This window comes from Felis catus, chromosome C2, assembly GCF_018350175.1.
Source record: "Felis catus isolate Fca126 chromosome C2, F.catus_Fca126_mat1.0, whole genome shotgun sequence".
Classification (NCBI taxonomy): Eukaryota; Metazoa; Chordata; class Mammalia; order Carnivora; family Felidae; genus Felis; species Felis catus.
This window is the reverse complement of record NC_058376.1, coordinates 78,720,840-79,821,792: the sequence shown is the minus strand read 5'-3', so window position 1 is coordinate 79,821,792 and position 1,100,953 is coordinate 78,720,840. Positions and strand designations below refer to the sequence as shown.

The 1,100,953-nt window shown below is 43.0% G+C and overlaps 1 protein-coding gene and 10 long non-coding RNA genes across 27 annotated transcripts; 5 read left to right on the top strand and 6 right to left on the bottom strand.

The window, feature by feature from the left end:
* The first annotated feature begins 124,959 nt into the window (after positions 1–124,959).
* On the top strand, positions 124,960–132,116 carry LOC109503522. Of its 2 annotated transcripts, XR_006585170.1 has the most exons (4): positions 124,960–125,592; positions 126,407–126,513; positions 128,341–128,461; positions 129,908–132,116. It is a non-coding gene; the product is annotated as an uncharacterized LOC109503522 (long non-coding RNA). The 2 variants fall into 2 exon arrangements; XR_006585169.1 differs by having other exon boundaries at positions 124,960–126,513.
* Positions 132,117–151,701: 19,585 nt separating this feature from the next.
* LOC109503521 lies at positions 151,702–156,869 on the bottom strand. The gene is made up of 3 exons (XR_002745312.2): positions 156,782–156,869; positions 155,937–156,123; positions 151,702–152,155 (listed from the first exon to the last, which is right to left on the bottom strand). It is a non-coding gene; the product is annotated as an uncharacterized LOC109503521 (long non-coding RNA).
* A 137,224-nt stretch (positions 156,870–294,093) lies between these two features.
* Positions 294,094–986,802, top strand: LOC101096257 (LIM domain containing preferred translocation partner in lipoma). 11 transcript variants are annotated; one of them, XM_045036386.1, is made up of 15 exons: positions 294,094–294,226; positions 363,319–363,441; positions 373,803–374,332; positions 379,202–379,269; positions 459,317–459,447; positions 468,110–468,173; positions 522,796–523,000; positions 593,803–593,915; positions 628,475–628,600; positions 717,922–718,611; positions 810,614–810,740; positions 860,965–861,134; positions 961,392–961,570; positions 967,238–967,358; positions 970,464–973,457. In XM_045036386.1, exons 7-15 carry the CDS (start codon positions 522,811–522,813, stop codon positions 970,590–970,592), a joined length of 1,845 nt encoding a protein of 614 aa, XP_044892321.1. In that variant the 5' UTR covers positions 294,094–294,226; positions 363,319–363,441; positions 373,803–374,332; positions 379,202–379,269; positions 459,317–459,447; positions 468,110–468,173; positions 522,796–522,810; the 3' UTR covers positions 970,593–973,457. The 11 variants fall into 11 exon arrangements, 8 of the variants coding, with proteins under 8 accessions (XP_044892321.1, XP_044892323.1, XP_023116077.1 ...); XM_045036389.1 differs by lacking the exon at positions 294,094–294,226 and adding an exon at positions 350,925–351,077; XM_045036388.1 differs by lacking the exon at positions 379,202–379,269.
* LOC109503515 lies at positions 313,380–319,659 on the bottom strand. 3 transcript variants are annotated; one of them, XR_002745308.2, is made up of 3 exons: positions 319,509–319,659; positions 317,925–318,306; positions 313,380–317,708 (listed from the first exon to the last, which is right to left on the bottom strand). It is a non-coding gene; the product is annotated as an uncharacterized LOC109503515 (long non-coding RNA). The 3 variants fall into 3 exon arrangements; XR_002162535.3 differs by having other exon boundaries at positions 319,397–319,654; XR_002162536.3 differs by having other exon boundaries at positions 313,380–317,690; positions 319,397–319,653.
* Positions 346,911–359,317, bottom strand: LOC111562254. 2 transcript variants are annotated; one of them, XR_002745310.2, is made up of 3 exons: positions 357,493–359,317; positions 351,078–351,241; positions 346,911–350,046 (listed from the first exon to the last, which is right to left on the bottom strand). It is a non-coding gene; the product is annotated as an uncharacterized LOC111562254 (long non-coding RNA). The 2 variants fall into 2 exon arrangements; XR_002745311.2 differs by lacking the exon at positions 351,078–351,241.
* Positions 652,051–657,379, bottom strand: LOC109503516. Of its 2 annotated transcripts, none has more exons than XR_002162539.3 (3): positions 657,244–657,379; positions 655,592–656,357; positions 652,051–653,433 (listed from the first exon to the last, which is right to left on the bottom strand). It is a non-coding gene; the product is annotated as an uncharacterized LOC109503516 (long non-coding RNA). The 2 variants fall into 2 exon arrangements; XR_002162538.3 differs by having other exon boundaries at positions 657,102–657,300.
* Positions 657,329–666,374, top strand: LOC123379755. Its single transcript, XR_006584635.1, has 2 exons — positions 657,329–657,418; positions 665,950–666,374. It is a non-coding gene; the product is annotated as an uncharacterized LOC123379755 (long non-coding RNA).
* LOC102901680 lies at positions 699,489–702,929 on the bottom strand. Its single transcript, XR_441135.4, has 2 exons — positions 702,025–702,929; positions 699,489–701,729 (listed from the first exon to the last, which is right to left on the bottom strand). It is a non-coding gene; the product is annotated as an uncharacterized LOC102901680 (long non-coding RNA).
* Positions 777,101–791,499, top strand: LOC123379754. The gene is made up of 2 exons (XR_006584634.1): positions 777,101–781,833; positions 783,356–791,499. It is a non-coding gene; the product is annotated as an uncharacterized LOC123379754 (long non-coding RNA).
* LOC123379756 lies at positions 917,804–935,015 on the bottom strand. The gene is made up of 2 exons (XR_006584636.1): positions 934,726–935,015; positions 917,804–919,166 (listed from the first exon to the last, which is right to left on the bottom strand). It is a non-coding gene; the product is annotated as an uncharacterized LOC123379756 (long non-coding RNA).
* Positions 986,803–1,016,416: 29,614 nt separating the features above from the next.
* On the top strand, positions 1,016,417–1,097,867 carry LOC109503518. 2 transcript variants are annotated; one of them, XR_002162541.2, is made up of 3 exons: positions 1,016,417–1,017,152; positions 1,095,111–1,095,334; positions 1,096,805–1,097,867. It is a non-coding gene; the product is annotated as an uncharacterized LOC109503518 (long non-coding RNA). The 2 variants fall into 2 exon arrangements; XR_006585168.1 differs by lacking the exon at positions 1,016,417–1,017,152 and adding an exon at positions 1,094,834–1,094,975.
* Positions 1,097,868–1,100,953: the final 3,086 nt, after the last annotated feature.

Here is a 1,100,953-nt window from a genome sequence, read left to right as displayed (position 1 = left end):
ACATGTGGACTAGATTGCTCCTCAAAACACACATAAGCCTAAAAGCAAAGGAAGCGACGGCAAAGCAAGAACGCACCTCACATTCGGTTGGCTCCACAAGCGTCTCTGCGTTCTCCCATCCTCAGCTTGACTAATCAGATAAAATTCAGCAGAGCCATCCGAACTTTTGCGGTTCTTTTCCAAAACAAGCTTCGGAGCCTGAAGAACTTTGCCCATCTTTGTTTGCATGTCCGCTGCTCAAAACGGTTCCGCTGGGGCTTGCCTGTTGCAAAGCTCAAGCCAGCGAAATGTTAACTCTTTCATCCACAGATGAATCCCCAAGCCTTCTAAAATCAGGGTGAACTCATTAGGCTTATTTTTACAAGAAGTCCATGTGAATGTATCAACTTGTGCCTGTCTTCACACATGAAGGATTCCTTGCGGGAACATACTCAACTGAGGTTACCCAGAGGCAATGTCATTCACAAGGTGTTGTGAATTCAGCAGTTCCGGGGGATCAGAGTTATGGCCTCTTGTGCGTAGCAGAATTTCAAGGGAAAGCCCAGCCCTCCTCTTCTTCCAACCCCCCTCCACTCTCACCCTACCATTAATGCATTAAAAAAAATTTCTTAATGTTTATTTATTTTGAGAAAGAGGGAGAGAGAGCAAGAGAGCACCAGTTGGCAGAGAGAGGGGGAGATGCAGAATCTGAAACAGGCTCCAGGCTCTGAGCGGTCAGCACAGAGTCCAACTCGGGGCTTGAACTCATGAACCGTGAGATCATGACCTGAGCCGAAGTCAGACGTTTAGCCAACTGAGCCACCCAGGCGCCCCCACCATTAATGCATTTTTAATGGCAGCTTCTCAAGGAATGCCTTTGGCTTTTTTTATTGTAAGCTTTTAAAAAATTATTGGAACGCAAATACTCATTGCAAAGAAACCGATTTCAGTTATGAATGGACTCAACACAGTCTCTGTGCTGGAGTCCTGGAAGAAGATGACATGGGCATCTCTGGGCTGTGAGGCAAAGCCTGGTTAAGGATGCTTGGTTCCAGGACTCTTCTCTGAAGACTCAAGTAAGCCAAGCAGTAGAATGTTAGCCCTAAAATGAGCTTTAAAGAGCATCTGACCCAACCCCTTTCTCTTCCAGAGGAGAACACGGAGGCTCAAAGTGGGACAAGGCCGAGGCTTGCAAAGCCAGCAAGTGACAGGCCCCCAGCTCTTGCCAGGGCTCAGAGCTCTCCGCCATGTTGTATTTCATCCTGACAGCGAGTGAGATGAAATAAAGACAAGAACCTGGTCCTCCTCCTGGCCTGGGTCTACTTCCCCTGACTTTTCATCACTGCTTGTCAATAGGCGATATATGTCCATAGATTGAGTCCGTGGAAAGATGATTACCCCGAGAAAGAAGGGAGTCAGGAAACCTCGGATACTTCTGAAACATTGATTGGCAATCTTATTCGAGGTTAAGAGAACTTAGTGTATCCTTGCACAGTTGTGATTATAGACCAGAGACACAATGCTTAAAAGGAAATCCATGTGCCTTCTCTACTTTAGTTTCATTCTCATTGGCTGTTTTGCTTTTGATTTTCTAGCTAGTGATTCTAAGTTGGTGTGGGTCCCTGTCATTGGGAAGTAGAGTCAGTCAGCCTCCGATTGGGTCCTACATTGAAATAACTGATGGAATGTCACACTGTTAGGGCAAGAAGTGACACTCCGGACCTGATGAGTATGCTGGGGCTGAGGGAAGGCAAGGGACTTATCCGGGGTCACTCAGCACATTAATGGACTACAACCGTCCCTCCGTCTGACAACTACGAAGCAACTTCCTTTGTAACACTCACATGTCTTTTGTGAACCAGTGGTGGATTGTGCTAACTCCAGGGAGTTGAACGCTCATTGTAGCCTGGGTCCGACTAATTTATACGCATCCCTATAAGGCATGGATCATGAGTTATCCTTGCCATCTTTGTTTCATGGAAAGACTGGTACACAGAAAACAAGGGAATTTTCCAAGACTGCAAGGTGAATCAGCAAAGGCTCTGAGGCAACATGCTGTTACAGGATGAGGAATCAGAAGACATAAATTCCAGTGCTCACACTATCTCTACCCACGTGAGACATCTTGGGCAACTCATTTCCCTTTCTGAGTCTCTTAGTTTCTCCATTCATGGAAGGGCTTTGCTGGACGACCTCTAAGAACATTTATCTCTCCTGGTCTATGGGTCTAGAAAACAAGGCTCAGAGCTATTTCATGCCTGTGAAAGCCAGAAACTGACTGTCACAATGACATATTCCCAGGATTCTCAAACTGTCAGGGATACATGGGTTCTGCCTCCGAAACAGAATTATAGCATCTTTTTGCAACTGGTATGCAAAAAAAAAAAAAAATAATAAGTTCGGTTTTATTTTTTTTCCCATGACTTGTTTTTTTCTCAAGCCCTTCATGCCCATCATCGCTTATCTGATTTCAAGGGCAAGCATGTAACACAACAAAGAAACTAATGGCAGACAAACAGCATAAGGAAAACTCAGAAATATGTACTTATCATTTTATTTTGCGAGGCCTGGTAAGGAAAATAAATAATATTTATTGAACACTTACCATAATTTATGCATGCCGCCTTATTTAAGATCTTGAAGCAATCAGTATTATCATGCCCCCTTTACAGAAGAAGGTGCTGAGGCTCGGGCAAGAAATAACTTGCCTGATATACACCTGTTAAGAAGTAGAACCCAGATTTGCCGATTCCAAAGTCCGCATTTTCCCAAATTCCCAAGTTGTGAACATAAAACCCAGCCATGTTATTTGTTAGCAAAATTGGTTTTCCATTAGAGAGGGGAATTAACTATACCAAGATTTTATCGCATTTCACGAAGAACATACTCACCATATTCACCATATTCAACAACCTCATAGCTTCCCTGGGCTCCACCTTCTGAACATCTTTGAGAACAGGCCAAAACTGTGAGGCATTCATCTGACGTCCCTCAAATTTTTGGAGAGAGCGGATACCTATGACTAGAAATGGTCCGGTCAGAAGTATTTATTAATACACTCACAGAATTAAAGACTGGGTGGCTGTTTCTTTGCTTAGAATTCACATTACCTCAGACAGGCAGTGTCCTGACACTCTCCCTCATTATTCAATCCTGTAATCAGATCCTCCCAGGGATACAGGGCGCGAATGGAGTGGATTTGAGGAACCTGTTTCTGATTCAGCCTTCCCTGAGAGGGAGCCCATATAGTGTCTCCCGAAAGTGGCCCATAGGCCAGTGTGAAACCTATGGAGCCACCAGGACCGGATGTCACAAATTCATTCACCCACTATTTATTGATAGCCGCGGATGTTTCTGACACAGTGCAAGGGCAGTGCTACCAAGACAAAGGCAGTTGAGCCTTAACTTGGCCCGGGACACCTAACTCAGCCCAGGTCTAGACCTCAAGAATATCCACGGGAGGCTGCATTGTCCTGTGGCTGCTTCCAGGATCCAGAGATCAAAGCCAAGTGATGTGACCCAGGGCCCTGGTGTTTTCTGTTTCGGCTTTCACAGGGATGAAAACTGCTGTGCCCCTTTTGTCTCCTGCCATTGGCTAGAAAATGTTCAAGTCTGATGTGATTCTAGAGATTTGGTTATGACTTCAGTTCAAATCCCTGCTTTTAGAGAAGAACTTCCAGAGGGTAAAAAGTACTGCCCAAGGCCACCCCCATTGAGAGTGGGGTACTGGGGGCTGGGGCACTGACAGTCTCCTGGCTCCGGGCTTAATGCCCCTTTCACTGCCGCTAAGTGCCTTGGTGGTGGGAAAGACGTCAGCCTGGAAGCAACAGAAGTTGGTCTTTGTTTAAAAGAAGGATTATGGCCCAATGGATAGATAAATCTGCACTTCCTCAGCTACCATGGCTTATGGTGATGTTGGGTTGATTCTGTGGCCCCATAAGAAGAGCACCTTATGCTGAGGCCACTCTGAGCATCCTATACGCGGGACCTTTTCCTGACCTGCACATCATTTCTTGGTTCTGGAATATCCTTCTCCTTTCCCTTCACTGCGGACGCTAACGCTTTCAGACCCAATTCCATCCCTTTCTCCGTGGAGCTGTGGTGGATTTGCTCTGGGCCAACTTAGGTAAGCTGGGACTGTGTTTCCCAGACCTCCTATCCCTGCATAGTTCGATAGCGGCATCGGCCACAGATGACGTTTGCACAGCATTTGGGATACAGAAGCGGAACTACCATGCTTTAATATTCGGTGGGTTGGTACGAGGCACCGTTCCCTGCATTCTCACACGTGTCGTCCTTGATCTGCCGGCTCACCTGTTGTGACGGGGCAGCGGCTGCGCCCTCAGCATCTCCGGGTCTCACCAGACCTCCCCCTGGAGCTCCTCTGAGCCCTGGCCCAACCTCTGGGGCAACATGGGGACAGCCGGTGTGTCTGTCTTGCCGCCCGTCAGCATCATCACCCGGAAGCAGTGAGAGGCAGAAACGAGCTCTGGTCTGTCTTTGCAGGTCGCAGTCTGTCCTTGCCTTCCCCACTCTGTGACCATTTCTCTTTCCCTACTGCCTGCCCTGCTGACCCCAAGTCCAGCATCGACTGGGAAGCAACAGCCTCACATTGACGGATTAACCTAACCGGTCCCCCCAGTTGGCAGGATGGAGCCCCGATAACAAATCCCTGATTCTGTATCACATGGAGTGGTTCTGCTTCTCTGATGGAGCCCTAACTGATGAAGATTCTTCTGTGAATCTCCCAGAATCAATCATTTCCCAGCTGGGCACTTCTATTAAAGCATACAACACGCTTTGCTGTGCTTTAATGATTGACAAGTCTGTCTCTCATTAACGGGGAGAGTTGACATGTATCACGTGCTTACTTTGTGCCTGGCACTATTTCGAGCCCTCATTTAATCCCTACAACAACCTAACGAGGTAAGTGTTGCTATCATTGTTTCCATCTTATAGACGAGACGACTGGGGACAGAAAAGTGAAGTGAGCTGCCTATGCTTTCCCAACTAGGGAGAGGAAAACCCACGACTCCAAACCAGGCCGTCTGGGCCAGAGCTAGCTCTCCTACCTTCCCCCCCTCCCCGGGAAGCTCTTCAAGAAACATTTCCCATCCTAAACCAAACCCTGGCACCAGAATAAACACACGAATGAATGATCTACCTACTTCATCTGAGGAGAAAACGACTTTGCTGCAAAGTCGCCGGAAGGATGATGGAAATGGAAGCTTTGGCGTCCAGGATCCTACGGTACCTTGGATGCCATCCTTCCGGGACTGGAAGATGAGATTATGAATGGTCCACAGTCAAGGTCTTGTTAGTGGACAAGGGACCTAATTACATACCAAGTACGTATCACCCGAAAGCCACCGGCATGCTTTCTGGGAGCAGTAAATCCTGGCAGTGGACTACACCACCAGATGAGCCTGCTTTTCTCCCCCGTCCGGACAGATGCCTCGCCCAGGGTGGAGTCGCCTCTACCCTCTGAGTTTCCCTGAGCGGAGGGCTGAGCCCGGCTGCAGGGAAGGATTCCCCCACAGGTGCCAGGCACACAATGAGTGTTGAGCCCTTCACTTTTTATATGTAACGATAAAATGTGGCCTCAAAACTCTCCTTTCATATGTAGTGAACATGGACTGGGGCTCATATTTGATTTTTAAGGTGGTTGTCAATTTCCAGATATAAAACTAGAATAAGAACTCAGGTTTGGATTTCACACCGGAGAATCTTGGGCAATAGAGCCTCCGTCGTTCAATATGAAATTGAGTGTTGCCTGGTGCCCTGTGCAGAAGAGATACAGGGAAACTTAGGGCCTCTATCTTCTGTATGACACGCCAAAAAGTTAAAAAGAGAAGAAGGAGAAGGAGAAGGAGGAGGAGGAGGGGGAGGAGGAGAAAAAGAAGAAATAAAGAAAGAACGAAAGAAAGAGAAAATAAATTGAAATATGTGGGAAAAAGGTAAGAAACAAAAACCGGTTGCTACAATAGTTCTGTCAAATGCCTATATTGCCCTTCTGGGACACAGAAGGAAGGCAGGTAAGGGTCTAGAAGCTTTGTGCCCCTGGAAGTCTTCCACTGTCCACACAAGAAGAGCAAACAGGACAATCAGTGCATCGTTAGTTCCAGTGTCAACACTGGGTACATATTCTGCATAAACCAAACCCCAAGAAGGGTCTGTGATATGCAGGCTTTTAGTCAGGACCAGACTTGGAGAGGACCTCTGAATGTATCTAGTCCAAACTTTCACTTCACAGATGAGGAAACTGAGGCTCTGAAAATATAGAGCCTCTACCTCTCAACTAATACTCGCCAACTACGCAAGAGACCCAGAGCAATGTTTCCCTGCAGGGAAGCAGGGGAGTCCGCTGAGACCCACTGCTCCCACCCCAGCACAGCACCCACTGTCCTTGCACAGACTTTCGCCTCCTCCCGGAAGCCCCACAGCATCCCTGTGTGTCCTCTGTGGGATTCCAAAGCGAGAGACTCAGAGTGTGCAAACCTGAGGCCATGCTAGATCTCAGATCCTGCGGCCCAGCCCATGTCATGTCCTAAACTTCCTGACATTTGAGCGCATGCTCATACAGTCCCTTCATTCTCCCTATTTCTCCTGAGAGCTAGCCTTCCAAAACAGCCGCTGCCACATCCCCAAGTCCTCAGACCAGAGCCTCACAAGAGTTCCTTTTTCATTTCAAATCCAAAAAGGAAAAGAGGCCCAAAGGTTGGGAACAGGATTGCTAAGGAGATTTATTTTCCTTTTCCTTACAAATCTTCCCCTCCAGGAACGGTTTTCCCTATAATAAAATACCACCAACATAGAGGGCCACTAGAGACATTCTAGGCCAGTTTCACTGCGTTATTGGATGAAACTGAGGCCCAAAAAAGGGGCGTACCCTGCCTAAGGCCACACAGAGTGAGGATGGCTGGGGCTGGAGGAGGCCTCCTGGTGGCTGGGTGCTGCTCCTCCCGCCAGGTGCTACCGGACTGGTGCGTGTGCGCATGCGCAGGTATGTGTACGCGTTATGTGAGCTCACACATGTGCACATGCATTTGGTGCCAGGAACTGGGAACGCACTGAGAAATTTTTCTATATATCGTGGTAGGGTATGGGGTGGAGGAGAGAAGAGACTATGTTTGCAGACAGAGTCAAAGCAATTTGCATATGGTGGCTAAAATGTGTATCATCAACTGAACTGAAAAGGAACAGTTGGCCTCACCATTTTGCCTGCTGTGTGTTTTGAACCGTCATTAGCTTAAAATCAATAGATGTTTATTATAGAAAATTTAGACATTAAGAGAAATGTAAGAGAATTAAAACTACCCATAATTCCAACAACCTTTGTCAATGTTTCGATTTATATTCTTCAAGGTCTTTTTAAGATCAATGTAATTATATGGCATGTTCTATTCGGTAATCTAATAATTGTGTGTTCTAGTGAAGCTTTTCCTCGCCTAATACTAAATACAATTCCATGGGATGTTTCGAATGGCTGCCTGACTATTCCATTCTACTGGTATATCCCTTCAACTCATTTCTTACTGTTGGACATTTTTGTAACTTCTTTTCTTTCACGTCACAAATAATGGTGAGTAAATGTCTCCGGGTCTCTTGTTATTTCTAGATGAAATTCTTAAAATAGAATAGGTAGAACCAAGATAATGACATTTTAAAAATTTATGGGGCTCCTAGGTGGCTCAGTCGGTTAAGCATCGGACTTGGGTTCAGGTCATGATCTCATGGTTTGTGGGTTCGACCCCGAGTCAGGGCTCTTTGCTGACAGCTCAGAGGCTGGAGCCTGCTTCGGATTCTGTGTTTTCCTCTCTCTCTGCCCTCCCCTGCTCGCACTGTCTCTTTCTCTCAAAAATAAATAAACATTAGAAAAAAATTTAAAAGTATTAACATATATATTTCCAATTCATGCTTCAAGAAACTCAGGACTATTTACATTCCTTTCTTAAGATGTTTATTTATTTTTGAGAGAGAGAGAGAGAGAGGGACAGAGCATGATTCAGGGAGGGGCAGAGAGAGAGGGAGACACATAATACAAAGCAGGCTCCAGGCTCTGAGCTGTCAGCACAGAGCCCAACACAGGGCTCGAACTCGTGAACCGTGAGCTCATGACCTGAGCCAAAGTCATACGCTCAACCGACTGAGCCACCCAGGCGCCCAGGTCTATTTATACTCCTAACAACAGCAAAGTATATGAACATTTGTTTCTCTCTTATTTTTTGCTTATAATTTTCTGGAATTCCAAGGAAATTTAGAAATTATTTTAATTACTAGTGTGTAGTCATTCACTGTTTTCCACTCATTTCTTACAAAAATCACGAAACTAAGCAACACTATAAAATAAGGGACTGACCTAGTTCTATGTTACATTGTTTGAATTTGGTCTTTCTTCCAAAAATGAGTTTTCACAGAATTGTAAGTATATATAGGCAACTTTGCATCCTTTCATATAAATGTTTCTATAAAATGTTATAATGTGCCTACTTGACATTTTAAAGCTATAAAATATCCTTAAAGCGCCGTAATGATTCAAAGTGTATATACCCTGTGGTTCGGTGAGCAGGGACTCTATTTTGAGTATTTGAGTTGTTTTCAACTTGATCAGAATTAACAGGTAGGCAGTATGAAGACTTTCCTCCTTCCTGCCGTGTGTTAGTGTTTCACACTGAACTGTGCTTTGCGCATCACTGGGAACAAAACCAGCCTCCATTATTGCTTCTGGATGCCAATTTTTGCAAAATTTTTCTTTGTATATGAATTAACATTTTACTCCCCCAGCTCTGTTTGGCAGTTTACTGTGATTACCTAAAAGGAGATAAAAAAACAACACAAAACATAAGGAGATATTGAAAATATAGTTATGTATTTGTATGCACATTTTAAACTTCTTAAATTATACAAACAGTACATGTTATATGCAGCAAGTTATGGAATAAAAATTACAAAAAATTAAAGGAACTTGTAATCACATCATGCAAAGATAATGCTGTTAGTATAAGAATGTTAATATCTTTCCAGCTTTTTTCCTTTGAACATATACATACATTGTTCATATTACTTGCTTTTGTAACCCACAATATATATTGTGAATGTATTATCATGCCAATCTGCCAACCGGTACATACTTTTAGACAACTTCCTAGTATGTGACAGACACAGTGAGATTCAAGTATAAGCAAAATACGATCGGGTCGTCAGGGAGCTTACAGGCCAAATTGGGGAGAGTGGGGAAAAACATAGGCTTCCTGAGCTCAATCTAGCACCCTTTCTTCGGGTTTATTCTCATTGCTAGGTTAAGCTTGCCACCTTAGCACTCTTTTATTTCTTTACTTTTTTTTTTTTTTTAAATAATCCTAGCAATTTTAAATCACAGTTTTCTTTAGATTATCTTCAGGTCACAGTGTCTTACTTGTTTACTTTTGACCCCCTACACAATGAAAAGTTGTGGTCACGATGCCTTTTATATTCAGTGAGCCCCAGTAGGACCCGGAAGACCACAGTTCCCAGAAGTTGTGGAAACAAGTCTTTCGTGGCAGGTGCTGTCAGCACAATGACAGCAGAAATGAAGCCTTTTGGGGCGCCAGGTGGCTCAGTCGGTTGAGCGTCTGACTTCAGCTCAGGTCATGATCTCAGGGTCCCTGAGTTCAAGCCCCACGTCAGGGTCTGTGCTGACAGCTCGGAGCCTGGAACCTGCTTCAGATTCTGTGTCTCCCTCTCTCTCTGCCCCTTCCTCACTCATGTCTCTGTCTCTCCCTCTCTTTCTCTCTCTTGCTCTCAAAAATAAACATTAGCGGCGCCTGGGTGGCGCAGTCGGTTAAGCGTCCGACTTCAGCCAGGTCACGATCTCGCGGTTCGTGAGTTGTGAGTTCGAGCCCCGCGTCGAGCTCTGGGCTGATGGCTCAGAGCCTAGAGCCTGTTACCGATTCTGTGTCTCCCTCTCTCTCTGCCCCTCCCCCGTTCATGCTCTGTCTCTCTCTGTCCCAAAAATAAATAAACGTTGAAAAAAAATAATAAACATTAAAAAGAAGAAGAAGAAATGGAACTGTTTTTTTCGCAGCACGCCGGGAGCAAGACAGGGACTCTCTTGCCTTCACACAGGGCTTTCTGCTCCTTGTGCCATGACATGCGCAGACTTCCATGAGGTGGGTGGCGCCCTCCAGGGAGGGAAGCTGAGGCTCAGAGAGGGAGTGATGTGACTGAGGCCCCGCCTACCAGAGACAGAGCAGGGCCAAGGTGAAGCCCCGGCTTTGTGATGCCAGCACAGTGCTCCTACGACTTACTCTTCCCTACTTCTATTGAAGGCATGTCTGACTTGGCTGAAAAATGAACAAGTCATAGATAGGCTGCTATTGTCTGTTCATCTCAAACACACACACACACACACACCACTGAGACACACAGCTGAACACACATAAAAACAGGCAATCCCAACCAAAATGCTCCTGGGCATTCTGTAAGTGCTCCCACCCTGGAAGGATCTGCCTTGTCTTGTGGTCCTCGCACCATTGCTGGAGGCTGATTCATACTTAACTATTGTTTTGACCAGACCACCCACAGCAAAAGGCCATCTCCAGACAAGCCAGGATCTCTTCCACTGGGAGTTTCCAGCCCTGCATCACACACACACACACACACACACACACACACACACACACACACCCTGCAGGGGCGTGTTCTCCCCAGCAGGTGAGGGAGTCCCAGACAGCAGACTCCCAACGAGCACCTCTGAAGAACAGGATCCAGAGCTAGGCTGTGAAGACAACCCTGGGTTGCTATAACACTCTAGAAAGCATTCCACATACACTAGAATAATATTAACACACTATATATATGTATTGTGCTTTGTGATTCCTGGGTTGTCTCCCCTGCATGAGCCCTGCATGAAGGATGTATTATTGATTACATTCAACAGGTGAAGATACTGGCCGGGGCCAGATTAGACACTAAGCAGCATAGCTTGGACCTAAACCCTGGTTCTTCTGACTCCACAACCCGTGTCTCCCCCACATCATTCAGACATTGACCTCAATTTGTTACGTGATTCTTAATTCTCTCTGTGACTCAGGACATCAGTTTGGTGAGGCTCTCTATCCTTATTTACCAGGTGAGGAAATAGGCTCTAAGCAGTGAAGGCAGTTAGCCGTGGTCACTAGGAGACTTCTGGCTTCATGTCGGGTGCTCTCTCCTCATGTGGCCCTTGCTGTGGAGTAGCTCCGCGGAGGGCAGGAGATTGTGGACAGAGCAGCAAAAGCACAGATTCAGAGCAGACTGTGAGCTCCCTTGGAAGGTTGCAGGCAAATGTTTGGGGCACATTTGTGGAGAGCCGCCCCGGGGGGAGCCCAGCACCTGCACAGCAGGCAGGTGTAATATATTTTGAGGTCAAGTCTGCCTCCTTTTAGGGGCTGTTGCCTGTGATCTTACCTCTGATCTAGGCCAGGATGCCACTTTCTATTGACCAGGCATAGAGTCCTACTTTAGAATGCCCAACTGTTGTTCAGCAGTGTGGTTCCTTCTTTGAAGGAAATGTGAATAGAGCAAGATGGGGAGGAAGTTGGCTCGGGAGGGCAAACACACAATGGCATTGTCCACTGTCTGTTCCTGGAAAGGGTTATAGGGTGTTTTACATTGGCTCTGGCCTTTTCCTTTCACGAAGTATAGAGCACAGTCAGACATCACACACTTCCTTTTATAGAGGCAGGGGTAGAAGGGAACAGTTGGGAGACTGTTGCAGAAACCCAGCGGGACCTGATGGGGACTTAAAAGTGGCACTACCATCAGGAAGTAGATACAGATTGAAGAAAGTCTTCAGAGGAGGAATTAACTTCTAGTCTTAAGGACTAGATGGTGGAGAAAGGAAAGTGAAGGAGAGGAGTGTAGGATGACTTCTGGGCTACTAATTTGGGCATCTAGGCAGGAGAGCATGTTATGAACAGGGCTGAGGACCACAGAAGAAGGAGACACTTTGGGGGAAATATGATGAGCTCATTTGTTATATGCTGAGGGTACATGTCTGGAGAACATTCTCATAAAGGTGACAAGAAGGGATGGTGCTCAGGAGAGAGGTCCTGTGACTCTACCCTACGAACTCACAGAGATTGCTACAACCAACACTGGCCACTGCAGATCTAATAAGGAGGAATTAAAAGAGGGGCCTGGTATAGAGTGAGCTATGTTCATGGAATTCATCACGAATACAGGAAAGATCCTGAGTAGAAGCAGGTAGGTTTCCCTGATTCCCTACAGCCCATCATTTTCACGGATTGTTTGGTAGATAGTACCAATGTCACAATGGAAGTGCCATAATGGAGTGCCATGAGCATATTGAGCTAGAAGGCCTGACTCCGGTGTTACAAATTATTAGTTGTGTGAACTGGGAAAAGCACTTACCTCTACCGATCTTCCTTCCTTCTCTCCAAAAGGGTGGTTTGGTGAAAACGCCGTGTAAATTATGAGACTATTCATTGGTACATTATCAGTTTAATGTGTCATACCAATAAGCAACTAATTTTGTAACCGAAATTCAATGCTTACCAATTTGAGAAGCTAAAAAGTTAAGGAGGAAGTACTACCAGGCTGGAAAAACCCAGTGAATTTTTCAGACCAAATTATAGGAAACCATCAGAGCTCCAGTATCTTATAGTGATGTCTTTAGGGAAAGGAAGACACTGGACTGGAAGCCAGGGGATGTCCCACCATTCTTCTCTTCCCAACCCCCACATCACCAGCTATATGTAACTCTGTATACCCTTACGTCTCCCACGGGGTTTAGTTTGCCACCTTCTTGGGCACCAGCTGCTTAGCTTAGCATCACTCAATAAGTAATCACTTCAGCATTAACTCTTGAAGCTATAAAAGGGATATAGGGCATGGACTTCAATTTAATTACACAAAATTGTTTATTGAGCTCCTTGGACTTTCCAGGCCCTGTGCTAAGTGATGGAGATAGAATGTTGAACCACACAGGCAAGGTCTCACCTTCCTAAAGCTTTTATTCTACCAAGTGTCAGGGCTAGAAGAGATCTCAGAGGTTGTCTGGGTGGATATGAGGGGAGAAGAAAGCCAGGCTGGCAAATAGAAGCCAGAATTTGGAGTGATGATTCAGTCAGTCACACACAACCTGTGCAACCTTGGACAAGCTTATGTCACTGCAAGGTGAAAATGGTGATAAAAATAAGAACCACTTTCTTAATAGAATAGTGTAGAGTGGAAAAAATGGCAATGCATGTTATAATTGGCGAAGTACCGCACGAATAGAAATGATCATTGAGATGATTTACTTACAAAGAAAGGAAGGAAGAAAGAAGGCAAAAGGAGGGAAGGAAGAAAGGAAGGAAGGAGGGAAAGAAGGAAAGAAAGAAGGGATGCAAGGAGGAAGGAAGGGAGGAAAGAAGGAATACATTCAATGCGGACGTGAATATCTTGGAAAAATACTAAATGCCTATCAAATTCTTTCTTGGTTTCTCTACCCCCTCTCTATTCACACTGGTATCCTGTTACCAGATGGTGAAGCAGGGTAGATGGTAATATTGTTTTGTGTAATATAAGCCAACATTGCCATGAAAAAAGAAGGGATGTATTTTCTGCAGGCACATACATTACGAAAAAAATTCCAAGACAAAGAACAACACAGAGGCACTGGAAGTTGTTGTTCTCATTCTTGTTTTCATTAACAGAGTAGTACCTGAGTGGGTTTCCTGCAGTCTGATGCTTTAGAAAGCTTCTGCAGCCCAGTCTCCAGGGCTGAGAATTCTGATGTGAACAGCCTAGAAGGATCAAAGAGTGAGAGGTGTGTGAAGATAATTAGAAGGTATAGAACAAACAATAACATTTGTGTGAGGTGAGCGCAATAACCACTACACTACGGAAACTACAGTAACATTTGAGTTCACTCAAGTCAGCAGGTAGTAAATTCCTCACGCGGAAAAGGAAGAGTGATTGTTTCATGTGGCAACAAAAAAACCCAAACACACATGGATATACTGACAACAATTTTCTCCCATGCATCTGAAAAATAAAACGCATGCTTTTCCAATAAATAACTATGCCTTGTTTAGAATACTTTAGATCTAGAGAACATGGGCGCCAGCAACTTTAGAGTCCTATAACTCGATGTGCTTACATCTCTGGTCTCGAATTTCAGGAAAGAAAATATATAGGTGTGTTATTAAAAGAAAAAAGCAAGTGACATTTATTGAGTATATACTATGGGCCAGGCACTACATGATGCATTTTCCATATACACGGTCTCATTATCCCCTTAATTCTCACCCACATACTCTCTCCCATCTAGGCCTTTGGACATGGGAATCCCCACGCCCAGCACATTTTTCTGGATCCCTGTTGCTCCCTCACTGTCACTACCTCTCACCCCACTCTTCACCTGGATGCATCTTCCCCTTTGAGATTCAGCTTGGGCCCCAGTCTGCCTAGGTTTTCCCATGGCACGTTTCCTCAGTCTCCAGTACTTGCTCTGTCATGCATGACCGCAGACTGCAACAATGACTGCGATCTGCTTTCCTCGTTCAAGGGTAAGCTGTAAGAGGACCGGGGCCATGGCTTTTTCACTGCAATGAGGTGAGTGCATAGGGAGCTTCCTACCACACAGACTGCCTGGTTGAAAGACAAATGAATGAGTTATTGAGTGAGCTAAGTGTTATTAGCCCCCAGTTGTCAGGGAAGAAACATGAGGCTCAGAGAGGGTAAGTGGTCACACTGTAGCAGATGTTTGATCCAGCAGGTCCAGGATTTGAAACACGTTATCTGGCTTGCTCTCACGGTTCTTATCAACCGGAGTGGGAGGACCCTAAAGTCTTGGTCCAGGTCTCTCTAGGCTTACTGTGTTGGTCTGTCGCAAGAAAGCACTACTGAAAGACAAAGGCCTTCAAGTGGGTAAGGCCAAGCCATGGTTCAAGGATTAGAAATTAGCCTTGAGCCCAGGAGCACCTAGAACCTCTGCTAAGGACAGAGTGTGAAGTGGAGAACATTCAGCATGGATTCCCTGAGTGTCTGCTGTGGTTTTCACCCATGTTCTAGGCTATGGGGAATTTGGAAGGTGGCACCAGATACATCCAGACCCTCAGGCTGCTTACCAGCTCTCCAAGGGTGCTGAAATTGCACACACACACACACACACACACACACACACAGACATACACACACATATGGGTAAAATAACCTCCCATCAGAGGAGGCAGGTAAGTGGAAGAGACTGGCCCCGGCAGGAATCGCAAGGCCTACCTCTGCCGTTCTCTCCCCATGACCTTCGGAGAGTCACCTATTTCCCTCTTAGAATTTTAGTTGCCACATCTGCAAAATTTAGCAAATGGACCAGAATCGGAGAAGTTAGCAGGTCAGATGTGATTCTCAGGTTTGTTTTTGTCCTGCTTGCGTGTTAAGGACTGAATGGTGTCCTCCCCCAAAACTTGTATGTTGAAGTCCTAATCCTTTATATCTCAGGACGTGACTTTATCTGGAGATGGGGTCTTTATGAAGACAATCGAGTTAAAATGAAATCATTAGGGTGGGTTCCAATGCGATATGCCTGGTGTCTGTATAAAACAGACACCCACACGGGGAGAACACCACGTGAGCTTGAAGATCACCATCTCTAAGCCAAAGAGGGAGGCCTGGGGCAGATCCCTCCCTCACAGCCCTCAAAACAAGCACCTCTGCCAGGACGGGTTGTTCAAGCTGTTGGTATGGCAGGTCTGGCAAACTAACATGTTGTTCTTGTTGTTGTTGTTGTTGTTGTTACTGGGATGCCTTTGGGTTTTTTGCTACATATTCCTCATCATTCTCTGTGTCCTCTCACCCAGCTGCTTGGCGCATTCATTCACTTTATCAACTGGTTGTTTAGACACTTAGGTCCGACTTCCCTGGATGAGACCATCCCAAAGTTCTCTTTGAGGGTTCACATTTCATGACTATTGCCTGAAATCTTTAAAGACTGAAAAGCAAGGGTCACATTCCACAAGAAGCTTCTATTTCAGGACCTGGTAGACCAGTCTGCCTACGTACGCCCCAGCCTGTGGTATCTAATAATCCGTTCTCACGGGGAAAGGGGAAACCCTAATTTGTAGTATTTGCCAGTTTCCCACCATGGCCAGTGTCAAGCTTTCAACATGGACTCACTGAAAGCAGAGTTGAGAGGTGTGTGCCCTTGGCCTTGGGTGCTGGTAGGGGGACTCCCACATGCCACTGCCACAGCTCTCCCACCACTGCAGTCAAGGCACGGAGCCCGTTGTACCTATGACCTAATGTCTGAGCCTTGTAAACCTCCTGAGCTGAACACCAGGAACCAAGGTCCTAATCTTCTTTTGATTCACTGGAGGATTTGGGATAAGCCTCTAGGCCTCAACAGCTATCATTTCTCAAATGAAAATGAACAAATTAGGGGCTTACAGGTGTGGTGGCTTGGCCTCTGCACCACTGAGCGTTGGGGGACAGGGGGGCAAGTAAACTAGGCCCCCGCACCCCTCTTCAACCAAAGGCACTTTGACTTTATATACTGTATATGTTGGGGATCGAGATCAGGTGTGTTTGGCAGGTAAAGGGGGGAGAGTTTTACGGCTTAGAAAAAAGAGGTGACTTTTGAGTTCCCTCCCGTTGAAATGTTTTGTGCCCCTCCATGCTTCCAGACCAAAACTCTCAGCCCCAGATTTTGAAAAAGAAGTGTTGAAAGGGGCAGTTAAGGGGAGAAGAACCAACAGGGTGACCAGTTTCAAAGAATAAGGCACTGATAGCGGGGGAGATGGGAGGGGGGCAGGCCATCTGGTGATGGGCCATGGTGGTGCTGTCTACTTCCTGGCCATGTTTCTTTCACAAGGCTCCTCTGACAAGTTATAGGAAGGGAGGAATATTTTTACCTGCCCTTGGATGGCATCCAGGTCTGGGGTGGAAGGTGGCAGCTGTTTAACAGCCCACGGTAACACTGCACAGCAATCAGGGCAGGAAGTGAAGAAGGCTGCACCGCCGAGGTGGAATTGAGGTCAAGAGAATGCCATGGCTCAAAATTGAATTCAGTCTCCTGCCCCAACCGGATGTCCTCTATCACTGACTGGGGCATCTGGGAGAGCAGGGGTGGTTTTCTAAGGAGGAGAGTCCTTCGGAAAGCTGTGGCCTGTGTGCCAGAACAGGTCAAGAGCAAGACAGTGCCATCCTCGCTGTGCTTGGGGACTGCATGTCTGTTTTTGGAAGAGTTTTTGTTTGTTTGTTTGTTCGGTTGTTTACGTAGACTTCACACCCAGCCCAGGGCCCAGTGTGGGGCTGGAACTTAGGACCCTGAGATCATGATCTGAGCTGAAATCAAGAGTCCGATGCCTCACCGACTGGGCCACCCAAGGAAACTGCATTTCTGGTGGCAAAGTGGAGGGAAGGCTGAGGGGAGGATCGCTGGGTCAGGGGGCCCAGGTAGCCAGTTACAGGGATTGTCCAGGGGATAGATCATACACACTTGCCTTAGTCAGAAACAGTGACACGAATGGAGTTTGTTCTCAGGGGAACACTTCATATGGGAGTATACCTTCTTCCTCAGGTATCCCTGAATATACCCTCTTCTCTTTTGTTCATACTTCTAGCCTCTCTACTGTCCCTGTGAGATGGCCTCTGGGCTTGGCAGGGCTGATGGAGGGAAAGATAGCTTTTTCTTTCTCATTTCTTTCATGCTGTATTTATACTTGGGCATGGAAGAGGGCTGAGTCAACATCACCGCCAGAAACCTTGGGCCATGGAACGGAAGTCACAGCTTCCACGTGGGCTTAACATTCATGTCAAGAAATAGAGCCATTCAGAGAATTTCCATTTCTATTAAAAAGTACGCCGGTGGTTTGTGAAGGCGACGCCGGGATTCAAGTGCAGTCAGAGGATCTTAGGGCTGGAAGGAGACTTGGAGCGTGAATCTGGGTTACGGAAACTGTGTTGGCTCCACTGTTAAAATACATATCCAGAATCTAATCCTTTTGCCTCGATCCCTTCCTGAATTGTTGCAATCGCCTTCTACCTGGCCTCCTCAGCTTCTTCCCTTGAACTTCTCAGTATATTCGAAACTCCAAGGTGAGAATGACCTTTTTGAAATGTGCATGGAATCATTTTATTCCTCTGGTGAAATCCCTGCCTTGGTGTCCATTTCTCTCAGGGAGAAATTCCAGTCCTCAAAATAGCGTCCAAGGCCCGGCAGGACCTGGCTCTGATCGTGCTCCTATCCCTCTCCCCGGCCCCCGCCGGTCACGGTGCCTGGCTTCCAGGCTGTTCCTAGAGTAACTCGCTTGCTCTTCCCCGGCACACTGTTCTCACCTAGCTGCTCCCTTACCCCCGGCTCTCCTTCGGGTCTGCTCACCTTCTCAAGAAGCCCTTCTTTGACCACTGATACGTCAACCTTCAAGTCCCTCTTCCTCACCCCAAACCTGCAACATCTACCTCCTTTCTGCCGCTCTATGTGGTTCCGCATTAGATTTATAACACCTTCTAACTCCAAAGACACTCTTCATGTTTCTTGCATTCTTTAATATCTGTTTCTTCCTGGAAGGACATGAGCTCTGCAAAGGCAGAAATCTTCCTCTCTTGTTCACTGAAGTATGTCTGCCTCATGGCAAACCTGGCTGAATCAAAGATGTGACTTTTCTTTTAAAATATCTTATTTGGCAGTCATTTCTAATTTATAAAAGGGCGACCACAATCGTGCAAAGGATTCAAACATCCGCTTCAGGGAGACAGGTTAACATTTTACCGTCATGTTTTCTGTAAGAATGCCCAATGATATCAATATTACCATTAAAAATGGTAATAGTACCAAAATTCATATGTTGCAATCATATCCCCCAAGGTGAGGCCATTGGGAGGCGGGGCCTTTGGGAGGGGGTTAGGTCATGAGAGAGAAGCTCCCATCAATGACTGGCTTAGTGGTCTTGCAAAAGAGGCTCCAGAGAGACCCACTGGGCCTTCCACTATGTGAGGACACAGCAAGAAGGCCATTAGCTGTCGACCAGAAAGTGGGCTCTCACCAGAACGTAGCCATGCTGGTGCCTTGATCTTGGACTTCCCAGCTGCCAGAACTGTGAGAAATGCAATTTTGTCCCTTTTAAGTCACCCAGTCTGTGGTATTTCGTTATGGAAGCCGAAACAGACTAAATCACATGTGTAGAATTCTCTAGGTCTGCAAAACTCTTTCTTTTTTCTTTCTTTCTTTCTTTTTTTTTTTTAATGCATTGGCCTACTGGCCAAACTGCCCATCTCTAAGACCTGGAGCCCATAAACAGATGAGAAGAGTGAGGCTCATCAGGTTCAGGTGAGATCATGCTCAAGGTCACAGCAGTGGACAGGGCAACAGCAGAGCCCAGAGGAGAGCCGTTTTCTATCTTCCTAGCGGACAGCATCTCTTGTGCCCAGTGCCTCCCGGGGACACCACATCTCACTCTCCTCTGCGCTTACTGTGCCGGCTGCTGGTCAAGAGTGACTCTCCTGAAGTGAAGATAGCAGCTGCCTCCTCCAGGCTGGGATACCCCCCGGACAGCTGAGAACAATGCCACAATGGGAGCGTGAGTCACTGCATTCTTGTCCTCTCCACCGCACGTGCTGCCTTCACTCAGTCCCTCTGCCCTGTGCCCACGGTGCCCATGTGGGGGTTGGGCTGCCAGCCTGGCGCTGACCGCGGGGTCCTCAGGCGCCCTCCAGCCTGGTGACTGAGATGCCATGTGGCACCCAACACAGCTGCGAGGCCTCTGCTCTGGCCCTAGGAAGCAGGACTACAGGAGCATGATGGAGGTCTGGGGAAGACTTCCTCCTTCTGGTCTAGCTTCTGTTGCTTCCTAGAGGGGACAGGGTCATGGTCCTCTCCAGGCCTCAGCTTCCCTGGCTGTAAAATGGAGAGAATAAATAGGCCGGAGACTATCACGATTTCTTGATCCTGAGCTGTCTCCACCCTAGCAAAGAGATTGGGTTCTGGGGTCAGAAAACCTAAGTTTAAGGAGCTGTGTGACCTTGGATGAGTTGTAGAACCTCTCAGGCCTTCAGCTTTCTGATCTGGAAGTGAGAATTTAATAACGGCACCTCTTGTAGGCATGGTTGTGGGGATAAAAGAAGTATGGCGAGCAATTGATGTATAGTGGATATTCAATAAATGTTTCTTATTATTTTATTCTTACACTGAACATGGCTTCTCTACCCCACGTCCCTTGTCTGTTAACATCTTCCTGCCTGCCTGACAAAACCCTCCCCATTCCTCTTCTTCACTCACCTGAGGCACCCTCCTCTTGCCTTTCACAAGGTAAGGACCCGATTAGGCTTAGTTTTCCTCCCTGGGAAGTCCTTGAGGGCAGAGAAGAGCCTGTCTCTCAGAAGTCTCTGGATCTCAGGATTTCAGAGAGTGCCCAGCATCTAGAAGCTCTCAGTAAGGCTATGTTGGGTGAAAGAATAAAGGAATGCAATCATGGAAGGCTCACTGAAGACTGAAGGCACGAACGGGTGAAGTCTGGGGAAGTTCGCATCCTGATGTGCTGGGGGTATGATACAACTTCCAAACTGGGGACACAGGCTGGCTGGGCACGGGCTCTGAGTTCGGAATGCTCCCCTTTGATCACTGTCCCAGGGGTAAAGCTGCTTGAGAGCCCATGTCAGAGCGGCCTTCTCTACCCAGGGCCCTGTTGTGCGAGAGCAGGTGTGCTGGACAAGCCCTGGAAGAGGCAGTGTGGGGGTGAGCAGTGGGGAAGGCGCTGTCAGAGACAGAGGCTGTACTGTAGCTCATCTCTAACTTGCTAAGCCACCTTGGAGGGATCTCCTCTCCTGGCTCTGAGGGGAGATTTGGGCTAGATCCTGGTTCTTAAGGTTCATCCCCTATAATGGCAAAATTGGGGTCCCCTGGGAGCTTATTAGAAATACAAAAGAGGGGCACCTGTGTGGCTCAGTCGGTTAAGTGTCCGACTTCGGCTCAGGTCATGATCTCACAGTTCATGGGTTTGAGCCCTGCATCGGGCTCTGTGCTGAGAGCTCGGAGCCTGGAGCCTGCTTCCAATTCTGTGTCTCCCTCTCTCTCTGCCCCTCCCCTGCTTACGCTGTGTCTCTCTGTCTCTCAAAAAGAAATAAATGTAAAAGAAAAAAAGAAAGAAAGAAAGAAATACAAAAGAATATCAGCCTCACCCCAAAATTCTGAGTCAGCAACCCTGCGGAGGGGCCCAGCCACATCCAGCCCTCCGGGAGATCTGAGCTGCGTTCCAGCCTGGGAAACACTGGGTGAGACCGGTGGGGGCTTTCAAGGTTGTCCACTATTTTTTGTTTGTAGTTATAGCGGATCCCGGTTTTGTTTGTTTGTTTGTTTGTTTGTTTGTTTTTCCTAATGAAATCTCAGGCAGATACCTAATATGTCAAGTGGATTAAATCAGAGCCTCCCTCTGACTCTCCCCCTGACTCTCCCTCATCACGCACACTGGCCTAGCAGGCCTGTGGCCCGCTGAAGAGTACAGAATTTGGGGTTTGTTAAACTCAGTGCTGCCAGGGGGCTGTGCGTCCCGAGAAGGCGCCCCGTTGGCTCCCTGCTCAGCGCCTCCAGTAAACACTGCTGTGTATCCAGGGGGGCTGATGTGGAGTGGGGACCCAGGCTTTGGGGAGGGTGGCACTGAGGTGCGGGAGGGACGGCTGAAGCTCACTGGTCCTGACAATATAGGCGTCTGTCCCAAGGCTGCCCAGCCAGCTGCAGAGTCACATTTGAGCACCTGAGGCAGGATCCACCCTGAGTTTTGGGTGGCGGGGGGGGGGGGGGGCAGAAGTCATCCCCCATTTTCACGCTGGTTGCTTTCGGAGACGACACGGCACCACTCAGATGTTTCTATCTTCCCTCTCATGAAGCTCAGCAGATCACAGGAAGCAGTCAAGAAGTCCGCAGAAATACTCATCATTCTATGACGGCTTCTGCACTTTCTGCTTCTCCGCTCCTGCTATGTGGCTAGACGCGTCACTCGAATTTCTTTATTTCATTTTCTGAGGTAAAGATGATGGTCGGCGGGGGTGGGGGGGGGGTTGGGGGGGGCGTGGAGGAGGCCCAGGATTAGAGAACTTCACCGAAGAGGCGGCGCTGGGAGAGAAGCAGAAGGGAGAATGGACTGTTGTAAAGGGTAGGTGATGGCTGGGACAGTCTTTAAGGACAGAGAACCGGAGAGAGGCCAGAGATGATTCCCCTGATGTAAGGTAGCATCGAAGGTCGTGAGCTTTGCCCAGCAGCGGAGATCATGCCAGCAGCAGGGAGTGAGGAGTGGGGGTGCGCAGCAGAGGTGGAGAGAAGAAAGGTACGCGTCGGAGTTCCCCAGTTGACATGAAAGTGACCGTCTCCCTGAGTCCATCCCAGGATGTGTGTGCCTGGAGTAGCCGGGCAGAAGGAAATCTCTGTGGCCTGAGGCATTGCCCTGCGCTGTTATCTAATGGTGCTGTTCTCAGGAGGAGAGAAAGTACCACGCTGTGGGCAGGCACCCAAGTCCTCTCAACGCAGGGAGCCCTTTTCTCTTGGTCCCAGCACTATGGAACAGGACCCTTGTCCCTTTCACATCACTGTGCTTTGGTTTCCGCTTCTGGAAATAGAGAATAAATCTAACATCCACTCGCTTCTGAAAACGCGCCTGATCGTCCTAGCATCTCCCGCTTGTGCGGTATTACCAGATACAACGTGCTTTGTGTCCATGATCTCATCTGGTCCTTCCCATCCATCCTGGGCAAAAATGTCACCCTTGTGAGGAAAGTGAGACTCAGAGAGGTTGCTTATTCTCCCGAGATCGCACAGCAAGTCAGTGGTGGCACAGGCTTTCTGCTAGGTCCGCGCTTTCTCCTAAGGCAGGCTGTTTCCCCCTCTGTGAAATGCAAAGACCTTTCAAGGGAAGGATTACTCCTAGTTGTACCATCACTGTTTTCGGTTGCTCTAAATCTCTGCAACCTTCACAAACTGTATTACATTTCCCAATCCTGGAACTCAACCTTTTCCCTCTATAAAGACCGGCCCCATGCTTCCTTGGGACGAGCTGGCAGAGGACGTGGCTGTGACTTTTGCCCTATTTGCCCCTGTGTCCAGACAGAATTCCCTAGGATTCCATGGGGCTCATTCCATTTTCTAGTTTTCAACTAGAGCCAGCGGGAGGCATTACTTTCCTGTAAACGCCGTAATTTCAAAGACGATTTAAACATCGAGACTGTCTGACTTTATAACCTAGGAGGGAAAAACAAAGGTGTTCCCAGGGGTGGTGGGATTATTGCACGTGGCTGCAAATCACCGAGTTCAGATGCAGTTGAGAAGTGTGTAGGCTCGGGCGCTGGGCAGCTTTGGTGCTGGGGGCCTCTTCCGACCTGCTCACATGGGGGCAGGCCCCTCACCTGTCTCTGAATTCCCCTTTCACCACACTTCTGAAATAGGGGTGGTAACAGCTGTCTATGAAATGCTTTGTGACCAGGCAGCAGGCGTTGTGCTGTGGCCAAGTATTAAGGAACAGATGAGCTCTGTCTGAACCTATCTCCCAAGGCATTCAAGTGTGGAATATCTGGAGGAACACGAAATGCCGTTGCTGGAGGGTATTTTAGCAGTGATCTAGCCAAACCATTGACTCTCTAAATATATACTGTCTACACCACTCTCAAGGAAGGATGCTGCAGCCTCTGCTTGAATGCTTCTTATAACACCAAGCACACTATTCCATTTCTCTGTTGTCCACCTCTGTTAGGAAGACGAGCAGAAAGCCGGGTGCTTTCTATTTCACTCCTTCCCTCTAGGCCTGTCCTCTAGGGATGCCCCAAATGAAATCTAGTTTCTACCTCCCCTTCTACCTTTTTCATATACGTGATGTACTTGAGGATGGCTTCAGCGGCCTTTCCTTTAAGGGAGCCCACGGTTGCCATGTGGACGCCGCGTTCGGGGGAGGTGGAAAAGGTGGCACTGAGGTGTTGGGGTCTGCCTTTGCCTCTTCTAGCCCCTTCAGGACCAGGAACCAGCCTCACATCCGTGACTCCAGTGGGAACGGGGCAGCCGGTCCATTTTGCTATGCACCTTATCAGTCAGAATGCTGTTTCTTGCCTCTCTGCATAAGGACACAGTCAAACGTTAATAAGAAAATTCAAAAAGGAAGGATGGATTAATTGAGCGAGTGAAGGATGAAATGCTTCTATGATGATTTCTGCACTGAGGCGGAAAAGAAAGGCGCTTGCTCTGTCGTGTGCACCTGTGGCCCTTGGAAGCGATATTTATCACAGATGGACTGGGCTTCTGTTTAGTCATCTAGGGATTAGAAGCCACTAGTCCCTCCCTGCTATGCACAGTCCTAAGACCGAGACTTACACAGAACAGCATTTCAAAAAAACACTGAAAAGGAGATGATTTATTCTATGCCCATGGCAAAGAGTTTCTGAGAGCTCAAATGTCTGACATTCTAGGGTTCGTTTTGTGTTTTAGGAGCAGAGTAGGGAAAGATTAAGGGATTTGAGTCCAAAAGCCTGGGTTTGGGTATGGGCTCTATCACTGCTTGGCTATGTCACTTCGCCATTATAAGTCTCAGCTTTTGAATCAGTAAAAGGGAGAAAGAAAAATTCCTGAACTGTGGGGAGTGTGTATGTGTGTGTACGTGTGTGTGCATGCACATGTTATTTTCAGGATTAAATGAGCTAAAGTTTCTTCTGTAAACTGCATTAACTATTGTCAACTTTAGAATGGTCTGTTCCAGGGGCTCCTGGGTGGCTCGGTCGGTTGTCTGATCTCAATTTCGGCTCAGGTCATGATCTCACAGTTTGTGAGATCAAGCCCCGTGTTGGGCTCTGCGCTGACAGGGTGGAGCCTGCTTGGGATTCTCTCGCTCTTTCTCTCTCTGCTCCTCCCTGGCCCTTTCTCTCCCCTGCTCCCCCCTCCCAAATAAATAAATAAACATTTTTAAAAATGATCTGCTCAAAAGTCTTTTTTCCAGTTGTCCAAGATATCAAGTGCTAGTTTGTAAGGTGACAGCTGTTACTACACTCAGTGGTTTGGAAAGTTCGATTACATAAAGACAAGTTTAAGTCTTTGTCTTCCAGTCAACATGCATTAAAGAATAAAACATAATTCTTACCTGCTGTGATAAATGTTAGGACATGGGAGTCTTGGTTTCCATTTTGAAATATTTGTAATCGTGTTATAGAGTGTTATAGACCCACACTCACATACCTTTATAGTTTGTACCTCAGGAGAATATCAAGTTACAGTCTAAAGAAATCATACCCAACATAGGACCTTTGTTTGCTTGTTTTCCACCCATGCATTTTTTTCTTCCATTCATCCATTCATTCAATGACCACTTTTACTGTCTCTGCTATGTGCTGGGAAGGATCCAGTGTGGCTCTTGTCCAAAGAGCTCACAGTATATGAGGGGATATGAGAGGTGTGCCCACATAACAGTGATATATGGCATGATATTTGTAAACAGGCTGCTGTGGAAACTTGGAGAGGCAGCAGCTAATTCCATCTCCCCGTGAGTCAAAAGAAGGTGAGGGTGTAATGTAAGGTTTACCTGTTTGAACGAGTAAAATGAAGTTAAAACATATATGCAGTGACAGAGTGTGGGAATCTGGAGTCCTCATGGGTCTGGCTTCTGGCTCTCTCCTTTCCTAGCTGTGTGGCCTCGAGCAGTTCTCTGTCTCTGAACTTTCTCATAACAGTACCCATCTCCTGGAATTGCCGGGAAGGTTAATGAGATAAAACATTGTCCAGCATGGAGTAGGGGGTCAAGAAATGTTAGTTGATATCGTTATTATTTCACACAGAAGATGGAGGTCAAGGTGAGCCTCTATAGATGAGTAAAATTTGAAAGACAGTAGTGGAAAGCAAGGCGTTCCAAACAGAGGGAACAGTCAGAGCAAATGCCCAGGGGAAGAAGGTTTTCAGAGGAAGATGACCAGTGCCAGCGGTCGGGCCAGTGAGTGGGCAATCATAGGAATGGGTGGGATGGGTGACGGTTGGAGTAGGTCACCAACTTTGGAAGGCCAACAAATCTGATCTTGGTAAGATGAGGGGTTTCCAAAGAGGAGCGCGTGCTCCCAGGGGAATATGCAAATCATACTGAAATCTGCATTTATATTTACTTTTATTTGCATAAACTAAGTGCAAAAATCCTATTATTTTCTATGTAGACTGACTATGGGACCCTTGTTGAATCTCTGCATCATCTGAGTCATGTCACATCTCTAACTAGGGTTACTGCGAAGGATGGGAGCACGTTCTGTGTCCCAGAGGGTCCGTACGATGTTAGTACTGCCGTTTTCATTTAGTTGATTTCTGACATTTATGGATTCCTTACCTGGACGTAACTAAATAAAACCTGACAAAAAATGGACAACTGGTTTTTAAAAATTCCTGCAAAGCATGAAGCAAACGACAAGAAAATGGCAAAGCTGACTTTTGTCCTATTTCTGGCTTCCCACTGGCCACATTTCAGGGGTTAAAGCCAATGATGACCTAATCAGATATAGCAGGCAGTTGGCAAAAAAAAAAAAAAAAAAAAAAAAGAAAAGAAAGAAAGAAAATTCTCAGGAAGGGTGCTTGAAATATGGGTTCACAGTCACTGTTATTAACGATGAACTCTGCCTAGAGTGTTGATTATGTCTTGTGATGGTAGAAAAGATAGTATGATGCTATAAAGATTAGCATACATTGTATTCTTTATTTTATATTTATCTCTTTTATAATTTCTGTTTTGCTTTATTTTTATAACGCGCATAATATATTGGCATGGTTTTACACACATGCATGCACACATATTATAAATCCATTTGGATGCACAAACAAGTCTTTTTTTACAAGTGGGACTTAAACCAAGTTCGGAGGCTTGCTGATTGTGGCCCTTATCGGAGGCTCTCCGATAATGGCAGAAAGTATGATCAGAGCTGTGTTTGGGATGATAAACTTCATCACATTTGCTCAAGGAGAAAAGTGTTGCGCAAGGAATATGGGGAGGTGGAATCTGAAGGGAGTCACTAAACAACTTGGTTCTTCCTCTTCCAAAAATGTTGTTCTCCCTTCCGTGCTAAGGTACACCAGGGACCACCCCAAAGCACCAGCAGGAGCTATGCAGGACGTGTTCCCCGAGCCAGGCTTTGCCTGGCTGCCTGCACAGAAAGAAGTCTGCCTAGAACACCCGTCAGCCAATTTCCACTCCTTCCTAGCTCCTGCTTTACCAGAAGCCTATCCTCAGCCAGGCCTCAGCTTTGACTCACAATTGAGGTGACTGAGCTTGTTACGTGACATGGAGGTTCCAGGCTTTCCTACCTGAACGAGGCGGAGTTCCAGAACGGTCAGAGGCACGAGCTCTGGAGTTCGACAACCTGTGTCCAGTCCTGCTAGGTATTCCTGGACTCACCATCGCTCATCTTACTTTCTTTATGCCCCAGTTTCCTCATCTGTGGAGCAGGGTTAACCATCCTACCTGTGCCGTAGTGATGAGGAATAAATAAGATAATGAGTGTCAAAGACAAAACAATTCCTGGCGTAGGATAAATTCCCAAGGAATGTGAGTTCTCATTACAAAGGAATGAACTGGAGCATGGTCTGAAGGGCCCCCAGGGAAGAAACAGGGAAGGAGGCTTCCAGGAATACAGATCCTTTAATCTCCTTAAAGCAATATCCAAACAAAAGTATAAATCTCTGTAGAAGCCAGCGAGCTCAGGGAGGCCAGTTAAGGGGGTGCTGAGATGGTTCCCTTTGAGTCAACCTCTCTCCTTGACTCATCTGTCACTTCTGTCATCTCGAGCTATTGCCACACTTTCTTGGGAGAAATTGTGAAATAAATGGCCCGCGCAGTAATGCCTAGGTGAATGGGTGAAGCCTAGGTCTGTGGCCAGCTCTCCATGCACTTTAAACATCCTGAGGTTTCATGTATGCTACGTGATTTAACTTCCTTAAAGAAAAAAAAAATGCTAATAATCATGTGCAAGTGAATATTCTGAGACCTTGCAGGGTGGGGTCTACGGGAAGAAAAACAGTGGGGTGGGTGGCAGAAATAAAGCCTGCTCATTCATAGCCACGCCCTTTTGTTTCCAGATGTAAGCAAGAGCCCAGAGACAGGAACAGGTAATTGTGGGAATAATTTAGTTACCACACCAATAACTTTGCCTCTGTGTGCTGGGCCAGAGAATTCCCAAAACGCTTTCATATGCGATGATACCAATGAGGGTGATGATGATGATAGCAGTAATAATAAATTCTTTTACTTGGCCCTTTATCACCTCCTCTCTCTTTCAATCACCTGGCAGTTCCCGCAGAAGGATTCGGATCCTCATTTTACACGTGACAAAACTGAGGCCCAGAGACTTTGAGGACCCTGATCATAACAATCACATAGATCCCAAGTAGGAGTAGAGTCAGGTAAAAACCCAGGTCTTTAGGCTAAAGCAGTCTTCTTCCTACTCTACACTGCTGCCTCCCCATTTTGCTCATGTGATCTTCACAAAATAGTCCAGATCCCTTTGGTCTGGAGGGAAGTTTTCTGTTCTATGGGGCGTTTTGTCTTTTACAGGCCGATCTGACCATTGAATCGTTTTGTCAATTCCTCCACGACAGCATGCATTATACCATACTGTGGTGATCTTGTGAGCGTCTCTCCCACAGGACTGAGATCTCCTAAAGAACTGGGATGCCGCCTAACTCCACCGTGGATGCCCAGAACCTAGCTGAGAGCCTGGAATGAGGTAGATGCTTTATGGACTGAATGATGAAAAAATGAACGCCTCCAAACTGAATCTCCTCTCTACTCCTTTCTGCCTCTTCTCTTCCTGTCTGTCCTTCCAGCCCCAGCTTAGAGCCTATGATGTTACCCATAGCTTCTGAACCTCTACAGAATCATAGACTCTCAGCTATATTCTTAGAGCGTATGTATCTTATCTCTTCAGCCTACAGAGTTCTTGGGGGTAAAGATTACATCTGAGTGTCCAATGGGTCCCTTGTGGGATCTAGGCCAGTTCAAGGCAGAGTGGGTGTATGGTAAGTGCCCGTGCCCACGTTCACGTGGTTGCCTGCACTTTGGCAAGAGCTGGTGGGACAAGTTGGTGGCGGAGCCCACGGTGCCTTGGCGGAGACCTAATTGTTAAGAGATAGAAAGAACAGATGGCCAGGAGCCCAGTCTTTACCTGACTTATCAGTACGCTTCTTTCGCAATCACTGAAACTGTGTCTCATGGACACTTTTGCAGATGGGGAATTCCTTGAAGCCAGACAATAGATCGCTGAAGCGATCAAGCTTCAGGGCAAAAAGTTATCACTGCAACTTATTTGTGTAAAGAAGATGTGTGAACCAGAGGTTCATTGTCAGGAAGGAACAAATATAAGGGACTCTGTGAACCAGTTGCATGTGAACAGAAACAAACCAGGAAACTGGGACACTGAACTAGATAATTAGTGAGTTGGTGAACTAGTAAGTTAGTTTGCTTAAATGAGGGAGGGAGATTGTGATTATAAATAAATTAAAGGAGGGTAACAATCAACAATTCCATCAAGCTCCCATTCCTTTTGACCCAACAACTCCACTATTGGAGATTTATTTTAAGAAAATAATCCAAGACTAGGAAAAGGGATGGTGGAAAAGTGGCCCAAGAGGTATTATTAATAATAGAAGTGAATTGAAAGTGATGTCAGTGTCCCAAAATAATTTTGGAATGCTGATATAAATGACAATACATTCACTAAAGTAACACTTTGGAGCCATCCAAAGAGGTCAATCTAAAGACCGCACTGGTATTGTTCATTGTGGGATGCTTACGGAAAAGACTAGAACACAAAATTATATTTGTGCTGCGTGTCCAACACTGTGAAAAAATACGCTTTTTTTGGGAAAAGAAAGGAAAGAATGAAAAGAGGCAATTTTAAAGATAGTAAGCTTGTGGGTGGCTTTTTATTTCCATAATCATGGTATTATGTTTTTGTATGATATAAAAAAAAATCATGTTAATCAGATACTTAAAAGAAAAACACCTTAACAAAAGGTGTGTCGGACCCAGCAGTCATTTCAGAGAAGCCAAACATGAGACACTGCTCCTTTTCATTCCCTTGTCGTCAAACACGGGTCCAGCTTAGACGCCTTTCACTGGTGACACGTTTGAAATTGCGTGCTTAAAAATCAGAAAGACGTTGGACACGTAGCTATGGATATGAATATGGAGATGGTGATGGAGACAGATATGGATATAGATCTAATTTTCCCCTGAGAGATAAACCTCACGAGGCCCCTCACATATCACATGCCTCATGCATGCTTTTGAAGAGTGGAAAGATTCCGATGTGCAGATTTGACGCCCTTCAAAATGAGTAAGAGCTTACAAATCAGGGAGACCGTGTTTAAGGAATCCAAGTGAGGAAAAGTTCTAGTCTTGTTTTCAGATGTTTGCCAGACCCCAGACACCACCTGTCTTTCCCAGGTAGGTCTCCTTGTCAGTTCGTTCTGGGAGTTAGTCTTGCCAAGAATCTCAGCAAATGGAAGACCCAGACATCTTTGAGCTCACAGATGATCAGCAGTCTGGGTTCTTAGCATCAAAGTCAACAAGAAGGGGCAAATCACCATGATGAAACCAAAAATTCTTCTTCCTCATCCTTAAAGACTTGGATGCGTGTCTTTCAGGAATCCTGTTTTTTTAGCTCTCAGAAAGAAATTCCAGGTCTTTCCTGGGGGGCTTAACACCAGATTATCCGATTCACCCACCTGCCTCAGACGGTAGCAACTGGCACTGTTAATAAAATTATTAAAGCAATACTTAGATTAGAAATGAACCAGTAAGTTTTATATACTGCTTTTAAGCATTGTTATGGATCATATATTATACAGAAAATTGTTATACATCTCTCTTATCCACATCACGATTTTCACAGGTCTTTAAAGTTCTAGTGCCCACAGTATTTCTTAAGTTTTTCTCCAGTGTTTTTTTAATGCTGGAACATGATAGCAAAACATGAAAATAGCAGTATGTTGCTCAATTTATTGTGAGTTTTATTTAATAGAAACCATACCTTGATCTATTATAGACAGAGAATGGATTTTAGATTTTGGGGATTATTTATATATGTATCCTCTCTCATAATTTTTTCCTCTGGTTTTACTACATTTTATTGGAATATAACTCATATTGCATATTGACATAGTAGTTTTCAATTTAGAAAAACCATTTTCTTTAGATAAATACACCTTTAAAGGTAAAAAAGTCAAACATTGATCCATTTTGTTGTAATAGTTTGCTAACAGTATTAACAGCAAGGAATAATTCACACCAAATAACAGGAGATGGGCTAAATTCAAAATTAACTTTATTTCCTCCAAATTAATTTTACTTATATATGTCTAAAGAAGTCATACAAGTGACAGTCTTTTAAATAAATGCCAAGTGCTGAAAGTTGCTTTCTTAGTTTTTTGCTTAAACCCAAACCTGTTCTTTTTCATGAGACACGTAAAACCAATGACGTTAATTTCAACGTCCTTACTTTCCTATCTAGTTGTAGTTCAGTGACATACATAATAATTGTTAGTTGTTCAATATGTCTCTGGAGTAATCTAGTCTTACCGGAAATTATTTGTTTTTTAAAACTTTACACATTTCTGGGGCGCCTGGGTGGCGCAGTCGGTTAAGCGACCGACTTCAGCCAGGTCACGATCTCGCGGTCCGTGAGTTCGAGCCCCGCGTCAGGCTCTGGGCTGATGGCTCAGAGCCTGGAGCCTGTTTCCGATTCTGTGTCTCCCTCTGTCTCTGCCCCTCCCCCGTTCATGCTCTTTTTTTTCTCTCTGTCCCAAAAATAAATAAACGTTAAAAAAAAAAAAAAACTTTACACATTTTTTTTACATATTTATTACCCATTTAGTTAATAGTCTCATTTTGAAATTGCCACCCCAAATAATACAAATCTATTTTGTTACTTTTTATCTGTCTCCGTGTTCAGAACGTTACAATACCTTATTCCAGATAATTTCTATGAGATCCAGAAATTTTACCGAAAACTTTGCTCCAGTTTGTGCCATGAAAAGCATCATTACGTTTGGCTAAGAATTGGCAAAATCATGCAGTTCTCAAAACTTCGTACTAACATTCAAGCATTTGTTTAGTCTTTGTTGTACCTTATCATTGTTTTTCCAGCTTTTCTTTGCAATTCACATAATCATACACAGGCATTTCTGTGTGCGAGTCAATTTGTTCACTTTTACTGTTTCTGTCTTAAAGAATTAGGCAGACCACTCTTAATTTCTCTCTCTCTTCAAACTTTCTTATTTTCTTAGATCTTCCTGTGCCTTTTTTTTCTTTTATCACCTAGATTTATTTTCATTTTCAATGACCTAAAAATGTGCTGTCCAAATTAAAAGCCACCAGCCACATGTGGATATTTAAATTTAAATCAATGAAAATTTGGGGCGCCTGGGTGGCTCAGTCGGTTAAGCGTCCGACTTCAGCTCAGGTCACGATCTCGCGGTCCGTGGGTTCGAGCCCCGCGTCGGGCTCTGGGCTGATGGCTCAGAGCCTGGAGCCTGCTTCCGATTCTGTGTCTCCCTCTCTCTCTGCCCCTCCCCCATTCATGCTCTGTCTCTCTCTGTCTCAAAAATAAATAAAAACATTAAATCAATGAAAATTTAATAGAAATAAAATTAGTGTTAAAATTCCTCAGTTGCACGAGCCACATTTCACATGCTCAATAGCCACATGCATCTAGTGACCACCATTTACACAGCATACGTGGAACATTTCCATCATAGCAGGAAGTTCCACTGGGCAGTGCTGATCTAAGGAATTATAAAACAAACTGTTCGTTTGCATTCAAAGTGTATAAAATTTGAATATATTTTCATTAAAAATATAAATAAAAGTAAATGTAAAAAATTTAACAATTAAAAATACTTTCTAAATACATTTTCAAAAATATGTCTTACAAAATATCTTAAATGTCAAAAATTATTAATTAAAATGTAAAAAGAAGCTACAAATAAGTTGTAAGGTACCAACACTTTAGATGAAAAATTATTTAAGTAAAGCTGATTATTTATTTATTTATTTATTTATGTTTATTTATTTTTGAGAGAGAGAGAGAGAAGGAGCATGAGCGGGGGAAGGGCAGAGAGAGAGGGAGACACAGAATCCGAAGCAGGCTCCAGGCTCTGAGCTGTCAGCACAGATCCCTAGGCGGGGCTTAAACTCACAGACTGCGAGGTCATGACCTGAGCCGAAGTTGGCCGCTCAACCGACTGAGCCACCCAGGCGCCCCTAAAGCTGATTTTTTAATTTACTTCTGAAAACTTTAATTAAATCTTATTTCTTTGACAAATTAAACTATTTTACGCCAGCTTTGAATGCCTACTTAGTTGAAAATGTGTCTGTCTCGCCCTTGTCATATGGATTATATATCAGTCTACACATATACAAATTGAGGAGAGATATGAATGGTTTAATTTTGCAAAATAGCCTCAGCCACCATTAAAGCAGTTGGAAATCCATGCTAATTGAGCACTACCTACAGAGTCATGACTTAGACCACGATGAGAAGCAAGCAAATGAACACTAAGCGTTGCTTTCTTATCAAGAATCTATTCTACTCACACTATCTGCGAGGAAGGATTTTACAAGGTAATTAATTGTTTAATTTCTCTTAACCTAAGTCCTCCCTGCTCTCCAAAGCAGGACCCAACTGCACTGTCAGTGGAGGAATATCCCCAAACCTGTATGGCATCCAGAGTAGTTGCCTTCTGTTTCAAGGACATAGGGCAGAAGATTGGAAGACCTAGGGGCCTAAATGGCGTTTGTCACGAGAGTGGATGTTTTGGGTGACAGGTCTTGCCGTGCCTGTCTGAGTACCAGATCCTGAATGACGGAAGGGCCCATGTTTTCTTTTTCAGACTTCTTTGTTCTCATGTTTATGGTATGCATGGGTGTCCATCCTGAAAGGAAAAGCCAGGCGCCCTCTTGCCTGGGCCTCGGGGCCGTGCTGTTGAGAGTCCCGTGGGTGTATTCGGTGACAGGGCTAGGAAACGCCAGCGGGGCGGGGCCACAGTGGACACAAGTGGTGAAGCACTTCCAGGTGCTACTGTGAGGAAGCCCAACGAGCGAGGCATTATTACCCTTCAAGCCCATTTTACAAAGGGCAAACTGAGGCTTTGGGAGAGGGAAGTCACTTGCTCAAGATAAAAGAGCTGATAAGGGGTAGAGCCAAGGTTCAAAACCAGGACTATCTGAAGGCAATGCTCTTTGCCTAACCCCTCCACTGTCCCTCTTGATGTGGATGGCCCGCCGAGATGTGGGAGGGAGAATCTTGGCTCCCTGGAGTCGGTCATCCGAGTGGAAGTCAAGAGCTTGGGGCCGAAACTGCCTTACTTCCCGGCTGAGGAGAGAACTGAAGGCTGCTGAGATGAAATCTGAGAGCGTGGATCCCTGGCGGGAAGGTGCTTGGGCCAGAGTTGCTACCACCAACACATGGGCCGGCTCACATCTCTGTTCTGCCCAGAGCTCGTGATTAGACAGGCCACACTCCTTGGCATCTTGTTAAGAACATTCCCAGTCTTGCCCAACCAACTTATTCAATGATCTCCCCTCCATCCCCGCTGACCCTCAGCACAGTGCCGACTTCAGTCTCCATGAACTCTTGTGTCCCTTCGCCTGTTTTTGAATGTGTTACTCCTCTGCCTAGAATGCCCTGTTTCCTCTCACTTGTCTGGAGAAACCTTACACATCCGTCAGTTTATAAGTCAAATGTCACCTCCTCGGTCACTTGTTCCTAGAGACTCACAGGAAGTTGGTCACACCCTCTTCTGAGGCCTCTGGAACTTCATTCCGACCTAAGAGCCCCATCCATCATCACAGCAGACTATGATATTTGCCTGTATGTCCAGTAGACAGCGAGCTTCTGGGTGACAGAGGCCACGTCATACTGACGTCTGCATTCTCTTCACCCCCATCCCACGCTCCAAGCACAATCTCTAAGATAGATCAGGCTCTTAATGAGTGGTGAGTGTTAAATGAATGAACAAATAAGAGTCAAGAGAAGGTGACCTTGAAGGCTTGGTTTCCTGGGAGGAGACTTTGCCCTCGGCACCCACAGCCCCCTTTGAGCAATGTCCCATCCATGGCATTGAGCCACTATCTGGGGCCATTGCACCAGCAGGAGCTTAGGGTGGGGCGGGTGTGAAAACAAACAGGGAAGATAAAAACAAGGGGTGTGTTGAAACCTTGAAAATGTTCTATTCCTTGGTGTTCAAATTTGCCACACCTTCTAAGTCAGGTGAGTTCTTAGTCCCGTTCCCTGAGAGGATCCATTGTAGTTATGGGACGTTGAGATCAGAGCCAAGGGGCGAAGGAGAGACAAGGCAGTGTGAAATGGGTTTCCTTGTTTAGCCTGTATGAGTGTTTGTCTTTCCAGACAGAAGAAACCCTGACCTTCCCCAGCTTCAATTACCTAATTATTTTGACACCTTGGCCTGTTGCTTCACCATAACACACTGCTTTGTCAGGGACACTACACTGGGGTGTATCTAAGCTTAGGGGGACGCAACTGACAGGAAACGAGTTCTGACAGTCACGGGAAATGTTGGGCAGATGAAGAGTTCTGGGTGGGTGAGGGGAGCAGAGGAAGAATTGGGGAGGCAGTAAAAGGAAGAAAGAGGAAATGTTTGGTAAGGTGGGAAAAGAATATCTAGGGAAAGGGGGCAGCAAGGTTTGCAAAACTGGGTGTCTCTGGATGATTTTTCGGGTGGGGCTTCAGGGAGATTGTGCCCAAGCAAGGCAAACTGGTGTGCTACAGGTCCCTGAAAGGATCAAAATTAGAGAATTCACGTTCTCATGCGTGGAGCTACCCTCCGGCTGAGTTTTCTCCACTCTGGGCCTCAGTTTCCTCTCCTAAGAAACAAGGCCAGATCTGGATTTTTTTTTTTTTCTCACAAGCCCCAGAATGTTTCTTACTTAAATATTGTTGGGACAGAAACGGAAGAAATAAGCAAAACAAAGAACTTCACAACTAGTACTCTTCAAGCCGTTCTTACTGAGCATTCTGAAAACAAACATGGTCAGAGTATTTGTCAAAATTATGAAACACGGTCCCAGCAAAGGTCAGACCCAGCAAAGTTTAACTCTAGTCTCTAAGCATTGTATATGGAGGAACCAAAGGAACACATGTTGTCAAGAAGCTAAAAGCTGGAAGATCCTGAAACTTGAGGTCAAAGCTGTGCATTTCAGGGGGAGGAGCCTGGGATGGGAATCAGAAGACCTAGGACTACTTTACGTATGCAGATCTAGATTTCTCAACTCTAAATTCAGGGATGAATCTCTATGGGGTTCATCTTCCTCGGGGTGGGGGTTCAGGGTCATGTAGTAAGGTACCGGAGGCCAGTTAAGTATGCCACATCTTCCTGGAACAACGATTTCACCTGAGGGCAAACACTTGAAAACAATGTTTTTCACTCAAAAATCATTATATGTGTTCAACAAATATTTATTGAGCATTTGCTATATGCCAGGTACTGTTTTAAGCACTGTTTTACTATCAAAGTAAATACGGGTGCATTATGGGGAAATGTGCGTAATTTACATGACCAGGTATTTTTCACATGCAGGGACACTTCTGGTTATGCCCATCCACTTGTAGACCCAGGCAAATGATACATATTTGTTCTGTGCCCCGGCACACTGAAATGGATAGGCAGGGCAGTGATCATTGACTCCTGTCCAACAGATATGGCCTATACTGTCCTGACCACTTGAAAATAACAAAATCTTTCTGTTGACAACCGGCCTGATATGCATAGCCACCAGACACAAGTAAGGAGAAGAAAGCAGCTTTTAATAAGTACCATTGCCTGCCTACAGGGAATAAGCGTCTCACCCTTTTTAAAACAATTTCAGGTGAACTTCATAATCATCCACCTGCAGTCAGTGTCATTGCCCCCATTTGATATCTTAGGCGATGAAGCAGAGGCTCAAAGATGGCCAGCAACTTGTTCAGAGTCTCAGCACTAATCAAGGGAAGACACAAGATTTCATCCTGCTTTGGAGAAATAAGGAGCATGCGGAAGACTGTTGTAAAGCCTGTATAAAATCGCGTACACGCACGTAAGCCCCCAGGGCCATGTACAGATGTATTTGCCTCACCCGATTCTCCCAGCACAGACCCAGTGCTCAGACACAGGCATCCTGACGCCCGGTTAAAAATTCTTCCCACTGCCCCACAGTGCTGGAGACCTTCAGCGTTTGTTGCCGAAAGGCTGCAGCCACCCCAGTAACCTTCCAAACAGGCTCACAATCCTTTGCAAAAGAGGGATGAGCCCACACTTTTCTAACCTGAGAGAACGGAGCCAGCAGCCCACGGTCGGTCCCTACCCTGCAGTGCTCCTTGTGGGAGAGAAACACACAACACGAACAGCATGGTCAAGTGCCTGGAGTGAGCTGGCCACTGTACCCAGAGCAGCCGAGGTCCCTAAGCTCCAGGAGCAAGTCCCAGGAAGGGAGTTTCCTCAGAGGAAATGACTCAACCAGGGAGTGTGCCTTTGATACGGCCTGTGCCCGGCCAAATCTGTTTTGATTACTAGAACATCAGGTAATGGTGATGTCCCCCTACCACCCACCACCTCCACCGCCACCCCCAGTTTCTCTCCAGGCCGTCTCTTCTGATTCCGCAAGGTAAATTTATGGGCAGAACATTCTGCAGGGTCATGCTAAACCTACAGGCGTGCCTCCAGCTCCTCCTGGGTGCCTTCTTTAAACTTTTCCTGCCATCACCGCACCAGCCCTGAGAGGAGATACGTGGAAAACATTCACCCCTTCATGATATCATCGGGGAAATTAGAGCCCAGAACAGATTCATTGTCTGTCTGTGGGTCAGTATTATGAAACACCACAGCCCAGAAATCGATCCTGGCTCCTACTATTCAAGCTCAGCCACCAGGCCCTTCCCACTGGGTGCTTTATGGCCTCCCGGGGAGCAGAGCAGGGTCTTCGTTGGCTGTGGTAGCCCTGGCAGCCTCCCGCCACCGTGAACACTGTGGCACATAATGGGTACTCGCTCAGTGCCTGAGACACCAACTCGCTTCTCCCTGAGGCTTCCTGTTTGCTCGTCTGTAAAATGTCAGGGTTAAATTAGATGATCTCTGAGCTGCTTTCCATTTCTAACTGGTCTCTTTAGTCCAGCTGAATACCTCAGTTTGGCAACTGGGAGTCATGCAAAGTGTCAGAATCAGGAAAGGAGGTTGGGGTCCCAAGGACTGAGGGAGGACCTCCCACTGGTCGCACAAGGGTTAAAAATGAGGGCGAGGTGTGAGATGCAAGCCCTGCCCTCACAGGGTCCACAGCCTGGGGCAAGATGACATCCTTGCCAATAATGGAATTGGCAGGCAGGGCTGTTCAGTGGGAAGAACCTCCCTAAACTCAGGAGTCAGGAGACCCAGGTTTCTGTGCAGAGCCTGACTCTGTTTAGTCAGCAGACCCTGGGAAAATTACTTCCTTTCTCCGGACCTCGATGGTTTCAAGTCATAACTGCTCATTCTTCCACAACGTCATGAGAGGAAGATCCCCTCTCCTGTTGCCTGGGATTCTTTCTTCAACACAGGGGTCACGTGACTAACATTGCTCATTTTTACGTCGAGATTCTTTGGAGCAGGCCATGCCTTGGTCCCGACCTTATGGGTAGAGAACTCGGTAGAAATCTGAGTGTGCTATGGACCTTGATCTTGAATTCCTTCCAACATAATCCCTTTGTCTCCCGTTTGTCAACATTCTAGCTCAGACACTCTGCAGAGGAAATTATACACTCACTCTTCTGGGCCGGAAGAGACCTTAGGGTCTCTACATCTCGATCTTCTTCCGTCTTGACAACTACACGTCCAGGCTCTGTCCGAACATCCCTTGAAGCAAGAGTCTCACTGTGTCCCAAGGCAGCCCGTTGCAACGGGGACATTTTTATCAGAAATTTTTTCGAAGCAAAGCTGACAGCTTCCTTATTGAACATAAACCTCAGTGCTGTCGGTGGTCAGCTCACCAGCTGGTTCCTTGGGATCTGTCTCCTACAACATGGCTGGGTTTTCCCAGGAGGATTATCCTTGCACACGGATCATAGCTGCGGAGGTGTGGCACTGGCAGCTGTCCCCCCCCCCCCCCCCCCCCCGTCCTAAATCTTTGCCTTTACACGTCAGGCTCATCTTGATCATTCACAAATCCCACAGTAGCTTCTTGCTTGCTAAATAATGTCTACCTTTAGGGAATTTTTTTTCCCCACCCCGTTTTCTTTAAGGGAATGTAACACAGTGGTTAATTCTATGAGCTAATTTCATACAACAGATCAGATTTAAGTTGACCCCCCACCACAGTCTTAGCCCTGGTGTCCTCAGTAGGGTTGTGACCTGGTCATGTTACCTACTCTCTCTCAGTGTCCTACTCTGTAAAAATCAGTAGTCCTTACTTCATGGATTGTTAAAGGAATGGAATTAAGCAGCACAGATGAGCTGTTTGCCTTAGTAAGATGTTAGTGCTAAGGAGAGTTAATTTTCCTTATTGCTCATCTTCACGTAGAGTCTAAACCCATCTCTCTGTAGCAATTACCACCTTCTTGGGCCTAGTTTTGTCCTCTGGGGTGATGCAGAATAGACCCAAATCTCTCTTCCCTGTGGCAACGCTTCAAATATTTCCATTTCACCACAACCCCTTTCTATGGCAAAGGGCCTCACCAGAGAAACTGAGGTGGGGTAAAGCGTATCCGGGGCCTCACCACAATCTGGAAGGAGAACCAAGAAATGCTGACTTCCCAGGCCCAGAGTGACCACTCCAGTATCTGCCTCCAGGAAGAATGGGGTGAGCCAGGGCTCCGGGAACATTCGAGTCTGGCAACACATGATGCTGAAGTGTTGAAACAGGCTACTTTGATGTGGCATTAGCTCATGATATTGCTTGATTTTCTTAATTTAGAAAAAAAAGCACAGCTGCTAGAATTTTTAATATAATAATAAGTATGGCGGGGCACCGAAGATTTTCAGGAATTTTTCCACAAGAGCACTGAGCCCAGTTGTGTAATTTTTTTCATATCCATGCAACTCCACTCTTTTCTCCTATGCAAAGACCGTCATTAAACTGTTTTCTAACCTTCCAACCTTTAAGCTATTGAATCCTTGAGTGACTAATGTAGCCTGTCCAGCTGAAACCATTTCTAGAACAAGCCAGGGTTTAAGCAAACAAATAGTTAGACTGACTTTCTCCATTTGTTAAATGGAGATCCTAAAAAATCTATTTGATTTCTATTTACCTGTTTGGTAGCTAAGCACGATTTGATCCCATGATTTGAATTTGCTGAAAGGAGACCACTAGATAAATGGAAAATATTATTCTCATCAGCCAGTCCCGTAACATATTGCGCAGGTAAATTTCCTGTCTCTGGATGCTTTTTTTTTTTTTTTCCCAACATTTATTTATTTTGGGGACAAAGAGAGACAGAGCATGAATGGGGGAGGGGCAGAGAGAGAGGGAGACACAGAATCCGAAACAGGCTCCCGGCTCTGAGCCATCAGCCCAGAGCCTGACGCGGGGCTCGAACTCACAGACCGCGAGATCGTGACCTGGCTGAAGGACGCTTAACCGACTGCGCCACCCAGGCGCCCCTCTGGATGCTTTTTAAACTTGGACTGGCATGACCACAATTCTCGGGTTCTCTTATGTTATTATCTGAATAATACTGGAAATTTCGCTATCCCATGGTAGCCTGGTCAAGGTAGAGCCAATCAAAACCATCATCATTTTTACTCTTTTTTTTTTCTTTCCTAATCTCAAAACCCAACTCACTGATTACTTATCATGCAGAATAAGTCTGGTAACTATTTTTATAAATCATCTCTATCTGTCAAGCTTCTCACGTGGTGTTTGCCTAAGGGGTTCCAAGGATGCCCAGAAGTTGATCCTTCAGCCTTCTGACCTGGAGCAGCTAGGGTGTTCTGGACCAGACTCCTCCAGTAGCAAGCAGTCTTATCTGTTTACCCCAGTTGACAAAGAAATACTATCAGCTTCTTCGTGTGCCCAGTCATGGAAAGGATTGAGAAGCACTGAGCTTTACTGTAAATTTTAGGTCTTTCAATACGCACAATATAATGTTATCATGGTTGATCATCCCTGTTTGACTCCATTTGCCATCTGGAAAAGGGTAGCTATAACTTAGAAGACTTAGTTAAAATCTCCAGAGCTCCATCACATAAAATGGGCAAAACGTTCTCACCGACGCACTTCCCTCTTTGTCCTGAAATAGGCTCCTGCCTTAGATTCTATTCACGCAGCTCGGGTGCAGTGTTCTCCAAGAAGCCTTCTCTGACTCTTCACATTTCAAAGCTTAAGTTAGAAATACTCTCTCTCTTCTCTGAATCCCCACAGCTCCTGTTCTATCCTTTTCTGACAACATTTAGCAATTTTTGAATCTGTTATATGATAATAGCTCCTCTGGAACGTAAACTTTCAGGAAGTAATATCAGTGTTTTATTTTCAATTTTCAATATCCCTTAAAACATTCCTGACAGGACTTGAATTACACATGAAAGACATTCAACCAGCTAAACAGAAGACAAATGAACTTGACACTTCTCTCTGCTTTGGCCCTGAGCACTTACATCTGATTAGTTTGGAAATTTGAGTTTCTTAGGAAATATCTGGGTGGGTGGGGCATTTTGGGGGGACACTTTCAAAAAATTCTGAAAGCTAATGGCAGCTTATTTTTTTAACTCTAACAACATGATCTGGACAAAAACAAAAACACATGGAAAATATTAAACTTGGCTATTAAGCGGAGAAGTACAAATGAAAACAAATTTGAGGCACTGTTTTTTATATATTAAAGTGTAAAAAGAAACTTCAAACAGTCAATACTTGGAAGAATGGTGGTTAAATTGGCTAGTGGCATTTTACATTAAAACTTTTATTTTAAAAGAGTAAGCAAGAGTCATAGAGAAGCCTGGGTGTATTTCCCCAGTCATGCCACCCATTGGAATTTTAGAATTCACGCAAAGGCAAACATTCAACAACAACGAATAAGCAAAATATGCAAAATGCACAGATATGCTCCCGACAGCATTCACCATGAGAACAAACAAACAAGCAAACAGCAACTTTGAAGACAATGCAAATATCGCCAAGTTGGAGAATCTTTTTAATCCCACGGCCCTGGGAGGGCGACCTGAGCCGAAACCGAGAGTCTGACGCTCAACCAACTGAGCCACCCCGGCGCCCCCAAATGCAAACTTTAAAAGGAAAATGCTTATTATCTAACGGTGAGCGAAAAAAAATCAGGCCCTAGAATGAAATGTGCATTATGCATGCATGATGATGGCAGCAGAAACAGGCAAGGATGTGCAACAGCACAAGCAGTTGAATGTGGTGTAAGATTCTGGCTTGTTTTCTGTTTGAAAGCCATTACATCATCTTCTCAATGACAGACCGCATTTTAAGTAATTGAAAACAAAGTCTCATTAGCCTTGTCCTTGTACAAATTCCCAGAGAGAACACATTATTCTTACTTGTTTCCACCTCCACTACTTGTCTTCGATTGGGACCTGCTCCATTCTCCTCACTCACATCTCAGTCCCCCTAACTGGGCCAGGAAAAGCCCCTCACCAAACAAGGAAGTAAAAGGCACCAGGCTTAGCAGAAGAGAAGCAGTGTAACCAAGTCAGCAAGCATCAGAGGACAGGATCTGATAACTCTTCCCCAACATTGCAAAGGCAGACCTAGAGTCTTCAATGACCACAAGTGGCCTTGGTTTCATAAGCCTTGCCAGTAAGGCACAATGTCCCCGTCCTCAGAAATAGTCTGGGCAGATCTTCCAGGGGCCCATAAAAGTCTGCTCTCCTGGAGGAATGTGACAGATCTGGCATGAAACACAGATTTGTCATTTTCTATAATAAGACAATGTCCAGTTGTATCAGGCCTTTGCAGCAGGGCCAACACTTAGTAAAATTTCGAGGCCGGCAAAGTGAATCTTCCCCCCACCCAACACTCCTTTCCCTGCCTTCAGCTGATGAATCAAATCACCTCCGCTACAGTTTACAGAGCCCTTTCACATCCATCCAGGTTTTCACTGGAGTCTTGCGTCAGCCCAGTGAGGTCAACGTTCTCACTAACTTCACTTTTCAGAAGAGGACACTGAAGCTCAGAGAAGCGAAACGACCTGTTGAGCATTCACAGGAAGTCCAGGACTGAGCGCGAACACGAGCCCCTCCCTGACTCTGGCTCAGCGTTCCCCCGTGTCCATTCCCGTTGCCTTGGGAGCTTAGACCCCTTGCACAAGTACCCCTCAGGTGTGAGCCCAGGACCATACTGACGCCCTGTGCCTGAGTAGTGAGGACAACACCTGCAGACCGACTGGGCTCATGAGTGTGGTGACTTTTCTCTCCTTTGAAACTCCCAGGGCTGATGGAGTGTAATCTCCTCTTCTACATAGTAATTCTTCCTGAAGTAAAGAGCACATCTGAGAAGCTATTTGGTGGGTGATGAGTGATTAGCTGTAGTTTTCTGAGGCCTGGAACCTGCTAGTCTCGGTTCATCCCCCACTTTGAACACACAGTTGCCAACACAGATGGGAGTGTGGCCTTCTGCCCTTCTGCCATCGGTGCCGCTGACAGAGTAGTCCATAACCCCAGAGGACCGGAAGCTCATGGAAGAGGGAAGCACTCACATTTCCAAAGAAAAACCACAAACCGAGTTACAGATTCCAAAGGAATCAGAGGTATTAGAACTGACAAACTAGGGGCGTCTGGGTGGCTCAGTCAGTTAAACATCCCACTCTTGAATTCAGTCCAGGTCACGATCTCAGGGTTCGTGAGTTCGAGGCCCACGTCAGCTCTGCACCAAAAGTGCAGAGACTGCTTGGGTTTCTCTCCCTCTCTCTCTCTCTGCCCCTCCCCCACTTGTGTGCGCATTCTCTCTCTCTCTCTCACTCTCAAATAAATAAACTTTTATTTATTTATTTATTTATTTATTTTTTAATTTTTTTTTTAACGTTTATTTATTTTTGGGACAGAGAGAGACAGAGCATGAACGGGGGAGGGGCAGAGAGAGAGGGAGACACAGAATCGGAAACAGGCTCCAGGCTCTGAGCCATCAGCCCAGAGCCCGACGCGGGGCTCGAACTCACGGTCGGCGAGATCGTGACCTGGCTGAAGTCGGACGCTTAACCGACTGCGCCACCCAGGCGCCCCTCAAATAAATAAACTTTTAAAAAAGGAAAAGAACGGACAAATCAGGAATTTACATGTATCTTAAAGATTGTTTTTATATTTAAAGAAATAAAGGATGATATCAACCATATATTGTGAGAACAAACAAAAACAAAACCCTACAAAAAGCACCAAGTATAAATGTTAAGTATGGAAATATAATAGTTGAGATAATGAATAGTATAGAGGGTAATTTGCAGAGTGGATTTGCGTAAAAAAGGAAGCAGTGAACTTGGAGGTCAGATGAGGAATTCTCCCAGCAGAAAAGTAATTTGAAAATAGAAAATATAAAAGTTAAGGTATAAAAGGCAAATGTAGTGCCAGATAGAAGAAAGAATAGATACGAAGGGGGGGGAGGAAATAATTGAAGGGGCAATGCCCCCAGAATTAGTGAAAAATAAAAGACCCAGATTGAAAGGAAGCCCAGAGAGCAAACGAGGAACATAAGGAAAATCGTGCTCTTAGACATAAATTATGTTTGGATTTAAGAGTATCAGAGATAAGGTGAAATTGTAAAAACTTCCAGAAAGAACGAGACAAAGACGGTCCCTTACGATGTTATAATACTGATACCAGATTTTTCAGCGGGACGACAAGGGTACAAGGAAGCAAGGAAGTCTTTTCAAAATTTTGAAAGTACAGAATTTCATATCCAGCTAATCCTTCACTCAAATCATGTGAGGGCATGATAAAAAATAATCTATGACATCGAGATCTCAGAATGTTTGCCATGCAAAAAACCCCACATGTAAAAAAGTTTTTAATGGAACGCTTAACAACTTCAAAGCGATACACAAAAGAATAAAAACCGGAAAATAAAAGCAACCAATTGAAATAAAAAGCTTTATTAGTAGAAGAAAGTCCTAATAGATGGATGATTAACTACTATGGATGAAAATGAGCTAACTTGCCAAATTAAAATGCATATCCAGTGTATTTGCTGGACGCATTCTAAGGTAACATACATGCACAAGATGAAAACTGAGAATGAAAATGATTGATTGGGCAAGTAGAACAAAATTAAGTTGATGCCAATGCAATATTATCACATAATATGAAGGTCACAAACTTTACGCCAAGGTCTGCAACAAAGGACAATTCCATAGCTTTGCCACCTATCGCTATGGACGTAAAACTCCTGAAGAAATTTTTAGTAAATCAAATCCAACGGTTCGTTAAAATTGTCATGTACCACGGTGAACTTTTCCCACGTATATGAAGATAGCTTTCCGATTAGAAAAATCCACGAACGTAATTCACCATATCATCTAAGTATTGCTAGCACAGTAAGACAAGAAATTGGATGGGTAAGAATTGAAGAAGAGGAAACAAAATCAGCATTGTTTTCAAATCACGTGATTTTTGGGGACCGACTTTCGTAGTTTTTGATGAGAGGGGTAGTCATGGCTGGAACTGAAAATTTGTAAAACTGTTTAGAAGAACAGCTTGATCCTGTCTCATAAAATTGAACTTTCTGGACCCTAAACCCGGCCAGTCTCCTCCTAGCACTGTGCTTAGAAGTGGCCTTGGCATAGAGTCTACTAAAAATACAGATAAGAATGCTCACAGCACTATGGTACCTGTTGACAAACAAACGAAATTCTCATCAACAGAGGAGTTGATGCCTAAGCTCCAGTTTATTCAAATTAAGTGAACTCCAACAGCAAGCAACGATATGGACGAGTCTTTACACTATCATATTAATGAAAAATTGAAAATATCAAAACTATTTGTGCATGATGTCCTTCTTACAATATTAAGAGAACATCAGTAAGATATGCTTTCAAAGGAATATGTACAGAGGAGAGAAAATGACTGAAAAAAGAAAGGAAAGGAATCACGAATACAAGATTCGTGATGCTGGTTCACTTTGGGTGGGGTCTCAAGGGTGGAGTAGGGAAGACCACAGAGCCACACGTGGCCAAGCAACTGTCAGAGGCCCACTTCCCACCTCGAAGGGCCATTTGTGAATTTTGTTACGTCTGATTGCCTAGGCAAATAAATGCGATCGTGTCATACATGAAACTAGGATTATGATTAATCCAGTTCTAAGTCCCTGAGATCGAAAAGAAATGTTTCAGATGGGAGACTTCAGGCACTGAGGCCCCGGAGGCGATTTCTTTGAACAGGAGAGCTGCCTGACTCATGCATTTGAGCGGCCATTTGTTCCATTAGCCCTGGAGCACTGCCTAGCTCCTTAAATATTGGTATCAAGACTGCTTTAAAGATCATAGGCAAAGACTCTCCATTACCACGCTCAAGATACCCTGACATTAGCCAGAAGCAGGCGTTTGTTTCTCCAAAGTGGTGGTATCTTAATCTCCTCCTCACCGAAGCCCCACCCTCCCTTCCCTTCTGCGTGTTGCCTCCAGAGAGTCACTGCTATAAATTGCAAAGCTGACCAGACTTCTTTTCCTCCCTCACTAACTCTGGAATCAAGTCTGTGCCTGGGTCTTGTAGGACTTCCATGATTTTTTTCCCCCGGCAAAATAGCACTGCCTAACTCACCCTGATACTTCCCGTAGCTCACACCATCGCTACCTTTGCTCATGCTGTTCAATCCACCTGAGAGTCCCTTGCCTTATCTGTTGACATTCCACTCATTTCCAAATCTCACTTCTCTTCTTATCCTATGCAGACCTAGAGAGAAAGGGCAGTGGAGAGGAGAGGTATAGTCATACGGAGTGTAAACATACGGAGTTTAGCCAGCGATAGAGCCTGTAAATCACATCCAGGTTGCAACTGAGGCCCCACTCGGGTGCTCCCTATCTGTGCAGTAGGGTCTGAAACTCTGTTCTCTTTCCCAGTCTCTCAGAGGTGGTTTCTAGACAGCAGTATGGAAAGAACATGGGCTCTGGAGTCAGACTAACTTGAGTCATTCTGGATCTACCCTTTAAAATGCATTGACTCTGTGGGAATTTAAGCCCCAACACTCTGAAAAAGAGAGAACAAGTTAAATAGCGTGTACGATTCTGTCCATGATTTCACTAAGTTTGCGATGTACCCCGGTGAGTATGAGATGGCACACTAGGATCTGTTGCTCATGTAAAACCACATATTTTGTACTTTGCTCACAAATGACAGGATTTCCAAAGTAGTTTTGACTATGAGCAATGTTTACCTTACTCCCTGAGTTTGAAATCCTAACCCCCCTGGGTGAGAGGCTATACTCTACTGTAGAAGCTTTGTGACTTTGAACCGGTCTCTCGATTGCCCTGAACTTTGACTTCACCATTCTTAAATTCTTCTGGGAGCGTGGCAGGTATATTTTCCAAACATCTGCCGTCCCTCCTGAGCTCTCTTCCCACAAAAAGTGGGATCTATGTTCCTGCCCCTCGGATATGGGTAGGCTAGTGACTTGCTTATTACCAAACAGAGTAAAGGGATACAATGTGAATTCAGAGCTAAGTCACAAAAGGTGACCCAGCCTCCACTTTTTTTTTTTTTCCTGGAACAGCTGCTTTTGCTACCGAACCTCCACGTAAAACATTCATTTGCCCTGAGACCACCGTGCTCTGAGGAAGTGCAGGCCACAGAGAGAGGCCACGTGTAGGTGTTTCCATCCCCCGTAGACGAATAGTAGCAACTGCCAGCCGTATGATTTGTGATGCCTCCAGATGATTTCGACTCGTCGCTGTTGAGCCCCCGAGCCTTTGCGTCTTCCAGCAGAAGGTCCCGGACATCATGGAACAGAAACAACCGGTCCCTTTGGTGACCTTTCTGAAATCCTGACCCATAGAATCCATGCTCTTCATAGAATGGTGGTTTCATGCCACTCTGCTTTGGGGTCGTCTTGAAAGTAGCAACAGAAACTGAATCAAAGATTTTTCTGACGACTGAATAAACTAATTGACTAAAATACCTGGCACAAAGCATGTGCTCAGAAAATGGTGGCTGATGACCATCATTGTGTCAGCACTCTGGTTTTCTGAACTGAGGCTTCTCGTTAGGAATATCTGCCTGAGTAACTCGAAAGTTCGTTGTGTGCATTAAATAGGAGGGCGGATATGAAAGCGTTTTGGAAACTGCAAGTTTGTGCGCCAGTCAAAGGAGTTCTTACAGTTATATAGTATATCTGTCCACTAAGAGCTAAGAATAGGAGAGCGCTCTCCTAATCTTTCAGTGGCAGTCAGTATCTGAAATTGTGAGATCAAAGGACCTTGGCCTGAGGCCCCACATTTGCTCCCTGTTAGAGATCATTAATTTCAACCATTCATCTAAGAAACTGGGGAAGGAGGTTGTATCGTGTTCATGAGCTTCTAACAGTTCAAATGTGACATGTATAAGACATACACAAGATGCTGAATTCAGCAACCCTGATGCAGAATTAAGCCCATCGACCACAGGACCTTGCAATGGTCTATGGGGCCAGTTCCAGGGACAGCAGAGCAAAGGAGGTCTTAGAAAACACCCACGAGTTGTAACAGATTGCTAGAGCTTGATAGATGCCACCTGTCTACATTGACAGGGCTTCACATCCGTGTAAATCGGTAGGATAAGTATCATGTTCAACGTGACCTCTGAGATTCTAACATATAGGTACGTCACACAGTGTATTGCCAATTCGGAGGGAAAGGTGCCGCATAATACAATTTATTTATTCATTAAACGAGTTTTGAGAGATGATTATGTGTTACTGATGAAAAGGATACAAAGATGAATTGAACAAAAATTTTCGCTCTAGAAGAACTGACATACCAGCCAGGGGGATACGGCACATAAGTATGATTGGTCTTCTTTCCCACTACTTTACTTCCCAGTCTTGTGCTCTAGCCGACCACACTTCACATGGTTTCCCTGCCTCCATGTTCACAGTCTTTACTCCGACGGGCTTCCTCTTATCGCTCATGACCATTTGTTTTCCCAAACGAAGCTCGGATGCAAACCCCTCAGTGAAGACTTTCCCAATATCCCTAAACAGCAAGTGATCTCTCTCTCCTCTAAGGTTCTTTGTGTTAGCTTTAAAATGTGATGCTTTGTGGGGTACGTATGGGCTTAGTGGGTAGAGCATGCGACTCTTGATCTCAGGGTCTTGGGTTCAAGCCCCACATTGGGCATGGAGCCTACTTAAAATAAAAAATAAATAAAATGTGATACTTTTTATCTGAGTTATTTATAGCCATGTCTGAACTCCTTGGTAGATGTGAGCTCCAAAAGCATGATCTGTGTCTAGGAAACTGATGATCCTATCATGTCCCACAGTAGATAAAATCAAATGCAGTAATATTTTGGGGCACCTGGGTGGCTCAGTCGGTTGAGCCTCTGGCTTCAGCTCAGGTCAAGATCTCACAGTTCATGGGTTCGAACCCCGCATCGGGCTCTGTGCTGACAGCTCAGAGCCTGGAGCCTGCTTCGGATCCTACGTCTCTGTCTCTCTCTGCCCCTGCCCCCCATTCATGCTCTGTCTCTCCCTCAAGAATAAATATTTTAAAAAATGCAGTCATATTTTGATGTAGCATGATTAACTTCCACAGCAAGTGTTACTTCTTTTATTTTTTATTTTTTTTATTGTTTATTTACTTACTTACTTCGAGAGAGAGAGTGTACACTCACGGGGTGGGAGGGGCAGAGAGAGAGAAAGAGAGAGAGAATCCCAAGCAGGCTGCTCGCTGTCAATGCAGAGTGTCACGCGGGGCTGGATCTCAACAAACCATGGGATCATGACCTGAGCCGAAATCAAGAGTCAGCCGCTTGACCGACTGAGCCAGCCAGGCGCCCCGCAAACCTAACTCCTATCTCCCCGCCCTTCCTCTCCGCATGTGAAAATTAAGATGTGCTTACGCTGTGAATATTTGAGATGGGTCTTAGAAAATATGGGCCCAAAGTACAAGACAGCATAACGTTTCTTATATTTCTTTTCTAATATTTGTTTTTATGAGCTGAAGACCGGCAAGTATTCCCGGACTTCCCGTGGCAAAGATCATCCTCCTAGTTTCTAAGCAAAATCCCCAAAGGAATAGAAAGATTGGGCAATATTCTGCTATGAAATGTCAGAGCTTGAAGGTACCTTAGGGATTATCTAGTTTAATCAACTCATTTTAAATATGGGGTAACTGAAGTTTGGAAAAGGGATGGGGCTAGTCCACGGTCACAAAGTGATTCAGGGGCCAAGCTGGACCTAGAACATGCATCTCTGAGCGGTTACTGCAATGCCCCTGTCTACATAGAAGGCCAAGTTGCCCAGCTGATGCTGCCCTTGTTTAAACCTGTCTGAAAACTCTGCCCCCAAAGAGCCTAGAACATTACAAGCATTACAACAAGGCTGCCAGAGGCTTTGCTGAGCAGATCATTTGCCCAGCCTTATATGAAACTAAAGAACTTGGAACACGCGGGACGCAACGTGTCACCAAGAGTCCCAAAGGAACCATGTGCTGACCAACACAAGCCTAAGCCAGAGCTTATAGGGGACTATGTCTTTAGAGTGACAGACTCCCAGAGCTGAGACTTGGAGATCATCCGGAAGAGGAAGAATCACTGCAACGTGAGACAGGAGTCTTGTCTTCCAGAAACGACCCTGTCATTGACCTGTCATGTAACATTCAAGTCACCGTCCCTCTCTAGACCTCAGTTTCTAAGGGTATAAAATAAACAGGCTGGGTTAGGTGACACCAGACATACTTTTCAAATCTGATGCTTTTTCTATTCTACAAAACATCCCATTTCCTAGTTTGACAAGTGGGGAAAAGGGGGCTTACAGAGGTTCGACAACTTGCTTAAGGTCACACAGTGTGTTGGTGGCTCAACGCTGACCAGAGCCCAGACCTGCTGCATTTTTCTCCTGCCCCACGTAGCTAGAATCATCCTTTCCAAGCTGCCCTGTGGCCTTCAGGGGAATTGCATAATTGCTGTCCCAGGCCTGTTGCGATTGCCCTCTCGTCTATCCCCTTGAGACCGCTGGCCATATGCAGAGAGGGCTGAGGGATCGGGGTCCGAGCCTTCTTTGCCCTGGAAGTAGAGCAAGGATCCAAGCAGTTCTTTCCTCCCTTTCAGTAGAATGAAACTGAAACTAATCTCCTTAACTTTGAGGGCAGAGAGGCTCCAGAAGAGGTGGCCCTCAGCCTCTGCTGATGCAGGGCCCCAGAACCACTGGTCTCTGAGTGTGAGGGCTGTTCTGGGACACGTGGAGCTCCTACCCGTCTCTGCAGAGTGAAGCCAGAATGAGTGAGAGCCAGAGCAAGGCACTTGACCCAGGAGAAGCAACACTGGGATCAGGGTGCACGAGGCTCCATCCAGCGTGGCTCAGAGACTTATTTCTGAGTGGCTCTGAGTCACTCCGACTCCCATCTGGAAACGGGGAAGGGGGTAGGCAGAAGGAAGAACTACGCTTTCAACCTTATATGACCTTTGAGACGCACTACTTGGAGCCGGAAGCAGAAAGCGTTTTCCTCACCTATTTCCTCTGCAATACAGCAGAAAAGAAAAGGGCGATTGAAGTGGGCCAGAGATAATCAGACATTATTAGTAGAAAATCCGATAGGTTTCTTATCTTAAAGGCACATAGCGGCTGGGTCTCCTACTCCTTCCTCAAGAGGAAGCCACATGGCTTCACAGACCCTCAAGCCAGGAGAAATTGAGTTGATAATCCTGCTTTTGAAGCGACTTGCTCAAGGTCACAAGAAAGGCGGTAGCCGAGGCAAAAATTACACACGGATTGCCTGTCTCCCAGTCCCCGGTTCCTGTTGTTGGAGGCACATAATGAAAGCAAGAAAGGACGCAGGTCTCCAGAGAGACATCATGCCTGCTCCCAAGTATTTTTTAAAAATAAGCTTCAGATAACCAGAAGTTGGAGGTCAGAGGATAACTTAAGGCCATCAGAAGTTGGCCAGATTGGACTCAGGGCCTCTAGAGAATTCTGTCCTTTTGGCAGTCAGATACAGTGATGAACGCCAAGCCAGGCCTGTGATTAGGGCCCAGCCCCAGGCTCTAGCCCCTCCAAGCCTGGGCTTCAATACGCACGGGGAGCTCAGAAGCAAGCTGGGTCCATCGCTGAACATACGCTTTTAATCAGAGACGCCGGGACCTGGATGGGACTTTTGTCATGATTTCATGCCTCTCACTTCGCAGATGCAGAAATGGAAGGCCAGGCCCCGGGGGCAGGACATGGAATGCTTGCCCAAGGTCACATGGCCATTTAGGAAACAGCACAGTAGGGTGGAAAAGGGTAGCTTTGGGGTGCTGACCTGGTTCTAAATCTCAGCGCTGCCACTTAAGGGCTAAGAGACCCCGGCCAAATCACTTGACCTCCTTGAATATCAATGTCCTAATCTGTAAAATTGAAGGGGGCACGGGTGCATTGTCTAAATTATCGGACTGTCCTGATAATGAAATGAAATGAAACACATCAAAGTGATTCGTAAACAGGAAATCGTTATTCATACTTTAATGTTGGTATTAAATTACAATAAAACACAACCTAACAACAGTCGTGTACTCTTCTGAATGCCCACCAAGTGCCAAGTACTTCACATACATCATTTCTTTTCATTCCTGGAAAGGCCCAAGAAAGACTCACCAATACTGATATACTTGGAGGAGGGTTTCAGCCAGGTCATTTAAACATAATCTCTCGGGGCGCTGAGGTGGCTCAGTCGGTTAAGCAACAGACTTCTGCTCAGGTCATGGTCACACAGCTCCTGGGTTTGAGCCGACAGCTCAGAGCCCGGAGCTTGCTTCAGATTCCGTGTCTCCCTCTCTCTCTCTGCCCCTTCCCCACTCAAGCTAGCGCTCTCTCTCTCTCTCTCTCTCTCTCAAAAATAAACATTAAAACAAATTTTAAAAACACATAATCTCTCACACAGTACCTTCAACCCCAGGCTGTATCTGGCTCCCTTTCTCATACTCACCGCCCCCCCCCTTTCTATTGAATTAGTGGTTCTTTGGTGTTGAGGGAAAGTTCCTCCTCATGTTTGCTGGCCCCAGGAGATACCCCAATACTTTGTACAAGGTAAATGTCAGTTACAAATAAATAAAAATAAATAAACTAAAGAGCAACCTGAGAGATAAATCAAGATTTCATTTTTAAAAAGAATTTTATTAAAAATATACATAAAAAGAAAATAAAGATAAATACCTTCACGGAGGGATAATGGAATTTCAAAGGATCTTTGGTTTTTATCCAGAATCTACCAGTGTTCAACCGAGCAAGGTGGAAGATTGAGATGTTCCAAGATAACTTAGCCGTATAGAAAACCTGAGCTTGTAAACGTTTTCGAACAAGAAGATGAGTCTGTAAGATATAATCTGGTAATTTGCATAGAGTGCTTTCCTGTTGGCTTCCAATAAACATCTTCTCTGCTAGCTTTTCTCCAAACTGATTGGGCTGCCCAGATACAACTTTAGGACTTCCCTGATATGCCCCATCCTTGGTTAAGTGACAAGACTTGGCTGGTATTTTTTCAGCCTCTTCCCAAGGGACTTGTGTGTCAGCCAGAGACTGTGTTGTTGTTTTTTTTTTTTAATTTGTTAATGTTTATTTATTTTTGAGAGAGAGAGGGAGAGAGAGAGAGAGAGAAAGCGGGGGAGGGGCAGAGAGAGAGGGAGACACAGAATCCGAAGCAGGCTCCAGGCTCTGAGCTTCCAGCAAAGAGCCCGAGGCGGGGCTTGAACCCACGAACCGCGAGATCATGACCCCAGCCCAAGTCGGACGCTTAACTGGCTGAGCCACCCAGGCACCCCAAGGCTGTGCTTTCTAACAAACAACCTTGGTGCAGAAATAACTGCCCCCTCTTTCCCAGGGTCTGAGACCTCTTCATTCGGACAGAGTTGCAACCTTTCCGTCTTTGGCAGACTGCACTCTTGGAAGACGGCTGCAGTAATCTCTCCAGTGCAGAGCTCTTCCAGAAACTTGCCGCCGTCCCCATCACAGTGAGAGCTCCGAGTCTCCTTTTGAATTCGGGTGGGGTCGTGACTCACTTGTAATCATTTCAGTACCGTGTAAGTGATGCTGCATGATTTCTGAAGCCGCATCATAAAAAGCGGCGATGCTGATTCCCCCTCGTTCACATGGAGTCCCGAGCTGCCAAGTGAGCAGCCCAGCCGTCCTGAGGCTGCCATGCTGTGAGGAAGCCCAAAGTGCGCCACACAGAGGGATGCCGGGAAGGAGCCCCGAGAGATGCCTGGCTCCATCTGCGCCAGTACCCTCTCCCCAGCTCAGCCAGCTCCAGCCACTGTCTGCAACTACATGAGAGCCACTGAGCCAGAGAGGCTCAGCCAAGCTCTCTCAAACTCCTAACCCACAGTTTAAACCACCGTGTTTTGGGTGTTTTATTTGCAGCCCCAAGCAACCGGAACAAAACCTTTTCTCTACCCCACTGGTCAATCTGAATCAGGGAAAACACTCAGTCATGGTCCTTTCATCTGCTTTCTTCTTCTTCTTCTTCTTCTTCTTCTTCTTCTTCTTCTTCTTTTAACGTTTATTCATTTTTAAGAGACAGAGAGAGACAGAGCACAAGTGGAGGAGGGGCAGAGAGAGAGGGAGACACAGAATCCGAAGCAGACTCCAGGCTCTGAGCTGTCCGCACAGAGCCTGATGCAGGGCTCGAACTCACCAACTGAGAGATCAGAACCTGAGCCCAAGTTGGACGCTTAACTGACTGAGCCAACCAGGTGTCCCTCATCTGCTGTTTGTTAATAGTAATGCATCCTGGCTCTGTCACCTACCACATGACCGTTCTTAAGACATCTCATGCCATCTCAAACCTGGCTTCCCTCAATATGAAAAAGGGAATAAGAATTGTTACCCATGAGGGCAATCTGAGAGCTCCACAGATGATGAATTTTTATTACATCCTACAACACTCTACATTTTCCTGAGAATGTTCACATTCTAATCTTTATAACAACTTTGTGAGATCACTGGGACGATGTCATTATCCCTTTGGTCTAGTTAAGGAAAATGACATTCAGAAGGGCTGGATGACTTACATAGTTTCCAGGAGCAGCTGGTTCAGTTGGAAGCAGAGTCCACATCTTCTGCGCTCTGGAACCTGGCTCTGGTCTGCACAATCTCACGAAGGATCAAGGTTCCTAGACACTTTAGTTTCTTCTCCACTTGTATCCTTTCTTGTTTCCCTAAGACTCCGCTCCATTTTGCCTGCTGCCCCTAGCCAATCCTCTCTTCATCTTTAGCGCTCCCAGTTTGGTAGAGATTCAGTCTTTCATAGCCCTATAGTGTCCCCTTGAATCATCACTCTCAAAGGAACATAAGATGCACCCTATTGGGAAGGGGGGCTGGATTGCTTAGAATTCTCCACCAATGAGCAAGAGTTTAGCTTTCAGGCAGCCAAAGCCCAAATGCGTTCAGAGTTTCCTTCATTAACTTCACATATTTGGGATTTAAATCAACCCCATCAAACAGATCTCCTGGAAGTGAGAAATGCAACCCTGGAAGGTTTTCTAGTCCCACTCCTGACTTGCCCACAATTGTATAGTAAGATCAAGCAAATCCTCTAGTCTTAATCTCCAATGGGTCTTAACCTCCAGCATCGTGGCCCTGAAGCCCTGAAGCCAAAACTTGTTTTACACCTTGCATTGGGCACAGGGAAAAATTTTGCAAAAACTCTGTTCACCACTTCCAGTAGGTGCTGGTCATCGTATAACAGAACATGGCAAAGAGTCAAGGAGGGGGTTGCAGCCTCCCATGGGAAAGCCACGGGTCTCCATATGCTCAGAATCCCAGGTAATATACCTGAGAAGTACCAAATTGAGGGTCCAAGGGAAAAGGCCCTGGAGTGCTATTTGGGTCTCTGGGGTTTGCAAGGACTTAGAGAGTTCCAGAGTAACTTCAAAGGGGAGGGTCAAGACCAATTTATTAAGTGAACATAAACTGTAGAAGTTGTAGGTGCACTAAGCAAATGCATGACTCTGGGCCACTCAATTCCTCTCGCTTTCCTTCCTTTGTAAAGGGACGAATTACAAGTGGCCTGGAAAGCCAACTCTACCACATTCTACTGTGATGCTCATCATTCTGACCCCCAGCTTCCACGCGGGTAAAATGGGGGAAAACAGCTATATAACGAGTTTGTAGTGAGAATTAAACTGGATCGTGTGTACAGAAAAGCATAGTCTTGCCTCTCAAACTAAGTGGGTGGTCAATGTCATTTCCCTCCCACCAACTCCTTCCCCTTGCATTCTAATATTCTTTGCTCTTTTGACCAAATTTACCAGACGGTTGCTTGATTTTTTCTGATCTTAATCAAGTCAGGGAAGGTTAGTGAGGTCATGGTGCATAAACCATTCTGAGGGTCGAGAGTGAGTTTTAGGTAAATTGTGGTTTTAATGTTTGAGAATGAGCCTGTAACTGGTGGGGGTTTCCATTTTTCAGTGGTAAGATGCTGCAAGCATTGGTTTGCAGGAACGCAGAGCTCCTCTGCTCTTGGCAATTTTGTGGCCGAAAGATGTTTTAAAAGACCCTGTGTTCAGATGACCCTGTTACTGATTAGTAACGTGTCATTTCTATTTTTAGTTCCGTAAAGAGAAACGCAAGTGAAATTTGCCCCACCTCACTATCTCCAAATGGGCCATATTACTGAACAATTATTTAATGTCCTCACAACACCTGTTTTTAAAAATATGTTTAGGTCCGTATTCAAAGTGCAGGTTCATGGATAGTCCAAATATCCGAAATCCAAGGCCCGACTGGATATTCTCCACACAAAAACGTTTTTCCCTCGTCTAGAGTTAGTGTTTGTCACTTACCGCACACATGTGCTGAGTGAGGAAGAGATTAAGCTGGAAAATTCTACGCTTCTGAAATAATATTGATGATGGCCACAGGAGTTCACACTCACAGAGCATTTTATAGGTGGCAAAGAACTTTCATTGCTATCATTTCTCTGGAGTCTCCCCACCGCTCTGTGAGGCACACATGGAAAGAAATTTTATCCCCAATGACAGAGGAGAAAATAGAAATTCTGGGGGTTGAAGTGACTCATCCAAAGTCAAGCTGCATTTCCTGAGCTGGAGTGCCCCAGAAAGACCTCTGGTCAACTCAAGGCACAGGGCCAATGAGTTCATCGGTTATAAATCCCAGTAACGCATGAGCTCCTTGCTGGCCCGCAAAAGAAGGGGAGCAGGTGGAGGGAAACTTGGGCACAAACCATTAGTCTACAGAGAAGTTGAGTACACGTTAGGAAGAAGAAAACGGACTGGGGAGTGGGGAGTACACAGGACTGGGGAGCTCAAGGTAGAGGTGGTGTATGAGTTTCCTGTTGCTGTCCTAACAAATTACCACAAACTGGATGGCTGAACACAACACAAAGTTATTCTCTTTGGAATAGCCACCAGAAATCCCAAGTTAGTTCTTCTGGGCTTTTAAAGTCAAGGTGTCAGCAAGGAGGGTTTCTTCGGGGGTGGGGGGCTCTGAAGGAGAATTTGTTTCCTTGCCTTTCTGAGCTTCTAGGGGGTCACTTGTGTTCTTTGACTTGTGGCCCCTTCCTCCGTCTTCAAAGAGCATCACTCCTATCTCTGCTTCCACTGCCATACGGTCATCTCTCTGGCTCTAATTCTCCCACGTCTTTCTTAAAAAGACCTTTGTGGTTACAGGGGTCCCAACCAGATATTCTCCCCATCTCAAGAGGCTTAATTACATCCACAGAGTATCTTTACATGTAAGGTAAAATATTCAAAATATTCACAGATTCCTGGGTTTAGGATACGGGCATCTTTGGAGTCATTACTCAGCCTCCTATAGGTGACAAAGTGACAGGTGGATGGTGGCAGCCTTTTTTTTTTTTTTTAACTGGTAAATGCATCTCTCGCATGGCTGTGTTTGCCTGTCTGTCTGTAAGCCACGCTCCGCGCTGCCACCTGATGTGTGAGGGCCAATAGAGAACACATATCTTCTGATTCCAATTAAAGTGCTCTTTCAGCCACATCATACCCGCCATCTCAAAACTATATTTACATTCATTTTTGCAAATAGTTCACCCTTGTATAGATGGTAATTAATATTTGCATAATGCTTTAGAGTTTATAATGTCCTTTTTTATTTACATGAAGTCATTTAAATCCCTACAATAACCCTCCGAGACAGTTATTATTAACGTATTTTACATATGAAGAAGCTAAGGCTGGGAGGGGTGAAGTGATTTGTCCAAGGTCACCCAGCTGGAAAGGGCAAGACCGGAATGCAAATCTCAAAAGTTTCATCGCGCGCAGCTCTGCAGCTCGAACTAATGAGTCTATACTTAAGTCCACTTTACTAGAGGTGGTAGTTTATCTTTTGGGGATACTATAAAGGTGACTGGGATCTCCAGTGGGTTTTTGAGAGCAAATGAGTCAATAAATGTGAAAGTGCTTTGTAGTAGTATGACTCACTACTACGAAAGGTATTGATGGCATTATCATCATCATCATCATCTGCCCTGGAGACCAAGAGAATTCAAACAGCTCAACCCTGCTAATTGCTGTGTTTAAAACACTGACCCCAACTGCCTCGCAGTCCCTCGGGACGGTGTCGTAATAACACATGTCAGGGTTCTGTGGTTTCTTGGCCACTGTGCAGGTGTAGCTGGTGGAAGCAGAGCCCTGAATGGATACGCCAAATTCTTGTGCCCCTGCCAATAACAAGGCGGCCCCACTGCCCTACGGAGCAGGAGTTCCCAGAAAAATCCACTTTGTGAGAAAGGACACTAACCCTTCCAGGTGCGTCGTGATATTTCATAGCTTTTATTGCCTCCCTGCCGCCCCCCCCCCCCCGCCCCGTCCCCCATCTTTCTTCTTTTGTTCTGATGAGGCCATTTGCTCTCATTCAAATATGTCTAATTTGGTGGGGAGGAGGGGTTAGGGGGTAACTGGTAGGGACCAGAGAGTGAGAGCAGAGCCACTGCCTACACCTGGTGAGTCTCTGGAGGCTGGAGCTCCGCTTCTCCCCTCTCTGCCCTCCCTTCACCTTTTTTTGACGACCGACTTTGAAACCAGACCAGCGGACTACTGAGAAGGACTAACCAAGGTGTCCTCCAAGAGTGGCTGAGCAGTCAGCCGGGCCTCCACCTCATTTGAGTGAGACCGCCAAGAGCCTTCACGTGGGGCCTGGGCCACAGGACCACAATTAGGAAGCGCTCCCTGGCCCCTCACAACGGCCACCCTCGCCAGGCAGGGGGAACGGAAGAGAGGCAGGTGCATTCAAATCGTCCTGGTTTGACCAAGGGAAATGAAGCACTAAAACAGTTTGGTCCCACAATGAGTCAGGATGGAGGCAGGGAGGGACACCCAGAGCAATCTGACCCTTCTTGGGAACTAGCCCTGATTAATGGTCACCCAGCCCCAGCAATCGGGCTTTTGATGGGAATCTCGGTTCTTGCACTCCATGGCTATTGGGCAAGAGGCACTAAACTGCCCGGGGTCTCTCTTCACAGTTGCTTCCACCCGTAAACACACTTGCTTCTCAGACAAGTTGTCCCCATCTGAAATGCGTCCCTGTCCCCAACAACCACCTCTGCCTGCTCAAACACTACTCATGCTTCATGCCTAGATTCTACCTCTTCCAAGAAGCTCCAGCTAAATCTAGAAATCTCCTCTTCCCGAGAACCATTGTTATCCTTTCTTCCAGACACTTACGTATGTCATTTTTTAAATGAAAATAATTTCTCGCCTGTTAAATTTCACACCCTGCTAGGCACTCTCGCACTTGCTGTTTAATTTACCATTTAGATGCCCTTAATATTAGACAGAAACTCCCTGAAGACAGAGATCAGGTCTGACTCATCTCTCGATCCGACCCCCCCTCCCCACACTATGCTTTCCATCAATAGTTATCGGGTTCATAATTTTAGAAAATTATTTGAAAAAGTTGTAAATTAATAGAGACTTTGAAGTATGCATGGAATGACCTATTTGCCCATGTTCCACTCAAGGCAGACAGGGTGATCAGTGAGAGGCTGCCATAAGGGACCCCCGGGCTGCCTAGGCGACTTGGGGTCTGAGCAAGGCCCACAGAGAACACTCACGGGCCACATCAGATCTTCATCTGTCCCCCCCCCCCCCCCCCCCGCCAACCATCCCACAGAGCTCCCTGGGGACACTCACTTGGTTCTAGAGTTTTAGGTACCTTTGATATTTTGAGGTCTCCTGATTCTCTACCTCCAGCCCCTATTCTCTTCAACCACCACATTTGTCTTCCGAAATGCACCCCACATCTCCAATGGAGTATGTTTGCCAAGGCTTAAAACAGCACGTTCAGAAAAGAACTCACTTCCTCCACCTCGCACCCTCGCTTTACTAAACCTGGTCCGTGTGCTTTGTGTTCAGCCCCATTAATAGCACATGTATCCCCTCCGCCTCGAAAGCTGGAAATCACTGGGTCATCCGCAAACCCTTCCTTCCCTCACCCTCCACATGCCAGTCATCAAGTCCTTGGAGCTTAATTTCAGAAACCGATACCCCTCATCTATCCTGCCTCTCCATCCACAATGCTGAAGCTCTCATTAGCTTTTTTGCAGGACCACAGCGACATCTGCTCTCTGTCCTCCTTGTCTCCTTAGGCTTCCCTCTTGGAAAGCAAATCCAACCAAGTCGTGCTCTTGCTTAGGAATTTCGGCCAGTGGTCCACTGCCTGGAGAATGGAGACAAAATTCCTCGATGGAGATGTGTAACATCTTTCACTGTCTGATCCTAATCTTCATCTCCTGCCTCCTCAGTCCACATAGTCACCCTGAACTTCTCACCCCAACATCCTGATGTCTTTCACAATTTGGGGCTTTTGCACATGCTGTTCCCCTTTTCTGGAATGTACCTCTTCCCTTCTTTGGTTGGAAAACTCAGTCATAATGCATGACCCAGCACATTTCGCCATCTCTGTGAGGTCACCCCTTACTTCTTCCAGGAAGAACTATTTGCTCTATCCTGGTCTCCCACAGCACTTGTTTATATCTCTGTAATAACACGGACCACACTCTACTGTAATTTTCCTTTTCAGGTGTAGTCACTCCATTATCCTTTAAGATCCAGGAGGTTAAGAACCTGTACTTATCAATTTTTTATATCCTCAGGGTCTCGCCCAAGATCTGCTCAGAGTGGGCCCCCAGAAAGTCATGCATCAAATAAATCATTGAGCACACTCCAAGGTTCCCTACTCTAAGCATTACACTGAGGTGAACTTGGCTCTGGACGCCAGGCCCAGCTCTGCTGTTACTGGTCGAAACGAAGACGGACTTGGCAGTCAAGGGTACTGGTGTTCAAATCCCGCCTCTACGACTCACTAGCTGTGTGATCTCAGACAAGCAACTGCCAGGTATTCTCATTTCCACATGGGGATCATAACTACCTCAGAGCATTGCACTGCGTTACAGAAGAAGTTGAATGTGGAGTGTGTGGCACAGGGTCTGGTACCTAACAAATAGCCATGGTTATTACCATAAAGTGATAGTTGCATTGCCCTGGGCCAGCCTTTTCCTCCTCCCGGGCCTTCTTGGAAACTCACTGTATGAGATGAAGTTTAGAAGGACATATCGGAGTTTCCCCAAGAGCCATCACTGTAAGGTTTATAGCGGCCTAAATATGTAACCATCTGCATTCGGCCCTGAAACTCCCCTGCCTGGTAAGAAGGACTCTAATCATTTTGGGGGCATAAGCTTTCTCACTGCACACATCGTCAAAGTCATCAACCATTCTGGAGATCCTTAAGGGCATAAACTAGTGTCTTTGCTCTCCTGTAGAATCTGGCTCAGATTTGGGCTGAGGAAAGCTACTCCAGTCTACTCAGGAGAAGAAGCAATGACCAGAGGGAGGTCTTGTCTCTGTGAGGCCAGCACTGATAATAGGGACAGGGTAGTGCAGATTTCGCATCACATAGCATGTTCCTCACTTAAATGACTTGGTGAACTTATTTCCCAACCCTGTGTTTATCCCCAGTTCATTCTTATTAATGCCCTATTAACATATTAATTTGAATTGTGGCCACTGCCTTTCACACCAAGCACACACATGAGTCTATTTAAGATTTTTTTGGATCCTCCCAGACAGGAGGTGTCTTTCTCCCACATTTGCACATGTAAATTTTATTTTTGACATCTTAATATGATTATTTTTGTTCTTGTAATGTCATGGAGTAAGAAAGAAAAATAGCTGGTTGTGTTTCTTTCCCCAACATTAAAAGCAGGGAAAATAGCCAATTCTTTGGAAGCCAGTTGTTTGGAGTAAGATTTGAGGTCTTGCTGAGTGAAATAATTAGGCACTTCTGAAGAATAAAGTAGCAAAGCATTGTGGGAAAACAGCACACTCAGGCCATTCAGCAGACCACGGGCAGCTTTCCCGCTCCAGGGCAATAAATATCTCCAGAGAGCCACCCAATGTAGAGGAAGGAACACGCGCATTGGGGTCAGTCAGACCTGGATTTAACCTCCTCCTTCCCACCTACCAGTTGTGAGATGCAAGCAGTGTCTTCAATTCTAAGAGACTCCGTTTCCCCGGGTAAAATGAAGGTCATAATGGTACATACCTCGTGGTGGTGTCGAGAGAACTGAAAGGAATGGATGTGAGCACGCAATCAATATCAGTTCTCTTCTATGCCGAGAGTGTCGTACAAGTGGGATGAAACTACTCATCTTTTTACCATACCTTGTTCCCCAAAGGAATCAAGACCATTTGTATGGCTACCTCTAATAGACCAAAGTGAAATTAATGTGCAAAAATGACAAAGAAAATTAGGCAAAGGAAAGTATGGCAGTAGAGTAAGTTGTACTCAAAAAACCAGGTTGATTTGCAAAATGCTCACAGAATCCTGACGCCGTGACATAGGTGTGTGACACAGTTGGGCAGTTACAGTGTAACCTGTCGTTCAAGAAAAGCCCAGTCCTTCCTGATGGAAACACCAAAGATTTCTTTTCTCCCTTAAGGCAAAAGAGCACTAGGAGAAGACAAAAGACCTCATTTCCCTGTCTCTTCTCAGCAGTTATTTTACTCTGTGACCCAATACAAACCACACTACTGATCTGGGTCCCCATCTCCTTGTCTGCGCACATAGCAGGTTGGACGAGGTGAACTCCAAAGCCCTTTCTCGCCCCTACATTTTATGACTTGATTCTATTCTCAAAAAGCCTACAGCTTTTTCGTCTGAACACTTGCAACTCATGTGACGTGCCCTTTGAAATTCATCAGTATACTTTAACAATACTCATTCTTCATTTGGAACTTTAGGCTTATTTCTCTTCAGTCCTGTCATGGGCCTCCTGACAGAACTCGGGGAACCAACACTCTCAGCGTAATAACCACTCGTTACTTCAATAAACCTAACAATGGAGCTATTAAAAACAGTTCACGCTAACTTGGGCAGATCGGGGTTTATTCAGAGTAAAAGTATCTTATTCTCAGCCTTCTCGTCTTCGTTTTCGGTTCCTAATTCTGTCAACCTTTCATCCTATATTTGGTATGAATTTTTTTTGTTTTTGATAATTGCTTTTGTTCCCATTGGGAATCTCTAAGGATCTGATAACAGAAAGCACAGAAAGCCACTGATGAGGAGGCTACTATATATACTCCGCTCGTGAACTTCGGTTGCTCAGAGGATGACTCTGGTTGGGCCCTTTAGCCATAGCTTCCTGATCTGTATTCTAGATCATAACAGGAACTCAATAGGACTGGGCAAGGAGGGCTGGATGGAGAGGAGAGAGATTTTGTACATTAGGAAATGTCTGTACTCTATAACATCTACCTTATCCAACATCGCTTTCTCTCCTCTGAGACTGACCTCTTGCAAATCCCCACCTTCTCTCAGCAGGAAACACTACTTCCCCTACCCACTGCCCACCTTTCCTGCCACTACTTTCATGGGCTTTACATTCATTCCACCAGATTCCATGTGCTGTTGCTCAGGCTGTCCCTCAGAGAGCGTAAGAAACTTACCCAAGAACGTACAGACACTATGAGACAAAGCTGAGGTTCAAATTCCAGTCTGCGTAACCCCAAAGCCAGTAACTTAATCTTCACTGTTAAACTGAATCTCCAATAGAATTTTATTCTAAATTCTTCCATGAAAACCTTCTCAACTTCTCCATTAAAATATGTTTGTTTTCGGGCACCTGGGTGGCTCAGTCGGTTAAGCCTCCGACTTCGGCTCAGGTCATGATCTTGAGGCTCGTGAGTTTGAGCCCCGCGTCCATCTCTGTGCTGACAGCTTGGAGCCTGGAGCCTGCTTCAGATTCTCTCTCTCTCTCTCTCTCTCTCTCTCTCTCCCCCTTGCCTACTCACACTCTCTCTCTCAAAAATAAACAAACATTAAAAAAAGGTGTTTGTTCATTTATGTGTGTGTGTGTGTGTCTCTTAGTCCTTTGACTGGAACATTCTAATGTGGTTTGCCCATTACAATCACCTGAGAATTTTTTAAAACTTCCAAAGCCTATGATATGCCTCAAAAAATTAAGTCAAAATCTCTGGGGGGATGGGATACAGTTTCTTAAGCTCCCCAGAAGAGTCAATGTACAGACAAGTTTATACTCCTATTATAACTCAACAGAACTCAGCTCTGTGTTATAATTATTATGATTATAAAATGTAAGCTACTTGAGAGCAGAAATCTTATTGTAGTCAAACTTGTGCCCCCATAGCACCAAGAAAAAAAAAAAGTAGTACCTCAGTAATATTATTAAGTAGTCACGTTTGTCCAATGTAGGTTCTATCAATTTAAACAACCATGGGAAGATTAACAAGAAACCCAAATGACAGGATTAGAAATATCTGATGTTTTGGAGTGTTTCCTGAGGTGGGAAAGGCCAAAGAATTGTGACTGCTTAGGGTAAAATTAGAGGACATTGAGAAGGTCCTTAACAATTTTCTCCAATCACAAGAAAGGTAGAAAAAGACTGATGTGTCTTTGTTTTTAATCTCTGCTAAAGGAATGGGTCTTGGCTGCCACAGAAGTTGATTGGGTTAGACCTTATGAACTGACTCTTGGTGATCCAAAATGGAAAATTCTAGAATGGTGATCAAAGACGTTCACAGAATTGTCTTCTCAAGAGAGATTCAAGTAAGGATGAGACCACATATTGCTTTCAAGTTCTTCACTGAAGAGTCTGGATCAAACCTCCACCACGAACTACAAAGAGAATGTTATTTTTTCAAGCTGACAATGTGGTGAATTCCTGATTCTTTCTGGGGATTACAAAACAGTCCATTGTATGGGGTCCAGGCTATAAATTCAGGCTCGCAGATTGCTCAGAAGACAGTTCGAGAAAGCAAAAGGCAGATTGTCCAATCTGGCTGCTCTGTGTGCCAGGAGTTATTAATTATGTCTCTTCTAATAACAAGAGCTGGGAAGCAGCAAACTCAAAACATGCAGGGAAAACAAAACAAAATAAGATGGTAGTTTGCCTTAATGAGAGGAAGTGAGAGGCAGCAGCTACAGCAGCAGGCTTGGTAAACTGGGTACAAACCCTGCCAGCAACAGATTTTAGCTGCAGTTGGACGTGATCGCTATAGTAGCTGCAGAGGTCATGGAATCCCAACGGACTCTCTGACATCTGCCCAGTGACCGATGAGGTCACTTTATGTGTGTGCTTTTCTGGGATGGGTGGGGGATGACAGGAGAAGTCATTGAGAGAGACAAGGCAGGATCTGCTGTTCTGTGGATCATAAATTGTCAAAGTTGGCAAGGACACTACAGATCGGGTAGTAGTTCAACCCTACCCATTTCTAGACATGAAGAAACTGAGTTCCAGAGAATTTAAGTGAAATCATCCAGGTCACCCAACAATGGAAGACCAGGACCAGACTTCTCACTCCTCGCCTTGCTGGTTAATAGTAGGCTCCTTTTCTTCCTACCTGAGAAATTGGCTTTCTTAGACTCCTATGAACTCCTTAAATAGCCAACAGCCTCAAAAGCACATGCGCCTGAGTGTTTTAGCTTCCAACGACGGTGTAGTCCTGGGTCAACTCTGCTCAGTTCTTAGAACTTTTCTCATGATCTAAATCTCAGAAATTCAGGCTCTGGGATGCTTTGACATTTCTACCAAAAGTTATTTGGTAGCTTCTGCTTGGTAAGATGGTCATCATTTTACCAATGAAGTATATGTAGGGTTTGTTATACAAAAAGCCATCAGATTTTCCTGAGGGTGTCATCCCTTGACCTACCCACCAGCATGCTGCCTGAGAGTTCTCTAGGATTCAAACCTGGGAGGGCTGTGCTCCTCTCTGATCCGCTGGACTCTAAGCATATTAAGGGCAGAAACTTGGTTTTACTCATCTTCATATGCTGCTTGTCATTTGGAAGATACTCAGTAAATTAGAAAAAAAAAAATTTTAATGTTTATTTATTTTTGAGAGAGAGAGCACGAGCAGGGGAGGGGCAGAGAGAGGGGGAGACACAGAATCTGAAGCAGGCTCCAGGCTCTGAGCTGTCAGCACAGAGCCCGACGCGGGGCTCTAACCCACAGACTGTGAAATCACAACTGAGCCACCCAGGTGCCCCTCAGTAAATTTTAATAAATGGATAGATCCAACACTTAAAGGGAGACCTTTACAAACTAGAGCTCAGAGGACTGCAACTAGGACTGTGAAATTTTGAACAGGATAAGGGATAGCTTAAAAAATGAAATATGCAACTTGGAGAAGAAAATACACACTGGGCAATTAATCACCATCTTCAAGCAGCCAACAGGCTATCTTGGGGAAGACACATAATAGGAGAAACTCCCTAAGTGGAGAAGGACTTCAAATGAACATACGCAGCAGTTTTAGGGAGGACAGTCAGCGTCCCATCTCTCGTGAGGACCATATCTTGATAGAAAATTGAAGGGAGGTGAGAATCCATAGGGTAGGGAGCTTGGCCCGTGACTTTTAAGCCTAAGGAAACGTGGACACCTTGGAAGAGAGAACGTTTGGGGGCACTTCCATTAGAGGGGCATTGAAGGCGAGGGGTAAGCATCTGTAGTAAACTGAACTGGAGACAGCGGTAGAAAAAGTTGAGCTCAAGGGTAAGACGAGCACACTTGGCCCTCCTAAGATCCCTCGTTTTCTAATAATAACGATACTGGTTCCTGAGTGCTTCTATTCACCAAGCGCCGTATTATAACATTAAACTGATGATAATTCTGGTACAGCAACAATCAGGAAGCCCCATTTTGCACAAGTTCAACCTGAAAAAAAAATAAAGGAAATTGATTTTTAAAAACATGCTGGCAAGGTTTCTGTGAAACTGGCACACTCAGTGGGAGAAACACAAATTGAATACAAATTGAAACAATCCTTTCGGAGAGCCATTTGGCATTTCTTCTCGAGAGCCAGAAACTCATCTAATAATCCCGCTCCGAGGGATTTACCCTAAGGAAAATCACTCTGAAAAAGAAAAAAAACAAAACAAAACAACAACAAAAAACCAAACCTGGATGCTCAGAGCTCTCTAAAATATCAAAAGCTGGAAAGAATCCAAAGTCCCAATAATTCAGGAATGGTTAAATAATTTATGATATGTTAACTCCGTGAAAAATTATGGAGCCATTAAAATGATAAATGGGAAGACTTCGCGGCAACATGAAAAGCGTATAACAAATAATGTTCAAGGATAAGAGTGGAACGCAAATTGTACATGTACTCTGATTATAACTCCATAAAAATACTTGTGACTAGAAATTGAAAGGGACAACAGAGAAAGGTAGAGACTATTGTGTTTTATGAGATTTTGTATATAATTATTACATACTTAAATTTTTTTAAATTTTAAAATAAAATTTATTTTTGAAGGAGAGACAGACAGAGTGTGAGCAAGGGAGAGGCAGAAGAGAGAGACACAGAATCCAAAACAGGCTCCAGGCTCTGAGTTCTCAGCACAGAGCCTGATGCGGGGCTCGAACTCACGAGCTATGAGGTCATGACCTGAGCCAAAGTCAGACGCTTAACTGACTGAGCCACCCAGGCGCCCCATAATCATCATATACTTTTAAAAAATGAAAACAGAGGGGCGCCTGGGTGGCACAGTCGGTTAAGCGTCCGACTTCAACCAGGTCACAATCTCGCGGTCCATGAGTTCAAGCCCTGTGTCAGGCTCTGGGCTGATGGCTCAGAGCCTGGAGCCTGTTTCCGATTCTGTGTCTCCCTCTCTCTCTGCCCCTCCCCCGTTCATGCTCTGTCTCTCTCTGTCCCAAAAATAAATAAACGTTGAAAAAAAATTATAAAAAAAAATAAATAAAAAATGAAAACAGAGAAGAGTTCTTGCTTTCTCTAGAGAAATCTGAGACTAACAGCATGTTAGTTAGAAAGCATCTTATAGGTCCTTGCCTAACACCCTCATTTTTACAATTAGGGAAAGTGAAGCCCTGAGAAAGTACCCTGTCTGTCCTATGACATTAGTGGTAGAGTTGGGACTAGAACAAGGAAGTGTAAGGGAGAGGATCCCTGGATGGTTACATTTCAGAGACTAATTTGTGGAAACACATGGAGTGAAGAGGGCACGAGGGAAAATAGGGTCACCTGTCATAAAAATTCTCAGATGTGGGTAGTAAATTGAGTCCATTGAGAATGTAGCATCCTCTGTCTGCTGAAGACCAGCTACCATCCCCTCATGAAGCACATAATGGATCTGGAACGGGAGGGTGTTTTTCTGCCTTTAAAGGCCATCTCCTCTCCTCTCCTCATCATTTCCCGTGTCCCAAGGTCAAGGGCTCATCAATCATTCTGTAAACACTTTGTCGGCACCTGTTATGTCCCAGGAGCTGTACTGGCCTGGAGAAAGACACTCAGAGAAAGAGCTCTGATAGCACTCCCACTTTAGAACTGGACACAGACAATTTGCATACAAACAAATAAATAAGATGATTGAACAATGTGGTGAGCACTATTACACAACACGACAGGAATTTGTGATGGGACTAATTGGCGGGGGATGAGCGTGGGGTGTGGAGGACCCTGAGTGAGGAGGTGATGTGATCCGATCTATAGACTTGAACCCTCACCGGCTGCCTTTATTATTTGAGGACGGTCGTGACCGCCTCTCGGCAACAGTCTCTGTCTCTCGTTACTGTGGCCAGAGGTCTCTCGATAAAATATGAATTTGATGTGATACTGGTCCACCAGCAAACTTTCCGAAGCTCCTTGTCACCCCCAAGCTAAAGCTCTAACACTCGGCACAGCTCTCGAGATCTCCACAGTAGCTTCCCAAGTCACGTTGGGCCAGTGGTAGCACATGTCCTGCTCCCCGGTGCCCCACCGCACACAGCCCCCCTGGGAGCCCCACTGGGCACTCCCTTGGTCGCTTGGTGTGCTGCCACTCTCCTGAGGCTGGGCACTTGCACAAGCTGCCCTCTCTCTGTGATCCCTCTTCTCCCTCTTTCTTTATAGAAAGCTTCCCTTTCCTTTATTTATTTATTTATTTATTTATTTATTTATTTATTTTTAATGTCTATTTATTTTTGAGACAGAGAGAGACAGAGCACAAACGGGGGAGAGTCAGAGAGAGGGAGACACAGAATCTGAAACAGGCTCCAGGCTCCAAGCTGTCAGCACAGAGCCCGACGTGGGGCTCCAACTCACGGACCGCGAGATCGTGACCTGAGCCGAAGTCGGTCCCTTAACCGACTGAGCCACCCAGGTGCCCCAGCTTCCCTTTCCTTTAAAGGTTTTGTCTCAATGCCTCCTCTTCTTAAAAGTCTTCCCTCACTCTTCCAGGTAGAGCAGATGAGCCAATGCCTTCTATGTGCTCATAACACGCTTTGTTCACACTTGCATTATAACACCTCACACTGAATCATAACTATTTGTGTATGTATGTACGGTGAGCAGGGACCACATCTTAGTCACGTTTTTATATCCAGAGCCAAGCACAGTCTGGACACCTAAGTGTTAGTGGATATTTAGCAACTGGGTTGGTCGACAGATCATGGGACAGAAGGATGGGTAAGTGGATGAATGAATAGAGCCTGTCTCCCTGGTTCTAAAAGCAAGGCGACTCTGATCTGACTCATCAACTGTGAGATAAAGAATCAGAATAGGTGATTTTTAAGGTTACCTCCTGCTCTGATGTTCCAGGTTTTGAGAGTCCATAAATCATGACTGGTTATTGCCATTGGAATCAGAGCGCCTTCTTTGGCTGCTTGAGAAAACTCAAAGGACTCCCAGGTTTGTGATTAAAGATCAAAAAGCCCATGGAAGCCTGCTGCACTGGGATAAATAAAACCCGGGCACGGGCTGGGTGTCCTCCTGTCCCAGTTGGCAACACTCAACCATTACCCCAACATACCTGCTGAGGGAAGAAGCCTCGAGCAAAACCAGTTTCGAGCCGGCTCAGCAACAGCATAGCTATACATTCCTGTAAATTTCAGTGCCATGCAAGGGCCTGGACAGGCGAGTCCGTGCCGCTATGTTACATAGCTCGGTGGCTACCTTTGCTTGCTGCATAATCTGCGGGTGTGGTTTTCAGAATAGACTTGTGCCGATTTAGGTCGGAGGTGAGGACCAAAATAATCCCTAGTTCAGCTTTCGATGGAGAAAAGAGTGGAGTATACCCCGTTCCCTCTCTACAGGGCTAGAGAAGGTGACATTCGGTTCAGGCCACAAGGCCTGCCTTCATGCTAGCCACACACTTCAGCCTTACGTGCAGATCACACGTTAGGTGCAGTGAGGAATACGCAGAGGGGTGAAGTGGGTCCTGTCCTCAAGGAGTCTACGTTCTAGCGAGGGAGATCAAGAATGTACTGAAGATAGCATGGGTACGTTCTCTGCGGAGCGGACAGCAAACAGAGCCCATGTGGATACAGGCTGCAGGAGGAAGTAGGGAATGCCTCGCAAAGGAGCAAATGTATTCAACAGACAGAAATGTCATTGACCGGCTCAGTCAGGAAAAGTGCTTGGGCAAGGGTACGGTGCAGTCTGAGTAGGGGGCAGTGAAGGAAGGTGGGTGACATGTTTGGCTACAGCAGAGAGTGTAGATGAGAAAGACAGGGGATTTTTCACCATCCTGGGGAGGTGGGACAGAAGGGGTCAGCCAGGTCTTGGAGACCTGTCTCATTATTCACTCAAACAGTTATTTACCCAGTGCCTATTTTTGCTGTGTTTTGTTTCTACCTTTGGGCGACAGTCTCCAAGGTTTAGAATACATCCCGTAGGCAATGGGGGTGATCACTGGAAGATCCTGAGAGGTGATGAGGGTAGGCAGGTGGAAAGCCTTACCTTACTGCTTCCCTTTCTTACTTACATGATCTCTGGCAGGAGAAATTTTGTGATGACATCACTCAGGCTTCATGGAATTGGACACATGACCTTACAATCCCTTCCTAGGAGATTCTGTGATCAATTATCTATTTGTAATCAATACAAAGCTCTTATAGAAAACACCAGGATAACCTGTGTTGCACGCAAGCACACAGCACACAGAGAGATCACTCTGAGAAACTCCTGGAACTAACGAGATGTCATATAGAAGGTCACATATCAAAAGCACCTTTCTGGCAACACTCATAGCAGGAGTTGGGGTACTTGGACCCCAGGATATGTCTCACGCGAGATCCCCCCCTTCACTCCGGGAGGCCGCAGAAACCTCAGCCCTCTGTGGCTTCTCTTGGGCTAACAGCAGATTTGCAGGCCCGTGATCCAAAGGCAGGGGTGAGAGCACAGGGCATGGTGAGAGGAAAAGAGACAAGTCAGAATTTGAAACTACAGGAAAGAAAACACTTCTTAACCAACAGAGCAGCTCATTTTAAAGAGATCGAGCCCTGCCTTTCAAAAAATGCAATCAGTATTAAGATCGTTGATTTCCTTCTTCCCCTTCCTACACAGGGAGGGGTTTATTGTAAATTATTTTGGAAGATAAGTAAGTACAAACTTACCTTTGAAAGCACCCAAGAGGCAGAGAGGGGAGTGAATCAAGCTTAAAACATAAGCAATGCAAAGAAAGATGGTAGGAATTAAAACCCGTCTGGTGGCTTTTTATAAATGTATTCTTGCAGAAGTAGGGGGTTCTATGGCTCTTTGCTGTTTTTGAAACATTTTTATTTTGACTGGATCCTGGGGGGACTTCATTTGTCCATTACCCTATGAACTGTCTCAGAGCCTGAGTCAGGGCTTTTATACAGAAGGGGACCTTCAAACACCATTTGATGACTTCAAGCAATATTGATCATTGTGGGTTCCTGTAGACCCTGCACAAAGGACACATTTCTTCTCCATCTCTGTTCCTTGCCATGTGGAAACTGCATATTGCAGGAGTCAGATTGTTTAAATGAGTTCAGGTCTGGGGCGCCTGGGGGGATCAGTCGCTTGAGCATTTTAGGCTCTTGCTTTCGTCTCAGGTCATGAGCTCACAGATCGTGAGAGAGAGTCCCGAGTCGGGCTCAGCACTGACAGTGTGGAGCCCGCTTGGGATTCTCTTTCTCTCTCCCTCTTTCTCTGAACCTCCCCCATTCATTCCTCCCCACTCCCCCTCTCCCCCCCCCCCCCAAAATAAATAAACTTAAAAAAAAAAGCTCACAGGGCACCTGGGTGGTGCAGCCAGTTGAGCGTCTGACTCTTACTTTTGGCTCAGGTCATGATCTCACAGTTTGTGGCTCAAGCCCCCCCTCAGGCTCTGCGCCGACAGCATGGAGCCGGCTTGGGATTCTCTCTTTTCCTGTCTCTCTGCCCCTCCCCTGCTCGTGTTCTCACTCCAAACAAATAAATAAACTTAAGCAAAAGAAAAAAAAAAAAGAGCTCAGGCATGAGCCCCAGGAGATGAGGATACAACCACCAACTCTAACCCTTAACATCCAAGAGACCATGGTGGCAGGGTCACACGCCCCCTCTGGGCCTTAGTTTTCTTTTATGAGAGTCAATAGAACTAGGCATGTAATTCTGTGGTCACTAATGAATTGAACCATGAATTGAATTTGTTCAGATGCGAAACTGGCCAATTAAATAAACAACCTTCTTCTTTTCGTGATGTCCTTGATGGGGGAAATGCTAACACAGTAACTTCCGCTACACCAGGTACAATGCCAATATGCTTGCTTATTTCACTTCCAACACATGAATATCGAGGATGGAGCGATTCAACTAAACCACCACAACTCCGGTGTCCTGGTTGGGAGTCACTACTACCGATGCAGCCCAACTTCCCACGCCTTAGGCACTCCCACCCGGGATCCCCGGGTTACAGTCTTAATGATGGTATTGAATGCCAATAGATCCCGAAGTATCTCACGAATTATCAGAAGGGCTTAAATCATGCCAGTGTATGATTTTAGCGTTCAGCAAAGTGTGTTGTAATCTACTTATTTGGGAACCACGAATCAGTAAATGATATAAATGGTAACCAGATGAACCAGAATTTTCCATTGCCCAGAATACCCCAGTCCCTAGCCATCTTAGGTAAACAGGAATTTACTATGGCATTAAAATAATAATAGCCTCCAAGGACTAGATTCTCGTAGTCTCAGGCTTGCCAACTGTCCAGCAATGTGGCAACTGCAGAGAACACTGTCCACTCCAGCTGGGCATTACCGGGACCCAATCAGACTCCATTTCAGAAATCATGGGCGGTGTTTCCATGGAGCTCTGCCCGAAAAGAGGTGATCTAAATCTTGCATGAGAGATGTACATCAACAGGGAGCTTTGCCTAGAACACTGTGACCTAAAAAATCATATTAAGGAACTCAGAATGCAGAGTCAGTCTCAGAGACACCAAGTGACCTTGTGCAAGGCACCTTGCAGACTGCCTTGCCTACTTGACTCCCCTAATGAATGGTGACTGCCTCGGTGAGTACCTGGGCCAGCAGCACGCCCCAGCCTGGGGCAAACATTCTGATTTTCACTGCCCTATTTTTTAAAGGCAACCTGCTCCTTCTATTAATCATCTTGCTGTTTGTTTGTTCTGGGAGGCAAACACTGATTCAGAGGAAAATATCACTTAGTGTGGTTAGACTGGAACAGTATCTTTGCCGCACTTCCTTTTCAAGATCCTGCACATTTTATTTTTTTTATATCCCTTGAACAAAGATGCCCACGATACGCATAGAGCTCAGGGCCTGGAAGTTTGAGTTCCTCCCCGCCCTCCCCCAGCCCCATTCATCCACAGCTGTCCTTCCTTGACTAGATGAAGAGGACTGGGTAATACAAGGCATTTCCCTTTTCGTCTAAGCTGCTGGGAAGCTCAAAATCATGCTATATGCCTCATTAAAATTCTCCTGCTTCTGAGTCTCCTTCCCCCTCACTGTTCTCTTCTTTCATGACCACATCTTTATGCTTTGTCTGTGTTTTGATGAAACTCCTGTCTTTATAGCTCGTAAGTAACTTTAACTACTTTTTGGAGGTGGCATGCCAATAAATCAATAACGTGGACTTACATGCTTCATAAGTGCTTTCCAGATGGGAAAATTTGGAAGATTAATGCTTATTCTATGATGAAGTCTGGAATCTCCCTTCTAACACAAATTAATCATTAATATTTAAGAGCTTATATATAGTAACGGTTATGAGCCTTTGCGTTGTCCTCACCATTTATAAGGTAGGTGCTCTCAAGCACGTGCTCACATTTTGTAATTAGTGTGTACACTTTACAAACGGGAAAAGTGGGGTTGAGAGGGATTGAGTGGCCCGCCGGAGGCCACAGAGTTAGTCAATTCACATCTTCTGACCCTAGGCCGAGTCTTTTGCTACAGCACATCCCCAACATCATCTTGTCCCAATGACTTCTGATTTAAACCGGTGTTCTCCTTATTGTCCTCAAACACGTCATTTGCTTGGGTTTTCTTTTTTTTTTTTTCAATGTGCTGATCAGACTGGAATAAAGGGCCATCTTAGTGGTTGTTTCTCTTGCTGAGATGGTCTGCAGAAAGTCTGCAAACTGCTGACTTAAGGTCTTGAAGGGTCAAACTGGAAATGGTCCCTTCTAGAAGAGTTGAGTCTCCTCCCATCATCCGGGGTTCCATGCCTCAGTTTATGTGTCACGTCACGTGTGGCTCTATTTGAGGTATAAAGGGACAATGGGGAAAGTATGAGCTCTAATCTGTTTTTCTTTTTAAATGATTTATTTGAAACACCTCTCCTTGGCCTCCCTGATACCTGAGTGGCAGGCAGAACACCAAATCCACAGATTGTTGGGACAGTGAAGGAAGAAGAATAGTTCATTGCTTCTTAGGGCTTGTTGGTGTGAACGCACATGTTACCCTTTACGCACAGCCTCAAGGTCATGTTATTCCCCCAACTGGGTCGGTCAGCCAACCTGCTTGAATGTGACTCTGAAAATAAGGTAACCACTGCGACTGTATTTTGGTTTTCTCCCGTTTCAGGCCACCCGCCTCCCCTCAACTGCAATTGTACTAAAAAGCTTCCAGAAGGCCCACTACCTACAGAAACTTCTGGAAGGCCAAGTACCCTAATACAGCTGTGCATCCAACAACCTTCTCCAGGTTCGGTCAGACTCAATTCTGGTTCCCCATTAGGCCTCAGGTCCTACCCACAGTCTGGGGGCTGGAGAGGCTAATCTCAAAGGGCTAGAAATGAGTCAGTTTCCACACTCACCTTCAGGTGTGTGGCTTCCTGAAGCACAGACGAGGAAGCTCTAAATTTCAGAGTGATTTTTTTTCTTTGCATACCATATCCGGAACTGAAACCACCAATTCATTTCACTTAAGCCCTCACACACTACACTCAGATCATCAATAACATTCCAGAGATAAGATACCAAGACTTCATCAACCATTCCTTCTGTCTCTTCTCCTCTTTTTTTCTTTCGGTGGTGATGTTGTTAGCATCTTTTCTTCTTCCTCTTCTTCTTCTTCTTCTTCTCCTCCTCCTGACAACACAGGATTTGGAGGTCTTTGTTTTCTTCACAAAGAATTGTTTATGAGAATTGGGAGCCAAATATCTAAAGCTCTGCTAAGAGTTTGGCCTTACTCATAACTTTCTGCTTTCCCTTGCTAGTCAACTTGGCTGCGTGTGAGTGTAAAGTCATTGACTCAGGGTCCCATTCCAGAGGGTAACTGACTTTGCCACGAGCTTCCACACATGGGTCACCTCACTAACCCATGAAAGTGGATAAAAGATGGGGTCTGGGGAGAGATTCATGCAAAGCGTGTTCACAGAACAGGAGAGCAGTGGAAAACACGAGTACCCTACTAATGCCAGCCAAAGCATCAACACATTAGAAGAAGGAAGGGCCCCTACCATTTATATAGTACCTTACAATTTATAAACCACTTTCACATCCTTTCTCTCTCCTGATTCTCACCAGAACTTGTGAAATCAGCCAGACAAGCATTATCCTCCCCAGTTTAGAGAGGAGAGCACCCAGTGCTAATAAAAGTGGAATGGTGGGCCCCAGCAGTGACAGGGGAAAAGCGAGAAATCTCTGATTAGAAGCCAGTCCCAAGTCCAGTATTCTTGTAACTTCCATCTAACCTCATATATAATAGAATATTACATCAAAATCCATGACTTCATGTTACACAGTCATTTGTTGACGTTTTTAAACTTCAGGTCTTTTGTCGGTCAGGGTTAATGGCTGTTGGTCATTCGTTTTGTATACCTCCCTGGGCCTCGGCTTTCTTTATTCAAAAAACAGAGGAATGACCTTACATTCCGAGTTCCTTTCAGTTCTGACCATCTGTGGGTCCTTGTGTCAGTGACTACCAAATCCACGGGATGACCCAGAAATGTTACAGAGCACCCGTCCCCAGGATGATAGTAGTTATCAGGTTAAAATGGTTGCCATGGCCAAATATGTTAGAGAAAAGCAGGATGAGTCAAAATGAAACAGGTTGCTTTGCTCCAGCCCTTCTCAGAGCCTTTGCATGCAAATCTACAGGGGAGGGGGCTATGGATCTGCAACATTCCTCTAAGTTGGCCCTAGAACATGGATCTCATGGAATTTGTATTCTGTGGAACATTTTTGTTTCACAGGGGGACACCCTCCAAGGATCCCACTGGTCTCTCAAAGCAGCGGCAAATATCAAGTAAACTTTTCCAGCCGCCCCGGCACCATCCCCCTCCAACTCAGCCCACACCCCCGCTGCACTTGTTGGGCTGTGAAGGGTAGTCCTCGGAGCCCTGAACCACCTAGCGTCGGGCAGCCCAGCTGCACAGTCTGGATCACATCACTTCAGCCACGGAAGCCTTTGTGCTGAAAAAAAAAAAAAAAAAAAAGCAAAACCAAACGCATAATTCGTCTGAAAGCAAGAACTTTCACGTGTTGCCTGAATGTAGGACTAGAGGCAACTCTTTTTATTGCCTTGGAAAGTTGTCGCCCTTTCATTCCCCTGAGAGTAGGGTCCCATCATTCTCCTATGAATGGAAAGAAAGGTGAGGCCGCTCAAGGATTTTCCATTCTGCCTATAGTCCTTTTGCCTCCCATGGCTCGCCCAGCATCATTCCTCTATAGAGAAAGGAATTCTAGACCCTCAGAGGGATTTTTGGGGTGCGACAGACCACAAGAGGCTCTGTCCGGTCTAAAGCCCCTCTCAGCTGGACTCTGCCCTTCACCACCCTTCAAACATGTCTGATCCTGCCTCATCTCCTCAGAGGCAACCCGGTTCCGTGTTTGAACGGTTTAGATTGCTCGAAAGTTCGGAACCACACTCTTTTCGTGGGAACTTCTTCCTGTGGTTGGCTCCAAACATGTCTGATCCTGCTTCTACAAGCATGAAATGTGTCTCTGCCCATCTTACAGGTGACTCCACTCGTCTGATATCCAGATTTCAAAAGCTCCAAGAGCAGCGCATAATTCCATTCCTGGGCCTGACATATCTCGCAGATTAACCTTCAACCACCTCTCCCAGTCCCCCTTGCTCTGGAGGGGAAGTCTCTGTGGTGCCAAGGAAAATTATCGACCTGTCTGGGGATCCTGCACTCAGAGTGTAGACTTCCTGCCCTGGGTTTAGGTCAGCAAATGCCACCTTCAAGTTTACTGTAGTGCTTCTGCTTTTGATCTTAGCCACACTTGTGCTCGTTTGAAAATGGTTAGCTGTAGGATAGACTGAGAAAAATTACCTCTAGTTCTAGAATGACACGAAACTTCCTAGTATTGGGCTATGCAAAACAAACAAACAAACAAGCAAGCAAACAAACCAGAAAACAAAAAAAAAAAAACTTCAGGTTGCAAGAAGACAGCAAGGCACACAGGCAGTTGAAAGGGCCCTGGGCTTTCTGTTTTATTTGCAAAAAGAAAGTAATTCTTATTTTTCCCTTGACTGGGCAAGATGTTGTGCAGTCTTTATCAACCATCTAGTTAGTGCTTTAAGATCCTACGTGAATATTTCCCATTCATTTTCTTATTTTTCTCCATAACAACCGTTTCAGGCCAGGTATTATTGCATTGTGTTATTACACTTCATGAGAGCACTGGTGTTTCTGAGGCTGTGGTTATGCGCTAGCCTTTTAATCTTTTGTTCTGTTGCTAGAATCCTGGACTGCAGTTCAGAAGTCCTGGGTTCTGACCCCTGCGTGACCTCAGACAAGTCACTTTCTCTCTTTGACCCTCAGTTTCTCCAGTTGTAAAACGGACGTGTGGGCGGGGTGAACCAGATGAGCTCCAAGAACCCTAATCCTGTTCAGCTTCTTACATGTTCTTATCCCTGTTTGCAGTGTGAACAGAGAGAAGCTGCAACCACAGCTGAGTCCAGGAAGGCAAACCTTTGCCCCCAATCTGCCACACTCGCGGCAAGTGACAAATAACGCCTCCTTATCTATACATCTAAAAGGACAACATGCCCATAATCCTTAATTACAACAGGCACAGTGGCGGTTATGTCCTAATGGAGAAATCCTGCTTGGTTGAAATAAGGACATTTTTGAGAGAAAGTTTAAGTTTTGAAACTGCTAATGCCTTCCTGTGATGGTATGTAGGACACAGTGGGGGTGGGAAGCAGTACACCAGACAGTTCATCTTAGGGATAACCTCTTTGGTTTATGTAAAATATATGAGTCAAAGCAAATTCATTCTTGTAGGCTGCCATGCCTGAAAGAGAACGAAGCCTCACTCAGAAAAGACTGAACCCTTCATACAATTAATCAGCTACATCTCTGTGCTGTTTCTTGCGATGTCTACTTTCCAGAGGAAAGATTCTTTTCAAACCACATAAATGATGATGCTTTTGGAAAAAAAAAGAAAAAAGGCAACAAAAAGGACAACCCACCTCTCCTCAATGTAAAGATTTCGATATGAACTTGCCTATTGTTTTTATTTCACACCCACCGTCTTGATGCCTATTATCTCTAAAATCATTTCAGTTTCCAAAAATCATTTGAAACACTCCTACACCCGGGGCTTTTGATAAACAGTCCAGCTTCAACAGAAAGAAACAGAGGTGTGCGTGTGTGTGTGTGTGTGTGTGTGTGTGAGATTGACAGCCAAAGAGAGATTAGCAGAGGAGGACAGGGAGAAGAAATAAGGGCATACTTAAAAGCCAGGCAGCCTGGATACCTATGAATACCCAAGTTGGCTTTCCCGTAGCAACAAAGGCATTCTGTGAGCCTGGGGCTTCCCTCCACTGATCTCTCTTTAACGACAGTGAGAAACGTTTGGGTAATTTCACTCTGATGTGAAGAGTGAAAATAATGATTAATGTTTTTGAGCAACTAACAATGTCCCAGGAGCCTCTCTGAGAGTTTTAATACTTATGAACTCATAGAGTACCTACAATAAGTCTGTGAGGTTGATACTGTTATTATCCCATTCTACAGATGAAACAACCAGAAAGAAAGAAAGAAAGAAAGAAAGAAAGAAAGAAAGAAGAGAAATCCACAGGATTACTGAGAAGTAACCTTCCCAGTCTCTGGTTCATTAACATTGAAGTTCTGCCCGACCACCATTAGGACTGCAAATGTCACTTTCTCTGGGAAGTGCTTTAGGTAAGATGGAATCTTATTCTCCTTTGAGCAGCCAGAGTTTTCTCGTGGCATTGAAGCCACTGCCTTAAACTACAAGAATCTGTGCACTTGCCAAATTAACTCTGTAAGACTCCCAGTTCCTTATGATCAGAGCGATATTAAAATCATCCCTGTTTTCCCACAGCCAGAGCAAAGTACCTGGCACTGCAGAGGCACTTAGGAAATACCAGTTGAGTAAATGAAGGAAGAGACCCAAGTTTTAGTCCTGAGTTCTCACAGTCATGTTAGAAAAATCATTACAGCCCGATCCCCAGGGCCAAAGCCAGCTGAACCTTGAGACAACTATCCGTGACTTTTAAAATAAAACACTCGGTTCGTTTTTGCCACTCTGGAGGGGTTTTGCTTTTGTTTGTTTGTTTGTTTGTTTGTTTTCTGGAATCGTCCTCACCTCTTGGAAGGTCATGGCATGTGGCCTGTCCATCTGGCCTGGCAATAGATTTCAAAAATATATATATTGTAAGGAGAGAGAGAAAGCTCGAGTCACGTCAAGTTCTGAAGCTTGTTGTACTCTCATGGCTGACCCTGAAGGTAACTTCATACAGGTAAAATTGATATAGCTCATCTTTGCCTTCAAGGAGTCCCTCATCCTTTTAGAGACAGAGCAGAACCCTCGGAGAACACAGGCCAAACCTTATTTCCAAAGTGTAGCCAGACCGTATAGAAAAACAGATGCAGCAGGATGGCTCTGATAAAAGGATAATCTTACAAGGAGTTCACTAAAATAGATAATCACCCAGAGGTCACCTACGTTAAACTTCTCATTTGGCAGATGGAGGTAGTGTGGCTCACAGAGGAAAAAAAATGAGTTGCCAAAGTTGACAGATCAATTTAATAAAAGCAATAGGGATAGACTCGGGACAGACAATTCCTAAATGAGGCCACCGTCCTTATTCTATTTTGCCTGCCTTCGTGACGCGGTTTACAAGTAAGCAATTCTTAAAATAAGCCTCTCTGGTTGCATTCGAGGCAAAAGTTTGATTTGGGTTTGAGAAAGTCCTCAGGCTCAGGCAAGACCAATTTTAAAGGACTGGGTGAGAGGGGGGTCTCTATTTTTGATCACATACTAAACATTTGGACCTACCAAGCCGTGGCATGATAAATTAGTTGGTTGGCGTCACAAGTGCATGAGTCATTGTTTTCACCAGCAATAAATCCAATTGCTGGCACTGAGAGGATGAAATGCAAAATGACAGCTGAGATTGGAGCACCTTGGCCTCCCTCCATCCAGGGTTCTTCACTCCCTGTCCATGCTGGTAGAAAATGTTACATTGTCCTCACACTGATAGTCAAGGATTTTAAAGTAGTTGTGACCTCTTAACGTCGCCGGTGGCTAGAAAGTCAGCAAAAGTAGACAACGCCGGAGCAAATGGCAACGACAAGAGGTGAAATCCCAGCTTTGATCCTGACCCTGTACACGAGCCTGGACATGCCATGTGCCTCTGTAAGCCGCATTTCCCCCATCTGAAAATCGAAGAGGTGGCCCAAGCGATGTGTGGGGTCCCCTCCACGTCTAGGATTCAATGACGTGTGATCGTCTAGTGTGATGCTGTGAGTCCTCGGGTGAGCAGCAGCTCAGAAACTCGTCATTTCAGCTACCAGTAAAGGACATGTGGGCGCTAGAAAAACAAACCAATCTAAGAGTCAAAAAGAATGGGCTGAGTCTCAGCTCTACACCTGGGTGATCTTGAGCACTATCAGTTCCCTTTGTGAATCTCTAATTCTTTTGAGAAGTCCAAGTAATAACGCCTATTTCGCAAAATTGTTCTATGTGTTAAATGAAATTATGGATGTCAAAGTGCTCATAACCCGAAGAGCAAATGGAGTTGTGTGGGTGCGGATGAGGACGAAGATACTGATGAAGAGTTAAGAACACGTTTTGATTTTCCATGAAGATATAAAGGTACAATAGGTTTAGGTTTAGGGTCAACAGAGAAGGGTAAGGGAAGGGGACATTCTCCCTGAGCACTTGTGCTCTGCCCACCCCCAGAATTACATGTTTCTGTCCTTCCTCCCTTCCTCCTTTCCTCCCTTCTTCCCTTCCTTTCTTCCTTCCTCCCTCCATCCCTCCCTCCCTTCCTCCCTCCATTCTTGCCTTCTTCCTCCTTCCTCCCCTTTCTCCCCCCTCCCTTCCATCTGTTCCTCCCTCCCTCCTTCCTTTCCTCCTTTCCTCCTTCCTTCTCTCCTCCCCTCCCACCTCCCTTCCGTCCTTCCCTCCCACCATCCCTCCTCATCTTCCCAGTCCAATAGAAATTATTACCTGTCTTACATCTCAGCCTTCACTTCCCCCTACCCTCCTCACTGAAGACCCAGCTGGAGTGTCAAATCAACACCTCTGTATAGATATTTTATCCTCACTTCTTCAGTCTTCTAGACCATCTCAAAGAAAACAACAGAGGCAATCCCTGCACCCACGCATTTCCCTGTGGTTTGAGGGCTGATACAGCCTGGCCTCCTTGTGGCAGTTCGAGCTCCTGTTCCATCTCCAAGTCCTCCCGGCACCAGAGTTCCGGGTGCTCAGCAGGTGACCTGGCATTTTTCTAGTGGTGAAGCACGCTGGTATTTGATAGGAATGACACATTAGGTTGAAAACACGGTGTCAAAAGTACACGGATCCACCCTCTTATAGAGCTGCAAAGGACACTGGTAACTCCCTGGTTCAACCCCCCCCCCCCCATCCATATATTGGAATTCCCATTTCCCTCCTCAAGAGCTATATCATACAATCTCGTGTATGGGATGTGATAAAGATAATAATTAAATTTGCAGGGCGCCTGGGTGGCTCAGTCAGTTGGGCATCCAACTTTGGCTCAGGTCACGACCCCTGCATCAGGCTCTGTGCTGACAGCTCAGAGCCTGGAGCCTGCTTCTGATTCTGTGTCCTTCTCTCTCTCTGCCCCTCCCCTACTCTCTCTCTCTCTCTCTCAAAAATAAGTAAGCATTAAAAACTTATTAAAAAATAATAGTTAAATTTGCAGTAAGGTTTACGATATACGGGTATAGGCATAAGACAACTTCTAAAAATTATCTTCACTCCAATCCTGAAACCCAAAGGAGCATAATAAGTCAATTTCCTGTTGTCAGCAAGCAGCTTACCTGCAATGATCCAAAGCTGGGCCCTACTGGGTGAAAGCTCAATCTGGAAACAGCAGCAGCACACCATTACAGAATCTTTCGAACATACAGATACCGGAAATATTAATAACCTCAGGAACACATGTATAATCAATTGTCATGAAATAAATAGGAAGCTGTGAATTTTGAGTATTCATTACCCTTGTTTGTAATATAATTCATTTGCATGTGTACTTGATTTAGTATTTAGCAATGGCTGTGCCTTTCAACCAATTCACAAAATTCCTGATAATTTAAGATCAGCTTTATAAGCTGGAACAAGTCAGCTCCCAGTGGACCACCGGGCCCTACAGATCTAAGGGTGAATCCCGGCCCATTGTTCTGCCAGCTGTGTGATGTTGGCTGAGGTTTTGAATTGCTTTGAGCTGTAGTTTTTCAGCTCTGGAAGGTGACACAGTAGTAGCAATTTCGTGGGTTCATTGCTGATGCTTAAATGAGGCAATGCTTACCAGAGTGGCCACATACACTAAATGCTCGACAATCACTCTTAGAGCTTCCCAACGCCAGCCTCTCTCACTCAATACACATTCTGCAGGCATGTATTTTATAGGTGCTTTCCATTGTATGTGGTCTCCAATAATAGGTACGATACCTAAGACTGATCGACAGTGTCTCAATCATTATTCTTGCCCTGCCCTCAAAGAGTTCACGGTCTAGCAGAACGGGATATAAGACATGAACGCCAGTAGGCCTAGTCCAGAGCAAGCTATGATCAGCTCACGAGGAAGCAAAGAGCTCGGGAAGGGCAGAAAAGGAAGATTCACGGAGGCCATTGTATAGGAGCTACAGACTTCGGAACAGACTTGGGCATAGAGAGATGTCCAGGAAAGGGTGTCCCAAGAAGAGAGAGTAAAGGGATCAAGGCAAAAGTAAAGGAACACGGAGGCACAGACTTGTAAGATCTGGTGGGATAAAGTATATAAAAGGGGGTGTTGAGGGGATTGTTAGAAAGGTAGGCAATTTCCAGGTCACGTGGCCTCGAATGCTGAGGAATTGAGTTCATGTTCACGTGAGTAATGGTGGGCCTGGGGAAATGTTTTCCTCGGGTAAGTGACACACAGCAGATCTTTTGAGTAGCTATCATATTATTTTCAATATTTTTTCCATTGAATGCACTTTTATGGTAACGGTTCTTTCCTTTAACAGGAATGGTTAAGAGTTAACTAGATAGCGCGATACATTTTTAAGCGAAGTAAATTTCCCCTGTGGAAAGAAAATTCCTGTGCTCAGGGATAGAAGGGGGCATGATAATTCCCAGGGGAAAACAAAGTCATTATTTAAAGCTTTTGATAAATATTAGGAGGGCTCAAGCCAGTGGCCGTATTTCATGAGTTTTGAATTGTCTACTGCATCCCTTTTGCATTATGCTTCGCACACAAAAAAAAGTCATATGACCTACATCTTTATCTGTTCCAGTCTTAAGCTTCTATATATAGGCTTCAGTTATGAATGTTTTTTCCTATGAAAAGGTCAGACCTTGCACATGTACCATCAGTGCAAAGCCCTGCTTATTAAAAAGCAGGCAGGCGAGTTTGCAAAAGTCATTGAAATATTATCAATGTGGGGAGCGGGGAGAGCTTGGCAGCTTGTTGAAAAAGAAATGGCCTCCAAACAGTCTGAGGCAGAAGATGGGGAAGCCTCTTTCTGGTGATTACAGAAGCATTCTCCTTCTGCCTAAAGCGACCTGTAGCTGTCTGCGGCACACGTTTACAAAAGCAGGCTGGGACGTTCCCACCCCCAGCTCTCTCGTGCGTGCGGGCGCACACACTCGCCTCTGTCAGAGAGACACCAAGCTCTGTTAACTTCTCCACCACACCTCAAACCCCCATGGAACATCTGGAGGTGGAGCTGGGGAAGGTACCTCGGCCAGATAGATGCAAACCCAATTTGGGGTTTCCGGTCGTACGCAGAGTGCAGCAGCCACCCTTGGCCAATATTGCAACACCAGAGAGAAGCTGGGGGAGAGTTGAACTCTTACTTTTAAGCCAAAAGTTCACAGGTTCACATACCCCTCTATGTCAGCTGCTCCCTAGGGCTAACCTTTGCGTCTGAATGCTCTGAAAAGAGCAAGCTGCTTTAGGAAAGAGGCCTGCCGAGTTAATTCGGATCCTTTCCCCACGGGATCAAGTTCTTTCTCAGCAAGAGATTATTTAACAGTCGCATGAACTAGGCATGCTACTCCCTTGCCTTGAGAGACAAGACACTGAAGTTTTAAAGAGGTTAAGCGACTTGTTCAAGTTCACTCAACAGGTCAGGCTCCTGTTGATTCAACATGTGGTCAAGGAGTCAGTTCTGGGATGGGCAGTGTTGTCACATGAAGCAGTAGATGCCATTGTGCCTGGTCTCAGTTGATTAATATCCACCTGCTAAGACAAGACTCACAGGGGACCTTGTAAACTAAGGATCACCAGGTTATAGTGAGTGAAGTACTAAGTTGATGGTCAGAAGAACCTTGTTACGGTTTTAGATCAGATGTTATCAGACACTTATTCATACACTCACTCCTTTATTCATTCAATGAATATTTATTGAGAATATGCCAGGCTTCATTCTAGGCACTGGGGATACAGTGTTGTCAACAAAACCATGAAGCTTAGGCTGGGGGCCTCCTATGTATATACTGCAGATTATTTACACTTTTTTTTTGCTCACCCCCTTCATCTGTCCTCCAGAGTGTGAGCCCCTCCAAGGCAGGAGCTGTGTCTTATCTACTTGTGTATCTCATTGCCTGGTACCCAGCTGCACCAGTGACAGGGATGATCCCCCACTCATTCATGGATCCAGTCCCTTCAGACCCCCAACAAAGTTCCCTTGTTGACAACTAGGACAGGTTTGAGGCTGTGGGGGTTACCAAGATGGTGATATGAGATAAAGACATGCTTAGATTAGAATAAAACAGGGTTGAGCCCTTGTAGTTAAATGAGAAGAGAAAGAAGAGAAGAGAAGAGAAGAGAAGAGAAGAGAAGAGAAGAAGGGAAGGGAAGAGAAGGAAAGGAAAGGGAAGGGAAGGGAAGGGAAGGGAAGGGAAGGGAAGAATAGGAAAGAAAAGAAAAGAAAGAAAAGGAAAGAAAAGGAAAGAAAAGAAAAGAAAAGAAAAGAAAAAAGAAAAGAAAAGAAAATACATTCGAGCAGCAGGAGCTGTCCAAGAATAGCCGGCTGCTTCGTGGAGTGAAGATTCCCCATTACTGGAGAGATCCATCAGAAGCAAGGACACCACTCCAACAAGGAAGGGAAGACAGTCAAGCATGGGATGGGAACACACTACTCCTGGCTGGGACTACCTCTCCATTCTTGACCATTTTCAGTATCTGTGTTATACTAAATCCCTGAAATTTCATCGCCTTTTCCCAAAGAGGTTCAACTTGAAAAATTTTTGATTTTTGATCTAACTTCATCTTTACCAGTCCACAGATTATGGCAATAGTGCCGGTCCAAGAAAAGTGGCTTTCTTCTGATTTATTAGCTTAACTCTCTTGAAACTCCACTTTCGATGCCCTGCTCACTTGCTCTGAAACCCTTCACAGTTCCCTATTGACTTAAGGTTAAAGCCCAGTCACTTCATCCTGGCATTCAAGATTCTCCACCACGAGGCTCTGACACCTCTCTTTCTTAGCCTTAACTTGAACTTCTCTTTACCACCACCTAAGTCCTTAGTCTGTTAGATGCAGAGCCTCTGGAACACTCCTCCTCTTTTCCATCTCCACATTTTTCTTTACATTATTCCAATACCAGTCATATTTGTGGTATCTATTTTCTTGTTCCTTGGAGTCTCTCCTTATTTGCTTATGGTCCCTATGTCTTCATCATCATGTGCCCAGTGCCCAGTCTGGCTCTCAGGCCAAGTTTATTGGCTGGTATTGACTTGGATCAGAAAACATTTTTCCATGCGGGGTGGCAGAAGGGCACTTTGGTGAAGACCACAGATTCTGTAGCCAAGCCTCCCTTGGTGTGAGTCCTAGCTTTGCCACTTACTGGTAGGGTGACCCCGATCAAGGTACTTAAACTTCCAGGGACTCAGTTTTTTCGTCTGTAGAAGGGGAAAAATAAGGGCCCCTACCTCTTGTCATGAGGGCGAAGTGATTGATTTTTATGAAGTCTGGCACGTCGCTGTTTGCTTGGGCGACGCCTCTTCATTCTTTAAGGTGCCCTTTTATTTCTTCCTCTTTCATGAATATTAATTCTATTTTCCATGTATAAAGCACTTCAGAGTTTACAAAGACTTTTCATATGTGTTTTCACATTTAATCATCACAGTAATATGCGAGGTAGGTGTTGGCATCCCCGGAGAGTTTGGGTGACACAGGTAAAAGCAGGGGTGTGCGGGTGGTGACGGGAACTCGGAGATTCTGGTTCTCTGTCCCGAGTGTGTTCAGCCACGACGTCGTGCTCCCAGTCTGGAGCAGCGTGATTTATTGGCTTCACACCTTCCCAGGAGGCTTGGCGGCTGCAGTTCACCTTTGCTGCGTAGTGTCCTGAGACCTTTGCTCCATCTCTGAATGCAAACCTTTCTCATCGCAGGACTCCAAATAATGTAACAGCAGAATAAAACACCCAAGTTAGAAGGGATCGCAGACTTCATTAAGTCTGATCCCCCCCCCCCCGCAACCCCCCCCGGAAACCATGTTACAAATGAGAACACGTGAGTTCCAGGAAAGAAAATGATTGTTTTAAAGACCCACTAGTTTACATTCTCCTCAAGGCAGGACCATGTTCAGCACTGGAGAAATAAGGGCAAGACTGGCTCTTGGGAAAAGCAGTCTACCCATCTTATTATCTCAGATGTCTAACCCAGTACCTGATACACACAGTAGGTGCACCATAAGTATTTCCTGAATCAATGAAACAATGAATAAATGCATGTCACTACCCGGTCACTGGCTGAGCTGTCTCTAGACCCTGGGCTCCAGATTACCAACATGGGCTCCCCTCTGCTCCCACTTTCTGCCTTCCCCATCCAGGTTCACTTCATAGTGAGGTTTGAGAAATAGCTAACAAACATGACCAAAACGTGTTGCTCATCATGTTTGTTCAGGACTTAGAAGTCATCTTGTAGAAGAGTTTGCTCTCTGTCTCTCCCACAGGGACGGAAGCTGAGCGGAGAGCCCGCAGAGGACCGGTACCAGCAGACCCAAGACCTGTCCTATGGGATACCAGTGCTGCCCAAATGTGCCTGTGTCTTTGCTGTACAAACAGGAACCAGCATGTGATGCATATTGGCTTATGATGGATACCTTAACATGCTTCACATTTTTCCCGATTTCGTTCATGTTATAGAATGTCCACGCTGGCAGGTGCCTTGAAGATAATTGGGCTTAATAACTCTTTACGGGAGAAGTAGAAAATCAAGAGTCAGAGGGGGGAGATTGAAGAGCTCATAGTTCCACGGCGTGTCCACAGCCCACACTAACCTTGCACGCAGGTTTCCTGGCTTTCAATTAAGAGATTCTTCCCATGCCCCATATCGCTGGACTTGGCATTAAGACAGCAGACAACACTGGCTCAAACTTCTCGAGAGCACAGGTTCTGTATGACTTACCTTTGTATCTTGCACTGTTGGCATAGTGCATGGCACGTCACAGAGGCCCTCCCCTGCTCAGCACTGTGGAGCCCCTTCCCTGCTCAGCATTGTGGAGCTCTCGAAGAGCTTTCATGCTCATCATGAGTCCCATTTTATAGACCAGTGGACCTCAGGTGACCCGAAGGGACAAAAAGACTCATGGCCTCAGAAAAATGGTAGCAGAACTTGAACTTCAGTCTTCTAACTAGCATTCCACACCCTACCTCAACACTGCATAACAATCCAATAACTGATGACCAAGTGAATGAATGACGACGGAATGGATGAATGAGTGCAAGACTGACAGGCATAGAAATCAGTCGCTCACTTTTGAGAGACAGATTTTAGGAAAATAATCAACTCCGGCCCCCTACTCTGCCTGGACCCATGGTGGCCTGCTTCAGCTCTGTCACCTGTGGTTTCCTTTCACTGGACACCTCACATCTGTGTTTAAGGGAAGAGAGAAAACTAAGAAATCCAAAGCGCTGTGTTCTTTAAGAGGACCATGTATCTGATGTTATTATGTCCAGGTTTGATGATTAAAAGAATGCATGAAGAAACCACTTTAAGCCACCCAAATATCACCATCCAGAGATTATACCAATAGTTAATATCTTACCGAACATCCATCCTTTTTTAGTCTTTTTTTTTTTTTTTTTTTTGGTCAAAGCCTATATATAATTCTTTTAATAGATTCATATGGAGTAAGCTGCTTAGTAATCTGTTTTTGGCATTTAATAATAAATCACAAATATCTAGTTGGGCCATAAGTGCATCAAGTGGGAGAATGAACATAATATTTTGACAACATTCGATCTGTTGAGTAACACATAGATGTCGAGATCCCCAAACACAGCTTTCTAATGACGGCGTCGAGACCCTAGTGAAACTGTTTTACCAGGCTCTGCGTGAGCTTTTCGGTTTCTAAGATGGCCATGGCTGTAACATTTTTAAGACACGAGTAATTAAAATAGCTTGGAATAACAGCTTTCCATTTGCTAAGCTCTTTTACACACACACACACACACACACACACTCACACTCATGCAGACTGGAACACGCTATTACATGTCAATCAGCGAATTTGGTAGACAGAAAAGGAGATATCACACATTCCATATATTCTTCTTACAACCCTCGAAGATAAGTGGGGCTCATGTCTTTTTAAAGATGAAGAAATTGAGGAGCAGGGGCATTATGTGTACATGCCTGGGATTTTGTGTATTTTTTAAAAAATAATATCTTAAGAAATAAAATAAGCGGACAAAAATGAGCCGGTGTTCAAAGGGGAGTTCTGGTGGTCGAAGACTGGCAGAAGATTTTGCTCGCTGAGAGCACAGGGGAGACTTGAACCCATTTTGAGCATCCATTCCAGCCTACTCTATCACGCTGCACTGCGCTCCTGACTTAAAACCCATTTGAACGTGTTGGTGATTTTAGTTCATTTCATGGAAGAGACATACATACATGAACCCGCCCCAGCTCTAGCAGCCCAAGTGCTGACGGTGCATTCTGTGGCCTCTCCAGATGGGCTGACTGCCTGTCAGGTCTGTAAATGAGGTTTAATTTGATTAATGTGGGCCACTGGTCAGGACAACCTCCCCCGCTCAGTGAGGCGCGGGCCACCGGGCACGGCTGGCTGGAGACTCAGAGAGAGGTTGTGATTCATTTCTGCCCCAGGCACCCACCTGGCCGGCCTGGTGCAAGGGCTATGGGACCAGGGGAAAGTGAGAGGCTGCAGGCACCTTGCCTGTGAGCTGGGCCTCTGGAGTAATAGCGAGAAGAGGGGTGAGAGTAGCAGCTGCTGAGGTTGATATTTATATAATGACTCTCTGTGTTCAAGGCAGGAAGTGAAACTGAGGTTCTGCTGAGACACTTTCCTTCCCCCACGCCGCTGCCCACGGGTGGTTCCACAGGGGTGACATGGGGAGAACCTGAGTGGGGTATGCCCAAGTGTGTGTGGAGACGTGCCAGGCCCGAGGCTGGTCACTGAGATGTCACTGCCGAGGCTCTGCTGCGGGACCCCGGGGGCTCCCCTCTCTCTGCGTTCTCAGCCTCCAGCCCTTCCCTCCCTCCGAGCTCCCCTTCAGGATGCGGAGAGCCCTACGGTTCCCCTGCAAGCTTCGCAGGAATGCTGTGAGGGTGCACGAGATAGTATCTATAAAACGCAGGGCCAACCATGCATCTCTGCAGAATTAGCTTTAAGCTCTTTGTTACTTTCCTATCGCTGTTTCCAACACCATCGTCTGTGGTTTTTGTGGACCGTTGTTCCCTGACTTTTCCACCTGCCTCAAGTCAACTCTCTGCCTCGCTCCTCTCCTTTCCTTTCAAGCATCAATATCTTGTCAGATTGCCTCAAGCTTCAGAGCAACTATCCCCACCCGTGCCCACCTTCTCTCTTGCCTGTCTACAACAAAAACGTATTTTAATATAGATGGCGTGCCATCTAGAGAGCTCTTCCTAAACTGCTTCCCACCCTAGTGTTGGCATCATGGAGTGTTCACAGCCAAAAAAGGACCTTAAAAATGATCTCAGGGTGCCTGGGTGGCTCAGTCAGTTAAGCGTCCGACTTCGGCTCAGGTCATGATCTCACGGTCGGTGAGTTCGAGCCCCGCGTCGGGCTCTGGGCTGACAGCTCAGAGCCTGGAGCCTGCTTCCAATTCTGTGTCTCCCTCTCTCTCTGCGCCACTCCTGCTCACACCCTGTCTCTCTCTCAAAAATAAATAAACATTAAAGAAAATGGTCTAGCCCATGCTTCCCCTGAGTGAAAGGCTAGCAGCAGCAACAAGAGTGTTGAAGAGCCTGTTTGAATTGAGGAGGCTGAGGCCCCAGCCCAGACCTACAGAATCAGAATCTGCATTTTAGCAAGATGTCTAGATGATTCATGCGTAGGGCACACTTTGAGAATCACTGCCTTCGTCCAAGATGCTCAGTCGTAGATGGAGGAAATAAGGGCTCAAAGAGGGAGCTAGACCAGTCCAAGGTCACACAACAAGAGAAGACTGTCAGGATGGACCTCGGTAGGTTCTGTGGTTCCGGTCTCTTCTGCATGAGGCCCCCGTGACGATCTAGTCTCAGGGCCGGCCCCGTGAAACAAGCGGGGCCATGTCTTCCCCCTTTTCATTTTCACTCTAAATTTCATTAGTGGGTATTTTTGCAGCTTACTTGACTAATAGAAAATGGATAAAAATGATTTTCCTGCACCTCCTTTGGGCTCTCGTCTGATCTAAGGTGCCATTCTAGTTGCGGAGTTCCACAGAGTCTAACGTGCTTAACTAGGGTTGTTCACCCAGAGTTTATTCGGAGGTAGCCTCTGGATGCTTGTAAGGGAGATGTGTTATCAGATGTTTCAGGGACCTCAACCTTACCTCTCAAGGGCCTTACCAGGAAGAACTATGCATGACAGGCTGTTTTGAATCACAAAATGACAAAACTGGAAGGGACGTTAGACGTCATCTCATCCAACCCTTTCAAGGCTCTGGGCCATAGAGAAAAATGACTTTCTCAGGTTTCTCCAGCAAACTGGTTGCATATTTGGGGCAAGCGTGCAACTCTCTTGCCTTTCAAGTCAGGGCTCCATGCTGTATAGTTCCTCCCTACCTGCCTCCAACTAAGTGGGTCAACCTAAGAAAATCACCTGGGCCAGATGGCATTTACCCCAGAATTCTGAAGGAAGTCATGGATAGAAACGTGGAGCTATTGTTCAGAATGCACATCCTCTCGTAAATGGCCACTGACCCAGAGGGAATGTCATACTGCCAATGGGATTTCCACCGACGTGAAGGGTTGCCCAGAAATTACAAGATGCTGAATCTGACTGCCGTGTCTTGAACTCAGGATTCTAGGATCATGGATATGTAATCAGCGTAAACTATCATAGGGAAGAAAACAGAAGGACTTTAACAAACCAAAGTTCTCTTAAGAGATTAGGGCTAGGATCTACGTAGGGGGCTATTGAAACACACTGCTTTCCATTTTCATGGATGCAAGACATCCGTGGCCACACTTTCACAGCGAAGATCAGCTTGATCCCACAATTGGGACTGTGTCATTTTTGACAAGGATCATAGGAAATAATATGGTGCTATTCTTGCAACCTCCTTGACTAAAGAAAATTAACAAAAGGCTCTCTACAAACCAGAAACCACTCTGAATTGGGTTTTACTTCATTCACATTTCAACAGAAGACATGGAAGAAAGAATACAAGGTAGTGAAACCACCAGTTTTGTAAATGTTGCTGAACATTTCTAGTCATCATGGTGCCTCCTTTTCAGACCCTGCTGGTTTCACCATTAGTGTTTCATCAGATGCTCAAGTGCCCCTGTGAGGGGCTCAGAGAGAGATCTGTCCTCCCTATATCATCCCTATTTGGGACCAGGAACCCAAGCCTCAGGGAGCAGAATGTTTTTCCAAAGCTTTCATCACTTCAATCCCAGTTGTACTTTATTTAAAACAATTTTTTTTAATTTTTTTTTCAGCGTTTTTATTTATTTTTGGGACAGAGAGAGACAGAGCATGAACGGGGGAGGGGCAGAGAGAGAGGGAGACACAGAATCGGAAACAGGCTCCAGGCTCCAAGCCATCAGCCCAGAGCCTGACGCGGGGCTCGAACTCACGGACCGCGAGATCATGACCTGGCTGAAGTCGGACGCTTAACCGACTGCGCCACCCAGGCGCCCCTAAAACAAATTTTTAATGTGTATTTTTGAAAGGGTGGGAGGGGCAGAGAGAGAAGGAGGGAGAGAGGATCCGAAGCTGGCTTCCTGCTGACAGCAGACAACCTGATGCAGGGCTCGAACTCACAAACCCTGAGATCATGAGCTGAGCCGAAGTCCCACACTTAACACACTGAGCCACCCAGATGCCCCTTCCAGTTGGACTTTAAATCCAGTGCCATTTCCACTACATAATGTCGCTTTTAGGTAAAGAAATACCACAACAAACAATAACCTCTACTATCTGCCCTCTCCTTTAAAAGTTACAAAACATTTGGACAACTCTGTGATTTGGGCAGGACTGCGACTAATTGTTAAGAACCAGCTGTATGACCCCAGGGGCTATAGTAGGTGTCGTACATGGTTGTCTCATTGAACTCTGGCAGTGATTTTTCTGAAGTGGGTGTTAGTTTTTCTATCTGCATATTAGGAAACCAAGCAAGGTTGAGCCACTCATCCGTGGTCAAAGAGCCAGAAATTGATGAAGCTAGGATTAGAATCTTGAGTGGATGTGAGTTCAAAGCCTGTGTTTCCAGGTCAAGTATTTCTATTATCTCAATGTTACAGTGGAGGAAATGGACTTAGAGATGTTAATGACCCCAAATCATAGAGCTAATAAATCACAGAGAAAGAATACAAACTCAAGTCCCCTGCTTTTAAATCTCAGGGCATAAAGAACTCAGGAGACTAAAAACAAACAAACAAACAAACAAAAAAAAAAAAAAAACAGAGCTTCAGTTTGGGCAAATATAAAGCAGTGCTCTTAAGCAAAATATACCCCAGTCTCTATAGAATGGTGGACTCTAATGTATCACAATTCAGGAAATGCCTTTAGGTTTTATTTCATTTCACTTCCATAATCAGGTTTTGAGCATAGACTTTGTACTAGGTACAGTGCAGGCTATTTACATGGATCTTCTCTTTCCCGAGTCTCTTAGCAATTTTTTGAAGTATTGTTTTCCTCTTTTTCCAAAGGAAAATTGGTAACTTGTCCAGGGTCACACAGTAATAAGTGCCAGGGCAGAAATTGAGACCGGCTCTGTCTGAACTCTAGTAGCTGCCTAAGTTGAGGTGCTCGTGGGAATGTTGCGTTTCACCAGAATGAGTAGTTATAGAAGTCAAATAGAAAGGTGTTATCCCCTGTTCAAATGAAAGCAGTGTGTGGGCTCAGGACAAATGTAGTGGTTCTATTCACGGACCTTCAAGAAAAATTCAGTGGAGTTGAGGGAAGTGGGGGGTGGGGGGAAAGAAAGAGTTATTCAAATTACCGATATAATAGAACTAGTTGGAATAAAAATAGACAACACAATTAGATTTTCTCAAATAAAAAAAAAAAAAAAAAGAGAGAAGACTTGCTTGATAGAATGGAACTATGTGCTTAACCAGCAAATCTCAGAAAAACACATTTCAGGGCCCCTGGGTGGCTCGGTTGGTTAAGCGTCCGACTTAGGCTCAGGTCATGATCTCACAGTCCGTGAGTTCGAGCCCCGCGTCGGGCTCTGTGCTGACAGCTCGGAGCCTGGAGCCTGCTTCGGATTCTGTGTCTCCCTCTCTCTCTGCCCCTCCCATGCTCACACTGTCTCTTTCTCTCTCTCAAAAAATAAATAAACATTAAAAAAAAATTAAAAGAAAAACAGAACTTTCCCAGCCTCCCCTTACCCCAGGGTTTAAAGGAAATAAAAGGAAGTGCTGCTTTACATAGTGGACAACAAACTCATGAACCCAAGCGATAATAACTGGCTGGGGGTGCAGATACACAAACGGGTTTAAGAAGGAATTATTTAGATTAAATGCTTATAAATGCCTTATGGCGTTATTAAAGATGTGTGAGATCTTAAAGGTCACCTGGCCCAAACTACCATCTCGTGGGCATCCACCTGCTCACGTCCAATGGTGAAGAGCTCCCTCCCCCTCAGGACAAATCTGCTATTGGCTCTGCATGTCAAAAAGGTCTTTCTTAGGTTTAAATAAAACGTCCCTCTGTTTATTATATCCATGCGGGCTCTATCTCTGCCTTTGAGATTTCACACAATAAACCCGAAGAGGCTTCCTTTTTACATCCCCTTCAGGTATTTAAATGGGGCTCTGAATTCCTAGAGGGAAGACCCCGATTTAAACCCCTCAACTAGGGGTTGAAGTCAGCGAACAGAGATCGTATGTAGCCAACAATTGTTTAGGACGATTTTTAAAAGAAGAGTATAATGTGGTGTGTCCGGCGGTGAGAAGGCTAAAGGAAAAAGTATTGGCTGGAAATCAGGAGACCTACGTTCTGGTCAGGTTCTGTGACTATCCTCCACTTGTTAGTAGATGGGTATTAGAGGGCAGAGACCTCACATTTCTGGACTACAATTGCTCTCTCTCTCTCTCTCTCTCTCTCTCTCTCTCTCTCAATACATCCCTCTCTCCTTCAGAATTATTTTTAATCGCCTTTTAGATATCTTTATTTTCATGCCCAACAGACAATTTATACTCACTATATCCAATACCAAATTCTCCCCCTTCCACCCCCATATGTACCCTTTTCCCCAACTTTGTTGAGATATAATTGAACATATAGTCATGTAAGGTTAAGGTGTTGATTTGATGCACTTACATATGGCAAAGTAACTACCACCGTAGCGTAAGTTAACACGTATATCACGTCACATAATTATCATTTCTTTTTTTGTGGTGAGGACATCTACTCTCTTAGCAACTTTCAAGTATATAATACGGTATTAACTGTAATCACTATGCTGTACAGTAGATCTTCAGAACTTACTTATCTTATAACTAGAAGTTTGTACTCTTTGACCGACATCTCCCCTTTTCTCCCCCCGCACCCCCCCCCCCGCGCCAGATAATTACCACTCTAGTCTCTGTTTCTATGAATTTGGCTCTTTTAAATTCTACATATAAGTGAGATCATACAGTATTTGTCCTTCTGTGTCTGACTTTTTTTACTTAGCATAATTAATGCCCTCAAGGTTCATCCATGTTGTCACGAATGGCAAGATTTCTTCCTTTCTCATGGCTGAAAAATATTCCATTGCGTGTAAATACTACATTGTCTTTATTCATCTTTGATGGACACTTAGGATGCTTCCATGTCTTGGCTGCCATAGATAATGGACCACAGTTCCCTTAACCATAAGATAAAGAGGTTGAGCAAAATACTGTTTATTCTCCCTTCCGTCTACAATTCTCTGCCTTGAACTTAATTAAACTGTAGTGGTTCTGAGACCCAAACCCACTTTTGAAACTCCCTCCAATATGCCATCACTGGAAAGGAGTTTTACCAGTTCCATAAGATGAACCAACACAATTGGGTAGAAATTTCACTGACCATGATTATTGGTCACCACCACCCCCATCCCTGATGCTTTGTGAAAGCAGATTCATCTAAGGATAGAGCGGATTTCATCAGAATTTTGTTCATCTTCGGCTAAGCAGCTTACTAATAACCAGAGACAAGCCAATGAGGAGAACGCAAGCAAGAGGCAGAAAGAACAGTTTGAAATTTAGTTTCAGATCTTGAACCTGATCCACGGGACGAGGACCACTCAATAGCCAGTTTTAGGGCCCGTGACCCTGGTCTTGTCCCTACATGAACGGGAATTGCATGAGCAAAGAAGATTCTTGTCTATGAAAACCCTAGGGGAACGGTGGAGCAGAGCAGGGTCCCCGAGCATTTGCGCTGAAGAAGGTCACACTAGCCAAGGAGCAGCACTGGAAGGCACTTAGGTTTCCAGAGATTCCCAAGGTGTCCCAGCTGGTTGATAGCACCACTAAAACTGGAACAGCTGCCCTAGCAGCTGATGTTGTGAGAGTTCTAACGACACGATTTGTTAAGCAGCTACTACCTTCCAGGGACTGTGTGCAGCTTATTAACACATGTTATCCCATTCGATCTTTATTATAGTTTATATAATAACATAAACTCTGAGGGAGCGGAGATTTCAGCCATGTTGTACACGATTTTCTATCCCTCTCAAGAACATCACCTGGCAATTAATAGGAGCTCAAAAAATCTGTCGAATGAATTCAATAAGCAAATTAATAAAGTAGATATTATTAATATCCCCATCTTAAAGATAAAAAAAAATTGAGGCTCAGAGAGATAAACTGACCTGATGAAAATTAAAAAAGAGGTTTGGAAACAGCAGAGCTGACGACCGAGCCCAGGTTTACTGATGTCAAGGTTAGCGTTCTTAGCAGAGCGTAACTGTCTCTCAGCTTAAAAACCTAAAATAAAACCCGGGTGAATCTCTCCGAAACATAAAGTAAAATTTGTAGAACAAACATCAATGTCTTCCTGCTCATCTTTTTGCCATTCAAATCCTTCCCACATAATGGATGCCTGTAAATCTTCTGCCCACAAAAACAACGTGAGAGAGATTTAAAAGGTCCCACTAAACTCAGGGGAAAAAAAACCCCAACACACACACAAAAACAGCCTGCCCATTTCATGGAAACTGTGAATGTCTCTCTTATGGAAGTCATAGCCCCCCCCCCCCCCCCCCCCCAGCCTCCTGTGGCCCTGGGAGCATGGCTGCTTGGACAGGGAAAGGAATAAAGACAGAAGCTGACCTGAGAGTAGAGCCGGTCAGGAGTGAGTGCCAGCGTGTGCCATGGGGCACCTGGGGGCTCTTCACCCCACGTGACCTCCCGTACCTGTCTCTCTCCTCCACCCCAGTCTTGCCAGGGGACAGGATGCGGCACTGAGCCTCAAGTCGGGAGACGTGGGTTCTAGTCCATGTCCCAATAGTCGCTGACTGTGGGACCTCGGACAAGCCCCGGGGCCTCTCTTGACTTTCGTTTCCCCACATGTAACATGTAAGAGAGAGGAGTTAGCCGACGTGATGGCAGGTCCCTTTCCTCTCTGACAGTCTGCCATTACAGTATTCCCTCTTTTCTCCCACCCAGCCACAAACAGCGGCACCGGTAGCCCGGAGTGGCTTCGGGGACTCCCCACCACTGTCGCCGCCGGAGTCTCTCCAGGCAGCTGCACAGCGACAGCTGCCTCGTCCTGCACTGCTGACCGCTCCGATTTACCTATGCAGATGAGGCTATGAATAAACAAGGTCTGCACAGAGGGAAAAGGCCCTCGTTTTTCACGTTCTCTTCGGCCTTTCCCTTTCCCTGGGCCAAGAGTGGCTGAGGTGGGACTCCTTTTCCAACCCCTCCCCCACTTAGGGACTCAGTCCTGCGTTCCACCTACACAGGTAAGACCAGGTTTGGAGAAGAAGGAAGGACCTTTCATTTTCTGGCAGGCTTTTCCATTTCGGTGTTATTTAGTTCACCGCACACGCACGGGCATACACACACACGTAGACACATGCAAGACTGTGGACTCTTTGTACTCATTCTAAGACCCAAACGCTGGTCAGCCAGTAGGTCCCCTGGTCCCCGACCCGGTCAGGTTTGCCTTCCTTGCACCACCTCCCGACTGGAACTCCTACAATGACACCTTCTCGCACACAGCCTCCGGAGACTGGTGAGGCTCTGGCCCATTCTTGAAGCCTCTGCTCCTCAGACATGGTCTCCAAAGCATCTTCCCCATCCTTGTTCTTGCTTTCCCCCTCCCTTACTTAAAATTACCCGTTGCCTCCTCTGTAGCCCCAGGGCACGTGTTGTAGGCATTCTTATACACACTTGACCCTGTGCTCTGTCAGGATTATTCTCTGCCGTGTCGTCTTGTACCAAGTAGACTGTGAACTTTTGGGGAGCCAGGATGGTGTCTTGCCCATATCTATAGTCTTCGCTGGACTGACTCAAGGTAAATACTAAAATGTGGATGAATTCAACAACTCTTGAGGGCCACGAATGCGTTAGGCGTTCTCCTTTCCAACGTTTCCACCGTGGAGAAGACATGCGCGTCCCTGTAAGGGTTAATTGGAAGCCTTATGATTCATCCGGTCCCACCCCGAGATGCTTCTTCCAGCTTCTGTTGACTTCTGTTACCAGGCATAGAGCAAACACTGTTGTTTCCTTCACTCTCATTTTCCTGGTCCCCTGGGTCGTACTCCTATGCTAGACTCTCCTCTTTCTGATCCACCTTCCTTTGAATGCATTTATTTGCATTTCCCTCAACACGTGCCTCAAAACACCATCATCAGTTTAATCTGGGTTTTATGGCTGACTTTATTTGAAGCTTAGAAGCTAGAGCTCTTCTGTCTCTTGTCTCAACAAGCAGCCATTCACTTATGTTTTTATTAATTCATCAAATAACTAAAAAGCAGCCGAGACGCTGAGGAACGCAAACTTGAAAGCGATCCCTTTCCCTGACTGCAAGGTGATCCCAATCTAGCAGGGGAGATAAGACACGCACGGAGGTCATTACACTACCAGGGAGATGGCCGTAACAGAGGAGCCCAAACCATCAGGTGTGACATACACTCAGGTGTGAGGGGTCACTCCCATGGGAGAGGGGAGAGGGCAAGACCAGGAAAGATGTCACAGGGGAGGTGGCATTGAAGTGGTCCTGAAAGAATGAAGTTGGATTTGCCCTCGCAGGGGGGGTTGAGCGGAAGGAAAAACACACCGGCAGAGCCCTGGCGATGGAAAAGTACAGGAACAAGCAGAGTGAGTAGTTCACTCATCTGCAGCGCTACATGCTCGGGCAGAGCACTGAGGAATATGGCTCAACAGGTAGGTTGGGATCCATGTGGAGGTGGAACAGAGCAGGAGGAGACTGGAGCAGGGAGAACGGTTGAGAGGCATTTGCAACCTTCTGGGTGAGAAGGGAGAGGGTGGTGACAGTGAACACGGAGGGAAGCAATGGGAGTGAGAAATGTTTCAACAGAGATGCTTAAATGCCTCCAAAGCTCCTTGACTAATTCTCCTCAATAACTCATACACCCATTGTCATGGCAGGCGTCATACTACCTTCCCCGCCTCCTCTTTGGAAGCTTATCTTTTTATCACCCAGGCGCATGACTTTCTGCCCAATTACTTGTCTTCAACCCATCAGAGCAGGTCAACCGTGCAGCCCAGTAGTCTCACTGTCACACTTGGCCTAGGTTGTTCCTGTGCATGGCTCCGTCCACTGCATACTCTGAGAATAATCGAGCTGAGTCTCCGGTGGCCTCACGTGGATGCCCCATCAGGCGGTGAGACCCAAACAAGGACTGTTGCACGGGATGGAGGAGGATGTGCAGAGGGGTAACATGCAGCCCTCAGCGCACTTCATCTAGAGTACTCACCTTGGACTTGGCTTCTCCACATCCCTCTCTTACTGGGAGGCCAAGCGTGGGCAGGGAAGGGAGATTAAGCAGAACCAAGAGGGACTCATTTTGGCCCAGGGAACCAACCCCGCCGTATATCTATTCCCAGTCCCGGGAGTCACTGGCAGAGAAAATCAAAACTGGAAAGGTAAAGGCACTGCTTTGCCTCTGTGAGCAAAGCAACCTCAGGTCTCTTTCTCTCTCTGAGCCTCAGTTTTGTTGTCAATAAAATAGGAGTTATGACATTCACCCTATCCTCCCCTGGTGAGCTGTTTGTGAAGCTAGAATAAGGTAAGTGACCACTTTGAATATGTAAAACATGATCTCACTGGCTTATTCTCATTCAACTCAGACCCCATTCATTAGGACAGGTAGAGATGGAAGAAAAAAGAGAAATATAGTGCCCACAGAGCACGGCTTCAGAGGTCTCTGTTGTCCACAATAGATGTAAGGTGATTGGCTATATGAAGCACCTACACCAGTCTCCTCCTTGGACAGGTGAAGAGACCAAAGTGCAAAGGGAAAGACTGAATGGTCTATGGTCTCAAGGTGAATGAGAAGACAAATCCAGGTCCTGCGGATCTCAAGCCAGGCCTCCTTCTACCCCACGTCCCTGACTCTCCCAAATGAAGTCAGAAGGGAAACCACTGGCCCAGAGACTGGGTTGGTTTCACTACTGCATTACTGGTGAATAGTGACGTGATTGGAACCAAGGAAAAACTCAGCGTGGACTGGGTCAGATCCCATTTCTTCTACACATTACGTTTAAAATGATCCAGAGCATTCATGCCATCAAGAGAAAGACTCAGTTCCAAATGTGGGATTGCCTGCCACCCTTCTTCCTTTTCCTCAGGCATCGGTGGACTCCGTAGGAGGAGAAAGGATGATTCCCTCTACTAGCTCGCAGCTGACAAGTATCAAGGGCTTTGAGGGGCAGATTCTCCAGTAAACATTTTACATGTACCTCACTGTATTTCATCTTCGTCACGACCCTAGGTGGTAAATAATCTCAGTATCCTCATTTTCAGGTCAAATAAAAAACCAAAAACCCTGAGATCAGATAAGTCAAGTATCTTGAGTCACAAGCTCGTGCCACGTCCATGCCTCGGATCTCTCTAAACCACAGAGAGCCTGTTCATGAGAGAACCGTGGCTTCTGCCCCAAATCTTTCTGCATGGCACCTGCTATCCCAACTGTGCAAGGCTCCTTTCACCTGGGATAGTCTATGAAATACACACACACTCTCTCTCTCTCTGATATGAGAGGGACTAGAGTGTAAGCCAGAAAGTCTGGGACTGGTGTTCAAAGTTTTTCCTTCCAAGAATTTTCCAGTTCCAGATCAGCCCAGATGTAGATGGCACCCGTGTGGGGGGAACCTCAGTTTCCCCTTCTGTAAAATGGAAGTCATGAGTGTTGCCTATACGTGACTCATGTGAGGGCGAGGCAAGGGGAAGCAATAGCAGAATGCATTGACATCCTCTAGGGTAGGATGGAAAGGAAATGCAAATCACAGATATTTATAATTGCAGCAAACTGAAACCCAGAAGATATTGTTGCGGGCGGCCAAGCACTCCCGCTGGCAATCCTGAAAACCTGCTACCTTGAGGCTGTGCCCAGATCCCAGCTGGAAGCAGACTTATCTCTTCTCAGCTTCTGCCAGGCTGTTCCTCATACAACAAACACAAAGTTCCCCGCATGATTCTACCTGCAGAGGAGGGAGCACCCCACCCTCTGTCTTCTCCTTTCAAAGAACCAAGCTGAGCCTTATACGCCCAGGTCATGGCAAGCTACTTTTTTGTCATCAGCACCTCACCAGCCAGCCCTGTAAAGCCTAGACCCCCGGAGCCGAGACCGCCATGACTTGGGAAATACCGTGAAGTCCCACTAGTCTCCTGAGAGAGCCCCTGATTTATGGAGCCTCCCCTGTGCTAGGCTTGTGTTAGACCTCTGAGGAGTTCAGGGGAAAGGCGGGAGAGGGAGAGACAGGGAGTAGGGTCCTCACATCAGCAGAATTTCTGCTTCTACCAAAGGGAGGGAAAGACTTTTCTTCTTTTTAGAATGTAAAATGGACCCCCTTTACACATGTTCTCTTTTTGGGGACTCCACATATATATAGCTGGGGAGGACCTACAGGTCGCCTCCTCAGGTGTTTCAGAGGGATTCTAAAATACTGCTTCTTAGACTTCAATGTCCATATGAATCTATAGTGGATCTGGCTAAAATGCAGATTCTGATTTAGGGGTCTGGGGTGGGATCTGAAATTCTGCTCTTCTCACAAGCTCCCAGTCGATGCCGATGCTGGTGATTCAGGGACTACATTGGGAATAGCAAAGGATCTAGAGTTCTAAGAATTGGCTTGAAAACCACTGATCTTTAGGATGGAGAGACAATGAGCCTCCCCTCCCCCACTCCAGGAACTATTAAACCAAAGCTGCTGCGTTTGATTCTCCTTCTCTGGATTGAACTCAGCTCCAAACCGAGATCCTGGGATCACCTCCTTCTTACCTCCCTCTGCTTGCCAGTGGCTACTGTCTCTACAAGGCCATCTGGGAGCACTCCTGAGAGGCGTGGCCATGAGGAAGAGTTCTAAGCCATATCCTTCACTCGAACAGAAAAGTGCAAAAGGTTAAGGTACAATCTTCTCCAGCCCACCCACCACCCTAACACACAGAGAGGTCAAGCCAAATGTTCCCACTGGCTCTTGAAAAGGACGGCCTCGTGGCAGCCACCTTCTCCTTGCCCTCTGGTAACCCTAGCAGATGAATGACAGAAGTCATTTCCCTCACATAGTCCTTGTCCCTCAGGCCCAGCCCCCTTGGGACTGAGATGCTCCCACTAAAGTCAAAGGTATTTTTAGCTCCACTCATGTGAGACCATGCTTGGCCAATCCTCCCTGGACATCAGTCTTGTATTCTGCAAATGCCAGCTCTTCTAATCCAGGAGGCACAGAGGCGACACAGAAATCCGAGTGCATTGGAAAATGAAGCACACGGCCTTTTGAGGATTTCATCCATATGCTGCGTGTGATGAACGCAACAACAGAAACACCTAATTCTCAGAAAATGCTTTAGCATTTATAGAGTACTTCCAGGGGCATTGCCTCCTTTGGTCTTTCCGAGAGACCTGTGGGAAATATAAGGCAAACATGATTCATATTTTATTTAATGGAAGGACCAAGTGACTTGGCAAAAGGCCAGAGCTAGTAAGTAGTGAACGTGGGGCTTCTGCCTCCAGGTCCGAACTCGGTTCCCTTTACAACACCCCCACACGACTCCAACCTTTTGCTGCCTCTCCCAGCTTGGTTTTGTTTTCCGGTTAAATATTACGAGGAGCAGTCTCTGCAGACCTTCGTGTCAGAAGCCGGTGGTCATAAACGCTGTTAAGAAATAGAAGACTAGAGACGAGGAAGAATGAGGGGCGTTACATCAGTCACAGTCCTGGGACAAAGCAGAAAGGACACGCTCAAGGGAGGCTGACCAAAGAGAGACTAACGAAAGCGTAATTTACAGAGGTGTGGGCAGGGTTAGGGAAAATCAAGAAATGGTGATGCGGCCTGGGGCTGACAACATCTGGGAGCCATGACCAGTCCTCCATCTGCAAAGGGTAAAGGAGAGAGGCAGTTACCAGAATCCGGCAACTGTGCGGGAAGCCGCAGGAGAAGGTTGTGATAGGAGCCAGGGTCTTTGACAGCAACAAAGCAGCCACGGCCAACCTACAGCCATCAGAAGTGGGTGGGGGGGGGTATGGGAAGAACATAGCCTCACCTCTCCCTCTTCCCACCGTCCGGACACCTAGTGGGTGAGTCCAACCAGAAGCCAGAGGACATGGGAGCCTACTGATCTCCACCAAGTGAGCCTCCCGGAGAGGTGGGAAGAGAAGGAGGAATAGAGAAGACCAGGCACAGCTGCCACAGCCAGGAAATTGGTTGCAGTGGGGGTGGAGGGAGGGCAGGCATGCCACAGAGTCTGAGGGGCTGGGTTTTGTGGAAGAAGCAGTAGCCAGATCATCCCAGAGTGGAGTTACCCCAGAGCCCGGCTGTCACTCTCTAGGGCCAATCTGGCCATGAGTCTCAAGGGTGCACACACAGACACACACACACGCACACACACACACAACACAACACAGACCGATAGCTCCCAAGAGGCCCCATCAACCCCACAGACAGTGTTGGCCATTCTGCGGCATGGGTTTACATCCCAGTTCCTCCATTTTGCTTTGTGTGACTTAGGCAGTGCATTTAATCTCTCTGGGTCTCTGGGTCTTGTCTGTGAAATGAGCATAATAATAACCCCTGTGCTGTCTGTCTCAGGACCGATCGGCACCTCGCGCACTGGGAAGCCACGGAAGGCAAGGATATAAGAATGTGGTAAGAATGCCACCTAAGGAAGTCATGTCAGAATGCCGCAGGTTCCAAATGGCTGGGACCACCTATGCCTCATTGGCTCTCTGTAAAACCCTGCTCCTAATACCTAGATGTGAGGAAGGTTGAAGCCAAAGTAGTTCCATAATCACCTCATCAACCTTCTCTCATATGAAAAGAAGAAGTGAGACAGAGGCCGCATAGTTAGTGGCAGAGAAGAGACCACAAGGTCTCCTCTCACAGTGTCATGGTGTGCCCCCACTGCCCTTGCACATGACAATCAGTGAGGTAAAGGATGAAGAAGTGTTTTGTCAATTGTATCAGTGGTTGTTATCATCGCAATGAATAACAGTCTTTCTCTCACAAACCTATCCCAGGGCTGAAAAGTCGCATCATTAACCATGTCTTCAAGGCCACGGTAAAATGTGATTATCTGATCAGGGCGAAGCACACTAATACCCAAGAGCACACCGTCAGGAGTGCTCCTCTGAATAAAGAGAAGTGTCACCTAGCAGACGACGGGATCCAGAGGGCACAGCTAAGTTGCGATGGACAGTGGGTGGCACAAAAGACCAGAGCTTGATATGCCCCCTATAAAAGAAGGAAAGCTCGGGTGGGGACAGAAAACGGAACATAAGAGTCCCAACCCCAACTGGCTAGAGGAAAAGTTAGGTAGAGGATGAAAGCCCAGCCCTGAGCAGCTGGCAGGCTCCCCAACCTTCCTGAGAGCAGGTAGAATTGAACCCCGCTCTCAAAGCTCTCCTTTAGCAGGCCGACTCCATGGGGCAGGCTTCAGCAGATGCTCCCATCTCTGGGTTCTTCAGTGGAGAGTTTGTTACAAGGGCCTCCCATGCCACACTGCTTTCAATCTAAAAGCCAAAATCTCATCTCCTAGAGAAATTCTCCAGCTTTCAGAACATCTGGGCCAGCTCACAACCCATGGAGTGGATTCTGTTCTGCCTCCCTCATTTTGCCCGTCGCTTCCACTGCTCCTCTGCTCCACAAGGTTTCATTGTTGTTCTGTACATCCATTTGACAAATACTCATAGAGCACCTACTGTGGGTCAGGCGCAGTGCTTATCACGAGGAATACAGTGAGGGAGCCCTGCCTGCACAAAGCGGACCGTCCAGACTTCACTGAAACAAACGTGGAGGCAACGACTGCCTCAGTCCAGAGCCGAGAACTGAGCAAATCCATTTTCTGCTCCAGGAAGGACCATCTTCAGCACAAATATCCTAAATAGAATTGTTCATAGTATATCCAGACAGCCCGACCCTCTCTCTGTTAGGGCATGAGCAGTATAGGTTTGTGTCTCAGAACATAGGATGTAGTTGGACTCCCCACAGACAATTCTCAGCTCCATGGGCCAGTATAAGACCTTAGGTAAGTTCCTTGTCTGAGTCTCCTTTTCCTCCTCTGGGTAATGGCAATAATCATATTCATCCCTCATGAAGCCGCTATGAGAATTAGATAGGATAATATGTCTCCAGCTCTGAGAACAGTTCCTGGCATGGCAGGTACTCAATAAATAGTCACCGTTACAGGTGAACGGAGGCCAAGGGGGGCCATGACTCACCTAACGTCTCTCACCTCGTTGGGAGGAGATGTAGGGCTAGAACCACATGCCCCAACACCAAGCCAGTATACTTTCCATTACTTCTACTACCTTCCCGCCAGGGAATCCACAACGTGAATTTCTCTCTACCCCATCTGAATGTTTAAACAAACTAGGGAATTTGAGATTGTATTTCCATACAGAGTCTTTCTTATTTGGGCCACTAGAAAGATTATATTTCTTCCACTCAAGTAACCCCATTGCCAACAGCCAATCATCTGTCTCACCCTCCTTGCTAAGGAAACCGAAGCCTCTGACTCCATGGCCAGCAGTCAGGGACAAGTGTTCCCGCCCAGTCACATCTTGCTGAATCACTGCACCCCTGCAGCCCAGACCTTCATGGCCACTTCCCCATCTCACCTCTTTGCTTAGATTGAGCCCTGTTCTCACAATCCCATCGGGTAGGGGTTTGCAAACAGGTGCAATATCTGTGAGTCCCTATGTGAAGATCTGGGGCCCTGCAGTGGGTCAGTGGATCCACCCAATTCACAGTCAGGGCAGTGGCAAGCCAGTGCCAGAACTCGGTGAAATTAACAGACGTAGGGTACTTGTGTCATACCAAAGCATATTTAACAGCCCACTGATAACGCACAGCCAAAGCCCTAACCACTTGCTGATTCCACTGAATCACCAAGTGTTAGAGTTTGGTGCAACTTCAGAAATGATTCGCTCTGATCTCCCTTTCTCTTGTAGGCGTGCCAGAGTCTTAGCTTGGAAATTAGCACAAAGAGTCGTCGAATGTCAGGGTTCAGAGTTTGGGCCCTGTAGCCAAACGACCTAGGCTCAGTTCTGGTTCTAGCCATTACCGTGAGGGCTTGGCCAGCTCTCTTCACATCGCTATGCTGCAGTTTTCTCATCAGTGAAATGGAGTAAAGGTACTTACCTTCTAGGACTGCTATGAGAATTGAAGAACTTAATAACTTACAATGTGCTTAGGACAACGTGTGGCACATCACGAAGCACTATGTGTTTATAATAAATAAACTAAGGGGCGCTTGAGTGGCTCAGTCAGTTAAGCATCTGACTTCGACTCAGGTCAGAGTCTTGTGGTTTCGGGGGGTCAAGCCTTGCATCGGGCTCTGCGCTCACAGTGAGGAGCCTGCTTGGGATTCTCTTTCTCTCCCTTTCTCTCTGCCTCTCCCCAACTTGTCTCTCCCTCTCTCGCAAATAAACATTTAAAAACAAACAAACAACACAGACAGGAGTCTGTGTGAGTCTCAGTTATATGCCCATTCTGGGCACTCTCAGTTTGGCTTAAATGGTTTCTAGGGCCCCTTTCTCTCTCTATGGTGGTGACGGCATTCCTATGGGATAGGTGGGGCTGGAAATCCCACCCCATGCTGCCCTCTGAGATGACAAAGAAGCCGTGTAGAAGCACCAAGAAGTGAGGCACCTGGGTGGCTCAGTCGGTTAAGCGACTGACTTTGGCTCAGGTCATGATCTTGCGATTTGTGAGTTCGAGCCCTGTGTCAGGCTCTGTGCTGACAGCTTGGAGACTGATTCCAATTCTGTGTCTCCCTCCCTCTCTGCCCCCCTCCCCCGCTCACTCTCCATCTCTCAATAATAAATAAACGTTAAAAAAAATTAAAAAAAAAAAAAGGAAGCGCCAAGAAGAACATAGCTGCAGAGGTTCAACTCATCTGGCTGAGGCAAAGACTTCTATGGCTTTGATTTTTGCCTTAGCCACAGCCTTGCAGGAGCTCCTCAGGAACTTGGGCTGGAGAGTGAGCCCACTGGCAGTCTCATGGGGCTCCTGTCAGACATCCCTGCCGGGCACTCTTCACTGCCCACCCTCTCGCCGTGTCTCTCTCTGACCCACCTCCTGTTTGGTCTGTTGATGGTGGCTGGGGATACACGGTCCTCCCATTGGTTCTACCCAGGCCTTCTCCTTGGGAGCCCGATTCCATTAAAAGGACTCTGTTTCATTTGGTTCTGCTGCTTTGCAGGGTTTAGGAGAGGGGACAAAAGAGTGATGGAGAAGGGTACGAGTTGGATGTGCACAAAGGTCCTGAATTCAGAGGATGCTCTGCTCACTGTGGATGAGGAAAGAGTGTCAGCCACCACCCTGGGGCCTGACATGCACCTGACTGATAGGAAAGCCCCCCAAACACCTGCAGAACCTCAGTGGAACACAGGCTGTCTTAAGACACCTCATTCTCTGTTTGCTATGCCGTTGATGGTGACAAGAGGGAGATGATGGACAGGCGTTTGGACTCTGATTGCTCCTCTCCTTCTCCTTCTCCTCTCCTAACTCCTGTCCTGCAGTCCAGCCTTCCAGCCCACCACCGACTGGCAATCTTCCTGTCCTCACTGTTAAGTTGGAACTACCTTCTCACCATGCTATTGTCCCACTGAAATTCTCAATCTCCCCACAGCCTCTAGGGCAAGGTCAAGCTCCTCATGGGTCCTCAAGTCCCCCTCATCTTAACCCCCACAGCTGCCCTGCCTCAACAAAATTATGCCATGCATTGCCACCCCAAGCTGTCGTTCTTTATTCTATATGGGAATACCTCATCTCCATACTTGCATGGAAACCATGGGTTCTAATCATCTACTGGCTGAGTGGCCTTGGGAAAGTTATTCAACCTCTCTGAGCCTCATGTTCTTTATCTGCAAAATGATGCTATCTAAGAGGAAAGGGCTTTTGTGAAGATAAATAAGGTAGCATACGAGGGTTTAGCACAGTACCTCAAACATAGTAAGAGTTTGGTAGAAGTTGGCTATAATAATAACCATAATAATAAATATGATGTGCATGATTGCTCTATCTCATCACAGACTTCTATGGGCTGCCAACTGAGCGTTACTTCTCCTTCATTTGAAGTCTTCCTGAATTTGTGTCTATCCTCGTATTCTACATGGTATCATAGTGGCTTTCTGGCTTACCCTGTCTCTCCGTTTGGAAGCAGGAGCTATGACTGACCTCTGGATCCTTTGTCTTGTCTCAAAATGGATCATGGTATTTAGTAGGTGCTCAGTAAAGGTTTCTTTCATTTGGATGTTCCCCTGGACCCTGGAGGGAGGACCAGAGAAAGTCGATGGTGCTCGTAAGTGGTTCATGAATAATGGTCCCTCTTTAGGAATGAGCTCACCATGGGACGCTGCCTGCACAGACACGTGGCACAGCCCGGGCAGCCACAGGGACCAGCTTGTGAACTTTGCCCCCATGCCCCACACCCTACTTCCCAAAGCCTGGACCAGTGCTGTGGCTGGTCACCAGAAAGAACAGGGGAAGTATGTGCAAGAGAGCAAGTGCGTTTATCACTGAGCATCTGCTTGGAAAGTGGGAGAAGTGGAGGGGAGGAGTTCCTAGCTTATGAGACTTGGAGAAGGAAAATGGGAGCGGGAGGGAAATGAGTTATGCTGTCCCAGGCTCCAAAGGAAGAATAGATCAGGGAAATTGTCCTCCTAGTTACGCAGAGCTCCACAGCATGATGAGGGGGAATTCAGAGGGCTCCCAGCTCTCTGATGCATCTGAACCTCAAGCCTTGGTTGGCAGGCACACGGTTGCCTCTGCCCCAAGCTGACCTTGTTTGAAACTCCCCATGTTGCCATCATGGCCTGAGCTAAAGCCTGATCACAGGACTCAATCACCCTGGGCTGTAGGTCAGTTCACTCACTGTAGCTGTCCTTTCTGAATTTCAATTTGGAAGGCTAGGCTGGCCTGTCCCCTGCCCCTCTCAGGAGTCTGAATCCAAAGAGAGTCCCAGGGATCATGCAGTCTCGTCTGAGCCCAGCCCCAAGAGAAAGGCTCACACCACGGGGCAGGGTTGGAGCCAGGGCTTGAACGCAGAGCTCCCGCACCCAGTCCAGTGTACTTTCCACTCCCCCAAGATGCCCCCACTGGCTGGCTCACTCCAAGGACATAACGCATGAAGAAAGAAGGGGGTTGTGAAATACTTCCACTGGAAGCCCAGGGCTGGCTGAAAGCCCAGATGGCTGTGTCTCACCCCTCCTAACCTAGTCTCGATTCTGCAGTTTTCATTTCACTCGTTTGTGTTAACCCTTCTTGTCCATGAGGCCGAGGCCTCCCTTCCAGTGAGCAGCCCCTGAGAACAGCTGGGCTGACTTCTGCTTGCACCTTCCCGGACACCTCCGCCGGTCCAGTAGCAAGACCTTTGCGTTGAGCAATCACCTTGTGCAAACTGACTCTTCCTTGCCCTTCATAATTACTCGGCAACTCTGCAAAACAGTAACTCAACTGTTTATTTGTATTTCCGGATCAAGATTGAAAAGCTAGCTTTGTATTTCTTTCATTCCCTTGAGGAAGTTACTAGGGACCTAAGGGATTTCTGGTCTTTGACTCCTAAGCAGGAGCTCGACACACCTTAATCTTCTGCTAGCCTCCAGTCTGTGCCAGGTGACTCAGGAGGTGCCAGCAAGGAAACATGATATCCCTCCAGAGGGAGACTTAGCATTCACTCAGTATGGCCCCAAACCACCCACCCCCATGGCCACCAACAACTCACGTTTCCATCGCATCAAGTCAACCTGGGGCATTATCTCCCATGTCTGTTCTGTAGTTTTATAGTTTACAAATCATTTTCACTTCATTGCATGTGATGTCCAGGACCTCTCTGAAGGATAGGCAGGACAGGTTTTCACATCAGAGAAGGAAGTACTCCTGTATATTTATGCATCTATCTGGGACTGATTTGACCAAGTTTACATGGTCAGCCTCTTGACACGGCCCCTGTGACCTTTCTTTTCGTGACACAGTACATGGCCCCTGTGGCCTTTCTTTTCTCAGCTGCTCTCCTTATTACCCATCTTGCATACAACTAAAAGGAGCTTTCTAGAACACCAGTTTTCTCACACTACTCTCGCATTCACGAGGCTTCCGAGACTCCTAAATGCCTGCAGAATAAAATTACAGTGATTCAGCTGGTCTTTCAAAGCCCTCCACGTTATGACTCCAAAGTGTCTCCTTAACGTGAATTTCATGGCTTCAACGTGGTGGGTCTTTTTGAAATTTCTACAATGCCCAATGTACTTTAAACCTTGGGGCTTTTATCCTGTTGCTTCTCTAGAACTCCCCATGCTTCAACCCATATTTATCCTTTCATATGCTGCCTCAGTAGGGCTTCCTCCAGCTAGCAGTCTCTCCTGGATCCCCTCAGCCCACAATGAACACTACCTTGTGAAATTCCACAGCCTGTGTCAACCACACTGTTCTCTGGACCTACGGAGCAAATTTGCTTCAGACAGACATCGAAGCTCCACTCTACCATCTGTCTCCCACCTCAGCCCAAGCTGGCTGGGCTTTGCTAGTTAAAGGCCGTCACATGCATGTGTTGGTGGTTATCTACTAAATATCAGGTTCAAGAAGAGTCTGGGGTAGGATTTGCCTTCTCTTGACTAAACAAGAAACACAATAGAAAAAATATTGGATCAAAAGTTAAAGAAAGCAACCTTCTATTCCATCACTGAAGTATTAAATGTGCCCTTCTTTGTCAAAGGAGGAGAAGGGAGAGAGGGAGGAGGAAGGAGGTGTGGAGACAGCTAGCTCAAGTTCAGACCAAAGGGATCTGATTCCCATCTCTGACTCCTCAGGGCCCTATAATGAGCATATATCACTTGGAGTAGAGCCCTTGTACCATTTCACACGGGAGCCTCAGCTGTCTCAACTGGAAAATATGTATGATTGCCCTGGCTCAGTCCATCTCACTGGATAGGAAATGTAATTGTGCTTTGTAAGTATCAGACCTATATGAAGGGTGGTTAATTTCTAAAGCCCAGGCAACCCCCCTCTCCCCAGCCCTGCCCAGTGTCTTTCCTCTGCTAAAATCCATGAGACAATTTGGGTCCATAGTGGAGCGAATGCTCCCCTTTGTACCTATGCTGTTGACTGATGGCCGTCTGATGCTGGAAATGTCCCCATGACCCTTGAGCTATTATTAGGGCTGGTTAAATTGGCAGAGGGAGAACATAAACAGGCAGCAGGGCCATCACCAAACTTCTGGTTTCCCATTTCAGGAACCAGTTTCAAAATACAACCTTTCCTTTAAAAGAGAGTTTGTTTCTGTAGCCCTTCCCAACAGAATGAAAGGAAAGGGAATTGGACTTCTCAAGATTAGGGGATTTATCTTCCCTGAGTTTGCTCAGCCTCAATCCTTAACCCTGGAACGTTTGTTCCAAACTGCTACTTGAGCTTTGAAGTTCAGAAGTTCAGCCAAGTTGGGTGGAATTCTGGGTGCCTTCACTGCTGGCTTGTCTGAGCCTCAATGCCCTGCCTTGGGACAAGTGTCCATGACTCCAAATGGTGCAGATTCTCAGGGAACAGCAATGAGGTTAAGGAGGAAGGAGTTTGGGGGTGAAGGTCTCCAGGGTTCTTGTTCCTGAGTCCCTGCCTACCTCTGAGTTACCCATGAGAATCTATACCTCCCACATTTTCATCTGAATACCCTTGGGCTTCAGGCTTCCATGGCCTGGTAGGCTGCAGTGAACCATCCATACAACCTCCCCACCTCCCCCCCCAACCCCAACACCCATTTGCAACCTCGCTTCATTTACCACCCCCACCTCCTCTAAAGCAGCCAAGATATTTTAAAACCCTTGTTTTGATCTTCTTTGCATATCAGTTACACTATTTCTGAGCGTGTTTATTTTTATTTTTTTTTTCCGGTGGTGAGCCCGTTGCTTTGAGCCCTCCACTCGCACGTTTCCACTTCCTCTCACGTTCCTGTGCACTGCTGTGACCTCCGGGCGTGTGGCTCAGGCTAAGCTGGATGGTTCTCATGGGTCTGTGGCCTTTGGTGGAGCCAGGGGAGGTAGGTTCTCCTACTACAGGTACTCCCTTGCTCCTGACATCTGTAGAGGCAGGATGAAATTTCAGTTATGTTTGCCCTGCCTCATTTCCAAAGGATGTGGTTCTGACTACCAGTCTGATAAGAAGGGAGCCTGGACAGGGCATGAGGGAGAGCAGAGTTTTCATTCCAACTTTGAACGGACCTTGAGAAAATCCTCTGCCTTCTTCAGGTTAACATTTCTAAAGCTCCTTCTGGCTCTAACTTCATAGGATTCTAACCAACATAAGGATCCTGCTCTATCAGCTAACAAAATGCGTTCTTAACTGAAGAAGATCAGCTGAGGGCCAGGTCCAAGATGGACCTGTTGGACATATGGGGATTACTGACATGTCCCACTCTCAGGGAGTGATGATTGACATTTGTAGGATAGAGCATCCCCTCATGATAGGATCTTGTGAAATGCGTGTGATATGACTTGTGAGAAGCCCAAGCTAAACCTTGCCGGTGAGTCATTACATATGCCTAAGCCCACATGCTTCCCAGAATTTGTCATATCACAGCATACTTCGAAAATGGTATTATTTTCACAGCACACTAGCCAAATGAATAAGGCTGTTTTTGCCAGGTGGCAACCAACCCATGAATCCTGGCTGTACTGGGCCTTTCCTGGCCTTCTGAAGTCTGGGGAAACCATATTCGGGCCCAGATTTTGGAAGTTTTCGTTGAAAGCATTAAGACAACTGTTTTTTTAACCAGGAAAACAATGGTGCTCTGGCAGATAGAAGAAAAACACAAAATTATAGAGAAGGGAGAACAGGTAAGGAAGATGAGTTCTGAAACCAGACCGTGCGATTCCGGCAGGGAATCCAACATTTGCTAACTTTGTTCCCTTGCGAAACACTAAAGCTCAGTCTTTCTGCCTTGGAAATGGAAATAACAATATTCCCCACCTCTATAGGACTAAATAAGGCAACGTACCTCAGCACATTCTGAAGATTCGATAAATGTTAGCTATGATTATTACGGCTAGCACAAGACAGGAAATTAAAGGTCAGCTGGTCCAATCCTCTCATTTGAGAGAGGAGGAAACGTTGACCTGACAAAAATCATGCAGCTTGTTAGTAGCTGAGCTGAGACTAGAGTCCAAGTCTTCTGATGTCAGTCCTGTGCTTTTATGCAATAAAGGGAATGATACATCCCTCGGTATCAAAAATATCCAAATCCCTAAGTATTTACGGCGGTTTCTCCCTCCCTGATGACATTTTGAAGATTGGACTGTTTGTATTTGTTTTAAATTCATTTACCAATGACCCTGTCCTAGGGGTGAGCATGAATAAGACGACCTTCTCAAGGTTTGCCCCATATTGCACGTCGGTAGCCAAGGGCCAGCTTCCTGGACTTCAGAAGGAATGGCAGTGGGAGGGGCTGCACATCTGGTCTCCAGATGCCAAAGACACCCAGTCATCAATCCAACAGCCCCTGTTTTACTCGTGAATATATTGAATCTTGGTTCACTCAGAGCCACACGTCATGTCCAACAGCAAAACGAAGACCAGAACTTGGATCTCAGACTTGCTGCAGGTGCTTTTTCCACAGAGCTCTCATGGGGAAATAGGATTTAAGACTCTTTGTCTGCATACCCTGATCATGTCACCCAAGCCTATAAACATGCTAACTCCTCCTACAGAGTCACTTACTCATTTCAATGTGTTTTCTCCCTTTCTTTTTTTCCTACCAGCCACAAAGGACTGAGGCAACTTATTGGAAATACAATCATGAATAATGAAGTGTGCATAAAAACACACTCTAGTATCTTAGACCAGGGTATCCGGACCTGTGCTGTCCAATGTAGCCACCAGGCCTGTGTGACTATTTAAATTTAAATCAATAAAAGTTAAATACAAGAAAAATTTAGTTCCTCAGTTTCACTGGACACATGTCAAGTGCTTGGTAGCCACACGTGGTTAGCAGCTACTTATTGGACATTGCAGATCCAGAATATTTCCATGATTGTAGAAAGTTCTACTGGACAAAACTGTCTAGACAAGTAACCAGGTCCTATAGTTCTACATATCTGCAATAATTAAGCTAAAATTTTGGTTAAATAATTAAGCTAAATTATCTGCAATAATTAAGCTAAAATTTTGTGTTATTAAGGCAAAACAAAACAAAACAGAGAGAGGAGAGAGAGAAAAACCAATGCGAAGTCAGTTGTGTCATTATCAGTTTCTCAAGGGAAACAAAGCTTTTCTAGCTCTTAGTCCTAAAAGAATTCCTCATACAGGGTTTTATAGAAAAGATTACTGAGTGACAGAGCAAATAATGTCTTCAGAAACCCCCAGGGACAATGTAGTCACAAATTTCAATGTCAGGTTTTATACAGACTCACCACTAAAGTTGAGGGTATAATTCACTAGAATTTAACTAAAGGAGAACACTCCTCCTCGCAGGGGGGCAGGGACAACGGTGGAATACTTATTTTTGGTTCTAGGGGAGAATACTTTAGTGACGTTGGTCAGGTGAATCTGTCTAAGGGAATGACATTTGTTCTGAGACCAGAATGACAAAACGAAGCAGCCACTGGAGGTCTGGAAGAAGGACATCCAAATAAAAGGAAAAGCAAGTGTAAAGTTCTCAGATTGGAAAGTATTGGCAGGTTTGAGGGAGGAAGAAAAGAAACAGTGAACATTGCAGATGAGGCTGAGAAAGGGAGATGATGCTAGACAAGTAGCCAGGGACCAGGTTCTGTAGAGTTTTATAATCATGGTAAGAGAGTTTAGCCGAGAGGTGACTTTATAACTTCGGGTCTTGGAAACATTGTTCTGGCTACTGTGCAAAAGGTGAGTATAGGGACCAAAAATCTGGACGTGGACAATGTGATGACAGTTTGGACTAAGGTGGCTAATAGCAGAGGTGATGAAAAATATCCTAGATTGACATATATTTTAAGTATAAGGTCAATAGGGCTTGCTGATTGGCTAGCTATGGGGATTAAGGGAAATAAAACACAATCAGAATGGCTCATGTATATTCTCTGAACAAATATCTCGGTGGCTCAGGACAACTTACTCTGACAAGGGAAGACTTGGAGTGGAGGACTTGGATGTGGGGAGAGGTAAGTCAATAGTTTGGCTTGGGTGGTGGTTTGTGTGAAATGCCTATTAGATATACAATTATAGTTATCAAGTCTGGAGCTCAAGGGAGAAGTCAGGTGGAGATAAAGATTTGGAGTTATCTGCATATAGATGGTGTATTAAAGCCATGAGACCCAATGAGATCATCCGGGAAGAGTGTCTACAGAACAGAGACAAGAACCTCAGAGCTCTCCAAAATTTGATGTGGAGGAGAAAGAGCCAGACAAGGAGACAGGAAGGTAAGGGCAAACCAGGTGAGAGTGGCATCACAGAAGTACAGGGAGGGGAATGTTCAAAAAAGTATGAGGGCTCGACCGTGTCGAATTCTACTGAAGAGTCCAGAAAGTTGAGTCCGTGTGGGCTTTGGAAATATGTAGATCATTAGCAACCTTGAAAAGGGCTGCTTAGGTAGAGTGACAGGATCCCAAAGAAATGGGAACAGAGTTGAGGAGCTGAAGAAGAGGAGACCAGAAAAGCAGATCTTATTTTTGAAGATTTTGGGGAAGGCATCAAAGAAAGGGGTGGACACAGGAGGGCCGAGGGAGACGAGCACGATCAAGGGAGAGTTGTTGTTTAATGGTTATCATGCAGGCGTCTTTGTATGTTGATAGGATTGATGTAACGGAACGGGAGAAAATGATATTGCCAGAGAGAAATAAGTAAAAGGAGGTAGAATCCAGGAGACAAACGGAGGGGTGACCTTTAGAAACAGCAACACTGCCTGTGGGAGGTAGTGTTTGCAGGTGCAGATGTGGGTGAGTAAAGAAGCTGGTGGTGGAAAGACAGAATAACTCTCCTTGAATAATAAGGAAGGTCGTCATCCTGGAAGATGGAAAGAATAACGCCTGGTGGAGATTTAGGGAGGAAGGTGAAGGTGTGAAAGAGTTGATCCAGGGAGTGAAAGGGCAAATTTGCTGGAAGTGTTATAGGCCCCCTTGGCCATCATAAATTTAAAGTGAGCTGCTTCTAGCATGGTGTGCGATGTTCTTAACAGCATTTTGCTGCTTAGGGATAAGCAAAGGAGGTGAGGATGGTTACGTTTCCCCAGGACTGGGGTTTTGCCCAATGAAGGGGAAAGCAACAAGGGAATTTAGTGTGTTGGCAAGAGAATAATTATAGTAGAGCCGAGGGAGGTAGGGTCGGAATAGGGGCTAAGGCTGGTGGGTCACACAACCTCACCGGACTCCAGGTCTGCTCCAAACCGTCTGCTGACAATCTGGATGACGAGTTTCCCTTCTTCCTTAAAGGGAGCTTGTCAGTGATTTGTGTTTGCTACATCTAGTATCCCCCCCCATTCGTGTTATGCGACCAATTAGAAACCGAGCGTTGGGCGCCACATTGGATGGCAGAGTCAGTCCTGAGCACAGAGGAAGACATCTTCCCTGGGAACATATGCTGTGCGGCCAAGTTTCACCATGTTGCTTAGACCTAGGGGACAGTGTGGCCCGCGGGAAAACAGCCCAGACCTCCAGAGTGACGATCTGCATGTTGGTCAGTGTCTGTTGCCCTTACCAGGTGAAAAGTTTCCCCCACATCCTGAGCCTCTGACCTCTCTCATCGAAACTCTGACCCTGTCTGAATTACAGCCTGTTACAGAGATCGGATGAGATGGCGAGTGTGAGACCCTCCCGAGGGTAAGGGATTCTGGAGACGTGAACTATCACGTTGTTACTAAGACTCTGTAAATTGGTCTGCAAATATAGGTCACCAAGGCTTGTAAGCAATTTGCCTTAGAATGGGAAACTGATGAAATGCTTACAAGGAAAGGCAAGTGCATTTCAAAACAGAAGCAATGGGAAGCAACTCTCTTTCTTTTTTGTGCAACATCCTTTGAACTCGTGTCTCTCCACGGCTCAGGATGTTGCTGCAGCCCGCAGCCCCGTGTGTCTGGAACTGCACCAGATTAATTCCTGAGTCAGTCTGTGATCCCAACTTAGTGACTTTACCCTTCGATAACTCGGTCATCCGGGTAAAGTGGGAATATTAATACCACTCCCTTCTCTGCTCACAGGGACATCAGGAAGATTAGATTTTTTTAAAACACAGCAAACAAATAACTGGAAAGTACTCTCGGTTACTTTGAGAAGAGGTTCGTGTAAATGTGAAGTGTCACTATTATTAAGTGTGAGGCAATCCTTCCCACCCCCAGCATGTCCCAGGGCTACAATGTGAGCTGTGGGACAGGCTATTTTTAAATCCTCATCTTTGGAAGCATATGGTCTTGCTCAGTGCCAAAAAGAGAAAACTGACCTGCTTCATGTTTGTTTGCTTGTGTGTTTTGATACGATTTTCTATGTTCTGGTAAAGGTTATCTTTTCTACTCTAAACTTTTTTTTTAAGTTTATGTATTTATTTGGAGACAGAGAAAGAGAGAGAGAGAGAGAGAGAGAGAGAGAGAGAGAGAGAGAGAGAATGAGCAGGGCAGGGGCAGAGAGAGAGGGAGACAGAGAATCCCACACAGTCTCCTCGCTGTCAGGGCAGAGCTCGACACAGGGCTCGATCTCACCAGCCGTGAGATCATGACCGGAGGCCCCTACTCTACACTTTTAATATGAGTGCTAAGGTTTTCCCGGAGCACGGTCCGAAACAGAGCATGGCAATATAACTTGCTAAGGCAACGAGAAAGACCGTCCTCAGGCAACAATGTGTATATTACAGATCTCCTTCCCTCCGTATCAGTTCAAAAGTTTCAGTGTTGGCCTGGCTGTTTATTACTACTATTATTTTGTTTTTGTTTTTGTATTTGATTAATATCAACTACTACTGACTTATGTGCCTCAAATATACACCCTGTCCATTGTGAGTTTCATTTTTGTGACCCTCTGTAACTGACCTGACTCCACACCCTCTGTTTGCAATTTGACGAGGCTGTTCTGAATCTGGTCAAACTTCTCACTCACCAGACTTGATTTCTGACACCAAATCCCTGGAAGATATCCAGCTGATCAGTTCAAAAAAGAAAGAGATGAAGGCACCTATTTCATGAGATCACAGGACGTGACTTTTGTGCAAAGCCAAAAACAGCAACAACAAAAGCCCCCATTTACGCTCTTAAAGAAAGAAGGATATGAAGGTTCCCATAACTGAGTTTTTCTTTCTTTCTTTCTTTCTTTCTTTCTTTCTTTCTTTCTTTCTTTCTTTTTTTCTCTTCCTTTCAATTAATTTCTTTTCCTGTAAGATTCAGAATCCAACTCTGTTGTCTTTGGTTAAAGTGATAAATAAAAATAGAAAAGAGGGGTGCCCAGGTGGCTCAGTCAGTTAAGGGTTGGACTTCGGCTCAGGTCATGATCTCACAGCTCTTGAGTTCGAGCCCTGCATCAGGCTCTGTGCTAACAGCTCAGAGCCTGGAGCCTGCTTCTGATTCTGGGTCTCTCTCCCTCTCTCTCTGCCCCTTCCCCACTCACTGTCCCTCTCTCTCAAAAATACATAAACATAAAATAAATTTAAAAAATAGAAATGATGAGATTTTATTTTTTAAATAAAAAATTACTTTTTTATTTAAAAAAGTACTTAAATAAAAAATCACGTTACTTATCCAATAGAAAAGGTCATTTTTATATCGATGAGGTTGATGGGGAGCATCCAGGAAGACAAGGCCTGCATCTTCAATTAAATGGCTGAATCCAGAAGATGTGAAAGTGTTCTGTGTGACCCTGGGAGGGGGGGCAATAGGAGAACCAGTTAGGAAAATTCATTAGAATTCAAAATAAAAGTATTGCGAAGCTTTAGACACATCCGGTCCTGGGAAGGTCTTCTTCAAGTAGTAGTGAACTGCCTTGATTAAAGAGGTTTGAGAAGAGGGATGAGCATTTGCTGGGATACTGGAACAGAAATTCTGACATTGGCCACTATGTGACCAGGTAATCTGCAAGGTCCTGCCTAACTCTGAAGAGCTGTTATCCTGTGGATTAGCCAGCAACTTCAAATCCTTTTTCATGGGTAGACAAATAGATACTGTGAGACCAGCTTGTGTTTTCAAAACTCTTCCAAGTGTACATATAAAGTCACTCCCATTTTTTGCCCCTCCTTGCCCACTTTAACTCAAATCCCAACATTTAGACACCAGGAGAGGAGCCAGGGTGAATAGCTTGACTTGTCCTCCACCTACAAACAGAATTCTCTCACTGACATGCATTGTTTTTCTCTTACCATTTTCATCGGTCTGGTCCAGAAGCATGCCGTCCCCCTGCTGTAGCCCCCTTCCCTCCTCTGTCTCCTCACAAACCCATCTGTCACATGTGACGCCTCCCTAGTCACCATCACATTATAGCCCATCATTGGTCTAAAAACGTCTCTGACTTTCCCTTTCCTATAGCTCCCCTCAAATTTTAAATCCATAACTCCAGCTTGGTTGGGAGTTCTGACTCCAAGTAGATTGATTTACCAAGAAAAGCCTCCACTCGCTGACTCGGTGATGCCACACCCACAAAGACCTTCTCCATCTTCTCTGTCTCCTTTGTCACCCAACTCAAGCCTCACGTCCTCCAAGAGGCTGTCCCAACATCTGCAGCCTGTTCATGAGCTCCTCCTTCTCTGCCCTCGGATAGGTCTCAGAGCTACCACTGGAATAGCAAATACAGCCTTCCATCTCTGTTTTGTTTGGGTGTGCCTCAGTTTCCCAACGCGGGGTTGTAAGTTCCTGGAAGGTAGGGACCATCTCTTACATGTCTTCTGTAACCTACCTGGTGCCCAGCACGCTGTTGGCCACAGAGTGATAGCAACAACCTTTCACCTACGTGGCGGGCTTGAGAGTCGAAACAGCAGTTCCACACGTCATTCATGGGATGTTCCCAGCAACAAGGTGCGATCCGCAAGGCAGGCAATGAATAGTCTCGTTCGGGGGAGAAAATTGAGGTGCAGAGAGCCCATTATACCTGCACAGGTTTTCTAGTTCAGTGCGCCCTTAATAATAACTATTAGGCGAGTAAATAAATGAACAGCTCTTGCCGTTCAAAAATTTGTGGGGAACCAAAGGCAAGTGACCGTGTATTTGGCAAATGTCCCATCCTGTTGATGTAGGCTGACCTCCAAAATAGGCCACAGTCCACTTTGTATGGATAGACTCAGGTGGAGAGACAAATGGCCCATGTCTCTTCGACTTTGGTCATGTTCCGCTAATGAGAAGAGATCCCAGTGAGAACCACGAGTGTTTTGGTGTGTGTTTGCCTGGAAGCCTGAATGGAAACCAGCAACCTCAGACATTGCTCTGGGAAACCTCTGGGCCTGCCCACCTTGAGGCTCCTAGAGCTTTGTGACCAAGGCAAACAGAAGAGACCTGTCTGAAAGAGGCCTTAGGCACCAAACGATCCTCAGTGCCCTTCACTTCTTTAACTACTAAATTCACCCAATCCCATGGATATACATTTCAGAAGCCTTTGGAAATGTGTTCCTGTTCCTCCAGAAATTGCCTCCGAATTTTCTAATAAAATGTCCTCCAGCTTTGTTCAGCCGAGTTCCTTTTCCCCTTCTTCTCTTTGACGATAAAAGCAACTTAGGCACCAACGCTCAGATCTAGCAGGTGTTTGATGACACGTCTTCTATGATAAGTGCGCATTACATAAGTTCATCGAAGCTGGCTACCATAGCTTTTGAGGCATTGTTACTGCCAGTCATAAAACTATCCTTGAAAACCAGTAACCCAGGGCACCTGGGTGGCTCAGTCGGTTGAGCGTACGACTTCGGTTCAGGTCATGATCTCACAGTCTGTGAGTTCAAGCCCCGCATCGGGCTCTGTGCTGATGGCTCAGAGCCTGGAGCCTGCTTCTGATTCTGTGTCTCCCTCTCTCTCTCTGCCCCTTCTTTGCGCATGCTCTCTCTCTGTCTCAAAAATAAAATAAAAAAACATTAAGAAAAATAATTAAAAAAGAAAAGAAAAAAGAAAGCCAGTAACCCAAGATATTCCAATGAAGTTCTATTTTTTTTTCTCTTTTCTTTTAGAGTCACCACTTACATGTGGGGTACTGGAGATAGGAGACAGGAGAAGTCAGGAGATGGGTGCTTGAATCCTGATTCAGCCCCAAAAGCTGGCTTTGTGACCCTGATGAAGTCACCTCTAGGCTCTAAGCCTTAGGTTGCTCTTAAGTACAACGAAGAGGTGAGAACAGGGACTGCAAAGGGCTCGGTAAGTTCTGACATGTCCTGACAAGAGGACAAACTGGTGGGAAAAAAAGCGATTTCAATCAAGTCAAAACACATACTTGCCTTTCCTCACCCAGGCTGTGTTTCACGTAACTGAATTTGCTTCCTTTTTATTTATTTACATTTTAAGATTTTATTATTTCTTTTAAGCGATCTCTACATCCAACGCAGGGCTCGAACTCTCAACTCCATGATCAAGAGGGGCACGCCAGCCAGGTGCCCCTGCTTCCTTTTTTTACCGGCACATTCACCAGTCAGCAGCAGGGGAGCAACGCTGCCCACACAGCTGCGAGAGGGAGAATGTGCGGGAATGCATGTGGAGAAGGGCTATGCTGCAGAGTCCAGGAGGCACAGACGTCACGGATACTTCCACGACATCACACCTCTTAGTTCTGGCATTACATTATATTAGAATTACAGGACCTTCAGGTACTTTAAAGTATAACAACCTATAGGAGAACTAGTACGAAAGAAATTTCCAGTCCCACGGTTGCCCCCGAAAAGGCATTCGGAAACCAATTCTGCAAGTCAGATTACTCTCTGGGGAAAAACAGGAAAAAAAAAAAAGGTGAGAACAAATTTTCATATCAAGAAGAAAACAAACGTCCCCTTGATATTCATTCCCTCAAAACGTTCAACTAGCCCATGTAGAACCATGCCGTAGCTGCCCCACGCATTTCGGTTTGTACCAGGAAAAGTTCACGTGCGTCAGGGACTTGACTTTTGAGGCAGCCCTCTGAAAGAAAGCGTTCGTCACCGTCTCCGTGTTACACGTGAGGAAACCGAGGTCCTGACACAGGTCTAGCAATTGGTCGGTGTATTCAAATCGCAGGTGGCAGAGTTGAGAGTTAACCCAGATCCCTTGCCTCCTGATCTGGATTTCTCTCTGCTACTGTGTCCTAAGGCACTCTTCCATACGGTCTCACACGGAGCTCTTTCTGGCTTTGAGCACAGATATGAGTAAGTATCTCCAAGACTGGCTCAGGGGTTTGGTTTTGTTCTCCAAAGGGCTGGTGTAGAATCCCAGCTATCAGCGCTCCCTCACCTATGCCCCAAGCCTTCTTCTTCAGCTGAGGACCTCTCCGGTACTCCAGTACTCTAATACTCTGGGGCAAGTTGGTGGCCAATTCAGCACTGAAATCCTCTCATTCCCCTCTTATATTCTTTGGTATGAAAAACCAAAGTGATTCAGCAGATTAATCACCAAATAAAAGATCAAGAATTATGTCTTCAAGTCACTTAATGGTCCCGCTGGTCAGGGTTGGACAGTCAACTTTGACCTCGGGTTCTCCAGTGACTTCTATTAACCAACTTCACCAATATAATCCAGAGAGGCTGAGGCAGAAACAAGTGTGACTGCCCATGAGTCATTAATTTTTGACCTTCAGCATGTTTTGAAAATGTGTTGTGAAATGCTTACCAATCAATAATTCCATCACCGGGCAGTAGAGAAGCTGAGAGTTGTGCAAGAGGGGAAGCAGGGCATTAATGCCAGTCACTTAGGAGGCTCCAAATTCCTGCTGAGGGCAGGACTTACAGCAGGGCCCAGAGACGCTAGGCTCCCATAAAAGTTTTTAAAGGAATCAACGGCGGAACCAAGGACAAAGGCAGAGTGAAAGTAGACTCCTTTCCTTGCACAGGATCAGTAAAGTGGGGTTAGCAATTTTTGCAGGTACTCCTAAGCCAGTGTGTCTGTCCTTTTCTGTTCGGGGCCGGGACAAATGTTATACCCCAGGCTGCTACAGGGCATCCCTTCTCCTTGCCCCAGACGGTAGCCTGAGCTGCCAGCATTGCAAGTCTCACGAGTGAAGGAGGGGCCTCGTACAAGGGGCAGGGTCACAAACCAAGGAGGTGGAAAACCCAGTTCAAGCCCCCCCTGCCCCTTGCTAGGCCAATGACTCTGGGAGTGGTCACATCATTTGTCAGATCTTCAGGCTCTTCCTCTCTAACGAGAGGAGAAGGCATCTGTCCCATAGAGCACACGAGGCTCAGAAGTCATGAGGGATATGAAAACGCTTTGCAAACTATACAAATATGAGAACCTATTAGTAGAAAACCCACCCGTCTGATTTTGCAAGCTCGGACAGAAAGAGCCTCCTATTTAAGGAATGGCATGATCCCATGAATGGGGTATGACTTGTGGTTAGAAGAAAAATCAACACTGAAGATGGTCCCATGCAGATGACAGAGGAGAACTTTCGAACTTCTAGTTTGAGTCAGTCCCTGGTAGCTGTGAGCAGCGACGTGCTGGTAAATGTTTAATGCCTGGTTCCCTGGGATGGAAAAGCCCTGAATTGTAGCATTTGCTGATTTCCATGGGGTACATTCTTGCACCATGGCTGATTTCAAGCTAGCAATGTGACATCACTAAACCATGAAGTAAAAAAAAAAGTTGCTCACGATTGGCTTTCACTAGTGGGGACAAGCCAGCTGCGGCACACCACGGAAACTTTGCTGACAGCTTAGAGGAGGAGGATGAACTTCAGAAGCCTTCTTGACACATGGGGCTAGCGTTTTAACAGAGCCACAGTGTCTCCTCCTCCAATCATCCAAAAAATGGAAATTCTTATTTTTGTATTTGGCATTTTTAGAGCAAATCATAACTGCGAATCTCTTGATGGACACTGTTGAGCTCTCAAATATAGTGCTATCATTCTTAGCAATGTTCCTCAACTTTCAAATCTGATAACGTAAGAGATCAGCAGGCACGCTGGAATGGAACATAGCATGAATGGAGCCAGAAAACCTGAGACCCAGCGGTAGCAAGCCCATCTGTGTGACCTTGGACATAACAGGTCACCTCACTGCCCTCTCTGAGTCTCAGTTTCTGCATCACAGGACTATTGTGAGGTCACAGGAAATCATGCAAATCTGAGAGCTTTGAGAACCGCAAAATCCTATTTGGCCATGGATTATTATTATTTATTTCAAACAGTGATTGCGAGACGTTACCTTTCCTAATAATTATCAACCTATGCTGTGCTGGCCAGATCCTGCACCGGAACGAGCACCCTCCACCTAGACACCCTCCAGTGTCCCTGCCAAGAAGAGTCACTCTCAGGTGGGGCCTGTGTGGCACGAGAATGCCCCCCCAGGGGTCTGTGGGGTAGCTCAGCTCTATTGTACCAGGCCCAGGAGCATTGGAAACTGCTTGTGCCCACAAAGCTCCACATCAAACAGCACGTGGAGGTTAAAAGCAAGACTGAGCCCAAGTTCTGCGCATGTAGAGCTGTAACAGTACCACGAAAGAGCTAGGCAATGGGGACTGCTGGAAAAATTTCCCCAGCCAACTTAGACCATCTTTGAGGCAGGGTGTTTTCGGGGTGACGGCAGGGGGAAAACTGAGGAATATGCATTTTAAACAAGTGCCAGTTAAATCAGATGCACCGGACAAAAACTCTATGATGGGAAACTTGATGGAGGGAAGCAAAGAAAGGGTTCTCCATGGATGGGGTGCCAGGTGCTTGATAGAAAGCAATACCTCTTAAAGGAAACCATGGTTGTGCAAGAGACCCATTTCTTGGTTGGGCTTCTTCCTTCCCTTAATATAATATCACTGTCCCCATCCACCCACACACGCCCCGGGGGATCAAGGTACGCTGGTCAGGCACACAGTAGGTGGTCCGCTGAGGGCTTTGCAACAGCGAAAGCATTCATTGTCTGCCTCCAGCTCCTACCAAAGCTTAGCGCGGAGAGATGATCTCAGAGAGATTTATCTAAAACACAGTCTGTCTACCCACTCCAGATATCTTAAAGGAAAAGTCCATTGATCCCTGTGTCACTAGTCAACACACCCTAGATTCAACCTCAGCATTCTATTTTTTTCCCTCCACCTATTGGGTCAACAAAAACTCATCAGACTCCATCTATGTCAGGCACGTGCACAGAGCTGGAAATGTAGGATGCGTGGGATTGCATTTCTGTCTTAAAGGAGTTGATATTCTTGGAGAATTCAGAAACTAAGCAGTCACAGCAGCACACGGTAAGTATAAGTGAGATACTCCAGGTACTGAGGGATACAGGGGAAGCAGAACCGAATTGTGGTGAGCATTGAAAGGAGATCAGAAAAACTTGCCAGAATGGAGGACACCAGGCTTCCAAAGAAAGGGGGATTTCTAGGAAGAAGGAATTGCTTGTGCAAAGCACAGAGACGTGAGCAGGGGGGTGTCCTGAGAGAACAAGTGTCTTGTGTTAGAGACTATATGAGGTGTGGCAGCAGCTGGGGCTGGGAAGTGAGCACGTGAAGAGCCTCATCGGCCATGTCAGGAGTTTAGACTTCACCTTGAAGACAAGGTGCAGCCTTGGCAAGGTTTTGAGAAAGACTAGGTTTGCATTTCTTATAGATCAGTCTCTAGACAGGCAGTATGAAGAACGGGTTGGAGTAATAAGAAGGCAAGTTAAGGAGCCATTGCAGTAGCCCAGGTGAGAAACGGGGCAGCTTTGGCCCAAGGTAATGGCGTTGGAAGTGGAAAGGAGAGGAGGCATTTAAAGAAAATCAAAGACACAGAGTCCCCATGATTGCCTAGGCATATAGGCTGGAGGTTGGGGGACGAGTCATCTAAACAAGCTGACATTTGTCTGGCAAGGGCAGCTTGTATATGTGATGCTTTAACAGAGATAATGAATACAGAGGGATGAACTAATTTCAGAAAGAAGTTAACAAGTTCAGTCTGGAATATGTTCAGGTGGCTTTGGAATAGGTAGGTAAAGAAATTTTATCAGTAGTTATTATGAGCCTGGAGTTCAACAAGGGAAACGAGATGGAAATGTCAGAACTTTCCTGCATTAGATGTAAAACTCTTGCTATAGACATGTTCATCATCCCTGAGGATTACCCAGTATTAAATTCCTTTTCAAAACTGGTGCCAGAAAATAATTCCAACAATCAGGACACCTCCTTCAATCAGAAAAGGAAAATTATGTCAGTCATCACGTTTACCTTTTTTCGCCTTGCCTACCAGGAAGCTCAGAGTTATATGTAACGCTCAATTGCAATAACTCTACTAAGTCCTATAATTAACATATTTTCTTTCTTACCATTTTCAGGGCTTTAGGTTTTTATTTACAATATGACATCCTTAGTGTATGTCCCATATTAGAAGTTGCCTCTGCCTCCGTTTGGAAATAGAAAGTATGTTTTCACTGAGGTTGGGCCCTACCCACCTCGAACATGTTTTAAACTCCTGAGAAGGAGTTTTTCTTTACAGTCTATGAGAGTAACTATTTTTCCCCGGGGTACAAGAGAGAAAACAAAAACAAAAGCAGCCCTCTTCAGAAAGGGAATTGATCCTCTGGGACCAGTTAGAGCCAAGGGGGCCAGAAGCTTACAGGTCATTACAGAAAGCTAGAGCCATTGATTCAAAAAGAGAATCCAAAAGGTATGAGGAGCAAAATGTGACCAGCCCTTTCCACCCGCTCAGCTGAGCGGCACCATTTACTCCCAACATGAGGCAGGGCTACAGCGTAAATTCATCATAGAGGGTTTGGACAGAAGTCCTTTCAGGTTATTAAGGGCTACCTTTAGCCTTTGAGGGAAAAGAATATGTCACAATACGAGCAACTGTTGTATTTTCTAAATGCTCTTACATCACTATCTAACTTAATCCCTTTCAGTGTTCTGACAGGCAGGTAGGGCAGGAACTGTGGTTATTCACACTTTAACAGCTATGTGTCCTCTTGCCTAATGTTTCTTGGAGCCACTTTTAGGAAAAGAACGCCGGGCTGGGCTTACTTCCCTCCACTGAGACCTTTCATAGTTAAGAAAGTATAATAACAAGACCAAACGTGATGCTCTCTGATTTTCACCCAGAACATTCAGCTTCTGGAGCACCGCTGCCCCCAGCACAGTATGTCACCCCCAAGGTCAACTGGGGAAGGTTTCTTGTCTCCGCTTCATAGCTACCAATGCTGAGTCTCGGAGAGGCGCATTAGTAAGTAGTGTTCCCTCTGAGCAGGAGTTGTAGCAATCAGCACTAAGACCCAGTGCTCTTGGGATGCTTCCCCACCGTGGGTCCTCTGCAGCTTTCAGAGCGAGGCCCCGCTTCAGGCTGCAACACCTCATTCACTGGCATAGTAAGATGCTAATGACAGAAACCCCCAAATGGACAGTTCTAGCTAATTTGAATTCCCTCTTCACTAACGAGTGCGGCCGCTTGGTCCCACGCCATTAGTAGTGGGTGAGGACCCCTTCTTTCCTTCGGATAGAATCACCTGCCTCTGGGGCGCCTGGGTGGCTCAGTCGGTTAAGCGTCCGACTTCCATTTAGGTCATGATCTCGCGGTTGGTGAGTTCAAGCCCCGCATCGGGCTCTGTGCTGACGGCTCAGAGCCTGGAGCCATATAAAAAAATAAAATAAAAAAGAATCACCTGCCTCTGGTTTCTCCAGGGAACAGGGCTCAGAGCAGTCAGGCAACCCGGGAGCAATCGGAACAATCTTCAGAGGAGTCGATGAAAATTAGGACAGTGGAAAATCAATAGGTCTCACTAGGCCAGGCTCAGAAGGTCTTCTTAGCCATGTGGCCTTAGGCAAGTCACTTCATCTCTTTGAATCTCAGTTCTGTCTGCAACATGAGTCAATAATAACCTCTGTCCTTCCTCAGCTCATAGGCTGCTTATGAAGATCATAACTGTGCATTATTAGCACCTGGTAAATAGGGATATGAGGAGTACTGAGTCCCATCCGTGCAGGAAGCTCCAAAACTATAACTCAAGGGGCAGAGAGGTGGCATGGGAAGTGGGTAGCACTCGGGGGTCAGGTGCTACTGAGCTGGGCACACACAACGTGGCTAGGTTAGTGATACGAGAGACACTGCAGCGACATACACAGCCACACAGTGACCCCTTTCCACATACACCCAGGCGGACAACGGTCGTTAGAAAATACAGCCAGAAATTCCTTTTAAAGAACCAATTACTTCAACAATTGTAGTCGGCAAGGGAGATACAAGTTATATGCTTCCTACAATCAATCAATCCCATAAACCTTTTGAAACTTGAGTCAGAGAATTTGTAAGATGCTAAATAACACACATGTTGAAACCATGACAGCTGAGAGGTGGGGAAGACACGCTAGTCCCTTAAACACATATAAATGAAAATATCACCCCGGTTTTTGCAGAGTTATGAGGAACTGTCAGTTTTCCACTAGGAGACCAGAGTCTAAAAATCATAGACAATAAAGCCAGAAAACCTCTGAGAGGCCACTTTTCTAATTTATCCTCCTCTCACCCATTTTACAGAGAAGGAAAGTAAGACTCAGAGAGCTGGGGCCTGCTTCCAGTCATACTACGGGGTAGAACCAGATGGCAGCATGAGTTGTGTCCCTTGATGCATTTAATCCAAAACACATTTATGACGACCTGCTAATTTTTTTCTAGGGAAACAAGGATGAATAAGCCAGAGTATCCACTTCCAAGAAATTGAGTCCATTAGGGGAGATGAGCATTACGCAGCTGACTCTGGTACAAAAATGATATGTGTGATATTAACAATGATCCAGAGTGCAATGGGGACACAGAGTTCAGAGCGGTCCGTTCTGCCAGAGAAGGCCCCACCCAGGAGTTGGTATTTGAGTGCATTGAGTGGAAGAGTATCCTGGGCAGAGGGAACAGAGCGAGCTAAAGCGAGGGGCCGCAGGAAGAATATAACGTGTTCTAAGAGCCACGCACACAGGGTTTGAAACCGCTGGAGGGTTTATAGAAAGTGCTTCAGCCTAATCTTGGGGGATGTCAACAGCTCTCAGCTGCCACCCTCCACCTCATTTGGCACGCTCCCCGAGGCTGTGGCCTGTGTCCACCTAATGGGCCAGTACAACACCTGGCCAAGTGCCGGTGGCATTGTGGGGCTTAATGAATTCCCTTTGAAGATGAGAGGACTGTGAGGGAGAGAAGAATTTGCCACTCAAGTGAGTCAACTGGAACGGAAGGTGTGTCCGGCCACTCAGGCCCAGCTCTCTGGCTAGTCGACCAGACAGCCCGGGCCACCTCCCCTGGGTCCATGGGGTTCTACTAGGGAACATCAAGTCTTTTTTCAGCAAGTAGTTCCTAAGCCGCAGCACTTCTGGCTCATCCTTGTATTTGTAGTTTTACCAACATAATTGATCCCAGAGCTAGGTCTCCGCCATACCCATTGGTTTCCTAGGGAGTGATGGTATATTTAGGCTGCTTTTAGAGCACCAACACAGCCCAGCCTCCTGGGGATAGCATGGAAGGACATGTAAGAGGCAGACTTAAATAGTCCTGAGCTGTGTAGTCATCCTTTTGGGTTCTCTGAGCTTCCTGTCCTGAGCTACGGTTTTTCTCCTGGGGTTAGCCGAGGCACCAAGAGATAAACAAAGCTTTAAAGGGACTCTCCCCTTTGGAAAGCTGCACTGGAACCCAAGATGCTGCTTCGCTCTACCTTCTGATGAGTGCGTCCAGCCTTCCAATGAGTACACCCCTGTGTAGACTCTCTGAGGTGTGTGTGGGGCGGGGGGGAGAAAAGACCACGCGAGCTTGAAACTTCTCTAAAATGCCCTTCTTCATACGTTGGGTCTACAAAATGTCAAAACAGCCAGGTAAATCATGCTAGGATTCATCATGGCAGTGGGCAACCAGTCAACCCTGATATTTAACTCTGAGCCACCCAAACAACTCTTGGTGACTAAGGTTTTTTCCACTTACACCGGATTCTTCTGCTTTCACCACACAATTATATTAGCAAATGAGATCCCTGAGTAAGCAAAATAGGCCCTTCACACACACATTCCTTAGCCTACTACAGAGAATTCAGAGTCAGGGAACATTCATTCACATAAGCTTTTCAAAATACACCTCCAAGCCATTTTCACCATGGAATTGCTGTGATCTCAAAAATCAAGCGTGTGCAAAAGCAGGCAGCCAGTGGTTTGCAAGAGAATGAGAACTGAGCAATGAACAAAATTAACACTTACAACTTATGTAACCGGCAAAAGATTAACACCCAGAATATAGGGGAAGGAGGAGGCCCCTGCACATCCATAAGAAGGAAGGACAACAGAAATAAATTGGCAGCCTTGATGAACACGCACATGGCAGAAAAGGAAACGATCCTTAGGGCACGGAAAGATGTTCGACTTCGCTAATAATCAAAGAAATGCAAGTCTGAAAATTAAGAGATGCCATTTCACACCCATCACATTGGCCAAAATTTTTGAAGTCTGATGATGCGAAGTGTTTATATGAAGAATATGAAACAACAGCAAAGCACAAACGCACTGATGATAGAACTGGAGAGAAATTTGGTTAATATCCACCAAATTTGAGACTACCTATATCTTATCTCACAGGTATTCCACTCTCAGATGTACAACTGAGAGAAACTGTCTGTATGCAAAGAACTTTACACAAGGATGTTCACTGCATCATTGTTTACAGGCGAGAAAAGAACTTTAAAGCTCCATTAGTAGAGAAATGCCCAATATATTGTAACCCATTCATAAAAAAGGAATATGATATGGAAGCTAAAGTGAATGGAATGAAACCAACGTACCAATACAATTATATCTAAAATAATAATACTGAGTGAAAAAAGTAATTTGCAGAATAAATCGGTATTGTGCCGCTTACGCAAATATGAGATGCGAAACCGTACTCTCTATTGTCTTGGCCACATACTTACGTACCAGCCATGGACAGGACACAGATATACCATCTTTGGAGTGGTAGTTGCTCTGGGCGGGGAAAAGGAAAAGGCCTGGGGAAAGATGATCTCCAAAAGGACTCCGTTGTCTTTGATAATGTTTGTTCCTTTAGCAAGCTGACCGTGTAAGGAAATGTTAGAATTCTTAAAAGTCAGGGTGATGGGAATATGATTGTAAAGGTCAGGATAGGTTCGGTCTTGCCTCAGTAACAAAAGTCCTGAACCTCCGTGACCTGAAACAAAGTTTCTTTTTTCCCTCGTAGATGGTGGCTTGGCAGAGGGGTTCTGTTTACTGTTGCCACTCAGGGATCGAGACTGAGAGTGGCCACGACCTCCTTGCTATTGGCTGTACCAGAGGGAAACAAAGAGCAATTGCATGGTCCAGCCTGGACGTAGCCCAAGTCGCCTCCTCTCACAACTAATTGGCCAGGACTAGTTACGTGGTCCTGCCCTGCCCAAGGGGGGCCAGGAAGTATAATCCCACAACGAACCCGGAAGTGGGAAGAATTGGAATTTTTTGGCTGACGTCAGGAAAGTTTACCATAACGGGTGTTTGTTACAGTCCTCATCAGTTCGTTTTACATGTTTGAATTATGTTTCCTATTTTGCCACACTGGGGTTGGGGGAGGCCCCGGTCTGGGAATCAGGAGGCTTGGGCTTTACTGTGAGGAAAAGAAGGTGAAAGAGGCGAGGGTAGAGACGGCATGGCTCTCGGCTCCATAGGTCTGTTCTCAGACCACTCAATGGGATTGTCATACCCACACTGATGCTGCAACTATCCCTTATTCAGAAAGGGATCTCCATGTGAATGACTCTGAGCAGGCTGACCTTCCTGGCTTTTGTTGATCTCCAAGGAAGCCGGGGAGGCAACAGGAAGCCTGATACAAAGAGATGTAGTGCATCGAGTGTGGGTCGTAAAGTCCAAAGTCTTAACTACATGCCAGGTCTGCCACTCGCACACTTCCTGCCACCTTGGGCAAGTTACCATACTTCCAGGGTCTATTTTCCTCATCGGTGAAACGGGCATAACAATAACACTTCCATCTTTGAAGAGCTGTGACAAACAAATGAGGTATGTAAAGTGTGCTGTAACTGTAACGTGCTGTACAGACGTTCACTATTATTAATGACCTAAATTTTGCTGCAAGGGAAGCCTCAGGCCAGATTTACATTTCTGGCCGACAATGACTCATACAACTTCCCTCACTAGAGCCACCTGGTTGACAAAATGGGCCCAGGCATCATCCTGTGGTCCAACCGCTTGAAGAATCTATTGATTTCCTCTTGTGAAAGTGAGTGTGGGAGCAGGGACTGAGCATTATTGCAGATTCCCTGGGGAATTTGAGGGGGAGGGTATGATTCCCAGGAGCATGGCCAGGATGGGGAGGGGTTCTTGGCTGAGAAGGAAGCCTGGGTCCCTGGGACTCATTGAATATTCGAGCCAGGAGAGGAGAGGAAGGAGAAAACAGCTCTTTCAGTCCCCTCATTTTCCAAAAGAGGAAACTGAGGCCAGGAGAGGCAAAAAGGATGGCCCTTTTCCAACAGCAATAGCGAGTCAAGAGAGTTGGCGTTCACCTGAGGTCTTCAATTCACTCAGAGTAACCAGGGCAAGCTCCTGCCAAATACCTTAGTTTCCTCATGTGCAAACCGAGGGGATTGAACTCTATCCCCAACAGTTATTTCTAATGTGTTATTTTAAGAACACCCAGTTCTATCACATATGAAATGCAGTAAAACCTTCCCTAAAGGTGAGCTTTCTGATCCCGGTTATTGATTTTGCAGGTCTGACTCACAGGAGTTATCTCCTGGCTCCAGGAGTTGTCCTTCCCACACACCCTGAATGCTACCTGTTAGCCCTCCTCCCTATCTTGCTAAAGAGCCCCTTCTCACCTGTTTTCTGTTAACCCTTAGAGCGCTGATGCTCTTGTCTCTACCCATAGCTAACAAATATCCCTACCTACTTGTGTTACTGGCCCGGGGGATGGGGCCAGAAAAACCTTCATTAAGCTGCAGAGAACACAGGACACCACTCAGGAAAGAGCTCGTGGGCACCTGAGTCCGGTCCCAGAAGTCACTCCCAGAGGATGCTTTGCACACCAATATTGCTGTTGATAACACTTCCCCAGAGATCTCAGGAAACTACACAGCCAGATGCAAGGGCAAGCCTGACCTTACAGCAGGTGCATCCTGCTCTGACGATGCAGCAAACTCCGCAGGAGGACCTCTCAGGCCACGTTACCTGGGGCCTTGCCACTGAGGCCATCACAGGCCCCTCCCCACAGCTGCTAAGTCATTCTGCCAGCAACTCGCAGCAGCAGAGAAAAGACTACTGTCCCCATCTGTAGGAATAAGAGATGGGCCATTACACCTGCAAGACGCTTCACCTGGGGGGCACTCAGTCTACAGAGCACTTTCCTACCCATTACCTCATTTGATTTTTATGAAGAACTGAGAGCCAACCAGAGAAAGGATTATTCTTCTGTGTTCTAGATAAGGGGGTTTGCGTGAAGCCCAGAGAGGTTGAAGGACTTAAGTTCAGATCTGTTGACTCTAATTCTGATTCTTTCTCTGTAGTACGCTTAAAGTATTATCGTTTAATTATAAAATTCTATTCGTGACCGAGCCAGAGGGCCACTATTTAAATCACTTTCAAATATAAAGGCACTCATCGGCTCGCTTCTGCCCTTCAATAAACAGCTCAGGGGGAGAAACCATTTGTGAAACCAAAACGGCATTTACATTGTGGTTTGTGCCGTATCTGGTTTCTAGAAGCCAGGTCTTTAGTATCTTTCTGTCCCTTGTCCACTTTCACCTTCTACCTGGATTTTTATTTGAGTCAGTACAACTGAGGAAAGGATGATACAAGCAAAGGCTCACATGAGTCCTGCTTGCCGTACGTGTGTGTGTGTGTGTGTGTGTGTGTGCAACCTCAGAATGTCAAAGGGAATGTAAGGCTGGGTATAGCAGGAGCTCCTTCCTTACTGCTTAAAATCCTCAACAATTCCGCATTGTTTGGAGTGGTCCAGAAATCAGCAGTGTTACCATCACCTCAGTTTATTAGAAATGCATCATTTCAGGCTCCCACCCCCGACTCACTGTATCAGAAACTATATTCTGATAAGATCCCCAGAGGTCTGCATGCAAAGGTTGAGAAACACTGATGTAGAGAGCGTGACCCAGATCACTGACCCCAGGGGTGAAGTCCTTACTTATCCTGGCTGCCTAAAGACAACACTCACCAGTCCACACATTCCCACACTTCCCCCTCTCACCTTGGCTCCTGCAATGATCTCTTCCTCTGGTGTTCCCCTAAACCAAATCCTTCCCGTTCTTTGAAGTCTGGCTCAACATCCACCTCTTCCAAGAAGCCAAGCCCGATCTTCCTACCAGGGAGTGATTGTTCCTCTTTCTGAATGCCAGTACCCCAGGCCACGCACTTTCCATCTTGGATTATAATTTTTATGAGCACAATTCCTCTCGAAATTGTGTGCCCTTCACGGTCAGGGTCTGGTCTGATTCATGTCTATATCTCCCAAAGCCACGCAATACTTTGCAAAGTTTCTACCATAAACGGATTCCTCAAGACCTTTATCCTTAATGTTTCTTTCTGTCTGTAATTGAGGTGTTCCGCACGATTAAGAAATTCACATTATCATTCTTGTTATTTAGACAACCATTACCACATATGATTAGGATCTAGACTTGGAAGTGTTTAGCTAAAATATTCAGTCACTATCATCAAGCATTTACACAGACTCTCCCCCTACCCCCCCGCCAAAATGCACACATACTTTGTTTATTTCCTTACTGTTAGAAGGGCAATTGCCCAGAATTTACTGAGGTAGAGGGGAAATGACCTCTCTACACCTGATGTGCCAATTCCAGACTGATTTAGCGTCTTACCAAGGAAGAAGAAAGAACTTGGTCCTATTACAGAATAGAACGTAGTACCCAGATCCCAAAGTCTCTATCAGGACCGCATTTGGGACAAACAAAGGTCCCCTGGCCCTCGTTCAGTCACTTAATGGAGAAGACTCCAAAGACAGAATGCCACTGGTGTTCTTCCAATTATAGAGTCATCTGATTAGAATTACAGTAAATGCATAGCTCAGTTTGCATTGTCCTGAGGTGAACCGGGAACCGGGCTGCTACGGTTGGAGCATCTGAGGGTACTGAACTCTGCAAGTCCACTGCCTCATCACAGTGGGACACTCACGCAAGAGCTACCCTGGAAAGGGGACAGACACGAGTTAGGACGCTCCATTTCTGGGGACCCAGGAGTCCCAGAGGCCAGAGCAGGATATATAATTTCGTTGTTTGAAAGAAAAAACTGAGCACATACTCCAGACATGAAACCAACCTGGACCTTTGGAAAAAAGGTTTGCCTTTGGGATAATTTTAGAATTAATTGTTCCAGTTTATGTCTAGCCTGTTAGCACTGAGCCTTGAGAGGTGGTCTACAAAGCGCAAGCTTTCCGAATCATAACGTTGTACTTTGGTCCATGGCTAAGTGAGTTTTCTTGTTCTGTCTGGCTGTAGAAGACAAGGCAGGAACCCTATAGAAGAATCACAAACCTATCCATCCCTTTTCACCTATTCCACTTACAGCGTGAGGGTTGGGGATCGTCAGGGTATCTGACCAAACCTGCTGGTCATGTTATTGTTGTTTCTAATTTAACTACCAGATTGTTAAGCATTACTGCCCCAAACCCAGCCGGGGGGCGGGCACCACACTTTGAAGCCACCAAGTCAGAGTGCTATTGGAGGAAACTCTGCTCTACTGGACCATGAAATGAGTTTTCAAAGGGACAGAGAATGACAGTCGTGCAAGCCGTGACTAAAACGGTCTCACCAGAGCGGTAACGCTCATAATGGAGCAAAATGAAACCCCACCATGTGATGGGACTGTGCCCAAGCCCTCAGTAGAGCCAGGCCAAATCACAGCCCAGAGAACCTGGAGATTAGCTCTGGAACCTCTGTTTCCTCCTCCACAAAACTGGATTCATATGAGCATCATGAGAGACTTGGGTAATTGCATATTACTCTTTTTTTTTTTTTTTTTTTTAAGACGGCGGCTGAGTTTAAGCGCCAAAACTCACTGGCTCGGTGACTTTCTGTGACTCTCTCATCCAGGCCTACCCACCTCCCAGGGTTATCATCCTCACCCAAAGAAAATGATAGGAGTTGGGGGTGGCCATGACTCAAGTTGGGAGAATGAAGTCTATTTTCTTATTTTCCAAATGTCCTTCCTAGAGGAGAGTTTAGAAAGCTCCCCAGTCTAGAATTTCCTATGGCATTCAGGCTTTGCCACTTTCCTTTCTTGATCTTCACGAATCCCAGGAATCGAAGATGCATCAAAATCAAGGAATACGCAGCACCCAAATCACAGAATATACACATGCGCACACATACCGTTGCAAATATATTTTTAAAAAACTTACCGCATTTAACAGGCAAACTTTGACCTCTCAGGGAAATTCATGTTCAGTCAGGAGATGGGAAGGAGAGCACTGGATAGTGGGGGTGAAGGTGAAAGCTTTAATTGCTGGTTGTTTGGAGAAAACCAATCTGCCCATCCCTACCCTGGCAATTCCTGATCATGCTATCCATCACCCTCCATTTGGCCTACGCTGATTGATCACTACACGGCCTGTATTATAAATCAAACTTAATTTGGTATCAGTTCAGAGTCACCGGGCCCTCGTCAACAGCAAATCTTGGAATCACGTAGAAGCCAGCCGTGAAATGCTGGTTCTGAATGCGTCGTGAAGAAAACTTATTTGCAGCTTGGGGTTAGGTGATAGGACAACAGCAAGAGGGAGGGCCCTCCCAGACAACAAACACAGGCAAAGGGTCATCCGAAACCAGGTTGAATACGACCCAGGGTCTTCCTGTGAGGGCTTTGAGTCCTACAGGCACAGCACGTCAGGCTGCAAAGACCCAGAAATCTTGGACCAATCACCTTGTTTTGGAGGTGAGGAAATTGGGCCTCAGCTTGGGGAAGGAACTGTGCCCAAAGTCACAGACACACAGCCAATATGTGGCAGAACTGAGGCTAGAGGCCAAAATGCCCCCGGACATTCTGGGGACTGTTCTGTCCTTCAAGGTCTCAAAGACGGGAACTTATCACATAGCATAGACACATTTTCTAATTTACCTCTGGAGGTCACAGAGTCGAAAGCATTCTTGGCCTCTTGTTCAGCAAACCAGAGAACTCTGCCAGGGTATCAGCTCATGGAAAGTTCAGTGCCGTGGAAATCTGGATTCTACTTCCAACTTAGACATTGATTCTTGTGTCAGATGTGCTTTGGCTCCAGACTGAAGCCCCTTTGTAGCTCAGGGAGAGAAAGGGGGCTAGAAGTGAGGGAAATGAAGGCAGCTCTCTCTCTTTTCAGGGGCACCCCAAGGAGCACACTGCTCGTGTCAGTCCCCTGTGTCTATTTCAGAGCCCGCCTCTTCATTTAGAGATAGGTAGATGTGGGAATGGAAACCCACAGCCGTCTACTAGAGGCTGACACTGCTAAATCCTGGGCTGTGTGTGTGTCTCTGTGTGTGTAATGAACACTCCAAAGCTCTTTCGCACTTTTGACATCAATTCCAAACTGTTAGTTTTTGAGAGAATGTCTTCAGATGACTCATATTTTGCCATTTCTTGTTAGTATCAGTCTTCTGACAGGTGCATAGGGGTGCGCTCCCCCACGTCACAGATGAAGATGTTGAGACACAAAGGTCTTAGTTACACAGAGCGAACTCACAAGTGGAAGTCACTGAAAGACCCAAGTCCACGCTGAGCTGCCGTTTCCCAGGGTGTGCGCACGGGCGTGGGTTCAAGAACACCAACCGGCTGCCACCAGCTTCCAGACCATCCTGCACTGTGATTTTGCTAGAATGCTTGTTAGAACATCTGTCTTCTCTTTATTAATGCTTCCTTCTGGGACAACGTTCCCTGCTCCCTACCTGTGTCTCCCCCATGCCCTCAACACCCCCCCCCCGCCCACACACAATCTAATTGTTCTATTCATTTTTTTCAGATTCAGCATAAGTGATATTTCTTCAGTGAGGTCCATCCCTACCACCCCCCCCCAAAACATGTCCCCCTCTTCTGTGGTCTCTCACACCATCTTCCTTTCATTTTTAACACTCTTCAAACATCAATAGGACTGTGACCATCTAACCTGAGTCTCTAACCTTGATGTCAGGCACTATCCTACATTTTACTCTCCATTGTACCCTCACAGGCTTAGCCCAGCATCTGGTACCAAGGAAGCAATACAAGGGGCAAATGCAATAAAGAGCTGATGGGTCAAAACAGAAGAGTATAGAAATAGCCAAGTCTTCAGTAATTCATCTCTTGTTAGCAGTGCTTCAAAAACTTGTCACAACGACCCAACAACCACCCAACGCATGCCAACCCACGCTGCTCTCGCTTTATACCTGCCGTTTCTTGCACTTGCTCCCACAGTGTGCTTACGGTTCCTACAGAGCTGGATCCCCTTCATTGAGCTCCCCTGAGCTCCCTTGGCTCAGCCGTCAATGTCAACCTAAAAGTAGCTCTGAGAAATCTTCCTTGAACTCTTGATAGAACACGAAATACCCATTCCACTGTTTCATCCCTGCATCCTGTCATCAGTGTTACAGGGTGCCAGGCTGAGATCCTGAGCTGCCTGTCTCCACAGCCCCTATGCGGGCTCTGCTCAGAGGTGCTACTCGGATAATAGTGGATGAAGAAATGACAGATCAAGGGTTTCCAACATGAGATGTTGAGTTTCTGAGAGAGGATCATCTCTATTAGCCACTTCTTGCACAGCGTCTTTCACATAGTAGGCACTCGCCAGTGAGGTTACTTTAATGCCATCTTCAGCCAAAGACACTACAGAGAGCAGAGCAATGTATAGAAATAGTGTAACCTTTGGAATAATTCAGATATACCTTCTCTGTGACCTTGGAGAAACGGCTTAACCTCACGAGCGTCAGGTTGATCGGATGCTGCTGCTGCTCCCAGTTGTGATGGAGAGAGGATGTTAACACATCCGGCATTAGCTTGGCACCTTGGAACTGCTCCCCACCCCCTGCTTCCTTCCTGGGAGTCACTGAGACTGGCCAGCCTCGCTCCTCCCTCTGTCTCCTGGGAAGAAACAGTGGTTAAAGGATTGGAACCCAGAGTCTGAGACCCTTCCTCTTGTCCCCATTGGTCCCCCCGCTGCCCCAGGGGGACCTTACTGAGCAAATGTCGGGCATCTTTCTGCCCTCTGGAGACTTTCAGCCCTAGTGCCAAGACACCTCCGAATACCACCCTGGATGCCTTGGTTTTTAGATAGTGTTCCAATCTCACTGACATCAATCTGCTTAGGTTCTAGTCCTGACAGCTACCTGACTTCCAACCTCGGTGTCTCTCCTGGGCTCCAGACGATTTCCTCCACCACCACTTTCACATCCCCAAGCAATGAACAAAAAACAAGTTGGAAACTGTACATCCCCACCTGTAATGGCGTCCCCTTCTGCCTCCCTCAGCTCCTCTCCTGCTTGGCTGTACCCCCTTCTCCCCATTCGCCAGCCTAGGCGCTGAGACACCTTGTGCCCCTCCTCCAGCCACACTCCTCATCGCTCCAATACTCATGTCCCTGCCAGGTCCTGAATTTCTCACATCCATTGCCTCTTTTCCTTCCCCACTGCAGGCCTTCATCATCATTCACTATGACTCTTTCTGGCATCTTCCAACTGGTCTCCCTGCCTCCAGTCTCTCTTCAGTCCATTTTCCAAACTATCTGCAGAACGATACGTTTAAGCCTTCGAATCTCTTTATTACCCTGCTTACCACCCTTCAGTGCTTTTCCACTTCCTGCAGGAAATAGTCCAGACTCCTGAGTCTGGCATATAAGGCCCTTCATGATCCAGCACCCCCCCGTTTTTGCTTGCTGACCCCACCCTAAAAACTCCTTTGTACACAGACACACCCTAGATTCCAGCCAGCCCTGACTCCTGTCTCACACACAAAAGACCTCTGGGTCTTTGAACATGTTGTCGGTAAGCACTTCTGTGCCTTCGGCAAAATGTTTTTGGCTCAAATGTCATCTCTGATGTGTGGCCCTCTTAGAGACCCAGAAATGAGCTGGTAGCTCCTTCTGTGAGCTCCCTCCAAACATAGTCACTTATATTAAGCCCCTGTTGGCATTGTGACTTCTTGTTTGTATGTGTCTGTCTCCACTAGACTGGGAAATCCTCAGAGGTGAGTCCTTCCACAGAATGCCCACTCAACAAACGTTTCTTGAATAAATGAAATATCAGAGGCAGACATGGAGTAATAAATACAACCACTTTTGTCCAGTGATCCTCGGTGTTTCCATCCATAAAATAAGTATCTGAACCAGATACCTTACAATTCTACCAGGCTCAGATTTCATACTGCATCATCTCTCAAGTATACATCTCACACCGTTGGCCCACTCAGTAGTAGGAGATTTTGCTGAGTTATTTTTCCCAAGGAAGGAGTGGGACTGTGGGTCCACCCACACTGCAAAATGGCTGGTCTCAGGAGCTCTGGCTGAAGTCACAGAACTGCTCAAAGACAGTACTCCACATAGGGACCCAGAAACCCATGACCACGCTGTCACAAGCCGGGACTCTGGCCGCGTCCCTAGCACACTCGTGGGTATTGTCCACCCACTCGGGTGCTTGTTCATGAGCACTCACACAGGCATTGTCACAGTCCTCGGGCAGGCACAGAGGGTGACGCATCTGTGCAAAAGAACTACCCACGGGGTCTCACCTCCTCCAGGTCACCGTCCCCATGATGCCCACACCTCCAGTACCACCTACAGACTAACATACTCACAGGGTGTTCGGTTGTCTGCAAATCTGGAGTTTTACACATTGGACCACAACTTTCAGCAGATGGAGACAGGTGCACCTGTATTCTGATGGCTATCTTCTGACCTTCATCGTCACCTCCCCCTCAATAAACACCTCTGCCGGCGTGCTGGCGTTCACCTTGCAGCTTTCCCTGGGAACGTTATTTTACCTCCCCGAGCCTCAGCTTTCTCATCTATAAAATGGGACTAGTGGCCCTGCTTAATTTCCTTTCCTTACATCGGTAGTACCACGATGCAATGAACTAATAATGAATGTGAAGGTGCCTCACAAACACAGACTCAATGCACACATGTAAAATCACACAAGTAGTAATATTGGTAAACACTAGGTTCTGCCTCTAAGGAAAATCGCCTTTTCAAACAAAAGGGGACTGTTCAAATCCAGATATTTACTGAGTGCGTAGTCTCTGCCAGACCCAGCACAAGGGATTGTCACCAATCTTAACTGTCACTGTTCCAGAGCTGAATTTGACAGTGTTTTAGCTTAATACTTATATGGTGGAAGTCGTATGTTTGTTTTGAAGTTTTAATATTTATGCATGTCCATGCACTCACATATATGGGAATAAAAACAATATTTGCATATGTATAGGGGTGTGTGTGTGTGTGTGTGTGTGTGCGTGTTTGAGAGTAAAGAGTACTTTCCCAGGAGGTAGAAATGAACTGTTAAGAAAAAAAAGCACCACTTCTGGTTCAAATCCTGACCAAGACTTTTGACTCAGGACAAGTTTTGAATTCACTGAAGCCGCAGTTTCTCCAGATTAAACATGGAAATAAGGAAAACTCTCTCATAGGTCTGCGGTGCAAATCAAGTAAAGTCATGCGCACAAAAAATACGGAACTGCGTCGAGCACGGAGAGGGCTGGGTGAATGTCACTACCCCCAGAATGCCTGCGTTTCACTCGGATGCCCTGTGACCCGGGGCAAGGCACTCAGACCCTGCACGTGTTTCCTCATCTATAGAAGGAGAGGGACGAGTGTGACAATTCCATGGATTCCTTCCAGCCTCAGGATGCCAGGGTCGTGTATCAAATATCTATTCTACGCAAGCACGCGGGTTTAAATGATGAGCACGGGCAAGAGGAAGCCCCTGCAGCCTGATGTTTGCTCCATTTCCAAAGCGTTTCCTTTTTCTCAGCGTGCCATTTGCTGGCTCTCATAGCTTCAATACAGAGCCCATTGATGGCTAGGAAAAGGAATGTCCAGCACAGCTGCGGGTCCACTTGAGCCCTCCCAGCGAGCACCCTCAAGCCCACTCTCTGTGAGCCCTGTGTTTGTGGAGCCCGTTGCAGCCATGTCTGGAATCCTCGACACCTGCACATCAGCTTCCTGGGCATCTCCCCCTCCCCTCCTCCGCCCCTCACCCTTGGGCTTCCATTTGCATCTGAAATGCAGCTGCTGGGGCCCTGTGGAGGGGAGCCAAGTGGACAGGACATCTCCTTGTCTGCTCTCCCTCCCTTGAGTCAAACCGAATCTGAAGCGCCTCTGTGATATGGCTTTTGTTGCCTCGTCATTATGTTTAAATGAGCCTCATCTGCAGGAGCATTTTTTTCTTAAATAAAATAAAATAAAACCACCACAAAAGACCAAAGCAGATGACATCTGTTCTTTCGATGAAAGCGTTTTTATTTTTTGTTATTTTTTTTCCTGAATTAGACGAGAAGAAGAAGAATAGAAAAACTGAAAGGGGCTGGGCCTCATTTGTACCATCCCTCCATAAAAACAAAACAAGCAAAATTAGTCTGTGTGAGGGGCGAAGGGGTGCTGAGTGGGTAAGAAGAAGAGGAGGAGAGGAGAGACAAAGGGGAATAAGGGAAGCCCTTCCCACTTCCCAAGTCTCGCATCAACTCCAGAGCAGGAATGCGCCGACGCCATTACTTTAAGCGCCACTTATTTCGAAAGGTGCTCAAATTTACGTTCTCCGTGCTTATTTCACGGGCAAAATGGCGAACAACTGCGTAGCCATCACCCCATCCTTCTCCAGCCGTCTTTCTTTATCAGATACCACGGATGGGTATCTGGTGCAGGTGGTACCTGGGGTATAATTTGAGAAACAACGATCTACGCGCTGATAACCCCTAAATTTTTATCTCCGTCTTAGCTCTTATCTACCAACTAAACCCTCCAGCCCAGTTCACACACTGAGCTTCACCCCTTCTTTGTCAACAGCTGCTTCTTGTTCACTGAACCGTGCCCAGCCCTGAATTCCTGGATTCCTTGATGCCTTCTTCTTCCTTGAGCGCCCCACATCCAACCCATGGCCAAGTCCTGTCAATGTCTCCCCAAAACATCTCTGATCCCTCCTCTTCGCTCCCCTCCGTTGCACTGCCTGAGTCCAGGCCACCTTTATCTCTTGCTTAATGTGTGTCCAAACATGCCCCACCCAGCAGCCAACCTTGCTGATTATGATCGCTCTTCAGGCAAAACACTTTATGGTTCTTGGATAGGGTTTAAATCCCTCAGCTCGGCTTCCCGGGGAGTTCAAGAGCTGGCCCCTGCCTACTTCTCTGACCAGTCCCTGCCTACTGCCCTCTATCCTAAGCCAACCAAACTTCCTCCAGTCCGAGACCTTGCTTCATGCTCCCTCACCTAGGGCCTTTGCACCTGCTGGTTTTTCTACCTGGAACACCCTCTGACTCTGCATGTCAATTTCCTCTACCCATACTTCAGGTCTCCATTTAAATGCCACTCTTCCGGGAAGCCTTCCCTGATCACACTTGCCCACCGCCCACCTCAACCACCAAACCAGGTTAGGTGCCCCTACTCTGTGCTCTCGGCAGTGTGTGCTACAGCTCTCAGAGCATTTGCTCAATTTAGTGTTATTACCTATTCGATATTCTGTCTTCTCCACTGAAAAGTCAGCAGCTATGGAGTGGGTATCTCTCTTATTGGTTCAAACATTAACTGATCAACCTCAACGCTCTCGCAGCATTGCTGAAAAGACCACTTTCTACCGAAGGCAAAGTTTTATTTATGTATTTGTAATGGAAGTCTCCCTCTGAGATTTTAGGTATATTTCAAAATAGCACCATAAATCCAGACCAGGAAGGTTGTCTATAGCTTCAATGTCACTTCCAGGCCCCAGTCCTGCACAACCAAACTTTGATGCAAGTTCCAAAGGTAAGACTCTTCTTGGACAAAATTAAGCTGCTAAAAGGAGTCCCTTCCTTCCCTCTTGAAGTCCCCGAGACCATTTCCCTCGGGAGCTTTTTCTCGTTCATCTCCCTCATAGTCTCTGATGCTTGCCAGTCTCCTTCCACAGCAAGGAACATCGAGGGCTACGGGCAGGCAGCACAAAGAAGGGAGCCAACTAGCCTTGACTGTTGACCAAGTGCCAAGCACTCTTCAATGCCTCTCTTGCTCTCCCCTAACAACTCGGTGAGGTACCACCAGTACGAAATTTTGTGACACAGAAGGTAAAGTGACCGGCTGTGGTCACAATGCTATAAATGGCAGAGTTGGCATGTGAACCCGGATCCGCTGACTCAAATCTTCGATTCCAGGCTGATGCCTTTTAAGGAGTAGAAATCCCAGATGAGGAGTCTGATGCAGGGCTAGACGTTCTCTCCCAGCCTGAGAACCTTAGCAGAACCCCACACAGAAGACCTGGGAAAGAACAAAAACGAGTTCTACTGGAAGGCACACCAATTTGGAGAGAACAGGCTGGAAGCCAGGAGGCCCTCTCACCTTTTTCAGATGTTGCCAGCCTGGTCGTGTCTCCCAGGCAGGCATCACACTGTCAAAGGCAGATCATTAATCCCGTCTAAGGATGTCTCCACATCCTTCATCCACTTAGCTTCTTGGGGGTTAGGGATCCCACTGTTAAGACAACTAACAGAGACAAAACAGAATAAAGCAAGCAAGCAAACAAACAAACAAAACCTCCCTGATTGAGAACCCAACCATTTTTCCTTAAGCCAACATAATAAGCTTAAGAATCTAGTTTGATAGTAGGATCTGCCAGTAATTCGGTTGCATCTTGTTCCCCATCTCTGGTCATCTCCCATTCTTTCTAGGATTTTCTCCCTTAGGAAGTGGAAAGGAAGCATGTTTGCAAAATCAGACAGTGGGGTGGTTCTACCAAAGAGCGCTTTGTTCACTAGACCGCTAGTTATGAATGAGTGGGGGCGATTGAATTTGCTTACCATTAAAACTCCTCCGCATACTGGAATTTTAGAGGCTGAAATCCAGTACAGACACAGAACTGAGATGGAAAACCCTATGTGAGGTCAATGCTCCTCAGTGATTCATCATCTAAACGCATCACACTTTCCCACTTGACAAACAGGTGGGCCAACTGTAATGATACTCTCTTCCCATCTTGGACTAAAGGAATCTCAAGGATTCTGGAGTGACCAAAGGAGGGTAGGGAGAAGTGAAAGTGATGATGAAAAAGTGAAGATGAGAAGTGAAAGAAGATGAAAAATCAGTGGACATTTACTGAGCATTGAGTATCAAGCATTGTAACAATACTATTACATACATGATTTAGTTTACTCTTAAATGCCCCTTCAGATTGGCATTTTTAGCCACTAGTTCATAGATAAATCAGAGTTCAGAGATAGTCACTGCCTTTCTTTCTGGAAGACATGAATCTTTTTATCACCTTCTCCCAGGTGTCTGTATCCACCCTGGAAGAAATTTTTGGACCAAACACGGTGGGTACAAACGTGGAAAAACTCAAGGCTCTGGCTTCTAAGGACTGGGAGGAATAGAGGAAAGGGGAGACTGGACAGAAAGTAGGACTTTCTGGACAGAAAGTAGGACCCTGTTGAGAAGGAAGTGGGAAACAGGCATTTTGCACTTAGTATCTTCCTCAACAGTCTTTGAACATCTCTTTTACAGTCTCCATGATTATTTAGACCAGAAATTCCTAAAGAAAGGGGGACTGGTAAGGAAGGAAGGAGCCCTGAACTGTTGACATATGTGTTCCCTATGATTTGCCGGGCTGGTGAAAGGCAGAGACAATGACCGAGGGGCTAGAGGAAAGGAGATTCAGCAAAGGCATAGCTGCCCTTGGCTGGCATGAGATGAACAGAGGCTGTGTCTAATTCCCTACTACCTGAGCCAGTAAACTTTGAACAGAGAGCAAAAAACCAAAAAACAAAACAAAAGAAAAAAAACCCAAAACCCCCTGCCTCACATTCCTTCCACGTTCAACCAATATCCTAACATCTCAAAGTCCCGTGGAAAACAAATACCAAAATGAATTCCACAACTAGCTGTAGAATAAAGATGCCTATTCCCATTTGGTAGCTAAGGAATTTTAAGTATTATGAAAGTCAATGGGTTGTCCCTTCTTTCTCTCAATAGATTAATTAGTTCCTACTCTATGCCCAGAACTGGATACAGTGGCAAGCCAGGCAGACATAGAGCTTATAGAGTAGTGATTAATCAGTCATTAAATATAAATCAAGTACATAAATAAATATAAAATTACAAATTATGATACATTCATGAAAGGGAAAGCATAGGGAAGTGTAAAGAAATGTGATAGAAAGATTGGCATAGTTTACATTGGTGGGTCAGAGAAGCCCTGTCTGTAGAGGTGAACATCATGCTGGGAGCCAGGAAAGGAGCAGAGAAGCAAAACAGATAGCAGAAACAGCCTTTGCAAAGGTCCTGAGGTTGGAAAGCAAGTGGCCAGTGCATCAAGGCGGGGAGGAGAAGGTCAGAGGGCAAGGAAGGGGGCATATTATGCAGGCCTTCTAAGCCATGACAAGCACTTTGAACTTACTAAGTGCAATTGGAAGCCATTAAAGGGTTTTAAACAGGAACAAGATGTGACCTGATTAGCATAAAAAAAAATCCCACTAATCATGGAAAATAGATCAGATGAGGGTGGAAACTATGGCTGAAGTCCCCCTAAGAGTTGATGAATCAAGCCCAAGAAACATTAAGTCCTAGTCCTTGATTCGAACTACAAAAGTTGTCTTTAAGAAACCATTATTTGTGATGTACAGTCTACAAAAAAATGCGTATCATTTTATGAAACAGAATCATACTTTTTCAAACTACTTATCAACTAAAATGATCTAAAGGCCCAGGGGGTCGCTTCAGGGCGATGCAATGTCTAGCTGGCTTCCCTGGTCACCTTGTTCTACTTTCCATGTTTTCCAAGAACAGAGGTTGTGGAGGGTAGTCATGATTGAGGAACACATATATAGGTCATTTGCATCTGATTCTCTTACCCAGCCTCAACTTCATTACACAGCAGCGGCAACAAATGTCAGTGGCAGGAAGTACCCAACAAGAAGAATTAACCACAACTTTTTTTCATCCAAACTTACACACACACTGTCACACACACATACAGTTGGTTTGAAGTGGGGTGAGGGGAGGTAGCCCGCCTTCTCACATTTTTAACCAATAGGATCTCGTGTCAGCCATCAAAACAACAGCCTCTCAGTCAGTTGACCTTTTGTGATGGAGGGGGGTTGTGGGGAGAGGAGAGAGAAAGGAAAGAGAAAACTTAGGCTTTGCATCGTTTGTCACTCTAACAGTTGAACACTGAATCAGTCTTATGTTACAGACACATTAATTTGATTAAGATACAATCCGTGGGTCATTCAGGCATACGAAGTACTCTTGCTTGATTGTGAAATTAACAATGAAATCGGATAAATCATTACCAAACTAGAGGTTACTCTGGGACTTGCAGATTGCCTCCCCTCCCCGCTCCTCAATTCATTTTCTTCATCTAATGCTGTTTTTGACACTTAGAAGGGAAAATCCGTGCTAAGACAATGGTGGCACACCAGCCCTAAGCTCTCAAGGCATTAGTTAAAGGAGCTAACGCTGACTCAAAACAGGAACTGATGGTAGACCCATCTCCCAAAGGGTTCCCAGAGTCCCTCCAAAGTGCTCATAACCATTCCAAATGCACAGGCACTGCAGGAAGTTATACACAGCCTCAAGAAAGCCACTTTGACATCTGCAGGCTGAGATCCTGGTTTCCATTTTTACTACATTATCCCCTGCCTGCCACCTTGTTTCTTTCTAGGAGCAGGCTGAGTTTCAGACTCTGGGCCACTTCTGGTCAAATATCTACCAAACCTCCACTGTGTTCCAGGCACTGTGGTGCAAAGATAAACAACAAGACTTGAGCGTGGATCTGAACAAGCTTTCCCCCTAGTTGGCCACTGTGTCCTCATCCGTTCCGTGACTCCATGGCACACGGCTGGCTATGGCTTGCTGCCCCCTGACGTGCTGCAGTGGAGGCATGCAAAGCACCACGGGACATAGAAAAGGAAATTAATCAGAGAAGATGTGGCCTTACGCGGAATGAAGAGGAGTTGATCACGCAGAGAAGGGAAGGGGAGGGCATTCCCAGCAGAGAGGACAAGACAGGGAAGCTTGGGTGCACATTAGGTATATGGTCACAACTGTGGTGTAGCAAGGCAACAGCCAGCTGTTTTTCCCATCTTGGGAGAAAGCATTATTTTTTAAAAAAAAAATTTTTTTTTCAACGTTTATTTATTTTTGGGACAGAGAGACAGAGCATGAACGGGGGAGGGGCAGAGAGAGAGGGAGAAACAGACTCGGAAACAGGCTCCAGGTTCTGAGCCATCAGCTCAGAGCCCGACGCGGGGCTCGAACTCACGGACCGCGAGATCGTGACCTGGCTGAAGTCGGACGCTTAACCGACTGCGCCACCCAGGCGCCCCGGGAGAAAGCATTATTGTGGCTTAACATAGATTCCAAATCTGGAGTATTAAGGAGAATCAAGCCCCGATCCCATGTAATATAGAAAAAAGAATGCTGGATTGGAATTCGGGGGACCCACTGTTCCTGCATCTAACACACTATGTGACCTTGAGCTTGGTATTTCACCTGTCTCTGCCTGGGTTTGGCGTCTGCAAAATGGCAACACAGATCTCTTTCACAGGATCCTTTGAAAGATTAAGTGGGAAAATATATGTGAAAGGTTAACTTCAGAGCATCAAATCCTTTTTTTTTAAAGTTTATTTATTTGGAGAGAGAGGGAGGGGCAGAGAGAGAGGGGAAGAGAGAGAACCCCATGCAGGCTCCATGCTGTCAGCACGGAGCGCGACTCGGGTCTTGATCTCATGAACCGTGAGATCATGACCTGAGCCGAAACCAAGCGTCGGGCACTTAACTGACTAAGCCACCAAGGCGCCCCTCAAATCCTTTTTGATAAGAGTGTAAATCATAGATAGCAAACTGAAGAAGTTACTGATATTATTTCCAGTGGGCACTGTCATGACATGTTTATGGACCAACAAGCCATCCAGTGGCTGAAATGTAGGGAGCATGGCCCCGGCTAGCTTGGATAGACTCTTGAATGTGTGTGGGTTTTGGATTTCATTCAATTTAGGAACACGGGTTTATCCATTATTGTATTCACTCAACAGATAAATAGAACTGACTCTTAAAGATCATTCGAAGTGAAAAGTAGAACCAATCATCCAACCGACTTAGTCTGTGCCCTTGCGAGTGACCCAATCACTGTACCAACAGGTTGACCATCTGAGAATTTCTGAAGGGCACTCACTGGTCAGATGAAAAATAGGTAGGATTTGCTTCAGCGAATGAGAGTTGGAAATAGCCTCCACGTTCCCTTTCAGCCCTAATGCTTCTTAACTATTCTGTACATGGTGTTCACCCAGATGCCAGTACATACACCATTTCTGCGTTCCGAGATGCCAGGGTCTGGGTAATCCCACGTGTGGCTCAAAGAGACTGATGTGTATGTTATGGCTCTGAACGTAGACTATACACTCCCTAGATACTTCGTGGGATGATGCAGGGATGTTTCTAGAAGAGCTTTCAGTTGGAACCCCAAGCCATCTGGAGCAAACCAAAGAGTGAGCAAAGCAAACTTGTCACCCTGTGGAAGCAAAGATTTAGCGGTGCATGACACCTAGGATTACAAGATGATGGAAAAAAGAAAACTCTGCAACCGTCGACTCCCCTCCTGCACTTTCCTTGTGAGGGGCTGAAGACATTTTGTAGACGGGGATGTCTACTTTTCTCATTGGCACGTTACTTTCTCCTCCAGAACTGCAAAGGTTCCCCTTCCCTCATTTTTAAGAGATGTCAACCAGATCAAGATGAGAAGACCTTTGAAACCTGCCATGCCTGTGAAGATCATTGCTTAGAGACAGAGCCGGGGCAGCTTTGACATTTGTCCCGTTCCTCCCAGGCGACAACTCTAACTCTTTGTTCTCCTGCTGTTACATGGGAAAGAAGGGACAGACTTGAAGACACAGCTCGGCTGTGTGTCCTTGAGCAGAATAATTTACATTTCTGGCTTTGGATCTCTTTTCCTCATTATCCTCAGAAGGTAGACATGACCTCTAATATCCCTTCCATTTTGGATTCTTCACCAAACTAGGACGCTTCCGACCGGGCTCTATTGGCAGGGCCAAGAGCCATGAAAAAGCTCATAGCCAGCACCTTTACTTCCTCACTTCTAAAATGAGGGTAGTGACAGCTACTGTGCAAGGTAGCTGGAAAGATTAGATATAATATATGCAAAACCCTAGCACAGTGCCTGGCCTACAGGCGCCCCATAAATGGAGGTTTTTAAATCAAAACCTAAAGATTTCCAGGTGAAGCCTCTGCCAGTCTGACCTCTGTCTCCGGGGTCCCAGGCATCTTGGTGGCTTGAGCACATGGCCCCTGACTTAGTGCTGGCCACTGGGTGCCCCAGATCCAAACAGCAGATCAATGTCTTAGGCTCTTCTGTTCCATCCAGAGGTGACACAGAAAGCCCGCAAAGTTTTCTGCTTCCTTTGGCTGGAACCCTGTGGCCGTGAGTGCAAGCTAGCTCCAAGTGTCTGTGAAAGGGAGGCTTTTCCCAAGGCCAGCCATTCGTTCCGCTGGGCTGGAGCCTGCGAGCTCTCTCCATCCCTTGCCATTGAGGGAGGATGAAGTGCAGGAAACCAGGAGCCTGAAGCAGGGAGCAGGAGGTCCTCCTGCGTCTGCTTTGCCAACTTGCCCGGATCCCAGGGTTCTCAGCGCTCGAGTAGGGTTAAGTCGTCACCACAACGGCAACGTTGTTGTAGGCACCGTGCAGGCTTGAAGCGGTAGAAATATGTCTCACTTGCTCCGACTCCCCACCCCCGGCAGAACCTGAAAAAAATCAGAAAATTCCACTTGCTTTTTCCTATTTAATGAGGTCGAACATTCTTAAGGAATGAAAAGCACAGCTCCAGCCTAGCTTTTAATTAGCTTCAGGAGCCCTTGTTTCAAAGTAGCCTCGTTCCCAAAGCTATTCTCTCTCTGCTCTGAATGAGATGGAAATTCAATTGCATCCGCCTTGTCGAGTCAGAATAAGACGCTCCCCCCACTCAAGGTCACATGGGGAAAGACACTCAGTAGCCAGACAGACGCTGCACTTTTTGACCCCAGCAGGACACCAGAACCTGAAAAGGACGCTTAACAGAACCCCAGTTTAGACCAAACGTGGTGTTGTTTCCATAGCCCCATCACATGAACTCGGACTGGTTTTCCACATGTCCAGAGGAAAAAAAAAACCATGGACTTGAGAGCCCAGCAGACCTAGGATCAGATCCTACCTTCTCTTCTAGGTGCCTGTGCGGTTAACTAAGTGCTCATAGCTTCCGTCTCCCTCACTGAGACCCAGACATTGCTGCCTGCCTTGTGGGATGGCCAGAAGGACCACATGAAATATTGTGAGTGAAGCATAACGCCCCAGACGTCGTCGGGGTCGTCAGTGCTCAAACACTGCCCTTCCTCTTCCCTCTCATCTGTACGACAGGGTTAATGGCCCCCACTTTGTTGAAGTAATGACCCAAAGGGAGTGTATGTAGATGAGGGCGGGAGCCCGGGTTTGGCATTCAGAAGTCAGGGGTCAAATCCCAGCCCTGCCCCCTCCTGCCCGTGCAACCTCGGGCAAGTGCCAGAACCTCACAGTTTCCTCTTATTTGCAAGTTGGGATACCAGCAGCTCCTCCACAGGATCCCTGTAAGGACTAAATGAGATAGTGTACAAAAAGCCCCAGCCTAGTGCCCGGCACACGGTGAGTGTGCCATAAATATTAGCTACTAAGAGCAGCAGCCGCAGCCGAGAGTACGCTGTAAAATTTAAAATCCTCTAAGATGCCCATCTCAAATCCTTTCTGGAAGGAATGTGCCAAAGTTACCGGTGCTTATGTAAATGTAAGTGGTTATTATTTATGTAGGAGAACATTACTGAGTATTATTCAGGAAGAGGGAGAGAACAATGTAGAGAAAGACGAAATTTACGATACGGTCTTCAAAGGGGAAAGAGGAGAAAATAACATCTCACCCAGCACGGGAGGAGCATCCCCGTATATTAGCTCAGAGCTGCCTGTCTGCAGAAGTTCCAACAACAGAGGCTTCTCTGAAGAAAGAAAAAAGGGAGAGAAGAGGAATGGAAAAGAAAGGGGAAGAAAATCTCATTCTGTTTCCTCTAAAATTAACCCTAAGGCTGTATTTATCCAGCAGAATCTTACTAAACACCCACCCCAGGGGAGATACCGCTACACCGAGGCCCTGCTCGGTCCTCAGGGAATTTGCAGTCTAATGAGAACCTTACAACAAGTACATAAATAACTAATTAAAGGTAGAAAGTGAAGTGTCATGAATCATTATCGTCATCATTATTAGAAGCCATTTTTGTGGTATCCCCCGTAGTTGGTACACCGTCCTTTTTCCCCGAAAAGAATTTCGGCCGGTTTATGATATAAAAGAAGATGTACACTGAGCCACAAACAAAACTCGAATAAGAAATTTGGACTAAAGTCAAAAGGAAGGACGAAGGCTAATCTGATTGTCGGATTAGGCATCGGATTCAGCTTCAGCTCGGAGCTTCCTGGAAGTCAGGGCAAAATGGGAAACTCATTCTCGTAATTTCTCATTTCTTCAATGCGGACGCTCTCTGAAGCGACATACGGAAGCCTACACAAGGCCTAATTCAACAATTTTGTAGTTTCTATTCAATTGGCTAACGCAAAAGGCACGCGTGTCTGCGGAATCTTAAGACATTCGGAGAAGGCATTAATCATCACCAACCCTGAAGACTATGATTTGGGGTCTGAGTTACTGTTTTTTTGTTGTTTTTCATTTCTGTTGGGACTGTTTCTCAGCCAGCAGCTATGCCGAGCGCAAGCTGTTTCACTTCGTACTTTTGTAAGAAAAATGTACATACTTTACAACCCTGAGCGATTTTCGTATCATTATGCTAGGCCTGCTCATTTTATTTTCAACGAGATTGCACTGTGCCAGAGGGCTTTGATCTGTCGCAGGGCTCTCTTGGGTTCACTGCGGCTGTTCTCAAGTCACCCCCACTCAGACAGGTAGGTGGGAGTGAGGAGAATTAGCCAATTGTACAGAAAAATCAAAGACGCTTGCTTGCAAAGGTATCTACTTCTGAGAATTACCATGAATTTTGCATGCCACTGACTAAGAAAGGAAGGAAGGAAGTGACATCTTGAAGGCCCTGGGTTTGGGCGGGCTGCGGTGAAGCAGACCAGCTGTTATTTTTCTGGCTGGCTTCTGGCCTGTTGTGATGTCTTTTATTAAACCAGCAGAACTTGAACTTTAAAGCCTGTTTTAAAACACCGTGTTTTGCGCTCTTTTCTAACGTCAGGCATAAAAGTCTTGTGAGTTTGATTAATGAGGAAGACTTTTTTTTTTTTTTTTAATAAGAAACAAACACATAAGACAAGCAACGAAGAAGGGGAAGAGGTGCTACACCGAGAGAAATACAAAGAGAATCGCCAAAGAGGTGGAGGGAGACAAAGATGGCCTGAAGACAATGATGTCTGACCCCTTCTCTGCTCAGGCCCTGCGGTGCCCCTGAGAGGGGTTGCCCAGCCCTCGGCCATCGAGAGAGAGAGAGAGAGAGAGAGAGAGAGAGAGAGAAGGAGAGAGAGAGAACTGCGCTCAGGGACAGGGCTGGACAGAGAGCCTGGTCGCACGTGCTGGCCAATACCACGCACATCTGTTTGATCTGGCACTGCTCACCGACCAGCTGTTGGCACAGAATCAGAAAGGGCAGGTGGGGGCGTTGGGGAAGGGGCAGGAAGGGGAGAGGGGATTACGCACAGTTGTTCCAAAAAGGAGAATGGCGGGGGGGGTGGGGAGCGGAGGGGAGGTCAGGAGGAATGAGGCTGAGAGGGGGCCCAGGGGCAGGCAGGGGCAGGCAGCCCACAGCTGTGGTGGTGGGCACCACCACTAATCGCCCTCTGCAGCAGGTGAAGTCCCTGAGTCAGAGTCCGCAGGCACTGGCCATGTGACTTTAGCAGAAATTCAGGCACCGGGCCAGGTTTGGGCAAAGTGTCAGGAATGCTTTATCACTCTCCCCTTTGACCCATCGGCTCTCTCACTACTGGTGACCCTCTCAGACTTCCAAACGGGCCGCCATGTTGTGTCCCTCTTTTTCCTACAAGGTTAAGCCTTCCGTTGCCTACCTCAAAGGTTGGGTTTTCGTTTTTTCTTTCTGAGCCCACAAAGACTTACTTTCTCTAAACTGTTAAGATCCTCCCAGCTATCTAGAGAGAACGCTGGAAAGAATAAGCCTTCCCACTTAACAGAGGCCCTAGGAAGTGTAAGCAATATTCCTGAAGTCACCTGGCTCAGCCAGTGGAAGAACAATTTAGGCGAATGCTGACTCAGCAACATTTGCCCTGCCAAAATTTGCTCTGGTCCAAAGTTCCAACCATGTGCCAGGAGGCCGAGTTGGTGAGTGGTGAGTGTACTCACCAGGGGAGAGCTGTACTATTATGTAACCTCAGTGTGAAATCTTACACAAGCCTAAGTTCTTTGTCCACCATTTATTCAACGCGATGTGCCAGAAACCATGCTGGCTCTCAAGTAGCTCACCATCTGGGCGATCCTTTTCTGAGTCTCTAACCAACGTCCATTACCTGAAGGGAATCCATTCTGGTAACTCCCGTGGGTTGGAAAATCTCACACATTCATCACCTTTGCACTTGAAAAACTTCTTCCCTGCTGTTGGCATCACATGTGACAAAAGAGGCAGGACCTCGCACGGCAGCTGGGATTGATTACTGGGTCTGTTTGATTCTAGGAGCTTCTCAGCGCCCAGAGGCTCTAAAGAGCATGAGATGGAATGAACAATATTCAATTCGAAAGATGTAGAAGAAAGACCATTTCATATGGTCTGCCCTAATAATATAGGCTCTGGCTCTCAAGAGTTCCAAGGTTCAAATCCTCCCTTTGCCGCTTATTAGCAGAGTGAAATGAAATCACCCCTGTAATGGCATGGAATTGGGCTACTCGTATGCCCAATGGAAGAGGGAAGGGAAGAGGGAGGCTTGTCCCTTACAGACAGGACATCCATAGTGACAGCAGCCTGTCTTCAGCCTCCCATGGTTTTTCTTTATATAATACCCTGATTTCCCACCTTGTGCCACCGCAGTTTAACACACAGATACTAGGGCTAACCTCTCCTACTCAGCAAGGGAACTTCAGACCATAAACCATCTACAGATAATATCAGCAAAGGTAAGTCTGATCCCTCAATGACCTATCACCATCCAGGCTTCCCTGAAAGGAAGCCCCACACTCTCTGGAGGCCTTTTTAGCTGCTTCCAGAACAGGACCTTCTTGATCGTCCAAATGGAAGATGGTCTTCTTCTGTTTTTCTGTAACACATTTCCCAGCCTTCCCTCTCTCCTTCTGGATCTTATCCCTTATCTCTCCAATTTCTGAACACCTTGTTGTACTTCTCCCTCACTGGCTCACTCACCTGGACCTCCGTGCCCACAGGGGCCACACCGCTTCCCGTCACCCAGCCTTCGTGCCTTCCACAGCGCACAGCTCACCACAGCCTCTATGCTGCCTGTGAGTCATATAGGGTCACAAGTAACATATTAATTAAATGCACATTTGCATTCTCAAATTAGCTTCCATAGTCTGTATTACAGTTTTGAAGCATTGTAGACACTATATTGATGTAAAACACAGATGTCCATAAGTCATCACATGTAGAGCTCTTTCTCTGGGACCCAACTGCCACAACTAGGACTGGCTGATCGACACCCTGAGAGTCTGAGAGCTCCCCACTGACTGGTGTTCAGCTCTGCTCCAGGCTGAGGGCCGTTACTGAGACCCAGCCTCAAGTCTGTCCTTTCTGACCCCACGCCCTACGTCCCATGACGTGTCTTATCCCCGATACTGAATACCTGATCCCATAATCCACTGGTGTCCTGATTCTCAGAGCTGTCAAGCCTCCCAGGTATTACCATTGGTCACCAGCAGCCACACGTCCTGTCTGAGACCTTTGGGAACAGGACTAGCTCCCAGCCTGCCCCCGGCATGATGATGTAGTGGAAACAGACTCCGGGTTTGAATTCTCACCCCATTGCCCCTTACGTGACCAGCCATTTGATCTGTCTGGGCCTCAGTCTCCTCATCAGTAAAACAGGAACAAAAACACCCTGGCAGAGAGTCTGTGAGAATTCATGGCAATGCAGAGGGTTTAACACAGAGTCTTGCTCAGGGAACAGTAGCTGTTTTTCTTTGGATGGTTATCTGGCTCAATGCTGACTGCCACCTGGCCTGTCACCTCCTGCCTGTCCTCATATGCTGCTGGCACTGCCCACACCCACACCTCCCTCACGGCCTCGTCTGGTCTCCGAGTTCCAACTTTTCCCGCCCCTCTGAGTGAGTCCCGCTGTGTTTGTTCTGACCGCTGGCTGTGCTGGTCCTTGGCAACTTTTCTCACCTCCACACTCAGTGACCATCATGTTGGTAGCTTGCACTCGGCCACAGAGGTACTATTTATTTACTCCATAGAAATCAGCAAGCCGTACAACAGGGCTCTTTCCCCTGGAGAATTTCTAGTGAAACATTTGCAAGCACACTTGCGTGGACTCTTCATTCTTTATGTACCTTCTCTACGCCTGATTGCCTGACCTGAACACTCACTTGTAGTCCTTCTAAGGGAACACCTCAGAACTTTTCTTCCGCGCATGGACTGGCCTCTCCTTTCAGCAAGAATGCTGCTAAATCCCATGCCGAAGGCGACAGAGCAACTCTGGGCCTAGGCATGGAAACATGACACCAGGAAACAAAAAAAGTCTAACAAATATACATCAACCTCAGGATTGACCCCACCACTAATTGAGCTCTGCTCAGCACAGCCAAAGCGTTTTCTTCCTGCCGGCCCCCCTCCTGGTGATGCAGACTCCAGGGGCCCAGGCCTTCACCTGAGCTCTCTGATGGAAATCTTCCAGGCCCTAAATGACCAAGCCCTTCATGCCCCTCCTTGAATGCTTCTGGCTTGGAAGCACTCCTGTCCTGTAGCAAAGAGGGTGTGGCAGGAAACGAATCCCTTACTGATGAAAAAGGAAGCCCTGCCTTTCCTTCTTGTTTTGAAGGCTCTAAACCACACGTGTATGCTAAGGTGTAAGCATTTTGAGGGCTCAAATCTTGTTTCGGAGGCCTGAGCAAGTGCCCTGCCCCTCAGCGGTGTCGAGTTCAGATTTGCTGTACCTGGGACCCCTTCTGAACTTTGTAATGGTTCCTTAGCGCAGGGCCACACTTAGCTGTGTATGCCCTTGAAGAAGGACTTATTAAGTGAATAAACAGTCCGGGGAGCACGTACGGTGGGGTGGAGGAGGGGATTTTTTGTTTGTTTGTTTGTTTGTTTTTTCTTTGGAGGAAACGCGTTCTTGTGGATTTCACAAAGCAAATCATCATCTGCTGTCGTACAACCCTATCTATCTTGGTATCTGTCCTGGGTCTCCTTTCAGCAGTATTTTGTTCCTGACTGCACCTGAAAGGATTCCCACAGCCCATCCCTCTTGCCCATTAAACTTTAAATCCTCTTTTCTCCCCACGGGACCCATACATTCTACCCATTTTCGTCTCTTCACAATTCCAGACGACCCATGGAATGCAAAACACTTCTCACTACCCCACTTCCTCCTGTATACCCACCCCTCAACTTGCTGCCTCAAAATAGGCACACCGACTATGCTTTCGTATTGCTGTCTTTAATGATGTTCTTTACAGGGACACCAACAGAGAGCGATGTAGGTAGGGGAGGAAAGAAAGTTCCAGAGTTCTCTCCTACATTCTCCTTACTCAGGTCTCTGACCCACACAAAAATGTGAAATGTGAGCCCATCATTCTAATACCCCTTCTTTGCCTCTCTCTCTTCTCCCCTCTCGCCTTCAGGGCAATGCCTCCTGTGCTGTCGGATTACTTCTAGTGTAATGGCAGACATCATGACCTTACTGAGGCACTTCGCGGCTTACAAATCACTTTCTGTCCATTATTTTGGTGAACATCAGAACCTCCTTTTGACCCAGGTGTTGGTGTGACTGCCACCATTTTAATGGGTCAATGAGACAGTGTAGACAGAGTGCCCGATAGATGCCTGTATCAGTCTCCCCCCACCTATTTTGCCCCAACCAAAGAAATACAGCGATTAGACAACGATTGTATGTAATCCTTAAAAAGAACCTGATTTTTTTTTCCCCCGAGGAAAGCGTTCTCAAATTATGTTTTAACTCTATGTGATGAGGGAAATCCACATACACTTTCTATTTTCCACCCAGCTGGCAACAGCCTCTTGGTGGACGACCAGACCCTTCCTTTTGTTTTGACATAGTGAAGTCAGGGTGCCTCAGATTGGACATCCAGATGACCTCTTGCTGTACTTCAAAAATCAAGGTTTGAGCCAAATCTGGATCAAGATGAAAAATTGCCATTAGTCCCCTGCTGGCTTAAAAAAAAAAAAAAAAAAAAAAAAAACAGAAAAAAACCCTATTACTTTTTCTTCCTGCTTTCTGGTCCAAATTACCTCAGAAGTATTTAGTTCTTCAATACAGAATACCTATTGTCTACCCCATGTTGGAATAACACAGGATTTATTTTAAACTATTTATCATTTTAAACTTTTCATTAACTCTCACTGGCCTTTGTAGGTACCTGGCTTTTCTCTCCCCACGAGTCAGGTACCTCCTGTGCCTTCAGCATATTGACATTGGATTGTAGCATGGAGAGGACCAGGGGTCTGCTCCGTGTCAACCTTAAGAGGTCATCTTATTAATCAGTTGGATAGAAGATCAATTGGTTCATTCAACACATACTTACTAATCACTTACCCCGAACTCCGATAGAACTTGAGACCCAGTAGCATGAGTATGTGAGTTATGAGTGCATTATCCACACCTCCCGATTGGACCGTGAGGCCCTTCAGAAGAGTCTGGTCTGGGCTTACCACTCCCTGTCTTCTGACATTGGGCAACTCGCTTCACTTTGGGGTGCCTCAGTTTCCCCATTGGAGGAGGCAGATAACAAACAGCATTCGAAATCCACTGACTCACTTTCTTCCCACTCAACTCAGCAAATATGAGTAAAGCACAGAGCATAAGAGTTACTGACAGAGTTCAAAGAAGGAGGGATCGAGTGCTACTTAGGAGAAATCAGTTCTTTACTGAGGCTGGGAAATGGCTACACAGAACTTGGTCGTCCAGCTCTGTCTCCTTTTCTGCATACTTGAAAACGCCCCTACAAAAAAGAATCAAAATAAATACGGGACAGCCTAGCAGGCTTCAGATGGTGGGTAGCAGCCGAGCAGAATTGGAGCAAGGGTAGGATTTCAATGAACCGACACTGGGTCAGGGGCCATTCCAGGCAGGGCAGGCACATCCAGAGCCAAAGCACAGCGACTGGAAAATACAAAGTGTTCACAGAGAACCGGGAGCAGTCATGTGTGGCCGCAGCACGGGGTGCAAGGAGGGAGTAGTGGGAGATGGGACGGAAAGGTATCGTGGGGTCAGAGCCGGAAGGGCCTGGAGAGGCCCAATGAGGAGCCTGTGCTGGATTCGGTTCCACGGGAAGGTGACCTCACTGGGGAGGCCGGAGCCGTCCCTGCCCCTTCTCAGCCCCCTCTGAGTGCAGGCCCGGGAGAAGGGCATGGGGCAGAAACTGGCAGAGGAGTCATCGCCTGGCTTGTTTCTTCACCAGGAAACAAGGTTTCCTGTAACTCAGACCGTGAATCAGCATTTCCTCTGTCAATAATACACAGAGAGAAATGCAACAGCACAGGGCTTGGGGGGGGGAATGGAAGACAGGAAGGAATATTCCATGACACGCTGGGCTCTGCTCTCCTTTTCCCCTCCCCGCGAAACACTCCTGATAAGTTCCCAAACGACACTCGGGTTTCCTACCAGATATCTTGCAGACAGTTTCACAGTATCATGTAAGGATAAAGGCCCCCCACGTGCCCAACTCTCTTGCCGTAGTTTGTGTTTCTGTCACCACGGGGATAAGCAAGGGCGCTGTCTGCATTCTCTCGCGTTAGAACTAGACATTCGTACAACAGTGTTTCATCCTTGCAGAAGGTTGGAGGGTGTGTTTGATTGGCCTTTTAGTTTTCACACCCCCCTGTCCAGTATCTTATTTGATTCTCATAATAACCCTGTGAGGTACACGAGGAATATTATACCTATTTCACAAGTACAGATACCAGGGCAGGGACACGGAATGATTCTTCCCTGCAGATCTGTTTTGAAGGAGCCGGAACTGATCCCAGCCCTTCAAACCCCAGTCCAGGGTTATTTTCAAGGTCATAGACTTAAAACAAATAAAGTTTGTGATAATATATATTATGTAGATAGATAGACATGCATACATGCAGTGTATTTATTTAAAATATAAATATATTCTTGGGGCACCTGGATGGCTCAGTCGGTTAGGCGTCCGACTTCAGCTCAGGTCATGATCTCATGGTTCGTGAGTTCGAGCGCCGCGTCGGGCTCTGTGCTGACAGCTCAGAGCCTGGAGCCTACTTTAGATTCTGTGTCTCCCTCTCTCTCTGCCTCTCCCCTGCTCACACACTCTCTCTCTCCCTCTCAAAAATAAAAAAATAAACATTTTAAAAAGGCTTAAAAATAAAATAAAATAATTAATTCATACTATTTAATATAAGTAATACAATATATTTATTTAAAATATGCTTAATAATTACCAAGCTAATTAACAATATATTTAATTTAAAATACTAGCCATGGGGCGCCTGGGTGGCGCAGTCGGTTAAGCGCCCGACTTCAGCCAGGTCACGATCTCGCGGTCCGTGAGTTCGAGCCCCGCGTCGGGCTCTGGGCTGATGGCTCAGAGCCTGGAGCCTGTTTCCGATTCTGTGTCTCCCTCTCTCTCTGCCCCTCCCCCGTTCATGCTCTGTCTCTCTCTGTCTCAAAAATAAAATAAAAATGTTGAAAAAAAAATTAAAATACTAGCCATAAATCGCGTATGTACGTACGTTCTACCTAACACCTGAAAGAATTTTATTCACTCCCTCATTCCACTCGTTCATTTACCAAATATTTATTGATACTCTGTACCGTGCCTGGCTATGTTCTGGATGCAGTAGTGAACAAAACAAACCAAACACCCTGCTTTCATAAAGCTGGCAATCTAATTGAGGAAGTCAGACAGCCAATGAGGTAAAAGTAAAATACAGCGTTGGCGAGTCATATATGCTTTGAAGAATGAAGAGACCAGAGAAGAGGGCTGCAAGTGTTGGAAGTATGCGTGATACAGTTTTACGCGAGACGTCCTGCGAAAATCTCCCTGAAAATGTGACGCTGTAGGGTAAGACAGGCAGAGGTGGGCAAGCAAGCCATGTGGATGCATGGGGTGGGGGAGCCTGCAGAAGAAATGGTAAATGCCCAGGCTCAGAGGGGTGCCTCCTTGGCACGTGCAGGACACGGTGAAAAGTCAGGTGTGGCCAGACCGGAGGGAGAAAGGGGAGGAGGGGAAGAAATAGGACGCCAGAGACCGATCACGCCAGCCATTATTCAGACTTGGAACTGACTTAGAGAATTGGCTCCTCATTTACTCAAAACCCAAACCCAAACCGACCGAACGAACAAATAAACAAACAAGCAAAAAAATTAAAATAAAGCAAGGCAAGGGTAAAAATGCGAAGTAAACCAAGACAACAACAGAAGCCTGTACAGGGGGTGAAGGTTGGTAAGGGAAAGAAAAGGGCAAGGGAAGAGGGAAGAAGTGAATATATCTATATATTTTTTCTTTCTTGCTTTCTTTCTTTCTTGCTTTCTTTTTTCCCTTTCTTTCTTTCTTGCTTGCTTGCTTTCTTTCTTCTTGTTTCCCTCTCCCCGTCTGTCTCTCTCATCTGGAATCTGGATTCGGGATCCAAACCCTCAAGCCACTGCCACGGCCATTTCCTGAGGGAGCCAGGCAGTGGCAAATTCAGGCAGAGGAGCAACATTATTACCACAGGCTTGGGCCTGGGCCCCAGACCTCAGTGAGATTCCTACTGAGCTGGGCAGCTGGGACTCAACAGGCCTCCCCTTGCTTAGGCTACAGGCTGAAAGCAAAATGAAACTCTGCCAAACCAGGCCTCCCAAGGACAGTGGCCTTCTAAGCAGAGCCCCCTCCCAGGCAGCAGGGATAGACCATCAAAGCTATCAGCTCAGCCCTGCAGAAGTTCCCTTTCTTTTTTTTTTTTTTTTAATTTTTTAATGTTTATTTATATTTGAGAGAGAGGTGGGGGAGGAGGGGCAGGGAGAGAGGGAGACAGAATCCGAAGTAGGCTCCAGGCTCTAAGCTGTCAGCACAGGGACTGACACAGGGCTCGTACTCACAGACTGTGAGGTCATGACCTGAGCCGAAGTCGGACCTCACCCGACTGAGCCAAGGCACCCCCAAAAGCTCCTTTTCTAACTCAGGAGTGCATCATACACTTGCTTTTGACCCAGGCTCATCTTTGAGCATGGAGTGCACGTGTGCCCACAGACATGGGTGTGAAGGGGAGGGGAGACAATAGCCCCACGCTCACTCTGGAAACCAGGGTTCCCTCACGTTTGGTTCTTTCTCTGTGTTCGTCCTACAGTCTAAATGGGCAAGCTCATATGCAATCCATGCCCATACAGCCTCCACTACCTCCCTACTGCCTTCGAAAGTCGTAGAAAATTTCATTGTGTGACTTCCCCAAACATTATCTTTGGGACCAATGAGAGAGTAGCTCAGTCCCCCAAAGCCTTTTATAAATGTCTCCTTGACTTGCCTCCAGGAGACACTGACATAGATCAGAATAGGACAAGTCTCCAAGCCAACTGGACACAAGGTGGAGAAGTCCCTCGCCATTCTCATCAAGTACGTGAACAAACAAGAGAGATGCTATCCCTCAGAGACATGCAAGCAACCTCAATCCACCCAGGCATATCATGATCGGGGTGGGGGGAAATAGCTAAAATAAGGCTCTGAACGGTTTGTCTCATTCGTGCCTTTCCGCATCACCTCCCTCCAAAACTATCAGCATCTTAGTTTGAGTCTCTTCTGGGTTGTTGTTTTAATATCAAACTCTTTATTTAGAGGTACTGGTAAACAACTTGTGTACTTGTAAGAAATACAGAGAGAGCCTATGTATCCTTCACCCGATGTTAACATCTTGCAAACTCATAGCGCAATATCATAATGAATATATTGACATCCATACAGTCAAGCCAGAGGATATTTCCGTACCTCAAGGATCTCTGATGCTTCCCCTTCAATAGCCAAACCCACTCCACTCCCTCTTCCATCTCCTCCTTGATCCCTGGAAACCACCCTTGCGTTATCCATTCCTAAAATCTTGTCAATTCAAGAATGTAATATAAATGGAATCCTATCGTATGTAGTATGTAACTTGTTGTGATTGTTTTTTTTTTTTTTTCCTATCAGGATAATTCTGATTAGGAGATTCACCCAGGTCATGTGTGTGTCAAGTTACCTCCTTTTCATTACTGAGGAGTATTCCATGTATGACTACATCACAGTTTGTTCATCTTCTGAAAAGACATTTGTGTTGTTTCCGGTTCGGGGCTATTAGGCACAAGTTTGCTGTAAATACTTGTGTACGGGACTTTGTGTGAACATCAATCTTCATTTCCCTGGAAGAAATGCTCAGGAGCATGGTTTCTGGGAAGTATGATATGGCATGCTCACTTTTTTTTTTTAAGACACTGCCAAAGTATTTTCCTGAGAGACTGTATCCTTTTATATCCCCACCAGCAATGTATGAGTGAACCAGTTTCTCTGCATCCTTGCTGAGCTCTTGGTGTCACTATTTTTTGTTATTCTAGCCATTCTGATAGGTGGATAGTGATATCTCGTGTTTTCAATTTTCATTTCCCTGCCCTCTAATGCTGTCGAATGTCTTTCTCTGCGTTTACTTGACATCTGTCCATATTCTTTGGTAGAATGTCTGTTCATATCATTTGTTGATTTCAAATTAGATGCCTTGTCTTTTAACCTTTGAGCCTTTGACAGATATGTTTTAATATCTGACAAGTATTTTCTTCCCAGTCAGTAGTTTGTCTTTTCATCTTTTTTAATGGGGCGCTTTGTAGAGCAAATTTCTTTCAATTGTGATGGAGTGTCATTTATCAACTTTTTCTTTCATGGATTATGCTTTTGGTGTCAAGTCTAAGAACTCTGCTTAGTTCTAGATGTAATTCTAGATACGAGTTTTAGGAGATTTTTTTCTTATTTCTTTTCCTAAAGGTTTTACAGTTTCATGTTTTACATTTTTTTTTAATTTTTTTCTAGAGACCAAGAGTGAGAAAGCACACATGTGAGCAGGGGAGATGAGCAGAAGGAGGGAAAGAGGGAGAGGGAGAGGGAGAGAGAATCCCAAGCAGGTTTCATGCTCAGAGCAGAGCCCAAAGCAGGGCTCGAACCTGCGACCCTGGGATCATGACCTGAGCTGAAATCAAGAGTCAGATGCTCAACCAACTGAACCACCCAACACCCCTCGTGTTTTATATTTAAACCCATTTAAATACTTTTGAATCTATTATGAGTTAATTTTCATTTGAGGTGTGAGACTTAGGTTGAGGTTTGTGTTTTTGTTTGTTTGCTTTTGCCTTTCGGTGTCCAATCACTCAAGCACCACTTTTTGAAAAGGCTATCTTTTCCCCCATCGACTTGCTTTTGTGCCTTTGTCAAAAACAGATGGTCATATTTGTGTGAGTCTATTTCTGAGCTCTCTATTCTGTTCTATTGATCTGTGTATCTCTCTACAAACACCACACAGTTTTGCTCACTATGGCGGTATAATATGTCTTGAAATGGGTGGACAGATTCCTCGACTGGATTCTTCGTTTTCCAAATTGTTTAAGCTATTCAAATTTCTTTACCTTCCAGTATAAATTTTAGAATCATCTTGATGCATACCAAAAATCTTACTGTAATTTTGAGAATTGTGAAAATTCTGTATATCAGTTTGGAGGAAATTGACGGCTTTACTAGTGTGGTACACAGAATAACGGCCCCCGAAAGATTTACACATCCCAGTCCCTGCCAACTGTAAATACGTTACCTTATATGGCAAAAAGCGTTTTGCCGATGTGATGAAAGGCCTGGCGAATTATCCAGGGGATTCAACGTAATCACAAGGCCCTTATACAAAGGAGGTGGAAGGATAAAGCCAAAGGAAGGGACATGTGATGAGGCAAGCAGGGGAGAGAAAGAAATCTGAAGGTACTATGCTGTTGGCTTTGAAGATAGAGGAAGGGGCCATAAACCAAGGAATGCTAGTGTTTTCTAGAAGCTGAAAAGCAAGGAAAGGGATTCTCCCCTCAGAGCCTCTGGAAGGAACCAGCCCTGACAATACTTTGATGTGAGCCTCACAAGACCCAATCCCACACTTCAGAAATCCAGAACTATCAGAAAATAAATTTGCATTGTTTGAAGCCACCAAGTTTGTGGTCATTTTTTACAGCAGAAAGAGAAAATGAGTATAACTATGTTGAGTCCTCTAATCAATGAACAGAAATAGTATGCCTCTTCATTTATGTGGATCTCTTTTGATTTCTTTCTTCAGCATCTTCTACTTTTCAGTGTACGAGTCCTGTACATGTTCTGTTACCTTTCCATCCAAGTTTCTTATTTTCTGAGTGATGAGAAGTGATATTATATTTTGAATTTCAAGGTCCATGTGTTCATGGCTGGTACGGAGAAGTACAACTGGTTTTTGTATGTTTATTTTGATTTTTTTTAATGTTTCTTTTTGAGAGAGAGAGAGAGGGAGAGAGACAGAATGTGAGTGGGGGAGGGGCAGAGAGAGAAGGAGACACAGAATCTCAAGCAAGCTCCAGGCTCTAAGCTGTCGGCACAGGGCACAACATGGGATTCAAACTCAGGAACCATGAGATCGTGACCTGAGCCTAAATCAGATGCTTAACTGTATGTTTATTTTTGCATCCTGCAACCTTAATGAACTCACCCATTAGTTTTAAGGGTTTTGTTTTGTTTTGTTTTTAAAGAATCCTTGTAATTTTCTACATAGCTAATCGTGTCATCTATAAATTGGGACAATTTTATTCTGGGGGCACCTGGGTGGCTCAGTCTGTTAAGCCTCGGACTCTTGACCTTGGCTCAGGTTATGATCTCACTGTTCCTGAGTTCAAAGCCCCACATTGGACTGTGTGCTGACAGCATGGGACCTGCTTGGGATTCTGTCTCCTCTCTCTGCCCCTTCCCTGCCTGCACTTTATCTCTCTCTCAAAATAAATAAAAACAAGGGGCACCTGGGTGGCTCAGTCGGTTGAGCGTCTGACTTCGGCTCAGGTCATGATCTCTTGGTCCGTGAGTTGGAGCCCCCCCGTCGAGCTCTGTGCTGACAGCTCAGAGACTGGAGCCTGCTTCAGATTCTATGTCCCCTTCTCTCCCTGCCCCACACCTGCTTGTGCTCTGTCTCTCTCTTTCACAAATGAATAAACATTTAAAAAAAAAAAAGTTTAAAATAAATAAATAAATAAAAACAAACTTTAAAAAAATTATTTTTTCTTTCTGAACTTCACTCATTTCCTTTTCTTGATGCCTCGCATGTGCTAGAACTTCCAACAATGTGAAGAAAAGAGGTGAAAGTGGACATTCTTGCCTCATTCCTGATCTAAGGGACAAAGGATTCAGGCTTTCACCATTAAGTATAATAGTAGTCATAGGGCTTTGCAAATTCTCTTTATCAAGTTGACGGTATTTTCCTCTAATCATAGATTTCTGAAATTTTTTATCATGAATGAGTATTGAATTTCGTCAAATGCTTCTTCTGCATTGACTGAGATGATCTGTTGTTTTTCCTTCTTTAGGCAGTGAATATGGTAGATTAACACTAATTGATTTTTTAAGCTTGAGCCAGTGTTGCATCTCTGAAATAAACTGTACTTTGTCATGGTGCATAATTTTTTTGGTACTTGTTGAATTTTATTTCATATTTTGTGGGTTTTTTAATAATTTTTTTTACCTCTATATTCATGAGAGTTGTTGGTCTGTAGTTTTATTTGCACTGTTTGTCTGGCTTCTGTATCGAGGTAATGCTACCTTCATAAAATGAATTGAGGATTGTTCCCCTTCTCTTGTATTTTCTAGGAGACGTGTTAAATTGGTGTTAACTCTGTTTGGAAGAATTCGTCAGTGAAACCCTCTGAGACTGGGGATTTCCTTTTTGAGAGCTTTTAAAATTGTGAGTGCAATTTCTTTAATAATAATTATAGCGCTGTTCGAATTACCTATATCGTATTGCATAAGTTGTAGTAGTTATTGGGGAATTGGTCTATTTCATCTAAGCTGTCCGATTTTTGTGTGTAGTTGTGGCATCCGCCTGGTGTTTGAAGTCTTCTCTAACCCATTTCTAACTCTAAACCACCTCTTGAATCTTTTTCCCCCTCTCTTCCCCTGAGGCCCAGTGGATCTGTGTGAATGGGGATCTCAGGAAATGGGATTCTTTTCTGGGATTCCTCACACACTCTGTGCTTTCTCGCTGCCACACCGTGCTATTGTCATTCTCTGCTCCTGGAACACCCCAAAGTTTCTTTTTTTTTTGTCTTCTCTTTCAAGGGTCACTAAAACCTGCAAGCTAGCTTTTCTATTTCCCTGTGAATTCTCCTGGCCTATTTGGTCTGTGGCAGTTTTGTAATGTGGACCAGAGACTGCCTTGTATAGACGTTATTTGTGAACATGAACTTATGTCCTCTACTAGGCTGTGAGCTCTTTGAGGGATGGAACTCTGTACAATTCTCCTTGGTTTCCTGCATGGGGTATAGCATAAAGTACATGCACAAAAGACATCTGAAGAAGTAACTCACATGTGTCCTTGCGTGATAGTCCGTCCATCCAAGACATCTCTTTGAGTTCCCATCTTTGGGGTTTTAGAGAGCTATTTCCCAGTTATTTCTCTGAAACAAGGATCGACCCAGCATCTGAAGAGAACCAGTTCCTTGAGTGCTTGGAGGGGAAAGAGTTACTCTCAACACCAATTCAGATCTCAAGGGAAAGACATACTGTGTTTTTCAGAGTCCTGAAGACTGTCTCACAAAACTACAGGTTCATTATGAAGAGATGGGACACAGCCAGGGATCCGGAAATCTAGCAGTTTCCAAAAAAAAAAAAAAAAAAAAAAAAAAACAAAAAACACACCTTCTCCTGCCATCCAAATTAGTAGTTCAAAATCTCCTTAGCAGAGCCATACTAAATGGGGATGTATTAAGGAAGTGAGATGGAAAAGCGATCTCCATCAATTCCCAGCTCAGCAGGCATCTGTATCCAACAGTATCATTGAGACTGACTTTGCATGAAGAGGCCCAGGCTGGGAATGAAGATTCTCCAGAGAATCCTCCCACCATCCCAAAATAGGAGCAGGTGAAGTGGCTGGGAAAGGAGGCAGAGGCGGGGATGAGACAAAGTGGGGAGAAAGGGAAGCATTTTCCACTCTTGTGACTTTCAAGATCATCTCTTGGTGATCCCATTGTCCTTCTCCTAGTCTGAGCCTCCTATCAAATCTGCTGTTGTATCCTTCCATTCGATCTCTCAGCCTCTTTCCCTGCCTCAATCTGTCCTAAATATAGGACCAAAACGATCTCTCTAAAACTTAACTGTGATTGTACCATTTATATTTTCCAAGAGACCTTCTTACATTCCCTGATGCACAGGAATCATGTGACATGCCTTCACCGGGCATTCAAGGCCCTCTGCATGGTATCATTTCATCTCCCAGTATCCTAGCTGGCAAGAGCAGAATGGAAAGAATACAGAATCTAGAAGCAGATCTGTGCTCAAATCTAGCTCAGTTTCCTAATAGCTTCACGATCTTGGGTAACTTATTTAACCTTGTTGAGCCTCAGTTTCTTACCAAAAAATTATTTAAAGAACAATAATAACTCAGGTTTGTGGTGAGAAATAAATGAGGCCATGAGCGTCGAGGACATGGCACATAACAGGTACTCGGGAAGCGGTAGCTCTTTTGACCATGCTGAAGTATGTTGAGCAAATTCCCAATTCCTGTAACACCCCGGAGCCTTTTCTCAGACGTACTGGCCCTGACAAGGTTACCAAATGCCCTTGCACATGGAGTAGGGAGAAGAGACTGGCCACAGATGACGGATGGGGATGAGGGCGTAGCCACATGAGGTGAGCTGCCCATTGTTAGAGACAAACAATGAACAGAACTCCGAGAGGGGCCGTGGATATCACAGGGGAGAGGGCAGGTCCAGAAATTCATAATGGCTGGGCAGGGTCCAGCACTTTCAGTGCCTGATTTTCTTCCCTGAGCCTCAGAACAAGCCCAGGCCTGCCTCTCCACAGCTGATGAGGGCACCTCTCCCTTGTCTTCACGCGGCTGAACTGTCTGTGCTTTTTTTTAAGGGACATCTTTGTTAGGCCCAGCACAGAGGAAAGGTCGGTGGTGGGCAACTCAACCCGGGATGTAAATCTGAAGTGTGTTCACTGAGGCTTGTATGGCGATCATACCCGTTATGTGTGTGTGTGTTATTATAAGGGGCTCAAGGAAAGAGTGTCAAGAGACTCACTTCATAAGTACGTTTATTATTATCTCCGCTGTTCAAGCCACACAAAATAAATGTCTGGCATTTCCAGAAATTGCTATCGATTCAGCAGCAGATTTTACAAGGCCAATCAATAACGGTTTCCTCTGTGCCCCCCGCCCCCAGTGTATATTTATTTGTGATCGAGCTTTCTGTTCCTCCTGTGCTTTCTAGTGCTTGTAATTGGTCCAGAATAAATGGATGATTTCATCTTTTTCCAGGAAAAAAAAAAAAAAGAGAGAGAGAGAGGATAAAGAACTCTGCTATTAAAAATACCTCCCTCCCCTTCCCAAAAACAAAGCTGTGTGCATATATGTATATATGTGTGAAAGAGAGAGAGAGCCTGCATTTAAACCTGACTGTCAGAGTAAGGCCCTCAACGCAGAAACCACAATGTGTGGCCTGTTTTCCCTGCACCTAAACCATGCCACAGGAGGAGATTAGGGACCCAGAAAGCCACACAGACCTTTCTAGTCATGGTTTCTTCTAACATGATGGCGTTATACCTTACAGTGTCACCAACTGTATAAGAGAGTCTCAGAGCAGGCTAGAACTTCAAAGTTCACCGGCCCAGCCCCCTCTTCTAACAGATTAAAGCACAGAGGCTCAAAAAAGAAAAGTGGGTCTACTCAGCTCTCTTGCCTCAGAATGTGACCTTATTTGGAGACAGGCTCTTTACGGAGGTGGTCAAGTTGAGATGAGGTCATGAGGGGGTCCCCAACCAATATGAGTGGTGCCCTTATAAAAAGGAGAAACGTAGGGGTGCCTGGGTGGCTCAGTTCATTAAGCGTCCGACTTCAGCTCAGGTCATGATCTCACAGCTCGTGGGTTCAAGCCCCATATTGGGCTCTGTGCTGACAGCTCAGAGCCTGGAGCCTGTTTCAGATTCTGTGTCTCCCTCTCGCTCTCTGCCCCTCCCCTGCTCATGCTCTCGCTCTCTCTCGCTCTCTCTCAAAAATAAATAAACATTAAAAAATTTGTTTTTAAAGGAGAAACTTGGACATGGAGAGAGACACACACACAGACAGAATGCCATGTCAAGATGAGAGCAGAGATCAGGAAGATACTTTTTCAGGGCAAGGAATGCCAAGACTGCCAGCAAGTAGCCAGAGGCTAGGAGAAAGGCACGGAACAAATTCTCCCTCACAGCCTCACAAGGAACACTCTGATCTCAGACTTGCACCCTTCCGAGCCATGAGGAAATAAGCTTTTGTCGCGTGAGCCTCCCAGTTTATGATACCTTGTTACAACAACCCAAGCAAACGAAGACACTCCTCTTCCCCAACAGCCAGTATGCAGGAGACCCAGCACCGGAAGGATCCGGAGCGAAAAGTCAGGAAAATGTTAGAACTACCTGAGAGGCTCAGACACCATCTTTGATCATTTTATTCCAGATAAACACAGCACCAGGAGAGAGGGTCTGCATGTCCAACTTCTCAGGGACAAACTTTTTGCCACTGTAGAGAAAGTTAACTGCTAAAACTGCATAAAATCGATTGTCCATGTGGTAATGCATAGGTCATGCTCCGGTTTGTTCTATGATGGAGTAAAGAAATTATGTGTCCTTCCAGGCAAAACATAAAAGTAAAGACAATCTATGGCAAAAAAATAATGCTATAGATTCACAAGGGTACCTTCGCTGATGTCTTCCTAGGGACAAAGGCAGACACTCCGTTTTGCAGCCAAAATGGGCCGGGTGAGTATGTACCTCTGACCCATGAACAGCAAATGAAAGTGGCAAAAGCAGAAGGATAGAGGAGTTTATGTGAGTCTCCCATGCCTTCCTCCCCCACTGCCACAGAGGCCCTGGACGTCACTTACAGAAGGAAGGGAGGCACTAAATTAAAGTAGACCAGATCCTTAAGCCACTGATTGGAAGGGAGCCGCCTCGGAAAACCATCCGGCCCTCAGTGAAGCTTCGGCAAGAAATAGTTGCCTATGAGATTTAGTGGGGATAATTGAACCTGGCACTGTGGCCTGACTCAGACGATGATGATGGCCTTCACCTTGGCAACCTGTCTTGGACCTGTGTACTATTCAAAAACAAAATAAATAATAAGCGAGTGGAGAAATACTCACTTGGAATTTCTCGTGTGTCTTGTTACCAATAGACAGCCATTGGTAGAAGAGCCCACCCCAACTATGTTCATGTGACTTCCTCTGAAAACACAGACCCTGGACCCCACAGTAAAGGAGAGGCCTCCTTGGCATTCCTGATGACTTCTCCAGTGGGAGCTTGGACCTTTACAGATGAAAGGGCGTTTCCCGTTCTGGGCACAACTCTGTTAGAAATTTATTCCTTAGGATTATCGATAATCAGACTCTCTGTTACTCCCAGCCACTGGCCTCAGATCTACCCTTCAGAGCTCTGCAATAACTAAGAAAAAGTCCATCCTTCTCCCAAGCTGCTCTCCCCCAGGCTGCTGTTGTAATCAAAGGAGATTTCTTTCCAGAACCATGTTAATCAAACTATCACTAATAAGTCAAATCCCAATAGAATGTGGGCCGCAGCATTGTCCCAATTATTTTGTTGTGTTAGGATTTTATGCCATCAAAAAAATACTTGAAATAAATGGGATTCCACCTGGGGCCTAACATTCTTTCAGTTATAGAAAGATTTGCATCATAGCAATATTTGTTTTATTGGGATTTAACCTGCCCATCGTTCTGCTGAGTGCCTGAGTAGGAATGTGGGAAATAGCTTTCTACCACCATAAGCTCAGAAAAAATGTCAGTGAAATGCTGGCAAATAGATTATGATTGCATCGACAGCTCTTTTCATAAGCTAATGGGCTGTCTAACCTACTCATGCCTGCTGTCCCCCATAGGGTCTTGTGAGCACACTGCCAAGGAGCTCGTTGGATTTGGCAAACTGATACACTGGGCTTGTTTGACTTCCCATTTCTATGAATGATCGTTAGATATGTTAACAATATGCTAATGTGCTTAGAACGCCTAATGGGGCATTAGTTAGGCAAATACGCAACTCAGTTGAGAGCTGTCCTGTTAACACAGGCAAAAATCTATTCTTTTTCTTAATAATGGATTCCCTTCCTGGTTCAAGTGGAAAATTTTAAATGTGTACATACGCACGAAGTTTCTTAGTCCTATAATTTATGTTTGATCGTCAGGACTTGTGTAGAAGAGATAACACGCCATTTTACTTGAAGGACTCAAGGAATCCAAGCAACGTGAGGGCTAAAAAACACATGAAAAACTGGAATCTTGCTAGTAAACAAAATCTTTTTTTAATACATTTTCAGTTCGAATATCTAGCATTGGCATGGCTGGGGAAAACACTTTTATACACTCCTTGTGGGAGCATAAATTGAGACAATCTTTCCGAAATGCAATTTGGCAAACATAACAAAAGCCTTTAAAGTGTGCATACCCTTTGACCCAGACCCAATGATTTCACTTCTAGGAATTTATTCTAAGGAAGTAACACTGGGTGTGTGCAAAGATTTATTTACAATGCTTATTTAGATGCCTATTGCAACATTATTTACAATAGCAGTAATTGAAAAAAACCAAATAGCTAACAAAAGGAAATTGGCTTTTTAAGAAACATGATACACTTGCTTACCCAACGTGTTATTACACTGGCCTTAAAATACGTGTTATAGAAGAACTATTAATATGAAAACAAAATCACAATATACTGTTAAGATTGTTTTAAATACAAGTTTCAAAACCATATTTTTAGGATATCAGTTTTGCAAACAAGTTTTAAACAAACATAGAAGAAAACGCACCAAAATTTAATAAGGCTTATGTCTGCAAGTTGGGTTTATGGGCGGTTATTAGTTCCTTTTTCTCTCTCCTGAATATTTCTAAATATTTTACAATGAACATAGTGTGTTTGGTGTACAAAAATATTATAATGAGATAGAATCTTACATGTAAAAGGGAGTCTAATTTTTCAAGATGCTGCTGTTACTAGGAAATCAGACACATTTTTCCTACTGCCTTAACTCACAATGCCAAGTGAACATTTCTTTGGCATTTCTAACTAGTACAGAGCCAAACAGTCTCCATCTTTAAAGCAAGTCTGAACACCGATGGACAATTCCACAATTAACCAAGATACCCAACTCAGTTCCATTTGAAATGAACAGAGGTGGGGAATTTTTTTTAAGTTTGTTTGTTTGTTTGTTTGTTTGTTTGTTTTGAGAGAGAGGGAGGGAGGGAGGGAGAGAGAGAGAGAGAGAGAGAGAGAGAGAGAGAAAATAAGTCTGTACATATGGATAGTATGGAGCCCAACTTGGGGCTCAAACTCACAAATTATGAGATCATGACCTGAGCCAAAATCAAGAGTCAGATGCTTAACCTACTGAGCCACCCAGGTGACTCTGATGTGGGGAATTTTTTTAAGCTAGAAATGGAATACTATCATTACCCAAGAGCATTAGATGTGGAGTATCAGATGTAGAACTCTTGGGAAAAAGTTCTAGCTCTGACATTAGCTGGTGACCTCGAGCAAACCTCTTAGTCCTTCCATGGGACTCTCAGACTGGACCTATACACACACACACACACACACACACACACACACACAGATTTTCTTAAATAAGGGATAAGGTCAATCTATCCACAGTACTCCCAAGGCAGTCCCACCTTATATACTACACTGCTTTAGCCATATCTAGTCTAGAATCTCCATAACTAACAACCAGTTAAGATTGAAATGACACAAAGGAAAGAACTGACTTCTTTTCTTTCTTGACTTTTTGTTTGTTTGATGTGTGTAAACTAAAGCATACATTTGTGCACAAAGTGCATAGGTCATAAGTGTACAGCTTAACAAAATTGTAAAGTGAATCCCTGGCAAGCACTACCCCTGGGAAGAAATGACCACCACCCAGAAGGACTGCATGTGCCCTTTTCTTGTAACTCTTGCTTTCTCTCTGTAGAGTCACTGCTCCCCTGACTTTATTGTGATCATTTCCTTGATTTGCTGTATGGTTTTACCACCTAAGTATGCATTTCTAGATAATACAGTTTACTTGAGTTTATTTTGGAACTTTATATAAATGGAATCATACAAAAAATATTGCCATGATAATGAATATAAAAGAATTTTGTAAAGTGTAACGTATACATGAGTGAATGGACTTATTAGTAGTAATACTATCATGTGGGTCATAGGCATTGAATTTTCACCCTCCACAGCAGGTGCTGCTTTCATGATTTTTGCATCGAATCATTTCCTGTCAGGTCTAGACCTCCTCATCCTTCCAGATGGTCAGCACAAGCTCCGTTCAGGGACCCATCAGAGCTCTGTGTTTGTAACTTCTCTGTGCTTGTGACTTCCACCTAGATGGAAAAATACCCACCTGAGACTGAGAGGGGTCTGTAAATACCTGCTTTGTTCATAAATTAGCAGGCTTCCCTCTGTTGAGTGAGTTCCCCAGCTATTATCAAGGCTCTAAGGTCACATCTGGTTAATCGTTGGCTAGAAATCAATACACAGAGAGTGATGGTTTATGATAAGGGCTTATAATAAGCAAGTTCAAGTTCAAGAGACTGGCTGTCTTTTTGTTCTTAGACACTAAAAAGAAGCTGCTAATCCCCTTTCCTGTTGGAAAAAAAACATAACTCCATTCACGCTGCTACCTAAATCAAGAAATATTTGATACATTCTTTTCATAGGTACCCTTTCTCTCTTTGGTCAATGCACTGTATCCTTAGGCTCAGCTGCTCAAATACCATCAAGAATATTTTTCAATCCCAAGGAAACGCATCAACTAATTCTCTAGTGTCACAAGACCTCAGGATACAGCTACCCTTTGTCCCAGTTCTGGAACAATACAGACACTCTTTGATGTTAGCGGCTACCTTGTGAACTGATCCATGGGGCTCCCAGTGCCCGAGGCTCAGTACTGTGGGTTTCCCAACTGGCACTTGGCCAATGCTTGCCATTTCTCCTGTGCAACCACCCATGCATGTGTACATGAGCACATGCGTATGTGAATGAGTGGGTGTGTTCAAGCGTGTGTAGGCATACTATCTACTCATTCCACAAGTAGACAGCATTACCATGGATTGTAGCAATAACATAAGAATGCCTTTCATGTAGTAAATGTTGAGTGAATAAGTGAACAAATGAGCAATGCTCCCCACCTGGCTTCCTACCCCAACATTCCTCCTCTTTTCACAACTGAGGCCACTCAAATTCCACCTTCAGGATCAACACTGTACCATTCCTCGGACCAATTTAGGACTTAATCAAGCAGAAACTTAGGGAATTGGTCCAGATTCTCAAAAGACTCAGAGTTTAGTGTACCTGGCAAATCCTCCCACAGTGATATTGAATTCATATTTGGATCACCACCTTCTTCCTCTCTCATAGTACCTTATGTCACTCATTTCAAAACACACACACACACACACACACACACACACACACACACTACCTTTGTGCTATTCTGTAGGGTTATACCCAAGTCTCTGGCAACCACTAATGTGTTTCCTGTTGCATCATTTTGACCTATTCCAGAATATTACATAAATGGGATCTAGTTAAAACTCACTAACCCTAAAGAGCAATACAAGGGTGTTTGTTTGTTTGTTTGTTTTGAAGCTGTCTGTCCTGTTGTTGTAGTGGTTACACAAATTTATCCAGTTAAAACTCACAGAACTGTACTTTTCAACATGTCAATTTAAAAACTAATACTGAAAAAAAGTCTGAACACACTTAGCATATATTTTCCTATATGCATGCATATTAACAGAATAAATCTGTATTAGCAGTGTATAACTCATTTTAATTTTAAAACATTGTAAATAAAAGTTTCCATGTAATTAACTGTTTCTGCATATCAAGTTTTAATGGTTGGGTCGTACTGCATTGAATGGAAGTAACACATATTATGTAAGCAATCCCATATTGTTGAATATTTGGGCTGTTACAAATTTCTTCTTTTTTTTAAGTTTGTGTATTCATTTTGAGAGACAGAGAGCTCATGCATGTGCACAAATTGGGGGAGGGGCAGAGAGAAAAGGAAGGAGAGAATCCCAGGCAGGCTCTGTGCTATCAGCATGAAGCCCCTTGAGGGGCTCGATCTTACAAACCATGAGATCATGACCTGAACCAAAATCAATAGTCAAACACTTAACTGACTGAGCCACTCGGGGACAACACTGAGTTTTCAATATCATAAATCCTGCTGTGATAATCATGCTTGCAGTTAAACGTTTGCACAAATCCTTCATTATACTTTGTATACATTTTTAGAAGTAAACTTGTTGGGTCAAGGTATGAATTTTTTTTTTTAAGTTTATTTCCTTATTTTGAGACAGAGACAGCACGAGTGGGGGAGGGGCAGAGAGAGAGGGCGAGAGAGAGAGAAACCCAGGCGGGCTCCCTGCTGCCAACACAGAGCCCAACACAGGGCGCGAACTCAAGAAACCCCAAGATTATGACACGAGCCGAAACCAAGAGTCGGTCGCTTAACCGACTGAGTCACCCAGATGCCCCTCAAGATACGAACTTTTTAAAGGTCTTTAACATGTTTGTCAAAATGTCCTTCAGAAAGTGGCACCCAAATGCTCCGCCCCCCCAAGGGGCAATGAGGATTTTCTCCTATGTTCCCCTATAACCTTGCTCACATGCTGCTATTATATTATGTGGAGTTAAAACTTCAAAGTCCCTCCACATGCATTGTAGTCATCTTTGAACAAAACAACCCACAGAGCCTACCACATTGCCTGACATATACAAGGCACCATTTAATATTTGTATTTGTTTGTTGGCCTGAATAAATGGATAAATTAAAGAGCTGTTTTTTCTTTGGTAATGAATTTTCCTATTTGCCACCAAATACTTTAGAGTTACTTCATGCACAGTCATTAATTCAGCACCTAGAGCATGATCTGCAATATTTTTTAATCAAACCTCATGAACCAAAACATTTGAAGCATTCATTCCGATACATTTGTTTATATTTTATACACACATACTCACGTCAATCTATGCATTCAAGAATAATAAAGCTTAACTCCTTACGTTGAGTTAAAAATAAGCGTAAATGAAGTTCTAATATTTTCTTCTCACTCTCCAAAATATTGTTCTTTACATACCCCCAAGCTACTCAAATTTTGTAGGTCATTGCCCTAAGGAGCCTAGATGCCCAGGGTTCTGCACTGGGCAGCAACAAGAGTACAGCAATGGATGACAAAATCTTACCCTTGGATTTCACAGGCAGTCTAGGAGCAAGCGCCATGGGAACTTTACCGATAACCAGAGTGCCTTATTGTTTTTAATGTTTATTTGTTTTTGAGAGAGAAGGAGAGAGAGAGTGTGTGTGAGCGGGGTAGGGGCAGAGAGAGAGAGACATACAGACTCCAAAGCAGGATCCAGGCTCTGAGCTGTCAGCACAGATCCCAAAGCAGGGCTCGAACCCATGAACTGCAAGATCGTGACCTGAGCTTAAGTCGGAAGCTCAACTGACTTGAGCCCCCCAGACACCCCCCCAGAGTGCCTTATGAAAGAAGAGGAGGGACAAATTTCTCCTTGTTCAGGAGGGGAAGAGGGAGTCCTGGGGCAGGTCACAAAGTTTAAGTTCTAAATGCTGAGGAAGCCCCACTTGGCCTATGTTTTACTCTGACCTCAGCCGCATTGCAGGACGGCAGGGTGGGGGAGGGCTGTTGAGTAGGGAAGAGTCTGTACACCTGCCACGTATGGCTGTTGGTGGGTTTTTCTTTGTGCTTCTTTTTTTTTCCTGTTTGCTTAATGCACTTTTTTTTTTCCTCCCGCCTTCAGGACATAGTGACGCACATTTCAGTTTGGGCAAGGGACAATGCCAGAAGACTGTGGTGAAGACAAGCTCCTGCGCAGAGGCGGCCAAACTTTAGCAGGGTAATGGCAGATCCTACCTCATTGCCTCTTTATTTCTATGTATAAGAACCACCCCTGCTAGAGCAAACACAAGGACAAGGTGATCTCTCGAGACCTTGTCTACTTCACTGACTCTGAAACATCCAGGACCATTTTTTTTTAAATACAGGTAAACACTAGATGCATAGGACTCCTCAAGTGTTCCCAAAACATGGCTTGGACCCTGTCACTACTCTGCTTACAGCTTCAGTGAGTCTCTCCTGTCTATGGAATAAAATCTTGAATTTTCCGTAGTAGCATTCAAAGCACTTCAAGTTCTGGTCTCCACCTAGACACTCGCTACTTCCCTCCAATCTCCCACCAGGCACACCAAACCGTATGCCCCTCCCTGCACACACTGGCCTTTCCCTCATGACGACTCAGACAGTTCTCTACCACCCTGCCCGATCTAAGTCCGACTCACCTTCCTGTTCTAGTGCAAAAGTTACCATCTCTGGGAGGTGTCCCCACTCCCATATGTCACCTTTCCAGGCAAAATCAAGTCCCTTCTCCTTTGGGTTCCTATTATAATTCTTCTTTTTTCCCCATCACATTCTTCCTAACCTGCCTTGGATGACAGTCATCTGTGTCGATTCCTGTCTCTTAGTTGAGACTCAAAGTCTGCTGATGGTAGGGTACCAACATTGAATTATCTCTTTCTGCTACACAGCATCTCACATCAATGAAAAGGCAGGATTGCCAACCTGCTTTGGTAAACTGAGGCAAGTCTCACCTCACTTACAAAGCTGCTTAAACTTTCCTAAGTCTCAGGGGTGCCTGGGTGGCTCAGTGGGCTAATCATCTGACTCATAGCTCACAGCTCAGACAGAGCCTGAAGCCTGCTTCGGATTCTATGTCTCCCTCTCTCTCGGCCCCTGCCCCGCTCATGCTCTATCTTTTTCTCTTTCAAAAATGAACAACCATCAAATTTTTTAAAAAACTTTTCCTAAGTGCCAGAAATTTGCTTCAAGCTAGACGAACAGGTTGGGCAGGAAAAGAAAGCTTCAGATGTTTATTTTGACTTCTTGAATTTAACAAGCATGTGGCATTTTCAGATGGTGATGTCCAGGCATTGAGGTATGCCTGGCTAGATCTGAGCAAAGGTAACAATTCATCATTCATCAGCATATGGATGATAATAAAAAATGATGAGAGGGGCGCCTGGGTGGCGCAGTCGGTTAAGCGTCCGACTTCAGCCAGGTCACGATCTCGCGGTCCGTGAGTTCGAGCCCCGCGTCAGGCTCTGGGCTGATGGCTCAGAGCCTGGAGCCTGTTTCCGATTCTGTGTCTCCCTCTCTCTCTGCCCCTCCCCCATTCATGCTCTGTCTCTCTCTGTCCCAAAAATAAATAAATGTTGAAAAAAAAAATGATGAGAGTCTACGAGATTTCCCAGACAAAGTATAAAGTGACAGAAAGTGCACCAAAGACAGAACCTTAAAACATACCAGTATTTTATAGGCAGGGGGAAAGTGCCCACAAAGGAGAGCAAGAAACTATAATAAAAAAAAAAAAGATACAAAGAAAACCAGGGATTTGAAAGTTTCAAAAAGGAAGGAAACAGGAAGCAAACCATAGAAGGATACATACATCTAATAGAGCGAAGACTGAAAGATGTTCACGCATTTTGGTAGTTAAAAAGTCCTTCATGATGTTAATAAAACATATGTCCATACGGCTAAGTCGTGAATCAGTATTAAGCTAGCAAGAGGACAACTCTTTCCAAAACTTGAATCAAAATGGAAGAAGGGAGATGGGGCAATGGCTTGGAGGCATAGGACCCATGAAGTAAATTTATTTGGTTCTGTTATTATTGGAAAAAAAAAAAAACTCGAGCATGTTTATTAGCTAAAGAAAGGAAATCAATAGAGAAAAAAACATAAAAGAAAGAGGGACTCCAGAAACATATAAAAAGAATCATATACCATGACCAAGTGGGATTTATCCCAGGGATGGAATATCGGTTCAACATATGAATATCAGTGCACCATATGAATAAAATAAAGGAAAAAAGGGTTACAGACACAGAAAAAAAGCACTTGGAAAAATCTAGCATCACTTCATGATAAAAGCACTCAACGGCTAGGAATAGAAGAGAATCTCCCCAACATGATAAAGAGCACCCACAGCTAGTAAAGTCATCCCTAACGGTCAAAGACCAAAAGTTTCTTCCCTAAGTTAGGGAAGAAGACAAGGACGTCCACTCATCATCCTTATTCAGTGTTGCACTCGAGATTTTAGCCAGGAAAACTAGGCAAAAATAAATAAATAGAACTTACTGAGATTGAAAAGGAAGAAGTAAAGCTACCTCTAGTCACAGATGACATGATCTTGTGAAACAAAAAACCTCAGGAGTCCACCAAACTACTGTGAGAACTAATCACAATGTCAGCAAAGCTGCAGGATACGAAGTCAATATGCAAAAATCAGTTATATTTGTACAGACTAGGAATGAAAAATGTTAAAAATAAAATTAAGAAAATAACTTTATTTTTAATAATATTAAAAAGAATAAAATACTTTAGGAATGAGTTGAAGGAAAGGTGTGCAAGGCTTGTTAAACATTGCTAAAAGAAATTAAGGAAGATCTAAATGGATGGAAAGACATCTTGTGTTTTTGGATTCAAATACTGAATATTAAGAAGGAAATATGTCCCAAACTGATCTACAGGGTCAATGCGACCTCTACCAAAAGCCCAGCTACCTTTATTTATTTATTTTTTTTAGTTTCTTTATAGTGAGAGATAGAGGAAGAGCATGATTGGGGGAGGGGCGTAAAGAGAGGGAGAGAAAATCCCAAGCAGTCATCATCAGCTGGGAACCTCATATGGGACTCAAACCCATTAACCAGGAGATCAGGATGTGAGCTGCAACCAAGAGGCAGCCACTTAAACTGACTGAGCTACCCAGGTGTCCCCTAGCTAGCTTTTTATGCACAAATCGGCAGTTGATCCTAATATTCTTATGGAAATGCAAGAAACCCAGAGTAACCAAAACAACTTTGAAAAAGAACCAAGTGGGAGGACTCGTATGTCTTGATTTCAAAACTCTCTACAAAGATACAGTAATCAAGGTAGTATATATTGCCACAAACAAAACATATAGACCAGGGGAATCAATCTGAGAATCTAGAAATGATGCCTTATATTTATGATCAACTGACTTTTAACAAGAGCATCAGGACAATTCAAATGGGGGAAAGAAGAGTCTTTTCAACAAAAATAGGTCTGGGACAACTGGATATCCACATGTGAAAGAATAATTTGGGAAAGATTAATTCGTATATAGTGTACTCAAAAATTAAGCAAAAATGATTCTAGACCTAAAGATAAGAGAAAAACTATAAAAATGACAGGAGAAATATAGAAGTACACTTTTGTGGGGTGCCTGGGTAGTTCAGTCAGTTAAGTGTCTGACTCTTGATTTTGGCTCAGGTCGTGATCTCAGGATTCATGAGTTTAAGCCCCACATCCAACTCTGTGCTGACAGCACAGAGACTGCTTGGGATTCTCTCTCTCCCTCTCTCTCTCTTCCCCTCCCTAACTCACACCCACACTCGCTCTCTCTCAAAAATAAATAAATAAACTTGCAAAAAAAAGTAAATTTTTGTGATATTGGATTAAACAATGGCTTCTTAGCATGTCTAAAATACAAACAACAACGACAAAAATAGGCAAATTAGACTTCATCAAATTTTAAAACTCCCATGCTTTTAGAAAGAAGCATAAGAAAGCAAAAGTGAAAAGAAAGAAAAAGTGAAAAAACAAGAAAGTTAAAAGAACATTCACAGAATGGGGGAACATATTTGCAAATCTTTATCTGGTAAAAGGCTAGTATCCAGAATATATAATATAATATATCCAGAACTATATATCCAGAACTATATATATATATATACTATATATATATATATATATATATATATATATACACACACATAATGGATTATATATATATATATATAATGGATTATATATATATATATATGGATTATATATATATATATGGATATAGTATATATATATATATATATCCACAACTCAACACTAAAAAGACAAAGACAAATTTTATTTTATTTATTTTTTTATTTTAGAGAAAGAGAGAGAGAGAGAGAGAGAGTAGGGGAGAGGGGCAGAGGGAGAGGGAGGAAGAGTCTTAAGCAGGCTCTACACTCAGTGTGGAGCCTGACATGGGACTGGATTTCATGACCTGAGCCAAAATCAAGAATCAGACACTCAACTAACTGAGCCATCCAGGTGCCCCAACAAAGACTGATTTTAAATTGAGCAAATTATCTGATTAGACATTTCTCCACCAAGGACTTACAAATAGCCAATAAGCACATGAAAAGATGTTCGATATCATGAGTCACTAGGGAACTGCAAATAAAGAAATACGTGAGATACCATTACTCACCTACTAGAATGAGAAAATCAAAAGGACAGGTAATCCCAAATGTCGGTGAGGATGCGAAGAAATGTTAATCCTCATATACTGTGGGTAGGGAGGTAAAATGCTGCAGCTGCTTTGGGAATAGCGTAGCAGTGCCACAAAATGTTAAATATGACCTCACAATTCCACTCCTAGGTATATCCCCAAGAGAACAGAAAACATATGTCCACACAAAAGCTTGTGCATGAATGTTCGTAGCATTGTTTTTTATATTAGCCCAAAGTGGAAACAACCCAAATGCCCATGAACTAACTTCTAGGTGGATACACAAATATAGTGGAATATTACTCATCCAAAAAAGGAATTAAATCTGATCCATGCTACATACAACATTGAGTAAACCTTCAGTCATCGTGCTGACTGAAAGAAGCCACTTCCAAAATATCACTAATTATAGGAATCTTTTTGTATGAAATATCTAGAATAGGAAAAACTATGGAGACAGTAGATAAGTGGTTACGCAGAGGTGGGGAGTGTAGGGTAAGGGTGGGAAATATGAGAATGAGGGTTGACTGCTAACGGGTATGGGGTTTCTTCTACTAGAGATAAAGATATTATAAATTTAGACAGTGGCAGTCAATGCAAAACTGGATTGATAGACTAAAAAACACTGGACTTTACTCCTCAAAACGGGGAGTTTATGGTACGTGAGATCTATCTCAACCAAGCTGTTACTGAAGAAATGGAGGACTACTTGATGGAAAGAGGCCTGGAGGACGTAAGAAAGGCTAAACCTCTGCGTCAACGGAAGACCTGACATGGAGGGGCTCTAAGACAGACAAAGAGGGGAGAACAGGTGTGAAAGTGGGTTACAGGGGTGGGGTTGGGGGAGGGAATTGAAGGGCCACACTGTTCTAGAAACCAGAAGTGGCATTGACGGCTGGAAGCAAGCAGTTGGGAATTACGAAGGGAAACTGAAGAAAAAGATGACAAGTCACGAAAGTAGATGAAGCCCTTGAGGGAAAAGAAGAGGAAGAACAAACAAAAGAAGGAAGCACAAAGAAAAAAAGGAAGCTGGTCCGGGCTACACCTTTCTTCGAATGGCATCTGGCCCCTGTCAGGCACAGTTGTTTTCTCGTCCCCTTCAGCACCTCCACGCGCTCCACAAGAGGCTGAGGAAGGAGGCACTGCCAGAAAACCACACCAACAAGCCTGTCTGTCGGGCACCTGAGGGCGGCACATGACCCCATTTTCAACATCGCAGGCGAAGTGCGGCAAAGCCAAGTACTGCAAATATTTGTGACTAGGAGGACTCCCTCCCCCAGAACTTGCCACGAGACAGTTCTGCAAAACACAAATATTAGATCAGAGGGACTGACAGTAACTGAAAATTCAAACACGGGCAAATGCTGCCCAGCATCCTCTGCGCTCCCAGCAGCAGGGGAATAATGGCGTCACCGCCCAGACAACATGTGAGAGACAGACTTCCCCCACACCTAAGGCTGGGAGGGCCCCCCCGGGAGGGCCAGTTCGGTTCTGGTGCCCCCTCTAGCCCACTGCAGGATAAACAGAAGGTTTGCCTTCAGCCACCTCTGCAACCCAGACCGGGCGCCAGCCCATAAGGCAAATAGTGTAATGTGAAGGAACACTAGAAACTTTTTACGAGTGTTGAAGAGCACACCGATGCCTCCAGGCAAAGTGGCCTATGATACAGTGTAGTAGGCCGAATCATGATCAAGTCCTAATGCCTGGAATTTATAAATGTTACCTTTTTGGAGAAAGAGTCTTTGTAGATGTAATTTAATTAAGTATATTGAGACAAGGAGATGTCTCTGGATTATCCGAGAGGGCTCTAAAGGCCTCCACAAGTGGCCTTGTAAGAGACGGGCGAAGAAAGAAGACGCAGACACACAGGAGAAAGGCCATGTGAAGACTAGGCAGGGAGACGTGGCCACCAAGTCAAGGACTGCGGATAATCACTAGAAGCGGGAAGAAGCAAGGAACAGATTCTCCCCTACAACCTCCAGAGCAGCACAGCCCTGCTGACCCCTTGACTTAAGAGTTCTGGCCTCTAGAACTATGAGAAATTACACTAAAGTTGTTTTAAGCCACCCAGCTCATGGCAATTTGTCAAGGCAGTCCTGGGAAATGAATACACTTTGGCAACCATGCTGTGTCCTCAGTCCCAACAGTACCTCCATATTTGATTATGAACTGGCAGACGGTGGAAGTTTGCAAGAGTTGATGGGTCCATCATCTCAAAGCATCTGCCTCTTTTCTGGTGTTTGCTGCCCCCGCCCCCCCCCCCACAATTCCACCTTTACTGGAAGGGAATATATGAATTATATATTATTATTGTTATTAATTATAACTCTTGGTGAAAATTCATAACCAAGGTAAGAGAACCAACCAACTTGGAGTCAGAACAGGTAGACCAAGTCCCGATCTACCACTTACCGTGTAGTGTCAGTCTTGGGGAGTTCATTTTACGTCTAGTTCACATGCCTGAAAGTGGCTATAATAATTCCTGCCCCCAGAGAATGACTTTTTGTGAAAATCAAAGAGGTTAATGTCTGTTTCTTCACCTGGGTCGTCTAGGAAAAACCACATGAAGCAAAGTTTACATTAAGCATACGTGCCGACGCATGCTTTCTTGGGGGTGGGAGGAGGTGTAATCTCAGGGCAGCAAGAGGGAGGGGAAAAGAGAAGGAGGGGAAGTGAGCCCAAGAAGACGAGCACCATACTAGCCACAGCACCACCACAAAATGCCGTCATGATCTGTTTGGTGAGATGTCTTTGGATAGGCCTGACGGAACCCTTGCTCCGTGCCCATTGTTGGGGCAGAGAGGGGACGGAGAAAGCGTGAGGCTGTAACAGTCACTTCCCTTCCACTTCCAGTCTCTCAACAATCAAACTTGACCCGTGGAGAATGAACCTGCCTGAACTTCCAGGTGATATCACCCTGCCCCTCTGGGAAGCCACTGGGAATCTGAGATCTGACTCATCTTCTAAGCCTAGAAACAGTGAGAGGAGACGAGCTTATATCGCCCTGGGCCCTGGAGTGGGGGACTGGGGGCATCTGAGAAAGTTGGCAGCGGTAGGGGATGCAGGGCTCTGCCCTGAGCATGTTGAGGGCCCAGGGAGACAGGTGGGGCCAAGCAAATGGAGAAGCTCAGAAACAGGGTCAAAGGCTCCATGTGAAACAGGTTTGGAAAATGTCAACTGCTACCCAAATATTACTTTACTTCAGCTATTTTCATTGCCTCCCTTTAATTTTAACCTTCATTGTCTGGAGTAGTTTTGAAGGAACGATCTGCCGTTCTTCCAGGGGCACCAACATGTCATTTGTGTGGATGTGGTTTGTCTCCACCTCAGGTAGAGGAAGAAAACCTAACAATCTTTGGTGGGAAATTAGTTCTCACCTAAGCAATATGGCGACTGATTGTGGAGGACAGAGCTGGTTGGGGCCTTACACATGTCATCCTAGGTTTCCCTGGGAAACAGACTCTGAGAGGGGACTTTGTGAGCAGGGAGTTTACAGGGAATGTGAAAAGAGCAGATTGGATAGCAGAGGAAAATTGGACAGCAGGCAAGGTTGCTCTGGAGCTGGCATGGCCCTTCAGAATTGCCCTCAGTTGAGGCAAACGGCCAGGCCTTTGTGCCCCATATCAACTAGACATTGAATGTGAACTATCCCCAGGGGGGAGGTGTTGCCTTGGGTAAGGCAGGACGATTCCTGGGAAGACTCACCTGTGATCCCAGCAGTACTGAGTGGCTTGGTCCTGAAGGGTCAGGGAGACCCATCACAGCATCCATGGCCAATGTACTTCTGGAGACTTCTGGAGACAGGGCGAGATGGGGAACGTTGACTTTTTCACCTTGTCTTGGATTTCTTTGGTGGACTGATTTCCTTTTTTTTTTTTTTTTTTTAATGTTTATTTATTTATTTTGAGAGAGAGAGAGAGAGAGCATGCGAGTAGGGGATGGACAGAGACAGAGAGAGAATCCCAAGCAGGCTCCGTGCTGTCAGTGCAGAACCCAACACAGGGCTCGATCTCACGAACCTCGAGATCACGACCTGAGCTGAAATCAAGAGTTGGACGCTTAACCGACTGAGTCACCCAGGCGCTCCGGACAGATTCCTTTCGTAAGGAAAACGATGTCCACCCTCTTCATGAGTGAGGGGGCTCTCAACCCCCTTCCTGGTTCCCATTTCCAGGTGTAGACTGGACACTTTCAGGTCTTTCAGCATCCCTTACTTTTAGTCCATCCCTACTTCTGGCTCCCACCACCCCCACAGAAGAGGGGCAGAAACCAATCTTGTAAAGGCCGGTTTTCCCTACGGGTGGACTCTCTGGGCCAACATGGCTGCCATCCCTAAAGCAGGGATGACTGGTCCTCAGCCTGTTCTCTCCTCACCTCTCGCCTCACTGATGCAAGTGTCTTCTAGAAGTGGGTCTGGCCCTCCCACTCCCGCCTGGCCAGCTTCCCTCTCTGTGGCTGGGTGGGCCAGTCAGGTGACTTGTGCCCCTATGAATTTCAGGGTGGACCCGGAGGCCCCACGGCAGCCTCACCTCCAAGCTGCCTTCTCCAGCAGTTGACCAGATGTGTGTTAGAGATCGCCATGCAACTGACAAACTGTAGTTTAATCCCCGTTTGACTAGTGACCTATGTATCTATTTTCCATAATTTTTATTCATTTAACGAATATTTGTGGAGCACGTACTATGGGCCAGGCCTTGTGTGTAGTGCTGGGAGAGTGGAGTAAATAGCATAGGTAAAATCTCTTGCTTTTACAGACTTTGCATGTTCCGGGGCACAGAGAAACAACGAAGAAATCAGCAAACAAATAAACAGACCGTGTCAGATCTTGGAAATTGCTGTGAAGGGAGAGAGGAGTGGCTGGGCAGGGTGGAGTGGGGTGTGGTATAAGACCACTAGACCAAGTGGTTAGACCTTAATGCCCAGAAAGAGCCAAATGTGGCAGACGTGTTCCCGGCCGAGATAACAGCCAGTACAAAGGCCCTGGGGTAGGAAACCGTTTGGCACGTTTGAGGAACAAAAAGGTCCATGAGCCTGCAGGGTTGTAAGCAAGAGGGAAGGGGTAGAACATGAGGCAGAGAGAGAGGCAGGGGCCACCTCATGGAGGGCTTCAGACCGACTCAGAGTATTCCCCCACCAAGTACAATGCGTACCATCAGCGTGTGCAAATATTTGGGGTGGTACACGTGCACTTATTGCTATGGGACTAACTATAAATTTATTTTGGAGTACATTAGTATACTGGAAAAATATAATTAGCACATCAAAACCACGGTTTCCCAGACGTTATTAGTCAGGCGAAGCTAAATTGAAAAGTGATTCGATTTAGAGAGAATATTAAATTAATTATAATACAGGTGTTATGCAGATACAGCCCGAACCTCCAAAGTGGTGCTCGCACGACCGAAGTTTAAGAAAACACTGCTTGCTGGTTGGAAACAAGAGGGGGCCCCGTTCTCCGCCTCTAACACCTGCCCGCGCTGGGGGCTCAGAGTCAAGGGGCAGGGAAGCTATTGTGCTTAGCAGGGAAGGCCCGCCCCCCCCGCCAATGCACCCTCACTGCACACAGTGGTCTCCACTGGGCAGCGGACCAGCCGGGGTCTGAATTGCCCAGTTCATGTCAGCGTGAGATGAGGTGGCAGGACTGGCTCTCAGCCGCCGGACGAGGGTGGGCACACGTGTCCCTTCCGGGCAGGGCTCTCTGCCCTTCCCAGCCCCTCAGCCTGGGTGGCCCGGCAGGAGGGAGCGGGCTCCACTCGCTGCCTGCGGGAGGGTGCCGATCCAAGCCAGAAGGGCCCGGGGACCCGGAATCGCCGTGTGAAAGAAGACCGCTCACTGACCAGGAAGGGTTACGTAAGGGAGAAAGAAGCCTCCTTTGTGTTGGGCCACTGGCGTTCCTGCTTTGTTGGTTGGTTACACAGGCTAGTTCGCCCATATCCGGGATCTTCGCATTTTGGAGGCCCCCATCTTAAGGACGTAGCAACGATACAACACAGGAGATGTGATAACCTGCAGGAAAGCAAGGAGTGGGTTGGGAGTGGAACAGATGATGTCTTCTTCGTGCACGCAGAGGACGGTCTTGCAAGGGAGGGATGTGGTACAACATTCCGAGCGGGCCACTCACTGGGAGTTACAAGAAGGCAGCTTTCATCGTAATTTGGAAGACGCTTGTGATCTAGGGCAGGACCAAGTGCCCTGCACAGTCACACTTGAAGGGTATGAAGCAGTCAAAGGAAGGCTAAGAGACTAAAGGGCAGGAAAGCCACATGGGGGATTTGGCAGTGGCCGGAAGGGTGGTCCGAGGGCCTCCGTGGGTCCCCAACTCTTCCCCTGCAGTTCCGAGTCTCCCTCCTTTCCTGCCACTTGGTCAGGGAAGGGAGGAAGGCAGAGGGGGAGGGTTTGATGGGGAAACCCACCTGAACTGCCCTCTCTCCTGGAGCTCTGCCCCTAAGGCACCTGACCCACAACCCTGTGAGCCCAAAGGAACAGGCAAGGTGGGCTTGCCCATGGCGAGGACCCTGTCTCCCTAGATCACAGGCCCCGCTGCTGTTTTCTTCTGAAAAAAAATGTGACCCGAGTCAAGCCTGGGCCCAGGAGACACGGTGATGATGCACAACATCCATATTTGGTGACTTGGCTCCAGGGGCAGAGAATCCAGGGAGAGCAAGGGACGAGAAAGAGGCAGGCTTTGTGAGCCGGTGAAGGGTGGTGGCCCAGCCCTGGGAGTACAGCTCTGAGAGACCGGATCTCTACCCGGACGAGCCCGGCTGTCAGAAACAAGACGGAGAGGCTTCAGAGGAGCTCTAAGTCAGGGACTCCCAGGCACAAATGCCCTCAGATCCAGGTAGGCATGCACAAAGGAGCGAAGCAGGCCTAACGTAAAGCAAGAGGAACCAGCAAGGGAACAAAGCAAAATCAAAAGTCAAAAACCGGAAAGGAAGAGAAGAAAATAGAGAAGCCCGCACCTGCAGGCCTTCCACTTGGCAATGAGAAGACAAAGACTCAGCGAAGGGCAGGTGTCCCTGGTGGTCACTCTGTGTTGAGGACGGTGTGAGGGCAGGAACTCAGGCCTCCTCTGTCCAGAGCGGGGCTCAGTCAGCGGAGGTGGGGTGCAGGGCAGAGCCAAGGCAAGAGGAGGGCAGCCACGGTCAACGAGAGAGCCCTGGAGGGCTGAGGATTTAGGGAGCTGGGACCTCGCACCGACTCCGCCCTCAACTCAGCAACTTGGGTAGTAAGTACCCGGCACCTCTCTGGGTTATAAGGACAGACGAGTGAGTGACAAAGACAGTTGAGTGGGTGGTCCCAAACATGCCTCCAACTCTGACATCATTCCTGGGGAGAAAAGCACAAGTCACCATTTAGACCCTCCTTCTCCCACCTATACCTTTGATCAGACCCCACGCTTCCAGAGTTTAACTTTTACGTATCTCCTGAGCCCTTCCTCTGCTTCCCACCCTCATGGCCCAGCTTTGGCAGAAACCTCATCCTTTCTCCCCCAGGTGACAGCAAGGGATTCGCGACCTGTCTCCTTCCTCCTTGCTCTTTCCCATCCCATCTGTCCTCAGCTGTCAAATGCTGCCTCAACAACGGAGTTAATTACACTGCACACATGCTTACAACCCTCTATGGCTCCCCATTACATTCTGAAAGAAAACCCAGACTTAACACCGTATCTTGGGCCCTCAAGGAATGAGGCTTCATTTTTTTTTTCACCTCTCCAGCCCTCCTCCAATATCCCCTGCCCCATCAGACTGATCGCTCGCCGTTCCATTAACACGTTCTGAAGCTTCACCCTTGCGTGCTTTTGCATGTGCTGTTCCAGCTGCTTCAAACGCCCTTCCCCGTCTTGTATGCCAGGTAGTATTGGGGCGGGACAATCTAACCCAGTGTAGGCAATAAGGGGGTACATTGGTAGGGAGTTAAAGTCAGTAATAAACTAACTGAAATTTAGCCTTCTTTTTATTGTCATCTCGCACTAGCAAACATCAACAGGGATAAAATGCTTATCCCTCACTCTGGCAGACCACTTTAAACATCACACTCCCTTAGAGCACCACTGGAACATGAAAGCCTCCATTATCCTTCCAAACTCAGCCTAGGTGTCACTGCACCAGTAGATTTCCTTGACCCTTCCTCCCCAGCCCTTCACTCTGCACCCTGAGTGGTAACACTTCTCTCCTGTGGACCTATTGTTCGGTTTCACACTCTTACTCTGCTGCTCTTGTAATGTTACATTTCCCTTCTGTTTATGAGTCTGTCTCTCCCAGGAGACGCTGAATTCCTTGAAGACAGTGGCTATGATATATCTATGCATTCCTGAAGCTTAGCACAATGCCTCGGATATCCCAGGGGCTCGGAAAAGGGGTGATAAGGGAAGGCAAGAGTACAGCTTGCGCTCTTCGAGCACTGATTAAGGCATGATGGGTTTCCAAGTCATAACCCAATTAAAAGCTCCAATTTATGTTTAGAATGTTGCTGCAGGTCAAGTCTTAACGTTCTGGCTGGAGCTCTTCTCCTTGCCAGGACACGACAGGAAGGTGTTTGGGTGGTATTGAAATGACTCACTGCCCCGGTGGCTTAACAGGATTACCAAGGGGCTCACACTGCTCAATGAAGCATGGTGGGAGCCCCAGCAGCGCCAGCCAGGTCAGAAGCCGAAGCTGTAATCTGTGTGACTGCTTCTCTGGTGCCTGGGGACAGAGGAAATTAAAAGCCACTGCAGCCCGCTAGCTGAGAAGAGAAAGGTTCAGAAGAAGATCAGAGAGTGCCTCCCTTCCCTCACTGGATTGCATCCCCCTTTCTGTCCTCAAGATCCCAGAAGGCCTTCCTGGAAGGGATTTTGGGTAAAATCTGGGTCAATCTCCCCATCGTGCAGATTGGGAAGCTAAGATCCAGAGAGAAACGTAAACTACCGAACGCCACACAGCTAATAAGTCACAGAATTGACAACTGAGTCTGCACATCTTCATTCCCTGTCCAATGAGCAAACATCAGGACCTGGAACCCAGCAAGGAGTTATAGTGCAGGGCGGGCAAGTTCACACCTGGGTTTGTCTGTTGATCTGGTGTTCCTTTTTTAAAAAAACTGAAATCGGGGGCGCCTGGGTGGCTCAGTCGGTTAAGCGTCCGACTTCGGCTCAGGGCATGATCTCATGGTTCCTGGGTTCAAGCCCCACATCCAGCTCTATGCTGACAACTCAGAGCCTGCCTGGAGTTTGCTTCGGATTCTATGTCTCCCTCTCCCTCTCCCTGCCTTTCCCCCACTTGCAATTGCTCTCTCTCTCTCTCGAAAATAAACATTAAAAAATTTTGTTTTAATAAAATAAAATGAAATTGAAACGGAAGTCACATAACATTAAATGAACCATTTTAAGGTCTACAATTCAGGGGCATTTAGTAGATTCACATTATAGTGCCACCATCACCTCTATCTAGTTCCAAGAAATGTTCAGCACCCCCCCCAAAAAAAACCCCATACCTATTAAGCGGTCACTCCCCATTTTTCTTCTCCAGACTGGCAACCACCAGTCTCTTTTCTATCTCTATGGATTTCCCTTTTCTGGACATTTCATACAAGTGGAATCATGGAGTATGTGCCCCGTTGTGTCTAGCTTCTCTCACCCAGTTTAATGTGTTTGCAATCCAGCCACGTTGTACCACGAGTCAGCACTTTATTCGTTTTTATGGCCGGGTCATATTCCATTTGTGTGTGCATACCACATTTGTTCGATCGCCCCTGGTTTTAACTAAGAGCCGGGTACAGGGTAATAACAAGTCCTTCAATTTAGTCATGCATCCTTCACACCACACTCTTTGAAGGCAGGCACAGAGCCAGGGCTCGGTAATGTCTACTGAACGGGCATTTCTGCATGCCTGCCGTGGTTAAAGCCATGTGCGGGCACCCACACAGATGGCCTGACAGTGAGATGTGGAAAGGACCATCCACAGAACGCAGGAGAAATCTAGGCTGTGGTCCTAGCTCCCCAAGCAACCAACCGAGTGGCCTCAGACAGGTCCTCCCCTGCTCCGGGCCGTGGTTTCCTTACCCGTAAGGCAAGGTAATGATGCCTGTCCAGTTGACCATTTGGCAGGGAGGCCTAAATGGGATCTGTGCAAGGACTCAGTAAACAACTGCTCATTGTGTGAATTATCTCACTAAAAAAATAAATAAATAAATAAATAAAACAGAAAAAACAACCCCCCCCCCCCAGCCACCTTCACCTTCCTGTAAGGATATGGTTATTGATAGCAAAGGGAGACATACCCACCCGAATTCTTTTAGGGAGTGATACGTATTTACTTGGAGAAAACACCTGCATGGGCACAGAAAGGGCCTGAATATGGGGGCGGGGGGCGAACTCTCTTGAGGAGAACTGAGGGAATGCTTATTGCTGAGAGGAATGAGGCTGAGAAAGATAGACGGGAAAGGGTGTGAAGAGAGCAAAAGCTTGCCTAGTCTCTGACGAGACTCCTCTGTGAGACCTTCCGTCTTCAGTAATGTTACCAAACTCACAAAGTCCCGGGTGCGAGGGGCTTTTGGTGAAGACCAGGGAAGGAACGGGGCTCTGCTCCTGGAATGCTTCAGGCAGAGCTGGTCGGCACGCTCAGATGAGAGGGCACGGGGTGGAGCTGGGTGATACACCTGTGGGCACTCACGGAACCCGGGCTCTGAATTCAAGGCTCTCGCAAGGCTCGGCGCCGGAGTTTGGGTCAAGTTAAATCGGATCTCCGAGGGCCTCGGCTGCCATCTGCGTTGCACATAACAGGACCCTGCCGTGAGGGCTGTGCCCATGGGCAGTGCCACTGATGAGGGCCCCAGTGTCCTTGCACCAAGAATACAGTGACTTTCACCCTCCTAGCTCCCGCAGCCCTCCCACTGCAACCACAGTCTAAGAACTGGGAGCTCAGCACTGGTTTGCTTTTGTTCCCAAACAATGGGTGGTTCAGGGGCCCTTATGTGGCAGCCACAAATGAACAACTTTTGCAAATAAGGCAGACCCCTGGAATGGTACCCGGGTAGAGTGTGCCCTCAAAAGTAGAGCGCTTCTGCGGTCACAGGTCTCTCCCGGGGCTTTGTCAACCTCTGCTCTCCTGCTCAGTTGCCAGGCGACATGCTAGTTGCTGGCTTGGAGCCCCAAGCCAGTAAGATCATTATGAGGCGAGAGTCCTGACTGTCACAGTTGGCTTTGTACCTGGGAAAGCTGCTCCTCATAAGGGGGTCCATACCCTTTGGCCAAGCCATCTCCCTTCTTGAATTTGATCCTAACGAAAGCAACAAAAGCACAAAGCTAAATATCCTAAGGTGTTCTTTACAAAATTATCCACCACGCTAAGCAGCGGGAGACATAAAATTGCAACAACAGGTAAAAGCAAGAAATGTATGGTGAATCGCCACAAAGGTGTTTCTATGGCCATAAAATAAAGATTGGAGCAATATGGCGAGTGCTTATAATATTAAACAAAACACAGACTGTGAAAAGTCTTTGCGATACGATTGCAGCTGTCTAAAAATGTGCACTGAATATGAACAAGGAGATTGAAGGGACTATGGAAAATAAAAAGTGTTGCACGTGACAAAAGGACCATAGGTAACTTTTTCTTTAATATTATCTTTTATACTATCTTCTTAATATTTCGGTAGGTTCACATCTGTATTCTTAGCCAGCTGCTTACCTACATCTGCTTTCCCTACCCAGTTAGATTTCATACATCTGTCTCTATCAAGATATTTATGGTTCTGTTGTGCTGACTTGTTCCTACCTCGCTTACCATGTAGATCCTTCTGTAAGTGAATCCCACATGATATTGGGCAAGAAGTGACTAAATGATGATGTTCCAGACTGCTGTTGCTTGGATGATGTTTAATGATACTGTCACTGTGCTTGCAAAAGCAGGATCCATTTTCAGGTTGGACTCTGATCAGGAAGAGACTCTTGCCACCAAAAAGGCTTTAAAACCCTTCCCAGCAACCAACATGCACAGACCAGAGCTGCCACGGCTGCTGAATCCTCATCTTCAGCAGAGAAATGCGGCTCCAGCACCATCGGTGAACAATAGTGCCCCTGCATGGTACGTGAACAAGACAGAGTCCCTATGTGATCAGTGTGCCAGGTAGTGCTCCTGTGTGATCAGTGAGCCAGGTCTGCTCTTGTGTGATCAGTGAGCCAGGCGGTGCTCCTGCGTGATCAGTGAGCCAGGCGGTGCTCCTGCGTGATCAGTGAGCCAGGCGGTGCTCCTGCGTGATCAGTGAGCCAGGCGGTGCTCCTGCGTGATCAGTGAGCCAGGCGGTGCTCCTGCGTGATCAGTGAGCCAGGCGGTGCTCCTGCGTGATCAGTGAGCCAGACGGTGCTCCTGCGTGATCAGTGAGCCAGGCGGTGCTCCTGCGTGATCAGTGAGCCAGGCGGTGCTCCTGTGTGATCAGTGAGCCAGGCAGCGCTCCTGCGTGATCAGTGAGCCAGGCACTGCTCCTATGTGATCAGTGAGCCAGGCAGTGCTCCTGCGTGATCAGTGAGCCAGGCAGTGCTCCTATGTGATCAGTGAGCCAGGCAGTGCTCCTGCGTGATCAGTGAGCCAGGCAGTGCTCCAGTGTGATCAGTGAGCAGCTGCAGCATTAGTGGAGCTCCAGTCCCAGGTTAAGCAAGCGCAGACTAAGATTTCTCTGTGATCAGTCAGTAAAGATCTAGATCAGTGACAGGCATTTCAGTTCAGATCAGACCACAAGGAACCAGAAAAATATGGCCCATGGAGACTCTTTCTTTAGCCCTAGCAACCTGTGTGGCAGATGCCCCTCAGAGCCTTCCTAATCTGGCATCTGAACTCAGAATACAGTGTCTGGATGATTCATTTCCTATAAGGTCATGCAGGGGATGGTACTTAAATCTAATTCCAGAGAGTGTGCTCAGGCATCCTTAGCACATTATCATAAAGTGCTGGGCTCAAGGACATCCATCAAGGATGACTCTATAGACAGCTGGATCAGGTGGTCCATCTGACATCTAGAATCAGGTTCCCCATCCCAAGCAGGCAAGCCTGGGAGAGGAAATGCTCCTAGAGAATTTTGTTTGGACAAGCTTGCATCTTTCTGAACGAGCTATGTGGACTGGAGGAGGAAAGTCCTTGATAATTATTTCCATAAAAGCATCACGGAGGAGAAGGAAACACAGGAAAATAGTAACATAGGCTGCTTTGGGGGAGGACAACAAGATGGCTGGGGAAAGGGTCAGAGGGAGACTTGTACTGCATTCCCTTTACACTTACCTATATTTTTTTTGAACTACTCATTACCAAACCAAATAATGGGTGAATGATGAATGGTTAAGTACAATTAAATAAAAAGAAACTCTACCAAGGAAATTTGCTCGCGGCATTTCTCTGAATCGACGACTGAGCCTAGCGGATGGTTTAAGTGCTGGTGGTAAATATTAAAAGATAGAGGAAGATGGGGCGCCTGGGTGGCGCAGTCGGTTAAGCGTCGACTTCAGCCAGGTCACGATCTCGCAGTCCGTGAGTTCGAGCCCCGCGTCAGGCTCTGGGCTGATGGCTCGGAGCCTGGAGCCTGTTTCCGATTCTGTGTCTCCTCTCTCTGCCCCTCCCCCGTTCATGCTCTGTCTCTCTCTGTCCCAAAAATAAATAAAAACGTTGGAAAAAAAAAAAGAGAGAGAAAGAGTCCTGCCTTGTGATATAGGACCCTCCCCGTCATCCAGGTTTGTTGTTTGAAATTCACTTTTTAGAGTCAAGATCTCACCATCAAATACTCACATGTGCCCTTAAAGGGGAAGCAATCAATTCATGCTCACTGCACACAAATTCAAAATGAACCCTACCTACTGGAGGGTCAAGACAGCAGCCAGTTCCATGACTGGCACTGTATCTCTGTGGCCTCAGGGGTCTGCATCCACCTTGCGGAGTAAAGGAAAACTTGGTGGGAAGCTACCGAGATTCAGAGCATCAGCTGCTCTAGTTCAGACTCATGACCACCACGAGGCGGGAACCAGGCTCGAGGAGCAAGCTCAGGCCCCTTCATAGTCCTGCTTCGGAGCCTGTGTGGCCTGAGTGACCGGACCCCAGGGCCAGAGCCCCAAGGAGCTCCTTGGAGAACAGGGAGGAGACCACCCTGTCTGTTCTCGGGGTTGTGACAAGCACAGGTGTGAGACCAGCGGATGCCCAAAGAGGGGCAGGCTCTCGGAGAGGAGATGGCATCCCTGTGTCTTTGCCCTTTGACCCAGGGTCCTTTTTCATAACCTTCTGCCAAAAAGGACGGAAGACTGGGTTTCTTAACTGCATCTGAACAGAATGACTTTGCGCACAAAACGCGCCAACTCAAAAGGAGAAATGAACCAAAGCGGCCAGGCCTAATCGTCCCCGGGGGGAAACGGTCACTGGCTGTTCCCACAGCACCTGAAATCCTGGGGTCTAGCTGGGCGTCCAGTGGGGGACTATGGCCCCCAGAGCTCTGTTTGGGGAAGAAGCACTTTCCAGGCAGTGAAGCCGGACAAGGACGCCTCTCCCTCCGTTACTCCTGCAGGTGCTGTCACGTCGTGTTGCCTGAATCACTGCGCTGGCCACAGCTCCCCGATGCTCAGCCCTCCAGTGGCTCCTGGCTGTCTTTTACTAGAATCTCCTCTTCCCTCTGGCATCCAGGGCCTTCAAACTCTGCTGCTCACCTGTCTTCCGACCATAGCTCCCCCCTCCGCCAGCCTTACACACCTCCCATGCCCGCCCGCCTCTCCACCACCCAGCAAGCCCCTAGCTTTCCCATCATCCTGGGCTGGCTGGTGTCACCTGTCCCCCGGGAGCCACTTCCCCACCTTCCCAGCTCTCAGAGGTCACTCTGTGAGCTCAGCCTTTCTTCGCCCCACACGCCATCTCTCCATCTCTTTGACAAGACCCTTTCTTGTCCACTGCTCTGTGCATCTGGTCAAGAGCAAGCTCCCTTTCTTCCCCTCCGGAGGAGCCTCTTCTCTGTGTTTCTGCCGTTTCCTCCTGTGCATTTTGTTCCTCGTGTGCTTCTCAGAGCCTGCCTTCGGGGTGGCGCCTCATGGCTGACACACAGGGCGTCACCTGTCAATACTGGAGACCGACTCGAGGGACCAAGTTCGCGGTCACTAGGAGAGCACAGACTGGCTCCAGTTCTGCCACGTTTGTTCGAGGTGGAGAGCTGGGCTGGCTGACCTGTTTCCTTGCGACTCCAGGGTTTCATGTGTCTACCAGTCTCCAAATAGGCATAGCTAAAGGCCACCCTAAGCATCTTTTTCTGCTCCTATCATAATCTCAGGTTCAGGGAGATCCCGTAGCGATCAATGCTTTAAATCAGCCCTCACGGCACACTGTGGCAAGGCACTCCTTCCAGGAGCTGACTAATGCTGACAGTCTGTTTTGTTGTTGCTTTCTGGGCCGGCTGTGTTTTTCCTCTGGCCCTCCTGTATCTCTCAGGCCCTCTGGCCTGCTGGGCACAGGTAAGGTGTTCTGAAGGGAGTCGCCCTTCTCCTAGGAGTGTCCCAGAGTCTCGTGCCCTCCGGTGGGGACGTGAAAAAGGCCCCACACAAGGCTTCCTCCTCCCCACTGTCTCGGATCCTGCCTTTCTGCACAGGACAGGGCCCGGCCTGGGCGTTCTGCGGTCACAAGGAGGAGGAGACAGACGAGGGTGCAGCAGTAGGGAAGGAGGGCAAAGAGGGATCCCTTTACTCAAGCATCCTTCAGGGAAAAGAGACAGAATTCGCCTTGAGCCTGCTTTCTGGGTAATTCGGCATCAAACAGCAACGAGGCCTGGGATCTGGCCAAGTCTTTGTTTTGTTTTGTTTTTTTCCTTTCCTCCAATCAGCCCAGGGCAGGGGGGAGTGGGAGGGCATGGAGGGGTGGGGGCCGCACGCACCGGGGGCTGCGAGGGAATGCTGAGCCCGCAGAAGTGGCCCATTGAGAGCCCCGGCTCCCAGCGCAGGGGCGGGTGGCACCCCCAAGCCCTACCGCCACAAGGGCAGCTCTGTCCTGTGGGCACAGGGCTCCGTCCCAGCCCCACTGGCTCACAGAGAACAACATTTCCTTATAAGGCCCCGACCGCCTTGCCAAGGCTGGACGCTCCGACAGACTGTAGCTTTCCATTCTCCTCGGCCGGCTCCAGTGCAGGCCTTGAATGTAGCCCTTGTTGTCAGGCCCCTCCTCCCCTCCGCGGCCCCCACCCCACCCACCTCCGTGGCCTGCCAGAGCCAGTCCCACCAAACGGGATAAACAGCCCCGAGGCCTCTCCCACGCAGGGCCTGCCTCAGCTCAGGCCTGCTGGAGGCAGCACAGGGTAGCAGACGGAGCAACCGGACGGACGCCGGCCTTGGTCGGCCCCGCAGTTCCCTCACCCGGCGTGTGGCTAAAGCCAAGGTCCTGACTTCGGTGAGCCTGTTTCCTCATCTGGAAAACAGAGATGCTAACTGCCACAGGGTCTAAATTCTTTGCATTGCATTCAAAGCCCTGCCGAGCCAGACTGCCTTCCAGCTTCACCTCTGCTACCCCAGGGCCAGGCCCTCCGGACTCCTCCCCTACCCCTGCTGCGCGCCACGTTTTCTCAGGAGGTCAGAGCTTGGTGCACAGGGAATGACCCCAGTCCTCCTTCCCCAGGAAAAGCGAGTCGTGTCTTTCTCTCCTCTCCTCAGCGTTCGCGTGCACCCCTCTCAGAGCCTTTCTGTTTGGCAATTACAGTACTCGTGTACCTGCCTTTTCCTTTATGGATAATGAGCACCTCGAGGCTGAAAAGGTCTCCTCTTCGTCTTTGTGTTCCTGAGCTCTGCCCCGAACCAGGCACCTGATCGGTGCTGCAGGCCAGATCGTTGGGTAAACACCTGAATGCCCGGTGTTGGGCAAGCTCGAAAGAGACAATGGATGCGCAAGTACTTTGTAAACTAGAAAGGACAGGGCACCTGTATCATGTACGTCCACCCCAAACTCTCCTCTTTATTATGCCATCACAACCCCTTTCCCTGTCTACCTCGTTCCGCATCGTGAATTCCGTGCTCACTGCAACTCCTCAGGGGCTTGACATCTGTCACTAAGACGGTACTGCTCTTTCGGTGCCAGTGTCAGGGCTAAAAGGGCCTTCGGAAATTATCCAATGGTTTCTACGCTGACATCCGTGCCGAAGTCACCAGGCCACATGAATGGATTGAACGAAAGGGCTCCGAGCCCTCAGCCCCACCTCTTCCACCATTTATACAGGCGAGGTCCCTGTAGCTTTCTCAGAAAAAAAGTATCCAGGGGCTTTTGTGCACTGATTAATCCAATCTCAACATTTGACAGCTGAGGAAACTGAGCTCCTTAAAAGGAAAGTCGCTTTCCTGACCATCAACTGAGCCACACGCATGATCAAGACCACACCTGGGGTCCCTCTTGTCCACCGAAGCCCTTGCCCCTGCATCACTGCCTACTTAGGGCAGACAGATGATGGAGGAAGCTGCAAATCGTGTTAAGCTGAGTTTGTATAAGTCTGGGACGTGTCGAGTTCCAAATAAAGAACTTCAGTCTGAACCAGAACAAATCTTTCTGAAATGGGGATTCTGCAAATTGTCGGGTCAGTGATTTGCAAGCACAGCAGAGTTAAGTACTGTAGTGAGACTCTATTCCCCATGATCTTAGCAACAATTTTAAAGAGAAAAATCTTATCCCAGGATGAAATACCCTGTTCTCCATCCACACACTCAATTTCTCAGAAATGATGTTTGTAGAATGAAGCCCACAGTTGATCACAAACTGTGTTCTAACACCGTTTGACACAGAGCCAAATTCCGGATTTAAGGTGGATCTGCCCTGGGCTCATCCGAGAGGATTTAGTTTCTTGAATACTAAAAAAAAAACCTCACTATAATGAGGTTCCTCCTAGAAGATGCCTAAGGGTAGACGCTGCCAGGAGCAAGGGGTAGAAGGAATACTGGGCCAGGAGACAGGAAACCAAGCTCTATTCCCAACTGTACTTAGTACAAAACCTAGAGCAAGCCAGCTGCCTCCATAGGTCTTAGTTTTCTCACTACAAAATGAGACTCATGATGCCTCCAAGATCATTTCCAAAGGCAGTGAGAATTAGATCAATTAAGATTATGAATATGAAAGTGCTTTATGAGGGGCACCTGGGTAGCTCAGTCAGCTAAGCATCTGACTTCAGCTCAGGTTATGATCTTGCAGTTCGTGAGTTCGAGCCCCACGTCAGGCTGTGCTGACAGCTCAGAGCCCGGAGCCTGCTTCAGATTCTGTGTCTCGCTCTGTCTCTCTGCCCCTCCTCTGCTTGTGCTCTGTCTGTCTGTCTCTCTCTCTCAAAAATAAATAAACGTCAAAAAACAAACCCAGAAAGTGCTTTATGAATGATAGCAACAGAAAAAAACCTATGTGCCTAAATAAGGGCCAGTTGTTAATAAGCAGCGGTTCTCCCCTTGGGGTCGTTCTTATGTGTAGAGAAGAGAATAAAAACTCCCTTTTCCAGGATCCTGTTATGTTTGTTCCATTTCCCCCCCCTGCACCCCCCCCCCCCGCCCCAGCTCCCTCAGAGGCATGGCAGGTACAGTATTGCAGATCACTTTCCAGGAAATCAAGAGAGAGGTGGGGCTGTTCCTGCTAAGAAGTTGCTTCAAGAATCTGGAAAGCACACAAAGGGAGCCATTCTCTCACCCTGTATTTCCCCCCCCCCCTTTCGTCCCCGGTACAAAGAGAAGGGGTTTGCAGAGTCTAGGCTCTGGGCAAACCCTGGCTGAATTGAGGAAGTCGTTTCTCTTCTCTGAGCCTCCACTCTCTGAGCCTTGCCTACCTCCAGTAGGTAAAATGAAGAGGTTGGATAGAATGAGACACTTTTGAAAGTGAAAAAAGTGCATTATCAATAATTATACCAGGATGACCACAGCAAATAGGACTACCCCAGGCAAACTGGGTATATGGCTATTTTATTAAGCCTTGCTTCAACTTGCAGTATTATTGGGAAAACACGTGCCCTTGAGAAAAAGCAATTTCGGTTCCCTTGGTGTTGTCTCGGCTACGTTGAACTTCTGACTAGTTCTACAGCTTGTTTTTACATTGTTCTCAGTCACCAAGGGCAAACTCAGTATTACTATATCCTTTATCTCCATGCAACAGCCTTATGAGACAAGCATGCAAAGACGTCAATCCCACTTTGAAAAAGAGCCCTAGAGAAAGTCAAGGATTTGCTCAAGGTTATGGGGCAAAGGGAGGCACAGCTGAGTCCTGGACTCTCAGCCCTGTACTTGTTCCACTGGGCCAGGTTAACAAAGAGGATGGTTAATTTGCAAACACAGACTGGCTTCAGGTTGGCCACCTTCCATCTAAAAAGTTCCTTCTTTATCTATAACAATGATGCTCGAAGCGCAGCAAAAATTTTAGACCACCCCTCCCCCAACACCCTAAAGCTTGAGGTTGCCCAGGGTCTTAAAGAATCAGCTACATCTACAAATGAGAATTCCAAAACCCAGAGAGAATAGGTTGCTGAGATTACCCATCAAGACCCACATCCGAGTGGAATTTAGATTCCTAAACCCCTCCTTTGGCATTCTTTAAACGCTAACTAAACACAAATATACTTAGGGAAGTAAACATAACTTACCTCCCTTCACTGCCTTTCAGAAACTCATGAATCCCCTTTGGATTTTCTAATGTTGAGGAGTCCCTAGTCCCTAGCTATCCCTTCACCCCTCCAGCTTGAAGAAGTGAGAGTTAAGAATATTTAAGTCTCGGGCATTGCACTAGCTACTTCTCTTCTTTGCAGGTAAGAGCAAATGAAATGAAGCTTCCTCATGGGCAAAGCTTCCATAATTCAAATTGTTTACCAGAGTCCTGAGGGCAAAACCAAAGGGAACTTGCCATGCAGGAATGAGTGCCTGGAAAATGAATAAGCACCGTTGGGTCTGAATTCCAGTTTAGCTCCTACTTTGCAGCACTACCTTGACCAAGTTATTTCCCCTCCCTGGGCCTCAGTTCTTCAGCTGTGAAGTAAAAGAGTTTGAGGTAATGTCTAAACATTCTTCAAGCTCTAGCAAGCTATGAGTCCCCAAACCGTAAATGTAGATGCTTTTGAGTGGAGGGCTGATCAAATTCTTTTCTGTCCATTAGCTTCGTAGGAGTCACTGCACAGGAGAGGTTTTGTCATCACTTGCTGGTGGGTATTTCCTGTCTTTTTGCCCTCTGCCCCTTTCCCTCAGTGCTGATTAGCACAAATAACTACTTGTGCCAGCTAAAAGAGGCAAAGGGGCAGGTAACCCTCTCCAGCACAAACCAGGGGTATTCAGTTTAAATCAGAGGCATTAGCCAAGTTGCCTAATTGGTGGAGTCCTCATAAATTAATACAGCTCTGGCAAACTTTGCTCCAGCTTGATCATTTATTTCCTAATTTATTACCTGTGTTGAGATCATCGCTGCATATATTTCTCTGAGGAGCTGTAACCACAAGGCAAAATAATGACTCCATGACATTCACTGATGTCCCTGTTTGAGTCCAAATGTCCCTGAAGATGGAGGAAATTTTCCAAGAGACAAGGCGTGTTTCTAATACTGAGAAGCAACGACAACACAGCTTGTGATTCTGAGCTGAAGGTTCAGAGCCAGGACGCCCATGCTGTCAGTCTTCCTTTTAAGTGGGAGGTGAAGCTGGTTGGAGTCAACTTCTGTGTTTCTACTTGCCTGGCACCTGCTCTCTTTCTTCTCTTACAGAAAGTTCTTATTCAGTGGGAAACCCATCCCGTGTATTCTGCACAAGACACTTCCCACATAGCTAAAGAGGCAAACATATGTCCCGGGACTTGTCTCCATGTCCCAGGAAGATGAAGACCACCATAAAGGTAAATATGAGACAAAAGCAAGTCAATGTAATGCCTCACCATGACTTTTCTGCTTCCAAGGCAGATGGTTATTTTCCTGCAGTTGGGTTTACTTAGCTGACAGAATGTAAGTCTTACAGATGACTATTCTGCCCATATATGGAGGGAGCTGGAGAGATGGAAACCTGATGATATTTTCTGAGCCCCTAGATAAAAGCAAGCCTAAAGCTAGAATACTCATAAGCTTTTCAATTACTAAAATAATAATCCCCCTCTTTGCTTTAGGCTGGTTTGAGGTAGGTTTCTATAATTTTCAACCCGAAAGAATCCTGACTCGTGTTAGGTTTGTATCAAATTCTGCATAGAACCTTTACTCTCAGAGATGAAAGAACTTCCAATGTGTTCAAGTCAGTCTTATACACAGACTGAAAGAATTGGCTCAAGGCTCCCCAAAAAGTAACAGGGCTAGACACCAGATCTCTGAACTAGTCTAAAATGCCCCTCAGAGGTCACTGAATCCAAACTCCACATTGATTCAATTCTACAGTGTGAAACGCAGAAAAGAATGTCAACCTCAAGCATCATCCTTTCCAAGAGCTTTAGGGAGGAAATAGTGCTGAGTCTCCCCAAAATGCTCTGATCCTACATTTGTGCCATCCTTCTATTTTTCATAGTGTGTCTATTGCTCTTACAGTTCTAGATTGAAATGCCTCTCTTAAAAGTGCATCCACTGGTTACTTACAAATTGTATGAACATGGACAGGTTACTTATAGTGCTGTGCATCTACTTCTCCATCTCTGAAATGGAGGTAATACAAAGTAGTAATACAAAATAGTGCTCACTTCATAGATCTAGTGTAAGCATTGGCAAAATTCAAGTAAAGCTTTTAGCCCAATGGCTGGCACACAGCACTCAATAATTATGACTATTACTATTAGCTTATGATGTTTGCAACAACACTAAGAGACCAGAGAGCTTGTGGATAAGAAAGTCAATGACCAGAGAATATAAAGGACATGCCTAAGGGCAACACAGTAGTTACTGGAAGAACTGAAACCAAGTCCCAACTCATACGATTCTTACTTTGAACTGTATTCTACAAACCAGTTGGTCGGTTCAGACTGTACTCACTTGTTCATACATCCATAGATTCTTCTATCATTATTTCACATACCCATGAATTCAGTAAATATTTCCCGAGAACCACAGTTTCTTTCCAGTCCTAGTGTCTGTCATTTAGAGATCTGGATTCCGGTCTCAGTCCACTAATTCACTACTGAAGTCAAGGGCAAGGGACTTTTGGTCTTTGGGCACCAATTTCCTCAAGAGACTGGCCAAGATATTTCTCAAGCTCCCTCCATAGCAGGCTCCTATTTGCAGTCCTGAGTACTACCTGCTTAGAGGATCCAAAGATGTGATGATCATGGTGCTTTTCCCACGGTCAGGTGGGAAAGACACAAACTATGTGCACTTGCTCTACCAATGCCGGGGTACAACACATGTACCTTAAACAATATTTCTTTTTTCCTTTTTTTTTAAAGTTTATTTATTTTCGAGAGAGAAAGAGAGTGAGAGCAAGCAGGAGAGGGGCAGAGAAAGAGGGAGAGAGAGAATCCCGATCCCACGAACCGTGGGGCTCGATCCCACGAACCGTGAGATCGTGACTTGAGCTGAAATCAAGAGCTGGACACTTAAAACAACTGAGCCACCAAGACACCCAAAAAATATTTCTTAAATAAATCTGAAGTGGCTCCCACATGCCAGGGTTGACAGGAAAGTTGATTTCTGACATATTCTGGGAAGCCCTCTCCCCTCCCATAGACAGATGACCATTTATAAGAACTTCAAACAGCATTGCACGCTGGTGGCCCTTGGGCCCAGTGAAGACTTTGCAAGTGTTTTGTTTGGCCCACAGTCGATTTGTTTTTTGTGTTTTTTTTTTTTTTTTTTTTTATTAAGTCAACTTTTAACAGCTGGGAAGTTTCTCATTAAAATTTAGGCTTCTCTTGAAAAAGCATAAGATCTAGCAACACTGAACTGGAATCTTTACAACAGCAACTGACATCTTAGAGCTTTACTCTTTCAGAGGGGATACATCTCTCTCTAATTAGAGGTGAATGTTTGGCTTTAACTTTAGCCAGGCTGTATGAATTCAAGGAAAATGTCCATCAGGGCTTTCCTACCGTGTGAATCTGAAAATGTTTAAGGGGGAGGCTGAGAGGAGAACTGAATGTTTTATAATAACCTGAATATATATATTCAATATGTACTTACAGATGTTAACTTCCTTTCCTCTAGGGGCACTTGAGTTGGTGATTCTGGGTCTTACTGTGATTTACTGATAACCTGGCTCTCTGAAGAAAAAAGTTCCAATTTACAGTGCTTGCCAACTTCCATGTGTGAGTACTCCCACCATGGCCAAATGCAAGGACGGTCTCACAACTGGCTCGCGACATTTCTGAAATTTTAGCAATTGGCTCTTGTGAGCCAGTATAAGCACACTTAGCACACCAGCACTATCTAATTCTGGAACATGGGAATATGAAAATGTTCTTACTTTCCTTTCACTCTGAACTCTCTGGAGGAGTCTGAAGAAATACGAAATATAAGCCATGCCTGCCCTCAGGGGAATTTTGGTCTAGGTCAGGAGATAAAGCTAACACCTTTGAAACAATTAGAGAGTTTCTCAGGAAGAATCAGTGCCTTCTCCAATATCTCTGCTTCAGTGTCCAATAAGAGTATCAAAGCCATTACATCCAAAATAGGTTTCTTGGATTTCCTCCCAAAGCTGTGTTGCATTTTGCCTTCTCCTCATTTCAAGAAATAACCTTCCACCCACTTCTTGGGCTAAAAGATAAGAAGTCACCCTTGATTTCCTTCCTACTTCTCAATCCCCTTGTCCAATCCAGACACAAGTCTTGTATACCCACCTCCAACATTAATCTTAAGCCATCCACTTCCCTGCATCCCACAGCAATAACCCTTGTCCAGCCCCATGCGTACACCTTTCCCACCTCTAGGGCTTTGAAGTTCTTCACCCTCCCCACCATCCACCTGTGCCGGCTATGTCTTCCCTCTGTGTCTCAGCATTCCCCCTGGTTAGCTCCTTCTCATTCTTCAGAGGGCTGTTTATATGTCATCACCTTACAGAAATCTTCTCTGCCTGTCCCATCCTATCTAAAGTAGCTCTCCCCACCTGACCTCTAATTCCCCAATCCATTAACCTATAGACTAGCACAAACTTTGTTTACTTGGTTATGGCCTTCCCCTTCTCCCCACACACTCCTATTCTCTGAGAATAGGAGCCTTTTATGCCTTGTTCTTACTTTGGTCTTCTGCTTAGCACAGTGCTTGACACATAGTAGGCATTAAATAGATATTTAAATGAATGAGTGAAGAAGTAAAGGAATGAATGATAAAGGAGAGATGAGAAGATCTGACATTCCAACGTTTCCTTTTGGCTCCAACATTTTAGGTATCAGCGGATTTAAGAGTGTAATTTTATATACCTTCTCATGTGGGTCCAGCTCTTAAAGCAGAGCAGGAGTTAGTGGGAAAGCAGATACATGAAGGCACCAGCAATCAACAATAGTCAGAGGTGACTCCCCAGAGGAAGTGGTAAATACACTGGGCTTCTCCAGCCTTCTTAATTACTTACACAAAAGACATCTGTCACCTTACAAAAAGTTTCACCCTTGTCTTTATTTCAATTGCCAACAACTCTACTTCATCTCAAATGTGACTGTGTTTATAAAAACTTGATGGGCACACTTTTCAGGAACATCTCGCTTCTAAAAGGTCGTGTCCTTAAGAGTGTGTGTGTGTGTGTGTGTGTGTGTGTGCACGCGCGCACGCACACACTGACTATTGGGCTTAATTTGACACAGATAAGAGCATGAAGAATTTGCCCAGAGGCCCGCAGATTCGACCCCTGTAGCTGGCTTGATATCTGAAGGAAGAATCTGTTCCACACCTCAGAGAAGACCCACTTAGGACAGGAAATGAGTCATCTATGTTCCACAGAGGACCTATCACAGTTTGGACTATACTAAATGTGAAACAGATTAAATTGGAACAAAATCATGACATATTTGTTCCCTCCCACACTGTGGGATATTTCGTAACCTCCTGGTACTTTACCATGATACTTTCAGTGCTGGAGAGGTCTTCAGAAATCACCTGTCTGACCCTCTTACTCCATGGGGGGACACTGAGGCCCAGAGAAAGTGGTGCCTTATCCAAGTTCACATAGCATGTTTAGAGCAAGGTCCCTGTTCTGAATTCCTGTCAAATGTTTTATAGAAATATATACGTTCAAGCCGAGTTTTTAAAGAGAAAACCTATTTTATTCTTTTGTTTAACCATCATTAGTAACTTGATGAGCTATTTATTGGCTATCATTGAAAAATAAAATTTTAGCCACTGACCTCTAGTTATACTGGGGTCCTGGTACACCCCAAAGGAATCCAGCCTAAAATGCTAAAAGAAATCTTCATATAATGGAATAGAAGACAATACACACAAATTTATAACAAGAGGTTAGTGTTCTTTTAACTATCAGCAAAGAACTATATCATTTTAAAAACAATACAAATAACCAGTTCTTCTCACATTGATTCCTGTAAGTCAGATTTGGAGGCCCACCCTTGGGGTTTCATCAGGTTTGTTGGAGATGTGAAACCCATGGAGGGGCACATGCCAATTGGTTGAACTGTTACACATGACATTTTGGAGACTGCAGAAGAACTATTGTCATAAGAAGACAGAAAGAAGACACACAGAAAAAGCTTGTGTGTTTTTTCATCTGTCAGATGAGCAATTGGAATTTAAAGAGCAGCACAGTTTCCAGACACATACGTTTAAACATCTTGGTGCCTGACAGGCAGACAGGAATCATTTGTTCAGTTTCATTACATCCAGTCCAAACAGGCACCCCGGCCTTCTCACATCGCAAGAAGAATTAGAAACACAACCTCACTCTTCACAGCTCCCCGACTCACCCTTCTGGATCCGTCTTTCTCCCACATCTCCAGCTCCCAGGGGCCCTGGGTGTCAAAGAGAGAGGGCCAAGCCTGTGGTCAGGAGCCCATCTTCAAAGTCAACCACGAATCTGCTTCAGAACCTTAGACCAGAACCTTAGACCAGCTTCAGAACCTAGACACCAAACTTGAGGTGTCTAGGAATTGCCTGGTGTGCTTTCTACACACCAAATGTGGGCTCCCAGGCCTATGTCCAGAGCATCTAATCTCGTGAGTCTGGGATGGCTCCCAAGAATCAGAATTTTAACCAGCACTCCTAGTGGATCCTTATACTAGAGGTGGTACAAACATCCCAAAACTCTGCCAGCTGTAGGCAAATCTTCCTCTTTTCTCTGAGCCGTAATTCCCCGTATGTGGAATGAGAACCCTGCACACGAATCATGCCTGGGATCTCTTCCTGGTTTAGACAATAGAGATCTTATGACTCGGGAGCCGAATGGGTCCCTGCCTTGCTCTTGGTTACTCTGCTATCCCAAACAGGCCATCTGCTCATACAAGCGTTTAACTCAAGTACAGGTGCTCATTCACGCTGAGCTCAGTGTGAACTGTGGAGGGATTCAGGAGTTCCCTGCTTGTCTCCCCCCACCCCGCCCCAGCACAAGCCATCCACAGTGCCCCCTGTGTGACTTTCTCCCTTCTTCATGACTGCAGGCCCTATGATGGTGCCTCCCCAACACGCTGTCTGTCGATTCTTGGACAGGAATGATTCTAGGAAGTGCTTGGTTCTCTAAGCCTCGGTTCCCGCCTTGGATCTAGAGCCCATCACAGCCACCGCCTGAAGCCCACTGTGAAAGATAATGCTCCACATTAATCAAATTGACACAGAAAAAACAAAACTTGAAAGGAGTGAGTTATTCTAATGCTTCCATAAAGCAATTACAAAGTTTTTCTTTAACATTTGTAAATCCTCAAAATTGAAGAAACAACTGTCATAGCTTAGCCCCAGGAAGAGGTTGGTCCCAAACTCTGGTTCTACTAGGCAATGGATCTCTTGGTTCTTTCCAGTAGCCTGAAGCTATGACTTGCCTGACCATGGCTTCTCCTACCTATAATTACAAGCGCTTCCATGCTGGGCTCAGGTGCACTCACCCGACCCTCCCTAAGGTCAAAAAGCTTCCACAGTCACCTAATTGTATCTACATCTTGACTCTTTTGAAGGCCTCTTAAGTCTCGCATTTTAAGCTCCAGTAAGTTACTCAACTTTGTTCATCTTCCTCCGATGCTTCACTCCCATACACTTTCAGATGTAGGTGGTAAAGTTCTTGACCAGAGCACAAAACATACAGTGGGAAGAGAGGGTCCTGGGGAAAGAAAACACAAGTTGCCAAAGACTTTCAATTCTCAAAGTGCAGCGGGAGTGCCCATTGGCTGAGAGCCGCTTGTAGTGTAGGGCAGTAATGATCTTTGCCTGGAAAAGTACAGTCAAGTTTATTTAGCTCTTCTTTGCTGAGAGTATACACTAGCCTTCCAATCCCAGGTAGAATTACTCATTATATGATATGTATAATATAATATGTTTCAAGAAAAAAAAATCTCATAAAAATTAAGGTTAAAATGAATCAGCATTGTTAAATGGAGTGTATCAGAAATTCACCACCCTCTTCATTATTTATGAGGCAAGAAGCTTCTGGTCAACAAGAGATATCCAGTGTTCTCAAACCGAGCTGATATAATTTCAGACCAAGGCCAAAAAAAAAAAAAAAAAAGAAAAAAAGAAAAAAGAAAGAAACAAAAAACAAAAACTGGACACTGAACACATTCATTAGCTTCCTTGGTTTTAACATTAGTAAATAGGCTATTCCTGTTTGACTTTTTAAAACTGAAAATGTTTTAAAGACACACTTGGTTGGTTTTCCATGGACATCAATCCCCCTTCTTTTGGTCACAGTGCCACCCCCTTTTCCTTTAGCTATACCCTCTCCAACCCCAATCCCTAGACCTCCCCCAGCTCTCGGGATGGTCTTGGACCAAAGTCAATCAGAGCCTACTTGCCCTCCAGCTACCTGAACTGTTAACTAATAATGACCCTTAACAGATAAGGCCAGCACTCTTCTGAAAAATTTAGAGAAGAAATGGATTTTCATTTACTCTGGGGTTGTGACCAGCCATATTGCCACCATGTGGAGTGTGCCTGAGCACAGGACCAAAAACAGACGGAAGCAAAGACGAGACATGGGAAACAGAAGTGACAACAACTCAAGCCCTCTGGTTGTCAAACCAGAAGTAAGCTCTGTCCCCCAATAATACTCCCTTTTTTGCTTTAGCCTGTTTGAGTTGGGCTTTTGTAACTTACCACCAAATAATTCTATCTACTTCCCGCTTACCTCATTACTACCTAAACAGATCTTTGAGCTCCAGAAATCCTTTGCTGGCATGGTGTGCCTCAGTGGCTCAGTTGGTTAAGCCTCCAACTCTTGGTTTTAGCTCAGGTCATAATCTCCCAGTTGGTGAGTTCTAGCCCTGTATTGGGCTCTGCGCTGATGGTGCAGAGCCTGCTTGGGATTCTCTCTCTCTCTCTCTCTCTCTCTCTTTTTCTCTCTCACTCTCTCTGCCCCTCCCCTGCTCATGTTCTCTTTTCTCTTAAAAATAGATAAATGTAGGAAGAAGAAAGAAAGAAAGAAAGAAAGAAAGAAAGAAAGAAAGAAAGAAAGAAAGAAAGAAAGAAAGAAAGAAATCCCTGGGTTGGGAATCATTAACCAAGCACCAAGGAGGTCATAGAAATGTGTTTGTTATAGCTGTACAATCTAAACCCATATATAATTCAAATCTCAACCCCAAATTCCTCAGATCACTGATTCGTGTTTATTAGCACCTACTATGTACAAAACTCTCCCAGGATCTATGGGCAGCCAGACGATAGCCAGCCCCCACCACCATCGCAAGCTGGTAAGAGAACCAAGGGGAGGACAGAGGAGGAACAGAATCTTCTAGACGAAAATCTGGGAGAGCTTCATGAAAGAGAGTTTACTGGAGGTGGGCCTTGAAGGGATTGAAGGAGTCACAGTTGATCTAGACTAAAACCCACGTTCTACCTCCTAATCCAACATTCAACTTAAATCCAACAGGGGTGAATACTAATGCAAGGTCATGCCCAGAGGAGTGGGGCTGCTCCCTGTTGGTCCTCCAGGGTCTGCTAATGGATATGTGGGGCCTCATGTGGAGACTGGGGGTCAGATACACTGGGGGAATCACAGGACAAGCGCTGCATGACTGTCAATTCACCTCAGAGTATCCAGGAATCATCTAACAGTTTGATATCATAGAATGACAAAATCTCTAAGCTAGCGGGGACCTTAGGAATTAATCAGCATGCTCATTTGACAGATGAGAGATGGAAAAACTGAATCGGTCAAGAACGTGTCCAAGATCACTCCTGTAGAGTCATTCCCAGGACCAGGGCTCCAGGACTTGGACCAGCCGAAAGGAGAGATCGTCATTATTTCAATTCCATCCTAGCAGGAGTGAGAGGAGTCTGGAATTGAATTTTGATAGAAGCTGTCTTTTATCTCAGAGAGCTTCCTGTGCCTTGCCTTGCTTCAGTACATCCCTTGATTTTACCATGGAATGAGCCTCTCCTGGGGCTGAGTCATGCGGGCCTAGAGGACTTTCATTGGCTCTTAAGCCAATGATGGTTGTTTCATTGGCTTTTTAGCCAGTAACTGTAAAATCCCCATTAAAAAGCCCCAGCTGGGGATGTGCTCTTCCCTGAGCTCCACGGGGGCTCCTAGTGAATTGTGGACATCATCATATGATGGCTGTTTGGGGCTAAGGTCCCATTGCTCGCCAGGACACTCCTCCACAGTCTTTGGAGCATAATACATCAAAGAAATAATTATTCTAAATACAAAAAGGAAGGCAGGGTATACGCCTATGGGAAGGCTTTTTACCAAAGCACATGAAGGGCCCTAGGGTAGGGTGAAGAGGGAGCTGCTTTATTTTCTAATAATCTTTGCTTTCCATGGTCCATTTTATCATTCACACCCATTTTCATATGACTCTTTTAAAAACCCTGTGAAAAAGGCAAGACAGAGTTATATTATCTCCATTTTCCAGATGAAGTAACAGACTCAGAGAGTGTCAACAACCTGTCCCCTGTCACCTATCTGAGAAGTGGCAGAACCTGGGCAGGCAGAACGCAGCCTGACCCACTGGTGGCTGGCACTCATTTTACAACATGAGTCTTTCTTGTCCATGGTCAGATCTGAGTTGCCACTGAGGCCAACAAAGGATGAAAACCCCGGGGCCTTTGCATGACTAACAAGGAAGCTGAGATGAGAGGTCCCTTTGTCCTGCTTCACAAGCCACACCTGCTGACATGCACAGCAAAGCTACTCCTTTTTAAAATCTCTGATACCAGTAACAGACCTGACTGGAGGAGACAGTGTTATATAATGGAAATTAGCAACACACATTGGGTGATGAATGAATGAATGAATGAACAGACAAATGAATGGATTTGCTCACACGTTAATTTAGTGCACAAACATGGATTATGTTTCAGCTGGGCACTGAAGATGGACCTGAAACCCATCTAAGATCTGGTCACTGCCTCAGAGGAGCACACATTCTATCTAGTAGGGGAAGAAACAGATATGCAGACAAATAAATGATCACACACCATGAGAAAAGCCAGAGTGCAGATAGGTAGATGTGTTCTAGAAGCCCAGAGGAGGAAGATGTGACTAAGCGTTCCTCCCGTGTGATCAAACTTGCAACCCTCTGTCGGCATGAGCTTCCCTAGGGTAGCGAGGACCAGCATGACTCATCTTTCCATCCCTGTCCGACACTACACTGGGAACATTCGATATCACCAGTTAGTGCTTGCTGAATAAATTCTCCTGGAGGAGTCATGAAAGATTCTGCCGTGCGAGTAACCTAGGCCATGTGACAGAGTCTGCAAAGCCCTCAAGCTACCTGTCCTACGACAAGGACTCCAGCCATCAGAGTCTTCCCTGAGTTCTGTGCTCAGAATCATCTGGCCCAGGAGTCCTCTCTCACCTGCCACAGTTATCTTAAAAGGTGGAGTAAGATCAAGGCGCAGGGAACATCACAGTCATGGTATCCCTGCTCATCCATCAAGGCTAGAACACTTCACCTTGAACAAGGCAGATAAGAGAATAAAATAACGCCTGACACAGCCTTATCACCTGATAATACAACCTCAGTTTTTTCCATTAAAATAACTGAGAGCCATAGTCCTGTACTTTGGCTGATAAAGAGATCACAGGAAACAAAGCTATTAATTTTTATCTCCACTGTGCAATAGCACATTTGAGAGAATCTGGTATATCCAAGGGGGAAAAATACTTTTTCTGACAACAGAAGTTGGATATGAATTTTTTCCCCTCCTACCTTTCATTGTTCTCACCTTGTTTATCCGGTAACCTCTAGGAATGTTTAAACCCAATGGATCTGGCTATGCTGTAATATTATAAATCTCTGTCCTTATCCTACCCCCATCCTTAGAGGACTTGATACTAATATTTAGAATGCAACTTAAAGGACTCGAACCAGTTAATTGCCTCTCTAGTCCTCAATATTTCCATCTGTAAAATGAGAATTTAGACAGTTGATCCTCATAATCTGCTCCCAGACTCAGTACTCCCAGACAGCTTGACTGAAGGGTACACAATGTTATCAGTTTGATGATAAAAGCAGTCTTTTTTTTTTTTTAATGTTTATTTATTTTTGAGAGAGACAGAGCAAGAGTGGGGGAGCGGCAGAGAGAGAGAGAGAGAGACAGACAGACAGACAGAATCTGAAGCAGGCTCCAGGCTCTGAGCTGTCAGCACAGAGCCCGACACAAGGTTCGAACTCCGGAATGGCGACATCATAACCTAGGCCAAAGTCAGATGCTCAGCCTACTGAGCCACTTAGGTGCCCCAAGGGCAGTCTCTCTAAGCATGAGGGTTGCCAGGTAACAACATAACCAGGCAACAGGTACAACCCATGCTTAAGGGGGCCCAACTCAGTCCTTCGCCATGGGGCAGGAAGTCCATGGGGCCCATGAACATGTGTACCAGGAGCCCATATCCCCCTTCCGGAGCAAACTCTGGGTACCTGGGACCCTGAAATTTCCCAGGCAAATGGCCCAATGTCTGTTTTCAGGCCCTCCTGATCTCTCTCCTGGTTCCTTGCCCCAGATGCACACCCCTAGGACTAGGGTGTGTTCCAAGGGTGGGGACTTCACATCTTACTCTTCCCTGCTCTCAGAAGTACTTGAGTGAAAGAATTTGCGAAATACTTGTCTTTTGGGGAGCCAATGCCCATCAATGCCCGTGTGTAGCAAGGCCAAGGATGGAAGAAAGTGGGAAGGGGGGGGCTGGACCAGCAGCCTCCATTTGTACTCTTACCTGGCCTAGAAATGCTGGAGTGGGGGCTGACTGCCATAGGACAACAGGATCCATTTAGGGGAGGGGGTGGGAAGAAGGGGGGGCGTTCAGCGACCACCTTTCCTAGGCAAGAGTTGTCCAGTGGGACATTTCACAGGCTGACAGGCAAACCAGGCTCCCTCCCAACCTTGCCTCAGGCCCCTCACCTCTGGAGGAATTTGATTTTATGTTTTAAATGTGAGCCTTAGTATCTCTTCCACTTGCTTTAGAATACAGCTATCTCAAAATCAGCCTCCTTATCACTGATACTCTATCTTTTTCTAAATAAACAAAACAACTGAAGAAGGCTTATAGTAAAACACCAGATGGTTAAATATACAGACCTGCCATTGTATGAATGAAAGAAGTTAATTATGCCATGAACGATTTTTACTAAATATAAGAATAAAATAGCTCTGAGCCTCCTCACTGCCATGGCAAAAATGGAAAGGGATGGACTGCCTGGCTTTTATTAGGGGATCCAAAGGACGAATACCTATTTTTCAGAGGATATGACCTTTTGCTAGGTAGGAGGTTTGAGGAAGAGATTTATCACCTGCATGCTCTTATGAGAGATCAGATCTTCAAGTGATTTTGCGGGAATGCAGAATCATTCTGTATGCAATCATGTATCATACTGACACTTGATAAAATCTGAGGCCACGATATTAGAAAAGAAATTGTGAAGTCATTGCTACAGGAAGCTGAACTAATACCATTTCATTGACCAAAACTGACACAGTGACATAACTCAGAAAAATCAAAAGAATGGACTATTTAGACAAACACTTCTCAAAATTCTCCACCCAGTATTCCTAATCGCAGCCCGTGGCAGAGAAAAATGAAATTGTATCTTGTAGGATTTGGAGATAGAGGGTCAGTTATGCCCCCCCCCTCTACCCTTGGGTCAAGATGAAATTTATCTCTAAAATGTATTCACTTTTGGGGCGCCTGGGTGGCTCAGTCGGTGAAGCGTCCGACTGCGGCTCAGGTCATGATCTCGCAGTTCACAAGTTCAAGCCCCGTGTCGGGCTCTGTGCTGACAGCTTGGAGCCTGGAGCCAGCTTCAGATTCCGTGTCTCCCTCTCTCTGCTCCTCCCCCACTCATGCTCTCTCTCTCTCTCTCTCTCTCTCTCTCTCTCTCACTGTCTCTCAGAAATAAAGAAACTTAAAAAAATTTTTTCTAATTTAAAAAAATTAAAAAATAAAATGTATTCACTTTTAGCTTGCCACTTGACAATAAGCTTGTGCTTATTTTAATATAAAATTAATTTCCCCCAATTCCTTGCTAAAGTGGATATCACTATGGCTTTGAGGATTCTCTGGCATTACCAAGTATTACAAATGTCTGGAAAACTCTGGCTGGCTTACCTTGTTTCTTATTTGTTCTTTACAATAAACTGATGAGGGAGGTATCACCCATTTTGATGAATGGGGAAATTGAAGAACAGAGAGATTAAGTAATTTCTCCAAGAGCACATGGAGCCAGAAACACATAATACTTGAATGAAACACAGATCTCCTGACTAGAAGTCTGGTCCTTTTCCAAGCTTCCATAACATTGAGTTGATTATCATTTAGGAAATAATCAAGGAGTGAATTGGATGGTCCAGCTAAGTTTTCTGATGTTGCATTACTGAAACACAATACCCACTGAACCTGGAAGGCCACTGCACCGAGTTTCCAATGACCCCTCGTATCCCACTCTGGATTCACTCCCGATTCACTGCCAGATTCCCCTGCAGGAGGCTCCAAGTTCCCTCTGTAATCAGTCCCCACATAATCAACTTCATGAGCCTGGAGCAGGAGAGAGGAGTCCTTTCTCCCAGACCTCCTCAGCAGATGTCCCAGAGCTTCCAACGGAGACGGTGAATCTTCCCTCCCCCATGAGGCAGATCTTCTATCCCGAGAGCTGCGGGACACGAGAAGACTGCAAGTCTAGGGATCTGAGTCCTGGTCCTAACTCCGCCACTGGATAGTTGTGGGAAATCTACTTAACCCATTGGTGCCAGGTATTCCAGGGAATGATAATGAGAAAAGAGTGAGATAATGTCTGGGGAGCCCTTTGAGCTCCTCAGTGGCAAGCGGCTACACAAACACAAGGTGTTATTGCTTCCAAGCCCTTATCGGCCAAGGACATCGCAGTTAAAGCTCCTGCAGAAACCTCCTCTCTCCCCCACACAAGAAAGGACTGCCTGGTCCTGTAGCTTCTCATCCAGCTGAAATCCCCAAGCTCTGCAGGAGTTGGAGGCAGTCCACCAGCTGGTTAAAGAGGAGGAGTACCATTGAAGTGAGGGCTTAAATCTTAAAATCACAGTTCCTTCCAACTGAAAAGAATATTAGCAAGGCAGCACACAGTCCTTATTTAGAGAAAAAGAAGCTGAGTCCCGAAAGTTTCCTGGGCAATTCACATTCCCTGAAGGCCCACTGGGCGCAAGGGAAGTGCCAGGCTTAAGAAGGAGACTGGGATCTGGTCTTAGACGCTACCGAACTCTCCGGCTAGCCGGGAACACGGGCACGTCCGCATTTCGTGGACAATGGGATATGGGCAGCATTGCAAAGCGTTACCAGGACTACGACAAAGACTGAGCCAAAGGTGTCATGCAGCCACGTGGACTTGGGCAAAACATTTCAACTTTGAGGTTCCGAAAAATGGAAGCAAAAGCCAGGCTATCCCTCTCCAACATTCCTGTTACCTCCGACAGCTCCCTCGTAATTTCCTGATGACTGGCAGATTTGCTCCTTCTGAGAAAGTAGGGAAAGGAGCATTGTGATTCTCTCTCTTGAGGCTTTGAGAGCTGTTGTTCCAAGCACGTGGCCACGACCTGACTCCCAGATGGGTCACCTGGAGAAGAACGAGGGAGGTAACTAGACTCCAGGCACCTGTGGCTTGCTCCGTGCGGGTGAACACCTGTGATCGCTAACCTCCTTTCAGCATTAAAGTTCTGTGAATCGACACATTTAACGAGAGGTTGAAGGCTACCCGATACTGAGGAACTTTGAAGAAGTATTTGGTATGACCAGAAAACTGCAGAAGAGGGGCGCCTGGGTGGCTCAGTCGGTTAAGCATCCGACTTCGTCTCAGGTCATGATCTCACGGTTCGTGAGTTCGAGCCCCGTGTCGGGCTCTTTGCTGGAAGCTCAGAGCCTGAAGCCTGCTTTGGATTCTGTGTCTCCCTTTCTCTCTGCCCTTCCCATTCTCACGCTCTGTCTCTCTCTGCCTCAAAAATAAACATCAAAGAAAAGAAAACTGCGGAAGAAATCAGCACTTTTTCCCTTTAAATTCTGCTACCAATAGAGCATCTCTTAATCCAAATGACTTAACACGTTTTAGTAAGAGCCTCATGTTACTTTATGTTTTAATGTTTTAAATTGCACAAATGGAACGTGAATATGTTTTTATTGCAAAAAATTCAAAAATCTGAAAACAAGTGCCCCCTTGACTGCCCCTCTGCACTGAGCATATCATTTTAACCCCTCACTCTCCGTAACTAATTATATGCGCATTAGAAATCCCTCCATTCATTTTGCACTTTGTTTCTCATATAAAGGGTCTAGTGTAGTATATATTGTTCTACAGCTTTTTTTTTTTTTTAACTTAACACATGGTGGAGATCTAGCTATGTTAGCTGCTGTCGATGTACTGTCTTCTGGTATTTCAGAATGTCACTAACACCACAGTTAAGCCATTCCTCTATGAATGGACCTTTAGTAGTCTCTATCTTTTCCTTTATTACAAACAATGTCACAATGAACATATTTGCATGTGCCACTTTAGAAACACACACACACACACACACACACATACACACTGTATATTGCATCATAAAAGACAATTACGGGGCGCCTGGGTGGCTCAGTCGGTTTAGCATCTGACTTCAGTTCAGGCTCGTGATCTCATGTTTCGTGACTTCGAGCCCCGCATCTTGGGCTCGCTGCTGTCAGCACAGAACCCACTGCAGATTCTCTGTCCTGTCTCACTTTGCCCCTTCCCGACTTGCATGCATGGGCGCACTCTCTCTCTCTCAAAAATAAGTAAACATTAAAAAAAAACAATTGCCAAATTTGTATTGGTTTGCAGACTGACCGATGGTGTACGAAAGGACCTATTTTCTTACACCATTGCTAAAACTTGCTACCGTTGATTTTTTATTTTTTTTATTTTTGCCAATCTGTTAGAATTACATTGGTGTTAATTTGCATTTCAAATGTATTTCCCTTTAAAAAAGAAAATAATAGAGTTCAAGTGTTAACACTTTCTTCGGAGAAGACGGGACATATTGAAAGATACAAGTATCTGCGGTCAAAGGGCCTGGTGGGCTTCCTGGATCTGCCACTGACAAGCTGGGGGGACTCTGTCAGCTTGTTTGACCTCCCTGGGCCTCACTTTCCTGTCTGTAGAATGGGGATAGGTAGTGCATTGCCTTGATCCAGGTTGGGCGATCATTGTCACAAAAGTCTTCATGTGTGGTTGGCTCTGTGCCAGTATTAAGCATTCCCTGACTTTTATCAGTGAACAAACTGATGCTCAGAGAGGTGGTTTGCATGTTCCCACACACCAAGAAATCTCCTCTGACAGCTGCGAAAATCCTGCCTTATGTTGGAATATGTGTCGTCAGACTTTCTTAGCAATCAGAAAGATGGGGCTCTTGAGTTTTTGTTTATTTGTTGGTTGATTCGTTTTGAGTTTTATTTGTTTGCTTGTCTCATTTTTTACTTAAGAGAAGCACACGCAGAACAAGACCCGGGGTAGCTGATGAACAGGAGGGCATCACGTTACCTAAACCCCATACCTCGGCTTCACCTGGGAAATTGTACAGCTTGCTAGAGAGCAAAGCGTTCCCAATTCAGGGAGGTGGAAGATTTGATAAACCTAAGACACACTCAAATTAATAATCACACCTAGGAGCACTATGGAGGCTCAGAGGACATTTTTTATTTTTTGGCTACTGAGCCCCATTTCCTTTTCCCAGTAGCACCCCACTCTCAGGCCTCAGGGTCTGAGTGGTCCGTCTGTCCCCTGCCCGGGAATGTAATACATGGCCTACATCAGTTAGCACTTCGAGATCTCTGGCCCCAATGATGGGCTTACAGCAGAGTATGGTTACAAGAAACGCAATCAGAGTGATCCTTGGGATTTTTGCAGAGAAAGTGGAGACAGAGAACTTCCATATTTTCCCATGGCACATGATCATGAAAAGATTCAGCCCTGGAAACTTTGGACGGCCTTCTTGAGGGAAAAGCAAGTCTTAGAATGGAGGGGATATTAAGGAAGAGGGCCTTAGTGATGGAGAGAATGAAAACAGATCCCAAGAATATTGCCAAAGCCATATGTCCTCCTTGAAGGCTCAGTTACACAAACTAATAGATGCCCCCATGAGCATACACTTCTCTTTTTTTTTTCTGAATCTGATGTTCTGTCACTTTTTAAAAACTTTTTAAAGTTTATTTACTTATTTTAAGAGACAGAATGAGCAGGGGAGGGGCAGAGAGAGAGAGAGAGAGAGAGAATGCAGGGCTCAAAGTCACAAGCGGTGAGATCATGACCTGAGCCAAAACCGAGAGTCAGACACTTAACCAACTGAGCCCCCGGGAGCCCCTGATGTTCTGTCATTTGTAACAACCAACACCAGTGAAGGCATTTACCCACATTCATGCTCAATGCTTCTTTCCGTGTATGGAAGGCAGTGTAATGTTGGGGCAGAAGCCCAGGCCTGGAAGGTCTGTCACTGGCTTTGTCTCTTTGGGTTTCAATTTCTTCAACTGCAAAATGACAGAAGTAGACAGATAAGCTTGGGACACCTTCCTGCTCTGAAACTCTGAATCTATAAACCTGCAAGTCTTAGTGTTCCTGTGACCGTCAGAAGCTGAGATCGTCAAACACGGACTCTTTGAAACATTTCATGCATTACGTTAAAGGAGGGCTTAAGTGGCCACCAGTGGAGGAGAATAGTTAGGTTCTCTGTTTCTCCACCAGAATTGGCTCCAGAAGAGGGTCAGGCTTTGCAAAAGCACAGAATATTCTTCCTTCTGGGCTCCTTGGTAAAAGTTCTAAGCACTATTCATGGCTTGCCAGTGGGAACAGCCAAGAAGGAGAAGAAGTCACATGGCCAGGCCTACTGCTGGCACAGGATGTTCTATGCATTCAACGGCTGGGCGAGGAAGAGCGTTGCCGGAACCCCCACTGAGACTTCCCATGAAAGATGGGCCCAAGAGTTGCCAACATGTAATCTGCGATGGTCTCTATAAAGCTTCCTGTAAAGCAGGATTCAAATTCAACACGAGTTAGTTGTCTGTACCATATGACGCATTATGCTAAGCATTGGCACAGGAAATCCTTTCTTCAAACCTCACAACACCCTACCGTGCCCTGATATCACCACGAGTTGGTAGCTGTGGAAACTGGGGGCTCAAAGAGGTGAAGTCGAGGTGATTTCCCTCGGGTGCCACAGCGACAGAGTCAGAGTTAATTTCACCAACTGAGGACAAAGTAAGGCCCGCGTGGTTGCGTTTACCTCACCTTCCCCTACCCCTCCACCATAAACAGGACTCACAAATACACGGGCCAGAGCATGTGTTCCGGTCACTGCCCTTCTCACAGCTCTTTTTGTAAACACTCTGGGACAGAGCGTGCTGGTCGTTTGTTTGTAAGCTCGTCATTTCTTTGACCGGACTGTGAGTTCTTCACGGGGGCCCACGTGATCCTGCTGGGGGCTCCCACAGTTCCTTGTACAAACTAGGAATGAGAAAAGCAGGCCTTCTCTCCGGCCTGCCAGTGACCCCAGGGGAAGAGTGGACCCAACCAAGAGTCACAGCCTGGCTGTACTTAGGGAACAGGCGGGCAGCAAAAACAGAAGAAATCCCAAGCCAGGTATGAGACAGTAGGGAGCGGTAGGAGACTGAGGGAACAAAATGTGCGGGACCCGCCTAACGCATTCAGTTCCAAAAGTTTCAGAGACTGTACAGCCAAAAACACATGCAGCCTGGGTCCCAAAGCCAACAGTTACAGCCCCTACTATGACTTCACCTCAACCGTTCAGCTTGGCATGGAATTGGTGAGTATCCTTCCCACACTGTAACACCAGTCTTCCAAGGGGGAGACTATGGCTGAGAGGTTTCGTACATGGTTCTCACTTAACAGGGGGTATGGCAGACAGTGGATGTTTAATAAATGCTTGCTAAAGAAGCTTTGAAAAAAATTAATGTTTACCCAAACCATTATAAGCTTCACCAAGCCAACACTCTATAAAGGGAGCTATTGACTCTGTTTCCACTGGTCTAGGAACCAGAATATTGATTATAGTGTTTGGGTGGGAAACCACCCATACCAGTGATCTATTTCTGCCATAATACTTAGAGGAGCCCTTTAGGACAATAAAATGATTCATTGGGTGGTCCCGATACTCTAAAATGAGAAATATATATGCAGTTCATGAGTCTGTGGGATATCCCATCAATCATCCATTCACTCAACAATCATGGTAGTGGAACCATAATGGTGAACAAAACAGACACAGTGCCTTCCCTCACGGAACTTACAATCTTGCAATCAGCTAATCACATAAATAAATGTAAACTCACAATGCAACAAATGCTCAGAAGTATACAGTGCTTTCAGAGGCCTGGCCTGGAAGGATCAAGGAAGTGATACATGACCTGGCTAAAGAGGGAAAGAAACAGCACATGCCAAAGGCCCTGTGGAAGAAGTCGGGGGTGGGGGCGGGGTTGGAAGGATATATGAGGCCAGACTGGCCAAGCAGAGGAGGGAGCATATGGTTTAAGCAGTTGATAGAAGTCAGACCACTCTAGGCTTATAACCTATGGTAAGATTTTTATCTTTATCTACAAACAGTGTGAGTTATTATTTACTCGGCTCGGGGGAGAAACGGTTGGGTGATGCCACAGCTCTCCACTCCTCTAAACTGTGCCTTCTTTGCAAAGGCTGATTGTCGCTCATTTATTTCTATGGTATCTGAGGCAAGAGAGAAGAGTTTTAAACTCTTTGGGATGGAAAAATTTATTCCACTCGTAGAGTCTCGGCGGCAAATGAGATATCTCCTTCCGGGATACCGTGACATTGCCACAGTAACGCCATTAGACACCCTTCTGGCAGCGGGCTCTCAGAGCCCTACTGTTAGTTACTCCATATCCAAAGTCACGCACGCGACTAGTTTTCATCTTTTGGATTATGCGGACCACATTTCAACCTGAAAAATATCACTCCCACTTGATATTAGTTAATACTTTTAAAATGTAATCACACAATACCATTTACATTGGCAGCAAAAAACCTGAAATATTTGGGTAATAGTTGAACAAAATATGTATAAGGTCTATATAAAGGACAACCACACGCAGTTTTCAAGCACGCAGATTGAAAACTCAATGTTGTCGAGGTATTATGTCTTCCCCAGTTGATCTATAAAGTCAACGCAATCTCCATCAAGGGATTAGTGATCCCAGAATGTTATTTCATGGATACCAACAAAGTAATTCTAATGTTTCTATGGAAAGGTAAAAGACCCAGAAGAGCCAACATAATATTTAAGAAGAACCAAGTTGAAGGATTGACATTAGCTATAGTAATGAAGATAGTGTGGCAGTGGAAAAAAAATAGACTAATGGAACAGAATACAGAGCCTAGAAATAGGCTCACACAAACAGAGTCAGCTGATCTTTGATAAAGGAACAAAAACGATTCAATGGAGAAAGGACAGTCTTTGCAACAAACGGTGCTGGAATGACAGGATGTTCATATGCCAAAAAAGAGTGAGTCTAGATATAACTTCATACTTTTTGCAAAAATTAATTCAAAATGGGTCATAGAGGGGTGCCTGCGTGGCTCAGTCAGTTAAGCGTCTGACTTCGGCTCAGGTCAATGATCTCACTGGGTTTGTGAGTTCGAGCCCCACATCGGGCTCTGTGCTGATAGCTGGGAGCCTGGAGCTTCCTTCAGATTCTGTGTCTACTCCTCTCTCTGTCCCTCCCATGCTCATGCTCTGTTCTCTCTTTGTTTCTCAATAATAAACGTTAAAAAAAATTTTTTTTAAATGAAAAAAACAAAATGGGTCATAGACCTAAATATAATCCCAAACTATACAACTCCTAGAAGATAACTTAGTAAGAAATCTTGGTGACCCTGAGTTTGGCAATGACTATTTAGAAACACCAAAAGCACAAACATGTGAAAGAAAAAATTGACAAATTGGGACTTCATCAAATTTAAACACTCTTACTCCGTGAAACACACTGTTAAGAGAATGAAAATATAAGCCACGGACTGGGAGAAAATATTTGCAAAACACACATCTGATAAAGAACTGTTATCTAAGGTGTACAAAGAAGTCTCCAAACCCAATGGTTAGAAAACAAAAAACCCAATTGAAAAATGAACAAAACATCTGAACAGACACTGCACCAAAGAAGAAATATATATGGCAAAAAAACAAAAAACAAAAACAAAAAAACAAAAAAAGGTTATAAAGGACACTTAACAACACATGTAATAGGGAATTTCAAATTAATACTACAACAATGAGATACCACTATATACTGATGAGGACCAAACTCCGAAACACTGACAGCACCAAATGCTGATGAGGATGTGGAACAACAGGAACTCTGATTCATTGTCGAAGGGAATACAGGAAGGTACAGCCACTTCGGAAGACAGTTTGCCAATTTTTTTTACAAAAATAAAAGTGCTTTTACCACACAATCCGGCAATTGCATTCCTTGGTATGTTCTTAGGTGAGTTGAAAACTTATGTCCACACAAAAATCTGCACATGAATGTTCATAGAAAATGTTTTCATAATTGTTAAAACTTGAAAGCAACTGAGATGACCTTCGATAGGAGAATGGATGAAGAAACTATATGGTTCATCCGTACAAGGAAATATTTTTCAATGATAAAGAGAAATAAACTATCAATCCATGAAAAGATACAGAGGAATCTGAAATACCTATTGCTACATGAAAGAAGCCAATTTGAAAAGGGTAAATACTACATGACTCCCAACTATATGACATTCTGGAAAAGGCAAAACTATACAGACAGTAAAAATATTAGTGGTTCATGGAGAGGAAAGGAAGGATGAATTGGTGGAGCCCAAGGAATTTATAGGGTAGTGAAACTATTGTATACAGTACTATAATGGTGGCTGTACGTATGGGCATTTATCAAAACCCATGGAATATACAACACAAAAAGTAATCCCTAATATGAACTATGTAGCTTATTTAATAATAATGTATCAATATTGGCTCCTCAACAAATATATATGTGTGTGTGTGTGTGTGTGTGTGTGTGTGTGTGTAACAAATATACCACATCAGTGGAAGAAATAAAAATAGGGGAAACTTGGGGGGATGGGTAGAAAAGGGTATATGGGAACTCTGTACTTTCTACTCACCTTTTCTGTAAATGTAAAACTACTCAAAAAATCTGTATATTAATTTTAAAATTCTAACTATTGATAAAATATGTGATGGTTTTAGTAGCACGGTCTCAAAAATTATGTTTGATTAATTACAACAGCATCACATACACTTGAAAAATATATGTACATAGGAATGAAATTTGCATGTCCTTTGCAGTCTCTAGGCAATCTTGAGCACATATTTTGATTCAGAGATTCTCTTGCAATAACTCCATAGGCTTAATAGAATCCAGAGTCTGGGAACTATTACTGAAGGATTCATAGACTTTTCATGATTAAATGAATGAAATATGCTCTTGGAAGAGAAGAGAATGCTAACCACAGGTCAGTGCTCTTGACATCAAATCTATCTAAGTTCTAGGAGACATAACACCTTTCTCATCACGTGGAAGGGAGGAATAAGTAAGACGCTATGTGTAAAAGCATCTAGCACAGTGCTTGGCACATGATAGTTGCTCAGTAAACATTAACCAAATTGGAATCTGCTATTATGAAGGAAATCAATCATCAAATGCGGGACTAGATTGGCTGACACCTGATGTCTCTTCCATCTGGATTTGTGACTCAGGCCCCACCGTCTTTTTAATGCTTTGGCACCTCATTCCTGTTCCAGGCCAAAAGTTTTGTCACTATAAGGCTGGGTATAAGAAAGAGCTACAAACAGTAATAGGAAAGATCTTGGGGTGGCACCCTATCTGAACCACTCTCCAGTTTGTCTTCATGTCCCATTTTGTCATATCCACCTAAAGTATGAGACCCCAAGGCAGAACTTTGGAGTTACTCAACATATACTCAGGCTTGAAGAAGAAACTAAAAGCTGTCCTGTCCCTCTGTAGTGATTTAGCAGCTGAAAAATTATTGGAGATGAAAAGACACTCCAAAATCATTGTGTTCTGGAAGAATGACATATATATTATGAAAAACAAAGTTTCCACTGCCTTTATTAAAGTATTTATTCATTCGTCTCCAGCTGTAGGCAAGACACTGACCGTGCTGGGTGGTGATCTAACTGGCGCTAGTCTATGTGATGAAAATGTTCTTTTTGTGCTATTCCTTGTAACCTTGAGTACACAGAGACCCAACTGTTACCACCCTGCTTACTGCTTGTCCTAAAGCCCCTCCTTCCTCCATTAGTTAATCAAAACACTGATTCTACCTCTGGAAAGGTGAGAGGCCTGGAAACAGTGCCATGGGAAAAATGAAAGGAACTGGGGAGTTTTAGTTGGTGGTGAGAGAACCCACTAGAAATGATCCTTGATTTCACAGATCTGTAGGACCCTTGTAGGGAAGGAGCGTTGAACTGTGTGTGTGTGTGTGTGTGTGTGTGTGTGTGTGTGTGTAGCCAGGAACCAGAATTAAAAACTTGTTCTGGAAGTGACGGAGAGATTGTCACAGATGGCATCACTGATGATTGTCTCTCTCTGATGTTACCTTTGCCAGAGAAAGTACTTTTTAACTGTGAGAAGCTTCCGAGTATGAAATAGACTGTATCCAGAGGTAGGGTGATCTTCATTACTAAGAGGAATTCAGAGGTCGGATGATCAACAAACATGGAGTTTGCAAAGGAGATTTTTTTTTTTCTTGGCAAACTTGGCAATAATGGGGCTGATCTTAATGATGTTGCTTCTCCAAATCTGTTTTTATGAGTGTCGGTTGCATCCATTGATTCCTGAATTACAGATTAGATAATCCTCTAGGTCACTTCTTTTTGAGACAGTGTTTTCAATTGCACGAGCTCATTAACTCCTTAGGACACATATTTGAGAAAATTAATAGAATTATTATACTCATTATTAGTTGAGGAATCCAAAGAAAAGGAAAGGTTGAGAGAAGAAAATCAGTGGTAAAATCAAAGGGAATTATCAGACTCCGATGAGGTCCCTCTCTTCCTTGCTACGAACTCATAGGCCAAGAACATTCATTTTGTTGTCAGAATGAAGGGGTGCAGAGTACCAGGGCCCAGGAGAGACAGATTATGTTTTCTGAGGGGCTGAGACCCTGTCATTGATACCCAAGATTGGGCATGACAAAAAGCAGAAAATACTGGGTCTTTGAACTTAATGGATCATCTTCTTCTCACCCCATCACCCTCCAGGGTGAGACTGTGCTGATCACGGAGCATGTGTGAAGCAAGGCTTTTGCCTCAAGAGTGGGAAAGAAAGAAGAGAGAAGGTAGTAGTCTAGGGATGATATGAATGCAGAAAGACCCAGAGGGTGACCAAGAAATCAAGAACCACTTACTTTGCCTGTAAGAATGTTTTGCATCTGGAAATGCGGTCTATTGTCCCCCGATTTAACCAACAGAGAATTCCCAAAGGCTGATGAAGGGATTAACTCCTGTATAATAACCTTGTTGTATTCTTCTCCAAGGTCTTTCATCTGTAGATCTCAGAAGGGTTTGCAGACATCAATTAAATGTTACAACATTCCTTTGAAGTAAGTATTATTAGGTCCATTTTCCAGATGAGAAAACTGAGAGTCTAAGGAGTTTGCCTGGGGGCAAACCCAACCAAGATTCTAGAAGCCAAGCACTTCCAACTTCAGCTGTGCGCAGCTCTGTGTCTCACAGACAGAGGGAGGCTGAGACAGTCTGACAGTGTCATTCTCAGGCTCTGAGAAGGAAGACGCTGAGGAAGCTTCAAAAGCTCTATAGGAACCTGGAAGGGCTTTTCCCTTATCAAAGGGACTGGGTCCAAGAACCACAAGACTGCATGAATCATTCCTCAGCCTTCCAGTGGGGTGTCATTTCTCCTCTTCAAAGCTGTCAAAAACCATTGTTGTTACCTCTTCTATGCTCTACCTTGGGTTATAATTATTTATGTTGGCATCTGGTTTTTCTCTTAAGACCTCAGACAAGGATCTTACGGGATCCCTTATGCTTGGTACATAGTACAAACCCATAAGTAAATATTTTTTGACCTTATTTGAAGTGTGGTTGGTGGGAAAAAAAGCTGCAGACAGCTTCCACAAGGTGCAAGGACCAAAGTTGATAACATTTCTTTTCCCCAGAGACAACAACAAGGCTTGCCTACAACCCATATTTTCATGTGAATAAAGGCACTTCTGGGTTTTCGTGACTGCCAAAAATCTCTATTTTTACCCTAGGAGACAACATACGGTTGGGATGTTCAAGCCTGGCCAAAATTCTGTGAAGAAGCTTCACAGAAAGCCAGATGTGTGAGAAGCATATTTGGTAATAACAGACCTTTATGTGAATGTCATGCTTTACAAATTTTACAAAGCATTTTTATAAGCACTTTCAAATTTGATTTTATTAAGACAGCATACAGTTGGCAATAGGAAGGTCATTATTTTATTCTATTGACTAATTTCATCAATGTTAAGTAGCCTGCTCTCAGTCACATAGTTAGTAAATAACAGAACCGTGACAGGAACCAAAAAACCCGCAGAAGAGAAGAATGACCCCTCTTTGTACTCCACAAATTCCTTTCCCTTTCTGGCCCTCGTAAAACTAGAATTTTCTTTGTACTTTCTTCTTTTCCCACCTCTGATGCTCACAACCTATGTCCCAGCAGGATCCACGCTGAACTGTTTGCAGTCCTTTTAAACCCTCATCACCCTGTGGGCAGTGTCTGTCCAGTTGGAAATTCACAGCTCACCTGAATGTGATTTGACTTTCAAGGAAGGGTTGAACAGGAGGTGCAGTTTTGCTGGTTTAGGAACCCACTCCAAAAAAGACAAAAAAGAAGAAAATATTCATAAGAATTGTCATTTAAAGATCCACTTGGGGGGTGCCTGGGTGGCGCAGTCGGTTAAGCGTCCGACTTCAGCCAGGTCACGATCTCGCGGTCCGGGAGTTCGAGCCCCACGTCGGGCTCTAGGCTGATGGCTCAGAGCCTGGAGCCTGTTTCCGATTCTGTGTCTCCCTCTCTCTCTGCCCCTCCCCCGTTCATGCTCTGTCTCTCTCTGTCCCAAAAATAAATAAACGTTGAAAAAAAAAAATTAAAAAAAAAAAAAAAAAAGATCCACTTGGATATTTTGGTGCGGTTGTCCAAGCCCAAGATGGAGGTGTGCAAGATTTTGGTATCGTCCCTGTGCCACCAACCAACTGTGGGCCCTTATTTTCATTTCACAGACATTTAATGAGCACCTACTATATGCTAAATATTGTGCTAGGTGCCAGGGACACAGAAATGAAAACAATTTGTTTCTTGCTCTCAAGGAATGAAGAGTGTATTATTAGACAGGGCAGACGAGCAAGCAGATGAAAACATGACAATATCATGTGTGCTTTTATGGAGATGTAACACTGCTGAGAGTCTTCCAGAGGAGAACATTCAAGCAAGTGAGGGCCGCTTCTGAGCACAGGACACCATGGGACGGCACAGTTTGCCCACGCACGAAGCCAGTCCTGCCAACAGAGATCCTCTGGGTTGAATAGTTTCTCTCGTGAGGGGAGTGTGAACCCAAGTGGGGATGACTAGTGGTGCAGAAATGGAGTCTCTCAGAAAGCCAGGTGTGAGCTGAAGCCACCATACAGGAGAAGCCAGGGGACAGGAGAAAGGTAGCACAGGGAGGTCAGCAAGTGACGCAGAAAGGAGTACCAGCCACAAGGACAAGTTGCGGCAAAATAGGGCCCACGATGTTAAGAGCAGCGGTGGGCCTCCATGGGCAATGGGATGGCCAGAAGTCATGGTGGCTGTTTCCAGAATGGCAGCCAATTTTTCCTAATGGCCTGAGGCCCGGCCTCGGAGGCACTGAGAAGCTTTACTCTTAATATCGCCATTATATTCGCCTCCCGTGACTTGAGGTAAACGGCATTCCTCTGACTCTTGCAAACTGGACAGAATGAATCCAAATATATAAAAGTGTTTTACATACTTACAAAACATCATGCTTTATGCAAGGGAGACTTGCAGCTGAGAGACTCCACTAGCAGCCAAAACAAAGACAAAATTAGTCTTGCAGGTGGGAGAGGATGTCGGCATGGGCTACTCTTGACTGTGCTATCTGCACCTTTCAGAGACTCCCCCAAAAGGACAATCATTGTGCCCTCAAGCCCCTGCCCGCCCTTCAGATATTGGCTCTGTTAAAAGAGGAAGCACTGACTACTTGATAACTGCATGGCGATAACCCAAGGATTGGCCAGCCCTCTCCATGTTATTCCACAATAAACTTTCCATTCTAAGCCTTTGGGCCAATCTGCTTTCTTACTCTCAACTCATTAGCGTGCCATCAATAATTACAGATTAAACATCAGCAGTTTTTCCCCCTCTAATAACCCTAATATTCTAGCTATCTACGAAGATAATTAACCTTCGTAAAGAAAAGTGCCCCAGGAAGTTTTCCTCGACACAGTAGACAATTACCTTTGTTAATCACCTTTTTCTTTTATTCTCATATTAGTGTTCAGGTTAGTCCTCCTGTACAGGACAGTAATGGCTGCTCCCCATGACGCTCTCACCATCCTAAATCTCATATAATAGTCATTATCTTCCCCAGCATGCTTCCAGGAAGTTGCTTTATTCACGCTACTTGGCAATCCATTCGAGAGACCTCCCAGGCAGCAAACTGCTCACAAGCCTGTCAGGCAGATCAGATGTGCCTCCTCTCCCTTGTCCTGATGAGAAAAGAAGGAAAGTGACCTGGCCAAGTTCTTAGAGCAAGGTGAGTTCCCTTACTTCCGTAGCCCAGCCACCAACTCTCCTCCGAACACAATATGACTTTAGTTTTCTCTACAAGGTCTGCAGAATGCCCACCATGTGCTGATCCTATGCTAAACCATGGACGTTCAGACGTGAAGAAGAGGGGAAAAGACCACCAAGTCCCCAGCCAGGGCCGGATTCAACTAACCGTGCTGCTAAAAGTGATTCTTTCATCCACTCACCTAGGAAGTATCTATCTAGCAGACACCTGGATCGGGCCCTGTAAGGACCTCCTGTGGAAATTGAAACTTCTCTGTGAGCACTCCAACGCCCCCCCCAGGGGACTCAGACTCTCCTTCGACAAAGAGTCCTAATCCCCACAAGAGTCTGTTCGCGCGTCTGCCTTTCATTAGAATGTTTGTGTGCTACAAGAACATTTCTTACCCAACTCTGTATCCCCTGCAACAGTGCTTGGTGCACAGAAGGCACTTAGTCAGTGCTTGTCGAATTAAACATATGCAAGATGGATGAGGCACCTGATAGGGAGAGATGGGATTCCTATTGCCTACGGTCCTGGCTGTTAAATAACAAAAATGACTGACACCACCAATAGCAAAGGAATTTTTCCTGAGAGCTTTTGGTGACTGTGCATCTCCTAAGACACAGGCTAAGGGACTCCTTGTTTTCCGGGCCTCTTCTAAGCTGAGTCATGCTCCTCCTTTCCCATTTGGATAATCTCACCAAGAGCTATCACATCTGTCCTGTTGTCTAAGCCCCTCAGAGAGCCTGCAAGATAGGCACGGAAAGGATGCTTATACCAATTTTCCCAACATTAGACAGGGAAGTGACTGCTCCAGATGCAAGAGTTAATAAGGGGTCGAGAGCTTGTCCTCAAACTCCCCATTCTTGGTTTGGAGTTCTTGACATCGATCCTACCTACCTCCCTTTGCTACGAATCATAATAATTTTAGAAAGCCAAAAATCAACAGAGCTACAATTAAGGATGGGCTTGTTTTTACCTTCAGATACTTTTTGGTAACTCCCCAGTTGTAGTTGATTTGTATAAATCTAAACTGGGCTGTGTATTTGCTCATAGTCTGTAATAAACAGATGCAGTCGTACCACCGTGCAAAGAACCCAGGTGAGGAAGGGCTCACGGGAGCCTATTTGCATTCCGTTATCAAAATAAGATATGAAAAGTACCTCACGGGAGAAATCAGAACTTTTGAACACTGATATGTCACAGGCCAGTGAGTCTTAACAATTCTGGAGACATCGATGCCTGTCTATATCTGCAACTGTTGTTCACACATACTTATATTTAGTTGGAGAGCGTGCTGATGGATAAATAAAAGCAAATTGCAACTGACATACAATATCGGTTCAGGTTTTTGCTCCAACAGCGTGAGGACACTTTGTGGCCAACTTTGTTTTATTGATCCTGTCAAGTCTCCAATCTATTTCAGTTAGAGGAACTTTGTTGCTCCGTTCTAAAGTATGCAAAAAAAAAAAAAAAATTAGAACTGGCCATGCACGCAGGTAAGCTATCTCATTTTAAATGAAATTAGTAAATATCAGTCGTATCTTTTTATTATAATCCAAGACCAGGTAGATACTAGAGCAATCTTTTGATCAGCGTTTAATTCTTTCTTTCCCACTAGAATGTGTTGAGATTGATATGGGTTTGGTCCCGTTTCTCTCTCATTTCCTATCAAGTTTAGAGGACTATTATCCCAGTGTGAACCAGTAAGGCAGTTGTGGGCTAAAGTAAATTTCCCTACCATATGTCTCTTGGGCAGGGGGTCAGGAGAGGAAGACCTTTTCCTTACTCTCCATTCTTCTTTGTTTTTTTTTTTTAATTTTTTAAATGTTTTTTAATTTATTTTTGACAGAGAGACAGAGAGTGAGCAGGGGAGGGGCAGAGAGAGACGGAGACACAGAATCTGAAGCAGGCTCCAGGCTCGAGCTATCAGCACAGAGCCCGACGTGGGGCTGGAACTCACTAACCGTGAGATCGTGACCTGAGCTGAAGTTGGCCACCCAACCAACTGAGCCACCCAGGCGCCCCTCTCTATTCTCCATTCTGATGGCTCCTTCAGTGTGGGGAGCTACAAAGGTGAGATATACCTGGTCCCTCCACACCCTTCCCTGGGGAGAGAGAACCAGAGTATTCTGTGCTGAGCCATTTAGAAGTGTAACCATGGCCTGTACACCTTCCCACTTTCCTCTCCTTCACAGCCTGCCCTCAGAGAAAACATGTTCTTGATTGCTCTTGTCCTGATATAAATGTAGCAATCCAGACCTTGTACACATGGGAGGTCCCTACTGGTCCAGCACTACTGGGTGGGGTACAGATAAATCAGTATAATCCTGGGTTCAGTATTAGAAAGTCCACTTGCCCACGGACATAAACCACACTCTCCAAGAAGGTGAAGTGATGCAACCATGGAACCCAGCTGGTGGGACCAGCAATCTCCTCATCAGACCCAAGCTCCAGAAGAGGTGGACATCACGCTTGATCCCCTAGCACCGTCTGGGCCTGGTACATATAGCAGGCTCTCATGATACAGTTAGTGAACAAAAGTAAAAGTCAGGGCAAGAACTTAGACGTTTTGGGGCGCCTGGGTGGCTCAGTCGGTTAAGCATCCGACTTCGGCTCAGGTCACGATCTCATGGCTTGTGAGTTTGAACCCCGCGTGGGGCCCTGTGCTGACAGCTCGGAGCCTGCAGCCTGCTTCGGATTCTGGGTCTCCCTCTCTTTGCCCCTCCCCTGCTCACACTCTGTCTCTCTGTCTCTCTGTCTCTCAGAAATAAATAAACATAAAAAAAAAGAACTTAGATGTTTTGATTTTTGGCTTCTCACCCCCCACCACTGCTGTGATCAGCAGGAAACGCACTCCAGTCTGTCGAATCCCACAAGCATGTCACCTGTGGCACATTCCCACCCATGAGGCTCCTGGTTCACCCCACCCTCCTGCACAAACCAAAATGGCTGGCATGAGCTGTCTTTACCACAAAGTTTCTTTGCCCTTAGGGAATCTTGTGTTTGCCATATCCTTGCCCTCTCCCCTTTCCCCACTTCCCACTGAGATGGCACCCACCCCCCATGCCATGGCTCTTCTCCACGTGCAAACATCGCCTATCTGACCGTCTCCTGTCTCTTTCCCAGCCCCCTCCCGTTTGCCGCAGGAAAATCTTTTTTTCCTTCCTTCTCCTTCATCAGCTCTGGCATGAATCCTAAACCACTCTCAGACGGACAGCCCTAACCGTAGGGCTAATGGTACCCCAAGTTAAAGGCAAAGGAGGACTTGGCATTTTGCAGTGAAATTAGCATTACAAAGAGCCTGTTTTCTCAGCCCCTCAAAGTCCTGGAAAATGCCCAGAAGTTACCTTGAGAAATTCTGTAAAGGCCTCTGTCGATACCCTCACCTATTTTCCTCAAGTACCAATGTGCCACCTAAAAACTGGAACAAAACTCCCACCCTATACTGTAAATTACTAGAATGCCTTTTACCATTTTTTTTAAATTTTTTTTTTTAAGTTTATTTATTTTTGAGACAGAGAGAGACAAAGCATGAACGGGGGAGGGTCAGAGAGAGGGAGACACAGAATCTGAAACAGGCTCCAGGCTCTGAGCTGTCAGCACAGAGCCCAACTCGGGGCTCAAACTCACAGACCACGAGATCATGACCTGAGCCGAAGTCGGCCGCTTAACCAACTGAGCCACCCAGGCACCCCTGCCTTTTACTATTTTTAACACAAACAGACTATGTTTCAATTCTATTATAGGACCCAGAGACTTCAGAGAGGTGGCCTGGGGCCCTGTTTACCATTTAAAGCACTATCCAGGGGCGCCTGGGTGGCTCAGTCAGTTAAGTGTCCGACTTCGGCTCAGGTCATGATCTCACGGTTCGTGGGTTCGAGCCCCGCATCGGTCTCTGTGCTGACAGTTCAGAACCTGCTTCAGATTCTGTGTCTCCCTCTATCTCTGCCCCTGCCCCGCTCGCGCGCGCGCGCGCTCTCTCTCTCTCTCCCAAAAATAAATATTTTTTAATTGGAAAAAAAAAGCATTATCTAATAGGCATGCGCTGAGCCCCCAACGAACCGACTCACAGGCAATCCGCTCATGCTTTGTGATCCTCAGAGAATTCCTCAAGAAGTTCTGTGGTGGCAATGCAAAACGAAAAGATGCTGGCTAATCATCTTGAACGGTGTTTGCCTTTTTTTTCTCAAGACAGTGAACTATTGAATTCAAATAATTTTTACCAGGGTGGAGTAGAGGATACATCTTGGAGGACCATTATGTTATCACTACAGCCAGTTTAGCCACTGTCTTCCACCCTGACCTGGGATGTTCTCAGCCTTCCTCTTTGACCCAGGGGCCTGAATACACTGCCAGGCCCTCCGCGTGCCTGTCCTCCCATCTCCCTAGTCTGAGCAGGGGCACGGTCAATCTGCCTCTGTGGTGGTCGTGCACTAGCAGTCCCTTTGTTGTCGTATCTGGCATGCAACATGCGGGGGGCGGGGGGGGGCGCTCAGGACACGGTATGGGTTACAGAACAGGGTTTATTAGGAAGACGGACAAAGTGAAGGTCAGCAGTAGGAGGCATGTGAACCGTGGAGAGGCATCCTGGGGCCAGGATACCCTGCTGGATCTGCCCATAGCTGCATGTTCCCCTTTAAAAGTCACGCCTGAGAGGGCACTTAAGCAGGTGGGGAAGTGTGGATTGCATGGGTGCCAGGCTGTCTGGCTTTTATATTCCAGTGCCTTTCGATGTTTACAGGAGTTACCTAAGAAAGCTAACTGTCTAGATCCTACACACCCTGGGGATCATAGGACCTTGGGTTCAGAAGCAGACCCTCCTACCCAGCAGAGGAAATCTCTTGCCGGGTCCCACTGGAAGGTGGATTTGGGTGCAGCTCCTCCTGCTGGGAGAACGGGAAGCCGCTGGTCCCAAGGAATTGAGTGTCCAGGTCATCCAGAATGTGCTCCCAGGGACATGTTTAGGCAATCCTGCTCGTTACACCAGAGCGGGACCCTGGAAGTAGTAAAAACTCTAATCATTTGCCAGGCCCCGTGACTCTTCCATTTTCAAAGTTGGGCCCAGTGCACTCTCCCTTAACTTTTCTTCCTGCCTCCGGTCTCTCCAAAAAACGTCCATCTTGCACATGACACCACACTTAATACTCCTGAAGTACAACCCTGACCTTGTTACTTGCATCAGTCAGGACAGGGTAAGCTATGCTGCAGGAACACACAGACTCAACAGTCCAGTGGCTTCAAACAGCAAAGGCTTGTTTCTCGTGCTACATGCCCATCCCTCGTCAGCGGGCCTTCAGCGCCATTTCATTATCGTCCCCACTCTGAGACCCAGGCTGACGGAGCAGCCACCATCAGAAGCATTGCAGAGGCTGGAGAAGACAGAAGAGAGAGTTCTAGAGGATCTCACGTTGACAATTAAATGTGTGCCTGGAGGTGACAAAACTCACTTCTGCTCACAGCCCGTTGAGCTGTGGTCCACATGGCCCCATCCACAGGTGGCCAGGGAGGGCTCTCCTGTCACATGCGCAGAAGATGTGGGGGCAGAAACATTTACTGAGCGCGCTAATGACTATTGTGTTACGCTTTTGCTTAAAAGCAAGCAAGGAAACCAACTGGTAACTTCCCCTGTTTTTCAGGATATTGTCAAAATGCCTTAGGCTGTAAGATCCTCCGCCCTCTCTTCTAACCTCAGGTTACTAAACCAGCAGTACCTGCCACAGCCTACACGTTTCACAAGGAAGCAACTAATTCACATCTCGCTCCACAGACGGGCCTCGCACATCCCTCGCCACCTAGCTCTCCACGCCTTTGCTCCGGCTGTTCTCCCATCAAGTTCTAGCCATGTCTCTAGGCCAAAGTCAAGAGACATTCTTCCTAAGAAGCCTTCTGCCATCCTCCCGACCAGAAACAACCACTTGTCTATGCAGTCTCTTTAAAAGGCCCAGTCTGTGCCTCGTTGTGGCACTTGACACGATTTCTTTTCTTTTAAGGTCAAGAATATTTACAATTTAGTCACGAGGCTAAAAGGGACTGAAGACACCATCTAGTTCTTAAACCTTCCACACGCCGCAGCCAAGTCTTCCACCATCTGTTTAAAAATCCACAGTTCAGGGCGCCTGGGTGGCTCGGTCGGTTGCACGTCTGACTTCCGCTCAGGTTGTGACCTCGAGGTTCACGAGTTCGAGTCCCGCGTCAGGCTCTGTGTGGACAGCTCAAAGCCTGGAGCCTGCTTCGGATGCTTTGTCTCCCTCTCTCTCTGCCCCTCCCCCCATGCCCTCTCGGGCTCTCTCTCTCTGTCAAAAATAAATAAAAACATTGAAAATGTTTTTAAAATATCCACAGTTTGGGAGAACCCACTACCTCCCACACAGCCATTCTACATTTCTAAACCCAAGCAGCGCTGATTATTTAAAAAGCCAACAGTAAGAGTGCATTTAACAGCCCTCCGCCATGTGAAACTGGTACCTACGTGTCTCCTTTCCACACAAGGAAACCAAGACACTCTAAGAGAGAAAAAAAACCTTTCTCTTCAGTGGCAAAGGAAAGTTCTGGTTTAATTTATCTCACTGGGCTGCTCAGAGGCTTCTCAGCTTCCGGCCTGTGATGTGGACCATCTCCTAAGAGACTGAGAGGGATGGAAAGACACCAAGGCAACCACCCTGCCTTGTTTACCAGAGAACTCAAGGGTGCCTTTTGCACAGCTGCACTGACTAGAGACATTGAGAGAGAAGACTGTGTGGTCCCGGCCAGATGGGGCTGGGCCCCAGCTCACGGTCAGACTCTCAACATGAACTTCTGGGAGCACCATGCAGCATGCGCTGGGCGGCCCCAAGCACAGCAGTGGAGGAAGCCTGCCAGACACTCTCTCCTTACCAAGCAAACACGAGGGCAAAAGCCTACCTAGCATGTTGTGCAGCCTAAATGGCCTCTAATGTCAAAAAAAAAAAAAAAGCAAAACCCCACTTCTATCTACAAAGCATCCTTAGAACATTCTGGCGCCTTCTCCAGTTGTCCCATGGAAGAACGCAGTTCTCGAAAAGAACATAGACTTCAGAATCGCTGTCACTTACTCTCTGCATAGCCCTAGGCAAGTCACTTCACTTTCATGAGTCTCTCTTGTAAAATGGGGCAAATAATACTTTCTCAGACAGTAATAAGGATCAAATGACCAGCAAAAAAAATGCCTTGCTATGGTCCGGCTCAATAAATCATGGTTCCTTCTCGTCTTGCTTAGGTCAGAGCAACCCAGGCCCTGTTTGGTCTAGCAGCCTCTTGCACTTTCAAAACCCTAGGCTGGCTTGTCTCTAGGTGTTTTCCTCTCCACTGGGTGAGGAATCCACAGGGCCTAGAGATGTCCACCCAGAATCGAGTTCACCTTCGGGACTTCAGGATTCCTTGCCCACGTGGCTCTGAACCCACACCTAGGATCTTGTTTCCCCAGCACAGAACTGTGGAAGACAAAACCTGATGCTAGTATATGTGTCTCTAGGCCAAGGGACAGCTGTGTGCAGGGTGGAGCCATGGGTAGGGATGGGATTGGGTTATTATGTATGGAGCTTTGTCACGAGGCTGGAGCCCAAATGTGCGAGTGTCAGACATTTACAGTGCTTTGGCAAACAAGGGAGGGAAAAGAAGGCAAGCTATAAGCCAGGAGCCTCATTTTGTACGCTTGCCTTGGACTTCGCAAATGTTAGGGACAGACCGTGTTCCCTCCATTTGCCCATTTCTGATCCCTGTGTATCCTAATCAAACATACGTGCGGAAGCTACAATACTTCTTTCCTTTTTGTGACCGTGTGATATTCCATTATAGGTATATGCCACAGTTTGTTTATCTATTTATCCATTGATGGGTATTTGGTTGTTTCCACCTGTTAACTACCGTGGATAATGCGGCTATGTTCATTAGTGCACAAGTATCTGTTTGAGTCCCTGCTTTCAAAGCTTTGGGGTGTATACCTAAGAGTAGGATTCCTGGACCATGTGGTAATTCAATGTTTAACTTTTTGAGTGATTGCCAAACTGTCTCCCAAACAAGAGGCTGCACCATTTCACGTTCCCTCCAGCAATATACAAGGCTTCCATCTCTCCACATCCTCGCCAACACTTGTTATTTTCCTTCTACAGAAATTTTAGCCATGCTAGTGAGCGGGAGGTGGGATTACATTGTGGGTCCGACTCCTATTTCCCTAGTGACTAATATTTAGCACCTTCTCAAGAGCCTGTTGGCTGTATCTTCTTGGTAACAATATCAGGGATAACTTAATGAGGTAACTAATATTCTCAGGATCATGAAAGGGAAGAAAGCTAAGAATAGCTTAAAACTGTTGCTAGTGCCCAGGGTACTTCTGGGGTATCTAACAGAGCCAGCCCCCCATCTTGCTTCTAGCCTGCAAGGCCTTCTGAGGCCAGGGTGGCGACCCCCACCTTGCTTCTAGCCTGCCTCCCTACGGCCAGGGTGGCAAATTTCATACCAACAGAATCACTCAGGCATCCCCTGGCCTTAGAGGTTGGACCCACCATACGCTACTCACTACACACAACACACGGAACACGCTACCTACGAAACACACATAAACACAAGCCATTCTCATTTTCAGCCCCAGGATTACAGAACAGGAGCCAGGAATTGGATCGCTTCAACCCTTTGCATGTGGTCTGGTCCAAGGCCCTGGAAGAGTCTTCCACAGGATGCACACTGCACACTCGGCAAAGGCTGGAACACCCAAGGTTAGGGAAGCGAGGGACAGCCACGTCCCCTCCAGGGGGGCTGCCCCGGGCTCGGCCCCGCTCCTTTCAATCCCTCCGCACGTAACTTCTAGTACAGAGAAAGGAGCCACAGAATGAACATGGCCAACACCCCTCCCCTATCCATTTACCGTATGGGGAAACTAACGCTCAGAGGGTAAAGCACTTGCCCAATGGTAGAGTCCAATGCGGGTCTAGAGTTGGGTCCTTGGCCTCCCAAACTTTGCTCCAGCTGCACACTGTGTGTGATCCAACACATGTATAGAAGTTCTACGCCAACATCACCAATTCAGGTTATGATCCGAGTCAAGATCAGTTTACCCTGTGCCTTGATTTTCTCACTGCAAAAACAAAGTTCTAACCAATAAAGTGCATGTGTGTGTGTGTGTCCGTGTGTGTGTGTGCATATAGGTATATGCTTTGAGCTCACTGGAAGGCAGTAACTATATAAATGTACGTGTATGTTTGTACTTACACTTTTTTTCTTCATGACCTAGATGAGGTAGAGAAACATTTTGGGACTAGGTGAAAATGGCACATACAAATTCTACCTGTTTCTTCCTGCGTGACCTAGTCTGGTGTTCCCAGGTAAGATGAGTCCCTTTACCTCTAAAAAAGGAAGTCGATTTTGTTCTGTCAGTTGCATTCAAACTACCCTCGGTGTGAGTCCACAGGTGCAGTCTGCAATTTGTCACTGGGGTTATGCCAGTGAAAGTGACAACTGAGGGAAAACAACCTGGTGGCCCGCCGAGAGCCCCAGACTGGTGCCCAGAGACCAAGGTTGAGGGCTGAGTGGGCCACCCAAGAGTTGGAGTGGAACCTTTAACAAGTTATCCCCTGCTCAGGGCCTCAGTTTTTCCATCAGCAAAGGGAAGGGGTTAGACTAGATGAGCAGGTATCACTTGATTAACAGCAAAAATCCTCTTTGAAGACAAAATATCATGCAGGTCTCTGACCTATAAAAGCGGATAAAAATGGAACCACTCTGACTGAAGAGACCCTTCCCTATCCCCGCCTCGAACTATTTGCTCAGCCTCCAGGTCACTGGAATCAAACTCTTCTAACTTGTATGGTTCCATGTCATGAGAGTCACCAGTCCAATCCAGAAAACAAAAGGAAATAGTCTAAGTAGGGAAGGAGGACAATAAGGACGGGGCCTGGGGAGGCAGGTGGGGTGAGTAGAGAAGGAGTGGGAGGTGTTTGGGCACGACAGAGGTCTTGGATACCAGCCAGCTTTTTCACCTCAGATTTCCAGGGAGGAAACTGAGGCCAGACAGTTAAGGTATAAACTTTGTAACTTTTTGACCCAGGAAGTTTTGAGAATCATAATAAGGAAATGATTATAGAGTGCTTTGAGCTCCTCAGAGACAAGCAGTATTTAAATACAAGGTATTATTACCTCCACAGAGCTCTCTTTTGATTACCACTGTGCTTGAAAATGTGGGCAGGCCACTTTTATTTTTCAAAACTCAGATGTTTAAAAAAATATTCACATGTACAATACCTACCCTCTCCCCCTTATAAGCTAATTCTCAGCTTCCTTGTCAGTGGATAATTTAAATGTTCAAAGAGATATTATTCTAGCTTTCTCAGCTAAATTGGCAGTCCCCTATTAAAGACGTCTATCCTTTCCAGCTCACTCTCCTCCCATTATTTGAAGGACTGTTAAATTAACAGTGAAAATAATATTATATTTGGAATTTGAAATGTCAGTACCAAATACTATTTAACTGATGGACTAGGTAGGAATTTATCTACAAGAGGCTGAATAAATCAGGTTAGCCCTGGGATATTTGGTTCCTTGATACAGAGCCTGCTGTTGAATCCCAGAAGTCAACCCCCCGAAATTCAGAATGTTCTTTCAGAACTGAAGGGCTTGCACTCGCAGCTTGCCCTGGGAGAGCACAGGACTCAAAGTCAGAAGGTCCGGTTCAAGTCCCAGTTTTACTGACTTGACCTAGTTTTGCTGGTTGGGCTCGGCAGATCATTTCACCTCTCTGGTCCTTAATTTTCTCCTCTGGAAACTGGGGTCATCTTCCTGTTTTGCTACTTTGTTGGCGGGTCTGCTCAGAGGATCAACACGAGGTAATGAGCGTCGCGGAAAGCCCCGTGTACCAGGCAGGAGTGGAGGTTAACAGCACAGGCCCTCAATGGAATCAGACAGACCTTGGTTCAAATCCTGGTCCCGCTGCGTACTAGCTGTGTGACCTTAAATAAGTTGCTTATCTGCTCTGAACCTCAGGTTCCTCATCGGAGAAACGAGGCAGTTGGTAGTATTTTTTCACATTAGGGTTGTTTTGAGAACATAAAGCCCAAAGCCTGGCCCACGGTAAAGACTCAGGCAGTGTTGGGCTTACTACAAAGCTGCAGTCCTCCACGTGCCCAAGGGACATTGTTTCCCCTTAGTTCCGCTTTCAGTGACAACAGACCTAGAGATAACCGAGCGTCTATTGTCTCTGAGCCGCCTGGGCGCTCCTACTCGAGTGAAAGAAAAAAGGAAATACATTGTGGCCCAGAATGGGGCTCCAGAGAAATCCAAAATGAGCTGTGGTCTAAAAGCGACTTCTCTCCAAGCCTATTTTTAACCGGCTGTGAACTTCTCTAATACGTAAAGAGTGATGCTGGGTTCCCTGAATAGCTCTGCTGACGAGCTGCTGCCCGCTTCTGCTACTATGTGAATTTATGGAGTTCTGGTCTCACACTTCATTAAAGAAATATACAGTGGTGCTGAGACAAGGGGCCAGACACCCATAACTCTTGTCCCACTCTGCCAGTTATAAATCTCAGTGCCTCACTCACTGAAGGGAAGCCGCTGAACAGATGTTATCACCTGCTCCTTTGTGGCGGGCTCTCTTTTTTTAAGGTGTTTGCAGCAGACAGCTTTATTAAGAGCTCACCAAACAATAGGCCTGGCCCAAAGCACACTCCCAGTTTTGTTGAGAATGCTTTCAGTCGCAAGTAACAGAAAACACACCTGCAGTGACTCAAGCCAACGGAGGTTTATTTTTCTCACAGGAAGAGGATTGTGGATGCTAGTTGGAAGGCTCAATAAGTCACTGCAATTCTATGAGGTTGAATTTCTCTGGGCTTTTTTCCTCGTGGTTACATGCTGACTGCTGCAGCTGCAGCCATAGCATGCATAATCCAGTGAAAAGAAAGAAGAAAGGAAAATGAGGACGTCTTGGTCAAGAAGTCAAAATATTTCTAGGATCCCTGCAACAATTTTACCCTTTTACCTTATTGGCTACAAATGGGTCAAAGGCCACCCCTTTTTGGACAGCCATTAGGAAAAAGGGTTGGAAGTGAAAGTTGTACCAACCAAGAACATCTGCCATTGGAAGGAACAAAAGCAAATGATTGGATAATCACTGGTAAAACAAATAAATGCATGTTTAACACAGAGACGTTCTCTTAGACAGACTCAGCTTGCCTGTCATTTTTTTCCTAGTCCCCTGTGCTGGTGCCACACATTCCCACCCCCTTGCTAGTCCCTCAGGTTTGTCCCAGAGCATCATTTCTCTTCCTATATTTAACATCCTACTCACTTGTCTATTTTATTGACTCATGTTTAATCCCCTTAGTGGCAAAATATATGTCTCATTCACCACTAGTACAGTCCCTGGAATATACTAGTCAGTCTATAAATAATTGTCACCATATTTGTCAAACATGCTCTCAAGAAAAATTCCAGAAAATATAAGTGACTTATTGCTCAGCACACACATACATACAAAGCTCTTCAAATTCCGTTTTTGCATTGGTCTATCTAAAAAAAAAAAAATAGAACCAAAGTTGTTTACGTGACATAATCAGTGAAGCATTAGAGTATATTAGTGTGGTTTCCTTAGTTAAACAAAGAATTCACAGAAATTATTTTTATCCTGTTTAGTCTAAAATAATTACATATTGATTTTCATCATTAAATATGTTTTGGGTTCTGAAGTCTTTGACCTAAATAAAGAGTGATATATCAAAACCAGAGAAGCATGAATTCCTAAGAAGAACACTAGGGGTAGTGTGTTAAAGAGGGGAGGGTACCCAGTGACAGGGCAATGGGTCCCTAAACTGACTACTGACAGAGCTCCCTGTTTACCTTGAGATAGCTCCCAGCTCTTCTCTTCAATTTCCCACTGACTGTATCCCTCATCCCCCTCCCAGTTAGTCCAATACAATCATCCTTGTATTGGACCTTGGAAGATAAGTAGGGTTTGGATAGGCACCCATATAATGGGAACAGAATGAGAAAAGGCATGACAACAGGAAAGAATAGAATCAGAGAGGTTTTCTGGGACCGGAGTATATGAAACTGGGCACAGGGGCAGGTGCAGGAGGAGACAATGCCAGAGATTTGAGCAGGTGTCAGATCATAATTAACCAGGTCTTTCCATTTGTAGCTGAAGAGTTCAGACTTCACTGCATGAGGAATGAGAAGCAACTTTTGTTTGTAGAAACATACGAGCTAAGCTACCGTTTCATAAATTTTCATCTGACAACAGTTGTGAACGTGGAATGGAAGGCCAGGGAGATCCGTTACAAGGTTTTTGCAATAATCGTGGCAAGAGATGAAGCAGATCTGAACTAAGGCAGTGGTCGCAGATCTGAACTAAGCAGTGGCCTGGGGGGGACAGCTGGAGAGTATATTTTGTTGTCCCACATCACTGGTCACTCCACGAGGCATGCACACCAGACCAGGTGAAGGGCTGGCCAAGGAGAGGGAAGTCTAGAATTCATGGTTAAAGAGAGACACAAGGAAGGTCTAATATGGCTTCAAGACCATCTTGAAGAAGACTATGACTGATTGAACTTTTATCTCCCCTCAGAGGAAAAAGTGAGGGCATCTTGTTCTCACAACGATTATTCCCCATTGCAGTGTGAGGACCCAATATAAGCATCCTTGGCCCCACGTGTTCCTTGTTTCAGTTTTGTGTGGGTTGTGCTGGACTCCATAGGTACAAAGTGACAATCTATTGTTCACCGCACACTGGTCTCCTCCTCCCTGGGGCTTTCCGCAGGACCGGGTCTGTATCCCTGAATATGCATATTTCCAGAAGTATGTGGGTCACACCCTGTGGTACAAAACTTTGTCCAATGGAAGGCCGGCTCCAGGGCATAAACTCCTTCTCCTTTCTCCCTGCTCCCCCCTGATGGACAGTCCTCAGACGCAGTTTCTAAGGCTGCTTCAGGGTCCAGTCCCATTAACTGAGCAACCAGTATCACTACGTAATGACCAGCTCAATGATAATTTTTATAGTGACTCTCCCTCCTTCCCTGCTCTTCTCCCCTTTTCATTCATGGTGGCTGACGTGGGATTCCTCAATAAAGTAAAATGACACAATTGCTGTGACTTCTGGGGAACGTGGGCTAAGAGCAAGAACAGAAAAAGTACCGCTCACAACGTACATTAGAGGGGCAGCCAGCGATATTTACGGCAAGAGCGATTGTAGTGGGGGGGGGGGACCAGAAAGAGGAGAAGATCGTTTAAATGTCAAATGATTAATTCAATAAGTGTGCATCCATTCAACTGTTAAAAACAACTAACTGTGTCTGCATGTGCAAGGTAGTTCGAGCAAGGATGCAAATTGCACAGGAGAGCGAACCCATTTTTTTAAAGAAGATAAAGATACGCACTTTATTTTTTTCAAGTTTATTTATTTACTCTGTGTGTGTGTGTGTGTGTGTGTGTGTGTGTGAGAGATAGAGAAAGAGAGAGAGAGAAGGAGAAAGAGAGAACCCCAAGCAGGCTGGGGTCAATACAGAGCCTGATGCGGGGGTCAATCCTACGAACTGTGAGATCATGACCTGAGCTGAAACCAAGAGTCGCGTGCTTAACTGAGCCACCCAGGAGCCCCAAGGATATGTACTTTATTTTTTATTTATTTATTTTTTTTTAACGTTTTTTATTTATTTTTGGGACAGAGAGAGACAGAGCATGAACGGGGTAGGGGCAGAGAGAGAGGGAGACACAGAATCGGAAACAGGCTCCAGGCTCCGAGCCATCAGCCCAGAGCCTGATGTGGGGCTCGAACTCACGGACTGCGAGATCGTGACCTGGCTGAAGTCGGACGCTCAACCGACTGCTGCCACCCAGGCGCCCCAAGGATATGTACTTTAAACAAACATAATACTACTGTATATCTCTTGCAGTTAAGGGGATCCATGTGACACAATCTGACCAATAGCATATAAGCAGAAGTGTTGGGTAGCAGACCCTGGTAACCTGGCTTAAAAGATAATGAGTGTGCTCTTTTATCCTCTCCATTATCCTGATGCCTGGAATGTTAATGTGATGGTGGGAACTTGAGCCACTACCTGAGACCACGGGTATAAGGGGCATGCTTCAGGGAGGGCACAGAGGCAGGACTGAAGGTGAAGGGCACGAGAGCTCCAAAAGCAGGGCTCTCGTGCAGCAAAAGCAGTCCGCATTCCGACTCATGATTTCACTCGCCTCTCTGCAGGGGCTGATTCCAGGTTTCACAGCTACGTGTAAGAAGGCTGCACGTCAGGGGTGACTGCAGACCTGGGCTCCGCGGTAAGTCTTTCCAAACGCGCGTCTTCTTTCTGCAACCTCCAACATACTCCTTCTTTTACGTGGGAGAATTCTGTAATTTTTATTTTTTTTTTTATTTTTATTTTTATTTTTTTTTAAATTTTTTTTTTCAACGTTTATTTATTTTTGGGACAGAGAGAGACAGAGCATGAACGGGGGAGGGGCAGAGAGAGAGGGAGACACAGAATCGGAAACAGGCTCCAGGCTCTGAGCCATCAGCCCAGAGCCTGACGCGGGGCTCGAACTCACGGACCGCGAGATCGTGACCTGGCTGAAGTCGGACGCTTAACCGACTGCGCCACCCAGGCGCCCCTGTAATTTTTATTTTTAAATATTTTTTTAGTGTTTATTTATTTTTGAGACAGAGAGAGACAAAGAGTAAGCAGGGGAAGGACAGGCAGAGACAGAGACAGAAGAATCCGAAGCTGGCTCCAGGCTCCGAGCCATCAGCACAGAGCCTGATGCGGGGCTTGAACTCACGAACCGTGAGATCACGACCTGAGCTAAAGTGGGCCAGTTTACAGGTTGAGCCACCTAGGCCGCCCCCTTGGTAGAATTTTTTTGAAGAACATGGGTCGAGGCCCTTTCTCTTCCCCCATCTCCAAGTGAGAAGTCATTCCAGGCTTGGTATGTGTTCATGGACGGGGTAGAGGGTTCCCCCAGGTTCTTCTGATCGGCTCACATTCACTTGGAACCCTTCTCTAACAGCCTCTGCTGGAGCAGCAGTGTGTCTGTGCAGTGTATGTATATACCTCCAGGCCCTGCTTTTGAGGTCTTTCTCTAGGGTGGGCACTGTGGTATGTGGAGGAGGAGATTCCTGCTTCGGTCCCCTAGTCATCTCCCCATGAAAAGGAGGAACGGTTTGTTGTTCAGCTGACCTGGTCTACACGTCTTCACTGGCCAGGGTCTAAGCCACAGTTAAAAAAAAATTTTTTTTAACGTTTATTTATTTTTGAGACAGAGAGAGACAGAGCATGAACAGGGGAGGGGCAGAGAGAGAGGGAGACACAGAATCTGAAACAGGCTCCAGGCTCTGAGCTGTCAGCACAGAGCCCGATGCGGGGCTCGAACTCATGGACCGTGAGATCATGACCTGAGCCGAAGTTGGACGCTTAACCGACTGAGCCACCTAGGTGCCCCTAAGCCACAGTTTTAAAGTCTCCTCGCCTGTCAAATGACTCAAAAGAGAAAGTCCACGGTGCCCAGTAATTGATGGTGTGGCCAGCGCTCCCAGAGCAGACCATCACAATTCCTCTTGGTGTGCTTTAAAAGCCTTTTGATCCGGTGTTATTCACCGACCCCCCCCCCCCGCCAAAATTGGGTTTAAGATCCATGTGTCAATGGCCAAGCAACCCCGAATTAAGCGTTCTTTCGACAATGAAACGTAGAAAGAATATTATGATTATACAAGTAACTTTGCCCAGACAAATGGGTAAACTCCAGCTCATCCACTTTGTGGAAAATCAGTGACAAATGCCTCTTCCCAAGCCAGTTTCGTTCAGACCCCAAGAGGGCTCTGCGCTGTGGCTTCGGTAGATGCGTATGCACGTGGATGGGGGATTATGCGCTATCTGTTGTCACGTGCTATGTATTTGCCACCCTCCTTCTGCCCTCTCTCTGTGTGCCGAATGGTAAATTAACTATGATACTATTTCTACCTCCCTTTCCTGCACCCCCACAGCATCCGCTTCAGATTGCCACCGTGAGCCAGACTCTGATGCCAGAATCGAATAGGAAAGGAGAGCCTGGAACTCTCTCTGTGCTGCTAATTTGGGCAAGGCACTCCCTACTCCCACTGTAAGGTAGGTCACCTGCCCGTCACCTTCTCTGCTTTCTGTTCCTCCTCAGAGTGGCAGGCAAGAGAGAGGTCGTGGCCCTGCTCAGCTAGTTCTAGCTAAAGAGATCAGAAATGCCTTTGGAAGCTCAGGGGAGGCAGGAAAAAGGCAAGCTCCTTTCTTTGGAAGGATGCTAATGGGAAATGAAGCTTGACATGGGAGTGTGGAGTAGTAATAAAAAGAGATGAAAGGTGAGACGGACCAGTTCGCTCTTCAAGTTCATTCTTCATGTCTAGACCCTGTTTCCCTCCAGTGGCAACCCAGCAGCTGTCTGTTTCTCCTCTCCTTCGTTTCTCTTCTTTCCCTGAAACACGTCTTAGAAAGAGAGAGGCTTCCTAATGAGGTAAGACAAGCAGACATTAGCCCCTAGCACCAATTTTAGCTCGGGCACTTGAAAGCATCCCAGTTAGGCGGTGAACGCTACCTGCAGGGCCCATCTGTTCGCCTTTTGAAATGTTTGGCCTTTGCTTTGAAACTTTTTTTTTTTATATAACCAAGCATTCTCTTTATCAAAAGAGCTCTCTTGGGCAGAGGCAAGAGGTTGGGCTTTCTAAATATTCCTTTGCTCTGGGCAAAAAAAAAAAAAGAATACGATGTTTCCTAAATTTACAACATGCGTTCCTCTGAAGCATCTAGTTCCCTTGCCATTCCCTTCCTGAATTCAAGAGACACCCAAGGTCCTGGAGGGTAGAGACACAGAGATGATTAGACACAATCCAGTACTTTAAGAGCGTCGTCTGGGTGGGCAGAGAAAGGCACATGTGTAAATAAGTTTAGTACAAGATAGAAAGTGAATATTGTAGCCTTCACCAGTGGCAGTGGCAGAAGAGATGGGACAAGGAATCATTTAAAGAGATTTTCATAATATGGTGAACCCTTTTTCACTTGGGGTTCTTATTCAGAATGATTTTATTTATTTCTATGTTGGTTGATTGGCTAGTTGGTGGGCAGGTGTGAAGAGGTTCAGTGTCGATACATAGATAGATAATAGATAGATAGATAGGTAGATAATAAATACAGATAGCTCTATCTCTATATAGATATTAAATATTCAATGGATATTGATATGACCAGGCAACCATGGGAACTAACCCAAGTGATATATTCGGTCATTCAAGAAATATTTCTGGAGCACCTACAATATGAGCCAGGCACCATCTCCTGGTCATAAAACGGTGGCCAAAAAGGATATGGACCGTGTCTTCATAGAACCTAAACAAGGATTGGAGAAAGTAGAACTCAGCCAACTAATTATACAAGTAAATACGGTTAGAAAGAGAAAAATAAAATTCCAAAGGATGATTGGACAGTAGAGGGAATTGTTCCCACCTTAAGGTACATGGGGAAGGGTATCAAAGAAGGTTTCATAGGTCAAATGTCATTTGTGCCAGTTTTGAAGATTGTATAAGATTTGGATTTGAATGGTGGTAGGAGAAGGGGACCCCATTTAAGGGCACACTGTGAATGAGGTCAGCAAAGTGGGAAAGGGCAGGGTTGGGACTACATTCTGGAGTAACGGGAGAGCCGCTGGAGTTTTCGGAATGGTGGAGTGATTCGCTACGTTTTAGAAAGTCCACTTGACAGCATTGCAGGAAAGAAGGGGGAGGGGGGACAGATAGGAGAAAGGTAACCAAAATATAAAGCAGAAGAGCAACGGCAGTGCAAATGGCAAGAAGGAAATTGATAAGAGAAGCTTTGCTGACTTACAATCTGTAGCCTTTGTCAGTCACCAGGAAATGGAAGGATAGGGTGGGGGAGTTGGAGAGAGATAAAGGAATACAAAGCAATCTCAATGTTTCTGCCCCGGAAACATCAAAGTAGAAACTTTGGTGATGGAGGTGGGGATGGGGAAATAGAGTTATGGCGAAATTCCTTTTGGGGCATACCAACATCTCAACACAGATACTAAGAATGAAGAAGCCCACCTTATGGTCGACTCTCCATCCTTATTTTCTATTTCTTCTTCTCTCGCTCCTATCCTCTGTGCTCAGCACTCTGCATTACAGGTAGTAGATTATAAGTCGCCACCATTTTTGATAAGTTTGAAAACTTATCCCAGGGTACGATCAGTGAATTCGTTTCCTATCCAGAGGGCCAGTTAGCATGGAAAATGACTCTGGTGCAATTAAGCAGCCAACACCCAGCCAAGCACCTTTCAACACTGCTTCCCTGCCATTTACCAGCTGTGACCTTGGCCATAGCTCTTCACCTCCCTAGGTTTTATTTTCTTTATCTGGAGGAAACTGAAGATAATTATAACTACTCCATCTACTTCGAGAGAGTGCCAAAGGTTTCGGAAGGAATCCAGACCAGAGGTGATGTGCCTCTGCTTGAACAAAGACAGTGGCAACCAGGGCAGAGAGCCATAAGCTCTACAAGGCAGCTAAGTGAAGGGGAACACTGAGGGTGTGTTAGGCTAAGAAGAAAGGGCTGGGCAACAAGAAAAAAGCCCCTGAGAGTCAATGTGCTTTTTCACGGTGCCTCAAGAGCAAGTTTGGAGAGCAGAACTCAGACCCTTAAAAATCTGTTTTAGAAAGCAAAAAGGCTGTCATGATAGTGGCAGAGTCTGCTGGTTGCCTCTCAACACCCAGTATCTCCTTTTCAGTAATTACTCTGGTTTTTGACTGAGCGCAAAATTAGTCAGCTGGATTTCCCAGCCTTTCCTGCAGCTTGGTGCTGCCCATATGTCTAAGTCCTAGTCAGTGAGCAGTCAGCAGAAGTATGTGTGGCTTCCAGAAACTCTTCTTAGACAGAGAACTTCACTCTTACTCCTTTTTGTTTCTATTCAGACAGCGGATGCAACGGTCGGAGCTCCAGCAACTATCTCTGTCTTGAAGGTGGCCTTGAGAATGGAAGTCAAACATTAGAGCAACAAAAGAAAAGGAACCTCGGTCCCTGGTTCCTGGGACGGTACCTCCTTATCCCAGGCTGCCTACCTCAGATGTCTGGTAGGTGATTGTCGTAGGCTCTTATTACTGCTCTGACAAATCACCACAATTTCAGAGGCTTAAAACAACATAATTTTTCTTTGTATAATCTTACGGTTCAATAGATCAGAAGTCCGATCGGGATCTCGCTGGGCTAAGATCAAGGTGTCATTGGGTATATTCCTTTCTGGAGCCTGTAGGGGAAAATTGGTTTCCTTATCTTTTCCAGCTTCTAGAGGCTTCCTACATTCCTTGGATCATGGCCCTCTTATTCTATTTCAAAGCCCATAACATGAGGCCAATACTTCTCATGCCACCCTCACTCTGGTTCTCTCTCATGATCCCCTCTCCCACTTTTAGGGACCCTTGAGACTACATGGGGCCCACCCGGATGATTCAGACCTATCTCCATATTCTAAGGTCAGTTTATCAGCAACCTTAATTTCACCTGCCTCCTTAACTCTCCTTTTCCATATAACCTAACATATTCATAGGTTTTAGAGATCAGGACATGGTCATTTTTGCGAGGCCATTCTTCTGCCTACCACAATGGTAGCGAAGCAAACTTCTGTCTTGTCTAAACCACTGTTTTTCAGGTGTTTTTTTTTTTTTCCTTTTTTGCACACAGCTGAGCCTAATGCATTCCAGTAATAGGCATTTACTGAATACCCCACTATCTATATGATACTACTCTTGCCATGGTGGCACCAGCTGTGGTAGGATAACCCTGGATGATTCTGATACCCACAATCTTCCAGAGGATATGACACCCACCTCTAATAGCACCTGGCCCCAGAAGCACCCACACACCCACAGTGATGTCACTCACTAGCACAAGAGCAGAAAGAGGCTGTTCACCTACCAAGTGACCACAGCTCCTGCTCCCCAACAGCCACAGACCTGCCTCAACACAGAGAAGGAAACTGAGGCCCAGAGCCAGAAAGACATGTACCCAAGTTCCCACAAGAAGTTGATGGCACTGTGGGGCCTAGAACCCAGTTCTCTGAATACCACTCCTGCATCGTATCATTTCCCTTGAGCCACTCTGGGTTTTTCAAGGAGGGACATATGGCGCATACTCCCACAGCTCCATGGCCCAAAGTACCCAGGTCACAAACTTTGGTGCCGACCAAAGACCATGTTTACCTCTATCACAGTGTTTCTCATGACACCAAATGTTCGTAGCATTTGGCTGTATATTCTATATTCTCCTTCTATCTCTGAATAGGCATAGTAAAGTTCTCTGGTATATAAACTGCCCATTTCCCTGTCCCTACACTTTCCTGCTTCATTTCTCATATTTTTAAAATAAGTAACCCAGAAGAAGAAGGAGAAGAAGAAGGAGGAGGAGGAGGAGGAGGGGGAGGAGGAATAAGAAGACACAGTTAAGGGCTCAGGCCTGGGAGGTTATACTTTCCAGGGCCATCTCTGACTTTTGGCCCACATCTCTCTGAGTGTCAGCGCTTCCATCTTAAAAAATGGGGAACAGCCAATGTGCCTCCAAATAATTGCAAAGAGCAGCTAATAAACCTCATTGTAGAGCACGGTAGCACTACACAGTGTGATCTAACTGCTAATGATAAAACATTGAGCAACTAGGAATCTAGTTCACCCATTTGGCTTTGAGTCGCACTGCCTACTAACACTAGTGAAAGTGAAGGAACTAGAACCAGGCCGGGGCACAGAGCTGGGAGATGCCTGATAGCCAAGCTAGCACAGAGATGTGCCCGAGAGCCCGGGGGCTGGGAAAAGCTTCGCGGAGTCACTTGCTGAAACCCTTTGCTCTGCTATTCTTAAAGATCTGATTTCCCAAGCTCTCTTTGGTAACCGTTTCTGGGTAACACGCCCCGGATAGTTGGAAAGACTTCCCTTATGCAATTCAAGTGAGTTTACTTTGGCTCTGTCTTCAATGGGAATGGAAAGAAAGCTATTTGCACGCACCCCCGTACCTCCACCCTTCCAGTAATATCCTTTCTAATGCCTGATGGCTGGTCTTGAGATAGCCTCTCCATAGCATTTCCCAATGCTTACTGTACATAAATGCAATGGGTTTGGTATTTTTTTTTAAGTCTAAGACTTTTTACATTGAGTTAAAAATGCTAGAGTCTGAGAATCTTAGAGCCAGTTGAGGTCTTAGAGATCACTTCTTCCAAACATCTAGATCTTGCACACAAGAAGGTTGAGGTTCCAATGTGCATGGTCTTGTCTTGCTTAAGGTTACAGTAATAGTGTTGAGACAAAGAAGTATAAACAAGGTCTAAAGAATTTTGATGATAATGTATCACTGAATAATATTTAAATTATGCTAATTTCTAATTCTTGCATTCTTCACATAATACCTCCTGATATTTGCATGATACTCTGATATTTATTTTGAGCATGAGCAGTCATCCCCCTTTTTTGTATAATAGTTTACTCTTTTTCTGTCAGAGAACTCTTTTTCCCTCAATGAAGCATAATCCTACCCATCGATGTCAGCTTCTCTAATTTAAGAAGTCATACTGAATTGTTATTCTACTTTACTTGGCTTCATCTAACACTTCTGGAACAGCTCCTATAAGCCAGGAGCTGTCACATAGGACCTCAGTTGAGCCTCAGAAGAGCCTTGTCTTGAGGCCATTGTTATTCACATCTTAGAGTTGAAATAAAATGTGGCACAGGAAGGTAGACCTGCAGACCCAGCATTGTCCATCAGCTGAGACCTAGGCCTTTTAATTTGTGTTCATGACAGCATATGGCATCTCCCATAATGACAGCCATCCCACCTAATTTTTTTATAGTAGTGAGTCAGGGAATGATGCTCCTTTTCCAATATCCCCACCATGGGTATAAATATTAAGTAGCATAATTAACCAAGGCTCCTAGGTAGAGGACATTACACGCTCTTCAAGTTGAATGTGAATGATAGCGTCAACAGTTACCAAAATGTAGGTCAATGAGAAGAAAGTGTTACCTTTTCTTTTACCATCTGCTCACGGACATGTAAGTAAGGCAGAAATGAAGACAGTAGACAGTAGAGCATGATTGGAGTCTGGATGAGGGAGTAATCATTTCTAAGAGAGGTCAAGGAAAGTGTCTTAGAGGAAATGTGCAGGCTGCCACGAAAGGGAGGGCTCAAGTGAGAAGATATTAGGGGAGAGGCAGATGAGTCAGAGGTGAAGCACTGGGGCCCGAAATGAGAAAAGATTTGGAGGAAGGAGGAAATGAGGAAGGTCTAAAGGAACTGGGAGTTAAAAAAAAAAAAAAGATAAGTCTAGATTTCCATGTGTCTGAAGGATGATCAAATCACAGGCAGGTAGGACTTGCTCTGTGAAGTTAAGATTCTGAATATCAGTTCAGCCAACGAAGGCAATAGAAGTCTCAGAGAACCAGGACCACAGGAAAGAAAGAGGTACATCTTTTCTGACAATTAGACCTGCCCAATAGTGGTATGGCTTTCTCTTGGAGAGCTGAGAAACCCATCAGGGAAAATATGCTGGTCAAAGCCAGGAAGCCCACAGCCCAAAGCTGAGGTGTAGAAGGTATTTCCGCACTCTGTGGGGGTGGGCCTAGATGGACTTCAAGGGCACTTCCGTTTCTGACTTTCTAAGATTCCAAAAGTCAAGGGAGCAAACACAGGAAGGAACTTTTCAAACTTGAGAGCTGCCCCAAGAGATGCATCCCCTCGAGGACTGGCCTGCCCTATGCCAACGATGCTCAGCCTCTATGTGGAAGGGGTAATTTCTGAAGCGTCTTCCAACCCAAGTGTTAACTAGACCCAGACAAGTGCTTTTGCATCTTGCATTTTTTTTTGATCCCAAAGAATTCTTCAAGAAAAGTCTTAACATTCCTTCCAATCTCTCATCTGAAATTTAAAAAAAAAATCAATGTTTATTTATTTTTGAGATACAGAGACAGACAGACAGAGTACCAGTGGGGGAGGGGCAGAGAGAGAGGGAGACACAGAATCCGAAACAGGCTCCAGGCTCTGAACTGTCAGCACAAAGCCTGATGAGGGGCTTGAACCCATGGACCTCGAGATCATGACCTGAGCCGAAAGTCAGACGCTTAACCTACTGAGCCACCCGGGTGCCCCTCATCTGAAATTTTTATAATGGCTTCACCATAGGTGAATTTTGTGCTAAATACATATGATTTGGCTAGCAAACGTATCCTTTGATTCAATATATTCCATGTATGTTTTTAACTAATTTTTAATCACATATATATAAATTAGCTGATTGTTAAGTAATTCTACCTAATCACTTACATTTTTGTAGTTTTGTTATAGTGTTTATTACATATCCAAGACCTTACTTAATTCTCATGCTAGCCCGTGCCTTGGATAGTGCTGTCACTGCTCTTAGAATGAAGAGAGCAGGTTTACACACAGGGCTATGCAAGCCTGAGGTCAGCCCAGATAACCTGGAGTGCCTCACTAAAAACCCCAACTCCTGACTCCTGCCACAGGGCTCTTCACACCCCCACCCTGCCTCCCACAGTGACTCAGGGCACTATAGCATTGCCACAGTTTTCTGAGGAAGAAGCTAAGTCAACCAAAGGTCAGTTGATTGGGCTGAATGTCACAGAGTTCATCTGTGACATGGCTAGATCGGCTTTGAAAATGTAGGCACAGAATCTTTATTTTTGAAAATCACTCATAACTCACTCCAGGTCATTCCTCTGCAGAGACCTGGAGATGTAAATTCTCTAAGTCCTTTAATCACAATCACTGAGTCCCCACCCCCATCCGTCATTCCGAGTACAACAGATTTCCTACTCTTAATAATAAGCCAAAGAATGAAAACCAAGATCCATTTCTTAAGAATGTCAGTCATTTCCACATGCCTGCACATTTGCAGATCACACCTTGGCTGGATTATAAAATATTGACATCATCTTCCTAAGCATCTTATTAATTTTTTTTTGTCCCTCAAATGAACATTTGGGTAAAATTCTCTAGTAAAAGCCATAAAGGACGTCAATTACAATTAAAGCAACTAAAAAGTAAAGCAGACATCCTATTTTTTGAGACCCTTCACTGAGATCTCCCATGCTTCTGGGTTTCTGAAAAGTGGCCTACCTCTGTGCCCTAAAATACCCAGACTTTCCCACTTGCAATCCTTTATTCATGCGGCTATCTCAGCCTGGAATGTCCCCTTTTCCACATTCTCAATCTGGAAGACCTTACTCATCATTTAAGGGCTAGTTCAACAGCACCCTGTAGGAACCCTTTCCTGACCCCCCCTTGGGATGAATCTCTCCTTTCTCCAGCTCTTATTACGCTCAGTCTGTAGAGTGGATTTTCTATCACATGTTCATCTCCTATACTAGACTGTGACTTGTTGAGGACCCACATCATGTGGGATTCACGTGGGCCCCATGTACAGGCTCACAGCGTGCACTTGACATATGTTTATTGAATGAATAGAATTAACATTAAATGCCATTTTCCCTTTTCTTATCAGACATTCAAAGATATTCAACATCTCGAGTGTCTTCCTGCTCACAATCTGTACCTCCTATTCTACAAATATTCCATAAGGGGTAAGCAAGCTGCTACTGTTAGGAAACATTTGCCAGAGATTGCTAGAAATGGTGCACAGTTCACTGGTTCTCTTACATCTTAAAGGTTTCCTTTCTTCCTTCCTTTTTTAAAAATCATAATTCAGCATAATCTTTCCTCTCTTTGTTGAACACCAAGGAGAAGGCTCACAAATCAGAGATCACTGAATATTAGAGCCAGTGGGGCAACAGGGAAACTGAGATTTAGAGAAAGGAAGTTACCTGCCCATAGACAAAGAGCAAGTTCCTAGCCTGCTGAGACAGGACTGAAATCTCCTACCTTCCAGGCCAATGCTCTTCTCAATTGTGGTCATGTGTTATAAGGTTTATTTTCTAAAATCATGCATGACCCACTCCTACTCCCGGCTGTGAATGCCATCTCTTCATTTGAGAAGAAAGAATCTCAGCTTTCTGACCTATCCTCGGTTAGCTTGATGTTCCCCAGGCTCCCAGTCAGCGAGTCTGGCCAAGATGGGCCTCCTGCTGCCCCACTGCTCTTCACCAAAGAAGCCTTGCCTCCATCAGATGCCCTCTCCTCTCACTGCCTTGCCCCCCCCCCCCCCCCCCACACACACCTCCAGGCCTCACTCTGGCTCCTCTGCTACCATAGAGACCCTCTCACGGTGCTTTAGATCCAGGAACTCATTTATTGCTCACAACAAACTCCCGAGGGAGGCAGCAGTCTTATTGCCGTGTGAAGTACAGAGAGGGTAAATCACTGGCTCAAGGTCACCCAGGTTGTAAACGGTCGACCTGCCAGGTCTCCCATCCCAAAGACGCCCCTGCTCTTTTATTCATTCCACTCTCTCAGGAGGTGACATCACTGGTTTCCGAACTCTTTTTTTTTTTAATTTTTTTAAAATTTTACTTATTTCTCTGGAGAGATAGAGAAAAAGAAAGAGAGAGAGCAAGCAGGGGAGGGGAAGAGAGAGAGGGAGAGGGAGAGAATCCCAAGCAGGCTCCGTACCACCAGCATAGAGCCCAACGCAGGGCTCGAACTCGCACGAACCACAGGATCGTGACCTGAGCAGAAATCAGGAGTCGGATGCTTAACCAACTGAGACACCCAGGTACCCCAGACTCTTCTCTTTTGAGCACATTTGGGGAAACTGCTTCTTTCCCTAGAAAGTTATATCCCGGGGCAATTAGATATAGGAGAGGTGGGCCTTCTGATTTGGGAACTTTTTCCTGCTAAAAATGGCAAGCGCAGTCATGATTAAACACAAAATAATCTGTAAATGGTATGTTCACATTTTATCACTGGAAAAATTCACCTTTAGGGTACTCGATGGAAAATTCCAGTGGAGAAAGGAAAATCTCTTAAAGAGCGGTGAGCAATTGCGAAGAGGAATTTTGAAACAGACAGGACAAGCATTTGATAGCCTCTTGGTATTTGTTACTGCAAATGCTAGGCCTTGTGGAGATAATGACTTCAGAACAAATGAGTGTGTTAGTCAGACTTAAGAGGGATTTTGCACTGGCTTTGGGTATAGACTTTCACAAAGAAAAGTGTCTGATGGCCCGGTTCTCTAGAGTTGTGTTCTTAGATGGGCAAAGAAGCTGAAAGGCATAATAGAGCATCCTTAAATTAGAGGATATATCCTAGCTTTTACAGTGAGGACACTCATTGTGTAATTGATGAACCCCTGCTGCCCTCAGTCAGAAAATTCAAGAAGAAGGAAGGGAAGGAAGGAGGGAGGAAGAAGAAAATTGCCAAATGCCGTTTTTCTCCTCACCCCATTAAAAAAATTCTCAACTTATTGTAAGAATAAATTCTATTGTTTACCCATAATCTTAACTCTGGTCTCCAACACACAAATACACACATGAAACTAACCAAAGGAAGGATTAATATGTAGAATTACCCAGCAGGCTGTTTGGTGGGTTTATCTGAAAACCTCAGGGATGTGAATTGCAGCTTACAAAACACCTGCATTTTGCTGCGTGCTTGGGGAGCTGCATGGCGCCATGACAGTGCTAGCCTGGCTTGGAGTGAAAGTGGCACTGTGCCTGCAGGGCTGGTCCCCTGTAAGCTCAGCTGCGGCCTCCCTCCATCCCACGGCACAGGGTACTGTCCTGGAGGTGAAACATGCAGCTAATGAGAACACCATGCCAAGAGAGGAGGGACTGGCCTGCCATCCTGGCCACCACCACGGCCACACCATCACTCGCATTGTTATGATGGACAATCACTGTGCTTCTCAGGTTTCAGGAAAATAAAGGGACATGGCCAGATAGCCCCTTAGAGCATCTTCCAACCCTAATATTTAGTGATGTTTGTGATTGGAATCCCATATTTCACTGTTTCCTCACCTGTGATGTGGCCAGGTTGGACCAAATGACCTCCAAGTTCACTTCAGCTCTGAGAATCTGTGATTCTATGACAAAATCAGGGCCCACTAGACAAATATAAAAGCAGGGAGGCTGTAATTGCCAAAAGCATAAGGGCAATCAAGCGGCTCCCAATGTTCTAGCTCAGACTAAGGCATGCGGCTCTCCAATATAGGTCACAAGGCAAAAGGGTGAGTCTCTTGGCCCTGTGGGCACAGAGTGGAAGCTTTCCACATCAGAAGACACCTTTCTTCCCTACAACCCTTGCCTCTGGATCTGCTGTTCCAGCAACCCTAATCATCAAAAGATGGGTAGGCTTGAATTTCACAAGTCAAAGGCCCTTGTAGAACCTCTGAGGTCACTAAGCCCCAAACCTTTTGCTGTATATTCCTGGTAAATAGTTTTCCAGCCTCTGCCTGTAGGCAGTCCATTCTATCTTAGAGGGCTTTGACTATAAGAAATATATTGGGTCAAGGTGTGGGTCCAAGTCTGTCTCCCTGTAACTCCTACCGTGGTCAAGTCTGCTCTTGACAAGTCTGTCCTCTCTTTTCCAATGGAAAGTCACCAAACCTTTGGAGACAACAGGCAAGGCCTCCTGAAGTCTTTACGGAGATAAGGGGCTTTAGTTCTTCTGATGGCATTGTTTTCAGCTATCTTACTCTCCTGGCCCCAAGATTCTCCAAATTCTCAAGCATAACCTAGACTTGAGAGACAAAAGACCTAGGTTGGAGTGGCACAGCCACTAACGGGTCGTATTCCATCAAGGCAGGGAACTGAAGTTTTTATTGAGAGCAAATAAAATGTGGACACAGGAAAGCTTGTAAATGATAAAGCGCTACATAAAAAAATTATTACTGCTACTAGATATGGCTACTAAAAATAACAATTACTATTATTAAATCGAGAACATAATCCAGTTGTCTTCTGAGAGTACAGAATGGGAAAAAGGGCTCTCCTTCCCTGCTCTCGGTATTGTATTCGTATCCATTCTGCCTGAGATCGTGATAGCTATTTCGAAAGGCTATGTCTCAGAGTTCATCCTGAGCTTACAGACAACTAAATACTACAGATTTATCACACATGCCTTTGTCAGGCTAGGTTTTTCCAGTTCTTGTTATTGTGAACTTGAGGAATTTACATTTGTCTCTGACATTTTATCTTGTTGGTTCGCTCTTTTCAGGCACTTTTGGCCTATGATTCAGCCGTCAATAACAGTGCTTTCCAATCCTGGCTTCATATCAGAATCATGATGGAAATTTTTTAAGCATGAGTATTTCTCTTGAGCTCTGTTCTCAAGGTTTTGATTCATCTGTTCTATGGTAGGACCCCAGAAGCTATATCTAAAGCAAACATCTTAGGTGGTTATTAGTCAGCACATCAGGATCCACTGGCCTGTGTTTGGAAATCCAGGGTATACACCACTTGCCCTGCTCAGTTTCACTTCCATACTTGACAAATACTGTTTTTCGAGAGAACTGCCTGGAAGGTAAATAGGATCTCTACATGGAAGGGCAGGCAGTGACTTTCCCGTACCTTCTGCATTTGGTTAATGTTGTTCATTTGCAAATAATTCACTCCCTCCTTCTACAAAACAATGTAGATACAACAACCTATAGGTGAGCAGAGCATACGGCTTATCAAAAACACAGAAGCTTCAAAATATTCTGCTTCTTGTCCCGTGGCATCATCCTGCCTGCCGCAACCAGGAGTGTGCAATCTTGCCAAAAGAGCATCCAATCAAAGAGCCCAGAGAGGCTGACCGTTTCCTTGGTCCTTCTCCATCTTCTTTTCTTTATTTTTTTTTTAAATCTTAATGTTTTATTTTATTAAAAAATATTTTAATATTTATTTTTGAGAGGCAGAGAGAGGCAAAGTGTGAGCGGGGGAGGGGCAGAGAGAGAGGGAGACACAGAATCCGAAGCAGGCTCCAGGCTCCGAGCTGTCAGCACAGAGCCCGATGTGGGGCTTGAACCCACATACCGGGAGATCGTGACGTGAACGGAAGTCAGACGCTCAACTGACCGAGTCACACAGGCGCCCGCTTTTTCTAAATTTTTCTAATGTTTACTTATTTATTTCTTTTGAGAGAGACAGAGTGTGAGCGGGGGAGGGCACCTCCATCTTATTTTCTCACTGTGACCCTCAGTGTGAATAACAGCTGAAGGTCCAGATGCATATATCTTCTGGCTGAGGGATGACCCAAGTAGATACTTGCTACTCCCATGCCCATGACAAACGTAGCTAATCAATCACAGTCCTTTTCCTGGCCTCCAAATCCTTCTCAAACTAGAGCTCAATTCAGCCACTACGCACGTGAGTAGACGTGTAAATTGAAACTTATCTGCCATCCCCAATCTAGCCAGCACTTTACTCCTTCATTTTATAGCAAAGCCTCAAAAAGATGAATTCACTTGCCAAGCGAACTCTAAAGTGATCTGGGAGAATTCTTCCTGGAATACAAGGAGCCCGAAGGCTTCCTTGTTCTGTTCAGGATTCGCTCAGGCAGCACACACACATACTGAGAATTCTCTATGTGCTAGGCAAAAACGGGGGAGACGGTAGAACAAAGAAAGGTAGGAGACATAGTCCTTTTTTCATGTCTAAAATCCGGTAAGATAAGACCTACCCACAAATAATGGCCCAAGGTGGGTGGGAATGGGTGACAAAAAACTCAAGTGAAGAAAGATTCATATGATCATCATTCTAAGGAAAGGGGTTCTCTCTTTCTGTTAAAAAAGCACACACAAGTTTACCATAATAAGAAAACATGCTACATTAAATTCATGTCTGTGTCCAAGGATCTCATCAAATCCCCCACAAGGTAGGGAGCCAGTCATTTTTTTTTTAATTTTTTTTTTCAACGTTTATTTATTTTTGGGACAGAGAGAGACAGAGCATGAACGGGGAAGGGGCAGAGAGAGAGGGAGACACAGAATCGGAAACAGGCTCCAGGCTCTGAGCCATCAGCCCAGAGCCCGACGCGGGGCTCGAACTCACGGACCGCGAGATCGTGACCTGGCTGAAGTCGGACGCTCAACCGACTGTGCCACCCAGGCGCCCCAGGAGCCAGTCATTTTTATTAGCTCAATAACACTTAGCATAATATCACATACACTCAGAATTTCACTCTACCCTCAGCCTAAATCTTCTTATACTTAAGTTCTGGGCACATAAGAGCACAATTGTGCCCCTAAAGACCTTTTTAAATGTCTTAGCTCTATGACAACTGGATTTCTTCATCTGTATCTATGTTAAAAGGCTTTTCCCCCACATTACTAAGGCTGTGGTCTACTTCTTATATACCTCTTAGACAAGAGCCTCCTTGTTACATAAATCCAGAGATCATTTCTCTGGCTGTTCAAGCCCTTGGAGTGCTACTCTAAGCCCCTGATTCATTGTTCTCAGAAATAGGCATTTCTGAAAACAAGTTGCTATTTTGTGTCTGGGGTCAGAGCTCAAATTTTTCTTATTGCCTCTGGTGAAACAATATTCTGTTCTCCTTCCTCCATTTAAGTATAAAACATGCCCTAAAGTATGTGCTAATTAATACATCTGTTTGTCTTACAGAGCAGTTGAAAAGCATCTATTTAAACTGTGATTCACATTTTTCCTTTCAGACTATCTGTAGATTTCTGTGCATGAATCAAATGAGGAGCCCGATTGCACTACTATTTTAAAGAGCCAATTAAAAAGCCCATTAAATGATACTGGTGTGTTTTACTGCAGGTAATAGAAGTGTAAAGTTATACATGGCCTTAACAAGCTGGAAGGTACAACTGGATTTGATGGCAGAATTAACTTGCTTCACCTTTCCAAAACAGTCCTCTGGAAGAGAGCTATGTGGCTCCACTGGAGACAGGCAATGAGCACAAGGCACAATTAGGAAACACACAAGTAAGCCATCTATGTGTACTCAGAGAGTTCAGTGACAAAGGTTTAGGGCCACCCCTTTAGGAGAAGAGCTAAGTCTAAACCACATGACTCGAATTTTGTCAGTCACATACTTGCCCCCAGGACTTTGACTCTTTGGTGAGTGAGGTACTGGTGGAGGAAATCTTTGCAGGTCAGGCCACTTGCCGGTGTAGAGCACCTACACACGGACCAGACTCGTCCTAACATATGATCAAGACCGCAGGTCATGCCTATTGCCCAAGCTCACCCTTTCAATCTCCCCCTCATTTTGCAATCCCTCATATCACTTTGGTACAGTACCTTTTCACATGAAATAACCAAAGTCTCTTTCTGTTGCTTACAGTCAACCATCCTGATCCGTTTCAAAGGAGATGTCTCCTTCATTAGAAAGCTTAACATAAGGAAATGATAGAATGATATCCTTGACTCGGTTATGGAGAGATTGTTTGATGGTATTACTTTCTAATTAATTGCTGCATAAAAATAAGACCAGCTGCTGCATTAAAGTGGTGCATTTCCAGTTGCAGGAAAAGTTAAAACGAAGAGGGAGCAACCATTTGTCAGGAGGGCTCTGGAAGGAATTGTTAAATATGGTAGGATAATGGGCTAGACTCTAGTCAACAGGTTTAATGAAAATGCTTTCCACATTCTGGAGACCTATGGTCCTTGTCTAGCTGTTCCTGTCACCTGGCTGTGACCCACCAAAGGCTTTCAGGCTGGAAGACTAGGGACTTGGTCTAAGCATCAGTGGGAAATGCTGAAGTTAACATCTTTCTCTGGTCTTCTTGAGACTGAGTTAAATCTATATTGATCGCTTTATTGTTTGTGAGGGACAGTGAGTTCCATAGCCATTCTTGTCTGATTGGAGGTGCTTTCCAGTTAGTTCTTTTCACATTCTCAGTAATGCCTTTTGGCGCTATAGAGAGCAAAATCTAATTCTGTTCCTGGGGTTTTAATCAGATAACCCACAAGGTACCCAATCCATAGGTACATAGTCTTCAAAATGGACTAGACTAACCCAAGGTGATCTAGGAGGCCGGAAGAGGGTCCACAGGGCATATTTTCACATCCAACTCTGAAGGACTGAAGTCTGTAACCAATGAATAAAATTGCACGATCGGGCATAGGCCATCTTATTAGGTTCCTTAGCCACCCATCAGCCCAAGTGTGTCTGTTCAGAGCGAGGAATGAGAGGCCTGGAAGCAGAGTGTCTTGCCTGCCATCAGGCTCTGAGTTGGGGTTCGTGCTAGAACGGTGTGCTCTTCCCGGCTGTCCGCCGTCAGATTCCCTGTCACCTCCAGTTTCGCCTGGTGGGCCGCCATCTTCTCAGCAAAGGCTGAGTGGGGGTCCGCTTGCAGCCCCTGGGAGAGGTGTCTGTGACGCTCACGTGTGTGGGGCAAGCTCTCACCACAGTTCCTGCTTATGTCAAAACACCCTGGGAATAAATAAAGGACCCTGCTTTAACACCTTCTTCTCGTCCCAAGTATGCACGTGACAAAAAAAAAAAAAAAACAGTTTAAAAATAAAGCTCACAGAGGTGGGGATTCTCTGCTATTGAAAGAAATTCCTTAACACACATTACTCAGGTAATATTTGCTTTGACTGATTCCACAGAAATTTTTTAGAGCTGGAAATGGGGCCTAAGAAAGCACATAGCCCAAATCCCTTTATTTACAAGCGGACAGATGAGCTCAGAGCGAAGGGCATTTGGTCAGCTCAGTGGGCTTTCTGCTAAATGAAAACACTGTTTTCCCCTCCTCAGGGACTTCCTGAGGTGGTGAGGGTGGGCATGTGTGACACAGATTACGTGGCTAGAGAGTGCGAATTCATCATTCTTTTGAACTCCGGTAAAGAAACTGAGCTACTTTCGCCAAAGCCTCTCCATCCGGCTGCTGGGGTGAAAGGTGGGGGCTTGGGGCCAGCTTACCCTTTTAGCGATGTGACTTCGACAGCTAGGCTCTCAGAGCTTCAGGTTTCTGCAAAATTGGGCAATTAAACTGGCTGTCTCTATGGTTGTCTAGAGGATGAAAGAAGGTAACTCTTGCAAAGCCCCAGGTCCACTGCCTAGCGTACCTTCAAGATCAGGGTAAGTTCCTTCTTTTCCTGCCCCCTCTTCACCTCACTTCTTCCTACCTTGGCATGTGTGAGGGAACTGAAGTAAGCAAAGCCCTGAGGAAATGTTTGCTCCTCTTGGGGCCTGTCTCCCCGGTACAGAAGACATTTGGCCAAGGATTTGGAGACCCCGGAGGCCCCCACCATAAACATTGTTGGTAAAGCAGTGTGCCCAGAGGAAGAGCTGATGTATTTCAGGAGCCAGGCTAACTAGTCAGAGCAAATGTTCTTTATGTTTGTTCTAAGACACCTGAATAGAGGCTTCCTCCTTGTTGGGGGAAACAGATGCAACAGGTCTCTTCTCCGGGGACAAGATTTTTCAGAGGGTCACTAAAAGCAGCAAGCCTCCCTTGAGATCAAGGACCTGAGCTCATATAAACTTCCTTACAGGAATCTCAGACGTCAGATTACCCAGCCTCCTAGTGAGTCCTAAAGTCCCATCTACACCATGGTGGACACCTTCAGGGACAGGAGCTGCTGATTTTATGACAGCGATTAGTTTCTGGGTTTGGTTTGGGTTTTAAAAAGGCATTTTTTTTAATGTACTGCAATCTCTCTCTTACTACTTCCAACTTTTGATCCTAGTTCTATACCGCAGGGGTCACAAGGACAGGTTTGGTTTTTTTCTGTGCGTTGCTCAAGGAAGAACGCCATTGCTTTTTTAACTTGAGGGCACAAGGAATTCTACCCTTTTAGAAATCTATGTTAAAGCATAGGCCATTTCACACTCTAAAAATTAATCATTGATCTTGGTGATCATGACAACTGGGCAATCATGTGTATATAGTATATAATTTTCTGATGGTTGAGCTTTGGCTCAAAAGAGTTCCCAGTTCCCACACATCATTGGCCAGGGTGAAAGATCTGGGTTTAGGATCAGTAAACTTGTGTTAGAGGCTTGCCCAGGCTAGAGGATCTGAAACAGGCTTCTGAGCCCACGTTCCTCATCTGTGGGGAATGGAGATTACAGCAGAGCTGTAGAGTGTGTGGTAAAGAAGGCTGGAAGTCTGAGTCCACACTTGTGTGTTGGGAGGGTCATTAACTCACTTTAGTTTCTGCCTGTGAATGAACTGTTTGAGTTATGTAAGTGTCATTGCACACACTTGTAGCCTTTTCTCAAATGAAATCTTTATTGGTTCTTCCATATTTAAAAACTGATAAAATGGAGGGTTGGGTGACAGCCCTCGGTCATTTCTAACTGTGATGACAAGTTTGGATTTATGGCCCTGCTCAGCTTTAACAGTTTTCTCCTTTAATCCTAAACCATAAAAGATATTGTAGCTAAAAGTATTTGGCCAATTATAAACTTAACTCTAAATGTAAACCTTATTATGAGTCATTTTGAGAGATTCTTTGTAAATCCCGATTATGTACTTACCTCATCCCCACAAAAAAACCAGTGCCTTTCCATTGAAAACTCTGTCCAATTACATATTTTTTTCTCTAAGGTGAGCCTGTGCCCACACTCTTATGATGGCCACTTTCATTTCAGATTCCTTTTAAAAGACCCAGAAGGCTTGTTAACTATCTAAATACCTTCACTGAACTAAAGAGCAGATTTTTCTTTCAATGATGTGCACTATGTGTATCAGTTAGCCTTTGCTGTGTAACAAACCAGTCCAAAACTCAGTGATCTAAAAGAGTCAACAATTAGCTTACAATTCTCTTGGTCAGTAATTTTATCTGGGATCAGCTGGGAAGTCATTCCCATGAACTCACTGGATACACTCACACAGCTACAGTCAATTGGCCATTTGATGTGGAGCTGATTGGTGTTCCTTTCAGTGAGACTGTACATCTCCAGAATCTAGCAGGCTAACTCAGTGTCTTCCACATACAGTTAAATTGTAGATACAGCAAGAAAAGGTAAGAGCAGAAGTCGCAAGGCCTTTTGGGTGCTCAGAGGTTGCAAAATATTATTTCTGCTGTATTCTGCTATTAGTCAAAATCACAAGGCCAGCCTAGACTGAAAGGGTGAATAATGAAACCCCACCTCTTTATGGGAGGAATAGCAAAGTCACATTGCAAAGATCTATGCATACAGGACTGGTAAGATTATTGTGGCAGTTTTGCAAACATGCTATTGCCATAACCAATGTCAGTTTTTGCTTAAAGATACCACATTTGATTTTCTGATATGTAAATAAGGCATAGTATATAAAAAATTCAATTTGGAAACCAAAATACATACAAGTTGTAGAGAAAGTAAAAATAATGTGGGTTCTTAATTTGTGCTACTATAAAGCCTAATCTCCTGCCCACAGCTTCCTCATATCTGGCCTATGCACTCATGCCTTACTCATCTGAGGCTTCTGTTAGGATTCCAGTTTGTCACATGTCACTGGAAAATGACCCATAGTAGCTCCTATGCTGGGGGACTCTCAATTCATGCCATGGCATGGCTGGGCCAGTGAAGTCTTGAGAAATACCCTGCATTTGCTGTTCCCTGACAATAATGATCCATGAATGAAGTTTGCCACAGAAAGAAGAAAGTAGTCGGGTGTTATAGAAACATGAAAAATGGAATAATGCATGGATGTTTTGTAAAGATCACAGAGGGCTCCAATTTATGGACCTAAATCAATCCGTTCCCCTAAATGCCCTGAGAAATACATGATACAAGTATATGCATATAGTATGCCCCCATCAATAGGATTATGCATATATTGTTTTATATATTTGATCAGAAAAAAAGCCCTGGGTACCGACTACCATGAGCACAACAACACGTGAAACACAGAGCACGTACTGAGTAGCATGCACTCCTAGAGCTCCTACGTGTTGACTCTTTGAAGCTCACAGTAAGCCAATGAAGCAGGCACTATCATATCATCATTTACACATTAAGTTCATGCCAATTAAGCGACTTGCCAAAGGCCAAACTTTCAGATGATGGAGCTGGGATGTGAACCCAGGCAGTCTTGAACTCCAGTACCTGGGATCTTTACCACTGTGTCCTACTGTCTCTCAAGAAATATGTGACTTGGGATGCATCTGGGTGGCTCAGTCGGTTAAGCGTCCTACTTCGGTTCAGGTCATGATCTCACAGTTTGTGAGTTCCAGCCCCGCGTCGGGCTCTGTGCTGACAGCTCAGAGCCTGGAGCCTGCTTCAGATTCTGTGTCTCTGCCTCTTTCTGCCCCTTCCATGCTCATGCTCGCACTCTGTCTCTCAAAAATAAATAAATATTAAAAAAAATTAAAGAAAGAAATATGTGACTTGGGCAGCTGGGTGGCTCGGTAGGTCAAGTGTCCTGACTTTGGCTCAGATTACAATCTCATGGCTCGTGAGTTCAAACCCCATGTCTGGCTCTGTGCTGACACCTCAGAGCCTGGAGCCTGCTTGGGATTCTGTGTCTCATTAGCTCTCTGCCCCTTGTCCACTAGCACTCTGTCTCTCTCAAAAAAAAAAAAAAAAAAAAGAAATATGCAATGGATATTTGTGCATATGGATCCTGCCCTTAATACAGGTGTCTCTGGCTCCATATATGAAACATGAGGCTTTTTATAATTACAGATGCCCCTTTGACTCTGATTCAATGAGTGGTATTCATAGAGCGGTAGAGGATATAAAATACGAACAATAAGAAACAATGTCATCAATTTTTTTAAATAACAATAAAAATATAAATAGATAAGAAATAGGAGGGTGCTGTAGGTATTCAGAAGGGGAAATATTTCTGGCTGGGGAGGTAAAGAGCTAGAAAAAGACTTTATCGAGAGAGAGAAATGTGACTTGAACTTGCCTGGTTGAGTTGATACATGAATATACTGAGTGATCGATAACCTATGGTTGAATGAACAAGATAGAATGTCTCCATCTGTATCTATGCAGCAGCATAGATTATGATTACTGAACTCTGCTCTGTGTTAGCCTCAATAAAGCCTCAGGAGAGGTCTCTCTTGATACTTAACTACCACACATTGGAAAGTCAACTCAACATTCATTGACAGGAATTCTGGGAGATAATATGGCACACATGTGTGTGGGTTATGGTAGATTATGTGCTACATACCTTTCACAGCTTACAAAGTATAACTATGTACTGAGTGGATTAACAATAAAATTTCCACTGAATTTTTTACAAGTTGGTCACCTAATTGGAGCTGAAAATATACATTGTGAAGAAAGTAGCACTTGCCTAACTTAGGACTAGTGTATGAGAAAATGTAATTGTTGATTTTTTTGTCATGATGATGGGCTCCTTCAGAGGCTGGGATTGCTGAGTCATGGGGACCCATGCACTGTGGCTAGGAGAAAGGTTAGCCGGGGACAGCTGTGGCTGCAGAAGGCATGTCTCCGCTTGAGAAGGCAAACAGATCAGACAGGAAGCCTTTGGCTATAAGTTGTTCTAGAAAGAGAAAAATAATACTACAGCAGAGACTGGATGATGTGAGACATAAGAAAGCATCACACTGAGCACTCTGTAAATAAGTAAGCACTGTTGAAAATTACTGTATTTTGACATTATAGTATTTGGACCACAGCAACCAAAGTCCCTACCAGCCAAAGTTGGCTTGACCATCATTTTGGGATTATAGAAGGCTAGATTTGGAAGGGGACTTAGAGAGCTCTTAATTCAAACTCATTTCTTCTAATTTTAGAGCACTTCCTCCGGAGCTGAAGAAACAAGTTTCCCAAGGTAGGATAGAGAGTTGTTCTAAATAAAGAGAGCTACAACATGTTCTTTTGGTATTTTTTAAAAAGAAACAAGACTTAAGGATTTTCTTGGGATATCTATTTGTCAAACCTAAAAAGCTATTGATACTTAAAGGTACTGGGTTGTTATATTAAACTAAATTCAAAGCCATGCTACACAGCTAGTAAAAGATGAAGGAAGAAATGGTATGATATTTCCACAGTCTTCTGGGCCTGATTCAAATCCTAGGACAAATTTTTAATCATTAAAATTAGTGATTATCTCTTAATTAATTATCTCTTGATGCTTACTATTGTTCCCAAAAAAACAAAATTCAACTGAGTAAATTTTAAAGATCTTATTGGCTTTATTCAATGATTCATGAATCAAGCGGCATCTTAGCATTAGAAAGGAGATCCGAGGAGCTGTATCAAATGAAAAACTTTCATTGGCAGAAGGGAGGGGGCACAGGGAGGTTTTACCAGCAAGAAGTCACTTTCTTTTAGGGGATGAGAGGGGTCTGTCAGGCAGATTATCTCACTAGTGCTGACCAGGTGATTCCTGACTGGTGGTTGAAGATGCCATTTCTGGGAGACCCCAAACCGTAATTAAGTATTAAGCCTTGGCTTGGTGACATGGGGTTTAATGTAACTGACTCCATCTGGGGCCTGTTGTCTTTATTTTTAACATGCCCACCCCCTTTTGATCAGACTCTCAGCCTCATTGAGAGATGCAGTGAAAATTTAAGGTATTAGCATGACTCAGCTATTACTCTGAAGTGCTCACCGTTTTTGCTGACCCTCTGTGCCGTATTCACGGGTTGTGACTTTGGGTTCACATGCTTTAAGCCGGTTATTCTCTTGATTTGTTCTTTGACATTTTAGACTTAGGGAGACCATTTGCTTGGTGGTTATCAGCTGGAAACATGCATTATAGCTTTTGAGAGAATACAGCACACCAACCAGTGAGACTTCTATGCTTGTTTTAAGCAGGATAATTCTCAACATCCGGAGTGCACTTTGGAGCCATAGCCCCAAGACTGAAACCGATCAAAATGAAAAAAAAAAAAAAAAAAAAAAAAAAAAAGTGGAAGAAAGACCCTGTTGAAGGAATCACTTTCTTAAGCCGAGTGGCCTGGTCGGTGATATGTATCCAAGTTTCATCTTCTCCAGAAGCATCAACCCAAAAGCAGCAAGTGATGTTGGCCATAGCACAAATGCCTCCTCACTCAGCTAAGAGACAACGAAGGTCTATCCTATTATCAAGAACAACTTTGGCCAGAGAGTCTAGAGATCTTTGTTGGGCAGCTGTTGCTTTAGCAGTGGATTCTGTGCTATCTTCAAGAGTTGAGAAAAGGCTCCTGATCACAGCTTCATTCATCCTTGCTCCTAACCGAGGAAGTATGGATCTGCCAAAGGAAGCACATCCTGAATCACGAACGCCTCCTGGCAGGCCCCTTCTAACTAGATGATGTCAATTCAGGGGACTTGATCAAATAGGCATCTCAGTTGGATTATGGACAGTTAGGGGCACAGTTAGGTAACCTAAGAGGCATTGCCCAGTTATGTGCCAGTCGTCTAGACATTCACAGGCCCAAGGAGAATGATAACCAGCACAAACAAAGGTAAATCCTCTCAGGGCACAAACTACTCTTGCTAAGGTGGCATTGTTAATGGATTCATTTGCAGAAATTGTTGCATTTGCTTGTTCAAGCCAGGGATGTTTAGGTTTTTAGTGCCTTTGGGAAGTAAATCTCCTAGCCTGAAATATCTAGAGATGCATGCTGCTGGTGCGAATTTTTCGTGACTGGAGGTTGGAAGCGGATGTGATTTAGATGATCACAAGAATGTGGGGGTACAAGCGTACCACAATTTGCATAAGTATTTGTGTCTAACTGGGCAAGTAAAGTTATAATTAGAGAAAGGTGAAAACAAGACGCTGGGTGTTCTGGCTGTGAAAGCCAGACTTTAATTTCTGAGAAGGGTCAGTTGTAGTTCATTGTGACATCGGGAATAGAAGCAAAGTTGGTCACAGAAAGGACCAGGGGGTCTCTAGAATCACGGATGAACAATCCAGCAGTCCAAAAGGTCACCCCCCTCTTAGCAATGGCCTGGTAGATACAAATGATGGCGTTATCTTTCCAAGCCAATACGGGACTAAAGAAAGAAAGAAAAGAAGAAAGAGTTTTATGTTTAAAGTCTTGATCTGACATCTTGGGAGACACAGTCTTCCTTGATGTCAGCTCCTTATTTTCATAGCCTATTTGATTTGGAGTTCCCCAGTGTCTGCACAGGATGAGACGTCAGGAGAAGCCTTCTGTAGCTGTAAGGTATGTGCCCAAGGTCCAGTGCCTTCTAGTCTGCAGGCACTGCCATTTGTCAAGAGTACTTGGTAAGGTCTCTTGCAAAGGAGTTTGAGGGCTGTCTTCCTCTAGTGACGTTTCTAGAATACCTACTCACCAAGCTCCAGACTGGAACCAACAAGATCCTTCACACTGGAATGTGGGAAAGCTTCTTTGCCAATTGGGGACCGTCTTTAGTATAAGATATTAAAGACTTACAGTAGTTGGTCACATGAGTGTGAGATAACAAGGAATCGGCAGGTTGTATGCCAATAGATGTTGGCTTACCAGTGACTATTCCATGTGGAGTGAGTTTATGTTTCCAAACGGGGGTATTGCAAGCAGTCCTAAGGACCAGACCCAACACCTTAGGCCAGGGATGTCCAGTAGTTTCCGTAAGTGAAGAGTTTTGTGTTTGAGGGTCTCTTTAGTTTTCTCAACCTTGCCTGATGATCAAGGGTGATAGGGACCGTGATAAGTACAAGAAGTTTGCAAGATTTTCATTGCAATAAGGTTAGTATGATTTGCCCAGTGCAGCGGGTGCCTCAGTCCCTGGAAGTTGTGAAAGGTGTAACCCAAGTGAGCAACACATTTTCTAACAGTTTCTTTGCCCCTGTGAGGGCAGCAGCAAGGGAAGCAAGCAAGGGAACATTTCAACACATCCAGAAAACACAAACAAAACAAGGACATATTAATAACACATACTAAGTGGCAATTGTAAGAACAGAGGTCTGAAGCCTCTGGAAACAAAAAGAATTTTCCTGGGACATTGGGCCTGACAGGTGAGACATTGGTGGTAAACTGTTTTTACAATTTTATAGAAGTCTCTTCATCAATGTTTATTCCTAATTTGCGTCGCCTTCACTGCACCATGGTGGGTGAAAGAATGCAAACACTGAAAGATGGGGTTTTCCAGGCAGCTGGGAAGAACCACGTGACTGTCTCAGGTTTTTCCCCCAGTGTTCACTGAATTTACAACCATCCTTTGCCCGCAGTGATTTCTCTCATTCAGGAGCAGACTGCTGCCATGTCACAAGCACATCGGGATGGCTAAAATCTGGCCAGGCTCGTTCTTTGCAGAAGCAAAATGGACCTCGGCCACATGCGCCACAACCTTTTCGGATTCAATTCCTGCTGCCTTTGCACAAGACTCAGCCAGGGCATTGCCCAGATACCCAGGTTCAGTCTTTATAGTGCAATCCTCAGTTTTGATGACAGCAGTTTCAGAAGGTAAGAAACTAGCAGCAAGAAGGTCATTTACTTATTGTTTATTTCATTTATTTATTTATTTATTTATTTATTTATTTTAATTTTTTTAATTTTCTTTTTTACATTTATTTATTTATTTTTGAGAGACAGAGAGAGACAGAGCACAAGCCAGGGAGGGTCAGGGAGAGCAGAAGACACAAAATCCGAAGCAGGCTCCAGGCTCTGAGCCGTCAGCACAGAGCCCGACGTGGGGCTCGAACTCACAAACCGAGAGATCATGACCTGAGCAGAAGCTGGATGCTCAACTGACTGAACCACCCAGGCACCCCTATTTAAAATTTTTTTTTAACATTTATTCATCCTTGAGAGACAGAGAGACAGAGCATGAATGTGGGAGACTCAGAGTGAGAGAGGAAGACGCAGAATCCAAAGCAGGCTCCAGACTCCAAACTGTCAGCACAGAGCCGGACACGGGGCTTGAACTCACGAACCCTGAGATCATGACCTAAGCCAAAGTCGGACGCCCCGACTGAGCCACCCAGGCACCCCACTTATTGTTTATTTTTGATTTGAGATACAATGGATGCAAGAAAACCCTTGTTTCTGTCACATCCCCGAATCATGGATAGCCCAGAGGCATACTGGCTTCCAGGATAAATATTAACAAGTCCTGATAACCTGCAGGCTCTGGTAAGGGCCTAGGGCTCTGCTTGCTGGGCCGATACAGATTGTGAGGGGTTTGCCCTCTCAAGGAATTCATACTGGTCTAGAACAGCATAGCCAGCTTGGAAACCCCCTTTTTCATTTTCACAGTCTGACCCGTCAACAAGCTAAATTCGCTCAGGATTAGTCAAAGGGGGTGTCTCATAAATCAGGATGCAGTGTCATGAAATGGGATGTTACTACCTTACCGTCATGGGGTTGACCCCCATCAGGCAGGGCCAGTAACCCCTGGCAGGATTTAGAATTTGGCATCGTTTAAGATGTAGATTAGGTGATGAAAGCAGAAGGATCTCAGAGGAGGTTAGTCCTGGGGTCAAATCCACCCAGGAGCAGTCTGGGCTCAGTTATCTATTTCAAGCACAAGGAAGGTGAAAGGCTTTGAAGAGTTGGGTAGCCCGAGGGCAGGCAGTTCTTGCCTCGTTGGTTTTAGTAAAGGAGAGCTCTGCCTAGCAGATTGACTCGAGCTGCATCACATAGCAAAAAAGGAATGTTTTCTAGTGAAAAGTCCCAGAGTCATTTATACTGATTGAGATAGAAACTCTCTCTGAATTTTATTAGACACTCCCTCTCACCGGTGGGGCACCTGGGTGGCTCAGTGCCTTAAGCATCCAACTTCAGCTCAGGTCATGACCTTGCTGTTCGTGTTGGGCTCTGTGCTGACACCTCAGAGCCTGGAGCCTGCTTCAGTTTCCGTGTCTCCCTCTGTCTCTCTCTCTCTCTCTCTCTCTTTCTCTCTCTCTGCCCCTCCCCCGCTTGCACTCTGTGTGTCTCTCCCTCAAAAATAAATAAACATTAGAAAAAAAAAATTTAGATACTCCCACTGGAGAACTTCCTTTACTCCAAGGGTGTTTTAGATGGGGTTTAAAGTAGAGGGTGTAGCTCCAGTATCTACCAGAGATTGGCAAGGGTTTCCATTAATTTTAATTTGGTTTCCCCTTGGAGCTGTTTTAGGGACTTACTGGTAGCAGTTTGCTGGAGAATCTGGTGGAGTTCTGTCAGCTCTGGGGACGCTCATCTGGGGTCCCTTCCTCGAGGGCAGATATGGGGCCATTTGAGTTGATGTTGAAAGATTTGCATGAAAGCTTTGAGGACGATCTTGTGTTTTTTTTGTTGCTGTTTTGTTTTGGTTTTGGTTTTTTTCCAGTGTTCTATTGATTACAAATGAGACACTGACCTTTGGGCCAGCATTTTGATGTTGGACAATGGGGGAGGCCCAGGTGTTATTTTAGGTTTCTGGCTTTAGAGCTGTTGAAGCTGTAAGGTTAATAGCTTGTCAGACTTTTGTGTAGGTCTTGTTCCAAGGCCCTTTCAAAATGCTCAGCGACGGTCACAAGACCAGTCAGACCGGTGCCTTCCCATCCTGTTTTCTGCCTTTCATCAATCCACTAATCTCGTGAGATAATCCACATACAAATAGGGCAGCTAGAGCAGGTTGGGTGACATCATCCATTGTAGGGAGCCCAGAATGGAATGCCGTAGGAAGAGAGCTTCCAGGTGCATTTTAAAGTCACACACACACACACACACACACACACACACAGAGTCGGCCACAGATTCAGCTTTCTTTTGTTTGCAGGTTTGAATGAGACCAATCCATGTGGCCCGGAAAGACTCTAGAAATGGCTTTTAAAGGATCAGTTGCTATTTTGTGAGCTTTTTCTGGTCCAGAAGGGGACCATGTTGAAGGTTGAGGATCTTGACTATTACCCTCAGAGTTATGCCATTCTGCTTCCTGCCTCCATTTTGGGGCCTCCCCAGATCCTATCAACATGTGCACAAGCTAATAAAGATCTGATAGTCCAAAGTCATAGGTCATGATAAAGACTCTAAATTCTATAGAAGACTTTTGAGGATCCTCCCTGTGTTTAGGAAACTTTTTAACTATGGCCTTTAGTTTGACTTTGACCAAGGAGTGAAAGATACCTGCAGCCTCGGTGCTCTTAATTTTTAAAAAATGCAATGTTTATTTATTTATTTATTTATTTTGAGAGAGAGAGAGAGAGAGCAAACAGGGCAGGAGCAGAGAATCCCAAGCAGGCTCCACACTGTCAGCACAGAGCCCAACACGGGGCTCGAACTCATGAACTGCGAGATCATAACCTGAGCTGAAATCAAGAATCGGATGCTTAACTGACTGAGCCATCCAGGCACCCCAGCTGTGCTCTTATTTTAAAATGTAACTGTTCGGGGCGCCTGGGTGGCGCAGTCGGTTAAGCGTCCGACTTCGGCCAGGTCACGATCTCGTGGTCCGTGAGTTCGAGCCCCGCGTCGGGCTCTGGGCTGATGGCTCAGAGCCTGGAGCCGGTTTCCGATTCTGTGTCTCCCTCTCTCTCTCTGCCCCTCCCCCGTTCATGCTCTGTCTCTCTCTGTCCCAAAAATAAATAAACGTTGAAAAAAAAATTTTTTAAATGTAACCGTTCAATAGTCTCTTGAGAATGGAAGGGCAATTTAGATAGAGCACCAGGAGGACGTGAGTACTCAGGTAAAGGAGGATAGAGGGGAACAGGAGTCATGTCAGTCTTACCGATTTTTGTTTTAGGTACCTCCTGTGTCTTTAATTTTTTTTATTAGCCGGTTGCAGTAAATCTTTTAATGAAGCTATTTGGGAATCTTGAAACGTTCAGAAGCTTCTGCACACCAAGTAAAATGTGTATCACATTCTGTTGGATTTGGGACCCCCTGCTTTCAGGTGTATGTTTTAAAACGGATAGCCCGTAATGGCTATTGTAATTTTGGGCCATTTTTAGTAAGATTTTCCCCTTTTTGTAGATATCTATAGCTTCTGAGACCACACATCTTAGAAAATAAAATAAGCAGGTGTGCTGGAAGGCGGCACGCTCAACTCTTCAGAACTTCAGGTTCCCACTTCTTTAGCTAAGCACTGGGTCTCTGGAAGCCACATTAATACCTAGGAAGGCTGTGCTACTGGGTTTGAGATTGTATGGTGTTTATAGGGTCCCTTGTGGCACTAAAATCTTCTTGAGGTTGGTAAGTGAACAAGGATCAATCTAACCCATTCTGTGACCAATTTATCCTAACATGGGAGTCTTAGAGTTAGGTAGTGAGTGCTTTCCCAGCTCTTAAATGCTTGACCCATGCCCACTAATTTTGTGGCTTTGGCTTCTGAGACTCCCATTAGCAATGGATTTTACCTCATGTGCACATCAATAGACACCAACAGTAACCAGGCCACGAGAAGGCTTTGTGCACACCACCAGCAATTCCCAGTGTGGAACTGGCGACTGGGGAAAGGACTGAAACAGCAGACCCCAACAGACGGGGACCACGCATAGGGCTTCCAATCAAATAGGGAAGTGCAGACTAAACCAAGGGCTAGGGCTTGGGTTCTGGGCGGAACCATCTGCTAGCTCAAACTGACCCACACTGGACTGGAGAACCAATTAGATCAGGAGCCCAACACAAAAAGAAGGGAGCTCAGAACCGAGAGGAAGTTACCCATGGCCCTCAGAAATGGCTAGAACGATGGAGAACTGAAAGCATTCATAGCATGTGTTTCTCATTGTCCCCAAAGCTGTCAGGAGTTTCCTTCAGATCCTGTCACTGCCTCCAGAATTGTTTAAAAAAAATTCAACCGAATAAATTTTAAGGATTTTATTGGCTTTATTCAATGATTCATGAATCAAGCAGCATCCCATATGGCAGATAGAAAGGAGCTCCGAGGAGCTGTACAAAATGAAAAACTTTTATAGGCAGGAAGGAACAGGCACAAGGAAGTTTTATCAGGAAAAAGTGGGTTGGTTGTAGCAAGGTCACTTTCTTTTAGGGTATGACAGGGGTCTCTCGGGCAGATTAACCTCACTAGTGCTGACCGGATGATTCCTGATTGACTGGTTTAAGATTCCATTTCTGGGAGACCCAAAGCTGTAATTGAATTAACTATTAAGTCTTGGTTTGGCGACATGGGGTTTAGTGTAAGTGACTCCATTTGGGGCATGGTGCCTTTGTTTCTAACACTATTGTCAAGGTATTTTCAAAACTCCAAAAGGGCTTTGAGAGCTCACAGCACAGTAAAGGCGTTAGAGTATTACTCTCACCATTACTATAAAATGTTAAAGACCTTATGAGACACACAGGGGGTTGAAGGAGAGCTAGAATGTCAATGGTTCTATCAGTGACGTCTTCGTGGAAAGATGTCACCTCAACTGGCCGTGAAGGACCAAAGGATTTGTGCCCAGAGTTATTTTGGTGGGTTGGGAGAAGCGCATTTCCCAGCAAGCAAAACACTGAGGTGGAAAAATAGGAGGTAGATTTGTCAGAACCCAGAGTACAAGAAGGGAATAGTGAGCGATTATGCTGGAAGTGAAGGCTTAGAGAAAAGATACAATTTGCCCTCTTGCTTTGGTATTCTCACAACGCTGGAAAACATTTTCATTTATTTTTGTAATCTATAATAATCAGCTCACTGGAGAAGACTTGAAAATACAGACATCTCAAAAGAAATAATTTTTATTATTTAATAATTTGCTCTATTTCCTTCTAGGTTTTTTCCACAGACAGCTGTTTTTTTTTTGTTTGTTTGTTTTTGTTTTTGTTTTTGTTTTGTTTTGTTTTGTTTTGTTTTTAAGCATTGTTCTAATCATACTTCATTGGGATTTAATTTTTTTTAAATTTTTTTTAACATTTATTTATTTTTGAGACAGAGAGAGACAGAGCATGAACGGGGGAGGGGCAGAGAGAGAGGGAGACACAGAATCGGAAGCAGGCTCCAGGCTCTGGGCCATCAGCCCAGAGCCTGACGCAGGGCTCGAACTCACGGACCGCAAGATCGTGACCTGAGCTGAAGTCGGGCGCTCAACCGACTGAGCCACCCAGGCGCCCCTTCATTGGGATTTTAAATACGCTAAACTTTATTTGAGAGACCCATCCTTCACGAGCCATTTCTTATGTTCAGTTATGTAGAGCATTAGTCTCATAAGAGATAACAAGACACACGAAAGGGATAACAGGGACACTTGGTTCTAGGTGCTGCTGCGAGAGGGCAGAAGTCCTCCCTGGTCCTGCAGAGACGTCCATCATCTGGCTTGTTCAAGCAAGGTGATACTGACCCTGCTCCTCAGGCACCCCCCGTGAAGGTGGGGGCTCTGTCGGTGGCTCAGACTGGCAGTTTGCTAATCATTGAAACCATCCCTTCACCGTTCTTGAGCTGTTCACTTTGGTTTTGGTTTTGGTCTGTAGGGTAGGTCTTAAACCAGTGTTTTCCACACGGTCATGTGCCTAGGAATTCCCCAGGAATTACCTGGGGATCTGGTTAAAATGCAGATTGTGATTCTGTAGGTCTGTGGTGGGCTGGGTATTCGTCATTTCTAACAAGCTCCCAGATGATGTGGAAGCCACCAGCGCACAGACCACGCTTTGAGAAGCAAGGTCTTAGAGTCTATTTTCTTTTTCCTACCGAAGGTGGCTCTTTGTTGCTTTCATGCGAGTTAAACGAATTCACCTGGTGGAAACCTTTCTCCCACAAATCCATATAAACATTGTGTTATATACTTTCAACATTTTACTGTGGTCTAGAAAGCTGAGGTCAATGCGATTTTTACTCCTTCCTCGGTAAATGTTTTGCCACCCTGATGCGCCTCAGTGTGAAACTCTTGTCTTTGACTTTGCCTTGAATGCGATGGACCTTTTGGTCGACATAATTAGGTAAACTCTCTGTAGCTCAGGAAAGTTTCCTCTAGGTATGCTCTTAATCGTTGTTTCTGATCCATATTGTTTCTGACCTAAGTCTTGCTTTTCTCCCAGGGACCTTCAGTAATTCTCAGGTTGGATCTCTGACCCCTGTCTTACATAGATCATTCTCTCTTTCTATTTTGATCTCTTTAAGCTTTTGTCTATAATCGAAAAAAGATCCAGGTTTATCCTTTTTACCATAGACTAGGGTTTCCCAGGTCATTTCTGCTGTGGTTCTGCCCCCAATGTGGATGTTAATTCTGCTATTATACTTTAAAATTTTCCCAAAATATTTTCCCATTTTTATCCATTCCCTTTTCCGTTTTTCTTTTGTCTTTTTGCATCAGACTCTTTATTACTTTTGTTCTTTCAAAAAAGACATTGCCTTTAAGCTTTTAGAGACTGCCAAAACTTCTTTATCATTTTCTTCTGGTTCTTCCAGCAAATCATTTCCAGAATGTTGTTGTCCCTTTGTATTTCCAGGATAATGTTCTCTTTTCCCTTGTTCCGTACTGTAATGAACATTTGTTATTGTTTTCGCCTCTCAGCACCTGAATCTCCTCCTCCTTCTTTCTTATGCTTGGAGGATCTCCCATTTTATGAAGAAAAGCTTGTCTTCCACATAGAAACCGAAAATCCCGGAAACTCAGTTTCTCAGCCTCCCTTACAGTTAGAGCACACAGAGCAGGCTCCGCCTGTTGGATGTATCTGCTCCAGGCATTGACTAACTCCAGCGGTTCAAAGAAGCAGGGCAGAACTGACTAACTCCAGTTTCCGGAGGCAGCGTGGTGGCAGTTGTAAAGACAGCACCTACCGTTGGGGCTGTCCCAGCAGTAATGTCCATAGTCAGCTGTGGTATTAGGAGTGTCACCACAGGACCATTAAATAGCTTCATTCCTTCTTGTGTTCATCTCTGAACCTGTTCTGTAGTCTGAAAGTAGACCCTGGAAGCTCTTCAACTTCCATTTAATAAATTTATTTTCGGTTTATGTTGTCAGAGTCCAATTCACTTCTTACAACGAAGATCCCTGCGTGATACAGGAAATATCTTTTACATAGACTCCACAGTGGTCTTCTTTTTTGCTTGCCCTTCCTCAACTGAGTGGTTATCTTCTATTCTTACATGGTAGACCCTTGATTCTACTCTGTCAATCTTGGTCCTAGTCAAACCTATTCCCAGAGAACAGCTGGATGTCGTATTCTCTTTTGGCCCAATTCCTGGTGTCTCTAGTCTTTCATTCTGTGCAGATCTGTTGGTGGAGGCTGGGATTTCCTAACTCTGAGAAAGTAAAAATAGAGTCTAATGGGGAAAGGGATAGCTACCCAGTACTCGGTTGGGTACAGGCTTTGCCCAGTGGCTCAATTTCCTCATCTATTAAATCAAAAGATGGGTTTCAGTGATCTCTAAAGGCTCTGTACTTCTGTATGCATGCAGGTTGACCCAGAGGTGATGAGGCAGGTTTAAGAAGGACCAGAGACAGGAACCAAACTCATACACTTCCAGTCCCATTGCTTAGAACATCCATCCTGAGCACAGCTCTAGGCAGCCCATCCCTTGCTCAAAAATTCTCCATGAACTTTGGAGAAAGTCAATGTCCAGGATAGATTGCCTGCTTCCCTGCCACACCCTAGTGCTTTTCCTTGTTCTTTTCTCTGAAGTATGTCCCCTCCCCTAGACAAATTTTGCTAGCTCTGTTGCCTCCTCCCCCATAGTCTATCTTTCCTTACATCCCCCCATGTTCTCTGCTCAAGCCATAAAGAACTATTTTTAATTCCTTGATCTTAACAATTCTCAGCCTTTCATTGTGCTATAAACTTTGCCTGAAGCATTCCTCCTTGCCCTACATTTCTTCCCCTACCTAATACCCACTCCCCTCTCTTGGGTCCATTTCTTACCTATTGTTTCCTTCAGCAGATCTTCTCTGCCCTCCTCTCCCCAAGACCTACACGCTCCTCCAATGGGCTGACTCATCCTTATCTTAACACAAATCCACTTTCTGCAGTAATTGTGTGCGTATGTGTGTGTGCACATGCGCATGCCCTTCTCTGGGTATTTATAGCCCTAACTAGCCTCTAGCAAACCTCTTGGCTAGGTCTTATTCCCTGTTGTTCCCCTAATATTTCGTCAAGTGCCTGCCTTATAATAGGCACATGATAATGTTTGTGAAAGAATGTGATAATAATTAGAAGTAATTCCTTCCCAACCCTGAAAATGCATTGCACTTTAAAACACAATGACTTTTGGGGTGACTGGGTGGGTCAGTCAGTTAAGCATCTGACTTTACCTCAGGTCATGATCTCATAGATTGTGGGTTTGTGTCCAGTGTTGGGCTCTGTGTTGACAGCTTGGAGCCTGGAGCCTGCTTTGGATTCGATGTCTTCCTCTCTTTCTCTCTGCCCCTCCCTTGCTTGCCCTCTGTCTGTCTGTCTCTCTCTCTCAAAATAAATAAATAAACTTATAAAAAATCCTTTAAAGTACAATGACTTTTTCCTTGTGTAAAGTATTTATTTATAGCATATTAGACTCTGCCCTTTTAGAGTAGAATAGATGACTGGTTCAAGTTAATGTCATGTTCAGGAACTTTCACATTAATAGGTACTTGAGAAATGTTTGCTTAGAGAAGTCTTGTGTTATAGGGTAAGCAAAAAAAAAAAAAATCAATTGTCCAAATGGGACCACTTTTGAGAGTGAAAAGCAGTGCTATTAATAATCCCTCTGAGACAGTAGGCAGAAGTTAGGATTATCCAGAGCAAGTGGGACATACAATCACCCTATTTAGCTAGCAACACCCCTTTGCCAGATCATTAAGAGTTGTTTTGCAGACTTTGATTTAAGATAGCAGGTGCTGGGTCAGGGAGTTTCTGGCGTTATACCTACTCTCGAGGATGAACTAATATGAAAGATTATCATCTCCTAGTCAAACAGCAAGCAGTGAGTTAGCAGCAGGGACAGATAAAGTGCCCAGAATTCTTGATTCCCTTTATTCTTCACCCCAGGGAATGCTACTTGTCTTTTCATTAAGTGGGCCACATGCAATGGAAGACATTTCAATTTAGATATTTAAAAAAAATTTTTTTAACGTTGCCCAGCTAGCTCAGTCTGTAGAGCATGAGACTCTTAAAATTTTTTTGATGTTTATTTATTATTGGGAGACAGAGAGAGAGAGAGAGAGAGAGAGACAGAGCATGAGCAGGGGAGGGGCAGAGAGAGAGACACACACACAGAATCTGAAGCAGGTTCCAAGCTCTGAGCTGTCAGCACAGAGCCCGAAGCGGGGCTCGAACTCACAAACCGTGAGATCATGACCTGAGTCAGACACTTAACTGACTGAGCCACCCGGGTGCCCCTAGATAATTTTTGAACTGTAATAATTAGTCATTATAAAATAGAAGGCAACAAAATCACATCTGTTTCTTGTTCCTACCTTTGCCACGGTGATCAAACATAATCCTTTACTTGTAATCAGAGGTGGGAATAAAATGTCACAGCCATATGCTTTATAGAATTTAATTGGAGATTCGTCCATCATTCCAATGCAGTTACCACTTTTTTTTTTTTTTCTTAAAGAAAAGCACTTAGAGTGTTTAGACATCAGTTTGGTGATCTTATATTTGAGAGTTTGAGGCTGGGAAGTCTTCTCATCTAGGCTCTATTTGGAGAAGTCACGGCTTAATATATACTGCATATGGGTCCGTGTGGTTTAGTAAACACTGGTGGCTGACAAGAGAAAACACTAGTGGCTGACTTTGTCAACAGTGTAAAAAGGTTGAGTGGAGATGGGAAAAGCAGTGCTAGGGATCATGAACTTCAGCAACAATAGCTTTGTGGTGTTTATAGTTTGCTTTTACATTCATTATTTTACCAGATCCACGCCATAAAGATACAGAGCAAGGTGGACAGTAAATCCTTATCTGGTAGATAGATGAATCAATGAATGAATGAATGAATGAATGGCAGATAAATGCCTTGGGAGAAAGAACAACTTTCTCAGGGTCATACCTTTATTAGCAGAGCTGGAAGCAGAACCCGTGTCTCTTGACCGTGCACCTGAACATCCGCCTCTGTGCTCATGTATGTGGTTGAGTACTTCATCTGGGCATGGCATAGGAGACCTACTTGGCATTTGTAAATGCCACCCAAACCATTCATGCTGCTTATATTTCTGTTCAGAATATCCTGAAGGATTCTGGTAATTTGCCTGCCTGTCTATTGGGCCCTCTGTTGTAGAAAAAGAGAAAGTTTATAATAAAGTAGTCTGCTGACATGAAGCTAGACTCTAAGCCAGAGCCTATCAGTGCCCTGCAGGTATTTGAGACTCCAGGCACACAGCTGTAGACCGCTGGGTGGTTTGGGGCTAGACAGGGTCAGGATCTTAGGTGAGATATTAAGGTAGTATGGTGCTCTATGAGTTAGCCTAATACTGCGAGCCTGCCTGGGACTTTGTAAGGTTCAAAGCAAAGGTAAAAACACCAGCCCCTTTGGCTTGAAAACTCATTTTAGGGATGCAAACATGAACTATTGACCTATAATTCTCAATGGATATCTGGCTATCTATTTTTATTCAAGGTTTTTTTTTTCTTCTTTTCTTCAAATTGTCCTTATATTGTGTATTCAAAATGCATTGGAAGCCTTCCGGTGTCAATTCAGTGGAGCCCCATCTAATGTTAGTGTCAGTGACTGAAATAAAAGCATATAGTGAGATTTTTGCTTGAAATTATCCTTTAGAATACTTAGGAAGGTGTCATGTTGAAGCCCAACCCAGCCTACTTTTCTTCCAGCTTTGGGACTAATGCTGTTTCTCATTTGAGCATCAGAAGAAGCATCTGGCTTTCACCTGGCGGCCATGCTGAATACAAAATGGGTATCTTTCAACAACAGAATTAGCAAGGTGAGAGACCACACTACAGAGAGCAGACAGAGCTTGGGAGACCCATTGTGGGGCAGGTTTACATCTCACATCCCCTGCCCACAAAAGCCCTGGTGGAGAGCACTTTGGGGGGCATTTGACTTCTTATCTCTACTCTCTGCTCTCATGTTGAATTTGTGAATGTCAAATGCATAAAAGGTGGGGCAGCATCTTAATGAGAACTTGACCTCAAAGAAGGGGACAATGGGAGAGAACTTTTTAGGGAAGAATTAGCCAGACTTGACAACTAATTGGAGAGAGGTGTTGGGGAGAGAGAAAAGTCAAGAATGACCCTGGGTGAGGCACCTGGGTGGCTCAGCTCGTTGGGCATCTGACTCTTGATTTTGGCTTGGGTCATGATCTTGAAGTTTGTGGGTCTGTGCTCTCAGCAAGGAGCCTGCTTGGGATTCTTTCTCTCCCTCTCCCTCTCTCTCTCTCTCTCTGCCCCTCCCTTGCTTGCGTGCGTGCACACGCTCCCTCTCTCTCTCTCTCTCTCTCTCTCAAAATAAATAAATAAACTAAAAAAAAAAAAAAAAAAAAAGAATGACCCTGGGTTGTGATTGGAATGATTGGTGTATCACAGATGGAAACAGGGAGGTGTGGAGAACAGAGGATTTGGGGCATGTTCAATTTGAAGCCATGCTGAGTTTGAGAGCTTTCAAATATAGGCTGAATAGCTTATACACCATGAGACTTCTAGTCCACAACTCAAAAACAAGACATAAAAAGTTGAAGATTGTTTACAATTGAGAACTTCCAATTAAAATTAAATTCATTGTGCAAAGTGGGAGAAACCCTGGCTCACTCAATTTGAAGTCTACCCCACCTTTCTTCTGGGACTGCACTGACAAAGAATGTCTTAAACTAAATGGGTGAGTGAAGGGCCAAAGGTTAGAAATATGGGTAAAAATCTCATCAAATATTTCAGTATAATAGCCCAAAACAAACCACCTGGCATGGATTCCTGAGAAGATTCAAGTGTCAAAAGAGGGATTGCAACTTTTCAAATATGTGTTGTTGTTTTTTGCCTTAAAGAAATAAGCACTTTATTATCTTTGTCTTATACAGACACATAGGCATATTTAAAATAATGTATGTTTATCGCAAGAAATTTTAGATGAGTAAAAAGAAGAAATCATACTACCATTTAAAGATAGCCATTTTTAAAGCCTTGGTTCATAATCTTTCAGGTCCTTTTTTATACATTTATAGTTTCTTTTCCACTTTAAAATACCATGTGCCCAAAAGAAATGAAAATATATGTCCATACAAAGAGTTTTACATAAAATGTTCATAGCAATATCATTCATAATGTTCCCAAAGTGGATAAAGCCCAAACATTCAGCAATTGGTGAATGGATAAACAAAATATGGTATATCCATACAGTGGAATATTATTTGGCCATAAAAAAGAACAAAGTATTTTTTTAATGCCTATTTATTTATTTATTTATTTAGAGAGAGAGGGAGCAGAAGAGGGACAGATTGAGAGGGAGAGAGAGAATCCCAAGCAGGCTCTGCACTGAAAGTGCCCCATGTGGGGCTCAAACTCACAAACTGTGAGATCATGGCCTGAGCTGAAATTGAGTTGGATGCTTAACTGACTGAGCCACCCAGTAGTCCCAAGAACAAAGTATTAATACACGTTACAACATAGATGAGTCTTGAAAGCATTATGTTAAATGAAAGTAGCCATATGCAATGTTGACACATTGCATGATTCCATTTATATGAAATATCCAGAATATACAAATCTATAAAGACAGAAAGTAGATTAGTGCTTGCCTAGCGCTGCAAGTTGGAATGGGGAATGACTGTAATTGGGTACAAGGTTTCTTTCTGGGATGATGGCACTGTTCTAATGTTAGAATGCAGTGATGGTTATACAATTCCATAAATTTATTATAAACCATGTGTATGCTTAAAATGAGTGAATTTCATGGTATATAAATGATAATCTCAACTAAGCTGTCAAAACATATATTGTGGACCTCTTTTGATTCACCTAAAACTGAGGTTGAAAATATAAACCTAATCAAATCCCTGTTATTGGTCAGAGATGCTCTCTTCTGCTCTGATACCTGCTGTGATTTTCCACAAGTGAATGAGATTGTGCACTGCAGCCATGAGTGAGGCAAAGCACATCCTAAGGCCTATCCTCAGATGCCCAGACCATCGAGAACTAACAGAACTTCTTCAGTACTCACATAACTTCACACAGCTTTCTAGGAGCCAGTGAGGCCATTGAGACCAAGATCACAGAGACTGAACCTTTGGACAGCATCCTTTGCCTCCTCACTGATATTGTGAAGCCAAAACGTGTGCTCCATGTTTGTGTTCCCCCAACAGGCACTGGGGGGTGTCTCCACACTCATTGTTGCCTGTTCCATCAGGAGGCTGTCAGCTGAAGTATCAGGTCTAGACCCTTCAGTGGTCCATTGGGAAGTCTCAGCCAAGCTACCTCACTGACCCTTTCCCTTGGAATTGGTACGATATATTGCCTTTGTGTTAGCATGTAGGATAGGTACTGTGTCTATGTGTCTCAACATTGAATTCCTAGGCCTAATACAGTTAGTAGGTGCATAGTAGACACTTGCTAGAATAAAAAGGTGTCATAAACTTTGTGATTTGGAGTTTCTAAAGCTTTTCATTGATAATGGACCCAAGAAGCATTCAAGCTCTATCCATCGGCATTTCTGCCAACATAGACTAGCCCCCAGTCAGACTGAACTGCCTGGCCTCGGACCTCACTGGCTTCCAGACATGGTCACAAGTTTTGCATGTTCTGGGCTTACCTGAGGTCGAAAGCCAACAGACTTGTGTAGGGGGCTGAGTGGGGATAGGCCAACTACATTCAGATTATGTGCGCCTGTGATGTGGAAAAATGCAAACACTGATCACTCTACAGCCACTGACTGAAAGTCAGGTTCAGAAACTAGGGAAACTAGGGAAAACAGCGCAGAAACCCATGGCAAATACAGCCACTGTGTGTTCACATTTGCTTGATTCCTCTAAGCCAGTAGACCTCATGACACCATTTCCCTCAAGAAAAAAAGACCTCATATTCAAAACAGGGAGAACGATTCATTTAGGAAGTCTGATGATGTATTCTTTTCTTTTTCTTTTTTTTTTTTTACATTGAGATCATTTTTTTCCCATTGTACAATGAGGTGTGAAGAACAGAGAGTAAACAAACCTTTTGTAAATGGCTTCGTTATCTTTAGTGCTGCATTTATGAAAAGTCTGCCACTATTGTTTACCGTATCAAGTTTTCGACTCTTTACAAAAGGCTGATGCTTATCTGACCTGGCCAGGGGTCTTGTTTCCATCATGCACTGGTACAATAGTCCTGGGAAGAGAACGAAGTTCAATTATAGAGCAGGTACATAAAATGTTAAAACTGTCACTTGTACTTCATTCTCCCTGGAAAAAGGCAAACTTGGGTGTTCTTTTAAGAATTTATGTGATACTAAGTGGCAAAACAACCATTGTTTTGATTCTGGGTCTACTGGTATAGCAGAACTCTCTCCTTAGCTAATTTATAAAATTTATATATGCTAAATATGGGAAGGCCTAGATCTGTGCACGCAAGTCACATTGTAACACGTAACAAATAACCCTCTTCCTCCCCCTCATCCCTCCTAGCCCCTGCCCAGAGTCATGGTCTAAGATTAAGTGACTAATCTTCCAGAGGGAAGGCATCACTTATGTTGCTTTTCTAGCCAAGATGAAGGAGTCACTCATGCACTCACTAGACAGCATTTGGTGGTAAGTCCTAAGTACTGCCTTGGCTGTTAGGGAGGAGAAATGAACAACATATGAAGCCTACTGCAAAGGATTTTATGTTTGTGAGGAAAAGATCAAACACCTACAAAAATTTACAATGTAATGGGAACATCAAGTACATACCCTGTCTAGAAGATAGAGCGATTATTTTCTTACCAATGGAGAAGGTTTGGAAGGAATGAGCAACAAGGAGATGATTGCTTGAAAGGGAGTTGGTAGGACAGCTACAATCTGCATTTGTGGAAATGGGCCCAGGATAGGATTTCAGGAGAAGGAAACTAAACTTTCAGGAGAAAGAGCTGGAAGCAAGTACTGCCGGAAATTCTATGGGCATGTGTGCATGTGTGTGTGTGTGTGTGTGTGTGTGTGTGGTGGTGGTGGTAATGGTGGAGGGTTGGATGTGTAGTCGGTGGAAAAGCCCATTAGGGCTTGATCACAGAAGCAGGAAGGGACAGCTGAAGAGTCTGTACTTAATGCAGTCGATAGCATGGAACCTTGACAAGTTTCAGAGTATAATGTGGCATACTACCCTTTGAGAAGATGAATTTGGTCAACAGGTTGAAAGCAGTGTCGAATATGGAAGAGCTGGGAGAGGATAGGAGAATACCCAATTTAAGAACCTGACTGTATGGATAAAGAAATTGAGGGGCGCCTGGGTGTCGCAGTCGGTTAAGCGTCCGACTTCAGCCAGGTCACGATCTCGCGGTCCATGGGTTCGAGCCCCGCGTCAGGCTCTGGGCTGATGGCTCAGAGCCTGGAGCCTGTTTCCGATTCTGTGTCTCCCTCTCTCTCTGCCCCTCCCCCGTTCATGCTCTGTCTCTCTCTGTCCCAAAAATAAATAAAGTTGAAAAAAAAAATTAAAAAAAAAAAAAAAGAAATTGAGACCAGAGAGGAAGTGACCACAAAGTTACCTAGCAGTAACTATGTTACTGCAGTTACCTTGCAGTTTTAGGGCAAGGAAAGGGCTTATAGGCTTCCTTTCTGCTGCATCCCCATGCTAATCATGGTTCGACTTCCAAATGGTTGTAGAGTAGTCAGGATCCTCTTATTCTTCCTCTCCCTTCCTCTCGTCTGCTTGTATTCAGGCCTCATCGTTTGAAGAAGTTGTCTGATTTTATTTATTTATTTATTTATTTATTTATTTATTTATTTAATGCTTATTTATTTATTTTTGAGAGAGAGAGAGAGAGAGAGAGAGAGAGAGAGAGAGAGAGAGGAGAGAACAGGGGACGGGTTGAGAGACAGAGGGAGACAGAGAATCCCAAGTAGGTTTCACGCTGTCTTAGGAGTTGTGAGATCATGACCTGGGTCGAAACCAAGAATTGGATGCTTAACTGCCTGAGCCACCCAGCTGCCCCTGTCTGATTTTACTTAAACACTTAGACCTTATACCTCCTGCATCATCTTCTGCCTTAGACTAGGAGGAGGAAGAAGGAGGAGGGGGGAAAGGGGGGGGGAAGAGAGGAGAAGGAGGGGAAGGGTGAGGAGGAAGAAGGGGAGGAGGGGGAAAACAGTTGGATGTTTACAATGGTCAAGGCAAGGCACTGTGTAAAGGATTCAGACAAATTAGACTCAGTCCGGTAGCAGAGAGTGACATAATCTGGAGCCATATGGACTGAGCAGAGTGACAGGAACATTCTTTAGGGGCAATGCATCCACTGGAGGTGGCAGTAGGGGCAGAAAGGCCTCTCAGGGGATATTTGGGGGGAGTCTGAAGAGGTTACGCAAGGGTTGTCAGGTGGATGGAGAAGGAAGGGCACTCCTGTGAGAGAGAAGAACCCATCAAGAGGCAGATAAGCACAGACAGGTAAGAAGTGTTTGGAAAAGCACTACGCCTCACTTGTTGGCAGGGTGGTGGCATGGGCAGGACTGGCAGAAAGGAGGCTGAAAGGCTGTGCAAAGCACAGCAAGGAGTTTGGCCTGATGAGTTTAAACTGGGAAGAGGCAACATCAGGTTAGTGTTTGCCTTCCATCTTCCAAGCCCCTCTTGTCCTTAGCATTTCTCCAGTAGCCTCTTCGTAGCTCTTCCTCTGGGTCAACTGTGGGAGATTATGAGTTCTGCACATCGGAGTGTTCCAGCTGAGACCAGATGGTCACACAGCAGCGGGTGAGCCAAGTGCCGGACTGCCTGGGCTCAGTGGGGAATCTCAGCTTGCTCATGTACTAGCTCTGTGTTAAGAGGTTAAGAGCACGCTACTTAACCTCCCTGGGCTTTACTTTCCTCGTGGGCAAAAGGGCAAAATAGAGAAAGGAATAATGCCAACCTTAGAAAGGTTTGGCGCGGTTAAATAAAATGCCTATGAAAAATCCTTAGAATGCTGCCCAGCATATCCTAACCACGAAACCTGGACTGCCATGTGCTACCCAGGGGCCGTTGGGTAAGGAGCTGTAGTGGATGCAAGGGAACAGTGGGACCACAGCCTGCCCTTCCTCAAAGTTTTGTGTGCCATCACTGGAACAGTAAGAACCCTTTTGCAGGGTGTGCGATCCTCAGATCACATGACCTCTGCCCCACCTCAAATCCTGTGTGCTTCTTTTAGTCTCTGGATTGGTAATCCTGTGTTTCTCTGGCATTGAGTCTGCAAATTTACACAATGTTTCCTTCTTTCTTAAGCCCCTGAACACATCAGGTTTTAACTGGGATGGTGAAAGAAGGGAGAATACAAAAGAAACCAGATCAGCAAATGAGAAGGAGGCTTTGACTTGGATTTGCATCTGATGACAACACCAAGGTGCCCTTGGCCAAGCATCCAATTTACCACTTTGCCTCTCACACTCCTGGTGAGTGCCTCTTGAGTCAAAATTTATCTTTCCTGATTACCTTTATATAACTCTTGGGCTAACACCATGCCCACCTGAGCAATTCAACACACCCATACAACAGTCAACATAATTAGTAGCATTTCTGGATCCAACACAACAGTCTTATAATGTGTATGATGGAAGAAGTGAATGACTCTAATTATACCTTATTAAATCTCATTAATCCTCATTAGAACCCTATTACTCTTTATAAGTGTGTTACTGGGGAAAAGAAAAAGAAATGCTGGTCAAGTCCCGTTATATTGGATGGGGATCGGGTGGACCCATTCTTACATTGGGTCTTACTAAGACCCAATACACCTTTGAGAAAGCACTTGTATGATGTACTCAGGTGAGGGATTATTATTTCAGATATGAGGAGGCCAGAAATACAAGGAAACAAGGTCCACAGCCTCGGAGTGCCTTCCAGGCAATAGCTGCCGAACATCACAACCTTTTTGATAAAGTAAATGGTGGTTTTCATGGTTGCTCGTATTTACAAATGTCAGAGGGAAAAAAGTCCGACTCAAACCTTCCAAGAACAGGCTTGCCTCTATTCAAACCAGTTCACCCAGTTCACATTTTTTTTTTTTTTTTTTTGAAGCTGTAAGCACATAGCAAGCTTTCTGGGCTTCCGGACAAGACTGGGAAGTAATTGTTAAAACTGCAGGGGTTCCATTCAGCAGGGGACACAGGAAGCTGCCCTGAAGCAACTGATTGTCATCGCTAACTCAGGGCTCACTGTCAATGAGAACCTTCCAGGAACTGACTCTGGGGCCCTGAGAAGTTGGAAAGCTCTTCCCAGGGGGGGTCAGTGTTGCCTACGTATGTACACGTAGCCTGCTCCACTGCTCAGTGGGACAAAGGGAGTCAGGGCCCTATCTGGCCTCGGGAATCTGGCTGGGAGGCAAAGCATCCGGGGCCAATGCCTGGATCTGTGTCCTGTATGACCCTGGGCAAGTCATTTCTCCTCCCAGGGCTTCAGTTTTCTCCTGAGTGAAGTGAGCGGGCTGGGAAGTTGGTCTTTGCCAGCTCTACCATCCAGTAGGTTCTGAGTGTTGCTGGGAATCCAGGGCGAGGCTCAGGAAGAAGATCCGAGAAGGGGATTCCTTGGCAGGGTCGCTTCTGCTCAGGCTCAGCGCCTTGTGTTGGCGCTTCCATTGTAGACACGGGTCCCCCCATGTCTTCAGCAGCCCCTCCACTCAGCCGCTTCCTCCTTCTACGTCTGCTTCCTCTTCCTCCAGTGTAGGCAAAGCCTCCACACCTCCCTCTTTTCCTTCCTCCTTTGCAAGCTCCCCGCATCCCCGCGTCTCCTCCTCTTCCTCCCAGGAAGTAACATGCCCTCAGTGCGCCCACCTTCTGGCCTAGCCGCGGCCCCAGCGGGCGCCCCCTCCCCCGCCTGGCGAGCGCTGCGCGGCGGCCCGCGGGCACACGCTTTCCCATACCTTACATGGACAAATGCGTGCAGGCAAAGTCAGGAATTCAGGCCCCTGACGTCAGCCTCCAGCTCTCAGGGCACCGCACGGGAGCCCGAGGGGAGGGGGTGGGGACGGTGGGGAGGAAGGAGGGGGAAAGGCACCAACCAGCAGCAGCTCCAGCCCTGCCGAAGTTTCACTTTTTGTCTGTGGGTCCGCTCCCGGCCCCCGCGCGAGCTTTCCCGGGATAAGTAGCATTAGCAAGGAGGGGAGAGCCGGGCGCTGCAAGGTAAGGGCTGGCTGCACCGCCCGGGCGCTGGGCGCGGTGCGCGGTGCGCGGTGCGGGGCGCGGGGCCGGGCCTGTCCGGGGCCGGGGACAATGGGAGGGGGAGTGCCCGGGCACCTCCTCCTTCGCCTTTGCCTCCGCCTCCAGCCGCTGCCGCCGCTGCCGCCGCCGCTGCCCCGGCCGCCTCCTCCCCGAGGTATTGTTGCAAATCCTCCTTCCTTCCCCCCACCCTCCGCTCGCGGGCGCCTCGGGAACCCCCGGCCCTCCCCGGGCGCGAGCGCCTCCCGGGAGGCAGGCGCGCGGGGCGCAGGGCGCGGAGCGCGCGCCCAGCCCGGGCCGCAGGGCCCGCGGTGCGGAAGTGCCCGCCGCGGCGCAATCACGGGGTGCACGCATGGGGGAGGGGGACCCCGAGTTTTCGGGAAGCGTCGACCTGGGACTGGGCGGGGTTGGAGCCCTTCCCTGAGCGCCCCCTGCCCGGGCTTTTCTGGGCGTCTAGGGGGCGGGGCCACACCCAGCCGCTTGGAGCTTTCGCGGAATCTCAGTTGTCACGGTGGAAAGGGCCTAGGAACCCAGTCATTCTAGTCCCCCCATTTTACAGTCGGCGCATTTGAGGCCCGGAGACAAGGAGGGCCTCCCTGGAGTCACTCACTAGAGGCCGAGCCATAATCGACATAGATGGTTCCCTACTCCTGGTTCCTTTTCTGCAAGCATTTCTCTAGCACTCACTGTGTGCCAAGCGCTGTGTTGGCTGGGTGTGTGGGGTCGGAGAGGCTGATGGGGCCCAGGCCCTGCCCTCAGGGAGCGCTCATTCACCCGAGGTGCCCAACCAGACCCAGGATAAAGTGCGGAGTGCCTGGAGAAAGGCTTGAATAAAGTTTGATTTCTCTCTTTGGAGGGGCCGCGCTCGGTCAAGGCTTTGAAGCATAGGGTGTTTTCTGAAGCCAGCCAGAGACAGGAAGGCCATTTGCACGGGATGGGGGGTGGGGTGGGGAGGGATGAAGACCCAAGAAGACTAAATAAATTGTGGAGAGAGGAGATGAAGCTGTAAATGTGGCTGTGTTGGGGGCGCGGGGTGCATGGAGCGGGGGGTGGGGGGTTGGGGGGGGGACATGAGAAGAGATAAGCACTGGAATTGTGCTTGAGTAGTCTACAGAGCAACGCCTTTGGGACTTGTGCTCCAGGAACTGAAAGGTCTCTCTGACTTCCCTTCTCTTCCCTTCCCAGGGATCCGCTGCCTTCCTGCCTCCAACACAAAATGCAAAAATTTAGGGTCCTCTCTGAGCTACTTTCCTAGTACCAGACTCACTTAACTTTGTTTCCAGTACCCTTTTCTAAATTGTTTGCCTCCCTAAGAAACTCATTCTCACTAAGGTGTTAGTGACTTAATTAACGGCTTACCATTCCCAGCAAATTGCATTTTAGGGAAGACTTTAAGTAGGAGGGGGAAAGTAGCTGAATGCCCCCACCCCCACCCCCATTCCTCACCCTCCCACTCTCTTACAGGCAGGAAAACCAACACAGAGGCCCAGAGGAGGCGGGTGCTAGTTCTGGAGCCTACATTGAATAATGGTGGATGTTGGGGGGCCAGAACCGCAAACGGGGTTTTCTCCACTCCGCAACCAGCCTTCCTTCTTCCAGGTGCCTGCCAGCACCAGGAGTCAATTACAGGGAAGAGCCTGATCTTGCATTGAATCTTTGGGAGGCAGTCCCCCAGCCACAACACGGGGGCTTTTATAGTCTGGAATGTAGACTGTAGATGAGAGATAAGTAGTTGGGGTTAGCTGTCTGAGTGGTTGAGGGCCTGGGCCCTTTGGGTCAGGCATTCTCCCAGGCAGCGGGTGGGCCTAGAGTTGGCTTTGGGAATAGGCCTAGGGAGCTGAGTTGCTGGGCTGGTTACTATGCTGGGAATGAGGAGGACCCTTTTTAGGGTGACCTATTCTTGCGGAGAAGTCACAGTTCTAGGATGGCAGACAGTTCCAGGTAGTGGTTGGTGGAGAGGAGACTTCATTATGAAGCGAGTTGGGATCTGACTTGAAGTCCTCTTTTGAGGGTTTTGATCAGGCTGGGACATGATTGAGAAGGGAAGGAACTGGCGTGGGGCAGCGTCTTGCCCCCCAGTTCCAGCCAGGGAGGCAATAATTTGGTCTAAGAGTGTTCTCAGTGGGTGTTCGTTCATTTACTGCGAGTGCCTATTACGGGCCATTGGCAAATACGAGAAATTTGTAGCAGGTTTCTGTGTTTTACTGAGACAAATAAATTTTATTTCATCAACTCTAAAACACACTTTACATTTTAATGTCACTGAAATCGGGTTCTCTTTTAATCACAGATGTGTCATAGCTGAGCAGTTTTTCATTCTAAGTTGACAATGGTACATCTTACAGTTGGTGGTTTAGATTTGATACAATTTGCTCATTACACCCTTTATGAATGTACAGGGCTCCGCACTTTATTAAACGGTTTCCCATTAGACATTCCATTGGGATATCAAAAAAAAAATCTTTGGAGAATTGGGCCTGGCGACATCTTTCGTCTGCATGTGAACCTTTGCCCAAGGTCACATGGCTAATTAGAGACATGCTCAAAATTACAGCCCTGAACTTTGACTCTTGGTGTGTTAATATGTGACTTTACTTCGCTGTGACCCTGGTGCTGATTAATTGGGAAGGGGGGAGAGTCAGACTGGATGTGATTTCGGAACTGTGGCTCAGGATGCTGCCATGATGATGGGTCTTTGGCCAAGACGGAAGATGCCTGGTGACAGGGTAAAAGCAAGGGATGGAGCACACAGCTATTTTTACACAGAAAGGAGAAGCGCAGTGCGTGAAGCACAGAATTTCTGGAGCCAGCCTCCACAGTGAACCAGGAACGGGTTGGCGCTGGGAGTACAAAGATGAGGCCACACAGTGCCTGCCGTTGAGGAGCACGTGTGTGTGTGTGTGTGTGTGTGTGTGTGTGTGTGTGTGGAGGGGGGGTTGCTGTTACAGGGGGTATGTTCTGGCTACTCTGCACTGAGGAGGGTTGACTTCAGGGAAGCAACCACAGAAGGAGTAGTGTCTGAGGAGAATCTTTAGGGCTAAGCAGGAGTTGTGCCCTGGGGAAGAAGCTCTGGGCAGAGACAGGGCTGTGAGGCCTTTTGCAGTCCTAGGGAAGGTTTATGCCTCAGGCTGTGTTTTGAATGACCAGCGTGAAGGGGGGCTGTGGGAAATGGAGATGTGAATTCGAATTTAATTGGCTACGTAGGTTTAAATTTATCTTGCAGGCTAAAGGGACATTACTTGCTTCTCTGGAAATTGACTTGAGAACGAGCCTGGGCAGGGGTTCCGGAACCCTCCTTGTCGCTGGGATTAGGTATCTGGGAGGTAATGCAGGAAGCACGGTGACACATTGAGTAACTGAGAGTGAACCTGAGACTTTGACCCTGGTCAGTAATAGGGAGTCTTAGCTCAGGGTGCGCCTCGGTGGGTGGGTGGGCGTGCACTGGTGGGGACTTTTTCTGGAATGTGGCGTTGGAAGGCTGCGCCTTGTTGGAAGAAACCCAGGCGAAGAAGGAAGGGTGAGGCTGTGCTGCAGGTGGGAAGCAGCTCTCTGGGTGGAAATCCGTGGGCTCGAAGGTGTGTGTGCAGCAGAGGTGAGGCGAGGAAGGAGGGAACGGACGTGTGTTGTGGGAGTCCGGTCCACTCTCCCTGGATGCGTGGTGGGAATGGGCTGGTGCATTCCCGTGCGGGTCACAGAAATGAGAAAGAACACTGATGTGGTGTTCGCCTCTTCTCACTCTCTGGGAATAGGGTGGGTGGCAGGAGAGTTAATGGGATTCGTGCTTGTCAGCAGGGAAAGCGCAAGATTGAGGCTAGAAAACGTGGGTCTGCTTAGCATTCTTAACAATAATAGTAATAATAATATAATAATAATTTTGATGGTTTTCTGAGTGCTTCTTATCTGCTTATGTAATTCCCCTACTGGTTGGTGAAAGGAAGCTTTATGATTATCCGTCTCATTGTGCAGATGAGAAAATGAGTTTTTGGCCAAGTAAGGTCACGCAACTGCTAGTCCATGGCTAAGTGTCCAACCTTCGCCTGAGCTGTAGCTTCTTCACGCTTCTCTCCGGTGTCCACAGAATGAAAATCAATGGTGTTTTCCAGTGTTTTTCCTTGGCATTGAATTCAGTTCACATTCATGGGGCCCGGTGGGATCACAGTTGAAGGGCTATGTGGGTGACCAGGCTTCTCAATGCCACATTGGTGCTGCCGGGCCCCTTCTCTCGTAAGATACTACCGTTCCCTCTACCCTTTGGGTGTCTTCTCTCCCCAAACCTACCTGGCCGGAGACAGTAGAGCCTCTCTAGCAAACCATCCCCCATCATTGTTCCCTCCTCAGCCCTCTGTCGCGATAAGGATTTGCTGTATTCCTGGAGAGAGGCGGTTGGGGAGATGGCAAAGTTGGGAAGCGAGGGAGGGTTTTGATTCCTGTTAGTGCCCTGGATCTGTGGCTCCTTCAACAAGGCTGGGTGTCCCCTGGAGTTGAGTGGAATAGCTCCTGTTGGATCCTGCCCTTCCTTGGGTCATGCAGACCCCTTCCTGAAAGATGGCTTTCTGGCTCAGGACTCTGAGAGATCAACTTCAGTTCTTCCTGTGGCCCACCTGCCTCGGGTTTGTCGTTTGCATTTTGATGACTCACAGATAAAGGTATCTTCAGGTAGAAAAGACAGAACCTAGAAATGGCACTCAACAAAGTCACCAAGACCTTGGCTGGGCTGCCTGGGTGGCTCAGGCGGTTGGGTGTCCGAATTCAGCTCAGGTCATGATCTCACCGTTTGTGAGTTGAAGCCCCGCATCGGGCTCTGTGCCGACAGCTCAGAGCCTGGAGCCTGCTTCGGATTCTGTGTCTCCCTCTCTTTCCGCCCCTCCCCTGCTCACACTCTGTCTCCCTCTCAAAAATAAATAAACATTAAAAAAAATTAAGAAAAAAAAAGACTTTGGCCGTCTTATCTCCAAATCCCTCTGGTCTCTGGTGCTTTGAAGATGTTCAGTCCTGTTTGTTAAATGAATGAACGGCATTTACTGACCCGATATAGGCACTGGTCACCACCTGGCTTTATATGCTTGCTAGTCTTTGTTTCCCCTCCACTGTAAAAGAAGCTTCACGAGGATCGCAAGGATGCCTGCTTTGTTAATGGCCATATTCCCAGGCCCAGAAGAGTGCCTGGCACATGGCAGATGCTTTGGAAATACTGGTTAGATGAAGAAAGGGATTGACTTGGTTCACTGCAACCACACAAGAGCAGTGATGGGGGAGAGGGACTTTTACTGACCCAGAAGCTTGGGTCCGTGGAGTCCTAGGATCGGATTGAGAACCAGCTATGCTACGGCTGCCACAGTCGCGCTGCCAGCGTGAAGACCAGGGTCTGGGAATGGAGAGGGGAGTCTCTCAATGCGCCATCCTGAGGGTGAGTGCAATTGTAGCTGTTCTTTTGCTTTCCCTCCCACAGCCAGGTGGTTGCGTTGTTCTGGAACATTCTTCTGTTTTCTCAATCTGTGCCTTTGCCTGACCGTGGTCTCTGCCTGTTGTAAACCCATGACCCTTTAAGTTCAAGGCCAAACCCTGCCTTGTGCCACGATGCCATTCCCTCCCTGACTCTTTGTCCCCTTCTCCCCCACCTATATGTGTGATCACATACACCCCTATCTTTTGTATTCAGTGCAGCTCAGGTGAGTGATTAACATATGCCCCACGGAAATGCTGGATACTGGCTGACAAAGACCACTGAGGCTGTGTCCCTACGGATCTTTATTCCAGTATAGGAGAGAGACTAAAATAGAGCATGGTGAGGTCCTACTAGAAGGATGAACAAAGGGCTGATGGGAGCACTAGGAAGGGAGTGACCCACCACCTGGGAGAATAGGCACATGCTCAGAGAAGAAGACATCGGGTTGGGTTTTGAAGAGTGAGTAGGAGTTCCTATGGTGGACAGCGATGGAAGAGTTTTCCATACAGAGAGACCTCGATGTGCAGTCCTGAGGCTTTAAAAGTGTTTGGTAAATGGAAAGGTGTGTTTGGAGATCGCTGTGAATGATGGGGCTGGCCCGGGAGGGTTAGACGGGAAAGGGCTGGCAGGAGGAACAAGGATGACGGCAGTTGTGGGGAGCTGGAGGGCTTTTGTTACGTCTTGAGCAAAGAAGGCTGTTGGTGGATCTGTATTTCAGAGAGCTCTAGTGGCCCAGAGGCAGGGAGCCCCTTTAGGAGGCTGCTGATGTGTTCCAGGGTGGGTGATAGCGGGCCTATACCAGCCCAGCAGAGAAGAGGGGGAAGAACGGATTCCAGGAGCTGTTTGCTGTCAGAATCATAACAGGTAGCTTAGTGCCTCCTCTTGTCCTAATTATTTGCCAGCTTATCAGCCTTGGCTGGAAAAAAACCTTTCATATGAGCCAGGCTTGGAGGCAGTAGAAGCTGCGAGCTGGCAACCAGTTCCTGCCTTAGAAGTGTGGGCTGGGCCTCGGTGGCCAGAGCAACCCGATCCCTCGTTGCCCAGGTGAGGAAACCGAGGCCCTGGGAAAGGGACACAGGGCTCGGTCACATCCTTGTCAGGTGAGCCTGAGTGGGACATCGGCCCATACTCCCAGGCCAGACCTCTTTCAAAGGTGGTTTTGATTCTTTTTCTGCTGAGCCTGGCCTGACACATGCCTTCTCTGCTCCCCACTGTCCCCCCCACCCCCCACAACTCTGCTTTAGAAAATTCCAGAGGGGGTACAGCTTGGAGATCACTGTTACTGGGCTTGAACCTTATGCTTTACACTGTGAAACAAACTGATCACGATGGCTGTTTGAGTGTGTGTGTGTTGGGGATTGATTTCTTTTACTGCCATGTATGCCCTTCCCTTTTTTGCAAGAACCAAGGTTCTGACTCCATGGTAACTTCAAGTTTCCTTGCTTGTGACAACCCTCAGCCCCAACCCCACCCGTCCCCTTTCATTTTTACGTATTTTGGCTTGCATAAAGGTTTTCACGCTGCCGGTATGAGATCTATTACAGGGTAGATCCTCCTACCCATCGCAGCCCATCTCAGAGAACCCGTGGTCTTCCTAGCACTTTTTATGTGGAGGATGCATTTTACTATCATTTTTATTACTTAGCTCCCGATTGCAATCTAAGAGATGGGTCAGCAGGATTAGTCTTGTCTTGCAGAGTGTGGGCAAGAATTCAGGTGTGGAGAGCCTTCCCATGGGGTGCTCGGCTTTACGTGGCGGAATGAGAATCCCACCTCCCAAGCTCCTGTCCTGCTCCTTAACTGTTGGGAAGCGTGAGAAATTGACAGGAACGTCCTTAGCAGGCCTTATGCATAGGCAGGAAACTATCAGTGTTACTTCACCATGTGGTAATTAATTAGCATTCGCTGCCTGTGTCTGACTTTGGAAGCCAACTGACAATCAGGTTGGAGACCCCAAACTCTGAGGGCCTGGGCTTTGCCATGCTATCATTTTCACAGTACCATCACCAAAGGATTTTGGTGTATGGAAAGCATACACCTCTGTTTGAGCCACCCACTAGCCCTGTGATCTTTTTTTTTTTACAGATTTATTTATTTATTTATTTATTTATTTATTTATTTATTTATTTATTTATTTAAGACACAGAGGGAGAGAGTGGGGCAGGGACAGAGAGAGAGGGAGAAGGAATCCCAAGCAGGCTCCGTGCCGTGAGTGCAGAGCTTGATGCGGGACTCCAGCTCATGAACAAGGAGATTGTGCCCTGAGTCCAAACCAAGAGTTGGGTGCTCAACCCGCTGAGCCACCCAGGCGCCCCTAGCCCTGTGATCTTAAGTAAGTTCTGGAACATCTCTGAGCCTCAGTTACCTTCAAACAGAGATCTTACATCACAGTGCATTTGTGAGAACCGGAGGAGCTCCCTTCCCAGTGCTTACTGTATTGCAGTGTGGCCATGTAGCGTGCCCGTGTGGCAATTTCTGGTGCCCAGCATGGTGTGTAGCAGACGGTGGTGGTACTTTACCCTTCTGGCGGTGGAGATCATGGGATTTAGACCCAGACAGTGCCAAGTTCCAATCGTAGCTGTACCGCTTAATGGAGACTGCTCCCTGGGGTGGTCACAGGCGTGAGTTGGCAGGTCCCTCATTTTTTGACTTCTTAGTGACGAGGGCGTCGCTGTTGAGAACAGCGCGCCCTGCAGAGTGAACCGTGTGCCACGGACATCCATGACACTTCCGTGCTGTCAGAATGGCTTTTGACCAGTGAATGGCCGTGCGGTGTCCCTTCTTCCATTGCAACCATCCCACTCTTCACGGGATTTGTGCCTTTCAGCCCTGCGGGGTTTGCTTCTATTGCAGTAATTGCTTGGGTCACGGCCTCACATCAAAGCCCCCTGTGGTTACAATGGAAAACTGGTATGGAGGGGCGGGGCCCCTCCTCCCTCTGAAGCTTGTGTGGGAACCTTTCACGGGGCAGGTCAGCAAGAGGATCAGGACAGGGTGGGGTTATTTCACTGACCTTCAAGAATTGTGTGTTGGCCTTGTTCCACCGCCCAGCATGGGCCCTTTTCCTGCCATCGCCACCGGGAGCATTCCTCAGTCGCTCAGGCCATTCTCCATCAGATCAGCTGCCCCGTTGAAAGACTCGGGGAGGTGGAGGTGACCCCCTTAGGAGAAGATGGCTGTGGACATATGGTGAATGTTTTGGCGTCTTTAGAAGACCACTTTGTGGATATGAAGGGATCCCCGTCCTTAACGCTAGCCTCAGTTTTCTGGTGGAGAAATGTAGCCGTAGCAACAGTATTTAGCTAACAGGCAGAGGGACCGTCCTCCTTGGGCTGTCCTGGCTTCTGTCTGGGTCCTAGCATAGAATTGACAGTGACCCCTTTTCACTCCCAAAGGTGTTCTGATTGGGAGGATAGATTGTCTGGTTGCCGCACCTGTAGATGAGTGTGGAGGGAGCTAGGGCAAGGAGTGAGCGTGAGACTAGGTCTATCGTGTTGCCTTAGCAAACACCCACTGTTTTTGCTACAGGAGACGCTACGTGCTCGAGCAGTGTTGGTTCCACGAACTACTTCTGTAAGGTGAAGTTTGGGGATGCCTGAAGGAGACGTCACGATTGCAGGCGCACAGGGTTTATCAGGGTTGATGCAAACACGTTAATGCTTGTCAGAGGGTAGGAAGGGGCCGCCACAAGAGCAATTACCGTAGGGGACTGATGTGCGCGCGCACTGGCACGTGTGGGACTTTGGTGGAAGGGCTGGGTCTTAGGTTAGACGTTGAAGGACGTGAAAGCTTCGTCCAAGATGCAACAGGGCAGCTAAAATGGCTCTGGCTAGTAAATCTGAAGCAACAAGATGGATCCTCTGTCCCCGTGTATACTCTAGCTGGGTTTTTGAATCATTTATTTTCCATTCATTGGCCCATCTTGATAATGATCTCTGACTATCACCGTGGAAGCCCCAGTGCGGTACTAAATTCTGTGCCAAGAAGTCACTAGAGTAACCCGTGCGTATTCTTCCGAATGAATTTCCACAGAAGATGGTTCTTGTGAAGTTCCTGGGAAGAAAATCAAAACTTAGCTGGCGCCTGGAACTTCTGCCTTGTTTGGTACGAGACCAAGTCATGTGCAAGAGCTGCAGCAGGGAGTTGCCACCAACAGGGCAGGGTGTGTGTGCCCTGACTCGTGGGAAAGTCAAACTGCAGTGACCTGGAGGGTGAGTGGCACCTTTTCTTAGAATGAGGTGAAAGGCAGGTCAGCTTTTCAGATGTCTGGTCATTTCCAGTCTGGAAACTTCTTGGCCACAGACTAGCAGCTTCACTTGGAGACTATTAGGGTTCCACTGATGACAGTGGAACAGGACCCTAAAGATACATTTATTTGCCCGTCGATCTGATGCACTGGTGTCCTTGCTCACTCATCATGCCAGGATGATGAGTGTGAATGAATGAGTGACATTCTCGTCTGGGTTTTGGGGATGCAAACTGTGTACAAGAAAGTACCTGGTGGCTCTGATTGGGTGTGACTAACTCGAGGGACCTGGGGGAAACTTCACAGATGAAGAGACCATCATTTAAATAGGCTTTGAAGGATGAGTGGGAATTTGGTAGGCAGGAGGAACACAGGGTAGTTAAGCAGGGGAAATAACACGGCAGAGACACAGACGTGAGAAAGTGTACCACACCTTGGAGAAGTGGAGTCATGGGGGATAGACTGCATAGTACAGAGGCCATGGAAATGAGGGTGAAAAGCTGGGGTGGGGCTGAGATTGAGAAAGGGCTTGATTGCTGAGGAGTTGAGTCTGCACTATGGAAGGAGCATCAAGTAGGGTGAACTGTGCTTTAGGAAAAAAGTGGTAGGCTGGATGGGGAGGGAGGGTACTCGAGATGGCAACATGGGCTGCAATATCCCAGGCAGAAGACAAAGGGAAGCTGAATTAGGGCTGATGCCATGGACGTGGTGGATGTTTCACAGGTAAAATAGAGGTCACCCCATCTTCTTGTTTAAGTAAAAGGAAACTCAGACCCTGAGCAGATGATACGTGCAAAGTCCCCAGCCCTGGTTGCAGCATAACCTCCAGGTCGTCCCATCCAATGCCCAGTGTCTGTAGAAGGGTGACAGAGTGCATAGCTGTTGAGATAGCTCTTTGGCAAGGGGAAGATCTCTATCCCTTTTTATCTTTTAAGAATTCCATGAAATCTCTTGATTCTGCATGGAATTGGTTCTTCCTAGGGTTATTAAATCTCTAATCACTGGAGATGTTCAAGCAGTGGCTGATTGGAATGTTAGTGAAAACGCGGGTATCGATGGAAGACTTGATATAGAAATGTCTTTGAGGCCTGCCCAATCTGACTTTTTTCCTTCCTTCCTTCCTTCCTTCCTTCCTTCCTTCCTTCCTTCCTTCCTTCCTTCCTTCCTTCCTTCAAAAAGATATTTGTAACAATCTTACCTGGAGGTCCTCTGTCCATTTGGCTTCTCAGGATCGTCTTAGCCAAACTGGATAAGTGGTGGGCTATTTTTCACACAGAGTGTCGAGGGAGTGACCATTTTGGTGCCAATAAGTTAACACACACTCAACTGAGCTCTTTGTGGCCTGGACTGGCCTGCATGATCCTGATCAAAATGGAAGATGGTTGTGCTTTTCTACTAGTCGTCATTTTTATAGTGCTTTGCGGTTAATCGTGTGTTTTCCTATGAATTACAGATAAATCCCCTCAACAGTGCTGTGAGTAGTTATTACTGTCCAGGTTTTACTGATCAGGAACGTGAGGTGAGAGATTACATGACCTTCCTAGGGCCCACGCTAGTCGGATGGTGAGCCAGGACTTTGACTTGAGTTTTCTGTTAGCACAATTTTGGATTCCTCCTGTTCCCAGCCCGTGCCGATCCCTGGGACAAGCTGTAGCTTTGTTTATATTCGTATCCATTGTGGATCCTGATGTGTGGCAAGAATTTAATAAGTGTTTGTCAAATGACCATGTGAACAAATTAATTGTATAAACAAATAAATGAGAACTTGAGTTGTAAGAATATGTTTACTAGTGAAAAAAACCAAATTCATCTCATGTAAACCATTAATCTGTTATCAAAAGACAAAAAAAACTCTTTTAGAATGTATTTACTCAACTACATTAAACACACACACACACACACACACACACACACACACCAAAAAACCTCCCACCAAAACTTTTTGTACCTCAAAACCACTCTCTTATTTCTTATGAGACCATAACCCTCATCTTAACCCCGCTCCCAAAGTGCGTGTCCACTTTTTTCTATGTGTACAAAATTTCCACTTAATATTATTACGGAAGTCTTACTTTTTTTTTTGGCCTGGAATTTATATATATCTTTTACATAACTAAAACTTTGTTGAAATCAATAAATCCTGCTTTAAACATTACCTATGTGGACAGTAGGATAGTTTTCAGTTTGAAAAAAAGTTAAATGCAATTCAATATGTTAACAAATGCAGTGTAAACATTAGTGGGCAAATACCTCTTACTTCCTTCTTTACATTTTTTTTTTAAAGTTTTTTTTTGAGAGAGAGAGAGAGAGACAGTGTGAGTGGTGGAGGGGCAGAGAGGAGGGAGACATGGAATCCGAAGCAGGCTCCAGGCTCCGAGCTGTCAGCACAGAGCCGGATGTGGGGTTTGAACCCACAAACTGAGAGGTTATGACCTGAGCAGAAGTTGGATGCTTAACCGCCTGAGCCACCCAGGCACCCTGCTTTTACTTCTTTCTACCGTATTATTTAATAAAGACAACTATTTTCTGTGGCACTTCCACTTATCCCTTACAGTGGTTGCTATTCTGTCCCTTGCATTATGTGTTTATGTGAATTTATTTCTTATCTCCTCCTGGATGCAGTAGAAAAGGCAAGGATGGTTGGAGACAGGTTCAAATCACGGTGCTGCCATTCGTTAGCGATTGTGACCTTGTATTGGTTCGTTAGCCTCTTCTTTGAAAGGGGATAATAGTGCCTTCCACGTAAAGTGGCTGTGAAAGGAATTCTGTGGTCAGTGGATTAAAGCACCAACGCCTGCCATGTGCTGCTGGAGAATGTTCTCTCTGTCCTCTTTCTCCCTGACAACCCACCAGATGATAAGACAACCGTGATCTTTTCCCTGCATTTCCCTGTAGAGCATGACCCATAGCAGGTAGACCCTAAGCAAATGTTTATGGGCTGGCTGAACAAGTTTAGGTTCTTTCGAAGGAGAATTACCGGCACAAAATACTGAATATCTCTAATACTTTTCATACCAGTTGCCATTCAGCCTCCAGCAGAGTCATTAGCAGTGTGTGAGTCTGCTTGTTTTTCTAGATCTTCACTTGGATTTAATTTTATAACATGTATTTGTCTTTGCTAAATTAATATGTAAGAAATGGTGTTTCATTATTGTGTTAGCTTGCATTCCTTTAATTACTGAAGAGATTTCTCGCATGGTAGTTTAGAGTATGTGTTTTCCCCTTGTGTGCATTGTCAAATAGCAATATTTAAGTGGGTTGGAGAAGCTTGGTATGAAGGGCTAAAAATGTTTAAATTAAAAAAAATTTTTTTTTCAACGTTTATTTATTTTTGGGACAGAGAGAGACAGAGCATGAACGGGGGAGGGTCAGAGAGAGAGGGAGACACAGAATCGGAAACAGGCTCCAGGCTCCGAGCCATCGGCCCAGAGCCTGACGCGGGGCTCGAACTCACGGACCGAGAGATCGTGACCTGGCTGAAGTCGGACACTTAACCGACTGTGCCACCCAGGCGCCCCTAAATTTTTTTTTTAATTACATAAGCTCCATGCTCAACGTGGGGCTTGAACTCACGATTCTGAAGTCAAGAGTTGCATGTTCACTGCCTGAGCCAGACAGGCACCCCACCCCAATGTTTAATGTTTTGAGTTGCCTACTCTTTGTTTATGTATTTCTCCCTCCCTTCCTTCCTTCCTTCCTTCCTTCCTTCCTTCCTTCCTTCCTTCCTTCCTTCCTTCCTCCCTCCCTCCCTCCCTCCCTCCCTCCCTCCCTTCCTTCCTTCCTTCCTTCCCTCCTTCCTTCCATGCTTATTTAGCACCTACCCCATGCCAGGCTCTGTTCAGGGACTACACATACTACCAAAAAATGAGTAAATGAGTGAAGTCAGTAGTCTCCAACCCAACCTCCTCGTTTAACATGAGTGGTTGCTGAGGCCTCAGGAGAGTGAGGTTAATTGCCCAGCGCCATTGGCGCGTTCAGTAGTGGACCCAACCATTTATTTTAGCTATGATTTCTTATGCTTTATATCAGTAGCCCTTTAAGCCGTGGAAACAACCTGGAAATTTCAGAATTGTGACAACTAAGCAACGTCTCCAAACTCTATGATGAGAATGCAGAGATCTGATTTTTGGTTTAGCAAATATAATCACTTGACTCTTCAATTTATATACGGAAACTCGGTCCTAGACTTCTCTGCCTCTTACGTTTATGTTAATTCTTCTAAATTCTTGGCTTTTTTTTTTTTGAGTCTGTTTATTTTGAGAGGGGGGGAGAGAGAGAGAGAGAGAGAGAGAGAGAGAGAGAGAAGTGGAGAGAGGATGCCAAGCAGGCTCTGCACTGTCAGCGCAGAGCCCAAGTGGGGCTGGATCTCATGAACCATGAGCTCATGACCTGAGCTGAAATCAAGAGCCCGATGCTCAACTACCGGAGCCACCTAGGCATCCCACATTAACGTTCATTCTTAAATGAATAAATTTAATCATAAAAAAAGTTTTGTTAACATGTGTTCATTTTTGAGAGACAAAGTGTGAGTGGGGGAGGGGCAGAGAGCTGGAGAGAGAGAGATAGGGGGACACAGGCTCCGAAGCAAGCTCCGGGCTCTGAGCTGTCAGCACAGAGTCCGATGCAGGGCTCAAACCCACAAACCGTGAGAGATCATGACCTGAGCTGAAGTCAGATGCTTAGCTGATTGAGCCACCCAGGCGCCCTGAATTAACTTAATTATTAAAGCAGGACTAGAAAACAAAACAACCCCAATCCATGTAGTTTGGACCAGATGTAAACCTTTTTGGACATGTTTTTGGTAAATGGAAACAACAGATGACATTTCTCTATCAAATAAAATAGTCAATTTAGATTTAATAAGGCAGTTATCTTCAGGTAATAAAAATTCAACTAACTTGCCATAACTATCTTGTTTAAAGTCAATTAAGAGCCTCATAGTCTTTACTTGCTGGGTAAAATTTAATAGAACTTCAGTTAAGCATTTATTGCTTATTTGTTCAAAATGAAGTTAATCACCACAGTTGGTAGCAACCACTGAGTATTTAATTAACATTCAGCAAACTATCTTATTAAGCCTAAATTAGATACAGACAGGTCTTGTTTATCCCCATCAGTCTGCAAACATCATTTCCCCACCTCCCACCCTAAAGGGCCTTTGGTTTTCCCTTGGCTTTCCTTTTCTGATTTGTCATCTTCCTTTTTCTTCTGGTAGATACCCGACTTGGGCAAAGGAGGAGGGAAAGAAGTAGGAATCCATCATGTCAGGAGAACTCTGGCTTAGGGCACAGCTGAGCGCCTTCTGTTCCATTCTGTTCTGTTCCATTCTTCAAGAATCACTGAGCACCTTCTTTGTGCAAGACCTTCTTTTAAAGCACCTTCACGTAAGACATTCTTTTACACACTTTGGACAATCTAGAGGAAGTTATGTGGACATAGTTGGCTCTATTTTCTCCTTTTAGAAACGAGATGGTTGGGTTTAACGGATTCATCGAACACATATTTATTGGCCTACGGTTCGTAAAGCACTTTGCTGTGTGTCATGATGATTTGCAAAAGGCCCTTGCTTTGAAAGAAGACACACGGTCTCTTAGGACAGGTGCGGTGGAATAAATATTGGGCAAGATGATGGTGCCCCTCAGAATGCTGCGATTCTGCGAGGTTCTGTTTCCCAAAGCGTTAAGACTGGTCTATGAGAAAAAGGTTCCATAGCCAAGTAAGTCTGCTAAAGTCCAAGGTAAACAAAATTAAATGGATATCTTTACCATGGGACTCTCTGAACCTTTAGTAACCTAATGCACACTGTGACCTCCCAAGAGGTTTGTTTCTCAAAGTTATTTGATCAGAGAGTCCCTGTATCACCACCCTCCTCCTGGTTTTTTTTTTTTTTTTTGAATTTTTAAAAATTATCCCCGTAGGGCATTTCTTAGGCTTAGTGTTCCAGTGTGCTTTGGGGAATGCTGCTGTGAGCCATGGGATCCCGTCCATAGCATCTGAACCTCGAGGGGCACTCAGGCACGCACCGTAGTCACTGACACAGGGTTGGAAGATCTGTGCATGAAAGGTGTCTGACACGGGGTAATTTCAGACATAGGGATTTGTGGCTAGGGTTGAGGGTGTGAAATCAGAGCAGAAGGGCTGGGCTTGTGAAGGAGGGGCGGTTGTGTAAGCAGAGGGGCCTGGAGGATGGTCAGTAGTCATCGGGAACAGAACAACTGTGAAATTCGGACATGACTGGTTTGGTTGAGACACCCTAACCCACGGAGACAGCTCAGAGCAATTTTCGTTCTAGCCTCTATCTGGAGAGGTAAGAGGCAGCAGCGTTTTTGGTGCAGAACTCTGCTTGAGGCCTTGTTCCAACTGAGTGTCTGCCCATCTGCAGAAGCCATCACTTCTGTAAAGCATTCTGACTCTGTCTGGGGCAGAGCCCCTGTCTGAATCACAGTCTGTCTTAGGAGCGAGTCAGGGCTCTTTCATGGGTGGCTTCATTCTACCAGGTCTGATTTCCAATTGCCCCGTCAGATACCCCTTCCTCCGCCTTCCCTTTCTCTCCAGCTTCCCTCGTTCTGATGAATCACCTGTCTTCATTTTTCATTCTTACCCTTTTGTGTCATCATTTTCATCTAAGGCAGCCTGCTTTTTTATATTCTTCCTGAAAAGTCATCTGTTTCATTTAAAATGATGCTACCAGTTTTCTCATCTCCGGTAGCAACCAACAGATGGGACGCGTCAGATAAAGTGGAGGACGATCTACCGGACTGGTCCACTGCATCATGGAGGTTTAGCCTCAGGCTGTGCTCTTTCAGTACCCACCTTGTTATCCGTCTCTACATGGAGAGGAGCACAGGGCAAGGAATGGGGAGATCCGGGTTGTGTTTCTGATTCCACTTTGAGTACAAGTTTCCCCTGTCTGAGCCTCGGTTTATCCGTCAATGAAATGTTAGACTTCGGGCCCTTTCAACAGAAAAATGTTGAGTGGTTGAGTCAACACAAGGTGAAGTCAACCTGGATTATTTGGTCAGACATATCTTTGTGCCTGGCAACACAAGGAAATGTGTAATGAGCATAGCTTCATGGCCATACCTGGTAGACATTCACTGAGCATTGCTTCTTCTATACCCTGTCTCCTTCTAGACTCATTTTCTTTATATTGTCTGTTGCTTTTTTACTCATTTCTCTTTTCTCTTCTGCCACTCAGCCTTATCTCTTCTTTGCCTACACTCCCTCTGCTGTGTTTTCCTCCCATTCCCTAGTTGGATGGCTCCCTCTCTCCCCATCTCTTCAGTATTCCTTTTTCCCTTCCGGCTCTGTCCATGGAGGTGTCCACGCCAGAACTTTCTAAAGACAGATGGTGACATTGGCAGGACAGATTGGGGAATGGTGGTCCTGGCCAGCTGCAAATCTTTCCAGGAGATTGTTTGGTCTTTAGAATCATTTCTTTGTTTAATACATATTATACTTCAATGAATGAGATTAAGTCTTGCCCTCAAGGAGCCCACTGTGGAGGTGAGAAGCTGTCTGACTTTTCTTTGACACTTGTGGGAAACCAAAGCCAGTAAGGTACATTATAAATCGGGAAGGAGGTTTTTGTTTGTTTGTTTGTTTGTTTGTTTTGGGTGTGTGGGGGGTGGGGGGGTTTGTTGTTGTTGTTGTTGTTTCTAGAATGGGGTAATGCACTCCTGGGTTTTCAGCATGAATTCTTGAGAACCTAGGAAAACTAGTTACCTGGAAAGCTTAAGCTTATTCTGACTATCTTAAAAAAAGGCAGCTTGCATGTTTGGGTTAGCCATCTACCTGGACAGACACTCCAGGGATGAAAAGGTAGCCTGGCAAGTGGTTGCAGCTCATCTAGAATGATGTGTCAAGAGAGCACAGGACATAGCACAAACTCAGAGTAGTCATTCACATGTAGAGAGGCCATTGGTAATGGCGGTGAGGTTTGGTCCCACTACAGGAAAGACTTTCAAAAGGTAGGAATTTACCTTGAGAGTTCTTTCGCTTCCTCTTTGTATTACACATGACACTCACCTTTTAGTCTTTGGATTTTCCCAGTTATATGTGCCTACTTGAAAAATCCAGGAGCATTTGGAAAGCTTTGATCTGGGTAGTGTTTGAGAGCATGGGCTCTGGAGCTAGACTGTATCCTGGCTCTACATTTAGAGCCAGGCTCTGTCATTTATACCCTGACTTGTTACTTAATCTCTTTAGCCCTCTGTTGCCACATCCATAAAATGGGAATGACAGAATTATCTATCTCCTTGTGAGGATTGAATGAGTTGGTATATATCAAGCCCTTAAAATAGAGCTTGACACATACTAAGCACCCATTAAATATTAGCTACTGTTTTTATGTGTTATTTTTTATAGTCAGAAAGTTGTGATTTGGAAAATATATTGGAGATGAGTGGATTTTTGGGTCACCTTTTATTTTAAGATTTTATTTTTAAGCAATCTCTACACCCAATGTGGGGCTTGAACTTACAACTCTGACATCAAGAGTTACATGCTCTTCCAGCTGAGCCAGCCAGGTGCCCCTGGGTCATTTTTTAAAATACACTTTTAATTTTCAAATAGTTTCTTAAGTATACGGAAAAATTGTGAAGATTGTACAGAGAATTTTCATATACCCCTTGCCCAGTTTCTCTCATTTTTGGCATATCGTATCACTATGGGACATTTGTTAAAACTAAGAAACTGACGTTGGTACGTTGCTAATTAACTCAACTCCAGACTCTGGTTGTATGTTACCAGTTTTCCCATTAACGTCCTCTATCTTCTTCAGGATGCAGTTCAGGATAGCACATTGCATTTGGTTGTCATATCTCCGTAGCCCAGAGTGGCTTTAAAGCTTATATCTTTTTTTTAAAGTTTATTTATTTATTCTGCATGAGAGAGAGAGAGAGAGAGAGAGAGAGAGAGAGAGCAAGCAAGCAGGGGAGGGGCAGAGAGAGAGGGCGAGAGACAATCCCAAGTAGGCTCTGTGCTGTTAGCACAGAGACTGACGGAGGGCTCGATCCCATGAACTGTGAGATCACAACCTGAGTGGGCAAAGCAGGAAACCTAGAGAAGGTCAAAAGAGGATCATGGAAATGCCCTGATCCTGTCCTTATCGTTCAATGGAGGAATGATCAACAGTCAAGGACTTCTTATCTGTAAAGTGGGTGCAGTGGTCAGTGATAACCTCACGGATACTTAATGCTCACAAAGTACAGTTTTTACCTGGTGAAAACTAAGCGAGCCAAGGTGCTTACTTATAGTGTAACCTGAAACACAGTAGGTTCTCAATAAATGCTTGAGAAAAGAAGCCTTGAAAAGGAGGAAACTTGCTCCTTAGAACGAACTTCAAGAAGATGGGGACGAATCGTGGCAAAACAAAGAACAGTCATTCATAAGGAAATCCGTGATACTCAGGAATGGAACCAGTGTTTGAGTTTCTGATAAGCAGGATATACTGTCTGTTTTTATTCTTGGAGGCTTTTATCATACAATACTACATTATGTTGCAGTCTGACTTTCACACAAATTGGATCCCAAAACTTACAGGAATTAAAAATACAAACTCGTGGGCAGTATGTGTTTTATAAATTACAGAAAACAGTAGTGTAAAGACATGCATAGTGAGTACAGTTAAGTCTGCAGCAGGCACCGATACCCAGGAGGAAGACGTGGCTGAGGCTGCCGAGAAGGCACGGGAGCCGGGAAGCCGGATGAGGAGAGCAGGTGCACGGTGCGGTGTTCAGCGCCAGGAGAGATGGAGGGAGGCCATCTTCTGCGGGGAGGCTGGATGAGGAAGCCGGGGCAGTGGAGGCAGTTTAAGAATCCTGGAGAGGTAAACCCTCTGTATATCCCTAAGACATTTCTTTTCTTTTCTTTCTTTTTTTTTTTTAATTTTAAGGACCTTATTTTTGAATATTGGTTTTGGGTTCGCAGCAAAATTGAGAGGGAGGTACAGAGATTCCTCATATCCCTCCTTCCCCATACACACGCATAGTCCCCCCAACCCCCGTTATCAGCAGCCCCCACCAGCGTGGTCCCGGTGTGGCAGTTGAGGAACCTGCATTGACACATGGTTATCACCCAAGGTCCGTACTTTACATTACGGTTCACTCTTGATGTAGTACATTCTGTGGGTTTTGGACAGATGTATGATGACGTGTGTCCACCCTTGTATCATACAGAGTATTTTGCTGCCCTAAACATCCTCTGTCATCTGCCTGTTCTTCCCTACCTCCCACCCCAGCACCTGGAAACGGCTGATCTTTCTACCATCTCCATGTATCCATGTATGGTCTTGTTGAATGGGGCCAACTGACTTTAGGAACCTAATCTCTATTGCTTTTTCTCATTCTGGCCTTTGTCACAGCGTTTCCTCAGCCTAGATTGCTGTTCCTTGCCCTCATCACCTGTTGGAACTGATCTTCAAGGTCTGGCACCTCCGCCATGAAGCAGGCCTTGCTTTCCACCCTTTGCCCCTAAACAGGAAACAATCACTTCCTCTCGACAATTCATTCCTGTCTGGAATCTGGCAGACATATAGCAAACACTTGTTGAATGGACGGACGGATGCACAGATGGACGGATGGGCGGGTTTGCCATCACTCACAGTATGCTCAAACTTAGTTCCTTTAGAATAGGATTATAACTTGCTCATCTCTACACCCTCTAGGACCAGCACTGAGAAGGTGCCTTTCCATCCATCCATCCATCCATCCCTCCCACAGTAGACGTTCAGGCTCTATTTCAGGGTTGTAGCAATGAATAGTTCATTTGTTGATAGTCTGCACAGAGAAAATGGTGTTCTTTGGGGTATGTTTTCATTCTTATAAGGTCTCTCTGTAATTTTTCTTTTTCTTTTGACGTGTACGGACTAAGGAAGAAATGGCTTGTTTGATCTGCACGTGTCATCGGTGTTCAAAACAAATGCTCTCTCATTCCTTCAGCCGGCTTTGTACGAAAGAGAACTCACTGGGTTTAGAAAGGCACTGTCTCTCAGAGTACGTGGCAGGTTCTTACTGACTTGCCTTAGGGATAAATGCCCTTTCCAGTGTTTTGAAAGTTGGTGCCAGGATGCCACAGTGCTCATGGTTGGGCTTCCTTGCTAATGTTTTTTACTTTTATTTTTTAATACAGTGACAGAATGCATACCGCTGAGGTGGTAAATGGGAAAAAGAAGTGCAGTGGAATAAACTGTCTGTTTCTTGGGGCCTTTCGTATTAATCACAGGAGGAAGCATCAGTCATGGCCAGATGAGAGAGCCAGCTGACTTAAGCTCACACCAGATCGACATCAGAGTGGCAAAATCGAGAGGAATTTGACGATGCTGAATCGGGGAAGTCTAAGGTGCTCAGAGCAGCAGTGCTGGACAGATCAGAGAGACCATGTAGTGAGGCAGTTCAGAGTCACCCTGGAGGGTGTGCTGCCTGCCCTGAACACCCCCCTGCTCCCACTTCTGAGGCGGTCAATCATGAACTTGCATTTCTGACAACCTCAGAGGTTGTGCCAAGGCTGATGGAAACCGCTGACCTAGTCCAGCTACTGGTTTGTTTTTTTTGTTTTATTTTTAGAGATGGGGAATCGAGACCTGGAGATGAGTGGAAAAGACTTGTCCAGAGTCACACAGCTTATAGGAGCAAAGCTAGAATCAAAACCCGGAATCCTGACTTGCAGAATGTTCCATACTGTCACCAGAGCCAGTCCGGGAACCATGTTATTTTTAGTTCTGCTGCAGAGTGACCACTAAGTTTCACTAGCTGTGCCCGATCTGGTCACAGACTTATTTTTCAGGGCCTTCCACTTAGCTCTCTCCAGCTACATTTCCTTGTTCAGTTAAGCCACAGCTTGGCCGCTGCTGTGGGCTAGGAATTGCACTGAAGCTAGAAGTGGTTTAGCACTGTGGCAGTCGGAAAGTATGGCTGTCAGCTGGTCAAACCTTGACTCGATTTATGTTTTCATTTTCTGATTTGAAAGGGAGGACAGTACCACCTCCTTGGGCTGCAGGTCAGGTGCTGAGCACGTACCTGGCTCTCCGCGTACATTCTGGCGCTCGTCACAGTCATTATTACTGAGGAGAGTAACTGTGGGCCCCTCCCTCAGGGTAGGTGGCTTCCAGAACTTTGTAGAGGGAAGCTGGGATTTACTGGAACAGACACATGGCTTAAAGTTTGGAGGACTGGGTTTCAAGACCCAGCTTTGTCACTTAGCTGCATAGTCTCGGGAAAGTCACCGGATGTCTCTGAGCTGTGATTTGAAGCAGGTAGACTTAGTTTATGTAATAAGGCAGCATAAGGAGCAAGAAGAAGGATGGAAATTGGGAAGAGGTGGAAATCTGTGCATTAGATACAGGTTTTGGGTTGATGGGGAATAAATTTGACGGGGGTGGGGGCCGTAGAAGGTGTTGGGTGGCCTTTAGGAGGAGGGGGGCGTAGAAGGCGTTGGGTGGCCTAAGGCTTGGTGTTGGAGGGAGCAGAAGGCCTGGGGGTGGTCCTGTGATGGTTGACCCAGCCAGCCTGCCCAGAGAGGGGCTTGCCCCCAGTCCAGGAGAAATGTCGTCACTCCCATGTCAGGACATTGGGAGGGACGGCTTGTTGAAGTGACGTGGGTACTGGTGCTGGAGCATGACTGGGAAGTCTGGCCAGGGTGATGGTATTTGCTTTGGACTGGGGGCCTTGAGGCACATTCACAGTAAGGGCCAGCTTAGTGGTGAGACTCAGGATTGACCCTGACACCTTGGCTGCTGGGTTTAGTGAGCAGCAAAGAGGTTAGATCAGAAAGGTACTGAATATGATTGCTGTATCTTTCATGATGGGTTCAGTCTGGGAGAGGCCTGGCTAAAAGTTGGGGTGGTCCTGGGGAAGACAGAGATAAGGTCACCCACCAGCTTCAGTTTTCTCACCTGTAAAATAGGAGTGCTGATGGGGATTATGCTGATGTTATCTGTTCTGGCTGGATTAAGGATTAAATACAGTTGACCCTTGATCCACACAGGTCTGAACTGCATGGCTCCACTTACGTGTGGATTTTTTTTCAATAAACAACAGTATAGTCCTGTAAATGTGTCCTCCTTGTGAGTTAATTAATAAGGTTTTCTTTTCTCTAGCTTACTTTGTTGCAAGAAATCAGGGTATGAAACATGTAACGTACCAAATATGTACTAACTGGTTGTTTATGTTATCAGTAAAGCTTCTGGTCAACAGTAGGCTATTAGTAGCTAAATTTGGGGAGGAGTCAAAAGTAATGCACAGATTTTGGACTGTGCAGGCAGTTGGTGCCCCTAAGCCCCACATTGTTCAAGGGTCAACTGTACTTGTCTGTGGGAAGGCACTTCTTGGTTGCGGGACGCCAGAGCAGCGCCTGGTGTCCCTGTTCCAGGGCAGACCAGAGAGCAGGAGAAGGAGGAGAGATGCAGAGGCCCAGCTGCGGGAAGACTGTGGGAGCTCATCCTAGGGAGGATAGTGATAGCTCCTGCCGGCGGAAGGTCAGGGATGCTGGGAGGATGTAGGCTTTAAGAGCCCGCGGAAATGTTGCTCAGCTGGGCTCCTTGGCGCATACTCTCTTATCACAGTGAAGTTTTCAGCACAGCTGGGCTTGGGGGCTCGGATGGGGTGGGGGGTGCTGTAGCGCCCTTGGTTCACCAGAGTTAGAAGAGCCAGGCTCTCATGCTGTGGCTTGGACAGACGCATCAGAGCCATGGGTGGAGCTCCCCGGGTGTCCAGGCTCCTCCTCCCTGCAGAGCTGGTCTGTGTTTAGGGAGAGACCTGAGGATTCAGCTCGTGTCACCTACTGGGAGGCACGGCGGGACGTCTGTCTACAACTGGACGCATCCCATCCCCCCCCCCCCCCCCCCCCCCCCCCCCCCCGTGCTCTGCAAGCCCCTCCCTTCCCACCCCTCCTCCTTTCTCTGGTGGTCCTGGCTCCGCCCTCATGCTGTACCCCAGGGACGCCCACCCTCCCTGTTTCCCCTCTCCACATACCTTTGTTGGTCTCTATTGTCCGGGGACTACCCTAAGCACGTTGGGAGTGAGGGCTACTGTTCGTTTTTCCAAGGTCCCAGCATCTCCATTTCTTCAGGTCATAACTTAATACAGTATCATTCTTCCAGTAGTTGTCTTCTGCCCATTGCATCAGGCTGCTTTTCCTTGGCTGGCATTAAACCGCTAGTAATCATTTACCTCTATGGTTCCCTTCACTGTGGGTCACATGGTTGGATGGTCACAGGGAGATTCCTGCAGGTGTTTTGCTTTCGGTAGCTGACTTGTGCATGAGTGAAGGACATTGTTGCCTCCATGGTTACTGTCTGCCATTCCAGGGGCTGGCTGAATAAGACACCGGTTCAGCCGTCTAGGAGGCTGTGGTCTACACAGGAAACAGACATGCAAACAAAATTGGGGCAGCCGGTGACGTACCGTGTGTGTGTGTGTGTGTGTGTGTGTGTGTGTGTGTGTACCATACGCAGAGGAAGTATCCCAGTAGCAAGATGGTGGAGAGAGCCCATCACGCTCTGAGGACACTCAGACGTGTTAGGACACCAAGAAGAAAAAAACACATTTTGAAAGCACTGATGGGGGCCCCACATAGCCACGGTCCTCCCCATTCCCTATAATCACAGAAGCCTGTTGACCCCCGGGGTTTCAATTTATGCTGGCTTCAGAGTGAAGCTTCTCTTTGGCCCACAAGTGTACCTCGGAGGGCACAGAGTTCCTCCCAGGTTCCCGCCTCAGCGCTCCAGCTCATTTCCTGCCTCAGCCCCGTGCCACGGGGGCTGGGAGGAGGGTCCAGACTGGTCTGCCCCCCTTGGTTCCCCCTGGGATTCCAGAGCCCCTGCCCTTCCGGGGTGCCCATATCTGGAACACGCCTGTTTCCCCAGTGCATGCTGTCCTCTAGTACTTTCCCTGCTTGCTCTCCTATTTCCATTTAAAGCCCTCTTGAGCAGGTCTGAGTGTCTCCTGCCAGCAGCATTCCTTCTGGTTTACTGGAACCCCCCTTCTCATCCTGCCGGGAAGCCAGCCGCGAAGGGGACTTCAGCACAGCCACTCTGCAGTCTCTTCTCTCCTCCAAGATCGTGACCCTCCCTCTGGCTGGAGCAGTGACTGGCCTGGCTGTCGACATGAGCCCCCTGACCCCCTGCATATGAGGCTTTCCTTCCCTTCCTAATCTTTGCCCAGCTCCCCCAGCCATGGGGCTGTTGGACAGGCACCTATAGGCCTGTTCTCCTGTGCCTCCCATCACTGCCTGCCCGTCAGAAGTAACGTGAGAAGTGACACAGAGGGCTGCCTGGGTCTGTTTTTCGGAGGAAGTCAGAATGGCCCTCTAGCAATGCCTGGGACAGTGACAATATTTGGGTTGATTTCCCTGTGGATTTTACTTCTAGGCACAAATACATGCACTGCCCTGTTAGGAGAATTTTTAGGAGAATTGCTTTTTGAACGGAGTGGAAGGCACCTACCTACCGTTTTCTTCCTGCTCTGCTGTGCACCGGCTTCTGTGATCTCTGACTCTGCTCTAGGGAACACATTTCCGCCCCGCAGCGTCCCAGCTGGCCTCCTGCCATCACTCACCGTCTCCCATGGCCTCTGGGGAAGTCCTTTCCCCTGCACACTTCCACCCTGCTGTGATCCGACCCTGCCTCAGTTCCAGAACTGTCTCCAGCCAGCCCCTTGCCAGTCAGGCTCTATGCTTCCTCCTTCCTGTGTTCCTCGGCACACTGTCTTGCACACCTGTGTGTCTTACTTAGCATGTGCTTTCCCGTTGGTCCCGAGGGTCCGTCGTTTCTCTCTGATGAACACCTGCTCATCCTTCAAGATGCAGCACAGATGTCGCCTCCTCGTTTTTTAAAAAAGTTTATTTATTTTGAGAGAAAGCGAAAAAGCATAATTTGGGGAGGGGCAGATGGAGAGAATCCCAAGCAAGCTCCCCACTGTGAGTGCAGAGCCCCATGCGGGGCTCAAACTCACGACTCAGGTGAGATCGTGACCTGTGCCAAAGTCAGATGTCTCCTCCTGAACCCCCTCTCACCGCCCCCCCCCGCAAAGAGGTGAAAGCAAAAACAAACCTAAATTTTATTGTATAGAGTAAACCATTTCAAATACTCGGGACCAAATAAACAGGGAAATGAGAATCACTCATAAATTCACTATTTAGATACAGGTGCTGTTTTAATGATCTTGAAGAGTTACTTTCATTACTTTTTTGTGCATTTGCGTTTTACTGACTTGATGTCTTACTACGTATACAATTTTATATACAATCATTTCACCAAACTGTACAGCATAAGCCCCTTCTCATGGCATTAGGGATTATTCATACATGTAATTTTTGATGACTGCCTGTTACTCTGTCTTCAGAATATACCAAATTTTTTATATTTTTTTTTGTTTTGGTAGCTGACATTTGAGTTTCTAATTTTTCATTATTGTCAGTAGCACTGTGATGTATGTCCTTTTTATGAAATTCATTATCTATACCTCTGACTATAAGGCAGGTTACTAGGACGTGAAATTGCCTGCTCAAAGGGCACGAACTTTTTTCACCCTTAATTTCAGAATAACTCATGGTCGCTGAAGAAAATTAGGAACATGTGGGGAAGCACAAAGAAGAAAATAAAAACCACCTGTAGCTCCTTGCAAAAAGCAGTGTGAAATTTGATGTGTAATTGTGTGTGCCATCTCTCTCTCTCTCTCTCTCTGGCCCAGGAATTGGTGAACAGTTTCTGTAAAGGTCCAGATAGTAAATATTTTAGGCTTGTGGGCCTCATATGGTCTCTCTCACGTGTTCTTCTTCTTCTTAAATAAAACTTCTAAAAATATAAAAGCCATTCCTGCCTAGTGTGTCGTACAAAGAGTTTGCCAACCTGGTGTTAGCCTCCGAAGTGGGACCGTGCTGTACATTACTATTTTGGAATTGTTTTCCTCCCTAAGGTAACTACCTTCTTACTGCTCCTCATGGTTTTCTGTTTTCTGTCGCCCAAATAGTATTCGTGCATTCTTGCTGGAATGCCCATGCCTCTGATAGAGAATTTAAAGCACACGTTATTGTGTATTTGCAGAGATGTCTGTTTTTCTTTCTTTCAAAAAAATTTTTTTAATGTTTAACTTATTTTTGAGAGAAAGAGAGACAGAATGCGAGCAGGGGAGGGGCAGAGAGAGAGAGAGAGAGAGAGGGAGACACAGAATCTGAAGCAGGCTCCAGGCTCTGAGCTGTCAGCACAGAGCTCGACGCGGGGCTCGAACTCACAAACCGCGGGATCGTGCCCTGAGCCGAAGTGGGTCGCTTAACCGAGTGAGCCACCCAGGAGCCCCATGATGTCTGTTTTTCATGTGTTTTTTATCTCTTTCTTTCCAGCCCCGCAGGGTGCCTGAGTGGTCCTTGGTAGATGCACAGTATATTGGTGCGAGTTTACCCCTTCAAAATGCCTGTGGTCAGAACATTGCTATTCCAAGGTTTGTTTCTTGTGCTGGGAGCATCAGCATTACCTGAGAATTGTTAAAACTGAAGAATTTCAGCTCTACCCCAGAATCTGTGTCTAAAGTACCTCAAGGGATGTGTGCAGGTTCAGGTTTCAGAAGCAGAACTTGGAAGAGTTCACCTCTGCTCTTTTGGGTGTATATTTACTTACAGGCATCCCCTCCCCATTGTTTTCAGTAGTAGGAACCCGTTGGGACTGAACCTCGGGTATTCACTAGGTCAGGAACTGGCCAGGAGGGCCAGCACGGTTTGTTTCAGATGTGACACAGGCTGCCATCTTGCCTCGGGGAGCGGATGAGGTTGCCATGGCTTTTGGCTAGAGATGGATGTGATGGTAGAAGGAGCAAACATTTCAATAGTACCTGTTGTGTGTCGGGCCCTCTGCCAAGTCCTTGACACCTGTTCGCCACGGGTGAGGCTCGATGGTCTCAGCTGAAGGGGATGGAGTGATCTTTAAGGTTGCCGATTCTTTTTTTTTTTTTTTTTTAATTTTTACTTATTTGTTTTGAGAGAGACAGAAAGCACAAGTGGGGGAGGGGCAGAGAGAGGGGGACAGACGATCCAAAGCTGGCTCTCAGCTGACCAGCAGAGGGCCCGATGTAGGGCTTGAACTCACAAAGCGCGAGATCGTGACCTGAGCCGAAGTTGTACACTTAACTGACTGAGCCACCCAGATGCCCCTGCTGATTGTTCGCCTTCAGAATCAGCCAGAGAATTTAAAAAATATATACATGCCCAGCTCCCACCCCAGTCCTGGTCATCTAAGGATGACCTAGATTTTAGTACAAAACCCAGTCAGGATCCTGTGTCTTTTACCTGAGGACACACTTCCCAGGACCCAGAGCTGCTCGCCAGCCTGCAGTGACGGGCAGGAAGTAGACCCTGGTGAAGAGGGTGCCCCTTGGTCCTCAGTGCGCTGAAGCAGACGGGTCACAGGGTGGCCAGTGACTTGGCAGTCGGGGTGCGGGGCCCAGGCACCAAGTCACGTGCTATTCTTCCCTTTCCTTCCTTCCTGGTGCCTGTTTCTGGGGCTCTGCTGGAGGGGCGTGAGCCATGTCAACAGCTCCAAGTGACCGAGGCAGCTGCCGCAGCATCTCGTATCCTCCTTCACCTTGGCAGAGTGGTGGAGAGCACTTTCAAGTCAGGAGCAAAAGAATCTGCGTCCTCTCTGATTTTTCAGTCTCCTCAGTGCCAGGGTTTCTCTTGGGAAGCCTGGTCAGCCCTTGCTTCGGGTCGTGCCAGCCAGAGGCAAACAGAACGGGATGCTTGCCGAGGCTTTGCAAAGACATTGTAGGGAAAGGTGCACAGACATCATAGAGAAGCCAGGGGTGTAACTGGCGCTCTGTTTGTGTGGCAGCTGCCGTGGAAAGCAAGAATAGCCTTGTTACCAGGAGAGTTGCTGTTCGTCGAATGCTCATTGTGCCAGGCACTCTGCCTGCATTATGTTTCTGCTAGGCCTTTAACAGCCAGGAGAGGCCTGGGAGGTTGGATGCCTTCCCCCCAAGTGGCTGGCTGGGATGTGAACCCAGTTCTGCTTGATTTCAAAGTCCACGATCTTATTTGTCATGGACACTGCTTCCCTGGCTGCTTCTGTGTTGATTCCCTCCCCTTGGCCGCTCCCAGGGGTTTAACCAAAAAGCCCATGGGGTTAGATTGAGCTCACGATTCAGGGACACGTGGTAAGGGATACCAGGAAATGGGGTGGCCTGCATCAAATGGGCAGACATTTCTGGCCATCGGAGGTGCTTGAGGAGACCGTCAGATGGGGATTGAGCTGGCCACAATGTTGTGAATATAATTGGAAGCTCCAGTCATAAAGCAAGATACCGAGTGCATTAGATGGGGATGTAGGTAGACTGGGCACTGGCCAGGTGCTGAAGGTTTTGATTTTGTATGGCCTGCTTCCAGCCATGAGAGCCGTGCCGGCAGAGGACAAGCGTGGCCTGGGAGCTTAGCAGGCAAGGCAGGTCGGACCCCGGTGTCGAGGGCCTCGGATGATAAAGGAGTTGGAGAGAGAGTCTCTTGACCTTCTTCCCAAAGTTTATAGGATCTGCTAAACCAAGTTTTTGCAGGCTGGTGGAGAAAAAGCAAGGGTGCCTTCTTTCGTTCGGTAAGCATTTGCTGTGTGGCCACTGTGGCTGGAGGGGACAGAGCCGACCTCCAGCTAAGGATGAGCAGCAGTGAGCCTGAAGGAAAGGTCAGGTAGGGGCCTACGAGGAAGAGGGTGCTGTGCAGGTGAAGGTGTAGATCACACTTGCTCATCTCGGTGTGCCTGAGGTGGGCAAGTGTCGGGTACCTCTTTGCTGCCCTTGATCTTGATAAAGCTGATGGCTCTGGATTCGCTGCCTTGGCGTGTGGGACCAGAAGGATCTCGGAAATTCACAGGACTTTGGTCTCCTTCTAGTGATTGGAAGCTGATGAAGAGGGGGGGACTTGGAGCCCTCGGGAAAAGTTCCATTTTGTCCCTATCTTCTTTTCCCGCCCTTCGGTATGAAATAGATTGCACTGTGTATTATTAACCCATCAGGTGCCTAATTTATCTTCTCTTGCTTCCAGCCGGGAGAAGTGCTGGGGGACACTGATGAGTTACGCTCTTGTGTTCTGTTCGAACAGCCCAGGAATGCTGGCTTATGGGAAATGTGCCTTGCTGGTGGTGTGGAGGCTGCAGACCAAAGGTGGACGGCATGGTGTCAGCTGGGCCAACAATGGTTTAATAATTTGCTTGTCCATGCCTTCCTGTTGGGTTCCTTGTGTTATTCAGCTCCATATCCAGGGTCTTCCCCACGGCACGATGCCTACGCCAATCAATTGCGCAGTACATTTTTTTGCCAGATGTGTGAGTGAAGGACTTCCCTCGTCTGCTTTCACGTGCTCATCGTGTACGGAAGTTCCTCCTTCCCTCTGTTACAGGATAAGGCCAGTGAAGGTGAGTGAGAGAATGCGTGGGAAGTCCCCTTAAATTCGTGGGCAGGAAAGTTTTGAAGAATTCATGGAAAAATGTCATGGGTACCTGGGTAGCTGATAGCCAGGCGCTACACTTGCTAATGTGTAGCGCATTTATAACCGTGGGCCAAGGCATGCCCTGCGCAGCTGTGTTTAAGTAAGTGATCTCAGTACCAGCCTTGGTTCACATTTCATGATGTCCGAAGAAAGGGCCAGGACTGTGCGTGTGTATACGAGGTATCTGGTGGGAGAAGGTGATCCATGGATGTGATGTGGGGGGAACATTGCTCAGGCTGTGGTTTTGTGGCTGGACCCCAGACCCTTGGTGTTTTGTTCTTGTCTGGGATGCCAAAATGATGTCCCCACATCATGGAGCTGCCTCGTGAATGGGGAAGCCGGCCCATTCAGTGGCTGAGTTGGGTCTCAACGTCATTGTTTCCTTGCGAGGTCACAATGCAGTCCTGTGTGAAGGCTCCCCTCTTCTGTGCCTCTTTTCCTCCCAGACAGAGGACATTTGGCATTATTCGTGTCAAGTTTTGGTGGATATGCAGGGAAGATAAGCAGATGGGCACAGAACCGAGGAAGGCCGACCTCCCTGTGCAGTGTGCAGAGCGTCGTGTCAGACAGAGCTGCTGTCTCGGGCCACTCACCGAGAAGCCTTGGCTGTGCTGGAAAGGTCTGCAGGGAACGGGTGCTCAGCCCTGAGACAGGGTGTGGAACTCCTGATGCTACCTACGCTCCTGGCGGGGGAACCCAGGCCCGTGGATTTTGGTGTGTTGTGCTGGGTGATCTTTTCCTGCTTACCAAACGCAAGGACCCCGGGGTGCGTGAAACCCTGGGAGCTGGATGCCGTTCGAGGGCCCGGGTTTGGAAAAGGCTCTACATGGTGCGGTGGCGGCCGCTAAGGTGTTGGACGTTACAGGAAGGAGTCGCTAGGCACAGGCACAGGTGTGGCACAAGGTGTCAGAAATCCCTGAAGACAGAAGTCCGTGACAGTGTTGCTCTGAGCTCTTGAGCAGTGTTTGCAGATGGTCATTAGCCTGTCCCCTTAGCCCTGTCGGCAGAGATGCCTTCTTTCTCTACTCCTTTTGGTGGCACAGGGAGAAGAGGCTTGGGTTTTAGAGCCAGAGCGACCGGGTTTTGAATTTGTTCTCTGTTACTTTAGAGCTCTGGGACCTTGGGCAAGTGGTTTCTCCTCCCCGAGCTCCAGCTTCTTGGTCTGTATAGTAGGGGCTTACCCTGCAGGGTGTTGCAGGGATTGGCGAGAATGTCTGTCGAGCACCCACGCTAGCACGTGGGAGGCACCCCGTGAATGAGTCATGAACATTAATCTCCTTTACCCACCCTTGTTCCAGGGGAGGGGGTAACTCTCCTTTCCTGCCACAAGCCCCTCAGTTTGCCGGCTGTGTGCCTTTGCTCACGTAATTTCTACTTTCTAGAAAGCCACTGTTCCTTCGCATGTTATTATTTCCATTTGTTCGGATCGAGCCTCTGCGTGGTTTCTAGGACGCCCTCCCCAGGCATCCCAGCAGGCAGTGGCTTCATCTCCTGCTCTTGTGATGTGGCGCATCTCTTACCTGGGGCTGTGTGCTGTGAGTTATGCTCAGGAACTTCTCACCTGTCAGCTCCCTGAGGTCAGGCTTTCCGTGTCATTTGCCTCTGCCCTCCTTGTGGCTCCGAGCACAGCGCGGGGCCCATGGGAGTGGGTGCCCCAGTAGATGGGTCTTAGGTGACTGAAAAAAAATGATCGGGCTGAAGGCTGGCATTCCCCTGGCTTCAGAATCTGAGAGGAGAAGAAAAAATGGTTCAGGAATGGAGCGTCAGGCCTGCGGGTTCCTATTTCCTCATTCAGGGTGCAGGTTGGGATTGCCCGGAGCCACAGTTCCTTGAGACTTACCACCTCAGGCCTAAATCTGCCTCCTTTAATTACCTCCTTTCCAGGGAACAGGAGTCCTTGTTGTCTGCCCAGAAGCAGCTAATTATAGCTCCAACCTCCAGGCCCTGGTGCGCTTCTAGGCCACAGGGCTACGCAGCCTGAGCTGTCTGTTGATTTTGGGATTTCCTCAGGGATTCTTTATATTTTCAGGTTTTCATTAGGGGCTGCTTTTTATTTTGAATCCAGCAAGGAGAGTTGAGGGGCATTAACTCTTCCGAATTTTCTATGTGGACTTTAAGGGAGAGTTAAAGATCTGGAGGAGAAGGGGAAGAGGGTCAGAGTGGCTTTCAAAGAGGGCCTTGTGTACTCCGTGATGTCCACAAGAGTGTCATTTCGTCATGGCTTCCCCAAGAAAGCTGCCTCACATTTGACTTTTCTGACCTCTGGGTCATGCTATTTGTAGCTCTTTCATTTTCCTTGGAAATTAGCACTTTTTATTTTTTTAGTTTTAAAAGATTGAAAATAAATGCTCTTATTCTTAGCAAAAATAAAGTGAAATAATACAAAAGCATTTATAAATGTCCTATTTCAGGTCCATTCCCCGCTTGTAACCATTTTTTGTTTTTAATTCTTTTTGTTTTGTTTTGTTTTTGTTTTTAATTCTGCGCACGGTTATTGTCCTGTCTCTAAGCAATGTGCGTATGTCTTTAGTTTTTGAGTTATTAGTTACATATATATGCCTGCTGACTTTTGTGATATGCAAGGACTAGCTTGTTTTTTTTTTTAATTTTTTTTTTTAACGTTTATTTATTTTTGAGACAGAGAGACAGAGCATGAACAGGGGAGGGGCAGAGAGAGAGGGAGACACAGAATCTGAAGCAGGCTCCAGGCTCTGAGCTGTCAGCACAGAGCCTGACGCGGGACTCGAACTCACGGACCGTGAGATCATGACCTGAGCCGAAGTCAGACGCTTAACCGACTGAGCCACCCAGGCGCCCCAAGGACTAGCTTGTTTACACCCACTGATACTTTTCATCCTCCTGCCCAGTGTTTGATAGTTACATCAGTGATCTGCTGTCTGTTAATTTCCTTTCTAAGTTTATGTCATGTGCACAAATCTCCGTTTCTTGCTATAGCAACTTTTGACTGTCTCTCCTCACCCGCCATTTTGTACAATGAAGATTCTGGAGATTCTCTCCACCTTTCCTGTTGCACTCTTACTCCTAATTTGTCACTTACATTTTATGTGACATTTGCCTCTCCGGCATTTATGATTGATAATGTAAAATGCACTGTACATGGTTTTGCAACTTCTGTCTTCTGTGCTATGTCTGTGGGTTGACTTCAAGAGCTGAAAACAATCAACAACATTTAGTATGATTTCTAGGTAAATATTGCTCAATACGGGGCTAAGTCATGTGCTGTGGTTTCATTTCCTTTTCTAGGGTTCTGAGGTCACCACCTTCAAGCCACTCACAGGGGACCAAACTTTCCCTTAGCATCAAAATCTAATAAGATTCTTCTCGTTCTCCTCTAGTTGTTTAAAATCGTCCCAGGTTTTTTGTTGTGTTTGCACAATGAGAAGAATGTTTTTTAATATTCTTGGAGTTTGAGGTTGTATTGTTTGGTTGGAAGAAGAAAATTAAGTATTTTCTACCCATATATCCCATATATCTTCTGCCTTTCTAGTTGTTCTCTTGCCTGCTTGGCGTCTCTTCTGTGTTTTTGAGGTTCATTAACTTTTTCTTTTATGTTGGGCTGGTTTCTCTAAATTTGGTCATGATTTCTTATGCAGTCTTTTGTTTTGTTTTGGAGTTTCTGATTGCCTTCTTCTATTTAAATCTCCAGGCTTTATCAGAGTTTCAAGTATTTCCAGGCTCTCCTGGAGGAGTCCTGAGTCATGCTATTAGCTATTAGTCACTGTCATTATTATGCAAAAGTAGATATATTATTAAAATATTATCTACCAATATTTTCTTTTAAAAAATTAATCAATTATTTTTTTTAGAGACAGAGAAAGAGAGAGAGAGAGAGCACGCACTCAGGCAAGGGAAGGGCAGAGAGAGAGGGAGAGACAGGGAATCTTAAGCAGGCTCTGCTGCAGAGCCCAAAACAAAGCTCGATCTCATGACCCTGAGATCATGACCTGAACCAAAATTCAGAGTCGGACACTTAACCAACTGAGCCACCCAGGTACCCCACCAATATTTTCTTAAACATGTTCTTACCAGACAGTTTTTTTTGGTCTTTTTTTTTCCATTGCATGTTTATTAACATTTCCAGTTTACTTTATAATTCTCTTTATAATGGCCACTCATGATCCATTGATTAGATGTACTATTTTTAAATTTAGCCATTTACACATTTTTTGGATTTGGATCATTACTAATTTCTGCTCTTATAAATGACAGTGTTATGAACATTTTGATGCATTAGGCCTTTTTCCTTAATTTCTTTTATGAGTGCTTCGTAGGGAAAGATAACTGGGAAATCTGTGGCATCATCTTTAAGGACATAGTTCCATGATAATGCTTGTGTTGGATTCTAGTAGGGATCACTTAACATTTCTTATTAAGAAACTTCTTGGGGGCAAAAGGAGCAGTAGGAAGCAAGAGAGCAGTACCACCTCTGAATCAACATGTTGAGTTTTCTTGGGAGCTCAGGAAGATCTTGTGTGTCTTACTGTAAAGCTAATACTGCCTAGAAATCACCCTCTAGGCTCAGCTGGGGATGTGTGACTTATGCCCATGATGCTGTTATCACTCACGAGCTTTGTGTATTTTTTTTTTTTTTTTGGCCAAGCATTATTCATGACCACCTCCAACTGGATCACCTTTGTTCACTGGAATTGTCTTTCAGTGACTGTTGGATAAATCAGAATCATTCTCAAAAATCAAAGAGATATTCCCAGAATATCCCAGAATATTCCCAAATATTCCCGTTGAGAATATTCTGTATGCTCTACATCTGCTTGTACACATAGTTTCTTTCTTTCTTTCTTTCTTTCTTTCTTTCTTTCTTTCTTTCTTTCTTTCTTTCTTTCTTTCTTTCTTTCTTTCTTCCTTCCTTCCTTCCTTCCTTCCTTCCTTCCTTCCTTCCTTCCTTCCTTCCTTCCTTCCTTTTTTTCCCCCACCTAGTTTCTAAAGAAGGGACTTGAGCAGCGGCAGGGTTATTAGAATAAAGGTACCACTGTGAAAAATCCACTGTCACAAGAAGCCTACATTGTGATAATATTGAAGAGACTGACTTATTGTTTTATTATAACCCCATAGCTTTGCATTATTATACAACTTCCTCAGTCTGGCAATATTTGCTTTATGGTATTTACAATGTCCACGTGACGTAATTATGTAAGAGTGGAACCCTTGCTTTGCAAAAAGCTTTGCAGTTCATTGACGAACACTGGTTATGTGTTAAAGAATACCTTTCCAGTTGCATTCAGTTCTGAGCTTAATGAGTCACAGTCTCATTGTTTTGGATAGTGGGTGATAATAATGTATTAAAGGTGACATGAGATGCATAGATCTAGAATATCACAACTGGAGAGGACCTGGTCCAGCAGTCCCACTTTAATATGAGGAAAAGGAGATCCAGAGGCGAGAAGGTCTCATTTCAAGTCATAGGAGTAGTTAGAGGCAGAACTAAGTCTTGTCTTCATACCTCCTCACTTCTAGTCTATTGGTTTTTCTTATATCATCTATTATAATTTAAAATATTTGCAGTTTTATTTCTAGGTGTGTCACTGTACTTTCATGGGGCTAGAAATTAGAGAAATTCTCTCATCGTCTAGAAAGATGCAGAACATTTAATAATCGAGAGAATACATTTGTCTGGAATGGAATCAGGAGGAATTTAAGCTCTGAGACATAAAGGATCCTTTCTGAGATGAGAGAAAGTGCTAGGCAAGCCAGACGCCCTTTGTTAGATTAGAATTGGAACCATGCTCTTGTTTCTAAACTTTGGGGGAATTTGGGCGTTTCTTTTTGGCTAAGATACTTCTATTCTCTAGGACACAGAGTCTATATCTATAAAGTAACAGAGTTGGACTTTGTGGGCTTGGCTTTGTGGACCCTGCACCTCTGAGCTCCATGAGTTCATGATTCTGGGTTATGTCCCATGTCCAAGATGACTCGAAAAAAATAAGAAAGCCCTTGCTGAATCATTACTAGCGTCACCTGCTTTAGTTCGGCTGGGAAGTAGGTCAGAGCTTGGCGGGTACGAAAATGTGGTTGGCTTCAACTGTGAGCTCTGCCCGGGTCCCCCTTGTAGATAACCTGCCTTGGAAAGGGTCTGTGGGAGGAGCTGACACCTTGAGGTGGAAAAGGGCAATTTGTGGCCCTAGCATTGCCGTGACTGATAGGGGAAGGAGCTTTTGGAGGGTAGGTAGGGGGTGAAGGAGGCACCACTGGTGACGACTAGCAAAAGGGAGAAGCCGGCATCAATTGACTGCTTATTGTGTATGGAGCACCGGTGAATATTCTTTTTTTAAACTGCTTCCAAACACATAGGAAGTAGGTGTCATTATTTGGATTTTAAGGATGAAGAGATTGAGGCTTGGAGAGATTGGGTTATTTGTCCGTGGTGAGGCTGCTGGTGACCGATGGTTCAGGGAGTCGCTGTTGGATCTGGCTCCAGATTCCCTTTTCTTTGCATGGTCCAGTGTGCCCCAGCGAAGGGGACAGACACGGTCCAAGGCCTCATCCTGCTTGCAGTCTGGGAAGTGAGATGGACAACACACAAGTAAACATCCCTGCTTTCAAAGAGTGAAAGGTGCTAGGCAGGAGAGCAAAGCAGCATTAGGGGACCGAGGGGGGGCGGGACGGAGCCACACGTGGTATGTTTACATCCTAGTCCAACACATCCTAGCTCAGTAAGATTGTGCATTACTGAGCTGAACTGGCCCAAGGAAACCAAACAGCTCTGGACTAAGATGCTTGAGGTTAGACTTTAGCCCCTGTCATGCTATGAGCCAACTGTGTTTCTTGGAGAAGTCCCCTCCCCATCATTAATATCAAGGACAGGAGACCCTGTCCTTCCTGCCACACTGGACGATGAGGAAAGAGAAAGTGAATCGATGTGATATGCAACCATTTTTAAAAGATCAGTTTATGAAAGTACAAGGAATGTTTTTAACAGTTTTGGTCAACTTTTATTTTTTTATTTTTATTTTTTAAATGTTTATTTATTTTTGAGAGACAGAGTGTGAGCCATGGGCGGGGCAGAGAGACACAGGGGAGACACAGAATCCAAAGCAGGCTCTAGTCTCTGAGCTGTCAGCACAGAGCCCAATGCGGGGCTCAAACCCATGAATCGCGAGATCATGACCTGAAATGAAGTAGGACACTTAACCGACTGAGCCACCCAGGCGCCCTAGTTTTGGTTAACTTTTAAATGGAGATCTCACGTGTCCCTTGAGGGAACATATTTCTTATGGCCACTCCCTTAGTCCAAGAATGAGGACCCCCCAGGCCAGTCTTGGGCAAGTTTGGGTTGGGTTTGTCAGCATCGGGACCTCTGGAAGTGTGTAGCCGAGAGCTGGCCACAAGGTTGGGCCACTGGAGGAGAGAAGGAGGGATGGGAACACAAGAGCTGGGGCCAGTGAGGTGGACTGGGTATCTGGGGGAGGCAGGAGGCAGATTGGGTCCAGATTTGCACACAGTAGGGCAGTCGGGCAGGTGGGCAGCAAGAACGTATTGAAGGCCTGCTATGTGCTGGGCCATGGCTGAGGAGGGAGACCTTGTGGATCCGTTCAGTGTTTGCTCTAAGCTTGCTCTGTGCCTAGTGCTCTGGTTGCTGAGGAATCATGTGCTTCTAGCCCTTAAGGAGCATCCTACCCAGTAATTAATATCAGTCCCTGTCCACAAATATGCAGATCAGCATTTAGTTCAGCAGGTTAGTTATCCATGTATATGGTGATACTTATTTATGTTTTGTTATTATTTTTTAATGTGTATTTATTTTTGAGAGAGACAGAGACAGAGCGTGAGCAGGGGAGGGTCAGAAAGAGAGAGGGAGACACAGAATCCGAAGCAGGCTCCAGACTCCGAGCTGGTGGCACAGAGCCCGACATGGGGCTTGAACTCATGAACCACGAGATCATCACCTGAGCCGAAGCCAGATGTGTAACCAACTGAGCCACCCAGACTGAAGGGGCACCAGTTCTTCCAGGGGAACCATTTTGTTCATAGATTGTGGAGAGGATCTGGGGTCTTAAGGGAGGGATTGGGAAAATTGGGGTGTCGTGAGGACGCTTGGGGGCCTTGAAACAGAAGCTTTTTAACAAGAGGCAAGGAAAAACTGAAATATTTTAGCAGCGCGTGTGACCATATCTCTGTGTACTGGTGCCTTGCGGCCTTGTATTGCGTGTGCCATCGCCTTTCATGTCACCAGTGTAATAGTTGATGTGCACCCAATGCACAAAGGAGAGAATGACTGGAAAAGCCTCACGGAGTCAGTGATGTGGAGCTGGGTCTTGTGAGATGAATAGGAGTACGGTAAAGAACTTTCTAGGTTAAAGGGAGAACATGAGCAAGAGCACCAGCCTGTGAAACAACATAGAACTTGACTGACTGAGGGCTTGGGGCCTAAAGGATTTTGTGCTCAGGGGACTGTGAGTGAGCACAGTGGTACCATTGAGCAGGGAGGAAGGAGGTGGGGCCCCATGTCCATTTTATCCCTCTCACAGGGGAAGGGGAAAGATCTGGACAGATCTGGACCGGGAAGGAGCAGGCATGTTTTATCTTCATTTTTATTTTATTTTGTTTATTTATTTTTTAATTTTTTTTAGCGTTTATTTATTTTTGAGACAGAGAGAGATAGAGCATGAACGGGGGAGGGTCAGCGAGACAGGGAGACACAGAATCCGAAACAGGCTCCAGGCTCTGAGCCATCAGCACAGAGCCTGACGCGGGGCTCGAACTCACAGACTAAGAATCATGACCTGAGCTGAAGTTGGTCACTTAATCGACTAAGCCACCCAGGCACCTGGAGAAATTCTTTTTTTTTTTTTTTTATGTTTATTTATTTTTGAGAGAGAGACAGATATAGAGTACAAGTGGGGGAGGGGAAGAGAGAGAGGGAGACACAGAATCCGAAACAGGCTCCAGGCTCTGAGCCATCAGCACAGAGCCTGACGCGGGGCTCGAACTCACAGACTGAGAGATCATGACCTGAGCTGAAGTTGGTCACTTAACTGGCTAAGCCACCCAGGCACCTGGAGAAATTCTTTTTTTTTTTTTTTTATGTTTATTTATTTTTGAGAGAGAGACAGATATAGAGTACAAGTGGGGGAGGGGAAGAGAGAGAGGGAGACACAGAATCCAAAGCAGGCTCCAGGCTCTGAGCGGTCAGCACAGAGCCCGATGCGGGGCTCGAGCTCATGGACCACGAGATCGTGACCTGAGCCGAAGTCGGACGCTTAACCGACTGAGCCACCCAGGCGCCCCGCTTCGTTTTTATTTTAAATAACAGCTGCCAGGTGCCAGGTGTCACGCAGTTTGCTCGCATGGTCTCTGATCTCCCAGCAACCCCACGAGATAGGGATTTTCATCATTCCCTCCTCGCACAGGTTAAGTCAGAACCAGTGTGGGGCTTGCACCATATCACACAGTGGCGTGCACAGGCTTTGAACTCTAACCTGTCCGACCGCAAAGCCTGAACGCTCCACTCTTATGCCATGTAGCCTCTGTGTCCTATGAATTTGCAGTGACATGTATGAGGAACCGGTGTTTTTCTTGCATGGAAGTGTAACGTGTAACAGCAAATGGGGCCATTGGTATCTTCTTCTGCAAAATGAGGACCGGAGAGTCCTTGCTCCAAGCAGTGGCAGAGCTCAGGGAAGAGGAAGCCTCGGCTCAGGTGCCTTCCGGTCCCCTCGACAAGACCACTGGTGGAGAGACGGCTGCTGCAGTCTATCTCCTGCTGTCCCCGAGCCTTCCACTTGACCTTCACTCTTCACTCTGATAATGACAGAGGTAATATGGTGATCACATGGATGCTGCATGTTTCTGGTCTTGTGACAGGGCTTTCCCAGAGTAAACCAATGATACTGTTCCTGGTTAGGATGTGGCCTGTCCTGTAACTTCAGGGAGAGAATGTATCAGTTGTGCTGATGATAGTGAGTGTACTATTTGGGTTCTGGTACCCCACCCCCAACAGTAAAAACGGGGAAGACAAACAAGATCAACTGAGAGGCGGCGAAGCATGATGGTCACGAGCATCGACCTTGAGCCAGATTGCTTAGGTACACTTTTCAGCTCTGCCACTGTCTAGTTCTGTGTTAACGGGCCTCAGTTTCCTCATCTGTGAAATGGGAATAATGATAATGGTACCTACTTCATAGGGGCTCTTGGGAAGGTTAAATGAATTAATATTTGTAAAGCACTTAGAAAATTGCCTGGCATAGGACAAGTGTTTAAAAAAATTTTTTTTTAAATGTTTATTTTAGTTTTGAGAGAGAGAGAGGCACGGAGTGTGAGTGGGACAGGGTCAGAGAGAGAGGGAGACACAGAATCTGAAGCAGGCTCCAGGCTCCAGCACAGAGCCTGACACGGGGCTTGAACTCACAGACCTCAAGATCATGACCTGAGCCAAAGTCGGATGCTTAATCGACTGAGCCACCCAGGTACCACCCCCCCAGCCCCCCCAATAAATGTTTGTTAAACAGCAAGATTTTATAAACTGACCCTGCTTTTCACTGCCACTTAAGGTATTACATGCCATGATATGTTAGTGTTTTCTGGTTTTTTTCTTTAATACATGGCTGGTGAGGGCATAAGTCTGTGTGCATGGTCTGGGGGGAACCTGGTTGTGAGGGCTGCTTTGCCACAAGAGTTTTACTGGCCCTGGAGAATGTGTGGCTGAGAAATACTAAGTGGAACAAGAATTTATCTTTTGCTGGTAGGACAGAGTTTGGATTAAATGACATTTGCAACAGAGTTTATCTGCTTTTAAAATTTTTCCTTGGCGTACTTTGCAACCTGTATATCAATAGCTTTGTTTAGCTGGATCAGTCAGTGGGTAATTTTTTGATTTGGCTTTAAAAAGGGGGGTTGGGGCACCTGGGTGGCTCAGTCGGTCGAGCGTCTGAGTCTTGGTTTCAGCTCAGGTCATGTTTTCACGGTTTCCTGAGTTCGAGCCCTCCCTCAGCCTCTGTACTGATGGAGGAGGGCTGTTTGGGATTCTCTCTCTCTTCTTCTCTCTGCCTCTCACCCCTCCCCCCGCATAATAATAAACAAATAAACATTAAAGAAGGGGGATCACATAAAGAGAAACAGCAGAAGATTGGGATTTTGACCAACAGGATTTAAGGCTGTGCTTTGCGTCTCGTGTACTGTGTCCCCATGGTCTCCAGCCCTCCAGCCCCCTACCCCGTCTCAGGGCCTCCACACATCTTTCTTGTTCTTATTGTTCCTTTCCTGCTAAATTAGGGTGCTCGCTGCTCATTTTAGGAGTCTGTGAGTGACCCTCCTTCTTGTTCGGTTAGCCACAGAGTTTTGGAGGAGGTTTTTTTTTTTATGTTTATTTTTGAGAGAGAGAGAGAGAGAGACAGAGATAGAGACAGAGAACGAGCAGGGGAGGGGCAGAGAGAGAAGGAGACGCAGAATCTGAAGCTGACACAGAAGCTGTCAGCAAAGAGCCTGAGGACGCGGGGCTCGAACTCTTGAACCATGAAATCACGACCTGAGCCGAAGGTGGATGCTTAACCGACTGAACCACACAGGCGTCCCTGAAGGAGGTTGTTTTTCCATCGGGTCTGTGGATGGTGACCCTGATCAACAAAAGAAACAAATGGATCGTCTTCATTGTTTTTTTTCTCTAACTTGGCAACTGTGTCTCTAAGAAGTCCTCATTTCACCTCATTTCAGCTTCTTACCTTTTGTAATCCCTCCAGTATCTCTGTTTCATATTCAAAAAGCAGAATGAAACCAGATAGTTGTTACCATGGAGCTCGTGGAGGTTGGGTGGGGTGGAGAAGATTTTCACTATTGAACTCGAACTCGTGTCTGTACAGTAAGGCACGTTTTCTCTGTGCTCTCTGTAGACGGGTGATTAAGTCTCCAACCACACCATCCCCCGGGCGTGGTCACACCCTGACCAGCATTTGTAAGGCTTCACTTTGTAGGCAAACCTTACGGTGTGATCACTCTCGGAAAACCTAGTTGTGTTTCTCTAGGAAAATCAGAGTGAGCACACCTTCTGTGGTTTTTGAAGGGAGAAGGGAAGGACAGTGATGTTGCAAATTAAAATACCGATGTTTTCTTGCAGGGTTTTTCTTGTTACGAATGTGTGCGTGGAGACATGATTGAAGCTTATAATGTTACAAGGTCGTATGGCATATAGTGATAATACAGGGAGACTTCTGGGGGACACCCTACTTCTGTATAATATTTTAGTGTCTTTACTAGTTTGAGTTGTACAGTGAGTCTACGAGATATGCAGACTATATAAGGTTAAATTCTTATGGTGGGGGAAATGGAAGCTCAGAGAGGTGAAGTGGCCTGCTTGAGATATATGTGAGTGGTCATCTTATTTTTTTTTTATTAAATTTTTTTTTTTTTTTTTTTTTTTTTTTTTTTTAGTTTTTGAGAGAGAGAGAGGGTGAGTGAGAGCAAGAGAGAAAGAGAGAGAGAGGAAATGAATGGGGAAGGGGCAGAGGGAGAGACAATCCCAAGCAGTCTCCACACTCAGTGCAGAGCCCAACGCGGGTCTCAATCCCACAACCCTGGGATCATGACCTAAACTGAAATCAAGAGTCGGACTCTCAGCCGACTGAGCCACCCAGGTGCCCCTTAAGGAGTAGGTCTTCCAATTAGTTTGACAGAGTTGTTTTGCTCTAAGAAAATGAGAGAGACTGACAACATTTGTGATTTTTGAAGGAAGAGAAGAAGTTGAGAAGGAATGGAAATGAGGCTGTTTGTATTCATATTAAACTCAACCAGGGCTCTAGTTCAACATGACTCAAGATTGGAATTTAAAATACAGTTGATAGAGGGAAAGAAACCATGGAGAGTTCACGGATTTTCTCAGTGGAGGACAGACAGTCCATCCACCCATCCATCCATCCATCCATCCATCCATCCATCCATCCATCTATCCATGCATTCATCCTTCTGTCCGTCACCTATCCATTCATTTCATCATTTTTGTTTTATGTCAGGTTTACAGTGGGCCAGCTTCCATGCTAAGCCCTGATTCATCATAGTTAAATCAGAATGACATGTGGCTGTTGAGGATATAAGGTATGGCCAGTTCGAATTGAGATGGGCTGTAAGTGTGAAACATTCATCAGATTTCAAAGGCTTTATAGAAAAGAAAACATAAAATGCCTTACTGATAAATTTTATGTTCATTAGTTATGAAGTGGTAATATTTTGGTTACATGGGTTAAATGAAGTGTATCATTACAATTAGTTTGTCTTGCTGTTTAAAAATATGGGTTGTGCTAGCAGATGACAAATTACATTTATGGCTTGCCTTATACTTTTGCTGGACAGCACCGTTCTGGAAGCCTGTCGTCTAGTAGGGGAAGTAAGACACACACCCATGTGTCCTTCTCCGACGACGTGCAGTTTCCCCTTTCCTTCTCTGCCTTGCCTTGTCTTATCTTCTTTGGGCTTCTTAGCCCATTTCAGTCTGACAGAAGCTGCTCTCACCCAGGTCCGTGGGGGCCAATTCATTTCTTTTTTACCACTGCTCTGCTCTGGCCTCTGTGGTATTGTCACTGTTGACCACTCTTGCTTCCTTCATTCTTCCCCTGCCTCTCTGGCCTCTCCTCACGGCTGCTTTGCTGGCTCCTGTTCTCTGTACATCTCATACGTGTTAGTATTGTAGCTCTGTCTTTGGCCACCTTCATTGTCTTTGTGCTCATGGGTCCCAGGGGTTACGTTCAATTTAGAACTCCTGAGCTTCAGACCCACGTAGGTCAGTGCCTTTTGATCCAAAAGGCAGTTGGACATGTTAAAGTTACCTCAGACTCAACCTGTCTCAGCATTGTCACCCTGGCGAATGATATCACCATCTATCTACCCAATCGCCCAACCTTGGAAACTGGGGCTCACTCTGGGTGGCTGCTCCCTTCCCCTCACCTTTCTGTCTTGTCATCCTCTGATCTTACTGAGTCAACCATGGTAGACTCCTACCCCACTTCGCTGTCCTGCTGCCTCAGTTCCAACCCTAAGCATCTTCTGCCTATGTGGTTTAATTATCCTCACCTTCTTCCATCCCATTCTCTGCCCTTCTTCTAGAGTGACTTTCCAAAAATGCAAATCCATTCATGCCAGATCTCTGTTTTTAAAATCCTTGGAGGATTTCTTCATTCTGGGTAAAATCCACAATCCTCTGCATAAGCTAGAAGACTTTTTTGTAATCTGGCCCCTGCCTCTTTCCATGATTATCTCATGAACCTCTGAGACAGAGCCTGCATTCCTGGAATATCCATGGGATTCTCCGTAGCTTCCATGACTTTAACCTGCACTGTTCCCTGGTGAGGACATTGCTCCTTTCCCCAGATTATCACAGTAGTGCCCATGTGCCTTTCAAGATTTTGCTCTGAAATCAACTCTGCTTGGAATACACCTCCAACCCTTGATAACTCCACTTCCCCCATTTCCAGCTATTTATCGAAGTGGGTTGCATTTCCTTGAGATCAGGGCTCATTTCTTTTATTTCTGTATCATCAAGTCCAAAGTAGGTGTGCAAGAGATATTTGCTGAATGAATAAATGCCAAATAATAAAGGGTAGAGCTAAGTCACTCTAGAGGGTGTGATGGAAATTCTAGCTAGGTAGGCATGGGAGCAGGGAAGGCCCCAGGAGAGGTGGCATTTGAGCTCTGCCTTCAAGTTTGGTGGCGTTGGGTTGGGAGGATACAGAGGACACCCTGGTGGTGACCATCCATGTGCTGTGTTCTACAAGACACAAGAATACAGAATAGGCCCCTCCCCTGGTCAACACTGTCATCACTAGAATAAAAGAAGGAGGGCGGTCTTAGGAGTCCATCTGGGCTAGTGTGTGTCTTTGGTCCTCAACTTGGTTATGTAACTCAGCACAGCCTCCTTCCCCCCAGTACACAGCTGGCATGGCAGGCAGGCACCCCATCCTTGCTCGGGAACTGCCCTGGGGAAAGGAATACAGAATGGTTGCTTGTATTTTCATCTTTACTTCTCCTTTGGAGCTGTCTTTCTGGATAGTAGAGAGGTGACCTCAGCAGCCGGAGACAGGAAAGAGCAAAATGAGTCATCTCAGGCCCTAATGAGGTGCATGAGGGACCCTTCCTGGGAGGGTCAGGTGAGGCCGCGCTGTGCCCGGGGTGAGTTTTGCCTTGGGGCTCTAGGCGGCACCGGAGCAGAGCTGAGCTAATTTTACCCACAGGAGCTGACTGTGCTGAAGGGCAGGGCTTATGACATTGGCCTTATCATTCTGTGATGCCCAGAGAGCTCCCAAGGTACAGTCCTGTTATGTAGGGGCTGATTTTCCTCCTCCAGTTTAATACATTTTTCCATTAGGTGTGCACGTCGGCAAGCAGGATGCTGAGGTACAAGGAGCTTCAGATTTGGTGGAAGGCCGCGGACCTGGATTTGGATCCTGCCTCCACTCCTTGCTTACTAGCTGTCTGACCTGGGCACGTTACATGATCTCTCCGAGTCTCCGTTTCCTCATTTGCAAAGTAGGGCTTATACCTGTGTCCTAAGATTGCTCTCGGTTTCCACACCAGGCGACGCTTCGCAAGCGGTCACTGTTCTGGCTGCTTTATTCTTCGTGAGTCATCGAATCCTCTAAGCCCGCCTATGAGGAAGGTATGATTGCCGCCTCTGTTTTATAAATGAGGAAACAAGGACAGGAACAGACATTTCTGGAGGCCTACTCTGTGGGGCTGCACAGAGCAGATGGGCTATAGGTCTGCAGCCGGCATGCCTTTGAGGCACTGAACTAGTCGGTGGCAATTCTGGGAAACAAAGAGGTCAAGCCAAGAATTCTCAGGAGAGAGTCAGCAGTTCTGCTGTAAACACACTTAGTTTTATAGGAGCTAGACTTTGTGTAGTTCTGATTAGCTTATGACCTGCTATTTATGTTCCTTAGGTCTGTTACGCTCCTTGCGGTAAAGTGAGATACATTTCTTCCCTTCACAGAGGCAAGGGGGAAGGTCTTAGGTACAGACAGACATAGGTCTTACGTGATCAGATCAAGAAAGAGAGGAACGGATCATCAGCTAATTGATCTACTGTCCTCCCCCCCCCCCCCCCACCGCCCTCCTACATCTTCAGGCTTGAAGGGAAGGAAAGACATTCCACATCATTAAGTGGAAAGGGATTCATTTGGGGGAACAGATGCTAACAAAACTGTTAGAAAGGCTGGAACAGTGGGAACAGGAGGCTACATCAGCAGCTATTGAGTTTAAGAATTTATTCCACCACCACAATCGGGGGATGAGGAAGAGGGGATTAGGAAGCCACTGCTGGGCCTCTAGACTTTTCTCAGCATCCTCCCAGCTGGTGGTAGGATGCTGGCTTGCCACATAGGGCTGTGTTTTGGCTCTTGGCACCCCAGAAGGTGCTTGCCAGTAGAAATAGAGGCAGGAAGCTTTAGCTTCACTTCCACCCTCTGGGTCTCACACAAGTATATCTTCTTGCTGGATGTGAATTCACTAGCTTCCAGGGAGTGTGGGAAATGTAGTTCTTAGCAGTCTGCTTCTGCAGTGCAGGAAGGTGCTTTAGAGGTGGAGAGGAATTCTGATGAGCCCACTGAAGGAATGTATCTGCCATCTACACACTCTTGGGAGTCATGCCCTGGGCAGTTGTCTTGTTTATATAATTTGTGTCTTGTTTATTAGACACTTCCTATGAACCTGACACTGTGCTGGATTGGCACTGTGGCAGAGAAGTCATGGATTCTTCCACTGGGAGCCCTTGCTGGGAAGAGAATGGCTAAGTCAGGTGCATGATAAGACTACTGGAAGCTTATGACTGACATGCTAGACAGTGGGCTGAGCCGATTTGGAGAAGAGAGATGGCTTCAAATGCACTGAGAGGTAAGGGAGGTTTCATGTAGGGTGACCATGGTCGGGTCATTCTCAGCTGGGGGCAGTGACTTCTCCCTAAGGGGCAGTTGAAAACGTGGTGGGGTGTTTTTTTTTTTTTTTTTTTTTTTGTCGTCTCAGAGCTGGAGGCAAAACACTATTGTCATTCCACGGTCAGAGCTCGAGACGCTAGATGTCCTGTAATACGTGAAGCACTGTGGACATAACTGCCTTTCTTCAAAGGGCAGTCTCCCTCCTGTTGGGGGTGACCAGTAGGCCTTGAAGGACATACAGGATATCTATATTTGATCTTGGGCTGGGGAGGGTAGCAGGTCAAACAAAGGCAACAGTGCAAGCTAAGAGTTTAGTCTGAATAAAGCAAAGGATGTGTGCTGAGTGGCAGTAGGAGGGAGTTCATGGTGAGAATAGAAGGTTGAGTCCGAGTTATTGAGAAACCTGGGATACTAGGTAAAGCATTTGGACTTACTCTCTTGCCGTTGGGAAGCCGCTGACCATAGTAGTGCAAAGTACCCGGAGCAGAAGCCTCACCTCCTCCTACCACTGGCTCTCAAGTAGATATCGGTGATGCCTTTTGAGTGAATGAATGTTCCAGGCAAGTCGTTTACAGAAGTTGGGCCATGTATAGGCTCCTGTGGTCCCAGGAGAGCCTGGCAGTCCGCGTGTGGACTCGAGACTACACGGCAGCTTGCCGCACGCATCCTGTCTCCACGTCGCATGAGAGATGGTGCTCAGTGGTATTGCCTACACTGTGGAGGGAAGCTGATGTCTTAAGCACCTTGAAGGAGAGCAGGAGTCTTAGACTGCCCTCCGCATTAATGCTCTTGCATTTCAAACTTCTTAAAAATCGCCTGTCCCTCCAGCAGTTTGCCGACAAGCTTCCTGCGCCATGACCGTGACCGCAGCGGCTCTTGGGGAGCCGCTTGCTGGTCTGTGTGGTCATGCCGCCACGTGCCACCCTGTAGAGTTCTGGGGGCCCTTTGACGTTCAGATCAGTCCTCCTTCCTTCTTTCAGGATGAGCTTCGGGGGTTGGGAGGGAAAGCTTGGGATGGAACTGACCAAAGACGTGTGCGAGACACTACCTTGGTAGTGCCTCTCCACGGTTTCATTTCTGAAACCCTTTGGAGGAGAGAAATGGGGTGTAGATGTGTGGGATGGCCCTGGGGCCCTCATGTTATGGTCCAGAGAGGGAAAGTGATTTGTGCAGGGGCACACAGCGAGCTAGCCACAGGACAGCTCAGTACCTTTATAGAAGGGTTTTGATTGTACTCTGCTGCTGGGGAGAGTGGGTAGTGACACAGGCTTAGGAGCCAAGGGCCTACACTGGGCTATAGGCTCAGCTACTTACTATATTATGGACCCTTAACTTCCTTATTTGTAAAATGGGTGTCATGGTCATATCTGACTTTAAGCATTTATTTATTTATTTATTTATTTATTTATTTATTTATTTACATTTATTTTACTTTTGAGACAGAGAGAGAGAGAGAGAGCATGAACAGGGGAGGGTCAGAGAAAGAGGGAGACACAGAATCTGAAAGAGGCTCCAGGCTCTGAGCTGTCAGCGCAGAGCCCGACGCGGGGCTTGAACCCACAGACCGCGAGGTCGTGACCTGAGCCGAAGTCGGATGCTTAACCGACTGAGCCACCCAGGTGCCCCTGACTTTAAGCATTTTTAAAGATGGGGCATGTGAGGGGCACCTGGGTGGCTCAGTCCGTTGTGTCCAGCTTTGGCTAGGTCATGATCTCGAGGTTTGTGGGTTCGAGCTCCACATCGGGCTCTGTGCTGACGTCAGCTCATAGCCTAGCGCCTGCTTCGGATTCTGTGTCTCCCTCTCTCTCTGCCCCTCCCCTGCTGATGCTCTGTCTGTCTGTCTCTCTCAAAAATAAGTAAATGTTAAACATTATTTAAAAAGATGGGGCACATGAAAAGATTTATTGACGACAAAGAATACGGTAGTATTTCTTCTTATGATGTGGATGTTTATGCACTGGAAGTTGGTGGGACCAACTGTAGAGAAAGAATGGGGAAATAAAGATTCTGTTGACCACACTCCAGTCACAGAACACTCTCAAGTGATCCACTTCCCCATTGGGCAGTAAAGAGATTTTTCACTCCGATTTGGAGGCACAGAATAAGGGGGGGGGGAAACATGGCCAACTCTTGGGGTTGGGAAGAATTGGGGGTACATTCTTGACTGGAGCCAGGGATTCATGTAGCAATATAATGGGAGATGTGTCTGGAAAGATGGGTTGGGGGCCCGTCCTGGAAATCCCGAATGCTGGCCTTGGGGCAACTGGATGTTATTTTTTGTGAAACTCAGATTACTGGTTGGGATCAGATGGGAGTGCTGGGATGACGCAGGGGTTAAGCTGGTAGCAGCTTCAGGATGTGCAGGGAGCCTGGGACAAAACTCAGGCCACAGACAGGGAATCATGCATTTGGAGCATGGGATGGGATGATTCCCAATTTACGGGTACATTGAAGTTATTTTCCGCGGTAGTTCAACTTGTTACTCGAAATTATAAAAATGATAAAGTTTGATATAGGTTCACAGCTGAGAACTTTGACAGAGTTTCATGCTCATTAACTTCCTCGGCTCTATATAGCATTAAGGGCAAGTAGAAAGCAGGATTGTTCTCATCCCCCCCATTTTACAGTTAAGGAAATTGAGGCTCAGAGACAGATGGGATTTTTCAAGCCCCTTCACTGGTCGGTATGGAAGCCGGAAGCTGGGATGCCAAGTCTAACACTTCCTCCTGTGCCAATGACCTGGGTCATTTGTTTTCCCAAGCTTGCTTTCTCCACCCTTGACTGTCTTGGTTGACTTTCTTGAAAGCCTAAAATGGCCTTGGGTTTCAGAGTTTCCTGAGACAAGCTGTAAAATTTTTCAGAGATGAGCTGTGGGGCATTTGGGACATAAGTATTTTCCTCCCTCTGGCTCTTTATTGCTGTCCTGTTGTTTGCTCCGTTTGAAAATGTCCATGAGGGTGTGGAGCCCTGGTCACTTCTGGAGCATCTTCTTTGCTCTGGACACAGCAGTGCCTCTTTTCCATCTGGGAACTTAGATAAATTTATAGATGAGAGGATCACAACACAGTATTTACTGCAACATTCTAGCAAGCAACTTATTATGCATATTAGTTCTCATAAAAGCCTTATTAGATAGACAACCATATTGTTTCCTGTTTTAAAGATGAGAAAACTGAGATGGATAACTTGCTTGCCGAGAACACAGGTCTTCAATAGATTATAATCCAAGTTTTCTTAAAAAAATTTTTTTTGGTTAATGTTTGTTTATTTTTGAGAGAGAGAGAAAGAGCATGAGCAGGAGAGGGCAGAGAGAGAGAGGGAGACACAGGATCTGAAGCGGGCTCCAGGCTCCGAGCTGTCAGCACAGAGCCTGACGTGGGGCTCGAACTCACGGACTGTGAGATCATGACCTGAGCTGAAGTCGGATGCCTAACCGACTGAGCCACCCAGGCTCCCCTTCTTTTTTAATTTTTTTTTAATATTTATTTATTTTTGAGAGAGATAGAGCACTCCTGGGGGAAGGGCAGAGAGAGAAGGAGACACAGAATCGGAAGCAGGCTCCAGGCTCTGAGCTGTCAGCACAGAGCCCCACGTGGGGCTTGAACCCCCAAACGGTGAGATCATGACCTGAGCCGAAGGCGGACGCTTACCCGACTGAGCCACCCAGGCGCCCCTATAATCCAAGTTTTCTGATTTGAGAACTCTTCCTGCTACCCTGTGTATTCCCTGTCTCACTGATAGAATTACAGAGCTGCTTAATTAAGGAGGTAGAGCTCGTGTTGGAGGCTACCACCGTCAGAGCTGCGAGGTACCGTGAAGAGCTCAGAAGGCTGCTGGTGTTCAAGCTGTGCTTTTCTGAGTCACACAGCACTACCAGACTCCAGAAGTGGGGTTGTGGTTGGGGTGCTTGGTGGGGCATCACAAGAGGGGAGAAGAGCAGGGGGAGCCCTGGAGCCCGGCCTCACCAGCTCTGTTGTTACCTACTTTCCAAGTAAGCATCTGCAGAGCATTTTGTTTAAAGGAAAAATGGCTGCCGGGAAAAAGAGTTTGAAAACTACTGTGCTAGCCCAGTGCGTGCATTCACCAAAGCTGAGAGACGGAGTGGCTTTGTACAGGTCACACTGTGAGGGGTTCTGGGGTTCCCCCCCACCTTTTTCAAGGAAGCATTCTGCCTACCTCTTCCTTTGGGCCTTTGGGCTCCTGGCTTCAGGTTCAGGGTCCTGCAGGCTCGGAGAAGGGGCAGAAGCTTCAGGCTGCCCCATGCACATGATCTTTGACCTGCGTCCTTCATCTTGGCTGGGTCTCCTCTTCAGACCTTGGGAACCTCACTGAGGTTAGTTCCCTTTTTGTGAAGAGTAGAGTGGAAATGACAGCTAGTATTGTGTTACTTCCCTGGCCCAGCCTTCAAAGACTTTGTCTAACTGAACACATGTAAGTATGGAGGGTTCATTGTGTGCACAGTGCTGAGAACACAGGTGAGGCTCCTGACTCCAAGGACCTTCTGGGGAGACAGAAGCAGATAAGAAACACTGTCAGCTGTTTTTGTAGAGCGTTTTATTTGTTATATATATGACTGTCCTCTGTGATAGTTATATGAGGATGGTTTCATCTTGTAGAAATGGGATAGGGAGAGTCTGGACAATAGGAAAGAAAGTTAGAAATTGACGAGTGCATTCTGGAGTTGCAAGGGGTTGAGTCTGTACTGGGAGTTAGTTAATCCTGGCCTCTTCCACTTACTATCTCTGGGTCTTGCCCAGTTTCCTTTTTCTTTAAGTCTCTATCTTCTCATCTGTATAATAGGTGAGACTGCCTGGCTCACAGGGCAGCTGATATGACCAGATGGCGTAATATATGTAGCCTGCTTAGTATAATGCTCAGCACAGAGTAAGCACTCATTACATTATAGTTGTTTTGTTGTTATTATTATTGGCCGGTGAGGAGTCAAGGAGACCGTATATGTTTTTATTTTTATTTCTTTTCATTTTTTAAGTTTATTCATTTATTTGAGAGAGACAGAGGCAGAGTGAGTGGAGAAGGGGCAGAGAGATGGAGGGAGAGAGAGAGAATCCCAAGCAAGCTCCTTGCTGTCAGCATAGAGCCAGACACGGGGCTCGAACTCAGGAAACCGTGAGATCATGACCTGAGCTGAAACCAAGAGTCGGATGCTTAACTGACTGAGCCACCCAGCTGCCCCCAAAGAGACCATTTTCAAAAACCTGATCCATGGTGTGCTCAGAGCTTTGCTTCTCAAAAAACCAGTCTGCATTCAGAAATAGAACCCAACCTAATCACCTTAGGCTACGATATCTTGCTGAGTCACCTCTTTTCGTCTCCACTCATCTGCCCACCTCTCCCACTAGTGGCCTACACATTGCTGGTCACTGGACATAGCTCTTCATGGCTTGGCCTCACATCCTGCCTTTTGCCTGGACTGTCCTTTGTCACTGCGCCCGTCTCACCCTCTTTGAATACCTAGCCTGGAAGTCTGTGCCTCCCATTGAGGATACCCTCCTGAAGTCTGAACTTATGGAGTAGGCCACCCCTCGTTGCACATTGGGTCTCGTAGCCCTTTGCTGCACCGTCCCTGGGGATTCAGGCACACACTCTTAATAGGTATGCACACACCTCTGTGATAAATTTATTTAGTGCCTGTCTCCAATGTGAAGCACAAGGAAGGAGATGATAAGGTGCAAACCAGGAAATAATCATCACTGAGCTGTGTGCTCACCAGCCTTGGGCATGGATTTCTGGGGCAGATCTGGCCCTTCCCATGCACGACGATGATGACTTGGACCTTTGCAGACACTGAGGAGCATCCTGATGACCAGCGTGTTGGCAGGGGCCTGAAGGACACCAGACCAGTGGCTGTGCTCTCCGAGCTTCCCCGGGTCCCTTCCGCCCCCACGAGACCTGCAGCGGGAGCTCTGGTACGCAGGCACACCTCTCCGTTGCCTGGGCTGCATGCATTCCAGGTTGAGCCTCTGTGAGATGTGTTCGGATGTTTAATGGTTTGCTGATTTCCATCTTTTTGGTGTCTGAAGCTTGAAATACCCTGTGTCCTTGATTAATTCATGCTTGGGAGCCTCCTCAGTGCTCTCTGGTAAATAGCTCGTTCCTGTACGTTTATTTCCCTGTGGGCTTATTGCAGAGGGACTGGAGCCTGTATTTCTAACAACTTCTCCAAGGAGAACGTCGTAGGTCATGTTTCCGGAACTGAGACTCTCGGAGGGTCTCCCAGACATCCCTCTCTCCATTACCTCCTTTCGGGCCGGCATTTGCTTGTAGCTGAAAAGGGAGCACTGTCTTGAGAGTCCTGTTGGCACATGCGACTTGGCGGCTGAAAATCTGACAGTTGATGCTGAGGTTCAGCTACCAGTGAGAAGCACACAGACAGAAACCTGTAGAACATCAGATCATTTCCCTTTCGTTCCCAGAGCCTTAATGTTTCTTTGTCTCGAGGATGACCTCACCGCTTTTTTGTATTTGTAATGGAATGCACAGTCATTTACAAGTAATCACACAATAATCCCTTACACTTTTGGAACGCCTTCCCGTTTTCCAGAGGGTTTTAAGTCTCATTATCTCATTTGATCCTCGTAACTGCTCTGGGAGGAGGCAGAAGGGCCATTTTAATCTCTAATTTTCAGGTGTAGAAACTGAGGCTTAGGAAAGTTAAAGTTGGCCAGGGGTCATACAGTTAGTACTTAGCAGAGTTGGAACTGTTAGTCGTCTAACTTCTAAACCAGCATTCCTCTAATTACTTACTGTTGGTGTGACTTTAGGAATATACTTCACCTCTCTGAGCCTCAGTTTTCCTGTCACGTAATTGGGTACAATACTCCCAGTGGAGTTGCCAGTAGGGATTAAATGAGACTGTCTGGGAAAGCATTTATCAACTAGTAAAGCATGTTGCTAATGTGAGGCATCATTGCTGCATGTGCCCTGACTCCAAGCCGTGCCATCAGAACTGCAGCACAAAAGAACATTTTTTCCCCCGATTTGTAAAGACAATGAAGTCCAGAATGGTGCCGGGGTAGTTAGTCAGGGATCACGAGCTCCCAGCCCTGCGATCAGCAAGCTGGCACTGCTGTCCTGCCTGTAGGCTGCTTGGTTATTATTCTGAGAGCGTTTGAGTTGGCAAGGCCCTCTTTTCCTGCAGAGCTCTCTCTTAATGTTCCTTGGAACAGCCATGTATCCTGGAGACAATGCTAGGTCTGGCAGGACAGGAGACCAGGAATGGGGAGCCGGGAATGGGATCCACAGCCCTGAGCTCTGTCCACAAAGGGTGGGAATGTGGCCGAAGAAATGGTCTCGAAGATGTCTCTCCTCTCATTTCTCAGGGACTGGGATTTCACAGGGCACGTCTTGTGAGTCCACAAGGCCAGGGGTCCATGTGCAGAATGGACTGCTTAGCAATAGTACTTCCTGGAAAAGCCTGAAAAGGATGGATTTCAAGGTGGCACCAGATACATTAGGAGCAAGCAGGGTGATATGGTCAGGAAACGGCCGGAGTGACTCAGGGTTGAGATCTTGGGCAGCTTCGTTTCTGTATCCGGATTCACCTACAAAAATTCCAAGCCAATGGAACAGACATCGGTTGTTCATATGGTTCAAAGAGGCAGAATGAGGCACGGGAAAGCCAGGAGCCGGACTTGGTTTCCGTATAAGGAAGAACTTTCTGTTGGAAAGATGGAATTTGCAGCTGTAAGAGATGATGGTCGCCACCTCACTGGAGATGTCATGGACACCATGGGGGGGGGGCAGGATTTATAATCAGGCGGGACATCGGGCTTAGTGGTCTTCTCTCCTCTCAAGATCCCAGAGCCAGTGGTTCGCAGTGGTCAAGAGGAAGAGAGGCACACATATGTTAAGGAATGAGGGTCCCTTTTGTGAATATGGAAGCTGGTCTCCAAGTGCTATTTTTGCAAAATGGAGGGTAGACACAGACTCTTTGTTCTTGGTTTTCATACCTATCTCTGTAGTCTGCTTACTCCCTGGTTTCCAGAGTTCCCAGGCCATCTGTGGGCAGCTATTTTCCATGGAATGTCTTTTCCCTCTGCTGGTATGTTTCTGCTGGAATATTGGAAGGGACTCTGAGCTCCTGACAGGATGACAGTCTTTCTACAGAACCACAAGTCACAGGGCTCCATGTCCAGTCTTCTCAGTTACAAACGAGGATCATCCTTTTACCCTCCTCAGACTGCCTCTGGGACCTCTGGGGAGGACCGCAGTGGCCGGGATTCTGTGCTGAGTTATGGTTCTGGCATGTGCCGGAAGGTTCTCTGATCCTGTTTCCCTACCTCATTTAATAATCACTTATATTTGTGCTCATTTATTAAACACGCAATAAATAAGAAATGCTTGCTGCTTTTCAGGTATTTATGGCATGTTCGCCAAAAGATAAAACAAGTAATCAGAATAAGTGTGCTGTGACTCTTTGGATAGACCAAGTAGAAGCTGCTTGTAGCACACGTAGTTGGACAGTTTTGTGATATTGACCCCGTTTGTAGATGAAAGAATATAAACCCCAAGAGAACTGATTTTTCCAAAATCTTAAGGAGTGGGCTGACCTGGGCTTAGGGCTTGGGTGCCTTGGCCCTCTGAGTAGTGCTATTCATTGCTTGAAGACTCCCCCAGGGATGAGAACTAGCTGCCTCATGGTTCAGGCCAGGAGGTGGGTGGTGATTCTGAAAAATTGGTACATGGCACGCAGAAAGCCTTTGCAGCCAACAGTAGAACAGGATCCCTGTAAGAAACAGAACCACTGGGATGAGCAGACCCCTCCTCCCCTTCACCGCCATTTTCCCCTGCACCCCATCTCTCTCTCTCCTTTCTCTTCTGCTAATTCAGTCTGGAGTCCTTTTTAGACCAGATCCGTTCCTGACTGACTTTACTGGTTCAATTTAGTTCTCAAACACTTCTCAGGACCTTCTGATGGGAAGTAATCATACCAATTAAATTGGGCATTCAGCCCTCCTTCCTCCTCAACAGTGTTCTTCTGAAAGTCTGGTTTTATTCTGGGTTTCTGTGCCTGGTTTCTGTCCTACGAGTAACTCATGCGAAACTATGTTCCCAGGAGGATTCTTGGCCCAAGGGAGTCCGGGAATTGGGGCCAAGGGTGGGGATTATTTTAGGGCTCATCTGCCATCAGAAGACTTGTGGATTGGATTCTTGGTGACCACTTAGGGTGCATCTCCCCCAGATACCACCCTCCTCCTCTGAATGAATAGATTGACTCCATAAATGTCAGTGCCTTCTAGATGGCCCCATTCCTCAGGTGAACTTAAAGTCTTGCAAACCAGTCACTTCCTTGTTTGGACTGGGTGCCTTTTTCCTGTAACAGTCAGCCTGTGCAGATTGAGACTCTCCTTCTTTTGGGGTTAATCATCTACTCCGATTAAGGAATTCTGTCATAAGTGGGGGCATGTTCTTCAAGTGCCAGAGGAGAGAAGGGTGAGTTTTCTGACATCCTCTAGCCTGCTTCTCCATATATGGAAATGTTTACCCACCACACTGATCTATTGGAAGAGGAGGAGGTGACTCAGGGTTTAGGAGAAGCAGGATTTGAATTCTTGTTTCCAGAAACAAAGTCGCCCCCTTCCCCCCTCCCCCCGCCGTCCCCTCCATTCCTTTGCCCCTTGTACTGGAAGCTGAGGAGAGAATGTTTCAGTGCTGTTCCCCTCAGGCCTTGGGACCACCTCCTTGCAGTGGGACTCAGGGTGTGTGAGAGGGAGTGAGGGCCAGCGGAGGGCCAGCTGCCTGTGGGGCCCAACTCACGTGAGTACATCCTTATTGACAGAGCGAATGGCCTTTCTGCTCGCAGACCTGGGGCTTGCAGGGTGATGGGACATGTTGCTGGGAGCGCTGGCCACTTTAATTTGGGGTGTGGACAGCTGCTTTCCCAGGGGAGCTCTTCTTTCCGTGGGATTTGGAGGTGGACTCTGCCCGAGGGAAAATTGTATTTGTATGTGAAAAAAATATGAGAGCTATTTCCTCCCACCTGAGGCCTAGCCAGAGTTGGGTAGGAAGGTAATTTGGGAGTGTTGTCGTCTGTCTGTCTGCTAGGTTTAGAGCAACAAGCCCGAAGGACGTTCGTGGACACTTGGGGAGGGGTAGTCTTAGCTTGGAAAGCAGAGTTATGGTTGGCCTTAAGGGCATAAAAATGTGGCCATATATGCAGCATTTGCATGGCATCCACGGTCTGGAATAAATACCCAGTGAGCAGGACGTTGTGTGGGTTGGAAGGAGTCTTAGAGATGATTCGGCTTGTCGCCTCCTTTTGCAGCAGGACGGTGGGCAGTGCAGGGCCTGGGAGCTAAGCTAACTCACCCTGCGGGTACAGGGCTGATTAGGTGGGATTAGAACCCCCGGGCTCCTGGTTCTCGATCGTTCTTCCTTCTGCTACAGTTCAGCTGCCCCTGCAGGCAGAGGCGGAGAAGAGCGTGCCCATTTTGCAGATGAGGAAATGGGGACTCTGGATGCCAGAGTTGCCTCCACTTACTGATCTGATTGGTGAGACTGAGAACTAGCACCTAACTGCCCCAGTTCAGACCTCTTTCTGTCAGGTTACATGGGCTTTTGTTGTTTGTAAAATTCCCCCCCCCCCCCTTTTTTTGCTTTCTACTTATTCTGCTTTCGGTCATGTGAATGTTGTTTGAATGTGGGCTGCTGCCTTCTGACCTGCTTTGGCTTCTAGATCTTTTTCTTTCCTGATTTCCTAGAAGGGAGTGATAGCTTGTCCAAAATGCAGAACCGGGGAACAGAGACCCCTACTTCAGTTTCTCCCAGAGGGTAGAAGTTATGCACAGACCTTGAAAGAGACTGAGCAGGGAGGGCTTTCTTGCTTAGCTGTCAGAATGCTGCAGTGTAATTCCCATCGAAAGGTGAGCTTGACTCTGAATGGATTTTATACACAGGCACAGACACATATTATAGACAGACACACACACACAGACACACACACTCATAGGCATATACACAGGTGCACATACATATAGACACACACACAGGCATACACATGGTTACACATACACATAGACGCACACTCGTAGACACACACACACACACACACACACACACACACACACACACACACTTCCTTGCCTTGATACAGCTTTAAAGAGAGACTTAGAGGGCACCACCCTCTCTTAACAGCCCGCCAGATGTTACATGGCCATGAGTAGTTCTTTGCAGTCAGTTTGGGTTCTGGTGAACCTGGGAGCACTTTTCTTCAATTCAGGGAAGACGCTGGAGATGTGTCTCGGGGCAGCACTTTCACACCGGTGGCATTAGGCGGCGGATCCTAATAGCTCAGGGGAGTGCTCGGAGACCCAAGTCTGTCCAGTGTTGAAGGGAGGCCAAGCAGTTCCCTAAGCCGCTCTAGAATGCCAGGGAGGCAGGACCCCAGGACCCTGCGCACAGTCTGTCTCCTGCTCCATGATGGTAGCTGGCCTGCGTATAGCCCTGCTCGCCGGGTGGGAGGCAAGAAGGCTTGGGTTTGAGGCAACAGGGCTTGGGGTCCCCCCCACACCTGCTATGGTGGTGACAGACAAGGGCACCAAGAGGTTAGGGTTGGTGGTGCAGGTGTATGGGCTGTTACTGTTCGGAAGGAGAACTGCCATGAATTGATTGCTTTCTGAATGCCAGGCATTGGGTTAAGCACTTGACCTAAATCATTGAGTCACTATTATCCCTTCCCATGTGTAGGTGCTGTTTTTTTTTTAACTTTATTTTTAATTTTGGTGAAGTACACATTTACCATCTAACCATTTTAAATGTACAGCTCCGGGGTGTTAAATGCAGCCACCTGTCCGGCAACCCGTCTCCAGAACTCCTTTCATTCTGCAAAACTGAGCCTCTGGACCTACTAAACACTAACTTCCCATTCCCCTTCCCCTCGGCTCTGACAATTGTCCTTCTACCCTCTGTCTCCATGAATTTCTAAGCACCTCGCATGAAGTGGGATCCTACAGTATCGATTCTGTTGTGGCAGCCTTATTTCACTTAGCATAATGTCTGCAAGGTTCATCTGTGTTGTAGCACGTGACAGAATTACATACATACACACCGCATTTTGTTGACCCACTTAGGTACTGTGTTTTACCTTTTTATAGAGGAAGAGCCTGGGGGGTTGAGTTGCCCAAAGTCACCCAGTCGGTAGTGGAGCTGGGATCTGAACCCAGGTTGTGTGACTTCAGAGTGCGTGTGGTCAGGGGGAAGTGGATATTTGATTTTAGTTGGCAAGAGTGTGACAAACTAGGGTGGTTCTTAACCGGATAGTGATACCTCCTCACACCTTGCTGTGACATTTCAGTAACCGAGTGTTCCAAAGGACTGTACATGGGTATTTCCTTCCATTTTCTATCGGTCTCTGCGAAGCTCAGAGCCAAATGTGAAGCCCACCTCTGGCAAATGGTATGAGACGTATGACTCTTCTTTTTTTTTTAATTTTTTAAATGCTTGTTTATTAAAATAATTTTTTAGTGTTTATTATTGACAGAGAGAGACAGAGTGCGAGCAGGGGAGGGGCAGAGAGAGAGGGAGACAGAGAATCCAAAGCAGGCTCCAGGCTCTGAGCTGTCAGCACCGAGCCCAACATGGGGCTAGAACTTACGAACTGCGAGATCATGACCTAAGCTGAAGTGGGACACTTAATTGACTGAGCCACCTGGGCACCCCAAGACTCTTCTTTTTTGTAATCCCTGTCCTTTTCCTTCACCTTATTTTTCTATCTCACTCCCCAGTTTTCTCACCATAAAAAAATCACGAATTACATGCATTTCTGTTAGGTACTTCAGAGCAGATCCTTTAGGGAACAAGACAGAGTATATAAATCAGTTACATGCTATCAGGCATTTTTGTTATTACGATGTCTAAGGAATAGCTAGTCTGCACAGCAGTGGACAGAGACTACAGTTGTGATTTTCTGACCTGGCTCTGTTGCTGACCCAGTGTTTCACTTGGGTGATGCTGCTGCTTTCTGTTCTCAGTTTTGCCACCTGTAAGATGGGACCGCCGTTGACAACAGGGAACATTCTGTCTGTGCTGAGCCCACATGGGGTGTTCTACATGATCAATCTCCTTCTATCCTCCCAGCCCTCCTATAGCCGAGTGCTGTTAACCCCATTTTACTTGAGAAAAGTGAGGTCTAGAGAAATGGGAACACTTTCCTAAACTCCTACAGCTCCTGAGTAGCAAGCATTACTGATCGTCATCGACTCCAGAGCCCAGGACGTTATCCACAGTTCTGGGCGACTTGCCCTTAGCAATCGGTAAGGTTTCTGTCACTGGTGGTATGTATTCATCTAATTTTATTAAATGTTTATTGGATTCCCACCTATGTGCTTCATACTGTTCTGGGCACTGATCCAGCCCTGGGTTTAGAGTGAAGGAAAAGACACATGGGACAATAATTCCTTGGTCCTTTATATTCTAGTTAGGGGTGTGTGGAGAAGGCAGATAATAAATGAACCTGTAAATAGAAGGGAATGATAAGTAACACGAGGATTCACACAGGGCACTAAGGCGGTGAGTGAATGGAGGAAGGGATCTGGGAGGTGATGTTTAAGCTGAGGTCTGAATGACAAGGAGTCAGTCGTGCAAAAGTCAGGGGGAAGAGCCATGCAGAAGGTGCGGTCAATGCCAAGGCCATGGAGTGGGAATGAGTTTGCCCTTGAGGAATGGAAAGGGCCCAGAATGCTAGGAGGTAGTGGGTGGCCGAGGAAGAAGCATGCCAGGAGGGCGGGGAAAGGGCTGCTGGGTGTAAGTAAGCTAGACCAGGGGCTTGACCCGAATCTAGGGGTGATGGGGAGCATCATTCAGCTCGCTGTCAGGGGGATGGATTGCAGGGAGTGGGGCAAGGGTAGAAGCAAGGGGGTCAGGAGGAGACTCTTGCCGTCAGTAGGCTTGAGGTGGTGGTAACTTTGATTAGGGTGGTGGAAATGGGGCCAGAGAGAAGTGACTTGGCTCACGACATGTTTTGGAGGGATTGTCTACGGGACGTCAAGGGCAGTTTCCTTCAGAGTAGTGTCAAGGTCAATGGGCAGGAATCTGGGAGACCCTGATGGAGGTGAAAATGTGCAATGCAGGAGGTGGGAGGTGCAGAGACTTGCAGCTGATTCAGACTAAGGAGTCTGTGTGCTCCCTGCTTTAGTTTCTAACCTTGAACTTCTGGCCGGGGAACAGAGGGCAGGGGCTTCCTGCCTCTGACTTCCTGGCTGAGAGCTGCTGGAACGCCCCAAAATAAGCCCTGCAGAACATGCCGCTTCCTTTGCTCTCCTTGGGTATTTGTATAAAGCATTCTTTCCCACCAAGAATACGGAACATTCAGAGTGATGCTGGCTTTGTGGGCCGTATTTAACATATTGTTTTCCCTTGATGGGTCGTCCAGATTCTTGCCTCTTGCAGATTCCCTGCTAGGAGCCTTCAGCCACCCTATTAGATGGGAATGGAAGGCTTGGGGTGGGGGGGCGGGGCATGGAAGAGCTGGGGCTTCAAGGCCCCACCTTGGCTTGAGGACCGTGGTCCAAGCGTACCTCCCAAACCTCCTCTTTCATTTACGTTTGATTTCACACTTGCCGGTCCTCGCTTCCCCCTCTGTGGTTCCTTTAAATGGGATGGGCTTTCCTGTAAATCCCCCATGTTTCAGTGGCGTGGAGGAACTGGTCTCAGAGAAGTTCGATGATTGGCCAGTGTGAGGTTGTGTCTGAGTCAGGCTGGGAATCTAAGATTCCTGAACGAGCCTGTGCTCTGGCCACCGGGCCAGAGTGACTCCACATGAGACCTCATGCCCTGGGTGTCTCATGGCAGTCCTATACTGCACTGGGCATGAGCCGGGAGATGCTCAGAGATCGTATTCTGAATCACCTGCAATTCACTTCTGGGCGTCTTCACATGCTCCTCTTTGAATAGTTTGCCGTCTGTATTACCATTTTTTTTTTTAAACTCTAGCATTATCTCTTAAAAGCAGTGTTTTGTTTTTGCTCATTTGAATTTCTTTTAAAATCTCTTTCATATTGCCCATTCATTTAGTCAACAAACATTTATTGAGTTCTTACTGTATGCCAGGCATTGTGCTAGGTGCTGGGGACTGATTCAAAGATAATTTGGAGGCGTATGGAAGGGGAGTGGATAATTACAGCACAGTGAGAGAAGTGCTATAATAGAGGGATATGTAAAGAGCTAGAAATAGCACTATGAATAACATCTCTGAACAAATTGCCTTCTTTTTTCCTTTTGGATTATTCCCTTATGTATATTGCCCAAAGTGGGATTACTGGGTCATTTAAAAGATGAAAACAATTTGGCACAAAAGGATGTAATGACTTGCCTGGGGGAATACAGATCAATTTTCAACGGGGGCGGGGGGGGGGGGATTGTTGACAACTCCAGTTTTAGATACTTTACCGGGAGGATTGTGCCGTTTTTATACCACCTCTGTCATCATGGTGGCTTTCAGGGGGAGTACCTATTCTAAACATGTCAGGCTGCATGTAGAAACACATATCCTTCTATTTAATTTCACAAATTAGTTGTTAATTCTCACAAGAACTCATAGATATATGAGTAGGATGGTTCCTTCCATTTTACAAATGAAGAAATTTAACTTTTCTAAAAGGAAGGGACTCGCTCAGGGTTCCATTGTTAATTCTTGGAGAATCCAGAAATCAAGTGTAGATTGATTCTATGACTCCTGTCCTGCTCTCTGTACTCCGTTCACCACGTCGGGTGCTTGTGCCCCAGCTAGGGTTTGGGAGTCATTTGATGAGCTGTAGGGATTCTTCTCAAGGAGGGCAGAATGTACTAGAAGAGGTGTAGAAGTTCAGACCTCCAGAGGGGCCAGTGTTCCTGTGTATATTGATCAGAAGGGACCTGAAGGCCCGTTACTCTTGACCCCGGCCCAGATCCTGGAAGGTGAATGTATGGTGGCCTTAGCACGATAGCACAGGACCCCAAGTAGAGCTGGAAGCATCCACTGTTCTGCTTGGAAACATTGTTTTCCTAGTATGTTCAGCTGTGTGTCCCTGACTGTAAATTTCTTTATTTTGCCATTTAGAAGTAAGAACTCGTGCCCTTGGTCCCTGGCCCATCATCGTCAGACAGCAATGCCTGTCCGCTGTGAGGCTTTGGCTCGCTCATCCCTAAGACACCCATGTTCCCTGCCATTTTCCAGACGTACCCTGCTTTTTCTCACCTTCATGCTTTATCTCATGCTGTTCTCTTAGCCTGAGGGGCCCTCCTCTGTCTTCATCCAGAGACCTTCTGTTCCTCTTAAACACTTCTGCCTGGATGGCCACCTTCTGACTGAGGTGACCTGTGATCACCATCTACTCTCCACCGTTCACACTGCCCCATACTAGAAAGGATCTCTCTGTTCTCTCTTCTGCCAGCTCGCATCACAATGGGCTGTGGGGCAATAGAGTATATAGCTCTATGGTGATTCTGAGCATTCAAATCTTGGCTGTGGCACTTCTAGCTGTGTGATCCGCCAGGTCAGTTAACCTGCTTGAGCCCGAGGTTCCATATCCGTCAAATGGGTTAAGAAATCACATTGAGTCACAGGGTTATTTGTGAGGATTTGTATCACCTGTCCTTCTTCCATGGTACTCACCATCTCCTACTTGGTTTATGTTTTATCCCTCCTTCTAGACCAGGAGCTCCTTTTTGGGCAGGAAGTGAAAAACATCTTGCCTGTGCCTTTAACAAATGGGACTGCTGCAAAGGCTCCTTTAAGGGAAAGGTTCCATAGGACCTAACTGGTGACGTCAGGGCAGGCTCCTTACTGGTTGGAGGCCCCGGTCACATGGTACCAGGCCTGGACGGAAGAGCTCCGTGATAGGGAGCTTTGGGCACACACAGGGTGTGCTGGATAGGCCTCTGGCTTCTGCTTAGTTAACAGGAAAGAGGCTGGAGCCTGTGTTCGGCCCGTGTTCTGGTTCATCAGGTTGGGTAGTGCTGGCATTTCCCTGAAGGCAGAGTGGAAATCCTGCCTGGAACAAGAGACGTGGTGTCTTTTCTGGGTCTTTCATGGTTGGGAGTTCCAGACTAGAGGGAAAGGTCCACCGACGTGTGGGTTGGGGCACCTCTGAGAGCCACCCACTTGTCTGACTTCTCTGTGGGTGGGGCCATGGAGAAGGGGTCCATTGGGAGGAGGAAGCTGTCCTTCAGACCCTCCCACCCTCCCTGTGCTTGGAGGCTCAACGGAAGGGCCGTCAGTTCTTAAAGGGGTAGCTCTGCTATTTAACTTTCTCCTGCGTCATGTCCCGGGACGCAGTACCCATGAGTGTCAAGATCCAAGTGCTTTAGCCTGGCACATAAGGTCCTTCATGTCTTGGCCGCAACATTCCTTTGCAGCCTCGTCTCCCACCGCATCCCTCCGTGTGCTCTGCCACTGGCCTCAGCAGATTAGTCACTTTCCCTAAGAACAGCCTGAACGCCTCCTTACGGCGCTTAGCATGTCTTGTTCCCTGGGCCTATTTTCCCCCTCCTCATTCATGGAAATCCTGTTGGGTGTGCAGGCTCGATTCAGAAGTCATCATCCACGGAGCTCTTCCAGACCCTCAAAACAACGTCGCGTGGACTTGTGCTTTGCACACTTTTCAGTGTTTTCGAGCGTGTGCCCGCCCGGTGAGCCTGTGAGCTCTTTGAGAGCGCCAGGCGGGCCTGACTCAGCACCTGCAGCTGTTGGGTCCATACACGGTGCCTCATTAAGGACAGGAGGTGCTAGCAAGTGTCTGTTTTGAGCACCTGCGAATGCAGGGCACATGACATCGTGTCAGCTAACAGTTGTGCCGGAGGGGTGTTCAGAAGCTCATTCTTGGGTTACCCGCGGTGTGTTTGATCGTGAGCCCAGCCATTGGAATTCTCTTTGTGACTGGCCTGCCGTCAGCTCACTGCTGACCTTTCTCAGGCCTGCTTCCCACATACCCAGCGATGTCTGCTCCGTGCCAGGGCTCTGAGCTTTTTATTTCACTGAAGAACATAGAGCAAGGTGGAAGTCAGGAAGGATTCTGCTTCTCATGTGAACATGTTTGATTTTGAAAGTTCCGGCTTTGTTTTGTATCCCAGAGTTCCTTAAACTGTGAAAATACTGGAGGAATTTTTTAGGATATTTCTGCCTCTAGCGGAATAGCTGCCCATCGTACAGTTGTAACTGCAAGGTAGTAAGATCTGGGTTGTGGGGCTTGATTTTGAAGACTTGGGTTCAAGTCTTGGCTTTACCATTATCAGCCCCAGAACCTTGGGGGGGTTGCCTGACCTCTCTGACCCTCAGTTTCCTCAGTGGGCAATTGGGAAATTGTTCTTACGGGGTTGGTGGGAAGTTTAAATGAGGTTTTGGACATTAAATGGGGATTTTTGTTACTTTTTGATTTGTACATTGGATTTGAAAGCCTTTTTTAAGTTATGATTTTTCTTATTTGGTTATAGTCGACATACAATGTTACATTAGATTCAGGTGTGCATCATTGTGATTCAACATCTTTATATGTTATACCATACTTACCGAAAATGTAGCTACCATCAGTCACCATATGTCGCTATTATAGCGTAATTAACTATATCCCCTACACTCTGTCTTTTATTCTCCGACTTATTCATTTCATAACTGGAAGCCCGCACTTCTACTCTCTTTTACCCACTGTTACCCCTCCCTCCGCCTCCTCCCCTCTGACAACTATCAGTTTGTTCTCTGTATTTTAGGCTTTATTGAAGGATTTATTTATATACTAAATGTTTATTTATTTTGAGAGACGGGAGAGAATGCATGCGTGCACGGTGAGCAGGGGAGGGGCAGAGAGAAGGGGAGAGAGAATCAAGTTTCACACTCAGCATGGAGCCAGATGTGGGGCTCCATTTCATGTCTGTGAGATCATGACCTGAGCCCAAATCAGTGCTTAACTGGCCACTCTTATCGGAGGCCATTTTAAAATAGGACTTCCAAAAAGTTTGCTTTTGAAGGAAATTGCTTGGATGCGGAAGTTGTCACACACTTGTCTTATCTTAGTTTTTGAATGACAAATGAACATCTAACACACTTACGGAACATACATAGCCGGTGAGGCTCTGTTACAGTCCAAGTAAGTTAGAACCACAGAATCTTAAGCTTTGAGAAATCATAGAAACCTTAGAAGACGAGGGGCTGACTGTTCATGCCTGCTGCATGTGGGCTCTGTGCCATGCGTGCTGGAATTGGAATCCCAGGGCACGATCACATAGATCCCGATGGGTAGGTGGTGTTATCCCTGTTTTGCAGACAGGGAAGCTTGAGCTCAGGGAGGTTAAATAATTGACACAAATCCTGTATCAATGCATTCAGCTTCATCTTGCACTCATGGTGGCTTCTAGAAATCCTTTCCCTTTACGGACATGATGAGGCCTGCCTTTGCTTTGTGGATCCTTTACCCTCTCACAGCAGGAGCAGCCCCTGGTTTTAGGCCAGGTACAGCAGTGCAGATCAGCAGTGTCGATGTCCCATCACTTGTTTAATTAATCTGGAAGAGTGTCTTTCCTTTTTCTGCCAAGAATCTGCTCGTTTTGAGCTCCTTTGACTACTCATTCATCAGCCTTTCCTTGTTCTCCCCTTTGGAGACGGATTTGCCATTGCCCATCTCTGGTTTTGAGGTCAGGGGTATATTTAAAGAGGACTTCGTCTTTCCTTTTAAAAAATTACAGGTGGAAAGTACAATTCGTTGAGGATTTCCCATCACGTCCTCCATATATGGGGTGGTGAGAAGAGGCAGCAGTGTGGGGGACCAGGAGTGCTGGCTGTCATCCTGGGTCTGTCACTGATCAGGCAGGGGACTTTGAGCCAAGCCCTCCTTTCTCTGTCAGGGCCTCAGCATCTTCACCTGTAAAGAGCTGAGGGCATTACGAGATGACTCCTAAGATTTTAAAATTCTGCATGTTTTGTGGTGTCAGAGCCATCAATTTCTGCTGAGCTGCATAATCCTGCAGCTGTTTCTCTGAAACTTTTCAATCTTTAGATTTAATCTATTCAACAATGTATAATTTTTTAAAGGGAAGCTTTTATAGACACTTCTGAAATATCAGGGTGGGGGGGGGATAAATGGATGTTAAAAAATAGAAAACAACCAATTAAATAGTATATAGCATGTAATTCTCCTTGGAAACTTACCACGAAATTGAGGAACACTTTAACAACTGGTAATTTAAATTGCATTTGAACTCTGCTAATGGTTTGTTTGCATGGGAACTTCAATCATTTCACAGTGGTTCTTTAGCAAAGCTGCTTGTTCTCTTTATGGAAAAGAAGAAAAAAATATTGACAGAGAAGAGGACTAGGGAAAAGGAGACCACTGTCATTTGTGTGGGGAGGGAAGCTGTCAGGAGTGGGGAGATGGCCCCAAGGGCCAAGGCGGAGAGCCTCTCCTTCCGGTTTAGAAATCTGGGAAGTCTGGTTGCCCTCCGCTGCGGTTGTAGAAACCGTTCTGACTTAGTATCTCCCTTTGCGAGGAGAAGCTTCGGTTTCCTGGGGCTTGGGTGGGGGAGTGATGTCTGTCCTGTGTTTTCCATGAGACTGGACTGTCCATGGGTCCAGGGTGTGCCTCTGCATATGCTCTGTTCCTCAGCAAGTATGAAATGATGGCCTTTCTCATTTCAGTGGAATGGCATCGAGAATTCTGATGTCTTTAAAGACCGCTAGGTCTCAGGAAACTCATTGCTTTGCTGGGCTTATCTTGATTACGTGCCCTTTCCCCGACTTAATTTCTTTCTGCCGTCGGGCTATACTGAGAGCTTCTAGCAGGTGTCCTAGCAAGCTTCTAGAGACTTGGATGTGGCAGTCCTGGTTTTGCCCCAAAGCTGATTGTGTGACCAAGGGCAAGTCCCTCTGCCCAGTGAGTTTTGGTGTCCTCCTCTGTCTAAGTGGCTTAAATTGGGTCCATGGAGCAAGTCCTGGACTGGAGCCCTGGATTGTCTGCCACTAACTGTGGTTCCTAGAGTAGCCACCTCCCGACTCTGGCCCCAGCTTCTCCTGCTGTCAGTTGGAACAATGGAGGTGGGTCATTTTTAAGGTCCCTCCTCACTTTGAGCTTGTCTGAATGTTTGAGGACTGAATGAGATAATATACACAAATGAATTTCATGGATGGTTAAATAATGTGTAAAATGTCAACAATGAAAATGCAAGTAGTGGCTTTTCTAGAATGTGGATTCTACCTGCGTGTACAAAGCACGCATTTTGTAACAGCCTACTGCCTTGGAATATTTGTCTGTGGGAACATGTATCATATACTCCTTAGCAAAATAGTGATAGGTCTTCATGAAATAAAACCTGTAATGAGGACTTACTGGGAGTGTCAAGTTTGTCCAGCTCTCTCCTGCTCACTGGCTGTCATTTTTCAGACAAGGAAATTCAGGTTCAGAGGGGTCACTCAGTCCCGTACTTAGACATTTGTCTCCAAACTCCTATATCTTTTCTATTTTTATTTGTTCAGATTTTGCTCTTAATTTTTTTCTTGGCTGCAGTGTGAATAGCTGGGGCACCTGGGTGGTTCAGTCAGGTAAGCATCCAACTCTTGGTTTCGGCTCAGGTCACGATCTCACGGTTCGTGGGTCTGAGCCCAGCATCAGGCTCCACACTGACAATGTGGAACCTGCTTGGATTCTCTCTCCCTCCTTTTCTCTCTGCTCCTTTCTCTCTCTCTCTCTCTCTTTCTTTCTCAAAATAAATAAATAAGTAAATTTTAAAATTGAAAAAAAAAACTGTGAATATCTAACTATAGATATCTTTCCTCTCTGAGATTATGATGAAGCTGTTTTCTCAGGAGGGCTGGGGTCCCTGCCATCCCTTTTCAGTGTTACTGAGGCAAATTAGTGCAATAGAAATGCCAGGAGCTGACTGGGGGGCTTAGCAGGTGTAGAGGGAAGCCGCCGCATTTTTGGGCGTCAGCTGGCATCATTCCTAGTATGGCTAGCCAGTGAGTTCATAAAACCGAAAAGGTCTAAAGCTGGTAAGATACTAGAGATTTGTAGGCAACCTGTTCTCCCTTTTTCCACAGGTGGGGACCTTGAGGCTCAGAAATAGAACTGAAGACAGAACCCAGTTGCCTGCTTCTCATTTGAGGACTTTTCTCATTGTTCTACTGGGCACTCATCAGAGGGAAGCTATTTTTCCACAATTGGTGAGTCCTACAGAGAAGGGAAGACCTTCTTCTTTTATAATCAATGTTCACGTTTTAATGAGTTTAAAAAATCCAGGCTTTCCTTTTAAAGCATGGGCACTGATAGCTGGGATAGGATAAGAACTAGAGAAGAACCAAACTGTTTTCTTTTTATCTTGAGTTGATTTCATTGGCAATGGACAAAACAGGACAATGCTAATAAAATGTGTGACAAAGCAGAGGCAGGGCAGGACTCAGCTCTTGGAAGGAGGCATGAAGAGAAATTGGAAGAAAATTTGGAGTGATGATGATTTCGGATTGCCAATAAGTGTATTGCTTCCTTCTTTCTCCTTTGGCATGGAGGGAAGCATTCTTGAAATGGAAAGACCAAAAAGAAAATATCAATGAACAGTGTTATGGGCATTTGCAAGGAAAGAAAAGTCGTATTATTGAGTGATTTTTGTTTACCCCTGTGCAAGCTGCTGCTGCTTCTGCGATCTCATTTTATTTTCACAAAAACCCTTTGAGGTAAGGGATGCTAAATTTGCTCAGGCAAAGGGTGTGAACCTTTGTCTTCGAGGGCCTGCTAGAGCTCCAGTGGGATGTGAGTCGGAATCCTGTTCCACACTCAGGGGAAGGGCAAACAGGTAAGGGAAGGTTTCCCTTGTGTTTTGGAATACTTCTGAGTTCAGTGGGTAGGACAGAACATCATGTTCTAGAAGGTAGGAGTGGTGAAAAGAATAATGGTGTGGGCTCCCCTGGGCTGTGCAGAGATCTGAGGAAAACAACTGGAGAATTCTGGGAAAAGCATCCATGTAGAACCTGAGATCTGTGGTCTCCATCCCAAGGACCAATCCCTATGTGCCCTGAGCCCCGGCTGTATTCCAAGCAATAAGCCTTGCCGTGTTTATGGTCTAGTTGTCCCAAACAGAGCAGATGCCGTAGTGATTGGTCAAACCTAACTTTATTTAAAAGTGTAACTGAGTTTATAGTTACATTTTGTCACCTTTTCTTAATCAACTGCACCTCAAAAGAACAACTGACCTCTGTGCCAATAGATCTGCGTAAGATAAAGGGCTGGCATCCAGTCTTTTGACTCTTAAAATCCTTCAGCTTGTTAAAATTTCACACCTGATCTTGAATGTTTTGTCCCAAGCCTGCATTTTATGCATCAATTGTGAAATCTTTGTTACCTGCTCTACTTCCTGAGTTGTTTCAGTGTTTGAAATTAATTGTGATTAATATGAAGAGGTTTACTTGGATTAAAAACAAACCAACCCACCCAGTGTGTAATGACAGAATGGGAGAGAATTCCTAAACAGGAGGAATCCGGAAGACATTCGCAAGTGATTGTTGTCCATTCTAAAATGCCAGTGCAGCCTTGGACTGCATTAAATAGGGTATGTCCTCTAGAACACGGTGGGTGGGGGATCCTGCTGGTAACTGGCAAGTCCAGAGGCAAGGTGGGCTTCGGGGCCAGTCTGAACAGGACTCAGCTCTGTTTCCTATAGCGCTCCTCGCTCTGCCTTCTCTGTGTTGGCTTCCACCTTGGATGTTTCCCCCCGCGGTCAAGAGATGGCTGCGTGCCTCATCCTGGGCCCTATGCCTCCTATGCCCATTGTGGGGAGAGAGCCTTGTCTGCCATGTCCCCATGTCCCTGGGTGACTGCACGTTCCTGCACAGTCACTGAAGCCAAGACGATGAGACTGTGCTAAGTGCCACGTGCACTGGGCCCTCCTCTGGAACGGAGTCTGGAGATGGTCCCACCCAAATCCCATGGCAGCTGCACAGTGGAGAAGAGTGGTCACTCAAAGAATATCTGGGGGCTGCGTGGAGGTGGCGAGAGGACTAACACGATTTGGGTGACCACGAACTTCCTTTCTACCCTCCCGTCAGAGCTCCCCTAGGTTGTCAGCTGGTAGTCTTTGCTTCATTCTCTGAGAGGGATCTTAGCCAGCTGGACTGTCTACACAAGAACGCTGTGAGGCCCGGAAATGATGTCCCACCAGGAACTGTTACAGGAATGAGAGACTCCACTGGAGAGGGCAGAGGGCACACGTGATGATGGCCTTTAAGAATATAAAAGTCGGTCGGAAGAGGGGTGGCATCGCTTGTTCACAAGTGCATCTCGAGTTTGGTGGGATCTCTAGCCCATAATAGGTGCACAGTGCATTTTCATGGCTAGAAAGAATGAATCCGAAGGTGGCGAGTGTTCCTTTCTCCAAGGGTATTCCATTACACACTGGCCATTCGCTGTTGGGGGGTTTTAGGAAATCTAGAGCAGATGAGGCTGGCTACATGGCTTTCTGGGAACAAAACAAGTGCCTGGCAGAATGAGTCTTTCGGGACCAGTAGGGCTTAAGAAGTTTGCGAGTGCATAAAAAGACAGTACGTGCAGCAGAATGGGGTTTTGGAAGATCTGCCAGTTATTAGATGTGCACCCCCAGAAAAACGACATCGCCCCTGCCTTCATTTCCCTGATCTGGGAATTAGGAATGATAATCATTGCTCTGCCTGCCTCTCGTGTTTGCTTAGAGCAGATGGGTTGAGAGATGCCAACCTGTTTTGCAGACTGCGAAGCATGGTCCATACATGATAGATTATTATGGCGGAATGACTCATGTTGAATAGAAAGAAAAATAAGACCGTGTGATGTGCAGTCCCCCAGCACCAAGCCTGCTACGTAGTATATGCCCAGTGTATGTTCTTCCTCCCAACCCTACAGCCCCACCATCCCCAGGATTGGATGGGCGCTAATCTGCCCTCAGTCTTGGAAGCTGGCTTCATGGTAACGGTTGAAGTTGAAATGCAGTTGTGTACTATTATTACTTTTCATATTTGATTTTGCCCTAGGTAGCAGGAAGTGAAAGGAGGTGGACTTGAGAGACATGGAGAACTCTCTATGCTTGAGAAATCTTGAAGCTATAGTCTAGCTGTTAGGCTCTTGCTCTGTTTGATTAGATAATCACACCTCTGTCTAGGCGTGACCGGCCCAGTGGGAGTCCGGAAGGAAATTATTTTCCTCTGTTGATACTAGTGTACAATTGTTGACGGTAGCCAAAGGCTTTCATTTTTAATATTTCCTTTTTGGTCCTTAGAAGGATCAGGTATTAGTCTATGCCGGAAACAAAGCAACAGTCACTTCCGCTAGAGGTGAATGTCTTGGCTCCCTACAATTACTCGGTCAGGTGGTTTCTGGGCACGTGTGACTGTCTGCTGAGCCAGCTTTCATTGCTTTTTATGTTATTGCTTCCAAAATACAAAAAGACTTGCTAGGTCTGAGCAGGAACCCATGCAGCCACCTGGGGCTCTGGCTGTTCTATAACCTAGGGATGTGTTGTAGGAGATGTTTGCTGTCCATAAAAATAAAAGGTAGGGCTCTCTCTGCCTCTTTTGTTTCCTTCCTCCTAATTCCATATTCTTCTACTTCATGAGCTCAGCACAGTGGAGATACCTTCTGTTCTATGTTGGACAGGGCCCTAGGGGGGGTCAGAGGAATTCTCAGGTTCTCCTACATGGATTCCTGTCTGGTGGAAGATGTCTGGTGTCTCATGCATAGGGAACCCATAAGGCCTTTGTAGATTGCTGCTGAATATCTACCCCTCCTTCACAGAGTGTGTGCTTGTTCTCTGCCCTAATCCATTGTTATTCTGGAAGTTAGTAAACTTCAGGGTCTTAAGGATACCACAATGAATTAGGCACAGTCCCTGATCTTGGAGAGAAAGACCTATGCATAAGAAATACCACATTAGAAAGAAAGGTGTTATTTACAGCACACATTTACTAATCACCAGATCCGTTTAAGGCTACATAGTAGGTGCTTGGGAAGTGGAGGTCCTTTACAGCCTCAGTTCTCATGGGGCTTGTGTAAAAGGTTGGGAGCGTGGAAAGAATCGGGAAGGTCGAAGAAAGCTCCCAGGAGGAGGCGATCTGATCTCAAAACCAAGTCCAGACTACTGGCAGGGTGAGCCTGTGGACATCATTTGGTCCCTAGGGCTGGGCAGGTTCTGAGGGTAGAAGTAACTGACAGCAGAATATGGCTGGGCAGGTAAAGAGTCTGTCATATTCCATGTGTGGTTCAGACTCCAGTTTATTTTCCACTCACTTGCTGCAGCCAAAAGTGTCATGTTGACTTTGAGTTGAACTGACATTATTTCCATGGTCCTCTCTGTGTGGCCAGAGCACGCCTGGGTGTGTGTCACCAAGTGGGAAAGCATCTCAGTATTCATGGGGAGGGCCAAGGGTTTCTCCCAGGAGTTCCTGATAGCTGATCTCTTCTGGTCTACTTCCTGGGTATCCTGAAAAATGGTGGAGTTGCTAGGGACCGGGACTGGGGCTCTCATATGCGGCCCCTGTCTTTGTTATCTATTGCTGCATAACAGACCCCAAACTTAGTGCTTAAAGCAGAGAACATTTATTATCTTGTACTCTTTGTGATTTGGAAGTTGGGAGCAGCTTAGATGGGAGGTTCAGGGTCTCTCCTGAGGCTGCAGTCTACGTGTCTGCTGCATTGCAATTTCATCTGAAGGCTTAGCTGGGGTGGACCAACCCCCAAGCTCAATCACATGATCGTTGGCAGGATTCAGGCCTTCGCAGTGGTTGGACTGAGAGCCTCAGTTCCTTGCTGACTGTCAGCTAGAGGCTGCCTTCAGGTGTTCGCTATGAGAGCCTCACCATAGGGCAGCTCGCAACATGGCGACTGCCTTCCCTCCGAGCAAGTGAGCAAGAGAGAATCCCCCAGATGCAAGCAGCCGCAGCCTTTCTGTAGCCTCGTCCTGGAAGTGACACACGTTCCTTCTGCCTCATTCTGTTTGCCTGAAACAAGTCACTAGATCCAGCCCACGCTCAAAGGGAGGGATTGCACAAGGGCATGAAGACCAAGAGACGGAGTTCTAGGAGGCCATCTTAGGGGCTGTCTGCACAGATACTCTAGGTTACAGGGCATGTGCTAAGGTGAGAGCAGGAGCTACATGGCACCGCTGGAGAAACCCAGCACACCTCTGCGGACCCGCTTTACTTGAAGATTGTGGGCGAGAACTCCATTTAAAATCTGAATATAGACATTGAGCTAGAATTGCACAGAATGAAACTTGGCGTGGCTTGTCAGAGGAAGATCGCAAGTTTTCAGTTAATGCTGTGCCCCTATACCTCTATATTTTTACCCTCCTTACCAGTTAGAGCTGCTTCTTGCTTAAACTTTTTGCTGTACAGGTGAGACACCAAGACCTGGAGAGGGGACAAACTCTTCTGCGGCCACGGAGCCATTGGCAGCCATTGGAGGGACCCGCTGAAGCTCCTTTGTCTCTGGCCCAGTGCTTCTCGTTCACCATCCTGCACTGTCTGTCTTTCCGAATCAGTCCATACAGACTTTAGGCCTGGTTACTCTGCTTTTTGCAACCTCTGTCCAGTTCCAGAAATAGATTAGGGGAAAATAGGTTCAGATTTGGAGTCTGGAGCCTTCATGTTGTCCCTTTAGTTCAATTTCAGGGTCTACATCTCCTGTTGGGTCCGGCTGTGTCCTGAAAAGTTGCGTTAATCAGTGTTACTTGGCTCAGTGTGCCTCGGCAGTATGAATGACATTTGTGTTAAGAACACTGAACCGATACTCAGTATTGCTGTGGGACTGACAGGATCAGACACGAAAAGTCAGCCAATACCTTCTGTCTGGCAGCAAGTTCTTTTCTAGAGCGTCCGTTTCCCCCCCACCCCCCAACCAAACTGTCTTTTCTAAAACCAAATCTGGCAGTCCATTTTATAGAGGATGGCAGGTTCCTTTAGAGTCTTCCTTAACATTCCTCAAAAGTTAATGGAAATGGAAGACTTAAAAATTATGGTCAAGGTCGTTAGTAGCCCTGCAGCCAAACTAAGGAAAGCCTGCTCGGGTCAGTAAGACTGTGGCTGGCCAGAAGGTCAATATGACTCCCCCGCTCCGTGGCCCCTTTGACTCTCAAGATGTTTTGATACTATTAGTGCTTTCAAAATGTGGCTTGTCTATTATTTAATTTTTACTGACAGTCCGTAACAGGAAATAGTTCGGGTTGGGTGTAGGCAACAAGATAGAACAGAATTTGGAATGGGAAGACTATCATTATTAGCATTAGCTGCCTGATCTTAAGTCACTTAATCATTCCTTTATTTAAAAAAACGTTTTTAATGTTTGTTTATTTTTGAAGCAGAGGCAGAGAGTGCACGGGGGAAGGGCAGAGAGAGAAGGGGAGACACGGAATCTGAAGCAGGCTCCAGGCTCCAAGCTGTCAGCACAGAGCCCGATGCGGGGCTCAAACCCACGAACCGTGAGATCATGACCTGAGCCAAAGTTGGACGCTCAACTGACTGAGCCACCGAGGGGCCCCCACTTAATTTGAAAAACTGGTAGCAGCTGCCTCGGATTCTTATTCTTTTGTGTTCACAAATGTACACAAAGTGCCTGCCAAGGGGGTACTTAGCACAAAGTTGGTGCTCATGAAACATTAGCCGGTGCTCTCCTTAAGTCAGTAAGGGCTGGAAATTACCCTCAATTGTTTACTGTGTCAGGCCATTTTCTCAGTGTCCCCGCTTTGCACTGTCCCCTTGACTTGAATCAGGCCTGTAGCATTTGCATGTGTCGGCCCGGATTTCATATTTTCCTGAATAAGTAAAAGTCTTCCCGTCTATAATTTTGCTCAGTGGCTCCCAAGACATAAATACGGACATCATAATATGCTCATATTTTCTGCTATTTGGGAATACAGTAGCTCTGAGAACAAAATATAATATTCACACACTATGTTTCACAAGGAAGGCCTTTTGGACATCAGTACTTGGAAAGTAAGCATTGCTTTCCCTGACAAGATTGTCTAGTCTAGAGGATGAACTCCCCTCACCTGCCATCAGCTACCTCTTCCTTTGTAAATGGCATCTTCTCTGGGCCTGCCCAGCACTGACCCTCTTTGGTTCCTCTTTGGACTTCTTTAGGATGACGTCACCTCACCCTGCTTCAATGGTGACTGGCTTGAGTTATATCAGTTATTAAAAATGATCTAATATTTCCCTTTTAAATCTAGGGCCCTGGCTCGTTCTATGATTAAGCTAGTGATTTATTTATAATATGGTACGAGACGGCTGCAACCACTCTATGATGTAATCTAAGAATGACATGAAAACAAAATAGGCTTTTATATAATGAAAGTGTTCCTGTAATACATTTTATAGCAAGGCCTTTTTTTTTTCCCATTGAGAATGGAGAGAGATTCTTTCCTTTCCTCCCACTCTTTCCTTATCGTCTCTTCCCATTTATAAGTCTCAGGGTTTTTTAAGTCAATTAAAAAACAAAACAAAACAACCCCAAACACCGACATTGGAAACACCACTCAGACTCTGGTTTGCTCTTCTAATCTTGTCTTGTCATTTTCTGCATTGCTCCTCTCCCGACGGCCTCCATGGCCTCGGGTATGGCTACTGCTCTGCCTACCTGCCTGCAGCCTCCTCTCAGAGCCTGGAGTCCTCACCCTTCCTTCGCTGATGCTGTTCCTGCTACTGTGAATGCCACCACGATCTTGAATTTTCTCCTGCTGAAGTCCAGTACAACGCATCGGTTCCTACAGATAGCAGACTTCTTCAGGCTGGCTCAGATGCACCTCTTCCTCCAAGCCTTCTCTGAAGCTTTTGCCCCTTACTTAGCAACCCTTTATCTGTGTTTGTCGTAGAATGGCCTGCAGTGGCAAGGTTCCGTCCTCCATGTCAAGGCACATTCATGGCAGATCAGAGTTTAGAAGAGGAGAGGTGACCTAGGAGAATGGGGAAGGGGCCTTTGTGGTTCTGGTTCTGCTCTTGACACAGTCATGGGGAGGTCACAGCCCATCTCGGAGTGTCAGTTTTCCTCCTCTGAAGGAGTGGTTCCGATTTCATTTCATGTGGCCACATGGGGTGTTGGTAGTGGATTCTTGTGATGATGTGTTGAGAATGATTCTGAAACTGTATCCTGACTCGTAGGAAAGAGTCCATGATTATGTCGCAATATCTGCCATAGGTTTAGAGATGGTTAAAAATGTATATTTAATCTCACATTTATCCATGCAGGCTGGCTGTGGCAGTTGAGAAGGTGGAATTTATCTAAGACTAGAGGGGCCTTGGTTTATTGGAGGCCTGAGACTCCCCAAATTCTGTATATCCTTGAGGTAGGGTAGGGCTAGGAGATAGCTTTCACCTGCTTGTATTCTTTACTTCCAAAGAGTTACCGTGCCCATACTATTCTAATATATGCCAAATATGGCATTTCAAGGTCAAAGCCAAAAAGTTAGGTGACTTTCCCGGGGTCTTATTGGGCCAGGGATCACAGAGTTAACCCTTGGAACCTTTGGATCCTAGGTGCCCCTCTTCCTGATCCCAGGCAAAATGCCGACCTCTCAGCAGAATGCTACATTGCTTGAACTCTAGGTCCTGGAACAGTGAGAGAGGAAGAGGAGGGAAAGGAAGAGGGAAGTTTAGGATGGTGGATGGCACAGGAGACCAGAGCCTTTGAGGGCTGAGAGAAGGAATTGGAAGTAGTTAGTGTGGAGAAGAGAGAAAGGGGATGGAGGGGGAGGGAGCAGAGCAGGAAGGGGACACACACTCACTCTCTGTGCTCTCAGAAGGAGTTCTGGAAGCAGTGGGTGAAAGCAACAGAAAGACGTGTGAAGAAGGACTTAGTATTAGGGGCAGACCACCAATGGAATGTGCCATTTTGAAGGGTGATGACTTCACCGCTGCACGTAGAGGTTGATACTAATGGGTCCTTTGTAGAGGGAATGAGAAGTTGGACTGGAAGCCCTCTAAGGTCCTCCCTGTCCTGAGAGTCTGGAATTTTCTGAAGGCACGTTTTATGTGCATTTAAGTAATTCCATTTTAAAATGAAGGCTTTATGGAGGAAAGTGATTTTTCCTTTCTCCATGGTCTTGGCACACATAAATGCTGACTTATCTTGGGCAGTCTTTTGTTTCGCTTAGCATTATTGTTGAAGGAAAGCAGGCTAACTGAGGATGTCTTAATACTTTTTTTGTACTGAGTGTATTTTTGAGGATGATTTCTGTGCTTTTCAAGGGATTTCCAGAGAATTCTGTTCTGTTGGCCTCCCTCAACCCTTCCTACCCCACAGTCAATGGTTTGCTTTTTCTGTAGTATCAGAGTGCTTTGTTTATATATCCAACAGAACATTTGTGTCACTTTGCTCTGCTATATAAGTATACTTCCAGTTTTCCTTTCTTACTAGATTATAGAAGCTTCTGAAGAACATGAATCCTGTCTTATTCCAGAAGACGACCTATGGTGGAAGGGAAGTGGTTTGCTAGTAATCATGATGGCTCAGTAACTTACCAACTATTTATTGAGCACCTGCTGTGTGTTAGACACTATTCCGTGTTCTGTGAACAAAATCAGACAAACCTTCTATTCGATGGAGACAGACTACATACAAATTAATGACTAAACATGTAATATTTCAGTTGCACTCTATGTTCAGCGGAAAAATAAGACTGATTAAGGACACAGGAGTTAGGGAGAAGTTCTTCCTGATAAGGGTCTACATGAACAAGGACCTGAAGCTGGAGCTGAGAGGAGGAAGACTGTTTTAGGCTGAGAGAAAGTAATCACAAAGGCCCTGAGGCTGAAGCCTGTTTGGTACATTCTGGAAAAGTGAGGAGGCCAGCGTGGCTGGGGTGGAGTGACCGAGGGGAAGAATATGGGAGAGGAGGTCACCCATGCTCATAAAAATCATTGCAACAACAAATATACTTGTACCTATTGAGGTATTTAGAGAATTGCCTTTGCGATGTAGAGAAGCCACAGAAGACTGACGAAAGGTTGGCTTAAGATGTTTCTGCTTTTCAGCTTTAAGATACAGGGGCAGTAGGTGAGAGCTGGGACCGTAGCAGCGCACACAGCTCAGAACAAGTTCAGGTGCGAAGGGTACTGTTGGTTTCCCTCCTATCTGTCGCCCTTCTGGCCGATGGCTCTCCTTTTTGTTTCTCTGCTCCCGTGACAGGTGCACCTGCAGGGAGGCTGGGGCAGATGGGCAATTGCATGCCTAATCACCCATTCAGGCACCCCCTTATTTGTTTTCCACATGCAAATATGGGTTTTTTGCAGACGGATGTAATATATTTGTTGCTTCCTCATTTTATTTAAAACAAAACAAACGACCAACCATGTCAGTTGAGGGCAACAAATAGAAACATGAGTATTATGGTCTTGCTGTTCGTGCTGATTACACGGCTGAAAGGGATCCGAGGCAAATCAGTGTGTTCTGTGCTCAATTATATTGTTACTTTGTATACTGTCGTTATTACGGTCATTATTGTTAAATAAAAAAAAGGTTTTGAAGAAGGAAGTGGTATTATTTTCCCTAAATCATTTTCTCAATATTTCAGGCTCCACATTTTTACTGCGTGGTTTCCAGTTCTACCTTTTTAAGTTTCCGAACTTCTGGACCATCGTTAACCAAAAGGGCATCGTGGAATCTCCAAAGGCCATTGGCAGGTGGTGCCTGTAACTTCTTTAGCCTGGAAATAAACAAATAAACAAGCACAAATTAGAAGTATTTGCCCCTATTGATGCACTATTATTATTGTTGTGCAAGATCATGCAAAAAGTCACTTCCATTTGTCTGAGAGCCTGTAGGTCAACAGCAATACCAGATGGAGGGCTTTGGTGGGTGTTTGCTTGAAATTTGTAATGAAATTTCAGATCTCTAGAGTAGCACGTCCGAATTCTTACACGTTTTGGCAAACTCGGGGAATCCGAGGCCCCGAGAGGTAAAATGGTACAATGACTTGTCCACGGTCTCGGAGAGTAAGAGGTAGAGATCGGACTTGAGGAGCTGGCACTCCGGCAGATGGCTGCCTCTGGGGTCTGGGGTGATGAAGACACCGCTGGGACCCGCAGAAGATGTCATCTCAAGGTGAGGTCTGTGTGTAAATGGTGGGCACGTGTCTCATTTCTCCCTCATGACCTCCCTTCAAAATCCTTTTTTGTGTCAAGTGTTTGGCGGAGAAGCAGCGGTGGGGAATGAGGGTAGGAACTGCTTACAGCTTACCTGACAAGGCTGTAGACGGGCTAGGGGTGAGTACGTGTATACTTGTGCGTGTTTGGGTGTGAGAGGTGGGGGTGCGGACTGGCACACTAGGAGGGAGAAACCACTTGGCAGTAGGCACAGAATTTCTGAGCCAGAAGGAAGTCTAAAGCTTACTGAATTTGACTGCTTTTATTTTGTAGAAAAGGAAACTCATGTCCAGAGTGGTTGAGAGCTTTGCCCCAAATCGTCCGACTTTAATTGAGTGCTTAGAATATCAAAGCAGCAACATCTTTTGATAGAAACTTTTATTTGGAGAAGTACCAGTCATCGCCACCAAATTGTATTTACTCGTTAGCTCCTGTGAGATGGAGTGCCGGTCTACTTCAGCGTTCTTTCCTCAGATATGGTTTTGGCAGGAGGAGAATGTCCAGGGCGGCAAGCCCTGCACATGCAGGCCTCCTCTGGTCCTGCAGATACCTGATTGGACATCAGCGGACGTTTAGTTAACTGACCGTCCCAATGGCAAGTTCACAAGTAATCCTCTGAAAAGTTAAGGTTGGAGATCAAGACCACTCAAGTAACGTCTTGTGTCTCTTTTATATATTCTTAAATGTAGGACCCTTTCACTTTTAAATGTAAAACATTAGGATGCTGGATGTATGCACTGTGTTTGCAAGGTACAGGGTGATATTTTTGGTGGTGGCCCCGAGAGCAGGAAGGTCCGTAGGTATGAAAAGGGCAAACCCTTGGGGCGTCTGGGTGGCTCAGTCCGTTGAGCATCCGACTTCGGCTCAGGTCATGATCTCGAGGCTTATGGGTTTGAGCCCCACTTTGGACTCACTGCTGTCAGTGCAGAGCCTGCTTTGGATCCTCTGTCCCACTCTCCCTGCCCCTCCCCCACTCGCGCGCACGCTCTCTCTCTCTCTTTCTCTCTCTCTCTCTCAAAAATAAATAAACGTTAAACAAACCTTAAAAAAATGAAAGGGCAAACTTTTGTCAGGAACATACAGAGAGAGGGTTTTCATTCTGTGTAGCGACTACAAGAGTGATAAACGGCCCACGGGACGCCCTTGACACTGAAGCCCCCTAGGAGCAGAGGGTGCTGAGCGAGGAAAGGACTATTGACATAGCACGATTCAACCTGCTGTGTCTGCTCTCTGTGCAGGGGACCTCTCTGCAGCTGTTTGCCCTGACGTACATGCTGGACAATCCCAGACACCAGCAGCAGCCTCTGTGTCTGTATCAGACCCAGCGTGTTAGGGTTTGTGTCTCAGCCCCCGTGTTTTTCTCTTCTCCCCTACCATCCCCTCCCCACCTCCCCCTTTAAAAACACTATTCTTCGAATTATTTGAAGGCTTATTTATGTTGATTTCTTTATATTTTGTAACTAATTTGTTTCTTGTTCCTATCTGAAACTAATTCCCTTTATGTGAGACCACATTAAAATATACGTGAATTCTCTTCGGCTCTTTTCTTCTTTTACTAAAAAAAAAAAATGTGTTCTTCTTCTCTCCTCAGACCTTTAGCTTTCTTGTCTACATGGACAAACTGCTTTGGAACAGTCTTTAGGGAGTTATTGACTTTGTTAGTACTACTACTATAGAAGCAATTCCAATGACAGAATCCCACATTTAACTTGCTTTTCCAGAAATAATTTATTTCTACTTTAGCTTCAAGGAGTAGCAGTGGGGAATAGGGCGTTCAGAAAATAAGAAAAACATGCCAAATGAGTTGCTGATTTCCAGTGAGGCACATGGAAAAAAGGTTTTTATTTCAGTGACCTCTCAGCTCACTGGAAAACTCTGGGCTGGTGGATTTCATGATCCTGGGAGTCTGGACGCTCTCGAGTTACAGCAAGTGAGGAGAGCAAATCGCAGGGTAGAAGATGGTCTTGTTGGGCTCCTGGGGGTATGAAGACATGCTGTGCTTTGGCCTGAAGACACATCAGTTCTTCCAGTCGGGTGAGGTTTAAGGACTAGCTCCACCAAATCCCCAAATACGTGGAGCACTTACAGAGCGCTGAGCTGATAGAAAGTCAGCCTCAACGTGGGTTAAATTTTAGCGTGGCCAGTGGCCAGACTTGGTGATTCCTACTGGGTTTGTTCAACAGATTTCTTACTTAGAGACACAAGCCTGTTTCTTGTTCCCCGAGTTGGGTGGTGTCTTTATTCGATTCTTCTTGCGTTCAGATCTATAGGGTACTATTAAGAGCAACGTACTTACTAAGAGGATGGGATTATTGAACTCTGACCCCAGCTCTGCCACAACCACCTGTGGAACTAGTCACAAACATTTCCATTTACTCAACAAATATTTAAATGAGCGCTTTTTACACATCAGGTGCCAGAGATACAAAAACGTGTCAGACACGGTTCTTACCTTCACTGCTTTTAGTCAGGGGTAGAGAGCTAAGTACCCAAATAGAACATGAAGTGACTTCTCCTTTCTGGGTCTCCCTTTTACATATCGAAGAGCCAGCACTGGGTTAGATGATGGCCCCAAGGTCCCTTCTGAGGCTAACATGCCATCATCTGTGCAAGATTCATCAAGTATCTGAAAATCATTTATCTGACTAAATATCGACAAACATTTCCCCTTCCTCCCCAGTTGGTAGGTGGTGATGTTGAAGTTGAATGAGACAGTATCTACAAAGTGCTTTAACAAGCAAGTGGCAGAAAGACATGGTCTAGGTTTGAGGCATTATTATTAACGGAAAAATGAAAACAAGGGCTGATGTTTTTAGAGAGAGAACAGATGGTTCTTTTGTTTAGAATTTGAGTATAAAGGAAAGAGAAAAAGAGATACTTGCCATATTGTTTGGGCCCTGAATGTGAGTGACTTCAAAATGCCAAAACAATCTGGTTAGGAAAGTCCCATGGATTCAAAATAGCTCCCACACTGATCAAACTGTAATTAATTTAACAAAAAAATGACAGTAAGAAAAATCCTAACGAGAAATGCCACGGTGACAATTGACACAACCTAACAAAAAACTCCCATCTTTGCGTCAGCTCTGGAAACTTCATTTTTCCCGTGCTCAGGAGTTCTACCACACAGAGGAACAAATTAGTGAGAACGGATTTAAAACTGTGTTTCTTTATCAAGTCCCCCCCCCCCAACCCCCTGCCGAGTTATTTCGGTTTTCCGTGACTCATAAAGGAAATCTTCAGGATTCACAAGAATTTGGCAGTCCTCTCCCACCTTTGCTGCCGGGTACTGACAGGAGAGCAGTGGGAGCTGGGGCATTTGAATGAGAGAGCAAACCTCAAAGGACTTGGGTGACATTGCAGAGGGTGGTGGCTGGGACGCACCTTTGAGAAGCTTGAGAGGAGACTTTGAAAGGGTTTCTTCTTTCTTTATTTCTTCATTGCTTAGGCTCTGTCTGCACAGTAAACAATTAATGTATCCTTGTGACAGCAGCCTTGCCCTTCCAGTGCCTATCACTCCCAAGGTGACAGAAAACGTGGGCTGTGAGAATGAGCTCATGGGCCACCAAGCAGGGGGCGTTCAGTAAAATGTGCTAGAGCTTTTGTCCAGGTGCTGTCTGACCTGTGGTGTGAGTGGGCCTGTTTCCCCGCTGTGGAAGAAGGAGGTTCCTAGAATGTTTCTTCTGACACTCCTCCTCCCTTCAGGTCCGCATGCTGTCATAAACAGTTATAGGAAGGCTGGGGAAGGTTGGGGATGGGTTTTCCTTTGGGAGTGTTTATTAAGTTTATTTTTTTAAATTGATCTATTTTGAGAGAAAGAGAGAGAGTACACAAGTGGCGGGGGGGGGGGGGGAGAGAGAGAGAGAGAGAAGGAGAGAGAGAGAATCCCAAGCAGGCTCTACACCTCCAGTGCTGAGCCCGATGTGGGGCTCGAACTCAGGAACCGCGAGATCATGACCTGAGCCGAAACCAAGGGTCAGACGCTTAACCGACTGAACCGCCCAGGTGCTCCCAGATTTGGGAGTGTTTAGAGACAAACGCGTGTCCTCAAGACAACACTGATCAAAAGTCCACTTGGCTGAGGTAGGGCGGGCGCTCTTATCCACTCTCTGAGCCGCCTGCTGAGGTGGTTCCTCAGTCCACTGCCTCGGATGGCAGTGTGTCAGAGCCGCAGGTGGCTGGCTCACTGCCAGACCCAGAGGACCAGAGTGGGCCTGGGGAGAAGCCTCGTCGAGGTGTGTGGAGTTCTGGGTGCCAGTCCTACTTCTGCTGCTACCCACGTGTGACCTTCTGGAAGTTTCTCCAGATCTGATTCACTGGTTGGTCTGCGAGTCATCAAAGCAACGGGAAGACTTTCTACCCTGCCCTGCAGCTCAGGCTTTGCTCAGAAGAGTCCCGGGGACCCTTTCACGCTGTGTCGTCTGTGTCTTTATCAGATGCCTATTTCCTTCTACCTCGTGTCTGAGTCAGAAGTATACTTGTTAGCTGTAGAGGTGCTCTTCGCCGTGCCTTCCTGATAACCCACCGCTCTCCTCTGAGTTCCCTCCTGTCTTACAGCTCCAGGTGCTTACACCTCTTCTTAAGCCTGACGTCACTGCACGATGCTTATTCAGTATTGTGTGTTTGTCTTCCCCCCTGGACTGTGAAATCAGCTGTGTCCTGCACGTTTCTGAAGCCTCAGCATGTCCCTCGGTACCTGGTCTAGAGTAAATTTTCCATAAATGTCAGCTAAACGAGTGAGTGGTGGATGATGATCCTGTGTTTCCTCACCAGGTTGTCCGTTTCTGGAAGACATGGACTTGTCTGATGAGTTTCTTTGCTCCCCCAGGATGCCCATCCCAGGGCTTCGAGTGCACTACGTAATCACCTGCTGTTTGTTGAACTGCAGCAAGAGAGGTAGAGATGGGTCCGGAGCAGGGAAGGCACATTTAGACACAAACTGTTTAGCTTGGGGAGGGGCTGACAGAGATTGTAGGGCATCTGTGGGTCTGTGATGGAGCACCATGGGGGCTGGGGTAGGTGACTGCCTCTCCTAATTTCCTCATTGTCATACCAGGTCCCCTGGGCAGGGTTAGAGACGATCGGTCTCATCCTTGGTCTGGTGTCCGTTTTTTGTTTTTTTGTTTTTTTTATATTTAAAAAAAATTTTTTTTAAATTCTTCTTTGCATTCATCCTTCAAGGCTTGAATTAGGGTAAATTGTTTGCATAAATCTGCCTCGTTTGATTTTCAACAGTTTGTGGGCAGGGCTGGTGTTTTCTCATAATTGTGTTCCCCACGGGCTCTGGCGCAGAGCCGTCCACAGAGAAAATGCTCAGTAAATGTTTGCAGACTTGAGTTTCATCCCCCGACTTTGCTTTTCTACTGCCTTTCCCCTCCTGCTAGGAGCCAGCTTATATGATAATACCAGCCTTACAATGGAGACTGCAGGGTAAACTTAATAATCAAATAAAAGACGGTGTTTCCTTCCCCACGTTCTTGGTGGATCAAAGTAACTTTGCTTTTGGGTGTGCCCTGCTTTAAAAAAAATAAAATAACGGCAAATATATTCTGCTACCTTTACCGTTCCCCTTTGTTTATGAAATCTCCTTAATATGTTAGGAGAACAGAAAGACTTCTGTTTCTTGACTGTAATTGTTAAACTGTATAGTCAAAGTTTTCTGTTTTATTTTTTGACTGATACCATAAAATAGTGTGATGTGATGTGAGGATTTTTCTAATGGAGAAATGACTAAGAATATCCTTGGGTATTCTATCTGTTTCTTAATTGTTTTGTTATCTTGAGTAAGTTTCTTTATTCCTCATTGTTTCTTTGTCTCTAAAAATGAGATTATTGAAAAAGGCGATTTCCAGAACTTGTTTTTCCCCATTAACATTAAATCCATGGTACTTGAGAGCATTGGGAGCAGACATATATTTCGAGGAGTTTATTTATTTTTCTGCCCTTTAAGTGGGAAGGATGACCCCTAGGCCCCTTTAACCAGCAGCTTCAGTAACTTTCAGAAGCCCTTAGGAAGCAGAAGCCCCATAATTCAGTGCACTCCTTCGTGATTAACATCCTCTGCCCCTTCTCAGATCCCAGGCTCAGGTTTTGATATTTAATGATAGGGATTCTTTCCCCCTTGCACGGAATGTCTTGTTCAAAGTCACTAATCCATTTAGTGAGTTAACAATTTATTGACATTGAGGGCTTTTCTTTCATTTCACTGCCTCACATGAGAGGTTATGGAGCCTCAGCCTGCTTTGCTAGTGGTTAGTGAACCAAGGCCCGGAGAGGGAACTCTGCTTGTCTCAGGTCACCCAGATGAACCAGAACAAAGCACTATATTCAGCTGTAAGGGCACGACCGGAAAGTCTCTGACCTTCCGAAATCAAAGAGGCATGTCAGCGTGGAGCGTGGAGCCCTGAGCGTGCTTCACTTGACCCATCTGTGAAATGGGGTGACGATCTCTTTTCTGCTTGAAATCAGAGGGCTGTCCAGATGACCTCTGGAGAATTTTTCCCACCCTGGGATCTCTGATTCTGTGAGCAAATACAACCAACCCACACCCACCAAGTACTTAAGGATGTTTTCTAGAGCCTTATAACTATTTATAGACTATTTGTTAGGAGTGCAATACTTTTGAAAACTTAAGGAATAGCTTTATGTATTATGTAAGGGAGGTGATAAAAATTGATATTCACATATGCAAAGTACTTTACAATGTATTCACTTTTTGTTATAGCCTAGCGAAATTGGTTTCTCGTTGGTGCCATTTTATCTTTGTGGAAACTGAAGCAGGGTGAGAAACAAAATGATGCTGTCCGTGTTAGTCAGTCTAAGGACATGGTAAAGCCGTAGACAGTTGAAGCTTTTCCTAGAGCTCAGGAGCTGCAGAGGGGTTTAGAATCTTCTAGGTCAGTGGTTTGCGAGCATGCCACCTACTGACATCTCCAGAGGAACTTAAAGCTCTGTCCTTCTGCTTCTCACCTGATGTCACAGTGTCTGTGGGTGGGGCCTTGAGCTTCAGTCTTATTTTAAATGGGCTCCCAGGAGAACCACTGATCTGGTCTTGATCTTTGACCTGTGCCTTTACTGGTGCTTTGATTAATCTCTTACTCCGTGGGCGGCACTGCTGGGACCTCACTCCCCTGCCACCCACGTGAAAACTGCTGGATGACAGAGGCACTGGAGACTCTACTGAAAAGGCTCCTAAGTTCTGGGAGGTCCTGAGATAAATGTGTACAGAAGAGAAGGAGTTAACATGTTTTACATGGGGACGTGCCGCCTTTTTATACTTCTAAGAACATTGAGAAATGATAGCAAGGAATATATTTCACTGCTTTAATTGTCCAAGGTCTTTTTAAAGTATGTGCAATAAAATACCATTTAAGCTAACTGACCTTTATATTTTAATGCTTTTTGGAAGGGAACAATACCTAGTATTCAGCTGCAGTGTGTGTGTGTGTGTGTGTGTGTGTGTGTGTGTGTGTGTGTTTCAGTCAGCAGAGCCTGTTGTGGAATCAGAGGGCGGAGGATTTTCTGCCTGTTCCCAGATATTTTACCTATTCCTGTTTAAACATCACATTCCATTTGGTTGATGGTTCTTGACCTCATAATGTCTAACCTTCCTATCTTTTTATTTTTCCTCTTGGAACTTATCCAGGAAGGAAACTTCAAGGCCCGATTCACTGATTTTTTCCTTCTGCTGGAAAGTTCAGATTTGTAGTGGAGGGTAGCACATGTGGCCCGATCCATATTTTGACAAAAAGAGTGCTCCCTGCTCCTCCTTGCTTTATCCGTTTGGTGATACTTAACCTCAAAGGCCGCTGCTGATAGATTTTTAAAAATTGATGCTAGCTATTAGCTTGTTAGCTACAGCTCATCTTCTAACTATAAACTTGCTCTTTCTAGAAGGGAAATAGTACTCGGATTGCAAATGTGGGGAACTGGAATTTCAGAGGCTTGCATTGACCTACAAATCTTGTAATTGTAGCCCTGGCTGCATAGCCACTGTGGCCTTAGGTATTTTAGGTGTTGGTCGTCTCCAGGAGTTTCAGAAAAAGAAATTCTAGAATCCTTTCCCGTGTTAAGAAATTAAAATATACAAAATTCTCTGAGTAGCTATGAAATACATGTGCATGTAAGTGTTATATGGAATGATGTACTTTGGGATTAATTTATTGTTTTCAAATCCTGCTGGAAAATAGAGCTAATTTTTTAAATGTTTATTTCTGAGAGAGAGAGAGAGAGAGAGAGAGAGAGAGAGCGAGCAGGGGAGGGGCAGAGAGAGAGAGGGAGACACAGAAGCCACAGCAGACTCCAGGCTCTGAGCTGTCAACACAGAGCCCAACACGGGGCTCGAACCCATGAACTGTGAGATCATGACCTGAACCGAAGTTGGCTGCTGAACCGACTGAGCCACCCAGGCGCCCCTAGAGCTAATTTTTGATTGCTACATTTTTTCCTTCTCTTTCACAGTGGTTAGTTTTTCTTTAATTTTTTAATTGTAAATGATTTCAAGTGAAAATTTGCAAGAACAGGAATAGTCCAAATAATACCCATGTACTTTCATCAGATTCATCTGTGAACATTTTATTTTATGTGCATTCTCCCTCTTCCTTCTCTCTCTTTATTATATATTTTATATATCATATAATATATATGTGTGTGTATGTAATTATTTTCTACAGTATTTGAGAGAAGCTGCCTGCATCACGATACATCATGGCCCTCTACCCCCCAATTACAGTATGTATTTCCTAATAGTAAGGGTGTCTCTTCCTCTTCCCACAGTAGTTCCCCTCTTCAGTACTCTAACACTGATTTGGTACTTTAATCTCTCTTTACTTCTGTTTTGTCACTTTGCCCAGTTATGTTCTTGACAGTATTTTTCCCCCTCCAGTACAGAGTCCCGCCTGGGATCAGGCAACGCCCTTAGTTGTCGTGACTCTTCTGTCTCTTTTACTCTGAACGTTTCCACGACCTTTTCTTTGTCTTTCATGACACTGACATTTTTGAAGAATACAGTGCCCTTCCTTTTAAGAAATATGGTGTTCCTCATTTGGGTTAGATAATTGTTTCTTCGTGTTTAGATTCAGTTGTGTCTTCCCGGCTAGAATATTGCATGAATGATGTGACGTCCTCCCCTGGGATTAATTATATAGGGAGGCTCATGATGGTTAAGATCACCTGGCCAAGGTGTTGTCCAGCTTCTCCATGTCATAGTTACTCTTTTTCCCTGGGAATTATTTTTTTTTAAGTTTGTTTTGAGAGAGAGACAGAGAAAGAGAGAGCAAGCTGGGGAGGGGCAGAGAGACAGAGGGAAGGAGAGAATCCCAAGCAGGCTCCACACTGTGAATGCAGAGCCCCACGGGGGGCTGGATCCCATGAACCGTGACATCATGACCTGAACCGAAATCAAGGGTCGGACGCTCAACCTACTGAGCCACCACCCAGGCACCCCTCCCTTGCAATTATTAAGCAATCCATGAGATCCTTTATTCTTGCTCCGCATCAGACATTTCCCCTAAATTCTTGCCTAAAGCAGTGTTTGCTGGGATGGTTGCAAAATCATGCTGTCGTGTCTTCAGCACAGCCTTCACCGCCATCATCAGTATTCTTCATTTTACTCTTAGCAAGAGTCCCGCCCTTCTCTCTCTCTGTTTCTAATATAGGAATGGACTTCCCGACTTCTGTTTCATTCCTGTATAATTTATTAGCGCTGTGTAATTATTTTGATGCTTAGATTGCCCACGATTTGTCCCGTGAGAGCTCCTTCAATCTAGCTCCTACGTCCTTGTGGCAGGCTCCCATCTTTGTTGTTGTTGTTAGCACTTATTTCCATGCTAGGATAAAAAGTTGTTCCAGTTTCCTCTTGCATCATCTCCGCCTGTGCTCTGAGATCAACCATGTCTTCAGTATTTTCTGGTTCTGTTTAGTGGAGGACTAAGGGTTGGGGACCAGTATTTGAATGCTAGCTGTGCTCATGGCCTCCGGTCATAAGCCCTTTTGATGACCAGAACTAGGAATTTATACAAATAAAAGTATACAGGCATATACGTGCATCTGTATATATCTGTATCATCTACATGTACACACACCTGCAGCTATATAGATGTGAGTGTATATGTTTGTATATGAATACACAAGTAATGATAATAATGATTTTTTCTCTCATACCACTACATAAAACCAACCTACTAAAACCAGTTCAGCATTTGCTTCTGATGCCCCTTCTCCAACTTTAACCCTGCCTAACACTGAGCTTTTATTGTCAAATACTAAGTTTAGGAATTTGTTTTTTCCTTTCCTTTATTCCTTGGAAATAGGAGGAAATTCCTTCCTCCCAATTCCCTGGTGTCATTATGTTGTTCATTTAAGATATATTTGGTTTTGGGGTGCCTGGGTGGCTCAGTGGGTTGAGCGTCTTGACTTTGGCTCAGATCACGATCTCGTGGTTGCTGAGTTTGAGCCTTGGGGCGGGCTCTGTGCTGACAGCTCAGAGCCTGGAGCCTGCTTCGGATTCTGTGTCTCCCTTCCTCTCTGCCCCTCTCTCACTGTTGCCTTTTCTCTCTCTCTCTCTCTCTCTCAAAAATAAATAACATTAAACAAACAAATAAATAAATAAATAAATAAATAAATAAATAAATAAATAAATAAATAAAATATATTTGGGCTTAATTCTTTTAGTTTGCTTTCAGTTTTAATTTTGTCCTTCCCACCCTTGCCTTGTTGATTTAATTTTACCTTTTGAGTTTGTAAAACAATAACATGCTTCCAAATGTCAACACCAAACAAAAATGTATACTCAGAGAAGTGCTCCTACTCCCTCCAACATTCCATCCACCCTGATACTCCCTCTGTCTCTTGTAGGAAACCAACCTCTTTGTTTTCTTTGTTATCTTTCCTGTATTTGTTTTAAGCCTGATTTATGTATGTTTTCATACTTCTTTGTCTTTCTTACACAAAAGGTAACATACTATAAAAATGAGCCTTTTGGGGGCACCTGATTGGCTTAGTTGGTTAAACGTCCGACAGTTTATGGGTTTGAGGCCCGTGTCGGGCTCGGAGCTGTACTGACAGTTCGGAGCTTGGAGCCTGCTTTGGATTCTGTGTCTCCCTCTCTCTCTGCCTCTCCCCTGCTCGTGCTCTCTCTTTCTCTCTCTCTTTCTCTCTCTCTCTCTCTCAAAAATAAATAAACCTTTAAAAAATAAGCCTTTGAACTTTGCTTTTTAAAATTCTTTTCTTGGGGTACCTGGGTGGCTCAGTCAAGAGATTTCAGCTCGGTCATGATCTCACAGTACCTGAGGTCAAGCCCTGTGTAGGGCTCTGTGCTGACGGTGCAGAGCCTACTTGGGATTCTCTCTCTGCCCCCTGTCCCCCACTCATGCTCTCTCTCTCACTCAAAATAAATAAATAAACTTAAAAAAATAGGGGCACTTTGGTGGCTCAGTTGGTTGACCATTTGACTCTTGATTTTGTCTCAGGTAACGATGGTGGGATTGAGCTCTTCTTCAGGCTCCACACTGAGTGTCTGCTTGGGATTCTCTCTTCCTCCTTCTGCCCCTCCCCCACACATGCATGCTCCCTCTCTAAAATAAAAATAATTTAAAAAATAATAAAAATTATTTTCTTCTTTCTTTCCATTTCCCTCCTTCCTTCTTTCCTTTCCTTTCCTTTCCTCCTTCCTTCCTTCCTTCCTTCCTTCCTTCCTTCCTTCCTTCCTTCCTTCCCTCCCTTTTTCTCTTTCTTTCTCTTCCTTCCTTTCTTCCTTCCCTTCCTCTCTCCCTTTTTCTCTTTCTTTCTCTTCCTTCTTCCTTCCTTCCTTTCCTTCCCTCCCTCCCTTTCCTTCCCTCCCTCCCTTTTTCTCTTTCTTTCTCTTCCTTCCTTCCTTCCTTCCTTCCTTCCTTCCTTCCTTCCTTCCTTCCCTCCCTCCCTCCCTCTCTCCTTTCCTTCCCTCCCTCCCTCCCTCCCTTTCTTCTTTTCTCCCTTCCCTCACTCCCTCCCTTTTTCTCTTTCTTTTCCTTCCTTCCTTCCTTCCTTCCTTCCTTCCTTCCTTCCTTCCTTCCTTCCTTCCTATACTTGGACAGTTAAGTGGCTTCCTGCAATGGGTAATATTATTCACATTTATTTGCATAGTAGTGGAGGTATATCTTCAGGCTATATTCTTGGAAGTGGGAATGCTGGGTCAAAGGCAAATTTTGTGTTAGATAGACAATGCCAGATTCTTCTCTGTAGGAGTGTCTCGCTAGAATTCTCAACCACAGCGTATTGTCAGGCTTTTGAATTGTTGCCAGCGTGATGGGTGAGAAATACTATTTCGATGTAGTTTTAATTTGCATATATCCTGTTAGGAATGAGGTTGAACATTTTTTTTCATGTATTTAAAGATCATATTTGTTAATTTTTTAAATTTTGTGAATTGTCTATTCATGCATTTTACTAATTTTTTTCGGTTGGGTTATGGTCTTTTTTCCCCTCAAAAATGTCTATGTAAAGGGGCGCCTCGGTGGCTCAGTAGGTTGAGCTTTCTAGTTTGGCTCAGGTTATGATCTCAGTTCTGAGTTTGAGCCCCGCATCGGGCTCTGTGCAGACAGCTCAGAGCCTGGAGCCTGCTTCGGATTCTGTGTTTCCCTCTCTCTCTATCCCTCCCCTCCTTGCATTCTGTCTCTCTCTCTCTCAAAAATAAATAAATGTTAAAAAAGTTTTTAAAAATGTCTTTGTAAATTAGCCCTTAATCTATGAAATATAAATATTATGTCTCAATTTGTTGCCTTTTAATTTTACGTACAGTGTTTTTTTTTTTTTTGTCATGTGAAAGTTTTTATATTTATGTGGACACATTTATCAACTTTCTCTTTCATTGCTCTCTTTTTTGATCATGGTTAGAAAGCATTTCTCAACAGCCATGTTCACTCGTGTTAGTTTCCAGTGCCTGTATAATTTCATTTTTCACATTTAGATCTCTGATTCATTTGCAGTTTATTCTTGTGTATGATGTGATGAATGGATCTAATTTTGTCCTTATCCAAATGGCTATCTAAGTGTCCTAACACCATTTAGTGAGAAAATTCTTTGTCTCCGTGATTTGAGATGGGTGGTTACTCTTTAACCCACACCGTAACTAGAAGTGAAGGGGAGTGAACAGGGTGATAAGGTCATCAGAGGAAAATGGGGTCTTGGCTAGATAATGACTGTGTTGAACCTAAATCTGTTGTCTTTCAACTCAGAACTCTGTCTCTTTTACAAGTCAGAGTCTCCCATCCATTTCTCTTACTGACGCATGGATTAACACATTTGACAGGAAAGGTATTTAAAACAAAAGGGAGGGGTTAAGGGATGGTCTGTGCTTTCCCTCTTGTCAGCGGTCTCTGTAACCACTCCCCTTCCCTGAAATAGACTATGAGAACTTGGCTGCATACTTTTTTGTGAGCACCTGTGACTCTGTGTCTTCTGTCTCTAGCACCTGGTCACATGCTGATTACTCACTGTGCCCTCTTCGGCCACCTGTCTGTTTCTGTGGTGCCTCTGCTTGTAGCTCAGAGCCACATTGGCTAGGCAGTGGACCCTGGAGGTTTTGGGGTTTGGGAGGAGGCTGGATTTACAGGTCCACAATTCTCTGCCAAGATGAGACATATACCAAAATCTCTTTCTCTAATTTCGGGGAATGGACAATTCCAAATAAATTTTCATGCCTTCACGAGTCAAAACTTACAAGTCTGTGAATGTTTATAGAAAGCATAATGAACCTTCCTGTCTTTTTAAAAAGAACTCACCGATGATAACTTAATATTGTTGGCACAGCCATTGTTGTGCATTTTGCAAGCTGAGTTTTGCTAAATGGTAGTTTTCCATGATCTGTTGACAGGTATTCCATGAGAAGGGGAATTCTTGTGGTCAGAACATTTGGGAAATGTCAGCTTAAGCAAACTTAGACATGTTTCTTTGCTGTAGATTTTCTCCGAACTCATAGTGTGAATTTGTCGAGTTTATTTGATCAGAAACTAAAATCTGCCCCCCCCCACACCCACTAGGAGCTTTGATAGTTTGACCTACACAGTCAAGATTGTTAGGGCTGCAACTGCGATATGGTGTCCTATAAGTGCCAGGCTTCCACATCTACTTTTTGTTTTTATTGTTTCCTCCTCAATTCTTCCACAGTTAAGCTGTGTGAAGGCAGGGACTGCTCCTGTTTTATTCCTTACTGTAGTACAAACACCTACTATGGCATGTAGTAGGTGCTCATTAAATATTTCTGACCTTGAAGGTGTCAGCGCTCCCTGAGCTGGTTGCAGTGTTTCTGCTTTGGTTTCCCTTCCAAATGTATGTTTGTAACAGCCGTTTCTAAACAAATCAGATGAACATATTTGCAAAGAATTATGTGTGTAATGTTTCTGGCCCTTGTAGCGGTATAAAGCTTAGTCATGGATCATTATTAAATAGATGATTTAGCTATTGATGCTTGTCCCCAGGAACAGGCGCATAGAATTGCCCCTGGGAGAGGCAGCTGGTTCACAAGCCGATGCCTGTGGTTGGGAGATCTGCCCTTCTGCTTTTGCCGTTTAGGGGTCAGACCGAACGGCTGGTGGTTTTCTATGCCCCGTGCATCTTCTGTGTTTGAGTACCTTTTCTGATAAGCGGCCACTCTGATGTACTCCAATTTCAGCTGCTCTGAAAGATCCCAGAACTTGTCCAGTCTTCTTCCACCCAACCAGGATCCCACAAAGGATCCCGCAGTTTAGCTTTGTTAGAATCAACCATACACATGTGTTTAAGGCACACATGTACACCCACACAGACACACACACATGGATCTTTCGAGTGAGGGACCTAGGTGTGTCAAATAGCTAGGTTTAATACAGGGGCACTTTGGGAACTCAGAATTCTGAGGCGGTCAGTGCGCTTTGGTTATTGTCAACATTTTATTGGTGCTCTTTTTGAAGAGACAAGTAACTAGTTTTCACTGCAGGAAATTGGGAAAACAAAGAAAGTATTAGGAACAAACTCTAGATGACCTGTAATCGTATTGCCCCAAAGTACATTATAGTGACTTGTGTTCTGTTGTATGTGTGTGTGTGTGTGTGTGTGTGTGTGTGTGTGTGTGTACACACTGCAGCCTGCTGTTCTGGGGCTTGCTTTTTAAACCAGTTCTCTGTTGTTAATTATCTCCTGTACTTTTAACATCACAATTAATATTTATAATATTTGTGTATTGCAATTGTATCTTAATTCACCTTGGTTCTTCCAGGGTCTGGCTCAGGCCCATCTGTGCACATGTTGTTTGCTCAGTAGATGCCTGATGTACATAAGTGACTGGACATTAAACTGGAATTGTTTTTTTTTAAATTTTTTAAGTGTTTTATTTATTTTAGAGAGATAGAGACAGAGAGACAGAGTGTGAGTGGGGGAGGGGCAGAGAGAGAGGGAGACAAAGAATCTGAAGCAGGCTCTGGGCTCCGAGTTGTCAGCACAGAGCCCGACGCGGGGCTCGAACCCACGAACGGTGAGATCAGGACCTGAGCCGAGGTCAGACGCATAACCGACTGAGCCACCCAGGCGCCCCATAAACTGGAATTGGATCTGCCCACCTGTTTTTAAGAAGTTCAACTCTACAAACGATGTATTCCAAAACTGCAAAAGAAGGTGACAGCCAGAGCAGATGAAGCTGCCCTGATCAGGGCAGCAAGAGCTCAGTAAGACTCTCCCAGTTCGGGAGGTATTACCCCTGGTGATTTGGAAGTCTATGCCATTAATGAGACAGGGGGCCTCACTTTACTGTGTGAGCCGCATAGTTGGTACAGTTTGTATCTGTTCTTCATCAGTTTAGGCCTGGAACCCCCACCCCCCTTTTAAAAATAGCAAATCAAGGTTTCCACGGTGGGACGGGGCGGCAATTGGCTTGCATTAGTCAGACGCATCAGGCAGCCCAGGATCAACTCAGCCGTTTTCATACATGCCTGGGAGCAAGAGCTTTGCATTAACTGGCTTGCCCATGTCTGTGCTCAGCTTTGGATGCTGTGGAAATGGGATTGGGTGTCAGGGCCAGTGCATGGTGAAGGAAGAATCAGAGCCAAGAGTTTGAAGGATGCCAAGGAGAATATTCCCTTTCCACAGGCCATCTTCCTCTTTGGGGTACCGACAAGCTTCTGCCCACCAGACACGGTGGGTAGAATTCCTTCAGCGCCTTTCCTCAGGTAAGAGATGGGGTCTGTGTAGCTGAATGGTCAGAAATCCCCTGGGCAAGCATTACGGAAGGTCCGTCACCTTCCCGCAGTGTGACCTCCCTGCAGGACTTGCAGCAGAAACAGATACCTAACCCTTTAGCCCCCTGGAGGCCTTGTCTTTCTCAGCCATACTTGCCAGTCACAGCCCTGTGTCCCTCTCCTCTGTGTCGTGCTGGATAAACACAGATAAACCCGCATATCCTGACTCACTCCTACCTCATGCCGGGGAAGTTATAAAATGTTTGAGTGGCTTCCTTAAGTATTATTCCTATCATGGTTTCTTGGGAAAGTACGCTTTGCCTTGATGCAGGCGTGGAAAGCATCTTGGTTGCTTCGGCCACAGGGTTATGAACCATCTTGTAGGGCAGGGTGCTCTTCTAGTAGGCTGAGCACATCTGCCGAGTGTGTGGGTTCACAACTGGAGAGGAGCACAGGAGATACGGAAAGCCATTATCCACAGCTGGGACGTGTGCTGGGCTTTCACTGGACACCTTGGACAACCTTTCCAACATGCACTGAAAACGTAGACACAACCCCATTTTACAGATGAGGATGCTGAGGTTCAGAGATTTTATGTTACTGTCCTAGGTCCCAGAGGTCGTCGTCCCGGAACTGAGACTCAAACCGGGTCTGGAAAGCCATGAGATTTGTGGCTTTTCCTGTCCACGCTGCCACCTGGCGTGCCATTCTAGAGCATCACTCTTTCTCTGGTCTTTTCATAGATGCGGGGCACGCAGCCTGCATTTGGGGCTTACATGTTCTACTCTCCGAAGCCTTTCCTGACACCCTGCTCCCCACCACGCACACGCCCATTACCAGACCTCCGCGAACACATAATGATTAGTTGCGTTTGTAACATTAAAAAGAATGCCCATGAAGAACTCCTTTTAGTTTCATTTGTTTGATTTTACTTAAAGCCACAGAAAAGGCCTGTTTAAGACATTTTCACATGTTTTTGAAGACATATTGAAAGTAGAATGCCAAATTTGTGTCCTCAATATCTCATGGTCAAGAAAACCTTCAAAATGATGTATAGTAACATCAACTACCAGTGATCTTCAACACTGAGAAATTTCCCATTTATTCTTGTATTAAGGGCATTCAGATGATGATGCTAATAGATTTCAGCCTCAGCTTGGGCTGAATATTGACTTTAACACCCTGTTATTGGGCGTTTGACCCAAATGGGTAATGGGTACAAATCTTCTATCAGTGGATTTTGAAGGTTTCATATCAGAAGGCAACATGTAGGTGTCTCAAGGTCGGACTAGAACAAATCCTTCACAGTTATCTGCCATTAATTTGTTTACAAATGGTTTCCATGGTCACCACCCACTAATTCTCCAGTAATCCTTAAGGAAGTCAAGGAGTATCATCTCATTAGAGAAAGGGAACCCGTGGCTTAGAGAAGGGAAGGGCACGAGTGTCCAAGGGTACCGGGTTGTGATGGAGCCTGAGTGTCCAACTACTCCTTCATCCGGGTGCATGGAATGCCACAGGCCTGGCTCTTAGTCCTGGCTCTGGGGCTGATCCTGGCACCTTTAGCGTGAGGTGCATGATTTCCATACTGCCTGTCTCATGAGAAGTGTCAGTAAGCTCATTAACTAGCGTTGTGTTTATAGTTTTATTCTGACCACTGACTTCCAAGTTTCATTGAAGTTGATCACCTTCTCGAAGATAAACGTGCTCCTGACGTGCCCTGTGGCTCCAGCTAGCCTTGGTTTCCTCTCTTACCTGCACAGTGAGCATGACGATCATGTCCCCTCCAGAGACCTTTCAGCCTAGCGTTCTGTTGTGTGATAAGGGGTGGATAGAGGAAAGGCCAGACCTAATGACTACTGAAGTCCAAGCCAGTTTGTAATTGTGAAGAGGCATGAGCGAGGGCAATAAATGGATATCGACGACTAAACAGGCTGGGCTGTAGTTGACATTGGAGGTGTAAATGATACTTCTTCCTGGTCTGTGAGTTATGGGATTGGTTGTCTCCCATATGTATTTCTTATTTTCATCTTCAATTCATGGTTTGGTGATGGAATGCAGCTTTGGAGACAATTTCAGGTTGGGTTATTTGCTTAGTAATTACAATAACAGTAATAGTAATGTATTCACTTACTGATTAAGCACCTAGTACGTGCCAGACTATGTACATCGTCATTCCTAGTCCTAAAGGAAAACAATATGCAAGGCGTATATTCTAATTCCTATTTTGCAAATAAGGAAATTTCAGCTCAGAGAGATTCAAAGACTTGCTTAAGTCCACTTAGAAAGTGCCAGAGCCAGCATTTGTCTGATTGCAAAGCCTATGCCTCTCTTGCGTCCGGACACTGCCAAGGTATTGAAGGCTGGAAATTGAGATCTGCAGCCTCCTCCTTTCCCCTGTCCTATGCCAGTGGTGAACAGAACTTGGCTTGGGTCAGTGCTGGCTCTCACTGCCCGGTGGCCTTGACTTGGGTTTTGACGTGGGCACCCGCCGTCATTGATTACACGGTGCTGGTGACCCTCCCGTGGCCTCTGCTGACAGGCCCAGGGGCACCTCACACCCTCCTGTGAAGAGCTCACCCTGGATGCCCCAACCAGGGGGAAAGAGGCTTTGAGAAGGAACCGGTGTGTGATGAGGGGTTCCTTTGACCTTAAACTGAACAGTCCATCGGTCCTTCTCATTCATTTGACTTTTCACTGTCTCCTGACCATTTTTACCCAGACTGCCAGCAGCTGCATGGCAAAATCACCTGGAGAGCAGTGTCTTAGTAACTGCCTGCGTCCTCCTCCGAGACATTCTGATCCGAATAGGCTAGGGTCGGGCCCTGAGCATCTGCATTTAAAAAAATAAGTACACCAAGAGTTAATAATGTTCAACCAGGGAGGAGAACCAGTGCTTTAAGGGCAGAAAAGCTCTCTTCACTCTTTGGTTGACATGGTATGCTTTTGTCCTGACCCCAGTCAACCCTCAATTTTATGATGTCATCATTCCATTGGGAAGGATAATTATTTATTATTATTATTATTATTATTTATTATTTTTTTTTTGAGAGAGAGAGAGAGAGAGAGAGAGAGAGAGTGCAAGGGAGGGGCAGAAGGGGAGGGAGAGAATTTTAAGCAGGAGCCACATTGATTTTGGCTCAGGTCATGATCCCAGGGTCATGGGATCAAGCCCCGTGATAGGTTCTGTGCTGAGTGTGGCTCCTGCACAGAACCCATCACGGGGCTTGATCCCATGACCCTGGGATCATGACCTGAGCCAAAATCAAGATTCGGATGCTCCACCGACTGAGCCATCCAGGCACTCCCGACAGGGAGAATTTACTCACCGAAAGCATTCGTGCTTTTCTGAGGTGGTTCCGGCTGTGGAGAGGGTGTTACAGGAATGGACGCAGATGCTGAATTAGTGGCTCCAGAGAAGGGGATTGAGTCACCCTTTACTGGATCGCTGGGGACATCCAAAAGACAGAGCCTCGACTTCTGCCATCCTCCCTCCTAATTCATTCTCCCCACACCCGCCAGATTTTTGTCACTGAGAGGGTGTGTTCTCTAGATTGTGGGATGCTCACCACTCCCGCCGGTGACTTTACTCCGGAACATATTGTGGCTTATTTGTACCAGCTTAGGTATTTGTCGTCTCTTTACTTTTTGTTTCACTAGTTCACTTTTCTACCACCATGTGAAAGAATGGCTTCCAGGGAAGTGGTCACTGGGCACCGGACGCATGCAGATATGGTGCGCCTTGTCCCCTGGCGGAAGTACACCCCCAGCTCCCCAGCCTGGCGGCCTGTGCTCTCGCTACTGGCTGACACCGCCTTTCTCTCCAGAATGCAGGCCGCTCTTTCCTGTCCCTGGTCTCCAGCCAGCTGAACTGTACCCTGGACCAGGATCTGCCCCATCCCTGCCTTTGTTGCCGCTTCTCATCCTGCTGAGACATTAACTCCGTCCCGAAGCCGTCCCTCATCCCGACAGCTAGAAATAACCTTGCCTCTCCGAGAACCCCCACACGGCTTTGAGCGGGAACACTTTTAGAACTTATCACATTGTTCCCTGAGCTATTCTTATTTATGCGTGTGTATTAATTGCTACCCTTCTGTAGGTTTCTGGAGGGTGGGGCAGCCTCTTCATTTTGGTGTCTCCCACTGTGCCAAGAATATTAGAGGCATTCCCTAAATGCTTTTGGACTAAATGTGTTCCTTTTAGTTCAGCTTAGCTGTTGTCCAAAATTAACCTCATGAGATATTGGTGGCTTTGGTGAACATTTGGAGAGGTATACTGGGATGGAGTGAAATCCGGTGACCTAGTTACAGAATATCCCCTGCAGGCTCACTGGTGAGGAAGGCTCATGTTTAAACTCTGTGAAAGGAGAGCCTGGCTTATTTATGGTGGTGGTTGTTTACAAGTCTTTAAAAGTGATCCTCCTTTTTTTTTTTTTTTAAAGTATAAAAGCAATGCATTCTCATGCAGGAGATTGAGAAAATGGAGATGGGGGCGAAAAAGGAAAATAAAATAAAAATCACCTCTCATACCTCCAGTTATTATTAATAAAGCCTGCCCCATTTGAACAGGATGTGATGATGTAGGATGTCCTGTGCTTGGAGAAAGGAGTCTGCTTCTTTGCGCTTCTTCGTCATCAGCACTGAAACTTATAAACAGCTTAGTCCACATAGTCATAGCCCCCAGCAGGACTTCAGGGGCTGCTCTGTGATTACGCACCTTCTATTGACAAAGCGCGTGCCGTCTTTTTTAGCAGCTGTGCCTTAACAACAGCTGTGTGAGGGAAGCCACTGTCCTCGCAGCACTTGTCACCACATAGTAATGGATTTCAGCTAATTGGGGAAAAAAAGGAAAGCGATGAGTTTAAAGAACGAGGGTTCTTGGGGTGCCTGGGTTGGTCGGTTGGTTGAGCGTCCGACTTCAACTCAGGTCATGATCTCATGGCTCGTGAGTTCGAGCCCCGCGTCGGGCTCTGTGCTGACAGCTCAGAGCCTGGAGCCTGCTTTGGATTCTGTGTGTCCCTCTCTCTCTCCCTCCCCAACTCATGCGCATTCTCTCTCTCTCTCTCTCAAAAATAAAGAAATATTAAAAAAAAACACAAAAGAATGAGGGACCCTCTCCCACAATGTATCATGGGTTCACCAGCTATGGCCACGAAGTCAGGAAGATTAGTGTTTAGAAAACATGTTTGGGCAACTGTGAGTGGCTGGTGGGTGAGTTTTTATTTTTATTTTTTTGTTTTTTGTTTTTTTTTACTTTTAGGTTTTATCTTGTTCTCTTTTATTTTTAAATACCGTAATTTTATTATTTTTTTTTAAAACATTATTTGCCAAGCACTGAAGAGAATTTGAACAACACAGAAGAGTGGAATGAACACAATAAAAGTCTCGCCAAGTCCATTCTTCAGTGATAGTCATTGTTAAAGTTTTGGAAAACACCTCAAGTTAACAAATTTACAGTGTTCAGGAGAAGTATAAAAAAAAGGAAAATTACCTCTAATCTCACCCTTTCCTTGTAACCACTAGGATATTTTGTTTGTGGAAGTCGGCTTTGCCCTGTGACCCCATGTTGCAAACTCACTCTTCCACATCCTCGTTCTCAGCTCTACTTTATGTAGCATTTTGGAAGGATTTAAGATGAAAAAACAAATCCCATCTCAACCAAAATGCACTTGTGTCTGTTTTGACACCCCTCCCCTCCCCTACCATACACACACAGACACACACACACACACACACACACACACACACACACTCAGACACGGGGAAATAATCATTGTCGTTGAGATCCAACGTCTTATTTTACAGAAAGAAAAGTTGCTGCCTAGAACTTGTCCGAGATCGTGTTTCAAAAAAAATGGCAATCAACACTCCAACCTAGGTCTCCTGAATTCTGGTCCAATGCTTTCTCTACAGCAATGCGTCCTTACTAGGTCATAGAAGCAGTGGTAGAGAGAGAAAAGGAAAAACACGTCAGTTCTAAAGTGCAGTTTTTTTCCCTGTGTCCTTTAGCCGGGCTATTTTTGTGACTCTTCAGTACATGGACGGTGTTGCCTCTCGGAGCATTCGGCTAGACTAAGAGGCCATTCACCGCCGACTGCAGCCATGCTGTCCCGCCACGGCAGGCTCTCTGGAATCCTTGGCCTGGAAACCAGATGGAAACAGACTATTCCGATATGAAAATCGAATTTCAGGGTCTGAGTGTACACACAGAAAAATTACCGCAGATCCTGTTGGACCACGTACATGACAATGAAACAGGGATTTAGGAGTGTGTGTCTGGTCGGGGGTTGGGGTGGGGAGGAGTGGGGCGGATGTTGGGGTTGATTCCTCTCTTACTGTCTAATCCATTCATGAGCTCTGACAAGTCTCCTTTCACAAATGCAAAGTATTCTCCCTAAATGTGGCCCTACTATTCTAGCTCCCCAAGCCTTGAGGTGGTTCCTTTTGCATTTAGAACAAAGCGTGGGCTCCTTGGTCTGGCCCTTGGTGGCCCGTCCATCAGACACCGATGTAATATGGAGGTAGAGTCATGCAATAGCCAGACTTTGCAGGCAGGAGCCTCTGCCACCCGGTAGCACTCTTATCTGGGGAGGTTGTTGAGCCTCCCTGGGCCTCAGTTTCCTCCGACGTGAAGTGGAAGGAGGGCAGTAATGGGGATTACCTGAGTTAGTGTTTGTAGAGGCTCCCCAGGGATTAGATCATCCAACACACAGAAAGCGCTACACGGTACCAGCTTGTTAAAGTGAGTGCCTTTCCGGTGCCTCTCCTGATGGCATTTCCCTTCTGCACTAGACTTCTGGGCGTTCCTGACATGGGCTCCTTGTTCCCCTGCCTCTGTGCCACTGTGCCCCTCACCTGTGGTCTGCCGGCTCTCTCCTTCCTGCCCATCCGAAACTTCCTCACCCTTTTACGGCTGAACTCAAATCTATCTTCCTCCATTTGTTTCTTCACTCGTTCAACATACTCATTTATTCGTTTGACAGGTTTTTGTGGAGGGTTTACTGTGTTGCAGGTGTCTTCTCCAAGAAAGCTTTCACAGTTCCTCCGGCTAGGGGAGGTCTGTCCTGTATGCCTGTCTTATGACGTGACCGTTGGCGTCTCTCTATAGTTTCTAATGGGCCCTGTTAGAATATTAGCTCCTTCCGAGTAGGGTGCTTGTTAAGCTTTATTTACAATGAATAAATGAATGAATTACCCTTTGTGGTATTTATTGTTTTCTAATAAAAGTAAGAAAATAGAAACAAAACTTGATTTGTGAGAGAGAGAGAGAGACAGAGAGAGAGAGAGAGAGACAGAGAGAGAGAGAGAGACAGAGATTGACAGAGACAGGGCGATTTTGAATGGGAGGAGGGCTGAGGCTGCTCTGAGGGCAGAGCCCTGGTTCCAAGTTGAAGAAAGGCATGAAGACAGGGGTGCAAGGAGGGTGCAAAAGCAGAGAGAAGCAGGATGAGAGCGGAGGTTATTCTCTGAATCATAAAGCATTCCCTCTGAGACACGGTTTTCCTTAAGTGGTAGAAAATGTGAAGTGAATTGGGTCTCATTTTTCCTTTCCTTCTTTAGGAGATTGGAACTCATTTTTTAAACGAGGTGGGGGAGGGAGGTGGTGTTTGGAGAAGGAAAGTGAAAACTGTTTTCTGAAGCTCCCTTTGCCAAGTAACCGGGGAGAGAAAGTTCAGGAGGTGGGCCTGCCAAAGCTGACCAGCAGCGAGCAGCCAACTGACTCTTTTTTCATCATTGTCCCTGTCGCTGCCCAGTCCTTATTCTCCATTTCCAGACACTCCTCCCTCCCTCCCTCCCTCCCTCCCTCCCTCCCTCCCTCCCTCCCTCTCTTCCTTCCTTCCTTCCTTCCTTCCTTCCTTCCTTCCTTCCTTCCTCCCTCCCTCCCTCCCTCCCTCCCTTCCTTCCTTCCTTCCTTCCTTCCTTCCTTCCTTCCTTCCTTCCTTTTTTCCTTCCTTCTTTCCTTTTTTCCTTCCTTCCTTCCTTCCTTCCTTCCTTCCTTCCTTCCTTCCTTCCTTCCTTTTTTCCTTCCTTCCTTCTTTTTTTCTTCCTTCCTTCCTTCCTTCCTTCCTTCCTTCCTTCCTTCCTTCCTCCCTCCCTCCCTCCCTCCCTCCTTCCCTTCCTTCCCTTCTATTATAAGTAAGAAAATGGGGGAAGAATCACCACAAAACCCAAAGTAAGCTGATGATGTCAACCTATTTGATAGATTTTAGATCTATTTACCTCATCCCCTCATCTGCTTCCCCCGGAAGCAACCCCTCCTGTCACTCCCTCCTCCCTTAGTGTCTCACCCTTCCATCCACTTTCTGACTCAAAGCAGGAGGGAAGCAAATTCCTGGCCTTTTTATTCTGAAGATTTTCTGGCTGATTTTTTTTTTTTCGTCTCTTGACTTTGCTCCTTGAAGATGCTTCGCTGTCGAAGGCACAGAGGATTGATGATGGGCACACGTCCTCTTAGTGCTTAGCGTATGCGGGCCTTGGACCACTCGGGCGTCCCGAGACAGAGGACCCCTGATGGCCGAGTGCGTGGTGTTACGTGGGCACGTGCGCTGTGGGTGCTTCGGGGAGACTGGTTTCTGGGGACCAGGAAGTATGCAGCCAGGTGTGCCAATATGCATGGAGCACCTGGAGGGAAGCTGTCACGTGATCAGGGCTGGCGTTAGGAGCATGCGGGAGGCTAAGGTGGCTGTTGGATGCCACTGGGGAAGGCTTCTCTGTGGGTGGCGATGTTGTAGGCCTTGAAAGAGAGCTAGGCTGTGACCAATAAGGAAGGCGGGATGAGTGTTGGAGACAGAGCGAACGGCAGAGGTATGAGAATACACAGAGGAATGGAGTCTGGCAGGCTGAGTCTAGAAGGTGCACGGAGTGAGGCATCTCACCTCATACAAGTTCTACACGCCCTGCTATTGTGTTTGGGGCTTTTTCCTGCAAGCAGGAGCTGTTAGGGGTTTTCGAAGGAGCTGTGATAGGATTACTCTGGTGAGTGAGTGTGTGTGTGTGTGTGTGTGTGTGTGTGTGTGTGTGCGCGCGCGCGCGCGCGCGCGCACGCGTGTTTTGTTTTGCTTTTACTTTTTCATTTCCCGAGTCTTTTGAGGAACTGTTGGGCAACCTTGACTCTGGGAAGTGTCCACCGCTTGTCTTTATCGATCTTCTCCTCTCTCCTCCCCGCTGGGCCCTGCTCGTTCTCGGGCTTCTGGGGAATGAAATGTGGCGGTGCCGGCTCCCAGGGGCTGCTGCTGTGAGCTCTCCCTGGGCAGCCCCTGTCTGTTCTTGTTTCCCATCCCTCCCCTCCTCTTCTCTTCCTCCTCCTCCTCTTTCTCTGTCACCACCCCCGCCGCCAGCAGCCACGCTCCCCTCCCTAAAATAAATAAACCAGTCGCTCCAAAAGGTTCCAGGCACATTAGTCACATACCCCAGAAGTTGAATACAGAATTATTTTGACAGCGAGAACAAGAAGTGTTTTCTAGTTGAACGCACAGAACTTGCTTATTCCAACTGGGCTTTCTGCCGCACAGACAGATGATATGTTTTTTAGATGGATCGGCCACGCAGGAGGCTGCGTCGCTTCCCTTGGATGCGTGACAAACTGCTCACTACCGAAAGTGGTTGGGGAAAAGATGTGAAGGGAGAGAGAGAGAGAGAGGGAAGAATGAAATCACATCCTTATTGCGAACATAACTTTCTCCCTGGTACCTTCAAGTCAGCCACCGAGAGATTTCTACGTGTTTATTTATTTATTTGGCTGCCGCTGGAGCTGTGAAGTCCCTTTTTCAAGCCGGGCTCGCGCGTGTTCTAAAAGATGAGGACAGATCGAGTTATTGCGATGCGGGTGGCTCTCCAAGCATTCCAGTTGAATAGCTCTTCCAGAAATATTTCTTGACTCACTTATTTAGCACTTTCTATTGCTGTTACTAAGCAGATTGGAGGGCCCTCCCTGTGCTTTTGCCAGACAAGTCTTGGGTTGATGTGGATCCCTTATCCCTATTTGGCCTGTGCAAAGATGGAGAAATGAGAAGCTCAAGTCCATTGTCGTTTCAGAGGGCTTTTGTCCCCGCCAAGGTGCCAGAGTGCCGTAGGCACAGTCAGAGGAAGAATCAAAGTGTGTGCTGCCCTCTGTCCAGCTTGGCCCTTCTCCTTCCGGAGTCCCACCACCAAGCAGGAAGGCCTTTCTCCCAGGGCCGTTCACCTGGGTGTGAAGTCCCAGAGATGAGCACAGAGGAGAGGAGTAAAGAAGTTCTAGACCTGGGATGCCTGTTCTGTCTAGCCCCTGTGATCCTTCACTTCTTGCTTCTCAAATCCTTCTAGAAACTTCCATCTTCTGGGGGGTGGGCTGACCTCTCTAATAGCAGTGCCTGCTCTCTGGAGCTTTCTTAACCGTTTCTGATTGCTTCCCATTAGCCTTTCATTCCCAGGCCTTCTCCGGGAAACCTGTCGTTCAGGCACTTACGGGCTGTATGACTCTTGACAGTAGGCTCTTTGAGCCTCGCTGTTTCAGACCTTTTTCCTTTGTGGAATCCTTTTGCAAACCCCTCAGGGAATGTGATGTGAAATCCCAATATATGAAATCACCAAAGTGTAGTTTTATGGTGGTGCCGATGTTCCACGTGGAGGGTCCAATAGGCTTCTGCCCCGGGCCAAAGCTGTCTTTCCAGAACGCTGTGCCTGTGTGGAACCCACTTTGGAAACCACCGTACTGGACCACTGGCAGCCCCTGTGGCTACTGTACTGCCTTCTTCAAGCTTTCCGCCTCCCTGAACATCTCTCAAGGTTGAGAAGGGGGCACCTTTGTAGATGAGGAAGCGGGGCCCGGTGGGAGACATGACCCTTGCTGTTTACTCATGCTGGCTGTGAAATTCTACACGATGAAGGCCTTTTAGCTTGGCCACTTCAGGTGACTCTTCCCCAGGCCTCCTCACCCAGGCCATGCCTGGCTTGTGAGTCAGGGCACCCCCTGGCTAGCACTTCATTATTATTCATTCCTCTGTGCTCAGTGGTAGTCTGCAGGAATCCTTGCCCCCCTTGTGGGAGTCTGGGCCTACAGCCTCTGTCTCAGGAACATTCTATGAAAGGAGTAGCATGGCAGTCAAGCTACTTTTAAGGTAACTGTCTTTTTAAGTGCTGAATTTGCTTTTTGTGAGGAAAAGTAAAGCATGGACTGTCTCTCATTCTAACACTGATATTTATGTGGCACCTTTGCTCACAGGACATTCTGTGATCCGCCAAAGAAGGTTCTGACCTTTATGACTGTACTTTCCATTTTCACGTTGCAAGACAGTTTCTAAAGAGCTTCTCCCGGCTAAGATCTCCACCACGTCGGGGCAAAGGAGACTCCAGGGTTAGGCTCACAGATCACAGGGTGAGACGGCAAATGGGGATTTGAACCAGAGGCTCTTTGTCCCTTACATTGCAGCAAACCACTCATTGTTCTTGTTCTTGGGAATTGTGAACGAAGATGCTATTGACAGGTACTGTTTATTAAGTGCTTACTTATATGTCAAACACAGCTAGGTCGACACTTTGCAAAAAGCCCATTTCGTCTTTTCAAGCACCCCATCAGGTAGAAATGGTTATGTCCGGTTTGCAGGTGAATCACTAGTGGCATTGAAAGGATAAATAACCTGCTCAAGTTCCACATCAGAGAATTGACGGACCTCGGATTCTAACCAGGACTGTCTGCCTGCCAATATAGGATGTGGTCCCTGTGTGTCCATCCTTAGTCCTCCCTGAAGAGACGAGAGTTGCACTCCTGAAAGTCACAAAGCTAGTTTGTGGGTGGCCACGTGCTACAGCGATGGTTGCATCCTGGTAGGGATTAACAGTTGGCTGTTTTCTCTCTTCGCTCTTGGAGGTCAGAAAGCCCTTATACAGTCCTTTCTACTTTCTTTGTAGGTTTTATGTACTTCACATTGAAATGATGAGTCCTCCGTCCAACTGACTACGTGATACTGGGCAAGTCATTTCTCTTCTTGAGGCCTCGGTTTCACCCCCTCTCAAATCTCCTTTTCTGCTCCGATCATGCTATTCTTTTAAGTGTAATATTTCTAGGGGATGTGTTTATTGAATTCTCTTTGTACAATTCCTTTCAAAAGTATCGTTTGGAATTACAGGTACTTAATACCGTTTTTGTTTTAAATTGGAGTGGCAATTGCAGATTATCCCTGTTTTCAAAGAGATTTTCTGCTTCTGAAACGTCGTAGTTTGCAAGCGTTTGAAAGTCAGATGCCACATGAAGAGATTGTCTAAGTCATATCAAGAAAGATGAATGCCGAGGACATGTTCTGATGGGCTAGCTGGTTGTGTCTTGCTTTCTCCGTGTCAGTTTGTCTTTCTAACTCTTATGTTTGAACAGTTCTTCTCCCCTCCCCCCCAACACCCGTGTGAACGTGTGCATGCACACACACACACACACACAATTCTTGAGAAGCAAACCTTCCTACCTTTGTTAAACTTGTCACTTTTTCCACAGAGTCTGGTTAGCAGACCTTTGGGTGAGCAAAAGAAAAATCTTCTTCTCTGTGCCAAGTTCAGGGTGGGAATCAATTCTCCTTGCCTTTTGCATTTTAGTAAATGTTTCCTAGATGGATTCTTCAGATTTCCAGTAAAGACAAACAGCTCAGAAACCGGATTGCATTCATACCCGGGGCCTGAGTTCTGTGACCCAGGCGTTGGAGCTCAGTGCCATATATGGCCAAAAGAGGCGCAGGGAGAGGGTGCTGGGAGAGAATACCAGACATACAATGCATTCCTAAGAAATGTGCCTTTGCAACTGACAAAATAGGACCCCACTGGTTTCCATCTTCTGCAGAACGTGAACTGTGAAGTTTTGAGAAAGAAGCTAGTGTTCCAAGCATCTGCCACAGAGAACAGTTTATTTTCCCTTTTCTTTTCAGTCACATGTAGGTTTAATTTGGAGTCAGCATTCAAGTCAATGCTAGCTTGGAACGAGGACCAAGAAATTATTCTTGGAGTCAGCAGATGTGGGTTCTCAGCCCATTCGACTGCCATCCAGCTGTGAAGCTCTCTCTCTCTGGTCTGTTTTCTTCAGTCAAAGTGGCAGGGCCGGATTTGGTGATCGCCAAGATCTCTGCTATTTCTGTTTTCTTTGGTTCTAATTTTGCCTGAGATTTTCCAGTTTCTGTGGAATTCCCTGCGGAGAGTAGTTTCTGATCCTTCCAAATACTTACTGTGGCTTGAACTTGAAAAGACAAAATAAAACCCTGGTCTTGAATTTTTCTTTGTGATTTCCTTAAATATACCTTGGACACATCATTAGACTTTACTTGGCAGATAACTTTGTGCTGAAGGCGGAGATGAGCGCATGGACTGTCTTCATGACCATCCCCTTCTGCTTGTCCCTCTTGCTGTTGTAGAAGAATCGGGAGGTATGTGCAGCCCTGCGTTGTGGGAACAGGTGTGCCCTTCGCAAACGTGGCCTTTGAGTGGCCTTGTTATTTGTCTGCTTCTCTTGTGAATTCCGCCTTCCCTGTGAGAGGAGCAGGACCGGTAGGAGGCATCCCCCACAGCTTCCTCACACCTTGGGAAACAGAACTAGGGATGTGAAGCAGAGGTGTTGGCTTCCCAGCCGGTAATTGGATGAGTCACTTGCCTGTCCTTAAGAAGGTTTGGAAGAAACAGAAACGCAAAATTCTGGCCCTAGAGTGGACTATAGTCGTCTTTAATTTATGAGACAGGCATGATTTTTTTTTTAATGTTTTATTATTTATTTTTGAGTGAGAGAGAGAGAGAGAGAGAGAGAGAGAGAATCCGAAGCAGGCTCCAGGCTCCGAGCTGTCAGCACAGAGCCCGATGCGGGGCCCAGACTCACGATCCAGGAGATCGTGACCTGAGCCGAAGTTGGACGCTCAACTGACGAAGCCACCCAGTCGCCCCGAGACAGACGTGCCTTCTAGTGTTCTTTGTCTTTATGGGTTCTACAGACTACTGTTAAGACACTACAACAGTTATGTTGCAAAAGAGTTTGTAATTTTCCACTCCTTTTGGAACGGCGTTCCAGCCAAAGTTGATCTCCCCTGTTTCCTTTCTGAAAGCAAGACATTCTTTTCTCTGCTGAGATAAGGGGCGGTGGGGGGGGGGGTTGTTGACAAAACATTGTAGCCCTTGGGCTTGGATGTCTTGATGTATCCTGTGCCTCACCAGCACACTGAAGGGTGGTGGGAAGGTACCGCTCTGAGGGAGCCGTGGTGCAGGAGCCCTCCTCCCCTCTGGGGCTGAAGAACCGGGCACCATTCTGCCCTGCCTCGCCGCAGTGACCTCTTGCCAGGAGGTGGCCGCGGCACGGCCGCTGAGTCCTGAGAGTAGGAGAAAGAGGTGGATGGGAGCTGACGATGCAGGGAGCGCTCGCTTAGCTTAGAAGCTAAGAGGTGTATGTTCTACTGGAAGCTGTGTCGTGTGCTTGTGAGTTGGTCAAGATGTTTCAAGTCTCTGGGCCTTCAGTTCTCCGTCTGAAAAGTGTAGTGCTTTGGGTCTTGAAGGCTTTTTGTAGCTCTTAAAGCACGAGTTTAGTATATTTCCGATTGGACCTTGATGTCTCATATTTCTCTTACGTGGTAACCCCCGGGAGACCAAGCTCATCAGCTTGTACCAAGTTCTGACCGTGCCGTAGCCTCCTTAACTGGAAAGAAAGCAAAGACAAGATGCCCCGTCTGTGGAGCCCTGCTCATTATAATATCACAACTAAATGTGTTACTACAGCATTCAACTGCCTTCACAGTCGTCTTCCAACTGGTGGTCTTAGTTTCTGGGAATGGGGCCTTCATCAGCCTTTCCTTCCACGGGTGGCATTCATCATGACTGAGCTAGCTGTGGGCCCTTTGGTGCCACAGAGGTGGGTGTGGGAACGAAAAGAGCAAACTGCCCACAATGATGAGGCAGCGTCACTGGGTTGAAAGTGGAATTGAGAAGGACCGCCTCAGGATTCTGGGGTTCTGTGACAGGTTCCACCAGCAATTTAGGGGAGATCTTGGGAAACCCAGCACAGTGTGTCTTCTGCTTTGGTAAAAAGCATACATTTTACTGGTTATAAATGCTTTAGTGCTATTATGAGAAAACCAAAGGGAAGCCCAATCATAAAAGCAGTAATAATTTATTGGCTGTGACTAATCCTTTGGGGAGTATGGTACGTGACATAGGTTCACACAGGGCTTCACGGTGGACTAACCCCTTTCCACACCCATTAACTCATAAGATCCTCACAACTGGTCCATGATGATGGCAGGCTAAGGAATGTCACCCTCATTCCACTTAAAAGCAAAGCAGTGCTCGAATAGAAAGAAGGGCCTGCCCCGTGTCACGTGGTAAAGAGACGGCATGGCAAAGACTTGTCTCGTGTTCTTATCCCTGCAGCGTGTTTCCTGTTTGTCTTGAAGCTTCCGCCTGGCAAGTAAAACATGTGTGTCCTCACCTCCTCCATCAGAGGATGGTAGAGGGGTGGTGTTTAATTAGTAGTAAATTGTGTGAGCCAGAATGTTTGGTGATTAGTGGGGTGATGCGTCAGTCCATTCCTGTTCACAGCCAAATTACGAACTGGGGCACCATGATGGTTAACAGCATTGAAGATTTCCAGTTTCTGACTGTTCATTCTTGCCTGTGTACTTTCACTTATTTAAGGCAACAAAGAACTAATGATTCTTGAATATTCAATATGTGTCATGCTTTGTGCTGGACGCTGATCTGTAGAGGTGAATCATAAACCGAGGGTTGGAAAGGACTTTAAAATTTATGTAGGATACCCCATCTTCCCTCTCATCCTTCAGTCCTTCCTCTGATATTCTTGTCAGGTGATAAGTCCAACTATCCCTGGCAATTTTATGTGGTATTTTATAGTCGAGAGTGGTTGCTCCAAAGGCGATATAATCTTTAATGTGTAGAGATATACACAAACTGTTTGTGACTTCCATCGATGGTAATTAATGCATCTACTGAGTGGCCTTCTGAAAACTAAACCCTCCTCTTAAATTTATGTTTTTTTCTTAGAGTACGTTTCTTGGGTTGGCTGCATGGTCTTGAGAGAGATTATGAGCTCATTTGTCCTAAAATTTTTTTCTTATGTGCCTATCTTGATTCTGGAGATTGAATATTGGGGAAAAAAGCCTGTGCCATGTTCTTTCTTTTTGATTCCATTTTGGGGACTAGAGTTATACCTATAGGATTATTCAAATTCTGAGCCGTGTAGGACCGTGTTCCTGCACATGGTGTTTGAAACCTATTTATACTTTCTTAGAACCACAGAATCTTCAAGTGGGAAGGCACCATAAAGATCTTTTAAATAGCCCTGAGATCAAGAGCTGTGTCAGATTTTTTTCTGTGTCTCCTCTTGCTGAAGTTCAGACACCTAGCCCAATGCCAGGTGACCTCCATAAACGAGTGTTCTACCGAATGGGATGTATCATTCTTAGTGCTTTCTTTGCCTCTTATTCAACCTGTTCGGTCTTTGGGAGAAGGTGTGCGGACCCATTGAGTGTGATGGACGAGTAAATCATGGGGTTTTGTTTTTTGCCCTCCACTAGGGTTTTAGCTGTGTTTAGATTTAAGAATGCTGAGTAACTAATAAAAAGCGATTCCAAAGCACTCTGCAGATGGAAAGTGCTTCATGTGTAATAAATAGTAATGGTCTCTCAAGATGAGGCACGGCCACAGAAAGAAGTGCTGATCTTGCAGGCTGTAGAAACGTCTGATAGAACTTCCAGTGGAAGACTGAAATGGTGGCTATTGACCCTTTCATACTTCTGTAAGTAGAACCTTTATCTCTAAGTCACTGTATAGTCCTCATTGTGGGCAAAGTTTACTTTCCAAACTATCTACAAATTAATCCTTACAGTTATCTTTAGGACAGGGATGGAAGGAACACCATGAAAATTGGAGGCAAGCCTTCCCTTCAAGACTTTAGTCCAGTGCTTTCTGTATTCTGTCCTTTCCTCAACTACTACTTCTTTTACAGCGTCTGCAGTCACCTCTATTCTCCAGAGGTTGAAATTGGCACCTTTCTCCAAAGGATTCAGTGGAATGGCCAGGGCCCTTCCTGGCTTTGGACCGTGAGGTTCAGAGTAAACATCATTTGCCTCTGTAGACTGCATTTCCCTAGATACCCTCTGTTTTCACAGAGAGACCCTCCTTTCCCTCTTGGGATTGCATCCAGGGAATGGCCTGCCTTTCCTTTGTCCTAGAGTGTGCGTCAGTCTGATTTATATTTGGTGACGGTATGGTGACTGCACCAGGAGCCATGAACTATGCTTTCACCTGGGTTAATTCCATCTTATTTAAGTGAGTGAACTGAAATATAAACAACATCTTGCTCTTTTTCCTGGTGACTGTAAAAGCCTCTTTCTTCTCCGTAACAGCGACCCACTCTAGCTGGGCGTTACTCATTCAATCAGTAAATATTTATTGGGCACTTACTATATTCCAGGAATGCTTCTTGGTGCTGGTCAGTGACCAAAACAAAGTCTTCTCGAACTAACATTTGAAGGACTTAACAGAAGTATGGTTTTCATAAAATGACTCGACAGAAGTGGGCTTAAAGAAATAAACACAGCAAGCAAAAAACACAGCAGTTTCTTTCCTCCTACTCTTTCTCTCATCTTCCATTTTTTCCCCCTCTTCATCACCTGAGTCAACACCCTTTATTCTCTCACCCTGCCTTACCAGGACATCCATATTTTCTTCTCAATCCCTCCTTTGTCTCTTCTTTGTTTCCACTAGTGCTTTGCATGTGGAGTTGACGCAGAGGAAGCTTCCTGCTTCCTTAATGCCAGCTTCATATTCCTTCCCTACCTTCACCCCCAGACACGTAAGGTGTGTAGATACCACGTTGGGAACCAGGATCTGGAGGCGAGAGGGGCCATTGGCCCTGGGGCTTCTGGGCACTGCATTGTCAAGATCCTGCTGAAGACATGGATGTGGCCCAGACCTGCCCCGGCATGTTGTCAGCTCAAAGGAGTTTCTCTCAGGACGTCTTCCTTATTCTCTCCTCTCGCTTAATTTTTATAAAGAAATGTATAATGTGATGCCAAATAGGAGCTCAGTAAATTTCTTTCTCTTCTCTGAAATCCCACGACTCTTTATCTGGGCTTGTTGACCTAATAGGGCTTGGCCTTTGGTTTCTTTTTTCTTTCTTTTAAATGTTTATATAGTTTTGAGAGAGAGGGAGAGAGAGAGAGAGCGTGAGCAGGGGAGGGGCAGAGAGAGAGGGAAACACAGAATCTGAAGCAGGCTCCAGGCTCCCAGCCGTCAGTGCAGAGCCCAATGCAGGGCTGGGGCTTGAACTCATGAACTGTGAGATCATGACCTGAACCGAAGTCAGGTGCTCAACTGATTGAGCCACCCAGGTGCCCCTGGGTCTTTGGTTTCTTGATGATTGTGCCCATTGCTTACCTTTGTGGGAGCATGTACTATGTCCGTCCATGTGTGTTAAAGTGTGTTAAATGAACTAGGGGTGGAGGGATCATTTTCCTCCCATGAAAACTAATTCCTTGTTTTGCGACGAGGATCTTGCCGCCACACTGAATGCCCAGAATCCTAGACTTTTAGAATTCAGCTCACATGCAGAGAGCTGACCTCTGTAATGACCAAGTATTTGGATTTCCAATTCACTTGGATTTCTACTCAGTTCTGAGGTTTGCAGGTGCCTGACCATCCGTGGGCTGTTGTCGTCCTAAACTAGGTATTTGAGGATGGGGCTAATGATAACTCCTTAGTAGATACTAGGTGGTATCCTGTGGGATCGATCTTTTCTTTTCTGTCCCAGTGATCTCAACCTCTGACTTTATGCCTTATGTCTGGCCTTTTGTGTCTGCTAGGATTGTAGCCCTAGATCATGCACGGTTAGCGTAATAACTCATGGTTATTGCACATGTACTACATGTCAGGCAGTGAGTACATTGCTTTCCGTACCGCATTCCATTTAACTCCCAAAGCCGGACTGTGCGGTCGGTCCTAGCGTCATCCATATTGGATGGAGGCGGGAACTGAGGGTTAGTGAGGTCTTAAGTAACTTGTCCAAGGTCACATGACGTGTGATGGCAGGGTCGGAGTTAGAGGCCAAGTCTGTCAGATGCAGCTTTTGATCTCTTAATTACTTTGCTCACGCCTGTTTCCTCTCCTGCCCTTCTCTGCTCAACGTGTGTGGTTCGCATGTGAGAACGAAGGACCATGCAGGTGGCTGGGAGGAATGCTTTGTCCTCACCTCTTTTTCCCATTGGCACCTGCAGCCGGAGCCCGTGAGTGTGTGCTGTGCACTTCTGACCTCTCACCAGGTTCTAAATTGGCTCTCAAGGCTGACTTTGCTGACAAGCACTTTCTAGTGGCTTCATTGTTTTTCATGGTTTACTTGGTTTATTACCAGCTAGGGACAGCTTGACATTTGCTTTCCTGCCTGCTGGATTCCGACCTCCTCTGGTCGTTCCTCTGCACTTCGCAAAGACTCTCTGACCACATGAATTGACAAGAGAGTACGTTTCTGCGTATCGGCGAGAACACGATGTGTTACAACAGTGTCTAGAGGCATGCTTGCGAATTTGGGAGAAATCAGTGAAAAGAGAGTGAGGTTTAGAGAGAGGCGTGGCCTGCACATCTTCTCGAGGATGACAGTGGGACCAGCCTAGCCGCTTGAAATCATCATGCTCTTCAGGGAACTGCCTTAGCCTGGGCCGCTCATATTATTGGTGCTTAGCATTTTTGTATTACTTTACATTTGCAAAGTGCTTTCCAGTGATTTATTAGCTGTTCTTGTTTTTAATAGCCCCTGGAGGTAAGTTGATATTCAGCCTTCTGAGAACATAAATGCAGAAAGAAGGCTCATCTCATCAGATATTATTGGATCTGGGGTCAGGACTCTGAACTCCTGGGATAAGGCCATTTGGGGTCACTGCCTCATGAGGATTAATAGGAGATCAAGTGGACTTAACTTCAGCTCCCAGAGTCTCTAAGGCAGAAGCGGAACGGTGGCAGCTATTTAAGGAAATCGCACAGAAGCCATTGTCGCAAGAGCTGGATTCCAGTCCTAGCTGCTGTTGGCCAGCTGTGTTGACCTTGAACAGCCACGTTGCCTGTTTCTGTTTTGGAATCACACTGTGGTACAACAAGGGTTATTCCCCCCGTCCATTTAGGTCCAACATTGTGTGAGATAGCGTTCTGTGACTTGGGACTCCTTCTCCGGAAGGGGTGGCCAATGAACCGTATCGCAGGGAACATCGGGGGTGTGGATTAAAAAGTTGCTCACCTTCCCTTTTCCCGGATGCAAGGACTCACTGACAATGACAGTGCCTTCAGACTCATTTTAAGAAGCACACACTCCTCATTCCCGTTAAAACCGAAAGGGTGAGTGGGGCTGCTGGAGGGAAGTCAGACTGGAGCCAAGATCATCAATCCTGTATCTTCTGGGTGTTGTAGAGAGTAATTAGCAGGCTTGATTATCTCACTGGTTCAACACACGTTTTAGGGATGTGATGTAATGCGAGGAAACATTTAGTTGTCAGATTTTAGGGCTGTATCAAATTTATTCTTGCAGGAAAAGTCTAGTTGTCCTGGCAACCTGAAATTGATTTTCTTTTTGCTCTTGTCAGCTGAAACTGGTCCCCTTTGAATCATTCCTCTAATTTAATATAGAGAACTGTATGTCCCCACCTGGTGACCAAATCGTTCTTAATGACAGGTAACCCCAGCAAATGGTTCCTCTTTCAGACCTGGGCCAGAAGCTATGGTTTATTGCTGCCTTCACCCTATGCCGCTCGCTTTGTGCTTATTTATTTGTCTGTGGAGGCAGGGGTAGAAGTAAAGTGGCATTCAATTAATTAAGAGTTTAATCAGGCCTGTAGAGCAATGATGTAATGGGCAGCCAATCAGGACCTTTCCTTTTCAGTTACCTCCTGGCAGGGATGGGATTAGAATGGGCTCCAGGATTGGGAGCTGTTTTTTTTTTTTTTTTTTTTTTGGGAGGGGATGCCCGGCATTCTGTAACCTGGGGAGGGTGATGTCGTGGCCCAGATGTCAGAGGGCAAACGGAGCTGCATAGCTGATGATCATCTCTATCAAGGGAAGGGGGATGATCTTCAAACTAGGGAAGGAGGAATCAACATCATTCAGAAGAAACTGATGTCCACAACAGTGGTGGAGGTCATGTGTGGGGAGTGTGCCCGGCTAACTGATTGCAAAGGTTGTGGACCACACACACTGCATCTCAGGATCCAGAGGACGGTTTCTGACGGTGACCGTGGAACTGCTGACAGGAATTTTGAGGAAACCTGGAAATCAGCAGAAATGCCAGAAGTGAGAGATGAGGAAACAGATATCGGTTCTCCAAAAACAAAACAGAACAACAACAACAACAACAAAACCCCCCAGAAGACCGGGTATCTGGAGTCTAGAATCTGCTGACTCTATTGTGATTCCCGGTCCCATTTAGACTGGCTTATTAGACAGGTGATTTGTGCATCTTTGAAAGGAAGCTGTGTTCACCAGGAGGCAGAACAGGGTCACTTAGCTACTGCCCCATGTGTCTGGGTAACCCGCTGGTGGATTAGAGTGACATCCCAGATGCAGTGTGGACAGTGCAGCCTTTGGAGTCAGATTGTCTGGTTTTAAATCCTCTGCTTAGTAGCCACTTGACCTTAGGCAGGTTGCTTAATTTCTGTGACTCAGCTCCCTCTTTTATAAAATGGAGCTGATGATGGGACCAAGGAAGGACGTGGTGAAGGCTGAAGGAAATACTGCCTGGGAAGTGCTTACAACCCCGTGCATAGCTTCATCATCCAATTAACAGTTGTATCCTTACTCATAGTAGGAAGGCATTTGAATTTAGTATGGGTAAGATGGTGACCTATAAACTGGATTATGAATCAGGCAGTGGATGAATTTGTGGGTCTGTGAATGAATGCACGCGCGTTAGTAACGTGCGTAGGGAAAGGCCAATTTTTTGATGGGGCAGGCTTCAAAATTATATTGCGAGGATGTAGAGATGGGCAGTTTGTGGCTGTTTTGTCTTGTTTTGTTTGCAACTTACCAACCCCTGTTCTACTTCTCCATCCTTTCTTTCACCCAAGAGGTAACTATCCTGAAAATTGCCACATGTAGGCTTCTGATTCTCTCTCCTTTCCCCTCCCTCGTCTCACACTTGCTCTCTCTTAAAACAAAATTAAAAAAAAATTGCTACATGTTGGAGTGCCTGGGTGGCCAAGCTGGTTGGGAGTCCAACTCTTGATTGTGGCTCAGGTCGTGATCCCAGGGTCCTGGGATTCAGCCCCACATTGGTGCTGAGCATGGAGCCTGTTTGGGATTCTCTCTCTCTCTCTCTCTCTCTCTCTCTTTCTCTCTCTCTGCCTCTCTCTCTCTCCCTCTCTGCCCTCCCCACCTAAAAAAATTAAAAATAAAAAAAAAGTGGCTATGTGTCTAGTTTTCCCCCATAGATTTCTACTTCTGTAAATATATATTTATTTTTTGGTTAAACAAACCTCAAAAATTATTTTTACAAAGTTTACATTCTTTGTTCTTTCATAACATACCTGGATTTTCAAAAGAAAAATAGTCCCTTGGAGCTACAAACCTATGTTTGACTTCTATTTAATCATCCTTCTATTCACAGGCAGAGTAGTAACTGTACTGTTTTCCCTTCTCACTGTGGCCCTTCAGAGGCCTTTGTTTCTTTCTTTTTCTTTCTTTCTTTCTTTCTTTCTTTCTTTCTTTCTTTCTTTCTTTCTTTCTTTCTTTCTTTCTTTCTTTCTTTCTTTCTTTCTTTCTTTCTCTTTCCTTCTTTCTTTGTTTTCTTTCTTCTTTCTTTTTTTCCTTCCTTCCTTCCTTCCTTCCTTCCTTCCTTCCTTCCTTCCGCCCTTGTACCTGTCCCTCCCTTCCCTTCCCATCTGCTCCCTTTCCTTTCCTCCTTCCTTCCCTCCCTTGCTGTCTACTTTCCTATTCTTCTTACTTTCTTTATCTTGCCTGTAGCTTAAATTGGGTCTTAGTGACCAGGCATTTACATGATTCAATAGGCCTTTGGAGCGTCAGGGTCCAGCTACTGAGTGACAGCTCCGAATTGTCAGGTCTCCACCAGTATGCTTTCTTGGCCTTGTTTCCTTGTCTCATGCTCTGGAGGTTGTGATAGATACCCTTGTGCAGCCTTAGGAGGCCATGTTGGAGCAGGAGCGACACATGTCTTACATGGTTTCCTGTCCCGTTTGCAGGGTGATAGGAGGTTGGTTTGCATACACATGCATGTTCCTGAGGCTTATGGAGGAGTAGGTTTTATTTTGGTGGGGTGCCCCTGAGCGCAGATAGCTCTGAGGCTCTGTCACGAGACTCACCATGTGTCGTTCTGACCTCCCCTTGTTCTTAATGTAAGTGACATCCCTGCACAGAGCCCCACCCAATCTGGCTTCAGGCTACCATTCCACCTGCACCCTGACTCCTCCCTATCTATCTCCACCCCATGGTGAGGGCCATCTTGCATGCCTGGCTCTTCTAGGCACCTCCCTCCATACCCAGCTCAAATTCCACCTTCTCACAGACATCAGCTTTCCCACGTGGAATCAGTCTCCCTGCTCCTATATTCTCTTTCCCATGGTTCATATTTTCAGAAACATTTTCACAGATCACCTTGTATTTTATTTTATTTAAAAAAATTTTTTTTAATATTTACTTATTTTTGAGAGAGAGACAGAGCATGAACGGGGGAGGGTCAGAGAGAGGGAGACACAGAATCTGAAACAGGCTCCAGGCTCTGAGCTGTCAGCACAGAGCCCGACGCGGAGCTCGAACTCACGGACTGTGAGATCATGACCTGAGCCGAAGTTGGACGCTTGACCGACTGAGCCACCCAGGCGCCCCAGTCACCTTGTATTTTAATGGGTGGTATCTTGTATTTTAATGGGTGGATGAAAGCTTGCAAGCTTTCATCTCCAGAGGGCAAGCATCTCAGTCGTTGGAGCCCTGCTCAGTGGCTGGCATTTTTTGGCACTCCATAAATATAATTGGAGTAATAAGGAGGTCTGAGGGGCTGGAAAGTTAACTGCAGTTAGCCCCAGAGCTAGAAGGGCCCGTGGGAACTGGTTTAGGAGCCTGTTGCTTTATTATTATTATTATTATTATTATTATTATTATTATTATTATTTTTGTTTTGAGAGAGAGAGGGGGAGAGAGAGAGAGAGAGGGCATGGGGTGGGGGGCAGAGAGGCAGGGAGAGTGAGAATCTCAAGCAGGCTCCATGCCCAATGCAGAGCATGACGTAGGACTTGGTCTAAGGGCCCTGAGATCATGACCTTAGCCAAAATCAAGAGTCAGATGCTTGACTGACTGAGCCACCCAGGCGCCCCCATTGGAGCATGTTGCGTTTATGGGCGACTCTCAGCTTTCCTTCAGGTTTCTTCTTAATCCTGTGTCTCTAGAGGCGGAGGGAAAGGTGGTGCTTGGTTAAGATGCTGGTGACATTCCCAGAGAGATGAAGTCAGAATCTCTTCTCCCAGCCCTCAAGTTCTAGAATATCAACTTGCTTCTGTCGGAAAAGCTCCCCTATTGAAGAGGAGGGAGCGGATTCCATGAGAACCTCTGAATTTCTGACTTTGATTCTGAACTTCCTTGAAAAAGACTTTGCAGTTGCCCCCGTTCCAGGGAAGGTAGCCATGCCCAGGTGCCGTGTTTGTGAAACCGAGTTGCGTTCCAGCCTCATCTTGTGACTCCGACCTTGGGGAACCATCCAGGGACAGGCTGTGCTCACATGGCGTGCTTGACACTTCCCACTGTCACTGTGGGACCTTCACTCGACTGCTGCTTGTAAAGCAGGTTTCCACGACTCACAGTTCAGACCCTGCGTGTACTGCTGAACGTTGCTTCCTGTGACTCATGCCCGGGATCACTCCACATTCTATGGATAGGAAATTAGGTGGAAAGAAAGTGTGTGGCGCAGGGGAAAGGGAATGAGAGCGCACCTAGGATGCCTGGTTCTGGTCCTGATCTGCCGGAGACATGCTGTGTGTTTCCACATCTGTAAAATGGGACACTGATAATTATTAGGAAGGGTTGTTATAACCCAGATTAACTGAGCTTTTCTAGGGGAAGCATCTGGCGGAATCTTGATACATTTCAACAGTAGCGTAGCTGAGTGAAACCGTATCTAGACTTGGTTATGTGCTGGGGCCCCAACAGCCATTTGAATGAGGAGGATTTATAGAACTTCAGTGAGACTGAGTTACTAAACCTGTTTGAGTCCCAGTTTAAATGGGTTTTGTCTGGGATTAAATAGACCTTGCCTGCTCACTTGTAAAGATCAGAGGATGTTTGGGGCGCCTGGGTGGCTCAGTTGGTTAAGCGTCCGACTTCAGCTCAGGCCCTGATCTCCTGGTCCGTGAGTTCGAGCCCCGTGTCGGGCTCTGTGCTGACAGCTCAGATCCTGGAGCCTGCTGCAGATTTGTGTCTCCCTCTCTCTCTGCCCCTCCCTCACTCATGCTCTCTCTCTGTCTCTCGAAAATGAATAAACATTAAAAAAAAAAAAAAAGATTAGAGGATGTTTGTAGAAGGTCTACCAGAGTGGTATTTCTCAGCACCTGGCCCAGGGTTTGACACTCACCAGTGCCCCGGCCTCTCTGGAATGACGATGTGCTCTGTGGTGGCATGCCTCAGTGGTGTTGACTAAATGTCCTCTCTGTGACCACATTTCCTATCCCTCTGTCTAGAAACCAGATCTGTAGAACAGACCTCGTTACGGAGTTGCCGATTTTGGAAGGATAGAGGCCATAGCATGTATGGAGAAGTGTAGCCTGTGTGGTGAGGGTATTGAATAGATTTATATGAAACACTATTGAAGACTCTGCAGTATTGTCCCCAGAGCAAGATGGATTGGGGAGGGGAGGGGAGGGGAAGGTTGAGATTGTTGATGGAGAGAAGAGTCTGTGCTTGTCCAGGGTGCAGGGTGCAGGAGGCCAGGCCTAGACCAGGACAGTAGCAGGTGACGATGGGCAAGTGGGGCTGGTGGGAGAGGCGGAGTAGAAGAAGGGGGATGGGCACTCAGAGACCCGAGGCAGAGGTGGGGGTTTCTGGTCACAGCACTGGGTGCAGAGGCAGGAGGCAGTACAGGAACCACTTAGGGTATATTTGCAGTGCTTTGTAGGATAAGGGAGATAGGGACTTTCTGTTGTCACCATCCTTCTAGGTAAATGAGGGGATAGTCTCAGGTGTGTGTGTGTGTGTGTGTGTGTGTGTGTGTGTGCACCCATGTGGGCATGAATGTGTATTAGTAACAGGACCAGAGGTCAGGGACTTACCCAAGGCCATACAGCTGGGAAACATCATTCATTTGCTTAAAGTGCTGACTTTAGTAATGACTGAGAGTGATTGAAATGGGCAGGGGGAGTCTGTAGGGAAAGAACCTTGGCCCCATTTCCTGCTCCCCCCCAGGCAGGTCATGAGTAGGAGTTTTAAGTTTCACTGTTTGATAGCATCACCTCCTCTGCTTTCCCAGAAGTTATTCCTCGAAGTATGACTCGAATCGTTACTCTGTTGGGAGATGCCTCACTTCAGAGCAGACTTTCTGTTCTGGTTGTTTACTAAAGCGATTCAGGGGCAGCCAGGACCAGGTGGAGAGAATAGGGCATTGGGTGCTAGAGTCCTGGACCTGAGTGCCGGCAGAGACCTATGAGAACAAGGCGGGTAGAAAAAATACTTCTTGGTGCCTTGGCTTTTTCCTCCCGTAAATCGGGGGATAACAATTTCCACTTGGTAAATTTGTTGTGATGATGCTGTGCAAATTTCAGTGTTGGTCATGGTCACAGTAAAGATGAAGGGATACTTGGCCTTGGGTCCCATTTCCGTGTGTGTGACCCAGTAGCGAGAGGAGGGTGGTGCGTATCTCTGATAGTAGGGAATGCCAGCCTTTTCTTTCATGGGGGTCCAGGGGCGGGTCTTGGAACATTGTGGTCAACTAATGACTGTAGAATCTACTGACTCGTTCTCCCCTGCCTGGGCTAGCCATGACGCCCGCAGTCCCCTGAGCCCCAGCTGTGTCCTGAGGATCTCCTAGCTTCTGTGTTATCTTGGGAGAATTTCTGAATGTCTAGGCCTTTGTTCTGCAAAAGAAGGAAACAGCCAGCTTGGCTTCACGTCCATGATGAGGATTTGCTGATGAAAGGGATATGAAGAGCCTTTGTAAGTTCCATTGAACTCTTTGTATTTTTGGAGCCCATTTTCTCGCTCTTCTCCCTTCTTCTGTGGCTGTGGCCAGGGTTTGGTCTTGAAAGGATAGACTGGTACAGAGGCAGAAATGAGGGCTGATAGCAGAAAGTGACTTTTCAAAGCCTGGAGCCTCTGCCCACTCTTTTCACAGCATGCCAAATTCCACTGTGCAGTGTGAACCTGACTTGTCCATTCCTCAGACCTACTCAGAGGGAGACAGAAGCTTCTGGAAGGACTTCAGCTCTTTGAAGTCATGGCAGGGGTGGGAGAAGTCTCTAGTGTGGCTACTGCTGAGTGTGTTGAGGTTCCCATTCACTTCCCTTCTTGTCCAGCAGTGACTAGTTACTTGGGTATTTGGGTTTTGGGTGAGTCAACAGGCCCATGATCCAAAGGACCTGTGGGTTGCTGGAATTAGTCAGAAGGCAAAACTGCTCGTCCTGACCCCAGAGCCCATGTACTCTGCATGCATGAGAAAGTCATCTCTGATCCTCCATTGCCTTATCCATGGTAACTTCCGGAGAATAGGACTTTCTCTCTTACTGATTCACAGTGTTCATATGGAAACCAAAAGACAGAAGACTTTTTTTTTGTAAATTATATTGTTATATTTATATATCATTCGTGTCTGCCACTTAAGACAGGCAGTGGACTTCTCTTTGCTCCCTCCCAGAGAAAACGTATTGAAACCAAAAAAGAAAACTGGTTTAATTTCTGAGGACAGTTGGTAAACAGTTCAGACTTTTTAAATTTGGTGTCTGAGGTCTCTGACCTTAAACCTGGACCATTTCAAAATATATATTGGGGATACTTGGTAAGAGGGGACAATGTGAATCAAAGCACAAGGTCAAGGATTTCAGGTTACCACTTGCCTTATATCCACCTTGGTTCAGTTCCTCCTAGACACTGGGGCTTGGGTTCCCCCTTTTTTATGTAAAGAAAAGGTATAGAGATGTGATTGTTGGGCTCCAGAAGGTCCCTGTTTAGGAAACGGAGGCCTGATAAGGCTACACATTGAGGAAATAGCAAAAACTCAGGACTAGAAGCTGGTTCTCTGGACCCTCAATTCCCTGCTCTTTCTGACACGTCATTCTTCCCTCCTGTCAGGTGGAGAGAGGAGCCAGATGGCTTGACAAATGGTTCTTGTCGCTGTCAAATCTGCCTTCTCTTTTTGCTCCGACACAGTTCTTACCTTCCCTTTTTTTGGGGGGGGTGGATTTGGTGGGGTGAGCAGTGAGGAGGGGATGTGGATGAAGGAAGAAAAAGGTTTTATTGCCTGGTCCTTTATGTGGCCGAGATGACCAATAAGTTCTTGTTTCTCTGTCAAGAAGCAGAGCTTAGGCAATGAGTAATCGTCACCTTGAATTTAAAGCACATAAAGGCCTAGAAATGGCAGGCTGTATTAGGAGACAACATTGATTTCATATATATTCATCTTTAAAAAAACATGTTTAAGATGCCATATCCATAAATACTAATAAGGCTGTCTGATTCCAATTTTCAGGTGAGATTAGCATTTTATTGAGTATTTTATCTGTCAGATTCAATACTCGATGTACCATCCTCCCAGGCTTATTAGCATAATTGCTGTGCTTAAGCAACAATAAAAAATTCAGCAATAAAATAGCAGTTAGTGCAGGCAATTTGTTATCAAAAGCTTTTACTTAAGGACAGCTCCAGCCTGCATTTATTATCAAGTTAGGGTTATAATTTATTTTTATTTGGAAAAACAAAAGGGGGGGGAAAGATTTTGCTTTTTTGTTTTGGAAATAATACAGAATTAAAAAGCATTGCCTCTTTGGAACATTGGCCACATCCCTCCTTCCTTTGCTGAAAGCGGCCTGCGATAGAATAGACTCCACTCGTGAGGCTCATTGGCTCAAAAAGTCACTGTCTTTGGCATTGGAATAAAGGGGTGGTAATGCCCGTTTGTGTCTGCACGGGTGTCTGAAACACTCTTACGGCTCTTTTGTTGCTCACGTCTCACACCTGTCCTGTGAGGGCTCCATTCTGAGAATAGAAGAGTTGAAATGCTGTGTTCCAGATGAAGAATGGCAGAGCTAAGCTGTGAGACCCAGTGTTTCAGCCCCCAGGCGTGGCTCAGCATCGCGACCCTTCACACTGTTGTCCAAACATCCTGGTGTGGGCGCTCTTTCTTTTGCCCTAGGATGGGTGGTATTCATGCCAGCTCTTTTTCATGTATGCATGTGTGTGCATGTGCGTGTGCACATGCATACCTGCAGACATCTGTACATGCACACATCTACACACACCACACACATCATTCATACATATACCTGCACATACACGTGTATACATACACACATCTGCACACGCATGCATCTGTACATATACACACACCTACACACACATCTATACCTGCACACATGCATCTATACACACACCTGTACACTCACACATCTATGTATACACACACCTGCACACACATGCATCTGTACATATACACACACCTATACATACACAAACCTGTACACACGCACACATCTATACATATACACATCTGCACACATGTACACATTTATACATGCACACACCTGTGCACACATGTGCACACCTGTACATATACACCTGTCTACACACATACACCTATGCATGGATATACCTGCAAACAGCTATACATATACACACTTGCACACATACATCTATACATATACACACCTGAACACCTGCACACATCTAAACATATGTGCACACACACCTATACATACATACACCTGTATACACACACACAGACACATATACATGGATATACCTGCATACATCTATACATGCACGTATCTGCACAGGCATACATCTGCACACACACACATCTATACATGCACACACCTGCATAATGCACACATCTATACATATATGTCCTGTATACACACACCTATACATGGATATACCTGCATGCATATGTACATATACACACCTGCACACAGACATCTATACATACACAACCTGCACATGCACACATCTGCACATGCATACGTCTATACGTATACATGCATCTGCACACGCACACATATATAACACACACACACACACCTGTGCATACACACACCTATACATATACACACCTGTGTATACACAGCTATACATACAGGCAAATTTCCCCCCAAATTTAATGATATACTCTTGTGGCTGTTTTTCCTTTGATGTCCTGATTGAAGCAATTCTGCCATGTGAATTTTCTCTTGATAGCAAATGTCTCCCATTTCTTGCATTTACAGTCTCTCTCACTCATTCTCTCTTTCTCTCACTAGTGACTGACGTAGGAAAGCACTTGTGATTACCATCTGTGAAGGACCTGGCACAAAATAAATGATTTTGCAAGTAATGTGGCGGTCTTTGTAGAGAAGGCAGAGATGAGTTTTAAAAGTGTGGAGACTGGGAAATCATTTTTCTTTATTTCTTATGGAATGTCTCAGAAATAAATAAGAACATTACATTGAGGCTTCTCGGTGTGTTTTAGGCTTCAATTACAGGTAATATGTTTCAAACCGAAGATAAAATTTGGGGTGAAAATGGACCACTGAAGCTCCCAGACTTTCAGAGAAGCTATCTTAACATTTTAGATTTTCTTTCCTTAGTAAGTTCAGATAAAGAGCACATAATCATTGACTCTGATCGTCTCTAATGTGCACGATGCTGGGCTGCCTACTGTGGTGTTTATAGATTGTATCAGGGCTGTGAGACTCAGGACATGTTTAGGTTATTAGGATATTAACTACAAATGAATAGTGTTTTTGTTTTTGAGCAGCTGTTATAGGACAGGAACTGTACTAGGGATTTTTCTTAGATTATACCATTTAATCTTCATGTTTCATTCAATTATTTGTGGGGTTAATTTTCGCTGAGCACTTATTACGTACCCACCATTGTCGGAGCGTTTTAAGTGCAACATGTCATTTAATTTTGGTAAGAATGCTATGCGACAGTGGCAGGTACTGTTTTCATTGGTTAGACGAAGACACCCGAGGCGCAGAGAGAGTAAGTAACCTGTCCAAGTCACATAGCTAGCAAATGGTGGAGTCTCTCTGGTTTTCCTGTCTTCTAAATACACGTTGTTCCTGCTGCACCACTTGGCAAGAAACGAACGGACAGGTAGGTAGACAGTGCCGATGACGATTAGAAGGCTGTGTAGTTTCTTGATGTCAGGGCTGGCACAAAACCTGGATGTCCATAAAGAGCACTCAGCTTGAAATTGGACAGTGCAAGTCCTGGTATGCTTCGTAGTGTTTGTAAAAATCCTCAGTTAAATTTCCTCTTAGAATCTCAGTGTCTTCCTTTGAAGTACGGATCATGCAATCTGTCTCCCAATGTCATTGTGAGAATAAATTAGAAGAGAGTCTCCAGAGGTGCCTGGGTCCTGGTGGGTGTTCAGCCAATGCCGGGAGTGTTTGTGAACAGGCAGTGTTATGTACTGTGTAGGAAGCGCCACCCGGGCGAGATTGCCTGGTTTTAAACCCGTTGTTCCACCACACAATCATATTGTGTGACCTTGGGCACACAGCTACCTTTCTCTGAGCTTCAATTTCCCACCTGTAATATGGACTTACCTCATAGGATCCTTGTAAGGGCTAAATAAGTTAAAAATCAGTGAAAGAATGAAAGTAAAGCATGTAGAACAGTGCCTGGCATAGCAAACCCTATATAAGTGTTACTCTTATTATGAAATATATATATATTTATATATGTTAGTGTTAACTCTTAGGGCCCCATCGCACTGCGATGGGGAAGGCAGGTATAGAGTTTAGGACTGCTTTAGGACCCTGTCCTATTTACTCAAGGACAGGGGACCAGTTTAGCCTGGGACATAGGAGTTGCACTTGTCCAGTCACTAATGGCCATGGAGAAGTTCTTTGCTTCTCCATCCTTGACCTTTGCTTATCTGCAGATGGTAGTTGAGACAGTAAACTTGAGCTGGTAGAGTATGCGTGGGAGAGGAATGCTCCATGTCCTTGATAAGCTGCTTCCTGGAGAGTTGCCATGTGGCTGCTGAGGGTTAGTTGTCTGGTCAAAGATGGCTGGTAGGGTGGTATTTCCCCCGTGTCACGCAGGCAGGTTCCGGCTTCCCTCAGTCTGCGTGTGCCTGGGTCCTGTCCTCAGAGCTGTCCCCCATTTTCCTTCCCTGTAGAAAGCATTGATACACTGGGGCTGCTCTTCCTGAGACCATTTCTCCTGCACCAGAAGGAGGTGAGTGGGAGTGTCGTATACCACTTTTTGAAAGGTGATATATTCTTAATATATTTCGCCTACCTTCAAAAAATAAGAATACACTGAAAGACAATGTGACGTCCTGCCACTGAGGGTATCTCCAAGGCGGAAGGTTCTTCAGGATGTTGTGCTTTCTTGGGTTGGTTGTCCTAAGCAGTTTTCCTTACAGCGTGTGTGTGTGTGTGTGTGTGTGTGTGTGTGTGTGTGTGTGTGTAGCTTCCAGGAATTGGTAGGGTTAATTGTGGGGATGTTTCTTCAGCTTATTCAAAATAGAAACAGAAGGGCAAAAGTGTTTGTTAGTGTCATTTAAAAATGTCTTTGTAGGAAAGGAAGTTAAGATAATCCCTTATGTTGTATACAGAGCTCTGTAGTTCTCAAAGCCATTAAAAACACATTTTCTTAGGTGCCTCTTATGGCATCCCTGTGAGTTAGGCAAGGCAGAACTTATGGTGTCCGTTTTAGAGATGATGTAACAGAGGTTCGGAGAGATGAAGTGAGTTTTCTTAAAGCAGTGGTGGATGCAAACACAGAACCTCTAACTCAGGGGCTTTCTGCTTCACCGCCCTGATTTGAGTGTAATGGGGTCATTCTTACCAAGCACTACCCGAGTTAGATAGAGATGTAAGAAATCTAAAAAAAAAAAAATGGCTGCCTCTTTTTTGTTCTTTTTTCCTTTGGTTAAAAAGTTAACTCTGATTTGATATGACTTGTTTCTCCCCAAATATAAATAGCGATGAATCTCTAGGATTTCTTGTAAACCAGCGTGTGCTTTTCAGAAATCAAATGTCAACGTATTTCCTGAAACTTGGTTTAATGAAAAAGAGAGGTGAAGGTAAAAGTCTTTTTTTGCATGAGTTAATTAGGAAACAGGATGTGAGAACTTGCTGTGGGAATTTAAAGAGGAATACTTGTACTGATGTGCAAACTCAATGAGTATGTTCCGGAGGGTTTCATGCTGGTAGAGGTTTCAAGTGAAAGAAGCTTTCATTAAGTAGATCAGTTGTTCTTGGTTTTCATGAAAACCTAATCTGTTCCCTGAGTTGGATCCAAAAAGGGTAAACTTGTCTATACTGTAAAAAAAAACAAAAAACAAAAAACAGAAACACGAGTTGGAATTTTCGTTTTGATTGCAAGGTGGCTTTTTAAAACTATTTATTTTGAGAGAGAGAGAGAGAGAGAGAGCACATGAGAAGGGGAGAGGGAGAGAGGGAGACAGAGAGAATCCCAAGTGCTGTCAGTGCAGAGCCCAGTGTGGGGCTCAATCTCATGAGTGGTGAGATCATGACCTGAGCCAAGATCAAGAGTCTGACTCTCAACCGAATGAGCCGCCCAGGCACCCCCCACAAGGGGCCTTTTTATCCGGAAGCTTGACTGTGTTTACTGAATTATAAAAGGTGCTCTTGAGTGTCATAAAGACTTAGAGTCAGTGCTACCCTTACTTCGGGAGGTGGGAAGGACTGAGATTTCTTTGACCAAAGTGTACGAGCCCCTTACACACATGGCATTACATAAGCCCAGTGCTGTAGTATTAGCTCATGTATCAGAGTATGGGTTAGATTACATGTATTTTGGAAACCTATTACTTTCCTTCACACTACATGGTTTCTTAGATGGCAACTTCTGAGTGAATTGCTAACTTCCTGACAGCGTCTTGGCTGTTTAAGAAGGAGGCTGAAAGTTTCAGTTTGGACAGATGACTCTCTTTACTTCTCATCTTTTAAAAAAATTTTTAATGTTTATTTGTTTTTAAGAGAGAGAGAGAGCCAGCAGGGGCAGGGCAGAGAGAGAGAGGGGGACACAGAATCTGAAGCAGGCTCCAGGCTCCGAGCTGTCAGCACAGAGCCCAACACAGGGCTCAAACTCACGAACTGCGAGATCATGACCTGAGCCGAAGTCGGACGCTCAACCGACTGAGCCACCCAGGTGCCCCTCTTTACTTCCCATCTTTGATGGTCTCCTAAGTCTACATTAGTTGGTAATGTTACTGATGTGGGTGCTAACATTGGCTCTGTTTTATGTCCCAGCTTGTATGTTTTCAGCACACACATAGTTATGAATTCTCAATATTCATGAAAATCTACCATCTATGTTTGTCATATAATAATTAGCCCCAACGAGGTTAGAAATGAGATTAATAGCACGACAAGGGAGACATAAGCTGATGGGCCTTTCTCTGAGTTTCTCTCACACCTTTAATTCTGTTGAGTCTGACATTAATTTGTTCTTTGTGTGTTGGTATGATCTTTTCTGCTAGATTCTGAAGCCCTGGAAAGCAGGTGTCATGTCTTATTAATCACCATGAGGATACCCAGCACATAGTAGGTGCTTATTACTAAGTAGTTGGGTCATATTGTAAGAAGCTGAAAAAGGCAGTTTTTCTTCAGAGACAGTTGTGAGTGTTGTTCTTTTGGTGTGTTCCAAGCTCTGCCTGGCATCTGGGAGAAGTCAGGGATACAGAGAGCACGGCTCCTTCGGTAGGGAGCCACAATCTAGCTGTATCACGTCAGTGAGAACACGTTGTAAACTGGGAAACAATGAACAGATGGGTTGTCTTGTTTTAGTTAATTTATTAATTTTGAGAGAGAAACAGTAAGTGGGGTGGTAGGGTCAAAGAGAGAGAGAGGGGAGAGAGAGAATCCCAAGCAGACTCTGTCCTGTCAGCACAGAGCCCACTGTGGGGATCAAACCCACGAACTGCGAGATCATGACCTGAGCTGAAATCAAGAGTCAGACACTTAACCGACTGAGCCACCCAGGAGCCCTAGCTGGTTTGTCTTGAATAGCTTTAAGTTCAGAATGGCCTATACTACAAGACTCTGTCGCCATCTCCCACATTCAGGGGGTCCCTCCCACGGGGCCATTTTCTTTACATGTGTGAAAGGATACTCATGAATGGGTCATGGAGGGAATAAGCAAATGATCTTTTGGACTGAGTTTGAAGTAATTCGCTATGCTGATGTAAATGGGGTCTATTTTATTTTTAGAAGGTAGATTGCTGGATGGATAAGCAAAATGTGGAATATCTGTAAAACGGAATATTCTTCAGCAATAAAAAAGGAATAAAGTCCTGGTATAAACTACCAGAAGAACGAATGTTGAAAACATTACAGTAAATAAAAGAAGACCAAAGACCACGTATTATATGATATGAAATGTCCATAACAGGCAGGACCATAGAGTTTATTGAGACAGAGATGAATGGTTGTTGGCAGGGGTGGGGCGGGACATAGGGAGAGGCTTCTAATGGGTATGGGCTTCTTTTTGGGGCAAGAAAAATATTCTTAAATTAGATTGTGGTAATGGTGGCATAACTCTGTATGTATACTAAAAACTGAATTATAGACTTTAAATGGATGAATTGTATGGCTTGCAAATTATATTTCAATAAAGCTGTTAAATAGTAAGTACATCGTAGGGCACCTGGGTGGCTCAGTTGGTTAAGCGTCTGACTTCAGTTCAGGTCATGATCTCACGGTTCGTGGGTTCGAGCCCCACCTCAGGCTCTGTGCCGACAGCTCAGAACCTGGAGCCTGCTTCTGATTCTCTGTCTCCCTCTCTCTCTGCCCCTCCCCTGCTCACACTGTCTCTCTCTCTCTCTCATAAATAAACACTTAAAAGAAATTAAAAATAATTAAGTACATTGCCTTTCAGTCTGCAGTCTCTGAGGGGTGCTTCGGTGAATCAAATAGTGAGTGTTGAGTTTTTAACTCATCTTGATTTGTTTGGGACCAAGAAGTCACGCGTACTTAATAATGGTGACCACGCCTCAGGAAAAATGGACAACACCCACAACAACCAAACTGGAAATCTATTTCTCCCCGACTTCATGCACAATCCTTTTAGGAGCTTTCAAATTTTATACTTCCAGAAATGTTGATTAGTGAGATATCCGATAAGAAATAACAGGTTACTGACAGCCCCGATTGTATAAATAGGCGTTTGGGATTGTGTTCATGGTTTGCTTGTCAGTACAAGAGAAATGTGTGATTATGTTGAATGATGGTTAATTTCCTTATCCACCCATTTTAAAAATAAAGATGTACGCCTGGAAGACAGGTGCCCAGGGAAAGAAGGATCCCCGTAGCTTTGGTAACAAACCCTGCGCAAGAACAGGATCCTAGTTAGGGGTTGGAATTTGAGTCCTGGCTGATTGCAGGCTGTAGCTGATGAGTTAGGGACCTGCGGCTGTGCCTCACAAAGCATTTTTCGTTTACTCTAGCTTTGTGTGTGTCAGGACAGTTTCCCCCCCGCCCCCCTCCTCCAAGACCACGGTTCCACCCGCTCGGACCAACTAACTTGTGTCAGCAGAGTTCGAAGAGCAGCCAGTGGATATGCGCAGAGGGTGGAGGAAAGTGGCGCTTTCTAGCTTCGTATGGGAACAGTTCATACGCAAACACTTCTCTTTGATTAAGTATCCGGTGAAACCAATTCACATGAACTCCAATTAAACTTTAATGAACAAGTGGGTGTATTAATATCAGCTGAGTAATGCAGGCAAGCACAGATTCCAGTAAGTGACTCACTTCTCTGAGCAGCTCATCCCCCATGCACGGTTGGAGTTACTAGAAAGCTTCCAGCTATATTCGAGCGGGTCTGGTCTGGGCCTTGTAATTCTAGCAATCCCCGGGCTTGTTATAAATCTGGTGACACAACCACAGTCCTCCAGGCCTCTGTTTTCAGAGCAAGGATTGGGATGGGGAGACTTGCTCACACTGGGCAGTGAGACCCTTCGTGGGGCAGTGACCACATGGACGTTTATTTTCTCCGTTTCCATTTTTTTGTAAAGTGAGAATTCCTTTTCTCCTTAAACCCCAGAGGCCCTGTAGGTGAACGTCAAGGCAGTGAAGGTGGAACCCTTAGTTTTGAACTAAACTTGGCCTCCTGGCTCTCACTTCCCGTCCCTGTCTGCTGTTCGGTGTCATGCCTACAAGCATCCCCATAGTTATACCAGAGACAGCAAGAGGCGCTTAGAATGGCGAGCCTTTTTGAGCATAGATCCTGTTCCTTCTAGAGAATAATTGTATCTACTTCCTCTATCTATTCATTAAATGAGATAAGGTGTAATGCTCTTGGTTTCCTGTCTGGTGAATAATATGTTTTCAATAAACGTTAATTAACTTGCACCAAAGGACTCCGTGGAGATGAAGGGGGCTCAGTCTTGATGATGAAGGAACTTAGACCCTCCTAGAGATGTGTTTTATACTTAAAAAATGGCTTTGTAATTACCGAGGGTCAAAGAAATGTCATTCCGAAGTTTGGAAGAGACAATGAGCAGAGAATGAAGAGATCCCTGAGGTTGGCTACATCTGAGAAGGCTGGGTCTGGATCTTTGGCCTGGGGGTCAGGTCAGGGCAAGATAAGCATTTTGGAAGGTGCCCTGGGGATGAACGGAGAGTGTGAGGCCCTGATGTGCCCAGGTGCACAGTAGGGGGCTGTCAGTGTGGTTAGAGGAGGAGATATGTCTGGGCTGCGGGAGCCTAATGGAGACTGAATTTATTAGCCTCTGCCTTGGCCCCCGAGCCTCAGTCCCAGCTTCCTTTGCTGTTCTGTCTGCCTCCTGTTCTTTTGGACCCATCTAGAACCCAGTTGTAAGTAGTGTGGCAGTCAGGCAGCTGGAGAAACAGACTAGGTTGTAGAGTGGGCTTTGTGTCTGTCAGCTCAGACGGCTTGCTGATTCCGCTTCTCTGAATCAGCTTCTCTCTTTCTCTCAGATAACCCCTGCATGTGACAGCTCCTGGGTAGGGGACTGTGCCTATAAAATCCCTCATCTTGAGTAGCAGGGAGTGTATGCTTCCAGCGGTCAGGTAAATCCCAAGCTTGGGAGGAAGCGGCTGAGTGTCCAGTTCCTTCTCTAAACTCCACAGCTGAGTAATTCACCTGTTCCTCCCCTGCAGACAAGACCGGTGGAGGGGAGTCCTGCTTGAACACACAAAAAGCAAGGTAGAAAGGTGTTCTGCTCTTAGCAGGCTCCTTGCCCCCAACTCTCCCCCACGTTGCAACATGGTTCCTTCTGGGGCCGGGGCAGGGGTGGGGGTGGGATGGGAAGCTGGAAGGGTAGGGCAGGGCCACAGTGTGGGGATGAGGGACAGTTTTCTGAGCAGAGAATGCTGTAATTCAGTCTGTAATTCGGGCTGCTTAATCTGCTTGGGAAACACCAATGGAAGGACACACTTCTAGAACTCCGAATGGACCAGCGGGTCTTGGGTCATGTTGTCAAGGTCTGTGGTGCAAGAATCAGCCCCCCATTTCAGAGATAGCAACCACATGGGAATGCCAGCCTCTTTGCTTCCCTCCCAGACTTCTTTTTAGGGAAGGTCTCAGGATAAAGAAATCCATGGAGTGAAGGCATACATTCAATAATGATAATGGAGGTGGGGAGAATCTTACCAAAGAGATAAATTCCATTTTTGGAATTTTGGATAAAGCAGAAGGGGTTCTTGCAAATCAGGAATTGAATGGGTTGGTGATATAAATTAGGGACTATATGCTGCTTCTAGAAAACAAAGGAATGTATATTAGCTTTATAATTTTTTTTTTTTAACATTTATTTGTTTTTGAGACAGAGAGAGACAGAGCATGAACAGGGGAGGGTCAGAGAGAGAGGGAGACACAGAATCCGAAATAGGCTCCTGAGCCGAAGCCGGACGCTCAACCGACTGAGCCACCCAGGCTCCCCTATTAGGTTTTATAAATATAAGTCACTAGTTAATTTAGCAATTATGGCTAGGTTCATTATTTGAGAACTCTCTAGGGCATTATTATTATTATTCTTATACATATACTGCTGAGAAGAGTTTATTTTATTTTACAAATGAAGAAACAGTAGACAGATATAAGGATCATTATCTAAGGACACTTAAACTAAGATTCATTAGCCACCATATTCCTTTGTTTTGTATTGGGGACTTCCTACTGAGGTGAAACAGTAGGATTTGTTTATAGGACTTCACCGAACAACTGAGTTACACTTGGTTTCGACATGACGTCCGAAGAAATCAGGGAGATGTAATTAGTTAAGCTTTCTGCCTTGTTTAGCCAAAGAGATTTGGCATAGCAGCTTAGTAGCCATGATGGATTGTACATCTCTGATTTGGGGGCCTGTGACAAATTCCTTCCAACTCAGGATTTATCCAGAGCCTATTGGATATGCTCGCTACTTTTACCTCCTGCCCTATTTTTTTTTTTTAAGATCACAAACTGCATATATTGTGTAGATTGATTAACCAGCCTTCCTGTGGTGAGCGCCTTTTTGCAAACCTACCCCTGCAAAACCCAAATCCTGCCCCAGTGTCTCTGTTTACCTCATTCCTGGGCTCCTAAGTGGATCCATTCTCCTGGAGATGTTTGACAGATTATACTAGCCCTTCTCTTGGAGGCAACTTTCTGGCGCCTTGGGAAACCTCACTGCTACCCCAGCCACTCTTTGGTTCTCCTCTCCTTCTTTTGTCCACCATGAACACAGGTTAGCTACTGGCCACTTGATCCTCCTGGGGACTCTTGCCCAGGTACCCTCGGTGGCCTCGAGTACCCAAGGTGACGATTGCTCCAGACAGTAGTAGTTTTTCAACTTGAGTTTGTAGATCAGCTTCAGTTAGGGAAATCCTACCGGAATTCAGGTTTTTAGTCTGCATCCCTAAATTTTTGGCTGCGGGCCTGGGCGTTAGCGTTTTTAAAACCTTTTCTGGGTAGTTCCGATGGGCCTTCCTGCTTATTAAAATCTGTTACCAGTTTACTTGTGGCATACAGTGCTTGGAGTTACAGCTTTTTAAAAGACATTTAACCTGTTGGTTCCAGGGTGAGGAAGACCTACTCAGGGCATGAAAGAGAGTGAGAAGGTATCTAAAAGGCTCTGGCCTCAGCTGGAGAGGAAGTTGGATGATGGTACGAGGGAACAAAGGCTCCGTGTCCTGACCATCTGCTGCTTTTATTCTCCAGGCTCATTCCCATAATGAGTATTTATTCTGCCCAGCAACACTCTTGCTCCTACATGTATGGGTTCTGTTCTAGAAGTTTCCATAGGAGGGGAACTGAGGGCAGTCCCCACTGAAGGTGAGGCCAGTCATGAGTCTCCATTTTATTCTATAGGTTCCAACTTTTCCACAAAAATCCAACGTCCTTTTTTGCCCCAGCCCCTAAGCAGGCCCAGCCTTTTTCTCTGCATATTCCCTACATAATTAATCTGCCTTATACCTTAGGCAATGCACCAGATTTTGTCGGAATCTGGTAGCTCTTTAGTCAGAACTCCAGAACAGACAGACTTTGGTGGGTTTGCTCATGGGTGGAGGTAAGATGGAGACAAGTGTGCCTTCAACTGAGACTACACTGTCCTTGGGCTTTTTTGAGTGTACTGAGTGGAATTGGTGTTACGGCTTTTCAGTCATATGTTCCCCATCTTAAAACTGCAGAATTGATCTTACCACTTCACTGGGGAGTGATGACATCGTCAGTAAATTCTAATGGAAAAACCTGTCTGATGAATGGGGCAGGAAGGTGTCACAGCAGTACTGGTGAGTCATCCCAAGACCAGCTAGGTTTGAACTGTGATGTTTCTTCGATGCTGACTCCGAACCTCCTTCAGCATTCTGTTGCCTTAAGCAGCTTTCGAATCTTTGTCTCAGATTTGCTTATCTAGGTCAGACTTTGTCTTTTTAAAAACTGTGCCTGGATATCTCCTTAATAGATTGGACTCGTCCCATTAGGATAATTGGCTTTACATGTTTATGAAAATAGTAACAGTAGGAAATTGTGTTGTTCTTGAATAAGGTCTTTCCCTCCCATTTTGGGGCAAGATACTGAGGGGCTTAGGTGTGCTTGTATGTAGGTTTTTTTTTTTTCTTTAATGTTTATTTATTTTTGAGAGAGATGGAGACAGAGAGGGAGCAGGGTAGGGGCAGAGACAGAGAGGGAGACACAGAATCTGAAGCAGGCTCCAGGCTCTGAGCTTTCAGCACAGGGCTTGCTGTGGGGCTTGAACTCACGAGCTGTGAGATTATGACCTGAGCTGATCAGATGCTTAACTGACTGAGCCACCCAGGTGCCCCTGTTTTTTTTTTTTTTTTTTTTTTCTAATAGGATGTGATGTTGGTACTTTGGGTACCAAAGTGGGTACTTTTTTTTTTCTAATAGGATGTGATGTTGGTACTTTGGGTACTCCAAAATGGGTACTTTTGGAGCCCCCATTATTAAAAAAAACCCCTCAAGACCAACTCTTTTCCTTAGATAAGTGAATGATCATTGTAAAGAAGGCTATAGAACATCAAGAAACTTAGGTGTGCTGTCGTAGTTTGCTCTATGAGCTTGACTGCCTGGCTATTGGTGTGGATCCTCAACCCCATTCTCTGAGTTGTTGAATAGATCAGATGAGTGAACGCATGTGAAAATACTCTGTAAATGGAAACAAACAAACTATTCTTATTTTATTTTATTTTTAGCATGGGTGCTGGTCTTTTTCCTAAAACAAAATAACCTTTCATTTTTAATTATAAAAGTTAAATATACTCATTTTAGAAAATTAAAGTGCCAAAAAGTATGGGGAAGAAAATTAAAACACCCATACTCACTATCCAGGGTAACTATTGTTCTATTTTACACATATACCCACTCTATTCTTTTTTTTTTTAAAGGGGGGGGGGTCATGTTACACATATTTATTCTTACATGTTTTCTTTTTAAAAATTTTTTTAACGTTTATTTATTTTTGAGACAGAGAAAGACACAGCATGAACGGGGGAGGGGCAGAGAGAGAGGGAGACACAGAATTGGAAGCAGGCTCCAGGCTCTGAGCCATCAGCCCAGAGCCCGACGCGGGGCTCGAACTCGCGGACCGCGAGATCGTGACCTGAGCTGAAGTCGGACGCTTAACCGACTGAGCCACCTAGGCGCCCCAACATGTTTTCTTTACATGATACTACATTGCAAACATTTTCCGATGTCATTAAACCTCCTGCAAAAGTATACATTTTAATCATTACATAGTATTGTATTATGTGAGTCATGTATTTGCATGTATTGTGAGACGCTTGACCATTGTTTCCATTTTCCATAGCACAGTAAACAGTACTTCCTGTTTACCAAGAAGGGAACTTGCCGTAAGAGAAGTCAGAAGCAGTTGACAACTGTTTTTGCAGTAGAGGAATTTGGCGTATTTTATTTCATCCCAAATTAATACCTATTGGGCTGGAGTTGAGCAGTACTTTTAGTTAAGATCTCAGTGAAGGTAAAGTTAGACCTGGAGAATTGTTAATTTAGAGAAAATTTTGACTGCAACAAAATCTATTAGGCCAAGTTCTCTTAATTAACATAACATTAATTAGAGAAACATTGAAAAATAGTATGGTTATTCTCATGAATGCACTATATCAGATAAGTTGCTTTATGCCTTCTGGAATACTTTTATATTCTCTTATTAGGAGGATGTGGCAAATTTGTTTTGCCCAGAGGATTCATTTTCTGTTGCTGTGCACATATATAATCCTATATTTACCACATTTTTGGATGCAATGACATAATGATGAAGAGAGTCCTTTGGATATTTAAAAATGGAGATTTAAGGAGCAGTAGGCTAGGAGAGGGAATTTTGCTGGTATTTCAGTCCTGAAATTGATTGATATTTTTGTTGTAGACTTATGTCTTTGTCCCTTTCTTTGCGTTTCTGTTGTGTCTGCCTAGCGTCTTGCCACGTACGTTTGGGTGAGTTCCATCCCTGCATTTGCCCATGTGCCCCCCACCCCCCTCCCACCCTCCCACCTGTCCAGTCATGCATGTAATCATCCATCCTGTGGCCATTCTCCCCTCCCCCTCTCCTTTATCTCTCTCCGTCTTCATCTGTTGCCCATGTCCATCTACTCACCCGTCCATGTCTATCCGTAAAATGTAAACTATTTTGATGGAAGCATATGAATTTCTTTGTTGCATTTTACAAAGGGTATCACAGGGGCCGAGGACACCAGAACCAGAAAATGAAAATGATTGGGACTTGACCGTTTTTGTTTTGCTTCAAAATCTGGAGGAGTGTTCAGAACTGATGTGATACCCCATTCTGTGATGCTCATCAGGGCGCTCTTAATGTAATGCATTTTGGGGAATGTCATTTCAACTAATACTTTGCTAGAAATCAGTCACCAGGAGATAGAATAAGGGCTGTTTTTACATTTTATTTACTGAGTGAGAGAGAGAAAAATGAATGAGTGGGGGAGGGGGAGAGAGAGAGGAGGACAGAGGATCCAAAGCAGGCTATGTGCCGATAGCAGAGAGCCCTGTGCGGGGCTCGAACTGACGAACTGTGGGATCATGACCTGAGCTGAAGTCAGACACTCAACCGACTGAGCCACCCAGGCACTCCTAAACAAGAGCTGTTATCTCACTTCTGAGTAGTAAATTAAGAAGGGAAAGAATTTTCTTGAGTTTGGACTAAGAAAGAGTCATAGATGTAGAGATGCTATCTTTCCAAATTTATTGAGTAAAAAAAAATATATATATATATATATATATTATATATATATATACATATATATATATATATATATAATATAATATATATATATATATATAAATCATTTTCAGGGAGTTTAGGTGTATTATGTACAAAGGAATTTTTGAGGTGTGGGGATTTGTTTTGCACTTGCTATTGGATAAAATGGAAGGAAAGGAACCAATTGTTACCGAAAACCTACCTTCTTCTGATTCCGAGAAAGCTGCTTTGCACTAGCCTATCCTTAGGACTTCCCTATCTTATTTAATTCTCACATCAGCCCTGTGATGTAACTTGTGTTATTCCCATAATGTAAGGCAAAGACTCAAAGAGGCTGAATGATTTGCCCAAATTTACATGGTTTGCAAGTTGCGAAGCTTTGGTGAAATCGAGACTTGTTTGATTCTAAAGCTGTTACTCTTTGCAGTAAACCGCACTGCTCAGTGCTTGTAAAACCTTAGCTGTGTACCAGCTCTCCACTTCCAGTTTTATAGTAACTCAGCCTCTGAAAAGCAGCCTGCAAATGGCACAGCTTTCAGTTGGTTTCGTGAAAGATGAGAAGGTTTGCATGGGGACATGATAAAGGCCATTCTGAGGCTCTGGATATACGATTGAATCTATAAGCTTTACTTTAGTATTTGACAGAATGAGGTTCTCCTCACGTGTAGCTGTGTGTTTGTGTTTGACTTACCTGTCATAGTGGAGAGCCGGTACTTTGTGTTTCATTAGCTTGATCCAAAAGGTGCATCTTACTGAGGCAAACAAACCAAGGAATCACAGTAACAACTTCTCCCCAAATGTTTGTAAGCTGGAGGAAGGCAGGAGGGCAGCTATTGTGATGTATTTTTTTTGCCAGGCCAGCTGTTACAATCACAAATGGGACTGAAATAGTAACGACTTTTGAGGACATAGCAAATTTATTTCATTCTTAACTTTTCTAGGTTGGAAAGCTTGCCCCCTCCCTTTGTAATCATGCCGAACTGTAGCATTGCTATCATTTTCTCCTGGATGGAAATTAGTGTTGCACAATTAAGGAGGAAGATGGAGACTGGGTGAAAGAGATTTTGCTGTAGGACCTGCCTTCTATGATCTCATTCTCACTTTCTACCTTTATTTTATTCTTTAAGCATTTATTAATTGCCTACTGTCAACCAGGCATGGTGCTATGTGGGAAAGATATACTAGAACAGGGGGGTCAGCAGACTTTTCTGTAAAGGGACAGATGGTAAATATTTTAGCCTCTGTGGTCCATATGGTCTGTGTTATAGCTACTCATTCTGCTATCTGACAATATAAAGTAAATATAAATATTTCAATATAAAGAGCGAAATACTCAACTCTGTCATAAACAGTATGGAAGTAATTGAGTGTGGCTACGTTTCAATACAATGTTACCAAAACACGCGGTGAACCAGATTTGGTCCGTGGACCACAGTGTCCATGAAGAGAGTGAATTTTGTCTGTTTATTGCTGTGTCACTAGTGGCTAGAGCAGTGCCTGGCGTGTGGCAGGTGCTTTATAAATATTTGTTGAATGAATGAATGAATGAATGAACGCATCACACTCTTTCTCTGATCTCTAAGAGCTCATAATCCCATAGAGGAAATAAGAAATACATGTAGGAGAGTATTCAGGTAGTAGAATCAGGTGGTACTTTAACTGGGACCTGAAGGATGGGTAAGTGTATGTATGTCACCAGCCAGAGATGGGAGTAGAGCAGTGCAGGCAGGAGAAACACACAAAGGGACACAAAACACAAAGGGACAAGGAGCAGGGAATTTGTGGTGAATGATGAATAGTTTGAATGTTCTGGAATAGGATTTCTCTGACTTGCCCGATCATTGTAATCACTTGCTGTTAATAATACAGATTTCTAGCACCCTCCCTTGAGATTCTGATTTGGTAAGGCAAGTTTGGCAATATTTGTTTATAAGATAAAAATTTGAGAGGAAGTAATAGTGGGAGATAACATTGGAAAGATATACTGGGGTCATTTCTGATAAAGTTCTCACTTTTCCTACCAACTGAACCAGTACTGACTGATGGCAGCTGGACCTAGAATTACTCTGTACCTTTCATGCCATGAAATGGAGGGGGAGCCCTCGTGGAAATCCACCCCCCCTTCTCTGCCTGCCTCCATATTTTCCCCCTTGACCTTGTAGGACTACTCTAGCTTTTATGGTGAAATGACATAAAATTTAGTTACTCATGTAAATTTTAAGGAAAATATCAAATTCCGTGTAGCTACTAGGTTTATCGCTTTTGAATCTGTTGGTTGACACACATCTAAGAGGGCAATGGATTCAAACAACATAGTGGGAAACTTACTTCCTCTTGCCGTAATTCTAGTTCAGAAGGCTATTTAATACTAAGTTTTGTAGAATGTGACCACTGGGAGGGTCATATGTCTCATTATTATTATTTTTTAAAATGTTTATTTACTTATTTTGAGAGAAAGAGGGGAGTGGAGCGGGAGGGACAGACAGAGAGGGAGAGAATCCGAAGCAGGCTCCGTGCTGTCAGTGCAGAGCCCGATGCGGGGCTCGATCTCAGGAAATGTGAGATCATGGCCTCACCAAAATCAAGAGCTGGACGCTTAACTGACTGAGCCATCTAGGCACCCCTGTCTCCTTTTTAATCATGGGAGAAGCTGAAGTCTAAAATGTAGGCAGTGACTTGCTCAAGTTCTGTCACCAAATTATTGGCAAAACCAGGATTATAATGCAAATGCCAAGTTACTCAATTTAGTTTTCTTTTCATAGTGCTATGCCACATTTATCAATAGAATTCCTAATTTACATAATTTCTCTCCCCCTTGAATCTCCTAGCCTTTTGCCCACACCTCTTCTATACTGCTTATCATAAAGTTATATCCTAATGTTTTTTTGCTGGACCAGTACCCCACGGTTACCCCAAATAAAGACTGAGCTCTGTTTCCTTGGAGAGCTTAACATATTTCCTGGCACTTAGCATGTGTTCAGCAAATAATTGTAGACTTGAAATATCTTGAGCATCTTTTTCTTTCTTGTGTGTTTTGACTCAAGTTTCTTTCCACTTATATTGTCAGAAAAGTCAAGCTCTTCTAGAATTGCTAAAATACAAAGCTACTTTCTCTTAAGCTGCCTTTAAAAAAAAAAGTTGAATTCCCCATTACGGCTGAGACCTTTCTTAACAGCTCTTTTGATACTTAAATGTCAGCAACTTGAAAAAAGAAATGTCAGTAAATTATCAGAGAAAGAAATTGCATGTTTATTTGGGTAGATATATTTTAATTGACCACTTAAAGATTATAGCAAAATTCTGAGGAATTTCATATTTTGCACATTTGTCTCAACTGCCAGAACTTTTTTTGTTTGTATCTCTTAGAAGGTTTAATTTTAATTTTTTTCTGCTTTATGGTTATGTATGTACATTTTTCATTCTTCTCCAGTGGATGATGCACATCTTGAATTGAAGTTTAAAAAAATGAATCTCTGCATCCCTACAGAACCTAGGTCCATAGGTGCTAATACTAAGAGGCATTTACTTATAGAAACATGGTTGGAAAATGGTCAACCTTGTCTTTGCTTACTTATTTTGCATCTGATTGTGTGCTGGGTTTTCTGCTTAAAATTGATGATGGGGCTGGATTGGGGTGGGTAATATAAACGTGAGAAACGTATCTTTTTTTCCAGAGAATGCTAATTTGGTGGGGATTTTGACACATAACACGTAGATATGATGTGATGGACAGATCTAAGATACATACACATGACCTGTTTTAGAATCTGGTAGCAGGTTAATTCTGACCGGGTGAATCAAGGCAGCCTTCAGCAAAGAGACAGTGTTTGAGCTGAACCTGAATATGTCTTCATCCATCCATTTCAGTCATTTGTTTTGGTCTTTGTCAACACACACACACACACACACACACACACACACACACACACGTGTGGTCAGACATGCGTACACAGACAAGTGCATTTTTCTTTTTGTGATCTGTTTGTAGATTTAAAAGTGGAACTATCTAGGGGCACTTGGGTGGCTCAGTTGGTTAAGCGTCCAGTTCTTGATTTCGGCTCAGCTTATGACCTCACAGGTTTGTGGGATGGAGCGCCACATTGGGATTCTCTGTCCCCTTCTCTTTCTGCCCCTCCCCTGTGTGCATGCACCAACCCCCCCCCCCCCCCCCGCCTGTCTCTCTTTCTCTGTCTCAAAATAAATAAATAAACTTGAGAAAAGTAAAAGTGGAACTATCTTTACATGGGACAAAAGAAAGAGAGAAACAGGTTTCACTGTATAATTTGCAGGTTTCTCAACATCTGAAAGACACAGTTGCCAGAAATTATTGGGGTGGTCTTCACCATTACTGGCAGGAACTCCAAGTACATTGACCAGGGAGAGATACACTATTCTAAAGTGATGGCGTTCTTTCCAAGAAGTTTCCCATCTAGTTGTTGTTCTCCTCAATAGTTAAATTACATTAAATAGCTCCCTAGGTGGAAGAAGTTTCAACTTTGACGTCAGACAGTTCTGGTTCCACAGCTAACTTTGCCATTTATTATTTATATGACCCAAGGCCATTGCCTATCCTTTCCTGGGCTCAGTTTCCTCATCTTTGAAAATGGTGATACTGGAAAGTGCCTCTCAAAGTTGTGAGATTCCAGGGCTAGTGTTTGCTGAGCTCCTGTTTCAGTGCCCAGGCCATGATAGGTTGTATGCCTATGGGGCCAGGTGAGTTATGTAGAAGAGTGATCGGGTGACATGCAAGTTTTATGCTTTTGACGCAGACACACTGCACTTGCATAGTTAATATACAGAAATAGCCTTTGCTTCCACAAACAAATACTTCCAGTGTCTTTGTGAAATACAAAGCCCTTTTTGCTAGTTGTCCTTTTCCCACGCAGGAGTCTTGGGTATAGGTGCCATTTTGTTCTCCTCTTGACTATAGAGAAGGTAACAGTGCAGATGTGCCGATGAAATGTGACTGGTCCTCGGCCACGATCATTGTGCACTTTTGGAAGGGAGCTACAGGGTGTGGTGAGGCACGCGGATAGCTCGAGAGGACTCTCTCTGAAAAAGATGGCGGCTGTCTGGTGCTAATCAATTATTGCCCATGGGAATGCGTTGTCAGATTTTTACGTGAGGTCTTTAGGTCTTTAAATGTTGGCAACTCATTCAAATTCTTATAAAACACTGCGAGAGATGCTTCCTTGGGGAAAGAGCAAAGTGCAATTTGTGATCTCGCATAGGAACATCAACTTTGGCTCTTAGCCGCAACGGCAAAGCACTTTATAAGTCCACTCTGTATATGGCGAACCAAACTTATCAAAGGGCCAGACTGGACCTATAGCCTTCCAGTATGCATCTCCTGATTGATAAAGATAACGGTACATGATGGCCAGCACTTCCTAAGTCTTTCCATGTGCTAGGCATGTTACATGCATCATTTAATTCTTACAGTAACCCTGAAAGTTGTGCATTACTATTGTTATCCTGTTTTTACAGATAAGGATACTGAGGCTCAGAGATAAAGCCCAGAGGCACACAGATGGTACATAATAGGTGGGTTTGAAGCCCAGGCCCGTTTGCCTTCACAACCAAGCATACCAGTGGTTGTCCACCCTGATGGTATGTTAGAATCACTGGAATGCCTTCAAAAGCATTGTTGCACAAGCCCACCCCCACACTAATTAAATCAGTATGTCTGGGGATTAGACAGTCATAGGGATTCTTTTGAAAACTCCAAATCCATGGTTAGAAGTAAAAGTCATGTCAATAACAACAGCTCTCCCCACATCAAGCACTCCTTACCTCCTATACCCAATTTTACTTTCCTTTAAGCAATGTATTGCTCTCTGAAAACTAGGTGTTCCTTTCCCCGTTTGTGAATTTTCTGCCGTCGTAAGGCTCCAGGAGTGCGGACATTTAGTCTTTTCTCATTCTTTGCTGTATCTCCGCCATCTCAATTAGTGCCTGGCACATAATAGGTGCTCATTACATGTTTATTTGAATCACGAATTGGTCCTTCACTGAAGAGAGCTTACAGTCTAGTGAGGAAGACAATATATACTTAGTCCCAAGAGAGAAGTTGATAACAGGGATGGTCAAACCAACTTCATTGTAACTTGCAAGACTGTTTATCTCTTAGGCACTGATAGGATAAGTTGGCCTGATCTGTGCTGCATTTTTAGTCATCTGCAGCACTAGACTGGGTCTCTTCTGTGCTCTGAGGTGTGTATGCGTGTGTGGGGGTGTGTGTGTGTGTACCCTGAGTAATAGATAACACATTTATGTTACTCTGTTTGGACAAAATTTTTAATGAGGCAGCTGGGGATTACAAGAGGGGCATTCTGGGTTCTGTTATCCAAACATCAGGCTGTAGAACAAATTCAGGACTGATGGTAGAGGTTTACCCAGTCATTAGGGAATTTAGATATTATCTCCTCTTTCTAGGAAAGCCAGCTTCTTGTGGGGCCCTCTGCTCTCCTTATCTACAGCAGTAGTCCTCAGCCTTTACTCATCAAAGCCTCTTACAGCGGATTTTGTTCATATAACAGCACACCGTGGGCTGTGACCAAGGAAAGGCAGGCAGGGATTAAGTGGAGTAACCGGAGATCTATCCCTAACCCTTGTCTCTTCTTCTCCCACTTAAGGAAGTAGACGAAAGTGCGAGTGACAATAGCGTAGGAATAACCTGGAAAGAGTGCTGATTTCTGAATAAAAACAATTCATTTGGCACCTCAGGACTTTAACGATGACTGTTAACAGGTTGTCTGTGATGCATCCGACAATTGATGGACCCTGGTGGTAGTGAAAATACCTCATCACTGGTATGGCCCAAGCCCTGAACAATCAAAACCAACCCCTGCATGAACAGTTGTGCCATCAGGGATGGGCTGATGGGTGGCCTTGCTGGTGGGGTCGCGGTATGTCATGAAGCAGCAGCTAAGAGTTGGTGATGTTCGCAGGGTTGAGGGGAACTTCAGGTGGCTCTCCTCAGGCAGTGCAGAGAGCAGGAAGAGCCCTTGCTCTAGACTAGTAAAACTTGGAACGAGGACCTGATCTTGCCACTCACTGCAGGAGGAGGCTCCTGGGCAGTTAACTTGCCTTGTTTTGAGCCCAAATTGCTTCTGGACATGGTGGAGGAGCTTGCTGGGATGGTTAAGCCCGTGGGAAAGAACTTCTCAAGATGGAGCTCTATAAGCCAAGTAAAGGATGATGATTAAGCTACCGCTGTGATGGTGGGGTAGCTTTTCTCCTGTTGCAGACTCACAGGCCTGATCTCTCTGTCCAACTTGAGCCAAAAATGAAGGTTGGAAGGAATTTGGGGGAAGGGGAGATCAGCAAAGATAGGACTGGCCTTTCTTCAGTGCTTCTTCAGAACGGTGATGTCCTGTGGAGTCCACAGACCAAATTTGGGCATTCTGTCTCATGGTGGAGATGAATGCACAAAACTGGATCAAATAGGCTCATGCCAGTGGGATATTCATGACAAGTACAGTGTTTGGGGGGGCCTGGGTGTCTTAAAAATGGGCTGATTTTGACAAAGGGGAAAAGTTGGGATTCATTTTACTGTAAATTGCAAGTAAGAAACAACAGAAGGTTGAATATTAGAAGAACTTGGCTATCGCCAAAACCACACACTTTCACATTAGTAAAACATGGAGTTCTATCTGAGTGAAATGTGAAACTCCTTGCAGACCACAGAGAGTAAAAAGTACTTTTGTTTCATTATGAACACCATTGTCCTTATTTCTTTAAATGAGAATTGATAGCCACCATAAGAGAATCTTTCTCAAAGACCAAACACAGAAAGAAGGAAAAATAAAACAACATAAACACACAAAAACCTCACTGCCACCATCACCGCAAAGAAAACCCAGTGCTCTAAGGATGCACCCTCTCTATCCATTGTGCAGTCATCACGTTCTAGAGAGAGGGGACCACATTTCTGTCAGGATAGTCTTCAGTGAAGTTTTTTTGTTTTTTTTTGTTTTTTTTTAAATGCTTCCTTTTTTCTCCTCCCTCTTTGGGAAGACTGACAAAGTTGGCCTTTTGTAACACAGCAGGAAGGGTAGTTTTGCCCACTAATGTGTGAGAATCTGAAGAGGAGGCCTTGTGGGTACTGGGACTATCGTGTTCGCGAGGGAGTGAGACCGGGGCACCTGATGGAGGGATGTGCTATAGGTCCTTCACAGTGAAAATGGAGCTCTTGAAGGTGAAACAAGGTAACTTTGAAAAATGAGAGGCCATTGGAGTTGAGGGTAAGAGGCCCATTCCTGGCCAACATGTGAAGTTTTATGGTGGGAAGTCTGTATAATGGGGGTCAGTAGACTGGAGTTTCCGCCTCTTTCCCCCGTCTGCTAACTACAGCTCTCCTCCGCTCCTCCCTCAGCCCTATGTGGGAGTTGAAACAGGTGTTTCCAGTTGTCTTTCTGACTGGTGTTTGGAATTGGTAATTATTCAACTCTTGCTTCATGGGGACTTGGAGTGTTCTGGCAATGAGCTGGGAAGCTGAGGCCAGTGAGGCCAGTGGGCGAGCTGGGTGTTGGGTTGAATGTATGTGGTTGAGCAGCACAGAACTAGAGTTGTTGTTATATTATCACCATGGTCACCATCATCATTTTGAACATGTATTCCTTGCCAGGCTTTGGGTTAGGTGCTTTGTACCTGTTATCATACTTCATTTTGACAGCAACTTGTTAAGATGTCAATTTTAGCTTTCTGTTTTACAGCTGTGGAAACTGAGACACTATACAGTAAAGAACTTCCTCAAAGTCAACACTGTTAAGTGGCTGCATTAGGCTTCAAAGCCCAACACCTTTGTCGCCCTCTTTCTGATAGGCCATATTAAATTGCAGAGATGGAAGGCTGCAGACTATCTAGCTGGCTCCCTTTCCCTGCATTTGATGTCCTCATTGGTGCATTGTTGTCCAGTCTTTCTTTAAAGAAAAATAAAAAAAAAATAACCGAGCAAGCAACACAAAAATATAGTGCAAAATTAAAAAGTCACAAAAAAGAAGTGTAGTGTAGTGAAACAATAAATTTTTCTATCAGGGTCTCAACTGTCTACCTTTCCTACCCAGAGGTCTACACTGTTACCAGTTCCTTGTATCTGCTTCTAGAAATAAACTGGGTAGAGGCAGACATTTTTATGTGTTTATACGCCTAGAGAATATTTACACAAAGGGGAGCACACTGCACACATTATTTTGTATCTTGCTTTTTTCATGCAATCCTATAGCTAGATGATCATTTCTGTATCAGTATCTTGTGTCTGGTTATCTTATAGTTTGAATTAGCACTTCTGTTGCTGTCAGTGACTGTTAACATCATTTTAAATAGGATATAGCCATTTGGTTTTTGTTTTTGTGAACTCCCCTTTGCCTCCTTTTCTATTGAATGATTGCTTATTTTTTACAGGGAAAAAGTTGACCCTTAGTCCGTGATAGGAGTTGCAACACCTCACCATTTTGCATTTGTCTTTTTAGCTTGTATGCAAAAAAATAACAGAAAAAATTATATAGTCAGTTAAATCTTTTCATTTTATAGTTTTGGGGCTTTGTGTAATACTTAGAAATGCCTTCTCCACTTTGGTTATTAAAAAAAATATCTTCTAATTTTCTTGTTCGTTTGGTTTCTTGTTCATTTGGTTCTTTTTTCTTTTTCACTCTGTCTCTCATCACTGATTCACTGAAATTATATTTTGGTAAAAGATACGAGGTAGGGATCCACTCTGATATTTTCTAGATCCACCTGTCCAAACACTATTTATTGGGTAGTCCGTTCTTTTTCCACACTGATTTGAAAAAGCACTTTTATTAAATATTAAATTTCTTAATGTTTAATTACTTATTACTTAGGAATTTGTATTATTTTTGGAGCCTTCTGTTCCATTCATCTGTCCCTTTTTGCACCATATTTATGCTTTCAATTATTGCACCTATATATGTTTTGTTACCTGATGGGGCTACTCCAATCTCATTAGTTCCTCTTTTTCTAAATTTCTGCGTCTTTTAGCACTTTATTTTCCCATGAACTTTAGAATGAACGTGTCCAATTCTGAGAGTAATGTCACATTGATATTTTTATGGGGATTGCGCCAAACTTATTCATTTACATTATGCATTGTAAAGATGGTATTTCTTTTTTCTAGAACACAGTGCCTTTCCATTTGTTGAAGTCTTGTTTTATATCACCAGGAGCATTTAAAATTTTCCTCACGCAGACTGTGCATATTTCTTATCAGTTTATTTTACTAGGTACTTTTGGTTTTCTCTAGTTAATGGAATTATTATTTTATATTATAGCATCTGATTTTACGTGCGTTTATATAGCCTCTTGTTATCAGTATATGGGTTTTTCTATCCAGCCACTTTACTGAATTCTTTCATTACTTGAATAAGTTTTTCAAATTTTATTTACTTTTTAAATTTTATGTGTTTATTTATATTTAGAAAGAGATAGAGTCAGAGAGAGAGGGAGAGAGAGAATCCCAAGAAGGTCCCGTGCTCTCAGAGCAGAACCCACCGCAAGGCTCGATCTCATGAACTGTGAGATCATGACCTGAGCTGAAACCAAGAGTCAGACGCTCAACCGACTGAGCGACCCAGGCGCCCTTATTTGAATAAGTTTTAGATAAATTTCTTTGAGTTTCTGGTTCAGTAATCTTATATAATCTGGCAATAGCTATAATTTACCTTTTTCTTTCTATTTTTTATAAATCTTATAGATTTTTCTAATTGTATCATCTGTTTCATCAAGAGGAGTAGATATTAAATAGCAGAGTTTGAGTGAATTTCCTTCTCTTTTTCCTGACTTTAATGAGAATGCTTATACTTATAATGTTTCCTATTAATTGTAATGTTGGTTTTGGTTTGAGAAATATCTTGTGTTAAAAAAAAATTCATCCCTATTCTGAGAGTGTTTTTTATTTTTAAAATAGAGACTAGTTGTTAAATGTTTAATGCTTTGGAAACGATGGAAATCATCATGCATTGTCTCCTTTTTTCTTTGCTGAGTAAATATCTTAGATTTTTATCTTTTGTTCTGTAATTTGGTGAAATATATAAATACATTTTTCAAACATGAAATCATGCTAGTGTTCCACTTAGTCATAGTTTGTGCATTATATTTTTAGTGTTATTGGAATCTAGAGGGTAATAATTTATTAACAAGTTTTGCATCAGTTTTCCTAAGTGAGATTATTTGAAAATTGTGTGAGTGCGTATATGTGTATATTTGCTATTGTCAGATTCTAGTATAGATGTTATGCTTAAATCCCATAAAATAATTCAAAGGCCTTTCTTTTTCTTTGTTTCCTTTTGAAATAGTTTTAACACCACTTATATGATCTAATCCTAAAATATGTGATAGAATTCCCCTGTGAAACTGCCTTGACTTGGTGCCTTTTTTGGAGGGGTGGAGGTTGTTGACTCTTTGACAGCCTTTTATCTCTCTGCTCCTATACTAATTGGACTCATTTTCTTTGGTGTTTTTTCTGTGGTTACTTATGTTAATTGTATTTTAGGAAAGTCACCGATTTCAGATAGATTTGCATGGAGTTAAATCATTTCATATAATTGTTTTCATTTCCTTTGTGTTTGTGCTTATTTCCATGTTGTTATTTACAGTTTTATGTTTTTTTGTGCTTTATTTCTCTCCCCCCCGTTTTTGATTAGTTCAGCTAAGTTTTATTTATTATTTATTCACAAAACAGCTTTTGCACTTATTTGCTGGCCCTACTATTCTTTATTTTCTCTTTAAAGTTGTCAGTAATGGGTTTCTTCTGCTTTGCCCAAGTTTCTTTTGTTGTTTTTCCAATTGTCTGAGCTTGACTCTTAATTCACACACGAAAATACGTTTCTGCTTTTTTATTAATAGAAATTAAAAAAAATGTGAGATCCAATTAGAATAAGCCTCATGGGGACAGGGACTTTGTTTGTTGTTCACTTCAAGACTATCATAATGCCTATCATATTGCGGATGCTTAAGCGATATTTTTGTGCGAATTAATATATCCCTATGAAATAATCATGGGAGTTGTGGTGGGTTCCCTCCTGTTGCTCTGGTCCTTCTCCGCTATCTTTGGCCATTTTCTCTAGGTATCTGCTCATGTGGAGGAGGAAGAAATTACTGACATGCTTCACATTACTTTTTCAGAGTATGTCATTAACAGATTTATTTTTAAAGTCTACCAATACAGTCAAGTACAACTGGGTGAAAAGATCTCTGTAAAGATTAGCCCAGGAGAAAACATATTGGAGGAGAATCAGAATGTTAGAGCTGGTGGGTTAACAGACAACATGCCCATGCTTTTTGTGGGTTTGGCTCCTTTGTTGAAGCTAAATCTTGCAGAGGCCTGAAGTAAAATGATAAAAACAGATGTGCTGCAGTTGTGGGGGAGGGTGCAGAACTAGGGGATGCCCAAAACCCTGCTGCTGGCTGCCTTCCCTCCTGATCTTATCCCATGTCTCATTTGAAAACCAATAGTTGAAAAACTCTCAATTTTCAGATGAGAACGAAAACAAAAATGCAAAGAAGGCAAATGATTCATTCAAAGTTACTCAGTGAATTAGAGCCATAACGTGGGACTACAACTCTGGCCTTCTGTTTCTGAATCTAGTGGTATTTCCAGGCGCACAGGAAGCTTCTGGTACCTTGCTCCACTCTGTGTTTTTGGGTGGACCTGGGATTTGATTCCCCCCCCCCCGCCCCGCGGCAGGCCCAACAGTCCTTGCTAAGGCACAGACCGCATATTTGCTGATCCCCAAGGGGAAAGCTGTGATTCAGACTTTGAGGTCTAAGAATTGCAGACTTAGTTTCTAGTCTCCCGATGAAACTGCTAATCTGGGTTCCAATGGTGTTTTTGCTACACGGACACCTGCCCACACAACATGATTAGAAATTATAATGATGACGACGATGAGTCTTCCAGGACACCCACGTTCTTTGCAAGATATTTCTGCTAATCGTCTCTACCAGAATCCGTTAGGAGAACTTTTTTTAGTTTTTTTTTTTTTTTTAACTCCCCGCTGTCTACGTCAAGTAAAAATACTAGTTTAATCCTGCTGAGGTTAATGATTTGTCCTCACCATTACTGAGGCGTCATTTTTTTTTTTTTTTTTTTTTTTTTTTTTTTTTTTGTGCAGGGGATCCTGGAGCCTTGGGTGCATGGGGAGATGAAAAGCATCCTGGGCCCCAGATATGAGGAAATTTGGGTTTAGATTTCAGCAGTGCCCCCAATTTCCTGTGAACCCTTGGTAGAGATTACTTCCCCTCTTTGTCCTTTTGCTTCCCCTTCTGTTAAATGGGCATCCAGTTCTGCTGTGCCTAATTTACTACAGTTGTGGGAATCAAATTTGGTAATGGGTAAGGAAATGCTTCAATAACTTTACCCTCTAGACTGAAAGGGTTGTCACCGAAGATGGTTTGCAGTGTTGGTATCTTAGCTTCTTAAGGTGTTATTGAGTGCACCATGATCAAATGGTGTCAGGTGTGAGAGCTGCGAAGGTAGGTAAAGGACCACCATGATGCCTGACACGTTATTGTTTACGGGCTCTACCCTGAACCAGGGAGCAGTGCTGCCACAAGGGAATGGCACCTGGGGAAAAAGAGAGGATCCCAGGAACTGGGAGTCTCCATGGAGAAGTAAAAGTAAAAATTGGAAGTGGGAGAGTTGAAGGCTAGAGTCTGGTTGTGTGGCAGCAGAACAATGGTCTAGACGTGACAAGAGGCTTCAGAAAAATCCTGGCCCTGGCTTTGGACCCTGTGTATCTGCAGTGTTGGGGGCCAGGAGGACGCACATAGAGGGGCTGCAGGGAAACCTGCGTCCTCAGAAGGGAGTCAGGTCCAGGAAAGCCTGCCAGATGCCCTCCAAGGAGGCTGGAGATAGTTCCAGAACCTCTCAGGGCCAGGAAGAGCCTTGGGTTCTTTGTCTCTCTCTGCCTTTTGTTACTTAGCATTGTACTTTGTTCACAGTAGTTGCTTTTTCTTTTTTTTAATATTTTTGGCCTTGCTTTTTAATTTAAGGTCTGACTATCTGAAGGCATGTTTAAGAGGGGTTCTGATAGGAAGGAGCCGAGTTGGGTAATTCTGTTTCCCTTTCTGGTTCCCTGTTTCCTCATCCCAAAGATGTTGATCTTCGTGACTTGCTTTCTGTAACACTCACTACCTTTGAGGAAAGGCAAACATTTATCTGAAAGTAGGGTGAGAAAAATTACTCGTTGAATATGTTGATATTTTTGTTATAGTGGTAAGGGTTCAGGAAGGAGTACAATGTTTCCAAAAGTCCTTTTCCTTGAGCAGGCAACTTCAGCTTGTAAACTGGGCTCAAATAACTTTAGCTTTTATTCTTGTCTGTCTATCTATCTATCTATCTATCTATCTATCTATCTATCTATCTATCCGTCCATCTGTCCATCCATCCACCGACCCACTCACCCACATACCTATCTATGCAAGATGGTAGAATTTAATTTTTCTTAATCTTTGGTCTTTGATTGGTTTGCTGAATCAGGTGAACTGAGTTGAAGAAACACTGACCTTTGAAAGAAAACTTTGGGGAGAAGAAAAAGGTATCATGATTCTTTGAAAGAATTTTTCCCAGGCTAAGTTATATAGTTTCACTGACACTTGGGATGGGAGCTAAAAGGTCTGGACACTGAATCTCTGAAAACCCTCTGAATGTGTTGGCGAGGCTTTTTTTTTCTTTCTTAGCACAGATGGAGAAGACTTTTTCTTTTCCCAGTAAAATAGAGCCAATATAATATTTGAAACCTTCAACCATAATCTGGGAAGATGATTCTCTATCTATTGCTTGTCCAAACATAAAATAAAATTTTTCAAAAATTAGCAAAAATGTGAATTATTCAATTACAATTTCTTTCTTGGCAAAGTTGGCCTTTCTCGTTCTATTTTTTTATTTATAATTAAAAAATCTTTAATTCAGCTAATTCCTAGCTTCCAGTGAACCTTTTAACTAATCAAATGCATTTGAAATACTTTTTAATTTATTGCAAGAACAATAAAAAGCGAGAAGTCATTTCATGTAATGTCCTTTCTTGTTGTTCAGTGTCGTCAGCTCTTTTCCTGATAGAGTTTTGGTTTGGCTGGAAGCAGCCTGAGGGGATTCATCCCCAGTAATCTTTACTGTATTGCTGTTGGTGAGTTACAAAAATAGTAACTAGGAATAGTAACTGGTAACAGAGTCTGTGTATAGCTTTCACCCATCTTCCTCTAATAGTAGTATCTTACATAACCAAATACATCTATCAAAGCTAAGAGATTATCATTGGCACAACACGATTAATTAAACTACAAAATGCCATTTACCAGTCAGATAAAATCACCCCTCCTCCTGTCGTGGAGGAAGAAGAAGTATGGAGAGTGATGGAGGGAGGGCTCTTTATCATTTGACAAAGGAACAGAATCTTCCATATCCACAGACCAAAAGGCATGAAAAGGTGAAGAAGGGATCCTCACCTCTCTGTTTTGGTAGCTTTACCTCTTAAGGCATTGCGCTTTTACTGTATTTTTACATACCCTATTTATTCTCAGATGATGTGCAAGGAAGCTGGGAAGGGAAATATTTATGGTTAGAGTGGGAAGATGGACCTTGATTCAAACTGCAAAAGTTTGAGGGTAGACTCTCAGGTCCTTGTATGTGATGATATCAGCATGCCGGGGGTAGCGTGGCTATGTTGCCATTTTGTTGGTAGTAATCCTTGGTCTTGTTTGGTTCTCTTCATCCTCACATACAGGGTGGAGCCAGTGTCCTGGAATCTCTTGATCATGAGATTTAAGATTGAGAAGAATAATTGGCAATATTAGATGGGTTGGGTCGAGTCTGTGTCTCTTGGTGCCTGTCGTAAAACTTGTCTCTCTGTCCCCACCAGACGTTTTGCTTTGTTCACTTACTGGGAGAGGAAGGTTGAGGAAAGGCTGGGGATGTGTTGTCCACTGTGATAGCCGGTAGCCACATGTGACCACCAAGCACTTGAAATGTGGCTATACAAATACAATTATTTTGTACATTTTGTATAGATTTGTATACTTTGTGCATATTTGTCAAATCTTTTTCTACTTATTTTCTCTTCTATTCTTTTTAAATGTAGCTACTAGGAGCCTTTAGAATTGCACGTGTCACGTTATATTTCTATTGCTCCGTGGTTTGAACCTGGGAAGAATATGGAACGCAGTAAATTGACCTTGTGTTCTTCCCCGAGTTCTAATAATGTTGGCATTAAAGGGAAAAGCCTCAGCAGTCATCATTTTCATTAAAAAAATCTGATTCAGAAGAATTGGCTCATTTTACATTATTGCTTGGACTGGAGAAGAATCTGACATTTTGGTATTTTCATAATTGAGAACATAACTTGCTGACTTAAAAAAAAAAATCACAACATTTTGTGCTTGGCCTTAGGTACCAGACTCTGAGCTCTTTGAAAACAGGGATGGTGTCCTTTTCTCTTGCTGCCGTCTCCTTCCCCAAAACCACACATTAACTAGCACATAGAAGGTGGTTAACTGGCATTTGTTGAGAAACAAAATAACTTTTTAAAAAGAGAAAACATTATGAAGCTACCCTGTATTTATGGTTGGAAGAGAGAAATATGTACCTTTATAAGGCAACCCTTCTTCCCGAGTCAGCCACCAAAATTAAAGAACACTGATCTGAGTGTTTATTTACTTCTTGATTTGATTACCATTCTCATCAGGTGTCCCTGTCAGCTCTGCTTATGATAAAGAATCTTTTCAAAATGCTTAACCTCACCACCCCTCTGGGTAAGGGGAGACAGAAAATGGTGCTGCTTACACACATTCATCCTCACCTTGGTCTGACAGTATATCTTAAGCCCTAAAGACTGGATTATTCTTATTTTCCCTTGTTTGATCCTTTCTAACATCTACCTATACCATGGAAGATGTGGGAATAATAATGAGAGATGAGTTTAAGCTCGGACTATATTAACTTTCCATTTTTTAAAAAAAATTTTCTTCCATTTCATAATGAGCCAGAGCCTGTGTGAACCTGTGACTTACTGGCCCTCAGTCTTCCATTATGTCTTGTCCCCCAATTCTTTCTTCTTTTGTGCAAGCCCTGGGGCTGGGTGAGGGGACAGGCTTTGTTAGATGTTCTTTGGCCACAATCCTGTGCTGGGAAATTCAAGAGCTTCCATGATTCCATGTTAGGCATGGTGCAGATCCTAACTGATCCCTGAATCCAGCTTTAGTCAAAAACATGTTGCCTTGGTTAGAGGCAAGCCTTAAAGAATCTACGATGGCTTTGTTGCTTACTATTCCTAGAAAAGACCTCTTAAAAGAGCCCTTTTGGGATATTGTGCATATTTGTCAAATAAATCTTTTTCTGATTTTATTTTATCTTCTATTCTTTTTAAAGAATACAGCCTTCTTTCTTTTAAATTTTTAATTTTTTTTTTTAAATTTTGAGAGAGAGAGAGAGAGAGAGAGAGAGAGAGAGAGAGAGAGAGAGAGAGAGAATGTGAGCAGGGGAGGGGCAGAGAGAGAGGGGAGACACAGAATCTGAAGCAGGCTCCAGGCTCTGAGCTGTCAGCACAAAGCCTGATGTGGGGCTTGAACTCAGACTGTGAGATCATGACCTGAGCTGAAGTCAGACGCTTAACCAACTAAGCCACCCAGGCGCCCCACTATGCAGCCTTATTTCTAAGAAATATTTTAATTTCTTTTAATGTTTATTTATTTTTGAGACAGAGGGAGACAGAGCGTGAGTGGGGGAGGGGCAGAGAGCGAGGGAGACGCAGAATCTGAAACAGGCTCCAGGCTCTGAGCTGTCAGCACAGAGTCCGACATGGGGCTCGGACACCCAGATGGTGAGATCATTACCTGAGCCGAAGTCAGACGCTTAACCGACTGAGCCACCCCAGGTGCCCCTCTAAGAAATATTTAAAGCTTTGATTCTTTTGCCGAACAGCATGGAAGCATGGGTTCTCTTGGAAGTGTGTGCGAGGCAGCTGGTATGGGTGGAAGAAAGGATTGGCCTTAGAGTCAGAAGACCTGTGTTTACTTTCTGGTTCTTCTGTTTCCTAGTTGTTGGATTCTAGACAAATAACATATAATTTCTGAGCATTAATTTCTTCATCTGTCCAAATTGGACAGTATCTGCTTACACAGGGTTGTCATACTTTAATATAAGAGGAGTACCTGTTTTAGGGATCAAAAGGTCAGCTTTGTAAACACTAAATGAGTTGTGTTTTTCACCTACACCTTGTGATTTTGTTGGTGATAGACCAATAGCCATCTTCTGTCTTCTTTTTGGAGGTGGGGAAGAGGGCATTGGGTAACTGTGTGGTAAATTCCACTTTAATTCTAGCTTTGAGAAAAAGAGCAGGGAGAATGTGGTAAGCAATTGCTTCTAAAAAGCTCGGACTAAAAGCACTTGATGGATTTGTGCTGGCTTCCCGGTAGACTCATCTCTGCACTGCCCGCATAGCACAATTAATAGTTATTACTCAAGAAGGAACAAATAAAAAAAAAGCGAGAGCAGGCATAAAAACATCCTTTCATCTTCCTGACGATGGTCCCCTTTGTCAGGTCTGTGGAGCCATACCTGTGAATCATCCTGGGAAAGCACAGTGTGGGTGATTAGAAGGAAGATCTTGTGGCTCATTTCTTACCCACTTCCTGGGCTGGGGAAATGTCTCAGCTCGTCTTTCTTATCTACTGATGTCTTGTCAATATCCACTACCGTTCACCATGCATCTTCACAAACAAGGGCCTCTTTCTCACTCCAAACCATCACCGTGTAGGGAGGCAGTTACTCTCTGTGCAGACAAAGTTGTAAAGAAAAAGCAGAATAAAGCTGAGAAGGCAAGAATGGGGACACGGAAGACGCTCTGGAGTAGGGGTACAGAACAGTGAGTTGGAGCGGGAGCATAAAAATACTCAAGCCACGTTTGTGTTCTGAGGCTATGAAATGAGTCACGGTTCTGCTACAGACCAGCCACTCGACTTTGTGTACTTTATTCTTATGATTCTAGAGTCCATGAATCAACTTTTGCCACTTGCAGTCTTGAGACTTAGTCCGAGCCTAAGGGAACCCTGACATTGAGGACGGATGCTTCCAGTGGGCATGTGATTCTCCCCTAGGTTCAACTTCATAGGCACCATGGGGGTGAAGGAAACGGATCTTACAGTCTGTTCTTGTGTTTGAATCCGGCTGAAGCAGGAGTGACTCTGGGCGAGCTACATAATGTGTCTGGATGTCACGTTTGGCATCTGTGAGGGAGGAATAGGGTTGTTGTCAGAACTGGAGATCGTGCGTGCTAGAATGTGCCTGGCACAGAAGGAGCTCTCAGTTAAGGATGGGGATTGTTGTTGTTATTGTTCTTATTATTATCTGTCGCCACAATCATTTCCTTGGCCCTGTCTTACAGGGATAGACTTGTGGCCACAGGAAGTATTCATTGTGATAGCGGTTTCACTAGACAGATGGAAACGCTGCACAGTGAACAGTACAATGAAAGAAAGCTCCGCATCAATTCCACCATCTTCTTTTTCATTTTCCACGCGTTATCTCTTGCCAAGTCTTGGATTGTAGCTTTTTTGCTACTTCTCTTGGGATTTTTCCCTTCTTCCCTATTCCACCTGTTATTATTACCCTGAGCCAAGCTCTCATTGCCTCCTGCTATCCTGGTGTTCCCGTCTCCAGGCTCCCTTAGAACCCTGGTTCTAGAGTGTGGTTCCTGGGCCTGCGGCACCACCACCGGGCCTTGAGGCTTGTTGGAAATATTGCATCGCAAGCCCCCTCCCCCGCCCTCCAGACCTGCTGAATCACAGGACACATATGCCGTCATGCTGTAGGGCCTTCATCCAACTCATCTGCTCGAAGTACCTGCTTAGTCAACGTGTGTGTGTTCTGCCCCTGGAATATTTCCTGTTTCTGATTGCTCTTTGCGCCTCTCTTGCAAGTGGTGGTCGAGAGGGTAAGCATGGGGCTGCAGAAAAGCACTGGGGTAGGAGAATAGTGACTCAAGCCAAGTCACCACCCATTTTTTGGACTATGACAATAGACTCTCTGAAATGGTCATGATACTTTTATGATTTCCCTTTGTTGCCCTTCTCCCTACCATATGAAGAGATCTTATGAAATTGTTAACTGGATCACATCTCACCCCCTGCCACAGAGTGACTTCCATGGTATCTAGAAACATTCAGAAGACCTTTTAGTGGCCTGCAAGGCAATGTGAGTTGGGCTTCCCTTATCTGTCACTCCATCATCACTTTACTCAGTAAGCTAAAGACACACTGACCTCCCTTCTATCCCGTGTATAAGCCAAGTTTGTTCTCACTTGACCTTCTTCTGATTCTGCATATGGCTGACTTGGAGTCTTCATTCTAGGCTCAGTACAGATGTCATCTCCCTGAAGAGATCTTCCTTAACCTACAGCTAAAGTAGCACACCTGTCCCCTCCCCATTGCTTTTTCCTATTATCTTGTTTTAAGTTCTCTACAACACTTACGGTTCTCTGAAAGCGTGGTCACTATGCCTGTGTTTACCTTTTGTATATTGCAAACTCTTTTGGTGAGAAATATCTTTGGTGTAATAATGAGGAGGGTGATTTGCTGAGTGCTTACTATATGCTAGGCTCTGTATGTAGTGTACTCTAATGGATCAGTTCATTTGGACTATTTCTTTCTCTTTCATGGATTATTTGTATCTTTGTCTTCCTCCTTTCTTAGGGTGTCAGCTCCCCAAATGGGGGAACGGTATCTATTTGTTGCCATTCTGTTTCCAGCCTGTAAAAGATTGACCCGCACAGGCATAGGAGTGGTGCTCCGGAAATGGTTATTTGGGATATGTATGGATCCCAGAAGATTGTCAATGGGGAACAAGTCCACATGGAAGGAGAGAGAAAGAGTATCTCATCCCCCATTCCAGGAGAAAATAGCCTTACGTTCATTTTTATCTTTAGATTAAGAGAGGGAGCGGGCTTTGGAATTTGCGTTGGGATTTGCTATCGCGGCCTGGGGTACAGACGCAGATGCTGACAATCTGGGAGTGGGGTTCTTGAGTGGTACCTTAATAAGAACAAGTCCTTGCGAAAGCCTTAAGTTTGGTGCGTAGCGTGGTTGGAAATACAGGGCCTAATGACTTTTACGTTCTTTGCGCGCACGCTGTCGATGTGCGTATGTGAGCCTTTTATTATTATGGACTCAGCCGGCAGTAACCATGGTGAGTAGACCCTATCACACAGCATTTTTCTGAGTCAGTTTAAAATGCTGACAATTAAATATACCGTACTCTTTTAAGCGATCCATCAGTCTCCCTTGTTGTCATGGTGACCGGAGTATATTTAGAAATGTGACAAGTACACTGAGTTCAATTGCACTTTTGCCAAAACATAGTTTTGCAGCTAAAATTGAATTTCCTGATTGAAGATCCAAGTGCTGTTAAGGGGGCATAATCGTTTCTATACATTATTCTGGAAGCATAACTTACATCATTCTATTAAATCAGCAGTTAAAAGTCTTATCAGGCTAGTAAGATACTGACACTTGAGTGGTTGTATGTAGAGTTGATGGAAGAAAGTAAAATAAAGGTGGCATCCTGTTTTATGTTTCTTTAAAAATGAAATTGAGCCTCACCAGTGTAACTAGTTTAATGATTAATTCCTTTATATCTTTTTAAAGAAATTGTAGGTAAGTGTGCATGTGTCTGTTCCTTCAGATTATATTTTTAATTGAAATCGCTTTATTAAGTACCTCCTCTCTCCTACATGCAATCTTTTCTTAGCAGCACGAGGGCATCTCTTTTTCTTTTGGTTTGACCTCAGATTAACAAGCATCCTTATTTTTCCCCAGCCTTTTTCCTGCTGGGTTTTACATGGGGTAAAGAGATGAAATGAATATGACTTTTTGTGGAAACAAAGGAAAAGTAAAAATCTCATCTCTTGTCTGATCAGGGACTAAGTTTGGATTCTCACTTCCTGTCTTTTGACCTTTCACTGTAGTGCTGAGAACGACATTGGGGTTGAACTGCTTGCTCTCTTGACCGTAGAAAGTTTGGAAACCGGTGCAGTGCCTGGTCTTTATTATAACCCTGTTTCCATTCCTGGCCACAGATTTTTTTTTTCTTTTTTACTTTTGGGATGAGAAACAAGGACTCCTGGATACTTTTGCCTCTGAGATTTCATGGAGCTGAATGTATCAGCAAGTGAGATAGATTTTGAGTCCCTGTATGGTTAAATTGTTTTTATTTCTTTCATGTACATGGCAAACAATGGTAAGAGACATGTCAGTTGTACACCTGATCTTAGCCAAAAGGCCGAGAAGCGATGGGAGACATGTTAGTTGTAATAACAATGGGTAAGATTTCTTGAGTTTTTACTGTATGCTAGGCATTGAGTATAGTAAGGTTTTTAACGGATCATTTCAGTGGAACTACACAATAATCTTCAGATGTAGGTCTTTTGCCATTCTTATTTCACATAAACAAAACAAAACAAAACAAAACAAAACAGGTGTAGGGGCACCTGGGTGGCTCAGCTGGTTAAATGTCTGACTTCAGCTCAGGTCATGATCGCACGGCTGGTGAGTTCGAGCCCCGAGTCAGGCTCTGTGCTGACAGCTCAGAGCCTGGAGCCTGTTTCAGATTCTGTGTCTCCCTCTCTGCTCCTCTCCCACTCATGCTCTGTCTCTCTGTCTCTGTGTCTCTCTCTCAAAAATAAATAAACATTAAAAAAAAACAGGTTTAGAGAGATTCTGTATTTTGACCAAGAGCATACCGAGGGGCACTTGGGGGCTCAGTCGGTTGAGCATCTGACTTTTGATTTCAGCTTAGGTCGTGATCATAGGGCCATGGGATCGAGCCACGTGTCGGGCTCTGTGCTGATTGTGGATCCTGCTTAAGATCCTCTCTCACTCTCCCTCTTCCCCCTCCCCTGCTTGTGCTCTTTCTCTCCCAAAATGAATTAAAAAAAAAAAAAAGAGTATACGTACCTCAAATAGTAGTAGAGTCTGGATTTTGATCTAAGGGCTCTATTAACCAGTGCCTGCCCCATGGAAAGCTCACAATCAGTATTTGTTACTAACAAATGGCCTACTCCATGGCGAAGTCGTACAGATGTTTCATGTGTCCAAATGTTCACTGAAGTGGCCTCTACATAAAGGTAAACAGATAGCAGGGTCTGAAAGTAGAGCTGAGCCACTCTTTGTCTTCCCTAATGGTTTAGAACCAAAGAAGATGGGTACTGGGCAGGAAGGTAGCATACATAAGTCCCATCTAATTGCAGTGGTTTGGTCTCAGGACCTCTCTACACTCCTCAGCATGAGTTTTTGCTTATGTGAGTGATAGTAAGGATATTCATCTTAGAAATTAAAGCCAGGGCCTCTGGGTGGCTCAGTCGGTTGAGCCTCCGACTCTTGATTTCAGCTCAGGTCATGATCTCACTGTTGTGGGATTTTGCCCTACATCAGACTCCACACTGAGCTTAGGATTCTCTCTCTTTCCCTCTGCCCCTCTTCCCTGCTCACGTGCTCTCTCTCTCTCTTTTTCTCCAAAGAAAGAAAGAAACATCCTAAAAAAGAAATTAAAACAGAAATACAAAAAAGATTTTAAAGAAAGCTGTATGAAAATAAGTATATTTTCCAAAAGACACACAAAAAAAGTAGTGAGAAAAATGGCAATTTGTCACAAATATATGCTTTGAGTAAAGTTTAGGAAGAAAATCCAGAAATTATTTATAAAAAGGATTGGAAAAGGAAGTTAAAAAGGACATAATTGTGGATTTTCTTTTTTTTTTATACTACACTAAAACTTGACAAGTGGTGGTTTCCTAATGTGAAACCTGAAATCGTATCAATAAATTTCTTTATACTCTGTTATATTAAAATTCATTGGTCTTCTACTCAGTTTGAATAGCTCCGCACCTCTGTGTAACCCCATAGATTGCTCATGTGGAAAATACGGGTTCACTGAGTTATGCATATCTTTCAAATATCGATAAGTTTCATTCCGTAACAACAACAAAAAAATCCCGTTCGTTAATATCGCCACTGCTTTCATCAAAAACATATTTTAATTATTAGGAATATGTCAAGTATACAATAGCAGATGCAGGGTTTTTGAAGTTCTAATTTTCACTTGAAAACTGATTTTTATCACTGGCAACAGATACCTTTAATTGTTTTCCTTGAAATGATAGGCTCTCTTGGTTTATGTTTGTCATCACCAAGTCTGAATGACCACAATTTGTCAGTCATTCTTTCAAATAAAAATGATGTTGGGGCACCTGGGTGGCTCAGTCGGCTGAGCGTCCGACTTTGGCTCAGGTCATGATCTCGCAGTTCGTGGGTTCGAGCCCCGCATCAGGGTCTGTGCTGATGGCTCAGAGCCTGGAGCCTGCTTCGGATTCTGTGTCTCCCTCTCTCCTTGCCCCTTCCCCACTCATGCTCTGTCTCTCTCTGTCTCTCAAAAATGAATAAACGTTAAAAAAAATTAAGAAAAAATGATGTTCTGTGCAACGAGCTGTTAGCTCAGCCCTCGATTCCAGCAGTCACACAAGTGCCTTTCTTGGAGACAACCACTGTGGTTTGGGATTCAGCAGAAGATGTTCTTGCCTCCTATTTTGTCACATGGAATATTAAAAAGATATGTGTTCAAGGATTGAGTTTAATAAAATTAACTTTTAATGCATGGAGGACAGTTTTGAATGAAACGAGCCGCGTGTTCCCTTGACTGTGGGTACCTGGTGGTGAAAAGTGAAGCAGCTGTCGGGACATTTTGGTGCCACTGCTTGATTCCTGTGAAGACTCTGGCCATGTCCCCCCACCCCGCCCCACTCTTGATTGCTTTCGCACCGTTGACGCAGATGTCAACACTGTGAAAAAGATGCATGATGCGCATTGAGAGCCACTGATCTAATCCTGTCTTTTGGCTTTTTTAGGCGAGCGGAGCTGAAAGCGACCTACCCGGGACCGCTGCGCTGGTTAGCGGCTGAGCTGGGGCAAGAATCCAGGTGTTAGTGTGTTCCCGTTTTTTCTTTTGAGTTCCTGTACCAGTCTCCGGGATCTCAAGGTAGATGTTTCTGAATTTCTTTTGTGAATATGCGATGTCAAAGGTATATCATTATTGTATTTATTTGGGAAGATTTCCATATATTTTTTCGGTGTGTTTATTAAACCTTTTGCATATTTTCCACACTCTGTGCTCACCACCGCACCGCTGCTCACTCTCCTGCTTTTCAATAGTGACCACTGCTGCCTTTTTAAACAGAACAGGTTTTGTCTTTGGCAAGACCTGAGAGAAGTTGAAGGAGCAGTTGAGTGCTTGTCCATTTTCTGGTTTAGAATCCCAGCTTTGTGGGGGAAAAAAAGACTCGGGGAGTTTGGGCTGAAGCGGCCACTTCCTTCTTTACCTGGATTAGCTGGCAGTCACAGCAAAGGAAACTGCCTACCTACCCATGATCCTCACTGTCACAGAGAAGTCATCTTACGGGACCACCCCCTGCCTCCCCACTTTTCTGTTAAAGTTCTCTCCCTTATTTTTTTTTCTTCCTTCCTGTGGGAGGGAGGTCGTCCAATACAAATTGCCCTTTACCTTTGCTTTTGCTTGTGTTAATATTTTATGCGATCTGTTTTCTTCAATAAAACTGCTCAGCCTGAAATTGTAATGACGGTTGCCGAGACAGGCCATTGAACCGGACCCAGACATCATGTTTTCTCTTCAATAACTCTCTCCTGTCTCGAGTAGCTTTTGGGGGGTCAGGTTTAGACAGGTTGCAGTGTTTGAAAGTGAATGAATCTGGCAGACTGTGAAAGTAGGCTTGCACACTCTCAAATGGATTGTTCTCTCATTTTCAAATATGTTGAATGTTCTTTTGAACGATCTCATTTTTTTCTTTCCTATTCCTCACCCAACATTTCATTGCTCTCTCCCACCGGTGAGCTTTTGGTTTTTTTTAACTTTGTTTTCTAACATTCTTCTGCTTCTTCCTCCATGTGTGTTTTGATTACCCAAAAGTGAGATCTGATTTGACCTTTGCTTACTTCCGTGAATCAGCTCTTCCCTAAACTTAAGCCTTCGATGACTTCTTCTCTTTCCGTAAAACTTAGTTTCCTGTGAACCGGTTAGCTTTTCCTCTTTCTTTCTGAGACTTCTGGTTATGGCTTTGTCTAGCCATTTATGAGGCTCCCAAACTGCCTCCCAGCAGATCTTTTTTAACTTTTCGAAATGTGTTTTCTGCCTTGTCTGAACTTCTTGAGCGTGGGGACTGTCTCGTGCTTGGCATATCCTCTCTGCCCCATGGATGTGCTGCATGGATGCTATTTTTACCCGGGGTCTCTTCTTCAAAGGCCATTCTTCAAATTTGTATCTGGAGCTTGGAGCTGTTGTTTGTCTCTCAGCATTGGGCAGCTAAATCTCTGAAACACAGAGCTGCAGTGGCCCATCTTCTAATGCTGACTCCCTCCCACTGCCAGGATGTTACGCATGCCTTCCCTGACAGATGGCCATTGAGCCTCTACTTGGGCACTTCCAATTCTTTGTGAAGCAGTTTGTTCTACTGCTGGGCAGCTTCATGTTTTTTATTATTTTATTTTATTTTATTATTTTATTTTATTTTATTTTATTTATTTTATTTTATTTATTTTATTTTATTTATTTTATTTTATTTTATTTTATTTTTATTTTTTTAAATTTTTATTTATTTTTATTTATTTTTATTTTTATACTATGAAATTTATTGTCAAATTGGTTTCCGTACAACACCCAGTGCTCATCCCAACAGGTGCCCTCCTCAATGCCCATCACTTTAAAGTTCTCCTCTCCATTGCTCAGGAACTGGAGTTTTCACCGTTTCAGCCCTAAGAGTTCTAGCATTGCATATTTTGCACAAGTGTAACGTGCGTGAGCCGTCAGTCCCCAGGTTCTCGAGGGTAGGTATAATTCCTCCATCCCCTTCCTTTCTTGCTACCTCTATCTTAGGATTTAAACAGGTTTGGATGCTTATAGTCTTTATCCCGTCCCTGTGTTCACATCACTTTCTAGATTTCTGCCATGCCATTCACCTCTGAAGTTCTCTTTTAGGTGTGTTTCTTTGTTACATACTGGAAACAGAATGAGTGTGTGGGTCTGAGAGATAGGATCTCCATAGGGGATATAGTCAATGGTGTTGTAATAGCATTGCATGGCAACAAGTGGTAGCTACGTGTTAGCATGATTTATAGAGTTGCCTAGTCACTATGTTGTGACCTTGGGACTAATGAAACACTGTGTATCAACTGTACTTCAATAATTAAAGAAAAATAGCTAGGATATAAATTCTAGTACCATAACTTACTAGGTGGGTGAACTCAATCAGATTAGTTAATTGTTCTGAGCTTTGGTTTATTCAGAGGCAAAATGGATATAGTAATGACTTCTGAGAATAGTTTTAAGGAGTAAAGTATGCAAAATGTTTAGCTCAGTTACAGAAACACAGTGTGTTTAATAAATACTACTTTTACCTTGATTAACTCTTTTTGTCTTTGATCTTTCCAATGGTTAAAAAAAATTTTTATCCCAGTATAGTTAACCTACAGTGTTAGTTTCATGTGTACAATACAGTGATTCAACAATTCTATACATTACTCAGTGCTCATCATGATAAGTGTGCTCTTAATTCCGTTCACCTGTTTCACCCATCCCCCAAAGCACCTCCCTCTGGTAACCCTCTATTCGTTCTGTGTAGTTAAGAGTCTGTTTCTTGTTCCTGGTGTGTCTCTTTTTTTCTTTGTTCATTTGTTTTATTTCTTCCATTTCACAGATGAGTGAGATGATATGGTATTTGTCTTTCTCTGAATCGCTTACTTCACTCAGCATTATCCTCTCTAGATCCATGCATGTTGTTGCAGATGGCAAGATTTTGTTCTTTTTTGTGACCAAACAATATGCTCTTGGGTGTATATATGTATGTGTGTATGTACCACCTCGTCTTTATCCATTCATATGTCTATAGACACTTGGGCTACTTTCATAATTTGGCTATTGTAAATAATGCTGCAATAACCATAGGGGTGCATATATCTTTTCAAATTAGTGCGTTTGTATTCTTTGGGTAAATAACCAGTAGTGGAGTTATTGGATCATATGATAATTCTATTTTTAATTTTTTGAGGAACCTTTTTACTGTTTTCCACAGTGGCTGCACCAGTGTGCTTTCCCACCAACAGTGCAAAAGGGTTCCTTTTTCTCCACATCCTCACCAACACTTGTTTCTTGTGTTTTTGATTTCAGCCATTCTGACTCGTGTGACATGCTATCTCATTGCAGTCTTGATTTGCATTTCCCTGACATTGAGTGATGTGGAGCATCTTTTCATGTGTCTGTTGGCCATCTGTGTGTCTTCTTTGGAGAAATGGTTGTTCATGTTTCCTGCCCATTTTTTAATTGGATTGTTTGGGTTTATTTGGTGTTGATACAAGTTCTTCGTATATTTTAGATTCTAACCCTGTATTGGATATGCCATTTGCAAATATCTTCTCCCAGTCAGTAGGCTGTCTTTGAGTTTTGTTGATTGTTTCCAGTGATTTCTTTTTCTTTTTTATATACATGACATGATTTTTAGAATTCATTATTTTAAGAATTTCTCCGTCTCTCTCTACGTATCTTTCTCCAGTCCTTTCTTTTTAGATTTTATTCATACCTACAATCCTAAAAAAAAACAAAACAACAACAAAAAAAACTATTTCTTCTTGATTCATGTCCCCTTTTATTTTGCAAGTTTGTCTAGAACTTAACATTTTTTTTTGACAAATACTGTTTTTATCTACATGAACTTTCTCAACTCTTGCCTACATCTTTACTTGTATATTCAGCTTTTATTATTCCTCTTGTGGAAAACATTTGTTCACCCTTTAATGGGTTAATGATGACTGGGTCATTATATGTTACTTAACTCCTCATTGAACCCTTCACTCAGTAGCTGTTAGAGTTACTCAGTTCAATAATACATTTTTTAAATTAAATATCCAATTAATGTCAATTCAAACATTTACTGAACACTTCTATGATACGCATTGAGCTAGGTGCTCTAGGAATTACATAAAACTCTGTTTTTATGTATTCATGTATTCATTCATGGAACATATTCTTGAGTACTCAAGATCAGATTCTGGATTTGAGGTTCAAGAAACTGAGACAAAGATTTCTCTCCTCAAGGCACACAATCAATAAAAATGATAAGACAGTATATTAACTTTAGTGATTTAGATATGGATCCAGGCATTATGAGATGGGCTGCTTCCCCAAACCTTTCTAGATTGGGAAAAGCTTCACAGCAGGGGACGTACTTAAAGTCTGAGTAAGGGTCTTAAAGTCCCCTGGGAAGATAAGACCTCTACAAGGGTTTAGATTGTGTTTGGTTATTAAGCCAGTTGTGTGAAACCCAACTGCTTGTGTTACCCTTGACTCTCTTCTTCCCTCCAATTGTATGCATCCAATGTTTTTCATACTTCCGTTTCTTTTAGGGGTCTTACAACCAACAGAATAACTGAAAGATAGATGTGATGATATTATAGGTTTGCTTTTGGGACCTAATTACCACAAGGATGCCTATTTCCACATTCCCACCATAGCAATAGTAACATATATACAGAAAAAATAATCTCATGATAATATGATACATTACAAAGCATTTCTCAATCCTTCATTTCATTTACTTCTTATAGAACAGCTTATGTTTGTGGGTTTCCTGAGTGTCTTAAGCACTGCCACTGATAGATAAGAGCACAAGAATTATCATTGAATAATTACGTGTGGAGGATTTGCAAAGAATTTTTCTCTTTTTATTCCAAGATGATCATGCTGTATTTTCTGATTTTCTCTAGATCACATGACCAGGTCTGCCCATAACGAGGCGTCTAGGACTGTGTCCCTCTACCACTCTGTGCCTCAGCTTTGTTACTTGTCATATGGGAATATTGCTGCTATTATTAACAATGGCACTAACTCCACCTCACTGGATTGAGATGAAGAATAAAATCATTAATCTGTGTGAGAGCACAATGTATGTAGCTGGTCACAATCGTACACACAAAATGCACCTTTTGATTGACCAGATTGTCAGCGACTTCAGTCGAAATGAGCTCAACTTAATTTTTACCTGTTTCTCCAAGCTTTCTAAGGTAGCTTCATGTCTCAGTGTCTCCCGTTTAGCCCAAAAGTGACTGCAGGCAAGTGCTATGTGTTCAGTAAACACTTGTTGATTGATTTTTTTTTTTTTTAAAGTACTGACCTTCTGAAGTCCAGTGCTGGAAATGTGTAAGCCACTTATATTTTTCCTTAGGACTCCTAAAGCCTGTCATTTAATTTCTAGATTATAAGTTCCATTGATAGAACCCTTATAAATATCACATTAAGAAGCTGAGCATTACCTTTAGGCCAAAGCAATTTAGTTTTTAAAAATCTGATTAATTTCAACACAATCAGCCAGGATGTCAGAAGATCTCAGTGCCTCTGATAGATGCTGACAGGTGAGGAAATTAAAATCAGGGAGGGAAGCAATTAAATACTGGCAAACATTACTTTAATGAGACAACCAAATCATTCATAAGCCATGGAATATGTTGTATTCTTGATAAGTATCTTAGGGTGGCGGGTGAGAGAGTGCATTTAAAAATGTGCTGGAGTGCATTTAAAAATGCTCTTTGTACCTGATCTGATGATGGGAGTAGAAACCTTTCAGTGTTTGTTACTTAATGCCTTTGGCCTGGTCTAACATTTCAGTTGTTTTCAGAGATAGAATTCCTAATGATCGTGTTAGAGATTATGACATTGTTTAATTGAGGCAAATCTAGTATACGATTTAGTTTAAACAAGGAAATAATTTCATTTAAACAGATCTTACCGATCCTTTCACCCCACCGCTACCACTATCTAAAACTTAGGCAAATGCACAAAATCCAGACAAAATAATTTTTGGCCTTTTCACAAGTAAGTGGTTTAGGGATAACTGTGGTCAAGATCTATGAAGAGTGGGGGGGAAAAAAAAAGAAAGCCATTTTATACAATTTCTAATTCAAAAGACTTGGGAATTAGAGTGCTAAGAGCAGAACCCAGGAGCTCAATTCTCATTCAGCTCTTCTTTTCAGAATTAACACTCACGTAATCAGAAAGGATATCTGCGAACACAGAGCTAGCAAGTTACCTGTTAACTGCATTAATTTTCTTAGTTCAGGGTTTTACAAGGCTCTGTCATGTTATGCTCATTGGTCCTATAGCACTTGTAAAATATCAAGTATTAAGAGGTATCTTTACATTGGCTACAGTGATTCTGATGTCAGTTGGTTGTGTTTGTAATGTTAAGTTCATCTTTCTAGGATTGTGTTGCTTAAAAATTGTCCTGCGGTGCAGGTTTCGGTTTAGAGGGTACCGTGGTTTGTGAAAAACCTATTGGAATGGTTGTCTCTGCTCTCTTCATTTCTCACAACCTTCCATTCCTTTCTGCCTTTGTTCCTTATTCCCCACCATGTTTCTTTCCTCTCTTTCTTCTTCATGGGCTTCATTTGCCCTCCCCTGGTTTTCCTGAAATAGAGTGTAAATTATCAATTATTCTATACCAGCTCCAAATAGGCCTGGTGAGTCTTGCTTTTGTATATATTTAATTAATAGGTTGATTTTTGTAAATTAAATAGTGAGTATACAAGTTTCTTTATTTTGGGTTGAAATTGCTTCTGAAAATGAGAACGTTTTTCTTGAGAGAGGATGGGTGGTTTGACCAAGGGTACAGACTGCCAGGGTCTCGGTCAGCGGTCATAAATACAGAGGCAACTAAGGATAACTGAGTTTATTAGCAACATGCTAGAGTGGGGTTTGTCATTTGTCCAAGATGTCTTTATGGGTCTAGTGGAGAACTCCATTGCATTAGGTAATACCCATGAGTTTACCGAGGACACATGACATTCAACCATGTGAAGAGGGCCGGTGAACTTCTTAGCTAGGAGGCCTCAGCTTTTCTACTGTTTAACATGAGACTTATTGACGAGAGAGAATTCAGGGGCACTGGCTTCTGTTGTTTCTGTGGCTTGTGTTTTGACAGTTTGCCAAGAAGGTTGCATCTCTGAAACTGCCCTGGGGAGAGCTGAGAAAGTCTTCATGGTAACCCTGCATTGAACACTTCTTTTGCCCCAGCTTAGTAATGTGTCACCTTCTGGTTAGACCACAGATGTGAAGTTTTCTCTGTCTCCTTTCACTTGCAAAGGAAGCAGGACTCAATACTAAATGTGTTTTGGTGCTTTGACAGTCGACTTTTAGATGGTATATGCTCCCAAGTGGGAGGCTGCATCATGTAATAGAAGGGTCCTTACTGGTTTTGGTATCACAATTTGAGGTTGCATTTTTACCTGCTCCATATTAACCATACGATCTTTCAAGTTTGGTTTCCTTGTTGATTAAGTTGGTCACAAAGATGATTAATGTTTTGATTTGGGTGGCTTATGACAAGAATTTCTTGCAGAGTATCCTATCAGCCATGCCCTACTCTTAATCTTATTTGAGTCCTATATGAAAATGGGATAGATGAATAAAACTTCCCAGAAGTCTCCTACTTCTCAATAAATCTGTCCACTGTATTCAGTTCCCTTGGTCTTCTGTTGGAAGCTTCATCTCTCTGAACCTAAGGGGCAAACTTTAGGCACAAAGGCACAAGCTTTAAAATTGCTTGAGATGTACCTGAGGTCTTTCACCTAAGGCCGTATCTCTTGCTTCTTGGGCTTGAGGGGACACTTCATTTTTCAGTTTTCAAGTGTTGTCTTTGGAAACACATATTCTTTGTTGTTGTTGGGGTGAGGCCATGTGAGATACACATAGTTAATATTGAGGTGCTTTAGAACTAGGCGTATGGATCAAAGCAATTCCCACCCCTCAGGTATTCTCTAGTATTGTGTATTTATCACATCATCCTTTGATCAGATAAACATGGGCTCACACGAGGAAATATTAATGTTTTGTATACCATCACTTTCCATTATCTACAGATAGGAAATAATGGAGGAAAATCTTCCCCAGAAAGTTGAACTGAGGTTTGGCTATGAAGTAGATATTATAAGCCCCATTTACATATGAGGAAATTGACATTCAGAGAGTTTAAGTAACTTGCCCAAGGACATTGTTAAGAGGAAGACAAGTCTGACTGGCTCTAAATCCCATGTGTTTTTGCTGCTTTCTCATGTCAATCAAATAGCTGGTTTCATTTTATTATTCCCTCCTCCCCCCAACCTAGTGGATAAAGTCAGTGAGTTTGTGTTTTCCCAACCTAATAGCCCGGGACAGACTAAGATATAAAAGAAAGATCACTGGGCCAACAGGTGGAGCCCAGAAAGTCCAAACTCATACCCTGCTGTATACTATACTGTGTAGTGTTGGGCAAGTTACCTGCCTTTCCTGAACTTCGGTTCCCACATTTGTAAAATGAACACAGTGATACTCATTCCCTGTATGTGTGTGAAGTTAATCATGAGAAATATGTTAGTTCCCTTCTCCTTCTCTCTGTTCCTCCTGGAGCTTCTGTTTCCTCACCTGTGAAGTGAGCAGATGATTCTCTTCCTGCTTCTTCACTGGGTTGTAATGGAGTGAAATGAGATGACGAACGTGAAAATGTTTTGCAAAGCAAGAAACCGCTATATAGATAGAAGAGTTTATGATTATTAATGATACATATAGCTCAGTACCTAAGAGTAACATTTACCTATTTTATTTACAGACGCTAGCAGAGCAGTTTGCTGAACCTGGTGTCCACTGACCATTTGAAGAGCTAGTCATCTGAGGTAAGAGAGGATAGGCATCTTCGTATTTAAGAATTGCTAATGGGCAAGTTATCCAGTAATGTTTACAGTTGATTTTACTCCCAACGGAAGAAATACAAAAGTATTTCCTGAGCACCAAAACCTGAAAAATGGCCAAAGCAATGAACTGCCATCCTTTTATCTTTTTTTGATTTAATTTTCCCTTTCTTCTTTTTTTTTTTTTTTTAAGTTTTTAATGTATATTTTTATTTTGGAGAGAGAGAGAGAGAGAGAGAAAGAGAGAGAGAGAGAGAGAGAGCGCGCGCAAGCAGGGGCAGAAAGAAAGGGTATCTGAAGCAGGCTCCAGGCTTCGAGTTGTCAGCATAGAGCCTAACGCGGGGCTCGAACTCTCGAACTATGAGATCATGACCTGAGCCAAAGTTGGCCGCTCAACCAACTGAGCCAGCCAGGCGCCGCTAATTTTCCCTTTCAAGTCCTAGCACAGAGATCTGGGCAATGCAGAAGACTCAGACTTAACAAGTATTTACGTGCCCATGATATGCTGTGTTCTTATCTACTCTCTTTTGGTGTCCCCAGCTAGCATGTGGCAGGACGGCTTCTCTCCAGTTTCCGAGCCCTTGACTGGCTGAATTTTTCATTACACTATGCTGCCATGCTACCTGGCTTTGAAGGGATCAAACTCTACTTGGTGGGGGTATCTCTCAGCTTCCCCAGAAAGATCTCAAAATGACATAATCCAAGGCTACGACGATGACAACAAAATCCTAAGAATACAGCAAGTGAGTTAGAGGTTTTTGAAACTCAGGACCCATAGTATCCAGATGCCACTGTTCTGGGGGACCTGTGTGAAGGAGATAGACTTTTGGCAAAAGAGTGTTATTTGCGTTGAGTTTGTCAAGGAAACAGAGGCCAGAAAAAAAATTCAAAGGAAGCACGATAGTTGCAAAATGTGCAAGATGTGAGTTTTCTTTTGCGGCTAACCAGCTCATAACTGCACTTCTCAGCTAGGTCTGCTGTATTCGATGTCATCTATGAGAAGACTTGCGCCAAAAAGAGGTGACGCAGTCAATATGGCGGGCCTAACTGCAGACCATGCACTGTAGCAACTTTGTAGAAGATTTTATACCAGCACTTAAAGTACTGTAAACATTTGTTTTGCTGAATATTTCAGTAATTGTGTTGGTATGTTATTTCTATGATCTTGAACTTAAACATGACTTTAGTTACAGAGACCTTTGAAAACATTAAAGTCTGTTGCCGTGCCCCATATTTGTAGGACTTAACAGTTTAGAATTGAGTGGAAATGATGGTATTACATTCACATGTTTTTTTCATTAATATGGTTTTTAAAGCTAATATTCACACACATCAAATAAGAACATGTCATGTGTAAACAAGGTGGGTGACGCACAGCCTGTGAAACTCCTCTATAATTAGATCAGGATGGCAGCCACTTGTTTAGATTTTATTCTCATTCCTACAAAAGAGATGGTTACAAAAAAAACAGTAGTGGGGGCGCCTGGGTGGCTCAGTCGGTTAAGCATCTGACCTCGGCTCTGGTCACGATCTCACGGTCCGTGGGCTCAAGCCCCGCTTCGGGTTCTGTGCTGACAGCTCAGAGCCTGGAGGCTGCTTCGGATTCTGTGTGTGTCTCTCTCTCTGCCCCTCCCCTGCTCGTACTGTATCTCTCTCTATCTCTCTCAAAAATAAATAAACATTAAAAAATTAGAAAACAAAAAAAAAAACTCCGTAGTGGCCAAAAATACATGAATGGCCCCTGCCCATCTTTTGGTCCCTCTCTAGTCCATAAAATACTCCTGCAAAAATTCCGTTCCGATATATTTCCTGTACTTTCGTGGGTAAATATGTTAGAAAAGAATGTTCCGTAGACATGTAATATCAAAGTTTTGGTAGCTCTGTTAGGAAGAGGTCTGAGTTGTTCATGTCGAAGCTGCAGTTCATTAACTTTTCTCCAAATACCAGTTGTTAAATATTAATAGAGTAAGCTTTGGAAAGTGGCTGTGTGCCCCCCTTCTGCACTGAACCCATCTGGAAACTACAAATAGGAGTTTAAACAAGCCTTGAAAGGTTAAGAAACAATTGCTCTCGAGAAAGGCGACTTTTACCTATATCTGATCCCTCCATCCTCTGTATTTTGGAGCTCGGGATGGGTGTGAGAAGGGAAGGATAAAAACTGCTCAAATAACCTTTGGAGGGTAGAGAAGGACATATTCTCAGGGCACGCTGCAGAAATTTAAAATAATCTGGTGGTAATAATTGGTATCGGTGGCAGTAATGAAGAAAGAATAACAGTTTAAGTAAATAATTAGACTTGACAGTAGATGTGTCAACAGGTACCCACTTAATGAGCGTAATCATTGTTTTTCTCCGCTTTCAACGTTGATCCACTGACTGTGGTGTGTTCCCTGTTCCACTTCCAAACCAAATCTATTTAAAGCTGCGCTTCATGGAATCTGAAACCCTGCACCCTGTTTACTATTTAGAGCTGATACCCAGTGTTCTTCAATAGGCAAGATCTGTACTTGAACGAGAATAGGCTTCTGGCCTCCTGTAGGCCGTTGATTATCCTTGTTTTCCACCGGGTGATTCATTAGCAAGGATGAATAATACTGAATTAATTATCATGGACTTGTCTATATTGCTAGAGTGAATTGTTGATTATAATTTGATGGAAACAGCCCTCCTGTACCTTAAATTAAATTAATCAGTTACTGCTTTTTTGAGGTGGAGGAAGAGGCAGTGATATTATAATACATGAGATGATTTTCTTAGTTACCTGGATAGAATTGCATTGTTTGGGGGAGCGAAGCCATGTGTTTTATGTTATGTTGTGTGAAGCAGAAGTCATGAGAATCTAATTCTAATCCCAGCTCTGGCTGTGTCACCTTGGCAAGTCACTTTCCCTCTCCAGGGGTCCATTTCAGCATCTAACAACAGATGGAGTTGGACCAGTTGATCATGGCATTACTTCTAGTCAAATGTCCTATTGTCTGTGATTTTGTTTTTTAGCCAGTCTTTTCTTTCTCCTCCTGTCATTTTTCCAAAGTCATAGGAAAGTCTTATGACTCTGCTACGGAGCCAGTGCTGGGAAGTCGGTATCTCTGTTATCCTTGGTTCTTTAACGTACCAGAAGAGCAGTTTATGATTTAATTCTGTGTGTACCATGATAGAGTGTTTATGCACGGATCATCCCTTACCTCCAGCAACGTTCAGTTTCTGGTTAGAAAAGAGAAACAAAAATCCATCTTCCTTCTTGTTTTTCTACTCCATAATCTGGGTCTCATTTCTAGAGGGTCTAGAACACTTATCCCCTGGTTATGTTGATGGGTTCCTCTTCTGTTGTTGACTTTTCCAGGTTGAGTCATTGACCTGTAAGGAGAGGTCAGAATGTCAAAGCCAGAGGGGACTTTAAGAACCAATCGAGACAGATTCCCTCCTTTCAGAGACTGAGATTTGTGGTCAGGGAGGGAGTCCGATCTGTCTGAGATATTAGTGGCAGATCTTGGTCTAGAACTTTTCTTCTGACTCCATAGTTGTAGCTCTGTTTCAGGAGAGCTGTCTCTTTCTATAAACTGTCCTTTCTGTTCCCAATATTTAAAGGGCCAATGTCTTTTGGGCAAAACCCGTCTAAGTGTCAATGCAGGGATGCAAGATGCTTTGAAAGCAAAAATGGATTCCAGGCATCTTTGTTAATTCCTTGGGGCAATGGAGTAGAGAATTCTGGCTGGCTTCTGCTGACTGTTTTTTATTAGGAGACTATGGATTCCCCTGCAATCTTTCCTGTAAAAGATTACTTGACCCTGACATCACCACTATTTCCTCCACCCGCCTCCTGCCCTGTTTTGATCCAGTGAATTATAGGAAGCTGGGGATGAGCTCCTAGCTGGCTGTTTACTGTGCATAGTTGGGAACATTAATAAAGGGAAGACGGATGAAGGATTGATAAGCAAGAGGACAGGAGAGTAATAGCCAACACAGTGAAATCTAGTTCAAGGCCTGTAATTCCCAGGTGTAGTGCTACACAAGATTAATAGCAGCGTCTCTCATTCTTTCAGACTTTCTCTCTGCTTTGTTCTTATGGGACTGGGCTGGGCCTGAGAAGCAGCTGGAATGATCTTTGCCAAAACCAAACTCATGTTTTCATGAGATTTCCAGGTCCAGAGAAGAGAGTAGTAATTATCCATCATTGAGAAGATAATTTAGAAGCCACTGGATCTAAACACTTATCTTGGACCTCCTAATACTGAAATACAGAGTGTGGAAATCATTTTACTGAGTCTGAAGTTCATTCCGGCTCTCATCAATGTGCTTTGACTCTGGTGAAGCCATGACCTTCCCTTGAACCTCAGTTTCTCCATCTCTGTGATGGGAGGAGAAGGAGGGGTGCAAGAGATGATGTCGAAGCTTCTCTCGTTCCTGATTTTCATGGGTCTCTGATTAGTCTAAGGCCCCATGGCAAGTTCGCAGCTGAGCCAGGCCTTGAATTCAGAAGCGTCTCTGTGTGCTTTGGAGTGCCCGTTACCATAACTTCTACTGCCCGTGGAGGTTCTAAACAGTGCCCTTGCATCCCTCAGCCTTTTAAAAATTAAATACATCTTTTTCCCCCCTCAGTTGACGGGTCTCTTTGATTTTGTCAAGGGACTTGCCTAAGGCAGTAGTTTTTAATTTGTGTGTGGTGCCTGTGTGTGAGGCACGGGGCGGGAGTAGAGGGAAGAAGATTATGGAATATTTAAAAACTGAGGGGAATCTTTGAAATAATTAGAAAATGCACATCTTCAGAGAATGCTGTCTATACTTTTAGGAGGTTTGTAGGCCTTCTGAAGGCCAGTGGAGGTTCTAATTAAGCAAAAGATGTTCTTCGCTGTTTGGCTAACATACATTTCCTGCTGCTGTTGGACTTTTCCGTAGTTCACCTATAGTCCTACTCTGAGTTTCCACCTCATTTATAGTGTGACCCTGGACATTTAAATGTGCCAAACTGTTGAGTGATATTTTAATATTGAAACCTCTGTTCTGCTAGCTTTACTCACTCACACACTCACTCACTTGCTCACTCACACACTCACTCACTTGCTCACTCACACAAATTACTTTTAACCCAGAATCAGCACATGATAGCCATTTTAGTATATTATTTCATTTAATCTCCCAAAACAAAACAAAAAAATTACTTTTTTTTTTCCATTTTTCACGTACAGAAACTGAGCTCAGAGTGGTTGATAATTTGCCTAAGCATACAGCTAATAAATAGCAAAGTCTGGATTTAAATCCAGATCTGGTCCTACATATGTGATTACCTCCAGAAACCATACTGAATATGAATAGGGACAATGAAAATTGCATAAACCGTAGCAATCCCTGGTAGAAAATGGTGAATGGGCCCCAAAGGAGTGCAGCGAATGTGTGCTGTGGGAGTTCAGAGAGGGACAAGATCATATATCCTGAGTCATTATATGATAATTTATTAATTAAGTGCTTATCTGGCAGCTTCAGGCAGACTAAGAAATTTTGGACAGTTGTATAAAATGTATTCTAAATCACTCATTTTTTTTTCCTTTTTCTTCAAACTTCTATCAGGCTCGTGGTCTCGGTTTCTCAATTTTTGTAAGTGAAGCGAGGAGGAGACCAAGAGAGATTAGAGTCCTAGCGCCCTGATACCTGTGAGCTGGTCATCAACTGAGTTGGAATGTCAATGCTTTGGGGAATCCGTTGGTTGTTTTCTCCCTGTTATACTGAGCGTGGGATTTTTAAACAGAGATAGACTTCTGACCGTGCACGGATCAGCACAAGTGCAGATGTGAGCAGCCAGAACCTGGATCGTGCCAAGATGTAATGTCTGCCACATGTGTGAAGCTAATGCATCGCACTCGGTGAGGCGCTGTGAATGTACGTGGGAGCCATGAGAGCGAAAGCTGGTGTCAGAGGTGGAAGAGGCCTCCGAGATGATCAGGGGCAATGCCTTCACCTCTCTCATGGGGAAACGGAGGCAGAATAAAAACCAGACTTCCTACCAACCTCTGCGGGGGGGATCTACCTGAATTTTCTGTCTTCTATTGGCTAGCACTCACACAACAGAACACAACAGATAGGCTTGGTATACTGGGACTGGGAATCCTGCGGAACTCGTTGCGTGATCTTGAATACATTACCTGATTTCTTTGGGTCTCGGTTTTGTTGTCTGTAAAATGGAAATCATGCCCCACCGACAGGACTGTTGTGAGGACAAGTTCAGTACACAGAGGCATATTGTTAATGTCATTGATAATCCTCATCATAGCTGAAGAGACAGGCATGGTTGTCCTGTTTCTACAGATTCTATTTCCTGATTTCATCATGGTACTTTTTAGGTCCTTGCTTCTCAGGGTTTGGCCTGAAGACCAGGAACTTCAACATCACCTAGGAGCTTGTTCGAAATGCAGACTTTAGGCCACACTCCACACTTCCTGAATCAGAATCTGCATTTTAACAAGATCCCCAGGTAGTTCCTTTGCTCATTAGAGTTTGAGGAGCATTGTTTTGTGCCTGAGATCAATGTCAAGGCTATTGGCCATGGCCTGGTGCCAGCTACTGGCACACTGCCAGCCTTCCCGGGGCATGCCTTACCCATGCCTTGTGATGGTGGGAGGGAAGCCTGTGAAGTTGCTCCCTGGGAATAATGGAAAACTGGGTTGAAGGAATCCAGCAGCCTTTATCTTTTCAACGCCCTTCATTTCCTCAGCAGTACGACTCACAGGGGTCAAACTGGGATTGGATCCCAGATCTTTCTGCTCACAAAGTCCATGTTCTTTTCATTAAACCATGATGTCTCAGTCAGGAGGAACGCTGGGCCGTGCGGATGAGAACTCTCCTTCCCCCCATAGTGCGAATGTTTCCACACTGGCTGTTTTACTCTATTACTCAATTCCTAGAGGGGAGGAATTAAAAAAAAATAATAATAATAAAAAAAAAAGCTTGAGTCGAAAGCCAGGATCCTGCAGCTTAATCAGTTATTTTCGTTTTTTAATGAGGGTGAGTATTGTGAAATAAGTAATTATTAATTACTCAAAACTAATGAAATATTTTAGTTTCCTTGCTAAAAAAGCATATGGAAGCGAAAAGAAAGCATATGGGTGTTTTTCGGGAAGCATATTGGTGAATGGACAAATTACACAGTGCCAATGTGCCTTTGCTGCCTGGCTGGGGCCATCACTCTGTGTGCTGGCATCCGAGTCCTCGTGTGTTTAACGAGATTTTTAAAAATTCCCATCTGATGTGTGCCTTGGGTTGCCTCTGGAGTTACACAGCTCTGCCTCCCAATTTTCCTGCCATGATTTCACTGACTTTGCTAGTTGAGCGCCACCTGTTTCGAAGCCTCTGCCAAAGGTGGCTTCCCCAGATGTACCCCGTGCTCTGCTGTAGAATCAAGGGGTCGGCCCAGCTGATGGCTGCGTGTCGAGACTGTCCACCTGATGCTTTTGCACAGTGGTGAGAACAGTACCCTTTTAGACCGTAGCGCTGGATCTCCTTGCTCCGACTGGGGACTCTGGAGGAGACCTGGGTCAGCCATTGAATCTCTGCATTGCAGGTTTCATTGAATCTCTGCACTGCAGGTTTCTTCCCTGTGACGTCGGGTTGGTGATGCCCGTGCTCCTCGGCTCACAGGCACGGCTGTTTATCCAATTTGTAGTCCATGACCTTTGCCCCTCCTCTCCTTTCCTTTATGTCTCCTGTCTCCTGCTACATATTTAGTCAGTCTGGTAAATAGCTTGATGGATTTGGAAGAGGTTGAAACTATTTTCGCTGCTCTGGGGATTGCATACTTCTAGACTTGGAATGATCAGATGCCGCATGATATGTTTGAGAAGGTTCTTGGCTGAGTGTCAGAAAAACTGAGGTTGCAGACCAGCCTGGCTTAATAAGCATTTACATAGCACCTACCGAGCAGGGTGGGTTGCTAAGAAATTGAAGAAGGGAGGTAGCAGGGATGTGGAGGTGAGTTTGAGTCAGGGCCAACCAAGACTCAGTGTGATGCGTGAGCTCAGTAATTAGACTTTGTGAGTGAGAGAATTTTGAAGGCGTCTTTCTACCTGGGGGTTTCTTGTAGAAACTGGATTGGAGTCCGCTTTAAAAGATGGTTAAATGGACTTGGATGGGATGTTACAGGAAGTGGAGGGGAAGCCTCTGGCAGGCAAGACCCAGAAGCAGGTGACTACCAGCCATGTCCAGAGAACAGGAAATGGCTAACAGAAATCTTCACTCAAGAGAAATCACTTCTGTTTTGGTGGGACTGTGTCTACCCATCTGCAAAACGTGAGCATTGGACAAGATGGCTGTCAAGACGCTTCAACTCCAACTGGAATTATGTAAGATCTCCTATCCTGGAGCCAGATAAGCCACTGAGCTTGACCCTGACAGCTGATAGAGTCAGTGGGCCAGGGCCATCTTCCTACTACCGCACATGGCATCATGATGAGGGACGGGTGGAGGTGACCATTATTATTCTCACCTTTAAAACTTTTTTGATGCTTATATTTGAAAGAGAAAGAGAGAGAGAGAGAGAGAGAGTGGGGTGAGTGGGGAGGGGGGAGAGACACACACACAGAATCTGAAGCAGGCTCTAGGCTCAGAGCTGTCAGCACAGAGCCCGACGCGGGACTCAAACCTGCGAACCCTGAGATCACGACGTGAGCCGACGTGGGACACTTAACTGACTAAGCCACCTGGGCACCCCTATTCTGGCCTTTAATGCATCAAACATAGACTGTTCAAATGATCTGAGACATAAAACGAGTAAGACATGGGACCATATAAGACACTGCTGACCCTTCTGCTGCATAGGACCAGCTCCTATAAAATGTCACCTCCCGCCATTTTGCCTGTGTGGGCCCTGCTCTCCTGCTTAAAGGACAGCTCGTATCCTACCTATTACGGAAGCTTTCTTTCTCTCCCTCTTGGCTCTGACATACACAGTCTTAGCCTTGGACTGTGTTATAATGAAACCCTATTTTCTATTGCCATCTTTTCATGTTTCCTCACACCCATCCTCTGCCCCTCCTGTACACATATTATAAGGCTTCTGAATCTCAGGACTGCGTTCTGCTTCTCCAAATTCCCGTCAACTCCTGGTAGTGCCCTATACATCGTGCTCAATAAAGAAACCTATAACTGTATTCTTCAACAGTTTTTCCCATTCTGTGTTGCTTGTGTTTAAGATGGCTATGACACTTGGAGGCGTACAGAATTTCAGAACTGGAAAGGGACCCAACAACTGCCTAGAGCCCTCTCCCAGGGAAGAAATGACTGACCATACTTTTATCTGCCCAATCAGCAGTAGGTCTGAGAAGGGTGCCCCCGTCTGACCAAGCAGGAGAGGGAAGGTTACGCCTTGAGTTCCTGCTCACCACTCAGGCCTTGGCTGGGTTCCTCCTTTCTCTGAAGACCGTTAGGAATAAAGACGGTACACACAGCACTATGGCTGTGTGGAGCAGAGAGAAACAAGGGGATGTTTCCTGGGTATCTGTCATGTGGCAGTCTTCGTGACAGGCGCTTTCACCTCCGTTAGCTTGGTCCGTCGTCATAAGCTAGAATTCACACTCCGCGTGAGGGAGACAGGTTGTAAACGGGATATTTAGCAAAAGCCCCTCCTTAGAAGCTCTGGTGAGCACACTGTGCTGGGTAGGCACTTGTGATCAAGACTGAGCAAGACTGAGGTGGGAGGGCCTGTGTTCTCCTAAGTATATAGCGGAGTCTTGGGAGATCCAGACTTGTGTCTCACACATGACTGTTGGCCTTATTGGCTCGTACTTGCTCTTATTACATCTTCCTCCTTCGTTTCCCCAAACCTGCAATCCTCTGACTCTGTATATTTCTTCCCCCTGCTCACTTTCCTTTTCCCCATCTCTCCTTCTTCTGAGTTAACCCCGGGCGGCCCGAGGTTCCGTAGGCTCTCCGATAGCAGAGTTCTCTGTACTGGACTGTGAAAATGCCGGCAGGGAAGATGAGACACAGATCTGTTAAATACATAGTAAAAATAGCTTATGATCTATGGGACTCGGTATTAAGCAAGATGATATTAACGAGGTTTGAGTGCTGTTCTGAAATGAGGCAGCTGCACACGCACATTGGCTGCTTTTCCTCCCTACCTCTGGCAGCTTGTGAGAAGTGTTGCCATGACAGTCCTTGGGCTCTGTTTAGATCAGCTATTTTCTGAAGGAGCCCCTGACCTTCCCCACAATAGAAACCGTCGATGTGGTCATGTCAGTGCCTCTTCAGACGCTGTGTGACTGGTGAGCCCCAGTTGTCACTTGGAAACTGTTGGAAGCTGTAGGTCAGGACACAGACATTGAACGCTTGGGAGTAGGAAGGGCTTTTCAATATCCTCCACTGATTTGCTGGGTGAGGATACTAAGGCCCACTGAGTGGCAGTGACTTGCTCAAGGTTACAGAGTGCAGTAGGGACAAGGGATGGGAACTTGGATCTCCTGATTTCTCCTGTTCTGACTGTGCCACACGTCCCCTGCCCGAGCGCTGTGGATGGAGATGAGCCAGGCCTGGGGACGTCACTGTCCCCAAGGATGGGCAGAGGAGTTGAACTGGGAGAGGAGCTCCATGCAGAGGAAGGAACGAGGAAATGGTGGGGAGTTACAGAAAGCGTTGGCTGACAGATAGCCCAGAGTGAATGCCCGAGGTTCCACTCAGCAGTGCCCGTCGGCAGAGACACTTTCCTATCAGATGCCACAGATGAGGTTATGACAGGTAGATGCTTAAAGGGGCAGGGGACAATCATGTCATGGTCTCTGTTGCTCTGAACCCTTTCCTGACCTCTCATAGGACCTCACATGAGACTACCATGAGAGACATTGTCAGCACTGTCCTTTCTTGGTGGGTACTTGATTATGTAGTGTGAAATATCCTTAAGGTAGTTTGCATGTGAAATGCTGTCTTTTCCACAAGATTACAGGGGCCTAGGGGATAGAAGCGATTTTTCTCCCTTTCTTTTTTTCCTCTCTCTTCCTCTCCCTCCTGCCCTCCCTCCCCCTTGCCTTTCAAATATGGCACCTGACACGGATCCAAGTCACTATGATGAGCATACAGTAAATTTTTGTTGAGTTGAACTTGGTTGAATTCACATTGACCTCTTCCAAGTTTTCTTAGTTGGCAATGAAAGTTGGCAAATGATGAGTTTGGGGAACAGTGTTCTCACCAACTTGGGTTCTGTATGACTTCTTGTATGGTCTTAATTTCCATAAAACCCAGTATGCTGTCCAGTGTTATCCTCGTTCTGCAATGGCGAAACGAGTCAAGGAACCAGCTCAGACCCACTTCAAGTAATAAATGGTAGAGACTTGATTTGGATCTAGGCCTTCTGTCTTCAAATAATGTAACATTCCATTCTGCTCTTCCCCACTACTTGGGGAGGGGCTTTGTTTCACAGACAGTGGTTCAACCTTCTATGGTGGAGTCTCCAACCTTTTAAGGTTGCAACCTACCCCCTTAAGAGTTTGGAAAAATAATTACGAGACCTCGTGTTCAAACAGTGATCTGTTACAGTGCTTTGGACAACATCGTAGCTGATTGTTTTTTCCAGTAAGCCAGGGAAAAATGGTGCACTTGTATATTCTTTAATTTGTTTAGTTTGAGATAAACTTTAGTGTGTAAGAGTTTTTAAACTCTTAATGCATTTGGATACATACAGGATAGGGGGATGAATGGTCTTCTGCACTAAATGAATTGACGAATTTAGCAGAGAACAAAGTTAGACCACTATTTTTGGTTGTAAAAGAAAGATGTAAGGATTTTGGATGCTGTGGTGAAAGCCAGGATTTTGGTTGATATTGTTGTTTTCTAGGTTCCTGTCAACATTTGACATATTTACTACATGATATCCATTATGCTTTCCTAACTTCTGTAGGATTTGGATGAGTTGGATTGATAACATTCTGCATCCTTTCTGAAATACATAAATAATTTATGTATGTGGTCAGGAAGAACAACTTCGCCTAATTTAAATTTCAGAATAGAGGCAAGGCTTGTTTGTAGTGAGTATAATATCTGACATATATCATGTTTCCTTTTCATATCTAACTTTCTAGGTGTTTAAGGAGGAGGATGAGTTGAATAATAATAGTATCATGTCCAGAGAGAAAGCTGAATATGTAAGACAAATATGTTTGTGAAATCTATTTCTGTATTGTGTGTGTGTGTGTGTGTGTGTGTGTGTGTGTGTGTGTGATTATCTTATAGTCTTTTTATAAAGTTGTCTGTACTTTGAAAGTGCATAATAACTTTGGATTTACCAAAGGAAAAATTGAAATTTAAACTTGAATGTTCAGGGAGATAAATATTTTACCTTCTGTTTTAGCGTTGTAGGTAAAGTTAAGAAGTTAGACAATTGTATTGTTTGGTGTTCGATGGAAACCAAACACTGTATTTTCTTTGAGGAGAAAGTTTGTCTTGGGTATCTGAGTATTCTTGCAATCTTTCTAAAAATTTTTGGTCCCCATGGATGCCCATACTTTAATTCCATTGAGTCACTTTACTCTGAACAATGGCTAAGAGAACATGTGATTTGCTATAAATAATGCACTCTAAATAAATAAAAGGAAAAAAGAAAAACAAAAAAAGCAGGACTGTGTCTTTCCGTCTTGTACGTTTGAAGCAGTTGACCTTGCTTTAGAGTTGCATAGGTCTGTGTCTGTCTGTTTAAGCAGATTAGGACCACTCTGAAGGCAAGAGAAATGTTTTCTGCATGTTTGCAAGAACGGTTTTGTGAATTCAGGTGCAGGTAATTAACACAACCTTGATAACATCCTTTGCTTGGGATTGACCGGCTTATTTGGAGTTTCTTTAGAAGTCATCCTATTACTCTTGAAACCCCTCTGCTTCATTGGCTTTATGTGGAGTGAAGAAACATTGTCCATCTGCCTACTTAACAAGAAAAAGGGGTGGTTTAGGAGTGCAGTAGCCTGTTTACACGCTGGCCCAAACTGTTACTGTAAGAAAAGGTTTCATATATTTCCAAATGTAACAGAGCTAGGAAAAATATACACATGTAATATATAGAGTGCATGTATATGTACATATATATATGATCTGTTCCTTGTCACAATATTTAACCCAAAGTGCTATTTACAGTAATGAATCAAAATGTCAGTTTTTAAAAATATGAAGTGTCAAAGTGTTCCCACATTGCAGGAAAGTTTGATGTGACAGTTTGTTAGTCATGTGACTATTATATCAAATGTGTCTCACAATGTTTTTGCTCAGTGTTCGCTTTTGTAGGCTCCTCACACTTCTCTTCGTGAATTCCTAGTTCAAGTTACTAACCCAAGGAGCACATTTAGGTTACGTGTCTCCCACACCTCACAAATGCTGTGTTTTTCTGTACTTGCAACTGACTGGATTTCACATTATTTTTGAGCGGTTTGATTTTGTGCCTGACACATTTATGTATAGTGGCTAAAAAAAAATCCCGCTACTGTCACTTTGTTGTTTTCACTGCTGAACCATTACTTGAAACTGGGAGAATGGATGTTTTGTGTTTCCAGAAGTTGGGAGCCCCAAGGTATAATTTAGGTGTCCTTATTTGCTGTTGCCCACTCTTTCACCTTGGATGCATTTTTAAATTTTGCTTGGCACAATGATTATACCAACTTCTACATCCTGTTGAAAGGGCAGAATCATAGATCATAAATGTTTTATGTTTTGGGGGGCGCCTGGGGTGGCTCAGTTGGTTAAGCGTCTGACTCTTGATTTCGGCTCAGGTCACCATCTCACGGTTCGTGGGTTCAAGCTCGGCATCGGGCTCTGTGCTGACATTGTGGAGCCTGCTTGGGTTCTTTCTCTCTCTGTCTCTTTCTCTGTCTCTCTTTCTCTCTGCCCCTCTCTGCTCACACTCTCTCTGTCTCTCAAAAATTAACACACATTTAAAAAATAAATGTTCTATGTTTTGGAAAAGAGTATGATTTCTCTCAAGATACGGATGGCTGTGATACTTGGTAGCTCTATGTCTATGAGCTGTGCTTTATCTTTGGCCCTCAGTTTCCCTGAAGAATTGTTAAGGTTGAAATTAGATTATATCAGCGAATTTTTTTTTTTAATTTTTTTTTTCAACGTTTATTTATTTTTGGGACAGAGAGAGACAGAGCATGAACGGGAGAGGGGCAGAGAGAGAGGGAGACACAGAATCGGAAACAGGCTCCAGGCTCCGAGCCATCAGCCCAGAGCCCGACGCGGGGCTCGAACTCACGGACTGCGAGATCGTGACCTGGCTGAAGTCGGACGCTTAACCGACTGCGCCACCCAGGCGCCCCCAGCGAATTTTTAATCTATGTCCTGAGTGGGTATTTGGCCTCAGATCCTGGGGTACAGGGTGAGCGAGGAGCACCCTGGGCCTTTCTACCTTGAGTAGCTGCACTCTTGAGATTTGTTTTAATTTAGTTTTCTATACTATTTCGCTTAAGTAAAAGTTTCCATTGCTTGCATAACCAGTTTGCCTACCAGCTGGCACCCAGTCCACAGCTGGATCTGGACTCAGCATTCTTGGACTCTGTGGCTCATTTCCCAAGAGGTTTTGGTGGAGAAACACATCAACAGATGTTGGCCACTCTGGTGTCGGGCTCCACCTGTGCATTCAGGAGGCCTGCGTGGAAGTTCTTTCAATGGCACAGATTCGAGGGAAGGGCCACTAACTGAGGTCACATTGGTGTTTGCATTTAATTCTTGCATCTTTCTAGCCTTAATAGACTGACTTTCCAAGTCAGCAGTTTTCGGGTCAGGAAAGACCATGATTTACAATAAGTATAGGCAGAGGAAGGTATAGAATGTTTGCAAGTATTTCATCTGCTTCTGGTCAAGGACATGAATATTACTGTTTTGAAATTTTTTTAAATTTATTTTTGAGAGAGAGACAGAGAGACAGAGAGTGAGTGGGGGAAGGACAGAGAGAGAGAGGAAGACACAGGATCTGAAGCAGGCTCCGGGCTCTTAACTATCAGCACAGAGCCCAACACGGGGGCTTGAACTCACAATCCACGAGATCACGACCTGAGCTGAAGTCAGACGTTTAACCGACAGAGCCACCCAGGCACCCCATGAATGGTACTCTTTTTTTATTAAATTTTTTTTTCAACGTGTATTTATTTTTGGGACAGAGAGAGACAGAGCATGAACGGGGGAGGGGCAGAGAGAGAGGGAGACACAGAATCGGAAACAGGCTCCAGGCTCTGAGCCATCAGCCCAGAGCCCGACGCGGGGCTCGAACTCCCGGACCGCGAGATCGTGACCTGGCTGAAGTCGGACGCTTACCCGACTGCGCCACCCAGGCACCCCTAATGCTACTCTTTAAGCTGGAGAGTTTTAGCTAGTGTGGGGAGGAAGGTGTGCATACGCCTGGATATATCCCCTAAAATGGTATGGGAGGAAGATACAAAGTTGTGAATTAGCAAATCAGGCAGAGACAGTAAGAATGACAAATGACTAGGGCACATGAGTCAGTAACACTATAGAAAAGCCTTGAAGTATGAGCATAATAAAATTAAATTGGAGAAAATATTTCTCCTAGATGAAAACAACAAAACAAAACAAAACAAAAAACACGTCCTAAAGATGGCAGAGAGGAAGAATGGCTATTTTGCAAGATGCAGAAACATTATGTTCAAAGTTTCTCAGGAATCCGTTTATGGGATTAGTTTGATTTAACTCTTTTAATAGCTGGAATCCTGAAGGGAGACAGTGGTCAAGTCTACAGTTCTGTGCATGACACTTTCTTGTCGTGAAATGCCCCTCTGGTAATAAATCTCATGCAAACAGTGTGAGTCCAGAAGCAGCAGCTGAGTGCCAAGACAGAATGTTCTTGTACTGAGTCACATATCAGCCCCCGGGGATGCACCTGGGTTTATTTGGATGAGAGGGGAGGGATGACCCAAAATACGTGTCTAAGATAATGAGGGAAAAGCCCCGGAGTGATTCCTGGCTCATGCCCTGAAGAAACTGGTGAGATGAGGCAAAATGTTCTGAACAAATGTTGAGCTCTAGAAATACAGTTTCATATCCGGCAGGAAGCATTCTCTGCATCATTTTGTCACTGTGGAATACCGTACCGGGTTGTCAGGATGGGGGGAGGTGACACGAGGGTGAACCAAAACAAAAACACTCACCTGTCTTATCCGTTTACTTATCTTACTTTTGCATTGACTCCTTTCTGCCCCTTTTTTTCTCTTTGGTAGAGCTTAAGGTCCTTGACTTCAGAGCCTTGTCTTTGTTTCCCAGTTGCCTACACTCATGCCTGGCTCATCTACGAGCTCAATAAATACTTGCTCAATGGATGAGCAATACTGAAAGGTAGCATTACGGAGGGAAGAAACATGACAGAAATCTGGAAAATTCTGACCTGGCCACTTCTGAACTCCCTGGGACTTTTACTTAACACTTATTGAGTTAGGTATTATTCTGAGCACTTTGCATTATTAACTCACTCAATCCTCACAAGCACTCTCTGAGGAAGTTGCCGTTACTTCTCCCATTTCACAGAGGGAAAATTGAGCACCAGAGACTTAACACAACTTGCTTCCAGGTCACATGTTCATACGAGGGAAAGGCAGAACTTGAGCTCAGGTAGTCTGTCTCCAGAAGCTGCTCTCTTAACCACTAAGCCGTATTGTCTCCGTGCAATGAGTATAATTATACTTGCCTATTCTGTCTCCTAGCATGTTGTGAGGCTGACACAAGATGATAGGTGCGAAGTATTAACCACCCGGTGAAGGTGACACGGTACACAGATAGCTATACTTTAAAGTAAAAAGCAGAACCTTGGCGAGGAAGTTCAGAGAAGGAAAAAACCACTCCTTCCAACTTGGGTGGAGGGCGAGGGATTAAGGAAGGCTTCGTGGGGGAAGTGACATTTGGGTAAGCCTTGAATGAGTAGGATTTTGGTCAAGGGAGATGCTTTGTAAGCAAGTGGAACGAATGATAGAATCAAGGTTCCAGCGTGCAGTGTGGTGGAAAAGAAGGTGTTCGTTCACCAAATGTTGATGAGGTTAGAGGATCCTGTGCATTGGAGGGAGGGCGAGAAACCGTGAGTAGGGTATTAAATGGGAAGATGATAAAACATAGCAAAAAACACTAGAGCAGCCTCACATTCTTTCTGGGAGGTGACTGTAGGCAGGTGGGTGATCCCTGCCTTACCCATATCATCTTTTGAGTCATTTTCTTATGCGTGATCCATCAATACTAGCCCAGGTTGACATCACTCTAAAAAGAGTGGTCGCATCAACCTGCAGAATGCCTCATACTCTGGCGCCCTCTTAGGTATTGACAATGTACATTAGCTACTTTTAGGGAGCCCTCTGGGACAACATTAAGCTTGCTCTCCTTTGACTCTGGAACTTTGTTTTTGCCTTTGAGCAACCCTAGTTAACATCCCCTAGCAGGCATACTTCAGGAGACCCCCAGCCATCGTGTCCATCTTTTGGCCAACAAAAGATCATCTGAGACTAGAGCTAGATCCATTTTCGGGGCGGCTGAGAGTCCCATCTGAAAGAAGAAGTTGGAGCACTTTTGCCTGTAGAAATGACGTGTCATTTAGAAAGAAAGCTGTGCTCAAGATAAACTTGAGAGCATGCAGCCCCTCTGAAAAGTAAGAGTGAGAAGCAGGAAGTGAGGGAGCCTGAGGTCTTCAAATGGAATGTGCAGAAGTGTGTTGGTTACCAACCACAGGAACTCCCCTAGCAGGCTGCCTTGTGAACATTTTTTGAGAAAACAGCATCGGTGTCAGCAGTTCACCAACTGGCCCCAGAGAGGGCTCTGTGCCTGTTTCCTTCTTCCTCCCAGGCATTAGCTTGAGAGGGAAGGGAAGGCTCTAATGAGTGTCGACATTGTCCCGGGCCTTTCATGAGGAGCGGTTGCATAAAATTACTTCACTTAATCCCTTCCACAATCGGACTAGGTCAGGATTATTAATCTCTGCTTTCACACGGGAGGATGCTGAATCCCAGGGCACCTCACTTGTGCTGAGGTAGATCATGTTTTATGTCTTGAATCTTTGCCATGTTCCTTTACCTCCTTGTCTGTCTGGTGAATTTGGGTTCCTCCAGGTCATACAGGAGGTTCTCCTCTGAACAGCCTCTGTGCCACACGTGAACCGTTGTCTTGAGTTGCATGACGATCCTGTTCTTCATGTCTGCGTCATTTCTCTCAAGGTTCGGTACTTGGGTCTGAGCGACTGTAGAGCCCACAGTGCTTACACTGCCTTCCTTGCCTGCATTCAGCATTCTCCACGGAAGGACTATAGGGAAACTTTTTAGACCCAGTCCCGCAGGGGATGCTGCCTCTCCAGCCCATCGCCCTAGATCTGCTTTGCTGATGTATTTTGAGTTTTCTAGATTCTGGGCCTCCTTCTTATTAATGTCATTTCCCAACTCCTGGAACCTACCTGTTACCTTCTCATTTATGAGAAGGTCCTGTCAGAACTTTCAAGCAACCCTTTTCAAATCTGGCCTGTGCTGGAATCACTTGGGGCACCTCACTCTCAGAGATGATGGTCCAGTGGGTCTGAGAGCATAGTGTGGGAGAACGTGTATTTCTGACGAGCTGCTGGATGATTCTGAAACTGTCGGTTTGTGGGCTCATTTTCATTAGCACACCTTTTAAGTACAGTTCAAGACCCCTGTTTTCCAGGAAATTTAACTGACTGTCTTCACCATAGTGGTTTCTTTTTTCACTGTCTCTTTCTCTTTCTCCTTCTTTTGTATCTTCGTAAAACCCATCTCCTTCTTTATCTGAATCAGGTAACTTTTCATGCGTGTAAGTCTCAGGGGCTCCGTTACTGACTTGTGGTGCCATCAACACTTTAGATAAGACAGACGACTTTGTATAAATGAACACAACTTTGGAAGGGGCGTCTTGAATCATGAATCCTGAGTTCACATCTTGTCATAGCCTCCATGAGCTTTGTGTTTTGGGGACAAATCATACCTTGTGGAGTTGAGTTTCCTCATCTCTAAAGTAATTATCCCATTTCCTCTTGCGACAGAAGCTCATAGAAAAGATGAAATGAGATAGTGAATATATAAGTTGCTGTCCAAGTGCAGTGACATTCATTGTAGATTATTGGTGCTGTTTTGTTTTGTAGAGTTGACTCATTCACTTTATCATTAATGATGAGGCGTGAAGGAAATGCTGTTGTTTTCAATGAAATGTAGACTGGAGGGTGGGGCTGAAGGGACCCTGAGATTTTGAGAAAGCACCTTAGGTTCCTGGAAATGATTCTCACACCAAGAGTTGTGAGCCTGTGCTCAGGACAGAAAAGCGCCGTAACTTTATACTGTACTTTTTGCTTCCTGTGGACTATGGTAACAGTTACGAAAATTGTGTTCATGTTCTGAGCTTCTCGTGTAAACTTGAGAAGAGCAAGGAAATATTGATAGTGGTTGTCATTTCTAGGGGTTTGCAGGGGAATCGCTAGTGGGTAAATTGCTAAATCATTTCATTTCTGTTTTCTCTAATGAGAAGACTTAAAAAGGAAGTGTTCTCTCCTTGGTTTCCTTGAGAAAGCATATCCATCCCTTCAATGCTTGCTATGCCAAACCTAGACCTGGCACTGAGGACTGGAAGTGGGGTTGTATGTAATTTCTTCCTTCACAGAGTTTACAATCCAGTGGGAGGTCCAGTTTTACCAAGCTAATCCATGTAGGTGACAAAGGAGAGGTATAGGCAGCATGCCGTGGGAGCCCGGAGGAGGGTTCCGGTGGGTGTGGAATGGGGGGGAAGCTTCCTGAAGGAAGTGGCGTTTGAGCACACCTTTAAGAGCTGAAAGGAATTTGTTCAATGAACTTTTTAGGTCTGAACAAGCCAGATGAAGAGACGGTGCGTTACTGCTCTAGGCATTTCCTATCGTGTTTTATTGCCAGGGCTATGGGAAAAGAGTCACTGCACAGAAACCTGAGAATATCTTCTTTGCAGATCTCCTGCTGGTAGTCTGGTCTGTCTGACTATACTTATTTCTTTTAGTACATGTGTCACCTCCTTCTTTACTGGATGTTCCCTTTTGCAACTTCTGGGCTTGGGTCATTGTCCTCTTTCCTGCAACATTGGCTTACTCTCTACTTCCCTGCTCCTTTGGGCTACCTCTTTCTCTTGTCCCCAAATACTTTAAAACCTTTCCCGTCCATCGTTTACTTCTTAGCTCGTGTTTTGACCTGCAGCGTTAATGGCAGCTTTTTAATTTCCTTGTATTGATTAGATTGATGTGTTTGCAACATGAAGGCACTGCTTTCTCTTCTCTGGGCTCTGGACCATCAAGTGTCTAATGCCAAGGCAGGTCAGTACTCATATGTATATCGTGCCTTTGTGGCCGAGAAGAGAGAAGGTCACAGTGAAAGGAAAAGGGTTGTTAAAATCTGTTGGAACGAAACCTCAAGTGCCCGGCTTGCCTGAGAATGCGAGGTAGGCTTTATATTCTGTGGCTGGCATATTAGAAACGTTTGATGTTTGGAGCATTACATTTTGATACTTTTAATAATGTAATATAACTTTACATCAACTGAATCCAGGCAATTTCACCATCCACTCCATTATTAATTCCAGATGGGAAAATTCATTAGGGTTCAAATTTTGTTTGAGGCCCAACTGTTTCTTAAATTATTATTACAATTATTATCTATTTATTTTTTTACAACTGATGGGAAGGGAAATTTAACAGCTGTGTGATTAGCAGGGCATGAAATTAAAAATGTTTTGCACAGAATCAAGAGGTTGTTTACTACAGAATTCCTCATCTGAGAATTAAGTATCATTAAGATTGGCCACAAGATGCTCTCTTTCACCATTTAAGTTCGATTTTTCACATCCAGTCCTTCACTAAAAGGCCTTTAACCTTTTCTGGAAGGCAAACGCTGGTCAGATCATCACAAAGCATTTCCAATGTTCACAGTCAAGGTAACAACCCCGTTTCTGTCACTCACAAAACAATAGTGCTACTAGAAGTTCAGCCTCACTGCTCACGGCAAAGACTGAGCAAGTCCCAGTTGGAGGAAGTCTGGTCCAGGAGAAAAGGCTGCAGCCCGACCAGTGGCTTGAGTCTTCTCTCTCAAAATCCCAAGAGGGTCGTCTTCCTATGACGTCTAGAATGTGGTGTTTCTGCGTACATTGGCCTTTACTCCCATGCTGCCATTTCTTGGGCCCTTTTGCAGAAATCCCTCCCTTGGGTTGTAGAAAGTACCACATCCCGCTTCCTTTGGGTGGGATGCTGGCAGTCTTCTGCAAAAGTAGTGGAGCGTGATGGTCCAGCACATTCGCTGTTGGAACCTCTCTACTGAATGTTGAGGCCAGTTCTTCTGTTTCCCCTGTCGACTTGCGTGAGCTCTCTGCACCCCCTTTGCCTCCTCCCTTTATTTAGAGGTGAAAACGCTGCCTACCTCCAAGGTTAGTTTGAGGATCCCAAGAGTGAATACCTGGAAAATGTTTATGGCTCTGCCCGACTTACAGTTAATGCTCAGTTACTGTTAGCTGCCTCCATTTTTTAAGGTAATGCGTTGTTCTGTGTGAGAAGGTCTTCAATAAACATCTGGCACGGCCTTGCCTAGCTCTCAGCCTGGAATCTTTCATTTCCTCCTGCCTTCTTTGTCTTTAATAGAGTCTTTCCTGTATGATAATTATCTATATACTTGTATTAATTCTTTCTTTAGATAGGTTCTATCTTGATATGCAATGAATTCAACCAGAGCTAGACCCGGTCTCTGCCCTCTTAAGAGATCTTTTCGAAGAGGGGAGTGGGGCTGGTGAAAGTTAATGCAGGTAACTCTTGCTGGAGAGAGAGTTGGCTGGACTAGAAATCTCCCTGATAAGAGTTATGATACTTATTTGATTTTTTTAAAGTGATTTGTTTATTTTGAGAGAGAAGGAGACAGCATGAGTGCAGGAGGGGCAGGGGGAGGGGGAGAGAATCCCAAGCAGGCTCTGCGCTGTCAGCACAAAGCCCCATGTAGGGCTTGAACTCACGAACTGTGCGATCATGACCTGTGCCGAAATCGAGAGTCGAATGCTTAACCGACTGAGCCACCCAGTGCCCCGAGAGTTATCATATTTAGATTGCACCTCTGATTCAGGGATTTGTGGTCATTGAAGGAGAGAGATGTTAGTTTTGGTGGGGTTGGAGACAGATATGGGGAAAATGAAGGAAGTCTCCCTGGAGGAGTAAGCATTTAATGTGGGCCCTGAACACTGGGTGGAATTTGACCTGGTAGAAAAGGGGGAAAGTCTCCCCAGGAGGGTAAGTGAAGGGTGTGGGCTGTGCTTGAATTCTTTGAGTTTCCTCTGTGCTGCCCTCTGGCTGCCATCCAGGCCCTTCGAAGAGCTGTTGCTGCAGGTGGAAAGCCAGTGAGTGTGCGAGTGAGGCTCTCATAGTCTCCAGGTCCTGTACGAAGAGGAGACAGAGGAGCCAGCCTCCCCCGCACCCCCCCTCCCGCCCCGCACCTGGTGCAGTCTAAATGTCTTCGAAAGGGGGTTTGCTTTTCGGCATGGGTGAGAGAGAGGAAGAGTAGGAGACACAAAGGCAGGAAATGCTGGATGGGTATAGAGGGATTATAATGAAAGGCTCTTGAGTGCTCTTTATCTTTTCCTTGCAGATCACTTTTAGGGGTGACATAAATGCGTTTTTTTTTCTTTTAAATATCAAAGTGGCACTTTTTTTCTCCTTATCTCTACTTTTTCCTTAGGAACCAGTATTAAAATTACTCTTGCCCTCTGCCCTTAAAAATACAGCTAGGTGGGTTATGCAGGAGAGTATTCGTGGAATGCATTATATGCTGGGCAATGGATGTAGGTGTTTACCACCTTTCCTGTAGGAGAAGGCCGTTAAAGTGGGGATGCTACCAGCAACCCCGTGGTGGTTGGTGGATATGTTTCCACACCGTGGCTCCTCTGCTTCAGCTCTCTGCCATGTCAAGGTGGTTTTAAATTTACTGTCACTTTCAGCAAGTGAGCTGATGAGGCACCATAGTGTGCCCATGACTGGCCAGACATTACATGGTGTGGTCCCAGAATAAGGAGGTTGGAGTTTTAGCCTCCGCTGGAACAGCAAGTGTTAGAGTTATCCAAACAGTGCTTTAAAAAAAAAAAAAAGTTTATTTGTTTTTGAGAGAGACACAGAGCGAGAGAAGGGGAGGGGCAGAGAAGAATATCCCAAGCAGGCTCCACACTGTCAGCGCAGAGCCCGATGGGGGTTGAACCCATGAACTGTGAAATCAAGACCCAAGCTGAAATCAAGAGTGTGATGCTTAAACGGCTGAGCCACCCAGACGCCCCTCCAAGCACTGTTTTGCGTGGGGGTGCCATTGCGACGCAGGGAGCACTTGTCCCGAAGTTGCTGCCACTGCTCAAAACATCCGTGGTCTTGCCTGCAGAGGTAATGATGAGCCACCCCAAAAAGCCATAGAAGCGTGAGATGTGAGACCATGAAGTCCACTTACCTCATTCTGAGTGCAAGAAACCGAAGCCCTGACACAAAAACTGTTGTGCACAGCTGTCTTTCACACAGACAGGGGAAACACCAGCTCTCAATGACTTTGTTAGCTCTGTGCCTGGTATTTTCTCATTGTCCCAGAAATGAGACAATGAGAAAACGGATCTTTAAAGACAATGGATTCTGACTTATGCCTATGAATAATTTGAAAGAAAAAGAGTACGACAGAGAAAAAAGGGGAGAAGTTCCCCTTGGCATTGCCTAATATCACAGAGTATATCCGAAGCATAGGGGAGACCCAGACCTCTTGGGTGAGGATCTTTCTATATAATACAGGAACGTCTCAAGAAATAGAAATCGCTTTGTCAGAGTTGTTAGTTGATTATTGTTGCATCTGTTACAAAATTGGGAGTAGGAAAAGGTAGAGTTAAACCTAGAGTTTCTAGCTGAATCTAGACCTTACCTTTCAGGGTAAGACCCTACCTTTCAGGTAGAGTTGTTGTCAGGAATAAAGCTCTGTCCTTGTCATAATCCACGGTCACTTCATGGCAGCATTTCCTGAAATGCCCTCTGTGGAATAGTAGCTCCACAAATGGCCGAATCAGCTGGGGAATCAGCTGTTTTTATAGCCAGCCACTCACTTTGGAGATTCTCCGTGCATCTTCAGCAAGCTTAACTCGAAGAAGTCCTGTAGGTTAAAAACAATGGCCACAGCATTCTTTAAGTTCAGGTTTTGTCAAATTTATTTTATAATGGAGCCTTTTTGTGGGCAATTTCTCAGACTCGAGTTTTGTGGAACATTCTTTGGAATTTTGTGGAAAATAGCATGACTTTATTGTCAAAATTCTTACGCCTTACATCTGCCATCTTGTAATGATCTCCAGTGAAATATAAAGGCGTTTGGGCTACACTACAGATCCTTGTCTGCCCTCCCTTCACCATAGGAGGGATTACAGGTTTATTTCAGGATCAAACACTTTGCAAATGAAATGTTGTTAGGAAGGGGAGGAAAAAAACCTTCTAGAGCCTAATAATTGCAGAAAGAAGACAGTGTTATACCAGCCAAACTCAATTTTGTGAATTAGGGCTTTAACTTGGAGAGTTGTTCCTGAAAATAGCTTGTTTTTAAGCAAAACTTTGTTGGCTTTGGTGGTAGGCTTTTTTCACCATCAAAGGCATGAATATGGGTGATTTTAAACTGTGGCATGTTTCTTGCATTCAAAACCAAGACTTATGGAGGAAACACTTCTTTTTTTTAACTTTTCTGAAGAGTTGGCTTGACCATCATGACATTTTCTTCTGTTTATTTGAGAATTTTAGCTTTCCTCCTCTCCCCTCCCCTCCCCTCCTCTCCTCTCCTCTAACTTCCTCTCCTCTCCCCTCCCCTCCCCTCCCCTCCCCTCCTCTCCTCTCCTCTCCTCTCCCCTCCCCTCCCCTCCCCCCCCCCCTCCCTTCTGTTCCCCTCCCCTCCCCTCCCCTTCTTTCCTCTTCTCTCCTTTCCTTTTTTAAGCTTGAAAGGTCCTTGTTGATCTGCCCAAGCCCACACTTGACAGATGAGGAAATAGAATCCTGGAAGGCTTTGATAACCTTTCTTAATTCACTCTCCTACTTAGTGACAAAACCAGAACTAAAATCAAGGTCTCTCTTTTACCTGTCCAGTACTTTTTTTTCCTGTTTTAAATAATATACTCTTAAAAAGAAAGGACTTATTTGCTTCTCTTGATTAGATAGTAGATAGGTAGGTAGGTAGGTAGGTAGATAGATGCATTCATGCATAGATGAAAGATAAAAGCCTATAATGAAACTCTTTTACCTTCAAGGTAAGAAGAACCTTCCTAGTCCTTTGGCAGTTTCATTTTTAGGAGGACTTCACCCACACCAGGCCAGTCCTCTGTTACTGTTCCCTTGAGAAATGTACCCACTTCCGTGAAGAGATATGTGTGAAAGAGAGGTTTATGCCCCACCTATCATCTCTCTGTCTTACCTCCTGCTAAGAGATTCACTATAGCAAAGTGGTGGTTAGAGTCTTCCTGGTAAGGAGAAGGATTAGCTAGCTCATCACCAGGTGCTCGAGGGCTGTGGCCTAGTTATCAGCGGTTATTTCTCTCCTTTCGCTCCCCCTTCCTCCCGGTTTTAGCCTCTTCTTGGTCCATCACCTGTGTCTCAGCAGGAAGGCCATCTCTCTCCGTAGATGGGAAAGAAACCCCGGCTCCAAGGAAGATATTCCTTCTGCTAGGTTTAAGCCAGCTGCGGCAAAACCAGAAAGACATTCTCATGCCTTTGAGTTTCTTCCTTTAGGTAGGAGGTTTGTTAGAGTAGAGCTCGTGGAAAGTCTCCACCAGAAATCTCAATTCCCGTGCTAGCGGTTATCTGCCCTGTGTGTGGTACATGGGACAACGTGGGTTTCCGGGCTGCACTTCTCTACTCACCAGCTATGGGATCCTGGGAAAACCAAGAGACCTCTCTGGGCGTCATTTGACCCCATGTGCCCAGGGCTGGGGAGTCCTGATTCCTGGAGTCATTGTGGGGATTAAATGGGATCGTGGATATGAACAGGCTTTGTAAACTACAAAGCACCCTATGATACATTATTTGTGACGGCATTATTTTATCAATGGTGATAACAAACACATACACGCTGCTGCCTTTGAGCCAGGTACCATGTGAAGCATAGTACATCTGTTAGCAAACAATTCTGTCGGCGGCTCTGTGTGCTAGCGAGCAGCACCAGGCATCATAAATCACCGAGCCTGACTGCTCACCCGGATTGGGTAAGGTGATTTACTGAGTGGATGTGGGCACGCCCCTTCTCCTCCCTGGGCCTGAGGTGTGGACTCTTCGTAAACGAGGCGCTTGACCTCCGGTTGGATGTAAGGTCCTACCTGTTGTGGCATTTGTGATTCTGTTAGGCAGTGTTTTGTCCCTCAGTGGCCTCCATCACTGCTTATGAATCCGAACTCACCTTGAACTGAGGGCTGTCCTGCTCTTCATTTAACAGAGGAGGGCTCACAAGAGCGCCAAGTTCAAGTTCACGTAACTTTCCCAAGGCCGCACCGCCCGTGTCGGAGCCGGGATGCACACCCTGGTCTGGTGCCCCAGAATGATGGCGGCTCCATCGATTTGATAGATCCTGTGATGCTGGGTGGGCCATGCTATCAGAGTCCTCACCTAATTAGCCCATGATTATCATTCTGCTCTTTGGGTTTTCGATGGTGGTTGTCATTAAACTGCACAGTTGGGTTCCCAGCATCTTGATTGCGGGTCTTGAGCTCCAGGATGTGCACTGCGAGTGTCTGACACAGGGTTTGGCACACAGTAGTGTCCTTCTTTATCCGCACAGTTTCCCTCGCTACCTTCTGGACCCTTTCAACACCTCAGGGAGGTCTGCCCCTGGCATCTACCTAAACTGTGTTTGGCAGAATGACCTTTTCACATCAAAAGCCACTTGAAGAGTCTGCTGGGGCACGACTCCGGACAAGTCCTTACAGGGGAGACGTGTTTCAAGCTGCAGCCTGTTTGCTTTCTGCGTGGCATGCACACCCTGACCTTCTCATGGTTGCTTAACCCTGGCCCGTCTTTTGGCTGCTCCAGCTTTGGTTTTGTTTTGAGTGATTCTATTTTTCTAACGGCCTGGTTTTCTTGGGTTCTGCTTGATACAACACAAGATTTGTAGCCTAGTTGCATCTGGGAAACGGTCACACCCATTGGAGTTGGGAGAGAATTAACTCTTCGAGCCCAAGGAAACTGGCATCAGTCTTAGACTGTGGACATCTTCGATCTCGGCCGCGGCCTTCTCGTCTTGGGTCCACGATCTCTTATTGGGTCCAGCTTCCTTGCACGGTTGCCTTCACCTCCTAACCCACTCAAGTGTGCTATTTTACCATTAACACACCATGCATGAATAGTGACTCACTATGCAGGTCATTTATTCATTCACCTGCGTGTGAATTCTGTGATGTTATCTACCTAATGGACAATGAACCAGGCACAATAGGTGACACCAAGATAAATTAAACACTATTCCTGTTTTCAAGAAGCTAATACTTTGAATGAGGAGAGGTCATTGATTTAATCAGCAGCTAGTTCTTGAGCGCCTACCATGACCAAGTATCAGGCCTTTAACCACAACTGTGGATACCAGGCTGATACAAGCCCTCTCATTGCAGGGCTTCCGGTCCAGGAACGACAATGATCACATTCATAATTTCACAGATAATTGTGTAATTATGGTCGTGATGCATGATACAAAGCAAACGGGTGCAGGCTGTTGTGGGAACATAAAACACGTTTTTCTTCCTGGCCTAGTTTGTGGGTAAGGTATGTTTCTCCAAAGAAATGGAGTTAGCCAGGGAAAGATGGGCAAGGGAGAGTGGGTTTGGACACAGAAGCCTCCCGCATGAAGCACAAAATGGTCAGGACTCTGCTCAAGTGTAGAAATTGAGACAAGGAACATTTTAAAACCTGGGTTGATGCTAAAACTCCTTTCAGTAATAATTTTTTGCTGTCTCCTCTATAAAAGGCAGGCTTTCATAATATCTTGACCTGTTTTAGTAATTGTAAATTGACTTAAGAAAAAAAAATTCTGTTTTTCCTTTCTACTTAAATGTGTGAAAATAATTCGCTGTATTTCATATGTACGCCCCAGGTCTTTGAATCCAATTAGTAAGAAAAACATTTTTTTATGTCATTGTTAAGAAACACGAAAATAAATAACTGGTAAAGAGAAACCCAAATTCAAATGCCTTGAGCTTTCTGCTGGAATCTGGGAGTGGCTTGTTGTAAGACATGGTTTCGGATGTATCATTTTCATTCTGCAGGTATTAATTTATTTATTGGGAGTGCCTCCCTTGGGTTAAGAATTTTACTGGATTGTTGGAGGCGAGAAGAAGGGTATAGGCAGGGCTGCTGCTTGCTGTCACTCAGATTATGTCGTGCTCGATGGCAGGAGGGCAGGAGAGACTCAAGTCCTAACCTCACTCTATTTCCCAGCCCAAGTCCAGGTGCGTTTTTCTAATGTGCACAAAAGAATCTAATGGTTAACAGAGGCCTGGCTATGGAAATGTCTTGCATAGTTTTGTTTTACTCTGAAAGCACTCATAGTTTAGTGGGGGAGGCAGACACTGGAAGAACTAAACATAATTATATTGCCAGCTAGAATGAGAGACGTTAACTGGAGGTACAAATAACATTCTGAGGGAGTTCAACTGAAGGAGTTTTAACTCTGACAAAGTAGGGAAAATACATTTATACATTTGAAGAGACTAGGTGGATGGGTATGTTTTCCTTCCTCCTTCCCTCCCTCCCTCCCTCCCTCCTTCCTTTCTTCCTCTCTCCTTCCCTCCCTCCCTTCTTCCTTCCCTCTCTCCTTCCTTCCTTCCTTCCTTCCTTCCTTCCTTCCTTCCTTCCTTCCTTCCTTTTTCTTTCTTTCTTTCTTTCTTTCTTTCTTTCTTTCTTTCTTTCTTTCTTTCTTTCTCTTTCTAATAAGAGCTTTATTGAGATCTAATTCCTATATCATACAATTAATTCTTTTAAAATGTACAGTTCATTGGTCTTTATTATGTTCACAGAGTTGTCCAGCCATCACCAAAATCAATTTTGGAACATTTTCCTCACCTCAAAAAGAAATCCACACCCGTTGGCAATCACTCTTTATTCTTCAAATCTCCTTCACCTAGTCCTGAACAGTTGTAATCTGCTCTCTTCTCTGTAGAGTTGCCTATTCTGGGCATTTCCTGTAAGTGGATTCATACAGTAGCTGATCTTCTATAACTGGTTTCTTTCACTGAGTGCAACGTTTTCCAGTTTCATCCATGCTATGGCATGATAAGTAGGTTTTTGATTGCTGTAGAGTGGAAGGAAGTTCACCCCACAATGATGCACTAGACTGAGCTAAGAGAAAGACCTTCTTAAGACAGTATGGGCTATGTTGGAGAGGGTGAACGTAGAATATTGGTTAGAATCTGCAGAGTAGGGCCTTTGGGGGAAATTATGGGAAATATAGTTGGAACTGTAATTTGAGAGCAGATTATGAAGATTAAGAATAAATTTGAACTTTTTTCTCAGGATGCAGATATTTTTGAAAGGGCAGTGGTATGACTTGATGGATATAATATGAAGAATTGATAATTAAAACTATAAGGTCACCCAGGTTAGATGTGGTGAGCCAGGTATGAAATTAATTATGCCTAAAGCCCAGGTACTTTTTCCTCATTTTCTACTGCCTCTTACTCTTTATGTTTGTTAACTGGAGTAAGTAGAAAAAGTACAGATGCCTCTGTTAAAGTTATTTTTTAAAGTTTTAGAAGCCAGTGAAAAAATGAACCTGTATAGGTTATAGTTAAAAATGCTGCTTCTTGGGCACTTGGGATGAGGCAGCGTTTCATGGCAAAGCCCACGGTGAGTATTTTATCCCATTATGAGGAAATGGGGTTGCGTCTATAGGCATGCTTTTGGATAAGGAATCTGTATTAGCACAGGCTGCCATAACAAACCATCGTAGCCCGAGTGGCCTAAACGACAGAATTTTTTTTTTTTTACTTTTTTTTTTTTTTTTACAGAATTTTTTTTTTTTATTTGTTTATTTGTTTTTCACGGTTCTGGAGGCTGTAGGATTGAGATCATGGTGGTGCCAGTATGTTCAGGGTCTGGTGAGAGCTCTCGTCCTGGCTCGTAGAAGACCGCCTTCTCACTTGTGTCCTCGCAAGGTGGGAGGGAGAGGAGACAGAGAAAGCACTCTGGGATCTTATAAGGGCACTACTGTCATCATTAGGGCCCCACCCTCATCAAAAGCTAGTTGTCTCCCAGAGGCCCCATGTCCATGTCCATATATCGCTTTGGGTGTTAAGGCCGCTACATAGAAATTTGGTGGGGGGCGGTGGGCACAATTCAGTCCATGGCAGTATTACACTTTGGTTTGAATTTCCTTTGACTCAAGGCCTTGGATATGTTCCTTATAATCATTTGACAGACTTTTGCTAATCACGTGGAAACCAAAGGTGTCCGAGTGTAGACTGCCTGTGTTTGCTTCTCTTGAAACCTACAGAAATCCCTCGGGACTCGTTTCTGTGCTGCTCACATCATAGGCTCTTGCAAGAGGAAGAAGTTTAGAGATGATCTGGTCTAAGGACTATGAAATTAAGGGTTCATGGTCCGTGCGCCTCCTGAAATTGTTTGCATAATTCTCCATGTTTGTGGGAGGGTGTACTCTCCTCACCCCCGGCTCCGTCAGATTCTCAGGTGGTTTGTGTCCCTTCGAAGAGGAAATTCTCTTTTCCCCTGATAATTGTTGGCTCCTTAGTTATTTCGTTACATCTTGACAACTCATCTTCGTGGATTAGAAAACTAAGCCGTACAGAGTTCAATCAGCTTGCCAAGGTCACCGAGTGAGTAAGTGACAAAAGCCAGGTTCAGGCTCTGCAGTCTGACGCTGGAGCCTATGGTCCTTGCCCTTGTGCTTTCTTAACCTGCCATCCTCTGCATCACTCTCTTCTACCTATTTCAGGCTCTGGAGTTGACTGCCCCTCATTTAGTAAATGGGTAATAGAGAGTCAGGCACAGGTCCATGTTGATGCTGTGATTCAAGACACATAGCTGTCAATATGTGACAGTGATATGAACCCAGAGTTAAATTGTGAGACTTCGACACTTATTTGTAAATTAAATTAAAAATGCTCCATCTTGGGGCGCCCGGATGGCTCAGTCGGTTGAGCATCCGACTTCGGCTCAGGTCACGATCTCGCGGTCTGTGAGTTCGAGCCCCACATCGGGCTCTGGGCTGACGGCTCAGAGCCTGGAGCATGCTTCAGATTCTGTGTCTCCCTCTCTCTCTGCCCCTCCCCTGCTCATGCTCTGTCTCTCTCTCTGTCAAAAATAAATAAACATTAAAAAAATTTAAAATTAAAAAAATGCCCCATTTTGACCTTTGGTTCTGCCACCGAGTTTCTTCCTGTCCTTCCCTCCCTTCTTGTCTCCCTTTCTTCTTCCCTCTCCTCTCTCCTTTCCTCTATTTCCTTTCTTCGACAACCTGAGATGGAATTATTAATTAATTGGGTATTTTACTATTCCTAAAATGGTTTTATGGTTGGGGGCCCTGGGGATTATTCTACTCCTCGGTAGTCTCTAGAGGGTCCTCGAGGGAGCTGTCATACATGAAACCATGTTGAGGGAAGGCATCGTGCCTGAAACCAGTGCATTACCCTAGTACAGACTAGGCTCCCTTGTTTCTGATTTTTGGGGACTGGCTTGTGCCATTCATTGAAATGGGCAATAGTGAAGGAAGTTCCATATCTCTATGGGTATAGGATAGAATGGGAGGTTTTAAACAAAAAACTTTTCAGATTTGAGACTTCTGCAAATGAATTGCTGAATGTGCAAGCCCAGAGTCTAGAAGAAAGGTCAGGACTGGAGTTGGGAATGGTCAGGATATGATGAAAGCAGAACAGTAGATGAGATTGCTTGAGGAATCTGGAGAAGAACAAGCCCTCTGCCTCCTTTCCTACTAGAGTGTGGCACCTGTCTCCAGTCTCATTTGCCCAGGTAGTCCTTCCTAATCGTTACTAACCCAGGCAATGTTCACCGGTCTCTGGTCTTCTGTGAATGTCTGCGTTCACCCAGGTCACTTGTATATTCCAGTAAAGCTGGAAGGGAGGTGGCATGATACAGTGGAACTCGGATTTATTTAGAAATCTGGAGTCTAGTTCTTTGAGTCCAGGTTTGTCATTTGCTGTTTGTGTGATTGATTGATGGATGGGTTGACTGATTTTCTCAAATTAAAATTCCACATCTGTAAAATGAGTTATTAATATCTGTCTTGTCTATATCACCGAGTTGGTGTCCACTTTTTAACTACCATAATGGACGCAGAAGCTCTTTAAATGGAATCTTTAAAGAACTCCTCTTTGTTCACCTTTACATGTAGTAATGATGATGTTTATTTTCACTCTCCAGTTAAACTCTAAGCTCTTTCGGGTTTATATACACGATATTTCTTTTGTACCCTCCTCAGTACCTAAAACAGTATGTGTATTAGATGTTCATTGCATGGTAATAATTAGGGCCTTATTTCTTTCCTTATGCTGCTTTTTTTTTTAAATTAATGTAGCATTTTTTTGAAGATTTTCCCCCAGAAGCTATTGGGACATTAACTTCTACAAAAAGAGTATATTCCTTGACTGTATTGGTCCCCTCCTTTGTGTCTTACCCTCGGCATGTGCATTGTTTTCCTAACATATAAGGTTTTGTCTCCTGGTATTTTTACCTGTAGAAACATAGGGCCCAAAACCTTGATAGAAAACTAAGGCCCAGACGAGGTTCAAGTCCGTATAGTGCTGGTTTATCAATAGTGCTCATTGTGTGCTATCCACTGAAGCCTACGGGTGTTTAACTTCTTGCCTTATTTTTTTTTTATTTTTATGTCTTAAGTTTTTACTGTGAAATGACTGACTTCTGTCAGATACTCAATTTTATGAGGATTCTGGTTTTGAATCCAGTTCCTTTCTACTGTACCTTGAATTGTACTTTCCTTTTCACCCTGCTGTGGTACATTTGTTCCTAGACATCATCAGGGGTGACACGAGACACAGAAGGTATTTTCTAATGTAGTTCTGGAAAATTTAATATGGTTGTTTGTTTGTGTTGACTGTGGGTAGTATAGGGACATATAATCCATTTTAATTGATATTTTTTGTACATATTCTCAATTATTCCCCATTTTCTCTATTTTCTCCCTACCTCTTAGCATGGTTTGCCACACATAGATATACATTTTACCTAATGAAATATATTTTCTTTACCAGGCACTGGTAAAGTTGTGTGTGAGGTGCTTTATGACTTGAAAACATGATTAAAGTATAATTCTGCCCTCAAGGAGCTTTATGTCTGGCAGAAGAGACAGACATCTTAACAGGAAGGATGTAATACTAACTGGGCTAAGACATGTCTAACATTAAAGTCACAAAAGTGTGCATTAGGAGTATGTGTGGGGGAAAGATTAAACTTGAATGAGGACTCTCACAAAGTCGCCAGCATACTCATCTTTCATTGTAAATTTAACCCTCAAATTCTTTCTCTCTGCTGAGGTGATTGTTCTTTATATACACATAAAGTTTTATATAAGTGCACACTTAGCTTTTTTTTTTTTTTTTTTTTTTTTTTTTGGAGAGAGGGAGGAGAGTGCAAGTGGGGGAGAGGGGCAGAGGAAGAGAGTGCGAGAATCTTAAGCATGCTCCACGGTCCGCACAGAGCCCAACATGGGGCTTGATGCTGTGACCGCGGGGATCATGACTTGAGCTGAAATCAAGAGTCGGTCACTCAACCAACTGAGCCACCCAGGCATCTGCAACATAAAATTATATTTTAATTGTAATTATAGTATACTTCTATGAATATATTTACTAGTCTGTAAAATGTGTCCTAATTTCTGCCTCACCCCAACCCCTGTCCCTTCAATGTTTATTTTATCATGATTTGAATAGTGTCAAGGTAGGATGAAAGAGGCATTTTTTTCAGAAGGTGACTGAAAACAGCAGGTTGAGGGATGATTGATACGTCACTCAATATTTAGAAAACCATGGGAAGGAGAAAGTTCTGTAGCATATCAGGAAATAGGAAACTATCTCACCAGTTGCTAGAAGTGGTTGCTCAAGCTCTTGGAAAATGTGCCTTCAGTAGATAATGCTTAAATCCTAGTATACGCGCGCACACACACACACACACACACACACACACACACACACACACACCCCACAGGAGCCTCTCTGCCTTATTAACCATTTATTCTTGCTGTCTTTTATTTGATGATTTCTTTTACCTTGTTCTTTTCTAAATATTACCTCCACTGGGACCTAATTAGAACCCCCTCAGAATTCACAGAGTGTTCGAATACATGTGGGCTCCAAATGTTATCTTTAGACATTACAGGATATTAGAAACTAATTATGGTTATCCATTGTGTATACAGGTATATAAACACCTCTCTGCCAAATGTGTTGTCAGGTTGCAGTGAGAAGAGTCAAAGAAATAGTTCTCATTAGCTTTCAAATTTTGAAGGGATTTTTTTTTTCCTGGAGTGATAATATTGCAAGTTGAGACCTCTTAGCTTCTAAAGTAAATGTCCAAAGCTGAAGTTTATCTTTTTTGTTAAATTAATGCTTGATTTAGCCCTGAAATTGTTTTCTGACTTTATGAGGAAAGTACTACTTCTACAAAAACAAGATTGTAGTATGCAGGCATTTGTGGAAAAGACTGACATATGGCCCTTGAACAACACAGGTTTGAACTACGTGGGTCCACGTATAGTGGATTATTAAAACATAAATACAGGGGTGCCTGGATGGCTCAGTGTTTTAAACATCTGACTTCGGCTCAGGTCATGATCTCCTGGTTCGCAAGTTCCAGCCCCACATCGGGCTCTGGGCTGACAGCTCCAAGGCTGGAGCCTGCTTTGGATTCTGTGTCTCCCTCTCTCTCTACCCCTCCCCCACTCATGCTGTGTGTGGGTCTCTCTCTCAAAAATAAATAAACATTTAAAAAAATTGTAAAAAAATTAAGTAGAGTGGATCAGTCAGTTAAGCGTCCAACTCAGGTCTTGATCTGAGGGTTGTGAGTTTAAGCCCCGTGTTGGGCTCCACTCTGGGTGGGGAGGCTACTTAAAAAAATAATAAATAAATAAAAGTAAATACATAAATACAGCGTAGTACAATAAGTGTGTTTTCTCTTCCTTATGATTTTCTTTCTTTCATATTTTTGTTAAGTTTACTTATTTTGAGAGACAGAGAGAGAACGTGAACAGGGGAGGGGCAGAGAGAGAGGGAGAGAAGTACCAAGCAGGCTCTGCAGGGTCAGTGCAGAGTCCAACATGGGGCTCGATCTCAGGAACCGTGAGATCATGACCTGAGCTGAAATCAAGAGCCTGACACTTAACCTACTGAGCCACCTAGGTGCCCCTCCTTACGATTTGCTTAATAAGTTTTTCTTTTCTCTAGCTACTTTATTGAAAGAATACAGTATATAATACACATAATATACAAAATATACGTTACTTGACTTATGTGACTTGACTGTTTAGGTGATTGCTAAGGTTCCCAGTCAACAGTAGGCTATTAAGTAGGTAAGTTTTGGGGGCCTTGAAAGATATATACAGATTTTCCACTGCTTGGGGGATCAGTGACCCTGACTTCTTAGTTGGTTAAGGGTCAACTGGATTTCTTCTCTGTGGAATAGCCGTATTCAGAAAAGACATTTGATTCAGATTTCAGTCAATCAAGACATTTGGTAAGATTTTTAAAGCCATTGTTCTCAAGAGAGGTAATAGATCATTGCTCTTTTCATTTACTTATTTATAATATGTAAAAATATTAAAATGACCCAAGAGTTGGTTGGCCCCTAGAAAAAGGACACCGCAAAATGCTGTGTCGGAAAGAATACTACCTCTAAAATCTTGAGATTCGGGTTCTAGTCTCAATTCTGCCTGTACTTGATCTGTGGGCCTTTGAAAAGTTGGTGCACTTGCCTCAGTCTCCTATTTCCACCTTTAAGAGCAAAAGAATTGCAAACTGTTGATCTGGAAGACACCTGAAAATTGGCCGCCTCTTTTGTATTTTTTAATTATATAAATAATGTAACATTGTGCAAGGCCCAGAACGTGGAGTAGGAAAAAAAAATGTCACCTATAATTCTACCACCTAGATACAGGTATGATCTATCATTTTTGTCTATTCCCTTGTAATCTTTAGCTATTAGCATAAATTACCATAGTGCTATGTATCACTTGGCATCATACGTTAAGTATCGCTGCATAGTCTTGAGTGATTACAATTTTAAACCCTGTTTAATATTGCATTGAGTGGTTACACCGTATCTTACTTAATTATTCCATTATTTTTATATATTGCTGTGATTATCATTTTTATACATCAGTATAGCTTAGTCCATCAGCAATTTTTAGCTTGATGTCTGAGGGTTGAGATATCAAGGTCAGAGGTTAACATTGTATGGTTATTCAAATCCACTGATGGCTTGTATTCTAGGGGATGTTTCCATAGCTGCTGCAGGAATGCATGAGGGAGTCAGTATCTTGCCTATCTTGCTGCTTCTGCCAGCATTCAATGTGTTGTTTCTTTGGTATTAGCATTTCTTTGGTTATTGTAAGGTTAAACATGTCTCCTCATGTCTCATTTGCAGTTACATTTTGTATGTGGCCTTAGAAAAGGAATACTTTGTGATCTTTGCAAGCCTATTCACTGCAAAGCAAAGAGGGCATCTTTTAATGAGAATTGTGCCTGGCTTGTAGGAAAAGGTTCTAGAACTTTTTGAGTACCCCCAAGGACCTCTTGAATAAAGGGAAAGATACACCTCCTTCCTAAATGGAGATAGGAAGGTGGTTAAGGAGTTAATTTCCCCTACATTGCATGTTATCTGGGCCCAGCTTTTGAGGGTATTGTTCTCGAATCCTAACAAAAATGAATTCCAAAACTGTCTTGATAAAAGGTAGGCAGAAGAGCTAAGAGAAATTTGAAAACCAGGAGTGGTGAGGAACGGGGGCCAGCCTGGCCAGATGCTAAGGTGCGTTATAAAGCAACTATAAGTGAAATGGTGGTGTTGGTGCTGGAATAGGAGGCTCTCTCAGTAACATGACCACCAGCGACGGAGCCCCTGCATGTGGAACTGAATATGCAGTGAAGCAGCATCTCGAAACACTCCGAAGAGGGAGAACTATTGTAATGTCCTTGGGGTAGTTGGTAAGCGTCAATAAAAACAAGTTATATCATGAATATACATCCAAATAGACCCTAATATGAATTAAGGGTCATCTTAGACCATTGCAACAACACCTAGAAAAGGCTTAAAAACCGAACAGATTTCTTAGATGTCTAGTAATTGGAAACAATACTTTTTTAATTTAGAACTGAGGCTTGCAGAATGTTTCTGTGGATGGTCAGGTAGGAGCTGTTTTAGCCTTTGAGGGCCAGATGGTCTCTGTCACAACCACTCTGTCTGCCATTGCGGCATGGACATCAAATATACGTCAAAGAAATAGAAAATATGCATTTATAAAAGAAACATAATATTTTGAGTGTCAGTTTCCTGACACAACTGTTCCCAAAGTAAATTTTCTGACTCTTCTAATTTCTTGCCAAACTGTGTGTGAAAAGTAGTATCTCATTGTTGTCCTGTTTTGCATTCCCTTACTATTGAAGTTGCCTACGTGTGTGTATATTTTATTGTTATTTATTTTTGCTCTATTTGTTTGCCATTGAGGTCTCCTCTTTGGTGAATTACAGGTAGGGTTAATTTATCTTGCTTATTTTAGCTCCTTTGTCACCTGATGTCCCGAGGCCCTGGAGATCTGTTTGGTAACTCTAGCCCAGTGCAGACCAAGAGGGTGCCATTTTGCTTTGTGAAATATAACTCTTCTTGTGGCTGTGTGTCCTTGGGCCTGGGGCTTGAATTTTAGCTCAGACCTCATCTGTGTCCTAAGCTGGCTGCTCTCCAGTAGGCTAAAGCTGGGGGACTGCTTTGCCTCTTGGTCCAGAGCTCAGCATTTGCTTGTGTTGACCTACTGCTTAGGCTGTCTCTACTTCCTTTAAGGTTAGTTATTGCCTGACTATTACCCGAACCTGCCTGTGCTACTGGGGTCCTGAAATCCACTCACGGGCAAGGTCTGCTCGTGCATGCCTGTCCATCCAGGTGAGCAAGCCGAGAGCTCTCCTTCTAATCACACAGTTGCGAAGAACTATCAGTCTTATGTTTCATTCCTGCATTGTGACCATTATTTCCGTTTTCCTGGAGATACGGCTGAGAAAGTGCTGAAGTCGCTTGCCCAGAGCCACACAAACATTCTTAGAGGACATACACTGTGAGATTACCGAGGTGAAAATGTCATTTTCTCGGTCCAGAGTGTCCATGGTGTTGGTATGTTGCAAGCACAGAGTTCGTCTCTGCCCCTCCCTGCAGTCTTTCCATTGTTCTATGTGCTACAGGAACTGAGACAGTTATGACAGAGTGGAGCTGGTTTCTCTTCTCTTTTGGACATGATTGTTTGTTACAATTCTGATCACCATTTCTTCTACATTATAAAATTGTAAAATTATGGCTATATTTATATTTCCTTTTGCTGCCTGGGCTTGAAAAGTCCCATTTGGGGCGCCTGGGTGGCTCAGTCGGTTGGGCGTCCGACTTCAGCTCAGGTCATGATCTCACACTCTGTGAGTTCGAGCCCCGCGTCGGGCTCCATGCTGACAGCTCGGAGCCTGGAGCCTGCTTCGGATTCTCTCTCTGTCTCTCTCTCTGTCTCTCTCTCTCTGTCTCTCTCTCTCTCTCTCTGCTCCTACCCCTGCTCATGCTCTGTCTCCTTCTCTGTCAAAAATAAATCAATGTTAAAAAAATTTTTTTAAAAAAGAAAAAAAGTCCCATTTGTAGCTTTTGTTTGAAATTCCTTTATTAATAATCTCTATATGTATATTACAAAATGCTCTTGTGTTCCGTATTTCTCCTGGTCTTCTTAAGCACACGGGAGGTACTCAGAGCAGGGAGTGTGGTCTGCATTTGGCAGATGAGTCAATGCAGGCCCAGTGTGGTCCTGGGAGGCGCTAGCCTGAGGCCACCATTGGAGCTGGTACCCCAACTGCCATTAGATGTATGACCATGCTTCTCCTGACATTTTTCTTCCTGTCCCTAAAACTGCTTCTCTTTTATGAGCTGCAGAGATTTTCTTGTCCAGGACATGAAGAAACTAATGACTTTCCTTGAGCGAGCTAAGCATTAGTGCATTTGCCTATTATTTCTTTCACTCTGTGACTGAGTGGCCTGAGTACTTTGAGCAAAGAGCGTGCATGTAAATATTCCCCTTTCCTTCAGACAGTGAGGCAGACATTTGCAAAGAAGATGGAGTCCCTGAAGAAACTGTGCCTGCTCTCTAGTATTCTTAACAACCACTGCAACCACGAGTTAGATTTTTTTTTTTTCTCCCTGCGGCTTTCCAGCTGGAGGCTGCCATCGTACATAGCGTTTGGGGGTCACTGATTCCTGTTCCTATTTTAACTATATGAGTTCTGTGTATTGTGTGACCTTTGTGTTCTGACCTTCAGATTTAGGGAACTGGAAATTTAGGAAGTTTTGTTAGGACTTAAATCCAAGTAAATTCCCTCGTGAGTACAAAGACTCATAGAGATGTGGAATGTTACAGTTTAAGGGGACTTTCGTCCATGTGGCCCCTTAATTAGAAAACGTGGCCATTTAGGGACAGAGCTGAGGCTAGATCGCTGAGATTAGATGATCCTTCTACGGCTTTGCTCCGCATCACCGAGTGTTGCCTCTTCCCATCAGAAGCGGGGCTCTGAAGGCTGGTGCTGTGTGGGCTCTGTGCGTGGCTCAGGTCCCTAGCGAAGATCTGAGCTCTTCCGTCAGCACTCAGGATTTGTTTGCACAGTGAATGATTTGAACCTGTCTTTTTTGTTGCTATTATGTCATTATTGTTATTGGCAAACAATTGTAAGGATAACGTGGGGGATTTAGTTGCTGTTTACCATGGGAAACAAACCCCTCTAGGTATTTTAGGCGGGAAGGATTGAATACATGATATTAGGTGCTTCTAAATAATTGGAAAGAGCATATCCAGCGGGCTCAAGCCTGAGCTTCCAGTAAGAAAACCCAGAACCACACAAGATTGTTACATTTTCCACAGTCAGGACTGCAGAGAATCATGAGGCTACCACAGAACTGTTGGCTTGAAGAATGCAGTGCCGTACTTGTGATTAAGAAGCCACGGTCAGTTTCTCAAATTCCACATATGAGTGAGATCATATGATATCTGGATTTCTCTGACTGCTTATTTCACTTAGCATAATACCTTCCAGTTCCATCCATGTTGTTGCAAATGGAAAGATTTCATTATTTTTCATCACTGAGTAGTATTCCATTGTGTGTGTGTGTGTGTGTGTGTGTGTGTGTGTGTGTGTGTGTGTGTACATCTTCTTAATCATTCATCAGTAGATGGACATTTAGGCTCTTTCCGTACTTTGGTATTGTTGATAGTGCTGCTATAAACATTGGAGTGCATACGCCCCTTCACATCAGCATTTTTGTATCCTTTGGGTAAATAACCTAGTAGTGCAATTGCTGGGTCATAGGGTAGTTCTATTTTTAACTTTTTGAGGAACCTCCATACTGTTTTCCAGAGTGGCTGCACCAGTTTGCATTCCCACTTACAGTGAAAAAGGGTTCCCCTTTCTCCTCATCCTCGCTAACATCTGTTGTTTCTTGAGTTGTTAATTTTAGCCATTCTGAACGGTGTGAGGTGGTACCTCATTGTGGTTTTGATGATTATACACAGTTTAATGACGTTCTTCCACTAAATTGTGACTTTTGGCTGTTTGGGTAACTTGCAGTGGTAAACTTGACAAGATGAAATCGGTACTAGTTAACAAAGAATAACTAATAAGTCAAGGTTTTGTTCATAATGTTAAAAAAAAAGAAACCAGGGTCAGGAAAGTAGCCACTGGACCCTGAGACATGGAGTCCAGCCACTCCTCCACCATAGCTGCTTCCTGAAAACCCCAAGGCTACAGGTGAGATGTGGGAATGTGGATGCAGAAAAATCCCATCTCCGCGGCCATGCTTCCAGCAGAAAACAAGCCGGAGCTACAGGAACATGGCCTTTGTCTTATTTTCATCTTCCAAATCTCAAGCCAGTACAGATAACTTGGCAGAATCTCTTTTGTGATGAAGCCCTTCCTGCAAGCCCACCTTTGCAATATGGCAGGTTTGCGTGCTTATCCACCGTATTCAACACAGTAAGGGTTACAGTTTTTACATTTGGGGCATGTCTTCCATGAGCCTTTGTGTGCAGTGGATACCACACTGAGGATGGATTAATAATTCTGTTCTAGAAGACCTCTGTTTGTCAGTGCAATTAATTATATAGCAGAAGGTAATGCAACCACTTTACTTTAGGGAATCCCTAAGGGAAATTCCTATTTATCAGAGAAAATGCCATAAGGAGGGAAGATCCTGAGCTGGGAGAGTATTCTAAACTGTTTTGGTTTGAAACATCTTGGAAAGTACTACGAGAAGATATGCAATATGATGATATAACAGTGCTTACCATGTCTGGGGGGGGAGGGTTCCGTCTTTGGCAAAGGGTTGTCGACTTTCCATCTTGTACGCTTCCCCCCTTCCCCCACCCCTGCAGAATATACATTTAGAATTTGCAATGGAAATCAATATAAAATAGTTTATTTAAAATAAATACGATAGACTTATAGCCTGTGGGCCTGCATTGAATTCTTTCAACTTCGTCTCCCTTAACTCGTGTAACCCCTATTTAGAAATGTAAAACAATTATAAATGATCTCTATCACCTTTACTCTTGCACCCTAGTGAATACATTTGGACACATTTCAATTTCTTGTCTGCTCCCTTATTCTTCCTGTTCCAAATTATGAATCAGGCCAACCTGTTGTCCTTCTACTTGAAATCTTTGGTAACATTGGTGAAGGTAGGAGACAGGAGTGAGCAGGTGGTAAAGATGTAATCGAAGTAAATAGTGTCATTTCCTAGGGCAATATTCTTTGCTTCAGAAGAAAGGCTGAGTGCGTAGGGTAGTTGGTACTAATTTCTGCTAGATTTCTGCTGTATCTTGCATTCTCCTACTCCTGTAGAATCTTTTTAGTACATTCTTTCCTTCTTTTTGGGAAGCACATGCTTCTGGAGCAGGGAAGCCCCAAAGCCTCCTCTACTTAACACTGCTTACTGCTTGGCCCTCTTAGCAGTGGCAGTAATAAAGTCAAAGTATGGGAAGTCTTTGACCTTTGGGAGAAGACACTACCATATTCAGAATTTTCTTGAATGCAGCGACCGAAACCACGTTATCACAGTATTATAAGTAAATGACTATATATAGTCATTTGGGGCTCCTGGGTGGCTTACTTGGTTACTTGGTTACTTGGTTAACCTCTGACTTCGGCTCAGGTCGTGATCTTGTGGTTCGTGAGTTTGAGCCCCGCGTCGGGCTCTGTGCTGACAGCTCAGAGCCTGGAGCCTGCTTCAGATTCTGCTCTCCCTCTCTCTCTGACCCTCCCCCATATCACCCTCTGCCTCTGTCTCTCTCAAAAGTAAATTAAAACTTCAAAATATAATAAAGTGGGACACCTTTGAGAGTGAAAAGGGACACTGTTAATAATTAGATCAAAACAACAAGCATGCATTGGATATCTGGTCACCCTAATTATAATGAACTGTGGAGATTGATGTTTGAGATGTGAACTGACATGAAAACAGATCTTAATTCTTTATATTCACCACACTTTAAGCTTACCTTCTTTTTATGTAATACTCAATTGCTGAGCACTGATAATGGAATAGATTCTGTATTAAGGAATAGGAAAATAAAAGAAGATGCCATCTTTGTTCTTTATTTACTTGCAGAGGCTGTTATAATATTAGAGCAGCAGGTTTTCAACCTGGCTCATAGCATGGCCCACATAGGAAGTCTAGGAAAGTAATGCATTTTGGACTCCCCCCCCCCCGACCCCATCATATTGAAATGTATTCTGCCAAAAATTTAAATAAGGTTCAAGGAACTGTTCTATCAATTTGTTTATTTTATTCTTGGGATTTTCTTTATTTAAAGTATTTGTTTATTTTTAATAAATAAAGACAGAGAGACAGAGTGTGAGTGGGGGGAGGGGCAGGGAGAGAGGGAGACACAGAATCTGAACCAGGCTCTGGGCTCTGAGCCGTCAGCAGAGAGCCCAACGTGGGGCTCGAACTCGTGAACCATGAGATCACGACCTGAGGGGAAGTCAGAGGCTTAACCCACCGAGCCACCCAGGTGCCCCATCAAATTATTTTAAATATCTGGAGGGCTGCCATGTATCCGAGGGCTTGTGGTTCCAGAGGGCAGGGGTAGGACTGACAGATGTTTTTTAAGAGAGCAAGGGCTTCAGCTCCACATAACTTTTTATGTGTAGTTACAACTTTTCTGCCATGGAAGGGACTGTCTTGTGAGGTAATGAATTCCTGGTCATTAGATACGTATAAGCAAACTCACAGATGGTGATTACATTTCACCTTTAGCTCATCTTAGAAGAAATATCTTCATTAACAGTTTCATGCTTCTGGGATATTAAAATTCTGTGTTGGTGAATGTTGTTGCCTACTACCTTACAAATCTAAAGTGTGCTGTGTGCGTGCGTGCGTGTGTGTGTGAGTGATTTTCCCAGAATAATAGCCAACCTAGTGCCTTCTTCACACGTTGCATTGTCTTTTATGCACGGTGGCCTGTAATTGATAAAAATGCAGGAGGCACAGCATCAGTACTCTCATGGAGGGAGATTTAAAAGGGAATAACATTCACCTATGTCATTCTGAAACTGATCCAAAACAGCCCGGCTCATTTTTACTCAGCTGTCATTGGTCAATGCCTCCACAGATTTTGTCTCTGTTTCAAAATCTTGAAATAAAAGTGGAACAACTTCCAACGTGACTTAAGGAAAAGGTCACCAGTTGAAAATGGTTTCAATTGTTTTGCTATTAAATGTGAAATTGCAAAACTAGCCTCTCTTACTTAATTTGAATTTATAACACATTCTAATGAAAAGCCGGTTTGTTTTTCATACCATTTTAAGTACTGACAAATTTCTCCGGGCTCTTGGACTGGTGTTAAAGAAAATTTATTATTTCAGAGCATATGATGATGCATGAAGTTGAAGGTGAATCTCTTTGCTTCCTAAAACTGTATGCCATGGTGCTTGAAGGTTGAAAATCTGTATCTCTTCTCTAGCCCCCTTTATTTGTCCGATGTCCAGGCATTTTTATTTAATTTTGCAATATCCTTATATTTTAACCCTGGAGTAAAGCAGATTTGGGGTTTGACAAATTTACGATGAAAATTAAGTAATAGGGAAACAAAGATTGCATCGGAAACTTTATAACACTATTGCCCAAACTCAATAACAGTCATTCAAATGACAGTATCTAAACTCTGAGCAAAGGCTGTAAGCTAGTTTATAATCAGTAGTTGTGACATTAGGGTACAAAGAGCATAGTTGACAGGTGACAGGTTTTTGAGCAATTTAATGTTTGGAAGTCTCAAGTATAACGGTTAACACTGTGTCTTGTTGCTGTGATCACTCTTAGTGGGTTTATGGCCTGAATAAACATTGCCTCATAGAGTCACATGCAGTATTGTCCCATGAAAATATGGCCTGAGATTTGTCAGTGGTGGCTTCCTGTTCAGTGAAGACAAAATTAAATATTTCAACTTTGCCAACTTCTAGCTAAAGCAGAATTTTTTTCTGTTGCTCTATTTGTTTTTATTGGGACATCAAAGTGATTTTTTTAAGTGTATTTATTTATTTATTTATTTAGAGAGAAAGCGAGTGGGGGAGGGGCGGAGAGAGAGGGAGAGAGAGAGAATCCCATGCAGGCCCTGGGTTCTCAGTGCAGAGCCTAACACAGGGCTGGATCTTAGGAACTATGAGATCATGACCTGAGCTGAAATCAAGAGTTAGAAGCTTAACCGACTGAGCCACCCAGATGCCCCTAAGAGTGAATTAAAACAATTTTTTTAATGTATTTATTTATTTTTGAGGCAGAGAGAGAGCCTGAGCAGGGGTGGGGCAGAGAGGGAGGGAGACACAGAATCCAAAGCAGGCTCCAGGCTGTGAGCTGTCAGCACAGAGCCTGACGTGGGGCTCGAACTCATGGAGTGTGAGATCATGACCTGAGCTGAAGTCGGAAGCTTAACCGACTGAGGCACCCAGGTGCCCCAAGAGTGAATTTTTAATAAAGGAAAGTCCAAACAAAATATTAAAAAATAGAAATCAGTTAAAACATCCCTCAAACTGCTAATAAAATTCTATGACCTGTCTAATGGGCATGACAGACTGGTAAACACTAAAACATAGTGTTTACATGTTTTCAAACAAGTTGGAGCAGGCTGTCGGGAACACAGACAAGTGAACAGCAATTAACTTGAGTACCTACTCCTGTCGTGGTGGGTTTGGAATGAGAAGGTTTCAGGTGCTACCAGAGAGATCTCTAGGCCTCATTAGCGATTGTATTGGTGGCTTTTCCACACTCTTGTGTTTCATCCTCGTGGTGGGGCGAGATGTAAAGTAGGATTTTAAAACCTGTATGAACCAGGCACTCAGAATCTCATCCTTGTAAATTCAGATTTCCACATTTAGTAGATTTTCTGAGTGCAGAGGCTATAGGTATTTTTTGCCCCTTTCTCTTAGCCTTGGACAGAAAACTACCTGTTGTTAGAATCAGAGTCTTAGAACAAACCTTCTCCGTTGGGGCGCCTGGGTGGCTCAGTCAGTTAAGCGTCTGACTTCGGCTCAGGTCATGATCTCGAGGTTTGTGAGTTCGGGCCCCGCATCAGGCTCTGTGCTGACAGCTCACAGCCTGGAGCCTGCTTTAGATCCTGTATCTCTCCACCCCTCCTATGCTCCTGCTCTGTTTCTCTGTCTCTCAATAATAAATAAGCGTTAAAAAAATAAAAAAAAAAAAGAAGAAACCTCCTTAGGAACATAAAATGTTGTCATGAGAGAGGATTTTGGAGATCGTCTTCTTAATGCTAACTATTGTAGAGCTGGAGAACTCATGGTCCAGGGAGGGTAAAAATTTTCTTGGTCACTTAGCCCAGCGGAACCATTGCTATGGAATGTGACCTAGAGCACAAGGTTGGGGGTCACATGACCTCTGTGCTGATGTCCCACAGCATGGATACTGACTCTTGGAGGAGAGATTCTTTACTCTTGTGTCCATTTCCGTGCCTTTGCCCCCCTTTTCCAGTTCTCATCCAATAATCAATAGACTTACAGGCTTGCTTATTGAAACTTTGCTACTGCAAACGCTTTTGGGGAGCAAAACTCCCGGGTTTGAATCCATCCCTGATGGTGATTACCTGCTGTGTTACCTTGGAAGAGTTACTTCAGCTACTCTAAATCTTGGGCTTTGATTTTCAAATTAGAAGAACAAATGAGCCCCTACAGTTTGTCACAGTGGGACTCTATGACTTCTTGGCCAGTGTCCCGGCTGTTGCCACCCAAGTCTGTTTTCGACTGATGAGAGTTAGTGATTGCTTTGGTCCCATTCTGCTTTTTACCTTCTCCTGAGTGTCCTGCTCTTCCAGTACTATTGTTTCCCTGTCAGAGTTGATGGTTCCCTTTTCGTGCGACATTCTGAATCTGAAATGAAAGCTCAGTGTGGACATTGATCTCTGTTCTTCTTCACCTCTTTATCAGAAACCAGTGCTTACTTGTCTGGACTGATGCTTCTCCCCCTGCTGCTTCTCCATTTACCTGGGATCTGCAATGCAGTGGGACGTTTCCCGTCACCAGTGGTGTTGCCACTAATGAGGATTGTGCCTTTAGCATTAATTTGTACTCGTACTAACCCTGTGCAAAGCAGGTCGGTATTTTCTGCGTGGATTCCTATCCTGTCTTCTTTCACTTTATACTCCCTGATCAGTGGGACTCAGGAGTTAAGACAGGGGTGTAAGAAACCTGAGTTCACTCAATTTGCAGACTTGTAGGAGGACATGAGCAGTGGAAGCAATGGCAGCAGGCATCTTTTGTTTAATAGATAGGGAGAGACACTGTTGTTCAAGGAGGTCAAGGGACTAAAGGCACCATCGAGTTGATTAGTGGCTGAGCTAGAAATTACATCCGAGTCCTCTGTATTTAAGTCCAGAGCTTTTTCCAGTATTTCCAATTGTGTCTCCGATAGCCTATATAAAGGTTTGGCATTTCTGCAGAGTTATTCTGTAGTCACCCCTTCCAAGTAATGCCAGCTGTCCATGCAGAGAATGGGGCGCTTAGCCAGTGCTGGGCCAGAGTTGCCTGTAGAGAGAAGTTGAGTGAATACATTGACATTTTCAGCCCATGGCAGATCCCGCTTTGCCCTTCCGGCTCTCCTCTGACCTGACGCTTCAGAGGAAGAGTGATCACATTTGCTGTTCAGCTAACAATTTGTGTAATTTTCAGCCTGCCGTATTCTTTAGCGTTGTCTTCCCACGCTTCCGTCACATGCCACGGTAGATCTGCTTCGTAATTACACTGGTAGGGACTTACCTACACAACTTGGGAAAGGTTTGCCTAAAGTACTTATTTACTTGTGCATAATAAATCTTGATTGATACCTTGGTAGTCTCTGAGATCAATCTAAGATTCCCTCCCGCCATGGGGAGGATTGAACAGTCAGGGAAACGGATGACCAAAAAAGAAGAAGGAGAAGAAGAAGAAGAAGAAGAAGAAGAAGAAGAAGAAGAAGAAGAGGAAGAAGAAGAAGAAGAAGAAGAAGAAGAAGAAGAAGAAGAAGAAGAAGAAGAAGAAGAAAAATAGAGGGCTGTGCTTTCTTACTGATGAGCTCAGAGGAGAATTGCAGATGATCTGGAATTTCCATGATTTTGCTTGTTGGGGGCCTGTTCTACAGTCAGGATCTCCTACAGTCAGGATCTTCCATGGAATCAGAAGAGTCTGTGAATAGGGTTGTCGTTAGTCTTCATCTAATCCAGTCACCTCGTTTTCAGAGGCGGACACTGCCATCTCACAGAGGGAAGGCTGCTGTGTGAGTTCATGGCAGAGCTCAGCCTGAAAACTGGGTCTAATTCAGAGGATCAGGTATCCTCCAGCTGAACACCGAGAGGGAGACAGGATGATTAGCTGTAGCCCAGAGAGAGAAGCACAGTGTATCATTTTAGTAGATTGTTAAGAAAGCAGTTTGAAATTGTAGGAAAGTATTGACCTTTAGATAAAGGGGAAAGATGGCCAAACCCCTCCAAAGTTAAAGGCAAGGTATTATTTAAATCTCTAATGCTCATTTAAATAAAGAAAATGTGAAGGGACATTAATCCTGAACTTAGGCTGCCATCAGCTACTTCTGATATTTCAGTCACTTAGCATCCCAGTCTCTCAAGTTTTCTACCAGTAACATAGTGTGTTAGTACTTGTCTCTTCCCTCAGTATCATTCGTTTATTAGCAAACACTGACCACGAGCCAGGCTTTGGGTTAATTGCCAAAGGAGATTTAGGGACTAATGCAACATGATTTACAGATTAATACAAATGCTCTAAGTCAATTATTTTAGGCCCTTCAATCAGAATATATATGTAAAGATCCCCGGATGAGTCTAGTGTATAGACAGTTTTGAAAACTATTACATTAAGCTTCTAGAGCTTAGTGTTAAATGGTACTCTGCAATGATTCGTTGGTTGTTTTTAAATTTTGGTGACCCATGTAAATGTTCATAGAACTGTACATTATTGATTTCAGGAAAGAGGAAAACTTGAGCAAACACTAGTTAGTTCTATTTTTGTGGCTGACGATGACCTGTCGTTCACATGGTGTCTTTAGAGAGGCTCAGTAGCTCTTTTTTTTTCTTTCTAAGTATTAGATCTCACTTTACCTATAGTCCTAAGTTTTCTCATGTGCAGAGGAAGGATTTTAGGCATCATATGGTCTTTTGTGGCTGTGTTCTGTGGTGCTTTGAGTAGTTTGGTCAGACTACTGGCTTCATCAGTGTGTGAGCCTGTGGCTCATGATGGTTATTGTTTGATGGTTATTGAGAAGACATTATGGCAGGTAGTGTCCAGGTGCTAGGAATGGAGATAAGAGCACAATTGACTGTTTCTAAGTGTAACTTCCTCTGGTTTGTGGGTTTTTTTTTCTTTCCTTCAAAGAAGAAGGTGATATGATGAAGACCATGGATTTGGGATTGAAGACCTAGGCCCAAGCTTCAGTTTTGCTGTTGGTTAGCGTATGTATCTTTGAGCACGTTTTCTAACTCTTACAGTCTTTCTTGATCTGCTGAATATGGAGAATGATAACCTTACGTCATATGATAGTCCAGAGAATTATGTGATTGTTAGAAAATTGCTTAGCATATAGTAATTCTGCAATAAACACTGGCTGTTTATCATCAGTCCATGGCTTTTTTGTACCCAATGAACAGCTAGGAGGAGAGGACCAAGAGCAATGGAGAGGGTAATTAAGTGAAACTTCTTAGGTTCTTCTTAATTGCTTTGCATGTGACGCTAGTTCCAGAAAGACCAGGGAGCCCAGCTCTCTGCCTCCCTGCAGCGGTAGGCATTTTGCTTAGATGAGGGCCATTTCTCTTGTTTGCCTCTCCTGTGATGGTGTTTGTGTATTTTCACAGCCTCTCTGGAGATCTTCCCTTTCACTTCTTGCTTTCGCAATGATTGTAAGCTTACAGTGAAACTGACCTAGAACCAGAGGAAGTAAGAGCAGAGTGAGTTTTGGTCCAGCAAAACCAGCTCTCACCACTGCTTATCTTTGTGTTTATGTTGGTCTTTCTTGGAGAAGCTGAGAAACCCCAACTGACATGTTCTAGTTCATCTGTTCACTAAAGTTGTGAGATTTCCTCAAACCTATTTATCAAAATACAGGGCTGTAATTCAGGTTTCGGAGAAGGAAAGCCCTATAGAATATTAGAGCTGACTGGGACTTTACAGACATTCGTTTTGCAAATGAGTATCCTCTCTTGTTAAAGGTCACACTGGCGAAGCTGAGACTGGAACTGGGGACATGGGGACTCCATGTCTATGTTGTTGTGTTTGTCACCTTCCATGGATCCATCTGGAACATAGAGCTTTACTCTTACTTAGAGTGGGTACTCTTGTTAGATTACTGTTCAAAGGTAAAAGTTCTAGCTTCTCATTTCTCTGTATAAAACTTTTAAAAGGCAAGCTCAGTTTATATCTTCCAAACCTTTTCCCCAAATATTCTCCTTGAGTCCCTCATTTTAGTACAACCCGCCTGTTTCCCTGTCCCATGGGAAGACCTTGCTTCTTCTTTGAGCTTATAGTATTTCCAGGCATTATCTTTGTTGGTCCATTTATCTTTCAGAGCCACCCAGCTTTCAAAGTCCCTGTCAAGGCCCACCCCTGCCTATGCTAGCTCTTGTCACACACCCGGTTCTTTTTGTACACTGTGTATTGCTGTCTCTTTTCACATATGTAAATGTCTCTTTTGCAGGTAGGCTTTAAGCTTCTTGAGTACAGGACGAGAATATGATTCATCTGGAGCTCGAGTGCTAGGCAAATACAGTTATTCATTCATTAAATTAACAGACATTTTTACTGAGTGTCTATCTGCATTAGGTCCTGGGACTCAAGGAAGATAATTACTTCTGCTCTCAAGGATTCAAGAGTTGAGTGTGGGATACAGGCCGACAGAGAGGCAGAGATGTGTGAAGAGTACAGTATTTTAAGTGCTGTGGAAGTTAACTTGAACCGGTTGAGAGAAAACGTGAATCATGTCCTTAAGGACTAGTAGGAAGTGATGCTCGGGATCTAAATGATGCATAATAGAGGAGACAGCATTTTTAATTGAGAGGTAGCTGCATCGAAAGGGAGGGAGATAAAACTAGCGGAAATGGATGATTTTCCAGCAGAACATGAAAATAACCTCCAAAGAAGCATAAAACTGCTGCAGCTATCATAGAAGTTACTGGAAATATGATTCAGATCTATTATTAAAGAATCACATCCAAATGACTTTACACTAAGTTCTGATAAACTTTTAAAGATCAGATAATTCTAATCTCCTCAGTAGGAAACAAATCCACACGGTAGAAAAGGATGTAGAACCCTCATGTTAAAACCGAATAACGAGAAGTAAAACAAGTAGAGAAAAAAATACTACAGGATAATCTTACTTAACGATTATCGGTAAAAAAATTGCTATACAAAATAGCGTATTTAATTCATCAATATATCAAATAGTACAACTGTGAGTAGGCTTTTTTCCCTAGGAATGTAGACATGGTTCAATATCTGGAAATCTATCAAAATGATTAATTCCATTGCTAAATTAAGGAAGAGAAAAGAGTTGACTATCACTGGAGGCTAAGAAGGAAGATACAGAGATTCTAAAGAGGGATGAGTAAACAAACAGATCAACATTCATTCATTCACACACTTATCTGTAACATGGCTTGCTTAAAGACTTTCGAGCCAGCGTTGCTGGCTCATATAGTGAGACTACTCAGAAGTCAGATAGTGAGACTACTCAGAAGCTTCCCACTCACTGGGTCAGTCCCTGTGGATTGTTGTAAGTACGATACAAGTACTAGAAGACCCCAAAATTAAGCTACTCTTTTGTTGGGAAGGTGGAGTTCGGGAAATGTTCACAGCATCAGACACATTTGTGTTGGGTCAAGATTAAAAAAAAAAAAGAAGAGAAAAATAGGGCTTGGTAGAAAGTGAAGGTTGGTATAAAGTGACGGGAGGAAAATGGCAGTGTAGATGGTGGGCACAGCGTTTGAAATTCATTACAAATGCTCTGAATGGTGTCACTGGACCCCTGTTGACATGTGGAAGAATGGTATGAGGAGATGCCATAGAGGTCATCCGCGAACAGATAGATGGCCAGGCCCTGGCACTCTCAGGGGGTGGGGCTGGAGCTGTGTCTATGAGGAGGGCAATACCAGGGTACCATGAGGTACTGGGGATGACTGTAAAGATGGTGCAGTCAATTACTTGCATCTTGATGCTGAAGTTCGCATTTCTTATACTTTCCCAGAAGTTGCCTGTTCTTTTATATCTACGGCATATCTGAAAAAGCCAGGATTCTACAGTCAACTGGCAATGTGGGATTGATCTGGAAATGTGCCTCTTTGCTTTAGAAATCACTGCATCCTATAGTAACCCACTTTTTAAAGTTCCTATTTTGGAATGACTTTAGGTTTAGAGAAAAGTTGCGAGGATAACGTTAACGTACAGCTAAAATGTATACTACAAATGTGCATAGGGCATGAGAGTTTTTAAAGCTTTATTTTATCCTACTTGGTCCTGACCTGTGCTCACTTTAGTCATGTTGAAAGCAGAACAGACACTTTCATCCCCTTTCAGTAGGAGACTGAGACTCAATTAAAAAAAGTACATACACAAAACCGAGATTAGTGTTCTTCAATCCTGAGAGAAATCTTCTCATATGATTGTTAATTTGCTGCCAGGCTTCAGAACAATGAGTAACCCAGACTCATGGTTTCCATATTGGTTTTGTGCTTGGCCTTAATGGTGGTTTTAGAAATGTGTAAAATATGGTCATGGCCCTTTCCTTTTTTAATATTTTATTTATTTTTATTTGAGAGAGAGAGAGAGGGAGAGAGAGCAAAGTGGGGATGCTGGGGTAGAGGGAGTGAGAGAGAGAATCTTAAGCAGATTCTCCATGCTCAGCGTGGAGTCAGATGCCAGGCTCGATCCCACGACCCTGGGATCATGACCTGAGCTGAAATCAAGAGTCTGACACTCAATCTACTGAGCCACCCAGGCACCCTGGTCGTTGGCCTTTCAAGGGACTCACAGTTTAATAAGTGTCTGTACATAGCCTGTGCACAAGGTACCAGGGAGGGAGAGGAAATGAAGCTCCCTACAACCAGACTGAAAAGCCAGGGTCACCACTGGCTTCAGCAACAGAAGCCTCCTGATTCCTAGTTTAGAAGCTTCCTCAATGATTCCCGTCATCCCCTTCTAAAAACGGAGAAAACTACTGCAAGCATTTTCTTTCTCTCACTTTGCATAGCACTTTATAGTATATAAGACACTCTAATGTTGTTATCTCATTGGTTGTCCTAAAACTCTGCGAGTTAGTGGGGGCAGGGCTTGATTTTAACTCTGAGAGAGTTGAGGTACCTGCGGCCCTGATGCAGGGTCAGGGTTGGCGGGGCGGGGGGGGGGGCGATGTTCAAGGTCATGCCATTCCTTCTGATACTCCTGGCCAACACTGCGCCCTTCCTATCACTGTCACCCCATCTCTGGTGCCATGCCATGGACGGAGGCCTTTATTTTTCTCTGTGTTTCCAGTGTTCTTTGTTTTTACAGACATCTGGAGGTAATCATGGAGCCCTCTCAATTAATTCAGTTCAATTAATAAATTACTGGGTGGATGTGGGGCTGCGAGTCGGCGCAGGGTGGCTTCCGGGCCTCCCTGTGCTGGAGAGCTGTTGCAATCAGGCTTGGAGAGCCCTCCTCTTCAGCAAGATGTCCGGGAAGCTCAGCCCCAGCCTGCAGGCTCCCTGGAGGGGTGACTGGCTTACCCAGACAGACAAGACATCCTTTTTCTTTCCTCACATAGTGTATTGTAATCCCATCAGAACAGTACATTGGCTGGGCTGTCCCCCCCCTCCCCCCCACCAGCTAAGTTGTTCATAAATCTTCCCTATGATACTGGCTCAGCACAGCTCCTGATGCTTGGTCACGTGGGGCTGACCTGTTCATTACAGGTGTTGAATATCCCTAGTGTCTTGCTACTAAGCACCGGTATCGTCCCAGGCATTATGGCCAACAAAGTCCCCCTCCCCCCGATTTGCAAGTGCCCCCTTGGTGGGGAGCAGGACGGTTCCTCTAAGAGGGATCACTTGAAAGTATCTGGACATGCCTTGGTTATGCCCTTGTTTCAAGAATAAACTTTGGGTGCCTCCTTAATGCTGACCTAATACATTCAGGCTCCTCGGGCTAGGGTGCAAAGCTGTCTGGGCATTGGTTGCATCCCATGTTTTAGTTGTTTGCTCGCTGCTTTTCCTTATTCCCCCTCCGGTCACACCAAGCCTAAGTGCTGTGTACTTTTCTGCCTGTGCCACTTTGCTGACACGGTTCGGACTGGCCTCTGCCAGTTCAGGGCCCAGTCTGAGGGGCACCTCATCAGTGAGGTCTTCATTTTGCTCCCAACAAGAATAATCTTACCTTTTTCTGCATCCCAGAAACACTTCTCTTTCTTTTTTTTATCTCACTTAGGTAATATCACTTCATTTAGGTAACTTATCACCATGTCATTGGTTGGTAATCATTTTCATAGGTTATTGATAAAGTTGGAGCCTTTTTGCAACCTTGTTTGGTATCAGATTCTCCTTTGGGTTAGGGAACATTTCTTATCATATCCATTTCCTGAAGAGTGTTAGTGCTAAAGAGGTAACTGTCAGAAGAAGTATTCAAGATTGGTGAGGGAGTTTCTATTTTCTCCTCCCATGGTCAGTTTTTCCTGTTCCTTCCCTTCCTCCTCTTCCCGGTCCCCCCGTTTACCTTTTCTCTTTCTTCCTTCTCAGAGAGCTTTGTCAAGATGTCAAGTATGGATTAAGATGAAATTATGATAAAGCGAGAGGTGGGTTGCTTCCATTTTTGTGCTTCTGGAAACCAACCAACTGTGTTTATTTCTTTTTAGTTTCAGATTCTGACAATGTCTCATCCGTCTTGGCTGCCACCCAAAAGTACTGGTGAGCCTCTTGGCCATGTGCCTGCACGGATGGAGACCACCCATTCCTTTGGGACTCCCAGCATTTCAGTGTCCACACAACAACCACCCAAGAAGTTTGCACCAGTAGTTGCTCCAAAGCCCAAGTACAACCCATACAAACCTGGAGGTGAAGGTAAGTGGGGGGGATTTTAGAGTTGGGTGCCCAAAGTGGGAGAGTTCAGTATAATAAGAGTGACTCATCTGTCCAGTGTTGTGTCGGAAAAAGGTTAGCTCAAGAATTTGCTGTGCTTATTGTAGTTAATAGACTGTCAAACGTTAAAAAGCATCTAGAAACTATCAAAGCGAACCTTTCTTTTAGGGACATAGAGAGTGAGACCTCTTAGGGGTTATCTGGCTGTGGTTATACAGTGAGTTTGGTCTAGAGCCAAAACTAGAACCTTGGTCTCTTCATTCGTAGCCCAGTGCCCTTCTACTGTGTTATCCTTTCACCTCATCTCATGTAGAGATGTGTCTGCTACCCAGCTGCCCCTCCCTCTTGACATGGGACAAGTGGCCCCATATGGTGCCAGGCAGTGGTCTGATTGGAAACCCATATGAAGGTACCTCACCGGAATTGTTTAACCTTCGTTGGCTATCTTTCCTCCCCTAGACTACTTAGGATAAAGTTGTCCAGAGAGCTCTGTGAGATCTGCGTTTGTAGAAGGTCATAGGCAAATGTGAATGAAACCTAGTTCTAGAGGTTGTAATGGCAGTCCATTCAGTTTTGATCAGGTAGAGTTTGATGATCCACACGAGCTCAGCATCTCAGGTGCATAGGCCCATGCACATTCACACACTGAACCTCTCAGACAGTGCAGGGTGCTGTACTCTTTGCTGGAAGAGTTTCCATATTTTTACCAGTCAATGTCAGCAGCTCATCCAAACCCATGAAATAATGACTTATAACTGACAAGCAGAAGAACGTTCCATTTATGGGAGCTGAGAGAGAGGAGACCTGAAAGGAGATTCAGTACCCCTTTCTCTGTTTTCTCCCTCATCCCACCACCACTTAGAAAAATGACCTTACGTTACCTTCTCCATGATGTTTCTTACTGCTTCTTGGGTGACGGGCGTGTGTTTCTTTTAGCAAGTTTCCATAAGACTGTGTCACGCCCTGTCATATGGTGCAGTCTTTCTCTTTGCTTCCTAGTCCTCTACCTGTCCCCAGCAAACACTTCATTAGTCTGTTGGTATTGTAAATAGAGTTTAATGACTTCTGGAGTCAGAAGCCTAGTCCAGATATCCAGCTTGTGTGAGATGGCTGGACGCTCAGGCAGGTGGTAGGAAGGTCAGGCATCAGCATGCACTCCTGGGCTGTGGCCATGGATTTTTTGTTCTGGGAGGAGCAACAATAAGACCATCAGAGTGCCACCCTGGAAAAACAGTATGTGACGCTCTTGGTGTTCTACTAATCTCTATGGCAGTGTCTGAGTTTTATAGGCTTCGAAGGAGGCTCCGTGTCTGCTCCCAGACTTAGTGGAACTGGTTGTCTTTGTTCTTTTTAGTGGTTGCAGGACTCAGGGCTGGAATTTGGAAGACAAGCCCTCCTCATCAGGACAGGAGGGGCCATATGTTGGCTTCCTTATTTGCTTTCACTGCATTTCCCCTGTTTGCTTACTGGGGGACTATTGTTTTGTCCCCTCATTTTGGGGGAGAACTGAAATAGACTTCTCTCTCACATGAAAGGACTAAGATAGACTCCCTCCTGGAGTAGGAGGCAAACTTGTGAGGAAGCCTTGGTAAGTATGATAAATGACACAAACCTGAGGGGCAGGGGAGGAGGGCAGGTCCCATATTAAGTAGGCGAATACATGGCATATGTGAGAGGGAAGAGGGAAGCAGGTAGTGGTCTCCCTTCAGATCCCTCCACGCGCAATGCTATGTGTGGCAGTGGGTTGGCCCCTTGGGTGACTCTGTGCACTTATGATGCCCCACTCCCTTTGCTGTAGTCTGGGAGGTTCGTTCTCTGTCTGTCTAGTGCTCTGGGGACACTGGCATCCTCTCCAGAACACGGCAGCTCAGGACCATGTGCTCTTTCTCAACATACCACCCCCACCTCTTTTGTCCCCGGTCAAAATCCTACTTGTATCACCTTCTCCAAAATGACCAGACATGGCCTAGATCAGCGGAAACCACTCCCATCCCTGGGAGTGGGATGTTTCCATGTACCTCTGGTTCTGTGAGCCTCACCTTTCTGCTTTTTTTTTTTTTTCCGTTATTCCTCCTGCTTTTGCTCTGCCCCTATTCAGCATGTAGGCTGTACGAGATGCTGCGCTTCTCCGCGATCGTTTTATGGCTTTCTCGTGTTACCCTGTGAGGGAAGAGTTTTTCTCACATGGAAAACCGGAAATGGGAATATGGAGAGGCGAGGTAGTTTTGTGGCTGTTCAGTGTCTGAAGCGCGGCCTTTGTCCTGCCCCAGGTGCTAAACTTGCTTTGCCCTTCTCTTCTTGGCATAGGTGGCTCTCGGGCCCCATGTGATGGTGATACTTCCTTGTAAGAATGTAAGCTTTGTTTCCCCATTTAAGCAACAAGACATGGTTTCTCCCTCGTCCTTATGTTCCTCTTGGCTCCTATTATGCTACTGTGTTTTTAGTAGGAATGATTGTGTATGGTCAAATGTATGTCTGTATGTTCTTATGTGTGTATATATTTGGATGGATGGCGGATGGCTGGATGGGTGAGTACTCGGCTCAGTAATTCTTTTCTTGCAGTAAACAGTTTGGAATATGGCATCCTCATTTCAAGCGACTCAGTCTCATTTAATTTCTGAAGTCTTGATTCTTTCTTGCACTGCTGCCAATCTCGCTCTCTCTCTCTCTCTCTCTCTCTCTTTTTAATATAACCTTTTTTGAATACGTGAAAGAAGAAATTTCCCTTGCATATATACATTTTAAAGATAAATATGGGAAAGGTTCATGGATATTCAGACTTTGTTTTTAAATGAAGCTGCATCTCGTCATCTGCTCTGTATTATGACATGATATTTGTTGGAAGTGTGAGATTTGCTTTACTTTCTATTTAATTGAAATGTTAGTGCATTCTCTGTGACTGTAAACATTTTTATAATTTATGTTATTTTTTTGTCTAAATTTTTATACATTTTTAAAGTTTATATCCATTTTCCTTTTTGTTTTTGTTTTTGTTTTTGTTTTTGTTCATTTAGAATGGTCTGTAACATTAGTGAAACCCCCAGATAGTGGGTAAGACAGTTTTGTTTTGTTTTGTTTTGTTTTTTAATTTTTTTTTAATGTTTATTTTTGAGACAGAGAGAAACAAAGCATGAATGGGGGAGGGTCAGAGAGAGGGAGACACAGAATTTGAAACAGGCTCCAGGCTCTGAGCTGTCAGCACAGAGCCCGACGTGGGGCTCCAACTCACGGACCGCGAGATCATGACCTGGGCCGAAGTCGGCCGCTTAACCGACTGAGCCACCCAGGCACCCCTACAGGGTGGGGTTTTTACCTACAGGGTGAATTGAAGATGCCGGGGTCTTGTGCCTCAGCTCACCTATTTTCTCCCTTTGGTACATACTCTCCCTCAATTTGTAGCCCATAAAGGCTTTTCATTCATAGCTTAATTCAGAGCCTGACCTCTAAGAAGCTTAACTGCAAAGACAGAAAGTTAGAATTAATAGAAAGCATACAGTCGGCCCTTTACTGGTGTGAATGTGGGAAATGCAGGGCAGGGGGTATAAGTTGTTTGCTCAGAGGTGTGTGGCCTGCTCAGGGCTGAGCTCAGGTCCCCTCTGTCTGAGTCTAGACTTATCCAGGACCTCTTAACTATATTCTGGAGAGGACTCTTTCTCACTCCACCATAACCTCTTTATCCATCTCGTAGAATTCTTATCACCATTCTTATCACAAGCCTTCCAACAGACTTACTTGTAAATGAGCCTGTCTCCTTCAGTGTACTTGAAGCTTTTGGAGACAGGGACTGCGTGACTCATGCCTTTGCTCCCAATGGCACCAGCGGCACCCCTGCCGCATAGTAGGTGCTCTGTAATGTTTGGGGTGGTGGTTAGGGCACAGCAATATAAACCTGCTTCTTCAGGCACAGATCCCAGCTTCATAGCTACCCATCAGGCATGCCAGTTCTAGAGCCCGACCCACCTGTTTGAATTACTTTTACCCTCCTATACCCATTCCTTGAGCCTTTTAGTCCAGGAGTTGTTGAGCCACTGCCACCTGGAAGTTTTCCGTTCCATTTCCCCACCTTAGTTTTATGTCTGCAATCTCTGGGGTTTGCTTTCTCATTTTTAAACTCGGGCTGAGAATGGCCAAGTACCCACATGTTTTCCACATCAGCTTATATTTATGTGATCCCGTATGTCATGATTTTCTTAAAAAAGTATTATTTATTTAAGTCATCCTGGCACCCCCTGTAGGGTTCAGATCCATGACCCCAAGATCAAAAGTCGTGTGCTCCATCGACTGAGCCAGCCAGGTGCCCCAACTCTCATAATTCGTTTATAATGAATTCTGCTAAGGACCTTTCTCTAAAGAGCTTTGGCACACTTAAAAGTGGGGTATTGTTTTTCCCAGTTAGTAGCTCTTTAGGCCTTCAGATCCTCATATTTTGCTCATTGTTCTCAAACTTTCCACTGATCTTTTTTTAACAACTTGTGTTCCTTCTGTCCTCTTTGAATGACCCTGCATTTCCAAATGCCTTTTCATGTTTAATACAGTAGCCTTCATATTTTTTTTTATTAAGTTTTGCCTTCTTACAAAGTTTATCCTGTTAAATGTCCACATCATTTTTTGCGGAATGTTGCTATGTATGTATGATTTTGTCTCATCATCTTCTATTTTAGACTGATGAGAACAAGATAATGCATTTTTTTCTGGTCTTGAAAGTAGTAGCCAGTGATTATCTTTATACTGTAATCTGGATCTTCTGTCTGCTCCAAATTTGCAAAATAAATAAATAAATAAATAAACAAAACCAAGAACACAAAGCCTTAGACTATGATGGCAGTACAGGGTATTGATCTTTCTTTTTCTGTTTTTGGTAGATACCAAAGTAATTGAGCTTTCCCACTTTACTAATATGTTATTTTCTTGAGATGGTTCTGAAATTTTCCTGTAATTGCAACTCTGGGAATTGGAAAACAAACGCGCACACACACACACACACACACACACACACACACACACAGTCTCTTTTTCTCTTTTAATACTTTGGCTGAATGAAATGTGATAATTACAATAGCTTATCGTAGAGAATAATTGGTAATGTTTCCAAGTTTGCAAATTTGGGGTTGTCTTGTGGTCTGAAATTTACATTCTCCAATCTCTATAAAGTTCCTTTAAAGAGCATCTTTTATGTAAGAATTTTGAAAAATTAAATCCCTAGGGTGCAAATTCAAGGTAACACTTTCAGTAGAATCCCTTTGCATTTGTACAGTCCTTTATAGTTTACCCCACACTTCCGTATTCTTTGTCATTTAATTCTTCAAAGGTGATTCTTGCTGTAGCTGAGTTAGGTAGAGCAGATGTTCTTGCCATTTTGCTGAGTGCTAAACTACCAGAAGTGAAATAACTTATTTAATAATCATGTAGCTAGTAAAATAATAGAGCTAACCTTTACTTTTCATATCTAGGGCTCTTTCTGATGTTAAGGGGTTCTATTTATTGGAGATTGGGTTAGGCGGCTTCATCCACTTTAATTCCATGATTTTTTTATTACATGATTCTTCTTGGAGTTAATTTCAAAGTGGTTGTTCTTTTCACAAACTATTTCCACCTGTATTACCTGATTTACTTCTATATAATATAGATAAGACCTCTGCTTTCAAGCTTTGCCTACCTTGCTTCACCTAGACTTGAAAGGTCTGATCAGAGTGGTTGAAATGAATTCTAGTCAATGAGGGTCCTAAACCTGAAAACTTGTTGCTAGATCTCTCCATGCTTTCTGCTCCCGTGAGGTTATTAATCCATTTCATGAAGGGGGAATAGTTTTTAGGGAATCTGGAGTAGATGGGAGTAGCTGGAATAAATTGCCATCACAACTGAATTCCCCATGATGGAGATGGCAGCCAGTCTTCCTTCATTTCTGCTTTCTTGACAAAGCCATTCTTCATGCATTAATCACAACATCTTTGAGCAGCAGGAGTAGAAAAGAGTTTGAAGTTCTTGTAATCCAGTCCTTCCATTTGCCAGATGTGAAAACTCAGTCTAAGAGGGAGGGGAACTGGCTTCCCAAGGTTATCCAAGAGTTTTGCGCTGAACTGGAGCCAGAGCCCAGGTTTCCCAAATGTGCTCATTCCACTGTATCTCCATTGTCTCAGATTGGAAAAGGCAAGACAGGCTTGGTTCGTAGGAATCGGGAAGTCATGGGTTATTGATACTTGGTAGAGAACTAGCCATTAGTGATGTGAAGTGATGTAAACTGGTTAGGCTGGACATATTTGTTTTCTCAACAGAAGTGAAAATGTGAGGGAAACAGATGGCCACCGATGACAATATATTTAAAGAAATAATGTAGCATGGGTTTTCTCTACCATTTTTGTGTTTAACCTAGAAGCCAATTTGGTGCTGCTTCTCTTCTTACGGTTAGTAAACTTTTTTTGTTTGTTTGTTTGTAAAAACTTAGAATGGTAGGTGGCAGAAAGTGTAGGGGAACTGACTGTGAATTCTGAACAGTCGTATCTAAATATTTAGACTCACAGTGTGCTATCTTGTCTCTGGAGTCCTATAGTTTCTGTCCCCTGCCACCAGAGGTGAATCTGGCCTGTGACTTTGCAGGTACAAACGTGAAACATCTTATTTCTGTAGTCCTGACAGTCCTGTTAAGTTGCCAGCAATCATACGAGAGTGATTGCAGCTTCTTAGACATTTGTTATAATTATGCATGGGCTGTCATGAGGACAGTCACAAAGTCACTGAAACATCAGGAACTCTAATGAGACTCGGGCTTGACTGGCATGCCCCGTTTCTGGTTCAAGGTAAGCGTGTTGAGCCTCGTCTATGACTGTGGAGTGCTGTACATGAGTTTTCATTTTCAGAGCCTCGGCGGGGTGTGTGGGGAGGAAAGGACAGCTGTTCATTCATTAAAGGGTCAGATAATAATTGTATTAATTTGATCTTCACATCACATCTTCCTGAAAAGGATTTGTAATTTCTTTGGGTGACATTAGATTTTACCAAATATTCACAGGCCTTACTGACACTTGAAAGAGCCAAGATTCATGCTGATTTGGGGGGCAGGGCATTTACATTCAAGCCCCAGTTTCACTACTTGACCTTGGTGATGTTTTCTATTCCACATTTCCTTAATATATAAAATTAGCTGGTGATATTATCTTACAAGATTGTTTTGAGCATCAAATATAACAGAGGATGAAAATGTTTTATAAACCATAAAATATCTTAACAACTCTAAGGAATTACCATGGTGTACTTATTCAACAATCATTTACTTAAAACAGATTTTGTGTTAGGCTGTCTTCTGGGGGCTGAAGGAATGGCAGTGAGCAAGACAGAGATTAATCCCTGCCCTCATGGAACGCACTTCTTGCTATAATAAAAATAACATTGTTTTTAATCCTAATAACTAACATTGAAAAAATAGTATTTACTTAATAAATGCACTTCAGAATCTTACTACATGCTATAATAATTATTCTAAATTATAATTCTAGTAGTATAATATGACTAATACATGTGTAGTGGTATAGCTAGAATTATTAGTAATAAAGTTATATTGGTAAAGATTTTTTTTATAAAAATTTTTAATCTTTATTTATTTTTGAGAGAGCATGAGCGGGGGAGAGGCAGAGAGAGAGGGAGACACAGAATCTGAAGGAGGCTTCAGGCTCTGAGCTGTCAGCAGGGAGCCCTATGTGGAGCTCAAACTCATGAACTGTGAGATCATGGCCTGAGCCGAAGTCAGACGCTTAACTGACTGAGCCACCCAGGTGCCCCTATACTGATATAGATGATCAACTTCAAATAGCAATGATAGGAATCACAGTGCCTCAACTGTGAAATTCTAGAGCCTGGATAAATCTTAAAAATTATCTAATGCAACCCTTTCATTTCTGAGATGAGGATCATTATTTCACTAATACATTTCTAGAAGGTGTAGGGCCTTTGCCCTAGGAGTGCTGTAAATAACAAACAAAATTGTTGACTGCAGGCAGGGGTTATTACTCCAACATTAGAGGCGCAGAGGTTAGGTGGCTTGTTCAATATAAGAGAACAGTAAGTAGCGAAGCTGAGCTCTGATCCTCTGGATTCCTTCCAGGGTTGCCACAGTTTTGTGTCACTGATGCGTTTTGGGTGACTTGTTTAGGAGCTCTGGTGATAGAATTAATTTATGTGGACAGAGTCGAGTAGATGTTTTAGAACAAAGAGAAGTTCATTCATGTATTGTTAACAAAATCTCTTATTTTGTAACCTGTCAGCATAATGAACTATGGAAGTAGATTCCTTAATAAGGTGCTAGATTCCTCATCCTTTGTGTCTGGCTTTGGAAGTGGTGAATAATGCGGTGTTGTGTGGTGAGGTGCTCTTGAATCTTATTTATTTTTATTTATTTTGAGAGAGAGAAAGACTGAGTGTGTGTGCATGAGCGGGGGAGGGGCAGAGAGAGAGAGAGAGAGAGAGAGAGAGAGAGAGAAGAGAGAATCCCAAGCAGGCTCCAAGCTGTCAGCACAGAGCCCGAGGCAGGATTCAGTCACATGACCATGAGATCATGACCTGAACTGAAATCAAGAGTCATATGCTTAACCAACTGAGCCACTCAGGTGCCCCCTAGTTTATTTTTAAATTATGTAAATACATAGTAATATCGTCACTTCATATTTTAAATCTAAACAAAGCTTAATTTCTTTTTTGAAAATAAAAGTAAATATAGAAATACAATAAAATATTACCATACATCTATTAGAATGGCTGAAATTTAAAAAAAAGTCATATGCTGTAGGGATGAGGAGACACTGGATCACTCATATGTTGCTGGTAAGAATGTGTAAAATTGTGTAACGACTCTGTAAAACTTTGGCAGTGTCTTTCCCAAACATGTCCTGAGCATATGATTTAGCAGTTGCACTCCTGGGAATTCAATTCAGAGACATGAAAAGTTATGTTCACACAGAAACCTGTACATGAATGTTCATAGCAACTTTTTTCATGACGACTAAATACTATAAAGGCAATGTCCACATGTCCTTCATATAGGTAAATGTTTCAACAAAGTCCAGTATCTCCAAACAATGCATTAATACAGTTCATCAATAAAAAGGATTGCACTATTGATAATATGCAATAACCTGGATTGACCTCAACGGTTTTATGCTTAATGAAAAAAGAAAGAGTCAGTCTCAGAAGGTTACATATATGGTATGATTCCATTTATAAGACATTCTTGAGATGACAAAACTCCAGAGATGGAGAACACGTTAGTGGTTGCTAGGGAACAGAAATGAAGGATGGAGTGGGGCAGGAGTGGGTGTTCATACCAAGAAAAAGCAACAGGGAGTCTTTCTGTGATGGTGGAGCAGTTCTGGATGTTGGTTGTGGAGGTAGTTGCACGGATCTATGCATGGGATGAACTGGAATAGAATTATATACACGCACAAATGCATGTGGGTCAAAAAATGGCGGGAACTGAGTCAGGGCTAGCTAACAGTAATGCAACAATGTCAGTTTCCTGGTTTTGATGTTGTATTCTACCATTATCAGATGTTACCACTGGAAGAAACTGAGAGTCTAAACAATTTTTACAACTTTCTATGAGTTTATATGTATAGATGGATGTATTTAAAAATGATTTCTTCTCCTTCTCAAGTGCCATCTTGCATGCATATCCAATTCTCTTACCACACTTTCATGATTACTGTTATAATGTATGGTTTAAACAATGGTCAAAGCTGGCCAGTCATCAGAAAGACTTGGGGAACATTTTTTTTAAAGAAAAGAAAACACACAAGCCCTGGGGCTCATGTCAGTACCACAGATTTAAAATCTCAAGGCATGGGCCCCAGGAATCTGCATGAAGACAAAACAAAACAAAACAAAACAAAACAAAACAAAACAAAACAAAGCAAAACTCCCCATATAATTCTGATTGAGACTCAATTGAAGTTTGGGAGCCATTCATTTGTTTCAATAACTCCAGGGGCCAGTGTGTTAATGCCTTTTGAATCTTCTGCAGGTCTTGGGAGTACACAAACTCTCCTTAGTTAATGGCAGTGGCTTTTGAAGTCTTAAGTATCTTTTATCATGTGAACAATGTAGAGGTTCAGGGACTCAAATCATTCTTCACCTTGCTATGGTTTTCCTGCTGTGCTTTTATCATCATAACATAGTTTTTTGCATATGTTGTCTCAAGGAATTTTAATTGGGATCCAAAAGCAGAAGAAAGGAGATTAAAAAAAAAAGATTCTTCTAGAATATTCAGCGATGCCCAAGCTTGTGCATTATAGAGCACTTGCTATTGTGTTACTTCAGGAAGGGATGCTTGAAATCTCAGCTGATTTTGGGTCACGACAGGCCTATGTAAATCATCTATAAATGGATTCATTATGGATATTATAAAAATAAATCTGACACCTGAGCCTTTGGGCAAATATACCATATAAAGAAACCATACCCTGGAACAATGATTGACCCTAGGAACTGTAAGGCAAAAAAAATCATGGTATTATATTTTTATCATCCTTTCTTAAATTTACTGTTGCCAGAGTCTGGAAGGCTGAGCACAGCACTAGGGAGAGAAGAGTATAGGTCCCTGAGATGTGGCACTTCAGGCTTCCTAGCACTTTGACCACCAGTATTCTCTCTTCCCATCCATTCTTTACATTGCTTTGTATGTTGCTGATCTCAAACAGAATAGATGGTCTGCTGCACAGGAAGCAATGAAAGAAGCACTTTATTGTAAAATATTCATTACAACTTGCAGCTTTAAAGATGTGTGTGTGTGTGTGTGTGTGTGCATGTGTGTGTGTGTGCATGTGTGTGTGGATATGAGTAGATTTCAAATGCCTTTCCCACATAATATCTAGTCCAGTTGGCACAATATCCTGTAACATTATGGTTCCTACATTATTATAGTTCCTAAAGACAAATGAAAAATCTTTGGTTCAGAGGACCCACAGTAAGGCTTATAAATGTAGAAGCCACATTTGACCAAATTTTGGTACTTCCCCTTAAGTAAAATATTGGTAATATAGAATAACAATTGTGTAATAATCAACAATTATTACTACCACTAAAGTGAGTTCTCTGGCAGAACATTGTCATAAGGATGTGAAAAACTTTTTTAGTGGATTTATTATCCTATTTCATCTAAAATCCACTCTGCTTTAGTGTTAATCTTTGGCTACACTGTAAAAGATAGGTATCATCACTCTCAATCTGCAGAGAATATAATATAAAGTGAAACAACCAGCACAGGGCAAAGCTGGGATTTGAATCCCTGTCTCCTAATTCCATGTGTAGACTTTTTCTTAGCACTACACTGCATCTGGTTTTAATGCTATTAGTATTTTATCTTAAAAGAAGAAAATCTTATCGCTGTTATTTTCCCCAATCATTAGCATTTAGAGCTGTTTGAAAATTGAAGTCATCCAAATAACGTGCAAAAATCCATTAGAATCACGTGTGCATTGGCGTGTACAGGATAATGTACAGAAGTAAAAAAAAAAAATCCAAAGTAATGTCAAGAAGACATTATTTCAGAAAGCTCTTCAATAACTATTTGAAATCTCTGTTAGGTTGCGTGAATTATGCCATCTTGCTTAAACTTGTTAGATATCATTGGTAGTTTTATTGGCATTAAAATGAAATTTCAATGACATGTAAATTTGCTGTTTTGTTAGTGATCTGTTCATATATATAATCACGATATAGATTTTATCAGGTACTTCCTTCCAGTATTCAGGTACTACTTTCCTAAATAAAAATTATTTACCAGGAAAGAAATGGCCAAGGTACATGATATGTCACTAGAAATATCGCCATTTGAGGTGACCTTGAAGTGTCACATATGCCCATTAAATGTAGTCCCTGGTAGATGGATTTTACTTTTTCATACCTCACCCTCTGCATTTATTGCAGTTCCTCTAGTGGGGACAATTCAGATATGCCTCATGACATTTTAATTTAATAGGGCTCTATAAGAGATAGGAAGCAAGTAAAAACACATCCTAATCCTTAAGCGGTTTATATTTTCATTAGAAACTTGACATATGAAAATGACCAGTTAACTAGCAATATAAAGCTTTAAATTCTGTGAGGTGGCTCTATGATTATTTTCTCAGAGGACTCATAAAAAAGAGTTTACTTGGGAGCAGGACAGGACTGGAAGGCTAAAAGAGGGAAAACTCATGGCAGGCGGTGGTTAAGCACGGAGACTCCAGCATCGGATAGATCTTGGTTTTAGTTTTGATTTTACCCCTAATTCTCTGGGAACTTGGACTAATTAGGTTAAGTAGCTGCTTAAGCTGTCTCCATTTGTTCTTACTTTAAATAAATATATATATGTCAAAAAATTATATATATATATGTATATATATATCTTAAAAATATATCTCAAAGAGTTGTTTTCAAAATCCAGTGAATACATTGACATAGTATGGCACAAAATAATCGCTAAGTCAGTGGAAGCTGCTGTTGTTACTGTTGCTGTTATTATTAAAATTAAAATGTGGGTATTAGCTCTGGGAATCATAATCCATAGTTTTTACAAACATAGATTTTTAAATTATTATTGTCCAAATGTAACTCTCGCTGATTGTTTTTGAAAATAGCCTTAGTTTTATTCTTTTTTGTGCTTTGGTGATGTTTTTAGGATTGAAAGTCTTAGTTTGACCTGCTAGAATTGTGATGTGTTGATATATACTATTTTAAAATTGTAGAACATGTTTCTCAGAGACTTTACTTGAACTATGCCATGAAAAAAAAAGATTCATATTTATTGTCTCTTTAAGAAGTAGCATTTTTATTATTGAACTATCATTAGAGATAATAATGTAAATGAAAGTTATATAGAACAAACAATATAAACTGGTGATTTTTATTAATTTTTAAAATCTTTTTTTTTCCAACTTATCCAATGAGGCAGAGAGATTCTAAAGATGTTATTAATTATATTTTCTGAGAAAAAATTAATTAGGAATTTTATCTCGCGTCCCACTCATCCCTAGGATTCATATTTGGGATTTAGCCAGTGCCCTGAAATTGTGTTTAAACTTGGTCCATGTGTATGTCTCTTTTCACAGAAAGTGTCCGTATGTCATCAGACCCTCAAGGAGATGCTTAGCTCACTCATTAAGAAAGATAACATCCCTTGTCTAAGAGGTCACCAGTCTCTCAATCCAGTTATATTGCTTTTGTTTAAGTAAAACCCAGATTTTCATTTTCATCTCACCAGATTTAGAAGGCACTGTTTGAACAGAGAACTGAGTATTTTGCGGTGGCATTGGGAGAGGGTTTCTAGTATTTATCAGAAAATATAATGCACATACAAAATAATGTACACTGTATGTGCAATTATATCACGATATATGGTTTTGATATACTTTCGTATACATTTGCACATCTTCTCTGGACAGCGCCCATCCAAGGCGAGGCGTAAGTTCTTTCTTCTGAGAGCGAGGCTGGGTGGAGATAGTGACACCATTTGGTATTTGAGGAGATCAAGTCTCCATGATGAGATTGCTTGGACCTGGTCTTACAGGTAGAGAACAGTCAAGAGGAGATTCAAGAATAACTCGTCTGAACCCAAATCAGGTCCTTTATACTGCAACATGTTTTCTGTTGCTTAGCATAGAACTATTACCCATACAGTTTTACTTATTTCTCTTCTATGTGAATTTAAAATGTCATATTTGTTCTGCTTCCATTATTGCAGTTTTGAACGATGATTCATCAGTGCAGTGGCCTATTTTAGTGAACCACAATAGCTTGGGTAGAAAGGAAAAAAAAAAAAAAGATTCAACATACTCAGGAATGGAAAGCAGCCATCTTTTTATAGCTAAAATTGCAAACATCTGGCAATTACTCTATTCCACCTCCCTTCAAAAAAGAAGAATCATCCCTTCAACTGGAGCCTGCCGCTGTGTTTAATCAAGGCAGCTCTGCGGGCCTCAAGGGGCAATAGGTTTTGATTCAAGGAGGCCATTGCTTAACCTAGTTGGCCTGAGTCTCGTTTGAAAGTACACTATTTAATGCTCTCCATATGGTACTGTATTATATAATGATAATAATGGTAATATGGCAATTAATGGCTGTAGAAAACCCCCTTTTGCTTTTCTGCCCTGGCTAATTTGCGGTGGCTCTTATGGCAGCTTTTATATTTTGAAAGCTAACTGGTCAGGTCAACTTTGCCTCTCTCTTTATTCTCTGATGCTTTTTGTGCTCCTGAACAGAAGGTTCAACGATACCAGTACCACCGACAGTCACCAACTTGATTTCATTATAAAGCGATCTAATACAATGTTGAAGGAACAAATCCATTTCTTTTTAAAGCGTGTCAGTGATCTTAGAGTCACAAAGCAGTCACCATGGTTATGGTCCCTTAGTACCCCACCCTTATTTCTTATTGTGCTAATTGTTTGTGAAACTTAGTTCTTCCCTCACTGACAAAAGTCAGCTCTGTTGGCAGGGGAAGTGAGAATGGCTGGTGGTTTGCAATAAGGGCTGAGAATCAGAACTTCTGCATTTTTCTCTTGGGGCTAATGCCAGCTTTCGCTCTGGCCTTGACCGATGCATTTACCTTTCTCTTCCTCTAGGTCAGTGAAGGGTAGAGGTGGACTTTTCTTTCCCAGGTTCTGATAACCTTATTACCACTGTTCCCTTTTGCTATGGAGAATCTTGGTCAATGATCCTCAGTAACTGTGAAGGCACAGAAAAGCTGTAGTAGGAAAAAAAAAAAAGAAAAACAAGGTTCAAAAGATTGGTGATTTTCAAAAACAACCTCAAGTACTAAAAATAGGCTGTTTTCTAGTGTTAGCATATTACGGTGCTTGGAAATCATAGACATTCAATGGGGGCTCTCGGCTTATTTTATATACCTGGCTTCTACTCTTATGCCTTTGGTAGAACTTTGTTCAATACCGAAAGCCACAGCTTTCGAGTTTTGCTGCGTGGTCCCTCCTGCCAGTCTTCCCCAAGTCCCAGTGAGGTTTGCAAACATCTAATTCACTTTAATACAGCTTTGGAAGAGGTAAGAATGTAACTAGGGAATTTTCTGGTTAAAACCAAAAAAATGAACGAATGAACAAATGAATACATGAATGCATGAACGAAAGAAAAACAAGTACCCCCTGACAACATAAAATGCGTATCTTACTCAGTACACCTATTCCATGCAGAGCCTTAATGGTCTCTGGAATGTCAAAATGTGCGCATCTTCTTTTCTTTGTCTGTATCCAATATATTATTGATAGTTCTGGCCTTTCTCCCTCGTGAGCACATCTTAGAACTTGGACTCGTTCATTACAAGCTAGAACACTAGGCTGTTCGCCTTTCTCCTTGATGACCTTGCTGATGTGGAAAAGGGTATGACAGTGTCCCTTCCTTTTTGCTGTATGGCTTAAAGTCTGCAGGCTTCCTAGAATACAGCCAGTGCAGTACTGCAAGCGTTTTAATAAATGTGTCTCCATGGTTTTCCACCCTCACTACACTTAACAATCACTGGGGACCTCCAAAAAATACCAAGACTAGGGTCTTATTCTCAGATATTCCGAAGTAATTGGTCTAGAATTGGCACCATTTTGGGGGAACACTTCTCTGGTTTCAAGAACTACTGAGGTGGACCAGTCTCTCACCTGATACTGAACACCTGATAAATCATCTTTCCCAAGGTGTCCCTACAGGTTTTCTTGGATATTTCTAATGGAGGAAACTGAAACTCCTTGTTCTGTCTTTGGACAGCTCTGATTTTATGTTCTGTCTTTTGGACAGCTCTGTCTATGGATAGCTGTCTTTGGACAGCTCTGATTTTGACTTGAAAGCTGCCTTTAAAAAATGTGGGCATATCTCTTAGTCTTCTAAGTTTATAATCTCTGCAGAGTTTAGTTAGTGCTTAAAGCTGTCAACACCTGTTCTCCAAGAAAAACAACAACGACAATAGAAAACCAGCTGTACAATCTGGTCGCATCTCTGATTGTGACCCAGTCCTCGTTAAATGGGCCCTCTCCCTTCATCGCTTTTGAGTTACACATCTCTGGGAAAGGAACGGGGAAGAGCAAACAGACAAACCAAATAGGTACTTAGTCTGGTGAGGTAACGTCAAGAGCTACCTTGTCACCTAGACTGTTTGGCTTGGCGAGCAGGGACTCTGCTGGGCACCATTAAATTCACAATGCCTACCATGGTTGAGGCACAGAAGAAGCATTCAGTGAATATCTATCGAGTAAATAATAGTTACAAAGTTTATGAAGGTGGCTTGGTTCAGATTGAGTCTCTTAAAACTGACAGTTTTACATGTAATAATACTTGAGACAATACAGTGGGAGTAGTTCCCTTTTGCAGAGGGAGTAAGGCTTAAAATACCTACTCACAAATTTAGTAAGAGATACGAGGGTTCTATATCCAAACAACAACAGCAAAACTAGAATAACAACTCTGAAGCTCCCTGGAGGGATGTAAACTTAGTAGCAATCGCCCTGGTGCAGATATGTCCTCTTACTATGTCTTAAGTTTGCTCTGGCTTGAATATACAGCGGAGGTGAGAACAGATTTTATTTATAGTGTTACCTGTGTTACCTTTAGATTAAAAAGGTATTTTCCCATATTTAGGTGGAAACTGCTGCCCCTCCAGTCTACTTTTGGTCCCAGCTCTGCCCTTAAAGCTTGCAGTCCCTTTGCTGATATGAATCCTTTCACGCCTCTAAGATAGCGATCTATCCCTCATCTCCCCCTCCTCCCCTCCTTCAAGCTGGACATTTCCATTGCAGTGTTTCTAAAACTTTAAAAACATTAAAAAAAAACTGAGTTCTAGGGGTGCCTGGGTGGCTCAGTCAGTTGAGCGTCCGACTTTGGTTCAGGTCATGATCTCACGGTTTGTGGGTTTGAGCCCCATATCAGGCTCTGTGCTGACAGCTCAGAGCCTGGGGCCTGCTTCAGATTCTGTCTCCCTTTCTTACCCCTCCCTCGCTCATGCTCTCTTTCTCTCTCTCAAAAATAAACATTAAAAAATAAAAAAAAATACAAGATTGTGAGTTATAATTGGCATATAGCCAATGTTAGTTTTAGGTATACAACATAATAGTTTGATATGTGTTTATATTGCAAGATGATGACCACAGTAAATTCAGGTAACATCCATCACATGTGTAGTTATGCTATTTTTTTTCTTGTGATGAGAACTTTTAAGATTTAATCTCTTAGTAAACGTCAAAAATCCAATACAGTATTATTAACTTTAGTCACCATGCTGTATGTCATATCCCTAGGACTTGATGTATCTTGTAACTGGAGGTTTATACCTTCTACCATCTTGAATTATTTTTATCCAGCCTATCCTAGAAAGACGCTTCTGTCAGGACCCAAAACTGAACATGATGCCATTGACTGCAGATGGAGAACGGCAAATTTAAGAGAATTCCTTTTCCTAAACAAACATGCAAGTACCAACAGCTGCCATTACAATCGTTAGCATAGCTTGTTGGACTCACTTATGGCACTGTTCTTTTTAAATAAAATACTGATATGTGTATGTATATTTACTAATATATATATAATATATGTACTAGTACTGTGTGATATTTTTATGGTTGACATTTAAAAAATAATGTGTGTGTGTATATATATATATATATATATATATATATATATATATATATGCATTTTTAATTGTTTATTTATTTTTGAGAGAGACAGACAGAGTGCAAACAGGGCAGGGTCAGAGAGAGAGGGAGACACAGAATCTGAAGCAGGCTCCAGGCTCTGAGCTGTCAGCACAGAGCCTGACGCAGGGCTCGAACTCACGGATGGCGAGATCATGACCTGAGCTGAAGTTGGACGCTTAACTGGCTGAGCCACCCAGGTGCCCCTATATTTTTAAAATACTTTTTTTCAGGGTTCCTGGGTAGCTCAGTGGGTTAAGTGTCCAACTCTTGATTTGAGCTCGGTCATGATCTCACCATTCATGGGATTGAGCCTTGTGCTATCAGCACAGAGCCGGCTTGGGATCCTCTCTCTCTCTTTCTCTCTCTCTCCCTCTTCCCCTTACCCCCATCCCCCTCAAAATAAATAAGGACACTTAAAAAAATAAACAACCATTTTTTCCTTACTCTAAGTGGAAAAGAATACAAGGTCTTGGAAGGTAGTAAGGGCAAAAATGAATTTAGATCATTCCTATGATTAGGTTAAGCAGTCTGATTACTGCAAATAAGTATTACAGTTGAATAAATCAGTTGGGGTTCATGGAACCCAAGCAAGTTGAAATTTTGAGGAAACAACCTGGAAAAGCTGGAGTGCAGAATGAGTAATAGTAAAAACCAAACTAAGGTTATTAGGAAACTAATCAGAATTACCTATATGATCCTTCTTTGCAATGGCTCTCCCCGGTGTATCTTGTCCATGGGTTTACCTTGATGTACATCTCCTTAATTTTTATTCTTACGTTCTTTTTATTTTATTTTATTTTTTAAGAAAGAAGGATAATCTGTTACTTTTCTGCTGCCTGTGCTGATGAATTATTTGGGTGTTGCAGTTACAGGCTACCACTACCTGGTTGCAGTGTGCCTCGAGCATAGATTGACTGGAAAAATGAACCAGACTCTTCAAACTTCACCTACACAATCAAGGTGATGAAGCAGCAGCATTCATTCCACAGTTCTACCCACCTCTGTGATTTGCGAGTCCATGTGCTTGTTTAGGATTAATGTAAAGAACACAGAGTGAGTGATAGAGGCAGGTGATTCAACACTCATGCACATCTGGAGAGATGGCAAGATCATCTCCTGAAACTTCTGAATATCCTTCTGTGCCACCCTGAGAAGGCACAGGCGTAATTCAACACCCAGTAGACGAGGCCCCATTCCATAAAATTGAAAGCACTTTTACCCCATCACTGATCACTTCGAGTCCTCTCCCCATCCCAGTTTGGGTATTTTAGGGGAATAGGTTTTATTTATTGTGGTGTTTTTCTTTCAATTCACTGAACCATGTCATATATAATTAAGGTGTTTTTTTTTTTTTCCACTCTCAGCTTATTTTGGATTCCAAGCGACTGTATTATTTTAGAGAGCTTCAGCCATAGTTCCTTTTAAAGATAGTGTTTCTTGAGGCATTGTGTTTTGCTAGTGGTGAGTCTATACTATTCCCAAGCAGTTTATCTCATGTAGTTTCTTCTCTACTGGATACAGCCCGGATAAAAATTAACCTGTATGACAGTATTGCTTGTTCTAGACTGAAATTGTCATTGGGAATTGCCTCTTATCCTGGAAAACAGTGTCAGTCCAAGGTTGAAAAAGGAGATGTCTTAGGATCTGTGCCCATTTTGGGGGCTGCCAGGGAATTTTTCTTGTCTGGAACAATTGCCAGGGCACTTGTTGCTGATAGACCTGTGCATTACCAGGGCATGTTGCTGGAAGTAGAGGAAGGGCAAAGCTAGAGCCATAGAGGGAATTTCAGGGCAAAAAGCTCCTAGTTAGAAGCTGGGCACTATGCTTGAAATGCCCTTCAAACATCCCATTTTCAGAAATAAATCCAACTGTCATAGCAACTGTTATTTTTTCCCCAGACTGAGTATAAAGAACCATGATTCCCAGTTAGTAAGTAGCTAGGATCTATTGCAAAGTTTGACTTTGTTCTGAATACAGTCTCAGAACTGTACATGGATACTCCATTGAAATGGAAGAGCCAAAGGGCCTGCTAAATAAAGGTAATTTTACCTTGACCACACTGAAAGGAGGTGGCGACCAATCAAGAAGGCAGCCACCACCCGTGACAAGAGCTAACCGGATGGAAGTATGTCCGTGGGAAGGACCTTTCTGTTGCACACTATGGCTTACGTAGGTCACTGGACCACCCTGGGGTGGGTTCCTCCATTGTAAAACAATGAGATTGAACAATATTATCTCTTCACTTCCTCCTGCCCTAAAATTATATGAAAGTATGATTCAGCTACAGAAATTGTGTAAAATTGGTTACTCCTGAAGGGCATGGACTAAAATTGTTCCCATGGAATATTGTAAATTTAGTCAGGCTGTGAAATGGGCCATTGGCTCTCCATTCTGTATGCCTTTAGCATGTTGCTCTGCCACTTCCATGCCCTCTTTGCTCTCCCATTCTAGGCTAATATCTTCAAATGTTCTTTTCTGTACACCAGAGCAAAGTAAAATTGATGTTCTTAAGTACATGTAGTTCATGAGGGAGATAACATTTTATTTGTTCCTACTATATGCTAGGTATCTGATATGTCATCTTTACAGCATTATTTGAAATTTGGTTCTAATATTTCCAGTGTTCAAATAATGAAATTGAGGCTCAGAGAAATGGGAAGTAAGTTGCCTCATGTCCAGTGGCTAATAATGAACAAATCTTTGATTTGAATCCAGCTATCTCCAAATCCAAATTTCATAATCTTTGTGTTTCTATTGTATTTTATACGCTAACTCCTGAAATCTATCCAGGAAATCCAGGAAATATCTGTTAAATGTGCACACACTGAGATACATACATACATATGTTTATCTCTCTCTACATCTATATTCATTATCTATCTATCAGTCTGAGAGATTGATATTCTTCATAGTATGCCAAAGTGGAACCTTGCTAGAAGGACTTCCATTTTTAATAGACATCAGAACCTTAAGCTAAAGGCATGAAGTTCTAATGATAAAATTTTAGGTATAACTCATGGGGGATATGGGAAGCATGATGCCTTTGGATATATGCTACAGATGTTATGTGAACTTGGCCTATTCAAAGTGTTAAAAAATTTCCAAATTAACCTCATGGTGGGGAGGAGAGTAAAATAAACACAAGAGTGAATGTCTGGCCAGATACCTGAATCTTCTAGGTAGTATAAGGGGAATACAAACTAGGGGAAGATATACTGGATAAAGATCCAGAATCTTTGTTACTTTCTTACATTGCCTTAAAAAAAAATCCTGGTCTGTTTTGAGTGCATCAAAACCTTTAAAAAGGAACATGTAGCCATTTCTTTTTCATTTTGCTGAAATGTGTGTGTGTGTGTGTGTGTGTGTGTGTGTGTGTGTGTGCGCGCGCGCATGCGTGCGTGCATGGGGAGTGGATAGGAGCCTCAAGGGATGAGAAGAAGAGCTTAATCTGGACACCAATCATTTATTCATTCAACAAACATCTATGGGAAGAGCTGTGTTGAATTAGAGATAAACAAGGTGCGAAATTTACTTTGGCTGTGTTTTCCCCCAAAAGAAGGGGAGATTGGAAGACTCTGGCTAACAAACTTATTAGGGTTTTCTAGCAGCCTTGTCCTTCCTTTATCCAGGCTTAGATTGACCCAGAACATTTTTTTTTGGTCTCTTTATTTACCTATGAAATATATAGATAATACAGAGATGGCATGGAACCTTTGTTGAAACGCATTTCAATATGAATATTGGCTTCTATAATGGAAGAGATAGTTGATTTGTTGTGACCACCATTTTGGAGGAAAATGGAAGAATCCTTAGACCCTTCTAAAAAAGAATTTTGGAAACTTGATCTGATGGCCTTGAGATGGTTAAGAGATCCCATTGTTTTGTAACCCAGCCCGGCGATCTTGTACAAGACTGTCAGGGTGCTGTCCTGCATATTGTCTTTGCTGATCACAGTAATCAGGTCATAAGAGAAAGAGAAGTAATAGAGTGTCTCTTAGCAACCAACCCCAGGAGAAAGAGAAAATTACTCAAACCTGACCATCCAGCCAAGGAAGTAGAAAGCAAAAAAATATTCTGATAGTCTGTTGAAAGTGCCCAGGGACATGAGTCCTGTGTGACAGTTCCTGTAGGCTGGTTTGGGTCTCTCTTTAGAAAAGAAAGAAAGAAAGACAAAGAAATAAGTAAACAGACAAACAAAACCCCTCTAAAACTGAAACTTTGCTTTGCTTTCCTTCCTCTCTCTTTTAGTAATTTTTTTCCTAACCTTTTCTCATTAAGAGGGAGGAAGAGACAAAGGGTGGGCAGGGACCAAAGAAGCCTTGTCCCCTAACACAAGACGTGGTAGTCCAAACGTTGAGTGGTTGTGTGTTGGGGCGGGGGGGGGGGGGGAAGGTGGTATCTCTTCATTGTGGCCAGGGTTTTCAGTCGAGATCTGGAAGGCTCTCCCAAGAAATAGGAAATGTAAAATTGAGAGGAGATGTTATTAGTTTCATAAGACCTGCTTTTGCCCACCTTTCTCGTTACCTGTACGACACTCAGCTTTGTAGCTGTTAATATGTATCACCAGAAAGTGTGGTCCAAGGAAGTCGCTTTCAAACTTTTTAAAAAGACAAATGGCAGTAAGAAATAAATTTTCATCGATAATTACACACACACACATGCACACCTATATATATATATACAGTGTATGTTCTTACTTGACATGATGCACATTGATGTTTTCTATTCTATTTCAGTTTTTAAAAATACCCTTGGAGGTCCAGTGAATCGATTTTATGACCTATTCATGAGCTACTTTATACAGTTTGAAAAGCACTAGTCTAGGGTCAGCATTTGCCTCCCATTTGAATTTTATTAAAATGATGCCAAACAGCAAGTTCACTCATGGTGAAGAGCCGTTGGCCAGCATTGTGATGTTCAGAGTAATGGTTATTTAAGCTAATACTTCCTTGTCATCTGTCAAATAGATGTGTCCTGAGATCCTGGCTTGAAATTTTAGGGAAATAAACCTGAGGTAGTTCTTCTTGGACTGTCAGCAGTTTAGAAAGGTCCTATAGTGCGGCCAAGAAGCACTGGACTGGACTCAGGAAACTTGGTTCCACTTGGACACATCCCTTTCTTTGCCTCTTGTTTGATGGAATTGAATTAGGTAATGCCATAAATTCCTTCTAACGTTTGGAATTTATAGCTGGAAAGGGTCCTGCAAATCACTCAATTGAATATCTCTGTTTCCAAGATCCAGTCCTAGAGAAAGAACATGGATAGATTTCCCTATGTCCTATAAGGCTCTGTGGTAGGCAGTAATGTCCACAGAAGACTGAATCCTAGTTCTCACTACAGATATCTCAGTTTGGTATAGGAGTGAAGACATGTACACAACTAAGTTCATGAAAAGGTACAATTGGTTAAACAATACAGTTAGGGTAGTCCCGGGGTGCCTGGGTGGCTCAGTTGGTTGAGCATCTGACTTTGGCTCAGGTCATGATCTCGCGGTTCATGAGTTCAAGCCCCACGTCGGGCTCTGTGCTGATGGCTCAGAGCCTGGAGCCTGCTTTGGATTCTGTGTCTCCCTCTCTCTCTGCCCTTCCCCTGCTTGCGCTCTGTCTCTCTCTGTCGTTCAAAAATAAACGTTTATAGGGGCGCCTGGGTGGCACAGTCGGTTAAGCGTCCGACTTCAGCCAGGTCATGATCTCGCGGTCCGTGGGTTCGAGCCCCGCGTCAGGCTCTGGGCTGATGGCTCAGAGCCTGGAGCCTGTTTCCGATTCTGTGTCTCCCTCTCTCTCTGCCCCTCCCCTGTTCATGCTCTGTCTCTCTCTGTCCCAAAAATAAATAAAAAAAAGTTGAAAAAAAAATTAAAAAAAAAAAAAAAAAAATAAACGTTTATATATACTATATAAATATAAACTAAAAAAAACATATATATATATAAACTCTAAAGAATTCATAATTTAATCTGACTGGAAAGATGAACGCTGAAGTCTGCACTAGTATGGGGAGAGGAAGCTCTTGGGCTGGACTTTGAGGGAAGGCGAATATTCATTCATGGAAAGGTTGATAATGGTAGACCATTTCAGGCAGACTAAACTTTGTGAGTCATGGGAGAAGGGAGTCTCAGTTGCCTCTTGGAGGTTTTTTGTTTTTGTTTTTGTTTTTGTTTTTTTTGACCTCACTGAACTCACCAGAGGTGATTTTTTGTCACCCTGAAATTTTCTATATTTTGTTGGACTTTTTTGTTTCCAACTAAAATGACCCCTTAATAATGATCCATTGCTCACTACTCACTGATAAGGTGAAGCTTGATTAAATAATATCTGTACAGTATTCCCTGCTTCTAGGAGACACATGCTTCTACAAATACAAGGTGTTATTACAATGTTTTTCTCCCTCAGGGGAGTAAAAAGTAAATAAGGAAATGCAAATTAATACCTGTGATCTTTTTAGAACAAATAATGCTTGAAACAATCTCTCTCTCTCTCTCTCTCTCTCTATATATATATATATATATATATACATATATATGTATATATATATATATATATATATCCACATACAGATCTTTATGTAGTGTCATCTGATCTTTTAGTAGTTTATAAACCATAGAAATACTCCACATTATGGAGGATACTAGGGGTAATGTTCTCAGTGATGTCATTTTCTGAACTAGACTGGTTTGGTTATTAAGCCAGTTAAGGGAAATAAGGGCAACAACCAGAATGGACCCTAGGACTTTGTAATTTTGCTTCCATTTTGTGTGTTTCCTTGAGGAGGCTCTAGGCACTCACATATCTTGTTCAGCCATGCAGTTCTCCAAAGCTTTCCTGCTGGCAGAAGGAGACAGAAGAGTGTGCTGCTTTCTTGAAGTTCATCTATTAACCTGTTTTCTCTCCACAGGCTTCTTCTGGAGCAGTACTCTTCCATACTATACCCCTAATACCTCTGTCCCACACCTGAATTAACAGTGATGGGAGTAAATACATTTTCTTTAATGTTTTATTTATTTTTGAGACAGAGAGAGACAGAGTGTGAGCAGGGGACGGGCAGAGAGAGAGGGAGACACAGAATCTGAAGCAGGCTTCAGGCTCTGAGCCGTCAGCACAGAGTCCGACAGGGGGCTCGAACTCACGGATCGTGAGATCATGACCTGAGCCGAAGTTGGACCCTCAACCGACTGAGCCACCCAGGCTCCCCGTAAATACATTTTCTTAATATTCTATGGCATTTTACATTCATAGCACACATTCACAGACTTTTTTTTTTTAATTTGATCTCCAGAGCCCCTTTCATAGGTGAAAATGGCAGAGGTTACTCCTCCCCTTGTGTAGATGATGAAGCTAAAGTATCCAGAGTTGATGTCACTTGGTGTCGCTCACTTGGAAAATCATGGTGCCAAGAGAAGAGTAAAAGGATCGGGACCCAAGGGAGTTTGGTTGGATGGTGGAAGGTCCCTGCTGATGTTCAGTTCAGATGATCTGTTTGAAGGCTTTTCATTGTAGAGGAAGAAACTTGAGGCTGAGAGAAATAGAGGTATTAGTGTTTCAGAGATTAGCACATAGAAGCAGATTTCCGATGCCCTGTCTTGGAGGTGCTTAACATCATATCTCCCAGATTTACTGCTGCCATATCCCCTGTTCTAATGGTAGCAATGTACAGAGCCATTGTGACTTGATAAGTATGCATACATTTCCTAAACAACTCCTGTTTACTGTTGTTACCAGTTATGCATAGTTAATGTTCTTTTAAGCCTGTGTGGGCTTAGGACCCGATATTTGTCTAGCACTCTTAACTGCCTTGGGAAAGAACAATAACAAAAACTTAAGATCTGGTTGGGACTTCTACATGAAATACTCAGAAGTGCTTTTGGTGAGATTTAAAAAAAAATAATTAACTGATTAGAAAAATAATCAAGACTTAAAGTTCCGTAAGGATGTTGAAAAAGGTCATATAGTTTTAGGCCTGCATAGACAAAAGCAGGTGGGTTCTAAAGGCTGGATAGGTACAGTTGGCTAAGGGGCGACGGGTGGGGAGCCAAGTGGGTAGGGTAGTTGGGGAGAGGTGGCCAGATGCAGTAGAGGCTTGTGACCAGGAGGGGCGTATGAGGTGAGGTGCACAGTGGGAGTTGTAAGTCTCCCAGGTGAGGAAGGGGTGATCAGAGGAAGGGAAAGGCAAACTCTGCCATCTTTTCTGCCTGGAGCCTGGAACCACAGTGTGAAGTAAGGATGTAAACGCTTTAGGATTCAGCCATTTATATAGCTGCTCACATGGTCATAATTAGAAATTAAGATGATGCTCTTTGAAGTTAGCAACTTTCCTAAATAGCACTTGATGCTGCTGATGAATGAGGCTGAGGCACATGACTTCTTCTGTAGGCTTCAGGCTAAATGGATCTGGGAGGAGATGAGAGCTTCCGTTCCAAAGTGCCTGCAGTTGACTGACATGCTAAGTAATGCCTGGATATAATTTGGGGAGTACTTGTGTATCCTTCAGAAGGAAAAGTTCCTGCTATTAGGATAATTTGTTACACACTTGAAGTTTTCTAATATATTTCAATCAGAAAAATCCTTGGATATTTTTTTTCTTTGTGAATGTAGGTAAATTTGAAGATTTTCCATACATTTAAAAATGTGCACAAGCTATTTTATATGGGCAAGGGAACAAATTCATTTTGAAAAATATACTCACAGTCCTCTCTGTCACCTCAACTCCCATTTTCTACGTACTGATTTATTCTTCAGCGGTATGCTTCTATAATTTTTATAATGTGTAATCAAGGAGACATGTAATTTTTTATTTTTCAATTTAATGCTATAGAATTAGAATTTCCCTCATCATATTCAGCAGTGACATACAGTCCTTGGAGAACCTATACCAGAATTTATTTATTTATTCATTTTTGGGTTGGGTGATGAGGGGGAGAGAGAGAGAGAGAGAGAGAGAGAATGAGAATGAGAAAGAAATAGAGAATTTTAAGCAGACCCCATGCTCAGCATGGGGCCGGATGCGGGGCTCGATCCCATGTCCCTGGGATCAAGACCTGAGCTGAAATCAGGAGTTGGACACTTGACCGAATGAGCCACCCAAGCACCCCTATATCAGACTTTATTTAACTGTTGCCATACTTGCAGTCATCTGTGTTGCTTCCAGTGTTTTTCTCTTAGAGGATATAGTAAGGGCTTTTTGGGGAGACAGGATGTCGAAGAAACTGGGAGTATGTTTATTACTGGCTGATAATTGGTACTTGCCAAAATTTCCTCTTACTTAAATCTCATCCTGCAGTAAGTACAACAGCTGTGGTGAAGTACTTGGGGCCCAGGAAGGATATTTACCATGGATTAGAAGATTTTTGTGTGTGTGAGGTGCGTGGATGGGATGGGCGGGCTGTTTGCTGAGCCACACCCATTTAATTAAAATAGGCCATGAGGCAAATGAACTGGGATGAGGGAGAGGTGGTCCAACACGTTGCCTGGGTATGCTATCCTTTGGAACTGCATCATGTAGTTTCATTGCAGTCTGGATGGTAGACCAGGGTGATGGTGATTAGTGAGTAAGCAGGGTCCATTGGTATGCACAATCAGAGTCATAGCCATGCAAGTGCGGGAGACTGATTCAATTCCTCTGAAGACTAATGGAAAACCCCAGTCTTGGACCACCTGCGGCTAGAATAATAATGAGAAGAAGAATAAAATTTTCCGTGGTATTCATGATGTTCCAGATATTATTCCAAGTATTTTGTATGTAAACATGTAAATATTCTATTTTGATATGTGTTATTATAAATATATTTATTGTAGTTCCTTCTTTTGTTTAGTTGTTTCTTAGGGAGTATGAATCTAGAACATAATAGTAGGTGCTCATTAAATACCTATTAATTCAAGCTTTGAAAGAAGGAGTGGAGATGAATGGATCCCTTAATACATAGGTCTATTTCTTAGAGATCTAACTTTGACCTTAGAACCTTGGCTCAACTATTACCAAGCTAGAGTAAGTATGGTCATTTCACTAAAGCCAAATCTTATTTAAAAGATAACTATACAAAGTGTGGAAGGATGCTTTCAACTAGTTTCTAAATGTATTAGTTGGATTTATTGTTGTCTTTTTCTGATAAAGAAAGAGAGTAGTCTCCCCTAAAGTTTAGTGATTAAGTCACCAGCCGCCTTTTCTATTTTGGTCGTTGTGGTAATTGATGTTTCCTGGAAATTTTCCCCCTGTTCTATTAATACTGTCAGAGGGGGTTACAGCCGTGACTCACTCCAGGAAGTCAACCATCATTCGCTTCCTCAATTTTACCAAACAGTCCCCATGTACAAAATCAACGACTTCTGCAAATGACTTGCTTTATAGCTCTCAAGAAAGTTCTAGATAATATGGCTTTTGTGGTTCATTCTCTGCTTCCTGCCATGATGGGGGATAAAACACAAGTTGATGTTTTGCTTCTTGGTATTCTTGAAATCATTGACCATTTAGGTCACTAGTGTGGTCTCTCAGTTAAGAGAACTCCCACCTGCTGTCTAGCAAAAGTCCCTTGGCACTCGTGTTTGCAAAGTTACACCTGGGGATGGGGGCTTTGGCAGTCGGGGCAGAGTTCATGAACTCCAGTGTCGTCTGCGCTTCTGAATGGTGTATACCTGGCTTTATGTTCCTGTATTCATTCATTTGCTCACTTTTTAATTAACTCATTAGCCCAGTAATTCATTCAGTACCTGATTACATATCTCTTGAAGCACGGGTACTGGACACTATCCTATGCACTGAGGATACAGCACCTAGTACCTGCCCTTGGGTAGCTTCCAGTCTAGTTCCTGGGAGCCATATTGCTGAATTACCCACTGGAAAAACTCACTCTGAGAATATATAGCCCATAGGCTTGTCCCAAAGGAATCAAGTCCAACTGGCATGTGCAAAGTTGTGGAGAAGAAGGTAATTCATGTAAATTATGTAATTTTTTAATGCCTGGACTTGTCATCTGTGCCCTGTTCCCCCCACATGAACACTGAGGTGGAACTTAACTATGCATTTCCTGTGGTACTTAAAATTTCTACCGTGGAAAATTAGCAATTTATGTTCATGTTTCAGTTTCCCTGCAGATTCTTTGAGTAGGATCAGTGTGGGACTCCTTTCTGGATCAGGGATACCTGCCCTTTGACCTTTCCCCTCCTGACCTCTCCTTGCCTTCTAGCAAGGTGAGTGCCAAATGAATGGTAGCTATTCAGCATGTTCAGTAAATGCCAGCTGTGTGATCTTAGACAAGTGAGTGAATTTCTCTGAGGCTCGGTGTTCTCTTCTGTGAAAAAGGGAATAATAATTCCGACTTCTTAGGTTGTTGTGAAGGTTAAAGTTTTAAATTGAAAGTTCTTTTAATAGTGCCTGGCACTTGGTAAGCACTTACTAAATGTTATCATTAATAAATGATTTTACTGCTGCTTATAAAGCGGGAGCATTTCCTTCTAGGATTTTCTCGTAGTTCTTTATGATTGATAGAGAAGAGACATGCAGTCTAGAATTTCACGTCAGCCTTCTTTATATAGGAAACTATGCTGCTTCGGTTGTATACATCTTGCATTCTTGTATGATTGCTGACAAAACGGCAAGTAAAAATTGTGCTACCATTTCCCCTCGATGTCAATCCATGGTATCATTTAAGGCTCGGGATTTTTCCGGATACTTCTTGCTGACACGGATCTGACTAGATGTTATGTTAATTGGTGTCCTCATCCAGCGGTGTAGCTTAATCTTTGGGGTTCGACTCAAGTCCTTAGTTCTTTGTCCCTTGTTTATTCTGGCTGTGAGCAGAGCAATCAGGCAGCAAGACTTTGCCATTCTCTTGCCGACCTCTCCCATCTTCTGCTGGCAGAGAAAATGTTGTTTAAAGGAGGGCAACAGAATGAGTGAAAGCAGCTGTGATGAAAAAAATTGTACCATAATGAGAAATCCAAGTGTATGTGCATGTACATGTATATATGTGAATATATGTGTATATATATGAATATATATATACATTTACATATGAATATGTATCAGATGTTTGAGTTGACAGATTTTTACGTGCAAACAATATGCACTTTTCAAAATGTGTGTATCCTGCATTGTCATTGAATCCTTACACATCAACCCTGTCTAGTTGTCACAGCAGAGATTATGGTCTCCATTTTGTTGATGGGGAAGTTTAGAGTTAACTAGTATGTTCTGCAGCAAAGACTAAACCCAGAATTTCAAAGTTCTAAGGCAGTGATCTTTTACCGTGATCGATCTGTATGTGTATGCGTATGTGTATCTATCTGTGTCTGTGTCTGTATCTCAGAAGATGATTTAGAAGCATGGACACAGATTGAAGTTGAACATCCACTTCTTTTGTAATGTTGTTTCACGTTTTTAACAAAAATAAACCTACAGCAAAGCTAAATGTGTCATCATTTGGGGGCCTTTGTATATCTTTTTCCTGCGATTGCCTTTTTCTGTGTCTGACAACTTGCCCTGGAATGTGCAGTATCAGAGTTGAATGAATGCCCCCAAATCCTCCTAAACGTATCCATTGCAGTGCTTAGCACACATGGTTGTTGTGGATGTGTGCAATTATTTGATCACTGCCTTTCTCCCAGACTCGACTGTAAACTTCACGGGGGCACCATAGTCTCCTAGGGCTCTGAGCACAAGGCATGATGGGCAATAGGTGCTTAGTAAATTGCTGTTTAATGAACAAATGAATAAATGATTAAGTGAGGTGCACAGACTTAAAGTCCAGGATGTCAGTGCTAGAAGGAGCTTTTTAAGTTCTTTGAATTCTGCTTAATGAAATACTACTACAAATCTCCTCTGTTCCAACCGCTGACAGAGATGCCTTGGAGTTTATAGAGACAAACAAGACATACTTTCCCTGCTCAAAAACTAATGATTTAATGGAGGGCATTTGAACTATGTGAAATGAATTGTAACAGAGCTCTTAGCAAAGCCTGTTGGGAACAGCAGAGAGAGATGAGAGAGATAAGATATTACTTCTGATCAGGGACATTGGGCAAGGGTTCCTGGAGATGGATTTCATCTGGACTTGGAGAGGAGATTTTTTGTGAATGGGCATAGTGTCAGGAAAGGACAGTGTATTTAGTGAATGGGTCATGAGGATGAATCACTGGGTCCTGATGGAGGGAGTGTGGGATCTGTGAGCACTGGTATTGGGCCTCAGCGTGACTTCGCACAGTGAAATGTGCTCATGACTCTTTTCTCCTTTTGCACTGATGATTGTGTTTCGGTGACCCCTCTGTCATCTATCCATGCCTCCATTCTTCCTTACTCTTCTCCCCCTCTGTCTTTCTTGCCAAACGCTGATACTTAAACAGTGAATAGTTTGTTGTACAGAATGTCGGTGTTAAAAATTAATGTGACAGATGGGTGGTCTGGGGAACAACAGACTTTCTGTAATCTGTAGCACAAGGCAGAGTGAGGTGCTTCCCGAAGTAGGTTTCTTTTGCTATTTTTGCTCAGATTGTGATGTGGCCATGGCTTCAGTTCATACTTCTCACTGTGGGGAATTTTCTAACCTTGAGAGTCAAGCTCTGTGTATGCATTTTTTATATAAGCCCTTTTTTTTTTTTTTTTTATGGAAACTGCTCTGCCAAGATGCCTAGGGATTTTTGCTGTTGTATGTCAGGCTGAGGTTTTCTGCTCTGAGCAAGGCTGCTGGCTGTACAGAGCTCTCATTGGCTCCCAGGGCCTCCTTGCTTAGGAACACACTGAAGGGGTTTATGTGTCCGTTTGCAAAACCATTTTGGAGATGACAACACTCTAAGGAATACAAGTTTTGCTTCTGTTTCAAAGGCAGGGTAGAGGCCGAGGGACAAGTCACTGAAGGTGTGTCTGTGATCTGTCCTCTCGGAACTTGATTTGCACTCTTTGAACTTTGTTTTCCATGCTTTTATGACCAACATGCGTACACACACGGGAAAACATAATACTTGCTAGAAGTACAAGAAGCCATTCCCATCCTTGGGCACCATTTAATGGCGCACTTATTTACTGTTATTCTAACAACAAAAATGGCAGTCCCGGTTCGTTACTGAAAATAAGGTAAGCGAAGTAAAATAGCAGAAGGCAAGTTCTTGCCTGTATTGGCTGCAGTTTGAATGTCGCATTATACAGTGATAAAGTGCTGGCCCGCTCTTGGGGCCTGGCTTCCTCACCTGAAGGCTGTATGACCTGGGGGAAGCCCCTTAGCCTCCTTATCCAAAGCGGACAAACAGAATTGGCCTGCACTTACTTCTGCTTCAAACGGTAATTGCGTGCAAAAGTGAATTGTAAAGTGTACGTGCTTAACAAATATGAAGGGCTGTTATTATTTCACCCCCTGGCTAAGGAGAAATTGGTAGCATGAGTCTTCCCTACCTTTCTTTGCTGTTTTGATTCAGCAGCAACAGAGAGCTTAGAACTTCTTTTGCTGACATTCCTAATTAGCAATGCGAATCTCAGCATTGTATCAATCCTTCCCGACCCTTAAGATGGAAACAGGTGTTCCTGTTATAGCTCTACCTTGTGCATGACAGGAAAGAATCCTGTTGCCATCAGAACCTTAATTTATCAATCTTACTGACTTAAATTTTAAATGTGCAAGCTTAAGATGATTCATTGTCAACGTATTTTTCATGCCTTACTTTTCTCCAGGGAACAAAAGGAAATGGCTCACACTAGCACTTCTGATAAGCTCTCATTCAGCAAAGGACGGTGTGCCCTTAATTTTGTCAGCATGTGTATCAAGAATGTACTTTAAGTAGAGATTCTTTACTCTTCAAATACAGTGCATAATTTTCAAATGCACCTTTAAATCTGCCCCAAACCTCTTCTGAATCTGTGCTTATTCCTCCCTTCATTAAAATGTCCCAAACTAGAAATTTCACCTTTGGAAATTCAGGCACTTTTTACTTCCCAACGGCAAGGATGACGGGTTTTTGACCTGCACCCATGGATATGGTTGAGCTTTATTTTTCTTCTGATGATACAGATCATCTATGTGTGTCTACGTGTGTTTGGATCTGTACCTATGCGTGCATATTTTGAAAAGATAAGAGATATAGAGGGTCAATTTTGAGAAATTAAGGCACAATTATGGTAAAAATTGTCTTATGACATTAGCAGTACATCTAAATTGTAAACTTGAAAAGGCTGTGTCTTCTTTGATTACATACTAACTAGAAGAACTTATCTGTTATACCGGAACTAGATTGTTCTCAGGATTTTGTGAAAGAAAAGATGCAAGCATAAATTGCTTCTAGAAAAGAAGACACTGATCTGTTTATTTGTTCATTCATTCATTCATTCATTCATTCACTCAACCAAGCAATGTTTGAGAAAACCCATCATGTGCCAGATGTTTTAGGACTGAGTATACCATGACCAAAGTCCTTGACTTCCAGGAGTTTACTTTGTAAAAAGGAAGACGTTAAGCCATAAAGAAATATCTAAGGGCTCAGAGTAGTGAAAGGCACACAGGCATGCGCGCACACCCCCCCCCCCCCCCCACACACATCAGGATAAGAGGATAAGGAATTCCCCGGTTGGTTGTAATACAGAACAGGCATAATGATCTGCCATCAGGTTTCATCATCTTGAAAGGCCTCTCTTCTTATCATGGGTTATTCCATTTACACTTTCCTCCTCCCATCCGGTGGGGAGTAGGAGTTGTCTGCCATTGTTGCTCCCAATTCTTGTATTTTTTGGTAAAAACAACTTTCTCATAGTCCGCTCCAAGGTAGTGGCGTGCACGTGTGTTTTGTGCTTAATAATCTCAGGAGAGCCCTGTCCATAATACTTACCTTAAAAAGGCTCATGGGGCCCCACTGAAATGACTAGAAGCAGCTCTCTTTAGTAAGCACGCTGGAATTGTCTCATCGTTTGAAGTCAGCCTGCAGGTTTGGCTTCCTTTTGCCACTCAAATCTCACATGGCTTTTATGAACCAGTGAAAGTAGCAGGTGGTGTTTGGCTTTTAGTTTTTTTTTTTCTTTTTTTTTTTTTTTGTGAAATTTCTCTCTTTCTGCCACTCTCTAGGCTCTGTGCCATTGAGCTATCAGGGTCAACCCTTCATGAACTGGACCATGTTCATTTCGACTCTTTCTTTGCAAAAGCTTCTTTGTAACCTGCTATTTACTGTGGATGACCTTTAACTTTTTTGTCTTCCACTCCTGAAGCTACTGCTTTGACAGTGTCATCGGGAAGCTTTTGTAGGTTTTTTTTTTCTTTTGTTTTCATTTTTAATTGTTATTTTCATTTATTCTTTAGTAATCAAAATCCATTCTACTTGTCAGACCCAGTGTCGCCAAGTTGCCTTAATTTTGCACTCACTGCTTAATTTTTTTCCCCAGTGGTTATTTATTTTTGAGAGAGAGAGCGAGAGAGAGCGCGAGAGAGCAGGGGAGGGGCAGAGAGAGAGAAGAAGACACAGAATCCGAAGCAGGCTCCAGGCTCTGAGCTGTCAGTACAGAGCCCAATGAGGGGCTTGAACTCACAAACCACGAGATCACGACCTGAACCGAAGTAGGACGCTTAACCGACTGAGCCACCCAGGTGCCTCCCACTGACTGATTTAAATACTGTGCTGATTTCAAACTGTGTCAGCTTCTCTTTGGTGCATCCTGCTCCTTGTCAGCATCCAAGTCCTGGCTCCCCTTCTCCCCCATTCAAAGACCATCTGCTCCTTAACACTTAATGTTTTCAAAATGGCAACCAAGTAGAGTTGTCTAGAGCAGGAGTCTGCCGTTTTTATTGCTCTTTTTACCTTTCCTGCAGGCCTTGTTTAGCCCTGGTTTTTATTTCTAAGCTTTCCAGAAATGGCGTGTTTACTATAGAACTGCTGCTTTCATTGTTCTTTTCTAAACTACAGATGCTGGTGACCGCATGACTGTTGGAAAGAGGAGATGGTGTCTTTCCTTCAGTTATTGGCATTACAGAGGATTCTGGAAATGTGGAGGTGTGGAAGCTGCAGAAAGCCTGAAGTGGGGGTTATGGTCTGATTGGTCTAACTCTTTGACTCTTTGTGGTAGAAAATCTTAGAAAGTCTCAACAAAAACCTCAAGGATCACCTGGGCTATCGGCCCTCATTATACCTTAAAATCAGGAGCCGAGCTTTTATAAAATACAAACACCAACCACTTCAGAGACTCGGATTTAATTGCCCTGCAGTGAGTCTGTGCATCACTGCTTTATAGAAGTTTTCCATATAGTTCTGTGAAACCAGGTTTGAGGACCACTGAGTTCATTTCACTACTGGATTTTACCAGGAGAAAATAAGGTCCAAAGCAAAAGTGACTTGCCTAGACTTTTCAGTGGCATGGCTGTGTGCAGTAGGGAACCTGTATTTCCTGATTTAGAGTCAGCTCTGCTTTCTCTACCGTTTATTCTCATTTACTCTCATTTGGCACGTTAGATTTTCTACTGTGGTCCCGGGCAGTAGGGAGAGTTCCAGAGCCTGGACCACCCAAGAGAGTAACTGGCTTAGTGCTCACATGATTGAACCTGTAATTGGTTGAGCATGTAGGCTATAGAGTCAAGAAAGAAGGGGAATCTGGATAACTGGGTATATTTGGATGCCCAAGAAGAGGGTCATAGGATTTAACTTCAGGGCTTGATACTTCAAAATGTTATTGAATTCATAACAGGTATTTGTGATATGTTGTAAAGGTATCATATTTATTGGCAAATGTCTTGGGTCCAGGTTATGATTCTGCCTTTATGAGTTCTGGGAACTTGGACAAGCTCTGGCCCATTTTGAGCTTCCTTTTCCCCTATTTATATAATGGACATAGTGTTCCCATCTCCCTGGGTTTTAGGAAGTTTACTGGAGATGACATATGTCAGAGCTGACACATGATAGATACTCAGTAAGTATTAATTGCTTTTGAAGTAAGGCAAGTTTCTCTAACATTTGCTGCAACCAATGAGGTAGTACTAAGTATATGGCCAAATCAGAAGGGTGATTTAGGTCAACTTTGCTTAGGACATTCAGTAGGACTCAACTGGCAGACTTTGGGTAAGTCCCGCCTCATGAAATTTATGTGGCATGTGGTACCAAAGGCAGGTAGCAACTGAGACAGTAAGACAAGTACTGGTCCTCTCCTCCATATTTGTATCACAAGTGCATTCTGCCCTATGTCTCAGTGCACCTGAGGCTTTTTATGTTCATAAGGATCGTAGTGAGTCCTAGAGTCATGCATTCCTAAAAAAGCTTGGAAGTTTACTAGTTCAGCTTCACATCCAGAACTTGCATCCTGGATATATGGTTACATAGACTCTGCCTGCACATCCAAAGTCATGTGACTCAATGCTTGGAGCCTGCTTATTTGTTGGGTAAACCAAGTTTTTTTTTTTTTTTTATGTTTATTTTTGAGAGAGAGAGAGAGAGATGGAGAGCATGAGGAGGGGGTGGGGTGGGGTGCGGAGCAGAGAGAGGGAGACAGAGAATCTGAAGCAGTCTCCCTGCCATCAGCACAAAACCTGATGCAGGGCTTGAACTCTCAACCCGTAAGAACATGACCTGAGCCAAAGTCGGACACTCAATGGACTGAGCCACCCAGGCACCTCTGGGTAAAACAAGTTTTTGAAACATGTTTCTGATATTGGATTCTGCCTTCTTAAATCTTTTGCCTTCTGAGTTAGTGCAGAGAAAGCCTGATCTTTTTTCCCTCCTGAGGACCTTCCTTAGTTAAATAGTATAAGGTAACAGGAGACAGAGACTAACTCACACTAACCAAGTGAAGGTGGCTTGCTGTATATTAGAAATCCAAGAGAGATTAGAAGCCATGAAGTTGGGAACCACAGTAGCTCCGGGCTTCTTAGAACCAAGAATTTCAAGACTTTCACTCTGTTGAAATCCCTGTGCATGACTCCTTCAACACCTCTGATGTTTCCTCATTATGGACATCACATCCATTAGACTGAATGAATGAAAGGCCTCCAAAGATGGTGAATTTTCATTATTGGTCCTTGTAGAGCTTCTCTCTTATTTATTTTTAAAAAAATTTTTTTTTAACATTTATTTATTTTTGAGACAGAGAGAGACAGAGCATGAATGGGGGAGGGTCAGAGAGAGAAGGAGACACAGAATCGGAAGCAGGCTCCAGGCTCTGAGCCATCAGCCCAGAGCCTGACGTGGGGCTCGAACTCACAGACCGCGAGATCGTGACCTGGCTGAGGTCGGACGCTTAACCGACTGCGCCACCCAGGCGCCCCGCTTCTCTCTTATTTAAAAAAAAATTTTTTTTAACTTTTATCTATTATTTTTTTTTAATTTTTTTTTCAACGTTTATTTATTTTTCGGACAGAGAGAGACAGAGCATGAACGGGGGAGGGGCAGAGAGAGGGAGACACAGAATCGGAAACAGGCTCCAGGCTCTGAGCCATCAGCCCAGAGCCCGACGTGGAACTCGAACTCACGGACCGCAAGATCGTGACCTGGGTGAAGTTGGACGCTTAACCGACTGCGCCACCTAGGCGCCCCACTTTTATCTATTATTAAGAGACAGAGAGACACAAGAGCCTGAGCAGGGGAGGGGCAGAGAGAGGGAGACTCAGAATCTGAAGCAGGCTCCAGGCTCTGAGCTGTCAACATAGAGCCCAACGTGGGGCCCTAACTCACGAACTGTGAGATCATGACCTGAGCTGAAGTAAGCCGCCCAACCCACTGAGCCACCCAGGTGCCCCTCTCTTGGTTTTGTTTTTATGTTTCTTTCATTCTTTTCCCTTGCTTCGTCCTTCATCCTCATTCCAGTTTCCCTTGCACCTTGTAGATTCTTGCTCTAATGTGTTTGGAATAGTCATTATATATGTATGAATCTTTGGAAATACACAGTATTTTAATTTACATAATAATAATGCCGAACACTTATCATCTGCTTCCCACATGCCAAGCTCTCTTCCAAGTCCTTTAAATGTATTAACCCCAGTGATTGTCGCAACAAACTCTGGGAGATAGGAGCTATTACCTTACCTGGTTTACAGATTAGAAAAGTGGGCACAGAGAAAGAAACTTTCCCAAACTTTCCCAAAGTCACATAACAGGCAAGTTAGTAGCTGGGCCACGATTCAAACTCAAGCAACCTGACTTTACACATCTTACTCTTGTTTATTTTGCTCTTGTTTCTGTAGATTGTGGTATTGTATCATGGACCTGGTCGTATTTCTTGTCTTTTCTTGATGTTATTATGGCTCAACTTAGTCTTGCTTTGGTCCCCAAATTAAGCAATATTTGTATTATTAGTGATAATAATATAGAAAACATTTGTTGAGGTTTCAGGTTTTATCAGGCATTATTTGTATGGGTTAGTGTGTTTACTTTGAATGGCTCTAAGATATTAGTGTTATTATTGTTATTATTATTTACAGATGAGAAAAATTGTATACACTTCAAAACTGGTCAAGCATGTGTGAGATAGATTGAATCATATATACAAATAATGCCCCGTGAGCATATAATGGTTAGGATCCCTACAGCATCTTTGATAAATGCTCTGTCCACCGAGTGTGCTTTATTATTGCTAATGGGTTTTAACAATTATATTAATTTGCACTTGTCAATATGATCAGCACAGTCTTCTAAGGATTTAGAAATTTACTGTTTCTGACACTGCAGAATATTCCAAAGTGTGTATTCATTGCATTTCATGGATTCATTTCCCTGGTAAGACACCTCAAAGCTACCTCCAACTTCCTACTCCCACAGACCTGGTTGGTTATGAGGAACAACTCTGTGCAAGTGTTTTTAAGGATGGGCAAAAGTTTGCTCAGAGTTTATACCTAGGGGTAGGGTGCTTGGTCATAGTACATTTTTATGGTCAATTTCACTAGTTTTTGCCAGTGTTTTTTTTTTTTTTTTTTCCCTGATAATGGCTGCACCAGGGTCCATTTTCCCAGGAAAACATTAGGAGTCTTGTTTTCTGTATGCAGTTCGCAGCACATGGTACATCACGTGCCTTTATATTTTTTTGATACTATGATGAGTGTAGGGCAGAAGCTCCCAGTTTCTGCTTCGGTTCCATACATGGTAAGCTGACTCAGTCTCTCAAAACTACTAGGGAGAAAAGTGATTTGTTTTATAATGGTGAAGGGTTCATTTCTGGTCAAATAGATCTCTAAGATTGTGGTTATAGAAAGGCATATTTCCTATTCATCAGGCTTTGTGGGCGGGCACAGATTCTCTGAAACGGTGGTCTTATCAGTGTAGGCCCTTCTACTGATGTTCCCGAGGAGTCCTTATTTCCTTCCTTCCTTTTTTTTTTCAATATTTATTGAATGACAGTAAGATCCTGGGAACTTTCTAGGTACTCAGGCACACAGTTTTGAGAAAGCAGACATGACCTTGTTGTCTTGGAACTGCTGATCTAGTTGTGGGGGGTGGGTAGTAGTTAGTCAAGTACTCCGGCAAACTAGTAACCATGGCGAGTACTACTCGGGAGAAGTAGAAGCAGCTGTGGTGTAGAATCGGCATGGCTCATCTATTTATATTTATTTGATACAATTATATAGGGATGCTGCAGGTCAGGGAATTTGCAGGGTAAGGTCAAGTGGAGGGGAGGAAAATTCAGACAGAATAATCTATGCAGGGACCCAGAGGCAGGAAGGGACCTGAGGTCTTCAAGAAATGGAAAGACCAGTGTTGTTTTGAACGGCTTTTACTCATTTACTTAACATGTTTTTACTGAGTGCTTACTATCGTCCTGAATGGCCTAGGGGGTGAGTGAGATGAAGCTAGGAAGGTGGAGGGCACAGATCTTTCCCATGCTGTCATTTCCCTTGGGTTTTCTTTAATTCAACCAGGCTGTCTTCCAGTGTTTTGTGTTTGTTTGTTTGTTTTTTCTTTTTGTTTTTTTTGTTTTCCTTTTTAATAATCTGGTTTCAGATCTATCTTAACCTTTTATTTACCTTTACCAGCAGATGGTAGTTTGTCTCGGGCGCTCTTCAGCAGAGGCCTGCGAAACCAGGAGTAGGATTTTAAGTCTTCCCCTCAGGAGCAGATGTATCCTTGACACTAGTTAAGTTTCCTTGCCATTACCAGCAAACGTCACTTCTTATTGTTCGTTCTTCTTTTGCCGTTAACCCACCAATCCTTTACATGGTCTTCAAGGGAACAAGGTCTGTTTGTGTGGGATGGCTGTAAGACGAGTTAGCCTTTGCGATCTGACCTCCTTTAGTTGACTGATTTCCACACCTCTTGTTTCTTCCTTTCCTCAGAAGGACCACACTTGCTACATGACAAAGTCAGGCTATTGTCTGCTTGCTCAATATTATCAGACAAAATACTTAACAGCTGTTTGAGTTTATTTTTCTTTTGTCCACTGATGATGAAGTCTTCTCTCTTTTTCCCTTTTTTTTTTTTTTTTTCTGAGTTGACATGTGATGAAAAGGGAAAACAACAAATAAGAAAAGAACCTTGGAAAATTTCCACCCACCCCTGATTTCCCAAACTTATAACTTAATGTTTTGTATCTTCTACTTTTGCTCCCTGCCCTCAATGTCTGTGGGAACAAAATGGCTGATGTCAAGGGAGATTTTTTTAGTGGCCCTTGCTTGATTTTCTAAGGGATGAAGTGGACATCATAATTGACCCATGATGCAAATGGATCATATCATGAGATAGAGACCACAGCTTGGTTTTTGTCTTATCTATTTGATGGAGTTAGTTTGTGTCCTGTGAAGAACCCCTATTTTGTCACATGTTGTTGACATTATATTATTTCTTATATCTCTTTTCTTCAAGTACTTCTCCATACCCGATTCCTTTCATGATTAGAGGCCTTTAGCTCGACCCAGTGTCTCACCCCTTAATTCACCTTGAACGTTATGTCAGCTCACATAGCCATACATGAACATGGTTCTCATTGCTATATAGTGGCCTTCAGGAAGTGGATTGTAGCTGTTTATTCAAGATCCCTCCTTAGGTGGACCACCGCTTTTGGATTCTTTGATTTCATTTCTTTTAAATCTGCTCCTCCTCAGGCTTCTATTCCTAAGCTGCATAACCACGTTATTTCTCTTTGACTCAGGTGTTGAGATCCACCATTCTATGTCCCCATCATTTCTACCATTCCATGGCATCTTTGCACTCCATTCTTTGGCAAATGCTTTGTTTTGACCCTTAAAGAACTCTAGAACTCCCTATCTCCAGGCCCTGGGCTTCCATTCACTCTGCACCTTACACTCAGTTTCTTTTACAATATTGACCTGATCCTGCTTTTTTTTTTAAATTTTTTTTAACATTTATTTATTTTTGAGACACAGAGAGACAGAGCATGAGTGGGAGAGGGGCAAAGAGAGAGAGGAAGACACAGAATTTGACACAGACTTCAGACCCTGAGCTGTCAGCACAGAGCCCGACGCAGGGCTCCAACTCAACAACCATGAGATCAAAACCTGGGCTGAAGGTGGATGCTTAACCAACTGAGCCACCCAGGCTCCCCAACGTGATTATGTTAATGGCCTATTGCAGTCTTTACCGTATACACAGTACCTGTGGGAAAAGTTCCAGTCCAATAAGGAATCTGTGATCCCGTGCTGATTGAATTTGATTGTTTAACCTCAGCACCAGTGACTTCCCTTTATACCCTTGGCACTGGCCAGATTGGACCATGTGCTATTCTCGGAAACGCGCCATGCTTTCCTTTGTGTGTCTTCAACCAAATGATTCTCTCTGTCTAGAATACACTTTTCAATGTTTCTACTTCCACATGTCTATTCTACAATCTTTATCAGAATAGTACCTTCTCTATCGAGCCTCCTCTGCTTCCTTAGGTGAAAGTTATTTTTATTTCCTTTGAGTGTGTTACATATGGGTACTTCTGTTTCTTAGCATCCTACAGATTAGGAGATGGCACTCAGGTTAAGTAACTCTCAACTCACAAATATAGCAGGTGGAACTGTGGAGGTCCTAACTCACATTTTAACTAAAAATGCCATATTCTTTCCAGCATACCACATTCTTCCCATTTCATAGAATTCTACCTTATATAGTATAAGGTATATAGAGTATATAAGGTGTGTGTGTGTGTGTGTGTGTGTGTGTATAGTATAGAATATAAGGTATAGAATTCCACTTTATATAGTACAGTTGAGGGCAGGGTACTGGAATAATGTCTACCTTTTATTGAGTGCTTAGAATATTCCAGGTATTGTTTTACATATTTTATGTGTATTTAATTAATAATCATCATATTACTTAAAGCAAGCAATATTGCCATCCCCACTGTCCACATGAGGAAATGGGGCACAGAAAGGCTGAGTAACTTGTCCAGAGTTACGCAGCCAGCGTGTGGCAGGCAGGGTATCAGCCCAGGTAGTCTGGCTCCACAGCCTGTGCTCTTAACTTCCCTGCGATGCTGTGGATAATAAGCAGGAGCTCAAAATAGAAGCCTAAAGCCACTGACATTTTCAGTTAATAATATTTGAGAACTGTGGGCTATAGTATTTCTCTGTAACTTTTCTCAATGGAAAACCAATATGTCTCTTTGATGTATTTCAAGACTTTATTATTTTCAAAGATTCTTCTGTTGCAGGCCCTTGAAATTTGTAATTGGAGATAAACTAATTGCTAAAGTTTTCCTACCTGGAAATAATTTGGCTATAAAATGTTTGTGTTATTTGAAAACAACTCTCGTTTTAGGCATTATACACAGGGATGAGCTAACCGCTTATCTTATGTTCTAGAAGGTATTCACCAGGTCTTCATGGAAAAACAACTTCTGTTAGTACTGAGCATTTGGAGAAGTATCCTTCATACAAGTGAGAGGACACCAATTCTTAATACCCTGTTTTTACATTCGTCTTTACAAGAGCTGAGCAAGAACGGGATTCTAGTTCCAGAGGACAGACAATTAGAGTTGAAGACAGTTTAATGGGTAACATAGGTGCCACTTCATCAAGCTGTATGGTTTCAGGCAGTTTATATAGAAACATTCTTAGTTGAGGGCCTGATGAAATTTCAAGACCATTATTAATAATAACATTTGGACACCAGCAAAGTACTACTGGTATTAAGTACGACGTGGAAAGAAAAAGGAGGTATTGACCTGATATCTTGGCCTGCTTACATGGTTCACGTGAAATGGAATCTATACACTCAGAAAAATGTGATTTTCTTGAAGCCGAAGACCAGGTTTTAAACGTTTCTGATAATAAGGCTCAGTGAATGTTTGGAATGAATGAAACACATTCAGAGGAAAAGTGCTCAGATCCTTGATTTCCTGATTGGTGAAGTAATTGATATCATTTATGAGATTTAAGTCGGTGGAATTTGATCAATCACCTGCCCTGTGTAAGACATAGACCACGGTTGAAAACAGTAGTACTTGATTTAAAAATGAGGTTTAAAGTGAACTCTGTCATTGTATACTGACTGGAGAATGAGAAGGCAAATATAGGTGAATTTTTTAGAACCAAAAAAATGAATGTGACCTGATCTGGATATGGTAAAACCAGCTCTCAGTGCTCAACCTGTAAAGAGGATATTACTTTTGTCCAGAATTTTACAAGGATCTTTTTATTAAGGGGGCAAAGAGAACTATAGTTGCCAAATATGGTTGTGAAAAAGCATGTCTGTTTTTGTTGGCTGGCTCTTTCATTCATTTATCATTTATTGACACTGTAAAAAACCCAGTACCACGTGCTACCGAGAGTGTTACCAGGTGGGTCACAACCAGTAGCAGGTCCTGAATCAGATTAGTAGGTTGTCATATGACCAGCAACAATAAAAACTTCGCATGTAGTTAGAGGACATATTGTTTGGGAAAACTTGTTTTGGTTTTGCGCGTGTATGTGTGTGCGTGTGCATGTACTTATGTATGTGTTGGATCTCGGTGTAAAATGCATTTCTTATTCTGGATCCTGGTAAAAATAATATCTGAAAACTTGCTGTGGAAGACATGTAAATGAATCCCGGTTTCCATCAGCAGGGAACTCACGGGTAAATAGGTGTAGGTATAATCATAATGTAAACAGTGGCAATTCTCCAAAGGAGACACACGTATCTACTATGAGAAGGTGATGAAAAAAAATAATGTGAGTGAAGAAATCAGCAAGGGTTTAATGGAGGAGATGCCCTTTGTGCTGGACTTTAACAGTTGGTTAATTCCTAGCAGGGTTTAGTGTATGGGAGTCAGGATGGGGACTGGTGTGCGTTGATATACCCACAGGCCCGAAAACATTCCGTGATATTTCTAAGAAGCATTGCATTTCTCTTGGCCACTAATGGCAGAGCCAACCTTGGCTTCTGAGTTTAAGAAGGATGTGAGCACACTAGGCAAAGAAGTAAGGTGAGCAAATCGAGCGAGAGTGTTAGGAAATGCCTGATGATTTATGAGAAAAGGGGCTAAGACTGAGAAGAGAAGTGCATGGAGTAGCATGATAATAGTCTAGAGTTACTTTTAAGATTGCTTATGCAGAGGCTGCTGTGGTCATGTGGTTCTGAATCCTTGGAGGACAGGGCAAGAGGTAACGAGCCAGAGCTTGAGTTCCTCCTTGAAGAAAACTAGGGGGGTGTAGTATTTGCATTAACTCTTTAGAAACAGGCACTCCCTTTTGGTACCCAGAGCAGAACTTACGGATGAGTCATAGAATGTTATATCTGGAAGAGAATCATTTGCGAAGCGTTCGTTTTCTCAGTGAACATTCAGAATGCACATGGGTGGTGGATTTTGGAGTACTGGACTCTTCCTCCAGAATTTGGTCCTATTAAAGAAAAGGAGCAGGGTTCTTCAGGTGCTGCAGTCTGTGAGTTGAGTCTGGATGATACCATTCCTAGGAATCTGGGGGGAGGAGGTATTTCAGTAGGGTAAGAGGTTGGTGGCATTAAGATCTTTTCCTGCTCGACAGCCTCCCCTTCTAAACTCACCATCTTGTTGTACCGTTAAATCCTATAGTTTTCAAAAGTCCCCAGGGCACGGAAGAAAATGGAGTGGGACACCAAGACGTTTGGATGCCAATCTAATTCCAAATGCATCTTATTTTTTTCAAGAGAGAAAAAGCCATTAACACGCTAGAATTTGCCTAGATGGAATTTCTGCACCGAGAGTGAAATGCCAGCTCTTCACTGTGATGGGTGTGAGCACACGAACTGCTCCCATGTTTGGAATCATCCTGTTGCGTGTCAGTTCTCTCAACACTTGCGTTCCTCAGGGGGATGGTTGGAGAATTAAAATCTGGGAGCGTTCCCTGTATCCTTTGAGGTCACTGCGTTGGTGCTGTACAAATAATAACGGTATTATTGACAGCAATGTGGAGCACATTGATATTAAACCATGAGCTGCTATACGGCGCAGTAGATATTGTATTTTTAGTTCATTTCCTTAGGCAAATGCAAATATTGTACTTGCACAGTTACCTCGGGCGTTCACAAGTTGGATTTCCAGTGCAAACAGTTTCCAGTAAATATGAACCAAGTGGTACTATTAGTTTTGCATCCACTAGGCGCCTTTTTAAGCTTCTGAAGAGATAATTGAAGGAGAACTCGGATATGGGTAAGTTGTGTATGTGTATAAAAGATTCAACAGGGATTTAAGGCACTTCCAACCCACATGAAACATTAAGCATACTGGCTGAGACTAGCCTGAAGATGGGCTTTTTCTTGATCCCGAAGAGTTGTCTATTTTTTGTTTTATAAAACAAGATGAGGGCAGTGCATTTCACTAAGAAATGAGGTAAAGACAGTTAAGCCGCATTAGCTTTCTTAGCCTCAGGATAGTGGGGGTTACTATCATAACTTTAAAAAAAATATTTACTTGTCATTTTTAAGTGTTTTACTATGGAAAGATTCAAACGTATACGGAAGTAACAAAAGTGTTATTGTGAGCCTTCATAAATATGTTATCTGGATTTGGCAATGATTTGCCTTCAGTCAGTTTTGTTCTATTTATATACCTATTTCTTTCCTTCACCCAAGACTATTCTGAAGGTAATCCCAGATATCATATCATTTCATTGCTATTGTAATTTTTAACCTTTAGTACATGTGTCTAAAGGATTTCTGAAAGATAAAGAACAAGTTAGGAGCCTCTTTTTGAAAGGTATTTATTGATCTTGTGGCTTTTGCATGAGTATAGGAGTGGTTACTGTTTTATGGAGGGGGAGATTAGAAAGTGCGGTCTTTTGTTTTGCCTGTCTATTTTCTGGACGTAGTCTTAGCTTTGGTTCTTTGATAAGGGTTTAAATGTTAAGTGGCATACTTGGTTGGGAGAGACACCAGGTTGGTCTGATTTTGTTGTAATTATTTATTTAGATAAACTTGATTAACATTCACCATCCTTTCTTTTTTCTTTTTGTTATGTTTTTTAATGTTTATTTATTTTTGAGAGAGAGGGAGAGACAGAGCACAAATGGGGGAGGGGCAGAGAGAGGCAGACACAGAACCCAAAGCAGGCTCTAGGCTCTGAGCCGTCAGCACAGAGCCCGACACGGGACTCAAACCCACAAACCGTGTGATCATGACCTGAGCCAAAGTCGGACGCTTAATTGACTGAGCCACCCAGGCGCCCCTCTTTTCTTTTCATTAAATTATTATTATGTTTTCAGTCATCTCTACACTTAACATGGGGCTCAAACTCATGACCTCCATATCAAGGGAGATCTTGACTGATCTTGACTGAGCCAGTCAAGGAGCACTAAACATTAGCCATCCTTTTGCATGGAAGCCCAAACCACCAGTCTTCTTACATTATCTAGAATATGATTTAGTATTTCATCTGTAGCAGAATTGTGGTCTTAATTTTAAAAGTACTGTAAGTGGCGATACTCCAAGAAGCCAGGTTGAGCACACCCTAATCCTTCACTGCAGTGATACCTCCTACTCCCTCAGCCCAGGAAGTGGCTCTTTGCGCACCATAGTTTAGTGTTTGTCTTAGACTAGATTACCTAGAAGATAGAGCCTGGGGGAAGAGCATATGCTGCTTGATTGGAAAGAGCAGGCCCAGGGAAACAGGGAAAAAGAGGAGTGAGGCCTAGAAGGAGGGAGGACATGAAGAAGGGAACATTACCAAGCTGTCCCCCGTACTTACTAATAAGTGCGACTGATTGCTTGGTTTCACAGCACATCTTCACAAAAGCCTCCACACTAGGGAGTCTCAGAAGGATTCATGAACAGGAGCAAGGGAGAAGAGTGCCTCTACTGGGTCCTCGTTCCCATTGATCCAAGTATGTTACCTGTTCGCTGTTGACTGTCCTAGGAAATGCTTTATTAGCTTTACTTTCCAAAATGGCTCTCTTGAGGATAGTTTGACGTCTTCTTCTTCTTCTTCTTCTTTTTAATGTTTATTTATTTTTGAGGGAGAGCATGAGTGGGGTAGGGGCAGAAAATGAGGGGGACAGAGGAGCCAAAGCAGGCTCTGTGGTAACAGAGAGAGCCTGATGTGGAGCTTGAACTCATGAACCCTGAGATCATGACCTGAGCCAGAGTAGGACTTTTAAATGACTGAACCACCTACGTGCCCCAAAGATGGTTTGACTTTTTAAAATAAAAACCATGGAAAAGAAAATTCTGGAACTTCATTTTCATGGTACCTTTCTAATATAACGTGGCCTAGGGAAAGACAGGGTTTTCTAATATTCCCCACTGAACCTAGTTCTGAATTTAGTATCTGATTATTATCATTGGAATCAGGTTAAAAGCATACTTATTTTCTTCTTAGTAATATATATTGATTATTAATTTGGGGCCTTTATTTTGAGATCAAGAGGATTCCCCAGTTACGTGGATTTTCACGTCCAGGCAGCCAGTATTTTAATACTGGAAATTTAGACTCTTTTCAGTTTTTTACTCTTTAAGTCTTTGGACATGTAGCTTCCCCATCCCCTCTGCCTTCCTTCTCTTCAGTCCTGTTATCTCACCTGGTATTTATGTGATTTTCACATGGGGAATTATTAGATCAAGTTGATATGGATGCTGATCAACTTGATATGGATCAAGTTGATTTTGATGCTCTGAATTCATTTTACCAAAATTTTGTCCTAAAGTCACCAAATTATACTTCCATTAGTAATACATGATAGTGCCTATTTAACCATATGCTGGTAATTCTTTTAAAATATACCAATTTTATGAGAAAATGTTTGTTTTGAATTATTAATATTGCAACCTTCTTCACATATTTGTAAACCAGTTATACTTTTGGAACATATAGTCAGTCACTGTGTTAAATTCTGTCTACGCGGGGGCGCCTGGGTGGTTCAGTTGGTTAAGCGTCCGACTTCGGCTCAGGTCGTGATCTCGCGGTCCATGAGTTCGAGCCCCGCGTCAGGCTCTGTGCTGACTGCTCAGAGCCTGGAGCCTGTTTCGGATTCTGTGTCTCCCTCTCTCTCTGACCCTCCCCTATTCATGCTCTGTCTCTCTCTGTCTCAAAAATAAATAAACGTTTAAAAAAAATTGTTTTTAAAAAAAAATTCTGTCTACGCGTTACCTCTTCCTAAACTTTTTTTCTTTTTACAAAGGTAGATTAATATTTATTTTTCTTTTTAAAATTAAAAAAATATATACTCTCAAGTTAGTTAACATACAGTGTCGTCTTGGCTTCAGGACTAGAAGGGATTCATCTCTTACATATGACACCCAGTACTCATCCCAACAAGTGCCTTCCTTAGTGCCCATCACCCATTTAACCCACCTTCCCCAACCCCACTCCCACCAACCCTCAGTTTGTTCTCCGTATTTAAGTCTCTTATGGTTTGCCTCTCTCTCTGTTTTTATGTTATTTTTCCTTCCCTTCCCCTATGTTCATCTGTTAAGTTTCTCAAATTCCGCATGTGAGTGAAATCATGTGATATCCGTCTTCCCCTGACTGACTTATTTCACTTAGCATAATACACTCTAGTTCCATCCACGTTGTTGTAAATGGCTTTTAAAATAGATATATTCTTAAATTATTTTTAGCGTTTATTTATTTTTGAGACAGAGAGAGACAGAGCATGAACGGGGGAGGGGCAGAGAGAGAGGGAGACACAGAATCAGAAGCAGGCTCCAGGCTCTGAGCCAGCAGCCCAGAGCCCGACGCGGGGCTCGAACTCATGACTGAGAGATCGTGACCTGAGCTGAAGTTGGACGCTTAACCGACTGAGCCACCCAGGCACCCCTAAAATAGATATATTCTGATTATGATTATAAACATTGCTATTATTGTCAGTGTTAATATCCTAAGTTTTCAGTGAAGGAAACTGAGAAACAGAGTCTGAGTGATATGTTCAATATAATGAAGGTGATTAGTGGTTGACTCTAAATTCTATACTCTTCAGCCAGAGGCTCTGCTGTCTCTCACATGCACATCCTTTTGATCCAATTAGCTTAAAAGAATTATTTGTATATTGTTGTGTTTGCCTGTTTTGCCAATTACTATGAGCTTTATATGTAAGTGTATATGTGTATTACCTTGTGGAGTGTTTATTTTCAATTCTGTTGTAATTTGGAACCAGGTACAAACTGGTTTTAATTCTTTTTAAAAAATGTTCCACTTTTAATCAAACTGGAACTACTTTCGGTTTAAGACAAGGGTCTAAATGAGCTTTTTTTTTTTTTTTTTTTTTTTTTAATTTTTTTTTTCAACGTTTATTTATTTTTGGGACAGAGAGAGACAGAGCATGAACGGGGGAGGGGCAGAGAGAGAGGGAGACGCAGAATCGGAAACAGGCTCCAGGCTCGGAGCCATCAGCCCAGAGCCTGACGCGGGGCTCGAACTCCCGGACCGCGAGATCGTGACCTGGCTGAAGTCGGACGCTTAACCGACTGCGCCACCCAGGCGCCCCTAAATGAGCTTTTTAAATGGCTTGTATGTTTTTCCAGTTATGTGTATTGATTAGTCTTCCCATTCCTCAGTAATTTTGCTTTCTCTTCTGCTATTTAGTGTGTACACATGTCAGTCCCATTAATATCTGGCTATTCTTGTATAAACACATCCCCTCTGCCAGTTTTTTAGCCCCTCTGAGATTTTCTTAGCCACCTGCATCGTGTCTTTAAAAAGATAGAGGACCTGCATAAGTCCAGTTCTGCCCAGCTTGATTTTATTAAATGCTCTCCTCTGTTTCCAAGGACACGGGCAGTGTGCCAGCTAGTCATGGCTAGGGCAGGACCAGAGTAGAGATTTCTCTAACAGCACAGTCCTCTTGGTCTTCTGGCTTTTGGGGAGATGGAGAAGAGGCTTTTACCAGCTTTTGCTCATTGCCCGAGCTGTGCTGGGCTTTCCTGAGAAACTTTTGCATCCAGCAAGCATGAGACCTGGTTTGTGTGTGATTTGTCCCAGGGTTACAGCAAACCCATGGCAGAGCAGTACTGGGCCCTGGGGCTTTTATCTGGTTTGCTTTCTCCTTTGCATTAGACCAGCGCATGCTAAGACAACTGCCCCCATTCCGGTCTCTCACTTGCAAACATGCTTGACACAGTATTGAATTTCCAGTTTTGAGAGAAAGTAAGGCATAATTCTTCTTCCCAAGGAATTTTAATAACTTAAAATACATGGAAATGCACGAGTGTGTTCTTGTCCCTGGCTCTTAAGCTAAAATCTTTAATAAGGCTTAATTAATTAGTTAATTAACTAATTAATTCATTAATGTCACCTCGACAGAAAAGTTGGATTTCTTGCTTGCGTAGCAGAATTTTTTCCTGGGGGGATGAGGAATGGGTGAACCATTTTAAGGACAATATGAACTAAATCTGCAAAGTCTTATGAGGTAGCTACAGATTGAATTTGAACCTAAATGAATTAAACTTAAATACAATAAAAGTAGCCCCTCAGTTGGTGGCCACATTTCAAGTGCTTAGTCGCCCCACATGGCACAATATAGAACACTTTCAAAACTGCAGAAAGTTCTACTATACAGTGGTTTAACATGGTTTAACAAATGGAAGATTTGGGGGAAAGGAGTAAGCCCTGAGGTGAGCTTTATTGGTTTTTGTATATTGTAGTGCAAAGAACCCTTGGCTTAAAATATTATTGATGACTGATAAAACACGGAGATACCGTGATTTCCAATGTTTTCATAGACTTAATCAACAGAGCAGCAAGATAAGTATTGAGGATAAGAATGGATCAATACTTATTATACCTGTTTTACAACTGAAGGGATTAGGAGGCACCCCACAGCCCAAGCCCTTCAGTATCAGGGAAACAAAGGTAGAGGGCATTTGAATGAATTGTCAGAAGTCCTTTCATTTTTAGAAATGTGGGTCTTCCTACATTTATACCTCTGTTGGTTTGGGATGAACTATCATTGGGTGTCCTGTAAATATCAAGGAAGGCTAAAAATGAGACTCTGAACTCCACACACTGGTTTTAATTGCAGACCAAAATTAAATGCCGAAAAAGCCTTTCTATGAAAACAAACAAACAAACAAACAAACAAAACCAAATTAGACCCCAAGTGGATGCCATGGTCTTTTATCCAGTTAAGAAAGTATTGAGTCAGTACCTGTAGTCTGCTATATTCTGGGAATTTATTTCTTGTCTTAAGAATGTCCTTGACTGAAATTTAAATAAAAATAAAGCCAAGGGTACTATCTCCCCGTTTAAGGATAGATAGAAATGAAACCCTTTTGAATTCCATTTCTGGAGGACACTGCTTTCATTTTCATCTGTCGGCACTAAGGATCCTGCGTGTGGTTTGTGACTAGAATGAGTGGGTGGGGGTTAACATGAGAAATTCCACAGTGAATGGGTTGGAAGCATTGGGTGTTATGTCCAAGATAGCTCACATGTCCTATTAAGGCTGTGCAAAATGAACTAGACCCTCCTAATGTGGTGGCCCCAAAGATTGGGTTTAATCCTCTGGTGTGACAGCATTCACAGGTCTTTTCAAGAGCCTAAGTACCATAAAATACTCTCACAAAAGCCTTCATCCCAAAGAATGTGTGTGTGGGGTCTTGTCAAGAGCTCTTAGCAAAAGAACAATGTGCCTAAAGCCATAATCTAATAAACAAACAGATAATCTAGTTCAGTTTGGTCTAAGTAATATAATGTCTCTATCAAACCATTTCCTGCACCTTCAGCTCTATTCACAAGGAAAGGGTTCTGCGTGGGAATGTGTGTATATTTTCTCTTAACAGGAGGGCATTTAGCTCCTGTGACTGGATGTCTTGTTTTTCTCTTCTGGGTAGCTCTAGTTGTTTACGGTGGGAATTTTCCGTCTTGGTAATTTGGTATTTTACTTGTTTTTTATTGTAAAGGGTGGAAATGTGTACACCTTAATTTAAGAAATACTGTTGCATCACCTCCATCTCAGTTAACAAGGGCCAAGGCAGAAAGTTCTCACATGTTTTGAAGCCTTTCTACCGGATTTTTATGTACCTATTAAGTCAAAGGGACTACGCTATTTTCTTGAAGGGGGTTTATGGATTCCTTTTGGGAGTGGGTAGGGTTTGCAAAAGGTTGATGGCCAAGGTGTCCCTCTTCACACCCCTAGGTCAGCATCTATCTGCCCTTTGGAGAATTACAGCCTGATAGTAGAATATAGCTTGATAGGAATTTCTGAATATAAATAGCTTCATTTTCTTTTGAAACTTTTTTAATATTCATTTTTGAGAGAGAGATGGGGGGGAGGGGCAGAGAGAGAGGGAGACACAGAATCCCAAGCAGGCTCCAGGCTCTGAGCTGTCAGCACAGAGCCCGAGGAAGGGCTCGAACTCACCAACAGTGAGATCGTGACCTGAGCCAAAGTCGGACTCTTATCTGACTGAGCCACCTAGGAACCCCAGAATAGCTTCATTTTCAGTGGGGCAGTGATACATGGGAGGAGTCAGGGTCAGACATAGGTATTATTCACATTACTAGTTGCTTTGTGTCTGACCTTGCCTAGAGAATTCTTTTTATGTCCTATTCTCAGTAAACACCTACTTGCGGTTAGGATGACCGTCCAGTCATGGAAGCAGGGGGCATTTTCTGACTATAACCATTAAAACGAAGCCTGAGTCTCTTATTGCCATTAACTGGTCCTTGTATTTTGAGTCATGGAATCATCACCGATCAGTGCTGAAAGGGTCTTTAAAGGCCATTTACCAAGTTCCTTGGATTTAGAAAGCCCAAATCTCCTTTATAACATTCATGTCAAGTAGTCTCTCGCCTCTACCTGAATATTTCCAGTTATTTGGCACTCACACGTTCTCTAATTGGGTGATTTCTCTTCAAACGAGGTCGTTTTCTCTGTGATGTCTTGGGATCTGTAAACGCAGTTACACTGTGTTGATATATACTTCTGTGAATATTTCTGTGAGACTCTTCATGTTCTTTTCTAAACAAACATAATTTTTCTTTCTACATCATGAGAACAGTAGAGGCTCTATTTTTATGTCTTCGAGCCTTAGTTATATTTTTGTCTGAAGAGGTAAACAGACTTGAAATGAAACATTTCTATCATCTCAGGTATGTGCTTCATCGTAGCTCCACATCTTTGGTAAATCCTAACGCTCCTTTTTCTCAAAGTGATAGATTTTATCCATCCCCTAACCCCTTTAAGGGCATTGCCACATAGATGATCATAGAAACATGGCATGGACATCTTTCTGTCTATGAGGTTTGCAGAGATGAGGTAACTTCTTCTAGGGGGCAGTTCTGTACGGGCAGGTTTCTGGTCCTTGTGAGTTTCCTTATCCACAAAGTGGGGCTGAGGAGAGCAATCCCACAGGGAGAGTGTGTGGCTGGTTTTGCTGAGGTATCATTGAAACCTGCTTCTTAAAATTTCTCACTGAATATCGAATAGGGTTTTTGTTTTGTTTCTCTGTGCTTAAATGGGCCATCAAGATGCTAGTTCCAAAAATAAAAGAAATATATGTACAGAAAACAGCATATCTACTTTAAATACATCTGTAATATTAAATAATATTTATCATAAATAATCAGATATTGTAAATCATCTACTATTTAAATTTATAAATTTGCATTCTATAAATTTAAGAATGCACTAAAACATGATCACATTTTCAGAAAATTATAGGAAATGCCAGAAAATTTATGCCATGGAAGAGCTTTTGTTCAGGTCTACACTGTGGCTTGGTGATGATCAACCCTCTTTTGAGGGTTACAGCAGTGTGTGCACATATTCCTTCTTTTTGGCACCGTGAGATTAGCACACTAATAGCCCCCCAAAGATGCCCACCTCCTCCTCTCTGGATCCTATGAATGTGTTGGGTTCCATGGCAAACAGGAATGAAGTCTGCTGATGCAATTAAGGCTGCCAATCAACTCAGTTTAAGACAGGGAAATGATCCGAGTATCTGGATGGGCCTAAGAAGTAGTCTGGGGAGACAGGTTTTTGGAGTGATGCAATCTGAGAAAGAACTCAGTAGCCTTTGCTGCCTTTGAAGATGGTGGGCGAGGGTCACAAACCAAGGAATGAAGGAGGTTTCTAAAAGCTGGAATTACAAGAAAATGGATTCTAACCAGAGACTTCAGCAAGGAATGTGACTCTGGTATGACATTGATTTTATTATTTTTTTTTTAAATTTTTTTTTTCAACGTTTATTTATTTTTTGGGACAGAGAGAGACAGAGCATGAATGGGGGAGGGGCAGAGAGAGATGGAGACACAGAATCAGAAACAGGCTCCAGGCTCTGAGCCATCAGTCCAGAGTCCGACGCGGGGCTCGAACTCCCGGACCGCGAGATCGTGACCTGGCTGAAGCTGGACGCTTAACCGACTGCGCCACCCAGGCGCCCCAGTATGACATTGATTTTAGCCCAGTGTTACCCGTGACAGCCCTCTAATTTCTAGAACTGTAAAGTAATAAATTTATGTTATTTTAAACAATTGTATGTGGTAATTTGTTGCAGAAACAATAGAAAACAAATACATACAATATTATGTTGAAATTCTTTGTTTATATGTCTGTCCCCCACTCTAGACAATGAATTTCTTAAATAAGGCAACCCTGTTGGTCTAAAAAAAAAATCATCTTAACCCAGTTCCACATTTACGAAACATAAAATTTCCTGTCAAACACTAGAGAGAACCAGTATTTATTGAGTGTGTGTAAACCATATGCCCAGCATGGCCCTAGTTACTGTGCTTTGCAAATTTTACTTACTCCCTGGGAACATTGTTCAGTCTTACCGAATCACAATTTTCTCCTCTGTGAAATGAGTTTAAGAACTAGATCAGGGTTGACAAATTTTTCTGTGAGTCCAGATAGAAAATATTTTAGGTTGTGTTGGCTAAAACGCCTTTGTCCCAGCTACCCAGTTCTGCCGGCAGAATACAAAAGCAGCCATAGATGATAAATAAACTAATGACTGTCGCTGCGTTTCAATAAAACTTTATTTACAAAAACCGGCAATGAGCTGGATTGGAACATTTGACTCTTGTTTGCTAACCCATAGACTACAGACCCTGCTCATTCCTTTCTGTTTCCCTTCTAATCTGATGATTTTTGTGAGTTTTAGTTTATAAAGTTGTACCATTAGTTCCAGTTAAGCCACGAAAGTGCCGGGAGGATTTGGAGAGGTAACTCAAGTAATGGGATGGGTCTGTTTATAGGAAGAAGCATAATATTGCAGACTCAAGTGCCAGGAAAGGAACTGCCACCATGTCCTTGGCAAACAGACCTGGGACAAATGCTCTTAAGAATGAGACATAAGGAGATCCTTGAATGCCAAGGCTGAGCTCACCGAACTTGAAACTCAGAGAGCTGGAACTACGGATGGAGACATGAAAGGAGACAATATATCCATTGCCCTCTGGAATGAAAGACCTTCCGAGGCAGCTGGCCAGATGAAGCAGGGGGAGGGGATGCGTTTCTCACTCTGCTAAATTATGTCTTTGGGCAGCCAGACCGGCTTTGCCAAAATAACAAGGTGCCTGAACTTCTGCCCAGAACACGTCACCAAGCTTTGCGTTTGGGACTATCTTCCATCACATGGCTTCCTAATGGGAGGCAGTGAAGAAAGCAGAGTGAATGAAGTACCAGGAGTGGGGTTTTTCTTGGAGTGCCTCCCTAGAGACAAAACTTGATTTTTTGAGAGATTGCTTTTTGAATTTTCTGTTCTCATTCAAAAAACATAGGTTCATGGATGGTAAGCATCCAGTAGGCTTTGCGGACCTTTTGAAATTTGCTCCTCCTGTGGGACTTGCCCACGGTGGACGTGGGGGTGTGGGTTTACAGATCAGAGTGGGCAAGAAAGAGCCCTTCGAGAACCAAGCGCAGAGCCATGGGATGTGGGGATGTTCTTGTTTTCTGACTGCCTGGTTGTGCTTGTTGTTGTTGTTTTGACTTGGCCGTTTCACTGGGTTTTGAGGACAAAACTGACCTCTTTTGATTGATTCGTCACAATAGCTGTTTGTATCTTAAAAATTATTCAGGAACAGTTTGTCCATTAAAAAAAAAAATGACCTAGTAATACTTCCAGACCCAAAGAAATGTCGAGTTAATCAGTCACAGAAGTACTTGATGTGCCAACTTAGCGCCACCTCAGGGCTCCTTACGTGATTCCTCTCCAAGATTTCTAAACATTCCAGGGAGAGCTCAGTATTTGTTTATTTGACTGCTAGGACTTTGTTTTGCTATTGTCTCACTTACTCATGCTCTTTTGTTCTCTCTGTCTCTGTCTGTCTCTCTATCTTTGTCTCTGTTTCTCTATCTTTCTCTCTCTTTGCTTTTACCCCTAACTCTTTGGACCCACTGTATGTGAAGAGCCATATTAAGATTATAGTGTTTCTTCAGTTATAATAATTATGTTTTGTATTTAAGTTTCTAAGTGTGAAGAAAGGGTTTATGGTTAAGTCACATAGAGAATCATGTCAAAATAAAAATAGTATTTGTGTAGGACATTGTGATTTTTAAATTATTTTTACAGTTATCTATCTGGTCTGTACAACTCTGGGCAGTATAAAAGACAAGTGCTGTTATTCTCATCTGACAAAAAAAAATGAGACTCAGAAGTTTCATGATTTGACCAAGTTCACACAGCTAGCAAATAGTTCAGGTGTGACTGTAAGTGATATGTTTTAATACCACAGGCCTATTTCTTTTATATTTCGAAGGCAGCTAACCGAGTCACTGTTCAAATCAAGAGCGTGTTCCTTTTATAGAAATCATCCCCATGGGGATGTTCACTTGAATCTCTCCCTCAATCTTTCAGTGTGTCTCTCTCTCTCACTCTTTCTCACACACACACCGTACCACACCACACCACACCACACACGTATCTTGAGAATGATAGCCACTCAGTGTTTCAGGCTCTTGGGCAGCCAAAGAAGGTTGTGCAGGGTTGACAGGTGACCTGGGCCCTCCAAGAATAGCTTGGGTTCTGCTATAAAGACATGTTAGAGAGACAAGACCTGATGGAGACAAGGCACGAGCAAATTCTTGGAGTCAAGGAAGCAAGGAGAAGCTGTCAGGCAGATTACTGGGTATGGAGATTAGGAACTTTAGTTTTCTGAAGTACAAAACTTCCAGAGTTGCTGTGTGAGGCAGTAATCTCAGGGAATCCATACCCACCAGAGCATTCTAGGAGAGCTTGTCAAGTTTCTCTCCATTTCGTCCCAGGGGGCCCATGCTGTTTTAGGATTCTGCCTGTCCAGGGTGAGGTCCTGTCAACTCTTGTGAAGCCCGTAATACTCCCAATCCGTCATTCTCTAAGACTGCAGCACAGTTGCCATAGAATCAATTGGCCATTTACATGAGGGCTTATTTCTGGGCTTTCTATGCTATTTTCGTTGGTCTGTATGTCTGTCTTTGTGCCAGCACCACACTGTTGATTACCATAGCTTTGTGGTGAGTTTGAAATCAGTAAGGGAGAATCCTCCAACTTTGTCCTTTTTCAAAATTGTTGTGGCTTGTGGGGGACCGATGGATGTTTTCAATCTGGCAGCCGTGTCTAAAATCAGTTGGAAGGAAGTAAGGAAGGAGGAATGGAAACCATTTAGGCCGTTTGTGAAGCCTAGGTAAGAGGTAACTAGACATTGATTATTTTGGTGGCAGTAGAGATGGAGAATAGTAAATGAACTTGAACACTTTGGTATAATCCAGTATGGCTTGCTATATTGCTGTGAGGATTGCGGACAAAAACTAGAGAAAAAGGGTTTTCTTCCAACCTGTAGGATTGGGAGAATTGTAATGAAGTAAACAGAAAAGTAGAGGATACACGAGAAGGTAAGTGGGTCTGCGAGTTAGGGTACCTGCATTCATTTCTCAGCACGGAGCGAGAGATTGTGGTGGATGGAGATGCCCCACTCTCATACAGAGATGCAGATGTGGAATGAGTTGGTGTCATGATTATCCTGGGTCTTGTGTTGCTTATAATTGGTATATTCATTTAGAATTGCTTTTTTAATGTCATGCATTTATGGTTACCATGGTGGCAAGAGCCAAATAGAGGGAAGTGGTTGGTTGGGGACAACGGCAAAGATGGAGATGTGGTTAAAGGTAATTTGTGAAGCTTCTGTGCCTTGCCTTAGCTAAGAACAAACAGAATGCTAGATGCTGTTGACATGTGTTTTATTTTGAAGTGACTGTTATTACTAGGGTCTAAAATCCTTAGCCTTGATCTCTTGGAGCCTAATGTTCCTGTTCTCCAGCTGAGAGAGACTAATTCACCATCTTGTGTTGTAAACACTCACTCATTTTAACTGATTACACCTCCAATGATTCTCAAATCACTAAAATTACTAATTGCTATTCCTTACACATCAAAGAGTGAATCCTGAATAATTAACCCCAAATAAAATTAGATGAATTGGCCCTTTTAATTAGAGTCCCTGCTGCTGTTTGTTCTGAGCTTCCTTTTCTTACTGTTAAGAGACTTTTAGAATGATTAAAACTGTTTAAGTCTTAAACAGCCAGTGACCTTTTAATACAATATAAATCCGTGAAAGCAATATTTCAGTTAGCAGATGGTGAAGTAAATTTTTAGAGCAAGTACCTGTCAGCTCCTAGTACTCCTTTGGAGAAAAAAAAAATCATGCCAAAAAACAACCACCTTGAAATGAAATGAGTGTCTCTATTTGATTATTTTTAAAGCATTTCTGCATTTGCTAAGCCTCAGTCTAGATGAAATGGCAGGGTTGAGGGAGAGTGAGTAATGGTTGGCATCATTTTGTATAAATAGTAACAAGAATTTCTCAGTGAGAAGAATTTGAAGTCATTTGTGCAGAAAAGATGAAGACTGGAGAAATCATAGAAAGTCCCTGGTGTCATGTAGCCATTCGCTTCCTCAGGGAGTCTCCTGAGGCTGGGGAATGGGTCTAACGGTGGGAAAAAGGAAGCTCTGTGGGATTTCACTGCTGCTGATCATTGAGCGTGGATTACTGCCCTACCTGTGCTGCAGTCAGCCTGGATTGAGTTGAAGATATTTTACATCTTCCTGATCCATCTATCCTAGGTCTCCTAAATAGTAAGAGCTTCTTCTCTTCATCATAATCTCCTGAAGTTGGAGGGACACAACAAGTTCCCTCCTTATTCCCAAGAGGTCTCAGATTCTCACACTGAATCTGTCATGTACTGTGGCAAATGGGTCCTCAGCTGGAAGTTAAGAGATTTGGGGGTCCCAGTGGGTTTTTTGATATGGTTCTATGCCATTTGACTGTTTCCCTTTACTACACAGGTCAAGAATTCCTCCAGCTGTAGGACAAAGTTATTAGGCTAGGGAAGTTACTCCCCCCCCCCCCCCCTAAAATTTAAAACTAAATTTTGAATTTTCATTCTGGAATAATTTCAGATTTTACACAAACACTGAAAAATAGTAGGAAGGATTTTCACTGAGTCGTCATCCAGTTTCTTCCATTATTGATATCTTACACAATCACAGTACAGGGACCAAAGCCAGGTAATTTGCACACTGACACAATACTACTAACTAATACGTAGACTTGATTTAGATTTCGTGAACTGTCCTACTAATATCCTTTTTCCAATCTAGGATCTTATCCAGAGTCGCAAGCTGAATTTGGTTGTCTTGTCTCCTTAGTCTTCTTTAACCTAGGCCAGTTTCTCAGTCTTTGTTTTTCATGGAGGTCAATGACTGTTAACCAGGGCTACACATCAGAATCCTCCAGAGAGCTCATCAAGATGCTTGTATCTCGATCCCAGCCCCAGAGATTCTGATTTAAGAAGTGTAGAGTGGGGCCTGGGTGCATGTTGTCGAAGACAATGAGCCTTGAGATTCGGATCCACACCCTCAGTTAAAAGTCGGATTTGTTTCGACACCTCAAGAAGTGACATTTTGAGATTCTGTCCATGTGACATCTGTCCTTCCTCTTCATTCATTTCCCTGTTCCTCCTCCATTCCCAATTCTCATTGATGAGACAAGTTCTGACTCTCCAAAATTCTAAGAGGACTTTTGAAGAGGTTTCTAGATACCTCGTGGGTTACAACCTGTATACAGATCTTTTATTGTAGAAGAAAGATCAAATAAAATACATATGATGCAGTGTTTCTGGAGCTAGGATGTCCCCATAAGCAGGAGATGACTTAGGGATGTGGACTCAGGGCCTGTATCTTGAGGACATCTCTGAGTAAGGTAACGTGTAAAAATACCACCACTACCACTGAGCAAAACTCAGTGACTATTTTAAGACTGATGTTATTAAGCTTGTCCAACTTTTGGCACCTTGGAGGACCTATGACCCCCCCCCCACCGCTCCCCGGTACTGTACTGTATTGACCTTATGTCAATAATTGGAAAAAGGCAAAGTTGTCCATGGTAAAAATGCATGTGTTCATTCTTTCAGAGTTTAATTCAGTTTAGTGGAATATAGATTTATAATAATGACAATTTATAAAATCAATATTACTGCCACTTCTTAAAACCTCCTATGTGTTGCATATGCTTTATATAGAGATTAGAAAGACACAGAGTCTGTCTTCAAGGAGCTTATAGGCTAGTGGGAGAAACCAATAGATACGCAATTCAACTCATAAAGAGCAGAATGCTTGCTCTAATAGAGCTAAATCAGGAAAGCAGTATATTGTCTTTGAAGTGGAAATGGTTTACTCTTTCCATAAAAGAGTGATGGAATAAGTTAGTTGAGATATTTCAAGTGTTTTTGTTGTGAAACCACACTCCTTCAGGCTTCATCACCATCTTTGGCGGGAGAGTAAATTTCTGGCCTCAATGGCGACCACAGGGTGATGTCCTGTCTCCAAAGGAAAGGTGTATTTTTGGAGTCCTCTCTCAACACACTGATATTTGTTTTCCAGCTTCCTTTTTCAGTGGTAAATTAAGATTCCCCCTCCCCCCTGGACTGTTGCCTCATTCTCTGTCCACGACATGAATTTTTTATTTTTATTTCAATTTTTAACTGAGAGAACTTCACTTTTTGCTATTGAGGCTGAAGATAATCTCAATAGCTGCTAGAAGATTGATGTGTAGGCTTAAGTCATTGCCCTATTCATTTGGAGTGTCCATCTCTGGAAGTCAAAGTATATGGTATGGTTTGCTGTTTGGGTCACAAATGACCATATCTTGTAAGACATAACACTTGGGAGGTTAAAAATGCTAGTTCTGGTTCTAGGCCATTTGCAGAACCAGACTATCTTCCTAATTTCATATTATTTGAAAATCATTCGGTGCTTTGGACTAAGAGATTGAATGTGTTTTTCAACAAGTGGCAACCGCAGTATAGTAGAGAAATGAGGTATGATTCGATGGGATGCACTTGTGTGTTTCACCTTCTTACCGACAGTTTACTTGTGGCCAAGCATGAGGACTGTTGAACTCAGTGAAGACCCAGGGATGCTGTATTAGCTAAATGTAGAGTGAAACCATCCATTTGAAAATCAGGAAGACTTCATCTACTTTAGGATCATAATTCTTCTTGCTTTTAATTTGAGAATCACAATGAACATTTCAAGCTAAGTTATTTAGAAAGATGACGGAGACATTACATTTGGGCTTGGGTAAATATAGTGGCACATTAAAATTAAACTCTGGGTTTGAGTAGATTCTGCGATTCATTTCACAGTGTCTTCCTTTTGATTTTTAAAAAATGCATGTCTGTAATTCACATTTATTGTAGAACAGTTGAATCAAAAGGAGAGGGAATAAAAGGAAGAAAAAAAAATAGGACCATGTGATAAGTGCTATTCAGTAGCCCACCTTTTTCCTCACATGATATGTCAAAGTTTTTCATGTTCTTCTCCCAGATACTCCATGACTCACTCCCTCGCTAGATTAAGTCGTTGTTCAAATGCCACATTGGTTAGGCATTTCCTAACCTTTCTCTTAAAAATTGTGGCGTTCCACCTCCACCCTAGTACTCCCTTGATTTTCCTTGCTCCGTATTTCCATGGTGCTAATCATGATTTGATATTATATTTTCTTTAATCTATTTTTTAAGTATTCTTCTCCTTCGGATAGAATATAAATTCTGTGAGTCCAGCACTTTTCATATATTTTTTGTTCTTGTTTGATTTCCGCCCTCTTGTCTAGAATGATTCCTGACACATAAGAGGTACTCAATCAACGAATAAATTGATGTCAGTTCTAGATCAACATCATCATTTTGATGGCTACACAGTTTACCAGTGTGTGATTGACCACAGTTGGCTTTTTTTTACCAGTACTTCATTAATGAACATTCTGATTATTTCTATTATATTTCATTGTGATGGAGATTCTTTAACATGCTTCTCTATGTAGTCCTCGGTCGCTTCTTTGTAGGATAATTTATTAAAAGTAGTGTTGCTGTATCAAAGCGTATACACATTTTTAAGGCTTTTGACACCTGTTGTCAGATTTTCTTGAGAAAAGTCTTATCCTGAACATTCGTCTGTTTATATATGAATAGCATATGAAAGTATGAATTTTCATATGCCATCATCAATAGTGCGTTTGTCACTATTTTTAATCTTTGTCCTCTCATTTAAATGACATTGCCTTGAAAATTAAGTACTATAAGAAGCAACCGTTTGTGTGTTAGTTAAGCAGCATAAAATACAAACGGAAGGAATAGAAAGGTGAATTTTCTAATGTATAATAAAATCACGAACTCCAAAAATGTCAAGTGTTGGAGCTGAAGAATTGGAATCACTTGGTTCAGGTGACATGTCTTCTCATTGACAGATGAAGATGCCTCTTTTAATGGAACTGGTGGTGTTGCCATTTGGATGAGGAGGACAGACAACCAAGAATGCCTAGCCTTGCCCTCATAATTATCCCCTCTCCCAGAGAGTTCTTAAAGGGGCTGAATACTCAAGGAACAGGAGCAGAATGGGAATATAAGAACCCACTTTATTAATAGCTCCACGGGGCTTAATCACTCTCTAGGACAGAGGTCACACTGAGATTGTACACAGGCTTTGGTTCTAGGAATCAGCGGGCTTTTTATCCTCTTTCTACTGCAGACAACATGGTGATTAGATCAGGGCAATTCCTTTCATATTTTTAGCTACAACCAATGGATCGTAAATAGGTTGAGAAGTCTGAGCGGTGTTGCATTAAATGAGACTTATCCTTAATGATGTTTGTTTGTTTGTTTATTTGTTTTGACCTCTGCCATGTCCCAGTATTTCCTGGTGGTTTTGAAAACCTTATTCAGCTCAATATTTGCAGGTGACACATTTCTAGGTACAGAAAATGTCTCTTTGGTTTTGTGTATACATGCGATTTTAAAAATAGCATATGATTTCACTCAGATGAGGAATTTAAGAAATAAAACAAATGAACAAAGGAGAAAAGAGACCAACCCCAAAATAGTCTCTTAACTACAGAGAACAAACTGATGGTTAACAGAGGGGGGTGTAGAGGGGATGGGTGAAATAGGGGATGGGGATTAAGAGCACACTTACCGTGATGAGCACTGATTAATGTATAGAATTGCTGAATCACTATACTGTTCACCTGAAACTAATATAATACTGTATGCTAACTATACTGGAAGTAAAAAATATATATGTACATATATAAATGGGTAAAATAATGGCAGGTTAAAATTTTGTATAATGGAAAGTAAATTTCTTTTCCACTCTTGTTCCCTAGTGGCAAAATTAGCTTCTTCATAGAGGCAACTTGCTGTTAACAATTTCTTAGGAATCCATGTAAAACATACTTCATGACAACACAAGCATATATGTCATCACACAAATGATACCATTATCCATTTTGTCCTATACCATGAATTCCTCATTTTTTTAAAAGTAAACTCAATACCAAATGTGGGACTTGAACACACGATCCCAACATCAAGAGTCACAGGCTCTATTGACTGAGTCCACCAGGTGCCCTGAGAATGCTCCATTTTTAAAGTATTTTACTCAGTGTGCTCTCTGGTGTAGTTTTCTTGGTGACAAGTGTGTTTAATATAAAGAGAAGATGGCGTTGAGGGTGAAATTCCAAAGGGTCTTTAGTTGCTTTGTTTTGTAATAAATTGCCTCTCTGAGGAGAATGCTATAAGGGTGACACAACTCAGTCACCTTACGGAGGCTGCTGCTCCTGTCACATTTGCTTTACCTTCTGCTCACTGTCTTTACTCAACCTATGCGGAGAGTTTTGCCTTCTCAGACCTGGCCTCCTGCGTAGGCAGCTGAGTTGCCGTCTTGTGCATAAGTGGAAAGCAAGAAGAATCGTCACCTGTTACGTAGGCATTGTACAAGTCATATGGAAATTAGCTTAGTGACACTTCAGCTGTGGGTTGAAACCCATTTGTGGGTCACCGTTACTTCAGTGGTGGTTATTCCACCAGGAATAACCAACACTTTTGAAATAAATACATATAATAGAAGTTTCAATGTGTGTTCCATGTGGTAAGTATGGTTTCATGCAACCCTTGTTTCAGATATACATGTCCAAGCAGGTAGTATTGCAGCTTGATATAAAAGGTTATTTCTTTGCTCTGGGTTGTGGTCAAAAAAGGTTCAGAGTCACTGTTTTAACTGCTTTGATCTGCAGAGTCACACAGGGAAGTGGATATTGTTATCTTCATTTCATAGGTGAGGTAACCTGACCCTGAGATGGTAGCATTGCTCTTTCTCAGGTAAAGGGTAGAGCTGTGGCTTGTTTTTCAAGTTTTTAGGCTTGGCATTTTGTATTCTTTTCTTTTGAACATATTTCCATGCTCTATTCATTACTGTAAACGGAAACGAATAACTGCTTTTACTCAAAGCTTACGACTTGGTCACTGTAATTGTATTTTTTCACATGTGTGTGCATGTGTGTTTTCCAGCCCAATCTCTTGTACACTCATAATTTAAATACTTAACTTGGGAAGTCCCTAAGTGGTTTTATTTATATGTACCTTAAAGTTTATTTCCTTAAACAACCAAAAATTATCCCCATCAGAAAGTTGGAGAAGCAACAGTTGCCAACCCAAGGAGCCGTAAAGCCATGTCCCTCCATGTACTGTGCATGGATCTGTGTCATCATCCCGCAAGCATATTAAAAATGCAGAACCTCAGGCCTCACCCCACAGCTGCTGAATCAGAGTCTGCATTTTATCTAGATACCCTTGGCCATTTGAACATTGACATTTGAACAACATGTAAGGCATCAGGCTATTCAACCAAACAAACATCAATTGAGTGATGAAATGGCTTCTTATATAGTTATTCAGCCTACGTTTATTGAGAGTGGCCCAAACTTTATGCCAAGATGTGGAGATAGAATGAGAAATTATAAGTGGGCTCTATTGGTTAGGAGCTTCCATTCTCAGTAGGAGAGAATGGCCATGAACATCTAGGTGCAACCAAGTATTAGAGATGCTAGTGAGGCACAGACGGGCTACTGTGTGAATCCCTGTGTATGTGTGTAGGTTTACATGGATGTTGGAAGAAGAGAAAGAATGCTGCTTTTTTAGTTTTTTTTTTTGTTTTTTGCTTTTTTTTAATTATAGTAAATGAGTTCAGACTTCACTGATGATCTGAGTTTAATTATTCCTTTGGGCTTTTTCACTACAATCACATATAACCCTTAATTTGTAAACTTCTTTGCTGGTCAGTTCTTGTTATTTTTTTTTTCCCCTCTGATGGGGGCCAACCTTTATTTCATGAAGGGATAAGTGAGTTCTGCATTCAGGTGGATAGATGCCTTTCATATATGCCCAAACGACGTTACTAGGGCAACTACTCAGCTCCTAGCAGGTAGCCATATATGCTTCTCAATGCTATTGCCTTTTTAGCCCTATACTGGGAAGGGTAGCTGGAGAAAGTATGCATCCCTGGGTACTTGGGAGATTTTCCTCACTGGCTTTTCAAGTTAATGATATGCATTACAGGCTATATGGTGAAAGTAAGTTGGCAGAAAATAGTATTTGAGAATCGGGGCTATATACTTTCGCACGATTCACCCTTTAACTGACCTATGGTGCTACCCCTGACAAAAAGCCAAAATCTGTTGACTATTAGCTGAATTGTTTGGGATGATATGGAGCAAATTAAGTGAGATACTTCCTAGCTTCTCTCTAATGCAGAGTGAGGATTCATTTCTAGCTCCGTATTTCACTAGCTGTGTAACTTGAAGTAAACTATTGTACCTGGCAAGTGAGAGATAAATGTGCGTTGCATGTGAGTAGGCTTTCGATGGTGAGGAGAAGGGGAAGGAGGAAAGCAGGTGTGTAGGCTTGTGGCTCTGACTACCCTCCTTCTTCTAAGACTAGATGTTTCTGTCTTAGATTTTATGGATCCCTGCATTGTCCAAGTTGCCTGATTGGGGGGGGGGTGTTCTTTTTTGGTTTGCCTGTTTGATTTATTCAGTGTCCCTGTAATTCATTGGGTGTGATAGTTCCATTTGGATTTCCCTGGCAAGCAGAGAGGACAGGCCATGCACTAATGTGAAGGTCTACAGCTAACCATTGCTAGTTGGAAGGTATTGCAGCTGATACATGTTTTTCTTTTTTTATTTAAAAAAAATTTTTTTTAACGTTTATTTATTTTTGAGACAGAGAGAGACAGAGCATGAACGGGGGAAGGTCAGAGAGAGGGAGACACAGAATCTGAAACAGGCTCCAGGCTCTGAGCTGTCAGCACAGAGCCCAACGCGGGGCTTGAACTCACAGACCGTGAGATCATGACCCGAGCCGAAGTCGGCTGCTCAACCGACTGAGCCACCCAAGTGCCCCTACATGTTTTTCTTTAGGAGGGTCACCAGCTGAGCTTCAAAGTCAGACACCTTTCTTTCTTTTTTTAATTTTATTTTATTTAGAGAGAGAGAGTGAGACTGAGACTTGGGGAGAGGGGCAGAGGGGGAGAGAGAATCTTAAGCAGTCTGAGCACAGAGCCCACTGAGGGACTCAATCCCATGACCCTGGGATCATGACCTGAGCTGAAATCAAAAGTCGGACGCTCAACTTACTGGAGCACTCAGGCGCCCCATCCAGATGCTCTTTCATTGTTTGAAAACATCTGTAAGGATGGAGGGGCGCCTGGGTGGCGCAGTCGGTTAAGCGTCCGACTTCAGCCAGGTCACGATCTTGCGGTCCGTGAGTTCGAGCCCCGCGTCAGGCTCTGGGCTGATGGCTCAGAGCCTGGAGCCTGTTTCCCATTCTGTGTCTCCCTCTCTCTCTGCCCCTCCCCCGTTCACGCTCTGTCTCTCTCTGTCCCAAAAATAAATAAACGTTGAAAAAAAAAATTTTAAAAACATCTGTAAGGATGGAAAGGTTCCCCTCCCACAGCACACACATACACAAACACACACACACGCTCACACATGCACACACACACACTCTGTTCTTTTGTTCTTTCCATTTTGCCATCTTACTTAAACATGGAAATATGACTTCTCTCTTAAGTGGATTTGTTTTTCCTACAACTTAGAAGCATTTTCCTTTGTTTAATGGCCTATTAAAATGGTGACCCATAAATCAGAAATCTTGTAATAGTTCTTAGTCTGGTTTAAGGTAATTATTAAGAGTTTTTCATTCCTACCAACTCAACTAGTTATGGACTAGTCCACAGGACCTATTTTCTATCCTTTATCAATGTGTGTATCTGTTTTTTACACATCATTTTAAAATGTGAGCTCCACTCTAAAGAATGAAGGAAGAAGCCTATGATGGTCGAGCTTGAAGAACTGCAAATTATGTGATAATTATTATAAGCTTATTACTAGAACTTTTAAAAATCTTAATCTAATTTCAGCCTAGAATAAATAATCTAGATATTGGTTGTTTTCAACTCATTTCTTTTAAAAATGCATTCTCTTCCTTTTCTGTTCCTTTTCACCCTCCCAGGATTGTCACCAACTTGTGCCTCACTATATATTTAATTTTTATGACAAAAATTTAGTTGGGAAGGATATACAATTGACTTTTGAATGGTAGAGAGCTAAGGGCATCGACCCCATGCCATTGAAAATCTGCATATGTCTTCTGACTCTCCCAAATGTTGACTACTAATAACTATTGTTTTTTTTTTTTTAATTTTTTTATTTGTTGGGGTGCTTGGGTGGCTCAGTCGGTTAAGCGTCCGACTTCGGCTCAGGTCATGATCTTGCAGTTTGTGAGTTCGAGCCCCGCATCGGACTCTGTGCTGGAAGCTCGGAGCCAGGAGCCTGCTTCGGATTCTGTGTCTCCTTCTCTCTTTGCCCCTCCCCTACTCACACTCTGTCTGTCTGTCTGTCTGTCTGTCTCTCTGTCTCAAAAATAAAATAAAACATTAAAAATATTCAAATTTTAAAATATTTAATATTTATTAAAATATTAAAATTTTAATATTTTTAATGTTTTATTTTATTTTTGAGGGAGAGAGACACTGTGTGAGTGGGGGAGGGGCAGAGAGAGGGACATACAGAATCTGAAGCAGGCTCCAGGCTCTGAGCCATCAGCCCAGGGCCTGACGCGGGGCTCGAACTCACGGACCGCGAGATCGTGACCTGGCTGAAGTCGGACGCTTAACCGACTGAGCCACCCAGGCGCCCCCAGAATCATTTGGGTTTTAAAGGAATACTGGCACCTGACGCCTCCCCTCAACTCGCTTTCCCCTATCCCCAAGATACTGATTGCAGTTGGCGTGATGGAGTTTGGGCATTGGCATTTTTAGAAAACTTTCTTGGTGATTCTAGTATGTAGCCAGTGTTTAGAACTACTGGGTAGAGTTACTGAAGGTTTATGAGACTTATAATCCTAATAAGGATATGGACAAAGCACATCCCTAGATGTGCACACCCAGAAAAGTAAGAGAAATAGAAATATTTCTATATGACATCAGTCATTTAACCTTTCTAATCCTACAGGGTCTAAAATAGGAACAATATAATACTTGGCTGAAATGCAGTGGTTCTCAAAGTGTCGTCCCAGACCAATAGCATCAGCATCACCTGGGAGTTTATTAGAAATGAAAATTCTCAGGGGGCACCTGCATGGCTTAGTTGATTGAGCATCTGACTCAACTTTGGCTCAGGTCATGATCTCACGGTTCGTGAGTTCAAGGCCCGTATCCAGCTCTGTGCTGACAGTGCAAAGCCTGCTTGGGATTTTCTCTCTCCCTCTCTCTCTACTCTTTCCCTGCTTGCGTGCTCTCTCTCTTTCTCTCTCTCTCTGTCTGTCTCTCTCTCTCTCTCTCACACACACACACACACAAATAAACAAAAATTTAAAAAAAAATGCAAATTCTCAGGCCCCACCCTAGACCAACTAAATCAAGAACTCTGAGGGTGGAACACAGCCATCCATGTTTTACCAGACCTTTCTGAGATCCTGATGACCTCTATAAATTTCGAGAACCATCAGGACGAAGGGTTGTAGGACTAGTAGGTAGCCTATGAAAATCTTAGCACAGTGGTTTGGTGCATGGTGGGAATCTAAAAAGCAGAGTACTCTAAATATATAGTGTATTTCACTGCTTTGTAGTCTGAATATGTCTGGAAGCTAGATTAGACAGCTACTCATCCAACTTGAAGTCTGTTATTTCTAAGGCAGATAGGGGCCAGAGGAACCATCAGAACAATGAATCAAGGTGTATCAGAACAATCAAATCCAAGCCACCGTCCTTCTTCTGTGCAGTTTAGATTTTTTTTTTTTTGAAGGCTTAAATCATGGTATTTTGGTTCTACCCAAAAGCAACTCATTGAGTGACAGAAACTCCTGCCCTGCTGCTAAGTGTTGAGCAACTGAAATGCAAGGAAAAGCTACTTATTCATGAATATTACTTATTATTGTTATCTAAAATATTATTTTTAAAAGAAAAAAGGCAAACAGATTTTTTTAAATGGAAGTTTCCTATTCCTAATAGAATTTCTTGCAAAGGATTTTTAAAAATTTCCATACCATGAAGCCACAGAGCTTTTAGATTTATGTCTGCACCTCAGACCTTAGAGATTAGGTGCTCTCTTCCAAAAACATGACATTGATATGCTCTTCTCATTGGGCAATGATGTTGAACTTTCTTGATATGCTCACCCCTCATCACTTCCTGCCTGGATTGTATATAGATTTTGATATCGGAGGTTTCTTATTCCCCTTTCTCCTAATCTGCCCTGCATGTGCTTTTAGATTAGTCTTTAGTAAATTATACTGCAACCAAATGTTTTCTTGTCAGAAATGCTTGATGGCTCCCCACCGCAAGCATGATAAAATTTGAACTACTTACTAGATGTGCAGCACACTTAAAGAAAAAATTGTTTTTGTCACTGCACTTAGTTTTATTGTTCACTAGTATTCTTTTACATCCCTATATTTATGCTGTATTATGACTCGCTCCTTATTCTCCAGGCCCTAGATGTTTTAGCTATGCCTTTGTTCCCCTTTCTTTCTGCCAAGAGTGGACTCGTTGGTCACTGTGAACTGCTGTTCAGGGGCAGTTTAAATGTTCTGGTAAAAGCCTTCCTTGTTGCTCTACCTGGGTATAAGTTTTCCTTTTTCTTAGCTTCCAGAAGAGTTCGTTTCTCCATCTTAATAAATTGTATCTTCTTTTTCCTTTATCTGTGGGTCCATTTTTTCCGCCTCTGCTTGATGAAAACTTTACTGAGGGTAAGTACCAAGTCTTACCCACCTCAGCAATTCACCACCCCGAACACCTTCCCTGTTCAAGCTAAACATATCCAACTCCTCCTCCTGTAGGCTAGCTTTTATTTCACTTCTAAGTATCAACTCCTGTCCTCATTCTTCTCAAAATTAAGGCTACCAATTTAACTGAAGGGAACTGTAATAGGGAATAATTGCCATTGAGACAAAACAATGATGCGTCAAGGCCAATTAAAAAGCAGTAAAATGCCAGCAAATATACGTTTTTTAAGAGTCCTACAAAATTGCGTCTATGTTAATTTCATGTGTGCATTTCCTTTCTGTAGGTGATTTTCTTCCACCCCCACCTCCACCTCTAGATGATCCTGGTGCTCTTCCGTCTGGCTCTGGAAACTTCCCTCCTCCACCACCCCTTGATGAAGGTGCTTTCAGGGCACAGGTAAGATCTGTGGTGGAAGTCATGTTAATAAGCCATGCTAGGAAGCTCATGAATTCACTGATTGTTTCTGTGGTGGATAAACATTTATCCAGAGCCTAAAGAGAGCTTTACAACTCACAAAGAGCTAAGGTACTTTAATGCAACACGCCCCACTGAAGCTTTGCAGAGTTCTGCTGGCTTGCATTCTGAAGCCCTAGAAATCCTTTCACCTACTAATTTTGTTCTGAAACTGAAAGCCATTTTTTAGGAATGCCATTTGAGAATTCCACGTTTCCTTGTTATCCCAGGGACCAACTGTGCTTTTTTATTGCCTCCTTTCTCTATCCACAAACATTGCATTCTGCGTGGGTAAGAGTGATATTTTAAGGCTCTGGTTGGTCACTGTGGGTCCTAATTGGCCAGCAACATCTTTCTAGCAAAAGCGCCAGCAAACCTTCTTGGGATATTCTTTTCTGAGCGGGGTCAAGTGGGGTTAGGGATGCACATTATAGGATGTATCGATCTTACACAAGTGCTGTGCTCCAGGGAGTGATGATTGCACGCAACCCACGGCTGGAATCAGAAGCAACAGTGGAAGGACTTCTCAGCCTGTAACCTTGTAGAGGCACGGGTGACCAGATGCCACAATGTAGGCAGCTAACTGCTGTTCATATCAGGAGAGAAAACTAAATAGCAATGTTAAAGAATCATGGTTGTCTTTTAAGGGTGATGATGCTATTATAGATACATAGAAGGAAAAATATATATCCAAAATATTTGGGGAGGAAATTAATGGTGTCTGGTAGTTGCTTCAAAATAAGAAGAATAGGGAGCTAATGAGCGAGAAAATAGGTGAAAGAAAGATTAGTGATGAGTTGGTAATTGTTGAGTGTGTGGAGGGAGGTTGATTCTATCTGTATTTGGTCTACCTTTACATATGTTTACAATTTCCCACAGTAAGCTTTTTTAAAAAAAAAATTTAATGTTTGTTTATTTTTGGAGAGAGAGAGAGAGAGAGAGCGAGCGAGTGGGGGAAGGGCCAGAGAGAGAGGGAGACACTGAATCTGAAGCAGGCTCCAGGCTCTGAGCTGTCAGCACAGAGCCTGATGCGTGTCGAACCCACAAACTCTGAGATCATGACCTGAGCCAAAGTCAGATGCTCAACTGATTGAGCCACCCAGGCTCCCCTCATAGTAAGTTTTAAAGAAGAAATGCCATGGGAAATCACAGCTTAAATGGTTCAGTCCATTGTCTGGCTTTCTTTCGCCTAAATTTCAGGTTGGGAGAGACAAAGGAAGAAGTGATTCATTCATTCAGCAAATATTCCATGTGCCTGTGTGCGTACCTTTTATAGCATGAGAATTCTGTAGTGAAAAAGACAGACAGGATTCTACCCGCATGAAACTGCCATGTTAGTAAAACTGGTGGATGTAAACAAAATAGGTACATTGATTACGAAGAACATTAGAATGAAATCAGGACTGTGGGTTGGAGGAAAGGGTGATCCAGCGGCCTTGCTGAGAAGGGGACACCTGAGCAACGATTTGGAATGGGGAGAAGGGAGTAAACCATGTGAGTTTCTTGGGAGTATATTTTCATATGTTAGAACTTAAGTAATAGAAGAAGCTTTTTGTACTATTGAGAAGTTAAAATTAGTGAGTTCCAGTTATAACCAGTGGCCTCCAAGTCCGTTTGGAACCTAGATTTTTCAAAATCCATTAAAAATTTTATGTATTAGATATATATATCGTGGGTTTCCTACAAAAATCTTGATTTTCCTATAAAATCTTGCTGATAAAATGTTGTAAGCTAATAAAATCAAAGCTCAAATGCCACTAATGGATGGGAATCCTACAAAGTTTATATTTATTTTATGCAACAGATAGGTCCCTTGGCAAATAGAAATAATATGATCAATTTTCCTTATTTTTAGTCATCTTTTATTAACAACGAAAAAACAAAAAAAACTCTTAAATTTGTCTTGTATATACCTTTGCTCTTATTTGGTCCAGGGCTATTCTTTGCATACTGTTGAATCTATGTAATTAAAAATTTCACTTAGTCTATTTGCTCTCTTGGAACGTTATAGAAGCTATTTTGTTGCATTTTAAATCTTCAGTTCTTAAAAGCTTGTTTGACCTTGTGACAGAAGACTTGTGTTTGTTCATTGAACAGCTTATTCTAGTTACGTGATTCTCAACAGGTCACGCTGAGTCCGATTTTTCTCATAATTAAAAGTAAGGTAACTGTCTACCACCTCTAGTAACCAAATGAAATACAGATGGATTTGAAATTGGCAAGCTATAATGGCTGTCCAGATATTTTGATATAACTATCACTATATAAAAATAACAACAGTGGTAATGATAAGGCTTTGCCAAAAGGTTTAATGAAGAAGAATTCAAACATAGGCTTTCATAAAAATTACAAAAACTCTTCTCCTCTGTGGACCTTTCCTGATAAATGTACCAAAACCATGACTTTGTTTTTTATAAGGAAGGAAATAAACAAAACGCCGGTTGCCATGTTGGCTTATGTTCTTTGCAAAACAGAAGGGAGGATAAAAAATAAAATTGGGTTTGCCAAATGGGAAAGGACACATCTGGTAGGAGAGGCGTGTTATTCTTGAAGATATGGAAGATTGTTGGCAAGTTCAAAAGCACAGGGGTATGCCCGTCCCTTGTGTGAGAATGATAGCGACTTGGCCCTGCTCTGGCCATAGTTGCACCACCTTGGAATATGAACTGTATAATAGAGCCCAAAGTAAGGTAATCGCTGGAGAAAATTTTGCACTTTTTCCTCTCGGCCCTGGTGAAACTTCAGGTTGCCAAGTCCAAATTATAGCTGGTGAATGTGTTTTTATGTAGAAGTCTGTTTATGCTTCTAGCCAGATTTTCAGGTCAGAGTCAAAATAACGTCTACTAAGTACGACTATAGAATTTTAAGATTGTCAGAGCGGAAAAGGACCTTAGAGATCATTTAGTCCAACCCTGGCGCCAGCCATTAGTTACAGCCTCTTCAGGGACTCGCTAAATGGATTAGTTCCCTGTGTCTGCAGATGGAGAAACTGAGTCTCACGAAGGTATGGATCCCATCATCCATACCTCATTTTGAGAAACCTTGACTTCTGGATTTGTCCTTCCTGTTGTACCAGATGGCCTTGCACATGGCTTTGCTTTAGTCTTCCATCATCCTGTAAATCTCTGAGGTTCAGATGACGGGATTATATGGTTTTATTTTGAAGGACTAGGCGTTGCTGGAGTTTTGCTTGGTGTCCTGTAGTTTTTTACCTGCTACACACTTTTTACGTATTTTTTTGCAAAAGGCAAATACTTCAATTCAAAACTTCTTGTTCTGAGAATTTTTTTTTAAGAGAAAAAAATGAATCTTGGAAAACAAATGAGGGCTTTATCTTTTCTTTTCTGTCAAGATCAGTTTGACCTCAGGATCTGTGAGATTTGGAGTGACCATTTCACTCATTCATTTACTCTTCATTCACTCAACACAAATTGAGTAGCTTCTGTAAGTAAAGCATATATACTAGGGATTGTAGCCTTAGAACTTGGCATCATGGGTCTAGTGTCCTGACTCTCGACCTTAGGACCGTGTAGTGTTGTTCTAATCTGATGCTGCAGTTGTTAATTTCTTCCTATTTCAGCCAGCTAATGGGCAGGCCCTATAGCATTGCTTAGAGTAGTTTCACAGGTGGAGAATGTCTCATAGAATTTCAGGTTTACAAGGGAATTAGAGATCATACTTCCAGTCTCTCTCTTCTGTTTGGATCTCCTAATTTTTTTTTTCTAATTTAACAAGATATTTATGGGTGACTATTGCAGGTGAGATGATGTTGACGGATAAGGAGATGGTTCACGGATAGCACCTCTGAATCAAATCACAGTAGTACCTCTGAATCACAAACACAGCTTTTAAGCTACAGTGTTCCATAGTAAATTATTTCTTAGTCATCATGCTCTGATCAGAAGCACAAGCTAAGTCCTATGTTGTGGTAGAGGGTGGGAGAAATAAATTAACTAACTGGAGATCTATGAGAAGGCTTCTTGGAGACAGTGTGAACTGAACTGAACTTTGATGGCTGATGTAGGGCCTTAATTTTCAGGTGGGGTGAATAGATCTTTTAGCAATAAACTAACAAATGTAAGAGTATTGAAGGAGAGCACGAAGTAGTGTGGTAGGCCTGCACTGCCAGCTGTGGAATCTGCCCTTTATTCTGAAATCATTGTCAGTTTACTGCAGGTGTTTGTTAATATTTTAAAGATAAGGGTGACATCTCCAGATCTGTTGTTGGATGCCATGTGGTATTTTTTACACACCATCAGGCATAACCTGTTGCACTTGTGGGAAACCCCATGCAGACAGCTCTGGGACACTTCCTGGAAGTCCTCAGGGACTTGTCCTGATGGCTTCTAAGTTCAGGTGCCCGATATTTAACATCCACTTTTTGTGAGATCTCTGCTTGACTTTTCTTCATGACCTCCAGTTGATATCTCCTCATTGCCCCTGTCTTTGTGACCCAGTCCCGTGGTTTGCTTTAACTTGCCCACTCTCCAGAGATCTATATACTCCTTGTTTTCATCTCCCTTTTTCTGCTCATCCCAGTGGGATGGCCACAGCCACATTTGCTGCTGTCACCACAGTCCCTCCACCTTAGACAATAGACCATGATGCCTGTCGTCGGTTACTCAATAATGTTAAAAACTCCTTTCTCTTATGGAACGGAAATTTGTGTCTGTATGATTTCTTTCTTTCTTTTTTTTTTAATGTTTATTTATTTTTGAGACAGAGAGAGACAGAGCATGAACGGGGGAGGGGCAGAGAGAGGGAGACACAGAATCGGAAGCAGGCTCCAGGCTCTGAGCCATCAGCCCAGAGCCCAACGCGGGGCTCGAACCCACGGACCATGAGATCATGACCTGAGCCAAAGTCGGACACTTAACCGACTGAGCCACCCAGGCACCCCATCTTTCCTTTTTTTTTTAAGTTTTATTTTAATGTTTGTTTATTTTTGGGGAGGGAGAGAGAGAGAGAGAGACAGAGTGCGAGTGGGGGAGGGACAGAGAGAGAGGGAGACACAGAACCCGAAGCAGGCTCCAGGCTTCGAGCTGTCCATACAGAGCCCAGTGCGGGGTTCAAACTCATGAACCGGGAGATCATGACCTGAGCTGAAGTCGGACGCTTAACAAACTGAGCCACCCAGGCGCCCCCATGATTTCTTTCCAGTGATTTTCATCTTACCATCTTAGAACACAGTGCCCATGCAAAGGAACAATCAGGCCAGGGGAGGGATAGGTGATGTCTGGCCCAAGAAGTTGATCATGAGAGCTGCTGAAAGAAGTGACTTTTCCGGAGGCCTGTGTGAAAACAGTGTAATGTGAACTATGCACCGAACTTGGGGAAATGCCCAGAGTTAATTGAAAAGAGAAGGGAGAAAGGAAACCTCTGAAATTATTTATGGTCTTGTGTTAGTCAGTCTTTCAAAGTTTGCAAGCCAACTCATTTCTGTTCTTCTGAAAACATTTTCAAAGCTCCTTTATGCACATGGCAAACGATAGATTATAGTCAGTTATCCACGTACGTCAATAATAATTTTAGAATCTACCATAGTTTTAGCAGAGCCAGCACTGCAAGCTGTGTCTTGCGACTCGTAGTCTAGTACAGTCATGGTCACAGGTATGGAATGATGGATTTTTACCTGTAGACATGAAGGACTCAGGCCCACAGCCGTGGCCACGTTCTTTTATGCACTCGCAGAAACAGGCCGCAAGACTTGCTTTATATGGCTTTGATGTACTCCATTGTGGAGGCCATTCCTTCCACAGCCTGATAGTGGGCTGAGGAAGGAGGAGGCTGGGTAAAAAAGGAGATCCAAGCTATAAAGGCTAAAATGAGTAGAGGCAATGTGCAGTCTTGCCTGAAGAAAACCGAAATGATCAGCAGCTCTAATCCACTCCGAAGTGCTTGTCCTTTCTGCACGGTGAGAACGTGAGAGTCTCTTGATCTACGAGAACATACCAAAGGAGTGATTGAGATGCTTGTTTCTTCGTGGCCCTTTACCTTATTCCCTGGGCCTTGGGTTAGCAAGCCCTGGTTGGTTTGTAGGGTTGCTTGTGACCCTGGCGACAGCAGTGGCGATAGCAGCAGCAGGTTGCTTCATGGTTATCTCCTCCTTTTATGGTTGCAGTGGTAGGTCAGTGCGTGTTTAGTAGGGCTGGTGGGCTCCTAGGCATGTGGATGGCTTTGGTCAATATGACTTTCTAGAAGTGAATTTCAAAGGTTTCCTGTTTGCTTTTCTCTCTGAATCATCATGTGATTGGAAGTTCAGACGAGAAAAGAGCAAGATTTTCGGTGTCTAGACTTCTAAGAGCTTCTTGGAAAGTAGCAGGCCTAGAGCCCCTAGGGGGTAGCGCAATATTTCATGCAGCAGTTTGAAACTTTTTGCATGGAATGCCATGGTGTTCTCCTCCATATTTCTAAAGGACCTATTGAAAGAGGTAAACCTTTTTCTGGGGATCAGGGGTAGAGTATGTGTCCACACACTCACTCCTTCACACTTGTCAATCCCGTTACCCCTGCCACTGCTACCTTGATGCGACCTAGGGCACACATATGCTTCCTGCAGGGAAGAACTGGCCAATTGCTGGGTAAGAAAAGTCTGGTGGAGAAACTGGTTGTGGTCAGTAAGGCCATAGGTCAGGATGACCAATGAGGCTAGGTTTCCTTTAGCTCTTGAGTTTCTTCATAGGCAGCAATTTACAATATTTGCCTATTTCAGAAAATTTTCTTTGCCTAGAGGTATGTAAAATTGGAGTTGGTTCTTTCTGAGTCAGTGGAAGTTTTTTTTTTTTTTTTCTCATTTTGTCGCTGTCACCAAGAATCTCAGTGATTTCTTCAAAGCTGTAGTATGCTTACTTATTTTTTTAATATGTTTTGTCTCATAATGAAAATAAATCAAACAGTGCAGCTCAACTGTTTTCAGTAATGTTTCTCTATCACGGAAAAATCATGATCTGAACATCTACCCCATGCCCAGTGTCTACACCAGGTGAGGTTTGAGCATTTTTCTTCCCGATGCATCTAAAAGCTTATTAAGGCAATTTGGAGACTATGCTGTAATATTTTAAACTGTATAACTTAAACTCTTTTGAAAGGACCCTTCTCACGTTAAATTGTATCACCATGTTACTAATACGCTGTAACTTTTTTTAGTGTTTATTTTCGAGAGAGAGAGCATGAGAGTGTGAGCAGGGGAGGGGCAGAGAGAGGCGGGGGACAGAGGATCCCAAGCAGGCTCCATGCCATCAGCACAGAGCACGATGCAGGGCTCGAATTCATGAACTGTGAGATCATGCCCTGAGCCATTGGACACTTAACCGACTGAGCCACCCAGGCACCTCATAAACTATAACTTTTACTTGTTTATTGCAGTGTGTCTTACTTGCTATTTCTTTTTCTTGAATTTATCATTCTGATTCCTTCTGTTCTTTTTTTATCTCTGCCACAGTAAGGTTTTTTTTTTTTTTTGGAAAGGCTACATGGATGATCCAGCTCCTGAGTTTTTATATATCTGAAAATGACTTATTTTTGCCTTTATATTTACGTAATGCTTTGGCGGCAGGTAGAATTCTAGGATCAAATTTCCTTTTTCAGTATTCAATGAAGATGTCTATATTCTTATTTTAGTATCATTTAGTGTTACGGATGAGAAATTTGATTGCAGTGTGATTCTTTTTCCAGTTTATTATCTTTTCTTTGTTGGATCTGCAAGCCTTATTTGGGGGAGTCCGTGGTTTCATGGCACTGCACCCGGATACAGGTCCCTACACTCACCCCAGTGTTTCCACTCAGCAGTCAGTGTATCTGTCTGATCTTTCTTATTTAGCTACGGTGGGGGACTTTCTTGTGTTATTAAGACAAAGCAGTTTAACTTTTCGTTTGCCTTTTTTGTCCTTACAGGACCTCTATTTTATGATGCTGGATTTCTTCTCCATTCTTTGTATTAGGATTCTTTTCCAGTAGTTTTGCCAGTGGGAGAACCCCTATTGCTTTCCTTTACTTTTTAACTTTTTTGTGGTAGTAGTCTGCTCTTCTAAATTTTTTTTTTAATTTTTTTTTCAACATTTATTTATTTTTGGGACAGAGAGAGACAGAGCATGAACGGGGGAGGGTCAGAGAGAGAGGGAGACACAGAATCGGAAACAGGCTCCAGGCTCTGAGCCATCAGCCCAGAGCCCGACGCGGGGCTCGAACTCCCAGACCGCGAGATCGTGACCTGGCTGAAGTCGGACGCTTAACTGACTGCGCCACCCAGGCGCCCCTAAATTTTTTTTTAACGTTTATTTATTTTTGAGACAGAGAGAGACAGAGCATGAACGGGGGAGGGTCAGAGAGAGAGGGAGACACAGAATCCGAAACAGGCTCCAGGCTCTGAGCTGTCAGCACAGAGCCCAACGAGGGGCTTGAGCTCACAGACCGTGAGATCATGACCTGGGCCGAAGTCGTATGCCTAACCGACTGAGCCACCCAGGCGCCCTGGTAGTCTGCTCTCCTAAACGCTACATCCACCTGCATTTAGGGGAGGGAATGTGGTAGGGGACTGTGGCTCTGGATTTGCCGTGCTGGTTGACGTAGATAAGTTGTATCTTGGTTCCAGGTCAGGAATATATCGACCTTTAATAAGCATGGTGACCACAGAGTGGGGCTCTGCACCACTCTATGTGTGTAATTAGGGGAGGCGGGCGAACGAAAGGGTTCCCGTTAGATGCACAGCCCGAGAGCAGACCAGTGAGCTTTACTGCCGTCCTTGAGGCGACTTCTTAGCTGTGGGGATCCACAGGCAGGTAGCAAAGCCCCGATTGCAAGGTCCTGAATATGCCAAGTACGAGCAGAAGCAGGTTGCGGAATGGTCTCTGCTTGAGTTCTCTAGGCTTCTGAGTTTCCTCCCTCACTCTTTCCCCCATCCATGCTTCTCAATGAGTATTTCACCAGGCGTGTCAGGGAAGTGGCAAAGAACTTTTTATTAGAAAGGATGAACTCATTAAGTGATTTTACTGCTGTTATGACATTCTATACTCCAAACATCATTTCCCAAGAGGCTCCCCCACCCCCTCACCCTTCTTGTTGTGACAGCTCAAAGTCAGCTATGAAAGTCAGGTAATGCTACCTTTTGTTTTTTATCTCAAGCTCACTCTCCTGCCCTCGAGGGCTTCACCACAGAAAAGCCCTCCTTGGTTGCATCATTGAAGCCAAGTTAAGCTTCAGGGATAACACACTATGATGGCTAACACTGTGTGCACTGGATCCAGATACCCAGCCCCTCACCCACTAGCTGTATGCCTATGGCCATGTTATTTAACCTTCCCATGCCTCAGTTTGCTCTTCTGTAAACTGGAATCTACCTCTTTGGGTTGCTGTGAGATGCGTATAGAGAATATTGTATGTGCCTGACATATCCCAGCACTTAGTGTTTACTGTTGATGTCATCACTATTGGGCAATTCAGGGCTAGCTGGCCTCTGTGCTGAGTTCCAGAACAGTTGTCGCTGTCTTTGGTTTGCCCCGTGCCTCCCCAGGGATCACCAGAAATCCCATTCCTTGCTCCTAAATGCGTGAGGATTTTGAGTCTTTCGCTAAAGAGATACTTTCACAAACTCCCTCTGTAAAACATTCGATGAACTAATTCGATGATTCGATGAACTAATCTTTTCTTATAGTTCTAAAATTCACTGCTTTGGTAATAAAATATCACCTCTTTATAACTTCACAGTAATTTACAAATTGCAGAATACTTTATATGATCTTACCTGATCTTCACATATAAAAAAAAAAGGACCAATATATTTTAACCATTTAAAATATATTTTAATGTCCCAACAAGTTGAGACAACTTTTTTAGATCTCACAAGTATCCTGGAAGCAGTGATTTAGTTTTAAATGAACAAAAACAAAAACAAAATGTATTTTGGGGACTTTTAAGCCTCTTGGCTTAGTATCAATTCCCTTACAAATGAGAGAAGGCAGATCATTTTGAATTCTCTAAAAGCAGCCAAAGTCATCAACAATATGTGTTCATGGCTGGTGGCCAGGGGCCACGGAGATTGCTTTCCATGTCGTTCTTTAGTGGAAATAAGCACACTTCCATCCTGGCCTTCGGCATCTTCTCTGACAATCCCCTCACAGATTGTATGTACCGTGTACTTCTTATCCATGGATTTGGTAGGAGGCTCTGTTGGGCTCACAAATCCTTTAGTTCCATTGTATTTACATAATCCACTCAACACAGGCACAGAACAACTTGATCTGAAAGAAAGGGTAAAAGAGGGAATGGAAGATGCCAAGACCAAAAACCTAGGGCATTAACTCAGATTTTATTTGTGAAACTCCCAATGTTTTGGGGAGGTTTTCTGTGCATAACTGATTTTGCTTGATCCATTCAAAAGTCAGGTATTTATGCACCCCCCCCCCCGCCCCAGATAACTTACAGTATAATATTGCATGCAATACATATGCTAGTCCTTGAGGGGTTACACTATTCTTATCATCATTTTGTCATTAGCTTTTGTGAGTGTGACCTGTCCAAGGCCTGCAAATTCCATAAATTCCAAACTTGACTTGGAGTGTTTTTTGTTTTGTTTTTAAATAACAGATTTTCATACACTTGATCTCACTTGAGCCTTTAAATAACTTCTGAAAAGGGAAAGGTAGGGATAATCCCCATCTTGTGTAAGTGAAGATGCTGAGGCTCAGGGAGGCAAAGTAATAGTCCCAGTTTCCATGGTATTAAGTGTCCCAGGCAGGGATCAGACCCTGAGTCCTGTCAGTCCATTCCTGTCTCTCTCTTGCCATCCCTGCTTTGTTGTTACTTTTCCTTTATATTCTTTTTCGATGAAGGGCACAAAACACCAATTGTCGTTTTCTCTCCAAGTACTCACTATTTGGAAGCTCTTCCTCTTGTGAGTTCTGTTGTAGATTTCTCTGTGGCACTATTGTCTTCAGACTCTCTCTCTCTTTTTTTTTTTTTTTTTTCCTCTCCAGTTGGATGTATCTTTATGGATTGAAAGAGTGTACTTTGGCATTAAAAGGTGGGAAATATGTTTATAAGCCGGTAAAATGGAATTCTTTCCTTAGTTTTGTGTTTGTTTTTATATTTATTTCACCAATAAACTTCAGTAAAGATAACGATTTTTATTATGAGGGAAAACAAGTAAAATTGGTGATACCTGGTAGATACACTGTTTTTAGGGAAGTTTTTTAAAAGGTGGAATGGGGAGTAATACAAGACAGGAGGATTCATATGATAAAAAAAGATGATTTTGCTGTTATTTTTAGAAGTAAAGTATTTGGCTAATGAGACACTCCCCCTCAAAGAGGGAGAGAGAGAGGGAAGGTACTCAGATTCATTCCTTTCCCCATAAGTTGCATTATTCCTTTCAGTGCTTCAAACAGCCTACGTCTGTCCTACAACCACTTTTGTTTTGAACTGTACAGGATGTGATTTGGGGAAGACCATCCCTAACAGCCAAGTCTCCGTTTCTTCAGCCATAAACTAGTATCATGCTTTCTATCTTCTGTTATTGTTGTTGTTGTTGTTTTCTAATGATTGGATAAAAACAACCCATTTGATAGCACTTTCTAAAACAGTAAGGATTTACCTTAAAAGTGTTCACTTTTGATAATAGTATTTCAACATCCTTGAGCTTTAATTCTTTCTATTACAATGTATATCGCCCCACAGTGATGAATTACTGCATGGCCTTTCAATGTTGTATTTGATTGTATGGCGAATATTGAAAAGATAACGGCCGACTATCCCCTGATCAGATATGTACTGATCCAAGCCCCAGCTGACTACAGCCTGTGCACTTCAAAGTCAGGGCTGTGACTTAGAAAGATCTGTCTCAGAACTTCACATAGTACCTGGCCAGCTCAGGCTTAGGTTTTCCATGAAGAGATGATCAAACAAGTAAATAAAGGACATGGCAGCCAGTAGAGTATTTCACAGTACACATTCAGGAGACTTCATCATTTTTATTATCATTTTACATCAAGCCATTTTGAAAGTTGAAATGTACCTAGAGGATTGTTTTCATTTCCTTTTCGCTCGTTGAAAGTCATACAGTGTCACTTTAGTAATTCTTTCTTGACCCAGCGGGGATAGAAACCAGTTTCAGGCCATGGCCACTATAGAGAAGTTTTTTTGTACAGTTACAGATTCATTAAGTAAGAGTCTCTCCTCTCCTTGCTTTCCTGCCTGCCATGTTTCTCTCTATAAACCGGGACTTAAGCCATGGTCTTAGCATCCACAGAAGTCATTTCCACTCTACTGAAATGGCTCCTGTACACTTTTGTCACTACCTCTGATTCCCTAGTGACTGTTCTTTTTCTGACACCTACCTCTTTCAGGCAGGTAACACTTGACGACTTGAACCTCCTCACTTCCTCCTTCAGTTTTCACTCTACAGAACTTCCTTAGTTCCCCTTCTGTATCTGTGACTATTCCTTTTCTCTCTTTGGTACCAGCCTGCCCCCCACCCCCATCCTAAATTGAGTTGCCCACTCAGTGCTCTCCCTTTTGACCTTCTGTCTTCTATCAGTAGAGATCATAACTCTAATAGAGTCATCTTTGACCTCTGCTTATTTAATGACGTGAACTGCTGATGACTCTCTCCCTTAGACAACTCTCATGCCATTTATCCTAGGGCCTTCCCACACGGAAGGTCTTTTGTCTCTTCACATTCAGTGTGTCCCAGAGCTACTCATCGCTTTACCCCAAGGCTTCCACTCTGTTAGAAGCTCCACCATATTTTCTTATTTTTTTAAATATAATTTATTGTCAAGTTAGATAACATACAAAGTATACAGTGTGCTCTTGACTTCAGGAGTAGATTCCCATGATTCTTACATTCAACACCCAATGCTCATCCCAACAAGTGTCCTTCTCAATGCCCATTTTCGCCTCTCCCCTGTCTCCTCCTCCCATCAACACTCTTTGTTATCTGTATTTAAGAGTCTCTTATGGTTTGCCTCCCTCTCTGTTTGAAACTAATTTTTCCCTTCCCTTCCCCCATGGTCTTCTGTTAAGTTTCTCAAGTGTTTCTATTCTTCCAAGTTCTAAACTCTGGTCATTGCTGATATGTCTTCCTTTTGTAATATGTCTGTTACCAGTATCTACTATTTTTGGTTCAAAAAGGACTCTCAAGTGTACTCTCATCTCTTCATTTTACTATTCATTGTTCTAGCTTCTTCCTTCTCCATATCACAATAGACTCATTGTTTTGATTCTGTTTTTTTTAAATGGCTTTGTTTGTTTGTTTCATTCCAGCTGCATATCCCTAACCGATTAGTCTTCAAAAAATGTTATTTTCTTCCTCTGACTTTTTGTTGCCTGCCTCATTAAATTTCTTCTCTTAGTTGATTTTCATAATATTCCATGACCTACCTCACTCTTTAAAGTACATCTTATCTCTCACTATTCCCCTTACAGGCCTTGCTCTTGTGAAGCTGATGTCCTCATTGTCCGCTTCCCATGCTGAGTTAATTTTCCTTATGTCTTTCTTGCTGCTTGAGACATCCTCATTTCTCAACTGATTGGAAATCCTTCCCATTTTGAATTGCTGCATTCAAATCCGACTTTCTTCCTGGTAGCTTCTGATGCCACCAGTCTCTTCCTTCTGTTTTTTCTGGCTCTACTAACTGGGTAATGTGTTGTGGTGACCTGACCCCACAGTTTAGTGCCAGGATGTTCTGCTCCGTCACTTACCAGTCGCATTACCCATCTTCACATGCAAAATGGGAATAATGACACATTCTTAGAAAGTTATTTTGAGAATTAATTAAGATAAGGAATACAGAGTATCCAGTAGTATGTGGTTTATAATAATGGTGACAATTAATCAGTTAATAATGTTTTCCTGCCACTTAATATATGCCTCTTTGTGGACCGATGTAATTATATCATATACATTTATAGTGCCTCTAAACTATATATGATAAAGCCAGAATACAAATATGTCATGGAAGAGACCTATACAAATTATTTAACATCAAAAATCTTAGAGACTCAGGTTTGAAGGTTCCCTAATCCAGCCCATCTTTCTTGTGATGAGGAACTGGGAGGAGGGCTAGATTTTTTAAGTGAACCACCAAAGATGACACAGTATGAGAGTTGGCCCCAACCCCAGCTGAGGGTTCTGGACTCAATGGCCTCAACTCATTCTACTTTCCTCTTGTTCATTCCCCTTTCAGAAATGGTCTAAAGTCTGGGTCACAGCTCATATTCCTGGATCACCCATAGGCTTTATCTCATTGAGGAATATCTGGTTGATATTTGTGGATGGACTGATTGATTCATTGACTCATTATTAGTCTTGGTAATAGAATTTTCTGGAAACATCTGTGGAGTATGTATGATACGTGGGCTTATCACCCTTTTGATGCTGTTGTAAGCAAACAAAACGGCTCAACACGTACCACTTCTGTGTACTGGCTCAGGGTAGCAGGGAAAGGAAATGGGAGAGGAAGTTATATACATCTTGAACAAATCACACTTTTCTATTTTTAGTCCTTGCTACTGTTTGGAAAGTACAGCCCCTGTTCATGGCAGTCTGGCATGTGTTTCCTCAGTGCCATTTCAAAAAGGGGAAAAATAAATATGAGAATTTTTTGTAGTGAAAATAGTTACTCAGTGAAATCACGTTAAGTTCCTTCTTTTTCTCTTGATGAACCCTCAAACCCACTGGGCTCCGACTCCTCAGCCTCAGCTCTGCATGTCAGAGGCTCATGCGGGATGGGAGACTGGAGTCAGCATAGCCTAACACAGTAAGATGTGCTGTGGTGTCTGAGAGAGACAGGGCAGGAAGGCGGGGGACAGAATGGTGACATCCCTTCTTGATAGTGGCTGGCTTGGCTGGGGACCAAATGCTGTCCCCTGGAGAAAGCTGAAACCTAACCATAGATTCAGACACAGCCTTACAGACCTTGCTTAAGCTGTTCCGACTACCCGACTCCTGTTTCTGTCCGTCTCTGCTATCCCTCTTTGGTAAAAGTTCCCTGTGGGTCTTACAGCCACTCTCCTAATTCAAATAGATGGGTCACTTCTCTTTAGTAGTGGAGACGACATTTAGGGGGATTTTCCCAACTTGAGTCTGTATTAGTTATCATCAGGCAATGATAACCTTATGAAGGAGAATAAAGTCACCCGATCTCTATTCAGATGGATTTCTATAATATAGTAGGACTTGACGGGGTCAGATGTGGTGATGGTGGAATGGCTTCGAGTCAACTGCAAGAGTCTAATGAGGCAGATGAGGGCCTGAACTGGGGCAATGGCCACGACACTGGCAAAGGAGAGCTAGAGTCTAGAGCCACTTGGAGACAAGGGGGTATGGGAAACAGAGGAGTCCCAGATGCTTTGCAGCATCCTGTCTTTCTTCAGGGGAGAGAGGTTTGCCTCCTGTCCTAGTGTTTGTCAAATAAGAGGATCCTCTGTAAAATCAAGGCTCTGAGGCAAGTGCGATAGGAACTTTACTAGAGGCGGTGCTGACGCCACTGAGCAAAGATTGCCCCTCATTCATGAGAGGGTCTGTGCAATCTCCAGATGTAAACAGCTCTGCTGAGATAGAATTGTGGCAGCAGGGTGAGAAGAATACAGGGCTGTAATTAATGCTAATTTGTGGATATTGCTGTATTGTTGTCATTGTTTTTTAATTGAATATGTATTAAGCTCCAACAGGGTGCTATGAATAATGCCAACTTATGGTTGATTTATCAGAACACCCGGAAGACTTTATGAACACCGATAAATGGGGACACATAGCACCCCTTCGAGGTGGCAAGTGCTGTTGCCATTTCTACAAATGAAGAGAAGTGAAGTGGACTGTGTTTACTCTGTCGGCTCTGTGGGTGGGAAAAGAGTGCTGTCAGACCAGCATTTTCCTGTCCCCGGGAACTGGGTTAGAATACATTAGTAAAGAATTTCTCCTTAAGTGCGTTCCGAGTTGTGGGATTTTAATGAAATTGTTCCAGTTATCGTTGTTAGCACCGCATTAGCACCAGGCGACCAAGTTCTAGGCCAGCAGGTTTCAAATTTAGTGTTAAAAAGAGCTGGGGGAGGGGCTAAGGGCTTGTCAAATACAGATTGCCAGGCCCTGCTCCCAAAGATTCTGATCTGATAAAGGTGGGCAGGCCACTAAGAATTTTCCCTTTTCATGAGTGTTTAACACACTTGTCCTCTGAGGAGGCTCAGCTTCCCTTCAAAACCCAGTCTCTTTCTTCTTATCTGTCTGCAGCCACCAAATTCTAGCCTCACCCTGAGACCAGGGTTTTTTACTTAGTATCTGAGGGTCTCCTAGAACTCACCGAGTAGCATCCTGTAACGTTCTCATTTATAGAGCACACTATTAGCTGGCATTTACAGAAGACCTACTGTACATTTAGCATTCTGCTGGACATGCCATTCCCAGGACCTTATCCCACCTGGATTCCACAATGTCACTGTGGGGTTTGTATTATTATTCCCATTTTCACAGGAGGACATAAAACTGAGAGGTGGTGGCCCCTGGGTGGCTCAGTTGGTCGAGCTTCTGGCTCACGATTTCAGCTCAGGTCATGATCCCACAGTTCATAGGATCAAGGCCCATGTCAGGCTCTGCACTGACAGTGTGCAGCCTGCTTAGGATTCTTACTCTCTCTGTCTCTCTCTCGCTTTCTGCCCCTCCCCCACAGTGGTGGTCCCTCTCTCAAAATAAATAAATAAACTTTAAAAAAAAAAACTGAGAAGGGGATGTGACTTGCTCAAAAACATCTCAGTACTTTCAATCCTTTTGGTTTAAATCCAGGTGAGGGCCCAGATTCCACTTTGAACCACAAGTGGGAACAGAACCCCTAGAATTGGTTTAAGTGAAATATATCCTAAAGAAAATGTTCACACTGGAGTAGGGGAGACCAGGGAGGGAAAGGTAGGAATGGCCAATTATGATCTTCCTTATCCAACTTTGTTATTTGTTCCGGTAAATGGTAGCCATTTGCTTATTGCTTGATTATTCTGTGAAAAAGGAAACATTTCTGGGGAAAGCCTCACGTGAGGTGTAAGCAGAATTCTGGAGTCGAGAAAGGCTTTTAAAGTGGAGATGAGAACCTTGAGGCTCGGATAGCTTTGCTCCTTACTAAATAAATGTCTTTTCCACTCTCAGTCGCCTCTGCCCGGGGAAGTCAGTGTTCGCATAGCGCTCTGTTAACTTGTATTTCTGAGGGTGGACGCAGAAATGCGTGCTGTCTTGTCGATTCGCATTCATTCCCGATTAAGGTGGAATCAACAGCTTCCTGATAGAGTCCTGTACTTATTTTTTTTTTTTTTATCAATTGTAAACTTTTCCGTAAAAATAGGAATTCCTGCTAGGAGTGTCGTTGATGTAAATTGTCTGTGCACCGCCTAAAATATATGTGATTCATACCATGTGTTTGTTCCCACATCCACACTGCGTCCCAAGATACAACCACCCCTGCCCACCTTCTCTTTTCGTCACGGGGACGCACGTACCCGTTGGAGGTCTCTACCCTGGATAGAGGCCAAGCTCCTTCCGTGCAGAACTTGCCCACCTGCACTTTCTGACCGCAGCTGACCCTTTGAGTCTGATCTTCCTCTATTTTTACCTGCAGGAATATTCTTGTTTGCCCAGTGCTAGTGCATGCCACAGTGTTCCCCGATGTCTTTATGCTCGTGTGGGAAATATCTTAACTCTCTTTTCTCCATTCAAGATCTTTTCAATTCTCCTCGAGTACATGCAGCCTTTTCTGATTTCTCTATTTTTCTGCTCTAGTGTGTTGCATCTCCTATACCTGAATATTACCTGCCTGTATTCAGCTCTGTGATACAGTCGTTTGTGGATCAACTAACCTTTCTCATGCACCTGTAAGCACTTGGAAGATGAGAACCATTGATTACCTTTTTTTAAAAATAATTCCTTCATATTAATAGGGCCTGAGTATTTGATAAATATTTCTGGAAAGGTGAATGAAACCTGTACTCAATGGAGAAGTAGAAAGCAAAAGAGACGACTGGAGATTGTCTTTTAACTATAGTTAGGGCCGTGACCTGAGTTCCAGTAACCTGATAGGATAATCACAGTTCGATGCTTGAAGGGAAAACCTTTCCTATTTGCATTTCTGGCTTGGTGTCATGGAAGGTGCCAGAGCATGAGCCTGGGAGTGAAATGTTTGAGTCCTAAATTCTAATACTTCCATTTTCTACCCGAGTGACATGGAAAGTGCTCTTTTTCTCTGACCCTTGTTATCCTCTTTTTTCAACAGGAATCATATCTACCAATCTCTATTTATTTTACTATTACTATTACTGTTATTACTACTATTATTATTATTATTATTATTTGCACAGACAGGACTCTGCCTGTGCAATACAATGAGAAATATTGACACAAGTGCTTTTTTAAGCTCAGGCACTTGTCTGTTGATGATGGCGGTGCAGACAAAGCTACGGTTTCCTTTCCCCACGTTCCTAGCGGTCATTGCATCCCAGGCTGTGTACAGGGGATAGAGTGGCTGACTGCGATTGTACTAGCTCATAGGCCACTTCCCAGAGCTGCCTTTGAACAGCAAGTTTGACCAAGGTAAAAGCAAGTTTGAACATATTTGGGACAATTATTAGGGAGCAGGTGCATCTTTTACTATTAGAAAATAACATTCCTGACAGTTTCAGTAATCCTGCTCCCCATATCTTTTCCATTTTTAGCCTGTGAGGTAAGGCATCATGTGTGTTTTGTCTTGTCCTTTTCTGCCAGCTTGCTAGCATGTTGTCACCCTCCCCTATTTTCTTCCATTTCCATTAATCAACTGCTGGTCCTCCAGACAAGGTAACTGAAAGCAGTTTCCTTTATAAAGTTGCTATCTATGACCCTATTTTTGAAGTGGCTGTTTCAAATTGTATCTTGTTAGTGGCTGCTCTGTATCTTCTGTATTTTCAACTATCAAAGTACACTTAAACTAAATAGGAACAGAGTAATTTGGTTCCAGTAAGTGGCTACAAGTGAGGAAAAATATATCAACAACAATGAAACACTTTAGATTCCTTATAATGTTAGGTAGATTGTAGGAAGGTGGATGTGTTAGAAAAGCAGAACTTTTGAACCAGAAGAAACTGTAAAGATCAAGTCTAAACCCATCATATTGCTGGTGAGCAACCATAAGCTTAGAAGGACAAAGCGATTGGCCCAGGGTCACCTGATGAATTATGGCAGAACCAGGACCAAATGCCTAGTTTGCTCCTTTCTGCTTTCCTGGCTCATACACCCACCTCCGTGGTGGCAAAAGAGAATTCTGTGGTTGTTCTGGGTAGGTAATCAAGATCATTTTTCTGGGTCTCACTATTATTAAGTCATCTTCTGACAGTAGCACACTTGTAAGTTTATTAGGAGAACATTTTAATACTGTCTTCTTGACAATTGGGAGTTTTGGGTGGGTGGACTGGGGCCAGGGAGCATTGACTTAGGTCTCCCTGACCCATCATTATCATTTGGCTGTTGGACTTTTAGCAAATCACTTAAGCTTTCTGGTCCTTTGTTTCCTTTTTTGGTTCAACATGGCCTTGTGATAGATGGTGGCTAAGATTCTTCCTGTCTCCATTGGGTGTGAACCTCGGTGTCCCCACCCATTCTGGCATCTCTCTTCTAGGAATTTTGGTAGCTCTTGTTTGCGCCTGTACGTTAGTATTGCAGTTGAAGTGGCTTGAGGATGACTCTTCCATTTTGTTGGTCTTATCCCAACAGTGAAGTGGAAATCCATGGGGAATGTCTCTGCTCCTGTCTTTTGTAACATTTCCTCATCTGTAAAATGGGACAAGAGGATCTTTCTGTTTATATTGTAGGCTCATAAGAACAACGGTTGAAATAACGTCTGAGCTGTTGCTTTGGAGAAGATGTTTTCCCGTATAGGATGTTCAGATTCTAGTCCTATTTCAACCCCCTCACTAAATTATTACCTCAGACATTTAAATCACTTCTTTGGGGGGGCACTATCATTATTTTTCAGTGAAAATGTTGGAAGAGCCCCTTAATGCTCTCTTCCAGTTCTGATATTTCTTAAGCCTGAGTTACCATTTTCATGCTAATCATCTATAATCTAGTCACGCTTCCCCAAACATCCTTTATCTGAAAGTCCCGATTGATGGAGCTCAGCACATAGAATCACAGCCACAAATGTATAAAAGAATTTCTCACTCCTTTTCCACTTTGATGGCATGCCCCTTCGTGTTACACATGGGAACTGAATACTTTCCTTGGTTTTCAATTTTGTCATCATTTTGAGGGGTCATGAAAGGATCCAAGGGGGGAACAAAAAGCTTGAGGATGATGAGCTGATATATGATGTTAATATCAAAGTTCTGTGTATTCAAACATTTGCTCTTGGTTATTTCTATTATTCTGTGGAGGAATGTGAGAAAGTGGCTTCTGTCACAAATTTCTCGTGCCCTAACTCATTGGCCCTGTATTATCAAAATGCAAAATAAGGAAACTATCTTCTGTAAGGTCTTATTTATTTTTATTTTTTAAAAATACTTTTAATGTTTATTTATTTTTGAGGCGGAGAGAGAGTGGGGGAGGGGCAGAGAGAGGAGGACAGAGGATCCGAAATGGGCTCTGTGCTGACAGCAGAGAGCCCAACGTGAAGCTCGAACTCACGAACTGCAAGATCATGACCTGAGCCAAATTCGGATGCTTAACTGACTAAGCCACCCAGGCTCCCCTCTTCTGTAAGGTTTTAAAGCAAAATCAATAGTGGAAATATCTGGCAGGGCCTGTTTTCTGTTGCATGTTTTCTATGGTGAGGACCCAACTGTATTTTATTCGGTCTATTTAATTCATACGTTCAAACGATTTTTTGTTCTCCGTCTGCCACGCCTCATATTAATGTTTCCTTAATGGAAAATCAAACTGATTCTTTTTTTTCTCTACCTTTTAAAATTTCTACTTGTAATTTTTTGTATTAATTGTATTATGCAAAGCATTTCTGGGAAAGTTTCCATGATCTCAGATGATTTTATGGATATCTTTATAAATATTTCAATTGGGTGTACAGGCATACCTGGTATTTTACAGATATTGCATTTATTTTTTTTTAAATTTTTTTAACGTTTATTTATTTTTGAGACAGAGAGAGACAGAGCATGAACAGGGGAGGGGCAGAGAGAGAGGGAGACACAGAATCTGAAACGGGCTCCAGGCTCTGAGCTGTCAGCACAGAGCCTGACGCGGGGCTCGAACTCACGGACTGCGAGATCGTGACCTGGCTGAAGTCGGACGCTTAACCGACTGCGCCACCCAGGCGCCCCTGCATTTATTTTTTTAACAAAATAAAGCTTTTTGGTAACCCTGTGTGGAGCACATTAATTGGTTTCATTTTCCCAGTAGCATTTGGTCACTTCATGTCTCTCACATTTTCGTAATAAAGCAATATTTCAAAATTTTCATTATCATTACAGTTGTTATAGTGATATGTGATCAGTGATCCTTGGGGGTACCATGAACCACACTCATACAAGGTGACACAATTAATCCATAAATGTTTGTGTTCTGACTGCTCTACCGACTGACTGTTCCCCCCTCTCTCCCTCTCCCTGAGCCTCCCTATTCCCTGAGACACAGCAATATTGAAATCAGCCCTGTTAACAACCCTACAATGACCTCTAAATGTTGAGGTGAAGGGAAATGTTACACATCTTTCATTTTAAATCAAAAGCTAGAAATGATTAAGTTTAATGAGGAAGGCACGTCGAAAGCCAAGATAGGCCTGAAGCTAGGCCTCTTGTCCAGTTAACCATGTTGCAAATGCAATAAAGTGAAACACAATCAATTTCTGGAAGAAAATTAAAAGTGCTACTCCAGCGAATACATGAATGATAAGAAAGAAAATTGCTGATATGGAGAAAAATTCACTGGTCTGAATGGAAGATCAAACCAGCTGCAATATTCCCCCACATTCCCAAAGCCTAGCTGATACATAGCAAGGCCCTAACTTCATTCAGTTCTGTGAAGGCTGATAAGGAAGTTGCAGGAGAAAAGTTTGAAGGTAGCAGTGGTTGGTTCATGAGCTTTAAGGAATGGAGCCATTTCCATAACATAAAAGTACAAAGTGAAGCAGCAAATGCTGAGATAGAGGCTGCATGCAGCAAGTTATGCAGAAGATCTAGCTAATTCATGAAGGTGGTACACTAAACAACAGCTTTTCAATGGAGACAAAACAGCCTTCTTCAGGAGAAAAAAAATGCCATCTAGAATGTTCATCACTAGAGAGAAGTCAGTGCCTCACTTCAAAGCTTCACAAGCTGACTCTCTTGTTAGGGGCTATTGTAGCTGGTGACTTTAAGTTGAAGCCAGTGCTCATTTACCATTTTAGAAATGGTAGGACCCTTAAGAATTATGCAAGATCTACTCTGTCTGTGCTCTGTAAGTGGAACAGAAAAGCCTAGATGACAGCACATCTGTTGACAACATGGTTTTACTGAATATTTTAAGCCCACTCTTGAGAACTACTGTTCAGGGGGAGAAAAAAAAGAAGATTCCTTTCAAAATATGACTGTTCCTTGACAACGCACCCAGTCACCCAAGAGCTCTGATGGAGATGTACAATGAGTTTAATGTTTTCCTGCCTGTAAACACAACACCCATTCTGTAGCCCATGGATCGAGGGGTAATTTCAACTTTCCAGTCTTATTGTTTAAGAAAATACATTTCCTAAGGCTGTATAGCTACCTTAGACTGTAATTCCTCTGGGGAAAGTTAATTGAAAACCTTTTGGAAAGGATTCACCATTCTAGATGCCTTTAAATACATTTATGACTCACAGGAAGAGTTCAAAATATCACCATTAATTGCAGTTTGGAAGAAGTTGATTCCAGCCCTTATGGATGACTTGGGAAGGTTCAAGACTTCAGTGGAGGAGGTAACTGCAGATGTGGTGGAAACAGCAAGAGAACTAGATAGAATGAAAAGTGGAGCCTGGAGATGTGGCTGAATTTTCTGCAGTCCCTGGATCAAACATTAATGGATGAGGACTTGGCTTCTTATGCATGAGCAAAGAAAAGTTTCTTGAGATGGAAACCAGGCCTGGTAAAGATGCAGTGGAGATTATTGAAATGACAGTAAAGGATTTAGAATATCACATAAACATAGTTGATAAAACAGCAGCAGGGTTTGAGAAAACCGACTCCAATTTTGAAGGAAGTCCTGTGGGTAAAATGCTATCAAACAGCATCACGTGCTACATAGAAATTGTTCATGAGCAGCAGATTCTATCGATGCAGTGAACTTCCGTGTTATCTGATTGTAAGAAATTGCCACAGCCACCCACCCTTCAGTACACTACCACTGTGACCAGTCAGGAGCCCTCAGCATTGAAGCAAGATCCTCCAGCAAAACGATAGTGACCTGCTGAAAGCTGAGGTGATGGTTAGCATTTTTTTAACAGCAAAGTATTTTGATACATTGGTTTTTTTCTTAGACAATGCTGTTATTGCACACTTAATAGACCACAGTACAGTGTAAACATGACTATTAAAGGCATGGGGAAACCAAAACATTCATTTGACTTGCTTTATTATAATATCTGCTTTATCATGGTGGTCTAGAACCGAACCCCCGATATCTCTGAGATATGCCTGTGCCTCCTTTTTTCACACACGAACGTGCACGCACACACACACACACACACACACACACACACAGTAGAAAAGGCAGCTTAGTATAGTGTTTGCTAAACGATGTATGGGACTGACTAGCAAGGTGGACCTTAAGGATCCCATTTCTTCATCTATAGCTTGCCTAGAGAACCTGGAGCTGTGATTTTTGAACTATCTTTTTATAGAAGTGCTTCTGGGACATTACTGGAGCTAATGGGGAGGACCCGCTGGGTGGAACCCTGGGCTTCTCCTGATGTATTTGAACCAGAGTAGTTCTGTTTTTATCTGTTTATGTAATGAGGTTCCATATAGAATTTCATTTCCAGCAGAGGATTCTGCTGCTTTAGAAAGGTGTGGCAAATGTTTATTTTACTGTCAAATAATCTTCTTGTGGTTATTATTATGATATGCATTTTATTAACATAGGTAATACATTTTTCCATGTTACCCTATAGCTATGCTCATGCAAACTGATCTTTATTTTAATCACAAGGAGCTACTTTGAGTATTATCAATATTTCAGTATTATTTTTATGTTGAAATAATGAGTGAGCAAATACAGGGAAATTATTATTTTTTTGGTATTTTGTTGTTTTTGCTTTTTTTTAAGATTTTATTTTTAAGTTATCTCTACACCCCATGTGGGGTTCGCTCACAACCCCAAGATCAAAAGTCACGTGCTCTACCGACTGAGCCCGCCAGCCGCCCCTCTTTGTGCTTTCTTATCTGCACAGAACAGTGAGAAATGAGGCTATTTACTTATAGCTGAGTTGGCGTAAGCTCTGAGGTGGCCTGTTTCTGGTTTAGATCTGGTTGCAAGCGGGCAACAAAGACGATGGCAGGCGAGTTGTGAAATGTCATTATAGACCCATACAATGTGAGAACTTGAAAAAATAAAAGTGGACCCGGAAGGCTCATACACCTCATTTTCAAGAGGAAAAAATTGAGTTTTAGAAAGGAAAGGTCAGTGCTTATGATGTCACAGGTAGACCTGGCTTCCCGGGCTGTCGTCCTCACAAGTGAGCAGATCTTGCACTGGCTGCCTCAGTTGGGCTGACTGGGGAACAGAGTCCCTACAGAGTATCCCCATGTAAAAGAGTTTATCTCAAGAATCCATGTGGATGGAGTCTGACGGCAGAAGGCTCAGGGATGAGGCCATCTCTCTTTGCTTTTCATTCCTTCTCCCTCCCTGCCTCCTTTTCCCTCTTCGATCCTCTGCTTCTCCACTATTGGCACATTCCTTATTCCTCAGCCCCTTCCAGTAGTGGGCCTCTTACCTAATTATTAGTAATTAGCCACAATCATGGTCTTCTTGGCGTATCGTGACCACAGTTCATCCTCGTGGCAGTTTTGTTACGTTTCTTCACCCAAAGTGATAAGAGAAGGACGTTTAATCACATTGCTTCTCTTTTTGTCATCGGCCAAAGGTTCTTCACCAGCCGGTTGACGGACCTTTGGTCAGGTGTCCAGCCTTGCTTCCATGGGCCACATTTTGATGTGGGGTTACATAACTGGTCCAAAATATGGATCTTTTGGCAACAAACAATGAGGGCAGGATTGTTCCCTTTAAAGAGATGTGACTTGGCCAAACACTGTCAACTTTGGGTAAGTGTGTTTAGTGCTGAAAAGTATGAGATGGTAGAGAATGTGATGGGGGAAAATTGAGCTATGTATCAGGTCTAATGTTTCGGTTTTATCTTAATGTTTTTGCTTCAAGTGTACTAGAACCATGGAAAGCTCTCATTGTCTCCTATTGTTACCCTACTTTCTGTTTATTCAATGCCATGTTCCCAGATGCCAAGCTGTTATTCTGTTTGAATCATAAAAGTGTTGTCTCTATTTTGAATGCAACAGAGTTTGCTCCAAAGATGGCTTTTTGTGGCACTTTTTACCACTGTCCTTAACCTACAGGGTAGATGAATCTATGTAGATGGTAAAGAGACTGGAGTTTTAGCTTTGCTTTGCACATCAGAAAAGTTGAATTATATTTCTGCCAGCCATTGGAAGCATTGCCAGCATCTTAGGGAAGGAGATTGCTTTTGTTTTTATATCTCTGTCTCTTCCACATGGTTTTACAGAGTCTCAAATAACACAGTGTATTTGATGTTATTAGGCAGATAGAAAAGTAATATTATCCAGTAGACTATAAACTCCTTGAGATTGAGGATCATGTCTTCTTTAGCCTTCATGCTGCTTAGCACAAACTGTTTCCTACAACAGCATGGAGAAGAGCCATTCTCACAAACCAACAGTGAGGGAGTTACCCTATGAATATTGCTATCAGCAGAGTTAGGCAAAGGAGAGTCCATTAACCAGTAATTAGGTTATCAGTAATGTTTTCATGGAGGCGAGTACATTCAATAAGGTAGATGGATTTCAGAAAGGTGGGCCCTTTAGCTAAATCAGTGGGAAGGAGAGTGCACAGCCATGAATTAAAGCATTTTTCCCCCAGCATTTGGGGTCTCTTCAATAAGGTGACATTTCTTTTGGATAAAATAGGTCATATTTTCGGTAATTCTCACTAGTGTATGCTACCCGCCAACTCAACATTATCAGAATCAGTGTGATAAGGGGACTGATATTATTAATATAGCATGGGGGATGATATTAAGAAGCACTGCTACTGTCTCCATTTTATTTTTATCCAGATCTTTCTTACCTATTAGTTGGTTCACCTGTTAATATCTTCAAGAGACACCTACACACACACACACACACACACACACACACACACACGCACCCTTCTAAGTGTTCATTGTGTTAGAAATCTACTTACACCAGTGGTTCTCAAAGTGTGATCCTCAGACCTGCATTGTTGGCATCCCTTCAACACTTGTGAGAAATGTAAATTCTTGGGCCTGCCCGAAGATGCACAGAATCAGAAGTTCTGGGGGTTGGATCCCAGTCATCTGCATTTTCACAAGCTCTCTGGGTGGTTCTGTAACAGACTAAAGTGTGAGAACCACTGATCTTGAATTATGTTCTTTGCGGTTCATTCCTAGCACCATCATGTGTGAAGCACGGGAGCCTCATCGAACTGAAACTCCAGCACCTGATTCTACTTTGAATCAAAATACTTTTCAAACTCATATACTCACTCTGACTATGTCAGCCAAAGCATTTATTTTGCGACTGTGGTCAAAGCAATAGTCAAGTAGCCAATGTTTATTGAATACTTGAGATGTGAGCAGTACTTGGCGTGAATGAACTCATTTAATCCTTGTAACAACAGCATGAGGTGCTGGGGCCCAGAGACCTTAGATTGATTCATGTCACCAAATTGACAGGTGGCAGAAGGTTTCTAACCCCTACAGTCTGACTCCAGAGGCTTTGCCATTACTCTTTTTGTGTTAGGGGTGCTTGGTTGGGGGGAGTTTAACAAAAATGATCATGAAAAAAATTATTGATTATATTCTCAGCTTCATTAACAATAGAAAGATGATCAATGATTGATACTTAGTTTTGTTGTTTATAGACAATACAGGTTTTTTTATATCCCTTGTATCATCAACCATTTTCTTTTTTTTCTTCATTAATGTTAGAAATAAGGGAACAATGAACTTTTCTGACCATTATAGAATATAAAAATGAAGTAATATCTACAGTGTATTAATACGTAAGTCCACTGAAAAGAAAATGGTAATTGTGTGTAAAAGAATGTACTGTTTTGTTTCTAGTCTTCTAGGGTTTCCCAAGGTGAGATAGTTTTGTTTTGTTTTGTTTTGTTTTTCCTAAACTATCAGGGAGATTTTTTTTTTTTTCCTAATGAATCACAAAAGGGAGCCCAAGTTTGGGGCCTATTGGGAGTCCCTTGGTGTTACACATGGGGTCTGCTCAAGTTCTCTGAGCTTTGGAAAACGTGATTTAAATGTAGATTTAGGGGTGCCTGGGTGGCTTAGTCGGTTAAGCATCCAATTCTTGACATCGGCTCAGGTCACAATCTCATAGTTGTAAGATCAAGTGCCACTTGGGGCTCCACGTGGAGCATGCTTGGGATTCTCTCTCTCTGCCCCTCTCCTACTTGCACTTTCTCCCTCATGCACTCTCTCTCTCTCTCAAAATAAGTACATATTAAAAAAATTGAAAAAAATCATAGGTTTAGTACATTTAACATCAAGTTTCTCTCTGATGATTTGTTTCTTTCTCAGGTATGTTTCTGAGCAATCACGTAAAATCTTGGCTCTTTAAATCCCCCTTCTGTGATGTGTCACTGTGATTGCTTAGCCACCTCAAAGATTCTGGACATCGTTGAGGTTGAGGTCAGGCTCATGCATGGTTTGAGTGTGTGATACTGGGCATTGGCTCTAATTCTAGGAAGTAAACTCCCTAGGACAGACAGTGGTTCTTAATTAACTAGATCATTTGCCTTGATCCTATGTTTCTCCTAACAGCCTGAACATGAACTCTCTTTTTTAAGAATGTTGATTTGATCCTCAGGTTCCTGATGTTTTTTTCATAGCAGAGGACTTGGCCATTTATCCTGGTCCCCTACCTCAAAATTGGAAATGAATACTTAACAACTAACTTGTTATTATGCTAAGTAGAATGCATTTATTTCCTGTCCCCGTTTTGTAGCCACCACTGTAATAATCAATTCAGATGAGGATCATCTGTGGATGCTAAAACCTTTGGGTGAAAGGTTCTTGATGAGCAGAATGATAGTAGACTTTTCAAGTGCCACCTCACAGATAATTTATTGATTTAAAAGGGAAGAGAGCAACTTTTACAATGAAGAAATCTGTCGGACACTACCTTAATGAAGTCATCAAACTTAGCATCACTAAACCGAGCCAAATTGACATCCTGAGCTTCCTTGTATGATGCAGTGGGGTGGACACAGCATCATACACAATAATCACAGACAACGCAAGGTTGTTGAACTTTTTATAAGACACCTTGCCTGAATGCTTAAAGTCAGTTTCATGAAAGACAAAAATAGGCCGGGGGGGTTGGGGGGGTGGGGAAGAGACCAAAAGACGTGCCATCTCTATGTGTGATCTTTGATTGGATTTTGGATGGAAAATAACAACAATAAATAAAAGGATGTTACTGAGATTGATGGTGAAAAGTGAGCAAGTGTGCACATTAGATAATTGTACACCTGTCTTAAACCTCCCGGGTGTGATCACGGTACAAGGACTTCTTAGGAGATAAAAGCTTAAGCTCAAGTATATAGAGGGGAAGTTTCTGCAACTTCTTTCGAATGGTGTAACTACAATAACAAATGAAACAAATAAATGTATTTGTTATGAGAGAGAGAGAGTGAGAGCAAGTAAGTATGGCAAAATATGGGCTATTGGTGAATCTGGGGGAAAGATGTGTGGTTGGAGTTAATTTTACTACCTGTTCAACTTTCCTGTGAGCTTAACTTTCGTTAAATAATGTATTTGGATATAAAGAAGGAATAAATAAATACAAGTGAATACTCTTTCCTAGCTCAATCCTATCACTCCTGGTCTATCACCTATAATTAGTGGATTACCAGGATGTGGGCAAAAACATTACCCATCTAAAATCAGATTCATGGAAATAGCCTTCATGCTATACATTTTGGTTCTGGGCCCTGTTTTAAAGTCGTTTCTTATATATTTACAATGGAGAAGTCATCAGCCTATAATTCTGCTAGTGGCACTAAGAATTACGATTTTCCAAGTTATAATAAGCCCCAGTTGTGTTTGGTGAGCTGTTGTCACATAGATTGTTAATGAGTGGATGACAGTAAGAGTCGCATAGAAACTAATGTCTTATGGAAGGCTTACTCATGGGGGTTTTAAAGCTGTTAGTGAAAAGACCCAGTCACTGATCACCATTTGTATCCAGCCTCTCACTGTGTCTTCCCACCTCTACACACCATTAATTGCTACAGTGACCACCAGAAGCTTCTCTGTCACCATTCTACTTCTTAGGATGAGTATGGGGGAGTTTATAACCCCATAGGCAACCCTAAACCAGTGGAAAACTGGAGCCTGAGGATAAACATTCTTGTCTTTCATCCCTAAGGTGGGGAGGTCTGAAGCATGATTCACAGCGTTCCTCACAGCCCTCCCGGGAGAAGGGAGCCCTAGTGCCCACAGCACTGGCCACCTCAGTACAGCACCTTTGGATTGGCCTTCCTCCTCCCTCACTTAAGTCTTCCAGTCCTTAAGTCCTCTTTCCTGGGAGTCATTTCCCAAAATAAGTGACCTGTACACCAGCTTCTGTCTCAGGCTTTGTTTTTTTGGCAGAACCTGGACTGAGACACTGGAATCTCTCTAGTTATGGTTGAAGAGCGTGAGAGTTGTTGTTATTACAATGGACGCTTTACAGGAGGTCATGTGGTATCTAGAAAAAGCATTGAGCAAAGGATCAGGGGAATCTTCCTCCTTGTTATTTGGCCTCGAGCAGGCGGTTTAACCATCAAGTGATGGGTGTGGCTGCAGTGATACGAAGTGAGGAAGACAAGTTGCTAAGTGTGGGCCATTCTGTGAACTGGTTATAAGACTGTCACCTCTGGCATCTACTATAAAGTGTTGGGAGTAGTAAGATAGTTCCCAAATCTAAAGGTTCTGTACAGGAGAGGACTAAGAGAAGTGCAAGTGTAGGGCATGGGCAGGACTTCCATTATTTGAATTGAGGCATAAGATAGAGACTCAGCAGTGAGAAAGAGATCTGTTCTAATCTGTAATAGGGATTGAAATATGGGAGCAGAGCTCTTATCAGAAGGTCAGGTAGCGCAGCAAGGGGCCAGGGATCTTAGTGCAAAATCCCATGGCATTAGGCTGGAACTTGTTGAATTGCATCAACCTAATATGAGAAACTACAAATGGGGAGTAGTCCCAGCTTTGAGGGAAGAGAGGACAAGGAGGCTGGATGCCAACTGAAGTCTTACATGTACAGGCTGGTTAAGCGCTATAATTACTTGTTTCATTGTATAGCTCAGGATAATTCTGTGACTTTTGAGTCTCTGTGGTTAGACATCCCAGTACTTAGAGCAAGGGCAGTTGATGTGCTTTCTGCTACAGTAAAGTACAGATGTTGAAGACCTGATTAAATTCTGTCTCTTTACTGATACCCCAAGGGGACACTTAATGAATGATGCTCCCTTTAAGAAGAAGAATAATTAACAATAGGTGTATTATTCATATTAATTCAGTTACTGGTTACTATAATTAATGCTATTTAAGAAAATGATCATAATTATAGCACTTTACGATTTACAAAGTATTTTCCCATCCATTTTCTTATCTGAATCTTGTAACATCTCTCTGGCTTAGGTAAGGCGGGTGAGGGTGAGGAGACTATGGCCCATAGAAGAATTTAACCAATTCCCTACCTTACACATATATTACTCTATCTATGACTATAGGGAGATAATGGAAATATGCATAAGGGAATCAGATTCACATAGTTCTCAATTGCCTTCCCAAACAATAATGTCCCATCTTTCCTTGTTGTACCAGGACCCATTCCCCAGAATGTTCACATGAATTTTATTTTATTTATTTTTATTTTTGTTTTAAGTAGGCTTCACGCCCAGCATGGAGCCCAGTGCGGGGCTTGAACTCATGACCCTGAGATCAAGACCTGAGCTGAGATTAAGAATCAGACGCTTAACTGACTAAGCCACCCAGATGCCCCTTCACATGAATTTTAAACATTAAAGGGACTTTATTCTTTATAATGCCACCATATTTCATAGCAGGATAAAGTTGAGATCGCCTTTGATAGAGGGATTAGCATTCTGGAAACATATCTTTCTAGGACAGAGGGCGACTAGCCTTATAGGACTTGGTCAAACTGGAAATTCAGACTCTGAAAAAACATAACCCACCTGCTATGACACTGTTTTCTATTTTTGGCTTTGGCAAGAGAGCCGAGGGCAATCTCAGTTTTCTTAAGGGCAAGCTGCAAATATGGGTCATACAGCATGGAATATACAGGCATATACATGGGTGCACACTCATGCACCCTGGGACTCTGATTCCCTTTCTAGAACATATTACATATTCGATATACAAGAGCATCCACTGAGCCTGTTGTACCTCTGACTACTTTTACCCCAAAGGTTCTGATATGAAGAAGGTTGCTGGCTGGACCTGTGGCAGAGTCAGTCGTTATTCATTTATTTACTCAAAGAATTTATTGAACACGTCCATGGATCGGGCCCTAGCAAGACTGTGGGGAAACAGCAAGGAGCTAAATGGACAAAATTCTGTCCTCAGGAAGCTCACGTTCTCTTGGGCCAACTGATGCCAGACAGCCAAATAAAAGATAATATTAAAAGATAATATTAAGATATTAAAAAATGATTGATATTATGGGAAAAACAAGGTGAGAGGTTAGAGTACCATGCAAGGGTCATACAAATACATTCAGAACCAGAAAATGATGAGGAAGCTGCTTTAGATAGTGTGATGAATGATACCCTTATTCAGAGATGGCTCATAAGTAAGAATACCACTACTTCTGGGACAGACGACAATCTGTTTTGGCTCCATGGGGCTGGGCCGTGACGTCATAGATGTTGATGTTATCTGTGTGCCTGGGACAGATCAAGTCCAGAGGGATCAACTTACACGGGCTAAATTCACAAGTGATGGACAGACACACCAGAGCCTATTAGGTCTGTTTTATGTAGAGACTTAAATTTAAGTTCTGGGACTCAGGAAAGCTGGTCTGGTGAGCAGGCTACTAGAGGAAAAAAAAAAAAAAAACTAGTGATATTAACAGACAATGCTATTATGCTATCGTTACCTGATTTAGCACATCACTAATAAGATAAGTTTACTTAGAGAATTGTAAGATTGAATGCTGGCGTGTCAGTGTACCCTATTTTTTGTTGTCGCTGAGGATATTCTGGTTTCTTGGCTAATACATTTATTTCTTTTCTTTTAATTTTTTTTAAGTTTATTTATTTTTGAGAGAGAGAGAGAGAGACAGAGACAGAGTACTATCAGGGGAAGGACAGAGAGAGAGAGAGAGGAGAAAGAGACACAGAATCTGAAGCAAGCTCCATGCTCTGAGCTCTCAGCACAGAGCCCGACACAGGGTCTGACCCACAAGCGATGAGATCATGACCTGAGCCAAAGTCAGACAGTTAACTGACTGAGCCACCCAAGCATCCTGGCTGATGCTTTTTCTAAACTCTTTAGCAGCCTATCCTGATATTTAACTGCTTCAGAGAAGTTCAGTAGAGTTGATGAGATGACACTAATTTCCCATTATTTCATTTTGGTTGGGTCTTGTTGCAGATATACTTCAGTTTCTTGATGGAGTTGAAAGAGACACTCCCAATACAATCCACAATCACTAGTAACTTTGTCACCTTAAAAGAATAGTTTTATAAGTTTATTTATTTCTTTTGAGAGAGAGAGGCAGAAAGAGAGAGGGAGAGAGAGAATCCCAAGCAGGCTCCACGCTGTCAGCACAGAGCCTGACTTGGGACTCAAACTCACAAACTGTGAGATTAGGACCTGAGCTGAAATCAAGAGTTGGACAGTCAACCGATTAAGCCACCAAGGTGCCCCTAAAATAATACTTTAAGAGATGCCTGGGTGGCTCAGTCAGTTGAGTGTCCAACTTTGGCTTAGGTCATGATCTCACGGTTCGTGAGTTCCAGCCCCACGAACCATGAGATCATAATCTGATCCAAGGTCAAGAGTCAGATGCTTAACCGACTGAGCCGCCCAGGTTCCCCCAAAATAAAATTGTCCCAATTTATAGACGACATGATTCGCTACATAGAAAATTACAAGGATTCTTAAAAACAACAAAACAAAACAAAACACAACAAATGAACCTCTTAAAACTAATAGGTGAGTTCATTAAGTTTGCAGGATATAAAAATAAACATACATGGGGCGCCTGGGTGGCTCAGTCAGTTAAGCCTCCGACTTAGCTCAGGTCATGATCTCATGGTTCCTGAGTTTGAACCCTGTGTCGGGCTCTGTACTGACAGCTCAGAGCCTGGAGCCTGCTTCAGATTCTGTGTCTTCCTCTTTCTCTGCCCTTCCCCCACTCAGTCTCTCACACTCTTTATCTCTCTCAAAATAAATAAATAAACATTAAAAAAAGACTAACTCACTCTGCTTCCAAATCCTATGACCATCTTACTTTCCGTTACCTTGCCTTAAGCTCGAACCAAACCGTTTGCTTGCTTTCCTCCAGTCTGCTCACGATTCCTGGGAATGCCCTTGTGACAGTGTCTTGCCCTGTAATGGCCCCCTGTTCTTCTGAGCCCAGGTGGGTGTCAGAACTTGTGACAACATGGGACATTTCCACGTGAAATCCATAGATGTCCAGCTTCGTAATCAGTAACCACTGCCACATGTGTTCTCTGCAGCCCCTTGGTCAGAACCCTGAGCAGACCCCTTCTAGCCCACTTTGGAGGTGAAGTGCTTGGAATGCATTGTCTCTCTCAGACACACCTAGTACCTGCACTTGGCCCACCAATTCCTCTTCCTGGGCTGTCTGTCTTTGCCCTTGCCCCTTCCTGTTCCCACTCAAATGTCATAATTCTGTGTGATGGTTTCTGAACACAGAGAACTTGTAATAGCTCCACAGTTGGATCTGCTCCTTCAGCACAGGGATGGAGACATTTATTTCCTTTTGCTTGTATACTCATCAAAAACGAAAGCCTCTAATGTGTGTGATTTTAGGAAAATCACTTCATATCTTTCAGTTTTCTTATTTGTCAAAAGAAGGTAATTCTACTCCAGGTTTTGCAAAAGCTAAAAAAACAAAAACAAACACAGAAACAAAACTGAGGTGCTAAAAAGCTTGGGCAAAGTCACATTGTAACTTGAGAGATTTGCACATAGACTGATATCACTAGAAACTGGAGATTTTTTATTGTTACTATTACTATTATTATTTTTGTAACATGCCTATGATGCTTCTAGCAGGGAAATCCTGGAGGCAAGACCCTTGAGGAGAGACGTTCTAGCCTGGATGCCGAGATAGACTCGCTGACTAGCATCTTGGCCGACCTTGAGTGCAGCTCGCCCTACAAGCCTCGACCTCCACAGGTAAGATCCTTCTGTAAATATGGCCACATTGCTGGCCACAGAGAGTCCACAGTTACCCAAGAGAACATGCTGCGTCTTATTGCCTTTCCGTTCTTTTTTGATATTCTCAGGGTCAGCGGTCTATGTTGTCTTTTTATTGAATAAATATCAACGTATGTTAGTTGACAGAAAGCTTTTAAATTGAATTTGCTAGTATTTTTTTAGAAGAATACAAGATGTTTGAAATGTTGTGAAAATTAAATTTCTTCTTATTTTATTGCACTGTTCTTTTTCTGACTTTCCCTGTGTGAACTCTTTTGTTGTATGTCTGTATAGTCTTCACAAATAGGATTTAGCATGGCTATGTTAAAGTTAAGGTGAGGGCTATATCTTCTGTAAAGAAACCTCTTATGTTGGATGTTAAAGTGGCTTTCGTTTTCTGGTTGTTGTTGTAAGTAATGCTATGAGGGACATGTTCATGTATATTTTCTTTTTAAAAATATTTTTCAACGTTTCCCAAAGTTTATTGATTATTTATTTTTGAGAGAGAGAGAGAGTAAGTGAGGCGGGAGGGGCAGGGGTGGGGTAGAGAATCCCAAGCAGGCTCCATGCTGTCATCATAGAGGCCAACATAGGGCTCGATTCCATGAACCATGAGATCATGACTTGAACTGAAATCAAGAGTCAGACGCTTAACCAACTGAGCCACCCAGGCGCCTCTCATCTGTTTTCCTGGGATCTCTTTCTCTGTCTCAGATTTCCTCGGGTTGGGATTTCTTCACTGAGGAGTATAATCACTTTCTTAGCTTTTCTTTCCAAAGATTCTGAATAGCTTTCACTATTATACTCCTCAGTCTCACCAGAATTAGTGGTAGCAATTAGAATCTGTTTTTTGATTCTAATGGAGCCTTGATATGAGCTCTTCTGTGCATTTCTTTGCTTACTTTAGAGCGTGGCTATTTCTCTGCTCCATAGTTTATTATCTACATTTCAGAAGCTGAGCTTCCACTGCTGTTGGCCAGCTCCCCTCCTTCAGGTCTTGAGAAGGCAACGGTAAATCTATTCTAGGGCTTCCGAGTCCTCAGAAGACAGCCAGCAGAACTCTAGGTGCAAACATGGGATTGGCACCGTCGTCACTGTTGTTTGACTGGAGTGATGTTTGTTTGACTAAGTGACAGCGCATACGGCACTCTGAGTCTCACTCTGGCTCTTGAACAGCAGCTCCTGAATTCATGATGGTTTCTTTCATGAACGAAAACCCTGTCCTGCCTCTCTGCTGTCACCCATTTCCACACGTAAGGTGGCAGTACTTTCCTCTTTACCTCTTTACATAGTCCCATTACCTTTTCTGAACACATAATGGGTTCCTCAGCCGTGTGGGGGCACCAGGCAAAAGACACCAGAGCTTAGTGGTTCCTCACCTGTCTTGGCTCTTGGCTCTTGGCTCCAGTAAAAATGCATTTCATTTCTGGAAAAAATGCCCTGAGTTGCAGGTGTGTAGCAGGCGCTGTGGTCTTTTGGGGGGACCTTTTGGGAGAAGGAAAGTCGGTGGTTGATAGGGCGAAAAAGAGAGCCAAGCCACCATCTTCCAAGAGCCCATGATTTCAGAAGTTAAACTATGGCAAGTATGGTAGAAGCACGTGAAAGTAGTACTTTCTGAGTACTCAGAACTCTGAGAAGGTTTATCCGAAGACTTGCATGTTCAGCTACCGGGATGGGTGGCATTGGATTGTTGGGGTGCAGAGGGGAGAACAGCATGAGCTGTAAAGCAGGAAGGTCCAGGGTGTATTCAGAGAATGGCAAGCAGCAGACGAGGCCAATGAAGGCTTGGAGTGGGCTCTAGGACCAGATGGTTCCCTACTGCGAGTCTGTGGACACATGTGAATGCCAGATTGACATTTTGGCCTGATTTTTATAGACAATGGGGAATAGTTGAAGGTTCTTAAGCAGGGGAAAGCTAAAATTCATTTTGGATAACAACAACAAACCCAACAACAACATCGGGAAGGATGCAGGAGGATGAACCCAAGTCTGAGAATTATTCTTCAACATGCCTTGCTGACTTCATAAGCAAGCTTATGGCCATTGTTTGGTGCTAAACATTTTTCCAGTTCTACCCAGCAAATACCTCAAGCCCAGTTTCTCAGGACAGTGAAACCACTGACTTTTCATCTGGACTCATCTGTCTTCTGCTCAAATACTATTTTGACCCACCCTTTTTGTAATAGGACTTTTGCTTAATCTTTTTTTTTTTTTTTTTTTTTTTTATCTCCTAAATTATTATACACACTGGAGAGGTTCTGCCCAGAGTTTTTTGCTTAATATAGCATTCATTCTTTAAGGCTATGTCTGTGCCTGCCTCCCATAAATCACTGCATTTTAATGGATTATTCAGCAGCTCCGTTTCTGTTTGAGCCATCTTACTGTGCACACAAACTCGTAATCACTGATATTTGGACAGTACTTTACTGATTGTAAAACACTTTTGCATTTTCTCACTTGAGTAAGGTACAGATATCTCAACTGCTAGATACAGATAGTGTGCTAACTTTGTAGATGAGGCAACTACGATGTGGCAGGTAAGTGACCTTCTCAGGGCACATGAGTACAGGGTGGGCACAGCTGGGCCTTGGCTTTTTTGTGTGTTTGGTTCTAAGTTCTCGAATAAGACAGAGGATGCCAGGATTTTTGTTTGTTTATGTTTTGTTTTTGTTTTTTACCAGTGACAAACTATACAGTCATATGAGTAATGGTTTCCCTTAAATATGGCTTTCTCCTAAAAAGTAAACCATTTAGAGGGTTAAAAAATGTTAATAATGGTAACCCTTAAATAGAGTAAGTTAAGAATTAGGAGAAAGAGCTACTTTCATTGTGCCTAAAATTAAAGAGCGATCCTTTCTAACTTTTGATTTATTATTCTAATTTAGGAAATCAAGAGTTAATTGGGAGATACATCCCATTTTTCTGAATTATCTTCACTCTGGTGGAACTGAATTAGATGTGTTAGTATTTATTGGTTAACATAATTATATGCTGTGAGAACAATAATCACACACTTAAAATATTAAAAATTATGTGTCAAGAGAAGATGATATCTGCAGGAGACTGTGTTGTGTTGTAATTAAAAGGTACTTGGAAAGTCCTAGAAATGCACTGTTAATGCCCAACTTTGATGTTTCCATTTTTGATCCAAAGCAAATTGCAAAATCTGTTGAGTCACGCGAACACTTAAAGTAGGCTAGTAGGTCTATGATTTCTCATTATTTAAGCAGGTATTGTATGCTTTCCCAAGCCCACCTCTGAATCACCTTTGTAAAGGCTGCTTTGATTCATGGATCTGAGGGAAAATGATGATATATGTGGAATATTTGCCGAGCGAGAGGTCCAAAAGAGCTCTATTCATGAAACTTAAAAAAATGTCTGCGCTCTTAAAAATAGATTTTATGGAGCATTTTCCTCCTTTTTCCAAGCAAACGTTTCCTGCTCTCAGATTTCCCAACTTTAGTTTTGTGTGCTGATTTATCTATTTTTTATTTTGGGAAATGTTGCTTAATTTTACATATTCATTCATTCACCTAACATTTATCGAGATCCCACTGTGGATTAGACATTGGAAATACAAAGATCGGTATCAACAGGTCCTTGCTCTGGAATAATTCCTAGTCTTAGAGAAAAGACAAGCGCATAAACAATTCTAAAGGACACAAAAGGAAGACTTCCCTGTTGTGCTACTTGCAGTCACCATGTGACTTACCAGATGATGAAATTGTTGGAAAATCAAAACTAGGAATATCAGCATTATACTTTATATGCCTTTCTACAGAAGTGTCCAGGAGGACCTCACAGAGCAGGGAGCAGCTGTACTTACTTGGTTGCATATGTCATGGGAAGTTCGTGGGATTCAAGGTACCAGAAAAACAGGAATGAGGAAGCCAGGGAATGTTGAAAGCGAATGCCTTGCTTGAAGAATGAGTTAGGGACATTGTGACATATAGGGTATGTGGAATGCAAAGGGCAATGGCGGATGAAGGAATCACATGTACTTAATACCTAGGTAGCCCTCTTGATGCCCAAGGACTCATAGTAAGAGGAGGAATCGGCGGGAGGGGGTGGGGGGTGGGGGGTGGGGGGGTGTTATGGGTAGCAACTCCTGCAGCTTCTTGCTGCATTGGAATTGGGGGTAATTTTAAAAACAAATTTCATAATGTAAAAGTATATACATCTGTGACACTTCACAGAGGTATGCAATTATACTACCTCCGTGTTTGAAACTAAAATTTCTGATCATTTCTATATGTGTGTGTTAGTTTTGGATGAACAGGTGTGAGAAGGTCAGAGGTAGTTAATGCGTAAATCACAGAGCCAATATGATCATAGAGTATCAGAGCTTAAGTGAGCTTTCGAGGTCATGTAGCCAAACACTTGCTTTGCAGTAGGCAAGTTTTTCCCCAGACAGGGAAAGAACATTGCTCAGTGAGGCTCAGTTAGAGGCAAGATGAATGATTGTCTTTTTCCTGAACCATGTCAGAATGGTTCTCTGTGGATGATAACAACAACCAGGGGACAGTTTGGTTCTTTTTAGCATCTCAATTAGTTTATTCCACAGTGTCTCTCTTTTGTGATACTTCTCCTAAAAAATGTGTCTTGGAAACATAACAAAGGAGTAGATAAAGAACATACCTCCAAAGTAAACAGAAAACTTATTACCATTTAGCACCTGTGAGATAGTATGTAACTAGACCCCACCCATTGAACATCATTTCTTGGTAGAAGTGCAGCTACACGAGGGATCCGTTGCAATTCTGTCAATTTCTTAGAAGACAGAGGATAAATCATGGACTTGTTTTTCCGTTCTCCCAGCGAAGGCAGAGCTGGAATGCTGGTCTTCTAATTCCTAGAACAAAGCTGCCTCTTCTTCCTATAAGGAGTGTGGTAGTGTTGGAGCTGGTGTCTAGGTGACCTGGAAGATCTTTCACATATTTTATGTTAATATTTCATGGTAACGTTTGAATCAAGTTGCTTTTGAATTGATAATGGACAAAATTGATAAAGGGATTTCATTATCCTCGTTCATGCCAGTATAAAAATTTTTGGAGAAATTGTGGAGATAAGGATAGGGTTGGGGATAGTTTGGTAGCTTAGACTCCAAATTTGCCAGTAAGAAGACTACCGTCTTCTCAATTCCATGTGACCATCTCTCTAGAAAGAACTTCACTTGTGTGAACTATCACCTCACCAGGCTGACCTTCCTTTTCTTTATTTCTACAATAGACATGGTACTAGCCCTTTGTTCGAAATGTCATTTGCAAATATCTTTTCCTGTTCTGTCCGTTGCCTTTTAGTTTTGTTGATTGTTTCCTTTGCAGTGCAGAAGCATTTTTATTTTCATGAGGTCCCAATAGTTCAATTTTGCTTTTAATTCCCTTGCCTTTGGAGACGTGTCAAGTAAGAAATTGCTGTGGCTGAGGCCAGAGAGGTTTTTCCCTGCTTTCTCCTCTAGGGTTTTGATGGCTTCCTGTCTCACATTCAGATTCTTCATCCATTTTGGGTTTATTTTTGTGAATGGTGTAAGAAAGTGGTCTAGTTTCATTCTTCTGCATGTTGCTGTCCACTTCTCCCAGCACCATTTGTTAAAGAGACTGTCTTTTTTTCCATTGGATATTCTTTTCTGCTTTGTCAAAGATTAGTTGGCCATACTTTTGTGGGTCCAGTTCTGGAGTCTGTGTTCTATTCTGTTGGTCTGTGTGTCTGTTTTTGTGCCAATACCATGCTGTCTTGATGATTACAGCTTTGTAGTAGAGGCTGAAGTCTGGGATTGTGCATGAAAAACCTCTCTGACCTCAGCCTTAGCAATTTCTTATTAGACACTTCTCTATTTTTTTTTTAATTTTTTTTCAATGTTTATTTATTTTTGGGACAGAGAGAGACAGAGCATGAACGGGGGAGGGGCAGAGAGAGAGGGAGACACAGAATCGGAAACAGGCTCCAGGCTCGGAGCCATCAGCCCAGAGCCTGACGCGGGGCTCGAACTCCCGGACCGCGAGATCGTGACCTGGCTGAAGTCGGACGCTTAACCGACTGCGCCACCCAGGCGCCCCTAGACACTTCTCTAAAGAAGACATTCAGATGGCCAGCAGGCACATGAAAAGATGCTCAGTGTCGCTCCTCATCAGGGAAATACAAATCAAATCCACACTCAGATACCACCTCACACCAGTCAGAGTGGCTAAAATGAACACATCAGGAGACTATAGATGCTGGAGAGGGTGTGGAGAAATGGGAAACCTCTTGCACTGTTGGTGGGAGTGCAAACTGGTGCAGCCACTCTGGAAAACAGTGTGGAGGTTCCTCAAAAAATTAAAAATAGACCTACCCTATGACCCAGTAATAGCACGCCTAGGAATTTACCCAAGGGATATAGGAGTGCGGATGCATAGGGGCACTTGTACTCCAATGTTTACAGCAGCACTTTCAACAATAGCCAAATTATGGAAAGAGCCTAAATGTCCATCAACTGATGAATGGATAAAGAAGTTGTGGTTTATATATACAATGGAATACTAGTTGGCAATGAGGAAGAATGAAATATGGCCTTTTGTAGCAACATGGATGGAACTAGAGAGTGTTATGCTAAGTGAAATAAGTCATATAGAGAAAGACAGATACAATATGTTTTCACTCTTCTGTGGATCCTGAGAAACTTAACAGAAGACCATGGGGCAGGGGGAAGGAGGAAAAAAAGTTACAGAGAGGGAAGGAGGCAAACCATAAGAGACTCTTAAAAACTGAGAATCAACTGAAGGTTGAAGGGGGGTGGGAGGGAGGGGAAAGGGGGTGATGAGCATTGAGGAGGGCACCTGTTGGGATGAGCACTGGGTGTTGTATGGAAACCAATTTGACAATAAATTTTTGTATTAAAAAAAATAAAATAAAATAAAATGGGCATGGTAACTACAATTGCTTCCCATTTACAGAAATACAATATTGTTCTAGAGCTACAAGGAATAAGATGTTGTCTCAAAGCAACCTTTCACTCAATTCTTCCTGTTTTGTTTTGGAATTGTTAGCTTGTGGAGCTTGCTTTAAAGCTTTAGGGCTTTGAAGATTTGGAGCTTATCCTTTCTGAATGTTGTTTACCCTATAAATGATGTATTTATCTTCCTAATTTAAGGCATTTAGCAATTGCTAGAACTTCTTAGTCTATTTGGAAACCGAGTACATAAATGCTGTTTGGTCACATGGGCACATCTCTAATTACACTACCTGGGCTCCCACACTAAGTTCTTTTCATAGAACACTAATCTATGAGACAACCTGAGAAAGTATTTCTCAGTGAGTGTGTGTTGTATGGAAGGCTTTTTATTAGGAATTCATGTGGCCCGAGGGCTTGGAGTCAGTGTAATCAGGGTGGAGTCTCGTGGTGCCGTGGATCTTCTATTCTCTTGCGCTCCCTGTTCTAGCTTGCAGAAGCCATGAACAGCTGCAGGGGAGATTAATTAGTAATTAAATTTTTAATATTTTGTATCATTCAGAGCAACCCAAACATGTAGGCCACTGGGACATGAAAGCCATGGCACCTTGATGCTGTAATGGGGACGCAGGCTATCCCCGCAGAATGGGCCCTTGCTGGTTTTTATTTGGCTTCTTGAGAATTGAGATCAGATCTGGGTCTTATGCTGTTTGAAAAAGGGAATAGGTGTGGATGGCTTCATCTTCCTTTCCCTATATTCTCTTGGGAAAAATTTAGGAGCGTCTTGTGATTTGTTAGGGAAAATAAAAGCCATAGTTGCCTATATATCTGTATTGTCTGTTTACTAATAGCTTTCTTTGAGAGCTGTGGGGAAAGTTAACGCTCTGTAGAAACCTCATATATATAAGATATGAGTGGGAGTACAATAAAATAAAATGTGGGAAAATTCCATTTGAGAAGAAAAACAGATCTTCATTTGCACTGTCCATGTTTAGAAGATACGGTTTATTTTGAATTAGTCTGTACCTGTCGGAGAACTTCAACAGTTAAAGAACAATGAGATGGGGGTGGAGGAGTGGTTAGCTGACTCAGAAGGTGCATGCCAAGAGTTTGATGACGGGCAATTAATTTTTAGATTGTATATAATTGCATCTCAATAACATTTATACCTCCTCCTTTTTTTTTTTAGAAGGTTATGCTTCTGTTTGTGTCCTATGTGACAAATCATAATAAAGTTAAATTTTAATCTTTGTTTTGAGTGCCACGAAAACGTAACATTTTTCCGAGTGGAAATTTAGGCCGAAAATATACCTTGGATCACGACTGTACAAAACTGTCACACAGAAATGTCCATTTCACCTACCCCAGTGTAAGAATGTGCTCCTAGCGTGTACCTTAGGTTAGCCCCTGGCAGTGATGGAGCTGAGCAAACGGCTCCTGCTGAACACCATGCAGAAGCCAGCCCCTGCCTGGGAGACTGGGGTGGGTGAGGGGTTATCTATGGTGCCTTGGCCGTGGTCTCTGGGGTAGCCTTTAACTGATTTATTTGCCAGACCTCGATGAGTCCTTGGCTCCGAGGTGCTTGTGTGTTACATTGCACAGCATCACTCCATCCAGGCCTTGGTTGAAAGAGAAATGCACAAGGCTGACTCCCGACGTTCTTCTTTTTTCAACAGCATCTTAGTGGAAATGATTAGCTCTGTGTCCACACAGAAGCACACATCACATTTGCAAAGTTAAAGAGCTTTCTTGCCTGGACTGGTTTCCTTATTTCTTTCATCTTCTCCCACTGTTTAAATATCTGTTTTGGTGGTAGCCTTGCTCTGAAACCCCATGGTCCTCCCCTACCTTTTTTTTCAATTTAAAAAGAAAATAAACAGCAGAGTACAAATCCAGCTACATATATATGTATATGTGTGTGTGTATATACGTGCACATATATGTATATATGTACATGTATATATACACACATATGTGCATGTATGTATACATGTACATATATATGCATATATGTACATATAAGTGTGTATATATATACACATATATTTATGTGTTTATTATGTACGTATGTATTATGTATTTATTTATTTATTTATTTATTTATTATTATTATTTTTTTGCTTAAGGTGATTAGACTTTACCGTTGTAAGTACATATGAAAATTACATTTTAGGCATATCTCTGATAAGATATTGTCATTGTCCATTTTGATACCCATTTCTTATATGCTGTATAGCCAAACTAAAGTAAAATGGTGATAATGATGGGTGTCATTAGACAGAAGGTTGGAGGTGGTTAATAACCAGTTCTACATATCACCGTTTGTTACGGTGAATAACTGGTCTGTTCTCCACACAAAATATCACACTGGAATATAACTGTTAAGGTTCTTTTCACACTGTGGAAAAACTACCAGGAAAGTCATACATTGCCTTTCGGTGAATATATTAAGTACCAGTTTAAAACTGTAATTTGTGGTGTTTCATAGTTTGAGCATACATATTTCCTTATAAAACTCTAAGCTGGAATTTTATTGAAATAAAAGATAGCAATTGGGCACAGACTTCTGTTGAACCAGCAGGTAATAGTTTTCATTTGTAAGTGCAGACAGGGCCACTCGTGAATTTTGGAAGGTGTTTCTCGGCTTGGTCCCTGGGTCCTCACCCAAATGTCCTCCTAAACTGTGGAGTCATATTGGAGTTCAAGGCCATAGAAGGGATTTGGAGTGTGTTTTGCTGTACTGAATCACACATTACTTAAGTAAAGTAAAACATCTTATAACTTTATTCACAGAATATTCCTTACTGAGATAACCTAAAAGTGTGTAATGCCTTAAGCTTGAACAGCAAAGAAGTAATTGTGAGAAATACCAGACTATGAAGTCCTTGAGGCAGGATTATCTTTTGTTTCCTGACATATAAGAGACTGACAAATTCATATTTACTGAATAAATGAGAAATGTTGTCATCAAGTTCAGTAATGATGTAAGTATCCATACCCTAGAGGTCTGTCAGATAATCCCATCTGGATTTGACTTTGGGCTAGTGCATGGTAAAGGTAGAGCTGCTTTCTAATTTTTCCAGAGTGAATATGTATTTACATCAATACAAAATATGTACAACTGAGGCAAATGACTTTTGTTAAAGACAACTGAATGATGGCTGTTGATTCAGCTAACGTTTCAATACTGTACCATTCTGTTATTTTGGGGATGGTATAAAAATTAAACATCAAGTTATTTTCTGTATCCTCTATAGAATTGCTGATAATATTACTCAGTGTTTCCTAATACAAAGATCAATGTGATAAATTCTTTGAATTCAACGATAGGAGACAACAGTTACCTGACTGATGAACTGATAGATATTTCCTTTCTTCAGGAAAAAAAAAATGCAGAATTATCATATGACTCTTTTTGCTTGGGCTTCTATGATTCATCTTCTCCTTCCTTTACCACATCAGGTTTCTGATACCTCCTGACCAGTATTTGAAATGTCATAAATAAATGCCAGTTATAAACCATTTCAAAACTAATTAATTCCCTAAATCTAATTCATGCTTTTTAAATGAAAATAAGCTTTGAATCTGTGTACATATATGTGCCTGTAAACATCCACAAAATATGTAAACTTCAGACTTTTTAAAAAGAGGGGGTTTAATTCTAAGTGGATTCTTTGTTTTTATTGGTAGTAAACACTGGTTCCATTAGAGTAACATACTCTTTTGGTATAAATAAAATATAAGATTTAAAGTGGACTAAAGAGATAGAATATTTATTTGTCTCTCTCTTTTTTAATGTTTATTTATTTTTGAGAGAGAGAGAGAGAGAGAGAGAGAGAGAGAGAGAGAGAGAGACAGGGCATGAATGGGGGAGGGGCAGAGAGACAGAGAGAGAGGGAGACACAGAATTAGAAGCAGCTCCAGGCTCCGAGCTGTCAGCACAGACCCCGCCACGGGGCTTGAACCCACAAACTGTGAGATCATGACCTGAGCCAAAGTCGGACGCTTAACCAACTGAGCCACCAGGCACCCCATTATTTGTCTCTTTTAAGAAATGTGGAATTTCTTGAAACTTGAAGTACTAGCAGCCATGTGCACAAGGCCATTACCTGAATCATTGTGAAATGTCTTGAACTCTTTTTTTATATTGGACCACTTATATGAAAATAGTGGAGAATACTGCTTCCTAGATGCTGCTAGATGTGCTAAGCTCCTTAGCAGTAAGGAATCTTCTTGGCTCTCTCTGCCACCCAACCTACACAGAGTGATGTTTTACTTCCCAAATGGCCAACTTATGTTAAATTGATCCTTACCCAGGCAGTCAAAGTCAGGAAACAGTTTTTATAAACAGCATCCTGGATGACATAATATTCTATGTAATATTAATTTTAGGGCTCCTTTTCTCATCAGCCAACCCAGCATAGCTAAAAGTTATGATGTTCAACTCTGTTTATGGGGAAATCTATTTTAACAGTCACTTGTAGATCGGACCTCACAACCAGCAAGGGAAGAAAAAAGAGGGAGGATTAGAGTGGTCTGTTTGCAGCTGTTAGAACAAGTTTCCTGGAGCTCCTTCTGAAGTAAGGGTATGAATGGAGATGTGTCATTCAGGCCATCACTTCTCTACCATTATCCATCATATTGGATGAGCAAAAGAGAAAGAAACAATGGGAATTATGGCTGGAGACATGAGAAAAGGACTAAAATGTATCGTGAAAACTGGGACTCTTAGAGAATGGCTTTGTGAGAAGATAAATAGGATTCAAGAAGGCGGTGGCCATCGTATGTGATTTTCCAAGAACTACTTGGAGTTTCTCTCTCTTATTCATTGATTGATTTCTTCACTCATTTATTCACTTTTTTCCCCCTTTTAACCATTGATTGCTGAATTGAACATAAAATTTCTGTTGAATTGTTGAAAAATATTAAAGAAGACCTAAGTGAGTAGAGAGACATCCTGTGTTCATTGCTTGGAAGATGTACTATGAAGATGGCGTGCTCCCCCAATTGTTCTACAGGTTCAAAGCAATCCCTATCAGAATTCCACTTTTCTTCTTTGTAGAAGTTGACAAGCACATTCTAAAATACATATAAAAATTTAAGGGACCAAGAATAGCCAAATTAATCTTGAAAAACAAAAGTAAAAGACTCACACTTCCCACTTTCAAAACTTTACTTCAAAGCTATAAGAATCAAGCCGTGTGGTACTGGCATGAGTATACCTGTAGATCAGTGGGCTGGGATCAAGAGTCTAGAAACAAACCTTTACTTTTATGGCCTCCTGATTTTCAACAGGGGTGCAAAGACATTCATGGGGAAAGAATACTTTTTCAACTGGATATCCACATGCAAAAGAATGAAGTTGGATCTGTACCTCAGATCACATACAAAAATTAACTTACATTGGATCAAAGACATAAATATAAGAGCTAAAACTATAAAATTCTTAGAGAAAATATAGGAGTGATCTTCATGACCTTGAATTAGTCAGTAACACCAAAAGCACACACAATTGAAGAAAAAAATAGATACATTGGACTTCTTTGAAAATAGACACTTGTGTGCCTCAGGTGACACCATCAAGAAAGTGAACAAGCAACCTATGAACTGGGAGAAGACGTTTGCAAGTCATATGTCTGATATAGCCTATGTTAAGACTCTTACAACTCCAGGAAAAGGCAGATAACCCAATTAAAAAACAGAGGATCTGAATAGATATTTCTCTAAAGATCCAGAAGAAGCTAGCGCACATAGGAAAAGATGCTTGATGTCATTAGTCATCCAGGAAATGATCAAATGAAACTACAATGAGATACCCCTTCATACACACTAAGATGGTTGTAAACAAAAAGACAGTAACACTTGTTGGCAAGGATGTAGTGAAATTGGAACTGACATTCATTGCTGGTTGATTGTAAGACAGTGCAGCCACTTTGGGAAAAGTCTAGCAGTTTCTCAAAAGATATGACATAGAACTATCATGAGACCAAGAAATTCTATTCCTATTATATTCAAGATGAGTTAAACATATATCCACATAAAAACCTGTACATAAGTGTGCATGGGAGCATTATTTGTAATAGCTCCAAAGTGGAAACAACTTAAATATCAATCAGTTGATGAATGAATAAACAAAAGGTGGCATATCCATAAAGTTGAATATTATTTAGCTATAAAATGGAATGAAATGCTGACACATGCTATAACTATGGATGGACCTTGAAAGCATTACACTATAGGAAAGAAGCCAGACACAAAAGACTTTATATTGTATGATTCCATTTATATGAATAGGCGAATCTATAGACACAGAAATATTCGTTCCTGGTGGCTGGGTGGTGGGGAGAATAGGGAGTGACTACCAATATGTACAGGAGTTGTTTTGGGAATGATTAAAATATTCTGGAATTAGGCAGAATTAGCCAATGGTATTGATTTCACAGTCTTTGAATATGTTAAGAACCAGTGATTTTACATTTTTGAAGTAGATTTTATGGTATGTGGATGCTGTCTTAATTGAAAATATTTTTTTTAAAGCTCTGTGTTGAGCAGTATGCCTGGAATACAGATATAAAATTGTGCATGGCCCCTGCCTTAAATAAGTTCACCATCTATTGGGAAAATCCAGACTGACAATTACAGCAGAGAATTCATCCTAGGGAAGATGCATGTACAGGCTAGCTCTAGAGAGCAGAATAAGGATCAGTATTTAGAAGCAAAGCGGTCAGCAATGCAGTGTAAGGGCAATGCCTTTCTAATAGTAAGGGCAGTTAAAGTTCAAAGTAGCTTGCCTTAGAGGATTGCAAGTTTGCCTTCACTGGGGGCATTTGGAATGATACTCTGGCATTGGCCAAGTGCATTTTTTAAACTTTCTAAACCTCATTTATTAATCTTGGTTAATAACATATCTCAGAGTTGACATGAGGGTCACATGAAGTAATGGGTGTGTGTCTAACGTGTGAATACACTATCTTGCACGTAACACTGTGATCACTGTCATTCCCCCCACCATCATCATTATCAAATGAATTTTGGCAAGAATTCTGGAAAGGAATTCAGGCAACAGATGGGAAAAATTGATTTGAATGATGCTAGTATTTCATGGTACTCGTATTCTTGGTTGCAAGGCTTGGAGTTTTCTGTTCCCTGATATAAAATTTGGAAAGAAGTACAAAAGACCTTGATTCTATTCCAGGTCCCTAAATTGACTATTTCTGTTTCTAAGACAAACTACTCAGCCTCAATAATGGCTTTGTGCTGTTTGCCGTGATAGCTAGTACAGATGTGTGATTTATTAGCATTGTTACTGACAAGAATCTCCAGCGACCTTGGAAGACAGCCTTTGTGACTATCAGTAGAACTCTGGTTGACACTGGGAAGGATTGTAGGTGAGACAGTGTTAGGGTCAAGCAGAAGGAGACCACTTCCTTGATTTTGCAAAGAACATGTCATCCCTTGAAAAGAAACTAGTGGAACAACCTAGTTAGACCTCTGGAAACAATTATTTAAGATTTGTTAAGAGGTCCAGAATTTCCGTGATTGGCCAGGACATCTAGTGGATAGTTACTACCTCTCTCTGGGTCTGTTTCAATATCTATCTGTAAATTGGACCTGAGGAATGATGTCGTTTCTTATGGTGATTCTAGCTTTGAGTTGCCATGGCTTTTGCCCCACATAAAAGAAAAAACTCTATTGATTTTCCTGTCCTTTTATTACTTAGGTATAGGCAATTTTTCTTTAAGATTAGAGTTGAAGTTGACAGAAGTCACTGTGTGCAACCAGAGGGAAGTTTCTGCAAACTGAAAGACAGAGTTTACGTGTTTTTCTTTAAGATAATTTGAACCCAAATTCATGGTGTTCGAGATGATTTGGAACCTATCTCATAGCCATTGAGATTATTTGAAAGACAGTATGTTGCTGTCCTCTATCCTTTGTCCAGTCCTTTTGGTTATTTCTGTGGCTTCTAATGCATAGACTGGAAAGCCAGAATTAGAGCAATAACCAGTCTTGTCCTTTCATCTGACATGTGCATGAATCATCAACATCTGTTTCTGTGCATTACACCATAATCCCTCTTGTAATTGAGCAAGGTTCGCTTTAAAAACAAAAATCATGACTTATGAACTTGTCACAATTTAATAAGCCTATCATTGGACTCTTGGTATAATTTGTTCTTATTATATCTCTCGATTGCAGAGACTAAAGCATGTAAAACTATGGTTAAGTTACTGTTTGTCCTTCAGAATGCCCTGGAGGGCTTGTTACACACAGATAGCTGGACTCACACCCCCACCCCAAAATTTCTCCAGTGGGGCCCAAGAATTTGCATTTCAAGAAGTGCTCAAATGGTTCTGTAGTTGGGACCACACTTTGAGAACCTTCAAAGCTGCTTGTCAACCAAATGTTTTGTAAATAGCACCTTCTTCCTCCTTTCTTGTCTACAACAGACACCAGCCTGACGTCTTCAGTTCCTGCGTAGGAAACCCTTACTCAGAGAAATGTCTTTGTCTGGCTACATAGTAAGTTGACAGAACCTACAAGATTTCTATTGTTGTCGTTCATCAAGCATGATCTGCAACTGCGATTCTTGGACTGAGCATTTAGATTTAGAAAACTAGAATTCCACTTGTAGCTTGGCCATGTTTGGAAGCGTGAATTCAGTTATTTTATCTCTCTGAACCTCATTTTTATTACCCATGATATGAATACATTCTCTGCTTACCATCTATGTTTCTGTGAGTAGTTTATGGCATATTGTGCATTGAAGTACTTTGTAAACTATGAAATGCTATACAAAATATTTTTTCAACCTCATCCCAGTTATGAGATGGAGTATCTTGCTAAACATAATGTATTTTATGATAAGCGTATCCTTCCCCCACTCATCTAGGGTAAATACCAACTTTGCTAACTTCTCAGGAGGAAGTAGTACAGTATAAACTTGCCACCTTTTGCATACAATTCTTTCATTTCCTTCCTACATTGAGTTATCTCCTAATTTGCTTTCAAAGGAAGCAGTTAGAACTTGTCATTTAACTATTTCTGCATCTGAATACATACATGTATGGGAGATGCAGTCACATATATATTCACATTATGAATTTTTCTTCTAGTATCCTGGTAAGATACCCTAACAAGTTACATTCATTAAGAATAAAATAAGTGAGTTGCTATTTTGCTAGAAATTAATCTCTTTTTTTGGCATTTGCCGTGGAAAGAAAACTGAGTTGTGCCAGGAGAAATGGATTCTCCTCCCAGTTCTGCAATTAACAGGTTGTGTAAAATAAGTCAGTTCCTCTCTCTAAGCCTCAGGTCCCCATTTGTAAATGATGTTAGTTCTTACTCATTCCTTCCACTCTCAATGTCTATGATGTTGCAGTTATAAGGCAGCTTTTAAATGATGTCTCTCATTTTCTTGAGACCCTCTGAGGGAGTACGCATGTTGACTTGATTCTATTCTAGTAGAATAGAATCTTTCATGCTTGAGGCCTGACATTTGCTTTTGTCTTGATGCAGTAAAACTCCTCCATACCTTTCCTTCAGGATATGGCTGGTCCCTATGGAGACCTCTCTAGGTTTCTTAAGGCTATATTTCTGTTGGTGTGCTTGGAAATGGAAGAAGAGGATTATGTTCTTTTTTTGCCTCCTTGGATGGATTTGTCAGGGGTGGGGGGTTGGCAAGGCTTTCATGTTTTTAGTGAGCTTTTCCCTTCAGTAATATTCAGAGGATCTCCCTTATTAACACATAGTAAAAAGTATTAGTTCTATGTTGTTGTGCAACAAATTGTTGAAAACCTGGCAGCTTAAAAAACATATTTTCTGATGTTTTTCCATGGGCTAGAAATCTGGGCACAGCTTAGCTGAACCATCAGTTATCTTCCAAGTCTGCAATCAGGGTATTGTCCCAGAGTCTCATCTGAGGGCTCAATTGGGGAATGATCTGCTTCTAAGCTCAGGGAGTTATTACCAGGTTCAGTTTTACCTGGGTTGTTGGACAGAGGGCCTTAGTTTTTAGCTGCCTGTTGGTTGGGGACTGCTCTCAGCTCCTAACCGTATGGACCTCTTCAATATGGCAACTCATTACATCAAAGCATGGAAGCTTGGAAGGCAATAGGTAGAGTGTGTTCATAAGATGTAAGTCATACTCATTTGTGACCTAATCTTGGAAGTGACATCCCATCACATTTACTGCATTCTTTTTGTTAGAAGTAAGTGATTAGGATCAGACCCCACTCGGGATGAGGGGATTATGCAAGGCTGTGAATATAAAGTGGGAATCATCGGTGGCCATTTTGGAAACCTGCCTACTACAGAACAAGGTAGAATTAGACTTATCATCTGCAGGGATGTAGCACAAACATCAATTCACTTGTGGAATCTGGTGGATGTGTGAAGTTAAGGGGTAGAGAGAGCAGGTGAGATATCAGGAGAAGAATGCAACCAAGAAGATGTAAGCGGTTATGAAAGGCTCCAACAGATGTAGGAGGAATTGCACACTCTGAGAACATTAGAGCTAGATTGGGTTTGGAGATCTTTTGATCTATTTTCTCAAAGAATCCAAGGCTTATAGAGGGTCACAGTGATGGTAGCTGAGCGAAGAATTGGGCTGAAGTCCTCAAACCCCTTTCTTCAGATTGTCAGCTTGTTATTATGGAAATACCTCTGATCTGGGAGTAAAGAGATTTGTTCTTGTAACTTTTGATTTGCTTGTGAGTAGCTGTGTGACCTGGATCAAGTTACTTCCTTGAGTTATGGTTACTCAGTCTATATGAAGCTATCATTTGTTCATGTATATTTATATGCCTCATGAACACATTAGCTCTTGTTTGTGAAAATCCTTTATAAACTATATAAAATTCTTTATAAACTATATATATTATTCTTTATCAGCCTTTAGAAAAAAAGCATGTGTTTTGCTGAAATTAATGACCTAAGTTTGAGGCAAGCAAGCACCTCCTCCTGCCACAAAACATGAGTATTAGTTCATTGAAGTACAGATAATTTTATCTTTTTCTATGTCAGTGTAAGTCCTCTATTGGTACGTGATGAACTACCCAAAAACATAGCACTGTTTATTTTACTCATGAATCTCCAACTTTGGTAGTGTTCCATGAGGATGGCTTATCCCTGCTCTGGGAAACCAGCTCAGATCACTTGACTTGCGGGTGGAAAATTCACTTTTAGCTTAGATGAGTAATGACCAGTGTTTGTTACCAGGAGCTTGGCTGGAGCTGTGCATCTGGAACCATGGTTTCTTTCCATGTGCATCTTCCACTAGGCCGGTGGGGCTTCCTCATAACCTGATGGCCGAGGATCACAATCACAAGGGCAGATGTCGCCCAAAGGGATGGTAGACATGCATGCATTTTTTATGACTTAGTGTCATATAGTGTCATTTCCACCGTAGGGTGTTGTTTGAGGTAGTCACAAAGACTCGCATAAGCTCAAGGACAGAGGACACAGACTCCCCCTTTTGATGGGGTTGTGGCAAGGTTCTATACGAACATGTGTGCAAGAGATACTGTTGTGGCCATCTTTAGAAAATACAGTCTGCCATTGTGTTGTATTATATTCTATCATGCCATAGTCTATCATATCATATCAGAATGGTTTATGGTATATTGGTTTCTATTATTAAGTACTTATTATGTGCCAGACACGTTGGCAGTTCTGTAAGTCTCTTAGAGTTCACTTAATTCACCCAGCAACCCTGTGCATTAGTTGTTATTCCCGTTTTCACAGATGCGGAAACCAAAGATGTTCATTTTAAGTCAGTTGTCTAAGGTCAAACCAGCTCGTAAGTTGCAGAGTTCAGATTTAAATCCAGTTGATCTAATTCTGGAGCCCCTACATTCAACCTCTCTGCCAGATTGCTTCTATGTTTTTCTCTGTATCTATATTTCAAATCACGCCGCTCCTATTCTCTTACCTGCACTTTCTGCACCCCCGTCTTCATCTGTCTGTGTGAGCAAGAGTGAGTGGACAGAGAGGCAGACTGATTAGGGAGGAATCACATGCAGGAAGTAATACGTTTGGAAAGGATGGACCTGAGCCTGTCCTTAGGCACTCCAGGGGTTAGTGCTAGGAGGCCCCAAGAAAGGAAGCCGCATGTCACCGGTTCTGTTCAGAGTTTACAGTGGCTGTGATTGTGCCTTTAATTTAAAAAGAAATCCAGGGAGAACAGCTAAGTAAGAAGAGGTAGATCAAAAGGAAAGAAAGAAAGAAAGAAAGAAAGAAAGAAAGAAAGAAAGAAAGAAAGAAAGAAGAGAAAGAAAATGGGAACAGGACCAATATTTGAAAACTAATGGCGTTGAGAGGTGTCTGTCCTTATCGCACAGAAGTTCAGCTCTGGAATCTCACTGGATGATCTGTCTAATAAATTAAATCCTACTTGTTTCTATATTGGGATTATTATTATTATTATTTTTTACCAGAGTCCACCTCACAAATTGAGAAAATCACAATTAGGTTTTGTGCCAGTGAGTGTCTGTTCTAAAAACTTATTTATTCATTGAATTGTGTACTTCCATTTAACCAGCAATTGTGAGGCCCCTACTGAATGCAGGACACTGCAGATTAAAATCAAGGGAGCGCAGTTTTTACCTTTGCCCACCCCACAAGGGACTTCTAATGTAGGCAACAGATGAGTAAACAGATGACAGGATATATAATAACTATAATGACGAGTGAATGAATAAGTCTGTGAATTCACAGAGTAAGGTGCTCCAATCGCCTTCCAGAGAGATCAGAGGAGGCTTTTTAGAAGTGGCATTTAAGTCGATATATTAAGGAACTGGAAATAGTTCAGCCTGGTTGGAGCTCAGGGTATGTAGGGCAAGTGTCATGAGATAAGCCTGGAAAAGAAGCCAGGTAGATAGGTTTCTGCAAATACATCTCCTACTTCTGTCTTCCTGTCTGCCTGTATATACAGTAATGACTCAGTACCAGGAATCTCAGGCTACACTCAGCAAACATACGTAATATTGGATTTCTCTGTGATCCTTCTACCTATCTGTCCTCAGTGCAAATACCAGCAACACATCTGAAAACTGTCAGGATGGGGGCTGGAAAGTCTTATGTCCCATCAGGGTCAAATCAAAGCAGTCCTAAGTCAGTGAGTCCGTTAGGGCCACCCTTCTTTCCTCCAGCCTCTCTTCTTCATCGGCTACCAGGCCTGTAACACTGACATGCGGTAACACTCATGATTTGGAAGTGCTTTACTACACAAAGCACTTTCACATGTTTCTTATTTCACTTAGCACATATGAATTAGTTGTTAACTCATCTGAAATAGGACAAAACTGAGGCCCAGAAATGCGATGATTTAATTTCACCAAACACACACAACAACAACAACAACAACAACAACAACAACAACAACAACGACCTAGAGAATCCAGTGGTTAAATTTGTTTCTTCTGCTTCTAGTACCTAAGTGGTCTTCCCATTAACTGGGAACTCTGTTCAAATGAACCCTGAACTGGAAACTTGGTGCATAAAGTGGCTTAATGGATAGAACAGGTTTTTATGGGAATATGCACTTGGGGGTTTCTGGAGCTTTGCTGAGTACCATTCTGCTCACTCTGGAGGCCACTGTGAGGCATCCCTATCTCTAGTGTGGAAACCAGTCCCCGTCCACTGTGGAAACTTTCCATGTCATACCTCGGAGCTTCCAGGAAAGACCTAATGACCATTTTGTTGCCTAGAGTGGGAGTAATGTTGGAAGGGTGCCACCATGCATGTGGGGTCAGCCTCACCATTCTCCCCCTGATCCAACCATGAGTTCCTGTGGATCAAAGCCAAGCCCATGAGAGAATAAAGGAGAGAATGAAAGAGCCGGAAGAGGGTGGAGGCAACATGGCACAGTGGACAGAGCCTGTGAAATCTCATGTAAATCCTGCCCCTGACTTGTTACATGATTTTTTGCCAGGCAAGCGGACTTCCCTTCTTGTGCGCCAGCATTTCCGCTCACAGTACTGAGGATTTGGACCCCAGGTCCCTCAGGTTCTAATAGAAAATATCCCTTGAGGTCTTCATTCCCTGAAGAAGGCACATAGCTTGTTCCAACTCAGACCCTAATAGGGGGATCAGCCCTACCGCTTAACACTGCCTTTCATGACCTGCTCTGGTAGATGTTCTGAAAGTGTCATATTTCATGAATAGAGGGAACTTGACCTGGTGAGTTGAGCAAGTTATCATCAGGCAGGAATTTAAGTGCTTACTCACTTTTTATCCCTGATTTGTTTCATTGTGTTTAGACATTTCCTTACACTTCCTGCCTTATTTTGCTGCCTTAAATATGGGGATAATAAATGAGGAAACTCTTGGGGTGAAGAAGAGGGAGGGGAAAGACCGAATAGGAGGAGGGCTGCGGGTGTAAAAATTGCCAGCCCCTGTGTCTCTTGTTCTAGAAGAATCAGGATAGTTTGGATTCACATCTAGAAAGTGGCAAGAGGGGCAAGGTAGAAACCAGGAGAGGCATAGCTGATGTTGATGGCAGAGCTTTTTGTAAAATGCTGCATGTTTCAATTTGCCCTTGTCCCACTCTCCAGCATGGGAAGGGTCCTTGGAGGTCTTACGTTTCAAGTCCCCTGGTCTTACAGAGGAGGGCGTAGAGATCTGGCCGGGGACTGACTCTCCCATTCACATTGTTACCACGCATCCCTCTCATAGAATGCACACACTGGGAGGCAGTGGGTGCAAGGGCCAGGTGGTCCTAAGATGCCTCAGTACTAGTTTGGCCTGTTCTGGATTCACCTAAATAGTCATTACTTTGCTTCACAGTAAAGATTAGACCTAGTTGATAAGAAACCAAGACTCTTGCAGGAATGGCAGGAGATGAAGCCCTCCGATCATGGCCATGATATTTTCACAGTGGGGGCCACTGTCATTCCTGGAACATATGTGGTTGATGTGTTTAGAGGCCTTGAATTTATGAAAATAATAGTGAGATGTTCCAACACAAAGCGGTTTCCCATGTTAGCTGGCTGTCGGTGGACAGCTTAAGAGAAATCTATATTCCATTCTTTTATTTTGTTGTACTCATTATTGATTACATTGAGGGGCTGGATCATGTTAAGATACGATTACAGTACCAGAATATATTAACTCTCCCTGTAAATTAAAGCTCCACATTATTAATTGAAATCCAGGAACAATATAAATTGATGGAGCCTCACTGTGTTGCTGCTACCTCTTCAAATCCCCCCCCTTTTTTTTGGCGGGGGGTAGCATGGATGTCTTCTAAAGGGATTAGAGGACGTTGGCTTGCCTGATAGCTCAGAAATCTGCAAATACGATTTTCTAAAAAACTGATTTTATATAGTTTATGTATTTTTGGTAGCTCCAAGCCTGACTGCCAGAACATTCTGCTTTATAGTAATGCTCTGGTTTTACCACTGAAAGCTGTAGCATTGTGCTTTATCTCATTATCTCCAGATTGCAGCATCTGAGATGTAGAAAGACTGATAAACCTAATAACTATAGACTCTGCTTACCTGAGACTGAGTAGCTCAGAGGCCTCCACTACCGCCCATTTCTCCTTGGGGAATAGGTTTATTTTTTTCAATAAAAATTAAGTTTATGCTCTCATGACCGCCTCACACCCTTTCTCCAAGTGGGTAAGAAACAAACATGCACAGGCTCACACATCTATTCTTGTTCCCTGTTTTGCAATTTCTGGGAAGAAAAGGCCTTAGAATGGGAGAATAGATTTAGAAATTTAATCTGAGGATGTGTCATTGTTGTGGTATGAGATATCTAATTGCCCTTCTGCTTGTCAGGATATGTGTTTTTAAAGCTACTATCCATCAAGGCCTTTATTTTTAATTTTAATCTAGCTTCTTCCCACCTCCCTGACCCTGTTTTCTCTCTTTTTTCCTTCTCCTCCTTTCCTACTTCTCTCCACTACCTCGTATGCACACAAGTAGACCCACATCCACTTACACAGCAGTATGGGTGGTACAAACCTATATGCACACATGCACGTATGCACACATGCATACAGTCATGGACACACAGGTACACATGTACACACATATGCCGTGTACATGCTTACACGCTTACATATACACACGTGTGCACACCTGTTAACTACGTAATAGTCTTAGTATTGCCTAAGTTCTTATGATTTGTCAGGATCTCTGCTAAACGTTTTGCATACATTGTCTTATTTAATGTCTAAGCTTGGGAGGTGATACTCGCTATATCCCTGTTGAACAGATGAGGAAACTGAGGTTTGCGGAGGGTAAGTAAATTTCCCAAAGCCATATATCTCATAACTCAGTGGTGATTACAACTGTGGCTCTCTGGTTCCAATGCCCATGCTTCTGTCTGCTATACAGTGGTACCCTGAAATAGTTCCCAGAAAAGAGTTAGCCCCCTAAAAGAAAGGATTTCTTCACAATGAAATAAAATTTTTGTACATTGCAGTTCATGTCAAGTAACTTCTCTAGACAATGAGGAGACATTTTATGGTGGATATAATCCAGACTAGAAACCGGAATGTGTAAGTCCTTTATCACGTTCTCTATCTCTTCCTGGTGATTTGGGGCAGGTACCTAAATGGGGGAAACGGTGCAATTTATAACCTCATAGAAACGTACTTAAGTTCTGTTGAGATGGATGCCGAAAGAAGTCGGTGAGAACACATGCAAAAATTATCCACATTTGAGGTCTGGCTACTCCTGGTCTTTACCTCTTACACCATCTTCTCGTCTTGACACATTCACCTAGTTGTTTGCCCAGGGAGGGAAGCCATCTCAGATCGCATCTGTGGCCTCTTGTTTATTCTAGCAAACACTTGGACTGGCTTCGCTATGAGCTCACTGCAGAGGTATTCGGAGCCAAGGCATGGCTCTTAGTTGGTGTGTGTATTTCCCACTCACTGCAAGAACCAGTAGTTTAGGGCTACCCAGAAGTGTCTTCTCCAGAGCACTGCCACATATGTATTGTCCTTAGTAGAATAGAGAACAACTGAGACATAGTGGCAGAGCTAATATTTAGAAAATAGGGCTTATAATGACCATTCCAGTTCTTTTCCTTCACCAGTTGATCATTCCCACTGATCACTGGAAGCTGATGGACATGTGAAGGCTCTGGATTGGTGTGCGTTCCAATACAGGTACCAAATGTTAAGGTCTACTGTTGGGAAAGGTAGTGTTGGTGATCTCTGTCACTGTATTTACACCAGCAGTGAGTACACTGGTCATGAGGCTTTCCTGAACTTTGTGTATGTCTCAGATTCTGTAGTATTTTCACAAGGTACTTTTATGGTAAGAGAAAAAGGATGCTCTTTGCTGTTAATGTGACCAAGATACTTCAAAGTCAGTCTTATTTTGTTGGCATCAAGAGAACCCTCCTGCCCCCATTTGCCACTCTCCGCAGCTTGTTAAATTGAACAAGACTTCTGTGTTACAGTGATTTGTCCAAAAATTTAAAAGTATAATTCAACATAGAGCATAATAAGAAATCATATAAAGCAGGAGCCAGCAAAGCCACAGCCTTTGAAAAATAAAACAAACAAAACAAGTCTTTGGGTATTAAGCATGGTGGCTGTGTCCTAAGCTCTCATTTATTTTTGGCAGTTGGAATCTTTGAAAAGCACAAATTGCTGGCCCGTTACACTTGCAGGCTTCAAGTTACTGGCAAGCTGACTGGTAAGACTGTCGGTTAGGAGTGGTGAGGCACATTAGATTGTGGCGAGAAAGTTGTCTGAACGAGCATCCCGTATTTCTAGAAGAGAGGCAGAGGTAGCTGCGCTGCCCAGTTCATGAGGTGGTGTATTAAATGAGATATCAGGGAAAGCAGTTCGTTAAACCTTAGTTGGTGTCCGTGTATCTTTTGGCAAAGTGTCTTCTTATGAGCCTCAGGGAGCTTGTTGGATCTGGAGAAAGAAACTGGGTCATAAGATGTTTTCAGTAACAACTACATATATTTCTCCATAGAGAAATAGTGTCCAAACTATGAACTCTTGTAGAGAGTTCCTATTTTATTATTAAGTTTAGTAATAAACCTAGTTTCTTGTAAAGCATCTAGTGTTTCCAAATATTTTTAAATGTGTTGGCCCCTCATCAAACCAATAGGTCTATATGGGAACAGATCCTGTGTGAGTTAGCAGGCTATAAAAATAAACCTTCCCTTTAGGAACTTCACTTTAGTAGGGAAATCCTAACATAGGCACGGACAGAGAAGATAGAGGAGGAGCCATAGGAGGAGAATGTAAAATACACGTCTGTGTGTGTTGGGAGTAGGAGGGATGGTGGTGGCTGTTGAAGTCACTTTCCGCCAAAGAGATAGATTATTCTCCCCTGAAAAAAAGTCACGCCTGTGCCTGGCCTTTATTTCATGGTCAGCTATGGGCATTGGGTGATGCCGGTGAGAATGATGCTCTAGGAGCAGAGATATAAGCAATTTCAGGAAACCCTGTGCAGTTTAGCATTGTCTTGGGAGAAGGGTACGAGAAGGGAGGAACGTTAAGAGGTCAGATTAGAAAGATGTGATTCCATCTTGGAGGTCCTTTCACCTCAGGTGGAGGAACTTGTGTAAGTGGTTTGAATATTAACTGGATTAACTGACAGAAAATTGTGCGGTGTTCCTGGGGCCTTCCTATCTCTCGGTTTCAATTTCCCCATCTGTCAAATGTCAAATAAGAGTTTTTAACCTTCTTCCTTTTTTTTTTTTTTTTTTTTTTTTTTTTTTTTTTTTTTTGAGGGAGAGAGAGTGCGTGTGCACATATGTGCCTGAGTGGGTCAGAGGGAGAGAGAATCCCAAGCAAGCTCCAGGCTGTCAGCACAGAGCCCCTTGTGGGGTTTGAACCCACAAACTGGTGACATCATGACCTGAGCCGAAGTCAAGAGTCAGATGCTTAACTGACAGAGCCACCCAGGTGCTCCAAGAGTTTTTAGCTTTCTAACCTCAGAGTTATGACTCTGATCTCTGATGTTTCATAAATCCTTGAATAATTTCATCTTAGCCTCCCATTAAGATTACTTATTCAGTACATATAACTGTAGTGGTTTCTGTAGTAAACAGACAGTACTGTAGTAAATACCCGGTGGGAACTAGGACTGAGAAAATAGTCATGTGTTGCTGATTTAACTATGATCTGGAAAACTGTGAGAAGTAAGCATGGGCCATCATCAGCTCATGAAACTCATGGGCAAAGGCCGGAAAGTGGGGGTGAGCTTGACCTATGCTATCAGTTCTTTATTATCCCTGTGACAGTGCCACTAACTTGGTGACTTAAAGCGATACATTTCTTTATTGTCTTCAAATTCTGTAGTTTAGAAGTCTAGTACCTGTCTCTTCACCTAAGATAAAGGTGTTAGCAGAACTGCTTTTGTTTCTGGAGGTGCTAGGGGGCAATTCTGGGGGCTTTTCCAGCTTCCAGTGGCCTCCCGGATCCCCTGGCTTGTGGCCTATTCTGAAGGAAATTCCCACTCCTTTCAAAGCCGGCAACCTTGTATCTCTCTGACCTTTCTTCTAAGGGTATGTCTCCCTCTGACCACAGCTGGGAAAGGTTCTCTGTTTTTTAGAAGTCATGTGATCCGATTCGGCCCGTCTAGATAATGCAGGAGAACCCTTCCATTTCAAGATTTAATCACATCTGCAAAGTTCCCTTTGCCAAGTAAAACAACACGTGCACAGCTTCTGGGAATTCGAGTGCAGATATCTACGACTGAAGTGTTATCTCACCTACCACTGTCTGTTTCTGGGAATGCCAATGATCACACATGGTTAATGCATAGACAGTGAGGCTGTCCATGAGAAAAGGGATCAGTAGCCAGATTGTGGACTGTGTTTTGCGCTTCATGCAGAGTTCTGAGGTTATTCTGATGCCAATCGGGAACTATTCAGTTCTTTTTTAGCACAGGGGTATTTAGTCTGTAATTAACTGTCCAAGTGGGTAGCTCTGTGGTACCCAACAACCCTTTGCATTTACTTCTATGAGAAAAATTGAATCTATTTTTCGACTCCATACACTGGAACACAATTCAGTGCCATCGTTATATTCTCACCATTCTCATCATTAATATTCTCACCTCTTTTTACCACGTTCTTTTTCTACATCGTCTCCCTAACTTGATTGTCTTGGAGCCTGAGGGAACGCCATTCATGGTCTGTGAGTTGTTGGGTAAAAAGTTCAGGAAGGTTTTCATTGGGCAAAGGTGTTTCGGGTTCTGGAAACTGGAACTTGGTCACGGCAAGAGGTATTTAGGAGGACAAAGAGATGCCTGTTCCTTGCAAGGGCAGCCCGTTGAGTTTGTGCTTTCTGGAGCTGACAGGGCCTGCGTGAGGAGGGGGATAGCCTCTTCACATATTTAACTCAGGCATAACACCCAGTTTCCTCTCAGGTCCCCCAGGAGCAGATCTAGGATGTCTAATGACAGAATTGGCACTGAATCTCTGCACGTTCAACGTAAGAGTGGGTAGTTAACTTGTGTGCTTGTTCAAGAACGATTCGTAATGCAGAGGAGGAGCTGGCGAATAGACGAAGCCTAGTAAATTGAAAGATTCTCCTGATGGAACAGGGAAATTGAGATTTATTGTTTAGTCAGTTTTAATTACAGTGTTGTGTTGCAGAGGAAAGCAGCTAAACAGGACGTTGGCTTGTAACACCACCAACGTGGAATCAACCTCAAAGGAGATGGTTGTCAGAGCAGTGTTCAGTTCCCGAGCTTTTACCAGATGAGTCACTTGTGTGAAGATATCTTGACACAGATAGAATCGAGGTGCTCACGTTATATCTGATCACAGAAATGTTAATGCAGAATAGCAAACTGGCTTTGATCTTCATGGGATTGCAGTCTGGGGAAGAAAGAGGGGGTGCATTTTTAAAGGTCATCTCTACTACTTAGGAGAAAACACATTTCGTGCCCATGTGAGACTGCCTTTCAAGATGGGAAATGAGTCCATTTGAGGGAAAACTGCAAATTGTTTTCTCGGTGTGAATTTTGTGTTAGCGTGTGTGTGTGTGTGTGTGTGTGTGTGTGTGTGTGTATCCATGCACGTGTGTTTTTGGAAGAGTTTAGCATCTTAAATAGTTATTACTTCTGTGTTGTAGTTGATGACATCTAACACCCACTGTGGTGCATGGAGAGGAAGAACCTTGTATCTCCCACTTTAGGTGTTAACGATGTGGCATAATTTTGCAAAAAAAGGCACACAATTTCAAATGTGACTTCTTTCCTAACTTGTAAGTAGAGTTGACAGCAATGAATTTATCTCCTCTGTGTAAACTCAGAAAGAGTATCTTTTGAATGAGTGGTAGTTGAATTCATACCAATGAATGTTAGAGAGTAGAGATGAATCGGTGTTTATTTGGGTGACAAGGAGTGTCTACAGGGACGAGGCTGCTTGTCTGAGGTTGGATAGCAGGTCAGGGGCACTGCCAGGACCAGAACCAGCGTCGTCTGACTCCCAGCTACATCTTGGTCCACTACAGCTGCCTCTTACGTTTGACAGTCTGTGACTCACAGTCCAAATCTATGGTGATGTATATAATATTTCACTTTGATTCTAAATCAGCAAGCCATTTTTAGAAGTACTTACACTGGGGCTTTACATCTTACACTATTCTTATGGATTCTTCAGGTTGTCTTCTGGAACTCTAATAAGAGTGACCAGAGGCACCATTTATTCATTACAGCATTCCCCCCTTATCCATAGCTATGCTTTCTATGATTTCAGTTACCTGTGGTCAGCCCTGGCCCAGAAGTAGAGGGTCCTCCTTCTGGCCTGTTGTCAGGTTAGTAGTGACCCAATATTATATCACAATGCCTCCGTCACTCGCCTCACTTCATGTCATCATGTAGGCATTTTATCACCTCCCTTCATCACAACAAGAAGGATGAGTATAGTCCAATAAGGTACTTTGGGAGAGAAAGCCAGAGACCGCATTTATGTAACTTTTGTTACGGCATATTGTTATAATTGTTCTATTTTATTGTTATTGTTGCTAATCTCTTACTGTGCCTAATTTATAAATTAAACTGTCACAGATATATATATATATAGAAAAAAACATTTATATGTATATGTATATGTATATGTATATGTATATGTATATGTATGTATATGTATGTATATGTATGTATGTATATATATGTATATGTGTATATATATGTATGTGTATATATATGTATGTATATATGTGTATATATACTGTTCAGTATTATCCTTGGTTTCAGGCATCCACTGGGGGTCTTGGAATGTATCCCTCATGGGGAAGGGGGCGGGGATTATTGTATCATGACAAATATTTTGTGAACACCTATTGAATGGCAGGCTCTCTTCTAGAAGGTAAAGCTGCAGCTTTGAATAAAAGAAAATGTATTTCCCCAAACCGTTCATATTCCTTTGGGGAGAAAAAAAACAAGTAAACATTAAGTCCGATGGAGTTAAGTGCTGTAGAGGAAAAGCAAGATAAACACAGGAAGTACTTTGGTAAGAATGCAGTAATAGTTGCTAGTTTGCATAAGGTAGGTAGAGAAGAGAAGGCCTGATGAGGGGGTGATATTGGAGCCGAAATCTCAAGTAGGGAAGGGAGTGAGCCATGCAGATGTTTGGGACAGAGGGGAGAATGTCCCTGAAGGAGGAGAGCACGAGTGGGGGAGACCTGGGAGAGGTGCATGGCCAGCAACTAGCCTGTTTCTGAAAGAGTAAAGTGGCCAAAGATAGCTGAAGCTGAGTGATCTTAAGGGGAGCGAGAAAAGAAGGGGTCGGGGATCTGTTGGGCCAATGATCATCATACAGTACAAGCTTGTGGTCCGTCGTAAGCACTTTGACTCTTAGTCCGAGTGAGATGGGAGCATTTGGAGTCACGTGATCAGCCTTGTGCGAGTAGAAAGTTGGCTGCAGTGATAATCCACACGAGACATGATGGCTGGTTGTAGGTACGGGGCAGGTGCTAAGCAGTAGTGGGATTCTGGATACATTTGGATGGTAGTGCTCAACAAGCTCTGTGGACAGGGTAGATGTAGAATACGAGAGCAGAAGAAGAGGCAAGAATGACTGCTGGGTTTCTAGCCTAAGCTACTAGAAGAATGGACGTGGCAATTAGTGAGATGCCAGGAGGACAGCAAGAGAATCAGTTTTGTGTTTGATTTTTCTGAAGAGCAGGGGTGATCCGGAATTTGGTTTCAGGTGTGGTACATTGGAGCTCTTAGACATGCAAGTAATGGTTGAGTAGACAGTTGTATATTTGTCTCTGGGGCCCCAGGGCAAAATCTTGATTTAATACAGATTTAGGAGTCAATGGATATGAATTGAAAACCTTGATACTGAGTAACATCACCTGAGGCGATGGATTAAGGCCGGGCCAGTATTTTGATGTCTCAGAGAGAGACAGAGGAACCATTAAAGGATGTCATGAACAGGGACATTAGGTAGGGGGAGAATCAAGGGACGGTGCTGTCCAGACACGGAGTGAAAAAACCTGCTTTGAGACTGAGTAAGTGAGCAGGTTTTCTGTGGGATCAGATGCTAGGAGGACTGAGAAGTGGATCACTGGATTTAGTCAGGTCTTTTGTGGGGTTTGCCTTGACACAAACAGGTCTCACTGCTGTGTTGAGCTTCTGGCTCATACCTGATGTACTTTTCCTTTGTCCGGGTGGAACCCACGCTAAATAATGGTTAGATGCAAGGGCTCCGGAGTTACAATCCTGGCTCCATATCTTTACTTTTTAAGCTTACACAACTTATTTGACCTTCCTCTATGCTTACTTTTTTAGAGAGGAAATGATCTCCACTTCATAGCGCTATTGGGAAGGTTGGATGAGATAAATGCTTAGCACAGTATCTGTGACATAGCAAATGGCCAATAAATGGTAAGACTTATGATTAAGAATAGAACAATCAGTAAAATTTAATGAAAATGAACCTGCCTTATGTTTTCTTCTTATCCTGAAAATCACATATCTCTCTAGAGTTGCACCTGAATGGTTGGCCTATTTTATGTTCTTTCTTTCTTTGCTTTTCTTGGGGGCATTTTCACAATCATTACATGAGTTGACCACATTGTAATCTACTAGTTCTGTCTTCTAGATCGAGTTCCCTGAGAAGCCATATCCTGCCCATACCTCAAAACTTAATGCAGGGCTTGGCAGATCTGGCACTTTAGGCTTGATTAAAATGGTTCCTGAATGTCCTGGTGACTGATCAGGGTGTCACATGCAGGGTCATTCCAATATGCAATGTGGTAATGCTGGGGTAGAGTCCTAATTGCTGGAGTCTTACAAACGCGTTTTAATTTCTTAGAATTCTTCAGTGTCTTTTTAATCTACCATCCCCTCCCTTTACAGGTTATTGCACAAGTAAACCCTTGTACTTTTCTCACTCCTGTAAGGGGCCCCGAGCTATTATTCAGTTCAGTTGAACTGTGGCGTTGGTCTTGTTCTGTGGTGGGTACCTCTAGGGCAACTACACATTCTTTCTCTTTCTAGTACCTAAGAATAAAATAAGGCCTTCATTTTGGATTTCTCCCTTTCATAGTTCCAGAAGCTCAAATAATGGGGTCTTTATTTTAAAAGTGTCTTCATGAGTTGGAAAAGAAAGGGAGGAGGCGGTTGATGTTTGTTTCCTTTCTCTTCTTTGAAATACATGAGTAAAGATAACTCTTCACAGATCCGAACTATAGCAAAAACTGTGTTTGTTGGATTCTGGAAACATGTTTTTAAATCTAAAGCAACCCTGGGCCAGGAGGAGTGAAGTGGCAACAGCTTCAGCAGCCGGTGGTGTATTTTTAAGAGCTGTGTCCCTCGACGGAAGGAGATACTGGGAGCGAACATCTGGTCTAATTCCTGTGCCTTCCTTTACCAGTTCGCAAAATGGCAACAGGTGTTTCTTGGCTTTTTCACGTAGTGTGCAGTCTAGGTGGTAAAGTGGTATGTTCAACTCCTCAGTTTGCTTTTTGAGGAGTAGTGGGTTGCTACTGAAAAGGCTCTAACGTAGTTCCCACTGACCTGTCCTTCCTCAGAACACCAGTGGCCTGTGCCCCGTTCAAAGGACCTTGGCTAACATGTTTACCTGAATAAGGATAAGAGTCAAGAGGAATCAGAGGGAAGCCAGAGACTTGTAGAAGGCTTATTCTATTGTTGCTGATGCCACAATTTAGTAAAGTGTGGAGAATGGGTTCGTGATGGTTTGGTGTTCTCTTTTCTGCATGTATGTATGCAATAAGCAAAACAACAGAGGACATGAGAACTGAGAGAGCCCGATGTCAGTACTTTATGTTAGGGATTCTCAAACAGGTGCAGAAAAGTGAACTGATTTGTGCAAGAGCCCACAAACCAATAAGGAGTGGATATCATCAATACCTTTTTAAGAAATTCTTATTTAAATTCCAGTTAGTTAACATACAGTGTACTGTTAATTTCATGTCTACAATTTAGTGATTCCACACGTTCATACAACACTCGGTGCTCATCACAGCAAGTGTGCCCTTTCAATCCCCATCAATATTCTTGAGCAGAAAGCAAGTCAGGTATGTGCGTACAGGTGCGTGTTTACTCCCACCAGACACTCAGACAAAATATCACCTCCGCTCCCGGCCAGTAAGTTTCTTGTCTGCCTCTTAGTTCTTTGGTTCTTCTGTAGAAACACAAGACTTTCTGTTAAACTGACTTCTTTATTTGGGGTAAGCTGTTATATTCTAAAAACATCAAGATGGAAACCTGTATCTCCATATCTCATCTCGACATCCGATGGTGGTACACTTTACCGAGCTCGTAATTTCTCCTATTGCACACATCTCCAGTGGACTCTGTAATTTCTAGCTTCTAATTTAAAGCTACCTATAATACCTCATCATCACTGTCTACCTGGCACTGTCGTCCTTGAAACTTGCCTCCCACCCCGTCTAACTTGATGTACACATTTCTTCAGGCACTTGTCGCATCCTGTGCTCTATTACAGTTAAGATCAGCTGTGTGCATTCCCCTTCTCTGGTAAGACAGGAACCCTGTTACTTGTGGGGAGTAGGTTCGTGTGTGCTTCCGTCTCTGGATCTTCCATTGCATCCGACACAATAGGACTTGGTATGGGTTAGGCACTCGGGGAATGTCTGCTGAACAAATGAAGGCAATTAGGGGGAAAAAAATTAAGCCCTCAACAGTCTTTAAAACAATCCAGTGAATAGATTTACCAGAACTGCGAGGCCGTAGTTATTTTGACATTTTTACCTCCCACTTGCTGTTCTAAATAAAAGCAAAATAAAACCATAGGTTCTTCAAATGTCAAAAATGAATTCAGTGATATAAAGTACAATGGGTCACACTGACTACTTTTGATTAACTTTCTGCTACTGAGAAGACATGTGTACATGACTCTGCTTTTCTCAGAGGAGCAGTGCCTTTGTTCTGTTCTGAATTCGTGGGGAAAAAGAGGAGTTGTTGATAAAACAAAGATCTTGACTTTGTCTCAAATGGGAGACAAAGAAGGTATTATGGAGATTAGGGAACAAAATATCTGGATTCTTGTACATGCGCTGCCTCTGTCTAGCTGTGTGTCCTTCCACCCGTCCCTTTCTGGGCCTTAGTCTCCCCCGATGTCACACGAGGGAGCTGAAGTAGTTAATTGCCAGCGCTTCCATCCCGCCTGGAATTCTAGGCTGGGGTTGAAGAGTAATTCCTTCCGATGACATATGGCCCAACCTTCAGCTCTTAATTGGCCCGCCATCATGATCACAAGTACCTGATTATTCACACACTTTTGAATATATGAATTGCATAAAGCTGTTCAGTGATGGTGAAAATTGAGTCCTAAATATTCTATCAGATGTATATGTAATGTAACCTATTCAGGATCTCATTAGGGTGTAAAATGATATGTGAAATATGCACCAAGCGAGAAAGACTTAGAACATTATGATAACGGAGTAATACAATTTGATTTTTATGAGTTAAGGATGATGGTATAATAAGAGCTTCAGTTCTATGAAGCCTGGAGCTGCAGTGTGTAGAGTTGTGTCTAGTAGGGAAAAGCCATGAGAATGTGTTGTTTTCATTCTTGTATGCCTATGTTCACAGAATCAACTATTTCACTCAGACCTGGGAAACAAAGCCGCTTATTAGCCTCTTTGTTCGAGTCATTCTGACTCGTCACCCACACCGTTCATATTTATGTTCATGCATATTTCATTATTCTTTGGCCATGCTGGTGCCACAAAGAGAAATGTTTGTGCTTTGAAAAGGTACCCAGAATCCCCCAATTTCTCATCAGAAAAAAATAAAACCACTTACCTCACATAAACTCACTTCAGAAAATGTGAATGCAACACTGTTGCCCAAACCACTTTCTCCTTTGAATGCCAGCTGTCCACACCGCAGCTCTACTGACCTTCTACTTCCAGCGCCTGAGACCTATACCACCTCCCAGGCTGCTGGGGCTGGTGTGGGTGTTCATCTGGCCGAACAGAACGGGCTCGTGTTCTCACTCTGCTATCTGGGACCTGGATTCTCCATCTACCACTCAGCAGCTCTGTGAATGCTGGAGAGATGTCTCATTTCTCTAAGATCCTAATTTTCTCATCAGTAAGAGAGGAACGGTTATGGGGCACCTGAGTGGCTCAGTCGGTTAAGCAACCAACTCTTGGTTTCGGCTCAGGTGATGATCTCACAGTTCGTGAGTTCAAGCCCTGCTGGCACAGCTGGCAGTGCGGAGCCTGCCTGAGATTCTCTCTCTGCCTCTGCCCCACTTGGCGCTATCTCTGTCTCTCTCAAAATAAATAAATAAACTTAAAAAAAAGGGGAAAGAATAGTTACATTTATGTTATGACATGGCTAGACTTATGAGAGAGAATGCATAGATGGCATTCAACCCCGGGACTGGCCCTTACTAGGTATGGGTTTACTTCCCTTCTTGTGGATAGCTGGGGGTCTCTTTCTTTACCTGATTTTTCTCTGTGCTATGCCAGCCCCAGAGGGTCTTCCACTGCATTGTTAAGGAGAGGAAAATGGCCTGCAGTCATCTTTCCAGATCCTTTCCAGTTCAGTGATGCCTCAAATCACTACCAGCAATCTCTGCTGCATTGTGATGTCCATTTCCTTGTGTGTTTTTTAGGCTTTCATAATCTCCTATGAATGGAGCGTGGGATCTGGAGGACCTGGCTTCCAGGCCTCTCAGAATATCCTACTAGTTGACCCATGCCAAATGATTTCCTTCTACTTATGTATGTTTGTATGTATGTATGTATGTTAAGTTTATTTATTTATTTTGAGAGATAAAGAATGAACAAGCAGAGGAGGGGCAGAGAGACAGGGAGAGGGGAAAATCCCAAGCAGGCTCCATGCTGTCAGCACAGAGCCCAATGTAGGGCTTGAACCCATGAACCATGAGATCATAACCTGAGCCGAAACCAAGAGTCAGGCCCTTAATGGACTGAGCCACCCAGGCCCCCCAAAACCTTCCTCTATATTTAAATGATAGTCCTATCCCTTCAGTCTCTCCAGAATTGCATCGATTGGGGTCATTCATTTCTGCCTCGGTTTATTGGATACTCAGTATTGAGGGCATCCATTTCTGTTTTCTTCCTTTTATGTGATTCAATGTTTGTACATTCCCATTGTTACTCCTGAAGTAGTAACCAGGTAACATTTCTGAGCCTGGCTGATCTAGAGGCCCTTCAAGTCTGAGCTTCCTTCTTGATAATGGCAATTCAGTACTTTCACTTAATATCTTAACATTTGCAAAGTTCCTTCATTTATTCATTAGCATTGAACTCTCACAAAAGCTCCTGGAGATGGGGATTCTTAGGTACATTTTAGAGATGAGGAAACAGGCTGAGAGATGAAATGATTTGCTCCAGAGTCCTATAGCAGGTGCAGCATACCCTGGATTTCAAACAGCATCCTTCTTCTGGTCTAACACCCTGGCCTTTCTTCTGAATGTAAATGGGACTCCCAGCCTGAGTTAGAAAGTCTGTGTGCTCATTAATACCTAAGCGAATCTGTCTTTCCATGCAGAAGAATGAGATGAGACTTGGGAGCATTTTCTTCAGCCTACAAGATCTGTATTTGTGTCCCTTTCTAATATATTCCTAACCTTAAATTCCTTCTTAAGCTCCAAGAACATTTTACTCAGTGTAGAAATTCACTGTTGCCATTGGCTTCTTCAGAGCTTAGCCGTGCACATTTCTTCATTGTGACTGGCAGGAGAGGTCCACTCAGTCCCTGAATGTACATTTTCTTGGACACGGTCTCAGGAATCAATCGCTATAAAAGAAAGTGCACTTGCTGTAAAAAGCACCCGTGATTTTTTTTTTTTCCCTTCCTTTGAATGCAATACCATCTACCTTTGCTAATCCACTGAGCTTCTCCGTACATGTCCCTGTCACTCAAAAATGTAAGAGAACAGCACGGTGTAGATAGAGCACTGGGCAAGTCAGAAGAGCAGATTCCAAAGCCACCTCTTCCACTAGTTAAATATTTGATTTTGGAATATCACTTCACTTCTCTGAACATCTAGTTCATCTCTTGTTTTTTTTTTATTTTTATTTTTTTAATGTGTATTTATTTTTGAGAGAGAGGGAGAGACAGAGCGTGAGCAGGGGAGGGGCAGAGAGAGAGGGAGACACAGAATCCAAAGCAGGCTCTAGGCTCTGAGCTGTCATCACAGAGCCCGACGCGGGGCTCAAACTCACAAACCGCGAGATCATGACCTGAGCCGAAGTCGGACGCTTAACCGACTAAGCCCCCCAGGCGCCCTAGTTCATCTCTTATGAAGGACCAAACTAGATCATTTCTAAGGTTCTTTTCAACTCCAGTGGTTGGTAAATTCTCCAGCATATTGGTCTCCTTCCTAGTTTATTGGAATACTATCGTTTATTCTTTTCATTTTGCAGGGAAATGCTTATTGCATGTAAAGTTAGGAGGCTTTACTTATCCCACACCTATTTATGGAGTACCGACTATGCGCAATATAATGGAAGTGTAAGAGATGTTTGGAGGAGGGAGACATCCAGAAGAGGAAACTGTGTATGAGTAATGATATGGCAGTTTGAAAGTACAAGTTTTGATGAGAATGGGGCATGGCTGAGAATTTATAAGGCATGGAGGTGAGCAGGTGGATATGAGGCTGTGTAGAAGAGCAGATCGACCTGAGTTTGGAGGGTCTCCACAATGTGTATTGCACACGCATGCACACAGATATATCCGTGCCCCTTTTCAGGGTGTCCTGACTCTTGCTCTTTTTACTTTAGCAAGCAGCTAACCCTGCTAAGATTACGTAGATTTATACATTTGAGGAGGAATCCCTTAAAAAAGACGGGGAACGTCAGGTGTACCAGAACCTTTGCTCCCATTAAGGGTATCATTTTGGGGTGTGAGAGTTAATCTCCCCTACTGGCTGTGACTTGCTGCAAGACGAGGATTTTTATATATTCTTTCTTGAATTTCTAACACAGAGCTCATTTCCACCATGGTTGATGCGCAGGAGTAAATGCTTGTTGCATTGAATTGCTGCCTAAATTCCTAGGAAGGAAGATGGTAGTTTTTCTCATACAGAATAACTAGGAGATTTTTTTTTTTTAATGAGCTACCAAAATCAAAAAAAAAAAAACCGCAATGGAAAAATTGACAGCCTGGATCTGTAATCTAAGTGACCTGACAATTAAAAGAACTTATTACCGTGTTAGCCTGCCAGATGGATCTCCTTGAAATGCAGCGTGCGGTGCTTCTGAACACAATTCAAGTGCAGTCTTCCTTTTCTACCCGCTCCATGTTTGTTGCGTTTGGGAAAGAAGCAGTTTTATTTGAACTAAACCCACTCATCTCAAGTGTGTTTAATGACAGCAGGATGTGACAGATAAAATAAAATCCTACAGCCTCATTTGATGTTTGTTTTAATTCCAGACCTTAGTGAAAGGAGACAGGATAAAACAACGTGGTTCAAATGGAGGAGTTTAAAATAAATTATCTATTGTCACAAACTTATCTATTTCTCTCCAAGGAAATTTAAGAGGGCAGATAATGTGAACAATAATGGTAGTTGTAGTTGAGATTTATAGAGTGCTTCCCACCTTATAGAGTGGATTTACGTCCATCTTATTCTACCCTCCCGGCAAGTCTGTGAGTTTGCATGGCCAGGAACTATTGTCTCAGCATTACACACAATGTTGAGTGAGTTGCCCCAAATTGTACTTCTAAAGTGGCAGGAAGGGGTCTCATTCTTGGTCCTATTGATTTCGAACCCAGTGATCCCTCCACTGATCGGTGCTGGCCCACCACTCACACACGTGTGCAGTACGGTGGAGGCATCCTGCTCCTTAACTTTACCGAAACACATACACGTATGGAGTATGTGAATAAATGCTCATCACAACATATTCCACCAATCAGGAGTATGTAGACTAGAACTTAAAGTGTTCTCTCAGTACGCACTCTTGTTTATTTCTGCTGCACACCCTTCACTGACTCCGTACGTTTTTCGTAATCAGTGTTTCAGTTTGTTATGCATCTTTCCAGTCTTTTAACAAGTACGTAAATACACACAGCTATGGGTATGACTATATAGGTCACATTTATTTTAAACATAAGTGTTATGATATTAGCTTCAATTTACTTTTGATTCTAGATCTTTTCATGCCAGTAAATGGCGATTGCACATACTGTTTTTAACACCTAGCCCGTAATCCATAGTATGGGCGTACCATCATGTGCTTCTTCAACCTTTTTTTAAATTTATTTATTTATTTATTTATTTATTTATTTATTTTTGGGACAGAGAGAGACAGAGCATGAACGGGGGAGGGGCAGAGAGAGAGGGAGACACAGAATCGGAAACAGGCTCCAGGCTCTGAGCCATCAGCCCAGAGCCCGACGCAGGGCTCGAACTCACGGACCGCGAGATCGTGACCTGGCTGAAGTCGGACGCTTAACCGACTGCGCCACCCAGGCGCCCCATCATGTGCTTCTTCTACTGAAGGGCATTGAGGGTAGGCATCCCTTTATTGTAAATATTAAGGTGGGTTTCCTCGCATGTGTATCTTTGCGTTTGTGTGAAGCTAGAATTAGGCATCCGAAACTGGAACTGCTTGTTTTTTGTTTTTTTTTTTTTTTGAGGTTTATCAAAAGTAAGTCTCAGCTCCCCCCGCCATGTTTTAGAATCCTCATATTAGCTCATGTTAGCAACCTGTCCTTCCACTTAGTTGCTTGGGGATGTGTTGTTCAGACCAATGCAGACACTTCTTTCAACAGATACTTGTGGCCAGGAGAGTAAATGTTGGGAAGGTTATTTTCCATGGCTCTGTGGTTTGGATACAGGCCCTCACCATGGAGGAAGAATAAGGTATTCTTGTGACAGTTTTATTTACTTAAAACAGCCACACACTTCACTCAGCTAGAATAAGGTATTTAATACAGTAATAAAAAAAAATATCTACTGTAATTAAAAATGCGAATAGTGTAATGCACTAAAAAATATTCTTTGTTCAGAAACAAGGGTGTTGCATAATCAGGCTTGAAAGATATATGATTAAACCTTCTGTACTGACTATATGATCTCAAGGTCCAGAGAGTTAATTCTACCTCCCAAGCCTCCTGCCTCTTACAACCTTTCCTTGCTGTTTTGTACAGGAGGTAATCAAAAGGGGCTAAAATTTGAAAATGTGGCATGGAAGAGACGAGAGCTAATCTGAATGGTCCCTGTGGTTTTTACAAGATTGAAAGCAGACATGAAAAATAAAGTCTCACTCTCTTTATTCCATTTTCCTTTTCATTGTGTTAAAAGACCTTATTATTTTTTCTTTTTGTTTCTTTTTATTTTTAATATTTTTTTAAGTTTATTTATTTTTGAGAAAGAAAGCATGTAAAAGCTGATGGGGGCAGGGGCAGGGAGAGAGAGAAAGAGAGTGAGAGAGGGATGGAATCCCAAACAGCCTCCACACTCTCAGCACGGAGCCCACCGTGGGACTCAAACTCATGAACCTGGTAAGAGCATGACCTGAGCTGAAACTAAGAGACACTCAACCGACTGAGCCACCCAGGCACCCCAGGCTTGGTTATGTTTTTTAAACCATGATATGCCAGTATGGTTAGAATCATGTTTGTCTAAGTTCTTTTAAAATAAAGAAATAGCTCCTCGGGTCTGTTGTAGTGAGGTTCTTTCAGGTTGCAGGAAGCCAAGAAGTGCTCAGAGTTAGTTACCTCAGTTGACTTTAGATTATGAAAATTTATGGTAAGAATACATAGAGAAGGAAGGAAGTCCAACCACCATGTCCACAGCCAGACAACGCAGCCACATGGAAAGTGAGAATATCGCTGAGGACATAACAATAGCTGATTTTGTCATCCCTCAAAAGTAAACCCCCGGTGTTTCCTTATCCACTGGGTCTCCATTCCTAGGGCTTAGATTCTCTCAGGTTTTCTTTCTCTTTCCAGTTGCTGCTCCCGGGTACCGTCCTTCTGGACAGGGCACTATGATTTTCGCTCCCTAACGTCCTCTCCTTCCTCAGAGCTTCTTCATGCTACTCTGTGTGTCTCTGGTTTCCCATCCATTCCATTTCTGCTACCAGCCTGCTGCGCCTTGCCTTCAGATGTTCCAAACAATAAGGCCCCTTAATTGTAGCTGGTTCTTCTCCAATAAAAATTGGGAAGGAGTTCTTCCTCCAGCATCTCCTGTTGCTGGTTTTGGTTCAGTCTCTCATCCAATTAATTGTGGCCAGAATTCAGAATTACCTGTTACAGAGCTGTGGGAAATGCATTTCTTTTAAACAGACAGACGCCCTTTTGAAGCTGTTACCTCAAACAGAGCTGTGGACGTGGTAGAGACACAACCTTTTATGTACCTTTTATGTAAGAGTGTGTACCAACCCAGAGCTACCAAAAAGAGACAAACAAAAACCATTGCCACTGGCTGCAAGATAAAGGTCAGCAGAAAGGCTGGGTGAGCGTTCATTGTTGTGACTTCAAGGGACACAGCAAACAGTCCCCCTCCTCTCGACCCATGTTCAAGAAGCCATTGACAAACAGCCGAGTCAGGCGGATGGAGACCAAACTGTCAGTCCGGGGGCTGATAAAAGTGCCTTGGGTGACTGTGTAGGTTTGAGGTCAAGAGAAATTACTACATAGGTTTGCCCTCCTGACAGTGGTCAGCACTGGCCACCTGCAAGCCTCTCCTGAGGTGGGACTGCCGTAGCCACAAACAATTTGGAGTCTGGAAAAGCAGAGAAAAGCATGCTCTTGTGTAGGCAACAATTCTGAATGGAGGTTGGAAAGGAGCTGAACCATACGTGCCCTATTTCTGTCCTCAAAGTCGGCAATCACTTAAGTCACTGGGCTGACTCCTCAGTAAGCTTCTCATCAGGAGAGGAATGTGTGAGGGACGAACAGCTTTATGAATATTTCTCCATGGAAGATCCCTCCCCATGGAAAACTTTAGAGCAGGGGAAGAACATCTCCCTTGCATTTAATGATAGTAGTATTCAAGGTGTTGATATGTGGGCCTAGCCTCCAGCCTGTTATAACCAAATAGGCTTCAGGGACTAGATAAAGGACTAGATAAAGGTGATGTTTTGTAAAGGCAAAGAGACTCCAGATGGCCAAAAGCAAATGACTAAAAGGAGGACACATTCTGTGCAAATGCAAGTGAGGCGGCATGCGCAGGTGAGGTCTGGGATGTAGTTGTCTGGGGGGATCTTAGAGTAGACATGAACGGTCAGTGGGATTGCAAGGGAGGAGTGGTTATGAAGTCAGGGTCAACTGAATATGGGAGATAGGATTTCTCCCCCAAAGTTTCCAAGTTCACAAATTCTTTAAGGTAGGGCTGTGTTCTTCTCCTTTTTCTAGTGCCTCATCCTTGGCTCTAGATCCATGTTCCGCTGGTACTTAGTTTCCACTATACCTTCAAAAGAATAACAATTCTATACCACTGTTGGGTGCCACCCCCGCCAGGCTTATGTTCACTGAAAGACAGTGTGGGCCACGTGATTACTCCTAGTGTTCACATATAAACAAAAGCTCGTGTGGGCTTGCCTCCAATGTTGGTATCACATCACAACCTTGTTCCTTTATCTGCAATAAGATGTGCCTACTTTGACAGATTTTCAGGTGATTTTGTAAAACCATTTTGGCCAATCCAGGCGTTAGGAGGAATGCTTTCTGATGTGCAGTCTTTGTGAAATTTAGTTGGCATCTAACATGGAAAATTTCCCATAAGATCACGATGAATAAAGGAAATCACCATCATCAGTAAAGATTTATATTTCAAGTAATGTTCACACCGTAATGACTCTTTAAGGCAGATAAGGACACTTTTTTTGTACTTGCCTTTTTTACAGGTTATAAAGCTAACAGCCAAAGAGGTTTGGTTAAAACTCATAAAGTAAAATCCTCACAGGAGAAACTGGCTTCCTGGACACTTCTACATTGCTTGTACCATAACATCAAATGCCAGGTTCCTCACAGGTGGCCCTCCATACACAAACAAACCTATGCATATAGGTCAAGTAAGCTCCTGCCCAAGTACACATTCCTTCAAAACACCAACACCCTGTAGGATGAAATAGCAATACGCACAAATGCATCATACTGTACAAATATCTGATAAACAATTAATACAGCAATGTGCCCATTAGAAAGCAATTATGGGATATTATTAGAGCTTTGATAACTTTTAAAAGGTTGTATTCTATTTCTGTTCATTCAAAGCTAGTATTTCTAATAGCTCTCTTAAAATCCTGAATAGTATTTTTATTTGTTCATAAATATGTTGTCAAGTGTATATTGTGTCTTAGGGTTGGGGAGAAAGAATTCGAGGAATCAAATAGAAATAAAAATGTATTGTTGGAAAACATATGGAAGTTCCTTTACTCACAAACTTCCAAACTTTTGCAGATATGGACAAAGCTGTTGGCCAGAGTATGCAAGTCATTTCTACCTGCTACTAAAAGGTGGTGTGGGCGGGAGATTATATACCGAGGCCCAGGGTTTAGAGACAAAGCAATTATGGAGTCGTTCTTAACCTGTATGGGAGAATGGGAGCTTTTGTAATGTAGTTAATAGAACTTTCCATATGATGCAAAAGGATTAATAAGATTTAACTTTATATTCTTGGTGACTTCTCCACTAGCCAAGATCTCTGATGAAGAACAATTAGAAAATTATAGAATTGTGTTTCTTTTCACTCTTCCCTTACATGATTATAAGGGGCTTATGTCTTGATTGCTTCTGCTAATAATAAGTATGTTAGAATCTCATGGGAGTTTTGGAATATCACATATCTTGATTTTCACATGGAGGAGCAGGACTCCACGAACAACTTTTCTGTGCTTTGAGTCGTTTTATATGTAAAAGAATATTGTTTTGAAAATGAGCCTTGATGGTGATGGTGCCTTTTGAATCTGGGTCATATTTCATATGTTAGCTTTAATAACTATTCAATGATCAGATTTTGGTGATATCACAGTCACATCTCTGAAAGTATTGTCTGTGTTTTGGCTTCCTTCCTATTGCCATACATGCCACATTCCTGGGTTTTTCTGCTGGGCTCAAAAAGTCATGCTCTCTCTTTATGTAAATTACACCAAGATTGCCACTAATCATATTCGGGAAGCTAACGATAATATATGCTTGAGTTATGGAGTTTTTTTAATATCATGCCGTGAGATACGATGCCAAATCAGGTCTCTTTTTGCTTTTAATTAGTCAGCAACATTTATTTAATGCCTACTAAGCTCAGAGCAAGGAGAGTGGGGAGTGGAGAAGGGCAGAAAGTAGATCTAAACACAAATAGACTATCATCTCCAGAATAGCTTTCAGTGTCTTTATGAATACAGAAAACAGATAAACGAAAGGATTAAGAAAACTTAAAAGCAAAATCTAAATGAGTGCAAATTGGTCTGGTAAAAACTGAGTTATATAAATGCAAAGAGGATGCAAATTAGGGAAACTGGAAGTTCAGTGTCTAAAACTGCTCTCTTTCTACTTTTATTTTCATAATACTTCACCATGAGAATTGTTAGAAGTCACAGCACCATACACTTCGGGGAGGAGAATTTCCTGGTTCAGTTGTACCGTTTAGAGAAGTGAACCCAATGCTTGGTACTTTCTGGAGAGTTGAAGCTGCAGTTTTCTGAGTCCCTGTTCATCTTTCCTCATTATCATTAAAACTCCTGTAACCTTGCATATGTTGCTTAACCTCTCTGTGCCTCAGTTTCCACATCTGTAACACAAAGATGGTAATAGGACCTATCTCATAGGATGGTTAGAGGAGTATTAAATGTGTAAAACTGTATTCTAGTCTTTGAAGCACCTTTTCCCCCCATTAATTTCTTTGAGATTGAAATGCATCCCATAATCGATATGATGAGAAATCATTGTGTTACAGATTAACTGGCACCAACTATTTCTGTCTTGGTGGTAAAAACACAATAGTGAATCTTATGGACAAAGGCATCATACTGCGTGTGTAAAGTGCTTATTAGAACAGAGCCTGGCATACAATAGGTCTTGTAGAGTGATACTTTTATCATTGTCTGAATACCATATTTGTGGCTTATATTGGCTCCTAATCTTAGAGATGTGTGCAGTATGAAACAGATATACTTAGAATTCTTGGTCTTTGGTCAAGTAAATAGGGCCTGGAAGAGTTACCGGTGACTTCACAACTGGTAAACGACAGATCTAAGTTACAAACTCAGGCTGTTTTATGTATTCTTCATCCATCACATCCGAGTCCTACTATGTTGTGTGAACTTTGAGTACTAGGGTTGAGGGATAACCAAGGCCGGGGAGCTTGTTTCTCTGGCTGAACTGAAATGCCCGAAGAGAAGCTAGGCAAATGTAAAGACATAAACAGTAAGTCAGTAAGCAAAGTCAGGGAGTGAAATAGAATAAAAGGGGCAGATGCGGGGTATATGGAATAATGTTTGCTGGGAGGATCAGGTAATGCTTCTCAGAGGAGCTGACTTCTGAAATGACACCTCAGCATGAAACTGAGACCTCTCTCCTGCAGAACAATGAAGAAGCAGGAAGGAGCTTGAATCTTTAAAGAACTAGAGCCAGCCAAGGTGGGCCATGGGAATAGATGCCTTCAGTCCTATGACGGGAGATAGATACTTGTGATTTTAGGCTTCAGATTGCCGATGCTGAGTTTTGTCTCTGAGGAGCAAAGAATCTGGGTGTTCTTTACCATACCTTTATAAGCTTGTGCTTTGGGGGTACTTTAGGGACGTTCTTGCATTCTGAAGAGAGAGAAGTGAGCACACGGCATGTTTTCTTTTCTACATGAGTATGCTGAAGAATGGAGATATGAAAGGATTTTTCCTAGTAAGTTTTCCAATTATCCTACAGTTCTACTGATAGCTAGTTGAGTCACATACTTACTCCTAGGTGTCAATTTTGGAGGGTTTTTAAAGGCTTAAAATCTTCCAAGTGGAAATTTCCAATACTATGAATCCTCAAGTTGTAACTCTTCATAGTCTATGGATTTGTTCCATAAAAGAAATCATTAGTGATTATTTTCTACTTCTGTGGTTCTTTAGTATTGCCTCTCGTGGTATCAGCCATTTAGAAATATCAATTCTCTCTTGAAATAGCCCATCAAATGATGACTCATGTCAAGCCAAGAGTTTATTTATACCTCTTTTCATGATTAGCAACACCTGTTTAATCTAATCACACACATATATATGTACACACACACACACACACACACACACACACACACACACACACTGGTAATCTATTTATGTCCAAATTTATTTCCAACTTTTATTTCCAGTATTTGGTGCCTGCATAGTTCATACTTATAACTCTAAATCTGGCTTCAGCTATGACATAAATCTTTCTAAGTCAGACACCTTTAATGACATTAATTTAGGTGGAGGTAGTCTTTGGGGATCCTATCTGCATAATCATGCGTAATTTACTTTTTTACTGAACCCAACTTTTTTTATTTATAAAATGTGGAAGTTGAAATAAATGAATTTTCCAGCTCTGTGATTTATAATGTCACTGTCAATTTATCTACTGAGGAGCATCATCGAAATTGGTCATTGGTAGAAAGTGTTCAGTGGCTCAGAATCTGGCAAAACATTTCACTTTTATGAGATTTCAGCAAATATAATTGAGCATCTTGTGTGTACCAGGCTCCCTAATAAGAATGCAAGCATGTAAGACCTTTTTCCAGCAACCAGGAGGTGAACTTGGTAACTCAGAATTTTCTTATAACAGTTTTTTTTTTTTAAATAGAGTTCACTTACCATATAATTCACAGACTGAAATTATTTCTGAAGGAGATAATCAGTACATTCACTCAACAAATATGCATTGAGTATCTGCCATACACCAAAGACTCTCTAGGTGCTGGAGTTAGGGACTAACAACAGTTATATAAAACCTAGCCTCTCACAGAATGTCCCTCAATAGACAATTGTCCATATTATGTTAGAGACTGATATTCAGGATCAGCAAAGGGTACTCTGGAAGCTCATGGGGCGGATAATGAAAACCTGGTCTTGGTGGACCTTGGGAGGTTTCTGAGAGGTGGTCATCTCCAAACAGAGGTCTGAGAAACCTGTGGGAGTTTGATAGGTTGATGGCACAGGGAAAGCAAACGCAGGGGGCTTCTGGAAGAGGAAAGAGAGGTAAAACCTAGGTAAACCACAAGAGCTTGGTAAGGTTACAGCATGGGGGGAAGTATGGAAAGGACAGTTTCTGCTGGCCCTGAAGGAGAGAGAGAGTGTTGATGTGTGCTTACATGGAGCTGTGTATGTCTTACTATGAGGTCACAGAGAAGAGTGAGGCCAGGAAGAGGATGTGACATTTGAGTTAGGTCACAAAGGGTTTCTAGGAGTTTTTGAAACAGACTACAGGTAGTCCAGGCAAAAGGAACTATAATTGCAACAATAAATGTGTGTAAAAGAATGGTGTTTGCAGCTTGGTAAGGAACTGGATGTACTTGGAGAATGAAGTATGTGGAACAGAGAAAGAATATAGTACAAAGAATACATTGGTGAGGATCAGCAGGACAGATTGGATTCTGTGCAATGCCATGAATTTGTACATTGGGCTCTTTATTGTGCTGGCAGCTGGGGCTGTTAGGGGTAGCAGTTTGCGAGAAGACTGGAGCACTGAAGGTTTCAGAAAAGAAATTAGAAGTGTGTTCTAGAAAGAGAATTCTGGATATCCTTCTATTGGAGGAGCCCTGGATTGTGAATGAAACTCAGAGGTAAGTCACAGGATTATTTAGGATAGTGCTTAACTAGCTAGTATTTTATAGGAGTTCTACCTTTCAATTACTCCTTGCACCAGAGAAGGATCATTTTCAATATTAAGAAATTAAAATTAAGTAAAACACATGGGATGATAACCAGTAGACATTGAAAACTTACTATGTTACTATTTGATTCTCCTCACCACTCAGTGAGGTGACCTATTATTTCCCTCCATTTTACAGATGAGGTTGTGTCCCAGAGAGATATAACTTGCTAAACTAGCAAGGTGCAGAGATGGCATTTTAGCCAATATGGTCTAGCTCCCAATCTGAACATTTGAATTGATGAACTAATAACCAATCAAAAATACCAACAGTAGTTGCGTTTGTGAAGTTTGGGCAGAGGGTTTCGTTTTGTTTTGTTTTGTTTTGTTTTGTTTTGTTTTGTTGCAACTCAATGATTCCTTGATTTTGTAACCATTACCCAATCTAATTTTAGGACGTTTCTTTCACTCCAAAGAGAAATCGCGTACCTATTTGTAGTCAATCTCTGTTGTTACTTCCAACCCTACGGTAACCCCAAGTGGACTTTGGTGGTAATGTCTTTAAATGACTAGGACTTCAGTTTAGTGATAGTTTGTTTTGAATAATAGCACTATGATAGTCTAATTCACTAATCTAGGTGTGTAAAAGTTTGAACTTCTAGTTTTGAATAACTGCATGCAATTAGTGTAATCTAGTCATAATTTGGGGCAGAGAAGGGTACAATTGCCAGTTCCTGTGTCAGTCACTGATCATGCGCACAGAAGTAAGACACCCATAGACCATGCCCTTGAATTCTCTGTCTTTCAGGGAGACAGACATATGGTCAGATTCTTGAATGACAGTGGAAAATGGAATTCTTCTAGAAATCCTGGTGCATTTATTGAAAGACGTGTGTTAAACTTCTTTCTGCTGGAAGCCATTGGATTGTTTGTAAAAATCTAGTATGTATGAAGCATTTGGAATGCTTAGCATTTTGAGAATAAAATCCACATCAATTTAAAATATAATAAAACTCCCCACCCAGAATAGAGTAGTAATTGCCAGGCACAGAAGAGCCCAGCTGTGGAGTGACTTAGAGGATAGTTGGTCTCAGGCAGAGATTACCAGATAGGACACTGGTACACAAGTAATGGTAATTCCCGAATTACTGTACCTATTTGGTAGCACATGCATCTAAAATGGCTTAAAATAAAAATTGCAAATGCACCAGATTTGATCAATCTTAGTATTTCTTTCTCTTATTCTCCCAGTCCCGAGTTAAAAATAAAACCCGCCTGCCTCATTTTCCTGTGTGTTCGTTAGTAGGATTAACTAGAGTTCTCAACAGGAAAGCAATCGATGTAGTAGACGACATTGTATAGTGGGTGAGAGCCCGGTAGAGATAATTATACAGTCACTCCCACTATATTACCCTTCAAAGAAACTGAGCCTAATATTCTCCTAAGCAATTTAACCAACTTCTAAAAAAAAAATGTATAAGATATTATTTAGAGAACGAAATAGCTACTGTATATAATCAGGAGGGAGAATTATAGCAAATTATAATACTCATTTGATAAGTGTATAAAGAGCTACGCTCAAAGCTCTGTATTGTACCTCCTAAGTAATTGTTCAGTTGTGCTAACTGTCCTTAAAATAGGAGAAGAGATAAAGAACTGTTTAAAAAAAAAGCAACTGTTATAGTTGTTCAGTAAGGTTTTCCCCTCTGGCCATAGATTGAGTCTAATTTCATGCTCCATGAGAATCAAGCATACGTTTGGTCTTCATATTTAATAGTGATGATATCTTTGCCTTTCCAAAGATAATGTCCATGCAGAAACATAGACACCAATAAAACTAGATGTGTTGAAAATGTGCTCGAAGAGCTTATCCCATGTAGGTTTGTGTGCATACGGATGTCGTATGTCTGAGTTCACTGCACATTTATGCCAGTATTTTCAAAAGATAGGCCTGTCTGCAGATCCTACCAATAATTATTTCAAGATAACTTAAAGGAGGCCCAGACATCTGCTAAGTTGTCTATTTATATCGAAAGGAGTTGGCAGTAATACAAGGGTCAATTTCCCTTTGGTTTGCTTTAAACAAAATAAGAAGCCCAATATGTAAACTTTAAGAGACTTAAATCTTTGAACACTTTCCTTTGAGTTTGTAATTCTTGTGCCCCCACTTTCATCAAACAAAAAACAAACTAATCTAATTGCTGTTATGAGAAGCCTGACCCCATATTTGCTGAAAGCAGTTGTTTTAAAGGTGTCAGCTACCTTCGATGGAAAACCTTAGATCCTCCTCTCACTGCCTATGTGTCCTTCAGCAAGCAGCAATCTCCAGAAGGACTTCAGTTTCTGATGTCAAAATGGTTATAATCATACAGAGCCTACCTCATGCTGTTGTTACGAAGTATAACTACACTACGTGTGGATAGTAAAGCACTGTGCCTCTAACATGCTTATCGCTCATCAACTTAAGTCCCATATTCATGCACATCTTGAACATTTCTAACACAGTGCTGTTACTGAGATAGCAATTATGGCATCATTGACATTGTCACACATGCACATGGTCACTTACTTGGAAGAAAATCCTGGAGACCAGTGTCTTTGGTCATTGCTCTTGCTGGCTGAGAGATGACGGCATTATGGAAACAAACAAACAGACAGACATGGAACTGCCATGATCTTCAGTTGCAAAGTGATTGAAAGAGTTAAACTGAATAGGAAGAAGCTTTAGGAATGCTTCCAATTTGTTTCACTTATATTTTTCATTGTGTATAAGTAGTGGATGACACAGAATAAAAGACGTAGTATGTATAAATAATTTTAAGACATTTCTTTAAGCATACGATAAAAATTCTAAGTAATAATAAAACACTGTGTCATCATTTCTGTAGTAGTGGGTTGTTTGTTGGTTGGTTTCTGCTGCTGCAGTAACTGATGGTACATTTTATGACCAGTGGCATCTTTTTTGATGGCGTATCATAGTAAGTACTTGGTAAATGTTAGTAGTTGTAATTAGTGTTTGGGTTAAGGTTAATGTGGTGGGTACGTTGTTGACGTTAAGAGCCCTAAAGTCTTTGAATTGGAGGAGTGTGTGTTTAAGGAACACCTTGGGTTGACCAGAAGTCTCAAGCCCCTGACTTGTAGCTATATCAGCATGACCGCCTCAGTCCGTTTGGTGAGGATTGCACTGGTTGGGCTGAAATTCACGTCTGCCCGATGCATCCATGCTGCACTCTTCTTTTGATTACGAGAGTTAAATGTGAATAATAGAAGTGAAAGTATTTTGTAAACCGAAGTAAGAGGTATCAGGTAAGGTAGTCCAAGCCATGGCAGCAAATACTCCGAAATCCCAATGCTTAAAACAAAGGTTCGTTTCTTGTGCTACTTGTTCATAGTGGGTCAGAAGGGCTTCCTTGCAGGATGAAGGAATGGGCACCATCTCTAACATTGCTGGCCCCCACCCCAGAGTAAAAGAGCTCTGAGGATCTTGACCTGGCAAATGCATGCCCTGGCCTGTAAGTCACACAAGTGGACTTCCATTCACAGCTCATTAGCCGCAATGATTCATATGGTTCCACTTAGCCATAAGGGTGCCAGACAGCAGAGAGCAGGACCAATTCGGAGAGCAGCATTGATGTCTATCGCATCAGGAATAAGAATAATGGTTAACAGTCAATGATTGTGTCCTATATACCAGGCGCTGTTGTAAGTACTTTACATATGTAGAGTCATTTAGCCCCTCATGAAGGTAGGCAAGCTTGTGATCTCCATGGTACAGGTGAGAAACCCAGGCACAAAGAGGTAGACTACTAACCCGTGGAGAAGAGGCAGAACAGGGATTCTACATCTATCGCATTGATATGTGTATCAAACTATAATGGACTTGAGTGTGTTTTTTTAACTGGGAAGTTTAAAAGGAAGATACAAATACAGTTGAAAATTTTTCTGCTCTAAAAAACACAGGCGTCGACTAGGTGATCTCTAAGACTCCCTAAAATTTCACCTGGATCAGCCTAACATGACCCGTCACACAAGTGACTTCTGTGTTTCATTTACAGCCTCACCTTCAGAAGCCAGAGACCCTAACCTGGACAGCACACTTTCCTAGTAGCTCAAGACAGGAGCATTGTCTCCATCGATGGGCTTCCTGGGTTTCTGGGAACGCACCCTCCTTTGACTTCTTCGAACTTTCTATTTGGGGAATTCAAACATATGTAAACGTCAAAGATTATGGTGAACCCAGTATCCCCAAGTATTAGGTGATTTAGCTTCATAAGTTAATCTGGCCTCCTATCCAGCAGACCTCTGAGCGCAGACTGGGTTCTGTGGGTTTGTGGAACGAAGAATGGGGTTCAAGAAACAGAAAGCCGGTGACCAGCTACCAGCAGCTGGGTGCTGGGAGGCTCTGACAGGACATGTGGAGGACAGGGTTGAAGAGATCAACGTAAGAGAGGACATCACTAATCAATACTTTAGACAAGTTTTCAAGCAGAGGATAAATGATGTGACAGTATTTAATCATCCCTAGGACACTCTTGCAAGGTGGAGGGGGGGGGGGGGAAGGAGAGATTTGTTGTTAATGCATTATTGTAAAATGATTGCCTTTCTCCCTTGCTAAAACTATAATCTTGCCTGCCACTTGGGTGGTTGATAGAGAAGGCTGGACATCCGAGGTCTGTCAGGAGACAGCATAGCTCTGCGCTCTGGGCCCTTCCATCAGGCCGAGAAACCACTAAACTGGAAAGCCTGCTGCCTTCTGGACCCTGGACCTTCCACATCAGCAACATCCGGAAGGGCCCCAGGTCATTGAACCTCCCTGTCTTCTTTTTGAAAGACGTGGATATGAACCGTCTGAGTGCCTCGCAAACCTAGTATAGCATTTAATTAACAAATGTTCCTCAAATGCTTTGAGCTCCCCGTTCAGATACATGTGACTGAAATGTAAAGTACCTTTCACTGCCTTATTTATTGCTCCGGCGAACACGCTATATGTTGGCACCGTTTATCTTCATTTTAATTTTATCTCCAACAAATATAGGCATTAATTTAAATCACATACAGAACATAACAGTTTTTATAGAGGCAAACTTATTCCAGGGTGCTGCATTTTAATATCGCGCTTTGCCATCTTTTCTCACTTGATTCAAGAATAGTATCTCTTCCTGCCTCAGCATTTAATCTTAGGACAACAGAAACTTTTGTGTGTGTGTGCGCGCATGTTCTTGCTCTCAAACTTCATCTTTCTCACCGCTTTGCTGTTTGCTGCCTGGAAGTTGTTTTGCGAGTGTGGGCACAGGCTCCTATGAGGGGTTTCTTCTTGGTCAGCTGAATTTCTCCTTGCGGGGGGAGCTGGGGACAGGGAGGTGGGGGGAGGGGGACAGATGACCCAACGTGATGGGTTTTCCGGCTGAAGATAATTCTTGCTCTTCACCTTTCAAATCCCTCTTTAATAGTACTAGATCTCACGAAGTTTATCCACCTCCCCCACGCACCCTGAAATTCGTACATTCAAAAACCTTTTTATAGTGCTCATTTTTGTTGCTGGTCTTGTTTTTCACTCAAAAGGAAAATTCCCCCTTTTTCTTCATAAACTGTTACTTTTGCAGCGGCTGAGTCTTTCCCCCGAGGGGAAACATGCTAAATGGGCCTGCTGTATTTATGGCTAGGAAACATTCCAGTTAGCTGTTACACCCTGAGCAACGATGATTTCCCGATCCTTAATTTGTGGCCTGAAAAGCTGTGTCCCTCCTCAATTAAGACTCGCCGAATTGCCTCTGACAAGGCGGCCCATTCCCAGAAGTCAGGCCCGTGGGGGCAGTAATAACATGACCACAAGCACAAGGCAACCTGATTTTATAAGCCATTTCGGGCTCTCTTCACAAGATTTCAGGGTACTGTCCCTACCCATGTGTAAGCCAACCAACCAACAAACATAAAAGTTAGTTTCCTAGTTTTCCGGGCTTCTGGACTATCTAGGTTTAGGGGCACTTGAAATATCCCCTCCCCCCCCCCCTTTTTTTTTAAAGATTTAGTCAGGGTTTAACATGTACCAGTTACTGTTTAAATTACCTGTTTCATCCTTATAACAAACTTTGGAGGCAGATACCATCATGATGATCTTTTCACAGAAGAAGAAACGAGGCCCAGAGAAGTGAAATGTGTTTTTCCGAAATCATACAGCTAAGACGTGGCAGGGCTGGGGTTTCGAACGTAGCCCACTTTAACCAATTTGCTTTGGATATAGTCCTCTTTAGCTGGGATTCTTGACCTCTTGTTTGATGCCGACTTTTCCCAAACCCTTAATCTTTGTGCTGCGAGGTGGATTTTATCTGTGGCAAGAACACAGTTACCCTGGAAACCCACTAGCTATAATGGCAATCCAATTATAGCACCATCGCTCCGGTTTTATTAAATTAGCGTTGCTGATGATGGGGACTTCTTGACTGAAGGATGCTGAGAAATGGTTTCTCATCAGTTCTTGCCTGTGAGGACCACTTGGGGGTCATTCTCTTCTACTCCACCGGACCAAACCACACCAAACGAAATGGGTTATTTGGTTTATGGACTGGATTTGGAGGATAACCTGGGATTACCTTTGTGGACCGCTGGCTTTCAAGCCGTGGCTGGAGATGCGTGGAAGTGCATGGAAAGAAGCCTGACTGAATTCTGCCTGCCCTCTGAATAGCCGTCCCGAGCCCCACAACCACAGTCTATTGATGAGGGCCCTGATCTGAACAGTTGAGGCTCCTGGTCGCTGTTGCAGTGTTTTGTGGTTGTTGTTGTTGTTGTTGTTGTTTATTCTGCTTCAGGCCATTGATTTATCCCCAGTGTGGTTTCAGAAAAAGTCACAGCCCTTTGATATTTTTTGGCTTTTACAGACTTCTGATGGACCAAGGATTTGCTCTGGTTCAAACCAATTGGTAAGCTTCCTTTAAATATACAGAATTTAAATAGAATTGAACGAGCATAGGCACTGCTCAGTCCAAAGGCACCAGCTTAGAGGAAATGACATTTTTCATCTTAGTTGTTAGCTCACTCCCTGCCATGGTAGCTGGTAGGCTGATACAATGTTGCCTTAGTTCCTTCCACATGGAAAGGCACAGAAGACATGACTTGCTCCTTTGCAGGACTCTTCAGTGATGATGACTTTTGAGTAAGGTTCCTACCTTGCTGTCCAGTGTCCTTTTCTTTGTGTGGTAGTGCCTTTAAGGCCCATCTTCTCTATCTCAGATAACAAAACAGGTTAAAAACACTGAATCTGAACACTTGGAGTCCTAAAGTCAGAGCTATTTTTGTCTGGAAAAAAAAAACTATTGTAGGCATATCCTGTCTAGAGTGATAGGAGTCAGGGAGGGGAGGGGGCTGCATCTTACTGCGTACCCCTGAAGAGGTGATATTTCCATCAGAATCTCTGTCACCAGTGAGCAGATTTCCAGAAGCGGAAATTCAAAATGATCAAGAGAATCACACGTCTTCACAGAACATTATAGATTCTGTGTTAGCTTTGCCACCTGTAAAATAATCTGTTTTAAGACAGTCACTGAAGTTCTTTCTAGCCCACCACTTACTGGTTTGGCGACCTTAACCAGTGTAGTTGGTATCTTTGAGCCTCATTTCCCATAAGAAACATGGAACAGTAATATTGGGTGAAAATATTGAGTTGTGCAGAAATAAGTGAGAACCTTTTTATCAACTGCAAAGTGGTCCGTCCTCTCATTGTAAGGTACACTCATCCAGCTCTCTCTCTCTCATTCTCCTCTCTCTCTATGCCAGTACTTTCTAGTTGTGTAAACTTAATGTGAAAATATCTGTGATATTCCTTATGTATAATTGTGGTGTCTTAGATTTAAAAATTCTACTTCAGTTTTTATTTCTTTGATAGTTGCAATTTCTTGTGTGTATAGTTTTCTCTGTGTGAAGCAGGAAACAACACCATCCACATCTATTATATATTTTTCATAATTAGATACAAATCTATATATTTTCTGAATTGACTCACATTTTCATATACATATAAGTACATAGGCATGTTTTTTAACGTGTATTTATTTTGAGAGAGAGAGAGAGAGAGAGAGCAGAGGGGGGCAGAGGGAAAGGGAGACAGAAAATCTCAAGTGGATTCTGTACTGTCAGCACAGAGCCCGACGCAGGGCTCGAACTCACAAACCGTGAGATCATGACCTGAGCCAAAGTTGAACGCTCAACCGACTGAGCCACCCAGGTGCCCCCACTTGCGTATTTTAAAACATTTAAAGGGATTCTACACTAACAGTTATTTTGGGGGTTATGTGAGATAATACTTCTTTCTTATACTTCTGTGTATATTAAACTTTCTATAATGAGCCTACTTTTCTTTTGCTCACATGTGTAAGTCATTTATATAAATATTTTATAGTCATATATAATGTAAATATTTTTATAAATTTGTGTAAATATTTGTATGTGTGTATATATGTATACACATGTACAATGGTTTTGCAGCATTTTATCGGTACATGTGTATAAGGACAAATTTAAAAACAATAAATGTTTCCCTCCCTCTTTCCTCCCTTCCTGTATCCTTCCTTCTCTTCCTTCCTTCCCTCCCTTTCCCTTCCCTTCCCTTCCCTTCCCTTCCCTTCCCTTCCCTTCCCTTCCCTTCCCTTCCCTTCCCTTCCCTTCCCTTCCCTTCCCTTCCCTTCCCTTCCCTTCCCTCCCTCTCCTCTCCTCTCCTCTCCTCTCCTCTCCTCTCCTCTCCTCCTCTCCTCCATCTATTTTCCTCCCTCTCTCCTTCTCTCTCTATTCCTCCCTCCCTATCTCTTTCTTTTGTCATTGCCCAGCATCTTTCAGAATAGAAACGGAAACAATATTCCTCTTAAATATAGTGTGTTAGAAACGTAGAATGAGTTTTTCAAAAAGAGACGACTTGTTCCTACATCTACATATCATTGTGTACTCAAACCTGTCTCAAAACAAAAGTAGAACTATGATTTTTAACACCACTTTAACTATTTAATGAGTAGAACTGCTCTCCCTTGCCAACTGTCCTGGTGAGAGAGAGAAAGGAACACTTAAACACAAGTCTGGTTGGTTATAGTAACTCACTTCCAACTTGAGTGACCTTCATGGTTCCCAGTGACCCATTATGATTTCCTTTCTTTTCAAGGTGTTTGTGACATCTTGGTTGATCAGCTTTGTAACAGCCAGCAGTTTGGGTCTTAATATGTCAAGCTTATATACTTTTTCTCTCTCTAGATGTCTGCTATGGGTACGAATTTCAACCCCTCCTCTTGGGACCACCGCAGTTCTATTTAGACATTTTTCTTTGTGTAACGTTTTCCTCATCAGTCTGTGTTATGCTGCTAAGTTTAGCTATTATGATATTAATTTAACCCAGAATGAAGAGAGCCAGTGTTTGTGTGTGCCTGTGAATTTTTTAAGGGGGCTGACTTTAAGGAAGCTGACTTTAGCATCCCTCCTCTCACTTTTTTTTTTCCTTTTTTCGATTTGATCTGTCCAAGTAACGAGACCACACTGAGTACTTGCTAGTTGAGATGTGTGGTCTACAATTCTGAGTTAGTTCCTCCTCTGGCCCTCTCTCCCCGTGGTGCACTGAGTCACAATGCGATCGCCAGCTGCTTCTGGACTTCATGTACACAGCAGATTAGGGAGCCGCGTAGCCAAGCATCAGCCTGGGAAGTACTTTCAGGAAAAAGCAAAGACCCCTTGTCCACCCCGATTATCTTTCAGTGGCTTAGGATAGCTGGTATTAATGTTATAAATGAACATCCCTAAATCTGTCTTAGCTGCAGCCCAGATGGAGTTTTGATTTTAGAAAATCATTCAGTGAAATGTATTTCCTGTGCTTGGTAGTCAATGATCACTTACCAAAAAAAGGGGGTGGTAGGAGAATAAAAATAAACTTGTGATAATTCACATACACTTAACCTTTACTGAGTGAGTAATACCAAAAAGGGAATGAGCAGGCTTTGCTGACCAGCATTTGCAAATGGATTCCAGGAATGTTGTTGTAGTTGCCAAAGCAATTTCTGAGTCCTGCCAAAAGCATCCCGGGGGATTTTGCTAAGGGTAGGGAGAGCGAGGGATATGGAGGTGTGTATGCGAATGTGTTTCAAAGCTTTCTGGCCCAGCAGCCGTGTAGTAGAAAGAACACTGGCAAAAATCTGGGAAGCCTGCTTTCTAGACCTGGTTCTACCTAATGTCCTGTTACTGGAAAGCTTACCTACCTTCCTTGGAACTTCAGTTATCATATGTAAAATCAGGATGCCAGACTAAGATCTTTTATCATTGACATTCTGAGCTTCAGCTGTTCCAACACAGAAAGGTCACACATGTTCATTACATCTCTGTGTGAACAAAACTAAGCTAAAAAACGACAAGAGCAATCACATTTTTAAAAGAAAAAAATTGCATCTATATATTATATATTATATATTATATATTATATATTATATATTATATATTATATATTATATATTATAGTACTTCTGGTTAGTCCATGTCTAACATAATTACCAGATCTAACTATACTTTTAAAGAACCTATTGAGTTAAGAGCTCAGGTTCAAACCGTGGCTTATATAAACTGTAATACTACATGCAATACAATTAACAAGGTACCAAGAGCTATGTTGCCCAAGGGCAGCACGGTCTGTGATGTTTCCCATGAGAGTACTACTACTGAAATTGTTTTTCTCAATGGAGCCTTCCTTTCCCAGTTTTTAAGAACGATCAAATGCATTTAGTATTATTATAATTGCAGACAGAGATAACTTATAAAGGACTGATGTATCAGTAATGTCTGTGACCTTTGCCTCTTCAGTCATGTTCTCTCCTCCATATTTATGACACTTTTTGTTCCCCACTTTCTGATTTTAATTATTTTCTAATTAGAGTATTAACACATTGTTGATAGCTTTCTGTATTGTGTCATTGCTACCCGCTCCTTATGGGATAGCTGGAACCTTCTAAGGGTTCCAGGAAGTCCCTATCTTGTTGAAACACCCTTAGGAAGATATATTAGAAGTGTTATTGGCTTAGTGTAGGAAGGCATGTTTCTTCAGAAGCAACCTTACAGTTTGGTTTTGGGTAGAAATCATAATTCAGCAAGAATGGTCTACATATAATTATGCAGCTACATTGGCAGCCCCTATGAATGGTTTGCTTTCTACCAAAAGTCGAAGATCAGCCAGTGTGACTGATGATGCTTATAGAAGGTATGTTAGTCAGTGTTTTACCAGAGCCAGTAGGAGATAGAGATTTATTGCAAGGAATTCGGTTATGTGATTGTGTGGGCTGGCTAGGTAATCCAGCATGCACAGGGTAGACTGTTAGAAAGGGCAGAGGCTGGAACTTTGCTACAGATCTGACACTGCTGTCCTCAAGTAGAATTTCTTTTCCTTTAAAGAAACCTCACCTCTGTTCTCAAGGCCTTCCATTCCAACTTTCAGTCTGGCTGACCCAGATTATTTAGGACAATTTCCCTTCTTTAGAGTCAATTGATGATGAGCTTTAATCACATCCACAAAGTACCTTCATAGCCATACCTAGATCAGTGTCTGATTCAATAACGGGGGCTGTAGCCTAGAAAATTGACCATCGCAGAAGGCTAACCATTTCCTACAGAAGATCAGTCTAAGGTATAGAAGCCATTGTCACTTGGAGCTGAGAAGCAGGAAGCAGAAAAGGTGCCGGAGGAGTGAGTCGTAAGAATGCCAGCGTCTTCTTTGGGAATGCTGGCTGGAAGTGATGAGGGACACACGGGGCAGTAAATGTGGGCAAAGTAGTGTTCTACCTTAGGCATGTGGAAAGCTGAAAAGCCTTCACCCACCTGCTCTGAGAATAGAGCTATTGTGTGTCACATCGCTCCTTTGGGTCAACTCTAAGTTAACAAACAGAAGAATTGATTGTCATTTCTCTTGCGTTCTTTGTTTCTTAAATTGTACTTATTTAGACAGAGAGAGCATGTGCATGCATGGAAGAGGTGCAGAGAGGGAGAGAGAATCCCAAGTAGTCTCTGCACTGTCCACACGTGAACTATGGATCACGACCTGAGCTGAAACCAAGAGTTGGACACTCAACCGACTGAGCCACCCAGGCACCCCTTCTCTTGCATTCTTCATTTGAGTTGCAATTTGCTAATATGTTTATATGCTTCTTTGAGGTTGAAAGCATCTGACTAAAACACATTTTCCTCCATATTTAAAACATTTTTTTAATGTTTGTTTATTTCTGAGACAGAGCGTGAGCGGGGGAGGGGCAGAGAGAGAGGGAGACACAGAATCAGAAGCAGGCTCCGGGCTCTGAGCTGTCAACACAGAGCCTGACGTGGGTCCCGAACTCATGGACCGTGAGATCGTGACCTGAGCTGAAGTCGGACGCTTAACCGACTGAGCCACCCAGGCGCCTCCACATTCTCCTCCATATTGCCATCATCCCCTAAATCTCCTTGTCCTGGCTGTCACTCATCAACCACTTGGCATATGGCCCGCTGTGTCCCCTGTGTCCAGGCTTTTCATCATCATGGAAGATCTGAGGGCTCAACACCCTGGCTTCTCTGTCCCTTGACCAATATCTCTTGTGACTTTTATCTCCACTCAGCTGCAGCCACCACTCCCAGGGTTCCACCCTGGAACTTGTCATTGCTTTGTTCATGAATTATAACATTAAAACAACAACAACAACAACAACCCAAAACCCCCTCTGAACATAACCCTGTATTCTTCCAGCTCTCATTCAGACAGCTCTTACTCTACTCTTCCTCAGTGTCTTTGCCTTCTGTGACCTTCATTTCCATTTCCCCATCAGTCTCTTTTCTGTATCTACCTTTGATTCCATGGTTCTACACTGGAGCCTCCTCTCCCACTGCTGACTTTCTTTCAGTAGGCCTTTTTCCAGAGTTTCACTTAGTCTACCTGCCCTGTTGAGACCTGCAGTACATTCAGGCCATCTTGATGACTTTTCTAGGTTTTTCTAGTTTTGTGAATAATTCTACTCTTAAGGATCTCCTTAACTCCTCTTCTGCTGCCTCCCTTTAAATGTTTATATATTTTTGAGAGACAGAGAGCACGCAAGCAGGGGAGGGGCAGAGAGAGAGGAACAGAGGATCTAAAGCAGGCTCCCTGAGAGACTGATGCGGGGTTCGAACCCACTAACCGTGAAATCATGACCTGAGCCGGGGTCAGACACTCAACCAACTGAGCCACCAGGTGCCACTCTGCCACCTCCCTTTAGATGTTGGTTTTCTTTGGTAACGAGGGGTTTGGGGCATCTTTCCTAGAGTCCCTTCTTGTTCTACTTCCCATACTTGATTTGTTGACTTTCACTTCCTGGGGTGTCAACCACCAGTATTATAATGTCGTTATATAAATATGTCTCGGCAAGCTTTTTGCATTTCAGATCCAGGTCTTTCTGTCTATTGGCCAGGTGCATTTGAATATATCACGGAAAGCTTAACCTCAATATGTCAAGATATATTTATCAACTTCTTCCCAGAATTCCCTCTCTTCCTGTGTTGTTAAATGGAATGGTGTCACCATCTAACCAGCCTCCTAAGCCGGAAGTCTGGTGTTATTTCTACACCCCACTCTTTCCCTTATTGCCAATTTTGCCTCCAAAGTACTTCACAGACCTTTACTTCTTTCCATCTCCACTGTCTGTAAATGATTCCAGATGACCGTCATCTCACATGTACCATGTTGCTTTCACACTGATAATACCCTCTTAATTGGTTTCCATGTCCACACTCCCCTTTCCCCCCAGCTGCTTCTAAAATGCAGATCTCATCACGCTGCTCCTCTGTCTAGCACCTTATCTCCTTAGCCCAGTAGTATAACAGAGCAATTAAGAAAACCGATTCTGAAATCAAATAGAAATGGGTTTGAATCTCACTTACGTGCTATGTAAACTTGGACTAGTAACCATTTTTGATTGTTTACCATAAGTAAAATAGAAATATTAATCGTACTTTCCTTTTTAGATGTTTTATGCCTTTTAATTTTCTTCTCCTACAATTTCCCTTCTTATGCTGCAGGCTGGATGGGCTTCTTTCTCTCAGATCCTTGAGGGCATTGAACTGCCACTGGACAGTCATATGCTATTCTCTCTGCCTCGAACAGTCTGTTGTCCCCAGCTCTCTATTGCCATGTCTCATCACGGATGTCATTGGCCTTGAGAACTGTTCATCAACCTCCTTGCTCTTACTTAGTTTAGGTACCCTTGCTATGTGTCCCTGTATTTTTCTTTTTAAACTTCCTAACCTTTCTTTTTAAACTTCCTCTTTTCACCCTGTCCTGTAAATGTTCATGTACTTACTGCCTCCTCCCACACGATCACCCACTCTCCACCCTTCATGAGTTCCACAAGGACATAGACCATGACCTTGACTATCTCCTTAAGCTTCCTGTCCTCGATGCCCAGTGCTTAATGTGTTCTCTAGCAGGGATCAAGCACTCGGTAAATATGTGATAAATGTTTATAAATGAGACCATCTCACTAGTTCACAAACATTTCCAACAAAGTGAGCACATCTTTTAATTTTCTTTTTTCTGTAGGATAAAAGATATCATAAAATATAATTCCCCTACCTCTGTAATGGTTCCCTCAGAACCTGACCACTTCTAGAGAGCTGTTTACTCAATCAAATCAAGCGGTATTTTACTAGGAGGGAAAGCCCCAGGACAAGTCCCTTCTCTTGACCACAAAGTTCTATGTTTTTTATCTTTTCCTCTTGAATTCTTAGCTTCAGCAAAGCAGCCTTTTGTTGATCCCCTCCTCCCAATAATGCTATAAATGTAATACAGAAATGTATTACTAAATCCTTAAATCCTTAATCCCTATCGATCCTTAATCAATTATAATGTGAAGCCTTGGGCTGGGGAGCAGGCAGCGCACTTATTTTTTAGCATGATTTGGAAGGATGTTTCTAGGTATATAACTGGCAAGCATTCATGAAAGGCTGCTTTACTTTTCTGTCAAGGTTTGGGAGGATTTTTTTTTAACAGTTCTGTATGCTGAAAGAAAGTTCATACATTTTAAAAGGAAATGTGGCCCCTTTCATTAGCCCCTTTTTACCTCCTGCTGAGTCATGGATGAGAGAGAATTTGTAGGCGGCTGAGCTGCAGGAAAAGTAATACTGTCATTTACACTTGCAGGCTGTTATGCTTTCCAGAAAACTTTTTCCGTAGGTTGCGAAAGTGATTAATCTGCTGTTAAAACTGACAAAGAAGGTTCTCTGATAAGAACAAGAATTAAATGAGGGATTTTTTTTCTTTAAAAAGTAAGCTCCTTTTTCCACTTTTAGACTAGAAAAAAATAGGTTTAGGTTTTTGGTTTTTTTTTTTTTTTAACTTTAGGTATTTTTTCTGTGTGTACGTGTGGATTTGGTCATGGCATAAAATAATCACAGGATATTTTCTATGTAAATTATGTCTATTTATTGGCATGTTCATGTCTCATGTTTTATATCTGAATTATCCTATATCCTGTTCCCTTGCTTTTTTTTTCTTTCATATTTTTATATGTGGGCCTTATTTTTAATACTTCCCACATCATTTTACTTCTCAACCCCAGATCTCTTCAACCAACTTCTTTTTTAACATTAAACCTGTTGAAGACAATCTAACTTCCTTCTGTGATATAAACTCCTTCCTCATGAAAAATTCCATCCATGCAGTCTTTCTACAATACTTTGAAAACTTGAACAAAAGTTACTTGGTATTATTAAAATGAAACATCATTGCCTGAAGAGCTGAGAAAACATATTTTCCTTTTATTTCTTTTTCTTTAGTTTTCTTTTCCTTTCTAAATACTTATTTACTTTTGAGAGAGAGACGGATCATGAGTAGGGGAGGGGCAGAGAGAGAGGGAGACACAGCATCTGAAGCAGGCTCCAGGCTCTGAGCCATCAGCACAGAGCCCAACACAGGGCTCAAACCCACGGACCTTGAGATCATGACCTGAGGTGAAGTTGGCTGCTTAACCGACTGAGCCACCCAGGTGCTCCTATTTCTTATTTTAAAAATGAAATTGTTTCCACTGAGTTCTAGCAAATTTACTTGTCATTCGATCTTTTCTCTAGGGACCCTACCTTTCAGGGATCCTAAAGGAACAAATAAATCACTTGGCTTACCTTTTTTTTTTTTTTTAAATAGTTCCACAGAGAACTGGTGACTCATTTAGAGAATTGGGAGTCCTCAGAAAAGTAGAATAACATATTAGATGTTTATTGAACTTGTTGCCCTTGGCATTTTAATACCTGACTTTTATAACTTGTTCATAGGAGTTGTAAAAATGCACTGGCCTGCCCCCCTCTTCCTTTTACATTTCTCTATTCCTGTGCCTCGCCATGTTGCTTAAGGTATGCCAGGTTATTTTTACTTTTTTTTTTGTTTTTCCTTTTTATTCTCCTTATTTTTGCACACTGGCTTTTGAGTGTGAGGCATTTTCTTGGCAACTGAATGGATTCATGAGAGACAGCTCTCTCACAACTCTGGCAGCACTGTCACCAGTGAAGAAGGAAAGAGACAGAGAGAAATGTCCCTTTCTCTAACTGAATGGACCAGCATGAGAGACTTGGCATTCTCTGAGTCCTAAGGTTGAGATGTATACACTTTGCTTTTGCCCTTGGACTGTAGATCCAGGTTGTAAAATTCTGAAGTTGAAAAATGTCAAAACTGTATAATTGAAAACCTGCTAACTATTACTATGTATTTATGTGGGTATTTCAGAGGAGAAAAAATAAGGGAACATGATGATGTACTTGTTTTATATCCGAATTGCCAAGATTATTTCTGTTCTTTTGATAAATGTGTATGAAATATATGTAAACACACATAAACATAAACAGAGGGAGGGAGAGAGAGAGAGAGAATGCAGTATTATTAACACTTTTGTAGTGTTTCTTCATCCCTCTTCAAGATGCTGTCACATGCAGTTCCTGGCATTATCTTGTAATAAACGACTACAGTTTTGGGGCACCTGGGTGGCTCAGTCCATTCAGCATCTGACTCTTGATTTCAACTCAGGTCATGATCTCACAGTCCTGAGATCAAGCCCTGCATTGGACCCCGCACTGGGCATGGAGCCTGGTGGAAATATTCTCTCTCTCTCTCTCTCTCTCTCTCTCTCTCTCTCTCTCTCTCCCTCCCTCCCTCTCCCCCCCCCCCCCCATTTCCCCTCTAGTGCTCATCCTCTTTCTCCCTGAAAAAAAAAGATTATGGCTTTTGGTGGAAGTCTCCTTGGGGCAGGATGAAGTGTAGAGATCCTTTACACCCTGCTTTTAGTAGAGCAGGGTTATTGGTACCTACAAAAGTGTCTGTGTGCAGATTTGTCTCAGTTTTCTCAGCAACATGGAAAAACTTTTAAACTAGAAGAAAAAACATCCTCCTTTGGTTGTTGTTTTTTCCTATTGTTGCTGAGATTAGCTGTCACAATTTGGCTGCAGTATTTTTAAGTTAAGAACACTTTGATTTGACATTTTTAAAAGGAAAAGGTTCTATAGACATTATAGAAAAGTCTTTTCCGTAACTAAATGCCAGCGACAAAATTTAGACCAGAAAGTGGTCATGAAGCCACAATAATGAGATATGATTGTGGTTTAGTGGAGGGAAAAAAGCCCTGCAGGGAACAGTGCAAGTGCAGTAAATTATGAATCGCTACTAAATAGGCCTCATTAGTCCGCCATTGACTATGTTTAATTGACATTAGAAAGGAATCTAGAAAACTTTGGGAGTATATACAAGAAAACTTGGTGTTAAACTAATACAAGTCATTAGCGCCCATTTTAAAAATTAGAACCAGTTGGTTGTGCGTAAGGGCCACAAAACAGGGGCCATTTCACTAACACATGCTTATGGAAGAGCCATTTATATCCTAAGAGAAATGGGCCGCAGAATTCTGGGTGATGTCATATGTGACAGTCGCAGGTGCATTTCTCCCCTCATCCTAGATATTTCCACAAAATATAATGGACCTTAAATGTTGTTCTGAAGTTGATTCTGATGAGGACTGGAACACAAGAGGGCATTTATAGTGATTATTTTCTTTCTGTTACTCTACATGGTCGGCAAAGCCTGAGTGCCAGATGCTAAATTCTATCAACATAATGTATCTTTAATTAAATATGATATTTGCAATACAATTAATAATGTGGCCTGTTTCCATAACTTTATTAAGAAATTACCATAATTTTTGTATAATAAGCTAATAAAAAGGCAGTGTGTTTTGAAACAGCCTTTCCTAAAGTGGTTATGTGCTTTGTGTCTGTTGGATTTTGAATTTAGATTAAGAGATTGATGGCCTGAATATCTGATGCAATGCACTCAAGAGTTTAAATTAGTGAGGAATCTTGTAGGATCTAGTATTTGTTTCCTTTAAAATAAGATAGATTTCAGGGCGCCTGGGTGGCGCAGTCGGTTAAGCGTCCGACTTCAGCCAGGTCATGATCTCACGGTCCGTGGGTTCGAGCCCCGCGTCGGGCTCTGGGCTGATGGATCAGAGCCTGGAGCCTGTTTCCGATTCTGTGTCTCCCTCTCTCTCTGCCCCTCCCCCGTTCATGCTCTGTCTCTGTCCCAAAAATAAATAAACGTTGAAAAAAATTTAATAAAATAAGATAGATTTCTTGCTTTTCAGTAGGCTCACTGTTTAAGAGGTTTTAGGGGATAACTTACTTTCTTCATGCTCCCTCCTTCCTCTCCTTCTAAAAACCCAAGCAGTACCAAAAAATACCAAAACATGTTAATTTCAAGTGTATAGTACCTTGAACCATGATGGTTCCTAATGAATGGGGGGGGTCTTGCTTCTCGTTCGGTGGCCACAGTTGGTGTGGTTTTAAGTTTTGCGACGTGTTAACATGATAATTAAATTCCCCTGGTTGTTCTGTGAAGAAAGAATTGTAAATGGCACCACGCATAGGGAAAAAACTTTGATATTTGAAAATAATATTATCTTTTAAACTGAGATCACATGTGGATACAGAATACTGTGTATATAGCTATGACAATAGGGCTTTAATAATGTTTCGTAAGCTGCCTTTTTCAAGACTGTTTGAAAATGTCACCCTCAGCTAAACAGATGTGATTTGCATCAGAGCTGTGTATGTCCTTACGCTTAATGAAACAAGAGTCATTCTCTTCAGAGAGTAATTGTTCTCCTTGCAGTGTGTGTGTGTGTGTGTGTGTGTGTGTGTGTGTGTGTTTTCTCAGCATTCAGTGTTCTTCCCCTGCCCTTCTTTACCTTAATATTTGTCCTTTAATTATATCAGATTAGTTGTCAACAAAAATGAAAAGCAGATGTTACCCTTCACAATCTATCCTGATCTAATTTTACAGCCTTGATTTAGGTGTTTGCTTTTCGTATAGAAGAGGCCAATAGAATAACTTTAGAACCACGAAGCCTAGATTCAGGTACCAACATGAGATGATGCTGTGACGTTGCGAAAGTTACTTCATCTCACCTAGACCTGGGCCTCAGTTTCCTCATCTGTAAAATGGGAACAATGAGAGGCCCTTCCTCAGTTCTATGGAAAGCGCTTAGATGAGGCCTAGCACATAGAATGTGTCAACTATTACTAAATTCCTGAAAAACTTGATTGTTCTCCCTCCCGGCCCTCTCCTTTTGTCTGGGTCTCTGCTCACTTCATTTGCCTGAAAGAATCTATCTACCCTCCTCTTACAATGAAGGCCTACCCTCGCCCTCAACAGGAAGCCATCTTTGTGTTCTAATTCTGTCCCCCGGAAGAAGACAGCACTCGGAAAGCCACTCTCTGCTTGCCACTTTGGGAATAACCCATCTGAAATTTAATCACTGCTCTTGCGTTGCCTAGCATTCTCAATGATTATGTTATAGACACTTAACTAGTGTTACTTCGTCTTCTTTGCTTTGTGAACTCCTTGAATCCAGGGAGCTTATGGAATAAATTTCTCCCTGCTCCAAAGAGCCCAGTGCCTTGTCATCTGCTGTGCTTATTTAATTAGTGAGGAGTGCTTGTCTTTACATGTATCTCATTTCAGACACTTTTGAATGTACATGATGTGCTTACTGTTGCATTAATCCCATCAGTTCTGGGCATTGGCAAAGGTCAGAAAATTAGGAGGAACAAAAATACATTTAGTCCATTTAAGCAATATGTAAGTTCCTCTTGTGTTTCCTTCCCGCAATTAGCTCTCAATACTTTTGCAAAAGAATGGCTAATTTCTTATTTAAAGGAAAATGAAAGCAGATCTGTTACTTCTATCATTTGAAAGGCATCCTTTATCAATGGATAGATAAATGCAATATTTACATACGGTTTGTGCACATCACAATATATTTATGAAAATTGTACACAAACTCTCAGTGCCTATACGTTGTTGTTGTTGGGTTTTTTTTTTGTCCCATTCATGTGGGTTATAAAACAACAATTACATTTTGAAAACTCTAATGTAGTTATTTCTTTAAAATTATTATACCCTGAAATAAAGTTTTAATACTCTCTACTCCACGATGAAAGTTACACAGCATTATTACTTTACTGCTGAAAACTTGTGAGGCTCCAAATAATTTAATGTTTATACATTGAAGCTACTTGACCGTATTTTAAAAACAAAGCTTAAGATCATAAAACATGAATGTTTCACCAATTCTATTGGCTATTTTATTATTGGACTTTGTGAAGACTGTAGACTTTATTTAAAAACAAATTTTGATTTAAAGACAGGAAACGTATAGTTTGTATAGCTCTGTTCAAAACGTGAGGTTTGCTATTATTGTTTGCAGGATTTTTGCCAGAGTTTGTTTTTGCTTTGTTGTCACTGTTTTGTTGGGTTTTGCAGTGCGCTGGGCATGTCTGCTTCTTTTCTGTTGCCCCACATGGCACTCGTGTACATGGACTTAAATAGCCAGAGTGGTTCTTCAATGTGGAATAATAGTTCATTTATTCTAAGGGGGCGATTACAATATCACAGATCTGGGTAAGTGATCGAAGCTGACCAAACGTAGGGTTTGTTCCATAACAGTATTTGAGGTTAGGTTCTGTCTTTACAGCAGCTGCTTATTTGCATAGATGACACCTAAGGTTAATCTACGCTGTGTGCCATATTTCTTAGGGCAAATAATTCTTTTCATTTTTGAGATAGATAAGGTATTACGAAACAAGTATTTCTCTTTACCCTTCATCCAAGGACAAAGCACAGTGCAAGCAATGAAATGGATGGTTAACTGATGCCTAGCCTCTGACTGGGGAATCCTAGGGAGTGGTCAGGAGCTTGGGCAGCTTTGACCCAGGCTACATGTGTGAATTCAGACCCAGTGTTCCTAGACCCCATGACTGAGTGCCGTTGGATGGCCCATGACCTCTAAGGCCTTCAACTTGTGGGCACCACTGAAAATGGCCAGTTTAGCGCTTTGTTTGACAAAGCTAAATTGGTAGTTCTTTTCTAATTCTGAATCCCAGGTGTAGTTAAACTGTTTAGACAAAGCCCGATAAGTGTATGAGATGAAGTATGACTTGGCGGGTGTTGTTAATGCTCCTTTCTCCCTTCTCCCTGAGGGTTCATTTAGGGATGTCCGTGGCCAGATGAGAACTTTCAGAATCTGAGGCAAGATTTATCTTTGAATTTTGGCTAGAAGTAAAATCATTTAGGTCACTTGGACACATCCATGGTACTTACCCCCACAAAATTATCTACCCCTCTGTACAACCTATGCGTGACTGCTGGGCTACTTGGATTTCCCAAAAGCAACAAATCACCCTCTTCCTGAAAGGGGCCGTAGTGTCTAAGTGTGAATAATGCCATTTAATTCCGAGTGCTGGAATTGAGGCCTTCAGTTGTAGCAGCCCTCCCCCATGATTCTGTTTCTCTTTGTTCTGACACCCCCATTTAGTATTTGTCTTAACAGTTATTGTTTCCAGCGTATTTGCTGGGTTTCCACTAAACTGGCCACACCACAGGAGCGCATTGGCTCCATTCCTTATTCATATTTGGAAATATCATTGTACAAAGGAAAAATTGCTAGCCAGAACTATTCTGGGACAATCTGTACACATACACACTCTCTAGAATGCTGTAGGAGCCTTTTCCTTCAAACTCTAGCCCTCATCAGGGCCTCATCTTTTCTTCCCTGGATTGTGGCACTGGCTTCTTGTCTGGCTGCCTTTATGCCCATCATAACCATATGGCTTCCAGATTAATATTTCTTCAGCACAGCCCTGGTCCTACCATTCTACATTTGGCTTCTGAACAATCTACATATTACAGAGTAGATAGAAGGAATGTGGTGATAATAATGATGGTAATAATGGCAGTAACAACAATAATAAACGAATGTTTTTAGATGCCCCATTACAAATATCAAATGTCTTGACACAACAAGGCTTTTGCAATTCAGTATCAGAGGGTTTATCATTGGCATGATGTGATTGGCCCAGAGGCATGGGTCTGAATTGCATGCCTATAGCTTGGCTGATTGAAAGATATCTGATCTTCATGAGAAGTGAGTAGGTGGGGAGTTGACATTTTGTTAGAAGTGCATGCCGGGTATCTTCATATACAACTGCATGCCCTCACATTGTTGATATCAGAAATAAAACTACTTTGTGAAGAGACTGTAGCACAACTCAAAACAGTAGGGAAATCTTAATGCCTCACATCCCGGTCTGGGTTTTGAAATTAAATATGTATACTGAGTAGTGGGTTATCACCTTTGAGCGTTCCCATCTGTTGAGGCGGATTGACCACTTGGTTACCACACCATAAACAGCTTTTTGGAAGAGTTTTTAAATTTGTTACTTCTATATGATATGTTAAATTTAAAAGATGAGATACAAAATTGCATATAAACAAGGTTCACAGTTAAACACCAATACTCGTACTAGTATACATATGCACAGGTATACACACACATACAAATTGTACATGTAAATACAAAGAAAAATTTACCAAGTTCAAATTCTTATCACTGGGATTTTAATTATGGATATTTCCATTTTCTCTCGTTCTTTATTTTAAGTTTTTAATGTTTATTTATTACTTTTGAGAGAGAGAGGGAGAGAGAGAGAGAGAGAGAGAGAGAGAGTAGGCAAGCAGGGTAGGGGCAGAGAGAAAGGGAAACACAGAATCTGAAGCAGGCCCCAGGCTCTGAGCTGTCAGCACAGAGCCCCACATGGGGCTGGAACTCACGAACTGCAGGATCATGACCTGAGCCAAAGTTGGCTGCTCAACTGACTGAGACACCCAGGCGCCCCTCCATTTTCTTTATTATTTTTTTTTAATTTTTTTTTTAACATTTATTTATTTTTGAGACAGAGAGAGACAGAGCATGAACGGGGTAGGGTCAGAGAAAGAGGGAGACACAGAATCTGAAACAGGCTCCAGGCTCTGAGCTGTCAGCACAGAGCCTGATGCGGGGCTCTAACTCACGGACCACGAGATCATGACCTGAGCTGAAGTCGGACGCTTAACCGGCTGAGCCACCCAGGCGCCCCTCCATTTTCTTTATTAATCTTGTTCATATCTTCTGTATTTTCTATGAGTATTACTATATTAATGAAGAAACTGCCTCTTAACATGAGAGTTTGCCCAGCACTGTCATTCACAGCTCTGAGGAACGTTGAATATGTTATTGAGCCATCATTAAAAAAAAATCAAGGGCATTGAGGAGGGCACCTGTTGGGATGAGCACAGGGTGTTGTATGGAAACCAATTTGACAATAAATTTCATATTAAAAAAAATCATGGAGCGACAACAGAATAAATACAAAACTGAACTGTCTGTTTATAATAGTAAAATATCTTCTTGAGTAGTTCTGTTGTGTACCATCTATGAATGGTGCCCCTGGGAAATTGTACGTTTTGCTGCCTTTTTGTTTTGTCTTGTTTTTTAACTGCTGAGGGTATTGAGTGAAGAAATCTAGAAATAAAATGACTAGCCCCATAGATTGCACCTTTGATGCCTGAGATCATTGGTGTTTTGTTTTGTTTTGTTTTGTTTTTTCATTTTTTTTAAATGCGATTTCCTCCATTCTCACCAAATAATGATATTGTTGAAGCTGCTTATCATGTTCTTTATATTTCTATAATGCCAATCATCCCAGAATCCACAAGGGCTCACACAGGCAGAGACTAAATAAAGAAAATTAAGGAAATGGGGGATAACCTCATACTTGAATATAGTCATTCATTAATGCATTCATTCCTCAATGATGTTTTGATAGCCTATTGTAGCTTAATCTTTGTGCTACCATATTCTAAATGAAAGGATGAATAATGAATATTAGAACATGGTTCCTGTTCTTGAGTTTATGTAGTTTAGAACAACAGTTCTCTAACTTGAGAGTGCAACAAGAATTACCTAGGTGATGACATTCATCTGAGATACAAGGGAGATAGGAAATAGCAGGCCAGAGGAAGATGTTTGAATTCAGCTGCCCGTGGGAAATGTAAAAAAAGCCTTTTTAGCCAGCACCTTGAAGGTGAAGGAGCTGAGCAACAGAAAAGACAGGAGCTTACGTAATGTCATCCAGTAGTTAGAGCAGAGAGGGGAACCCTGCTTCTAGACCTTTTCAAACCAGTGTTCTTTGTCTGGCTGGAACTCAGTTCTATGTTTAAAAAAATGAATGGGTTGCTGTAGAACACTATATTCCAAGTAGAGTTTGTCAGACTTCTGGGAATCTGAGAAGTTTCCACTGGTTTTCTTCCTGTTTCACCCAAGTATAGTTGAATTCATTGAGGCTAGGAACCATAACTTGTTACCCAAGAAGTTGGCAAAATTTCTGGTATTTAGAAGGTGGTCAGTTAATGGTCAATGACTCCATGAATGACACCATTTTTCAAAAAGAAATTCCAAAGTCATGTATGTAAGGCAACTGATATCATATTTCTTTGCTTTAGGGTGGTTTGGGATGATGCAGTGTGTTCTTTGAAAGGAAAAGATGTTTGGAGATATCATTGTTTTTCTCTGTAAATAAAGCTATTTCATTTTAAATGCAAATATAATGCTTTCATAAAATGAAGGAAGAAAAAAGAGCAAAATATCTATATTTCTAATAACTATAGCAATTCAGGTTTTTTTTCTCAATTAGATATTGGATTTTAATCATGCTATATGTAAAAGTTTATAACCTGTTATTTTTATGTAAATACCAGATATAACATAAATAACATTCTGCAGCATATATAGATCTTGAGATTAACAAAAATGAATCGAAAATAGTGTCAGAATGAGAAGGATCTTAGTTTATATACCATTCCAAAGGACCTCGGGTATCAGACTTTGTCTGAAATCAAAGGTGTTTCTTAGATGTTTTAAGCTACCAGAAATGTGGGTTTTTTTTTAATTTTTTTAATGTTTATTTATTTTTGAGAGAGTGACAGAGAGAGAGTGCAAGAGGGAGAGAGACAGAGAGAATGGCAGACACAGAATCTGAAGCAAGTTCCAGTCTCCGAGCTGTCAGTACAGAGTCTGACTTGGGGCTTGAACTCAGGAACCATGAGACTGTAACCTGAGCCGAAGTTGGACACTTAACCAACTGAGCCACCCAGTCAGCCCTGCTACCAGGGATGTTTAAAAATTCCCAGTCATATCCCCTTGCTTATAAAGAGGAAATTGAGACCAACAGAAGCACATTTGTTTGGCCCAGGACTTTCAGACCTTGGCCCAAATTAAAATTGGGAAATTGGGTCCCTGAGAATGTTTGTCCTGGAATTTCTTATTGTTTCATATTTTGCAATTCTAAAAACAAAAACAAACAACAACAACAACAGGATAAAATTACTCTTCATTTTACCATCGGAAGGAGGTTCTTCTGGAAGAAGAGATTGTCCAGAACGATTGAGCTCTGTTAGCCATTTGCATCTCAGCTGATAAAGGGTATCAGAAGTGGTGTGGATACCTTGCTCTTGGCCTAGTCACCATCTCTTTGCTGTTCCATAGAGCTCAGTCACCAGGTACCAGGGCCAAAGTCATGGTGATCTCTCCCACAAGCCATGCTCAGATTTCCAGTTGGCGGTGGCTGTCTGGAAAAGAGGAAACATAAATTCTTGATTACTCCAAATTCTAGCCCGTTTACTTCACTGCAGGATCTAAAATCGCAAATAGACTCTATCAGCAAAGCTTTCCAAAATATAAATGGGCAAAATAGCAAGGAATGATTTGGGGGACCATTCAAACTAGGACTGTCATTGCTCTTGTCATTGTTATTTTTGAGATGACTGTTCGCATTTTGCCAAACACTCTGCCCATTGCCTACCACCTCTGAGGTTATAAACGATAATCTCAATAGTCGCCCGGAGAGAATGGGAAAGGAGCTACCTCCGCTCCGCGCTCCGGGAGGGAGTGACAAAGACTGATGGGCGAGCAACCTTTGCTTCCAGATTGCTCCTCTGTTGCCTCACCCTTTTCAGGCATCACCAGCTACCAGAAATGCATCTACTCCATGTGGTCATTGCAGGATTTATCTGGGCATTTGCTGAACCTGCTCGCAATTTATTTTTATTTCTTCCGATAGACGTGGATTTGGCACAGGAGAGTGGATTCTTTCTGGAACAGCAGATGTGCCTGGTACACTCGTTTGCTATAACCATTTGTGCTGTGGTTGAAAAAAAAAACTTTTTTTTAAGAGTGCAGAATTGTTGAAGGAGGAGGGTTAAAAAACCAGAACCATTTTAGCGATTATGCAAAGTTAGGATGTGAGTAATTTTGCCGCAGTTAGTCATTATGTGCTTTCATAGCTTGTTTTACAAGGATAAAGGGATATGTACAGGTTTGGTGAATAGAGCCCTTATTTGTCCCTAATAGTCGCTTTTTATGAAAACATTTTCTACCCTTCCTCCTACTCTGTGGCGAAGTGCTCTCTCCTTAGAAATTATACCCTTCTGTGATTCAGCCCCTTTGTCCATCTACAATAAGTGGACAGTCTCCATTTCTGAGAACAAATGTGTCGGAAGAGAAACTTTATTTTCCGATACACTATATAATGTGAATGATGTACATCCAAAGCCCAGTGATACAGTGATCATTTAAAAGCGAGCATGCTTTCTGCAAAAGGAAAGAAAAAAAAAATAAGCACGCATCGAGTGACTCTGCTATGAGCCTAATGTGCTGTGAATATGGTGTCCTTTTGATCTTTTATTTGAAATATTCAATAGGTCTTAGCAAATTTTGCTCACAGAGTTCCCTAAGGACTGTAACACAGCACCTATTCCTTTTTTACTTTGCTTTCGGTCACCCAGATTCCTTTGGAAATATGTGAACGAAGGTCTGTTTGTTTCCACTGTAGCAAATATAGCCACTTGCTCACACTGGTGGCTTCCCTTACTGAATTCCACTACTATTTTGGAAACTCCTGTATGAAAACACAGCAACCCAGCTTGTCCCCATTGAGCCTTGTTGGTGATTTCCATGCGATGCGGCCGGGTGTCTATACGCTGGGGTTCGCTTTTGTTGGAAAACGAAACTGGGTCTGTTGCCTTTTTATAGGCTTATTTATTACTAAGTCTGGTCATTCTGGTGTGATGTCAGGAACACTGGTGTTACAGCCTGGAAAACTGGGTTCTAATTCTGACCCTTTCAAGGCCTCGTCACTCTGGGTGAATCTTTCCTAAGCCTTGTTCCCTTAAGGAGAAGGTAGAAATTTGCGACCTTCAAATTCCTTCAAGCTGTAATACTCCATGATTCTGTAAAGCATAGTGGATAATAATGCGTAAATAAATCAACCTTATTTCTTCTTTCTCAAATATTTCTTTGTGCTTACATCTGCCCCAGATAACTCTTTTCAGACTGTGTCTCAAAAGTGGTCACATTTTATTTATTTATTTTTTTTTCAACGTTTTTATTTATTTTTGGGACAGAGAGAGACAGAGCATGAACGGGGGAGGGGCAGAGAGAGAGGGAGACACAGAATCGGAAACAGGCTCCAGGCTCCTAGCCATCAGCCCAGAGCCTGACACGGGGCTCGAACTCACGGACCTCGAGATCGTGACCTGGCTGAAGTCGGACGCTTAACCGACTGTGCCACCCAGGCGCCCCTAAAAGTGGTCACATTTTAAATTCTACCACTGACATGCAAATTTTAGCAATGAGAAACCCCTACAGGACTTGAGGTTTCCTGAGACAAGAGATCCTGCCCTTATATTCATCTTTTTGTCCTTAATGGCTTCTGAGAAGCACTAATAGGCTGGAATCGTTGGGTCTATTATAGTAGTTGATTATAACTGAACACTACTAAATCATGCTCACCACATTTCCTGTTACCTATAGCTAACAATCCTAAAACATATAAACTAAGAATATCTTTTAAAGTTTATTTATTTTTAGAGGAAGAGGGAGCACGGGGGAGAGGCAGAGAGAGAGGAAGGGAGAATCCCAAGCAGGCTCCACACCCGCAGTGCAGAGCCCGATGCAGGATTAGAGCTCACAAACTTTGATATCACGACTTGAGCCTAAATCAAGAGTCGGATACTTAACCAACTGAGCAACCAGGTGCCCCCAAATATTTTTTTAGTTACATTGAATTCCACAACCCTCCATCATACTTAAATAACTATGGTGTAGCTTTTCATCTAAGTAAAGCTTTTTACTTTACAAAACTGGCAGGGGATGAAAAAAGAGTGGGACGGTTATAATTTAACCAACTACTGCCATTATTGTCTCATTTTATTAAATATATCTTACTCTTTTACAGCATTTGTCCATAGTGCACTATGGAAATAACTTTCATTTACTGAACAGACACTTATGGAGCATCGGCTTGTTAGTTGCTAAAGGCATTGTGTTGAATGAGAGTGACAGGTTCTCACCTGTAGGATGCTTGGGGAGACGAGAAGGTTACGGAAGGAATTGGAAACAATGGACAAGGGTTATCATTTGAGAAGTTCAATCTCTTAAAGGGACACGAGTGATAGACAACTTCACCTAGACTTAGAGGCTCAAGACTGCCTCTTCCGAAGAAGTGTCATTCATTTAAAACCTGAAGGATGAATACTCATTAAGAGTTGAGAAGTGGAAAAAAAAATTAAAAAGGGGCGCCTGGGTGGCTCAGTCGGTTGGGCGTCCGACTTCGGCTCAGGCCATGATCTCGCGGTCCGTGAGTTCGAGCCCTGCGTCAGGCTCTGTGCTGACAGCTCAGAGCCTGGAGCCTGCTTCAGATTCTGTGTCTCCCTCTCTCTGACCCTCCCCCGTTCATGCTCTGTCTCTCTCTGTCTCAAAAATAAATAAACTTAAAAAAAAAAAAAGAGTTGAGAAGTGGGAGCTAGTGGAAAATGTTCAGGGTAGGTATCCACAGGATAGCTGGAGCGTCCAGTCCCAGGGGAGGGAAGGGAGGAGACAAGGAAGCTAAGTGGTGGCTCTTTCAGGAAGGAATTTGAACTTCCTTCTAAGAGCAGTGGGGACCTTCAAGAGATTTCAATAAAGGAAGGGGATGATCTTATTTGGATTTTTGAAATATTCTGGTTGCAGCATAGAGGATGTACTACAGGACGATAAGAGGTCAGTTTAAAAAAAAATTCAGGGGCGCCTGGGTGGCTCAGTCAGTTAAGCATAGGACTTTTGATTTAGGCTCAGGTCATGATCTCCCAGTTTGTGAGTTCGAGCCCCAGGTCAGGCTCTGTGCTGCATTGCGGACTCTCTCTGCCCCTCCCACATGCTCTCTCTCTCTCAAAAATAAATGAACTTTAAAAAAATAAAAATAAATTTATATATAAGCATATGTGCCCATGTATTCGGTATATAAATTGCAGTGAATTAAGGCGGCAATGATAGTGGACTGAACTAGGGTAGTGAGGACTGGAAAGGGTACAGGTAATTAGGAGTTAGAACCAAAAACCTTTGCTATACCAAGGAGAGAAAGAATTATATGGCTGTATTTGTAACATCCAATCACATGACCATGCATCTTAAAGATAACCTACTAACCTTAGCATAGTACTGATTTACAAATTTTCTGTCAATATACATATGCAGTATACATATGCTTTTATTTTTTTTAATTAAAATTTTTTTAATGTTTATTTATTTTTGAGAGAGAGAAGGAGAGAGAGAGAGAGAGACACTGCAAGAAGGGGAGGGGCCAAGAGAGAGGGAGACAGAATGGGAAGCAGGCTCCAGGCTCTGCAGAGCCTGACATCGGGCTCGAACTCATGAACTGGGAGATCGTAACCCTCTGAGCTCAAGTCAGAAGCTTAACCAACCGAGCCACCCAGGCGCCCCACATAGGCTTTTCCTTATAGACTTATTTGAATATGTGTTCCTTGCTTGCGAGCTGCTAACATCCCATCGGATCCGTGCACCATGATTTCTTCAACCACCCTCTAATAGTTTGTAAATAAGCAATTAAACATAAGTTACGGGCATTTTAATGGCTCTTGATTGCCGGTTTACCCACCAAAAGAATTATTCCAACTTCCAGTGCTACCGGCCATGTAAAAATACACCTGTGCTGTCATACTGTCACTGAGACCGTGTTTTGTTGTTTCTGGGATAATTAGCTCACCGCTTGGTACTTTTCACCTGACCCCTGGCCTGATTGGACAAAAGTGCACAGGCCCTTGAAGGGCATGATTCCGTGTATGAGATCATTTGCTATTGAAATAGGCTCTCCCGTCACTTTGTTCCTAGATTATTGAACACGCTCGGATTGAATTAACCCTCATCACAATGGCATTTTATCCAGGGCCAGCCACATGCATGCTAGGGACTAAGTGTACTGTACTGTATGGGTATTACATAAACCGCAGCCTCAAAGACCTCTCAAGTTCAAAAGTGATGACATACCACATCTTATTTGACAGCTATTTGCAGGGCAGTGTAGGGGTGGGTGGGGGTTACTCTCCTTGAAATGCTGGCTTTCTTGGTGTTAATATGATGACATGATAGTTTTATGACATGAGTGCAGGGCCTCCGTGGGGTCACCGCTTCCCCGTGTGATAGTTAGGAACTCAGAAATGATGGTTCCCAAGGCGGTATCTTCATGCTGCCAATGGACTTGATTTTATTTCCGGGAAAACAAGCTGACCTGCCAGCATTGGTGTCTTCAGTAATCTGGGGAGCCACTTGTCCTCAAAGTCACTTATACCCAGTCAGAAGTGTGGTAAGAATTAATTACACGGAAAAGCTTCTAAGGCAAAAACTGCTCTGGAGTGCACACCAGACCCAAACTAAAGCTGCTGTGTCTAAAGCACCTCTGAAGCTCTTAAGAGTAGCCCCTCTCTAGCTGTAGTTCACGTCTGTGGAATGGTGCACTGTGAAGTGAACAAGTTTGATATGATGCACAGAAGGAAGAGATTTATTTCTGCTTCTCTCTGACAGGAACTCTTTGCGAGACTTGTAAGGGGTGCGCGCGCTCGCGTGCGTGTGTGTGTGTGTGTGTGTGTGCGTGCGTGTGTGGTTTAGGTGCACAACAGCTGAGGATTAGTGTATTAGTCATGTCTCTGTATCGGCAGTAATGTTTTGAACTCGGTGACACTAATTAAAATCCTGCGATTTTAATTCCAAAAGTAATCTTTTGAGATCATTTTAACCATTCACCAGTTCTCAGCTACCATTTATGAGGCATCTTTTTTCTTTAATGTGGAAAATACAGAAAAACTATGAAGATGGAAACACAAGTTTCTGTTAATTGCATCTGCTAATGTAATTTTTCACCTCTTAAGAATATTTATAAACCATTTGCAAGGTTCTTCGATGTTCCTTTTTCTTCTTTATGCACACACACTCACACATGCAAGTTGGGACACTACGATAGTTTTTGGTGTGTCAGTTTCTTTAAAAAATGTATAGTTTTCATATGTAGTATTTAATACACACACACATATACTCTGATTTAAAAAAAAAAAAGTAGTATGTGATTGTGTTAGGCACTTTGGAAAATAGAAAAAAGTATACAGAACACCAAACATCACCTCCTTAAAATATCCACTGTTACCATTTTGAGACTAGATCTTTCTAGCCATGTAAGTAAGTATGCATGTGTGAGAGTTCTAGATAGGTGCAAATATGGATTAACAGATACAAAACGTCACCAAACCTGATTTTTTAAATGTATAAGGTTATTGACTTTTTATTGTTATTCCTTTCTTGTTCTTTTTCTCTTTTACTGTTATGGTAAAGTAGATGACCAAACCTGCCATCTTATCCATTTCTAAGAATGCATTGAGTGCATTAACATTGTTGTGCAACCATTACCACCATCCATCTCCAGAACTTGTTATCTTCCCAGACTGAGACTCTATACCCATTCGCTAATTAGTCCCCATTCCTCCCTCCCCCCTCCCTTCTGGGTGACCACATTGTACTTTCTGTCTTTGTGAATTTGACAACTCTAGACACCGGAGGTCATTGGAATCGTATAGTACGTGTCCTTTGGTAACTGGCGTATTTCATCCCAGCACCGTGTTTTAAGGTTGATCCTTGTGTCAGAATTGCTTTCTCATTTTAGCCTGAGTAACATAATACTGTATGGGTAGACCACATTTTGTTTATGTACTGACCTGTCAGTGGACACGTGGGTTGCTGCCACATTTTAGCTATCGCGAACGATGCTGCTATGAACGAGTGTGCAGATACTCATGAGAGTCCCTGCTCTCAGTTCGTTGTGGGGTGTATGCCAGGAGTGGGATTGGTGGATTGCTGATAATGTTAAATGTTTTTAAACATTTAATGGTATAGTTTTTAATTGTGGAATAGTATTCCATTATATGAATGCACCATCATTGATTTCACCGGCTCCCATGTATCGATTATTTAAATTGCTTATAACCTTATAACCTTTCGTTTTTATATATTATATGACCATGACCGTTTTTAGAAACCAAACGGTTATGCTATCTTGTGGTAATTTCCTTAGGTTAAATTCCTAGAAACGAAAGGTATGGACTTTATTAGGACTTACGATACGTATCACCAAGTTCACCCAGACACATATTGCTCATGAAGAGTTTATAGAACCCAACAAACACCGCATTGCTCCCTAAGTCTAACTCACAAAAACATTGTCCTTTGAAGATAATTGGGGTGACCCTTTGCATTATTTCTATCCCCCAACTCCACAGATACCTCACTATTCTGCTTTAACAACACTACCTAAGAAGGTAGTTGTGAATTCTGGATTCACCAAAAAATCATGTGGCCCTCTCTTTAATTTACAGATTTCAATCTCTGGGTGGATCTAAGATAATAATTATTAATTAGAAAGGCCTAATGAAAGATAACTTGTATTAAAAAGCCCCCAGTGGTCCTGCTGTGTAGCCAGATTTGAGAAGTACTTCTCTTAATGTACAGTATTATGATCGTGTATTCTACTCTTGTTCTGCTAGGTTGTTTTCTAGCTCATGGGGTCATCTATCAAGTGGATAATATGGCCTGAATGAGTGAGAAATGGATCTGCTCTAGGTACTAATCCTGAATTCTCTGGCACCTGGCTGGTTCAGTCGGTAGAGAATGTGATTCTTGTCATGAATTCAAGACCCACGTTGGGCGTAGAACTTATTTAAAAATCAATCAATCAAAATAACAGTAGCAAATATGAGAATGAATGGCATTATAACTGACATAGGTGATCTGTGTTTGCATTTTTTTCTCACTGTACAAACTTAGAAGCCAAGTCTAGCTATTCATTTATCCAGCCGTTATTTATTAAGTACCTTCCTGGTGTGAATCCTTAGTGATGAGATCAGGCTCTTGTTGGCCATTAAAACTAATTTTAAACATTCAGAATTTACTCTTGGAATCGCTGGATTTTGAATGTCATTATATCTTTTGTAGAGAAATAGTATTAGAGGAACAAGTGGGTGGGCTCCCGTCAACCCTGAGCATCATCCAGTGAAGCTCATCTTTTGTCTGGGTTAAAGAAAGAGTTTTATTTCAAGAAGAAGATGCACTCCTCATTTAAAACGAAAAGAGAAAAATAACAGCAGTCTTAAGTCTTCTTCTTTGTTCAGATGAGAAGTCAATCTAGAGAAGTAATGTTCCTTTTTCATTGTTACCCAACTACACAGTGGTGAAGCCGGAAGTTTTTGTCCCCTGAATTCCAACATGGGACCCTTCAATTTCATTCATCATGGTATTTCTATTTGCCAGCGTCCTTAAGTTAGAATGGGAGTTGAAAATGCACCTCATGTGCCACATTTGTCCTGCAGAAATCCTTCCTGTGGCTTTCCAGTGTTTGCAAAGAAAAATGACCGTAAAGTCAGAAGAGAAACATTGGATCCATACTTCACAGGGCAGCAATTAGCTGGCACGGTGTAGCAGCAGGCATTTAGACAGAGTATGGACCCTCCAATTTAACACAGTCTACCTCTTTCTGTTTTCTCCCAGATCCCAGCCCTGAGTATCTGTTGTCTCCTTTACTCTGTTATTTTTCTTCTAGGAGAGAAATGTGTCTGTTCCCACATCTAGATCTCATGACTCTTAAATTTGGGAAAACCATAGATAGAGTGGAAAGGCCTCTTTTTTTTTCTTTTTTGTTTGCTTTTTCGACATGTGGTCTAGTTCACCCTTACTTTGCTGGAGAGAAACAAACCGGTTTTTAAAACCCAAAACGAGGGAGCCTGGCTACCTGGGTTTGAATCCCACATCTGCCACCTGCTAGGTGTGTGTATAATCTTGGCAGTTACTTAATTTCTCTGTGTTTCAGTATCTTCATCTTGAAAATAGGGATAATAATAGTTTCTGTCTCAAGGGTGCCTGTGAGGATTAAGTATAAATAGTGTTCAAACTGTTTACACAAAGGACAGGTAACATTAAGTGTTTGCCATTTTTACGCATTTTTTGATATCAATGAATATTTGAATTTGTTTTCCTGCCACAAGGATATACAAAGTTGACAACCGTAAAGGAAAATACTTCATCAAGTCTTGTTCCCATAACTGTACATAAGTGTCACGAAAGTAAAATTTAAGTTGAAACGCTCAGAATCCTTTCTGACAAATCAACCATATCCCGTTCCATGGTTTATCTGTTCTTTGTCCATATGGAAATAACATTTCCTACAGCTTCAACTGTATTGCGTATATGATTGATTTCACATTCTGTGTTTGTCATTTAGCATTTATATTTTCATTTGCCATCGTAGGCGTTTTTCCATGTCACTGTACTAGCTGGAATCAAAATATATGAAGGGGCTCTGAGTTTTATACAATTGCTTTTATGTAGGACTTTCGCTTTTGAATACATTCTCCTTCTCTTACCTTAGAAAATTTTCTTTATTAGTAGAAACGCTTTTACTTACCACTCCCCTGTTTTGTCCAAAAAATCTAATTAAGAATTCTCTGAGTGCAGTGACTCTGACTTCCTTTGTCTGTTTGTGGTTTTAGCAACTAGCTCAGTAACCAACACACAGCAGAATTTCAATTTTTTTAATTGAATAAATAACTTTGATTAATTAAATTTCTAGAGATTGGGGCATTGTGATTACTTGGTAGTTCAAATGCATTTCGTTGAGGTACATGTTGTTAAAGATTATTCTAATATGCATTCGTCTCTTTTCTTTTGCAGTAATTTTATTTAAAATTTGGCCCTTAACTATATCTGTAAGAGATTAGAGCCAGCATCCAGTAGAATTTGCATATACAGTATAACCATCAAAATGAAAGTAAGCATTTCGACGCTTCTTTGAAAGATAGTAGTATTAATCAATTCAAAAAGTAAAGCCATTGAACTATTTAGAGAAAGGGAAAAACTAATGAGATTACTGTAATTAAGCATGCATTAAATGCATGACAGCGTTTCTTGATTGTCAAGTAATAAGAGAAACGAGGTAGCTCGTATTTTGCACGTTGGGTTATAATCTGACAAGGAAATGAATTCTTCTTGGAGTCCAAATTCATTCAGTCATTCATTTATTCAAATGTTTGTCAAATGCCCACTATTGGCTATGATATGCAAAAGCCACTGGGGAAGCAGTAGTGAGTACAAGGGTAGAGTCCCTGACACCGTGAAGACAGACACGTGCAAGTGTGATATGGTTAGGAGAGCAGTAATCAGTGCTCACTCTGCCGGAGGATTCAGCAGAGCTCACCGAGGAACCACACTCAGGGTGACACTTAAAGGGTCCTGAGGAATTAGCTCCTTAGAATTCACATGGTGATGGCACCTGAGAGCCTGGCACACTGGCTATGAGAGAAAGTCAGTGTCAGAGATTGATAGAGTGTGTAGCTTTCAGGGAGAGGGAGAAGAGCTAGCGTGCAAAACAATCCCCTAAGCATTGAAAACTTTTAAGCAGGAAAGTAATGTGATGAAATCTGTGTTTGAGAGGAAGCGCTCCGTCTACAGAATAAGGATTCCTTGAAGAGGGAGAAAGAGTACACCCTGGGATACCAGTCTGGATTCCTGTTGGAGAATTCACAGTGACGGGTGGTGGTATCTTGGAAAAGAGTCACCACAGCAGAGGAAATGAGGAAATGTGGAAAGATTTGAGAGTTACAGAACTCCTTGCTTAGGAAATAGAATCGACAGGATTTAGTACTTGAATGGGATGTGAGGGAGAGGCTCAAGAATGACTCCTAGTGTTCTCATTTGAGCAACACCTGTGTGGATGAGAAAACCAGACGGGAATAGAAGGGCAGATTCAAGGAAGATGATGAGACAGTTTTTCACATGTCGAGCCTGAAAGGCATTTGAGACGTCCAAGCAGACACATAAAATAAACAGCTGAATATCTGGGCCTGGTATTCAGAATGCTGGTGAATTCTGGAGATAGAAACTCAAGAGAATCTTCATAACGCGGAAGGTATTTTAAGTTGTGTATATGGTCCTGGAAAGAGTTAATAGAAAAAGAGGGAGAGAAGAGAGGAGGGCCTGTGTCAGATAAAGAGGGTCATTATTCAGGGGCCATTGGGCAATATGGTGACGACTGGTCATCAGTAGGAATTTTAAAGAAAGATTAGTGAAGTGCTTCTAACAGATCCCTAGAAAGAGCCTGAATCCCTGCTGTCACTGTTGAGCAGACATTAGTTCTTCGCTGCCTGTTCCTGGATTCTCTATTATGAAAGACAAATCTCTGTCTGTTTGAGATCATGATAATTTGGCTTTCTAGAGCTTACAGCTTGACTTCTTTCCAACTTAAAAAACATGCAAGTCGATTATTAAAACACCAGAAGGTAACTGTTTTAATGGGGACTATGTACAAAGTTCATGGGGAATGTAACTGAAGGACCACAGAAAGAACGTCCAAATCATTACAGGGGAGTCTAGAATGACAGTACAGAAGACACATCATTTGATCTGAGACTTGCAGAATAAGTAGGCAACTGCCCAGATGGCTATGTTTGAGCAGCAGGGGAGCAGCGCGGTAGAGATTGGATAGAACGGATCAGAGACTGTAGAAGGAGGTCCTGGCTGACGGATCTGAGTGCAGACATAACTGTGTGATCTATTCCAGTCTCTGCATAAGCCTCAAATTGCTGGAGTGTGTGATGTGAGTGATGGTAGAAAAAAGGAGGCAGCTGGCCAGGGAGGCAGGGGCTAGACTGGAAATTCTTTTAAAGTATATTAAAAACAAACAAACAAACAAAGAGCACAACATAATAAAACAAGCTCAACACAAAGCAGGGCCATTGGCAGATTGCGATCAGCAGAGAGCCAGGCTCAGAGGGTCACGTTAGAGAGATGACTGTGGCGTTATTGAGGGAGGGGAGTGAGAAAGAAGTGAAGTTCGCTGATGGCAATGAACAGCTCAGGGAAGTGGCGATGTGGGCAAACAGCAGCGGAAGGAAAACGAGACTGGAGTTAAATGTAAGGATATAAGAAAGAAACGGAGGATGCATAGAAGACATAGTGGTAAATTGGAGCGGGGGAGTGTGTGTGTGCTCGTGTGAGTGTGGTCAGGGAGCAGGTGGGGGGGGCAGGAGAGATTGAGGAATGGCCGGACCTTATCCTGACCTGGCCACAAAGGAAGTTGAGTACCTGCCCCATGGGGTGAGAACAAGAGGTGCTCTTGGTACCCCTTGTCTGTTGTTGTCCCATGGCCACGACCAGTTCTTCCTGGTAATGGAGTATCCATCCACCAGTTGTTGATTATATAGTAGCCCCTCTACCAGACTATAAGCTCCTGGCGGACGGGGGGACATGTGCTGTTCATCCCAGGATGTTGCCCTTCTCCCATTAACCTCACAGAGCTTTACATGATCATTAGAAAATAATTAATGGAAAAATAACCACATAAAAAGACTTACAGAGATTCAAGTCATATAATATATATTACAAATATATTATATATTATATATATACATGTATATGTAATATATATGTATATATTTGTATATATTCCTGTAATTTTAAAATGTGCTTGATTTTCAAAATAAAAATGTTAAATCATGATAAAACTTTAAGAATTTCTGCAAAAACAAAAAAGAAATGATATGCCAAAAATAAATACTCGGAAGTGCCAACTAATTCAGTGAGTAGAAAAGATTCACTATGTATTTAATTGAATATGTGGGCCAGGAAAATGTTGCCATAGCTTTCTTTAACTATGAAGAACATAAATAAATACGCTTTAAAATGATTCCTGTTCTTTACCCCTTCCACCTCCAGTGAGGTAAAGAGTGTAAAATTGCAAAGGGAAAAATATAGCTAAATGTGCTATTTTCACTCCCGTAGTTACGATATAGAAAATAGTCAGAAGCATGCCGGCACATACACAGCAGAATTCATAATAAAGTTGTGGGAAACCTTCTCATCCCCCAAAGAGAGTTCCACTGGTGAGATATTTCCTAGAAGAAAGCGATGACTTCTGAAACTGTGACCTGATGCCTTCCTTCAAAGACTTTACGGAGGTTTAAAGTGTGTGTGTGTGTGTGTGTGTGTGTGTGTGTGTGTGTGTGTTCACCAAAAAAGAAAAAGAGGAATTTGGTTGGAAAATGTTGCTTCTCAGGAGTTAGGTCTATATTAATTCTTTTTTATTCTTACTTTATCATTGTGATTGGCTTTCATTTCCAAAATCTGTGATTTCTGCAGGATCTGCTCTGGGGACAGACTTCTCTACAGCTGCAGCACAGAGTACGCCTGTCATTAGCCCAGTTGCTCAGTCACTGTCTCCATTTATAGTTGGGTTTGTAAAGTGTTCAAAATAGGAACTCTGGGTTTCTGCTGATCTTGAGTCATCAAAGAAAAGAAAAGCTTTATTCCTTCTTACATTCAATTCCATCTATGCTGACATTTTTTTTAAGACTGACGTGGTTGACTGGGAAAAAAACTGACCTTACCTTTTTTTTTTTTTTTTAGGTTCAAACTGACTCTCCCATGCTTTTTACTACAGAATGTCAGGATCTTAATTAACTGTGTGTGTATTTAGGAATTTCTTCAGGATGTATTTCTTAATACATTGCTTACTAAGGAAATGGAATTTCTTTCTCTTGAGTACTGTTGGAGCCATCTTCACAAAGAAGGGAAAAGCTACTCTGCCAAGACAAGATTACTAAGGTTGCTTCAATTACAAAAGTAAATGGCAAGTTTGTCCTCTGAGAGGCTAGTATCAGATAAGGGGGAAAAAAAAGATAACTGTATTTAACAGCCTCCGGTAACTTAAAGAACTAAATCTAGAATTATGAATTCTTTAGGAAAGTAGACAAATATAAATTGAGACCAATAAAATGTGGGAAAGAGAGCCGTAACTGTCAGAATCCCAACAAAAATGATAACACGCTGATTTATAAATGCATCGCGTACACAGGCATTTGGGTATAGAGAAGTGTTTAGGGACAGAGCGATCATCCGGAGCCAGCAGAGTCAGAGCTTTCATGTGCTCTAGGATCAAAGGGACCAAGGGGAGAAGGGTTATTTGGATCCAGAAGTAGAGAGTGTTGTAGAGGAGAGATGCTAGAGAGGACCTGTGGCCTCCTTGGCTCACATCTGGGAACTTCACAGGTAGGTTGACAGAAGAAATGTAGCCCAAGAGTCTGTCACTTTCATTGGGATGCTGTTGCCATCTTGGGTTTGACAGTGATGTGTTTTGCTTTCTGCCCATGCAATGATGATAACATCCCCTAGTCACTGTGACAATAAGATTATCCCCACTCATTACCAAACATCCCTGATCAAGAGGTGATTTTCTCTCCATTGAGAATTACTGTATGTCAACCAAATATCTCTGGGAGTGTTTTAATCTTTATCTCTGGATCAGTGTAGATCATCAGAAAGCTATATATATCTGAGTTGATAGACTTGCATCTTATGGTGGGGGCAAGATAGCTGTACCATCTACAGCCCCACATCCACCAACCAGGCAGGAAAGAAGAAACTGGCAAGGTAGGTAGGGGTGATGCTTCTATCAGGAGAATTTTTGTTTTCCCTAAAATGTTTAGCATATATCTCATTGGCCAGAACTGTGTCCCGTGGCAACGTTCTATCTCTGGTTGTAGTCTAGAGAAGTATTTTAAGTGAGGACATTGTCACCCTAAATAAAATAGAAATTCTTTGAGTAGTGAAGAAGGGGAGTAGGTATGAAAAAGCAGTTAGCGGCATCTTTCCCACAGCTATATATCTCTAGTGACTTGTTGGGGGTACATGACATTAGAGTAACATAAGGCCTCACATCCCCTCTTCCTAAGAATATGTGAATTCTCTTGGAAATTAATAAACAGCAAAATCAGGGTGTGGTCATTCATTTGTTGTATCAACAAATCTAATCATAGTAACTCAGAGCAAAATTAAAACATTCTGTCATTGACATATTTCCAGATCCATAATAGACTAATGCCTAAGGACAGATGTTTGAATCTCCAAGCTTTCTCTGAGCCTTTACTTATCCCCAGCCTAACCAAGACTTCTCATAGCTTGGCAGTGAGATCTTCCAATCTTTGTGTCCTTAAACATTCTTAAGATATTCAGTAAGTATTTCTGAATTGAATGAATGAATGCAATGGAAATCAGGAAGTTAGAAAAGGAGGAAGAGTCTACATTTGGGTTATCTTTGGTAAATCACTCTTTGATAGGAATCTTTGTTCTAAAATTTAGCATCTTTTTGGTTCTTCTGGGAGTGTTTGTTTCTTTCAACACCCCTCTTTGATTTACTTGTTTTTTTTCGTACCCTTGCCCAGTCCTCCTGTTCTTTCTCTAGTACCTCCTTTTTGCTGTATGTTGACTATATCTTTGGTAATCTGATCTGATTGAGATAGCATGGTTTAGCTTAGTTTATTATTGCTAGTGCTTTCAGTATTATATATATGTATATATATTATATATTATATATATTATATATATTATATATACATATATATTTCATATAATATAATATATATTATATTATATATTATATATTATATATTATATATTATATATATATTAACAAATCCAACGTCAAGAAGTTGCTATTTTTTTTCCGCCTGTGTTTTCTTCTAAGAGTTTTAAGTTTTAAGCTCTTACATTTAGAGCTAAAAACTTGGGTTACTTTTTATATATGGTGTAAGTAAGGGTCCAACTTCATTCTTCTACCTGTGGATATCCAGTTTTCCTCACCAGTTGTTGAAAAGTGTGTCTTTTCTCAAACCAATGGTCTTGGAACTCTCATGAGAAATTAATTGTGTATGTATGCAAGAGTTTATTTCTGGACTGTCTATACTATTCTGTTGGTCTATATGTCTGTCTTGATGCTACTATCATACTGTGCAGATTATGGTAACTTTGTACTAAGTTTTGAAATTGCACAGTGTGGACCTACAATTTTGCTCTTTTTTTTTTTTTTTCAAGATTGTTTGGCTATCCAGATCTCTTGAGATTTGATATGAATTTCAGGCTGAATTTTTTCCATTTTTGTAAAAAAAATTGCCATTGAAATTTGGATAGGGATTGGATTGAATCTATAGATTGCTCCGAGTAGTATTAACATCTTTACAATATTAAGTCTTCCAATCCATGGACACAGGATGTCTTATATATTATTTATGCCTTCAATTTTTTTCAGCAGCAGCATTTGTACATTTTAGTGTATGTAAGTCTTTTGCCCTTTTTGGTTAAGTTTATTCTTAAGTATTTTTGTTTCCTTTTGATGTAATTGTAAATGGAATCATTAATTTTTTTTCCAGATTGTTCATTACTAGTACACAAAAATGCACATGATTTTTGTGTTGGTTTGTGAATTCTTAGAAGGCAGGAACCATATAAGAGTTGATACAAAATAAGAATAGTAGTTACTAATATTTGTTCCTTTATGTGTTTTCATTTTTCACTGGCAGTAATCTTTATCTTTTTTATTTTTTTTTCTCTTTCCCCCTTTAGGGCTCTACTAGTTCGACTGCCTCTCCTCCAGTCTCTACCCCTGTCACAGGACATAAAAGAATGGTAATACCAAACCAACCCCCTCTAACGGCAACCAAAAAGTCTACATTGAAACCACAGCCTGCACCCCAGGCAGGACCCATCCCTGTGGCACCAATTGGAACACTAAAACCCCAGCCTCAACCAGTCCCCGCCTCCTATGCTACGGCGTCCACCCCTTCAAGGCCTGCCTTCAACGTGCAGGTGAAGTCAGCCCAGCCCAGCTCTCATTACATGGCTGCTCCTTCATCAGGACAATTTTATGGCGCAGGCCCAGGACCCCAGGGCTATAACACTCAACCAGTTTCTATCTCTGGGCAGTGCCCACCTCCTTCAACACGGGGGGGCATGGACTATGCATATATTCCACCACCAGGACTTCAACCGGAGCCTGGGTATGGGTATGCCCCCAACCAAGGACGCTATTATGAAGCCTATTGCCCATCAGGGCCTGGCTATGGGGGCAAAAATGACTCTGATCCAGCTTACGGTCAACAAGGGCATCCGAATACGTGGAAGCGGGAACAAGGGTATACTCCTTCTGGAACAGGAAACCAGAACCCAGCCGGGATGTATCCAGTTACTGGGCCCAAGAAGACCTATATCACAGATCCTGTTTCAGTGCCCTGCGCACCGCCACTGCAACAAAAGGTAGGGGACTCATTAACATAGTGATGGGGCTGAAGGAGTGTGTATCTTGGCCTGACCTCCCCAGAAAGCACACCCTAAGGCAAAAGTGTATGTGCTCCTTTTATGTCATTAGAAAGTACAGTCCCAGGTGAGCGTGAGTGAAGCAGGAAAAGGCAGAGATCCTACGTGTGGGATCATATGGCTGCTGTTTAATATCCAGTACAGCAAATTGTTCAATCTTGAAGGATCATCTTGCAAAAGACCGTATGAGCAGATCAGGACAATCTGTTCAGGGAGAGGATGGGAAAATAGTTTATCTTCCAGCTCTTGTCTCCTGTTGGTCAAAGCGCCCCTCTGTGGGTCAGAAACTCCCTCACGCTTAGCTGTTGCATGTGCTTGGACTCTAAATAGATATGCAGCATCTTGTACCTTAGTGGGGACAGGAGGTCCCCATATTTGTAGGTAAGAGATGTACAGGGCCACATGAGGCTCATGTAAAGACGCTCAGAACCCAAGCAAAGTTGGCACTCTGGGTTCTGCTTAGGGCCGAACAAGCCTAGGGCTGCTGAGACAGAACAAGTGGCCAAAGGCCCCTTGGTAGGAGAGGTAAAGGGGGCTGCAGTATTATGGAACTTGTTTATTACCTCTTATTTATCCCCATTACTGATCCTCCAGGAAGAATCTTAGTCTGTGGGCCTTAACTGTGTTCAGAAACTTTTAAAAATCCTTTATGACAGTTATCTTTTTTTTTTGGTTTGATTTAATTGCAAGCATATATGCTTTTAAGTCAATGCATTGTTACTTCCTTGTGAATAGTTAAGACACAATACTACACATACCTCTTCACCTACAACTTGGACTTTCCATGAGTACTAGAACCAACATGATGATGTTTCTTCCCACCCTGACGAGAGGATCCAAGGAGAATTACTTGCAAGGGAAGCAATGGAGAAACCAAGCTAATCTCCAGTTATTGGTTGGAACTGAGCCCACCCTTTTGGTTAGAGCTGTGAGAAATCAGAAACTGGAGAGCCCTTGGGGCACCTGGGTGGCTCAGTCAATTAAGTGTCTGACTCTTGATTTCGCCTCTGGTCATGATCTCACAGTTTGTGGGATCGAAACCCATGTAGGGCTCTGTGCTGACAATGCAAGATTCTTTCTCTGCCTCTCTCTCTCTCTCTCTCTCTCTCTCTCTCAAAATAAATAAATAAACATTAAAAAAAAGAAACTGTAGAGCCCTTGATTAGCTACACGTTGAATTGTAATTGTTGAGATGGATTATAGAAGTGTGTGTGTGTGTGTGTGTGTGTGTGTGTACGCACATGTGTGTATCCGTGTGTGTGTATAATCCTTTACTCATTCAAGATTGTCAGTTTCCAGATATACCTGTTCACATTTTCACCATTATGACAAAAATCTGTCAGATCCTTACTCTCTCGGTAAGATGTTTACTAAACCCTGATTCTCACATGAAAACATCTGCTCTATTAATGGTGCTCCAAAAGAATTTTAGGTTCTTTAGAGGAAAAGAACCCTTCCCAGGGGGGCCTGTGAGTATCTGGAGGCACCCGGTAACCTTATGAATGCTCATTACACAAAAGTGGACCAGCCATGGTCATTCTGCAACATAAAGATTCCAAGTTACTCTTGGGAGGCCTTTCTTTTCAAACTCCCTCCATGAAAATAAACGTTATTAAGGGTGTTTTGTTTTGTTTGTTTTTGTTTTGTTTTTATTTTTTGAAGTTTATATTTTTTAGAGAAAGAGAGCAAGCAGAGGAGGGGCAGAGAGAGAGGGAGACAGAAAATCCCAAGCAGGCTCTGTACTGTCAGTGCAAAGCCTTAGATGGGGGTCAAACTCACAAACCGTGATATTATGACCTGGGTTGAAATCAGCCGCTCAACTGACTGAGCCACCCAGGTGCCCCTTGCTTTGCATTAATTTTAAAAAAATTAATGTTTATTTATTTTTGAGCGAGAGAGAGAGACCATGAGCAGGGGAGGGACACAGAGAGACAGGGAGACAGAATCCAAAGCAGGCTCCAGGCTCTGAGCTGTCAGCATACAGCCCGATGTGAGTCTCAAACTCACAAACTGCGAGATCATGACCTGAGTGGAAGTTGGACGCTCAATCAACTGAGCCACCCAGGTGCCCCTATTGTTTTGCTTTTAAATAAAGTTTGTCAAGAATAGCCACACTGGATAGGCTTGCCCTTTGTTAACATTACAGCATGTCTGCAGTGGTCGTTCCTGGACCTGAAAACACCCATTCAGAACAAAATGGGGTTATTGAACTTTCCCTTGCTTTTGGTACAACTGAAACAAATTCTCCTATGGAAGATTAAAAGTGTAGTTTGGGACAGTTGTCTTCACCATTTAAGTTCAGCTATGCATGCAGTTTTTCCTCACCCAGAGCATCCTGATTGATGTTCCTGAGGGAAAGAGGTGGGCCCTGAGTTGTTTAAGGATCCCATCACCCCACCGGGGGAAACAGACATGAAATAGAGCAAAAGTGTATCTGGTGGAGGGAATCATCTGCTGAGAAGTGCTGAGCCAGTCTTCGAGTTTCCTATTTACCTATCATGTCATGAGGTGCTATCTAGATAGTGCCTGTTCAACATTTGGAACCAATCCAGTGGTGTAGGGGGAATGGGCGTAGGACCCAGTGCAAGACCTGGATCTAAGGTGTCAGGCAGAGCCGCATCATCACTAATGTTTGATCTGCCCTCAGCAACCTGTTCAGGCTCTTGGAGTGAACTTTGATTATCCACTCCCCCAAAAGCATGACATTTCCCTTTCCTTCTTATGGGAGAAGGTAATTATTCGAGGTGGTCTACATTATTACGGATTCTGGATATCACTGAATTTCATGTCATTAAAAATTTTCTTGGAAATATTTATTTTCAACAGTGTCATGTGTTTTTGACATCATATTGTGCCTTTCAATCATGAAAATTAAATCATGGATTTTTGCTGCGATTATAGAGGAGAGTGGTTGGAGGTTGATATTTAGCCATCTGTCTGTGTTTTAGGAAAGGGGAAAGAGGCGATGAAGCTACAGAAATTTCCTGTGTGTGTTGTGGGGGCACTGGTGGATGAAGGGGTGGGCTTTTCCACAGCTGGTCTTTGAGCAGAACACTGCTGTATTCAACTGCACCTGTGCACAGAGGACCTTATTGTCCCAATATTGACTCTGCTTGGCTTAGTGATGTGACTACTGGCTTGAGAAATGAGCTTCTAATTCTAATTTCAGTTCTTCCCTTGACATTCCTCTTTCAGCTTGGGGAAAGCCTCTAGACCTCTTTATGTCACGCTCCCAGCCTCAGTAAAGTGGAACATCATCTTCACTAATTAATTAATGATTGCAGAGGGCTTGGAAATTTCCAGGGGCTGAATAATTGCCAAGTGAGGACTATTCAGCTTTTCCCTGGCTTTCGTTTATTTCCAGTTTTTTAAGTCACTGGTGGAAAAAGTACCTTTGTACCTTAGAACAATTCTCTTTTGTTACATTCAGAAGTTCTGAGGAATTTGACATTGAGCCCATTAAGGAAGACGTTGTTTTGTTTTGTTTCGTTTTAAGTGAAAGAAAGAAATCTCTCCTCTATTTGAGATGAGCTGCTATAATTTCCTTACAATATAAATGAAGAGGGAAAGAGGAGAAGGAGAAAGCAGAAGGAGAAGGAAAAGGAAAGGCAAGGAAGAAGAGAAGGAAGGAAGGAAGGAGGCCACATGAAAACCTGCAGAGTGTGGGGATCATGATATTTATGTTTCCATAATGTGCTGAGCAGTTAATTTGCATGCTACAGTAGACCATAATGCGCTTCCTGGACCATCTGAGCTGAGTTCCTTGAAAAATATTGTTATAAGCAAGGTTTTATGAGAGAGAAATATTCCTTTCCCACTAGAAACGCTCTTAAAGGCACAGTGGAATCTTTTCTTTTGGCTCTTTTATAAAAGCTCGTATCTGCTAGCTACCATGGAGTTCCCAGAACTCTCGTCCTATGTGCGTTGTCTTCACATGCCAGTGAGACAGGATGTGCGTTTTCTCCAGCGTTCAGATTAAGGTGGGGCAGCTTGAAAGCCCTAGAACCAGGACCTGGAGGCCAGTCATTACTCTTGGGTGCACGGTGACCTGAGGGTAGATCAGCTTTAGACCCACTTCCTTGTCATAAATCTAACCCTCGTCAGTCTCAACTTTGTAAAAGAGACTCTGTTTGCCCCCACAGTGTGTGAAAGGTACTGGTGCTATGCATCCCAGGAAAGCTGTGAGGGCCCACCTAGTGTGGGGGTTAGGTTAAATTCGGCAATCATCTACTATTGACATCTCCTTGGAAAACCCTTCACCATGGTGAGAGTGTGGAGATCGGCAAACCACTTTTCAATAAATCCAATGCAGAGTTTTTCTTATCCAGAGTCAGAGCTGATCACTGCTCTTCATTTAACATCCAAAAGGATCTGGGGAATATTTAACGGTATGGAGAAGAGAACAGAGGGAGTGAACTCCTGGGGTCAGTGGTAAAGGGTCCTGTAATTTGTTAAGTTTCAGGAAATGTTTGAGAATGTTGACATAGTAGTATTTCAAACATTCCAGTACTATCAAAATGTTTAACTTTAGGAGATGGATGTACATATTGGGTATATTGCAAGAAATTGGTGGTATTTTGGAAAAAACTATCTTTATGGTCATCCTTGTGCAAAATAGCCCTCAATTCCAGGATCAGAGAAGCAAAAAGAGGAGATGGTTAGGGTGGGGAGAGGGATGAATGCAGAGAGATGCCTCCGGACAGGTGCCAATACCTGTACGTATAAAGATGAGGATGATAGAGATTGCTAGTGACAAGAATATTAGTAATCCCCCTCTATACGGGGTGTTCCAGTTCCCAAAGTGCTTTGTGGACCCCTACAGAATTCACAGGGGTTCAGAAGATCAGTACTGACAGTCACTCTGTGAAGGTCATCTGGCAAATTCACGGGAGCCATGATTCCAACCTTCTGAATATTGTCCTCATACTTTCCCCCGGGGAAGCCATGCATGTCAGCACGCTTTGGTGTTTGGATAGTGGGAGCATCAAACATCCGCATCGACAACCGCTGGACATGGCGCCACCATGGCCCTACTCGCTGTCAGACATGTAAGTGGGCTCCAGCTGTTGTGGTAGAGTGAGAGAGAGAGCTGTTGTGGCCATGAGGCCATCAAATGGAGGGGAAGCACCGGCTAATTCCCTGCTGGGCATCCAGGCTCAGGGCCCTAGGACTGTACTTCCTCTTCCACATCACATACATATAACTTGTCCTGCTGTTTCTACCGCACTGTCTCTCAAATCTGGTTTCTTAAGTAAATCTCCTTGTGACTCCTAGTTCAGGTGTCCTAATTTCTCAACTGAGTTATTGAAATGGCCTCCTATTGAGTGTCTCCACCTCTGGTCTCTCTCCACACCCGTCCCTCCTATACATATTATCAGATTAATCTTTTTACCCTACAGCTCTGCCCTGGTCATTAATTGCTATTTAAAAACAAAAAACTTTCCAAATTTCCCAGCCCATTATGCAATGAATTGAAACCCAGTCTGGGTTTCCAAGTTTATCTCCCCCTTGAAACATCCTGACTTCCAACTGAGAACTTACATTCCTAGTTATTTCTCATCTCTATAGCTTTCCTCGTAGAGCTCCTTCCCTCAATGCCTTCTCAGACCTTCCGCCAGATAGATGAAATACCTGTGCATCTCAGGTGATCCATTAAGACCGAGCTGAAGTGTCCATCTCTCTTACGATGCCTTCTCTTTGTAAAATCAAGTCGTGCAGTATTTCACCCTCTCCTGTGAAGTTTTCCCACTCTTACTCTACTAGAGTCATGCATGTATCAATCTTCCACTAAACTGGGCCCAGCGCGTCCTGAACTCTAAGATTTAGGGGATAGAGATGGTGAACAACCCTATCTGAACAACCCTGTCTCTTCCAGAGTAACTAACACAGTTCTTAGCACATTCTTGTTTAATAAAGACGCATCAAGAAACTTCTCATGCCCTACTAAAATGAGGGAGCCCTGCCTTAGAACTTAACAGGCTGTTCAGCAAAGTGTCAGAACCCAAACCTACCCCACCAGATCATATTAGGTGACCTCAGTAATACAAGCATTGTCACGTCAGCAACTCAGTATCCAGAGTAGCTGGATAGATTCTCATGTTCACTGTGGTGCTGATATTTTACATTCCTCTTGGAATATGCATGTGTACATGGATGCTGCTATGTACACAGTCTTTTTTAGTCCCCTGCTTGCCAAGTGTCCATGGACTTGTGGATTCATATTCTTTAATCAGCTTTCGGAGGTTTCGTTTACAGACAATAAAATGTGTGTTTCTAAATGCATGTAACAGTGCACCTTGGACACAGGTATGTACCCATATAAATACCAACACAATCTACAGAACATTTCAACTACCTCACAGAGCTCCCTCCCTCATGCTCTGCTGCCTTCAGTCCCCTTTACCTTCAGTCCCAGGCTACCATCCTGCTTTTGAACGTAGGTTATTTTCATCCTTTCCAGAATTCCATATAAATGGGATCATATCATAGCGGGCACCCTTGTGTCAGGTCTTCATTTACTCACTGTATTTTTTTGAGATTTCTTTATGTTGTTGTGCATATCAGTAGTCATTTAGTTTGATTGCTAAGCAGTGTTCCATGGCATGAACATACTACATTTTGTTTATCCATTCACTTTTTGGGGGTCATTTTTTTATTTCATTTTGAATTACGAATAAGGCTTCTGTGAACATCCATGTACAAGTCCTTGTACATGGATTCTTTTTTTATGATTATTTATTTTTGAGAGATAGAGACAGAGCAGAGTGGGGGAGGGGAGGAGAGAGAGGGAGACACAGAATCAGAAGCAGGCTCCAGGCTCTGAGCTGTCAGCAAGCACACAGCCCTACACGGGGTTCGAACTTGGGAACGGTGAGACAATGACCTAGGCCGAAGTGGGAAGCTTAACCGACTGAGCCACCCTGGTGCCCCTATTCTTTTTGTCAGATACCCAGAACTGGGATTTCTGAGGCAGATAGTTAACTATTTAACTTCATAAGACACTGCCAAACTGTTTTCTTAAATTGTACATTCTCATCAGCAATGTAGGAGAGTTCCAGCTGCTCCTCAAGCCTAGCAACATGTGGTTGCTTAATTGTAGCTATTTTCAGACTTTATGGCTATATCTAATTGTACTTTATATTTACATTTTCCTTGTGACTAATGATGTGAGTGTTAATTATTTATGCACTTCTTTGGCCATCCTTTATCTTCTTTTGTGAAATGTCGTCAAATTCTTGGCCTATTTTTTAATTGAATTCTCTCTTTTTATTGAGAGTTGTAAGAGTACCCTGTGTATTCTGAATAAGAGCCCTTTGATATATGCCTTGCCAATATTTCTTCCTGGTCCATGACTTGACTTTTCATTTCCTTAATGTTGTTTTCTGAAGAGCAAGAGTGTTTAATTTTGATCAAGTTCAGTTTATGTTTTTATCCTTCTATAGTCGGTGCTGCTATTTTTTCCCTTAGGCATTTTTGCCTCCTCGTAGTCACAAAGATTTTATTTTAGGCTTGTCGTTTAGATGTTTTACAGGTAAATTTAGGGCTATAATTCACTCCACATTAATTTTTGTGTTTTGTGTGAGATAAAGCTTAAAGTTCATTTTCCCCCATTGGCTTAAGTTTTCTCAGCATGATTTGTTGAAAAGTCTTTCCTTCCATTGAATTACCTAGATACGTTTGACAAAAGTCAGTTGGCGATACACGTGTGGCTTTATGTGGACTCTTATATTCCATTCCACTAACTTATATATCCTTAAGACAATGCCACACTACCTTTATTGCTGACTTTTCCAGTAGACTTTGTAAGGAGACTGTGAAAGCTTTCTTTGTCCTTTCAGAAGTGTTTGATTATTTAAGTCCTTTTCATTTCCATATAAATTTTATTTTTTATTTTTTTTAATTTTTTTTTTCAATGTTTATTTATTTTTGGGACAGAGAGAGACAGAGCATGAACGGGGGAGGGGCAGAGAGAGAGGGAGACACAGAATCAGAAACAGGCTCCAGGCTCTGAGCCATCAGCCCAGAGCCTGACGCGGGGCAAGAACTCACGGACCGCGAGATCGTGACCTGGCTAAAGTCGGACGCCTAACCGACTGCGCCACCCACCCGCCCCTCCATATAAATTTTAACATTAGATTGCCAGTTTCCACAAATAGCCTGATGTGATTTTGGTTCAGATTTTTTTGAATATATAGATCAATTTGAAAGGAGCTTATACTGTAACAGTGTTATTTTCCAACCCATGAGCATGGTATAGCACTCATTTTATTTATGCATTTATTAATTTCTCTCAACAATGTATTACATGTTTTGCTAAATTATCCCTAAGTATTTCACATTCTGAATGCTGTTGTAAATGGTATTTTTAAAAATTTCATTTTGCAGTCGTTGGCTGTTAGTATATAGACTTGGTTTTTTATTGGCCTTGTGTCATATGGGTTTGTTAAATGTAACAGTTTTGCAAGCTTGTTTAAGACTCCTTAAGCTTTTCTACCTGATCATTTCCTCTTCAAATAAATTGTTGATTCAGCTGTTTATTTTCCTGTATTGCAGGAGTGTATCCATCACCTTCCTATATTTGGAAGATGTGCTTTTTGGTTGACAAAATAGTTTCTCACAAATTTGAAGAATGTAAAGTGGAAAAAATAATAAACCTTTATACTTCACCTCTCTAGATTAGCCTGTTGAAATTGTCAGACATAGAAGTCACCTTCAGAATTATTGATAACTCCTTAAATTTACACATGAGGAAACTGAGGCATGAAACATTACAGTGATTTGAAGAGTTAGTTATTCAATTAGTCAGTGCCACATCTGAGTGAAAACTAATGTTCTTTTCTTATACCACAGTTCCTCTGCATTGACTCAAGACAGGTGAGACCGGAAGTATAAAGGAACTTTATTTTTTTTTTTAATTTTTTTTTAATGTTTATTTATTTTTGAGACAGAGAGAGACAGAGCATGAATGGGGGAGGGTCAGAGAGAGGGAGACACAGAATCCGAAACAGGGTCCAGGCTCCGAGCTGTCAGCACAGAGCCTGACGCGGGGCTTGAACTCACGGACCGTGAGATCATGACCTGAGCCAAAGTCAGCCCCTCAACCGACTGAGCCACCCAGGCGCCCCAGGAACTTTAAAAGGTGTGACAGTTATTGCCAAAAGGAACTTACTTACACCTAACCTTAGACCTCCCCATCAGTGTTGTAAGTTCTCTTCATAATAGAAAATGACTGGGGCGCCTCGGTGTCTCAGTCTGTTAAGCTTCCGACTTTGGCTCAGGTCATGATCTCAGGGTTCTTCAGTTGGAGCTCTGTGTCAGGCTCTCTGCTGTCATTGCAGAGCCTGATTCAGATCCTCTGTCTCCCTCCCTTTGCCCCTCCCCCACCTCGGGCATGCATGTGTGCACACACTCTCTCACAAATAAACATAAAAAATAGTAATAGAAAATGGCTACCCTTCTAGTGTTCTTTTTTCTGTCTCATAGTTGTTCCTCCTGTGGAAAGACTTGTTCTTAGGGTCTGTATGATTTGACTCACTCCATCATTTTTTCTTCCCCTGATTTTAAAATTTATAATCAGGATGGATGTCCTCACATACTTAGATATGTCTGTGAATATTGTTCATTTTGCTAATCCTCTTTTTTTCAGAGATTTAGATGTGTAGAGATATCCCAGGTCCCTAATCTTTTTGGAAAATTAAATACATCATTTTAAACAAATGATTTTAACAATATGTAATTTTTACATTTACAGAGCCAAGAGAACTCACTTTAATTTACCAGAGTTTTATCTTTGTTCTGTTTCAGTTCTACAGTAAAATAACTACCCAACCAATTGATAATGTCTCTCCAGAAATCTCATTTCTTTCTTGGCCAGCCACAGACACTCATACGGTCCTGTTTCAGAATAGAGACTATAGTTTTCTTCCCCAGCAAACAAAGAAGTTTGACCATTATTGATGTATAATTATTATGGTGAGTAGAAAAACTTCGAAAGACTTTACACACAGAATATTAGGAAATATACCATACTGAAAGTCAAATAACTGACTTTCCTTAAGTGCCATTGTCCCAGTAATAAAGATTTACTTATTTTAGCTCTTTGATTTTCTAGAATATGGAAAACTCAACTTTTAGTATACTCTTGGCAAATAACATAGTGTTTGCTTTATTTCATCCTTGGAATTCAGTGAAAATTCTTCAGAAAGTAACTCTGGTTTATTTCAGAAGGCGACTTACTTAAAATATCATTTTGAAGTATATAGTAATAACACATAACATTTTTATAACCCCTTATAAAATTTATCAAACACTTTTATATGTGTGGAAAACTCTTTATCATGTCCAAAGGCAACTGGCCTGGTATCCCACTAATACCAAATGCCAGAAGTAGGGTGAGAAAGAACATAGGTCTTCTGACTGCTAGCCCAGAATTCTTTCACCCCATATCACTTGCCTCCATTTATAGCTGTCTGTGTTTACATGTGTTCGTTCATAGTAGTTATCCAAATATCAAATATCCCTTGGGCCCAAGAGTTTGGAGAGTACATCTTTAGAGTTGTGTTTCTGAGACATAACGTGTATTCAACATTATTTGAAACCCAAGATTCAGTCAACATTATATGAAGATTTATGGAGTTGGAACAATATCCTAATCTAAGTTCAAGATAATAGATCCCCTTTTATTCAGTCTTCATAAATATATGGTGTATTTATATCTCCCCAACCATAGACACCATGTTTATTTGTGATGTGTCTTTAGGGACACATTGTGAAAAATGTAGACAGAGAATGTAAGAATGCTAGTTGCATTCTTTATGGATCTGTTAGATAGTACATGTTACTCATGGCTGTGTACTCACCATCTTTAACAAAAATTGGGATAGTTACTATTATGATACTCATAATTTTTTACCAGAGGAAACCAAGTTTTCAATCCTGCTATCCATCCCATTCAAAAGAACAATGGAGTATTAATTAAGCAGGCCTTCTGGGAAATAACTGATGCTAGTGATCCCTGAAGAGGCAGGAACATTTCTAGTGACCAGCAGAGAACTGGAAGAGAGTTCAGGAAGGCAGACTGGGGGATATGGACCAGGACCCAGCAAATTGCAGCCCATGGGCTGAGTCTCACACACGACCTTGTTTTCTAGATCATGTTGTATCGGAATACAGCCACATCCACTTGTTAATGTGTTACCTATGACTGCTTTCCCACTGCAGTGGAAGAATTGAGAGTTGCAACAGAGGGTGTATAGTCTTCAAAGCCCAAAACATTTACTGCATGGTCCTTTACAGAAAAAGTTAACCGACATCTTACCAAAATATGGGAAGGGCTTTGCAATATTTAGACTATCATGGAAACTTCTTGAACATTTCTCAACTATTCTTCCTGACCCAGTAGATCTAGACTCTTGAGCTGGAAGCTGTTGCAATAGTTGGTGGTAATTTCAGGGAAGGAAAGAATTAAATATCGAAACCAAAATTTATCCTGCTACTTGGCAGAATGGATTCTACATCCCTCCTGTTTCTCCCCACCTGCTAAACTTCTATTGAGCCTTCAAGATCTATCTCCATTATTGACTCTTGGAGAAGCTTGACCATTCACCTAATCCCCACACATTATTGTCATTCCTCTGAATTTTCTCATAACATTTTTCTTCTTCCTTGACTGTAACATGCATCTTAGTAGGTATTTTAAATGTATAATAACTTTATTGAGATAGAATTCACATACAGTAGAATTAATCCACTGAAAATGTACAGTTTGATCCAATATTTTTAGTATATTCACCAAATTGTGCAACCATCATCACAGTCTCCTCACCCCGGAAAGAATCCAAGTGCATTTATTTATTTATGTGCGTACATACATATGTATGTATGTATTGAGCACAAGTGGGATCGGGGCAGAGACAGAGGGAGAGAGAGAATCCCAAGCAGCTCCACACTGCCAGCACAGAGTCAGATCCGACATGGGGCTCAGTCTGACAACCACAAGATCATGACTTGAGCTGAAACCAAGAGTCAGACACTTAACTGACTGAGCCACCGAGGCAACCTGAAACCAAGTACTTATGAACACTCCCCATTTTCCTCAAATCCTCCAGACATAGGTAGCTACTGATCTAGTTTCCATATCTGTAGATTTGCAACTTCTGGATATTTGGGTTCAAACAATAGGTAGTCTGTGGTGATTGGATTCCTAGCATAATATTTTCAAGTTTTCATTCATGTTGTCATACTTATGAGTACTTCATTCCTTGTTATTGCTGAATAAGTTAAATTGGACAGACATACATTATATTCATTCTTTCATCAGTTGATGGGTACTTGGTTTTCTTTTCTTCCTTGGCTATTATGAGTAATGCTACCATCTATATTTGGATACAGATGTTTATATGGGCATTGTTTTCAGCTCTCATGGGTATATACCTAGTGTGGAAATTGTGGGGTTATGTGGTGACCTCGCTGATGAACCTTCTGAAAAGCAGCTGGACTGCTTTCCAAAGGAATTCTACCATTTCACCTTTCCACCAGCAGTGCATGAGCATTCCAATTTCTCCACATCTCCACATCCCATTGGATTTGAATTACCTTATAGGTCTGTCTCTTCAAGTAGACATTTATGTTCTTCAGGGGTGTGAATCGTGTCTATTTTGGTTCTGTTTCTTTTTTTTGTAAGATTTTCTTTTTTGAAGTAATCTCTATACCTGACGTGGAGCTCGAACTCACAACCCTAAGGTCAAGGTTGCGCCCTCCACTGACTGAGCCAGCCAGGCATCCCCAGTTTTGTTTTTATGTACCTAACATAGTACGGTGTATGTAACAGGAACTCACTCATGCATGAATTGATCAATCTATCAGTAAGTGAAATAACTTGAATTATTGAATTGACATGGAGTTGCATACACTTCCTATTACTAAGACTTGTTAAAGTGGTATTTTTTAATAGGTGTGTTTTTGTTGCTGTTTTTTTTTTTTATTTCAGCTGTGTTCCCAGTCTCATCTAGTCTTTAGATCCTAGCTTGTATCACCAGTAGATTAATCTTCATTTAGATGCACTCTGTTTTAGTTAGTGAGGTTAATTTCCCAGCCTACATCACCATCGTTTTCTGTCTTGCTGTGGTCAACTTGAACTGCTCTTGTCTCTGTCCCTTCCGGCACAGTGTTATGTGTAGTGAAGCTTTTCTCATCACTAAGGGGCATATTACCTCTTGATTTCCCCCTCACCCAAGCCTGCTCCTCCCACACATGGTTGTTGACCTTTCAGTCATGACGGGTCTGCTCTTGTCGGAGCTCAGGCCTAACACACAAAGTTGTTTGGACTCTTCTCCTTCTCTCACACAGCACATGCTTTCATCTCCCCCTTGAAAGTCTGTCTAAAATCTGCTCCCTTCTCCCCACATCCCCTGCCTGCCAGGACCCTGGTGGATTCACTCTCCTGCCTTGCCTGAGTTACTGCAGTGGCCTCTTCCCGCTGTGGCCTTCCCATCCTGGTCCCACGTCAGCCTGTTCTCGACACAAAGGGATCCTGTTTCAGTCGTTATTTTACTTTCATGCTCAGAACGCTCCAGCAGTTTCCCAGCTCTGTGACTTCTGTTTGAGACAAGCAGGCTTAGTGCTTACAAGGCCTGACTCTGTTTGTCCCTTGTCAGCGCTCTGACCTCATCTGTTCCTCCCTCCTTCACCCCGCTCCAACCACCCTCTATGCAGGCACACTCGTGTTTCAGGGCACTTGTTTTGCTGACCTTCTGCCTGGAATGCTTTTCCCCAGATAGCCACATGGCTCATTCTCTTCCCTCCTGCAGGACTTTACTGAAATGCTGCTTTGTTGGAGAAGTCTTCTCTGAGCACCCTACAAAAAATACCTCCCCTAAAAAATATCGGCCCTAAAATGCCCTTATTCACCTTTACTTTCCTCTGTAATATATTTTTTATTTATTTATTTATTTATTTATTTATTTATTTATTTATTTATTTTTATTTTTGGGACAGAGAGAGACAGAGCATGAACGGGGGAGGGGCAGAGAGAGAGGGAGACACAGAATCAGAAACAGGCTCCAGGCTCTGAGCCATCAGCCCAGAGCCCGACGCAGGGCTCGAACTCACGGACCGCGAGATCGTGACCCTGGCTGAAGTCGGACGCCTAACCGACTGCGCCACCCAGGCGCCCCTCCCCTGTAATATTTATCAGCAGCTGACATTGATATATTTTTTTAATTTTTTTTCAACGTTTTTTATTTATTTTTGGGACAGAGAGAGACAGAGCATGAACGGGGGAGGGGCAGAGAGAGAGGGAGACACAGAATCGGAAACAGGCTTCAGGCTCCGAGCCATCAGCCCAGAGCCTGATGCAGGGCTCGAACTCATGGACCGCGAGATCGTGACCTGGCTGAAGTCGGACGCTTAACCGACTGCGCCACCCAGGCGCCCCGACATTGATATATTTTAATCCTGTGTTCTTTCTCTCCCCATAGAATGTGTCATAAGGGCAGAGATTTTTGTCTGTTTTGTTAACTGCTATGTAGCGAACATTGATTGGCAAGCAGTAAATGCTGGAAAAGATGCATTGGTCAATGAATGAGTAAGTGCTGGGCACAGAATCGTTCTGATAACCTTTTATCCAGAGTACTATTATGTGGGAAAGGGTACAAAGCTCTGAGGTCCTCCAACGTACGATGCCCACTTTAAGTCGAGTGTTCCAAATTTTATACTTTCCACTCTACCCACCTCCCTCTACCTAAGCTTCCTGCCCCTCCTTTCCTCACCATGTATTGTCTATTGTGGTAGAAAGACTTAGGGATTGGAAATCAAACCTCAGTTTGAATTTCAGACTGCAAGGCAAGTTATGTATGGTGACAGACGTGGAGGTACTTTCGACTCTAAGATACCGCACCTACGTAAGAGATCATTATAATATTTGGAAAGGTTTAGACTACAGAAGGGAGACCAAAAATCCTGAGTGACATATGGGGTTATTAAATACTTTAAAGCTGTATGACTGAACATTTATGTCAGGTACTGTGCTAAGCACTTTCCATGAATTAACACACACAGTCTTCTCAGTAACACTAACACTTTTAAAAGGGACTATTATCTTTTGCTGATAAAAACCGAGTCTTGCAGAGATTAAGTAGTTCTCCCAATCCAGAAGCTTTCATTTATAAACTTTCATGAATATAAACAGTTAAGTGTTAAAGCAGAAGAACTCAGTTTTATTGGACGGTACCACGTGGCTTCATTTGATCATTTGTCCCTTTATCGAAAACTGTTTCTTGCCCATTTTGTTTTGGTGCTGGGGTTAGAATGAGAAACAGAATGAGATTAAGATTTCTTTTCTCCTGGGGTGCCTGGATGGCTCGGTCAGTTGAACGTCCGACTTCGGCTCAGGTCATGATCTCACTTTTTGTGAGTTTGAGCCCCGCATCAGGCTCTGTGCTAACAGCTCAGCGCCTGGAGTCTGCTATAGATTCTGTGTCTCCCTCTATCTCTGCCTCCTTCCCTACCTGCCTCAAAAATAAATAAACATTTAAGAAAACTTAAAAAAAAAAAAACGTTGCTTTCCTCTTAAAGCTTATATTCTATTTTTTCCCAAAAGATAAGGAATAAGACATAATTTTAGGCAGTGACACTTGCTCAGAATAAAATAAAAAGAAGGAATTTTTTTAAGTTTACGTATTTTGAGAGAGAGGGAGAGCACAAGTGAGGGGAGGGCAGAGAAGAGAATCCCAAGCAGCCTCTGCACTTTCAGGGCAGAGCCTGATGCGGGGCTCGAACTCATAAACCATGAGATCATGATGTGAGTTGAAGTCGGACACTTAATCACCTGAGCCATCCAGCTGCCCCCAAAGAAGGATTTTTAATATCCAGGTAGAGATTGATTTAGGTAGCCAACTTAGGAAAGTCATTGAAAGGATGACATTTGCGCTGAAACCTGAATAACGTAAGGGAGCCACATCTTCTAAGATCGGGATGCAGACCATTCCAAGCAAAGAGCAGAAAGGATGAGTCCACTGACGTGACATTTATAAGAATAGAGAGACAGCCAATGTGGCTGGAACATAGTCGGTGGAAGAGAATGCAAAAAATGAGATGGGAGAGGTAAGCAGGGTCCAGATCTTACGGGCCACGATAAGGAGTTTGTGTTGATCCTAAATGAAATGAAAATTCACTGGAGCATTTTTAGCAAGGGAGCGGTAGGGTCTGGTTTTGTTTTAAGATAATCCCAGCCACTGCGTAAGATCAGAGTGGATGCAGGAAGATTTGTTAGGCTCTGGTGCTTCTGCGGTTTCCCTTAAAACTATTGAAAAGATGGGCTCATAAACTTTCTCATTTGTCAACAGAGGCACTTTTATATTAAGAAACATGAAGCCACTTTATTGGTATGGAGTTGTACCTCCAGATTCTTTGTTGTGTACGGAAGCAAGACTCCCAGCCTCCACTCCAGGGGCAGAGGAGGGGGGTGGTTATTGAATGAGAAGTGAATACAATAGACACACCACTTCCTCTCTCCAGTGGCAGGGAAAGTTTTATGCAAGCAGTGGAATGTAGGGCAAGCAGTAATGGCTTGAGACTTACGAGTTTTGGGGAAGAACTAAAGTTGCATGTTTAAAACAAACAAACAAACAAACAAACATCCAATTTTAATTTCTTAGCCAAAAAAGATACAGGGTGACACCACTACATGTTTTCGTGGCACCTGACCACTTAAAGATTGAACACTATATGGGGCGCCTGGGTGGCACAGTCGGTTAAGCGTCCGACTTCAGCCAGGTCACGATCTCGCGGTCCGGGAGTTCGAGCCCCGCGTCAGGCTCTGGGCTGATGGCTCAGAGCCTGGAGCCTGTTTCTGATTTTGTGTCTCCCTCTCTCTCTGCCCCTCCCCCGTTCATGCTCTGTCTCTCTCTGTCCCAAAAATAAATAAACGTTGAAAAAACAAAAAATTAAAAAAAAAAAAAGATTGAACACTATATAGTCGGGGACACTGCAGACATGGGTGAGGGATGAAGGTTTTACCTCCTCCTGTTTCAGACGCAGCGTCTGTATTTTCATTCGCAGGGGCATTCTTCTCAGCAGCCTGGGATCTGTCTGGTCTCCTCATCTGGTCTCCCCTCCCCAGCCCTCCCTCCACCACCATGGCAATTTAACCGATAAAAGACAAATAATGACATCAGTTCTTTGAGATTTCCTGTTTACATCAAGTGTTGCTCACCTTGACATGTGCTTCTTATCGGCTTGGTTTTCTTTCACCCTCCTCTCTGTCCTTTTCCAGTTATCCCTTTGTCTTGGAATAACTTCTGCGATACTTTGCGTTCTCCATAGTGGTTCTTTGTGTAAATGGTGCAGAATGTATATCAATAGAAATCTGCTTTCCCAACACCAACACTGGGACATCTTAAGGGCTGCCTGAGCTGCTCATGAGCTGCCTACACAGTAATTCTGTCTAGACAGGGGCATATGTAGCTTGGCCACATTGTTTATTCCATTAGTACTACCAAGCATATGTGAGTTATACAGTAATTACTTAGGAAAAAATATTGATGAGGTATGTGTGTTTTAGTTATAATTACTAATGCTACATAGATAGCTACATAGATCTATTTTCTTAAAATTTTACTTTCAATACATAACATGTCCCATCTACATGCTATTTTTCTAGATGCCAATGGACATACAAAAATCACCTAAAACCAACTAAAACTTAGCTCGTCTTCCCCGATAGGGAAGATCAGATCCGTATTATAGGTGACACTGGTCACTGACCATTCTTAACTTCTTATTCATTAGTGCCAAGTATTATTAAAAAAAAATAGAGCTAATGCCCCCACTTTTTTTTTTTGAGAATAGATCATTTTCCCCCATGATCATATATGTATGGGCCACAAGCTCTCATAAAACACAAACTGTAACAGTGCTAAAAGAAAGGTCCTGAAAAAGTTGTAGTGATCTTCAGAGGGTGAAAGCGTGGGTCAATTTTGCCAGGCTTTATGTAGGGTCTGACCTCTATTAGTCTTGAATTGATGGACATGAGGAGTGGGGAAAGTAGACAAGATTAGATTGTGTAATCGCCAAGAACCTCTAAAAGCTAGGGAATCAAAGGTTCTTCCTGGACTTAGATTAATTTCAATATTAATTGACTGCCTTTCTGATTCTCCACATTTATAGCCATCGGCTTCTAAAAGTAAGACCACTTTCAAAACTGGCTCACTTATATCTTTGCATGTGGTAGCATAAAGACAAGCATGCATAATGAAGACCCTAATATAACGTGTGTTACTGGCCAAAGTTAGTAGGTAAGTAACACCTAACCCAATGCTTTATGTTCTACGTGAATTTTAACGACTTGGAGCCCGTGTCCCCTTAAGCAATTTTAAATCACTTGGAGACCTTCAGGCTTAAAACGCTATTAGTGGCAAAATGTACTTTCATTCTGAAGTTTTACAACCTATTTCTAAGTGGGAGTGCTAGAAATCACCCAAAACGGCTCTTAAGTGTCAATGTTAGAGATCACCCTAGTTAAATCATGATTTTTTTTATGTGATGCCTTCATGTACATTGGTTCATTTAGTCCCCTCAAAACACATACAAAGAAAATGCCATTCATACTCTGATTTTTTAGTGAGTGGGAAACTGAGATAGAAATGCATTAGGTTACTTGTCCAAGAACACGTGACCAAAGCTCTTAGCCATTATACCACACTTCCTCTTTGTAAAAAGATATTTACAAAAATTCATACTGATGTGTAGCAATCCACCTTTACATCTTACGTCCAGTTCTCTTCTGTCTTGAGCAAGTCCCATAGGCCAAGCTTCTGAGGATCCCTCTACTAAAATGAGGCTGCTGGGGGGCACATGGGTGGCTCAGTCGGTTGAGCGTCCAACTTCGGCTCAGGTCATGATCTCATGGTTCGTGAGTTCAAGCCCTGTATTGGGCTCTGTGCTGACAGCTCAGAACCTGGAGCCTGCTTCGGATTCTGTGTCTTCCTCTCTTTCTGCCCCTCCCCCACTTGCACTCTGTCTCTCTCTCTTTCTTAGAAATGAATAAACAAACATTTTTTAAAAATTAAAATTAAGTTAAAATAAAATAAAGCTATTGAGAGGTTATCTGCTGGGAAAATTTCCTGATTATTTTTTTCTAATAGAAGTCTTATGCTCTTCTTTTCATTTTTTATCTGCCAGTCGGCCTGCCAGGCATTTTTGAAGCAAGTGGCAGAGTGAGGGGTGTGATGGGTGGGCCATGGACTGGGGCTAAGCAGAATGACTTTAACCTCAGAGAGGAAAGTACTACTGAGTTCTGAGAGGTGCGAGACAAGCTGAAGACCTCCTCAGAGCCAGCCTACTGCCACAGCATGGTGTCTCCAAGTGAGAAGACTTGTAGCAAAACCAACAGTGGCCAGTTTTTTCAAGGGTGATATAAAGTCGCCCAAACGCCTCAACTCCCGGCCAAATGCCCAGAGTAACATGGTGACATTGTTTTGTATATTTGCATGAATAATTTGCAACATCATTGAATGGCTAATCAGAAAAGGGTCAGGGGAAAGAAAATTTTAAAATAAGCTGTAAAATCCAGCCCACTTATGTCTGAAGTTTAGAGTCAATCAAACAAAACAAATGTTCTATTCACTAAGAGCAGTTGCCATTGATTCAAAATAAGCCTGTACTGAGAAAGGATTGATTAAATAACTAAATAAATATCTTAACAATTGTCATTCTTGAAGCCCTTGGGTAGAACACTGAGTTGCATTCCTACAGGAGAAATGCCAAATGAACAAGTCTAGGCCAAGTTCGTTTGGAAAACCTTATTTGGAGAACCAGGGCAGTGTGAACTTGATCATGTGAGAAGCCTGGACTGTTCAGCCTTCTGTGGTTGTTCTGTGAGTTCTAGTACCAGGCTATTAATAGGGAGTCAAACACAAGTGTTCCACTGCTTTGTGTTGTGTTGTGTTGTGTTGTGTTGTGTTTTACACTACATGGATCATATTTAGAAAGACCCTTTTCATTAGCAAGAGGTTATCCGCCAAGGGAGTCATTGGTTTCTATTTTATATACTCTTATTCCCTGCTCTATCCATACTTAATGTTAGCATTCCCTATTAAAAAACAGAAGCCTAGGGGCGCCTGGGTGGCTTGGTCGGTTAAGCGTCCAACTTCGGCTCAGGTCATGATCTCACGGTCCGTGAGTTCGAGCCCTGCGTCGGGCTCTGTGCTGACAGCTCAGAGCATGCAGCCTGTTTCAGATTCTGTGTCTCCCTCTCTCTCTGCCCCTCCCCCTGTTCATGCTCTGTCTCTCTCTGTCTCAAAAATAAATAAACGTTAAAAAAAATTAAAAAAAAAAACAGAAGCCTAGTTTTCCATTTTGAGTGTTACCTAATTGACAAGTCAAAAAGAAGTTCTAGAAACTAAAACAAACTTAACAAGTAGTCTCAAACAAAATTACCCCAACATATTTGCTCAATGACTGGGGGGTTCACAGGTTTTTTTAAGGCTGTCAGAGATCAAATAAATGTGTTGCCTTTGCTTTTCTAAGAAGCCATCTTACCTATTCACAAGAAATTAAGATCCAGAGGGTGTCCAAGGCCTGAATAGCAAAGTAGAATTATAAATTTGGGTGATCAGGGAGGCTTCTGTATCTACATTGATAGGTACTTTATGATTGCCTTTGATAAAATAACAGGAAACATTTTAATTCAACGCATTCTCATACCCATTGTCTCATGTGCTTCTCAAAGAACTTGTTGGGATGGGCAGATGATGAATAATTATTGTCTTTTACAGATGATGACAAAGTTGTAGAGAAGTAAGACACTTCCCAATTTTGCACACCATGTAAACCATAGACTCCTCGTTCTTTGTCTGTAATAAAACCCATAGCAGGAAACACGTGGAACTAAAAGAAAATTGCAGTTCTCAACTATTCTGTTTGCAGAATGCCCCTTGCTATTGCTTAACATTTAGATTGAAAAATGGGAAATTTGTTCAACAAGACACTGAATAAAAGGCTTGGGCTGATATCTAGCATTCTTTAGTATTCTGGGAAGAGTCTTCAGATAGTGACTCTATACATGGTAAGGTTACACAAACCTCAGAAGCCAAATAAACATTTTGATTAAATGATTCAATTCCATGAAGCATGGGATAGATACTACAATAAAATTGTTCAAAATGGAAAGTGTCTAAAAAGAAGTATGTATAAAAAAGTAAGGATCTCTGACAAAATGGCATTGGCCCTAGCTACATTGCTTAGTATACCCAACAGTGAATAGTGAGATTATTGTGTGTGTGTATGTGCGTGTGTTGAGATACATTCAAATTTTTTAGGACCTAAAGCTTTGAAGCTTATAACTTTGAAGATACCTGTTTAAAAAATACAAAATTATTGAGGTGCCTTGGTGGCTTAGTCGCTTAAGCCTCCAACTTTGGCTCAGGTCACGATCTCGTGGTTCATGAGTTTGAGCCCCACGTTGGGCTCTCTGCTGTCAGCACAGAGCCCGCTTCAGATCCTCTGTCCCCCTCTCTCTACCCCTCCTCTGTTCTCTGTCTCTCTCTCTCTCTCTCTCTCAAAAATAAAGAAACATTAAAAAATATATTAAAAAAAAGAAATCTTGCTGTTAAAAAAAGTACAAAATTATTGCTAGAAAATCATTGCACTAGTTAAGGCTGCCATAGTGAAGTGCCACAGGCTGGACAGCTTAAACAACATAAATCTATTTTCTCACAGCCCTGGAGGCTAAAATTTTGCTTCTTCCCAGCCCTTCCCATTTCAGTTAACTGCCTCTTTGAAGACGCCGTCCCCTGATACAGTCACATTCTGAGGTCCGAGGGGTTAGCACTTCAACAGGAGAATTTTAGGTGGACATAACTTCTCCCATACAAAGTATGTAAAAAATGAATATTTATTATAAATGAGAAAAGCAAGCGCACCTATTTTAAATGTATAAAAAGCCATGAAATATGATAAAAAATACAAAATTCAGAAAAAAAATATTTCAATTAGAAATTAATTAAATACCCAGTGACTCTGTCTTATATTTTGTCTCTGGTCACTTTTCTGTGCAACCTAATTTTGTATTATTCTCCTTAGGGAGAATACAAAGATAATTTAAGTCTTCCTTCTTTCCTTCTAACATGGTTGATAGAAAGTTATTATTATTATTATTGTTATTATTGTATTAGTATTAAAAGTTTGGGGACGTCTGGGTGGCTCGGTCAGTTGAGTGTCCGACTCTTGATTTCAGGTCAGGTCATGATCCCAGGGTCGTGAGATCGAGCCCTGCATCAGGCTCTGCACTGAGCGTGGGGCCATGCTGAGGATTCTCTCGGTCTCCCTTGCCCCTCTCCCCTGCACTCTCTCTCAAAAACAACAAAACAAAAGTTTGGAAAACTTCCCGTTATCTTCACAACTTTTTATCAGTAATGTTGTAGAACTTAAGGAGATTGTCAAATTGGGGGAAACTGCTGTCAACTTTCTTTCATTTGTCAGCTGTTATGTTAGAAAATTACCTGTGCTGTTGTTGTAAGCTCATACACTGGCAGACTTTATGTTGTGAAATTCATGTCCAAGAGGGAAAATCAAGGCAGTGGTGCAGTTATAATTGCTTCCAGTACATGGCTGCACACACTCCTCCTCAGAGAAGGCAACACCCTTTGCATCACTGAGTCCCACGTAGCCCTCCTTGCGTGCATACTGTTACACATCTGATGACTGGTAGAATGTTCGGCCCACACTTTCTAGCTCCACACATTTCACACCCTGCTTCTCTCCTCTACTGGCATAATCCACACACAGGGTGTCGCAAGAAACATTCACGTCACAGGATTTCTAGCTCCATATCTCTGAGTCCCAGAGCTGGGAGAGTTAGTGGGCCCAGGGGCACGTACAGTTTTCCAGGAGGTCATTGCTCCCCAGTGATAACTGGCAATGGCCTACGCACATACCACAGTGACTGGAGACTATGTAGTCGCACAATAGTCAACTAAATGTATCCTTGAGAGAAATTCGCCTAAACAAACCCCAGATTTCCGAGATCATTCCAACACTACCCCCCCACCTGAGTGTGTGACAGAGAGAGAGTAGTCAGAGTGGAAAGACACAACAATTTTGCTGAGGCCCCTCTCAGAACAGCAGAAGGGGCCAAAGTGTGTGAGGGGCCCGGAAGCTTCCTTCCATGCCAATCCATATGTATTTAAAAGTATCTCTTCTTCTCTGCGTACTTGCTTGGGAAGAGTTATTTCTTCTCTCATTCCTGCTTTTCCTCAGATATTTGTTTACTGTGTACCGTATCCCAGACACTATGATGGGAAAGTTAAGACGCATCTGATGATGCCTATAGCACAGGTATAAAATGATGAGTAACCAAATCTGTTAAAGATAAAACCTCCTGGATATCCAGGGGACTTAGTGGCACATTCCACTGAGCTCTCAGGGAAGTCTTTATGAGGAAGTAGCATTTGATCTGGCCCAGAGGATGTCCTGGGTTGGAACTGGTGATTCTGAGGAGAGACAAGGGTGTTGGCTGATGCTGTAAATGGCAGTACCTCTACAGACATTTTCTGTATCTTAACATTTAAACTCTTATTTGCCTACATGGCCAAAACAAATAAACTGAAAGAAATCCCTGACTTGGGGTACACCTCCGTGCCTTTGAGAAATATCCTCCAGAGTTTGATGGCTTGTTAAAGGCTCAAAGTTCAGAACCATGTCTCTGTTCTGGAATCCCACGGGTAGTTTCTGTGACATCTGAAGTAATGAAGCTAGTTTTACCCACCTCGCCAGAAATAGACTTCATACAGCCTCTTCACTAAGACCCCATGGCCCAGTCGGTTGAGCCTCTGACTCTTGATTTCTGCTCAGGTCATGGTCTCCTGGTCTGGAGATGGAACCCCACGTGGGGCTTTGCGCTGAGCACGGCGTCTGCTTGGGATTCTCTGTCTCACTGTCTCTCTGCCCCTCGCCCGCTTGTGCATGCTCGCTCGCTCTCCAAAATAAATAAACTTAAAAAAGAACTTAACTCCCATGGACAAATGGAATTTACTCTCCAATGATAATTTGATAGCAATGTCGATAGTCCACTTTTCACACAACACTGACTTGTTCCTTTTCTTTCTTGGTAGTCCTTACCTTTGCCAAACTTGAGTATTTGCTTTTTCTGTCTTTGTTTCCCCATTCCCCATTTGCTCTTTTGTTTGGTTTATGCCAGTGACTGTTTGGTCTCCCAGAGAAGACATTTTGGTGTGACCTTCTTTCTGAAGTGTACTTGGCCCAGGAGACAGGAGTCTAGCAAAGTGTCACATTCATATGCGATCTAAGGCGGGGGGTTTGTCCTAGCGTCACTCAGTGTGACCTGGTGACAGAACCAGGAGGGATACTTGGATGCTCCATCTTTGCCTGATTTTTGCCAAGGCCTATGGATCTGTTGGTTGTTTCAGTCTTTGTGGCCCACGTTCTTCGTCACTGACATACTAGGTTAAACTGCTTGAGAGCAAGAGCTGTGTAGTAAAACACGCTACCTTGATGACTGGCACCACACGGGCAGCAACCAACGTAAACAGAACCCAGCCAGGTTGCCTCGCACTTCATTGCCGAGAGACAGTTCTCTGCACAGAGCAAGTATTCGGTAAATGTTGTATCATCATGGCGTCCGTGTCTATTCTTCATATAATCTGAGTAAAGGTTATGAATCGGTTGCTAACGTAACTGGTACTATGGGGTTTGATGGGGGCAGATAGCAGCTCTGTGAGCACTATTAATACCACTCTCTGGTGGGAATGTGCCGTCCATAGACTAAATGATTAGGAATAATAACAGGAAAAACTATATAAAGACTGCTCTTCCATTAGTAGCGAATGAACACACTTGTCACAAACACCCTTAGACCTCACATAATGTTGCTCCCTGTGGTAATTTTTTTCCAGATACGCTATTGGAACGGCATGAGATATTAAAATAAAATTGGGTTGCTTCGGGGCACATGCCAATAAGATGAATCAATCGTCCCTGTGACAAATGGCAGGCAAAACAGTCACAATGTTTACAGGGAAAGTGGCAGGGATGTAGCTGAGACATAGATATCTATGTCGCTCGTACAAGGATCCTTCACGCTAGCACCGGCCCGTGGGTAACTGAAGCCTCCTCGTCCGTGCGTTCGAGAATGTAATAGAGCGTTCTTCCGTTTCACTCCTTTTGCGCTTTTCGTCGTGAGGATTAATTTGAAGGCTTTCAGCTTTCCGAGCTCATCTTTCCCTTGGTCCCGGACATGGCTGATTCTGTGAGCCAGAGAACTAACAGACAAACTGGCTAGCTTGCTTTGACCGGAGCTGCGCTGCCCGCCTCAGCCAGCCTGGCAGTTCAGCCCAGGCTCTATTTTAAGGGGATCTGCACAAAAGCCTGAATGAAAATGTCCCCTGACATAAAATGTAGTTACATAAACCTTAATGAAAAGAAAGGACCAGGAAGTGCTTAGTGCCTCAGACTCTGGAATCAGAGCTTTCCTCCCTTTCATTCTTTTTCTGACATTCACGGGACCATCCTGAGGTGTTCTTGGCTCTGCTTAAGGTGGAGGGCGTTCGTAACACATCCAGTTCAAGCCCTGATTCTTCGCAGTGGTTCCACTGACGTTTACTGGGCGCTTACTGTGTGCCAGGCTCTGCACTAGCTGTTGCATATGCCGACACGGAGAAGATGCCATGCCTGCTCACAAAGATTTCTGTGGGTAAGAAATAGATGAGCCAACTAAGGCGAGGGCCATTTGCTCAAAGCACCGTAGGCATAGAGGATAGAGCTGGGGCGGGAAGCAGATCTCCCAGCCCAACATTCATTCGACTCTGGTTCTCCTTTCCCCCTCCATCTCCCTAACCGAGGACACGGAGTCCTAGTGGCATTGAAGTAATTCTTGCTCCAGGTTATGACACAGATTCCCTGTGTTTCAAATATGTATTTTGCATTTAATACTAATTCCACAGAATCTGGAAGGAGAAAGGACACAGTTCTGACTTCCCTAAGTTTTCAGAAGCCTCTGCTCTCACATCCGGGGCTGCCAGAGGGTTCCCTTTTGTGATAATGCTTCTCGGAGCAGCAGTATGAGCAGTTCAGAAAGTTTGCAGGTGCATTCAGATATGCACGGAGTTTGGAAGTGTTTCGAAAGCCCTTTCATTTGAATTGTGGAGCAGAAATCTTGCAAGACCGTTTGTTCTCAAGAGGTTATCAGTACGTTTGGTTCTAGCCCCACCTCGACCCCCCAGCTTTTGTGAGAACAGGCTTTGTCCGGCTAATTTGACATGCTCAGACAGGACGTTTTGAGCCGTGTGACAGCTGGACGTTTGCATAGGAGAGAAGTGCAGACAGCACCGCCTGACTCTCCAGGATGTTCCGCTGCACATGTGTGGAGAGTGGGAATTGCCTCAGTAAATCAGCATCCTTTACACCGTTTTCAGTATATCAGAATTTAGCGTTCTGGGCTCTGATTCCAGTCAACAATCCATAAGTTAACAGGTCTCCTCTCTTCCTTTTCCTCAGCTACGTAAAACAAGAAGATTGGACTACTGTCTCTTTTGCAGCAGCCTAAAGAGCTTATGAAATGTACATGCTTAATATTAACTCACAAATTTTGAGAACTACTTATAGGTAGAATGCCATGGAAATATTGATAGTGATGCATCAAATACAAGTTAGTCAAAAGTCCTTTACTTCTTTCAGCCAAACTCCAGGTTATCTCTCATCCCCTCTATCTTTCTAGCAGCTACCATATCTCTGAGAATCTAGCCTGTACACGGCAAAGATTTATTAAATGACTATAACGAAATGACGTAATTGTCGTTGTGATCTGCCCCCCATTACCTAAACACAGCCTCTATTAGACTATGTTGAGAAGCAGCTTGAAAGTAATGGACTGTTTTTTTTTTTTTTTTTTTTTTTGAGAACCACTAGCCACCTACTCCACCCAGTGTCTGACCTAGATCTTTCAAATGAAAGTTGAACGGTATTATCCGTTGAGAACTAGATCCGTAATGACATCTCATGAAAGTCACCTTAAAGGGTAAAAATCTAACCTGTTCAATGTGGTTACATCTTCTACAACATAGATGATTTACGCCTGTCCACATCTGGTGGTGGGATTCGAATGGCCTTACTATGTATCTCTTTTGGACAACTACATTTTTTTTTTTACCTGAATCAGTCAGAATGACAGTAACTGATAGCAGAGAGGAGACAAAGCTCTAACCTCAGATCAAAGACTAGTCTTCATGTCTGTACCATGCCAGAGATTGTTGATAGCCAGAGATTTATTCTTTCAGCCACACCTTCCCTCCTAGAAGTTATTGTCCATTTGCGTTATTCCTGGAAAAAAAAATAGTCTAATTCCATAATGTGTTCTTTTAGAAACAAGAGAACATACTGTTAAAATGATATGAATGCATACTCTATCTTATCCCAGTTTGTTCTAAATGAGTAATCTGGAGTTGGTTTTCTAAATGTCACCAATCTCAAGGGAGGAGGGTACATTTGCAGTGGATTTTTCTCAGTAGGTTAAATCTAAAGAAGTAATTAAGACTCCACATTTCTGATTTGCAGGAAACAGTATTATGCATTTCCCCTCGATAAGAATAAGTAAGGAGGATAAAGGAAGACTCTCAAATTGCAGTCTGTGTGACCTGTTTTTGAATAAACATCATCATATTCCACAGTCAATTATCTCCAAAGTACAGTGTGTTCTCTAGCCAGAGAGAGAGAGAGAGAGAGAGAGAGAGAGAGAGAGAGAGGCTGTCAGTTAGAAGTGGTTAGAGAAAAGGACACATGCATTGGAGTGTACATTAATCTGTTGTCCTCTGAATAATTTTATACAATTTGGAAAGGGGTAATAGGGAGGATTATACATTATTTCTATGTGATTTCATAAATATCAAATTGCAGTCATCAGTGAAAGAGACAAGCATGACTAGGGAAGCAAAATGAGGTATGTTATGTTCAGCACAGTAATAGGGCTCCTAATACCAAAGGAAAAACAAGTCATTAGTTACAACTGTTGAATGGAAGTGGTCTAATCGGAGCAGCAGGATAAGTATCCCATTTTATTATGGCTTCGTTACGTGTTTTGCAAGACTCTGGCTCTCCATTAAAATTATTTTCTACAGCAACACTGTGAGGGTTCAGAACCCAGGAGCATAACTATTATTTTTGTTTACACCATGCTGCTCTGCTGGGAGAGTAAATAGTATTTTGAGTTTTGTTTGTTTCTTTTCTCCTTTTCCTTTCTCTTCACCTATGAGCAGATCAAAATTACAGAGAAATATTTGTTGGAAAGCGATCTTAAAAGAACCTGAGGTTTAATCAAAATAGTGTTGACCCCAGTGAAGACAGGTACTTTATCATCACGTCTATAATCGTTTGGGATTGTTTTGTTTTTCTTCTTCTTCTTCTTCTTCTTCTTCTTCTTCTTCTTCTTCTTCTCTCTCTCTCTCTCTCTCTCTCTTTCTTTTGAGGTAAAGCTGGCAGCAGGAGGTTTCAGGTGGATGAAGTGCAGACACAATGCTTGTGTTATTTCATGTGGACACCAGACAACCTCCCACAATACCTGTGACATTTGGCCTGATCTGGTAGAAACCACATTCTTTCTGTGTGGCCTGGGATTTGAATCTGGAGGCCTTTGATCCTTGGCCTCTCCTCTGGCTGGCTGCTGGGTGGGGTGGCCCCGATCATTCTTTCTCCCAAGAAGGCCTATTACCATCAGAAGCAAACCGCATCCTTGCTCTCAGCAGTAGCAGTTAAGCTTGATAATTACTGGTGATACTGGCCTCCACCCACTCTTATTTTCTTATTCGTAAGCCTGAAGTATTAAAAAAAAAAAAAAAGCTAACATCCCACTTTTGGAGGGAATAGAACACCACCCCTCCCAAGTTAAACCCTGACACTCCAGAACACCAGCCACGGAGCGTCTTCCTTCTCCTCATGCCAACAAATCCTCACAAATTACTTATTTCCCATTTTAGACGTCGGACAATGACTCAGTGTGCCCTGGAAATACTATCACCGTAGTAATTTTCTTGTGTGGCTCGGCTTAATGTTGGAGAAATGGGTAGTTGCAAGTCCAGACGCTATAAAGATGCAGCTAAATATCCTTCTAAAAATAGGATGTTTGGTTAATGCTTAGCAGTCAACAACTTTCCTGCAACCACACACGGTGCCGGACTAAGAAACGGAATAAATGTCCTCATGTTTGGTAAGGTCTCCGGTTCGGAGATTAACTTTGAACGTTAGGGATTGAGGATACGTTGGCTTCCTTTCTGAGGCTTGGTTCATATGGTCTGATGGTGACTTTAACTCAAGGGGTCAACAGTTGAGAGGAAACTCCATGATTATGGGTGATGGAGGGCATAAAACAGACTACAGCAGATTCATTAACTCAACCAAAGGATAACTAGTTTTTCTGAACTTTATATTTGTAGAAAAGATCCATTCCTAGGTGGCTGTGGCCTGGTGTTCGGTGCAGAGGAGGAAAGGAATAGGCTAAAGGGGAAAATTATACATTTTGAAATCAGACAGAACTGGTCTCAAAATTTGTCTAATTTCTGTGTGATGTATTAAGTGAATTACTCAGTCTCTCTGAGCCTCAACCTTCTCGTTTGCAAAATGGTGTAATAGCATCCCTATCAGATGGCAGTGAAAAGTAAAAGAGAAAATACATGTAAACAGCCCAATTCGATACATACTGCGTATTCAGTTAATGGTCACTTTAATTATCATAAGCTTAATCATTTCCAGTGATGAGATGCTTATTACCTTCCAAAGCAATTCATCCCATCTTTGAATAGATCTATTCAGCTTGTATTAAGCTGTAAACTATTTCCCATTATTTTAAAACCCTGGTTGTACTTTTAAGTTCTGAGTCTTTTTCTGATATTGGAGGAAGGGAGGGAGGGAAAAGGGAGGAAGGGAGGAAGGGAGGAAGGGAGGGAGGGAAGAAGAGAAGGAAAGGCTTACCTGTCTACATAGCTTTCTTTTGATAAGTTGAAGACAATACTCACAGATGTCTTCAATATTCTCTTCATCTGAGTGGCTCCTGTCAATCCTTAAACAATTTTTCATTAATATATTTTAAATTTTTGAAATTTGTATTCATTTTTGAGAGAGAAAGAGAGAGAGAATGAGTGAGTAGGGAGAGAGCAGGGCAGAGAAAGAGGGAGACACAGAATCTGAAACAGGCTCCAGGCTCTGAACCATCAGCATAGAGCCCAGCATGGGGCTCAAACCCACAGACTGTGAGATCATGACCCGAGCTGAAGCTGGATGCTTAACTGACTGAGCCACTCAGGTATCCCTTAATATGGTTTTTAGGACCATCTGGATTCAGGTTATTGCCCTCATTCCTGTTAAGAAATATATGGCTCACAATCAGATGTTGTCCTTGAGGTGTGGATTCACCAATGGAGTGCACTGTGACTTTCTTTATTGGGGGATAGGTGCCCAATAAGGCTGCTCCTGCAGGAACCAGGATCCTTCTCTTAAACATCAGCTTTGCCATGTGGTCCTTTGCAACCGAGGGTAGCTTCAGAGAAACCCGCTGAGCCCTACTTTTCTTCCTCATAGAAAAATATTTGTAATGGGATAGTACATTTAGAAGAAATTTGTTGTATGCTTTCTTTACCCTGAAAGGATTATATATTCCACCTTGCACTAAATGCCAAGTCATTCCTTGAACAACAACAACAAAAAAAAAAAAAAAAAAAAAAGAAAGAAAAAGAAAAAGTAAAGAAAAGAAAAGAAAGGAAAGTCATTCCCCCCCACACACACACACACAAATTTAATAGATTTTAAAAAATGAACGTGAGGGGTGCCTGGGTGGCTCAGTCGGTTAAGCGTCCGACTTCAGCTCAGGTCATGATATCGTGGTTTGTGAATTCGAGCCCCGTGTTGGTCTCTGTGCTGACAGCTTGGAGCCTGGAGCCTGCTTCTGATTCTGTCTCCCTATCTCTCTGTTCCACCCCTGTTCACGCTCTGTCTCTGTCTGTCTCTCTCTCAAAAATAAACATTAAAAAAAATAAAATTAAATAAATAAACAAATGAATGTGGTTCTGAACATTTACAGGGGCAAGTGTTTCTAAATATTAGGTATATGAGTACTGAACTTATCATTGTATCTTCTATGTTTGCCCATATCTCCCCAAACTTGGGTTTCAGTTTTACTAAATTTAAACAAAGAAGTAAAACTAAGTCATTTCTAACATTTCTTCTGATTTTCACATTGTATATGTTTCCACACCTGTAAAATGGAGGAAAAAAAATGTTTTTTTGCCTGTATCAGAGGCTTGTTGTAGAGAAGAAATGACATTGAATGGGTTTTGCTAGGGAAATATACTATGAGAGCTTCAGTCATTCACCCTTGTAGACTAGTATCACTCTCCCCTTCATATTGCTTTGGGATTCACCCAGGGAAGTGGTGAAGGATGGCCGTGAAAACCGTAATTGGTCACGTGGAACAGAACACTTTAGAAAGAAGTATGCCCAACATTCTGTATATTGAGGCCATTCTGGCTGCCAGTGAATGAATGAATGATCAGGAGCCCCACAAGCTGTCCCTTGGGAGGAGGGGGAATGCTGATAATATTTGCAAAATCACTCTTTGTACACGAAGCACTATAAACTCATTAGATCCTCCCTGCAAATTTGTGAGTTAGTTAAGACAGGGTTATTATTGTCTCTGTTTTACTTAGGAGGCAGCTGAAACCCATAGAAGTAAGGTTGTTCATAAAAGTGAGCATATCCCAGTAGGGTTGCCCATGCTAAGCTGGTATGTTGTGGCGCCTGACCTCAAAACCACTGGTATCTTGCTACATTTAGGTGCAAAAAGCCCCTTGAGTTCCACAGAATTGGAGCATTACAAGATCTGAAAGGTTGCTTAGAATTCATCTCATCTGATGCCCCCATTTGGCAGAAAAAGGCAAGAAGTTTCTGAGCTGGAGACAAAACACAAGTTTCATTTACATCACATTGTGCTGAGAGTTAGATGCCTAAACCCAGGGAATCATCAGGGAATTCTAAAAGCAAGCACAGTCTTTGAAATCATTGTGGTGTTGGTGCAAATCTCATTGCCACTTCCTGGGCATTTCTATCTACCTAGGTCACTTCTGCTCCCCGAGGCTCACTGTGAATAACACACATCAAGCAGGGTACTGGCATTTATTAAGCAAGATAACATGTCGGTGCATGGCTTCATATTTGTTCCGTAACAACTGCCCAACTAATACATACTTCCTTGTGTCCGTTTATTCCTCCTCTTGTGCTGTTGGGGCTGCTGTTCTGGACTATTCATTTCTACTCTGCATTTCCCTGTGTATCCTCACATAGAGATGAGTATGGTATACACCCAGCCCCCAACCATGACGGCTCTGGGGCTTGTCCCGTGCAAGACACTGCCTACCTTGGGATGCTACCAGTGGTCCTCATACAGGGCTTACTACATCTGGGGACTGATCTGGCCTAGCGACCTCTGCTGCAGAGCCTGGTTGAGAGCGCCTGCCTAATTGGGAGATAGGGCTGCATGAATGGATCTTTCATTAGTGACAAAATATTTGCCGGGAGGGACTGTAAACAAATAGAAGACTTGATTCACTTGCTCCTTTTCTCTTTGCCCTCCCTTACTTTTTGTTTAATTTAGTGTGTTTATACCTCAGGACACAGCTCGCTCGCACCGAGTCTCTTCCAAGGTTAAGAGAAGCCTCTCTCTGCCATTCTGCATGTTCCCCCAGATATCTTTAAAACACAATAAAGGGGAGACAGAGCATGTGTTCACCGGAGTCCTGGTCATTATGCGGGCCTCAGGACAAGCGTCACCTCCACTCTGCCCACAAGGGTTTAGTAGAGACCACCTGAGTACCCGAGCTTACCTCAGGCACATTCTTTCAAATAGAGTCACTGTGGGTCATTCGCCTCAGGTCTCACTGCTGTCCTGGCCTGATCTTCTCTGCTCTACCTTGGCCACTGTAGCATATTTTTCCCTTCTCAAAAAGTGTTACCCTTTCATAATAGAGATGAGGCAGCTCTGGGCGAAGGGAGCTGCATGATTTGGTGGCCAACACACAAAGCCTGTGGTCAGAAGATAGGGCTTCCATCAAGTCCGTTGGTCTTACTTTGCCTCAGTGTTTTCATTTGGAAATCTGGGATAAGTATATTTGACCGGTCTATTTTATCCTGCTATTGTGGGGTTTAAATGTTAGATTCAATGAGAAGGTGCTATATAGACAATAGAGCGCTATAATAAATAGGACATTTTTTATTGGACTTCCCTCATGTTCCATTAATAAATTGGTACTTTGCATTGTAATGGTAGCTGATCTGAGCACATGATGCCATTGACTTCAAATTAAACTTTATTTAAGAACTACTTGGAGAAAATTAGACAATTGGTATGATTCTGTGGGCTTTGCGGCCAGCCCAAAGGATGCGTTGTTTTCACCAACAACGGTCCTAAAGGACCGTGCCTTATTTCCACTCTATAGATGATGAGCCCAGGCCTCTGGAATCCATTGAGCCCATGGGGGTTTACATGATGCCAAGTCAAGATGGGAGGTTTCATCCTGATTAATAGTTATCGCTGGCTTATGGGGTCTTTCTTTTCAGATAATGAATACTCACCAAGTAAGATTGGCGAGGAGCTGTGAGATGTTTGTAGGTCTGATTCAGCACTCATCAAGGCGTCACCTTGCCCACGGCAGTAAAAGCTGTGGCCTTGTACTGCTGCCTCTTCTGCTTTACCTTCTGTTCCCTTCTGCAGCCCCACACTGCTTCAGCCATCTTCTATATGGTACCATTGTTTTAAATGAATGGGATCCCATTTTGGTATTTGTTTCCAGTATTCCTGAGGCTGTCCGGAGTTTACTGATGACCAGGCACCAAGAAAATTTCCGCTCGAGGCGGTTCTGGCACTGGAGGTTTATTTTTTTCCCTCTTTTACTGTTGGCCAGTTTGGGCCAGCACGTTGCTAAGTTGTGTTGATTCCTTAGCACTTGTAACCAAGCTAAGATGTTCATGTCAAAAAACATTTTTTTTTTCTTTCTCTCTGAAAAGGTCTTCCCTCTTTTCTTTAATGCTTCAGGATAGGAAAAGAGTGTTTGCTTGATTCCAATTCTGGCACATGAAGCGTTTGCTACAAAATGTTTTTTATCACTATGTTGTCTTGTCAAAGTACTATTGTCATTGTCATTTTCAGCTTAATAGCAGGAATGTTCTATTTGTACCAAGAATATTTCATATTTTAAGTAAATTCAGCAAGGGAAATTTCAAATGTAAAACAAACAAACACGGATAGTGAAGACACTAATTAGTTTTTATATTTCTCAAAACCCTAAAGTTAAAATCGCTTTTAGCTTCCAGTGCATCGTGCTGTGACGTGACACAACCATTTATAGGTAAAAGATAATGCCTAACTCAGAGTATTGTTGCCTTGTGACTGCTCAAGCCTCTTCTTGGAGGAAGGGAGTAGTTCTGTTTGCCAAAGCGGCCTTTGGGTTTTGGGTGATAACCGAAGTGCTTTGATTTAATGCTTCTTCTCTAGTTTCAGCAGTTGCAACAAAACCAGCCCCCATCTCAGCCACCCCAAAGGAGACTGGCCTTGGCCATACAAGAACTCAGAGACTCCTGCACTGAAGCCCAGCACCCTGTGGGAAATGACAACCACAGATGAAACTGTGAGCTAGATACAGACCATCTTTCTAGTACTGAGGTGATAGCAAAATCCCTGCATTCCTCTGTCAGGCATCCAGAATTATTAGTCCTCAATAGTTACGGAGGCTTTCACTGTATCAGGCCTTGTCATGAGCCACAGAAGAAATGAAGTGGGGTCTCAGACAGAGATGGAGAGATGCATCAACTATGATTCCTGTCCTCATGGGGCTCATAATCAAGGAACAGAGACAGGTATGTAGGTAGCTACTTCCAAATTTCTAAACTAATTATAATAAACAGGATACCACTGAAGCACCAAAGAGGCTTTGATGAATTCTTCCTGAGGGAATTTGTCTCGGCCACAGGTAATCATTAATAATTTGGCATCCACCTTGTCCTTTTCCTGTATCTCTGTTTGATACTTATAGCTCTGTCTATCTCTCTATCTATCTATCTGTGAGTTCCCACAGAATGATATGTTTCAGATTATGAAATATTCTTCACTTGATAATGCAGTCTGATACTTTGTATCCATCCATCTATTTATCCATCCATCTTTCCAGCCATCCATCCATTCATTCTACAAAAGTCCATGCCCTCTACGGGACAGATATTTTGCTATATCCTAAAGGAGATACATAATTCAGTTAGACAGTAACATGTAATTTAGTAATGGAGACAAAAACCACTGAGAAAATGTTATAGATCCATAAAAGAGATAAAAAAAAAACATGGAGAGTTTCTTGAAAATGATGTCATTATAATTATATAATGATTATAGGCAGTCCCTGCTGATCGTGGTGTCTGTGAGCCAGAATCATGTTTTCTCATCATCTATTCCGTGCGTGTTCACTGTGCATTCATTCCATGTCAGACACTGTACCAGCATAAAGTGGGGACATAGAGTCTTCTGATATCTTGAGACATTGCTTCTAACCCTGAATGCGTCTCATTGGGATTGGACCTCTGCTTCTGCCCATCATAGCCAAGGGGTGTACGTATTGGCTCCACTGTGTATCTTTCCTTTTACTTTCTGTTCTTGTGGTTGTGTTTCAGTGGACATTTGTCAAGTGCTGTGAGAAGGTGGATATCTAAGAGTCAGGATGCATCGCATTTTCACAAGTGTTAAGCACTTAGTTGAAACTTAGGATTGGCCATTGAAGGAATAGGGCATTTGATGCATAGTATTTAACATTTTGTAAGTGACTTGGAACTGTTGGAAAGAGTAGAAAAGGGGATTCAGGTTATATATCTAGGACAGAGGTCAGCAAACTAGGGCCCATGGGCCAATTCCAGTCCACTACCTGTATTTATAAGTAAAGTTTGCTGGAACTCAGTCATGGCCAGTTTGTTTGTGTTGTCTGTAGCCGATTTCTCTACACAGCGGAGTTGAGTGGTTCCGACAGAGACCAAATGTCTCACAAACCCTACAGTATTTACTATCTGTCTCTCTACAGAAGAAGTTTGCCAATCTAGGAAAACTTGTGAATCTCTGAAAGAGAACAAAGGAAAAACATTCTAGTGTCCCTAATCATATTTTTCAACTTATAAAACATGAATCCATAAAACTTAGGACAATTAAAAAAAAAACCATGGGCTAAGAGATGATGGACAAGAAATCCATAGAATATAACACCACCCCCTTATTCAACCAACTAAGGATGTTGTATGTTTCAGGAATTTCTCCCAGATGCTGGATATTCAGACAAATACAACACAATCTGAGCTCCCAGTCTGTTAGCAGAGACGGACATGCAAATCAGCAAATGCTTCTCCCAGTGATAAATGCTATACAGGAAATAGAATAAAGAGGAAGAGAGTAGGAGCAGCCTGCCTTCTTAGAAATTTGGGAAAGATATCACGGGGTTGTTGAAATTTCACCTGCATCTGAAAGGATGAGCCTTGATAGATGAGCAAGAGTAGAAACAAATGATTTATTTTTAGAAGCTTCAACTCTACCTTGAAATGATTTGGTGGGCTAGTAACTACACTCTAGTGTATGAAATAGTATCTCGTTCATAATCTCTTTGGTCTATACAATGAAGGTCCTATATAATAATTTTCTACATTCTATTAGGAACTAAGGGCTTGATCAGGATGGTTGAGTTGGGTTCCATTGCTTGTAAACAGTAAAACTGACCTGACCCTACTTCTGACTCCAAAGCCACAGGACTGTCTCCTTGAGTCAAACTTCCCTGACCTAAGTCTACAAATACTCCTTGGAACTCGTAATTGGTCTGAAATACAGGAGAAAAGAGCCTTTGATTTTGCCTGTACTAAAGTAACCTGCTATTTCAGATGTCGCCAAGAAATGTTTTTGCACCTGACATTATTGTACATGCTGCTAGCTAAAGTAATAGTGGCCTGGACTGCACATGGGAACCCTCATTAGATGGTCACAAACCTCTCTTTTATTCTCACTTTTCCTTGGACACTTCTCTGTGTTCTCCTTTCCCTTCTTTGTCATGGGTACCAGATCATAGACCTTCTACACCATTGTGCTCCCTCATCACGCAGTTCCCTCCTTCAATAACAGAGTTATGGATAGGGGGAGGGGCATCGTTTCCAATACCAACACCCCCAGGTGTGTGAGAGAAGGGGGAAGGCCTTACATTTACCATTCACCAAATCCCATTATTCACAATGCTGGTTCAATGGTCCTCTGTCTTTAGGCTCACTCCTTTCACCGGGTACTGTTCCAGATGCCTCTTCTACATTGTTGCATTCAGCCATCATTCCAGATCCCTGGCTCCAGATGTCCAAGGTCTTCACCTCCCAAATCCTCTCTTTCCTTCTTTGTCCTCTGTCTTGGGCCATGGAAACCTCTAACACTGTGTTGGAAACATCTCGTTTCCCACTGCCTCACCACAGCAAGAGGAGGAACATATTCTACTACAAATTCTTACCCCGGCAAGAGTGGTCTCAAAAGAGATGAGTTAGAGCTTTGAGTGCATTTTTTCTTAACCAGGAGTAAGAAAGCAAAGAGGGTAAGAGATGGGCTCTGGAATCCGTTGGCAGGATTCCAGTCTTCATTTACTAGCCCTGGACCTTGACCACCTCTCATCTCTCCAGCCCAGGACTCTTCTAAGGATTAAATGATCACATATTAAGTTCTTTGAAAAGTTCCTGGCTGTGCAAGTTTCAGTTATCATTATTGTTGTTGTTTGTGTTAATATCACATTTTTTTTCTTGTACTTGAACTTTGCATACCATGTCTCTATTTTGGGTTCAGTAAAATATGGTTAACTTAATCACAGGTTTAATAGAATTTTGAGTTAGTCTCGGAATCTCACATCCAATTATCGCACTGTTTTTATGAGAAAATAAGTTCCTGAGTTCCAAGCAGGTGGTTACAAAGGAACCCTGGGACTGAAGGCACTCACCCCTAAGAGGTGGCCCAGCCTGAAAAAGGAGCTTGGTGGTCAAAGATCACTGAAAACCTGCAAAAAATATTTGTACTAACTGCACAGTACCTTTGAATTTGCATTAATAAGTATATCTAACGCACCAGCCACGATGCAGCCAGTCAGGGTCATGTATACAGTCCTCAATCATTTGGTTTATGGAATAAATGTATTTACCATGTTAGTGTTTGCTTCTCTGCATTTTGACTTTCTGTGTTTTATCATTTATTAATTAAGAAATGGCAGTAGCTGGCTGGCATCTGCATATGAATCTTAGATGGAAAACTGACAAATCTTTAGGTGGTTGTGCCCTCAGGGTAGGGAATATTAGGAGAGTGACATTTCTGATAGAGGAAATAATATGAGTAAACCTAGGGAGGTAGGAACTCTGGAAATTAAATGCTTGTGCTTATTTGTGCCTTAAAAATAGCACATCTTGTCTTACTTCAAGATCCCCACATACTTGGGGCAAAAGTCAACAAGACCCTTACGATGCAGACAGTCAAACTCCTTCTCTCTGAATTGTGTGTGTGCACACAGACGCGAACATGTACACACAGAGACTCCCCATGTTTCCGCAAATCAGTGACAATATGACATGAAACAATTTTCCACAATTTTATGCAAATAACTACATGCTTAAGCACTGCACTTAGCAAAATGATGAGGTCCATCGATATCTCAGTCCTGCTGAGTGTCTGCGTGGTCCCCAATAGCTGAGCCAGTCCTTTCCTTGGACAAGGATAGGAGATTCTGCATTTGCAAGAACAAGTTCCTCTCCACAAATAAAATTCCAGAGGCCTCTAACCTGCTGTACTTTTAGTCAGAAATTAGAAAGAGAACTTTAACTTAATACCAGCAGGGAGGAAATCATCCTAATCATATTCAGAAGGCAGACCAATAGAATAGTCTCAGCCCAGGAGTTTCACGCGGTAGGGCCAGCATCTTGTAGAAGGGGAAAATTGCCCTAGGGTTGGGTGGACAGAGATAGATAGTTTATAGGGGAAGAAAAGCTTATATGTAGAAAATAAAATGATAGAAGTTATTAATCAGATAAAGCATGTGTATTATTGGGAAGCCAACTATGAACAGAAGATGCAAAAGAAACCTTTCTTAGATTTTTGTTTTGCAGTGAAGGGCATGTTACACTACTGTTCCTGGAGCCTCAATGGGTACATCTGCAGGATCCAGTCCCCAAATATTGGTGTGGGTCTAAAATATGTCACTGTTCCTCTTTTACCTACAAGGCAAGAAGGTGCCCAGAAGAGAAGGTCCAATACCTAGCAGCACCTAGAAGAGCCCAGAGCTTGGTTGTCAGTAAGCACTATCAGGTCACGTTGAGGGAAGAGACATCAGAAACGACTGAATCACTCAATTTCAAAACTGAAACTGTTTTACCCTGTATGTGAAAATCACTGGAATTTAGGTACAAACTTAAAAAAAAAACAGATACAAAGAAAAGGGTACCATAGTTCTGCCCAGCTTCAAGGGAGAAATAACATTTAAGGTGGGTTTTAGAAAATGAGTAAGACAAAATTGACAAAATTAGGAATATTGCATAATAAGCATCACAGTATAATAGTGATGGGTGGGGGGCGCATGGACGAAACATGGATTAGCTCCCTGACAGGAAAACCAAAATACAGCTATCTGGAAGACGTTCCCGTTGCTTTTGAAAGCGGTGATATTGCTGTGTCCTGGAAAGGCTAGAAGACTGCAGTGGGGATTCAGTCCTCAAATGAAGCAGATCTTGGGGGTTCAATAGATCACTCGTCACCACTTTGGCTATTTCCAACGTTGAGCTTCTAAACTTTAGCGGTTCAAATGAGATGTTCTCAAAGGATAGAGAAAGATCAAGTAGAGATGAGACAGAATTGGCCCGTCTACAAGTTTATTTAAATTAGATAATCCTGACGTTGCTCTGAACTTTTCAGGCAAAACCTACCGTATTGCAGCTTTTAACTGTGACTTTGGATAAACATCGGCCTGTGATGTTGGTGTTTCCTTGCACAAATAGCAAGCAGTGAAAAATCTCACATGTAGAAAACACTCCGATTTTAAGAAGGGGGCCCATGCCAAGGAGTACCCAGGCACTGCCAGGCCTCCAAGTGAGGGTCCTGAAAGACAAACCTGAGTTCTCCTTCCACTTGCAATGCCTGCAAATATTGGCTGCTTTAATGCTCACAGCCTGTGACAGCTCCTTGGTTTCGTTTCTAGAAGCTGATCTTCAAAAGCCGTGAAGCAATAGCAAACTGTTTGAGATCCCAAATCAAAGAACAGATTGTGTAGACTCAAAAAAAAGCAAACAAACAATTACATTGAAAAACAAAGTGTTGGGGAAAAACAGCGACAACCTTTTTGCTCACCTGCCAAGGCCTTGCGGCTAAGCTTCTGTTTTTGTCAAATTATAGCAAATGACATCAGACTGTGTCCCACTGACAGGTGAACTATTTCTAGTAGTTGAACCTGGAGGGGTGTCAGAGCCCTCACTTTTAACGTGACTTTCCCACTGGCTAGAGTTACGAGATTGAGCAAATCAAGCTCATTTTCTCCATTTGGGATGAGAGTGCCATGAATGCTCACCGCTTGAGGCAGTAATGGTGAATAATAATGAACATTGGGGTCAGATAATCACTGGGAGAATGCCCCTGGGGGTTCACAAAAGACCTGTGAAATATGGGAAAGAACTGAGGATTGGAGAAGAGACTTTGTCAAGATTACCTGTCCATTGGGGCACCTGGGTGGCTCAGTCGGTTAAACGTCCAACTTCGGCTCAGGATATGATCTCACAGCTCGTATGTTCGAGCCCCACATTGGGCTGTCTGCTGTCATTACAGAGCCCTCTTCAGATCCCTGTCCCCCCCCCGCGTCTCTTCCCCTCCCCTACTCACACCCTCTCTCTCTTTGTCAAAAATAAATAAATATTAAGGAAAAATCACAGGACCAGTAAAATACAAAAAATTCAAGCCCAGGCTTTCCAATATCACATCACTTGTTCTTTCTCCTACACAATCCCGCTTCTCGCTAACCACCCATTCAATAGCTCTTGAAAAGGAGATTCTATTACCTCCTTTGAAAATAATACCAGGTCCCTACTTTCTCACAGGGCTTACCAAATCTAGTCCATGTTGGCCCATCTCCCTGGGTTATTTTGCAAGTTTTCAGGTATTCTGTTAATTGCCTAATTGTTGGAGGGGTTTCGGTTGCCTCAGGATATCCTATCTGAATTCAGTTTTGTTCTCTTCTTTCCTTCCCAGTGTGCCCATTCTCCCTAATGCTGGAGTGATATTTTAGCTTCCCAGACCTGTCAAGGAATGTATATACCCCAAAACAGAGAGAATGAGACAATTACAATAGTTGTTTTACTTTGATCTCAGTAAGAAACTATATAAAAAGACAAAGAATTCCGTGCGGCTGTCATTATAGCCTTAACTTCAAAAATTTTTGCCCTTATGTTATTTGCAACACTTGGCCTTCTTCAGAATTTTAAATCATTGATCATAAGCTGGTGTAAATTTAGCTTTACTACTACTTATATTTTATATGCTTTTTCATTTTGCTTTAGTCACTTTGCTACTCATTAATTTAGCTGTGAACAGCTTCCCACGACTATGGAATCAATTATGTACTCCAGATCTTGATATCTGTCGATTTTTTTTTTTACCTCTCCAATCTTTTTTCCCAATATTCCTTCATTCTCCCCACAGTAACCCAAACAAAAAGCTGGTCTCTGCATATGAACACATTTCACCCATTCCTCTGCTTTTAATCAAATTGTCCCTCTGTGAAGATTTTTTTTTTAATCTAGGTTGACTATGCTCAAAGATACTACCTCTTTGATACCTTCACAGATTCCTCCAGATAGAAGTAATAATTCTCCCACTGCATAATCCAATATATTATTGAACTGTGCCTCTCTTATAGAGTCCTATGAGAGTGTATTCTGTAAACAGAACAGTGGCGTATAGAAATATATAATAATGCAGCTTCCATGAGTCCAATCTTAATACCCTTACTAAATTTTGATCACCTTGACCTCCTCAGATATATTAGTCAACACAGTGGCAATGATGATGAATGAACAACTAGTGTTCTGGTCATTTAATCATACAGATGAATGTTCCATATTTCTCGAGTTTGTGTGTTTGTTTTTGTTTTTTTATCAAAGCAAGACATACTTGTGGCTTAACAAATCTAATAGGATTAGTGGGTATAAACAAACAGCATCCCTTTTCTGCCCACCCATCTCTGCCCCCCTCCAGTCCTACTCTTAGCTGCTTATCCCTGGCATCTTTCATAAAGGCTTGCTATCTGTGGATTCATGAATTATAGACATGCTCTGTGGATTGACAATACAAGATATATATATATATATATATATATATATATATATATATATATATGGATAGGCCATGCATATGAGTGTTTGACTTTGTAGAGTCTCCTCCCTTTGGGGGGCATTTGCCCTTCTCCCTCCATTGTCAGGAAACTATGCCAGTCAGATCGTCTCTTGCCAGCCTTCATTATTGGCCTGCTGACCTGGTGTTTTAGGTTGATTAAAGTTTGCCTGAGCCAAAAAGTTACTTGAAGATCCTCTAGGGCCTCATTTCCATACGACACTTAGGCTTGGAAAGTGTAAGAATGGATTCAGTGAAATGATGATGGAACACCTTGGAAATTTTTGATGTCCTTTCAAGAAGTACAAGGCACTCTTAGTGAGCACAGCGCTGACAGCCTGCCCTGTATCTCAATGTTGCTAACAAATGTCGTCTAGATACTTCATAAAGATAGCAAATAATATTTCTTTAGCATTAGATTGGTTCTATATGATGTATTTCTCTGCCTCCCAGAGATGTAATGACTGTTGTATAGAGGGGGCTGGAATAGGATACAGTGGGTAGAATGTTAGTGAAGTCTGGAGACCTGGACTCAGTTGCTTTTTAGCAAGGCAGTCTTCACACATTCCATCTTCTTTCAGTGCCTCAGTTTTTGCACCTATAAATGGGATTACTAATCCTTGCACGGGAATCATTTTCCTTTAACATTCAAGTGAGCTAGAGTATTTGGTTATCCATGGAGCTCACGAGATGCAAACAAAGGAATGAATCTAGGATGACCTTGAATATATTCTTTTCCCATTCATCTATCCATTTAGTCAGCAAATGTTTCCTCAGTTGTTTTCCAGAGTACAGTTTATACTAAACAAGTCTGGTAGGCAAGCAGACAAGTTGGTAGCTTGGGGTAGGCCCCATTGGAGCCTAGAAGTGCAGCCATTGTCTTACTCCTCACTGCCCCAAGATTGCTTCAGACCCTCACTCCCTCTCACAGATTGGCAAGGGTTCTCGCCATCACGCTTCTTGCATGGAACCCATTGCGCAGGTAAACATTTGATTTGTTTATTCGATGTTAACTTTACAATATTGGTTCCACTTGTGGGTTGGATCATACACACATACATACCTCACAATAGACACAACGCACACAATACATACAATTTGAGAGGTGAAAAATGTTTTGCAATCCATTTGACCTTTGTCGTTAATCCTTATTGTTCTTAATCCATTTCCGTTCCTTCTTCTTTTCCCCTTCAAGTGGATTTCACTTTGTATATAATGGAAACAAGAATCCTGAGCTACATTGGTTGGGTCTTTTAAGGCATAAGGATGTGAAAATACATAGAAGCAGAATGGCACGCGGCACGACTCACATGTTTGTGCATGTGTTTTACATTATCAACTTTTGCCTTACTTTTGCCTCTGCCCTCAGGATGTGTGAAAATCCCTGGGAGAGCACCAAGCACAGGATTGTCACTCCCCTAGCTCAGCTTTGTGCAAACAATGAATGCAGCAGCGTGAGTGTCCTCTTTTTGGTCATGCAAACAGAAAACATAAGGTCTTTGGAGCCAATTCTTTACAAAAGCTGCTTCAGGGCACCCCAATTCAGAACCATTCAATAACATGTACATGCTGTAAAGTGGGTGGCACATTTGTGTATCCATTAGCTCATTCTCATCCTCACAAAACTCCTTGATAGGTAGGTATTCAGTCCCATTTTCCAGGGGTGGAGATTGATTGTTTGGGGGATTAACAGTTAGTACAGATGAGAACCAGGAGTCTTAAGACCCTCTTTCCTTTACCCGTTATAAGCTATAATACTAAGCATCGTAAGACTTTTTGTCCTTCCCAGTGTGAAGTGGGTTTCCAAAGGGGTGTGTGTGTGTGTGTGTGTGTGTGTGTGTGTGTGTGTGTGTGTGTTGAGTAGACTTTCATTTTCAGAGCAGTTTTAGGCTCATAGCAAAACTGAGCAGAAAGTTTTTCAGAGAGTTCCCATATATCCCCTACCTAAACACACACACACACACACACACACACACACACACACACACACACACACCTTCCCCTAATGTCAACATCTCAGCCCCAGGGTGGTGCAGTTGTTACAGCTGATGAACCCACACTGACTCATCATAATCACCTGAGTCCACAGTTTACACTGGGGCTCACTCCTGGAGTTGTGCTTTCTCTGCATTTGGACCAAATGCGTAATGGCCTGTATCCACCATTATAGTATCGTACAGAATACTTTTACTGCTAAAAATCCTCTGTCCTTCACCTGTTCATCCCTTCCTTCCCCCAACCTCTGGCAACCACTTATGTTTTTACTATCTCTATAGTTTTGCCTTTTCCAGAATGTCAAATAATTGGAATGGCACACTATGTAGCCATTTCAGGTTGACTTCTTTACACTTTGCAATATGCAGTGAAAGTTTTGACATGTCTTCTTATGGCTTGATAGCTTATTTCTTTTTAGCGCTAAAAATTATTCCATTGTCTGAGTGTACCACAGTTAATTTATCCACTCACTTATTCAAGGACAACTTGTTTGTGTCCAGGTTTCGGCAATTATAAATAAAAGCTGCTGTAAACACCTATGTGCGGGGTTTTGTGTGGATATAATTTTTCAACTCATGAGGATAAATACCAAGGAGTGTGATCATCAGATCTTATGGTAAGAGTTTGTTTTGTAGGGAACTGACACACTCTTTCAATGTGGTTGTTCTGTTTTGCATTTTTTCACATAAATGAGAGTTTCTGTTGCTCTGGATTCTGGACAGTATTTGGTGTCAGTGTTTTGGATTTTGACCATTCTGATAGATGTGTAGTATATCTCGTTGTTAGTTTAATTTTGCAATCCCCTAATAACATTAAATGTTTAGCATCATTCCATATGCTTATTTGCCATCTATATACCTCACCAAAGGAGGTTCAGGTCTTTTCCACTTTTTAAAATCAGGTTGTCCATTTTCTTATTGTTGAGTTTTAAGAATTCTTTATATATTTTGGATAACAGTCTTCTATCAGATGTGTCTTTTGCAAATATGTTTTCCCCATCTGCTGCTTGTCTTCTCATCTTCTTGTACTCTTGACAAAGATATGTTCTCTACCAGCCGTAATTGCTACGTGGATGAACACGCCCGGTCTATGGCATATCTTGCAGTAGATTTAAAAGATTAACTTGAGAATGGCTGTTTTTTTCTTAGAGAACTCAATATTCCTTTGTCTTTTCTTTTTGTAATAGAAAGCAGCCTTGGGGGGATACAAGAATATTCTGATGCCCAGTGAGTACTTGATCTTTTTTTTTAACTCTTAAGTAAAACTTTTGACTGTTCTCGCAATGTACTTGTACACACGTGCTGACATTTCAACACCTGCTATTAGTATAGCTACAGAGAGGAGAGAAAGGAAAAAGGAAGAGTCATTGGCTCAGCCCTCTACTTGTGTGAAACAATAACAGTGTTTAAATAATTTCTCTCAGTTAGGCAGACATGGTACTTGTTTATTTCTTTCTAAACTGTGAGCTCTCTGAGAGGAAAAGATTTATCTTGTAGAATCTAAGCATGCCCAGCAGGGAATAGGCATTTAAACAATGTTTCTTGAGTTAAACTGGCTAGCCTTACTTATTCTGAGGTGATATGGCGTCATTGGGCTTTTTCTCACCACCTCTATCTCAATGGGTTCGATTGGCACAAAAGCTTAGAAGGATTTGAGGGCGCCAGATGGATGGTGGGTACTATGCATTCTCTGAGTCTTAGTTCTTTCATTGCATGTACTTGGAAATCCTTCCTGCTGGCGAGGTTATGTAAGTGATCGAGGATTGATGGATGGATCAATTAATATTTGTTTCATTCATGTTTGTTTTTATTGTTTCAAAAAGCATAATAGAAAAATGCAGCTTAATGAGATAACACATAGAGAAGAAATACTTTGAAAATTGCACTCCCTATTTAAAGGTTAATATTATTGTAGCTGTTAACAATCGCAAACATCTTATTAAAAACCCAGTGCTTAACTACATAAAGAGCTTCTCATTGCCTGTCCCTACCCTCTTTCCTTGTCCATCCCCCACAATGCAGGCACAAAAATCAAAGCTATTTAAGGATGTGTGAATCAGCATATTGCCTATATTTGATTTATTTTTTCACAATGCATACGTTCCTGAATTTCTCAAAGGCATGTGACTTCCAAGAATTCTTTAAATATGTAAATAATATTATAAAGCCCCTGATGAATTCCAGACACACTATTATTCTAGATGGCTGAGTGATGCAAAGAAAGGCTCACATTCCCTGCTGAATTACCCATTTCACATGTTACATTAATAAACATCAGTGAGCTTGCGAGAATCATGTGTTCTCTGAATTTAATGAACTTCTGAACCGAACGGAATGCGTCTAATTGACAAGGTATCATCAAACACAGTAGAAGATAGTACAAGTCCCTTGAAGAGACAAAGAGAAAGGAGAATCAAGAGGGAAGAAAAACAAAATCCCGGGAAGACTGTGGGAGGTGAGAATGAAGATGACCGGACGTCATCTCTGTTGGAACGTGAAGCTGTGCAGTGATCGGCATGTGTGTGGACGGCCCCTTCTTGTGTGGTGGACAGGCATGTTAGATCCGGATGATTAAAGGACCCTGGTGTCTCTGGCTGTTAAGCTTTACATTTTCTTAATTGCAGTACACAAACTCAGAAGGGGTGGGGGAGCCTCACATAAAAGATAATCCACAGTAAAGATTTCAAGCTGTTAGGTAAATGAAATGTTTCCGTGGGAGGCTCTTTTATTTTTATTTTTATTTTTATTTTTTTGCCTTTTAAATCTCTTTGCACCCAATCGATTAAAGACAAACTCTCTCAAGCAAGTTTTTGCTATTTTGTCTACACTCTTTTGTCTTATTAAGTATCAAGCGTGTCCCTGCTTAAAACTGAGGCAGGTAGGGTGACTGTTACCCTTGGCGTGTGTGCACATGACAAATATTAACCCATAGATTCAGAACACAATGCTGGGACAGTTTTCTGATGCAGTAAGAAAAACTATCATGGGTGGAAAAAAGCAAAATATTGTCCTTCGTAGCTTCTGGGTGGTTTTTCCAAAACTGTAATTTGGACAAATGGTTTTGTAAGGTGTTGTAATGGAACTGGCTGTAGAATTTATACCGTTAAATGTTACCTGCTATGCGCACTAAATCCATTACAAGCCACGGGTTGCCACATGCCGTGCTCAGACAGAGTGGCAGGGAGCGCGGATCAGCAGCGATTTGTTTTCAGGTACCAGCTTGCCTGTGAGTCTTTTCAGACCCTACAGCTACAAGTGAATGTACCCTCTCTGAATTCCTATGGCCCTTAATCATGCACCTTTAATGGAAGTTCTAATCTTCTGCTTCATATTAAAATTATTTGTATGTCTTAGCACCCTTTATAGATGTAAAGCTCTGTGAACATGCATTTTTTACTAACTCATTTTGGTATGCTGCTAAGTGCATAAAACCTGGAAGGCGTCCCATAACCTTGTTGGAATTAATGAACAAACAACTTCACACAAGGTGTTTCAAGTTGACCTGTTTCTTTGACTATCAAAAGACTTCTGCTTTTATTAAAACAACTGAAGTTTAAATTCTGTGTCTTCTAACGCTTTCATGTACTCAGTGGCTTCATCAAAACAATTTTTAAAATTTTACTTAGACTTGCCATCTGAGAAAGAGAGAGAGGAGAGAGAATGTGTGTGTAGATGTGTGTGAGAGATCCCATTGACCCATCAGTTCAGTCCTCTAGTTATGTGAAACAACAAAAACATGTACATAATTTTGAGACTGTCCATATCTTCTGCTTAGTGTTCTTTGTTAGTGATCTTTTTGATCAAAGATTGATTTTTCACGTGAAGGGTATATTAGAGTTTTCGAGAGAAAGAGAATGAATGGAATACGTGTGTGTGTGTATATATGTATATGTATACATATATGTATACATGTGTGTGTATATGTGTGTGTGTGTGTGTATATATATACATATATATATATATATATATATATATATATATATATATATCCAGATTTATCATAGGAATTGGCTCAAGCAGTTATGGAGGCTGAGAAGTCCCACAATCTGCCATCTGCAAGCCGGAGACCCAGGAAAGCTAGCTGGTAGTATAATTCAGTCAGTTTCCAGAGGCTTGACATTCAAGGTAGAGGGTGGGGGTGGTTGGTGGGGAGGGCACTGGAGTTGTGAGTCCAGGTCTGAAGGCCTGAGAACCAGAAGCGCTGATGCCAGAGGGCGGAAGATAGAAGTTGCAGCTCTTGCAGAGGGCAGATTCACCCTCCCTCCACATTTTTGTTTCCATTCAAGCCCTCAATGGATTGGATGATGCCCATCCACACTGGTGAAAGCAGATCTCCTTTACTCTGTCTCCTGATTGAAATGCTAATGTCCTCTGGAGACACCTTCACAGACACACCCCAAAACAGAATTTTAGCAGCTGTCCGGGCATCCCTTAGCCCAGTCAAATTGACACATAGAATTAAATGTCACGGTAGCTGTAGAAGTATTACCAGGGATCAAGATTACGGAAAACTGGAGAGTTAATTAAGGTATAGTGCGCTGTTTTTCAACTTGGGCTATTCCCAATTAGGGCAAGACACTCCCTCATCTTTTGGCAATGTTCAGTGCCTGGCAGGACATTAGCATGCCCAATCTCTACCCACTAAATTCCAGTGGCACCTCACCACACACACGCCCATTGTTATAACCAAAAACACCCCCCTGTGCACAAAGCCCCCTGAAGGGATGCCTCTCACCTCCACATCTTTTGCAAACCACTGTTTAGATTGGTGGTGCACTAAGCCTGTGTGTGGTAAGGGTTGCCTGAGGATCCTGTGCTATTTTTCTTTTCCTCTGTCCCCTCTCAAGTTCAGTGCTGCTATATGCCCCGTTTGACCTGTAGAACTATCATTTCAGTGACATTGAATATGCCTAATATTGTGGTAAAAGGTATGTGCTCCTTTTCTGTGCTAAAAATTGGTAACTTCTAGAAAATGTAAAATTTGCAGATCACCTAAAGGGTAGGATTTTAGGACACAGGAAAGAAGGGTTCTGGTAAAAGCCTTTATTCCATCATAGTTTCTATAATTCGTGTTTGAGTAGTTAGTATCTTATTAGAAAATTGTAATTTCCTCTCTAAACATAGCTAGCATATTATTTTGTTTCTAAATAAATTTTTAAAAATACATGTCTTGAGGCCAACGTGCCTTTTCCTTTGTAACATGGATCAATTTTGTTGAAGAAGTAAATGGGAATTACAAAGTTTGCATTTAGTACATAATTTTATCTTAGCCTCTGCCTTATTTGGCAGGATCTGACCCATCCTATAATTCTACAATTAGTGTCTTAGCAGAAATGCAGTCATTTATATTTACCCCTCTACGACTTTACCATTCGTATTTATCTATCCAGTCGTTCAATCCCAGAATGTCAATTTTGCCAGACACTATCGAGTGTTGGCCAATTCATTCGTAAGTGGGTGAATAAGATAAGTGCCCTGACTCCAGAAGCTTAGAAATTAAGCATCATAGTGTTAGTAACATTTCTGTAGTGTTAATACATATTTCTGTAGTGGTGTTTTATAACTGACAAAGCAAAATCACATACTTGTTTTGTATCCAGGAGACCCAAGAACACATTTTTATCATTTATTCACTTATGTCTTGACCGCTTTTTGATGCAGTGAGTCTCCGAAGTGTTTTATTATCAACCCATCCTTACAGGTGGGGAACTTGAAAGGTCAGAAAGATTCACAGCCTTGTCTGTGATCAAATGAGTTGACCTATATACCTTTCAACTTACACGCTTCATCAGAGCAATATGGCTTTCGTAGAAAGAATAGGGAACTGTAAGTCAGGATGAGATCCTGCTTCAGGCACTCTTTGGATATGCAAACTTAGGTAAGGTGCTTAATTCTTAATACAGCTTTTTGTTATTTGGGAAGGAGGGCATACCTCACAGATCTCTTTAGAACAACGATTTTTCAGTAGGGAAGAGGCACATGTTTGAATGGCCTATGATTTATTCTACAGTCATTGAAAAAATATTTTTGAGTGCCTACTATCTATGTATCAGTCACACTTTTAGACACTGGAGATACAGTATTGAACATGATAATCTAATCTACCTGCCTTCTGGGCGCTTACATTCTGACTGCATTATGTTGCGGCCCCAGATTTTTGAAGGAAATAATACCTAATACCTTGCCAAAATTCTAAGTCTTCACTCTCCTCTCTTCCACCCCACCCACCCAATTTGAGATGTCTTTAAAGGAAGCCACTGTTTATCATGGCTGTGTGTTATCTCCCTCAGGTATGCCTGCCCTGTGAAAGTATTGGTAAAAGTTATCGTCTCAAGGTTTACTTAAGATTTTGCTTCATGTACGTTATTTGTGAATGAACAAAATGAAAATTTTGTTCTGATTACAGAAGATGGGTTTAAAATCCATAAAAATCTCTTAAAATTGAAACTGAAGGTCAGCAAAACCGTTGCCTTCATTTTATCATACAGTGAATGAGGCTGGGGCACAAGAAGGGCAGGTGTGAACCTTAAATGTTGTGGTAGGTGCTTTATTTGCAGTGGACACCTCCCACCCCAACAACCCCGCACAGTAGGTATTGGTAACCACATCTTCAGTATATGGAAGCTGAGGCTCAGAGATGCTATGGAGCCAATTAGTAGGCAAGCCGAAATTCAATCTTAGGGCTCCAGCCACCATCCAGGGCTTCATGTGTTTTCCTTTGGGACGCACACCATCTGTGACCTGTTGACAGAGACCGAGTTAGTCCACTGTCTTAAGTTGGGAAGTTTTCACAGCTGTTTTCTTCTCCGCGTTCTTAATGTCAATTTAAAACACACACAAGGATGTGAAAAGAGAGTTTCTGAGAAATTCGTGCAGCTCCTATTTCAAAGAAAAGATAGACTTCTCTCGATAAAGCCTTGATGGTGGCAAATTTAGACAAGAATGGAAAGCAAAACAGCCTACTCAAGGTTAGACAGTGACTCGAGTCATTCCATGTACTTAAAACAATATTTAGGATGACCCTATGTAAACTCACATTATCACTTAAAAGCCAGTATAAAAATACTACCCATCTGCTGTGCTAGCGCTGATGCTGCTTTGCCACATTCCTCTGACAAGCTGTTACCTCAGTATAGAGAGAGAGTATACATTTTGGAATCCGGAGTTTTGAGTTTGAAAAAAAAAATGGTATCTGGTACATATGGACTAGATTCTGTTCTTCCAAATGTAGATTTGTAACCTCATTTATTCTTAAAGATGATGTGTTAAATTAGTTTTTTTTTTTTTTTGCTATTTCCTCTTTTTTTTTTTTTGACTCTGAAGATGGAAATGGAAACTCTTATAATTTTATGCCTGTGACATGAACAATGTACAATGGGAAGTCATTTGGTTCACACCCGCCATGTGATGCGCAGAGTGGGTGTTGGGAGGTGTTTGTAGCAAACACCATGTCTAAGTTCTGAGCCGCTCTCCCTGGCGTGGTTGTTCTGCGAATGGCGTAACTACTCAGGTACGAAAGATGTGCTAGATGACTGAGGAAGTGCAGTGTGTGGTCACTTCCCAACAAGCAATTGTAAGTGCTGAACGGCTCTTAATTCCAGAATTACCAGCGGCATTGGAACAGTCAAGATGAAATCAGCTTCCTTAAATGGGTATATAAGCATGAGAAACAAGACTGGAAGTTAGATCCTTGGGGCTCATACTTCTGTCTCTGAGGCATGAGTCTGTGGATAAAGCCTTTAGCAAGGATCACAGTCTGACCCAGAAGTGCAAGATTACCTAGTGATTTGCTGTTTTTCCAGGAGACACTTACTTCCACTTTTTGTGCCAATTCCCAAGAAATACCTGAAAGTAAAAAATGATAGGAGCAGCCGTGTGATCTTCCTTGATGTTTATTGTTAATACTTCCTCCAAGATTTTTCTGGGAATTCTTTTTGATGAATACGACTTGCTACATTGCTCCAAAACTCTGGCATTTCATTCATTCCTTCACTCTACAAATACTTATCAATGATCGTTCTTTGTAAGACCTTGGGCTAGGAGCTCTACCAAATACGAACAAGAGCCCAGCAGAATTTAAAAGTGGTATAGAGGCTAGTAGAGAAAGAGTGCGTGGAGGTGTAATTTTAGGGAAACTGAGAAGGGAAGTAGGGAGCCTTTTGATAATGGACAGTAGGAGTGAGATTGTGATACAGAAGAGGCCATTTCAAATTCCATGTCGGCCCTGAGGTGATAGAAGAATCTTATCTGCTCACAGCATGCAGCATGAGAAGTCAGATTGTTGAAGTTAAAAGACATACCCTAAATCCTCCAGTCCAAGCTTCTTGTTTACAGATGAGAGAAGCAAGAGTCTGCACAAGGAAGAGATTTGCCAAAGGTCACGTAGATGTTTAATAGTATTTAATACAAAACCCAGAATGAGAGCCTAGGTTTGTCATCATTCAAGGCAGAGGCTTTCCACTCTTTTAGTTTTGTATTTGTGTCCACAGTTACCCAAGGCTACTTCAGGCCAGCCATTGGGGTTTGAACCAATTCCAGATGAGGCCATTTTTAAGACAGGGATCTCCTGTTGAACTAAACTCACCTCCATGTTGGCACACACATTACTTCCTCTCCCCCTTTATAATTTTGCTATTGGATTTAACCCATGTGGTTGGTGCTAAGGTTTTGACCACAAACATATTTGAAAATTATTCTTGTTTTTGGATCTAGCCTCCAAAGTGGATAGGGTTGGGTACAGGAAGCAAGAGGAAATCAAGAGATTCTGAACTGTCACATTTCATGGCCACAGGCTTTTTATTTTGCCCAGTACCATTATTAATGCTGCCCCGTTGCCATCCTAAGCTCTTCCATAATTGTCTTTCATTACCTTTCTGGCCCTTGCTCCCACTGTTGCCACTTGTTAGTTACATGTTTCTAACCTAATTGATGAATTTCAGCAACCCTCCCCCAACCCTGACATATTCCACCTAAGTTGCCTTTTTCCACCTATTTGTTCATGCAGTTTAGCTCCTCTTGGATGGCTCTCTCCGCCTTTTAAAATCCATCCAGTTTTTAAGTCGCAGATCAAGTACCTCCCGGTTTAAAACGGCTCTGCCTCTTTTATGGCATTTGTGGAAGTCTGCCTTGGATTATAGTTATTGTACTGACATTGCATATTGAAAGCTTAAAAAGAAAATAGTTTGTATTCACAGTGACCGCCCCTCTAGGACATAGCATTGCCTCTTCCACTTAATAAATATATGAGGAATAGATTATTTTCACATAATATCCCTTATATCCCTAAAAATTTCACTTGACTCCCTTTGCAGTCAAGTTAAAAACTATGAGAGTTGACATCTAGCTGTGTTGGCAGACCTGTCAGCATTTTCTTCAGTTTATCACATTTCAATATTTACGTTATTAAAATTGAAAAAAAAAAAGCCACCAGCCATTTTCTCTACAAAAAGCACAAACCAATTGATCAATGGCTCCCCCCTTCCCCTCACAACAGCAATATGTGATAAAAGGAGACATTTTTTTGGTTAATATTAATAGTTGTCCCATTGCTCCTGCCATAAATTCCTGAATTCTAAGAATGTGGCCCAGATCCAGTCTTCAAACTTCAGTAACAATGGGGTGATAGAGGTCAGGGAGCACTGATCAGTGTTAAATCTTGCAGCTTCTTCATTAGAACGGCTCGATCTAGCAATAGAAGTAAATTGATGTGATCCAAAAATATGAATTTCATGCCACCTGAAATGAAAATTGGTCAAGAGGGCCACTGAGGTTTCATGTATCATAAGGGTTCCATGTAGCGGAGTAAGGATTTGGGGTTGATGTCATTGTTAGTAAGTTCCTAGCCTTCTCCTTCTAGGTGATAACTAGCATTATGGATCTCAGTGGCTATCTGATCCCAACCTCTTTGAGAGATGATGCCCTTGATCTCCCAGCCTCTTAGAGCTTTTGTAATCTTTGGTCTATTCATAGGCAAGCCTGCATTTCCATTTTGGACTTTTTAAGCACGGTACCACAGGGCCTCACACACAGTTGTCATTCGGTATGGCTTGAATGAATGAATGTCCTCAAAGTCCGGAGTTTGATTTAGTTCGTTGGCTGAATGACAGGTGTTGCTGCACCCCCCACCTTTCGTGTGCCTCCTTCCGTCCCTCAAACACCTGCTCCAGAACCCACTGAGCTCCTGCCATGTGGTAGGCATTATGCTCGTTGCCGAGATGCTCACCCTGGCAGTGAACAAAATAAATCCTCCTCTCATGGAGCTGAAATCACAGAGGATATAGAACAGTTAATAATAATAGTAGGGGGCGCCTGGGTGGCTCATTTGGTTAAGCGTCCAACTCTAGATTTCAGCTGAGGTCATGATCTCACGGTTCCTGAGTTTGAGCCCCGCACTGGGCTGTGTGCTGACAGTGCAGAGCCTGCTTGGGATTCTCTCTCACTCTCTCTCTCAAAGTACATACGTACATACATACATACTTAAAAATTAATAATAATATGAGGTGCCTGGGTGGCTCAGTCTGTTGGGTGACGGACTTTGGCTTGGGTCATGATCTCACGGTTTGTGAGTTCGAGCCCCGCGTCGGGCTCTGTGCTGTCAGCTCGGAGCCTGGAGCCTGCTTCGGATTCTGTGTCTCCTTCTCTCTCTGCCGCTCCCCCACTTGTGCTCTGTCTCTCAAAAATAAATAAATGTTAAAAAAAATTTTTTAAATAATAATAATAGTAGTAAGCAGTGTGTTCAATGCTAATAAATAGTGGGAAGGAACATGAAGAATATGAAGATGGATTGTGCATGCAATGGGGTAAACCATAGAAGTGCTGTTGGGAGTAGATGTCATCTGAAGTGAGATTTGAATAAAGTATTGGTTGTGTAAAGGATCTGGGGAAGAGCATGCCAGGCAGAGGGAACAGAAATACCAAGATGTGGGGCATAAGCGTGTTTGAAATATGCAGGGACAAGAAAGGCCAGGTGGACGGGAGTGGCAGGAGATGAGATTAGAGACTTAGCCAAGAAGCAGATGCTGTCGGGTTTTAGAAGGTGGGCTGAGAACGTGGAATTTATTCTGAATGAATTGAGAAGGCAGAGAATGGTTCTGAGCGGAGGCGTGACATCATCTGACTGACTGTTTAGAGGGTTGACCGGCAGGTCTGTGGAGCATAGACTATAGGGGTAAAGGCCAGAAATAGGACAGCAGTTAAGAGGCTATTGAAGTTGTTTAGGGGAGACCTGATGGTGCCTTAGACCAAGGTGGGAAGCTGAGGTGCTCAGATAGTGGATATACTTAAAAAGTTGACAGGATTTGCCAGTGGGTGGGGTGTGGAGTGGGAGAGGCAGAGAGGTATCAAAGATGTCACCATTTTGCACGTCATCTTATTCTGAGCTTTTCCAAAGACGTTTCAGATGATGAACCATTTTACATCTACTATTGTCAATACTGAGTTTCAGAGAAACCCTGGAGTAAAATATAGCTATGGCACACAGCTATCCTATGTTAAAGCTAATGCAAGAGTCCTGTCCCTGTGCTGTGTATTTCCACATGGACTAGTCTCACTTGTATCTTGATTCCCCACACGATAGATAGATAGATATAGATATAGATATAGATATAGATATAGATATAGATATAGATATAGATATAGATATAGATATAGATATAGATATAGATAGATATATACAGATATCTAGCATGTCTTTCGCATGTAGAGATGCAATAAATATCTCATGAAGGGCTGAATTAATTTCAATACTCATGCATCATCTATTTTTCAAGAGTTGCCTGATATTCGGCCCATACCAAATATGATTTTCCTTCTGAAGTGAAGATAGCCTAATTAACACTTTTATTAAGCACGTGAGTGCACATACGTGTGTGCGTGTGTTTGTGTGTGTGGAGATATGGATTTAAATAAAGGCAATGACTTCTTGAAAAGTGATCAAAGGGCAGTTACATATGTCATTTTTTTTTGGAGAAACTTCCAGGAAGTCTCTGCTGTTCTTTATTTACATTTGAATGTAACTGGTGTCGCGGTGCTGGCCCATTCTCTCCTAAAAGCAGAGTCTGCTTTAGACAAATTACTGTGATAGGCCCCCGCATCCAGCAGAGGTACAGAGCCCTTCAGTCCCAGAATGTCTGTAATACCGGAGGTAGCATTTGAATGTAACATCGACTAATCATTTAACCGTAAGTGACAGGTCTGAACATTGTGCTCTTTTTGCATCATTTACTGCATTTGTGGGATATCTAATTATGAAAAAAAAAAGTATTCTTCAGTGGCTCTAGCAACACTGTCACAGAAGAGTGAGAACACATTCTGTGCAAAACAGTGTTTAAATAGAAGTGCTTGAAAATCCTCCATTAATCTTCATCTTTGCATTTTGAATGCTTCCCTGCTCGCATTTTAGGTATCAAGGGACTGAATGAATCTGAACTGACTGTGCAAGAATGTAAGTAAGAATTGGGAGGAGCAGAAATGAGGAAGCTATTTGCATTCCTGGAAGGCAGAACTCAGGTTCATTAGAATCTTTCAGGGTTCTAATAAAAGAGAGTCTGTTTTCCAAATGCTGGTTATAGTCAGCTTTTTGTCTTTAATTGTTAAGGTAAACAATTTATTTTGCCTAAACTATGTTATATTTTTGAATCATCTATTGCAGAAATACACGAAAGGAAAAGTAAAAGGGCATCCACATCCCAGGGCTCACCTGTTGAGTTTGGTACGGTGTCTTCTAGGCTCTTGTTTTGTTTTACTCCATGCCACTGTTTTGATTCATTGTTGTTTTGTTGCTATATTTGTTGCTATTGTTTAGAGATCGTTGAAATATCCCAGTAAAAATGCTATTAGCCTTTTGTCTCCTCCTCACATTTAGTGTGTGTGCCTGCGTGGGGTGAAGCGTGATTTTACAGACACCATTTTGTTTCTATTTGCTGTTGGCAACTGACCCCTCACCCCTGAGCTGCAAGCAGGTGCACAATAGTTGTCTGTATCCCCCCATGCCCTTGAAGGTTTTGCACCTTCACTGCTCTTGGATCACCTGTTCCTTCCACAGAAAAGATTATTCATTATCTTCTCTGCTTTGACAGTATCTTTCAGGCTTGCTCCCTGAGCTGCTGCTAAATGAATAGCGTGTTCTCTGTTCTAAATGTCTGGGCTGTGGACAGAGAGGAACCAGAGGAACAGAGCCCATATAATATGTGAATTATTGTACACTTCATTCACTAAAACTTCTTCCCTCTAACTTCTAAGTTCTATAGCCAAGGGTAAAGCTAAGTTCGTTTTTTTGTTTGTTTTGTTTTGTTTTGTTTTGTTTTGTTTTGTTTTGTCTTGTTTTGTTTCCGTTCAGCCCTCATTTACGGAGAATCCCCAAGCTGTCTTAAGTCCCATCCAGGGTACTAATATTGGATGCACCATGGTCTGTCTGTTCTAATAGAGAAAATGAAATAACATACAAGTAACATTCCTACAAGTGATGAGTATGCCTAGGGAGGTACAAATAAAACAACCTATGGAGGTTCAGTGAGAGAAAGCTTGTTTCTAGCTAGAAGTTCATTTTGAGCTTGCTAAATTTATGAGAATGCCCTGAGGGCCTCTGTAGGCTTGGTCAGTTTATATCACCTCTTGAATGATTGAGGGCCCTACAAGTGAAAACAAAGAATCAACTCAAAGACAACTATGGAATAGTGTCAAAAGAAGATGAAGATATGTTCCATCGTGTCAATATTTGTGTCCATTATCAAAGATGTATAAAATGGTTTGATAATACACACCCTCTGTAATAAATGGAGATAGCACTTTCTCTATGATACTTTCTCATTTTAAATTTGCATCAACCAGGGGCACCTGGGTGGCTCAGTTGGTTAAGCGTTCGACTCTTGGTTTCCACGCAGGTCACGATCTCACGGTTTGTGGGTTTGAGCCCCGCGTGGGGCTCTGCGTTGACAGCACAGAGCCTGCTTGGGATTCTCTCTCTCCCTCTCTTTCTGCCCCTTCCCCGCCCATGTGCAGGCACACTCACACTCTCTCTCTCAAAGGAAATGAACATTTTTTAAAAATAATAAATAAATTAGCATCAACCATATTCATAATGATTAGACTCATGTTTTATGTCTCCCTGAGGCTTTTCAAACATCATGGGGGGAAGTCATTTAGCAGAATTTACTTATAGCTAAGGGCCACTTTAACCCATTGATCGCCATGATGCTATCTGAGGCTGTGGTTCTGATTCCGTGCATCTTCCTGCCCCTGATGGCATAAAGCAAGTGGACCAAGTTGCTGCTTCTCCATACCTAGGACAGGAACAGAAAACTTTGTATGCCCTGCTGTAACTGGAGGTGTGGGACTGGAGTGTTTATTGGTCAAGTGAATGAAAAGAGGCAGGTTAGAATATGGCCAAGGCCAATACCCAGTCTCCTGAGGAAAATTGGAGCCTTTGTTTTGTTTTTTTGTTTTTTGTTTTTTTTTTGCTTTGTTTTGTTTTGGTTTGTTTGTTTGTTTGTTTGTTTTTTGTAATTTTTTTTTCTTTGTCTTGCCTTCAAAGCAGATTGTGTAAGATTCGGTCTCCTCAGGAGATAACTCATGAAATATACCCCTTGGGTCCTTTGCATCTCATCCCTGCATATATAGCATAGGGAAGAGCATCCCCTACCCACTAGAGCCATGGGCATTTCCTGACAAATACTGTAGCCCTCTGGAATATATCATTGAGCTCCTGGCTTACTGCATTCTTCTGAAAGCCCTTTTTATTGAATTGGCTCATTCTGAACCACTCATACATAGTGAACATTCGTATGGTACATTTGGGGACACTAAGGATACAACAGTTTACAAAAACGTAGCTGGGAAGTTTTTAACTCCTAATTTTGGCACGGAAGCATTCCCTTTGAAGCTCCTAATAATCTTTCTTCCTACCACTGTTCCACTCATTGTTTCCCAACCTCTTTTCTGGGAAAACTTGGGGTAAATTTTTACTATTTTATGCTTGATTTCTTTTGCTTCCCTCTTCTCACTTTTCATTTCCAGAAGAAATGGCTTGGCTTCCCTCCTTCTCCATCCTGCCTTGAATACACAGGAATGCGTAACACTTTAGCATAGGACAATACAATTTAGATTGGGAAACTTTTTATTTGTAAACCTCAGTGGGTTTTGTTGACACAGTTGTGCCCAATTCCTGAATGAACTTAATCCCGTACTCTTAATGAAGTTGAGAAAGAAAAGCTAATATGTGGTGACTACCTACTTGACCACAGATGTTGGGCTAGGCTCCTTCTTATACAATTTCTCACGTAATCTTTATGATAATCCTGCTAAATGTGGATTACTGTTCCACTTGGAATCTGAAGCCCAGAGATATTAAACACCTTGCCTGAGGATAGGTGGCGAAGCTGAGCTTTGAACTCTGATTTCTCTGACTTCAAAGCCAATGCTCTCTCCACCTCATGGAAAACCTTCAGAGCTTAGGGCATATTTATTGTTTCAAAATGTATAATCCCAGAGCACACATGCTTCCTTAGCCATTAGAGGTGAGTGAATGAAATAGTAGTGTTGTGTTGTGTAAAGTCATTGACAAAATGACCTTTTGGTGTCATTCTGATCGTGCACTGCTTAGAGTAATTATGACTGTAAAGCCGTTGGAGCAGTCCAGAAGTATTTCTAAGCAGTTTCTACACGCCTAAGCATTAAATTTAGTTATTTGTTCAACATAAAAGCAGAGGAATAGTCTTTCCAGGTGGCAGATAAAATGATGGAAGAATTGAAATAGTGAAATAACTTCAGTGTTTGGATTTATGGTGCTGGTCAGATTCATTTATAGAGACAAGGCAGTGTGTCAAGTCAGTGTTGGCTGGGGTACTCTCAGAAGGCACCGCACAGGGAGTGGGGTGGGTTATGGTTAGCTCTGAACAGATTTCCTGGTCTCCACTTCTCTCATGTGGCTTCCTTCCCTGCTCAAAAAGCCAACCAAAAAAATAAGGGGAAAGGAAGGGAAGAATGGAGACAGAAAAAAGAGAGACTGTGAATAACTCAAGCAAATTGGAGAAATAGCTTCAAGTCTGTATTTCCTGGATCGTGTATGTATGTTTGTGTGTGAGGGACAATGCATCAAAGTAGTGTTAAGAGGTGTAAGCCTAGAAGTCAGTCTGCCATAATTCTGGTTCTGCTTCCACCGTCTAGTTATTATATAGCCTTAAGCAAATCACATAACTCTCGGGCTCCTAGTGTCCTCCTGGAATTGTAGGAATTAGGATGTGTGATCATAAAGTTTGATTTCAACTCCAGCATTTAATGATTTTAAAAGTTTTTAGTGTGCTTTGATTATCACTCATTGCATTACATGGACATATATTAACTACTTTAATATGCATCAAAGGAGGTATGCTCTTTCTCTTCAAAAATGCTAAAGGCTGACCTTGTTATAGAAAACACTCTGGAATCATGCATTCAGAATACTTAATTTTGAGTTTTCCTTCTTGTATTTTAATGTCTCTGCTCTCACGGTCCTCCTCCTTCATTGGAAGCCAGTTTTAAGTTTCGATGATTAACCACCCCCTTTTTTTTACCCCCCCCCCTTTTTTTATTAAAGAGAAAGAGTACCAGATGGAAGAGGTTACTCTCTAATTCAGAATTTATCTTGACAGAGACTAGATAAAAAGATAATACTAGATAAAAAGAGGAATTAGAAAAGGGAATGTATTGTAGAAAAAATAGGTAGCAGTCACCACCATATTCCGGTGGAATGCCATCCTTGAATATTTATCTAGTCCTGGAATACTCTAGATAAAATGCCATCTTCAGTTTTTTGAGAGGATACACTAAATTATTGGAATAGCTACACTTTATCCCAAGGGCAGGTTGCGCCAACTCTCATTTAAGTGTTTCATTTGCCTACCCTGTGTATCCCCGCTTCTTAGGTGATTTAAGGTAGATAGAAGATAGGCTATTAGCACTGAAGTTGATTACAAGGCTGAACTTCAAGACAGGAGTGATGTATCTCAACCCCCAAACCCCCACCACATTTTCTAACTTTATCCAGGGTTTATACTGTAGAGGATTTAAAACAACAACAGGAGTATTTTCTCCATTTTCTACCTTATGCCTTTGAACTTGACAAAGGAAGAAAATATGCATTCTGTTTCAAACAGTTATGACAGTGTACATGAACACCTGAAGTTCCTTCTCACTTAGCAGATGAAAGCCCCCCTCTTACCTTTAAGACCAGTGTGACCTCACAGAGGCTTCCACAGAAGGCAGAAGATTCCATGAAGGGAAACAGACTCGAAGGTGGCTCTCAATCATCCCCACCTCCTGATACCCGTGCCCTTGTATGTGGCACTCCCCTTGAATGTGGGCAAGACCTACGATTTACTTCTGACCAACAGACTAAAGCAAAGTTGATGTCATGCAGATGATTATTACATGTATCAGATAAGGTTAGACAAATTGTAGGATTGTAACACCCATCCTACAAGGATACCTTTCCCTTTGGTGGCTTTCAAGAACTAAGCTCTCATGTTGTGACCTACCACATGGAGAGGGCCATGTGGCAAGGAACTCAAGGTAGCCTGTAGCTAGTAAGAAACTAAAGCCTTCAGTCCAGCAGCCTATAGGAGCTAAAGGCTGCCAGCATCTATGTAAACCTGAAAACAAACCCTGCCCCAGTGGAACCTAAAGGTGAGACCACAACCCTGGCTGACATCTTGCTTACCGCCCGTGAGGGTCTGAGGCAGGGGACCCTGCTAAGCCATGACTGCACCCATAGCCCTCAGAAACTGAGATGATAAATGTATATCGATTTCCTCCACTAAGTTTTTATTGTCATGCAGCAACAGATAGCTAATAGAATTGTTAATTTGGAACCACCATTTTCTTTATCTTTCATTCTCTACAGAATAGTTACTAAGTGAAAGTGGCTTGTTACCCTATCCTTAAAATTGTTAAGGGTCCTTTAAGAGCTGATTTATCCATGACTTTGTGTGAGTCATAAACGTGCCCTTCCTTTTCTGGTATTCCTTCAAGAGAGGTGCCCCTTGACTCTAGTTTATAAGGGACATGGATAAGGTTGAAAAATATTGATAAATACTGATTGAGTCCAGTTGAATTATATGAAGAGGAGTTTCTCTGAAAGCTATTTTCAAATCTTCCTGTGACTCTGCCATAGATGGCTTATCAGAACTTCTCCTGCTAGGAAATGGGGTGAGGAGATCATTCTTTGAGCTTCTCTGTCATTTATGTACTGGTGAAATTAAAAATTACTAAGAGGAGCCTTAAAATGAAGCAGCTCTTTTACAAGATTCCTCTGCATCCTGAAGAATGTTACAGACGTGGAGCAGGCACCCAAGCTGGTCAAATGATGGATGTGTCTATATGAATACTGCCTCTTTCACCATCCCCTGGGCCTGAGTGACCCCCAGGGTAGTTTGCTAGAAGACAGAAGCTTGACAGTTGGGGAAGGACAGAGGGTCCTAATACTCTGAAATAAGTGCAGAGTAACATGGCACTGGTGCAGCCCAAACATGGCCCCAGGGGTGGTCATGCCACTCCTGAGTTAGGTGGGAAATTGCCAAACCCTCAACTAAGCTCTCTGGCATTTTTGAATTGCCCAACCAAGTGGAAGAGAAAGCAATCTGTGAAGTTCTTAACTCACATCATTCTAGCTTTTTTTGAAACATCATCAAAGCAAGTCCCTCTTGTTTGGAACCTCAGTTTCCACCATGGTGCTGCCTTACGGTAGGTTTCCCTCAGTTCTAAATGAACCAGTGAATGAATGGGCAGATGAGGGTGCTTAAAATCTGTTATAACAAACCAATCTCCTCTCTTCTTGAGGAGTATTACATTTGATGTAGCTATATATATAGCTCAGGTTTATTTTTATAGGTTAAGCATTTTGTTAAACTATTCCTAAAACATTTCTGAGTGGGTCACCCTAAAGAATGGAGAGATCAATTGGACTGTAACTTAACCAGGAAAGCATTGATTATTTTCTGGGCTTGGAATATGTCATATAGTGCTGCCTTACCAGTGAGCAGAGAACTCCTGAAGGTTATGAAGACTTGCCCAAGGACACATAGCTCAAATATCACAGGGAAGTGATAAAAATCCCAACTTTTCTGATTCCAAATTTTATGTTCTTTCCATTATACACCTACATGTTAGACATTTTCCAGGCAACCACTCTGTCCCATGTATGACGTTAGATGTGACGAGGGATATACAGATGAATAAAACCTAGAACTTTTCTTTATAAGGAAAAAGCTGTTTAAATAGGTTGATTTCTGAGTTTTATGGGAATAAAGAAAAAATGAACGAAAAGAGGGCCAGACTCAAGTGAGTGAAATTAGGGTATAAATCTACTGATGACATAGTTCAGTAACTTGACGTGTTGCAGAACTTCACGTGTTTCTTCATGTGAAGAATGGGGGTTAATAATCCCTGCTTCACAGATTGGTTGGGAGGACTGAATAAGAAAACATGGAAGGGGGCCTTGTTGGACAGCCATCCAGCATAGGAGTAACGACACGGATTTTTGGACATCTGAGGTAGAGAAGCCCCCAGCAAAGGGGAGGTAGAGCCGGGCAGAGAAAGAAGCATGTGAGGTTAGACCTCAGTGGACCTGGACTCCAGTCACCCAGAAACCTGTGGCTGTGGGCCAACTCCCAGCTGCATAGACACCTCAGGCTCAAGAGCATGGAGGTCTCTGAAAGGCCCACCTCACTGCGTGGTTGGCAAAAATGCAAATAATGGCACAAGGGTGGTTGCAAATCGTAAAATCTGTGGGAGAGTTTACTCATTTTTTGTTTGTTTGGTTGGTTGTTTACCATCAAGAAAATAAAGAAGAGCCACTTTCTTTAAGATTATGTCCTTTCACCTGTGTTTGAAGTCATGGTGTTCCTTTTGCTGTCACGCTAGCCAAGCAGATGAGCATTTCAGTCTTTGTCATTATCTTCCTTTGGTTTGTCAAGACTCTGAATATTCTCTGCATGTGTATGGTGTGTTTAATTAGTGTGAAAAATATTTGGCCTCCACGGGGAATTGGTGAATTTGCATGTACTCATGAATATGGTACATGGATGCTCTGTGTGGTCACTGTACCTTATACCTGACTTTTCCTCAAAGCTTAAGCGTTCTCCTCCATCAGACAAAATCAGTAATTAAAATAATAATAATAATAGTAGTAGTAGTAATAGTAAACAATTGTAGTGGCTTTGTTGAAAACCTTATTAAAATGCATTTCATATTTCTCTCCTTCCAGAGAAACCGTACTAAGCATTTGAATCCTCTAGATGACTCAAGGTCATCCTCATGACCATCTATTATTGTGCTCTGCTGAAATTCAGTAATTTTCCTCTCCTGTCCCCTCAGGCTGTCAGCTGCCATCTCTGCTGTCACTGGGCTACCTCTCGTAGGCTTCCCCACCACCTTCTGATGTTTATTGGTTCTAATCTCCTGTGTGGGGAAGGAACAGCAAAACGGTCATTAGAATCGCTGGTGAATATGAGTCAATAAGCACTGAATGCTTATTGCTCCCAAAGGAGCATCCATCAGAGGAAAGAATTGTTTCATTCTGGCACTTTTTAAATTCAGTGTTTTACCCGCACAGAGCCCAAGACTCTTCCTCCTTCTCCTTCTCCATCATCATCTTTTCCTTCTCCAACTCTCAGGGAAATCGGAAACGTGGGCTGTGCCTATGTGCTCTCTTACCCTCTCCTTGGATTTTGTTCTTAAATCATAACAATTAGAGGAGTTGCTAAATTGGATCATTTCAGATTGTCTCAGTTCTCTGCGGCTTTAAGAACAAGCTGATTTGAAGCCACATACTGTTGGCAGCTTTCATCCATTTATTTGGACTATCAAGCAAGAATGCTCACAATCTTTCAAATGAAAGAAGACATCTTTATTTCCAGTTCACACCCTTCATAATAAGAAGGGTATTTGAAATAAAGCCAAAAAGCATAACTTACTTCTCTAACTTCATATTACAGATGCCCACAGTAATGGAAGAAAAAAAAATTTTTTTTTTTTTTTTACTACCCGACCTTCCCCCGGATCAGCAGCAGAAAATGACAGTGATGCATTCAGACTCGAACAGCAAAAAAGAAAGAAAAGAATCCTTTGCTTACATTTGTAGGAAAGGCCTCGGCTTTCCTGAAAATCTGTCTTTAGGAAGAAAGCAGAGCTGCGGTTCCAACACAGGAAGATGCCTTCATGATCATTTTACTGAGAAATTGTCTTTGACAGCTTCACTGTGCCATTGCTACCAAGAAGGGGCCTGTATAATAGATACCAGAAAATTTTGAAATTAGGGAAAAATCACGTTATGGAACAAAGATCTCTGCTTAATACCAAAACTTGGAGACAGGAGAACCGAGTTTTCTGGTAGGAGGGGGGACTTTCTGTTATGGAGTAAATGGAGCTGAGAACGTCCCACTATGAGGGAGCAAGTGGACCACCTGCTCTGTCTTCCCAGGCACATCTTCCCTTTATACGCTTGGAGGCAGCCAGTGCCACAAGTCCGTGTTAGGATTCTCGCCCCTCTCTTCCGGCCTGGGACAGCTCTCTCCACCCCCGGCACTGCACTACTCTCACCTCCAGGAGGCATTCCCTGAGCTTTCTCTCTCCCAGATGGACAACGATCTCCACGTACCTAGGACAATAGCCATTTATATAGTGCCTCATCTGTGTGCCACCCGTAATTTCCTGCGGGCAGGGTCTGCGTCTGATGTGCTTCTCTTATGGGTCTGCACCCTAATTCAGGACTCTAAGCATGCTCTTAACCAATGTTTAGGGGAAAAGGAAGGTGGGAAGGGAGGGGGGGATAAAAACAGGGAAGGAATGAAATATTACAGCTGCAGAGAGCTTATATCTAGGGCCCCAATATAATAATAACCTTTTACTTGTTTGCCATTTTACTACTTAACAGTTTTTTTTACACGTATCTCTTTATCATCATCGTGCTATTGTATGCGTGGGTGCACAGCGTGTGTGTGCACGTGTATCTTTGTAGTGCGTGCGTGTATCGCTTCTCTTTCTCTATTCCCGTCTACATACACACACACACACACACACACACACACACACACACACACACACACAGGTGTTGCTTAGGCACACAAATGTAAGCTCTGTGAGGGCAAGGACGTTGCTGTGTCCATATCTCTGTACCAGCTTCTTAAACAGTGCCTGATGAGGGAAAGCTCAATAAATGTTTGTTAGATGAATGAATGAGGATATGCCTTCATTTGGTCTTTATCATCACCTCCTGAAGTGAACACAATATCCATATTCTATCCTACTCTTTGGCAGGTAACAAACCTGAGTCCTTACCACCTGCTCGAGGTCACATGGCTCGTTCTTGGCCAAACCAAGCCTTGAACTCAGCTTTTCTGTTTCTCTATTCCTTTCCTTCTGTCTTCTGGGAATTTGCTATATTAATAGCAAAGCGAGAAATGTCACACAGGGAAAATTTGTCTCCAAGTTTAAATTCATGATGCGTACACAAGAAATTACTGACTTCTCAATCCAACGGTAACACAGATTGTGTGATTTTGAGGAGGAGAAGCCTTTCTTTCCCATCGTCTTCCCTTTATTAGCCTATGTGTCAGTGCACACACATGCGCGCCGTGCAGCCCTCGGCTTGTACTTTTCCAGCCTCCTGTTAATTCCTTTCGTAGGCTCTTCCTGCCCTGACCATCCCCGGTTCCTGTCAAGGCTGTTGCTTGGTCAGGCCAAGGCCAAGCGACACGCAGCAGGATTTGTTATGGTTACTTTGGCAAGTGCAGAGGGCTTGAGAGAAGGGGAACAGCAGGCATTTCAGGAGTAGGACTAGGCTGGCTTGTTGTTTGTTATAAACGTTTCTACTCACCCTAATTGTAGCTCGCAGGGGCAAGCGGAGTAAACACCCATACAAATTACTAAGTGGTACTGAGTGTCCAAGGCTGTCAACAATCGCCGTGGACTTCAGATGAAATCTCCTTCTTGACCGAGACCGGAGCCAGGCAGCACACGTGGTCTCCCCCTATCACTGCCCGTCTTGTGTGGACACAGCAGCCAGAAAAGGGGCTCCGTAAGGCCCTGGCACAGGGCCTGGAGACGAATAGGGTGCTTGGCGCGAATGTTGGGGGGTAGCTACAGTCACCGTCTATCCTTAGGCTCCTCTCTGTTTTTTTCTATCTTAAAACAGGGTGACTACAAGGGGGAATAAGGAATACAGTGATAGAGGATCCTGCATGAAAGTTCAAGAGAAAACTGGCATTCATTTTTATCTGAAGCCTGTGGGGGGAGGGATGAGTCAGTGAAAAGGGTACGAAGGGGATCTGAAGTCACACTTTGTCACAGACTCTGGGACAATGGCGGTGAGTAGCCCAGGAACTCCACAAGGTTTATTCTCATATTCACTCAGATCACAGTGAGGCGAAAGGGACGCCCGTACAGATATTTGAGGCGGCTTCCCTGTTTGACCATGACTCCGGCTGTCGTGCAGAGACTTGGGCTTCTCCGCTCTAGTAGGACTCATTTCTTTCCCTTTCCCTTTCTCATAAATGACTCAGGAGACTCTTTGGGAGAACCACATGTGCTCTCTTCCCAGAATTGTCACCGAGGAAGTGCATGTCCTCTTAGCTTACCGGATTCGCCCATTGAGACGTGCCTCTACTTTGCTCTCACCTCCTGGATGTGGTTTGCAGAGATGGGCTGTTGGGATTTCCCACCAGTCCACGACTCGAAGTTTCTATTTCCACATTTTGACTGCCAGTTCTATATTTGCGCAAAATCCTGCTTTTTGCCTGGTTTCCTAGGGAAACAGTTTGTAAGAGCTACTGCTTTCTGTCCATCTGCTTTGCCCGCCTGGGTTTTTGACTGTACACCCTGATTATTTCCTAATCTGACAGAAAGACACCAGGCCCAAAATAAGGGGGACTTCCTCTAAAATTGCTAAAAATGAGTTTTTGAAAATAAATGGTCAGTTAGGAAATCACTCTCCTGTTGGCGGAGGGGAGGGCAGTTTGTGTTGTCCTTATGTTCACAGACTATTATAATAAGAAAGGAAGCGTAAGTGAACAGTGGGCGGGACGAGACATCTTATTCGATAGATGCAAAGATATTACACATAAAATATAAACTAGACACAATGACGGCCCTGCGAGGACCTTCCAGCTAGAGGGATCAGCTACGACATAGTTAAAGTAACCCTGCACTGGATGTCCGGGAACCTGAGTTGCTGTGTCATTATCATCTCAGGCTCAATCTTCCCATCAAAAAGAGGACCTCATTTTATTTTTGGAATGTGGACCCCTTGTACTGAGGATCCTGCACAGAAAACCGTATTTACAAAGTAAATAAGCATCCCTGTGCCAGTGCTTACACTCCATGGCACATGCACGTTGACCAACCAGAACTGTGTTGGGTGACAAGACCAGTGTCACTGTGCCGAGTTGATAATCTGGCAACAAGCAGTCTAATCCCTGAGACCTGCTTGCATACTTGGAGGCTTTTTAAGCTCCATTCTACAGGAATCATGGACACACCAGGTTCTGGGGCAGCAAGAGGAGAACCATTAACCTAGATGAGTTTCTGAAATCTTTGCCAGGTTCTCAGTTGCTAAATTCTGTCTTGAGCTTTTCTGGGGAGAGAAAGCGGGCCACGAAGGAGGGAGAAGAATGCTTTCTCACACTGTGAAACGCCTGTGCTCACCTCGCCCACGGGGTTATGTCCGTGACCCCAATGCCCGTGAGGTTCTTGCATGTTCCTAAGATACTTCTGCAGACCAGACGTCAGAGGTGAACCAGGTCCTGCACCATGGCTCAGGGTGAAGACCGTTGTGGAGAGCAGCCGTGCAGGTCTCCCTTTAGGACATAGCCGCGCACCTAGGGCTGGAAACGGAGCCCTCCACAGATAGAATCTGTTGTTTCATTTAATTACTTTTCAAGATGCCATTACCAGAAATTTTTATGTAAATACATATTTTATTCCCCGAGGCATGTTAATATGAGACAAAAATTATACAACACTGAAAGGAAAACAAAATGGCCCTTTTTACTAATTCTCTCTGTGTGTTCTTCGGCACATGCTATAGGATAGCAAAGGTGCTCACTTAGCCAAAACCACTTTCTTTGGCATTCAGTTTGCAGAATCACAGGAATGCAGAATTGATACTCAATAGCTTAACGCGATTCAACTCAATGAACATTGACTGTTTGCCTTCTCTAGGGCAGGTCCTGAGCCCATGCTATACAAAGTACGGGCACCATTAATGAAACAGACACTTAAGAGTCCCTGTGATGTGCTAAAAGCATATAACCACCTTACTGGCTAGACAGTAATTGGTGCCTCGGAAGAGGTACTTATTTATTTATCAAGTACTTATATTGCACTCATTATATGTCAAGCACTGTTCCCTGTACCTCATTAACCCATATCATCCTCAGAACAGCCTTTTGGAATGTGAACTCTGGTGTGTATGCTCTTAACCACGATGCTGTGCTCAGAGGGGCGAGAGGAGAAAGAAGTTACTTTGGGCTCAGTGGATCAAGAAATGAGGCATCTGAACTAGGATTTGAGGACGTAGCTCAGACCCTCCAGGGGATGTCTGGGAATGTGTGTGTCTTTTGTAAGATCGAAAACAAAGCTCAGAATATGAGGAGCTTTGAAAGTCAAACGGGGCCCTTCCACCTCATCTATTTTGTCTAAGTGGGGCCACCAGGCAAGTATAGGTGTGAGACCAGCATGGCAAGAACATGCTTCATATCCACAGCCGCACTCCCCTCGAGGTCGAGAAGCCCCTGAGAAAACCTGCTGTGCTGAGAGAATGCCCTCAAGGCACTAACCCAATTAAGCAAGATGTACCATTTCCCTAAGAAGTCTTCATTTCTCTCTTGGTGGAGGATGCTTCCCAAATTCACTCTGCCCGCCTTAGGACAAGCTTGTGACCCTTCAGATGCAAGGAATTCCGAGTTATATACATTTTTCTCGCTCCCCCGGTGAATCTCCTCTACTCTTATAAAAAGAATAACTTCTGGCTTACTTCTGGCCAGTCAGGGACGAGGCTCCTCTGAGAAGAGGATGAGCAGGAATACAGAGCCCGCTGTCGGAGCGCCCTTTGGCCGGGCAGGTGCTGAGGGAAGCCTCTCTACCCACCCCCCACCTCCGGAATCAGTGCCAGCCACCCACAGAGCTGCGGCTCCTCTGCCTTCCATGTGCAACTTGTTTGATCAACCACCAAGACAAGCCCGCTGCCCAGAGGCTGCACAGCTCTCTTTTTCAGATGCGCCCTGAATCTTGTGGAAAGACATTTGATTCCAGAGCCTGTGCTGAGTGCAGCCGCCAGTCCTGTCACCATGCTTACGAACTGTCTCTATTTACCAACTGATTTTCTTCCAAAGGTTTTTTACAGTTCCCGGCCTCCACCACCATCACTCCCCTTTCCCCCACCCAGTTTGGCCTTTATTTAGGCCGATGTCGGGGTATTTTTCGGAACGTGAATAGATCCAAGGATGTTTTGTTGTTTTTTTTTTTTTCTTTCCCTCTTGGAGTCAAATGTTCACCTACCGAGAGCTTCATTCTCCCTCCACCTTTGTGAAGACGGTGATGTACAGGGTATCACCATAGCCTAGTATACAGGATTCCTGGCTCTGGAGTAGTAATAGATTGCCAGACAGTCCCAGCCTGTCAGACTGGGCCAGACTGGGCCGATCACCGTTCACTCCCCTGAGCTTGTTTCCCCATTACCTAAAATGGGGGTATTAACTGTACCTGCCTCACAGTGCTTTGGGGATTATTACCTTCAATAATCTATGTAAAATACTCACCTGCACACAAGCGCCCACGCAACAAATGTAGCCATTATCACTACTGGTAACAACATGAAGCTTTGAGGATGAATCATGCCAGACAAACTACATGGTTCTTCTTGCCAAACAAAGTATATGGCTCTTCCTCCGTATGATTTTATTTCACGTAGACACAGGCCTATCCCAAAGGCAGTGATAACAAAGGGAAGGTGGAGAAAGTTCTAAGCTCCTTTATCCTAAGCTGAGTGGCTCCATGTTGTCCCTAACCACCACTCTTGTGATTCTTACTGGATATCTTTGGGGAGACGTCCGACGGGCACCATGGATGCGGGGCGGATGGACGATTCCCCAGAGAAGTTAACTGAGTGTATAACATCCGCGTGTAAACTCACACTTGTTCTTGCTCCCTTTCCTCGCCAGAACTATCTGCGGACCCTCCTAATCACACCGATTCCTGAGCTTCAGGTCCAGAGATACTGATTTTACGGTTCTTGGGCGGCGGCTGGGAGGATGAGCATTCTTTTTGAAGCTCCCCAAGTGATTCTGATGGGCGACCAGGCTTAAGAACCCATGACTGAGAGGATGGGCGGGCCCAGGGAGGAAATGGATATGCTCTACAGCAACCATGAGAAGGATCGATGGCAAACAGAGCCAGCAAGTGTCTGCATAGCGGAAGCTTTGCCTCTGCTCAGTCTCTTCTCAGTGTGGCATTTGCAGGCAATACAAAACAAAAAGAAAGGAGGGGGGCCTCAGCATCAAGGATGTGAAAGCTGCCTCTAATCTTCAACTAGATAATAGGCAGGGGCCTCAGACTGTAGCCTGAGGAACAACAAAGGCAGCTGGCATATGTGGGCTGAGGTGAAATACATGTACTGATGTGAGAGCCTCAATGTTAGGCTCTCTGAAAGGATGGAGATTTTCTTAGCGTTGCTTCCTATCAAAATAAGAAAGGCCTGTGGTGCTTTCTTATGAGTCTTTAGATTTCTGTGCTTGGGCACCACTTATCTCTTTTCTCCATGCTTTCTCATTTCCAGTTTCCAAGTTATGAGAGATTATCTAGTTCAGTTCCAGCCGTCTCATTTTACAGATGGCAAAACTGAGTGATGCCTGACATCTCACAGCACGACACGGGCAGAGATCTTGTTCCCTCACGTGATACACCACAGTCTATTCGATACTGAGTTCAAGGATGGAAGAGACGACTTTGGAGTCTCTCCAGCTTTCCTACTGGCTCTGATTTCTCGACCAAGGCCCTAACTATTCCCATGACACCCTGGCTAACCAGGTGTCTTATTTTCAAAGATGGCAAAAGTTTCTTTATTTTGAAGACATAGTTCTTACCTTAACTGCCCCAAGCACCGCAGGAGAAGGACCACGACCTTGCTGAGAGCCACCGCAAGCCAAATGATTTACTTAATTTTCCTTAAGTACTCAGAAGAAGAAAAACAATAATCTGTATGATGGACTTTTGGCCTGCACCCATATCCTTTAGGAAAAGATGGAATTTGGCATAGCACATACTCTGATTTAAAGGAAAATGTTTTGTTCTGATGTATTTTGTCTAATTAAGAGTAAAAAAATAAAAGGATTGAATTTTTCCTATGCAATGTCATCTAGCCTTTGAGATTTTCACGTTAGATGGCCCAAATCATTTGTCTTATCTTCTGTGAAGCTTGCTAATGGATAAATCTAACCTTGGCATTATTATATTCATGACCTACATATAACGCAGATCTCTTCCCCCTCATATTTGTATGTTCACTCAACGAACATTTTGTCGAGTATCTCCCAAAAGCTAAGAGAGTTGCAGGGTACGGAAGTGGTGCACGGGGGATGTGCAAGGGAGTGAATCATGGACATTAAGGCTGTGGAGGTAGGACTTCAAAGAAGTTTTAAAAGCAATTCTCAGGGGATGGGCCAAGAGCAGTTAGCAGAGGTTTTGAGCACTATGGAGTAATACAATTTGACTTGCATTTTAAGAGGGAAAACACCTGATTATGGCTTACCCGTTCAGCAAACACCCTTTGAGCACCTTGCGCATGGCAGATGCCATTCTGGGCTCTGAAGACACAAGAATTAAAAACGGTCCTTGCCCTCAAGGAGCTCACAGTCTATTGAGTTGCCTTTCAGACTTTCCCACTAGATTGTGAGCTCCTGGAGGGCAGGCACTTTGATTCAACTGAAAAAAAAAGTGTTAAGCTTCGGAACCTGGATTATAATTCCAGCTCTAGACTTTCCATTCTATTCACCTGTTAACTAACTGATCTGTAAAACGGGACTCATTGTGCCTGCCCCACTGAGGACAGGGAACGATTAAATGAGGGAAGGATGGGATGCACTTGATGCAGCAGGAACTCTGGAAATCTGTTTCCATATCACAGTGTCGGGCACATGGTAGCCATTTAGTCCCCTTCTGCTGCCTGGCTGGTTGGAAGGATTTCAGCCTGGGGGCTGTAGCTAACAGGTGTCGTCTCAGCTCAGTCAGCAATCAAGTTGCTTACTCCAGGCTGTGAACTATGGTCAGGGCCAGTGTTGGGTCCCGGATGCTCAGTTCCTGAATCCAAGGCATGCACCTTTCAAAAGTCAGAAACAAAGTCAAAAGAATATGACGAAATTTCCTCTCTGGCCAAAATGCTATTATTTCACCAAGGGCAACAAATCTTCTTGGCAGGGGAAGTTGATTTGCTTGTGCTCCTGTAAATCAATTGTATTTGCAGGTGACAAAGTCCTTCTCACAGCGGCTTAAAGAGGAAGTGTTGGCTGTCCCTGGCCTTTGTTTGACATTTTATTATTTCCAGAGCATTTTCACCATTCATGACCTCACTCGTTCCTAATAAAGTCTCTCTGAGGTCCCATTGTAGGAATTAATACCCTTTACTGTATTCATTCCATCACTAGGGACATTGAGATGCACCGAAGCAAAGTGACTTGCCTAAATCATATAGCTTCTTGTGCTGTAAGGGATTTGCTTTTACATCAAAGAAACTTTAGAAAGATATTATTAGTACGTTTTGTCTGGTTAGCACATGACAGCATATCAGGAGATCTGAGCTCACTTTTTGGCTCGGGGAGTGAGCTTAGGAAATTCAGAATGGGATTGCTAAAATGGATTTGCCTCTCTGACCTGTGAGATCACTGTGTCTCTTCCACTGACTGATCAGAAGATAAACCTATTCCATCATAGGCCATGTCTGCTACTCGAGGTGTTGTCAACATTTACATTTGCCGAAGTCTTAAATATTCATATAATCCTTCCAAGGGTAGTCATCTTCAAACCCACCTTGTGGAGTTTAAGTGGAACCTGCTTGGTCCAGAATAGGCGAATGAGGTCTAGATAGATGATGTGACATAAGCTAGGTCGTGTGACAAGTATTAAATCCTATTCTCTGGCTTCTCAATACAATGTGTGTTATTAGAGCATGGCACCTCAGTCTCGATCTGGCCTCCTTGCTGTTTGCTGTGGGTTAGTCTTTCACTTTGGAAGTTAGAGCTTGTTAAACCTAAATCCACAAGCTTCTACATTTGCCATAGTGATGCTAGTATGAAGTACCGTTTAAAGTGAAGTATATGTAGCTTCAAAGGGACTGTTCTACTTGCTTAAAGAGGAGTATTGACTTCTTTCCCACCTGTACTTTGATTTTTCTAATGTCCCACACCCCCCCCCCCCCGCAGAATTGTTCAAGTCCCTTTAATCTGTAAGGTGGAAGCGAGAGGTTGGCCTAATTTCTATGTTCCCTTCGAGCATGAGCAATAACACGTTTCAAAGGATGATAAATAGCGGTGTGAAATATAGATGGGTTCTATAAATACTCACCGAAATCCCTATAGTCAGAAACAGGTAGAATAAGAGAATAGTCAAGGCATTCTTCTCTTCTTGCACTTCATTCACCTTCTTCTGGCGGTAGTTTGGTGACTAAGAACACAAAAACTAGAGTCACGCAGACCTGGATTTGAATCTCGCCCCCTTCCCGTACTCCCTACAAGTCTGTAGGCAACCTGCTTAACTTTCCTGGGCCTTTGTTTCCTCATTTGTAGAAGGAGGTTTCGTTATACGACACGTAATGTATAGAATATCCATTTAGTACAGTGCCTGCGCATTTTTGAGTTGCTAATTTTGGATACCTCTTGTCACTGTTATTATCTTCATCCAAGACCCTTTCTATTACCCCTTAGAATACGTCTATCCATTTCTTCCATGGAGAGCAGACGCTGGCTCTGGAAGAAGCCAGTTGGACGAAACCAGGTTCAGAGAGGGGAAATGATGAGCTAGCACCCAGCGACCTTGAGCAAAGAGGGACCTAGAACTCAGAATAGCCAGGCTTTCCTGTCCTTATCTTCTACATGTGTTCTTAGTCAGAAAAAGAAATTCTTGACTCCTAGTTACTGAGATAAAGGATTAAGTAACAGAGGCAGGAAGACACATTGAGCTGTTTCAGTCTGGTTTTTATGATAATGCTGGCTTCATGTGATAAGTGCCTCAGATCCCCTGGAACGGGGATACCTTAGGAGCAGATAGAATGGACACTTGGAAACTCACAGCCATGCTTTTATGTAAAAACAGCACGTGACACCATGGAACCTGCAAAAACAAACGAACAAACAAACAAACAAAGCCAGCTTCCATCATGACCCTCTCCCTTGTACGGCAGCACAGCTTGTGCAGCAAAATCCCAGGGCTTCTCCGCCCTGGCCCTCCTCCAGGCATCGAGCTGTTAGCATCAGAAATCATCACAACCACTTTGTGGCTCACTTTCTTCAGCCTCTCGGTAAAGCGACCCTTTTTTAAGTAAGCTCTATGCCCAGCATGGGGTTTGAACTCACAACCCAAAGATCAAGTCACATGCTTTGCCGACTGAGCCAGCCAGGTGCCCCAAAGCAACCCCTTTTTAAACATCAGCAGCACAAAAAGTGTGTGTTTCAGTTGACCTGCTGTGCCAAGGTCCTGGGCTGATCTGCAGACATGTTTCCCCATGTGGCCTCGTATATGGGATGACTATATCAGCAGACAGCTCCCTCACTTTCACTAAAATATTCCTGACATCTTCATGCACAGCACAGACAATGATATCACCCAAAAGGAACACAGAGATACATAAAAGCAGGAGGTCAGTTACACATGTTTTTACCTGGAATGAAAGATGGTAACTTTTCAACTTGACTCTCCTGTGTACTTCCTAGGGTCTTCACGGCTCTGGATGTTACATCTTGTTACGTCTCTGGATGCATGAATTCCATCTTTGTCTAAGACCTGATTAAAAGGCCACCTTCTCTTATGAGTGTCCCATCATCCCCCCGGCTTCAGCCACCTCCTGTGTTCTGACAGCAGGGATTAAACCATTTTACTTTGCATATTTTATTTTTGGATATTTCCAGATGTTTAATATTTCCTATTATATTTCCTAGAGGGAAGGACCCAAGTTTCAGTTATTTCCTTAGCACTAATACTTACTAGGCACATAGCAAATATACTTTGAATAAATGTATTATGTACAAACATCTCCTCAGTTAGGCTACCTTTTGGTGTTATTAGAAGCTTTCTAAGTCCCATCTAGTAAGTGAAACAGTTCTATCCTTAACATGATGCATGTACTGTAACATCTAGTTACTTGTTTGCCACAAGGCTCCCATATTTATATCCAAGAAGCATTGAAGTCTGAGTCCATAACGTTAAACATTTTCCTGAGGGCTGAGGCACTGCTGAATGACCTAGATCAGTCACTGCATTATATTTTTTTATTACAGAAAGAATAGAGGGGCACCTGGGTGGCTCAGTCAGTTAGGCATCCGACTTCAGCTCAGGTCACGATCTCACAGTTTGTGGATTCGAGCCCCTCATCGGGCTCTGTGCCGACAACTCGGAGCCTGGAGCCTGCTTTGGATTCTGTGTCTCCCTCTCTCTCTGCCCCTTTCCCCGCTTACACTCTGTCTCTCTCAAAAATAAATAAACATTAAAAAAATTTTTTTTGAAAAAAGAATAGAATCCGTAATAACTTGCTTCCTACCTATTACACTGCAGAGTTAGAATGACAGAGATGGGTACAGAGTTTTTGATGATATTCATGGTGGTGTTATAGTAATAACCTTTTGCATGTTTATGGCACTTAATTATATCAAACCATTTCATTATGACTGGAGTGACACTTTGGACCCCATCCTTCTGGGTCTTAATATCTAGTTACTGGAAGTTGGGAGACAGTTTCTGGTTGGGTACAAATCCTAGCTCTTTCTCATACTAGCTCGGTGACTTTTAGCACATTATTTAGCTTCTCTGTGTGTTTCCTCATCAGTAAAGGGAGGAAGCAAAAGAATTTATGTCATTGGATTACTCCAGAGGTTAAAGGAGAGAACGTACGTACAGAGTGATGATTCCACAAACGTTACTGTATAATCTTCACACGTTGTGTGAGACCCCAGATGAAGAAGATTCTCGCCATGTGACAAGTACCTCTGAAAGGCATGTCATTAGGAAACAGTAGCTGATACAAAGGAGAGAGGAGAGATTAAAGCCAGCCTGGTTAGGACTCTGAGCTCACCTGTAGCAACAAGAAGGTCACAGGGTCAGCATAAACTGAGGAGGAACACCCTTTGCTAAGCGGAGGGAAAGGAGCCTTGTGCGGGGATGGTACCAGCCCAGCCTGACAGAATCTCTGTGGACCACATCTGTCTGTGCCAGCTGTTGGCAGCCTGTGTAGGCTCGCTGAGAATAACAGCAATGATTTTCACTTTACAGCAACTTCCATCTTGGGAGCTCAGAATGCTGCATAAATGTAGATTAGGGCTCCCAAAATTTTTGCCAAGAATGAGCATACTTTATAGGGCATCAAGAATGCATCACTGTCTCCTCGAGTCTTTCATGGTAGAAAGTGAACTAACTGGTTTTGACTTAGACCTGCTTCTCCGATTTGAGCTTTCTTTGTGATTCCACCACTCGTTTTCTAGGTGACCTTGGGAAACTCAGTTTCCTTCTGGACCCTCGGTTGTTGTGGTATTAATAAAGTGACTCATCTACCACTAAGTGATCTCTAGTGTATCTCCTGTTTCTAAAATTTGCCGAGAGTCTGCAAGGATCAGAAGTTTCCTCCCAAATAGACACGTTTTGGAAAGGCTCTAGCTCTCGTACAACGGGATACTTTCATAGTACGTCATTCATGGTTAGGCCATAACCCGGCAGACAAAAAATATTACCTTGGTCACTAGAACATAGCATTATCTTTTAGTTTTCACATGCAAGAGTATTAGTGTCTTCGGCAGGAGTTTACCTTGGCCCACCTTTCAGTGCAGTGCTATTTATCATTTCCTTTGACTATTTTAAGATTTGGCATTAACACTCTGGCTTGTATCAGAGACTGATGAAGGAAGTAGTCTTTTTGTTTTGTTTTGTTTCCTTTAAGTAAGTAGCCTTTTGAAGGGCAGTTCTACTTCGCCCGGTGAATCCTGAGTGAAGACCTCAAAAATGACCATGCCTCTCAAAGTCCTGTGTTCGGTCTCTCTGCAGCAGGATTGCCCAGGATGTTTGCTATTTTCTCGGTTGCCATCCTTCTACAAAGAGGAAATACTACACCATAAAATGTAGTATTTGTCCTTAGGAAGGGTTCCTCTGATAGCTCAAAGCTTTGTAATATATGATTAAATTCTCCTGAAAAAAAAAATCAGAAAATCCCTCTGATAAAATGCAGATGGGTCGAGCAGCTGAGGCACTTTGTGTGGTGATTAAATATGCCCTTTCTGGAGTTGATGGCTAGATTCAAATCCCAAATTCCCAGGTACAGTCAGGGCGATCCCTGTGCCTCAGTTTTCTCATTTGTAAAATCGGAACAGTGACCATCTGATGGGGTGGCTGTGATGAGTAAATGAGTTAATGTAAAATATTTTGAACATTGCTTGTTGCCTGCTACCCACTCCGTATTCCTTACTTATTTTCGGTCTCATCGGTTATATAACTCAATAAATATATAAATTAAACACTTATGCGTTTCCACCTTTCAGAGTTTATGGAGAGGGATATCCCTTCAAGAGAATTACCGTTATTTGAATCATGGTTGGTAATCCGTTAGAAGCATTAAAGTTGCTGGTCTTTCGAATCACTATCAGAGTGTGCTCGTGTTCCCTCTGCCACGGTACTGATGAATGACACTGAGTCACCCATTTTCCCTGATCCACCTTCCTGCCGCATTTGAAAGACATCCAGAGCTCTGATCTGATGGATTGTTTGGGAGCATTTAATACAAGTCATAAGTAGCTGTTACATATTAGCATGCAGCATGTATCATTTTAAGTATTACTCACAATCGCCCTAACGTGGGGCATTCCCTTTCTCCTATCTGCCCCCTAACCCCATCTACAGATGCAGAAGCTAGTGCTAAGAGACATTAAAAAAAAATGTTATATACAAAAGAAGTGGTATAACTTGCTATTTGCCCCAGATTTGTCTGCTTCTGAAGCCCACACTTTCTCCGTTACACCACAATCAATGTTTCTGAAAGTAGAAGGGGCCACATTGGTCTCCAACCTCTGATATAATTAGCATCATGCTTTAATCAGTGAGGTTGACTGTCTTGATTAACCTTTATGATAGATCATGTAAGTTTCATATCTCTAAATGAATATATAGAGGCAGCTGTAAATTAGTGGAAAAACTGAGCTTGGATCAGAAGACTCATGTTTAACCCCTGGCTCTGACACTTACTATGGGTGTGATTTTGGCTAAGTCACTCAACATAGTCACTTAAACCACTAACTTGGTTTGTTTCTTCTTATAGAAAACACACTCTCATGGTCTGGAAAGTATTCACTGAAATCTAGTGTGTATGAGTGTTATACCAGGGTTCTTCGTTGGCCAGAAAGGAGCATAGAACTACAAAGCGTTTTCTCTCTTTCCTTCAGGTCCTAAAATCAAGCCCCCTGATCCTCTTGGCATGTTTTTGGTATGCTCCAGTCCAGTGTAACCTCTCTTTCTTCTGAATCCATATTATCCATTGATCTGTTCACGTGATATTTATACAACATAGCATATCTTTTAGGATAATAATAATTTCTTAATTAGTGAAGGCAGCAAATGATTTACATGGACCTTCTCATTGAACTCATGAGGGAAACCCAATTGACCCCATTGTATGATCAAGGCAACTAATATTTAGTCAAATGAAACATCTTGCCCTGGGTCACGATGTTGGTAAGTAGGGGATGTGGGATTTGAACCCAAGCAGGTAGGTAGCCCCGAGAGCTTATGGTCTCAGGTGTCTAAGCCATACTGACTACCATCAACAGTCAATGCTTTGCTTCATTCTTTTATTTCTCGTTCATGAGCCTCGACTGCCTGACTGGTTTATGAAGTCCTTGAACTGGATGTATCTCAATCATCTTGATGACTGCCTTAATGCCTCATTACTAGTATTTGTGGATAATTTAATGTAGTTTTCACCAGAGACTACAGTTTTCTACACCACTCAAATAGCCTAGGAGCAAGGACTTTTGACTCCTTCTTCTTCATCTCCAGCCAGAAGCTAATCTTCCCACAATGTTGGACTACTTTGATTTGATTTTTGCGGGTCAGGCAACAAACCGTTTCTCTGTTATTCTCATTGAGACACCTCCTGCCTCACCGCCGGGGCCCAGAAATCCACCGTGATCCACGCGTCTGTCGGAGGGCGCACTTGTTTGCAGCCGCCGTTGGCATTGTTACCAATCAAAACACACGCCCTTTCTCTGCATCCGAAGTGCCTTGGATCGCTGAGCAAGAACCTTTCTGACTCAAATGAAAACCACCTTGTGTTAGGTGAAATATGGGGAGTTAACCATTTGTTGGCTGGCGTGCATTTCCCACGAAAAACTCAAAAACAGAAATTTACCTCAGCCATGGAAAGTGATGTGCCAAGCGTCATATTTGCATATCAAAACCGAAAAACTGATTTGCATGTTATTTCAGTGTCTTGTGTCACGTTCAGGCATCTGTCAAGCCCACTAGATAGAAACAGCTTGTACAGTAGGAAAGTGTTTCTGTGCATATCAGACTGAAAATCTAGGTGCCTTTACTGTTTTCAACAAATTGTCGCCACGTCAGGTTGTCCATTCCCTTCTGGCTTCATATGTGAAAATACTAAAGAAAAGACAGAAATCCCACGTTTTATAAAGTCTACTTATGAGTTTCTAAGGGTCATCCATTTTCACTATAAATAATGTAGATAATTTAAAAATTATAAGTAAAAAAATTAAATTACTCATAATCCCACCATCCTAGCATGAGCTATTAACATTTTGGTATAGTTCCCTCTAGTATCTGCTTTTTGATCCCTACTTACATAGACACTCACACTGGCACTCTTACATATATGTTTTTATTCATTTGTAAATATTACATGTTCTCTTTTAATAGCTTCCTATTTTTTAGCATGCTAATGGCAAGAATTATGAGACAGGCTAAGGAATTGGTAAAACCCCATTTTGAACACAGTGGATTAGAACCACAGTCAGATTCAGAGTCCTGTTAAGAGAGACACTGTGATGTCTGATACAGTTTTATTAAAAATGTAGCTTTTGGTTGAGGATAGCTCTTCTGTGGGACAACAGATAGAAATCAGCTTGTGGTGGTAAAACTTTTTTTCCCAATGTTGGAGCACCTAGCTCTCTTAGCATCGTCCCAGGCAACCAAATGGAGATGAACCATCCCCCCAGAAGTCACTGCCAGGCACTAATGGGGCATAGCTAAGACCAAGATCTGGTTTAGTTTGAAAACAACCTTGAACGACAGTTCGTTCCATTCATCAAACATTTATGTCTTGCATCTCATTGAGGTGAAACCTACCAATGGAGATAATGTCTTGTATTTGCCTTGCCGTTATTGTAGCTAATCCCTTATACATTACATGCATAAGTCCTAATTAATGGGGGAGGGTGGATGCATGTGTGTTTTAGCTAAAGTATTGTGGAAACAGCTTCTTTTAGCCTTGGGTAGGAACGGCATATATAAGAGAGGAGTAAAATGAGAGAGATCTTATCACCCCATGGAGGCAAGTCATTTTCTCCCTTAAGGAGGCCCTGCCTGAGAGCAATGAAATGGGAACTGTGAGTTAGATTGGCAAGAGATCTCTGATCTTCCTTCTCCATGATGCTGAGGATCTGGGTTTCTTGCCTGTCACCTTTCCTACTTCTTTCCTACCACGTGGGACAGCGTCTGTAGTTGTGTCTCTCTTTGCCTGAAACTCATCTAGGCAGGAAAACATGAGGGAGGCTACTTTTTCCAAGGAGCCCAACACGAGAGCCTCGCTGTACAATTTATCTTTTGGTGCGAAAGGCTAACACGTGGAACCGTTGACCATTCGGAGAGCCAGCAAAACGTACATTCAGTGAATGGTGTGTATTTCAAGGTCTGTAGTCAAAAGAACTCTGGGGAATCCCACCTCTCGCTAACACAGTTAATGTGAAGTTCAGATAGACTACCCTGAAGTGCTTCACCAGCAAGTACAGAAGCAGAGCATTACTTGGGGGAGCATATGACTCTGCAGACATTCCACTTCCAAGAAGAAAATCATCTTTGTTAGTGGTATTGTATGCTGTCCCTCCTGGTAATTAGAACTGCCATCTATGTGATGGTTAATATCTTACAAAGGTCCTTCATATGAAATAGATGTTACTAACTTCCAGTTGGTGGGTGAGAAAATCAAAAGTAGAGAAACAAACACCGGAGGACTGAAAGTGTACCTTAGATGTCAGGGCTGGGAACACGCAAGTTCCAAGCCCCGGAACTCTTGAGGCTACCTGTTTGAGAGTGGTGGGCGTGGAGAGGAACCGCTTTCTGTCTGCTCAGGCTGCGTCAGGGTCGCACACTTGTGCGCCAACAGCACAGCCTGGTACTTCCCCCTGGCTGCCGTAACATCTACCACGCTGTAACTCGGAATCGCCCGTCCTTGGCTGTGGCTCCCAATCTGGTTTAAGAATGGTGATTTGGAGGCATCGGTGTTTGGCATAGGAAAGGGAATATGCGGAAGAGGTCGTAAGAATATTACACTTTCGAAAGTGGAAGGGTGACTGGAATGGGTTTCAAAGTTAGAACCAACTTTTAAAGTCAAAACTTCTGGGTCTCCCTCCTTGCAGCCTTGCTACGCATTCTCCAAGAAAATAGGATTGAAGAATAGAAGGCCTAAGAACACGCTTTTCTGCTCCTCTGCAACCGTGAGGAGCGTTCATTTATGGGTTTCTAGTTGCTAATAGGCAGTTCCCCTTGCCCCTTCTTTCCCTGTGGCCCACTCACTGCTTTTAACCTGAAGCAGAGTGGGTGTGCAGCAAATCTTCGGCCCTTGGCCTGAAAGGGTGCTCCTTCCATTAAAAGTAAGACGTCGAGAGTAGAGCATGATAATTCAGTGAGAGTCAGAAAGGAGAAGCAGCCTCAGGAAATTGCCAACTGCAAACTTGACACAGTTAAATAGGAGGGGGGAAAAATAGAAGGAAAATATCAGAAATATATTTTTTTCTGGCAGGCTTTCAGCTCCAAAATGGGACTAATTCTACCTTTTGAAAGAAGATAATTTCAATGTTTCTTTTTTCAAGAACACATAATTGAAGTTATTTTCCCTCTGAGAGAAGGAACCTCTTGTACATCATTACAAATGGACAAGAAAAGTGAGCAGCTCTGGTCCCCGAGTGATAGAGTATTCATTATCATGTAATCTCTCTGAATATCTTGGCTGTCTTTTCCCAGTGTTTATCTGCCTGGGCGGTGCTTCTCTGGTAAGGTTCAGATTTGTACTAAGTTCAAGTTATCTAGCACCTTGTAACTAGGAAATGAATGGTGGGTCAGCACTCACAGGAGAAAAATGACCCACACCGAGGTCAGTATCACAGTCACTCGGGAAGCTGGCATGATGACAAAGAGAGGGTAGCCATTTTGTAAAATGGATCCTTAACGCATATATTTAAATAGTAAATCGGCGGTGACAAAGATTAAAGGTGGTGGGTGTTCTCCTTGGGGTCTTCACTGTTTGCACCCCAGTGCAGGCTGTTTACTATGCTTCTTGTTGCATTTAGGAGGGATGGTGATGTTCTTCTTGGCTCCCCCCGAGGAGCGGTGAGCATCGGGCGTTTAACCTTTGTTTGTTCTTGATTTTCATGCCCTACATGTAGTGAAAGTTCAGTAGGCTGCAGAAACCCTGTGACCTGCCAGCTGCTTACTCAGATTCAGAATGCTGAATGAAGTTCTAGATTGTTTCAGGGGATGCTGACAAGTGGTTTAAATCCTCCTGTAAATGGAAATCTCTAATGATGATGTTTCCACTTACTCAGTGTGTGTCTGTTTTTATAGACTACAAAGTATCCGAAAATATGAATTATCTGTGATTTCCCTATAAATATCTGTAATGATATATGCCCTGCATATTATGGGCACAAAAAGAAGATAGGGTAGAATCAAAGGAATCTTTGAAAACATCATTTTGCACAGAACGCTACTAAGGCTCGGGGAATAGAAATGATTTGATCAAAATTACTGGACCCGTTAAAGGCAGAACGCAGATTAGAGAGATAAATAAGCTCTTCTGTGCTTATGGGTGCCTATGTAAGAATATGTAAAACACTTCAAATACTGTCATTGTTACATAAATGTGATGGATATTGTTATTTGTGTTCTTCTTAATCTGGCAGTTTCCACGCTCACCAAGGATTCCATCCATATCACTTTGTTTGCAGAAATAGTACTCATTTTTGTACAGCCTCACCCATAACTTTTACCAGGGACCTAGATCCAAATTTGGCTACAGTATTCGTAATAAGCCTTCCCCGGAATATTATCACCTGGGCCTCTAGCAAGAAAAAAACCATGACAGAGAGGAACCAGTTGCAGATGCTTGGACATTTTCCATTTTCTGACACTTCTGTATCAAGAAAAAACATTTTGTTCCTTATCTGAGGGTAAAAAACTTTATTGTAAAAAAATTAAAATATAGGAAAATCGAAAGAATATAAACCAGTCTCCCATTACTTTCAACCATGAACCTTTGAGCATATTTCCTCCCAGTCCCCCTTCTGTAACAGTTTGAGGCAGGCCAGCCTGGTCAGTGGATCGCTCTCCACAGGGTGTGTTTCTCCTTTCTCGTGCCTCCCACGGCCACATCTAACTGCGATGGAGAATGGAAACTGTAGTCCAGCCATGTGCTCAGAAAGAGGAGGAAGTCAGTTTCATGAGCAGGTAGCGGTCTCTGCTTACTTAATGGATATCAGGGTCCTTAAACATAATAGCCATTAAATTGCTCAGAAATGCCATGCTGTCTGGTTGCATTTTTAAGGCATCATTGGCCTTGGTGTTTGAAGATGTTGCCAATATGTATATTTCCAAAATGTGTCTTTAGTAAAGTGAACACCCAGTTCTAAATCTCCTGATGGTTCTGTTTCCTAAAACAGTGTAGACATTGACCACAGGTCATTTCTCTAACCTCATCGTCTAGCTCTGTTCCTCCTCTATTTCTTAACATTTGTTTTTTTTTCTAACGTGCCTGTTCTTTTCTACATGTTACTCTTGGAATGTCTTGACTTCCTTCCTTCCTTCCATTCTTCCTTCCTTCCTTTCTTTTTCTTTCTTCAATTGTTTATCCTTCAAGATCAAACTAAGAGGATATATCCTTACTGGTAGCCTTCTCCCATCTCAGAACATTGAATTCATCCCTGTGGCTTAGTATTTACACTTACTGTAATTTTCTACTTTCATGTCTCTTGTTTCCTAAACCACGAGTTGTCAGAGGCGGGAATCACGAATAATTTGAGTTTATGATAGTGCTTGGCACTTGGCAATTTCTTAGGAAAGGTATGTTTAAGAGAATTTTGAAGCAGTCTTCTGAAATCCACTTCTCAGTAACTCATGTGTAGGTCATATAATGGGTTGTGTTTGTTTTTTGCCTTTTCTAGGAGTGGTAGACATTTCAAAGAACACTCATATTAGTGATTAATATTGATACTTATAAGAATGTGTAGAGGCTTTGTTTGTGTTTGCTATGTAGGACTTTTGTTTCACTAGTTAGCAGTAAACCTCTACTCTGAAAAAAATCCAAATTGCTCCAAAATAACAGAGCTTAGAAGGGCTTGCAGATGGCCCTGGAACTGAGGACCACTGCGGTGTAGTTGAAACACGCCTGACTCGCACAGCCCCTGGCAGCAGGCAGGGCTCCACCGAGGGAGCTCATTTACCCTCCCCGGGCCTCCATTTCCTCATGAAGCAGGATGACCTATTACACAGGGCTGTTGCATAAACATTTGAGATTACGTGTATGTGAAAACAGGCACCTTGAAAAGGGTCACAAAAATGCAAGGAATTATTATTATGCTGCAGTGAGTATATTGCCGATACCATGCACGTCTCTATGTTTGAAGAAATAAAAAACAGTACAATCCAACACGTCCCTTCCAGCCCCCACCCCACAAATTTTCCATTATATTCTATTACCCAAGCACAATGCTGGAAGCTGCTTATCAGAAGATGAATTGGGCATCTTAGGATGCACTGCGTTCTGAGTGCTACTGAGAAAGAGAAATTGAAGTGAGAGAAACCCTAAAGTAATTACAGGACCTGAACTTCAAAGAAAGCCCTGGGCTGCGTCTTCCTTGGTGTGACAGACACATGGACACTAAGGAGTCTGTGTTTTTACCAATAAGTATTCTTCATGCATGTTAAGTTTTGTGCCCTGTTTGGGGATGGAGGCCAGGGGCAGAGCGGGGACGGAATTCTGTGGCCAAATAACATTCACAAGCACTGGGAGAGATGTCGTCTTGGGGTCCTTCCTCATACGAAATACCAGGAATCCAAGGTTAGCATGATAGGGGATTAGAATGTAAAAGAAAAGGAAAGTGGGGCGCCTGGGTGGCGCAGTCGGTTAAGCGTCCGACTTCAGCCAGGTCACGATCTCGCGGTCCGTGGGTTCGAGCCCCGCGTCAGGCTCTGGGCTGATGGCTCAGAGCCTGGAGCCTGTTTCCGATTCTGTGTCTCCCTCTCTCTCTGCCCCTCCCCCGTTCATGCTCTGTCTCTCTCTGTCCCAAAAATAAATAAACGTTGAAAAAATAAATAAATAAATAAATAAATAAATAAATAAATAAATAAATAGAAAAGGAAAGTGACTTTCCAAATGTGGTACTTCAGAAACTGTATTGCAAAGCTAATAGGGAGTAATTGGAGAATGAAAGGAATGGCATATTTTTCTTAAAATCTATGAAGTCCTGACAAGGGGAGTACTTGGAAATAACCTCTCCTGGTAACGTAAGTGCTAAGGGTAGAATCTGAATTGCTGGCAGAGGACAAACCTGGCCTTCCCCCTGCCACTGTTTATGTTAAAAGGCAAAAGCATGTATATTAGGGCCACACAATGCTAAAGTGTGTCCATTCCCTCAGGGTCTGCCCTCAGACTGGGAGCAGGAATTGTCAGGTTTTCCTTAATGGTTGTTGATTTAAAATAAAACAGCCAACGCCATTGACGTTACAGGTAATATTTCAGCCATTGCTCCACTTTCTCCATGGGAAGCGATGTTTGGTTGGAAAAAATGCCTGGCTTTTGGAGTCAGATGACACCCTCTTTGGGGCTCAAGTTTTCTCCTTATTGCAAGTCTGGAAAACATGATGTAGGTCAGCTTCCCATCCATACCTTCAATTCTGTCACCTGAACTGGGATTATCTCCTCCCTCAGAGGCAGGTTGAAGGTCCAGAGAGAGTCCCTTTGTGACCATGGTTTGAAAGTAGGTAAGCTGTCTATAGCATGACATGCAAAAGCTCTCTGATTTCAATCCTCTTAGCAACTGCGAGATAACCTGGACAGGCCCATTCTACAGAAGGGAATCTGAAGTCATCCAGGGTTCACAAGCTCACCTGAGGACCCCAAACCAGTGCCTGAGTTAAACCTCTGTCTCTAGCCATAACGTCACCACCTCGCAAGTCCCTTCACTCTCCAGCCACACATATTTTAGGATAAGCTCCCCACCTCCTTCCAGTCTCATGGCTCTCCCGTCCTCCCTGTACTCCAGAGAGAACTTTCTAATCTGATTAGCTCACCTCGCTGCTGAAAATCCCTACTGCGGTTTCTGTTGCCTGGACATTCCTACCTGAGGGTCTGTAGATATGTTTCCCGCGGCTTGTGAGCTTCCTGAGATTATAAGTAAATTCAGTGTGCGTTTTTATGGATGTCAGTCTCTCTCTGCCAAAAGGGAGCTCAGCTCATCAGGTTTTCAGAGTTGTCTGTGGTCTCACACAGGGCCTAGAGCCCTTGGCCCCTAGGGAGGCCCTCAGCATCCGGTACGGCATGGTAGTCATTAGCTGGCCCTTCCTTTCTTTCGCCTCTTCAGTCTTAAACACAGAACCACTTGCCTTTTTTCCCACTCACACCCAACTGCGTCCCACCTTTGGCCTTTTGCTCCTCTCAGGGCCCCCATCTGACCTGGGTTGGAAGCCTGTTCCAGGGCTTTGCTAGTATCTGACTTATCTTTGTCGCTTGAATTCCTTGCATTTAAAAAGTTGTACTTCATGGATTGCAGAAGTAGAATTACATATTGTAAAAGAAACACAAACTTAGAAATTGAAAGGTCCCCGGGATTCCCAACCCAGAGATAAATCCCCTTTAACACTTGAGTGTATGTCCTTTCAGACTTTTTTTCCAACCTATATATAGAACGGTACATAGGGGCACCTGGGTGGCTCAGTCAGTTGAGCGACCGACTTTGGCTCAGGTCATGATCTCCCAGTTTGTGAGTTCGGGCCCCGCGTCGGGCTCTGTGCTGACAGCTCAGGGCCTGGAGCCTGCTTTGGAATCTGTGCCTCCCCATCTCTCTGCCCCTCTCCTGCTCATGCTCTGTCTCTCTCTCTCTCAATAATAAATAAATGTTAAAAAAAATTAAAAAAATAAAAATAAAAAAAGAACAGTACGTAATTAAACTGTACTTACTTTACAAAAATGGGGCCATCATTTACACTTCCTGTCCTATAACTAGATCTTTTCCTTTGATCGCATGGCCATGTCACCTTTTCATACCTTGCAGATAGATTTGTAATGTACCCTTTTAAAAGCTTTCCACATTCCATTGTATGTATCTATCATTGTGCATTTAAGTGACCTCTTACCCGTGGATGAATAGTTACATTGTTACTTCAGGTTCCTCCTTTTTTTTCAAATATGGTTCCTGTGACTGGCCTTGGTCATATAACTTTATGATTATTTCTGCAAAATTTTCCTAGAAGTGATAACATCTGTGCCATTTAAAGTTTAATATCACTAGCAAATCGTTCCTCCAATGTTCAAATGCTATTTGCACTTTAGAGGAGACCTTAAATTTAACATTTAATGTTTATTGAATAAATGAGTCTAGGATGGGCTCTTGTCCTGAGTTTATCATAACTAGCCCTGCCCTGATCTTTTTGGATGTTAAATTTCCTTATCTCACAATGAATAAAAGATTCCAGCATGCAGCTCTATTTTTTTTTTTTGTCTCTGTCACCGGCCACATACCGTGGTTTATTCACTGTTGTCCGTTCTCCATCCAGATTGTGTCCAACAATGAAATAAAATCCCGATGTAAGATTAGTAACCAACATAAACAAAAATTGAGGGCCTTTTAAAGGCTTTCTGCATGTCCATACTTGCAACCTCCTGTACATTTCAAATACCTAAAAAATGAAAAATATAGAGAAAGGTCCAAATAGGTGCCAAGTAACAACTTGACATATGCTTAGGTGGCGTTTTATGCCTCAGACATCACACAAATAATCAACATGTATCTCGGAGTGGTTGAAATACATGTTGGTAGTAAGGATGAAACATTTGTACAGGTATTTGTGCTTTGTAGGATTTACACATCTAAGAACTCATTTAGTATAGGGAGGAGAACAGGTGAATGAATATGCAGCTATAAGTTTTGTTGAAGTGATTCTTGTAAACTGTTCGTGAAAGGAGAAATTCTTGATAACAACTTAAGGATGCATAAACAGAGAGGGAGACAAACCATAAGAGACTCCTAAATACAGACAACAAACTGAGGGTTTCTGGAGGGGAGGTGGGGTGGGGGGGATGAGCTATATGGGTAATGGGCATTAACGAGGGCACTTGTTGGGATGAGCACTGGGTGTTATATGTAAGTGATGAATCCCTGAATTCTACTCCTCAAACCAATACTACACTATATGTTAACTAACTTGGATTTAAATTAAAAATTAAAAACATAAAAGTAAGAAGAATTTACATTCTCAGTCCCAGCTTTCTCCATTAGTCGTCATGGCCATCATTATTTAACTTTTTTTTTTTTTTTTTTTTTTTTTACATTTATTTTTGGGACAGAGAGAGACAGAGCATGAACGGGGGAGGGGCAGAGAGAGAGGGAGACACAGAATCGGAAACAGGCTCCAGGCTCTGAGCCATCAGCCCAGAGCCTGACGCGGGGCTCGAACCCACGGACCGCGAGATCGTGACCTGGCTGAAGTCGGACGCTTAACCGACTGCGCCACCCAGGTGCCCCTATTTCTTAACTTTTTAAAAAAATATGTATTTATTTATTTTTGAGAGAGAGAGCATGCACACAAGCAGGGGAGGGGCAGAGAGAGAGAGGGAGACAGAGAATCCGAAGCAGGCTCTGGGCCCTGAGCTGTCAGCGCAGAGCCCCACACGGGGCTTGAACTCACTAACTGTGAGATCATGAGCTGAGCCGAAGTTGGATGCTAACCCAACTGAGCCAGCCAGTTGTCCCATTTCTTAACTTTTTATAAGTTTTTTCTGTAATAAGCACATTGATTAAAGATGCTGGGGTGTGATACCGGAAATGGTCAAAGTTATAATATACGCAAAGGAAAACAGAATTATACATTATACATCCCCTTTTATTTACATCATGCAAAGCTACTTTACATCTGGCATCTGGCCTTTCTTTTTTCTCTACATACTTTGGATTCTTGGTCAAACATCTCAGGTAATCTTTCCCCTGACACTTGACTCCCTGACAGCGCTATAATTCTGGCTCGCTCACCTATTTAAACACCAACCCAGTATCAGTGCTTTTTACCTCCCCCATTTGGCTGTTTGTAGTACTAGGGGGAAAAGCTACTCAACCACCTTAACCAGAACACAAGGCCATTCACTTTCTGCCCCCCTTTACCCCATAAGATCCATCCCATCTCCTATCTCAAGCTTTATACAAACTGCAGAAATACACAACTTCCAGGAGCTCCTTAAACCAGTTAGCCTTTTCTCACCTGAATATAAGAACCGCTGCCTATAAGTTTCCTGCCTTTTAGCTGAATAAGTCGTAGTCTGCACCTGCCTCTTCTCTGGAATACTTCCTTTCAGGCTACATGAGAGGTCCCTTATGTACCCTGATTGTGCAGTTCCTATAGTTGCTTTATCTTTAATTATTAATGTGCCTGTACCTCTCATTTGACTGTAAACTCCATAAGGGGGGAAGCTCAATTTATTCATCTTGTTTTTATAAATATACAACTGCTCCATAGTGACTGCTTAGCAATTACTGAATGCAATAGATTCCTACTGTTGTAAACATGGTTTTCTAAAGCCCGGTAGATGACTCATCTCACTAAGACAGGTGAATACTGACAATGATGTGTCCAAGATCAGACACCGAAGAATGTTAAAACTGATTCTAAAACCCAGATCTCTTAGTAGCCATGTCCAGTACCTTCTCCTGTACAATGCAAACGCTACTTGATTGCTTTGATTGTCTAGATTGCATTTAAAGAACTAACTGTTGTGTTTTCTGCCTTTCAGAGTGGACAAACAGGATCCATGGGGCCTCCAGCTGTTCCCCCTTCATTCCGCCCTGAAGATGAGCTCGAACACCTAACCAAGAAGATGCTGTATGATATGGAAAATCCACCTGCTGATGAATACTTTGGTGAGTGGGGTTGAGAGCTGGCTTCTGAAGTGAATGCCTTGTTCGGTTTTTCTTAATTGATAATGAGGAGTATCAGCATCTCCACTGGCAAACGATTTGGGTCTAGATGCATTGGAGTTCGAATGCACATGCACAAAATGGAAGGTTCTGGAAATTGCTTTGTGAGACTGCCATAAATGTGATATCTGTTCAGCTCATACTAAAAGCACAAGGGTATTGTACAGTTTCTTGGAATACAAATTTGATTTTAAAACTAATTTTTGACAGTTTGTAAGCTTCTCTACATTAGGCAGAAATAGGATTTCTGTATGTGTTCAGGCTCCTCACTGGTCTAAATATTTATATACGTGCAGGGACATCTGGGTGACTCAGTCGATTGAGTGTCAGACTCTTGATTTCGGCTCAAGTGACGATCTCACGGTTGGTGAGATCGAGCCCCATGTTGGGCTTTGCGCTGACATTGTGGAACATGCTTGGGATTCTGTCTCTCCCTCTCTCTTCACCCCCCTTTTCTCTCCCAAAGTAAATAAATAAACATTTTAAATAAATAAGTACATAAATATTTATATACAAAATACGGAATTGGATAGTGTCTAAATTCTGTACTCTCAATTCTTTCCCTCTGAAAGTTTAGGAAAAGATGTCCCACTGTATTTTTTTCAACCTTCTCCCCTCTCCAAATCTGTGAATAATTATGAATGGTTATTTCATCCAGTCCGTTAGTGTAATGTGAATTTATGAACTAAATGCCAATTAAGAGGTGTTATGAATACATAACCTGTACTCAGGGAGGTTGTAATTATTCAGGAGAGATAAGAAAAACACATAAGTAATGACTAATCTTGGTAGAAAACCGTAAGAGGCATAAGAGAGACTTATGTTAAATATTATAAAATTTAAAATCTCTACTTCTCAGGAACATCAGGAATGCCTTCTAAGGGAATCGGTGGCACCTGAACCTGGCCCTTTTAAAGCAGTGCCTCCCAAACTTTCTGTGATGAAAACTGTTTCTTTCTCCATCTGTTGGAGACCAGTATTTGTATAGAGCACAGTTAAAATTAATCACTAAGAAAATGAAATAAAAACAATACAAAATGGAAGGCCAAGTTTTACCATTATGAGATCTAACAGGGATGCATTACTCTATTAAAGTGTTATATTATTTTCTAAATACTCCCTGTTTTTGTACTTGTTCCATTGCAGGGTGATAAACATTTCTTCAACACCCATCCATGGACCACAGTTTGAGTAGTGTCGTTTTTGGGACATGTGGAGAGAGGATATTACATTGAGGGGAGAGCAGCAGCAGAGGCACAGAGGTGGAAACATTACACAGGGCTTTTATTTTTCCTGACATTTACTATTTTCGTGTCTCCCCCTTGCTTCCTATTTGGGAATAGGTACTATTCGGTGAACTGAGGGCCCTGATCCAAAGCCACACCATAGATGGAATGGGTTAGGATATGAAAAATGTAGCACTGATTTATATATAGGGTATAGGTCAATAGGGGGAATAATTAATTCTGATTCTGGTCTTTTCTGTGCCGTTGACTAGCTAAGCAGCATTGAAATGTGCTCCATCTGCTTAAGCCCCATTTCCCACCTTGGTAAATCAAGAGTGTGCAGCAAATGATTTCTAGAATTTCTATCAACACTAGTAGTTCCTATAGAAACAGCACTAATCCAAAGAAATACAACAAAACTAAAAGCTGAACATAACTTGATAGGACAAATGCATGGAGAATAGTTATTTTAAAAGAGTCTCTAGTTACATTAAAATATACCAAGAGTGCATCATAGTCTTGTTCTTGATATGGGGAAAAGTTTTATATTGGAATCTAAGGTAAACTTTTTAAAAGATCATGTTAAAAGCAAAAAATAAGGTTACCATATTAAGGTATATTAAAAATAAAAAGCAACTAACATAACATGTATATATGCCTCAAATATCATAGCAACTAAATACATACCAATAAGGAAAATTGAACATAGATGGTATTTGTGCTTATGAATATGTATTAAGATCTCTGCGAAATAAACATAAGTTAAATATTATCTTTGCATTTAAGAACTGCCCTAGTTACTAGCATGGACAGCTTGAACAACTCTCTTATGCTCACTCAGTCTTTGTTTTTGTTTTGCTTTATCTATAATATGGAAATAATTGCTAGCTCATACTGTTATTGTGAGTATTGAGTGAAATATTTATAGAAAGCACTTAGCCAAGTTCTTGGCATGTAGAATGTCCTCAATAATCAAAGTTATCCCATGCTTTATTTAAGAAAATAAAATATGCCCATTAAAAATCCATTAATAATACCTGATTTAAATTTAAGTTCCTACCAAAAATAGAACATGTGTCACCAATTGGTAAATAATCATTGCCAAATAAGGATTATGAAGCATGAGAGAGAATGTGGAATAATGATTAACTTTTATTGAGTGCTTACAATATGGTGTCACTATTTTATGTACTTTATAAGAATTAACTCATTTTATCCATATAGAAAATATATAACCCTGTAAATGCTATGATTATTTCCAGATTAGGAAATTGAACCACCAAAATGTTAAGTAATCTTCCCAATATCGACAGCTAATAAATTGCAGGACTGGATTAGATTCCAGACTCTACTCTTTTTTTTTCCTCCTAAAAACTTTTCCCCCAGCTTTCCTAAGATTGACCAAACAAAACAAAACAAAACAAAACAAAAAACCCAAAAAACAAAATACAACAACAACAACAAGAAAAACAATTGCACATAACCAGGATCTACAACTTGGTGGGTTTGGACATATGTATACATTTGCCTTGCCATCAACACAATCCCACTAAAAAACATATACATTACCTCCAAAAGTTTAAGCTGGATAATTAGGAATGGTTTTATGGAGATCAGCTTTGGATAGACAGAAAATAGAAGAAGGATATTCTCTCCTAAGTAGATAAAATGAACAAAATACAAGTTGAGGTCAGGATTATTTAAGGAAAATTTACTTTAGGTAGAAAACATCCACCAAGTGCCTATTACGTGCAGACTACTCTGCTAACTGTTGGAAACATAAAGAGATAGGCAGACATTGATCTTACCTTTGAAGGTGCCTTTAGTCTAATAGAGAATATATACAGGGTTATAGTGTTTAATCCTAACACAAGACTGAAAGTGACAAGTGACTGAATCAAAGTTGAGCCAAAGTTCTTTGAGAATTCAGAAGAAAAAGGAGAATGGACATCCCCAAGCAGGAATGAAAGCATGTTTATAAATGGTTAGCATTAAAGTTACGTCTTTAAAATTATGCTAATAGAGATTTGGAAGAGGGATTACAGTAGAGAAGCAATGTCATTTCGGATGAGGGAAATTTTAACATAACGTAGAATAAAATCATTAGAGTGAATCACCAATGTGGAAAGGAACAAAAATTAGGATATAAGGTTGGAGAAGAAGGCAGGAGTCCACAATGGATGGCGGATTTAATTTAAAAACCTATTAAATATTCGGGGCAAGTTTAGAGAAACTTGAATATGAGGTATATATTAGATAATACATCAGCATTCATTTCTTATGTGTGGTAGTGGCATTGTGGTTATACAGAACAGTGTCCCAATTTTTAGGGGCAACATGTTGAAGTATTTAGAGTGAAGTGTCATGATATCTGCAACTTACTTTGAAACAGTCTAGATAGATGATAGATAGGTTGATAAATCTACACATATATATAGATACAGATACAGAAACAGACACAGACACAGACACAGACATAGACATAGATATAGATATTGTGGGGAGGGCAAAGTCACTTTACATTAAAACAACTAGAGATGCCATTACCGCACAGCTACACAGGACATCCTTCTTCCCCCAAAAGGTATTGAAGCTTCACAAATGAATTATGTTAAGACTCCTTCCTTGGGTGGGAGAAATAGTTACATTCCTCTGCCTTCTAAACTTGAGTATTTTAAAGAATTTTTAAAAAATGTTTGCTTGTTTGTTTGTTTGTTTGGGGAGAGAGAGAGAATGAGAGCTGGGGAGGAGCAGACAGAGAAGGAGAGAGAGAATCCCAAGAAGCTCTAACCTCAGCATGGAGCCTGACTTGGGGCTCAATGCCATGACCCTGGGATAATGACCTGAGCCAAAATCAAGAGTCGGATGTTTAACTGACTGAGCCCTCCAGGTGCCCCAATGAATTTGAGCTGCCTTCTCTTGTGTACGTTTCCTTCTTTTCTACTGGACACATACCTTTCCTACTGCTGAAGAGATGATAGTCATTAGAATGGTGATGACAGAAGCTGATATCTGTCGAAAGCTCTATTCACAGTCACAGTCTGACTGACAGGTCTGGTGACAATGTCTTCATTTTTATAGGGGAGGACACAGAGATTAGAAAAGCTGAATGAGTTGTTCAAGGTTTCGTAGTTAATAAGTTTCAGGATTTGGACTTTTTCTTGTCCTCTCGAGTCCGTGCTGATTCATCACCATTACGGAAAGACATATGTTGTTCCTGCAGATTGTCAATAGTTGGCTATCCTGCCTCTTGTCATCCTTTCCCTCCCCAAGTCATGATCTTCAAGTGAGAGACTATCTTTGCCCAGGGCCATTAGTTGTATAGTCAGAACTTCGATGTCACTGGCAATATATTTTAACTGTGTATAACTCCTGAATTAACTGATGTGACACTAAGCATGGGCTTTTTGCCATGGTTCAGATACCTACTTTAAGACTGCACACCTAATACCTCCCCACCAACCATGTTAGCTGACTAGCCCTTCCGTTGACCATGAGGGGAGGAAAACTGCTGATAACTACAGCACATCTCAACTGACTTTTCTTAAGTCAGACCTTGATAAAATATTACAAGCAGGTGCACTTCTCTAAGCTACTCCTCAACTGGGCATTTTTTTAAATGGTTCTCCTAAAAAGATGTCAGTTTTAGTGTTTCCATGCACTCCCTCTTCCATCTACTTCAAAAAAACAGGGATTGTTTCATTCCAGTATTAGGTAAATGCCACAAGGCATGGACCATAGCCCATCAGATGGATGAATCCATATCTTTAAAGAGAAGACAAAACTCTCTCATGCTCTGAGCATTTTCCATCTACTTAGGCTTATATAATTGGACTCTAGCAGATGCCCAAGTGTCTTTTCTCCCAATGGAGTCCTTGAGAGGGCCTCAAAACACTACCCTGTAGGGAAAAGAAAGGAAACACACCAGAAAATTGGAGGTAGAAGAAAATTCTGATCTGATTCAGTAACCAGGCAGTGGGTCTTTGGCCCAAATCGTTTGCAGCAAGGCTTGCATCTTAGAGCAACCCGTTTCCCTGGGCAACGAGGAAAGCATGTTTTTACTAGGGGAGATTCTCAGTTCCAGGGATACATGTACAGAAAGAACAGGAGGTGATGAACTATGAATTATTATAAGTTAGAGAAAACTGCAGAACTTAAAATGAGAGGCAGAATTTTAAATTTAGCTATTAAAAAGAACGGGGAGAAAGGCAACACTGCCAGAATATTAGGGAGTTTACAGGGCTAGTTGCCGTCATTGGAGCTTTTATTTTTCAGACAGTTTTGAGGAGGAAATGGAATGGAAAGTTGAGTTTGTCTGTAGATATTTTTGCCACATCTTTTGAATTTATCCAAGAGTTTTCCATGTTGGTTGACACACCCCAAGCCTGTAAGTCTTGCACTTTCATTCATATTGAAAGAGAAAGTATGTTTGTGGAGGAGAGGTTCCACGTTGTGATCCCTGTGTCCATGGCACAGTTCTCCCCCAAATAATGGTGGTCTGGCTGCACAGACCCTGAGACCCAAGACAACATTACTGGAATGTAGTATCTCTGGAAATGAGAACTGTGATATATCTGAGGATAGAATGAAAATATCTACCAGCTTATTTTTAAACACAAAGCTGTAATTATCTTGGCATTGCTTACATAGTGTTGTCTTATTCCTTTAAAAAAAAAAGTGAAGTGTGTGAGTCTCAAAATTGTCTAGTGAGCTATTTGAAGAATCTCTATGCCTTCAGAACAGCACTAGGTAAATTCTCTTCACAGAACTTGGCATTTGTCTAAGGATTTTTGTTTGTTTGTTTCTCTCTGAGTATTGTTATTGAGGTATATTGGGAAATTTTACATAAAGACAGTTCTGAGGGAACTAGGAGAGTTGGGCAGAAGCGGAAGGTAAGCAGCAGTGGGGACCTAGCATGTGGTAAGCCTCAAGAGAAGAAAGGCATGGGTGGGCCTGTGCTATAATTACTTTATTAATAAAACTAACTCACCATACTTGGTGCTGTGTATCTTCTCAGTGGAGAGCAATATGGAGGTCCAACGAATGTTTGTGAGTAGAAAGAGAGAACCCCAATCAATGAGGATGTTAGTCCATTCCTCTTCTGTGCTAGTAAGACCTGTTGATAAGTGAACATGTCTAGGGGATTTGGGCTATGATGCCTAGGAAACTGCAAACCACTATTTGAGATACTGTTGAAGGTGTGGAGAAAAGAAAACCTGGAGCCCGAGTGCTGCTGGAAGACTCCCACGTGGAAAAGAATTAAACTTAATATCCATGCTTCCAAAGTTAGCAACAAAGCAAGGCAAGTGAGGGGAAGCTGGCACATTCCCATGTAGTATAATGAATTAACTTTTTGAGCAGACAGAAACCAGTTCTTGGAAGAGTCTAGGCCCACACCCAATAACTCCTTGTCGGGGAAGCGGTGATCGGTATCCCAGCATATCATGGACAATGAGATTGCATTTGGAAAGTACTATCCTGCTCTGATGGTTCAGTGACTTGGGTGTCTAAACTGGCCTAGGAATCAGCCTCTTCCGTCCACTGTCTTCTTCTACCCCCAGATTATCATTACTGCTATCTATATACCGCTTGTAAAACATTTCCTACTTGTTATATCATTTGAGCTAAACAGCAGCCCTGCGAATCAGACAGTATTTCCCCCCATTTGGCACATGAAGACACACAGGATCTGAGTAATTAAGGGACTCCCCACTCTCCAGGGCCACCACCCGCCCCTACAAGTCAGAGATCCCATAACATAGATCCCCTACGTGGCGCAATTGCAGTGAGGCCCAGGCCTACTACTCTAGAACCTGTTCTCTTTGTACCCCATCACACTCTTTGCACCCTGTTGCCAGATCGGTCATAAACCTGGAGGTAGACCAGTCACCAGGTTCTGTGCTTTAGCTTTTCTGTCAGTACAAGGAATAACGTGTCTGCTCTGAAATGCACTTAGAGGGTCTCAGCTGAGAGGTGCTGAGTAATTTGTTTTTCTTTGTTTTTATGATTTTGTGTCAACAATGTAATGTCCAAGGTATTCTGTCAACTATAAACTGGGAAATGACTCCAGGTGCACAGTTGCCTTTAGTACAGGTGGAGCCTGAGGCCTTTAGGATCTTATTTTCGCACACACACAAAAAATGACCTAATTAATTAAAAACCCCAAAAACCACAATGAGAGAAAAGTTAGAAAATGCGTAGCTTAGAGAAAAGGTTATATTGATTTAGGAAAAAAAATGGATTTCTTGGTTTTGCTTCTCTCCAGCTCTTTGTTTAAGGTATCTGTGGGTCATGGGAATAGAATGTTTTCTAGTTAATGAGACATATTAGATATATTTCCTTTTGTGGTAGTGATTTCTGGTAAAATGTTTGCTTGGGGCAATATATGTTTACAGCACTAAATAAATAATCCTCAGCATTGTATGTGTTCCATCTTAGCACACGTTAATTTTTAATTAATTTGGCTATCGAGTGTATTTTTAAGCATTGATTTGGAACCTGGGCTTATAGTATCATAAAGAAGAATTTAAACTTAGAAACTTTGAGAAACTCTCCAGAATTGTGTTTCGTTTTCCAGAAAACTGAAGTCCAGATGACTCATTCAAGGTCATACAGCTGGAAGTGTTTTAAAACTCTATGGCCAAAAATTCCTTTCTGAATAAAGAATAGAAAGTAGTCTCGTCTGCTGGGAAAAGGAATGGCAGGGTTATTCAGAAAAGTGAGGAAGTAGGTTTGCCTGCTGTTTTTATGAACCCACTCCTGGATACACCTTCTTCAAACTTGAGTGAAGAATGGATTGTCCTTAAAAATAATACAGTCAGTAACTTGTTAGGGCCTATGTGTGTATACTGTCCTGAGTTCCTTGATTTTTAAATACAAAATAGCTGAAGAGATCCCCAAAACCCTTTTTTTCATTTTCATCAGATTACTTATTTGTAATATTTCTTGTCTACTTTCCCTACTAGAATGTAAATCTGATTGAAGGCAATATTTTTTTTAGTTCACTGCTGTGTCCCCATCTTCGATTCTAGAACTAGGCCTGACTGATAGGAGATGTTTAATATTTGTTTAATTAATTAATCAACATATAAATGAAAATTGTGAGGAAATAAATGCGTATTCCCTGTGGCAAGACATGGTATACAGTAAACTGCGGAGGGATAATATTTCATTCATTTAACAGGTATTTGTTTAGCGCCTTCTAGAATCATAAAAGGTTAGAGCTGGAGAGAATCAGAGACTGTGTAAGGAAAACTCCCTCATTTTTAGAGATGATGAAGTGAGTGAGTTTTCTAAGTTGCAAACTAGTTAGTGATAGAACCATGGATTATAATTCAGACTTTCTCATTATTTCTTTAAAATTTATTTATTTGGAAGCACCTGGGTGGCTCAGTTAAGCATCCAACTCTTGATTTTGACTCAGGTCATGATCTCACACTTTGTGAGTTTGAGCTGCACATCAGGCTCCATGCTGACAGTGTGGAGCCTACTTGGGATCCTCTCTCCCTCTCTCTCCCCCTCCTCCACTCACTCACTTTCTCTCTCTACCTCTCTCTCTGAAAATAAATAAAAAGTAAACTTAGGAAAGAAAAGTTTTCAAAAGGGGGGTTCCTGGGTGGCTCAGTCAGTTAAGAATCCAACTCCCTATCTCAGCTCAGGTCATGATCTCATGGTTTTTGACTTCAAGCCCTGCATCGAGTTCTCTGCTGACAGTGCAGAACCTGCTTGAGATTCTGTCTCTCCCTCTCTCTGCCCATTCCCCACTTGCTCTCTCCTCTCTCTCTCTCCCCCTTTACTTATTTTGAGAGAGAGAGAGAGAGAGCGAGAGAGCGAGAGAGTAAACTCCATGCTGTCAGCCCAGAGCCCAAAGTGGTGCTCCATCTCACAAACCATGAGATCATGACCTGAGCCAAAATCAAGAGTCAGACACCTAACTGACTGAGTCACCCCGGGGCCCTCATTCTTTCTCTTTAATCACTTTAAGTCATGGAGAATGTGTAGAGCAAGGTACAGTTGCTACATTCCTTGAACTTCAGTAAAAACTAGATTGACACCCTTGGACTTGATCTCTTTTACATGTGTTTTCTCTGAAAATTAAGGATTGAAATTGGTTACTTGATAGGTTACATAGTTGAGATGTTTTAAGTTCTAGATCATATTTCCTCCCATTTCCCTCATTTCCCACTGTGGGGTTTATAGTCCTTGGAACCTAGGATAATCTCTCAACTCGTCAGTTTGCTACTATTCTAATCTAAATGGGTCAGATGCGCAAGGTGTCACATTGAAAGAAACATCCTTACCCCATGTTTATATGGGTTTTCCATAGCAACCAGCTATGAAAGGTCATTCACTTACAGTGGGCCCCTTCAAGCATATGAGACACCACCCAGGATCGGTGTTTCATTCAGTCTTTATATCAACAGCAGACACTCACTCATTCAGTCGCATTGAGATCATCATTCTCTTTATCAGAGAATGAAATGTAGGAAAGAGATTCCTACTTCATAATTAAAAAAAAATGTTTCTTTGCTTAATGACTGACAGCAAACTTGGCGATCTGGGAGAGAATGCACTGGCATGAGCACACGGTGTGTACCCACCCCCCCGCCAAAAAAAAAGTTCCAGTTCTTAGGTTGTTTATGGTTATGTGCTGAACCGTGTGGCTAGAGCTTAGACCAAAACCTGCAAGTGCTAATTATGCATTTTCTGATCTTACACACACAAATACAGATAACTCTGAACTCCACTCCCTTTAACCCTCCAAACCATCCTCCTTACCCCTCACCTGCTCTTTCCCCACAACTTTCTCTATAATACACAGATAATCATCTCCTTCCAGACTTTGAAGTGACATTAGGTTTGTCAGAAGGGCTAATGAGTTGACTGCCAGCAAAGCCATTGTTTGAACATCTGCGGAGTTCTATTTGATAGGCATCTATTGTACTTTTAATTGAACATATTCATTAATCTACAAATATTTATGGAGTGCCTACTATATACCAATCATTGTAGTGTGCTTTATGGGAAATAATGGAAATGAGGTAACATAATGGTCAAGAAGAGAAAGCATTGTTAAATCCTATAGCACCAAGGGCTTGGATGGAGAACACATTTTATGAATGGCAGTGGAAAATACATGGCTTTTCATCTAGGTTCAGAGGCTTTTTCTGCTATTACCAGTTGACCCGGGCCAAATTAAATGTCACAGGAGTTCACATGAAGAGACCCCCATTGCTGGGGAGTAGACTGGTTGGCAACGTACTAACTGTTGTACTATCTGAATTCTCAGTCGAATGCTTTTAAAGAAAAGCAAGCAGAGGGGCACCTGGGTGGCTCAGTGGGTTAAGCGTCCAACTTCGGCTCAGGTCATGAGCTCACAGTCCGTGAGTTCAAGCCCCACATCGGGCTCTGTGCTGACAGCTCAGAGCCTGGAGCCTGCTTCAGATTCTGTGTCTCCCTCTCTCTCTGCCCCTCCCCTGCTCAAGCTCTGTCTCTGTCTCAAAAATAAAAATAAAAACATTAAGAAAGAAAGAAAGAAAGAAAGAAAGAAAGAAAGAAAGAAAGAAAGAAAGAAAGAAAAGCAAGCAGAAAATATCCAAGGCCAATAAACTGGGAAGCTGGTCCAAATTAATGACCTTATTCCAATTCTCTTCCTAGCTGACTCCAAAGTCAGTCATATTGTATTAAATTGTCCCAGATTCATTACAGCAGCTGCACAGCTGTGAGCTCAGACTTCAGCTGGTTCTCTAACTATCAGACCTTCTCCTGGACTCAACTCCACTCATACCTGTGAGTACCATGTGTTAAAATTCAATGAGGAAACAGAAACAGTGTGCAGGAGTGACTTGTCGAAGGAGGCTAAGGAGATGCAGTAGGCGGGAGGTACTAGAAGACAGTTACTAATCTCCACTGCCTCAATCTCCCATTTAGCCTTAGGATCATGGCAAAGTTAGAGAGGCACTTAGAAATCATCTAGCTTCAGAGCTTCCCATTCTTTGATAACTGGAGGCACCTTTATAATTTTTATCATAATGCATTAACTATCTGTACTATTTTTTGCCTAATATTTTTATTTAAATCAATTAAGTTTTAGCCTACTTTATCTTCCTCCATGTCAAAAATATCCATAATCTGATTTTATGGGTTGAAATAATTGCTGCTTGTTCCCCTTAAAATACATTAAATCAAACTCCACATTGGAATTTTAAAATGTTTATCCATGAACCCCCTCATGTTCAAAATAGTGGGAAATGCGGATAGAATTCATCAGGAAGACAACTTGATGGAATACCATGAGGAAATAATTTCCTTAAGGTCACCCATTGAGTTGACTTTAACAAAATAAACATTTTTTACATCCAGAGGCATCACGTTATCGTGACAGACAGGGTAGTGGTTTAAAGAGCCAGAAATCAAGCATTCTGAGGCCAGATTCTGGGCCTGACACTCTCCTGCTGACTTGCTGTGACACCTTCGTTCAGCCCCTTTCCAGGGGCCTCATCTCCTTCGTTAAGACATTAAAATACATAATTTATAGATCCTTCAGCCCCTTATTTTTTTGCCTCAGATATTTTTCATACATTGCCTTCTATACGCGTTAAAACATAGGTAGATAGGAAAACAGCTGTCTGATGTAGAATTACAACATTGATTGCTTCAGAGTTCCACGGGATTGGAAGATAAGCTCAATGATCTATTTCCTAGGCCATTTTATACTCTGCTCAATGTTGTTCCTCATTTCTTAAGGTTTATGAGAAGATTCACTGCATTTAAAGTAGCTTTAACTATCAGTTAACACAAATAAAATAGGATTGTAGAACATAAGGAATACTCTGTATTGAGGTGGATACCCTAGCATCACTGTTTAAGGATTTTCCTGAGTCAATAATGTTGTTCACTAATGTTACTTGGTATACGTAAGTGAAATTAATATTGGTAACCATTAATGTGACAATGGTCTTCAGTGTAGATAATCCAGCACTGTCATAAAAATGCAGAATGTATCTTTTGTTACATGGCACCGAGAAACAAGCACTGGACTTGGAGTTCAGGATATCCAAGTATAAGTTCTGTATCTTCTCTGTATGATACTGTAGGACACTTGTCATTTGTAATGTGCTTTGGAACATATTGGTATGCATTATTTAAAAACATTATTATGGCAGTTTTAAGATTTGAGTTATCATTTCCCAAAAGAAACAAGTTTATCCAAGGACAGGTTAAGAGGTGGAACCAAATTCTTAATTTAAGTTTTCTGGATTAAATTATGTATACTTTCAACAATTGCATTTAGCCTCTTAACATTTCTGAGTTTCACTTACTTCACCTATTACAGAAGATCATTTTTCATATTATATATATATATATATATATATATATATATATATATATATATATATATAGTAAGGATAGGATCAAGTAAAATCAGTAGATGGGAAAATGCATTCTAAACTATAACAGACCAAGGTGCACCTGGGTGGCTCAGTCGGTTGAGTGTCTAACTCCTGATTTTGTCTCAGGTCACGATTTCACCATTTATAGGATTGATCCCCATGTCAGACTCTGCTCTGGTAGTTTGGAGCCTTCTTGGGATTCTCTTTCTGCCCCTCCCCCTCCCCTGATCGCTCTCTCCTTCTCTCTCAAAATAAATAATAAACATTTAAAACATAATAGATCAAAAATTTAAGAGCTGTTAGTGTTGCTTCCCAGTGCAACGTCTGGCTTGATTTATGCCGTTTATGATTATTGTATAATAATCAACCTCTGTGAATTTTTAATGTTAGTGCTTGTCTCTCTTTGAATTGGCACATTGTGTCTTCTTATGGTGTTCTGTTGCTAATGGAATATCATTAGAGGATAGAGAAAATGTTTTTCAGTTGTGTGTGAGAAAGCAACACACAAAGGCATACCACAGTGTCCTCATTTGCTGAACAAACTACTCTTGCTTTTTAATGTGGAATGCAGAAGATCTAATTGAAAAGAGACAAAAATGAATTTTGACTCAGATTCTGCAGGATGAATCATAACCCACTTTCTCATCTGAGATGTGAAGAAAAAAAATTAAAGAAAACCAACCACCACACAGTTTTACTGTCAGTGTCAGCATAATCAATACAGAGTATTTTTTTTAGCAGAATGAAGACTGAATTACTACTAGGCTATGAACTGCAGGTAGTAGAAAACCAAATTAATTTTTCTTTGTCTATAGTCGGCTTGAAATTGCCTTTCTTTTTTGGTCTTCATTAAAACATGCAATCAAGAGAGTTTGGGGTCTGTCAGCAATTTTTGCCCAAACCATTCAGAAATGCGATGATCTCTATTCAACAATTAAAGGCCAATAAGAGACTAGGCAAGCTTGGGCCACATTCTATCCCAATGTCCTTTTGTCATGCAATAGGGAGCAGGGAGACAGCAAAGCAGCAGAAACCTGGACACAGTGGAATTGCTGCTTCCTTGAATTTAACTTACTTGAATTGTTGATGTGAGTGACTACAGAAAAATGAAGATTTTTGTCTGCTGGAGCCCAGGATACAAATATATAATATACCTTACCAGCAAATGTAGCTTTTTGAAAAATTTGAAAGGGTTTTGTACAGAGAGGTGCTATAGACTATCCTAGAACATGGTCTTCAATTCTAAATCAATCAATTTCTTTCTAGTTCTTGTTAATGTTCTATTAATAGCTTCTGTGGCCTTTATTTCTCATATAGATGTGTGTGTATTTATATATATATATATATATAATATACATATATATGTGTATACACATATATGTGTACACATAGTATACATATATACACATATATGTATATGTATGTATGTATGTACATATATATATATGTATATAATATACACACATATATATATATACACGTACATGTATATGTTATATATGCTATGGAGCATATATAGCATACATTTCTATGTCTATGTCTCCTTCTTTACCATAAGATCACTGAGAAGAGAGGCCATATTTTCCTTATCTTGTCCTTCCCCCAAAGAGCAAAATAAGAAGGTAGAGTTAAATGAGTCCTTAAATCTCTCTATGCCGCTCCATCAAGACTTTTACTTGTATTAGAGATTCTCTAGCTTGGCTTGATCCCAAATATGCCTACTAACAGTTCTGTTGACAATAAGACTAGCTCATATTGAGCCCTGACTATATACTACAAGTTTCGCATCCAATACTCCTATAACCCTATAACATGGGTACTGTTCTTTTACAGATGAGGAAATTGAAGCAAAGTGAAGCTAAATAATTTTTCCAGAGTCTAGTAATTCTTGGACTTTCAATTACAACCTAGAGCCTAGCTCTGAACCCCTGGATAAATTGTGCCTTTGACTACAGTTTGCAGAAGGTCTGGTCGAAGATTGGGCCCACAGCGTCTGTGCTCATCATGTGGATTTTCTGACAAATTCCATTTTATGACTCCCGCTTCTCTTGGGGGATTTTTCAGTATGATTTGATTTCCTCTGATTGAAGGGTCTCACCACTGATCAGGCAGGAGGTAGAAATCCAGGTGCACCACCAGTCTGCTTGCACTACAGATGTCTCCACGGGCACTGTCTTAGTTCTCCTACAAGAGTAATAGTGCCCAGCTGGGCCACTTAGTCCAGATGATACAAGAAAAGTGCTTACTGTAATACTGTTTATGATAGTAGCTCTTAGATCTACATCTGTATTCCTCTGTTCTCTCTTGGACTTGAAACCTGGTTCTTGTGATTTTAGCAATATCTATACCCACAAACCCCCTCTCCTTACACTTCATCCCAATCCAGTGCTGCCTTCATTCACACAGGGAAATAGTTACTTTTAATTTTTACTAATCCATCTGCATTGGCATCTTCCAGTCTAAGTTAGCCTTAGAAAAAGGCCAAGTCCAGTCTCACTGTCAAAGTGGAAATGAGAGAGAGCAAGGAGAAGGGAACTCATCTTGAAAATAAGGTCACCGTATTGGTATGTCATCGTTCACAAGAGTTCAGTGCACTAGCTAGCAATTGGCTTGCTCAGTCGGAAGTTGATGCTATTTTAGGCTATCAGCAGGAGTGTCAATGTATCTGTGAATTTTGGCATTTTATTTCATTAAGGTGGTTCAGGAAGCCAGACACTGATTAAATGATGCTTCGACTTAGCTCCCACTCCTAATTTTGGACGTGTGGTGTCTTCAGGCAGCTGTTGTGACACCCTGATTCTAAAGAAAACTTTTCGTGCTTCTAAAGCAACCTTGGGAACAATCTACCCCACGTCCTGCTATCCTGGAATCTCCCATGCTCTACATCTCCGGTCACAGGTGGCGTGGAGATACTATTGCTTCCAGTTCTCCTCTGGCAAATCAAGGAAATACAGCTCAGGTGTGTGCATACAGTTTTGATCCACAGTTTGTAAGAGCAGCATCCTCACTGACACATAGGCTCAGGATGGATTTTCATTTGGAGATCGCGTAAGAAGATACCTACGGAAGGAATGGCTTCATCATTGCAGTTACTTTCAAAGTCAAGAGATACCCTAGACAGGCCACAAGAATTGTTTAGGTAAGACTAGGAAAATTCTAAACTTTCTGTTGTTGCAAAGGGTTTGGGATCTGATTTCATTTATAAACATGGTTTAAATGAGAAAGATAAGGATTTCTAGATAGGAAATTTATATTTGTTTATTCCTTCATTCTTTCTTAGTTGTTGAAGGCCTGCTTGCTATGCACCAAGCACTGTGCTAGGCATTTCCATTAAACATTAGTCTACAAAATGGAGACAGATGTGTTTACAGACAACTCATTGACAATATGGTAAGTGCATTACTGGAGTTAGGTGAAAAGTACTATGAAAGGAAAAAAGTTAGAACAGGTTTCTAACAGGTAATGTTATGTTCTAACAGGGGCTGAATGTGAATGGAATTTTCCAGGCAAACCATGAATTTAAGGACATTTCAGACAAACAAGTCAATGGGTTCAGAGAGATCAGAATATTGCAGAAAGGACAGTATGACTAGAGAATAGGAAATTGGAGGGGAAATGAGACCAAAGAATGATCAGTGTTCAGATCAAAATGGCTTTTTCTTTCCTACTAGAGAGTGTAGAGTATGTCCTGAAGGCCTGAAAATCTAGGAAGGATTTGATCAAGGGGATGACACAACCTGAGAGATATTGATTAGAGATCACTCTAGGTACTAGGTACTACCGGGGGGAGAGGTGGGTGTTGAACACAAGAGAATTCAGTGACTGGAGGTCAATCTGGGTGTCATTTGCATTAGTCTACAGGGAATGACAGGAGCCTGAACCAGGACCTTCATGTTGTCACAATATAGGGGAGAGAGGGATAAATTGAGGCTTATTCTTGGCTTCTATCTTAGGTTAATGATGATATCATCATTAAGTGAGATGCGAAGACAGAAATTCAGTAATGACATGCCATTGATTCCTAGATACCGTACTTATTGGGAAGCAATTGAGTTCCATTTATCAAGGCTTATTGAGCACCTACTGTGTGTGGGTACTGCTGTAGGCATTGGCACAACATGAGTAATTAAATCAAGCAAAAAGCCTGTGTTATGGGGCTTTCATTCTAGTAAGGAAAGAAAGACGAGACATAAATAAGTCAAGCCTATGGTATGTCAGCTGGTGCTATATCCTACAGAGAAAATTAAGCAGGAGAAGGGGGATAGTAAGTGTTACTGTGGTGGTGCAGGTGGAAATAACACAGTAAATAATGTGACAAATATAATTGTGAGGTTCCTATTGTTGGTGAAATCTTGTCTGCCTAATTTTGTTGCCTTTCCATTTGTGTTTGTTTTAAAAATTATTATTTCTCCTAAACAGCAATAGCAACATAAACATTTACAAACACATAGGTGTATACACAATGGTTTGTGTTGCCAACATATCACATGCCAGGAAAAACAAAAGAAAACAGCTGCTAAAAATATATGTATCCAAAGGAAAAAGAGGGGGGAGAAAAAAAATGGAGATTCCCTTAGACACTAATCCTTGCCTTTCAAATCACTGGATAGTATGAATTAGAAAGTCACAGAAGGGAGATAATCAATATTTGAACGGGTAATGTAATTCTGATACTCTTGTTGCTGGAGGACCTCAGATTTAACCCAAATCCCTTACTTTAGACAGAGAAATTTTGGATCCGGCGAGGAAGTAGCTTGTTCAAGGACACCCAGGTAGATGTAAAAGTCAGGTTCCTTGCTGGCCCACCTAGGGATCCCATCATTACTCACCATAGAGAGTCTCAAACTTGGGGTCTGGGATCTCACTTTCTGGGTTTGAACTTCTACTTTGTCACAGTGACCTCAAGCAAGTTTCACCTCTCTTTGCACCAGTTTCTTCATGTACAAAATAGGGATGATTATAATAATATTTATGATCGTGTTTCTGAGGTTTAAATAAGTTAACAGGAATACATGCAAATTGCTTAGAGCAGTGCCTGACATAGAGTTGGTGTTCAGAAAATGTTCATTCTATTATTGCAATACTGAAGCTTTAGAACAGCATGATGCAGATTACTTGGGCTTTGTGTGTTTGATCACAAACTGGAAACCAATCTCTGATGAAGGCTCTACCTAAGATCTTCTGGAATTTCTAATTAAGATGTTAAAATATTAACTAGTTTTTTGGGGGGGATATTGAATAATATAAAACACATTAAAATATCTGATATTTGTTTCATTCACAGAAGTTCTAGACATCTCATTTTAGAGCTGAATTATGTCAGGTTCCAAACCAGAGGTAGAACGCTAGCCTTTAAAGACAGGGACATGCCTTATTCATTTGTGTATATCTAGAACAGAATGGCCTTATAATTATTGACAGTAGGTGAGTACTGACTGTGTGCCAAGCACCACACTAAACGCTTTACACAGCTGATCATACTTAATCCTCACTGCAGGGAAGCATTTGTATCTGAATTTTACAGATGAGAACTTTTAGACCAAAAGTCGTTCAGTACCTTGTGCAAGGTCACCCAGATAAGATGGTAAGAGGCACAACCTAAATTTTCATCAACCAGTCTCTGTTTCTGTTTGCTCAGTATGTCTGCCTTTAATGGTGATACTTTTCTCACCTAGTTAGTATAGTCTGCCATTAATTGGAACTTTATACTAACATCCTTTCTGTGCCATTCCTACTGCTTATTCATAGAATTATAAAATCATGGATTGTTTTTTGGTGAAAAGACCTGGAGACAATTTCCTCGTTCTGCCCTCAAAGACTTAGAATCACCTGAGGGAAGTTTACCACTATACCTACACACCTACCATATACGTATACTGTGGTTCTGATGTAATCCTAGCCCCACCTCTACTGAGAAAATGCTATCAGGTTGAGGAAATTTTGCTGGTAGAGTGTGCCATATTCCCCAGGTGATGGAGAAGTGGAGTGGGGGAGGCTTGAGAATTACTGATAAATTTTTATGTAATGAAAACTGAAAACCAGAGAGTGACAGTAACATCACCAAGATTACAGCTAATTCGTGACATATCTACATGTAGAAGCCGGGTCATTTTGACATTCAGTGTTGGGCAGTTCTTTTGGTTAGTCCTCAAAACTGCCTTTGTGGAATGTGCTGTGTTTTCTTTGATGGTTCTAAAGGAATACAAGGCTAGAAGAAGGGTGTGGTTTTATTTTTTGTTTGGGGGGGGGTAGAGAAGAAGGGCAGGGGGAGAGAGACAGAGAGTAGACTCCATGCTCAGTGCAGAGCCCCATGTGGGGCTCGTTCCCAGGACCCTGAGAACATGAACTGAGCCAAAATCAAGAGTCAAGTGCTTAACCAACTGAGCTACACAGGCACCCCAGAAGGGTGTGATTAATGTGCCTGGGATCCAGTAACAAATTAGTTGATCAAAAGAGGATAAATAAGTTTAGTATATTATGCTACTCTGCACCTCGTCACTTGGTTCTAGTTAAGTAATAGGTCACCAGTATGGAATGCACACTTTCATAATAGTAGGTTTGTGGGTTGCATAGCTTTCTTGCATATGTTTTCAATTTCTGTTCCTTTGATAACTGAACAAATAGCAGAGATGGTGAAACTCAGCAAGAGAATTATCTCCTATGTTTTCTGTGATCTCTCTCCTCTAGTGAGTCAGTATGTCTAGTAATGACTTGGTAGATTATAAGGTTATTTGGTTTGTTAGTTAAGTCAACATTTATTGAAAGCCTAATATATCCATCAGTGACCTAGGTGGGGTGAATCAAGAGTTGCTATAAATCCTTTCTGGGAGGGAACAAAAGGTGCTGTAAATACTTAAGAAGTCTCTGTGCCAAAGAAATTCATGGACTACTAAAGGTTAAAGGATCAAAAATAGGGGAGCCTGGGTGGCGCAGTCAGTTAAGCATCTGACTTCAGCTCAGGTCATGATCTCGCGGTCCATGGGTTCCAGCCACATGTCAGGCTCTGTGCTGAAGCTCAGAGCCTGGAGCCTGCTTCTGATTCTGTGTCTCCCTCTTTCTCTGCCTGTCCCCACTCATGTTCTGTCTCTGTCTCTCCAAAGTGAATAAACCTTAAAAAAATTTTTTTAAGGATCAAAAATATATACTAATCATTTTGCCATGTGATAAATGTTGTAAAGGGGCTTGTACATAATAGCTATGAGGGTGAATGTCTGGTAGCCCTGGAGCGAGTGGGGTTTTTAAGGAGTGATAACCAAGCCAAGTCTTCAAGGGAGAACAGAATTGTTCCAAGTAGAGACAGAGAGGAAAAATGTTAGAGAAGAAACAGCATGTGCAAAAGAATAGAGGTAGGAAAGAATGATGACCTGGGAAACAGTAACGAATTGCAGACTTCATAGCAGAAATTCTCTGGGACTAAAGCAAAGTTGAAGGAAAAGGGGTAGGACATGGGAAGAGAGAAGATTCGGGATCCAGTGATGAAAGATGTGGTGTGATATGTCATAAAAAAAAAAAAAAAGATCTTTGGACCTTTTGCTGTGCAAAATGGGACAGTAGTGACTACTGTTAAATTGAAGGTAACATCATATTAGTGATTTTTTTTTAAATGAGGGGATAGCCATTGTTATTGCTATGTAACACTACTAACGGCCTAGATAACTTTAGAAAGCCATTTCACAGGGGATCGCAGAGCTGGAAATTTCATGAGAACAGATTTAAGGCATTTCTGGGGAGAGAAAAGGGTACTGCTATCTTTTTTCTCATAGTTCAAAACAGGAAGTGCCTAGGTATGCAGAAATGCAAGTCAAGTCTAACTACGTTTTTGGTGAGTCTTGCACATATGTTGATTTTCCCACATCAGCAATAATAGTGCCAAATATTACTATGTGAATAATAACACTGGGTTCACCTGCAGGGGGATCATCAGACTTTAAAAGTGAATACTGTGAACATACATATGTAAGAGTTACTTGCAATTTTCCAAAAACAAAAAAATCCCTAGTAGATCCTCAGAAATCATCAGGTTATCATCAGGTAATGTGTGTGTATGTTGTTTGTGCTGGTCCCACCTTCAAGCGGAAAACATTGCAAGCTCTCCGCACCTACTTAATAATTTATCTGTGCTTAGAGTGAAAAGTACCTTGAAGTAAGTCGTCGCCTAATTCTGTCATTCTTGTGATGCAGAAAATGATGTCCAGAGAGAAACAGCTGTCTAAGCCACAGCCAAGCTAAGTCTTGTGTTTCCAGTCTCTCTGGAAACCTCATTTACCCTTTTCACCACTTATTGAATAAGCAAAGCATTTGGTAGTTATGAATTGAATAAATAATCCCGAAGTAACATATCTTGGTGTACTCACTTGTAAACGTAGAAACAATAAGAGAAGACTATTTGGGGAATTTGGTAAGGAAGTAGGATTAGATTTATTATAGGTAACCTTAGTTCAAGTCACCTTTCAAAAGGGGTAGTGGATAGAGCATGGGTGTGCCAAGCATGAGAATATGTTAGTCTGTCTCCCTCTTTTTTTTTTCATTCTCACATTGATTTAACATGATACGGGAAGGTAATTTATTAAGTAAAGGATTGGGTCAATACTACTTGCCTGTATTAGTTTTCTATTGCCACTATAACAAACTACTAAAAACTTACAACACACATTTGTTATCTGCCACTTCTATAGGTCAGACGTCCAACATGGGTTTCAGTGGGCTAAAACTGAAATGTTAGAGCTGCTTCCTCTCTGGGGGTTCCAGGAGAACATCCATTGCCTTTCCTTTTCCAGCTACTAGAGGCTGTCTGCTTTGCGGTCCCCTTCCTCCATCTTCAAACCCTGAAACATAGCGTCACACACCATTTGTCCATAATCGAGTCTCCCTCTAACCCCAGCTGGAAAAAGTTCCATGATTTTAATGACCCACAGGATTTGATTGAGCTCACCTGGATAAATCTCAAATAATGTTCCTATCTCAAGATCTGTAACTGCAACACATCTGCAAAATCTCCTTTGTCAAAAATGGTAACATATTCATGGGTTGTACTCATTAGTATTTGGTTGTCTTTGGGAAATCATTATACTGTGTATCACAATGTCCCTCTGAGGAATTTTCAATGGTCTTCTAAAGATAACCTGCCAGGCTTGTTTTGGGGCCTCTCATAGAGTTGCCCCCAAAAGCCTGTTTCTTAAGGGGCCCAACTCTTCCTGTATAGTCTAATCTTGGAGTAAAGAAAACCTTGAGATTTGCCCATGAATGTTTTATTTTTAAGTTTATTTATTCATTTTGAAGAGAGAAAGAGAGAATTTCAAACTGGCTCTGTACTCTCAGCATGGATCCCAATGTGGAACTCTATCTCACAACATGTAAGACCTTGACCTGAGCCGAAATCAAGAGTCAGATGTTTAACTGAGTCTTCCACTCAAGTGCCCCTGCTTACAAATTTTGCACTGCTAATAAATCCACTCTGGGAAAGCCATTCTGATTCAAGCCACTATATGAAGGTTTTAGAGTACTACTGTATTTAGAACTTATTTGCTGATTCTCTAGTCCTCTTGACGGAACATTTAAGCATAGAAGTATTTAAAAACCCAACTCTGGTTTCTCCCAGCAAATGCCATTTTGGTCCAATCTCTCTCTTAATGTAACTAGGATCCTCCCTTCCTTAATTCTTTCCTTTCTCCCTCCTTCCTTATCTCCCTCACCCCCCCCCCCTTCCCACTTCATTTCATTTACAGAGAAGTGCTGGAAGAAAGGAAGCAAAGGAGTAAGGGCAGAAAGATGTGGGTGTGCTACAGAGTATGTAGGTAAAGAGAAAGGGGCCAGGAGGAAAAGTTTTCTATCCAAGGTTTCCATGCCAATCGTAGGTAGTCATATGAGATAGTTTCCTTTTCTGAAAATAGTTAAGACGGGAATTCCAGAGCTAAGTAGTAGTAGTAGCTCCATGAAACACTAAAGGGAATTAAGGAATTTGGGACTGATACTATGGAAAAGAACATGTTCATCAAAACATCTAATTCTTTCTGAATTAGAAAACAAACATGGCTGCCAGGTGGAAAAAAACTTATTTCTAACAATGAGAATCAGGTGAAATAGAATTCAGATATGAATAAAGTTATTCCAAGATCTAGGGAAGAGGAGAAATAAGGGAATGTGCTTTAATAGTCCTAAAGATAGACTTGTATTTACATTCCAAAATTTCCCTCTTCCAGGAACCACTCCACACTATAAATTGCCACATTAATGCTAGTTGATTGTGATAATCAGATTAACCAGTATAGATCATAAAAGAATATCCTACTGAAGAGAGAAAAGACAAACATTTTTCAAGTATCTGATTCATAAAATGAAGGTGAAAATGTATCTCCTACAGTAATGTGATGTATATCAAGCTGAATAATATTAGTGACAATGTTGTCTAAACTACCGCAGTTGTAAACGTTCTTCTTCCTGCTCTTCCTCTCTTATCTCACCTCAGAAGTAATTTGTCTTCTTACTTGGGCCAGAGAGAAACATTAGACCAGCCACTGCTTTGGCCGTGGGTATCAGTGTGTGTGAATCCCAAGTAGAATTCAAACTTGGTGAGAAAGTGCTAGAACTAGTTGCCCTTGAGCTCCTGCTGCCATAGCCATGCCCACACAGTGTTTGAACTTTGTTACGTTAGGGATGGTGATGATAGCAGTTCTAAATTCTAATCCGAGTCTCCGTGTGAGTATGTACAAGTAAAGGGAGCATTGATAATTACTGTGATGCGGTTGTGAAGAATTCTCAACCTATCTTAGGAATTTTGTTTTCTTTCACCAAAAAGTGTGTGTGTGCGCGTGCGTGCGTGCGCGCCCGTGCGCACGCTAATAGGCTTCTATTAAAATATAAAAACATCTGTAGAAAAAAACAATTATGTAATACTTCTGAAAAATAATTTACTGCTTATATATTGCCCCGTAAGTCTGTACTCACAGAATATTTCCCCACAAAGCTGTACTAAAGTCAACTTTTATAAATTAGTCTTCCCTGTAGTATTCTCTCCCTTGATTTAATTTGTGTTTTGTGCCCGTCAATACATTTTTATGGCTTTTCATCCAAGTTACATACTTTTTCTCAATAATTTTATTCCAAGATAAATCAGTTTTTGTTCTTGTTTGCAGTCTTTTTGTTTGTTTCCATTTCTAAGTGGCTATTGTTTGTATAAAAGAAGGCTCTTGATTTATGCTTACTCATCTGAACACCTTACTTAATTATGATATTAGTTCTGTAATTATTTTGCTGTGGTCACTTGGATTCTTTCAAGCATATAGTGGCATTGACCAGTTTTGTCATTTCTTACCCTATGTTTATACTGCTTATCTAATTTTCTTATCTTACGGCTTAATTACAATTTTTCCGAAATAATATTGAATGATAATGATGATACTGGACATTGCATCTTGTTACTTATTTTAATAGCGATGCCTTTAGTATTTCATATTTTTAAATAATGTTTAGTACTAGTTTCAGTCAAATACTTTTTTCTTATAGGAAATTCCATTCTGTTTTTCTCTTATATGGATTTTTAAAATCAGAAGTGGCCATTACATTTTATTAAATTCTTAGATTATTTCAACTTTACTTACATTTGTTTTCTTTTTTATTTATATTTTAAAATTTTTTAAACATTTTATTTACTTTTGAGAGACAGAGAGAGACAGACAATGAGTGGGGGAGGGACAGAGAGAAATGAAGACACCGAATCTGAAGCGGGCTCCAGACTCTGAGCTGTCCGCACAGAGCCTGACACGGGGCTTGAACCCACAAACCATGAGATTGTGACTTGAGCTGAGGTCAGGCCTTTAACCGACTAAGGTGCCCCTTTTTTTTCTCTTTTAAATGAATTATGCTAGTAGAATTCCTAATGTAGATCCATCTTTACATTGTAATCCTTACTTTATAATATATATTACTTACTAGTCTGGTAACTTCAAGTTGTTAATGTTATTCATTTAGCATTCTTATAATTATATCCATACATTAGCATTGGTCTGTTCTTTTCAATTCATATGATGTTTTTTTTTTAATTTTTTTTTTTTAACATTTATTTATTTTTGAGACAGAGAGAGACAGAGCATGAATGGGGGAGGGGCAGAGAGAGAAGGAGACACAGAATCGGAAGCAGGCTCCAGGCTCTGAGCCATCAGCCCAGAGCCTGACGCGGGGCTCGAACTCACAGACCGCGAGATCATGACCTGGCTGAAGTCGGACGCTTAACCGACTGCGCCACCCACGCGCCCCTCATATGATGTTTTAAGATAACCTCTTAAAATCAGCTTGAAAGTTTTCAAGCTATTTATATGGTCTGGAATAGTTTGAATTATTTAGAAATTGTCTTCCTTAAACATTAGGGTGAACTGGCCTTTAAAGCCATCTATCTTTTTTATTTGTAAATCTTTAACAAACTTTTAAGTTCTTCACTGGTTATTTATTGGGCTGCTGAAGTTTGTTTTTGTTTTACTTGTATTGGAATCCATTTAATAGTTTATATTTTGCTAGAAATTCTTCATTTCATCCATGATGCTAAAAGTGTTAGCATGATATAGGTATATTACTCACTTATAATTTTTAAAATATCTGTCTATATTTATATCAATTTTTATTTTGTCTAACTTTCTTGTTTTCTCTTTAGCCAAGTCTTTTTAAGAGTTTTCTTATATGTGTATGCGCATATAGAGTTTGCTTGTTTTCTAACTCATCACTTCTTTTGTTTAGCTTTATTAATTTCTACCTCCCACTTTGTTTTAGCTTATTTATTTATTCATTTGTATAGCATCTAATCTGCATGTTAGTTCATTTATTCCCTTTTTTGTTTAATAATGAAAGCATTTAAATTTATAAATATCCTTCTGACTTCATTTGCAGCCCATGGGTTTTGATATATTTTTTAATTTATTAGAAATATTTTATAATTCAGCTGTCTTCCATCTGACAATTATTTAGAAATTTATTTCCAAGTTATTTTTTATTTTTTTTCTATTTTTCTAATTTTATAATTGAGAGAAATTAAGTCTCAAAATTTATTACTGACATATAAATTCCTGACTGAACATTATAAAACTTGCCTTGCTCATTGCTGAATTTGGTATTTTGTCAGCTGGGAACACTAAATACCCCCACTTAACTTGATATTTGTAAAGCTCAGAGTAGCATTGGGGTTCCTGTACACTTTGGCAATTGCCCCATGACTAATTTGGCCAATTTCCAATTCCTCAGGGAGAGACAAAGAGTTGTCTCATTGCCACCTGCTATTAACTAAATGCTTAGGATTCAGTGTCCTAGGGGTGACTGGGAGACATGGGAAATGGATTATTGTGGCAGCCTGTGGAACCTCCTTCTCTGGGGAATTTTGAGAGCAGCAAAGAACCATCTGTCTGGGGTGGTTTTAAGAGCAGCCCTGCCTAAAGGCAGGTGCACGGATTAGATGACCTGTGAAGATTGTCATCCATCCCAATGACTTCAATGGAAAGGATGCATTTGCTGAGTTTGAAAAGAGTCCAGGAGGAACACTGATAGGTTTGAGGAACATATGGTCAAGAGCCTGAGGGTTTTCAGCCATTCTTGAAATTGGAGCTACTCAGTGTCACCTTGTGCCCTGAATTCAAAAATGCTGTCTTCTACATGTGAACCTAGCATTAAGTTAATCCACCCTTGGAAGTTATATGCACATGTAGTTCAAATCAGAGCTGTTCAAATCTTTGATCATAGACAATGATTTTTTTACCAGATCGCTCAACTGATCCATGCCTAGAAATTTAGATAGACTGTTGAATACAATTCTTTTAGTTAAACCAGATCATCATGCGGTGACCTACTGACCTTGAAGTTCTGTGGAACATTCTGTGTTTGTTTCAGGCAATTAAATGTCCTGGTTAATCCTTCAGTAGTGCTATCCTGAGTATCTCAACAAAAAAATTGTCATAGATACAAAGACAAAATGCTTAAATAAATTAACCAAGCTAAATTACTTTTATTGTGATAATTTCCATCATGTATAATATACTAATCTATTTTAAAGTCATGGAGAAAGAAATGCCCCAAAATACTTTCAGAATGAGATGTCAGACATAAGGACTAGAGTTACAAAACAACAGTTGGACAATTGTCTGCACAGGTGTCAAATTGGCCAAATAGCAAAGGTAGACATGGGATAGGCCAACAGATTCATTTAATTATCCCAGCAGAGTTAGAGGGATTATGGTTTAGGGTACCCCTGCATGGGAAAGGTTGTTTGAAAGAACAGAAAGGGGAGAGTGGACTAATTAGGAGATGTAGATAGGACCAGATTCAAGCCTTTCCTGAAAGTTTAAAGTATTTTAAATAAAGAGCAATGACAATGCTTTCAGGGGAAAAAAAAAAAACACCTTAATTTACATTATCTACCCAATCCAGATGGATTAAATAATTGAATGCTTAATAATGAACACAACTTAAAAAAAAAAAAAAACTAAGGTGAAGGACAGCTGGCTGGCTCAGTCAGTAGAGCATGCAGCTCTTGATCATGGGATCGTGAGTTCAAGCCCCACATAGGGCATATAGCTTACATCTAAATAAATAAATAAATAAATAAATAAATAAATAAATAAATGATAAATAGATAAATAAAGACTTAAAGCAGAAATTAAAAAAATAAGTTGAAATGTAAATTTTGGTTTGATCTAATGTTGAAAGAGGATTTTCTTTATGCTTTACTTATAAAGCAATAAGGAACAATCACAAAATAAAGTACAGTAGATTTGACAACAAATTTTAAAAGTGTATGCAAAGGTCAGAGATAAAATTAAGCAAATAAATGGGAATTATATTTGCAATAAATATGATATGAAAATGTTCATGCAGTTGCAGAAATCCCAATAGGGAAGGACAAAGGATGAAAATAATTCTTAAAGTAGTAAACACAACTGGATAATTAACTTAAAGAAATATCATTCTCACTAGTATAAATTGGAAATTTAAAAAAAAACTGAAGTCTAGTTTTGCGTCTATGAAATTAGCAATGATTTAGAAAAAGAAGCTACTCTCATTTGCAGCTGGTGGGAGTGTAAATTTGCCCAATTGTTCTGGAGAGTTATTTGGTAATATTTCTCAAGAAATTAAATGTTTTGTATCTCTCAATCCAGATAGATAGATGGACAGACAGATATAAATAAAAAGAGAAATACCTATCCTGAGAAAATAGAAATTTGAACAAAATGTATTTGCAAAAATGTTCACTGAGGAACGATTTATAATGACAAATACATGGTCTAAATGACCAAAAATGGGGATTTGTTTTATAATATATCATAGACCCCAAACAATAGGATATTATTAAAATACTATGTTTGAATAATTTAATATATTTAGAAAATGCTCTCCTTTGGGAGAAAATAAATTAAACTTTTGTATTTGGTATAGTCAAATTTATGTAAAAAATACAGAATATAGTCTTTAAGGGAAGACATATTTTAAAATGTGAAGACTATTTCTCAATAGTCAGATAATACGATTATAATTTTCTACATCATTTTCCTTCATTTTCAAATTATCTGTAATGAACATGTGTTATGTTTAGAATAATTAAATAATTTTCCAAAAAAGGAACAGAACTAACTAGCAAAATAAGAATGTGTAAAAGAACAAGTAAAGGAGGTTGTGAGTGGATTAGTGAAGAGGTCCCTAGACTATTAGGGGCCCTGGGTTCTAGAATCCAGTAAGATTGGTTGAAATTATTTCTTCTGGCCCAAAGATTCTATGAGATAATATTTTACCAAGAGCCCTTACTAGTGTACCCATGGGCCTGCCACTCCTGGTAGACAGGTAAACACCCTAGATTAATTTCCCCGTGGATGAATTTCAGAACTCCTCCCCAGTGATCACCCCTTTTCACTCTACTGGAAGAGAACTAAGACATTACTGATGCCATATGCCTCCTTCCCACTTGCCCTCGGCTATGAGATGGGGGAAGCAATGTTTTGGGTCTTAGGCAGTTCTAGACCCAGACACCACTTCAACACCCGAGTGATTTTTGCCTGACTTTTGCTATGGTTTTTTGTTGAATATACCCATCATGAACGTTGGAAATGTTTAGCAGCCTTAGGAAATGTGGCAGTGCCCTCTAGGTATGGGACTGAGAAGTCTTAGTGCACCTTTTCCAACCCTGTGATTCAGACTGAAATTATAGTCATAGTGTCTAAGAAACCCTTGGTTGAGAAAAATCTGTGCTGCTTGATGGGTCTACAGTTCAGCCTTCATTTTTCCTCTTTACAGGCCAACCTGCCTTATTCTCAGATGTGGCCTCTTCCATGTAATCAACTTGTTCTCATTTGTTTTTGTTTTTTTTTTATTCCAGACATAAATTGGAATGTCTTGTATGTTATTACCTCCCTCTCCCACGTACGTTCTCCTTCTCTTCTCCTTCCCTTCTCCCCTACATTTTGCCTTTATTATTTTTGATACTTATATGGTTTTGTTTCAGTAGAGTCCTGGAATGCATGTGTTCTTAGTCTACCATCTTGATCTATTATTATAAGAAAATAAAATTGTATAGCAAACAGGTCCTCGACAATGTTATTTCCAAGTGACAAGAATCAGTCACATAGAGCATCTACAGACTCTTTGACAATAACAGCAACAATAAAGATCGTACTTATTTATGTGCCCAGGTGCTATCCAATGTTCCTTTTATGCACTGACCTATGTAATTCCCACAGCAATTCTAATTAAATAGGTACCATTATATTCATATTTTACAGATGAAGAAACATATGCCCAGATAGGTTAGGTGAGTTATCCCATGAGACACAACAGGTAAGTTGACACAGCCAGGTTTTAAAGAGATAATGACTTCAGAAACCTTGCTCCGAATTGTTAACGTAGTAATATAACAGACTATCTAGACAAATTTGTTCTACCCTACTAGTGAAGTCAGAGCTCTTGTGGTGGTACTTACAGAGGTACAAAGGCTCCCCATTTCTAAACAGAGTTACTTGATAGGATGTGGGCTGCTTTTTAATAACAAATATAAATAGTTTCTAAGTTGCTGCACCAAGCTTTCTGGTGTGTCCCCTAACTCTTAATTATGAACATTTAATTGGATCCCTGGTGCTATGTATATTTGACTTTTGTTGTGAAAATTACATTCATTCCATTCCTGCATTTGACATGGCAAGACATAATTCCTATAAACCAATTAGTGATACACCTTTCAACTCTTACTATGAAACATTAGCTGGCATAAGTATCAAACTCCTTTCTTACAAAGACTTGCTGTCCTAATTAAGTTTTTAAAAATTTTTTCTCAAAAATGGTGGCTTGTCATTTCATATCCTTATTTGAAATCTTCCTGATACCACGCTTTGATTGGGATCCACATGGAATATGTAAACAAACGAGCATAGTTTTTGCTGAAAACATTCTTCAAGATCTTTTGGGGGAGATGAGGCATGTATATAAATGCCTGTGGCACAAAATGAATTAATATGATTGCCTGAAAAGAGTTAAAATCTCGACAATAATTTGAAGAAGGAAGATGCTGTGTATACTTTGGAGATACAGAGAAAGGCTTTATGAACCACCACACAGAAAAATGGGCCCAAGCTTTAAGTATGCAATTGACAGAAGGGGAGACATTGCAGTATTCATTAGAAAGAGGGAAAGAAAGGAGGGAGGAAGGAAGCAAAAAGGATTTCTCACCTGGCTTCTAGGAGAAAACAGTATTTGACACAGGGGTTGGATAATAACATGTGGCTGTGACTGGTGAAAACAGGATGCAGAGCATCAAGAAAGTAGGAATAACTTAAACAAAGACACGGAGGTTGGAAAACATGGAGACTTGAGAAGCAGAAGTCATGAAGGAAAATCGCTCGTTCCCTGTCAGGTTGAAGGATCTGTAACTGGTTCTTAGGAGATGTATAGGGATCACATTTCTAGTCCTATAATGAAGGGCTTTAAATTACAAAGTGTGGGTCAGTGCAGAATTCCTTAAGAGATGGAATTCTGGGGAAACTGGGGAAAGGGTGATAAGATAAATCTAATTCTTCAAAGCTGGTTCCCATGTAGGAGAATGGGCTTGTAACTACAGGTGAGAGTTAGGTACTTCAGGGTCCTACATATCTTTGATAAACCAGATCTATAGGGATATAACGGTGGTATCTATAAGCCTGTTAAAGACCAGAATTGCCAATAGGCCTTTGAGTTGTGGTCATCCTGTCTGTATCTCCTGCTAAAGACCTGTATTCAGAGTAATCCTTTAAATGATTGCTTGCTAATAATGGCTGACAACAGTGCCATTTTATAGCAATCTCTGACGGTTGCTTCTTAGGTCTTCTGTAACTCAATTTCATGAAAGTAAATGATCAATGACTACCATTCAATGACCACCATTGGCTTGAGTGTGCTGACACAAAAGAATTCTAAAAACATTGGCTTTTGCTTCTCAGACCGAATGTCCACAGAAGTCAGCAGTGTGGTATCCATGTCAACCCAAAGCCCAAATATTCCCCATATGTACTGACACACTCTATAAGGCAATTTCCTCCAGGTTGTCATTACGCGAGCTAATGTGGACGTTAACACAGGCACTATGAAGCCAATTACTCTGTTGCTGTAGTTTACTAAAGGTTGCTTTTGCAATAGGGACCGTGTTACCTAATGGGCTCTGAACTTTAATTTGCTCATGATAATAACAGTGAGTAAATGTGTCTATCCGTGGGCTTCAGAATACACTTTTACATTTTAGACCTACAAGAAAAAAGTACAACATTTTATGCTTTGCTACATCCACAGGTTCTGTTAGAGCGTACCAAGCCTGATATTTGACACCAGTTTTCATAAAGAGAAATCATATTAATTGTGTCTCTATCCTTTCACACTAATCCATTATGAATATTTTATTCCAGAGTTAGAAAAATTACATTCACTTATTACTGAAGAACATTTCTTTATAGGGAGTGCTTTATACTTTAAGACCTCATAACTTACTTTAAATATTTCAAGCACGATAAATGGTAAGAAATGAAAAATAAGCCTGGATTCATAGGGTAAGGACCATTTACAAGTCTTTTGTCTTCAGATTGTGATCATACAGTTAAACTTATTTGATGTGCTTAGCAGGTTGTAAAATTCATATCTTTCTGTGGTGATCCATGGGAGATGACTTCATCATAATGAAACACTTTTAAATTTGATTTTTGTGAGTTGCAAAATGATTATCATTTTCCCCTACCAGGAAGAAAAAAGTGTTTTTCTTTGTTTAACATCAAAAACCCGATACTAATTTTGATCTCTTGACAGAATGAAAAATCTCTCTGCTGATACTCTGCTGCTTCTTAGTTTCCATGACCATGCAAAATTATTGGTTTTAGCAAATAAACACATTTGGGCCAAAACATTAATTTACTTCATAAGAGGTATACAAATGCCCTTCTGGAAGAGAAAATAAATAAAAAGACATAAGCATGTTTTGCACCATCAGAAAAAATTCAAAATATGACTTTTTAGTATCTTCCCAGAGGAAATGCATAAAAGAAGCATGGTATTTTGCATAACATGTTACTTAACCTAAAACTTTGAAATTTTAGGGCAAAACTTTATGGAAAAAATACGAGAGAACCTCCTTCAATGCACTTGGGTCCACTGAGCTAATCAAAATGCACTTTGAATTGAAAAAAAACCAATTGAGAGAGAGGGAGGGAGGGAAGAGGAGAGGAAGAAAAGAGAGTATGTAAGAGAGAGAAAAATTACACAATGTAATTGTAATATGTTTATATTTATGCCTATTTTTGTGTCAGTGTCCCACTGTTTGAATTACTATAGCTTTAGAGCAAATCTTGATATCAGGTAATATAAATCATCCAACTTTGTTCTCCTTTTTCAAAATCACGTGAGCTAATCTGCATTCTTTGCATTTCCATATAAATTTTACAGTTTGCCAATGCATGCCAATAAAATCTGGGAGGATTTACATTTAATAAATCGAATAGGAAAGAAATGATACTTTACCAATTTTGTCTTCCAATACATGGACGTGGTATATCTCTCCCATTAATTTCATCTTCTTTAATTTCTCTCAGCAATGTTTTTTGATTCTCACTGTAAAGGCCTTGCACATTTTCAGTCATAGACCTAAATGTAAAAGCTAAAATATAAAAGTTTTACAAGAGAACATAGAAAATCTTTATGATATTGGGGTAGGCAACCATTTCCTAGAGAAGATATAGAGAAAAAAGTTAAGCCAAGAAAGAAAAAGAAATTTAACCTCTGCTTCCCAAAAGATGTCATTTAAAAAATGAAACCATAAGACATATACTGGGAGAAAATAAGTATAGTATGTATGTATCTGGTAAAGGAATTGTGTCCAGAGTATAAAATGAATTCTTACAAAAAGAAGGCATACAGTTTGATTAAAAAATAGGCAGAACATTTTTTGCACTACTATTATTTTATTTTAATATTATGTTTTTAAAAGTATATTTTTTAATGTCTACCTTTGAGAGACAGAGAGAGACAGAGCATGAGCAGGGGAGGGGCAGAGAGAGAGGGAGACACAGATCCGAAGCAGGCTCCAGGCTCCGAACTGTCAGCACAGAATCCGACGCGGGGCCTGAACTCACGAGCCGTGAGATCATGACCTGAGCCGAAGTCGGATGCCCAACTGACTGAGCCACCCAGGAGCCCCTTAATATTATATTTTTAAATTTAAATTCAAGTTAGCTACCAGTGTAGTCTTGGCCTCAGAAGTAGAATCCAGTGATTCATCACTTACATATAACACCCATTGCTCATTCCAAAAAGCACCCTCCTTCACTGGGTGTTGTATGGAAACCAATTTGACAATAAATTTAATATATTGAAAAACAAAACAAAACAAAAACACAAAAAGTGCCCTCCTTAATGCCCATCACCCATTTAACCCATCCTCCTAACCACCTCCCCTACAGCAACCTTCAGTTTGTTCTCTGGACTTGAGAGTATCTTATGGTTTGCCTCCATCTGCATTTTTATCTTATTTTTCTTTCCCTTCCCTATGTGCATCTGTTATGTTTCTCAAATTCCACATATGAGCAAAATCATATGATACCTTTCTCTGATTGATTTATTTCACAATACCCTCCAGTTCCATCCACATTGTTGCACATGACAAGATTTCATCCTTTTCCATCACCGAGTAGTGTTCCATTGTGTATATAAACCACATCTTCTTTATCCATTCATCAATCGATGGTCATTTGGGCTTTTTCCGTACTTTGGCTATTGTTGAGAGTGCTGCTGTAAACAATGGGGTGCATGTACTCCTTTGAATCAGCATTTTTGTATCCTTTGGATAAAAAGCTAGTAGTGTAATTGCTGGATCCTAGGGTAGTTCTATTTTTAATTTATGAGGAACGTCCATGCTCTTTTCCAGAGTGGCCACACCAGTTTGCATTCCCACCAACAGTGATAAAGGGTTCCCCTTTCTCCACATCCTCGCCAACATCTGTTGTTTCCTGAGTTGTTAATTTTAGCCATTCTGGCAAGTAGGAGGTGGTATCTCATTGTGGTTTTCTTTGTATTTCCCTGATAATGAGTGATATTGAGCATCTTCTCATGTGCCTGTTAGCCATCTGGATGTCTTCTTTGGAAGTGTTTATTCATGTCTTCTGCCCATTTCTTCACTGGGTTATTTGTCTTTTGGGTGTTGAGTTTGGTAAGTACTTTATAGTTTTGGACTCTAACCCTTTATCCAATTTGTCACTTGCAAATATCTTCTCCCATGCCGACGGTTGCCTTTTAGTTTTGTTAATTGTTTCCCTAAAGACCTAAATGTGAGATAGTAAACTAGCAAAACCCTACAGGAGAAAACAGGCAGCAACCTCTTTGATCTAGGCAGAACATTTGAACAGACACTTTTCTAAATAAAATATAGAGATAACCAACAAGCAAATGAAAAATCCTCCAAATGTTTAGTCATCAGAGAAACATAAACTTTAAACCCCGTGAGATGCATCCACACATTCATTTGAATGGCTAATATTCAGAAGAATGACATTCTAGTTACCAGGTGTCAACAAGAAGATAGGGGGACTGGAATTCCCCTACATTGTTGGCAAGGATGCAAAATAGTACAACCACAGTTTGGTAGAGTCTCACAAAGTTAAACACATATTTACCATATGGCTCACCTTCCATCTTCCCGTATATCGACCCAAGGAAAATGATTTTTTTTTCCTATAGAAAGACTTGCATACAAAAATTTATAGCAGCTTTATTTGCATTGGCCAAAAACTAGAAACAACTCAAATGTTTACCAATAGGTGAAAGAAAAAATTGTGCCATATTTTTTATAGCCAAATGCTATCCATCAGTAATAAGAAAATGAACTTCTAATGAGTATAGCAACATGGGAAAACTGCACAAACATTATGCTGAGTGAAAGGAGCCAAACCCCTGTCCCTTCCCCCCAAAAAGAATATGTACTATATAATTCCATCTTTGTGAAATCCTAGAAAAGGTGAATTTAATCTATAGTGACAGGGAACAATCAGTGGTTTTCTGAGGCTAGGGGAAAGGATTTACACTAATGGGGCACAAGGGAGCATTTTACGATAATCGGCATGTTCTAGAATTTGGTTCTGGCTGTAGTTACAAGGGCCTAGGAATTTATCAAAATTTATTAAAATTCACAATTTAAATGGGCTCATTTATGACATGAAAAGTCTACCTCGGTAAAGTTTATTTTAATAAATAACAAAAATATATTTCATCATTTAAAAAAACATGGCCAAGGTATATTTGAGTAGAGCCTGTTGGCCTTTTGTCTTGCATGAGTCATAGTGCATAATGTCAGAATGAATTCTCAAACAATTTCCAGTTTGGGTTCTGTGAAAGGAGAGCAAGAACTTAAAGACACTTGCGAAACGTGAGTGCAGAATTCTTTGCAATGTTTAAGTTGGGATTTTTCCCCCTGATCATTTAAGCTTGCTTATCCATATCTGATTGAACAATTCATCTTTTTTTTTTTTTCTAAGCAAAATGTCCTTATGGAACTTTCCCAAAGCATTCTACTTAGATGTTATTTTTAAAAATGAAAACATTTTCACTCTTTTATTCATCTACATAATAGTTCATTGAATAATACAATTGCAATAACAAATTCAAATGGTCTGATTCAATTTGGGATCAAATACTGCTGACTCCCATAGCAGGTTGGAGCAGGAGACAGGCTGTGCTCATAGTGGTTTTGGTTGGTTGTATACAAAGACAGATGACTAAGGGGCCACTGATGTGGACATTGAGGATCCTGAGTTTGACACAGAATGCCTGACACATAGTAAATCTTCAATACCCGGGTAATTTGAATGTTTACCCTCTATAGGAGGTATCAGAGGTCTTTTGGATTGGCAGTTAGATGCTCAATAAATATTAAATTGAATTGCCTCATGGAGTTGCAGGAGTTAATTCCTTTGTTCATTTATTAATTTTTGGCTACCCTACTTTAAAAGTGCATTTGGAGGCTTGCCTGAGTGGCTCAATCAGTTAAGCATCTGACTTCGGCTCAGATCATGATCTCACGGTTCGTGAGTATGAGCCCCGGGTCAGGCTCTGTGCTCGAGCCTGGAGCCTGCTTCGAATTGTCTCCTGTCCCTGCCCCTCACCCGCTTGCACTCTGTCTCTCTCTTTCTCTCTCAAAAACAAACATTTAAAAAAAAATTTCTTTAAATAAATAAATAAAAGCACATTTGGTCTGTGAGCTCCACAAGGGCCTGGCTTCTTGCTCTATCTGCTATGTCGGCCCACAGTAGTTACTCAATAAACATTTTCGGGAAGCATAACCTCAGTGACTCTGCTGCCTTGTGAGGTGTCCTGCGAACGGGAATGGGTCTAAAGCCAGTCTCTAATAATACGTCTTTAACACTTCATTAGTAGGCAGATTTCTTAGGCAAACTTTTTCGTCTGTAAATTCCTGAAAAAATTATTCTGAGGAAGTGAATATTATGAATGAAATTATTCGCACAGATGAAAGTGAGAAGGGGCTCTGGTGGGTCATTCCCCTCCTTTACCCTTCTTCCTATTCTCAAGATTCATTGCAGCTGAATCCTCGGGATCCTTAGGGTTCTTTGGAGAACGCTTATAAAAGCTCTGATTCTGGTTCTTACCCTCGAATTTACAGAAGAGGGTTCTGAGGCCCAAGATGGCTAAATAACCTCTCTGGAACCTCACACAGCTATACCTGGTAAAGCCAACTTGTCCTCTAATACCATTGCTTTTTCAGCCAACCTTCTGTTCCAAGCTTGCTGTGTCCCCTGGATAACATCTTCTGTGTTTAATTTTTGTTGTTGTTGTTGTTATTTAATAGAAGTCTTTTCTTTAAGATGCACTACCGCTCCCATTTGTACCATCTGCAGCAAGCTAAATTACTCCTCGGCGTTCACACCTTTCAAATATGTGTAGACCATAATCATGGCACTCCGTAGTCATCCTCCAGCCTCTCTGTGTACTTACATGGCTCCTTTAGTCTTCCTCAAGTCAGTCTCTCTCGTCCTTTATCGTGAGCACTGTATTCTACTCCCTACTGCCTACAAGAGAACAGTCTGAGTATATTCCAGATGGGAAAAAATAACCCCAACATGTTGTAACAGGGGGGAGAAAAACACACTGATGAGATGAAAGGAACAATCTACAGGTTAATTAGTAGTATGGCCACAAATATGTGCACAGTTTTGTTTCAGAAATAAAGCAAGCTGTATTTGTTGTAACTATCTCTTCTTTGAACTTAACAGAATGCTGATAATGCCAAGCTGTGTTTACAGTCCAAATTTTTGCTAAAGACCTTCAACTTTGCACTCCCCCCTGTGTGGTATCTCTTGCCCAAGACAGAACTACAAATAAAAGCACTTAGCAGGAACTGATGCAAGAACCCATCACGGAGCTGATCTGTTTTTGTGCAGTGTCTGTGGATTTGTATGGTTTCTGGGAGCTCTCCCTATAAGCCTTACTTCGTAAGGAAGAACGCTTGTGTTATCTCACTGGTTATTAGGCAATTGGGTATTAGTCATCCTGTAAAAATTAAATGTGTTTACCGACTATGATCATCTAAAAATGGAAACTACATTAGTGCAAGAGGATTCTCCCAGAAATAACTCTGCTGACATAAATAGAACATGCCTCTTGCCCCGTTTCTTGTTTCTTTTATTTAACAGCTTTTATAGTGTTTCAACAATTTTGCGGTCTTGAAGGGCTGTCCAGAGATCAACAGTGAGCAGGTTCTCCTTACCTGCAGGCAGGCTTACTCTAATTTAGCTGAGAATGAAAAACGAAAGCCTGGGAAGGTTTTTAGAGAAATGCTTGATTCCATGTATACGTCTAATCGGAGGAGATAGAGAGGATCTGCCCATGGACGTGGCTTCTTGAGGAAATGACCCATTTTTACAAACTCCACTATGGTCCCACAAGTGTTCCTTCATTCCCAACCAAATCCTTCCTGTAGAACTTTCTGAGCCTTTCTTCGGCTGTTCTCTCATGATCTCACAGGGCTCTAAGCTCCTACAAGGTAGAAATGTGGCTTCTTGGTGTGTTCTTATTATGAAACTTTGTGCCACACCTCAGAAATGATGATAGCCAGTGGAGTTTATTAGAACGAAATTTAAACTTTTCTACTTTAAACCCAGTGATTCTGCTAATCTGGAGGTGGCGAAGAAGGGTGGCTATTTATTTCCTCTCCCACACAAAGCAAGATTGTGAAGGAACTTTTTCTCTGAATGAAAGGGGAGAGGGGAAAAGTGGGAACCTTCTCATGTTTTATTCAGATGTTAACAAAGAAAATTGAGAAGTGTGGTTTCCTTAAAACTGACACCATTTTTATCCCAAACATTCTGGTAAGTGATAGCAGATGACTGTTCAAGCTTCTTGAGAGAGAGAGAGAGAGAGAGAGAGAGAGAGAGAGAGAGAGAGAGAGAAAGGAATATTTTTCAGAAGCAGAGTCCCAGCGGGAAGTATTACCTAAAAGTAATACGCTAATTGCTTTCAATCTTGCATATTTCTACATACTGTGTGCATACATACATGTATTAATAACTGTTCCCAAGACGTCACTCTAGCACTCAGCTCAGTGTTGCTATGCAAGTGCCAGAGACAGAATCAATGCAGACTGCAGTTTAGCAACGAGAATTTTACAGACACGCGAGGGCGGAGATGGAGATGGCCACAGGTCCAAGATTCCGTGCCTGGGTCTCCCTCTGAGCTCTGATGTAACATCATGTGTCAAATATTCATGGCATCCATCGGCCCACTCCACTTAGAACATGAAACAGCACTGCCAGCATTTCCAAGGAGCTTAGATCCTCAAAATCTGTCTACTTACATCCAGGATGGCATTCCATTTTGTGGATTTGCACAGGAATTCCTTAGAATATGAATTCTGGATAAAGGCCCAGATATAGAAGTACATTGTGCTCTATTGTGCATGTGATTTATACCATCGTTCATAACAAAAATGTATTTTACAATGATACATCTTGGAGGAATTCCTCACATTTTCTTGTCGTTTATCATTTAATATCGAAATTCCTCCTGGTAACCCTTTGAGTCACCGAGGGCTGGGATTGCTGTTGAGGTACCTAGGACCTACTGACCCAGGTGGATGAGGGAAGTTGCCCAACGCCACAGGTTATATATATGATAAGGCCAGGATTAGAACCCAGTTCTTCTAACCAGAGATCTACTACTTATCCCACACGGGTGTTTTGTACCCTTTAAAAAACTAAATAAAGTGGAAGCCTCTTATCAAGTGAATGTTATATATAACTCCAGTGTCCAAAAATAAATCAGTTCAGACCAGGTATGGTCAAACAGGAAGCAGAGCCTGGCCTTTTATGGCCCCAAGGTACCTCTACAGAACACCCAGATGTGTTTCAGATGGATGGATTGGTTCTGCTGTTTCAGAAAGTCATGTAGTTAACCTTGTTCTGGAATCATGCAGGACTCATCCTTGTGGACTGCCATGTCCCACAGGATGCTCCCATATGCGATGAAATTTTACCCTGTGTGGAGGGAGAAATTCCTCATGCTCAGGCAACAGCGCCTACTAGTGGGGGAACACTCATATTTGAGGTGGCTCCGCCCCCCCCCGCCCCCTCCCCCCCAGATGGTTTGAGCAGCCAGATCACTGTGCTGGGAGCCCGAAGGCTTCCATCCAGGTCTCATCTCTTCTGTCAAGGCACGGCCTCTCCCGCAGCCTTTGTTTTCACATCTGTGAATGAGGTTGGACCAGATGTTTTCTAAATTTTCCACATGTGCTTTCCTTCTTAGACTTTTAAATCCCTTTAACAGTGTCTTAGGGGCCTTTCAGCACCAAGTGGAGAAACCAAAGCTGGGGTGTGGTGTCAGGTGAGAATATCGCCCACCTCCGGGTTCAGCACTATGTGTGTATGTAATGTGGGCCAGATGAAAGACCACTCGACTTGGGGCCTGATGAACCAAGTCTGAATTCCAGCTTTTCTGCCTCAGTCTTACACAAGACTATTCTCCTAGGTTCACTCATTTGCTAACAAAGGATAGGTGCCTTAGATAGCTTTTGGTTGTTGTGAGGTAAGCTTCAAACAGCATCATGTAAATGATGACATTTCATGTGAACCTGCAGGATTATCTCAATCTTGATATGTCAGAAATTTAAAAGTAATGCTAGTCATAACTTCCATTTTTCTCTTTTTGGAAGCGTCAGGTGAGAAAGCACGTTTAATATTGTAAAGTGCTATATAAGTGTAAAGAGTGCTTGGTAACATCATAAGATGATCATGGCTATTTGGGGGCATTGAAATACAATAGCTTTAGCAGGGAGTCTGGGTGGCTCAGTCGGTTAACCGTACTACTCTTGATTTCAACTCAGGTCATGATGTTGGGGTCATGAGATTGAGCCCTGCATTGGGCTCCGGGCTCTACAGTGACAGCGCAGAGCCTTCTTGGGATTCTCTGTCTCCCTCTGTCTCTGCCCCTCCACACCCTCTCTCCATCAAAATAAAAAAACTTACAAAAAAAAAAAAAAAGAAAGAAAGAAAGGAAGGAAGAAATACAGTAGCTTTAGAAGCACCCTCTGAGTTACTCAGGGTTAAGTTTGTTCTTAAAGAACCAAAATAAATTTGGAGATTTCCTACCACAGAAACTATGAGTAGCTGGGCAAATTAAAGCATTTTCAGCTTGGAATCGAGCTTAAAGGAAATACAGATTCCCATGAGAGATACCATGAAGCAGATTCCAAACATAAATCAAAAATAATCGTTGCAGTAGCAGTTGTAACTGTACTAGTAAATATTGATTTTTATTTCTGTTAACGGGTCAATTATGAAATTAATTTTAAATGTAGGAAAATAGATTAAGAATTCAGAAGGTGAGTATGAAAATGTCCATGTGTAAAAATTAAGTTGAAGAGAAATCTTGACTTTAGTCAAAATAGATGGTGATATTCCTGTCAGGGATGTTGTAAGGTTTATACGAGCTTCCTGCCAGGCCGGATGTTTTTAGGAATCTTAGAATTCTAAAGCAATAAGCCAGGTTAGGGGATAGGTTAAGCGGGCTCCAAAGCCAGACTGCCTGGGCCCCTATCCCAGCTTCAATATTTAACTGCATGGCCTTGGGCAAGTGACTTAATCTCTTCAGGCTGCCATTTCTTCAGCTATGATGCAGACGATGATAGGACCTACACTATCAGGCTGGTGGAAGGATTACCTGAGATAATACATCTAAATGCTTAAAACAATGCTTGGCAAACACTAAGTCCTGCATAAATATTGACTGTTGTCATCACTCTGGGGTCCATATATTTTTGCAGGATTAGGGTTGAATTTCTAGCACTAAATTCTATGAGTAACATTTTGGTGAATATAAATCTTCTATAATTGCCTCACAGATGCAGCTGCCTCTATAACCCCCATATTGACTGTCCTCTTTAAAGGTAGGCCCAGGGGCACCTGGGTGGCTCAGTCGGTTAAGTGTCCAACTCTTGGTTTCAACTCAGGTCATGATCTCATGGTTCATGGGTTTGAGCCCCGCATTGGGCTCTGTGCTGACAGCTCAGAGCCTTCTTGGGATTCTCTCTCTCTCTCTCTCTCTCTCTCTCTCTCTCTCTCTCTCATTCTCAAAATAAATAAATAAACTTAAAAAATATATAAGTAGGTCCAGAGTGCATATCTCTGTGCTTTTAGTTGCAATAAGCTCTCTACTTGAAGTTGTGCATATTATACCTCCTATAGTTGGAGGGAGAAGGAATAGAGCCTGTACAAGGCCCTTTGTGGCTGTTGTTGAACTTCATGGCCAGATAGTGAAGGCAATCATCACCATCTTCTTTTTACAGAGGCTGAGAAAATGTTACCACTGTGCCACACTTAGCACAGAATAAAGACTTCATAAGTGCATTTATTGAGGGGCTGACAGAACGGCTGGACAGTGGACTCAACTGAAACCACCTGATCCTTGAGGGGGTCTGATTATTGCTGATTGTGAAAACAAGTGCCCTCAGGCTCTGGAAATTTAAGAAATGTGTTCAGGTTCCCATAGCTAGTGAGTAACAAAGGCAAGACTCGCAGACCTGTCTGGTTTCCTTTACATCTTTATATAGAACTTTGGTCAAAGGTGCCATGTATTACATTCAAAACTGCAAAGCGGTGTTTTTTGTTTTGCTTTTGTTGCTATCTGGCTTTTGCTTTCATTTGAGCTACTTTTCCTGAGAATGGAAGTTGCCAGAAAGTGATTGTCCTGACGTTTACCGTGCATATATATGTTACTTAGTTCAGTGGAGGTTGGGACCAGGGTGCGTCGTGTCCAACTCACTGCCTCTGTCAACACAACTAAGTGCAACTTATTAGGATGTAATCTCTGTAGGACCAGGGCTTTGGTCCTGTCATTGCTTTGTAAGAATTCTCTAGGACAAACTACACTGTGGAGCACATTGGCATGCAGCTCCTTGTAGAGCAATGGTTCTCAAACCCACTGCACATTAGCATTGTTATTTCAGGGCCCCACACCAGACCAAAGAAGTCAGAATCTCGGGAAGTGAAGCATGGATATCAGTATTTTTTTTTTTTTTTAATCTTTCCTGGTGGGAATCCAGAGTTTGAGTTTCAGTACTTTCAAATCTTCTCTGAAGGACCGCCACCTATACTGATCTGCCTACCTCTAGCAGACACTGACCACACCCACGATTTGGGAGTTGGAGAAGTGATATTGTATCAGCTCTTCTTCCCCCGGGCGTGGGAATGGCCCACACTCCTATCCAACGCTGAAGACATCCATAGTTGAGTTCTGGGTGAATAATAAACTTTACTCATAGAAAAACACATGCTCATTAAGAAGATGGACTGGGGGCGCCTGGGTGGCTCAGTCGGTTGAGCGTCCGACTTAGGCTCAGGTCATGATCTTGCGGTCCATGAGTTTGAGCCTTGTGTCGGGCTCTGTGCTGGCAGCTCAGAGCCTGGAGCCTGGTTCAGATTCTGTGTCTCCCTCTCTCTGCCCCTCCCCTGTTTATGCTCTCTCTCTCTCTCTCTCTCTCTCTCTCTCTCTCTCTGTCTCTCAAAAATAAATAAATGGTTAAAAAGAAAGAAAGAAGATGGACTGTAGATGTCTGCCCTGCTTCCTATCTCAGCCCACCTCCTTCTGCCTCTGAGACCTTGGCCAAGTGACTTCACCTCAGATGTCTTGCCTATCAAATAAAAATAGGTAATCATTATAGTGCTATGAAAGAATGTATGTGGAGTGCTTAGGACAGTGCCTGGCATCGAGAAAAAAACACAGTAATTTTCTTTTATAGTTTTGTTATGCTTCTTCACAATGCAGCATAGTTAAGTCAGCGGAACATGTTTACTTTTGCAACCCCACGTGGGACTCCCCCGCCCAAACCACCCCCTTACCTGAAGGTCCAGCCTAAGCAAATATGTATCTATAAATGAATCACCTCATGGCTTAGCCTTCCTTTCATCAGTAGGAGTCAGCCTTTACTCTGTCTTCTCAGGTTTGGGGCCCAGGCCTTTATTTGCCCGCTCCTGTACTGTTCTCTCTGACAATTTGGGGTTTTTTTTGTTTGTTTGTTTGGTTGGTTGGTTATTTTTACTCAACCTCTTATTTTATGCTAAGATGTTCCCTACGTTGTCTCTCTCGGAAGGCTTCCTCTGTCTACCACTGGTCTAGTGCTGTAGCAGCCGCTGCTCTTTTGCCTGCTGTGTGCGTGCCCACGTGTGCGTGAGAGAGAATGCAAGCACCTGCGTATAGGGGAGAGAGAGACAGAGAGGAACTGCCATCTGCCACTTCCTCCCTCCCACCCGAGTGCCCAGTGAATCTGCAAGCATCTCAGCAAGGATCACCTGAGCAACAACATGATGAAATAGTACAATACGATTGTATACACACAGGCAGGGTGACAAAACTGCAGTCCTGCAGTCCGGCTTTTAAGACCCGATAAGAATTCCATTATTCCCACAACTAAATGGCACTCACCATAGGAGACTGAATATCGCCACGTTATTTAAAGGCAGAGTCCAAGAAAGTAGGAAAAGACTGAATGTGGTGTACGATGTGCTATGTAACATCACACCTTAAATGGTGACCAGTTGACATTCTTGATAGACTCTGTAGTGTCTAAGGCCATACAGCAGCACCGTGTGACACATTCATTTATGACACAAAATGAGATTTCTGTAGGAGTGCTTCTAATTAATATAAGTGAACTTCTTTCCCTGGCTTCCATTCTGGCAAGATATGAGAACATGTAGCTGATTCTGTTCATGTATGTTATCAGTGACTAGAAAGCCACTGAGAAGTCTTCCAAGGAAGACATAAAGAGATAGCATTAGAGTGATAACTCATTGGTGGAAAGCAGACCTTTTCAGCCAACTTATGAACAGTCTGTACCTGAATGGGTTTGAATGCATATTAAACAAGCCTATTTGGGCAATGCTCAGCCACTGTTATCCTGATGAGCAGTACAGAAATAGGTACCCCTTGGAACAATGGCTCAACTTGGCTGAACATTAGAATTACCAGGAGCGCTTTTAAACTTCCAATCCTAGGACATCCCACTTCAGAGCAATGGAATCAGAATCTCTGGAGCTGGAACCCAGTAATCGTACTTTTTTTATGTTCCCCAGAGTATCCAGCATATTGGCCATGTTGAAAATCACTGTCCTACGACTTAAGTAGTTTAAAAAGCAGGGTGTCTATTATTACATGCATTAATGCTACAGGATTCTATAGAATAAAAGCTTTGGTGATTAGAAAATGCCGTCATTCTAGTACCTTCAGTGAATGTCAGATGGACCTGTCATATAAAGAATGCAAGCTTATTCTATTATCTTTTTCTACCTTCAGCAGAAGATCATTTCTGACTCGGCTTAATGGAGTATCTGCTTTAGAAAGATAACTCCAGTGGCCATATGTAGGATAAATTGGAACAATCTTTTTGTTTCTAGGAATACTTTACCATGACTTCATTACCCTGATATAACCCTATTGATTCAACTTTCCAAACAGGATTTTGTTCAGAATATTTTGAAGAAGGTGCGTAATGAGAAGCCTGATATGCGATCAGCATATAGGGTTTCAATTTATTGTGATTCTTAAAAAGAGAATATTACGTTTGCTTGTGCCTAAAATTTCTATTATAACTCAGATAGCAAGGGAGACATGAAGATAAATGTGACCTAGCTTGATGTCTGCATACATTTTCTAGTTTACTTTTGATGGTGAATAATGCAGAAGTTTGACAGTATCACCAACTTTTAAGATGGCTATGGACCTTTTTGATCCTACCCCCAAAACAAGCAGGGCTTGGAAAAGGGGGCCTGTGGCCTCTTATAGTAATGGTGCCAGGATCACAGGAAAAACATTTTCAAATAAAAATTTTTTTTCACGTTATAAAGGAAATATATTCACGTTACCAAAAGAGAAAACTGGAACCAATAAATCTGAAAACCTGTGTCCCACTAATCTACGTCCCTTGCTTACCCTGTTGATCTACCTGTAATATCACTCTCCACCCGTGCCCTTCCTAAAAACGACTTGTTTGAATTCTGCATAACCTTCCAGGTCTAGCTCAATACTAAGACTTCCATAAAGCCCTTCCATTTATAAGAGGAAGTGAATCAGAGATACTGGTGTAGTCAGGAAGCCATTGCAATGGCCCATGAATGATAATGGAGCCTGATTTAGGTAGTAGGCATGTTGCAGATAGAAGCCTTTCGGAGACACTCCAAAGGTTGCTATAGTTAGCAAAGGGGACTGGGGGAAGGGGTGAGAAGAACCCATCATGGGTTCCACAGCAGATATGAAGCGATATACCTAGCAAGCAATAATACATAACCAAGCTTTAGAAACCAGTTCTTTTCATTTATTTATTGTTGGATCTAGGCATCTTAATTCACTGTCAGAATTCTCCTCAGACGGTCTGACCCTCTGTCATTGGTTTTTTTTAAATTACTGTGCTAAGCTTTGCCAACCAGCTCCTCATACCAGCCCTGGGTCTGAACTTGAGCTTCCTACTGGCCCCTAATCAAACTCTGTTTCCTTCATGCTCTGATGCCTTCAAGTCTGGTACCATTCCCCGTGGTTTTTCTCATTTAAAAGTGTTGAATACTTGTCCAGAAGATGGGCATTCAGATTGTGGTGTGCATTTTAATGATGTGTAGTATAAGCCCCTCTAGGGGCAAGGATGAACCATGCTTGAGTGACTTTCTTTCCATTGTGAGTGCTTCCCGAAAAGGCATAGTTTGTAAATTCTGTTAATGTGAAAAGGGAACATTCGGGCACCTTTTCTGTCCTGCTGATGTGTAGGGCTATTTTTATTTTTTGTTCTTAGCTCTTTTTTCTGGGCTTGTGATTCTAAAGGTGCCAGACTGACTGCCCTCGAGCCCGTGTCCCCGATTTCTCCCAAGAATAGGAAAAATATGGGAGGCAGCAGAGCTGGTCATGTCTGGGTTCAGCGTATTAGCTTGACCCACTCTGGAAGAATATCCTCCAAAATACAAAGGAGAAGATTGTTCCTTATGAATCCAGCCCATCTGCTTTCATAGCTGAGAAGACAAACCCTTGTTGTGCCAGCACCAAGCCACTGCAGACGTGTGGGATCCAGTCAAGTCCAGCCACTCATTCCCTTTGGAAATACTAAAATGTTTTTCTCTCTCCCCTCTCCACCTGTCACAATTTCATCCTCGAGTTGGGCTCAAATGCATCTTTTCCCACAAAACCCTTCCTAAGTCCCCTATCACATATGATTTTCCTTCCACAACTCCACAGCACTTTCTCCTCTGACACTTGGCACCTTTTTTCATGTGATTGTAGAATGTACGTGGTCTTGTAATGCCTGTAAAAGGCACTGACCAAGTCTACTCCATTTCCGTTTATCACAGAAAAGCAGGATATAGTACTTTGCAAGAGTAGAGACCTGAGGAATGTTTGTTGAACAGAATGAAAATTGCAAAGCTTTTCTGTTCAGCCTGACGTTTAGGGGTCTGCCCTGATCTTTCTCTCTAATCGGTGATGGAGATTCTCTCCCAGATCCTCAGGGATAGCTAGCAAACTCTCCATAAACTGTGTAGAGTGAGCTCTTGGGTTCCAGAGATTATGCTGTGGATCAGCTGTAGTTTAGATCACAATCGCTATCTCCAGCTGCTTCATAGACCACCATGACATTTAGCCAGAATTCTTTTTGTTTCCCCAAGTGTGGTCCACACATCACTGTGTAGTCCCTGGTGGACTGTCAAGGAACCCAGTTTAAGGTCTAGGAAGGAAAAGAGTAATAAAAAAATAATAATTCTGTTGACCTGAATTTAACAGATCTGAAATGTAAAATTACAGTTTTCACAGGTATCCAATCCACTGTTAATAATCATCACATTCTTGGGGCGCCTGGGTGGCACAGTCAGTTAAGCGTCCGACTTCAGCCAGGTCACGATCTCGCGGTCCGTGAGTTCGAGCCCCGCGTCAGGCTCTGGGCTGATGGCTCAGAGCCTGGAGCCTGTTTCCGATTCTGTGTCTCCCTCTCTCTCTGCCCCTCCCCCATTCATGCTCTGTCTCTCTCTGTCCCAAAAATAAAAAAAAATAAAAAAAAAACCGTTGAATAATCATCACATTCTTAAAAGATTGCACATATATCACAAAACCTCTGTTGACTGGTGTTGTTTGACCAGTATTCACCAACAGTGCCATTCAGCTCAGAGTATTTTCATGTCATTAGTATGTTTTTTTTTCCCTGCTGATGCTAAACCTATATTTTTCATTATCACTATTGTATTGCATTGTTTCTTTAGTTCGCCAGAATACATCAGTGATTTCAATATGATTCAATGAAGGCGGGAAAAATAGTAATAACGATAATACCATAAATACCACTTCAGATTAATATTAAAAATGTAAATTTTTGTGAACAAGGATTCCAATATAAATATTGGAAGCGAATCTGTATGTTGTGAAACAGATATGATGGGTTTGCACAAGCAGTTGAAAAAGAAAAGTTTGAATACTAAACTATGCTAATGACTCCTTAAACATTAGACGTTATGAACTGATCCATTTGCGTATAATCCCAGTGTGTTTTCTGTAATGAAATGTCAGATAGTGGCATGAAACTCTAATTTTAGCATCAAGTTGAGACATAGCACAGTGAACTATTTAGTAAACCAATTAAGCCGGGTTTCTTTTCTGAATAATCACAAAACAAGAGCCATATGCAATAACCTAATTTTGTTACTAAAGGCAATTAAGTTCCAAATTTTAAAGGCACTTTTCTAAGGTTATCTATCTCATAATAAAAACAGGTACAAGTTGACTCTTGGGCAGAAGTTTATAAAACAACCACAAGATTTATTACAAAAGTTTTTATCCAATGTCAAGAATATGATATCAGGACTTTATAGTATCAGCTACCGTAGTGGCAGTCAGTTTCCAAGAGTTTAACTCTTTTTCCAGTACTTGATATTTCTTATTGCTTCGGGGGAAAATGGACTGTCGTTTGGGTTATATTTTAAAAATACTTTGAAGTCCCGCAACAGAACGTATAGAAATATTTTCCAGTGCCAATGCAACCAGAGGGGATTAGAAATATATTTGGCTCTTTCCTCCCAAGTTGAAACATTTAGCCCTCCCGTTTTTAGGTGTGAAATGGTTGTCAATCCAGTGGATGGAGTGCTGAAAGCAGTCTTCATGAGAAATCTCTCCGTCATGTCAGCTCTGTGTTCAATCCCGATGCACACAACGAAACAGAGGCAGAACAGCATCGTGGTTAAAACCATGGACGCTGAAGCTAGACTCCTTGGATTCGAATTTCATTGACCGTCTTTGTGACTCAGTTTCCTCATCTGTACAATAGGGAGAGCAACAGACCTACGACATAGGTGGTTGTGACTATGAAATGAGCTTAACATGTATATAAAGCACCTTGAAAATGCCTGACACGTGGGAAACACTGGGTTTGCTTACAGCTTATGTGTCAAAGCCCACAGCGCAGACTCTTGCTGACATTCCCAGCGACCTGTAATTATTTGTTAAGACTTTATACTTATCGAAATAAAGACTGAGAAAGAAAACTGGATGTGGATCTGACCTCTGGCTCAAGATTCCCATGACGGAACCAGATAGAGATACAGATTGCAACCAGCACAGGGCTTCACGCTGACATAAATGTTTGCCTTCTGTAATGTTTTATTGTTCCTATTTAAAACAATGATTTTTTGAAAACCGAAATCTGATGTCCATATGTGGTCCACATGCCCCATAAATCAGTTTAAGAATGCTGAAAGTTTACAGAACGCTGGGCTGGACAGGGACAACCAGGGCCTTCGGGACTCAAACCCCGACAAGTATGTGGAATCTGTTACAGGTTTTAGGGACGTTCAAAGTATGATCGCACTTGGAGGCAATACTAACTGGATTGTAATAACTTAAAGGGTGTCAAGTGTAGTGGGAGACTTGCTTAATGAGGCCCTAGAAGACAGAACTGGGACTACTGGGTAGCAGTGAGCATGAGGAAGCAGTCTGGCTCAGTATGAGAGAGAACTTTCCAGCAGTCAGAGCTGTCGGGAAATAAAAGGGACTCCCTTTTGATCTGTCATTGAGGGCTGGATGCAGAGAGATTTTACAACCTGGGCTTTTGTGAAAGGAGGCGCAGTTTGAGTTTGGACCCAGTCCCCTCACAGTCTAACTGGACACGTAGACTCTCTAAGCAGGAAGACTTTCCTAGGCTGTGCCTTCCACTGCTGCTATGCTGAGTCATGTTCTTCCTAGACTTGTGTGTGAGACTGGAGGCACAGCCCTGGCCTCGACATTCAGAGACCTGAGTTCTACTCTGTCACGTTCTGTAGGTCCTTGAGCTGTGTAAATGAGCTTTTCAAATACTTCGTGTAAAATCTCCATCATGGCGGCCTCACAGAGGTGAGTCCTGGCTATATTGGTGATCTCGTGCCTGGTGGTGGCGGTGGTGGGGGTGTCAGCCCTCTTGCTGCCGCTGCCACTGTGAACCTGCTGTCTCCTCCATGTTGGCTTCTTCAGAAGGACTGAAGGTGTTCCTTGGTGTGCTCTTAGCAGTCAATCCCTTCTTTCTTTCAGGCCGCTGTGCTCGCTGTGGGGAAAACGTAGTTGGGGAAGGGACAGGATGCACCGCCATGGATCAGGTCTTCCATGTGGATTGTTTTACCTGCATCATCTGCAACAACAAGCTCCGAGGACAGCCCTTCTATGCTGTGGAGAAGAAAGCCTACTGTGAGCCCTGCTACATTGTAAGTTCAGACTCCCTCTGCCGCACCTCCTGTGCTTTGCAAAGATGTCTTCTTTGGCAGAATGCCAGTCACTCCAGATAGAATGTAGTCATCGGATCTTTATTTCTCCACAGATTTCAAAGTGTGCATGTGTGTGCGTGTGTGTGTGTGTGTGTGTGTGTGTGTGTGTGTAAATTGGCAGACCTTAACTTTTTCTAACTGTTCCCTGTTCACATGAGGTCAGAAAGGCATGAGGAGGGTCCATCAGTGGTCTGCTGGATCATCACCTTGTGGCTTTCAAGCATGTATGTACAAGCTCTCACATTACCCCCTGAACATCAGAAGGTTTCCCATAGTCATACCTCTTCTTATTAGGTCTCACCTTGCATTTGAATTTGCCAGTATTGGTAAAGAAACAACGCAGGGCCTCTGGACTTGTCCGTGCTCTTTCAAACTCCTGGTCCCTTTGAATCACTTCTTACCCACTCAAACGTTTTCTTACCACCATGCTCAGCAAGTTTTTAATGATGCAAAGAAATCAACCCTTTATTATAGAAGGAAATGAATTTCCCCTAAAGGAAAATGAATAGTAATACTGACTGAGGTAATAATTGGGTTTTTTTTTTAAAGAACACAACAACTATACTTTAATTACATAAGTAGGTGGCTAAAAAGTACTCACACTCTTTTCCGTTTTTACCAGGCTACTTAAGAACACACATTAAGCTACACACACATCAGAAGATAGATCAATGTGATGAATGAACATAAACTTTTTAAAAATATAAAATGCATTTCTTTGCTATCTATCTGCATACTTTTAATCTGTTTAGCACTTGTTAGTGGGAAAAGTAGTGCATTTTTGCAAACCCACAAAAGAAGTATGGTTTCACCACAGTGTCAGGGCGTTTTTACGTAAAAGAAGCTTTGGGTGCAAGGTCCTAGGAGTTATACATAGCCTTGCAGATCCCCAAGGTTCAAGTTCATTGCAAAGTTCCTGGTCTCATTGGTATCTATCTTCCTGTGACCTGACGGCTCTAACTCATTGCAGCCCTCGAGTCTCTGTAGCACAGATCTGAAAGTTTGTTAAGATTAAGATCTAGAGGGATTCAGTATAGTTTGTGCATCTCTTAGGTTCAATTTTATTCCATTTTCCTCCCTAAAGGCAATTTAACTTAAACATAGATAGCCTCATAATAGTACTACACAATGCTGGAGCTGGGAAGAAAAAAAAAAGGTCATTTGTCTAACTCCTCATTTTAGAAGTGAGAATACAGAAACACAGAGAGGAGGAAAATGACTTCTTCTGTTCAATCCTTGGTGTCAGACCTGGGGCTATATTCAGTTTTTCACACCCCTGGTCCCATAGTCTTTGCTGACAGTACACATTTTTAGCTTGTTTGGAACATAAACATGAATACCATAGTGTCCTGTTGATCTCAGGGAGCAATTACATATGAGCTTAAAGCTCATCGAACCAAAGCTTACCTCCTTAAGAAATAAGAATATTCAGGGACGCCTGGGTGGCTCAGTCGGTTAAACGTCCGGCTTCAGCTCAGATCATGATCTCGCAGTCCGTGAGTTTGAGCCCCGTGTCAGGCTCTGTGCTGACAGCTCAGAGCCTGGAGCCTGTTTCGGATTCTGTGTCTCCCTCTCTCTCTGACCCTCCCCCATTCATGCTCTGTCTCTCTCTGTCTCAAAAATAAATAAATGTTTAAAAAAAAAAGAAATAAGAATATTCAGGATGCCTGGGTGGCTCAGTCGGTTAGGCGTCCGACTTTGACTCAGGTCATGATCTTCCAGTTTGTGAGTTCGAGCCCCGCGTCGGGCTCTGTGCTGACAGCTCAGAGCCTGGAGCCTGCTTCAGATTCTGCATTTTCCCTTCTCTCTGTCCTTCTCATGCTCACCCTCTGTATCGCAATAATAAATAAACGTTAAAAAAATTTCAAAAGAAATGAGAATATTTCAAATATCAACCTTTGAAATCTTTACTGAAAAGAGAAAATTACAGAACTCCCTGTCTTTTGTAAGCAGACTGCATGGGCTGTCATTCACAATGACTTAGGACCACCACATGAAATTCTTTACTGCAGCGAGCTCTGTGATAATGATGCCAGCAGAGCTTCTGGAAGCACGTATGGCTTTGTCCTTATATGAAGTGACTGCTGTGTTTTTCTGTAGCTCTTGTCTCTATTTTCTGTCCTTGTTCGGACTGCATGGTTGATTCTTGTTACCATCCACGGGGCTGCGGTGACAGCCTTGTTCATTTTTTCCTGTGTCTCTTAGAGCTAGGAACCCTGAGAAGTGTTGGGAAACAGGATAACAGGTATGAAGAACATGGCTTGAATCTGATGTCATCACTTCATGCTTAGTCTCCTCCAGAAAGTTACTGGATCTTTCTAAGCATCAGTTTCCTCCACAGTATAATAGGGATGATTGCAGGATTCTCCCAAAGGCCTGTGAGGATGAAATGGGGCAATCCTGTAAAGCACCCTGGGCCTGCCCAGGGAATGGTAATGGAGTGAATGTTATTCTGAGATTAATTTTGGCAAGATTTCTGGCATATGTGGTTTTTCTGAATATAAGGACCTTACGAGGGCTGTGAAATTCTTTGGGCTTTAGGAAATTGTTTTAACCCCTCAGGCACACCCCTGCCCCATTTTTAAATGCATTTCTTGCCCTCCTGGTTGAGTAATAAGACTAAAAAAGTGTAATCTGACTCAATTATGGGTTTGTACAGCATGTGGGCTCAGGTTTCGATCTCTATGCCAGGCATAGGAGCTCAGTGATTCTTCAGGAGGGAGTTTCTTTTACTTTGGGTCCCTGTTACTAGACCGAGCTTATGACAAGGTAGAGTATCTGGGAGATATTTAATCACATCCTTGGAAAGTGGGGTGGACTCAAACAATGGAAATTCTTACCATCCCTTTTGACTTTCCCTCCCTCATAAGAAACGTTAATCAAGATTTTTCCTTATGAGACCTATCCATGGTGACTCTAAAATGCAACTTAATTCTTGTCAGAATTCAGTTAAGCTTTATTCAGAGGCCCTTGTTCCATATTGATTTCAGAGTTTAGCATGGACCTCAAGCTCTTGGATGGATGTTCTAGCATTGTAATTTCTTTGGAACTTTTCGTAAATCCAATAAGCTGCCACACCAGAAAAGTAAAGAGCTTTCTTTTGGGGGGGGGGGGGGGGATCAGGGAAGCTCAGGGTATAAAATGAAACAAGTTGGTGTTGAAGACAGAGTGTGTAGTAAGGAGGATCCTAGGGATGTGTGTATGTCTCTTGGAACTAAAGCCCTGGGAACAGGGCCAACTGCAGTGGCATTCAGTCAAACTGCCTCTCGTTCCCTTGTGGAAACTGATGTCTGAGAGACATCCTGTAGAAGGAAAGTGCAGAAAACCCAGGCTCTGGGCCTCAGTCAGTGTGGTGGCATTATTCAAGATCGTGATGTAGTTCATTATTTCTGTGCAAAGACCACCCACGTTCAATGCTCTGAGTCCAAGAAGGAGACCCATCTAATATAAATTTAATTTATTCTTGCCTAAATTGATTATTAGTAATCAATTTAGATCATATTTAAATTAACCAATTACATAATTTAGAGGGAAAATACACCAGTTAGGTCTTCTTCATCTTTCCTTCACTGATTATTCATATTTTCCTGTTGTCTCTGGAATCTTTAATCCTTGCACATATACACATGTAATTAAACCAATTTGGTTCTGTAAGGTATTATAACTCTCGTTAATGATTTTTATACATGCTTTTGTGTTTTCTATTGATTGACTTAATTTATTTTTTCTATTTTTTTTTAATTTTTTTTTCGACGTTTTTATTTATTTTTGGGACAGAGAGAGACAGAGCATGAACGGGGGAGGGGCAGAGAGAGAGGGAGACACAGAATCGGAAACAGGCTCCAGGCTCCGAGCCATCCGCCAGAGCCTGACGCGGGGCTCGAACTCACGGACCGCGAGATAGTGACCTGGCTGGAGTCCGACGCTTAACGGACTGCGCCGCCCAGGCGCCCCTGATTGACTTAATTTAAATACGTATATGGCTTTCCATTGTTAATAATCTCTATTTTATAGCTTTTGTCTGTTTAATTTTACCTTATGTTTGCATACTACATTTTAAAGTTATTTGCCCCTAGAAAGGTATTGGGTATTCTCTGTTCTTTCAGTGTTGTAAATAACATGCCTATAAAGAGCTGAGTTAAGGTTTTTCATTATTTTACTTTGAATTTTTTCCTTAGCATAAATTCTTTGATTTTTGTGACCACATTTACTTTACAGCACTTTGGAGAACTTTTGCTTTCTTTAGAAACATTTCTAAATTTCTAAATTTCTTTAGAAACATTGTTCAAATTCACAGAACCATCAGCAATATGAAACCATATGTTAAACTATAACCTATCCACGACTGAAGAGGTTTATTTATATTTATTTTGAACCAATTAAATAAGTGCATTACATAATTTAAGTTTGTATGTATTTGTATTTCCAAATCAATGAGATGCTTTTCTACTTTGGTGATCTCTTAACAGCTTAGTTTGGGGGCACCTGGGTGGTTCAGTTGGTTAAGTATCCAACTTCGGCTCAGGTGATGACCTCGCGGTTTGTGAGTTCGAGCCCCGCGTCGGGCTCTGTGCTAACAGCTCAGAGCCTGGAGCCTGCTTCAGATTTTGTGTCTCCCTCTCTCTCTGCCCCTTCCCTGCTCGTACTCTGTCTCTCTCTCAATAAATAATGTATACATATAAATATATGTATGTACATATACATATATATACATCTATTTTTAAAAAGCTTACTTTTGATTATTCTTATGGATTTGTGTAAATGAACAGATTAAAATTGAGAGCACTAAACTTCCTTAGAAGTAAAGTCATATAACTAGAATATACTGCTTCTAGTTCTTGCTCTCTAGGTGAGACCTTGGGTAAGTCATTTAGTGTCTGAGTACTGGTATCATCATTTATGAAAGACAGATATTAACTTCTTCCCTATCTCCAAAGAGAAGGAATGAACACTTGTGATATTTTATACATTATGAAATTTTATACTGATATAAGGGCTTAATCCATTAATAACATTATTATCATCGCTTTTCCCCTTAGCATAATCTGATACAATTTAGAAATCCTCTATGTTGGGGGTAATTTCATAGCTGCAGTTGCTATGGAAATACTGAAATAAATAAATGTCATAGAAAGAATGTGAGGACACATATGAGAAGAAGAGGTTCATGCTTTGCTTAAGAAGATTTTTATGTTGGTATGAGTATGAGGGACAGCAACCGTGCCTTCCACTTAAGTGTTCTTCTGTCCTGAATGAGACAGGTTTACCCACAAATATAGATTAACAAAAGAACTGCTGTGTTTTTAGCATGACCAAGGAGTCTGGGCTGGAGACACGGCACATCTGTGATTCTCAGATACTCAGCCTGTTTATGAAATGGCAGCCAAGGATCTTCTCCTAAACCAGGGCTCTTACTCAGAGTGGATCAAATCCAACTTCTGACTCTCTCAACAGTGGAAGTTGGTACAGACATTTTTATTAGTTAAAATCCAAGTAATTAAAAGGCCTCAGGGAATAGGAGGCCAACTCCACGGGAGACTAAACATGGTAATGTTCCCGAATTTGACACATTAGTGACCAACACTGTAGCGGCCTTTTGCTCCCGTGTGTCACTAAATGGCTACAGTTAAAACATTCGAACTTTTCAACTTACCTTAGGTGGTAGGTTTTGTACCTCTGCAGGAAGGTTGTCCTTTTATATGCTCAGTTCCTCCTAATAGTGTTTTAAAAGTAGTTATGGCTGGTGCTTTATGTGGATGTTGGGAAAGGAGCTGAGCGTTGGGACAAAAGCCAAAAAACCCACGTGAACTTCCCTTCCCTCTTCTCAATTGCCCACCCCTGCTCTTTCACCCCCAAGGAGGGTCCCTCTCTCCCTCACACCAAGTGCATGTGCACAGACACTTACTTTCTTCTTGATGTTTCTTCATTTTCCCTCAAGCAGTCTGCCAGAAAGGAAAAGCAAACAACAACAACAACAACAACAACAACAAATGTTTCAAGAAAGAGGGACATCTGTCAATCTCTTAAGCGACTTCACCATGCTATCTACTACTAATCATTCCTATTAGAACCTTGTGAAGTAGACAGCAGGGGCGGGGCGGGGGTGGGGGGGTGGCAGGGAGGTGTTTACGGTGGCTTTGATATTTTCTAAGCAAAAGACAAACTAAGGCTAGGGATAGATCTTCTAACTTGCATTTGATTGCTAGGTCCATATTATCACCCAGAAACTAATATTCAACTTCCTGAAGATAGGAAGATAGTGACAGCCCTCTGTGATTAGAGCCTTCCATTTCTAACGTTTAAATTGATGACCACATAAATCATGCCTTCTAGCATTACAAAAGGGATGCTGAACTTCCACTGGCCAAAAAACCATAAACCTCCGTCTTTTCTTGAGCATTACATGTGGCTTTCCCTGAAATGCCTCATATTTTAAGGGAAAAACCTTTTTTTCCTGGTTAAAAATAATAATAACTAACATTTGTTGAGTGCTTTAATTTTTAAAGAGCACTTTTATCTTATGTCACCTTCTAATGATCCTAGAAAATAGGTATGATTATTACTGCCTTCCTTTCCAGTAATAAGAAACCGAGTCTTAGGAAAAGTCAGCTTGCCGCATTCTGTAAAGTGTGAGTGTCAGATCCAAGACTTGACCTGGACTTTGATTCTCAGGACCAGTTCTTTTCATAGACCCAGCCAGTCATTGGAAATCTTATTTGTTACTACTAGGTTTCTTTTTTTGTAATTAATTTTTTTTCTCTATTACCTTTTTTTCATAATGTCAAGTTTAAAAAAAATACAGTGAACCTTCATTCTGAATTTTATAAAGTGGCTTTCACCTTACTTTTGGACATATTAGAGAAATATTGAACTCAAAATATTCTTTCTTATAGTAGTCATTCTTAAAAAAACAGCAACTATGTTTTTAAGTATTATATGCTCACTAAAGAAAAATTTTTAAATATGCATAACTCTCCCATTTAAATAATATAGCAGTTTAACACACCTTTTCTATTTCAGTATACCTGCATACAGGTATATACTTACATTTATGGAAGTGTGGTTTCCATGTGCACACATACACATACAATGGGATCATACCATCCTGTACTAATTAGCAACTTGCTTTTGTTATATCACAGTACATCAAATTTTGCCTTGTCCAGAAATAGTTTATTTTAAATATTCCATCGGTATTCAAAAAGAATATACATCACCTACCTACTTTTTCTGAGAAAATGACTCAAAGAAAATATTCCACCAGACAAACAAATTAACTGAACTAAAGTGTATGGGAAATTCAGGGTTAATAAAATGATGATAAGCAATGAACCAATACAACTGATAGTTAAAGAAAGAGGAAAATATGTAATAGAAAATTCAGGCTAAAAGAAAATAATATTAATCACCTACTAACTACGGTATTAACAACAGGCAAAGTATAATTCAGAACAAAACTATTACATAGGCCAAAGTACATTACTTTATTGATAAATGTCAAGTTCCAGAGGAACATGAGCCTTTCTTCATTTAATACCATTACATTGAAATATATAAGACAAAAATATCGATGAGATATGAGATGAAAATGGTTAAACCATACTCTTTATAAAACTTTAACACATTCCATGTAGTCTTGGACAAACCAATTATGGAAGTTGAATAATATGATTAACATGATTGATTTGGTCCATATAAGCAAAGAGATTATATCTTCTTTCCAAATCTCCATGGGAGATTTAAAAAAAGCACGCTCTCATAGTCTAAGAGGAACATATACAGTTCCTACTTTGGCTGGCAGAGTTCAGCAAGACAAGAAATGTATCAAAGGATAAAAAAATAAGCCCACTTGTGGGTTAAAGATTCCTTAGAAAGTAATGATGTTGATAATGCTGCACAACAACCAGAATGAGACCCAACCAGAGTTGAATTCCAAGTACAGCTAGGATCATTAATTGCAACATAAAAGGGCACATGTATATTAATCTAAACACCGAGAAAAGGGCAACAAAGTCTAAAGGAAGAAAGGGATCATTAAAATAAAGGCAGTTATTGATAAATTGAGAAATACTAGAATTTTTAGGTGCACAAGATGATTCTTTGAAAAGAAAAATAAGCATCCAGTGAAGATAAGAGAAAAACAAAAATTATAGAAAATTAGGAATGAAAAAGAAGCTCTTAGCAGATGTACAGAAGACATTTAAAAATTATTACACTTCGGGGCGCCTGGGTGACTCAGTCAGTTGGGCGGCCGACTTCGTCTCAGGTCATGATCTCGCGGTCCGTGAGGGCTGTGAGTTCGAGCCCCACGTCGGGCTCTGTGCTGACAGCTCAGAGCCTGGAGACTGTTTCGGATTCTGTGTCTCTCTCTCTCTGACCCTCCCCTGTTCATGCTCTGTCTCTCTCTGTCTCAAAAATAAATAAATGTTAAAAAAAAAATTTTTTTTTAATTATTACACTTCAAACTTTATAGAAGAGACTGTGATCTATGCACACCTGAAATGCAAAGGACAAAAACTTGAATAAGTCCATAAACATGGGTGGAATGCAGACCTGAGAAATTATCAGGAAATTTCACTGAAAGGACTTCTCAGATCTTTAAAGAACAAATGATTCCTGTAATAGTTCAATTTTCAGAGCTCAGTAAGAGAAGATAAGCTTCGCAAATCATTTTAGAAAGCCAGCCCCATCCTGATTAATAATACCTAAATGAGGTTGCCCCCGAAAGAAAAGTGTGCTAATCTTTCACCCATGCAAAAATGCTAAATGAAATATTAGCAGATTGAGTGCCACACAATGAAACATCCCAGGTAATTCCATGATTGCGATGTTATCCTTGTTTAAAACAAAAATGGTTGCAAGAACACAAAACAAGCCCTAAGTAAAATAGAAGAAAAAGGAAGATATGTGTTTAATAGGATAAAATAAACTAATGGTCAGATGTCTTCCCAGATCTTGCCAGGTATGCATAGTATGACTGCTATTATATCGTTTTTAACATTCTAGTCTTCATTACGGGTAATTGGGAAACAAAGTCACATATATTCATATGTATACGTATACATACACACACTTACATACATACATATATGGTCATATATATATCTTTTTCTTCGTTTTACATATATATCAATTTATTATGTAATATTTCTAACAGATAAAGATGTAAAGCATAATACGATAAAATTTCATGTACCTTTATTCAGATTAATGCATAAAACACTAGAAATTCCACTGAAATCCTTAGGTTCTTGTCCCTAATCACATTCCCCAAACTCTTGTACAGAGGCAATGACTATACTAACTTTGTTTATTATATCTATGCATTTCTTTCTATTTTCACTATTTATCTCTAAAAATATAGTGTCATTTATATATAGTATCTCTTAATTTTAAATGAATAGCATTTCTCAGACCTATTTTTGAGACTTTTTCACTCAAAATCATAAGACTATGACATGTCAGTATTTATAGATGATATAATTAGTCTAGAAAATCAGAGAAAATCTAAAGTTTTAAGATAATAAAAGTGTAGTTACCTGACAAAACAAAAATTATAAATTAGGTTCAGAAAATATAACAGGGGAAAAAAAAGGCCTTATGCAGGAGCAACAAAAACTACAAAATACCTAGGCAAGCTTTTGAAAGCATAAATGATCTAAGTGAAGCATGCCATGAAATTTTACAGGGATAATTAACCCATGAGCAAAATGATTTGGGGACTGAATATGCTTTGGAAAACACCTCTCGTTTTAACAGGCATTCATATTATCACCCTGTAATTATACAACAGCGAGACTTGGGGTGGGGGGAAGAGTTACTGTGTCGTCCTTTGTTAAGGTTTTTATTTAGTCCTTTTCCCCAGATAGCCCCCAGCCCTTTGCTGATGAAGGTTACTGCTCCCCATATCTCTGCAACCTGCAAGGCGGGCCTGGGTAAGAGTAGTGAGGCACAGGCTTGCAACCAGACTGCCCAGAACAAGGAAGAGGCTAGCTGAACATAATCTTTTTCTCTCGTTCCTACCCCAAACTGTATTTATTTCTGTTGTTATAGCATTAGAATGCTTTTTAAAGGCCAGAAGGAACTGTCGAAATTCAATAACGTCATTTTACAGCTGAGAAAACCTAAAGGCCAGGAAAGCTGGCTGATTGGCCTGAGGTTATATGGTTTATTAATGGCAGAGGCAGGAATAGAAACCATGAACCTTGATGATGCCTTCAAAGAACTGCTTTCTTTGGGACTGACATGAAGAGGTTTAATCATATGTGGCTGCCGGCTCCAGAGAACCATCCCTAGAAAATGTTGGATTCCGTAAATTTTGGTTGGAGAGTGTAGAAGTAGGACAGGGTTTGCTTCAGCTCCAACCAAGATGGAGAGTCTCAGATTTCCAGGTTAAATGCCTCTGAAACTTTATGCTAGAGCCTTCCCACTGCCCTAGTTTGTTTATTTTTAAATCAAGCATGAACTCACCACTCGGTGTTTGCCAGAGTTTGGATGAATGTCAGCATCAGGCCACTGTAATAATGGTTTAAGATTATTTAATCCTATTACTTGTACACTTCATTAGGCTGAGTGAATTGTTGGCAAGGGGTTCAGTAAACTTCCTACTTTAGAGATAAAAGGATGGAAAGAAAATAAGGAAAGAGTCTGTTCCTCATTTTCTTTCGTATGTATCGTTTGTCTCTTAAAGGATAAAGGAATGATAATTACCCAGATACAGCACATAATCTGTGTTTGTAGGGTCTTCTGAACTGCTCTGTACCCTCAAAAGAGAAAAATGTCTATAACCTTACATTTCCAATTAGAAGAAAAGGACTGGGACAGAGGAGTGTGTGTGTGTGTGTGTGTGTGTGTGTGTGTGTGTGTGCTTTAAAATCAATGTTAAAAATAAACCTGAACATAAGTTCAAGAGTCCTAGGTAAGACATTCAGTCTTTCAGTTAGCAGGCCTGGTATGAGGCAGCAAATGATTTTCAAGAAAAAACGTGCTATGGAAAGTCAGACCTTGTTTACACTCAGCTTGACCAGCTGCTATTCTGCATTCACCTCATTTATTTTCCCTTAAATTTCCCCACAAACAGAATGAAAGCAATATTTTTTACCCCAGTAGCTAACTAAAAGGTTCAGAGAGGCTGACGGGGCTGACCAAAAATGAAAGTGTGGGTGCTTTGAGCAATAAGTAACTGCACGGGGCCAGGACCCAGATTCGTGCAAACAGAATCCCCAAAGGATTCTCATTAGTCAGCATTGCAGTCTATGGAATGTTACCTGCATGCTGGTGGTTGGAGAACTCACAGGGTCTGATGGGCAGAGGCCAGTCATGAGACTCTAGAAGCTTGGTTTTCCAAAAATGTGTCAGAGGTCACCTGCTTTGGAATCATGCTCAAGTCCTCATTAAAAAAGTAAAGTTCTAGGAGCGCCTGGGTGGCTCAGTCAGCTAAGCATCTGACTTCAGCTCAGGTCGTGATCTCACAGTTTGTGGGTTCAAGCTCCACATCGGGCTCTGTGCTGACAGCTCAGAGCCTGGAGCCTGCTTCGGATTCTGTGTCTCCCTCTCTCTCTGCCCTTCCCCCACTCATGCTCTGTTTCTCTCTCTCTCTCTATCTCTCTCTCTATCTCAAAAATAAATAAACATTAAAAAATAATTTAAAAAAGTAAAGTTCTGGGCCACTCCCCAGACTTTCTTCACAAGGAGCCAAGAAATGTGCATCTTTTACAAGCCTCTTGAGGGAGATTCTTATGCCTGCTCAGTTTTGAGATCCACGTGTCTGTGCTTGTAGCCCAGCTCATCGAAGAAATAGTCCCCAAATACTTCGCCATCTCCCACCTCTCTCCTATGCATTTTCTTTAGCCACACTTGGCCAAATGGGACCATCTTCTCCTGGACATTGATATCTTAGGCTTCTCTGTGCCCCAGAGTTTCCCCGTCTCCATGGTTTGAAAATCTGTATCAACCAACCATAAAAAGCCTTCCTAGAACTTCCCCCAAATAGATGTGGCTTTTTCCTGCGCAATGCTTTTGTTTGTTCCTCGTTCCTGTGATTTAATTCTCTGCAATTGATATCAAAATAATTTGAGTTTTGACCTATTCTCTTACTGTTTGCAACCCTTAGAGAGGGTGGTATGCTGGGACGAGAGTGTTACATTTTATTCATCTTTTTTCCATGGTTGTTATCACAACAGGTGAGCTGTCCCTGCTAGGCTAGAAGGTACCTGGTTTCACTCTAGATCCCAGTGTCTCCGGAGAGGGTCTTTGCCTCTTTACCCTTTGGTGCACCTTGGATTGAGACTCCCTGTGCGTATATGAAGCAGAAAGGAGAACTTGGCTCTGGGACCCTGTGAGCAGTCATTGCTGAAATGTAAATATAAAAGATTGAAGGGAAAGATGTGAGAGTAAAGCCAGCTGTCTAGCTTCCAGTTGTTGAATTATCATAAGAGCTAGCACTCAAGGTCAAACACACAGACCAGACTCCCAGATGAAAACGACCAGAGAGTTTGAATGGAGGTTCTCTTATGTTCACATGACTTTGAATGGGACATGGTAATTCCCTCCAGCCAGGGAAGCCAGCCTCCAGCCAGGCTTACTTAAAAAAAAAAAAAAAAAATCTGCTTTCTGGTTCTCTCTTTTGTTCACTTCCCTACAGCGTCAAGGGATGCTGGAGAGGTTGGTGTCATCATTATAGCATGGTGAGGCTCTTTATGGACACTTCACAGTGACAAGGGCCTGATATATTGTAGGTCTTCAAAAAGATGTGTGTTGAACTTAAAGATTATTTAAGGGGCACCTGGGTGGCTCAGTTGGTTAAGTGTCCAACTTTGGGTCAGGTCATGATCTCACAGTCCAGGAGTTCGAGCCCCGCATTGAGCTCTGTGCTGATGGCTCAGAGCCTGGAGCCTGCTTCAGATTCTGTGTCTCCCTCTCTCTCTCTCTCTGCCCTCTCCTGCTAGCACTCTGTCTCTCTGTCTCTCTCAAAAATAAATAAACATTAAAAAAAATTTTAAGATTATTTAATAAATCAGTATTTTATGTTTATAATATGGGAAAATATAATATGGGTAGCCAAGAGAAGAGGAGAGATGCGCTGAAGGTGTCACAGGTGAATAGAGGCTCCTGGAATTCTTTAAGCTCTGAAAGCCACAAATACACATATGTAATGAGGTTTTAAGTTACATCCAAAAAACTTTTTTGAAAGAAGAGTAAATGTCTTCCACAAAAGTTATGTTTTTTTTTACTTTGTAGGCTGGCTCTTTATTAATGCTAAGAGATATTTGAGGCAGTGTATATTAATAAAGCCATTAGGACATGTTAGTTAAAATAAAACTGAACTTTCTAACATGTAACTCTTAAAAAAGTCAAGATTTATATTGTTAGTCTAGTTTAGGCAGACACTAAATCCTATTCTAAAGCATACAAAATATACAAATAGGTTTTCCACAAAATAGATAATGCAAAATGTGTCAGGGCCTCACAGGAAAAGGACTCGGAGAGAGGACTAGGGGCATTTGGGGGAAAGGAGGCATTTAACAAGAAAGTCGTCAGAGAGGAAGAGCCACGTACCAAAGGGTCATGTGGTAAATCTGATTTCCTCCTAATGCCACATGGTCATTCCTTTTCCACCCCTGACAGACTAGTGGGAACTGTCACAACTCCTTCATCTCTACAAATTAACAAAATCAAGGCTTAACAAACCAAGGGCTTTGGAAAATGAGGAATTAACGTAGGATTAAAACAGATCTTTGAGCTAGTTCCTGCACTCTAAATCTTAGCCTCTACCTTTCTCTTGAAGTAAATTCAAGCTAGCAGATGGCCTGTCATCAGATAGGATTTTTTTTTAAATCAGCAAGTCTTTTTTTAATAAACCTCAGGCCCCAGTTCGGTTACCACTGTTTTGAGAATCTTTCCCTATGTTCATCTAAGCTGAAGACAAGCACTCTCCCCTCAGGTCTCCGGAGTTTTTCTCTAGACCTTGGTTTTACTCCGTCACCTTCGTTTTAACCCTTTTCTGTCCCCACCTTATATCCGTTGACGGTCTCCACCCTCATGGCTTCTCACCGCAAGCTGCTTAGGAGCAAGCTCATTTTTTTCTCTGTTCTTTGTGTCTCTTTCCCCTGTGTAACCCCATACCTTAGCAGTGTCACCAAAGTGTCACCAAAGCAGTGTCCGGCATAGTACATCTCTCCCTGGGAGGTATTTAGTTGTTTTCTTTTCTCTTTTAATAAATGTATTAGTCAGCTTAGGTCGCCACAACAAAATACCACAGACTAGGTGGCTTAAAGGCCCACATGACAGAAATTCATTTCTCAAGTTTTAAAGACTGGAAGTCCAAGATCAGGGTGTCTGGATGGTTGAGTTTTGGTTCTGGTGAGAGCCCCCTTTCTGACTTCTCTGTCCCCGCATAGCAGGGAGAGGGAAAGAGAACAGCTCTGTGGTGTCTCTTCTAAGAACTCTAAGCCCATCATGAAGGCCCACTCTCATAACCTCATGTAAACCAGTTACCTCCCAAATGCCTCACCGCCAAATACCATCACATTGGGGTTAGAGTTTCAACATATGAATTTGGGGTGGTGGCGGGGAGAAACAGTTCAGCCCATAACAATGGATTACATCTTTTGGCCATATGTCTGTGAATGCATTATCAGCACTGGTTGATGGGGTAGCATTTAGAATATCCTGTGTTTCTAGATATAAAAGCCATGTAGTTAGGTATTTAACAGGTGTTTATCGAGCATCCTGTTGCCTTTAATTTTTTTTTTTTGCTAGACTTCCAGAAGGGCCCTATTAATGTTCAAAACATTGCACAACCCTGCTGCATTTTCCCTTAAGGATACACTTTTACCCCCACTAGATCTTACCTCATTTTTAAGACCAGAAAAGAGAGAAAGACTTGGTTCTTTACAGGGTTGTTGAGCATTCCTATTAGATCATTAGGAAATTGGTACAAGTGGCAGGAAGCCAGACTGGCCTGAGTCTGGCCAGACAGTGTCTGCAGGTCATTCCAGCAAAGCTACTGGAATAACGATGTGTTCTCCCATAAAGTGCTCTTTGTCAAAGTCTCTTTTGGAATTAACTCCTCATGCATGGATCAATAAACCTCACCAACTTGCCAATGTAATTAAGAGGTGGGAGGTTAAGCATTACTATTAATTAAGTTCAAAGTAAAATAAAACGAAGAAGGTTGTTTTTATGAAATTGTCCTGTCCGATTCTGCTCAAGGGTGTTTCTGCATTCTTACGGAGGAGAATCCAGGAAATGGAGGGGATTACTGTCTCCACTGCCTTGGGAGAAGCAAGCATTTAACCATATGTCTCTTGGATATTTTTAACTGAAGAGTAAACTGTTAACCGATTATAAGAGCCAGTGAATGCCCACCTTCTGTGTACAGAGGGCTGAGTTCAATGCTGTGAGGGAAACAAACAGCACGAGACTCAGTCATGCTGTCTCGTGCTGAGCCCTTAGCTGAATGAGAAGGACCAGGCAGCACAACACCATAATACAAAGCAAGATCTATCTGGAAGAGAGATTCAGGCAGTGGTGAGAGTCCAGAGAAGAAGGTGAGGGAGATGGGGACCAGATTCAAAAAAAGACCTCCCAGATGGTAAGGCATCTGAGCCAGGCCTTGAAGGTGGAGTAGGATTCGATGGGAGGAAAAAGAAGGAACGAGGACAATTTGGATTTCTGGGTATTTCTTTTCCTTGTTGAGCTTTATAACTTCTGGGATCAAAGGAAAAGAAATCAGCCTGGTGGAAAGTAAGGATTTATTGAGTGTTCATTATATGTGTGTTATTCTGCAGAAAATTCAGGAGTGCAGGAGGTAAAAAGTATCTCCAGGTGCATAGGTTTTTCGGCATACGTGAAGGATCGTCTTGTACTCATCACTTTCCTCTGTTGGCATCTTCAAGGGATTCATCACAAAGGTCGAATTCCTTTCTCTTGAGACCACAAGGAACAACAGCCAAGGGAAAGGCCATGTTGATGCTACCCTTCCTTTTCTAGCAAGGTGGATACTTAAAAGTCAGGGAAGAAGCACGTGTGCACTTCGAGACAGTGTAAGTCCATTTTGCTGGTTAAATTGAGTGACAGTATTGACACCTTTAAAGCTGGAAAGGACCTTAAAGATTCTCTAACCCAAGTCCCTCTTTCTTCAGATTAGTAAACTGAAACCCAGTAAGAGTATGATTTTTCGAGGTAAAAGAGAGCCATGCGAATTTCCTAAATCATATAGCAGCCAGTTTGTTATTTGATATTTATGTTACCTTTACTTGGTACAGGATGATTATTCTGCTTTTGCAAGGAAGAATAACTTGATTCTCAATCCCCTGAGTCACCGTTGGATGGTATTAGGCAACTTCACTTCATAATCTACCTGTTTTTCAGCTATGTTAATTACATACCTTCTAGCATTTACCACCTGTACCAATTGCTTAGCATAATAATACCTTATACTTAAATTCATGTGCCCAAAGTACTTTCATACTTGTTTTTCATTTGATGTCCATAACAATCCCACAAGGCAGGTGTGAGTCCTAGATTAAACATGAGAAAACTGAGGCCCAGAGAAGGTAGCCTATATAGCAAAGAAACTGAAGCAGGGCTCTGGCATCTATTTTATGACGGAGTCGAGTTTTCTTACCTCCGCATCTCAATTGCCTGCCTAAATGGTTTTCAGTCTTGTATTCATCCAGTGAATATTCACTGAGCACTCTCTATATTTCAGATAGTATAGAGAATTGAGGATGCAAAGTTGAAAAAGACGTGATCCCAGTCCTTGGGGAGCTCACCATCTGAAGGAGACAGCCATCCAAACAGACTAACAAGTAGAAGGCTAAGTGCATAATGGGCATAGGAGTTGTCTTTGGGAGTTGGAGGTGGCACAAAAGATCAAGGGACTAATTTTGTCATTATTTAAGCATGTCACTGTCCTGTCTCCCCATAGCCTCCGCTAAGGCTTCTTGCCCAGGCCTCATGCTCCGCTGGCATTCAGTCAATATTTGTTGATGATGGTACTGATGTTTTTATCCCTCTGACTTCCACTCACCGGAGAGGGTTTCTACTGCCCTTTGGGTATAATAGACTTGACTTCACAATTTGAGTTAGCCTTTTAAAAATCATTTTTGAGGAAAATAAACAACTTTATGAGATGGCATCTAAATACCACTCAATATAGTAATGATGCTAGTTTAACCAGTTAATGCCCAGCATTTGCAGTCTAGGGGGCCATATTTGTATCAGCTCTTCTCTTAAGTCAGTGAATTGCAAGTTCATTAGGGGCAAAACAGACTTTAATCAGTCTTAAAAATTTTTTAATTATTCCCAAGTACCCAATCATTACTGCTTCATTGATGTTTTAAGGGGTATCCAGCGGTCGAACTGTTTTTCACAGAAGAGGATGAATTTCAGTGGCAAGGAACAGGCATATTTTCAAAATTACAGAGACATTTATCCTCATAGCAAAAGTTGTGTTAAATTTTGTGAATTGCACAAGCTTGGAATTCTGCACAGTGCCTGTACTCTGGATTGATTTACATTGGCCGTATATTAAAAACAATATTTCTCAGCATGTTTATATGCATTTGATGGTTTCTGAAACCTTACTGGCAAACTTTGCGAGCAAATATTAATTTTCAGTGGTACTGAAAATGAAGTGAAAATTAGGTCTTTTCTCTCATCTGTCTAAAAGAACTTCCTTTAATCATTCAATTCCCAAGATGTAATTAGTCTGATTCTGCTCTAGATAGGAGCTCATTATAAAGATCCTAGGTGAGCAGTCTCTTCTGGCAAAAGTGACCTTTTGGGGGGGTGGCTCAGTCAGGTAAGCATCCGACTCTTGATTTCACTCAGGTCATGATCTCACAGTTGGTAGGGTCAAGCCCTGCGTCGGGATCAGGTCCACGGCCGGTGCAGACCATGCTTCGGATTCTCTCTCTCCCTCCCTCTGTCTCTGGCCCTCCCCTGCTCATGAGCAGGTACACACTTTATCGTTCTCTCTCTCTCAAAACAAATAAATAAACTTAAAAAAAATGACCTTTCTGATTCAGTCTTCCAGTATTTCCTAAAACTCTGGTATACAAAGTGAATAGCCAGATAAATAAGTCAGATTTGATTTGTCAGACACCAAGATGCACACTGACGTGCACATGCAAACACAAGTACGTGCTCACACCAAAGCCAGGAAGCCTGCAACAAAACAAAGCTGCATTTACCCTCGAGGGAAATAAAAATGCACGCCTGCCACAAAATTATTTTCTTGAAAACAATATTGAAATTTATGAGCAGACACTACAGCTCTAATTTATCAACCAAATCACAATTTAAATGGGACAACAAAAGAGAAACTGTAATTTAAGGATTTTTGAGTGTGGTACTTGTGTGTGTGTGTCTGTGTGTGTGCGCGCGCATGTGTGTAGGGATGTATTGAATTTGAGAGTAATTTATGGAAAGTGCTGCCAGCATGGTATTTCAAATGCTCCACAATTTGAATTTAAACTGCTCAATGGGATCATTAAGATTATTATGCATGTTTTCCAAAGAGTTTGAATTCAAATGACAACTTAAAAAAAAAAGATGCCCTTTAAAAACTGAGGAATGTTATTGCACTTATAGAAATTCATGCAGTTTGAATAATTTGCCACCTCCCCTTCCAAAAAAGTACCTGATGATAAGTGCTCAAGAGACAGGGATGTTGGAGAAAGTGCATATTGCCAACGCATTCCCTTGATGAGTAAAACTGGATTGTAAAGCAGGCTCTGTGGACAATGAGTTATTTCATTCAGTACAATTGACAGAAAATCCGGAAGGGATGTGGATCAATGTGGCTGGAGCACAGAGAACTGATGATGGCGGACGCTCACTGAGTAGTGGTACATAAAAGGCCCCTTCAAACTCATTAAATGTGCCATTTGGTTTTCTTTCTATGGGTGGGTCTTGAAATATGGAAGTCTACTTTCATTTTGTGCCAGCTAGCCAAGTGAACAATTTACAAAAGGAATAAACAGAGGGGTGCTTACTCACTTTTCAAAAGCAGTCTTTTTGCAATGGGTTTTGCAAAGTTATTTTGCAATGGGTTTACCATTATATTCTTATAAATGAGCTTAGTTCCAAGGATGGGAAATTTACCAGTTCTCAAGGCAGCTTTTTCATGTTTTGAACTCTCTAAAGGTTATAAGGCTAATTTGGTGGGAAGTCTATTTCCTTATAACATCATCTGTCCATAGAAAAGACAGTTAATACATCTTCAACTTAAAAGCCTTTTAGGTATGTGAAGAAACTTCCCAAGACCATCTGAATCTTCTCTTGTTCTGGTTAAATTCTAGCTCCTCCGTCCGTTTGTTGTCTATTCTGATACCAGAACCTTTAACTATTCTGATCACTTTTTTTTGGATTGTCTAGGATATCAATATATTTTTCACAGTTTGGAATTTCCATTGACTTAACTACAGAACTGACCAAATGGGACATGTAGAACCTCATTTAAAAGGTAAATAACAACCACAAAATAAAAAGAAGATTCAGATTTATGTCCCATGTTTTGAAGTCGAAGGAAAATGTTATAACCCATTTCCAAATTCCAGTGGAATAGAGTAAGGTTGCATATTAGATCTTGTTCTGTTCAATCTATTTTAAGCAGAAGTGAAATCAGATTTATGACTTGTATCATTTTCTAACTTACATTGAAGTATATGTTTCATCTCCATCCAGGGGTAACGTACTCATTTCTTCCCACCTTTAGCACTCAGCGCTGTCTTGGTATAGGTGAGGTCCCCTAATTGTTGAATTAAGGAATAATAATAATAATAATAATAATAATAATAATTACTTAGTTCTTCCCAGTTTGTAAAACTCCAATCTAAATTGAAGCTCAGCGTACAGGTGTATTTTTTGTATTTGGTTTTGGTTTTGGTTTTAGTGTGAGGATATCAAGACTCAGAGGGCGTAAGGGAGTTTCCCAAGAGCACAGAGCTGGTCAGAGGATTTGAATGCAAGGCACTGTGGCTCTAAACCTTGTCATCTAGGCTAGACAATGTGTAAATCAGTTCCTGTCATCTCCTTGGTTTCTACCTAGATAGGATGTATTTGCAAATGGTTTGGGGGGGGAGGGAGAGCTTTCATTTTTATACCTTTGTCAGAGGTGTTCAAATTCAAGGACTTGGTATGTTTGAAAGCAATCCTTTGGATTTCTAGTTGCTGTGAGAGCAGCATTTCTAGGGAGCATTGCAGTCTCTCTGTCTAAAATGAATCTGCAATAGCATGTAAGAATGGGTAGTCTGTGAGAGCCAGAACTGAGGCAGCAAAAGAAACCTCATAAACGTTCCCAGCAGGAAGCTCATTTTGTATCCAGATCCCTAAGCAGAAAGGAGGGAGAAAGGAGGCTTCAATGAGGAGAGTGATGTTCCTGAATGAATCAGCTATGGAGTCAGGGAAAGACCTCTGTATCAGGGATCCTTGTCTCTCACCAGTTTCTCCAGCCTGTTGGATGCAGTCCTACAGAAGCCCAAGCTTGTGCTTAGTCTGGAATTTCAGCAGAAATCCAATACTGCTACCTCTTTGTCCCTACCACTGAAAACACCTCTTCTCACTGCCTCCCAGACCTCACCACCACCACCCCACACCCATCCCACTTCAGTGTTGCTCCTGTGCCTTCTCATTACATCATTCTGTTTCTGGATCCATTGCCTTATCAAACAGGGACACTGTCCTTTTTAGAATGCTCCTGAAAATTTGCATATTTGATTAAATGTCCCAATCATCACACTCCTTTCCAGTAATCTCGATACTGGGCAGCCAATTCCAGTAATGGAAGAGACGCTTTCAGCTGTTAGGCAATGGGTTACCCTTTCAAAAGTGATTGAGCAATTCTGTCTTCAAGTTCTATTTAAACCATGAGTCTGGATGCTGAAAGCCCCTTCTGGACCCAGCCCGACAGCACCAGAGAACTTTTGGGGGAAAGGGCAGTTAGAAACGGTCCTGTGTGTATTCTTTGGGCTGAACTCATGGGAGAGGTACACAGGATTTTCAGTTTCTTCATAATGTAAAATGGCTGTAACAGTATCTATAAGGGTTTTGTGAATATCAGATACAAATTTGGGGGCAGTGGTCAGTGCCATTCGTGGGACATATTCAGCTCTCAGCAATAGGTGCTACACCAAAAGCAAGGTGGGCACTTGAAATATAACCATAGAGATTGGACACTGTGTGAAACAGGAGCTTCTTGCACTAGAAGGAAAGGGGAAGAGACAGGATGACCACTCATTAGAGATGCGGCAGACAGGACTCTTGTCAAGGATGGGGAAGTGAAGGAAATGACCCATACTGAGCTTCCCACCATTAAAGTGGAACACAGGAAGGGAAGGACCTGTTTGTACACGAATCTCCTGACAAACTTCTGCCAGTGGCCCACATGGTATATGTTATCTTCTTGAAAGGGTAGAGTAGTCATTCACGTGCCCTGGACAAAATAATACGGCAATACTAGTCAGTGCCTTTTGCAGTTAAAGGGTACTTCATCTGCCATTGCAAGTTCTCATCAGGAGATATCACGATGCAAAAATCCAGACTCGGGGTCTCATGACGTTCAAAACTATTCTTGCTACTTGACTCAGTTTCCACATCCCTGCAGGCTGTCAGGCAGTGCACAGAACTCAGCCTTTGAATCAAAGAGATAATCGATTACAACCTAGAACTACTTGCTACTTTGTGACCATGGTCAAGTTTCTTCCATTCTCTAAAGTCAGGTGTTTCTCATCCATAAAAGGAGGCTGATAGTACTTGTAGGACTAACGGGAAGATTAAATGAATTCGTGTGGGTTAAGTGCCAAACACAGTGCCTACCTCCCCCTGTTTAATACGCACTAGTTATTATTGCTGATAATTCACCCTGAAGACCCTTTCATACTGTGTCTTCTCTGGCAAATAGATTATAAATACACCATAAAAATTCATCCTGTGGTATCTTTCCACAATCCTTTATTTTTCTCCCCTGTCACACTCTTCAGGTAGTCGTGCAGTCTGGATGAGCCCAGCGACTTGTCTTTGCTCACCAAAGCAAGTAAATGTTGCTTGATCAAAGCACACAGCTAGGCACCTGGATATCAGTATAAATTGTGATGAACCTTGACCTTACACACAGCAAGTATTCTTATACTCTGCTCTCAAGAGAATCACACCAAGCAGAAAAAGTCCGTCCCAGTAACTCACATACTGTATGATTCCATTTATATAACATTCTTGAAATGACATTCTAGAAATGCAGAACAGGTGAGTGGTGATCACGGGGGAGGGTTGGAGGAGGAAGCGGGTTAAGGAGGGGTGGGAGTACATGTGGTTATAAAAAGGCAACAGGAGAGAACTGTTCTGGATCTTGGCCACGTGGGTGGAAACATGAATCCATACATGTGGTAATATTGTCTAGAACCAGATATGAGTGCATGGGCACACGCTTGCACACTTTCTTGAGCCCTCCACAGCTTATAAAGCTGTTAACACTGGCTGTTGGAAACACTGTCTCCTTTGGTGTCTGTGACACCGAACACTCCTGGGTTTTCCTCCTACTTCTTGGCTTGCAACATCCCACTCTTTTTTCACAGATTTTCTTTCTTCTCTTGACTCCTTAAACTCAGTGTGGCTTTTTTTTTTTTTTTAATTCTGCCCTAATCCCTCTTCTGGTCTCACACTACATTCTCCTCAGTAGTTTCATCTGCTCCCATGACTACAAAGATCATCCATGTGCTGAAAACTCTCTGGCCAAAATCTGCGGCTGTGATGTCTCTCTGAGCTCCGGACTACGCATCTGTCAGCTAAGCAGATACTCTCCATAAACAGGCTCCGAGGCCCACAGATTTCAGCACTTTCAAAACAGAACGCACAAGGTGGCCTTCTTACCCTGCTCCTCCCTGTGTTCCTGGTCAGTGGCTGGCACCCCCTGGTTGCCCTAACCGAACGCACAGGAGCTGTCTGTCTATCATTCCAGGCCCCTCACTCTCCCCTCTTACTTTTAATACTTCCTCACCAAATCCTGATGGAATGCTTTGGCTTTCTTTATGCCTACCTTCATTTACATAGCATGTGCCTTCAGAATTCTTCAGTGACGTTTCATTGCCTTCACTATCAAGTCCACCCTCCTCAGACTGCCATAGAAAACTTGTATAGTCACACGCATGCACATGCGTGTACCCATAGGCACCCCTATACACGCGCGTTTCCAAAGCAGGGAGGTTGTTTGTTACCCTTGGGGCCGGGCAGATACTTTCCCTTCTTGGCATGTACAGCTTTCTCCCTCGATCTCCATCCCCTAGCCAAGAATCCCCCTCCTTCGGGCTCTCATCCCCTGCCGTACCACTTTCCTACCACTTAGCAGATGGTATTTAAGTTACCTCTTTATTTCTCGTGTACCCCATTAGCTATAATCTCTCCCTAAGGGCAGGGGAGTGTCTGGTTCCTCACCGCATCCCATAGTAAGCTCTCTATCTGGGTGTCTTGACTGACGGATTGCCCTGAATTGAACAAGGATGAGATCATGGACAACAGAGCCGACTGTGTAAGCAAGCACTGAACCGGTGGCCGTGGGGTAACGATCCTGCACGGGATACAAGATTCCAGTTTCTGTGCTCCTGCTGCACAGCCCTGATTTCCAGACCTTTTAGTCACTTCCTCTGAACCTTGCCAGCACTTTTTTTCTTTCTTCAATTGTTTTTCAAGTTCTTTTTATACTGTATGGACCAGAGTGACTCAGGGTCTAGCCAGTGCTGACGGTAAGTGTTGCACCACCGGCCCTGGGAGCCCCTTCTCCCTGCTACTCTGCTGGCCGGCTCATCACGGGAGGGGCTTGTAGAGGCTCCCAGTCTGCGGTCCCTCTCAACTCAGTTGCGATGTCACGGTTATTGTACCGTGCCTGGCTTAGCACAAAGCACGCTGAGCCGGCAGCCTGGAAAGCTGGGCCTACCCGGCTCTGCCTCTGACTGAGGGCGCCTGTCCATGTAGTTCACAAAGAGCTACCCAGGATCCCTTTTTGGAGTGTATTTGTGTTCTACAGCAGTAAGCATTTACCTCATTCAGACCCACCGTGTGGACAGATCATGTACGTACAGCGACTTGAAACACTCCAGTGAAGAAATCTTCATTAAATACAAGAATGCTGTGCCTGCAGGGCTCTCTGGTTCCCCACGTGGTTTCACACCCACCAGCTCATTTAATCCTTACACGTTTGGAAACTGAGGCCCAGTGACTTGTTCACATGAACAAGGATAGCAAATCGTGGAGCCAGTGATTTTGATGGTGTTAAAGATTCGTGAAAATTGATAGAAATAAATAAATAAATAAATAAATAAATAGAAAGAAAATTGATCTGAAAAGCACCATCCGTTAAAAAGAGTGAGGACACCAACAGGCAGTTCCTCGAAGAGACAATAATAACAACAGATGATAAAACTTTGAAAAGAGGTTCACTCTTATTTTATTTCAAGCAATGCAGTGTAAGATACATTTTCCCCTTACCAGAATGGCCACAATTTACAAGTTTGATACTTGGCTTTGGCCAAGATCTGGGGAAATAAGTACTTTCCGGTCTTTTGGTTGGAGGACAAATTGAGACAACCTTACTGGAAACAAAATTTAGTGTCATCTCTCAAGATTTTAATTGTCCATGCCTTTTGATACTGTGATTCCAAATAGTAATAGGCCATTTGATATATTTGCGTGAGGGCACAGTAATACCTTAAGAATACATACTGTGTCACCATTTGTAATGCTGTAAAGAGACTAGTTGAATAAAATTACAAAATAAATATGGCAAATTCATACGATAACTTGGAAGCTATTAAAAATTTTTTTTTTAATTAAAAAAAAACAAAAAACAAGGTAGGAGCACCTGGATAGCTCAGTCGGTTGAGCGTCTGGTTCTTTACCTCAGCTCCGGTCATGACCTCACAGTTCACGGGCTAGAGCCCCATATCAGGCTCTGCGTTGATAGTCCGGAGACTGCTTGGGATTTCTCTCCCTCTCTCTCTGCTCCTCCCCTGCTCACATGCTGTACTCTCTCTCTCTCTCTCAAAATAAATAAATAAACTGAAAAAAAAAAAAGACTCTTAAAAAAATAAAACAAGGCCAACCTATAAATACTACAAAAGACACCCAAGAAAAACTAGTTTAAGAAAAAACAAGGTACAGGGACCCCTGGGTCACTCAGTCGGCTGGGCGTCTCAGGGGCATAGATGGAGCCCAGCGTTGGGCTCCACACTGAGCATAGAGCCTGCTTAAGATCCTGTCTCTTCCTCTACCCCTCTCTCTTGTTCACTCTCTCTCTCTTTCAGAAAAAACAAAAAAGTACAGAACAATACATAAAATCTCATTTCTGTTTAAACAGAAACTTTGAAATGGATGCTTGTGTGTGAATGCATGTGTGTGTGCACATGTACATACATGCATACACAGAGACAGACATAGAAATATTGTAGGGATAGTCAAGTTTTGGATGGTTACCACTGGGGAGGAGTTTTACTTTTCACTTCATATCCTTCTGGGGCAATTAAAATGTTAAATGAATATACATTTCTACATATAAAAATTTGAAAAGTTAATGTCCAGCTGCAACGCTTTTCTTGTTCCCTGAGCTACAGGGTAGCTCTTTGGTTTGCCCAACTTCATTGACCCAAATAGAAAAACCTTCAAGAAAAACAAACAAACAAACAAACAAACAAAAAAACACTTCAGAAGCTTTAGGTTTATATGGCCTTTAAAGTTAAAATATACAGGGGTCCCTAGGTGTCTCAGCCGGTTAAGCACCCAACTTCGGCTCAGGTCATGATTCGTATTTCATGAGTTCGAGCCCACATCAGACTCTGTGCTGGCAGCTCAAAGCCTGGAGCCTGCTTCAGATTCTGTGTCTCCCTCTCTCTCTCTGCCCCTCCCCAGATCATGCTCTGTCTCTCTCTTTCTCTCAAAAATAAACATTAAATATATATATGTATTTATATATATATATATATACACACATACATTAATACATACATTATATATATATATATGTATATACATATGTATATGTATATATGTATATACATATATATATTAATACATATATATATATATGCATTAATAATCCCACTCTGTAAATCAGAATTCCCATCAGCCTCAAAACATATGAGCAAGCAGATGACTGATCTCTGGCCTTTTTTGCACCTTGTGTTGTGTCCGCAGTCATGGAATGCAGGCCTCAGCGTGGAAGGGCCCCGAGAGGCCACCGGCCACCTCTTAATGAAAGCCTCGTTCTGCAGAACAAGAGAGAAATGAGTGCCCATCCACTCTTTGTTCCTTCCAGCTCCTTTGCCACCTAGATTTATGCACTTGACTCCTACTCCAGAATATCTTCCTAAAGGAAGAATGAATGATCTTTCTGAGATTCCAACCTCATCCAAGCTCTCCTATTTAAAACCCTTCAGGGGGTTCCTCTTCCCAGCATTCCCTGTCCCTGTGAATCTATGTATAAAAGCAAAGCGCCTCAACCTATTTTAATGTGCCCTCGTTTACGTGACCTTTTGTCACTGGCCTTGAGCTGGTGATGCCTGTGCATCATCAATGAGGTTCTGCGACCAGGTGACCGAGAGGAGACAGGCCTTTTCAATCTCTCCAGCCTCACCTCTCCTCTCTGCTCTCATCATGTTGAGCTACTTCCGTTTTCCAGGGGCACCATGACTGGCCCATCCATTGCTCTTGGTGCATAATCTTTCTCCACCTAGGACACTCTTTCCTGGGCTTTTGCCAGGCCAACACATTCCCACCCTTCAGGTCTCAGCTGAATTTTCACTTCCTCTACGGAGACTACCTGACTGGCTGTCCTGCTGATAGGGGCAGCTCGGAGTGCTCTTTGAGTCTCCCTTCGCAGCCTTCATTACTTTTTAGCATGGGTTTGGGTTTTGCTTGTCTGCACCCCACTCTTTGGAAACATGCAGAGTTTCTGTCCTCAGGTTTAATTGAGGATGCTATCCTATCCCCTGCCATAACCTGGTACCAGACACATAGTAGACGCTGTGTTAGCGTGTACCAAAGGAATGAGCTCTAGAAAGACAGACCCTACAGCTTCTGGGCGCAAGTGCCCTGCTTTTGCTCCTGTACTGGGCTCTCTTTCCTCTGCCATCCCCTGGTCTGTTCCCCAGCCCCAGGACTGTGTGCAGTCTAGTCATGGATAGCACACTCAGAGTTTTTAGGAAGGGATAGGAGTTGATAATTTAATGTCCTTCAAGATTTTGTTTCACGGGGAAAGGATAAAATACCTGGAATTGTTCTCACTTTGGAATTATTTTCCGTCTGTCCTGATTTCAGCTTCACTCGGATAGATTCAGCCTGTGCCAGTCAGCACATGCAGAAATAATACCGTAACGACTCTTCTCCTTCCTGCCTAATGCAAGCTCGCTGCCTCCACCTTACAACGTGCTGGGCATTTCCGGTTTTGTCACCGCTGAGAAGTGGGGCCCTGAATCCCACCTTTTTGGTTAGGGGTTCAGTAAACCTCATTATAAGTCTTGTACAAGAATCTAAATTTGCACCAGCAGAATTTTAGAATCGCTCCTTCCCTCTTCTTCCAAAATGCTACTGTTCCTCTGTCAGGACCAGCTTCTCTGGCACAGTGCAGTATAGTGGAGACCATCTGAAGGTCCAAAGGTTTTGTCAGAGTAAGCAAACCAACCTGGCTCTGAGGCAGAGGAGGAATAGCAAGAATTTATTCTTGATTTCAACACACATTCCGAGTGAGGGGAGAAAAGGGAGGACACATTAATCTCACCCATTCTTGCTTGGTGAGATTAATGTGTCCTCCCTTTTCTCCCCTCACTCGTAACGTGTGCTGAAATCAAGAATAAAGCCAAACCAAGGCTGGTTCCACTGTGCATTCACCCCACCCTGCTAACAAGACCTTTGGGATACACGGAGCACTGCCCTCAAGGATCAGCTGTATGGATAATGTAAGATAAAGATGACGCTACATTTAGTTTAAAAGTTCCTCACTTTTTGGCCTGAGGGAAGAGTTTTGCAAAAAGTAGAAGCGACAGCATCTTGAAGCTTCCATGCAGGGGAAGAAGTCAGGACTCTGAGTAAATGTACCTCTAGTCCCTCTGGTGGGCACTGGTCCACATCACAGGGAGCCCAGCTGTGGTAGCCGGTAGCTTCAGAGGGGCTGGCAGACAGCACTCAGAGGCACAGAGAAGTTTTCTTCTCATTGAGAATTCTGGAAGGCACCAATTATGCAGATAATGGAGTCAAGTTTCAAGTTTCCATTGTACCGATAGTGAAATTGAGACCCAGATGAGAGATATAACCCATCACTTCACTGGTGTTCAGAAGCCAGAGTAACCACCAGCCTACCCTTTAAGTGATGCTTGCTCTTACGTTGGCCGAGAAGCTTTATTTGTTAGCAGGGGGGTATCCAGGGCTTCTTGGGAGCCGACGCTTTTCCCTTATGAGTGAGTGGGCTTTTCTAGTCTCCCATGTGACTGGGTTCAGTATCATTTAAAGAACCTTTCAGGAGAACTTGCACCCTTAGGTGCTGGCGCCTATATTCCAGGTGTTAGGACAGAGCCGGGAACAAGGTACTCTGGTCCCAGCCCTCATGAAGCTCACATTCCTAGGTCTGTAAGGAGCTTTGGGCTTCTCTCGCATAATAAATACAGTGATTGTTGGTGTGATTTTCGGGGGGGAGGTGGTTTTCAGGACCTAAGTCCTTAGTTGACCTCCAGCCAGGCCTGTCTCACCAAAAGTCTTTATTAGCTTCCAACGTAGGGTACTCAAATAATGAGTGAAGAGCATGACTACAGGATACTTTTCCTCAGGCAATGAATTCGGCCTGATTTCAGAGGCTATTTTGGACAGGTGTCTTTGTAAGCAATATTACATTTTCTTCCTTGTGATATTTCCATATGGACAATTTACATTAATAGTTGATAGTTTGCTAGAAGTATATTTTACTGTTCTTCAACTCCGGCTGTACATTAGAATCACCAGGAAAAAAAATTTTTTTTTCTCAATTCTGATGCCCGCGTCCCCACTCCAACAACAATAAAATTAGTGTCTCTAAAACAGATATTGGCAATATATTACTTGGTATCATTTAATAATCAAGCATCACATTAAAAAGTCTGACCAGGGGCACCTGAGTGGCTCAGTCGGTTTGGCTCAGTTGGTTAAGCGTCCGACTTCGGCTCAGGTCATGATCTCATGGTTGGTGAGTTCGAGCCCCACGTCGAGCTCCGGGCTGACAGCTCAGAGCCCGGAGCCTGCTTCAGATTGTGTCTCCCTCTGTCTGCCCCTCCGCTGCTTGAACTCTGTCTCTAGCATTGTCTCAAAAATAAATAAACATTTTAAAAAATCTTTTTTTTAAAGTCTGAACAAAAGCTCCTTTGCAGGGAGGAGAATTCCCTAGTCCACAGGTCCCATCCCCATGATTTTTTTTTCTTTAATTTTCTGGCACGTTCTGCAACTATACCTTAAGTAACTCGGGTTGCCCTCACCACTCAATCTGGCTCCCAATTTATATTGAGCTGGATCCATATTAGAAAGTAAGGAGGGGCAGATGGAAGAAAGTGATCTTTTTTAAACCCATTTTTTAAAAAGTGTTAGGAGGGTCATTCATTGGAAAAAGCCACAGAGGAGGTTTGGACACAAGAAAGGATTTCATAATGGTTAATACAAGCTGAGAGTCGCTAGCTCAAGGAGTCCTCATGTGCTTGTGCTCTCGTCTGAAAGACTTGGACTGAGGGTGCTTACGACCTGAAGGTGGCTAGGAGCTAGGCAAAATGGCTCCAAAATCTTACTGGGTCCTGGGAATCTACAACTGCTGAAAACATGGAGCAGTCAAACTGCGTCAAAAAGCTATGTTAGAAGTAGATCTGATGCATCAAATCTACTCTCATGCATTCACCTCAAGTATTATCGAGAAAGTTAACTTAGAAAACAAATATAATTATCTTTTTTAATTTTTTTAAGTTTATTTATTTATTTATTTTGAGAGAGAGAGAGAGAGAGTGCAAGTAAGCAAAGGACAGAGAGAAAGTGAGAGAAAGAGGATCCCAAGCAGGCTCTACACTGTCAGCACAGAGCCCGACATGGGGCTTGAACTCACAAACCGTGACATCATGACCTGAGCCAAAACCAAGAGTTGGACGCTTAATGGACTGAACCCCCCGCCCCGCCAACTCCCCAACAACTATAATTTTCTTATGTCTGACCTCATGTATAATTTTTGACAAATAATGTTAAGTGCTATAGCAAACGAACCCCTGAATCTCAGTGATTTGATACAGTAATTTATTTTTTTCTGATAAAATCCAACTGGATATTTGGCGGGTGTTTTCTGCTTAGGGAGTTGGGCTCTAGTTTCTTCTATCCACTGGTTCTGCCATTCCCTGGAGCTTGGAGGTCCTGTGCTAGATCCTCTGCAGCTGACAGATGAGAGAAGAAAAAGCTTGGAGGTCATCAGGAGGTGGGGGGATGGTTAAGGGGCAGACTGTGAAATGTGGCACCGTGATCCTTCTACTCAGCATTTCACTGGCCAGGACTCAGTCACTTGGCTACAATTGCAAAGAATGTCTGGAAATGTAGCTACCGTGTGTGCCCCCAAGGAAGAGGAAGTGGTTTGATGTGCGTGTAACTACTCTGCCAGACTATCATCACCATCATCATCATCATCATCATCATCATCATCATCATCTCATCATAGCTGGATTTGAATCAGTTTATTTTCCTGGAATTTTCCAAATCGAATTATTTAAGTTCTTTAGCCTAACAAAATATGTAAGAGACACTTTTCCTCTATATTTTTTATTGCAATAGGTGTTTTCTATCTTGGTCTGATTTAAAATAACAACTAATAGATTCCACTTGTCACAGCTAGATAATTTAACCTCTGACTCCTCCATGTCCACAATTAGGACATATACCAAATTTTTGAGGAAGAGGATATGCATTCAGTTATTCAACAAATATTATTGAGAGCCTACCGCACATTGGTCACTGGATACTCAGTGGTAACCAAAAACAGACAAGCAGCCTGCTCTTGGGAAGTGTATGTTCTGTTAAGGAAGATGGACAGAGTATTTTAATTTTTTTAATCGTTATTTATTTTTGAGAGAGAGAGAGAGAGAGAGAGAGAGAGGGACAGAGCGTCAGCAAGGGAAGCACAGAGAGAAAGGGGGAGACACAGAATCCGAAGCAGGCTCCAGGCTCTGAGCTGTCAACACAGAGCCCGACACAGGGCTCGAACCCACAGACTGGGAGATCACGACCTGAGCTGAAGTCAGACGCTTAACCGATTGAGCCACCCAGGCGCCCCTGGACAGAGTATTTTAAAAGAAGAGAGCATTGTCTTAAGAGAATTAAAGGAACATGCCATAGATGGAAAGGCCAAGAAAGCATTCCCGGGGAACTGCAAATTCACTGAGCTATGAGAAATGAGTAGCTTAGACATCTCAGATAGTGGAGCATGTGTATTTCAGAAACTAAAAAAAGGCCAGGGTGATTACAGCTCAGAGGCTGAGGGAGAAGCATGATTCAAGACAAGTTTTCAGAGATAGACCGTGAAGGACGTAGGCCACACTAAGGATTTTGGCCTTTCTCCCAAAAGTAAAGGGAAGCCCAGCCATTTGATTATTCGTACACCACTCATCCATCACAGGTTTTTCCTGAAAGGCCTTTGGCAATAGGGGAGATAGGGAGGCAACGTCATGAGTAAGTAAATAGCAGAACCTCTTCCTAAGTGTTGTGGTTTTTAGCCACACACCATGTATTCTACATCTCTCCAACTCTTCTCATTGTTCTCTAAAGCTAAACGTAAGACAACATAGCCTGGTTAAGAAGACAACCTGAAGAGTGAAAGGTTTTTCCTGTTCCAAATGCGAGCCATTGTCTGCATTTTCTAGGGTGCGCTTTAGTAGAGAGCATTGGATTTGAGTCATATTTCCAGGCCTTTCCACTGCTAGCCAATTCCATCTTAGCAGCGGCTTTCCAACAGTTACTTTTCAGATATGGGTCGAGATTCCAGCCTTCTCATTCCTAGTCAGCATACTTTAACACTTTTCCACATAGATCCAGGCATCATTCTCGCTTCTTCATAATCCTAGAAATATCCCTTCTGATTGAACCAGGTCACTTATTTGTCATCCTGTTTTCTCCCTACTGGATGATGATCTTTGTTTTCCTTCTAAAATTTGAACAAACGTTAAGACTGGAGCTCAAGACTCCCGTCGCCACAAAATCTGCCCTGACAACAAATTTGTTGATTTCATGGTCCTCCCACCAAATAGAACAGCTGCCTGAAGGAATTGTCTTCAGCTCTTTTTCTTAGAAACACAACACTGGGCTCTGGACTGGTGAATGTGGGCTTTGGTGACCTAACAAAGCAAGAGAAAGCAGAAACTGACAGGGTATGCCTTTGCTCTGGATTTGCTAGACAACTACAGTCAAGCTATTGAATGTTCTTCCTCCTAAATGCTCCTTCCTCAGTTTGTTAAAACTTAGGCTGGTTCATCCCATATATTATGATGCATACACAGTAGTAATACTTCCCATGCAAGATGGTTGAGGTTCATGATGAATAAAACTGTGGTAAGGCACTTTGCAGTTATTCTGGTCTATCCTGTCCATGGTGCCTAATGAATGTTCATTCCTACGGATTCAAGGTTGCCGTTAGATTGAAATCAGGGACTCTTCTAGACTTCTAGATTTAGAAGAGCTGGAGAGATCAAAGCCTTGCACATGACTGGAATTATCCAGTCTCTTCTCATTTCACACATCTTGGATTCCAGCCATCCTGACCTGCTTTGTATTCCTCAAAAATTCGCACCCTTTTGTGACCTCCTGCTTCTACTCATTCTGTGGCCTGCATGGAAATGCCTTTCCTCATATCTTTGTGTCAAAATGTTACCTGGCCAACTCCAGTGGCACCTCATCCATGAAGCTTCTCTTTGTCTCACCATTTGGAAGTAATTACTCCCTCTTCTGCTCACTTTATGATGCAGATTATCTTTGTTTATATTATGCATTTGTATGTGTATGTCCTAACATTCTCTAGAAGAACAGCTTTTGAGGGAAGGGCCTGCAACTTGTCTTTGTATTTGTGTTTCCTAGAGCTCCTTCTAGTGGGAAAAAGTGTTTTGAGGTCAGTAAAAATTATATCCAGACTGAGTTCTGTGATTAAAACACTTATTTATGACCTTGGTTGGTCAAGTTTCTTAAACTATCTAAATTAAGAGAACTCCTGGTACGGGCCTAACTTATGGGCTGTATTCAGAAAGAATACTTTATATCCTGCATACATTTCTAAGTCTGTGATCGGTACTTAATGTGCATGTGAAATACAAAATGTAAGCAATGATACTTTTAGTATTCAGTGCACAGTTATATGGTGCATTTCTTCTCACAAGGTGGATACTCAGATCCACTCTATTTTATAGAAGAGAAAGACGAGACCTTAGAGAAGGTGGGAACTTCTGTGGGAAGTTGGCACAGATGTTGGGGAAGCGGGACCTTGAACTCAGGCAGTCAGACTCCAGGACCTATGTGCTCTTGGCACTGCTTTCTTCATTCTTTCTCCATCTTGAATTATCACCTGAACAGACAATGCGACACGTAAATCCACCTTGTCCAGGAACATAATAAAGTCTGCTCACTCTCCCAGACACTTGAAGATAAATCTCCATTCTCCCCTAAGCGGCCTGCCCTACAAGGTAAACAATCCAAGCCCATTTCATATTTCTTCACAGGTCAGATTTCCAGCTCTCTCCCTGTGTACATCTCTGTCTATCTACCCTGGACGGGATCCAGTTCTTTTTTATGTCCTTAACCTAGAAGGTACAGTGGCTTTCAAATACTACTCAGAGAGGTGACAGAAACAGCAGGTGTGGTCCCAGATGTCAGGGAACACGTTAGTGGGACCCTAAGAGAGCCACTTGCCGACTTGGGTCCAGCAGTCCTCATAAGGAGGGAGGCCCAAGCTGGGAAGATGCTTGGGAGAAATAGAGAACGAGGCCTGAGAGAAGGGAGATCCCACCCGCTGCGAAGCCTCCGCATGTTGAGATTTTATGAACTCTGTCACCTGCTGGTGAGTCCTTCTTGCTCAGTATCTTAAAATCCAGCTGCAATTTCGGTTCCACCCTCCTCCCTGGAAAGGGTGATTAACTATTTGGGAAGGATAATTATCTAATTGCCGGTTCGGCTACATGTGTGTGGCTGTTTCGCTCCTTCCCCCTTCAGTGTAAGCCAAGTCTTCTCAATAATAAAAATAATCCAGAATTAGTCAACTGCCTTTTAACAGGTTTTCATTCAGTCTGGCACAGCAAGAAGTTTCCAATTTTACAACATCACCTTTACCTTAAAAAAAAAAAAGAAGAAAGAAAGAAGAAAGAAAGAAAGACAGAAAGAAAGAAAGAAAGACCCCACTCTGCCAGTTAAATTGTCAGTTCCACACCATCTCCTGTAACCGTTAATACAGCCATTACTTCATTTTGGACATTTTACTCTATCACTGAATAAAAATTTAATCAGAGAGAATTGCTGCTCTCTTAATACCTGTTTAACCTTTGTATTCGTAACAGATACAAAACCACTTAAAATTTAAACCACTCTTCGAGGGTGTGTATGCTGATCCGCCTTTTCTCAGAGTTGTTTTCCTGGAGAGCTGTGGAAGTGTGGCATGGGGGTCACTGCGAAGTTCTGGGCGCCACCGTCTGCTGCTCTCCCTTTCCGTGTCCTCTTTGCCCTAGTCATTGTTTTTGCAGCGGCTTGCCGTTTTAAAGGCTTTCTTTATTAACGCTGCTAAATCCTTTTTTATTGTTGTCAAAATCCTTTTTCTCCCCTTTATCAGATGTAGTTGATGTCTTCTGTTTGCAGAATGTGTAAGTGCTGAGCTCCCCATAAAGCATGCCTGCCACCTTCATTTTGCAGGCTTTACTGGAAAAAGGGCCTGTGAGTGGAGTTCGCAGCAGCATTTGCCCTTCATGTGTAAACTTAGGCTTCCCTCTCCTCATTCAAGCACCTTATGTGCAGAGGCACAGCCTGCGAAGAGCAGGGGGTTCTGACTTTGTGATGATAAAAGTAGTCCGTCTTCTAAACCTAAATATCTAAATTTAGTTAGAAATATCGAAATGCAGGGGCGCCTGGGTGGCTCAGTCGGTTGGGCATCCGACTTCAGCTCAGGTCATGATCTCGCGGCCTGTGGGCTCGAGCCCCGCGTCGGGCTCTGGGCTGATGGCTCAGAGCCTGGAGCCTGTTTTACATTCTGTGTCTCCCTCTCTCTCTGCCCCTCCCCCGTTCATGCTCTGTCTCTCTCTGTCTCAAAAATAAATAAACGTTAAAAAAATTAAAAAAAAAGAAATATCAAAATGCAGAAATATCTGAACTAAGATATGAGGGGCGTGGGTGACTCAGTCAGTTAAGTATCCAACTTCCGCTCGGGTCATGATCTCACTGATGGTGAGTCTGAGTCCCACATTGTGCTCTCTGCTGTAACACAGAGCCTGCTTCTGATTCTCTTTCCCCTTCTCTCTGCTCCTCCCCCGCTTGTTCTCTCTCTCTCTCTCTCTCTCTCTCAAAAATAAACATTAAAAATAATAAAATAAAATAAAATAAAATAAAATGTGAACTTCTTCCCAACTGTTCTTTCTAGAAGAAGCCAATGTTAACAGTTCTGTGTATCTACCTCCAGAATTCAGAATTGTTTATGCATTATATTACACACAGTAATATACTTATTGTTCTACACCTTATTTTTGTTTTCCCCCTAGCAGTGTATGCTTGGTATCTTCCTGAAAATGATAGTACATAAGAGTCCACCTTTGTCTTTTTCATGGTGCCATAGTATTCCATAGGATGCATGGATCAGAGTCATCTCTCTACGGGGTGGGTATTTACATGGTTTCCATTTTTTCCCTTAGAAAGCACTTATCTTTGTGCGATGATCTTTATGTAATTTTGAGACCTTCTGTAGGATAGATTTCTAGAGTGAGCTTGCTGAGTCAAAAGTGTATGTGCATTTCTATTTTGATACCTGATGAAATAGCCCTCCAAGAAGGGGGTCCCACTTCATTCTTCCCAGGGGTATACGAGAATATCTGATTCCATATACTCTCCCTAACCTTGTACACGTGCACCTCTTAAATTTCTGCAGTAAAGATTGTCTAAAAATGGGATATACCATTGGGGTGGATTTTGTTTTTTTGTTTGTTTTCTTGCATTTTTATAATTTTAGGAGGATGTAGTCTCATCTCATATGCTTGCCGTTTCCATCCTTTGTTCATTTTTTTTTTGATTGGAGTATTCACGTTTTCCTTATTGATGGATTAGAACTTCTATGAGTTTTAACCTTTTGTCAGCGGCTATTTTAAAACTCCTACACAGAGCCCTGGAGTTTCCTTGGAGAAGGGCCTGGGTGAGAAGTGGCTGGGCTGGCAGGGCTCTCCAGGTTCCTGCTTCCCCCTCCTTACCCCAGCCACACAGAGACACTTTCCAAAGAGAGTAGCCCAGTTTTTACCTGCATTTCATGTTTGGCTTTGAAATGAAACAAAGGCTCTTGAGGCTGAAAAGATGTTGAAAAAACACTGCTATGGGAGGAAGAGTCCCAGATTTGTCATAAAGTGATCTGTCTCAGCTCTACAACATAGCATTTTCAAATCGGAAGAGCCCTTAGAGATTAAATGTTGTTAAGTTCCTATTTTATTACAAACAGCTGAATCATGTAAACTGTACTGTGAATATATGTTGATATACATATAATGCTCAAAGATCACTTTCATGAATTCCGTGATACCTTAATACTAATGTGTATTTTCTTCTTCCTAAGAGCTTCAACATGTATTTGAAACTAGAAGTACACATATGATTATAGACAGTGGTCAGGGATCATTTATCATTATTTTGACTCCTTATTTATTACTGTTACTGTATTTAGTCCATTGATGATGTGTTCATCTGAGGACTATACTAACTCAAGGCCCAGCGGGAATCTGTTTGTTGCCCAAAGTTTTGAGTAGCTGATGTGGGCCAACCCTTCGATTCTGTAAGTGGAGGCACTCATCTAGTTAATACCGGAATGGGATTCCTATCCTGGGTGTCCTGACTCTGTGTGCAGGGTACTTATCATTCTTTGCTGATTAATCTTGGGAAGATTTTCCTGGCATTTCTGAACCTCAGTTCTTTCCTCTCTCTTTCAGTGAGAGTACTAATACATGCATTGACATTCTGACTGAGGCAGAGTTGGAAGGATAATGAATGTTCTTACCTTTTGTGAATAGCATAGTACCTTACAAAAATGTGAAGAATAATTCAAGTATCTATGGCCCTTTATTATGGTGTTAAAATAGGATTGCAAGTTTGAACAGCAACTACAGTAATTCACTGTGTTTTGTTTTTAGTGTATTCCCTAATCAGAGCAGTGTTGATATTTCAGCTATTGTATCTTCTGAAATAGGCTTGATTTTTCTCACTTTAATATTGTAGACATGAAAGAAAGAAAGAAAGAAAGAAAGAAAGAAAGAAAGAAAGAAAGAAAGAAAGGAAAGAAAGAAAGAGAAAGAAAGAAATGTAACTGTGTGTAGCTCTCTTTCATCCTCTCTGAAATAAGAGCAGAGCAAGAACTCTAAATGGTCAAGGTAGTAGCCTGAGGGCATTCTTTTGAATGCTTCTTTCTGTGTTTGTTCACTTAAGAAGGGTCTAATTTCTGCCATCATCTACAGGATTCTTTTATACTGATTTAATTGTTAAATAAAACTCGTTATAACAGATTTATCCATAGACTTATTCAAAACAGATTTTTTAAAATGGGAAAGTGGTGGGTATTTATATTACAAGATAATTTCCTCTTGCATACTCAAAAATCTTCTTTATCCCTTTTAAAAATTGTAGTTATCTAGAGTTGTTTCTTAATTATTCATTCAGTTCTTTCTGCAGATATTCTAGGTTCTTTGGATTCATCAGAGAACAAAACAGCAGAAACTTCCCAGTGTTTACATTCTAGCAGGGGAAGATGAACAAATAGACAATAAACCTAACACAAAAGTAAATTATGTAGCATATTTGAAGGTGATCTATGCAATGGAAAGAAAAATAAGCAGGGGAAGGGAGAATCAAGAGTGCAGACAGTTGGAGGTTATAGTTTGCAGTTGGGCGGTCAGGGTAGACTTCTTTGAGCTAATCTTTGAGCATTGAGTTGAAAGTGGTGAGTGTGCTGTGTACCAAAGACCTGAGGCAGGAACGTGTCTTCAGTGTCGGAGGAACATCAAAGGCTCAAAGTAACCATGGAGAAGTGAGCAAGCTGGAGAGGAGTAGGAGATACCAGAGCGGTAACTTGGGGAAAAGAGTACAGACCTTTTAGAACCTGATAGGCCCTTCTAAGGATCCATTTGATGAACATATTATTATATGAGGTTCAACTCCTAATCCCAAGTTACACAGTGATAGACATGCAAATTATTTATTCCATCAGTCCCAAGTATAAAATATCAAACCACCTAAATTCAACCTAAGAAACATTCATCAAGCTACCACATTGTTCCAAGCAAGGAACTAAGGTGGTCTTCCTGAAACTTCTTTTTGTTTTGTTTTATTTTTTTGTAAAGTCTATTTATTTATTTAAGACAGAGAGAGAGTGTGAACAGGGGAGGGGAAGAGAGAGGGAGAGAGAGAGAATCCCAAGCAGGCTCCACCCCGTCAGCGTGGAGCCCGATGTGGGGCTCGAACCCACTAACTGCAAGATCATGGCCTGAGCTGAAACCTTGAGTCGGACACTTAACCAGCTGAGCCACCCAGGTGTCTTGAAACTTCTTAATTTATATACAGAGACTTGAGTCACAAAGGAGGGAAATGACGTTCATAGACCAACCCAATGAGTGTCTTTTTAAAAAATAATGTGTTATTGTTGTATAATATACATACGGGTAAGTTTATAAATCATAAATGTATAGTTGTCTGAATTCTCACAAAGTGAGCACGCTTTTATAATCACCACCCTGGAAAGAGATAGAACGTTAGTAGTTCACGGTACCTCAGAGGCTCCCCTTATGCCAACCAACACTGTCCCTCTCCTTTCCAAAGATGGCCACTATTCTCACTAATAGTAATGCTACATATTAGTATTAACCACTTTTGTTATACTTGCTTTTATTCACGTTTCTTTTGCTCTATTTTATGTTTGTATAGTTCTTGTAAGATTTTAGGTATAGCCATAGATCATTTTCTTTTAACAGTTATATAATTTTAGGTTTTACATTTACATCTCCCGTGATTTTGAGTTAGCTTTCACAGAAAGTGAATTATGGATTAAGGTCCTCTGATATCCCAGTACCATTTGTTGAAATGTAACTAATCATATGTGGATTGTGAACCATGTAAACTGTATGGACCGTATGAAACATGTTGTGGGTATGTTTATGGATTTTCTGTTGTCTTGCATCAGTCTACAGATCTGTCCACTCTCCAATTCCCACACCGTCTGGTCAACTATAGCTTTGCAACAAATCTGGAAATCAGGCAGTGTGATTTGTTCTGGTTTTCCAAAATTGTTTTTCTTTTACAAAAAAATCCTGCTGGGATTTTGATTGGAATTGTGTTGAATCTGTGGACTAGTGTGAGGAGAAATGGCATCCTCATAATACTGAGTCTGTGTAATACAAGAATACATTAAATCTTTCCATTTATTTAGATTTGTATTTCTTTAATCAGTGTTTTACAGTTTCTGCATAGATATCTTGTACATATTTTATAAGATTTATAATGAGGTATTTGTGGGTTTTGCTGCACTTTTGTAAGTGATATTTATTTTAGAAATTTCAGTGTATTACTGCTATCTAGTGATAAGATTGATTTTTTTTTTTTTGTATATTGACCCTGTACCCTGTGATCTTGTTAAATTAATGAATTCAAGTAGCTTTTTTTTTTATATACATGGAGGGATTTTTATTGAAAAAAAAGTCTTATTTTCTGTGATGAGACCATTTCATTTCTTTCTTTGGAATCTATACCTTTTCTGTTTTTTTTGTCTTATTTCACTGGTGAGGACCTCCAATGGGATGTATAATAGAAGTAGCAAGAGTGAACATTCTTACCATTCTTGTTCCCAGTCTTAAGGGAAAGCATTGAGTTTTTTGCCATTAAGTATAATATGAGAGGCAGGGTTGTTGTAGATGTTCTTTATCAAATTGAGGAAGTCCCCTTCTATTCCTAGTTTTCTGAGAGTTTTAATCATGAAAGGGTGTTAAATTTTGTCAAATGATTTTCTGCATCAGTTCATAGGACAATGATATTTTTCTTCAATAGCCTATTAATATGATGGATGGCATTGATTAATTTTTTTAATGTTGTACCAAGAGAAACCTCACTTGGTCATGTTGTTCTAATCATTTTATGTATTGTTGGATTTAACTTGCTAGAGGTTTGTTGAGGATTTTTGCATCTATATTCATGAGGGTTATTGATGTGTCATTTTCTTTTTTGTAATGTCTTTTTCCAGATTTGGTAGTAGGAGCCTCATAAAAGATTTTGGCAAATGTTCTCTCCTCTCTGATATTCTAAATTTTTTTAATGTTTTTATTTCTTTTTGAAGGAGAGAGAGACAGAGCATGAGCAGGGGAGGAAAAGACAGAGAGAGGGAGACACAGAATTCAAAGCAGGCTCCAGGCTCTGAGCTGTCAGCACAGAGCCTGATGCAGGGCTCAAACCCACAAACTGTGAGATCATGACCTGAGCTGAAGCTGGACGCTCAACCGACCGAGCCACCCAGGCGCCCCTCTTCTCTCTGATATTCTGGAAGACTTTGTGGGAATTGGTTTTATCTATCTATTTATTGTTTTATTTATTTATTTATTTATTTATTTATTTATTTATTTATTTATTCCTTAAATGTTTGTTAGAAATTGCTAGTGAAGCCATCTGAACCTGGAATTTTCTTTCTTAGAAGGCTTTTATCTACAAATTTAATTTGTTTTTAAGTGAACTTTAACAGCTTGTGTCTTTCAGAAAATTGGTCTATTTAATCTAACTGATTGCATTTATAGGCACAGTGGTGGTTTACAATATCCTCTTATTATCATTTTTATGTCTGTAGATATTATGGTGGGTTTTTTTTTCATCTTTCATTCATGATATTTATAATTTATGTCCTACCTAATTTTTCCCCTTGATTGGTCTGGATAGAGTTTATCAATTTTTTTTTTTTCTCAAAAGAATCAGCTTTTGGTTCCATCAGTATTTTTTCTATTGTTTTTCTGTTCTCAATTTTATTGAGTTTTGCTCTATTATTTCATTTCTCTTTCTTGCCTTGGGCTTAATTTGCTCTTCGCTATTTACTTAAAGTTAAAGCTTCAGTCATCGTTGAGGTCTTTTGTCTTTTCTAATATAAACATTTAATTAATAAGCAGTGCTTGAACTGCAGCCTACAAATTTTGGTAGGTTGCGCTTTGATTTTCACTCAAGATGTTTTCTCATTTCCCTTATAATTTCCTTTTGACTCATGGATTATGTAGAAGTATTTTCTAAATGTTTGAATTTTTTTCTACCTTTCTGTTCATAGCTTCTAGTTTATTTCTTTAGAGTCTGTGAACATACTCTGTAGTACTTCAATTCTAAAAGTACACAATTAAATTTGTGAAGGTTTGTTTTATGTCCCAGAATACAGTCTATCTTGGTGAATGTTCTGTGCATTTCAAAACTATGTGTATTCTCCTGTTGTTGGGTGGAGTGTGTAAGTGTCAGTTAGTTTAAGTTGACTGATATTTTTATATTCTTCTATTCTTACTGATTTTCTGTCTGCTTATTCAGTTACTGAGTGGGGTACTAAAACCCTGACTATAATTGTAGATTTATTATTTCTTTTTAGTTGTATGAATTTTGTTTGTGTATTTTATTTATTTACTTGATGTTTATTTATTTTTGAGAGAGAGAGAGCTTGAGCAGGGGAAGGGCAGAAAGAAAGAGAGACAGAGGGTCTGAAGCAGGCTCTGTGCTGACCGTAGAGAGCCTGACATAGGGCTCAAACTCCCGAACCATGAGATCATGCCGTGAGCCAAAGCCATCCTTTAACCAACCGAGCCACCCAGGTGCCTCTTGTTTGTGTATTTTATTTTAAAGCTCTAATAAATGCATACGCATTAGGATTATTAAGTTTTCTTGACTCCAAAATTGATCTTTTTATCATTATATGATGTGTTTCTTTAATTCTAAAAATATTCTTATTCTGACCTCTATTGATATTAACATGTCTTTCTTTGATTAATTCATCACAGTATTTCTTTTTCCAGCCATTTGTTCTGTTTGTTGTTGTTTTTTGTTTTTTGTTTTTTCCTATAGGTATCTTTATATTTAAAGTGGGTTATGTTTAGACAGGAAATAAAGTTGAGTCTTGCTTTTTTTATCCAAACTGGCTATCTCTGTATGTTAATTTACACGTTTAGACTATTTACATTAATTTGATTATTAATATAGCTGGATTAAAATTCACCAATCTTGCTAGCTTTTTAAAATTTTTCAATCTGCTCCGTTTATTTTTTCGGCCTTTCTTTGGATTGCATATTTTTCACAATCATTTTATTTCTACTATTTGTGTATTATTTATACTCTTGAATAAGGTTAGTGTTGTCTTTTGATTTATAATATACACCTGTAATTAATCAGGGTCTGCCTTCAAATAAAATGGTATCACTGTACATACAGTGTCAGGACCTTTACAGTAGTATCCTGCCAATCTCCTTGTTGTCTTTTGTGCTCTTGCCATGCTTTTTACTCATACGTATGCTATAAACACACAACACAGTGTTGCTAATTTTGCTGTAGACAGTTTTGAGAGTAATTAAAATAGGAAAAAAATATTTACACTTTTCTAGCACTTTTCATTTTTTGGTGTATGAATCCAGGTATTCTGTCTGGTATCATATTCTTTCTGCCTGCAAGACTTCTTCTAACATTTCTTGCAGTATAGGTCTGCTGGAAATGAATTACCTCTTTAAAATTTTTTTTTAACGTTTACTTATTTTTGAGACAGAGAGAGACAGAGCATGAACGGGGGAGGGTCAGAGAGAGGGAGACACAGAATCTGAAACAGGCTCCAGGCTCTGAGCTGTCAGCACAGAACCTGATGCGGGGCTCAAACTCACGGACCGTGAGATCATGACCTGAGCCAAAGTCGGACGCTTAACCAACCAAGCCACCCAGGTGCCCCGGAAATGAATTACCTCTTAATTTTTGTTTTCCCAGAACTTTTTTTTTTAAATTCTCTTTCATTTTGAATGATAGTTGTGCTGGGGAGAGAATTGTGTCCAAAGCTTCTTCCTTTCATCATTTTAAGATGTCCTTCCATCATTCTCTGACTTGCATAGTTTCTGGAGAGAAGTCTCTATTGGATATTTCTTTGTTGCTTTCCATGCAGGCAGTGATTTTTCCTCTGACTGGTTTCAACATTTTTTCCTTTGCTTTTCCACAATTTGAAAATATTATGTGTATAGGGTCTGGGGTTTTTTGGTTTTGTTTTTTTTAGTTTTAGTTTTCTTATGTATGCTATATGTTGATCCCTTAATTTCTTGGATCATGAATCTGCAGTTTGGTGCGTGCCCTTAATCTTGGAAAAGACTCAGCCATTATGTCTTGCAATTTTTGTTTATTGCTTCATTTTCTTTTTCTTCTGGGATTCTAACTACATGCATGTTTGATACTGACCTACGGCCCTTGGGGCTCTGATCTGAAGTTTCTTGTACTTTTTTTTTCCATCTGCATCATTTCTATTGACCTACCTTCAACTTTAATAATTCTTTCCTCAGTTCTTGAGAGTATGTGTGAGCTGCTCGAAAGCATTCTTCCTCTCTGTTACTGGGATCTCATTTCTAACATTCTCATGAGAGACAGTGAAACAGTCTCACATGAGGTAGTCTGTGTCTGCTGATCATGGTTGTTTCTGCCCTTTTCCATTGGAACCTTTAACATTAATCAGAATTATTTTAAACTCCCTGACAGTTCCAACATTTGTGTTCTGAGTCTGTTTCTATTGGTTACTTTGTCTCTTAACAATGTGTTATTTTTGCTTCTTGATATGCATTGTAAGTTTTTTTTTTCCCTGAAAGCCAAACATCTTACATAGGTATTAGAGACTTAGGCCCATAGATTTATGCCCATAAAGAGGCATATCTCTTCTCCTTTTTGACCCTTAATGCAAGGTATTTGAGTCCGTCTGGTCATGAGTTGCCCTTAGTTTGAGGTGTTTTGTGTTTGCTTTGTTTTGTTTTTCTTTGCTTTGGTTACCCTCAGTGCACAACAGTTTCCACATTCCTCCACCGTTACCTCGTCCTTGCAGTGGGGGATAGTTTGCCAAAGGGCTTTGCTCAGTATCTGCTCCATCCTCAGATTTAGGTCTTCTTTTTGTGACTGTACCTCAGAGGAGACTTTCTCTTGTCTTTCTCACAACATTAGACTGCTGTACATTTGACTTGATGTTCATAAAGCCAGGGAGGTGCTCTCTGTTACGTTTCCGCCTCAGTTATAGGGAGCCACTGTGTCTCTTGAGTCTTAGCAGCAGGCTGTCTCGATGATTCTGCCTCTCCCCCAGGACTAGTCATTTTTGTTTGTTTGTTTGTTTTCTCCCCTAGCCACAGTGGGTCTCCACTGGTGTACTAAGGGCCACAGGAATCACCACCCTTTTCCCAGGGGCTTAAAACTTTTGTTCTGAAGGGCAGGGCTCTACACTTCTCACGCAGCTTCTGTGGCTCCCCTCCCCATCCTCCACCAGGACAGACACTTTATCAGGACTCTCATCCTACCTCAAGTCTCTCTTGAGAGTGTCTGCTGAGATTTGTGGAGAAAATCCTACAATGGAGTGTGAATTGAATTCCCCTTCTATCTACACTTCCCAGGAACATTATGCTTTACCAGCCCTACCAGCCTTTAACAATTTGTAAATAATCTAGATGATTTCTTCTTACCGGAAAATATGGGGCTCAAAGGCATTTGCCTCAGGGAAGCAAGTGCTTATATCCTGTCTCTCCTTGGAGGCATCTGAATTTCCCTAGATTTCAGGTTCCCTGGTTTCTCCATAGCCTCTGTTGTCTAATGGGTTCAGAGAAAGTTGTGGATTTGTAGACTGTCTGGCATGTTTTTTGTCAAAATGATGGGAGCAGTGGTCCTTCCAGCTTTCTCCATCTTATGCAGAAACCATTTATCTCACTTGATTAACTTTCACTTCTGAGTGGTTTTCCATTCTATGGAAAATACCCCATGCTTCTATTTTCTTGAGAGAAATTTGCATTATTTAGACTTGGCCCGTTATTACAAATAGTGCTTCTAGGATCACATGTCTTTTTGCGCACATATATAAATATTTCTGTAAGGTATAGACATAAGAGGAGAATTGGTGAGTTATAGAGCACATATATAAAGATATATGAGTGATAAGGTATATGTGTGTAATTTTGATAAATTATTTTTATAAATATTTTCAATGACTATAACTGATAGCAAAGTACACACATCAAAATGACCACAGGACATCGTTTAAAGTTCAACATGCCAGATCCATAGGTAGTCACATACTGAAACATTAACTGAGAACATGTTCTATACTAGGGGCATAGGAAATGAAAGGTGTGGGAGAAGTCCTGGCCATTACAGTGTCTCAAAGAAAGGATGTGATCAAGTGCTGTATGAAAACAAAAAAAATGAGTGAGAAGAGAGAAATCATAACTGGAAAAAACGGAAAAACATTTTGGAGATGCCATTTGACTGGGACCTTTCAGTATAGTGTGTAGATAGATATCAGCTAAGAGCTGGACATTTGGGCTTGGCTTTTAGTTCTGCATACCCTAGCTGGATAAAACTCAGTTTTCCTCTCTCTAAAATTAGATAATAATAATATCAATATAAATTAAATAATGCACCATCAGGTACATCTTACGTAGTCAGGAAACAGCTGCCATCACCACCATCATCATCCTACATCAGTCTTACTTTACAGTCTGATATTTACTGATATTTACAGTAGTCAGATATTTCATAGAGCTTAGAGTCATTATGTCAGGAAGGAAAATACAGCCTTTTTTAAAATAGGAATTGTTGTGGACACCTGAGTCTTTTGCCCTGGCAGAAATAATCTTAGACCCTTAAGGAATGGGAATGGCAGACCCTTAGGTATCACTGGGCCCAATACTCCCACAGATGAGAAAACTGAGGCCCAGAGAGGGAAAGGGACTTACCCAGGATTACATTCTACTGGGATAGGTTGTTAAAGTCCCCCAGCTATACTCAAAACTCTGAGCAGTGGGACATTGTCATATCTTCTTTATTCTCCACAAAACCTTGTGTAGTGTATTTTGTGGATCTTTATGCAAAATAGAAAAGGATTCTTACTCCTTTACATTCTTCCTGGCCCACTCAAGGGCATGAGTGAGCAAGTTTATAAATATTCTGTAAATTTGTTTTTTTCTAAATCAAGTACAGTTTATACAGATAATGATCTAGGCAACAGGAAATAAAGTAGAATCTGGAGAATCCTGGTTATTCTCTTTTTCTTCTGTGTGTTTCAGCTACAAAATTCTTCATTAAAATACTTCCCAATTCCTTTTATTGTTGCCTACAATGCCAGTGGGCAAACAACATTCTTTTTGCAACCAGAGAATTCTGAAAGCTTGTTTCTTGCAGCTAACATAAACCTCTAATTCCACAATGGTAGAAATGGTGGATTTACCCGATGTTTTAATGGTGAATATAATCAGGACATGAAAAGATCTAAATGCATACTTTGAAGGAATTTGCAGAGATGACTAGGACAACCCAAAAAAGCACAATTCAGTTTGTTTCTTTCGCATCTGTGTTTATTTTTTCCTCTCTCTTGTGCCTATTGAGAATTTTTTTAAATTGTATTTTAAAAACCAAGTAAATAGTTTCCAAAATGTTCACTGATGGGGTAGATTAGTGTGTTCTTTGTGGAGGTGATTATTAAATAATTCAGAGGGCTAACCCCAGTCTAACATTTTTTCCCTTATTCGTGGATGATTTTAAGATTTCCCTCCACTCCCCCAAGAGCTAATTATATTTTATTATTTTTGTATATTACATCTTCCAAATTTGACTTTAGACATTCAGTGTTCCTAGTAGAGATTTGGTTCAAGAGAAAAATTTACACTTCTCTTGGTGTTCACTCTTTAATGTTCACTCTTTAAAGTCTCAATTGGTGAGGACAGGGGAGAGGAGGAGGAGGAGGAGCCCAGACAAATAGGGGGATTGATGGGTGATTTTGAACAAAACCTAGCCTCTGAATCAGTGTTTTCCAACGTTTCCCTCAATTCCTAGAGCCAGCCCTGGCAACAAATGTCACATTTAGAACTTACACAGTTGTACCATTTAGATATATATGGAATTCATGAATTGGATTAAAAACTGACCTTTGAATAATAGAAATTCTATGCTATGTATATTTTTATATGCATGAATCTGTTAATCTCCAGTGAGATAACAAGTACCTTGGCCATTTAATTGCAGTAACGCCAACACTCATTTATTCAATCATGCACATCCCTCTGGGTTCTTGAGTAACATCACTTAATGCATGCTTTATTTTGTGCTCGTTTTTGTGCTGATCTTTTGCACGCTTGATCTAATTTAATCATATGAGTGATCTACTAAGTCATTCCCATTATTATGATAGTTCACTTGGTACCAAAAGAGAAAAGTAGACTTACTGTTAAGTTAAAAGACTAGTAGATAGTGGTAAAGTCTACTTCTAAGCAGTGTCTCCAGAACATTAATTCTTAATCAGTATTTATTTGTTCATTGAGTTGATCTCTAGGTGCCCCCTATGTGTCAGTTCGGTCAGAGTTCTAGGCCCTCTTCTGGTTGCATTTTTAAGATCCCACCCACTTGACCCCAGGTGCACAAAGGCTACACTCTGCCCCCTTGGAACTGCCAGGTACCACGAGGTAAATACTGTTGCAGAATTCAGGGTCCCAGTTGAACAAAATCTAGCTTATTTTAAAGACATTTATTCCCCCAAGGGAATTTGGTTAATAGAGCATTAATTATCTGTCATGGGCAGTGCATCCTAAAAACACCTTAGAAGATGCTAACAGGGCTTTTGGGAAGCCATCTTGTCTTGCTGTCTCATTGAGTAGATTAGAAGGTTGCCTGCAAATATGCACTGAGATAGTAAGTGAGAAGACAAACCACGATCAGGCGTATGCTTGGGAACAGTTTCACAACCTCACTTCATCAGTATCATTGATATGACACTGACTCAGTTCAGATGTTGAATGGGGCAGGGTGAGGGGGGGGGGGTACCTGGGTGGCTCAGTCGGTTAGGCCTCTGACTTTGGCTCAGGTCATGATCTCATGGTTCATGAGTTCCAGCCCCGCGTCCAGCTCTGTGCTGACAGCTGGGAGCCTAGAGCCTGCTTCGGATTCTGTGTCTCCCTCTCTGTCTGCCCCTCCCCCGCTCATGTTCCGTCTCTTTCTCAAAAATAAATAAACATTAAAAAATTCTTGAAAACAAAAAAAAAGTTGAGCAGAAGATAGTTAGTACCCCAGGAGTAAATTTAAAATCTCTCCTCTCCTCTTGTTTATACCCTCGCAGTACTATAGCCCACTCTCATGGATATGGCTCTGGGTTAGAGCATTAAGCTTCTCTATCCACTTCTAGTAATTGAAATTCCACTCACCTGCCCCCTCACCTGGATCCCATATATTCCCTTTCAAATAAACTAAATAGATTCCTCCAGGTCAAGAGGGATTCAAATTCCTCTTTGTTGTTCCCCAGATTCTTCTTTCCTCTCTTCTAGTATCAGACTCCTTCTGGCTTAGCCGAGGGTTGTTTGTACATGTACGTTGTCAAATCCAAACTCTGCACACGGAACGAAACAAAGCAGAAAGAGGAGTTGATTGCAAGGCACTCGACCTGCAAGCCAGGGAAATTGAAGGCTATGAGAGCAATGAATTCTGAGATTCTCACAGGCTAAGGGACTTTTGTGGGATAAACGTAGAAGTCATTTGGCTTTTTCAGCTGATTGGTTGCCTCGTGGTCTTCTTTCTCCTTTGGATCAGCGTCCCTGAATCCAGGGAACAGAGAAGTCCAGAGATGGTGTGAGCAGAATTGGCGTTTGGGATTGGCTGGCATTTTCTACTGATCTCTGAGAAGAGCTGCAAATTTCTGCAAAGCCAGGTTAAGTTTCCTTTATGCTCCTACACTGACCATATCCATGTTTTCCCTGACATAAGTGACTCATTTTAGTTTAGTTCCAGTGTATTCCTCATGCCTTCTTCACCCTCTTCTCTTGCACACACACACACACACACACACACACACACACACGTATGCATTTCAAGGCAGACTATCTTGTAAGTTCTTGGAAGATAGATTCATCTATCATGTACTGTGGAAAGTTGTGCCTGTATTGCTTGTCTCTCAGCCTTAAGAGACAACAGAGCAGAGTGGCTAAAGGCAGGGCCCAGGAACAGGCTTCTCTGCCCATGAGATACCGAGGGTCAGGCAGATTACTGCACCCTTCTCCAAGACTTAGTGCTCATCTCTGTGTAATAGAGACGGTGATCATATGCCCTCCTCCCTTTGGGCAAGTGTGATAATTAAATGAGAAAACACATGCCAAGCAGCCAAACAAGTGCCTCACACACAGTAAGAGCTTAATCAACACTAGTTATTATTATCCTCAGCCAACATGTATTCAACATCTAGAAAGATCCAGCCACTAAATAAGTACTTGTTCAATGGACTAGAATTTAGTGCTGAGAACACTTCACTCTGATATCTACCATATGGATAACAAAGCTTTATTATGCCATTTGGATTTAGTTCCAAACCCAACTCTATCCCTTGTATTCAAGCCAGCTCCTAGGCCACCTGGGTAACTTTTCTGGCATTTCGATAAACACACTGATGTGATACAGGCATAATTAGACTTTGCATCCATTCCCAAGAGTACTTTGTGAGGAGAGCCAAGATGTTCAAGGACTATTGAGCCAGGTATATAGGTTTGCTATTAAAGCACTTCAGCATAGGCTCATTTCCTTTTTGGCTGATGTTGGTTAAAATAATCTAAGTCTGGGTTTAAGATTATATCTCTGAATGAGACAAAATAACAGGGGATTCTAACTGCTTAAAAAAAAAAAAAAGAGGGGCTCCTGGGTGGCTCAGTCGGTTGAGCATCCGGCTTCGGCTCAGGTCATGATCTCGAGGTCTGCGAGTTCAAACCCTACGTCGGGCTGTGTGCTGACAGCTCAGAGCCTGGAGCCCGCTTCGGATTCTGTGTCTCCCTCTCTGTCTGCCCCTCCCCCGCTCATGCTCTCTCTCTCTCTCTCTCTCTCTCTCTCTCTCTCTCTCTCTGTCAAAAATAAGTAAACATTAAAAAAAATTTTTTTTAAAAAGAAGAAAGAAAAATCAGTAATTGACTTTTGTGTTTAGGCCAGGACTCCACGATGGATTTGTTGAAAAAAGCAGTTGTTTTCACGGTATTATGTGTTGGTTTGGATTTTCTGTTGTTGTGTATTTTGAAAAGAAGACTTTGGATAATCATTGTGATTTACCAAGCAGCTGGTCTTCTTCTGGCATTGTTACAGGGTCCGTCTATTTCCCCTAATCCGACCATAATGTCATAAAGTGCTGCCTGTTCCCTTGGCAACTGTTCAGGGTAGACTAGCCACTCTCTGTGCCTCAAGCCAGTGGTGAGCTGCAGGCAGGCTCCTACAGGCCACGGGGAAAGCATATTTCATTATTAAGTGCCTTTGCTTCAACAGATCACTCGCACTATTTTCCTTCTGCTCAGAGAGAATCCAAAAATAAATTTCATAGGAGAAAAGGAATACTTATACTACCCAAATTATTTTTTTAATTTTTTTGAGTTTTTTTTTCTTTGTTCATCGAGTAAAGTTTCTGTCCACTTTTGACCTTGTTTCCCTTCTTTTTTTTTTTAAGCTATACACTTTTTATTTATTTATTTATTTTGGAGAGAAAGAGCACACACGACTAGGGGAAGGGCGGCAGGGGTGGGGGGGGAGATCCCAAGCAGGCTCCACACTGTTAGCCCCAGAGCCCAGTGCAAGGCTTGATATTGGAAACCGTGATACCATGACCTGAGCTGAAACCAAGAGTTGGACGCTTAACTGACTGAGCCACCTAGGCACCCTTGACCTTTTTTTCCAAGTGAGATAATTGATATAAAACTAGAAACTATAGTTGATAAACGATAAAATGCTCCATAGGTACTTCACTCACTTGATAGGTGCTTCTGTATCTCATACTCATTTCTTTTTCTCTCTCCATCTAAGCCAGAACTCACCTGTCTACTTCTCACCTACTGGAAAGTTTTTTTGATTTGCTCTCCCCATTCTACTTTCAGAATCAGATTTTATGCCTCCTTCCATCTATATTAAAATCAATATTAATGAAGCCTTTTTGAGATCTTCTCTTATTCTCTTCCTTTTCTGAAATCCTGTGTCATTTGGATTTAATGCCAGATCAATGTGTGTGCATGTGTTTTATTATTTACTTGTGGGAAAGTGAACAGAACGTGAATGAACTTGGGAAGCCAAGACCGAATTATATGAAATAACTGACCTTGTGTTCCTAAGTACTGTAAAAATCTTATATATTCCTCAACACTTAGTGTAATACTAATCACCCGGAATGAGGACCAAAACTACCACAGTGATCCAAATTGCTCGTAAAACATTGATAACAATTCCTTCATTGATAGAAGAAAAGCTACTTTTGCTCTTTCTTCTCCCTCAGAACCAAGCAGTGAGTAGCTAGCAGCACCCTGGTGTGCCTCTGGCCTGTTTCCTTGCTAGTTGTTGATGGTTGCATGAAGACAGACATTTGTAACTAATAGAGAGCAGGAAACTTGGCTCCTTGAAAAGACAAAGAATATTTTCAAGTACGTTTGAAAACGAACTAATGAAGAAGCCAACACAAAGGTTTGTTTAGGACAAATGGGCCTGTCCATTCCCTGTCATCTCATGTCATTCCATGGCATGGGGCGCTGGCTACCAAAGTGGTGGGTTGACAGAGACACTGGGGCAGGTCGCAGATCTGCCCCCCAGCCCTTACCCTGTTGACACAGCGCTATGTCAAAGGTCGGTGTGGACTGGTGTGCAATGGGCAATGACCTGCCAGAGGACCATTTTGAACAAGAGCTAGTTTGCACCAATGGATAGCTCGGAATGAAGGGAAAACCCATCTTCAGGTTTCAAAAGGGCCACTACGGCGCTTAGCCCTAGAGTATAGAGATACACAGATGGATGTAACAAACCGGATGTCTCTGCTGCCTGTTTCTGCTTCGATGCTGGGTTTTCCCGTCCTCGCTGCTGTGGAGGTGCATCCTCCTCTTCAGCTTATCACACCTTCTTCCGTTTTACAAAGATTTCGCCTGCTACTGCCACTCCCCCACCCCAAAACAAGACCCGGCCCTCTTAGAATTCTTGCGGGTTGTGGGGTGGAGAGGAGGTCCGCTTGAATTTGAAATGGTTGTAACTTTACTTTGTATGGACAACAAAAGTGGAAAACCAGATCCTGCGTTTGTCTCAGAACTGAACTTCCAAATCCTCACCCGAAAAGAAGAAACAGATGTCCGATGCAGTGGGAAGTCTGGGCTCACTTCAGAGGAAAGCCCAGAGGGAATCGCTTTCAAACACCTATCTTAGGAGTTTGCATTGTTGTTCTTGCCTCTGATTCTTAGTATGTACATTGAGCTAGAAATAACGCTTTTAGGAAAGAGTGTGGATCATAATTTGATGCACATCAAATGCACATCTGAAGAGTGCAAGTATGAGCAGAGTCTCTCATCACTCTTAGTGAGATCCGGTAGGTGTATCAGTTGGTAGCCTCAGGCTTCTAGAACATTAGCACCAACAGGTGCATGGAAAATCCTGTATTCAACCCCTCATTGAACAAATGGGCAGAACGACAACCAGCAAAGGAAAGGACTTGCTCAAGATACTCCCACAAGCTTGTGGTTTTGTGGTCTAAAATCCCAATTTCATGAGTTAGCAATGCTCTTTTAATTTTTCTGGTACATCTACTGATGGGGTTTTTTTGTGTGTGTTTGTGTGTGTAAATAATAGCATACAATGTGTGTGATGTAACAGAACTATCTAAGGGGCACCTGGGTGGCTCTGTCAGTTGAGCATCTGACTTCGGCTCAGGTCACGATCTCGCAGTCTGTGAGTTCGAGTCCCGCGTTGGGCTCTGTGCTGACAGCTCAGAGCCTGACGCCTGCTTCGGATTCTGTGTCTCCCTCTCTCTCTCTGCCCTTCCCCTGCTCACACTGTCTCTGTCTCTCTCAAAAATAAATAAACATAAAAAAATTTTAACAGAACTATTTAATAGTTGACAGAGTATGCATCATCATGTTAATCATTTTCAAGCTCCTCTGAGTGCTATGGTAGCTTCTGTTGCTATTTTCTCTCTTGAGCGAAATCTTCCCGTAAGTCTCTAAGCAATTACCGGAGTTTTGTGGTTCCATGTCACTTGGACAGGTGTTACTCTAAAACTCCAAAAATATATAAGGCAGCTTATATCACTCTCTCTTTAGTGTTCAGCTAAATTTTTAATTATTTGTATGTGAGCGGCAGCTTGGTAATATGGAAAGAATACAGACTTTGCATTCTACATCCCAGAGTGTATATACAGTTTTCTAGCAATGTGGCCTTGGGCATATTTTTGACCTTTTGGAGATTCGGGGTCTTTGAATAAAAAACAATGGGATGAGTCTTTCCCTTGCAGTGTTACTGTCAGATTATACATGTGAAGCTCCTGACTCCTTGTAAACCCGTAATATATGCCAGCTTCCTTCCAGCATTTTATGGTCAGCAATCTGTTTCTAACCTAGCTTGGGTTGTAGAAAGAGGAGAAAATAATTTGTTATGAAGGTAAGTGTCTGATAATTGTCGTGAGGATTCAGCTGATAATAATTTAAGGAAACGTTTTCCCTCGTGGTCTGGTCTTGCATCTCTGTGAGGTCTACAAAGACCCACACGGCAAGGCTGTGCCCTCCGGGAGTTTGTAAGAGGAAGGGAAAAACTTTAGTTTTCAATCAAGGAAAAGTTGTACTCGTAGGGTGTCCTCGTACAAATAGAAATATTTGAGGCTGAAAAAGGAATGTATTCTAACGAGGTGGTCAGGGAATATTTTCCGGAGCAGGTGGGAGCCGGGTCTTAAAGATGGAGTGGATCTTCAGCAGGTCATGTTGAATTGAAAGGTGGAAAGAAATCGAAGAATCTGAGCCCAGGATTGGAAGCGGAAAAGTTGGCCCATGCGTCGTGATCATTCAGCCAGTGGGACAAGAAAGCAGAAGGGCAGAAAGAGAAAACAGGGATACAAAGATCACTCAGGGCTGCTGGTTCAGGGAGGGCCCTGAATGGTGCACTCACCACTGGCGATCATCAGAAAGGCCTGGGAGCACTGAAGCAGCATGGCCTATCTGAAAAGGAAACGTTGTGCCCTAACTGGAAGCTGACCTGAGGTTTTGAAAGGTTACATAGTGTCTGTGACTTCAGCTACACTCTGGAGTTATTTTCGCTGTTGTGTAATAGGGTTTTAGCAGATTCTCCCAAGGAAGTGTGGTAAGCACATTCTAAGGCCATCACATTAAGTACTGTTAGCAGTAAATCACTGCTTCTGTGTTAAAGGTCAAAAGTTTTCCTCCTTAGAATTTCTTTACTCCCCAGTATGTTTTGCTGTCCTGGAAACTTGTGTGTGTATGTGCACGTGAGTGTATGCGCGCACACAGGCGCACAACTGAGTCAAGACCAGAGGGCACCAGAGGGGACCCGAGTTGAAAATTTCAAACGAGTTTGTGTGTGTCTTTTTGTTTCCATCTGCGTGAATCTGTGGGCTCATTGGTATAAAAGGCAGAAAGAAGTTCTCAAAAATTCGTATCAAATGCTTTTCAAAAAAATCCTACTTTCATATTTGCCTACTACACGCCACACCCCAACCTATCACCAGCCTAATTTCTAACTCTGGTCAGTTTACGTATCACAAAATGCTAAACTGAGAAACTAACCTCTGTTACAGATACCTAGAAGTTCCACAAAAAGGATCCACATTTGAGTTTTCAATGTCCTTGAATAAGCCTTTTTATTACACATCAGTACATTGTCATCTGTAGTAAGCCCACACCATTTAGCTCATTTCACCCCTGAAATGTTTTCAGAAAATTAAAATCTGACACTATGTTTCGCATGTGTTTCTACCTTCGGCTTTTACAAGAAGTCAGCCTAAGAAACTTCGGTAAGAAAAGGTGTCTGTGCGTTTGTTGTGCAACTTGTTAAAAGTGGTTTCCACTATGTTAGTGAAAGTATAAAATTATTCTCGTAGAACTTAGTTCTAGGCTTCTTAAGCAGGAATTATCATTTTTTTTTTTATTTTATATTAAGTTTCCTTCTTTTTCCTGGCTGCCAGGAAGCTCAAGCCTAAATTTAATGCTGTGCAACCACACCCTTCTTTTTTAGGCTTCTGGTACCCTTCTGTCTTCCATTCCTTTCTGTAGTCTCTGATGTGTTTTGTTTTGTTTTGTTTTGTTTTGTTTTGTTTTTCAGATTTTAGTTGCAACAATCCTAATGAATGTAACTTTAAATTGCAATACAAGCCAAAGTTTTTTTCAAATACATAAAGCATATGGTTGAAAAGAAACATATTTTTACAATAGTTCCCTTTATAGCTAAACATTAGAATTAACTGGGTGCTTTTAAAGTTGATACTTAGCACCCCAGACCACATAACAGAGTATCTGGAGGTGGGTCCCAGACATCAATATTGTTAAAGCTTTTTAAGTGATTCCAATATTATTGGTTTACATCTTTTTTGTGATAATGTTCATCATTTATACACAAACATGTCTTTAAAAGGGTAAGAACAGGGGCGCTTGGGTGGCTCAGTCGGTTGGGCGTCCGACTTCAGCTCAGATCATGATCTCTCGGCTCGTGAGTTCAAGACCCATGTCGGGCTCTGTGCTGACAGCTCAGAGCCTGGAGCCTGCTTCGGATTCTGTATCTCCCTCTCTCTCTGACCCTCCCCCATTCATGCTCTGTCTCTCTCAAAAATAAACAAACATCAATAAATAAATAAATAAATAAATAATAAGAGGGTAAGAACATTTCGAATCACCTATAATCCCGTAATTCACTTATTAATTACTGTAAACATTTTGGAATAGCTAACCTGCCATTTTTCTTCTTTTTTTAAAAAAAATGAAACATATTTATGTTTATGTGTTTGATATCTATTCACATATTTGTATTTAATTGGTTATAGTTTGTGTGTATGTTTATTCCTAACCTGTTTTATTTCCATGGATATTTTCCCGTATGTCACCAGAAATCTTTTCTAATAACCTGGTTCTTCATACTTGTATAACATTTTGGGGTACCTGGGTGGCTCAGTCAGTTAAGCATACGACTTTGGCTCAGGTCATGATCTCACAGCTCATGAATTCGAGGCCCACATCAGGCTCTGTGCTGACAGACAGCTCAGAGCCTGGAGACTGCTTCGGATTCTGTGTCTCCCTCTCTCTCTGCCCCTCCCCCACTCATGCTCTGTCTCTGTCTCTGTCTCTCTCTGTGTGTCTGTTTCAAAAATAAACATTAAAAAAAATACTTGTATAACATTTATAATACATGGATACACCATGGTTTGTATATTTATTCCTCTATTCTTACAAATTAAGGTTGCAGGAAACACTCTCAAACAATTTAGGGGGGAGTATTAATCCAGTTTTTACCTTGGGAATAAATCAAGTGATGTCTGATCCCTTTCTATGAGGGCTGGGCTTTGTCCATGGAAAGTGGCTTCCTAAGAGCTCCCTAGTGCCTTATTTCTTTCCAGCATTTGGAAGAATGGCTATTCTCTGCTCTTCTTAAAGATACAGAACTTAATACAGAATTGCTCTGGGTTTTAGAAGCATTGAACCTTAGCACTGAAAGTATCCCTTCTAACTGACAGGGTTATCTTGGGAATGATTGGGCATACTTCCTCCTCTGAAAAGGAAGGGACAGGTCATGAAATGATGACAAGAACTCTTTGAGTGTTGAAATATTGGTCAATAGTGGCCTGTGAACAGTGTCTTCTCAGGCATAAGAAGTTAAGGTCACTTCTTTGGCCGGGAGAAGTGAGCCTGGATTTGGAGGCGTGAGGCTTCAGGAAGGTCTGAGCCAAATCCTGGGACAAATAGGTCAAGAATGACAGTGGAAGCAGCCGATGGACAGGAACACTAAAATCCCACTGGGATGTGGGTCATCTAAGATGACACGGTGTATGTTCACCAGATGTTGATAGTCTGCCTGGAAGTAGGCAACAATAAAACATCTGTTTCACGAGCTTGGGCAATATATGATTGTGTTTCACACTCAGTTGTCCGAAGAATGTCCCAGAGTCCCCTCTCTTCGCCACTCTGCTGGTCTGCTCCTGTGCCTCAGCTTTGTAAACACTTTTCTCTGTTCTTACTGCCTGACCCCTTCTGAGGCAGGGATCAATTTTAGGCCATGTGAACATGGCAGAGATTATCGTTGTGCCTGGAACATAGTGGACCTTCAGTAGATGCTCCTTGAGCTGTCACTTCTGGTCATCTGCTTTATGACAAAATGTCCAGGAAGGCGTCGTGTCTAAAATTGGAGAACATGTGTACAAGAAATTCTTTCTTTTTCAGTGTGAAATCCCTCCAGACTAAATCCCCCCTCATGGTTTTGTGTGTTTGGGGGTTGGGGGTGCCTTTTGTTTGTGTTGCATTTTGTTTGTTTCGTACAGAAAGCGGCCAACCGTATCCTAGGGTAGCTCAGTCCCACACAAAGGCTTGGGCACAGGTTTGTTCACATGTCTTCTTCTGTGAAGGTCCTCCTTGAACATTTCACGATTCGGTTGCTTCCTTCTGAGTGTCCCGTTGAAAATTCCAGCCAGTCTCCAAGCCTTCGAGAAGCAAGCCAGGATAATAATCAAGATAATGTGGCAAAGAGGTGTGAAATTTCCCAGCCTTTCTAAAAGAGATGAGTGAGAAGAAATGTCTTCAGGATTGTAAGCAACTTTCTTTAGTAGCCAGAGAGGGCATCACTGGCTTTGCTCAAGGATCTCCCTCTGAAGGACCCCTTCCCAACGTCGTGGAGGCTTAGTGGGCTCAGATTACTGCAGGGTGGTTTATCTCACTGTTGCAACAGTAGATAAATCTCCATTTTAAGGAGGGTTCACCCAGGGATATAAAATAAAATGGGATTTGAATGGAAACTTGGCATCCCAGTTTGGAAACATTTTTTATTGGGTACAGATTTGGGAGGTGGGGGGAGGAAAAAAACAAACACAATTTCTGTGTTGTAAATGTTAATAAAAAAAGAACAAGTAAAACAAATTAAAATGTTTTGTTTTGCTGAGGCTTATTTGCATTCCCATGACTCCAAAATACTTCTAGATTTTATGAAAATCTGTGTAACTGCTTTAGTATAGAAACACCGAAAACAAATGAAGTTAAATACAGTCAAAGAGTAACAGAGGTAACATGTAAAGCTATAGTAGTCAGTTAGTAAAGATTCTAATGGGTTTTTTTTTTTAGCATGTTTTTTGTTGTCCAAAACAATCATGCTGCTAATTACCTTTAATATCGGATTCTCAGATTATGTCTTCAACTTGTCAGTTCTGGTATTTGTTAGTGATAAACTTTATATTCTACCCTATATGTATCAACCCATTCCCTGTGGCTGACTTTTTTGTTGTTGGTGGTAATTTTTGTAACCATTGGACTTTCAGGATACTCTGCTACCAAACTCCTTAAATTGAAGGAGAAAATAGAATGTTCATGGCCATGACTCAACTTATAATAATCCATTTATTTGTATCATACTTTAATCTCAGAAAGATGTATTTAAGTGGAAGAAGAGCCAGAATAATCAGGAGGTTTGTGTTGTAATCCTGGCTCTACTGTGAAATGGCCGTGTGATTTTGAGCAAGCAATTATCACGGGTAGCCCCACTCCTATCCTCTAACACTCACTCATCGGGGTGATGTGAGATCCAAAGGAGCTGGCTTGCAGTAGGAATAAAGTGGTCAGCATGATCCAAAACTTCCCTGCCCACCACGGCAGCTACTAGCTGCGTGTGGCTTATTTCCATGTAAGTTAATTAAAATTTTAAGTTTAATTTTAACCACATTTTAAATGCCCACTGGCTAGTGGCTACTCTATTGGCCAACACAGAAGGGCTGTTCCATCATTACAGAGCACTCTGTGGGCCAGCACTGATGTAGAATGGCACTCCCCTCCCTAACACTGCGAACTGCTGTTTGTGTTTAGGTGATACCTCTCTGAATTGCTCGGTGAACTGCTGGGCATAGGACAATCCTTAGAGAACTCTGTTTCTCCCCTTGAACCGCGTGCAAGACTGTGAATGTGGCGTGCACGAGACAGCGGTTACGTTGTGCTCAATGGCATGTCAACTGCATCACCACAGATGTGGAATCAGTGGGCCTGCTTATTCTGAATTCTGTCACAATCATGTTTAAGTACCATATGTCCAGTGTCGTCTTTGGCACATTTCTCTGAATTCATCCGAGTCCCAAAATGAAGCCTCACAGTCCACTTCATAAATTTAGCCATCAAAAGACAAGGCAATGATGGCTTACTGGGCTCTAAAGTCTGAAGTGAAGTGGGCTAATCATGCTGGGGAGGAGGGGTAAGGGGACATTGAGAATCATGTTGCTGTTGTAGGTTGGCAGAAATCCATCTTCAGTGACCAGAAGCAGATGCCTAACAAGCAGAAGACCTTGGCCCCTCTGCTTCTGATTTGCTACCCCACCACATCCTGTGTAAATGTCTGATTTTGACAATTCTATGTGAACTATAAAACCATATACCAAAGCTAATACTGATTATTAATATCATCAGTGATTTGTTTACATTATGATAAAGGCTTAGAATGATGACCATTAAGTTTTCTTACCTAAATTGAGGGTATTAAGAGTTCCTACAACAGGATTGGTATGAAAATTAAAAAGAAAGTTTGGGGGGGGGGTGCCTGGGTGGCTCAGTCGGTTAAACATCCAACTCTTGATTTCAGTTCAGGTCATGATCTCATGGTTCGTGAGATCGAGCCCCACATTGGGCTCTGTGCTGACAGTGTGGAGTGTGCTTGGGAGTCAGTCTCTCTCTCTCTCTCTCTCTCTCTCTCTCTCTCTCTCTCTTTCTTTCTCTCCCTCCTTCCCCCGCTCTCTCTCTAAGAAAAAGAAAAAAAGAAAAAGAATGTGTGTGTACATATACACGTATACATACATATTCCTACGTATATGCTCATTTGCATGCACACATATAACACATACATAAATACATGTATGCATATATGTACACATATGTCTAAGTACAGCTCCTGGTGCATTATAAGTGCTGTTTAAGTATTAGGACACTAATAGGCTCAATACTGAACACAGCAAGTCCGTTACTCTTTCTCTCCCAGAATCCTGTGATCTGTAGAATGGAGGGTGATAGCAAGGTGTCTTCATATCCTGTCTTTGGAGACTGTGAGCCACTTGCGTTGGGCCCTTCTCTTGCAGGCTATCCACCCAACCCTTGAGTTGATTGGATGCTGCCTTCAGAACCAGTTAACCCCAGTGTCTGGGTCCTTTGCAGTACCTTTCTCTGAACCTCTGCATTGTGAGAGCTTTCGTCACCACCACACCCTAGTACTGCCAACACCACCACCCTGCCCCCCCCGACCCACACACACAATTAAACTCTACGTGTTTCTCTTTTTTTGCCAGACACTTAATATTTAAGGGCCTCAGATCTCTGATCCCATCTTGACTGAAGCACAAAGATGTCCTGTTCCCATGCTGTAGATGTTGACAGAAGTAGGGCACGTTTTTCCTCCATGTGCTGCTGAACTTTCAAACAGAATATACGAGATGTTTTCTGGTTACCAAGGATACCTGGTGCCATATTCACACCTAGCCTTTCTTTCCTCTCAACACCCCCTCAGCCTCTCCCCTCCCCCCTCCCCCTCCCCCCCTCCGTGGGTCTCTATGTACCACTCTCTGTGGAGCAGAGCTCGTACTCTATAGCCTGTACTTATTTTGGTACAGAAGCAGCTGCCCAGGACTGAGTGGAGAGATCAGTACATTTACAAACACTTCTAGCCTCTCCAGTGGACAGGTTACCTCTTGAGAACGGGCAGCTCATGCTTTCTTATATACTAAGGTTTTTTGCCATTTTAGAATGCATCCGATTTCTGTTTGGCTCAGGTAAGAGGACTAACAAAATACTCTCTGGTTTTTATTTATTTAGTGGAGACATCCTGCCTCCCTCCGTTTAGATCCTTGCCCCATTAACTTTCAGCAGTAATTAGTTGAAGGTCTTATCTGGAAAATTCTGCCCTCTTAGCCCTACATGGTCAATGTCTCTTGGAAAAGGCGTTTTAATAGTCAGAAGGTGATATACAAACAGGAATGTAGCTTTACGGGCAATGTCAAATAACTTCTATTATGTATTATCTAGATATCTTCGACTGGCGTTCTAGGCCCACCATGATCTGACTTCTAAGTCGATTTCCTCAAACTCCCTTCTTACTCCACTCACATTAGCAATAGGTTTTCCCATCCTCATGTCTTTACTTGTATTGTCTCTTCCTGGAATTCCCTCACCATCATCACCATCATCACCACCACCACCAGCATGTATCCTCTCCTTTAAGACTCAACGCAAATGTCTCTTCCTCTGAAAAGGTCATTGTACTGCCTGAAAGTGACAGTTCTCTCCTCTGAACTCCCACTTTGGTCTCTCTGCCTCTCTCTTATGACATCCTCAATCATGTTCTACCTTGTGATACTTGTTATTGAGTTGAATAGGCCACATCACTACTACTAGATATGAAATTCCATGATGATGGCATGGTTCTGTCCTATCTCCTTCTGCCCCCTTCCTCATTAGGCTTCAAGCAGGCTTAGTTCCTCACATACTGTAGCTCTTCAAAGAATACTTATGAGTAGATGGATGAATAAATGGCAGGAACCATGTGTAGAGTGCTGATGCAAACAGTTCCATTGACGGGAGCCATTGAAAAGAGATTGATTACATAGGAGATTGGAAATATTTTAATATCAATGGGATGGAAAATTAGAGTTGGCAGGAACTTCCAACTAATCTGGACGCTACGTCCCTTCCCATACCACCTTCATTTTCAACTGAGGAAACTAAGAGTTATATGTGGCTGGTCTGCATCACATAGTGAGAAAATAATAGAGCTAGGATTGTAATTCAGACCTGGCATCCAACCCAGCATGTTCTCTTGAAACAATGCTAGAATAAGAGTGACATAAACATTCTATTGCCCAGACATATGAATGTGAGAAGATAATTTGCCACACAGCACGTCAGCCCATACATTTATTTCCTTGCTGATATAAATAGTACAAACAAAATAGCAGCAACTTACGATGGAAACATGACTACTTCCATCATTTGGTGGCTGTGCACGGCTGAATCAGAAACCCGGGTAAGGAGCTAAGACAAGTCTTACTCAATTTTGTACTTCTAAAAGACTTAATTGCTGAATTTCGGGCCGCCAGGTCATGGACGGCACGAAAGGAAGTGGGAGATGGGGCTGGCTGACATCCCCTCAACAGGGAAGGGAGTAGAGAGGAAAATACTGGGAGTCTTGCTCTTCAGAGCTAGGAGGGGGTGAGAACAAGAGCCAAATGGTAGGGCGGGGGAAAGATTCCTTTCCCCAACTATGTAAGCGAGCATTACGTGAGTGAATTCAGAACTTTGAGTGTGTTCTGAGCTGAGCGCCTGCTGGAATGTGGACTGTAAATCTCTCTCATCATCCTTCTCACTGACCTGCAAACAACCCCTGTTCCTCCCATCTGCTTCCCGACCACCTGCTTTTCAGTCTTTATCTGTATAACTTTTTCCATTCTCCTACCTTCCTCTCTACCTTTCCAGGATGCATCTCATTCCCCCTCCAAATGTTTGCATCTGGCCACATTTTCCCTTAGCTGTGAGACCCACAGTGTGATAATATGATCTCTTATTATTCATTCATTTATGTGCTGAACAAATATTATTGAGCACATACTATGCCCCAACCATCTAGCTGCTGAGCATACAGCAGTAAACAAAGCAGTGGGCAAAACAGACAAAACGTTCTACCCTTGAGGAGTTTACATTTGAATGAGGAGACAATAAACAAATAAATAAACAAACAAACACATAAATAAACTAATTGGTAAGTTATATAGAGTATTGGAAGGTAGTAAGTGCTGGGAAAGAAATAAGCTAGGTTGGAAAAGAGAGCATAGCAGGAGAAGGGGCTCCGGGTCTCAGTACAGAATTGGACAACCTGGGCTAGATTTGGAACCCTAGCTCCATCCTTCCTGGTCATGTGATGTGGACAGGCTAATAGATCTCACTGTGCCTCAGTGTCCTCATCTGTATGTCAGGAATCATAAGGGAAACTGATACCTTCTTGGGTGATTGTGGGGATTAAATGAGATGATGCATGTAAAGTATTCAACCCAAGACCTGGTTCGCTATATACACTAAATGATTGTTAGTTTGTATTATTTTTAATATAATGCTATCTATTGTAGTATATACATTGTGTACATAACATATACAGTGCATATATGTTATGTGCATATCATTATTATTATCTTAACTCTACACCCATAGCATTCCATTTTTCTCAAAAACCTTCATCTGTCTCTTTTTCGGCTAGTCTGTGCACTTTTGAAGGCAAGGACCACATCTTGATGATCTCTGTAGCCTCCATAGTTCCTCTGCACATAGAGGATTCTACATTTGCTTGCTAAATTACAAACAAATGTGATGCCCCTTTCCCAGGCACAGTAATCTTGTGCTGAAGCCAGTGGTTAGAAAATGCTCTGGTTCTCAACCTTCTTGTGTCACATCTAAATGAGAGCTACATTCTGTCCACCTCCTCTCCCTGCCCCTAACCACCATACCTTCCCACCTCTTGCAGAATGCCCAACTCCTTCCCCTGGCTCACTGACCCTCCCACCCCTCTGCTCCTCCACAGGAGCTTTTCAGAGATCATTTCCTGTGGATCCAGCCAGTTCCTGTCACTTTGTTCCATCTCCACACAAACCTAACTATTTCTGTCCGGCAGGCTCCTTTGTGAGGCCCCTGCCTCAATACCAATATGCCTACCCTGAGCCTCTAGTAGTAACGGGCTTCTACAACTGGTTCATATTCTCCAGTGGAAGAGATTTCATTCATGATCCTTACAACAAGTGTGTGAAACACAAACTTCAGGTATTATTCGCTGCGTGTTCCTAATAAGGAAACAGAAGCTCAGAGAGGTGGAGTGAAATGGCTAAAAATGGCAGACCCGACGCCCATTATCTGCCGCAATACTGGGTGGAAAAAGCGTATGCTTGGCACTTGACTGACCCTGCCCTTGCTGTGTACTCACCATATGACCCTGGGAAATGCCGTAAAGCCTCGGTTTTCACTTCTGTAAAATAAAAGTAACTCTTTGCCCGTCCTGACTCACAGGCATATTTTGAAGATTAAAAGACTTGGTTAAGAAATTTCAGGAAGTATAAATTGTCATATATAAATGTCAGAGGTATGAATAAGCTCTGTAAAAATATAATGACTGATGTATACGAAGGAAAGAAACGGACAGTTTTTGTGATTTCCACATAGACCAGAAAAAGAAAAGCTCTTTAGAATTTTCGGGCATAACTAAGCATTAGCACTGCTGGTAAAGAACGTAGGATTCATGAAAGCTTTTTTAAACGTTTTGGCTAAAAATAGAGTATGCACAACCGCCAGAGTCCAAATATTATTTAAAAATAGCTCCGGGGTACCTGGTGGCTCAGTCAGTTAAGCATCCGACTCTGGATTTCGGCTCAGGTCATGATCTCACGGTTTGTGGGTTCAAGCCCGGTGTTGGGCTCCACACTGACAGCGCAGAGCCAGCTTGAGATTCCCTCTTTCTCCTTATCTCTCTGCCCCTTCCCCAATCACTCACACGTGCTCTCTCTCACTCTTTCCCTCTCTCAAAATATATAAACTTAAAAAAAGATAAAAATACCTCCTCCCAAGGAACAGACACATACTTGAAAAACAATGAAGAAGATAGTTTTTTTTGCTCACTGCACTGAGCAAACTGCAGAGGTGTCTATATTGACCCATAAAATCCAGTGATGCAAAGTGATGTGTTGATCTGTCCTGTTGTAATAAGAGGCTCAGCATTATGGGCCAAGTTCATTGCAGAGTCCAAGAACCTATTCAAATTCCGTGGTTATCCTGGGTTGTTGTTGAACTGACTACCATGTCACAAATCGGCTACCCGTTGGGATTTGGAAATACTGAAATTGTATAGAGATTTTTGTGAAATTCCAAACCTATAGTGTTTTATATTTTATAGTAGGTGCTCAACAGAGGGATGTATAATTAGACTGATATTTGCAGCAAGGATCTGTGGCCTGGATGACAAAGGTAATCTGTGCATAAGTGCTGAGATTTCTCTATCATCATTCTGCTGTGCTCCTCCAGAATGCACCTGGGACTGCTAGAAGATGACACCAGGCAGGAGCTCAGTGTTTCAGTGAATTTTGGTGGAGATCATCAGAGTTGGCAAACGGAGAGGAGGAAGATGAGCAGTGCATCCTAACAGACATGGCACCATCCTGTAGCTTTGAAACCAGCCATGGTGCAGAGACTAAAAGAGTCACGGTGTACTATGCATAGGGCCATGTTGACTTCTGTCTGGAGAGCAAAATTAGGGATTAGAGTTCAAGGGATTCACACCCAGCATCAGGGATAGGGGGCTTCTCTGGCAGTAGCTGTCCAACAGCTGGTAGAGGGTCCTGATTCTTTGAGGACTGAGCATCCAGGGGCAGATCTCAGCCCCATCCCACCTGCCTGGGTTACAGATGCCATTTTTTGCCTCTAACTGGGCACATTCCCTCTCAGTGCCGCCTGAGGATGATGAGCTTTCTGAACAGGGGGCTGGAAGGTGATCAGAGAACTCTGTGGGCCTAGCCTCCTTCTTCTTGGTATAGATGGGGTAGAGACTCAGGTCAGAGAGCTCTGTCAGCATTTATGGGGTGTTCCTTAACCTAATTTTAGAATCATAACATTCTGATGTGACTTGATCACACAATGACTCCATAGGAGATCTGGATGAAAACCCAAGTCTTTGGAGTCTCAATCTAGCTCTGTGATGAAGCAGCACCTCCCTCTATTATGATAATGTGCCAAGCTACATATACCTTAATATGCTTCATAAAGATGACTACTGCAGACCATATGGGCCAAGCACTCCACTCTCTGGATACGCATTACCACTTCCTCCCCTTAGAACAACAATGAGGGTCTCTCTCATAAAGATTATAAATACGTTGGGACGCCTGGGTGGCTCAGTCAGTTAAGTGTCCAACTTTGGCTCAGGTCATGACCTCACGGTTCGTGGGTTTGGGCCCCACGTCGGGCTCTGTGCTGACAGCTCAGAGCCTGGAGCCTGCTTCAGATTCTGCGTCTCCCCCTCTCTCTGCCTGTCTCCTGCTTGCACTCTGTCTCTCAACAGTAAATAAATGTTAAAAAATTTTTTTTTAAGATTATAAATACATGTCTTTTAGATTTTGATAAAGCTTCAGTGGATGGAAAGATGTTATATTTATTCTGAGACATTGGAAGACAAGCTGCAAAGGATCTTAGATTTTCTACAGAGATACTTTTGGGGGACAGGCTGTAATGGGATACCTCCTGGTGTTTACCTATTTGTGTAATTCCCTCTTCCTCAGTACAGGTGGGGGCTGTAACTTGCTTCTAATTAATAGAGGATGGCAAAGGCATTGGGATATGACTCTCATGATTACTCATTGTGTCAGAGTCGATCTCAGTGGACTGGTATAAAAGATTCTTCTTGTAAGGCTTGAGGAAGTGAGTGACCATGTTGGAGAGCCCATGAACTTCTCCAGAATATTCTCCAGAATATTCTCCTATTCTCCTAGAATAAGGCCTCTAGGAACTGTAGGCTACCTCTAGGAACTAAATGGGTGACCTTCAGCTAACAGCCAAGATATAGCCAGAGCCACGCAACCAAAGAAAATGAGTTCTGCCCACAACCGGAATGTTTGGGGACAGAATCTTCCCTAGTCAAGCCTCCCGATGAACGTACATCTCAACAATACCCTGATTGCAGCCTGTGAAGCTCTGAGCAGAGGACCCGGTAAAACCACGCACGGACCCCAGAAAGCATGAGATAAACATATATGTTGTTTCAAGCCACAGAGCTTGTTAGGCCACCATCAAAAGCTAATACAATACTCCTTGCTATTTTCTAAATGGGTGCTATTTAGGAGATCCTCCCCCAATAATGGAGTCTCCTACAGTTTTCCAAATCAGCAGTTAGTTATCAAGGTTCTGTTTAAACATCTTCAGGGATGGGGAGCTACCGTTTCATAGGGCAGCCCATTGAGGTGTTAGACAGGTTAGCATGCTGTCAAGCTCCACTCTTCTAAGGGAAATACACTGTGCAGACACAGCCCATGATATGCCATGGATCCCAGGTATGCTGTTCTGTCAGTCCTGGACCATCCCAAATGGCGAACAGCCCATGTCTGCCTGCTCCATCACAGAGGGACTGGAGGGGAATGATGTGACAGGTCCATAACCCAGGATCTCTTGGCTCCCAGTCGTCTCGCTCACCAGCAGTGTAAACCTTCACCCAGTTAAATAACTTAATGAGCCCCGCTCTGCACACATTCCTCGCAGGGTTGTGGCCATCAAGTGAGATAATGTCTATGCAAGTGTTACTGGCTGCAGCTCAACAAACGGTTGCAAATGATTATGATTATTAAAATAATAGTCATTTGTCAGTAAATATTCGTCGAAGTTGGTCCACATGTAGGGAGACAGGCTCTCCAGGGAAGTTGCTGATGTGAAGATAAGGAGACCAGCCCCAGTTTGGAATTGCATCACTGATTCTGGATTCCCGGCGGTACATTTCAGGTCTTGCTTCAGGAATTTGTTTTTTGTTTTGTTTGGAAGGAACAAGAAGCCCCTGGAGCCAGTTACGCTGTCATCAAACTTAGTTGATAATTAGGCTCCAAAGAAAACCGTGGCAGTGAGACAACGTTGAAACTTGAATTCCTTTCCACAGGTGGAGGGTTGGATCCTAGAGGCAGAGAACACAGCTTGGCTATTTTTATGCTTCTGCATGCAAGAAGGTGCAAGAGAATCGGGGTAAAGCAATTAGCGTCGCTCTGTCTGCAGGCAAAACTGGTTTGAACATGTTTCTCTGTTCTTGAAGGGCTGCTGGAGCCTTGGTGGTTTATCTGATGAAAGATTTCACCAAGCAAAATGTCTTCACTTACAAATCCAGGCCCTTTACACTCTCTGTCAGCCCAAAATTCATTTCTCTTCTTTACAGTCCTTTCTACAACCATGGACCTCGAAGAAGTAAATTAATCCCCCCAGAACCCGAGAATTATGGAGGGGCTTAATCTGTCTGTTTGAGGATGTCCTAGAAAGCCCCGTTAACTCTTTTTGTATGGATGCTTTGCTTATTTGAGATTCTCCTCATTTGGAACAGAAAATACTTGTATTGTTTATACTTGTATTTTTCAGGGTATAGTATAACTCCTGTATTTGTTTATATTGCACTGTATTATTACCATTAAAAGTATTGTGTGTCGCCATAGATTTATTTTGCCCGCTTTAGGGAGAACAAGACCAATGTCTCATTATTAAAACCAAAATCCTTCACAGAAACTCCTCCTTTTAAAAACACACATTAGGGGCGCCTGGGTGGCTCAGTCAGTTAAGCGTCCGACTTTGGCTCAGGTCATCATCTCACGGTCCATGAGTTCGAGCCCCGCGTCGGGCTCTGTGCTGACAGCTCAGAGCCTGGAGCCTGTTTCCGATTCTGTGTCTCCCTCTCTCTGACCCTCCCACGTTCATGCTCTGTCTCTCTCTGTCTCAAAAATAAATAAACGTTAAAAACAAAAAATTAAAATAAATAAATAAATAAATAAATAAATAAATAAATAAATAAAAACACACATTAAAAAGTGTCCACAGTCAGCCAAATGTATATGTAGTCTTTTATATTTGGTGCCACGAAAATCTTTCCTACCTTTGGTCTGAATTTTTACCTGTCTCTGTACATATCCTATTCTCATGTCGGCATAATGACACGTGTGGTCAGAACCCACAGAAATGTGCTGTCAGTGCTGCATTTTGTATCTTTGCGTTTTTATCGATAACTTCAGTTTTTGGTGTTTGGTTGCTTCATTTGTTTGGAGATTGTGTTTGTTTATTCTGTTTTGGATTCTGTTTCTGTTTTCCAATCTAAGCCTGAGATCCAGTGCTAAGATTCATCTAGTACTAGGATAAAATATTCGAGCCTAGTTCTTGGAGCTCCTCCCTCTCAGTGGTTCAGATGTCATGCTACCAGAATTCTTTCTGAGGCAAGTTACCTACTTTCTTATCTTTGATCCTAGAGAATTTTTCACCAGCCAACCATAAAACCCACCATTGAAATTTTAATGGATCTGTTTAATTCCTCATTCTCCCACTCCCACCCCGCCCCGCCCCACCCGGTGGTGAGCTCTTGGCGATGCAGAGAACCTGTTTGTTTTGTTGCTTGTGACCCCACTGCCTGGCACAACGTCTTGGAGAATACTGATATTCCATAACTGTCTCTTCATAAAGAAAAGAATGTTCAGAGGTTACATTTTTCCCCAGATAATGCAATCCTAGATCTTGCCATAACATCCGAGAAACCAAGTGAGAGGATTTGAACGATCTGCGAAAATCCATGTGGGCAGCTCCCAAATTATAGATGGATTGTGTCCCAGTCGTTCAGAGATGAATGAGTATTACAATTCACAAAGCTTGACAGAATTTGTTCCAGCCTTCCCGTGTCACAGATGCAGCGACTCAACCCTGAGAGGGGCCATTGCCTTGCTGAAAGTCCTAGAAAGAGTTTATGGCAGAACTCCTGCCTGGTTTTGCATATTTTCCTTTCTGCCTTTTATCATTGTATCATAGGCACACGTACTAGTTTGTTGAATCCTTTGGCCCACAAGGAAGCACATTTAATCCAGTATTAGATATAGGCATTATTCACTGAGTCCTGACACCACTAAGGAATAAACTCTGAGACAAATGAAAAAGAGCTCTAGCCAGCCATCAGCAGTGGCTTCCAGAAGGGACATCCACTGCTATGAGGAAGGGCCCTGTTCACTGTGGTATCAGCAGAGGTATCTGTGGACAGGTGGCTATGTCTACTCCCACCTCATGGCACAGGGGTCCATAAAATGGTAGCGGTTCTTGAATCAAGGGCGAGCCCCTGCCCAGTCCTCAGAGGCAAGAACAATGGCATATGTTCCAGAGAAACCATTGTAATGGTCTCACATGCGCATCTTTTCCCTGTGCACGTCTCTACATTTTTGATAAGGAAACAAGGGCTTTGTTGCATATTGTGTGAACACCTGTCTGCTAGGATTTAGAACAAATGCTTTCAGGCAATTTGTCTTTTAATTCAGATAAATTTCATATATTACTTTCTGTCCAGAATTGTAGGGTCATGTTAGGTTTTTCAACACTCCAGGAAATGTTTATTTTAATTTTCTTGAAAGAAGGGGGAGGATAAAGAAAATGTATCAAAAGCTTCTACTGCCAAACTACTGTTTTGATTTCTCTTTGTGTGAGCTTTGGCATCCCCACATCTTGAGCCCTAAACTCTTTGATGTTGTCCCTTTAAGCATAAAATGAAAGATTATTTTCTTTAGTCTACAGGCTTGGAGGAGGGCAAACACAAAACATTCCTGTGTGTTCATATTCTATAGCAATAATTGATGCCGGTCTTAGGGCTGTTCTATTTGCCCTCGCCTTTTACAATAAGCATTTGGTGCTCCGTGACTTTTCAGTTTTGTCAGCTTTCCAATCCTGTGTGGAGTTCCTCCGTACTGTTTTTGCGAGAGCAAAGAGCAAGGAGCAACCTGATGAGGCGGCATCCGTGGTCTGATTCTGCAGTCTATCCCCGCAGGGCTCCTAATTATGTTTTGCACACAATGGGGGCTTAATGCATGAATGAACGCATGCGTGAATCTTCCAGTTTGAATCCATGAGCTGCTTAATTCTATTAGACGCACCGCCTAGGTCTTCATAAGACATTTAATTGGGACGTATTTCGTATTGCCTTTTAACACTCAATAAATGGTTTGCGTTACTTTTAGTAAGAGCCTAAGTGAATAGAAATTAAAATATTTTCAGTTACAGAGTAAATCTTTTCATACCCACCCCCCCCAATGGCTCTGGGTCCACGAGACTCCGTTCACGGGTTTCCTGGCCAATGTGGTTGCCTGCCTTTGTGTTTGTGTGGTATAAAATCCTAGGCTCCCAGAGTTGCCTGGGCTTTTAGAAATCCCCTCAAAATGCTTATTATTTACATATGAGGAAGTTGATGGAGTTGCTTTCTTTATAGTTGGTGAATGAATTAGGAGTTTGCACTATCCTTGGTCAAAATAGTATGTATGTATTAACAGTATGTTGTTCAATATTTGGTTCACTCTGTTTTGTGACTGTTCCTAGACTGATTCTAAAGACAGAGAAGAGCTCAGAAGTAATCCAGATGACTTGTTTGATTTCAAGTGTTGCTGTTTTTAATCACAGACGAGACCTCTGTCCTTTGTGCTCACAGCCAAATTGGTTTGCTTTTGGTCAGAGGAAAGAATAACAATAGTCACCCTCAGAACCAACTGGGAAATCCAGTCTGTTCTGTTGACTTTGTTCATACTTTATGATAAATCTTGAAATTACCCCTTTTTCAAATTTGATGGCCAATGACCACATATTAAAGTCCTCATTTGCTTTTTCTATGCTTGCATCCCTGCTTTTGAGAATCTTTTCCATCTTTAAGGCCTTTCTAAATATTGTCATTACCTTGAGAGAAAGACAAAAATATTGACAGGAATGAGTTCAGAAATATAAAGGGATCATTCCTCAAGAGTCAAGAAAGGGAGGCAGAATAGTAATGAAATGAGGAGAACCTTGCCTTGGTTTTATAAGATCTGGATCTGAATCCTAACACAGCATCCTTTTAGCTCTATGATTTTCAGGAGAGTGAGGACCCCTGGAAATCTTGTCTCTCTTTCTATCGAGTTCAGGAAAATATGGAACAGCTCTGGAACAGAGATTAATCTGTGCAAAGTCATATTATTTGGGAGAAAAAAAACAAGACAAAACACTATCTCCAGCCGTTCCTATTCCAGGTCTTGTTTGGCCAGGAAGCTTCCATGAATAACAATTTCAATGATGGCAAATATTTATTTAGCATTTTATGGCTTACAAAATGTTTCATTATTTTGCCATGCTATTATTGCTAATATTATTTAATGTTGTTCTAGCATGAAAAGCAATGTTCTCTTTTACTTTAGTATTCTGTTACTGTTGGATGCATCAGAATCTACATTTTGCAGGGTAAAAGAGAGATCCTAGGAAGATAAAGGACTGTGTGACCTAAGTCTCCTCCTAAATAATGGGGGAGATTCAAACCCACATTTTGAAACTCATACACCCGTGTTCTTTCCCAAGGCTTTCCTAAACACTGGATGCAATCAGTCATATAGAAAGGCTTGGCCTGCCCCATCCCTCGCCCCTCATAGTCTCCTCTTTCTCTCAGAATTCTCGAGAACTTTGCTCCTTGGATTGGAAGTAGTTTGTTTCACACGAGTGGTTGTCGTTACTCATTTGAAAATCTGAAATGCGATGTCTTCATAAGACTTTGGAAGCTACGACTGGGGGAAGGGAGTCGCAATTTGCAGTGGTATCTCCCACACTTCTGCATTCTCACTAACTTGATGAAAATAACCAGAGGATTTCCTGCTTTACCTGAAACTCTCTAGGCAAGAGAGAACCCCGACTGCACCTACAAGCAGGAAAAGGCACTCGGGCTACCAAAGCTGCTTTAAACTCTGAAACTGGCAGACAGTCTGGGTACAAACAGGGAAATGGCTTTATTGGTGCTATAATAGTCTTATCTAAATATCTAAAAGCTCTCTGCAAGCATCAGTTGTTACTCTAGGTTAGATTTCAAAACCCACAGCTCCCTTATGAGGTCAATGAGGATAACTGATGTTTATTCTATAGTTAGGGCCCTCAAGGCTCCAGCAAACATTTTGCACATCACTTCTAGGACTAGCAATCGATGCAGGAATCATTGCCAAGACCGGGCTAGCACATCTGCTTGAAAGGGTGATTTGAGTGAACAGCAAAAGAGAGGCAGGGAGAAGCCATAGGAATGGATCAGACAGGCCTGAATATAAAACCCAGCTTCACCACTAAAATGTCATACACCCACTGAGGATGAGAACTTTACTTTTCTGAAGTTCAGTTTTACCATCCACAAATAGTAATTTATAAATTTCTGCTTTACATGCAAGATATGAAAAAAATGCACCCATCTAGTTAGTTTCAGGTAATTGGCATTATTCCAGTCCTAGTTCCTAGAAGGCCTAGAGATATAAAGATTTATCACTAGACAGAGGTGGTACTTCCCAAGCCCCATGTTTTTCTATTACCTTATAGTCTAGAAAGTTCAAGATTTCCCTTCTTCCTTTTTCCAGCTATTGGCGGGCACAGGAAGCGATATGTTCAGATCTTTGTGGCACCCCATGGCTCTTTGGGAATCAGTGTCTGTGAATTCAAGGGATAGTTGAGGTCACTGGAGGCTGTGTTTTACCTATATTCAGCCACATCTTCCTCTCAGACCTAGAGGGCCAGATATTGGAAATGGAGAAGGAAGCCATATTGCTCTTCTTGAGGCTGGAGGAGGACATTATGCCACCTCTTTTAACAGTGAATCCTTGCATTTGAGGAGGGTTGGACTTTCAGTCCTTTGGTTCTCTCAGCCCCACAAAGGGACATTATTACCTGCATTTTGAAAAGTTTTGTTAATGTTTATTTATTTTTGAGAGAGGGAGAGACAGAACATGAGCAGGGGAGGGGCAGAGACAGAGGGAGACACAGAATCCAGAGCAGGCTCCAGGCTCCCAGCTGTCAGCACAAAGCCTGACGCGGGGCTCGAACTCACGAACCATGAGATCATGACCTGAGCCGAAGTCGGACGATTAACCAACTGAGCCACCCAGGCACCCCGCTATCTGCATTTTACAGATGAGGAAACCAGGGTGATGCGATTTGCCCGTGATATGGAATTGCACAAGCCAATACTAGCACCCCAGCATGTTCTGAAATCCAGTGACATTGTTTTCCACCTCCGGCCTTGTTTCTGGCTCCCTCAGGCCTCCTGAGCAAGCTCGGGCTAGGTTTGCACTAATGATGAAGCAATCTGATGTGGCAGGCATTCAGACCACTTGGGAAACAGTGTGCTCTTTGGGGACTGGCTTGTCCTCCTCTCAGGCCCCAGTGAAGGGGTAGCTGTGGGGCTGTGGGGTCAACAGATTGTCCCTGGCTCATCAGCAGGAATAGGAAGATTCGGGGCTGTTATGCTCTAGGCCCTTCATTAAGACCACCCTAGTGTTAAAATATGTTCACAAGTCATAATGTTTATGGATTCTTTGTCTTTCACATGGAAGGCACATTAGAAAAACAATATCTGGAATTTGTTTCTTTCTGCTTTTAATATTTATTATTGGTAATAGTGCTTTGTAAAAGTGGGATGTGGAAGGCCAGCTAGCTTCAAGGCATCTTTCTGAGCCCTGGGACAGCATGGTACAGTGAAAAGAGCTCATCCTGAGAACTTAGAAAACTGATTTCTAGTCCTGCCTTTCCTGGGAAAGTCACCCTGCCCTTTCTAAATCAGTCTTCTCAACTACCATTGTGTTGGAACCAGATGATTTCAAATATCTCTTCCTCTTCTAAAATTGTTTTTTAACTTTTCTATGTAAAGAGTTGATTGAAAGAGCCACAGATTTCATTATGAAAAAAAAGGTTAAGTTATAAATAGGAGCTATTTAAGGCAGCAAAGAAATAGAGCATCCGTTTCTAATGATGTTCATTCTTAAAACAAAAATAAAGAAAAGACACAATTTCCATTTGTTTGCATTTAGAGAGTTAAGCCCTTGCCTAGGTAGGACATTCCTCTTTGTTAAATGAGCCATAAAATTAAGGTCTTCCCTATTTTTATTTATATACTTTATATTTATTTATATTTTATTATTATATATTGGTATAACATGATGTATTTATTTATAATATCATGTATTACATTTCTTGTTGTCTTCTTGCCTTTTTCTCATCCAAAAAATTTTTTTCTCAGTTTATTTATTTTGAGAGAGAGAGAGAACATGCATGTGAGTACATGAGTAGAGGAGGGGCAGCGAGAGAGGGAGCGAGAGAGAATTCCAGGCACAGAACCAGACACGGGTCCCGATCCCATGAACCATGAGATCATGGATCCTGAGCCAAGATCAAGAGTCAGATGCTGAACTTACTGAGCCACCTGTGCCCCATTGTCTTTGCCTCATTTTTAATTGAGGCATGATTTACATGCAGTAAGATACTTAGATCATGAGTGTTTCTGATGATGGCCTATAAACTACTGATGAGATTAGACAATTGTATACATGACCCCCCAAATTTCCCTCATGACTCTTGACAACCCGTTTCCACCTGCTTTCCTCAGAAACCACTACTTTCTGACCTCTGTCACCATAAATTATTTCTGTCTGTTCTTTTAATTCAAATAAATGGAATCATGCCATGTTTATTTGTTGTCTGGCTTCTTTCATTCAACATTGTAGGTTTTTGAGATTCATCCACTCCACCATGTTGTTGTATCTGTGACCTGTTACTTTTTGTTGTTGAGCAGTATCCCACTGTATGAATATAGCTCCAGCTAGCTTATCCATTCTCCTCTTCTTGGATTTGGCCCTGAATTTATAAAGGTGAAAAACATGGGGCTATAAGTAGCAAATCCTTGGGTCAGATCCATCTTCTCTTCAGTCCTCTGAACCTCAGATATTTGCCACAAGGGGCCCTGACACCCACCTGAACTATTAAGCAGATACCTTTGCTTCTCGTTCCTCCATTATTTCCACTACTGTCTTGTGGAAGCAAGAACACCAGCCCGAGAGCCAAGAGACCTGAGCCACTCAGCCCCCACTCAACAGTAAAAATGGCCACTTCATTGCTGGACCTCAAGTTCTCCATCAGTAAAATAGTCTGATTGGACTGGATAAATCTTCAGCTCTCCCATCTTGAAGACCTGTGGTTCTTTGCAAATCCTTCCTCTAGGCTCTGGACATCTCATCCTTTTCAGTCAACCCTACGTTTCACTCATTTGCATCTCTGTAGTGAAGTACCCAAAGCATCAGATCACCCAACAAAATACCTCTGGTCCTTCCTCCTTTCCCACACCCCACACTTCCCTTCTCCAGATGTGGAGCACAGAGAAGACATGCTGTCTAAAGAATATACTGTAAGAAAGATTTCCGTGGAAGTGTTTGGTTCTTAAATTTTTACCCACTTGTCAGGTTCTTATAATGCTATTAATTTGCAAAGCTGATCAGACTATTATACTTTACTGTAATTTTTATCATACATTATGGACTTGTTCTTTTGGTCTCCTTCCCACCTCTCTGGTGGAAGCTTCTAAACTACTGGCTCAAGTTCCTTCCTCCTGATTTGTGGTACTAAATGTGTCATCTGATTTGGGGCACCAGATAGTCAAAGTGCTGGCCTACCTATATTTCAGTTGGTCCTGGGCTAACATTATTCATTTGACAATGTCTATTTTGATGTAGATTTCAACTTATCAATACCTCTCCTCTCCTTGTCTTCACAATTTATAGAAAGGGCCTTTGAAACACAACCCCTCCCCCTACGGGAAATGCTGTCGATGAATTTTTTGTTGTTGTTTGTTTAAGTCAAACTTTGCTTCAGTTTAAGATAGTATCTGCCCCAGCTTGAAGTAAACTGAAGGGAGTTGAACAGTGAAGGAGGATGTTTTTCCAGCTTGTCGTAGGTCAGTAGTATAATTATTTTAGATACCAAGGGAGTTTGAAGGTTAGTATATTTATCCATATATAGTGGAAAATTCAAAATTCCGTCTGTAAGCAAAAATAGATTAGGGAATATCTATCATTTTTATTATCCACCTCCTCGGATATATTCTTTGAAGCCCAGTGGGTGGGAGAGAGTATGGACACATAGAATCAAAAGGGCTAGTTTTTTCATCTTGGCCCACATATGTTCCAATTGAACTGCTTTGGAAAATCACTTAACTTCTTTCAGCCTTAGCATTCTTATTTGTAAATTGGGAATAATAATGTCTATGTCTGTTTCTCAAGGTGGTTTTGAGGATCTTAGAAAATACATGCAAAATTCATGGCATATGAGGTAGGAACCCAATAAAGTGGAAATGCAATTACTTTGGATTTGTCACTTCTACTACTTCTCATTATAACACCAATAGTAAGGCCTGAAGTTTTAAACTCTAACTTTGAAACTTCCAAAGTGAAGCATAAACTTTATTTTCACACTCACGGGGTCTGAGTCCTTTCATTATTGCCTACAGCTTACCCAACTATTATTAGATCCAGAAAAACATATTTTAATGGCCTGGTGAAGGGAAGGACCCAGAGGGGCATAATCAGAATGTTCATTACGTGACCACTCTGTGCTGCATTGCAGAGATAAGACCTCTGTGCAGGGAGATGTGTCCTCTGATTCTGCAGCTGAGACTCAGACAGCCCCAGGATCTGAAAATCATCCCTCTGTCCCTAGAAAGAATGGGGGAGGATGGTAAAAACCTTGAGGGAAATTAAAAATTCGCTGAACGTGAGGGAGGACTAGTGGTCCACTAAAAACAAATCCATGCCATAAAGTGAATTTTCACTTGCAGGAGAGTAGGAGACACATTACTTGCTAGAATTCTGCACTCGTCCTCTCTTCAGGTCACTCTATGGAGTGTCTGTGATTTGTTCTCCTTGATCAAATATGAGTGAGTGAGAAGCATATCTAAGTATGAACTTCTTTCATACATTTTTCTGCTGTCTATGCCGTGTACCTGTGGCAAGGACAGCACTGTTAATGGAGACCGTATGCTCTGGAACTCAGAGCACTGATGTGGTAATTGGGGGCTCTTGCGTCTGTTCTTTCTGCCAAACACTGACTATGACCTTGGAACAAGTAGACTCACACACAATATGAAGAAGATCGTATCTGCACCTGGCTGAGAGCTCATGTGAAAAAGACGCTACGTAACTACAAAGTATTTATTATTGTCACTTTCCTCAGATAAGGAGAATGGCTAGAATTGCTGCCCAGACTTCCAGGCCACCCCCTTTGTGTTCTAAACCCAGCTTTCTTCTTTGAAGTCTAGTCTCACCTAAACCAGCTGAGGATTCACACGGTTTACCCTCACCAAATCCACTTAAAACTTTTTTGGAATTTGTGCTTCTGTACAGTCATCCACTAGTCAAGGAAGATTTATTGCACGCCTACTATTTTGTACCAGACGCCGTGCTAGGAAATGCAGAAGATAAGTGAAACTCGGTCCTTTCTCGGAGAGCTCAAAATAGCGTGGGGGAGTCAAACATGTACACAAAACTAGAACACAGCGTAACAAATGCCACAGGAATATACCTGCAGAAGTTCTGTGGATGGAGGGAGAGATAGCAGCCAATCTACATAGAGAGACCGACTCAGGGAAGGTGTCAGAGAAGAGGGCGCTGACAGCCAGAGTCCGGAGTTGTCTGGTCAGAAACAAGTGGGAAGAGCAGAATGAATACAGGTGCCAAGGGGGAAAAAGTATAGGATATTTTCAGGGGAATGGTAGCACTCTGACTTGGCTAGAATATTGGGTACATAAGAAGAATGACTGAGTGTCCATTAGGGTCAAGGTTGTGTAAGTTCTTACTATGTGGCCAAAGAGAGGGCTTTCTCTTACAGCCATAGCAGATCTTCTCCTGGTTTCGAGGCAAAGCAGAGAGATCTGGTGTTATCTTCATTTTATAAATATGCTCTGACAGGATAGCATAGGTGATCCACCAGAATAGGGAAGAGGTCACACAGTGACCGCTTTCACACCAGATACCCTCAGGTGTATTTTGTCTGATATTCAAAATATAGATAGATAGATAGATAGATAGATAGATAGATAGATAGATTTTTTTTTTAATGTAAACCAGTTGCAGAGCGTCTGGGTGGGTCAGTCAGTTAGGTGTCCAACTTCAGCTCAGATCATGATCTTGCTGTTCATGGGTTCGGGCCCCAAAACAGGCTCTGTGCTGATAGCTCAGAGCCTGGAGCCTGTTTTGTATTCTGTGTCTCCTCTCTCTGCCCCTCCCCAATTGTGCTCTCTCTGTCTCAAAAATAAATAAACATGAAAAAAAAATAAAAATTTAAAGTACGTGCAAACTTTTAGTTTGGGAGAATTCACATAAAAATCTAGATTTACAACTTTTGCTAAAAAATCAAGTTCACAGTTTTTGCCTGGGAACAGTCAACTGGAGCTTAGAAGGACCTTCCATCTTCAGTCGGGCATGCATTCTGCAATTTGCCACAGCACCCCCACCCACCGACCCACAGTGTTTATTAGTTACTGTTTATTACACAACCCATTGATGTTGTCTTTCTGGCTCTTGTATTTGAATATGAGATTTCTGAAATAAAGCAAATCGGGTGTCAGAAAGATCACTGATGAACGACGTTGACGTTGTCCTTCCAAGAGTGACCAGAACCTGAACAATGGTGCGACCAGTGGGGATGGAAAGGCAGGCAAGGCTGGGTTGGCTGGTTTAGATGTGTAAAGGATGAGAGAGACAGAGAAGTCAAAGAAGACTGGAGTTATCATTTTGGATGAGTGGGTGGGAAGACTTCCCATAAAAATCAAAACAGGACAAAGAGAAGTCTTTGGAAAGATGGCATTGTATTCCCTGTGGCCCTTTGAAGTTCAAGACTTTGGAAAATATTGATAAGACTGTTGAAAATATATCTATAAGTCAGTAGCCTCCTCGAGCTGCGGATGAGAGCTTATCATTATGACCCGAGCAGTTGTATCTTTTTTTTTTTTTCCATTGTCTGTCTCATACACTTTATCGTGAACTCTAAAGAGTTGCCAGGCAAATATCCATTCTTAAAACCACAAAAAAACAAATATGTACAGAGGATGTATGAAATGCCTAGACTGGGCATTTCTCAGTGATATGTCACACGGGGAACAGCAGAAACAGTCCTTAGTTCCATTGATGTGAAACAAACGGGTAATGTTAAAATGTAGATTTCAGAGGAGTTATAGCCATGGGCAGAATTTCTTAGGGAGACGAAAAGTTCATCCAAAACATGAAACAGACCTGGGTGGGACTATGGTGAGAATGGTAAAGACTTCTGAGAACCAGACTGAAGGGGATTCTCAGGCACTTGGAAGACCCTGAGAGAGAATGCCTCTTTAAACTGTGCTCTCTTGGTGCCTCACCTGCTTCCCCCTAGCTCCAGCCCTCATAGGGAGTTTTTGCAATTAAATAAGTCATAAATGCTTCGGATCATAAATCGTAAGATGTTATTCCATGGGCGTGATTACAATTAATCGCTTGAGATTTATAATCTTGTCTAACTACCATATATGTCCCCACCGTGGGATGATTCAGGCAGAAAAAGCTTGTTGCAGCTTATGGGTACCATCAAAGCCCCAAGCCTTGTCTCCTGAGTTTCCAGGTGGGGCTGAGCTGAGTGTAATATTACTGAATATCCTGTGATAGGCAATGGCTTGATAGCTGTTTATACCAGCATTCTGCACAGGATGGATCCCTCTTGTCCCATAGCTTGTACTGATACTGATGTAGCAATCATAGATTTTAAAGGACTAGTCACTAGCAGATCAGCCTGCCAAGCTGCTAGAAGAAGGAAGTTTTGGTTGGTTTGCTTGTTTTAATGTTAGGACTGGATTAGTTGTTTACTTTGACTGCTTTATTGAGGTATAATTGATATACAAAGGATGACACAAATTTAATGTGTACAATTGGATGAGTTTGGACATATGCAGACACTCGTGATATCGTCGTAATAGACGCATCCAACGCTTCCCAGAGTTTCCTTGTGTCGCTTTGTTTTGTTTTTGGTTTTTGTAGGAAGAACACTTAACATGAGATCTGTCCTAACAAATTTCAAAGTGCACAGATTGTTAGCTGTGGGCATTACGTTATATAGCAGAGCTCTAGCACTGACTCATGTAGCATAACTGAACCTTGATGTACAATGAATAACAACTCCTTTTTCCCCTTACCTCTACCTCCTGGCAACCACTAGTATATTATCTGTTTCTACAGATTTCACTATTTTAGATAGCTCACGTAAGTGGAATCATGCAGTATTTGTCCTTCTGTGACTGATTTACACTACTTAGCATAATGTCCCCCAGGTTCATCTGTGTTGTTGTGAATAGCAGAATTTTCTTGTTTTTGTTTTTTTTCCAAGGCTTCCTAATATTCCATTGTATGTATACACTACATTTTCTTTGTCCAGTCATTTGTCAGTGACCACTTGGGTTGTTTCCATAGGTTGCCCATTGTGAACCATACTGCAGTGGACATGGGAGAACAGATATCTCTCCAAGACCCTGAATTCAGTTCCACATCTTTTCCTTGTGCCATCCCATGTAATCATAGAGAATATGAGACCTGGAATAGACCTTAGGTATTATTTAGCCTAACCTCTTGGTTCCCTAAATAAGAAAATGGAGGCACACAGAAGGGAAATAACTGGACTTGAATTATAAAGCAAGTGTATTAGTTAGGGCTAGGTTCAGCTGGAGTGACAGGAAACAGTAATTGTGACAAAACGAGATAATGTTCATTTCTGTCTCACTGTAAGGAAGCAGGGGATCTAGGAAGCAGGGGATCTAGGACGGTGGTAGGCCAGGACCCAGTATTCTGCTGTTTCTCTGCCATGCTCAGCACGTGGGGTCATGAGGGGTCAAGATGGCTTCTCCCATCTAATGAGGGGTCAAGATGGCTTCTCCCATACTTCAGTGGACTGAGAGCAGACCCCTTCTCTCCAAGGATTCTTCCTTTCCACCTTCAATCCTTTGGCCAGAACCCAGTCTCATGGCCAAACCTAGCTGCACTGAAGGCTAAAAAATGTCATATTTATTCCGGACAGCTGTGTACCTAAGCTAATGGAGTTTATAAAGAAAGAACGGAAGAGCACATGTAGGGAAACAACTATCAATGGGCATCACAGCAAATTAATGACGTTTCTAGGACTAATGTTCTGTTTCCAGACTCCTAGTCAAATGCTCTTTCTACCACACCATAGATTTTTCTTGTAGAGATGTCATCTTTAATAAAACCTGTAAGACCATTTTGAGTATATACAAAATCATCATTTATATATCCATACAAGATACAATGTTTCTCCTTTGCTTAAGAAATGTTTGTTTATTATTTATTAATCCCAAGGTCTTGTAGATAGGAGTCAGCCACATTTAATTCCTCCTATGTGTCAATTTGTGACTTTGGGTGCATATGAAGAAAAACTCTAAACTTCAGTCTTTTTTTCTTGTCTCAAATAGTGATATTATCATCATCCTGACATTGCTTTAAGAATTAAATAGGATAGGGACACCTGGGTGGCTCAGTTGGTTAAGCGTCTGACTTCGGCTCAGGTCATGATCTCATAGTTTGTGGGTTCAAGCCCCACGTTGGGCTCTGTGCTGACAGCTCAGAGCCCAGAGCCTGCTTCAGATGCAGTGTCTCCCTCTCTCTCTGCCCCTCCCTCGCTCATGCTCTGTCTCTATCTCTCAAAAATGAATAAATGTTTAAAAATATTTTTTAAAACAGAATTAAATAGGATAGTGTCCATGAAAGAGCCTAGCCCAGCGCTTAGTACAAAACAGGTGTCTGATGTTGCAGGGGTCAGTTTCCCGTCTCTTTTCTCCTTCCTCCCTTGGGGTTCCTCCAACCCTAAGACTACCTCACTTCCCAGAAAATAACTGAAAGGAATCTAAATCCTTGACTCTTCTCCAGATACCCATAATAAATTTGTTCAGACGCATTGTTTGTTCTCTTTTGCTTTATAAAAACTCGAATCCCAGCCAATCCAGAAAGATCCAGAAGCTCTGGCACAATCCTAGAACTTTTTAGAAGTTGCGGATGCCTGATGCCCAACCCCAGAGATAATGATTGAACAGGTCTGGAGGTGACCCAGGAATCTTCAGTTTTTAAAGCTGACTGGTGGGCCTGATGTGCTGGGATGTTGCAGGCAGGCCCATTTGGTGGTAGACTGGGGTTGGACATCTCAGAAGTGATGTCCCATAAAGAACTGTTGAAGGAATTGAGGTATTTATCCCAATAAAAATTACACATGTCCTCCCAAACCTCACGTCTCTAGTGGACTGTCAGGGCCACACTGGAAAAAGAGCATTAGGTTGGGGCAAATAGGAGGTTGAGAGACCAGTTATGAGCTATTGTGATCCCCTAAATGAGAGACAATAGAACAATATGGTAGACATAGCAAATAATGAATGGAATTCAAATATTTAGTGGGCAAAATAATAGGACTTGGTTGCCTGATGGGATTAACAAAGATGATGCTAACTCTAATGTCAAAAATCTTTTAACAGTAGCAACATGTAGCTGTTGAAGTTTATCTCACTGGAACTTATTGGTTCAAGAGAAAGAACAGGAGGAATTGTACGAAGTAAATTATCATCACTAATATAATGAAAACCTTCAATTATCTGTAACAATGACCCAAATCCAACAAGATGAAGTATAAGAGGGACAAAAGTCAAATCTTATTCTTAGCTTAAAAATTTCACTATACAAGTACACATGAAAGTCATTTAATTTAACAGATGTTCATGTAAAAAAAAAAAAAACTAAAGATTTGGAAGGGAGAGACTATGACCCCAAGATCCATAATAATATATAAGACCACAGAAAAGTAAACATACTCTTCCGCTGCACCTGTACAAAGAGGAGTGTGCAGAACAGGGGATACAATGGTTCCTAATGTCATGTGTCTGTTTTCGGGCCTCACACACTGAAGGAACTTGAGAAACTAGAACTCGTGCAGAGGATGATGGTTAGGAGGACAAACTGACAGAAGTGATGCCCCATAAAGAACTGTTGAAGGAATCGAGGTACTTATCCCAATAAAAATTACACATGTCCTCCCAAACCCCACCTCTCTTTAGTGGATTGTCGGGGCCACACTGGAAAAAGAGCATGTGGGTTGAGATATGCATTGGTGTTGTTGTCTTGGGCTGGTGTACTATGTTCTAGCATTTTCCACAGCCTATAAACAAATAATACTATACACGCAGGGTCTACACACAGTCTCTACAGTGTCACACAGGGTCCTCACACAGTGCTGTGAAGGAACAAAAGTGTAGGGAAATGATTAATAAAGGAGGTAGCATTCATATTCCCTGGGCCCTAAACCTTTAGCCATCTGACTTGTAAAGAAAAATGCTCAACGCAGAGGCACCAGTGGATGGATAGGCATGCAAGAACAAGCAGCATGAAGTGTTAAGAAGCTTGGGTTGACAGGAAAAAAGACTGCCTAAGGGGGGTGGCAGGATAGGTGCCTGGAAAGGAGAGGTCAGATGGTATCGTGAAGAGCCATGAGTGTAAGTTAAAGAGTCTGGCATTGGGCATGGTCACCGGCTTTGGAACACCAGCATATAAAATGATCCTCTAGTGCAATCTCTTCCATCCACATTATTTCCTGCCTTTGATAGTAAACATATCCTCTGTGTTAAAGTTTGCTTCCTAGCTTAAACTGAACGCAGACTCAAAACCATCAAATCACATCAAATCACTTCAGATTTTTTTTTTTTTACCCACCACAAACAACCCTAGGATGGCATGCATTTGAACAAACCAAAAGTGATTTCTCTCTTCTAATTTTCAGAGCTTTTGGCTAGATGTGGAGTGAGAAATTCATACCTTTTTCAAGTAGCGTGGGTTCTTTTTTTCCCAATTCCTCCCCTCCATCTGGTTCTCTGGAGGTCTTGGAATCCAGGAAAGTGTTAGTTCACTGTACTGAAATCCAAAAAAGACTGCTAAACTGTGAAAGAAAATTTGCATTCCAGAGACACTGGAAGAGTTAGTCCCCCACCCTTTTGCAGCAGCAAAGAGAAAACATCTGTATTTTCTGTCCCCTTTGTCTTTCAGCAGTTACAGAATGGAAAACCCTGTACTTGTTGTCTGTGCCTTTCATGCCTCCTTAATGTAAACCACTTTCGGCTCCTTGGGGATGGGGAGAGGAACCAAAACATGGAATTATTTTATTTCTGGTGTCAGAAAATATTACAGCCAAGGAACAGTTCAAGGGAAGCAAATCACTTCACCGACTTCCCTTTGTGCTTTTCGGGAGGTTACATTCTCATGAATGGGTTCCAGAGCCGGGTGTTTGAAGTTCATGTCAACAGCGCCCGGCTCAAAAGAAAACTACACAGTCGCAGCCATGATGTTGGCATGTCATTAATGGCCTTTCTAAGCGATGGTTCTGTCTTTTGTCTTCCATGGGCAGAAGTGTAATTAGAAGGGCTTGTTTTCAACAGAAGCCAAATCATTGCCAAATTTGTTCAACTGATCTCTAGAGAATCGAAGTTAGCTCATGGCCCTCTGGCTGTTCTCTTTACCACTCCCAAGAGTTAGAAGCTTAAAGTTTTCCCTTTCTTTTGAAAGAGGATCAAGTTTGGTTCAAACAAGCTTTTCTGTCATCCCCAGGAGTACAAGGATAGACCTTCCGTGACCCTTGTTGTTTGGCTCAGACCACTTGTGGCTTGTTATAATTTAGGAAGTAATTGCAATTCATAAAGCCAGGTAGAAAATAAACATCTTGGCAGAGCTGAGTTTCAGGCAACTCTGAAGGGAGCCAACACGTGAGCAGAATGGTATTGGGAGTATTTCTAGTCTCTGCTTGCAGATCCTGATTCTAATGTATGATTCACAATGGATTTAATTTTGATCTGAAATGTGCAGGCAGGCAGTCATTACTACGTATACATATAGCTGAAAACATCATTGCTTAAACCTCCTGGTTTTAGGTTTTGCCCCTGGATGGGTCAGTTACCCACAGTAGACAAATACTGTAAGTAAGAGTCTTACCTACGTTGTGTGATTAACTTCAGATCATGTGTTTTCTTAGCAAAATTAGTTGTACTATTTAAAAAAAAAAACACACACACTTTTGCTGAGGTAGAATTAAAGAATTCAAGAGTTGGAAGAGACCTTAGATGTTGGCTAGTTTAATGTCATATACTTTTCTCACTCAAAAGATACTTATTAAGTGTTTGGTATGTATTAAACATTGCTCCAGAGACTGAATGCCGTAGTGTCTCAAACAGACTGGTGGGGAAATAAAACAATAAGCATGTCAGGGTGCATGGATAGCTCAGTAGATTAAGCGTCCAACTCTGATTTCTGCTTAGGTCACAATCTCGTGGTTCCTGAGATCAAGCCCCACCTCCGGCTCTGTGCTCACAACATGGAGACTGCTTGGAATTCTCTCTCTCCCTACCACCACCCTCCCACCCCAGCTCACGCTCACGCTCTCTCTAAATACATACATAAATAAATAAATAAATAAATAAATAAATATTTAAAAAAATAAGCATATTAGCAACTAATAGTATGCATAAGGTGATATCAGATAGCGATAAGGGTATGAAGAAAGTAAAAAAGCAATGAGATAGAGTCTGGCCCAGGAGAAGGAGCTGCTTATATAGGGTGGTGACGGAAGGTCATCTGAAGATAGTTATGGAATTTAAGGTTTGTCTTTGGGGGTAGGTGCTATTGGATGACTTTTTAGAGTATTCATTCCCAATCATTCATTCATTTCCTTCATTAAATATTTATCGAGCTGCTTCTATGTGCCAGACATTCTTTTTAGGAAACTGGGGATGAAGCAGTGAAGAAGACAAAGAAAGAGCCCTGCCTTGCTGAAATTTTTGTTCAATCCTCAAGTCCATCACAGAGCTTCAAGAGACCAAGAGGTCTATTAATAACGTCTCTTATTTTATAGGTATAGGAATTTAGGCCCAAAGAAGCCAATGCTTTGTGTAGGCCTCACTGCCAGGGGTTGACCTTCCAAGACTAGGCACAGCCTTTGCCAGAGGGTCTTTTCTTTGTCACCATACCATGCAGAGGTTCCATGAACATCTACTTTAATCCTAGATTCAAATAGTCCTGAGGTTAGCATTGTGATCCAACGAGAAGTCATTTTCCTCATTGAGACCTCCTGTCCACTGTAAATTGAAGGTTGTCAGGATGGTGCCTCACAGGCACAGGTATCAAGGACTTAGTTGAGGAGCCTGTGACAAACTATACCTTCCGTGAGACTTGTATGTGCACACTCTAAATGCATAATATGTACCTGTTCCATCGCTTATTAGGTGTTCCACGTATGTAAGTGAAAGAAAAATACAACAACACAAAATGTCTGTTGAAAACAAAATAAAAGGGAAAGGAAACAAAAAGCACACTGTATTTTCCCAAACTCAATATGCATGGGATTATGAATGTCTATATGTACACCTCATATTGTCTTCTTTCCAGTAATAAGAAAACTGGAAAGTAGGCTCAGTTGATTAGTCAGAGACTGAAGAATGAAGAATCCGGGTCAATCCTCACATGGAACAGTAATTTTATGTAGAGAAAAGAACTTTATAATAGTATCTTTACATCTCTTTACATTCTTTTTTAAATATTTTAAATTTTAATTCATGTATTGTTAACATGTGGTGTTATATTAGTTTCAGGGGTATGATATAGTGATTCAGCAATTCTATACATCACTCAGTGCTCATCATGATGTGTGTACTCTTTAATCCCCATCACCTATGTCACCCATCTGCCACCCACCTCCCTCTGGTAACCACAGGCTTATTCTCTATTTAATCTTCACATTCTTAAAAGTGCATTTTATATTTCTTATCTCATTATCAAAAGCCTGAAAGATAGACTGGACAATAATTAGTATCCCATTCTATAGATGAAAAAACTGATAGTCGGATGTTGAAATTGTGTTGTATAAGCTGTGAAGTTCCAGCTACTCCAGAAAGTGACTACCTCAGGGGAACTGATCTGAGTTCTGTTAATAACCTCTATTTATAAATTGCAAGCAGCAGGAATTATGAAAGTTGGACCTAAGACATCATGCCATGAGGCTTAGGATAGGATTAGCTCCCTGAGTTATTAGCCAGAGGGCCACCATACTTATCGGTATAAGACAGCCTTGTTTTGACAGTGGCAAAAACCCAAATTATGTCATATACTCAACTAATGATTTTTCATTGGCGATATAAGTAATTATGTCAATAATTAACCAACATTAGTTTTCATATTCTTATTGCTAACAAGGGCCAGAACACCAAAGAAAAGTTTTGGTACGCCAGAATGATCTAGCGTGGTGTTTGGGAAAGAACACTATATAGAAACCACAGTAATCAGGCCCTGAACTCAGTCAGCTCTTTCCCTAGTTACAACACTAAGCAGTTGACCTCCTTGAATGCAATGTGCTACCATCTAAGGGGAGAGAGTTGAACAAGATGATTTTCATAAGTGTTTTCAAGCTCAGGCAAACTCTGTTACTTGTGAAAGCCTATGGCAGTTTGCTAGAAATTCATAACCACATTCAGTGTAATTGGCATCACATGAACCAGATAGAGACTTATAGGAGAAACTTAACTGGAGGACAGCGAGAAGGAGAAGAATGAACAACTTTGTCTTTGAATTTAGAAGACATAGGTTCAAATCCAGCCACATCTATAAGCAAGCGACATGTAACTGGGACAAGAATTCTACCATTCTACCTCCTGTCATACATAGTTGTAGAGATTAAATGAGGTCTTCGTTGTGTGCCCTGAGTAAACTTTAAAAACTCTACCAAGGCAAGCTGTCATTTTTTGTTTGCGGAGTATAAAATAATATATATTACTTTCATGAAGGACTAAGAAATTTATGGTTTTGAGGTACAATTATATTCACAATAGAAGTAACAACAGCTTTTTTCACAAAATTCCCAGGAAGCAGGAGGGAAAATCTCTTAGGAATCCAGGAGCTGATTTTATATGATGGTATTATCCAGGTGTCGCAGAGTGTCATACACAGGATTCCTTAAATAATCCATTTTTTTTAAAAAAAGTAGAGATATAAAATTCTATAAAATGTAGAAGAATCAATGGTGAAGGACAAATTAGAAAAAAAGAGAAATGTAGTGTGTAGATATAGTAATTCAATTAAATGATCAATGAATGCCAAGGTAATTAAATATATGTCCTAGAACCCTTAGAATTTGTAAGGAGAATGACATAAAACTATTTATTATATAATGAGATTATGGATCTCATTTGGTCCCGGCAGGACTGCAATGTAAACACTTTGAGTCTTATTTAGTAGATAAGCAAACTAAAGGCCAGTAAGGTCAGGAACGTTGCCTGGACTTTCTAGCCCAGGTGTCGCATCTGTCACTCCTTCTCTCGCTGCGTATGACAGTCTCACTGCTCTGGTTCCCGAGTTGACAAGTCCCAACAGACTGTACCTTGAAAGTGTGGTAAAGGCAAATCTGTGATCTGACTTGGCTGGGAAGGAAAGGAATTCTGTTCTTTTTTCTCCTCTCTCAGTAGTCTCCATGGAGTGCTATGATCTTTTCATTTTGCTCCTGGCATGAAGGTCTGGCACATTCATCAGGGCTCAGCCCCCTCCGCCTTCATCCTATGCCTCCAGGGTTATGAGACATTCAAGAGAAGTGTTTAGGAAAAGCTGGCGTACTATAAGGGCTACACATTTTAAGGTAAAACACCACCTCTCCAGGCCTTAAGGTATAGATAAACTAAATGTCCTTCAGTGGGATTTTATTTTTAATTTCCTAAAGCTCAGATCGTAATCGCAACCTGAGTGCTTCAGAAGAAGCAACAGGGCTTTATTTACTTGGTCAAAAATGTGATTTGTGGCTCCTGGCAGAATTGGATACACTGACTTAATTGTACTGATCTTTTTGTCCTTTGTGTCAGCCTTTTTGCTTGTGATTTTAGGACATGTTTCTTAATTTTAAATCCAGTTTATGTAGTCCAAATACACACAGAAAAATTTGCAAGAATTTTTTTTTTTTTTTTTTTTTTTTTTTTTGCTAAATTGTACATTAATAGTCATGCATGCAATTGACACACAGATGTTCATCTCTGGCAGTGTGGAGTTCCCCTTCACCAGCTCTGCTCAATACCCTGACTTTGTTACAAACTCTTCCTGTGAAAGGAATTTTGTTTCAATGTAGGCATATCTCGGATTTAGATAATGAAAACTCTTGTGGTAACGCAACGTTAATTCCAAAGCCTGTTATAATGTCCTTTTTTTTTTTTTTTCCCTCCAAGAGCCAAGTCAAATCCCACCCAGATAAGTTCCCAGCCTCACACCATCACCATGTTGCCTGGTCCCTTACCATTCAGAAGTAATTACTCTCTCTGTTTCCATCACACATTACTCATTCCTCCATAATAGCAATGCGTTCTGCCCTTTGCCTCTAGTCAGTTATTTATAGAAGTGTCTGCTCCTCCCACTACATGGGGAACCTCTGAGGGCAGGGATGGTATCTTTGTTCTCTCTGCCTCTGTACCTGCCAGAATGTTGGACATTTTGTTCTACTCCTTAGGCTTTCTGCAGTGCTAAATTAAGTGGCGAGGCTGGCTGCTTTGCTCATCAGAAAATCATGCAAAAAGTTTCCTTGCAAGGTATTTATATGAAAGCTGAGGTAATACAGGCATTGGGTACAAAGAGTTTTGTTCAAAAAAATTAGTGGAAGTAAACAAAAAAATAAGAATGTTGAATTATTTTACTGAATTTCCAGTTACATGTTTCATAGCTGTATTTTTGTGTGTGGCTAATAACATCAAAAGAAAACACATTCTAAGGGTTTCATACCATCTCATAAATTGACTCAAGAGTTTTCCTATTTAGAAAAATTAGAATTCTCATCTACAGAATAGGAGTTTTGTTTCTGGTTTTAAAACATCATAGTCATAGGCATGGAAAGACACTGGGCTTACCATTTTTATTTTCGATGTGTTGAAACATGTATTAGATACAAATACAAATAGAGATACAGAGAGAGATTTAGATGAAGATATAGATACAGATATAGGTGAAAGACACTTGGAAAGTGCAAGAAACTTCTTAATAGGAAATGTATTCCTCACTGGGAGGCAGAGCTGTAGGGAAGTGTATAATACAGGTTGTTAGGAGAACTACCAAGGTAAAATGCTGTCTTCATCTGCAGGGAAACCCAAAAGTACTGCCATCATTTGGGAAGACTTACTGATTATCAAAATCTAGAAAAAGTTTAAAATACAAAATTCAGATATGGAATATAATTATTTGACTTTAAATAATGTCACTGTCACTTCAGTGGAGGTTTGCTGAGCTGTAGCCCTTGTCCCTTCTTACCGCACCACATTGCTATTCCATTGGGAACACCAACACCTAAGCCCAAGCTGTGCTTCCCAACCTGCTTTACATCATGATCCTTGTGGGAAATGATGGCATGCATTCAGCATACTGGAATCAGTGGGTGGGGCTTCTCCTCACCCAAGGTGACCACTCAGGAACTATGGAAGCCCCTGGCCCCCTCTGACCCTCTACAATGCGGTACACCTGGAACCCATTGAGACACACTGTGCCTTAGCCTGCCAATTGAGAAGCTCCGGACTAGAGAACTGTTTTGCATGGTTAAAGAGAATAATTTTGTTTTATGGACATGCCTATCCAGTGTTTATTCATGCATAGTCTAACCAATATTTGGGGAGCATCAGTTTTATGCAAGCATACTGTTGTAGATGATGGGGGTACACAACAATGAGTTTTCTTTCGTACCCTGTGGGGGGGGCCAATGAAATTGACAATAGACAGACTGTGTTAAGATCTTGACACATTTCCTCTCCTTATTTATATGCATATAACTTGTAGGTAGTCAGTTTGAATGCCTTATGTTTGTGAAACGGAGTGTGTCTTCTGAAATATGAAGTAGGTATAGTATGATGGGCAAGGGATTACCCAATGGAGGGAGAATCAAGAGATCAATATTCCAACTCCAAATCCGCTACTAGGTGTTTCCCCTCTCTGCGCCTTAGTTTCTTGAATCTGGTAGCTGGACTAGAATCATGGTTTTTAAACTGTACAATATGGATCCCCCTTAGGTGCCATCCTTTCATGCTCTTCATCCAGGAGTGAGGTGGTCTTATTTTGGATGCTCTGCCCTGGTAACTGTTTCCCCGAGCCAAGGATTATGAGAGAGGTGGGCAACAGTTGAAAACTCCTGGACAAGAGTCACTTCTAAAGATCTTAAGAGCCCAATATCTTCAAACTCTTCTTGTTTCTTGTTATTTTTATCCCAAGGGACCAAAACTGTATCGAGAAATGAGACGTCACCCTCGTTTTTTCCAAGAGTCTTTTCTGTTTCAAAACTGCTTTTGTACCTAAAAAAAACAATAAAGATTGAATATAAGATCACATTTTAATTTTATGAAATGAAAATTTTAACATTTCTAAATGGCAACACTTTATACTCTTCTGCATCTTCAAATACTTGTGTGTCTTGATTTAAAATACCTAACCATTGAAGATGCACACACACCTATGCAATATGTAAATTTTAGACATATTTTTTCTGTCATCTAACTAGTAGTTAATGCTTATGTTACCTATAGGCTTCATTTATATTCAGATGATTCTTCTAGCTCTTCTGCCTGTGAATTAGACAAGTTATTTATACAGTACCCAAGGATAGAAAAGATACAACCAGATTGTATCTCCAATTTAAAAACAGTTACATTTGGGAGTTTAGTGTACAAGATTTGTTTGTGATTTTATTTTTATTTTCACTTAACTTTTTTGCTTTTAATCGCAATTGTATTGCCATCACTCCAGAAAAGTTTATAAGCTTCCTTGTTCTTTCTGCTACTCTAACATCTTCTCCCTATAGCCATACCTTCATCGGAGTAACTGCCTAAAACATTTTCTCAAGATTCTAAAAAAAATAAATAAATAAATAAATCCCCAAACGGTGCCTAGAATTTTGGAAAAAGAAAAGAAATCCAGACTCTTCATTCAACTTAAGCTGCAAGGTGCCTCACAGCTGGTCAGCAGTTGCCCACTGTGTGTCAGGGATTGTGCAGGTCCTGGGCAAAGATGGTTCTGGTGTGGAGGCTATAGTGTACATCCCAGACCCTTCTTCACGACCAAGACTCTTATCCTCCCCCTACCCTGACCATTCATAGCTGAGTTCCTTCTCTGGTAATTACTCTCAGTTGGTTGAAGGGAACCTCTTCACCCAAGATCACTCCTTCTTGAGAGCATCCTGTATCCACTGACCAGTAGATGCAGAGTTGTAAGACCCTACCCCCAAGCCTCAAGGAAGGACAACTCTGCAGAAGCATCTTAGCTCCAATAACTTCCCATGTGCAAATCTCTGTTTCAGAATCTGTTTCCTAAGAAGCTCATCCAATGACTATGGCTCCACGCAAGGAGGGTAGGGGTGGTCACAGTTTGCTTGTAGAGGTCGATGTAAATCATGAAATCAAGTACATTATATCATTGTCATCAGAGAAGCATCATATAATCCTATGGGGGTGGAAGAAGTGACTTATTTTTCTTGGGGAGAATTAGCAGTGGGAGAGGGAGAGGGAGCAGAGGGAGAATTAGAAGTGTTTTTCAGAAGAGGCGACATTGGAGCTCAACTTTGAAGAATGAATAGGTATTCTCTAGGCAAAGAAGGATGTGAGATATTCTGGGATTGTAAAAGAACGTAGCTTATTAAAGTGGTGGCAAAGCACTCAGAGTGCAATTGGAAGGTGAGATCCATGGGAAGGAGCAGTAGTGATGGATCCAGAACCAGGTCATGAAACATTCTTATGCTGGAGTGTGCTCTTTCTTCCTAGCCCTCCCCTTAGCCATAGCACCTGTACTGCACACACAAGATGCAATTTGAGTAGACATACTTAGAGATGCCCTTCTGTCACTTATTTGCTTGGAGACTTATTTCTTTGTCTATTTCCTTAAAAACTATTTTATTAGACATTTCATTTTTACTGGCTTTACAAAAGCTCTGTGTTTATGCAAAGAGGGCATCTTTTAGTCTGGCTTTAAAATAATCATCTATAAGGAGACACAAAGTTCTTCCTCTGTCATGCTTGAAATTCTATCACCAGTAATTTCTGGAATTTCAAGTGGTAAGGCATCATAAAGATTATACAGTCGAGGTTTCTAGCACATGAACCTTCCTTTCAAACTTCAGACAAGGAGTTGTCCAGTTGTTTCTAGTATATCTCTAGTAATGGAAACATTACCCTTTTCCCACTGTGGTTAATTCTGATCTATCACAAGCAATAAAATTGCAGAGTTGGAATTAATCATTGTACTATAGATGAGAAAAGTGAGCTCTAGAGAGAAGAAATGATTTACCCAAAGGCATACAGTAGATGCTACCAAAGCCAGAGAAACAATTCATATTCTTCATCTAGCAACTTTCCTTCCCTATGGCAACACAACAATCATCAGATCCCTGTATGAATTAGGTAGTTTCAGGAACCTGGGGTATTAGTCCCTCCTCTGCCCCTAATGAACTCCATGACTCACATCCAAGTGCATCAGGGCTCTGGGTCTATTTTTCTCACCTGTGAAATCAGAGGGCTGGGCTAGAGGAACTTCTTGCTCCCTCCACTCTAATGTTATAAAAGTCTTTTATTAAGTGTAGCTGATATACAATGGCATATTAGTTTCACGTGCACAACATAGTGATTCAGAATTCCAGTTGTACAATGAATAAGTCACGGAGGTGAAAAGTACAGCACAGTGAATAGAGTCAGTAACACTGTAATAACTTTGTATGCTGACAGATCGTAGCTACACTTACCATGGTAAGCTTTATAAGAGTCTTTATCCTTGCTCTAAGAGAAGATATGTCTACAGCTCCTAGTGGACCAGCTAGAGACTGAAAGGAGAAGAGTACAGCAAAGAGAGCTGACTAGAGAAGTTTAATATGTCCTCCTCTACCATGTGCTAGCCCAAGCTTCCAGTCAGCTGTATTCTTGGAACCTTCATTTTCTGATCTATGGGCATATTATAGTCGTCTCACTGTAGGCATACTTTACACAGTTTTTCCTTTGTAGCATAAGTGTTCAGATTACCTGTCCTTTAAACAGTGTTTCCACAGACCATAAAGTCTTTCCTTAGAAACTGACTCAACCTTATATGCTGCTGCTGGTTTTGAGTAAATGGGCTAAATCTTGCAGCCAAGCCTCAATGCAAACAAACACATTTTCTGGTCAAGCATTTTCTGGTTTGTTCAACTCCATTACAGGATTACAGGACTGCCTTAAAAAAAAAAAGTTAAAACCCGCAGAAGAGCAAAACACAAGCCCTGGGAAGACAGTTTGCAGCCACATCAGCTCAGATCACCAGGGTAGAAAAAAAGCAGGGCCCTCATTGTCCAGAGCATCATTTTCTCCAGACTTTCATCTTATGTTCTTCTGCTATTTTAATTTCACCACTTCAAAATGGGGGGAAAATAGGTTAATAGTTTCCATGAGTTTAGACTGTGACCAGAGGCATACTAAGCAATTTCAGAACTTTCAGCAACCACAGCTTTGAGGAGAGGATGGTGATGGATATACCAATTCATCTTCGGATGGATTCCAGAGACAGGAGAATCAGACCAGCCCAGAGATGCCTGGGTAGGATGTAAACAATATTCCTTTTTTTTTTTCACACATTCAACCTGGGTTTAGTTTTATTCCAGATACTATACTAGGTATAGCATAGGACAGCAAAATATATTCTTAAGACATAGTCCCCAAGGCCTGCATTGCCCTGATATCAAAATCAGATAAAGACACTTACGAAAGAAAGAAAGAAAGAAAGAAAGAAAGAAAGAAAGAAAGAGAAAAAAGAAAACAACAGGCCAATATCTCTGATGAACATAGATACAAAAACCCTCAAAAAAAATATTAGCAAACCAAATCCAACAATACATTTAAAAAAATCATTCACCAAGTAGGATTTATTCCTGGGTTGCAAAGGTGGTTCAATATTTGCAAATCAATCAGCATGATACAACACATTTACAAGAGAAAGGATAAAAATCATATGATCATTTCAATGGATGCAGTAATAGGTTTTGACAAAGTACAACATCCATTCATGCTAAAAAAAAACATCAACGAAATAGGTTCTGAAGGAATATATCTCAACCTAATAAAGGCCATATATGAAAAATCCAGCTAATGTCATACTCAATGGTGAAAAACTGAGAGTTTTTCCCCTAAGATCAGGAATAAGACAAGGATGTCCACTCCCACCACTTTTAAATTTAATTTTTAATGTTATTAAAACATTTTTAATGTTTTTGAGAGAGAGAGAGAGAGAGAGAGAGAGAGAGAGAGCATGAGTGGGGGAGGGGCAGAGTGAGGGAGACACAGAACTCGAAGCAGACTCCAGGTTCTGCACTGTCAGCACAAACACTGACACAGGGCTCAAACTCATGAACCATGAGGTCATGACCTGAGCCGAAGTCAGACCCTTAACTGACTGAGCCACCAAGGGGCCCCACCACTTTTATTCATTAGAGTACTAGAAGTCCTCGCCACAGCAATCAGGTAAGAAAAAGAAATAAAAGGCATCCAAATTGGTAAGAAAGAAAGAGACTTTGACTATTTGCAGTCTAGATTTTGACAATCATGCAGACATGATACTATATTTAGAAAACCGTAAAGACACCATAAAAAAAAAAAAACTACTAAAACTGTTAAGTTAATTTAGTAAGGTCACAGGATACAAAATCAATGTGCAGAAATCCATTGCATCTCTATACACTGATAATGGAGGCACAGAAAAGAAGTTAGGAAAACAATCCCATTTACAATTGCACCAAAAATAACAAAACTCCTCATAATAAACTTAACCAAGGAGGCAAGAAACCTATACTCTGAAAACTATACAACATTGATGAAGGAAATTGGAGATGACACAAACAAATGAAAACATATTCCATGCTCATAGATTGAAAGAACAAACATTGTTAAAATGTTGATACTACCCAAAGCAATCTAGAGATTTAATGCAATCTCTGTCAAAATACAAACAGCATTTTTTGCTAAACTGGAACAAAAATGTCCTAAAATTTATATGGAACCACAGAAGACTCCATATAGCCAAAACAATCTTGAAAAAGAAAAACAAACCTGAAGGTGTCACAATTCCAGATTTCAGGTTATACTACAAAGCTGTAGTACCAAAACAGTATGATACTAACACAAAAACAGACACATGAATCAATGGAACAGGACAGAAAGCACAGAAATAAATCCACGATTACATGGTCAATTAATCTTTGATAAAAGAGGCAAGAATATACAATGGGAAAAAGTCTCTTCAAACAAATGGTATCTGGACAACTGAACAGCTACATGCAAAAGAATGAAACTGGACCACTTTCTTATACCATATACAAAAATAAACTCAAGATAGATTAAAGACCTAAATGTGAAATCTGAAACCATACAAATTCTAGAAGAGAGCCCAGTCAGTATTTTCTCTGACATCATCCGTAGCAACATTTTTCTAGATATGTTTCTTGAAGAAGGGGAATAAAAGCAAAAATAAACTATTGGGACTACATCTTCTTCACATGAAAAGAAACAATCAACAAAACTAAAGGACAAACTACTGAATGAGAGAATATATTAGTAAATAGCCTATCCAATAAAGGGTTAGTATCCAAAAATATATAAAGAACCTATACAATTCAACATGCACACACACAATAATAATAATAATAATCTAATTAAAAATGGGCAAAAGACATGAACAGACTTCTTTCCAAAGAAGACATACAGATGCCAACAGATACATGAAAAGATGCTTAACATCACTTATCATTAGGGAAATGCAAATCAAAACTACAATGAGATATCACCTCACAACTGTCAGAATGGCTAAAATTGAAAACACAAGAAACAAGTGTAGGCAATGATGTGGAGAAAAAGGGACCCTTGTGCATTATTGGTGGGAATGTAAACTAATGCAGTCACTATGGAAGACAGTAGGGAGGTTCCTCAAAAAGTTAAAAATAGAACTACCTTAGTATCCAAGAATCACACCACTGAGTATTTGCTCAAAAAATGTAAAAACACTAATTTGAAAGGATGCCTGCATCCATATGTTTATTGTGATGTTATTTATGATAGCCAAATTATGGAAACATAATTGTTTCCGTCAACAGATGAATGGATGAGGGATACATATGTAATATTATTCAGCCATAAAAGAAGAATGAAATCTTGCTATTTGTAACAGCGTGGATAGAAGTAGAGAGTATAATGTTAAGCAAAATAAGCCAGTCATAGAAAGACATATCATCTGATCTCACTCATATGTGTAATTTAAGAAACAAAACAAATGAACAAAAGGAAAAAAGAGAGAGAGAGACAAACCAAGAAACAGACTCTTAACTACAGAGAACAAACCGATGGTTACCAGAGAGGAGGTGAATGGGGGGATAGATGAAACAGGTGCTGGGGATTAAAAGTACATTTATTGTGATGAGCACAGGCTGATGTATAGAATTATTGAATCACTATATTGCACACTTGAAACTAATATAACACTGTATGTTAACTGCACCGGAATTTAATAGCTTCTTTAAAAAAGACATAGTTGCTTCCCTTAAAGAGATTAGTCTAATAGAAGAAATAGACAAATGTGCAAATACTTTTAATACAGTGAACACTGTAAGTGCTCAGGAAGGGTAGAGAAAGAAGCAATTGATTCCAACTGAAGGCATCAAGGTAGGCTTTACTGGAGAGTTGCCTTCTGACCTGTACCTTGAAAGTTCAAGATGATAAACTGTAGTTCATTCTAGGCATTAGCCAATGCACAGAATTATGGAAGTTTCTCATAAATTTGAAATAGCATGAGCAATCTGAGACATTAGGGGAATCTGACCCTAGAAAGGGAGGTTGAATGTCAGGGAAGGAATTAGTTTTTATCACATTGTGGGGCTGTAGAAGTTTTTGCTAGAAGCAAAGTTAGTTAGTCACATCTGTGTGTTGGAAAGGAAACTGGAAGTCACTTAGGGAACATGGAAGTGTTAGAGAAGGAGAGATGCAAACAAGAAAGCCAATCAGAGACTGTTGCCGTGGTTGAGACATCAGCACACTAGTTATCTACCTATAGGCATTTCTTGTGTGAGAGCTATTTAAAGGTTCTCATGGTAAGAGGGAAATTACTCCTTACTTTCCACATCCCTTCCAGTTCTGCATCTTTCTAATAAGATCCCCATCCCAGGTTTATTCTAGATTGTAAACTCTGAATCAGTCCAGACATCTCACTTGGAATATAGCATATAACAAGGTTGTTTAGTAGACAGCATGGGATTCTAGGGAAGGATGGAAAGTTAATAGCCAATTTTATCAATCTTTCCAAGTCCTGATCAATATATGGTATCCCTTTTGGTGAGGGTTTCATTTTTTAAAGCTCAGCATATTTTGTAAGACAGATAAGTTGACTTTCTTTTCTGTCCAGGGTGCACAACACTAAACTTGGAGGTGGTGTTCGAATCAAAGCTTTAAATAATCAAAAGCCTCATGGATTATGCTGAGCCCTGATTGGGTTCTACAACTGTCATGCTCTGTGAGTCTCCATCATCAGGCACACCCTCCTAAAATCTTAAGGTCCTTGGTGACCCTCCCAGATTTTTGAAGACTCATCAAGTTTTAGAACAGTGAGGTGTTCTTCCAGTGGAGAACCTTGGTTATGCAGTTCAGGGGGTCAAACAACTACAGCTGTGAGCAAAATCCAGCCCACTTTTGTAAGTAAAGTTTTATTGGAACACAGTCCTGTGCATTTACAACTGCCTTCACACTATGACAGCAGAACTGAATTGCTGCAACAAAACCAGATATATTTACCGCACGTGCCTTTACAGAAATGTTTGCCATCAACCCTGCAATAGTGGTAGAAAAGGGACGGAAGTCAGAAGACATGTGTTCTAAATGCTTGGTTGGCCACCTACTACCTGGGTGAATTTAGAAAAGACCCCTGATGTACCTTACGTGTTTCTTTGTCTCTATAATAAAGGTATGCACTCTGCTTTCTCCCAAGTACTGTGATAGGCACATGAGCCAATTGTGTCTGTAACAAACACTGCTGGTCTTGCCATAAGGTATTAAATACGTGGAGCTCCTCAAGTCCCAGTTTAACATTGGTGTTTATCTCTCCTTCCCCAGAACACCCTGGAACAGTGCAGTGTGTGCTCCAAGCCCATCATGGAGCGGATCCTGCGAGCCACCGGAAAGGCCTATCATCCTCACTGCTTTACCTGCGTCATGTGCCACCGCAGCCTTGACGGGATCCCATTCACCGTGGACGCTGGTGGCCTCATTCACTGCATTGAGGACTTCCACAAGTAGGCAGTCTACTCTGTCCCCTCGAGCCTGCCAGTCCCCTCAAGAGTCTGTCCTTACTGCCTGGTGTCTGGGCCACACATTCTTCTCTCACAGAGCTGTAGGATCTCAGGATTTGATAGGACCTTAAAAATGGAGTTTGTTAATCCCCTCTTCTAATCCAGGAACGGGTGTCCATTAATCCATCTGGTCCTTCACCCCAGTTTCTGCTCAAAGGCTTGCCTGGGGCTCATCCGTCACATCTTTGTGTGGCTCTGATTGTGAGAAAGTTGACTCAGATGCAGAGTATGTACGTTGGAAATAGGCAGGATACCAGGGTAGCCCTCCCTGGCCTCAACACGAACAAGATGTGTGACAGTGGACAAACCGCTCAATTTCTCCGAGCTGTTCAGTCTGGTCACTAGAACAGAGCCTGTCTTAAAGCTCCCCAGGTGTAATAGTCCACAGTTCTCTCTGGCGCTGACCTCTACGTCTTGCCAGTCTACAGATAGGAGATCACAGGGAGGCGGACGTGCACACAGAGCCATCAAGTCTGTCTTCCTAGTATAGGCCTCGCACGTATTTGGGTCCATGTCACACCATTAGCTGTCACATCTTCCCGTAACCTGTTTCCCTACCCAGGCCTTCTCCCCCTCAGGATGCTTTTCGATAAAATTAATGCATGCAGTCTTGTGCAGTCTTTTGAAGAGGATTAGAAAGTAGAGTCTCAAGGTCAAGGGAACTTACTCGTGGGCCTGGAAAAATATGTCCTTCAGTTCTGTCATTCATAGGGCCCTCTTTCCTCTGTTATAGCTGTGGTGTTCATGAAAATTGTATGCTTTTTGTTTTGCCTTCTTTTTATTTGGCCCCTTTGCTAGTTGGCTGATTTGTTGATGACATTCATTACAAATATATAGTAACCATATGAAAGCTATAGCAGTGATTTGTAAATGGGAGGCACGGAGGCTTTCTGGCTTACTTACGGGGCAGTCTGAGTCTTTGAGGACAGTCCAAAGCTCTCACGGAGATAAAGCTCATGTGGCTCACCAGTTTGGGTCTCCATTCTATGGCCTCCAGATGTGCGGTCTTGTGGGTTATTTTTCACCGCTCTGTTGACTGTCAACAACCAGGAGGAGCTTGCCACAAGCAGTTTGGGGCCTTGAGACTCCTATTTTAAAAAAATGAATTTCCTTAGCACTTTCCAAGTAGCAAAGAAAGGGAAAACCTCACGAAAAGACGTGAGGCTGAATGAATTATAAAACCCCAGAGGCAGGAATTCTCAACCTGAATTAGACAAGTAAGGGCTCACTTTGAAAGGGCAGTCACAGCATAAATTGTACTTCACGTTATTGATATTTTTAGCTTGTAATTACACATGAAAAAAACCTGCATCTATTTAAGGGAAGTGAAAAGATACCAACGGGGAGTGTGTTTCTGTCACTGTGTGCCTCCTTTCTTAGACTTCCCTGAATCCAAGACTGATAGATGTAATCAGAGCACACATGTTTCTGTTGCTAGAAAAGACGGATCTATTACACCCCCCAATTAAAACAGGAAATCAATTCTGACAAATGGAAGTTTATATCTATGCCATTTATCTTTCATTTCTAAGAGTGAGGAGCATAATTAGAGACTCGGGACTGGTGACATAAGTGTGTGGGTCTGAACACTCCAGACAAGCAGACTTGAGCAGCTAAAAGGCAAAAACCATCTCCAGCCCCCATCTCTCCCCCTCCACCACTAATTCCATGGCATGTTAAAACACAAATTATTTTTCTAAATAATGTTGTCTGCATGACTGGCAGGTATGTAGGGGGGGAAGCTTGATCTTTTCATGATTTCCCAAAGAAAAATAAGAGAAATTTTACAGAACCCTGTTTCTGAGCCTTGAAAGTACTAGAACACAAAGCAGCTAAAAGCCTCACCCAGGGTGGGCATTGCAAGGCAAACGAGAGGGTACAGAGCGGGAAACAGCCTTCTTTTGCAGACTGTTTTGGGGGGCCTTGGGCTTAGTCTTTTAGGAAGGAAAGCTTTTAGGAAATGTCTTTCAATTCAGTCGAGCCACATCTGCAGAGAGCCCTCTGGGTGCTCCGTGCTAAAGGAGAGAGATACAAGGACAGAAGCTGCCTGAGTAGAAAATGCACAGACACACCGAGAAAAACCCCTGTCAGCAAGGAGCTTGCCAGAAGGAGGGGAGGGAATAAGTGCAGAGTATGTGTGATATCAGGCAGAAGGGGCCAGACACGATGAGACAGGCACAGGCGAAGGCTTGAACTGGCAGAGTCCGAGATTACTTGGCCCCGGGATCCGGGTAGGCTTCTGGAAGCAGAATCTGAAAAGTATTTTAAGTGAGAAACAGAAATTCCTGACAGCAGGAACCACTCAGGAAATAAAGAAGGGGTGAAGTGGGGAAGGGCGTCTCTACATTCAAGGAAGATTTGCTTGGCTGTAACTAGAGCAGCCTGAGAGTGGAAGTGAGATACGGAAGGCCCATGAGAAGAGATTGATCTCGCCTTCTTAGCATCCTGTCTTCTAAACTGGTGCTGCCCAAATGTTTATGTGCTTGCAAGTCACCTAGGGATCTTGTTAAACTGCAGATTATAATTCAGTAGGTCTGAGGTGGGACCTCCCAATTCCAAATTTCTGACAATCTCCCCGATCGTCTTGGACAGCACTTTGAGTAACAAGCTTCCCAAACACTATTTGTAAGGCTTTGTCAATGGGCCATCCCCTGCATAACCACCTCCAGTCAATGCTGGCCCAAGTCCTCTATCCTATTGGGTAGCAACTCTTCCTATTTCAGATGACTGTTCAAACCAGTTCCCTGGCAAACTGACTGTGTCCACCCTCACCTTCAACATACACACACACACACACACACACACACACACACACACACTTTCCCATTTCACCTAAATGGCCTTCATTCAAGGTCCAACTCAATTACCACCTCCTCTGAGAAGACTTCCCTGACCTCAACCCTCCCCTGTCCCCCTGTTTGAATTTATATCTTCCTCTCTGTGTTCTGCAGAGTTTTGTAAATCAGCTATAGCTAGTACATACACAGCCTGATTAGTAATAAAGAACACACACACACACACACACACAATTTTACACTTAACCACCTTAAATCATTTTTGCAATGTGGCAGGATATGTATATCGCACTTAATAGAATAAATGCAGAAATAGATAGAACTCCCTCACCAGTCTGGATGCAGGAGTCCTAGTTTATTTCTGTATTCCCAGTGCCAGGACAGTGAGCTCTGAAAAGCAGGTTTATTTAACTGACCTTTCATTGTGTTGAGCCTTTATTTCACTATGTGTGCTTTCTTATCAGAGACATTACACTCATCCATTTATTTGTTTAATCAGCATCCATTTGTTGATTGCCAGAAATGTGCCAGGACACAAGATGATTAAGACTGTCCTTCTCTGAGCCTTGGCTTCTGTGGCTATGAAGCAGAAATGATAAAAACTATTTCTTCATAATGTTGTTGTCAGTAAAAACACGAGGTCAAGTGTGCAGAGAGCTTAACAAGCCTTGGCACTTAATAAGCACACAATATATGGTAGCCATTTGAGCCATCAAAAGTGTTTTTTATCAAATTTACTTTTATTATTATTATTATTATTATTATTATTATTATTATTATTATCTGCTGAGTGAGCTGAGCTTTGAAACAGACCACCTGGGATTTAGAACAGTCTTTAAAATGCCGGCCAAGGAACACTGTGGGGACTGTGAAACCACTTCCTGTCTTCCCTTTGTTTTTTCCCATCATGGAAATGAGGCCAATTGGTAGGAAGGAATCCTTACTCAGCGAGAACACAATTTATGCCTTTCCAAAGAGGAAGGACTTGAAGATTGAACATAAAGATCCAAGTCACATCTTTTTATAGAGCAAAATGGCAGACACTTCATTTTATGAGTGGTAGCCTGAAATTCTACTGTCTGCCCTGGTCACAGAAGTTGTTTCTGGAGATTCAGAGACTGAGCAGAACCTGCCAGCTGGAAGCTCACAGTAGAGCAATCCCCGAAGATGTGCAAATAATCACTACTAAAATAGGCAAATTCAGGGAAAGATATTTTATCTTAGAGAAGTAATTCTACTTGAGGAAATAGGGGCAGGCGCGCAGTTCAATGATAGAAAAGATAGACTTCTGACCCCACAGAATTTACAGTCCCGATGGGCTTGGGGAAAGGAAATTCTACAGCGGATTCCAGAAGCCTGCTTATTTCACTACTGATGACCCAGATGCAAATATAATCAGGTAGTCCAAAGCAGTCTTTTTTTCCTTTTTCTTTTTCTTTTTTTTTTTTTTTACCACCGAGTGTAAACTTCTTGCATAAAATGCCAATTATAACAACCCTGATTACTGCTGCAGTTGTACCCTGATCCTTTTAATTTTTCTTTCAGAGCAATCAATTGATCTGCTGCTTAATTCATATTTATTTAGATTGCAGCCATACAGATGCCTTTTGGCTGCTGCCAAGAAAATTAATATGTACATATAGAGTATAATGTATGTAAAAATGCTTTGACAACCATAAAGTGCTCTGCAAAGTATTAGATTACTATCATTATTTCTTTTTAAGTCTCACTACAAATAGATAAATTTTAACATCATTAATCTTAAAACCATTACCATGAAAAAACTGAGTTGCGCAGTCTGTTTGTCCTTTTTTTTTTTTTTTTTTACCTCTATCAGCTTTTATCCGTGGCCATTTCAAATCATGTCTTATTTCACACCTTCCCAAATGCTACCCCTAATTTCCAGGAGATAGGGATGAATGCACAGCCTATATTTGCAGCCTCTTAATCTGCTCTGAGAAAAAAATTTTAGGGCCATCGGTCACATTCAGGAATGTTAAGAGATTAGGAAATGTTAAAATTCCTCAAAATTCCTCACTAACAGTTAACCTCAAAAACACACATATATGTGTCTCTATCTGTATAAGTGTTCATACCTTTTGGAAGTGCTAAAACCCTCTGAAGAATAAAGAACTTGACAGCTTTTTAACTTTTTCCTTTTCAAACAAGAGTTTAACACAATCGAAATGTCAGAAGTACACGCTTAGTCATAGCAAGTTTGGTGTATTTAAGGTCGCTAACTTCTGCTGTTTTGAAAATATATGTGGTCGAGGTTTCTTGTGTTAATTCCCTAGAACTTAGTATCAAAGAAAGAGGCTCTAATAAGTGGGAATGACACAGCTACCAACCTCAGAATATTTGTGGAGGGCCTGGGGAGTACATATAAGGTCTAGAAGTGAAAGTCAAACAAGATGAGGTCAAGGAAAAGAAAACATAGTAAGGGCCGCCAGGACCCTGCCCTAACCCAGGATTTGTGTTTGCAGTCTATGCACAAGTGAATTCTATGTCACATACCATGTGACCAATAGCTCCTAGATGCTCTTCATCCATAAGGATTGTATACACTCACTCCCCAGCCTCACGAAATCTCACTTTATGGTCTAGAAGGACCTCAAAAGTCACTGAGTCTAAGTCCCTTATTTTACAGCCGAGGGAACAGACCCAGAAAAGGATCGTGATTTGCTCAAGGTCATGCAAGATGACAGAGCAGAGGTCCTGACTCTTGACCTACCCCTCATCTTTCCACTTGTGGGTCTCACCTGTTTGTCAGTGTCTATGCTCAATGTCTAACCAGAACTGTTGTCTCCATTTTCAGGAAATTTGCCCCCCGATGTTCTGTGTGCAAAGAGCCTATCATGCCGGCCCCGGGCCAGGAGGAGACTGTCCGGATTGTGGCTCTGGATCGCGATTTCCATGTTCATTGCTACCGGTGTGAGGTCTGTGGTCAGCACCCCCACACCCTGTCAGTGCATGGCAGGTGCTGCGAGGCCCAAGGGAAATAGGTTTTCACAAACAGCAGTTATTCAATCTGGGGAAAACCCCTGGTACCTGTGTTCATTAGGACTTGGGTTTTAGATCTTACGCTTTCATTTAATCCTGGTGACCCTGGATAAGTCACTTTACCTCTCACTCTCAATTTTCCCACCTGTAAAAAGGGCTCAAATTCTTATTCACCTCCCCAAATATGGCTGTGCCACTAAAATACAAAACTGTATGTTAAAGAATCATAAACCACAAAGTGCTAAATTAGTAGGAAATGGTATTCTTGTTACTATTATTGTCATCGTTATAATGAGTTTTTTTTTTATTTTTTTAACGTTTATTTTATTATTGAGAGACAGAGAGAGACAGAGCATGAGCTGGGCAGAGAGAGGAGGAGACACAGAATCTGAAGGAGGCTGCAGGCTCTGAGCTGTCAGCACAGAGCCTGACATGGGGCTCGAACTCACAAACCATGAGCTCATGACCTGAGCCGAAGTCGGACACTAAACCGACTGAACCACCCAGGTGCCCCTATAATGAGTTTTTAACTGTGACTCTGATACTCCTATGGGACGGAGATCCATTCTCAGCCATTGAGAAAGATAAGATCTCACTCCTCTCCAAGGGGTTGGAACTTGATGCTCAAAGTCATGGAGACTGGTTGAGTTAGCAGGCACTGACTATGCACATAAGACAGGAGGTCAGGCGGCTGCTAAGAGCTCCAGGGGAAGTATACACAGGTGCCGTGGGAATACGTACAAGAGGCCTGTAATCCAGGTTGGAGGGCAGTAGTTAGCAGCTCTCTCTTCTCTCTGTGGGGAGAGTATGAACTGCCTATTGCCACACCCTCCCGTCATTGGTTCATCTAGTCCCACTAGGTGACCTTCCAAAGACTAAGGGGCTGGTGGGGTCAGGAGGGCTGGGGGGCTGTCTCTGGCTCTCTGGGACTACATTTATTCCACACTCACTGCTTTAGCTGTAGCTAACCACCTGATTTATGTGGGACTCTTTGTTTTGCCCTAGAGCCCAAGTTCCATATAGCTCTCTTCCCTTGACATAAGAAAAGATAATAATAATTAAGAAAAAGATAATAAACTACCAGCTTTTACACAAGATTTTATGACTACAGAGGAACAGCAACCTCCAGCCTTAAAACTGACCTGAATCATGAGGGTGAAAGAGCTTATAGATGCCTTAGAAGTCATTTCACAGATGGAGAAACTGAGGCTCAAAGAAGGAAAGCTCTTCAACTTTGCTCACACACTTGCTATACATACAAATAGGCTTTGACCTCTGATGGTTTTGTTTTTTGTGCCAAGAGTTGCATGAAATGTGTGCCTTTTCTCCTTCCAGATTAAATGACAGCAGTACAAATTAAGTTTGCTTTGAAATCCTATAAACTTTTTTATTTATGTATTTTTTCTTTATTTATTTGTTTAATATAATATATTGTCAAGTTAGCTAACATACAGTGTATACAGTGTGCTCTTGGTTTCGGGAGTAGATTCCCGTGATTCATCGCTTACGTACAACACCCATGCCAACAAGTGGCCTCCTCAGTGCTGATCATCCATTTTCCCCCTCTCCCCCCTTCCCCCCATCAACTCTCAGTTTGTTCTCTGTATTTAAGAGTCTCTTACCGGTTTGCCTCCCTCTCTGTTTGAAACAATGTTTTCCCCTTCCCTTCCCCCGTGGTCTTCTGGTAAGTTCCTCAAATTCCACACATGAGTGAAAACATATGATATCTGTCTTTCTCTGACTGACTTATTTCACTTAGCGTAATACCCTCCAGTTCCTATGAATTTTTAAAACAGTACTATAAAATGAGAGGAACAGTAAATAAGGAGAGGGCAAACCACAGTTCTAGCCCTGTCACAGATGCTTCATGACACTGGACCAATCGCTTCCCTCTCTGCTCTCACTTCCCCATCTATAAAAACGAGGAGGTTGGACTGGATGCCCATATGGCCCCTTTTGGTTCTAAGAACGATGAATGGTTCCAACACTGTGGTTGACTTCAGGCTCTTCAGGGTTTTCAGGTGATCATAGATGTCTGCTCATTAAATGCTTACAGCCATGTCACTTATGACACGTCCTTTCTTTTTTGAGATGCAAAGAGTTCATTTAATTCCATTATTCAGTTTCCGGAATGCCTCTAGAACTGCGGAATATCCGCTTGCTCATTTTGGCAAAGCCAGCCCTCTGGGGAGCCTGCCTCCTGCTGCCACTGCTGCTGCTGCTGCTGTTGTGTTGTGGGCGATACTCCTTCTAAACTTAAATTTTACTGGCATTCAAATGTAGACATGAGCCCCTGTGACCTCCTTGCTGTCATAGTGGACAGCAAAAGCTGAGCATGCGGCACTTCTAGCCTTTTAGAAGAGTTTCTACTGAAGTTAGCAAGGGCACCCACCACCAGATGAAGTATTGTATTTTTCTTGTCAGAGAAACTTCCATTTTCTCCAAAGGTAAAGGCCAATATTTGACTCTTGTATAACGCTTTCCCAAATGGAGCTGCAGAGGTGCTGAGGACAGTAGTACTGTTGCTGGCCCGTCTGCTTGGAAGGAGGCACTCTGCAGCTTGGCTTCTGCCCACCAACTGCCAAGGAGTTCTGTCCCTGCACCTGTGTATTCCTTTTGAGAGATCCTTAGACTAATGCTTAAAGGTCAAGATGACTCAGTGGTTGGGGATCTACCCTTGTTTTATTTTCTCTTGTCCTTGTTGTTGCTGTTTTTGTTGCTTGGGAGAGGAGAACAAAACTACTACTTGGGCACCCAGACCCTGGTATACTTCTCTTCTGGGACTCGTGTTTCCTATTAGGTAATCGGAGAAGGGGGGTCATTTTACTGTTTGTCTTTATGTCCCCAATCTCTTGTTCAGTTTCATTCAAGACATTATGTTGTATCCCGGGGAAGGCTTGGAGGGGGCCTGCGGTGTATGAAGAGGAAAGGCAGGAAACGGCCACATTATGGAGGGAGGCCTTGAATGGAAAGCTAAGGAATTTAGCCTTCACGTACACAGTTGCCATTTTCACTTACATCCTTTCCATCTATCTTTCCAGGATTGTGGTGGTCTCCTGTCTGAAGGAGATAACCAAGGCTGCTACCCTCTGGATGGACACATCCTCTGCAAGACCTGCAACTCCGCCCGCATTAGGGTGCTGACGGCCAAGGCCAGCACTGACCTTTAAGTTCAGTTAGTTGGTGGTGCTGAGAAGAATGAAACACAAGAAACAAGATAAGAAAAGACATGGGAAAAACACAGGAAAGGCAATCAAACCGTGGGATGGTCTCTGTTCTTCGTCTAATATTAACCTTTCTTTAGAAACACATAGATTATGAGATTTTTTTTTTTAAGTTCTCACCAAATACACATTTCACATTTAATCATGTAGGACCTTGATGGGCCTTTGTTCCCAAGGACTTCCACATTTTTGCACGGATTATACTCCATCCCATTCACTTCTGCATTCCTGTAACTTTTAATCCCTATGTTTGTCTCACTTTTCATCTGGTTGAATGGCTTTTTTTAGTGTGGTATTTGCTGTCACACAGTTTTTTCCTGGGTGAGTCTGCCAACTCACAGGTGCTTTTAGGCTTGAAGGTCTCATCCTATCACTTCCACATTGCCTGTGATCATAAAGGACAGCCATTCTTTCTGTGTGTATTGGAAAAGTACATCTTTCTGTTGCTCTAAACCGGTCATGTCCCTTGGGGTGGGGGGTGGGGGGTAAAAGTGTGCAATGTATATGTTAGGCAACAAAGAATTTAAGCTGTAAATGACATAGTTTAAAACAAGCGCCTACTGAATTTGCAACCAAATTTGATTGGAAATTCAAAGTCTATAGTGATTTTGGTGCTCAGGGCTCATTTGAAAACAGTTATTGGTGAGATCCAAACTTCAATTTTTTTCTGAGGGAATTACGGGTGGGATATACTGGGGGAAAAAAATTGGGGGGGGGTATGTTTGAAAAGCCTATTATTATCTCACAATATTATCTTAAGAGTTTCCTTTTCCATGCTACCTAGACATAATAATACAGACAAATTTTGTTTTCTATAGAACATAACACTTTCAAAACCATCCCACTTTTCATCTGAGAAATATTGCTGTGTTGTTTGTTTGTTTGTTTGTTTGTTTATAATATCCAAACACAACTACCAAAGTTGAGTTTTTCCAGGAGGAATATTGCTTATAAAGAACTGTTCATATTCTTCCTTTTTTTCCCCCAGGCCCAGGTCCTTTTTGCCTGACAACTGCAAATCAGAGCACACATAATAAAATCGTGTAGTTTGTTTAGTTTACTTTTAAAAAGACAGGAAAGCTTGAAAAGATTGTGAAACCACAGTTTCATTACTCTTGTAATCCTGCTATAAATCCAATTACATATTGCAGGAGACATTTTCATATCATCGATGTGACATTTACACCACACTTTCAGACAATCGCTGAAAAAAAAATTGCCTTTCTGAGCTAAAAATATGCAAAGTCTCTGCCTGGAATCTTTATTCAAACTCTTACTGGGCATTGAAATGCTTGCTTGCCAACTGCAGAACCATTCTTTTGGGTTCTAACTCGTTTCTTTTAAAGAGAGATGCCCATCTTAATAATGGCAGGTTGCCATCTGTAAACTAGTCAAGTATTTTGGATTGAGATTTCTTAAACGTTTCTTCAAATCTTCCACAAGTATATACTTTTAAATTATGAAGTATTTTAAATATACACAAAAGAATAAATAATAATATAATGAATCCCTGTATACGTGACACCAGCTTAAGAAATCAAATATAACAGATACAGATCCATTCCCTTGTGCACCCGTCCCTGATTCCACAAATAGCTTTCTCCTGATTATAAAGTGATAAAGTCAATTTTCTAGTCTGACTTTTATTTTAATTTTTAACACTCAGAACATAAATGAAAAATTATTTGTGCATGTTTTAAATTATAACCCATGCCTCAGGAATTCCAATTACATTTATTTTACTTTAGTAGAAATAATTGTAAAACTGGTTTGATTTTCTTGTTTTCAATAAGAAATTCTTAAGCCTTTGGTCCTTAGCTTCATCTAAGTTAATTTGCGGCTCATTCGCCTTGCTCACCCAATAGTTTTGTGTTAGAACTGCCGATGTTACGGCTTTCCACGGTTTTCCCAGAAAACTTTGTCCTTTCCCTACTTTGCTACTCTTGTCATTGGTCTTTTATATGTTTCTTAATGTGAAATACAATGGGATTCATTTTGGGCAGCATGTGAATTTTAGGATACAATAGTGACTGTATCTCTGAATTTCTGTCTTCCAAGTTCAAGATCAGACCATGCTGATGATCTCAAAGAGCACTGAGTGTTGGGCAGTTGGAGAGAGAATACAATCTGCTTGAATTGCTCCAGCAATTTGTTGTCTATGAAATACTTGGGGGAAATTGTGTTTAGGCCAAAAGCCCAATTTATTGAGAGATGGCTGTTATCTCTTGAAGTGCAGTCATATTATTATAAATTTTGCCAAAAGAGGAAAATTTATGAAATATTTATGCTATAAAGATGCAATAACATTCTACTTGTTTGCTACATTTAAGTCCTTATGTAACTAAATGTTTACAAGCCAAAACATTTTAAAAAGAGAGAGAGTTATAAGAAAATGCTGTCACAGACCCATCACTGTGGCATTGCCAGAATACTGCTTGCTTTCAATCTTTATAGTACATTTTTATCACATAACCTCAGAGTATCTTTACCAAAGAGTTTTAAAGTAAATCTCTTTTTAATATAGACCTATTATACTTTTATAATAATGAATGTGCACACATACATATGCAGAAATATTTAGATTTAGATTTCTTTTCTTTCACAAGTTATATTAAGGAAAGGATCCTACATATTTTATTCCGGGATTTCTTAATTATATGATTTATATTGCTTTCTTGTCTTTTCTATTAATCATTTGGTTTAAACAATGCCAAATTACTCTTTACTGTTCTAGTTACGTGAAATTTTGCCTATAACAGAGATAGAAAGATCATACTACCTTAACAATTATAATTCTTTTGTCTTTTGATATATCGTCTTGATTGTTATTTAAATTCATAAATAATAGAAAAATTAGAGTTTCTAAGAGAAAGTTTGTTAAAATATACTGGCTTTAAACAATGGTCAAGAACACAAATACTTGGTAATTCCGTATAATGAGAGACATGGAAGGGGGGAGGGAAACCCACTATGTCACGGGCTCTGCACACCATTTCAAAATCAGGTATCTTTACTGTCTGGATCCCTAGCTCATGCGGACTCCATGTGGAGTCTCATTTGCAAGCAAAATTGCATTTAAAACTCAAAACAAAGTCATGTGTCCCAACATGAGGCATTAAGGCTTTGAGATGCTGGACATCTCTGCAGCTCAAAGATGCAAGTTCTTTTTCCTGTCATTGACAAATGGCTTTTGTAGGGGCACCTTCTCTGATCAAAATTACTTTATTGGCTGTCTGCTGGCTAATGCAGCAGAGTTATCAACACTGTCATTGTTTCCTCACCACGAAAGATTCTGCAGAGATGTTTATGGTGATGTTTAAAGTGTATAAAACTCTATGTTTAGCCAACTATTTTTATTTGGGTTCAGAGGGAGAAAGAGAGCACTTTTACAATGGCGCTATCCTAGAGGGTTTATAGACTAAAGACAGGGCTCTGAAAACACAACCTAGAACAGTTTTCCTAGTTAGTAAAAAATCCTATTAATGTGAACCAGCCAGGAATAACAGTGTTATTTCTATTTGATATGGTTTGGGCTTCTCTTGTCAAATCTGTGTCGGCTGCCCCCTGATCCCTCCATTATCAAGTTTTGAAGGGTGTCGGGGAAATTATGGCAGCTGCTAGGGAGATCAGGGAAACACTGATGTAACCTCACAGCCTCTCACCATTCCTCTTGGCTTGGAAAGGCTTCTTTTTCTCATATACATTTCTAGAAATATTGCCATTCTACCTTAGTATTTCACATTTGTAGTTTAAACAAGTGATTGTCCATCTGTTCCCTAGAGCTACAGTACATGTGTGTTATGAATGAAATATGACAGCATGTTCCATACCCTGCTTTAGCCATCTGTAGGAAATCAGTAGGCTGAAAAAGATATACCTCTGCAAAATGTGCCTGAAGTCCCTTTCCTGAGACCGCTCTCTTGGTGCACTTTCATGGAAGACAATCAGAGAGCAACATGTATGTGTGCCTTCTGGTTAAAGCCTCATTACACTACTATGAATATTCCACTGGAGAGGCCGTAACATAAATAATAATGTCCCAAGTTTCCAAGATACACTCATCAAAAATGGAACACAAAATCCAGAGAAGTGTGAACTCTTTATCTTAAGGTCTTCTCATAGCATTTCTTTTCTCCCTGTCTCTTGGAAGTACCTTACGGATTCCTAAATTAAAACACGTGTATGCCAGAAGGTGATGTTTTGAACGTTGTTAGGGAGTATGTTTGGTCTTAACTCTGGTTTTAGTCAGATAGTGAAGATCGACTTCAGTTTGAGCCTTTGCCACCCATTCAGCCTGTGCACTTTTAGTAATGATCATAGCGTTTTGGTTTGTCTGTTGTTTTAAGTTAATAGTGGCCAGAACAAGTTGAGAACAATTTGAGTCCTGAGTCATTAATATGGGACCACGGTGGACATTTCAGGTCATTATTTTCATGACAGATAACGAGAACAAAGCTTTTCTCAAGAGACTGTTGTCTGCACAGCTTAATGCATATTATTTCAAACCTTTAAAATATTATCTGATTAAACCTCCATGGTTTGGTGAGAATTCTTCCTCTTTCCCTCTTTACCTCCTCTTCTCCCTCCTTTTTTTCTTCCTGCATTTCTTTCTTACATTCTTTCCTTCTTTTCATCCTACCTATTAATGTTATTGTGCTTGGACTTTCCATAAGTAAATTCTATTAGTGCATTCTGATCTTTACAGAATTAGGATCATATTAAGGGAAGAAGGCTACCGTCAAATATGCATGGCATCCATAATGCCTTCCTTTAAAAGGGTGTATTTTCCAGATTGTGTTTATTCATAAAGTGAGATGAGATAATAGAGTCTTTCAGTTTTATTTGAATGAGTTTTCATCGGGGACTCAGATCATAGAGTTCTTGGCAAATTCATTTATGACTGCCCTACTTTTCTCAGCTACATGCAAAGTGATCTTTCTAAGACTAGGTTAAGAATTAAAAAAAAAAATCCAAAGCATTTTGACCAACAAAATAGTCATATTCTTAAGTGGTGGCATGTTATTTTATTCCTAATGAAACTTGGTAATTTTCCTTATGGCAAGGAAAAATGATTATCCTTCCAGAATTTTTACACATATCAGCATTTCGCCTATGAGCATAATATTACATCCTAATAGTCGAACCACGGTATTTTACAGGGGGTAGTCAGTGCCAGAGTTGTTTCTAGAGCACAGATCACAGGCCTGAAATGTGTTTATAAAAAGCAACCTGAGAAGAACAAGTCTGGGTTTCTCAGTAAAGCATTTTGTTAAAATATGGCTCTGATATCCTTTTGAACTCTGGCTAATTTTGATAAAAAGAAAAAATACGCCCTCTGTGCCCATTTTTTTTTTTTTTTAGTTTGTTTGGGAAAAGCTTATAATTCTAGGGATGTATTTGCACTTTTGGTTTCTAGCTTCACTCCCACTTTCTATAAGCTTTCACAGGATTGACATTGATTTTCCTCTTTGAGAGGGTCACATATGAGGAAAGTAAAACATAATGCATATTTAATTCAGTACATAAATGAATGTGCCAAGTCTCAGCGGGTATGTTGTTTGGATACAGAAATAGAGTTGTTTTGTTTTTTTAACCTGTCCCCAAGAAGAATGGGGTTCAGGAGGTAAAGGAGGGATTTAAGAGAAGGGGCAGTCTACAATTAAAGTGATGGCAGGAGAGTTCATGCAAAGTGTAACTCTAGAACTTTCAGAGGGGTTTTAGGGATCGGCAATTGTAGCTGTTTAAACAAAATATTTATATTTCCAAGTTTATGAGGTATTTAAAAATCACTATGGATAACCATATTTTTCCCTTGTCAGAGAAAGTGAAATGAGAGCAGCTGCCAGGTCCCACGACATGATCGTAGCTACCCCAGGACTTTATCATGCATGTCTGTCTCCAAGAGAGGGGCATAGCTCATTCTCAGCCTGTAAGATGGCGATACATATTCTGACATGTTCTTAAGCACACCACACTGCACCCTAAGCATCTCTGAACGTTCACAGTCTCTGCTTTCACACATGTAATGCTTTAGACCTTTCCAGTATACTTACCTGATGAGAACAGTAGGAATTTTTAGGTCTAGGGTTCTCTTGTTTAAATCCAATCATCCCTTGTCTGCAATATGCCTCATGCCTAAACAGCCAAACTATAAATGATTTATGTTAGTTTTCTCTCTTTCATTTTTTTTTAGTTGCAAACGCAGAAAACTAACTTTTAAAAAATATATATATATAATACGTTTTATTTTCCTTTAAAGAACACTCACTCCTTTATTTTACTTTCCTGCCCCTTTGTGCAAAAAGTTGTAGACACTATTTTAGTTGTCTAGCATGCATGTGGCTTATTTTGTGGGAAGTGGTATGGAAGATGCCTTTTTATTAAATTCATGAATATTTCCCCCTTGAAATCACACACAAAAAAGTAACTAAAATCTTTCCCTTTATTTCTGTTACTTAATTTATCCACAGTCTCTAAGCACAGTAATACATCTCTATTTCCAGCCTTTGTTATAAACAAAAGTTAATATTCTACAAGCCAAGTTATATATACTAGAAAGTGGAGGAGTCCTATAGATAATTCCTTTGTAATAATTTAAAACATTTGCATTAATCTTTCCTTACAATATGCCTTTTTAAAAATTTTTCCAAGCTACTCATCCACTTAGGGGCAAGAGAAAACCTTATTCATCTAACTCTGATAGGCATTTAACTAATTTACCTGAATAGAAGCCTTATTAAAACCCACGTAATGCATTCAGCCAACTTGGCATTGAATATAGCTTCTAATTCACTTCTCAACCCCAGACGTACAATGGTTTGCCAAGAATGAGACAGGTGTTGCCATGTCATCTTGTGTTCTATACTAGTATAAAGGGTGATAGCTGACCCCAAACATCAGTGGTGTTCCCAGACAAATGTAGAATCATGCTTCCTTTCAGGACCTGAATCTCCTCTGTTATTTTGCTAACAAGACCCCACCCCATATCTTAAGACCTGGCCAGTGTGTAGAACTATTCACAGCAGTCCATTTTACTATTAGGGTAGCTCTTTACTACAAAAGTTCTTCCTCATGCTGAATATAAATTTGTCTCTGGGGCTTTGCAAAACAAGACTAATGTCTCAACCTTTGCTTTGAGAACAGATATCACTAACTCTTTAAACTCTTTCCCATTTATGAACGTGGTGTCGAGTCTGGTCACCCTTCTGTTTCTCCTTTGGCCAACTGGACAAATACAGTTCCTAATTTTATTTCAGTCTGCTTGAAACTTTCTTGGGGTTGAAAGTAAATGGAATTGAAGTCACCCCAAAGAAACTGATGCTCACTATGGAAATTTTCCCCAAGGACTCAGACTCAGGAGGGTGTGGAAGGTAGATGAGATTAGATCGCCTATGTGTACAAAACAAACCTTTTATGACTTTGTGTCCTGTACTGTTTTTGAGGTAGCCAAAATCAAAGTCATTCTGAAAACAGGAAGCAAGCTAATGTGTATGCCATCCATGAGATTCCCACTTCTTGATAAATGTTCATAGAGTCTCTGTAACCCTTTCCCTTTGTCTCTGTCTTCTCGGTAATAATACATTTCTTGTCCATGTTCCCACGCTGAAGATGCAAACAGAGTTATGGATACTTTATAGGTCCAATACAAATATTTACCGGCTGACTGGTTTTGAGATTGGCTTCCCTTCTGTGCTCAAATGTTTGTATCTGGAGATGCACTTTAAACCAAGCGAGCAGCTTCCCTACATGATCAGTTAAGAACTAGCCTTAGGAGTCCATATTTCTCTTTACTTTTGTCTTTCTAACCCCTTCATCCCTTAATCATCTCCTGAATCTAATAATTACTATAAGAGAATCAGTCCCCATATAACTTTGATTCAGTCCAGCTGTAATAAGATCAAACAGGTTCAATATATACTCAGGAATATTGAACTGAGAAGGGCACTTCTTCCCAGTGGCATCAGTAGGGCTTCATGAAGGAGTGAAATTTGGTACGAAATCTTGAACTGATTCATTTGATTTGATGTAGATGTTGAAGGAAGAATATTTAAGTCACTAGAAACAGAAGAAAATTACAGGCTATATTCAGAGAATACCCTCTACCTTAAGTAGTACAGATTCTGGAATTTCCTTAACAGGTGAAAAAACTCCCAGATATTCAGGGTCAATGGAAAGGTAAAAGGCATAGAGGAAGCCTAATTCACCTGTTATTTTCTATCTTGTCTCTTCATAATTGAAAGATAGGATGAGCTGCCAAAATATAATCCAGCACCTGCAGTATGAAGAGGGAATGTAGATACTCTACTCTTGGAGCAGACACATGTCTTTTGAACCCTTGCAAGAGAAGAAAAGCAAGACATGCTCATTTTCCTATTGCTTTAGGTCCACAGTTGGAAAGGCCCCACCATCATCTCTTCCACTTGTGTACGAAACAAGTTAAAATTCCCTTGCAGATTAATTGCTAAGTGATAATTCAGCCTCTGCTTAAGCATCACCTGCATCAACAAGCTCTCGGGCCTTCCATTTCCCCCATCATATTTTGTTCTAAGCTCCCCCAGACTCTGAAGCAGAATGAGATTTGGGAATTATGTTCTCCAGAGTGCCACACAAAACTAATCTTTAGTACATAATAAAATGTTCTTCCTCTCTTCATTTTCCTTTCAAATATGCTTATTTTCGTTTTGGCAACACATTACTTAAAAAAAAAAAAACTTTGATGTTTAGCTAAAGATTATGAAAACCTTTAAACATCCTTAAAAATAGTCTGAAGGATTTTTTGAGGGTCAGGTTTTAGAGCTTATGACTTTTTTGTTGTTTTTATTTTCTTACTCAAAACACAAATTGCTCTGACACTTGTTACGTAGTGTTATGCCCTTTCCCAGTGACCAACCCATGAACAGTACACTCCAGTTACCTGGCCTACTGATAATGACCTTAAAATGTTGAAATATGTCAGGGGTTCCTGGGTGATTCAGTTGGCTAAGCATCCAACTCTTGGTTCCGGCCCAGGTCATGATCTCATGGTTTCGTGAGCTCGAGCCCCATGTCAGGCTCTGTGCTGACAGTACGGAGCCTGCTTGGGATTCTCTCTCTCTCTCTCCCTCCCTGCCCCACTCAGGCCCTCTCTGTCTCTCTCAAAAACAAATCAATAAACTTAAAAATTTTTTTATAAAAAAATGTTGAAATATGTCAGTGCATGATCTCCACTTCTAAAAAGGAAGAAGTCCAAAGCAAAAGTTCGTGGTTGTACTGAAACTCTTACTTCTGGCCAGTTGTTCTGTGCCAAAAGAAATCATTCTTGGGGGAAGGGGTTATACTATGCTCTTAGGTGGAAACGTATAAATTCTTTCATTGTTGCCCTGGCTTAACCATGTAGTTCCAGTACTTTTCCTCTCCAGTTTCAAGTTAGCCCTATTGGCAGAACCTGTCATGAGTCTCCTGGGCAGGACCTGGGGGTGGCTTTCCGAGCTCTAAAATAATAATTCCTAAGAGAGCTTACAAACTGCTTTCACACATGAAACAGCCCTGGGAGGAAGGTTATTAATAGCCCTATCCTAGAAGAGAAAGCTGAGGCTCAGAATCGTTAAGTGACTTGCCAAAAGCGATCCAGCTGGTGAGTGGCAGATCTGGGGACACAGCCAGGTCTGGAAGTCCAGTGCCCCGGTGGCCACTCTCTGGGCACGAGGTGTGCTCTGCACAGACTGAAGTGCCCCCTGTCCAAAGGCACGCAGGGAAATTCTCAAAGGCCATTCTGGACCTCAAGCTGCAGATCCACGTGGGCACCGTGGTGCTTGCGATCGCTGAGAGCTCATGTGCACAGTCTGTGTCATCTTGTGGGAAACTACTAGATATTCTGTCTTATCAGCGTGGTGACGATGCCGGTAGGGAAAGGCCACCGCCAAGAGCAAACAGCTGTGGCACCGAAGCACACTGCAGCAAATTTCCCCAGAGACCGCTGGTTTACTTTACATTAAGGGGAAAGCTCTGGAACTGTGAGGTCCAGAATATCAACCAAGATCAGATCATTTAGAATGCAGTAGAGTGCAGAGGTGACTTGATCCTTAAGCCTCTCTCCTGTGGGCTAGGATTTACGCCCCACAGAGACGGAGACTGCTGGAGGCAAACGATGCATATTATTCTCCCCATCAGTTCGCATTTACGGAGGCCCACGGTGTATGTCACCGCATCGGGCATTTCCCAACCAACCCACCCATGACCTTGAAATGTCTGGGAACAGATGCTGCAGGACTGAATGCGGCTCTGAATCTGGTCTTTGCCATTTGACAGACAGGGCTTCCCAGGCTCTGGTGGTTTCGTGATTTGTGTATGCTTATTCCAGGGAGTTTTGTATTGTGTTGTTCCCAGGATACTCAGTTGGAAGCCTCCGTGTACATTCTAGAAGCCGCTCTACCTGGCAGCTCAACAACTAACCAGCCGTTCCTTTTCTTAAGCCTCATCTCTCAGGAAGATGTGCCTTTGGATGCGTGCTCTCGGGCTTTTATTTCCAACCATTTTATTTCCAACCATTTCCAACCATAGTTGTTTGGCTTTAAAGTTAAAAATCTATGAACTGATTGAAAGATATTCTCTCTTCATCTGAGTTAAATCTACTGTAGGAAACCTTTAAAATGATCTTCTCTCACACACTTTCTAGGCTTTTCCCTCCATCCATCAAGGCAGTCTCACCATCCAGCTGCTTATTCCATGGGATTAATGAGGGCCAAGTTAAATCACCAATGGCCTCTTCCCCCCTTTCCACTCTTCACACCTGGAATACACAGGACGTGCCAGTGGGGGCATAACCTTGGTTGAAATGGCAACATTCAGAGACTGTAAAGGTGCCTCACCTTCCTGTGAGCTTTGATAAATGCTATGGCCGGAGGAGTGGAGACGAATTGTTGTAGGATAGATGGATTGGCACCACCCAGGAGTGGATTAGTAGAAGAAGCATTTGGCAGACTCCAGAATTATCCAGGCGAATATGCCTGAGTGGAGACTCACGTGAGTAGAGCCTGTGACTTGTCATTAGCGGGAATAAAAGGATAGTGAGGCAGTGAAGATGAAAAAGCGGCCCTTTCAAAAAAAATCGAGGGAGTCACAAACCCTGAGTTCCATTTACACAATGTAAAGAAAACTGTCGAGGAAAATATTAAGACTTTTCCTTCTTCCATTCCATACGATACAGTCCCCCCGCATGTAGGGAAAACACAATCTTGTTGTCATCAAGCACACTCCGGTGCACATGCGCACACACACGCTCACACATACGCACACACGAACATCTTCCAGGAAAGCTGATCCTTCAGAAATCTTATTGTAAAACGCTTGGGTTTTTGAGGCCGGGAAATTAATAATTCCTAGACCTGACCCGTTTTTGTGACTGCCAAAAAGGAAAAAACAAAGCTCTTTGGATTTTCTGTGGATCCTTTTCTTTCTTAAAATATGCCAAGACAATTGGAGGTGAGAGTGGAAGGGAAAGCATTTCTCTCTTTACATTTCTATCCGTGGGGAAAAGGGTCAGGACTACTACTGGGCCATTACTATTGATGCATCATGTTACCACGGCGGAAGGTGCCTGCTTGCTTCAGGCCGAGATGTGAGACTAACACTTGCTCTCCTGACTCCATTTCCTCTTATGATCAGGGAGCAAATATTAAGTCGGAATGTCTTTCCTCATCAAATTACTGAACTCCATTTCCGAACTGGTGTAGAAAATGCAAAAAGAGGAGCGCTGGTTTTTCTTGGATGCACGTCTCCTTTCTTTTCTTTCTTGGGAGACTTAAATATAAAGAGGGGGGTAAAATCCAATACCTTCTCGTCTCTTTTTCTCTGTGGGTGACAGCTGATGATCACTTAGGAACTATAAGCCAGAAGGAGCAGAATAGCATAGCCAGGTTATGATGTATCTGCCAACTTGTTTCATTCCTTCAAATACAGACTTCCCAGGAAACGGGATTTTTATCAGTTAAATGCCAACGATAGAAATGGTCTGATTTTAATTTCGAATGGTAAAAGGCAAGCCGATATTTGGGCGGTGTTTGCATTTTACTAACCCTATATATCTCCTGCTTCGTTCTTAGATGAATGCCAAGTACGTCAGTGTATCAGGGAGAAATTGCCAGAAAGAGCTGAAGTGCCTTAGACCTCTCTCACTAAGTAGCAAATTGAAAATGTGCACACCACGCAGCCTTCCACTCCACTGAAATGCCAGAACTGAGATGTATCCTGGGTGAAAGAGATTTAGGGCCCTGGAAACTGAATCGTGTCACCAAAATGTATAGTGACGTAGTTGCAAAATCACGTTTAAATGACTTTCTCCCTTTAACTCCCCATTTATTCTCTTGGGAAAGCTGAAAAGCAAATTATGCAAGAATTACTTCCTTATTACACAAAGTCAGGATATCTCCCCCCCCCCAAAAAAAATCTGAATTATGCCCTCATTCTTTTTCAGGAAACATACCAAAGAGCAAACAGAATTAAAGACGACACTTGATTGTCTGATCCTTCAGCATGAATAAAATTGTCTTGTGATTTAACGTGCCTTCCGTGAAAATTTCAGCTTAGATATGGAATTTTCACAGCTGCATGTAGTGTTAACTTTTATCAGGATACCTATGCAGTGAATCACTTTGTCTCTTGGTTTGTGTTGTCTTGTAAACTTCACGTTTATCATCAGTTTAACAGATTTGGGGGCTCTTTCTCTGCTGGGAGTACGTGCAATTATGAGACGCCCCCAAAAAAGGAAGGGAAAGGTTTCCCTGAGTGGCAGATCTGTGCCGTGAAGGAGATGTGACATAGAGATGTGGAGCCCGAGGATAGTAATTCTCTCTGAGCTGCGCACACGAGCTTTTATTTCATGGCTTTGTCACAGGCTTTTCTCCTTCTGTGCCGTCACCTTTGAGAAAAACGATTGCACCTTCTCCAAGTCTGCCTTTTTAACAGCTTCAGTTGAGTTGGCAAGACTTCCCGAGCTCTGAATATAGCCATTTGCCGACTCCGGCCTCTTTGCGAGACTGACTCAAATCTGTGATCTTCTGTTCAGCATACACATCAGCAAAGTGAGAAGATGAGCACTAAATATAGGCTCTATTAACTTTACTTTTAGATTTACTGCCTTCAAAAAGTGCCTATTCTGAGAAACATAAACGTTATTCCTACATATGTATGTACACACGGTACCCAGTCATACCGTGCAGCCTTCAAAAACATACCATCTAAAGGAGTAGGTGCTAAGATAAGGAAGGCTTGCCAAATGAAAGAAAGTCACTCATTTCCAATATCCCCTCTCGAGTGGCACCGTGAAACAGGCTGCACACACATTCCCTGAGCATTCCTTGCTGATACAGCCACTTTATATTTATATCCCACTGGATGGCGTGCTGCTGAGGCCTCCTGTACTCTGCTTCACGGGAGTGTATGCTGTATGGAATTGGAACATTTGATCAGGAAAGAAAAAAAAAAAAAACATTGTTTAAGAGAATTAATAGAGCCAGGATCTGTATTAGGATATGTGTCATATGTGTGTTTTATAAACTAAACATTGGTGGGTTTAGAATGTCAGCACATTTCTTCTCCTTTTATCTCGCAGGCTAACATCAGTGAACACTAAAGAAAAGTCTTGGCTGTGAGGCTCGGAGGCTCACGGGGCCAAGTGTCCTTGCCAGATCCTTCGAGCGTCTTTACTTCGACTCCCCAAAAGAGTAGCATATGTTATTGAGTGGCTTTTGTGTCCGTAGTTCTGACATTGGCCTTGCAACTGTAGATATCGCTGACGGAGCAGCAGCACAGCCTAGAAGGAAGGATTCGTATCCAGGTGTGGTGGTAGGAGAGGGTCCGGATAAATGGGACGAGGTAGACCGTGCATGATTTTAGGAAAAAGGGTTGAAGGGAGGACGTGCTTCCAAAAAAGATCTTTCTCAATGTGTCGTCTGACTCAACCAGCTGGCAAATTACACTTGCCAAGTCGCTCTCTTTCCTTCTAAGTCATTTGGCTCCATGTTCATTTGAATACGCCTCTCCTTTGGGAAAGAGAGATGCTTCCAGTTAGCCTTTCTCCAAGGGAGCTCTTGACGTCGTCTTGGTTGCAAAGTTATCTCCTGCCCCACCCACTTTCACCAAAAGGAAGTAAAGGGGGATGAGCTATAGGAGGTGGTTTCCATGGCACTGCAGTCGGCCATCATTCTGCCTTCCATATAAGGAGCCCCCCTGTATAAACCAGGGATGAGGCTGGAACAGATTACTGTTGCATAATCTCGAGTGTGGACCACTCTGCTTGAGCTGTCATTTTATGAGACCAGTTGGCTCCTTGGAGAAAGAGTGATACTCGTCACTATAAATGTCTACTCTTCCTGTTGACGTCCATTTTCTGTTTTTACCTTATCCAATTTCAACACTAGTCATTTTCTATGTTTTAGAGAATCAGATGGTAGTGCTAGGTAAGAGTGGAAGAATCTCTGTGTGATGTCAGAGGAAGCATTGGGATATGGGGGCTTTCTTCTCGGGAACAAGATGGGCTGGGAAAGAGACAACATGGCTTTGCTCCAGGTTTCAACCTGTTCACCATGACTATGAGGGATAGTTTTGTGTAAATGTTAAAGGTACTTATAAGTGGACAGAGAAAGGAGAAGGGGGAGACAGGGAGAGGCCAGGTTTTCTCTATACTAAATGTATCTACGACAAGCAAGAACTTCCCACGAAGTCCATCATAGCCCCACCATGATCAGCTGCTAGTCAGAATAACATCCCCCGGCTTGGGGAAAGCCACAGGAAAACATATAGGGAGTATGCCTTTTTTCACATGTATGGTACTGACAGAACCATGGTATTCCTAAAATATAGGTTTCTCTTTCTTATTTTATTCTTAGCAAATCACATTTCTCCACTACATCATGAACCATCACTGACTTATCCAAAATAACCCACATGATTCCTTATGAAAATAAGAGAATGAAACCTGTTATAAGCAAGTGATTTGGGAATTTTTTTTTGTCTTTATGTATTATCCAATTATATTCAAACATATTTCTATTTACCTTCTATCTGTTTTTTCTCTCAATTATGTTTTTCCAATGCTCTATAAGAATAAATATGAAAATGATATTCCTTTTTTTCTGTAAGAGAACTGCAACTCCTTTATTATATTTAGAAATCCAATAAACTTATTACATATACTTGTCTTTGTGTGGAATTTTTTTTGTGAGCTGGATAATCCTTGTTTCCTTTCTTCTGACCCCTTTTACTGTGATTCATTTTTTTATATCATTTGCTTTCCAGATGGCCTTTTGAGAAGGGAATGCCTCTCAGAGCAAATATGATGCCGACAAGAGTAGGAAGGCACCCAGTCTCCTCCACTAACAGCACGGAAGATCTTAAGGTTGGATGTGTTCTAAAATTACCTGACCACTTAACCTTACAAGTAAAGAGTTTTTTGTCTTAACCTTACAAGTAAAGAGTTTTTTGTCTTAAAAGCTGGGTCCAAGCAAATGGGTCCCTAGAGCTGGGGCGGGGGGGGAGGTCTCCACTTCCCACCAACTCTAGCTGACTTTTTCACACTCCTACTGTACTATGCATACTTTTCAACTGAGAATCTGCTCTTTACCAGGCACCTTGAAGGATACAGGTAGTTATCAGACAGTTGCTGCTTTCGAGATGTCTATAATAGAGCTGATAGATATGGATACAAAGAACTATGGGGAAAGGAAAGGAAGATTCCAACACCTCAGAATGATTTAGCATTTCCAAAACTTTCACTGTTCATTATATCCTTTTTTAACCACTCTGAGATATGGAATTATTTTTTACCTTCATTTTACAGATTAGAATGCAAGACATAAAGTTAAGAACCCAACATGACCATACACTGAATTTTTTTTTCATTTGTTTAAGCAACAGGTCTGCAGGAGGACCCCAACACCCCTGACACCCAGTCTGCTAAACCTTAAGAGTGAGGTGAACTAGAGGGCACATGAAAGTCCTCCATAAAATTCAGAAAAGTGTACCCCTCTCTTTCCCACTTGGCCTTGGGTTTCATCTCTTCAGCATCACGTGTCAGTCTGCCAGTGCTGAGGGATCTGAGGACACAGAGGCCAGAGCCCTTCATGCAAGAGGCCACCATTTTTAAAGGTGCCAGACACAAGATACATCTTTGAATAAACAAAAATAAACAAATCACTGGGATTCGGGGTATTCATAATTTCTTGCCCGAATGTTGTAAACAAAGAAGGGCATAAAACATGTAATCTTGTCTTCCCTTTCCCTATTTCTCTCATGTAATTCGCTCCCTTTTCCTCGGTCCCCCTCTGCTCTCTGTACTCTAACACTAACAACACATACATTCGTTTGTCCTATTCACAGGCTGAGAGCATAAAGACCCCTAAGAGCACTTTTACTCTGATCTTGTGAAGGAATACCAAGTCCCAGAGACAGGAAGAGATTTAGCCAGGGTCACAAAATAATTTAATGACAAGGCTGGATCTTGAGTCCAGTTCTGTCATACTGATGACTTTTATAATGTGGAAGAGAGTGGGAAAAGCGTTCTATCTATAATTTCCACTTCTATGAAAAACTGAAGACATTAGAAATAAATACAAATTGAGAAGGCTTAATGTCCATAGACCGTAATTAAAAGAAATTTCAAAGAAAGTAAACCCAGAAAGAATATCAGTGATGCAACAAGGGGTAATGAGCTAAGAAGATGGCAACCATATAGTTTAATCTCCAATATGTTAGGTGTATGCTAGGAATATGAGGACAGGTGAACATTAGAATATAATTTATAATTAATATTTGCCACTTTCACAGAACAAAGGAGGAAAGTCTTCCAATCATGGTATCTCAATAGATGCAGAAAAATAATGTAATAAAATAAAAACGTAATTAAAAAACCCTTAACAAACTAGGAAAAGAAACTTCCTTAATTGAGTAAAGACTATCTATACAAAAATTACCCTAAATGGTGAAACATTAGAAGTAATTATTCTAAATCATAAACAAAAGAAGGATATTCGCTATCACCACTTTCATTCAATTTTGTACTGAGAACTCTAGTCAGTACAGTTATAATAGAAAGATGATTGGAAGTGATAAAAAGTGGAATATAAGAAACTAAACTGTCATCAATCATAGATGATATAACTATAGGAAATTAGAAACCAAGTAGGAGCACCTGGGTGCTCAGTTGGTTAAGCGTCAGACTCAGCTAAGTTCAAGGCCTGAGTTCGAGGCCTGTGTCGGGCTCTGTGCTGACAGCTCAGAGCCTGGAGCTGTTTTGGATTCTGTGTCTCCCTCTCTCTCTGCCCCTCCCCTGCTCATGCTGTGTCTCTCTCTGACTCTCAAAAATAAACATTTAATTTTTTTTTCAAAAAATTAAAAAAAAAGAAATCAAATAGGCAAATAACTAGCATTTAAAAGTTTGCCAAGTTTGCTAGCTATAATGTTAATATACCAAAAATTCATTTTATTTCCATGCAACAGCCACAAAGAGTTTGATACTAATTTTGAAAAAACCATATAAAATGGTAACAAAAGATGTAAAGTACCTAGGAATACCTCTTTTTTTTAATACAGAAGACCTTAATGAAGAAAATCATAAAATTTGAATGAAATTAAAAGACATTAAAGTAGATCTAAAAAGATGGAAAGATATACCATATTCAAAGATAGGGAAATATCATAAAAGTATAAATTCTCCTTAAAATGATCCATAGATTTAATGGAATTCTAATCTAAATCCCACCAAATTTTTCTATGGATTTTGACAAACTGATTATAAAATTTATTCAGAAAAGCAAATGCTAAAGTACCCCAGACGTTTTTGAAGGACAGGGATAATTTTCTTTCCCAGAGAAAACCTTATATAAAGCTGTGGGCATTAAGGCAGTGTATTGTTTGTATTAAAAAAGCCAACTAGACAAATGGAACACAGTTGAGAACCCTAAAACAAAACCATGCACTTATGGTTACTCAATATATGGTATGGATGATATTGCAAATCACTGCGGAAAGGCTAGATAATGAGATAATTGGCTGTTCATGGGGAAAAGAAAGTAACATTACGTGCCTACCTCATGTAGACCAAACTTTATGACCTATTTAGAAATCTCTATGGCTTTTGGATTACAAAGGATTTTTGAACAAAATAAAAACCATTAAAACTATAAATTAAAAGAATTGATCATTTGGACCCCACTGAAATTAAGAAATGTAGTTCATCGAAAGATTCACAATAGGTTCAAGCTGGGAAAAGCTATTTGCCAAACATGAAACAAGGGGTTACTATTCAGAATCTACAAAGAATGCCTACGAAAAAGAAAACCCAACAGAAACATGGGCACAAGAACAGACATTTCATGGAAGAGGAAATGCACATGGCTACTTGACATGTGGAAGAACGTTTCAGTTAGTCATTAGGGAAATGCAAATTAAAACTAATTTGAGTTCCCATTTTACATCAACCAGATCAGCAAAAAATCTAGAAGTCTGATAACGTCAAGTATTGGAGATAATGTGGAGTAATGGTTACTGATATGCAATACTGGTGGGAGTGGAAATGGTGAAAGTCACTTTGGAAAGCAATTTACCATTATCTAATAAAGACGAACATGTGCAAATCCTACAACCAACAACTCCACTCCTGCCCATGTACCCCAGAGGCAAGTACAAAGCTACAGAGAGCTGTACTCTGTACCGTTTATAATGGCAAAGGGCTAAAGATAACACAAATGTCCATCCAAGGATAATCAGTAAATAATAGTATATTCCTGCAATAGAATGATGTATAACTGAACATTAATGGACTCTACATTGAGTAACTTGATATGGTCAGTTCTCAAAAACATAATATTACGGGAAAAACAGCTTTAAGGATAAATATATTCACATCACTTATTTAAAAATAAGCAAAACTATATGTATATATACTGGGATACAAGATAAAAGGAGGAAGAAGTGATTGGTGAAAGACATGGGGAACTTCAGTGGTGTTATTAATACTAGATTTCTTCAGTTGGATTGTGGCTTCATAGGCACGCTTTATAATACATTACAATACGTGCTACATGTGTATCATGTATTTCATAATATAATAGTTAAAAGAGAAAGGAAGGGAAGAAGTGCTCCCTCATAACTCCACTTTCTCCCCCAGTACAGAATCAAGTGCTTAATACACCCTTAGTGACCAGCGGATCTGAGATTAATGCTGACTTCAGAAAGAGGCTAAGGCACCTCTCTTCTCAGCACTTTTTATACAAAATCCTAGAATCATCTTCTTTAGTTAAATGTAGGTGAGGATGAATGGAAAATGGAAACTAGAGCAAAGCTCTCAGTGTGGTCCATGCAATTCCAAGATATGTCTTTCTCTTCCCACACTTTTCTGCCCCTGACATCTCCTATGAAGACTTTTCTTCCATGAAGTCTTCACTGCTTTCTTAATTGAAACTGACTAGTCCCTCTTCCAAGTTCCCTTTGCAGTGCAAAGTAGCACACCACCATCCCTTGGTTGTGTACAGGTCTGCATACCCAAACAATTATGATTTTTCTGAGAAGGGAAAAGTCTTACTACTAATTTAGGTGCTCCCGAAATATCTATCACAGCCCGACACATTGCAGACCCTAATTGAATTATTATCCAGTGGAATTAAATTGGTCTTCTTTCGACTTCACCCCAATATCCATGTCCAAAACATCTCACCTCTTTCTGCCTTGGCTGTTCTCAAAAATAAGTAAAATACTCATTACTTCCCTATGATGATGTAAAACTAACAATGGTAGAGAATTCTGCTGAAGCATAAAGTGCCATAAACAAGATTCCTGAATTCACCTGAGAAAGCCTCCCTCCCGGCACTTATTAAGGGCATGAGTCAGGTAAATAGGAAGAAGAAACAAACAGTACAGTCATGCCAACAAAGTCTGCCATATCATTTGAGTCATGCAGAACCCAAACCTCAATTTGGCCCCCTAAACCTCCCTCTCATTTACTCATCTAAAGGCTCTCCATTCCTGTCCCTTCTCCTTAATGGCTATCCCCCTCACTTTGTCCACCCTGCCATCATTCAGGCTCTCATTCCTTTAGGAAATCATTTCAGGGTCCACACTCTTCTCCCTGTCTCAGTCTTTCTGAACCAACCACATCACCCCACCTCTAACCCATTCTCCCCTGTGGCCAGCCTATTTCCAAGCCACAAATCAAACCACACTGCTCCCCTGATACTAATCTTCACTATCTCTTCATTGCCCCAGGATACAACACAAACTCCTTGACATGACCACGAAGACCCTAGGTTATCTTTCCAGACTCCTCTACTCCCACTCCTCCCCCAACATACCCGTCATTAAACCACACATTTTCAAACCAACCATGCCTTTCACTTCTTCATGTCTTTGTACTCACTTCTTTGTGTTCAGACTGCCCCTTCCTCTTCCTGACAGTCACTGAGAAATACAAAAGGATTCCATCCAAAGGCACAAAGAGACTTGACCAACGCTGACAATAGGCCTCTGACTCCCTCTTTCTTAGAACATTTACCTTAAAAAGCTTACAATTGCAAATACCTCCTCTGTCCCTTTGAGATAGATAGGTACATGATAGGTAGATAGATAGATAGAGATAGAGGAGAAAGAGATGATAGAGGTAGAGATAGAGAGAGATAGAGATATAGATAGAGGTATTTCCTACATCCCAGGAATATCTTTCTCAAGGAACTGAAAGCCAATGCTTTGAAATATAATTATCAGAAAGGATAGGGCTTTTGTCTGCCAGTCTCTGTGGGAGGACAGAATCCTGACTTCCTGATTGCCAGCTAGGAGACACAACTGGGCTAGTCACAGTTATACTTACCAACCCTTTTTTTGTCATTTTTAAATAATATTTCAGTTACTTGATTCTAGTTGAGCCCCTGTCTACTCTCCTCCTTACTACCTCATGTGCCCTTAAAAATGTCCAATCACCCCTGCACAAGTGGAAGTGAGCTCAGCCCTCTCCCCTGCTCTTATTAATTACAGAACAAAATGTTTTCTCCCACTTTAACTAATGTCTAGTTTTATTTAGCTTTGACACTACTCATACCCCAAGACTCATACTCCAACAGCCCTCATGTTACCTAATCCGGGAAGGACTCTTTCCTTGACTTCCAGGGTAGTGTTTGTCACCCTTATATACATAAGCCCATACAAATTTGAGCAGACATATATTAGGATACTTACTATATTAAACTAAAACTATAAACTAAATTTATTTTCTTCTAGTCAAACTTCCATCCACACTAAAACCCTGAAGGTTGGAAATTGTATTTTGTTCCTCTAAGTGCTCGCTGAACCAGGCATCTAACAAGCCTTGAATAAATATGTATTAAATGGACATTGAATGAATGAATGAATGAGTGCTTATGTACAGGATGGTAAGGGTTAAGAGGCGCTCTATTTCTAGAGTTGTTCCTAAGGGAAATGGAGAGTGAGAGGTGTGGTTGCAGAGTGAGAGGAAGGCAGTAACACTTTTCCAGGAGGAGGGGAAGATCAACTCGTAGAGACTTAATTCCTTCTTGCTGCTGAGAGATTTTCCATTCCATTTTTTCCCTTCTCAAATCCTTCTAAAATGTTATGTGAAGTTTTTCCCCCTAAAGAGCTGTGATGAACCATTTTGTATTCTTTACCATCATACAGGGGCAAGGGAAGACTCTAATCCCTTCAAACACTGGACAAAATTTGCCAACTGAAAGGGCTTCTTCTTGGGCCATAACCAGATGCAAATCTGTGATGTCAAGCCAACTTAAACTATCCCATTGTTTTCAAGTGTGACTAAGTACTGACTAATATTACTTCCTCTGGCACTTTTTTTTTGACTCAGTAGAATGGAAAAGTTCCAGGCCGTTGTTATACATTGCTGTCTGGACAGAATGACTTCCTGCACATCATAACCACTTGAGAGAGGGGGGAAAAATGGAAGAGAGAGGGAAAAAAAAAACAAAAACAAAAACGAAAACAAAAAACCGCTCAAGAGTTCCCTTAAGTTTAGCATTGGGTTTTTTGTTGTTGTTGATATTCTTGAATTTTATTGTTTTTGCTTTTGCTGTTCTGTATTATTCACAAAAGCAAGAAAGCATATCAAAATCCAAGTTAGAAAAGACCTTGTCCAGGTCACCTAGTGAGGAGCCAACACTTTCCCTGCCCTTCCTGAGATTTGCAGTGTCGCCATGACATCCTCGCCAAGCTGTTCAAGCTTGATGTAAATACTCTCTTTCTTCGGGAGCTCTGTCCTTTCCAAAACAAGTCCTCACACCTTTGGGCTGCCAACAGTTACTTCTGCCTCCCTGTAGACTATTCCTCATAGTTCTGCCTTCTGGGAAACAAGTTGTGTTTGCAGACAGTAAAGAGATTCAGAGCCTTGTTCCATGTGGATTAGATCACTAGAGACAAGATTGGTAATAACTTCTCTCAGGGAGAAAATGGAGAAATGAACAGAACCAAAGCTCTGGGAATATCTTCAAAGAGAGGAAATAGAGAAGAAGGACACCAAGCAAATGTACCTTTGAAAGGTCCAGAGGGGTCCCTTCACCCTCATTTGTGGCAGATGATAGCACATATTGTTTAGTGTAAACCTTTCAGACCAAATGGAGTCCCGATATTTCATCCACTCCTTCTTCCTTTCCAAAATCTTAGAAGATGTCAGTCCCTGCCTCACCCAACTCATCTGGCGGCAGACCCCATTCGTTTCAGCTTATGTTCTGAACAGTCAGCAGCCTCAGCTTCTCTCTCCCACCCAGTCTGGTAGCAGAAAGGATTGACTGACCCATGCTCCATTCTAGAGAAAGCCTGCTAGCCATGGGCAATGAGGAAAATCTCCCCTCTCTGAAATCCACTGCCTATTATTTTGGTCACTTTTCCCAAGTTATGAGTCATTTCTATAACCTCTGAGTTTCTACCAATCTTAGGGGCAGATGAAAAGCCAGTCCCCACAGGGCCTTTTAGTTCCCTGGGAATTAGGAAGAAGGATTCATCACATGGCAGAGATGACTGCTTTTTTCTTTTCAACTGTGATCGGTGGCCCCAAAACCACAGCCATCAAATGCAGAGACTCTGCTAAATCATCATTATTTCAACTACTAATTAGGTCTAATGTTCACAGCAGAGGAGTCTGTGGGGGCAATAAACCACTTCTTCAAGTGATTAAACTTCCACACTGATTACCACAAGAAGCATTCCTTTGCAAAGGTTCTCCAAGAGAACGGCATCCCCCAAGACATGACTCCATGAATGGAGGATTAGTAGCCTGGAACTCTGGGTGTGCAAAGGCACCCTGTCTCCTCTGGCCAAATCCCTGCTCCACCTCTGGTTCTGGTGAGATGCCTCAGGGGACTACATGTGACACAGTTAAAGAAGTTTCAGTAAATAGCAAGTTCACTGGGTTGACTGTAAGATGACATTGCCGAAAGGCATGGGCCATCATAGGGAGAATGACTAGAAACACAGCTGGGGAGACAGTCATCTGCTATGTCTAGGGTATCAGGTCTCCTGCCCCTTGGTCCCAATTTGAAGGTAAGGATTTAAAGAAAGACACTGTGGTGATGAGGAAACCTGAGGCACTATGCTAAATACTTTCACGTGAGTTATCTCGCAGCAAGAGTATAGGTATTTATTTGATCCAGATCTTTTTCAGAAGTATTCACTTAATGTGCTTTAAAAAGCTAGAAACAACACATGTGAACTACACAACACATGTGAACTACAGGCTCACTGTAGAAAAATTAGAAAATACAAACAAGCAAAACAAAGTTCTAATGTTCCATAAACTCCTCATCTAGAGAAAGGTTTTTCAACCTCAGCACTACTGACATTTTGAATTGAATAGTCTGTTGTTGCGAGGGCTGCCCTGTGTATTGTAGGATGTCTAACAGCATGCCTGGCTTCTACCCCCTGGATGCTCTTAGCATACTGTCCCATCCTCCCCACCACTGGAACAACCAAAATGTCATGAGACATTGCCATATGCCCTTCACTGGTGAAATCACCCCCACTGGGAATCACTGCTCTACAGATAGCCAGTAACACCATTTTCCAGTCTTTTTTCTTGCATACATAGTAGTAAACTCATATTTTAATGGAGTTATAGGATATATATTTTGGATTTTCATGATATGTTATTTTCACTTAACCATAGTTCCTGAACTTTTTCCTGTGTTGATATCTGTTTTTTTATATAAGTTTATTTTTTTGTGTTTATTTATTTTGAGAGACAGAAAGCACACAAGCACACTAGCAGGGATGGGGCTGAGAGAGAAGGAGAGACAGAAAGTATCCCAAGCAGGCTGTATGCTGTCAGCATGAAGCCCACTGCAGGGCTTGAACCTACAAACTGTGAGATCGTTACCTGAGCTGAAACCAAGAACCAGACTCTTAACCAACGGACCCAACCAGCACCCCACTATCTGGAGTGTCATCTTAACCTCTTCATTGTGCTCCTCTGCATGATTGTACATTGGTTTATTTCATCCCCAATTTTAGGACATTGAGATTATTTCCAAGGGTAATAAGAGTATTAAAACAAAAACAAAATGTAAAATACATAAAATAAAAATACAAGGCCAAAAATTATTGCGCCTCTTTTGCCTTCTAAAATGGGAAGAAGTTGGCATAATGCATATGAGTGGGGAAATAAATTCTTAGGCTGCATTCTTCCACTTACAGACACCACTGGGGGAACAAGAGAAGACAGAAATCTTAAGACTCTTCCATGGTGTTGACAAGTAAGACCCTGCATAGAATCCACCCCTGAGTTTTCAATTAGGATGGCATACAAGTTGAGGAGTAGAGAGCCATACAAATTTGAAAAATATAAGGGAAGGAAATAACTTGGGGTGGGTAGACCAGGAGGCCAAGAATGAGGGATCCTGGAACACACGGAGCAGAATAGGGGGAAAGAGGCTTAGAATGGGAAAAGGGAATGCTGAGAAAGGTAGTTGCCTACTCAATATCAAACCCTTAGTAAAATTTGACCACACTTATTGCCTATGGCCATGGTACTGGGAGGAGTAAAGGGCAGTGGGGGTGGGTATATTATGCAAAGTGGTACACTGCAGAAGGACAGGAGCCCATGTAAAATACAGACTGATGGTGGAGAACTAAACAGATCTTGGAGGCAGAGACAACTAGGAGAATATGAATCACCAGAGATGGGGCCCCTGAGTGGCTCAGTCGGTTAAATGTTGGACTTCCGCTCAGGTTGTGATCTCTGGGTTTGTGAGGTGAAGCCCCATGTCAGGCTCTGCACCGACAGCTCAGAGCCTGGAGCCTGCTTCGGATTCTATGTCTCCCTCTCTCTCTGCCCCTCCCCCGCTTGCGTTCATGCTTGCTCGCTCTCTCTCTCTCTCTCTCTCTCTCAAAAATAAAAAAATAAAAAAAGAAATGAATCATCAGAGATGTTGGGATTGGGGTCACAGGTTTTCCCTTCATGTGGGATGAGTGAGCCAATCCTGTTTAAATATTAAAGGACACATTAACCCAACAGGATAAAGAACTTAAGGAATATCCAGTCAGAAGAAAGTTAAATTACATTTTTTTTGGCTCTTGTAAACAATACTACATTGAGCACTATTGTAGTTAAATATTTGCCAGAAAAAAATACTTAAGTTTTTCTTTAAGCTAAATGTTAAAAATGGAATTGCTGAGTCCAAGAGAGTATACGTTTTTACAGCTTCTGATACATATTGTGAAACAGCCCTGATAAGGTTTTAATAATTATTAGTTTACCATAGTACTAACAGGGTATGATGGTTCTCTTTTCCCCATTATTTCACCAACATTGGTATATGTTCTCCCCATTTCACAAGAGTGCTAAATAAGGCCTTCCCATGTTCATGGAGTATTGGAACTGGAACCAGAGTCCACAGCTTTCTGACTCCCAAGTCCTGAGCTGGTCTTCATCTGTCACTGGGGATGTTCGACCTTTAGAAGACTCAGCCTGCATCTACTTTGACCCTGTTACTCCTCTACTTAACTGACGGATCTTAGGTTAAAGTGCAAACTCTTTTCAGTGGGTTGGGAGCCCTTCGAATTCGAATCCGCGTTTGCTTCTTTATCCTTTCCCTACCTTGAACTTTAAATTCTCACCATAGAAAATTTCTTTAAGTCCTCAAATGTACTTTGCTGTCTATTTTGCCTCAGGGCCTTTGCACCTGTTCTTCTCTTTCCTCCCCCCCCCCCCCCACCTTTGCCTGGGTAACTTCTATTCATCCTTCAACAGCAATTCCTTTATGACCTTCATATTCTGAGTTATGTACCCCTAGCATGCTACTTCCCTCCTGATAGTACCTATTAACTGTGTTGTAATTCTTGTCTAATTATTTGACTTCTCCATTAGTCGTTAAGCTATGTAGGACATGATCCGTGTTTATAAGACCCAAGATCAGTTCTTGCTGAGTAGTGTATTCCTCTTTAGACTAGACAGGTACACTCCAGGTTATTAAAACCCCAAACATTTTTGAGGGTTTCATAAACAGCCTACCTCACTCCTCTATGTTTCCTGCTTGGTGTATGTGGGCATTTTGAGTACACTATTTTTGCAACAGACGTATTTCCTGTTAATGCCAGGAAGAACCTTTCAATATTAAGAGCTGTCCAACAATAAGGTAGGCCCTCTCTTGCTTGGTGTTGTAAGAGCTTCCACACGTGCTTCTTAGTAACAACCACTACTCCCAACGCGTCTGGAAGGGTCAGAGGTCAGGAATGAACCCGCTGCCCTAACCAGCCCACTCCACAGGTGCCAGAGGGCTCCGAACGTGTGTAGAGCCAAAGTGAACTAAACCGCTGTCTTGGCAACAGACAACTTCCTAAGACTCGACAACCTGCTTCCAGCCCGGCCAAAGGCTTGCCACTCTGAGGCAAATGTCACGGTGGTGGAGTTGTCTTAATGAGAAGGCATGCTTGCTTCTCTTCTGGGGGAGTTTCCTAGAGCGATGCTCTTAGAAACTCCTTGGCAGGAATCCTGAGCCAGGCTTGGCATTGACAGCGTCCTCCTGCTGGCATTAACAAGCCTCTTATTTAAATGTAAATGAGCTCTCAGTGCCAGTTTGTGAGCGAAACACATCGCTTGTGTTAAACCAGAGCTGGGAATGCTACAACACACCAAATGTCGGCTTGGTTTCCACTTCCCCACCACATCCGCAGTTCTGAGTAGAGCTCTCTGTGCCTTGTCTTCTGCAGAGTCGGGAGTCCTCAGACAACAGAGAGAATTTGTGGAGGGAGTCCAGGGCCCTATTTATAGCCCGAAATATTCTTGATTATGACCTTGATCAAGCTACTTAAGGTTACCCCCCCCCCAAAAAAAAAAACAGGGCATGGTAAAATTGGGATCACACATCAAATTAGAGTCAGTCAGCAAAGGGCCCCACAAGATCCGTCGGGCCCGGCAGAGGATGTGAGGTGCCCCTTCTGCTTTGCTGGCTGTGTCAGTCGGTCCTACTTTCCTTCGGAGCCTCCCTATGTTGTAGTTACTCCGGTCCTTGTGCACGCTCTCCTCCTGGCGTGGTTCTGTTTCCACCCAAATACATACCGTTTGGTGATCTTGCCTGATGTCTGGTCCCAGTTAGCCATCTGCTTCCCCACTCTGTTTCCTGGCCCTTATTTGTCCATTATTATATTCCATTTCCTGTTCTGGCATTTCCCTCCTCATTTCAGATCTTTCTGGAGTTGACTTGTGCTCCTCTGATATCTGAATCCTAACTGTTTCTTCCCCAGAAGCCCCAGTGGCTGGCATTTTTAGAGCATGTGTAACGCTACAGGTGCGATTGTTTCTGTTTGCCTGCGTCTGCCAGAGTTGAACTATGCTTGCACCTTGAGGCTAAGGCTTGAGTTCTATGTTGGTAGCCCCAGATCCTAGCCCAGTCTTAATGAGTAAATAAATGAAGGGGTGCAGAGAGTAGGGAAACCCTATTTCCCCACTAGGATCCTGACATGAAGGCCACATAAGATTTGGTTCCATTTCACCATCCTTTGGACTGGCATGATATCTTTAGGCAAGGGTTCATTTTCACAAAATTTATGGCTTCTAAACAACTGAGTTAGCCTCTAGGGTGTGCTATAAACAGAAAACATACTTATAGGGCCTTCCTTGAGCAGCACAGTCAGCTGCATTCAGTAAGAGATGCAACATGATATTTAAAAAAGCTCCTGACAAGGGCACCTGGGTGGCTCAGTTGGTTAAGCGTCCGACTTCAGCCCCGGTCATGATCTCACAGTTGACGAGTTCGAGCCCTGCGTCGGGTTCTGTGCTGACAGCGCGGAGCCTGGAGCCTGCTTCAGACATGTGTCTCCCTCTCTCTCTGCCCCTTCCCTGGTCATGTTCTGTCTCTCTCAATCGCTCTCAAAAATAAACAAACATTAAAAAAAAAAAAAGCCCCTGACAGACAACAGGTAGTTTTACCTATTGTAAAAGGTACCCAGGATGCTTTGAATTTAGCAAAAGTGCCTGTGTTACAGAGGAGAAGTGTGGTCATCAGCTTTGCTGTCTGAACATCTAAGTCTCTGTGCTGCTTCGGCCCAGGTCCTCATAAAAAGTTACGTTTTTGACTGCCGAGCCCAGTCTAAAGTAGCATGACATGGCATCCCACTCCCCACTGGTGCCAGACTTGGCTGGCGGCTAGTGCAGGGGGAGACGGTTCAGAGTATCATGATGCCTGCTGTCCCCAACCATTCCTAAGGCTGGTTTGTGGCTCCTGTGGACAGAAGGGCTGGAGGCCCCTTGATCTGGAGGATTTGCACACATTTTCTCCAGACTGAGCACAGACATAAGGCATGGGGGAGGGAGGAGACGCTTTCCTTCCTTCTTCGGGAAGCCAGGGACGGTCTTGCATTCTGCAGACTGGAAACCGTGCAGACAGAAGCCCTGACACCAGACTTGATGTTCTCCCGATGGTGGCTAGAAGCGGTGGGTCTCCACAATTGATTCTGCAGGAATCCGGTGATGGACGAGTGAGAGTAGAGGCAGAAGATTAGAGCTGATGAGTTGTGGTTGTTGCTGACACTGTGCTTTGTGGGTCCATGTGAATATCTTCCTTGGGGACTCCCAGCTAGAGATGGGAGAGATCTTAAGGAAAGCTAATTTCTGGCACCCCTTTACTTTGGTAGCCAGAGACTGGTAATGCCTGAGGCATTTCTCTTACCTGCCACTAGCAAAAGGACAGCATGGAAAGAGCCCCGGATTCTTTCCCTGGAGTCAGGAAACCTGGTGTTTAGTTCTGGCTCAGCCTCTCAGGCATAGTGCAATGCTGAGCAAATTTTTTCCCTCTGGAATTCGATTTTCTCATCTGTAAAATGAGGCAATTGGGCTAAATAAGCCCCAAGAAGATTATACCAAAGAACAGAGTAGAAAGCAGAGTTCATGAATTCATTCGTGTAACAAATATTCAGTGCCTGCTCTGTATCGGGTAATGTGTCGGGCTCTGCAGACAGAATAAAGAAGCAGAGCAGATGTGAGACTTGTCTGTACGGAAGTTTCAGCCATATAGATAAGACAGCCATTAATTATAGGATAAAAACAAAGAAAATCATGATGCTACTAAGGTGAGAGGAATCGCTCCCTGGACGTATAGATAGAAAAATGTAGGGCACTCTAACCAGTACGTGGACATCATGGTTCAGGATAGCAAGAATCTAGAAGATGGCATGAGGAGAGAGTGTTTAAGTGTGCACAGTGGAAAGTTCCCGGGCAGGGCTAGGCAAGCCCCCCGATCACTGGGACAGAAGATGGCATTACAATGGCCAAGATAGGAGAATTTTAGGAACTCACTCATCTAGTAAGAACTTGGTAGAGAAGACTATGTTTTGCTGGTCTCATTACTCCCCCTCTCCCCATACACATGGCAGCTAGCATGGAGCCTGGCTGCTCTGTGTATGCTTGTGGAATAAATACATTTTTCTCAGCTATGCAAAAAGGCAAGACTCAAGGGGTTACATGGATTGTACGAGGTCACCTAGTCTGCCAGCGGCTAGAGATAAGATTGAAATCTAACCTTAAAACCATACGGTGTGGTAAAACTATTCCTTTCATAGCTGCAACCTCAAAACAGACCCCTAAGCAACAATTTCGAGTGTGACAGAGGCACCAAGAGGAAGGATCGTCGGAAAGGCAGTGTTTCAGGAGCCACACACATCTATACATGTACACACACACACACTTTCCTCCTCAGCCCCCTGTCACCTTCTCATTGATGTCAGGCTACAACTATTGCTTTGTTCACAGAGACAGAGAAGGAAAAGGACCTTGCCTGAGACAGCCTTTCTCTCCTGTGGTGCACTTTTTCTTCTCCTAAAGGGACATTGGAGAGAATGCTGTCTGGACGGCTGACAGCTAGGCGGTCATCAGATTTACTGTGGCAGTAGAGGAGGTCAGAGGCTAAGTGGAAAACTGTGTAGATGTAAAACATCCGCTTCCTTGAAATATTGTCTTCCCCTGTGAAGTGGACATAGGAAGTGATCTATTGTTCTTCAGTTGTCTTCCTTTAAGGAGCTTCTGCATTATCTTCTAAGGGCAAAACCTCCAAGCAGGATGCTGCAGACATTTGCCAGGCATGCAAGGCAGTTGGTCTGGCAAGGAACCTCTGAGCGCTCCTGTAAACAAGGGCAAGAAGAGACTAGAGAACTCACTTCCAGGAGGTCTGAGTGCAGCTGGGGCTCAGGCTGTCCCATTAGCCTTTGGCCTGGGGATTTGGAAATGGATTTCACATCGGTGGCGTTCATACTTGGACGAATACGGTGCAGCCTGGCCCCCGTTCCATGCCACTGGAACAGTCTAGGCTTCTTGCACTTTTCAAGATCAGAGAGGAAGCAACTTTGACCTGACAGCCTAAAAATCAATCCCATAGTTAGTTGTATTCTCCAGTTGCCTGCATGGTACAATTTAGCCACTTATTACCTGTGGCATGTGTGTGTGTGTGTGTGTGTGTGTGTATAGCCATATATATATACTTCCACATATATATGCCCTTTACCCTAAATATTATTAAAGGAAAAAATGGTGGAAGGATGTCAGGTGGAGGCACACGAGAGATGTGATTCTGCGAGGCCACATATATATGTGGAAATGTTGATGTACGGCTAGGATGAGTTCGCCCTAGGATCAAGGTCTGTCTGCAGAGGACTGGAAGCTCTATGGGGTAGGTCAGCAGATGAACTATTGACAGTAATGACTAAGAAACCTGCTAGGAGGGAAGGTTCCTAGGGGACAAGAGATAGTGGAGGTGGGTCCACAGAAAATGAGCCTTTAGGAAAGGAGAAGGGACCGTGCTCAGGACCTTATACCCCTTTTTCTCTTGGTCTGCCTGTTGCTTCAACTCATTCCAGAGCTCAGAAAGGTGAGTGCTCATAATAAATACATAACCATGGTTTTGTTGAAGTCTGCAAGGATTAGGAGCCCCAGGCAGCTTCACTTTGGGGCCCATGGAACATCATTCTACAAAACATAGAGAAAGGCAGCACAAGATAGCTCTAATGCTTTGAGGGTGCATTTATGAGTAGTGTCGGCACCTTTGACAGCTACATGCACTTACATTGGGGGCAGCAGCATGGAGGGTGTTTCCATAGTCTGTTGCCAGAGTCAACAAAAATAACGGGAAGAAGCAAAATGAAACATGCCAAATGATGCTGTGTATGGGAACACACGTGAGTCACTCCCTCGGGCTGCTCAGAAATAGTTTCAGAGAACTTCATAGGGGATTGTAGATATACAAGTGTGGATAAGGACCAGAACAGGACTGTTTGGGGACTAAAACCATGGCCCCACACTTTCTGCCAGTGTAGTGTGGTATATGGAAAGCATGGGACTTGTTATTATTACATCAAAGCTTTCAGTATAGTACCTAGCATATAATAGTCAATAAGTGTTATATAATATTATAAAAATTTCTACTACTGACACATAAACACTGTGGATTGATTACTTTGTTCCAAACTATAAAACATAATCTTCACTTCGGAGCTATTTACCTTCTCTTCATATAAATTTTCATATATACGTTTTTCACATATATATATTCACACACACATGGAAATCCATGTCTATATATCTATATCTAATATATATACATATAGTCTAATGGTTTCTGGAACGCATGTGTATATCCTCCAACTAGCACAAGAATCATGGCTCCTTCGGACGATCTATGAGGAAGATCAGACATGCTGTCTTATATTTCCTTTTGGAAGAATGTGCTCGAAGCTCATAAACTTTAAAAATTGATGAGCCTCGCAGAATCACAGCTCTCGTGTGCCTCCACCTGACATCCTTCCACCATTTTTCCTTTAATAATATTTCGGGTAAAGGGCAAGCAAGGATGGTTTTCATGACAGTCATGTGGTTGTCACCATTTGAGGGTACTGATCTCCTTTCACCCAACATCTGCCTCTGGTTTGGTGGAATGAGGAAGGGAATAAACCTTCCCGGTACATCAAAGATATCCTTCTCACATGTTTAGAAAAATTCCTAACACCTTCCCTTCTGTTTCCTACACACCCCTCAAAATAGTGGAAGCCATGGTGCAGAACGACACAAGGAATAAGGGCTGAGTGTTACTCAAGAGCCACCGTTTACTAACTCTGGCCACATCCACATCACTTAGCCCCTCCAAGCTTCAGCTTCTTCCCAGTAAAAGGAAGTAATGACACCAGCCCCCACTACTTTATAGGATTATTATAAAGACTGAACTAAACAGTGAATGTGAGTTTCCTTTGAAATCTATTGATAAGTGCAAATTACTTCTGTCAGAGAAGATGTTTCCCGAACACTTGTCCATTGTCTGGTACTACAGGGGTGTGCTGCTTCCTCTCCTATGGAGGTGCTCCTACCTGGTCATCCCATTCTTCTCATCAGGGTGACCAGATCAACATTTAAAATCTGAGGACTGTGGATCCCCTCCTTGTATACTCTCTTATAGCACATGTACTAAAGCTAGACCCCAATTATTTTTGTTAATGTTTATTTATTTTGAGAGAGAGAGGGAGAGAGAGAGGAGAGAGAGAGAGCAAGTGGGGGACAGGCGGAGAGACAGGGAGACAGAGGATCCAAAGCTGGCTCCACACTCACAGCGCAAAGCCCAATGTGGGGCTTGAACCCACAAACCACGAGATCATGACCTGAGCCGAAGTCAGATGCTTAACCCCCTGAGCCACCCAGACGCCTGGGCTTCAGTTTTGAAGTGTAGGATACATTGTCAGAGTTAGAGAGCACAGTGCTTCCAGAGAGTCTGAGGACTGGGCTTTTCCCCTAGGTTCCCATGTTTACCAGTTCCTTGGCGCTTTCCTGGCTAAGAAGGAAAAGGTGTCAGTTTGGATCCTGCCATTGTGTGATTCCCAATGTGTCACTTCCTAACTCGATTGCCTTGGCTTTCCCAGCTACACATTTCTGACCTTCCTGTATTCACCAGAGTAGCACCACATGTGCATCTTTTTACCAGAAAAGTTGTTTTGCTTATTTCTCTAAATTTTTTGGACTTGATCTGTTTTGTAAACTGCAGCCGATCTCTGATACCCTTGGTTCTTACATGTGGATTTTATAATCTCTTCTGGGAATTCATGTAACCAACTACAAAATGGGGGTACTGATACATTTTTAATTAACAGAGGTTTGAAGTAATGGCTGTATAAGTATCCATGTGAGGGATTATTCTTGTCAATGGTTTTCCCATCATGTGCTTAGAATGAATCTCAGTCTGACTGAGTCTTGCCAAGAAAACTCACAGGATAAGCTCTGCTTTACCAGCAAATATTAAGATGTGTCGACCTCAGATGGTTGATTAAGCTTTGGATTTCACTCAGAGTCTGGCATCAAATCTATTTAGCTTTTTGAGGCTTACCCATTATAAACACTTGGAAGATTTTACTGGCCACTATGGCAAAGGTATAGTCCATCTCAGAACATACAGAATTTGGAATAATGAGTTAGTGGCCTCCCTATTGGTGTCCACACTCAAAAAAATGACTTATCTTTCACGGAACAACCAAGTAAATACAGTACCAGATTCTTTCGAACAGTCTTCTGGAAACATGGCCTCCTATATCGCTTCTTGGCCTTTTGGCTAAGATCAAGTATGGAAATCATGCCCTATGGCCGCAATGAGACACTGTATTAACCAACAGATAGCAGTAGTGCTAAAGGAGAAAATCCGGGATCTTCAAGGTTAGCATATCTGGGCTCGTTTTCCTTGAGGCAGAGATAAGCCCTTGCACGTGAACTAAGTGTCTTTGGTCTTTTCCTCGCGCTACAACAGGAAAGTGACCACAGTGAGAATGATCAAATTTCAGTTGTAGGAAAGATCTAAGAGGCCAAACTGTTCCACTTTTCCTGGCAGCTGGAATCCGCTCTAAAGCACGTCTGCTGAAGAATTGTTGAGCCATTGCTTGATTATTTCCGGTGATGGGAAACTCACCTCTGATGAGCTCTACTGTTGAACAACTTTACAAAATGTCACTATTTTTATGCGGAGCTATAATTGACTTGAATTTCTACTCATTGGTTCTACTTACATCCTCTGATGCCACAGAGAAGTCATTTCAACAAATCTGTCCCCTTTCCAATGGCATAATGAACATTCCCTCTTAAGGAAGAGAATGAACTTTCCACTGACTCCTACCAATATGCTAAATTCTACCACTACCTCCCATCAGCTTCCCTATCATTGTATGGGGTTGGAATTACCCACTACAACCTAAAGCTCAGAGAGGTGGAATTCTGCAGGGTCACCCAACTTGGAGGTGACAGGTCAGGAATTCAAGACCAGTCCTGGGAATCCCAAATGACTTTCCATCATTTTCTGCTGCTTCCCAGCCAAGGATACCGGCAAGACCTCTCTCAATGCTCCTTTCACATCGCCCACCTTAAAACATGGAAAACGAGAGAAGGCACCTACGTGAAGTGGCAGTGTTGGCTGCCCATCTTGGTGCCAGAGACTCTATAGTGTGAGGTTACTTTCAAAATCTGAAGGTCTAGCACCAGGCAGGAAGTTCAGATGCAAAACACTGCTCTGAGGCCAGCTCGCAGGGTTCCATTTCAGAGCCACGCTGCTGCTCTACGAGGCAGCAATCATTCGGTGGCAATATATTCAAGAGACAGTTAAAAAATATCTCTTCCCCATTTACTGCTTTAGAAACAGAATCCACTGCCTAATTGAGAATCCTTTCTGCCTAATTACTCCATTCCCGATTTTTTTTTTAAGCAGCAGAGTTGCTGTGGAATTATGTACTGTATAATTTCATCATTTAGCAATATGTAAATCAGGAGAAGAAAGGAAGAGGAAGAGAGCGACAGGAGACGCTGATCATCGTCTGAATTTGTGTGTGCAGAAATGGGCAGCGGGGCACGTGCCGACAAGGAAAGACCCACCCCCTTGGCAGAGCTGGGTGTGAGTTCCAGGTGCCCCATGGAAGAGCTCTGCACCGCAAGGCAAAACCACACCGGCTTCCTGAGCCTCAGTTTCCCCTTCTGTCACATTTTGCACCTGAGTTCCCAGCAGCCATCCTTCACAGCCCCTGGCTCAGAGGAATGTCCTGACAATAACCCGGTGACTGAATGCATGAGAACCTGGTCCCCCTCATGGAACCGTTAGCAGGGTGAAGTGAGGTGAGGGGCATGTAAACGTTGAATAAACTACAAAAAGCTGATGGTGTGTAGAGAGCTTTAGGTGCTGACAGAGAAAATACTGTTAAATTCCCTGAATCAGAAAACACCTTCCAATGCCTTGTTTGTCGATCAAACGGTCGGCTTCTTTAGAAGTAAAACGGCAGTGTTCCAGTGTGCTAGTGTCTGTCACAGATGAAGTCACTTTTAATCCCCCTGCCTGTCCTGCCATGCTCTGCAGAGGACAAAGTGGTGGACTTGAACTGGTCTTTTTCAGTGAGTTTAGAGAAAATCAAGTTGTACACCCTTTGTCCCCTGGAGGCTGTCTCGATCTGGGACTCATGGGGTGGGTTTTCCCCTGGGGTGCTGCCCTCCCTGGCACTGCTCTCCTAAGGGGCCTCGCCTATGTCTAGCCCACTTGCTCGGGTGGAAGCATCCTGTGGCTAGACCATAGGCTATCACACTCACTCCCAGACCCTGGCTTCAATCCCCACCCCCTGCCACACCCAATAGCATCTCTGCTGTGGGATGTGCTCTGAGAGACCTGAGATTGCATTCTTCCCCACTCCCTGAGAGAAGGGGCTCTTATTTCTGTGTTGCTCATCAGTTCAGGTTGTCCCCACCAGGTCAAGGGAGATGCAGACCAGTCCCACCCCTTTCTAAAGCAGAAAGTCCAGTTTTGACTGCCCCTGTGTCTTCCAGAGACACGGAGACACGGACTAGTTAAGACACAATGATTTAAAGAATTAGATTCGGGAGGCGCCTGGGTGGCTCAGTTGGTTAAGCGTCCGACTCTTGATTTCGGCTCAGGCCATGATCTCGTGGATTGTGAGTTTCAGCCCTGCATCCAGCGCCATGCTGAGACCTCAGAGCCTGCTTGGGATTCTCTCTCCCCCTCTCTCTCTGCCCTTCCCCTGCTCATGATCTCTCCCTCTCTCAAAATAAATAAATAAACTTTAAAAAGGGTTTAAAAGAAACAAATAAAGGTTTAGATTCAGGAGAACTGGAAAGGCCCCTCCTCTTCTGGGCTTCAATGTCTCCATCTCTTTGTAAAAAAAAAAAAAAAAAAAAAAAATTACAAGTGGCTAATATCCAAGTACCCCTCCTCCACCTTCTTCCATAACGTTCTCTCTCTCTCTGTGACCACAGTCACTGGGCCTCACAGCCCAATGTTTTGGCACAGTTGGACTGTTCTTGCCTTGGCAGAGGGAAGAATGAAATGTCAGCATAGAAGACTCAGGCAGTACAGACTGAAGAATTTGTCTTCTGAAACAGTTTTTCATACAGAGCTTTAAATACAGAGCTTTATCTTTCCAGAGGCCAAGATGCAGTGAAGTGCAGTGAGAAAGCAGAGGACTCAGGATCGAGGGAACTGGACCCTCTACCACAGCCACACTGTGTGACCCTGGGCAAGTCATGTTACCCCTCTCAGCTTTGAGTTCTCTTGCCTGTGAAATAAGATGTCAGTACCTTTTCCCATAGGTAGTGGTAGAATCAAAAAAGAAAACGTACTTTAAACTACAGTCCTCAACAAATACAAGGGATGTTAATTGTCGTTAACTTTCCATAGGCTTGAGAAAGGATTAGGTCACCAACTACATCAAAAAGCAAGCCACTCTAACAACGATGGGCTCTTAAATTTATATTTCATTTTAAAATCTCCAAAGCCATCAGAGGTATACAGAAGGAATGTGCAACTGGTCAGTGAGGAGAGCCAGAATTTTCTTAAAAATCGTAATACAAATCATTATTTTTATTAGAAATCATCTAATCAGCTTACTTAGAAATGTTCTTACTCCCTAACCTTCCTCTAGTGTATAGTTAAACCACTCAGCAAAGATTGAGTACCTAGAATATGGCAAATGCAAAATATGAAGCTACTGATGGACCAGACAGGCAGAGTTCCGGCCCTCAATCTGTTGGTATTCCATCCAGTAGCGGAAACAGAAAGTAAGCACTAAGCAAATACAGCCAGAATTTTACATACTCTATTGGTGCTATAACAAATCTAAAATAAGGTGATGGGGATATTTTATAGCTTGAATGGTCAGGGAAGACCTGTATGAGAAGGTGATACTTAAGTAGAAACTTGAATGATGAGAGAAGTCAGTCATGGAAAAATTTGCCCAAGGGCACAGAGCTAATCAGAAATGGACCCAGGCCTACCATCCAAGACTTGAGACTTCCTTTCCTGTGCTCACTGACCCATGCTGGTTTTCCTCCTGAATCCTGAGTCCTCACCTCTGCCCAGTTTGCCAAGATCCACCTGCTTCTGGCTCATATTCTCCCCTCTCCAGTGTCTAAGATGCCTTAGCTCTCCCATCCGTGGGTCAAGGCTGAGTTGTCTTTAACCTCTCATGGGCTATTGGTTCAACAGAATCATACAGGAATCATTATTCTAAATCTCTCTGCTGAGAGTCACAAGTCATTAACACAACGAATTCAACAATAACTGACTATGCTCCAGTCACTTGAAAGGTATCCATGGGAGGTAATTTAGGAGTTTAGTAATAAGAAATCCCTGCCCACAAGAAGGTCACAAAAAGTGCACTTTTTAAAGGGAGAGAAGGGAACAACCTAAGTGCACAAACAACCATTCTTACCAATTTATCCTGTGTTTATAGAGCACTGACTGTGTGCAAATCATTATGTCAGATTTTAGCATGCTAACAGAAATTGATCAAGCAGTATCTGCACTCTCAGGAAATTCGGGTTTTGGAGGGGTAGAGAGCCTTAAATACACAGGTGATCATAATACAAAATAATAGATACATCAGGTGAGAATCATAAAAGAAATACAACCACTGGTAAGGGAAAAATATGATTTCCTTGAAGGTGAACCATGGAAGACTTCCCAGAGGAGGGGGCATTGGAGCCGATCCATTTTGAACTGAAGGAGAAAAGAGCAATCTAAGTGGAAGGAGGGTAATAACTCATGGAGACAGGAAAGTAGAAGGAGGATCTGGCTGGAACATGTGTGTATGGAAGGAAAGAAGTCCACCCCCTGCAGAGCTGTTTCTTACTCATTCTCTCTGCCTCTGCTCACAGGCCTGAGCCCCACATAGGCCAACTTTGATCACAGGTATACAGAGGCACTGTTCTTGTTCCTTTGAAGACAGCACCCACAATTGCTCCCTCATTGTGACATGTGGAAATGTCATGTTGAGAACCACTTGCCTGGGGAGACTAGTGGGTCTTATTGTTACACTTCCTTCAACAGTAAGAACTGGAATTTATGCCATGTGAGGGCAATTCTCAGAACTCATTTTAAAAACTTGTGTCAGCTGTGACCCTTACACTGGACAAATGGATGGCAGCCAGACATAAGGGGCTCTGATCTCTCAGTTAAGGTTAGTTCTGAAATTGCACCTGCCTGCTGCCATCTCTACCTGGAATCCCTCCAGCACCTTGAACTCAACAGCCTGTGCTGAACTCACCCCCTTCCTTCCTCAAATCTGTTCCTTTGCCCGTGTACCTTTTTGGCTAATGTTTCATCTAATTAACAGTCGAGACACAAGGGTATCGATTCAAGTTATTGCATTTCTATCTCTGTCTCTTCCAGATTTCTCATCTCTCCATATAGTTGGAAAATCCTGACAAATTTACTTCTCCAGTGTCTCTAAGTCTTCCCCTCTTTTCCAGCCCCATTACCAATGGCTTAGATCATATCTAGTGGTTTGACTATTACGGTAACTTCATAGTGGTTGCCTTGCCCTTTCTTGCACATCCTACCTCTCTTGTACATCATTCATGCTGTTACTAGAATGATCTTGTGGAGAGACAGGACATTTCTAAAAACTGTTTGAGATCTCCCTCTACATGAAGAACACAAAAGGTGCCTGGGTTATGAGTCCAATTTCAGCTCAGGTCATCTCACGGTTCATAAGTTTGAGCTCCACATCTGTCACCACAGAACCTGCTTCAGATCCTCTGTACCTCTCTCTCTCTCTCTCTGCCTCTCCCCCACTCTCTCTCTCAAAAATAAATAAACATTAAACAAACAAACAAACCACAGAAGGTTTCAGTCTGACCTAGATGATATCCTTTGTCATGCCTCCCAGTTCTTCCCTGCCACATATTCCTACATTCGACTTTCACCAGATTATTTTCACCATTTCTCTGCCCCCCACCCCACTTTTGTTGTTGTACAAAATCCTATCTATCCTTCAGGACCAGTCCAAATGCTGCCTCCTTTGTGATGCCCAGTTGGGCCTCTTTTTGGAATTCATCATAGCTTTCTTTGTACATCCAAAGCTTCTAAGTGTTCCTTCATGGGGTGGTCCCAATGGTGGCCGCATCCTAATCCCCAGAACCTGTGACCATGTTATCTAACATGGCAAAAGGAGCTTTGCAGATGCAATTAAGAATCGTGAAATAGGGGGCACCTGGGTGGCTCAGTCAGTTAAGCATCTGACTCTTGATGTCAGCTCAGGTCTTGATCTCAGGGTCATGAGTTCCAGCCTGAGTTGGACTCCTCTGGGTGTGGAGCCTACTTAAAAAAAAGGAGAAGGAGAAGGAGAAGGAGAAGGAGAAGGAGAAGGAGAAGGAGAAGGAGAAGGAGAAGGAGAAGGAGAAGGAGAAGGAGAAGGAGAACCTTGAAATGGGAACATTATTACACTGGATTATCCATGTGGGCCCGGTGTAATCACGGGTTGCTTATAAAAGGAAGGCAGCAGGTTGGAGAGGAGAGAAGCCGCTATATGGCTGGCTTTGGAGATGCAGGATGGGGGGCCAGAAGTCAAGGAATGCAGCCAGCTCTAGAAGGTGGAAAAGGTAAGGAAAGAAATTCCCCCCCAGAACTGCTAGAAGGAACGCAGCCTTGTGGGCCCATTTTAACATTCTGACCTCCAGAACTGTACGATAATAAGTTTGTGTCATTGTAAATCACTAAATCTGTGGTAATTTGTTAAAGCTGCAATAGGAAATTAATATGCTTTCCTTAGCATTTATTTATTTTTTGTCTGGTACTATCTTATCCTTCATGATACTCTCAATTCTTGAAAGCAACAATCAATTAGATCATCTTATCCCCTGGAGGGACCTGGGTGGCTTAAGTGTCTGACTTCAGCTCAGGTCATGATCTCAGGGCTCCAGAGTCTGAGTCCCACATCGGGTTGTCTGCTGTCAGCACACAGCCCACTTTGGACCTTCTGTACCCTTCTCTCTGCCCCTCCCCTGCTCATGCTCTCTCTCTCTCTCTCTCTCTCTCTCTCTCAAAACTAATCATTAAAAAAAAATTGTCTTATCCCCTGGGTGTCTAATGCAGGGCTTTGACATACAGAACCCCGATATGCCTTTGAATTAAATGTCTTCTTTGGGATACTTAAATCTAAGTCAACAATCTTTTGGGTGAAGTCTCAGAACTAGACTGACACTGTCGTCCCTGTGAATCCAGGTGGGCTGGAACTGATACACAGGCATCATTTCGGGTGGTTGGTATTTTTTATCAGGTTAATAATGTTGCCAAGGCCTAATGGGCAGAGGAAGGCAGCTGTGTGGCTTTTATTAAGTAGCCCCTCTCAGTGATGCCTTGGGGCTTATGCTGCTGTTTAACCTTGTGTCATTCAGACTCCACATTGTGGTTCTCACTGACTTTTCCAAGAAGTAAATATTGGTGGTAAATATTACCACGAGGAGATACACAGACACCAAGTTCTTGGCATGAAGGAACAGGTCATTTCAGTTAGGAGTTGTACTCAACATACACCCCTAATCTCAAAGAAGGTTTCCTCTTGATGTAATCCTATTCTTACTATTTGTTTGTTTGTTTGTTTGCTTATTTTTGAGAGACAGAGCGTGAGCGGGGAGGGGGGCAGAAAGAGAGGGGAGACCTGAGGATCCAAAGCAGGCTCTGCACTGACAGCAGAGCCTGACGCGAGGCTCGAACTCATGAACTGTGAGATCCCCAACCTGAGCTGAAGTTGGATGCTCAACCGACTGAGCCACCCCCGTGCCCCCTGATGTATTCTTCTATTCATTCCTTCATGCATGCATGGATTCCACATGTTTTGAGCAACCTATGTGCCTGGCAATGTAACAGGCACCAAGGACCCAGAGAGGTAGAAGATCAAGTTGTGGATATCCAAGAGTTCCCATCAGAGCAGGGGAGGGGACAAAGCAGAGATGTAAACATGATCTTGAAGAGCAATTCTGTACGTGTGTCTACTCAGTGGCTTATTTATTCTTCTCCTCTATTGGTTCTGTGCTTCTATCATGCAGTTGAGGACAAGGCAACTGTGAATGTTGTCCATTCTGTGCTCAAGGCCCAGAGACAGGCATCTCCCTTTTTACAAAAATGTTTTTAAGTGTATTTATTTTTGAGAGAGAGAGAGAGAGAGAGAGAGAGAGCATGAGCAGGAGGAGGAGCAGAGAAAGAGGGAGGGGGAGAATCCCAAGCAGGCTCCCCACTGTCAGCACAGAATGTGATGTGGGGCTCGAACTTAGGAACCAGGAGATCCTGACCTGCAGTGAAAGCAAGAGTTGGACGCTTAACTGAGTGCTCAGGAGCCCAGCATCTCCTTTTTTAAAGTGTTCCTTGTAAGTTACATTCCCCATCTCTGACATTCTGGATTCCTCATTCAACAGCATGGCCTTTCAACGTCCCCTTGCCCAGAAGGCACAATGATATGCGTGCCTTCCAAAGGGAAATCAGTATCCCTCTTTATTGGGCTTAGCCCAGGCCCAACTTATTGAGCTTTCCTCCTCTACTCTCCGATCTCTGAATCCTGGCTGCTCTGCCACTAAATGATCGTATGATTTGAGTAACTCACTCCTAGTCTCTGGGTCTTAGCTTCTTTCTGTAAAATGGGTGTGATTTGCCATCCCTGCTCTGCCTGCCTCCTGTGGGTTTTGTGAAAAGCGAATGCAATAATGAATATTAAAGAATTCTAGCAGACTCAAAACTGTTTTTGTCTGTTAGCTGTCCTTAATAGTAGTTATTATAATATTTATGCTTATAATTAGTGCTGCTATTCTTATTATTTTTATCATTATTATTATCGTGAGAGAGTTTTAGCTGCTTCTAAGACTCAGGCAGCTGTCAATCACCATGTGAACACAAACTGGCTAAAGTAGAATGCATTTGAAGCTCCTCATACAGAGCCATGGCCCTGCTTGTAGCTGCATTTCCCACTGCCTTCTCTCAGGATCAGTCTGGCCAGATTGATTCTACCGGTTATGAAAGTGTCCACTGGGGAGGAGACGACCCAGTCCTGAGCCTCCCCCAGCCATGGTCCTCTCTCCCCCACTCAGACGGAGCATATGCCTTGGGCCCACAGATGACCATTTGTTCCAAGAGCACTTCCTTGGTCCCCTGGCATTGAATCTTACCTGCATTGCAGACCTTGCTGACTTTAGCATCGGCCACATAGCTTTGCCGGTGTCCTTTGTGGCAGGGCTGGTTCAGACCTATTTACCTTCTCAGCGCCTCGGGCGGCAGTGGAGGCCAAGATGGGGCTTCATGAAGTTATGAACTTCTCTTCTCTGACATCTCTAGTCGCTGCTGGTTCCTCAAAGATACCTTTGCTCCTGATTAATTACAAGTCCCAGATTGGCCTCTTTAATGGCTTCCACTCTCCCTGGTTGATGAACTACAATCAAGGAAGTTGCACTGCTCTTTGTAATGCTGCGGCTTAGCAACAGACATTCTCTGTTATTCACCACTGGAACAAAGTCCACAAAAGGCAACTGATGAGAGTGTGGGTACTCTCTGGATGGGTGATAACTCCTGATTACAGTGGTCCCTGGATGGGGGTCCAAACACTGAGACAGCTGGGTCTCAGGCCCCCCACTTATGGACTGGGTGGCAACTCCTTGTCCTCTGTGTCTTCCATAAAATAGGCATACACAAACATTCCTCACAGTTATCATGGCATTACATGGGTAAGCGTGAGTAAATAATTACACAATGCCATGCAACAATCAGGTAATATTAGAAGATATGTTCTATATGATTTTAGGGCTAAAAATAAGATAGACATACTTACTCCTTCTGGAGCCTTCCTCCTCCACGTCCCTACTAAGGGCAGAGCAGGGAGTGGGCAGCAGAGGGGCTTGTGAAGACCAAATAAGATACAGCATGTGGAGTATGTGCTTGGGGTTCCAAGAGCTTGGTACTAATCACACCCAGTCACTTATTCAGTCTTCTTGCCTGAGTGCTCCCCTTTCTGAGCCCCAGTCCCACTACTAAAGCAAAACAAATACCAGTCAGAAAACCATTGGCCTAGACTATTTCTGAAATCTCTTCCAGCTAGATAATAGAATACCTTAAATTGAAAATTTCTAAGAAATTGATTTTTTTTTTTTTCAATGAAAATTCCACCCTAGTCAGGTCCCTTACCAGTTAGTCAACAATTTGAGCAAATAATCTGCTCAGGGAACTCCACTGGTCAGTTTCTGTTTTCTTTTTTTTTTTAATTTTTTTTTGAGAGCGTGAGCGGGGGAGGGGCAGAGAGAGAGGAAGACACAGAATCTGAAGTAGGCTCCAGAGCCTAATGCAGGGCTTGAACCCACACACCAGACCGTGAGATCATGATCTGAGCTGAAGTCCCAGGCTTAACTAACTGAGCCACCCAGGGGCCCCTCTACTGGTCAGCTTCTGATTTGAGAAGCTCAGTCCCCAGCTTCACACCTTATCCATCTACAATGGTCAGAGGACAGCCCCGAAGACCTGGCCGCAAGACGAGGCCTTATTTTCCTTATCAAACTAAAGGGCATGCACCCCATGCTCTCCGAGACGGTTTTCAGTTTAAAATCCTATGCATCTAACTTCTTTGAGTCTCACTTCTAACAAGTCCCGGGCACAGAGAATCGGGCTGGCCTCGCGTGTGTACTGAGAGGCGCCTTGTTAGAGCAGATGGAGTGTGTCTATCATGGCGGCGGCGTAACCAGTCTGGTCACTTCAGATGTCTCTCCAATTAACACTCATGGCGGCGGCCAACTGCTCAGGCAACAGAACATGCTGGTGGAGAAGATGGCGGGAACTTCTGGGCCCGCTGCCACACCTATTATCCGAGCCTCGGAGTGGGAGGGGCCAGCCAGACTTCTCAGTGTGGGGGCGGTGGGGAGAGGGGTGGTGAACATGGGAGGTGAAATGTGTGCGGGGAGATTTCTTTAGCTGTGGAGTCCTAGAAAGTTAGAAATGGAAAATGCTCATCTAGTCAAGGCCCTTACTATATGCTTTGGTTTCACTTCCCTTTCTTCATTCCCATTGTGCCGGATGCAGGTTACACTACCATGACCTCTTGCTTCTTGGAGTGATCTCCCTGCCTTCCATTTCTCTCCCCTTCCAAACCATGCCCTGTAAGACAGCCAGAGTGAGATGTCTAAAATACAAATGTGATTATGTTATCATCCTGCATTTTGGTGTTTCCTTGTTGCCTTCAGGGAAAACAAAACAAAACAAAACAAAACCTAACCTAAACCCTGTAGCCTGAAGCACACAGGTTCCTGGAGATCTGATTTGCCTAATCTCTTACTTCCTTTTCCCTTCTCACCCCACATTGTCTCATCATAGAAGAATTGCTTGAAATTCTTGAACCTACCAAACTCCTCTCCATATTCTTCCCTCTGCCTCCCTTCCTTTCTCTGTCTTGTGCTTGGCCTTTAGTATTCAGCTTAGCTGTCCCCTCTGCTGGGACACATTGTAGAGCTACTCTGTCTGTATCCCCATGATAGCCAGGTAACTGCTAGAAAAGCATTTCCCTGCTGATAGGTGATTGTCCTTCCGTGTCCCTCTCTTTCATTCTACTGTGAGCTGACAGAGGGATGAGGATGTGCCTAATCCATTTCTTTTACAAAAGCAAAATTGACTTTGACATTAGATACCCTCGTGATTTCCAGAGTTAATTGGTCTTGATGTGGCTTTTGTGCCATTCCTTGAGCTTTGACCTTGGTCAAGGAGAACTTCGTCAGAGAGTAAGCTCCTGGCGAATGTCAGTTGAGTGAATAAAGGATGCCCCCTCATTTCCCAGATGAGGAAACAGGCCTGGAAAGAGGAAGTGACCTACCAGCGCTCACATGGAGGGCAGGTCAGTTGGTGCCGGCTCTAGGGGATTCCTCTCTTGACTCCCAATCCATTGCTCATTCCACTATCCTATACTCTCAGACGGTTTCAACTAATCCTCCTCTTGTATGACAGAGAGGCAGAGTGCTCTCACTGGGGGTAGGGGTGGGGGTGTACACATAAAGGCAATCTTCAGTGTCGTCTGGATGTGCCACGTCTCCAAACTCTTGTGGAATTACTAAACCTGTGGGCTGAATATTGAGAGACAACTGTGCAATAACACAGTCAGGTTGAGAAATAGTAGAGCAAAACCATTTCAAGTATGTCAGGAAGCCCAGAGGCTTGGCAAGACTGGGAAGTATTTAGAGTAAAAAGAAATCATAATTATGATCCATACGTACTGATTTGGGTGTGGGTGTTATCTGTGGGTCTCACTGGCCTGACATCGGCCAAGAGTGGCCCAAAGCCTTCATCTCCCAAGCACGTCAAAATTCCCAGCCTGTGTTGTTCTTGGGAGGGAAGGTTTGGCTTTGAGCAGTTTTTCCTGAAAATTCAAAATAATTCCTCTGAGTGGGCCCAGCTTCCAGGGGCGGCCTAGCCTGGGAGTTTGGCATGCTTCCCTCAGCCTGTGTGTTAGTGTGCGGGTTTCTGGAGCCCGGAGGGGCATTTGAAGGTCACGCAGCAGGGTATCCAAACCTCTGAGCCTGATTTACAGCTCAGGGCCTCAGGCCTCCTCCCTCCCAGCCCACATCACCCCCCAGTTTCCTCTTCTGCGAGCCAGCACTCTTCAGAGCTGGGAAATGAGATCTAACCACTGGCTTTTTCTGGGCTTATGTATGGATTCTTCCCTGCGAGGATGGCAGAAAGTCACAGAAATGGTTCCTGAAAATGTGGGCAGGAGAGCGTCGTGGTGAGTCAGCGCCCAGCAGGACTGAGACGCTTGGAGACCATCTAGCCCAGCACTCTCGTCTGGTCTTCCTTGTCTTCCTTCTTTCCTTTTCTATTCTTTACCCCGCCCTTTTTTTTTCCTCTTTATATTTTTCTTGTTGTGGCTTCTACCTAAAAGCTTATATGGAAACTCAACACATTCAACTTAAAAACAGAGCCTTCTTAAAAAAAAAAAAAAAATGGCCGTCATAGGCAGTTGTGGGCTGAGGGTTGTGGTCTCCCTTTCTGAGCCTTGCTCTTCTCTGACCCCTGATCTCCTTATGGGTCCCTTAGGCCCCTCTGGGATGCTGGGCTTCACAGGCCTCTGCTGTGACCCCCGCAGAGTCACTAAGGTCCAAGGAGGTGAGGGGATTTAGTAAAAGTCAAACAGGGATTTAGGGATGGCTCTGTAGCCCCCTCCTGGCTCACTAGCTTTCCGTCCAGTAACTTGTACCAGATTTCATGTAGGCCCTGTAAAGGCTCAGCCTGGCCCTGCATTCTGCAATGGGTAAATCTTGCTTTTACTAAGAAAAATGTTCGTTAGAACTTAAGGAGCTGTGGGTCAGTAGTGCTAGAACAGAAGTAACCTGTGAGTCCTGGCCCCGGTGCTGTGATCCTCTGCCTGTATTTGCAACCTGGGTCCAATCCTACTTCTCCTCTCCCTGAACCCCTGCCTTTATAAACTCTCGGACTAGGATCCTATCTTCTTACTAATACCCTTGATTTTCTTCTCGTGTTCCCTACCCCAACAGGACCCAGCCTGCCCCCGAGCCTGGCCCAGGTGTGCACCTGCTTCTAGGCCCCCCAACCCCCATTGCTACCTGAATCTCTGTTCACTGCTGGTCATGCTCCACTTGCCACCCAGGACCCTCCTAGGCCCTTCCTGAGTTAGCAGCTGGCCTGGCAGCCTTCACCCTTTGCCTAGATTTAAGTTCCCCTGACAAGTTGCTTGTGCCCATAAGCGTGGACTTTGTGTGACCCCTGGGGGGAGGGGATGTGGGAGTGGAAGGGCTTGACTGTACTTGAAACCTCCAGGGTCTTGCAATCTGGCCAGGACAGTGCTAAACCACACTCTCACCTAGTCCTTCTACTGTGAGCTCCTGGGTTTGTGCCAGAGGAATCTGACAGGACCCTGCCCATCAGTGGCCTCTCCTGCTTGATGTAGGAAAGCTCAGAATGACAGACCCCTGAACTTATTTCCACAGACTGCAGGGAAAGAAGTGGCTCCTGCAGTTCTCCAAGCAAGATCATGCTCCAGGCACTACCAAATCCTTTCCTCCTCTCTGGGAGCTAGAATACACACAAGTTCTCTCTGAATTATTTCTAGTTCAAGTTAGTATCCAGTGCCCTCCAAAGACACCTTGGACTCTGAGGCCTGAAATTCAGTGACTGCCCCCTTTTCTGTCCCAATCCTGCAGATTCCACCTGATGAGATTTTTGGGGGTGAGAGTGGGGTTCTTGGGGTCCAAGGCCGACAGACAAGTCTTTGGTGCAAAAAAGTGATTGTATTGAAGCACGGGGACAGGACCCATGGGCAGGAAGATGAGACACTGGTTTTGTACTATGGAGTTGGGGGAGGTAAAGTGCATGGGAAGCTTCCAGTGGGATTTTCATGTGCTAAAGACTCACAGGATACTGGAGGCCTAGCGAGTGTCAAGCTAAGGTTGTTTTCCCTCTAGCAAAGTATTAGCATTAAGACAGTAGGGAGTTCCTGGAAACACGTCTCACTCTGCCCACCTCAAGTATTTGCCAGTGGGCTGCAGGTTATAAGGAAATTGAGTTCTATCTGCCATTTCCTTCTGCCTTTGTTTCCCATATCACTATGGAGGGGTGATATTGGGGCTCCAGGAAACAGAGTCTATAGGTTTCTGGAGATTAGGCTATTGATAAGATTGACTTTTTCTTGTGATTTACTAAAATATTTGTAAATAGATGGATCAGGTCCTGCAGGACTATGATCTCTACCAGTTAGCCATTTGTTTTTCCCCTTTCCTTTGTTCTTGGGCAGCCAGGTGTGCTGCGGGGTTGGTTGGGGGTGGGGGGAGTGTTTATGGCCTGTCAGCTTGCTTTATGCTCCCTCATCACTGCCCATCTCCAACCTCAGATATCCCTCTCTTCCTTTCTTCCTTGCTCTCTCCCTCACTCCCTCTTTGTTTCTCTTTCTTTTTAAAGCGATCTCCATACCCACTGTGGGGCTCGAGCTCATGACCCCGAGATCAGAAGTCTGGTGCTCTACCAACTGAGCCAGCCAGGCGCCCCCTCAGATATCCCTTTCGAGGTCTTCATAGAGAGGCCCAGCCAGGATCTCTGCCTTCCCTGTCAGAATGCAGGTATCAGAATCAGATCCTTACCAGCCCACTGCCACCAGCCAGGGAAGCCAACCCGCTTCCTCTCAGAGGCTGAGGACAGAAAGGGCCTATGTGGTAATTTCTGCCTGTCCTCCACAGCAACCCTAAGCTGACCCTCTCATACCCCCAGCCCTCCTGGAGCCCCAACAATACATGGCCCCATGTGATGGGCCCAGGCCTGGGTGATTCCTGCTGCTGGGTACCCAAAACAGGATTGCCTTGGGCCCAAGGTTCCTACAGCCACAGAGCCTGATTCCCCGAAACCCAGACCAGGAAGCCTCAGGCTACAGTCAGGGAGGCAGGCTGTGAGTTGTGAGGTGCCCTGAGGTGCGCATACCTCCCTGTGGCTTGGAGTGGGAGCTGGAGGGATCAGGGGTTGACCTAAAGGATAGTTGTAAGAAGTGGAGACCACTTCTGGGGAGACCAGGAGCAGAGATGCCTCTTAGGCCCATGGAAATACCCATACCCTCTACCAGCAGAAGTTCCTGTTCCATCTGGGGTCCCAGCCTTCATGCCAGAGTTTTCTCTAGATCCAGAGATTCAGTGAAATTTCTAGTTTAAGGGTACTCTCAAGCCAGTGTCCCCTAATCCTGAACTGGAATCTGTATCATCAAGGTAGATATAAAAAACTCTGAGACAAAGTTTGCAGGGCCTCCCAAATCCTTAGAGAATATAACAGTTGCCTTCCGTCCAGGATGATAGCCCTCTCAACTGAGTCTTGTCTTGACCAGAGACTAAGAGGCCCCTCTGGAACCTACTGTAGGTTTCCCCAGGTGCTACAGGGAACTCAGATTCTCTCAAATGAGGCCATAGCTAGCTAGGAAACTGTGCAGGCCATGCCCCCTCTGCCTGGGTGAGATTGACTTGAGCATGCCACTTGGAGAGGGTCCCCTGCCATAGGGAGACCCCTGGAGATCTGTCATGGGTATAACAGTCTCCTGCAAGGACCTCTCAGAATGGAAAGCCAGGAACAGACATGAGAAGGCAAAACCTCTCAACATCTTCCTCCAAGGCTGGCAGTACTGTTGTTGCTGGGGTAGAGAAGCCCCTCCTGGAAGCTTCTAGAACTTTCCTGGAGTGGGGACTGTGGTGTATCCCCCCACCTCTGACCCCGCCTAGCCTGGAGCACAGGTTCTGACACTGTTCAAGCTGGTTTCCTGGCCCCACATCCAGTCACCATGAAGGTCTGGAGACTCAGGCCTTGAATTGTATGCAGGTTTTTGCATAGCTTCCTGAACCTTCACCTCCGTTCTCATCTTGAAAATCAGGGGATAATAGCACCTGCCTCCCAGGGTTGTTAGGATTCAAGTAAATGCAGGAAGATTTCCCAGAAATAGTAGGCCCTCGGTGTCTATTTTCTGAATCTGCCTCTGAAAGGTTAAACCTGGGGAGGAAGCACAGGTTTCAGAGAGCCAGCCGGACTGTCCCTCCAGGGGTTCTGCAGGGAGGGCCTGGAGGGCAGCACATGGGCCCCTCCGGGTTTGCTTTTAAAGATTACATCTATGTGATGCATTCTGTTCTACAGAGCTGTGCTGGATTTTAACAACTGGGACAGGAGGCAGGAGGCCAGAATCTGTCCCTTAGGTCTGCCCCAAAGCTGCTGAGACAGCCACTCCGTGAGTCAAAGTTCCAGGCCAGGGAAAAAACAATTTCTCCTTCTCTTTCCAGCCCAATGTCTGATAACAAAAATCTTTCAAAATACACAGAGCCTATGGCTCCCCAAACTTTTTAACACTCAGTATCTCCTCCAATTGTCACAACCACCCCGTGAGGCTGGCAGGGCAGGATTTTGTCCTCCTGTCCTTGGGGAACAGCCTATGGTTCAGACATGTGACTCATTCAGCCACTTGGGCAGCACAGGCGAGCCCAGAGCACGCATTTCTTTCCTCCCACCCACTGATCTTCATCTCTCTGCCTTAATTTCAGCCTTGAACATTTGTTTTGAGCTTTTGCTTCAGTAGTGTCATTTCCAGTATGATAGCCATCCGCAGGCACCCTCAGTGCCAGGCTAATTGGAAGTCCCATGGGCATGTCCTGGGCTCTATTAGATCAACCTGGAGAGACTGTCCCTTCACCCTCTGCACGAAATGGGAGTGGATGGGGGCTCCCGTGTGCTCTGGCTATGGGTTCCTGACCAAACTGGTGGGGAGAGGTTTAGCAAACTGTTCTGCAAGACATGGCATGAAATGTGTGAAAGGGCAATGTGGTCCCCCATCGGCTTTTATTTATTTCTTCCATTTGGCCTCGTGTTTCCAAGCTCCAGGAAGGCGAGTGGAAGAAAGGACACTTGATAGAGGCTGGTGGTCCTTCGTATGACTCACAAACCACAAGTCGTGAAAAATATAAACTGATTTATAAAATATATTTAAGGTCCGGATTTGTATTACAGGAACACAGCCACATGGTTAAAACAGGTGGAGACGCAGGGCCTTTGTGCTGTGGGTGGTTTGCCGTTTTCAGGTGGGGAGGCTGCAGTGTTTGCAGGTAGGAACACTGAGCAAAGGCTTCAGTTGGATTAGGCTGACTCCTCCCTGAAATCAAATACTCCAGAAGGCATATAATGAAGGCAGCAGTCTCCTGATTCATGCCCTTCCCACCATGAGTCATTTCACTCGGAGGCAATGACTTCTAACCATCCTTGCTCTAGTTTTTATTGTGATTACTTCCATGACTCTAAGTAATATGCTTATTAATATTATTATTTCTTGTTTTGTTTACTTTATTCAACGGTCAATATGTATTGAACACCTTCTGTTTGCCAAGCTCTGTTCTGGGCAACCAGGGAGCTCATACTGTGAATTAATGTTTTACTCCACTGAGTACAGTTAGGTCACCAATTTCATTTTGAAAGAAGTTGTTTGAAAGACTCAGGCAATGTATTGTGTAGGGTGGAAGTGATGAAGAGAAGGAGTGGTTTGGAGAGTTAGGGTATAGTTATTTCTTTTTTCTTTTTCTTTTTTTATAAACGTTTATTTATTATTGAGAGACAGAGAGACACAGAGCATGAGCAGGGGAGGGGCTGAGAGATGGAGAGACACAGAATCTGAAGCAGGCTCCAGGTTCTGAGCTGTCAGCACAGAGCCCAACGTGGGGCTCGAACCCACAAACCGCGAGATCGTGACCTGACCCGAAGCCTGATGCTCAACCGACTTAACCACCCAGGCGCCCCAGGTATAGTTATTTCTTGAAGGCAGAAGAATTGGATTGAAGAAAAACAAAAACAACCTGAAATGTTACTAGAGAACATGGAAACACTCTGGAATGAATGATTCCACAGCTGAGATACCTAACTTGTACTTCACCAACTGCGGCTGGAGTGATACAAACACAGACGAGTCTTCTGCAAGGACCCCGAGGGCCTGGAGAGGAAACTGCTCATCTGAAAACCTTACCCTGAGCAGGCTCCTGAGACCCTGAGCGATGTGTCTTAGTCCATTCAGGCTGTTGTAACAAACAGGCCATAGACTGAGTGGTTGAAACAGCATATGTTTATCTCTCACAGCTCTGGAGACTGGGAAGTCCAAGATCAAGGCACTGGCAGTTCCTTTGTCTGATGAGGGCTTACTGCCTGGTTCACAGAGAACTGTGTCCTCACATGGCAGAAGAAATGAGGGAACTTTCTGTGGTCTTTTTCTTTCTTTTCTTTTCTTTTCTTTTTTTTTAAATAAAGCCATTAATCCCATTCATGAGGGCTTCCTTCTCATGATCTAACCACCTCCCAAAGACTCACCTTGAAATACCATCACAGTGTGAATTAGGTTCCAACACATGAATTTGGGGAGGACACAGACATTCAGTCTACAGCACAAAGCCTAGGAGAAGAGCACCCAGGATATAGGCAGGGGTTCTGAGTGTGAGACCCAAATCCAGCACTAAATAATTTTTTGTCTCTTTGCCTGGCTGGTCCTCAGTTTTCTTTTCTGTAAATTGAGAGTGAGTCCAGCTTTTCTATGTTGGTATGAGAATGAAGTCATGTTGATGTACCAACTGTAAAGTGCTATAGCGTGAATTTTTCTTATCTGGGAATATGAAAAGGATACCTGAGTGAGAGTCTATAACTACAATTCCATGATGCATTATTAATTTTCCTTTCTAAAAATCAATGGCTCCTGCCACGAATTTATCACTATAATTATTTTTATTCATACCCTGATGGTAAGAGGCATCACAATCATACTTTCTGGTAGAATGACACCTTTAGTTAAGTAAATCTCCAGATGCTTAAAGCTGAGTGTTCCCTCTGTCTCTGAGATTGATGGCTTGTGCTATCTTAACAGCCACTGGAGGAAAAGTTCATTGGTGGGTTTAGCTTTTGGGGGTGGGCTGTCAACTCAAAGCAAAGTCATGAAATGATTTCACTCTACTGGGTTAGAAGCTCATTTCAAGTAAGCCAAAATTCACTGAAAGCTTCCTCTCCTCAGGAATTGTGTTTATGGACTGTGGGAGTATTCCTAGATGAGTATCACCTTCACCCTACCAATTAGGGCCTCTCTCTTGGTGAAAGGAACAGACACACACACACACACACACACAAGATGATCAGTGATCAATTCTAAAATAGCAATATAATTCTATACAGTGGGAAACTCAAGCAAAAAAAAAGATCCGTTCTGGATGGAGGGTATCTGGGACATATATGTGGGGAAGGTGCAGTTTAAACAGTTTTGAAAACTTACTAGTGAAAGGGGAAGGTACCAGCAGTGCAAAGGCCCAGAGGAGGGAGTGATTGGGGAAGAGCAGGGTCTGAAGCATGATGGAAGAAGTTGTCTGGAGCCAGATGAAGGTGGAGACCCTTGATGCCTAGCCAAGGTTTGGTTTCATTCTGCAGACATCAGTGCCTCGGCATGTGTCAGAGTAGATCAGACCAGAGTGTGGCTTTCGAGAGAATGAACCAGCCATAGGCAAATGTGCACACGGTGTTTTCCTTCCCTGACCCACAGTGGGGTCCTTCTGGGGGAAACAAGGTTGAGCAAAGGCTTCTGGAATGGATCTGACTGGCCCCTCCCAGGAACCACTGCTGACCTTCTTCTGTAAATACCCAGTTACCTGTTCACTTCCCCAGTTACCCAATCAGGGAAATCAAATCAACCGCTGTTCATTCTAACCTTAATAAACATACTTCAGTTTACATATATGATGCTCTTAAACGATAAATAACTGCATGTGAACTTTGCAAAGGTAGGTTAGGTGGAGGAAAAAAAAACATTCAGTTAGCAAGCTTGTCAGAAGCTAAATCCCTACAAGCAACAGGAAAGCACATTTGCAATATTAAAAAAAAAAAAAAAAGCCAATTAGGGGCGCCTGGGTGGCTTGATTGGTTAAGCGTCCGACTTTGGCTCAGGTCATGATCTCACGGTCTGTGAGTTTGAGCCCCTTGTGAGCCCCGTGTCGGGCTCTGTGCTGACAGCTCAGAGCCTGGAGCCTGTTTTACATTCTGTGTCTCCCTCTCTCTCTGCTCCTCCCCTGTTCATGCTCTGTCTCTCTCTGTCTCAAAAATAAATAAACATTAAAAAAAATAAAAAAAAATTAGGATATATATTTTCTAGAAAGCGATTCCATATTAATAAGAGGATAAAAGCCTATGTATCAAATCTCAGAACAAAGCTGAAGGGACCCCTGTGGGTTAATATCTGCAATCACAGGAAGCACTATCACGAGGTGGGTGAGAGCAACGTGTTGAGTAGCAGGCGGCCTGCATCATATCCTGGTTCTACTCCTGTGCGCAACGTGACATTGGGTAGGTACTTAATCATGCTGAGTTTGAGCTCACCCGCCTATGACATGAAGATGAAAACAGTTGTGAAGGCTAACTGAGCCAATACAATTAAAGTTCCAAGAATAGTGCCTTCTATACCATAAATGCTATTTAAACATTACCTGCTATTACTATTCTTCTTTTTATTACTTCTTTTCTCTGTCCCTGTCGGGAAAGAAGGAGATCCGTATGTGTAGAGACTTACTATGTCACAGACGCTTTCATAGTTATTACTTCGTTTAATTTAATATTGAAAGCTCTTTTTGTAGGTTGATGGTATTAAGCCACATTATACCAACGAGAAGTTAGGTGACCTTGTTGGCATCACCCAGCCAGGGAGTGGCCCACTGAGACCGGAACCCAGGATGATCTGGCCTCAGGTTCCCATCCATCAAATAAACTCTCTTATTTTGAGAACATTCTAGGCAAGTCTGGTTGGTCCAATTTTCTCAGATCAGCATGGCTATGATTTGTTAAAGAGTACGAACGGCAGGACTAAGTCTACTTTCCTCTCCTATTTTATGTACTCTAACATAAACAGTGCAAATAGCTGTTGCAGACCAGAGGTGCTGATCTGCCTTGTGCTCCATAGTCCCACTGTTGGCACCAACAGGGAGCAGGCAGCCCAAGGTGGCCAGTGACTGCCTCTTAACATACTTCATGACTCTCAGGGAAAATGGAGAGCAATTGAGATGGTAGAAGAAAATCTACCTGGTGGGTTTAACCAGTGTATGATTATAATCTCTGATGCGTGGAGAGTTTAAGAGTGCAGAGCCTCTTCCCATATGCACATGTGACTACTCTTCATAACAACCTGAGAATGCTCAAGCAAGGATCGTCCCCTCGTCTGGACACCTGATGAAACTGAGGCCCAGGGAAACCAAGAGACTGGAAGGCAAAGGGTGCTCTTTTTTTTTTTTTTTTTTTCCTTTCACCTTTTCTCATCCAAGTTTGCTGCCTCTCGTGGTAAGGAAAAAAAAATGTCTCTACCAAAGACAAGATATGTAATTTTGAAATTGAGACAAAATGGCAGGCATTGTTTAGAGAGGTGGAGGGGCATGCTGTGGTTCTGTTCCAGAACCCTTCACCTTGCGCTAATATTCTTGCTCCTGCAGAAAGGCTCAAGATAAACACTTTGGGGCATTGAAAAGAACAAATGCCTGGTGTAGATCGTCAGCTACTAGGTAGGATCCCCCCTTTACCTCCAAAGATATCTCCAGGGGGTCAGAGTATGGGCCAGGGTTCAAAATCACTCACATCTGACAGCAGAACCCCCATCTCCCCTGTGCTTCTTTGACTCAAGTGGAAAGTAGTTCTAGAAACTTCTGACCCTGTGTCCTTGTCGGTAGTAATTTTAAAAGCTTCATTCTTGGCGGATCTGTGAGGGGCTACTTCTGCCACAGCAGGGTTTCCTGAAGGAAGCAGCTGGTAGAGTTCTCATCCTGCCTTTGTCTTTGTCCTTCAAGGAAAAACTCTTTGAGAGCTGAGCATGTCTGCATCAGTCTGGCACCCCTGTCCAACCCTGACCCTGGATGACCGGTGAGAAACAATGTTCTCTCTGTCACCTGTCATGACCAACTAACCATGTGGTACCCTTCACCTTGAGAAATTCCTTCACACGAGTCTGGCACTTGGCTGTTTTTCCCCATTATTTAAGTTTGGAAACACTTAAGGGTGTGATCTTGCTGTCAGTCAAAGCTAAGGTTTCTACCATCAGCCGAATTTTTTTCTAGCTCTGTGTGTTTTTTCTCTCCAAGTCCATCATATCCTTGATGAACACACAAGGTTCAATGTGGCCTGGGTGTATTCAGATCTGCTATTTGGAGTGTTAACGTGGGGAAGAGTTAGTGCAGGGTAAGCTCAGGGCACAGTCACTGGTTGGAAGGGCACAGCAGGAGAGAGTGTCAAGAAGATCCTCAAGGTAGAAAGGCAATTTCCAGGATCCAAGAGCCACGAATGGTTACACACGTGCCACAATTAAATGACTAGCAGGGTGTGCCTCTGCCGTCTAGTATCCAGCAAAGAAGGCAGAAACAGGGTGCTAGCATTGTGGGGGATTCTGGAACCCCTCTTCTGGGGTCATTGTCTGAGGCTCACACTGAGACTTTGTGCAGGAAAATGGAGGCGATATGTCCCGGGGAGTTCTCATCTAAGGCTTACCAACTGCAGTACACACTCTGGGCAGGTGTTGCCCTAATTCATGTCATAGTCCTGAACTCCTTCCTTCTGCCTGGTAGTTGCCGTTGATGGCTCTTCAACACCTCCAACACCAGAGTTCCACATGAGATTCTCTTCACTCATTCCCGTGCTCCTCCATGTTTTGCTGTGTATGCAATCTCTGCTCACAGATCCCTTCCCTTCCCCACTTTCCCAGGTGGGAACTTGTGGGCTATTGATGAATTCTTCTTCTCTTTCTCTCCACATATAATTCCATTCACTCCTCCTGCCACCATGTCTTTGATCTTTTCATTCCTCCTAGGGCTGCCCCAGTCAGACCGCCATCATTTTTCTCATGGAGCATTTCAGGAACCTCAGAACTATCTCCTTCTCTCCAGTTTCTCCTTCTACCAGTCAGTCCTTCATAGAGCTTCTTGAGCCACTTTGGCAAGTTCCAGCTCTGGTCATTTTATTTCTTTTACTCAAAAACCACTGATGGTTCCCACTGCTATTCCTTAGCACATGATTTGTGGTAAACACTGGTCTGCTCCTCGTGACCAGGTCAGGGTCTCCTGTCTGTACCTTTCCTCTTCTTGCTTCTGGTTATGCTGTTCCATCCCCCCTTTTCAAGGTCCTGGTCAAATTCTACTTCCTTTGTTGAGAGTTATTCGTGTATCCCATGAACAACTTAAAAAATGTCCTCTGCACCCCTGCGCATTAGGCATCATGCTAGGTGTTGGTGAGATACCCATGAACAACACACACATTGTTGCTTTCAGTCATGCAGGAGTAGACTTTACACAAATAAACACATATGTAAATATTAATAATGAGTTGTTCTGTGTGCTTGGAAGAAAAAGAACATGGTGCCCTGAGGCAAAACGATGCAGAAGAGAGGGAGTATTTATTTGCATCTGTGGAGTCCGGGAAAGCTTCTCTGGAAGTGATGTTATGAAGATAAACAGGATTTAGGCAGAGAGTAGCAATGGAAAAATGGGTGTGTGAGGGCCCTGCAGGAGGAATGAAAGAGCTTTGCCAATCTCTACGATCAGAATGGACTGCTCTATCTCTTCTGTGCTCACAGAGCCCTTGGCACCTCAGTGACCACATGCACTGACACCTGCTCTGGATTAGAGAGAATTACACAGTTTTATGTCCTCCACTAGACTGAGGATTCTGCTTGGGTAAGGACTGTGTGCTACTCATTTCATTCAACAAGTCATTGATCCAAAAAGTATCTCTGTACACCTAGTATGTAGGTACACCTAGTATGTAGGTACCAGAGACAGAGGTCAGTACCAGATATTCAGTGGTAAGCAAGGTATCTCGTGCCTCCTACAGAGATCCAGTCTATGCATCTCCAAGATTTGTCATTGTACTAATCACACAGTAGGGAATCAGGGAAAATGTGGAATTGAGTACCCAGGAATATGTACTTGTGTGACAACAAGATGAGCTTGACTTCCCGTTGAAACACTTTCTACAAATGCCCCAGTCTCTACTTCTCTAGGTCATTGTGGAGACCAAGGCATCTCTAACTAAACATCTTGCAGAGATGAGAGGACACACCCCATTCTCCATGCCAGTCCTCTGGACGCTTGGGCACAAACCATCCTCCTCTGAGAGCAGACTCTGCCAGTTTTGAGTCGTTTGACCGTGTTCTTGTCTGAGCTAATTTTGTAAGTCAAATTGCTTAAGAGTGAATATGAAATCTTTGACTGAAGCCCAAATATATAAATACCCATCACATTTCCTTCCTCCCCAATTTTGCAATCATCCAAAAAAGCTGTTCATGTTGTCCAGCATAATTAGTTATTTATACATCCTCATGTGGTCCATTGTTCAGAATTAAATTGTCTGGTATACAGAATTTCTCTTGCAAGGCTTGTTTTGCCATTTTACTGCTTTTTGGAAGCTGTTTGTAAATATGTCCTTGTGGAACCCTTTGGGATACTTCTGAGCAGATCCAGAATTGGTGGCGGGGGGTGGGAGGTAGGGGTGGAATAAGCTGGTGCACGTAAGCAAATATGCCCTCTGAGGTCTCACACTGTCCCCTGACTTCAAACATGAAAATTACCAAGAATTATTCATCCTTTCCTTGAAGACCCAAGAGAATTAGAATGAACACAAAAATAGCCACAGAGAGGTAGATGTGGAAATCATCTTGGAGATCTAGTCACTAGCTTCTAGTGACTCCATTTTGCCCAAGAGGAAGCTAGTTCCCAGAAAGAAGAAGTGAAAGAGACAGGCCCATAGACTCTTGTGGGTTAGTGTCAGAGCCATGCCCAAACCCTCATCAGCTGACTCCCATGCTCTTTCTACTAAACCATTAAGTATGCCAGTGCACAGTGCTTTGTTTCTGGGCATTTCTGGGCTTGTTACGCTTTGCACCTGAACTAGATGGCTCCAGACAGCTTGCTTTGGGCCCTTGAGTCTATATTTTATAGCTGTTTTGTCTCCACCCAAATGGTTTGGCAGCCAGCTATTACTGATGAGTGTTGCCCATCGTGAAGGAATTCTGCTTTCTCTCTGTCATGTTATGGTCAGAGACTCCAGATGGTCTAACAGTTTTATGTAAAATGAGACCTTTTTCTGAGTGAGGGTCTGAAGGTCTCTGCTCCATGAGAGACATCCATAAGGTTTATGACCTGGGATATGGTCTATCTTGGTGAATGTTCTATGCGCCCTTGAAAAGAATGTGTATTCTGCTCTTGTTGGGCAGATTATTCTATAAATGTCAGTTCGATCCAGGGGTTGATGGTGTTGCTCTGTTCTTTATCCTTGCTGGGTTTCCATCCATAAATGTTATGTGTGAAATTTATAACATTAGCTTTGATTGTTCAGAAGTCATTTAGATTTTTTTTCCATATGAGAGTATAAGATCCTAATTCTTATCTTAAAATGGGACCTTCTGTCCAGCCAGTTTAGGAGTTCATAGTTGAGCATTTATGGAATGGTTGGCCAGATGGTAGATGTGAAGAATCTTGAAATCTTCCTCCTAACATGCATATATGGACTGTCAGTATGTAAATCTACCACAATGGTCTTACATGAGTTCTTATTGGGGTGAGACCTGTTATACCTGAGAAATATCACAACAGAACTTTGAAATAGCTGACATCATATCTTTAAAAACTCATTATCTTCCTATGTTATTACTCATAAAATTCCCAGATTTTCTACAATCACAATTAATAAACTTTAAATATGGATTTATTTTTATATAATTAATTTTTAAATATATATTTGTTTTATTTTAAATTATTAAATATGTAATCATACAGAAAAGATATAACAGATGTCATGTAGTCACCATCAGAAAACAGATGCTAACATTTTGCCATATTTCTTTTTCCTCCAAAGAAATTAAATGTAACGCACATAGTTGAAGCTCCCACCTTCCACTTCCCTCTTCCTCCTGCCTTCCCTCCCCTTTATTGTCTACAGAGGAAAATACTATTTTGACTTCGGTGAATATAATTCCCATGAATGTTTTGGTGCTTTCACTCTAAGCAAATGTATCTACAATTTATGGCCAGGAGAATTGCAGGGTTATTTCTTTTTAAGTCACAGGAGAAAAAAAAAAAAAACTCGTCTGTCATATTCAGAAGAGCTAGGTAGATTTTAATCTCTATTCTTTTCAACTGGATTTTGCTTTAATCCTGGTTTTTATTTTCTTTTTTCTGGTGATCTTCCTACTCAGCTTTATTTCCTCCTAGCTAAAGTCTTGCTTGGCTTTTGCCAGAAAGGGTAGCTTGGACTCCTGTGATTTGGCCTTTCCAAAGCTGTGGTCTCTCTGCCTCAGGCATTGCCCACTCTAAATCCCTGTACTCCAGCTCCTAGTTTGGCAAATCTGTCAGGCTCCTGTACCCTTATGCTCCCCTAGCCTATGAGTGGATGTAGCTATTGTCACCAGACCTGAGCTGTCTGCTCAACATTCCAGCATCAACAGGCAAGTTTAGTTCTTATCCTGCTTTACCTGTTCTGCTTAGATCTCCCATGTTTGGAACACAACGCTTTGGAAGGACACATCAGGGGAAAGATAAGCCTGGGAAGGTAGAGGCTGTTGTGTATGGGGATGATGATTGATAATAGCTACCGTTCTTGAGTATATAACTGAAATTGTAAGACCTGCGGTATAACAAGTCTTCAGAATGTAGTGTTCAAAATAATAAGAGCTGCTGTTTATAGGGCACCTACTGTATGTCAAGTGCTGAGCTAGGTATGTTTTATCTCATTTATTCTTAAATTTTATAGATGAGAAAGCTGAGACATACAGAAACAGTATGCTAAAGTGGAACATTATGGGATTTAGAATATGACAGACTTGGGTTCAAACTCTGGGTCTACAACTCTCTTGGACCAGTTTCTTACCTTTTCTGAGCTTAGCATAAAATAGGTGCTTGCAATGATGGCTAATGTTACTACTGTACAAGATGTGGCTTCTTGCCTAAGGTTATACAGTTAGTATATAGTAGAAGGGGGATTCAAACCCAGGTCTGCTTCTCTCAAAGATACCCTCTTTTCAGGGAGACAGAAATGTTAGATGTTCCAATAAGAACATTACTCCATTAAAGGAGGTGTCATGGGGCTTGGAAAGGGCACTAAACTTGAAATTAGAAGTCTTGGGTCCTGTACTCCATTACAAATGGGCTGGGAGACCTTGGACAACTCATTTCCTGTCTCTTTCCCCTTGGTTTTCTAATTTATAACACAAGCGGGGGAGGGAGGGATTAAATTCCCTCTAGGTTCTGTTTGTTCTATCTCCAACATTCTGTGCCTGTGATCAAGAAGCACAGAACCAAATGGTCTACTCAACAGAGATGAAGAAAGGCAATGGCACTGATATTTTCAAGATGGGTAGGATAGGAGGGCAGGCAAAGCTTCTATCAACTATCTACTCACTCCAAATCCTTAACAACTGAAACCAGTTGGATTTCTTTTCTGCTCCCCCAATTGATCTGGGAAGAGACCCGGATCATGGAGGGTTTTAGAAGACAAGACCAGTTCCCCACACTCAAGCTTTCTTGGGTAACTCATTTTCTTCTCTCTTTCTTCCTTCTTTTTCTTTTCTTTTTTCCTTTTTTTTAGGTGGAGAGAACTGCAAATAGAAGATGGCTAATTAAGGTGACTAAATAAGAGATGGAGGGCTACATGTGGAGTTTTCTTTCTACCCCAGGTTTCTTTTTTTACCTTTCTTCCCAGTCCTTTCTGGTTTTATTTTCTAAAAATAGATATACCCGAGGGATCATGAAACAAGTTCTGCACTCCTGTGTAGTAAATTGGAAACTCTTGTCACCCTGGGGCAATCTGTTGGCTGAAGGTAAAGGTAGGAAAAACTTCCTTAGAGACCCCTTTGGCCACTTCTAGGCCACTCCGTTGGTCCTTTTGGCTTTAGGTTCAAGGAGGCATTCATTTGCTCAGTGAGTCTTTATTGAGCTCTTACTGTGTGCAGTCACCCCGGCAGGCTCTAGGGGCAAGTCAGGAAGGAAAGACTCCCATTCCCATTTCTCTTAGAGCTTATGTGTCAATGTAAAGAACAGAACACAACGGTAAATATGCAATGATGAAATCTGAGAGGTGCTGTTAAGGAGCTGTGAAAACCCCCGGTTTCTGCCTCTGCAGTTCTGGTCCTGCAGAAACACTCCTCCCCTGTGTCTCTACTCTACTACATAAGATTTTGCAGTCTGACCACGAATCCATCATCCCCAAACTTTCCCCAGCACATCTGCCCTCTATGTCATCAGTGAGAAGCAGAGGCTTCCCTGGGGCTCCCTGGGACCCCCCTGCCTGGCCTCGTAGCTTACCTCCTGGGAGTGCTGGCATGGGTGCCGTTCTCCAACACTCCCTTTCCGGGATCTTGCTGATCCTTTAACCAGGAAGTTCTCACCTCTTATCTAAATCCTACTCATTCTCCCAGGCTCTGTTCATGCTCCTTTATCCTTGCTGTACTTTTTCTTGAGCTCCTCTCCCCACCTCGGGGTTTCTGCCTCTCCTTTTCTGATGCCTCCTGGCATGAGGTTTATTAGCCAAGCAGAGCACCCATCATCCTCTGTCTGTTATTTGTATATCCAGCCCAGGTTTTACCTACCTATCCACACCTTGAAGGCATGGATATTATTATCTCTGTATCTCAAACAGGACCAGGCATAGTTAATACACAATGATATTTGTTGAACCAATGCCCCAATATTACAGTGAATAATAAAACATGCCCTATATAGTTTTATAAAGAGTGTTCATATATTGTCTATGGTAATGCTCAGAACAACCCTGTGTAGGAGAAACTATCATAATCCCATTTACAGATGACAAAATCAATTACTTACTGAGCGCTGGCCCTCTGCAATGCATTATGGTAAGAACTTTGCACACGTTATACCATTCCATTCTCTTTAATTCCAGTAAAAACAATAGTCATCTGTGCTGAGCACTTACTCTGTGCCAGGCACTATTTTCAGCACTCTACACCTGTTAATTCATTTAACTCACCCAACACTATAAGATAGGTATGCTTGGTATTTTCACCTTGTACATGAGAAAACTGAGGATGTGGAGGTTACAAAACATACCCAAGTGCCATAGCTGAATTTGGATTCCGAACTACACAGTGACCATAGAGAAAACCATTCACATATGAGCATTCCTCTTCTTTCCCGGATCAGCACTGCCAACACCACTCAGTACTCAGCACCTCTGTGAGGTATAATTATGCCCATTTTACAGATGAGAAAACAGAGACCCAGAGGGATTAAGCAACTTGCCAGTATTGTACAACTGATCGGGAGAGAGCCTCGTCTTGTAGCTGCAAAGTGTAGATACCAACCACTCATCTGTACTGTCAGAGAGATGTGACGGTGGCCAGTCTAGGTAGATACACATTTCCTCAGCCATGTGAAAGTTTTATGATTCTTCAATATTTCTGCATGTCTGCTATCCTCAGTGCATTGGGCTGCACCCTGGGGATGTTGGGTCAGGTGGGACTTATGAAGACTAAGATACACTCCTTGCTTCAAAGAAGCAAATAAAAAACAATTAAAATATCCTTCACATCCATTCCTTCTCCCCCCCCCCCCCTTGTACTTGATGCCCCTTTATCTGTATGCCTTGGTGTATATCTTAAAGGGACAGGGGAGAAATAGGTAAAGAGTTCAGTCCAGGGTGTTCAGCAAAGGTGAGGAGAATATAGATAGGTTCAGCAGGTGACTGGGATTGGCCTCGTTATTTGAAGTCCAGGGATGTGCAGGGCTTGGAGAATTCTGACCCCAAAGATGGCAGCTGTTCATGCCCAGTTGTATACTGTAGTTTAGAGTGGAGGGAGCCTATGGGGAGAGAAGGCCAGCAGCCAGGTTGGAGAGAACCAGGCCTCAGGGCAACCTCTCTCTATAAGGAGGTGGATCCCGGCCCCCCCTTGCAGACCACAGACTGAGAACCCGGCACAGTACAGAATGGAGGTAGGAGTACTGGGTTTGGATCTCAAGCTGGCTACTCAGAAGCAGATGACTGTGAGATAGTCACTTCCCCCCTCCAAGCCCTCAGTAAACTGGGTGTAAGACTTTTTACTGTGCTTCTGTGGCCAGGGTTGGGTGCTGATGTTCATCAGAGCACGTGGCTGAGTGCTAGGTGCATGTGAGATGCTGAGGAAGAAGAAAAGTCCTGGTTTTGCCTCCTCTGGCGTGCCTCATGACAGGATTATGCTGATGGAGGGCATGTCAGATTGACTCACACATAACGGACAGGAAAATGGGCAAAGTTTGCACCTTACCCACTCTCCAGGCCTGGAACTTAAGCCTACCGATGAGAACCAGCTGCCATTACCCCGGGTTCTGTGTGGCAGTGGGGTCGGGGGGGGGGGGGGGGCGGGTGGGAAGGGGAGCCGAACCAGGCTTGGGAAGGGGATGCTCATATACGCCGAGGATCCGTGCCTGAAAATGAGTATCACTGAAGTGAAACCCGCTCCAGGTTCCCACCTGGTAAGGCAAAAGGGCTGTCAGGAGACCAGGCTCGGTCTCAGCTGGGCACTGACTCACCATGTGCGCGGGGGCACACCCCTGCTTCTCTCCCAGCCTCAACTTCTCCATCTGTAAAACAAGATACTACTTCCCAACAGCTTGAAAAGGCGTGGGGTTCTTCTCACCCACGGGGAGGTTTCTAAAGATGGGGTGAAAGAGATTAGGAAACTCCACCCCATCTCTGTCCGGATCGCCAGATCCAGGGCTCTGAAACCAACAGCAGATTCCACCTCCGTGCGGTGGAAGGAGAGAGCTCGAGGATTCGTGTCTGTCGGCGAGAGTGCGTGCGGGACAGAGGGCTTTTAAATGAATCACTTTGTATCTAGCAGGGCAGCACCTGCTCCTCAGCCTCCAAAGGCAGCGCGAGCAAGACGATCATTCACAAGCTGCCGCTTTCCATTCACGTCTATAATTAGAGCACAGGCTGCAGCAGCTCGGGGGCTGCGCTAAGGGCCTTGGGGCGGGGCCGAGTCCCTAGCTCCTCCCCTTTCTCGCCCCCCCTCCCCCGCTCTCCCCGCCCACCCAGAGGCTCTGGCAGCCCCCCATCCCACCCCAGGGTGAGCTCGCTGCAGGATTCCTTCAATTCTTGCCTGGACGCCAGGGCCTCCGTCCCCTCCCTGGGAGATCGCTCTAGTGCAGTAATAAGCACCTTGGCCCTGCATCTCGAGGAGGGCAGCTATATTTAGAGTGGCATCCCCTTGCCCCTCCCTCGCCGCCCCTCCGGCCGCTCGGCCCGCCCGCTCCCCACCGCCCCTCCCAGCCACCTCTCCCTCTTTGTCGCATTACATAGTAATCTGAGATGCATTGGATGAGCTCCAGGGAACAGAATGTACTTGGCAGAGACGCGGGGCTTGATGTCTGCAAAATGTCGGAAACGCAGCCAAGAGCTGCTAACTGGGTCATTAACCTCCAAAAGCTAAGCGAGGACTGTAGGCTCGCTCTGCCTCCCTTCATCTCGCCAATAAAAGTGCCTCAGTGTGAGGGGAAGAAAAAGCCCAAGGTTGGCTGCTTTGATTTCTAGGCACCAAAGGCAGGCCCGGCCCCTCCTCCTGGCCCCAGCTCTTGGGCCGCCCCTGCTGCTTCGTCCCCCAGTACATGTGGCCTTTGAAAGGCCCAGCAACCCCACGGGGCCAGGCTCTCGCGCCCCAGGACAGACATAACTGGGCAGCCCTTCCCTACCGCATAGCCTGGGCCCACTTTCTTGGGTCTGGGAGGAAAAAGTGGGAGAGGGTTTCTAGGCCCATCTGGGACCCCACAACCAGATGGAAGGGTTTGCCCTCCCTCTATTCTGATTCTCTCCCTTCTTCCTTCTTCCCTCCCTCCCTCCCTCTGGCTCTGCCTTCTCTGCCACCTTCGCCTCCTTCTCCTCCTCTTTAGCTCCCTTGTCTCCCTTCTGAGAGCAGGCTGTGGGGTTGGTGCATGCGTACATGGCCTGGCTCCAGGAGAGGAGCTCCACGGCTTGCTTGCTGTGTGACCTTGGATGAGTCACCCATTTGTCTGCTCCTTAATTCCCTTATATGTCACTTGTTCACAGTAATAACACCTTCCTGACCTCTGTCACAAAATGTGGGGACCACATTGGAAAGTCTCTTACTTACCAACTGCAAAGCGCTGCTCAGTGTCAGAGATACTCTCCCTGGCTACCTTGACCTACCTCTATCTGAAAGCCCCAAGGTCCCAACTTCCTCTGGACTTGTGTGCACTCCTGGAAATTAGGACTGTAAGTGATCCCACCACGAATCTCAAAGGTTTGACTATTTACCAGGGGATAGCCCCTAAAATCCACCCCCCCAAGCTGTCTAGCCCTCAGGATTGCCAAACAGACACTTCCCCCTAATGTCCAAACCCACTTCTCCAGCAGCTGGATGGAGAGAGAAAGTGTTTGGTCCTGAAACCAGAAGAGGTCCTGTAGTTCCTCAATGATGAGACTCCCTTTCTTGTCGGAGGGGAGGACGGTTGGCCCCGTGAGACCAGTAGCAGCTTATGCGATGTGTCTGGGCATCTGGGTAGTCTCAACTGAAGTCCAAGGCCAGGGAAGCTGATCTGTGCAACCCCACCTATGCTTCCTGCTGGTGTCCACAGAGCTAGAACCAAGTCCAAATGGGCATCAGCACCCTTCCTGCCTCATCCCTCCCTGGTCTCACTACACCTCCCTCTACAGCCCCAGATGCAGCCCCTCACCATGCCCATAGAGGCTAGAGGCCCCTGCCACCACTGGGCCTTGGCTCAGGCTTCTTTTTTTTTTTTTTTTTTTTTTTTCAAAATCACCTGGAAGTCTCTCTGGCCTCTCATTGCTATACATTCAAATCTTTGGCATCCCCCCAAACCAATTCTCAAATGCCAATTGTCTTCTCTACAGGTGTTACCCTTCTCCTTCAACTCTTCTTGGGACTTTTCCGTAATGTCTCAGTATAAGCAGCTAGCTTCAGGTCATCTGTGTGCTTATTATGTCCTTCTTATGGGGGGAGATTTCTCCATGGACAGGGACCCATCATTGTTGACCTCAACTCTGAAGGTTAAGGTGACCACGTATCCTGCTTTGCCTTTACAGTGTATGCCCACTGCTCTGGTCTTATGATTCAATAGCTCCCTTTCCACCCTTAAGTGCTCTGGTTTGGATGATACATTATAGGGTCACCTTACTGAGGGTTTCTATCCTAGTACCGAGCACATTAGTAGGACTCGGAAAATGTGGAGAGCTGCTCTGCAGAGCCTGTCAGAGCTGTTTCTTGCCCAGGCCCCGGGGGCTCCCAGTTCCCTCCTTTTTCTCCAGTCTGGAAGTTCTCAGGCATTCTTCTTTCTCTTTCCTGGGGAAGAACTTCAGAGACACCCAGTACCATTGTCTTTTCAACCAGCCTTCCCAAGATTTCCCAAATGCACTGACCCCACACGAAGTTGTATACGCAACTCTTCCCATTCCTCTGAACCCCTGAACAGTAGTAGGACCACCACGGGATGCTGGAAGTAGATAGCAAACTCCAGAACCGGTTACATGGTCTGTGAGACAAAGCCCTCGTTTCTAACCTCCACTGGATTTTAGGCCTTGCCCAATTTCTTTCACAGTTCGACTCTTCAAAATTACCTTCAGATAATTATGTAGTTGCCTTAGGAGGGGGTCACAACCTACAAAGCTCAGATCTGCTTTGTTATAAAATAAGTAGTTACGGGTGCCAGGGTGGCTCAGTCGGTTAAGCATCTACTTCGGCTCGGGTCATGATCTCGCAGTTCGTGAGTTCGAGACCCTCATCGAGCTCTGTGCTGACTGCTCAGAGCCTGGAGCCTACTTCAGCTTCTGTCTCCATTTCTCTGCCCCTCCCCTGCTCATGCTCTGTCTCTCTGTCTCTCTCTTTTTCTCTCAAAATAAAATAAAACATAAAAAAAGTAAAAAAAAAAAGTAGTTAACATTCTAGGTACGGCTCAAAGGCTGGGGATAACAAGGTCCTTTGCATCAGGATAATTTTTCTCAAAAGCAAACCTGATGGGGTGAGTTTTGCCTTATTTTTTTTTAAATATCAAGCATTTGGAAATAACAGCAGGCAAGGTGCCTGGCCCGGTGAATGGAGCACCAGCGTCAGGAAGCCTGGGGCTTCTTTCTACTTCCCCTCTGACTCACTGCTTTCTGGAGGATGAATCATATGCCCTTTCTTGGCATTGGGTCTCACTTCCTTCATCTCCCCTATAAAATGGGCGTATTTGCCATTCTTACCACTCAGGAGGGGGCTGAGGCTTGAAGAGGCCTTGGTAATTATGCAAAAATATTATTAAAAGTAAAAATGTGCTGTAAGTGTGTTTTTTTTTTTTGACCCTCTGGAGAGGCACACATGAAGGGTATCTGAGGCCACTTGATGATTTGCTTTCGTTTGGGGAATACTTCAATTCACTGAGAACAGCCTCTCAGAAACTAGAAATGGGGAGGAGGATCAGTCTCGAGACAGGGGTTGAAATGAGTCTGGTCTGAGTAGGAGCAAGAGTCATGTGAGGAGCAGGCCAGCTAGCAATCAGGAAGGGAAACTGGGAGCTGGGATGAAAAAGCAAAAAGGACTATTAGCCGCAGGACTCTGATGCCAGGCTGAGACATTGCAGTCTCCCCCGAGGGCCACGGGAGATGGATGGAAGTGACCGAGCAGGGGCATGGCATTGTCTACATTGTGTTTCGGTGAGACACATCCATTAGATGGAGGGACAGACTCTGCAGCTGGCATCTGTCACATCCCAGTTTGTCCCTAAGCAAGTGGCAGCTCCCTTCCATCTTTGTAAAATAAATGGGTAAAATGACCCCGAGTAGCTCTAACATGCTGTGATTCTCCGGTAAAGACCACGAAGAACCACCTTGCCTGTATGTGCGTGTATTTGGATGGGGGGAAGGAGTGGGAATGAAGTGACTACTCAGTAGACACAAAGCCAAGTCCGGCAGCCTTGTTCTTCAGGGAGGAAGCCTGATCAGTCTCAGCATCTCAAGTCTGAAGGACTCCCTGTATATCCAGAGCCCAAAGGCCTTCCTTTGGGCCCCAACACGGCCCATCTGAACTTTAGGGCCTGGTCAGCAACCTCTGTCTAGACTTGTCTACTATCTACTTCCTAGTCCGGCTGAGACACCAGTATCTGAGGAGACAGCACCGTGGTTCCTGCTAAGCAGCTGTTCTTTAAGATGCTTCAGAGTTCCCCCTATCCTGTATTAGGTTTCCAGGAAGCCCTACACTATACAAGACTACCTGTTTTGGGGGCCTCAGAACTCTGCCTTAGCAGTACAACTCCACAGTATATGTTTGACATTTACTAAGTTCCACTAAAAGATTGACATGTAGAACGTTCTTTGTTATGAGGGTGCTCTTGGCGTATTGTCTGTTAAAGTATTTAATAGCTCTTATGTATAGGCCCACGTAAAAAATCCCTCAGTGTAGTCATACTGTAAAAAAACATTATTTAAAATTGTTTTGGGTTATTCTGGGGTTGCAATAGTGCCTCTAGGTTTCAGGGTGGTTTTAAAAGCACTTATGCTTTTTACTGTAATCTTCCTTAAATATCTTTTCTCAAGTCAGTTTACATAAATAAGTAAATGAATAAGTGAGGGTTCAGTTAGACCTAAGTCAGTGTGTGAAGTTGAGAAATAAACCCACTTATGATTAGTGAACCGACTAAAGCCCTCCTAATTATAATTGAAGCCAAAGGTCCAAATTTCATGGCATCACTCAAACTATTGACTTAGTGCTCCTATGTTTGAGTGGCAGTTTTGTGTGACATGGTTTGACAGGATTGTGATTATCTGTAGGCAGTGCAAGGACCCAATGATAATTGGAAGAAGAAAATTTAAATAGTACTGGGGGGGTCATGGGATTAGCAAGTGTGGAGTTTATACAGTGGAAGTTACAACTAGCCTAGGAAGATACCATAATCCAGACTTATTCTACCAATGCCTGTGTTGCCTTGAGATGTCTGTCTTGGTATTATTAAATGATAACGAAAGTGGTTGCACTGTAAGTTTCCTTCCAGTGCTCATGGTCTATTTGCTGAAAAGTCAGAGTCTGCCTGGGTTCAAATTCCACAATCCACCTTGGAGCCCACAAACCAGTGAAGAAACCGATGCCCTCACACCACACTCCCACTGCCAGTGGTTAAGGGGCAGAAATGACTGGGGAGGGTTGTGGCTAGAACTTTCTAACTCAAGCCATTCTTCCTGACGAAGGGTGTATGTATTCATTGAACAGTGACTGAACAAACAGTTATCCTTAACCTTCCTTATGTGAATTCCCTAAAGAAAAGTTAAATTATAATTCTAAGATGCTAGCAGCACATAGACTCAGAATGTAGAATGAGAAATGCATCTGACAGATTGTGTGGTTCACCTCCCTCGCTTGATAGATGAGGAAACCGAGGCAAAGAAACCTACCCAAGGGACTTGGTCCAAGACACAGAGAAAGGAAGTCTCAGAGCCAGGGCTGGAGCCCAGATCTGCACTGTTCCTTGGCGCTTATGTTTTTGGTGAGAGCTGAAGCTCAGGCTCTAGGTTGCAATGGATAAATCCTTTTCTAGGCAGCCCAGTTGCTAAGCTTTGATTACATCATTCTCGGTCTCAGAACTCTTTCTGGATTTCTGCTCCCCATTCCTACTTCAAAGTTCATTTTGTGTCATTGGGCTCTATCCATGCTATCGGCCCCCACTTTTTAAAAATTTGTGAATCTGCACTCCCCACCCCACCCCCAATTTTTGAATTCCCTTGTAGATGATGAGATATGGAGAGGTAGATAGGTGATCTTGCTTATGCTAGTTTGACTGTGTCTGACACACACCTAACCTGGTTAACCTTTTCCTGATTTCTCAGTTCTCAGCAGCTTTTCAGTGCAATTGCATAGGTGTCACATTTCTTAACTCATTTCTGAACTCATTTCTTATCTCTTGAGGATCAGTTAGTCACTTTTTTCTTGTAGTGGGAAGAAAGGTAGAGCTGGAAAACAGGGTCTTCAGCAGAGTTTAACTGGGCTATGAATAGAATCCTATAAAGCAGGGCAAGAAGGACCAAGGATCTGTCTTGCAGGTCAGCCCAGAAGGCTGTAACACCAAACCAGCCTGGTGGTTGGAGGTGGAGGTTGTCTTCCCAGAGTTTCCCACCACCCTCACCAATTGTACTCCAACAGCGCCCTCTGCTGGATTGGAGCAGGACCCAGCAGTCTCAACCATCTTGGAAGTGGGGCCAACAGGAACTTTAAAAGAATGAAAAGTAAGATTGTGGGTTCCTTGAGAGAAGGGGTCCCCACTCAGGGAAGCTCTGAGTTGCCAGTATTTAAACACAAGCTCAAAATAACGTGGCTCCCCATTCCATGAGATTCCCTTGCTTTCCACTCAGGGAAGCTCTGAGCTGCCCCTAATAAAACACAACCTCAAAACAAGATGGATCCATACCATGAGGTTCTCTTGCGTCTCCATTTCTCATTCCTTCTATTTCAAGTTCTGTCTTTTGCCTCATCTCGCTGATTGGTATTTGAGGAAAAAATTCACTGTAGTAATTAAACCCAAAAGATCATCTTTGAATAGATGAAAAGAGGGGATTTGTGGAGAGGAAAGTGGGCATAAAATATGAATTCTACCTTCTTGATGTCAAATGGCTGGGTTACAAAGAGCAATTTCTTGGAATAATGATTTCTAATCTCAGCTTGTATTATTCCTTAGGTTAAAGACTTTCATCAGACCCTCATTGCCTACTAAATTAAGTCTACATTCTTTACCTTAGCATTCAAGGTATATTTGTATTTTCACAATGCATTATTTTGTTTGCATTAATTTATCAAGGCTAATAGCATGCTTATTTTAAACAAGAAACTTACCATGATCTAGTTTTTAGAAAATGAAAATGTATTGAAATTTTTAAAAGTATATTTGAATACCAAATTTATACCTTTCACATTGAAATCAGGCTCAACAAATAATTAATCTGCTTTTAATTTTGAACAAGGCAGAAGACCTTGTGTAAATAATTAATTTTTTTTAAACAGAAGCAATAATTGATAGATTCAGTGTTATCTTTAGCATTGATGTTAGTCCTAACATATTTTTTATTGAGAAAACCAGGTGAAACTTATTTGATATAAAAGGTTTTGGGGGCTGATAATCTTTCTAGTGCCACGGAGACAGTGGGAGACGCAGTGGTTACGAGTGTACTTATTGACCAGAGACAGTAATATGGTAACCACTAAACCTGTGCCCCCAAATTAATGACTAAAGCTGGATGGGGCACCTGGGTGGCTCAATCAGTTAAGCATCCGACTCTTGGTATTAGCTCAGGTCATGACCTCACAGTTTGTGGGTTCAAGTCCCACATCAGGCTCTGTGCTAACAGTGCAGAGCCCACTTGGGATTCTCTCTCTCTCTCTCTCTCTCTCTCTCTCCCTTTTTCTGCCCTTCCCCCTTTTCTCAAAATAAATAAATATATATTTTTTTAATCCAAGAAAAAGAAAAAGAGAAAAAAAGAAAAGAAAACCCTCCTGGATGAAAACTTACAGAGGGCTCTACCCTTTTATAACTCAGATGGTAAAATGAGACCCAGAAAGAAAAACCTCCACACAGGTTCACAGGCAGTTAGTGAAGGAGCCCAAGTTGAAATCTGGGTCATCTAATTCTTAGTCCGAAGCTCTCACCACTCCTCAACACAACCTTCCCACAATGGCATGAAAAAGGACTCATAGAAGAGGACCCTAAAGTGCCTTTGGAAACTGTGGCCCAAATTATATTAAAAATTAAAGAGTCCCCTAATCCAGGATCTGTCCCATTTCACTATGTCTTTGAGGCTGAGAAATGGGGCATTCAGATCCTTTCCTCTCTCTGAGCCTTCATTCTGTTTACACATGGGTGGACCAGATGTCAGAGAAATAAGAGAAACATTTGCAGCTGTTACAGGGAGAGGGAGGGGTTGGGTGGAACCCATGAGGTTCCCAGGTTTTGATGCAACACATCAGAACACATTTGATTTTTACTGGTGGCTTGGAGTTTGCTACCCTCAGCTCCATCTTCAAAGCTGGGAGTTTGCCACTTCATGTTGAAGGCCACACTGAGACATGCTGAGGGTTTCTGGAGCTAACTTCAGCCCATGGCCACAGCAACCCAGGTGACCAAGGCAGCTACTGCTCCATTACAACTTTAGGGGTCCCTTTCTGCTCACCCCCTGAATTCCCTGATGCAAGGTCAGTGTTTCTTCCTATCAGGCAGAGGCCAAGAGGGACACCATGTGAGAGGCGGTGCATTCTAGTGAGCAGAATGTGGGCTTTGGGGTTATGTAAGACCTAGTTTTGATCCTGGCCCAGCCATTCACTGGCCATGTGATTTTGAGTTCGTTGCTGCTTAACTCCGAGCCTTATTATCCTTGTTTTTTCTTAAAAGAGGAATAGATACTAATACTTACTTTTCAAAGTGAGAAGGTTTAGTGATATAATGTATTTGGACTTTATGGTGTACAGGAGTGTCCAGTAAACTGTAGCTATCACTATTCTTTCCTGAGGGTTTTTTTTTTTTTTTTTTATCTTTCTGGAGCCTATATGAATGATGTAGCTACAATTGGTAAGAATCTAGGGGAGAGCATTAGGCCTGTTACCATTATGCTGTTTCCTGAGGCCTCAAAAAATGTGATGACATTATCAATAATAGTCTACTGTCTGAGTTTAAAGCTCTTCAAAGCTTGTCCCCCCCCCCATTTTATGGGAAAAAATTTTAAATCTATATCAAAGATAACATAATTTTATAACACTTATATACCCACTACTTAGATTCTACCATTAACATTTGACTGAACCTGTTTTATCAATTATCTATCCATTTAACCATTCCTTTATCCATCCATTAATCCACATTTTTATGTATTTCAAAATAATTTGCAGACATCCGTACACTTCTCCTTAAATTCTTCAGCATGAATATCATTAGCTAGAGTTCACTATTTGCTGTTTTTCTTTCCATATATACTCATATACAATGAAATGAAGTCTTAACTATACATTCGCTGAGTTTTGACAAATGCATGCATCTGTGAATCCCAACCCCCTGTTAGGATATATAACACATTAGCATCACCCTGTAAAGTTCTGCTATGTCTCCTTCCAGTAAATCCCTGTCTTCCCCACCTAGCGGGAAACTCTATTCTGATTTTTTTCACCATAGATTCATTTTGCCTGTTCTAGAACTTCCATATAAATGGAATAATATAGTATGTACTTGTCTGTATAAGTCTTTTTTCACTCAACATACTATTTTTGATTCTTGTTACCGTATGTATCGGCAGTTTGTTCATTTCCACTAGACAGCTATCTTTAGTGAGTGGTTTTACATACCTCTTTGAGAATGCTGAGTTGGTAAAAACAAAAGCTTATGTGTGTATACAAAAAGAAGAAAATCTGGAAAGATCATCAGCAAAGTGTGTATAGCCTTTACCTCAGATATGCAATTGGAGTAAAAGGAAGAAATGGGGAATTTTGTTCTTGAAAGTACACACTTTTATAGTGGTTGAATTTCTACACATGTATAGAGATGTTAAAATATAGGCAACACATACAAGTATTTTAAAAACAAAACAACAACTAAACTAAACTCCTTGTGGGATGGGAAGAGGACTGAAGGTCTCGTGCTACTGAGGCCAAGGAGACCCAGGCTTCCTCTCTGCCAGAGCTTTCTTCATGCTACTGAATAGACAATCGAGCCTGGAAAAGTAGCGATGACGAGGTCTGGATGAGAAGAATAGTCAGAGAAAACAGAGAAAGTTATAAAATATGGTCAGGGTTTGAAGGGGGGAAAAGGTATAAAGGAAATAATTCTGGAAGTAGACTGACAGACTGGCCCAGCCAGTAGTCCTAGAATCCTACAGCTATAAATCCATAAGAGGTTTCAAAGGATATTATTGTGACTCCTTTGTTTTGAAAAGTGCAAAATGAGGTCCTACTTAAGAAAATGACATGTCATAGATCTTAGAGATCATCAAAGCTCCTTGAGGGCCAGTCCATGTCTGTGTTTCCTTTCAAGGGTACCATGTACTTAAGTGCCGTTTATTGGAAGAGTGATTCTAATCCTAGATCTGATTTTACAGATATGGAAACTGACACATGAACTGACACTTGCTCAGAACAATACACATCTTACCCAAAGGATAATAAGGGTTGTTGATTACTAGTCTCCACTCAGAAAACACAATAAGAGATAGATTGAAACTATATTTCGGGGCTCTAGGTTAAATATAAGGAAGACTTTCTTGGAGGAAAGGGTTGTGAAACCTCCATTTCTTAGAAATATCTAAGAATGCAGTACAGTCTCGCATGTTGAAAGACTTTAAATGTGGCACTACTTGCCACGCTAGACCATCTCTCGTTTCCTCCCAGTTAGGGAAAAGAAGAAAGAAAAAATCCAAAATTTTGGTTTTTTCTTGCAGGTCTGACCCCTAGTGGTCATCTCTCTGGGTTGGACCTAAGAGAAAAAAAAAAGGCCAAGAAAAGGAAGACTACCAGATTTTGTTTTTAAAATTGGAAATGAACCTTGAAATTTCCTAGTTGAATGATCTAATTTCATAAACAAGAAAACTTAGACCAAATGAATAGCAATGATTTCCCAACATCAGTGACTTTGTAGTAAAACTTGAAGTGGAACCCAGCTTTTGTTAGTGTTATAGGTTCAAGCTCCAATTCCTACACCTCTCATTCTTTGACCTTTGGTGACTCTGGAAGCTGGAGCCTGGCTAGATATTTAGGCCTCAAGTATGCTTACGGTCTTGGTCACTAGCCATTAAAAATAAGTTATTTTCTTTAGCTAAAAGAGCATAAAAAATCATCTGAGCATTGTGTCATGGACAGGTGACCTCAGACAAACTGCTTCTGTCTCTGAGCTTCAGTTTTTAAAATGGGGAAACCATATGATCTCTAAGGGCTTATCCAGCTCAAATGTTTAAGGCTTTCAAGCATACGCTGTATTTTGGCTCAGAATTTTTAGCTAAGTGACGGAACTGTTACATTAACCTAATACTCCTCCCTTTTATAATAAGGATCCCTAATCTAGGATGGACAGAATCCTGTAGGATCAGGCTTCATGAGAAGAATCATGAGCTCTCTGACATTGCATGGGGTTGCTAATGCATCTGTACATTTTCATGGAGAAAAACCTTCTTATATTTAATCAGAAGGGTCTAGGACCACCTCAAAAGATGTAAGAACCACTGAGTTATGATACTGGAATGAGGTTTCCAAGAAAGTAAAGGACACAATCTCTGACCCTTAGCTCTAATTACACAGAGCTAGACTAGTGTCCCTTCAGTCCCTTGTTGACATAGAGACAACAGATAAACATGATCTCTGCATTCAGAGTGCAGGTGTTCATTTCACATTCTCTCCTTCTCTTCCAGGTTGAGGAGCAGTTGGTGAATCAGTAGATGTAACTCCCATTTAACTGTCAGAAGCTTTCAGTTCCCTTTGTAAGGATTCCTAGTGATGCCCTAACACACTACTCATGGATGCCAAGCTGCTGTCCAGTGCCCTGGTGCCCATATCTTCCCACTAGTTGAGCTGTATGTTTAGCAAAGATTGTTGATTTCCTCCCTCCCCCCCCCCACATGTTTATGCTGGTTGTATTAGTTAATATAATTATATGATTTAAATATTATGCAAACAGATGAAGTATGAATGTGAAAATAAAGAGACTAATTTCAATGAAAACTAAATTAGTTACATTGGAAAGGCTCAAAGGGGATGGGTTACTGGAAAATACTTTAAAATTAGTTCGTGGATGAGGCAACTATAAAAGAATGACACAGATTTAAAATGTAGATGATTAGTTTTAAAGTCTTCTGTTGTTAAAAAAAAAACACAAAGCAGTAAAAGGAAGACGAAAACACACAACATGGGGAATAGTGGAGGATACGTCATGGGAGTGGTTTGGTCAAGAAGGGAATCGGAATTGGGACATGCATGCTGAAAGACTGAACTTTGTTGACTGGCAAATGAGTGTCTTAAGTTAAAATATACGCATTCATATGAATCCCAGGTTTGGCCAATTCTCCTGATTAGCTGACACTGTGGCCATGTTTCTTGAGTATTAAGATCAAAATATCAAAGTGAGGTCCAAAGGAACTGGTCTACTTGTGTCCCCTGAGTGTTAATCTCTTGAGGGTTTGATCTTTTCAAAATTCCCTGGAGATCACTTTTTATTCCTATTTCTTGTAGACACTTCTCACGAACCTTTCCCACCTTGACAGTCAGCTTTGCCTTGGAATCAAAACTTCTATTAAATTAATGTTGGTTCCCCTTAGCAAATCAGTCACGTTTACTCAAAATCTGGAATCAGATTCACTCTTCAATGCCTTAAGATTTCAACAGTCCAGGGTCACTTGTGGTCACCATCAATATTGCACTCTCCCTTTTCAGAGTATGGGCCACAGACATGAACATAGCTTTGCCTTAGCTTTGCCTTCTGGGCAATGCTTGCTATAGAAACAATGTGACTGATAAAAAAAAAAAGTGTTGAATGGTGTAATGATATTTATTGCAACATTATATATAAGAGTAAATATACCTGAAACGACTTAAAGTTTAGCAACAGGGTCATTAGTTAATTTGATAGTTGTTGCTGGTTGTTTATGTAATCATAAAATGATAATTATGAAAAATTTTAGCAGTGATTATTGGGAAAATGTTCAGGACAATAAATTTAGTGAAGAAGCAAAAATGCAAAATGAAATGAACCCCATGATTACAAATGTAATAAATGTCTGTATGAAATTGGTAAGCTGGGGAAGATTTGGGGTTTTTATCTTTTTCCACTTTTTCACTTATAAGGGTCTTTCATGATTAGAAAATCCTGCATTATGCAACGATTCACCAGTTTTTATCTTGAGAGGCCTTGTGATGTCTGAGGTTACCATAGAGTTGCCCAGAACCACAGAATTACCCCCCAGAGGAGAGAGGATTAGGCAAGAGCTCACTCAATTATAGATGGACTGGGTTGGAATGTGCCTTTGAGGTCAGAGTGGTCCCATCCCCTCAATCTCCAAATAAGACTTATCATAGCAGTTACCAGCAGCTTGACCTGAACAAGTCACTCACCCACCATACCTCACTTTTCTCCTCGGCAAAATGCAATAATAAACATGCCCACGGTTTGTTGTTGTGAGGTTTCAATGATATAAATACAGTGCACGGCACAGAGTAAGCTCTCAATAAATGTTAGTTATTAATATCACCAGAGTTAGTGGTTGAGCCAGGGGCCAAATTCAGGTTTCCCAACTTCCTCACTGGGGCTATTTCTATCATACCACATCACAGAACTCATTCCATAGAACTTAATCCAGGCTGGGATCCTTTGCTCTGCTGAGTGCTGGGCAGGAAAAAGGCTGTTCTGCTAACACAGGAGCTACTATGACTATGCATGACTCTTGCCTATCAGGCGACCAGGAGCTTACACTGTAGTCGGAACCATGTATGAAAACTGTCAGCAGCATCATAAGATGCTAGTACCTTCCAAAGTGAAAATACGTCTTCAGTAAGACAGAACTGAGTTCAAGTCTGTAACCGTTTAAGGCCTCCTTGACTTCTTGATCTGCACTTGCTTTCAGGCAAGATGGGGATTCATGGGGGTAATCCTTCCTGTGGATACATGATGGAAGCCGCCATATGTGAAAACACTTCATAAAGTATAAAGTGGAATATAGTTCAAAGTAGTGATTTTGTTTTCTAAAATTATTTTTCTTTTAAAAACTTAAGGACACTTATATATGTTCTGTGTGCCAGGCATTATTCCAAGGACTTCACAAGCATCAATTAATTGAATAGACTCTTCACAGCAGTCCTGTAAAGCAGGGACTATTACCCTAGCTTTTACTCAGGGAGGCACAAGGAATTTAAGGAACTTATCCTACACCACGGAGCTAGTAAGTGGTGGTGCGGAGGTGTGAACTTAGGAATTTGTAGTTTGGCTACAGAGTCCATGCACAGCTCTCGTGTTGCTCTGTTATCACTGAAAGTGCCTCGGCCCCAAAGCAGAAGAAACATAGGTTCTGGAATCTGTTCTCCCTTTTTACAACGTTTAATTCCGTAGTCCAGCCCAATGCAGTGCAGTCTGGTACAACCCCTTCCCATCCAGTCCAATCCTGCCTGGCTTAACTCAGTTAACTGAACTCAGTTGAACTTAACTCAGTTCAACTCAGGAAATACTCTTTTGAATATTTAGTTTGGGCTGGCAATCATTGCACACAGCAGCATGAGAACTAACCTAGAGGACGGGACCCAAGAAACCTGGGTTTTGATGGCAAGGGGTAAGTCACATGTAAAAATGATGGTAAAATATAGAGTGAGTAAGGCAGTTGCAGGAAAGAAGATCACATCTAGAACTGTGAAGGTCACGATAAAGGTACTTTATCAAGTGTCTCCTCTCCACTGCTCATTGAGTAAAAAGTGGCCCAGCCATCAGGGCAGATAGGGGCCTTTTGGCAAGAGGGTTGCAAAAGAGATACTCTAAACCCCTAAAAAGTAAGTGGTCTTCAACTATGTTTATATCTTCAACACTGGGACCATTGCTCTCTGTCTGACATGTTCCTGACAAGTGGCCACAGCCTTTGGCTGCCGTTTTAAGCTGAGATGAGTCATTTCAGTGGCTTGGTGTGTGTGATTTCTTGTTCTGCCTCTCTCAGCATTCCAAGAGAAACCTACGTATTGGTGGATTTGCTATCTTTCAACCATTAAAGAGATTATATGAAGCAACGGATACAGTGTCTGGCCCACAGTTGATGTTCATAAGGTGGCAAATACTACCATCATTAGCCTAAATCTTTACAATCTGACCACTTTTCCGTAGTTCCCTCTGAGAGACAAGTTAGAATGACCTCAGAGGCCTGACTGTATGACAATCATTTGTCTCTTCCAGAGCGTTCTGTTTTTCTGTTCCAAGATGGAGAGTGGGACAAACCAGGCTACGCATCTCAGATCATGCTCGTACTTGTCCTGTGGTCACACTACACAGAATATGAGTATTCCCCATGGGTAAACTGTTCCCTTACACAACACTTTTGACGTTACACAATTAAAACGGCTTACATATTAAAATTTGAGGCAATGTGAAAGTACCTCATAATTAACTGCTGTCTATTTAACCAGACAGTTCTAGCAAGTTAATTTGATGTCTGTTACGAGACTTAATAATTGTCAGTGATTTTGAAAAACAATTTACTGGTATAATCATTAACTACCCCTAGATTATCTTGTCAAATTGATAATTAAATGCCTCAAAAATTCATTACAGAGTCAGTGTATTAATAGGAATGTAATTAAGTAATGTTTGCTTATGTAATCTAGAGTTTATTACCTGTACACTTATTTATCTTTTCTACACTTATTAAATCTTTCTAGGGGCCTTTTCAGAATCAATAGAAAAACCAAGAGTCAATAAATGTCTTATTGGATCCAAATGAGGCACTTAATTGAGAGACTGTGAAATAAATATGGATTCTCCATGTCTGTGGAGAGCAAGAAGAGATTATTCCTATTTTACAGCAGGATTATCAATTGGGGACATAGAACACTATTTATTCCTTCTCCCATTCCTTCCTGTGTCTTTTCTTTCCCTCCTGTTCACCTTCCGTCTCTTTCCCTTTATTCTTTCTTCATCCCTCCCCCCCTTTCCTTTTGTCAAACATGTAAGTGCCTGCTATGTGCCGGTCGTTGTGTGAGACCCTGAGACTAGATAAGGTCTGATTTGAGTCTAATGTAGCAAAGAAAAAAGACCTATAAAAAATTACAAGGCAACATGTTTAATGCTACCCTAGAGCTGTGTACAAAGTGCTAAGGGAGCACAGAGGAAAGAACAACTGACTGTTTGGGTAGTCAGGGAAGACTTCTCAGAGGAGGTGGCATTCGAGCTTGCCAAATTTCCCAGGGAGAAAGAGTCGGAGAGAGGCATTCCAGGCACATATGTGCAAAGAAGTGGGGCCAGGGAGGAACATGGGCCACTCAGCGGCTAGATGGAAAGGGCTGACTTTTAAACTGTAGAGTATCATGATCAGAGCTATGTTTTTCAAAGGATGTCTTTGGAGGACAGAGTCTTCAGGATATGCATTCAAACTGCAGTCTGGTTGGCCTGTCCTTTCCACAGCCTCTCATCCTGGTGATGATCATCATATGCCCAGGGGCTTATGGGTTACATCGGCTTTTGCTCTGTTGGCACTGTAAAGATATTCATACGTTTCAGATTACATATTCAAAGCTTGAACTTCATAAGTAATATCACAACATATTTCAACCTGGGCCTTCCCCAGCCAGGAATCCACAGTTCAGTTTGCTTATTCTCAGAAACTCTCCCATAGACCCAGAACCAAGAATGTTTGGTTGAAGGGAAGGGGCCTTAACTTCAAATTGACAGTTTTCAAACTTCTACATAGACGTGAACCTTCTTATCCCTCATAACCATGGAGGCATACAAGAGTCAGTTGTAATAATTTTTGTCCTTGACCAAGTGTCAATGACTATAAAAGTAACTCCTTGCATGTTTCCTTTGGCTGTATGGCCGGATACCTTTTAGTGAAGTGGGAAACATGGGAGAGAGAGAGAGAAAATGAAAATAAAAACACCTATTCTGGTATTTAAAATTATATTGCTTATACACAACAAGTGAAAAAACATGTTCAGAGTCTCTGAAGACTTTTTCGTGATGCTTGGAAATCATTTTCATGTGTTAAGCTCAGGCGCATGGGAGAACCTGCTTGGAGGGCTCTCCTTGCCCTAGGAAATAAGTACAGTGCATTTCTGATACCCATGTGCTCTGCATGTGCCGGGCCTCCCGAAGTGATATGTACTGTGACCCGCAGTGTTTCAAAATGACCAAAATGGTCACATTAGATCATGACATTAGACAAGGTCAGAGAGGATCCAAGTCAATGGCTAATTAGTCCTGAGAGTCTCTAAGCTTTGAGCCTAGAAGTGTTTAGAATTAAGTGACAAAAGATACTCTATAAATACAAAGTAGCTTACTTTTAAATGTATATATATTCATATATGAACATATGAATATATATGTGTGTGTGCATATACATATATATATATATATACACATATGAAAGAAGAACTTCAAAATCCTCCTCTGAGATCTCTGATGACACATCTGCAGGTTTGACCAAAGAGATAATTCAGTTTGTCAAAGCTTCTGGGCCAAGATAGGAAGATGATGTTGTCTTAAGGCCGGACATTCGTGAAGCCTGGACCCCAGTCTGATGACCTGGTTTGAAGTCCCTGGTCTGCCGCTGCTAAGTGGATGACTTAGGACCAATGGCCTCTCTTTGGGCCTCATTTCCTCAGTTTCCACTTAGCCACTGCTAAGTGGATGACTCAGGACCAGCAGCCTTCTCTCCTCGGGCCTCAGTTTCCTCAGTTCTGGGAATAATTGTCCCAGGCCCACCCATCTCACATTACTCTTGGGAGGATCAAATGAGATCATGAGTGTAAAATACCTTGTAAACAGGTCACAAAATCCTGCAGAAACACGAGGGGTAGTATTATGATGAGATTGAAAAGGCTATAAGTATTTCAGAGAAAAACACTCAGTATTCAAAGCACATGGTTGGGCTTAGGTGCCCTCCATGCATCCCATCCTGACTCTGGGCACTGATCAACAGATTCACAGAGTTCTGTTCTCTGGGAGGGGCTGCTCTTCCCAGGTACTCCCCTGTGGAGGCAGGTATTGTCACTCCTTATTGACCTGTCTTCAAGGTCATTTAGCCTGTGAGCTCTGGGCGTGTGGAGACCCCGTCCACCATGACAGTCTGGCACAGTGGCAAACGCACAGGACTTAGGGACAAGTAACCTAGGTCAGTCCTTCTTCTGGCCCTGGCTTTGCTGTTGACCCGTTTGTGACTTTGGGCAAATTACTGAACCTCTTCAAGTCTTAATGTCCTCGTCTGTGACATGAAGGTAATAAATATTACCTTAGTGACATTACAAAGATTCAATGAGTTAGTACATGTCAAATGCCTGATTTAAAACCTGCAACACAGAGAGTGCTCAAGGAACACTGGGTAGTCGCTATGATTATTTTTGCCATTGTTCTTCCTTTACATCTCCAGTGCCCAGAATAATGCCCAGCATGTAATAGGTATTCATTAAATAGGTAGTGAAAGAATAAAAAAGGAAGTCCCTATCTCAGCAGATGGGTATACTGAGATTGGAGAAACATAAATTCAGAAAAAAGATGGAAGAGGGTTGAGTTTTGTGGGCTGAGGAATTCAAACTTTGAGCTTGTTTCCACCTTTTATCAACACTGGTAAAAAGAGCATTTCTATTTGTGCTGGAAATGTATAGTATTGGCATAGCATTTTAGAGTTTACAAGCAATTTTTAAGACCAGTGTCCTATTAGATTTCCACACCAACACTGTGGGGAAGGTATTGTTATATTACCCACTTCACTGATAAGAACATTGAGGTTTAGGGAGGGGAAGTGTCTTGCCCAGCCATCACACATCTGATAAGTGGAACTGCTGAAATTAAGTCTTCTGGCTCATTGTTCTTTTCTCCCTCTGGAAAGAGACCCAAGGCTAATCCACCCAGGACTGGGTTTCTGATGGTAGCCATGAACAGTATTATACAGAAGGGCCTGGTTTGTCTCCTTTCGTGCTACAACCAAAATTAGGGGGAAAGCCCCTAGATTTCGTGTAGTAATACATTAAGAATCTTTCACCTGTCAGTTTAACTATCAACCCTTGTGAAGCTTATTAGTTCAGTTTGTCCTTTGGTTTTGAATCCCAGTTTCCTTGGCATGTGAAATGTGCTTCACCATCATTGTGGTGGGTTTTCCCCTAGGAGAGCTGATCTGTTGCAACTAGTCCCTGCTCTGGAAATGGACACCAGAAGCCCTGGAGGTCTTTCAACCCAGGTCACTTAGGCAAAGCAGCCTGAGAAGTATAATTACACCATTACTCAACTTCATAGATCCTCCAGATTGCCCAAAGAGAAAAGCATGTCTTTTGATAAATCCGAACCCTCTGATAATTTCCTTTAAGGGATTACGAGCCGATTGCAAAACCAGCATGGCTACCCACTGCCTCACCTTCTCTCCAGTCCCACTCTCTGATATCTCTCTGCCACATTGATGCTTTTGACAACCTTTCCTCCAACATTTCCTGAGACCCAGCATTACTCTGGTTCTTCTCCAACACCTTCATCCTGGCCGCCTCCTGTTCTTTCACAGCTTTGCAACTATGGACATTCCCTGGAGGCTAAGCCTGTGTCCTCTGTTTCCACTTCTCCCCTTCTCTCTCTCTTCCCATCTGCTCTGGTGCCAGCTTTTAAGGGAGGCACCGGATGTACAAAGACCAACAAACATGGCATCTAATCTCAAGGGACTGGCAGTGTGGTAGAGGGAGAAGAGTTGTGAACGAAGACCTCAAATTCTAGTGAGTGCGGTGCTTCCCTGCTGCTGGCCGGGCTTGAATGCAGGGAGAGGCCAGTGAGTGGGGAAGGGCAGAAAAGTCCCTGTGGGAGGAGTCTTCAGACTGTCTTAGAAGATAAGTAGGTGCTCCTCATTCAGATAAGAAAAGTAAGGCTATCTGAGACAAGAGCACAGCTTGTACAAAGACACCAAGGGAAGAAATTTTGAGATTTATTTTCCAAATCAGGAAAATGGTGATAATGATACTTGACTTGCAGTGTTGTGGCCATTGATGATAATATACACAAATGGAGCCTGGAACTGTGTAGGTGATAAATGAATGACCAATAATAAAATAACAACAAGCCCCTTTTTCCCTTTCTCTAACCAGTTCAGTTTGTTCTCTTTCTTTCTTTCTTTCTTTTCCTCTCTTTCTTTCATACAGGACTGGACTAGAAGATTTTTAAAAGGCTTTCTGGATCTGACATCCCAATGTCTTAAAATCCTCTGGAGAAGTTTAACAACAGTGCTGTCCTTTCTCCATGCTTTCTGTGAATGCTGCAAATCCTCAGCACTCTCCCACCTCTGGACACACAGATCATTTATTCCAAAGACCATCAATTTTACAGACAATGCTGCCTCATTAGGTATATTTCACCATTGTATGCACTGTCTGGCTTTGTTCAACTTTACACATGGGCTCAGCTTGTCTTCTGTTCTTGATTGTAAATTCTCTGGAACAAGAATGGATGCTACTGAATTTAGAGCAGGAACATTGGATGCCTGTCTGGCTCTGTTACCTACCAGCAACCAGGGCTTGGCTAATTTTGTTAACCTCCATTTTCTCATGATTTAAATAGGGAGCATGATAATGGCTGCCAACAACAACAACTTCTCCTTCTCCTTCTCCTCCTCCTCCTCCTTCTTCTTTTCTTCTTCTTCTTCTCCAAGTTAATTAACATACAGTGTAATAATGGCTTCAGGAGTAGAATTTAGTGATTCATCACTGCCATGTAACACCCAGTGCTCATCCCAACAAGTGCCCCCCTTAATGCCCATAGCCCATTTAGCCCATTCCATCCCCCCACCTCCCTTCCAAGAACCTTCAGTTCGTTTTCTGTATTCAAGAGTCTCTATGGTTTGCCTCCTTCTCTGTTTTTATATTATTTTTCCTTCCCTTCCCCTATGTTCATCTGTTGTGTTTCTTAAATTCCACATGTGAGTGAAATCATGTGATATTTGTCTTTCTCTGGCTGACTTATTTCACTTAGCATAATACATTCTAGTTCTAACCATGTTATTGCACATGGAAGGATTTCATTCTTTTCAGTCATTGAGTAAAAAATTCCATTGTGTATATATATACCACATCTTCTTTATCCATTCAGCAGTCAATGGACATTTGGGCTCTTTCCAAACTTTGGCTATTGTTGATAGCACTGCTATTAGCATTAGGGTGCAGGCGCCCCTTCAAATCAGCATTTTGGATCCTTTGGATAAATACCTAGTAGTGCAATTGCTGGGTCCTAGGGTAGTTCTATTTCTGATTTTTTTGAGGAACCTCCATACTGTTTTCGAGTGTCCGTACCAGTTTGCATTCCCACCAGCAGTGCAAAAGGGCTCCTCTTTCTCCGCATCTTCGCCGACATCTGTTGTTGCCTGAGTTATTAATGTTAGCCATTCTGACAGGTGTGAGGTTGTGTCTCATCGTGGTTTAGATTTGTATTTCCCTGATGACGAGTGATGTCGAGCATCTTTTCATGTGTCTGTTAGTCAACTGGATATCTTCTTTGGAAAAGTGTCTGTTCATGCCTTTTGCCCAATAATGGGCAACTTTTGAATCTTTTATGATATTTAAATGAGATAATGCATTTGATGGTACTTTGCAAAGTAGAAAGCATTATGAAGATAGGAATTTTATATTATATTTGTCTCTGCACCTATATTAACCAGGGCTCTTTTGGTTGCAACTAACAGAAACGCAACACAAAGTAGACTAAGCAATAAATCAAATATTGGGTACATAACTGAAAAATTGCAACAGGTATCAAGTAAGAAAATAAGAATAATGCTTCTTTGCTTTTATCAGCTCTGCTTTTCTCTGTGTTGGCTTCTTTATCAGGCATCTGTTTGTTAGTGTTTCTCAGCAGCTGCACATTTATAGGCTATCAGTTAAAAAACCTTAACCAAAAGTTGTTTTTCTTCCCCCCCCTCCAAGTAATTTTGACAAAAAATCCACAATCAACTCTCAGTGGACTGACAGGGGCACGTGCCCATCTCCTATTTGGTTAGTGTGGCCAGTGAGGTTAGATGCGTTGATTGACGAAAGCTTGGGAGCTGAGAGGAATAAGGTCAGTTCCTCATATACCACATGGATTGAGAGGGAGGGGTGGTTCTCTAAAGGAAAAGTGATTGCCAGAATAGGAGAAAATAGGTGCTAAGGAGGCCAAAACAACATGTAGCACCCACTACAGCAGCCTTATCAATCAAAGCCAAGAGAGCTTACGAAGGCTAATGCCTTATGGGGCAACACCATACACACGGGAAGGTACTGTTATGCATCAAAATTCATGACAATTCATTCAACCACTGATCTGGAGAAGACAGGCTGTGGAAAGTTCCAAAGCAGAATATTCATAGGGTATATATTTGGGAGTCCAACCAATGTTAAATTGCTTTGATTTTGTTGATTTCAAACTGGACAGTTCTCTTATACTGGCCTTGGGGACTATGAGAGCAGGAGGAACAGAGAAAGTTCTGAGACCGTATTTTTAAACAAAGTCTTTTAAAATAAAACATTCACTCATTTGAATACCTGTCCGAAAGCAGGAGGGCCTCGGATGAGTTCACTCCAGGACATGCTCACTTGGTGCTGTGGAGCCAGGCTGTGGCGAGGCAGGAAAGGGCAGAGCCCACAGCGTCTCCTGCCAGCTGGGGCTGCTCCCTCCTCCCACAAGCCTCCCAGCAGCGGGACCTCCTGGCCTTCGGTGTCCTTTCTGGTGGGCATGGTTTGGGGGCACATCTGGGTGCTTGTGTTTGGTCCCTCCGTCCTGGCTCTGATGGCAGTTGTCTGCATTTGTGGACAGTCACGGGACAGATTTTAGCGAGAAACTCAGGAAATGCCAGAAGTGGCTCCTAATTTGTTTGGGAAAATGGACTAAGCTAAGGGATTAGAGGGTCTTCTACTTCTTTTTTCTCTTCCTCCCCTTCTCCACATTTATCCTTATCTTCCTTCCCTTTCAACTCTTTCTGCCTTCTCCCCCCTCCCATTTGCCTCTTCTACTAGGATAAAATCCCCTTAAGGACAGTCTCTGTGTCTTAATTATGGACAAAGCCTTGGTTGGCAGAAGATCTTAAGACAAATAAAATACAAATCCTGTCTTTAAACTTTACTTTTATTAAAGGGAAAAGCCCCACTGACAACAAACCCAAGATAGGCATTGGTGACGACCCATCCCCCAAGACACATGTACTAGTTTGAGAGTTCAGAGGCAGAAGTAATTTCGGCTGGGGATTCACAGGATTCTGAAGGAAGTTTTACTTAAGTCGGGTCTTAAAGGCCATTCACTGAACAAATACAAGTAAACCTGGCAAATAAGCACAGGACATGGATACAGCCACAAGAAGGGCTCAGACTTAATGCACCAATGTTGACCTAGTTTGCTGATGGGCTATAGTCCTTTACTCAGAGCTTGATTAATTTTAATTTATACAGACTAATAACAAATTTGGTTACCTACAAATACATATGAGACCAAACACAGCAAATTAAAAGTGGGAGAAGGTGCTGGCACGGGCAGGCTACTGAAAATGGAGAGAAGTACAAGGTTGATGGCTTAGTAAGAGGAGAGGAGACAGAAAAACAAAAAACAAAGCTCTCCCACAAATCCACAAGCATGAAAAAAAAAATCGCTGCAATCTGAACTGAGTGTGGAGGTCAAGAGTCCCTTAAATTTAGAGTCCTCTAGAATGTCATTGTGCATTAGAGTTCAGTGAAGAATGTGACAGCCTATAGTCCACTCCTCCCAAAAAGGCTAAATTGCATTTTTTTGTGCTTTATTTCAGAATATAGACAAACATGTAATGGATTTTTGAAAGAGTTGTATCCCAACTAAGTTACGATAACATTTGTATTAAAATCATAAACCTTCCCCATCTGGGATGCTACATCCTAGAGAAGGAATGATTTGATTTGATGTTTAATAAGTCCAAGATGCTGTGGGTCATTTTTTGTCATACACTCTCCTTCCAGTATCCTTGTAATCTTTGTGCCTCCCATGTTCCTAAGGTTTCTTCTGGTTCTTTCCTGACTGTGGCTTTCAGCAGCCCCCTCCAGATACTGGCATACTGAGCTGCTTTTGGTCCCTCTTCTGAGGCATTTCCAATATGGCGGTGAGGAGCAGGGAAGAGCTCTGAGGCGTGGCCTAGGGACTTGGGTACTGGACTTAGCTTCCTACTTAAGAGATGGGTATTTCAGAAAAATCACATTTCTTCTTTGAACCTCTGTTTTTCCATTTAGAAAATGGGGGTAATAACCCTTATTCATGGAGTTGTGAAAATCAAAGACATTAATTGATGTGAGATTGGTCAACTGAACGGTGGTTCCATTTTCAGCCTATAACTGCACTTATCTCTACTCCTAACCCCTGATTATCATTTGCATACACATCTGTCTCCATCGTTTGATTGTTGCTTATTTGAGGTTGTGTTTTTCTTGGATTTTGTTTGTTTTTGTTTGTCTTTGGTTTGTTTGGGTGTCTCCTTGAAGAAAAGATATCTTGAAATGCTTGACAGGTCACGTGTACTGCACAACACTGGGGGAGGGGCACCATCCATAGGACCATGATGTGAATAGGGCTTCCTTTCAGGTTGTGTGACTCAGGGGCTCTGACCAAAGTGCCTGGTGTATTGTAAATATTAAATAACAATGGTCCTCTTTTCCTTCCCCAATAGTTAAACACTGTCCTGGGGCATAAAATATTGCTGAACACTGGATTCTGGGCCCAAACTGAAGATTTTCCCTCTATTATCTGGTTTCAGGCCCAGCTTTCAACCTCCATTTTATCTTTGGTTGGGCCGAACTGGTCATGTCCTTGTCAGAATCCTTCAGCCACACAGGTGTCCACCCCACAGGTGAAGAGGGGTTTTGGGCAATCAGGATTTCAAAGTAAAAGTAAGTTAAAAAAAAAACTTGGCAAGCCTCCTGTTTAAACTTTAGTGTGTTAATCGCAAAATCTTTGTAAATGAGGGGGTCTAAAAAGTCAGGACTGAAAATAGGGCAGAAAAAAATCACACACATTTCTCCTCTACTCCTTCATTCATTCCAATCATTATGGAGATTTCATAGCATCTGTGAAATGTTCTCGGCCGACCTCTACATTGGAAAGTGATGGGCTTCACTTTCTGCTTCTGCATATTGGGACTAATCCTATCCACTTCCTAGGGTTACTAAAGAGATGTACCATGAACCCATCCAGGCCCAGAGCCTGACCCTTATTACATGCTCAAAAATGGTAAGTGAATCTGAAACGACGGAGGCAAGAAGCCCACGTCTTCCATTCTCTGATAATGTTTTCAGTTGTTGGGTAGCTTTGCCATAGAACTATCTACCTTGCAAAGAAAGAAAAAGTCCTCTCTCCATGTAACTTCCACCTATGAGGCCTGTGGCCAAGGATGAAGTGCTCTCCCACTTTCCTGGCCTCCCCCTTAGTGAGGACAGACAGCAGAGGGCCTCTGTGGTCAGAGGGCCGAGGAGCCAGACAAGCCTCTGTGGTTACACACTTATTTATTTCCTTATTTATTACTTTTGCAGCTAACATTTTTACAATCATGTTATTTTGTGGTTTATTTGCAAAATGCATCGCGAGTCAAGTTTGCTTCAAATGTTCTCTGGGTTGGGGAGCCCAGGGAGAGGTGGGGGAGGGCAGGAAAGCAGTCACAGAGACGTTATACAATTTATTTATCTTAATGATCCTTTCTTTGTAAATAGGCCATATGAGGCAGACAGAGAGACAGAAACTGGGAAGGCATGACAGGCTCGTGGGTAGCGGCATGAACAGACAGCAACCTCAGAAACGAAATGTAAAGGGACCAGACTTGGGGAAGGCAACCCAAGAGGAAGATGATGAACTCCTGTTCACCAGCCCCCAAGGCACCAAAATGGCATCTTCCGAAAGACTTGGGGAGACACTAGAGGTTGGTTATAGAAGACTGATGGATAATGAGTCAATCCATAAACATTAGTATTAGAGACCTTATTATAATTAGGTTTTGAAGATTTTAATAAAAACGAAAACCCAGTTTTCAGAGAGTAGCTAAAATGGGGCTCCGGAGACGCTCTGTGGGAGCTGCTATTTCTTTTATTCTATATTCTTTCTTCCTCAGCCCCCAGGCAATAGTAGATTCCTGAGAGGGTGCCCAGTTATTGCTACAGCCCATTTTGACTGCTTGCAAGTTTGTTCTTGTATTATTCCATCTGGTGGCTCCCCAAACCACTTTCCTTTTTTACCCTCCTTGTAAATATTTACATAAGAAGGTTCTTGCAGGATCCTATATTGGTGGATGGTGCAAAGCAGAGAGTCTTGATGTGTTTTATTCCTTTTACAAACAATTTGGTTAAGTGGATTCCCTTCCAGCTCATTAAAAAAAAAATTCTTTCATTTTAATAACATCATCAGAAGCTAAACAGCATCAGAGGGAAAAATAAGTTCGCAACGTACAGCCTCGAGTGGCAATCTCAGAGCGGCTTCTAGCTGTTAATGGTTGATGCAAGAGCTGGTGATTGTAGTTAATGGTTGGAATGCAGCGTGCATTTAAAGGCCTTCTCTCCTTGGGCTGGACAAGATACGTGGTGTTTTCTGGGTTGGCCGGTGAATAAGAGATCAGATAACTGAATCAGGAGATCAAGACGTGGTTCATAAACTTCAGACACTGGCTCATCCTGCCACCCTCCCTAAGGCTCTGTCTTTGTTTGCTTTCTCGTCTCTGCCCGCTTTCTTGGACAAGTTCATCCTTGCCCACAGCTTTTACCTGTGCCTTTCCACAAAGCTCTCTCTTCAGCTTTGACCTCTTTTCTGAGCCCCCAGTCTGTATTTTCAGCTCTTCTGGACATATAGGCAAGACAGCCATGACTATCCTAACTCAGCAAGACCAAAGCCAACTGCATTTCCATCTGGACCTGGCTCCACGCTGGCTCCTGGGAATGTCACTTTCTATTCCCACCCAAAGCAGCATCCTTCACTCAGACACTTCGTTCCTAAATCTCTCCCCTCTGACTACTCCCTCCAACGGCCCCAAATCTAGTCTGTTACCACCTGCTGTTGGTTTTAACACCTCATGAGACTCGCATGGATTTATCCCTGCTTCTATCCTGCCTGTCATTACCCGAGGTTTCTTTAAGCTTTATATTCATTTATCCGTATACTCATTGATTGAACACACAAATTGTTTAGATACTTCCTACATGCTAGGTGACTAGCAGATGCTGGGGACCCTGGAGTGGACAAGACAAAAAAGATCTGTACCTGCTTTCTTAGGGGAAGATGCATTAAAAAGGACATTAAAAATTTTAGATTATGTCCTGAGAAACTTAACAGAAACCCATGGGGGAGGGGAAGGAAAAAAAAAGAAAAAAAAAAAAGAGGTAGAGTGGGAGAGAGAGCCAAAGCATAAGAGACTCTTAAAAGCTGAGAACAAACTGAGGGTTGATAGGGGGTGGGAGGGAGGGGAGGGTAGGTGATGGGCATGGAAGAGGGCATCTTTTGGGATGAGCACTGGGTGTTGTATGGAAACTAATTTGACAATAAATTTCATATAACAAAAAAAATGACAGAGATGAAAAAAAATTAATTATAAAACAGAATGTTTAGGAGGAAAACAGGGTAAGTCACAGGTTTCTCTGTCTTCCTACTCTCCCAAAATCCTGCAACATACTGTTGCCATATTTATCTAATTGTGTCACCATCCCTCTCAAATGTCATCAATGCCCTTTGCTGTCACCTACTCCTTTCATGTCATTTATTCGTTCCTCATTTGTATAGTCTTGTGCTTCTCCCTCACACCATGCTGACTACCGTCTTGCTATCATGGTTCCTTCTTCCTGTATTTACCCTCTTTTCACCTTACCACGCCCAGCTGTTCTTTACTTGGCTAATAGAAGACACCTTCATCAGTGCAGAATTCAAAATCTCTAGCCAGATCTTTTCAGTCCTCGCTGAGGTGTAACATGTTCACCAGCTTGTTTTCCATCCCCTCATTCCACCCTTAGGTACCTGTTCACTCATATCTTTAGAACATCGGAGCATTTGATACTGATCAATCTGGCTGCGAACATGTGGTTCTGTGACACTAGCCGTGATCTAAATGTGGTGTTTGTAGCACATCTTCCTTGAGTTAAAAGCCCTGCTTTCCCTAACACACTGCCTTTGATTTGGCTGATCTCTCCTGGCCTTGGGCCCTCTTGCCTGGGGTAGAGACTACCTCCTGTCAGCTGCAGTCCGCCGAAGCTCCTAGTAACCCTGGCTCCTCGGTCTGGACTGTGCCACATTCACAGAACAGATAGGTTCCATATGACTATTTAGTATGTGACCTGGGTAAAAGGGTATTACACAGCTGGACAGTGGCACCTTCACAAGAATTCACTGCTCTGTGTTCCTTCTTTCTCTCTCCAGTTTACAGATGGGGAAGGACAAAGTTGAAAGAACAGCGTCTTGTACATGTTATAATGAATTAGAAGAGATGGCAGGGATGTTAGAAATGGGATCTTATGAAGGCAAATTTCAATATTTGGTCTCCTGGATTTGTGTGGCTGCAGTGAAAATTGGTTAGATGCTGTAATGTTTTGGTCCGGTTAGTCTACTATGTTTTGATTCCCTTACATTGAGTGTCCCTCTCACCCCACCCCTTTTCAAAAAAAGACCAGCCTTCCTGAGAGCACAGAACGTCTGCTGTGGAGACATTGTGAGCGCCAGAGGAGCGTCAGGCTATTTAGTAACAACTGCCTGTAGCTGGGCCAAAGATGAGACTGGGTTCTGAGAAAGACTTTGCACTCTCCCTGTTGGAAAGGCAGACATCATTTTGGGAACCATTCAATACAAAGTTTTTGAGACATAGAGTCCAGCTCATGGTGGGAGGGATTGGAGGGAGCTGTTTTCCCTCTCAAGTCTTAGGTCAGTCTGGAAGGATGCTATTTAATGTAACCCAGAACTGATTATTTTGTTGATCATATTTCAAAACCCCTGCCCTTTAAACGAGTTCCCAGAGTAAATTGAATGCAATTGTGGGAAGTTTGACTTAAAAAAAAAAACTTATTATTTTTTTGAGATTTGAGGGAGAGGATGGCAAGAGAAGGTCAGTGGAAACCTGCCCAAGGACCAAAATATAAAAGAAGCTTGGGGGTTGGGGATGGAGAGAGCAAAGAAAGATGAGAATTCTGGGTCAGAAACTCTTGCTGAATGAGTCATCCTGCAGGACAAATAAAACCTCACTCATCACCCTGTCTTCCTTCTCTGTAGCGAGAGAAGCAAACAGTGGGGCCCTGGAAAAACATCAGCAACTTCTTGTAGCATCTGTAGGTGGGGAAGGTTTCCAAGCCACAGAGAGAGAGAGCTGTGGACGCCTTTACCGGGGCCCCAGTTTTTCTCAGCCAAATAGGAAGAACCTCCAAATTGACCTTGGAAAAACATACTCACTGAGGGAAAAATATTCTAAGCTCCCTCTGTGTATTTGTATTAAGAGATTTTTTTTTAAAGAAACAAATAGATCGCTTTCCAGTTTTCCATGAAAAGAGTTTGAATGGTCTCAGACGCGCAGTGATGGAATCCTTACAGCAGGTTTCGAAAGGCTGCGGAGAGGACTGAAGCCTTGTCCCTAGTTAGTGAATACAAGGTCACCCACATAGCACAACCGTATCCCTATTGAAAAGCCTAAGGAGAAAAGCATTCTTGCCACTGCTCTCTGCGAAGATTGCAATTAGCATTTTTATGAAGAACATAAACTCTCTGTGTATCAAAGATGCACTTTTATTACTCTGAAACTGGCTCCAAGAAGCATCCCGCAAACGTTTGGCTCTTTCCCTTCCAGGAGGAGACCAATTAAAGCACCGTCTGTCTGACTGCCAGCCCCTACCCACCCCTCAGTGGGGCAACAACAATACCGAGATGGTAGCATTGGCACCCTCAGTAGTGGCTTTTCAGTTATTGGGCACCTGGAAAGAAAATAAGGATTCCTTGGCTGTCATCACACACGTACGCACAAAAACAAAAACCCAAGGCTTATTTTACTTTCCCCTCCCGACGCCAGCCATGAATTGCTTGGTTCAGAAGGATGATTGAACTCGCCCCCAATTGTGTCAGCTGCCGCCCCACCTCTGAAGCAGCAAAGGCTCCTGGGAGAGTGGCAGTTGACCATGTCTTAGTGGCGCCAGCATGCTTTCACGAGCTGTACTGCCCTCTGGAAAGCAGCCTGTGCCTGTGGGCCGCTGCCTGGAGCAGACACTCACTTTGCACAGTTTCCCCAAGGCGGTTCCCGACTCACGGTGCCATGTGACATTGTTTCTTCGGGTACTTTCTGATGGGACTGATGCTTTTCCTCTGAAAGGTGGACTCTATCATGGCGTGGGGCAGAAAGTGAAAAGGACAGTGCCTGGCTGCTTTTAGAGCCAAAGGCAACAGGCCAGCTTTGACCTCACCCCTTTGGTCCGATTCGTCAGCCAAATGGGTCTGGCTGAAATATTTAGTCTCCATATACACAATAAACAATCTTGAACCAGAGTCAGGAAAAAGTATAAATAAGCCTAATATCCCTTTCAGTGGAAATGGCACCAAGCGCAGTGTAAGTAGACAGCACTCAGTAAAGGTATCTTGAATAAAGAATTAATATGACAAGGCTGGGAAGGGGATACTTTCTACCACATGACTTTAGATACAATTTAAATACAATGGCATTTTCCTATTGTACCTCTAGTTCATTCCCCTCTACTTTTCTAAAGTGATGAAAGTCATTCTTCTGATTGCTTTACTAATAGTACCTCTGAGACTGAGTCTTCCAGACTTCAGACAAAGGATTGAACTGACTTCATGTGAAAACAATGAATGTAACGCTTGGAAATGTGACAGTTTTGATGTTTTTGGCTGAAAAAAAGAGTGACCCTGTCAAAACTAATTCAAAGGATTCAGATTTATTAATAAAAGTTTCAAAGCAAGGTGTCCAGAGATGAGCAGTTCTGGCGTTGGGTCAGCAACTCATCAATGTCAAAGGTTAAGATCAATGTGGAATTTCCTTTTTCTTTCTTCCACGCTTTCAAGATGGCTGTTACCATTCCAAGCATCATGTCTTCCTAGAATAACATCTAAAGCGCAACATAGGAGGCTTCTTTGAAAGTCCTAAAAGGCTTCTTGTTATGTCTAATTTTCTATAGCTGGGCCATATGCAAAATAAAAACAAATTTCCATGACTGACTTTGACCCATTGTATTAGTTTCCTAGAGCTACCATAGCGAAGTACCACAGACTGGGCAGCTTACACGACAGAAATTTATTTTCTCATGTTTCTGGAAGCTAAACATCCAATATCAGTGTTAGCAGGGTTGTTTTTGTCTGAAGCCTTTCCTCTTGGCTTGTAGATGACTGGCTTCTACCTGTGTCTCCACATGGTCATTCCTCTATGTGACACACTAGGTGTTAATCTCCTCTTCTTATAAGGGTATCAGTCAGAATGAATTAGGGGCCATCCTAATGACTTCATTTTAACTTGATTACCTCTTTAAAGATTCTCTCTCCAAATGTAGTCACACTCTGAAGTAATGGGGATTAGGACTTCAACATGGTCTGAGTTCTGGGGGACTACAATTTAGCCTGTAGTACCTATCGTGATTAATCCAATGAATTCGGCATATTGCTGCTCAGGCAATATTGGGGTTTGGTTAACAAGAAAGAAGGAAGAATGCCACAGATATCCTTATTAGCATTATTATATTTTGTGTAATTACTGCTGTGATGCCTTCGTTCCCCCAAAGAGAACCAACTTTGAAGAGGCCACTGTTAGAAATGATTCAGAGAAACCAAAGATCAGGATAACTGATCACCTCTCTGTCTCTAGCTATGTCCCTTGACACAGGCCTAGCCCATATCCCCTGAGCAAGTGCATGGTAAGGGAAATAAATGGGTTTTCTTAACAAATGGCACAAGGAGTTTTCTTAAGGAAGAAAATATCTTGGGCTAGAAAAATCCTTGACAAGCTGCTTAGTGAGAAAGTGATACTCAGAGGTTCTGAGCTACCAAGAACCAAGATAACAAGAGAGAAGGCTAAACTCCTTTGAATAAATGATGAACAGGGACTTGGGAATTGGGGGAGAAAAGTGAGGGGGTAAGAGGAAAAAGACAGGACATTCAAAGGTGGCATAAGGCTGAAGGCCTCAGGAGAAAAGTGGGCAGTTATAATACCCATTTGTGGGTGAAGCCAAGGCTTACTAGTGCAAAGGAATCCGGTGTTTAATTTGAATGTGTTTCGTTGGTGTGATGTACTCCTCTCCTTGGCCACCTTTCTTTGATGGTTGGTAAAACCCACTAAGGACCCACCTATCTCAAGAGAGTGGAGCTTCATGGAAGGGGCTGGGCTACAGCTTTGAAAATGTCATGAGCCTATCTGGCAAAAGATTCACACATGGAACGGATTCTGTCAAAGAAGGACTTTAGAAACACACGTATCTATGAGGTTGAAACACTTTCTACTCCTACCTCCAGGCAAGCACAGGAATCTGGGGAAACTGTTTTGATTTTCACGGGACACTGAAAGGGACATGTGAGTAAGGATGCGTTTAACTCAATCTTACCTACACTTTAAGCGGCAGGCTGATCCCAGATGTCATGTAGTTTACATACATATTGTAACTCATTACTTTTTAGAGACAACAATCTTGGGGCACCCGGGTGGCTCGGTTAGTTAAGGGTCTGACTTTGGCTCAGGTCATGATCTCACGGTTCGTGAGTTTGAGCCCTGCATTGGGTTCTGTGCTGACAGCTCAGAGCCTGGAGCCTGGAGCCTGGAGCCTGCTTCGGATTCTGCGTCTCCCTCTCTCTCTGCCCCTCCCCTGCTCGTGCTCTGTCTCTCTCTCTCTCTCTCAAAAATAAATAAGCATTAATTTTTTTTTAAAACAACAACAAAAAAATAGAAACAATCCAACCTTATGTTGGATTACGAATGATTTTAAAATGTTTCTCTACATATTATTCTCTATTTTCTGAGTCTTCTGTTTTTATCACATTTGATTACAATAATGCAGGAAAACCAGCACAAACTTAAAAAAAATTTTATTTCTTTAGGTTAAAAGTTCATCTTGAGATCATATTAAATTGGCATGCAGTTGTAAGAAAAAAAACACAGAGTTCTTGTGTACTTTTGCCCAGTACAGTATCACAACTGGGATATTGATTTTCATGTCATGATGCAGAACATCTCATCACCACAGGGATCCATCTTTTTCCTTCTTTAGCTGCACACACTTTTCTCCTGCCCCAACCCCTCTTTAATTCCTGGCAGCCACGTATTAGTTACCTATTTCCACAATTTTGTCATTTGAAGAATGTTATATAAATGGAGCCACACAGTATGTTAAGGAGCCTTTTGAGATTTTCTTTTTTCACTTAGCATAATGACCTGGGAAGTCATCCAGATTGTTGCATGTATCAACATTTTTCTTTTCATTACTGAGTAATATTCCATGGTGTAGATCAAGAAAGCCTGTTTAAATATTTACCTACCCAAAGACATCTAAATTGCTTCCGGGAATGGGCTGTTACAAATAAAGGTGCTTATTGTGAACTGAATTGTGTCTCCCCAGAATTCCTATGTTGAAGTCCTAGCCCCCAGTACCTCAGAATACGACTGTATTTGGACATAGGGTCTTCACAGGGTTAATCAAGTTTAAATTGAAGCATTGAGATGAACCAGTGTTCTTGTGAAAGGATAAATTTGGACGCAGGGATGAACACAAGGTCAATACCACCTGAAAATGGAGCCAGAGATTGGGGTGATGCTTCAGCAAGTCAAGGAGCACCAAGAACTGCAGACAACTACCAAAAGCCAGGCAAGAGGCATGGAACAAAATCTCTCTCACAACCCTCCACGGGGGAAGCGATCCTCTGACGCTTTGATCTTGGACTTCTGGCCTCCCAAATTGTGAGACAATACACTTCTGTTGTTAAAGCCAATCAGTTTGTAGTGCTTTGTTAGGGCAGCACTAGCAAACTAATACACTGCCGTAAACATTTACATATAAGGTTTGGAATGATTACAAGTCTTCATTTCTTTGGGATAAATGCCCAGGAGTACAATTACTGGTTCATATGGTAATTGCATGTTTCATTTTTAAAGAAATAGCCAAACCATTTTCCAGAGTGGCTGTACCATTTTACATTCCCCCCGCAGTAACGTATGAGTGATCCAGTTTCTCTGCATCTTCTCAAGCATATGGTGTCACTGTTTTTTTATTTTAGCCATTTTGATAGCTGTGTAGTGATATCTCATCCTGGTGTTAATATGCATTTCTTTAATGGCAAATGATGATGGACATCTTCCATGTGCTTGGTTGTTTGTTTTTACTGTTGAGTTTTGAGAGTTTTTATATATTCAGGATAATGGTCCTTTGCTGTATATGTGGTTTGCAAAGATTTTCTTCCAGTCTGTATCCTTGTTCTATTATCCCCTAATAGGGTCTTTCGGGATCAAAAGTTTAATTTTGATGAATTCCATTTTATCATTTGTTTCTTCTTATGGATCATGCTTTTAGTGTCAATTATAAGAACTCTCGCTTGCCCCAGGATACCGAAGACTTTTTCCTATTTTTTAAATAAAATTTTATAGTTTTTCATTTTCCATTTCAGTCTGTGATCGATTTGAGTTAATTTTTGTGTGAGATGTGGGGATTATATTGAAGTTTATTTTTTATTCTAAAAATTTTTTGGTTTATAGATATCTAATTGTTCCAGCACCATTTGTTTAAAAGCATGGCTTTTCCCCATTGAATTGTTTTTGTACTTTAGTCAAAAAACAGTTGGGCATATTTTTTGTGACTTTATTTCTTACTTCTTTATCCTGTTCTGTTGATCTATGTTTCTATTCTTCCACCAATAGTGGAGGTGTTTGATTAGTGTAGGTATATATATATATATATATATATATATATATATATATATATAAAGCTTTAATGTCAGCACAGTGATTTCTACCACTTTCTTCTTCTTTTCTCTCCTGTCAATGTCTTTTAATTAATTCATTTGGACCATTACATTTTTTTATAATTATTGATATCTTAGGGTTATGTTTGTCATTTTATTTTTTGCTTTATTTTTCTGTTTTTTTAAATTTATGTTTTCTTTTTTTTCCTGCCATTCATGGGGTTAATTGAACATTTTTTTTATAATTCCTTTTTTATTTTTCTGTATCTTTTGTTTTTTACAATCTTATCTTTTTGTGTAGCTGTTTTAGTGGTTGCTGTAGGTTTTACATCACATATGCATAACTTATCACTATTTACTGGCATCATTTAACAAGTTTGAGTGAAGTATACAAACTTCATCTCCCTCTGTATTTCTTAACCTTCCCCCATTTAAAATATAATTTTCTGAAATATTTTGTCTACATACATTGACATCCATATTAAACACATTGTAACTTTTGCTTCAATTGTGAAAAATAATTTTAAAAATTCAAGAAGAAGAAAGTCTTATTTGTATTTTAAACAAAGTTGTATTTGTCTTTATATTTGTGCTTACCATATACTTTATTTCTTCCTGATATTCTAAGATTTCTTCTTTTATCATTTGTTCTCTGTTTAGAGAACTTCTTTCTTCCTTTTGTTATGGTAGGTTTTCTGATGACAAATTCTCTTGTTTTCCTGTTTTTGAGAATGTCTTGATTTCCCTTTTCCCCTGAAGGATATTTTCACTGGACATTGGATTCTAGGTTGACACTTCATTTAAGCAGTTGAAAAATGTCCTGCCATTTCCTTCTAGCCTCTATAATTTCTGCTGGGAAATCCATTGTAATTTGAATGGTGGTTTTCACAAAGTTATGCTCTTAACTCTCTTTCGCTGCTTTCAATATTTTTTTCTTTGTCTTTAGTTTTCAGGACTTTGACTCTGATGTCTTGGTGTGAATTTCTTTGGGGTTTTTCTCTTTAGGATTTTCTCAGCTTCTTGAATCTGGAGGTTTATGTGTTATTTTTGTGTTTGTTAATTTTGGGGGGGGACAAACTTGGGAAATTTTCAGACATTATTTCCTCAAGTAATTTTTTTAGTCCCATCCTTTTTTCCTTTTCTTCTAGAACCCCAAAGACACCAATGTTAGATTTTTTTTCTTTTTATTCCCACAGGTTATTGAGGCTTTGCTCATTTTTTTTTTCAGTCTATTTTCCTCTGTTGTTTTTGGATTGGGTAATTTCTGTTGGTTCACGAATTAGGGGCACCTGGGTGGCTCAGTTGATGAAGCACCTGACTCGGTTTTGGCTCAGGTCATGATCACAAACTCAAAGTTTGTGAGTTCAAGTCCCATGTCAGGCTCCATGCTGACAGTGCAGAGTGTGCTTGGGATTCTCTCTCTCTCCCTCTCTCTTCTCCTCCCCTCCTCCTGCTCTCTCTCACTCTCTCTCTAAATAAGTAAATAAACTTAAAAAGAAAGTTCACTAATTAATCTGTCTCCTCCATTTTACCTTTGAATCTATCCATTTTTAAATTTCAGTTGTTGGTATTTTTAAGTGCTAAAATTTTGGTTCTTTGTGTATTTTATATTCCTTGCCGGGACCTCTCCTTCTTCACTGGTACTTTCTTTGTTTCATGTGTTTCATCTGTGTTCATAATGGCTCATTAAAGTCTTTTTATGATGGCTGCTTTACAACATTTGTCAAATAATTCTAACATCACTGTCATCTCCGTGTTGGCATCTATTGATTTTCTTCTTTCATTCAATTCGAGATCTTTCTGGTGTTGGCATGAATTTTTTTTTCTCAGTAAAACATGGACATTTTGGGCACTATGTTATGACAAACCAGATCTTATCCAAACCCTCCATTTGAGCTTGTCTTCTCTGATTCCACTTTGGCAGGGGTAAGGGCAAGAAAGCAGTGCATTGTTACTATAATGTCGTGGTAGAAGCTGGGTTCCCAAATTGGCCTCCACTGACACACAACAGGTGGGCTCTTCAATTCTGCTAGGTAGGGTTGGGAATTCCAGTTTTCTTTTCTTTCATTTTTTTAAATGCCATCTGATTTCTTTGAACCACTTGAGAGTAAGTTGCAAAACATGACAACTTCAGTGTGTCAAAGAATAGGAATATTCTTTACATGACCACGGTACAATGATCAAAATCAAGAAATTGAAGTTGATACAATATTATTTCATCTTACAATTACCAATTGTCCCACTTACTCTTTGTAACACAAGGAAAAATTACTCTTGGGTATTTTATGGGGAAGTATGTCCTCTCATGTTGGACCTTGGGATTTGCTGTATTATTTTATTGGGCAATAAATGCATGGATTCTCTTTCTTATTTGTATTTTTCTTTTCTTTTTAAAAAATATTTATTTTTGAGAGAGAGAGAAAGAGAGTGACAAAGCACTAACAGGGGAGGGGCAGAGAGAGAGAGACAGAGTCTGAAGCAGGCTCCAGACTCTGAGCTGTCAGCACAGAGCCCAGTGTAGGGATGGAACTCATGAATCACGAGGTCATGACCTGAGCCGAAGTTGGATGCTTAACCAACTGAACCACCTAGGTGCCCCTTTTTTATCTTTTTCTTTACCCAATCCACCCTGATTCTTGATCTTTGAAGGTACTTTATAGCCAACCAGGCTAGAATCTCTTTGCTTTTATTTAACTAGATCTCCACCTGTACCACAATTTGTTAGGAAAGGAAAACACAGTTATTCCAAGTAATGCAGGAATAATATTTTATATAGAATATAAAATATATAGAGTATTGAATTCTATGTAGGATATAGAATATGTAAAATATTGGATTCTATACAGAATATATAATACTATTTTAATGTAGGAATTAAGGATTAACTGAGAAAGGAAAGATTAAGAAGGGTGCAGTCAAAATATCAGAAACATCTTGAAATTCTAAAGTAAAGTAGTTATAAAAAGTTCACCAGGAAATTGCTGCAACTCTTGAGTTTCATAAAACTCTCAATCAACTATGTAACTTACCTCTGGCCACCAGTGTGGCCACGCTGATTTCTCAAATCATTTCTGCCTACCAAAATGTCATGTGAATTTTTCTTATTGGCAAACACTAATGTATAGTCACATAACAAAGGGAATTCCAGGAAAATGTAGTTAGATGATTTCTTTACCTAAGTCTCTTGATGAGTGAATGGTACCCTGTAATAGGAGAGGTAATGGATGGGCAAACATCCAGCTGCCTCAGGAAATCTGTCTTTCTGGATAATTATTCAAATAGAAATACATTGCTAAATTCTGCCACTGGACCCATGGTAGAGATAATTGGTTCTCCTTTCCCCATCATAATGTTGAATTTGTTTTTGTTATCCTCACTTTCCCCAACTGATTCACCTTAAAATATTATCTAAAAAAGACATCTATAGTGTTGTCTAATCTATACCTTTCATTTCTTTTAGGAATTGTTTTTTTCCCCATTCCAACCAATTGATTTTAAACGGGACTACTATGACTTTCCATGACCTTTGTCCCTAGTGTTTCCCATCTTTGTCCATAGTGTTTATTGGTCCAAAAATGGCATATTACTCAAGTTAAAACAGTTGGAGTCTTTTGTTTCCTGGAAACAGTTTATTGGTCTAAGTGTAGGTCCTTGATGTGATGAAGTAATCAGAATTATCTCTAAATTTTTTTGAAATGTAATTGAGAGAAAGTGTTAGTTGTTGTATTCTGGTGGGAATCTCAAGAACTTTTGGCAGCCCTGTTTTCTTCTTCAGAACATCCAGTTTGCAGTGGGAGGAAAGACTGACAATAGAGAAAAAGAGCAAAAATGAAAGAAAAAAAAACAAACATAGAAAAAGAGAGAGGCATGGTCATGTTCAAGTCCCTGATTCTAGTTGTTCTAAAGTCAAGCTTCATCTCTCCTCTTCTCCTGCTTTTCTTATTCAAATCCTATTTAGTTTATGGGAACTGATTACCTTCTACTGTTTTTTTTTTACTAAACTGGTTCAAACCAGGTTTTTGTCACTTGGACACACATATTATCATAACACTGGACCAAGTGCAATATAATTCACATTTGTGAAGCTTAAACCACTTATTTAGATTACCTCTACTTTTTCTGATGGAGTCTTTAAATGATCAAAGTTGGTTATTCAGGCTTGAGTGTCGTTGGTTTATATGGACACTATGTATACATTTTTACATAACTTCTTCAATTTAAATCTCTTAACAATCAAAGTGTAAAGATTTTTGTACATATTTTAAAGATAAAAAAAAAGGAAGCTTTAGATAAGTTGAGCAATGTCTCATAAGTCATCTTACATGTGAGATCTGAGTTCAGGGTTTCAGCTTTCATATAAAGCACTTTTGTGTGATTTGGAAAAAGCTACCCGTGGGTGGGCACAGCTCTGAGCCATAATGCACAGCTTGGTAAATAAAGCGTGAATTAGATTTCAGAATTCACTTGTCCTCATCTGATGTTTGTCTTTGTGCAGTGAAAAACTTTGACAACCAATGCATGGTACCTGGTAGAGTTCATGTCTTAGAGTGGATTGGACTTTTGACTTTAATTTCAGTTACTTTTTTTTTTTTTCATTTGGCTAGGTCGCATTTATTTTCCATTTCTACAAATAGCTTAATTTTAGGATACATCTAGAGCAAATGAAGACTACATCAGTCAGTATAGACTAAGATATGCTACGGTAACAAACAACTCCAAAATCTTAGTAATTTAGCATAGCAAAATTTTGTGTAGTGCTCAAATTCTACTGAAAGTCTAGGTGTTTCTCCAGGGCAACTGTCCCCAACGTGCTAACTCGGTATTTAAGGCTGCTTAGATCTTATGGTACCTCCATATGGATACATATTTCCATAATTCTTGTGGCAAAGGAAAAGCCAAGGTATAGTCTCAAGAATCTGCAGTTAAATACTTCCACATGCAAACTGTAGTTGTCACATCCACTCAACTTTCATGGTGAAATCAAATCACATGGCTATGTCCAACTTCAGGAGATGGATTAGTGCAGCTTTCCATGTCCTCAGAGGTAGAGGATACCTAGATATCAATAAACATTAGTGATGGCTACAATGTAAACTTACAGTTGGAGTTAATGATTAAGGTAGGTAAGTATGATGCCCCTATAGCCTTGGTTCAAAACACTGTGAGTCAGTACTAAGGAAAATATTCTCTCTCTCTCTCTCTCTCTCTCTCTCTCTCTCTCTCTCTCTCTCTCCCTTTCTCTCTGCTTTGATCAATAAGCTTGGGAAAGTCAAACACAACTAATACTATTTCTTTATATTTTGCCCAGCATTGTAGATGGCTTACTTTTCTTTTATATAGTATCTCTTCTGAGTTAGAAAATCTAGTGTTAAAGTTAATGATAGAGTACTATTTATACAGCTTGCCATAAAGGGTTGTTGTAAACCTCATAGGAAATAATGCTTATAAAAAGGCTGGGTATACTTTAATATTTTAAGTTGTTATCATTTTCTCTTTGGATTTCCACAAGGAGCATCTCTGATGACTTTTCAGCAGAAAGACGAGTATATGATTCATTAGAGGGCATAGACCCCCATTTCCTCACAATCTAAAGCCCTCTATTGGCAACAGAGTCCCATAAGCATTTATTTACTCAGTGAAAGACCCAGTTAAGTGTGGCAGGGTAGAATAGACCTGGGGTAGAAGGTAAGGGTGATCAGAACAAGTCAGTGATAAGGATGTGGCTCCGATGGAAAAATAAAGCATCCTATAGTATAAATGTGAGCCTGCTGAGATCTGCTCTGTGATTCTCTCTAATAACGGAGTTGAGAGGTGTTAATGAGCATGACACAGGGCACACAGCCATCAAGCGAATTAGTCATAGCTTGATTCTTTTATGTGCCTTGTCTAATGGCAAACATTACCCAGCAATCATAGCAGCAGCACTCTCAGATGGAGCAGAAGGTGTGGAAGGGAGTAATGAGGCTGCCTAAAAACTGTTTTACAGAGCCCTGCACCAATTCACAACAGATAATAGAACTCAAAGCCAGACAGATAATAGAAGCGACAGCCATTTATTGCTAAGAGACTGTCTGAATATTTGTGTGTAAAACAGCCCACTCCAAGTTCTTTAATCACATTTCCTGAGAAAAAGTGGCAAAAAGGCAAGCCACGTGGCAGGCTACTTCCATTAGTGTGTTCTAAATGAATATAAGGAAGAGGAATTAGTAGATGTGAAGAAAAGAATACTGACAGAGACTGCAGATCAGAAACAGTCTGGCCATTTGACTCCAGTAAATTGGGACATGTTCTCCTTGTGGGTAGGGCAGGGTATTGGAAAAAGATCTCATCCTAGGGTTATTTGATATTCAGGATGGTTTAAAAAAAAAATCTTAGTTTATAATTCTTCTTTGATTCCTGGAAGAGAGGTTGGCTCACCCAGACCTCATTCTCTCTTACTTCACACCTAGACTTTAAAACCTTTTCGGTATTGTGGATAGCGAATGGGGACAGAGGTGTTTGGTAAAGGCCTGGGGAATAGAATTCATAATTTTCCATAAGTTTTTATTAAGCACAAACAGTCTTATCTTTTGCCAAAAGGACCCCAAAGGAAACTTATATGATGCTTCCTAATACAACGTAAAATTCAGAAACTTTTTCTTTTCTTTCTTTCTTTTTTTTTTTTTTTTTTTTTTTTGCCACTTAATCTGACAATCATGTGTCCTGTTCTGGTGCATCATTTTAAGAGGGACATGAACCAGATGAAGCGCATCCAAAAGAAGATATCCAATTGTCACTAGTATGTGAAATCGTATCATTTAAAAATGGTTGGAGGACCTGGAGAAGAATTTAACATGGGGGGGATTTTGAGTGGATAGCTTGACAACAGTATTAAAATAGCTGATTACTTTCTCGTGAAAGAGGAATTCTGTATGACTTTAGGGAGTAGAAAAATGAATACAACAAAGTTAGAGTAGGCTGACCTTGACCTGATTATAGGGAATGATTGGCAGTGATTAGAGCTGTGTAGGAATTGAATGGACTGTCCGGAGAAATAGTGAGCTTCCCGTCAGTGAAGATGTTGAAGCAGAAGCTAAGTAACCACTTGTTGGGGATAATGCAGAGAAAAATTAAGCTGGTGAGTTATCCTAATTGATATAAAGTCCACTTCAACTCATAGAGTCTGTGATTTCTTTTTGTTATTAGTCTCAGGGGGTCCTTGATGCATGTAACCTGGAGCTCAGGGGATGAACAAGGATGGAAAAAAGGAAACTTTAAAGGCTATATTTAAAATAGTTGTTCTTCCCTTCTGAAGTCAGACTTCTGTGTTTACATTGTTAAGATTATAAAATTCTTTTTTTAATGTTTATTTATTTTTGAAAGATAGAGAAAGAGAGAGAGACAGAGACAGAGACAGAGAGAATGAACACAATGGGGGAAGGGCAGAGAGTGAGAGGGAGAGAGAGAATCCCAAGCAGGCTCCATGCTGTCAGTACACAGCCAGATGTGGGGCTTGAACCCACAAACTGTGAGATCATGACCTGAGCTGAAAACGAGCTGGACAATTAACTGACTGAGCCACCCAGCTGCCATTATGTTGTTCTGATTATAAAAGCAAGGTTTATTTTTTAATTTTTTTTAAATGTTTACTCATTTTTAAGAGACAGAGAGAGACAGAGTACAAGTGGGGAAGGGTCAGAGAGAGAGGGATACACAGAATCTGAAGCAGGCTCCAGGCTCTGAGCTGTCAGAGCCTCCAATGTGGGACTCAAACCCACAAGCTGTGAGATCATGACCTGAGACAAAGTAGGATCCTTAACTGACTAAGCCACCTAGGCAACTCAAGGTTTATATTTGAAATAAAGAGTAAACCATGATGTTTGAGATTTAGTACAATTCTTTGTTTTTCCTGAAGTTAATAATTGCCTTGCTTCTTAATTTTCTTTATTTTCAAGTTCACATAGATAATTAATCTCCATATGCTCTAATGGTTTTGTAAAATATTCTGCATTATTATTTTATATGCAATCAAGTGCATTAGGTGATTTATCAAGTCCACATGTAACAATTTAGTACCCACCACTGTTGTGTATCCAAAACCCATTCTCCTTTTCTCTTTTAATGGAAGCCTAATATTTTCTTAGTGTAGCAATATGTATAGCTTTAAAAATTTATTTGCTAGCCTCTCTTACAGGAAGTATCATCCATAAGATACTCATAAAATCTATAATATACTTCACCTTCTCTTTATTCTCCTTCTTCTCTCTATTTTTCTTTCTTTCTTCCTGAATACTTTATGTGATGAATGGTGCAGGCTTATATTACATGAGGCAACCACTAGAATAAAGATATAAAGAGCAGAATAGAGGCTGGGATCTAATGGCATTACAAAACCAAGTCCAGGATTTTTACCTTCAAATTTCTGATTTAAAAAGTAGATTTCTGAAAAAATGTACTTGATTCGATCACTTTGATCAGGTCTCTAAGATATTTAGCTAAATGTAACCCTAACTGATACCAATAGTATTTCACATCAGTGAATTTCTCACAATTAATGTTGGGGCAAGTACCTAGTTATTTGGGGAAAAAATGAAGCAGAATCTTTACTTTACTTTTTATACCAAAATTAGTCCCAGATGGACTAATGGTATAAATGTAAAAGAAATACTAAATGTTTTAGAAACAAGTGCAATATTTTATAAAATACAATCTTGGATTATAGAAGGCTTGCCTCAGTATTAGTAAAACTTCTGAAATAAACAATGACTAAACTTAATCATACAAAATTTAAATTTTTATATAGGTTCTCAAATAAGACAAATGATTAATTGGTAGGAAAACGGTTGCCATGCTGAACTATAAGGCTTACCTCCTTTATATACAAAGAGTTCTGTAATAAAAACAAGAAAATTTTCTCACAGTAATAGAAAATTTGGCAGAGGAAACAGATAATTATAAGAAAAAACGAAAGATATGTGAGAAAAATCTCTCACAAACAGACTGAATAAATAAGTAAAATAACAAATAAAAAGGAAATTGAGCCCCGCGTCGGGCTCTGGGCTGATGGCTCAGAGCCTGGAGCCTGTTTCCGATTCTGTGTCTCCCTCTCTCTCTGCCCCTCGCCCGTTCATGCTCTGTCTCTCTCTGTCCCAGAAATAAATAAACGTTGAAAAAAAAATTAAAAAAAATAAAAAAAAAGGAAATTGAAAAAAACAGACATAATGGAAGACACCAATTAAAATATTATGAATAATTTCCTCAGAGAGATAAGAGAAAATAGAATATCTTGGAAATTACAAAAATATGTCTCATCTATTTAAAGACAAAACAAACAAAAGCACCTGAAAACAAGACAGATTTTTTTAGAAATTTTAAAAACATGGTAATAAAAATGTGTGAAACATGGTTGGAATAAAAAATAAAGAAATAAGTCAGTAATTACAATAAAAACACAAAGAGATGGTTAACAACAACAACAACAACAACAAACAAACAAAATTGAAAGACTAAACCGTAAGCTCCCACATCAACTCCTAGAAGCTAGAAGAAAGAAAGACTAAACAGTGGAGAAGAAATAAAACAAGTAACAATTTTCTTAAATTTTCTCAATCCAAAGGATGTGACACCATGTATATGTGGTGCCTATCACAATGAACCAAAAAAAAAAAAAAAAAAAGACCCAGAACACCATGGACAAACAGATATTTCTAAGCTACTAGAAGAGAGAAACTCTCCCACACAAAGGATCAGCAATCAAAATGGAATATCCATCTATTCCTACTTCCTGTTTTATTGTATCTTTGACTCTGGAAAAGATGTTGAAGTTGATCAAATGCATTTTCTAGTGATATGAGAAGGTGGTCTTGTAGATATCTCTTAGCCACGAAGAAATTGACCACAAGAGTGGCTTAGTGTGAGGGGACAGGTGAATTGGCATAAATTCTATCTTCTTTGCTGGAAAAACGACTCAGAGGAATTGAGGCTCATTGGTGCCAGTATGATATACTTTTTCATTGAGATTATTTGCGTTTTCTTTCCTTTCTCCATTCATTTTTTTTCCCTATGGCACATATTGTTAAGAGTTGGCATAGGTACAAGAATCTCTAGGCTAAAGAAACATCAATTCTGTTTCTGTATATGCCACTTTCCCCTGGGCCTATCACACTGTAATCACACAGATGTCATCAGGTGGTTTCCTGTAAACACTCTCAATTTCCTTGTTTGCTCGGGCCTGAGGAGGTTTCCGGGACAGGAGAATTTCCATTTTAAAAGTGGGACAGTTCCAGGTAAATTGGGCCGAGTTGGTCACCCTAGATTGTACCCAACTAACTTACTGACATACCTACCCTTCAGCCTCAATGAATGAGCACAACCTCTCAGGTTCCTGAAAAGAGTACTTATCTCTCTAGCTCCTGGGAATATCTGCAGGGAATGCATGTCTGAACACTACAATCCAGTAGCTATCTCTGATGCATCTTGATGCCTGTCTCATAGACTGTAAAGAGGGAGGCTTCCTCTTTTGCAGTTCATCTGTACTCTTCCTTACCCTATATCCCTCTCCTCCATCCCTTCACCTCCCACTTCCTCAACCCTTAATTTCTGGATTGAGAAATCCAGAACCCTCAACCCTTAATTTCCGGTTTGAGGCATGTGATTCTTCTTCCCCAGTTTGTCCTTACCTTAGTGATAGACCCTTCTTCTACACCAGGATTTAAGTTTACTCTTAGGGGCTGTGATATAATATAAAAATATACAGTAAAACCTTGGTTTGCAAGTGTAATTAGTTCCAGAATTGTAATCCAAAGTGTTTGTAATCCAAAGCACTTGTATATCAAAGCGAATTTCCCCATAAGAAATAATGGAAACTCAGATGATTTGTTCACAACCCCAAAATATTCATATAAAAATGATTGCAATACTGTAATGTAATACAATATAATAAAGAAAATCCAAAATATAAAAGAAAAATAAACACATTAACCTTCACTTACCTTTGAAAACCTTTGTGGCCAGCATGAGGGAGATGAGAGGAGGGTTATTGTGTAGCATGACTTTCACTATTGCTAATGAATCGCTTCTACCTATTGGTTCAATGGAATCTTTTTCTTTTCATGAAACTTTAACAAGGAACCTATCCAATGACACTTGCTTTGCCTCCTTTTGAGGATTTCATGGAAATGTGACATTGCATTGGCGATCACCCGCAATCCCGTAACGGGGTGGGAGGGAGGAGAGAGAGAGAAGAACCATTGACTCGGTTGTGATCATGTGATGTTCAGCATCACGTACTATTCCTATTGCAAGACATCACTCATTTATCAAGTTAAAAGTTATTAGAAATGTTTGCTCATCTTGTGGAACACTCACAGAGCAAGTTACTCACAATCCAAGGTTTTATTCCATTTGGCCTTTGTCTTGGTTTTTGGCACAGGGCTCCTAAAAGCCTTGGAATTTCCTGAGTGATAGGAGTGTCTTTTGTTATTCACAACAAGCCCCTTTGGATCACACCTGAGTTTATACTAATAAAATGACTTAGAGCCCCTCGATACCCAGAGGATGGAGCTGATCAGGGGAAAGAACTAGTGAATAGAGGGTCAGAACTCTCAGCCATGAAACTCACCCATGAAACTCCAGGAAGAGTAGGGGGGGGGCGGCTGGAGATAGAGCTCTACAAAAATATGGGGCACCTGGGTGACTTGGTTGGTTGAGTGTCCCACTTTAGCTCGGATCATGATCCCACAGTTTGTGGGTTCGAGGCCCTCATTGGGCTCTGTGCTGACAGCTCAGATTCTGTGTCTCCCTCTCTCTGCCCTCCCTTGCTTGCACTTTGTCTGTGTCTCTGTCTCTCAAAAATAAACATCAAAAAAAAAAAATGTTCCAAAAATAAGATAGAGGGCTTCTAGGCTGTTGTATGCACAAGATGTTGGGAGAGTAGTGTGCTTAAAAAGAGTCAGGAGCTCTGCCTACCCCTCCCCCGCCAGTACTTTGTCTTATGTATCTCTTCTACTTGGCTGTTCTAAGTTGTAGCCTTTATAATGAACTGGTAATTATAAGTAAAGCATTTTCCTGAGTTTTATAAGTTGTTCCAGCAAATTATAAAATGTTGTGGAGAATGGGGAGGGTGAGTTATGAGAATCCTCAAACTTGCAGCCAAGTCAGACAGAAATGTGGATAACCTGAGGATCTAATATATATGGCTGAAATCTGAAGTGGAGACAGTTTTGTATAAGGATTGAATTGAACTGTAGAATGTCCAGTTGGTATCATAATTGGTTAGTTTGAGGGAAAAAACAACAACATACAATTGGTGCAAGAAGTGTTATGAGTAAAAACAGTAAAACAGTTCAGGACAAAATTTAAAACTCATATTCCTTCCTTCCTGCCTGCCTTCCTGCCTTCCTTCCCTCACTTGTTCAATTAAAGATGTATGGAGAGGTGCCTGGGTGGCTCAGTAGGTTGAGCGTCTGGCTTCGGCTCAGGTCATGATCTCACGGTTTGTGAGTTTGAGCCCCACGTCGGGCTCTGTGCTGACAGCTCAGAGCCTGGAGCCTGCTTCGGATTCTGTGTCTCCCCCCCTCTCTCTGTCCTTTCCCTGCTCACACTCTGTGTCTGTCTCTCAATAATAAATAAACGTTAAAAACAAAATTAAAAAAAATGTATGGAGTTTTTACTAGGTTGCTGGGCACTATTTTATGTGTTGAGGATTTAGTAGTAAAGAAACAACAATAATATTCTTGCTGCTATGGAATTTATGTTCTTATGGGAGTAAACAATTAACAAACAAACATGGAAGTATAAGAATGACATAGTTTGGATGTGAATAAAATCGAATGGTGTGAGGGGATAAAGAGTAACGGGGTGTATTTTAAATTGTGTGTTCAGGAAGAAACTTTGTGAGGGTGTAAAATGTGAGCTGTGGCTGGAAACAAGAGAAGGAGCCAGTACTAAGATTTAGGAAAAGGAAGAGTGACTATACAAATACTCCCAAATGAAAAGGAATGTGGCTTATTTGAAAAACATCTAGAAGACCAGTATGGCTGGAACATAGGAAACAAAAATGTTTTTGTGTGATATGAGAAAGGTTAGAAGGAACCAGAGCATGCTAGGACTTTGAAGTCCTTAGTAAGGAATTTGTTTTGTTTCTTAAATTGTTCTTTACTTTTTGTATATCTATTACTGGGTTTTGATTTGTGGTGATCATTAGGCTTGTAAATAACATATGCTGCATAAGCAGTCTATATTGAGTTGATGGTTGCTTAGGTTTGGACCTGTTCTTTCCTACTCCCTTGCTACATTGCAGATACTTGGTGTCATACTTTACATCCTTTCATTTTTTTAATATCTTGACTGATTTTTATAGATATACTTAATTTTACTGCTTTTGTGCTTCCTACTGATCTTACTCCTGCTTATGGTGTTTCCTTTCTACTCCAGGAATCCCCTCTAACATTTCTTGTAGGGCTGCTTTAAGTGGTGATGAATTCCTTCAACTTTGGTTTGTCTAGGAAACTATCTCTTCTTCTCCTCTGAATGATAGACTTTCTGGAGAGAGTATTCTTGGTTGCAGGCTCTTTTCTTTCAGCACTTCAGATATTTTACTCCTTTCTGGACTGCAAAGTTTCTGTTGAAAAATCAGCTGATAGTCTAACGGGGGTTTCCCTTGTATGTAATTGTTTTCTTTTTTCTTGCTGCTTTTAATATTTTCTTTATCACTACTTTTTGCCATTCTAATTACTACATGTGTTTGTGTGGACCTCCTTGACTTGGTTTCGTTGGGGACCTTCTGTGCATCCTGGATCTGAATTTCTGTTTCCTTCCCCAGATTTGGGAAGTCTTCAGCTATTACTTCTTCAAATAAAATTTCTGCCCCCTTTTTTTCCCACTCTTCTCCTTCAGGGATCTCTGTAATATGAATGTTATTATGCTTGATGCTGAGTTTTCTAAGTATATTTTCATTTATTATTAATATTTTTCTCTCTCCTGTTCAGTTTGATTGCTTTCTATTACTCTTCCAGGTCACTAATCTGTTCTCTTGCCTCCTCCAGCCTATTATTTATTGTCACTAGTGTATTTAAAAACATTTTTTTAATGCTTATTTATTTTAGAGACAGAACATGAGGGGGGGAGCAGGGGGAGGGGGACAAGAGAGAGAGGGAGACACAGAATCTGAAGTAGGCTCCAGGCTCTGAGCTTTCATGACCTGAGCCAAAATTGGATGCTTAACTGACAGAGCCACCCAGGCGCCCCTCATTAGTGTATTTTTAATTTTAGTTATTGAGTTCTTCAACTCTGATTTTTTTTTTTTTTTTTTGGTCTCTCTGTTAAGGGTCTCAGTGAGGTCCTCCAATCTTTTCTAAAATCTGTGTCTTTATGAAAAATATTTTAAATTCTCTATCAGGCATATTACTTGTTTCTGTTTCATGTAGCTCTTTTGCTGTGATTTTGTTCTGTTCGTTAATCTATTCCACATATTCTTCTGTCTCCTCATTTTGTCTAACTTTCTGTGTTTCCATGCGTTAGGAAAATCAGCTATGTTTCCTGTGGTTGAAAATAGTGACCTTATGAAGAAGAGGTTCGGTAGTGCCCTGCAGTGCAATATGCTCTGTTAACCAGAACCTGGTGCTTCAAGGGGTTTCCTGTGTGTGTTGTGTGCTCTCTGCTGTTGTGGCGGAACCACTTTTGCCTTCAGTCCAGTCATCTGCAGTGGCTCTTCTTGCCTATTGTGGGTAGGGTTTGGTTCCCATACTGTGAGTTTGCCAGTCTGGGGCCACCTTGGGTTTGAGTTGATTCAGAGCAGGCGTTTGCCATAGATGTGGTAGCACTAAACTTCAGGGTGCTCTCCCTGTGTTGTCCTCTAAGAAGTTTTCATTGGTGGGTGGGGCCTGTAGTCAGACCAGCTGGCTGCCCTCAGACCACTGCTGGGGCCGCAAACTGCTGTGTGTGGTTATCTTCTCCTTTTCCCCAGGGCAGGAGTCACTTTGGAGTAGTGCTGTTCCCTGTTGGGGTTGCTTAAACACTGCTAGGCTTGTGGCACCATTTTGGACAAACTCCAGCTAAGAACGTATTGGAGAGGACAGGTCTGAAGGGGAACACAGAGGTTGGGCCTGCAATGTTGGCAAGGTTTGTGTGTGTGTGCTCTGGAAGGATACCTGGAGCCAAGACCTAGCTGGAAGGGGCATGTCTGCAGAAAACGTGGGGGTGGAGTGTGCTCTTCAGTTAGGGAGCGAGTGTTGGCACTATGTTGGTTCCCATAGGTATTCCTGTGTCTAGCTGGGGGGGGGGGGGGGGGGCAGGGGGAGGTGGGCAGGGGAAGGAAATGGTTCCTGCCAGCTCTTTTGTTCTTGAAGAAGTCTTCCAGTGATTGCTGTCCCTCTAGCACATGTTCTGAGTTTAGTAAATAAACCTCCCTCTTGTATACCCCAGGCATTTTTCAAATTGCTGCTTCCATGTTGTATCTCTGTGGGGCTGTTTGTTGTGCTGTATCTTTAAGGGCAGGAACTCTGCCCTCCTGGCTCTCCCAGAGCTGAGCCTATTGATTTTTAAAGTTCTAGGTGCTAAGACCCACTGATTGTAAGAACCTGTGATATGTAGCCCTTCTGGTTTTCAAAGCCATATGTTATGGGAATTTGTTTTCTCATGTGGGCTCCCTGGTGTGAGAGTCAGTTTCTTCCCTTCTCCGTGCGGAAGGTGTCCCTCCCTCCTTTGGACAGTCCTGTGGTCTGTTTAGCTCCCGACCATGTCTCCACCCTTCCTACCCTCTTTGATGTGGCCTCTTCTCTACATTTAGCTATGGAGAGTTTGTTCTGCCAGGCTTTGGGTCATTTTTCTGGGTTATTTACACTGATGTGAGTGTTATCCAGTTTTATCCATGGGATGGGGGAAGTTTAGGGTCCTCCTAATCTGTCATCTTCCCTGGAAGTCTATTCATTTTTAGATTGTAGTAAAACATACACCATGTAACATTTATCATTTTAATCACTTTTAAACGTGCACTTCAGTGGTATTATATGCATTTATGATGTTGTACAACTTCACCACTATCTATCTCTGTAACCTTTTTCATCTTATAAAACTGCAACTCTATGCTCATTAAGCAACAACTCTCCATTCTCCCCTTTTCTCCAGATGTTGGCAAAAACAATTATACTGTCCATTTCTATAACTTCAACTATTCTAAGTACCTCAAAAAACTGGAATCATACAGTATTTTTTCTGTGACTGGTTTATTTTTCTGTGACTGTTTTATTGATTTCCATAATATTCAAGGTTCATCCATGGTGTAGCATATCGCAGAATTTCCTTTCTTTTAAATGCTGAGTAATATTCCATGATGTATATACCACCTTTTGCTTATCCATTCATCTGCTGAAGCACTTATTAAGTGCATGGGTTGCTTCCACTTTTTAGCTATTGTGAATAACGCTGCCATAGACATATAGTGCTTGGAGACTCTGTTTTCAATTCTTTTAGGTATATCCCCAGAAGTGGAATTGTGGATCGTATGTTAATTCTATTTTTAACTTTTTAAGGAATTACCATGTTGCTTCCCATAGCGGCTGTATCATTATACCTTCCCAAAAATGGAGCACAAGGATTCCAGTTTCTCCATTACCTTTTCAATACTTTTTTTTTTTTATTGTATCCATTGTAATGGATGTAAGGTGGTATCTCAATGTAGTCTTGACTTCCATTTCCTTAATGATTGGTGATATTGAGCATTTTTTCATGTGCTTATTGATCATCTCTCTGTCTTCTTTATATAAATGCCTATTCAAGTCCCTTGCCCATTTTTGAATTGGATTTTTTGTTTATTGTTGAGTTTTAAAAGTTCTCTATCTATTCCGGATATTAACCCCTTATCGGATATATGATTTGCAAATATTTTCTCCCATTCTTTAGGTTGCCTTTTTACTCTGTTGATATCATCCTTTGATGCATAATTAAAAAAAATTTTTCATGAAGTCTAATTTGTTTATTGTTTCTTTTGTTGCCTGTGCCTTTGGTGTTAAATTCAAGAAATTACCCAATCCAATGTCGTAAGGTTTTTGACCTATGTTCTTATCTAAGAGTTTTATAGCATTAGGTCTTACATTCAAGTTTTTGATCCATTTTGAGCTAATTTTTATCTATTAGGTAAAAGATCTAATTTCATTCTTTTGCATGTGGCTATCCAGAACCAGTTGTTGAAAAGACTGTCCTTTCCTCATTAAATGGTCTTGGCACCTTTGTCAAAAATCATTTGACCATAACACAAGAATTTATTTCTGGACTCTACATTCTATTCCGTTGGCCTATATGTCTTTCTTTATGCCAACATCACACTCTATTCATTATTGTGCTTTGTATTAAGTTTTGAAATCAGAAGTGTGAATCCTCCAGTTTTTTTTTCTTCTTTTTCAAGATTGCTTTAGCTATTTGGGGATCTCTTCAGATTCCATATAAGTTTTAGGATGGGTTTTTCTATTTCTGTAAAAAAAGGTTATCTGAATTTTGATAGAGATTGCATTGAATTTGTAGCTTGTTTTGGATACTATTGACGTCTTGAGAATATTAAATATTGCAGTTCATTAACGAGATGTCTTTCCATTTATTTATGTCTTATTCAATTTCAGTAACATTTTGTAGTTTTAATAAGTCTTTTATCTTTTTGGCTAATTCCTAAGTATTTTACTCTTTTTGATGCTATTTAAATTTTTTAAATGTTTATTTATTTTTGAGAGAGAGACAGAGTGTGAGCAGGGGAGGGGTAGAGAGGGAAGGAGACACAGAATCTGAAGCATGCTCGAGGCTCTGAGGTGTCAGCACAGAGACTGATATGGGGCTTGAACCCAGGAACCACAAGATCATGACATGAGGTGAAGTCAGATGCTTAACCAACTAAGCCACCTAGGCATCCCCTTTTTGATACTATTTTATTTTATTTTATTTTATTTTTTTAAATATGAAATTTATTGTCAAATTGGTTTCCATACTACACACTGTGCTCATCTCAACAGGTGCCCTCCTCAATGCCCACAACCCATTTTCCCCTCCCACCCACCCCCCATCAACCCTTAGTTTATTCTCAGTTTTTAAGAGTCTCTTATGGTTTGCCTCCCTCCCTCTCTAACTTTTTTTCCCCCTTCCCCTCCCCATGGTCTTCTGTTAAGTTTCTCAGGATCCACATAAGAGTGAAAACATATGGTATCTGTCTTTCTCTGTATGACTTATTTCACTTAGCATAACACTCTCCAGTTCCATCCACGTTGCTACAAAAGGCCATATTTCATTCTTTCTCATTGCCAAGTAGTATTCCATTGTATATATAAACCACAACTTCTTTATCTATTCATCACTTGATGGACATTTTTGATGCTATTTAAATGGACTTGTCTTTGTCATTTCCATTTCAGGTTGCTCATTGCTAGCACATAGAAATGCAACTAACTTTTGCATGTTGACTTTGTATCGTGCTACTTTACTGACTTCATCTATTAACTCTAACAGGTTTTTGTTTATTTGTTTTTCTTTTTGTTTGTGGGGTTTTTATTTGATAGAATTGTTAGGGATTTCTACATCTAAGATCATATCTTCTACAAATAGAGATAATTTTACTTCTTTATTTCCCTTTCTTGCCTAATTGGCTCTGGTGAGAACTTCCAGTTCTATGGTAAATAGGAATGGTGAAAATGAACATTCTTGCCTTGTCCCTGATCTTAGAGGAAAAACTTTCAGTGTTTCACAATTGGGTATGATGTTCACGGTGGGTTTTTCACATGTGGTTTTTATCATGTTGAGATAGATTCTTTCTCTATTCATCAGTGAAGCCCTCAGGTCTAGGGCTTTTTCTTGTTGAGAGATTTCTTTTTAAGTTTATTTATTTATTTTGAGAGGGAGAGAGAGAGAAAAAGAGTGAGAGAGAGGCAGAGAGGGAGAGGGAGAGAATTCCAAGCAGACTCCCTGCTATTAGTATAAAGCCTGACCCGGGGCTGGATTTCACAGAACCGCGAGATCATGACTTGAGCTGAAACTGAGAGTCAGATGCTTGTTGACCAACTGAGCCACCCAGGTGCCTCTGAGAGATTTTTGATTACTCATTCAATCTCCTTACTGGTTATAGGTCTATTAATATTTTCTAATTTTTCCCATAATTTAATCTTGATGAATTTTGCGTTTCTAGATTTTGTCCATTTCATCTAGGTTATTAAATTTTCTTGGTATATAATTTTCCATAGTACTCTTTTATAATTCTTTTTGTTTCTGTATATAAGGTAGTAATATCCCCATTTTCATTTCTAATTTTAGAAATTGAATCTTCTCTCTTTTTTTCTTAGTTTAGCTTGTTAAGGTGGTCAATTTGGTTCTTCTTTTCAAAGAATCAGCCTTTGGCTTCATTGATTTTCCTCTATTTTTAAAAAGTTTCTGTTTCATTATCTTTATTCTCATCTTTATTATTTCCTTCCTTTTTCTAACTTTGGGTTTAGTTTATTCTTCTTTTTCTAGTTCCTTAGTTTGCAAGGTTAGATTGTTGATTTGAGTTTTCTTTTCTTTTTTTTTTAAATGTAATTGTTCATAGCTACAAATTTCCCCTTATCACTGCTTTCACTATGTTCCCTAAGTTTTGGTATGTTGTTTTCTCACTTTCATTCATCTATAAGTATTTTCTAATTTCTCTTGTGATTTCTTCTTCGACCCTTTGTTTTAAGAGTTTCTTGTTTAATTTCCACAAATTTGTGAATTTTCCAGTTTTACTTCTGTTGTTTCTTATTTTATTTTATTTTTATTATTATGGTTTGTTTTTTAAGAGAGAGAGGGCATGAGATGGGGAGAGGGGCAGAGGAAGAGAAAGAGAGAGAATCCTCAGCAGGCTCCATACTCAGAACCCTATGCAGGGCTCAGTCCCATGACCCTGGTATCATGACCTGGGTTGAAATCAAAAGTTGGATGCTCAGTCATCTGAGCCACCCAGATGTCCCCTATTATTCATGTCTAACTTTATCTTCATCCTGTTGTGGTTGGTGTAAAAAATGTGTATATCTATCTCTTAAAATCTATTAAGATTTTATTTGTGGCCTAACATATGGTTTCTTCTGGAAAATGTCCCTTCTGCACTTGATAACAATGTGCATGCTGTTGATGTTGGGTAGAGTGTACTGTATATATCTCTTAGAAATAGTTCATTGTGTTAAGTCTTCTATTTTCTTACTTATCTTTTGTTTGATTGTTCTAACTATTATTGAGAGTGGGGGATTGAAGTCTTCAACTATTATTACAGATCTGCTATTTTTCCCTTCAATTCTGTTTTTGATTCATATATTTTAACGGTCTGTCACTAAATGCATAAATGTTACAATTGTTATATCTTCTTGTTCTATTGAACCTTTATTAATATATTAACTCCTTCTTTGTCTCATATTTTTTTTTCATTTGTTTTAAAGTCTATTTTATCTTATAGAGTATTAGTCTTATGTAGTATAGTTCTGTTCTCTTTTGGTTACTATTTGCATGGAATATCTATTTTCATCCTTTTACTTTCAACTTATTTGTGTCTTTGGAAATAAACTGAGTGTTTTATGGAGAGGATATAGTTGCAACCTGTGTTTTTATCCATTCTGATAATCTCTGTCTTTTGACTGGAGAAATGAATCCATTTGCATTTAAAGTAATTGTTATCAGTAAGGACTTACTTGTATCTTTTGCTCTTTATTTTCTATCTGCCTTACATATCTTTTGCCCCTAATTTCCTGCATTGCTGACTTCTTTGCCTTTAATTGTTTTGTGTAATAAAATGTTTACGCTTATTTCTTATTTTCTTTTGCATGTATTCAATAGCTATTCTCTTTGTCGTTACCATGGAGATTATCAGTAACATCCTAAAATTATAACATTCTTATTTGCTATAAGCAGTATAACTTCAATAACATACAAAAACTCTGCTCCTTACAGTTCTGTCCCCACCCTGTTTGGTTATTGGCATCACGAACTTACATTCTTATGTTTTGTATGCCCCAAAACATAACTAATAATTCTTTCATGTTCTTTAGTCTCTTAAATTGTATAGAAAAGACAATGTGGAATTAGGCACTGAAGCTATAATAGCACTCGCATTTTTTAATTTATTTATTTATTAAAAAAATTTAATGGTTATTTATTTTTGAGAGAGAGACAGAATGCAAGCAGGGGAGGGGAAGAGGGAGAAAGGAAGACACAGAATCCCAAGCAGGCTCCAGACTCTGAGCCGTCAGCACAGAGCCCCATGTGGGACTTGAACCCATAAACTGTGAGATCATGACCTCAGCTGAAGTGAGACATTTAACCGACCCATGTGCCCCTACAACAACACTAGCTTTTAGACTAACACATTTTTTTTTTAAAGTAAGCTCCACACCCAGCATGGAGCCCACTGTGGGGCTCAAACTCACAATCCTGAGATTAAGGCCCGAGCTAAGATCAAGATTTGGATGCTTAACTGACTGAGCCACCCAGACACTCCTAGACTAATACTTTTTAATTAATTAATTAGTTAATTTACTTATTTTTAAAGGTTATAACTTGTTTTATTTTTTTAATTTTTTAAAATATAATTTATTGTCAAATTAGTTTCCATACAACACCCAGTGCTAATCCCAACAGGTGCCCTCCTCAATGCCCATCACCCACTTTCCCCTCTCCCCCACCCCCCCATCAGCCCTCAGTTTGTTCACAGTATCCAAGAATCTCTTCACTTTTTAAAAAAATGTATGAGTCTCAGGGTATCCGGGTGGCTTAGTTGGTTAAGAGTCTGACTTCAGCTCGGGTCATGATCTCATGGCTTGGTTTGTGAATTTGAGCCCCACATCAGGCTCTCTGCTGTCAGCACAGAGCCTACTTCAGACCCACTTTCTCCCTCTCTCTCTGCCCCTCCCTCTCTTTCTGCCCCTCCCCCACTCATGCTCTCTCTTTCTCTCTCAAAAATAACCATTAAAAAAAAAAAGTATGAGTCTCTTTAATGATGTAGAAGACAAAAAGTAGTTACAAATTATTGGTACAAAAATATTAGCTTTTATAATTTTCCGAGTATTTACCTTTATTGAGATCTTTCTTCATATGGCTTATAGTTACTATCTAATGTCCTTTCATTTCACCTCACATGACTTCTTTGAGAGTTTCTTGCCAAGCAGGTCTAGTTGTAATGAACTCTCTAAGCTTTTGTTTACTTGGGAATATCTTATTTCTCCCTCGCTTTTGAAGGACAGTTTCGACAGATGTAAGATTCTTGGTTGAGAGTTATTTCTGTTAGCACTTTGAATATATTGGCCCACGGTCTTCTAGCCTCCAAGGTTTCTGATGAAAAGTCTGGTATTTAATTGAGAATTCCTTGTATGTGACAAGTGTCTTCTTTCTTGTTGTTTTCAAGATTCTCTCTTTGTCTTTGTCTTTCAAATAGTTGTTTATAATGTGTCTCAGTGTGCATTTCTTTGAGTTCATCTTCCTTGTAGTTTGGTGAGCTTCTTGTATGTTTACATTCGAGCCTTGCATCAACTTTGGGAAGTTTTTAAACATTCTTTTTTCAGATACCCCTTTTGCTGTTTCTCATCCTAAGATTTCCAAATGTGTATGTTGGTCACTTGGTATCCCATATGTCCTTTAGGCTCTGTTCTCTTTTCTTTAATCTTTTTTTTTCCTGTTCTTTAGACTCAATAATGTCAATTATCCTATCTTTAAATTTGATAATTCTTGCTTCTGTTTGCTCAAATCTGTCTTTGAATCCCTCCAGTGAAATTTTCATTTTCGTTATTATATTTTTAACTTCAGAATTTTTTTGGTTTCTTTTTAGTTTTTTTTTTTCCCACTTTGCTCATACACCATTTTCTTACCTTCTCCACATCATCCTTTAGTTCTTTGAACATCTCTAAAATGTCACTGACTTTGAGTCTGGAGTTCTCTCTTGTCCAACAAGAGAGTGGAAGAAAAATTGAATATGGCAGAGGTTATGGGGCACCTGGGTGGCTCAGTGGGTTAAGTGTCTGACTTTGGCTTAGGTCATGATCTCACGGTTAGTGAGGTCAAGCCCCACATCAGGATCTGTGCTGACAGCTCAGTGCCTGGAGCCTGCTTTGGATTCTGTGTTGCCTTCTCTCTCTGCCCTTACCCCTCTCGTGCTCTGTCCTCTCTCTGAAAAACACTAAATAAACTTAAAAAAGTTTTTTTTTAATATGACAGGGGCTAATGTCCAGGAGGAGAGAAGAGCCCTGAACAGGGGTTTTGTCTCTATTTATTGAGCTTTCAAGGTTTTACATATGTGGTGAACGTGCAGAAGAAAACAATAAGAAAGTGGCCATTAATTTGTGTGTGTAAGAAGCAAAAGGTTTGGAGTGCGAGTGGCATTAGAAGTTGAGATTAAAGCACAATAATATATTGGCATCTGATACCAGATGGACAAGAGTTTCTCTGTGGGTGATACAGCCAAGTGACTATTATCTCCAAAGTTAAAGATTACTGGAGCATGATGCCTCAAGGGTAGCCCTTTTCACTAGGTAATTTTGGGTGCAGTGGTTGCTTTCTGCCTCTATGCTTGGTCTTACTGGCCTTGGGTATTTTCACCCTGTGGCAGCTTTTGCTCTAAGCCTTTTAACCCATTGGTGCAAGCATACAGAATTCTAAATTTATTTCCCACACTAAAAGAGGTGTTTTAAAGTCTTTGTCTAATAGATTTGCCATCAAGTCTTTTTCAGAGATAGTTTCTGTTGATTTCATTTTCCTTTGAATATGACACATTTTTCTGTTTCCTTATATGCCTTGTGATTTCATGTTGAAAATTGGACATTCAAATCTAATAAGGTGGTAACTCTGGAAACCAGATTCTATCCCCCCCCCCACCCCGGGTTTCCTGTTTTTGCTTTTGTTTTGTTCGATGTAGACTCTGTGCCCAGGTTTAGCATGAGATGTAAACTTATGGTCTTCTCAGTCCTTTTCTGAATCTGTGTTTTTCCTTGGGCACGTACTTTTTAATTTTCTCTATATGTGCAGTTGTTTTTGCATGTCCTAGTCCTTAATATCTAGCCTCCAAAAGAGGAAAAAGAGAAAAATGAAGGGAGGAAGAAAAAGTACACTGGCCCTTTAAGTCCCCAGAAATTCACTTCAGCCAGTGGGGAGAGACTTCCAACAACAGAAGAAAGTGTAAGAAAGAGGTCACCCACCTCTTTGTATGACTGATCAGCAGCAAAGATCTCAGATAATTGGAAGATAGAGCCCTTTTTGCCCATCCTGGCTTTTGGTAGAAGCTGCTCTTGAAACATGGTCACAATTCCCTGCCATGGAGCTGAGGGTGTGGGATGGGTAACTGCTACTATCTGAACATTAAAATTGATGGAAACGAACTGCCCTTTGTTTTCCAAGACTTCTCTGGAAGTTGAAAGTCTTCAATAGACTCCAGAGTTCCAAATTATTGTCTAGACAAAGAGGAAGGTTCCTAATGCTTCTACTCCACCATCTTCCCAGAATCCTCTTTCTCTTGAGGAAATTTGACCTTTGTTTTATTGAAAGATGCTGAAGATAAGGTGAGTTCAATAACCTGGGACTCTTTCTGACTGTGAGAATTGGAAATACAGAAATGACAAAAACATATTACACATATGTGTTGCTATTTTACTTATCAAAGTGTTTTTATATCCCATGTCACATTATCTTCCCAGGATCCCTGAAGAAAAGCAGGGAAATTGTTAAAATGTCCATTTTACAGAAGAGGAATTCATCCCGGGATGCCTGAGCTGCCTTGAGTGGCACATCTTGTTGAAGCAGCCCTTGGTTCAAGATAGGTCATTTGGATTCTAGTGCCTGCTCTATGATACTCCTGAGCCTAGTGGGTTCTGGTTATGAAGAACATGATGTTTTCAGATTGAAGAGCATTAAACACGAGGTACACTGCCTCATGTACCCAACCCCTGCCCTAACGAAAATATATTTGATTCAGGACAATTTGTTTTCCACAGTTTAAACCCTTTTCTCCTCTGCAGAGGCCAGAGTTTTGTGGGTTTTTTTTGTTTTTTGTTTTTTTTGTTTTTAAGCCCTTGTTACTTTCTTTCTCAATGCCTGTTCATGTGAAAAGAAGTGATATATCTAAATTTCACAGGTACTTCCTTATATTTCAGCTATTGACAGATTTGAAGTCTAAGTCATAGGGTAGAAATGTGACACAGTAGGCACCTGAGAGCTGGGTTGGAAGATAATCTTTTAATCAGGTTGAATTTTTCACATTCTGGATTCACACCATGTAGACAGAGCTTTCCTGTTCTGTCTGGCCATTGAACAGATTCCATATAATAGGGGCTTACAGATATAGAAGAGCCCTTATATGCATTTCCCATTTTGTAGATGGGAAACTAATGCCCAAAGAGGTAAACTGATTTTTCAAGGTCACTCCATGAAAATTCAACCTTTGTTTCGTTGAAAGATGATCCAGTTAAACCCTAGCTCAGTGATTAGTGATCTGTGGAAGGTTGGCTGTTGACCCTGCTACAGAGATTAGTTCATAGGATGTTTGCTGGGATGTTTATATCCTTAGGATCAGCACCCATGGAAGAAAAGGGCAAATGTGGGAGAGGGCAGAAGAAGTGGAGCTGTCATTCAGGAACTCGGTTGCCTGGTCACCTCAACAAACACCACAAGAAGCTCTGGAGCTAAAATGGTCCACCAGAGTTGCTCCAGTTTGATTGCAATGGCCAGGACTTTTTAGTCCAGTCTCTATCAGTTCTTGGATATGTACCACACCAGGAAGGAGTCACCTTGGCCAAGGAAGCTCTGCACCTGAAGCCCTGCAGCCCTGGAAGGCTGACAGCTAAAGGCAGTCCATGATAGCAGTTTCAGCAGCTGGGGAAGCAGGACCTTTCTTGAAGGGGGATCAAGGCCATGCCTCTTCACATCCATCACAAGAGGCTTGCTGAATGTGAAGATTAGCGATTGTGGCCAAGTGTTATCAACACTTGCGGCAAAACTGGGACTTGAAATGAGGATTCCCTGGTTACTAGCCCCAGTCTTTACCATTCTCCTTTGCTAGAATTCAAAATCTTTCTCAGGGGTTTGTGATTTGGAGTTATTTGTGATTCTTAGATGTGAACTGTTGAACTGTGAAGAGACTTGCCAATCTGGTTGGCTCAATCTGTTTATTTTCATGCTCAACCACCACAATAGCAACACTTAAGTCTATTCCTGGTGGTTTAACAGTTCTGGTTATAGAGCAGAATACTTAATACCAGGCTCTCCAAATCTCTCCAAACTCCATAATTAAAAAAAAAAAAATCTGTTTACTCCATTCTCCCAGGAGCTGCATGTTGATAAATGATTACCCTAAGGTATTTTCTGAATCTACATCTTTTTTTTTTGTCTGCAGACATCATCCTTCATCTGATGAATACCGAACCAGAATTCTCCAGTGCCATACAGGGTTTAAGGATATTATTTGGATCTTGCTATAAACCAATACAGGCTTCACCTAGGACCTGAATTAAGTCATATTCTACCTTCTCACTATATCAACATGTCAGTGTCTTGTTTATTTTTTAAGCATCTCTCAAAGGCCACCCCCTCCAAGAGGATTAAATGATTTAATATATGAATAACACTCAACCACACCTAGCACATATATTTAAGGCTTCAATATATATCAGCTATTATTGTTATTGTCTTTTTAATGGCTTTGAATCTTTCACACGGAGTTCTGTAATGTGCACTCTACAGCTTATTCCTTGGTGTGTTAAAGGCCCAACAACTACATTTTTTTCCACATGCCATTGTCACTTGCAGCTGTGGTTTCAGAGATGATGATTACGTTTGACTGCAACTAACTACTTGGTCCACATCCCATGCATATTGTTCAAGCAGTGACACAGAGAGGGAGAGAATAGGAGAGAGAGTGCTGAAGTCATCCACAAGGACCATCTATCTCAAAGTGCTCCCACAGTACCTCTACCCAGTTGACCCCCATGCTTATGTTACATCCCTCCCTCAAAGTGGCACAGTGGTCCATGCTATCTCTAGAAAATTGTTTTAAATTTTTCTCAATTTGGAACAAAGTTTACCTTTGGGAAATCCTTGGGGATTTTCATCCAGGCTTTTCATTCTGTTCTCTAGGACCACATGGATCAAGTTCGTTCCATCTTCTTTAAGACTACCCTTTAATATAGAGAGAAACCTATTGTGGCTGATTACTCTGGAACACATTTGTAGAGCTATGCCTTGTATAATGACTGACTTCAAAATCCCTTTGTGTTGCCTAGTCTCTTTCATTTGTGGGGGGCTGAGTATGGACTAGAGATTCAGTTCGATCCTTGGATGGGTTAGTATCACAGTTCTCTCTTGCAGGCTGGTCTGGGAAGTCCTTCCTTTCTTTCCTTTTACTCAAATGTGACCTTTTCAAAAAAGGCTCTATTTATGTCAAAGAATGCTATGGCTCAATATTGATATTCATTTCTTCTTTAGAGTTGTTCCTTTCTATAATCTTCTTCAGGGGCACCTATATCTATATGCCATTCTGGCCTTTTAGGGGCACCTATAGCTATGCCCACTTCTTGCCATCCCCTCTATGAGGAGCTAGAGAACGTTATACTCTTGAGCGGAGAATCTAGGGGTGAATCTTACCAGGTGGCTCTTGTCCCTGATTCTATGTGCTCATATAATTGTATTGGTGGAAGTAAACACAATCAGTGAAACCCACAGAGTGAATTGATGCTACTGAAGAGCCAAAGGAAGACAGACTGTTTGGATGCAGTGAGCACCAGGTTTTCTTTATGTTCATTTTAAAAGTTGCTATTTTTTTGGAAATGGTAATACATTTATGTGGTTCAAAACTCTAAACAATGTTAACAGATATAAACGGAAAATCTGGCTCCCACCCCTGTCTCTCTTCACTCTGTTTTCCCTTTCTCACTGTGTTTGTCCTTTTACTGTTTATTTTTAAAATAACAAGCAAATATAAATGCATATACTTATTTCTCCCCCCCCCCCCTTTTTACACAGTGGGTACTTATAGCAGAAACCAGTAATGCTCACCAATATTCATGCTCCCCTCTATCTAGGAAAGACTTTGTGTGTATTTGCATAAGAAACTGACAAGAAGGAAATAGGTTCTAAACCTACCAAATTTTCTGGTGCATTGTCACATCAAAGAAACCATGGCCCAGGACTGAAAATGCTTTTATGTTTTCTTCAGTTCTTCATATTTGCCCCAGCAAGAAGTTGGCTGTAAAATTTGGACTGCTGCAAAAAAGCACATTCACTTTAGATATGGCCACAGAGGATATGGATAAGGAAGAACTTCCCAAGGAGGACATCAGTGGTCATAGCAACAAATGGACAGGAGAGCTCCTCCCAAGGGCATCATCAGTATCCAGTCAACTAATCTTCTGTATTCCCATTTTAAAAGGCCTTCAAAATGCCTTCCCAGGGGGATTTAGGTATTGCTATGGATTAATCACTTCTGTGTGTCGTCCATTCTTCCCCTTTCTGAACGACTATTTCTATTTTGGCTATCCTTCTTATTATATAATTATATATTGCATGTAGCTTCCAGGTCATTGGACCAATTGGACCATAAGGAAATATATCCAGATCAGACAGAAAGGACAGATTCAGCATGCTGGACTTTCAGTTTGGTGAAGTTACTAGATGGATATATATATATATATATATATATACACACACACACACATATATATGTATATGTATATATGTATATATACACATATATATGTATATGTATATATATGCATGTACACACACACACACACACACACACATATACACCACATTTTCTTTATCCATTCGTCAGTTACTGGACATTTGAGTTCTTTCCATAATTTGGCTATTATTGATAATGCTGCTATAAACATTGGGGCCCATGTGACCCTTCAAATCAGCATTTTGGATCCTTTGGATAAATACCTAGTAGTACAATTGCTGGGTCGTAGGGAAACTCTATTTTTAATTTTTTGAGGAACCTCCATACTGTTTTCCAGAGTGACTGCACCAATTTGCATTCCCACCAACAGTGCAAAAGTGTCTCCCTTTCTCCTCATCCTTGCCAACATCTGTTGTTTCCTGAGTTGTTAATTTTAGCCATTCTGACCATTGTATGGTGGTATTGCATTGTAGCTTTGCTTTGTATTTCCCTATTGATGAGTGATGTTGAGCATCTTTTCGTGTGTCTGTCAGCCACCTGGATGTCTTCTTTGGAAAATTGTCTATTCATGTCTTTTGCCCATTTCTTCACTGGATTATTTTGTGTGTGTGTTTGTGTGTGTGTGTGTGTGTGTGTGTGTGTGTGTGTGTGTTGAGTTTGATAAGCTCTTTATAGATTTTGGATACTAACCCTTTATCTGATATGTCATTTGCATATATCTTCTCCCATTCCATCGGTTGTGTTTTAGTTTTGTTAAGTGTTTCCTTCACTGCGCATAAGCTTTTTTTATTTTGATTAGGTATCAATAGTTCATTTTGCTTTTGTTTCCCTTGTCTCTGGAGAAGGCAAGTAAGAAGTTGCTGCAGCTGAGGTCAAAGAGGTTGTTGCCTGTTTTCTCCTCTAGGATTTTGACGGTCTCCTGTCTTACATTTAGGTCTTTCATCCATTTTGAATTTAGTTTTGTGTATGGTGTATAAAAGTGGTCCTGACTGAGTTTTGACTGATGAAAGAAGAACCGAAGTGATGTGTCCCTTAAAAACTTTCCTCATGTGATTCTATTCCTCATGTGATTCTTACTCTCTTAGCACTCATCCTCTGGCTGAATAGTGCGGACCCTAAGGACTTAGAGCAGGGAGGAGTCACAGGAGAGCAAGGACGCCTGAATGACATCCTGGAGCAGAACTCTTAAGGAACTTGCTCTTCGGACCTCTTTTTGAGCCAGCTGGTAAAGTCTCTTCCTCTTCTTCCAGCCGTTACCTCCTCAAATGCCTGACCAGGTGCCAGTACTCAGTAGAAGTCCATGTACCACTAGAAGTCTGGAGCTGGGGATTTGCCCTTGGAAGATTTCCCTGCCTATATTGGCTCATACTGATCTCTCTCTCTCTCTCTTTCTCTCTCTTGAGTTTTAAGCCAACACCCCAGAGCATACTTTACAGAGTCCATTTCAGAATTGTACATCTGTTCTTACTCATCAGATCGTAAACTGCTTGGACTCATAGATCACATCTTTTGCTTCTGTCACCACCTCAGTGCCCAGTAAAGTGCCTGATACATAGTGGGGATTCAGTATGTCTTAATCGATTTGCTGATTTCCCAGTGGAGCAAATGAGAGATGATTGGGGTGCTTGAATGAGATATTTCTGAACTTTTGACCCTCTCCAGGGCTCTCCAGGAGTGTTTGTCATATCTTCCAAGAAAAATTCTAAGTCGAGAGAAAATTATCATTTTTACTGATGATTCAGCCAAAGCTGAGCATCTACTAATCCAGAAAATACTGCTGACAGCTTTTCTTTTGTTGACGTTTAGGCATTAATGATTCTATAAGAAAGAGAAGTCAGCTGGAGGTTATGTTCCCTTACTTTA

Coding starts and splice junctions, on each gene's coding strand:
- LOC101096257 (XM_023260309.2), top strand. CDS start 522,811: ATGTCTCATCCGTCTTGGCTGCCACCCAAAAGTACTGGTGAGCCTCTT. Junction 523,001..593,802: donor ATACAAACCTGGAGGTGAAG/GTAAGTGGGGGG, acceptor TCCTTTCTGTAG/GTGATTTTCTTCCACCCCCA. Junction 593,916..628,474: donor AAGGTGCTTTCAGGGCACAG/GTAAGATCTGTG, acceptor TGATGCTTCTAG/CAGGGAAATCCTGGAGGCAA.